Source organism: Tetranychus urticae, chromosome 3, assembly GCF_039701765.1.
Source record: "Tetranychus urticae isolate SD_2017Ah chromosome 3, NJAU_TeUrti_SD_1.0, whole genome shotgun sequence".
Taxonomy (NCBI): Eukaryota; Metazoa; Arthropoda; class Arachnida; order Trombidiformes; family Tetranychidae; genus Tetranychus; species Tetranychus urticae.
Genome location: NC_142960.1, coordinates 12,036,728 through 13,060,457, shown reverse-complemented (window position 1 = coordinate 13,060,457; position 1,023,730 = coordinate 12,036,728). Strand labels below are relative to the sequence as shown.

At 32.0% G+C, this 1,023,730-nt stretch overlaps 112 protein-coding genes, 24 long non-coding RNA genes and 5 other non-coding genes across 224 annotated transcripts; 76 read left to right on the top strand and 65 right to left on the bottom strand.

Moving 5' to 3' along the window:
- Positions 1-34,117: 34,117 nt before the first annotated feature.
- On the bottom strand, positions 34,118-35,042 carry LOC149093384 (uncharacterized). Its single transcript, XR_016199627.1, has 2 exons — positions 34,752-35,042; positions 34,118-34,662 (listed from the first exon to the last, which is right to left on the bottom strand). It is a non-coding gene; the product is annotated as an uncharacterized LOC149093384 (long non-coding RNA).
- Positions 35,043-36,029: 987 nt separating this feature from the next.
- Positions 36,030-37,690, top strand: LOC112538607 (uncharacterized). Its single transcript, XR_003081826.2, has 3 exons — positions 36,030-36,659; positions 36,770-37,176; positions 37,363-37,690. It is a non-coding gene; the product is annotated as an uncharacterized LOC112538607 (long non-coding RNA).
- Positions 37,691-43,729: 6,039 nt separating this feature from the next.
- Positions 43,730-44,717, bottom strand: LOC149093383 (uncharacterized). Its single transcript, XR_016200242.1, has 2 exons — positions 44,435-44,717; positions 43,730-43,997 (listed from the first exon to the last, which is right to left on the bottom strand). It is a non-coding gene; the product is annotated as an uncharacterized LOC149093383 (long non-coding RNA).
- Positions 44,718-45,002: 285 nt separating this feature from the next.
- tna (Zinc finger MIZ domain-containing protein tonalli) lies at positions 45,003-50,524 on the top strand. Its single transcript, XM_015926382.3, has 3 exons — positions 45,003-47,089; positions 48,117-49,692; positions 49,852-50,524. Exons 1-3 carry the CDS (start codon positions 45,111-45,113, stop codon positions 50,041-50,043), a joined length of 3,747 nt encoding a protein of 1,248 aa, XP_015781868.3. The 5' UTR covers positions 45,003-45,110; the 3' UTR covers positions 50,044-50,524.
- A 17,948-nt stretch (positions 50,525-68,472) lies between these two features.
- On the bottom strand, positions 68,473-76,317 carry LOC107360061 (apicoplast pyruvate carrier 1). Its single transcript, XM_015926681.3, has 9 exons — positions 74,200-76,317; positions 72,596-72,722; positions 72,404-72,531; positions 71,848-71,986; positions 71,591-71,758; positions 70,982-71,104; positions 70,670-70,879; positions 69,316-69,415; positions 68,473-68,967 (listed from the first exon to the last, which is right to left on the bottom strand). Exons 1-9 carry the CDS (start codon positions 74,460-74,462, stop codon positions 68,747-68,749), a joined length of 1,479 nt encoding a protein of 492 aa, XP_015782167.1. The 5' UTR covers positions 74,463-76,317; the 3' UTR covers positions 68,473-68,746.
- Positions 76,318-79,132: 2,815 nt separating this feature from the next.
- LOC107359880 (metabotropic glutamate receptor 1-like) lies at positions 79,133-142,270 on the bottom strand. Its single transcript, XM_015926469.3, has 10 exons — positions 141,260-142,270; positions 124,377-124,566; positions 121,594-121,840; positions 118,833-119,122; positions 118,168-118,601; positions 116,444-116,570; positions 90,317-91,241; positions 85,411-85,688; positions 83,635-84,342; positions 79,133-80,880 (listed from the first exon to the last, which is right to left on the bottom strand). Exons 1-10 carry the CDS (start codon positions 141,911-141,913, stop codon positions 80,591-80,593), a joined length of 4,143 nt encoding a protein of 1,380 aa, XP_015781955.2. The 5' UTR covers positions 141,914-142,270; the 3' UTR covers positions 79,133-80,590.
- A 1,397-nt stretch (positions 142,271-143,667) lies between these two features.
- Positions 143,668-193,824, top strand: LOC107359881 (glutamate receptor ionotropic, kainate 2-like). Its single transcript, XM_015926470.3, has 14 exons — positions 143,668-144,171; positions 144,280-144,441; positions 144,509-144,769; positions 148,385-148,560; positions 181,967-182,020; positions 182,797-182,961; positions 184,363-184,524; positions 184,968-185,069; positions 187,042-187,143; positions 187,717-187,920; positions 188,508-189,068; positions 189,549-189,771; positions 190,494-190,762; positions 193,538-193,824. Exons 1-14 carry the CDS (start codon positions 144,063-144,065, stop codon positions 193,751-193,753), a joined length of 2,766 nt encoding a protein of 921 aa, XP_015781956.1. The 5' UTR covers positions 143,668-144,062; the 3' UTR covers positions 193,754-193,824.
- An 826-nt stretch (positions 193,825-194,650) lies between these two features.
- On the top strand, positions 194,651-195,728 carry mRpL4 (mitochondrial ribosomal protein L4). The gene has a single exon (XM_025160241.2). The coding sequence runs from the start codon at positions 194,813-194,815 to the stop codon at positions 195,662-195,664; it is 852 nt and encodes a 283-aa protein (XP_025016009.2). The 5' UTR covers positions 194,651-194,812; the 3' UTR covers positions 195,665-195,728.
- Positions 195,729-195,849: 121 nt separating this feature from the next.
- On the bottom strand, positions 195,850-200,324 carry ClC-c (chloride channel protein 3). Of its 4 annotated transcripts, none has more exons than XM_025160353.2 (4): positions 199,745-199,907; positions 199,049-199,283; positions 196,730-198,881; positions 195,850-196,541 (listed from the first exon to the last, which is right to left on the bottom strand). In XM_025160353.2, the coding sequence occupies exons 2-4, from the start codon at positions 199,164-199,166 to the stop codon at positions 196,451-196,453; spliced, it is 2,361 nt and encodes a 786-aa protein (XP_025016121.1). In that variant the 5' UTR covers positions 199,167-199,283; positions 199,745-199,907; the 3' UTR covers positions 195,850-196,450. The 4 variants fall into 4 exon arrangements, with proteins under 4 accessions (XP_025016121.1, XP_089124661.1, XP_015781787.1 ...); XM_089268535.1 differs by having other exon boundaries at positions 199,157-199,283; XM_015926301.3 differs by lacking the exons at positions 199,049-199,283; positions 199,745-199,907 and adding an exon at positions 200,092-200,324.
- A 3,003-nt stretch (positions 200,325-203,327) lies between these two features.
- Positions 203,328-220,172, bottom strand: LOC107359747 (calmodulin). 4 transcript variants are annotated; one of them, XM_089268533.1, is made up of 5 exons: positions 219,993-220,172; positions 219,546-219,599; positions 218,339-218,516; positions 204,295-204,615; positions 203,328-203,799 (listed from the first exon to the last, which is right to left on the bottom strand). In XM_089268533.1, the coding sequence occupies exons 2-4, from the start codon at positions 219,591-219,593 to the stop codon at positions 204,323-204,325; spliced, it is 519 nt and encodes a 172-aa protein (XP_089124659.1). In that variant the 5' UTR covers positions 219,594-219,599; positions 219,993-220,172; the 3' UTR covers positions 203,328-203,799; positions 204,295-204,322. The 4 variants fall into 4 exon arrangements, with proteins under 4 accessions (XP_089124659.1, XP_089124660.1, XP_015781784.1 ...); XM_089268534.1 differs by having other exon boundaries at positions 204,373-204,615; XM_015926298.3 differs by having other exon boundaries at positions 219,546-220,172.
- On the top strand, positions 208,697-214,450 carry LOC107359748 (uncharacterized). Of its 2 annotated transcripts, XR_016199373.1 has the most exons (6): positions 208,697-208,896; positions 209,003-209,572; positions 209,645-210,215; positions 210,280-210,592; positions 213,561-213,744; positions 214,005-214,450. It is a non-coding gene; the product is annotated as an uncharacterized LOC107359748 (long non-coding RNA). The 2 variants fall into 2 exon arrangements; XR_003081836.2 differs by lacking the exons at positions 213,561-213,744; positions 214,005-214,450 and adding an exon at positions 211,361-211,769.
- A 1,394-nt stretch (positions 220,173-221,566) lies between the features above and the next one.
- Positions 221,567-231,472, bottom strand: LOC107359758 (glutamate receptor ionotropic, kainate 2-like). Of its 2 annotated transcripts, XM_089268530.1 has the most exons (16): positions 230,954-231,472; positions 230,032-230,280; positions 229,645-229,901; positions 228,980-229,434; positions 228,061-228,216; positions 227,615-227,968; positions 226,943-227,127; positions 226,798-226,851; positions 226,041-226,184; positions 225,276-225,428; positions 225,079-225,183; positions 224,078-224,191; positions 223,386-224,005; positions 223,111-223,309; positions 222,496-223,017; positions 221,567-222,437 (listed from the first exon to the last, which is right to left on the bottom strand). In XM_089268530.1, the coding sequence occupies exons 4-16, from the start codon at positions 229,080-229,082 to the stop codon at positions 222,357-222,359; spliced, it is 2,790 nt and encodes a 929-aa protein (XP_089124656.1). In that variant the 5' UTR covers positions 229,083-229,434; positions 229,645-229,901; positions 230,032-230,280; positions 230,954-231,472; the 3' UTR covers positions 221,567-222,356. The 2 variants fall into 2 exon arrangements, with proteins under 2 accessions (XP_089124656.1, XP_015781799.2); XM_015926313.3 differs by lacking the exons at positions 230,032-230,280; positions 230,954-231,472 and having other exon boundaries at positions 228,980-229,901.
- A 506-nt stretch (positions 231,473-231,978) lies between these two features.
- Positions 231,979-233,178, top strand: LOC107359761 (uncharacterized). Its single transcript, XR_016199374.1, has 3 exons — positions 231,979-232,120; positions 232,411-232,642; positions 232,730-233,178. It is a non-coding gene; the product is annotated as an uncharacterized LOC107359761 (transcript).
- A 154-nt stretch (positions 233,179-233,332) lies between these two features.
- On the top strand, positions 233,333-234,955 carry LOC149093382 (lewis-type alpha-(1,3)-fucosyltransferase-like). The gene has a single exon (XM_089268532.1). The coding sequence runs from the start codon at positions 233,333-233,335 to the stop codon at positions 234,596-234,598; it is 1,266 nt and encodes a 421-aa protein (XP_089124658.1). The 3' UTR covers positions 234,599-234,955.
- Positions 234,640-237,033, bottom strand: LOC107359760 (uncharacterized). 2 transcript variants are annotated; one of them, XM_089268531.1, is made up of 3 exons: positions 236,997-237,033; positions 235,885-236,294; positions 234,640-235,816 (listed from the first exon to the last, which is right to left on the bottom strand). In XM_089268531.1, exons 2-3 carry the CDS (start codon positions 236,206-236,208, stop codon positions 234,863-234,865), a joined length of 1,278 nt encoding a protein of 425 aa, XP_089124657.1. In that variant the 5' UTR covers positions 236,209-236,294; positions 236,997-237,033; the 3' UTR covers positions 234,640-234,862. The 2 variants fall into 2 exon arrangements, with proteins under 2 accessions (XP_089124657.1, XP_015781801.2); XM_015926315.3 differs by lacking the exon at positions 236,997-237,033 and having other exon boundaries at positions 235,885-236,304.
- A 107-nt stretch (positions 237,034-237,140) lies between these two features.
- Positions 237,141-239,340, bottom strand: LOC107359759 (uncharacterized). The gene is made up of 2 exons (XM_015926314.3): positions 239,113-239,340; positions 237,141-239,015 (listed from the first exon to the last, which is right to left on the bottom strand). The coding sequence occupies exons 1-2, from the start codon at positions 239,164-239,166 to the stop codon at positions 237,336-237,338; spliced, it is 1,734 nt and encodes a 577-aa protein (XP_015781800.1). The 5' UTR covers positions 239,167-239,340; the 3' UTR covers positions 237,141-237,335.
- Positions 239,341-239,921: 581 nt separating this feature from the next.
- Positions 239,922-241,528, top strand: Naa60 (N-alpha-acetyltransferase 60). The gene has a single exon (XM_015926730.3). The coding sequence runs from the start codon at positions 240,106-240,108 to the stop codon at positions 240,928-240,930; it is 825 nt and encodes a 274-aa protein (XP_015782216.1). The 5' UTR covers positions 239,922-240,105; the 3' UTR covers positions 240,931-241,528.
- A 785-nt stretch (positions 241,529-242,313) lies between these two features.
- LOC107359752 (meiosis regulator and mRNA stability factor 1) lies at positions 242,314-243,460 on the bottom strand. Its single transcript, XM_089268529.1, has one exon. The coding sequence runs from the start codon at positions 243,458-243,460 to the stop codon at positions 242,576-242,578; it is 885 nt and encodes a 294-aa protein (XP_089124655.1). The 3' UTR covers positions 242,314-242,575.
- LOC107359751 (protein catecholamines up) lies at positions 242,314-246,554 on the bottom strand. 2 transcript variants are annotated; one of them, XM_015926305.2, is made up of 5 exons: positions 245,853-246,554; positions 245,404-245,762; positions 243,625-245,128; positions 243,394-243,524; positions 242,314-243,287 (listed from the first exon to the last, which is right to left on the bottom strand). In XM_015926305.2, exons 1-3 carry the CDS (start codon positions 246,479-246,481, stop codon positions 244,674-244,676), a joined length of 1,443 nt encoding a protein of 480 aa, XP_015781791.2. In that variant the 5' UTR covers positions 246,482-246,554; the 3' UTR covers positions 242,314-243,287; positions 243,394-243,524; positions 243,625-244,673. The 2 variants fall into 2 exon arrangements, with proteins under 2 accessions (XP_015781791.2, XP_015781792.2); XM_015926306.2 differs by having other exon boundaries at positions 242,314-245,128; positions 245,587-245,762.
- Positions 246,555-246,839: 285 nt separating this feature from the next.
- On the bottom strand, positions 246,840-250,186 carry Nadsyn (NAD synthetase). The gene is made up of 3 exons (XM_015926303.3): positions 250,036-250,186; positions 249,318-249,748; positions 246,840-249,216 (listed from the first exon to the last, which is right to left on the bottom strand). The coding sequence occupies exons 2-3, from the start codon at positions 249,568-249,570 to the stop codon at positions 247,277-247,279; spliced, it is 2,193 nt and encodes a 730-aa protein (XP_015781789.2). The 5' UTR covers positions 249,571-249,748; positions 250,036-250,186; the 3' UTR covers positions 246,840-247,276.
- A 151-nt stretch (positions 250,187-250,337) lies between these two features.
- On the top strand, positions 250,338-252,369 carry awd (nucleoside diphosphate kinase). The gene is made up of 4 exons (XM_015926308.3): positions 250,338-250,540; positions 250,667-250,768; positions 250,870-250,982; positions 251,077-252,369. The coding sequence occupies exons 1-4, from the start codon at positions 250,367-250,369 to the stop codon at positions 251,195-251,197; spliced, it is 510 nt and encodes a 169-aa protein (XP_015781794.2). The 5' UTR covers positions 250,338-250,366; the 3' UTR covers positions 251,198-252,369.
- An 11,511-nt stretch (positions 252,370-263,880) lies between these two features.
- LOC107360116 (ribosome biogenesis regulatory protein homolog) lies at positions 263,881-265,531 on the bottom strand. The gene is made up of 5 exons (XM_015926743.3): positions 264,935-265,531; positions 264,757-264,864; positions 264,562-264,694; positions 264,288-264,482; positions 263,881-264,211 (listed from the first exon to the last, which is right to left on the bottom strand). Exons 1-5 carry the CDS (start codon positions 265,425-265,427, stop codon positions 264,037-264,039), a joined length of 1,104 nt encoding a protein of 367 aa, XP_015782229.2. The 5' UTR covers positions 265,428-265,531; the 3' UTR covers positions 263,881-264,036.
- A 516-nt stretch (positions 265,532-266,047) lies between these two features.
- Nagk (N-acetylglucosamine kinase) lies at positions 266,048-268,679 on the top strand. The gene is made up of 9 exons (XM_015926668.3): positions 266,048-266,239; positions 266,413-266,500; positions 266,750-266,848; positions 266,958-267,099; positions 267,420-267,643; positions 267,714-267,801; positions 267,872-267,969; positions 268,056-268,134; positions 268,202-268,679. Exons 1-9 carry the CDS (start codon positions 266,217-266,219, stop codon positions 268,417-268,419), a joined length of 1,059 nt encoding a protein of 352 aa, XP_015782154.1. The 5' UTR covers positions 266,048-266,216; the 3' UTR covers positions 268,420-268,679.
- A 60-nt stretch (positions 268,680-268,739) lies between these two features.
- LOC107360047 (methionyl-tRNA formyltransferase, mitochondrial) lies at positions 268,740-270,655 on the bottom strand. Its single transcript, XM_015926667.3, has 2 exons — positions 270,424-270,655; positions 268,740-270,359 (listed from the first exon to the last, which is right to left on the bottom strand). The coding sequence occupies exons 1-2, from the start codon at positions 270,646-270,648 to the stop codon at positions 269,496-269,498; spliced, it is 1,089 nt and encodes a 362-aa protein (XP_015782153.2). The 5' UTR covers positions 270,649-270,655; the 3' UTR covers positions 268,740-269,495.
- Positions 270,656-271,246: 591 nt separating this feature from the next.
- On the top strand, positions 271,247-274,277 carry LOC107360155 (meprin A subunit beta-like). 2 transcript variants are annotated; one of them, XM_025160284.2, is made up of 3 exons: positions 271,251-271,533; positions 272,338-273,726; positions 274,013-274,277. In XM_025160284.2, exons 1-3 carry the CDS (start codon positions 271,467-271,469, stop codon positions 274,018-274,020), a joined length of 1,464 nt encoding a protein of 487 aa, XP_025016052.2. In that variant the 5' UTR covers positions 271,251-271,466; the 3' UTR covers positions 274,021-274,277. The 2 variants fall into 2 exon arrangements, with proteins under 2 accessions (XP_015782262.3, XP_025016052.2); XM_015926776.3 differs by lacking the exon at positions 274,013-274,277 and having other exon boundaries at positions 271,247-271,533; positions 272,338-273,977.
- Positions 274,278-275,654: 1,377 nt separating this feature from the next.
- Positions 275,655-284,336, bottom strand: LOC107359899 (uncharacterized). Its single transcript, XM_015926489.3, has 4 exons — positions 279,977-284,336; positions 278,137-278,518; positions 277,385-277,951; positions 275,655-276,951 (listed from the first exon to the last, which is right to left on the bottom strand). Exons 1-4 carry the CDS (start codon positions 282,615-282,617, stop codon positions 276,723-276,725), a joined length of 3,819 nt encoding a protein of 1,272 aa, XP_015781975.3. The 5' UTR covers positions 282,618-284,336; the 3' UTR covers positions 275,655-276,722.
- A 5,016-nt stretch (positions 284,337-289,352) lies between these two features.
- Positions 289,353-294,192, bottom strand: LOC107360084 (uncharacterized). 2 transcript variants are annotated; one of them, XM_015926708.3, is made up of 4 exons: positions 293,903-294,192; positions 293,013-293,171; positions 291,674-292,037; positions 289,353-291,584 (listed from the first exon to the last, which is right to left on the bottom strand). In XM_015926708.3, exons 1-4 carry the CDS (start codon positions 293,942-293,944, stop codon positions 290,098-290,100), a joined length of 2,052 nt encoding a protein of 683 aa, XP_015782194.2. In that variant the 5' UTR covers positions 293,945-294,192; the 3' UTR covers positions 289,353-290,097. The 2 variants fall into 2 exon arrangements, with proteins under 2 accessions (XP_015782194.2, XP_089124653.1); XM_089268527.1 differs by having other exon boundaries at positions 289,353-291,578; positions 293,903-294,177.
- Positions 294,193-304,910: 10,718 nt separating this feature from the next.
- LOC107360083 (uncharacterized) lies at positions 304,911-309,747 on the top strand. 2 transcript variants are annotated; one of them, XM_089268526.1, is made up of 4 exons: positions 304,911-305,191; positions 305,936-306,094; positions 307,065-307,428; positions 307,527-309,747. In XM_089268526.1, the coding sequence occupies exons 1-4, from the start codon at positions 305,150-305,152 to the stop codon at positions 308,999-309,001; spliced, it is 2,040 nt and encodes a 679-aa protein (XP_089124652.1). In that variant the 5' UTR covers positions 304,911-305,149; the 3' UTR covers positions 309,002-309,747. The 2 variants fall into 2 exon arrangements, with proteins under 2 accessions (XP_089124652.1, XP_015782192.2); XM_015926706.3 differs by having other exon boundaries at positions 307,521-309,740.
- A 3,319-nt stretch (positions 309,748-313,066) lies between these two features.
- LOC107359417 (UNC93-like protein MFSD11) lies at positions 313,067-315,182 on the top strand. Its single transcript, XM_015925901.3, has 8 exons — positions 313,067-313,231; positions 313,337-313,518; positions 313,603-313,682; positions 313,753-314,046; positions 314,107-314,172; positions 314,286-314,393; positions 314,457-314,637; positions 314,706-315,182. The coding sequence occupies exons 1-8, from the start codon at positions 313,145-313,147 to the stop codon at positions 315,058-315,060; spliced, it is 1,353 nt and encodes a 450-aa protein (XP_015781387.2). The 5' UTR covers positions 313,067-313,144; the 3' UTR covers positions 315,061-315,182.
- Positions 315,183-315,672: 490 nt separating this feature from the next.
- Positions 315,673-321,837, bottom strand: LOC107359789 (uncharacterized). 2 transcript variants are annotated; one of them, XM_015926357.3, is made up of 4 exons: positions 321,653-321,837; positions 321,182-321,431; positions 318,806-321,013; positions 315,673-316,274 (listed from the first exon to the last, which is right to left on the bottom strand). In XM_015926357.3, coding segments are annotated over exons 1-4 (2,460 nt in total). In that variant the 5' UTR covers positions 321,654-321,837; the 3' UTR covers positions 315,673-316,273. The 2 variants fall into 2 exon arrangements, with proteins under 2 accessions (XP_015781843.2, XP_025016123.2); XM_025160355.2 differs by lacking the exon at positions 315,673-316,274 and adding an exon at positions 317,186-317,699.
- A 1,145-nt stretch (positions 321,838-322,982) lies between these two features.
- Positions 322,983-327,506, bottom strand: Rtnl1 (reticulon). The gene is made up of 5 exons (XM_015926359.2): positions 326,689-327,506; positions 325,214-325,421; positions 324,859-324,997; positions 324,300-324,475; positions 322,983-323,234 (listed from the first exon to the last, which is right to left on the bottom strand). The coding sequence occupies exons 1-5, from the start codon at positions 327,224-327,226 to the stop codon at positions 323,183-323,185; spliced, it is 1,113 nt and encodes a 370-aa protein (XP_015781845.1). The 5' UTR covers positions 327,227-327,506; the 3' UTR covers positions 322,983-323,182.
- A 789-nt stretch (positions 327,507-328,295) lies between these two features.
- Positions 328,296-330,737, bottom strand: LOC107360097 (BLOC-1-related complex subunit 8). 4 transcript variants are annotated; one of them, XM_089268523.1, is made up of 5 exons: positions 330,607-330,737; positions 330,416-330,528; positions 329,356-330,334; positions 329,034-329,226; positions 328,296-328,907 (listed from the first exon to the last, which is right to left on the bottom strand). In XM_089268523.1, exons 1-3 carry the CDS (start codon positions 330,641-330,643, stop codon positions 329,894-329,896), a joined length of 591 nt encoding a protein of 196 aa, XP_089124649.1. In that variant the 5' UTR covers positions 330,644-330,737; the 3' UTR covers positions 328,296-328,907; positions 329,034-329,226; positions 329,356-329,893. The 4 variants fall into 4 exon arrangements, with proteins under 4 accessions (XP_089124649.1, XP_015782206.2, XP_089124650.1 ...); XM_015926720.3 differs by having other exon boundaries at positions 329,034-330,334; XM_089268524.1 differs by lacking the exon at positions 329,034-329,226.
- A 142-nt stretch (positions 330,738-330,879) lies between these two features.
- Positions 330,880-331,473, bottom strand: LOC107359809 (uncharacterized). Its single transcript, XM_015926380.3, has 2 exons — positions 331,282-331,473; positions 330,880-331,205 (listed from the first exon to the last, which is right to left on the bottom strand). Exons 1-2 carry the CDS (start codon positions 331,392-331,394, stop codon positions 330,953-330,955), a joined length of 366 nt encoding a protein of 121 aa, XP_015781866.3. The 5' UTR covers positions 331,395-331,473; the 3' UTR covers positions 330,880-330,952.
- Positions 331,426-332,991, bottom strand: CaBP1 (Protein disulfide-isomerase A6 homolog CaBP1). The gene has a single exon (XM_025160388.2). The coding sequence runs from the start codon at positions 332,933-332,935 to the stop codon at positions 331,667-331,669; it is 1,269 nt and encodes a 422-aa protein (XP_025016156.2). The 5' UTR covers positions 332,936-332,991; the 3' UTR covers positions 331,426-331,666.
- Positions 332,992-334,224: 1,233 nt separating this feature from the next.
- LOC107359808 (tetratricopeptide repeat protein 39A) lies at positions 334,225-341,664 on the top strand. Its single transcript, XM_015926378.3, has 5 exons — positions 334,225-334,647; positions 335,419-335,610; positions 336,174-337,102; positions 340,046-340,390; positions 341,045-341,664. The coding sequence occupies exons 1-5, from the start codon at positions 334,540-334,542 to the stop codon at positions 341,331-341,333; spliced, it is 1,863 nt and encodes a 620-aa protein (XP_015781864.2). The 5' UTR covers positions 334,225-334,539; the 3' UTR covers positions 341,334-341,664.
- Positions 341,665-341,792: 128 nt separating this feature from the next.
- Positions 341,793-343,151, bottom strand: LOC107359810 (uncharacterized). The gene is made up of 4 exons (XM_015926381.3): positions 343,063-343,151; positions 342,724-342,959; positions 342,457-342,606; positions 341,793-342,355 (listed from the first exon to the last, which is right to left on the bottom strand). The coding sequence occupies exons 1-4, from the start codon at positions 343,072-343,074 to the stop codon at positions 342,139-342,141; spliced, it is 615 nt and encodes a 204-aa protein (XP_015781867.1). The 5' UTR covers positions 343,075-343,151; the 3' UTR covers positions 341,793-342,138.
- Positions 343,152-345,744: 2,593 nt separating this feature from the next.
- LOC107360156 (uncharacterized) lies at positions 345,745-346,719 on the top strand. The gene is made up of 2 exons (XR_001568248.3): positions 345,745-346,005; positions 346,127-346,719. It is a non-coding gene; the product is annotated as an uncharacterized LOC107360156 (long non-coding RNA).
- Positions 346,720-349,157: 2,438 nt separating this feature from the next.
- LOC107359432 (uncharacterized) lies at positions 349,158-350,647 on the bottom strand. 2 transcript variants are annotated; one of them, XR_016199372.1, is made up of 3 exons: positions 350,429-350,647; positions 349,688-349,855; positions 349,158-349,607 (listed from the first exon to the last, which is right to left on the bottom strand). It is a non-coding gene; the product is annotated as an uncharacterized LOC107359432 (long non-coding RNA). The 2 variants fall into 2 exon arrangements; XR_001568086.3 differs by lacking the exon at positions 350,429-350,647 and having other exon boundaries at positions 349,688-349,896.
- A 1,254-nt stretch (positions 350,648-351,901) lies between these two features.
- Positions 351,902-352,980, top strand: LOC107360092 (uncharacterized). The gene is made up of 2 exons (XM_015926714.2): positions 351,902-352,160; positions 352,357-352,980. Exons 1-2 carry the CDS (start codon positions 351,980-351,982, stop codon positions 352,593-352,595), a joined length of 420 nt encoding a protein of 139 aa, XP_015782200.1. The 5' UTR covers positions 351,902-351,979; the 3' UTR covers positions 352,596-352,980.
- Positions 352,981-354,345: 1,365 nt separating this feature from the next.
- Positions 354,346-368,580, top strand: LOC107360082 (uncharacterized). Of its 2 annotated transcripts, XM_025160305.2 has the most exons (4): positions 354,649-355,124; positions 355,582-355,734; positions 364,999-365,359; positions 366,983-368,580. In XM_025160305.2, the coding sequence occupies exons 2-4, from the start codon at positions 355,706-355,708 to the stop codon at positions 368,084-368,086; spliced, it is 1,494 nt and encodes a 497-aa protein (XP_025016073.2). In that variant the 5' UTR covers positions 354,649-355,124; positions 355,582-355,705; the 3' UTR covers positions 368,087-368,580. The 2 variants fall into 2 exon arrangements, with proteins under 2 accessions (XP_015782189.2, XP_025016073.2); XM_015926703.3 differs by lacking the exon at positions 355,582-355,734 and having other exon boundaries at positions 354,346-355,124.
- Positions 368,581-369,951: 1,371 nt separating this feature from the next.
- LOC107360062 (ATP-dependent RNA helicase DDX24) lies at positions 369,952-371,841 on the bottom strand. Its single transcript, XM_015926684.3, has one exon. The coding sequence runs from the start codon at positions 371,620-371,622 to the stop codon at positions 370,090-370,092; it is 1,533 nt and encodes a 510-aa protein (XP_015782170.2). The 5' UTR covers positions 371,623-371,841; the 3' UTR covers positions 369,952-370,089.
- A 1,237-nt stretch (positions 371,842-373,078) lies between these two features.
- Positions 373,079-375,440, bottom strand: LOC107359929 (complex I assembly factor ACAD9, mitochondrial). Its single transcript, XM_015926526.3, has 2 exons — positions 373,570-375,440; positions 373,079-373,488 (listed from the first exon to the last, which is right to left on the bottom strand). The coding sequence occupies exons 1-2, from the start codon at positions 375,412-375,414 to the stop codon at positions 373,183-373,185; spliced, it is 2,151 nt and encodes a 716-aa protein (XP_015782012.2). The 5' UTR covers positions 375,415-375,440; the 3' UTR covers positions 373,079-373,182.
- Positions 375,441-375,504: 64 nt separating this feature from the next.
- Positions 375,505-378,048, top strand: LOC107359930 (uncharacterized). Its single transcript, XM_015926527.3, has 2 exons — positions 375,505-376,308; positions 376,388-378,048. Exons 1-2 carry the CDS (start codon positions 376,014-376,016, stop codon positions 377,803-377,805), a joined length of 1,713 nt encoding a protein of 570 aa, XP_015782013.2. The 5' UTR covers positions 375,505-376,013; the 3' UTR covers positions 377,806-378,048.
- A 494-nt stretch (positions 378,049-378,542) lies between these two features.
- Positions 378,543-381,510, top strand: Gbeta5 (guanine nucleotide-binding protein subunit beta-5). The gene is made up of 9 exons (XM_015926518.2): positions 378,543-378,992; positions 379,486-379,664; positions 379,743-379,819; positions 379,941-380,067; positions 380,137-380,280; positions 380,352-380,492; positions 380,558-380,654; positions 380,725-380,891; positions 380,976-381,510. The coding sequence occupies exons 1-9, from the start codon at positions 378,794-378,796 to the stop codon at positions 380,985-380,987; spliced, it is 1,143 nt and encodes a 380-aa protein (XP_015782004.1). The 5' UTR covers positions 378,543-378,793; the 3' UTR covers positions 380,988-381,510.
- A 124-nt stretch (positions 381,511-381,634) lies between these two features.
- On the bottom strand, positions 381,635-387,832 carry Pgant1 (Polypeptide N-Acetylgalactosaminyltransferase 1). The gene is made up of 3 exons (XM_015926517.3): positions 386,001-387,832; positions 385,004-385,569; positions 381,635-382,916 (listed from the first exon to the last, which is right to left on the bottom strand). Exons 1-3 carry the CDS (start codon positions 386,173-386,175, stop codon positions 381,816-381,818), a joined length of 1,842 nt encoding a protein of 613 aa, XP_015782003.2. The 5' UTR covers positions 386,176-387,832; the 3' UTR covers positions 381,635-381,815.
- Positions 387,833-387,907: 75 nt separating this feature from the next.
- Ttc7 (tetratricopeptide repeat domain 7) lies at positions 387,908-395,299 on the top strand. 7 transcript variants are annotated; one of them, XM_015926549.3, is made up of 7 exons: positions 387,912-388,252; positions 388,322-388,396; positions 388,759-388,841; positions 391,536-391,958; positions 392,337-393,541; positions 393,643-393,987; positions 394,063-395,299. In XM_015926549.3, the coding sequence occupies exons 2-7, from the start codon at positions 388,380-388,382 to the stop codon at positions 394,471-394,473; spliced, it is 2,484 nt and encodes an 827-aa protein (XP_015782035.2). In that variant the 5' UTR covers positions 387,912-388,252; positions 388,322-388,379; the 3' UTR covers positions 394,474-395,299. The 7 variants fall into 7 exon arrangements, with proteins under 7 accessions (XP_089125580.1, XP_015782035.2, XP_089125582.1 ...); XM_089269456.1 differs by lacking the exon at positions 388,322-388,396 and adding an exon at positions 389,740-389,771 and having other exon boundaries at positions 388,008-388,252; XM_089269454.1 differs by lacking the exon at positions 388,322-388,396 and having other exon boundaries at positions 387,908-388,252.
- A 759-nt stretch (positions 395,300-396,058) lies between these two features.
- Positions 396,059-397,610, top strand: Snup (snurportin-1). Its single transcript, XM_015925903.3, has 3 exons — positions 396,059-396,350; positions 396,463-397,099; positions 397,179-397,610. Exons 1-3 carry the CDS (start codon positions 396,175-396,177, stop codon positions 397,332-397,334), a joined length of 969 nt encoding a protein of 322 aa, XP_015781389.2. The 5' UTR covers positions 396,059-396,174; the 3' UTR covers positions 397,335-397,610.
- Positions 397,611-404,177: 6,567 nt separating this feature from the next.
- Positions 404,178-407,699, top strand: LOC107360153 (uncharacterized). 2 transcript variants are annotated; one of them, XR_016199371.1, is made up of 4 exons: positions 404,178-404,382; positions 404,506-404,533; positions 405,041-407,181; positions 407,261-407,690. It is a non-coding gene; the product is annotated as an uncharacterized LOC107360153 (long non-coding RNA). The 2 variants fall into 2 exon arrangements; XR_016199370.1 differs by lacking the exon at positions 404,178-404,382 and having other exon boundaries at positions 404,390-404,533; positions 405,041-406,392; positions 406,614-407,181; positions 407,261-407,699.
- Positions 407,700-416,115: 8,416 nt separating this feature from the next.
- Positions 416,116-423,622, bottom strand: svp (COUP transcription factor 2). Its single transcript, XM_015926713.3, has 3 exons — positions 422,736-423,622; positions 418,270-418,806; positions 416,116-417,332 (listed from the first exon to the last, which is right to left on the bottom strand). The coding sequence occupies exons 1-3, from the start codon at positions 423,115-423,117 to the stop codon at positions 417,064-417,066; spliced, it is 1,188 nt and encodes a 395-aa protein (XP_015782199.1). The 5' UTR covers positions 423,118-423,622; the 3' UTR covers positions 416,116-417,063.
- Positions 423,623-425,928: 2,306 nt separating this feature from the next.
- LOC107359923 (uncharacterized) lies at positions 425,929-439,858 on the top strand. Of its 5 annotated transcripts, none has more exons than XR_016199705.1 (12): positions 425,929-426,243; positions 426,335-426,466; positions 427,890-427,988; positions 428,131-428,274; positions 429,430-431,798; positions 431,869-431,944; positions 432,032-432,630; positions 433,239-433,341; positions 433,571-433,743; positions 433,815-433,935; positions 435,237-435,556; positions 436,364-436,588. It is a non-coding gene; the product is annotated as an uncharacterized LOC107359923 (long non-coding RNA). The 5 variants fall into 5 exon arrangements; XR_016199708.1 differs by lacking the exons at positions 425,929-426,243; positions 426,335-426,466; positions 427,890-427,988; positions 428,131-428,274 and adding exons at positions 437,035-437,207; positions 437,615-437,740; positions 438,193-438,252; positions 439,049-439,858 and having other exon boundaries at positions 430,733-431,798; XR_016199707.1 differs by lacking the exons at positions 425,929-426,243; positions 426,335-426,466; positions 427,890-427,988; ... (2 more) ...; positions 431,869-431,944; positions 436,364-436,588 and adding exons at positions 437,035-437,207; positions 437,615-437,740; positions 438,193-438,822 and having other exon boundaries at positions 432,490-432,630; positions 433,815-434,006.
- A 435-nt stretch (positions 439,859-440,293) lies between these two features.
- Positions 440,294-441,829, top strand: LOC149093381 (uncharacterized). Its single transcript, XR_016199710.1, has 3 exons — positions 440,294-440,428; positions 440,685-440,811; positions 441,139-441,829. It is a non-coding gene; the product is annotated as an uncharacterized LOC149093381 (long non-coding RNA).
- A 3,127-nt stretch (positions 441,830-444,956) lies between these two features.
- On the top strand, positions 444,957-449,062 carry LOC112538603 (uncharacterized). Its single transcript, XR_003081809.2, has 2 exons — positions 444,957-448,073; positions 448,161-449,062. It is a non-coding gene; the product is annotated as an uncharacterized LOC112538603 (long non-coding RNA).
- A 1,942-nt stretch (positions 449,063-451,004) lies between these two features.
- Positions 451,005-455,233, bottom strand: LOC112538604 (uncharacterized). Of its 3 annotated transcripts, XR_016199704.1 has the most exons (4): positions 454,498-455,233; positions 452,522-454,187; positions 451,428-452,363; positions 451,005-451,349 (listed from the first exon to the last, which is right to left on the bottom strand). It is a non-coding gene; the product is annotated as an uncharacterized LOC112538604 (long non-coding RNA). The 3 variants fall into 3 exon arrangements; XR_016199702.1 differs by having other exon boundaries at positions 452,522-455,232; XR_016199703.1 differs by having other exon boundaries at positions 451,432-452,363; positions 452,522-455,232.
- Positions 455,234-455,335: 102 nt separating this feature from the next.
- On the top strand, positions 455,336-458,301 carry LOC107359430 (uncharacterized). 3 transcript variants are annotated; one of them, XR_003081815.2, is made up of 5 exons: positions 455,336-455,547; positions 455,654-455,720; positions 455,807-455,954; positions 456,041-456,427; positions 457,772-458,301. It is a non-coding gene; the product is annotated as an uncharacterized LOC107359430 (long non-coding RNA). The 3 variants fall into 3 exon arrangements; XR_001568084.3 differs by having other exon boundaries at positions 455,358-455,720; XR_001568085.3 differs by having other exon boundaries at positions 455,466-455,720; positions 456,041-456,197.
- Positions 458,302-459,587: 1,286 nt separating this feature from the next.
- Positions 459,588-461,737, top strand: LOC107360011 (septin-1). 2 transcript variants are annotated; one of them, XM_015926621.3, is made up of 3 exons: positions 459,588-459,712; positions 460,120-460,447; positions 460,584-461,737. In XM_015926621.3, exons 2-3 carry the CDS (start codon positions 460,138-460,140, stop codon positions 461,393-461,395), a joined length of 1,122 nt encoding a protein of 373 aa, XP_015782107.1. In that variant the 5' UTR covers positions 459,588-459,712; positions 460,120-460,137; the 3' UTR covers positions 461,396-461,737. The 2 variants fall into 2 exon arrangements, with proteins under 2 accessions (XP_015782107.1, XP_015782108.1); XM_015926622.3 differs by lacking the exon at positions 459,588-459,712 and having other exon boundaries at positions 459,993-460,447.
- Positions 461,738-461,903: 166 nt separating this feature from the next.
- Positions 461,904-462,706, bottom strand: mRpS16 (mitochondrial ribosomal protein S16). Its single transcript, XM_015926623.3, has 3 exons — positions 462,343-462,706; positions 462,159-462,253; positions 461,904-462,074 (listed from the first exon to the last, which is right to left on the bottom strand). Exons 1-3 carry the CDS (start codon positions 462,596-462,598, stop codon positions 462,021-462,023), a joined length of 405 nt encoding a protein of 134 aa, XP_015782109.2. The 5' UTR covers positions 462,599-462,706; the 3' UTR covers positions 461,904-462,020.
- A 678-nt stretch (positions 462,707-463,384) lies between these two features.
- On the bottom strand, positions 463,385-466,582 carry Vps16A (vacuolar protein sorting 16). The gene is made up of 5 exons (XM_015926679.3): positions 466,307-466,582; positions 464,547-466,225; positions 464,025-464,474; positions 463,842-463,945; positions 463,385-463,751 (listed from the first exon to the last, which is right to left on the bottom strand). The coding sequence occupies exons 1-5, from the start codon at positions 466,446-466,448 to the stop codon at positions 463,613-463,615; spliced, it is 2,514 nt and encodes an 837-aa protein (XP_015782165.1). The 5' UTR covers positions 466,449-466,582; the 3' UTR covers positions 463,385-463,612.
- Positions 466,583-473,310: 6,728 nt separating this feature from the next.
- LOC149093380 (uncharacterized) lies at positions 473,311-475,379 on the bottom strand. The gene is made up of 3 exons (XM_089268727.1): positions 474,126-475,379; positions 473,992-474,063; positions 473,311-473,925 (listed from the first exon to the last, which is right to left on the bottom strand). Exons 1-3 carry the CDS (start codon positions 475,191-475,193, stop codon positions 473,770-473,772), a joined length of 1,296 nt encoding a protein of 431 aa, XP_089124853.1. The 5' UTR covers positions 475,194-475,379; the 3' UTR covers positions 473,311-473,769.
- A 6,243-nt stretch (positions 475,380-481,622) lies between these two features.
- On the top strand, positions 481,623-482,579 carry LOC107360140 (zinc transporter ZIP1-like). Its single transcript, XM_089269335.1, has one exon. The coding sequence runs from the start codon at positions 481,623-481,625 to the stop codon at positions 482,577-482,579; it is 957 nt and encodes a 318-aa protein (XP_089125461.1).
- A 12,492-nt stretch (positions 482,580-495,071) lies between these two features.
- On the top strand, positions 495,072-512,459 carry LOC107359803 (uncharacterized). 5 transcript variants are annotated; one of them, XM_015926371.3, is made up of 5 exons: positions 495,072-496,095; positions 497,221-500,527; positions 501,016-501,196; positions 501,833-502,006; positions 511,615-512,459. In XM_015926371.3, exons 1-5 carry the CDS (start codon positions 495,840-495,842, stop codon positions 511,726-511,728), a joined length of 4,032 nt encoding a protein of 1,343 aa, XP_015781857.2. In that variant the 5' UTR covers positions 495,072-495,839; the 3' UTR covers positions 511,729-512,459. The 5 variants fall into 5 exon arrangements, with proteins under 5 accessions (XP_015781857.2, XP_089125110.1, XP_089125111.1 ...); XM_089268984.1 differs by lacking the exon at positions 511,615-512,459 and adding an exon at positions 507,069-507,236 and having other exon boundaries at positions 495,126-496,095; XM_089268983.1 differs by having other exon boundaries at positions 495,349-496,095; positions 497,224-500,527.
- On the bottom strand, positions 504,209-506,403 carry LOC107359807 (uncharacterized). Its single transcript, XR_001568162.3, has 3 exons — positions 506,001-506,403; positions 505,293-505,869; positions 504,209-505,074 (listed from the first exon to the last, which is right to left on the bottom strand). It is a non-coding gene; the product is annotated as an uncharacterized LOC107359807 (long non-coding RNA).
- A 1,754-nt stretch (positions 512,460-514,213) lies between the features above and the next one.
- On the top strand, positions 514,214-516,947 carry Idi (Isopentenyl-diphosphate delta isomerase). 4 transcript variants are annotated; one of them, XM_015926376.3, is made up of 3 exons: positions 514,214-515,122; positions 515,934-516,561; positions 516,654-516,947. In XM_015926376.3, exons 2-3 carry the CDS (start codon positions 515,934-515,936, stop codon positions 516,788-516,790), a joined length of 765 nt encoding a protein of 254 aa, XP_015781862.1. In that variant the 5' UTR covers positions 514,214-515,122; the 3' UTR covers positions 516,791-516,947. The 4 variants fall into 4 exon arrangements, with proteins under 4 accessions (XP_015781862.1, XP_015781861.1, XP_015781863.1 ...); XM_015926375.2 differs by lacking the exon at positions 514,214-515,122 and adding an exon at positions 515,220-515,339; XM_015926377.3 differs by lacking the exon at positions 514,214-515,122 and adding an exon at positions 515,220-515,404.
- Positions 516,948-517,483: 536 nt separating this feature from the next.
- On the top strand, positions 517,484-522,909 carry Oseg6 (intraflagellar transport protein Oseg6). 2 transcript variants are annotated; one of them, XR_016199700.1, is made up of 11 exons: positions 517,484-517,619; positions 517,724-517,881; positions 517,943-518,211; positions 518,282-518,744; positions 518,897-519,456; positions 519,531-520,585; positions 520,806-520,863; positions 520,918-521,850; positions 522,090-522,171; positions 522,238-522,622; positions 522,680-522,909. XR_016199700.1 is itself a non-coding variant. In XM_015926690.3 (11 exons), exons 1-11 carry the CDS (start codon positions 517,614-517,616, stop codon positions 522,780-522,782), a joined length of 4,197 nt encoding a protein of 1,398 aa, XP_015782176.2. In that variant the 5' UTR covers positions 517,496-517,613; the 3' UTR covers positions 522,783-522,909. The 2 variants fall into 2 exon arrangements, 1 of the variants encoding a protein (XP_015782176.2); XM_015926690.3 differs by having other exon boundaries at positions 517,496-517,619; positions 520,918-521,975.
- A 328-nt stretch (positions 522,910-523,237) lies between these two features.
- Positions 523,238-524,540, bottom strand: LOC107360077 (uncharacterized). The gene is made up of 2 exons (XR_001568221.3): positions 524,364-524,540; positions 523,238-524,091 (listed from the first exon to the last, which is right to left on the bottom strand). It is a non-coding gene; the product is annotated as an uncharacterized LOC107360077 (long non-coding RNA).
- Positions 524,541-524,620: 80 nt separating this feature from the next.
- Positions 524,621-527,901, top strand: LOC107360076 (uncharacterized). The gene is made up of 5 exons (XM_015926698.3): positions 524,621-525,011; positions 525,092-525,438; positions 526,668-526,832; positions 526,902-527,147; positions 527,228-527,901. Exons 1-5 carry the CDS (start codon positions 524,836-524,838, stop codon positions 527,503-527,505), a joined length of 1,212 nt encoding a protein of 403 aa, XP_015782184.2. The 5' UTR covers positions 524,621-524,835; the 3' UTR covers positions 527,506-527,901.
- Positions 527,902-528,124: 223 nt separating this feature from the next.
- Positions 528,125-529,114, bottom strand: LOC149093379 (uncharacterized). Its single transcript, XR_016199701.1, has 2 exons — positions 528,976-529,114; positions 528,125-528,823 (listed from the first exon to the last, which is right to left on the bottom strand). It is a non-coding gene; the product is annotated as an uncharacterized LOC149093379 (long non-coding RNA).
- A 3,011-nt stretch (positions 529,115-532,125) lies between these two features.
- Positions 532,126-535,752, top strand: LOC107360101 (uncharacterized). Of its 2 annotated transcripts, none has more exons than XM_015926727.3 (6): positions 532,126-532,509; positions 532,897-533,052; positions 533,595-533,785; positions 534,122-534,445; positions 534,517-534,768; positions 535,362-535,752. In XM_015926727.3, the coding sequence occupies exons 1-6, from the start codon at positions 532,382-532,384 to the stop codon at positions 535,595-535,597; spliced, it is 1,287 nt and encodes a 428-aa protein (XP_015782213.1). In that variant the 5' UTR covers positions 532,126-532,381; the 3' UTR covers positions 535,598-535,752. The 2 variants fall into 2 exon arrangements, with proteins under 2 accessions (XP_015782213.1, XP_015782212.1); XM_015926726.3 differs by having other exon boundaries at positions 534,514-534,768.
- Positions 535,753-536,321: 569 nt separating this feature from the next.
- Positions 536,322-539,818, top strand: LOC107359785 (uncharacterized). Its single transcript, XM_015926353.3, has one exon. It carries the CDS (start codon positions 536,549-536,551, stop codon positions 539,636-539,638), a length of 3,090 nt encoding a protein of 1,029 aa, XP_015781839.2. The 5' UTR covers positions 536,322-536,548; the 3' UTR covers positions 539,639-539,818.
- Positions 539,819-541,732: 1,914 nt separating this feature from the next.
- Positions 541,733-544,936, bottom strand: anchor (integral membrane protein GPR155 homolog anchor). The gene is made up of 2 exons (XM_015926354.3): positions 544,792-544,936; positions 541,733-544,492 (listed from the first exon to the last, which is right to left on the bottom strand). Exon 2 carries the CDS (start codon positions 544,298-544,300, stop codon positions 541,853-541,855), a length of 2,448 nt encoding a protein of 815 aa, XP_015781840.2. The 5' UTR covers positions 544,301-544,492; positions 544,792-544,936; the 3' UTR covers positions 541,733-541,852.
- A 1,074-nt stretch (positions 544,937-546,010) lies between these two features.
- Positions 546,011-549,442, bottom strand: LOC107359874 (protein argonaute-4). Its single transcript, XM_015926464.2, has 3 exons — positions 549,085-549,442; positions 546,686-548,870; positions 546,011-546,605 (listed from the first exon to the last, which is right to left on the bottom strand). The coding sequence occupies exons 1-3, from the start codon at positions 549,354-549,356 to the stop codon at positions 546,324-546,326; spliced, it is 2,739 nt and encodes a 912-aa protein (XP_015781950.2). The 5' UTR covers positions 549,357-549,442; the 3' UTR covers positions 546,011-546,323.
- Positions 549,443-551,506: 2,064 nt separating this feature from the next.
- On the bottom strand, positions 551,507-554,115 carry LOC107360024 (ATP-dependent RNA helicase DDX42). Its single transcript, XM_015926638.3, has 2 exons — positions 552,804-554,115; positions 551,507-552,718 (listed from the first exon to the last, which is right to left on the bottom strand). The coding sequence occupies exons 1-2, from the start codon at positions 553,965-553,967 to the stop codon at positions 551,591-551,593; spliced, it is 2,292 nt and encodes a 763-aa protein (XP_015782124.2). The 5' UTR covers positions 553,968-554,115; the 3' UTR covers positions 551,507-551,590.
- A 699-nt stretch (positions 554,116-554,814) lies between these two features.
- Positions 554,815-557,353, top strand: LOC107360070 (BTB/POZ domain-containing protein 1). The gene is made up of 6 exons (XM_015926691.3): positions 554,815-555,059; positions 555,221-555,409; positions 555,519-555,914; positions 556,028-556,369; positions 556,483-556,869; positions 557,010-557,353. The coding sequence occupies exons 1-6, from the start codon at positions 554,910-554,912 to the stop codon at positions 557,166-557,168; spliced, it is 1,623 nt and encodes a 540-aa protein (XP_015782177.2). The 5' UTR covers positions 554,815-554,909; the 3' UTR covers positions 557,169-557,353.
- Positions 557,354-558,794: 1,441 nt separating this feature from the next.
- Positions 558,795-560,341, bottom strand: LOC107360058 (uncharacterized). The gene has a single exon (XM_015926678.3). The coding sequence runs from the start codon at positions 560,210-560,212 to the stop codon at positions 558,983-558,985; it is 1,230 nt and encodes a 409-aa protein (XP_015782164.2). The 5' UTR covers positions 560,213-560,341; the 3' UTR covers positions 558,795-558,982.
- Positions 560,342-560,499: 158 nt separating this feature from the next.
- Ubc10 (ubiquitin conjugating enzyme 10) lies at positions 560,500-562,388 on the top strand. Its single transcript, XM_015926184.3, has 4 exons — positions 560,500-560,598; positions 560,871-560,966; positions 561,382-561,568; positions 561,715-562,388. Exons 1-4 carry the CDS (start codon positions 560,572-560,574, stop codon positions 561,867-561,869), a joined length of 465 nt encoding a protein of 154 aa, XP_015781670.1. The 5' UTR covers positions 560,500-560,571; the 3' UTR covers positions 561,870-562,388.
- A 193-nt stretch (positions 562,389-562,581) lies between these two features.
- Positions 562,582-563,537, top strand: LOC107359656 (small ribosomal subunit protein mS37). Its single transcript, XM_015926185.2, has 4 exons — positions 562,582-562,699; positions 562,809-563,036; positions 563,114-563,232; positions 563,299-563,537. Exons 2-4 carry the CDS (start codon positions 562,865-562,867, stop codon positions 563,419-563,421), a joined length of 414 nt encoding a protein of 137 aa, XP_015781671.1. The 5' UTR covers positions 562,582-562,699; positions 562,809-562,864; the 3' UTR covers positions 563,422-563,537.
- Positions 563,538-565,214, bottom strand: LOC107359654 (pyrroline-5-carboxylate reductase 3-like). Its single transcript, XM_015926183.3, has 2 exons — positions 565,002-565,214; positions 563,538-564,918 (listed from the first exon to the last, which is right to left on the bottom strand). The coding sequence occupies exons 1-2, from the start codon at positions 565,059-565,061 to the stop codon at positions 563,779-563,781; spliced, it is 1,200 nt and encodes a 399-aa protein (XP_015781669.2). The 5' UTR covers positions 565,062-565,214; the 3' UTR covers positions 563,538-563,778.
- Positions 565,215-565,495: 281 nt separating this feature from the next.
- Positions 565,496-610,397, bottom strand: LOC107359653 (muscle calcium channel subunit alpha-1-like). Of its 3 annotated transcripts, XM_015926179.3 has the most exons (23): positions 608,167-610,397; positions 607,301-607,453; positions 601,285-601,484; positions 600,511-600,614; positions 600,042-600,287; positions 598,072-598,232; positions 596,247-596,472; positions 590,862-591,069; positions 590,008-590,128; positions 589,113-589,444; positions 588,987-589,050; positions 587,795-587,981; positions 587,085-587,214; positions 586,951-587,010; positions 586,771-586,877; positions 586,617-586,704; positions 578,371-578,478; positions 577,515-577,567; positions 577,294-577,440; positions 573,450-575,224; positions 569,452-569,518; positions 568,246-568,656; positions 565,496-566,705 (listed from the first exon to the last, which is right to left on the bottom strand). In XM_015926179.3, exons 1-23 carry the CDS (start codon positions 609,002-609,004, stop codon positions 565,673-565,675), a joined length of 6,819 nt encoding a protein of 2,272 aa, XP_015781665.2. In that variant the 5' UTR covers positions 609,005-610,397; the 3' UTR covers positions 565,496-565,672. The 3 variants fall into 3 exon arrangements, with proteins under 3 accessions (XP_015781665.2, XP_025016111.2, XP_015781666.2); XM_025160343.2 differs by lacking the exon at positions 568,246-568,656; XM_015926180.3 differs by lacking the exon at positions 568,246-568,656 and having other exon boundaries at positions 565,496-566,249.
- Positions 568,653-571,579, top strand: LOC107359657 (uncharacterized). Its single transcript, XR_001568128.3, has 3 exons — positions 568,653-569,257; positions 569,435-570,021; positions 571,033-571,579. It is a non-coding gene; the product is annotated as an uncharacterized LOC107359657 (long non-coding RNA).
- On the top strand, positions 580,556-582,595 carry LOC107359659 (uncharacterized). Its single transcript, XR_001568129.3, has 3 exons — positions 580,556-581,078; positions 581,149-582,324; positions 582,431-582,595. It is a non-coding gene; the product is annotated as an uncharacterized LOC107359659 (long non-coding RNA).
- A 521-nt stretch (positions 610,398-610,918) lies between the features above and the next one.
- Positions 610,919-613,917, top strand: RhoGEF2 (Rho guanine nucleotide exchange factor 2). 2 transcript variants are annotated; one of them, XM_015926162.2, is made up of 2 exons: positions 610,919-611,804; positions 611,995-613,917. In XM_015926162.2, the coding sequence occupies exons 1-2, from the start codon at positions 611,210-611,212 to the stop codon at positions 613,812-613,814; spliced, it is 2,415 nt and encodes an 804-aa protein (XP_015781648.1). In that variant the 5' UTR covers positions 610,919-611,209; the 3' UTR covers positions 613,815-613,917. The 2 variants fall into 2 exon arrangements, with proteins under 2 accessions (XP_015781648.1, XP_015781647.1); XM_015926161.2 differs by having other exon boundaries at positions 611,992-613,917.
- Positions 613,918-614,141: 224 nt separating this feature from the next.
- LOC107359642 (frequenin-2-like) lies at positions 614,142-619,643 on the top strand. 2 transcript variants are annotated; one of them, XM_089269746.1, is made up of 9 exons: positions 614,142-614,273; positions 614,397-615,216; positions 615,320-615,698; positions 616,993-617,017; positions 618,314-618,362; positions 618,446-618,535; positions 618,647-618,725; positions 618,800-618,957; positions 619,092-619,643. In XM_089269746.1, exons 3-9 carry the CDS (start codon positions 615,632-615,634, stop codon positions 619,185-619,187), a joined length of 564 nt encoding a protein of 187 aa, XP_089125872.1. In that variant the 5' UTR covers positions 614,142-614,273; positions 614,397-615,216; positions 615,320-615,631; the 3' UTR covers positions 619,188-619,643. The 2 variants fall into 2 exon arrangements, with proteins under 2 accessions (XP_089125872.1, XP_015781651.1); XM_015926165.3 differs by having other exon boundaries at positions 614,397-615,698.
- A 1,422-nt stretch (positions 619,644-621,065) lies between these two features.
- Positions 621,066-623,573, top strand: LOC107359641 (fatty acyl-CoA reductase 1). The gene is made up of 8 exons (XM_015926164.3): positions 621,066-621,292; positions 621,355-621,471; positions 621,539-621,714; positions 621,785-621,857; positions 621,930-622,618; positions 622,685-622,814; positions 622,896-623,020; positions 623,084-623,573. Exons 1-8 carry the CDS (start codon positions 621,197-621,199, stop codon positions 623,181-623,183), a joined length of 1,506 nt encoding a protein of 501 aa, XP_015781650.2. The 5' UTR covers positions 621,066-621,196; the 3' UTR covers positions 623,184-623,573.
- Positions 623,574-624,060: 487 nt separating this feature from the next.
- Positions 624,061-627,327, bottom strand: Dis3 (exosome complex exonuclease RRP44-like protein Dis3). Its single transcript, XM_015926160.3, has one exon. It carries the CDS (start codon positions 627,001-627,003, stop codon positions 624,082-624,084), a length of 2,922 nt encoding a protein of 973 aa, XP_015781646.2. The 5' UTR covers positions 627,004-627,327; the 3' UTR covers positions 624,061-624,081.
- A 248-nt stretch (positions 627,328-627,575) lies between these two features.
- Positions 627,576-628,814, top strand: LOC107359636 (3'(2'),5'-bisphosphate nucleotidase 1). Its single transcript, XM_015926158.3, has 3 exons — positions 627,576-627,760; positions 627,847-627,948; positions 628,044-628,814. Exons 1-3 carry the CDS (start codon positions 627,647-627,649, stop codon positions 628,755-628,757), a joined length of 930 nt encoding a protein of 309 aa, XP_015781644.1. The 5' UTR covers positions 627,576-627,646; the 3' UTR covers positions 628,758-628,814.
- Positions 628,815-629,197: 383 nt separating this feature from the next.
- LOC107359638 (thioredoxin-like protein 4A) lies at positions 629,198-630,127 on the bottom strand. The gene is made up of 2 exons (XM_015926159.3): positions 629,890-630,127; positions 629,198-629,806 (listed from the first exon to the last, which is right to left on the bottom strand). Exons 1-2 carry the CDS (start codon positions 630,040-630,042, stop codon positions 629,531-629,533), a joined length of 429 nt encoding a protein of 142 aa, XP_015781645.1. The 5' UTR covers positions 630,043-630,127; the 3' UTR covers positions 629,198-629,530.
- Positions 630,128-630,746: 619 nt separating this feature from the next.
- On the top strand, positions 630,747-645,867 carry Mcr (macroglobulin complement-related). Its single transcript, XM_025160306.2, has 13 exons — positions 630,747-630,903; positions 631,101-631,181; positions 631,273-631,670; positions 632,581-632,694; positions 634,051-634,135; positions 634,329-634,443; positions 635,065-636,180; positions 636,947-637,106; positions 641,809-642,263; positions 642,367-642,495; positions 642,644-644,302; positions 644,394-644,499; positions 645,162-645,867. Exons 1-13 carry the CDS (start codon positions 630,815-630,817, stop codon positions 645,368-645,370), a joined length of 4,716 nt encoding a protein of 1,571 aa, XP_025016074.2. The 5' UTR covers positions 630,747-630,814; the 3' UTR covers positions 645,371-645,867.
- A 390-nt stretch (positions 645,868-646,257) lies between these two features.
- On the top strand, positions 646,258-647,627 carry LOC107360019 (transmembrane protein 50A). Its single transcript, XM_015926633.3, has 4 exons — positions 646,258-646,617; positions 646,697-646,806; positions 646,938-647,159; positions 647,244-647,627. Exons 1-4 carry the CDS (start codon positions 646,516-646,518, stop codon positions 647,287-647,289), a joined length of 480 nt encoding a protein of 159 aa, XP_015782119.1. The 5' UTR covers positions 646,258-646,515; the 3' UTR covers positions 647,290-647,627.
- Mgat2 (alpha-1,6-mannosyl-glycoprotein 2-beta-N-acetylglucosaminyltransferase) lies at positions 647,616-649,829 on the bottom strand. Its single transcript, XM_015926631.3, has 7 exons — positions 649,569-649,829; positions 648,987-649,446; positions 648,818-648,915; positions 648,651-648,750; positions 648,445-648,575; positions 648,109-648,378; positions 647,616-648,010 (listed from the first exon to the last, which is right to left on the bottom strand). Exons 1-7 carry the CDS (start codon positions 649,583-649,585, stop codon positions 647,761-647,763), a joined length of 1,326 nt encoding a protein of 441 aa, XP_015782117.2. The 5' UTR covers positions 649,586-649,829; the 3' UTR covers positions 647,616-647,760.
- A 1,920-nt stretch (positions 649,830-651,749) lies between these two features.
- On the bottom strand, positions 651,750-657,938 carry spri (Src homology 2 domain-containing protein sprint). Its single transcript, XM_015926352.3, has 2 exons — positions 657,069-657,938; positions 651,750-656,817 (listed from the first exon to the last, which is right to left on the bottom strand). Exons 1-2 carry the CDS (start codon positions 657,177-657,179, stop codon positions 652,180-652,182), a joined length of 4,749 nt encoding a protein of 1,582 aa, XP_015781838.2. The 5' UTR covers positions 657,180-657,938; the 3' UTR covers positions 651,750-652,179.
- Positions 657,939-658,625: 687 nt separating this feature from the next.
- Positions 658,626-664,486, top strand: LOC107359910 (zinc finger RNA-binding protein). Of its 4 annotated transcripts, none has more exons than XM_089268628.1 (11): positions 658,626-658,757; positions 658,928-659,093; positions 659,309-659,447; positions 659,528-659,685; positions 659,817-660,060; positions 660,382-661,430; positions 661,500-661,653; positions 662,357-662,442; positions 662,953-663,048; positions 663,124-663,333; positions 663,933-664,486. In XM_089268628.1, exons 1-11 carry the CDS (start codon positions 658,708-658,710, stop codon positions 664,197-664,199), a joined length of 2,619 nt encoding a protein of 872 aa, XP_089124754.1. In that variant the 5' UTR covers positions 658,626-658,707; the 3' UTR covers positions 664,200-664,486. The 4 variants fall into 4 exon arrangements, with proteins under 4 accessions (XP_089124754.1, XP_015781992.1, XP_015781991.1 ...); XM_015926506.3 differs by having other exon boundaries at positions 659,288-659,447; XM_015926505.3 differs by having other exon boundaries at positions 659,817-661,430.
- A 1,186-nt stretch (positions 664,487-665,672) lies between these two features.
- Positions 665,673-670,091, top strand: LOC107359909 (uncharacterized). Its single transcript, XM_015926502.3, has 3 exons — positions 665,673-665,893; positions 666,075-667,455; positions 667,547-670,091. Exons 1-3 carry the CDS (start codon positions 665,874-665,876, stop codon positions 669,866-669,868), a joined length of 3,723 nt encoding a protein of 1,240 aa, XP_015781988.2. The 5' UTR covers positions 665,673-665,873; the 3' UTR covers positions 669,869-670,091.
- A 506-nt stretch (positions 670,092-670,597) lies between these two features.
- Positions 670,598-674,085, top strand: sfl (N-deacetylase and N-sulfotransferase sfl). The gene is made up of 5 exons (XM_015926630.3): positions 670,598-670,712; positions 670,856-672,815; positions 672,901-673,302; positions 673,375-673,545; positions 673,614-674,085. The coding sequence occupies exons 2-5, from the start codon at positions 670,932-670,934 to the stop codon at positions 673,941-673,943; spliced, it is 2,787 nt and encodes a 928-aa protein (XP_015782116.2). The 5' UTR covers positions 670,598-670,712; positions 670,856-670,931; the 3' UTR covers positions 673,944-674,085.
- A 5,167-nt stretch (positions 674,086-679,252) lies between these two features.
- LOC107359999 (kin of IRRE-like protein 2) lies at positions 679,253-701,832 on the top strand. 2 transcript variants are annotated; one of them, XM_089269853.1, is made up of 15 exons: positions 679,253-679,762; positions 684,395-684,448; positions 689,811-689,909; positions 691,610-691,773; positions 692,318-692,443; positions 693,920-694,088; positions 694,174-694,296; positions 694,950-695,090; positions 695,199-695,405; positions 695,549-695,655; positions 697,830-697,948; positions 698,297-698,525; positions 698,823-698,979; positions 699,621-699,685; positions 701,253-701,832. In XM_089269853.1, exons 1-15 carry the CDS (start codon positions 679,663-679,665, stop codon positions 701,595-701,597), a joined length of 2,205 nt encoding a protein of 734 aa, XP_089125979.1. In that variant the 5' UTR covers positions 679,253-679,662; the 3' UTR covers positions 701,598-701,832. The 2 variants fall into 2 exon arrangements, with proteins under 2 accessions (XP_089125979.1, XP_089125978.1); XM_089269852.1 differs by lacking the exon at positions 679,253-679,762 and adding an exon at positions 683,230-684,000.
- A 996-nt stretch (positions 701,833-702,828) lies between these two features.
- Xe7 (A-kinase anchor protein 17A) lies at positions 702,829-705,023 on the top strand. The gene is made up of 3 exons (XM_015926702.3): positions 702,829-702,997; positions 703,126-703,422; positions 703,717-705,023. The coding sequence occupies exons 2-3, from the start codon at positions 703,158-703,160 to the stop codon at positions 705,003-705,005; spliced, it is 1,554 nt and encodes a 517-aa protein (XP_015782188.2). The 5' UTR covers positions 702,829-702,997; positions 703,126-703,157; the 3' UTR covers positions 705,006-705,023.
- A 572-nt stretch (positions 705,024-705,595) lies between these two features.
- On the bottom strand, positions 705,596-710,000 carry Tango2 (transport and golgi organization 2). Of its 2 annotated transcripts, none has more exons than XM_015926390.3 (8): positions 709,832-710,000; positions 709,514-709,731; positions 709,132-709,453; positions 707,537-707,665; positions 706,708-706,881; positions 706,438-706,597; positions 706,255-706,365; positions 705,596-705,993 (listed from the first exon to the last, which is right to left on the bottom strand). In XM_015926390.3, the coding sequence occupies exons 3-8, from the start codon at positions 709,271-709,273 to the stop codon at positions 705,849-705,851; spliced, it is 861 nt and encodes a 286-aa protein (XP_015781876.2). In that variant the 5' UTR covers positions 709,274-709,453; positions 709,514-709,731; positions 709,832-710,000; the 3' UTR covers positions 705,596-705,848. The 2 variants fall into 2 exon arrangements, with proteins under 2 accessions (XP_015781876.2, XP_089125902.1); XM_089269776.1 differs by having other exon boundaries at positions 709,132-709,449; positions 709,832-709,973.
- Positions 707,834-708,207, bottom strand: LOC149093378 (uncharacterized). Its single transcript, XR_016200240.1, has 2 exons — positions 708,069-708,207; positions 707,834-707,930 (listed from the first exon to the last, which is right to left on the bottom strand). It is a non-coding gene; the product is annotated as an uncharacterized LOC149093378 (long non-coding RNA).
- On the bottom strand, positions 708,322-708,824 carry LOC149093377 (uncharacterized). The gene is made up of 3 exons (XR_016200239.1): positions 708,684-708,824; positions 708,548-708,593; positions 708,322-708,456 (listed from the first exon to the last, which is right to left on the bottom strand). It is a non-coding gene; the product is annotated as an uncharacterized LOC149093377 (long non-coding RNA).
- On the top strand, positions 708,810-728,075 carry LOC107359818 (rab effector Noc2). Of its 2 annotated transcripts, none has more exons than XM_015926394.3 (6): positions 708,810-709,046; positions 723,919-724,126; positions 724,607-724,747; positions 726,604-726,733; positions 727,185-727,271; positions 727,694-728,075. In XM_015926394.3, exons 2-6 carry the CDS (start codon positions 724,059-724,061, stop codon positions 727,781-727,783), a joined length of 516 nt encoding a protein of 171 aa, XP_015781880.1. In that variant the 5' UTR covers positions 708,810-709,046; positions 723,919-724,058; the 3' UTR covers positions 727,784-728,075. The 2 variants fall into 2 exon arrangements, with proteins under 2 accessions (XP_015781880.1, XP_089125903.1); XM_089269777.1 differs by lacking the exon at positions 708,810-709,046 and adding an exon at positions 723,721-723,847.
- LOC107359816 (uncharacterized) lies at positions 715,517-722,936 on the bottom strand. 2 transcript variants are annotated; one of them, XM_015926389.3, is made up of 6 exons: positions 721,948-722,936; positions 718,588-718,704; positions 717,626-717,782; positions 716,857-717,009; positions 715,992-716,059; positions 715,517-715,850 (listed from the first exon to the last, which is right to left on the bottom strand). In XM_015926389.3, coding segments are annotated over exons 1-6 (1,221 nt in total). In that variant the 5' UTR covers positions 722,673-722,936; the 3' UTR covers positions 715,517-715,849. The 2 variants fall into 2 exon arrangements, with proteins under 2 accessions (XP_015781875.2, XP_015781874.2); XM_015926388.3 differs by having other exon boundaries at positions 715,849-716,059; positions 721,948-722,819.
- A 4,612-nt stretch (positions 728,076-732,687) lies between the features above and the next one.
- Positions 732,688-734,401, top strand: LOC149093376 (uncharacterized). Its single transcript, XM_089268630.1, has 2 exons — positions 732,688-732,837; positions 733,035-734,401. The coding sequence occupies exons 1-2, from the start codon at positions 732,835-732,837 to the stop codon at positions 734,229-734,231; spliced, it is 1,200 nt and encodes a 399-aa protein (XP_089124756.1). The 5' UTR covers positions 732,688-732,834; the 3' UTR covers positions 734,232-734,401.
- Positions 734,402-743,796: 9,395 nt separating this feature from the next.
- Positions 743,797-791,935, top strand: LOC107359487 (SCY1-like protein 2). The gene is made up of 15 exons (XM_015925965.3): positions 743,797-744,594; positions 745,842-746,156; positions 746,559-746,705; positions 748,969-749,184; positions 749,238-749,354; positions 752,280-752,405; positions 759,050-759,226; positions 776,812-776,934; positions 786,668-786,781; positions 786,882-787,014; positions 788,165-788,283; positions 788,435-788,538; positions 789,544-789,919; positions 790,599-790,745; positions 791,193-791,935. The coding sequence occupies exons 1-15, from the start codon at positions 744,400-744,402 to the stop codon at positions 791,211-791,213; spliced, it is 2,430 nt and encodes an 809-aa protein (XP_015781451.1). The 5' UTR covers positions 743,797-744,399; the 3' UTR covers positions 791,214-791,935.
- Positions 788,780-790,366, bottom strand: LOC112538580 (uncharacterized). Its single transcript, XR_016199489.1, has 3 exons — positions 790,211-790,366; positions 788,975-790,028; positions 788,780-788,863 (listed from the first exon to the last, which is right to left on the bottom strand). It is a non-coding gene; the product is annotated as an uncharacterized LOC112538580 (long non-coding RNA).
- Positions 791,936-793,924: 1,989 nt separating the features above from the next.
- Positions 793,925-820,883, bottom strand: CaMKII (Calcium/calmodulin-dependent protein kinase II). 14 transcript variants are annotated; one of them, XM_089268620.1, is made up of 15 exons: positions 820,564-820,883; positions 819,809-819,894; positions 818,209-819,097; positions 816,615-816,709; positions 815,779-815,838; positions 814,923-815,303; positions 812,499-812,593; positions 811,627-811,876; positions 811,326-811,418; positions 803,982-804,038; positions 801,548-801,667; positions 798,407-798,433; positions 796,590-796,760; positions 795,950-796,067; positions 793,925-794,599 (listed from the first exon to the last, which is right to left on the bottom strand). In XM_089268620.1, exons 3-15 carry the CDS (start codon positions 818,271-818,273, stop codon positions 794,473-794,475), a joined length of 1,659 nt encoding a protein of 552 aa, XP_089124746.1. In that variant the 5' UTR covers positions 818,274-819,097; positions 819,809-819,894; positions 820,564-820,883; the 3' UTR covers positions 793,925-794,472. The 14 variants fall into 14 exon arrangements, with proteins under 14 accessions (XP_089124746.1, XP_025016038.1, XP_025016039.1 ...); XM_025160270.2 differs by lacking the exon at positions 820,564-820,883 and having other exon boundaries at positions 819,809-820,011; XM_025160271.2 differs by lacking the exon at positions 820,564-820,883 and having other exon boundaries at positions 795,950-796,064; positions 819,809-820,011.
- LOC107359491 (uncharacterized) lies at positions 813,415-817,011 on the top strand. Of its 3 annotated transcripts, none has more exons than XR_001568107.3 (5): positions 813,415-813,769; positions 814,626-814,786; positions 814,858-815,940; positions 816,582-816,742; positions 816,838-817,011. It is a non-coding gene; the product is annotated as an uncharacterized LOC107359491 (long non-coding RNA). The 3 variants fall into 3 exon arrangements; XR_003081761.2 differs by having other exon boundaries at positions 816,582-816,752; XR_016199486.1 differs by lacking the exon at positions 813,415-813,769 and adding an exon at positions 813,910-814,513.
- LOC149093375 (uncharacterized) lies at positions 817,238-818,190 on the top strand. Its single transcript, XR_016199487.1, has 3 exons — positions 817,238-817,376; positions 817,586-817,606; positions 817,713-818,190. It is a non-coding gene; the product is annotated as an uncharacterized LOC149093375 (long non-coding RNA).
- Positions 820,884-821,268: 385 nt separating the features above from the next.
- LOC107359489 (small ribosomal subunit protein eS7) lies at positions 821,269-822,259 on the top strand. Its single transcript, XM_015925974.3, has 4 exons — positions 821,269-821,408; positions 821,512-821,789; positions 821,896-822,046; positions 822,151-822,259. The coding sequence occupies exons 1-4, from the start codon at positions 821,334-821,336 to the stop codon at positions 822,226-822,228; spliced, it is 582 nt and encodes a 193-aa protein (XP_015781460.1). The 5' UTR covers positions 821,269-821,333; the 3' UTR covers positions 822,229-822,259.
- Positions 822,260-823,804: 1,545 nt separating this feature from the next.
- On the top strand, positions 823,805-828,448 carry LOC107359485 (E3 ubiquitin-protein ligase MARCHF6). Of its 3 annotated transcripts, none has more exons than XM_015925964.3 (9): positions 823,805-823,969; positions 824,371-824,467; positions 824,549-824,622; positions 824,992-825,135; positions 825,249-825,781; positions 825,864-826,232; positions 826,334-826,689; positions 826,788-827,532; positions 827,605-828,448. In XM_015925964.3, exons 1-9 carry the CDS (start codon positions 823,951-823,953, stop codon positions 827,968-827,970), a joined length of 2,703 nt encoding a protein of 900 aa, XP_015781450.2. In that variant the 5' UTR covers positions 823,805-823,950; the 3' UTR covers positions 827,971-828,448. The 3 variants fall into 3 exon arrangements, with proteins under 3 accessions (XP_015781450.2, XP_015781449.2, XP_015781448.2); XM_015925963.3 differs by having other exon boundaries at positions 826,785-827,532; XM_015925962.3 differs by having other exon boundaries at positions 826,746-827,532.
- Positions 828,449-830,656: 2,208 nt separating this feature from the next.
- On the top strand, positions 830,657-832,491 carry LOC107359482 (putative glucosylceramidase 4). The gene is made up of 4 exons (XM_015925959.3): positions 830,657-831,203; positions 831,305-831,474; positions 831,549-831,955; positions 832,042-832,491. The coding sequence occupies exons 1-4, from the start codon at positions 830,661-830,663 to the stop codon at positions 832,488-832,490; spliced, it is 1,569 nt and encodes a 522-aa protein (XP_015781445.3). The 5' UTR covers positions 830,657-830,660; the 3' UTR covers position 832,491.
- Positions 832,492-832,777: 286 nt separating this feature from the next.
- Positions 832,778-833,789, bottom strand: LOC107359483 (uncharacterized). The gene is made up of 5 exons (XM_015925960.3): positions 833,584-833,789; positions 833,391-833,521; positions 833,206-833,327; positions 833,043-833,144; positions 832,778-832,974 (listed from the first exon to the last, which is right to left on the bottom strand). Exons 1-5 carry the CDS (start codon positions 833,704-833,706, stop codon positions 832,856-832,858), a joined length of 597 nt encoding a protein of 198 aa, XP_015781446.1. The 5' UTR covers positions 833,707-833,789; the 3' UTR covers positions 832,778-832,855.
- A 1,275-nt stretch (positions 833,790-835,064) lies between these two features.
- On the top strand, positions 835,065-836,104 carry LOC107359484 (uncharacterized). The gene is made up of 5 exons (XM_015925961.3): positions 835,065-835,263; positions 835,325-835,455; positions 835,520-835,638; positions 835,701-835,802; positions 835,874-836,104. The coding sequence occupies exons 1-5, from the start codon at positions 835,141-835,143 to the stop codon at positions 835,990-835,992; spliced, it is 594 nt and encodes a 197-aa protein (XP_015781447.2). The 5' UTR covers positions 835,065-835,140; the 3' UTR covers positions 835,993-836,104.
- A 976-nt stretch (positions 836,105-837,080) lies between these two features.
- LOC107359358 (uncharacterized) lies at positions 837,081-849,640 on the bottom strand. Of its 2 annotated transcripts, none has more exons than XM_089268619.1 (4): positions 847,205-849,640; positions 846,981-847,137; positions 846,663-846,772; positions 837,081-837,652 (listed from the first exon to the last, which is right to left on the bottom strand). In XM_089268619.1, exons 1-4 carry the CDS (start codon positions 849,489-849,491, stop codon positions 837,162-837,164), a joined length of 3,045 nt encoding a protein of 1,014 aa, XP_089124745.1. In that variant the 5' UTR covers positions 849,492-849,640; the 3' UTR covers positions 837,081-837,161. The 2 variants fall into 2 exon arrangements, with proteins under 2 accessions (XP_089124745.1, XP_089124744.1); XM_089268618.1 differs by lacking the exon at positions 837,081-837,652 and adding an exon at positions 845,906-846,580.
- Positions 843,837-844,971, bottom strand: LOC107359481 (uncharacterized). Its single transcript, XM_015925958.3, has 5 exons — positions 844,783-844,971; positions 844,596-844,726; positions 844,400-844,533; positions 844,239-844,340; positions 843,837-844,164 (listed from the first exon to the last, which is right to left on the bottom strand). Exons 1-5 carry the CDS (start codon positions 844,903-844,905, stop codon positions 844,016-844,018), a joined length of 639 nt encoding a protein of 212 aa, XP_015781444.1. The 5' UTR covers positions 844,906-844,971; the 3' UTR covers positions 843,837-844,015.
- A 2,300-nt stretch (positions 849,641-851,940) lies between the features above and the next one.
- Positions 851,941-852,964, top strand: LOC107359480 (uncharacterized). The gene is made up of 5 exons (XM_015925955.3): positions 851,941-852,119; positions 852,181-852,311; positions 852,377-852,498; positions 852,559-852,660; positions 852,739-852,964. Exons 1-5 carry the CDS (start codon positions 851,997-851,999, stop codon positions 852,855-852,857), a joined length of 597 nt encoding a protein of 198 aa, XP_015781441.2. The 5' UTR covers positions 851,941-851,996; the 3' UTR covers positions 852,858-852,964.
- A 1,708-nt stretch (positions 852,965-854,672) lies between these two features.
- Positions 854,673-855,698, top strand: LOC107359479 (uncharacterized). Its single transcript, XM_015925954.3, has 5 exons — positions 854,673-854,855; positions 854,917-855,047; positions 855,112-855,224; positions 855,288-855,389; positions 855,474-855,698. Exons 1-5 carry the CDS (start codon positions 854,724-854,726, stop codon positions 855,590-855,592), a joined length of 597 nt encoding a protein of 198 aa, XP_015781440.1. The 5' UTR covers positions 854,673-854,723; the 3' UTR covers positions 855,593-855,698.
- Positions 855,699-864,099: 8,401 nt separating this feature from the next.
- LOC107359478 (small ribosomal subunit protein eS7) lies at positions 864,100-865,276 on the top strand. Its single transcript, XM_015925953.3, has 5 exons — positions 864,100-864,182; positions 864,325-864,443; positions 864,547-864,824; positions 864,914-865,064; positions 865,167-865,276. The coding sequence occupies exons 2-5, from the start codon at positions 864,369-864,371 to the stop codon at positions 865,242-865,244; spliced, it is 582 nt and encodes a 193-aa protein (XP_015781439.1). The 5' UTR covers positions 864,100-864,182; positions 864,325-864,368; the 3' UTR covers positions 865,245-865,276.
- A 140-nt stretch (positions 865,277-865,416) lies between these two features.
- Positions 865,417-867,127, bottom strand: Hsdl2 (Hydroxysteroid dehydrogenase like 2). The gene is made up of 3 exons (XM_015925952.2): positions 866,936-867,127; positions 866,706-866,869; positions 865,417-866,619 (listed from the first exon to the last, which is right to left on the bottom strand). Exons 1-3 carry the CDS (start codon positions 866,947-866,949, stop codon positions 865,568-865,570), a joined length of 1,230 nt encoding a protein of 409 aa, XP_015781438.1. The 5' UTR covers positions 866,950-867,127; the 3' UTR covers positions 865,417-865,567.
- A 676-nt stretch (positions 867,128-867,803) lies between these two features.
- LOC107360108 (uncharacterized) lies at positions 867,804-873,843 on the top strand. Of its 2 annotated transcripts, none has more exons than XM_089268615.1 (8): positions 867,804-868,362; positions 868,445-868,818; positions 868,944-869,685; positions 869,811-869,952; positions 870,019-870,259; positions 870,374-870,740; positions 872,394-872,456; positions 872,764-873,843. In XM_089268615.1, the coding sequence occupies exons 6-8, from the start codon at positions 870,381-870,383 to the stop codon at positions 873,547-873,549; spliced, it is 1,209 nt and encodes a 402-aa protein (XP_089124741.1). In that variant the 5' UTR covers positions 867,804-868,362; positions 868,445-868,818; positions 868,944-869,685; positions 869,811-869,952; positions 870,019-870,259; positions 870,374-870,380; the 3' UTR covers positions 873,550-873,843. The 2 variants fall into 2 exon arrangements, with proteins under 2 accessions (XP_089124741.1, XP_089124740.1); XM_089268614.1 differs by having other exon boundaries at positions 867,807-868,104; positions 868,198-868,362; positions 869,811-870,259.
- Positions 873,844-874,232: 389 nt separating this feature from the next.
- On the top strand, positions 874,233-874,841 carry LOC107360112 (uncharacterized). The gene is made up of 2 exons (XM_015926739.3): positions 874,233-874,459; positions 874,531-874,841. The coding sequence occupies exons 1-2, from the start codon at positions 874,294-874,296 to the stop codon at positions 874,734-874,736; spliced, it is 372 nt and encodes a 123-aa protein (XP_015782225.2). The 5' UTR covers positions 874,233-874,293; the 3' UTR covers positions 874,737-874,841.
- Positions 874,842-874,848: 7 nt separating this feature from the next.
- On the bottom strand, positions 874,849-876,759 carry LOC107360111 (uncharacterized). Of its 2 annotated transcripts, XM_025160302.2 has the most exons (5): positions 876,420-876,759; positions 876,211-876,277; positions 875,942-876,077; positions 875,599-875,868; positions 874,849-875,466 (listed from the first exon to the last, which is right to left on the bottom strand). In XM_025160302.2, the coding sequence occupies exons 2-5, from the start codon at positions 876,254-876,256 to the stop codon at positions 875,208-875,210; spliced, it is 711 nt and encodes a 236-aa protein (XP_025016070.1). In that variant the 5' UTR covers positions 876,257-876,277; positions 876,420-876,759; the 3' UTR covers positions 874,849-875,207. The 2 variants fall into 2 exon arrangements, with proteins under 2 accessions (XP_025016070.1, XP_015782224.1); XM_015926738.3 differs by having other exon boundaries at positions 876,211-876,423.
- Positions 876,760-881,421: 4,662 nt separating this feature from the next.
- On the top strand, positions 881,422-883,187 carry LOC107359989 (sex-regulated protein janus-A). 2 transcript variants are annotated; one of them, XR_016199484.1, is made up of 3 exons: positions 881,422-881,834; positions 882,005-882,258; positions 882,458-883,187. XR_016199484.1 is itself a non-coding variant. In XM_015926594.3 (3 exons), exons 1-2 carry the CDS (start codon positions 881,589-881,591, stop codon positions 882,095-882,097), a joined length of 339 nt encoding a protein of 112 aa, XP_015782080.2. In that variant the 5' UTR covers positions 881,422-881,588; the 3' UTR covers positions 882,098-882,102; positions 882,458-883,187. The 2 variants fall into 2 exon arrangements, 1 of the variants encoding a protein (XP_015782080.2); XM_015926594.3 differs by having other exon boundaries at positions 882,005-882,102.
- Atg10 (Autophagy-related 10) lies at positions 881,423-883,187 on the top strand. Its single transcript, XM_089268616.1, has 3 exons — positions 881,423-881,577; positions 882,005-882,102; positions 882,458-883,187. Exon 3 carries the CDS (start codon positions 882,465-882,467, stop codon positions 883,107-883,109), a length of 645 nt encoding a protein of 214 aa, XP_089124742.1. The 5' UTR covers positions 881,423-881,577; positions 882,005-882,102; positions 882,458-882,464; the 3' UTR covers positions 883,110-883,187.
- LOC107359988 (ribonuclease Oy) lies at positions 883,103-884,715 on the bottom strand. The gene is made up of 2 exons (XM_015926592.3): positions 884,221-884,715; positions 883,103-884,088 (listed from the first exon to the last, which is right to left on the bottom strand). The coding sequence occupies exons 1-2, from the start codon at positions 884,605-884,607 to the stop codon at positions 883,687-883,689; spliced, it is 789 nt and encodes a 262-aa protein (XP_015782078.2). The 5' UTR covers positions 884,608-884,715; the 3' UTR covers positions 883,103-883,686.
- A 740-nt stretch (positions 884,716-885,455) lies between these two features.
- Cpsf160 (cleavage and polyadenylation specificity factor subunit 1) lies at positions 885,456-891,772 on the top strand. The gene is made up of 3 exons (XM_015926435.3): positions 885,456-885,916; positions 886,054-891,095; positions 891,205-891,772. Exons 1-3 carry the CDS (start codon positions 885,577-885,579, stop codon positions 891,250-891,252), a joined length of 5,430 nt encoding a protein of 1,809 aa, XP_015781921.2. The 5' UTR covers positions 885,456-885,576; the 3' UTR covers positions 891,253-891,772.
- Positions 891,773-893,471: 1,699 nt separating this feature from the next.
- Positions 893,472-894,471, top strand: LOC107359416 (uncharacterized). Its single transcript, XM_015925900.3, has one exon. The coding sequence runs from the start codon at positions 893,615-893,617 to the stop codon at positions 894,185-894,187; it is 573 nt and encodes a 190-aa protein (XP_015781386.1). The 5' UTR covers positions 893,472-893,614; the 3' UTR covers positions 894,188-894,471.
- A 3,212-nt stretch (positions 894,472-897,683) lies between these two features.
- Positions 897,684-899,298, bottom strand: Cchl (Cytochrome c heme lyase). Of its 2 annotated transcripts, none has more exons than XM_015926583.3 (2): positions 898,871-899,298; positions 897,684-898,522 (listed from the first exon to the last, which is right to left on the bottom strand). In XM_015926583.3, the coding sequence occupies exons 1-2, from the start codon at positions 899,160-899,162 to the stop codon at positions 898,083-898,085; spliced, it is 732 nt and encodes a 243-aa protein (XP_015782069.2). In that variant the 5' UTR covers positions 899,163-899,298; the 3' UTR covers positions 897,684-898,082. The 2 variants fall into 2 exon arrangements, with proteins under 2 accessions (XP_015782069.2, XP_015782070.2); XM_015926584.3 differs by having other exon boundaries at positions 898,877-899,298.
- A 319-nt stretch (positions 899,299-899,617) lies between these two features.
- Sar1 (Secretion-associated Ras-related 1) lies at positions 899,618-901,603 on the top strand. The gene is made up of 4 exons (XM_015926585.2): positions 899,618-899,783; positions 899,979-900,268; positions 900,425-900,556; positions 901,272-901,603. The coding sequence occupies exons 1-4, from the start codon at positions 899,741-899,743 to the stop codon at positions 901,383-901,385; spliced, it is 579 nt and encodes a 192-aa protein (XP_015782071.1). The 5' UTR covers positions 899,618-899,740; the 3' UTR covers positions 901,386-901,603.
- A 500-nt stretch (positions 901,604-902,103) lies between these two features.
- mtTFB1 (mitochondrial transcription factor B1) lies at positions 902,104-903,874 on the top strand. Its single transcript, XM_015926565.3, has one exon. It carries the CDS (start codon positions 902,522-902,524, stop codon positions 903,668-903,670), a length of 1,149 nt encoding a protein of 382 aa, XP_015782051.2. The 5' UTR covers positions 902,104-902,521; the 3' UTR covers positions 903,671-903,874.
- On the bottom strand, positions 903,658-904,559 carry LOC107359963 (uncharacterized). The gene is made up of 2 exons (XM_015926566.3): positions 904,408-904,559; positions 903,658-904,262 (listed from the first exon to the last, which is right to left on the bottom strand). The coding sequence occupies exons 1-2, from the start codon at positions 904,513-904,515 to the stop codon at positions 903,843-903,845; spliced, it is 528 nt and encodes a 175-aa protein (XP_015782052.2). The 5' UTR covers positions 904,516-904,559; the 3' UTR covers positions 903,658-903,842.
- A 74-nt stretch (positions 904,560-904,633) lies between these two features.
- Positions 904,634-916,219, top strand: LOC107359961 (uncharacterized). Of its 4 annotated transcripts, none has more exons than XM_089268613.1 (7): positions 904,634-905,161; positions 906,165-906,305; positions 906,406-906,895; positions 906,973-907,482; positions 907,983-908,300; positions 912,204-912,974; positions 915,396-916,219. In XM_089268613.1, the coding sequence occupies exons 5-7, from the start codon at positions 908,014-908,016 to the stop codon at positions 915,574-915,576; spliced, it is 1,239 nt and encodes a 412-aa protein (XP_089124739.1). In that variant the 5' UTR covers positions 904,634-905,161; positions 906,165-906,305; positions 906,406-906,895; positions 906,973-907,482; positions 907,983-908,013; the 3' UTR covers positions 915,577-916,219. The 4 variants fall into 4 exon arrangements, with proteins under 4 accessions (XP_089124739.1, XP_089124738.1, XP_025015994.2 ...); XM_089268612.1 differs by having other exon boundaries at positions 906,973-907,587; XM_089268611.1 differs by lacking the exon at positions 904,634-905,161 and adding an exon at positions 905,429-905,577 and having other exon boundaries at positions 906,973-908,300.
- Positions 916,220-917,852: 1,633 nt separating this feature from the next.
- On the top strand, positions 917,853-964,240 carry LOC107359838 (glutamate receptor 1-like). Of its 2 annotated transcripts, XM_015926420.3 has the most exons (11): positions 917,853-918,391; positions 919,407-919,556; positions 924,505-924,599; positions 927,020-927,173; positions 932,287-932,705; positions 934,180-934,389; positions 934,900-935,121; positions 935,216-935,434; positions 951,177-951,535; positions 962,937-963,135; positions 963,223-964,240. In XM_015926420.3, the coding sequence occupies exons 1-11, from the start codon at positions 918,295-918,297 to the stop codon at positions 963,748-963,750; spliced, it is 2,652 nt and encodes an 883-aa protein (XP_015781906.2). In that variant the 5' UTR covers positions 917,853-918,294; the 3' UTR covers positions 963,751-964,240. The 2 variants fall into 2 exon arrangements, with proteins under 2 accessions (XP_015781906.2, XP_089124736.1); XM_089268610.1 differs by lacking the exon at positions 924,505-924,599.
- LOC112538567 (uncharacterized) lies at positions 936,222-939,832 on the bottom strand. Its single transcript, XM_025160242.2, has 4 exons — positions 937,441-939,832; positions 937,211-937,373; positions 936,893-937,002; positions 936,222-936,826 (listed from the first exon to the last, which is right to left on the bottom strand). Exons 1-4 carry the CDS (start codon positions 939,725-939,727, stop codon positions 936,348-936,350), a joined length of 3,039 nt encoding a protein of 1,012 aa, XP_025016010.2. The 5' UTR covers positions 939,728-939,832; the 3' UTR covers positions 936,222-936,347.
- On the bottom strand, positions 941,602-944,649 carry LOC149093374 (uncharacterized). Its single transcript, XM_089268704.1, has 6 exons — positions 944,542-944,649; positions 943,737-944,448; positions 942,635-943,687; positions 942,409-942,571; positions 942,202-942,311; positions 941,602-942,135 (listed from the first exon to the last, which is right to left on the bottom strand). Exons 1-6 carry the CDS (start codon positions 944,647-944,649, stop codon positions 941,657-941,659), a joined length of 2,625 nt encoding a protein of 874 aa, XP_089124830.1. The 3' UTR covers positions 941,602-941,656.
- On the bottom strand, positions 945,927-946,045 carry LOC149093373 (5S ribosomal RNA). The gene has a single exon (XR_016200324.1). It is a non-coding gene; the product is annotated as a 5S ribosomal RNA (ribosomal RNA).
- LOC112538626 (5S ribosomal RNA) lies at positions 954,641-954,759 on the bottom strand. The gene has a single exon (XR_003081864.2). It is a non-coding gene; the product is annotated as a 5S ribosomal RNA (ribosomal RNA).
- Positions 955,307-969,541, bottom strand: LOC107359837 (uncharacterized). Of its 2 annotated transcripts, none has more exons than XM_089268609.1 (4): positions 967,214-969,541; positions 966,992-967,151; positions 956,025-956,134; positions 955,307-955,959 (listed from the first exon to the last, which is right to left on the bottom strand). In XM_089268609.1, exons 1-4 carry the CDS (start codon positions 969,489-969,491, stop codon positions 955,481-955,483), a joined length of 3,027 nt encoding a protein of 1,008 aa, XP_089124735.1. In that variant the 5' UTR covers positions 969,492-969,541; the 3' UTR covers positions 955,307-955,480. The 2 variants fall into 2 exon arrangements, with proteins under 2 accessions (XP_089124735.1, XP_089124734.1); XM_089268608.1 differs by lacking the exons at positions 966,992-967,151; positions 967,214-969,541 and adding exons at positions 956,232-956,394; positions 956,453-958,779.
- Positions 959,425-959,543, bottom strand: LOC149093372 (5S ribosomal RNA). The gene has a single exon (XR_016200323.1). It is a non-coding gene; the product is annotated as a 5S ribosomal RNA (ribosomal RNA).
- A 2,316-nt stretch (positions 969,542-971,857) lies between the features above and the next one.
- On the top strand, positions 971,858-982,196 carry LOC107370627 (glutamate receptor 1-like). Of its 2 annotated transcripts, none has more exons than XM_089268673.1 (11): positions 971,858-972,338; positions 972,694-972,843; positions 973,137-973,231; positions 977,199-977,352; positions 977,600-978,024; positions 978,305-978,514; positions 979,003-979,224; positions 979,320-979,538; positions 980,336-980,694; positions 981,113-981,311; positions 981,383-982,196. In XM_089268673.1, exons 1-11 carry the CDS (start codon positions 972,242-972,244, stop codon positions 981,917-981,919), a joined length of 2,667 nt encoding a protein of 888 aa, XP_089124799.1. In that variant the 5' UTR covers positions 971,858-972,241; the 3' UTR covers positions 981,920-982,196. The 2 variants fall into 2 exon arrangements, with proteins under 2 accessions (XP_089124799.1, XP_089124800.1); XM_089268674.1 differs by lacking the exon at positions 971,858-972,338 and adding an exon at positions 972,409-972,577.
- Positions 982,197-993,915: 11,719 nt separating this feature from the next.
- On the bottom strand, positions 993,916-994,034 carry LOC112538624 (5S ribosomal RNA). Its single transcript, XR_003081862.2, has one exon. It is a non-coding gene; the product is annotated as a 5S ribosomal RNA (ribosomal RNA).
- A 524-nt stretch (positions 994,035-994,558) lies between these two features.
- Positions 994,559-996,905, top strand: Mlh1 (DNA mismatch repair ATPase Mlh1). The gene is made up of 4 exons (XM_015926712.3): positions 994,559-994,769; positions 994,839-994,929; positions 994,997-996,213; positions 996,281-996,905. Exons 1-4 carry the CDS (start codon positions 994,648-994,650, stop codon positions 996,813-996,815), a joined length of 1,965 nt encoding a protein of 654 aa, XP_015782198.2. The 5' UTR covers positions 994,559-994,647; the 3' UTR covers positions 996,816-996,905.
- A 669-nt stretch (positions 996,906-997,574) lies between these two features.
- LOC112538601 (uncharacterized) lies at positions 997,575-999,484 on the top strand. The gene is made up of 2 exons (XR_003081805.2): positions 997,575-998,346; positions 998,433-999,484. It is a non-coding gene; the product is annotated as an uncharacterized LOC112538601 (long non-coding RNA).
- Positions 999,485-1,000,268: 784 nt separating this feature from the next.
- LOC107360151 (uncharacterized) lies at positions 1,000,269-1,002,587 on the top strand. The gene is made up of 5 exons (XR_001568245.3): positions 1,000,269-1,000,386; positions 1,000,632-1,000,800; positions 1,001,075-1,001,259; positions 1,001,628-1,002,026; positions 1,002,190-1,002,587. It is a non-coding gene; the product is annotated as an uncharacterized LOC107360151 (long non-coding RNA).
- The last annotated feature ends 21,143 nt before the right edge of the window (positions 1,002,588-1,023,730 follow it).

Sequence of the window (1,023,730 nt, the reverse complement as noted above, 5' to 3'; positions counted from 1 at the left end):
CTCGATGCCTCTTCTCAAAGAAAGAGGTTAAAGGGTATTCGAACAACTATTTTTCTCATTTACTTTTTGTTTATAAAAAGTTTCTTCTTCCTTGTCATCCAAATCATCACAAGAAAATCATCTTGTTCATTGTTACCATAAATCGAGGAAAAAAAGGCGAAGCAAGATTGAGAAGGAAAAAAAGGTTACCAAAGAGACTCTTGAAGATAATGAAGATGAGAGGGAAAAAAGTTATAAGGAAAATGTTTTTCTCTTCTTTTCTTCTTCCTTTTCGTCTTCTCGTAACTTGAACAGTGTTCCAGTTCCTAATAGTGAAATCATGGTTATCATGGTTATCATATTTATATAATAATAATATGCGTCATTTCATTTGATTTTATCTCAACATTTATTTAGCAAAGGAAACCTTTACTTTTGCTTGGCAATTTGAAAAGTTGAAAAATGTTTTTTTCATTGACCAAACCATATTTGATAACAATAACAGCAATCGTAATGATCAGGTTAAATTGTTATGAAACATTTTATGAAACCATTTGCCATTCAATCATATTGCACTCTCGGCTCTTGATTTGTTGTATAATTTAACTTGATTCAGTTACAAGTGCAACTGTCAAATTGTTAACGATTCTGATTTGGCTAATCTTGAATCAGTCTGGCTATTATTGGATAATCAGAGTTGAAAACTGATTTTTTTTTCGTTCAACTTTTCCTTTTAAGCTCATTCGATTCACTTGTTTTGTGCTGTTAAAACATTTGTGAATTGCTTTTAATAACATAAACTTATCATGCAATTATCGATTGAGAATTTCAAGTTTTCCATGATTTCCCTAAGATGGCGCTAGTTGAAATATAAAGTATGTAAAATGATATAAATAAATGATAAAAAGTATTAACAGAAATGTTAGTAAATTTTGTTAACATTTGTTTTGCTTTGTTAAAGGTTAGGGAAAAAGATGGCAATTGAAATGTCAGGTATTTTTGCTGTTGCCGACTCAACGAATCTCGTAAATTGTTGGCCTGGTCGGAGGTCTCGATGTTGAACAGTGGTAAGGAATAAGAAGTGATAAGAAGGAAAAAGAGGAAAAGAAAGAAGAGAAAGAGAAAAGATTTAAAGTAAGAAACGTCCGATAAAAGTAAAGACTATTAATTGCTGGTTACAACGATCTGGTCGTGGTCTTAGGTTGGTTAGCCTGTGTGGTGGTCTAGTTGTCTGCTTGTTACGTATTAAGATGAGGATGATGAGAAGAAGAAGATGAAGAAAAGAGTGAGACTGTGTGCCATAAAAAAAAGGTGTGGAAGCCTCAAGGCAAGAAGTAAACTTCTTAAAGAAGAAGAAGAAGAAGAAGAAGAAGACGATAAGATGAAGATGAGGGAGACTTTGTTTGTTGGTATCATAAGCATTGCACAAATCGTGTTAAGGTTTTCTGCTTTTGGAGGCCAAAGGTATTTCCGTCAAGGTGAAAGCAAAGAAGGCGTTGTAATCGATTTGGTTGTGAAGATGATGAAAGAGAGAAAGAGAGAGAAAGAAGAGAAGACGCTAAAGACAAGAAAAAAGAAAGAGATCGGATGAGGTGCCCCTTTGCTTAAACAGGATCCTCAGCTAGTGAGACACTGGTTGGAATGGCTAAGGCAACATGAAGATGATTATGATGATGAAAAGTTAGAGGCAAATGAAGATGATGGTGAGTTGAAAAAGCGCGCCATGAAAAGATGATGATGAGAATAGGGTAATCATCGGATCATCTTGAGAAATTTTTGTTCAAATTGATTTTCTCAACAGGGGTCAGGGTAAGAAAAAAGAAGACCAGGAATGGAAAGATAAAAGATGATGATAATGATGAACAAGACATTGATAGAGGCGTTTGGTTACCTGAGAATCAGTTTTGATTCCTTCAAGAATTAAATAACTTTTCTTCTCTTTCTTTTTCTTTCCTTCTTTTTCCTAAACTATTCACAAATTGCATGGAAAAGGATATAACTCACATTGTCCCTCTCTTTCTTCATCTTCATCTTCTCCTTTTCATCATCCTTGTCATTTCATTTACAATTCTTGTTACATTCTTTTCATCCTGTTCATGTTTATCATCATCACCTTGGCTGATTATCATTCCTTCATCCTCATCATTCTCATCTGCACTCTTCTTCATTATCATCATCTTTATTATATTAAAACAAGTTTCACAATTTGGTTCAAACGGGTAAAATTTTCAAATTTCCCGCAATTCCTTTTCTTTTCCTTTTACTAATGTTAATTATTATCATGAAATATTTGGCTTTTGGCCTCATAATGATCAACTTTATCTTCATCATGAAAAACAAGTCTGGTTCCAGATCCGTAACTGCTCCATTCAATTTGCTTTTAATCCATTTCAACAATTTAAACCTTTTCATCATTTGAATTATTTCTTTTACTTCTGTTTCTTTTATTTCTTGTTTCAACATTATTAAATGGTCAACTATTGATTGTTTAACAATCAATGATTCAATGAACCGATTTATTAGCTTATATCACTTATCTTATTTGCTTAAACCCTCAACACACTTAATACAATTGTTAGCATATCAGATGCTCCATGTTTCACTCATTTGGTCATGATTAGCAATGGATACAAACAAATTTAGCTTTAATTACTGTCAGGATAATTATAAATAAAATTCAGGCCCCTCAACAGAAAATCCTTTCAATAATTTTAAATTAATAATTTACAATTTTATAAACTTACAAAATACCTTATGAGCAATCCTTTTAATCATCACTTTACATTCATAGACCTATGATCAAAACCTATTAACTAAAACAATTAGGTTTGACGGCAACAAAGAATCGAGTAAACAATAAATTGATTGCTGGATTCTCATTGAGATAAAATTAACTTTAGACATCAAATTATTCACCATAATCATCAAAATCAGTTAACTGAAAATCATTTACAATACTAATGCACAATAACCTGATAATGTTTGTTTAACTTTTTAATATATAAAGTTTTAATCTTACGTCATGAAAAATATTAAGCAAAATGTGAAATTTCTACTCATCTCATTGCTGTCAATATCCATAATAATTATTTACTTACCGTGTTACCGCGCAAATAGTTTCTGCTCTTATGAGTGAACGAACTCAGAACAAAGTTTCTTCGCCAATAAAAGCTGCACTTGTTAGTCAGTCAGGTATTTGTGCCTTTTCTCTCGTTTAAATATTGCGCTATTTAATGACGTTGAGCATTCAAACAGAAATAGGCTTTGATAAATTGCTGATAAAATGTATTGTGAGCCATCGATACGATTTTAGAAAGTTAACAAGCTAACAATCAACGAACGATGTAGAATCTTATCAGATTAGTGTTCATTGTCTAGTAAGAGGTTTTTTAGAGCGTAAGTTTTTCTAAATGAATTCAGACACAAAACGCATCTTTACTGAGAAAAAAACTTTCATATGAGGTAATCATTTAAAATCTCAGAGCCTGAATGTGCGGTAACACGGTAACTTGATTTATAATCAGTCAATTTATGAACCATATGATTGTTGAGACTGCAAAAAATTTAACCTCTTTATCATCCGTGTCAACATGTTTACAATAAGATGAAAGAATCGAACACGAAACATGTTGCCGATGTTAATTTTGATAAATCAGGTTTATGAGACTTTATCAACCTTTTTGGTTAACCTTAATTAACTAATGAAAACACCAAATCTTAATCAACTTATAATCAACAATATTAACATGATAACATTGATAATCTAATCAATTGCAATGAGATAAAGTGTCTTCACAGGTTTTATCAGGTAGTTTGGATCAGAAAACACTGAATACAAAATGAACTCTCGAAGTGAAATCAAACAAGTTTCGACTTTTCTCATTAATTTCAATTCAAGTTGACAATTGAGTAACAATTAAGATAAACCTTTGAAAGAAAGCAAAGCAAGAAAAATCCAAATAAATTAACAAAACTGGTTAATTGTAAATTAGACAACAATTGACAAGAAAAAGAACATGTGAATATGAAACGCAAGAAAAAAAGGAAAAATTTCTTCTCCAACTTCAAGTAATCACAATGAAAACGGAAAAAATATCGATTCAGATTGTTGATTAGAAAATGATTTGAAACAAGTGTCATTCAGGTCAATCATGAAACAATTAAATGAATGGACGTGAGTTTGAATGGAATTTCAATTTTTCCAATTCTGAGCTTCAATGAAATATCCTCTTTTAACCAAAGCTAATCCTAGTAATGACAGTTAATATTGAATGTAAAAATACGTAAACAATTCAAGGTGTTGACCTTATTTAAAATGATTTGTTGGGTTGAACAGGTTAACATGATTCAGATTATCAGGTTATCCAATAATAATTGTTATTTTACATTTTTCCCGTTTCTTTTTCAGGTCACTTTGGGATCCCTCAATTCATCGATTCTGGCCTTTTCAAGTTTCTTCAATATCTCATCATTTCACTTTCAAAGGTTGACAAGATTCCATGAAAAGACAATGAAGTCAAAAAAAGAAATGCCTTTTACTGGTTAAACAAACTTGTCTCCATTAATCAACGATTGGTTAACTGTTGACAATTTATCGACACTTGTTTAATGATTAACTTGTGGCCTTGCTGGTTAAGGTGATGATTCAGTAACATTTAAGTAATTGATTTGTTAAAGCAAAATGTTACCAACAAGTTGGCGACAAACAAGTAAACCTGATTGCCCTGAAAGTCTTGCTGTTAATTACACACTGATTTAGTTGATTGCAAAGAATGTCTTGATTGACAACAAACATGATCATCATAGTTAATCATTATTCACACTGAGAGATAAAGTTTCATGCTTTAGAATGGCTTTTGTCCAGTTTATGTAAAGATTGTTAAGTAAAGCAAAACAACTTGTAAATCACAATCACTAACAATTATTGGTGAACAAATGATGATCTCAGAGGCGATCATGAGTCAATGGATTTCAATGTTTACTGAAAATTGAAAGAAAAGGTAAATCCAAATAAGGATCAATTGAAACATTTTTTCAAAAAATCATTGCCTTCTAACAATGAAATGAACATTGAAGTTACCAAATTGATAGTTTAACAGCTTTTACTCTGAGCGATGGCAATCATGTTCCATGTTCAACTTTTCAGTTCAAGTTTATTGCATTTCGCCAACAATTGAGAAACAGCAAAAATTGTGTGAAAATTGTTCGAACGATGATAACGAAGTTGAAGTTTATCAAGATAATGTCGAGGATAATTATTGATATCATCGATCAAATTGTCGATAGAAATGATTTCTCCTGAGATTTGAAATGAAGACGAAATTGATCAATGAATCTTTAATCAAACTCATGAATGTCTGAGACTGAAATTAAAAATGAAAAAAAAGGTTTTTCTTTTTTTACCTACGAAGCAAATGGACACAATTTGATTGTAAAATGATTCAATGCGTTTCAATGCGTTTTCATGGAAATGGTGAGATGATGAAGAAAAGGAAATCTAAAAATATACTTGGATTTCCTGTTGAGGAACATGGGCTAAGTTGAAACTGTTCAGTTGACATTAATGTTATTGAGGTTGAACAAAATATTGAGCGACCTTGAATAGGCAACGATATTCTGGTTCCTTGTTGCAAGGCTTTTTTTATCAATATAAAGTAAGTTTCTTGTTGCTCTTTTAAAATCGTTTACTTTATCATTTTAACTTCTTTAACAAGCTGATGATGAATCAAAATATTTAACCTTGTTCTGTCTAAATTTCCTTTCCTTTCTGTCTGCTCTTCCAATCATGTTCATCATTTCAGTTGAAACAACAAAGATAACCTCAACTTTTCGCCATTTCGCCCAATCTTTAGTCTCTATATTTGTGCCCTTTTCAACCTCAACTTATTACATTTTTAAGCTCTTTTGCCTTCTTCAACTTTTTATTTTAATCAACTTTTGTAAATGCAAATTGATTTCAACTTTGATCAGTTGACTGAGTTACAAGATTTCAGACTGAATCATTGAAAAAGTTTTGAATCTTTTCGAAAATTAATTTTCTAAATTGAAATGATTTTGTTGTTTTTTTCTTCGAGAAATTATAGTCTCATTTGTTCGATTGTTGATATCGATTTAACATAAATTGTGTTGATAATTGGTTGTATTAATCAAATTGTTTGATTAAAATGTGAAAAATTGTTTTTTAAAACTTTTTTTGTTTCAACTTTTCTTTCTCCTGTTCGACAAAATTTGGTCGCTTCACTGAATAAAGTGAAATAAAAAAGAGATGGAAAAAGCAAATTATTGCTTTTCATCTTCTTCTCATTATTATTATGAGAATCATCTTTCACTTTGAACATTCAGTCTAACAGGTTAAACTCAATCATCATGGTTTTCATTTTCATCTTTCATGAGATTACAGTGGAAGAACAGTAAGAACTCATTTCTTCTGCTTCTTCTTCTTCTCGGAATCCATGGTGATAAACGAGCAAAAGTTTCAAATGGGATTCATTGAGCTTCTGGTGAACAGTTCAGAAAGTGCAAGTTGAAATGAGAAGATAATAAATGAAGAGAAAGAGAGAGAGAGAGAGAGAGTGAAGAAGAGAAGGCGTTGAAGAAAGAGAAAAGGGAAGAAAATAGAAATGAAAAAAAGCCCAAGAGACAGATAAAAGTGTGGAGAAGAAGAAGACGAAAAAGAGAGAGAAGATTGGATGAATGAATGAGCTGAGGTTAATAGTGAATCTCGAGGAAAGCGAGAAATGGAAAAGGCAGAAGAGAAAAAATGAAAGATGAAGAGATGATGATAAGCGCATGAGAGGTTAAGGTGAGAGTAACAAAGATACAAGAAATCGATTATCGATAAAATTAGATATAAACGGGATTCAAGTGATTCCATTGGGTTAAGGAAAGAGTCAAAAGACTGGGAGTGAGACTGCTTTATCAATTGGGAGTTGGTTTTGTATCATCGACTAATAATAATATTTTCATATCAATTTGAGTTTCCCAAATAACACTAACAATGCTAATAGCAATAGAGAAACCTTTCTTTTCCCTGAAAAGATTCAAAATTTGTTTCAAAATCATTTTCAATGTTTCTAAATTTGTTATAAAAAACGCAAAACTTTATCAAAACTGATTCACTTTTCATTGACAAAAATTTCTTGAAACCTCAAAATTCTGATAAAGAAAAACAAAGTTTTGCAAAATCATTGTAAATGCAAAGTTATTTAAAAAGTTACTTTGAAACTTTGAATCATGCTCATTGACTTTAAACATTTCCTAGAATCTCAATTGTTTCATTTGTTATAAACATTTTATAAGTTTTTCCGTTTCTTCGGACAGAATCAACAACAAGAGAATTTCATTTTCTGGTTGAGTTTCATGTTGATGATAGAGATTATGAAGATGGGGAAGATGAAGAGCAAGAGCAATGAGTAAGAATGATAAAGTTGATGATAATGTTTATTAAGCTGAGGGCAATATTTTCAGGTTAAAGTCAAATGATCAGGAAGAGTGAAAAAAAAACTATTGAGAAACTGGGAGTGAAAAGTAGAGCTAAAAGAGTCATCTCATCTTTTCGCATCATTTTTTGTTCTTTTCATCCTTCTCTTTCTCTCTCTCTCTTTGTCAATCGATCTTCCCTTTACTTTCCTAGAATCAATTTTACGATAAAGGCAAACAACTCATAGACTCACTATCATCTGCTTTCCTCATCATCATCATATCTTTTATACCCATTTTTGCTTCTCGTAACTCACTTTCACTTTCAACTCTCTTTACCTCATTCTCATCCTTCTCATCATTTTCATCATCTTTTTCCATCTTTCACATTTTCTCACCAATGAATCTTTCTCTTTCTCTTATTCTCATCATCATTCAAAGGCTTCACTTTTCTTTCGACATTACTATTTCTTCCCTTTCTTCATCTTTGCCTATTTTCATCATCATTATCATTTCTCTCTCTCTTTCATGATTAACTGATGATGAAGAAGAAGAGAAAAAGAGTTTTTTTTGTATTTTCTCTCTTTCCATTTCTCTGTCTTTTCCATCTTTTCCAAAATTTATTTTCCTTCTCAAGTTGAGCCAATCTTGAAGCTTCATTTTTTTCGCCTCTTCGCATCTTCCTCATCATCCAACACTTGCCATCCAAGCCAATTTAAGGAAGCAAAATATTAACAGTAAACTGTACAAATGTTCAATTCATTTACCAAGAAAAAACTCGTAATTCGTGTTAACCCTTTTACCAATGAAGCCCAATAGAATTATCAAAACAATTATTTACTCAACAATTTGAAACTTGCAAAGTGTAATTAATTGCACTTAATCACAATTATGTATCATTACGGGTAAACAAACATTGATATTGAGCTTTCAAAAGCTACATTCAAATTGCAACATTGATTGAAAAGCGAGACAATTAAGGAAAAAGCAAACAAAAGTTGACAAAAAGAAGAAGAAAAATGACAAAAAAATTCAACTTGTACAATTTGTTAATTGTTGAGTGAGAAAAGGTTCAAGTGATAACCTGTCAACTTGAGCAAATCTGATTGCGAATATGAATTGTAAATAAGAGAAAACTTCAATTCTGGAAATGTTATCACCCAATCAACATATGAAATTATGTTGAAGCAAAAAGCGCATTTTTTGAATCATTTTTGATTCCGGTACGGAATCAAAATCATTCAAAAATTTGATGAAGGAAAATGAAATATATTTCTTTCAAAAAAGATTCATTTTCACAAAAATCAATGATCTTGTATTCTGGATTTATCAAATCGAAATTCGCGGTTTCAAGTTTCATTTTTGTTTCTAATGAAACGATAGGTGTCGCTGGAGGGAATTCAAAACAAAAACAAAAATTCACATTTCAAATATAAATGTTTATTAACAATTTTCAAAAATTAAGTTTCCACATGATTGTGAGTATCTAAAATATAAGATCTTTTTCATTGGTAATAAATAGGAATTTGAACTAATTCAATTAGAAAATTTCATAAAAACAGCGATAAAAATAATGGTAAGAATCTTTTAATCTGTTTCCATGTCTTTGATTTCTTGACTGAAATCCATTTCTTCGACTTGATTCTCGATTTTATCTTGAATCATATCAATCTCCATTGTTTCTTCTCCATGGAAAGATAATCTTGAATTTTCATCTTTTATTTTTGAATCTGGTGTTTTCAAAATATCATCAGATTCAATTTCTTTATTACCAGTAGCTTTCTCAACGTTAGAAAAATCTTGTTTTATTTCCACCTGGAAATCATCTGGAATAGAAGTGAATTTAAAATTCACAGAAACTAGAATAGGAAGAAATTTCAGATAAATTTCTTTGAAATTAGCAGGATAAGAATATGAAAACTGTCAAATTAAAATCTTACCTTTTGATTCATTATCTAAATGAAGAAGATTTGAAAAGCATTTAAACTCCATTTTGGCGTTGAAAATGGCACGAGAATTAAAATCCAAAAACAATTAAAGATGAAGTTGAATTTGATTTATTTCAGGTAAATCTTGATTCTTTGAAATTAAAAATGATTCACTTTTTCAAATTAAGATGATGAACAATTTTAATTGTTGATTTAAACAAAAAACTAATCAATTAACAAAAGAACTAGTGAATGAATCTAAGAACATGGAAAATGAATTTGATTTTAGCTTTTCACTCGAAGTTAATCTAAATTCGAATTTGATAATAGCTTTTAAAGCTTTAGTAGCGGACAAATCTTTCGATAGCGCATCTAGTTATTCCTTAAATATTGATCAATAATAAAATTCTTGTGATATTTGAAATGGAATTTCTGACTTTGAATCAAAATACATTTTCTCGAAACAGATTCATATGGTATTATCATATTGATAGGATCATTTAGAAAATTGTTTTGAATTTCATTCAAATATCCCAGATCAAACTGAAAAGATCCAGTTTTACCTTTGAAAGAGGTTTTCACACCGATCGTGCGAATTCGCTGACCACAGAGATGAAATTCATCAAAATTTTGTCTTATTATATACTGGATAGAGATATATTCCCCATCGACTGTTTTTAAAGTTGAATCGTCTCTTTGTTTGTCTTGACAGTAATTTCTCGACGAATATCTTATTCCATTGATCGAAATTGTTTCACATAGCTGACAATTTGTTGAAACGTCAAATCCAGTACTTTGCATGATTGTGGTTAAAATTTTTTGCTTTGCATTTTCACTCAACTTTTTCCGCTTGTAAGTGATTTTAGTATGTGAATTTTGATCCACTTCCAACATTCCAAAATCCTTTCTCTCTTTCGGGGTAAGATTCCAATTGTTCATTTTGCTGGAAAGAAATTCCGTGTGCTTGAAATCACTTATGAATGTGCGAACCAAACTTGGTGCAATATTTGAAGATCGATTTACCTTTTCTTTCAAAATTCCCATGTAATGTTCCAGGGGATATGAAGAAACGTTTCCACATGGACCAAGAGACTTGAGAGATTCCGGTAAATGAGAAAGAATATGCATATTGTAAGTGAGAAATTGAGATCCATAAATTTCAACACACCGTTGTTGAAATTCTTCAATTAAATTTTGAATTTCTTCCAATTTATCCTGCGTTATTGTTCCGTGAGAAGATAAGAAATAGATCTTGATCAAACATGATAGATGATTGATCACATTTTTTTTCAAAAGTCCACGAATACTTGGAAGGGCGTAATAAGCCAAGAAATTCTCATATTCAGCAGATTTCCAGAATTTTATCTGCTCTAAGTCTCTGGGTATTCGACTCACATCAGAGGGAACAGAAATAGATACGATTCTTCTTGAAAGCTCTTTTTTGAATGATACTTTGTTATAATTTTTTTCAAATATGTCCTTATCATCGCCAAGCCATCCTTTAAACATAATGCCACGAAATATTCCAAGAATTATACAATGCATGGGTTCAACCGAGAACCCATCAACGATATCTAGGTGTTTCAGCTTGAGAAGAGGAGAAACACTAACCAAGCCGGCAAAACGTGGATTCTCGTTATTTGATTCTTCGGATTCTTGATATTCCTTGAATCTCAGAAAATCGTCTTTTTTCCTCCGTAGATCTTTCAATTCATTTCGTGCTAAATTAGGAAAAATTCTAGCTCTATTGACTGTTGATGCTTGAACTAAGCACCAATCACACCCATGTATGTGATTGAATTGACGAGCACATCTCAGGTACGCCCTCATTGGTGCATCAGCAACTACAGCAACAACGTGGAATGTTGATTGAATGGAAACTGCATCAGACATTCGTAGCCAAGTTAATGGTTCAGTTTCCAAAGATTCCAATTCTTCACAAATTGGATTCAAGAATACTTGAGCACTCGGTTTTTTCTTTCCAACAAAGAGGCCAATTAAGAAGAAACGTCTTTTTCGAACAAGTGGCTTAAGTTCATTGATTGATGCAAAGATAGGAAAAATTTTTATACTGGAAGAATTTCCAGCAACAACTTCATCAGCATGGAGAGTGAGGGTGAATCTTTTCACTGTTTCAATTTGTTCAAAAGATTTGACTTTTTTCGCTTGAATGGCACTAGAAACATCTGAAGGGAATTGATTCTGAATTTCAACTTGCCAGTCAGAATCTTTGATCGAAGAAAGGTGAGATTTCAATTGACTTCTCAATGGTAAATGTAGAAAATATTTATTTTCCTTCAAAACTGGAGTTACCATAGAATCACAACACTTGAAAGGCAAGTAAAGCTTTGGTTCTCCAATATAAGGTCCATGGGCATGATTATTATCACAAAGAATGTAAACTATCAATTCACAAGACTTGGATCTTTTTTCCCAGAAATAACGAATATTAGGCAGAATCACAGGATCACTTGAGAATCTTTTATTCAAATTATTGATTAAATTCACAACAAGATTAGCATTAGTTAGATTCAAACCCACGTGTGACATCATTGAAGAGAAGAAACCTTCAATATAATCTTTCAATGAAGGATTCACTGTTGAACTTTGAATCGGTTCAAATTCACCATTAATATCTTGAGAAATTTGGGAACTTGTTTCCACATCAAGATTCATAGATTCTATATTGTCCAAATGTTGGAATCTAGAACCTGGCACAGGTAAATTTGGTAAATTGTCAACATAAAGGTGTTGAAGCTGTCTATGGTGGGATTTCAACTGACGGTTTTGACTTCTTTTAGTTTTTTTTATCTTATTCAAATTGAAAAAGTTCGCAGACATTTTGAAGCACTGATTAATAGAAACTTAATTTGACGATATTTTCGGATTTAATTACAATTAATCAGAAAGATAAAATAGAAAATTCAATTTTAGAAAACAAAATTACAAATTTTGTTCGACTCAATAGTTGTCAAGGAAACACTTATGGGGGTAGAAAGTCACGTGACTGATTTCACTTTCCGTTAAAGATAATTGTCTTGACAACTATTGGGGGAAGAAACTCTTGATAACAATTATTTTCTATTCTAATTTTTATCTTTCAAAGATTGTCTTATCAATCGGAAGAGGAAATCTTTCAATTTTATTTTTTTAACAATTTTAAAACTACACACTATTAATGTGTATTTTACTCTGATTTAGCGTGGCTTTTATTACAACAAAAAAGTTTTTCATTCAAATCAGTGAAAGTTTTATGAATTTGTGCCAAAAAATCAAAAATCAAACTATTTTGATTCCGTCCAGTAATAAGAGTCGCTCCAAAATAACGAAAATTTATAATCAACCAACTCTAATTGCTACAATGCTGAGTTTAAAGCAGGAAGAAAAGGCAATCGTAGCTGTTGTCAGGATCAAAGATCCACTAATCGGTGACCAATTGATTCCATTCGGCTTTAAGTGCCATAGAGATCTCATTCCATGTGATATAAAACCAGCTTGTCTTTCATCAAAAAATACAGTTTCAATTGCCGTTGAAGGAATCAAACCATTGAAAGCTATGATAGTTGGATATGGAGGTAAGAAATTATTCTGAATATAAAATTATTCTTAGAAAGTTGAAATTCTTATAACTTTTCCATTTTCTTTTCTTTCCATCAGATGATTCTAAGGAAGTTTCTGAAGCTTATAAAATCTTTTGCGAGAAATCAAAAGATATTAATGCTCAAAAGAAGATCAATATTTGGCTTTCTTCCAGTTTGATTTATTTCACTCAAATCAGTGTTTCAAGTTTGGAAAAAATTCAAAGATCCGAATTTGAACATTTCGTTAAAGTAGCAGATTCTCAGAAAAAAGGAAAATTTCCTAAAACTTCCACTCCTTTGAAAAAACCACAAGAAATTGTTCAAATCGATCTTGCTGATGAAAAAGATCAAGATTCTAATCAAGGGAAACATTTGCAAGCAGCTGGCTCAAGCAAACAAGTAATGGTCAAAGTTGAAGAAGATGAACATGTGAAACCTTCTATTCAACATGTAAAAGAGGTTGTTAAAGAGATTCAAGAGATCGCTGGATATTCTATCACTCAAGCTTCAGTGAAAGCTTTTCATGCTAAAGTTGCTCGGACATTTGATGTTCTATATTCATATCTAGAATCTAGAGACGATTCTCCGAAATCGAAATTTAAATTGCGAATTTCTGAAAGACCAGATAATTACTTTATTCCAACATATGATAGAACATATGAAAGTGGAAATTTCACATATATCGAAGGTCTTTTACCTGTGCCTACTAAGAAATACAAGCGAGCAATGAATAATATTCCATCGAAAATCGAAGAATTAGAACCAACTCTCATCATAAGTGCAATTGTTAAATTCGCTTTTCCGAATCATTGGATCACGGATGTCACTCTGAGAGGAGCAGGAGGTCGAAAATCTCTGATTACTATTTGGAATCACCAGAATCCGATTGCGAACCCTGCAGAAGGAGCTTTTGAAAATGGTTTAGGTGTCTCGAGACTAAGAGCACTTTTAGGTAAGTTGAAAAATTCAAAATTCTAGATTGAATTCTAATTCTAAATTCTATTTTCAGATCATGCTGTGCGAATGTGTGGAAAGCTTTCATACGATCTTTTAGTTGAAAAAGCATTGCACACTAGTATTGCTAAAGCCATGCATTATGTCAGAACTCAGCTACTGATTAAAACTTCTGGAAGAGATTCTTCTGAACAGGATTCGAGTTATCTCACCGAAGAAATGGATTTTGAAATCGATCCGGCGGATTACATGAGTCAAGAATCAAACGACCCTGATGATAATATTCGTGTTACGAGAAAGAAATCACGAGAATCACAAAGTCACAATAACTTGGACAAGTTTCCAGAAGATAACGATAGTCAATCATCGCAGTCAAACTTGTTTGGTGAATCAAGTGGTAAGATGGCAAGCGAAAGTGATAAAAAGTCAAAGAAGCTTGAATCTCCGAAAAAGGGTGACAAATCTGATATAGATTCCACTGAAAATTCAAACCAAAACACTACTGAACCAGATTCTGGTTTTGGACAAGATAAAGATTTTTCTGAAACTCAATCCATGAGTGGAAGTTTTTCACAGAAACGGCAGTATAGTGGAATTGCCTCAATAAACAAAAGAATCAAATCTAGTGTAGATACCTTACGAGCTATCCAAGAACCAGATATTTTGCCAAATTCGCCGTCTCAGACAAATGAAGAAATTCCTGAACCTCAATCTGTCGGAGATGAGAATGAGACCAAAGTCGGACCACTAAAAGAAATGCGTGTTGTGCTGAGTGACAAAGGAAGCAACGCTGCTGACTCAGATCACCCTCAAGATGATTTTGAAGTTGAATCTGAGACTGGCAACGGTTCTGGCGCTGGCTCTGATGATGAAAAGGGTTCAGTTAGAGATTCAGAGGTCGGTTCAAATATGAACGAAAATATTCAAGACAAAGATTCGAATTTTCAAAATGAAAAACCGTTGAATGATGAAGAAACTGACGAAAGCAATCAAATACCCTTGACCCAAGCTTTGAATGAAATCAATTCTAATGAAGATGATTCTACTCAAGATCAAGATGGAGAACCAAAGGATCAAAAAGAAATAGATCTTGAAAATTTATTCGCTTCAGATCCACGGGCCGCTCTTCTTTTCATCAAAAATAGTAATCTTGTCGATACATTCATTTCTAAATTCAGACAAAGTGAGGGATAAAATTGTGTTTACTGATTCCAATATATTAGAAATTGTTCCAATCAAAGTAAGAAACAATTCAAATCAAATGTTTTTCAATTATTATTTTTCTACCTCAATTTTCACTAATTTTTTGTTATCCAACAAACTAACAAATTATTCACACCAAAGTAAGAAACAATTCTAATCAAATATTTCTTTCCAATTATTATTTTCTACCTCAATTTTCACTAATTTTTTGTTAATCCAACAAACTAACAATCCAATGATCTCATTCAAATTTCTTTGTGATAATTCAAACATTACAAATTGTGCAATCTCTTTGAACCTCTAGAGACTTTGTGGCTCATCTAAAGATGAAAATAAAAATTTTTTGTAAGAAACTTGTTTTTCATTCCGGAAACATACATTTTGTTTCCCTTTCCTAACAATTAGATTTCATTCTTTCTTTATCCTCATTACAGTAAACCTAATAAGTGTTGAGAAAGTGTTTTTTATTTATGTTTAAATATGTCTACTCAACTGTCTCATTCAAAGATCCATGAAAGAAAAAATTCTTTTTATTCGCAGCAACATCCATCTACAAGCAAAGGTCATAGCAAACGAAACTGTGAAATAAATTCGGATGAAATTATGAAAAAATTCAACTCATCAAATACATGTGAAAGTGTTTCGAGCAAAATTCAACGAAAGCTTTCAAAAACCAAGCAAGGTCAAGGCAAAGACGATAAATCGCTCTCATATGAAAGTGAGCAAAAAGATGAGAATGTTTTTGGAGTGATGTTACCTCTAATATTAGACGGTAATCATAAACAGTTCAATCAACCGATTCTTGTGAGATTCAATTCAGGAATTCTGAAAAATTTTGGTTTTAATCTTCCCTTCAAAAGCATCATGAGTGCAAGAGATAACTTTTTCATCATGAAATTCAGAGGGATAAATTTTACTGCTCAGATTATTGCAATTGGAGGTGAGTGAAGTTATTTGTGACGCAAAATCTAATTTGACAAATTTCTTATTTTTAGAAAATCCAGTCACATTGAAAAGATGTTTAAACGAGAACATGAAATTGAATCCTCGATGGAGAAACTTGAAAAAAATGATAAGCTATGGAAATGGTTTGCTTGATCTGATTCACAAGCCACTAACCTCTGAATTTGACTTTCCTTCTCAAATTGTGCTTAATGAATCTTCTTTGAATAAGATTTTCAAAGAACATGAATCTTTGAGCACAGATGATTCTGAAACGAAATTGAAAAAGATGAAAACAGAGACTTTAAGTAAAAAAATGGAAGCCAAAGAAATGAAATCAGCGAATAAAGATGAAGATTCGTTTGTTCTAGATTCAAATGAGAGTGTAACACAAAGTGTTGAAAGAGGTTCAGAATCTCTTAATAATCGAGAATTCAGATCCCGAAGTGAAACGAATAAAATTCAAGACAAAAGAATGACTAGAAAGATATGTGTCGATTCAACAAATATTGAGCAAAAACTCGAAGCCATTGAATCCATCGTTGATGAGTTGAAAAGTAAAAGTTACTTCTTGTCCGACAAAGATACAACTGGTTTTTTGCTGCTCAAAATTGTTGAAACAATTGAAAAAATTTCAGATTATCTTCAAACAAAGAACCAGAATTTCATAGAAAAAGCAAATACAGTGCCTGAAAAAGATAAAACATACAAGATTGTCGAAAAGGTAATTAAATATTTTCTGATTTTTATTTGATGACTAACGAATTGTATCTTTCTCAGAATCTCATTTTCTTGGAAGGAACTATTCAGTTGAATTTGGATTCATATGAATCAGCAACACGCAATGCGAAACCAGGAAATCCTAGTTCCTTTGCATATCAATTGGTACATTTCTGCTTTCCAAGAGTTTATTATGAAAATGTCGCCCTTGGAAAAAAATTTATCGAGGATAAAGATATTATCAAACTTCTAGAAATGAAAAAGAATGGGAAGAAAGTCAAGCTCCCTTTACACTACGTATGGGGGTTTAAGGAGCCTGTTCAGAGACCATTTGAAGGGGAATTCAATGCAAAGCTTGGTCATGAAAGAATTCGGTCATTCATAAGTGAGAAATACTGAATCTCATCAAAATGTAAAATTACAATAATGATTCTTATTTCCTTTATTTTCCGCTAGATCATATATTTCGAAAGTCAGATATCATGCGATATTCAAGTGAAATGGAAAATAAAGTACGAGAAAGAATTATAAAAGAGCTTTGCTCGTTGAATCAAAAGAAAAAAGTCGATGAAAAATTTCACACCGATTCAAGTAATGACTCAGATTCACAAATAGAGCCTGGTGGAAGGGAAAAAGAAAAACAAGATGAGGATAAAGGATTTCTTGATGAAGAAGAATCAGATACTGAAATTCAAAGAACTTGGAATATGGAATGTTTTGAATAAATCTGTTTTTCAAATTCAAATATTCGTGAATTTCTTTTTGTATAATAATTTGATATTTGTCAAAGAACAGAATTAAAATTCGTTGAGATTCAGAATATTATCTATTTCGTGCATATTTGATTTTCGATTTGAATTCAAGAATATTCGACTGTTTTCCTTGAGCTTAGAAATTGAATGGAAATAAAATTCCAAGTTCATAAATTTTTCCTTTTTGATAAAATTCAAGATTTTGCAAAGTTTTCAACATGAATCGTGTAAATGATTTCTCAGATCAAAAATCGATGAATTGTCGCGACTTCACGTTGAATGATGGTTCATGAGGCTTTTTTGATTCATTTTCCATTCATAAATGAATTAATATGATTCAAAAATGAATGAAGTTGAAGGTGAATTGAAGACATTTATGATTCAAAAATGAATCAAAAAATTAAGTACTTGATTCATTTTGCCTTCAACTGCATTCATATTGTTTTGATTCATAAATGAATCAAAATGGTAAAAAGAGCGCATTTTTATCTTCATTTTTGATTCAAGTCTGTTGATTGGGCAATATTTAACCCTATTATGGTCTAGCTTGGCAAATTGTGGTTAAAGGAAGAGAAGAGATGAAAAGTGAATAAAAACGATTGAGACGCATCTTTTCCCAAACTGAACTGTAATAAGTTTTTTTTGCTCCAAAAAAGATGTTAAGAATGGAAAGAAGAAGAAGAAGGAAAAAAATGTTTATGATGAAAAAAGATGAGAAGGTGAAAGGAAGGAGAAAAAATGATGCAAAATGATGGAGAGAGGGTCAAAGAGAGAAGAGGAAAGTGAAAGTGAATTGTGTTAGGCCATTGTGGAAGGTTAAAGGAAGAAGGATGGAGAAGATGAAAAAAAGAGAGAGAAATGATGATAAGAGTGAGACGAGAGATTAAATTGATGTAAATGGTTAAGGAAAAGGTCAATAGAGAGCAGAATCGCGTGAGTGAGGAAACAAAAAGTGATGAAGATGAAGAAGCAGAAAGATGATGAGAGATGCTTTACCATTACATTTTCATCTCTTCTCTTTATTTTATTGCCTTTTCCTTTTCACTTTTTCTTCTCTTCTTCTTCTTCTTCTTCTTCTTTTTTTCCTCTCTCTTCCTCATCTTCTGTCTACCTTGCTGTATATTGGCTCATCTCACATGGCTTTCTGATAACATTGACTTTCCTTCGTAACGTTACGTTTAAATGCTTCTTTTTTTCTCTTCTCTCTTCATGATGATATCGACGTAGTTACTGGTAACTCCCTTTAGTCTCTATGGTTACATCATTTTTCTTGTTGCGACTCTTCACTCTTGAGCATGGAATCAAAGTTCTCGCTTTTTCTTCTCTTCTCACTCCCAACGATAACTGTTCAAAAACAACAATAACGCCGAGGTAAAGGCATGAAAAACCATCAACAGAAGATGGAGAACAGAGAGAAAGAAGAAAAAAAAGTAGATGAAAATGAGTTTTCTTTTCTTTTTCATTTTCTCCTGATGATGATGAACAGCAATAAGAGTGAACGAAAACACTGTTTTTATGTACAAAGATGGACATCACAAAATGAAGTCTTTTCATGATTCCATTCCAATATTAATATTACATGATTTTTGTTCATCATTTCTGTTCATTTCTGTTCATTTCATGTTGAAGCAAGAAAAGACATTTCAGTAATTATTGTCATTAAACATGAAGTAAACCCAATGGCCAAAGTGTAACAATGTAATGTATCAATGAATAGAAGAAAAGAAAATGAGGAAAAAAAATTTCATTTGCAAAAACTTGTAGAGTAAATCTCATCCCTTTTCATCTTCCATCTTCATGACCTTGTCTCAGGCCTTTATATCGATTTTGAATGTACAATAATAGAGGCTCGATATGGTTTACTTAAGAATAAATCATTTCTCCTTTAGGCTTCTTCTTCTTCTCTAAAGGGCAACCAAACTCCCAATACGGACTTTGCGGACTCGATAAACTGATTCACTTAAACTTTTACTTCTTCTTCATCTTCCTCATCATTGCCAACATAGGAAGTAGAAGGAAGAGATTCGAGTTGCTTGGTTCAACAGTTTAACCATTGCCTTAACACGAGACTTTATAATGGTTAGATATTTATTGATAAAAATGATCGTCACTTGATTCACTTTATTTAATGTCAACTATTTTTCCTCTCACTCTCTTCACCCTCACTTTATCAAACCTAAAAGTATCATCATTATCATCTTTATCCTCACCATTTTCATCATCATATTCTTCTCCCGCTTTTTCCTCTTCTTTCTCATACAATGTAAATGGCCTGAAATTTATGCCTCATCCTCATCTTGCTCATCTGACAGAAGAAAAAAAAAGATGATGATAATGATGCTGATGATGATCAAACAAGAGGAGATGCAAGTGAAGATAAATGTACACAAATAGTTCAACATTGAGTGTGGGATGAGTGGGAGGTATAAAAGTGGGTTAAAGGTTGAAGTTTAGAGAGTAAAAGTAGAAACAAATAAAATGTCATTCCTTGACAAATCCTTCAATTCTGCAAAATGAGTTTTCTCCTTCTTCCTCACAACGGCCCAATCAACAGTCTAAATTTTTTTGATGCTGTTTGATGTTTCTTTGAAACATTTTTGATACCCTTCAGGAATCAAAAGATTAGGCCAAGGTTTTTGATGATAAAAACATCAAAAATCTTGAATGGTAAAAGATTACTTTTCTGAATTGGCACCATAAATTTCAAAGTATGCAGTGAACTGTTTGCAAGATAAACAAGAAAATCCAAGTTTACAAAGTAGTACATGAATAAAATCAAAATTTCAAAGTAAATAAGTATTTATTTGTTTCTCAAAAATTCTTCAATAGCGTAGTCAGTTTTATATTTGTAATGAAATGCAGAACTTTTAACTATAATAAATTTTTTCTTAACGTCAATAATTTTGATTACAGATAAATTGTCTGATTTTTTCAGAATTTCATATATGTTATCCAGGGGAAAAGAAAAGTATCCGGTAAATCCATTGAAACATATCATGACTTTTTTCACAATATACTCTGAGCAGAATAGATAAATACAAGATTCATACTCTGCTATGTGGAGAATCTGGAAGAATTTTCCATTTTCCGTTCGAACTCGGGAATCATTGCGTACTTTGCCGATACAGTAATTCTCGGTTGAAAATCTTATATCATTGATTTTGATGGATTTCAAGAGTTTGATCCTCGAAAATATTATTTTCCTTTGAATATTAGATTCGATTAATCTGCCAATTCTTTCCAAATTATTTGAGTGCTGAACTTTTTCTGTTTGAAAAAATTCTTCAGATCCGTCTTTCAATCCAAAATTCTTCTTCTCTTTGCTTGTCAGATTCCAATTGTTCATATTTGCTAGTTTCAATTCGTTGTATTTGAATTCACACATGAAATATCTTATTAAAGATGGTCCTACGTTGTAATATCGGTGAACTTTACTTTTTATTTTACCCATATAATCTTCTAACGGGTAAGAAGATACATTCGAATTCGGTCCTAAATTCACGATTGAATCTTTTAAATGACTGAGAATGTGCAAATTATATGTGAGAAATGTAGATCCGTATAACACTGCACAGCCTTTTTGAAATTCGATGACAAGATTATCAATTTCTTGTTTCTTAAGCTCATCAATTATTCCAATATGAGATAAATAATAAATTCTGGTTAAACAAATTATATGGTTCAAAACTGCCGGTTTGAGAAGACCTCTCATGGTGGTAAAGAAGAAATACGAGAGAAAAGAATCGTATTCACTGCTTTTCCAAAATTTGAGTACATCAAGTTTTCTTGGAGCCCTTGTGAATTCAGTCGGAACAGAAATTGAATTCAATCTTGAACTCATTTCTCTTTGCAAATAGGAACGATCGATTTTTTTCTCATACAATGATTCTATTCCACAAATACCACGCATCAGAATGTTGCGAAAAATTCCAAGGCTTATGCAGTGCATCGGCTCTACACAAACACCTTTGACCAAATCAAAATCCTTGAGCAATAAAAGTGGGGATATTCCTTTCAATCCACTGAATCTTGCATTAGAATTCAATTGGCTAGTTGATTGTTGATCAATATTTGTTTTCGAAAGTTTTTCAAAATCCAAGAAATCTTGTTTTTTCCTCGACAGCCTTTGAATTTCGCTCAACGACTGGTTTGAATATAATCTTGCTCCTCGTTCTGTAGTCGCTTGAATAAGACACCAGTCACAACCGTGTGTATGATTGTATTGGCCAACGTTTCTCAGGTATGCCCGCATGGGGGCATCGGCAATCAGCGCAATGACATGAAATGTTGCCGAATATGAATTAGATTCTTGGTCATTTGAATATTTCCATTCAACAGGATTTATAGATAGTTGATTTAATTCTTCGCAGATCGGGTTGAGAAAACATTCAACTGCTGGTTTTGCTTTGCCGACATAAAGTCCAACCAAAAGAAAAAATTTCTTCCTTAAATGGATTTTCAATTCATTAATTGAGACGAATATTGGAAAGATTTTCTCATTCGAACTTTTAGCTGCTGAAATTTCATCGGCGTGGAGAGTTAAAGTCAATCTTTGACGACCGTTGATTTGTTGTGATTTTATTTCTTTCGCTAAGAAAGAATTGGAGACATCAGAAAAGTCTTCTCCATGCCACCAGCTTGATTCATCGAGTGTAGAAAGAATATTTTCCAATTGTCTTCTTAAAGGAATATGGATATAAAATTTTCCAGGAACAATTTCAGCGTCGAACAGATTATTGTCACAAGCGTATTTACCAAAAAGTCTCGGCTCGCCAATGAATGGACCATGAAAATGATCTTTCGCACACAAGATATAAACATTGACGAAGTTTAACTTTGCTCTTGAATCCCAATAATGTCGTAAATTTGGCAGTTGAATTTTATCTTTTGAGAATCTTTCAGTGAAGCAGTTGAATAAATTCACAGCATTACATGCTGATGATAAATTTAAACCAGCAAATGACATGAGAGCTGAAAATAAGGCTTCAATATATTCACTTTGGACAGGCGCTATCTTTCTGGCTTCACCAAGAATAAGATTAATTTCTGAGTCACTGGAATCCAAACTTTCTGTTGAACCTCTGCGATAAGAAATTGAATCATTAGATTCAATTTCTGATTCGTGGGATGATGAACTGATTGAATCACGGTCAGGCAAGTGGAACAAATAACTCGCTTGCTTTCTTTTGTGTTGAAACCGATCGGCTCTGTATTTGCGTTTATTGGAATACATTTTTCACACACAGAATTTCTTAAATTTCGGTCCGTGATTACTGAAGGATTCGACACTTTGATATTTAAATCTGAAACAGTATTAAAATTTAGACTTTGATTGTTTTATAAATTTACGATTAATATTTAATTTATTAAAGCAAAAACACGTGTAATTCAAATTTTAATCTTATCGATGATCACCATGGTAAATATCGAAACAATCGATTTTCAAATCGATTTATCGAAGTTGAAAAGAATTTAATTTTAAATTCTTCTAATCACACTTCCTTTTTAGATAAAAATTTTAACTTCCACCTACAAGTTTTATTTGTTTTAATTGTGATTAATTTCAGTTTTTATTATATTTAGTGTTTATTTTATGGAAATAACTTCAAAACTGAAAAGTTATAGTTTTAAAGTTGAGAGTAAATCGCGAAATCGATCAAGAAATAAATCGATAGAGAAACAATCAACTCTAATTGGTTCTTTCATGCATCTAATGATGCATCAGAAAATAGTTGTTGCTCTCATCAGGGTGAAAAATCCTTCTTGTGTCGCAGATCTCATCCCAACGTGCTTCAAATTAGATGAAGATCAAATTCCAGAGGGTTTAAAACTTCTTCAAATTCATCAGAAGAATTTGGTAAAAATCAATGTTTTTGGACTGGACCCGATACCAGCAGTTTTAGTTATCGTAGCTGGTAAGTTTCATTAGAGTCTAATGCTTTAACATTTGAATTAATTCTATTTTTTCTTCGAGCAGAAGATTCTCAAGAGCTTTATGCAGCTTATAAAATTTTATTGGATAAAAATAATAAGAGTGAAAGACTTCCGCAACTTCCTCAACATATCAAGAATTGGTTCACTTTCGAAGGAATCAAAATTGAAAAATTTTCAGCCAAGTCTCTTCCTTCAATTTCTGGTGAAACGTATCAAAGAATTTCTGCATTTATTGAAATGAAGAAGAAAGATAAAATTCAACCAAAGATTTCCGAAACTAATCCGGTTGCTGTACATGGTGGTGAATCTTCCAAATCCAAAGTTCAAGACTCTGTTTCGACCATAAATAAGGATAAAATGTTCGATTTGGATAAAGATGAAAGTCAAAAAGCTTTCGGTGAGAAATCCTTGGATTTCAAATCTCTTTACCAGCAAGCAAACAAAATTTCTTACGAGTCAGTAAGAACTTTTGCTTTAGAAACTGTGAAAGCTATTGAGATTTTATCTAAATCTACGAATTCTAAGAGTCAAGCAGAAATCATTCCCGATGATCATTCCATTGTCAAAGGAGATGAATACAAGCAGATAAGAATCATTCCCGAAGAAGATAAAACTCATGATAAGCACAATGTTACCTATATAGAAGGCCTTCTTCCAGTTAATACTCGAGATTATCGTCAAGCAATGAAATTGAAAACAATCAAGCCATCAGATGATTCTGGGCCTTCTATTATTCTAAATAATTTGATAAAATATACTTTTCCAAAGCATTGGATAGTTAATGTGACTTTGAAAGGTTCCGGTGGAAGAAAATCAATTCTTTCTATTTGGAATTATCGTAATCCTCTTACGGACCCATGTGAAGGATCTTTCGAAAACGGACTCGGCGAAAGTCGTTTGCGTGCATTAATAGGTAATTATTACTACAAAATTTTTCACTCTTGAAAAACAAATTTTTCTAACCATTGAATTTTTATTTAATCTAGATCACGTGGTCAGAAAATCACAAAAGCGTTCTTACGACAAAGTTCTCGAGAAAAATCTCATTACTGCTTTTTCAAAAGCATTACACTCGAAAAGGGTAAAATATCAGCCAAAAAGCAGCCAAAAAAACTCCTTTTGGGATCTCGATTCTGCTGAAGAAATTGACGTCGATCCTAATGAAGAAGTTCGTTCAACTAGTCAGATCAGAACACGCAGTCAGAGTAGAATGGAATCGCCTCCAGTTGTGGATGTTGAGACAAAATTCAACTCTTCATTTCCATTCGATTATTCGAATGAAGAGGAAAATAAAATCGATAATGTTGATGATAATGATATCAATTACTTAGAAAACGATGATGATTCTGTTCCCGATTTTCTGTCATCACCAAAGGTAATAGAAAAAGATTCCGAATTAGAATCTCGCTTTTCTACAGATAATTTAGAAAAAAATTCATCGACCCCAGTAAAAGACAAAATTCCCGAGAAAGATAATACTGTCGGACAAGAAGATTCTGGATTACCTGATCGTTCAACTGGAACTGTTTCAGACAATACTCCATTGAAAAGAGTTCCTGAGAAAGATCATCCGGGATTAGAGGTAAAGAAACGAAAAAGTTCTTCTTCAATTGATCGTCCTCCACTTACTCAACCTGTTCCTGGTTCTTCAGCTGACGAGGCAACTTATGATGATATGTTGAACGATGACTTGCAACTTGAACCTGTAGTCCACCTTGATATTGCTCCGAATCTTAATGAGAAAGTGACGAATTTCGCAACGATGCAGTTCCGTCCGATACAAGATTCAGATCAAGAAACAAATAGTGCGATTCAAAATCAAGATTATGATTCCTCTGAACCTGAAGATCTCACTGAAAGTGAAAAAGCTCTCTGGATCAAAATGCAACAACGTAAGAAACAGAAAAGACAAAAAAGTCAAAGATCTATTTCAGAGCCATCTCAACAAGAGTGAATTCAAATTCATCGAGCTGCAATTTAGTTATTCTACCATTATGAAGCCAAAGTTTATTTTCATATTTATCAATTATGGATACGAAGACCAAATCAGTATCTAAATTTATTCATACAAAGGAAATTTTTCTATTTTTCTATTTTTTGTTGATTTTCATTTTTCTACTTTCTATTTTTTCACTTTTGTTTCCCCCAATCAGATCAGCAAAAAGTAGCCAATCAATTTTATTTTTCTGATCCTTAAACATTTTTCAATTCTCTGGGGATGAATTGTTTTCAATTGCAGTTACTGAAATAAATTTTTCTGTTGAAATTCAAACTTCCGTTTCCTGATGTTAAGGTATTTATTTATATGCAAGCTTTCATCTCTTTCAATAGTATTCACCCATGAAACCTAACACTATGTTTAAAAATTCTAAGTTTCGCTCTCTGAGTCAACCTCAACTCAATGTGTTCAAAAAACACAAATCTAGTTCTTTTTCCCAGCAAAATTATTCATCTTGTGAAAAAATTCCTTCTTCAATATCAAAATATGAAGCAGTGAATCATCGAATGTTCTTCAGCCCAAACAAAGATGATATCAACAAACCAACAACGATGATTGAAAAGTGTGATGAAGAAAGTTCAAATTCAAAGAAAAGACCCAGTCCACTTCGGAAAGGAATCATTTATGCTGTTTTTCTGCCGTTGCTCAAAAATGAGAACATGGAAGTTATTAAACATCCTTTGCTCGTTACAGTGCGAGAATCTAAGTTTCTCGAATTCGGTTTCGATTTGCCTTTCAAGGATTACGAAGATGCATCAAACAATAATTTCAAGCTAACTGTCGGAAAATATACTTTATATGGCTCAATAATTTCAACAGGAGGTAAGACTCGCAAACTAAACCCTTCAACTGTGAATAAAATCTTTTTCTACAATACAGAAACACCGAATGAGTTACAAGCAACATTGAAGGAAAATATGGAACGGTATCCTGATTGGCGCGATTGTGCAAGAATGATTGGAAGTTCAGATATTTTCATTGAACTTGAACATATTCCTTTAACAAACACAAGGCAAAATAAAGTTTACATTTCAATGGATTCTGAAGAATTAAAGACTTACCAAACTTTAATCAAGTCTTTCAAGCTTGAAAGAGTCGTGTTAAACAAAAACAAGCCAAGCCGTGTGGTTCAACAATTTATGCAAACTGAAAAGATTCACGAGCAACAAGAAAAAGAATCCGACATAAGCATCGTGGATAAAGATCACACTATCGAGAAACAAGATACAAATTGCAAATGTGAAGAGAATGAGACCAGAGAGAAGATTGTTGAAAGAGTCAACATGAATCTCACTCTAATCGACGAAAGAAAAAAATTACTCTCACAACTTGATATCAATGGTACATTATTATCCTCATTAGTTGATGTTGTCTGCGATTTGAAGAAATTGATTATATTCAAGATGAAGGATGAATCAAATTCTAGTTTAAAAGTTTCTCCAATCGATAAAACGTTCATTATAAAAAAGAAAAATCGAATTTTCATAGAAGAAAAGGTTGAATTTGAATTAGATAAATATGAAATGGCTTTAATGAAAACAAAGTCAAAAAAGCCAACATCTTTAGCTTATCAATTTGTGAAGGTTTGCTTTCCTGAAAGCTACTATCAAAATGTAACGCTGGGTAAAAAATATTATGAGAAGAATGAGGTGAACGAAATTCTTAATTGTAAAGAAAAGGAAAAAATTCCTCTTGTTGTTGTTTGGGGATTCAAAGATCCGTTTAATAGCCCTTTAAATGGCCCCTTCGATATTGTTCGTGGTCAAGAAAGAATAAGAGCATTCATTGGTTAGTGTTGAAATAAAATCTGAAATGCAAGAAATTTGAAAATATATTCTCTTTTTTCATTACAGATCATATTTTCAGAAAATCTGAAATATTTGAATATAATTCTGACGAAGAGAATAAAGTTCGAGTTCGCTTGGGTAAAGAACTATCTTACAAGAATAAAGCACAAGAAAATGATCGACATGATGAGGATTCTCAAGATAAAAATCAATTTTCGGACGTTTGGGAAGAATCTTGCTTTGACTAAATTTTTTGATTTTTGAATAAATAACTTTTTCTCTTGAATTTTGAAGTTTTGAATTTTCTCTTTGACCAAACTCGAAATATTTCCACGCCATGATTTTAATTTAGATGATTTTCGCGTAATTTTTGATTCCTTTTGCATCAAAAATCATTTGTCTCAAATTTGACTCTCTTTGTCCATTACGGATCAATTTTTGAAACATTTTTGAGACCCTACTGTTGATTGGGGGGTGACAATGAATCACGGTAAAGCTGAATCACAAACAAGGTAAACAAAGCCAATCATTTTCATCATTTCACCAAATCAAATTGATCGATTAAAAGTCGCAAATGACTGAGGAAAAAAAGACGCATCAAAGTCGATCAATTGGTGAATCGAGAAAAGTCATTTTCTTTGCAAATTGAAACAAATCATAAAATGCCATCAATTGTAATCCAGTTTATCGTTAAGTTTCCGGTTACCTTGTTTTAACTCTTGAAATGCAATATCACTTGACTTGCTAACTGCTAATAAAACTAATCACCTTGGCGTTAACATTCATCATCAACGGAAGTTTACAAAAGCGCTGTTCATTTGAAAAGATTAAACATTAATAATCATCAATTGCCAACGGAAGTTACAATTTAATAAAAAATTATAGCCAATCAGGTAAAGTTGATTAGTTAATTGTTGATAAAACTGAGCAAATAAACGATTGAAAATGAATTCTGTTTTTTCCAAATTTTTTTGTTTTTTCTTTAAAAAAACTTTTTTTCACTTTTTTCCAAAAAGCAAACTCTGTTCATCTTTTTACACAATGTTAATGTTAAATAATGGAGCGATTATGAAGATGAAAATTCCTTGACCTTTACTCTCTGTACATTTAAATGTGCAAAACATTGAGTCTGTTTTTTGTTGTTGGCTTGTTGTTGGTGAAAGGTAAAAGGCCCTTGACTGACCTTTGCCTGGTTCCTTGCTTTGTGTTGCTTACCATTAAAAGGTCCTGTGCAAGAAAAAAAAGGTCTTTGCCTGAAGGTAAACTGTCCAGGGAAGAAGAAATTCACTTTCCTTTTGAACCAGATTCTTCTTTTTCTTTCATCATCTTCTTTTTGTTCACCTTTGACCAAAATATTTTGGGTAAACAAATAAACAAATTTTTGTCTCACTATTGGACCAACAAAGAGAAGAGCAAAAATAGCGATTCGAGCAAAAGGTAACAATGAATGGAAATGCATTTTGCAAAGTTTCAGTTTCAAAAAATTCTTTAACTTTGATTTTCCATTTGGAAAAATTGTTTTCAGAAAATCAAAAACTTACAAATTGATCATTTTATGCGCAATTTGATTCAACAATTTACAATTTGTAAGATCGCAAAACGAAAACTTTTCAACAGGTAAACATGGAAATCATTTTTCTCTAAAATTTACTCGACTTTTGAGGTAAAGTGAAATTGAATTTTCGCACGAAAAAGTTGCAAATATCGAAGTGTTCAAGTTGAATTAACTCTTGAAGTGCATTTTTAAAGATGAATCAATTTGGTTAAAAATAGCTTTTCTTGGTAAAACAATTTCTAACCCTTTGCTACAATTTCATTGTTTCCATGTTTTATTCAATCAATATGCGAAAAAGCAAATCAAACAGATAATGATTTAACTTATTCAAGTCTCTGGTGAAGGTTATCATGCAACAATCAATAATCTAATCATTGAATTTATGGTTTGCAAAGTCAATTTGTCGACTAGCAAAACGAGCGAAATGTTGAACTACAGAAAAGCAAAAGGTGAAAAATGATCGCCTTTGCAATAAAATTGTGTAAAAGAATTGAATTGGAATAAAAATTTTTGCATCAAAATTGGTTCAACAAAAAAGGTAACACAAAAAGAGTGGAAAAACTCAAGTTTGGCAAGAATTTCCATTGCAAGATTATGATGAAAATGAAGATAATGAGGTTTTACAGAAAAGAAGCAAGATGAACATAAAAAGTGTATCGAGAGTGGAAAAAAAGAGGTAAACAGGTTCGGACCTTTTTTTATCGATTTTTGCTTGTTCTCTGATTTTGTTGAAATCGATCGTCATTCCTATAACAACAACATCAACAACAACATGTAACCAGTCTTTGCAGAAACATTAACAGAGTGAATCTGGTAGAAAGGAAAAGACAGAGGGTAAAGTGAAGACAGGGAAAGATGAAGATGAACATGTATCTATTGACCTCCAAACGGTACAAATAGAACCTTATTTTAAATCTTTTATCGATTTTCAATCGATTCTTTTTTGGTCTCAACTTTGGTCTCATTTTCATCTTTATTGTTTCTCTGTATATTATTCTTGTTCCCTGTTCATAATAATTTTCATCTTTTTTTGTTTTTCTCTTTCCTTGTGATCACTGGAAACGATATAAATATCATGATATTGGCCATTCGTTTGGTGGATAAAAATGATTGGATTGTTGCATGAGTTTCATTGATTCTCCAATCAAAAATGGTAAAGAGTTGAAAGGGTCAGTTTTGTCAACTGAATAAACATGAGACTTTTCTGATTCATTTTTTTTTCTTCGTCGTTCTTGTTCCATAATTTCATTAGTTTACTTAGCGTTTCAATTTCATTGGCAACATCAATTTTTCAACATTTAAAGACAGGAAAGAATGAAGATGAAAATTGTTTTTGCTGTTGATGATGATGAGGTTCACCTTTACCTGAGACTAAAGTTTTTCCGATGAGAATAAAGTTGAGACGTTTTAACATAATCTTTTCAAGATAAATATGTTGGTGGGCGGTTGAAATGGTAAGATGATAGGGAAGATAAAGAGAAAAGATTGAATATCTTTGATAAGGATATTTTTAGATTCAATAAAAAAAGGTGAAGTTATTGGATAAGTTGGAAAATTGTTATCACAAAATAATAACTGGTTAATTGGTTAGTGATATTTAAAGAGACAAAAAGTTTTTACTTAATAAAGTTATGAAAATTTTGACAATCTTGAGAGAGAGAAGGAAAGAGAATGAATAAAAGTTTGATGATGATGATGATGATGATGATTAAAGAGGAGCCAACACAAGAGTAATTCAGTGGTCTTGGTGGGTGTAAGAATCTCATGGAGGGATAAGGATAAGGTAAGAAAATATTTCTCTCTTCACCTTCCTTTCCTCATTTCAAACCTTGTTTGCCTGTATTTTTACCTGTAAAAGTGGTGTCACTGTCCACTAAATGATAGGTTGAAAGCTGAAAAGTTACTCTAAAAATCTTTGTTTAAAGGTGGATGCTCTTCTTTCCCTCATCATCATCTTTTGCCCATCAAATACCCCTTACAAGTTAAACTATTTTTTTCTTGTTTAAAAATCTTTAGATGATCAAACTTGCTTTTTTCACCTCTCATCATCATCATCATCATCATCATCTTTACCATCTCCATTTTCATCACCATCTTTTTAAATCTTGTTGTTTCTTACCTTCAAGTAAACTGAAAAAAAAGTAAAACAAAACAACTTATAAATATTTTATTTCTCACCTTCGTCAACGTTGAGGATTGAGATGGCGCTCTAGACAAAAACTTGGAACGTGTTTTTGGGACTCATTTCAACACATTTCACAATCAACGTCTTGATCAATATCATCATTTTCACCATTTTTATCATTATTTTCATCTCATTTTAAGTTGAATATGACTTTGCGAGTCAGGTTGAACGAGCACAACTTTTCAACCTAACAAGGCTGCACTCGTCCCATTAAACACGACACTCAATGAGGGTCTTTTTACGTTAAAAGTCTGACTTATCACATATCATAATTAAACATCTTAATCGTCATCATTTTCATTTCAATTTTCATTTCAACAGCACACTTCACAATCATTGTCTTGATCAATATCTTCATCATCATGTTCATGTTCATCAACATGACCATTTTCGTTATTCATTTCACCCCATTTCAGGTTAAATATGACTCTGTGACTAGCCTAAATGAGCATAAATAGTCAACCTAAGAAGTCTGCTCTCACCCGATTAAACACAACACTCGATGAGGGTCTTTTTACGTACAAATTCCGACGTTTACTCAAAGATTTTAATCATCGTTAGACATCTTCATCTTCATCTTCGTCATTATCATTTCAATTTTAACTTTTTTTCGTTATCAGTCTGAGTTTAATAGGCCAGATGAGATGATTTTTTCAACCCAAAACAGCCTCACTCGTCCCATAAAACATGACACTCAATGAGACTCTTTTTGCGGGGAAAAATCACTTTTAATGCAGGTTGTAATTAATTTTCAGTCATAATCATCATCTTCATTTTCATCATGAAATTCCTGCTTCGTAGATAACCTAAAAGGTTGGTGAAAAACAATTTTCTCAACTTTACCAACTTCGCATGACTCGGAATGAGATGGCGCTGTTGTCAACTTTATTTAAAAACTTTTCAACTAAATTTGTTTTCCCACTTTTCAATAATTACATTTTTTTGTTCAACTTTTATCATGAATTAATTGTTTCATTTTTTCAATTTTCATTTCATTTTGTTCCTTTTTTGTCAAAACACTTTGAATACAAATAAAAAAGGCATAAAAAGATTCAAATCGTATTGACCTAAAATGAATATGAAAAAAAGTTAATATTCAATATATTGCAATTGAAATGATAAAAAAGTAACACAAAAAATGTTCAAACAAAACACGTAAAAAAAAATAACACAAAATGAAACAAATGAACTGAATTGAGCGTGAATAAGATTTAAATTGTTGGAAGAAAACAAAAGAGAAAGAAAAAAAGGAAAGAAAGGAATGACCTGAGGTCAGAAGATGGAAAGGAAACAACAATTATCATCACACTTATCATCATCATCATCATCATCTCGGAAGTATTATAAATGAAATAATCAGTTATAACAGGTGGAGCCACCAGGATCATTGACCCTTTCTTTCTCTTTCTTCCTTTTATCTTCTCTTTCTTTTCCAACCTCATCCTCATTCTCATCATTATCATCCAATTGACAGGTAAACCTTTTTGTGTGTCTTCACATTTCTGGCCAATAAGCCCATTAAATGGTACAAAAGTAAAAGATCGTCTCAATTTATTAAAAAAAAGAAACTCTTTTTTCTTGATCCTTCTCATCTCGATCATCCCTGATCATCCTTTATCATCTTGATCAACTGTTTATAAACAACTAAACAACAAAAAAGAAAGGTTAACCAAATTTTTCTTTCTCTCCATTCCATCTTCTCTGTCTAACTCAACGAAAGGAAAACATCTTTTGTCGCAACATTTAGTCAACAAAATGAAAACAAAATCTTCAAAAGTCGAACTTTTTTTTCCTTCATTTCAATAATTTTATCCGAAAATTTTGGACCAAATTTCAAGCTCGAAATTCGATTCTTGATAAATGATTGAAAGCTCAATCGTCACCTTAACTGGACACTAAATGAGTCGACATTTTTCCACCTCAACCTTCACATTATTCAGCGACTAATGATACTTTTTTTTCATTAAACCATTGAATTGTGTGTTAACAGCAAAAGTTGTCTACCTTAATCAATGAAGTGTATTCACGATTAACCTTGATCACTATTTAGATGTTAAAAGCAAACACAATAAAAACAATAATTTATATTTAGACACGCAATTGGATCAAATATCTGTTCATTTGAATAAGTCCAAGAGTAAAGTTATTAATAGTTTAAACTAAATATTGGTCAATTGGCTGCAAATATTGACCATAAACCATAGCAATAGACAACTGTCAATAATAATGAAGCCTTTCCAATGAAAAGATAAAACAATTTCAATTGAAAATTAAAACCAGAATCAATTTTCAGTTGAGAAACATTGAGAGTGGAAAAGGCAATAAAAGCAAAATTTGGACAAAATATTTAACTTTAAACAAAAAAAAGTTCAACATGTTTGTTTCAACATTGAAACTGATTTATTGGGAAACCCGTGAAAAGGAGACTTTCCTATGATCCAGTCAAGGTTATCATCTCACTCTTGTCCCAGGCAACCTCATCTTCTCATCATCATTCCTCTGTCTATTTAATCAATCTTCTCTTTCCTCTCTGTCTCCATGGAATCTTCACTTTTCTCCTTTTTTTCTGGTTTCATCGCCATTCACTTCACATATGTTCATTTGACATTCTCATCCTTATCATCATTAGGACAAGCATCATCATCATTACATCAGATAAATGTTGATGATCATCCAACGCAAAAAAAAGGTAAAATCGTCCAAATTTTTGATCCCAAGTAAGAGGTAAAGTCTAAGAGCGTTTCCATTGCTGTTCATTTTGTCCTTCAATTTGCAACATAAACAATGCTATTTAAGGTCACCCGTAATGAAGTTAACATGAAACTGAACAGAAGGAAAATGAAAGAGAGAGAAAAAGAAAGACTCAGTTTCTTCATCTTACACTTTTCCACTAAACTTTTATCATTTTGCTTATTAAAATTGCACACAATTTAACAAGTCGTCAAGCTTGATTCTCATTTGCGTCCTTCATCATCATGAATATCGTCAAATAGCTGCTCATATATAATTTTTTGAGACCAACACAAAATTTTCTCTCTTCATTCTTCTTCTCGGTGAGCTTTTTTTTAATGCCTTTTCATTTGTGTTTTTTCCCTTTTGTTGCCTTTTCCTTTTGCTTACTTGTTTTTGCCTCATCACACCCATGATTATCATGCAACAATCACGTTCACCAATTGACAAATCATTTCTTAATTTGCATTTAATCAACACTCTTTAATTGAAGTCAAAACCCAGAGTCAAAGTAAAAAAAGTCAAAATCAAGGGACAGAACAAGTGTTTACAGATAAACATTCACTTGATTTATCATTGATCATTTATAATCTTTTCTGGTTAACATGAACACCACTTTTCCCTGTCAACATGGCAACTCATTTGGGAGATTTACAAATACTATCAACAAGAAGTGAACGCTTTTAGGTTAACAGAAGCTAAGGAAATGATGAAATGAGCAAGAAAGGGTTGAAAGAGGAGAAGATGAAAAGATGATGAAAAAGAAGAAGAAACAATCTGTTCAAAGTCTCATCTTCCTGTTGGAAAGAGTTGATGGTGAGAAGACAGGGAAAGTGGAAAAGTCGCATCTTCAAGTGTAAAGGTGATCAAGGTGATGAAGATAATGAAAAGAGAAAGGAAGACAAATTCAAGAGTAAAGTTGTTTTCGTAAAATATTAAATTTTTGGATTGTCGATATTGTCTCGAAAGAGCAAAATGGCCGAAAGCAATGAATCTGAGAAAAGAGATAAAAAAGAAGTTCGTATTATCATGAGAAGCAGAATAAGATAGAGAAGAGAAAAAAAGAGTTGAACATAAACTTGCCCGAGGCTGATGTAACAACACATCCGGAGCTCATATTGACTGGTTAACAACAACGAAAGGATGATGATGATGATGACAAGGTAAGAGTTATTTGTTCATCTTGATCCTACTTTTTTTGTGCCTCTCTCTTTTCACCTTACTATTCATGTCGCTGCTCCATTAGATTCATGAAGATGATCATGAAGAAATGGAAGAGAGAAAAAAAGTGGAAAAAAATAAATGTAAAGAGTTAACTTAAAGGTGAAAGAGGATAAAAGGGAAAAGTCATGACGCAAGACTCTTATGGAATCGTCATCAGCTATCTTCACCAAGCTTAGCTTCTTGACGTAATCAACTTTAATCAGCTGATTATACGATGAAAACAGTCTGAGTCTGTCTCCAGAACGAGAATTATGATATTCATTATCTAATTTCATCTTCCATTCAGCCAACCTCTTGATCGATTGTTGTTTTATTTATTGATACAATCATCATCTTTACCGTATTTTGTCTTCTCTTCCCTTCTCTTCTCTTTTTTTTCCTTATTCAACTTTTCCACTGAACAAAAAAAACTGAACAAAAGCTCAACCTTCTTATGGTAAATAGTTGAACAAATTTACTATCAATGTCATAAAACTTATACTAATGATGATTATCATCATTATCATCTTCAACATGGAAAAACATTAAAAATATCACTCATCATGATTCTGCGTGTTTACCCATTTTAATAAATGATAACATCAAGATAAGGATATAATAGACAACTTGATTCACTTTATGCTTTTTAATCAACTCTAACCAACCAAAAGGTAAAACCATTTAAATGAAAATAAAGTCACCAGAAGGCGCTGACAAGCAAATTAACCAGAATTAACCAAATAATTGAAAACCATTTTTTGGGTTTTCTTGGCCTACCTTTTTGTTTCCTTTAGAGTTTACTCTTTCTTGACCTTTTATTATTGCTGGAAAGGTTAATGATAGTTGTGATGATCAGCAGGAAGATGTTTGGAATGACGACAATTTAGGTAAATTTGGGTAAATCTGGTAAATATCAATGTTTTCATCAAAATGAAAGCTTTAATTGTCTTTTGCTATTTATAAGCTTTGAATGTTAATATTTTTAATGTCTATTTATAGACTGAGATTTTGATTGTAAATTAAAATAACATTTCAACATAATTGTAATTTAAACATTTTTTAGCTGTCTATTATTATCAGTTATTGATATGTTTATGAGTTTTATTATTCATATCAATATTTGTTCAATGTTTTTTTTTATCATTCAGTTGATTCTTTAAATCAATTTACTAATCATTTACCTTTTTTGTTGTTAAACATGACATTTCGTCTTTTGTTGGTTTGATTGTTGAATCAAAGTGAAATTTGTTTAAATTGTAATCAACAAATTAATTGGTAAACCAATAGAATGAGGTAAAAACAAAAATGTGGTTGAGGTCAACAAGTAAACAACTGGTCAACAAAAGCAACAACAAAAAAGGAGATCATTTCGCAAGTTGATTCAAGTTGACCTGATTGAGGTAACAATTAAAAAGCAAAGATACATCGACAAGTAAACAATTAAAATGAAAACAAAAGCAGAATCAAGAGTTGGTCCGCAACATCGGCCAAAGGTAAAGAGTTTATTCGTGAAAACTTGATATCGAAAAATATCGACTTCGAATGTCTCGTTGAATGTAATCGGGTTTAGGTGAGTTACCTAAATGTGGACCAACAATTGAAGTCGATGAAACTGATAGCTTCATGACTGACTGATAATCATTGAGAAGTAAATTAAGCAAATAGATTTGACGAATAATGATGAAAATATTTTGATAACGATTGTTCGGTAAAGGGGAAAATGAGGAGGGTTGAGGGCGGAGAAGAGGAAACATGTTTCGACTTTTATTTTTGATCTGAAAGCTTCAGGTAAGAAAAGTTTGACTCTATTTTTAAATTATTTTTGACGATCTCTTTCCTTTACAACGCTAATAACCAACACATAAATAACATCTTTTTTTTTCTTGACTCCCCTTTAGATTCATCAGCAACTTTTTTTAGTCAACATTAATTTGTGTCCAAACTGAGAATCAGGGAGAAACATTTGAATTACCTTTTTTTCCCATTTCGTTATTGTTTTCGTAAACTATCAAAGCCGTTCATAACAACTGATTTGTTCATTGATCTGATTAAACTTTTGTTTGTTACATTTTTTGCTTCACTTGAAATCTTTGCGATCGTCTGTTCATCCTCCGATCATGAATAAATTAGTCTTTTACAGTTTACTTGTAATCGCTATTTCCTTCCTAATCATCTCGTCAACTCCATCGAGTGAAGCCTTCTTCGTTCTCGTTGGCAACACGACAGCCTGTGATACTTGTGACGATTACAGTACTTACTCTGGACGTAATGTCGTTTGCTGTTTCGCCAAAAGCCAATGCTGTGGGTGAGTATCAACTGTCTTTACTGAACTAAAATTCATAACTGAAAGGGTTAACGATATTGACTGTGAATAGATGACGGAATGAACAGTTTAATGTCGGACAATAAGTCCAAGATAATTGATTCGTCTAGCAATTTGTCTGTTGATTTGATTTGCAACTTTAAATGCGTTTTGTTTTTTCGATTTCAGGCTCAACTCTTTTGACGAGGAAGCGCCACAATCGCGTTGATCAAAAGGTTTCACCAACAAATCAATGGAATGGTGTTTTTACGTTTGCTTGTCAATCTCTTTGTGGTTTCTGTCTTTTCCCTCCTGTCTTCACAATTTGATTAAATATTTGATTTAAACCTCTGATCTCTTCAACTGACGTTTAATCATTTGATTAATATGTTCAATTTTGATTCACTATTGTCATTTTGTGCTTTGTAATTGCAATCAAAAACGATATTCAAGGCGTTCAAATACAATAATTATGTATCACTAAATAACTCAATTAAATTGTCATGTTTTTACCTAATTCTGATCAAGTTTTATTTAATCAACCTTCTGAACTTACAAGTTCAGACTGGACTATGTTTTTCAATTGTATCTCAACTGTCGAACCATTCGTTTAGACATTTTCGGCTCTTTTGGGTTACAAGGATTGACGATTTTTAGCTCGATTCTCAGATCAAAAAATGAAAAGATTAAAAGATTGAATAAATGAGTGATAAAGAGATTGATTACAGATTAAGCTTTCAATGAATTTGGGATTAACTCATAACAACATTAAGAACTTTAGATTTATTTCAATCACTTCCATTACCTCATGGATCATTATGATATTATAGTCGATCTCAACTCGAGTAATCGATTCTTTAAAAAATCAAACTCATTCAAATCTAAAATGTAAGAGATCGATTTTGAATCGAAGCTTTTAAATATCGATTTGTTTCACTCTTATTCTGAATTGAGTGTTCGATCTTCACCGAAAAGAAGATAAAAGGATGATAAAGGTAAATTTAACACATAAACAAATGAGTGAAAAGGAAAAGCTAATTTCAACAATTGAATAATAAGCTAATAGCGTGCGCTGATTACTCGTAACTTTAATATTAAACACAAAACCTTGACTCTTTCAGTAAACAGATATTACTCGTTGGATATGATTATATAAATGATTATTGAGAGAGAAAAGGGGGAAAAAGAGAAGATAAAAAAGAGAGAGGTTACAATGATGATGATGATGATCAATAACATACAAATTTTGTCCTAAATTTAGTTATGCATACCATTGCTCCAAGTGATCATAAGTTGCATGTAACAATAATCACCTGAACCTTTTCATTGTTTCAATGAAGACCATTAGACTTGTTGTACCTCGTCAGATCTCCTCTAACCAACCAACATCAACCCCACAAACCCTCAGTCCTTCCCTTGCAATAAACCAACACTTTGCCCATAACTTTTCACCTAAAAACTTGAGGGCGCTTCGCCTTCATAGAAGAAACTTTATCAACATGATTATGATTGTGAACCCAAAATAATTTCCCATGGTGACGAGTGCCCAACTCACTCATCATCATCATCATCATCATCATTTTCATCATCATTCTCCTACACAATCTCTTCTTCTCTTCATCAGTTGATCATTTAAAAAGTTACTTTTCTTTGCTCAACAAAACTCAACATCATCTTTATATACCTTCTTCTTGCTTCTTCTTCTTCTTGTTTCTCTCTTCCATTTTATGTTCCCCTTCCTTGGCCGGATGATAGCAAGAGAGGAGGGAGAAGAAAGATAAACGGAAATTTGTGAATGATTAGACTGAGAGTGAGATGATAATGATGAGGATGAAAAGAGGGAGGAAGGGAGAGCAAAACCTTTCAACGTATAACTGGTCCTACAGTTTTTCCCATGTGAATAAAGTCTCCAAATGTAAAGAAATAGCTCACTTTCATTATCATCTTCTCTCTTCTTCCCTTCATCTTCTCCCTCTTCACCCATCTCACTCTCACAAACAGTAAATACAAGTGTGAACACAAATTGTTGCGCCAATTCAGCTTCTCCTTATCCGCTAAAGACGCATAAAAAAACCCCCAACAATTGATGAATCAACTTATTATTCATCTTTTTCCCTCTCAATCACAAAATTTGCCAAAATTTATCACCACCACCTTCATCCTCATCACAATCATCATCAAAGTTTCCTAAACACTAATCCAAGGTAAAAAAGTCTATTCACATTTAAAAAGCGAAATCACTGAAAAATTGAAAAAAGCCAAAAATTGAAATGCTAATCATTTTCTTTTGGCGCCAACATTTTCAAACTTTCAACCTTTTACCTTTCATCACGATTGATTAACACTAAATGATGGTTGAACACACAATGAAACAATGATAACGCAAGTCCGGAAGCTAATGAGTTACAGTGGAAACAATTTTTTGGGTGAAAAACTCAGACAGATAGGAAGATAAAGATGATAAAAACTGATGGTTAACAGAATAGGTGACTTCCTATGAAGATGGCGAAAGACAATAATAACAAGTGTAACCCTTTGATAGTAATCAATCCAATTGACTAATTAGTAAATTATCCCAACTGTTGAAATGGAAAGTTGGTAAACTTTTCTTTTGCCTTCTTTTGCCTTCTTCTGCCTTCCCTGAGTTTCCACTTTTTCCCGTCTTCCATCTCTTTACTTTCACTTCAAATGTTAATCTGTTCATTCATTGAATGGTTCAAGTTAACCTCCTACACTGAATATTCAGGAATGATGAACTCACTGAGAGAGCAGAGAGAAGAAAAGAAAGAGAGAAAAGAGAGAAAAAGTTTCCTTCTTTATTCATTCTTCTTCTTCTTCTCTGGTATAAATTTATATTTATGTAACCAAATAAGGCTCAATAAACTTTTCACTCAAATGATTTTCATTCTCACCATGCTGTTGTTCATCATTTATTGGTGTATTTTATCAAAATGAATCACAAACAGATAACATTATTATCAACAAGTCTAATAACCTAACCATGACCTTTCAAGTGAATCGAAACAACCAATCGTCTCTTCACCCAAAACAGGTTTTCAGCTTCAATCTTTTTTTTCCCGTTAAAAGTAACGTTAATTCAACGTAAACGAAACTACGAAAAGTGAATGAAAAGATTGATTAATGATCTTTAATGATTTACTTAAATCGAAAAATGTTTGTTCCAAAAGCGCCTTTTTCAAAACTTGCACATTTACATGAAAATTCAGTTAAATGATGAAACATTTGGAAACATTTTTAATCCGTTCTTTCATGAAATACCTTGAAACATTTCAACATGAAGATGAAGATGAAGATGAGAGTGAAATGAGGAAAGAGGACAAGGATGCTGGAAGGGAGTTGAAAGATGAGAGAATGTGATTTCTCCGATTATTCAGAGTTTTCATGCTTATTTTTATTCTTTTCACTGATTGAATAAAAGCTTGTTTAGTTTCAATAAATAACCTTGTCTTTTCGATTGCGATTAACTTTGAGCAATTAAACAGTTGAAAGTGGCGAAAGTGAATGAATGAATGAAAGTAAATGTTGACCAAAGCAAAGAATTGAATCGAAATTTTGTTTTTCCAATTATCATGTAAAGTATAGTTTACATGATAATACCCTGATACAGTGTAATGATGTAATGATAATTGTTAACCAACATTCAATTGTTAACAATATTTAATGCCAAAATGGAAACAACAGTAAGAAAGGAAAACAAAAAAAAATGTTGACCGATCATCTTAAGATTGACCGTTAACTGTTGCATTAATATGTGCAATTGTATTGAACAAGTAAAATGGAAACACCAACAAGGTCAAACAGGTAAAATGTGCGCCAAATAGAAAAGGTAAACTTACCTTTTTCGTTCAACTGTTGGACAATTGTTTTCCAACAAGCTGACCAAACTCACAATCAACTCTCAACTTTGACCATTCAATGAACATTGGAGAGTCTAAAGATGCGTCGATATTTAAAGTCCATCGCTGACCTAAATTCAAGTTAGAAAAGTTAGATCTTATACTTTCAATGAGAATTCATGAAAAATAGAAAATTCAGCAAACTTTTGCATTTCTAGAAAATAGCTTTTATCGAAACAAAAACTTTCGAATTTCTGGAGATTCGAAACTTTTATAAGTTCTGACAAATTTCAATATTTCTTTGCTTTTCTGATGGAAAATAAAGTTCGTTTTGCGACTGAAATCGACTTTTATTTTTGCTTTTAGTTCTCGATGGTTGACCAAGTTGAGCAAATTTCGAGCGAACGAAAGATCGAACTGAAAACAGGTTCAACTTTGTAGAAGTGTTGCTTTGATTTTTGCATTTTTCGTCTTTAACTTTATTCTTACGATTTTACGATAAAAAGAAAGAATGAATTGAATGTTCAGAACAATTTAAAGATTAAATTTCAATTCTGATATTGATCGGTGTTCGTTGAAAATGTAAATGTTTGGTGTTCGCAGATTAAAGGCATTTTTTCATCGCCAGTATTGTTTAAATGTTTACCTTTGAAATTGAAAGTGATTATCATTATCATCATGATCGGTGCAAGTTATTAAAAGCCAAATATTCAACCAGCTTACGGCAATATTCAGCCTGCCTGTAAGCGATCTAATTTGGCAACCTCAAACCTCATCATCATCATCATCACCATCAAGAGCAACATCAAGTGCAAAATACATAAAAAAAGTAAAACAAGATCAAACCTTGAGGTGAAACGTTAATAACGTAATGTATTAACCTTTAAATATATTAACATTGAAAAAAATGTCAAAATTATTGGCTGTTTGTTTATTACAAGTTTCATCTTTTTTTCAGTTATTTGGAAGCAAAAAAAGTGACATTTCTTATTAATTAATTTATCACAATTAATCATAATAAAGACAAATGAATTGCCCTTCTCATTGGCACATTAACACATAATCAGAATAAAAAGTTTCACGGAAACATGAAAAGTTTCAAGTTTTCACCTTTTCCCTTTCACACTCAAAATGAATTGTCCATTTACCTAATCATTGCAGTCAACTTTTGTTGCTTTTGATCAACATTTACATTCAGTTTCATTTGAAATTATCCAACAAATTGAAAGTTATTTATCCTGATTCAATGATTTCAATTGAAGACGTTGACGGTAACTTAGTGACTCGATGTAAGGCTAAAAGTTGACAACAGTTAACTTGCGTCTTCCCATCTTTTTGTCATCTTCATCTTGAAGTATTTTGTTGTGAAAAACTATTTTCAAGGAAATGGGAGAAAAGATTTTTTCATCTTTATCTTGGACGCTTTTGCACTTTATTTAGTGTCTTGTGTCGACCATTGAAAGGGCAGAGAGGAAAGGGAGAAGATGATGAGAAGATGATGACAAAGAAAGGAAAAGGTGAATAATGTGACAACCTTTTGTCCAACCGGAGGTTAGTAAATTTTGGTAGACTTTATCTTCCTTCAAAGTCTTCTTAAGAAGTGAACTAGTGCGACTTAACCTGCCTTTTCTAGTCTTATTTTTGGCCCTTTGAGCTTGACCTGGACTCAATATATACTTTTGGTAAAGACGTTAACAAATATTCGACCTTGGCTTACAAAAACATAACAAAAAACGGGCAAAACAACAACTCACAAGAAAACATTGAAAGAGCCTTTAAACGAATGATGAAGAAGAAGAAGAAGCAAAAAGTAAAATAGTTTTTGGATGATAAAGAAGAGGAAAAAAAGATAAAAGCCAAAGGCTAACCTCGAGTTTAAGGCCACAACAAAGTTCATCACTGGTCAACCTTTAAGGTCTTGTATTGAGGGTCAAGCAAAGTACAAAAAAAGACGAGAAAAAAAAGGAAGCAAAGGAAGAGACAGAGGAAGAAGAAGATGAAGAAAAAGATCATTTTTTTCTCTCTTCGCTTTCGGAATGAAAGCAACAAGAAGAAAGGAAAAGAGAAAGGAAATGTTTACGACGAAACGTTCCAACGGAATGTAGATCAACCCAGGCTTTGGTAAAGGAAACTGTGACCAGAAGAAGAAAAAAAAAAGATCAATAGTTCACAGAATTTTCTTCCTGTCCTCATCCTCATCCTCTGATCATCATCTTTGACTTTAAAGGGAGAACGAAGGTGCTTAAGGTCGCAAGGTTAGGCTCTTTCAAGTTGCGCTTCTCAACGATTTCCGTCTTTTACCTTTATGATAACGATAAATTTTTTTCCTTCTCTCTTTACATTATTTTTACCTTTACCTTTATTTTCCTATGAGATAGTACATAACCTCAATGTACAGGTAACCTCAAGAGGAAGGGCAAAGGTTGACTGTTTGTTATGGGAACTTCCGATAAACAAAATGTCTATTAAATTTACCTTTTTGTAACTCGCCTTTCAAGTGGATTAAATTAAGGTCATCATTTTGCGCTTTATTGTTGATTAAATGTTAATCAACTTTACTGTTCACTAATCATTGAGAGATTGACTGGGTAAATGGGTTTACGGGATTAACATAATTTGGCTAATCGGGTTTACTATTTAATTATTGACTGTGAAAGTTGGGTGACAAAAAAAGATTGCTAATTAGCGGCCATTTAAACTAATCTAAATTATTGACAATTAACAGTTTTACTTGGTTTTAAATTTTAACTTTTCCTTTTTCAAGGAGCTTCATTGGACCCAAAGTGACCTATTGTAACTCGTTAAGACGCTGTGATGGTCAAGGTGAAAAAGGTCAAGAAGATGAAGTACAAAAGTAAGGTTGAGAAGAAAGCGTTTGACCAATAAAACCGGCGATGGAATTTTTCAAGGAAAGAATGTTTGTTTTCTTTAACAGAAAATGACTTTCAGGATAGCGCTTTGACCACACTGAAGAAAGAGGGAAACAAGAAAAGAAAGAGAAGATTTGTATTAGTCCGTTGAGGTAACAAGTACAAGAGAAAGAAGAAAAGAGAAGAAGAAGAAGAAGAGAAAAGAAGAAAACAAAATCTCTGTTTTAGCCATTGGTTTATAAAGGCTACTAGGTTAAGAATCGGCAAATTGGAAGATAAGTATGATGATTATGAGTTCGAAGAGTAAAGAGAAAAGAAAGAGAAAGAGAAATATTTTCAGGTCACTTTTCTGGATCGGTTATTTGACTCTTTCACAACAACTTGAAAAGTCCATAGTTTTATGTTTAAACCATTTTTGCCTTTCACATTTTTCTCTCTCTTTCTTTCTCTTTCTCATATCATCATTTTTTTTGGTAAAAAAGGAGTGGTCTATTTAGGACACTTGAAATAAAAGGTAAGTAAACTTTAGCTTACCTGAATTTTGTTGGTACTACACCAAATGAAGAGAAAGAGAGAGAGAGAGAAAGAGGGTGAAGAAGAATGAGAGGAACAAGAAGAACAAGAAGAACAAGATGAGAGAAGAGAGAGAAGAGAGAGAGAGAAGAGAAAGATGTTAGGGGTTAAAATATATATCCTGTGGTAGAACAAGGTAAATCTTTACCGGACTTTACTAGAAGGTGAAGTTAAGAAACGTTTCAGTTTATTGTAAGTTTATATTTCAAGTCTTTCTTTTTCTCTTTCTTTCTTCTTTACCTACAGCTATGTTTGAGGAAAGAGAGGAAGGAAAGAGAGGAAAGAGTAAGCTTGAGCATTAGTTCATGATGAGAAATTGAGAAGTCGCCACATTCAATGTTCTATCTTTTATCTTCTTCTTTCTCTTTTTTCAACATGCTCCTTAACCTCTCTCTCTACATGTCTCTTCATCTCTTTCTATCTTTCCCTCTCTATCTTTCTCTATCTCTTCCTTTTCTCCCTTTTTGTCTCCCTTTACAGTCTCCCTCTTTTCTGTAGCTCCCTTATTCTTACTGGTTTTGATTCTTTTGAATAACCAAAGTTGTTAACTCGGTATCTGAAGAAAGCTCAGTCTACATTACAAGTCTAAATAACAACTTATATACAGAAAAACATATTATATTATATATATAATTCTATGTATACTCAGTTTGGACATCATGGACCACAAACAGTCCGACCTGCGGGGGGACCAGGTCATCACCCTGGACATCATCAGGGACACCTTCCTGTGCATCAACAGCCTCATCAACATTTACACCATCAGCCTCAACCACATCAACAACAACAACCATCAACGATGCATCTCCACCGCCATCATCAGGCGCCACAACAATCACAACAATCTCAACAACAACAACAACAACAACAACCTTATGTTACAGGACCTGTGATTAATCAGTACAATAATCGTAATCCTGGACCAGGTGGAACAAACATTCAGTACAATGCCAATGGCTCCGGTACACCAATCAACAGTTACAATGGATCAATGACTGTTAACTCTAGAGGTTATATGCCAATTAATTCATCGCAAGATCAAAAAGCAACGCTTCAACAGCAAACTCTTCAGCAACCTCATCCACAACAACAATACCAACAACCTCATCAACAATCACACCAACAACCACATCAACAATCTCATCCTGTAATTCATCAGCAACTTCATCAACAACCTCACCAACAACTTCACCAACAAATTCATCCACAATCTCACCAGCAACCTCATCAACATCAACATCAACACATGCATCATCAACCTCAACCACATCAACAACAACCATCATCGATGCATCTTCACCGCCATCACCAGGCACAACAACCACAACCACAACAACAACAACCTTACATTGCAGGACCTGTGATTAATCAGTACAATAGTCGGAATGGACAAGGCGGAACAAACATTCAATACAATGCTAATCCAAATTCGGGTACACCAATCAACAGTTATAATGGATCAATGACTGTTGATTCTAGAGGTTACATGCCAATGAATGCATCTCAATATCAAAAGCCAACTCTTCAACAAGCAACCCATCAACAACCGATTCAACAACAACCTTACCAACAACCCCATCAACAATCTCATCCTGTAATTCACCCACAAATTCACCAACAATCTCACCCTCAACCTCACCAACAACCCCATCAACCACCTCTCCAACAACCTCATCCACAACCTCACCAACAACCTCTCCAACAACACCAACATCCCCACATGCATCAACCTCAATCCCATCAACAGCCATCATCAATGCATCTCCATCGCCACCACCAAGCACAACAACCTCAACAACCACAGCAACAACAACCTTACATTACCGGACCTGTGATTAACCAGTATAATAATCGAAATTCTGGACAAGGTGGAACCAACATTCAATACAATCAACATTTACCTATTCCCGGTAATCCAACACCGCCGTTGACACCAGCGTCTGGAATGCAGCAACCCTATCCTGCCGATATCAAGCCTAACTTCACTGCCAACGGCAACGCTGGTCCTGGTTTAATGAATGGTGTAGGTGGTCCAGTAACTCCTGGTCCATGTCCAACGACAATGGTTGGTGGTATGAGTATGGATATTAAACCTACTCTTCCTATTCCTTCCAAAGATGACGAAATTCGTTTAACTTTACCCCTTCGAGATGGAACTTTATTACAACCTTTTCGTCTTCCTCACAATGACTGTGTTAGCAATGTTGAATTTGAACTTAAAAATGATCTTTACAATTCTCTTACAACACGTCCCGATTTTGAAGTACAGTTAAAGTGTTTTCAACATCAAGATGCATTAATGCAGCCAAACTGGCCGCCAAATCAGACTGTGCAAATATCTGTTAATAATCATCCATTAATTATTCATGCTAGTGAAGTTCAAAGACCACTCAATTTAAGATCTGTTTGCCGGCCTGGTCGTAATACAATTACAATTACTGTGTCTAGTTGCTGCTGTTCACATTTATTTACCTTACAAATCGTCCATAGACCAACATTAAACAGCGCCATTCAAAGTATTGTGTCAAAAAAACTCATTAATCCAGATATTGCTATTGAAAAGATTAAACGCAACTTTTCAAATAACCGATTTATCAACAATTCAACCTACTCTTGGTAAGTTAATTAATTCATAACAGAATAACCCTATTTTTAACTATCAATATTTCACTTGTGAATTTTGTGTACAATAAGCTGTTTTTACTTGTGATATCAATCTTGTGTTCACACTGAGAGCAATATTTAAAAGAGACAAGAACAAACAACTCAAGTCTTTCACGCCTTTTCTGTATCTCTTTATGATATCACACATTCTCTACTTAAATCTCATTCACCAACTTTTGCTCTCTCACTATCTTTCTCTCTCTTTCTCTCTTCCGTCGTGAAAAATATTGTTTTAACATGAGAAACTTCATCAGCTTCTTGTAAACCTCGAACCATGATCAATACACGCACACACTCAATATTAACAATTAATTGCCAAACCCTTAAGCCCTTGAAATATTGTGAGCGGTACATTTCTGGTTAAACATGGTACAAACCGTATCTTTTCGCGTGTTTACAACAGCTTTCTTTTCGTCTCTCTTTACTTTCTTTTTCTTCTTACTATTTCAACGGCCTCCTCCTTCTTTTAACCTCGATTACAATTTTTCTTCAACTCGCAGAAGAATATGAAGAAGCGAAAAGCGATACAAGAGAGGAAAAGGGGGAGTTGGGTGGCTTGTTACTCATAACTAGAATTGTGACTCTAAGAAAACATAAGAGACCGAGAAGAGAAAGATAAACGAAAGTAAACTTGTAGTGAGCGAGAAGCAGAAGACAGATTTATTTAGCTAAGTGGTGATGTTAATTTACTTGAATTTCCTCTGAAACAAAAACTAGTTAACAGCAATTAGCAAATAAAGTTAACTTACAACACTGAACATTTGAGAGACAACACATTTTTTTTTATTTATATACATTTGTATGAACCATCCATTCATTTACAAACAGCCATAATCAATGTTTCTGTGTCCTTTACGATCTTCCTCAAGATTTTTCCAAGGTCTTGATTGTGTAGAAATCATATTTTCTTATTGCATTCAAACAAATTAACTGATTTTCTTTTTTTTTCTTCTCTTTTTTCAACCTATTCTTATCATAGTATTAGGACACCTCCGATTACTCCGGTTGATGATTGTTCCGGAATTGAACCAACGACCATTAAAGTATCACTAAAATGTCCCATAAGTCGTAAAATAATATCTTTTCCTGCGCGCGGCTCTGAATGTAAACATATTCAGTGTTTTGACCTGGAAAGTTATTTAATCATGAATGCTGAAAGATCCAGATGGAAATGTCCAATATGTGATAATTACGTTAATTTTGACAACATTGAAATTGATCAATTTATTTGGGGTATTTTATCAAACATGACTAAACACAGTCCTGGTGCTGAAGAGATAGCAATTGAAGCTGGAGGCACTTGGAAATTTGTCGCGTCTAAAGAAAGTTCAACAAGTATGGCAGTATTGAATCATAATCAACGTTTCAAAGAGGAACCTGATTCTACTGGATCTCATTGCATTACATCAACTTCCATGGCCATTGCTGCCAACAACAACAACAACAACAGTATCAACAACAGCAACACCAATACTAGTGCGGTTACTAAAAAGAATAATAAACGTTTGAAGGCAATGTCACCAACTAGTTCATCAATGCCACCAACCTCTAATTCTTGGGAAATGGGACAAGGACTAGCAGCTACAAACGTTGTTCCTACAAGTTTACCGAGAGGAGTAATAGGATCATCTGGCACAAGTTTAACCGCCACTGGGCCAGGTTACCCACCGTCATTAACCGGTATTTCCGAGATGCAAAATGGTTCACCATTTGATTTTCAACCTACAGGTAATGAATATGGTACAATCCCTCATCTGCCCAACTCCATTTCATCAACATCTGACAATCCTCTTGATCCATTGGCGGCTATGGAGAAAACATTATCACAACATGACTTTGCTTCTCATAGTGAAAATTTTTCAAATATAAATAGTATTAATCATAATCATAAATCACCTCAAAACCACCATAATCATATGAACCACCACCAATCAAGCCAACAACATTCTCATCCTCATCCTCACCCTCATCAACAACAACAACAACAGCAGCAGCAACAGCAGCAGCAACAACAACAGCAACAACAATCACAGCAACAAAATCTTCATCCGCAATCACATCAGCACCCACCTCATCAGCAATCTTCTCATCAATCTCATTCTCATCCTCAGCATACGTCGAATGCACCAACATCTCAGCAAAATAATCAATCGCAACAGTCTGTCGGACAATCCAACCAATCTCAGAATCAATCTCAGTCATCTGATTCTGTTTCCATCTCTCAAAATTGTTCCTCTTTGAGCTCCAATAGCTCCAACAATGGTTCCAACGGTTCATTATCATCAATACCTAATGGACCGCACACTCCGCATACACCTCACACTCCTCATACCCCACACACACCAAGTAACATGGGTCCACCGTCAGTGAGCAGTGCAAATGTAACTCCCAACTCAAATGGTGATCCAGTCAACAATAATCCGGGAAGCAATGCAAGCAATTCAAGTAGCCATAGTGGTAACAACAACAATTCAATTAATACCGATCTTGGTGATCTCAATTTTGATCCTGCTGCCGTCATCGATGGCGAAGGACAAGGACAAGAAGGACTTAATGTAAATATCAATTTTCATCATTTTGTTTAATTACTTGTTTTCATGTACCTTTCACACTCAATTATTTGTGAAACATTTTAAGTGCAAACATCTTTTTTATACTCGTCTCTAACTCTTTTTTTATCTAACTTTTCTCTCTCCTCTTCTCATTATCAATAGCTTTTGCCTGAAAACATTGTTGATCCAATGGAGATTTTATCATACCTGGATACCCCAGAAACAACAGCTTCCCTCGCTATGACATCATCGACAAGTTCATCATCTAGTAGTAATTTACTTAATTCAAGTTCATTACCATCAACAAACTTATCATCTGACAATGACGATATACTTTCCTTCCTCGAAACATGAGCTTAGTTTCGAACGGATGAAATGTAAATCTTGGCCAGTATTTTCCACTGTACAAATTATAAATTATAAAGAATCGTTGAAAGCAAACCCAAACAAAGATGCATCGGAAAGACACTCAAGCTGCATGCCCTTTAATCTGGAGTTATTGAACAGCAAGAGATTTTATCGGATAACTTGCAAAGATTTTTTCCCCCCATGTAAATGTATAAATAATATTATGAATGGAATGCTAAAAACGAAAAAAACGTTTCCACTTTGACAGTGAGATGCATGTTCAATGTTTTTTTTTGTTGGTCCAGAACAGAGTCCAAACACATTGAAAAGACAATTAAACTTCTGCAAAGTAAATAAAATTACAAAATTGGCAACCATCGAAATTTGAACCTTTTCATCGATAACTTATTATCAAAAAACAATTGGTCGCAACTGTGCTTTTAACAAGAAAAAAGAAACAAATAAATGAAAGCATTTAAAACACTAACGACTCTCTCAAGTTGAAACAACTAAGTAAATAATGATGAACAACATTGTCATTATCATCATTACCACCATCCTGAACATCATCATGATCACCATCTTCACTATCATCATCCTCATGAACATTATCAAGAAATCATCTTTATCACAATCGTCATAATCATTCCCCCTGCCGCTGCTGTTGTCGCTGTTAATTTTGTTATTGAAAATAAAAAAAGCATGAAGGCCATTGATGGTTTATCATTTTGCTGATGTAAATATATAAATATATGTGTACATCTAACTCTTTCCCAACCTTTCTTCCCTCCCTCACTCTCTCTCTCATTGCTGCTCTTAATGTCAACAATATTTCGAGCTATTCTTCAGCTGATATAAATATAAATATATTTATAAAGAAATATATATTTTTCCTCTCTTTACCGAGCGATGGACGAATCATTGTTATGAGGACAAGATTGTTTTTTTCGTTTCACTTTCTCGATGTTCACCAGCCATCTTTAAACATCTCTTCAAGTCCCGTCATGGAAGCAACGTAACATCTCAAACAAACCAACACGCACATACAACACCAATAACAACAAAACAGTGTTCTGAAAATTTGGTGTAGAGAGAGGAGCAAGATGGTGATTCGTCTAAAGTATAAAGCTTGACAAAAGATGTGTGTGTATATATTTATATACATCTGTATCTATATATAGCCATGCATGTATATATATACAAATATAAAGAGGTATATATATTTGTGTGTCTGTATTAAGGAGAGTGTCAAAAGGATAAGCAGAGAGTTTAAGATGAATTAAGGAGCAAAAAAGAAGCAGCTAAAGCAAGAAAAGTAAGGACAAAGAAGGAGTAGCAGAAGGCAATCAAAGAAGCAAAAAGAAGGCGAACAAGAAAGAAAAGAAAGACTCGAGAGATGAATTTAAGGGAGCAAAAGTATCAACCATTACGCCGGGTGTTTTTTTCATCATCTTGTTGCTCTTATCATTATCTTAAAAAGCCAAACGTGTTTTGAGTCGCGCGTCATTGCGCTCGCGCGTCGTTGATGATACAATAAATGGAGGGAGGCAGGAAGAGAGTTGAGGTCACCGGCACAAATGGTTCTTAAGAAAGTCGCAAGACGGAAGGAAGACGATATATATACACACACACACTTTATTTATATACATACGTTGTATATGAAAGACTGGAGCAATAGCGCAACAAAAAAGGAGCAAAAATTTGAAGATGAATAAACGCTTGTAATGAAGGTTCATCAAGTGGTGATCTGGATTTTTTTGGTGGATAACAAGTTATCTTCATTTTTTTCTGGTTCCATCATTACACCCTAACAATGCAGCTGACTCGATGTATATATTTGGTGCAAACATGAAAACAATATATGCAAAGTATTCATTTTTTGTTTCTCCTTCATCCTTGATCTCAACTTAAAACTGATACCATACAACAGGCAAAAAGGACAAATGTCGAGAGCTTTTCATTTTCCAATGTGTTCACTTTTCATTCGCAATTGGATTGGTAAAGTTGATGAAAGAGGCGAAAATATATATTCCTCAAATAAAGTGAAGCAAATATTACATGGATGTGCAAAAAAGTAAATCAAAACCCAAGAAGGGACACCAAGAGGAAAAGAAAGAGAAAAGAGTAAAAAGAGGAAACTGAGTCTTGTTTCTATTTTTTTTGCTTCTTCTTGTTGCCTGATAAAAAGCGAAATAAACTGTTCAACTGTAATAATAATAATGATAATAATAATAACGCATCTTCCAAATAACATTTTCTTCCTCCAAGCCTCTAACGAATCTTACCAAAGGAGGAAAATGATGAGGATTATCATCTCGAAAAGCAAGGAGAAGTAGCAGCAGCAACAACAACAACTGTACAAGAAGAAAAAGAAGACAAAAAGAGATGAACTTTATATTATCATTTGCTACCTGCAAGCAAACTCGAGCAAAACATACGGACACAAAGGTCTCTCTCTACATCTCTCGCTTTCTCTCTTCATTGCCATCTCTTTTCTTCCCTCCTCTTCCTGGTTTTTGGGTTACTACGAACTTTTCTTATACATCAGAAAAGGCATGTAAACATACATAGAAAGTAAAGAAAGAGAGAGAGAGACAAATATTGTAAAATGAAAGGCGCAGAGAGAGATTCAGAGGGAAGACAGAGAAGTTCAAGGAAAGCAAAATACATTCTGTTCTTCTCTTTCTCTTCTCTTTTCTTCTAGTCTCTCTCCCTTTTCTCCCTCTTTTCTTCCTATTCCCTTTCTTTCTCTTCCTTTGCCTCTCTCTCTCTTCATCGATCTGTTTCTCCTGCTTCCATTATCTGTCTACTTTTCTCTCTTTCTCTTTCTCTCTCTATTGATGCTTCTCTTAGTCAGTATTGTTAATCGAACGGATAAAAGTCAGTTTTTACTGTCTTCTCTTTCTCCTTTTCTCTTTCTCTCTCTTTCTTTCCTGTTCCTCCTTTCCTATTATTCAGCCAATCGTGTCTTTTTCCTCTCTTTTCTCTAATTTTTTTTTCTCTACTTTTGAAACCTTACTGAGAAACGAGAAGAGAGACAACCAAAAGAAAGACAGAGAGATATCATCATCACATCAGCAACATAATTGTAATAATCGGGACAAGTAAACAAAATGAACTCCAAAAGATGTATACTGTATATACACAGCAACGAGACCAACAACAACCTTCACAAATTAATACATAACAAGGCGACTTTAAACAAAACCCCTTCAACTCTTTCTTACCCAAGAAAAGAGCCTAAATCTTTGTAAATAATTGAATTGTATTTAAAATCATTATAAAAGTGTAGCAAATAAGAAAACAAAAAACTACAAACAACAAAAGATCAATGACCATAAAACGAAAAAATGCAAACAAAAAACACACAAAACCTCTCAAATTTATTCAATTAATCGCGATCAAGTCAAATTTAAATGACAAAAGACAATTTAAATGTTGTTTAATTTTGACAAATTCAACCATCAATACAAAATAATCTTAAAAGTGGGTAAAGACTCAGTTTAAAAGCTATTTAAACATTTTCAAACAAAAGTCAGTCTAAATTTGCCTTTTAAAAGTCTTGAAGCGCGAGTTACAAAAAATGATGAACAACTTATGGCAATTATGGTTAAATGCAGTGGCTAAATGAAAGCAAAACAAGATTCATTGTTATTAGTAAATTATGAGAACAAGTTTAGTTGCGTAAGTAAATGATGATGAGATGAAAGAGGGACAAGAAGATGAAACCACATAGCATTGATGATAATGATGATTGACTGATTGTGCATTAAACAGTCAAACAGGGGGATAAATAAGAAAAGTAGTGAAGAAACAAGTAAACTGAAGGTAAATGAGAAGAGGGGCTCAAACAAGGGGCAACATGATGATGAACAAGATGATGAACAAGATGATGAACAAGATGAAGAATGGTTAGTTGAAGACATCCCTGTTTGAGAGAGAGAGAGAGAGAGAGAGAGAGACTCGGCCGAATGAAGATAAAGAGGATAACCATGCATCACAATCAGAATAGATGAGCTCGGAATTCCTGTTTCGTTGCCTCCCGTCAAAACTCATTTTTACTCTTTCTTTTCTTTCTTTTTCATTCTTTTCTTTTGCTCACTCAAATCATCATCTTATTATTTCTTCTCCTTCTCTCTCTCTCTTACTCAGTATCATGCAAGTGATCTGAACGATGTTAACCTATCCTTTAAAAAAAACTTATTTTTGTTCAACATCATCACACTTTGTAGCTTCATTTTACCTCATTGAACCAAAATTGGTGTGGCTGGTTGATGATAATGTTAATAATAATAATGATAGTGATGATGAAAATTTTCATGGAGGTGGAAGATTAAAAGGCTGATCAGTCTCAGTTTAGACTTGGACAGTTTCTTGTTGCACCAAATCGCTATTTGTGAACAAATGAATTTTCCCTTTTTTTTCGCCAGTTTCAGTTTTCTCTTCAACCCAGATTTAGGTCAACCTAGACACCGAACTTTCCACCTTAACCATTAAAACGATAAAAAAGCATTTGAATCAAGATCAGCAAAAGAAGCAAAATATCTTTCCATCATCATGTTCATCATCCTGATCATCTTGATCATCCTCTTTGATTCAACTCTAATCTGACAAAAGATTCTTGTTCAATGTTTTTTTTGGTCTCTTTTTGCCTTCTTTTTTTTGCGCTCCAATTTATTGTCTTTTTAACTTGTAAAGATCATTGCAATTCATTCAGTAATAAGAATCTCATGAAGTAAAAGTAGCAAGAAGACGATCATGAAGACAAGATGAAACTTAAATCTGTCCAATAGTTCTGTCCTTTTTCTGTTAACCATTTTTCCCAATTCTTTTCGTTCTTTTCCAATCTTGCTATTATTTCTTTCCATCACATGATCTCTTGATTATTGATTTTCTGTCTTTTTTTACTTTTCCTCCTTTCTTCATCACTCTCATCATCACATTGACTACTTATCACCAAAGATTTCCTTGATTCTCTCCTTTTTATTATTATTACAGTGTTTTGTTGCCATTCTCAGTCTACTCATATCACGCTGTAATTACTTGAACATTACACTTGAATCGTATTCATAAATTTGTATTAAATCATCAAATCAATCAACAACCAAACAAGTCAAAGGACAAACAAAAGTGAAAACTGAAAACCAAACATATTTTACTTTACAAATCAATAAACCTCTTCAATAGTTTATTCACACCTAATTCAAGTTGGTTGATTAATTGTCAATTATCCCAATAAAGTACTATTAATGTAATTTAGCCAATAATGAGACTGGAAACGTCAATTTAAAAGACTTGCTTCTCACTGAAACACACAAAACGTTCAGTTTCAATTGTATCTTGGTTACCAAAAACTCATAACACTTTAACATTGATTAATTAGACTCTGAAAAACTGTAACAAACCCAAAAGAGTTTATTCAATTCCATTCTGGTTTCATTGTTGATCTACATTGTAAATAGAAAGGAAAATGCGAAAGAGAAGAGAAGAGAAAACAAAAATGAATGCAAATAATGATAATTATCTTGATACCGAAATAAGTTCAACTGGTCATTTACCTGTAACAACACAATAAACAGCAACAATGGTCATCATCTTTAGCAGATAAAACAAAAATAACTAAAGGCTCATTGAAAGAGAAAAGTTGATTCAGGAATAAAAAATGACTTTTTTTCAATGAATTTTGTTGTTGTTTGCATTTTGATTCATTTTTTGCACTTGAACAACACTCGTTTCATCGCCTGCAATGTTTACAAACGCAAATCAGAAGCACTTGCAACCGGAAGAATGATCTACATTTCCGTGTTCAGTTGGTGATCAGATTGTTCACATTTTTCAACACCAACACACTGCCATTAGTTGTGCAAACCTAAAAAAAGTTTAAACTCAAAAATAGCGTTTTCGTTGTTGATCTTTTGCTTCCTTTTGCTTTCGAGTTTTGCCATTTTTTCTGTTGTTGTTACTCTTTTTTTTGCTGCTGCTTTTCTTACCATTTTTCTGGTTCCAATATTGATGATTTAACTGGTGAAACGAGAAAATCAATCAGTTGATCATCAACATGATCATTACACGTCCAGGCAAACTCACAAGACTCACTTGAATCACATGATTCTCCAGGAATCATATGTTTCTCTGTCTGTTACTTGCAATCTTTAGATTTGTTCATTTCCATTTTTAATTTCATCCTTTTTTTCCTTTCCAATAATTTATTAATTAACTTCCTTGTCTCTCATCTCTCTGTGTTAGTCTTTCGTCTGAATCTTCCTTTACTTTCAAGGATTTTTTTTCTCTTTTCGCTATTTTCATCATGAAGGTCGATGAATAACTTTGCCTTTGGTCTTCTATTGCTTGATCATTGTCTTTTCCAGACGCACTGTTTCAACCATTTAGATCCAATGACAAAAGCTTTGCATTTCACTAAATATGGCAAAACATTGAAAGTCGCATTAAAAGTTCAACTCAGTTTTGCTGAAAAAGTTGCAAAACTCGATCGAGTCATACTGAATCTTACTCAATCCAATGCTCTAATGCTCTTTACTTAATTAAACTGCTTTCTTATTCAATCTTTGTTCAGCATTGGAATACAAAATTCCAGTAAAGAGAAAAAAATTGATCTTTAAAATGGAAATGCTTCAAGATGCTCAGATGGCGGATGAAGCATCTAGACAAGTTTACCGTATTTATTGACTCAAAGTTTCGAAAGAAAGTTGCTTAATACCGTAATTAGAATGACGTAGTTGAACAAAGTTACTTATAATTCATTCTGAGCCTTATGACTTCAAGTTGTGTTAAGAAAATTTGCAACTGTTTTCTGTGAATTTACTCAGTTTCTGTGAAGCGATTCGAGTAAAAGTTTTTCCTCGTTACAATCAGTATAAATCAAAAATGTCCAAAGATCTAAAGCAAAAGGCACTGCTTATAATATCGAGTAAAAGATGTAAATTTTAAATAAATAAATGCTACTAAAAAGAAACACAATTAATCGCTAAGCAAACACTGAACCCTCCAACAGCACTCGAAAGATGTGCAACATCGATAGACTTTCAATCAAGACTTTTTAGTAAAGCCACTTTCGGCTCAAACGAAACACAAGATTATCGCACGAGTCAGTTGATTAAACTTTACCATAACATAGTTGAATGAAGCCGATTTCATTCTGATATTTTAATCAGAAGTTTGGTTTACTTGAAATTTTTGGTTACATTGTTTGATTTTGAATGGAATGGAGAGAGAATTGTAAGTTTTGTTAAAAACTCGACAAAAAGTTTCTAAACTTTGAACTTATGTCTAGTCATTTGACTGAATTGGTTAAATTGTTATGAACGTTTGCAAGATTTAAAGTTTAATATCGATCATTGAATACTTTTGCATTATCAGTGTGACAAGAAGCTGATTAATTTTGTATCAATGAGGATGTCGGTTAACTTTGATGACTAAAGAACGGTTCTAATAAACCTTTCACTTGATTAGTTTGATAACAAATCGGAAAAGTTTCATCTTCAGACGAGCAATTGCTTCCCCTGATAACTGTTGACAACTTGAAACGTTTACTAACAACTCAAAGAATGATAAAATGACTTGAAAAACTGATCGAGTATTGATTAAAAGTTTCAAAAAAAAGAAATCTAAATCCAAAGTCATTCTCATCCATTTCCATGTACATTTGAAGGAAAAGCTGAAAAGCAAAACTTGCGAACAACTCGAAATTACATTTTCTACGAAAATTTCAATCGAAGAAAACACTTGAATTGAATCGACATGTTTATTCCAAGAAAAAACGATTGGTTCAACGATCCTTCGAATTGAAAAAAACTAATAAAACATTTCTATTCAGATGAACCTTCAACAATGTAAACATAAATGAAAAGTTCGTCAACTTGAACAAAACTTTTTTTCCATCGCAATATTTTCCAATGAGAATCATGATCATGTATAATCGGCAATATTGAATATAAAGTTTCATTTACAGATTCGTCTGAAGAATAACATTTTCTTTGAAAGACAATTGAATCAATAATCAATTGCAAGTGTTTTCATCTATTTTTGTTTATTTTCAACATTTTTCACTGAACCTTTTTCTGAACATTGTTTACCTTGAAAAAAATGGAAATGGAAAAATTTTCTCTCTTCTTTCGATTCAATTAGCTGAGCAAATTTGTGAGATTTATAAAGGTAAATAAAATAATTGATCAGGAACTTTGAACATCAAGTTTGAGTCTTTAACATGAAACATGAATGATTAAATTTGATGGTAAAAATGAGTGAAGAAGAAGAAGAAAAAAAAACTTAAACTAAACTGATAATGTTCACCGTAACCTTCATTGGTAAGGAAAGAAGAAGAAGAAGAAAAAAGTTGATGAAAATCAAGTATTAATGGGCGGTGAGAGACAATCTTGACTTAGTTGAGTCTTACAATTTCATTGAAGAAACGGCACAAAATGAGAAAAGCCGGTTTCGCCGAATCATATCTTCACCTTTCCTACTCTTTCCCCTTATCATCATTAGGATCATCATTTGACTCACTTGATCTTCTTCTCTCTTCTATCGACCTCACTTTGGCCTACCATCGGTACCATCCTAATTAGCTCGTTTTCAGCCAAGAAAAATGATCTAAATATAGGAATTGACTGGTTCGTTGATATCAAATGGTAAACAACAAAAGCTGTTCAACGACTGTATGAACCAGTTCAGTATATATTTTAATAAGAAAAACCCTTTTTCTCTTTATCATCATCATAATACAGGTTAACATGAGTTGGAAGAGAGAGAGAGAGAGAGAGAGAGAAAAAATGAGGACAAAAATTGAGAAATAGAAGAAAAAGAAGAGAATGAAGAGAAAGAAGAAAAGGAAAGATGAAAATGATGAGAATGATGATTAAAAAAGTAAGTAGGAAGACAGAAACTGGACGAGGTCCAAGTTTTGATAATTTTGTTGTTTTATTTTCTTCTCTTTCATTCCAGTGATGATGAAAAAAAAGAAGAAGAAAAACGTAGGAGGAAAATGATGATATTGTTGGTTGATTATGAAATGAATTTTGATATTCTGTTGATAATGATAATGAAGATTTGCGCTTGTTTCAGTTTCTGTTTAATCCACCAGAAACTGGACAATATAACTTTGATAATAAACTTATAACCTGTTTGGTTGTAACAAGAAAAGAACAAGTTGCTCAGTCTTTTTTTCCCATCGAAATAAAGTTTCTCATGTTGTTTAAGGGGTTGATGGTCAAAGGCAGGTAATGAAGAGAATGATGATAATGGTGAGAATAGGAAAGAGAGGGAAAAGTAGAGAAGATAAATGAAGAACAAGAAGAAAACCTTTAAATATGTAAATATCAAACGACAATTGGGTTTTTCGTTGCAACGAATTTGGTCAACTTTTCTTTTTTTTCTTCAAATTTTTTTGCTAAAAAATTAAAGAAAAAAATTGAATGAAAAAGTTCATTTTTTCATGTTCGTTTCTTACCTGTTCAATGAACAATAATTAATAATAAATTAGGTGTGTGTGTGCATAAGTGTGAGTAAACAAATGAAATGAACACAAAAAAATGTTAGTCAGGAAGAGATAAACAAAGACGGAAATGAATGCCTAGCAATAGCATTTCCGCTCTAATATCGAGTACAATAAGCCACCCAAAAATGGAGTCAAAGATGATGATGAAAGGATAGACAGAGAAGAGACAGAAAGGTAGAAGAAGAAGAAGAAAAAAATTGAAGTTAAAGAGGGTGAAACCTATTTCTTTAGTTGATCGTTTTAAGAGTTTATCAGCATTTGGATATCGGCTAATTTGGTCTCAACGGGAAGCAAAGGTGAGGTTACCTTTTCTTTTTCTGATAAGATAATAATGAGAACGATATAGAAATAGGAATTGGATGGACAAAGGAGATCAAGAAGAAGGTGAAGAAGGAATGAAGAGAAGAGAAGATTTCTCTTGAATAGAGTTACATTTCCATAACATAAAAGTTATGAAAATCGCCTTCCGCTTGCGACGACCAAATAATAGTCAGGAAAGAAGAAGAAGAAGAAGATGATAATAATGATGATGATGAAAGATGTAGATTGAGGGAGAGAGAGAGAAGTAGAGAATGTCTTATTTTTTTCTTTCGTTTCTTTCTTTTCTTCTTCATCTTCTCAATCAAAGAGGGTATTGACTTCAACTTTTCTTTCTTCTTAGTAGCATCTTCTGCTTATCTGTCGACAGTTTGCTTTATCTAATCTTCTTCTCATTTTTTCGCCTTTTATCATCATTTTTCTTCTCTTTCTTTCCATTTTCATTCCTCTTCTTCTCATTCACCGTAATATACACCTAAATATTTCTCTTCCTTTATCATCAAATTGTCTTCAACTGTCTACTTTGCGAAACTTTTTTTTTTTCGTCATTTCTCTTCTTCTCGTTTTATCACAAATTATTTCAAGTTGATTACTTCATTTACATTTCGATTTTGCTTGTTGATCGGAAACGATTTTCAGGTGATAAACAATTGATCATATCGTTGAGGGTATTTTTACTGACCTAAAAGTGGCTTCGACCTCAAATAACAAAGAGAGAGAGAGAAAAGAGAGAAAAAGATGAATGCGAAAAGTTTCGCCTGATGAACTGACTTGATTAACTTTGAAACATTTTCACCTCTTCAGCTTTGCATGGTTAACACTGAATGTAATCAATTTTGGAAATAGATTTACACAGAAATCTGAAAATTTGAATCTTTTAAAAACACTTTTTCATCAAAATTTTTAATCAACTTTTCCTTTTTTAGTTTCCATTACAATTAACTGAAACACTGAAGTCAATGAATATCAATCTCTGACAATTAGTCCTTCAATTTAGGTTGAACAATTAACTCAACATTTAATTAACATTTTCCCAATGTCTTTGCATTGTTTTCTTGTTTTGCTTTCAGTTGTTTCCCATTCAAACTCACAAAACAAAACAAGAAAAAACAAGAAAAATATTTACCTTCGTAGTTGACGTTGCGCCAGTACTGCCCTCTATGAGCAACGAAAAACTCTAATGTTGTTGTTCAAGTTTAGAGGAAAAGAAAAGTTTGAAAAGTTGAAAACAATTTATTATCATTTTTAATAAAATGATTATTTAATTGATTGGAAGAAGAAGATGAAAAATGTTCAATTTATTAATGATTTGCGCAAAATTGAATCAAGTCACTGATTGTTTAAACAAGTTTACATCAACTATTAAAATAGTTGCATCTAATTAATGATAATAATTACTGTGACAAGTTGGCAGATTAAGGAAAAGACACAAAAACTAGGATTAAGTGTCTGGTTAAATAAACTTGTCAACAAGTTTACTCAGCTCAAGAATAGTTGAGCCTCAACAACATTTCAAATCATTTCACAATATATCAACGGAAATGTTTTAAAAATAATTATTCCTTAATCATCGAAATTACTATTAAAGAATCAATTTTTCCATTCGCTCAAAACTGGAAACTTCTGCAGAGACGAAAAAATTGCGCCAAACTTCACTTCGAATCGAGTAAAGATGAAGAAATAAAAAAGTCAAAAACTGACCAAAAACTGGACTAGAAGAGTTTAATGAATGGAAGACAAGAGAAGAGAAAAAAGAAGCCCTGAAAAAAAAGAAAAGAACATTGCCTTTTCAAAGTTCTCATCATTTTTCTTCACGCTTTTAGCTTACTCAACCAGAATCTCCATTGAAAGCCTAATAGATATAAGCTAATGTCAAAAGATTCAAAGGAAATGATGATGATGATGGCGAAAGTTGTATCTTATTTTTGTAAGACAATCTTGTTTAGGTAAAGTTGATTTTGTTAATTTTTGTTTCACTGTTGAACCTTTTTTTCACGAACATTTTTTTTCAGGGGAAAGAATATTTTGACAATTAATTGCGACTATTTTGAGGACAAACTTGTAAACTATCGTAAAGAGAAGAGAAACAAAGAGAGAGATGATTATCATCATTATCATCTTTGCAATATCTTTCACCAAGCTTGCCTAATTATCGTTTTGAATAACTAAAATTAGCTTAACATAGAAACAATTTTTTCTTCTCTTCTCTCTCTCTATCAACATTATTACTTTATTATAACGTGTTTTTGCTTTCGCTTTTTACTCATCTTTCTCACTCTGTCTACTCTTCTCATCGTTTTTATCATCTTCTCTTCCATATAGACTCAGACTCACCATTCAATATTCAATCTTGTCTGGGTACAACAAGATGATGAGAATGATGTTGAAGAAAAGTTTGTTTGAAAATTGTCTGTGAGTTCCTTTTTTTTCATCTTCCAACATTTTTCTTTTACTTTTTCTTCTTCTTCTTCTCTTTCCCTCTCTTTTTGCTTCTTTTACTCAACACTATTACAACAAGGATCAACAGCAAGCAGAAAACATGATCATCATTATCATCATCATCAACACAGCCAATAACTAGCTTTTACTTGTCTTCTTCTTCATCATCATCTAAGCTTATCGATTTTTGCTTCTCCTTCAACTTCTCAGAATCAACTCAATATTATATTCATAGTTACACAAATATGCTTCTTCTTGTACAAAAAGGTCGCTTAACTTGGTAGCTTCTTTCTTGTCTTCAATCCTCAGATTACTTGTAAACCTAAACCAAAGATGATAGTGATGATGATAATTAAAATCAAGGTGAAGATGTTAAAGAGTTTAAGTAGGAGTGAAGAGAAGATAGAGAAAAAGAGAGAAAAAGATGGAACCATAAACTTCAATTTTTTAGACCAATCAATGAACTAAGTCTTTACTATCAACTCATCTTTTCATCTTCATCATTATCATCCTCATAATCACCTTTTGTTGATTCGCTTGTTTTTCGGTCAAAACATAAATCGGACAAACAAGCCTGAAACAAAGCTAAACCCAGATCAGGCCAATAACAGTGAAACGAGTACAACTTTGAAACGCATCAACATCACACACAATCATTAAGATAGAATGGAAAGAGAGAGAAAAAGAGAGTTTTGATGATAAGAAGAAGAAGAAGATAAATGAAGGGGAGAAACTGGTGGTTTGTAGACAGATCATGTTGAAAGAGCATTTTGTGTGTAGACAGAGGATGATGATAGAGGTAAGTGAACCGTTGAGGTCACCTTTTTGAGACACTTTTTCAAAGCAAACAGCACGAAACTAGAAAGCACAACAAGAAGATGAAAAGGAGGAGAAGAAGAAAAAAAAAGAGTTTTGACTCCTCATTTTATCAACTCACCCTTCACACCCCGGTTCAGGTTGAGGTCATCACGACGGGTCACCTGAATTAACCTTAAATGATCATCATTCAGTTCAATAATGAAAGCTAATTTTCATCACTTGAAACAAAATGGAAATTTCAATTTTCCAAAATCTAGCAAATTTGTTCCCTCAAACAATAATGTAAATTAAAAAAAACTTAACATTGAAACTCAAGAAGCAAATATTTGCATCCTTCATCATCATGAAAGACACAAAACAAAAGTTTGACAACTTCAAAATTAGCAACTTTCAATTGGGTTAAAGGATAAAAAGTTTTGAGCTTTAAATAATACAATTGACAGTTTACTTGTTACAGTTAATAAATTGTTCAACTTGTTTAAACAATCATAATTAACCATATTATTGGCTTTCCAGCCTTTTCGCCTCGTTTCATCAGTTGCCTTGTTTAATTGTTGATGGATTAGATTGTCATTGTTATTTATATCAATTAACAAACTTGATAAATTGCAATTGTAAACGTTAACGACGGAAACATTCAAATAACAATTTTTAGCAATGATAGCGAAATGGAAGCGCAAGTTGACGAAAAAAAGGTTAACATTTCGAATCTGATTTTTGGTTAAAAAATGGTTCAAAATGCATCAACAGGTAAATACAGAAGTAAAAGTTTCTTTTTTTTCTCTCCAAAAGATTTCCATACAACTTTTTCTCGTTATTTTTACCTTTTCTTTTTGAACAAACAAAACCTGTTTAATTGATAAAGTTGAGGTTGACAAGTTTCAATGATCATAATTATAGTGTAATGCAATTATAATTGTAAACAGCAATTGATAAGGCGTAATGGGTGAAACTTTGATGACCAGAGAAGAAGAGAAAAAATTAGCTGGTAAAATTGATGATTATGAGAGTTTTTTGTGTTCCTTTTTCTTATGCCTGTGATCGACCAACCGAAGAACCTAAGGAAGATTCAAACAATTTTGGGCTGAACCTGGTTAGGGTCAAACATTCCGTAACGGAAAAGATTGTCTGCCCTTTTGGACTTTTCATTTTCTCTTTGCTTTCCCTTTTTCATTATCATTTTAATTTGAAATATTTTTTTCTTTCCATTTTTTCCAAGTTATCAGCTTTTGGTGATAACTTGTTGAAGATGGTTCACCCTGAATACCATGACAATCAAGGCTGGTAAAGCCTATTAACGGTTCGAGTGAAACATGGAAACTCTAACCCAATATCAAGTAACTCAGCTAATAATAATATTTGACTGTCTAATTGGGCCTGATGACTAAATATGAGAGAGAAAAGAGAATGAGAAGAAGAAGAAGAAGAAGAAAAAAGTTCGAACCTCTTTATCTTCCTCCTTCTCCTTCACCTTCATTAGCCTAAAAGATGAAGATATTGGCATACAGTCGAAGGCAATGACAAAATATTGTTTCTCATAAAAAAAGCTTTCATCTTCATCTTTTTTCTTCCCTTTCATTTCACGCCAAACAATAAGCTATCACTTTTTGTTTCGCATTTCTGCTTTTCTCCTCTTTCGCCATCCAGTTCTAGGAATGATGAAAGCTGAAAAGTCCTGTTCTTCCCTCAGTCCCATTTGCTCTTCTCTCTCTCTGTACCTTTCCCTGTCCATTATGCCTTTTATCGCTCACTTTTCGTCTTCTTCTTTTCGCTGTTTTACTCTTCATCAGTCCACCTCGTAACGCCTACAATGGTCTCTCATCTACCCTCATCTTAATCCCTCACCCTGACTGTTACTCACTCACTAGGCACGAGGCTTCTCTTAGCGCGTGTAGACCACATAATGATTGAAAATAAGTTTCTCGCTCTCTTCCATTGTTATCCATATTTTTGTCAACTTCATTTCCCAATAAAACATAAACTAGATGAACATTATCAAAAGCGACCTTCCCTTGTTAATATACAAACTCATCTCTGTCACTCTTTTCATCCTTCAATCCTCAAGCGACCAACTTTTTGCTCCCCTTTTTATCATCGCCATCATCTTTAACCATCATCTTTTACCATCTTTGTCAGTTATTAAACATTTTACTTTCAAACGCAACATTTGATTCCGTTGAGTTGTTAATGTTTGAAAATGTTGTTACTTTCAAAGGCCTTTAACTAACCAACAAACCCTAATTGGTGTTGACAAATTTTCAATTCATGAGCAACAATCGGTTAACACACGAGTTTAATCAAAAGTCAATTCATTAATTAACAATATTAACTCACAATTGTCACAATGAAAAGGCTAAAATTGAAAGCTCAACTTTACAATTTTTTCCAAAATTTATTCTCAACAATTGAATTTCATTGTTCAACTGATGCAATAAAAAAGGTTAATTTCAAGTGTCCAGTTGACGATTGGTTGAACATTAATTGAAATATTAATTGTTGTTGCGTTAACATTATTGAAATGTTGAGTTTAATCAGTTTACTGTAATCAAGTATAACAAACCATAAGTTAGTGGACCAAACTTTGATTAAGTTAAACCGGTTTGAGTTGTTTTTTTGTGTGCTTCAGATTAAGCTAATCACAATCAACCGTTATTATGATAAAAAAAAAGATGGAGACTGATTATGTTCATTATTATAAAGCTTTCTCAAGGTAAATCATGTTTCCTATTTATTGTCTTATTATCAACAAGTTAAAATGATGTTGAAGTAAAAGAGGAACGAAGAAAAAAAAAGTTAAGATCATCTCAACATCAATTCTGATCTCTTTTTTCCCTCTCTTTTTCAACTTTTGGCTTCCTTTTTTGTTGAGAAGAAAAAAAATTTCTTGTTCATCTTCATATTCACGGAAGTATCATTAGAAATACATAATAATGATAATAGTGTTTTAGTCCAACAAGCTTGCGCTTCTCAAGATTTAATTTTGCACCAGAAGACACTCGGAATTGACCTTTGTTACTGCTGCTGTTGTCGGTAATGTTAATGATAATTTTGTTGATGTTACTGGATGTTAAATATAACAACAACATTGAAAACCTATTAACAAACCAAGGTCAAGATGAAAGGATAGGATTCAGTTAATGGTCACAATTTTGTGTCATAATTTTCAAACTGCTATTTTGGGGGGCTTTTTTTGCGCTTCGGTGTTGCTTTTCAAGTTGTCCTTTTGCTTGTTTCATCTCTTGGCTTTTCCAGGCTTGTAATAATTATGGCTTTGACCCTACTTTTTGGTTTGATTCACTGTAAATTGTTGCTTCCTTGGGTTAGTTGATTTAAGCTAATATACATCACATATATTTACACAGGAACTTGGTTTTGGGTTCACCCTGTAGTTGTTTTTACCAAAGAGGCGTTTGTTTTGACTAAAGTGCGAAACAGAAAAGACAGAGAATTGACTGGGAGTGGAAAGAGGTACAAAGTGAGAAACAGAGAAAGAGGGAGAAGAGGAAAGATGACAGGAAAGAGACACAGTAAGTTGATACAGAAGTGGAAGCTGTGAGGCGAAAGAGGAAAAGAAAGAGAAGTTTAAAGACAGGAGAAGCTGATAGACCGTGGAAAGAGTGGAGACAGAGGAGACACAAAGAGAGGCCATCGAGTGTCGACTAGGAGAAAGTAACCCAAAGTTGACGTGCGAATACAATTTTCCACCGGATTAGGTCAATTTATCTGGTGATTAGCCTTTAATTTTGTCTTTTCCATTCAATTGTTCAAATTAAATTACCAATACTTTGGTTTTTTGGTCCTATTAGGTTTGATTAGTTATCATCACTACAACGGATCAATAAGTATCTATTGAAGAAAAATGAGAAGAAAAAACAAAACATTAGTCAAAATTTTTATGATGATTAAGTCTACCAAATGAACAACATGTAACAATAGATTTCTCTCAATTGATTAACTGTCTGCTAATTGCTATGATAATCAATAAACAAATTATCTATACCAATAAAGATTTTCACATTTTCTCTTCTTTTTCTTGCTTCTTTTTTTTTCTCATCGTCATTTATTCCTATTCACAAATTACTTACTCTCACTCACTATTTTAACCCTGGTTACAGTTATTAATAGATTAATTTGAGGAACATTTTTCTTGGACAATTTCCCAATTGACCTAACACAAGTTTTTGTTTATAAAATTTATTAACCTAAACATGCACACATAATAAAAATACTAATACTTATATTTAAACATATGTACATATCAACTAAACAAATATAACTTTTTTTGGCTCATCCTTTTTTTGGTTAACAAGTTGAACAAACCTCAATTGAGCAGCAATGAAACCAATTATTTGCTAATAATTTGAGCTCGTCATTATCAAATTGTCACGGCACAACTTGTTTTCTGGTAATTCAATGACCAATCCAAAAGAAATGACATATTTTAAGCCTTAGTTTTGGATGCTTTTCTGGGCTGATCATAAGACGTTCAATTCATCTCTAAATTTCCATGTTTCAATTGAGAAATTTTTCTTGATTTTATGGTTGAAGCACAAGCAGCTATAATCTGGATGAAATAATCCTTTCTTTCGTTTGCTTTGCATCTGGTAACTTGGATATGCAAGTTGAGTTGCCTAATTGAGCCCTCTCGGTTGAAGATGAATTTGGATTAGTCAATGTTTAGACATTTTAATCAGCCCATGGTGAAGCGAATTGATTTGTGTATTTTAATTTTCAAATGCCACATTGAAATTATTTTCGGAATATTTTACGATTGATATCATCTATTGATCAATGAATATCTCTATACCTTCAAGGTAGCATGTTGATTAGCCTGAATCAATAATGAAAGATGAAAAGCTGGATAAACAGATGATAAATTCAGTAGATTTAAGTCTTTGGTGAGTTTCCATTGTCAATTTCACGCAAAATTGACTTTCCACCCTCCTTAAATTTAATTTCAAATCAAATGGCGTACTTTAATTGTGGTTTTTCTAGAAAAAAAAGATGAATAGGAAAATTAAAATTGATATAAAGTCTGAAAAAATCAACACTTATTCAAAACGTACTTTACCTTAAATTATTCGATAGAGTAAACTTCTTGTAATGAAACCATTAAATTCCCAAACATCCAATGTTTCAAAAAGTCTGATCTAGAATAGCATGAAAATTTGAAATCTAAAAATAATTAAGATTCAAGGATATTCACTGTTGCTTAATCACTAATAATAGTTAGAATTGAAATAATACAAACCATTTTGTGCAGAGTAAAAACGTTAAACGCAGCCATTTTAAGCAAAACAACCCAAATTGAATACACAATTGATTGATAATAAACTCGACAATAATTAAGATTAGACAATCATAAATTTAATTCAATTAAATCATTTAAAGAGTTGAAAAATATAAATTAAGTTGATTGATACAATTGAAAATAAATTGTTTTTGGTAAGCAGTTTGAATCAGCTGAATGATGCTCCTTTTGCCATCTACCGATGTAACAGTGATACACCAATAGTGCGGTAAAATTGAATCAGCCTTATTTTGATTGTTGCTCAACAATTGTGATAATCATGAAGATGAAGATAAAGATGAGATAATCAATGAACAATAAATGTTGAATCAACAATTTAATTGTTTCCCGTTTAATGAAGTCTTTGTTGGATTGCTTTCTTTTCTCATTAAATAAGCTTCTGGAAGTACGATTGGAGTTGATCCTTTAACACCTTTATTCCTATTCATTTGATATGCAGGTAAAATTTCAGTAACAATTTTATCGGCATTGAGTTTATCCTTAAGCCGTTGACCAGGATCAGCTGGAAGGGCAAAAGTTGCTATGAAATCTGTTGAAAAGGAAGAAAGAAAAGAAAATTAATTTCAAACATTTCTCAATTCAAAACAAGATTGACTAATGAATTATGAGGAAAAATCATTTCTTGATCAGATAGAGTAAACATTTCATGTGTTCATCTCATGGAATGAATGACGTCTTTGAAAGTATTAAAATATAATCACAATCAATTGATGAACCAATAAAAAAGGAAATGAAACGAAAGTAATGAAAAGTCTAAAACCAATTAATGAAACCAACAAGTCCAATTGAAATTTTCATGATTTCCGATTAAGTTTCTGAGCAATTGGGGACAAACTGTTCAATATGATTTAGACTGATATTTTGCATTTGTAATTACCTAAGAATGAACAAAAGCTAATGGCATAAATCATTCCAGTCCAACCAAGAGATTCGGTTAAATATTGCGATCCCAAGGCTCCACCAACATCGGCAATAACCTGTAAGTTGTGGTTGAAAGAAAATTATTAAATTGATTGTTTACTTGGAAAGATATTCACACTGATCTAATCTATTATATTTACTGATTGTGAATAAGTGAGAAAAGTTGTAAAAAATTTCCTTCACTTTCATTGCAGGTGAATCATGTTGATGGTTTTATGAAAATTCAAGATCAATAAACAGAAATATCTCGATCTTTGATCAAACACAGTTTACTGTAGCTTAAGTGAAGATACGAAGTGAAATAAAATTAATATTATTCAGCGCTAAAATAAAATATAATGAATTTGGAGTAAAAAGACTCTGTCGTATCAACTGCTCAGTTGAAGCAAAGATTGCGCTACTGCATCTGGACTAAAACTAGTCTTGATCATTATTTTGATTACGAATTGGCCAGATTTTAATAGTTTCTAATTTTGATATAACTACAATATCATGCACGAATTATTTGTATTAGAAAAAAATATAATAAAACAGAGTTTGGACATGAAGCTAGGAATTTTTTAAATGTTTTTCCAATGCTGCACCGAGACTTTTTTAGGTCTTTTTGGATGCTTATTCTCTCTGTTCTTATGATAGCCAAGAATGTAAATCAATCTGATGCATGAGAAATGAGAAGATGCAGAATGAACAAACTTTCATGACTTCTCCCATTTCTAAGGCAAATACTAGGAATAAACAGCTGAGCTCTCTAATCTTTTTCAGTGCTCTCGTCGCTTTCTTTAGTTTGACCTCAGCCAAATCGAGTGTTTTGTTGATAAAACTAAAGACACAGCTAAGCCTAAACATCCTAAATATCTATCGGCCAATGAATTTGAAATTTTGATTGAAATATATCAATGCAGGTCACTGTTCTCAATTTACAAAATGGTTTGCGAAAATGTACAAATTTTGTAGAAAAGTCGTAATTATTCACTGAAATATCTTAAATTGTGCTTTAAATTTTCAGCGGTCTGGATAAATTTCAACCTCGACTCAATTAAGTTGAGATATTAAGTTTTTTTAACTTTTCGGTATAAATTCAACACTCCTAGTCATGGTTGTAGAAGCAATAATCTAAAAGTTTCCTGCAAAGACTTCTATGAAATTAGTGGCCATCATGAGATTTGAAATCTCAAGTTTTGCATCTTTTTTGTGATCAATGGCCCAACTGTATATTTTTTAGAGAGATTCAGATACATGTTAATTGAAATATCCCTTTCCATCAAAAGACTTTTCATGCTTTTCAAGTTAGCAGTTTTCGGTAAACTTACAGTTGACATGTAAACAAGTCCAATATTCATGCTTGCATATTTTTCCCCAAAAGTATCGGTAACGGCCGATGGCATAAGAGCATACTGAGAGCCAATGATACCAACAGCAGCAACTACTGTGATTGAATAGACAAGTGGATGAGCCATTGAGCTAAACGGTAAACTGGCAATCAAAACGGTCGACATTGCACTTAATGGTATACAGCAAGCCTGTTTTATCAATCAATTCAGATGAAAGAGTAACATTAACATGTTTGATTAAATGGTTGAAAAGAAGAAGAAAATTTGATTGATTGTAAAATGACTCTTTACCTTGTAGCTGAGTATATCTTTAATGTAGCCCATCAATAGACGGCAAAAGCAGTTTGATAGACCAGCACAAGCTCCAATGGCTGAAAGCATAAGGTCATTTTTGATAAAAGTTTGACCAAATGGCTAATCAAATTGATCGAAAAAAAAGAAAAGCAAATTAAAAGTTGACCTTCATTCAATGGACAAGTTTACATTGAAAAGTTTTAATCGAGTCAAGAGGGAAATTAAATGCCCAGAAAAATAAGTGTAACAAAAATGTTCGTCTTTTGATTCTTTTCGAGTCCAATCATGATTGGAAATTTGAACGATCAATTCTTTAGTGGAAACCTTGAGTGTTGTTCAACTATTTATAAACTTTAATTGTTAAGGGTTACCTTGGATGTGATTATCGCAATTGGATAATTATTGGAATATTAATCTTAAGAAGTTTATTTTTAGCAAATTAATCGACTATTGTAATTGGATTTTGAGAAGGAAATTTCAACGAGTTTTGTTCGCACGTTGAAAAGTGTTGCTTTAATTGTTGTGTATGGAATGCTATGATAAAAATAGATTGGCTGTACTTTTGATTGTCAAATGAAAAGGGTTGAAGTCGGTAATGAGTCTCACCTTGTAAACAAAGAGGAGGTAAAAAAATACTAGTTCAGTGAGCATAATTTTGATGGATAAAATTATAAATTCAAAAGTCTTGATCGCTTGGGACGGAGTAAGGCCATCTGCGAATCTCAATTTAACCACTTTTCCAGTCTCACCATTGCCAGAGGCTTTCTGTTGTTTCTGATTTTATAACAAGTAAAGAAACCATTTTTAAAATTACTTTGCTTTCATGTAATGCGATCATTATGAATTATTAAGCAAAACTTTACCTTAACTGAATCCAAGTCTTCAGCTGATGGAGCAGGGAAAAGTAAGGCTGTGCCAATTGAAAATAAAAACAACGTAACCAAACCTTGAACAATTAGAGAATCTTTGGTTCGCTCTAAAACAAGCGTATCGGTAAAGTACCTGTAGAAGGTTATAAATGAATGATGATTATAATACTAATCAATATGGAATAGTTGACCGAGAAAACTTTTCTTTACACAAATTTGGTTCGATCAAGACAAAAAGTCCAAAACCTTATGAGATATAAATTGATCTAATCTTTTATCAATGTTTAATGTCGATTTGCAATTTTCCGAACTTTCACCAAAATTCTTGTCGCTCAAAATTAAAGTTTTCTCGTGTAAGCAAAACTTTGAAATAAGCGAGCGTAATAGTTTGATGGTTTCAAGAAAATCGTCAAAATTTGATACAAAATTTACTTTCTGTTTCTATTTTTCTCATCGATTTAAATTCAAACATTGAAACGTTCCGATTGAAAACAATCGTTGATTTCGATCTAATTTTTGCTGGTTAAAGTTGACTGAAAACTTTACTTACCCTTTCATATCTGCCGGTATATTTAATGGGTTTACATAGGCTGTGATCAAAGGCGTCCAAGCGGTTGGTGCAAAGGCCATCGATGCACAGGCGATTCCCGTTACAAGACCCTTCTTTTCGGGAAACCACTTTAAATGTAAAGTGAAAATAAAGTTAAAATTGTTTCTCAAACTCTTTTCATCTCAACTTTACCTTGTTAATCTCAACCAAAGGAGCTGTATAAGCAACTCCACAACTCAACAGGAAACTTCCACCATAACATATTAACACCAGAATAAAACTGTGATTCAGAGCAAAATAAGTTGCGAAAATTCCAGCACTGAAATGAATAAGAAAAAAGCGATTATCGATAAAAAAACGAACACTCAATTTCGTCAATAACTTTTACTAACAATCTGGTCGAATTGACTATCTATTGTCACAGTAGATGTCACTAAATGTCAGGGAAAAAAGGTTTTACTTTACACTTTTGTCCAACAGTTTTGCTGCCTTCGATAGTTTTGACCTTTAATTGTCGATACAATTTTGGCATATTTAGATTAATCAAGGTCAAGTTATGGTAAGTATCGAGATTAACCTTGAAACCTAAAAGTTTATCTTTTCACTTTACAATTGTCCATTAAATAGGAAATGAAATTAGCTTGCAACTTATAATCAAGATTGACAACCATGAGACTGTGATTCAATCACTTTCATGTAATTCAATTGATTATTTCATTTTGAAAATGTTTTATCAATCAAAAAATGGAAACAAAAAAAGTCGAACTAAAAGGTTGAACAAAAATCTGAAAACTCGAAATGCAATGTAAACAAGCAATTAACAGATGGTTCCAATTTGCTTTAATTAGCTAATCATCATTTTCAGCGAACAAAATTTTCTCTATTTTCCTCGAATCTAAAGCTTTTTCAAACGAAACTCATTATCATTAATCGATCGGTAATTTGCTTTAGACCCTGATATTTGTTGATTATTGATGTTGAACTGATTAAAGATGAAGATGAACCCTAATTAAGTATCGATCGAATCTTCAATCTGTTTTGAAATCGTTTGACTTTACTTTTGATTTTATTTGATCAAAACTTTTGTAAAAAAAATATTGATTGAAAAAATATTTCAATGGTCAAGTTGATGGTCAATAGAAGAAAAAAATCTTTCACTTTCATTAGCTTAAATTAACTTTGTTTAACCTTAGTTGAAACCTTGTAAATCAAGTAAATTGTTGTAATATTAGAAGGTAATGTTATTAGCTCCTATTAACCTGTAGATCAATGCCTCGATTTTTGTGGCCTTTTTATTTATTATCATTAGACTGTACTGTATATCGATTGGATTCATTTTTATCCTAACTAAGAGAAGAGTGAAAATAAATAAATAAAACTGATTGATGATGTTAAGGTAAACTGACTTATCTAGTCAATTATATGAATACAAAAATGGTAAATATTGAGGCTATAAATTGAGTTTTACTGGTCAAGAGAAGAAGCTAGTAAAGATGAGTCTGATAATGATGGGAATGAGGGAAATGATGAAGATGGTCAAGATGATGATGGTTTTGATAGGAAAGAGTAGAAATGATAATGTTTATGGGTTGGTCAAGTTTCATTCAAATGAATACTAATGGTTGAATAAATGATTACCGGCGGCTAATTTAGTCAACAATTTTTCAATTCTACTTGATTGACCTTAAGTTATGTGAAAAGACAAAAAAAGTGAAGGTTAATTTATACTCTGTTATGCAGTTGGCCTAATTTGGTTTCAATGTTCACTTCAATTGTTGATGACTGAAGAAGCTTACCTTTGCAGTAAACCACCGATAATGCAAACTGCTCTCGACCCAATCTTGGAGTCTAACCAGCCTCCAAAGGGAAGTAGCAAGGCTGACAGGCCGACTGCATAGAGAAACCAAACCGAGTCGGAGAGGGTTGCGGTTGAGGTTGACTTGGCACGAAGGTATGAAGTTAGATAGATGGCTGTATTGCCCGAGCTGAAGTAAAGTCCGATTGAAAAGTAAATGATTGCAGTTCCAATGACTGCGAGGATTCCCTTCATTTCAGCCATTGGTTTTGAACGATTATATCAGAGACGAAGAAACAAGTGATGAGATTGTAACAATGAAAAACTTGGAATGACCCAACAATTGTTGCAGTTGACCAACAATAATGATGATATTTAAAGATAATGAGATTGGATAGAAAAGATTCAACTCGAAAATGCAGCAATTGAGGTGCAGAATTTTCTCATTTCATTCTTCTTCTTTTTCTTTCGTTGATTCCTAGTTTTGGGTGGTAAAATTGGTTGCTTCTCTAACTCTTTGTCGATGATAGTAATGATGTTGGAAAAGACGAGAAGAGAAACTGAAATTAGTTTGAAAAGGTTGCAATCAAATCAATCACGATTAGTGCAAGACTTTAAAGTAACGGTTAAAGTGAAAAAAAACAACAAAAAAAATTAAGAGCCTTTCAATTTGACACTGATGATGATAATGATGATGAAGGATTAAAAACAAAAGTTAAATAAAGTCATAAGTGTGAGTTGAAGCAAATTAATCGTGTTATAAATTGTTGATAAACCATTGAGAAAATAAATGAAACGAGGAAAAACCGTAAACGTTGAATTGTGTGGCAAAAAAAGTGCACTTGAACAAAACTTGTAAACTTATTGAATGGAGAGTAAAAAACAGTGATTGACTGATGGATAAGTGAATGTGTAAAGTTTCATTTCAACATTGATGGTGATTGCAATGGGAAATCAATTTTTGTCACTCAACTTTGTGGGTTCATGAGGAGGCGATTGAGAAAAACTTTATCTATTGTTAGCACACATGGGATCAATGAAAGCCTTTGGGACATTTATTTATATGTGTGTTCATGTGCACGTTAAAGGGTGGATAATAATGTGTTAGCATTCCAATAGTTGGGTGTTACAATTTTATTAATAGCATTTGAGAGATATTTTTATATTGTTAGATCGAGTTAAGTGGTAAAAGTGTTTTGAAAAGTTTTACAAAAAGTTGAAATTGTATGAGAAAGAAGAAGAAGAAAAATTAAATTTCAAATGAATTGGAAATCAGCCTTTTAGCCATATAATAATGATGATTATCATGATGATGATGATAATTGGTGATAGTTATGATAATAAGAGAATAATATTTAGGAGGAGATTTTGGAATCAAGGAGAAGGAAGAGATTCAATGTTCAGTGAGGAAGTTGATTATTTCAACCTTTTCCTTACTTTATCGTTTCAATTTAATCATTATTAGGTCAAGATTAACGACGTTGCATCGTTTAGACTTGAAAGTCAATATCATTTTGTAACGATGTCTAACGTTTCTTATCTAAGCGTTATCGAGTGAATCATTAAACCTGATGATTTTTATTCAATTAAAAACTTTGAAATTAAATAAAAACATCACATTTTCCGTTTGAAAGCGATACAATAATCCTCGGTTATTGCAGGTTTTTCGCACGTACACCAGCCAGCTGCGACAGCTTTTAAACCGTCGTCTACTTCTTGCTACCTAGGTGTTTTACCGACCTAAAGGCGCTAGACTTTATTCAGCTTAGCTGGGGATTCAGCAGGAAGGGAGGATAGGATAGTCCAGGGGGCTTAGTCCTGAGTGAGCATTTACTGTACATAGCTTGCGAGATTCTAACGCTGCCCCAAGATGCACACAACATATGAAAGTTAGCAGTCTTATCAAAACCTCTAACCACCAGGCTAGAGGTTTTGCAAGGTTACTGCATGACTTGGTTAGGTATATTCCTAATTCATGGTTTCGCCAATTGTTTAAGCGAAAAAACATTTTAAACACAAAAATATTACGCTATCGACATTTTTTGCGAATAAAGTTGTAACTTTGATTGAAAAACCTGAAAAATGAAAGTGAATATTCTCATTCATAGCACAAGTCTAGGTATGATGATTAAAAGGTTTGTAAACGTTTTAAAATGAGAAACATGTGAAGAACCAAAGAGCTAGACTATTTAGTTTAGCGTTTTCCATTAACTCAAACAAACAACGACGTTTAGCCAGGTTAACTGTACACTCCGCATTTGGACTAAAAATATCTTGAATGTTGAAAACCAATGAACATGAAGTAAACTTTAAAACGATTCTTCCTGGTTGGTATCATGCTCGTTATTACACATACATGTGAAGTATACCATAAAGCAGTTGCTGTTGTTGTTCCTGAGAGATGGAATATAAAAATTAAATTCATTAGTTCTTGGAAAATAGAAAAATCTCTTGAAAATCTTACCTTCGTTCAATTTTATCCTCCTTTAACTGAATAACTCTTATCCTTAGCCGCTTCATCTCACTGGTGTTGTTTAACCTAGTACTAAACTACTAAGTGTCGAATGCTTCACCGGTTGCATCTGATATGGATGAATATGAAAACCAAAATAGTCTGATGAAAATCACCTTCTGCTCTTCTTGTCCATGGATGATAACGATAAAACTAAACTACGAAAAGATCCAAACACATGAAACAAAATATGTAATAAATAAAGTAACTTTTACTGGACGTTTTTTACATTTTACGCCTTCATACAGGCATAACTCACGAACGGTTGATGCTACAGACTTCAGACTTGAACCATAAGCTTATTCAGATTGCACAACGATAAATTCAAGTGCTCAAGGTTATTCACGGTCAATTCTTTATTTGACCTCTAATTGACATTTAAAGGTGATTTTCAGAAATCGCAAAATTTTTCTGACCCAATAGTGTTAGTGACATGTATATAACTCATACCATTGGAAAAATGGAATGAATTTTTCCTGATCAATTGATTAAGGATTCACCCATATCCTTCAGCCAGTATGAGTTATGAACATGTCACTAACACTATCGGGTCAGAAAAATTTAGCAATTTCTGAAAATCACCTTTCAAGGTCAATTAGAGGTCAAATAAAGAATTGACCTTGAATAACCTTGAGCACTTGAATTTATCGTTGTGCAATCTGGATAAGCTTATGGGTCAAGTCTGAAGTCTGTAGCACTAACCGTTCGTGAGTTATGCCTGCATGAAGGCGTAAAATGAAGAAAAAACGCCCGGTATTCATAAATGAATAATAAACTAAGGAACTTACCTTTTTCAAGTGTTAACACGTTCTCAATGGATCTTGAAGTTGAATCGATTAGAGGCACCAACTTGTTAAAAACACACAAAATATAGAAATGAATATTTCTTATCACATAAACAACATAAAACTAAACGACTTTAAACATTTGAGAAAATCCACAAACAAAAGGTGTTTAAATGACTTAAATTTATTATGATTATGAGGGAGGGAAATTATGGCAAAATGAGAAATTGACATGTAACTGAATTGCTTTATGAAAATTATTAACTTACCTTTTTTAAATATTTAAATTAAACATTTCCTTTTTTTGGAGGCTCTGACTTCAGATCTGGTTCTGGCTGTTCATCACTCTCTGATAGTTCCTCCGAGATTTCCATAATAGGTCCATCCGTGACTTCATCGGGATTAATAGTAAAACCGTGATTAAACTTGCAAATATATGAATAAGATTTTCCACTTATATTGATTTTCGCCATCGTTGTCAATAAATTCTGCGGTTGCAATTGAAATGCCTAAATTTAGTTGCTCCTTGAATTTTCTAAATTCTTTTCTTCTAACTGTACATAATTTTCCAGAAAAAGAAATTGAAATTTTTTAAAAGTGTATGCAGATATTTGCGCTGGTAGAAAAACAATATATGTCTCCTGCAAAACGCGCAAATGTATTATTATATATTAATATATTATATTTTAATGATGATAAATTCATCATTTGTTCCCTGCTTACTTCAAAAGTCATATAATTTGGACCAACACAAAAGAGTTTCTCAATGAAATCTCCGTGTGAAAATTTTATATCATAACAGTTGAGACTTTTCACGATATTTTCTTTTTCATATAACTTAAACTCCTGACATAAAGTATCTTTGGGCCCATAAGAAGTGTAAACTGCAAACAGAAAGGAAATACAAAATTAATGGAAAAGAACAAAAAACAATATAACAATCAAACAGGTTACTCCTTGGTTTGACCTTATCATTCCTCAGTCGATCGGACTCATGTCTTGGCCAAAGGATAACTACTCGCCAGAATTGGAAAGACGTTTGGCAATAACGATGGGTTGATTATCGACAACAGAGCTATCACGATAGTTTAATCAAATTCATGTGTTTCTGCTTATTTTTGAAAACCATATGAAAGCATTTGTTATTGATTCCAATCATTTTGGTAAAATTTGAGGTCGAAATCGGGCTGAAGGATTATCAATTAGCACTTTCTTCTTAACTCTAATCCTTTCCAAAAAACTGTTAAAAGCTTGAGATTGGCGAACTTACAGGGAACCGTCGATGTTGTATATTGTGAAAGTCCCCGGTCAATTTTGCAGTTAAAATTAGTGAGAAAACAATAATTGGATTATTAGCTTAAGCTAAAATTTTACAATTGTTTGCTCTAGTGTCCAAATGAGTCTACTCCGGCTGATTTGACTTTGACTGTTTTGAGCCTTCACTGGAAGCCTGATTAGGACTGAAAACCAGAAGATAGTACTACAAGTAACTACAAGGGGATTTTTGTTATTCAAATGTGTTTTTAGCCTGAAAAATATGAATCCTAAACATGATTACTGTTTCATCCAGCATATGTTATGGATTATCGTTTTGCTGTAGTTTTGAAAAGAACTCGAAAAATAATTGAAACGTTTGCTTTGCGGTTTCACAAAGTTATTTTACGCAATTTATTTGAAAAACATTTTTTAACAATTATTTTTGTTCAAATTTGAATTGTCGACATTTTTGGTCATTTCATCATTAAAACCATCGACATCTTTGTCACTTAAACCATGTGCAGTTTTCATTGTGAGGCAGCACAATAATTTACATTTTGATCAATTTTCGTCTTTATTACAAGTGGATCAGTTGCAAAGAGTAACAGGCTCTTTGATCAGGTCCCTGGTTGAAGTAGAGTTTTTATCAAAACTAATTTCCAAATAATGATTGAATGAATAGAAAGGGATTGAGGGTTAAATTTTGATTCCACTTTGTTTGATATTAAAAGTGCAACGATTTTTGGTTCCAACAAGTTATCCAAGAAAAAGCCATTTTCCTGATTAAAGTTGAGGTTCAGCAAAAGAAAAGGTAAATGTCTTTAAAACCAAAACAAAATAACAATTTTAAACATTTGGTTAAATTAAAAATGACAAATTGATAATTGGATAAATAACGATGATAACAATAATAATGATAACAGTGATAAAGTGTTAAGTATTGAACAGATTTTCAATTTTCTGTAAAAGCAAAAACGAAAAATGAAAAACATTTTTCTCTTTTTTTTAAGAAAAAAAAGTTTGATTCAAAGTCATCAATTTTAATCTACTTTTCACCATGAAACTATTGATGCAATTATCCAGAGATGATTCAGATTGGGCGAAGAAAGAAAAAGTTTAAACTAAAAGGGAAATTAAATTTTCGTTCAATTGTTATTTTTGGCACATTTTCATTGAGAAAAAGAGAAAAAGAAAATTTTGTTCAGAACTTTTTTCTCCCCTCCAAATGAATCAAATTCCCTTCCAACCTAACATTACAAGTTGCTTTCGAGAAACAAATGATGATTAACTATAATCGTTATCATTATCATTATAATCATTATCGGGATGAGCAATAATCGCAATCATCAATAAGCGAAACAAAAAAGTTTAGAAAATTTTTTTTTCGTTTCAACTTTTTTTCTTCACTTTTCACCATCAATTGCCAATAATGGTAACTGACTTGTCAAAGTTGCTTCAATCACATTTTTTTCTGCTTCATGTTTTTTTTCTCGGTTCACATTTTTTCCATGTTTCATGAATTCATTTTTGGTATTTATATGCATGTATATGTAGAAGTGTGATGTATAAAAGGAGAGTAAAGAGATTTTTGGAATTGAATAAAGCTCAATAGTTGAAGAGATGAAGATAATGTTGTCTTGATGATGGTCTAGATGAAGGTTTGAAGCTGGCAAGAAAGAGGTTCATGATGGATTTGATAATAATGATATTTTTATTCAAAAAAAGAGAGAATCCTTCTCTTTCTTTATTTGCCTTTTTTTCATTTCTTTGCATTTTCTGGGAGTTTTTTTTTCTTCTTTTGCTGTTTATTGTTTACTGTTTATTTCTTATCCTTTCATTTATTGTTGATGTTGCTGATGCTTTTGACGTAGTCTTAGTGATTCAGATCTGCCCATTTCGTTGATGTTTTCACCCTGAGAACCGGAAGTTCCACCTAGATTGATAATGATATTTTTGTATACAACTCCAGAGCTTGGACTTGATTCACCGCCTGAGCTTGCTGATTCTTCGATTACGCATGAATTGGTTCCACTGAGTAGGCTTTCCTCACTAGCTCGTACTTTGGCACTTGAAGATGAAACTGAGCTGGGACGTTTTCGTAGGTTACTGGGACTTGATAAGTTTGAACCTAAAAGATATAAAGAGAAAAATCAAGTTAAAAAAGTTCTATCAATAAACATTTGAATTTCGAAAGCAATATTTTTTTAAAAAAAACTTCAGTTTTGAACATGTCTGTCTCTTGGAGCGAGTTTCGAATCGAAAAATTTTTGTGTTTCGTTATTTAGGGTTACATTTTTTTGAAATTTGAATAGAACCAGAATTGCCAGGATTGTTCAGAAAACAGAAAAAATTGGTAAAATTTGCTTTAAGCGAATACTTTTGCTTGACTGTTCTCTGTAATCATTGACATTATCAATTAAAAGTTCTGTAAATTTCAATCTAAATGTTGGCTGAAACAGTCAGAAATAAACACTTCTCTTGATACTTTTCAAGGATGGATAATTGTTAGATTGATTGGATATCAAATTTCATCAGAATCTGAAGAGAATTGAAATGGAAGAAGTAAAAGTGGAACAGCAAAAAAAAGCGATTTTCCCACTCAAATACATTTCCTCTCAGCAAACAAAAGTTTCCTAAAATTCCATTCTCATGTTGCTCTCGATTCTCATTTTTTTTCTCCATCTTGATGATAAATTTGAGTCTAAACATTTGATCAAAAACAACAAATAGGTGAAACATGAAAATGATGAGGAGAAAAAAAAAGAGTTTGAAAGCTTTACAAAGTCAAAGTCATCATGACTGTTGCTCCAAGCAATTCAACTCAGCAAAGGATGAAAAAGAAGAAGAAAAGACAAGGCAAAGTTTGAAATGGAAGCCTCTGATTCAACCGGAAACACCTCTTGAAAACTAATCCCTATCATGAAAAGAGAATAAAAAATGTTGCACTTTTACTTTTTTCTCTTTTTCTCCATCACCAGCTTTTCCATGCACAGATTTCAAAGTATCCCATCGGCTATTTACCGTTTCAGAATTGTTTGCTCCATTCAAAAGGATAAAACTCTTTCCTCTCCTAAACCCATATTAACTGCAAGTTTACATATTTTGAATGAGTAAACAAGAAAAACTTTCAATTTATGAATTTATCAAAACAAATGGAACAAGGGAAAAGGATGAAAACGCTTTGACTCACTTGCATCTCTCAATCTACTTGTTATTCATGTAATCCTCTCAAATCATCCTCAAGTAAATTCTGATCTTCTTCTCAACCCAAATCTTCTTTTCATCATAGTTTCAATCAGCCATGATATGCTATCATAAGTTGATGTTAAACTGTTTCACCAAGGACAACAAGGAATGAAGAAGAGAGCAAAAAAAAGAGAAACATTTATTCAATAAGATGATCTGAATACAATGAATTTTCAATTGACTTTCCAAATCACATTGTTATCTATTATTTGTATTTCATCTTCATCATTTTTTATCCTTCATTTCATTTGAATCATGTTATCGGAAAAAGAAGGAGAAAAAAGAAGAAATAGTTAAACATTGACAACCATTTTCTTTATTTTGCCTGAAAAGTAATTTTTCATGTTCAAATATTGAACACTTTGACTTGTTCATATGTAAAAAAGATGAGATTCAAAGTCAATTAATTTTCATTTCCTTAAATCGTTTCAAAGATATTCAGAAAAATGATGAATTTCAATTTGAAAATTTTGTTGAAACAAAAAATCTTTCCATGAATTTTTATTCTTTAAATAATGAAGTGGAAAAAAAGTTAATTGAATGTTATTGAAAAAGTGCAGAAAAGTTGAATTTTGTGCTTCAACTTGACACTCTTGAGTTTTAATGAAGTTTACCATGTTGATCCAAGGTTGAAACAAAAATGAAAACTTTGAAAACTGTCTCAAACTTGACTGAACGATTCATAAATGATGAAAGATGAAAATGTTTCAACTTTCGATTTTGGTTGTTAATCGAATTTTCAAATTTCATTTCGATTTGAAACTTTTTCAACTTCATTGTTTTTCTCATGTCGTGCAATGAATGATTAAATCTGTGAATCGAAAATGATTTGAAATGTCGAAAAATTGTTTTTTGTTTTTCAACTTTTCTTTTCACTGTTGAAAGGTTTCCATCAATTTTCATGTTAACCATTAACAAACAAACTCACAATAAACATTAATTATAACAATGATGATAACTGAGGAAAGTATTTTCAGTCAAATTGAGAGGTTAAGTTAAATATTAACTTTCACTTGGTTAATTATGATCTCATTTTGGATGAAACAAAAAGTGACACAACAATGATGATGGTTATGAGGAGGAGGGAAGAAGATGAAGGAATAATAAGAAAAGTTCAAGTTAATAGAAGATGTAATAATAAAGATGAGGAAGAAGAAGAGAAAAGAGAAAAGAGTGAAAATGATTAAGACAAATGATGAAAAGGATGTACTTATTTTTGTACTTGTTCCGTTTACATCACATCATGATGATGGGGATGATGATGGTAAAGGAAGATGGAGATGAAGGAAAAGAGCGAGCAAATGTATTATATGTTTTGACAGAAACAGAAAAGTTGTGAAGAAGTGAATAAGACTCAAGTCCAGGTTTACATTATTAACTATAACCTAATGAAAATCAGGTCTAATCAAAGGGAACAAAAATTGAAGAGAAGAAATGATTGAGATTGAGATTGTTAATAATGATTGAGTTGATGAGAGATGAGAGAGATGAGGAATGATGAGAGCATCATCAAGATGGTTAAGGGTGAAACATGAGGAATCCATGATAATGTTAATGATACTTGTGTTTGCATTTGGTTACTTTGTGCTCTTGCTTTCATCTTGTTAGTCAATCTTAATCAATATTCAATATTTACCTTTGCTATTTAATCTAAGTGTGGTCAACTGTTGACGACCATCTTGAAGTACATTGGACAATTGATTTGAGAGGACAGCATAATTAGTTGACCATTGTTGGCTTTGATTCTGTTGTTGTTGTTGCTGTTGTTGTTGATGGTAAAGGTGATGAGGATGATAGATTGAACTTGCACCTAAACTGTTTACTCCATTAAGACTGGAATCCTTTTCAGTCGACCAAAGAGTCTGCTGTGGTTGATGCACAGGCTGAGGTTGATCACCTCGGTAACCTAGAGGTGCGACTGAACTGGTTTGCTTCATCAACCGATGGAACCCATTGGCTGATCTACTGTCATCACATTCATCAAGGCTGGTCATCAACACAATCTCTCCGTTGGTAGTGGTCGACCTTGCACCACTTGGTCCTCCACTTGTGCTTGTATTGCCACTTGTACCATTGGCACCGTTACGTGGTATCCGATGGCGCAAGGCTGGAAACCAAGTCTCGAGTAGGTCGTACGATGTTTGAGCAGAATTTTCCACCAAAACTCGACGAGATTCCCGTTTAGCCGATTCTACAAACTCGGTGAAACCTGGAATTTTATTGACATCATCACCATACGCATGTTTCAGCATCTGAACCAGCCTCATTTTACCCGAATTTTCACCCTCTTCTGGTATATCCATTCCACTTGAGGAACTTTGTCGAGGTGGAGGTCGACCTGGAACTGTTTGCAAAATGACAGAGAGAGAGAGAGAGAAAAAAAATGATTCCATAATTGAAGTAAATGGTTGAGATTTTTTTAATGACTGTTAATAGCAACATAACTATGCATGGATAAGTGGGAAAAAACAAATTCATCATGAAAAGTAAAATGAAAAGGAAGACAAAAAAAGGTAAGGAAAAGGTGAAATGCACTGAAAATCAACATGAATCGTTATTAATAATAAAAGTATTATAATTAGAGGAATGAATAGGAAATGATAAAATAGACTGAGAATATTGTGTATTATTATCTAGTTAGTTGTGCTGCTCTTGAGAATTGGGTAAAGAAAGGAAAAGATGAAGATGGAGAAAAAAAGAAAAATTGGTTGATAAAAGAGTTGTTTGGAGTAAAAGTTGCTAACAGAATGTTAAACAGAGTCAGAGTATTAACAGATTAATCAGACTTTGATATTATTAATGTTCATTTGGGCATAAGTGTAGAACCTGAGAAGAAAATGAAAAGAAAAGGAAGAGAAAGAAAAAAAAACTCATTTCTCCATTTGTCAACTGATCCAAATTATTTCAAAACAATCTAGGTAATGCAGTTGAGAATTCAATCTGAGAAGAGAATTATTCCGAAAAAAATTGATCAACTGTTGAATGTGATGAATTTCAATCTAGCCTTACAAGATTATTAAAAGCAAAGTTCTGGCAACTTGGATTGGCAAATGCTTTTCAATTTTGCCAAAGTTAATTTTATGAATTTTCATTCATAATTTTGTCAATAAGTAAATTGAACGAAGCAATAAAAGTTGAATGAATGCTGGCAATAAATTGATAAAACATATTCTCGTGAAAATTATCAATCAACTGGAAATTGAAAGCTATTTGTAAAATTATGTGAAAATGGAAGAAAAGAAAATTCCAAGCTTATTATTGTCCATGGAAATTGATTTTTTCATAATTGTTTTTTACTCGAAAAATGCATCAAATGAGAAAAGTTTTGGGTTCATGTTTTTCAAATTAATCAGAGAAGAGGGAAATTTGGAAAGAAATGAAATTTTTTTAGGCTTTGCTTTCGCATATTTACCTCGTCTATTGGTTTGACGATCCAACGCTTCAGCTGCTCTAACAGCACGAATCTTTTGCTGTACATTGGCTGCTATCTTATCTTGCTTGCTTATACGAAATCTTTCAAAAATATTGAAACTTGAACGCCTCTTCTCGGGCTTGGTATTGAGTAATGATGAGGTTGATTTATCTGTTAATAGGGTTCCAGGCTGCTGATGACTTTTTGATGGTTCAGAAGATGAACTTTCCTTTTTTAAATGTTGATTATAATGATGTTTCACTTCCAGGGAATGATTTCTGTTGAAAAAAAAGAAATCAAATTAAATTATCGAAAAAAATTATCCAAAAGCTTCCAAATTTTGTCAAAGCTCCAAGTTTTTTTCTGAAATGCTTTTCAACCCGAACGAAAAGTTGAACGATGTAAAATTTTCTGGAAAATCGAGCTGCGAAATTTCTTCATTTAAACAGAAAAAAATCTTTTATTTTCGAATCGAAATGATTTTTTCTAATTTCGATTCACTTTTGTAGACCAATGTAGACATGAAATTTATTCATGGAGAATTTCATTTTTTTCTGTTCTTTTTTTCTGATGCTTATAAACTGGCCATTTCATGGTCAGTGATTGAAGCTTTGGTTTTACGGATAATTGATTGATTGTCAGAATCTTTTTTTTCTCATTTCGGTTAATTGAATAAAAGTGAAATTATGAATGTGGAAATGTTGACTTTGAAATTCATTGGTGAATGAAAAAGAGGAAAACGATGAGAACATGATTCATGACTTGTTTATGAAATTTGATTGATTCAATGAGAAGTGAAATGCGAAGAAAATGAGCCAAAAAATCGATTTACGTTGCAAATGTGACTCTTTCAATTGCAACATTGGTAATCATAATGAGAATGATGATGAAAAGTAATTGATGTTATCCATCATGGAAAAGTTGGTGGCAAGCGAATCAGTTATATCATTCCCTGTGAATACAAAAGCAAGGCCAAAAATGTTTACCTCACCATTCAACTGAGAATCTGGTGCAACTAATAGAAACGCAATATTTATTGTTTTTTCACATAATTTACACATTATTTGAATGTGATGAAAATTTTCATCCACAAACATTCCAATTCTCAATCAATCAAAATGAAAATCAATTATCGATTTATTTCCATTCCAATCATTTGAAAAGAGAATAGTTGAGCGAGAGAAAAAAAATTCACTCCTTTACTTGAATTTAGTTTAGCATTCAATTTCATTTTCTCGTTGTGATGCAAAATATTTTTTCATTTCACGCAAAATTCATTCTTGCACACTTGAATGCAATCAAGTAAACACAGAATTTCGTTTGAATCAAATTCATTTCCATTCAATTCCTTTCTTTATTCAACGCTTTTTTCCTTTCTGATAAATTCTTTCATGCTAATGGATAAACGAACAAATAATTAACCAATCGACAATATTTCAATTGCCATTAATCGAAACTCAAGTTTCAAGCAAAATCTAAATTCAATCGAAACCAACAAATTCCATAATCACCTGAGAATTTTCAATTCCAATTTTTGAAGAAACTCCAAACTCGATGCTAATCAAATTATCAAATGTTGACTAATCGACACATTTACATTTTCAATCAATCGAAATTTAATTTCCAAGTTCAATCTTGAATTGAATAAAAACAAGAAATTCTCTAAAGAATAATATAATCTTCAATTTGGAATTTCAGAAAAATGAAGTTTTCTCAGCACAAAGAAGCTTCAATAATCATGGAACAAAAAGATTTTGAAATTTCGATTTAAAGTTCATTGATTTATCTAATAATATTCGTTAATATCGAGTAAATCCTGATGACATCCCAGTCACTCCCAGTAGCATAGTCACTCCCAATCTTAATGAACAAGTTGAACTTCAAGTTAGCGTGAGTTTGGTGAATCAGTCTTGGTTTGTTGATGAAATTCCGAAATGACATTATTTTGTTGGACTTAGAAAAAGTCTAACAAAAGTGATTGAGACGGATGATGGAAACAATTGGAAAGATTGTATTTGATGATTTAACGCCATTCATGAGAGTTTCATGAGGCAAACAGTAAAGTGGTAACTAATCAATGTTTTGGCTTCCAATAAAACACTTCCTTTGTGAAGACGAATAGTATAAAGTAAAGGGAGTAAAAATGATTCCCAGTAAGTATAACGATAATGACAATAATAGGCAAACATAAAAAAGGACAAGACAAGACTTCCTGTGATTATCCACTTTTTTATTGATCATTATCATCCATGTTTCACATTTACTTTCACCAGCCAATCACTTGTGTTCAATATCGCTTAGAATCCAAAAAGGAATCCAAAAATTGGAGATAATTTTTTGTTCTCCTTCGCTCATTACATTCTCACAGCATTTACTCATTTGCAACCTTTGAATCAAATGTAGATTAGGTAATCAAATGAAATGGCTAATGAACAAGACGCTAAAAGGGCAAAAATATGAATGATGATGATTGAAGTTCAACTCCCAGTTATTTGTTGATATTTTTTGCTCGTCTCTGGATTTTCCGCTGATTCATATTCTGCCAATTCATTTTCTAATCTAATTTATTTCATTTCCTCAGCAACACTATTTGGTAAACATTAACATTGAAAAGGGGAAAAGAAACTAATACTCAATTGAACGCCTTCTTGTTATCATTATTATCATGTTATTTCATCCCTTTTGTCAAACTCCAAGTTTATTGATGTTTAACAATCAACGGAAATTCATTCTTAAATCACTCTTGCCTTCAATTTTTATTGCAGATCACAATTTATCTATCATTTTTCACATTCAACGTCTATTCTGCATCATTATCATCATCATCATCATTTTACTCGACAACCTTGATTGATGACTCGGAGGTTCACTAGTTAGAGCTACATTTCATATCTATCATGATGAGAATAATGAAAGCAAGAATCATATCAACACAGCAAAAGGACAAGTTGCGCTGAGGCAAGCAATAAAAGGCTGAGTAAAATGCCAAAGGAAGGTTTTCTGACAATTTGTCAATGGGTTTCCAATTTCAACTTTCAGCTGAGATGGTAAGGGTTCGATGGTTCATTTTGTATGCCAAATGAATCGATTACTAAACGACGTTGCCATGCTCAAGACGAATAAATACTCTCCATCGAAATCAATGGCATAAACATGTTCCAATCAGGGTTTCTCTGATAAGCAAACAAAATTGTTTTCACTCAAAATTGATTAAATCATTGATTTGAAAACCGATTTTAAATAATATAAAAATTGGCGGAACTCATTGAATAAAGTTATTGACATTGGTAAAGTCAAAACAAAAATGGAATAACTAAAAGTCAAAATATAAGAAAATACTGAAAATCAAAATTGATTGATTAAAATTGAACAGACATTTCAAAAGGAATAATGATGAAAAATTTTCAAAATTTTCTTCTTTCGAGAGGTATTTCGATGAAAATTCATCACATCAATTACAATCTTAGATTCGATTCAACCACAGAAACACTATTCCAAGAAATTTAAAACCATGTCCAATTTTCTCTTCAATTTCGAGGAGCATTCGTTTCCTTTTTCTCAAAAAATTTATCGTCGGTCAAACAGTTGCTCTGTAGTCGAAATTTGCATTATTTTTTTCTCCAATCCTGTTTCTTTGATTTTATTTCACTGAAAATCCTTAGAATGATGGGCTGAAAAACTCTAGAAACTATTTGCTAGAAGATTTAATTTTCAAAAAAACCTTTGAAATAATTTTTCGAATATTGAAGATGAAAATTGAATCGTTTAAAAGCTCAATTAGATTTGGATTAACGAAAAGTATAAAAGTTGCAAGACTGAAATTTCATCTGATTGAATAAATTTGGTAAAGAAAATGTTTCAACCTTTTGCTCTTTTCTTTTAAACCTTTTGTCCATTGGATGCTCCATCAATAGAAAGGAAGAAAATATGATCAACGATAAAATTGGGTCATTCTTTTGTTCCATTATTATTATAACTTCTGTTGTTGTTTCAAGTTATCATATCAAGTTATCTGACAATTTATCAATGTTCAAATAAAAGCAATAAAGAAATGCAAGAAGATGAGCATTTTCATCTCAATCACTATTATCATTATATCTGTACCTAGTAGAGGTTTACTTTGCCTCCCACAACATGATGACATTTCATGAGAGTTTAACTTTATTTCGAGTTTCTCCATCCATGTTTCAGTTCAATATATTGAACATGGAAGGGAACAATTTTTTCCTCTTTTTTCCATCTTCTCTCGTTACTCTTTTGAAAGATGAAAAAAAAACAAATTATTCGTATCATTCAACGTTACTTGATTATTTCATTTTACTTCATCAGTTAACCAAATAATGTTTTGAAAACACAAGTAAAAAGAAAACTCGAATCAATCAGAAGAAACGAAATGAAATTATTTTTCCAACTTTTCTGGGTAAAGACAAATTCATTTCATCCCTGACATGATAATGAACATTCAACTTAATCTAACTACTCAAATGTGATGCTCAAATGTATTCATTTGTGTTCAACATCACAAACATGTTACACTCTTTTGACAGTCATGAAGATATCATTTGGATTTTTCCACTTATTTCCTTTTCTTTTTACCATGAATTGTGAAAAATTGACTTTGCATTATGTTGCAGGATCAAATGCTTAATCTCTAGAGTTTCGAGTAATTTTCGCCATCTATTCGCTAAGCACTTGAGATGCTCAAATGAATTGAAATAAATGACTGCGAAACCAGAAAAAAAATATTCTTCGACTTTCTCGAAATTCGTCGAGATTCATTTTCTTGATGAAAAAGCTTCAACTTTCCTTTGGATTTTGATTGATCTTCAAATTTCGTGCAACTTGTAATGAACTAATTGAGCTTGACAATTTGGAAGCATTTGTAGTTGAAGGAAAAGTTACTTGCCTTGGAGAGTCGACTGAAAATTCTGAGGTTGAATGTGAGGAATGGCGAGAGATGCCGAGTGTCGGTACATAGCCAATGTGACAACGTACATTCTTGGCAGTCGTGAAAAAGGAGCGATTATTTTTCTCTGGTTTGAAAAGGATTATGTAAAGTTTGGGGAAAAAGAGGAGAACCAAAGCAACCAGTGCGCTGAAGGAGATGCAGAGACACATGGTGAGTACCTTTAGGTCGGAGCCAAAGTAGATGGGAACAAAGGCGATCCAGATGACGAGGGTTGTGTACATGGTGAACCCGATGAATTTGGCTTCGTTAAAGTTTTCTGGAACATTGCGAGTTTTGATGGCGTAAACGGTACACATTGCAATGAGAAAAAAGTCAAAACCTAAAGGGGCAATGATTCCAGCTGAGGTTGTATTGCACACTAAAATAACTTTATCCAATACGGGATAATCCAACTTGGAATCGGCTGGTTCTTTAAAGAGCATGAAACCAATTATACCCGTCTCAATGAGTATCAAAATAATAGATATAACAACTTGAGCTGAAGAGGACATGAAACGAGGTTTCTTGGTTATTATGCGTTTCTTGGAGCCCGCTAAAATGCGAGCAATTCTGTTAGTCTTGGTTACCAGGGAAGCGTAGATAACGGCAAAACTAAAGCCAGGTAATACTCGGGTTACAAAACAAGTTTCCTGGGTTGGCATTGCGATAAGGGCAAAGGTTGTTATATAACAAAGATACATTCCCAATAAAATCATGTAAGAAAGCTCACGGGTCGAAGCTTTAACAACTGGCGTGTTGTTATGCTTGATAAACACAACCATAGTGAAAAATGTTAACATAATACCAAATAGAGCGATAGCTATGGCAACTAACGATGGTGTCTCAGTCCACTGAATATATTCAATTTCGATTTGGAAGCAGCCTGAAAAGAAAATAAAGAAAAGAGAAAAGAGTTAAAATTTTTACTTAAATCACCAAAACCATTTTGGTTCAAAGCTCGAAATTTTTCAAAATGTTCCTGATTCTACTCTGAGTTTTCTCAATTGATCGTTTTTGTTTCCGAATGCATAACATCAAACAATGTTAGTTGATCGAATCATCAAATCTGATCATTATCAAAATCGACTCTAGTTTCTAGTTATTTCAGCTTAAAGATTTATTTTATCGATCCGTTTCCCGATCAGAGATTATCCATCGTTAATTTCATGATTCAATTGAGTTACATTTTGAACTCATTTTCCTTTTAAAAGAATGTTACTCGATAACTCTGGATTTTGGAGATCAAAACATTGTTCCAAATGCCGAAATTGGAACAATATTCAAATTATTATTGAAGTTTCCACAAGAAAAAGTTGAAAGAAAAGTCGAGTGACTACAGATTTTAAAATATGCCGATCTGTTTGCATATTTTCGAACAGAAACTTTGACAATGTGAAAATGCTCGAAAATTTTGTTTAAAAGAAATTGATATTCGCGTGAAATGGATTGGAAATCAGCATTGAATAATCGATAACAGCAATCAGTGTCACCATCATTAGTCAAATAAATTCGGTGAATTTGTTAATGAATGTTGAAATGCTGTGCTTAACGACTGCTCATTTTGAGAGTTAAATTATAAGCTGATTGATGAACCAAGTTGATCTGTAAACTGATGTGCTTCGGAAATTACTGTTGATGAGGAAAGGTTTTGCACAAGTTTTAACCTTTTGCCAATTCCACACTATTTACTTAGATTGTTGTTACTTTTTTAATGCAACTTTTATTATTCAACTCCAACACTGGGAGTGAATTTTTATTAATTTTATCTCTTCTTCCATAACTATTATATTTCATATATTATTAATACTTTGACTCTTTATTTTGTTTTTAATGTTCCAACTATTATCACATTTATACAGAATGCTTCAAGAATTGAAAATGTTCAACTTTCAACTAAACACGTTCAACTGCTCAACATCTCATCATAATTATCACTACTTTTATCGTGTTCAGAACAGTTGCAAACTTCCGTTAAAAGTTGAACAACTTGGAGCAATTAAAGTTTAAACTTCAATCATTTTTCAACTTTTAATTGATATTTAGTTCGAGTTTTTTCTTCTTCTTTTTTCTCAGAAAATTGTAGCAAAGTTTCAACAATTAAAGTTGCAATTTTCACTTTCAATTGTTGCCTTTAATGAGCAAAACTCTGCCATTCATCATGTTGATGTGAAAGTGCATGAAAAGTGAATAAAGAAAAGAAAAACTTTTGTCAAAGTAAACATTTGTTTTGATTCGAGTTTCGTTTTTAAGGAAATGAAAAGAAAAAGCAAATTCTCGATTCATTATTGTCGCTGATTATCTGAAGTCGAACAAAGTGAAAAAAGTAAAAGAAGAAAAAACCTTTTTTCTCTTCATTGATTGCAATTTTGGTTTCTCTTATTATTCCAGTTGTAATAATGACACAAAAGGAACCACTTTTGATTGAATTTTCAGCAAAAAAGTAGAATTGAATGGAAATAAAGAGAAGCAAAAAATGAAAATCGAAGACAAAAAAAGTTGAAACTCATGATTTGTTATTAAATAAATGAACAAGAAATAACTTTATCTATTCACTTCTGCTAATGCAGTTTGAAATGAAATAACCAAAACAAGATGGTTTATCATGAAATAATATACTTTACTGCTCATTATTGGTTGACAAAGAAATGTGGCCAACAATAGCGAAGGTAAAGTTTTGGATAAAATTCAATCAAGAATCAGTAAAATACATGAAATGCAAGAGAAATCAATTGAGAAAACTTTTCTCTTTTTCCTGTCAATTATTTTCATTTTCAGTGTTTCCAAAATTTACAAAAATGCACCAAATAAAAGTGAGGAGAAAATAATGAAAAGTAAAAGGAAAAGAGAGAAAAGTTTCAGTCTTTTGCTTCACCAGTAACTGAACAAGAACTTGAAATATATCATCCATTTTACCACCAAACAGTTGTACAACTTTTCTTTGAATTTAATTTGATAAGTGATAAAGTTTCTTCTCCAGTTGATGGTTCAATAAATTATGAGATACGAATGCATTTCGCTGTCGAATAACTTTAACCAGAATTCAATGTTTTACTTTTGCAGCCAGAAACATTCACAAGTATCGAACTATCGACAACGAATTCCATCAAAACATTAGCTTCTACAAAATATTGAGCCTTTCGAAAAATCTTTCATCTGAAGGATTCTTTTAGATTTTACTATCGATATTGCAGTGACTGGGCATCCAGATCATGGAAACTGTTTCGTTCGAATTTTGTTTAACGAAAGTCTCTTCGCAATTCGTAGGTTCTAAAGGCACCGGACTTTTGATTCTCTTGGTCTTTCTCTGATTTCTCTGCATTGAGTTGACGAATAAAATTTTTGGTTAAAATCCTTTTGAACCAACTTTTGATTAACTCGGTTTTGACAGTTTCACAGAGTTTTATAATGCTACTTTTGTGTGAGACTCAGGTGTGAAATTTGGATTCAATGGCTTTGGAAGTTACAAAGCATGAACGATTGTTGATTTCAATCAATCAATCAGATGCAATTGAGACATTTGCTGATCATTTTAAAAGCATCTCAGGTATGCAGAAGCACAGTTTGCAGCACAATGAGACTAACGAACCAACTGACAATTGCAATTTTCCTTTTTTTCGTGGTTCTTTTAAATTTTATTTCACTTTTACTCGTCAAAATGTATTTTAATACTTTGAATGTTGTTCCTTTACACTGAATCATTTCACTTTATTACTGTAATCAATATTTGTATGCACAAATGAACACAGATTATTAGAGTAAACATCATTAGTAGCGATGATTACATTGAATGTTTTGTTGATTTTGCCATTTTTTTGTATCCTCTTAGTTAATGAGCTCGTAATAATATTTAGCTTGTTGTGTTGAACAAGAAAAACAAAAATTAATAAACAAAAATGAACAAAAGAAGAGGAAAATGATCAATAAAATGAAACTTTTATATCGAGCAAAAGGTTAGTGGCCAGTCAGCCATTATGCACAAGTGACTATGTATTTAATAAGAAGTGCATTTATATTGTCCAATGCAATACTCAACATTAACCATTAAAGACATATTTAACCCAGAATCGCGGTCAAACAAGATTGATCAATAAAAGAGAGAAAAGCAATTCTCTTGAACATTAACCATTTCATATCTCGATATTAACATAATAGGCCAAAGAAAAGGATCTTGCTGAGGATTGGGTGCCAACTCATAGTGAGATGAATTTCCCAAGAAAATTGAACAACATTGAAAGGAAGTTTTAAAAGCAACGAAAAAGTAATGGAAGAAGGAAAAAAGGAAAAATTGGATTCCAGCAAAGATGAAAAATGAAAGTAAAAAAGTTGAGCAAATGTTGAACCATTTGTTTCTGTTTGACTTGCCATTTACATTTCATAATGTCCATCAACAGCGTATAAAAATGAGATGAAAATTGACTGGATTGGTTGGGAAGGAAAGCAAAAGTGGAGAAAACAAAGTTTCTCTGGAAAATCTTTTTATCTCTCATTTTTAGAGTTCAACTGGATTGGTTACCTGAAACAGATTCCTTCACTTTCAATTATACTGAAATGAGGTTGACAGTGAAATTGGAGTCGAAAGAGTAGAAATAACAAAAGAAGAAATGAAATCACAAAAATTGGACACTGACCAATCATGGAAAATGTAATACAAATTTCAATATTTGGGTTAAAACGAAAACATTTTTTTCTTTTCTCTTTTCTGCTTTTAATTTCTTCTCTTCAGAATTAGCTGAATAGGAAATGTCTGAATAACCTTTGACAGCAAAAATGGTTGGTATTCACATTTCATTGTATCATGTGTTTAACAGTTCATTTGTGTCTTTATCAACTCGATACTCGAATTTGATTTTTTATCGACTTTTTGAAGTTAATCAGTTCGAAATTTGACGTTTCTGCATTCTTCTGTATTCTTTAGGAAAAGAATTTTCTCTTTCCATTTGTAATGATTGCTGTTATCGTTTCCTTGGGCAATGTTGAGGATAATATTGCCTTTTAACAATCTTGTAAGCTTATTAGTTTTCATCAGTTACATGAGATTAACTTTTAACAGAGAGACAGTTTCATGTTGTTCAATTGAGTTTAAATGGAACGCTTCGTAAGCTCATCAATCTAATTGCAGCTTTACATCATGTAAATGCACACATTTGCTTCTCTCTTTATCCGTGTGTTCATTTTATCCTGAAGATAACATGAAAAATTGTTGAATCTTTTTATTTCTTCAGGTTGGTAAAAAAAGTTAACTTGACGTTGAACAAATATTAAGTGATCAAAATCCAGATTTTTGTTTTCCCTTTTAGCCTCAACATGGAATCTTGTAAAACTTTACATTTATATGGAAACTTGATTAACCTTTAAAAGAAGATGAAAAGAGTAAAAGCTGATTTTCTTTGAATCAAGATTAATCTCAGCAACTGTCTAACGGAATAAACTAACAAAAAGCAACCAATAGAAACTGTTCAAGTTGTCGGCTTATTATAAAAGATTAGGTCATCTGTGATTCCTTCATAGTTTTCCTTCGAAAATTAAATCCAATTCAATTTCGATTTCAGTGCCAATTAAAAACTCAATCAGGTGAAACCTGGAACCCATATCACATGTTGCAAGTTCACTGAACGATTTCAAGCTTCGAGTTTCAAAATCATTAATCTGTTTAAATTGCTACTCGACATTTCGAAAGATATAAAAATTCTAAAAGCCAAGATTGAAGTTGGAAATAAGGAAAATTCGAATATTTTTTTTCGAAAAATATTTCACAATTATTTACAAATTACTCTCTTTTGGTGACAAAATGCTTGTTTCAATGTCAAGCTCAAAGATTACTTGCTCAGTATTTCAAATAAGTTTCCTCATTTTTTGCACTTCTTTTCACACAAACATTTCACATCAAGTATACTTTGGGTAAACACACTCTTAATGCACCAAAAGGAGATGCAACAACAAGTTTAATAAATATCCATGAATAAAGTTCTGGCACATGTTCAACATTATTTACAAAATGAATGCTCATAAAGAAACACTTTTGCACCCTGTCATATGGGAAGGCTTCTTCTTTCAGGGAAAAAACACTTTTTTTCTGTGCAAAGAATCAAGTTTATGTACAACATTTTCCATATCCAAACATGAATGTTTTTCCTGCATCAATGAAGGGAGTGAAAATTTATTGGATAACAGGGAGTTGGAATTTTGATAATACCTTATGGATTTCATATCTATCCAATATAAATGCAAATAACGGAGAAAACTCTTTCTCTTTCCTGCTAATGGAGAGAAGAAAACATTTTCAAGAAAAGACTGAAAAGATCGAACAGAAAAGCAGATTGAAAAGTTTTCGACAAAAGAGTCGATTCTCACAATGGAGTAAAAACACAAAAGTTTGTGAATCACGAAAATTGAACTTTAATCAAAAGTGAAAAGTTTTCAAATGGGAAACTCTTTCTCTGCACAAATAAAGAAGTAAAATGATGAAAAATGAGAAAACAAAATTGATGGTTGATTTAGAGTTGACAGGCTTAATGATGTTGATAAAGGAACAGGAAAAGGAGAAAAGAGATAATTTTTAATCTGTTCACGTTCCAATAACGTGCAGATAAGTAGAATAATTGATTTTCAAGGTGAAAAGGCGAACGAAGGGGCAACGAAAAAAGTACCTTTTCTTTTGACTCGCTTTTCTTTGGCAAACAACCAAAGCTGTGGATAAATACTTGACTTTGATGATGTAATAGTAAAGAGACGGACAAATAAATATCAAAGTATGAAAAAAATGAAGAGCTTATTTATCATTATCATTGTCCAATGGTTCATTTAATGATGAAAAAAGGCAGCAGCAACAAGAAAAAATTGCACTTGAAAAGGAAAGGAAAAGTAAACTGAAAAGAGTCAGAGATATGAATGCATCATGTTTATAAACCATATCACATCCAGACGTATACAGTGAATTGACTTATAACCATTTATTTATAAATATATGAGTTTGTGAAAAGACAAAACATAAATGCTTTTTTCTTTACTTTCATTTCATGTTGTTTTTCATGTTTATGAACAGGATGTGAATGCAATCATTTTCAATTGAGATTGAACAGGATCATGAAAGGTGCAGGGAAAGTTTCAAGTTTTTGTAGAAATGAGGTTGAGAGAAAAAGAAGGGAAAAATTTCAGAGTTTCATTTGTTTCCATGTCACCATTGAGACTAATCAATTGAATCATCATTAATCAATTGAAGGATAACAATTTGATTTCAATTAAACTTGAATGGTCAGACGTTTGGGATAGCATTTTTTGCTTCTTTTCAGTTAAAGTAGACAACAAATATTAACCCGAAACTCAAGAGCATTTTGAAAATCTCAAAACTCTGATTCTTTCAAACTTGCAAGTCAAGTAAAACAGAAAATTTCTAAAACTTGGAAAACTCACAAGTTTTATAGTCTTCGAGCATTCAAACACCGAAATCATCAAAAGGAGTGAAACAAGGTAGGCGTTACAAACTCCTAACTTGTGTTGTCAAATGTTGAACGACCCTTGGAATTTAAGAAGAAGTTAGTCCGCTTACCGTCCAGGTCGATTGATAACTCGGTGTGGATTGGTTTCAATAACAAAATGTCGAATCAAAAGATTTGACGCAATCGTTTTAGTAAATCATGCTTTTGTCACTTGTTTGTCACCTCTCCTCTCAACTCTTTCCAAGTTAAACCAATTTGTGTCTAAAAAAATTATCGATAAATAATTTTCCAAGATATTTTCTTCATTTGAAAAGGCGGAAATTAACTTAAACATGGTCACACATTGAATCTAATGTTCATCGTAAATCTGATAAAGCAGACCTTTCTCGTTAGAAGCAGTGATAAAGTCCAATGTAAAAAGTAACATTTAAAATTGTAAGCAGAACCAAAACTTTTGACAAAATTGTTTGACATTAACTGAGCTTACTTTTTTGTGTATCATTTCATCATGACATTGAACTGTCTCAAAGTAAACTCGATTTTCATTCAAGCTGCAACTTTTTTCCACGTTAAATTCAATTGTTAGTATAAAAATGATTCCAATGCTTTACTCGGATCATTACTTTTTACTGTTTTATTCTGGCTCATGAGTTTGATATAAACAACAGTTAAATGGACATTTTATGGAAATGAACAGAAAGAAAGGACAAAAATCTGTTCAAATTAAATGGTCAACGAAGTGTTTACTCACCAATTTAACTTGCGCATTCAGTTATCGTTAAAACAGTAATGAGCAGGGCTTTTCAAAAGGCATAGACGTCTATCTCTACCTAAACTACATTTTTGTCTATCAATGAAATGAAAGATATGCAGCGTCATCAAAGAAAGTAGATTGTTAGTATGATGCATTAAATGAGATAAATTTGCACATTTTCAGAAATCTTTTGTCTTTTTAGTCAAGAAGCACAGTTTTCTTTATATCCTCTCTTTGTTTACTGTTAATTAATTTAAATTATTGTATTGTTGTTATGAATAATTTAACCAAATACATCCAACGCTTTGGCGAACCATTTAGTGTTGTTGAGTCGGCAATTTACTGCTCATTGTGTGACGCTAAATTACATGTTCTTCGTCCTTCCCAAATTAAACAACACATCAATACAGCGAAACATCAAAAAGCTATTGAGAAAAACAGTGAAACTGAAGACCAAGATGAACAAGCTGAATTTACCAAAGATTTATTTCATGCTCTCGTTAAATCGGACATAGCTCCTTATAAGATAAGCAATGAAAGCTTCCGTAACTTCATCTCTAAATGGACTAAAAAAACTGTTCCATCAGAATCAACGATTCGAAGACAATTGAAGTCTGAGTTTGATCGAGGTTTCTTGAAAGTCATTGAATATTTCAAGGATAAAAAAATTTGGTTGTCAATTGACGAGACTCAAGATATCATGGGTCAGAATGTGATTGCGGTTTTAGGAGGTATTTTAGATGGTGTCGGTGAAAGTAAACCAATTTTACTGAACCTTCAATTTGCTGATATCATCAACCACTCAGTAATTTTTCAATCAATCAATGATACATTGAAATTAATATGGCCTGATGGAGTTCAATATGATAAATTTTTACTCTTTGTTACTGATGCAGCTTCATACATGAAAAAAGCAGCTGAAGGGATGAAACTTCTTTATCCAAAAATGCTGCACATTACTTGCTTGGCTCATGGCTTACATCGTGTATGTGAAACGGTTCGCAGTAAATTCAAAGATGTTGATCAACTAATATCAGAGGGAAAACGAGTATTTTTGAAAGCTAAATCTCGACAAAATTTATTGAAACAAATGAAACCTAACCTTAACTTGCCTCCTAAACCAACTACCACTCGATGGGGAACATGGCTCAATGCAGTCAATTATTATCATGATAATTATCAAGATTTCAAAGATGTTGTCATTTCTCTTGATGAAGATGAAGCTGTTGCTATTTCTCGACTCAAAGGAGTTCTGAATTTGTCAAATATTGTTTACGATCTTGCGTTTATCAGAAATAATTTTGTTTTCATTGTTGATGTTATAAGGGAACTTCAAGCCGAGAATTTATCGATATCTCAACAACTTGATATCTTGAATGTTGTTAATATTGAACTTTTATCCAGTAATGATGCTATCGGTATTTTGATCAAAAACAAGTTACAAACAGTGCTTAATAATAATCCTGATTTACATGTTATTAGGAAAATCAATAATATTATCAGTTATGGTCAATATCCAGCTGAAAATTTAAATTATGATGCTGAGGAACTTACTGCGTTTAAGTTTGCTCCTCTAACTTCCTCTGCTATTGAGAGATGTTTCTCGAAATATAAATCTTTCCTCAGAGATAATAGACTGAGTTTTTGTCAAGAAAATCTAAAAATGTATTTCATTTTGAATTACAATGGAGATCAATTTGTATGAATTTTTCGTCTAATATTATGACCTGAATTGACTTTTCAATAATTTAATCGTTCAATATAACCTGAAAGTGACGATTTACTTGTAATCATGAATATTTTGAAATTTTGACTTTTTCCTGTTTAACCTATGAACTCTATGACTAATCGATATGAATTAAATTTTAACCTTAGATTATTCATAGTTCAACATCATGAACTTAATCAGTCATGATTAGTTTTGACCTGATGAGTCATTCGAGGATAAACTTTGATTAATCCTTATTTTGACCTTTTTCCCCGATTTTCGTTAATTTCTTGTACAAAATAAAGACGCATTGATATTTTCTGACCTTTCTATATATTGTTAGCTTTCTTTTGTTATGACAAATCTAATGATAGTATTTGTACATCTGTATCATCAATAGTTCATGAGAAATTCCATGTTTCTCCATGGACTTTGACCTCTCGAAAGTCCCAGGCAAAGTTCCTACTGTACCTAAACCACTCAACCTAATTACTTCATTTTTGCTTTAAACATTTACTATACTACTAATCCAACTATCTAATATACCTAATTCCATATCATAGAGCTAGAACCGATTTTGCCCCTTTGACTTGACCATTTTTGCCTTTCTTAGTTATTGAGTCTTTGTCTATTTAGATTGGTTAGACCTTTGTTTTGATTTATTTTCATTCAAAAATGTTGTTGAATTTACCAACATAATCAGCAAAAAATTACATTGCATATCTTTCTATGCTCTGGTAATTACACTGAATTAAACCGTCTATCTATTGCATTATCTATCAGCATAAAGTCATTTTTTAAAGATAGACGAAAGGCATAAAATGTGAAAAGCCCTGATTATTATAAAGCTTTCTCAAGGTAAATCATGTTTCCTATTTATTGTCTTATTATCAACAAGTTAAAATGATGTTGAAGTAAAAGAGGAACGAAGAAAAAAAAAGTTAAGATCATCTCAACATCAATTCTGATCTCTTTTTTTCCCTCTCTTTTTCAACTTTTGGCTTCCTTTTTTGTTGAGAAGAAAAAAAAATTTCTTGTTCATCTTCATATTCACGGAAGTATCATTAGAAATACATAATAATGATAATAGTGTTTTAGTCCAACAAGCTTGCGCTTCTCAAGATTTAATTTTGCACCAGAAGACACTCGGAGTTGACCTTTGTTACTGCTGCTGTTGTCGGTAATGTTAATGATAATTTTGTTGATGTTACTGGATGTTAAATATAACAACAACATTGAAAACCTATTAACAAACCAAGGTCAAGATGAAAGGATAGGATTCAGTTAATGGTCACAATTTTGTGTCATAATTTTCAAACTGCTATTTTGGGGGGTTTTTTGCGCTTCGGTGTTGCTTTTCAAGTTGTCCTTTTGCTTGTTTCATCTTTTGGCTTTTCCAGGCTTGTAATAATTATGGCTTTGACCCTACTTTTTGGTTTGATTCACTGTAAATTGTTGCTTCCTTGGGTTAGTTGATTTAAGCTAATATACATCACATATATTTACACACACATTTTCACACCATTTTATATTCTCATTACTAATGAGAATATAAAATGGCTTTTGCTCATTTCAATGATTAAAGTGAAAGGTTAATCTAGTAACCTTTCATCTAAAGCCTTTTGATTGAACCAAAGAAAATTTATCTCATTAAACATTTGATGCAAAAAACAATTTCACTTAACCAGCAACTTTTCACATTCACTTTTGATCAACATTCGTCTTTAATTTTCAATTTTTCATCATTAACTTTCCACACAATTTGATAAACGATCAACAAAATTGGTTCAAGTTTGTCCATCATTTATCAAAGTTGAAAAAATGAAAGTAATCGCTGATTCGAGTTGACCATTGAGTTGATCAAGTTTGATGAATTTCATTATTTACTCGACTGGAATCGAAAGTGAATCCTAAATTGAACAGAAAACAGTTTCATTATGAAAATGAAGAGAAGAAAAAATTGAAAATGAAATTCTCTCAACTTGAAACTGTGTTCCAGCAAACTTCATTTGCAACTTTCATCTGCCAAAAGCGTTTTCAAATTTTGCAATTAAAATTGATAAGAAAAAAAAGTTTCATTGTAAAAGTAAAATTGAAATAATTATTTAAATGAGAAAAAAATTTCAACTCATTATCTGATTGTTAATGGTTTGTTTCATTTTTTGTGATTCTCATTGTTTGCTTTATAGAGTAGATAAAGGGTATCAATTGTGAATCAGAATAAAAGAAAGAGAATTTTGTTTCAAAAATTCTGGACGTAAAGGGAAGAGAAAGCAGATAAAGAGAAGTGAAAAAAGTTTAGATAAAGATTGTCATGATGAAAGATGATGAAGTTGGAACCGATGGGAATGAAGATTAGGAAGAGGAATGGAAACAGTCGGTGAAACTGTTCAGGTAAAGAGAGAGTAAAAACAAGAAACATTGAAACGTGATTCAATTGCAAGGGTGCATTGAATTGTATTTACAGAATTTTCCTGTCAGAACTTTTTTCGATATATTTTTACTCTTTAGTTTCCTGCTTTTCTTTTTATTCATTCTCTTATTGAGTGCCAATCAGGTTTTCCAAAATCTAATTTCAACAAAAAGATTCTCTTTTTTTGTCAACTAAAGGACAAGAAAAGCAAGATGACCAAAACAAACAACCTAAAAAAAGAAAAATTTAAAAAAAAATTGCGGCTCCAAAAGGAATTGAAAATGAAGAGAAATAAAAACAACACTTTTTTTGAACATAAAAGCAAATGAAATATTTGATACAAAACTTCATTTTTTCAAGAGAGGATATGATAGAGTTTCACAAAAAGTTAATGCCAAAGGTAAGGGTCAAAGGTTTGTAAGTACAGGTTAATAAATGAAATATTTTGAGAATTTGGGTTTTCTTCGGATGAATTTGATATACATCTTAGTCTGTCTAGACAATCAGGAAATAGGTATTGATAAATTTTATACCACTGCATCAAAAGTATCCATGATTAAAATACGATGCCAAAGATCGAGTTTCTTAATCATGAGATGGCAAATAAGGAGAAAAGCTATTACTATCATGATCGGGATTTTCATTTTTAAACAGTTTCCATACTTTTTATCTATGCCTTTATGCAGATGGATGAACTGGAGTCCATTTTCAATGAGAAAAGTTATCAAAAAATTGTGAATTGATATAAAATATGTTTCTAATTACGAATTTGACTGCAGAGAAAATGAAAAGCGCTGAATATCAATGTGAACGTATTAAAGTTTTTAATCATAACTAATCAAAAATTAACCAAACGTTTTTCCCAAACCTTTCTTGATCAAACAAGATCTGGAGAATAGCTTAAAAGTGTTCTATCCATCTCAAGTTAACTATGCGAGAGTAACCATCAATGGAGCGCTCTAATAGATAAGAGTAAAAGAACCTGAGAAAGACTCGGCTATCAAGCCATCTAACATTAGTCAATAGCCAGTACAGCCAACATATCTAACGAGCTATACGCTGACAAATAATATTGAGCAAGTGTTTGATAATTTTAAACTGGCATTTTGTGAACGTTGTTTTTTTCGACAAATGGAACGAAAATCAGTTCGTTATAAAAGATAAGCATATCAAGTGTACAATACACAACCATTCTAACCGTATTCTTTTCTAGTGGGCCAATTTCAATTCGATCAATGTAAAGCTTTTCAGCGTCGATGAACAAATCAAGTTAATATAACTGAATGACAAAGACTGACAAGATTTATAAGAGGTGTGAAAAGTTTGAGAGTTGGTGGAATCCAGTTTCCCCATTGTACACCATTGATGGTGAGTCAATTTGTTTCTGCTCTTTGATTAACTTTGGTTTCCATTTCTTAATACATTTGCTGATTTAATGGATCCTGATGTGATTGTAGAAAGGTTAAACAGAACTAAAAGCAAGCAAAGATAAAGTAACGATAATGAAGATGGAGGAAAAAGAAAAGAAGAAACGAAGAAAAAGGAGAAATGTCCAAATTTAAAGCAATATTGTTCCATAGAAAGTCAATTTGATTTAATCCAATGATTTGTAAAGTAAAAGGCAACATGTTTCGATTCCATCTTCTCTCATCATCAACAATCTCTCTTTCATCATCTTCTCTCATCATCATCTTCCAACAATTGAATTGACTTTTACAGTGAAACAGATTTTTGTATTTCGATTTTACTCTCGTTCCAACCTTTATACCTTAATTTTAAGCTTTTTTGCACCTCTCTCAGCATTCTCCCTGCATGTTGTTCATTCAATTTATCATCATCATTATCATCATGTTTGAAGGTGTTGAAAGCAAATCAATTCCTTTGTCTAAAGAAGATGAAGGAAAAGGCAAGAGTAAAAATTCTGACCCAATCAACAACAGAATAAGTCAATTATAATGAATCGTGGTCATCATATTGATAAACATTTTCTGCCTTGCAAGTAATTCCTTACATGGGAAAAACTGGTCAAAATAATTCAAAGTTTATCGAAGCACAAAAAGTTCACTGAATCGAAATATTCACAATTATTTTCGAACCCAACTTTATTCTTTGAATCAATCACAACTAATTGAAGTATAGAAAAGAAAAGTTCGAAGGAAAATCGAAGTAAATGAAAACTGTATTTTTAAGGTTGACAAGGCATGTTATTAAGATGAACCTTTCGAGTCTAAATTTTTGACTTTCCACTGTTGATGGTTAAAGAGGAATGATTGCTATTGTCGTTGAAATTTACCAAAACATTATACAATCAAAGTCATTCTTTTGACACTTGTTTTTGACATTTGTACCATTGACTGAGAGAGAAACTTTCTGGTAACTAATATGACGAGAAAATGAGAAAATGTTCAGAAGAGAAAAGGAAAAGTAAACAGTGTTAAGTTTAGAAGTTCAATAGTAAATTCATTGGATGATTAACTGAAGTAAAGAGTTGAAAAGAAGGGAAAAAAATGTTCAACAGAAGAAATAAAATGTAAAAGTAATGGAAGGAGAAAAAAGCGAAAATCTTGAACATGATTCAAAGGAAACATGAAATTGGAAACATCAAGTGCAGAGTAATTTTCTAGTGAAAATGTTAACAATCAGTCCACATTAATCATTTTAAACTGTTTTACCATGAAAGGTAAAAATGATATTTTGACGAGTTTATAATCAAACTCATTGTCGCATGTTTTAGCGTCATTATTCAAATCACTTTGTTTCCTTTTTTCTCATTAAATTCAATTATTCCAAAACTCATTTCAACTTTTTTTTCTCTTCCAATCTCTTCAATTTGTTTGATCTTTTTTATCAAATCACTTGCTGCTTCAATGGGTTGCCTGCTTTCCCTTGGTGATATTTGACTGCAAATCAATTGGACTGTAAAGGCTTTTCAATTAGTTTGATTGAATGGTAATTAGTTGATTAAATGAACAATTACTTTTAGTCTCTTTATTTTTCACCTGAAAATGCCTTTTCGATCTACTCTTTACATTGAAATCTTTCATTGAATTTCATCGACTTTTTGCTCATTTAAATAGTGAATATTTTTAGTCAACTTTTGGGTTTACTTTTTGAGGTTTTGCTTCTTGCTTGTTGAGCGGAAAAGTCTTGCTCTTGTCAAAAGGTTCAGTTGTACTTTTGTTGAGTAGAAACTGGTTCGAGTTCGAAAAGATGATTATCAATGATTAACTTTACTGGAACAAAGTTAAATCTCTTGTTTGTAAAGTCATTTATACAAAACTTTTAAGCCGACGAATTATGTTTGTAACATTTTGAAGCGAGGAATAATTCAAAGGATAAGATTATCAATAAATTGGATGAATCGAGATGCAGTTTAGTTTTGAATTTTTTGTGAAACTTTTTCTTTTTGCACAATTCTCAGTTTTTGCTTGTAAATCTTGCAAATTCTCGATAAATCACGCAACATCGTGCTTATCTTAACACGAATATTTCATGTTCTTGCTGAAGACTGGAGGCTGATATATAATAATAGTTTATTTTAAATGTTATTTGAACAAAAGATTTAAGAATTACTCAAGTGTTGAATTTCCAGACTCTGTTACTGAATATTGGGTCAAATCTGGTTGCAAGATGGAGTAGCTTCGGATTGATCTAAAGAAATCTTGTACCAAGTGAACTTTTAAGCATGTTATTTTATAAAAAATGTACTTTGCTGACCACCCTAAATCAATAGTAAGACAATTTTGTAATAAGGAGTAGCCATACATTTTCCGTCAATAAAAATTGTTGGTACACATCAGCGATCAAATCATTTTTCAATTTCATAGCGTTTTAGCTTGATTTTAGCAATTGGCCTTAGACATCAATATTTTAAGAACGGCACATTTACCATGCTGGAAACAAGTATTAGATTTTATTATTATTGATTATTGACAACCTCTCCTCTTTTACCGACGAAAAATAAGTTTCATCTCTCTATCTCTTACGGCAACTCGCAAGACTTTAAAATCTAACCAGATGACTCAAGTTCATCCGGTTCGTCTTTCCCTCATCGATTTAAAGGTATATACAATGTGTTCAAGCGGTTTGGTCAAAATGTAAACGGCTATATCTTTAGAACGGATTTGTTTATTGATAAATAGATTTTTCTCAGGCATTAGCTATCTAGCTTCATTTATTTCACGTTTTATTCAATATCTAAAGAACTAAACATGCTAGGGGTATTTATATTTGAACGGTATACTTTTGAGAATTGAAGAACAATTTTCAAGGTCATTTAAGGTCATTCGTTTATTTGACCTCTAGACGACTTCTAAATGTCATTTTCAAATAGCAAATATTTTTTTACTTCGAAAAATGTTTGTCATGATAAGTCAACAATCTTTGAAAAGTTAGACAAGCTTATGACTAATCTCGCGAAAAAAGCTTCGTGAACAATATCATCATATCAGTGCTTTTGATGCTTCGAAGTGATGAACTTATAGTGATGAAAGTATGGGTCATTCGAAGATGACCTTCAGAAGTCGTTTGGAGGTCAAATAAACAAAGAACCTTGAATGACCTCGAAACCTCAGAAAAATTGTCCTTCAATTTTCAAAAGTATACCGTATATAGTTTCAAAAATAAATACCCCTAGCATGTTTGGTTCTTTGAATATTGTACGAACCGTGAAGTAAATGAGGCTAATAGCCCTGTATAGCTATAAATTTGCGAGTTTGCATTGAAATGTTATAATCCCATCATAAACTGCTTTTACAAGCTGAATAAGCGTTCTTGTGTCGCTCCTGAATACCCTGTTTTTTAGACACCTTAAAATTCCTGATAAAGCCGAGTGAAAACTTAACCACAGATAAAAGTTTGTTAAACAATTGTAATAATCGAGCACCGATTGAGTGTGATGTAATTTTTACACAGTTTTCATTGCTTTTATACAATTTTTTTCATCACAATCAATCAACTTATTACAATTGATAAGATAAATACATATTTTGGGGCATTTCGCAGGCTCCAGATAGCGATATGTTAGGTCATTTTAAAGAAAAAAGTTTGTTGCACGATTGTGATAATCAAGCATCGATGCATTTCGATGTAATTTTTACACAGTTTTCATTGCTTTTATACAATTTTTTTCATCACAATCAATCAACTTATTGCAACTAGAAAGATAAATGCATATTTTGGGACATTTTGGAGGATCCAGATAGCGATGTATTAGGTCATTCTAAAGATAAAAGTTTGTTAAACAATTGTGATAATCGAGCATCCATTGAATGTGATGTAATTTTTACACAGTTTTCATTGCTTTTATACAATTTTTTTCAGCAAAATCAATCAACTTATTAAAATTTACATTCACTGTTACCAAGCGTTTTTTTCAATTTACGCCTTCTTGCAGGCAAAACTCACGAACGGTTTGTGCCAATAACCTAAGACTTGCACCATGAGCTTGTGCAGATTATACAACTATAAGTACGAAAGCTCAAAGTTATTCAAGTTCCAATCTTTCTTTGACCTCTAATTAACATTGGAAGGTCGTTTTCTAAAACAGAGAAATTTTCATGACCTGTACATTACAGTCAAATGTTCAAAACTCATACTGGCTAAAGGATATGACTGATTCCATATTACATGTTCATAACTCTTACAATTAGAAAGATAAATGTGTAAGGGATCGACACTACTTTTTGCCTCTCTTAATTTACAGTTTGTAATTCAATGTCAACCCCCATTAGTTTAATATCACATGTTTAGCTTTTCTTCCTTTTCCTCTTTACTTAATATAAATACTGGTCAATTTGACCAACAGAGGAGATTATGTTTTTCTCTCTCTCTCTTTAAAACTGTGATCAACAAATTGTTAATTGATTGAAGAGGGTATTCTCTCAATACTGTGTTCATCATAATCAACTTAATTTACTTAAAAATAAGTCTAATTACTTATTACCTGTGCTCTTGTGTTAACGTTTGATTTACTGATGACTTAGACACCTCAACTGAAATAAAATAATTTAACCTCAAATTGATTAACAACGTTGATTATACTTAAAGTTATTGAGAAACTGATCTCAGTTGTAAGTCTCTATTCCTCATCCCTGAAGAGACCTTACAAATGAATTTTCCATAAATGCAATTGATTAACTGAACGGTATGGAATCAGTCATATCCTTTAGCGAGTATTGGTTATGAACATGTAAATAACACGTACAGGCTAGCAAAATTTTGCGGTTTTAGAAAAGGTCATAGGTTTAGAGGTCAAATAAAGATTTGACCTTGAATAACCTTGTGCGTGAGAATTTATTGTTGTTGAATTTGCATAAGCTCATGGTTCAAGTCTGTAGTCTGTGACCGTTCTCTAATCTGGGCAGAATGTGTGCCCATTGGAGAAAAATCCGTCGTTATTTCATCATAACTGATGTTTCTCTTCTTGACACACAATCACTTGTTAAGCTACGTATGATTTATTGCCAGTGTATGTAAGTGAAGCAAAAATTTTCCGAAATACGGCCAAGCTTTCAGGAATCGATATAAGTTTATTTTACTATTTAATCCGATTTTTAACCAGTATTTATTTAACTATTTATTTTTATTCAAATATGAAATACACCCTTATCTTGAACACAATTAAAATAGATTGGGATATGATTTATCTAGTCTTTTCAATGTTCGAGTATTTTGCACCTTTTTCTCACATTTGATTGAAAATATAAGATCAGCATTACTGCACGGTATGAAAAATATTGCATTTTAAAAAATTATTGTACAAGAAATTCGAAACTCATGACATTCTCTTTTCTATCCGAGTCAACTTTTAATTATCACTGTTTTATCATTTTATTTACCCTCATTATCATGATTATGATCGTTTAAAGCTTTACCACCCATCAACGGCATCAGCAACAACAAAGGCAACAAAACCAGACAAAGTATCATAATTGTCTTAACTCAATGGCGATAATGTCTCTTGTTATTACATGCTTTTGTTTTTCATTTTCTTTCTCTTGTTGATTCAACTTGTTTTTATACTTGTTTATTACTTGCTGGAATGTTGATGGAACATGGAACATGAACTAAATTACAATTCAGTTCAACTTTTATTTTCTTTTTTATCTTGATGATCCAAAAGAATTTATATTGACCACACACTTTTTTCTTTCCTTCTTCCCTTTTCCATCCTTGTTCATCTTTTCACACCAGGATCCTCTTTGAATTATTGCTCCATGATATTGCTTCCAACACTTTTCTCTCTGTTTTTACTATTAATTTATCAACTAATTGTTTATCATCATCGGACTAATGGTTGTTTTGTTGGTTAATAAAAAAAAGTATTACAATGTACCAAGAATACTGAACAATTTCATGTTCATCAAGACTACTTGATTTTAAATCACATTCTGTGCCAGTAAAAACAAAGGCTTATCGATCCATTGTTAAATTCATTCAGAATCCAGTCAGACTTTGGCTAACCTATTTTTTAGGAAACTTTGAAAAATACTTTTCCATTCAAATTCATGATAAAAAACAGATCAAAGTTGGAAGAAGAGCAAAAAATCTCAACTTTTTAGACGCGTCAGACTTGGGCATGAAATGGCAATTATCATAATTCATGCTTATCCTTCAACAATGAGTTTCTGAATTTCATGATTTTTTTGGCTTCCATTTCGTTTTCAGCGATAATTACAATGTATATTAGTGATGATTTATTAAAATTTAATCGATTGAACTTGCGCCATTGATTCAGTGAACATTGAATTTTGAGTTTTGTTAATTCTTTTTTGTGAATGTTAGATAAAAACAAAAGTAAAATTCATTTCCCTGAATCTCGATATTAAATGATTCATTTTCAGTTGCTCTGATTGATTCAATCTATTCAGTTGTAAACTAATTTCTTTTCACTCCCTTGTTTCACTCCCAGTTTATTGCCTGTAACCAGTTTTTTATAATCAGACACCAAAGGTGAAACCTTGCAGCTCTCTATTTACCCTATTTACCAATCTAATTTCAAACCCATTTATCATTACCATTGTTATGTTCAAACAAAAAATTTGCTCAATTTGATTCACTTTACAGTGCATGCTGATGAACTTTAATTTAACTCACCTAAAAAAAGAATTTTAAATTTCCAAAAAAAACATTTTAATCATTAGAAACCTCATAAGAACAGAAGAATTGAGTTGATAAAGCCAATTTTAAATTCAATCATCGAGTCCATAATGTTGAATTGTATGGATAAATGTATCTCATTATTAAAGAATAATGATTCAAAATTGAAACAACAAACTCGGAAAGAACTAGTGTAACCTCAAAATTGGAGTGTTTTTAAATTGAAACAAAATTTGATTAGTTCGACGTTTCCAAAGAGATATTGACCTGCATAACCTAGCTTGCACCTAAACATACGTTGGAACATTATCTCTTCGATTCTGAATATCACAAAGTCACTAATATTCATTCTTGACTTTTCGTTTTATTGAAAAACGGAAAGTTTTTCAATTTTCCATTCGGCATTTTTGCTGATGTGCTTGAGTACCAATGTCCTGATGATACCTGAGACTATCCATCATTGTCTATTCGGATGTTAATAATTGTCGAATGCGAAATTGTCTCACAAATGTTACATAATTGATGAGTGAAAAAGATGCCCAGTAAGCACCAGCAAGACCAGTGTAATCAATTATTTATTGCCATTTCGTCTTCTTCGATTGCTTTTAATCGATGGACAACAAATCAATAAATGACAACATGTTAATTACCAAATTGATGTTAACAATCTTGAGACTCATAATGATGGCGAAACATTAGCCCAAACTTACGGTAGGCAAAAAGAGAGAGAAGGTTAAAAGAGAGAAAAGTGTTCTTATTGAATTAGTAGATTACAGCTAATTAAGACTGACAAACATGGATAAATAATGCTCAAATAAATAACAATATTGTTTGATCAATGAAGGAAGACATTGAATAAATAGAAGGAAAAAAGCGAAAAGAGAGAGAGAAAAAGGAAAATGTTTCGAGACAAACATTGTTATCATCATTATATTTAACCTTTACACTTTTGATAGCGAGTTGATATTTTGTCTTCATTTGAACATAACGATATATTAATGGATAAAATGAGACTGAATGGAATCCAGTTTACAACTGTAATGCAATGAAAAGAAGAAACAATATTTACTCAATCACAATTAGTAAAATGAACCAGAAAAGAGGTAAAAACCATTCCCATATTAATTAATCAACCAACAATTGCAAGTAAATGTTTAATCGTTGACGTGAAAAGTAGCGAAAAAAGAGAAAAGAAAAAATCTCAAGTTTAAGAAACGTCAACGAAATGTCAAACGAAAACTCATCAAGTATTAAAAGTTTCATTTCGACAATATTCGAGTCTCACCAACTTCCAGACTTCATTCCCTGGATGAATCCAGTTTTCCTTTTCTCTGACATTCTTTTCAACTAAGTTCAATTGGCTTTCGAATGAACAAAAGGCTGTTTAATTAGACAACCAACTGGGAGTTGAATTTGAAATAGCAAATTATTCAATAACTTAATGTAGAGGAAAAAAAGTTGAAATTGATTGAAGAATTTTGAAATTAAGAAAAGAAAAAAAAATTCGGTGGAAATTTTCATTAATATGGAATAAATTGTTATTAAATTGAAGTAAAATGTTCTTGAAATAAGAAGTTGAAATGGCTGGAAAGATTATCATGTTAATGATGATGCTGTTGATAAAGGCATCAGTGGAATGGTGAAGAAAAAATGTTGCGAGACTAACAATGAAATTCCCATGAAAATTGATGTTATCATTGCATAAATCAGAATGAATCAAATTGAATGAGTTTAGCCTAGTCGAGCAATTGATGAGAAAATAAAGATTCATTTTGCAACCTTTTTCTCACATGTAAGAGGCAAGTAAAATGAATAGTTCACAAAATGGAAGCCATTATCATTCAAGAATCACTGGCGTCAGTTTCACCAATTTTTCTGTTTAAATTTCTTTTTTCGCAAATTCTTATTCTAAAGGGATTAGATATATCATTAGTTTCCAATGCATTATCATTACAATCATTGAGCGATCCATTTTTATTCTTGTTCATCTTATTCATTTTCTCATTATCAGATCAAATTGTTTAAACTTTACCATAAAACACCGAGTTTCTCATCATTTGTTTGTTTAAGCAAAAAGCAATATTTCAACTTGCATTAACGATTCCATCTTCAGACGAAACTTCATCTTCAAGATTAAAGGAGAAAATTTTTCTTCTTTCTCTCAACTTTTCTTTCGTTCGCTGGTTAACCTTTCGTTGCATCAAGTGAAGTTGATTAGCTAATTGATGAATAAAGATAAAAATGGATTTTCTCCTTTTCCAGGAAACTTTCAATTCATTAAATTGTTTAGTTTTTCAGTTACTTTGTTCATATTTTTTCTTCGCTTGGGAATGAATGTTACTATTGAAACAATATCGTTGGATTTAATTTGATAAAAGATGAAAGTTAAAGTTGACCCAAATTGGAATCATTTGGATATTTGGTGAAATGTATATACTTTGTTAGGTAAAGGGTGAAGTTGCTGTAAGAAGAATGTTTATTTCGAATAGTTTACTATCGATTTTCAATTAACTTGTTGGAAGTTTGGTTTCGTAGGAAGAAAGAAGGCAACAAGAAGAAGAAAAAAGAAATGAAACGAAACAAGTTTCCATCCAATAAAGTGTAAGAATAACATTGAGCTTAGACAATTCTGAGGCAAGAAAGAAAAAGTAACCAAAAGCTAATAGTAAAAGAGGAAAGAGCAAAATCCTTGGCTTTAAGACATTTTCAACTTTTCTTCATTTTACTTTTTTGCCTTTCTTTCTTGTTCCCTCGTTTTTCAGCTCACATTTTGTGACTTGCAACTTTAAATGGACATCACTAACAGAATATCTTGAAACTATTAGCTTTTATTATATCCTATTAAGAAGGTTTATTCAAGCTATTTCTTTCCTTTCGAGAAATGAGCATATTAATAGAAGACTTTTTCAACTCTTGTTTTACTTTTTTCCTTTACTCTTTCAAAAGCTGGTTGATTAATCATCAACTTATGATCGTCATTTACAGTCAAGACAAACCGAGTGTAAAGGTGAATTTGAAAAGTTACCGAAAATGTTTCAAGTGCAAAACGATTGCAATTACTTTCCGCTTCAATTTAAAGTAGTTTATGGTGCAAGATGAATCAAGAAATGAATGTTAAATCATTTGTTTTAACAGAGTTTTAGAAGTACGAATAAAATTGTTTCAGAAAACATTTTCTGTGATTTCTCCAGCGGTCAGCATTTGAGTGAGTTGAGTATTGAGACAGTTTGTTGTTAATACTTTGATCGTTTTAAGGTTGCCTTATTAACTATAACCAGACGCTCATGAAGATGTGAAAACGAAAAGAAACAATGAAACGGTCTTATTGAGCGATGCAAAGTTTTTCTGAGGTACGAATGTCGGAATGAATATTTCTAAGAATGTTGATGGATGCAAATTTTGACGATTTACCAGTTAGAAGATATCGATTGAATGAGGATTTAAGAGAAGATCAATTGAGATGAAAAGCCGAGCATTTGCTCATTAATTACGATAATAACCATTCATTGACTTGAAATTTGCTTTCCTTTCCCAATAAACTTTCATCTTGTTCAATGTGAATGGTTAACAAGATGAAGAAACATCAACCTTGACTTGGCCGTTAATGACTTTGATAGATTAGTCAAAAATAGCATAGAATGAGAAGGAAAAGAGAAGAAATAAAAGTTAATTAGCTCATCATCATTAACAGTGTGTATTTGTACCAACTTTCATTTTCCCTCAAGATAATGTTCAACTTGTTCAACAATTGAATCAATAAGCTTTCAGTATTTGCCTTTGAAATCAGAATCAGTGAACAAGGAAAGGAGTTTATTCAAGTGTAAACCATGAAACCAGAGTAAATCAATACAGGTCAATGCAAACCTAAACTGTGTGCCAACACAAGAAACTGAACAACCAAAAAGTGACCAAAAGTCGACTCTTTTCCGTTCACCTTACTAAAGCAAACGAACCTGTTAAACAAATTGAGCCAAACATCAATCATGTCAACAGTAATGTCAACTGTTGAATGATATCGCTTGACAAACTTCATTTATTCATGATACAAGTACAAGAAGAAAATGTAAAAAGTTAAACTCTTGAAAACGTTTTCACTATGAAATTCGTGTTTAATTTAATGTCTAGTTTGTTTTTTCGGTGTAAAGGGAAGAAAAGAGGCGAAGAAAATTGCTGCTCATAAATAATTTTTCTTTAAGTTTACACTTATCATGGTCGAGTTAAATGTTGATATTGAAACTCTTTTTTTCTTTGAATGTTTAAAGAGTTGAGACTAAAAGTTGAACATTAATAGAGAATAGGTAAAGAGAGGAAAATGGTTGAATGAATGAGAAAAGTTTTTTTGGTGAAATGTCATAAAGATGAAAGTTATCGTTGGTTATCAACACTGGGAAGGAAATGTGTAAAGATACAAAGAGTACATTTATACCTTTTTTGTTGGTCTCAAGGGAAGAGAGACGTTAAATACTCGTAAAGGTAAAGAAGATGAACAAGATTGTGAGAATGAACAAGATTGTGAGAATGAACATGTTTCTCTTTCATTTTCATTCTTTTTGCTGTTCTTTTTGTCTTCATCTTAATGGCTATCATGGTAATAAATACCAATGAAACTAGGTCCATTGTTTGTCTTGTATTGTTGTTTGGATATAATGTTACTGTGAGAGAACAGGTCAAGAGATGTTCGAGTATAAAATAAAGGAAAAGTTGGTCATGAGAAAATGGAATTGAATGAAACAAGATGATGCTCATGATGATGATGATAATGAGCAAGATGAAACGAACCGTGCATTTTATGAGAATCAAGATGTGAAAAGGTGAAAGAGGAATGGAGAGAGGAAGATGAGAGGAAGAAGAGCAAATTATATCAATACTTGGTTCCAACTTTTTTTTCTGGCTTCTCTTTGAAATAAACCAAAACATGAACAAAGTGATGTCCACTTTATCCACCTCAGTCTACAAAAATCCCTGTGTTTCAGCTGATAAACTCGAGTCTCTAGTTTTTTGCATTCTCTTGTTGTTGCATCAAAGAGATACATTTTGCTGAGATTTCCATCTCGATTGTTACTCATTTTGATTTCTTTGTTGCTCTCATTGCACTGGACATTATCATCATTAAATCCTCATGAAACATCGAAAGCAAGAAATTGTCTCGTCATTTCAAATCTCGATTTGCAACTTTTTCTAGCCATATTTGGTCTCACAGAACATTCCATAACATGGAAAAACATTAAAGTCTAAAGTGTAAGTATCTAAAGATACGAGCAGAAGGCCTGAAATTACGAATTAATTAGGAGGCAGAATAGGTTCGATCAAGATGCAACTCCATAGCAACTGTTCGCTTTTGAACTGGAGTTGCTGTTGGAATCAACTTTGCTCATTTTCTTGGATTTTCAACTAGAAAATCCTTCTTTTTAGTTGAAAATGAAATTTCATCTGATTATCTGATCGCAATTTAGCAATTTTGAGAATTTTAGATTGGAAATCGATATGAATTTGGTCCGATATTTGCTTACTTTCCCTTGGAATACCTCATTTGAGAAACTTATGTGAAACTTGTCTTTAAAATTAAATTGATTTCCATTCTTTTCCAAAGTTATCGAGTTTGAGGTTCTTTTACTTGAACATTTTTATACGGTAGTAATCGAGCAAATAAAGATTTGGATAAAAGTAAATTTACCTGTTTGATTATCATCAGGCCACCATCCAAGTGGACAATTTTCACAGTGATATTCATCTCTTAAAAACTGATTCTTTTGACATGGAACACAAACCCAACAACATTTAACACTATCACTTTGGATATTCTGAAAAGGAATTGCAAAGTAGAAGAAATATTATTAGAAAATTTTTGGTAAAGAAATGAAATTGATGCCAAATGAATTGAAATGCCAATTAAAAACGATTTTCTTTCTATTCTTTGTATGTTATTCTTTCTTTTTTTCGACATTAAATGAACTTTTAAAAATGTAAATTTGACATTCTCATTATCAAACTAATGAAAATGATTATCGAATAAAAGGAAAATATTAATTCATTGAAACGAGATGAACCCGGGTTTGATTGATGAGAAAACCTTTCTTCTCGAATATCTTCTTCTCTAACAAACTGGTAAAAGTAATGAAAAAATATGAACCAAGAATGACGATGAAAAGGAGAATGAAAAGTTTACTTTGAATAAAAACAGATTAAAGTACATTTTGATTGATATTATTTATCCATTGAATCAGATTGCATTACAAGATGAAAATGGAGATAAATTGAGATTCGGATTGATTCGCTTCAGACTATTATCACTGATATTAATACATGAGGCTCATCATGATGATGCTAATAATGTTCAACTGCCTGTCGACATTTATTAATATTTCAATATTTTTTTCTTTTCGCTGCAACTTCTCATTGTTCATCATGAAACATCCAAACATTGTAACTGATATAAATGTAAATATCATTAGTAGCTTAATCAACTGAAACGATAGAAACTGTCGTAACGATGTTTTGAAAGAGAAAAGTTTTTTTTCGAAAAAATATTCTTTGATTTTGATTTGCTTAATGAAATGCTGGATGAAGTTTTGAAGTTTCCAGAGTTAATTTTGATTCTAGAAAAAATTTAATCTTTCATTATGAAAATTTTCTCATCTTGACAGGTTAATCAGTTTTGATGAGAACATTTTCATTTCAAGATTATGAATTTCTATCAAGAGTTTTCTGTCAATATTCCAGACTTTGGAAATGCTTGTTTCTTGTTCGAAGAAATGAACGTAAATTTCGAATCCAATTTCGCTGATGAACATGTTTTTTGGGTTAAACGTTGTTCGAGATAAACTTGCTTGGATGAATGGATTAGGACGAAGCATCTTTGAATACAATGAAGTACAATGAAGCAATGATAATAATGATGGTGAATGATGAATAATACAGAAGAAACTGAATTGTAATAATAAATATTATAGATTAACATTGGATAAATGTAATAACATTTCTTTCCTTTTATATTTCTCTTCTTATTTCTGGGATAGATTTTTATTAGTTTTGCTCCTTTTTCATTGAACAACTTACACCAACAATTGTCTAAACTTGCAATCACAATTTATTATCATGAGAATGGTAAAATTGAAGCTTTCTTGTTCAATGAAAATTGCTACAGAAATGAATTTACTGTCTTTGTTTCGTTGAACCATCAATATTTAGCCTTTTTTTAGTGGAAAGAAAAAGGTTTTCAAATATTGCCATTTCTTTGAAAAGTTATCAATATCAATACATCGCATTGAGCCAACTCCCACGCTCATCGAACCTCAAAAACGTTCATTACTGTTAGAGACTTGGACATAACATGAAGTCTCTAACATTGATGTGGTTCGAATGAGCGAAAGAAGTTGTTTTATTTGTCGAGTTACTCACTTTTGCATATCCTTTTTCACAGGGTTTACTACAAACAGATTTAGGTACATCTTCATCACTCATAAGAGTCTTTAAAGGCCACTGAAAGGGTCTCCATGTAACTAGCTCATTTGAATTTGAATCCCATGAGCCAACATGAAGATAATCATAAGTATTGTCGTCAAGTTTTTGAAAATTCATTATATCATAGCGACCCGGTGGATCGCCAAATTCATTGAATGAAACAGTCTCATTGGACCATGTAAAGGATACGTTAAGTAAATGGTGTAAAAAAATTGATCCATTAACGGGCAACATGGCTGGACATGAGCTTGAAGTGTGTGGACACATTTTCTTTTGCATATTGTGAAGTCCATAAGCCATTGTCCAAATGGCTTTAATAACAAAAGCCAGTTTAGTGTCTTGCTTGTAACGTTCGCGTAAATTTTCAGTCCCTAAATGGAAGCGAACACAACGAAAAGAAGAAAAGAAAAGTTATTTCCATTGTTTACCTTTTTTCCTCATTAATTGGCTTTCGATAAACTTTATCCGATTATTTACTGTTGGCTTTTTGGTTAGCCTTGACTTGGATTATTCCGTTTGATTTAATCATTGTTCTTGAACTTTCAGTTGACTCGATTACAATTGTTATTCAACTGAAAGTTGATTTTTAGTTTGATAATTACCTGAACATGATCTATTAAATAATCGAGTTCCTGGAAAAGGAGCCTGATTTGGTAGTAAAGGTGTTTTGGCTTGTGCTTGGTCTTTTACTGCTTTCGGTGTCAACGAACAGTTGAACTTGAATTCCCAAAATTCTTTGAACCAAGGATTTCGAGTATTATTATCAGGATGAAGGTTGAAGTAATATGGGTCAAACTCATTAACATAAGGTGAATGAATTCGAACAGAGATTCCACCAGAAGCTTCAACCTCATACCCTTCAACAACATCATAACGATCAGACCAACCGTCGCTAAAGAACAACAAAAATGAAGAGAAAAGTCAATAAACATTTTTCCAGTTCTGTTCAAATGCAATTTCGATTTTTGAAGAAGAAAAAAAGATCGAAAAAGTGTGCGTAATTATGTTTATCGAAATAATCAGAGTTGAGTTTTGTCTTTTCTGCTTCTATCAATTTGCAAATTCGATGAGTTGTTAACCAAGTGAATGTACATTATAACATTAATTGCAACTGAACAAATGAAATTTATATCTTTTCACCCTTTTTCATGTGCAATAATTAACTAGCAACAAAAGAGTAAAGAAAAGTTATGAGAATTATACAAAACTGGAAAATCTAATTATCCCAATTATTGTTTTACCCTTATCATTATATAACCATTATAAAGTAGCACTTCTTTCTTGTTCTTCCAATTCTCAATTTTCAATAGTTCTCATGTTTAGTAGGAATAATTTTCAACCAAAATTTTCCCTGAATTTCCTTTTGCTCTTCATTAATATCATTACATTTTCCTATTGCAGCTTATTATGCAAATTTTCATTCTTTCTTTCATTCTTGATGAGCAAATTTATTGAATTTTTGTACAAAACTTTGCAAATCAAATGCGAAGAGAAAAACTTTTCCAATTTCGACTTGGTCTCATTATGGATTCGAAGATTTCTTGTAGTAATTGGATATTTGGTGAAATGGGATTATTGCATTCCAAGTTGACCTGAAAGGTTAAGTTCTGACTCTAGTATTCTGTTTAAGAATCTTATGTTCTTTGAATCTTCACCATTTTTGTAGTTTCCTAGTTGATGGCTTTAAATGTAAATTTTACAAGTTTATTCATTCCTTGAGTTTTAATATTTCTGGAGATTCTTTTCAGACTGATGCTTTTTCAATTGCAGAGTTTGGCCTAAATGCTTGCAATGAATCAAAATGCAGTCGAGTTGCATTTGCTCAAGCTGCATTTCGAGAAATTCGCAAATGTCTGAAAATCGATGGTTATATTTTTCTAAGAAATCAATTTGGTTTAATTTAAAATTTACTGGCCTCTATGCATGAGGTTAAATTTTGATAGGCAGTTGTTGAGTTGCTATTTTACAAGTTATAAATTTATCAGCATCAGTAAAGAGATTCTTGAGAATCTCTTTCAATATTCATTGGAATATGGCTCGAGTAAACAGTAAGAATGGCATGATAAATCAGCACAGTCTTGTTTCTGTCTTTTCATTAAACTTTAATCATGTTCTAAGAAACTATCATTAAAAATTTATCCAAAGACCGTTTCTGATTTTTGTATAAATTAAAGATTTATAAAGATTGTCTTCCTTTTGATGAACGAAATTTCTATTAGCATCCAGAAGATGAAATCAATTTGGGATTCAATTTGAATTTGGAAGGATTTCAATAAGTTAAAGAAAAGCGAAGGTTAATCAAATGTCCAGCTATGCAAAGGATTCGAAAACCCACTCTTTTCTTGCAAACCAACTAGTAAAGTATTAGTGTCTAGTTTGAAATAGCCTCACATTGCTGTAAATACCCTTAACAGCAAGTCTGCACGAGCTCTACGAACCTCAAAACCTTAGATCTAGCTTTATATGCTTAAAGTCAGATTTAGCTTAAAAAGAACAATCTCAAATCGAATTTGATAAACTTTTTAAAGTTAGTTGTTCTTATAATCTGGTGTTTTACTCGTTACGACTATTATCGAGTTTTTGATTCAATCTTCATTTAGCCACATTTATGTTTAGCTTATGCAATGTAATGGGAAGTTTTCATGATGAGAAAGTTTCATATAAAGTAACACACAAGGAAAAGTCCCCAAGTGATACTAAAATTTCGAGCTTCTTTGGACTAGAAATACTTCAATGGGTCAGACACGAACTTTTGTTAGGCCTTTCTTTTCGTAAATGTATTGATTGAAAAGTTACAGGATGTTGAACTTGTTTTTCACAGGTTAATGTGCTTAATGCGAATAATGTGGATCTTTCATAAAATGGTAAAGTCGCTTTTTTATCACTTTTTAATAGATCCTTATGGCTTCCAATAGGCTTAACCCAAACAAAAATTGAAATTGAAATTTTCGTATAACCTTGGGACCCTTCCTTGTTTAGGCTTAAATGGGCTCATCACCTATTTATTGACTTCATGAAGCACAGATTTTGCAAGAATAAGAAAGGAAAATGATTTCAATCAAATTCAATGCTCTTGCAACAGAAGCTTGGAATTAATTTTTTACGATCAACAAGATTGCCTGATTTTGGACAGAACAAGAAAGCGCATTAAATTATCTCATTTAAGACTTCATTTTCATTTATAACCTTCTCTGGCATTAATCATGCATCTTGAACATTGCCAATTATTTTGCCAGATTTCACCAGAAGAACTTGAAAAGGTGCAAAAAGAAATTCAATTGCTTCTGTTCCATGTTGAAACGAATTTATTATGCATTGTGTAATCTGTGCCTTTTCAGGTAAAGAAAGTCAAAGATGACTTACCTTCCAACAAGGAGAAACTCTCCGGTTGCATTCAATCGACGTATTGCTTTAAGTATACCTCGAACTGTCATTCCTTCACAAAAACAGGCGACAACTTTGACAGACTTTGTTTGCAGAATGGATATCACAATTTCATCAAACTTCCAATCCTCAGCATTATTGGTGACAACTTCAGTATTTGCCAGGCAAATGCCAACGTCTTGAGCTAAATTTTTAAAAACCTCCATCAAACTACTTCCATAGTTGCCTGTCAATCAAGAATAAATAAAATAGATATTAAAATGAAGTAAATTCAAGATTCAAATCCTTCACTTCGAACCAAATTTTCCACTGAAAAAGAATGCAAAAAATGTAAAGAAAAGTTTTGTTCAAAGTTTACTTCATCAAGAAAGTTGACATTGAAATGAAGACAACGAAAAAGGCAAACTCTTTACCAACCAGAAATTCATTTTTTTACCTTTTCCATTGCAAAAATGATGGACTAAAAGACTTCGAAAAGTCGAATGTCTTACTCAAGCTGAGGAGTAAAATGAACAGTCAAAAGTCGACTTGAAAAGCGCAGTTGAATGTTCGAAAAAAAGAGTTTCTTTTTTGCTTGGAGTTCGTGTGAAAAGAGATTGAATTGTAAATAATATTTCAATTTTGGATAGACTTTGATTGTGTTTAATAAACCAGATAATAGGTTTAGACACAAAAGAGGTGAACATTTGATGAGCCGAAGATGAGGATGCCTCATGAACAAGAATGAAGGTTAATAAGCCGATGAATAAAATGATGATGATAATGAAAAGAAGGGAAGAGAAAAGGATAAAAACTCGTTGCAAGTGACATTAAAATTATGATGTGAATACATAAAAAAAAGTTGCGTAAAATTATAATAAACATTATGAGTTTGGATGACAAATAATGATAAAACTCATGCTGGTAGTGAATCAATGAAATATTGGTTGTTATGGTTACTCTTCAGGGTAAAGCAAGTTTCATCTTTTCTTTTATTTACAGAAAATATTTTTCATTCCTTTTTTTACGAGATTTTCTTGTTCTTACTTTTTTCTCACTTCTTTTCAGTTTTTCATTTTTACGACTATTATTCACCTTATTATCATATTAATCTGCAAGTTTTGGTACATTAACCCAAATCAGAAAGTTTGCAGTTTTCAATGCGATTAAATTACAAAGGATCAACAATTATTCAAATTTACTTTTCAACTGAATACAGCCTCATGCAGTTTTAATTGGAAACTTGAACGACTTTACTATCGATTTTGTAAAACAGAAATTGCAATTTTTCTGGATAAAATTAATAGAAAGTCACTGAGGGAAACTCATTAATGTTTAAATCGTAATACTTGATAGAGTTTCTCGATTCGTGCAAAAATAATCAATTGAAATTTTCAATTTTCTATCCAAATTCGCTTTGCGTTTTCGATTTGCTTATCGAGTAAAATCGAAAGAGCAAATAAAAACTTATTGAATAAGCAAACTCAATTCAACTTAAAATGACTTATTCTAGCACAAAAGAGAAGTCAGACTTTCCTCATAAGATAGGCAGACATCGACTTAAACCAAGACCTGTGATCTCGAGTAAAAGTAAGCCTGGACTCCCTTCTTAAGAGCTTACACATTTGATGGTGAAGTCAGAAGTAAAAGACTTCATTGCATTACAAGACTCGACTAGACTTGCTATTCAAATTGTGACCCTGTTCTAGTTTACATTTCTGCCTGAGTTTCCCTTTTGCTCAAATTATCATTTCGTTTGTAAGAAAATGTTTAAGACAAAAAATGAAACAAAAGACTTGACTTGAGAAATGCTTTTTGGTTTCTAACTCGAAATTTACAGTTTAACATTAATCTTTTCAACGAATCCAAGTTATGACAGCTTTCGTCGATATATTTTATTCATCTCTTTCCAATCTTTCAAGGTAAATATATCATGAATTCAGCCACCAAATTTAAAGATGACTTTGTGAGAAATGTTACCAAAAAAGAGACTTTCGTTCAAAAGCTTCAATTTACCTTTGATTGGAAAAAAGCTTCAAGATAATTTCATTTTCCATTTTCTTTTAAATTTTTCGAGTTTTGGTTAGAAAAATTCTGATTTCATATTTTAGTAGAAAAATTCATTGATCCAATCAAACTTATCTTAATCTTTCACCTGTGTTCGATCAAACAGAGGTTGAGTAAACTTGGACAAAGTGAATCATTTGATGAAACTATCCTACTGAATGATGCTATATTTGACCTTTAAATAGCTAAAAAAGGGTGCAATTTGCTCTTCTCTTGACCAACTCAAACATGATGGATAAGATAAATAAAATAAAGTGAAGGGAATGGAATTGAATTGAATGGAGGAAAACGAAAAAAAAAATTTGTAGAAAATCTTTTGTTCACTGAAAGAAACGAAAATGCCAAGTCAAGGTAAATGCCATCATTTTTTACCTTTTATCATGTTTACCTGTTCACTGTTATCTTACAAGAGCAACAAATAAATACAGTAAGCAAGACGAAGAGGAAAAAGGTAAAGAAAAGGAAACTGAAAAGAAATAAAAGTTATTCCAAAGTTAAGTTTAAATTTTGACCAATCCTGGATCAAGAAGATTCATTTCCACTTTCTTGAACTTTCCAACTTATCTTCATCATTATCACTGGGAGGCAAAATTTTGATTTTCTTCAACTTTTTTCCTTCTTTTCTTTTCACTTTTTTTGTTTTCCATTTTTCAGTCGAAATCTTTTGTCGAACAAAAAGTTTTGGTAATTTAAATTGCAATTAATCATTTACTAACCATCAGTGTAAATTGCTGAAATGTAAGTCCAATTATTTTTCAAAATTAGGTCGACCATGACTTTGGCTTGGAGTTCATCCGATGGAACCACTCGGAGAAAGTACATGTAATGACTTTTTAAACTTAAATCTTTGCTCGTTGCTGAATAACCTATTTGTGGAATGGCAAATAATTGTAAAAGATTTTGAACCTTTTGTTTGTCCAAAGTAAAGTGAGCAATAAATGACGTTTTGAAACAGTTTGGTTGGTGTTCAATTGTTCATCAATTGTTCCGTGTTAAATAAGGGATTTAAAGTGGATCATGGTGTTAGTTGGTGTTGCGTGTTAAGTTTTTGGTTAATTCGTTACACCAAGTTGATGATGTGATGTTACCATGAGAAGGAGGGGAACAAGGGAAAAAGACAAGAATAAATGTTAATTTTTTTCGATGCAAAGAATCAAGAGAATGATTACAGTTTTTTGTTCCATGATGATATTCAAATGAAGTTGTCAAAAGTTGAATCGCTATTTTCATGATCAATAGTCGATTTCTAGCATTTGTTTAACTTGATGAGCAATTTTTCGATTTCGTCAATTGTTTCTGAATTTTGTTTCTTGTCGGTCAATTGAAGTGTTTATAACTGATTCTGTTGAGACATGGTTCATTTAATGTGTCAAACGCACGATGAGCTTGGTTGCTGTGCTTTAACAGTTGGGTTAAGAGATTCAAGTTTAATCCAGTTAAGTGAACATTGGGCTTGCAAACAACTTGGTATTTGAATCAATTTAATAATTGACAAGTGACTGTAAACTCAATGTTGAGGTTTCATTTTTAAGCGATTTCAACTCGAATGGGCTTCAGAGTCAAAGTTTATAATCAATCAACTTTGACTAGGTATTGACATCGTTTCAAACAAATTGTACAACTTCATTTCGAAAGTCATAGCGCAGCACAGTCGTAACAATTTGTGAAGATTTCTCGATGTCGATCGCTCACAGTTCAATATGGTAATGAGACGCGTTTAAATAGATCTGTCAGTAAATAGCTGAGAATTTTTCTTTCAATCGAGAGTCTCAATAAAATTCTAGATATTTCGAAGTTAAATAAGCAAACAATATTTCCCAATGAACACTTGTGACTCACATGTGAGTCACGAAACGCTCACAACAGGACAAATGACTCACAGGTGAGTCACAAATTTTGTGAGTCTCTATTTTGTCACAATTGATTCACGAAATTTAGAATCGTATTGAATCCTTACCATGAGAATCAGAAATTCTGATTCAAAATTCATTGGATAAGAATCTTTATGCCAAAAATTATTTTACCTTATATCTTACATTTTAATTTAATTTATTTATAACTGCTCCTAACGGGTTTAGAACCCAGGACACTAATTAATATACTAATTTAATGTGCCTCAAACCACTCGGCTACAACTAACTTATTAAATTAAACTACTAAAAGACATATCTATCGTGAGCAATGCTTGATGTTTATATTTGAATAGAAGTTATCGAATCTTCTCATGGTTGATTCATAAAATTCTTCGTGATTCTGAAATGGCGACATGAATCATTAGCGACAGGAATCTTCAAAGGAGATTCAGAATTTATATATAAGATAATATTTCTTATATTGAGGCTCAAATTATGTGACGATTTTCAATAGGATTTCTAACTCAAATCTTTAATGTTAAAATTTAAAGAATCAAATTCAATTGAGTTATTGGGCTTTAATTTGAGAATCATATGAATTTCCCTTATGATTCATGAACAGGATCAAAATTTAGTGCCCGAAATGGCCAGCTAGATTTTGTGAGTCAAAAGGCCGTCACATTGCGACTCACAAAAAAATTCACAAAATTTTGTGAGTCACATGTGACTCTTTTTTGACTCACAAAAAAAACTATGTTCATTGGGTTTTGAATTTATTGAACTATTCGTTCATTTATTTCGCAAAGATTTTGAAAGTTTTATTAGTGATATTACAAGATTTTAATGAAAGATTGTTATGAAATGTTATTTGCTTTCAAAATTCAGGATATTCTGATGTTCGATGAAATTAAGAGGAAAGGTTCTCTCGAGTTATTGCGGAATCCGTCTTTTGCTTATTGGAAATTTCAATATTTAATTTTGCTCGAAGGTTAGTTTGAACGTTAAAGGACAAGGTCCATTAACTCGACTCTAATCAAGAGCATTGGCTCATTTCTTGGGAAACCAAATTTTCTTTACGATATTATAATGAAACCACTTGGAAGAAACTTTTTTTTCCCTACAAAGTAAACATTCTGAATCACTGAACTATAGAAGCTTAAGGTTTTCTTCTTCTCATCATCATCACCTAACTCTATTCATTCATTCAATTCTTTATTCTCTTTCCTTTTTTTACCATCTTGTTTCGTGTAACTTGCTCTTGACAAGGCTTCTTCCAGTCCGAGTAAACAAAAAGACGAAGTAAAAAGAAGAAAATGTTGAAAAGCAAAAATCAAAGTGAAAAAAAAGACAAAACAAAAGGATTGAACAAGTGATTCAAACATGAAGATCTTTTTACCCAAAATTATCATGCACCATTTTACCTTGTAATATTGCTCAGAGAATGTGAACAAACTTTGATTCAAAGAGATTGGCATTTAGCCTGAGGTTCCAGTAACCCTTGAAACTCTTCTGTCTTTTCTTGTTTTCTCGTCAAATTATTTTTCAATCAACAACAAGAAAGGAAGTGAAAAAAGTTCGACAAAAGTCAAACATTGAAAGCAAAACAAGAGTCAACTCAGGTTAAACAATTCAATTCAATGGACTAATCCTTTCCAATGAAAAACAAAACTCCATTTATTGGTAAACAAACATTGACAAAAGGCCAAAATCGTTCAAAAACATTCACAATTAGAGTTGTAAGTTTGACGAAAAATGTAAATCTTTATAACAACATTCATCTTCAGTTTAACTCCCAGCTTCTAGGTTATAATATTTATCTCAAAGAACTCTTTGACTTTAGCTTTAGACTTTTTCTCCAAGAATTTCCAAGCCAATTAAACTGCTGAGAAAAAAGCGATTTAAGGTTGAACTTTGTTCGAAAAGTTTGGAAAAGAAATTCATGGAAAAATGAAATTTTTGGCTCACAATGAAAGTTCATTCCCTAGTCACTCATCTTATTATCCTTCGCTTTCTGATAACTTGAAGATGTAATTCCAAGTTCGAGTTTTAATTGGCTCTTTAATCTAATCAGTGGTGACATTTTGTTCTGGTTGGAGAAGAGATGAAATTGGTGTTCGATAATATTGTGAGTTTGGATGAATCAGAAAATGAAGATAAATTGTAAAGAATAAGAAAAGGATAAAAAGTTGATAACATGTCATTCGGAAGTAACTCACCTATTGAAGCCAATTTATTTAATGATTCAGATATCATTATCAATATGATTAATGTTATCACATGAGACAGAATGATATATCTATGAGAATTGAATGTTACAACAAAAAGAATTGTAATCGAAAAAATAGTTTTTTTCTCTCTTCCATCCTTTTTGCCATTCTTTTACTGAGCAACAATAAAAATTGTCATTTATTCACCAAAAATTTTATTCCAATCCAGTTCAATTCAGTTGATATAATTGTCTTATTTCTGCTCATTTCTTCAGCCAACTCACCAGAATCCATCAAAATTCATCATTTTTCTTTACCATCCACTAATTATTTCTCTATTTACGTCTTTTCTATTGTTTCAAGGAAAAGATTCTTTTCCTGCTCAACTCAGTTCATTGCGCGTCTCAATTATGTATTCATAATGAATAAAGATGATGAACATAAAATGAGGTAAACATTGAATAATGAAATTATCTGAAAAGAAAATTTGTTAATTAGTAAGAAATAAACCAAAAACTCGTTTAGAATGAAACATGAAAGCGATTTTTTCTTTTCGCGAATAAATTTTCATAAATTAGTCAGAGCATGGAAATTTATCGATCTTTTGAGAGAAAATCATGATTAGTTTCTGTTTCTATTTCATTCAACAATCTTTCGATAACTGCAAAAACGATATTCGAAATTTTCTGTAAATTCGATTCAAGTTATCTTAAAACTATTCTCAGCTCAAAACGCTTCTCTCACGGATTTCGATCTCTTGAAAGACTATCTTGAAGATGATTCGTTTATGTTGCAAATGTCTTGATAAGTTCAAGCTTCAAGTTTCTCATCGAGAAAACGTCGAAATGTTAGATGCTAATGAGTTTCGATTTTGGCAGAAAGTGTTCAGCGAATGGAAACTAAGTCTGATTTTGATCTTAAAGCGGTAAAAGTTGCTTATTTGTAAGGTGAAGAAACCAAAGAAGATTGGATTTTAATGTTGTATGTTAATGGATTGAAGTTGAGCGCAACGTTTCCTGTGAGCAGGAAAAGTAAAGTTATTTTTATGTTTTTTTGCTCAACTTTTGATTCAAGATCGAGGCTAATGTGAATGTTAGTGACTGTTTCAATGAAGATGAATGAAGAACCATAAATTTCGTTGAAGGTTGACATTGCTTATTAAATTAGGTAAGTTGAAACAAAAACTGAATCTCAGGTGAATTCATGTCAATTGAATATCTTCTCCAGCATTCGTACAGTAATTTAATTTCACGGAATCAAACATTTGTGAAATTAGTTAGTATTGCAAATAGTTACAAACGAACATCAAATACAGTGAAATAAGATGGAAACTCGAGCTCACGGGGATAAGTAATGCATCAGTTTCTCATGATTATCATTCTCAGTCAAATTCCATGTCGTCAGACATAGAACATACATTCACATCACAAGGAAATTCAGTTTTAATGTTCTTCGAAAGGTCAACAAGCTAAAGTTACAGAAAAAAATCATTAGATTCCTCGTCATTTCCATATTAACTAAGCCTTTTTAACCCGAAAATCCCTTTGAACTTATCCTTAACCATCTTCCAACAAAAGAGAAACAAAAGTCAAAAAAGTTCCTATTGATGAACCGATACTTTTCAGTCAAATGTCCAAACTCCATCTGTTGAATAATCAACAAATATTTGGAAGTTCATTTTTTCCAAGTTCATGATCCAATTGAATTTCAAGACATTAACAGGAAACATAGAAAGGTGAATGGAAAAAATTCCAAGCTGGTTTTCATGATGAATATACTAACACTTGTATGCATTAAAAAAAGAAAATGTAAAAAAAGGAAAATCACTTTTCCTCATCTTTCACCAAAATTCACCAGGAAAAAAGGATAAACTTTTTCTTCTCTTTACATTTGAAAAGATGAAAATTTTGGTTAAATTTGAATAAAAGGAAAAAAAAAGAAATGAGCAAAAGGCATTAGAAAAGCTCGAGATGGAGAGAAAGAAAAGAAACTTTAAAAGTCTATTCATTTTACCAGTTCTTATATTATGTTACATACTCGGAATATCATCTGAATTCCTGGTGAACAAGAAGGAGAATGAAGGTGGAAATGCTTTGTATTCTCGCGGTTAACAAGTAATATTCAAATGTATAAATCGTCGATTCTTATTCATTCACATTATTCCCTTTATTCATGTTACCAATAAACCCTTTTCATTCTTTACTTTTCCCTCATCATTTATTAATATTATTGCAAATACAAGGAAAGGAGGGAAGAAGAAGAAGCAAAAAAAACTCCCAGTAACTTGACTCATTCATTCATCGTTATTACATTTTACTTCTCAATTTGGGCCATTTTCATGCTTCTTCATTTTCCCTCAGTTCGACTCTTTTTTTATTGTTGTTGTTCATCTCATTACAAATGGGAATCAGTTGAAAGATGATTCAATAAACTTGAAGAAAAAGAAGAAACTTGTTTAGTTGAAGAAAAAATATTGAAATTTCTATCACTTTTCATTCACTTTTATCATGTTATGTTTTCGTTTTTTACTTTTTTCTTCTCGACTATCGATTGTTCGAGGTTGGCAAGAAATGTTTTTGTCAATTGGTTATTCAAAAAGGCAAATGGTGATGATGATAATGTTGTTGTTTATCATGGTTATCATCATGATGAGAATGAAAAGGGAAAATGATTTGGCAGGCAAAGGAAGGCGAGCAAGAGAAAAGTTTACAACTTTGGGATGAAAATGATGATGATGATGATGTTCTGGAGCAAGTGAATGACTAGCGAAAAAAGAAATGAGTTTTGCCAGTTTCTTTTCTTTTTTTCTCTTCCATTCTTCTGGCTTTGATAAGAATTTATTCAATTCAGTTGAGAATGGACAACATTCTCAGAGAAATATATTCTCATTTAACCAATACAATATCTGGTACTACATAATCATCTGCTTCTGTCTTTAACTCAATGTAATGCGCTAAACTTTATTTTACTTATTCTTCTGTTATCCTCATTCCCACTCTTCAACCTTGGCCAAAAGATGAACCCAAATTGAACCGATAAAGTTCAACAATATCAACTGAGAATAAGTCTCGAAATTGTCCATTTTCCTTCTTCTTTTCTCCAGATTCAATTATTCTTATTCGACATGAAAATATTCAATCGTCTCGTTCAACTTCGAATCACTTTTTAACCAACTTTTTGTTTGTCCATCAAGAGTCTGCTAATGATCTGAACATTTGGAACAATAATTTTTTTTCTATTCTCTGATAATTCAGTTGGAATTTTCTGATGACTGAAAAAGTTTATTTTGTTGAAATTTTTCGATTCGTTTTCGAGTTAAATTTTTGACGAATTTTTCGTTTTCTTTTTTTCAATTTTTACATCACTTTACATTCGTTGGTCGTAATCAGCCTTTTGTTTCTGTCAAAATGAATTATCATGTTATTCATGGTAAAAGATTAAAGTATTATAACGGAAAAAAATATTGAAACAAAATGTTCACAGAGAACATTTGTTTGCATGATTCCTTAAGCTCAATCTGTGAACATTTTTCGAGCAAAACTCTTTTTTTTCTTCCCTTGTCTTCACGCCGTTTTTCACAGCATTCATCAATTATATCGTTTAAGGTAAAGTAAGTAAACACGTCACAAGGCAAAAAAGGTTCACAAAGCTTGGTTAGTCTATTATAATAATTGGAGGTGAAATTATCTAAACTTATAATTACTGGGAATTAATTGGTTAATCAACAACATGAGATTATGATTAATGTTGATATCATTATTTACGGTAAACTTTTTTCTTCTTTTTTGATTCTTCTTTTTCTATCATGTTAATGGTAACCAAAGTTGATTAAAATGATGATCGTAATGAGTGATGAAGGATTATGAAAGTGTAAACAGTGTTCAAGTTTGAAAAATGGTTGAACCAGAAAATTGAATTTTTCATCAATTTCTATTGCTTCTGAAATTGTCCAGATAAACTTGTCCAATCATGAAACAGGTTAAATTTGACGATTTCCTGTTGAGCTTTGCCTTCCTTTTCTCACTTTCTCGTTGAATTTCCTTTTCCAATGTAAATATTATTTTCCATTAAATTAATATCACTTTTTGAGTCATCAGTTTCCTTACCAATTGCGGTAATTGACCAAGGTTAGTGCATCAATTGAAAAGGGAGTTGATTTGATCAATAATCGTAATAACAATAATCATCAATATTGAGGAAATACTTTTTTCTTCTTCTTCTTCTCCCCTGATCTTTCAGTTTCTTCTTCTCTTTTTACACATTTTCAGGGCAACATGGAAAGTACCCATGAATGATGGAAATCATTTTCTTTTTTTCCCTCGCCTCGAGCTTTTTATCAAGAATTTTTTTCTAACTTAACTTTTTCACTGGTAAAGTTTCCTTTTTTTATATATTCTGAAATGCATTCAATTCCATATGCTTTACCATGCAATGTTTCAGGTTTTGAATTTAAAGCAAAAAATGAATAAAAAATGCTTTTCTCTAGTTGGTTATAAGATTGTTATTAAAATGATTTTCCTTCAACTGTGCAAAAAGTTGCAACTTTATACACCATTCATACCTATTCATCCTTTTCATAATAGATTTCACATCTGCACAGCTTCATGAGGAATGTAAATTTCAAAATTGAATTCAGAAGTTATTTGAACAGCGCTAAGGTTGTAAGAAAGTCTGCGAGCTGCAACTTGTCTGCTTTAGGAAGAAGCTCAAATAGATGAGCGTTAGGAATGTAAAGCATCATCTATGGGACAATCAATTTGCAAGCATTCTCATTTGAATAGAACCAACTTTCATGCGAACAGAACCAGCATTGAAAAGAGTAAAACCGACTGAGTGTAAGGACTAAGAGTTTTCATAGCAGCAAAACCAGTTTAAGACAACTCTCGAGTTGCAGTGTTACTTTATTCAGAGTATGTACAAAGAATTATCACTAATTTTCCAATGAATTTCCATTGAAGATTGTAAATCACAGTTAATGAGTCAAAATGTTCACATATATTCCAATATGCACCAGAAAAGAAGTAGTTAACAATAACGTAAATGATCTAAGCACTGAATAAAAATGTTTCTTTAACTCGAAAGTTTTTGTCTTTTGTACAAACTCAGCAACAAATTGAATCAATTAGAAATTGTTACAATTTGGTGAAACCGGGAGCTAGATTTTCTAGTATAAGAGATGTGACTAGCCACACAACCAGTCATAGTCTAATAGTCTTAGTCTCGAAGAGCCACTCAAAAAACAGAGGATGTTTATGCTCTTCATCTTCTATGCATCTTTTGATTTCCTTTTTGACGAAAGAAACGATGAGAAAAAGTTCGATAAAGAGAGCAGAGAGATTCCTCACATCAATGTAACTTTAAACAATTACATCAAAAGTAATCAATAAATATTTGTCGAATAATTAAGAATATTTATACAAAAGTTGTTAAGAAATACAAATCTCAGAAAGTTACATGAAAACTAGGATATGATGAAAGAAATATTTAAGAGTAGCAACTTGGTTGCCTAGTATTTCCAAGAATTTTCAGCACCGTTTCGAATTATTACAGTGAATTCCAAATGCACATTACTTAGAAACTGTTCAAATAACTAAACCCTTAAACATCGGCATTATTATTCGTCTTCCATGCGTTGACGAAGTTCTTTCGTCCATTCAGTTGTTCGTGCGATTTCCAACTTTTAATCCAATCAATTCTGCCTTGAACAATATTAGCCATTCAATCAAATTGTGTCACCTGATGAAATAATAATTCTTCACTGATTCAACTGCTATTTCCAAATGAATACATCTTGTAGCGTGATTCATTCACGAGGCTTAACTCATCATTTTCCTTCAAAATCTCATGCTTTCCTGGCTAATCATTTGTAGCCTGTGAATGGGAATTTCATCAATGATATTTTTCCTTCAAAACTGAGTTACAACTTCACTTGAACATGAATCTGTAGAGTTGATGAAAGGAAGTGTGTTGATGATAAGATGAAGATAAATGAGTTTAAATTAGAAATATTTTTCTTCATGAATCAAAGGGAACGTGAAAACATGAACTTCTCTGAATTATGAGGCCTTTCAAAGTTGATCATGATAGAGTAAAATGAAAAGCAAATTAAGGGAAAAGTGAAATTGATTGAAGGTGGAAAAGTGGGTGAAGAGGAATAAAGTTGTCTCTCAATCTAAACCAGGGAAATGTGTGAATAATTTCAAGTGAAGATAATCTTGAATCATTTCCTGAATCTCATTGAACCAATTGATGAATCAATAAGAAAGGAAAAAGGCTGTTAAAATGGAAAAATAGAAAAGCTCGGAATAAATGGAATTTTCTTATGAATAAGAGAAAAAAACTAAAACTCTTTTATCTCATTAAACCTCAATGAAAAGTTCATTAAAAATTTTTCATTTTCTTCTTTTTTCTCACTTAAAAAGTGAAAATAATCTTTTCTCATTTGATTAAATATTTCCTGTCAACATGAGAGAGTTCAGCTAAGGAAATGAATGTGAAAATGTTGAATAAAATTGATTAAGTGAATCGCTGAGTAAAAGTTCCGACAAATATTTTCCTTTTTTTCAAACTTTTCATTGTTCATCTTGGCAATGAAAAATGCTAAAAACTTAACCAACTCTCTTCAATTAGAGTAAATTGTTTCAATAATTGGAATCAAATTTAACATCAAGTTCATACCGTTTAAGCGTTGCGTCAATTTGTCACATTGATAATGAAACTTTACTCGAGTTTCGAGGTTAGGGTTAGGTTAGTTTCCAGCCAACGATTACGGTTGAATTTTGTCTTCGAAATTATCAAATGCTCTCAATTGACGAGTTCATTTGAGCTGTTAATTTAGATTTATCGTCATTTCTCATTGGAACAAGACTAAACTCTGTTTTTCCTGTTGATCAGCTTTTAATTGGATCATTGAGTTTAATTCATAAGATAAACATGTTTATTCAGTTATATTGTTGTCGCGCTTTGATTCACATTGCATTGTCATCCTAGATTGTTATTGATTAAAAAATGATTTATCATGTGAAAAATTTCATTCTCAATGACAATATTGATCATGATTTAACATTTACCGGTCAATCATTTCAAGTCAAATTCAATGACAACTCTTGAATATTTCAATGAGAGCTTCAACTCAACAGTCATTTCCTTTTGATTTGGTTATTGATTTTAATTTTGCTCAAAGTTTGAATGAAAATCGAAGTTTTTCTTCAAAAGTGAAAGAGTTTTCACTTGCTCGATTTACTTAATTGTCTGAGAAAAGCAAAGACTTATAAGATGAACCCAATGAATCCAGCAAGTCTAAATTCTGAGAGATAATGACATCGATTCACGATCCGAAAGGATGCTTTTCCCGAAAACGTAAACTTCGTATTCTAAAACTATCTTTTGTCAAGTTTACGATGACCATAGATAAAGCAAAGAGTCTCAAGTTTTTGGATTTCAGTTGATTGTTTCCGTAAACAATAGCATAACGTTTCTTTCAGTCAAACGCTTATCGAAAACATTTGACTTTTGAGTTGCAGGTTTAACTGAAAATCGAACTGATCTGTTTTACAGAAACAGAAAATTTTATTCCTCAAATAAGTGCATTTTCTGGTTGGTCATCAAAAGCTACATCAGCAAAATGAGTTTCATGGAAAAAGCTGCTATAATTGAACAAAAGTCGATCGAAGTTTCAACTTTGGACTCGATTTTCTTGAAAACTGAAATTTTTATAGCAATTTTCTTTGCAACATAACATTTTCAGATGAAACAAAACGGTTAAGCATTTGTAAAATATTTGATCAAACCGTGACTTGTAGGAGAGAAGCATCTAAAATAAAGGTTTGTTTCAATTACTGAATCAAACATGTTAATTTCGTGAAATGCTCGACTGTATTAAAGTAATTTCTTGATTGGGCAAACAATTGGAATGATGATAAAAATAAGAAAATGTTTGTCTCTCAAACATCACCAGATAATCTGTAGTCTTCTCTGTATGAAAAAGGATAATGAAAAGAAAAACAAGGAAAGGAAGAAAAATATGATGAAAATTACCTGATGTCGAATGAGGATTTCATTTCTGTTGACAAGAAAATATTCAGAATCATTCATCTGATACCATGAATGATAAGAAAGGGTAAGCCAGCAAGAAGGAAAAAAGACTCAAATTCTGATTAGTGTTTCCTTAATCTCTCAACCTTTTTTTGCTTTTCCCACCAAATTCCTTGTTCATTTTCATCATGTTCCCAATCCCTTGCTCTTTATCTCTCTCCATATAAATATAATATCTATTACTTGAACATTATTTTCTCTCTGCTTTTCTCTCTTTTCTCTCTTTTCTCATCCTCTTTTCATTATACATAACAAGTCATCTTCTTACATCCCTTCATCTTCTCCATCATCCTTTCATCCATTTACTCTATCGATTACTCCATCTCATCATTTGCCGGCTTCTTTATCAACTCTCATCTTCATTTTTCCCTTTCCTTTCCATTTTCATCTTTTTCCCTTCCATTGTTTCCCTTTTTCCAATCGATTCTGCCTGAAAATTACACACAACAAGAAAAAAAATTTCTATTCATCTTCAATCATCCTCATCCATTCCAAACTGATGATACAATTTCAAGCAACTTTACCAACAATTCAACTTGATTAACAACTTTCATCTCTGACCAACAATTATCAACTCGACCAATCAGCCAATCTAGGCCAGTAACAATCGATAACAGAAGGTCGAAAAAAAGTGAAGAGAAATAAAAGTTGTCAAATTTCAAGGTTTGAAAGTTGATCATTTCATTTGTCCAACATCTTTAACCATCCATTCAACTCTTGCGGTAAAACAATGTTTCATCGTTTCCATGAAAGCAAAACCTTTTTTAAACCATTAATAAAATGAAACTTTGAATGAAATTTACTCAAGTTGAGATGAAAGTTAACATTTATTGTTGCCTTGAGCGTACAAAGAAACAAAAGTAACTTTTCTTAACATTCAATTTCATTAGTTTACCTTTTTTGATTTGACAAGAAAAATGCATTTAAATTGGTCAAATTGGGTCACAACGTTTTTTGACCGAAGGAAAGTCAAAGATCAATAAGTTTCTCTTCGTCTTGGAAAACAATTTACTAGATTAAACTTATTGCTGATTAGTTTGGTGAATGTCATTGATGATTAGATCAATAATTGAAGGAGAAGAAAAAAAGTTCTCTATTGATTGAAACATTGAACATTTTCAATGCTCATCAGATGACTATCCATTTGCCCCAGTTCAAATTCAATGTCAACTGGAAACACTTTAAGTTGATGAAATTTGCTTGGCCAACTGACTGACTTTGGTCAAGAAAAAGAATCAATCAAAAGTCTGTCCATTTTTTCTCATTCCATTCATTTGTGAATTTAATTTGAAAAAAAGTTTCTTTTCTTCGACAACTTTTTTCTTCTCTATTCACACATTTGTGCTACTGTTTCATTGTCTTTGAATCTAGAGTTTCATCATTGACTTGACGAGTTCATCCATCAATGTAAAGATGAAATTTTTTGCTTCTCCAGCAAGCAAAAGTTCATCACATAGTCTTTACCTTATTTTCATTCATCTCTTTACGCTCGCCTTTTATCACCTCTAATCATGAAAGTTAATTCAATCGAGGACACACTTTGATCATTCATTATCAGCTTCAAGCCATCAACTTGTATCACAGCTTTCATTTAACCAGTTAGCTAATCAAAGGCAAACTTTTCTTTCCTAACAAGTTGATAACAAAAAGTCAATTTACAGTTGCGATCAAAAACAAACCTTTAAGCAATCTATTAATAATTACAAATGCAAAAAATTCAAACATTATCTCGCACCTAATCAATATTTTGACCAATCATTTCTCTGATCAAAGTCAATCTCGATCAAAATTATCAACTTTGAATTGATTATAAATCATTTCCTTTTCCTCAATTTACAGTCAGTGAATGATCCTTGTCCTTAACCTCTCATTCAATCATTACATTAGTTGAACGTTAGTAACTCTGAACAAGTGTTTTCAAGTTAAAATAAAATCTTTTTGAAATTCTGATTTCTGTTAACAATTTCTGGTTTCACCGAATTTTTCCTCTCCACAGATTATTCTGATATTCATCTAGTTTCTGGTTGCTGTCCTGTCACTGGCGATCTCAACACGAGCAGTTACTTTTCTTTTGATGAGCTTTTTTGGAAACAATGAAATGGTAAGAAAAAAATTAACTCTTCTTTGAGACACCATTACGTCGAGGTGATCAATCGAACGTAACTTAAAGAATATAATTGATGTGATTTTGTTTGCATATCAAAAGACTCTGAGAATCGATAAGAAATAAACATTTAAACATTTCCTTTTCATGATTTTCTGTTCCTGTGGAAAAATTGATTTTGAAAATGCTTGAACTAGTTCTCGATTGAATTAATGAGATGAGGCTGATTTTCGTACTCTTTTAGTTTCGATTATTTCTATCATTCTACAACCCATTTTACTGTTTTGATCAATTTAATCAATCGATTGATTTAAATTGGAATAGAACTAATTGTCATTCAGTTGACAAGATTTACAAACTTTTCAATTTAACCAACTCCAATTAATAGAAATTTTTGCATCCAGATCAGTGCATTTATCAGCCTCAAGAGTAGCTCATTACCTAAACGAGAAATGTAAATTTTTTCAACTTTGTTTGAAAGTTGAATTTGATTGAAACTTGAGTGTTCATTAAACACTATCTAAATGTATCTCAGCTGCTTAACTATTCTGAATAATGAAAGATAAGGAAATGAAGAGTGATGAGCAAATTGAGCCCAAAAGTTTGAACGATAGTTCGTTATTCTAATTGTATCCATTTATAAATAGTAATTTAATAACAAAATTAATCACATAAGTTAATTATGTTAATTTATGTAGGTTTTGTTTAGCTAATTATTTATCAATCAGATAACAAGCTTTATAAAGCATCAGTTTATAGCAACAGTGAGTCGCAAATAGATCATCGTTTATGCTCATTCAGGGTAAAACAATAGAACCATTGAAATTGGTCAATCTTGTTCGAAATCATTTTAAAATCGAGTTTCAATGAACTTTTTTTTCTACCAAAATTTCAATTTACTAATGAAGAGAAACGTTCGCAAGAGACAAAATGTATATTCATAAAGATAAATGTTTAACTTTTTTCATTTACTTTGATCAATCTCGCCATGAATTTAAATGTCAGATAAAAATACCACTGAGAATTAGCTTTATCATCTAGAGTTTAATGTTATTAAAAAAGTTTGAATCAAAAGTCAATTGAATTATCTGGAGCATTCCATTTTGCAGATTATCAAATTAGATTTTCAGAGTTAAGGGAAAAGAAAAAATCTGCAACAGTTTACATTATGGAATGCAATATTTTGATGGTAACATGATAAAAATGATGAAATGTTGGAGATAATCTGACTTGGAAAAGGTATTGAAGCATCCACATAAATAACTAATTCAATTTTCATTCTAAGAACCTTTTCTTTCTTGGATTGATTAAATTATAAGCTTATTACAAAATTACAACTGTGAGCCTGTTCGCAGCAAAGTTAATTCCAAGTTTACAGGCTTACAGTTTGCTCGACGTCTAATTGGCTGATGTTCACTGGGCACTGGCTTGATCGATCATTGTTCTGATTCTTCGAAAATTAAAGTTTATTCTATTCCAATGTACATTTGCATTTTGTCTTTGTTTCACAATTTAAACTCACGAAACTGAAAGCTCAAAAAATTTTTAACTTTTTCAGTCTAAAAACTGATAGAAACTAGAAAACAAAATTCCATTCGTTCTAACGAAGGAAGGTGATGCGATCAACGAAAATCTCGGAATTTAGAAATAAATTGAGAACTTTTTGCGAATGGTATTCAATCCAGTTTTGAAAAAAGAACTTTCTGTTTTTTGTGAACAATTTCAAGGTGAAAAATCGAAAATCGATTTTGGGATGTTTTTATGATTGATCATTTTCTTGAATACTAACGATTTTCGAAATTCCCTTTTAGTTGAAATTTTTCTAAATTGGATCAATTGATTGATGAATTAGATGAAAAGGCCAATTCCTACACTTGACATCGAATTTGACAAAATTTCGGAAATCGATCATTTATTAAACCTAATCATACTTCATCGATGAATTGTCGAATGTCTTCAATTTTTTCTGTTTCTCTTTGCTCGATAAATGCTTTGAATCGGTTTAAATTCAGTCATTAATTTCGTAAAGAAGGCTTTCCTTTTGGCCTTTCATGGGATTCACTACGACCAGAATGATGACTTGTAAAACTGATTGAATTTGTTATTTAAATGTACTCTTCCTTTGCTTGATAGCAAAAGAAATAAAAATTGATTATTCAAAATAAATATTTATCATGATCGAACATAATTGAATGAGAAAATCGATGGAATGTGAAAATTCGCGGAAATAAATTTAATCAATCAACAGAATCTACAATTACATGAGAATATTTTTTTCCTCAATTTTTCGATCTTTCCATTTATAATTATTGTCGATTGTTGATGCTGACGATAATATTTACATTTATATCAGTTACAATGTTTGGATGTTTCATGATGAACAATGAGAAGTTGCAGCGAAGAGAAAAAAATATTGAAATATTAATAAATGTCGACAGGCAAGTTGAACATTATTAGCATCATCATGATGAGCCTCATGTATTAATATCAGTGATAATAGTCTGAAGCGAATCAATCCGAATCTCAATTTATCTCCATTTTCATCTTGTAATGCAATCTGATTCAATGGATAAATAATATCAATCAAAATGTACTTTAATCTGTTTTTATTCAAAGTAAACTTTTCATTCTCCTTTTCATCGTCATTCTTGGTTCATATTTTTTCATTACTTTTACCAGTTTGTTAGAGAAGAAGATATTCGAGAAGAAATGTTTTCTCATCAATCATGCCCGAGTTCATCTCGTTTCAATGAATTAATATTTTCCTTTCATTCGATAATCATTTTCATTAAGAGAATGTCAAATATGCATTTAAAAAGTTCCTTTCGAGTTGATGAAAATTTTACTCGAAAAAATCAAAATTCTTCTTGCGATTGAATCGAGAAAAAATCGTCTTTTGCTAAAATCTGCTTTTGAGAAATGAAGTGTTTAAACGAATCTTTTTTGTTCAAATTTGTCCGAGTTCCGAAGGAAGAAGATACGATTGATAATGAGTTGGCTGAATCAATGATAAAATGTTTAGCTTTTAATGAAATTGGCACTGAATTTGACAGTAAATCAATTTTGATGCTTGTAATTGATTGTTGAAGTTGTTTCCATTTGAATGAAACAAAGTTGTCCTTTTAACAGTAAAATTATTAGCTTGACCAAATGGTGAATTTAATTTGACAGTAAAGAAGAAAAATTGATTGAAGGTTTGATTTGATAACTTTTTTATTCTTTTTTTTCTTCATGTAATACCAATACTTGTAGACAACAATTGAATATCATCATGAGTAAAGTAAAGTGACAGGACAAGGTTAAGGTTTTCCCTGTGAATAATGGCTCAAGGTGAAACTTACTTGGATAGTTACTGAGCTTGATGCTGGTCCAATAACTCCAACAAGATTTTTAACTTTCTTTACTTGCTTTGGACACATAAGCGATGTATTGAGTCGACCAAAGGGTGTAAATGGTGCATTGAGCATTGGAAATAAAGGCGAATGAGATATGGATACAGATTCTGGCAGGAAACTAACGGATGATGATGATGATGAAGATGTGGTGGAAGTTGATGATGTATCACTTTTATCAGTTGTATCACTTCGCTCATCTGAAGCAGCCATTGCATCGCGAATAAACTCAATGGACTGTTCAAGAGCGATTGGTGAATACCAGCAAGAATCACGAATCTCAATACCTAAAGTTATGTTGGGTAAAATTTCCTTGTTTGCATTGATTGTGTCAATGGTGTGGAAAGCGGCTTCAATCCTTTGGATGCCATACTGTTCACGTATGTCACCGCAAAGACGAAACTGAGCCTGTTTGACTCCGGGTGCATGATGAACGGGAAAAAGTGCCCCTAAAACGAGGTCACCTGGAATGGCGGCCACTGTATGGCGACTTGTGATTAAACTGTTGACTGAAAGATAATTATTTATACCTAAAAGTAATAGTAAACATGGAAGGAATAAAAAAATGATAGCAACATTATAAACAATTTTGGCACTTTCCATAGCCTTGGAATGGACAACACTTCACTATAACACCATAACTTGACTGAACTTTTAAAGGGCCAAGTGTATCATTCAAGTGGCAAACATTCAACACACAAACACTGCTTTGGACAAAAGTGTTTTTTAACCAACAAACAAAAGTAAAAACTTTTTTGTTTTCCCTTTCAATTTGTGTCTTCCCTTTGCTTTTGTACGTTTGGCTGTTCAATTTTGTTCACTCACTGAATCAACGAAACAAGAAAATGTTTCAACAACAAGAAGACGAAGAAGAAGATGATGGAAAAAGGCGATGAAGAAGGAGAAGAAGAAGAGGGAAAAAAGTTCAGTCGAAAAAAAAGATGCGGATAAATATGAGTGAGTTGGTGAGTATTCAGAGAGAATTGGATGGAAAAACCATGAGAATTGATGAAAGAAAGGAAAAAGAGAAAGAAAATCGAGAGAAAATGAAAGAATGAATTTGTCATGTGCAACTTTAATTTTCAACTCCCGCACATTCAGGATAAAACTATTTAATCGATATTTTCTCGTAAATTATCCATCCTGGTTTTTCCCTGGAGCATTTATTTATCAATTCTTTTTCATTGCATTCTTTTTTCTCCAAAAAAAAAACAATCATCGAAAATCAAACACTCTCTTCTGTATCAATATTTTAATTCGCATTTGTTTTTCTTGTATTTCATTAGCACAATCGTCACAGTTTGGATCATCATCGAAAGCCAATTTTACGAAAAAATGACCGAGTATTTCAACCCGGGATCGATGGCTTAGTTTTTCGATTTCACGATTTCCTACTGAATGGTGAAGCTACTCAGATTTTACATTTATCAATGGTTTAAACAATTCAACAATTGAGTTTCATCAAAGATAAACTTTTATGTCTTCTGTGACCAAACTAGCGACATCTTTAGTTTTGTAATCTTGATAGACGTGAACGAAGCAAGCAAAAAGGTTAACAATTTTTGCTTGAACAGCTACTAGTAAGAACTGAAAATTTTCAATTCGAATCCCGTATTACAAGTAGATTAACTATTGAACATCTTTTTTGTCACCAAATTTTCGGCCTTGTGCTAGCGCTCTAATTGGTTAGTTACTCATTTGGCTTAGCAGTTGAGTTTATTGAAATTTATTTGAATCTCGATGGTAATTGTAATAAGCTGATTTTAAAATCGCTCTGAGAATTTTCTTGACTTTTCGATTTTGAGTTTGGTTGAAAGTTCAATTTATAAGATTTGGAACCAAAAGAACCCGTTTCTGAGATTAAAGGTTTATTTTCATCAGCAACAGAAGTCACCACTTGCATCAAGTTTGAACATTCATTTTGAGCAACTTTGATAATTTTCAGGCTTTTAAACTCTGATGATAAGATGAAAATGATCTCATTGTAACAATCGTATTTTAACATTGCGATGGATTCAGGGTCATGAAGAGCTCAAAGGGAGTTTACTGAAAAAGCTGCAGAATAAAAAAATGAGTTTGAATTAATTGAGAAGCTCAGATTGATGTTGAAAGAGTAAAGCTTGATGTTATGGAATTGATTGGTTTTTTTTGGAGAAAAAAGAATGCAATGAAAAAGAATTGATAAATAAATGCTCCAGGGAAAAACCAGGATGGATAATTTACGAGAAAATATCGATTAAATAGTTTTATCCTGAATGTGCGGGAGTTGAAAATTAAAGTTGCACATGACAAATTCATTCTTTCATTTTCTCTCGATTTTCTTTCTCTTTCTCCTTTCTTTCATCAATTCTCATGGTTTTTCCATCCAATTCTCTCTGAATACTCACCAACTCACTCATATTTATCCGCATCTTTTTTTCGACTGAACTTTTTTCCCTCTTCTTCTTCTTCTTCTCCTTCTTCTTCGCCTTTTCCATCATCTTCTTCTTCGTCTTCTTGTTGTTGAAACATTTTCTTGTTTCGTTGATTCAGTGAGTGAACAAAATTGAACAGCCAAACGTACAAAAGCAAAGGGAAGACACAAATTGAAAGGGAAAACAAAAAAGTTTTTACTTTTGTTTGTTGGTTAAAAAACACTTTTGTCCAAAGCAGTGTTGTGTGTTGAATGTTTGCCACTTGAATGATACACTTGGCCCTTTAAAAGTTCAGTCAAGTTATGGTGTTATAGTGAAGTGTTGTCCATTCCAAGGCTATGGAAAGTGCCAAAATTGTTTATAATGTTGCTATCATTTTTTTATTCCTTTCATCATGGAATTATTTTTCCAACTCAGCTCAATCAATTCCAACAACTGTTAAAATAGGTAAAGTGATCAAGAGAAAAAAAAGTGTCAAAGTTTTTTCTCTTTTTTCCATAAAATTGTTATTCCAATCTTGAATATCCGAATGAACTTATTCCATGTTCTTTGTAGGTGCATTGTTTACCAAAGAAGAAAAAGATAGTCAAACTGAATTAGCATTTAAATATGCTGTTTACCGAGTCAATAAAGATCCAAATATACTGCCCAATACAACTCTAGTCTACGATATTCAATACGTACCACATGATGATAGCTTTCATGCCTCCAAGAAAGGTAAGCAATGAAAAATCGAAATTCTTTTCTTCTAAATTCCATATTGAACATCTTCTGCCGATTCCAGCTTGTTTCCAGGTCACTTCGGGTGTCATTTCAATATTTGGTCCTCAAGACCCTCTCCTTGGAATCCACGTACAATCGCTTTGTGATGCTCTCGACATACCTCACATGGAAGCGCGTCTTCAAAACTTGGGTGAAGCCGGTCACAGCAAAGAGTTTTCAATCAACCTTCATCCCGGTTCGGCCGCAATGAGTGACTCCCTTCGAGACCTGATAATATACCTCAACTGGACGAAAGTAGCTGTGCTCTACGAGGATGACATGTGTAAGTAGCAAAACTCATCTCAAGATAAATATTTGTTTTTCGATCAACTTGTTCGATGAAAAATTTCCATCAGATAAACTGTGAACATTTGACAGTCGATGAAATGATTTTCGAAACTCGATAAAATGGATTGATTTTCATGTTTTGCATTTCGTCTGAATAAACCATTTCTGAATAATGACAATTTCATCATCAATTTAGTCTCGTTTCTTGGTCTTTCCTTTCATCTCTTTATGTCTGACAATGATATAAAGTTAACAGATTAAATGACAAAAGTAACAACCACGAAAACATTGTGTGTATGTCAATACCATGTAATCAGAGTGAATACACAAAATTTACTTGTTCATTCTTCTTTTGATAGAGTTGAATGTTTATCTGAATAAGTCTTGGAATTGAGCCTAAAAAATGTGAAGAAAGAAAGAAGCAAAGAAGCAAAAAAAAAAGAAATGAAAGAAATGAAAGGGCGTCATCAGTGGCAAGACACACAATAATATCACAGGGAATGAAATATATCTGTCTTTATCAGGATCTTGATTCCATTTCAACTTGTTCAATTTTCTCATCAGTATTCTGTCCAGAGTTCTCATTCAGAATACCATCACATTCGGATAAAAGTAACACTTTTTTTGTTCCTTTTTTTCGACTCTTGATCAATGTTTCAGTTTCTTCATTGTTTCCTTATTATCCTATCAGTTGCAAGAGGAAACTTTCCTTACGGCCTCTGCTCTTCTTCATTGGAGCAACTTTTTTCTCTTCTCATTATTTTCATCTTTAATGTGCAAAAAAATAATCACAAGATTCGAACGAGAAAATGAGGAAAAAAAATTCTATATTTATAAATACAAGCTCCATGAAATGTTCAGTGAAATGAAACAACCTTTATTAATGTTCACAATTGATATTCAGTTAGAAATGAGAATCTAAAAGCTGACAATTGATGAGCTTTTTTTTCATTACTTTTGTTAGATTAGGAAATGAAAGCAAATTAGAGTTTATTGAAAGACAATCTTAGCGATTGTTTCATTATATTTCATGATCATTCCAAGATGCAATTCCCTGTTGCAATTGATGCAATGTTTAATGCATAAATATGTATGAATTGAACTGTGAAAGTCGGTTAAAAGTTGAATGTAAAATGAGCAATTTCATCTGTTGATGGAAAACTGATAAATCAGAAGGTTGGAAAAGGAGAGGAAAATGTGTCAGAAATGTTCAAGAAAAGTGTGCAATTGCAAATGTTGGAATAAGAATAGAATTTAAAGTTATCAAGATTGACAATTTCATTCGTTGTTGCACACATTTTATCCTCATTTTTCCTCTGCATATAATTTCTTTCCTTTTCTGTCAACGATTTGAGCTTTTTTTGACTCTTCTTTTGGCGTAAATTCCATTATTGAATGCTGTAATGTTGAAGCGAAGGCCTCAATATTAGTCTAGATGTCATTGAAGCGAAAAAAAAGGTAAAGAGAAAAGTTTATGATAAATTCATCACAATTCTTCAACTGATGGTTAAAGAGAAGCGAATCATTTTCTTGATCAACATTCTACCCTGTTAAACCAATCCTTTGATCTTGCATGATTCTCAATGGAAATGTAAAGAAATACCAAAATCGCAAAGAATCCACCAAGTTGTCTAAACTAAGCTGCAGTGTCAGATACACCAATAATCATACCAAACCAACTTTACCAATCAGACCAAAAAGACTTATTGATTTTTGTTATTCTGGGTATGCTACAGACTTTTTCTTTCGACGGAAAAGCCTTCAAGAAATGAAGAAGAGGCGAAATATTTTGAGAGACACTTTGCAAGAAAACTTGATTCTACTAACTTTATCATTGGCCTAATAAGCACTGATTTGCATCTTTTACATCACCATGAACTTGGTCACTTCGAACGAATTATTTTTTCGAAAAGAATAGCACAGAATAATGAAATTTTCGCTCTTAGAAAGTATCTTCAATACCAGTGAGTGTAAGACTGAAAACCGTTAGCCCTTCAAATCTCAAGCATACATTTGCAATATAAGTTGAAGCATATCTGATGAGATATTGGCCAAGCATTGAATGAGCTTGAATAACTGAGCATAAATTTTGAATTCTTTATCGATCACATCATTGAATATCATGGAAATTAACGCACATTTAAGCTCAATTAGAAATTTGTTGTGAATAGCAAAGTTGATTTGCACTCGAAAAGAAATTTTGAAAAGAATAATTTTCTTTGCGAAAATTGTGAAGACGAAAGATGGATTACACTACTTATTTCAAATGAAGAGATGCAAGGTTAGAGTGGAGAGTTGGGAGTAAATAAGTTGCAAATGATAAGGTAAGCAGCTTCATTTTTATTGATGAATACAAAAGTTGAACAAAAAGAGCAGTGAAAAGGTTAGTTTATCAATAAACTGTATTCTTGTGCACAAGTTTGCCCAATTTTCTTATCAACTTTTTCTTTTGATTGCACCATAAATGGAATGAATTGCGCCAAATTACAAGCTAATATTGTTGATGTAGATGCAAACACACACACATGTTACTCTGCATGTGTTCATGTATTGCAATAAAAGTACTTACTCATCACGTTAATGTTTAGTCAGTTGAATCAACACTTATGAATCAGTTGGCAAAGAAAGGAAAAAAGACAAAAAAAAAAGAATTTCTTTCTCACTCGAAATGATAACGGATTTACATTAATATGCATCATGATGGACCATTTGTGAACAAGAAAAATGATGATTCAGTTAACAAGAATCCAAGGTAAATCAGATATGAAAAAGTATTTTCAGATAAAAGATGAATTACAATTTTACCTTTTTTTGTCAACTTTCATTTCCAAGTTGAATTTTGCACATGAAATCACACCTTGTTAGAACGATTACTATCAGTGTTCTGTTGGAATTTTGATTCTTGAATGATGTACATGATGGAAGGTTATCAAGGTTGAGGAAGCGTTGAAAATATTGTAAAATGAATATTCTGACAAGTTGTATCAGCTCTGTTGAATCTCAAAGGCAAATATGGTTCAACATTGAACCTCATTTCCTTGCACTTTCAACATGATTCATGGTTACCATGAATAAAGTCATTTTTTGGCAAAGTTTTTTTTTCATCCAAAGCTCAGCAACAATTTTCTCTTTTAAATGAAACTCACGAAAAAATGTTGAGAAAAAAATGAACCTTCTAAAGGTTTTACAATAATCTCGAAATATGAACAAGAAAAATGATCATGATCTTGATAGATAAATAATTGCGCTTCAGATCAACTTTATATTCTTGGAGAAAATTCTGTAAATTCATGATTCAAGATAAGTGCAACTCTACAATGAATGCAAAGTGGAATCAATTCTCAAGAGAATTTAGCTTTTTTCAGATTCTTTTACAGATCGTTATTAACATTCATAATCACATTTAAAACAGCTAAACGTTTTTCCACTTTTTATAGAATCTTTTTCATTGAAATTGAAACGAAATGAACAAATGATTTTTTCGTCTTTTTATGTTCGAAAATTTCTTCAAAATTTAACAAAAAAACTTTTACGTTCGATTTTTTTACCAAATTTTCTTTTTTCTTTTCATACCAATGGATTTCATGGAATCTCTTTGTTCATTAACCAGCACTAATTGGATTACAAGAACTCATTAAACCACCTTTACCTAAAAATGTGCAATTTGTTTTTCGCAAAACGGAACCCCAAATATTCCGTGAAACTCTTCTCGATATCAAAAATCGCAACATTTACTCACTGATTGTGGACACAAAACCGGAAAGCCTTCCATATTTATTAACTGCGGTAAGTAGTGCATTTGAGTTCAACTTTGCATTTCATTAATGGCACATTCTGGGAAAGTTCAAACTCTTGCTTTACGATGTTAGTGAATCTTATGACATCGTTTTTTGGCTTCCATTGTAAGTAAATAGTTGAACAGATTTTGAAAGTTGTTGTAACTTTTGATAACAAATTTCAATATGTGACTAAAGTCGCAATTTGAATACTGTAACATGTTGAAGTGTTTGCAGTTAGGCAAAGTTTAGATGAGTAGAGTTGAACATGATTTTTGGATGAAATTCAATAAATTTTTATAATTTAGTAGATTAAATCTTGTTTCAATATTTACTCAAGTTGATCTCGTTTCAAATCGGATGTTCAAATGTAACCAATCTGGTTACAATTCGTGTCACGAACTGTATGAATAAATAAAAAAGATATTTCTCTTCTTCTTCGTGCAAGGCAACAATATTTACTTTTTTGATGTATTTTTGAAATTCACTCAAATTCAGGGTTTACATTTATCAGGAATAAAATTGCATCTCAATTTTCAATTTCTGATTTTTCTTGCTTCAACAATGGCAGCCTTTTCTTTGGGTAAAAAGGTTCAAATGACGAACTCAAGTAATCTTCAGGGAAAATAATTAAATATGTTGCATGCATTCCAATGTCTTTGCATTCCATCCAATTCCAGATAGAAATTCATCTCAGTTCAATAAAATGAATCGACAAGGTTCCAAGTAAAAATGATCATTTTTACATTATTTCAACTGAGAAAATACAAGAAATCGAAAATGATCAGAAAAGATAAATTACGTTAAAATTTCCATTAAATCTGAAAAAAGAGAATCTCGAACAACCTTGACTCCATCTCGATTTGCAAGAATCAGAAATGGAATGAAGTGAAAGAACTAAAAATATCGAAATGAAATTAAAAGATCAATGCATTTTGGGCAAAAAATTGAACCAAAATTTTACAAAAATTGAATGTATTGAATACTTTTAAGCTAGAAAAGGGCCAAAGCAAAGGTTTGAATTTCTTATGTTTGAGTGAGAGCGGTTCAAATATTTTAACGAAGTGATTAAAAGAAAATGAGAAATGATGAAATCTTGAGTTTCAATGTCCAAGAATGTTGACTTTTCAAACGAAATGATTTACTTTCTAATTTTAAGGCAACAAAAGATCTTGTTTCAAGAAAAAAATGAAGTTATTGAATATCGGAGTTTAGTGCGCAAAGTAAAAATGAGAAATTGGTTGGAACGGGAAGAAAATGAAAAATAATAAATAGTTGAAAAGTTGTTCAACCCATGATGAAGATGAAGAGGTAAGAAAATATGAAATGAAAGATTTTGTGACTTATAGTTTTTATATTATCAGATATTTATCAAAGGGAAAAGACGCTGAGGATTGGGCACTTGAAACCACTCACAGTATAAAACAATGTCTTTATACTTTTGGGTTTTACCTCAATTCATTTCTTTTTTAAAAACACTTCTTTCATCATGTAATTTCGTTCTCAATTGATCTTCAAATAGCTATCATCTTGTTTGATTGTTACCATTGTTATCAATATCAGTGGATATTAATTTCCTGTAGATTGTCATACCTTTTGTCTGCCCAGTTTTCGACCAATATATTGACTAGAATGTGCAGCTCTTTCATCAAATGTAATCAAAATCCATTCTTGCCCCATTAATGGTTCACTTGCAAAATGGTCCAACTATTCAGCCTTAGTCGCTCTTTTCATGCAATCAAAATTGACTTGTTTACTTACATTGCTGTTTACAATGTTCAAACAAAATTAAATCCAAGATCGCATTTGATCAAATTAACACTTTTACTGCTGGTTAGAGGCGAACAAATAATTAATCAAATACAAGTTGTTGGCTGTATGTAAGTTTACTGCATTTTTTGGTCTCAAGATTTTACATAAGATTTGGCAGAAGCACAGAATGAATGGATTTGGAAATGAACTTCGAATAATCTCTTGGAATTTGGTTTTTGGTTTTCTTGCAATTCGATTTCAAATTTTGAATTTAATTTCTAAATAAACTTTGCTTTGAGAACATTGAATTTGCCGACATTAGACTATTGAATAAATTTCAATCTAATTCTAGAGAAAAATAAGTTAACTTTGAGGGAATTCTTGAAGTCAGTAACTTAAATTTAGAGAAATTGCTATTTCTATCATTTATGTTCTCTTCCATTCTAAACTAGATTTTCATGATTTAATGAAGTAAGTTTCAAAATTGAAAGAAATTTGAAAAACTCAGAAAATCAAAAAATGTTGAAAAAATATTTCATTCTTTGCCCAAGTTTTCCATTTTGTTTTCATCCATTTTCATCAATCAGAATTTGTTGATAGCACTTTGACCAATATCGGCAAGCTTAAACAAGATCACGATAATATCATGACAAATGTCATTTCTGATGAGCATGAAAATTCTGATTCTTTTTTGTCCAACTTTTCCCTTGCAACCATGAAAAAAAGAGTAATTCAATAATTAGATAAATCCATGTAAACATGAAAAGGGAAAATTAAGCAAATAAAATGACCAAATGTCCAAGTTGAACAATAAAGTTAAAGATCAATTGATAAATCAAAAGTTCTGTTAATGGTTCAATTAATCAGTTGGAGGAATAAGTGAAAATGCTAAAAAAGTGACTTGCATTCTCTTGCATATTAACCCTTTTCTTTTCCTTCACAAACATTATTATACATTTTGTGCTCTTTATGACAATAATAAATGGTAATAGTGATAATAATAATAAATATGTGAATATTGTTTCATCAAACGAAAACACTTTGATTTCAACATTTCTGCCTTTCTGAGCTCAATGTGATTCATGAAAGGAAAAAGAGAAAGAAAAATGTAAAGATAGAAAAAAAAATATTCTGTTGACTAAGCCGGTAACATATGGATTCATGTGGTAGTATAATGATGAAATATTAAATTTAATGCAATATAAACAGTGTTGGAATCTTTGCCTACTCAGTGTTTACACATTTAAAATAATAGTGGACACAATTGGTTTTTGTTACATGAAACACAAAAAAGAGTTGAATCAAGATTGAAATGTTTTCCAAGTGAAAACATGGAAAATTTGAATATCTAATTAAATCAAGGCAGTAACTGTAAGATCGTAAATGAACATAATTTCATTGTAACCCACTCAACTGCATCTTCAGGGAAAGACTAATCTGGACAGAGGAAACTTTCCTTTTTTCAACTTTAAACATTTTTCAATCTTTCATTTTGTTTTCAATGAAACATTTCAAATGATTAAATTAAACAAACTCAACTTTTGTTTACCTTTTTTGACTAGAAAATGTCAACTTTGTTTACAAAAATGTAACTCAGAATTGATAATCGCTTTGTTTTGAGCTGAAAGTTTTCAGAATTTTGGACAAAAGTAATGTTCGTATTCGTTCAATCACATGAAATTTCATGGTTTTTGATGCTAATCTAAAGAACCGAGATTTTCTGCTATCGTTGGTTGATTCAATGGAAATAGATTTAGAGATTAAATTCGGAGTTTCAAACATTTTGCATTTGTTGTGTGATAAACGAAAAAATTTAATTGGATTCTTTCGATCTTTTAATTCGTTTAATTGTTGTTTAATCTCTTTGAGATAAGATTGATGATAAAGAGTATCTGAAGAAAAGCGGATTAAGAATTGATGGACGAAGACTTATCCAGCTAATACGTAAGCAGTTAATTGTGATAACTTGCAATTCCAAAGAGAGACTCAGAGTAACAGATAATAGAATGGAATTTTGCATTTTCGTTGTCGATATTGGTTGTTATTCATTTGTCGCCAGTTGAAACGTAACTCTTATCGTTCAAAATCTTCTTTTCTATCGCTTTTGCCTTCGATTTTCCTCGACTCTTCTGTTCTTTTTATCAATAATTCTTCGTCTGGAATTTATGGGATTGTTCTATTTTTTTCTTTCGGTTAATATCTCTTTTCTCTTGTAATTTTGTTTTTCAATTATACATTCAGAATTAGGTTATGCAAGTTCATCTCACCCTGCTATTGATCGTGTTTATTTTTTAAACATTTATACTTGCAAAGTTAGATCACTCAATTTTGTGAAACCAGATTGAATGTGCATCAATTTATTGATGAACCTTTTGGATTATAAATTTTTTACAAACCCATTACATCTAAAAGTCTGAATAGCTTTTGAAAATTTGAAGATGAACGACCAAGGCTACTGGAAAAGTTGATTTCAAACTCAGTTTGAAATGTTAACCCAAATAGGTAAAGTAAATTATAAACCAAGTAAACTCGCATTTTCAATAATTTAGAAACTTTGATTCAATTTACCGAGACTAACATTTTCATGCGCAATTGCTCATCAAAATGGAAATTCTAGCAAAGAAATTTCGAAATTCTGTAGTTTTGATTCTCAACCATGTGAGCAGTGGCCAGCATTTCCTAAAAATGTTACATTTTCATCAATCGATTAAAATTCCAATTTTACGATTTTTCTCCGAGTTTCGATCAGATTTTGATTATTTCGTTTAAGAAAACGCTGATGAAACGTAACATTTTGTTGAGCTCTACCTTGAAATTGAATCATGAAATCGACATCTTAATGAGCGAATATAACAAAGTGTTGAAATGAATGTTTTGGCAAAAAGGTTGTACTAATGAAACGTTAATGATTTGTAATTGAGAGAAACTCATATTACTCGATTCATTGTAACTATTGATTTTCTTGTTATCGAAGCGCAAACAAATGAATTCATGTTGAGAGTTGACCTTTGAACAAATGTCATATTAAGACAAAAATGATCTAATTGTAATTGGATATGTTTATTATTATAACATTTTCTTGGGCCAACATTGACATTGAATGCGCACAGAAAAGCAAATGAAAAGTCAAACAAGGAAGGAAAAGGTTTGTGCTTGTCTTATAAGCTGTCTAATAATCTGTTGCAAGAATCAGACAAGTCTTATCAAGAGATGATAATAGCAATGTAATAGTGAAAAGAGAGGGAAAATGCTTGAAACGTTAAACTTGAGCTATTAAGATGATTGTATTTGATTAACCATTGGTAAGTAAATGAAAGGCAGAAATGAGAAGAGAAAGCGCAAAGTTGGAGAAAGAAGAAAACAAAATTTTGCTTTACCAAGGATAATGTTACTAAGCTCATTTGCTAATTGAATGCTGTAAAGATGAAAGTATTAGAGTGTTGAGAAGCAGAGAGAATGAGAATATGCAAAATTAATGAATGGATGAAGATGGAGAGAAGAGGAAAAGTAGAGCGAAAAAATGATTCAAAAAAGTGTATCAAAGCGTAACAATGATGAGGTAAGAAGCAACTTTATTCAAACATTTTTTTTCTTCGCCTCACTTTTTACTCTCTTATTGCTTCCATTATTGTTATTTGTTGCTTTGAAAGTTGATTCAACATTGAATCGATTAACTGTTAAATAGTTGATGCAATGGTAAACAATTGTGCTTCTTGTTGCTGGATGAAAGGGAAAAGTGAAGATTCAAGTTGTTCTTTTTTCTATTCTGTTTTGCTCTTCGGAATTATGCATTTGACTCTTGTCAACAATGGAATCAACCAAGGAGAATGTTGGTTACAGAGTTCTGATTCTGAAGGATCAATTTGAAAGTAAAGCAAGAAAATGTTGAAAGGCTTAATTACAGGTTATTTGCCTGGTAACGCCAGTTATTTAAGACAATCACGCAACGATTATTCTATTCATTATCAATCAGTCTCTTGATACATAAATCAAGGCAAAGTGGAAACAAGTGAATAGCAAAGCAAAATTATCCATTTGATTAAAGTAAAGAACAGAATTGATTCAATTTCCTTTTCACTCGTTCGTTGGATTATAATCTAGAGTTGTACCAATTGACTCGATAATCAAGAACGAACAAAAAAATCAAAACTGATAAAAGACAAAAGGACATTTGACTGCATTACGACTGGCAAAGACTGACAATTGAATAGCAAATGCTTCGAGTGTCCAAGCTGCCAAGTACTTGGGAGTAAAAGTCTTGGGAGTTAATATGCTGGGAGTGAAAATATATTGCTATATTGAGTGACTAGAGATTGAAGTTATGACAAATTCAGCGATCTTTATTGCACAAGTTTTTTTGTTCCTCTTTCGTGGCAGTAAAAGTGAAGTTGATGGCAAGTGCAGGGAGTGAGAAGAGGAAGGAAGGAGTATTTGCTTGGAGTGAAATGGGTGATAAAGGTATTCTTGAATAATCATAATGATGGTGAAGATTGGAATGATGATGAAATGGAAATGGTTGATGGAAAGGAAACTTTTTTTTGAAAAAAATGTCGATGGCTATTCTCGGGAAACATTTATTAAATGCTCTTTTGTCTTGGTTGTCTTCATAATTTAGTGTTTATCAATTTTTGCTCCTTTTCTTTTTACGCACTTGATCATTTGTATTGGAATTTGAATTGTTTTCAAGTGATAATGAAATTGATGATTTAGATTGTTGTGATGATGCTGGAAATTCAGTGGGAAAACAGTGATGGCGAAGAGTCAAAAATTTCAATTTCTGTTGATTCCAGGCTATTTTGGAGTTTCAATCAACAAAATGCAAAGGGAGCAAGCATGTGAGGCAAGCCTTTCTTCCTACTGTTGAGACAAGTTGAATCAATTGATGACCCAAGAAGCTATCGATTTAAAGGCTAACGGATGATGATGAAGATGATGATGTGAAGGATGGAATGAGGAATAAAAAGGAAAAGAGAAAAATCTTCACTATTTTTATCATCTTTACATGATTGAAAAGGGTATATGATGAAAACGGTGGAGAGAAAACGTTGTACTGCAAGGAAAAGATAATGTTGTAAAGAATATGTAATAAGAATTTTCTTCTCATTGGATAAATATTTCATGGGAATGTGAATACATCAACATTTTTACTGTTGATATCTTTAATTCCTTTCCCTTTCATCTCTCTTCTTTCAAATTGCTTCCAACCCGATATCAGGTCAATATTGATCTTCGATATTCTTTGTTCATCTCTTTTCACTTTCAACGCATCGACTCATTAAAAGGCAATAAATTGATCTGATTCACCGGAAAACAGAAAAAAACTCAATTTCTATTGATTGTCTACATGTTGGAACTTTATGACAATCATTAAAAGATTACAGTTCGTTGTTTTATTCACTATTCTCACAGAATTTTTTTATGACTTTTATCAAAATTCTTATTGGAACTTTTGGGACTTTTTAGAAAAAAAATTCGAATCATGAAAGTTCTTCAGAAAGGTTGGCACATTGGCACCATTCTCGTACACTGATAATCCACTTTAATCAAAGTGAAATTTCTTTTTCTATTTTTTCTATTCTCTTCCTTCTCAGGATGAAAATCATTGAACCAGAGGAAATAATTATCTGGTCTCTTTCCCCTTTCATTGCGCTGTGATCCTTTCTGTGAATTTATGTTATCGTTGTTTCTCTTAATAATATATGTTATCACTACTCTCATCATCATTACTATTATGTTGTGTTAACTTGTTATTATGGGACGAATGAACAACTCAATTAACAATCTCTTTTTGATAATCATTTTGTCTCTTATTCTATTTTCTTTTTCTTATAAAAACATTGTGAACAAGAAGGAACAAAGTGTAAGAAAAAAAAGAAGAAAACGATTCCCAATGAATTATTCCCTTTGAATACTCACTAATCAATCGCTTTCTTTCCGTCTTCACTTAACACACCATTTCCGTTTTCACTGCATCTAATCTATTGAGTTTCCTGAAAACTATTTATCCTCTAAGAAGATTAATATAACACCATCTCACCAAAGCATTCAATTTTACATGCATCAAGCATTCCAACGAAATAAAATCCGGAAGCAAAGCTCTGAAAATTTTACTAACAAAAAGTAAAGTTCGACATTCGCACTATGAAGAACTTTGAAACTTCTTATTTCTCAAAATCCACTTCAAAAATATACTTGGACCTACAGACGCTAACATTTAAATTATTCAGAATCTAAAGGAATCGAGAAAAGAAAAAAATTCGGCAGAAATTCAACTCGAAATGTTTTGAGAAAACTGTTTTTGATCTGAGATTTACAAAACTAAAAAAACTTGATATTATTTTGAGAATTTTTTGTTCATTAAAAAAGCAAATCCTTTTTTTCAATTCATTTTTTCTGCCTTGAAAGAAGCCTCGAAACTGAAACGGAAGTTTTTACATCTTCATGTTTCAGCAATCTTTTGAGAAACCAGAAAATCATTGAGACTGTTGAACACGAAGAGGGAAAATAGTTGTTTATAAAATGGGAAAGTGAAAGAGCAATGATGAAAAAAAAGTGATGCAAAAAATAGTGATTCAAGACTTATGGAACCAACGAACAGGGAAAAAGTGAATGAGAAGAGCGGAAATGTTTTTCGTCAGTTTTTATTCTCTATTCTTTTTTCTCCTCTCAACACACAAATAACATGTTTTGAAGAAAAGAAAAGGATAAAAAAAGGAAAAAAACAAAAGATGAGAAAATGAGTGAAAAGAAAAGAAAAGAAAAAAAAGTTGTTCAAGTTACAACAAGTGAGTTTTTTTGACGAAAAAATTGTCTACAACTTGAAGAATCACTGAATCAACTCTTGGTCAGAATCGAAAGTTGAAAGTTTACTCTTTACTTTGGCGAACAAAAGAAGAGATAAAAATGATGACAAGATGAACATTCATTGATAATCATGAAAAGTCTATTTGATCACGAAAGTATTTTTCTTCATCTTCTTCATTCCTTTCAACTATAATTATCTTTCAACTATCTTTTTGCGCTTTCCTACGATTGATGATCAACAGAATATCCAAATTATACAGATTGATGAATTGCAAGTTGAGCCAAAATTCAATAAATTATAACAAAATTTTTCATTTTTTCCTATTTTCTCATTTCAAAACCATTCAATTCTTGAGGGAAATTTCGCTTTTTACTTTTTCTTCTCTCAACTCTTCAGTAATGGCAAAGTGAAATGAATTATTGATACTTTTACCTCTTCTACTTTCATTATAATGTAATTCTGTACTTTCCGTCTCTTGTACTTCACATTCAACTTATTACTTGATTGGGTTAATTCAAATGTTGATTTTGAAAATTTTGCCTCATGTTCAACAGTTTTCTGCCTTTATGTTCAATCTCCATTTAAAATAGTCTCTTATTGACTGAATGTTTCTTCAAACTTTCGTTGCAACTTCAACAACTTTCTTCTTCTGTTTACTGATTTCACTTTTGTTTGAAAAGCTAATGTTCAAGTCTAAAGAGTAAACAAAATTACAGCTTTTCTTGTAAAATGTCAACTTTTCAATGTAATTTCATCATTTACAACAAATTATCATCATTTGAATGGAATTCGAAACGAAAAACGAAGAAATTCTGAAATTCTTTAATCAATTTTTCTACTTGAAACTCATTGTTGAATCGAAAATTGGATTTTGATTCTTTTCTTCTAAAGAACTCGAGTTTCTCGAAATGTAAAAATTGACTTTTTCTTGACTCTCACAAGATATTTGCTAGAAAAATCTTCTGTTCAAAAATTCCAATCGAACTCAAATTTTCGAAAATTATTCCTGATTTTCTTTCTCAGAAAGTCGAGTTTTTCGAAAAGGAAAATTCGATTTCTGTTCTTGTTGCTTTAACTCCATTTGGAACATAAAATTCTGCCAACATTCGAATCGAACGCAAAGTTTTTGGGAAAATCTTAATCGCTTTTGTATATCGACATTTATTGTTGAATCGAAAATTGGATTTTGATTTTTTCTTTATAGAAGCTGCAATTTCTCGGAATTGACTTTTCCTCAGACGATTTTAGGACACTTTACTTGGATTCGATTGAAATTGATATAAATAGATTAATATAAATCACATTTAATGAATCCCATTTTGATGCTCTAAACTGATCTCATTGGAAGGTTAAAAGATGACTCTTGAGAGCATTCAAAGGCTAATATCAAGACTGGGAGTGAAGGGAAGGTGAATAGTAAAAATGAAAAGGAAATGAAGATAAAGCTAAAGACGGAAGAAAATAAAGTTTACCAATTTTAAAAGTAAATTGACGTTGAAAATGAACACTGAAGGTAAAGGTAATAATAATGAAGTAAAGTTATTCAAGTTTCGTTGGCTGATGAACGAGAAGCAGAAAAAACAATGCAAGTGTTATTTGTGTTAAATTAACTGAACAATTGTATACTTTGGTTGACATCAACTTAATTGAGAACTATTCTGAAAACACTTTTTTTCCTCAATCTCTCTACTCTTCATCTTAGCATAATAATCTCGACAAACATTAATTTTATCGAAAAACTTTTTCTTCTTTTTTTCTCTCCTCTTATTGTTCTAATCCTTTTGCTCACACTTGCTGTTATAATGTGCCCAAACAATGAGATTATGTACTTTTGACAAAGTATTAGAGTGTGCAGAAGAGCAGAAGATGATGAGAGGCGAAAAGTGCTGTAAATGGTAAACATGAAAAACTGAAAATTCCATCAAAGATAATTGACATTCTTTTCCATAATATTTTAATCTGATATTAATAATTATCATTATGATATAATAATTGTAATGGGAATGAAAATACGCTAGCATTTCCCTTGAAAGATAGACTATCATTTAATAACTTTTTAAGATAATTAAGATGAAAGATTGTGAGAAAAAGAGTCGAAAGAAAGTATTTAATTAACATTTTGCTATCAATTTGATTTAATTATTCAAGGAAGTAAACAAAAGAAATCAAGTTTTACCTGAATCCCAATCAATTGTTCATTGACTGATAAAGTCTTGAAAAGTCGAGACGAAAAAAATGTGGAAAATTTTCTAAACGTTTCTTCGTTTTGTCTAAAAACTTTTCCAATTGAATCAACATTGAGTTGATCCACATATGCTGCGATCCTAATCACAAACTTATTTTTTAAACTGTACGATTTTTTATCGCTTCTACCTGTTTTTTGTCGTAACTCACGAACGGTTGATACTACAGACATCAGATTCGAACCATGAGCTTCCACCTATTGGAGAACCATAAGTTTAAACTCTCAAGGTTATTGAATGTCACTCCGTTATTTGACCTCTAAATCAAATTTCAAGGTCATTTTCTGAGAGTGCAAAATTTTTCAGTTTTGATACTTGTATCATGTTCATAACTCATGGCTGCCAAAAGAAAAAGATGTTTCCATAACTTTCAGTTAAACGACTGGTTTTCAGTATAGTTCGTTTATCTTTCCAACTGATGAAGTTTATAACCTGTAACCAAAATCAATCCATCTGTAAAAGTTTTCACTCTCAAAAATGACCTACATTTCATTTAAAGGTCGAATAATGAGTGACCTTTAATGCCATTGAGCGTTGGAATTTATGGTTCTTCAATCTGCGGAATTTCAGGGTCCGAATCTGATAATCTGTTTAATTGTTTTAATTGTAAAATTCGTTGTTTTCCCTTGTTAGTTCATCTAGATGTCACTTTAATAAAAAAGCAAAAAACTCTGGGGAAAACTGTACTTGCAAAAATGGTGCTAAGATACCAAAATTATGTTTAGTTTATGTTAATCCATTCCGTGAAAGATCTTGCACCATAACCTTCAATATATTATTCAACCTTCATTTGTATTCTAGCTTAACTTGACCCGAGTCCACATTGAGTTATATTGCACTCTCGACTAATCACGATCAACTAACCAATTTGTTTGGCTTCTCAATTTATTCGTAACTGGACTTGAACTCTAACGCTCAGCTCCATCGCTGATTTCATTCACTCCATCATTTACTTATATTTTCAACAAACTGATCAAACACGTTTCGATTTATTCCAATAAATAAAAATAATTCTTCTGATCATCATTTGTCAAAGAATCCAAATTATTTCAATTTGAGTAACCTCAACAGATTATATCATTTTCTTTCTGCATCATTTCATTCAACAACTTCAACTTACCTTTGCTGTTGATTTTTCAGCATAGATAAACAGATTTTTCCGAAAATTTCACTTTATAAAATGTCAATATTCAATTCTTTACTTGATCCAATTTCGTTAATCAGATTTTCATGGCGAAAGGAGGTTCACCAACTCATCAACTTTGCAACATGATTGATTACTTTTTTTGTTGAGATAACCAGATCAATTGGTGATTAATCAAAAGTTATCTAACCGTGAATATGAGAAGGACAAGAAAGCCAGTGTCAAGTTTGACTTGTGGTTAAAGAAGCAAATCTGAGCCGAGATTCAACTTTGATATGGAAAAATTGAATATAACCTTCTATTAAACATATCGAACTAATGGAATCAAGTTTCATGTAACTCAATACATTACGCAATTAGATAATTGACTTAATTTAAATTGCGTTTTCGCTGGTCAAGATAGCTTTTTGAGTTTGAATTTTCAAATGAAATCATAAATTGCTATGAAAAAGTCTTTAGTTTATCGATTTTTTAATGATGCATATTGATATTTGATTCTGTTCACTTTTGGAGCACTCAAAGAGATCAAGTGTAAATGCACTGACAATGGGTCACAAGAGTTTATCGATACAAGGTAATGTTGGAAATCAATTTAACTCTTCTTTTGTTTCAAAATTTTCTCCAACTTTTCCTTCCCTTTTCATTACTGAACAATTTCATCTTCTATTCAATATCAGCAAACCTTTTCTTGGCTTTCATTGGAAACTAAACCAAATGTGAAATGAAAAGTGATGAACAAATCAAATGTAATAACTAAAAGTAATTGCTGATAGAAATGAAAAAAAAGGTTTTATCACCCAAAGAATGAAACTTGAAATTACTTTCATTTCAACTTTTATCAAAATAAATGATTCAATTGATTGTTTACTTGCATCACTCCATCCTAATGACATTGGAAATTGTTAATAGGTAAATGTGTTGAACGAAATAAGTAAATGAACAAATGATGAAATTGGGAAAACAGGGAAAATTGAAATATCGAGATTCGACAAAATGGAAAAAATGGAAAAATTAATTTTCCATTTTCCATCGATTCGCTAATTGCTTATCATGAAAGGTTGACCCATTCTAGTCAGCATCTGGTCAAAGTTGACAATGTAATTAATTAGCTTTTCTTGGTCAACATCGAGTTCAACATTTTCACTTGTTTACCCAAACCATCAACTTTTAATACTAATAATGGTTTTTGCCTGATAAATAAATAAAAGTTATTGGGTTTAGCCATTCTGTCTTTTTGCTAGACAAAATGATCGACGATTGGTTTACCATTGAAATGTCCAAAATGAATGAATTTGCGATTTTCCAAATTGAATACTTTTCCATCATTATATTTGATCGATTGTTGAACTCGAAAGAAAAGATTTTATTTTTCAAGTAAAACTGTAATTTATGGTGAACAATCAAAGAGTGAAATAAGTCTATAATTAGGTTTATTGCTTTTCTGGTTTTAATGATGATAATAAATTATCTTTACTTGTGCATAAAGAATAAATTGTTGAAATGATTAAATCACGTTCGTGTTTGCATTAATAAGTAATTGACGGCTTCATGTTTACTGGAAAGTGTACAAGATGATCAACATGAACAGCATAATGAACAAGATGAACATGATAAACATGGATCCAAGTAATGTAAACATGTAAACCTAGCAATGGATTAGATACAATTTACTTGGAGTGCAAACTGTTAATGTCTAAATTTTCAGACAGAACTTGCAACATTCCAACAATTATCGTTCAAATGTTGCTTTACTTGTCCAGTCGATCAGGTAAATTCCGCAATCGTGAAAATGGAAAATTTCAAAATTCTTTTCAAAAATTTCGAGTTTTCAACATTTTCGAGTTTCTTTTTTTGTAATTGGTCATCAGATGAATGATTATTTTAAAGGTTCATTTTTTCATGGTTCAAGTGAGTTTACCTTTGGATGAGATAATCGATTAAATGAATGATGAGGGCAAAGTAAATGAAGGTAATTTGATGAGTTTGCAGGTTGAACCTTTGACAATATTTGATAGTAGAATTGAAATGAACTTCGACTAAACTGGAAAAATGTCATTGGAAGGAAAGTTGCAAATGGTAATGTAAAGTGTAAAAGTAACATGATTGAAATAATTCAATTATCTGAATGCATTTAAATTCATTGATGAGACTGATTAGATTGATTGAAAAGTAAATAAATGTTGAAACGTTTAAACGTTGCAGGAAAAGCGATGTTTGAAGTTAGTGAAAGTATCAGCAAACACTGTTCAAGTATATTGTTGGAGTTAATGTAATAAGTAAACGTTTAGTTGCTCAAGTATGCTTGGAAATTCATAATGAAAGAAAAAAGATAATGAGCGAATATTTGGGTTGTGAAGAAGAAAAATGTTGAATGGAGAATCAGGAAAATAGTTGATTTCAAGTTAACTGGAAAAGGCTATTGAACAGATTTTCAGTCGATGATTTTGATGTGCAAAGAATTTTTGGTTGGAAAATGAATTTTTTATGGAAATTCTGATTAATTACAGCTTTTTATTGTCTAGCAAATTTTGATGCATTTTTCATTTTACGACTTGAAGTTGATTTGGATTTGTTTGGCAATAGCAAATGTCTCCAAATGTTGATGTTTATTAACAAGCTTGAGAACCTTTTTATAACAATTTTGTTTAACTCACAATTTTGTTAGTCCAACAATGTAAGCAAACATTTAAACAAGGTTAAGTCTCGAAGGATTTCAACATAAAACTGTTCTACAAACAAAGTTCGAACTTGCAGTTATCCTTTAAATCTTCTAATCGAGTTAAACTTATCCGAGATTAAAAACCCATGGAAGCGGAATATTTCCCACAAGATTGAACAAAAACTAAAAATTCGATTCCCAATGTTGCTGTGAATAAATTAATGAATTTTTCTTATTCTATTGAAAACAGAAAACAGGAAATTTCCAAAAATTTTTGAAGTGAATTTTCGATTCTTTCTTCATTTTGATGTTCGAAGAGAGAAAAAAGTAAATGAAAAACTCATTGAATAATGATTTTAGAAAAGAAAATTTCTAGATTTTCGAATGTTCAGAAAAGGTGTTGAACATGAGATTATTGTACATGACATGAACAAGCTGAAAATATTCACTCAATTCAATGAAAAGATGATCGGTTTTGGTGAGCAAAAAATGATCTCAACAGTTGCCAGAGGCTGATTGAGTCTTAACCCTAAATTTGCATTTCACGAGAAAATAATTCCCTCGTTATCATCATGGAAGATGAAAATTTGACAAAAGAAAAATTTGCCTTCAATTCTTTATTCTGTTTCGAGTAAATTGACATGGTTGATCATTAATCAGGTAAACCACTTTTCTGTTGCCATTATCAAGCTCAATGTTTGATGGTATCATTTGAATAATGAAAAACACAAATCAGCAACATCAACAGTAAAAACTCGATTCATCTTTTCTTCCAACACAAAAACAGTTCTTAAGCTGAGCAATTTGCACAACTAAATCTCCTTGTCAGTGTAATTAGTTTTTTTCGTTGCCTTTCAAATTCATCTCATTTTCCTTTCAACCTTTCAGGGAATGAAATCTGTGGGAGTGAAAAATATAAAGAAATGAATGCAATCAAATTAAACAGAGAAACCTTTGACTTATTTAGATTCTATTTACATATTTTTTGCTAATTTTCTCGAGAAAACATGGAAAAAGGCGAGAAAAAAGATTCCATCAAAAAAGAGAAAAAATCGAAATCGAAAAAATGGGAAAATTCTTGTTTTCTCAGAAAAGCATCACAAACTAAAAATAGAGAAAATACAATATTTTGAAGGAAATGAGAAAAAAATGAAAGATATTAACAAATATCTTTAGCGATCACTTTGATAGATTCAAGTTTGGAAATCATTTTTGACAAAAAAAGTCTTTTGATTCAGTTAAGTTGAAAACATGAATAGGAATCAAATCGCAAACCAAAACTATTTTCATCTTTTCATACCTCAGGCTATTGTGATGAGATAAAGAAGAAACAATATCTCAAAAAGAATGAAAATGAAAAGATTTCATCAGTTTCATCGAATTTTTGGTCCTTCAGACCTTTTCAACTTGGATTCAACTCTTTACATTAACTTGTTCTGTAATGGCAAAAGTCGAGAGATGATAAACTTCGTGATAAACTTGAAACTAAAGGTGAAAATAAACTGAACAATTAATGGTAAAGATCGCAATAATTTGTTAAATGACGCGATTATTGCAGGATTTGGATTGGAGAGGAAGAGGCGAGTCGATTAACTGTTTCAATAATGTTGGTAAAGAAGTGAAATAATGAATCTTTAGTCTCAATTTTAATCTCAACTCAACCTGTTAATGTTGCCAAGAAAAGGCAAGAAAAGCGAAAAAAAGGTAAACCCGAATAATCTGACAAGGATTTACCAGAACAATTTTAGCTTCTTTTTACTTTACTTGTTATCACTTGATTCTGGTTTTCAGCTTTAGCCTTTACCACTGTTCCATCTGAATATCTGAATGCTTATTGAAGCTCAATTTTTTTCCACTTTTTTCACTCTTCTCTTTGCTTTAACTTTTTACAGTTGAACTTGCAAGTTTAACTGTACAATTGTATTTACTTGTTACTAATAGCATCATAAACTTTTCATGTAACAGTTCACTCTTTATTCATCATTTTACGATTTTCATTCCTTTGATCATGCTCCTTCTCTCTCATTATAATGATGATGATCCATTTCAATATCATTTACAATATCATCATGACTCTGACAAATGTTTCATGTTAATGTTCTTGTTATTTCTCAATTTTCCTGACAAATGAAGATTTGTTTGGATTGAAGGTTAATGTAAAGAAAAAAAGTGTCGAGATGAAAACAGCTGAATGGAAGATGAAAATTTATCTTTGATTGGAAATTCCATTTTTCTTCGATTTTTATTCTTTTCATTTACCTTGGAAAATTTTGTGTTGAAAGTTGGAATGATTTTCTATTTTCTTCGTTCAAAAAGCTAAATGTATCATTAAAAGTCAATATCAAGTTGTTCAGCTTTTGTGCTTGAACAAAAATACTTTTATCAAACAGTTTCATTGTGCCAGTTGGTTGAACATTGAATGGTCAATGTTTATAGTCATTCGAATTTCAATTTTTTTTTGGAAAATTTCGATGACCGCGCGTCGATAATTACTTAGAATCGATTCGAAGAAATTGATGAGAGAAAAGGCAGAAAATCGAAGCCAAACAAGTACACAGTATGATCAGTGAAAGTCGGGATAGCAAATTTTTGTCAAAATTCTGGGCACAAATGAAACCAACTTTGATATTGAAGTCTAAAAACTCAAGTTTACTTAGTTATCTTTGTGCCTGAAGCTCAAGATTCATTCTTCAAGACTCAAACACACAACAAAATTTTGTATTTCAGATTTCCACGAAATTTTCATTCAACTTAGAAATGTCATCGAACTATTTCAGAACATTTTCATTGTCACACCGTTCTAAGTTTATTTTTCCGTTCAAATGGGTGTCGATTTTATCAGCCCAAAACATGGAAAATTCAAGTGTGAAATTCATCGTAAATTGAACTTCGCATTACAATCGACACATTTTCGGGTCTATTTCACTCTGTGTTGAACTCAGTATCGGGAGTTGTCGATCAATTGCCTTCATCTTGGAAGTAAAACTCCAAATGCTTAATAACAGAATGAAGTTATTTCAAAAAATGAAATTCCAAAGCAATCGTGACTGGTTTCATAACCTGTTGAAAATATTGAATGTGTGAAAGTATGAAAGGTTGGTGAGCTCACGCTATTTGTGCATGGTGGAGGAAACGGAAAGAGTTTAACAATAGCTTGAAGGCTCATTACAAAGAGAAAGGTTTAGCTCAAAGCATTAGATCACTTGAAGAAGATTATTATTGCCTATTTCAACACTCTGTCACTTTTTTGCAGTAATCTGCAACTTTGCATGGGAATAGAGAGAGAGATTGACATTTGTATTAATTAATTGCAAGTAATTCATTAGACTACAAATTGTTAGAAAAGTACAAAAAATGGAAACATTTTTGTTCGATGATGCATAAGTTCTTTCTCAAGATTAGCGCAACATTAATAGAAAAAATAATTAAATGATAATAAATTGAAATGAGAACAACTTTATTCATTATTCTCTAATTAGATACCTTTTCAGGCATCAAAACCTTTCCATTGCTCAGATGCGACTCAACTGATGCAATTTTTTCTTGATCATACAAGAAATTGCTATGAAAATTGTCCAATTATTCAAAATATTTTTGTTCAAAAGATTGATATTTCAATTGTAAAATCGGCGGATAAAATGGACACAGCTCAACGCAGCGAGTCAAAGAATCTGATTTCACTTTCTATTGAATTATATTTTCTGTCAACGCAAGCGACAACAAAACATTGGAACCGGCTGCAATTTCTGAGATCACCAAAGGGCAATTGATCGTAGACTCAACCTAAACAATGTTCAAAGTTGCATTTCATTCAAGCTTGATAATTTTACTAAACTTGCGCAAAGTTTAAACATTCAAACATTTTCCTTTGAAAGTTGCCATGTTTTGAATAAAAAGAATAAAGGAAGAAGAGAAAACGAAACGAAAGCGAAAAGGCAAAATGAAAAGAAATCGGAATATTTTATCATGAACTATCCATGAATAATTCATCTGTCATCTGCAAACAGAAGAAAAAGAAATGTCAAACATGATATCGAAATGAAAATAGCAGTGAAATGCAGGGTTTCCACGAAAAGGTAGGCCACATTCGGCAATAGAACCGACCTACCTTTCGACGAGAATCATGTGTTTTGCAACTGAAGTCAAAGTGAACAATCGAAGCTTCTAAAGCCAAGAATATGGTTAAACAAAATTCGAAAATCGATGTTGATAGATCTTTAATCTTTATTATTTATATGAGACATCATTTAGACACTTGTCTTTGAAGGTAAAGCGTCAAAAGTTGAACAAACTGAACATTTGAATAAAGTTTTGAAATGTTTTTGTTTTTCACGAGATCAACTTGCTCTCAATTTGCATCTTGCAGTTGAAACTTGACGCTATCAATCAAAGCATTTGGAATGGACTAACTCATCAGAAAGCTTTTGTCATTTGTAATCCATCAGAATTTAACTTTCTATTAATATTGACAATCAAAGAGCGAAAATGGAAATTCATTTTAAAATTTTCTTAATCCATTTGACTGTTGAATCATTAATGAGGTTTCAATCATTATCGTGATTCAATTGTTTGAAAGATTAGCCAAATGAGTTCTGTGAGTGATTAATATTTGCAAATTTTGTGCTCATCAAAGAGTTTACATCCGATTTTGAATGAACTGTCAACACTTTATTTGCCATTATTTTGTGAACAGGAATTCCGTTTTCAGAATTTCATTGAAAACTTGTTTGCAAAAAACACAAATTTTCAAAGTTGAGTGAAAAGTTTGATTATGAAAAATGATAATAATGAAAAGTGTTGGGTTAACTTGTAAATAGTTCATTTGGCAACAAATAAAGTCGATTATTCTTGCTGGATAAAGAGTCATTTTTAATTCCAAAGTTACATTGATTGACATTTGAATCTGTTGCATGGAAAAGACAATTTATTTTCATGGAGAAAAATATGTTCAAGAATTTACTTAAGCTTTGAAAGAAGAGAGAAAAAATGAAACTCGAAACGCTCTACAGGCTTTGCTGACTAAACTGATTCTGATTAATATCGAGAACATTTTCGGAATTTGCTGAGCCAATGTCTTTACCTTTTCTTGATAAACATTCAAGTGTCCAATTATTTTTGGAAATTTGCATTTTTCCATGTCCACTCAATTGATGGAAATTTTTTTTCTCAATTCAAGTATAATGCTGTTCAACTAGTCAAGAATGTTTAACACTTGAAAATAGTTTATAGCCATTAAAGGCTTTCCTTGGTTCGCCAAGTTGACCAACGAAAAGACAGATTCTTGATTTTAGTCAATAGTGGTCAAAGTTAATTACTCTGAATGCCTTTTCCATAAGTTGGGTGAGAATGTAAATAAGCTTGATAAATATACTTTGGATTTGAGTCGTTGCCTTGTTTACCTGAGAGCTTTTCAATGTTTATTTATTGCATTTTAATGGAAGAAAATAGATTAAGAAATGGAAAATAATAAGATAGGAATTTAGTTGACTTTTGTTAATTCAATTATTTCGCTTCATCATTAGTTGCTTCCTCATATTTTGCTGAATTTTTCTTGCTTTTCTTTTTTCCATTCTTCTTCTTCTTTTTCTGTTTCAGCAATTTATTTGGCTTAAGTGCAAACTATCATGTTGGGTGTTGTTCACTGTTATTAACATTTCTTATTGTTGATTCCAAATTCATGTTTTAGCTTCTTCTCGTCAACTGGTTAAGGATATACATTTCAAGTAACAATTTCAGCAACTTTTGCTGTCTCGTTGAGGGATCACAAATTGAGTGATGAAAATGCCTAAGTCAACATTGTGCTGCTTCCAATGCAAATACAGTTTCTTTTGTTGACTAAAGACAGAATTAACTGAAAGCTGATTCCAACTTTTTTTTTGTTTTTCGTCACTTTTTTGCTAGCAAAAATTATACCATCGAGCCAATCAGAAATGCTTGCTCTTCACACTTTCATCATACTCTAAATCAGCCAATTCAACTTTTTGCAACATTTACAGTTTGATTTGTTTAGTTTGAATTTGATGAAAAATTGTTACTTCAAGGCATAATCAAGTTTCATGTGTCGAGTCAATTTGCACAGTCAATTTCATTACAGCAAAAACGAAACTGATATCAAGCTGCACTGAGCATCTTATGATTCTAGGTCAGAAAATTACTCGCCGAATCCAAAGCGTTAGTTTCATAGTGGATTGGTCGTATTTTTCGATTCGATGCTCGCTTCATTTTTAGATGTTTGCGTAATGTCTCGACAAGTGAACTTTACAAAATGTTACAACTTTACAAATTTTTTCCGATGAAGAAATTTCGATTTCGAACGATTTTGAACTTCTAAGATCAATGATTTTTAGATTAGCTTTTGGGAAAGTATCAAAATCAATAAACTTATCGTATGATTAAGATCGATAATATAAGTCGGAGCTTCAAGCTCTTCTGTTTGATAATCCGAATTCTAAGCATTTATTCGAAAATAAATTTCTATTTGGATTGAATAATTAAGTTATTGACGGGATTTTATGTCCTCGAAGGATGAGAAACAAATGGGTTTAAATGAGCAACTTGTTGCGCTAAAAGAGTTGAAATTATTCATGAATTGAGTTGTCCAGGCTCAACTGCAACTTAGCCATTCACTGAACTTGAAAATGAATTTTCATGGTTCATTCAGGATAATAAGGTTGTAAAACAAAAGAAAAATAATTTTTCTTTTGTTGATGATTGTCCTGATGAGCAATTAAATCGTCAAGAATGGCTCAATATTGTAATCAATGTTTACTCAAGTGAATTGATTCAATGTAATATTGACTTCTCTTCTGTCTGACCATTAGTCATTAAGGATACAATATGAGAGTAAAAATTGGTTAACTCTACTTTGGTTCGTGGTTACAATACTTTGAGAAGATAACATGTTTTTTTCATCAAAAGTGTTGAATTGAACATTAAATCTTTCATTTTCCATTCTTCCTTTTCTTTTCTCTTTTTACCTATTCTTTTCATTCCCACTTCTCATCATCATCATCATCATCATACCTTTTCCCTTTATCTTCTCCTTCGTTGTTTGCAATAAAAACCTTTAGAATCACTCATTTATATCAATCCATCCAATCTATCCAAGTCATTTCATTGTCTTCACCATTTCCTCAGAAAATTCATCTTTTATTTTTACCTCAACTTTTCCCTCATTTTATTCCATTCAACGCTGTTATCATGAAAACCTTCTCTCATCATCTTCTCTTTACATCATTATCGTCATTTTCCCTCCTCTTCTTCCTACTCATCAAGCTTCAAATTACACTGACACAATGGCAAACCAAAGGAGAAAAATGTTGAAAACGATGCAAGAGAAAAAAGTTTTTTTCTCTTCCTGATTAGATTGAGCAGTTAGATGAGAGAAAGAAAAAGGTTGACTCAGTCAACGGGATGAGGAATTTCATGTGAAAATTAACCAAAACTATTATGGAATGAAAGATAAAGCATTGATTGATTTCATCTGACTTATTCACATTATCGACCTTTGCTGCTCCAAATGAATTCATTTCGGCGTCAAATTTGTTTCGAATTAACAATTTTCCAAATGAAGATGACTTACAATATTTTGTCCAAAGTTTCAGCGAAAAAAGTATTGTTTAAAAATATTTCATTGAAAATTTTGATTTCATTTTCAACTTTTTTTAAATTCGTTGAACTCGAGCCTTTTCAAATTTGTTATCAAAAGATGTCAGGTAAATGGCAAGGAATTTCACATAATAAATAGCAAACTGGATCAACCACTTACCCAGTTCATGTGAACTTGATAAGTGAAGAAACTCTCCAACAGTTGATCAATAAAGTCATTGATCAATTTTTAATCAAAAGCATGAAATTGCATTATTTAACTCTTTAGCCTTTCAAGTAAAATTTCAATGTGAATTATTAAGTCTTGTCAGAAGCTTTTGTTTACAGAAGAAGAAATTGATTTAACCCTGAAAAGTTGAACATTATGTTTGGCCCACTTAAACTCAGAAAACACTTGACAAGTAAATTGAACACTTGAATTTATAGCCAATTACGAGCAAAAAAAGTCATCACTTGTGAGGGAACAAAGTGCAACATAAACAACTCAAGTAAGGTTCAATTTTAAAGCTTTGAAAGAAACTTTGACCTCAGACTAAAAGTTCAATAAATAACTGGCCAATAAAGAGAGAAAATATTTCCAAACATTTCAATGCAACTCTTCACAAAAATCAATGTTTCTCCATGATTAGACATTGCAAATTGTCGACGAATAATACAAACGAGAGAAAAATAAAAATGTAAAAAGCCTTTTCATGAGCAATGCGCACAATTGGCCAATGTGATGAGCTATAAAATTGCAAATCAAAATAACTCATGACCATAAAGTTTGCACCTAAATGGCAAAATTAAATAAACTATTGCACCATCAATTCATATTTCATCCAAAATTGCAAAATTTTGTTATCGACAAAAGAAGAGAGGAAAATATCAGTTTATCAATTTATCAATTTGCAATATAATCTGTTGCTATTTGATAGATTTGATAGCTAAACAAAAGAAAAACAATATCAAAGAATATTACATCATTTTCAAAATTGAAATATTACTTGAAAGTGTTTACGTTTCTTTCAGTTTACTCTTCGTCTTTTCCTATTTTCATTTTACTCCATCACATTCAGAATGGTAAATCGTTTCAAGTGAATGTTGCTGATGACAGAATTGATATTATTTTTTTATTATTATATTCCTAAATAGCATTCTCAAATGTGCTCAAACCTAAGAATATTAAGAATAAATTCTGGGCAAGAAAAGTAAAAAACAGGGAATCAAGTTTGATCAGGGAATGGCAAAACTCCCAGATAGTAGATGAAATAAAGCTGGGAATGGGAATGTAAAATAAAAGGTAATAAAATGGATTCCTTTTGATAATAATATTAAAACATTAAACTAAAGCTTATTAGATATTTATATTATCTTACTGGGAATGCGAAACACTTTGATCAGAATTCTTTAGACGCTTTTTGCATCAAATGATAACGGTTATTGTTCTAGTTGATTCAATTAGAATACATTTTCAGCTTTGGTTGCTTTTTTTACGCTGAAAATCTGTTCATTGTTCTCAATGCTCGAGCTGGGAGTGAATATGGATGCTAATCAGAATATGAGATTTCGCCGAGATCCATTAGTACGTGAATTATGGTTTAGACATGAATTAGATTCTTGTAGAATGATAAACTGATCACATTTTGCATGAGCTGAATTATCTCATGTAACAAGAAAATTGAACAAAATAACCAAATTTCCATCATTTCATCAGCATTACTTATGAATATTATTTCAACATTAACATTATATTTCATGATTATTATTCCCTGGGTTGTTGAATCAATTTACAAATGCAAATAAACAAGTAATACAATTTTTATCGATGAACAGAATTTTCGTGTCGACAAAAAAATATTGATACATTTTTCGACTAGCATTTTCAATGGTTCAACAGGGAATTGTGTAATTAGATCATTATTGTGCATTTTATGGAAGGAAAGAAAAAATATTTTCCATTGCTTGGAATGAAACATAATTGGGAGTAGAAAGTTATCAAATTGGATTTCGGGACTTTTCACTCCCAGTTAATTTCTTAATTGTGCATGTTGAATGTGATAAGGAAATGCAAATTTTTACTTTTCCAGTTTTCCTGTTAAGGACTGAGTTTGAATGAACCATGGCAAATGTTTTCATGTTGAAATATTCTGTTTATCTCTTGAAGTTGTTCAACAGACATCATTTTTATTCAATAATGAGAAGCATTTTTACTCGAGTGTTGCTTGGTTTGGATTGAACTCGATGATGCCTACAAGCTGATGAACATGTCAATGAAATGAATGAATTGAAATGTTTGCAGGCAAAAATGGTGTGAAAAGTTTAGAGATGAATAAATGCCTGGGAGGTGATTTTGGGAGTGTAAATGAGTTATGACGAAGGTAATAGTTATGATTATCTGGAGCGATGATTATTATCAAGACATTATCCTTCATCGCTTTCTAATGATGGTTTCCGATACATTGAATGAGAGCAGAGAGGAACCAATACAAACTTTTATCTGGTTTCTTGTTAATGCAGTTTATTGAGCATTCATTATTTGACAACTTGATGCACCAATTTTCCTGTTATCGTCTTAACAGAATTTTCTCAATTCTCAGATTTTTTATTGGAATATCAATATTTTGCTTTTCTGTTAGTAAATTGCAAACTTGAGAAGTAAAAGAAAAAAATTCTGTCTTTTCTCGAAACCAGTTAATGAGCTCTGCACATCAAAGTTATTCAAGTTATCAAGGCGAATCAAAATTAAATTTCGAGGCAACACCGAAATTCGACAAACTTTGAATTCTCTAAAAAAAACTCTAGATTTCACTGAATTTTCACTGTCACACTGTTTGTGAGTTGCTTCATAAAAATATCGTTCACCTAAGAAAGTGATGAATCTATACCTTGTGAGTTGACGGACAAGAGACTGAGAAGGTTTAATCGGCAGAATCATTATGTTCAACTTTTCTCTTTCCATTTCAATTGATCTCATTTTCCATTATTCTTTCCTTTTTTTCTGAAAGTTTCCTGAATATAACCATTTTCTCATTTCTTTTCATCATTTTCAAGACATGTTATTGTGGCTTGAAAAGCAAATTAAGTCCACAGGAAAACCATTAATCCTCTCATTGATTAAAACTTTCTTCATTTTCGTTTTTTTCCCTTTTCTTTTTTTTCTCTCTCTTCCCTAACAAAATTCCCATTCTCTCAATCATCCATTGGTTTACCCATTTACTCAATCCAAACACCATTCAGATGTAGACTCATACCAACCAAGATACCCACAAACACACAAGCAAAAAACAAAGAGAAGAGAAAAAAATGAAAATCTATTAGTCTTTTTCACTTGATAACACTTGACTGAACACTTAAAACGGGTCACGTAATTTGGCATTTAATGTTTCAAAATTTTCTTATCAAAGTTTCATTCTTGATGCTTTAATATTGGAAAGCCACAAAATATATAATAAATGTTTCAACATTATTATCAAGTCAAGTATAATGAAACGAAAAAAGGAACAACCATTAAAACCATTTTTTTGCACCAAATTTACCTTCTTTTTCCTACAAAACATTCAATATACTTTATTAACCGTGAATATTTTTACCCAAAATGATAATACACTTGACAATAGTGATAACAATATCGATGAACGAAAAAATTTGATTCCTTAGAAAACATTTCCTTTCGCTTTAAATAATGTAATAATAATGAAGCCAATCTATTGATATTCCCTGACATTGATTTTCAAGGAAACATGATACAATCATTTTCATCCCTTTCATGGAACAGTTTACATTGATTTTTTTTTCAAAAATATTCAAATGTTTACTTTAATTGTGAAAGGCACAACTTTTGCTTTTGGAAAATTTCAATTCTTTTTTTATCAAAATTTTAATTTGAAACAAATGTTATGGAATGTTTTTGGGTTAATTTCTTGCTGGTTAATCAAGTGAATATTGAATATCATTTTTCCTTTTTTCACCTTTTTCTTTATTCTATTCCAACTGGGAGGAAAGATGAAAGTAAACAAATCTAGGCTTCTTTTTGAAGAATATTGAAGTATTGAAAGGCTTTAAACAAGATTATGGAATGATTTGCCTTGAAAATGATTCTCAATCACGTACAATTTTGTTGCGATTATTGTATTCAATCAAAGTCAAAGGTTGAAAACAAGTTTCTCATTGACTCAGGATTTAAGCTTTTTGTTCAATGAAAATTGCAAATTCGTGCTTCAGATGAACAACTGTATGGTGCAAAGAGATATCAATCTGCTAAGCTGAATACTTTATCAATTCACAAATGAGATTTTCTTTCAAACTTGTTCTTTATACAAATTCAAAGTATTAGAGCTGTGAATTAAAGCTTACATTTTGGTTGAATTTTTTGCAAGTTTTTTCAATTAAAATGTTCTCAAAAGGAACACACTATTGTTGAAAAAATCAATTTTTATCAGTGAAACTTGTTCGATGCTAAGTCTTGTTTAGATGGTAGGTTATAGACCTGAGTAGTTGCTCGTCTAGGTTTGGCTTGGATTGATTGGTAGCTGAATATAATATCAAGGATTAAATGAATATCATTCCTTTGTTTGTCATAATTAGTTTACATTCATCAATACTTAATTTCAATGTTTAATCTTATTGAATACTAACGATGAGATAAATTATATTTTCCCTCATTAAGATGTTCATCATTTTGAAATTGATTAAAATTTTTTCTTTTAAGGTTCATTGTTTTATGCAAACCATTCTAACTCCTGTTTAAGTTATAGTTTTTAGTGCAAAGCAATCGCTTGTCTGGGTTTGGCTTGGATTGGTTGGTTGCTAAACATCAAGACTTGATGAACATAAGTTTGACTTGGATTTGACTCTCAATAAGTGAATGTGATTCGATGAAAGGTATTAGGTTAGATTCAGGGTCAAATTTGACTGGTCCACTTGAAAGTTGAGATGTACATTTAGGTATTTAAAGGTAAACTTGAGGGTTAATGTGATAGTAAGTCTTTGGTACATGAAGCAGACTTGAGTATCATGAGTTAAACCTGTAGCCATGAATTAGTGTGAGTAACTTGATCAAACTCAACTTGAAGCTGCAAAGTTGTCCAAGTGATTGTTGATGCTTTAACCTGAAAGCTACTTGACAGCAAAGGAAAAGTTTAATGTTTGAAGGTTGAGAGGAAGATAGAAAAAACGAGTAAATCACTCATCAAAGGGTAATTTAAGGTTAAAGGTTAAAAATGAAAAAGTTGATCATTTTGATAAGTCTAGCGTAATCACCTGTCTGTTTCGAGATGAAAAATGTTTGGATTTTTCTCAAAGGTAACTTGGCTCGGCAACATTTTGATTACAAAATATGATTAAAAGATTGACTCGAGCAAATCATTTTGGTTATTCCCTTTCAATCCATCAAAAAACATTCAACTCTCATCTACTCGACTGCCAACTTGTTGACTAAAATATTTAATACTTTTGCAGCTCTCACTCAACATCAATATGTGAATCGACCAGCGAAGCGATAAAACTCAAAATCAATAAATCAACCTCAAGATTATCACAAGCAGAAATCAATCTGCAATCATTTTTATTGGAAAATAGCGAACAAGTTGAGTTGAAAATTGAGAGAAAGAAAAAAAAAGAATTCTTTTTTCATTTATCATTTTCCATTTCAATCATCGATACAAAAATTTTGCTCTAAAATGAAGTTACAATTGAAGTGAAAGTCCATCTCAGAGTTGATCATTTCAAACTGAAAACCTTTTCTTTACACAAACTTACCTTAATTAACTTTACTTTTTTTCTGAATCGGTTCTTGTTCATCTTGCCTCTTCATATTTTTACCAGTCAAGTTGAGGAAAAGAGAAAAAAAGTTGACGTGAAAATTCTTGACCGGAAGTTGGTGAATCTCTACTTGATACATGGACAAGAGGAACAAGAGGAAAAAGGGAAAGAGAATGAGGCAAAGAAGATGACAGTGAAAAGAGGCAAAGTAAATATCTGGATCGATATTTGATTAATGTGATGTCAAAGTGGTTTACCATGTTGTTGTTGTTGCTGCTGTTCATCTTTATGAACACCTGCTCAGTTGATGGTTCAAGTTTGCAACTGTAAGCTACTCGATTGAGGTTCAAAAGAAGAAGTAAAACACAATTTCACAGTTGAACAGAATTTTAATTACAGGTCGACCTTTTTTTTCTATGCCAATATCCATGTCTTAATGCAAACTCGAAACGCAAGAAACGACAGTTTTGCTCTTTGCTCTTTTACGTTGCAAACTTTACTAACATTCAATCCAAGAGACTGATGAACATTGCATGAGAAAGAAAAAATAATTATCTTTGATAATATAGTGAGTGGAAAGTATAAAGCTTTTTGAATTTTTCTGACTTTTAAGGAATGTTATGGCTATTCGCACTTGTAGATTAAATTTCATGAAAGGGAATTGCTGAGGAGTCTGATATTGCTCTATATCATGCGTTTTTGTTAAGTGCGTATCCATGTTTGCTGGCTCATGAGACATCTAACTGAAATTTGAAGATCACTGGGCAACAATTGTATTGAGAAGCAATCAATATACTGGCAGTTTTTTTTCATTTTACGCTTGTTTGTAGGCATAACTCAGGAACAATTGCTGCTACAAACCTCAGACTCGAACCATGAGCTCACGCAGATTGAAAACCATGCGTACGGACGCTCAAGATCATTCAAGGTCAAACCGCTATTTGACATCTAATTGACATTTGAAGGATATTTTCTGATAGAGCAAATTTTTTCAGATGGTTTGATGTTTGTCTCAAGTTGAAAACACACACCGAATGACATTGAGCGTCCGTACTTGTGGTTCTTCAATCTGCGTTAGCTCATGGTTGGCGTCTGAGGTGTGTAGCAGCAACTGCAAAGTTATGCCTGCAAACAGGCGTAAAATGAAAAAAACGCCCGGTACTGCGTAACTGTTTATAAATCATCTATTTATGATAGAAATGAAAGAATAATAGCTAACTATTGTGGATTTGAGTTTTGATATCAACATAGCTACCTTAAAATGTACTAAAATATTGTCTCAATATTGTACAGGGTTAAGCTTGTCTAATAGATTTAATCCAATTGTTTCATCATTATCTATCACTTTCTCTGTCTATTTTCGTTTAAAAGTTTTGCTCCTAATTCAAATGATCAGCTAATCGATTAATATCGGTTGCAATCATTAACTGATTACAATTGATTGTTTGTCCCCTAAATAACCCTTAACGGCCTTGAAACTTTGAGTGAATGTAATATACTAATTTATTTCTTGTCCATTACATCAATAAAGTTTAAAGATTTTGATTTAAGCCTTTAGCTGATTTCACTGTTTCTGGTTAAGGACAAATTTATTCATTGATAAAAAAGGCTACTGATCAAAAGTTAATTACAATGAATGAATCTATGATGAAACTTTAAAAATGATATTAAATATATTTAACGTAATATGTTTAATTCGTGAAATATTGGGTACAACATGATTTAATCGAGAACGAATAGCCATGTAATGGGCGTTTTTTACTCTGTAAGCATGTTTGTATCTTTACTCACGAACGGCTGGTGCTAGAGATCTCAGATTTGACCCTGAAATTTCACAGATTTTGAACATAAGTTTGAGAGTGAAGCGCGAGAGTAACACAATTCCTTGAAGTTAAATTATCCTTTTCAATTCCAACGTGGCGAATCAAACACCTTAAAGCTAAAGCTCGTCAGGTATCTCACAAAGGATTGCAAACAATTCTCTTCCGGTATTAGACTAGCTCTTGGTGCCCATACCATTGAGGAATCTCTGAAATCTACCTGCTTCATTTCTTCGCCGGCTGAACTAAGATTCAAGAACTCGCTTACTGCTCGCTTAGATTCACGGGCTTTGCTCGATAAAGCTTCTTTGACCGCCACTAAAGCTACCCAACTATCGACTGTTTCGAAACTTGTTGGTTCTCCGTCTCTTGCTTCTCGACCTGCACCTTTCGTTTTTTATTCTGTACGCATGTTCACATCTTAACTTACAAACGATTGGTGCTACAGATCTCAGATTTTAGCCTGAAATTCCACAGATTTTGTAGTATAAGTCTGAGCGTTCAAGGTCACTCTTTTATTTGACTTCTAAATGACATTTGAAGGTCATTTTCTGGGTGTGCAAAATTTATCGAATTGGTTGATGTTTGTTACAACCTGTCATAACTTATGTCGGTCAAAGGGCTGAATGTTTTAATAAATAAATAAACTAATAATCAATTGAAAAATTGGTTCTAAGAAATATTCGTTTATCTTTCCAACGGTTTAAATAAACAACTTGTTACAATTCCCAATACCTTAAGATGTCCTCTAAAAATCAAAAGTCAAATTTCCAAAAATTTCTTTGAATAACCTTGAATTCAAACCAGCACAACCTAATTTATCATTATATCAAGTTTGGTGCAAATCCATTCGATGATTTGTCTGTAACCGTGTGCGCAAGAATTCAAAGGTTTAATTTTCAAAATAATCGAACTTAATCAAAATTCTCGCTACACTCCGATAATTAAGTTTATTTTCATTATGACGAGTGTCTATGGATTATCTTCGGACTAAAATACTTCGATATACGCATAAATTCAGTGCTATTACATTATGAATATAAGATTAAATGGATCTGAACTATAAGCAGAATCTAATCAAGAGGCTGCATGCTTTGGTCACGATCATTGCAAGAAACTTTTTTGTTTACCTTTTCATCTTTTTGAGTTTCAGGCAGTACTTTTAATAATCAATATTTCAGGTTATTTGTGTTTCTTTTTAAATTCGTTGAAGAATCAACAGGGGAAAATGAAGGGCTGGATAATTTTGTTACTTACTGATGCAAGCTTGTCCGCAATTCACTCGACAAAATCCAGACGCAGACGAAGAAAAAAATGTTACAAATTTGAGAAAATAATATAAATGTTGAACCAAAGCTGAAAATGGAAATGGATTTATGTTACCTTAACCTAAAGTCTTTTCCCATTTTTCTTTCTTTTTCGCTCTTCCATCATGTTTACAGCCCTGGTTAATCATGAAAGTATTCCTGAGTGAATTAATATCTTATCTTTATACTGGCTTTCCACTAATACCTTGAACACAAAAAGTCAGAATATTTCAGCTCATCTATTGGATGATAATATAGTTGAAACAAACTAGTTGAATGAAACAATCTGATTGTGAATCATTTTACTTGATTTCTCTTCTCATGTTCATATTCAAGATTCCCAAATGATTATTATTTATCAGAGTGCAAAGAAAAGACAGGCCAAGATGATTCTGATTATTTGAGTTATGAGAGAAAGAAAAGGAAGAAAAAGATTTGCCAAAATGTACAACATTTACTTTCTTATAAATTATCAAACCATGTAATCATGATGGACCATCATGATGGTCATCCAATGGGCATCGAATGATTCATCTTTTATCAAACTTTTATCAAAAAGTTTCAGGGATTATCAGGGATAGGGTTTAATAACGCTTACAACTTACACGAATTTACTTGTCTTTACTTTAATCCATTTATCTCAACATTTCATTTGCATTTCAATAGCATTAATAGGTTGCTGGTAAAGTTGAATTGAGCATGAAAAAGATGTGAATTTAAAAGAGCAAAGCCAAACAATAAAACTTCATGCTCTTTCAATCTTTTAAATTCAGTAGAAAAATTCACCTAATCCAAATTAATAAGCATAAAAAGCAAAGCAAATTCAGTGATCGATATTCAAGCACAGAATCAAGAATAAAAAATTGAAAAAATTGAATCAAAAATATCTCTTCTGGTAAACACAAAGTTACAGACATTAGGTTACTCAAGTAAGACAAGTCTGACCGAGTTGGGTTGAGTTGTGAGGATGACAAGATAGACATGAGAAGCCTCAACTATCGACTTGTTGCAGCACAAAGACTAGGCTCTGACTAGGAACATGCATCACCTGATGAACAGTTACCATGTTAGTTCAAAATATTCTGATTATATTGAAATTCAAATTTTCGTTTGATGAGATTCTTATGACCATTTTATGACAAAACGCTTTCATTGTTGGTCTTGATTTCGAGGCTAATTTGTATTGTTGATTAATAGTCGATCAATTATCGATTTACTGAATCTTGTATTTTTACAACCATCATGAAATCGAATCTAAATGAATCGCTTTTAGAGTCGATAAAATTTTTAAATGGATAACCATGATTGTGGTTGAAACACGATAAAATCGAAGTAAATTATCTTGAATTTTGAATTTTGAATAATTTGGTAAAAGCAAACGAAATATGAAAAAAGTCGATTCCGTTAATTTATTGAGGGATCGAATGGGTTACTTTGTTCACTCGTGATTAATGCAAATGCATTTTATTGCAACTTTTTATTAGCCAAACACAATTTAATGATGATAATGATGATAATAATTGAACATTAACTTGTTTATGAGCATTTAAGAGAGACAAATGTAAAGACTGAATAGCAAATAGTTGATAATTACATTACATTTTTTGTTTTCTCCTTTCCTTTCCCTTCCCTTTGAACATGATAAAGATGTTAAATAAGTTTATCACAATTACAAGTTAACCTCGTGAAGTTATCATCTGGGAGTTAAAGTTATCACTCTACTCTTGGGTAATGTTATCATCAAAGGTTATCTTCATTTCATTATAAGAGCGCTTTCAGATGAAGAAGAAGAAGAAGCCAAAAATTGTCTCTTTCTTTTCTCTTATTTCCTTTTCCATTATCAATTGTCTTCTCAAATTATTATCATTTTGTCCATTGTATTCATTACTATTAACCTGTTAGCCAGTATAGCCAATAGCAACATGATAATGCGATAAAATTATTATTTCCATTTATTCTATTCAATTGGACATTCTCAGGTTTGAACAAGAAATTATCTTAATGAACCAATCATTTCATATCCTTCATCACAATGTCCATCAAATTATCTGGAAACATTATCTGCCAACAAGAATGTTTCCAACAGAAAAACAAGATATTTCCATAATTAACAGATAATACTGAAAAGAGTAAAAATAATGAACTTTTTTTCTCCTCTCGCACAATTTTATCATTAAAATTGCAACTCAACTGTCAACCAGAAAAGAAAAATATTGCAAAGAAAAATGTAAAATTTCAAATTATTCCAACCAGAATGTGCTCATTTAAGATGGTTCAACTTGAACAATTGTCATTTCTCATGTTTTTTAATGTTTTCCATTTTTTCTCATTTCCAGATTCTTCAAGTTCAAATGAATGATTACAAATATCATTATCATTTTACAACTTTTGTAAGTAACATTTTTTGCTCAACATTAAACTGCATTCCATGATCAACACTTGTTTCCCATCAATCAGCTTCAAGTAAATAATCATTTCAATGGATAATCAAGTTTCCATCATTTGTTGAATTATTTATTCATTGAGTGTCAATTTGGACGCTTTGTTCCTTTATCGCCATGATTTGCATGAAAGAGAAGAGAAGAAAAAAATGAATCCATTTTTCAAAAAATTATCTTGTCCAATGATTAATGGATAACCATGATTCTGGTAATGATAATGATCATGATTATCATTGATAGTTTTGCATTTTCCTTTTTTTTATGTTTTCTCTTCTTGTTCATTTATTCCAGTTTCTCGGCCTTTTTCATCACCATTTCATACCCTTCTGTATTCAATGTTGCTTGTCTCTAATGTTGTCTTTAATGTTGCACTAATGGATACAATACAGAGCAAACCAAAATTTCTCATTCCAACAATCAATCACAATTAGTGAGTCAGCAAATTAGATAATCAATTATCTTGATAAAAAAAGGTACTTTGTACTTGTTAGTCAACTTTGATCCTTTCCTCTGTTTCATTAATAACTGTACAAACATCTTGAACCGTTTACATATCATACAGACTACAGGTTTGCCAGAGCAAAACAAACCATTTATCAATGTGCAATTGAAGTGAAAATTGATTGGAAACGTTGAAACCTTTTCATTCCCAAAAGCAGCTTTTTGCTTCATTATGCTTTCGTCCTTTTTCGTTGCTTTCTCATGTTTTCCCCTGTTCTTTTCAGGATGTTGAAATTTATGATTTGGAAAATTTTAAATATAATTTTGTAAATATGACTGCCTATCGATTAATTGACTCAAGTAACACACGAATTGGAACAATCTTGGAAGAGATTGAAAAAATTCAAGCGGTTGGACAACCAATACTCAACCGAACCAAAGTTATCCAAGTAAGTTTTCAAACACCAAAAATTGCTAAAATACGTTTTGAGATTGGTTGAGAATGAACGGGTGACCTGTGAGTAAAGTCCTCATGATGATTTGGGCATCTCAGCAAGTTGAGCATGTGATAGAGAGAAAAATACATAAAATAAATCATTTTGATCGCAAAACTGTGTTCTACATTTTAATACATAATCCAGTCTAAACAATTACTCCATCTTTTCTTAAATGGATTTTGAATGCGCTCTTTTTTAAAAACAGTTTTCCAAGCCCATGTTTAAAATAAATAGACAAATTGAGATGAGACAAAAAGCTAAAACGCTGGCCGCCTATTTTAACGCAAGCAAGGTTGATTGAAAAGTTTTGGACTTGTCATGAGGCATAGCCTTGAAAAAGAGGAATGTTCCGATCCGATTTTAAGATCGATCTGATCGATTTTTCTCGCACAAAAATTAGTAGTAGGTATGATATACAGGCTGAAAGAGGAGGAGCCTCCTTCAACCTGTTTATCATAGCGGGTTTTTAGGGAAAGGGAGAGGGGAAGAAAGAGAGGGAAAATAATGAAAAGGCAAAAGACGGCATAGACGGCAAAGAAGGCAGAGAATAGAATGAGAAAATGGAAAAGAAGATAGAGAAGATGAAGATGGCGAATAGCGAAAATTAAGAAGCCGAAAATGAAAAAAAGGATTAAGAATAAAAATAAAGAATGAAGATAAAGAAGCAAAAGCACTTTTTGTCAAAAGCGTTTATTTTTAACGCGAAATTATATACAGGTAGGAAATGACTCCTCCTCTTTCAGCCTGTATATCATACCTACTACTAGAATTGATCGAACTCAACTGCGAGAAAATCGATTGAACACGAGAGAGACGCTTTTGTTGATCCGCTGATACTTTTGCGTTTTGAGAAATCAAGAAATTTAGTGTTTCAGAAATTTTTCGCGATGTAATTGTGCTTTTATAAATCGAAACTCATCTGAAAAATCAATCTCACGATAGTGAGTAAAAACCGTCTGTCGCAAATCCCTAGAGAAAGAATTCAAAAAAAGCAAATTGAGCAAAAATTCGGATACATTCAATACATTTTGACAAAATTAAATAAAATTGCATAAAAATTCTCGGCAAACGTTTTTTGCTGGACTCAAGCATGAACTCAGATTATTCAGTAGAAAAGAATATATGCATGTTGAGCATTTTCAATTGAAAAACATTAATTTTTAGACTTGTATCTATCTTAATTATTTGTCAAAAATTAGATTGAATAATTCAATCATATTACAATTAAGATGCGGACTCTACTAACAGGTCGCCTTCCATTTTTCAATTAGTTTTTTTTAGTTTTGTTGAAACGAGTTTCGATAAATGTCAATCGATGTTTTTGGGTTTTCTTTAATTTCATTTCATTCTTAGGCTGCTCCTGCCTTAATGTACGATTCCGTCTATGCTCTTGCAATGGGCTTACATTCATTACAACTAAGCAATCCATCCATACAATTACGAACATCAAATGCTTCATGTGAAACTGAAAATCCATGGATTGATGGATCCAGTCTATTCAACTACATCAACTCGGTAAGTCACTCCAAGTTTGACCCAAAACTAATCTATCTAAACAATGAACCTTTTCTGTCCAGATTAACTAGCCTTTCAATCTGACCAAGTTTCTTGTAAACATTTCTTTATCAAACTGTCAAAAGCAAAGAAAATTAAATTCTTGAGCATTTACAGAAGCGATTAAGACAATTGATATAAAAGTCTTCGAGTAGATCAAGAAACTCGTCGAGTTCAAAAGAAAAGAAAAGTCTGCTAAAAATGAAGATCCAAATCAGATACTCGAAAGAAGCTCAAGAAAAGTAAAGATAAAGAGATAAAATATGAAAATCATCTTTCAAGAGTCAATTAGACAACAAATTGTTTCCGAAAAATGTTTTCACAAGAAACTTGAAAAAACAGAAAAAATCAGATTCCCTTCCCTGAAAGAAGCAAACATTTTTCAAACATTTTTCTTTGCCAAGGTTGAATATCGTGGTTTAACGGGCAGAATCAAGTTCACTGAAGGAGTTAGAGCAAGTGTTAAAATGGACTTGCTAAAGCTGCGTCAACATGATCTAGACAAGGTGAGTGAACAGAGTTTCATTGAGAATCCATTTTTATTAATTAACTCGGTAATGGAAAAAAATGTTTCCATTATAATGCAAATTGAATCAATCTGCATTTCATTGATAACATTGAATTTCGTTGCCTTTCTGTCTTCACTGTTACATTGAATAGCCATATTATGCTGTGAGCAACTTGTAATGAAATTGCCAATAAAAATGCTCAATATTTTTCAGCATTTCATTTCCATTTGTTTTCTATCCAATCAATTTTATCTTCTTCTTCTTCTTTTACCATCATTTTCCATCAATTGTTTGAAACCCAAAAGTTTACCTTTTATCATCAATCTATTGATTCTTCCGATTAACTTGATTCATTTTATATCAACACAAGATAATCTCTTATTCATTTCAATTCATTCCCTGAAAGAAAACAAAAGACAATGAAATGAGCATCGAATGTGCAGAAAGAAGGAAAAAGTTACTTTTGCAAATCACTTTTAAAGCTCAACAATTTTGAATAGTTTCAAGTTATCAACCAAAATGACTCATTATTGTTGCGATAAACATTCAATACTTGAATAGTATTTCACTTTTTTATTGCATTACGATCAATCTTTTCATGTCATTCATTCTGAGTTTACAATTTTCCAAATCACAAGAAATAATTTTCATGTTCATGGAAAAAGGTTGATTTTCTTTGGAAATTTTGTTTCAAAGATGCATTTTTAAAGCGAGATTTATTCATTTTGCATTTTGCCTTTCATGGAGAAATGTGAAGAAAAAGCGTTTTATTGGAAACAAAAAAGTTTAGATTAAAAAAAAGGAAGAGAAGAAAGGAAATTGAATTGGATGATTAAATGTTTCCATGAGATATTCATTATCAAACCATACCATGACTCGATATCAGTCATGATGAATTATCCCTTGTTTATCAATAAAAATTTTCCTTCTTATTTTAACCCTTCTTGAGCTATTTTGTTCCACGTCTCTTTAGCCATCTATCATTCTCGTCATCAGCATTATAAACAACTAAATTTCTGGTACAATAGGAGAGAAGCAAAAGCTGATCGATCAACCAGGACAATCATTTATCAGACCTTACATTGTCCAACTTTTCAATCACAAATCTGCATTTCATTCGCCAAAATTTTCACTCTAATGTTAGGTTACTCTTGATTATCCATCTGCTAGAGATCGTGTCAAACAAGTCACAGTAAATTGCGACACAAACCCTAATTAGCACACTTATCGAAGAGGGGAAAGAAGAAGAAATGGAAATGATCAGAACACCAAGAGTTAGACGAAATTTGCAAAAAATGAGCAAGAAATGTTACTTTTAACAGCTCTGTGCTAACCAACTCCAAAAAGCCAGTAATGGTTTCTAAATACAATACAAATTTTAGTGTTCTTTGAGTATTTTCAGTGAAGATGACTCGTGAAGTTCATTAGGCGATCAAAAATTTTTCAATGAATTTGATGCTAAGGGCATTAAATGTACGAAAACCGCCGAAGTTTATAATGTTAATATTGATAAAGTTCTTGGTATCTTGATGAGATACAAAAAATGCAGAGAACATTGAAATTAGCGAAAAATATTTCCTTTCCCTTTCAATAGCGGAAATCAGATTCAGCATTATATCACTGATAGTTATCGAGATATGGCTCAAAACACGAAAAAATTGAAAAATCTTGAAAATTAAAACGTTAGAAATAGAATCACTAACGCTCCGATTTCGGCATTTTCATGTTGACACTTTATTTCTCTTTCGCTTTGCTTCTTCCATTCTTGCACCCCGTCCTAGAACAGTGGGTTGCTTATAGTCTAGTGCCGCAAGTCTTTACAATGTTTTTCAAAGTAACTGTTATTTAGGAAAAAGTAACTTTCGATTTTCAATTTTATCGATTTATGAACGACGCATCAAGAATGAATTTAACAAGACTACAGCTCATAGATTTTGATTTTTATCAATTTCTTTTCTTTACTATTCAGGTTGGTGAATGGACCAACACTGGCGGACTAAATATAACCAATGCTGAAGCTTTTCACGAGTTTGGTACGACAAATATAACCCTTCGAGTGACCACAATTGAGGTAAATAACTATTAATTATTTTGAAAAAGAAGCAAAGTAAACTTTCTTTTCTCACCAAATACCTTCTTCATTACAAATGGCTTGAATTTACGTTTCACTTGAATTCCGTTTCCGACAAGTTGAATGGCGAGAAAGAGCAAAAAGGATTTACCAGAAATCACAATCATTCAATATCAACTGAATTTGATATTTACATTAAAGAAAAGTTAATCAAGTTTGAAAACTCAGGAAATTGTATCTTGTTTTTTTTCTTCTTTTTCTTTACTTCTTTCTTTTTCTGTTATTCACAAGTTGTAACATGATGATGATGAACTGGAATGAAAAGTAATTACAGATTTAATACGGAAATTGGAATGAACACTTTGCTTAACACCAATTTTTGGTCTTTACAATTAGATTTAAATGTTTTTGCCAGACAAACTGCAATCCATAACAAATAGCATGGAAAAAAGGAACGAAGAAGAAAAAAATTGCTTTTCTTTTGCTTAATTTTCGTTCTTCAACCCACTTTAGCTTCTTTGCTTCTCAATTATTCTCATATTGAATCCGAGTTTTTATCCCATGATGATTCAGGAAATACCTTATTTGATGAGAAAAAAGGATTCCAATTTAACTGGTAATGATCGTTACGAAGGATTTTGCATTGATTTATTACAATCAATTGCTGAAGCTCTTGACTTTCATTATGAACTTCATCTGGTTCCTGATGGTAAATTTGGAGCTCAAGATACAACCACCAAGGAATGGAATGGATTGGTTAGAGAACTCATGGATAAGGTAACAATTTTCGAATTCTTTTTTCCAACTTTTTTTCTTCTCCGAACAAAACAGTTTCTTAAACTGAATCACATTTCATTATCGATGTCAAAACTTGAATAACTTGCACCGACTGTGGTTAAACTGACAACATTTAACCGATAATGATAATAGTAATGATAATGGTTGAAACGATTATCATTTTGTAAGAGAAACATTTTCTAAGAAAAAGGTTGAAAAATGAGGAAAAATATCAACAATTTTTTTCGTTTTTTTCCTTCAATCGAAAATCATTTTTCTTCTTCTCTTTAAAATCAACTTTCTGTTTCATGTTGTTCCATTATTATCATCATTATTTTAACAATCTTGAACTTGGTGAAATGACATTTTTCCAAAATTTTGAATTCCATCAAAGTTGCTCTTTTACATCAAGTTTCATTTTGAACAGGAAAATTGGATGACATTTTGATGAAAAAATATTTGCTCGAAGTTGATCGAGTTGAACTTGCATGTTGATAGGAAGTGCATTGACTGTTCATCAACAATTGGACAGTTTATGTCCATTGAAATGTCTTTTAACCTTTTCTTGTTTCCCTCGTTTCATGCAGAAAGCTGATTTAGCTGTGGCTCCAATGACAATCACTTATACTCGTGAATCTGTCATTGACTTTACTAAGCCTTTTATGAATCTTGGCATTGGAATTTTGTTTAAAATTCCGTCCAACATGCCGACTCGACTGTTCTCCTTCATGAGTCCTTTGGCTGTTGATATATGGCTCTATGTTTTAGCTGCTTACATTTTGGTCTCTTCAACGTTGTTTATTGTTGCCCGTTTCAGTCCCTACGAGTGGACCAATCCACATCCCTGTGCCCGTGACTCTGATGTCATTGAGAACCAGTTTAGCCTTGCAGACAGCTTCTGGTTCACTGTTGTTACCCTTATGAAACAAGGTTGTGACCTTAATCCAAGAGCTGTTTCAACCCGAATTATTGGTGCCATTTGGTGGTTTTTTACGCTCATTTTGATATCTTCTTATACGGCCAATTTAGCTGCCTTTCTTACCGTTGAACGAATGGTGACCCCAATTGAGTCTGTAGAAGATCTTGCTTCTCAACAAAAGATTGCCTATGGAACACTCGAAGGTGGATCAACCATGACATTTTTCAGGGTAAACAATCTAATCCAATCTAAAGTAAAGCAAAGACGCGAATTAACAAGTCAAGTCTTTATGACCAACTGATTCTGTCAAATACAAAACTAAAAAAATTCCGATTCGCTTGAAAACTCTTTCAACAAAAGATTTTTCCAATCGAGTTTAGATGGAAATCTATCGACAGAAAATAAACTTTCTAAAAACAATTGAATATCTTTCCAAACTTCTCATTATGAGTAATAATTTTCTTTTAAATCGAAACTGTTCCTTTGGGAATTCCAAGTTTAATGCTTGCCAATGTGCTAGAATTAAATTTGATAGTTTTTGCAATTAGTAATCATATAAGATGTGAAGTTTTGAGAAGAGCTTTGATAAAGATTAATTTTTCTGAACAATTGTTATAATGTGCTTAATTGATATCGATCTTTTCAATTATCTCAATAAATGTCACTCATTGATTTTGCCTTCTCTTGCCATCCCATTCCATCTCTTCAGGACTCTAAAATCCCGACTTATCAGAAAATGTGGCGTTACATGGAAAACAATCCTCACGTTTTTGTGAAAAGTTACTCAGAGGGAGTTGAACGAGTTTTACAAGGAAATTACGCTTTTCTCATGGAATCCACAATGTTGGATTATAAAGTCCAACGAGATTGCAATCTAACTCAAGTCGGAGGTCTTTTAGACTCAAAGGGCTACGGAATAGCAACACCAATGGGTAATATCAAATTTCAATTCGAAGTTCGAAAAAGTTCTCAATCCCAATTCCCAATCCTCGACAAAACACAAGTATAACTTTTCCTCCCAGTCAATGCAGTATCACCAGAAGAAGATAAAGTAGAAAAGTTTTTTTCAAATATTCATTTCTAAGTCAATAGTTGATCAATATTTTCCACTTTTTAATCATAATATTTTCAAATCACTCGAAGCAAAATGAGCGAGTAAAACTTACTTCTCTTGGCGTCAAAGTACAAACACTTTTACCTTAAATGAAGCAAAGTAAAAGTTGACTTTTATATTTTATTTTTCATTACAAACTACTTTTATTGTGATTATTTTTCCTATTATCAACTATTAATATTATCATTTGTGTTATTCACTTTTTGTTTTAATGTTATTTTTCCTTCTACCAATTGCAGTGTGCAATAATAATTGAAAAGTTTACTCAATATTCAAATTCGGTATAATTCACATTTAATGACTTTTGCTCGAAGCAGTTTTCCTCTGTACCTTTGCTTGTCATGAATTATTATTTTTTTTTCATTTTCATGTTGCTACTTTCAGACATTTATCCAAAGATTTTCCATCTTTACTTTTATTTAGTTTTCTTTATTTGCTTTTTTTGGGTGAAAAGTGAACTTGTCTCTGTAATTTTTATGGTAAACCTTTTTCCTCTCATTTTCATACGTTTTTCCGTTTTCTTTTTTTCTTCTGAAACAGGTTCTCCTTGGAGAGACAGAATTTCCTTGGCAATATTAGACCTTCAGGAGAAGGGAATTATTCAAATGTTGTATGATAAATGGTGGAAAAGTCCAGGGTTGACTTGTATTCGAGATGAGATGAAAAACAAAGATGGTAAAGCAAGTGCCCTTGGCTTAGATAATATTGGAGGTGTTTTCGTTGTTCTCCTTTTCGGCCTTGCATTAGCCTTAATTACTGCTGTGGGGGAATTTTTTTGGAACTCGAGGAAGAATACCAAAGCTACCAGGGTAAATATTGGTTCATTAATCATTCAAACAATCAACATTTGATATTCAATCTCAAACCAAGATTCCGGCAAAGATACTTTCATAATTTCATTGAATCTAAAAAATCAAATCTACCAAATCTAAAGTTATTGAATAAAAATTGTCCAAGTCAACTTTTGGTTCAATCTTGATGAACCTTTGACTTAGCTTAGAGATAGAAAGAGCTTCATTTTCTGGAGAAGAGCATGAAATTTCTTAGAAATTCATTATTTCTTATTTCTTGGAAATAAAATATTCACTCCAAATGAGTATCAAAGTGAGCGTGAAATTGAATGCTTTGCCAAATCTTGTAAAATTGCGTTATAACTGGAAGATTAAAATTGAAACCAAACTCAATTTGACTAAAGTGATAAACTCGAGTGTATCTTGGTTTTGGTTTGTGTTTTTTTTACTTTTTACTTCTTTCGATATATTTTTTTCATCAATCTTTTAAGCTTTGAACAAACATTTGTTAAGAGTCTCAACTCGAAAAACCAAACATTATTAGCGACTGCAATCTGTTGTCTGGTCTTAAGTCTTTGGTCTCAATCAATTCAACCTGGAAATGTGACTCTATTGGCAATTCAATCGTTAAAAGATTGAAGATTGTGAGGCAAAGTTGGAAACACAATTTAATGTGATAAAATGGTGAATTTGTGATTCAGAATTTAAGATTTTTATTTGGTTCCAATGAAAATCTCACTAGTTGAAACCTTTATGCTTAACGTCCATTATGACTGTCCATTCATCCTTTGCCTTTTGCTGTTTCACCTAATAATAACCTTGACATGGTAATAATGATTTAATCAGCATCTGATTGATTAATCTGTTCATCATTACACATCTCTAGCATCATTTATATTCAACTATTATTATCAATGATAACAGAAGCACATCTTAATGATAATATCATTTAATTAAATATATCTTTTCATGTCAACTTGTTGACAGCATCAACATGCACTTGCTTCCACTGTTAATAATAAAAGTCATAATAATGTAAATAATAACGACAATAGCAATATTAATAGTACAAGTAATATTAATGATAACATGGATTGATTGTTGCTTTATGCAAAGGCAGAGTTACATTTTGACATGCAAAAAAGCAGAGTTGCTCTTGTGTTTGCTGTTGACTTTTCATTCTTGGACAAGAGTTGAAATCAAGTTGAATATTTATTTTGGATGCATGTTGATGAAATGGAAAAGAAGTCACAAAATAATATCCAGTGGACATCATGGTCCATGACCAATGAAACCGTCAACCAGTTTCAACAGAAGCAACAAAAGATGTCAGTCAAGGGAAGAAATGGTTAGATCAATGACGACTTTCATCTTGCCCAAAGCCTTATGTATTATAATGGACTGCCAATGTCTGCCAAATCTAATTACTTGGTAAACTAACTGAGAAATGATCAACTTGGAATTAAAGGGGAAAAGGAGGAAGATGGAGAAGAAGAGGAAGAAGAAGAGTGAAAAATATATCAACAAGAATCAGGTCACCAATAGATGTATCAGTAGATTTGATTCACTCAGTTCTCATCAATTCTGAAGTTGGATATTCGTCCAGGAAAAAAAAGAGACAAGTCCAAGGGAGGGGAAAAAGGACCGAATGACTTTTATTCAAGATAATGATAAACCTTTCTCAGCAATTCTCATTGAAAGATTATCATTATTTTTATCATCATTATCTGGTATAACCAATGAGAAACCAGTAAAATACAAATCCATTGCTATAATAATGATGATAATAATGAATTATTGAGCTAAGTCAATATTAATGTTCGATTTTTTAGCTTCCATTGTAAACAGTCAAAGTTGATTAGATTCTGATAAATTTCTGATTTTTGCCTGAAAACCTTTAACTTCAGACTCACATTCAGTACATTGGAGTTAACTATGAAAAGCATGCAAAAGCAACTTATCAAGTTGATCGCTTGATGACTGACTGAGCAAAAAAAAGTTAGTTTCTGGTTTCTGGTTATTCAATTTGTCCATCAATACTGTCTGACTAAAGCAAAATATCGTTGATATTAAACAAGGCAAGTGATCGAAACAGTACGGTTAGGATCGAATTGTATTGAAATTTTGGAAATAGAAGTTCGACAAGAAAAATTGTTATTCGAAATCAGCTTCACCAGAGAAACATGAAACTTATTTTCTTAAATGGCCAATCTGAATGTATCTTTATCAGGTTTAGCAGCGTCTTCACGTCTCCACGACTTCACTCATGGAAGCAACCTTAGAACCAAATCTGAATCGAGATTAGAGATTCATGTAAGAAGTTCCCAGCTCATTAACACTAAAATTATCACTTTATTTTATCCTTAATGCTTGATAAAATGGTGTGAATTAAATTCAAATTTGTCTCTATTCATTTACTCATTTGCCATAAGATGTTGGAGTTGATTTGATTGTAATCTAAATTTAATTTGCCTTGATTAACTAAGGTTAAAAAAGGTTTATTGACTTACACACCAGAATCATCTTTAACCCATTTGCATAGATTATGTCAAAAATGATAAAAACTTGTAACTATGAAAATCTCATCAATCATTTAGTTGATGACAAAAAATTCTCATAAACAGTTCAACATGCTAATTATAAAATGATAATTTATCGATCGTTTCATGTTCAACTGATTTTCTTTAACATCATCATGATATGAATGGTTCTCATTTGTCTCTCAAATGTTGATTTAAATGCATCTAAATAATGTTTGATTATTAATCGCTTTTTGTCTTGTTTTGTTTTTAGCAATCATTTTGCTCTGAAATGGCTGAAGAATTGCGTTTTGCTGTCAAATGTCGAGCTTCCCGTCAAAGGCCAGTTCTGAAGCGTCAATGTTCAAACTGTTTTGTTGCCCCAACTTACGTGCCTAATGGTTCAGAGCAGCCAATTCATGAGAATGGGATTCTTCATGGTTTATATGATCTAAACAAATCAACTTCCCTGGAATATCATGAGACTTGAGAAACTTGGAGATTAAGAAATGTAAAGAAATGAAAGAAGACTGAAGAAGGAATAAAATTTTTCTATAAAACAAATGTATATATTTATATTCTTATTCATGGAAAGTTAGAGGAGAAAATAATTCCAATAAAAAAAGGGTTAAATTGAATAAGAAATGTTTTATTTGCTCAGTTATCATAGTGATCTTTTCATTTTTCATCTTCTTCTTCATCTTCTTTCTTTCTCTATGGTAAAAACTTGGATCCAGGGGAAAGGAAAGGCTTTGCTATTGATAAATGAACCAGAAAAATGCTGTTACTATAAATATAAAGAAAATAAAAACATGACAATTATTGATAAACCGATCATCATTGTTTGTTAACATTGTTTTCAAGATGCTTTTGTGTTATTATACGGTTGATGAACGTTAACCAAACCAAAATCAAAACAGACTTTTTTTGTTCCTTTTTTGTCTGCTAATAAAGTATTTCAATAAAGTTATCATTGTGATTGATTAACAGTAAAAATCTGAAGGTATAACAGAAATTAAAAGGCACTTTCAACCATTCAGAATAAGTTGAGTTATTAATTTCCAGGTTCAATGTTAACCCAAAAGGGAGAGTTGAACGTTTCGGGTTGCTTTAGTTAAAGTTGATTGAGCAAACTATTAATACTATCCAATATTGACACTAAATAATGTTTGTTGGGTGAAGTATTTGATTTAAAAACAGCTGGAAATAATTAAAAAGAACTGAGTTGATCTTAATTGATGGCTACCAATTTTTTGTGTTGATAATTAATCACTGGAATCACTTTTAGTACTGAATAGCCAGTATTTAGTATCAGGTAATACTTTTTCTAGTCACAAGATGGCTCAAGCTTGGAGACCAGTTGTAATGGTAACCGGTTATTTGTAACGGGGGTGAAGGAACCACAGTTACTGGTTATACTGATAAAACTAGCGTGTAACCAATGTAAGCTGATGCTGTAATGCTGAATGTTTTGGTTTTGATTTGGTTGATGGATTAAGTTTGTTTACATTTTTATCGTAATTGTTTTTGTGATTTCAACAATTTAATAATGTTAACTCTGCGACAATTGCGCAGCTTTTGCTCTAATGCTCCTCTAATTTTACCAAGAGAGTTTAAACTTCGTCATTCGGATATTTTTAATGAGCAAATTACTCCAATCAAAGAATCATGGTTGTACAATTTTGACACTACTCTTCCTGTGAAACTAGGTTTGGTCCAGCTGCACCCAAGGATATTCTCAGCGTTTCCGAATCCACAAATGATTGCTACTAACGTTTCTTGGCAGCAAAAATATAGAACAATTGACTGGTTAAAGATGAAAACTAAGGCAGAGTTTCGTACGCTAAATAAAAAGCCATGGCCACAAAAAGGAACGGGAAGAGCTCGACATGGTAGTCGTAGAACTGCTCAGTTTACTACTGGTGGATGGGTTAATGGACCTCGTGGACCAAAGACTGGATTTTTCATGGTCCCTTTTTATACTCGAGTTCATGGATTAATTTCAACGTTATCAGTTAAATTTGCGCAAAATGATATCAAAATTGTGGATACGCTGACATCATTTCCCTCAGATGATCCCAAATTTTTGACCGATATGATGAGCACCAGAGGTTGGGGACCTTCGACTCTGATCGTGGATACAACAGACATTTTTCCTAAAAATATTGCCCTCTCTGCTCATGGAGTCGAGTATATCAATTGCATGCCATTGTATGGTTTAAATGTTTTCTCGATGCTTAAACATGAAACACTAGTGTTCACTTATGGTGCGTTGCGAGAACTAGAGGATAAAATTTTGTATCAATTAGATAGACTCGATGTAACGGATGTTAACCGTGCTTATGAAGCTCCAAAAATTGTTCCTAATTATCCAAATACCGATCCTATCATTCAACCTTAAGAGCCTTGAGCTAATATATCTGTAAATTTGAATTAAATTAGTTGTAATATTAGTTAACTTTAAATTTTGCTTTTTGTTTTACATTGAATAACATTTATAACATCAATAATTAATTATTGATTTTGTACTATCAAGCTGATAGGAATTGATTGAAATAGTGAACATGAAAAATAAAGGAAAATTGATTAGCTAAAAAAAGAATCAATGCATTTATTTTCATTGATTTTGGTTCATTTCTTTCCTTTCTTTTCAACTCAACTCTATTTATAAATGATAGTAAGAATGATTTACAAGGAGACAAAAAAATTCAATGTACATGATTAGTATTTTTGAAACAATACTTGATGTTGATTAAGAGAAACAATAATTTAAGTTAGAATCTTTTTAAACCGAATTTTCTGAACAGATGCTAAAATGATTGAGTTGATGTTGTAATAACAAAAAATACAATATTTTTACAATAAATTGTTTAAACAATTTAATAACATGTAATTGAGTTCAAGTTCCATGATTGAAATTGGAATTAGATCCAATTGTAGTCAATCCATTTAATTATCCAAAATCATCTTCATGGCCAAATCGATGATAAAAATCAACATTTTACAACTTTCTCTATTTACTGGCCAAAAGATCGCATTTTTGAAACATAAATGGTCATGGGTTTCTAGATTTTCCTTTGTCTCCAAAGTTTATCATAAATAATTTGAAGTAGAATTGATGAATGTGTGACTTTAAACGACAGCATAATATTTAGGCATGGACTGTCTTTGAGATGCAAAATTTCAGTTAGTTAAAAAGAACTGAATCAGGATCCTCATTAGATAATTGTTTTATATGACGTAGAACATCTTTCTTTGTAATGATTCCTAAGAGACGTCTGCAATGAAAATGATGAAAAATAAATAAATGATAATTGAAATTTCATGCTTATTTGTTTTCTATAAGATAGAGCAAACAGTTGTAGAACAAATTTGAAACCTAAAATCTGTATTGTACATGAAATTGATCAGATGAACTAACTTATAGAAAACAAGATTCATTGGATGATTTAAATGTTTATCTTACCCATTATGTGTAACTAAAACTTGGCGAAGACCAAGTTTTCTAAACATATCAATAACAGTTTCCATTGGTGTCTGATCGGTGATTGTAATGGGAGCGAAATCAACGATTCGCTTTAAATTAAGAGGTTGAGGAATACCATCACCACCAGGAAAGATGTCAGTGTTACCGCTGAAAAAGACTCGAGTATTTTCATAGAGTTCGGTTGTTCGCTTAGCACTAATTAAAGCTATTTGTAGATCTTTTCGCAGCACAAAACCAACCAAATATTGTGACTCGCGAGAAACCACTACAGGATAACCATTATGATGTGAATTTCTTAATAAACTATCTAAATCATCAACTGTCATTGAATCTTGCGTTAGAAGAACTAAAGGTGGATCATTTCGTAATGGCTTCATACAATCAGCTGCTAGCGTAGTGTAGGAAAACTCCTCTTTACTGTCCAAAAATGGATACCCGTTCAAATTGATATGAGCATCGTAAATACCCTCTTTACCAAGCGCATCACCGACCCACTTGGAGGCCATCACAGCAGACATTAAAGGAACAATGAAATTAACACTTCCAGTTAGCTCAAACATTATCACAACCAGCGACACTGTCATTCTGGTAACACCCCCAAGGCACGCTGCTGCACCAACCATAGCATAAATGCCCGGTGTCATGCAATTAATTCCAGTTGAACAGGCCCCACCAAATATCCATAATTTTGGATATTGGAAAGCGATCTGTTCCATAACTATACCCACAACACGGCCAAGGATAGCACCCATACACATGGAAGGAATGAAAAGACCGGTTGGAATTTTGATACCGAAAGTAAATACTGTGATAACCAATTTAAATATCAAAGCAAGAACGAGTAAGTAGATAGACTTATAAACGCCGGGACCAGCCTCGGCATTGTTGGATAATTTTTTGTTGACATTGGTAAAATTTCGTTTATAATCACAAAGATCTGAAGCATCTGCAATTCCACATTGTGAAAACAAAATACGAATGAGATCTGATGAATCCATACGGGTAAATTCATTTGGAAAAGAAAGCATAGCTGTAACTAAAGCCACAACCAAAACTTCTGCGATTGGATATTGTCCTAATTTAGACTCTTTTCGGTGTTTACACCATCGTATATTAGCCCTGATAAAAAGAGTTCCAATGACACCACCACATATACCAAGAAAAATGAATGGAATCAATTCAAAGAGAACCCAGGGGCGTGTATAATCAACATAAAACTTCACTAGATGTTCATTGCCAAATGGGTTGATACCACGAAGAACAAAAGCTGCTATTAAAGCACAAAAAAATGATCGCCAAAGAGTTTTGAGAGGAAAATAATAGGAAACCTCTTCTAAACTGAAAAGTACTCCACCAATTGGTGCACCAAAAGCAACCGAAACACCAGCAGCCGAAGCTGCCGATAAGATTTCTCTCTTTTTTGCTTCATTTTTGCCATACTTGGAGAAACATGGCCAATGGCTGATGAAATTTCCAATGCAACATGAAACGTGAACCAAAGGACCTTCTTTACCCAAACTTAAACCTGATGCGGTTACTAACATTAAACAAATTGATTTTATAATGAGTGTCCATTTACCCAAATATCCTCGAATGATGAACCCAGATAAAATAGTTTTAATTTCAGGAATACCAGACCCACAGGCATAAGGAGCAAATGTTTGCACTAAAAGAGCAGCTAGTCCAGAGAAGAAAACACTCCACAGGATGTAAATGATATAAGATACAAAGGAATAACCAAATCCACTTGCTCTGGCGATTCCCAACAATTGTGGCCATGTTTTCCATTGGGCACAGTTATAATTTTCTAAAACAGTGTCATTTGATGACCAACAACATTGTTCACGATTAAGATAAAAAGCTTCTGGGCAGATGCCATCTTTAAGATCTTTCATCCAACCGGCTCCAATATCGATAACTCCGGCAACGTTTCCAGCAAGGATACCAACAAGTGAAACACACAGCCAGCCAGCCCATGCATCATGTTTAGAACGGAAAGATTCAAGTAACGATTCCTTTTTTCTACGGACTATAGAACGATGTCTGTTTCTGTCTCGTGCAATGTCCCGTTGCCAATCAATTGTGTGAAAATCATCGTATTGTCCAATACCAAAAAGCTCAGTGTCCAAATCTTAAAGAGAAATGAAAAATGGAAAAGGTTGAGCTCAATGTAAGGGATAGCGGATAGACAAAAAAGGTTAAAAATATGCAAAGTAGAAGACATTAGAATTGAATAAATAGATATTTCTATGTTATGTCAACTATCAATTAGATTGAGAAATAATGATCATTTCCAACCTTTGGTACCCGATTTAAGGAAACAATCAAGTTCAGTTGTATCTTCACCATTCTCGGAACTTGATGATAATTCACATAGTTTACGGGAAGAGGAGGAGGACAACATACCTTTATCCATCCTCAATCCTCTTTAAACGAGTATTTACACTAAATATATTTAACGACACAATTGTAACATATAGAAAGTCACAATTAGAAGATGTAAGACGCAGGTAGCATACGTAGAAGTTGACAACTGTAAACCAAGACAAACCCACCAAAAGAAACGGCACGGTTAAGCAAGTACAAATCAGTAATAGAGTGACGGAAAAAATGGAGTGTTGAAGCAAACAAATAAAAGGGAAAATTGAAAGAAAATAGCAGAAAAAATGGGTAAATTAAAGAGATGAAAAAGCACAGGACAGGTTAGATTAAGTTAAAGTTGAACCAAAAATTGAGGTAGAGAGACGAGATAAAAAAGATTTGCATGCAAGTGAGACCAGAAATTGACAAGGAAATACGTAGAGAGACGTGGAGGTCGATAAAATGTAAAATAAATACAAAATCAGGGTGAAGAGAAAGCAATTAATAACAGTTGTTAGGAATAAAGCTGAAATATGCCACACTCTATGGAATTGTGTCCTTCCTATCTTTACAAGCTTCACCAATGTTAGTTATGTTTCACATAGAAGGGTAACACAAATAAAGGAAACATACAAAAGAAAGAAGATGATTGTCAGGTTGATTACAAAATCAACGTATGTTGAACATCATTGATTGCTAAAAAAATAAATAAAACCCAATTTAATTATAAAATAAAAGATGGTACTGATTTAAATAGAAAATAAATGGAAAACTGACATTAGAAGCTGATGTTGCTAGTAAGAAACATCAAACCGAATCACTTCAAGATGCTGGTCACACCTCACAGTGATCCAATGGAGAATGAAGAGCCAAATTTAAATAATGAAACGTACAATGAATTTTTCATTTAAAAATTGAAATAAATCTACAAAAATTAAATCAACAAGCAGAAACAGTAATAAAATAATTAACAAGCTTACCATCAAAATCTCCATAAAATGAGTCCGCTCGCAGTTTCTTTAGTCTAGAGGAAACATAAAGATTTAGACGACTAATTGAAGTCGTGGTGACCATTGTACAAATTATATCCTGACCAGTCCGTTAATCTACAATTTAAACAATCAGTACCAAAACCTTAAACGTTGTCTAGACACTATTCAAAATAAACAATAAAATTATACATAGCAATTCAATGTTCACTGTTTAATGTTGCCAACAAATATGAAAACAACCCTAATGACTTCAATAGATTATCATTTCCATTCAACACCAATTATCCCACCTCAACTGATAAACATCTATTATAACTAAATAGCCTCCCATAAAAGCGATGGGCTGATTGTTTGTAGTGATTCCAATTTAAATCAGATGGTTCAAAATTAAAGATAGCACGAGAAGGGATTGGTGCAAACGAGATAAAGGCCAACTTTCGAATCGCAAAAACGGTGGATTTGTTAGTAAGACGAAAAGGTGAGAAAATTTTGAGAAATGAATGTTAATGAATCATTTTTATTTCTAATTGAGATTGCTTTTCTTGGAGATTCACAAGTTACCTAAAAATCAATTTCAGACTCATGCTTCATCGTAAAGTCTAGAGACAGCAGATTTTCCAGTTCGATCCTCAGGTTGGAACAAAAATGAAAAGATCAAGCATAAGGTAGAATGGAAATAATAAGATCGATCGGTAGGTCAAAGGAATGAAGCAAATGTAACAATATAAACCATTAAACGACTAAGTGCATGATAACCACTAGGTTATTGGAGCTGTTATTTTTTATATCACAATGATTGAATGTTACACATAAATATTACAATATTTATCGTACACTGACGAGATAATGTTATTTAACACATTTGAATAGGAAAAGTGAAAAATTAAAATAAAATACTGTAATTGATGAAAAGTGAGGTAAAGCTTCAATATTTGTGTAGAAATGGAAATCAAAATCTCGCAATCGACACCAATGTCAACCATGGCCAGCAAGTCGAGTCTCAATTATCACATTTGTTGTTTAAATGAGTTACACTCCATTTTACCAGTTTTTAGGTAAAGCCATTGTTTAAATTATTTTATATTATATTTTATGAATGCCACTTTTGGGTTTATCTATCCATTAAAAATGTAGAAGCCGATCTTTTTTCCCATTACTTTTTAAAGACCATTCTCAACCAGATTGTCCAATGCTTTCTGGATGGTAAAGTTCCAAAACCGCAAAACCGAAACAGCAAAGTCAAGTTGAGCAAAATTCATTTCAGCCAAAGGCAAAATAGCAAATTCATTGGAACGAGCTTGTATCATTTAAGCGCATTATGTCGAATGAAAATTTGAACATATGATCAGTTTATTGAATTTATGCTTAAAATTTTATCAAAATTATCTGACAAGGGAAGTGCCTTTGCTGGTACGATCATTTTCAATTTTTTTCGGGTTTATATTGTAGAGGGCAAAAAATAATTAGACACGTATTTTTGCTTTTGTTTCGCTAGTGCGCGGTTATTGATATTCAAGCACTTTTAAGCGAAGTTATTGCATTGTAATCTATTGGAGTTACTGAAATATGCTTTACAATTTTTATTAAGAGATTTTCATTTTCTGCTTTTCATCTGTTTTATGTACTTTTCAGTGGCTGCAGTGCATTACTAAATGCTTTATCTTTAATAAAAAGTGCTTAAATATCAATAACCGCGCACTAGCGAAACAAAAGCAAAAATACGTGTCTAATTATTTTTTGCCCTCTACAATATAAACCCGAAAAAAATTGAAAATGATCGTACCAGCAAAGGTACTTCCCTTGTGAGATGGTTTCTATTTGGTTTGCTAGGTTAGGTTACCATTTATCACGTTAATTCAATTATCATACCGGTAGATTCGAAATCAAAACCTTTATTTCAATTGTGCTGGCGATAAAAGAAAATCGCATTTCTCTTGCCAATGCAACGTGTTTTAAGTTTTGCTATTTTTCATTTTGCTGTTTTAGCTTTGCTCAAATTGACTTTGCTCTTCTTGCTTTTGCTGTTTTTGAACCAAATAGAAGCTTAAATGTCTTCCTGGTTGCTTTATCCGTTCCATATCGGAAAGCAACTCCTCTGTATAAGACAGTGAGTCTCTGCTTTTTGAGATAATAATAAAGATATTGGAGGTTTGACAGTAGTAAAGTTTAAGATTTCCATTGGACATTTTAAAAGGTCCATACTAGATACACTCAATTGTAACGTAGTTAACAGACACTCAATTAACTGACTAAAAGGCAATCAAGTCGAATCAGTGTTTCACCGTTTTTAAAAAATGCACATTAATTGTCAGTAGATTATTCAACAGTCCCTCAACCTATTTGTTTACATTGTATTTGATGTTACTTTCACATTAAATAGCACTTGCCGTGTAAATAAGCTATTTCCAGTTACTGACATTATCTGGTAGATGACAGTATTTCAAGTGACAATTACTGTTAACTTAATGTATCGTTGAAAAGAATCGATATCAATATAAAGGTATTGAGCATTTAAAGAGTAAAATTAATGGTTTTGCTCAGTGAGTAACTCTCAGGGCCTCTAGAAACAACTGAAAGCTCATTTTCTTCTCAATTCTCTAATTCTTTGATAATTTCATCAAATTGACCGTTTTTCAGCATCGAGCACTAAATCTAAAGTATCGATACTTTTACCGAGAAAAAAACAGGGAAACACTAACAAGGAAAGTGCCCTTTCTTTTAAGATTGTTTTCAATTTTTCGAGTTATATTTTGAAATGAAATTACCCAAAACGATTTTGCTTTTTGTGTACTGTTGATATTCAGGCATTTTAATTACAGATATTAATACATTTCAAACACATAAAACAAATGAAATGTAAAAAATGAAAAATCTCAAATTGTGAAGACCTTTTCAGGGACTTCAATAGATTGCAGTGCAATATCATCACTTAAAATGCCTAAAAATCAATAATCGCGCATCAGCGTAAAAAAGGCAAAAATAAGTGTCTAATATTTTTCGTCCTCTTCAATATAAACCCAATATATAGAAAACAATTGTACAAGAAAGGGCACTTTCCTTGTAAGTCGAAGCAAAACAAGTTTAATGGCTAACTATCAGCTAAGCGCAACTGATTTTGGCATAAAATTGAAATTTTTGTGGTTTGAGGGTAAAAATTTGATCAAATATTGTGGCTTGACCTTAATTATCCCTGTCTTGAGCGTTTTTAAAACAAAGGCAATTGATTTGAATTTTTAATTTTCATCTTTTATTATTATTTATTATGCAACAATTTAATTTTAATTACAATTCTCCTTTCATAAATTATTTTTGCTCTTCAAAGCTTTGCATTAGCAAATCTTAGTTTACTTTTTTTACCAATTTTAAATTTTTTTTTGCTCAAATTTACTTTTGATTTGTTTTCAATTTTCATATTTAATTTTATTAATTATTACATATTAATAGTCATTTTTTTCAATGGGTTTTAAAATGAATGTGAATGTGTATCTGTTTTGCTTCACTTCTTGGTATTGAATGTAATGAGATGAACAACAACAAAAAAAGGTCATGATGCGATTCATTTTTTGATTTTTTCCAAAGGCTTTTATGTCTCATCGTTTGTTTCAAAGTAATTTATTAATTCCAAGTTTGATGAATATTTGATTCCTTAATATCTCTAGATTGATCATTTGGGTGCCATCAAAACATTAACAAACTCTGCAAAAAGACAAGAAAAATCATTAGTTGAATTCATATGGAAACAACTTCAAGGAAACCGTTTGACTGTAGAGAAGCTCAGGTTCAGCGGTTTTAGTGCCTCAATCATAAGTAACCTGATGTGCAAATGTCTGAACAAAAATCCTCTTCGACCAGTAATCTCAGTATTTGCTCATAAAGGTGATTACTGAAGATTTCTTGCTCAACAGAAGCAGGTGGTGTTGGGATAATATTGAAAAAGCGGTTTTAATTTTGTCCCCAAGAATCACTATGACATTTGCAGGGTTGATTGCCATGATTCTCGTTGGAATTGGGGCGAAAAATATGAATAGGAAGATTTAAAAGCGTGAGGAGAAATCAAATTGACCTTTTCTTTTCTGGTTATAGTGATTTGTGATTTGCGAAACGGAAGGAAGCGCCTTTTTACACAACTTTCTGGTCATCTTTCAAATGGCACAAGAATTCAATGCTAAGTGTAGCGTTTGGAAGCCTTACCTTGAGAGTCTATTCAATGGTAATGAATTCAGTCAAATAATATTGAATGGTTCTGATTAAATGAACTCTTTTTCTTACCATCATAATTGACCAAACCATCGCCATCCAGATCAGCCTCTTTAATCATATCTTCAACCTCTTCGTCGGTCAATTTTTCCCCTAAATTGGTCATAACGTGCCTTAACTCAGCAGCGTTGATAAAACCATCACCATTCCTGTCAAATACTCTAAAAGCTTCTCGAAGTTCCTCTTCTTTATCTGTTTCCTTCATTTTACGAGACATCATGTGAAGAAATTCATTGAATTCAATAGTTCCATTTCCTGGTTTACAAATGAAGAAAGCAGGGAAGAAGAGAAGGCAAAAAAATATAAATTAAAAGAAAATTAATTCAAATGAAAATGTAAAAGGTTTTCATTAATTGAATGAGAAGCTTAAATTTTATGCAAAACTGGCAAGCTTCAAGTTAATCATCTTTCAACATTAAACCTTTTTACACTATTTCGATATACCTAAGCTGTTCGTATCAATGAATTGCTCGAAATATGGAAAACTTTTTATTCATTATTCTAATGAAACATTTATCGACAATTCAAGATATGTTAGCTGTAAAACATTTCATTTCTAGAAATAGTCTCAATGGCTAGGAGTTGAGTTTGTCAGGTAACTCTGCACTCCAATTCCAAGTACTCTATTCAAATCAATTCTGGTTATTAATTTCTGAAAAAAATCTCTTTTCTTCAACTTTCTCAGATGATAATTTTCGGTGAATCAAACCATTTGAGACTAATCTTTTGTGAAACCATCTTCGGAAGTAGTGGGTGACTTGCTATCACTTTCTGAATAAAAAACAAACTCCTACTTAATAGACAAAAGCAATCCAAGATTGAAGGCAAATTGAAAACAATTGAAAGCATCTCAAGTTATAATCATATCAAACCTTGGCCAGTCTAAGGAATCAGGTAAAGCAATAAATTGCAATACATTGAGCATCATTAAACATCCAATGCATTTTGACCAGGATTACCTGGAAATGTCAACCACTTTAACAATTCATGTAAAATTTTCACCAAAAAATCTCCAAACACAAAAAACTAAAGGGAAAATTTTGAAATCAAATTTTGACTTTTGGTCCACTTTTCGTTCAATCATTTAGCTTTTTTACCTAAATATCGATCCTTTAATGCTTGAGAATCATAAGCTAGAGAAATGATGAAAGAAGGAAAATTTGTATCACTTTCACTTGTATCTTGTATATGTAATGGCTAAAAGATTACCAATTGTTAATGCTTTACAAGTTTACATCTATTAATCAACATGAGCTAATCATTGTATACTGTAAATGAGCAGGATTAACGGAAATTTATATCCAAATAGAAATGAGGAAAAATGATTAATTTTGCTTATTCCTCTTGTTATTGGTTAAATGATCATCACTGTAATGAGAGAACATGACTTTCTAATAACATTAATCGGTGGAAATTTTTTTCCGGATCAAGTTTTCTTCTCCTCAGAACTTCTTTATTCCTTCATTCCATCAAGTTTATTCCTTGAATATAACACACACTCAGAAAAGCATAAATGTATGTTATATTGAATTCCGGTTGATCAGGTTAAAACCATTTCGCTTCAATAGCCATTTAGACCATTTCACTATACGTAACATCGAATCCAAATACTTGAGATTTACCAATTTAATTACAATCATCTTGATCGGCATTATTTACATATTTCATGTGATATTGATTAACAGTTTAATCAAGACTATCAAGTGAATAAATGACAGGAAAATGACATTGAAACGATTAAAAACAAAAAGGCAACTTGACTACAGTTTTGGGTTAAAACCAGGAAAAAATATCAAAACCTTTTGATGTTTCAATCAACTTTTGAAATATTTAATTTTACTCTTCACAATCAATCCATCAAAGCGTAAATAAGTTGATCAATGGCTATGGAAATGGTTTATAATTGTTGGTTTGGTTAATATTTTGGGTTCATGTTTTGCATTATGAATTTGAATTCGAAAAGATGATTCTTGATGTTTCATTTGGCTTTTAAATTGTTCACATTATTCATGGTTACCACTGAGAAACGTGGTTGGAAATATTAATACGACTATTGAGAGTCATTATATTGTTATTAATATTGCTTTTTTTTACAGTAAACCCATCAATGTGAATAGATAATAGAGAAACTTTCTTATTTACTCTTCAGTTGATGGTTTTTGATGATGATTTTGATGATAACATTGATGATATTGGAAACTCATGACATGGATTTGATGATGATGGGAGTTAGGATTTCAAGTCAATGAGTAAAATGTTTACAAATGATGATTTATTTGCTCTAAATATGTTGATTGTTGTTTTGTTTTCTGGTTAGAAATTCTGGTTTAATGTCTTTCTTCATCATCATCATCATTTCAATCCATGAGGTTGAATTAAAGATGTTTATTGTCAGTGAATCGATTCAGATATTTTTGTTTTTCTTTTACCTTATCAAAGCAAAAAATGTAAAGGAAAAAAATGTTTTTACCTTTTTTACCTTTTCTTTTCACAAAAATAATGTTAAAACATATATTTAGCCTTTTGGGAAGAAAATCTGAATCAGGCAATTTTCCTTTTCTTTCTTCATGATAACTTCATTTTCTTTAAAAAAAACTTGTCAAATTGAAATATCTGTATCAACAGAATGTTCATTTGAAAAAAGGTAAACTCACCAGAAACATGGTTTTTTTGATTGAATAACAAATTTTCTGGTTAATGTTGTTAACCAATCAATACATATCTTGAGGTTATCAAATTACAATTGTCAGGTATAAGTTATTATAATCCAGACTTATCTCAAAGATTGAATAAGCTTTGAATAATGAGATTTGGCTTTTTTTGGGTTCTCAGTGAATTTGGGTTTTGTTTATGTTTCTGGAAATAGGTTTTCTATTGTCTTTGGTTGAAAATTTGGTGATGTCTTGGGTTTACCAGTGAACAATGAATTATCGAAACAAGGAGTAAACATTATCATTAAACAGGGAGAATGTTGAGCAATTTGGATTCATAAATTGTTCAATTTGGTGTAAAACAAGTTGAATAAGGAATCCAAATAACGTAAATAACGATTTAACCATTTAACTGGTAAAAAAAGACAGTTTGGCTTTTTGAATTAAGGGAAACACTGGGAAGAGTAGAGTTGAGTAGGAAAACAAATTAGCCTTAAAATGAGAGAAACAAAAGTGAAGATGCAAAAAACAAACCAAATTATATGAACCATGAATATAATTGTACTGAATTTGTTAAGCACAGGGAAAAAGGTGAAAGCAATGGAAGATTCTTGACTGAATTTTAGGTAACAAATCATTTTGGAAGCAAGAATGGCGTTCACAAGATGAACAATTGTACTTTTACTGGTTGCCTTTTTTTGGGTTTACCTAAAATCGTCAATGTAACTTCAATAATGAGAGTGATGAATGATAATCAGGAATAAAAAATAACACTGAACAATAATGAACAAATGGGTTATGGTAATGTGTAAATTGACAAATGGGTAAACAAAGCAATTAACATTATTCCACATGACAATACACATTAAACTAGAGATGATCATCAACGTTAATAATTAACAAATAAACATGAAGACAATTAGCAAGAGACTTGGAGCAACATAACTGTATATAAATATATGAGCTAATTTAATTATTGGTGAACAATTATTGCCTCTTTGCTTGTGAAAGTAAATGTTAACCCATTTCTGGTTATCGATGAAAATTGAACCCATTTTGGTGGAAGAATGTAAAAAACAATTTAACGCTAAATGTTCAGTTGATTCTAGCGATTAATTCAATGATTGAATTACATAAATTGTCAACATGAATGGAAAAATTAGGCTTGGAATATAAATGATACAATTAGTTTCTCGACTGGCAACTTTCAAGTCTAACTGGGAAAACTCACGAGATGTACCTAAAAGTGACTTTAATTAGACCAAATTTCATTCTAGCTTGTTGAGTTATTCATGACATTCTGAATTGATGAATCAAGAGTGATTCTTGAGATTTTTGGGTGAAAAATTTGACATTTCTATTGTAAAATCTTAAGTTTTTAGTGTCAAGAGATGTCAAAATAGACAAAAGAGCGAAACAAATTAAAATTATGTTCAAAGGGTTTTGTTGTTTTTATAAAATTAGATGTTTTCCAGTGAAATTAGCTCTTGGGAAATATATTTCATGGTTTTATTCAAGGATTTTACATGGGATTGATACAATATTTGCTTCTTTCGCGGTTGACTTTTGATTTCATCTGAATTTAAGGATAATTTTGGGTTTCCCTCGTTTTAAAAAGACAATTAAATCTCTTGCTTTTTGTCGATTGATAATTTTTTACGTAAGATGGCGATATTAGCAAAAAAGCTAAATTACGCGCAATTATTATATTTACCGGTAAGAGTTAACGTGATTTGATCAAGCTGGTTTTATTCAATTTATATGTTAAATTTGTCTTAATTTTTGTCTCTGTATTAGTCTTTAATATGTTTCTAATTGTGTCTAAATGTGTCTAAATGTATTTAATTTGAATCAAAATTACTGCCAGCAAAGCTACAGTCTATGGGTAAGTCAAGGGCTTGTCTGGATGACATTCATTTTGGTATGTATCTATTTAGATAGAGGATAACGAAAATTAATCTAATTGTTTAAATATTTGTCTCTTCAATTAGCTCTCGGCAATGAGTTTCTTCATATTTGGATGGAGTCCTATTTCAATCAAAGTCAATCGATAAACCAAAAGTCAATGGGTAAAAATTTATTATTGAACAGACGACTTTCCATTTGCCTCCAAGAGAAAGTCTGAACTGGAAAATTCCTCTCATCATCACAAATTAATCAAATTATGGACAATCGGTGACCGGTTAATAATTGCCATTTAATCCAATCAAGTCAACGATGAAAGTTTTCTATCAGTTTGTTGAGAAAAGGAGTTACAAGTAAAGTTAATTTCGATGGTAAACTTGAAAAACGGAGGGAAACAGAAGACTAACAAGACATGAAACTTAATCAAGAGCAATAACTCTAATTTCGTGTCTTACAATAACTTCAATCCTATTATTTATACTTTTGATTTTTCTACCTTCGCTTCACACCGCTGTACACCAACGTTTCCATCAGCATCATCATCATGTTCTCACGAGATTCAACCCACAAACCCTGTTTTTTTTGGAAACTTATCTTCTGAGATATATAAAAATTATACTTTTCACCATTGATTAACTCTCTTCTTTCCAATCTCTGTAAGTATTTTCCTTTCCTTTCATCATCTTTTTTGTTTTCCTTCACCTTCTCACCCATATTCTTGATTATAGTTTTACAGTTAAATAGAGTAAGTGATCATCAACTAAATTGGAGCTCAAGGAAAAGAGAGGAGCAAGATGTGACAAAAGCCAGGCTGGACATGATCTCAATCCACAATGATTTGGTGACTCTGCTCATTGTAATCTATCTGCTTGCAATGTCAATCAATTGATAATCCTGAAACTGAAAGGCTTAAAGATTTTCATAACCTAAAGGAACATTAATTTAATGATTATACAGAAGACACAATCATCATTAGCAGAAGCAGAAGCAAAACATGTAACAAGGCAAAACAAGACATTAAGTTAACAACAATCTGTATCATTTTAACAAGTTTACCAATTTGTGTGCCTACAAAATATCAAATTTCAATCCATTATCACTCTCAAGCGACAACATTTATAATGATGATATCATTATACATCCAATAAGCAGATTTCCTGATTTCACGAAAGGGTGGAAAGGCAGAGAAGAAAAAAAAATCAAATATAGTTCAAGTTACTCTCAATTCATCATTCTCTTTCTTCATCAGTATCATCATCATGTTTTTCAATATAGATTATGATTTACTATTAACGAAACGTAAGTTGACAAGTTTAATGCCTCCACTTTCATTGTAACTTGATAACTTGAACTTGTTTTGTAGTAAATCACAGGAATGAAACAAACAAGGCAACCTCAATGTTCACAATTTAGAAGCTTCACCAGCAGTTGATAAATCAGTCTGATGATCAAAATGAAATGAATCTTGAAAATGACTTATTCATCAAAATTACGAGAAACAGAGGAAACCAGTTGATAAAGAAAAAAAAGGAATCAAAATGAATGAGAAATTTTGGTAATCTGAGAGTCAACTAACCATGGTATATAAATGGTATCTTCATTGGAAGAAGGAGGAGTAATCAATGGAAGACAATAAACAATAATCAAAGTGAATCAAGGAGGAGTTGAAATTGGAGGTGAGAAGTTGAAATGAAACAATGTTTTCCATCCGTCAAAATGAAAGTTATTTTCTGCTCTTCACACTTCTATCTTATTATCAAAGATAACCATTTTGATAACCTGAACGCAAAAATGGAATGATTGTAATAATGATTTGAAATGTTCGTTTTTTCTCAAAGCTCATTCATTTTTGGTAAATAACAAGGGATTCATCATCCAATAAATGTAATAATTTATCAATGTCAACAACATCTAAAAGTCCGTTTGTTACCTTTCATTTAGATGTTGTTGTCAATAACAAATAGTCTCTATTGACAGGTTATAAAAGTAGATGTTACCTGTTATCCAGTTGAATGTTTCTCTTTTTTGTTCGTTGCTCAAACAAAAAGGTTAAACGTGTATTGTAAACTGAAACTTTGAATTTTATAGATTTTTTACTCTCAAAAAAAGCCATTTATTCACTTTGATGAATCAGAAGGAAACAAAATTAATTTAAATTAGTTGAATTGTGTGTTGAAAACGGTAAACATTGGATCAATGATTAGCTTTCAAAACCTTTCCTTGACTTTTTTAACTTGATCAACAGTAAATGTTGAACTAAAGGTTTTCATTGACAAACTCAACATTGCTAATTGTCACTCTTGATTAATTAGTTTGATGAGATTGAGGTTAATTAGTAGAAGAAGAAGAAGAAAGTGAAAGAAATATCATGAAGTATCTTCAATGAATCAAGATAAATGAACTTGTTTTTACACGATTTTTCTCTCTTGTCTAATCCGTTTCAGTTGGTGATGATCAATTTTCCGCTGATATCAATTATGCACCAAGCAAAATGAGTAAAATAATGGTAAACATTGAAATGGATTAACTGATAAATTATTAAATTCAGTTGAAAGCTGTTGAAAGTCGCAGTTGAAAGACAAACAAAGTCTAAATATAAATCAATTGTCATCAACAATTCAAATGTAATCATTTCACTCCATTCAATGTGTGTTCAATGATTCAATTTGAGGGCATAATTTAAATGACTCTTTGAAACAACACTTAAACTACAATTTAAACAAGCGATTTAAAATGCTTCTGGATAATTGAAAAGCTAAATCTACATTTTTGTAAAATGAGTTACAATTTGATTGTAAACTCACTTTTTAACCTCAAATTTATGAGAATTAAATTAAACCTTTTTGAATCTACTTTGCTGTTGACAAACAAATTAAATTTAATCTTTCTTTACATGAAAAAAGGTAAACAATTTGCTGTTGATTTTACAGAAAAACATGAAATGTTGATGAATTTTTTCAATTTTAAACATTTTAACATTTTCCTTTCAAAAGATTAACTTTTACAACGCAATTGACGATTAAGATTAAATCTTTGTTGATTAAAATCTAGATTACAGGTTGACCTGAACATGAACAATGAATGAAATAAGTTGAAATGGGAACAAAAATAGATGAGAAAAGAGTTGATCATTATAAGTAGAGTTGTTCATCTTTTCCCTGAACACTTCAACTTGGATTAATAACTTGTGTTATAACTGTTTGTCTGCCTTCATGTTGGGTAATAAAGATACAAATTGTATCTTGAATCACGTTGAAATGGTCAAGATATTAATGTACAAAATATATGTAATAACGATGATAATTAAGGTTGGAAAGAGTTTAACTTTACACATTTCCATGTAACTTTGGTTCCAACTGACGAGAAAAACATTTTTTGGTTGTTATGAATATTGAACTTTCAACATTATTTGTTGACCCAAAAACATTTTCCCTGGTTAATGCTGGGAGATTATTTTTCACTCCAAGATTGAGTTGAAAATAAAAAGCTAATTTTTGTCCAATCTCGAGTTGAAAACAGTTTTTGAAAAAAGTAAATAACAAAAAATGGAAATCGTTTCAATTTTAATTTTTACTATTGTCTCAAAATTGATTGATGATTTGGAAGTGATTAAGTTAATTTGATGATTGTTGATGTAATCATTAATCAAAATTATAATTTGACCAACTCAATTGAAACTTGAAATCTCTGTCTATAACAAATGATATTCAGTGAATATTGAAGCTTAGCTTAAGATCAAGATTTGTTTTATTTCCAATTGAAACAAAATTTATTGACTTGTAATTTAATTAACATCTGAAAGTTAAATTGATCATCTTTAAATTTTCTTTTAGTCAGCAATTAAAATTAAGATTTCATAAAATTTAGTTGAATGGTTCAATCAATTGATATTTTCAGCAATTAACTGATCAATTCAACATTTAAACTGAATAAGCGAAAATTTTGATTTCAAATTTCAAGCTTGACTTCTTGCCAGATCTGCAAGTTTCAACGTTTTTTGAAGTTCATTCTTAATCAAAAAGTTACTTGAAAATCAAATTAAATTTCAAAAAATGCTTTACCAATTCGAATCATTTTCATCTTAATCATGAATCTTTCCAATCTGAATGAAACTAATTGTGGAAAATCTAACAATTAAAAGTCAACTATTCGAAGATTCGATAGTTGAGAGGATTCTCGGAATAATCTTTTTTTGAGCTCAATTCACAAGTTCATCATAACTTTATGATTATTGTGAGATGAAAATTCCTTGAACATCTTTGTTTGAAAAGTCGAGTGGTAAATGTTTGTGCTATCAGTGGACATTCATGGTGATATCATGATTGATTGGTTTATCTCTGGAACAAATGAATGATACAATTGTTCATTTTGATTGTGTCTGTTTCACTTGGAAAATTACCATGTTTTTTGATAGTTCTTACAATCTTAATTTTGTCAAATGAAAACGCTGTTCATGTTGACTTGAGAACCAGAATTCTGGGTTAAACTCATGAGTCAAATCAAAGTGAATAATGGATACCATTGTCAACCATCTCATGGTCTATTTAATCAGTTCAATCATCATCATCATTCCATTTCATTTTGTGAACATTTCCTTTTTATTCACAACTAAACATTTTCTTTCACATCTTTATCCCTTTACAGACATTATTTTACATTTACAGCATTTCATCTTTACTCTCAGTTTGCCCTGTTTTCCGTCAACTGGTTCAAGCTTATGTTTATTTCATCCTCATAATGTTGCCGGTGTTTGGGTTAAACTCACTAAACGCCTGTAAACCTTTGCCTTGGTTGTCAGCAAACCTGTCATTTGTATCTTTACCCACAGGTAAGGTTAATGTTTAAGTAAACATTTAATCTTGATTCTGGTGCTTAAGGGCTGTATGATGAGCATGCTAACTATCTCATGTATTTTGCTATCAATTTTATTTCCTTTTATTTCCTCATCACCTTCAACAATCAACCCAATTTTGAACATTTGAAATGAAAGTAAAAATAAATATAAATATTTCCTGTTCCTCTTTTTTTTCAACTGAATGAAGACAATAACTGATGGAAATTTGCATTTCTTTCGTTCAACATTTTCAGGTAAACATTTTTACTTGTTTTTCCAGTTTCAAGTAAACTTGGAATGGATTCTGGGAAAATTGGAGCATTTATTGCAACTCCAAGTGGTTATTATAATGAAAAGACTGGATATTCTGCCTTCAATGTATCTACTTCTAGATTCCGTAAACTCATTGTTTTACAATCAACTGAGATACAGAATGTTGAAACCTAAGTGTTCAATGATCTTTCCTCTTCAGTCAACCCATTAATGTGAACTAACTCATTCTCTTGAAACTCAGAGTTCAATTGTTCATTAAATGTCAAAACTATTTACTCATAGAATATTCAACCTTCAATTCCATCATGAATACAAAGAGAGAACCTGAGATTTTTCAAACTCTGAAAATCACAAATGTCTAAAATCAGAAAAGCTACTACAGAAATGGTTTAAAAGGTTCAATAAAATCAAACAATTACCCAAAAAATTCTGTAAAAAAACTCTATTTTTAGCTTTTTTTAATATAAAAGCGATTTGGAAATTAATTTCATCTTTTGCATTCTAAATTCCTTGTTATTGACAGAAAATTATGAAGTTATTCCAAGCTTTCCTACCAATGAATTAGAGGCTGAAACTGGTTGTGTTTTCATAGTTGATTGGATGACCATTTAATCATTTGATCAAATTTCATCAAATGAACAATCTAAAAGTGGAAAGGCTAAAAAAGGTTGAAAAGCATTTGATTAAATAATAATATTATTTTTCAACTTCATTTTCAGGTTTCCTGGTAATCATGGTGAACCAGAAAAGCCATTACCAATTCAATGGATGACAGTTTATATCAAAATTTACTTTTGGCCAGTCCAATGTTTTCATTTGGTTAACATGATGGAAAAGCTTGAGGCTATTTACTGTCAACTTGTCATTTCATTTAATACTCTTTAGGCTGAAATAAACATTGAAGCTCAGTCACCATTGATGATCATCTTTCATGGAACCATTTTTGTTATCCTTTCAGTTTCACACATTTATCCTGATCATCATGAAAAATGATGAAAAGGGCAAAACTGGATAACCTAAAGACCATGGAAGGATTGATAGTAAAGAAAAAATTGTCAACAATTTACTGATTTCAATAACATTCCAGAATATTTTTCATCTCTTTTAACCCTAATTTTTACTGTTTATCAAATTATTGATCCACTTTTTTTTCTCATTTCATCGACTTCTTTTGATAATCAATTGATACACAGATTTGAATCGGAAGTGGGATTCAGTGGAAATGGGATTTGCTATGGGAAACCAGATGAAATGTGTAGGTTGATCAATGAATTCACCAATTTTCATAGTTTATCTTTTTCTTGATACTTTGTCCAATTGATGGATGAAAACAAAAACTGAGCCATAAGGGTGATGATAAAGAGCATTTCATATTTCAATTGTTCATGTTGCTATTTTTTTGTGTAACAAGTATTTTCATGAGTAAATAATGGTTGACCTTTTCCAATGTTTACTTCACCCAAAAATAACAACAGTTGATGAGACAATCCATTGTTGCTATTGTAACCTGAAGATGATATTATTTCAGTAAATAAGATTAAAGGGCAACAATAATCATTTTTGATTTTGTTTCATTGTTAAGAACAATATTCAATGAAATCAAAATGGTAAATGAAAAGTAAATTAAATACATTTGTCCTTTTGATGGTCAACACCAATCTGTTCATCAGGTAATTACACTTTAATATCAAAGGTTAACCCATCATTAAGCTTGGTAAATGAATTTTTGATGAAAAAAAAGATGATCCAAGTTTAAAATGAAACGTTTGGATCAAGTTGAACATGAAATTACCTTCAAAAGCAGCCAATTTCAATGTAACAGTTTCATGTCATAATAATGAGGCGAAAATAATCTCATCATTTTTTCAAACTTTAATTTTAATCTGTAACGAATAAATCATTGCTTTCGTTTTTAATGATTGCTCGGTTAATTGTTGGTAATTTAACAAATTATCCACAACCTTGGAGGGATTTTATATCCCAATCAAAAATTTTGTGCTTCTCTTGAAATCTTTTTACAAATTCAGAGCTTCTTTGAATCTTATTCCTTGAATTTTCAATATATCGTACATTCGATGCTGAGTTATTCAAGTTTCCTTCAGATTAACTGAATGTTTTCCTGAAATTGATAAAGACTAAGAACAAGAAAATTTGTGTTCGAAACTCGATTGTATTTTTTTGGTTGATCTTTCTATTATTGCTCAGCTTCGATAAAATGATTTCGTGTATCGATAGTTTTCTTGGTTTTTATTATTCGGTTGATCATTTTTCTCATTATTACTTTGGAAGCAATTTTTTCTCCTATTTTTTCCAATTACTTTTAGATAACTTGGATTTTAACCTCAGATAACGATAATTTTCTGAGCTACTGATGGATGCATCTTTAAAATTTTGCTTCAATTCTTTGGGCTGACAGACAACTCAGGAAAATTGATGAAGCAAAAAGTCTTGAAATTGTGTTTTCAATTACTTTGAAAATTGCTCTAATACAGTAAATCTGTATTCTGATCATTTATCAAAAATGAGACAACTAATTGAATAATAATTAAACTGTCTTGAAAATAAATTGCAAACTTTACAGAATCAAATCAACTTTAGATAATTATAGTGAAAATATTCTCGTCTTGAAATTTGGGCTCAAAGTGTTTAAAATAAAGTAGATACAAGGTGATGATGAATGTTCAACTTGCAGTGAACAGTTTCAATTGAAACCTTTAAGCTCAATGAAAATGGACACTAATTTGTCAAGCCAACCCAATGTTGACACCTTAATGTTATCTTGAAATGTCACCATTATAAAGGCAGTCTTGTTGACTAACCTGATAGGAATATTAATCATGTTAATCATGAAGATATGAGAATTGGTTGGTTATACTTGTAACGTTATTTCCGATTGAAAAACAACGGATACATTAAAAACTGAGTCTTTCAATGTTTCCATTTTTACCAGTTTGTTCCCTTAATGGTTAACTCAATCTATTGTTTCCTAAATTTAATTATGTAAATATGCTTTTGATTAGCTTGCAAATTGATCCATTTAACCAGCCTTTTGGGTTGAAACGTTTCCTCGGACTACAATGGAGCCTTTGCAGAAACAATATTATCAAAAGTTCAATCTGTTGAACCTAAATTTCAAGCTAAATTACTGGCTTTAAATTGTTGTGAATTGGCGAGATTGTAATTAGTGTTCAACATTTGCCAGAGAAAATTAAAGACAAAAATTCTAGACCTTTTCTGATTAACCTCTCAAAGCCTCAATCAATAAATGTTGAGTTTTGTTCAAATTATGCAAATTGATCAATAAACTGGTTGATTTGGGTTGATTGGGAAAATGTATTTTACAATTTGGTCAATTAATCAAAATTGAATTTACTCTTGACTTGTTTTAATTTTCCCAATTGTCTCTTCTGATTATCAACATTGAAGTTATTGATTGAATCTTTTCAATGGGAATCAATTGTCCATTGATTTATTGCATTTCAGTAAATTTTGCTTGAAAGACAAAACAAATGCAGACGAATGTCAATATTGGCATTTCAATATTTCAATGGTTTAATAATTGATTCAATTGATTTAATGAAGGGTTCAGTTTTTGATTATATGTTGTCAAGTGTTGACATTGTGATAGGCAACCACAATACATATTTTCAAAGGTTTGTGTTTAACCTTAAAGTGTTTTAAATTGCGTAAAAAAAGGGAATTGCGCTTGTACAGTTTGAACATAATCGAGAGACAGTCGATTCTTCATCTTTGTTCATCTTCTTGTCATCTTGCTATTTTGCCTTTTCTTACAAATAACCTGGCAGGTTTACCGTTTGTCGTCTAATTTTAGCGCCATTTTGCCAAATCACATATTAAAATGCAGTAAACAGAGGGAAATAAATAGACCATTGAAAGGCAAATGTCTAATATAATTATGAATATATTTTTATGCATATTATATTGAAAATTATACACTTATAAATGTATATATATTTATAAATGTCTGAGTGTCTCAATGATTTCAAGTTGCTTTCCTTTTTGATATTTTTATATCATGAAAAGCTATTATTAGTTGCTTCGCAATTAATGCGGTTAATTAGATGATGAAAATAATGAAGATTGTTGAAGAATGAAAGTTTGGCCTGGAGAAGAGAGGAAAAAATGAATGTGATGAAGAGGAATGGGGAATGTTGGTGAACAAGTGAAGAGTGTTTGCTGGTGCAATAATGATTAAAAACTGGTGATGAACATGATGAGTATAATGTTGATTAAGATGATTAATTGAAGTTGGAAAGTGTGTGTTAACAAGTCTGTTTTTTGTTGTTGTACTCACCATCTTGGTCAACAAGAGTGACCATATTTTTGAGCTCAGTTTCTGTTGCTCGTTGACCCAAAGATCTCATAACAATACCCAATTCAGTTGAAGTGATTCGTCCATCGCAATCTTTATCAAACAGTCTAAAGGCCTCCTGAAATTCAGCTATCTGTTCCTGGGTCAGGCCATATTCAGCCTAATACAAGATTACATTTAAATCAATCAATTATCAATCTTTCAAATAATTAATGGTCAAAGTCAATGGGTAACAAGCGTTTGGGTTTAACCAGAAAATTTTTGCCAACCAAAAGTCTCTCTGCCTTTTCCTTGCTATCTTTTTGCTTGAGCTTTACTTTTTACATTCTTAGCTTTTGCTGCCTTTCAATTGTTCATGTTAATATCGCTATTTGTAAATTGTTTTCCTTGATTGTTGTACATTTGTTTTCATTTGCTGCCTTTCATTCCCTCACGCTGTTTTGTTGGATGTTAATATTGTTTTATCAGGGATTTCTTGTGTGCTTTAGTTTTTCAATGACTTTCTCAACTTGTTAAATCCAGTTTCAATGTTGAATTTGGTGTTGAGCCAAAATATTTTTTTTTTCATCATTTCTTTTCTCGCAACTGTTTGATCATCATCTTCATCTTATTTCTTTTCTTCTCCTTATTCTTATATATATATATGCTCATATTTATGTTCAGTTTTATAATTAACTTGGTATCACTTGAATAAGCTGGGCTCAAGACAAACAACCAACGTTTCCAAGGACAATTAACGGGTGAAAGGCTTTTTTTCCCCTTAATCCTGGCGAAAACATTCAATTGATTCATGATAATGATCTACCCTGGTTATTATATTAATCATAATAGATGGTATTTGCGATTCTCTTGCAAAGCAGCAAACTGTTTAAACGGTTAAACATGAAATACGGCCAACTTAGCAACTATATACTGTGTGTTAGGCCTTTGGTATATCTTTTTTGCTTTGCTGCTCAGCAAATCATTTGCAAATCAATATGTGATTCAATTGGGATTGAGAGGAAATAAAAAAGGATTATTAATGTTATTATTAACACTCTAATCATCGACTGTGATCATTATAATCAATGTATTTGGATCATTATTTGGTTGATAATAGAGTCAATTGAATGGCTTTGATTTTTAGATTCACACTTCTTTCTTTATCTGGTAATGGATAGCCTTATTGATTAATGGTTATTGGACTTACCTGTAAATTGGTATCACAAGGATCAGGATGCATGGAGTCGTTTAACATTAACTCCTAAAAAGGGTTAAAATATGATGAGATTAATTAATGATTGGTGAGATGAAATAATGACACTGTCTACACAAGGTTAAGAGTCTATTTGGGTATGTTTGTATGTAAAGCAAGTGGCAACAGAACAGAGTCAAAAATCCAAACAAGAGAAGCTGTTTTTTTAGAACAAATTGTCACACTAAATGTTTAAATTAACATCACACTAATTTTAATCCTTAGGATCCAATCAGATAGCCAAGTAAATCCAGTAAAAAAACCGTTGAAATTTGAATCCAGTAAAAGGTGAAAAGAGAGGTTAACTTATGAGTAATCTTTGTCTATTCACATGTAAAAAGCAGGCGACTCTAGTCTTATTCACTGTAAGAGTTTACTTTTTGATTTGTAATGTAATCTTACTGTTGATTGTTGTTGTTGATGATGAAGATGTTAATGACAATGATGATGAAAGTGATGATGATAATAGAGAGAAGAAGAAGAAGAAGAAGAAGATAATTTGTATTAATATACAGGGAAACAAACAGACTGCATTAAAGCTGCAAAATACACAAGAATAAAGTTGATTGTCGAAAATGCTGTATCCAACTGTTGCGATTTCAATTGCCAACAAAAACTAAACTTTTCTTCCTTCTCTTTCTCTACTTATTAATAAAATCTCTTTCATTACACATCATCTTTCATTCCCTTTCTCTGTCTCTCTCTTTCTCCTCTCTTTGTTTCTCTTTTATCTTCTTTTCTTTCTCTTCTTCTTCTTCTTCTTCTTCTAATTTTTGTTTCAAAAACAAATTTAGACTGAAATGTTGTTATTTCTTTCTCTGGTTATTCTTGCCTTCTGACAAAAATAAGTTATCATAGATATTAAATGAGCATTCTCAGTCTCTCACTTTAATCTTTCTCTCTTTTTATCATCCAAATCATCATGTTTCCTCTTTCTTTTTTACCTTCAACTCTTTCTTTTGTCTTCACCACCTTACACCGAATCAGCAACAAATGAATTTTAAAATAACTCTTGTTGCAATTTTAAAACTCCTTTCCGTTCTCAGGGTTAAATCAACTGATTTAACCAACGTTTACTCAACTTGTGAATATTTAACCAATTAAATGATAACCTGAACAATTACAAATTTCAAAGTCAAGTATAATAAAAATTGTAAATTCCCAGAATCTGCTATTTTTGTAATTCTGGTCGCTTCTTTAGACTTCATTTAGACTCTCAATTGTTACATTGAGCTTTATTGAGAAAAATTTTGACGTCTTTTCCCTCCTCAACATTAAATTTAACCATTAATATTAATTTCTGAATTAGCGGTTCAATAGTAATTGTTAACTGCAATGATATTTAATCTAAAATTAACAACCATTCGCAAATCTCATACAACGAGATAAATATCTAATGAGTTTACATTCCAAGAGAGATTTGCTGAAACTCACAATCAATAATGCATTTTGTTGCTCTCATTATGTTTCATTTAACAAATAAGCTGCTTATCGCCATCTTCAGAGTAAATCAATGAGTTCACAAGATTACATCGAAGCCCTCAAAGATGATTTATTGACGAATGCCGAAAATATCTCTGAGAGGCAAATAAAGTCCGAATTCATATTTGAAATTAAACAAGAAAATCTTTCAAGATTCATTCAGATTGCTCCACTGGCCTTCCAGTTATCCAGATTTAACATCAATCGAGAGTCATGAAATATACGAAATGTGATTCAGTGGATGAATTATGGACAGCAATCATAAATGTATCTTTAAATTTGTAGTCAGAATGATTGCAAAGCTTGTAACGAGCTTCAATAATCAAATTTTGAGATTGCAGAATTGAATTGAGCTCAAAGGCATTATTAAAGACAATATTAAGATATTGCTTTTTGCTATTCTACTAGATTTTTGAACATGAATTGTTGTCAAAATTTAAACCTTCTTCTGCCATTTGGATCTTCAATATCTCGAGAATTTTAAATTAAAGGAATCAGTGTGTTTGTAACGTTTATTTACCCCTTAACAACAATAATTTTGTTATCATCTGTCATCTCCTTATTCAGAGGATTCAATCATTTGGTTGTTGCTTTTTTAAAATCTATTTTTAGATTTAAATGGTTATTTATGAGCAATTAAAGTCTAAAATGTAATGCTGGAAAGGTTAACCATTATTAATTCATCAGTTGAACATCATTGATTGAATGTAGTTTGTACTTATTGATGCTTTCAAGTTTCTTTTCTTTCTTTAATCGATGAGGCAAGTCGAATCCATTAAGTCTTTAGTATTGGCTTTAACCAATTGTGATCTAAACGATATCTGGATGTAAAATGTCTTCAAGTTGATTAAATAATCAATCGTTTCAATTGACGACTTGTTAGATAGAAGTCGCCATCTACTGAAGTTTATATTGAATACTCATGTCTATGATGAGCATGATTTTCAATTTAGTTCAATTGAAGGTGTTTTATTACAGTTGAATAAACCGTAAGTTTGTAACAAGATATGAAACAATATATTACAGTCTAGAAATGATAATCAGAATTGTAAAAATGTTACAAATTTGTAGAAAAAAATGTAAACAAACATCATGAGATTAATGTTTTTTACAATGCTTCAGTTGAGATGAACAAAAAAAGATTGAATTTGTAAAGCAAATTACGGCAAATTATTGGATTGTCAAATGAATACATTATGTATGATCAGGCAGATATAGATGATGATTAAAGTTGATAATTGAAAATTACACAAATTTATGGCACGGATTGGAAATAATTTGGTCTTATATCACAGTTTCTAAATGGACCCCAGAAGGTCCATGGTGCTCAAATGTTAGCAATTGTTGATGTTCAGTATCAATTTCCTGAAATAATAAGAATAAAGATTAATAATTAAGCTCTTCAAGTTTTACTTATACTTACATCTTTTTTAATTGGCGAAACTTCCTTGGTTTTCCATGTGAACTCGATAGTTACTAAAATACAAGACAAGGCTGAACCTAAAAGTAAAAGAATCAATATGCCGCCAATATTTCCAGGTTGCAGTTGATTGAGATCATGAAATGATTTGAAAAAAGAGCAATCCAGGGGAAAAGCTGAATCCTTGGTTCTCTCCTGTTTTGGTTTTTCATGAAACCATTTTGTTGTAAGTCTTTCAATTGTTTGATTTTCTCTTAACCACAAAATTACTTCAGATAATAGCTTCTTGTAAGGTGAACCAAAAGGCAAGCCAATACCATAACCTCGATCATCCAATGGATCACCTATTTGAGTTAAATTGCAATATCGATTCGCGTAATAAACGATTGAAGTTGACTCCATGAAAAGTGCATAATTTTCGTGCATAACACGTTTTAATCCGTCCTCATAGGTTTCCACAAAGCTACTAGGACTTGATGAGCTCATTATATTGATTAAACGTTGGTGGATTGGATCACTGCTTTTCTGTTAATAGAAATTCAAACAAATTATCATTAGTAATGGTTAATTAGAAAGATCGAGTCAACAAAACAATCAACGAATTGGAAAAATATTTACTTTGAAAAAGTTATAAGTTGCTCCATGTTTAACACAACCAAATGCAACTTTCGTCTGTTTTATCAAATCTTCAAGAGTTTCAATAGGCCTTTCAAGCTTGGATGATGTTAAGAAAGCAGCGAGATTTGCTGTATAGGAAGATATAATGATTAAAGTAAAAAACCACCAAGAAGTAGCCAATGTCCGAGTTGATAGCGATCTGAATATTAATGTTAAATAAATTCAAGTTAATTATACAGATCAACATTTTCAAATTACTTTTCAATGAAACATACCTAAGGCTGAGATCTGAAGATTGCTGCATAATTGAACATAAAGCAAACCAGGCACAACTTGAAAGGTTGAAATTATTTTTCGCTGAAATTGCTTTTGCTTTGTTTCTTTTTATCTGATTTGTGACAATTAGATGGGCTTGACTTGGAAGTGAATTAGTTTCATCGTTTATCCATTCTAATGGACTTAATCTTCCAATGAAACGCATTGTCAGAGTAACCCAAACAAAAGCTAAACCAATTGAGAACCAAAGTTGTAGGGAAAACGGGTTTAAAAATGAAGTCAGGCTAAATTCATAATTTTCCGATTTCCGAGAAATTATTGATATACCAAAATTGATGAATGGAAATGTGAAATCAATCTTTTCTTGTCTTTCTCGTGTAATTGTCAAATCTCCAATAGCTAAATCAGCCTTTTGGGAGACTAAATTGTCTACAACATCATTCCAAGTACCGTTTCCATAAGATAATCCATAGGATCCATCACGACCAAGAAAAATGGTGTAACCAGAGAAGTTGAGTTTATGTTGAAGTAAATCCATGAAATCAATAACGAATCCTTCAAATTTTTCATTTCCAATCATTTTATCGTGATTACGTTTCAACATTAGATATGGATGGCTCTAAAAAATGTGATGAAATGGACAAGAATACATTTAAATCAATGAATACAGTTGAATATCTGATTTACTTACCAAGATAGAATTGACTCTGAATATTTTACGATGCAGTTTATCCATTAAAGTAACCTTTGATCGAGGTATATTCTCGTTTATGATCAAACCCATGTTACTATCCCAATGACCAATCTTTATGTTATAAGAAAAGAAAAATGAAAAAAGGAAAAAAACATTAAGTTAATCTATTATAAAATGAAAAAGAAACCTCCATGAAAAATGATTAACTGAAAAATCTCACGAGACTGGCTTGATATCAAGAACAAAAATCAAAGTTGATTCTTTTTATATCATTACCGTTTATTCCTAAAGATAAGTAATGAAAGTCAAAAGTCAATTGTTGATTTCAGGGTGATATCTTTCGTATAGACATGGCAAAAGAGGGTAACTTTATGTTAAAAAATAACATTCTCTCATTTTTGAACAGCAAAAAAGGTTATAAATGTTGAAAAACCTTATATAAAAAGTATTTAATGTTATCTGATACTCGGAAAGCATTTATCTTCATAAAAGTAACACTACGAGGAAACTAAATCACTCACAATTTTAAATGTCCTATTATACATTTTTTATATCACTCCCTGCAAATAAAACAGTGTAAATGTGTATATAGAAACATTACTTTAGTAGATTTCATACAAAAATAGATGGATTACACAAACATGAGAAGTGAATGATATAATGTACGAAATGATTAAATGTATCAAGCAAACGTCAAAACTGACCTCTAAAAATGATGTTTTATTATTATTGTTTTGCCATAACTATAGCAATAACCATAATAATTGAATTATCCGTCAAACACTTTACACACTGAGACTAAATTTAAGACACAAATACTTGAAATATGTAAGAATTATCGTCATTCTTTCAATAATGCTCAAGAATATGAAATTGACTTTTTTCTTGGACTATTGAAATCGATCATCATTGCCATCAGATTAAAAGCTAACTGTGACCAGACTTCAACATTCGCTGAGTAATACAGATTATTCAGATTTAGCAAAATCTCTTATTACCTTGTTAAATTTGCCTTTTCGCAATTTCATCAATTCTAATTGAAAACTAATTCTGGAACCAAATTGATTGAAGGAAATAGGACCCGTTAGACCATTGAAAGAATTCTGAAAAGAAGAAATCAAAGTAATTAATATTGGAAGACTTATTAAAAATATTGTAATGTAAAGGTAAAGATAATTGTGTAGTTTAAACGTACAGATTTTATAGTTGATATTAGATAGTTTCCTTGGGCCCAAAATTTGTTACTTGAGCATGTTAAACTTGGACCTTCGTAGAATCCATCTTTGATAGATTTTTTGATTGATTCAGCAAGAACTTTTACTCCATCATATATTAAAGCTGAGGCAACCTAAAAGGTTAAAAATGGTAACAAAAGGAAAAAGAAAGAAAAAAGTATGATATTAAAAAGATATATTCATGAATTACATTATATTATTTAAGAATAAAAAGTCTGGCAGAAATAAAGGCAAATATGATATTGTTCCGAAATTTGTCTGACAGTCTTTTTATCAATTCAACAAATTATCATTTTCTTTGAAAAATATATTGACAATGATGTTGTCTGCGTTCATAACAGAATTGATATGATCAAGAATCATAGCTATATCCTTATGACCTGTGTAAACACTGAAGGATATTTATTAAACTTCCCTAACAATTAACTTACTATTTTGATGAATTAATAAGTTGGTTCATTGATTATTCAGCTTCTAACAGAATTATCCTCAAAATAGTCAAATTAAGTTGCAAGATGAAGCACTCGAAAGGTCATATTGAATGGTTCCATTTTGCTTGGAAAGGCTCAGCTTATTTGATTTTTCAAATTTTAAATTCAATTTAAATTCAGTTAAAAGTAGAAAAAGTAAGTTAAGATTGAATTAGGAGGTCAAAAAGCAATAAATGAGAAGCAACTGATCTTAAGGTTGATTATCATGCAGTAAAAGAGGCTTTTTGAACCTACTTTCAATTTAGTATGTTTGGCTGTTGAAAAGTCGGATTGTATCCACATATCAGTTCGGTCAATGTATTGTTGGTCTAATAATGAGAATGTTGTTATATTAGTATCGATCCATTCAAAACTTCGAAGGTCCATAGATGAAATATCCTATTGCAAAAAGATTAGGAAGGGAAAAGATAAAATAAAATGAGTAAAATAGTGGATAAAACAAGTTTCATTTGTCAACATTTTATAAAGAGACATATTACAAAATAGATGCTATCAAATTTGATAAAAAAATCTTCACAACAAAAGCAGAATAAAAAGTTGAAAATAATAAATGGACAATTTCATGGAATTTTGAGCATCAACGACAAATTTTCTTTGAATCGGTAACAGAATGTGATGAAATATAACATATAAAAGAAGGGAAAAAATACTAATAATGCTTCAATCTATAAGCATTGAGAGGATAAACAACTTATCATGATGACAATGAACAGGGAGAGAAAAAAGTAAAGATAAATAACAAATTTATTAAATATCGAGCGATAAAAGATAACAGAAATGAAATTTCGATTTGTTTTGCCACTGAAAATGGGAATATTAAAGAATTTCAAAAATAGAAAAGATCAGCAGAAAGAATAATTTATTTTACATTTCAAAATCCTTCCCTTTGAGAAGACTTTTCACCCTTTTCCAATTCTCGGTTTAATCAGTGAAAATTTTATCTTCAGTGTGAATCGCATAAGAATGAGTATTAAATGCTTGGAAAACTTACCAAATTGAAAAGGAAAAAATTGTTATACTCTGTCATGAGACCAGCTTTACGTGCCTGATGAATAACAAGGAGAAAAAATTGAAATAATTAACGAACGCTAATTGTCTGAGTTGCTCATCAAAGCAATCAATTGTTTTAAACTCACTTCATTCAACAGCTCAAGAATTTTTTTATCGTCCAAATTAACAATGAAATTAGTTTCTCCGTGCTTTTTACAGTCTCTCAATAGCTTCTTGAAGGAGTTTACATAAGGTTGATATCGACGAACAGTTATTCGCATCATTTTGGTGGCTGAATTTATTCCAAGCAAATTTTTGAGCTCAATGAGACCTGTAAAATATGAAATGGAATGAAAAAAGTATTAGAATTCAGAAGCATTCGATAAAATCTGAAGAGTTTTGTCTGAAGAGTAAGATTACAATAGATTGAGAAAGTACATGGTCAAGTATGACGAAATGAAACTGGATCGCTGTCACAGGAAATAAAAGACTTGTTTAATTCAATACTAACAGCTAATCGATAGTGTCTAATGCTTGCTCAACATTTGTTCCTACTGAAATTGATTAATCATGATCAATTAAGATGACAACAGAAAGAGCAAAAATTACAGAATATCAAGTTAAAGTTAATCAAGACTAGAGTTGAGCAAATTTACTAGGAAACTACCTTTGAGGGAAAATGTGACAATGAAAGCCTAGACTGTAATAAATAATTTATGTTTCTCGAAAGGGTAACCATTAAAAAGAGCATGTTAAGTGGAAGGCGTAAATGGTTCAAAGTTAGATTGACCAATTGACATTAGTAAAGCTAGACAAACCTTCATTAGTTTCATAGATGATTGTGAATTGTTTCCAGTGGCCATGATAATTCATCATGGACTCCAGAGCACGACCAATCATTTTAGATGATGGAGTTAACTTAATGGTAAAATTGTGATACTTTCTGTCCTCATCAATCCATCCAACTGAAGATTGTGACAATGATGAAGTCAGAGAAAATGATGTTGATGTTGTCTTTGAAGGTAGTGGTGATAATGAATTGTTATTGGAGCTCCATAATATTGAAACGTACGGAATCCGAAAGTGAGAAACCAAAGAGTCAAGGTACCAGCTTATTGATTGACTATTGGGTCCCAACAGAGCCCATACACCATCTTCAAGTAATTTACATGCTAAAAGGATTGTAAAAATTGAGTAAAATTAATCTTTAAGGAATAAACAATCACATGTTTTAGTAAAAAATGTAGATAAAAAATGTACTTACTTGGCTTTGAAACGTGAAAACTGTCGCTATTGTTAATGAATTCAATTTTTCCAACTAAACGGAATCTATTGCGTCTCCAATCATTAAAGTTATATCTTTTTAAAGCATCTTGAAAAGCTTCAACTAATGTATCATCATTTGTTTCCATTAACGCGCCTAAAAAGACAAAAGGAAAATGGTTGAGTAATGAGTTCAGTCTTGACTTGTTAAATAAAGTGAGACATTAAAACAAGACATTAACAGTGGAAAGTTTTTTTTAACGACAATTGGAGGTTGAAAAATTTCAAAATGCAGATCGAAGGTTAATACTCCTTCAATTTGTTAATCGGTTTCTTGCAATGGTAACAACAAATGTTCAACTTGCATAGGACAAGAATTCATGCAAGAGAATGTTAATGATTCTAGATTACTCTAATCTTTGTTATGATATAAACTCTTTATGTAAATGAATTTCCCAACAGTTGACTAACAGGTCAACACCGAAATATTTGGAGAATAGAAACGAAGATTAATGGAAAGTATGATTTTGACACTGAATTTTTATCTGGAACCAAATATTTCAACATTTACAGTTTTTATTTTTAAAATGTGTTGATGTTTATGGTCAATATATTGCATGATCTGAATAAAAATGCCTATTTCCCTGTAAATTCTGGTCAAACACACATGAATTTACATTAGAAAACACTCAAAATGATTAATTAATTATCTTATTATGGTATTTTTGTCAAGTTATTCAAGGTATTTGACATCTACCTTTTTAATGAGAAGTGAAATCTCAATCGATCATGTTAATGACACCTTATGAAAGACAATCATGGTAGACAAAGAATTTACTAAAGCAAATTGCATAAATGGTCTAGATTAATCATAACAATCTGAATATTTAGGTATATTAAAATCAAAACAAAGATCTTACCAATTTTAATGGTTATCGGAGAGTCTGGATTTAAAGATGATGTTATAATGATATTAATGAGGAACACAGTTATGGCTGGAAAACATTTCAATCTGGAAATCATTATTTTTCACAACTCTTTAAAACAATAATGATAAATTGATCATTAATTAGTCATAATAGCTGGTTGATGAGGAGACACAAAAAACTGGTAACACATATAATAACCAGAAAAAGATTAAACAATTGATAATTGGTTCACTTTTGGTACTTTTAGGGGATAGGAAAATGGTCAGAAGTAATCAAAAGACAGATGATTGTGATAAAGATGATGATGGCAATAGTAGCAATATTGATGATGAAAATAAATGGAAGACATCAAATTCAAGTCAAGTATATTTAGCTTTGGCTAAGTGAGATGTTAGGTTGGATAGAAGGAAAAAAATTGAAGGAGATTCCTTTAGTCACGCAATTTGCTGGTAGAATGAATAAAAGGGAAAAAAATATGAGAAGAAGGTGATGATTCTTGGTTGCTTCTTCATCAGTATTCTTTCAGGTTGTTTTCTTCATTGAAACCTTCACATGAAAAATCTGAAATTGCATTTCAATTCAGCTCAATTTTATCTCTCTTACTCAACTCTTCGCAGAAAGAGAGAACCAGAAAGAAACCAACTTATTTAATTTACCCGCGCTTGCGCCATCTCCATGTAACGATTCGATAAATTCCATGTCTTCATGTAACTTTGATTAAATTCACCTTTTCTTTGACAATTTTTGGATAATAATCCGTCTTTAGCTATCAGGAATTAGTATTTAGTCCACAGCGATTTTAATCGGAGTCGCCACAATATTCTGTTCCATTAAAAATGACTGAAGATGTGATACTGCAATCCAAAGTTCCATCCCAAGAACAACCTGATTGTTCAAACTTGATTATTTGGATCTATCATTAAGATTGGAAAATAGTTATAATATAAATCAAGATAATTTTTGACCCATTGAAAGATTTCAAGATGGACAATCCACCAATGTGTGGGTTTCATCTGTAATCATCCATGTTTTTGGATATTTACCAAAGTGTTTAGTCAGCAAATGTAAAGATTATCTTGAATTTGTAATAACAGCATAACTTTTTTCAGAATTTATGATAGATTTACATCAATGAATCCAAGAGAAAATTCTGAATGGCTATTCCTTGATTTTTCCCAAAGATTGAATGATTTCTTTCATGTTTGCTCCGATTGAGTCTAATCTCATATCAAATCTTTAGCCACATCTGATGCTTTTGACTTGGATTCCTTTGAAACTAGCCTTATGTTGATCTGAAATAAAAAAATAACAATTAATCAATGTGAAAATTTTACTTATTAGCTCATCCTTAGCTATTATCATTGTTGTCCAGACAAAGGCGATTTTAAAACCTTTCAGAATGACCCTCAATTTATTTGATTTACTGAAACAAAGTTTTCGATTTCTTTAGTTTTACCTTTTAATAAACTGCAATCTATGAACCTTGAGAGGGTAATGATAAAACAGTAACCAAATCATCAATGGTTTAATAGGTATCAGTTGAATGACTAATACAATTTCTAGCTCATGTTTACAATCATCTTTACCGTTTTTTTCTTATTTATGTTTATGTTCCAATAATCTTGCATGGTACTCGAGAGTAGGGCTGATAAAAAAGTCATGAAGGAGACGTAAACCAGGGACAGAAAGTTGCTTGAAAAGAAAAGGAATGACTAAAAAGATAATAACCATTGGAGATTGATTACCGATAATAAAGGTAATAGCACAGATCTTAATAAAACATTGGTGTGGCTTGGAGAAAGTAAAAAGATACTGCAAGATTAAGCTGTGAGTTTAAAAATCTGATTCAAATTTTAACACAAGATTAATTATAACTGTGATTTGTTTTTCCATTCAATGAACTTAAACTTTCCAATCACCTGAAGTGAAGCTAAAAATTAAGTTACAAAAACCCTATCTACATACCTCATCCATTAATTTCATTCATAGTTAACACTCATCAACATGGATTATCCATTATTCATGAGGAGTATCCTTCTCCTTTCCAATCTGGTTTGTCTATTTGTCTCCATCATCTGTTTCACCATTGATTCAAATCGTTGGCATGAAAATCTTACTTCAATCATAACCCTAATAGTAACTGTTTGGGGTTTCTTTGTTTCCTGTCAAATCAACCAATGTCTTTTACTGGCATTCACTGCTGCCTCCATCTTTGATTTCCTTGTGACTCTGGCCAACACCATATTCATGATAGTTTTAACAGTTAAATGGAAGAAATTCTGTAACGGTGACATCTATTTCGATGATGGTTCCGATTGGACTTGCTATGATTTAAATTACAAAGGCTACTGGGGATTCGTCTATGCTGAGATTACACTCTTACTGCTTGGTTTGATCTCTCGAGCACTTTCTGGTGTTTCTTCATTTTTCCTGGTCAAATTTTATTTCAACGATGTTAAACGCGATCACGAGTAAACCCTGCAACTGGAAAATTCAATGATAATCAGTGAAAAGTACTAAAATTTGAGGACAAAAAAGGAGAGAAAAATAAATGAGTTTAAAATAAACAAGTAAAACCATGCTTACCTCATTATGAGCCAGTTTTTTAGATTTGCATCAACCTTCCATAGACTTTTTTTCCTTCTCTTGGTCTGGTTCAACGTTAAGATGACTCAATTAAGCTGATATTCATTTAGTTTTAAAGAAACTGGTTAAAAAATCATCATGTAAAATACTGAATGGAAAAATTCAACTTGAAAAAGTGTGGTTAACTCAACGGCAAAGTCTCACTCTTTTTCTCCTTTTGTCTTTACATTCAACAAGCTTAAAATTGAACTGTTAATCACCTATTTCAATTTTACATTATCTATGATAATCTATTAACACATTTTGTTTACACTTATTCATCCAATTAAAATAAAGATTGTTTTATAAAGATAAACCTAAAATTTGTTGTTTGAAACCTAAAGTTTCAAGCAGTATCATTGTAACAATTATGTTTTAATGTTGTTAGTGTGCTTTAGTTAACTGTTATTTCCAGTCTATTTCATCTCTTTTTTTCAATTTTACAAAATTTGGTCATTCATGGATTCTCAATTCGAGTATCATCACGATGTTTAACTATTCATTCAGGTAAGTAAGAGCTTGATAGCATTTCAAATTTTTTAGTTGGTTTTAACGTTTTTTTGTCTTTCCATCTATTGTTTTCAATGGAAGTATGAAGTCGCTTTAGATACCTAAATAGCTGTCAATTGGGGTACTTATCATTGTATTGTTGTGTTTTTGTATCTCACATATTGTTTAGGATTTTTGTGAGGCTTTTAAAATATTTGTTGAACAATTGATGTGTGATTGTCTCATGATAGCTACTTCAATATGTATAACAATCATCGGTTAACTTCAGATTGACTTTTTTTCCCTAGTGTCTTACATTAGCTTCGGTGCAGTTGGTCTACGTCATTTTCCAGAATTCATAGCTATCTTTGTAATTGTTTTATCTAATTAGCCTGTTGTTCGTTGTAATATGAGGTGTAATGATGAGCTGTTAGAATGTTCGTTTTGGTTCAACTACGTGTCAAACCGCCCCATTTATTGTCTAACTGAATGCCAATTTCATTTGGGTTAGAGATTGCACTTAAAACAATATTCTTGAATGTAAGGATTTAAATCATCCATCTTATATTATCTTTGTTTGTCTTTAATTTTTATCTTTACTTTTATCTTTTCTGTGTCGATATACAGGGTGTCACAGTTGAAACTGTTTGAGCCTGAAAAGTGTAAGAGTCTGATCGGCAGAAAGATAAGCAGCCAATTTGACTAAATTATTTTACCAATGGTTAAAACAATGAAATTTTAGATGAACGCGGCAAATAGTTTAGTCATTTTAGATTCCGGCTGACTCTAAATCTTGTCATATTGTCAATTAAGCTCATTTACAACCAGTGTTTCAGCAATTTGCCTGTGACTCCCTCCATGTATATCAACCATATTTATAACTTTACAGCTATGATTGATAGTAACTTATCAGACAATCTAAGTGGTGGCAATCAGTTCCATTAGTCAACTCATCATGAAGACTCATTCATTGTACAAGATTTTCTGGTTATCATGTCAAAGTGAAACCGTAACCATCCGTTATGTTCGCTGACTCGAATCCTGCATGTGTTTTAACAAGTAAGGATTTATTGGACGCCATTAGGAGCCAATCGCTCGAGAAACTCGTCCAAATTAGTTGCTGTCATTTCCTTGGAGACATATAAAAAATTTTGGTTGCAATCAATTGGTACCGATAAGACTGTTTATTTTACAAAAGGAAGTTTACAACAACATATAAAATACCGTCCAATGAATGATTTTGGTTCATTTTCTCGAGCTCATTCAAACAACTCAAGACGAATAATTGTCTTTTTTGGTGTTTGTTTGATTTTTTTCATCTTTTACTTTACCATAGATTCCCTTGGAACTTCACCAGCTTACGACTATCATCCCTCTAGGGTATCTATTCCAGACGTTGACTATCAAGCTGCTAATGGAAATCAGGTGTCAAACGGTGTAGATGGTTCACACATTGATCAAAAGAAGGTTGATCGTCCATTGACTATCCAGGAAGCTCCTAAAATATTGGTATGGACCGGACTTTACCAAGACCCAACCTGGGAACATAGTGTTGAAAAGCTATTACCTTGTGGATGTTTTGTAACTCGGAAAAGAACCTACTTAAATGAAGCGAAAATCATCATCTTTCATTGGAGGAATCTTCAGGTTAACGATTTACCGGTGAAAAGGAATGACCAAAAATGGATCTGGCTTCATACAGAATCACCTCACCACACTTGGCGATCCAATGTAATGTCAAGTTTACAAAGTAAATTTGATTGTTGGGCTACATACCGACAAGACTCCGATTTTTACATTCCTTATGGAGTAATTGAGCCAAGAGACAGTTTCAATGCCTCCATGGATAGCAATTTAATTTCAACAAAACTAGAGTCAAAGCCTAAATCAATTGCTTGGATGGTTAGCAATTGTAAAGCTCCTTCTGGGCGTGATGATTATGTTAAAGAGCTATCTAATCATATTGCTGTTGATATTTATGGTGCTTGTGGTAAATTAAAATGCTCATTTTTCTCGGACTTTCGTTCTCAGGGTTGCTGGCAGAAAATGGCCAATGAATACAAATTTTATCTCTCTTTTGAGAACTCTATCTGCACAGACTATTTTACTGAGAAAGTGGTCAACATTATGAGCTACAATATCATTCCTATAGTTTTTGGTGGCGCTCAATATTCATCCGTCCTGCCCAATCACTCATTTATTAATGCCCTTGATTATAAATCACCCAAAGAATTAGCTTCATATTTAAATTATTTATCATCCAATGAAACAGCTTACAATGAATACTTTGATTGGAAGAAAAGTTATCATGTTAAATTAATGATTCCTGACCGTTATGACGATATCTTTTGTCAAATTTTCACTGGGTTAACGGGACCAGAGCCGAAACAATGTAAAGGTACTAATGGTGAGAATCTAGTCAAATGGTGGTTTGGAGGTGGACATTGTAAAAAGTGGAGACCTAATATTGGACTGGTTAAGCATGAGGTGTATTAAGACTGTTTCTTTTTAATAATCATCTTACCAATCAAAGTGGCTGTGATATTAATTTAAATTTTATTACAAATATATTGATCAAATGTTACCTGTTACAGTTCAGATGGTCAGACAGTGCCTTGTATTAAAGTTTAACAATTGAATTTGAAAACTATAAAATCACTTTGAGTTTTAGTTGTGTTGCGAAAAATGATAAATCTATTTTTGATTCAACTTGTTATTTCCAATATTGTATCATAATCTTATTTGATTATCTTTCATTGTTCATGATGATGTATCCATTTTTTCGCCAGATTGTGACAGCTCAGCTGTTAAGTCAGCGAGTGTCTTTACAGAATATATACTTTTCTCATCACACGCTGGATTCATTTTGGATTCGTGTTTTTTTGGTTTATTTTTAACATAAATAGATGAAAGGGCGAGCTCTTTTAGAAGAGCAATGCTTTCCGATGGAATGGAATCTTCTGGTATAAGACTAGAAAGGTGATCAACGAGTTCGGGTGTAAATTGTGTCAGTCTTTTTGTTGCTTTGTAAAGCAATCTTTGCCATACAATTATTTCAGTTTCTGGCTTTAATTCAGGTAGTGATAGCATTTGTTTGATGGAATCGTCAGCTTGTTTACTGAGGCATTTAGTAATCGTTTTGAACCAAAGAACAGAGACTCTAGATTTTCTCGCATCAGCTTCAGTGAAATACTTGGTTAAATGGTGCAGAAAAAGCTCTAAAGATTCAAAATTATTGACTAAACGAATTATTTTCGCATAAGGCTTAACGATCTTCACTGGAAGCTCCATGCAATCCATATCGAAATCAGAAAGTTTATAACCAGATTCTCTAATTAAAATATCAATAATTATTGAGAATGCTTGGTCAGGGTGGTCAAGCACAGTTTGAGTGATTTTCTCTCTTAAGATAGCTTTTTTAGAAGAAGCTGCAACTGCTAACCATTTTTCCACTTGTTGTGCAAGTTTGCTTAAATTTTCAGTGTTTCTACTTTCTTCTTCCTCTTCGAGCATTTTGTACCAAAAGTGTTTAAATATCCAGGAAAGGGCAAAAAAATTAGCTTGGCGAAGAAGAATCAAAGAGTTGGTGGAAGCATGACAAGTTTTATGGCGACACTCTAACACCCATGAAGGCAATCCAAGTGAAAGACCTAAATCACGGACAGTCTTTTTAGATTTATTGTTCACGCGATAAACTTTTCCTTTTTTGGTCATCTGTAACAACAAAAAGAGTAAAATTGGCTTTAAAATGTGCTTGAAATTGATTATCATATTGTACTTACTTCATAAAAAGGTAACAGATTACAAAATTTAACGATGGACATACCATAGAAGGTGCATATATCATAACAATTATTGGTCAATCTTTGATCTTTTTCAATATTGTTCCCATCCAGGCAATACCGATCTTTGATTAAGGCATTGAGGAGAGATAGAGTTGCTTCGATTTCTGGTAAACAGTGATTACTTGTTGTAGTTTTAACTTGCCATAAAATTAAACGATCCCTGGCCCATTCGTAGGCTTCAATTGGTGGTTTAACAGGGTTACTTGGATCAATAATTTTCAATACTTCACTAAAGGTGTCATCTTTATGCCAAGGGTACATTTTTAATCAGTTTTATAAATGACAACAATCAATAACTCGGAATAAGAAAAGAATTCAATTTGTTGAGAGTCGACAGAGAAACACTATACAAAATTAGGTAAGCCCTATTCGTACAAAAAAATATCTGATAAGATTCTAGTCCTTGGATATGTAGTAGACTTTTATTTTCCTTAAGAGTACGGCGCGTCTGTTTAAACTCTATGGAATAGTGTCAAAAACTTGATTATTTAGGTTAAGATTTGAGACTTTGTTAATTTGTAGAGACTAATTACCACATTTATGCACAAATTGACAGAAATGGGCAAAAAACGGGTAAAAATTAGTTTCTTTCACATTTAAACTCTTGCGTAGGGACATGAGAACTGAGTTCATTTGTGCAGCTTAAAGATTCCTCTGGTAGATACAGAGGAAGTTGTAGTTTCTGAGGAAATCGAGGTCAAAGTTGAACTTCGATTGCCTTTTGTCCATTTATGAAAGGCAATCGAAGCAAAAAATTGAACACTTTTCAATTTATCGACCGTTCTTTTGATTTAGCCATTGGCATAAAAAAATACTCAGACCAGCTTTGAACCCTAACTCCTTTCAAAATCTTAGTTCAATAACTTACTCTCTATCCACTGGACTGTCCAAAACTAACTTAAATCATTGTTTAGCTCATCGTGATTATTCTTAACCTTTCCAAATCAAGCTTAGTGTTTGAATTACACAAGAGATGGCGTTGAAATTCGCATTTGTACAAATAGTTAAAAAGCCTATTCGTACAAGTTTTTTGTACGAATAGGCCTTTCCACAAAATTATTTGCATGTACACAAGTAAACAGTTTAAGCATGTTCTGTAGAAATAACAAAACAGCCGGAATTGCTATTTTCACGTTTATTTTCTTTCTAAACTTCAGACGAAGATTAAGTTAAGTCAAGTTACTTTTCATTGATAATCAGTTTTTAAACATTATTTTATTTTATTATTTTATCAGATTCGATATATCATACAAAAAATCACAATTTATACATCAATGGAAACACAAAAGACTTATTTAAAAAGGAATATCCAAGAAACGATTGATTTAGAGGATGAAATTGCTGAAATGAGATGATCCTACTCAAAACGAGTGCAATTGAAGAATCAATTATTTTGAAATTGGAATGAATTGTGAGTCAATGTTAGCTAAATCAGAGGAGCTATTTCCATCATTAAAATCCAATCTATCATTATCAAGATCAGGGTCATCGTAAAGTGGTGCTATAGGTAATGGTTGCTTTTCACAAATGGCTATTTCTTGTTGCTGGTATTTCATTGCCTCATCAAAATCGTTAATAGCTGAATAGCATTTAGTTATGTTTCCGAGTGCTTTTCTCATTCCAGTCAAATCATTCAACGATCGAGCGATTGAGAGTGATTCTCTGTGTAATTTCAGCGCCGAGTCGAAATCCCCAAGCAAGTAGTAAACTACACCAAGGTTGGCTAAAGTTCGTCCTTCACCAAGTCGATTTTTGGTTATCAAAACCATTTCTAATTGTCTTTGATGCCATCGTTTTGCTGCAGTAAGATCCCCAAGACAACGAGCAGCATGACCGAATCCCGCGTAGGCTCTAGCTTCCATATTACGGTTACCAACTTCTTGAGCCAATCTAAGAAGTTGTTCATTGTATTGTATTGCTGTTTCATACTCTTTCTTAGCATGATATGCTGCGGCCAGATTGGAAACTGCTTTAGCTTCTTCCATTCTATTTCCACAGGTTTTGGATAACTTCAGATGTTCAGAGTGACATTCTATGGACTTATCGTATTCTGACATAGCAAGATAAACTGAGCCAACATTACCGATTTCTTGTGCTTCAGCTGAAGTATCACCTATATTTCTGACCATCTGCAAAGCTTGCGAATGGGACGATAAGGCATTAACCAAATCATCTATTGCCCAATAAACGTGACCCAAAGCTGATAATGCAGCGACTGCTTGATCCGTGTGTTTTCCTTTCATGGCTAACATAAGTTGCATTTGATGTGCTGTACAAGCTTCTTTGTAGTTTCCTTTACAAAAATAGGCAGCTCCAAGATTTCCATGAGCTCGACACTCGCCGATTTGATCACCAAGAGATTTAGCCACCTCGAGATCCTGTTTCATGAAGTGTAAAGCTTTTTCAACTTCACCCAAAGCCCAATAAGCAGCAGCCAGTGATGAGTAAACAGACTCTCTCAACTTCAATGATCGAGTTCCAATACGAAGAGATGATTCCAAAATTACCAAAGCAGCTGGATAGTGTCCATCGGCTAATATTTCCTGACCAATCAATGATGTTATAACGAAAGGACTTTTATCCAATTGAATGGCTTGAAGTTGTCGATAAATTGGTTCTATTGTTGCTCTTAATGGACTTTTCATAGCTGTCTCTATGAAACGAGCAAGTAATTGGGGACTTTTTACATCTTGAGCCAAACCTGCAGCAAATGCAGCTAAAGCATCAATGAAGCGACCAAGGTGTTGAAGAGCAATACCTTGACGGTAATAGGCTTTAGACCAATGTGGGCTTAATTCTCGAGCTTTGATTGCGTCTTGCAGTGCTCGTGGATATTTACCAGCTCTACAATAAGCTGCCGATCGATTACCATAAAGCACATGATTAGATGGATCCAAATCAATAGCTTCAGAGTAAAGCTTTATTGCTTTTGCATAGTCTCCAGATTGACAGCAACTGTTTCCCTCTCTTATCTTTTCAACAAACAACAGTTTGTTTGATGACAAATTAGATAATCGAGTGTTCAATTTAGACGAAGGGCATGATTCTGCCTCTGATTCCAGTCCAAACTTGATTGAAATTTCAAAAATAAAAAATAAAAACAAGTAACAATAAGTCAATGAAAAATAAAGTTTGGTTTCAAGAAAAAGTATAAACAATTCTTACCTCTTCAAAATCTTTTCCCAGGCCAAAACTAATCGATGAATCGGAGCAATCCATGGAAAATGATTAGTTTAATTTTGTTTCTTTTAACAATTAAGTTACATTATTTAAAACGATGAATTATTAATTGACAACGGTTGCTAAAAAAGAGACTTGTTGGATAAAAGAACAAGTGGTAACTAGCAACGTTAAGAAGAAACATTTGAAAACAAGTTTTATAGACTAAAAGTGAATTGCTTTTGACCAGTCCAAAGCTATAATTTTCTTGAACTAGAGACAGCAGCTCCAGTAGGTACATAGCAAATGATAATGCAGTTTGAATCTAGATCACTTTTTTAAACTTAAATATCTAACACCTTTAAAAAATTAAATCAGATTTTCAGAGTCTAGGAAATTACACGACATTCCTCTGAATAAAGCTCATAAATTATCAAAGTATATAAGCATATCAAATTCATAGCTTAATAAAATAAGCTGAATATTGAAAGGTAAACATTTATTCTTTTACTTAATTATTCAGATTTAGCCATGAAATGCTATAGAAACTGAATCAAGCTCAATGTTCAGGCGAAAATTAATAGCAGAAATAAATTATTTAATGGTTAAGCGGGTTCATTAATATTAAAATCTTTGATTATTTTCTGTTTACAAAATTGGAGATAATGATGAGACTCGCCAAGTTTCAACAAATTTTTCATTAAATCCAAGATTAAGAATATTGAGATCAAGAAAATATAATTTAATTAAAAATAATAAATAACTTTAAGAAATTTGAAATTTGTACCAACATGCATCGCCATAGCAACAACCAAGAATGTTTGGTTTTAGCTTTTGGGTTAAAAACATTAATTTAGATTGTTTTTGTTTTCTTATCTCACCAATTATATTATATTATCGAATTTTTGATTATAAATCTAATTAATCATTGACCTTCAAAGGTCCGTGTATCATCGTATCTCAGTCCATCCAAAACTTAATCATCTGACTGAGAAAGGTATGATCACGGTAAACATTGCTGATGACAATGATCACTCGTCAACATCAACATCACCATCATCTGTTATTTCATCCTCCCAAATTAACTCTTATCAAAGTGTTCAAGACACTTTGAGATTCCGTAAACTTTGCCCAACCGATTTAGAAACTTTGAAAAGTCTTTGTGAGGTTTGGTTTCCAATTACATATCCTCCAGAATGGTATGAAGCTGTGATCAATGGTGAATACTTTTATCCTTGGGCAGCAACTATTAATGGGCAGATTGTTGGTATAATTGTGGCTGATATTTGGTCTCTATCTGATTGTGATAGCTGTGATTATGATGTTCTACCACCGTACAAATTTTCCGAAGACACTAAAGTTGCCTACATATTAACCTTTGGAGTGGTTAAAGAATATCGTCGAATGGGAATTGGATCTCGATTGTTGGATAAATTAATCAATGAGTTGACTGTCAATGTTAATCCATCAGACACTGCCAATACTGTAAAAGCAGTCTACCTCCATGTTTTATGTGATAATGTGACCGCCATAAACTTTTATAAAAGTAAATCGTTTCGTATCCACCGATATCTGCCTTGGTATTATTGTAATTATGCTGGTAGAGGTGATGCTTACTCCTATGTAAGGTACATTAATGGTGCAAAAATATCATGGATCTACTCATTTCAATTTGCTCGATGTCCTATTGTTGGAGTTTGCCAGGTTCTAGGAAAATTACCCTACTTATTATGGCGTGTTTTAAGAATTTTAAGACTCTACCGAGTTCCCATTTTCAGGGTCTCCGAGAAAATGAATGAAAAACCCAAAGAAATTACTGCTTGATTGTTACTTCATTTTTTTGTCTGCTTAACTCTTCCAATCACTCTTATTATTCTTATAATTCAAGGATAAATTTCTCAACATTCCATTCATCTTGGAGAACATGATGATATTGGAGCGAATGAATTATCTATTGTCACAAATTGACTACTTTCTCATCTCTTAAAGTATGCCCATTCGCCTTATTTATCCGATGAGAATTATACACTCTACAGTCCTCCTTAACTTGGTGTTTTTTCATCAATTGTAATTTGTACATACATTTACCAGCAAATTCTCGTCAAATGTCGCTGTTTTCATAACCCTAAGCAATAGAAGAAACAAACAATGCAATGCAATTAAAGTTTGTCTAAAGTCACTCAAACTTTCATCAATCAATCATCATTCTTGATCGATAAGAACAAGAGTGGCCAATTTTTTAGAAATGATGAAAAAAACTAACCTATTGGTTATTAGTGCCTTCAACTTAATCATCAGCAATTTGAGTTTCAGATGTCATCTAGATCTTTCAAAAAATTTGTATTGATGTACAGTCCCTAGGTTCGCCAGGGATTCATCCGAAACACAATAAAGACAATGGATCTTTTAAACTGCTCAATAACTTTTGTCAATTAATATCTTTGAAGTTCACCAAAAGAGTTATTCTAAAATTGATATCTTTCTACTGAACAATATTCACCGCCAATTATATTTATTTGAGACAACTAAAGTCAATTAATAAATCACAGAGCTATTAGGATTATACTGTGCATTTGTGCAAAATCCAAAGAATATCGATGTTTTTTCATCGAAAAAATAGTCTCAAACTAACAGATGTATCTTAATTAACTTCATATGAAAATACCGAAAAATTGTTTAATCAATTTATTATTAGGATGTTAAAAATGTAGAGCGTGAATCCGTTTGCAAGTAATATGATATTGTAAATCAGCAGACGATCTAACCTTTACCTTGAAATACTAGTCAGCCATAAGCTGTAACTTAGCGAGCGTTTAAAATTCAAACAAAATTGTAAGATTATGTGCATCAAGACGCAAAATGGCATTTTTTCCAACCCTTTAACAAATTTAATGTCACCCTTTTTCGCGCTACGTACTTATATGTTGTTGGTTGTAGAAAATTTCATTGAAATCTGTTAACAATCGATAAACCGATTAACAATCGGCACAACATTGTTAATTTACTTTCGTTTATCTGTCCAATTGTAACAGCATATTTATAAATTTCTTTCTTTTGTATATTAATTGTTCACAGCTGATTGCAAACGGTTGCATTAGCCATTAAATTTTTTTGTAGAGCTTAGCCTTCGATTCGCTCAAACTAATGAAATTTTCATTAAACCAGTCATATGGAATACTAATGAAAAAACATCTGGATCAAATGTAGTTGGTAATGAATAGTTATGGTTTATTTGCAAATCAAATTTAATCAAAATTATATACTAGAAGCACAAATGATCGAATTCGTAAAAATGGATTTGAATTGTCGTGGATTGAGAGCAGTTCAACTTTGTTTCACATTAGAAAGTCGTGTAAAATGAGATGAGTCCGCGATTAGAATGAAAAGGCAAAATTTCACTTTGGTTAGGATAAAATATGACTCTGAATAGTAAATTAGTGTAATGCGTCCTCTTGTATTGCAAAAATAATCAAAGTAGGCAACAGCACGGAGCGACAATGCTCTCGGAGCTTGGATTTCTTTGGCGACTCCTGGTATTTTCCTTGTCAACTTCTAAGGCGATTTGGTTTAGTGTTGGTCTGTCTCGATTTATCGTCAATCTAGATTCTTCAATACTTGTACTCAATGTGTGTCCTCGGTAAGATAGTCCATTTAATTTATTTGCTATTGCAATGGCATCTGATTTGGAGTTGAAACTTAACCATATGGCAACACCTCTTTGATTTTCAACAAATTTTCCATTGCGTTCCTGGGCCACCTTTTTGAAATCAAATGCGATCAAAGCACTTCGGACATTTTGGGGATGACCAGTTACCCGAACAAGCCAAGGGTCATAGCAAAGAGGTGCTTTATAAGGTTTACGATTCGTGTATGGTTTACTATTGATGATAGCAAAATTGTTGACATGAAAAGCTTTGTCTACACTCTCAATCAAACATTTGGCGGCATTGTCGTTGTGTATTAAGTAGATAGTTACATTGTTACGTCGTTTAAGAGTCCTTGAGGTAGAAGCAAAGTCTGCATCACCAGTCAATAAAATGACAGAAACATTTGAATCACCAGCATCATCAACAAAACGAGTCAGAAGTTCCTTTATTTTATCGTCAGCGGCATTTTTCACATTTAAAGGCACATGGATAATGGTTAAACCATCTAGATGAAGATGTCTGAGTGCACCAGCTCTGTCAAAATTCAATACATCACAAACAATGAAAAAATTAGTCTCCAACCATGAATTATCGCTGATCAGACGTCTTATCTTTTTGACAAAATCAGTTGGTATAGTACCTTTTGGAACTGGTACGTTTTCAATGTCCCAGAAAACAGCACATTTTATGGCCTGGCTCGTAGACATTGGTTATTAAATAGAAACGTACTGTTCCGTTGATTTTTTAAACAAAATGAAAAACACAATAAACCTATAAAAAACAATCGGTATACATTAACGTTATTCAGATGAGTGTTACATCGCTCAACAGATGTTAAAAATTGTTCGTAATATATTGGAAAATTAATTACCAGCTAAGATTCTTGCTTTTGTAATTGTGAATTATGAATTAAGATTGTGTGTTAATGTAGTAAATACACGATAATAGATCAAAAACATGTTAACTAAATAACGGTTTAAACATATTTCAAGGCACAATGATTGATTTGTTAATGAAGCAGACTCTAACACCAGAGGGGAACTTGACTGTTTACATAGAAATCTCTTTAATCTGTTGAGATATGCTGTCCGATGATTGAAGTTCAATCATTGAGCAAACAATTATGATAGTTTTTAAGCTCGACAAAAATGTTCAATGGACTCCAAATAAAATGAAAGTAGCAAGTTTCTCCGAAATACCTGGTACGTGAATGTTACGAATAATGACTAACGCTTAAATTAATTAAACCGTTTCAACAAACCTTAGATCAATCAATTATTTCATGCCATTTGGTGCATTGTTACTGAGGATATGTATTGAAGTTAATCAATTTGATATTAATGGGTACAGTGAACGTCACTAGGATTTCACTTTGTTGCTAGATATTAATCAATGCAACAGAAAAAATGTTAATCTTTCGAATGATTTTCTATCACTTGTTGGTTTTTATAAGAGGCCTAATCTTTTTTTCTCAGTCAAACAGATTAATAGATGAATTGATAGATCGATTGGGGGTGCTTAGGAACAATGACGAAAAATTCACAGAAAATCAACTAAACAAAAGTAATTTGAATTTGTCTTTTTGTTCAAGATTGATCAGAATTTTGAAAAGGAGGGCCTGAGTTTTTAACAGATTAAGATTCAATTGAAATTGAGTTTTCAGCTACTTGGAAACATTCTTTCTTCAACTTACTATTAAACCAGCAAATATTTTGACAAGATACAAATTAATTCTGTGTATTTTAGAAATTATGTAATCAATTTGGTGTTTTTAGATAGATACAATTCTCAATAATTTGGTTAGTGCTTGCCTCATGAAACTGTATGTAATCGCATTCACATATAAAATTAGATAAGCAAATTATCTATGATAACTTATTTGTTGGAAAAAATTACAAGTTATATTTATGTAGCAATAAATCACTCAAATTGAGCTATGAACACCATGATCAAAACACCAATGGCAGCTGCGATAATTTCTAGAATAGATTGTTTTAAGTTAGTTTCTTCTAATAATTCTGGTATTACTGATACACATGCGATATAAATGAATCCACCAGCGGTAAATGGTAAAATCCAAGGTGATGCTGTTTCGGACGTTCCGTCGGCCACAAGTGAGATCAGAGTTCCAGTAACAGCTCCTAAGGCAGTCAACAATTGTAAGAACATGGCTTTTTTCCGAGAGCACCCAGATTGTATTAGAATAGCAAAATCGCCTATTTCATGGGGAATTTCGTGAAAAAGTATAGTTATTGTAGTCATAAATCCGATTCCTTGTCCAGTGATGAAAGAAGCACCAATGGCCAATCCGTCCGTAAGATTATGGGCCATATCAGCAGCAAGATTGAGATAACCTGCGACTTTTATTTGTTCAACTAAAGAGAATGGATAGGATAAGGACATGACAGTGGGGGTGATAATAGGTGATAGTAGAGGATAAATGAAAAAAAGAGAGTTAGTCAAGCAATAAAGTTTGGCTGATGAATTTCATCTAGCTAATGGTATAAAAAACGGGCCGGAGAAGAAGAACCTGTCGGATCAACATGCAATGTAGATTGAGCAAAAGAACCAGATGGCAAGCAACTGTCTAACTTATAGAGAATATAGATTTTGTCGTGTAATAAAAGGTTTATTTTGGGAAATTGCATACCAGGTTCAGAATGAAGAGGAACAATTTTATCAACACCAGTGAACCTGACTCTTTTTCCACTTGGACTATCCGGACACTTAGTAGAATCATCACTGAGCTGATCTGATCTAGGACTTCCTTTCAAAGATGTTTTAGAAGGCTTCTTCTTCTCCGTGGTTTCCTTTTTCTCTCCACTCTCCTCACCTTGTTCCGGCTGCTTTTTGGTTTCATCTTCTTTTGATTTCACTTTCTTTTTATCTTGGCTTTTGGGACTGGCAGAAGTTTTATGGGATACTGAATGAGAATGACCATGTCCAGGGCCTTTACAGATTCTGACAAACTTTTCAACAACTAGGAAAGCTAAGACACCAGCTAACACCCTAATAACATAAGAATAGAGAAAAAATAAAATTAGTATTGAAAATCAAGGTAATGGGTTTCATTTTTTTATGTTTGCTGGCACAACTAACCATAATCCGACTGACATATCGTGACTGTGATGATGTTCACCATCGCTCTCATGTGAATGGCCATGTCCATGTCCATGACCATGATGATGTCCCTCTGATGCTGATTCTCTGGCTTGTTGAGCTATTAAAGCATGAGGAATAAGATGAAGAAAGGCATCACCAAGAAGACCACCAGAAGCAAAACTCAACAGAATTTTTAGAAAAGGTTGATATTCAGCTGAATTATCCAAAGGTATAAACCAAAGAATAAAAAAAGGAACAACAGAAATGGTAACAGTAGAAGCTAAAGCATAAAACCATACTTCAGATGCATCTCTTTTCACAACCGTATTCGCGCTTTCACCATGAGATGGTTTAGCATGATGATCATGGCTTTCATCGTGATGGTGTAAATGTGAGTGTCCAGAGTCAATTTTGGTCAATTTTTCAGGTGACACATCTTGATTGGCTTCACGGGAATACTTAAATGATGGTCTCTCATCTACCTCATCGTGATGGTGATGGTGAGAGTCATGGTGATGATGATCATGATCATGGTCATGATTGTGACCATAACTAAGGTTTATTGTCAACAATAATGCAAAACTAATAAACAAAGATGTATATCGACACCATAATGGGAAACCCATTTAAATAAATAAATTATTAACGTAACAAAATTATCAAAATAAAAACACTAAGACGGCCCAGCTTTTCATAGAAAGAGAGAGTGAATATTGTTTGCTGTTGCTGGCAGATGACTTGGCAATACAGACAGACGCAAGAAAGAGAAAAGGTAACCTCTTGTTGAGAAGAAAATTCAGTGAAAACATCAATTGTTTTATATCATTTCTTTGGTGTCTATTCAGATTAATAACGATGATAATATTGTTTCATACAATTTTGAGAAATAAAGAATATCTACTTATCTAAATTTTATCATTTATCAAAGATTTAGCATGCATATTTGTTCTGAATTGACGCGAAACACGTTACATTTGATGAAAATTGTTAATTAGAAAGCATTTATTTAAAAACAAGGTTAAATTAATCAAACAATATAGTCATTCAAAGAGGGAAACTTGGTTGAAAAGTGAAAAATATTCCTAGAACTTTAACATGAATAGATAATACTATTAGATATTTGTAAACATTAGGTAGCCCAGTAAGTTCTGCATGAAAAAGTTATCTTATAAATCAATGCATAATAAAACTCAGGTTACAATTGAAAATATTTGCGATCATTTCATTGATTAATAATTTTGCTTAAAAATTAATTTTTTCAAAATGCAATTTTCGTACAAAAATTTCTGATCTACCTAATATTATAGAAATATTTATCCATTTTGCTTATTAAGTTAGAAAATTTAAAGTCTGTTCACCCTGACAAATGTTAACGACACAGATCTAATATCTTATTTAATTTGTTTTTGTGTACATAAAGCTCAAACTTCCTTTGCTTTTTGCAATGCAGCTACTTTTTCATCGATTGTTTTAAATTGTAAGGTCCAATTAGTATCGAATAAAAATTGTCTTTGGTCAAATCGATTATCATCCGGGGAAAATGTTTCAGCATGAAGTGAAGGCGTTAATACTGTTTGTTTGTGACGATTGCGAGCATGTAAAGTGAAAAATCGCTTGACTTTGTTGGACAAAATGACTGGATCAGAAGGCTGATTATACTGTTCAGCATTTTCCAAAAGCTTGCAAAATAAACTGTAAGGTCCGCATGCACCAAATTCGCCTCGACGTAGTCGACCAAATAAGCTAAGCTCATCATATGTTAAACCGAGATCATCTTCATCGCTTTGATTTTCACCGGTAAGCTCTGCACTTGGAATAGCATTCAATATCAAGTCCAAAACTTCTTTGTCTTCAGTTAAAATTTTATCTTTTATGTAAGATAAGAATCTACGAAGATCACGTTTACTAAGGCTGCCAATTGGATTAAGATCAGCCGAAGAGCAATCATACTTTGTCAAGTATCCAACCAAAGCTTCGTCCACATTACCGCTTGCTAAGACTAGACGGTTACATTCACTGAGATCATAAGTTAGAACCATTCTCAGTCTGGCTTGAAGATTTTGAAGCCTTAAAGGAATACTTTTGGGAACGGCTCTATTGAGAGCTTTATTGGTCAAGCTATCGACAGATTTGTATATCTCGGTGAAATTTACGGAATAGAACTCAGCTCCACATAATTTTGCAAGTCGTTCAGCTCTTTCTTCACTGGCTTTACCTGAGTAATTAGTTTTCAAGTAAACACAGCGGAGTAACTTTCGACAGATATCTTTAGGTCCTTTGATATTTTTAAATGGTGTACCAAGTATTGATGTCAAGGAAGTCATAAAATCTGAATCATCTGTAAGTGATTGGTTTTTAGCATGCTTATAAATAAAAGAGCTCATACAGTAAACCAAGCAGGCAACGGAAGCTGAATCCAGTCCTCCACTCAAAGGCACAATGAAACCTTTGCACCATGAATGACAACGGCGCAAGTAATCCCAGAGCCAAAGAGATCCATACATGATGATTTCTTGTTCAGGTGTGATTGATTCAAGGTGGCAAGGTATATTTGAAGATAAAGGAGTTTGAAATAAATTGAAATTGAAAATAGAAATGGTTAGATCCTTTGGGTAATCAACTAATCCTGACTCTGGTTCACTCAGTTTACTTTGATTAGCGTAATAGTTTAATCGAGATCCTACGTTTCTATGTGAAAGGCTCCGAACATTGAATTGTTGGCGATAATTAATTATATCTAAAGGGTCCAATTTGTAAATTGCAAAATCGACATCTCGCAAAAATGTATCGGTGGTTGTTGTTTTAGAAACAACTTTTCCGTTGAGGACCTGAAGGCTTCTTCCGTAAAAACATATACGAGCTCCATCACAGCCAATTAAATTTGAGAAAGCGTAAAGACCACCTGATTTACTAGTAGCTGTTTTCATTAAGTCAAGGGCACGATCGAGTTTACGAATTTCCCAGTATGAACCAGATCCATTGGCAATAATATGAACTCCTTTTTCCCCAAATAAAGATACATTTGAAGCATCAGCAACCCACATTTCTTCACACATTTCGAAACCAATCTTAACGGCGAAAGATTCAGAAACACTATAATTGATGTCAGGCTGTATGATTTCTAGAATAATATCTGACCCAAAAGGCACATATTTTTGATGTGTAAGAACTGATATGAAGGAGGGTAGAGGAAACCATTGAATGCTTGAGCCAGTTGGATCTCCCCAGGCAGTGAACCACCGAGATTCGCGATAATTTCCTCCATCAGCCAATTTGGTCTTGGGACGAATCATAAGAATTTTATTGTTAAGTAATATAATGCGGCAATTGTAAAGCGATCCATCCTTATAAACAGGCATTCCTTCAAGATAAATATAAATATACAAAGGATTAGATTACTGAATACACAAAATTAGGATCCCGCAATAACGAAAATAATAATTTGAAAGGATAAAAATATACCTAGGTCAATGATTATGTCTCTAAAGTCATTTTGTATTATCTCAGCCACGATTTCCCATGAATGGAAAACAGTATCAGATTCAAAGAAAGCATCTTCACACGAATAACCAGAGATTTCAAGCTCTGGTCCAACTCTTAGAGAAGCTCCGTTTTCCTTAGCAATGTGAATACTTTTGACTATACGATCTCGATTTCCCACAAAATCCAAAGCCAATTGATTGAGAGTGAAGACAGCAACACCAATCTTTGACATGGCTGATTTTTAAAAGAAACTTCGATATCGATAATCTGAATCCAATTTTCGATCAATGATGATAATGACAATTGTATTTTGAGCAATATTTGACCAGGAAACTGCTCTTTTGTAGACAAGAAAATAGATTGACTGGAATATTATAAATGTAGCACTGGCAGCACAATATCATGGAATCCTGAATCAGTAAGAGATTAGAAAATGTCGAGGTGAGAAATTGTAATAAAAACCAGGTTATCACGACATTAATATAGATTAAAAAGCAAAAGAATATCTCTTTGAGAGTTAATTTTGTTATACACAATATATATAAAACAATGACAGTAAAAACCAAGAACTTTACACACAAGAACTTAAAAACTAAGTATTTGTACAAGCTCGAAGCAACAGTAAAAGTAAAATATACGATATGAAATGAAAACAAAATACGAAATCTAATGTAAACAGACAAATGTGAAGACTTACTCAGAAAGCCAGAATGGAAGGCAAAACGTCATGAAAGATGATCGGATGAAAATGGAGAGCAAGAGGAAATCATAATCAGATAACAAATAATTATTGACTAATATCAGATTATATAATCACAGAACTCTAGATTTAAATCATTAGCAATCAAACATGAATTTAGATTGTATCTAAAACTACAGATACTTTATTGATACTGAACCTAGTAGCAATGTGTTACACTAGATGTTAGCACTGGATGCAACAAATTTCATCTTGTTATAAATGATGACTTTGAAGGTTGAGTAATCTTGTCAACGTTTTAAAAGGTCTTTAAAGCTATTCCCATTTTATGTTCACTGTTTTATTTTCATTCTTCACTTGGATCACAATCAAAATGGCAGGAAACAAGGAACGAACTTTCATCATGGTTAAACCCGACGGTGTCCAACGGGGTTTGGTCGGTGAGATCATTAAACGATTTGAAGCCAAAGGTTTCAAATTAGTTGGTATCAAGATGAAACAGGTAAGGTGTCTTTTCATGGCTATCTCTTTATCTGATTCTCTCTTTCTTTTCCGGCTTTCTTTCCCTTATTTCCGTCCCATGCTTTCTTTTATCAATTAACAATTTGATTTTAATTATTCTCTCTAGGCTTCTGAAGAACTTCTTAAGAAACATTATGAAGAACTTGCTGGCAAGCCATTCTTCGGTGGTCTTATTAAATATATGTTATCTGGTCCAGTTGTCCCTATGGTGAGTTGGTCACACCTAATTTATATTTTTCATTCTCATTTTTTTCAAATTAAAAATTTCATTTAATTGTTCATTTTTTTAACATTTTTGCCACTTTCAAGGTATGGGAAGGATTGAACGTTGTCAAAACTGGACGAGTTATGCTTGGTGAGACCAACCCTGCTGACTCCAAGCCTGGAACCATCAGAGGAGATTTATGCATCCAAGTTGGAAGGTAATTAAATGTTTTTTTCATCAAGTCTTATACAATTATTCATTGCTATCTTACAAATGAACTAAAATTATTTATTTTGAATTTTGCTTCACAGAAACATCATTCATGGAAGTGACTCAGTTGAAACCGCTAAGCGAGAAATTGGTCTTTGGTTTGAAGACAAGGAGTTGTCTGACTGGGCTCCAGCTCAACAATCATGGGTCTATGAAGATTAAGTTAATGCTATTTGATTATTTCAAATAAATTTGTATCTTGAATATGTCCAGACTTTTAAAAGTAAACTAGTGAAAGAAAAAAATCTCCATTGTTTCGTAAATTTATTTTTTGAGTTGAAAAAGTGTTATCATCCATTTTCCTTTACCTGCCTAAAGCTCAATTTCGGGTTATTCAATCTTTATCCTATCTACATGTACAGAACAGCCTCATCACGATTAGCAGCTCCAGCTGGAACACCAAGGTTAAAGATAACTTTAAACGTGACATAAGTCAATATAGCTGCCATTGCAATTAAACACACAAAGATAACAACGTTGAGTGTCGCTTCACTTGATAATTGAGCTTGTTCTTGGTGACGTTGAACTGCCTTAAATGGATTTTCAACAATGGCATGTGCATCTGCTTCCGCTTTCTGTTTAACCCAATTTTTATGAACCTTTGAAAATGAATATTGATTGGCAGCAATTAGACTTTCTTCCAGATTCTCTGAAATTAATTTCACTGATGATCCAGACAAGCCAAGAGCGTCAAGGGAAGCTGTTAGATTACCAAGGAATAAATAATCGCCATCTTCGCCATACCTGACCTTATAATCTTTACGAATAGCAATTAGATGGGAAAAGCATCCAGAATTTACTTTATAAACTGATATTTTCATCAAAACTGCTACAAGAGCTCTACAATGATGATGAGGCAAACGATTTGCTAATTCAGCTAAATCCATACCAATTAAACATTTGACCGATCCGATGGATAACAAGGAAACAATAACCCAAAGGTTAACCTTAATCATATTAACAAACCTTTGGTTAGTTTGACTCTAACCATTCAATCATTTTGATTCAATTAAATTTAGAATCTTGTGAATGATTGTTGAAATAATATTGATTAACCATGTTCATCCTTTTTGTGTAAAACAAAGTGTCTATTCAAGCATTGTTACAGCTCAAATAATCATTTGAAATGTAAATAATGGTCAAAGATCTTTAACTGTTCATATGGTCAAGATGATTGTGAAGGTACAGATGCATGTCTAAATGTTGAACAATGAAAACATCAAACAATCCTAAACTCATTTCATTTATTCCCATTTATTGATTTTTATTCAAAACTCATCTTTTATTATCTTTTACTAAATAAAGATATTCAATTGAATAGTAATTACAATTTATGAATCACTAAGGCTTTTGATTTAGGTTCAAATCATCCCAGGACCATTCATGTCCATAACAATTTATAATAATCTTAATAATATTGATCCAGTCTTAAGAGTAACACAAGACACACAAGATAATCAAGAAAATTGAGTTAATCGAGAAAATTGATTGTTACTCAACCGTCAAATTCAAGTTTTGATATCAACTTAAATCCAGTGCATTTTCATTTCAAGAAATGGTCTCTTCAACTGAATTGAATATTGTCTTGTAAACTAATCTAAACAAAGTATTTCTTGGGTTTAGGGTTGAAAAAAAGGATTTTCATTTTCCAAGTAAACATTAACTGTGCCTTTACAAAACATGTTTAGATTGTGACGATTTAAATTGTTATAAAATACAAAATAAATATACTTTAATGGCCTACAGATTTGCAAGATTGAGAAGTTGATTTTGTTGATTTCATGAATGAATATTTTATTGCTTTTTTTGCTTTTGTTATTTTTTGTTATAATGTTTGAGGCTGAATTGTTGTTGAAATGATTGTTTTCTTACAAGAAGATGATGAACAGATGAAAAGGAAGATATAACATTAATAACAAGGTTATGTTGATGTTAGTGATGGTTTACAAGGAAGATAAGCTTGGAAATTGGAAATATTAGGTTTGATCTCTGAGCGAGTTTTAATCGCAAATAGTGACTCTGTACAAGGCCAGTTTGAATGGGTCGGTCGTAAGGTTGAAAAACAAGCTTATAAGAAATTCAATGATGGGTGATTCCGAAGATGGTCGAGTTAATGGTCAAAATGAGGACAAATTATCTGGAGATTGAATGATGACAACTATAGATTTTGTATGAATATCGTGATGACGATCATGATGATGATTATGATGATGATTATCGTGTTTGCTTGTTTTCCTTTCTCTCGTCATTTCCATCGCATTTTGGATACAATTTGAATTATTTCCAGTTTGCCTTTCATTGGTCTTGATTGCCTTTTGGTTTCGCTGAGGTAAAGGTTTGTCCATAAATTGTTTGCTTCACCTTTATTTATCTTGACAACAATCAATGGCAATCAATTGTTCCATGAAAGATTCGCTTCTCTTTATTTGCCAATTTTCTTCATGGGTTTTGTACCAAGGATTATGCTTGATTATGAGATCAACTCTTGAAGATGATTTGCTTCAATGAAATACCAATATTGATTTGATGAGAGAGTTGAGTTAACATTTTGACAATCATTATCACAATCAAGATGTTTAAAGACAGTTATGAGGAGGTTAATCAAAATATGATGATACAATGGCCATTAAATGGTTTCAAGACAGTTTGAGCTTTCCGGCTGTAAAGTAACAAAGTAAAGAAAAAATGATTAGTTGATTTGGAGAGTCAATTTGGATTTTGATTAAATTGCAATTAGGGTTACAATCGAGGAATAACTCTTTGGCTTGGCAGTTTCATTCAATTAAATTTGCTTCTTTGGCATCTTCCATTGAATACAAAGTTGACATTTTCAATAGTCTCTTGAGGACTTTTTTTTGTATTGTTTTTCACTCTATTTAGTTTGTCTCGTTTCATCAACTGATGAAAGTTAAACAATTAAGCTAAATTAGATTATCAAGATTCAGGCAAAGATTTAATTTAGAGTTTTAAAGCATTCTCTTAAAGGTTTGAAAGGTTAAAGTCATTGTCCTTAAAATACAAAGGGAAAGTCAATTTTTTTGTTGATGAAGATGAAAATTTTTAATAAAATAAAATGAACAAAATTTAAAGTCGAGATCGTCATTGATCAGTAAACAAGGGACAATGCAATCAATGAATTGTCAGTTATGTTAATCATTTACCAACATTATTGTGATAAATTATTGTAAATATATAATAATGTCAATAGCTCAAGGGTAAACTGTTTCAACATTTTCCAACAGTGAAAGTTATTCAATTGAACTGTTCAATTGAACATGTAATTTAATAAAAACCAGAAAATCAAAATAAATTGGCTAAATTGAATAAATATTGATGTTAACGATAATCAGTTGAATGTTTGAAATGAAGGATGAAAATATTTCAACAAAACATTTTGATCAACAGATATCGAAGTAATGTTAAGAGCAAATTGAACTATAAACAAGTCACTTGATTGTGAAGATAGAAAAATAATTGTCATCTGATCATTAAAATTGGCAATAATTGAGATCAACTATTTGAGAGTCCAATTCGTTGAGCGACATCGGCAAAGTTACCACGAACTCGAGTAAACTTTCTCAATGAAAGGTTGATCAGATTTTTGGTTAAACTGCAAATTGAACGAACCAAGATGGACCTGTAAGTGCAACATTCCTGGTAACAACCAGTTCCAGCATTGGGTACAACGGGGAACACTGGGTAAGGTTGGTTGATGCCACCGGGATAGGGTTGACCTCCAGGTTGTCCTCCGGGTTGCCCAGGGTAGGCTGTTGATGAGTACCAGGGTCGGAAGGTTGAATGAGGTCGAGCTGGTGGATATTCAGAGATGAAGTTGGAGGCTTCTGTTTCAAGGGATGAAGATGTAACAGATGAATCTGAACATGAATCGTAACTTGAACAGGTTCGATTGATGGGTGAAAATGTTTGCCCACTGGGACAGTATTGAAGGTAACTTGAGCCTGACCAGCAATAGTAATAAGATTTACAATTGTCTGGATTAGGAAAGTAACCGTAATTTGATGGGCACACAAATGATGAAGGCGATGGACCCGATTGACGATGTTTAACTTGACCTTTAATGCATATGCTTAATACACTTGACATGAGTAAAAATTGAAATTTTGATAATTTAAACATTTTTCGCTTTTTTGGATTCTTTTCACCAAAACATTACAACAAACCTTACTATTTGATATGATTGTTGCTACTAATTACCAACATGCACTGGATTCATTGTAGTGACAGTTTGTTCATGATCACAGAAGAGTTGAATTAATTTGATAATAATTTATAGCTGTAATAGCTTTGGAAATGATGCCAATGACAGAATATTAATGATATGAATAAAGTATTAATAATGATGTGAAAAGGTGAAAAATATCATTGAAAGTGAAAGGTAAAAAAGTGATTGTCATCATGATAGTTATCAAGATACTCATCTGACGAAATAAATTAATGATTAACTATTAAGATGAGAATCTCATAGAAGTAATTTTGAGCTCTTAAATCAATCGCAATTTCAGTCGAGCTCAGCTTTATTTTTCAATTTATATTCGTTAATGTTTGGACCTTTTTTAACTGAATATTTTCAGTTGAAAAATCGATCAAAATTGAACACTGAGATAATGAGAAAACTTGAAATGAACTTCAAATCTATTGATTCTCATTCAATGTCCAAAGCATTGAATGTTGTTCTGAATACTGATGACTTATCAATCAAAAAGGAAATTAAATTAATCATTACTATTGAATATATTCAACAAGCAATCAACTTAACAATTAATCAATAGTTTTGTCCATTTTGATAAGTTAAATGTTCCGAAATTGTCAAGTCAATGAACCAATTAATGTATTTTTGTCCATCAATTATGTAAACTGATTGTTGAAACAAATTATCTAATCAATAATGAAACCTATTTTTATCCATTAAATAATGAATAAATATATCAATTTACAATAATAGTTGAGCGAACTTTTCACGAAAATTTGTTTTTACGAAAAAAAAAACTTGAAACAGCGAAAAAAAAACTCTGATTTAATCAAGTTGATTGAAATTGATCTGAACATGAAACAAAAATGAAAATCAATAAATATACAGAAATAGCATTTAATGAACTTTCAATGTTTTTTTCATTTTTGTTTCAAAACAAATGTTTCATGAAATGAATAAAATAAGAAGGAAAACATGAAAATGTCGAAAAAAGCAACACATAAATTGTTCACCATTTGTCATTTGAGTTCAGGTTGGTGAATAGTTTCATTATTTTGGAACTTTTTCTTCATCGTTTTGTCTTTTCTTCATTTTTCTGGTTCAAAACTGAGAACTTTCTCAGTCTATACAATCATATTGATATACATGATAATTATATTGTAGATTGAGCATGTTGGAACATTTTCATGTTACTCTTCTTGATCGTAATTTTCACCATGAAACTTGTTCCTTTTCCACCCTTTATTTTCAGTTGAACAAGTTTTCATGAAAAGAGAGAAAAAGATGGCTCGAATCTTCATCATTATCACCATGCAGTTTCATCTTCATTCTCAACGTTTTAATGTCAATCATTGAGAAAGATAAAGGTGAAAGAATAAACTTTTCATGAATCTTCATGAGTATTCAGGTGAAGTGAAAGTCTCTTCAGAATTGTTTGAAACGTTTCTTGTTCTTTTCTTTTTCAACTCTTGAAGAAGAAGAAAAAAACGTGAAAAGAAATGTAAAATTTAGTGACATCAAGGTGGAGTTAGAGCATGATGATGATCAAATTCATTGAATGAAATAGATAAAATGAACGAAATATAAAGCAACGTGAAGAGGCGGTCAGAATGAAATGATAAATAAACTTAAACTTGAAATAAATTTTCAAGGAAAATGTTGAACCAGCATGAACAGGTTAAATCTTGATTGATTTTCATCTTCATTTCCTGAATTGAAAGTTGAAAAGTTCAATGAAAAAAAACATGAGAAAGCAAAAGTTGAACAGGGAAGAAAAAAAATCCCAAAATTTTACCAAAAATTAACTCATCTTAACAATAAAGGTTAAAGCTTAGTTTAATGAGTAAAAACAGGATTTATTGATTTCTTGAAATTATTTTTCCAATTTATGGAAAACATCTTTTATCAAAATTCAAACATGAATGAACAGAGAATTTCCAAGACAATTGAAATGAACATTTAAGATGTGGAATTATGTAAATATCATTTCTTCAAGAAACTTTTCCCATTAAGTTAACATTTGTTTTTGAATGTTGATTTGAAAGGAACATAAAAATTGATTTCGAACGTGAAAGTTAATTCAATTTGCTTGCTTTTTTGGGCAACAATTTGTAAATTGTGAGACTCGCAATTTGATGATAAATTGTCACTTTATGAGGAATCATTTTTTATGCAATTACTTGATTAACTTATACAATTAGAGGTTGTAAAAGAGGATAACATTGGATATTGTTTTTGTGCTTAGATGATGGATCAACATTGATTCAGCAGCATTTGGTAGCAATGAGAATTAGGACAAAAAGGTAAAGAGGGTTAATCAATGTTTACTTTGTGTCTATTTTGAGATTGTAATTGTTGGTGACTATTTAACTGATTGAAGACAATTTGAAGAGAAACCATTAAAGGTAAATAAACATGGAATCAATAATTTAGGTTGAAATGGAGCAAGTTTTACAAATGTTTTCATAGTTAATCTTAATCTCATGTTTAACCTTATTTTTATACACATTAATTTATCATGGTAGTCGTAAAAGTTTTATAATGCAATGAGAAAGATTTATTTTCATTGCAAGAAATGTATCAACAGTTAATCAGAATCAAATTGTCAAGGTAAAAACACTATCATCTGTAAAAAAGGTTTACTCTTGAAATGTTTCTCATTAATAATTTCACTGAAAAATATGGTTAACATCCATCAATGGTTGAAAATGAAAAATGTTTATCGGAATTGAATTTGATCATTTTGTTTGATGTGTTACAACAAATGTTGGTCAGCAATTGAATCAGCAATTTCAACTGTTAAAAGTATTCTCAGTTAAGTTACTGATTTTCACTCATTTTCAATAGATTGTTAAATATTAAATTATAATAATTTACTAATCACATTGAATTGTTTAGGGTTGAGAAAAAGATAATTTTGTTTCCTTTCCATTCATTGAATTGTAAAATGATTTTGAAAATCACATGAGTATTTGAAGTGGGAAGAGTTGGTGAAGTTTTGAACAATTAATCAATTGTTTGGAATAATATTTTAGAGAAAATCATTCAGAAATTTCAGTTTGGTTTAAAATTTGAAGTCTTTAAAATAAAGACAAATAATAGTGAACTTAACCAGAAAAAGTAGCTTTTCTGATCATCTTTATGAGATATTTTCAAGTGTTGATATTAATGGAGTCAAAATATAACAGTTTGGTTAAAAATTGATTAATATAAATGATGAATATAATGAGAGAATTAAAAAAATGCATTTGGGATTGAGATTAATTTTCATCTTAATTAACTAAATGATTAATAAGGTTTAGTTTACTGACAATCTTGTTAAATAAACAAGAGCAATTAAGATATATTGAATGAACAAGGATTTACACCTGAATGTAAGCTTGGCTTGAATAGCATTTTTTTGCAATTAACTTTAATAATTGTTATTAGGATTTGGGATTATTAAAGCTAAATGCACCAGAAAATTAGATTAACATTAATGGTTCAACAATTGACGGCAAGGATTATTTAAAATGAGAAGCAAATTAGGAAAATGAATGAACCTTTCATGGAATCTTCATCTTCAAACAAAAGAACAGAAAACCAAAGGTAAATATTGATATTAAATGCTCAATAATTTTTCATCAACACAACTAAATCATTCAAATTAACCTTCAATTAACTTACAATTACACAAGATACATGAATTAAAACAGTTTTGAGAAAGCATTTTATTCAATCGTAGACTCAATGAGAGTTTCAGTTCAGTTGAATATTTTACGATAAAATATCTTGCGAATATCATGTTTGAAGAGTTGAGTCAATACATAAAAATTTTAAGATGAATTACTTGAAGAAATTGAGGAAAATTGGAAAAGTCTAACATGAAATGGACACGAAAGATTATCATGAAATCAAATTGAGTAATGAAAGGAAGATGAACATAATGGAAAGATTGTAATCGACTGATAATGAGATGAGTTGATTTGCAAGTTCATTGGACTGTTATGAGTTGATTAACTCAGCTAATTAAAGTTAATCAAGTTTATCAATATCAATGAGCATGAATTGTGGAAGCAAAATTTAATGAAAACCCAAAAAGCCAATCAATAATGAAGGTAAATGTTGGTCTTAAAGAGGTTATAAAACATAATAATAGGATAAATGGTTGATGATATTTGAGATGAAAAACAAAACATTTGTGAATGTCACAGGTAAAGGCTGCAAAGTGTTGGTGAATAAATAAAGCAAATGTATCAGGTTTGTGTCCACTGGATATTAAAGTGACCATTATAATAATAGCAATGTAATATTATTAAACATCATCATTCACTGTTATCAACTTGGCTAAAGCTAAACAAATGTCAACAGTAAAAATAAAAAGTGCAACACAAAAGTTGACCTTTACCTAGTCTATTGTATGGGAAAGGTTGACAATGCAAAAACTGTTATCACTTGATTTATTATCATTGTTAACTTTGACTTTCAACTTTCCTCTCAACTCTCTACTTTTTTTATCATTATCATTATCATGTTTAGTTTCCAGCATCTTCATCATGTTCATCATCTTACCATCATTGTTTGTCTCTGCCTTTGAATTATTACCATTATTACCAGTAATAACATTTGAATATATTTATTTAGAGTACAATATTGCATTCAATAAAAAAGTATATTATCATTGACTGTTATTAGGAAGCAAAAAAGATGGTTCCTTTCATATCATTGAGTCAATCAAATAGTACAAAACATTTGCTTTTTACTCAACAATCAAATATAAAAGCTGAATTTTTATCTGACTCAGTATCAGCTATTTGTGTCCAGTGACTGTGTCAATCGATTTTAACAGAAATGAAAAACAATGAATTGTACAATTCTGTAAACAATTCAAAAATTTACTCATCATGAGTTTTGATTGTGTGTAAATGAAAGTTGAAATGAAAAAACAATTGACAGTTTCAGTGGTTAGATGAAATATTGAACCAGTGATGGTAAAATGATGAAGCATTTTGTGGCCAATAAAAGTGTTTAATTTTTTGGATATTATCATCAATCTTGTTTTTCAATTAAAAAAACACTGAAATCGTTTGATGGTCATCAACGGACAGAACGGTAATCTTGCAATAGAAGTGAATAAAGTACAAAAGATTAAGCTTGTTTTACCGTTAACAGAGGAACAAGAAAAGGATAAAAAGATTATTTTCTGGTGAAAAGTCAACAAAAAATGCCTTTCAATTGTATAACCTGGATTATTTTATATTATCATGAGCATTTTTTTCCCTCTGTAATGGATGTTTAATGTAATACATGAAAGACTTTCTTTACAGGTTTGTCTATTCATGTCCACTATACACTACTTTTCATCTTCATCCTTTTCTTCATTATCTTTTTTCTTCTTCTTCTTGTTCGGTGTATTTTTGTTCAAGGAGATGAACCATACTTTTGCCTTCTTAACCATCAAAACTACCATCATCATCATCTTCACCTTCACCATTATTATTATACTTGAGTGACTTTATTTTTGGCTTTCATACATTTGTTGTTGTTCAACTCAAGGTGATTGTAAGATGTTAATGAAACCTGGATCAGAATCAATCTATCTTCATTTCTTTTCATCTGTTTCCTCTGTCTTCATCATTCTCATCCTTCTTAACATGGTTCATTGTGTTCTGTAAAACTCAATGGGAAAACAATCTCAACACTTGATGTTGCTTTACCACCTATTTTTTTCAGCTCATTAATGTAAATTTAGCCATCATCAATCAATGTTTTACAGTTGAAACACATGAATGGATAAAAGTTGAAATGGTTTAATATTGAGTTGAAAGTGATAAACACGTTACTTTAGATGAAAGGGTTATTCAGATGACAGGGGAACACATTAACGTTAACATGAAAGTGAAAAACGAAACAAGAGTAAACATGAAAATGAACGTGAAACATCAATGACAATAAATGTGATTTCAAATGAGAGGCAAAATTTGAAATTCAAAATCTATGTAAACATAAGAGGAAAAGTCTGAAATAAACAAAAAAACTTAAGAAGTGAATTTTGGTGAAATGTCAAAGAGACTGATTGGATATTCAGATATTGGGACAGATTGAACATGAAAGAAATGTCATGAAGAAAAATCAGATTGAATGGATGGAAATTTTTGATTGATATATTAATATCCAAGTTGATGATGACAATGAGAATGAAAGAAAGGATATAAATATATTAACAAATGGGCAAAGGAAATGATTCTGATTGCTAATAATTAACTACAACAGAAGCAATTGGAGCAAAAATAGTGATTGAAATTAAGATGGACTGAATCAACAAAAGATGATAAATGGGCAAACAAATGGTTAACATTAGATTGTGGTTTGACAATTAATGTTGATTGGTTACAATTGTGACAATAAACAAGATATGAAAGGTGGAATGAAGAAGATGGAGTTTCAGAATCATTTTCACAAGGATAATCAGGATCATCATTGGAATTGAAATTGTAAGCCATTAAATATTGTCTCTCAACAATCAATTTTCTGGGTTTAAGCGATTGAGCCTTTTGATTTAGTGATGATTAGCAGATGGTTAATAAATAATGACAAGATTTACAGGAATTGTTGAGTTTCTAATAGTAATCGTTATTGTATGTTAAATATTTAACTTTCACCGGTTAAACGTTAAACGTGATGATACACATAAATGTAAAGGTAAAAATGAATTGTGATGACGAAGATAATTAGCGAAAAATCGATTAACCATTCAATGGAATAATGATCTGTATTGTGAGTAACATGAAAAAGCTGAATTCCAGGAAATATCAAATGCATAATGATAAAGTTAATTGTTATTGGGGTAAAAATTACAAGTTGAAACCCAAAATGGAAATTTTGTGAGAAGAAAAAAAGAAATTTGAATAACATGGTTTGATTGATGTTAATTAATTATCCTCTAATTAATTAAATGTTTCACCTTTGAACGATGAAATCTTCACAATGCAAGTGTAATCAAATTGAACATTAATATGATCAATTATCAGGAAAAAGGTTACATGAAGAGAAGAAGAAAAGCTGGAAAGAATAGAAAATGATAACTTTTTAATGTCATGAAAATTAAGCTTAACCATGTAAGAAGAAGACCCAAAAATGAATAGATTTTTCTCTTTGTTCGCTTGGGTTAAATTGCTTTGAATAAAAGTTAACAGCCCTTTGATAATTGATGCTGGTAATGGTGATAATTAAGGTAAAATGATGGCAAAGACTATTACTGTTAAACAAAGCGCCTAATCAAAGACAGTTATCTTTATGGCTCAGAAGTTTTGTATTATTTTGAAATCAATTTTTTCCCCTTTCGTCATTTCTGGTTTTTTGGGTACAATGTACAGTACTGGTCAGGGTTAAGTCAACAAAATCGGAGATAATTGTTCTCTGACAATGATTTAGTACCAATAAAATTGAACTTTATTTTGTTCAGTTTCTATTTTTTCTGGTCTCTACCAACTAAATATGCTAGAGATGTGGACGAATTAACTTGAGTCTGACCCTTTTTTGTTAACTCAACCCTGACCACTACTGTACTGGTTATCTGATGCTGGCCTTTGTTATAACTTTAACAAAGATTAACCAGTTTTTTTCAACTGAAAAATGTTTAGGATGGAAGGAAGGAGAACTCAGGAGAATGGACGAGTGTGACAAGGCAAAGTTTCAACAATCAAATATATTAATAATGCCAGAGTTGTCATGATTGTAACCTTGATATGTTTAACTTGACAGGTTGGTTTGGTTATTGGGAAATTTAGGGTAATTTCAGATGAAGGGCAAAGGAAAAAATAAAGACAAGATTTACCCTTAATAATGTTGAAGTTAATATGGTTGTTGATGGAGGTGGACGTAATTTTTCCAACACTTTACCAATTGTTTTGGTGATCCAGGTTTGATTAATCATGTATCGATCCTCTTCGTAATATAGATGAAAGGTTGCCCAACAGAAGGAGATAATTATAATCATCAAAACTAGTGTCATCCAAAGATAGTAAGTCCAGTAGTAATTGTAATAAAGGCAACAAATGTTTTCACCGCAACAATATTGATGTGATCCACATGCATCATGGTCACAGTAGTAATTGTAAACAAAATTGAATCGAGTTAACAAGACAATTATGGATAACAGGTTGACCGTTGGATTAAACATTAACTTCATTGTTACAGTTGGTAAAGCATTTAGTAAAGATCAGTAGATTAGGTTCAATTTTTGTTGGTCTTGAGGTATTGGTGTTGTGGTTGATGAAACCAGTCAACAATCTTGCTTTAAAAATAGAATATTGAAACTCTTGGATTGACAACGTCAAGAGCAGAGAAATGAAAACTTCATTTATTAAAGGTTAGCAATGTAATCAAAGGTTTTCATCATTAAACCATTTTTAGCAAATTTCCATGACTTTTAGCTCTTCAGTTGAGTTTACACCAAGATTATGTGATCCTTTCTGAGAATAACAAAACAACAAAACATTTAAATGTAATAAAAACAGAGACATCTCACGGTCGTTGAGAAAACAGTAGTTAAGTACAAAATTTTCAAATGTTTAACAAAATGTAACGAGAATGTTTGATTAAATTAATGATTATTTTGGTGTGCAATAATGAAATGAAAGGGAAAAAATTCTGATTGAGATTTAGCAAATTTAATTTATTTATTTAGCAACTTCACAAGTCATTTATTAATAAATATCGTACACAGTTTGTATTGTTTGCAATATATTTTCAACAAAATATGATATTCATTAACAGGCAAATAGAAAAGTACTGTTCATCAGTAAATTAACTATTTACCCTTCCTTGGTCCACCTTTTGATTTACCTTTGAAGCCGCCCTTAGATCCCATTTGCTTCTTCTTTTGTTGAGACCTATTATGAAAAGATACTCTTTTGCCAGCTTTTTTACCCTTTTTAGATTTTCGGTCTTTACCTTTCGTTTTTTCATTATCACTTTTAACAGCGCTAAGGACGAGAAATAGCAGAGAGGAAATGAATGTAAGTTAATTGGTGATTTACTGCATAATATGAATTTACTTACGCGTTGATCTTTTTCTGTGTTATTATGCTTAACGCTTTATTGCCATCAATCTTATCTCCTTTGTCTATTTTATTTAAAATATCGGAATATCTTTTCTTTTCTTTATCTATGTTATCGAAATTGGATTCAAATTTCCTTTTCTTCCCTGAAGCTTTTGCAGCTTTGGATGATAACTTAGCTTCGATTTTATCCAAACTGTAGCAAAATAAAAATTTTATTAAAATTAGTAACTAGAATTAGCAATTGAGACATGGCTAAATGCCATTGTACTAACCCATTAGGTAGTTTTCTGTCAAATTTTCCTAATGAAGCTGTGGATACTCGTGCAACTGCGGCAGCATTCATGACTTCGTCTCTGGTTTCTTTTTCCTTACCATCTTTTGGTAAAACTGGAGTCAAGCTTGAGCCTATAACATAGAATAAGATCATTAGATAATGATAAATTTTTCGAAGCATGAAAGTGTTTTACCTTTAATTTTATTAGCACGAGCAATATTCCTAAGTCTTTGAAATTCGTTTTTGGCGACCTTTTCTCGTTTTGCCTCCTGGATTTCTTCAAACATATCAGTGTTTTCATCTGCAACGAAAAAAATTGTTTTATCAATAAGAAGTTCATTGGTTGACCTCTCAAAATTCCAGTTACAAACCTTTATTTTGTGGTACTTCGACAACCCATTGATCCTTGGCGGAATTGATTCGGTTATAACCATAACGAGGTTTCCATTGTTTAGCGACGTCATCCCAGACCAATTTTTCTCTCTTTTTGTGTTGAATACCTTTTTCCTTTGCGTATGTTTCCCATTTGGTAGGTGGTTTAGGCTTGGGAATCGGTAAAGCTCTAGGAATTGGTGTTTTTCCAGCAGGTAATTTAACACAAGTATAACCCTCAACAGTTTCAGTTTCTAAATCAGCTAAATTGTTCATTAAAAATTGTCCATTTGTTTTTGCTAAGTTAAGAAGATAATCCTCCTTTTTTGATCGTAATTCATTACTATCCAATGGATTATTGTCTACCATCAAACACAGGCCTAAATCCAAATCAACAAGTTCCTTTTCAATTTGAACAGATTTCAAAGCTTCTTTCTCCTTTTCCTCGATCTGCTCTAAAATTGATCCAATATTACAGTCAATGGCAGCCATGACTAATCTTTAAACAATGTAAATCACAAGATAATTAAATTAAACACTACGTAAAATTAGACACTCGAATAAAACAAAACCAAACAATTTTTTACTAGGAAAGACAAACACGTTTTGAAATTTTCATGAGTTAGTTACCATAGAGTCAGCATTTAAAAAAACAGCGCGCAATTCAATTTTCAGACATTTATTTAGTTTTCGACATTTAATTGTGATAATAATCATAATCATACAATCATCTGAACAGAATTCAGTTTTCAATTAGTTACTTTCTGACATAGTCAAACACCATAAACAAATTTTGGACAATTAACATTTTATTTTCCGAAGCAAAACACCCATTCATGTAACTACGAAGCTGACCGCTAAAAATTGTCAGTCTTGGCGAATAATTTAATCAGGTTTGTTTTATAATACTTCAATAAATTAAGTAACATTTACATCATTAACTTGCGACATTTTAATAAGAAACTTAATCTTTATTATTAAGGTGTTGAAAGGGTTTTTAATTGCTTTATTAACATTGCAACTCTTAGATGAGTTGAAAGCACAATAGATGGCAGACCTCACAAACTGAATGTGTGTTTTGTTTTGCATTGAAAATTTAGAGAGTTCATTTCATGAACTTTTTCGCATCTTTACTTTCTACTACATCAACTCATTCAGTTTTAATTTTAACTTTGTTTTAGTTTCAACTTGTTGATTATTTGATCTTAATCAAAATTAAAATCTTCTACTTCGATTGTTTGTGATTTTTGATATCAATTCGTGTTCATTTCTCGTTCAACAATGTATTTTGCTGGTATTGAAGGGTTTGTACTTTTCCACCTATTTGTTGGCTAATTATGTTGAAACTACAATTGAACTTTGAGATTTTTGGTCCTGGGTTATTTATCCCTTGAATAGTTCAATAGTAAACTCCTGTGAACTGAAGCTGTTAAAATGTTTTATTTGACTTGAATGTTCTTTTTCTTAAAATTACCAGAGGTGCATCAAATTCAAATATTACCTTGATTCGTGGTGATGGTGAAATTGTCGCTCAAATTGAAGGTGGCCCAGAGACTAATTATTTGGTAAGATTTTACTTACATTTTGTTGCTACACATCGAGTTGCTTTTAAAGTGCTGCTTGTTCTTTGTTAGTGATCAAAAAAGATTGATAATGAAGATGATGACATTGTTATCTATTAATAAAACATTATCAACTAATTACTCAAGACTTGCCCTAGTTAAAAAACTAGAATCAGTCGGAAAATCAAATTACGAGTGTTTTTCATCATATGCGAAGCTAAAACTAATTTTCGTTATTTATTCCAATCACAGATACTTGGTGTAGAGGAATGCCAGAAACGGATAGTTAAATTAATTGAAGAAGCTAAAAAAGCTGCTCAACTGGATGAAGACATCGTTCTAGAAGGATTGGTATGGAAACAATTTAAATTAATTGCTTTTTTCTTTCATCCAATATTATTAATGATTGGTGCAATATTGAGAAAATTTCCTAATTTTTTATTTCCTTTTTTTTGTGCAGGGACTTTGTATGACCGGCTGTGAAGAAGACACAGCTAATCGGGAATTTGCTGAATCGATGAAAAAAAGATATCCTCAATTATCCAAATCAATAAGTGTTGAAAGTGATACAATTGGATCTTTATTAACAGCTTGTACTAATGGTAAATATTTTAACTGAGCAACTTTAACAACTATAATTAAAAGCTTATCTCTTCGATGATGAGGACGATAAACAGATGATTGATACATTTTTTCTGTTCAACATGACTATTTAGGCCAGTTAATTTCAGTTCCTGTATATCAATTATTGCAAGAAATTTCATTAGATAATCTATTTGTAATAATTGTTGAAACTTGTTTTAACCAATTCTAAAGTTCTTAACAAATTATCATAATGAAATAGTCTAGAAGAGCTAATGATTGACTTTAAATTTACATATAATTCTCATTTCTTTTATATTTCCTGATTCTTTCCATGTAGGAGGAATAGTAATTATTTCTGGAACAGGATCCAACTGTTTGCTTGTAAATCCTGACAACAAAACTCATCGTTGTGGAGGCTGGGGACATTTAATTGGCGATGAAGGATCTGGTTATTGGATTGTTCAAAGAGCAATTAAAACAATTATTCAACATGAAACCAATTTCAATATATGTCCATTTCCCATCGAAAAAGTGCGCCAAACGATCTACGAATATTTCAATGTGAGCTAGATTTCTTAAAGCTTATATTGTATCCGAACTTGAATTTTAATCATTATTTTCTTCATATTAGGTCAATGATTCTTTAGGACTAATCGCACCAACCTACATAGATTTTGTTAAATCTCGTTTCGCCGGCCTTTGTGTTCACTTAGCTAAAGGTAATCTAAACAATTATCATAAATAATGAATTATAGTCAAACTAATTGAATTTATTTGTTCTGTTTCCAGTTGCTGATGAAGGTGATAAATGCGCCCAGAAATTGTTTTATGATGCTGGAACTATGTTAGCTCGTCATATTGTTGCACTTGGTCCTAAAATTGATCCTGTATGTTCAACGCGACTTTATTTATTCTATAACGTTTACTTTATTTTTAATGATTGTCTTTGTTTTCATTATTTTCATTGTCTAAGGCCTTATTAAATAACCAGGATGGATTAACTGTCGTCTGTGTCGGCTCGGTGTTTAAAAGTTGGAAACTTCTCAGGCAAGGTAACACTGATACAAATCAATTGAATTGAAACTCGTCTTAATTTTTTATTCTTTAATTTCAAACAAGGTTTTATCGATGAATCTCAAACTCTTGGAATAGCATTGAATTTGGTCAGAATAACTCGTCCATCATCTTTGGGTGCCACATATTTGGCAGCAAGAGACGTAGGATTTAATTTACCAGTTTCTTCAACTCCCAGCACCGAATCGATTGAAAAAATCATTCCGACTATTATACATAAAGACAAAAATGTGATCAATTCCTCTGTATGTAACATAATGTGATAATTGGTTGGCCCTTAACTTAAAGTCCACTAATTCATTAATATCATAATCATTATTCTATAATATATATTTGTTACTTTAATAATGTTTATTCTGTAATTACATGCTCAAGATATATTTCAACGATTGTAAATTTTACCCTCGAAAAATATTTTCTCCCTGATTTCTGGATTTTGTATATTCTATACCATTTTCACATTTCCATGCCTTAATCACAATCGTTTATATGTTGACTAATAAAAAGAATTATATCAATTAAATTACTTAGAAGCTTCATTAAATTAACCTGATGAAATGAAATGATTTAAAAAATATAAGGATGAATGGCGAGAATCAATTAGTAAGTTTATTTTTCATTATTTTGATAGAATACAATTTAACTTACTTTTGTACGATGATTTGGAAACTTTTGATGTTGATTTAATGATCAGCATCTGAATGAATAGTTTCATTGAATTTTCTTACAGCATCTTTGGCAATATTAAAAAGGCTTTTAAGATCAAACTTGTTTTCCTCAGATCTATTTTCATGTTGAACATGAGTTCTTGATGTTAACTCATTAATAATTTGTCGTCCAGTATCAAATAGTTGATTTGGCTTGAGTTGACTTTTTATCTCGTTGCTTTTAATCCATAAATAGGTGACCCAAAGAATTGAAACCATAGCGATGGTCACTGAAATGATTAACAAAAAGACCATCCAATTGTATCTTGACTTGATTGGATCACTTGGTTTGTAATTGATTAAAAATCTTTGTCCACACGGAGTAACATTAGTATCACTATTTTGGTTGGAAGTCATTTTGAATTCGATCATTTGATAACTGCGGAAAGATTTTCTCAAAATGACGACAATTTTGATTATGAATGTATCAAATACATAACCATCAATATCATAAAAATTTAAATAATATTTGCACAGGTTGTATTTAATCAATCTCATTTCAATCGATTTGATAGTCCAAATATGTTTTCTACGCGCTAACCAAGTCGATGAACAGAAAATAAATATGGAAGGTGAAAGCTGAGTACACTAATCATGTAAAATAATTACTAAAATAACATCAAAACTAATAATTAATGTTTAATAACAGAGGGTAATATTAAAGGCTGTTTTTGTTTGCTAATAAATCCATTTTTGAAGTCTAAGGCAGTCATTTTAGCATAATTTTTTAAGGCTAACTTCCTAAATACAACCCATTTATTATCTTTACACTTGAAACAGACTCCATTTAACCGCGAATTGTACATAACTAGTCCAGGTTTGTCATGACAGACGTGACCGAAAACAATCTTTTCCAAATTGTCCCAATTAAGCTTATGAGTCAATCTTGTGTCAATCATGTCCATTAGGAATAAAGGTGATCCATTGATCCAGTTACAGTATATAGGAATGAAACCATCATAGGCACGAAATGTCCTATCAACTAGATCACTTGTCATGACTCCCCAATCAATCTGACCATCGGACTTCTTGAGCTTGACTGCATAAGAAATGCCCTCCTTTTGTTGGTCTTTAGCATTTGATAAATAAAATGGCAAGTTTGATATACACTGAATCAAAAGAGTGGCTCCAATCTCGGCTAAACTGTTATATAAGTCAATTGCTTTACTTCCTTCAGCTATATCAATCCTCTGTTGAAGTAAAATTTTCCCAATATCATATTTTTTCGGTTGAATTGTGACTACGCTTAACCCAGTTTCTTTGTCTCCAGCATATACGGCTTTCTGGATAGGTGTAGATCCTCGGTATTTAGGTAACAAGCTAGGATGAACATTGATCATACCATATTTACAACTTTTAATGGATTCTTCGTCAATTAATTGTCCAAAAGAAACAACAACACCTAAGTCATAACAGTCTGGTTTTAATCTGTGAGGCCATTGGTGTACAGTCAATCCTTTGGCTTTGGCAAATTGAGCAACACGATTGAGATCATTCTAAGACAGAATATAGAAGACAATGAGAGATTATCAGCGATAAATCAATTGAAATTAAACTTACTTTAGTGACTATTTCCAATCTATCAATTAGACATTCACTTGAAGAGCCTTTTACAGTTTTAAAATCAGCTGGTACTGTCAGCAGGTTATACAGCTTTTGTAAACTTGCTAAACTAAATACATCCGAACCATAGAAGATGACTGATAATGATGATTTAAATCGAACATGATAGCGTAATTTGGGTAGATTAACTATCAACACTGAACATTTTCCTTGGAGCCACATGGAAATAACAATTTATTTAAAAACGCACGCGTTGATTTCAACCTTATGGCAGGTTGAGTGATGTTACCAATATGATGTTACCAAAAGCTTTATGAGCGCAAAGTACAAAATATAATATCTCTGAATTGAGAAATTGACACAAATCTCAATGAAAAGGTTCAACCAGAATCTAAGGATTTCCTGTTAATAAATATCAGAGTTTGTCTCTCATGTTTCCTGGTCTCCAGTAAAAGTAAAATTAGAGAGATGTTGACCAAAGCTGAGATAGACATTGTGGGTTCACTGTTTCCATAACCTGGAAGATAACCATAACCCAGACTGAGGTAGCAAAAAGTTTATATGGCTAAGTCTTCGGTGGCAAGATTGCAAATTTGAACCACATTCCGTCCTCGATTATTTCTGGAGCCATTTGGTCAGCCAAAAGTCTCGGCAGCTATTTTGGAATCACCTGATCAACCAACAAAAAAGGGTAGATTGAAACTATTGATAATTACTAGAAATTCAGAATAAACTGATTACCAAAACAGATTGCTTTCAATGATACATTGTTTCCCATTGAATAATAAAGCCAATCACTTTTTGCGTCACATTTGCTCATGGGCGTTAAATAAACTTCACCTGTAATTGTCATTATAATTCATTAATCACTGAAACTCATCGTTGAAGTTTCACACTAATCGTTTCAATTAAAATCTGTTATTAATAACTTTACGTTGATTTCCCATACGTTTTTAAAGTAAACATCAGTACCGAAGAGTTTTCATTGTGAGCTTCAAGTTAATTTGCCGGTCCACGAGTTCAAGTCATTCCCAAAAGCCATGGTTAACTCAACGATAAGCATTAAAATTGCAACTCTGATTATAATTTCCATGTTATTCATTGAAAGTAAGTAAAATTTTCAACTCAATCATTTCAGATTGGAATCAATTTGAAATATATTGACACATTGATCAAGACTTTATGACAAAAATTAGACAAACCAAAAAATCTTTGAGAGTAAACTTTGACAGCTTCGCCTCAGGTTGATTTTTCGGAAATACAAAGACACATATTTCAGTTCAGATATCTTTTGTCGTTAAGAAGTCGATACACAAGTTAATAAGTCATGTTTACTTGTATCAATTTATTCAGATCATTTTATGTTAAGTAAAGTTGTCACAATTTAAATCAGATTCGGTTAGTTCAGGTAGTCGTGTGTTCCACCTGCTAGTTATACTTTGACAGTGACTTAGGCTCTTACATTATTTTGTTTAATCTGTTTATTGATCAGAATTTATTCAAGATATTGTTAGTTTTACCAGAATCTAGTTACACAGAATATGTCAAATGTGAATTTCAGTGTTTGTATTTAGTTGGAAGAAGTTATATCATGACATATACTCTTGAGTATCAACTTTTACGCGATTTTTAGGATTGAAATTTCAAGAATTGTCAGGTTATTATTAAATAAAAATACAACAGATGTTTTCTTATTAAATCATTATCAAGTTTCCTTTTCATGGAATTGCATTCCAAATGTTTTCAAATTGATGTGCAATTGATCGTCATTAGCGCATTTTTCCCCGAAAATTGTATTACTTAATACATTTATTGTATGCAATTTAACCCGAAAACTCAACTAAATCAATAAATATTATATAAAGTATATTATATCAGTTTATTAAGTTTTTTTATTTCTCATTTGTTTAGGTACAGCAAAACAGAGTGTATGTTTGGTTGAGGGCGATATAAAATGTCCGAGAAAACCAAGAAATTATTCCAGTCAGAAGCACCGTCCAAGAAATAGCGTGTCATTAACTCGTAAACGCTCCTACACAAATGGACCAAGAGATTTCAATACTCTTTGGCCAACTCGAACTATTCCATATAAAATTGCGTTTGATTACTCAGCTGATCAGCTAAGTTTATTACAAAAAGCAATGTCATCAATCGAGTCTTCAACTTGCATCAAATTTGTACCTTATTCCGGTCAACAAGATTATGTGAACATAATGAGAGGTAAAGACTGTTATTCCGATGTTGGTCGTGTTGGTGGAGAACAACAATTGAGTTTGGATCTTGATTGCTTCAACCAAAAAACTGTATTTCACGAGCTGCTGCATTCCATCGGGTTTTGGCATGAACACAATCGTCCAGATAGAGATAAATTTGTTAAAGTAATGAGGGAAAACATTGATCCAATTAGAATAGGAAACTTTAAAATATCTGATGAATACGCTTCCGAACCAGGATCTTGGGATTATGATTATTATTCAGTTATGCATTACAAATACACTGATTACTCGAGAGACGGTAAATTGGCAAGTTTACTACCAATCGATACAAAAGTTCGACCTGAAGATCTTGGAAGTTCAACTTTTTTGACAAAGCAAGACATCAGCAAAATAAATACACTTTACCGCTGCGAGACGAATTCCTGTCCACAGCCCAATCTCAATGCTCATGTGATAATAAAAAGTTCAACAGATTTTAACATTGGATCTAAAGTCACCTATTCCTGTGATGCATCTGGGTTTAGTCTAGTTGGTAGTTCTACACAAATATGTTTATCCACTGGTTCATGGTCAGGTCAACGACCGCGATGTGTACCAATCGTATCTCATTACTGTGACTTCGAAAGTACAGATTGTGGCTGGATAGCAGCATCTGGTGATGTTGATTGGGAAATTTCCTCTGGAAGAAAACATTACAGAACAGGAACGGGGCCATTAACAGACTTGACACTTGGAACTCTCGATGGACACTTCTTACGATTAGATACACAAAATTTAGACGCTGGACTGAAAGCTATCATAGCCACTCCAAACTTACCTTTGTCATCCAGTGGAGTCACCTTTTGCCTAGATTTTGGTTATTACATGTGGGGCTTAGTGGTAGGATCACTTCGAGTCAATCTGGTAACGCAATCAGGTTCAACGCAGTTATTTTTTAAGTCGGGTGCTTCTGGACCTAAATGGCTGGAGAAGCGTATTCCTTTCACTCCTGATGGTTCATTCAAACTTGAATTCGTGGCAACCATTGGGTCAGAACTAGGCGATATCGCTATTGATGATGTTTCCATTGAACCTTGTTCATCAGGTAATCAAAATTTAGCTAGATTAGCATACAAAGTCAATGTTAAATCTCGTCGTTTATCAGGATAAAATCTAGTCTTGTATTTGTTATTGTTATCTTATCAAATTGTATCACATTGTACAAATTGTAATTCATGTAAAAATGTAATTAATTAATTTTATATGATCAAGTATTTATTTATTTCCTATAAATTTGTTTTATCAGTGTCATAATACCACACAATAAAGTCACGATGCTAGCAAAAAAACAACAAATCAATGTTAACATTTACTTTTCACTTTGTTTTCAGCCGATTGATAATTGAACCGAAAGCGATATTTGGTAAAATGAAAAATTCATCTCATTCATTTGATTGACAACTGGCTAATTAGTTAATCAAAAAATCATTAAATCTTTGCACATCCTTTATTTACAAAAAATTACTGATTTAACTAATAACGCAAATAATTACGAAACAAATGATGGGCCTCCAAACAATTTACAGTTTTTATCTATTGACACTAAAACAAATTCGAAATGTAATTGCACCAAGCTATTTTGAATATTTAACCTAAGTCCAAACAAGTCTTCAAAGTTGTAAAAATGATTCATAAAAATACTCTTGATTAATGGTTTGTATCTTGATGAGTGGTTAGTAATTATGATTTATGTTCATATTACGGTCAAATATTGACTCAGTTGGTCAGTTGATCGTATGAGTAGTGATAAGGGAAATATTCGTAATACTTTTTGTAAATTTGTAAATTTTACCAACAACATAACCATAACAGTTTTTGTAAACCAAATCTTCATAATTAGTCTCAATTAGTAGTGAATAGATACGCATTTATAGTCAGGGATCTGGTAATTAACGAAGTAATTTACTGAATGAAATTAAGTTTCGGATATAGAAAGTTATGGGAAATAATTTCACCGAACATAACTTTAATAGCCTATGTATTATAATATGCTTTTAATTAATAATATTTACTTAAGGTTTGATTATAATAACTAAAATTAATCATATAGTGAGAATCTAGATAAATGAAGTACTTAAATAATCGATAAATTATGAATTATGTGCAAATGATTGAGATAATGATGACAAAAAATGTTGTAGATTAAGTTAGGGGAGAATGAATATTAATAAACTCTAATAAAACAATAGTTCAAAGGCTTCTAAGTTTACAGCATTTAAGGCCAAAATGGAATTTAAAAAGCCAAAGATGATTAAGGTGACCAACAGATTTCAAGTTTACTTGATAAGTTGCATAAGATTACTTACCAGTAAGGATTATAACTGTTGGACACATTTCAAGTGATTAAAAGATGATATTTGTAAAGTAAACAGTAGTTATTGAAATGCTTATTTCTTGTAATTTTGTTTATATTATACTAAATTCAAAGACTAACCTTGTGATTCTTCCGGCTTTTTTAAAGAGCTCAGATAAAAGTAGTAACAAAATAAAGTTAGCAAGGTTGAAAACAAGGTAACTAAATTACATGAATTAGAGAGCAACAAGTAAATCTTTAAGTTGATTACTTGACAATTGATGCATAAGTTTCAATGATATTAACTGTGAGTGTGAGAGGTGCAAAAGGACAACAAAAGAAGTCAAACATTTGATAAACAAAACATCATCAATCATCATACAGATTGGTGGTGACCAGGGTGGGCTTTTTGTTAATACAAAAGGCAGTGAGAAAGGTTACCAGTTTTTTTTACCAGAAAACAAAAAATTGAAAGGAGATTAAGATGAAAAGTTCCGGGTTTTCCGCGAGAGTTAAGGGCAAATAGAGATAGAGAGGAGGATGATGATGAGCAAGATAAAGCTGTAAGTCAGGCCAACAGTGACCTTAATCATTTGGATTTACCTTGTTTAACAACTCTAGTATGATTTACTGGAATCAAAAACCAAGGTAAGCTTGGTTCAATGAAATAATAATCAAGATAAATCATTAAAATTTATTTAATGATGGCAAGGAATAAAAAAACAACTAAATTTAGAGCAAGTTTTGTAAATAAATTTAAGAGTTAACATAGACCTTAATAAAAAAATCAGATCATTTGGGCAATGAAAAGAGGAAAATGGCAGGTAAATTGAATCAACAAGGGTAATAATTAAGTTAACAATTAAGCTTGAGAGATTGACCTAAAGTCAAATCCAATTATCATCTGACCAAAACCAATTGATTGATGGTTAATCAGGTGAAAGAGATGATTCAAAGAGTTGAATCTATTTTGGTTCCGTTGAATCAACTTTTTTTTCTTCACATCATCATTGTCCTCCTTTACCAACCATTAACAAGTTATCTTTTTTTTTCAATGGTGTATTACTGGACAATGATGATTACGATTGGGTCGGTGGGTGGGAAAAGAAAACAATTTACAGCATTTAAAGGTTTTTTTTGGACAAGGGTTAGCTTTTGAAAAGCTTGGGATCAATAGTTGTAAATGAATAACCTGTTTGACCGAGGGTCAACTTTGAATGGCTTTAAGATTCAATCTTTTCTTTGATTAACCAAAAGTTGATACAGCTTTGATTGATAGGAATAACCCGTTCGATTGGTTTGTTACAATTGCGAATGATAGCTTTTTTCATTCATTTCTTTGCTCTCGAAGAGTTTCTCATTCTGTAAGAAGGGAAAGGCAAAACAAAACAGAAAAATTAATTCAATAGAAAAATAAAATGTTCTCGGAGCAAAATTGTTTCTTGGGAAAGAAATGATTTGTAATTGAATTAGTTTTTTTTTCTTTTTTTATAATGTGATGGTTGACAAAAAATGTCGGATGATGAAGGAGGAAAGGGAGGAAGAGACTGACGAAGAGACAGAGGAAGAAAGATAAGGTATAGAGAGAGAGAAAGGATTACAAGACGATTTCAGGGGAAATACATGTGAGGAGGAAAAAGAAGAGGCTTGGGTGATGATTATGGAAAGATTGAATGATGGTATGAACGAAGCTTATTTCGGTTTAGTTTTGTTTTGTATTTTTATAAAAATAGTCGCTCCTTGCATGATTATCTCCGAAGAAGGATTCCGTTAGAATGTTGTAGATGATTCATGGCTGGCGGTGTCAGCTCGAATTCAACGATAAGTGGGAAGTGATCCGAAGGTACATGAGGATGAGGACATCCGACAACTTTGTTTTCCTTAAACCATTCAACGTCAAGTGGCCCAAGTAATCCAAGAACCGACATGTGTTGCTTAGAGTAAAAGATATAGTCGATGACTCCTTTGAAATCAAATCTGTGAATAAGGAAGGAAGAGAAGAGCAACAAAAAAAGAGATAAAATTAGAAAAGGTTGTTAACTAGTAATCATTATATTTAGCTGTATTTCAATTAAAATTAAATACCGTTAAGTGAGACAAATGCATAAAAGGGTAAAGATATCTAAACATTTTATTTCATTTTCTTGCCTTTTCTTCACCATTCACCATTCAACAACAATAATCATCCTTCATCCTCTCTTCCCTTCCTTATTTTATGGTTAAAATTTTTATTTCTGCATCATATTATTAGCATCAATGATTACCAAAACAAAAGTAATCATGATTAGAAAGAGAATCAATAAAGGGTAAAAAACAAGAAAATTACTTGTTCTTATCAATGAGACTCGCTTACAAGCTATTCAATCTTTTCAAACAATTTTAGACGCTTCCATTAAATGGATTCACTTACGTATAATTTGTGTAGGGCATAACATCATCTGAATAAGCCCGATTAATTTTAAAAGGATGGAGATATTCAGTTTTGTTATCAGAAGTGATTCCAAGTTTCTTTAAGCTATCTTTGTAGCCCAATTCCTTGAAGTCAGCATGCTCTGCTGAGATACGGCCATTGGAAAGATACTCAATGACACCCGAATTGGGTAGTGAATTTAAATCACCACATAAAATTAGTGGAACGTTGTTGGCATCAGGTTTAGATGCACCAGGTCGAAAAGCTATGGCTGAATCTTCAACAATCTGTCTAAGCTCATGCATGAGCATCATTGTTTGAATCAATTTAACGTCACAATACTCGGGGTCCCAGTGAATATGCGCTGTACAAACCAGAATCGGGTGAAGGGCTTGAGAAGGATCAGACAATATGCCCGGTTCAAAGGCTCCTTCTTTGGTTTGTAGGAGGGCAGCCAAACCAATGTTATCCTTGGTCATCACACGATTAAGCATATCATCTGAACCTTCAGCATTGGCCATGGCTAGTTGATTGAACTCAACAAGATGTTCTTTAAGCAAAGTAAACCTTTTAAATAATGAAACAAAAGATGAAACAAAAGAAAATATTATTTCCATTTTTTAAGTTAAAAAATTGTTTGCTTTCAACAAAAATACCAAATCAACAATTTACTGATAAAACACAAAGGATTGAACAATCATCAGTGTAGTGAAAAAGATAAGGCTTTTTGGTACAATGACTGTTGGACTTACTTGCTTGTTCTGTAAAAAATCGCACAGCCATCAACGTGTTTCCTTTCATTCTCAGACATTGTCTTGGCCCGAGATTTGGGTGAAAATATACCATCGTAACCATCTCTTTTCAATTCGGGTAAAAAGTAATTGTAGAACTGTTCAGTCTCCAATTCTTGGAGAGATATTATATCAGCTGTATACGTTCTTATCTCATTAAGGATACTTCCTCGACGATATTCCCATTTCATGGCCCATTTAGGACAATAGCCGTACATTTGTCGAGTTGCATACTTGTCACATAGAACATTGTAACACATTACAGTGAAAATAGATGTTGTTCGACTTCTATCTGGTGTTCCTAAAGATATCCATGGCCGTTGAGGAGGTCGTGTATGATTAACTGTAACAATAAAGAAAAGATGAAATAAGAATCAGATGAAACTAACCAACATTTAGCCATTTTTTTTTATACAATTATTTGACAGTTGATGAACAGATAATAGTGTTGATACAAAGAAGTAAAAAAACTGAACGGAAGAAAACAAAGCAAGATAAACAAAATAGCTTCTATTATCATACAGATTGATGATGACCAGGGTGGGCCTTCAATTGCTGCAATGAGAAAGGTTACCAGTTTTTTTACCCAAATATGAGGAAAAAAATTCAAAGGAGATTAAGGTGAAAAGTTCCGGGTTTTCTGAGCGAGTTAAGGTTAAATAAACAAATGGTTAGAGAAGAGAAAGAATGGGCAAACAAAGAAAAGAAAGAAAAGAAAGAAAAGAAATAATAGTTGATGCAAATGAAAGACAGGCCATTATTACAAGAGTGACCTTAATTATATTGGTTAGTATGGCGAAGAGGGTTCATCATAAAATATGGTTAATCTCATTGTTCAAGACAGTTTAGTGATTTACATGATTAAACACTGGTTAGTTTACAATAATTGGATAGTCGAGAAGGAAATTTGAAATGAAAAAACATCAATAATTAGATTTGAATCTGTTTTAGGGGAAAGAGATGAGGATAAATTGATTTGGAAAACATTGGAACAGATAATGCTTTTTTCACAGCTATAATAAATATTAAAATCATGGATCACAAATTCAATCAGCACCAACGGGATTTGATTGATGGTTAATGAGGCAAAAAGACATGATTACAGAAGAAAGGATACACTGAACTATTTTTTTCTTTTTTCTTCTGTTCTCTTTTCACATCATGCCAAACTTATTCCAAATCGTTCTTTAAGCATCTTCCATCTCATCATTATTATCATCATTATTATGCTCAACCCGACCAAAAAAGCTGTTTCTAACTGTTGCTTTATGGGAAAAGTTTCAGCACAGTAATATCAGAATCTGTTGCAAAATTTTTGCTCAAGAGAGTAGAAAGAAGAAGAAGAAGAAGACAGAATTCAAATTGAGTAGATTTTGGAAGAAAACTTTTTTTGGATTCTGAATATTGAAATTCGTCGCCAGCAAAGTTTAATTCAGTACAATCAAGAATAGCAAGCATCTAAAATAAGTGCCAATAGATTCGCTCAGACTTTGCCATTCGGATTTTTTTTTCTCAATTTGGTTCAACTCTCAAATAGCTAAGTAAATGAAGTGAAGCCATTATTGAGAGAAAGAAAGATTTGTAAAACGATTTGATCGTAAATAGTTACCAATTAGACAAATTCAAGTAAACAGAATGCAATCAAAACTGAACAATGAGTAAATTGTAATAGCATTGAATGAGTCAACAAACAATTGATCGAGAAGAGATGAGAGAGAGAAGTAAAAAAAATTGGTAAACTATTATAAGTTTAGGTTGATTTGAGTGTTTGTGTGTGTTTGATTGGAAGATAGGAACTCACGTTCGTAACTGTTGATAGAGAAACCTGAATTTGAGTCTTCTGAGGTCAAATAAGGTGATAGAGATGGAGATGAGGATAGAGGGTCATTTTGACTCCATGAAACTTGCCGACTACCGGAAAGGTTGAGAAATTTAATCTCTAGATCTCGACCACCACTTGGGTTTGTAACAATTCTTGTGCGAAATTCAAGTTCAGGATTGTGAGCAGCTTCAGATAGTTTAATATCACAAAGATGTTGCTGCATCTCAGATTCATAAGAGTTACCTTGAGAGGTGAACTTTTGTTGCTTTTGTTGTTGCATATGGTGATGGTGAAGATGGTGATGATGAAAGGTACCAACATCAACCAAGGGTGACATTGGAGGAGTGAGGAAAGCCGAAGATGAACGCGAAGAGATTAATGGTGACAGACAATCCAAACATCGACAATCGGATGTTAGGTTGTGACAAGTGGAAGGTAAGGTTGAAAAAGATGGGAGATTCTGTGAGTGTTGGTGCAAATGTGAAAGTGCTTCTTGATGATGATTATGATGGAAAGTACCTTTACTGGATAAAGGTGGCAACGGCGACGAAGATGGACTATTGTTGTTTACGTAAAATAGTTTATCACAGTTTTTCTTTGTAGTTTGAATTGCACTTTTACAGCGGTTGTTGTTGTTTGGCCCATCTAAACCGTACCCACAACCTGAAGGCAAAATGAGATCAGTAGAATAGTTTAATCCGTAATTGCTTAACTGTTGTTGACTTCCGTTACTTGAGCTTGAATGGTTTGCATGATGAGTGTAACCCGGTGCCGATGAGGCAACATTACTTGTATTGGATGCATGGACAGGGGCAGAGTGAGCAGGAGCTCCACTAAATGGATAACCTGTTTGGCCGTAGGTCAACATGAATGGTATATAATGCATAGTGTCACGTCCTGAACACGATGAACCAGAAGGCATGAGATAAGTTGATGGGTAACCAGCTGAAGCAACGTGATCAACACTTATTGAGTCAATTGGCTTTCCAAGTATTCCGTTTGTTGATTCATTTTGCTTTTGTTGTTGTTGCTGTTTAAGTAACAATAAAAGTTGTTGTTCTTGTTGTTGAACATTCTTACGATCCTTTTTACGCCGTTTTCGTGGTTTAATTACTCGAGGTAAACTCTTTTCAGAATTACCTGAAGAATCTTCAGAACCCATATTTAGACCATCAGACAAAAGTGCTCTAAAAGTATTAATGGGCAACTCTTCAAATGAATTGTTTAAACAGTTTCGTTCTTCAGGCGATTCTGAACCCGAAGAGTTGCTTGGATCAATTGGTGGACAATTTGAATTATCAATTTCACAATTGATTCCTTTACCATCCAATAAATAGATGGAATCGCAACTTGATTCCCGATTGTCCAAGTTTAATCGACAGGGAACATTGAAAATTTGGGAATTTTCAACAGAATCAACCTTTTCTTCACTAATGGTTAGAGAAGCAAAGCTTTTCAAACCACTCAAACAACCTGATTGCTCCCTGGTCTCATTATCACCATTGACCACATCATCTTCACCCTGCTTGTTATTGCTTACCGATTCAGGTTTAATTAAATTAGATACAAAATTTGCGCAATTCTCATCAATAACATGGATTGAAGAATCGGGCGATTGGTTAGTTTCAATAACGGATTCATCGGTTTCATTCAATTCATTATGGCCTCCTTCTTTCATTCCTGATGATGGTTTTGTTTTTGTTGCTGATAATGATGATAAAGATGATGTTAATGATAACGGGTCTGATGATGTTGATTGCTCATCTCTGCCTGCAGGGTTTGTTTTAGCCCAAACAGGTGACTGTGCATGAGATCGATTACGGTAATTGTAACTTGCATTTGAAACATTGATCAGAGGTACTCCAGTCCAAGCATAATTAGTAACATAATTTTGATTGTTTCCACCTCCGCCTCCAAGTGAACCTCCGTTAATAGCATTGTTACTGCCACAAGGGTTAACCTGAACACCTCCACAGCATTTACAAACGGATCCAGGTGGTGAGGCACCATTAGCCAAATGATCACAACACCCTCCAACATAGGGTCCGGGTAAGATTCCGGTTAGAGGAGACTGGTTCGGTGGAGTGCCCAAGGGTGGTGTATATGAGTGCATGTGAGGTCTATGATGGAAATGGTGGGCATTTGAGGTTGAACTAACAATCATGTGTTCACCGGTTCCATTTAACCGTTTCATGTTTGCAGTGGCCATGGCTGTGGCTGCAGCAATTACTGCTGCTGTTGCTTGGTTTGAAGGTGATCCTCCTGGTGAGGATGAAACTGGTGAACCCAATGGTAATCCATTTGATCGGTTAAAGACGAGTGGTGATGTTGGCGGTTGATGGTGAATATGATGGACAAGATGATGGTGATCATTGTATCCACCAATTGTATTACCATTTTTAATCACTCCAACACCGTTGCCAGTTGATGGACCACCAATTGGTAGGAAACATGAAGTTGAACTTGAATGGGTTTGCTTGATGTTGGTCAAGTTACCACTGGTGTGAACATTATTTCCATTAACAAGGTTTGGTTGAACACCAACCAATTTATTCCGATTAATTTGATGGCTTATTAAATAGGAACCAACATATTTTTGAAAGTCCGGATGAGGTGACATAACTTAATACAAGTTTTATTTTGACACTGATAAAGGATTGTAAGTCCACTTGTAGTTGCAGTTGAGTTGATAAAGTTATTTGAAATATTTTTAACCATAATCTTTACTCGAAAAGTGCAAATAGTTAGAGAAACAAATCAACAGAATTTCTTTGTCTCATAATGACCCATCGAAATTGAACAAAAACAAAGTTGTATTCAAGATGATTCAAATGAACGAAACTATTATTTGATAATTGAACAGAAGAGACAGAAATGATGAAAAACAATGGGAAATGAGTGAGATTTGTTTGTTTACTAGAATAACAAGATTTTGATTTTGTTGATAATAGATTGGCAAAGGGAGATAAACTAATAAACAAGTAACAACAGAAAAGAAAAGAAGAAAATGTCAAGAACAAGTCATGATGGAAAAACAGGGGAAAGAAACAGGCAAATATGATAAAAACTTGAAAGGTCTTTGATGATAAGTGGTTGAAATAAGTTGAAAGTTGAGGTCAAAGAGTAACTGGGCTAGAAATGACAGATACGGTTTTTGGTTGGTCGATTTGATATGAGTTTTGCAAGTTATGTTAAGTAACTAATTTGATGAAACTTTTCAACCTTCACCGGACTCTATTGTGACCTATTCACTTTGCCAAGCGAAACGCAGAACGATAACTGCTGACACAAGTTTACCGCTTTTGCTGCAACAACATTTGATGCAACAATAACAAGAGTGGCTAATGATTGTGAAAATAAGGTTGTCAGGGAGAGAAGGAGAGAGAGAGAGCAATAAGGAGACAGTACGAAGTTAAGCCTTGATTTGATTCTGGTTATTGAAATGATTTGAAAATAGTTGGAAAAAACAAAGACTATTTAGAGATTTGTACAACTAAATTACTTTGTTGCGTTGATTGTATGGATTAATTTTACGTCTTGTTACGGGTTGATGGAGAGTAACAAGGCTCAAAGTGTATATCTGGTGATTGAAATCACAGTTTAATTGAATTATAAATGCAATTTAAAATACAAACTGACTATTATGACTATTTAGTAATGTGTATTTGATTGAGAGGTAAGGGAGACAATAGAGGTAACAACATCAAATCAACAATAAGGCCTAATAATAACAACTTGACAAATAGCAACTTGAAATTTCCTTTCTTGTCATTTAAGTGAAATTGAATGAGCGAAAAAAAATTTCAAGTATTTACTGAGTCGAAAGAAAATTAATGGAAATTCATCGATTCAAGAGTGAAAAATTAGCGATTTATGATTGAAAAAAATGAATAAATCAAATTGCAGTTGACAAAGTGAGACACTAACGAGCTTGAAGGTTGAAGTTTCAACAAATGGGAATAATGTCATTTATCAAATATTAGTTTTGGTCAGTTTTGTTGTATCATAATAGGTAATACACTTTTAATTTGTACAAGTTTTAAGGCTAATCCGATGGGCACCGATCATTGTTGGTCCAAGAGTGGGTTCATCACAATTATTCACAGATTTGGAGGGATTCACATTGAGATCGATGAAAGCATTATATAACTTATAAACAGTTCAAGTTTGACTATGCAATCATGATGATTTGATGAACACTTGTGACAGTTAAGTAAACTGTTAACGAAAAATCAATTTAAATATTTGCTTATGTTGATACAATTTTGGACTTTTTGCACTCAATTTTATTATGTAATTTGGTGACTCAAGTGAAGTTCACTTTGGCTAAATGTAAAGTGAGATGCTGATGAGGAAGGATTCTGGATGACACACTAAAAGATAGGTGAAGGAGTTTCTCACTCAATGATTCTCTCTTTTCTCACTCTTCTCAACATTATTCACTGCTCACCAAGTCTTTTAATACTCCTGTTTTCCTCCTTTTCTCCCTCTCTTTTCTACTGATTCAATTCTTCAGTTGAAGTACTCAGGCCTACTAGAACTGGTTATGATGGATACAGATTGTTGTAATAAAAGGTACACACTAATAGCTTGCCGCTAATAATAATAGAAACAAGAATTGAGGAAAGCCCAATTTGCGATGATTTCAAAAGAACGGGGTCGACATTAACTGGATTCACCCAAGAAAGCCATGTTCAAGAAGACATTAAATAGCTAGCTGAATAACCATTACAAGAATGGTTCAGTTGGTGTAAAAAAATGTACACTTGATGCAAGAACTGTAATTGCGAGTTAATTAACTTAATCTATGTTTAAATTGGTAAATTCAGCTTAACATGAGATTATAAAAGATATGGTGTAATGATTGAAACAAAAAAAACATGAAATCATGAATTATGAAGGCAAATTTCAAGGTTAGATCTTCATTTTTCTTCTTCTTTACCTCACTGAGAAAGTTCAGATTTATAAATATATTTTTATATAAATAGCTGTAAAAAAATATTGCTCAAATGGTCCATCTTGAGGAGATAAAATTTAAGCAATCTAATGATGGTAATGATAAAATTATGAGAATCAATTTTTCAACAAATAGTGGAACAACGTATTCTTATTATTTCAGTAAAAAAAACTATTGTCCTTTTTTTCAATTAATAGCTCAAAAAATCAATCAGATTTCAAATTTTGGAAGCTATTGTTTAGAAAAAGTTCACAATAGCTTTGGTTTCCTGATTCAAATTAGAGAAGAAAAATCTGACACAAAAGCCAATCGGAGCGACATAAAATAGTAAAAATCAGGTTCAAGTCATAAATTTCTTTATGTTCAATAAAAAGAATTACATTTTTATGAACATAAATTATCAACCAAAATTATAGTCAGAAATTCATTTGATGCACATGGGATATACACTTGCATTATTAATGCACTTTTTGTGAAATAAAAAAACTTTGCTCTTAAGTATTTCAACCTTTAGTCTAATGGAAGCAAAATTTCATGGAGAAATTTCAAGCCCAAGATCATGGGGAGAGAGATTAAGTACTGACAAGGTTTAAACGATATGCTGGGAAGATCATTTAATGGAAATTCGCAACTTGATTAATTGCAAAATAAGCATAGAAATGATTTACCAGAAAAACAAGTGTGTCAAGGTCAAGGTTTTGGGTTATTGTCACGAACATGGAAGTGTCATTCAGATTGATGGAGAAAGGTAAACAACTCTGCAGGTTAGTGAGCGGGTAATTGCTGATTTAGATTAAATTGAGCATGGGGAAGCGAGCAACAGTTAATCAAATTGCTAGTTGAGACCTTGTGTTGGACAATTTCCATTTACCAATGAATTTTGTCAACTTGGTAATTTTGTCTTCCAATTTGTCAACCTTTACTTGTGTTTTCTGGTGCAGCTTGGTTTCAATTGATGTTCAACACCGTCAAATAACCGAAGAGAAAATATTGCGAGTATAATTAACAACTTACCCACTAAGTTGTCTAGAAGGTATTCAAGGAGTTTTTGGGTGCCATTTGGTTCTTTGTAAATAACCAATATCTCTTGGGTGAGTGGATTACCGTCAAGTCCTGTTGTAAGAAAAGAGGGAAATATCATTAGTTTTAAAAGCAAGGAATAATCACTAAATTAAAATTTGTTTTGTCAATATTAAAACAATTTAATCTATTTACTGTCCAAAGATCCAAGGACAATCATGCAGTGTGTATAAATAAACATTATGCCATCCATAATCAACAGATGAGATAGAGAAAAGAGTGGCAATAAAACAGTGAACATCATGAAATATTAATAACACCTACCCAAGTTTTGAATTTTAAATAATTTACCAAGTTCATATGGTAGTACACGGAGGCTATTGTTGTTTAATAGAAGATCTCTTAAACGTATAAGATCTCCAAGCTCTGATGGTAATGTTCGCAATTTGTTAGACGATAAATCTAGATGAGTCAAATTGGTAAGCCGTGCGATATCCGATGGTATACGGCACAGATTATTATTATCGAGATAAAGCGACGTCAAATGTGTCATATTCCATAGAGCTGGACTTAAATTTCGGATGGTTCCTACGAAAATTAGAGAAGGGACAAAAATGAAAAGATCAATAGTTGTTGGTTACAATAAAGCAAAGAGTTGAATAGAGTGACAAGTCACTTGATTCAACAGCTGATTGCGGTAAATTTTTAGCCGGGAGAAATTTAATTTTCCAGCATTGATTGAAAAAACACTAGATGAACACACGAACAATATGTACCTGTAATCTCAAGCTCAGGCCAGAAAGATTTTTTACCGGCAGCCACATCCTCGGAGGACATAATTGTGTGAACTCGTCTCGGGTTAGGTGGTTCATACTTGTCTTTGTCCCGGTCCGTCCGATGATTTGTTTTTGACATTGATTTAGCTGGATAAAAGGGAAGATGGTAAAAAGATTATTTTAAACGATGAGTAATTGAGCAGCAATTGATTATTGACCAATAAAATAAGTAACAATAAGTACAACAAAAAAATATCAATGTTATGAAATAAGAATCAAAATAAACATATGATTGTCTTTTCTGTGATTGGTTGAAATTGTGTGTTTACTGGTAACCGGTTACTTGGTTAAAGGGGAAGAGAAAGTAACCGGTTAATGGTTATACTAACCGATCCTATAAGCTAAGTAACCGGTAACTTTTTCAGGCAAATTCAAAAGAAACCAGAAAAAGAAAGAGAAATCAAAGTTTTTCTGGTTAAACTTAAGATGGCGCTAAAAGAACAAAAGAAAATTAATTTTCTATTTCAAAGATTTTTTGCTTTAAACTCGCAACCAGCCTGTTACTGGTCAGTATAGCTGGTCGTAACACAATCACAGTTATTGGTTATACTAACCTACTTGATGAATAACCATTTTCTAGTAATTAACTTGAACACTGAGTAACCAACATGTGGTATCTTGAATCGGATCCGGATCAATATTCAACTGATATCTTGAGATGTGCAAAAGTCTCGGTAACGAAACTTAAAAAATGGATCGACCAGTAAAATATCAATGAAAATCGTTTTCAAAGCACAAAATAAGGTAACTTAAACCTGGTGAGTTATGAAAAAGTTACATAAAAGCGTGTTAAGTTGCAATAACATGACTGACCAAATACCGAAGTTTTACCGATGTTGAGAAAAATTTAGCTTTAGTTTGATTATAACTCTTCAGATGGTGCCACTGGCTGACTATTTGTTCCGTCTTGGGTCGGATGAAAGCATAACTTTTGTCGCATGAGATGTTGGGTCTTACTTGTTAGAGTAAGTTAGTTGCATCAGTTATGAAGTTTAATCAATTTATAAGAAAATTTTTCATGAGTAACTGATTTCCAAAGGATAAACTTTTTTATTCCAGTAAATTATTCAAGGCAACTTTGTCTAAAGATGTCGATTGCGAGTGCGAAATTGGTGGATTCAATGAAAATTATCTGTACAAAGTTGCACTGAGTAGGTTTTTTATTCAAGTTAGTAGCAAATTCATGGGAAAATCAAGACAGAATAGCTATTTCGAATTTTTTTCATCACTTACGAAATTTCACTTCTAATGAAAGCTCGTATTGGAAGGCCTTTTTTTGGATTCTTGATTCTTGATCTTCATTTCGTGATATTGTGACGGATCTCTTCTTCGAAGACTTGGAAGCCTTTTTAGTTGACAGTTGCATGATATTTTTGTAACCAAAACTGGCTAAATTTGATACTTTTTGACTTTAAAGTTGTAAGACTGCTGATTGGTTAATGGTACTTAATTGCAACTGGTAACATGATTTTAGTTTGTCTGTCTAATTGTAACTATTTGTCTGTCTAACGACCAGTTAAAGGTCAAGGTAAATGAACACTCCTTTAATACTTTTCATCATTTCATTGCTCAAAGCCAATTTATCAATCTGTCTTGATAAATATTTTCATTCACCAGCTTCCGTGTTTATAAACTCAACAAGGACTTGAGTCTCATCATGATAATATGATAACAATCTTTGAATAAATATTGAAAAATGCGTCAAAAGCATTTCAATTTAAACAAGGTTGGTCTACAATATTTTAAAAAGTAGATCAAAATGTCTAAATGATTGGAGGAACATTTCAATTTGATTTAACATTCAATTTAGTGTGATGATAAAAAGAAATGAATAAATGACTAAATGATAATCATAATTTTATGATATTAATAAAAGTCTAATCAACTCCAATGAAGTCTAATAAAGACTAATAGAGTCAATCATTTATTTGTTAATCAATTGGGTCATTGGAGGTGCTTTTTGTTTCCTTAATCTAAACATTTAACAAGTTCAAGTTTTCATGTTTACAGTCGGAATGAAGCTTGAAGCTCTTCTCATCACCATTTCGTTTATCCTCATGATCACTCTGATAATAAGGATGATAAAGATGAACATCTTCTTCTCTCTTCTTCTTCTCTCATCATTGAAATATTGCATTTGCCTGTGAACGAGTTTAGTGACTTGGCTAGTTTAAGCCATTCAAATTTATTCTTGGCATACAAAAAGTATACAAAGGTTGAGCCATGATGGCTGAGTGACCTAAATCACCTCAACTTGTGCCTGTTAAATGCAGTAGCCAGTATAATATGGCAACAATTTGTTACCTGATTCCATATATTGATCAACCTGTAAATAACTTGTTAATAAACAGGTTACCAACTCTAACCTATTCTGGCTCCTCATGACTACTCATTCCTCCTCATCTGCAACACTCATTATTATAAACAATTTAATCTAAATTTATACTAAACTTCCGAATCAAGGTTAATACTTTCATCAAATACAGTTAATAATAGCAAGTAATTGAAGGAAGGAAGGATTGAAAGGAATGAAAAAAGAAACTTTTTTTGATCAACAATTTTTTATATAAATTATTAATTAATAATTAATTGATTGATTTGTTCACAAAACCATTATATACATTAATTTGATAAAGTTATGTGAATTTAAAGTTATCCAAAAATAAAAAGTTAAAGATTCTCTTGTTGGTTGCAAATGTTGCATACTGAAAGTGGATTGTCTCATTGATTCATTGATTCATTGAATGATTGATTCCTTTATCCATCCATTTGATTGACAGTTGTTGTTGTTGTTGATTCTTTAACTCTTTTATTGATATTCCCAACCAAAATTGAATTCAAGTTCAATTGTTTAATGTTGAACAATTTATCAACTAAACTATTATATTAATGACTGGAATGATTAAAGTTGATAAAGTTGTTAATCTTGATGAAATGGGTGATGAAGATGATTAAGTTGATGGAGTTGGTGAAGATGAGAAGAAGATGAAGAAGAAAAGATGAAAAGATGAAGATGATGAAGATGAATATAAAGATGAATATAAAGATACAAACGAGTGTTTCTCATGAAATGTGAAACTTAAACAACTCATTTGATTATCTGATTAATTGGCACCAATGAATTATGATCTCTCTCACTCTCAATCTTTCATTAGTTTAGACCAATTAACGAAGGTGGGTTTCATTGTAATACAATTGAAGAACTGAAAGGAGAGAGAAAAATTTGTTTCTTTAAAAGCATCTAATAATTGATTAATAATTAAAGTCGAGTCGAGTCCATTTAACGTCTAACGTCCAGGCAATCCATTGAGTGTTGAGCATTTTGAACTTGGATAAGTACGAATCTCATATGGCATTGATAAGTTGTTCAGTTTGCTGTTTGACTTTTCAGTTGATCGATGGTAGAGACAAAGGAAGACTGAAATTAAACAAGAAACAATTAAAATTATAATTAAAACGATAACTGAAGTGGCGAATGAAATGGTCGACATGCAAATCTGATCGATTGGTTCAAGATCAGTCATGTCCAGAAGTGGAACTGATTCATTTGATCCTAAATTAAATGCTAAATCACTTGTTGAAACAACTTTGATTATCCTGTTGAGACCAATTTCAGTTGCAGCATCCAATGAATATTCAGATTTAATCATATCTTCAAGTCTTCGAGAAACATCACGTTCTTCACGAGGTTTACCGATACCATGATAAGAAGAAGCTGAAGCAACATAACTTTCTTGTTGTTGTCCAAGTCGACCTTCGATGGGTCCATTGGATGGTCCTGAAGAGGAAGACGAGACTGAAGAAGAAGAACCTGGAAGGGCTTCAACTGAACCAGGGCCACCGACAGTCGAAGCTGAACATTGTTCAGGACATTGGTGTCTGCATATTTGGATTGTACATTGAAAGTGAACTTCCATTGAATCAGGGAATTTAAAGGCTTGGAAATGAGCATAACTAAGAACTGTTGCTGAAGAACCAAAGTTCTTGATCTTAGTGAATTTGGACATTAGTTTAGGTCGAACAATACATCCTTGGGAATCGACCAGTTCGATTGGAGCTCGTTTACCATCATGAGCAATGCAGTTGCGAACAAGCATATCGAATTTGTTCTCTTCATCTTTAATGGCCAAAACCATTGTCATTGTTTGACCAATCTTGACGATTCCTGCCACTTCAGAGGCCCATGGACCTTTACCCACTTGGATTTGCATCCAACAACCAACATTGTCACCAGCGAAATCAGCTCGAACCACATCCAACATGTCCACTGGGAATGGACGGAATGTCACTGACTTTTCGTATTGATCATGCCAAGTGCATCGAAGTTTCCGTGCTTGATCCCAAACCTCTTGGACTTGTTGATCATATTGAATGACGATTGTGTTCTCGAAGAAGGTTCCACTTCCTGATGAAGCTCCATAACCATAAAGACCATTTTGTGTGTTTCCAGTTGTTCCACAAGTAGTTATTCCAATGTCGAAATAGACTGAATTTCTTCCTGAACCAGCAGGTAAATGAACACAATTTCCATGAGAATAATGACCTTTGGAGAAGATTATTCCATTGAATGGTTTATCGAATTCGATGGCGACTTTCATTAGATTCTTTTCGCACTTTACATCCAAATGAGCGATCTTAGGCATATCAGGTGCAGGCAAAGGCCAGTTTTCATTTTGTTGTCCACCATTAGATGAGCCATGATGAGGAGCTGGAGCAACAGCTACTTGAGCGACTGGAACATTTTGTGGTCCACTTTGACCATCATAACCTGAACCTGAAACAATAAGAACATGAAACATGAGAATGAATAAAGAACACGAAGAACCAGAAAAATGATTAAGGTTAATTCAAGTAAAGACGAACCTTGATAAGGATGACCAGCTTCTGGTCCATATTCAATTGAATTTTCCACTGGATGACCTGGTCCTGGGGGTGGTGGAGGTGGTGGTGGATGAGCTGATGGATGACCTGATCCATGTGCAGGTGGAATACCGTGAGGAGAGTAAATGGATCCATGATGGTTACCATGTCCTTTGGGTGGAGGCAAGTTGGATAACATGTAACCTGGTCTATTGATCATTGGGTGATGATGAGGAGGAAGAGGTGGGCCTGGTGGACCTAATTCACTGTGACTTGGTGCTGAAGGTGGAGGTGGTGGTGGTGGGGGAAGAGGGCCCAGACTATGGTGGTAATTGTGATTGGGTGCTGGTGCCGTTTCGAATTGACCCTGATCAAGGAATAATTAATTTACTCATTAATTTCAATAATCATCATTTCATGGTTAAAAGGCTTGGAAAGGTTTTAAAAGGTTTAACAGTTTTCAAGTGAATAATGTTCATCTTCACATCTTAATACAGGTTCAACTTTTTGCTCAACTTTTTTCACTAAACTCTTCATCACCTAAACGAACTCAACTTTTTTTACTCTTTTTTTTGTTCTTAAATTATAATCTGAGATATTACATGATGTTATGAAAATGAAATGATCAATCAGATTATTTACTGTTTTTTTAGACCAATCAAGTTATCCAATTATAGTGAATATAATTTTACAAAAATATCGTGATTCATGTTTTTCATGACTTACTGAATTATGTTACTGAATAAATGTTGCACAAACTGAATCAATAAACCGTAAACACAACTTAATAGTCGACTTGTTAATAGATGAATAAACTTTCAAATTTAGTCTAAAGTCTTGAGACTTGTTCAATGTCTAAAGGTCAATGTTACTGATCAGTTGTTCAGTTGATCAGTTGGTCAAGAAAAAAGTTGTAAATGAAATGATTAAAAGCTTCTAATCTGTTAATAAAATGTTGAATAAAAAAGAAGAGAAAAAAATGTAAAACAAATTAACTATTCTAAGGTCAGTTAAATGCCTAAGGGCGGTTAAAGATTCCGGTAATATGTTCAATGCATGAACTTCAATCAGGCTAATGAATACTGACTTGGAATATTTTCTTTCTTTTCTTTTTCTTTTTTCTTTTTTCGTTTCTTCTTCTTCTTCTCTTCCTATTTACCTTTCCTTGTCGCTCTCCATTTTCATTGCCTAACATTGTAAGATTGTTGATCCTTTTTTAGGCCAAAATCAAAACTCAAAGTAGGCCAACTTTTTGTTTAAATTACTTACTATTTTTACTTGCATTATTTACTCATTTATTCATTATCACTCTCAACACTCTTTATTAATATAATCAACTTACCTGATGAATTGGTGGATAGTTCTTGTGATCAATAACATCTTGACTTTCGGCTTTAATCATATCATCGTCATCACTCAATTCAGATGAATTTGGGTTTTTATCACCATTTATTGAAGAATCGCCTTTCTCATGAATCTCATCAGCTATACTTGATGATGACTATAATAAAGCAATTTAACAAAATAATTAATTGACTTTTCAAAGCAAATATTTCTACAATTTCAAGTCAAGTCTCATTCATGGGAAGAAATGATGAAGTGAAGAAATGAAGGAAAATGAACAACAATTTAAGTGAAAAATGTTCAATAATTTCATGTTTCAATTTTCCAAATGATTAAACATCAAATTGACTTTTCTAGTTGTTTCATCTTCTACATTTTGCGCATTTAAAATGCATTCAATTTGATTGTAAACTATTAAAATGAACTACAAATTTCATGATTAATTTGATGCAAAAAAAAGGTCAAGAAAATGTTTTCTTTTTCATTGTTGGGATAATTATGTTCTTCAGGTGATGAGACAATGATGTTGCTATTAAAAGCATAAACTGAATGAGTTTGAGCCGTGATGAAACATTAAAGGTTATTATGGATTAAAAGGTGCTCAGTGATGGTTCATGATAATACATTAATCAACTGTTGAATGTGTATTTTAAGGTCACTTTAAGTCTCACAGTTAATGCTAAATGGTCAGACAATAAGACAATGTAATTGTATCTAAATGTTGATCAATAAACAAAATACATTTTAAACATTTCCTTGAGCTTCTAATAACATTAATGAAACCAGCTTTTAATATAATCCTTAGACTCATTCAAACTTAAACTGATTCAAATGATTCATGAATTGACTCAACAATTGTAAATGAATATAATAATAAGTTAAACTTACCAAAAGTAGGAACGAAATAACAAGTAAAATAATCCGATTCATTTTGAGTTATAAATGTCACACAATTTGATTGTAATAAACGATGTTAAACAAATGTAAAGTAATTGAATTGTCCGGCGACTTTTGCCCGGACAATTGATGATAAGTTGATTCAAGTTGAGTTGAGTTGACAATATTTAAACTTAACTTTTATTTATCCTTTTGCTTTGAATTGAATTGAATGGGAATGAAGAAGCACATGAATGGACAAATATTAATGTAACTCACACTTTGAATGTCGACTATTTACTGGCCCTTTGAATCAATAAAATTATCCTTCAAGATCCTGGATGATGAGAGAGCAGATGAAGGAGAGGAAGATGATGAAGAAGATGAAGACTAACGGACAGGCCGGATAACCGGGACTTGCGCCGTGATTTGTTGTGTGCTGTTGTTAGTAAATGAATGAAACTGGATTGAAAGTTGATTATTTAACTAATAATAATAATACATTGAGGTGTACCTGGTACTTGACATCATCTCTTAAGGCTATCCTCATCTTTATCTGCATCATTTTCATCATCATTTCATCATCTTCTTCTTCTCTTCTTCTCATCATCTGCGCCATCAGATAATAAACCTGATTTGTTCGAGTTTAGAGCCGTTTAAGGCTACTTTTGTGACCGGTTCTGCCCTTTTCTTTCTTCTTCATTCAACATCATCTTCTTATGTTTCCCCCAATAAATACCGTTACTTCTTTTCTTTCTTTTCTTCACTCTTTTCCTTCATCTTCTCTCTCAACAAATAACTAGGTTTCCGGGCATCAAGCTTAACTTGTAATCGTCAAACTTGATTAAGTGAATCAAAAGAAAGATGTGGGTTTGGGTTAGAAGACAGAAGAGAGAGAAGATGAGAAAGAAAAGTAAGAGAAGAAGATGAAGAGAAGATGATGAAGATGCGATTTATCGATGTTCCAATGAGTTAACTATAATAATAAAGCGGAATGATTTAAGCAAAAGTTATGTCGGTTGCTCCTTTAAATGCAGTTAATATTAATGTTAATGTTGATCCTTTACTTGATACTAATGTTCATATTCAAGTTGATACTAGCTTCATGAACATAATGATGATAATGATAATACTCATGTTCAACCTGATGCTCTGCTCTTCTCATCTCTTCTCTCCTCTTCTCATCTCTCCTCAGTTCTTGCCATTGCTACCCTTAAGGCCACCCTTGACCTCCAATGACTTCCGTAACCTCCATCATTATCACATTTTTCATTCCAATCAAATAACTTTGCACATTCATTCACTCAATTGACAACAATTAATAATTAAAATTGAATTTTCCTTTGCCAAATAACTTGTTTTGTTTTCATTAACTTCTTCATATTATTGCATTCCATGTTTGCTTCTTGTTCATCTTGTTAGGTCAACTTTTAGGTCAGTTGGTTAGTTATATCATAAAACTGTTTACTTAAATTACTTCATTCATATTACACACAAAATTTCACCATATTATGATATTCAATGTTAGACTTAAACTTGTCCCTTCAACTCAACTCAACAAACTCAACACAATAAGTCAATATAACAATTGAAAAACAATGATAATAACAAAGTAATTCAATTGCAATGGTGGATTAATCATGGATCAATAAATTCCAATGACCTGGATAAGAGAAAGTTTAGATAAAGAAGAAATGAAATTCATGGTTAAGCTTCAATGGATTAATAGATGTAATTCACAATAATTCACTTAATAGTATCATGAGAACAGAAAAGTCAAACATTTTTTCATGAAAAAAGTCTAATAATTTTTGAAATACCTTAACCAATATAAGTTAAGTCAAGTTGGTTAAATTGATTGAAACATCAATTCATTGATTACATGCTTTAATCAAATGAAACATCACTCAATCAATGATCAACATCACATAATAATTGAACTTCATCGAGTTATCATTGATTCATCAACTAACTAAATAAACTAAATTAAACATATCATTATCTTGCTTATTATTCAATTTATAATACAAATTCAGGCGAGGTAATTCATTTCTTATACGGAAACAAAGAATAACATGATTTAACTAAAGTTCAAGTTCAATTATGGACAATTAAACATTCAATTATCGGATAATTTTCGTTCGTTTTTGTTAATATTTACCAAATATTTACTTGATATTTCAATTACTATTACTGAATATGTTACTATTATTGCAATAGTTTATTGTTGAACTAAAATAACAATGAAAACATAATCAAACAGTTAACATCAAGTTTATTGTTATGATCGAGAAAATATCATCATTTACAGATAATAAAAGTTTCTTTTGTACAAAAGTTTCAATATTGTTATGTGTTAATTTCACCAACTTAAACTTGAACCAGATATTTCAGTATTTTAGTGCTTTGAATCCATTGAATATTGAACAAAGTTGAAAGACTGGATTGAACAATATGTTTAGTGGCGATGTTCATTGAGATAAATAATTAATACTAAGAACAGGAATCTTGTTAATCCTGATTATATCCAATGTCATCAACACGGAAATGTAAGGTTACTGTAACAGAAACTAGTTGACAGTTTAGGACAAGTAAAGGAAGGATATTCAATAATGAATAACACTTTGGATTGTATTTACTTGAACAGGTTTTACTTCAACAAATAAATTAAAACAAATCAAATGTAAAACTGTCCTTTTTCATATGCAAACATACTAGAAGTCAGAAAATAAACAGAACTACTAAATGCTACTAACTGTCTTCTAGCTTTTTATGTATTATTTAACTAACTGCAACGAGAAGTTATATGTTTTGTTGCACCTAACAAGGGTTGTGAGTTCGCGGAATAATATAACTTCAAATTTTTACTTGATTTGCCATAACGAAATGTTCTGTGTTTGCGAATTTCAGAGTTGTCTGCATTGTTATATTTCTGCGCTTCAGAGTAATATGGGCACAGAATTCTTTATTTTTGGTCAAAAATATCCAATAATCCCTTAAAATTTCACCAACAATGCAAGCATTCAACCATACAAACCAAAAATACCGAGCATTTCTCTGGCCAAGGAAAAAGTCACCGAGAACGAGAAGCCATTCATCGGGCAGATAAAAGACACTCAACAATGACAACTGTAAATAAACAGAAACGTTACTCAATGCTATTAACTGTCTTCTGACTTTTTATGTATAATTAACAGACTACAACAAAAAGTTATGTTTTGCCGATTGCAATTTAGATTGAATAAGTGCTAAAGTTCACCCGAAAATTGTGATTCTATTCCCTATTCTAAAGCAAAAACAAGAAAACTATTACTTTAAAAGTACAACAAGAAGTTATGTTTTGCCAATTGCAATTTAGATTTATAGCATTGTAGCATTGCGATTCTTCAAAGTCTCTGTATTCCTGCAATTTCTCTAATATCATCTGTTAGCATGTGCTGATATACTGATTTACTAACGAGGTAGTGGTGCAAAGACGTTAAATGATTTAACTCTACTTCAATTGTTTTCGAAATGTTCTTGTTTTGCCATAACCAGGTTTTTTTGTAGTGCACAAGTTTTCCGGGACAGAGTTTTAGTCCATCAGAGTGATAATAGCACAAAATTGGTGATTTTTGGTCAGATTATGCAGATGTAACGAAACATAGTTCGTTTTCGTTGCTGTTTTGACACTTGGGTACTTTTTCCAATTGAAGCAAGAGATTTACTATGAAAATTTACAAAATCTAATTTATATAAACCTGACAATAGCAATAATGATTTTATAAGTAGAAATTTAGCTCAAAAAACGTCAGTCCCTCGATACTGTTGCAGAAAAAAAGCAAAACTTCATTGTTATACTGATTGATCCAATCCTTCAGAGAACTTGTTAGATCTTTAATTGTGTGTTTTCCCTTGTTTTCACCCGAATAACTATTTCTAACCAAAATAAAACCGAGTCTCTTTCAAAATAGTCATCAACAATTAATGTTCAGCAATTATTTGAAACAAATTAGTCTATTTAGCCATTAAACATGATAATTATATGTGAATTAAGCGCAACAAGTTTACTCTCATTCAACGCAAATGTAACTCTTTTATGGATAACATTAATATCTGTACTCTAAATATGACCATCACAACAGTCATCACCATTATTCTCATCCTCACCATCATCATCATCATAACCGTCATCACCACCATCAACAGCAGCAACTTCATCCTCAATCCCAGCATCATAATCATAATCATTATCATCACAATCATGATTCACTTTCGATCTCAATAGTTACAAAACAAACAGACAAATTCATAAAAGACAATAAAAACATCGTGACAATAAACACATCAACTCAAGTCAACATCAAGTCAACCTTATTCATATTATCATTTTGTTTATTATTACTTCTTATAACGAAAGTATTAATAACAACTAAAATAGACTTGCATCAAAGATTAAGGTTAATAATTTTATTAGAAAGTTAATACTTTCTTAATAAATATTCATTTTGAACCATAAAAATGATTTATTTTCCCAAAAAACTCACCAACTTTCATTTCAATTACAATTAAAATCATATTATATTATTATATATTTCAATATCAAACTGCTTCAATACTGAAAAGTTAAAAATAATGCCAAACTATTAAAATGCATAAAATACAAGTTCAATCAGTTTGTTAAATTTAGAAATGAAATGAACTCCTAAAATCAAGTTTAAATTGAATTAATTACTTTATTTCAACCTCTTTTTGTCCATAAAATACGATCAGCTATCCACGTGCAATTCAATTGTCAATTATTGTATTGTAATACAACAATAATTATCATCATCATCTTCATCTCCATCTCCATCTTCATCTTAATCATTGTCATCATATTCATATTCAATAATATAATAAGCATAATAACGTTAATAATCGTAATAACCTTTTCACTATTACATGATCAATCACATTGCATTATTTCAATGATAAAAACTCGAATCTAAATTGTCTTAAGTGACCAAATCATTTGTTATTTGGCCCATTTTCGGACTTACTCAATGCCTTAGTTAACCCCGTCTAATTGAGGTCACTTTCCGTTGAATCACAATTCACTTTTTGTGTTCCCACAAAAGCAAAAAGTCAAAATGAAATTCAACTGTTCTAGTATTTGATGTGTTCACATCATTTCATTTAATCATCAACTTGATACAATTAACACTGTTAATACACAAAATACACTCAAACATTTACCTTCCATTCACCTTTCAGGCCAACCAAGACTCTCATCATCCTAAAACAAAGCAAACAGATTCAATTACAAATGAAATCATTAATATTCATCGACTTGCAAACAATTAAACTAATCATTGCATTGATAGCTAAAAATATCGCCCAATATTTTGTCATCTCAATTTCAAAATGATATAAATAAAGTAAAGTAAATTCCTGAATTATTCATGATTCCCTGAGAAGGCAAAACTTCTTTTCTCATGCAAATCCAATGATCAACATCAAGCCTTAACCTGTTGAAACAAACCTATTAGTTAAACATGATCAACGTCAAGATGCTTTAAAATGAAGGATTTGTCAATAAAAACTGAATACTTTGAAACGAATAGAAATGAACAAAAATGAAGATTCCCTTCAATCAATTGACTGCCAATTGATCATTAATTTTACGAGATTCCGTTAATTGGCATGTAAACAGATGGTACAAGAAGAGCAATTAGAGTTGATCCAAAATTGTAAATTAAAATGGTTGGGTTAATTGTATGGTTAAAATGGTTATTATTGAGCCAAAAAACGGAGCAAATTATTCACAATTAATTAGCTGTTTGAGGGAACAAAATATTCAGATAATTTATTAAATTGTTAACCTTTCCATGCGGAAATGTAAATATGTAATCATTAATGGACAATTTAAATTGTTGAAGCAGCTTGAAGAAGCAAAGAGAAGAGCAAATTTTTTGGTAACAAAATTATTTCTACAAATGAAAAGGTTTCCCTTTGATTTATTGTTAAACATTGAACGGGTTAAAACTAATGTTCATTAATCAAACCGTTTGCCCAACGTAAAGGTAACCAATGTTGTATCATAATTATAACTCAAGCTGAGTTAATCTTAGACAACTTACCTTTTGTATTGAAGGTTCAAGCTATAATTAACTAATTGAATTGGCAATTTAAATGTTGTTAGAAAGTACAATTGGCAGCAATTGATTATTAATCAACTGTCAAACTCTTTACAATGTTTTCGTGGATTAAAGTGTTTACATTGTATTTGCATTTGATTCAATGGATTTGAAGACGGATTTAAATAAATATGTTAATTGGTCACTTAATTGTGACATTGTGCATTTAAATTTTGATTGCTGTCTTTGGTTTGATTGCGACTGGTTTAGTCGACAGTTTAACGTATCAATTGATGTTCATTAGCATTTGTTAATGGATAATAAAAACTATTTTTAAATGATTATTGAATAAATTAATTTGCTATTCATTTGTTTGTCTGGTTTACTTTTGGTTAATTTGTTTGTGAATCTTAATTTATTGGTTAATTGGTTTTGTCGTAAAGATGTTGCTGAATAAATTGAAGGTTTGATTTTGAATGTTGACCGATTCTGGTTGGGAAAGTAAACCATGTAAAGGTGAATGGAAGGTAAATGTTTGAGTGTATTTTGTGTATTAACAGTGTTAATTGTATCAAGTTGATGATTAAATGAAATGATGTGAACACATCAAATACTAGAACAGTTGAATTTCATTTTGACTTTTTGCTTTTGTGGGAACACAAAAAGTGAATTGTGATTCAACGGAAAGTGACCTCAATTAGACGGGGTTAACTAAGGCATTGAGTAAGTCCGAAAATGGGCCAAATAACAAATGATTTGGTCACTTAAGACAATTTAGATTGGAGTTTTTATCATTGAAATAATGCAATGTGATTGATCATGTAATAGTGAAAAGGTTATTACGATTATTAACGTTATTATGCTTATTATATTATTGAATATGAATATGATGACAATGATTAAGATGAAGATGGAGATGGAGATGATGATGATGATGATAATTATTGTTGTATTACAATACAATAATTGACAATTGAATTGCACGTGGATAGTTGATCGTATATTATGGACAAAAAGAGGTTGAAATAAAGCAATTAATTCAATTTAAACTTGTATTTAGGAGTTCATTTCATTTCTAAATTTAACAAATTGATTGAACTTGTATTTTATGCATTTTAATAGTTTAGCATTATTTTTAACTTTCAAGTATTGAAGCAGTTTGATATTGAAATATAATATAATATGATTTTAATTGTAATTGAAATGAAAGTTGGTGAGTTTTTTGGGAAAATAAATCATTTTTATGGTTCAAAATGAATATTTATTAAGAAAGTATTAACTTTCTAATAAAATTATTAACCTTAATCTTTGATGCAAGTCTATTTTAGTTGTTATTAATACTTTCGTTACAAGAAGTAATAATAAACAAAATGATAATATGAATAAGGTTGACTTGATGTTGACTTGAGTTGATGTGTTTATTGTCACGATGTTTTTATTGTCTTTTATAAATTTGTCTGTTTGTTTTGTACATATTGAGATCGAAAGTGAATCATGATTGTGATGATAATGATTATGATTATGATGCTGGGATTGAGAATGAAGTTGCTGCTGTTGATGGTGGTGATGACGGTTATGATGATGATGGTGAGGATGAGAATAATGGTGATGACTGTTGTGATGGTCAGATTTAGAGTACAGATATTAATGTTATCCATAAAAGAGTTACATTTGTGATGAATGAGAGTAAACTTGTTGCGCTTAATTCACATATAATTATCATGTTTAATGGCTAAATAGACTAATTTGTTTCACATAATTGCTCAACATTAATTGTTGATGACTATTTTGAAAGAGACTCGGTTTTATTTTGGTTAGAAATAGTTATTCGGGTGAAAACAAGTGAAAACACACAATTAAAGATCTAACAAGTTCTCTGAAGGATTGGATCAATCAGTATAACAATGAAGTTTTGCTTTTTTTCTGCAACAGTATCGAGGGACTGACGTTTTTTGAGCTAAATTTCTACTTATAAAATCATTATTGCTATTGTCAGGTTTATATAAATTAGATTTTGTAAATTTTCATAGTAAATCTCTTGCTTCCATTGGAAAAAGTACCCAAGTGTCAAAACAGCAACGAAAACGAACTATGTTTCGTTACATCTTCAAAATTTGACCAAAAATCACCAATTTTGTGCTATTATCACTCTAAAGGACTAAAACTCTGTCCTGGAAAACTTGTGCACTACAAAAAAACCTGGTTATGGCAAAACAAGAACATTTCGAAAACAATTGAAGTAAAGTTAAATCATTTAACGTCTTTGCACCACTACCTCGTTAGTAAATCAGTAAATCAGCACATAATAACAGATGATATTAGAGAAATTGCAGGAATAAAGAGACTTTGAAGAATCAAAATGCTACAATGCTACGAATCTAAATTGCAATTGGCAAAACATAACTTCTTGTTGTAGTTTGTTTAGTACACATAAAAAGCTAGAAGACAGTTAGTAGCATTTAGTAGTTCTGTTTATTTTCTGACTTCTAGTATGTTTGCATATGAAAAAGGACAGTTTTACATTTTGATTTGTTTTAATTTATTTGTTGAAGTAAAACTTGTTCAAGTAAATACAATCCAAAGTGTTATTCATTATTGAATATCCTTCCTTTACTTGTCCTAAACTGTCAACTAGTTTCTGTTACAGTAACCTTACATTTCCGTGTTGATGACATTGGATATAATCAGGATTAACAAGATTCCTGTTCTTAGTATTAATTATTTATCTCAATGAACATCGCCACTAAACATATTGTTCAATCCAGTCTTTCAACTTTGTTCATTATTCAATGGATTCAAAGCACTAAAATACTGAAATATCTGGTTCAAGTTTAAGTTGGTGAAATTAACACATAACAATATTGAAACTTTTGTACAAAAGAAACTTTTATTACTTGAAAATGATGATATTTTCTCGATCCTAACAATAAACTTGATGTTAACTGTTTGATTATGTTTTCATTGTTATTTCAGTTCAACAATAAACTGTTGCAATAATAGTAACATATTCAGTAATAGTAATTGAAATATCAAGTAAATATTTGGTAAATATTAACAGAAACGAACGAAAATTATCTGATAATTGAATGTTTAATTGTCCGTAATTGAACTTGAACTTTAGTTAAATCATGTTATTCTTTGTTTCCGTATAAGAAATGAATTACCTCGCCTGAATTTGTATTAAAATTGAATAATAAGCAAGATAATGATATGTTTAATTTAGTTTATTTAGTTGATGAATCAATGATAACTCGATGAAGTTTAATTATTATGTGATGTTGATCATTGATTGAGTGATGTTTCATTTTATTAAAGCATGTAATCAATGAATTGATGCTTCAATCAATTTAACCAACTTAACTTAACTTAACTTATATTGGTTAAGGTATTTCAAATATTATTAGACTTTTTTCATGAAAAAATGTTTGACTTTTCTGTTCTCATGATACTATTAAGTGAATTATTGTGAATTACATCTATTAATCCATTGAAGCTGAACCATGAATTTCATCTCTTCTTTATCTAAACTTTCTCTCATCCAGGTCATTGGAATTGATTGATCCATGATTAATCCACCATTGCAATTGAATTGAAATAAACAATGATTTACTTTGTTATTATCATTGTTTTTCAATTGTTATATTGACTTATTGTGTTGAGTTTGTTGAGTTGAGTTGAAGAGACAAGTTGAGGTTTAACATTGAATATCATAATATGGTGAAATTTCGTGTGTAATATGAATGAAGTATTACAATGTAATTTAAGTTAACAGTTTGATGATATAACTAACCAACTGACCTAAAAGTTGACCTAACAAGAAGCAAACATGGAATGCAATATTATGAAGAAGTTAATGAAAACAAAACGAGTTATTTGGCAAAGGAAAATTCAATTTTAATTATTAATTGTTGTCAATTAAATGAATGAATGTGCAAAGTTATTTGATTGGAATGAAAAATGTGATAATGATGGAGGTTACGGAAGTCATTGGAGGTCAAGGGTGGCCTTAAGGGTAGCAATGGCAAGAACTGAAGAGAGATGAGAAGAGAAGAGCAGAGAAGAGCATCAGGTTGAACATGAGTATTATCATTATCATCATTATGTTCATGAAGCTAGTATCAACTTGAATATGAACATTAGTATCAAGTAAAGGATCAACATTAACATTAATATTAACTGCATTTAAAGGAGCAACCGACATAACTTTTGCTTAAATCATTCCGCTTTATTATTATAGTTAACTCATTGGAACATCGATAAATCGCATCTTCTTCTTCTCTTACTTTTCTCTCTCTTCTGTCTTCTAACCCAAACCCACATTTTTCTTTTGATTCACGCAATCAAGTTTGACGATTACAAGTTAAGCTTGATGCCCGGAAACCTAGTTATTTGTTGAGAGAGAAGAAGAAGAAAAAGAGTGAAGAAAAGAAAGAAAAGAAAGAAAGAAAAGAAGTAACGGTATTTATTGGGGGAAACATAAGAAGATGATGTTGAATGAAGAAGAAAGAAAAGGGCAGAACCGGTCACAAAAGTAGCCTTAAACGGCTCTAAACTCGAACAAATCAGGTTTATTATCTGATGGCGCAGATGGAGAGAAGAAGAAGAAGATGAAATGATGATGAAAATGATGATGAAAATGATGCAGATAAAGATGAGGATAGATGAGGATAGCCTTAAGAGACGATGTCAAGTACCAGGTACACCTCAATGTATTATTATTATTAGTTAAATAATCAACTTTCAATCCAGTTTCATTCATTTACTAACAACAGCACACAACAAATCACGGCGCAAGTCCCGGTTATCCGGCCTGTCCGTTTGTCTTCATCTTCATCTTCATCATCTTCTTCTCCTTCATCTGCTCTCTCATCATCCAGGATCTTGAAGGATAATTTTATCGATTCAAAGGGCCAGTTAATAGTCGACATTCAAAGTGTGAGTTACATTAATATTTGTCCATTCATGTGCTTCTTCATTCCCATTCAATTCAATTCAAAGCAAAAGGATAAATAAAAGTTAAGTTTAAATATTGTCAACTCAACTCAACTTGAATCAACTTATCATCAATTGTCCGGGCAAAAGTCGCCGGACAATTCAATTATTTTATCATTTGTTTAACATCGTTTATTACAATCAAATTGTGTGACATTTATAACTCAAAATGAATCGGATTATTTTATTTGTTATTTCGTTCCTACTTTTGGTAAGTCAACTTATTATTGTATTTATTTACAGTTATTGAAAGTTTCATGAATCTGTTTATAGCTTAATTTTGAATGCTATCATTTGGATCAGTCTAAGGATTATATTAAAAGCTCAAGAAATAAGATCATTTATCGTTTCATTAATGTTATGAAAAGCTCAAGAAAATGTTTAAAATGTATTTTGTTTATTGATCAACATTTAGATACTATTACATTGTCTTATTGTCTGACCATTTAGCATTAATTGTGAGACTTAAAGTGACCTTAAAATACACATTCAACAGTTGATTAATGTATTATCATGAACCATCACTGAGCACCTTTTAATCCATAATAACCTTTAATGTTTCATCACGGCTCAAACTCATTCAGTTTATGCTTTTAATAGCAACATCATTGTCTCATCACCTGAAGAACATAATTATCCCAACAATGAAAAAGAAAACATTTTCTTGACCTTTTTTTGCATCAAATTAATCATGAAATTTGTAGTTCATTTTAATAGTTTACAATCAAATTGAATGAATTTTAAATGCGCAAAATGTAGAAGATGAAACAACTAGAAAAGTCAATTTGATGTTTAATCATTTGGAAAATTGAAACATGAAATTATTGAACATTTTTCACTTAAATTGTTGTTCATTTTCCTTCATTTCTTCCCATGAATGAGACTTGACTTGAAATTGTAGAAATATTTGCTTTGAAAAGTCAATTAATTATTTTGTTAAATTGCTTTATTATAGTCATCATCAAGTATAGCTGATGAGATTCATGAGAAAGGCGATTCTTCAATAAATGGTGATAAAAACCCAAATTCATCTGAATTGAGTGATGACGATGATATGATTAAAGCCGAAAGTCAAGATGTTATTGATCACAAGAACTATCCACCAATTCATCAGGTAAGTTGATTATATTAATAAAGAGTGTTGAGAGTGATAATGAATAAATGAGTAAATAATACAAGTAAAAATAGTAAGTAATTTAAACAAAAAGTTGGCCTAATTTGAGTTTTGATTTTGGCCTAAAAAAGGATCAACAATCTTACAATGTTAGGCAATGAAAATGGAGAGCGACAAGGAAAGGTAAATAGGAAGAGAAGAAGAAGAAGAAACGAAAAAAGAAAAGAAAAAAAGAAAAGAAAGAAAATATTCCAAGTCAGTATTCATTAGCCTGATTGAAGTTCATGCATTGAACATATTACCGGAATCTTTAACCGCCCTTAGGCATTTAACTGACCTTAGAATAGTTAATTTGTTTTACATTTTTTTCTCTTCTTTTTTTATTCAACATTTTATTAACAGATTAGGAGCTTTTAATCATTTCATTTACAACTTTTTTCTTGACCAACTGATCAACTGAACAAGTGATCAGTAACATTGACCTTTAGACATTGAACAAGTCTCAAGACTTTAGACTAAATTTGAAAGTTTATTCATCTATTAACAAGTCGACCTTTGTGTTTACTGTTTATTGATTCAGTTTGTGCAACATTTATTCAGTAACATAATTCAGTAAGTCATGAAAAACATGAATCACGATATTTTTATAAAACTATATTCACTATAATTGGATAACTTGATTGGTCTAAAAAACAGTAAATAATCTGATTGATCATTTCATTTTCATAACATCATGTAATATCTCAGATTATAATTTAAGAACAAAAAAAAGAGTAAAAAAAGTTGAGTTCGTTTAGGTGTTGAAGAGTTTAGTGAAAAAAGTTGAGCAAAAGGTTGAACCTGTATTAAGATGTGAAGATGAACATTATTCACTTGAAAACTGTTAAACCTTTTCAAACCTTTCCAAGGCTTTTAACCATGAAATGATGATTATTGAAATTAATGAGTAAATAAATTATTCCTTGATCAGGGTCAATTCGAATCGGCACCAGCACCCAATCACAATTACCACCATAGTCTGGGCCCTCTTCCTCCACCACCACCACCTCCACCCTCAGCACCAAGTCACAGTGAATTAGGTCCACCAGGCCCACCTCTTCCTCCTCATCATCACCCAATGATCAATAGACCAGGTTACATGTTATCCAACTTGCCTCCACCCAAAGGACATGGTAACCATCATGGATCCATTTACTCTGCTCATGGTATTCCACCTGCACATGGATCAGGTCATCCATCAGCACATCCACCACCACCTCCACCACCCCCAGGACCAGGTCATCCAGTGGAAAATTCAATTGAATATGGACCAGAAGCTGGTCATCCTTATCAAGGTTCGTCTTTACTTGAATTAACCTTAATCATTTTTCTGGTTCTTCTTCGTGTTCTTCATTCATTCTCATGTTTCATGTTCTTATTGTTTCAGGTTCAGGTTATGATGGTCAAAGTGGACCACAAAATGTTCCAGTCGCTCAAGTGGCTGTTGCTCCAGCTCCTCATCATGGCTCATCTAATGGTGGACAACAAAATGAAAACTGGCCTTTGCCTGCACCTGATATGCCTAAGATCGCTCATTTGGATGTAAAGTGCGAAAAGAATCTAATGAAAGTCGCCATCGAATTCGATAAACCATTCAATGGAATAATCTTCTCCAAAGGTCATTATTCTCATGGAAATTGTGTTCATTTACCTGCTGGTTCAGGAAGAAATTCAGTCTATTTCGACATTGGAATAACTACTTGTGGAACAACTGGAAACACACAAAATGGTCTTTATGGTTATGGAGCTTCATCAGGAAGTGGAACCTTCTTCGAGAACACAATCGTCATTCAATATGATCAACAAGTCCAAGAGGTTTGGGATCAAGCACGGAAACTTCGATGCACTTGGCATGATCAATATGAAAAGTCAGTGACATTCCGTCCATTTCCAGTGGACATGTTGGATGTGGTTCGAGCTGATTTCGCTGGTGACAATGTTGGTTGTTGGATGCAAATCCAAGTGGGTAAAGGTCCATGGGCCTCTGAAGTGGCAGGAATCGTTAAGATTGGTCAAACAATGACAATGGTGTTGGCCATTAAAGACGAAGAAAACAAGTTCGATATGCTTGTTCGTAACTGCATTGCTCACGATGGTAAACGAGCTCCAATCGAACTGGTCGATTCCCAAGGATGTATTGTTCGACCCAAACTAATGTCCAAATTCACTAAGATCAAGAACTTTGGTTCTTCAGCAACAGTTCTTAGTTATGCTCATTTCCAAGCCTTTAAATTCCCTGATTCAATGGAAGTTCACTTTCAATGTACAATCCAAATATGCAGACACCAATGTCCTGAACAATGTTCAGCTTCGACTGTCGGTGGTCCTGGTTCAGTTGAAGCCCTTCCAGGTTCTTCTTCTTCCTCTTCAGGACCTTCTTCACCATCCAATGGACCCATCGAAGGTCGACTTGGACAACAACAAGAAAGTTATGTTGCTTCAGCTTCTTCTTATCATGGTATCGGTAAACCTCGTGAAGAACGTGATGTTTCTCGAAGACTCGAAGATATGATTAAATCTGAATATTCAATGGATGCTGCAACTGAAATTGGTCTCAACAGGATAATCAAAGTTGTTTCAACAAGTGACTTAGCATTTAATTTAGGATCAAATGAATCAGTTCCACTTCTGGACATGACTGATCTCGAACCAATCGATCAGATTTGCATGTCGACCATTTCATTCGCCACTTCAGTTATCGTTTTAATTATCATTTTAATTGTTTCTTGTTTAATTTCAGTCTTCCTTTGTCTCTACCATCGATCAACTGAAAAGTCAAACAAACTAAACAACTTATCAATGCCATATGAGATTCGTACTTATCCAAGTTCAAAATGCTCAACACTCAATGGATTGCCTGGACGATAGACGTTAGATGGACTAGACTCGACTCGACTTTAATTATTAATCAATTATTAGATGCTTTTAAAGAAACAAATTTTTCTCTCTCCTTTCAGTTCTTCAATTGTATTACAATGAAACCCACCTTCGTTAATTGGTCTAAACTAATGAAAGATTGAGAGTGAGAGAGATCATAATTCATTGGTGCCAATTAATCAGATAATCAAATGAGTTGTTTAAGTTTCACATTTCATGAGAAACACTCGTTTGTATCTTTATATTCATCTTTATATTCATCTTCATCTTTTCATCATTTCATCTTTTCTTCTTCTTCTCATCTTCACCAACTCCATCAACTTCATCATCTTCATCACCCATTTCATCAAGATTAACAACTTTATCAACTTTAATCATTCCAGTCATTAATATAATAGTTTAGTTGATAAATTGTTCAACATTAAACAATTGAACTTGAATTCAATTTTGGTTGGGAATATCAATAAAAGAGTTAAAGAATCAACAACAACAACAACTGTCAATCAAATGGATGGATAAAGGAATCAATCATTCAATGAATCAATGAATCAATGAGACAATCCACTTTCAGTATGCAACATTTGCAACCAACAAGAGAATCTTTAACTTTTTATTTTTGGATAACTTTAAATTCACATAACTTTATCAAATTAATGTATATAATGGTTTTGTGAACAAATCAATCAATTAATTATTAATTAATAATTTATATAAAAAATTGTTGATCAAAAAAAAAGTTTCTTTTTTCATTCCTTTCAATCCTTCCTTCCTTCAATTACTTGCTATTATTAACTGTATTTGATGAAAGTATTAACCTTGATTCGGAAGTTTAGTATAAATTTAGATTAAATTGTTTATAATAATGAGTGTTGCAGATGAGGAGGAATGAGTAGTCATGAGGAGCCAGAATAGGTTAGAGTTGGTAACCTGTTTATTAACAAGTTATTTACAGGTTGATCAATATATGGAATCAGGTAACAAATTGTTGCCATATTATACTGGCTACTACATTTAACAGGCACAAGTTGAGGTGATTTAGGTCACTTTGAATGGCTTAAACTAGCCAAGTCACTAAACTCGTTCACAGGCAAATGCAATATCTCAATGATGAGAGAAGAAGAAGAGAGAAGAAGATGTTCATCTTTATCATCCTTATTATCAGAGTGATCATGAGGATAAACGAAATGGTGATGAGAAGAGCTTCAAGCTCCATTCCGACTGTAAACATGAAAACTTGAACTTGTTAAATGTTTAGATTAAGGAAACAAAAAGCACCTCCAATGACCCAATTGATTATCAAATAAATGATTGACTTATTAGTCATTATTAGACTTCATTGGACTTCATTGGACTTGATTAGACTTTTATTAATATTATAAAATTATGATTATCATTTAGTCATTTATTCATTTCTTTTTATCATCACACCAAATTGAATGTTAAATCAAATTGAAATGTTTCTCCAATCATTTAGACATTTTGATCTACTTTTTAAAATATTGTAGACCAACCTTGTTTAAATTGAAATGCTTTTGACGCATTTTTCAATATTTATTCAAAGATTGTTATCATATTATCATGATGAGACTCAAGTCCTTGTTGAGTTTATAAACACGGAAGCTGGTGAATGAAAATATTTATCAAGACAGATTGATAAATTGGCTTTGAGCAATGAAATGATGAAAAGTATTAAAGGAGTGTTCATTTACCTTGACCTTTAACTGGTCGTTAGACAGACAAATAGTTACAATTAGACAGACAAACTAAAATCATGTTACCAGTTGCAATTAAGTACCATTAATTAGCCAACAAATGAGCCAAAAATACCATCTTGCCTAAAACCTGCTTAAAATTCATCAACATAAAATTTTAGTAACATTTACTACGAATTTCATCGGCTTTTTGCAAATCTAGATAAAAAAATGTCGCCATTCAATTTAAAACCAAAAAATATTTGAATAATACGTGAATATGAAACTGATAAAAACCCTATCACTTAATCAACCAAAATGAATCTTTTCCCTTCATCTTGAAAACTATACAAACCTACAAAATATCCGAAGTTTGAAACACATTTAATAGCTTCTTAGATGTAGACTGGCCCAACAAAATCGAGTAAGAACTAATAAAATCTTTGAACAAATAAACAGCCGTCGATAAGGGGATTTTTTGATAGCTATTAATGACTTCGAATATCGAATAAGAATTATTACATCTTTCAGTTACTCTTTAATTTGAATTTTTCATCTAGATAGGTGATAATAAAAATTGAGACAAAAAAGTATTTTTTTCTCATTTTCTCGCTTCTAATCATACATGCTAGTATTTACATCGAAGGTTGTGTTGATAACGCTCAAGTTCACTGCTTCTGCACTAAAGGAGTTATTAATCACAGAGTATGATAACCATTACTTATCAACATCCCTGTAAATCTTCATTCGATAAAGATTACAATTTAATCCCTTCTTTTGACATTCAACTTATTATTAATAAGTTATGAATATTATGAAAGTTTTTTACCGCTCATAATGAGAAAGCTTCATGGTCAAAGAATCACTTTTTGCTCGACTTACAGTTTCAAGTTTCGATCTATTCTTGGTGTGAAAGCATTTCTAAAAGTAAAAGTCGAACCTAGACTATAGTGGATCTAACCTATGGTGTGGATTAAGCAAGGCCGAAGATAAGTGCGTTAAAACTTGATCTTATTCATAGCATTTATATCCGATTTTTATCCACTACTCAAGCATGGCTAGTTGAAACGTTAGCCTAACGTTAGAACCCGTTTTTCCTCTTGGTTTACTAAGGTGAAAGTTTGGATGACAATTGCTGAATCTTATTTTTCATGGTAAAAAACCATGAAACTGAGCTGATCTGAAGTCTGTATATTTTTTTGCGCTCAACTCAAACTCAAACCTGAAGCAACACTTGAATCTCTACATGCAAGGAATTGCGAGAAACAAACGCTTCAACAAATTATACCTTAAATTTTTCTTCATAGACTAAGCGTCCAAAAATTGTTTCTTTTTCTCTCAAGGATAATCTGATGAAAGCTGTCGACAATCGAGTGGTTAAAAGCTGTCGATACCTGAAATTGTCCATCGATGTCTTCCTTAACTCATATCAATTAATCGCCAAATTACAAATGATTTTCTGGATTAATTGTAATTCAGGGGAACTTACAGCCAACAAATTTCCCATCTAACAAAATGGTTAAAACAGCGAAAGGGTGAATAATATTGATGAGCAATGAGTTTTTAATGCTGTATTTTCGTTCGGGTTTGTTTGAAAGAAAATTGGAAATGAATACGAAATCTTTTTTATTAATATCATGGTCGATGCAGAATTTTCGTATGCTTCAGGTGATGGATCTTAAAATATTATTTCTTCTTCTATTTTCTTTCATTTCGTTTCGAATTACAATAATAATTGAAATACATCTGTGGAGATGATTTATCATTGATAATGAATGATAAATTAATTATATCGCAACACTCGCTTAGATTTTCGATAATCTTATTCCTTTTATTCATAAACTGTAAGTATTGATCAACTCATTACAAATAACACAATAAAGAGTAGTTAATCAAGCTTCAATCGAGTAAATCCAAGAAATAAATAATCACTTTAATCATCGATGCGATCCAAATGAGATTCACCCGCATTTGAATCTCAATGCTCTTGTGTTTATGAGTGACTCGACAAAACAATGATGCAAGTTTTGATGATAATAGATCAACGATCAAAAGCAGATTAATGAAAATTGACATCAATCCTGAATTAGTTGCCTTGCCATGGGAACATAAACAAGAGTCGATTAAGTTGGCTAAAACACGCTTCAGGTTCGACCTTTAAATGATTAACTAGTATCATTGTTTTACCTCCTTTACGAAGCTTAATTTTATCTAAAAATCAACAGAAGCAAAGAAACTGAGACTCAATCTAGATTAATAACAAATAAATCTCTGTATATCTGTATCAATGGGCTTAAGGTAAAGGGATAAGCAAATGAATTGTATATAAGGGATAAAACGTTTTTACTTGAATTGGTATTCAATTTTGTATATTCATGAGTATAATTAAAGCTTCAGTTTTAATTGTAATTAATCAGAGGGTAAACACATAAAAATTGCCAAAATGACTTCAAACTTGAAAAGTATTCTTCTGCTTTCGTTTTGTATTTTTTTCATAGCGCTCCCTATCCAAACTGGAAGCATAATTCAGGTGACTATTTGAAACGGTTAAGACTCTTTGAAAGGTGAAATTATTTTATACAGCAATTGTGTTCCATGTTTTATAACAGCAATTTTTTATAATTTGTGAATCTAGATCATCATTGTTAACTCAGTTAATGACGACTACAGAGAGGCATGGAATGGTTACGAATGGAGCGGTTATACTGGATCAGCAATATCATCAGTAGTAGCAGCTGTACTGGCATGGTTTGCCCCGTCTTTGATTATGCTTGTTGGTGCTGGAAAAGCTCTAACAATTGGTGGCATCGCATTTTGGTGAGTAATTTCAATTTTAATTAGTACAAGTTATTATCCAGTCTTTGATTTATTGTCAATTTTGGCTTCTTTTGTGTCTTACAGCTTATCCTTCTCAACCTTTCTTTATCCACTCAAATATGGCTACATTTGTGCATCTCTTTTGCTGGGTTTTGCCAACGCTGGTGAGTTGATGTTACGATGTTATTTTATGTTATTTTTGCTTATAATATTTTTTTGTCTTTTATTCGATAGTTACTTGGACTGCTCAGGGTAATTATCTAGCCATGGTGAGTGATGAAAAATCAATCACTCGTAATACTGGAATATTGTGGACCATTTCCATGTCAAGTGCTGTTTTTGGAAACTTGCTCATTGTTTATACTTTTGAGGGCAAAGAAAAGATCAACTCATCTACTCGAATATTAACTTACTCAATTCTAGTCATTCTTGGGTTTTTTGGCGTTATCTTGTCTCTTTTCCTCAAGAAATTTGAATCAAGCAAATCAGAAGACGATAAAATTGTTGAATCTCCATTGAAAGGGTTTAGTAAGTCTATACAAATATCACCTGAAAGTTGATTCTAACTCAATTTTTCTTACTTTTCAGGTACTGCAATCAAATATTTTACCACCAAAACAATGTTACTCATATCTGTTATAGCAATTTTCATTGGTGAGTATTTAGGCCTTTTCAATTTTACCAATCAACTGAATTGTATTAGATTGGATTGTAGATTTGCTTTCAACTTGTTTAATTGTTTTTCCTCTGTTTCTCTATTCTTTCAGGTTTAGAAATAACTTTCTTCTCAGGACTTTATAGTACGTCAATTGCCTTTACAAGGGCCTTTGGTGTCGATCGGAAAAAATACTCTGGCGAATGTGGCCTTCTCATTGGTAATGTCTCAAGTCTCTACTAAATTTACATTGACGTTAATTGCTCTAATCACATCTTTACAGGTATTGGGGAAATATTGGCCGGTTTGATCTCCATGTTATCATCGAAATGTAAAAAACCTGGAATTGCGATTCTCCTTAGTGCTTATTTAATTTATCTGGGAACATTTTCTTGTATATATGTTAACTTGCCTGCTGCTTCAACACTTCTTGAAACTGCTGAACCAGCTATTTTTGAATCAAAGTAAGAATTTCTTTCCATGCCATTTCAAGCAAATTAAACTAACTCTTGAATATTTTATTCCCATTTAGTTTATATTTAGCTTTATTATGTGCCGTTCTTTTGGGTCTCTGTGATGGCTTATTTGGAACCCAGATGAATGAATTTATTTCAGTTGTTTACAAGGAAAATAGTTCAGCTCCGTTTGCTATTTTCTCGAGTCTCCAGTCGCTTTCCGGAGGTGCTTTATTCTTCCTTTCTAATTATATTGATCTCCACTCTCACCTGATCATACTTGCCACTGGAGCTACCCTTGGGTCTATCGCCTTTTGTTTAGCAAATGCAGCCGAGAACAAGAAAAAGTTGGAAAAAACAAACATGGAACATCATGGAAATATTGAACCAAATAATGTCCAAAAAGTTCTAGAGATGCCTTCAAATTCATAAATTATATATAAATATAGCTTCAGCACCTTTCAAAATATAAGATGCAGCTCATTATTAAAATTAAAAGATTGTTTATTTGTTGTTAAAATCTTTTATATTAAACATGGAATATCAAGACTGAACTTCAACTATTCAATTTTTTTCATCTGCTTTCTTATTTCTGCATTGATCACATTGACAAAGTTAGGTTCTCTCAATTCGTGTTCAGAAAATCTTAGAAAGTAAACAAATGCTTCGAGAGGATCAGAAATGATTGGATTATCTGCAAATGCTCCTAGAGGTTCCAAATCTGGAAAGCATGGTTAAACCGATACGAGGCTATCGATACGGGTCGACAGTCGTCTATTCATTTCAGATATTTCATAAAAAATGCCATCTTCCAGTAAGAATCTATTTTCCTCATTGAAATCGTCCTCAGTTTCTTCTAATGTTAGGCTCAGATCGTATGGGTCATCTTTATCGTCACCAGAGTCAATAAGATGTTCTTCAGTGTATGATGCTCCACTCACTGATAAAATAAAGATAAAATGTTAATATCAAGAAAAAAGCTATAATAATGGATGAATTTTAAGATTTCATGAATCACAAACGAAATAAAAATTCAATGAAAAATAAATTTTGTTTTACCAAGAAAATAATTATCTTGGCAGTCTTTTATTTACATATTATTTTAATTAATCCTTTCATTTCATTTCCAAATTATCCATTGATTGTTTTGATGAAAATTTGAACATTGCTTGATACAATTACAATGGGTTATGTTTTACAATTTTTTATGATGAAATTAAAATTGAATCTTATAACATTTCGATTCATTACATGATGATAAATGTATTTGGATAGGGTTTACACAGGCTAAAAAGGGAAGGTAAGGGGAGATAGAGAAATGAAGATATAATCAATGGATTAACTGAAATTAATCCTGAAGCTGGTAATACATTGTATATTGGTTTCCAATTGAAAATGAATGAAAGGGTAGAGAAAGGAACGAAATTTAAGTTATAATCCGTTATCATGTTTGAGTTACATGGCAAATATCATGACCATACAATTACAATCAAATAATGCATTTTGCGATTAATTATTTGTTTGTTTTCATCAGCAAATAACAATGAATGATGATTTTGACATTATCGAGTTATTATCAGCTGACCCAATCAGCTCAAATTGAAGACAGTTAACAGTTATCATCTCAACATTTCCTTAAATGAAGTCTGAAAAAATGGATAATAATTAAGGTAATAATGGAAAATAACAATTAGTTTTGATTTGGTTTGTACTACTTTGTATACTGTTTTGTTTTGAACCAGTAAATGGGTTGAAGATAGATAAAGGAATAGGAATTATATGTTGAGATTGGTTGTTAAATAAAAAAATATAAGAAATTTTTATCATTGAATAACATATAAGGTGAAAGTTGGAAACATTGACCATTTTGCTTTTAACCAGAAGACTGGACAAGAGTTAGAGATCATTTGATTTACAAATAATAAATATCTTTGACCGGGCGTAAAAATATGAAATAATGTTCAATATGATTAGAGGAAAAGTAAATTAAAAGCTGTCAGAAACCTAAAATTAGCTGTAATTTTAAGCATCTTTCAAGCTTTTGGTAATATTTTGTAAAAACGTAAATGAAATTTTCAGAATCTGAATGACACTGTCTTAGAATTGGAAAAGATTGAAAAATCCAAATGAATTGATGAGCTAAGAAACAATAGAAATGATATTTCGCTTCAGATTCTGAATTTAATATTGTTTTATATTTGTTGTGATTTATGATGCTATTTAGGCATGCTGAAAATTTCCATTGATATTAATTATTGTTATCAAATATCACCAGAAGCTGGATAAATGAAATTGTACGGATCAGACTAGCTTGAACAATTTGAATCTCATTTTGTTTGGATCAAAATAAACAAATTTTTGGCACAGTTTGGGTTTAAACAGATAAAAATTTCTTGCAAAACGGTAATGAATCTAAGATGAAGGGTGGATGGGAAAAGGGTGATAACAAGCAGGATGATTATAAGCACAATGGAAGAGTTAAATTCATTGAAATTGATTGACATTTTAAAATAATTTAGTTGATAATTACTAATGGTAAATAAAATACATGACTGCATTACGAAAAACTATTGACTCATGTTGGTTATTGAAGTTGAAATGTCGTTTTGCTTACAATGATTGATTAGGATTGCGATTAAAAGATCATTCAAACAATATCGGTTCTCAATTTACAATCAAAAATTACTGAAAATATTTTTTAAATAAAGAAACAAAACAAAAATAAGTGGGAAGGGTAGAAAGAGATATTCAAATACATTGAAATACTGTGATGTTACTTTGATTAACATTTCAATCAAATTGATTCAGATGGTTTGGTATTCGTTTAAGAGTGAGTGTATAAATATTAAGGTTATAGTAGTTGGAGAAAATGCAATAATTTGAAATACAAGAGGTTATAAGTAGAACGACATTTCAAGAGCAACATCCTTTGTATATAAGTTGGTTTTTTAAATAGCTAGAGATAGTTTGTATAATTTCAAACATTAGTAATTATCAAAGTATAAAGATGATTAGGAACAAATAATGATGAGTACATGAGTAAACAGCAACTTCCAAAAGCTCATTGATACCTGCGAATTTGAAACGCATTAAAAAATATGATTGAATACAAAACCAGATTAAAATTTATATTCTGTATCTTGTCATTCGAGATCGATTTATTTTATCAATAAATTATATCTGCAGAATTAGCAAAATGGATTTCGTTGAAAATGATACGTAAAAGGCTGGAGTAATTTTTCATGGAGAAACTACATTGTATTGTTTATGAGTATTGGATTAAGGATTGAGATTAGTGTGTTTTGGCATTACTTGTTGATAAGATTTACTATACTACATTATAAGTAATGTAGTAAATTATAATTATAAAATAACGAAATTCATTTTGCAATGATTTGCTCATAAAGCTGCAATATAGATGTATATCAATAAATTTTAATAATTTAGATAATTTAAGATCTGTCTAGATAAAAATGAATTAAAAACTTGTTTAGAAGGTACGAAAAGATTGAAGTTGAACTTTGAATGAAAATTTTCAAACACTATGAAGAAAATGGCTTAAACAATCGATTTCTTTTTCACCCTGAAATAATTAGATGAGAGATAAGTTTTTTAACCAAGCACAGACTTCGATCATTGAAAAAGAGTTGTCAATAAATACTGAAAATGAAAGAATCTACAAGAATTAGATCAAAAAATAACTGATTTTGAAGACTAAGGAAGACCAGATCATCTATTTTGACTAGACTGAGAGAAGAATGTAAACAGAAAAAGATCTTGATAATTGGCACTTGAGTTTGAAACAGGAAAATAGAGTTATTCCATTGAAGTCTGTACCTAGCTGTCTGTACGGCTGAATATCATGGCATGACATTGGTTGTATCTTTCTGGATAATCTGAATTGCTTAGTATGAGAGAGTATCACAGTAGAGAAATGAAAGGCAGGTAACTTGAAAGACTTGGTTAAAAACGAAAAAGAATCACAATTTTCTTTTTTCCTTCAGTAAAAGGAGAAAAGTAGATTGAGCCACTAAAATTTGAAAAAATAAAAGCAGCGAAATATAGAGAGAGGTAGTAATAGTAATAGTAGAGGTATGTAAATTTGTAGCAAAAGGGAAAAGTATTTAGAGAAATAACAAAAGAAATTTGATTTAAAAAAATAGACTCGTATGATTACCATAAAAGAGAGACCTGAATTACACAGAGATCTACTAAATGTCTCTGGAATCTTGATTGAAATGCTCGAGCATCTTGAGAAGTTTTAAAGGTTACAGTTGCCTTTTTTTCTGAATTGGTGACATCAACAACACAATCTTCGATGGGTCCAATGGAAGTACACAATTTTGTGATAGTCGCTTTAGTTGTTGTCAACGCGAGTCCTTTTATTTCCACTTTTCTGACATCTGAGGAGCTTTTATCGATTTCAATTATTGATTCATCTGATGATAGAGAAGATTTCCTTTTGAATGGTGATGATTGGCTCGTGTTTTTCTCACTAACAATTTGCACATCACGAGGCGGAGATACTCTTTCAATGAGAGTTGATGCTAAAGGGTTAACCCTTCGTTGTTGACCTGTTCCAGAAGAAAGAGGAGTGGATGTGCTTGCAGAGGGAATTGAATTAGATGTTGATGCTCCTGTTGATACTCCTTGTTTCATCTTTTCAGCAACCATTTGTTTTCTTCTCTCTTCTTTCTTTTTGATGATTTCCTCACGTAATCTTTTTTGTTCTTCCAACTTCTTCTTGTAATCTTCATCGATCTCCAAATCGACGACCATAGGCTGTGGTTGCTTACTTTGTTCATTTGAATCATCCTTTTGGGTCGGAGTTGTGTCTAAATCAACAACTTCAATTTGTTTTACAGAAGTTACAATTCGATTCATGTTTTCTTTTTGCAAAAATCTTCGTGCTGCTTTTGTTTTGAGAAGCGCAGCTTTTCGGGCATCGGTGTGCGTTGTAGACGTGCTTGGACCGATAGTCTTGATTTGTCGGATATTTTTAAGGTTAACATTAGATGTTGAGGGTCTTGGGTTTCGTTGACTGGGAGAAGTTGTGACTTTGTTGATTGAATGGTGCGGTGAAGTGGATTCTTGCACTCTCATTGGTGAAAAATGAGGTTTAGGTTCATTCTGTTGAAATCTAAACTGATTGTTGTCTCTAGACGATTGCTCATAGTTTCCTGATCCTGAAGTAGATGCAATAGGACCGTGATTTGATTTTTTGTTATCTTGATGCACTGATGGTCGAGAGTTATTCAATCCGGAAGGACGATTTTGACCTTGTGATGGTCCACTAGAAGGGCTGAAAGCATTATGAATTAAATGAAGAGGTATTTGGTGGCGTTGCAAAGCAGGAACTGGATGAGGAACAATTTCAATTCGCGTTGAGCGATTTCCAGGGAACTCCATGCTGCTCATTTGAGGCATGCTTGGTTGATTAAATAGAGGTAGACCAGAAAATCGAGGCTGCATAAGATGTCTTTGTGGAGATCCGAATAAGGAGTTATTAACAGGAACACGAGAACCTAGTAAAAGGGATCTAGGAGTTGGTTCTGAATTGAATAAGCCAGGAATTCGCTGAAAATTATCCATAGAGGGTCTATTGTTGTGTTTCATCCAAGGCTGATTTGACATACCAACATGATTTGACCAATTACCAGAAAAAGGTTCGTTAAATAATGGAGGTCTGGTGTTGTTTGGCGAAAAATGATGACTAGAGTTAGGTTCTCTCAATTCGTGTTCAGGTAATCTTTGAGAGTTAACTAATGCTTCGAGAGGATCAGAAATCATTGAATTATCTGAAAATGCTCCAGAATGGCCCAAATCTGGAAAGCAATGTCTAGGACCTTGAGGTCGATGCGGGGTGGACATGCGTCCATTCATTCCACCTAGAAAACACCTTTGTCTATAATCGTTCATTGGATTGGATAATCTCGAGCCTTGATTTGCAAGAGGCTTGAAATTTGGGTTGACATGAATTCTATTGAACGATTGGAGTGGAGTTGGAAGTAGACCCATGGAAGATAGACTGTTATTCCCAATAAACGGTCTTGAACTAGGGACGAAATTTCTGCCCTTTAAAAAATTCCGATGACCTCTCTGATTGTTGTTATAATGATGTCCATAATTCCCTCTATTTTGATGGTTTCTATTATTCTTGTGAGATTCATTAGCCTCTAATACAACTGCTTCCAGAGTTTCTGGTATATCTTTATCATCGGCTTTTTTGTCGTTATTTTTAATAACTCTTTCACTTTTGAATTTAGAATGTCTTCGGTCATCAATCTCACTTTCGTCTTCGTCTTCTTCTTCATCATCACAGTCAATGGTGATTAAATTTCCAGAGTTACGAAAAGACTTGGAGTCATTTGATTTACCCTTATTACTGTTAAAATAAGAAAAATTATAAGTAACATGATACTGAGTTGAATGAGTGATTTGCTATACTATCTACTCAACAATGGTTAGCGAAAACAAATGATATTTTACAAGTTACAGATGCAGAAGATTCTACCATTGAAGAATAGTGATTGAGGACAAAAAATATACTCACTTAAGTTTGTCATTGACACGTCTGTCGATAATATTTATCTGAGAACTCGTAGACTCTATTGGATCATCATCTTCCAGTAAGAATCTGTTTTCCTCATCATCATTTAGTATTTCTTTAACTTGGTCATCAGTTATATCTTCGATATTGAAATCGTCCTCAGTTTCTTCTAATGTTAGGCCCAGATCGTATGGGTCATCTTTATCGTCACCAGAGTCAATAAGATGTTCTTCAGTGTATGATGCTCCACTCACTGACAAAAATAAAAATAAATTTCAATGAGATCAAGAAAAAAGCTATAATAATGAATGAATTTTAAGGCATTGGAAGCTTGAAAAAAGCTTAATTTAGTGCTTAAAAACCAATAAGAATTAAAAGAAAAGGTGGAAAAATGAAGGAGAACAAGGCCCAAACAAGAAAAGTGAAAATATGTGCAGTAAAAGATTGAATTTTTTGACAAAATGAGTTGCTTACTTTTATTTTTCAAGTTATTCCGTTGGTAAAAACAGAAACAGGTCAACTAAATACTGATAAATATCATTCAGTATTTACTAAACTTAAGAAAGTACAATTTCTAGTATTAAAATAATTGATTCTAATGCAATATAAACCAAAAACAGATAGAAGGAAATTAAAGGATCAATGCATTGACAGTTTCAATGCAATCAATGAATCAACTGCATTTGCTCTTTACCAAAACCTTGACTCAATGGGTGGAGCAATCAGTTTTTAGCGCTGTATTTGATTCATAAATTTTACAACCAATAAAATTTTTCCAAAGTTGATAAACTCAAGTAAATTTAATTACACTACAACTGATTGATATGATTGACATTATTTCAACATTTAATCACAATCACTGTCTTCACAAAAAAAGGTAAAAACTTGAAACACTTCACAATATTTCAATTCATTCAAGTTCAACATTTGATTTTTAGGTCTTTGAATGGTCGGTCAATGAATTTACAAAACACTAGACAGATGAGCTTCTTGAGCCTCTGAAACGGAATAACAAAATGGAGACAACATTTGGTCAAAAGCACTGAATCGTAGTTGTCTTGTCAAATTTGAATGTTGACCATTTGGATTGGCCTAAAGCAATGTTGGCAATTTTACTCAATTGGATTAAATAATTAAAACTGTTTTTGCCTAAAACTACAAAAGGATTAACTTCTAGATTAGCAATCATCGGAATGATAAAAACTATTATTGATTAACCGATTTAAGCAGATTAAATGAGAAGACAGATTAAATCTCTGAGTGACTAACCCTTGACCAATCAGCCAATGGGGGCAGATTTGATAATTTAACCTACGACATTCGACCTGCTGCATTTTATTTGAATCTCATGTCTAGTCGAGTCAACATTCACATATCCTTTTAACCAAAGTGCCATTATTTATTAAGATGACAAAAGCTCAAACGACCAGCAAAATGGACTGTAAATTAATATTCTCGCCATCAAACCATCTACTCAAGTCTCTGAATTTTACCCTCAATTTGCCACATTTCCCTTTTAAATTGTGTTCATTGATTATTTTATCAATATTGTTCATCCATTATTATGACTTTCTCCAAACTCTGGTGCGATGGAAATTCACTTCGTTACTTGGAATATCTTTTTGGAACAATTGGGAAGACTTTATCGTGGACATGACAGTTTATACCATCAGCTCGATCATAATATTACCCATCTTCACTATTGCCATCATTGCCATCCTTGTATTTTTGATAATTATTTTACATTATGTTTATATCCTTCAATTGTTTATAACCGGAAAATTACATAGATTATTAAAGACTATTTAAAATTTATCAAAATTTTTTGTTAATTTTATTCTTAATGAACTCTTAATCGATTATAACGCGTTTAAAGTGGAATTGTATTCAAGTATGCAAGTATATGTAAGTGTATATATGTATGTATGACTGTTTTTAAGTTAGGTAAGCGTATTTTTTATATAAACGTTTCCATACAATATTTTTTGCACGTGAATTTCAATTTCACTGGCTCTTCTCCTTTTTGGATGCAAGGAATGGTAATTTTGTTTTTACTCTGTAAAAAAGAGAAAAATTTAGTTATAATTTGTTTTCAAAACGTAATGAAACCAAAACGTAAAATGATGCTCTATTATTAAAGTAGGAAATCATAAAGTTGTATCATTTTTTGATCGCAATCAGTTCCCAATTCATATAATGAAAGAGGCATAGATCATTGGAAAGGTATTTGTTTACATGTAAATTGAAATGAAAAAGTGGAAATACAATGTAAACCATATTAAGCTACAAATCACTAAATAATTTCCGGATCATGAATCAAATTCACAGAAATTTTCTACAAGCGAAAATAGATACTGTCACATTTAATGACTACCATAAATAACCTTTGAAACAATTACAAGGTCTAAGCTATGAATGTTTTCTGATAGTACATATGACTAAGCGAAAACCTAGAAAACTCATTAGTAAATCATAAATGAATGAATGAAGACAATGTATCTCTTAATACCTACAATTAGAATGATCCACAAAAAAACTTTGCTAAAGATTGATAAAATACTAAAAATCAAAGTGCTATGACAAAGCTATCCTGTGATGATACTAAAAATGGACGCTGAATCCTAAGCTGTTATGTTGCATTAGAGAGGAATCATAACAAAGCGAGATACGCTTTAGGTGTTGAGATAATTAAAAAAGTAAAAAAGAGAGAGACAAAGAAAGGGAGAGAGTCTACTTTGGGCGGGCCAATAAGAGTAATTTTGTCTCCAAGTTACAAAGATTGAATTGAATGTAAGCTCAGAAAATTGTCTATCAAAGGTCAATGGCCGCTCACTTCAAATTTACAAACATAAACTGGTGAATGAATCGATAAAGGTATAACTAAATGGGAAATGTTTAAATAGACAGTTAAAGAGACTAAAATGAAAAGTGTACATCTCTCAATGAAATACCTGGGAGGAACCTGACTCATTGATGTGATTGAATGTAAAAGAGAAAGAATCAAGCAAAGAAACAACTCTTTATGGTTTCATCATCTATGTAATGGATGACTGTATATGATAGAGCATCATGGTTCTGGACATGAACGTGGCAAATAGATGGTAGCAATTAGAATACGCACTGTGAGCAAAGACCTTCCAATTGAGTGCAAACAGAAGCAAGATGAACATCAATTTGGGACTTGTTCATCTCGTAAAGCTTGGGGACTGAGAAGAGACCAAGATAAAATAAGGTGACCAGGGTGATTCCATTGAACCAAGCTCCGACATATGTTAAACACCAGAAGAAGACGGAGTACTAAAGAATAAAAAAGGAGAAAAAGCATGATTAGAATTTGCTCTAAAAAAATGAAATCATCTTATGGTTCCTTTTCTGTATAAACAATAGTAGTTAACAAAAATTTTGAAGTGTTACTTGAGAAAAGGAACTGGTTGAACAAATATAGATTGGTTAGTTGAGTAAATATTGCTGATTAATCTAACTCGATAAGAGTCACACAATGAGTGTGTGAGCATGATAATGATAAATTGAATAATTGCATAATGTTGAATGGCCTTGATTGACGGTTAAAAATACACGTTGAGACTTATTAAGTAATCTATCCTTTTCCTTACAAAATGTAGATTAGGGAACAACGAGTAAAAAGGAAGTGGTGGAAGTGAAACAGGAATAATGAGTACCTTGATGGAATCGACATAATCTTCAATGAGGAAGATACTTTTAAGCTTGATTAAGGTGACTTTGAGAGGGTTGTAAGCCTTGCCAACCAGCTCGATAAACTTCTCCTCAGACGGAATGATATCCATTTCCATATATTCTCTAAAAAAGTTGCGTGGATAAGAGACGAGCCAGATGAATTAAGACGTGGAAAAAAGGAGAAATAAAGAGAAAAAAAGAAGTTAAGACATGACATTAGAACAAGTTTCGGAGCAATCATGCGGTTCAGAATTCAATCTGAACACGAGTGAAGGTTAAAAATTGGATAGAAGAGAAGCTAAAATAAGCTGTAATAAGATGATTGGAAAGAAAAATTACTTGAAAGGATGCCCTTCATCAGTCTTTTGAACTGCCTGCATTACGTTGGTGTAGATTCGATAGGCAAGGGTACATCCAACGAGCAACAGAGAGCCATGCGAGATGACAGAAATGATTGAACAACATGCCAATGAGAGAAGTAATAACAGGCCAGCAACGAAAACGATTCCACTTTTTTTCAGATCACGCCAGTAGACCAGATCGGCGACTAAAATGGGTTAAAGAAAATAAATGTTTATTTAGTATGAATTGAAATTCGTTATAATTCGTTTCACGATAAGCAAAAGAAAAATTTCCTATTTAAAGGAACGGAATGTTATATATTTTTTTTGAAAAAAAGATCCACACTAAACAATAGATCAGACATTCATGGAAATTTCAGTTGGGAATGTTTGGATTCATTGCATGACATTAGTCAACGTTAACACGTTTCAGATAATTATCGTCACCTTTATCGTCATCAGCAAGGTGAAACAAAGAGAAACGAGGATAAGCCAATGGTAGTCTTTCTACCAATTGCTTTCTTTTAATGGTAACTGAATCTACTACGACATCACTTTTCTGACTAATACAGACCCCTTATTTTGAGCCAAACAAGAAACAAGAAAGAGAAAGAATGAGAGAGAAAGAGATTTCCCCTAACCCAAGTCCCTTGATTCCATCTTCTTAAACAAGTAAGTCTCTACAGGGCAAATACAGTCAAATATAAAATACAGATGATTGTAAGATTTTTTACAGAATAGACCAAAGTCAATTGGTCAGTCAATTGGGAAAAAGAGGGGAAAAAGCTAAACACAAGATGCAACTGGAATGCAAGAGGAAATATTGAGAAGACTTTTGTGTGGAACGAGAAACAAAAAGATAATGGTAGGTAACATTGAGACAGGAGGAAAACTAGATTTGAAAACTAAAACGTAAGAAACAATTTATTAACCTGAATCGCAGGATTTTGGTGGTGGAGATGGGGCATTTTTTGTTGTATTTCTGCTCATCTTAATTGGATTATTTTATAGAAGAATCAACACACAGATAAAAAATTTAAAAACAAGAGGAAAATGGAGAAACTTGGTAATAATAAAATGAGAAAACTAAAATAAAAATTTTTATAATAAATAATCAACCATGTAGAACAAAGGTGAGTATTTAAACGATTGGAGAGAGATCAAAGAGATCTGGTCTTGATGATTGTTCACAATGAAATGAAACGTGAACACGTATAATTGATGTTACCAGGACGCTGATGTGTGAATAACTGGAGCTGTTGAGAGCTGCATCACCATCAACAAATAAATAACACCAACTAAGCAACCAGCGGGAGCAGCATCACAAACAAAAACCTTCCTTTTTTTTCTAATGAACAATCATTCTGACGTTCAAATCTTCTTCTATTTTTATTGGTTTTTCATTTATTCTGCTTCATTTAATTCATTTAAAAATTTAATCTAAGGAGGTGAATTAAGCATATTATTACTTACTATGAGGATTTCTTGTCAAAAAAGAGCAGTAATGAGAGCTTGATGATGGTGCTTCGTCACTCTTTGATTTTGAATCTTTCTTGTCATCTTGTTTTTTAATTTCTTTGGCTTCAGATTTAGGCTGTTTAGGTTCCTCGGGTTTAATGTCGACGACTGGTTTCACTTCAGGCTGGATAGTTGAAGTTGGCTCAGTTTTAATTGTTGGTTCAGGTTGTGAAAATACTGGTGGTGGTGGTGGTGGTGATCGTGGAGCGCTTTGTGGAGCGCTGTGTGGAACGCTTTGTGGAGTTGATTTAATTTCCTCGGAACTCATGTTCAATAGATCTCCTTCAACTGTAGGTACAAATGGTGTTGGTCCTGATGATGGAACATTTGATGATCCAAAAGGTTCATTGGTGAGGTCCATATCTTTAACAGCATAATCATCAAATGGAGAAGAACCAAATCCAGTTGAAATATTTGTAGGATTTGATCCAGGCTGTTGTTCAGGCCAGTTACTATCTTCCTCAGGTAAACTAGAGTCAATTAGGTTAGACATGATGGAACAGGGGAGAAGAAAATTGATATAAGGAAGGTAGAAAAACAGAAATAGGAATGGAATAAGGAAAATTAGAAAATAAAGATGGAAGAGAATGAAACAAGTTAAATGGATAGAAGACGTAAGATAAGACAGAAACTGGATAAAATTTAATTGCTCTGCTCTAACACAGTATGATAAAAGAATGACAGTAAAAAAACAATTTAGTGATTTAAATGAAGTATTCAGTTGATCAAAATAAAAGATGAGATTCGCTTGTGAAGTACTGACAACAACTAGAAAATTAAACTGAAAATTGGACCAGCCCAGAACTGCTTTTTTGCCTTCAATTTGTGTGCATTAAAGCATTGGGCGTCTGCTACGCCATCTTTACTATTGATTACCCCTTGCCTTTTTCATAGGTATGATTTTGATTTCCAAATTGTAACTATTTTATTAACTGTTGAATTAAATTTCATTATACATTGTAATTTTGATTCAAATTGCTTCGAAATGTTAACAGAAATCAGTTCAATCTATTAGAGTATACTTTATCTGTTGGTTAGCAATGATTTGTGTTTGGTAAATTGTCATTTCTTGGTCTTCTATTTTTTTAGTTTATTTTCACCATTGTTTATGTGTTTGTATCTTTATTTTGTGGATCAATCTTGATTATCTTTCTATTTTCGTTCTATTCATAGCCATTTTAAATCTTAAGTTTATGCTTAGTGATTATACTTGTTATCTGAGACTCATGGCTATTATATATATTTTTTACCTATGTAACTGATTTTGTATGGATTCACCTCATGGCAATTAGATTTCAATACCTTTTTATTGTTCCGATGCAAATGGATCAGCTGTAAAGAAACAATTCTTTACCATTTTGAACAATCAATGTTAACCTTGTCGATAACATGGTAACAAAATATATGTACTGGCTCGTACATTGAAATATGAGTTGCAGATGAAAGTTAATTAAGATTGTTTGGCTATTTTTGAATCAACAATGAAATTTCTTGGGCTATCCTTCACCATATATTGAATACAATGCATGATTGTAAGCGTAAATGTACAACTTGACTCGTAATGATTTTTGCCAGCTTGTTGATTGTCTTTAATAGTTTACTGATCTTTTATCTTTATGGTTATAATTAACTTAACTCAGAACGTTGTCTGACTTCTAATTGAACTTGTCGGCTGTTTTTACATTTTCTGTATAAAATAATGGTTGAATTGGATAAACAGCTTATTCCGCTGAGAAAGAGTTGACAATTGATTCAGGGTTCATTTTTTGTCTCAAGTGTTTTCACATTTCAAGTGACTCATCTAATGATTGAAATGATAGTCACAATAAGGGTATAACTTTCAATTGATTGATTAATTGGCGAATCCATTTAATGCCATGCTTAAATCGCAACGCCAAGTGGTAACATTCAATCTTAACTGGTAGTTAAAAATGACTATTAATTTCAAAATTAATTAACATGATGAACATGTAAGGGAAGAAGTTGAATACAGGTGATTAAGTAGCAAACTTCAAAGTTCATCTCATCGATGAATGATTATAATAAAATAGTCCAAATTTGAATATACAATATACTTGATTCACCCGTTTCATTAATCAGATTGTGTCTTGAGAATGATGGCTTGACAAATAATCGGTAGACCAATAAAAAACAGGAAATTGTAAAATTTAAACCTAAATCATAGTAACAAAATAAATAACAAACATTAGTCATTGAGATTAATAATCATAAGCATACAGCAATTTGGTTACAATTAGTATAAATAATTAGATGTAAAAATAAGAGTCTGTTTAAAATACCCAATTATAAGCTATGGTCAGTGCATTTGGAAAACATGCGAAATGAAAGTCAATTGTTTCCATTAAGATCCATTTTTTCACTTGAATGTGATACATTTGATGTGAGTCACTGTTTGGAGGTGAAACAAGCTTTTTGATTTTCTCTTTCTCTCTTTCTCTTTGATTCTTCATCCAGGGTTATTCATTTGGCTGACTAAACATAGAATCGATATTTTCATTCAGTTTTTAGCGATATTTTTTATATCAAGCTAGCAAGTCTACGTCGACTCAATGGTAAGTATCATGACATAACAAGCAGCTGACAGAGTTAAGTATATCTTACAAGTTTCTATCGAGAGGATTTTGATGATGATGATGATGATGAGAAAGGGATCAACATTCAGCTATATGCAATATATACCATTATAAGACTTATATGGGAGTTGGTATATTTCAACTTCACATTAACTGGGAGTGGTAAGTATATTGTTGGACCTTTGGCAAGCTTTGAAAAATCGATTATTTTTCCATCTGTTTCGCGCCTTCTCGAAATATCTTTCACTAGGATGTACAATTTTAGAGTTCATCTTCGTTGTCTTTCTTTAACTTGTATTGTCTTGAGAATTTGATCAGGATTAACCATATTGTACATTCTTATTGGATAAGATTCAAATTTGTGATCCAGCATTTCTTGAGTTTCATTAAGCTCAGAAGGCGAATTAAAATTAAAAGAAATCTGTTAATATGATTGTTGACTAAAATGGTGAATTAAAAATTTGATTGCTTGAATTGTGTAAGCTTTGTGATATTTTTGTACAGAAAATATTCTGGCTTGATTGAACAATCCAAGCTTTTTTGAATGAATACTATAACTTATTCATTTATTTAGCAGGTTGATTTGCATCAGCTTTCTGTAGATCTTGTTTTGTTGACAGAGAAGATGAAGATGATGATGACGACGGTGATTTGCTGTTAAATGATTGTGAGTTTGGTTGAGGAACGGAATCAGCTCGAGCCAGGGAAGACATCATAGAAGTCGATGGTGAAGATGGTAAATGAGATGATATAAATGAAGGAATATCAAATGATCCAGAAAAACGTTGAACTGCAGGCCTTTTCTGGTTGTTTCCTCTATTGGCAACTCGATATCTCACATTATTGTCATAATCAATTTGTTGTTTGTAGAAAAAAGCATCTTTCAATAAAGCTTTGATAGACGCAAAAGTATCTTTGCTGTTGTGAATGGATTTGACGGCTTTCACAGTATAGTCCAAGTCATAACAAGCACCTTTCAATTGAGTTTCTAACTTTTTCATTTCAACCTAATAGAGGAAATAAACATAAAGAAGTAAGATTGATTTTTGTTTCAATTTAACTGACCAAAACAATGGAACGAAACTTACCTCTCTTTCTTGTATATGTGGACCGTTCTTGTAAACATGTTCAGCAATTCTATAACAGGCAAGACTTGGTTCATTGGCAATCATGTAAAGACTTTCTGTATTTTTTTCACAAGCTTAAAAATCGAACAAAGATACAATAAATTAATAGAAATCTAGTTGATCAATTGTATCAATTATCTATTCTTACGTACTTTTACGCACTTTTTTGACCAAATCAGGGTCCGACATGATGATTGAACGATTGGGTTGACCAGCGATGTGAGAAAGAACAGCACGAAGAACTAATGTTTCAAATTTGAAATATGTAACTCGTAAAACTCACCTAATATAATTTAACAAATAATAATAGCAAATCAGCTGATGTCTGATAACAAATTCTCATCTTCCCAAGCCAATCAAATTTTCCTCTTTTAAGCGCCTAATATGATTTAGGATTGTTTAAATAAATTACACCAAAAGCAAAATTCAATATACAAAAATTTTATTAAACTCTGAAATATATTTCAAAAATTACATGTTACATTCATCACATAGTGCTCATGGTAAATCCTTTTGTTTCACCAAAATATGACCTTCAGCCATTTCAACGTTTTTATTCGGATTGTACCCAAGTCTAACATAGAAAGGTTTTTTCTCTGCCGATTTGGGTTTCTGTCGCTCGGTAGATTTGTTGTTACATTCACATCCTCCAATTATGTTAGTAATTCCTATTTTGATTGTCCGAAATGTTTGACTGTCAACAACACTGCTACGAACGTAATTCAAGAGTTTGGCAAGCTCAAAAGGATTTCTGTAAATAAAAGAAAATATTAATTTGATTAGTGATTGGGTTAGACGTATTTATTTCATGAAGAGGTGAATCTTACTTGATTGGGAGGCTTCTCATCTCTTGCTCGAGTTCTTCAATTGATTCTGAAGCATTGATCATGCATTCAAATGAGGTGATAAAAATGAACACAAATAATAATTTAGCAAACATGGTTAAATAAAACTTTATAGAAAGTGGTGTAAAAAATTGAAATAAATTTATATCAATAAAGTGACAATGGTTGTTGTTAAGAACAAGTGAGGTTCTGATGTTTGGATGGTTCTCCTTTTATACCGATCTTTCAAACATTTAAACAGATTAACGCATTTAAACGGATTAATATGTTTTAAACGGATTGAAGTTTCAATTAAAAAAGCTAGTTAGTTTACATTGGATTAAGTTTCATTCGATGAAAAATATTAAACATAAATTATTTATTAATTTCAAAGCTCATCAGAAGGTGACACGGTAGGAAGTTCACCATCTTTACCATCCCATGGTTCAATTGACTCGATAGTGGGTAATTTGGCTCCTGGAACTGGCACTGATGATCCTTTACCATAGCTAAGGTCTCTTAAGAATTCGTGAACTCCGTCAACACTGAAAGATCCTCTAAGTGTAGAGTATTTCATTTTACGAATGTTAAGAGCAACCATTGCTGGATAACCAAAGCCCCCTACTCCTAAAGCCTCTTCCAATTTTGGTTGAGCGACAGCCTCTGTCCATAGGTAACCATATTTCTTATGTTTTTCAGATATTTGTTTCAATACATTTAGATAATCATTTCGGCATTTTGAATCACAATCTAAGATGTGCGGTAAGAAACTGACTACGCACAATTGAGCTTTACCACAATAATCAGTCAAAACTGATTCCTTGGTGATCTGAACGATTTCTGGGGGAGGTACGCGATCAGCGATCTTAGCCTTAACATATTCAAGAATGTCAGTTCGGCTTCGTCCTCCTTCATAGTCTTCAGCTTGACCATCAACGAACAGTTTGATAGTTGGGAAACCCTTGATGCCGTATTCATTAGCAGTAATAGTATTGACAGTGGCATCGAGTGCACCGATTTTGACAGGAGCTCCTTCTTCTGCTAATTCATCAGCAACTGATCTCCAAACTGGTTCCAAATTTTTACAGTGACCACACCAAGGAGCAAAGAATTCCAATAAGAAAGGTTCCTTACTTTCGAGAACTTTCTCTTTGAAATTTGCATCAGTGACTTCAATAACATTATTTTTACCCCCAGATGATTTGGATTTTGATTGTCCACCATCAACTCGCTCATCAACAATTTGTCGCAACTCACGGAAAGCAGCATCTACTAAACCTTTTGCTGTCCTTGCACCTTGATAATCAATAGGAGATGATTTACCAGGAATAAAAATTTTAATAGTAGGGAAGCCTCTGATGCCATATTTTTGGCCAAGAGATCCATGAGCATCAGCATCAACAGCACCGACTTTGACAACTCCTTTAAGAGCCTCAGCAGCCTTTTGGTACTCAGGAGCAAACGATTTACAATGTCCGCACCATGGAGCGAAAAATTCAACGATCCAAATAGTTTTAGAATCTAATACTTTGTCATCAAAATTAGCAGGTGTAAGATCAACAACTGAAGAAGATGGTGAATATAGCGAGAAACCAAATTGTCCGAGACAGACAACTAATGTAGAAACAAGGATCAAATTGATAGAGAAAGATGTCATTTTGAATAAATTAAACCACCAGAATGGTGAATACTTTATGAAAAAAGACTTTACCGAAATATAACTGAAATTAAAACGAAATCACTTTAGTTAATAAATGAAAAAACTAACAAATATTGTGAGTTAGATGAACCGCTGTGCCAATGAACTGTTGTTTAAAAGGCAACTCCACTTGGCGACTTTTCATTGGTTGGTTAAGCTTTCTATTCATTTTCAAACCTCTTTTAACGCGGCAAATCAAATATTACCTCACAAATCATCAGATCCTTTTCATCATTACAATTTTGATTCGGTTCATCAAAGCCCTGCTTTTCTAGATAATAAACCAACATCTTAAATTAAAATTTGACTCAAATAAACCGTAAAATTAAGTAATCTTATTTATCTTTAATTATTCTCTAGATTTTTCCTTTGATCAGCTCTTGATTTTTAGACGATAGATGGCGATACAAATCCTTCATCCAACTTGTTTATTCAATCCTAAATCAGATTAAATCAGTTAATTTTCCTGTCTATTTGTCTTCTGAAATTTCCCATGTTTCACGCATAAACCAATAAGACGTGTCGAATACAAAAAGATTAACAAAAAACTGATAAACGCTAAAATTGTAAATCCTTTCGGTGTATAAATCTGGTTAAGCAGATAATGTCACTAATCTGGAAAACTTGTCCTGGTTTAAACCAAGCCACATTTTGTAACTCAAGAGCCTAAAGCCAAGGAAAAATATGAATGTGAAGAAAATACTAGAAACAAAGTAAAATAGAAAATAATTGTGCGTAAATCACAAGAAAAGTAGACAATTCAATTGACTTAATAGGCCAATTTATTGGATCCATTTAATAATCTTAATTTAATAAGCTTCTTCAATAGTCTAGACTTGTTTTCCCATCGAAAGCAACGTATCTGCATGCTTTTTAATGAGTGTGTAAGGCAGAGTTCATTATGAAAGGATGAAGCTTATGAAACTCAGTGTTTAAATCAACAATTAGAATAAAGTTCAAATTATTTACTCGAAAAGTTGTTTTCGTGCATTGTGATGATCATGATTCTTATTGAGAGAAAACAATTTCCACGATCGATACAAAATTATACCTGTTGACTTGAATGGAAACAAATGTGACTTTACAATTTTGGTTATCAATTTAAGACTAATTCAAGGTTCAATGAAAGGGAAAAACCTTGATTTGGTTTAAAATTTCCGTTAATATCAATAGACTGCTATACAATTAAATAAAATGCACCTAATAGAAAAAGGATTAAATTGAAAATTGTCAAATAATTGATTGTTGATACAAGGAAAGTAAACTTTGAAGCAAAGTATAAATCAAAGTCTTGGTCAATTTATGGAAACTTATGTCAACTTATGTCAATTTTGTCATGTTCCCTCTTTAATATCGTCTGATTGACAAACACAAAAAAAAGCCAATTCGTATTTATGTAGTTTCTTCATTTTATTGATTAAACATTTTATTATTTTTACCATTTTAAATAATTGTGATCACAGACAATGAACATTTACCTGTGTGTATTAATTTACCAACTGTAAAATCAGCATTTTCATTACCTTAGACCTGTTAAAGCTCAAATACTGCCTTTAGACGCTATGAGTGATCAAATAAACCTTTCTGGTCAACACTATCCTAGGCCCTGGTTAGAGATTAATTATGACCAACCTAGGCTACTTAAACTCATCTTAAATCAAGAGGAACTGGTAAGTAATAAGTTTAACTAATCTTTTCCAGTTTTTGACAAGCCAACCATGTTACCAATTTTATAACCCAGGTTTTGAGGCTTAAATTTCGAGACCATTTTCCCTTTTATAACCTTCCTTTTTTGAATAAAACCTAGATCTAAATAATATTTTGGGTTTTGTTATTACCAGATTGTATAAAAGATCAGCTTTCCTTCAGATAAACGTTTAAAATTTCATTTAATCTATTATAAGGTTAAAATGAGGAGAAGATGGCAGAAGAAGAATGATAAATGAATTGGAATAAAATAAACCTTGAATTAAGTTAACGCATTTCTTTACTAATTATCCTTGGATCTGATTTTTGCAGCATAATCAAGTTGAATGGTCAACAATTATTAGATAGTGGCAGTTGCAATGTTCAAAATAGTTAACTTTGTTTACTTATTTCATTTTTTTCTTATGCAACTTGTGAACCTCTCTTACAGCATACTTAAATACTTGGTCAAATTAAGTTAATTTAGTTGGCCTGCAAAACAGGAAAATAAAATAAATATAAGCATATTAATGATAACAACTACTTTATTAATAATGATAGCTAATAATAATGATAATAAAATGCATCAGCAACATTCATTTACCTTGAATCTTCATTGTCCACTGATTAGTATCGCTAGATTAACCTTAACCCTCATCTAATAATCAATCTCTAATCTTGTTTATTTTCATTTCTTTTTTTCTCATTTTCACCTTATACCCATCGGCTCATTGGATGAATGGACCATTTCACAGTTTCCAAATGGCGAGGCTTCGGACAATCAAGAATTGACACCGTCTAATTTCAATGATTCACTGCGAGAAGCCGCTCAAACATTCGATCTGTTCGTGGAAAACCGACTTGACGAATGTTTAGCTCTGTGTGAAAAGAAGGCAGGCAATAGCATTTACCATCGCTATGGAATTGGAATAATGGTTGGTGTTAATGTAAGTTAATCAACGGCCAGAATAATCTCACCATTATTCAAGCTCTAATCATGGTAACCATTGAATAACAGTTGGCTTCTTTCAATGCATATTCAAATTTCACCATTAACTTTAATCTACTCATCCAGCAAATCCATATTATTAACCCATCAACATTAGAAACTCCGATCAATCACTTGACTTGACTTCATCTATTGTCAGGCAATTTGTTGAATACTCAAATTCATCTAGATTATTATAATCCAGTCTTTCATCTAATACAATTTTTAATATTTTTAAATTTTCCTATCTGTTGAGTACCATGAAAATTAAAGATATTTCAATAACCATGTCAATAGTGATTATAACTCAATCAACATTGAACTTGATCTACTTTCAATAAGACCAAAATGGATGAGATTTCTGAGAAGAAATGAGATTATCTATTTACATGGACTTGTAACAATTTTAGAAACAATTAATTTGAAAATGTATCAAAAGCAATCAACCGTGATTCAATCATTTGTTTTACTGTTTTCTTTATTCCCAATCTAATTCTTTTCTTTATGTTCGTTCTTCATCAGGCTTTCTTTTCAATGGATTCCGCTGTAATTAACCATGCAATCACTGAGCTAAGCAAGATAGTTGACTTTTTGGATAAACGTAAAGACAAATCTGGTGGATTATTTACTAACCCAAACTACGAGGAAATAACTGATGAACAAGCTCATGCTGCTTTATGTTTCACTGAACTCAATGCAATGTTAGCCTTTCTTAAACCCATGGCTGACAAAAGCTTCAAAGGTTTCCTGAGTTCAGCATTCCGCTTGAAATCATCTTACACTGGATTCAAAAGTTGCCTTGCACTGTACCGAAAGAAACCCTTTAGAGACGATTTTTCGTGCGAAGAATTTCAAACTGGAGTTCGAATGACTTACGGTGTTTTTGGGCTCTTTTTTTCACTACTTCCAGCCAAATTTACCTCACTTCTTGAATATTTTGGATTATTCAACAATCGCTATGCTGGACTCGATATACTTAGAAAGTGTATCCACGCTAAAACAACACTGCGTTACTTCATTGTATCAGCCTTTACTATCGCCTATTTTGGTTTCTTGGACTATTTTTTCAGTCTTGGTGAAAGTGATCACAACTTGGTGGATACAATTGTTAATGATTGGTCCATTAAATATGGCAAAACCTTTTACTATTCACTTATTAAAGGTCTTGGTGAAATGACCCACTCCAAGTTTGATGAAGCTTGCTTGGCTTTACAATCATCTTTCAAGTTACCTGCTATTTCACCTAATCTTTACAAGATAAGCTACTTTTTCATGGTTTTGTCCAAAACTCAATTGTGTCAGTGGAGTGAAGCTGCTGCTATCATGAAATTATTAGCTGGTGATAAAGTTTCACCAGCTACATCAACATACTTTTACGCCATTCTGCTTTACATGGATTATGATCTAAATGGTGAAAAGAGTCATGCCAATCAAATTATTGATCTTATGAAGTAAGTCTGCACATTTAAAGTAAACGTTGTTTCTCATTAAACCAATCTACTGATCCAATCTTGAACAATTCAACAAATCGATTGAAAACTTGCTTCTTAATTTCACCAAACAACTGATCAAATAACACTGTTTATACAACCAATTGATAAACACTAGATTTTCAATTTGATCTCAATATTTTAAAACAATCAAATGTTTCGATCTAATTACAATTCCCTGTTTTACATTCTTAATACGATCATCTCATTGTCTTCTAATTTTCATTGTTTCCATGCATTATTCAAAAATGGATTTGAATCAAGCAGGACAAGATTATGTTGATAGATCCATAACTGTTGTTTAATCTTAACTGTACTTTAATACCAAATTTGTTGATTACTCCTACAACTATTAAGGTTTGACCGTACAGTAATCGACAAGTTAATTATTGTATAAAATCATTGAGAAAAAAAGGCTCAAAATTAGGCAAATGTTTGCAAATTTGAATCGTTAGCAACATTTCCTTGACCATGAAGGTGTACACATTTAGTTTATTAATTAGCTGCTGTCCTACAAATTACAATAATCAGTTAAATCAAAAATTTAATCAAAAAAAGGATCCTTTGAAATCAATTGTGATTCAACTGTTATTTCAGCGTCTTAAAGGCGTTTGAAAGATCATCTCTTAAACTATCAATATATTGCGATTGATGAACCTTTCCTTTTGTTATAACATTGTTTGATATGTAATTATCAGTGAAACAGGTTAATATGAATGCAAAGTGAATTAACAGATGATTTATAATGATCATGATCAACACAAGTAACTTGTTAGGAAGACGATAAAACACCATTAATTGACCATTAACAATGATAGTGAAGTTGATCAATTATCCTTTATTTTCCTGTTAATAACATTGAAATGGCCAAACATGATGACCTGATTGTTAATTTGATTATTATCGATGAATCAACCAATTTAATCATTTTTGGGGTAAATAGTCAGTTTGTTTATCATTTCATTTTCAAGTTGATTAACTTGTCTAATGAAATACAATTAAACAATACAAATGAGTAATTAAATGTTACTACATTTAAAAAAGGATTGAAGGTTAATGTTGATTAAAGAGGTTTTAATAATTTCAACGTTTCTGGTTATTGTTGTGCTTTTCAAACCAAACGATTTCCATTAATTTATTACCTTCCAGTTTGATTTAATTCACAATTAATAATTCATCTTACAAATCAAGGTTAGCTTGAAACTCGCCTTAACAGTTAATTATTAACAAGATAGGATTTTCCCAAGGTTTAATCAATACTCAAGCTAATCATAATTAAGGCGCTAGATCCGTGTATAAATCATTTGCAAAGCCTGATGTTGATACAGAGTTGTTTTGTTTGTCTTGTTTAATCGGATTATCATTTAAATCTGAATCAAACATCAAGAAACTGTCATAATGAAGACGTAAATATTCATGACAACTATTCAATTTGCGAGAAAAAACTTCCGGATTCAATCCTGTCAATTTTCCTGGATTATACAGTCAAAGTAAATGAATTTGAAATTACCTTTGCGTTTATTGACAAGTCAATACATTTGGGAATGAGACAAAATTGTAAATATTTTTACCAAATTTAAATTTTGTCCGGTAATCGCCAATGAATCTGTTGGGACGTCTGTTTACATGCTCTTATCCTCGAATGTATTCACTTGTCAACTTGACTGTATTTTACCTTTGATTTGTCAAAAACGATCTCAGCTAAACATTGAACTTTCAATTGAACTGTGATGATAATTAATAGATTGGTGAATCAAGATAAGGAAAGAGTGTGAAGTTTAAAGGGAAATATTGAAAACAAAAAAGCAAGAAGAAAAATATTTGGTGAAAAAAAATGTTGTCATTAATAAGTTAATGTGTGTTTTCATGTTACTCCAACTAATCAGCATAAGCCTGATTTGTTATTATTCATTTAACAAGGTTTCAACTATCAATCAAAATATTAAAATAATTCTTGAAACAGGCAAAATCTCTTTAAAGCTTGTTCTAACTCACATTGATGGTAATCATGTTTACTGATTATCTTCATGTTTGAGGTTAGCAAAGTTTTCTTCTCATTCACAATTTACCTCGAAAAAAAGATTATTTTTTCATCCAAATTTACTCGCTCTTACCTTTTAAACTTACCTTTTTGTTTTCGCATCTTCAGGCTTTCCAATTTATATTGACTTTCCATTTTTTGATTAACTTGTTGATAGAAGGAAATGCAAACAAAATATTCAATATTTTTTTTCATTTTCTTTGTTCTTTTCAAATATTTTTGCTACAATCTGGTTACAATGGGTTCAACCTTTCTGATTCTGGTATCAACAAATTTACTGTTATTGATATTTGCCTAATTTTCATGTAAACTTACCTCATGATTAACCAATGATCAACCTCCACTTTTAAGCTACATTTACACACCTAAAACCAGAATACATTATTCAATTGATTAAATTATAATGCAATTTGTAAACATTGTTTAAACAAGAATCGTTACTTGTAGCAATAATCTTTCTGTAATTTTATTGAAACAATTAATTCTACTCCATACTAATCAGTTGACTTGGAAAAGTAGAGTTGAAACATTTACCTCATTTTTTGGCTTCAACTTGTTTTACCTCTTGATTGATTGTCTCATAAGCAAGGCAAGGCGAAATCGATTGAAAATTAGGAGAAATCGCATAATTTTTGTGAAATGACAGTAATTTAAACAGATAAGCTCATCTTACAAGACAATTATCGATACAAATTCAGTGTAGAGGGAAAAAGATTCAACGATTCTGGTTATTTTCAATCGATTTTGCTTTGCCTTGCTCATAGGCCTACAATTTTATCTGATAAATTATTTACATTGTACTAATTCTTGCTTCATTTTTTTCATTCTTTTTCTCTTATTCTCATGCATTTATCATCATGAAGGATAATTCCAAGTTTAAAGAAGACTCTTGGAGGACGAAAACCTTTCCATGAAAAACTTGTCTATGAACGGAGTATTAAATTCAATGGTGATCTGGAAAAGTCACTTTTCTTGCCAACATTTGAAATTAGCTACATTTGGAATCTATTTCGGATGTCACGAAACTCGACCACTTGTCTTAATCAATACATGGACATTGTAGAGGTTAAACTATCACAATATAATTCAAGTGAAGATATTGTTAATCCTGATCAATATGCAACTCTCATATTTTATAAAGCACATTTCACTGATCTCTTGGGCAACTCATTTGAGGCGATTGATTATTATCATCAAGTTCTGGAATGGTAAATCAACAGAATCAACATAATAATAGTATTAATAATGATGATACAAGTAAAAGGATACATTAACCGAATCAAGACGAAGACCAAAAGGCAGCCAGAAACAAAAAAAAGCTTTAGCATTATGATGATCAACATGATCGTCTAGTTAAGTGAATAACAGTGAATTTGTTGATCAATACTCTTCGATTATATTGCTATTTGATGATTAACATTTTCATTGTAAAACACATAGAAACATCATTGAATCTATTATAATTCATTATCAAGTTAACTTTGTTTTTTTTACGATTCTTGTTGGGATCAGACTAAAGCAAGGTTACAATATACACTTAACTATGATGAACATGATGATTATACTGGTGAAGGATGATAAAGAAACATTAGAAATTCTAATTTCACTAGATAACGGAGATTTGAAGGAAAAATTACCATCAATAACAATTGATTATTTCTTAGTGGGCCTTCATTATTTGAGTTTTGATAATTTCTTTGAATCACTTTTAAATCCATCTCAATTGATCATCCAAGATGATCAAGATCAATGTTTCAAGTCTTTATCAATTCACAAATCTTGATCAAGTCTTGTAAACCTTTTATACTCATCAGTCTCTTAACTGTCTACTAATTCAACTCCTTTTTTACATCTTTTTACAGGGAATCCAAGATAACGACAGAGAAACATTTGTTGCCTCAAACATGCTTTGAACTTGGTAATCTGTTCAGGAAAATTGAACGTTATGAAGATTGTGAAAAATATTTAACCAAAAGTAAATCTTATCGAGGTTACCTGACAGAATCGATGATTACCTACCGAGTTAACCTGGTTTTTGAACAGGTTAAAAAGATAACTAAGGTTAAAAGGAAATTAAGCTCACCTTATGATCGTCGTAAAAGCTCAATCATTGATCCATCCATGTTTAATCGACCTGTTTCTTATCCATGATTGATTCAATTGTAATAATTGACAACAGAATCAAAGACAAGATGAACATGGTTACAGCATCAATAGGAAGAGCAACGATAATCTAACTAGACTTTTCAGTTTAACTCTTCCTCTTCACCCGAATCAAGTTAAATTAACTGTTTCTTATTAATTTGCTTATTATTGTTTTCGTTGCATCTAATGATTATCCTAAACTTAATTAACAATTCATAGGCCTTTTGACTTCATTGGTATTCATTAGTCAATGAATCTTTTTTTACATTCATTTTATTAACTTTGTTTTAGTTTCAGTCTAAATCTATTAAACTTTGTTGTTACTTTTACCCATTAATCTAATTCTCACGTTCATTCATTTGTATTTACCAGAGGCTTTCATTTGTTTTTAGCTTAATTATCTCGGTCTGAGTTGAATAATTTCTTACACGAAGATAGATTGAATTGTGAACAAAAGTGAAAACATTTTTTTTCATAATAAAATTGATTGTCAGTTTATTTTTGTTGCATTGAGCAAAAATAAAGCCTAAATTTGTTGATTTTTTCTCAGGGAATGAATTTACAAGAAAAAAAGAAGGTTAAGGTTGAGGAAAGGATGAGAGGCAGAAGTTGAGGTTGAGGTTAATCAGAACTAATCTGATCCATCCATTTTATCAAAATTATTATAATCAATCTCTTGGCGGATATTATTCGCAATAGTCATTTAAGGGTTGTTTGATCTTGTTATGGCTTTGTTGGAGTATTTAAATGATACATAACTACATTATACATCATTTTTTACCTAATCAAAATAATGTTTGGTGGCAACTGTTTACCAGTAGGTTGGGGCAGCATGGACAATAGGTGCGGCGTGGACAACTGGAGCAGCGTGGATGTGCTTAACAGCTGGGACATTGACAACACCAGGAACGTGAGCGATTCCGTAATGTTGTTGGGTAGCAACGTGGGTTCGTCCAGTTTCAATTGAGTATGAGTTGACTACTGGTGATTCAGCAACAAGAGCTGGGGCAGCATGGACAGTTGGTGCACTAAATGGTTAACAATGGAAACAATAGGAAATTAATTATAAAGAAATATTGACTTTGGAATATTTGTTTGTATAAAAAATGTCACTTTATGAATGGCTTACCTGACGATGGCAGCTGGAGCAGCTACTTTAGCGACAACTGGTGCAGCGTGAACAACTGGTGCAGCATGGACGACTGGTGCGGCATGAACAACTGGTGCGGCAGCGACAACTGGGGCAGCTGCGACGGTTGCGTCGTGTCGGACATCAGAGCTAAATGTGCAAATAGAATGGAATAAACAATTAAAATTTGTTTTTTTACCTTTGGTCATGTAAATCCATCTATTGTGTCACTATTTTACTTTCACTTTAAACTAAATCAATACTTACGTGTATGAGTATCCTGAGATTTTTGGGGCCTGAGCGAGGACGGTGGTTGGAGCTTGGTGAAGAGTGGTGACTGATGGATGTTGAACAGCTTGGACGGTTCGTTCAACGGTTTGTACTGGAGCAAGAGCTGGTTGATGGTGGATGGTTTTGGTGAAAACTGGAGCTGAGGCAACATAGGCTGCTGGAGCATGGATGACACCAGCGTAGGCAACAGAGAAGAGAACAGCGAAGATGATCTGAAAAGAACAGAAAAAAATAGGAACAAATTAGAAACAATTATAATTGGTAAGTTAACTGATAGAAGAGATAAAAAGAAATATTAATTTTCAGTTTTCATACCATTTGTTTCATGTTGATTTAGGGTTTGTGTGATTTGTTTTGGATTGGAAAATGTAAAAAGATTTTGTTATTGCTGCTTGGATAACCGCTAATCCGAATGGCCTCAGTTCACAACGAACTCTACTTTATATACTAACGATACAGAGTTACGCCCATGTCCACTCGTTATTTACAAGGTCAACTCCGTCCTCCGATATCTTGGAGAGTGAGAAAGTATAAACTTTCGTAAGGTAAATTAAAACCTCCCAAAGAAGAAGAAGAAGAAGAAAGTTTCAATTAAATAACAAACATGATTAATAAGCAGTGAGAAACCAGAAGAAAAAGATGATGAGGATGAAGATGAAAGTGAAAAAAGGTGGAGAAAGAGAGAGAAGAGAGAGAAATTTGTCTTCTTTTTCTTTGCCACTTTCACTTAATCTTTTTTCATCTTCATCTCTTTCATCATTATCGTCATCCTATTCTCACTCAACCTTTTTCACTTTATTTTACCAGGAAATTTCAGGTCAAGATCATTTGGATTTTGTTGATGGACAACTTTTTCTTATTTTTATTGGGCTTTGCTCGAGGTCAGTCAAGAGGAAAGCCAACCTCTTCTCCTCCTCAACTTTATCATCCTCCCTATCATCCTCATCATTTTCATCATCCATCTGATCAAATGGCAGTCAAAGGAAAACGAAACGAGTTTCAATAAATTTTCATAATATTGGAAGACAAAACAAAACAAAACAAAAAATTCACTTTTCAACTTTTCCTTTCATTACATCTTCCTCTTTTGCACAACATCATTGTCTCACCTTAACTTGGCACTTTTTGCGTCTCATTTCGTGATGATAATGATTATAATTTGTTTGGTCCATTGATTGACCATTATCAATATTATTGTCATTCAATGTCCCAACCTAAACCCAATTTTGTCTCCCAAACGATTCAAGTTAAACAGATCATTTTATTCACGATATTGACTTAATTTTTAAACAATCAACAGTCACAACATCAACCTAATCATTTAATTGACCATTTGACCAATCAATCAAGACTGAAAGCCAATGTCAGTACAATGAAAACACCAGCAAAGTGATTTACACGTCATAAAAATAATGAAAGATTTGCACGAATTTTAATGATAATATAAAATATCAAGTGCAAAATTATAACTTTGATTGTTAACTTTTTTTTTCTTGCTTCAAAATAATTATAATGCTTTGAAAAGATTTTACAGAAATCTCAGATTCTAAAGCATTAACATGAACAGTAAGCTGTTAAACTCGTGAATTCACATGTAATTTTCCAGCCTCTCTTTCATCATTACTTACGATTGTAATGATAATTAAGCTTGAGGCAAATTCCTATTCTTAAATAATAATGATAATAATTATAATAATCCTGGGTTAACCAGGGTTTTGCCAGAGTTTTTAACATGATCAAAACCAACGCCTAGTAAAAACTAGTCTATCCCTATTGAATCCACCCAATCAACCTGATGGTCATTATTACCACAATTTACACAGACAATCGTGTTAAATATATATTGATACTTCAATTCACACTCTCATATGATTTTGATAAACACCAACCTGCTGATGGTGGAAATAATAGCAGTTAGTTTATGAAAAGGTAAATGGTAAAGCGTCTTTAATAATTTACCCAATTTCAAGGTTAATATTGAGGTAACCCAAAAATCCGTTGTGATTAAGTTCAATTTTCCCCTTTTGATTAATATATTACCAACGCATTGTGATCATTAATACAGATTAATAAACCATCAATCTTGCGAAGGTATTTTGTATTCTGAGACCTTTGCTGGTTTCATTCAAAAATCATGGTTCAATACCAAATAGATATTTATCTATGTTTTGTATTTATGTGCTTCTCAATGATTATTACAACCTTAAATTGTATTATTAACGGCAACAATTGAATGGTCAATGTAAGAAAAGGATTGAACACTTTTAATGAATTCAACATTTGGGTTAGATGGTTGTGTGTTGTTGCTGGTTGTATACAAGGAAAACCGTTAAGGCCTTTGTATAGCTTCATTTGAATATGCAAGAAATTAGATTTGAATTAAATTGAAGTTAAATGGTTGTTTAATTTTAATATATTTGGGTTGATCAAAAGTTGCTTTATTATAGATGTAAACACAAAATATAATCAAGCAAAAGGTCAATTTAATAACAACAAAAAGTGAATTCCTTGAATTGGTAATGTTGGTATTGCAAGGTAAAAAGAGTACAAAATTCAATGAGAATTAACATGTTTCTCTTTTTCTTTCTAACCAAATGTACACAATTTGTTAATTAAACTGGAATAACTTACCTGATAATAATTGGCCTTCTTCACCTTCTTAACCATCATTCTCATCGCCATCATCACTTTTAAATGATTTACTTTGATTTAGGTGCATTAACATAATCATCAACACCTATTGTTAACACGTTACTTGAAAAGGTTTCTCTAGCTATCAACAGTTGATAGACAAGGTCAATTTGACATTACAATTGTTGCAATTGAACCTTTTGTTGGGATGTTTGTTAATTAACCAAACATATTTAAACATATTTAAGCACATTTACACGTTAAACAATAATAAAAAAAGGTTTGGTTAATTTATTATTAAATAAAAACAAAATTGATAAAACAAAAGACGCGCATTTTAAGGAAAATTTAAAGCATAGAAAGCATAAAAAGCCTATGGCATAACACATGTTTTACGGCTTGTACTAAAAATCACTAGTTGGACCTAAAACTTGTTTGATTAGTCCATGACTTAGATTTAATCTGATTAAATGTTGAATTCATCAAAATTCCGATGAGATTTTTTTTATGCTCAACTGTTTGTTTAATAGATCAAGTTAAATTTTAAAAGCAAAAGACCATGATTTGCTCAGGGATATTAACCATTTTATATTTGTTGGTATAATTTTATAAATTGAAAACCAAAAAGTAAGTAAATTTTATCCTTAAAACATTTCTTTCTATTAACCAATTTACAATTATAAATGAAACTAAATCAATAAAAAGACCCTGAACTTGATCAAAATATTTTCTATTTCCCTGATTAAAGTAACAATTTTGGATGATATCAACAGTAGATGGGATAATGAAGGAAATCTGAAGCAACTCTAAAGTCGACTTACACATTCAACCTTTTCAACTCTATCTCTTCCTAACAAGCTCATGTCTGAGACAAAAGTGGACGTGATTAACATGATAATTACGTTGGGTATTAAACGCCGGAGAGATTTATTATTACCGAGAACACAATTATAATCAAATAAATGATATAAGCGATGTTAAAAGCTTTAATGGGCAAGGTTACAGTCGTTGGATAATATGCATTTACAATGGTCTTGGCGGTGGAACATCATTATTAGCTTTACTGTGATTTTGGATAAATGAATTGCAAATTAAACTGTTGGTCAGGTGAGAATGGCACTAATCTCTGTTTAATTTAAATCTCTTTAAATCAAGCTTAATAGTCCATAGACGGTAATTAGACGGGGAAACCAGATTCATTTTAGGTTAAACACGCTCATTTTGAAGACTGGAAATCCTTGATATTTAACACAATTTTTAATGAAATGGTTCAACATGGAGAGGAGTAAATTGTCCAAAAACAGAATTATAATGATAATAAAAATAATAATACCAACAACAATAGTTGATTATTATTGTTATAATAATAACGGTTACTTGTAAAAATTGAAGAAATCGTAATGAATCTGAAAATCCTTCATACCTTTTATTATCATTACTAAATTGTTATCTAGAGGTTTGATCATTCCTAATTTAATCATTATACAGCTGAGAAAAAATAAAACCTTTACTATGTTAATTCAATTTTTCTCACTTCTTTTGTAATTTCTATCCTTTCAGCCAAATTTTGAATATCAAGAATATCAATTTTAGCCATTTTCACCATAAAATGAAACATTTTTGCGTGCTTCTTTTGGTCATTTCAATTAACTTAACCCTGAAGATGATAATTTCATTATATTAGATTGTGAGATTTTCAGTTGAAGAATGTGAACTGCAAATTACAAGGTAACAATCTGTTTCCAGTTAGGTTAGTAGCTCGTAGTTCGTAGTTGATCGAGCACAGGCTTTAAGTTTTGTTTTACGAAAATGAAGATGTCCAATTATAATGGTTTAAGATGGTAATGATGATAATCAAAATGATAATTGTACGGATAATGATATATCAGGTTTGTTTTACAGCGTATAATGTTCATGTACACTCATTGATATACACAGAAGGTGAGAAAAGGAATGATTAAAAGTAATCATTTAATTTGACAGTAAAACATTACGTGACTGTTAATCGAGTCATATTAAAGTGTTAGTTAGTTAAACATTATCATTAAATACAACACTTCATATTCATTTTTAACTCCATCAGCTTTGCTTAGGTTCATCATTCACATGTCATTTCTTGTATCATCCACGAAATGTAAAGCAACTTTATAATAATATTGTCCATCAACAGGTAAATACACATCTCATCACTATCTTAATAAATACTTTTGCCGTAAGGTAAATGTGATAAAAGATACATCAGAAGGCCAAAGTCATTTTTCAATGAATATGGTTTTACCGGAACTTTATCAGTTCGATGTCTCCTAACAATCTCGATAATGTTGTTCATGTTGGGTGTTGCACTTGTAATGTAATTGAACCTTTTATCCAAACATCTTTACAACAGCTTATTAGGGTTATAACACGCAATATGGATTATATTTTTACACCAATCAATTTGTTTCCTTTTTTCTGCTTGTCAACAATTAATCAAAATCCTTATTTATTACAACCAGTTAAGCTTCATGTTACAATCAACAGGTTGTTAAAGTGTTTAACACACCAAATACTCGAATAATATTGGTAAATTTAACTGTACTTGAAGTTGGGAAACAGCCAAAACCTTTCAAACTGGAAACGCTTTTATTAATAGGTACACAAGTTGATCATTAGAGTCGTCTTCTAGCCAACAGATATCAGATAATATTCAAAATTAATTCATCTTGGTCGCCTTCAACGCATTTCAAGGTTTAAGGAATACAGTTTGATCTGTAATCTGTAATCTATGGCAATCAATGTCATTAGCACTTTAGGAGATGATACATCATTAATAACTCCAGATGACTTCAAGCTTGAATCCAAAGATGGATGACTTTGAACTGTTGGTAAAATTGATAAGTTCACAATTTAACAACATTGTCAAATACACTTAATAAACAAGGATTGGCCCAGTTGATTCATTAGATGCAAATATTGAGCTAATCGTACAAAAAACTCACAATAATTATAATCAACTTAAGGAAAACAATGAAAATGAAGAGACTAATCTTAATCTTAAACTTTGACTCAGGTTAACACGCCATATCAATCGGCCAATCACAATGCAACAAAAAATTAATTTACAAGCGCTATGTTTGAACTGCTTTTTGTACATTAAATAATAAGTTAATCTGAACCTTTGCTTTGTTTTAATTTCGTTTATCTTATAACTGTAAACAACAACAATTAGATTATGAAAATGTTTTTGTATGCAAATAAAATGTCGATGAATGGTTAAATCATCAGTAACATCATCAAATAATCAGATTAACTTGATCACTGTTGGTGAAAAGAAAATATTATAATGGGATAAAATCAAGAGCGAGTTAATCCATCTGTTTAAATCTATTTCTTTCCTTAATAATTACAATAGTAAATAAGCTGATGAGGTTACATGATATTACTATTAAAAATGATTATTCCCATTATTATTACAACTATTAAGAGCTTGAAACGTAATGAAAAAGAAAGTAATTTATCATTAAATTGATCAACAAAAACAAAGAGCAAGTTAACCATGATCAGAAAGCCAAAGCCCAAGTTCATCAAAAAGGTAAAACAAAACAATCCAATTTCGCAGGTTAATTGTTACTCTGATTATATTAACTATAAAGATATGCCAAGAAACCGAAAATTGGTTAAAATCGAGCTACAATAGTCATGATGATCGTACCCAAGAAACATCAAAAGAAGCTTCAAATGAAGCAACAATCTCATTGAGATGATGGACAAAAATCCTTGAAAGAAATTCAAATATTAAATTATAATAGAAACGTGCAAAGGAAGATATAATTATGATTATAATATCAAGAAGTTGATTCACATTGTGACTGATTAATAACAAATTACCATCATGTGAATTCACATGCCGTATTTGCATGAAATACACTTGCTTTTTTCAATAAAAATCAACATTATTGAAGGTCATCGAGGGTCATTATATGTATCAAGGACAATGATTCGGTAACTGATCCAAGTTTGACAGTTTACACTTTGACCTAACTTGGTTGATGTATAATAACGCCAACAATCAAGAATCAAAGTTATGATTAAAGTTGACCAAACAAGCAACAGCAACCAGCAGCAACGTTAAGAGTAACACCAAACCAGCCAATCCAATCTTTCCAGTACAATTATGATTCTCAATTTGATTTTGTTTCTCGATTCTTATTATTTAGCCAATTTAGGTCAATTTAGAGAGGCGGACACACCTTTATAAAAACCAAAGTAATCAGTATTTAAAACTATTTTCTGTTATTATGAATAGATTTAAGCATAAATATGTACTTACATTGAAATGCGGCAACAAAAAGAAATATCATTTTTATAAGGAGTCAAGGTGATGGTCTGGATGAAGAGGGTAGCTCAATAGAGAGACATGTTATTCTGTAAAAGTTGAACTTGATTCCATCATGGCATTTGTTTGATTTAATTGTTGATTCAAATCAATTTAAATCAACTGTTGATCAAAGACACTTTGAGTTTTATTCAATTTGAAAAGTCGGTAACAGTTTCGTTTTACGGACAAAGGTGTGAACATTAAAACATATGATTTTTTGGTTAGGTAAGTTAGATCAAGGGGCTGTTGGTTGGTCGGTCAGGTTAGGTTAGGTTAGGTTAGGTTAGGTTAGGTTAGGTTAGGTTTGGTAAGGTTAGGGTGGGCTTAGGTTGGCCTGGGGCCTTAATTAGCTTCATTTAATTCAATTGTTCATAAAGAGCGCCCTTAAAAGACGTCTACCATTGGATGATTTTTAATGTTCACGCCTTTGTCCGTAAAACGAAACTGTTACCGAAAAGTCAATGTAAAACTGGTAACACATGTTGGTTTTATGTACTCTGGCCAAGCTTGTGGCTTCACTCACTTTCCTTGAATCAATCAATTTTACAAACATATTATCTAATTGTTACTTTACAAGACAATTAACTATCAACTTGTTTGACAGTTAAGATATTAATTGAGATGTCAATTGTAACAATTTAGGGTGTGTTGACCACTCAAACACAATGGTCTAACCATACTTGCTTTACTTACTTAATCTTACTGTCTCGTTTGATGGTCAAGAAGATTTATCATTATTTAACTATATGATCGCATTTTAAATTTAAATGCTTTTAATATTTAACATAACAATTAACTGAATGGAAGAGGAATCTTAAAAGTTGATTAAGATGATGATAAATTAATACACAAATGATTAAAAAGCAATTCAATGTGGATTTACAGTTGAAGTGAAGTAAAGGTTACCAAGGTTATAACCAAGACCAGATCTTAAAGATATTAAGTAAAGTATCAATAAGATACAAATAAAGTATCAATAAATTAACCAATTAATCAATTAACTGATTGATTTTGTGGTTATTAATTAACCATTTACAATCTTTAAGGTAAAACGATTAAACCATTAAACAAACTAAAAGTAAACCACTAAAAATTTAAACTCCTAATTAATGTTAATCAATTTGTAACAACACCAAAAACATAATAGATATTGGATAAAAAAACGGCAAAAAAATTGGCAAATGCAAGAGCGCTAAATTTGAGTGGGTTTTAAGACAACAAAATGATGTTAATATCATGTTTAGTTAATTGTGAGACAACCGTTAAGCAAATGGAGAAAAATATAAATCAATTTATCCTTGTAATAAGTTGACAATTAGTGAACAATTAAACCCTAAACTCTATGTTGTACAGTTAACATTGACCATCAAAGCAGCGTCACCCACAAAAACGTTTGCTGTTGTGTGAGTGTTTGCTAAAAAATGTAAGGCAAAGATTGCTGCATTCAAATTATGATCAACAATCAGTTAAAAAATCATGATAATCATCAAGCCCACACCCAATTAATCAAAGGAAGTTTAAGTATAACGTATTGAGATTAAAAATTGAAAGGCAAGAATGAGATGATTCGGAATGTTCAGGAATCCAATCCCACCCATGATTTGAATGTTTCTCTTCCTCTCTCATCATCAACATCTGACTTTTCAATATTCAAAGTGATTGGAAATTTTATTTTTTTCTGCTAATTTCCATCATGTTTATCTTTCTTTTTCATCAATCTCTTTCTTCCCTTCTCCTTCACCTTTCTCCATCTTCATCTTGATCCTCTTTCTTGCCAACTAAAAAAGCCTCTTTCTCCTTAATCACTCCTCCCGTTTCAACCATGAAAGGCTGAATGAAAGCAAAAAAGAAAATGCCTTTCTTTTTGTGTTCATTGCCTGAACTGAACAAAAGCGGGATAAAAATTTTGGTCCTTCAAGGCCGACCGATGACGATCATGATGATGATGGAGTGAGTTTTATTTTATTTTTTTTAAAATAAAGGGCGGGTAACATTCAACTAACCAGGTAGCCTGGCTTAATGGCTACTGAGGAGGATGATGATGAAAAGTGAGAGTGTAAATGTTGGTGAGTGAGAAGTGGTCAAGTTAAAATAGTGAGAGTGTCAAGAAACTGAGAGCCAAGTATATAAAGGAGAGTTTTTACAATTAAAAATTTGAATCATTCCTTGAGTTGCTCAAATAACAACAAATAATCAATTTTTACATTAAGCCCCTTAACACACACACAAACAAAACAAACAAAAATGAAATCTTTCATTGCTTTATTTGCCTTCATTGCCTGTGCCTCAGCCAGTGCCATCTACTCAGTCCCTGCCGTAGTACAAGCTCCAGTCTCAATCCCAACCGTTGTTAAAACCGGAATCACCCAACATGCCTTCAATGTTCCTGAATCACGATTCACCCGATCAGACTGGTCAACTCCAGGTTAGTTTATCTTCTTAACCCAAAAAAAAACAGTTTCCATCACCTCTGTTCATCATCTGTACTCATCTTGGCTCATCATTTTCCTTGGGATATATATTTATATACATGTTGATGTTGATCCTTTTTCACTCCCAGTGTTGCCCCTTCAAGTGTTGAATAGTCTGTTAATGTGTTTCTCTTGTTTTTATCTCTACAGGTGCAACCTACGCCATTCCCGCTGTTGCTCAATACACCGTAACCCGACCTGGATACACAACCTACCAAGAAGGTCCATCAATTGTCCGAAATGGATACGTTCAAACCTCAGTTCCAGTTGCAACCATCCACAAACACCAAACTGTTGCCGCTGTTCACGCTGCTCCACTTGTCGCTAAATACGCTGCTCCATACGCTTTCGCTGCCCCTGCCTATGCTCCATATGCTGCTGCCTGGTAAATCAACCTTATAATATAAACTACTCATCATCTCATCGCTCCTCTTTTCCCACTTTCACCTTCTCTCTCTCTTCCTTCTTCCTCTTCTTCTTCTTCCTCCTAAACCCTCTTGAAACATCTTTAATTGTCCAAGGCTCAACTCATGAGAGATACTTTTATTTTTTACTTTATTGATTAAAACTGTCTGATATACTGTAAGCACACGATGCTTATATCATGTACATGTTAATATCCCTGCCAATTAGTTAATTACCAATCAATTACACGAAAAGGAACATCAATTTGTCTTAATTTTGTTTCCTTTTTGCTTGTAATTTCACTCACAATTGCCACTCTCAGTTCAATGTAGTAAAACAATAAACAATAAATCAATTCCTCATTTCAAATTGCAACTTGTCATCAATTTTATCTCAACAAAATCGACTTAACCATTTTCACGTTTAAATCAATTCATAAATCAAAAGCATTTAAGTTTAACGATTTAATAAACACACAAAAAATGCATTTAAATCAGCCAATTCACATTTGATTAACATTAAATCTGGTAATCCTTAATGTTTCCAATTTCACTCAATTTCTGGGTTTGTTGGGTTTTCTTGCCAATCCAACTCTAATCAAACCTAATAAGGTTGATTAAAGGGAAAAAAATGAATCTAAATTAAAGTGAAAATTGAAACTTCTTCTTAATTGTTCAACATTTCTATCATCTATTCAGGGTTATTCATCAAATCAACTTAACCTTTCCAAATCGTTGTCCAATCATTAAGCTGAATGGCCTTAGGAAATTTACAATCAATTGTAAGATCGAAAAGTTTGAAAGATAAACAAAATTCAATTGTTTATTAACAATGAATTCCAGCAATTAAAAAGTCGACTAAAAGCAAATCAACTAATAGAGTGAAAATAATTGAAACAGTCAAATAATTAGTCCAACTCAGTACTAAGAAATCCCAAAATCAGTGAAAACCAGTTGAATGTTTTGCATGAAGCAAATGTTCAATCTTGTCATTTAATGACTTTATCATTAGTTACAATCAACAATATTCAGTCTCAATTATAGTTCCAAGCCTTAATCACACTCTTAATCAATCTTTATAAAGATGGATGAGTTTCAATTAGAGATTGAATTTCAATTGTAAACATTGAAAAATTTGAAGCAAACAGCAATTTAAATCTTGACTTTTCCAGAGACTAACCATGCAAATTGATCACTCAGCAATTCATCAATCAATACATTTATCATTGAAAACCCAAATCAAGAGAAATGGAAAAAACGAGAAAAAATGAAATAAAATTTTCCAAACCAGATTTCAACCTAAAAAATAGAAACCCAAAAATGTATTTATTTTTAGTCCATTTCTAGTTGAGATTCACTTTCATTAACTCTACTTTTTAACCTTTGAAGATGATTAATTACTTTGTGTAATTCATCATCTCTAAAATTAACTGTAATTTTTTAATGGTAACATTGGAAATTAACCAAAATGGAAAACTCGTGCATCTAGTTTACATAATTTAACATGATATTTAAAGATTTATCATTGGAATAAACATAATTCATATTGACAATGAAACCAGAAAATTTGGATAACTCAACAATTTTGACAATCCTAAACAAACTGATTGAAGCTTTTGATAACCTTTGAGTTGCTCAAAGCTCAACGACGACTCAATTCAGTAAACTCAGTTTTGACTCCCTGTCAAGTTTAATGGCTAATAATAGGGTTAAATAATATTAACACAACATTGTTTGATTCAATGATCAACTTGATCATCAATGCGTTGAAATTTTGTCAAAACAAAATCTTCTCTTAAATGTTCAATTCAAAGTAGTTCAAAGTTGAGGGAATACAAGGAAATTGAAGTCAAAGTCGGCGGTTTTTTTGCTCTCAATTGGTTCAGTGTTTAATCAACTCTAAATGATTGATAATTTAAGCTCAACAATTAACTCAAATAATCAACTCAATCATGGATTTAATTGTCCCTCTCTGGACTTGAGGGTTAACAGTGTCGCCATCCTTGGTACCATTGCAGCTACTAAAGTGGTAAACAAAAGTGACTTGCCATTTAGTGAATCATCTTTATCAACTGTTAATTGTAGTCAACTTTTATCTTCAGAATCTATTAATGAAACCTTGTTCAGTGATTTTAATGGTGATTTGGGTGAAGAGAGTCCAAATGAATCTGGTAACTTTGAATATGTTGATTTAACCCAGGTTAATGGTGTTTGTTTAATCTTCATCTTGCTTTATTCAATGGTTATCCTTTTCTCAATCTTGGGTAACATTATTGTTGCTTGTACGGTTATTTGTAACCGTAAAATGCAAACAGTTGTCAATTATTATATTGTTAATTTAGCTTTTTGTGATTTTTTAATTGGATTTTTTGTCGCCCCAATCAAACTAATTGAATTAACTGTTCCAGCCTCTTGGTCGATTCTTAATGATAATCTTTGTACAGCTTTAAATTATCTTCAAACCGTAATCGTCTTTACAAGTGTTTTAACATTGGTAGCCATTTGTTTTGAAAGGTAAGTCAACCAATACGTCCAAATGTTTCTTTTTAAAAGTATGAAAACCAAGAAATTCAGAATATTTTTCATGGAAAAAGCTGAGCTTTTCATCACCAAATGACCGATCTTCCTTTATTGCTAGAAAAATTGTGTTTTATGTCAATCAATGATTTACGAGGTGTTATACAGTTGCCCAGTTTTATAGCACAAGCTGAGCAACAGCTTATATCAAAAGTGCCATTTTTACGTTAAACTGTGAACCTGATGAAGCATAAATCATCCCAAACTTATATGACAACTGTTGATTGAACATGAATTTTTGTTTCATCTGGTATTTTTCATTGAAACCATTAACCTGGAAAATATAAGAAATCTCAAAAGGTTTCTTTCCATGATTTTCATCCCATAACTTTCAGTGAAAAACGTTAGTATTCATACATTGTTAATATTTATACATGAAATATTATTTTCTCAGGTTCATATTTTCCAGAAATGAATATCGTTCTCAAGATACACAATTTGATGCTAAAATGGTTTGCAAACTGATGTTTCTGTGAAATGATTATCCTTAAATTGGTTGGACAACATTGAGTTGAAAAATGAAAAATAATCAAAGTAAATTGCCATTGTAAGAATAGTTCCAGTTTCAGTCCAAACTCGTCTTGTGTTAGAGTCAACATTACATAATGATATGAGCATTTTTTCGAGATAATTTATTGATGAATTTTCAAGGTAAACTAGAGAATCATTATCATGAGCTTTGGGCTAAAATTTTTAAAAATGATCATTAATCGACATTTTTGATGAATTTTGCCTCTAACCAGTTTAATTAAACTACCCCTTTGACCGGGAGTGGAGCATCCATTTTCTGGTTTCACCAATGACGCCATTAAAATTGTAAAAATAAAGTCTCTGTTGAATTTCATGATTTAATATTTATATTGACAAGATTCACAATGAACATCTCAAGTATCGATGATAACCACTTGAAATTGAACTCAGTTATATAATAGTCTTATAACGTTTATTCAATCCCAATCCTCTTCTGATGTTTCAATCAAATCTAAAGTAACAATCTTCATCAACATTGTTTTGTAACCATTGTACTTGATCTTCATTTCACTCAATGTTAATATGATAACCTTTCAGTCTCTGTCTGGAAACAGTTGATTTATCAAGTTGTCACTTGGATAAACAACTTGACAATTAAATATTTTGTAATTATCCTTCTGATTAAGGTAACCTTTGCGATTCTTATCATTTCTTTTGCCTGACAAATACATTTATCATTCAACGTGAGTTGAAGGCAAAAAAGTCAGAAAAGTCTGAAAAATGGAATCAAAGTTCTGCTAAGATTTTCTCAGAATTTCTTTCGTTGCCAGGACAAAAAAAATTATCTTCACTTACATGATTCTGGATACATTTGAACAGGATAATTAAGATGAAATTAGTAAATAAATTGTTAATATTGGAGTGTAAAAAAAATTTAGATTCTAGATTTGATTTGATTTTCTCGTTATTTAAATGCAACTTTTTTTCATATCAATTAATATTGATACAAATTAATTGGATAACAGGTGAATTTAACCAGATTTAATTGATTGATTAAAAGGTTTGACTTTGATTCAGTTCATCGACAGTGTTGAAGATGCTTGAATCTGGTTACAAAGCCATTTACAGATTTGGGTTAACCTTCATCTTTTGACTTCATTATGATGAAAAGTTAATATTGTGAGAAATTTATACTCTTTAGGAATTATCTGATAATCATTATTTCCAAGAATAAATTTACTCAACTGTGAATGAATTGCATCCAAATGATAATGATATATGAAACAGTTTATTATCACTGGGAAGGTTTTTCACTTTATCACCTATCATTATCTCATCTTATTATTAACTTTTTGCTAATCATCAACTTTAACCGTCATTATCATTGTTGGTCCAACAATAATTCCTGGCCATTACCTTTGTTAATTTGGTCCAATCAAATTTATGTTAAAAATGAATTGATTCCGTCAGTTGATTGCTCCAAACTGTCCATTCCAATAACATTTTAAGTTACTTTATAAATCATGTAAATGATGGCTATTAGGTTAAATTTGGGCTGAAAACTGATCCGTCGTCATCAAAGGATCGTGTTTGAGTGAACGAGAATCAATTTAACCATAATTTTTCGAGTCAAGACTTTGTGGGTTTGTAGGAGCCTAAAGTTGAGTCCATTAGTGCCATCAAAAATTTCTCCGATCATCAGTTTTCGAGAAAATCGAGTTTAAAGTTGCAACTTCGATAGCCTTTTGTTCAATTAAGGAAACAGATTTTTACATGAAATTCACTTATTATGAGAAATAACATTTTCCGTTTCTGTGCAGTTGTGACCAAACTGAAACTTCTTATTCGTCAACATTTTTTTCAATTTATCAACAGTTCTCTTGATTTTGGTCATTGGCCGGAAAACGTTGAGCCTCAATATTTCAAGAATGAGTTTTTCAGAAACAAAAAAATATTATTTCTCAAAAATGACAAAGATTCTGGTCGCAAAATAACTAAAAAGGAGGAAAAATATTATTTGGAAAACATTATTTCAGAAATTGAAAACCATTCATGCAAACTTCATAATGAGAGTGCATTTAAAATCGAGAAAAAATATGATGTTAAAAGACAATTAATTCCGTTGAAATTCATTAGAAGATGTCCTATCAATCATTGAACATCTGAGTAGATCTGAGTTCTCTGCTGAGACGAACTTCAAGAAACATTGTAACTTTGTTCATTTAAAATGAAACAATCATTTTTTATCATTTACTTTCAAAGTAAAGTAAATAAAGACTGAAAACAAGCTTAAGGCCTTAAATCGACAAATACAGAACTTATAATGACATCGTTTTAAACTCATATTCATCATGATGGAAACACCATGTTCTGAGATCAAGCTCATTTCGTTCTATTACCAAAGAAAAGCTTTCATTTTGGCCAGTTTTTCCATGCTATTTATTACAGGCTCATTTGCACGACGATTTATTAGACTTGGGTTTTCACAGTCCTTTTATCATGTAGATTAGTCTGTGAGAAAAATATGAAACATTGAAAAGCGAATTAATCTGACTGTCAAAAAAACTTCAACTCAACATCAACTCTAAATCAACTATGAAACATTTTGCTTAGTTTTGCAATTGTTGAACAGTTTTCACCCAAAAAAACCAGATTATTATTGTCAACAATATTGTTGACTAATCTTACAATGGTACAAAAGTAAACAATAAATGACAGTTACCAGAAATATCATTTCAATATTGCTTACAATTTTGGGTTTCATTTGAAACATTATTGTAATTGTTAATCATCTTGATTGACAGTAAATTGTTTCACCATGAACATATTCAATTGAAGTACAGTAAACCTCAACAAGTACAATAATGAAATAAGATTAATCAAGCAATTTGAAAATAAATAAAAGGCTGTAACATTGTCATCTCGGGATCACAATATGATCAAGGATCTGATTAACATTCATAATCCAAGTTTTTAACCCAATCAGTGAATATCTTTATCAATATTTCTCACTCCTTTCAATCAGTCAAGACTTAAATAGATGTTACATGATCAAAGATTAAGGTAATTGACAAAATTGATTAAAGTACAGCAATGAAACCTAATCAAGTACATGAGTAGATGTTAATATATCCTTGTGTTTACTTGGTTTGATTAAATGATTACAATGGTTGCTGGTGACTGCAATAAAAGCAGCACAAGTCCAACATTGGGTAAGCCTGTGATCAGTATTGACAGTCAATAACATCAACTCTTTCATTAAACTGTTGTCAAATCAGTCAACCTGTTTATCATCAAAAAGGCCATCAAAGGATGGCAATAAGGAATGGATAATATCTGCAAGTTATGGATAATTATCAAAATTACAACTCAACATTATCCAAATGTTTACCCACAGTGAGAGCCTGAAACCTGCATTAAAAAACATTGACAGTTGATTTACCTTTATCACATTGTTAATTGGTCAAATACAGGTTGTTATTCAACAAATCCTATTGACAATCCAATGACTTGTAACTGACCAGTTGAGGTTAATAACCGTCTTCGTAGCAATCAACTCGAGTTATTGCTTTTGACTGCAGCCTCCATAAACGCCTAAGACTTTTGTGAAAACCTAAATCCAAAAGTCACATAAAAAATGATTAAATGCTTAAATATTTGATTATCCAAATGGTTTAATGTTGAAAGGTAAAATGATAAACCTGACTCAGTTTATGTTAATAATTAAAAAAACTGTAAAAGTAAAGGTTGAAGTGATTAAATTGCAAAGGTTAATCATATTTACTTTTGAGGCTTTCAGGTTTTTTGGTTCAACATACAACAGGGAGAATCTAATTACAGGATGTTTTACACTGGAATTAATTAAACAAGTATTAATTAAACTGCAAATTGATTCCTTTCATTTAACATTATATGAATTGTGATACTTAACTAATGTGCACTTAATATTTGTCACCAGAAACGATTACAATTTGGTTAATTAGATATTAAATATACTCTAATATACCGCGTGCATCTATGAACACGCGGAAATGGTTGTAAGTTGAAATATGAAAAACCATTGAAATTAATATTCATTTCTCTGTATTCATTTATTTTCATTCAAATTGAACTGAATTCAGTATTGAAAATTATTGACTTCAGTAGGAGTAGCTGCTCGTGTTGTTACAAGAAGAAACATGGTTTTTTCAGATTTTGTGTCATTCAGCATTTCCTGGTGAGTTTAGTCGAGTTACAATGTATCAAATTGAACACTGAAAACCGAGAACTTGAATAGCAATTGTTTTTGGGTAAAAATTTTAATAAATTGAAAAATGAATTCAAACTAATTGTGCTCCTTGACTTTTACTGTTCATGGATTGTTTTACTTCCTTAATTGTGTTGAGGAAGAGGAAGGGCTTTGAATAAATCTTTTGAAAACTCGAGGTAACTCGCCGAGAAATGCTGTAATGCAGTTGAACCCATTTTTGTGGGCAAATAACCTGTGGTTAAAAATTATGTTACAAAAAGTTCTTTGTGTTATAACTCGATTGTTTGCGATCATTAACTTCATTTTAATTTCTTGAGCTACCCTAAGCTCATAAGCTTCTCCTGACATGAAGCGTTCAAAATATTCAGAGTAATTTTCTTGAGCTTATTCTTGATTCCTAGGTACTTCGCGCATGAAATCCCTCAAAATGAACTTCGATTTTAAAGTGACTCTAATACGTTTTGATTGGTCCCAGTTCAGCAACTGCAGGTTGAGTCGATCCTCGAGCTGAAGAGTATCGAATCCAAACAACTAAATTAGGTCTCGATTTATTTGGATTTTTTGATGCCAGTCAGTTAGTTTAGGTTGTATCAGCTTTGATTCAACTGCCGTAGATTATGTCAGCTCTTAGAGGCTTTCGTCCGAGCTAGCTGAGACTTTGAAGATGAAAAAGTATTTGATTAAAGTATCGTCAAAATTGTCATCCTATTTGATCCGACAAATCTTGTTTTTATTAAACATAAATTATCTTGGAGCCAAATTAAATCATCTTTAATGACAGGTGAAAATATTGCTATTAGCTAATGCTAACAATGATAATAAATATTATGTTTACCTTTGCCTACTTATTGCTCTCTATGTTATTATATCTCTATGTTAATATTAGATTCAACAGTTATTAACCTTTTCTTTATTTATTTTTACAATTTTAAGATTGTACTTTTTCAAGTGATTGTGATTGAATAACATGTAACGATTGAATTGTCATCATTCATCTTCAACATTGCCATCCTCAAACTATTGATACTGTTTAAAAATTAATTTGAAAGCTCGTGTAAGATGTTATTAAATAGCTTCACCTGTTTGTCTGCCTTAAGGGTCTCAACCATTTGTCAATCCTTCACATTTGTCTAACCTTTACTGACAAAATTATACTTTAATAACATTTGCTGTTCATTTAAGATACACTTTAACCCAATATTAAATATCTCGATACATCAATGGTGTAAGTGTTTCACCGGGAATAAGAGATCGCACAGAACTCAGCAATAAAGATATACTTTGAGAAGAGAGGAAACACCAGAGGGAAAGATGATTACCCGAAACAGTTAATTTAGTTTTAATAGTAAACTTAATTTATCATGAATATGTCTTATACAAACCAAGAATTAATTACGAAGAGAAACGATGAAGACTTGAATTGGAGTTGTTCAACAATAACATTTTACATTGAGAGGTTGAGTTCATCTTACATCTTGACTGGAAAAGTTCATGAAATAAACAAAAAACAATTTCATCTTGAATCTCCAAAAATTACTTGAAATGTTTCAAACTTATAACGTCATTGAATCCATCGATTGGTTTTGTTTAAACTAGCAACATGTTTAACCTGAAATGATTGAAAACGTGAAAGGTTCAAATTAATTCTGGTAATGTGATTATGTTTGTATTTGAAATGTTTTGACTTCCTTTTTGAATATTTACTATCATGATTTAAAAAAACATGATAGATTTACTATTATAATACAATTGACTGATTCATTCAGATGTTGATCAACGTTTCCTTGTACACTCGTTACACAGCTATTAGCATCTAACATGACAACTTGCTTAACTTTCAATTTCAATCAAACTTCAATCTAGATGCAATCATTTACAATAATTTACCAATTTTCACATGAAATATTTACGTCAATTTATTTTCTGCTGAACAAACATGAGTGTTGAAAATCAATTGAATTGTCATTAATCCTGAACACAAAAAAAAGCCTTATTGTAACAACTATTGCTGACTTGAAAAATAACATCTCAAAGGAAGGACAAAATGTTGAACGATATTCAATTACAATTTTTTAGTTAAAATGTTACATTACATATTAAATTACCATAATTAACATTTCAACTCTTTAACCTTGTTGCCAGTTTAACCCATTTTACCAATAATCACCGGTAAATAGTGATTAATAACATTTCCCTGAATCCAATAAAAAGGCTTGAGTTATTTCAAGACTATTTTTAAACAGTTTTAATGGCAGAGAAGACATTTTTCATTGTAATCTTTCATCTATTCATCTCGGCCTAATGTTTCAAGAGTTGATTTCAATTGCTCAGTAAATGTAATAAAAAAATAATAAATTCAAAATGTATACAACATTTGATGTTACATATTAGATTATAATAAAGCAGAGCTTGTATTTTATTCAAAACATCGCTCAATGTGTAGGCGATCCTTTTTTTATTATCAACATTTCATTGAATTTATCGTTGATTTCATTATTTAGTTGAATGAAATTTGAGATGAATTTCCGGCTAAATTCTGGTGATTAGACAAAGGCTTAAGACATTATATCTGGTCAAAATTGGGTTCAAATTCTGGTTTGTTTTATTGCGAGTAAACAATCGTCTTTTGTTGCTGTAAGTGTTAACCATTTCACTTGTGATTTACCGATGATTAATGGCTATCATTGAAACACTGTTTAGTGAATTAACTTTCAAGATGATTACAATTGTTAACAAAAGTAAAGTTATTGTGATTAAAGTGATAATTTACGGTTGGAAGGGTTTTGATCAAGAAAATGGGTTTCGTTTTTAACCCAAAAAAAGGCCTTTTCACAGTCAATATTTTACCATTTTGTGATTACTTTAATGATGACAAACCAAATTGATTGCATCTTTTACCCTTTGTAGAGCTAATCATTTGGTTTGGCTTATTAACGGCAATTTACAATTTAGATTTCAATCTTTTTTTGATCAACTTTCAACCTTCACCTTGGACTAAATTGAAAGATTGTTAGATTAATTGTTGCCTGCCAACATGAGATTAAGGTTAATTAACAATGATCACTGTGAACGTTGTCATAATGGTTAAACTGTAAATAATTATAATTGCCTTCTCATAATCGCGAATGTCAACTGTTAACTATTAAATGAAACACTGTTAATCAATTGGACAATCAAAGTTTATTGTTAATAACCTTTATGAATGTTTCTATTTTTTCATTAGAGCTGTAACTCAATTTACTGATTACCATCTTTAATGATATTCAATTCATATTATATTATTAGTTTCAATCATTTACAATAATAACAGTAACTATAAATAATTGCACTTTTTTCAATTCCATCTCATTTTGTCCAACAAATTGTAATTTACTATTAATGTTGCCATTACAATTATTGTTAACCATTCTTACAATTCAACTTATGAGACCCAAACTCAATTTATCTTATGGCCTTTCAATTTCAGTCAAACAAGTGACATAAATTTACTTTTAATTCCGATGGATTTTTAATCAACTTGTAAATTGTCATTCAATAACACATCAAATAAATCCATCTATTCACCAGTCATGACTCAAGTAACCTTCTTTGGATAAAAAGTCGACTGATAATGGATGAAGAGCTGGACTTTATTTTGCCAGTAAAATATTGAAAACGAAAAATCGATTTTAAAAATTTATCGAAAGTTATCTTGATTTTTGAGGATTATCTTGAAACTCTGAGTCTTGACATTTCCAGGATGATAGCACTTACAATATAATAATACAACAACTATTTTTGTATGAATGGTCTTTTATTGTAACACATTAGTCTTTTGATATGACTTGGTCTTAAGAAATTAGTTTGATGAAAATATACAAAATTGGTGTGGAAAAGCAATAAAGTTTGAAGTTTGAACACGATTTTATTAAAAAGACTGAAAATATTCACTAGAAATGGACTTCCTTTTTATGGTTCTTTGAACCGAACCAACACTTGACTCGAAAGTCGATTTTGCATCAACTCCTTAACTTGAAATGTAATGAAAAATTGAGAACTCAAAACACAAATGTCAGTCAAACTCGTGAAAATGTAACAAAAACAAACTAAGAATGGATAGAATGTATTCCCATTTACTCGTAACAATAACTCTTTAGACTCGAAATAATTCTTGACAAAAGTTGATTAAAAAATCTAATTTTCCGATTAAGAAACGTTTCTGTAAACATTCAATTTTACACTGAAATGCAATTAAAATAGTCTAGTTTTCAATCATCTGAAAAAGTAACAATCGCTTTATGTTCGCTTCATTATTCTGAACAAGTTGAACAATTAATCATGGAATCCTTGATTGATTTTCTCGTCTGTTCACATCATTTTCGAGTTGAATTGAAAATCCATTGAAACCTAATGTGAAAAGTTTACCAAAAAGTATCCATAAAGTGTTTCAATTTCAGTCTGACAAGCTGTTCCTTCAGATGTATCAATTGTTTCCAAAAATATGATGAATTATCTTGCAATGATGTTTGATGGGCGAAATGATCGAAAATTAATAAACATTTTGTTGTCTTAAGATTTGCTTTTCTTGCAATTTCCCTGGTTTGACCATATTGATGTGAACAATGTTCAAGTCTATCATGCAGAATTAATCAATAAATTGATTGCCGTTGGTGATCATGAATTATTCCTGAATCACTTTTTTATCAAACAATTTTTCCAAGACTTGGAAAAGCATAATCTTAACCAACAAAAGTACAATTTTCACAAATGTATTTCATACTCAAATAGATTTATGATAAAATCTAATCCAAAACAATGAATACTAATTTAGTTATTTGACGTAAAAAGTTCATGAAAGATCATTGATATCGACATTTCAAATCTTCGCCAAGTGCGACCAAAGAAAATTTAAATTACAAGAAAAAGTCATTTTTCCATCATTTTTCAAGTCATTTTCATTTGCTATTCAACATTGACATCTCAATGGTTCCAAATATTGTTATATTTAGACTTGGATCGATCGGTTCATTCAACATTTGAAGCTTGGTTTTTATCATGGTTTTGCTAATTCTTGAAGTAATCAACTGAAATTGAATTAATTGTTCTTTGCAGATATTTTGCTGTTGTTCATCCGTTGCGATCTCGTGTTCATCAATCTAAATCACGGACCATCAAGATACTTCATGGAGTTTGGTACATTCCGTTGGTTGCTGCCGGTCCATTTTTAATGCCATCAAAAGCTTATCCAAACAGGTTAACCTCACCTTTAGGAACCATAGAAAGGTTAACCTGTTTTGTCAATTTTTCACCTGCCTTTAGAGCCAAATATTATACCTGTTTATTCATCTTTTTTTACTTAATACCATTGCTGTTTATTGGATGGACATGTTTCCAGATTGCAAGGTGTTTGATCAAGCAAACGATACTTCAACGTGAAGGTTTACTCCGTCGTCAAGAAGTTAACCGACGCAAGGTAATTCACATTAATAGTTATTACCAAGAATGGATTAAACAAAGTCAACATTTTATTCAATACTAAACATTGCATTGGTTTGGGTTCACTTGTAATTACATTTAAATCCTTATGGAAACTCACCATTATTCATATTTGATTACCATTCTGGTTAAATGTCATTAACTGGTTAAACAGTTACAGTTGGCTTTGAATTACCCATTTGTTTGACCTGCCATAGGAAACTGGTTAGATTGTTTCAAATCTTGTGATTTATTGCTTTTCTGGTTCTCCTTGTATTGGGTTTCATTTCATTATTTTGATATTTATCAAAGCTTGGAAATGTATTCTTCTACCTTTGGTGTCTCAATTGTCGCTTGATCATATTTGTCTTAGTTTATCTTGATTATCTTAATAATAATCAGATGAATTAGATTTAAGTTGGAGTTTAAAGCTGCCTTTTTACAGCCCCATAAACCTGATGTCAGTTTAGTCTATTTTTCAATTGTATCTCGATGGTTATCTTGATTTTTATTAATTCAACATGAAATTATCAAGTCACCCAGTAACTGGAGGCAAACCTTAGACTATAGACATTACAGAGGAAAACTGTCAGAATTTTAGTTCTCTGAGTAAGAAAAATTATCCCTATCTGATTAACTTAAATGATCTAGAAAAATTTCATTTTAAATTGATCAATTTTTCATTTTACAGATTTAAACTGGTTTTAATAGATTTAACAAAAAGCATCAGAGATAATTTAAAGTCTAGCATGTCTATCAATCGTTTACTTTGATCCTCAACCTGCCATTGGAACTTTTTACCTCCTCGGTTGATCAGATAATGATTAAGGTTTACCTGGGAATCAAACCAGCTTTTTGCCATCAGATGTTACCAGAAAAAAAGACATAAATAGACTCAATTTAGATCCAGTTTGGATACACAAATCTTTAATCATTTCAACTAATTTATCACTCGACTCTTGATCATTTTAAAGGTTTTCATCAAAACAAGATTTCAAATGATTTCAAATGATTTTAATTTTGATAATAAATGTTTTGATTTACTATTTTTACCAGAAATCCATTTTGATATTTCCCCTGTCTATTGACTAGACTCTAGACTTTTTAACCAGAACCTTTAACATTACTTTCAATCTTTTTTTTCATTTTACAGAATCATTTGTCTGATCTAACCTTATAATCATTGCTAGACAATTTGAACCAAATTTACCTGCTAATTGATTCCTAAATTGGTTCAATATTTTTCTGTATTGACCATGAAAATTTCAACCTAATCAATCAACTATCACTTTCCTTAAATTTGGATAAGTTCACATAATATGGTGAACTAAATTATTAAGCGTATAACCAATTCACCTAAAAGTTGGATTCAATCAATCAATCTGAATAGTTGAGATTACTTCAAGATTAGCTTTCGATGACATTTGAACAATAAAGTATTTACAACCCTTTATGGGTTCAAATCCACCCAAAACCATTTGAATAGGCATGAAAATTGTATCAATTGTAAAATGTGATACAAGTTGAAGTTGTTTAAATTGTCCATATCAATTGCAAATGGCTTAAAAGATTGTAACTAAACTAATTGTGTTTACCTTTTTGTTTGTTCACTATTATTTAGGTTGCCAAAATGATTCTGGTTGTGGTTTTTGCTTTCACCATATCTTGGACACCTTATTTTCTGGTTTCAATTGTAACCCAATACCAAGAGGTTAATTTTATGACCAAACATAACTACTTTTTTACCATGTTATGTATTAACTTATTTGCTTTCCTCAATTCATCAATCAATCCATTAATTTACGTGTTAATGTCAACAAGGTTTCGTCTTGGATTTACAAATATATTGCGTTTAATGCTCTGCATTTCATCTCATGAGGAGCTTGAAGATTCTGACAGGATTGTTTCTGGAGATCAACATCACAATCATAATAACCTGCATGGACAAGCAAACAATTCACAGCAAAGCACCAATCAAAGTCAACAATTGACACGAAAAAATGAAAATGATGATCCCTCTAAGGTTAAATCATTAACTCACATGGCTAAATATAGACATCGTTTAGTTATGTTTATTTGTGGTCAAGTTAGTCATTTATCAACTGATTCTGGTCACAGTGAGTCAAGTCCACCAGTTTCTGGTTGTTTGCCTGATAAACCAACGGAAAAGCTTGACAAGACTGATCCAGGGAAAAGGTCGGATGAGATGAAGATTGAATCAAAAGCCGAGTCTCTGCTCATTAATGGTTCAAATTTAACCTCAAATGTCCCACAAGTTAACAACTGTTTACCATCAATTACAGTTTCAACCCATTTACAACAACCCAATGTTACTTCATTGGGTTTATCACCCAACTCTGTTGCATCTTCATTCATTCCCCATCTCATTCAGTCTGACTGTACTGAAGGATCTGGTGAAACCCAAGGAATCACTCTAAATGACTCTAGATTCAGTAAAAGACGTTATAGTGATAATTTTCTGTTTGCAATTAAATTTGATAACAATCCATTGAATGAAAGTGAGACTGGAAACAATGACAATAAGTTAATTAATAATCCATTGGATAAAGAGCATTCGCTGGCTTCAAACAAATTATCAACCCAAATCTGTCTCAATGTCGATGATTCTCCCAACAATAACCTTAATAATGATTACCAATCTGGCCAAATTAATTACAATCGATCCAAATCAGAGCCTCACTTTATAACATCAACCCAACTTTAACCTAACCATTAAACCTGATCGCATTGCAAGCACAATGGATTGGCTCTTTTTTTTGTATTTCAAATCATCTTGTGCATCTAATCAACTGGATCACATTAATTTATACATTAAATTATAATTGATATTTCATTATAAAAAGCTTATTATCTAGTCAAATTTTATGTAATTTCAATTGTACCAAAACTGTTATACGAACCAAAATATGTTATTATTTGCTTTGCACAATTTAGTTTTTTGTAATGCTCAAAGCTCCTTGACTGTTGAACAATAATTGCCTTTAATTTGGATCACATTTAATTTAATCAATCGATTAGTTTTATAAATACAACGATATATTAATCTGTAATCCAAATTACACTGTTTTGTTGCCATTATTTTTGCTTCTCATCATATTTGGCCTTTGTTTTGAACACGCCGAGCGTAATTGTATCATTGATACTGTCATAATAATATTAATAAATAACTGAGATGATTAGCAGCTCAAAGAACTGGAATTACTTGATTGAACATTTATTTGGTGATTTATGGGTTGATGAAGGAAAGGCAGGAAGAAGCTCAAGAAAAATGGTTTCCTATGATAATGAGAAATCAACAGAACAGCAAATTTTCTTGATTTTTAAAATTAACAATCAAATGGATGATTTAATGGCTTAGGAGTGAAAAAATAGATGCTTTTGGCTTGTATCATAAACATTACTGTGATTGGTAAAATTACAGCTACCAGGATATAAATATAGCTGAAGTTATACAAGATGATTCTGTTCATCTATTGATCTTTCATCTTCGTTGATGGTGATGATGGATTTCAATTGTTTCATATTAACTGCGCTTTCTCTCACCAATCAACTCTTTAATGGTAAAATAAGATTATATCAACATCATCATCTAATCTCTATTTGATTCACACAATTTCTTTCAATTCACTTGAACATTTTTTTCACACTTTTTTCATGGGTTTTTCTAGCATTTTGTAGGCCTGACTTGAAATATCTAGAAACAATTTTCTCTGAAATGTCATTACATTGTAACTTTTATTTGTCATCAATAAACTCATCTATAACCATTAGGATATAAAATTATTGGTCAACTTGACTTTTCAAGCTATTAAATGGATTTGACATTTGTTTGGTGTCTTTAACAAGTCTTTAATTGTTTATTTGACATCCAAAAGGCACTCTAACAATACATGTGTTGTGCTTTTGATCAATGGTTATTTAGTGATTAATTTGATCCAGATTATTTTCCTTGAAAGGCTGTTCTTGGGGCTCCTTGACTTTAGCTTGATACTTCAGATTGGTCAATCGAGATTTTGGTTAACTAAGTTATTATGGTTTTAATCGTTCATCTTAATTTCCTTCTTTGTTCACAGCAAGTCAGAAAAATATCTTGATTCTGTTACATTTGGGTTGAAGCATCACCTGATAACTCACTGGTTTCAGTTAATCAGATGTAGAGATCGATATAAACAAAAGCTGGATTTACTCTCTTCAATTGCATCTTGATCGATGATTTAACCAATCAAATAGACAGAGAGTTGGATTAACGTCGAGATGTTGATTGTTTTGGTTGCCAATGCACTTTATATCAATAGGATTTTTTGTTGTTGTTCAGTCCATCATGTCAATGACAAGAATCTCGAGAGACTTTATGAAGAAAGCTTTTAATTTACTTTGCTATCGTTTGAAGAGTTAAGCTATTAGTATTTACAAAGAGTAGGAGTCATCTGATGATTGAAAAAATTGAATTTGTCTCAACGAAATGTTTCCAAAGATTTATCTGTGTAAGCATGTCCATTTTAGTCAATGTTTTGACTTTAGCTACGACTTATACAAAGGTACCATTTCAAATGAACATGAAATCGCTTGTTTTACAAAAAAACGTTTTTATTTACACATTTCCAAAACAGTAGTCAGTTTAAATAGATTCACAAAGTCATTTCTGTAAGGTCTTAAATAACTTCAAAATACAATTGAGCGCAATCTATTTGGCTTTAAAAATCCCGACTAAAAAATTTGCCTTTTCAGTAAATGTTTCAATTGGTTCTGTAAATTTTTTATCTTTTTCCCCTCTTTTGGTGCATTTTCGTCCTTCAAAAATAGATCATCACGATCTTCAAGATCAATTTCACACTTTTTTGCCATTTCACGGAAAAAATCATCACTTGATTTTGTTTTCTTTTGCCTATGAGTCAGAACATCTAATTGTTTGGCAACTCCTACACGTTCTCGTAATTTGTTGAGCTTTACTTCGTCCACAGGAAAAGTATCCAAATCCTTAGAGTCATTGATGGCGACGCATAATTTGTTATACATATAACTTTCTTTGGGTTCACAAAGAAGAAGAGATATTCCTTTATTGGACATTCGGGCAGTACGACCACTACGATGAATATACAATTCTGCAGTTCTCGGTACTTGATAATGGATAACATGGTCAACGTATGATATATCTAATCCACGAGCAGCAACATCACTAGCGAGTAAAACACTTTGTGGATTAGTACTGAATCTTTCTAAATTAGAAAGTCGTCGTTTTTGCTCCATAGCTGCATGCAAAGGAATGGGTTTAATCTGAAGGAGAGTTAATAGGTTCTGAAGTCGACGTAAACAATCTTTACTATTACAAAAAATAATCGATCTACCAGGATTCGCCAATAGAAAGTAATATAAATAAAGATCTTTTTCATCTTTTAAACATTCGATTTTGAAAATTGACAATTGCTCACGACTAGGAGTTCCCACACCACCTGCAGTTAAATCGACGATGATCTTCTCATTCTTCATTCCTATTATTCGATTAAGATGCCGTAACTTTTGACGAAGGTTAGGTTGTTTCATATTTTTGATCAGTTTAGGTCCTTTATGAATAAATGTTAATGTGGCAGAGAGAAGAAACACCTGTCGACTGATTTTAGCTCCTCGTTCCTTGATCAGGTTAAGAACGTTGGTCAACTCTGAAAAGTATCCTTTTTCAGTCATACGATCAGCTTCATCAATAACTAAAAAACGAATATGAGCAATCGATTTATGAGAAACATGAGGAATGTCCATTTCATCAATTATCTCCCAAAGTCTTCCAGGTGTTGCAACAAGTATATCAGGCTGGCCTTTAGAAAGAATTCTTTCCTGTCGTTGCGTTGATAAACCACCAAATACAACAGCAATCTTCACTGTGGTATACTTAGCTGCTCTATCAAGATGAGTTTTGATCTGTTGAGCCAGCTCTCTAGTTGGTGTAATAACCAGACCTCTTAATTTGCTATTACCAAAACGCTCTTTTCTTTCTTGAATCTTTTGTATTAAAGGAATACCGAAGGCAAGTGTTTTTCCACTACCAGTAGGAGCAGCGCCCAGCACATCATAAGTACCTGTTAAAGCTGACTTGAGGATCCCTTTTTGAATATCTGTCGGTTCATCGAGACCATGTTCTTTGAGCGCTTGAATTATATTTTCATCCACACCCAATGATTCCCAGGTACTCTCATTATCCTCAACAGCAGTTGTTAGAGACATATCATCATCTACTTGTTTTCCCATTATGAACGGCTAAATAAAGGAATGAAAATTGGTCAGTCAACTTGTAAAACGATGTACAGAGAAACTCTGATAATATTAATAAGAACTCTCTAGAAACTTCTAGAAAGGTGAACTGCTATCATGAAATATCAATGCTCGGTTAAGAGCAGGGGAAATTAAAGATGTTAAAAGATGTATTCAAAAATTAGAGCTGAACAATGTTTAACTATAATAACTTAAAGATCACAATGTTTTCACAAGACACATGTTTTTCTGTTTTTCAAAATTATTATCACCATGTGACTGGCAAAAGGAGCGCCAAATTGAAAGCGCGAAATAGATGACGACATTTTAAAAATAATTTATTTTATTGAAATCTCAGAATATTTATTGATATTTATATAGAAAAATTGCAAAAATAGTTGGAAAAATTTTTTTGAATTGGTAACATGTTTTTAACAATAAAGACTGGAAAGAAAAATAATGGGGAAAGGAGAATCTGATGAAATGTTGACAGTTGAAAATCACTGAAACGAGTACTCTCTGGTGATATCGGGCTCAGATCGGATGGACAATTCAAAATTGCAGATCTTTTCCATTTGTTCATTGTGAAACTCAATAAACTTTGCCAGATCCTTATTTTTCTTCAAAGCTTTATCCCAAAGGTTGACCGGTTTAAGGGGTTTCCTATTGGTAACTTTTTTTGGCTTCTTTTTGATGCATCTTGATCGACGAGAAATAGTTGGTGTTGATTCATGCCTTGGTGGGGTCATATCAGAAACAATGGAAGGAACATCATCCCACAATGAAGTTTCCATCATGATTGAATTTTCATCGGTTGAACTTTCGTTGAAAGACATTTTCACATAAATTAGACAAACAATCAAACACAAGCAAGTAAAATGGCGGCAAACACTAAAATGATGAAATTTATAAGACGAGCAACAAAATTCAAAACAAGCAAATGTTTAGCGCATGTCAATGGAAACTTTTCCAGAAAGGGTTTGGGTTGTTGCCCAGTCAACCCAAGTCTTAACGTATGCAAACTTAAGACTCTCTAGTTTGACCGAATGATAAACATTTGCCTCTTTATGTTTTTAATACGCAATAATTTTCATTTAAAAACAATTATCAATGTCTGCTTCAACAAAAATTGATTAAAGAAACGAAACTGGGTTAAGAACTATGTTGCTACTAGAATTTAATTTAATGAATTTTATTAAACACTAGATATAAGCAAAATTTATCCCTTTCCTTCTAGGTTCATGTTTAAGCCTGGATCGACTGACAAGCTTGTGAGTGGCCTCTGTTCGCGACTATTAGAGAGTTTCTAGATCATGTAATGTAATCTGCCGGATTGTTTACAACTTTTGTCTTATTCCCGAATGAATTGAGTCAATATGTGAAAAGATAAGTTTAGATAAACTCATTTTCTTTGACTTTCTTATCTCAATGACTTTGAAATCATCTACTGATCTTTATCTTTTAATCAACTAACCAACAAATGGCGGTTTCTCAGTTTATTAAACGCTATATGACAAAAATGTACTCAATACAGTGATTCAGAAAATTATAAATGTACTAATAATGTATCCTGTGTAGTGAAGATTGTGCAAAATATCCACCGTATTCAATATTTTTCCTGTGGATATGGTGATTCCTATATTCATCAGTATCAAGCTGAGAGTGGTTTAGCTCTTCAAAACAGAGCATTCCTTTTTCATACAATCGATTGATGATACTAATAGCAATAAAACGATCCATATCACAATTTTTACAAGCATCACAATAAGCCTTTGAAGCCCTGGAAAGTGTGCCCGTCATGGTGTAAATGTCGACAACCATCTCAGCGATTCTTTCCAAATCATTTTGTCGTCGTACTGTTTCCTGTTTATCATAAAAATTGAAAATTTCGTATTAATAAAATAAGTTGAATGGTTAACAGACATTGGTTAAAAGAATACTTACTTTAGCCCAACGTTTAAGGACCCATTCAACGCCAAGTCCGAATTTTAGTGATAATGTCTCCAATTTGTCAGCTTCCTCTCCAAGTGAAGGATGAACATGGCCCCTTAGATCATAAATTAATTTGGGTTTTTCTTTGCCAAGTTTATACTCATTCATTAATTCATAAACTCGGTACATAGGGAAGAATGGTGCCAGCCTCCTTTTACGAATTCGGTCATTTTTGTAGTAGCCAGCAAACCACATACCACTCATTCCAACGTTGACTCTGTGTGCAACTGAATTATCCAAGTAAGAGTCTAAAAGGTTGATAAAATCATGCAAAGGCGATGTAATCAACATTTGAGAACCATAAATTGATTGTATTGATTCAATTATTTCGTGTGCCATCTCAATTGCCAAAATTTTACAAACTGAAGCTTCCAAATTTTGTTCTGGATCAGCATTGATATTGTCGAATGCGTCGTAAGCTTGAGATGTCATGTATAAACAAGATTCTAAGGAATAGATTTTGTTAGTTATGTTACAAAGGAGTCTCTCGACTGTTTGACAATCCAACAAAGGAGTTCGCTGTTTGAGAAGATAACGATAACAATCGTTTAATAATGATTTCATCAATCCTAAAATTGTTGCGGAAGTCCCAAGTAGACCAAGTCCACGGATATTAAGAGATCTTATCCCCAAAGGTGATGGTTCAACAAGAAGATGATGCTGACTTTGTAAAACTAAATTGTCGAAAGTGATTTTTTGATAAACTAAACCATTGATGAGTTCTTCGTCTTCTATTCTGCCGATCATCTTAGCAGGTACCAAAAATCCTACAATACCTGGAGGAGCAACAGAATGTCCAGCTAACATCCATTGAGGTTTTTCTTCTTCAGTGTAATCCTGAGTTTTGGCGAAAATAACATAATAATCATAATTGTCTTTCAAAATGCGATTTTTTGAACCAGAAACAGTCCAGAATGACTTGTCAGTAGATCGCGACGCAACTGTATCCCAATCAGCAAAACTGCCTGCTCCAAAAGGTAATTCTCGCTCTGTCCAAGCAAAGCCTATTTTCAGAGATGGATTTGAACGAAGGTCTTGCAAAACTCGATCCCTAATTTCATCGCTGTCTCCCCATTCAACCGCACCCAAACCAAGGCAATTATGATTAAGAAGGTTAAATAGATTATGAACACTCTTCATGTCCAAAACAGGATGATCCTTTTTAACACACATGTAACCTTTGGCATCAGGTTTAGGACTTTCAGTTTCGTGGTTAACTACATTGGAGGTAAAACAATCTCTAAATCGAATAGCAGAAGCATGTCCAATCGATTCAAAAACAGTCATCATTTCAGTAGCCGTCATTTTCCATAGTTTATCAAATTGTAATTTATGAAGAGAGGCAGTGTCATTAGAGAAACTTTGCCAATGTGTTTCGATCATAGCACATTGTTTTTGAATTTCATCATATTCCTTGCGAGTCTTCAATATTTCAGGATATGCTAAAAAATCAGAGTCAAATTTTCCAATAAACAATCTTTTAATAAACGAACCGTTTTTCTGAACTCGTAATACTTCGGATTTGATTCCTAAGTCTTGAACCGGGCGTAGAGGAACTTTACTGGTAACATCCAAAGAGCGGACAGATTGAACTTTTTCAATAACCTCTTCAGGCATAAACTCCTTCGGAATTTGATTAGACTGTTGTTGACTAGGTTTATTAGATGATGAAGTTGAACATGCACGAGTTTTCTCAATAACCAAACGGTTACTATTTGATGACTGTAAATATCTACTTAAATAAATAGGTGAACTATTTTTACAAGAACTAAAACTACGAACTGTCAACTTCAACATTTTTAAGCTATCGGACGGTTCGAACTCAAAAACATTAAAAACAAATCGGTAAAGAAAACGAAAACAAAAAACATGTGTTGGATCCGATACTTAACATTGGATCCAATTCCCTATTTGCTCTTAAATGGCTCTTCATTTAAAAAAAGCGTTAACTTCTTGTATTGATGTGCTTATGTTTATTTCCTTCAATTGTTTGATTAATTTTACTCAATTATTATGAATATGTTTTAATACTATCAATAGTTCGTTGAATCCATTATTTTCTTCGATCATTCTGTTCACCATATAAACAACATCATCAAATGTCTTTTTGACTTATTTTCTTGTGTCGTGAAAATCTACACTCATGTATTGCTTCAAATTGTGCTCGAGCAAAATTGATAAATCTCAATTAATTTTATTTTCCTAACCTTTTTAAGTGGAAGAAATCAATTTAATATTTTCACCTTTAAATTAATGTAAACAATCATTTGTTATTCAGAGTATTGTATTTATTAACCCTTTGTTTATGCTTTGAGTTGACTCCATTTTCTTGTAACTCTGTGATTGTTGTGGTTTAGTTACTGGTAAATACGATCTCAAATATAACCAGGTGAACAATGAAAGACTCTATCTCAAGCAACCAATCAACCTCTGGAACATATTCATCGTCTTTGGATGACTTAACAAGCCTGTCTTCAATTTCATCTGAACTAACATCTCTTGAACCTATTTCTAGTAATCAATCGACCATTTCGAGTTGCAATAAATCTCTCCTTGACGAGGATAAATGTAATTATATGAGTAGTGATTCAGAAACCTTGGCTTCTCCATCTTTTCTCATCAATCGTGAATTACGGCAAAGGCTAACGATGCTCTCCTCAGATTTGGATGAATCTGACTCTAAAAGTGACAGTAAGACCTTTACTTTTTATTTTTGTGTTGTTTATGAATTTTATATACCCTAATATAATCCATAATTTCTTATTTTCAGCATTAGATACTCTTAGTGGTAATTTATCTGATATGAGTGACCCAAGTGATGAGGACAATTCTTCGCAAAGTGGAATAGTGAAAGAACTTTATGAACATTCAATAGTCCATAAAACTCACGACAATTTAGGCGAAGCCGAGATTGCGAATCATTTGAATAATTTCGAGCACCTTGAAGGAAGTGACAGTGAATCTTCAACAAAGTCAAATCTGTCAGCGGAAGAATCTGACAACTCATCAATTTCCGTCGCTGATGATGATCCAGCCAGAGAATTCAAGGACCTGATTAAAAAACAGAAGGTTTATCTTGATAATTTGCAGAGAGAACTATTTCGACTACAAAAAATGGAACAAATTTTGTCAAAATTGCATAAAAAATCTAAGATGCAAAAAGAAATGCTCAATAAAATCGAAATCTGTGATAACTGTGAAGGAATCTGTAACTCTGCCTGCCAACTGCCATCCAATTCAAAGAAAGCTCCAGATGTTGACAGTAAACCAGAGAATCTTCATCGGAATAATTATCCTTTAACAGATTGTGAATCATCTAATGAAAATGAAAAAGAACAGTGTGTTAATTACAATTCATCTGTTAAAGTAAAATCAGATGCAACAACTCAAACAAAGCCATCAGAATACACCAGAGAAAACAATATTGTAAATTTTCCTACAAAAAAGGAAAGAATCCATCAAATTCATGATAAAGTAGACCAGATAATTCACAAGTTATACGAAGCAACAACAATGGATGATCCTGATGAACCTTGCCATTCTATTGGAGTTCAAACTTCAAACCTAGTAGCTCCAAGTCAAAAGTTAAACAGAAAAATGAATAAAAGTGCCTGTAATTTCGCCTCTTCTTCAACTATGGATAAATCACAGAAAAAAGCTGTCTACTGGACTATTCCTGCCAATGAACATAAATTAGATAAATCGTCAACTAAATTCACCAATTTCCTATCAAATTATCATCAAACTGAAGTTTTGTATCCAGGAAGCTCAAATTTATCATTACAGCAAGCTTTCCGTGAAAGATGTAGTCATGTTTTGAAAAATTCTGAATCTAGAGTCAATCGAATCAATATTAAATCTGAAATGAGAAAGGCAAACACCGATTGTAGGTTTGAACAATTGGATTTCATGTACAAAAGAGACCACGACATTATTGGCAATAACGGACCAGATAAAGTGAAAGTAATTAAACCAAGAAAAATGTTTACTGAAAAAGAAATGAGAAAACAAACTGAACGTTTATATTCACATCTGCCTGAGATCAAGAAGCTTAAAGAAGAGAAAATGAAACAACAAAATGGTAAAACAAATCGTTTGGTAGCAAAAATTTTCAGTCAAAGATTGAAAAGTAATGCTGTTCATGGTAAAGTAACTTTCCCATTAACTCAAAAGCTAACTCAAATTTGATGAAATGTTCTCTTCCTCATCAGCAATATTCCACTTCAAATCATTTACTTTCTTATACTAATCATCAGCAACTGCCCTCAACTATGATTAGCAATCTATGGACACACAAGGAATCGCCAAAAAAAGTAGTAAACATTCATGTACATTTCAAAACAATGTATTCTGAGGCACTTGAATTTACTATTAAACCTATTATTAAGTTTGATTAATAAAATAAAGTATACACTTTCCTACCTAAAACAATTGTAATTGTTATTTGTAAATTTCGTCCAACAGCTTGATCCATCACTAATGGATGAATGAAACAATTGCCTTTCATTTATTGGATCAACTTTGTCACAGCTTTGCCCTATTCATGGATCAGGCAACGGCTTTAATATGAATCTACTTTTAAACAATAAATGTAAACATAATAAGAACGAAATAGTTTGAAAATGAAATTTTCATGATAATGTTTCAAGGGATTCCATTCATTTTTGTCATTAGAATGACCAAGTTTACAATGGAAACAAGGTTTTCAAGACGATGACCGAGGAAGGCAAAAGTGGTGGGAATCGAGACTAGAAGTGAAGCGAAAAATATTAACGATGATGTTACTGTTGTTGATCATCATGATAATGAAAAGGGAGAGAAATAAGAAAACGATAGACGATAGGAAGAAGGAGATGAAAAAGGAAAAACATGGAATAGCGCAGGAATATAAGCAGCTTCACTGGTTCTTTTCGAGATCTGCTTCTTTTTATAAATCATCTGAATCATTGATTTTACTCTTTCTTTACTTTCTCATTTTTCTCTCTCTCTTTTGGCTCCCATTTCTTTATATTTTATAATCATTTACTGACTTTTAATTGTAATTCATCTAAATTGTGAATCACCTTTTTGTTTTCTTTTTCATTTTACCCTTTTAATCAAATTTTTACATTCATTATTGTGTTCATTATAGTACTAGATATTTATATTTTAACCTAGTGATATTTAAATCCTAGTTATGGCCAGTGATGGTGATCACCAGTCACAAGCTACTACTAGTGGAACCTCAACAACAATTCAACAACCTGGTAACGGTTCTGGTGTAGGTTGTGGGGAAACCGATAAACCAAATGATTCGATTGACGATTTGAGAAAAGAAATAGAAAGGTTAAAATCAAGATTAGAAGAAGAAAGGAAAAAATTAAATGATGTATCATGTAAGTTAAACATTTGTTCATATCCTATCAAAATCATTTATGTGTACCAAAACAATGAATCCACTCAGATGAATATCATTTACAACACTAAATTAACAGTTAGATAGCTAGATGTTCCCTATAATTATACTGAATAGTCCATTAGATTCACCATTTGATGCCCTCAAACCTTTCATTTCTCATAACCCACCGTTCAACCAGACTTAAAAACCACTCGAGACAGCCATTTGACTTATCGACCTCTCTCGATGTTTGCTATAAATTAATTGTTATTATTGCTACTCAATTTTCACATTCATCTCATTGTTTCGTTAGACTATGAATAATTTTGTCACTTGACCATATTTTCACATGAACCTGCTTTTTTCACATGTTTGATTCTATCAGTGCATTTGAAATCAGCCTTTATCTTTTGTCATAACCATGTTATGTGATTATTTCATTAACTGTTTAATTATTTCAATTGATGTTTAATTTCTGTCTTCTTTTACAGTTGCACAAGTGGCTCAAAGGTTAGAAATTTTAGGAAGTCTTAATATAAAACAAAGGAGAGTATTGAAAGGACACCAAGGAAAAGTCTTATGCTCAGATTGGTCTCTGGATAAGAGGCATATTGTTAGTTCATCTCAAGATGGTAAAATGATTATTTGGGATGCATTCACCACAAATAAAGTAATTATCTTTCAATCATCAACTGATCACAAAATGAATTACAAACTGATCAACTATTTCATTTTTCTGAATCATTAGGAACACGCCATAAGTATGCCAACAACTTGGGTAATGTCCTGTGCTTATGCACCTTCCGGAACTATGGTAGCCTGTGGGTAAGCTTGTCTTCCAAATCAAATCAGTCAATCAACTTATCTATATTTCTTTTGATTTGTAAATTTAAATTACTTCTGAAATTATATTAATTTTTACTTCTTTTCAATCTGTTTTTCACAGAGGGTTGGACAATAAGATAACTGTTTTCCCATTGAGTATAGAAGACGATGCTCAAGCCAAAAAGAAGCACGTAGGAACCCACACTAGTTACATGTCTTGTTGTCTTTTTCCTGGTACCGATCAACAAGTAAGATTAAATGCTTTATTCAATTAATTTCCATGCAAGATCTAACATTTTCATTCTAAATAATTTCAGATTCTTACTGGAAGTGGAGATAGTACATGCTCTTTGTGGGATGTTGAGTGTTCAACTTTAATTCAAAATTTTCATGGACACCTGGGTGATGTTATGTCCATTGATCTTTCTCCTTCAGAAACTGGCAATACTTTTGTTTCTGCCGTGAGTTCACTTTTAATTTCAATTCTTAAGTATCTCTCATAACTAATTTTGTTTTTACTCTTTTATAACAGGGATGTGATAGACAAGCATTAATTTGGGATCTTAGGACGGGACATTCAGTGCAATCATTTGAAGGACACGAATCTGATATCAATTCTGTGAAATATCATCCAAGTGGAGATGCTATTGTTACCGGTTCAGATGATGCCTCTGTAAATATCAACATATCAGCATCTAATATACAGTTAAACTAATTGCATATTTTTTTACTTCACAGTGTCGTCTTTTTGATTTACGAGCAGATCGAGAAGTTGCTGTTTATTCAAAAGAAAGTATACTCTTTGGAGTCAATTCTGTTGATTTTTCCGTTAGTGGTAAGTTGCGATCAACAATTGATACATCTAAAACAAAGACAACTAATCAAATTATTTTCATTTCTTTTAGGTCGTATTTTGTTTGCCGGTTATAATGATTATACAGTACATATTTGGGATGCTTTAAAATGCCAACGACTCTGTATTTTATATGGACATGAAAATCGTGTTACTTGTATCAAAGTTTCTCCTGACGGTACAGCTTTATCTACTGGAAGCTGGGATTTCTCACTCAGAGTAAGTGTATTTCAATTTGCAATTTGGTGTAAAATATTTACTGAAAATTGATAATTAATGGTTTAATTTTTTGTTTTATTGTAGATATGGGCTTAAAAAGTTTCATTGATTCATAGTAAACCTAACAAGATAATCGAGCCATAACACCGATCCGGTAAAGTTTGATTCTCATATCAGAGAATTGGATTAACAAATCAAATTGGAATGGTGATGACGATGATAACTGGATTATAACTTTAGGATGGACAATTTGGTCCTGTTGTTACTAAATTATTAATTCTATTATGCTGTTGATTGAAAGACATTGGTAATGTACCGAAATGAGAAATGTTTTAAAACCTAAAAGGAACCAAAGTTGATGATTTCATCAACATGAGCCATTTTTTCTTCTTTTTTTGTAATATTGAACAAATTTGAACATACCTTGGCAAGAATAATCCATTTTAATTGTAGATATACAAATTCATACTTGACTAGATTGAGTCTATTGTTTTGACGAAGATTAGGTTTGAAAAGCCAAAAATAAAAACAAGTGATAAAATTTGATCGAGACCTAAAAACTTGCCGTTTTAAATAAACGAGAAAAAAAAACGCAAATAAAAAATGAAAATATTAACAATGCACTTCTCCAATTGATTACAATCAATAATTAACGTGAATATCTAAAGCTAATAGAAACATTTTTCCACGGTAATCCAAAATTCAAATGGAACAGGGTAACTTGAATAATTTTCATCGATTAGTTTGATCATTGGCAAACATTGCATTAATTATTTTATTAATAAAATATGGAAACCTTCATATAAATAATGCACTTGGGTTTAAAATAGAGATTGTAAAAAGCGGAATCTCGAATAATAACTTGAATTAATAATAGAAATATCAATAAATAATAGAATTAAAAAAAACGAAATTGAACAGATCCTAAGTTAAATCAACAGCAGCATAAGTTTGAAATTTCCATTTTTGGTATGGATCGTAAGGATTGCAGTCGACCAATTTGATTTTAGACATTGATTTAAGTCGCTTTGCTGATAAACACTGACCAAAAGCACCATTAACAATTAAACCATTTTTCGAGTGTTTCCATCTTTGCTTCTTCTTCTCTTGGATCATTGCAGCTCGAGATTTTTTGGTCGCAAACTCAACAATCATACATTTCTCCATTTTAATGTAACCATCTTTTTCACTTGCAGTTGCACACACTTCTTCCCTTCGCAATTCACCGTCATTGGTAAGAGTTAAGAATTGATTAGTATATTGATCATCAGGTCTTGCTTCGCACGGGAAAAGGCCAAGTTTATAAGTTTTCTCTTCACTTTCATTAAGAGTATCAAGACAAAGGCCACTTTTACGATTGCGAACAGTTCCCCAACCATCAGCATTTTGATCATAAATAAATTTACGTCCCTCAAAGACATTGTCCAAATACCATTTAAAAGATTTACACTGTAATTGTTCTTTAAGCTCCAAACGAGCCGTTAAATCGCCAGCATTTTTCTTTAACATGTCAGGTCGATGCATGAAAAAGTAACGTTGATATGCTGGATCCATCCAAACAAGCATGGTTCTCAGTGTGTTAATGCCATGAGTATCTTTGCCTTGGAATGAATAAGGATGATAATCACGGAAAATGTGACCAACATGGGAACAAGGATGAATCGACAAATTGCCACCACATTGCCAGATACGGAAAGACATTTCTAAATTTTCTCCACCCCAGATTTCCATGGCTTCATCATAGGAACCAATTGAGAAAAAGTAATTACGATTAACAGCCAACAAACCACCGGCCATTGTTGGTGAGGCAACTGGCTTAGTTGGATTAGCAAGCAATTTTTCCTCATCCAAGTCCATCCATGTAAAATGACCAGACCAGGTAAAGCTACCAATCTGGAAGTAATATGGAGTTCCAAAATTATATGCCAATGTTTTATCACTAATCACATCAATAACTGGACAAACGACGTGTTTCGGATTCTGAGCTATAGTATACATTAATGGTTCCAACCAGCCATTAGTTGCCTGTAGAAGAAAGAAAAAAGATAATTTATCTAAATTAATCAGAGTCAGAGTTGAATACACTTTTTTTCATGATTAGTGATGGTAAAATTAAAATTTTGGACAAGTATAATTAAGCTTAAAATAGCTTGTTGGCTGATTAAAAAATGAAACAATTGTGGCTTAAATCACGAAAATAAAGTCAATAGAACAATGTTAATCTATTGATTAATTGCAATTATCTGATCGTGACACGAGTAACATTTAAAGTTGACTCAGGTCCAAGTTAAATGTAACAATAGCAACAAAGTTAACAATCATGGCGATCGTCAAGATAATTAATAGTGAAAGATTTAGATGATGACCAGAACACGATAAAAGCAGCAATCAACAACTTAGTTGTAGCTTTTGCTGGTTAACTTGGAATTGGGCTAAGATTTAGATTGTTCAAACAATGATCTATCAAGACATGCGAATTGGAAAAGGTAATAAAATGATTGAGTAAATGGTTAAACCTAAATTAAGCTAAAAATCAGATTTAACCAACACACTGAGATAACCTGAAAAAGTAAATCAAGAATTGAAGCTAAATATCAAATCAATTCTATTCTATTAGACTTCGAATGTAATCAATAAAAATTAGCATCAATACTGATCATAAATTATCATAGTAAGAAATAAATTAACACACTTAAAGGAGAGAAATGTTGGTAAATCAAAATGAAAGCTAACAATTTAGAAGATTTCGTTGATGGTGATTAAATAAATTGTATGGTTTTATATGAAAACTCGTACAATGAAATGTGTTTAATCTCCTTTTGAGGATTCAATTTGAGAAATGACAGCTTCTTGAAAGTTTCAACAATCAACTAGACATGATAAATTGTATTTGTTTGAATAAGCAAGCTGATCGGATAAAATTGAGGTGTGATTCAAATTGACTAAACTAGTTGTTTGAAAATAGGTTAACACTGAATTGAGTCTTAACAAATTTTCATTTAGTTTACCAGAAATGGATTGAAAATAGTAAATACAAAAAGCTAATCAATAATAACTGAATGAGAAAAATAAAATTAAATCACTTCAAATTGAATACAATTAGATAGATTATCAATAATGTTAAGCCTTATTACTCCAGTAAAGAGGTTCATTGACTATAATACTTTTCATCCTTTTCTTGTATTACTGTTTATTATATCATTTTGAACGATTGAAAGATTTACAAATGTATATTCAATGTTGATTGTTATTTAGTTGACCCAATAATAATAGTAATTATAAACGATGATAATAGGAAAATTTAAAATCATGTCCATGTCTAATTGTTATGGTTTTTAACGTAAGGCAATAGTCCGATTTGAAATAATCAAAAACATAAAATTTCAGTCATGATTGAATGTAGAGGAAGAGTGAAAAGAATGATGGAAATAGTTTAAACTAAAATTTAACCAACTATCCTAATTGTTATTAATGATGAAAAAGTGACCGTAATGATGATAATGATAGTATCAATAAATATATATCAATATAAAAATATGAAGCTGAAAGTGAAAACAGAGAAGCAATTTGATTGAAATTGAGGGAAACATTTCATCTGAAATGTTAATAAATTGCTTCTAATTGAGTTGGATTCACTTTTTTCAGCGGCTTGGTTATTGTTCCGAATCTCATCCACTAACTGTAAGAAGGAAAACAATTCAATTTGTACGAATTTAACCGAGAAAATTGATTTCTCCAAAAATGATTGCTAAAGGAGAATAGATCCTGAATTTTTTGGGAATTTCAGGTAGATGAAAGAGTGCGAGATTCTCATCATTAGTTGCTTTAGATTTGTTTCAAGATAATCGGCAATAATGTTGATTCATTGGGTTGGACAACTCTAACTAATCTACAATCTTCAATTTGCAACCAACAATCAGTAAAACAATGGATTGTTTGTTTCTAAAGGAGAGAAGATGGAAATCAATTCAATTTTAATACTCAGTTACTATTCAGAAGAACGAGCTTCTTGCTGACTGATAACATTGTTTTTGCTGAATTTGAGTTTAAGATTGAGATAAACTGACATTTCCAAGAGCCAAATCATAAACGACAATTAAAACAATACCAACCTCACAATGTGAGTCTAGGAAGACAATAACATCACCAGAAGCTGCTTTAGCCCCCATCAATCGGGCACGAATCAGGCCAATACGTTTATCTGAGCGAAATAATTTAACTTTATCACCAAAATAATGGGAACAATAATTTCTGAGGGTATCTTGGAGTTCACTTTGTTTGGATGCATCGTCAACAAGAATTATCTCTTTTAATAAACGATGAGGTGTGCGATTCCAGACTGACCAAATGGTACGAATTAAAGCTGACCAGATTTCATCGGTGAATATGATAACAATTGAACTAGTTCCTAATTTTGAGTAATCATAAGAGACTTCTGCACACTCGTTTGGACGTGGATCGGGTAATGAACGGTTTGGTGAGATTCGGTCACTAATATACACATCGAAAGCTCCTTTGTCAAATTGTTTCTTGGCCAAGGTTTTCTCTTCAGGATCAGTGATGTATACGGGTTTTCCATCCTCTCCCCATCCTTTGATTACTGGATTTAGTTTATGATATAATTCAGCTTCTTTGGCACTCAGTTGTTTTATCACAGTTGGATTGCTTTTGATTAAAGCTGGAAAAAAAATAAAGAAATGAGAATAAAATGAATTTACAAACAAAAAAGGACGGTAAGATATCAACGGTGAAAGAAATAAGGATTGAAAGGATTGGTGGTGATCTAGTTTCAATTATGATTCCAGGTCAATGCTAATCTAAACAGACAAAAGGAATTACTAAAAGATGTTATTTGATATGTAACCTAAAGGTTAGAGATTAATTGCTCATCAAGAAATTCATCTTGAGATAAATTGATATCTATCTAATTGATTACAGGTTTTTAATGGCCTTAAGAGTAGAGGTTAAGGTAACCATTGAGTTTATGCTTAAATGGTTATCAATTTGAAATGAATTTATGGTAAGTTAATGAAAATTTGAAAGGCCCGGGTTTGGATTGGAAGAAAAAGATTGGAAAAATTTTGGCTCAATAAAGCCATTCTACTTTACCTTCATTATTCCTATCAAGACCATTTGATGAGCCGAATATATCATCACTCATATAATCTTGATCATTTGTTTTACTCTTGGAAAGCAAGAAAATTACAAAAACTGCTGATATGAGAAGAAAAGATAATCTGATTAAATCACTACGACACCTTCGCCGCAATTTTAATGTCACCATTGCTCCTTTTTGGTTATAGTTGCTGATTTTCACATACGAGTAAAGCTATTTCAATCATGATTAACATGAGTTGACGAGTTGATCGAGACAGATTGATTGAATCCAATAGATAATTTAACAATATGATCAAATAAAAAGGTTAAGAATCCCCAAGTGTTGAGCTGTGATGAGGTGTACTTTATCCAGGTTGAGGTTGCTTGTCTACATTGGAAGAGCGTATTATAGAGTAGGAACCAAACATCACACCATTGAGGTTAATAAAGCTTTAAACAACCAGAGTAAAACAGCTGGTGAAGTAAATGGTGATAAGAACAGTTAAATCAAGAATAGTTAATGAACTACTGAATAGACAAAAAAGCAATTTATAATAAACTCTACTAGAAATTCAAATATTGGAAGTTGGTTCAAACAGCTGGTAATCCAAATTTGCTTTCAAGACCAATTCAACAGAATAATTTGCATAATGTTGATGAATAAAAATATTAACGATATTGATGATGAAGATGATGATGATGATGATCAAACGAATGAAGGTGATGTTACAAGTTGCTTCCTTAAAACCAATCACATCTTAAACTGAGAGTTTTTATCCAACAGGATACACAAATTGTGGTAAAACATGTTTTGTCTTTACACATAACCAACTACAGTATCTGGTCCAGAAAGAGATTCTTGTTTCTCGCTCACTCTTTTTTTCTCTTCTTCTTTCTCACTTTTCTCATTCAACTTTACTTTGAGTGTCGACCTAAATTGTCTACACTAAATTAGAATCAAATCAAGTTACTTATTAATCATAACTCTTGCTTTGATCCTCAAATTTCATGAAAACAATCGAAAATCATTAGATATCATTAGGTAAGCAAAGGTAAGCTTATTAACAATCTCTTATAGCTTTTGTAAGTCATCAGGTAAAGTATTAACAGCTTGTTATTGTTTACATTCATTTTGGTGAGTAACAACGCTTTAACATCATTAATTAGCATCTCCTATTGTTCCAGGTAAGTTATAGCATACAAAATCAAAGGTAGAGATGGTCAGAAGTAAAGTTGAAGCTAGAAAATTTAAAATTAGCATAAGCCAATTGTTAACTCACTTATTGGATAACAATGCAAACAAAGATATGACAAAAGTAGAGATGAATAAGAAGCTCATTAAGAGTTGGATAACAATATAAATACAAGTTGAGATAATTCATAAATCACAATTAGATAGCAGAAATTTTTGAAGGAAAAATTCAAGTGGCGATGTTATCCTTTATAAATTATAGCGCCAACAGAGACCAAAACATGAGGTCATAACTTGGGGAAAAGTTACTAATTGATTTGATGCATTCATGTTAATATTTTCATTGAGTATCTAACCTTAATTATTAAATTACAATAGAATTGTCAGTTTAACCTTAAATTGGTGTTAATTGAGTGAGAAAAATAAATATGAATTGTGTATACATTTGAAAGATGAATAAAACCATCAACACTAAATGTTTGCATTGTCAACCGTAACTGTTGATAATCGGTGATTTCAATTTTCAAATTAAATCACATACAAAATTAGATTAAATATTAAATCCAATTATTTTGTTAAACATTTCAACACCAAACTCCATAAATTAAAATAAAACAATCAATCAATGAAATAATGTTTCGTTGAAGCAATTGTAATTGTTTACCCTTTTGATAGCGTAAAAGATACTTTGAGTCCAATGGGTCCAATTATCGGATCAATAAGATTGGGACTAAACTGGTTGATACAACCAGAAGTTGATAGAAAAGAAGTTGATAGAAACAAGTAAACAAATAAAAGTGATTGTTGGTTAAATTAAACACACAATCACTTTAATGTTGAATTTAAATCAACAAATTTAGCTATTCAATTACTGAATTATTGATAGAAATGATTAAATTGATTGAATCCAGGCGAATCTTAGGAATATCAGTTGCCCTTTCTTCATGCCAACACCAATAGCAAATATGTTTTCTAATTGTTGGTGAAGGCTCTTTTTTTCATCGATATTTTCCAATGAATGTTATTAATGTGAACAGCTATCAGAGGATCGATTGGTAACCATTAAATAATTGTAAGTAAACACTCATTACCATTAACATTGCCTTATTAATAGTTTAAAATTTACTGTGTAACTTTGTAGCTTCATTTTACCCGTTTTTTCACTTTCACGTTATTATCAACATTCTGATTTCCTAATCATGTTTTCGAGGACATTGTGAGTCAGTTTTTTCCCTATTCATTGATTGTCCTCCTTTCTTCCTGATCTTCCATCAAAATTAATCAACCATCAATTGTTAGACTGATGATGACTTTCATTTTAATTTAACCTCACCTTTTATTTGAGCGCCATCACCATAGCCATCTCTAACCAGTCAACACACATTACCTCTTTTTACCAAACCAAACATCTGATCCTTGCCTGTTTACCTAACGATCAATTAGCGATATTTTGGTTATTCAAGTTTCCCTGCTTATCAAATTATCTAAACTTCATTAAATCATTGATTATAAGATTTTATAAGAAAGTTAAATAACATTATTCTTCTCCTTTCTTCCAATGTCAATGATTATACAAAGTTTATCCAATGGACGCTTCTTTACAACAACCCAAAGACCCAAAAATTGGGATAGGACATCATTCACCTTGCGATCTTTCAAAGGTAAGCCATTATTTATCTTAGCTCTTTACTGTTAATCAATGATTATTAACGTTATTGATTGTGCTCAGTTACTTTATAATTATAATACCAATATATATACACGCATACTAATAATCATCATCATCCAGTGAGTTAATCATCATTTTCTTAGCTTCTTCTTCAAATATAAATAAGGTTTCTCTGTTTTAAGACTGTCAATTGTCTCAACATTATTTGTATAATAACCATTATTGACATCTAACCTTTGTTTAACCAAATAATTAATGATCAACCTTAATAACTATTGTCAGTTATCAAGTGCTTAAGGAAGCAGCAAAAAAGATCAACCCAGAAATACAACTATTATCATGATGATCATGATCACCAATGTACATCCAACATATTTTTAATCAACCAAGAATACCGCAACCAGAATATCGCTGCTTCTTGAATTGTTAATTTGTAATGTTATTAAGATTGATCACAATTCAACAATTCAATTGACTTTTCAATTGAATTATTTGCTTTCAAATTGAAGAGATAAACTTGCTTCATCATAGTGATATTGATCATTCACCCAAACCGGTAAAATAGCAATCAATAGAAACCATAACTTAATAACATTTTTAACCCAACAATTCATAATTAAACAGCTATTGAAAACGGTGCCATCTATTTGCAGTTTTAGAGTTAATTTAACTTAAATAATTGTCCGCCATTTGTCTTTGTTAGTCTTGAACTGTGAGTAAACATCTTAACCATTGCGGAAAAAATAGAAACATCTTTACCATTTGTTTTCCCGTTAATTGTGCATTAACTTGTTTCCTTCGTTTTTAATCAACTGAAAAGCTATTAACGCAAATTGATTTAAATTGTGCTTGCACTTGTTATTACCATCTAAATTTTATCAACCAAAAAGGATATATACACTTCAAGTCTGATTGTGCTAAGGTTAGTAAAAATGTCTCTTCATATCAAATTGTCTATTTGTTCATCGTTTATAATATGTTGATGTTTTGCTTTATTTCCCCTCATTTTTTCCTCCCTTTATCATGTTCCTTGCTTTCATTCTTATCTAATTCCTTATCCAGTCTTTGAAATATCTGGTAGATCTTGAACGACCAGATTAATTGCTAGGGAATCATTTGTTCTTCACTATTCATACAACCAGATTGTGAGTTTAACTGTTTTTTTTCCTTCTGACTTTCACTTCATTTTAAACTCTTCTGAGCATCGAGTCTACTACTTTTTAATGTTGATAAATTTTTAAAAAATTGTTACTTTATTTGGTTAAATCAATTTTCTGAAAGTCAACTTGGTTCATTCATTGATATATAATATGTTTTATAATGTTTAACTCTCTACTTCAATACCTTGGTTTGTTTTTTTATTGCTGATTGCCTTGTTAACCTTTACTAGTCAATTTGATTGCGCTAACAAATTATGGGTAAATCTGGTGAGTTTGACATTTGACAGTTTAAGCCTAATTCCCATTTTAACCGGAAAATTTCAAAATATCACACTTTGAGTGTTAGGAAACTTTGATTCCTATAAACCTTTCGAGTTAAGCCAACTCTTTCTACTCTTTTTGATCTGAACCAATTTCAATTGTGATATGAATACTGATAAAGTGTCGTTAGTAATACAGTCCATAGAATTGATAAAGTGAAAATTTCCTAACACAAGTCCGAAAGTGATACAAGTTTACTTATAAGTAACTCATAAAACTGTAATTATGCTGAGGGTAAAATTGGATCAATCTGATAAAACAAACTTGCCATTGAGTAAACATTATAGAGAATCCAGATTGGCTAATTTTGAATGCTTAGAAGTAAATAATGTATGACTACTTTAATTGATTTACTTCTCGTTGGTAAACCATAAAAAATCGCATGACAGTTTTATATTATTATGTTGCTCAGTAACGATCAAAGCAACTTAAATCTCTATTGATTTGTTTTTTCAGTTTTAACCAATCCATCTTATTCATTAATTAACTTAACTTGTTAAACTAAGGTTCGAAAATAAACTCAAAGCTTAACCATGTAAATTTTAGTCTAGACCAACAATTATTACTTGACTTGTAGTAACCCATAGATCTTTAGGTTTGTAACAGTGAGATTACTTGCAATGGAAAGCTCAATAAGAGCATTGGTAACATTTTAACACTAAATTTCATTTCACCTCGTAAATGTTGATTTTACATTGCACATACTAATTGCCATAGTTGATAGAATTCCTAGAATCCAATTATAAATAAAATCGCCTCTGGATAAAAAATTGAAAACATATTTGAGTACAACCATTACCAGGATTTGCATCAGCTGATCAACTCGACTCAAAAAATGAACGATTTCTTGTTTTTAGCTTGAAAATTAACACAAAATTAAAGTTTTGATTTAATTTACTAATGGTGATATGATGACTGAGAGATTCATTCTCATTAATTGTATGCATTTAATTACAAAATTGAAAATAAACTCAACCAGAATTTATTTGAAGACCAAGATTTTCAACCTCTTTGACAATAACACTAGATAGATGGCAGTGTTATGTCTCTCTGATTGAAAAAACTCTGTTTACCTGATTTTGGTCCCTTCAATTCAGTTGTTGATGTTTTGGTTATATTTTTTGCTTCTAATTATTTTTCTTTTATTTTGATCTTATATTTTTGTTGCTTGTAAATTATTGCTTCAATGGCATCAACAACCAAAGGTAAAACGCGTACTGAAAGTGATATCGAAAAGTACCGGGAAGAAGGAGAATGGCGAAAGATACTTGAATTGGCTCAATCGATTGGATCAGATGGAGGAAAAAATGGTCTAATTGAATTTCTCTTAGGTGAAGCTAAATTAGAGCTTTATCTTGAAGGAGGTGATCTTATTCGAGGTCAAAATTTACTCAAAGAATCTCGGGCTCACCTAAAATCATGCCTTAATGCCTCCAATTGTTCAGCTCTCCAAGTTGATGCCAACCTTTTGCTTGCTAAATTACATTTTATGTCCGGTGAACAATCTTTAGCTGCAAAAGTAATCGAAGCATCCGGAATCAGTTCAATAATTGGTGGTGAAAAACCTTTACCTTTTCGTATTATGAAATTGGTTGCTGAATCTTTTGCTATCAAAGGAATGTGTTTAGGTAAGGCAAGGTTTGCGTCTGTTTGACTTTTGTTTCTCTCTTTTTTCCTACCTTTCTCTCTTTCTTTGATTCTCTCTTCTCTCTACCTTTTACTTCTCTTGGTTCATCTAATCAACCTAGGAACTATCATCATTGAATGCAGGATGAAAGATAAACTAGATATACAAAGAATTATTATTAATGCATCCTGCACCCTCTATCCTCTTCCTTTTTCCTTTTTATCTCACCTGATCTATATTTCTCTATTTTTATAATTTTAATATTTTATTCGCATTTTAATTTTATTTTTGTGTAATTCAAACCACCTTATAACTCTTTAACATTTAATAAGTTATTTAATTTTGCTCTTTATTTTGTTTTACTTTTTCCTGTCCATAGAAAAAGAGAAAAATGTCGACAAAGGCTTAGAAAAGGCCATTATTTGTTTAACCAAGGCATCTGATTTGACTTTGAGATATTTACAAAACATGGAGAAACATCTAGGACCTTATGCCAATGTATCTGTTGGACCAATTCTCGAAACAGGAATTCAACGAGCTCCTATTCTGTTTATGCAAAATGATCAAATAGCCAAAGCATTTAACCAATATCGAAATATTATGAATGCTTGTGAAACTCAATCAACGTTAAATACTCGACAAGTTGTTTCGCGTAAATTAGCTGAGCTGATTCTTCGAAATGTTTCTCGCTCCTGTTGGACTCCATTTGATACAAGCATAACAACCATTAGTGGTCATTGGAAACCTCACAGATATTTTGGTCAGTCTCTATTTAATCCAAGGGAACGTGAAGAAGAAATTGTGCTTTTATTGTTAATAAGTGAACTTCTTGCTTCTCGTAATGTTGTTCTGGACCGAGGAACAGAGTTCAACGATACTCGAAGACAATCGTTGGAAAACGTAATCGCCATTCATGACCTTCTAGTTATCGCCTTAACCCCTTTCAAATATTGTATCTTAGATATGTTTGAGAGAGCCATGAAGTTCAGTTTTGAGATTAAACACATATGGCTTCAGTTTGGTTTAAGTGTTATGGAAACGAAAAAATTTCCTCTCAGAGCAATATTGATCTTCAAAGAAGTGGCACGTATAGATGATAGCGACCCAGTTCCATGTATATTAGCGGCCAAAGTTTATATTTTAGAATTAAATAATGCCGAAAAGGCATTGGAATTTGCCTTGGAAGCCTTATCACGAGACACGGAAGGAGCAATGTCATCCAGGATCAACTTAACCCTTGGAATTGTGAATGCAATACTTTATGAAGAGGAGACCGAGACTGTTAAGAAGTTGAAGAAAGTACACTTACATGAATCCATTAGATATTTTAAAAATCTTATCAAAGGTCCAGTTGAAGATCATCTGGCTTACTACCATATTGGTCTTCACATGGCCCATCAACGAGTCATTAATGATTCGATGCATCATGCTCAGTTAGCTTTAGTACTCAATCCATACCATCTTCCAAGTATACAATTAATGATACTCTGTTTATCAGCTTGCAAGAAATACCATGAAGCTCTCTCATTGTGTGAAGCATCATTAGAGGAATATCCTGATCAATTGGTGCTACTTTATGTAAAGGTTAGTTTTTTTAACTCATTGGACTTTTCGATCTCGCTCAAATGTACTTTAAGTTAACGCACACAAGATAACTAATTTTTTACTAAATTTTCTCTCTTCAGGCTAATTTGGAGCAAGTTGTTTCTGAAAACGGTTATGAAATAGCCTTACAAACTGCCAAACATATGTTAAGATGTTGTAAAAATCTGCCAAATGAAGATAAAGACAAGGTGCTTTATTGTGGCAATAATGTTACTCTGACTGGAACCAATTATGATACTCTTTCCTTGAAAATGGAGCAAACCTTAAGTGAAATTGTTTCTCTGGATAGTTGTCCAGTTCTTGGTGATGGTGCAATTACATCTGGACCTGGATTAGAAGATGGCTCATTAGGACAAAAGCAACTTTGGAATTTACAGTTACATTTGTGGATTTTAATTGCTGAACTTTATATAAAGCTGGGATTAGTAAGTACTCTTTAAAAATGGACATTCAAAAACATAATATTGGGTTTCGATTTTAATTTTGCTTTTTTCCTTTAGATATCTGAAGCCGAAGCTTGTGTGGCTGAAGTTGCAAATGTAGTTTTTGGTCCATTATCTCATCAATTAATGTTTGTTAAAGGGATTTTAGCCAAAGCACGACAACGTTACGCTGAAGCCAAAGCTTACTTTCAAAATGCCATTTCCATTAATCCTCGACATGCCAGAGCCTTACAACAACTCGGACATTCCTACTATCTGCTTGGTAACCAGTTATCAGCCGATAAGTATTTAAGAGATTCACTTAATGTTGATGCTACTCTTCACGAAACATGGTCTCATATGGGCTGTGTCCTTAATGAACTGGGTGAACATAAAAGTGCCGCTGACTGTTTAGTGACTGCAATTCAGTTGGAGGCAACAGCACCTATTTTACCCTTCAATCTTACACCAAGAAATGTTTTTGAGTGACTTCAGCTTAGTCTCTATCGAGAGTCTAAAATTTGTTTTGTAACATATTGTTTTTGTTTTTATTTCTCATTACGTGTGTCAATATAATGTTAACAAGAGATGCGACATGCTTCATGAAATTGAATTGGTTGAAAAGCTATTGGAACCAAGGTTTTACCTCATGTGCATTGTGAATACAAATATTATTGGAAAATCATTTGGAATAATCAAACATGATGATGATCAGATTCAATTTAAAGCTATCTATAAGTCTTTAGTACAAAACATCAACTTCCAAAATTGGATCCTACATTTGGTGATATCGCTATTAGTATTTACCTTCAGAATGCAATTGAGGATTATGGATGTCTTCTGTAATGGTTGAAGAGAGTAAAATTAACTTAAATTGATAACCATAATAAGAATCTCTGATTTCTTGTTAATTGTGATAAAATCATCTTCATAATTTTACCAAAACTGTACTTTGAAAAGTACTCATTGACTTACACTTTGCAATTACGTAGAATCATTAAACAATAAGAAAAGTAAAAACTGATTTCTTGAAAATATTGTTATGATTGACGTTTCTCTTCCCATGGTGCCTAATTCATTTTAAAGATGAACTTTTGTGCTGATGAGAAGACAAAAAATACAAATTTTCTTCCTTCAACTTTTTCTGCCATTTTCCTGGTTGATGATTCTTGTGAAAAAAAATGTTTTTCTATTGAATTGAACAACTAATCACTGTGTTATTATACTATGTCATCTATTGCCAAAATGAAAAATCAAAGCTAAATTATTGAATATACAATTTAGATTAATAAATTGTAGATGGGTTTTCACAATTGTACTAAATGAATTTCTCCATTTTTTTCAAACAATAATCTGATCACTTATCGCTGTTTTTATTATCATCTCTTGTTCACCTTGAATAATCTGGGTTTGAAACAAAACATGATCGATTCTAATGGCTTATTAATCATCTCAATCACCTAAATAGTATTGTTAATGTTCAAATTTATTATAAGTTGTATAAAAAATGTTTTTGTTGGCAATAAAATTGTAAATCATCTCATGTAAAACAATTATCTTGTAAATTTTACTTACCAGATCAATTACATTGGATTTTCCGTATTTCAGTTTATGTGAATTGATTTTTGCTAATTTTTTGTTGCTTTACATGTAAATAAATTGGAATCGAGTGGAATAGCTGAAATTAGATTGCATTAAATTTATTTAATTTGTGAGTAAAGGTAACTGAAATGTTAAAAAGATGAATGTTAATTTTATCTAATTTTGATTTTTCTGTATTGTGATATTTTTTTCACTTGTTTTGAGCACAACTTTTTAACTTGGAATGAGTTTAAGGTTAAATTTAAGCCGTTTTGTTCGTATTTTGACGATATTTTAGCTGGATTAACTCATTCTCGTCATCATGGATTTACAAGGAGATTAATCTTCTTAATATTTTTTATTCTAATCTTAATCTTCTTGTTTCAATGTAAATCTCTTTAAATTTGTTATTTGAATTTCCTGGTTAAATTTTTGGTAAAGAAGATTAGAGGCTCTTAGCAACAGTTGCCAAAACAAGCAGTCACATTAGCAACGCGCAAATATCTTCACCGGTTGAACGTTTTTTCGTTCATTTCTTTATTTCGCTTATTTACATTCTGTTCCAAGATCTATTTTGTTTTATTCTGTGATATTTTGTGATTTAACATCATGACTTGTAACGATACTCAACCAGATTTGGGTAATTTAATTGAAAAGCTGGATGTTGGACTGGAAGTGTCTCAATCGACAAAAATATTCAACCCGCATCATATGTTGTATAAAAATAAAGCTAATGGTACTGATCCTGAGAAAAGAAGGCAAATTTTTTTGCAGAACCAAAAAATGTAAGTAAAATTTTTCTAACCTATCACATTATTTTCGAAATGCTATGACTCAAATGGCTACTATCACATCGACATCTTCTAACTGACATTCTTCAACTTTCTTTTTCTGCAGCAAACGTCGAGATAGTTTGATGAAGATACGACGGTTAACTAGTATAAGTATCGACATAAGTGATGAAGAGGAGAAGTTGAAAGATGAAAACATGGAAACAGAAGCTTCCATTTCGCAAGGCTCGATCGATGATGACGATAAAGAGGAAAAGTTTAATAGATTTAAAGATCAATTGATGCTGTCGGAGTGGCTTACTCGAAAACCGTCTGATTTTGTTGAAAATTGGTTCCTTGTTATCTGTCCAGTTGGAAAGAGATGTTTGGTTGTTGCTTCATCTGGACAGACAAAAGCTTACTCACGAACTGGTCATTATATATCATCCTTTCCATCTTTCTTACCTGGCGGTAATCGACGTGATAATTGTGCATACCGTAAAAGTGCAATACTTGATTGCATTTACTCTGAAAGGGATAAGACTTATTTCATTTTAGATGTTATGCTTTGGAACCAGAGTCAGTTCTATGATAGTGAAACTGAATTAAGGTTCTATTGGTTAAACTGTAAGATCAGAGAAGAATATAATAATTTATCAACAACTGCTCCTCTGAATCCTCACAAATTCATTCTATTAGATCATCATGGATGCGATGATCGTTCAATTATAGCTGGAATTCAGTCTTATTCTTACAAAGCAAAGGTAAGAAAAAATTTCATTCAAACTAAAACTTGTTTTATTTTGCTTCGTAAAATAATTAGATTTTAATTTTTCTTTGCAGATTGATGGACTACTCTTTTTCCACAAAAAGGCCCACTATATTCCTGAGGTTTCCCCATTGGTTTGCTGGCTTAAACTTAACATGTTGAAAGATGTTCTTAACATTGACATCGATATTACTTCTCAAAATCAAATGGACATTGAGATTGAAGACTAATTTTGGATATGATTGACTTTTTCAGCAATTCTGAAGCTTACATTGCATTATATCTTGATAGGAAATGTACATAGTATTGTTAATATCGACGAAACCTGATGGATTTGTCACTATTTATTAAGGCGAGCTATTATGAGCCTGATCTAACAACGAAACTGTAAATTTTGAAGTTGCAAATAATGACTTGTTTTTAATTGAATGAAATTGTTCATAAATATTGTCCATCCAACTTGCCTCTTCCAGAATAATCATAATTAAATTTTTTCTAAAAAACAATCTTTTATTTTTATTTCTTCAATCTTCTTCTAATGAGCCAACAGTAACGAATTATTTGTTCAAATCTGGTTTGCTTAAACATAAGATTTTATCATTCCAATACTACTTTTTTCGTCAGCATACAATACGCTGAACCATAGCGTAAATATATGTGAATAGATATTAAATCAATGATATCAGCTGTCATTTACTCAGATGCTTTGATGTCTAATCTAAGCAAAGAGGTTCACAGAATCCCTGTAAATATTGATCAAAGTGAGACCAACAGGTTAAATTGTCGAAATTATCAATAAATAATTAGCTTTTTATCTTCATTTGTTTTTTAATGTCAGAAATCATTTACTAATGAAGATAAGAATGGTTAAGAAGATAAAAAATGGGTGCAAAACTGACGAAATAGTTGATATGTTAAGAAATCGTATAAAAAAAGTTATTATTAACAAAAATCGATACACTTTAATCATTATATCAATATGTTGGTCAGTCGTTCTGTGATTGTTGTTAATATCATGAAAGTATTGATGGATAAGAAAAAAAATTCCTTGATGACCTCATTCTCCCTCCTGGAGCTTAATTTTCACCAACAACAAAAAGAACCAAATCATCAATCAATTTGCATTTTCACACTTACAAACTTTTGGTTAACATGTAGAAAGGAGCTGTTAACAGAGGTGACAATAATGATTGTTACTTGATTGAAACTTACAGCGTAAAAATGACAATAATGACATTCTCTGAACACAAAGCAAGTATTTTTTACACCTTTTTTTGCTGCAATACCTTTATCTGCTCCATTCAACATCAAACTGGCTCTTTTTGTTTTATACCTTTCTCTCTACTTATCACCATTTTTGATTAAAACACAGCAACTTTGATATCACTAAACGACTTTGCCATCATTATTAAATTATTTGCATGTCCAAACAATGTATCTGTTGCCATTAAAATTGTCATTACCATTAATATGTATCATCCTAGACAATCACCAACATCAAGCCCTACAGTTAACTAATGCTTCACCTTGTAACGGACTCAACCAGTGGTCATTAGTTGAATCTTCAAAATTAATTTTCAATCGATTACCTATTTTCCAGTAATGGTGTACAAAGTAAATGAAAATTGTGTTCTCTTCACTTTACAAGTCCAATCGAAAGCTTCTTTCTGACCCATCAACATTAACCGATTTCCAATCAAAACCATTTTGTTAATGAATTTTGGATGATAACTTCTTTGACCCTAGTTCAGCCTTTAACTACCAAAATCTTCAATCGTAAATTGTGATTAATTGTAAACCTAGAAGAACGAGCTGATGCAACAAGTGAATCCAGAGGCCTCTGGGCTCGTACGATCTCAGGGTATCCTATCAATTGTGGTTCGCATACTTGCTGGGTACACATTGGTTTGCCTCATTATTGATATTGGCTCAATGGTTCATGGTGTCACCATAATCAACAGAAATGAGGCCGAGCTTTCAGATTCCGAGATATCATTTGGTAAAATATTTCTCATTACATCAACCATTATATCATTTTTCCTTGGATTTGCCATTATAGTTTCAATAGGACTTAAAAAGCGTTATGTGACAATTGCTCTTGGATTACTATTTATGATCGCCGTCTTCGTTTCTTTAAGATTTGTTAAATTCAATTATAGTCTAATTGGCCTGGCTTCTAATTCCATTATTACCCTAATCGCAGTTTTAATCGCATTTTTCATTAAAACTTGGAGACGAACCCAATACGCCTAACCAAGAACGAGTTTCCTGTTTTCAAGGGACAAAAAGAAAGAGAAACATATCAACCTCTATATTTATCAAAATTAATGTATCATTGTAATTTGTATTGCTTACCTTACTTGCCAATTGATCAAGTCCGGATTAATATTCAATTGTAAATCTTTATTTATTATAATAGATCATGAAATATGTAAAGGCTAAATTAACAGTTATTATCATTTCATATTCAACAGATATTTTCAACGCAATCTCAGCAGTAATGTTGCTCCGATTTTCATCAATCGATCAATTAGAGGAAAAGCAATGCAGGATCGATGATCAGAATTGCGGGAAGTATGGATATAATTGGCCTCAGCTTTATAATTAGCATGAGACACTTGATCACTCAATTGATTCCGAGCAATTTGACCCTAAAGTTATTCAAGAAATTAATCTAAAAAACCAAACTAGCAAACTCTTCGTCTCTCATCTTTCTTAAATGTTTAACTTATTTCGATTATTGTTCACTCTAAAACTATTCTGAAATAAAATGGAATGATTTATAAATTTCTAAATTTCTAGATTACGTTTGATCTATCAGTATCACCCTCGAAGATGATTCAGCAAGGCGTAGTGTTCATGTTAGTTCCGTAATGTATTGATAACACAGTAGAGCACCTAAAATGGTCTACAAAATATCTCAAGGTCAGCAAAGCACTTTAAACATAAAGGAAACATAAACATAAAAGGAACCCCATGAATTGATAGTTGGATAATTAGCAATAAATGAAGACTTAATTATAATTGAGCTAAAAATGCCAATAAAATTCATAGCTGCCAACCTTGTAAATATGTAAGAATAGAGTGACGAGAAAGTCTCGGCAGTCCATAGCTTTTATTATGACTACATCCAATACATGCTCTTGTTGTTCATTAAAGAGTAAATGTTTCTGTTTCAACTAATATAAATGAAAAAATGAACTTATATAATATCCAAAAAAAAGTCGCAAATTTTCTAGAAAATGCGATGACATGCTGAAATCGAAAAGATGGCAGCTAGTTCCGTTATATTGGTCTTTGACAGGTCCCGATGTACTGTTAGTGAAATCTAGGTAACGATTTGTCGATTCTCGGTAAGAATAGATTAAAGCACTACCACGAGAAGTTATGAGATAAAACCCTCTGGCTTCGCCCTCGGGTTTAATTCTCATAACTTCGAGTGATAGTGGTTTAAAATATTACCACTACGGAAGTAAAAGATGAAAGTATTAGTAATGAATATTTTCAAATAGCTTAATGCATTTGAATCTCTAAAAGACTATCGCTTTTCCATGCAATCATATCTGGTCAAAGATGAAAATCTTAATCTAGATAATTTAATTATACATATTGACAGCTTTATGTTCAGACGATATTTATGATGAGCGCTCGTAAGATGCTACATAGTGAATTTTTCACTTGTCCTGATTGCAAACTGATTTTCTGATTTCATTCGCTGCATTTACTGTGTTTCTAAGGAAGCTTTTTTAATGGAGCACTCTTAACAGAGCGTTCCCAACGGAGTGCTCTATTTTCCATATTGTTATGCTCACTTTGTCTTTTAATATCATATCTCAATAAAGCTTATTTATCCTATCTATCATCCATCAAGTCATTTACGTAACCCTTATGCTATTCTTAATATTAATTATCTGACTATGATTTACGAACATATTTATAGTGTGCGACATCTATTGATGTCGCATGTAACTACTGATTGTTTGATTAATTGTTAAATCTAATCCATTGTTTTTTAATCCTTTTAATTTCATTTTTATCATCATCATGCCTAAAAATTGTAGGCCAGATCCTGTTGAAAGAATTATTTCGCTCCAAGCAGAAAATCAACGTTTGAGAAACTTGGACTCATATTTACGTGAACAATAGATTCACAAATAACTATCAACAGAGAGGTGCAAGAGGATTTTTATCGACATTTTAGACACAAGAGCGATTATTGTGACTACATAATGTGCAAACTGTACATTTTACAAAGACATTTGCAAAATACTCATTCGCATTAAAATTCTGTATATACTCAGATACTATCAGTGAGAATCTGATACAGGTATCCGATAGTATTCTGTGAACATCTATCACGAAAGAGTAACAAGTGTAATATTTAAAGATGCCTTCAAGATTTTCAACAATTAAAGAAAAATTCAACCTGCTATTGGGCTGTATTGCGGACCACAATTGCGACATTGATGGCTGGAGAAGTGGACAAACATGGGCATATTTTGGAGCCGAGAGCTAGGACCTTAATCGTTGTTGGCGATTTTTACGCTGATATTGATCGTGGTCAAGCGCAGATGACAAAACCTTATTTGTTGATTTAAGAATTCGATCTAAAAGCGATGTCCACAAAAGACACACAAAAATCTACGATCTCGAGGGTCGAGAGTTATAAAGATAAACAAGGACTTTAGAACTTTTGCTGACCTGGTGGAAACCGGTGATCCTCTTTTCTGTGATTGCATTGAAAATCTGATGGACGACTGGGACAAGGCGCATCGTTTGCGACCACATGTGAAATTTTTAAAAAATATTCAACTGGTTTACAAACCGCAAAAATATATGAACCCTTTCTTGTCCCAAACCATATGATCTTTTTATTAAATCTTTTGTTTTTATAAAATGACTTGAATAAATTATAAAAGTCTTTGTTTTAACTTTCAATATACTATTTCAATATTATATTTCAATAGTACAAAAAACATCAGAACTTCTTACGGTTTTAAATGAACGTGTTTGCAAGCAATACAAGGATCATATTTTCGTTGGTTTACAAGAGGTGCCGAAAGAAATTTGTGACCACAGCAATAACTTTCTCGAACAGGTCAAGCCAGAAGTCAAGGTGGAGATAGCGAAAGCCTAATTCATTTTCAAATGGATGAATCCCATTCAATTTCCCCGGCAAAACACCAAGCAGAACATCCTGTCGGTATTGGGTTCATCAATACACACCGGATACCAGATACGCGTAAGGAAGACCGTAGAATTTATTGAGCTGTATTGCGGACCACAATTTCGAGAATGATGACAAAAGGAAAGGACAAACATGGGCTATTTTGGAGTCACGTGTTACGGACTTAATTGTTGCTGGCGATTTCAACGCTCATATCAATCGTGATACAAGCAAAGATCGCCAAAGCCTTACTTCGTTGTTGAAAGAATTCGATCTTGATGCGGTGTCCACAAGAGAAACATATTTTTGTCAATACAGCAACATTTCTGCATTTCTAAACAGCCTACCAAAATTCGCAAAAACCTCAACACCATAGCAATGTTAAATAAGTATACCAAACAGACAAAGACGTTTTCAAATATCTAATTCATCACACATTAAACATTTCTATTGCAAACTTTTCGACTTGAGTGATTTATTATAATACTTAGGTGACCCTAGTGTTGTTCATGAAAAATCAAATTTGCATGGATCCAAAGTAATAAAACCTAATGTTCTCTTGTTAAGATAAAAGATTTCATTCGCCACTTAGAAATCTTGTTAGAAGACAGTGGAGGTTTCAAGGAAAGAGTCTACGGACAACGGTATTCACTTGCAGCAATTTACACTTAATACAAATTCATTTCGATTGTAATAAGGCCAAAATCAGGTTTTTATCGAAAATTCTTTTTATTATTGCCCAAATGACTTCTTATTCAGCCGATAATCCGAAGAATTATTAAGAAGAAGGAATTCTCAGAAATGATGAAGAGATGAAATGTATCGATAATGAAGTGCAAATGCCCTAAATTTTTCAGAAAATCTGTTCAAATTTTCTGATAAAACGCATCTTATCATCGTTGTTCAGTATAATTATATCTCAATAAGACATTTTTACTCACCAGCGGAAATGAGCTATCGTTTTTTGCAAATACAGAAGAAACACATGCGTAGAAGAAGAAATAACTTGTCTCGAAAAATTCCGGAAAGCACTTTGCAAAATGCTATAAAATTCTGACGGATTTGATTTCCTCAACTGTGATTGCTCAGAAAAAAGATAGGAGCCTTGTAGAAGAATTTACTGAATCCATGAGAAAAGTTAATGTTATTCCCGCTGATGCTAATTCAGTAGTTATTATCGTTTCTAATAATAAAGCATAAAGATATTCATTCATCATGAAGGACTTTTGCTGTGAAGCACAAATTCCTTTGCAAGTGATACTGATAAACGGTTAAAAATCAATTTCACTCAAATTTAGACTTAATGGGTTTGTAGGGCAATACAAAATGAGTATATTCAGTCAATTTGAGGATTTCTCTGATCGACAGTTTTTGAGAAAATAGGGTTCGTAGTTGAAATTTTGCAAAGCTTTTTATACAATTATGGAAGCAGATTTTTCATAAAGCTCATAAAAATGACTTGAACCTCGAACCTTGAAAAACCTCGAAGCGAAGCCCAGTGTTTTATCTCATAACTTCGGTATATTGTAGTTTAATCTTTATTAGATGTTGAGCTGAAACAATTTCGTGTTAAATTGAAGACTATATCTTAAAAAACTTACAAGGAAAGTAACATTGGTAAATGACATACCAAGAATGGTCTAATTCATCATCAAGATCCCAAGAACTTTGTGTATTTTAATTTTAACTTCATGCATTACACTCCAGGCCGACATGTGGAAACCTCATCGAAATATTCTCGGGTCAAAACGTGATGTCTAGTCTAATCATTATTTTTTGTTAATTCCATGCGTTTAGTTACTGTAAATTATTGAAGCACTAAAACATTAGCTTTTAGACGATCAGTTGAATAATCAATTGAAGCACAACTTCACATCTCACTCGTTAGATGGCACTACTCTCTCACAAAAAAAACAGTTGCCTGAAGTACAGTAGTTAAGCCACCAGAAACTTTATATTAACTACTGTTTAATGAAAAATTTAAATTAATGTAGGATTTTGATTAATTTCAATGAATCAATTGATCAAGTCTGGTTTAAGATTCAATTAGCAAATCTTCTCGATTATAAACAATGAAATACGAAAAGACTGAATACAGTATTTTCAAATTAGTAAGTAACTATTAATTATGATTTTTTATATTCAACAGATTATCTTATTCGTAACTATCTTTGCTTTCTTCTGCTTCGCCAATGCAATATTTAAACTCGATTTGGCCTGGGATTCGATGCAAGACACAAAGGATGCATGTTATATATTTATGTGAGTATTTACAATATTTATAAATTATCTATACATCTATTCAGATGCAATACAAAATGTGAATCTGAAGCAAGTTTCACCTTTCTCGATGATCAGCAAATAGGCCTTTTCATCATAATCATCTGTCTCATCTTTGCCATTCGGTAGCATCATCCTTTCAAACTTCATCACTCATCTTTAGATGAAGAATGAAAAGGTGAAAGAAACTAGGAAAAGGTAAAAGCATAGTAAAGAAAGGCAAAAATGATAGAAGTTAGTGATTTCTCAGTGGAAATGTTCTGATTGAGATGCTTGGTGCTTAACCTTTAACAGTTATTACGAAAGCTTTAAAGTGATGCCAAGAAAAATTTGTTGACAGGTAATAAGAAAAGGCCGTTTAGATGATAGTAAAGATTAAGTCTTTCATCTGATCACTTGCTTTTTCCCTCTTTATCATCCATTCCTTTGGTTCATGTTCATCTTACATTTTATTTTCATCTTTTTTTTTTCTTTCTTTCTCTTCTTCAGATCGGCCTTTCTAAAAAAGATTCAACCATTAGATGAACAAAAATGACTTGTATCACCACACTCATCAAGAAATGATAGTTTTTTTCACCATTTCTTTCCTTTTCATCTTCCATTCTCTCAACATTTTTTCTTGTTCTCTTTTCTTCTTTTCATCTATCATTTTCACCTTTCTCCCTCCCCACCCTTTTATGCACATCATCTTTCATCTTTTTCATTCACAATCATCTCAAGAGGCGTTCTGATTAATGTTAACCGATAAATAGACGTGCGCTCAAGACCAAGATTACCCTACGGCTATCATTGAGCCATCAAAAAGAGCAAAAAGGACTGAGAAGATGTTGAAGCCAAAAGGATATGTTACCAAGAAAAAGAAGAGGAAAGAGCAAGGAAAAGATGAGAGTCAAGCCAATCATTGGAAAATGGATTGTGATGAAGAGAGGAGGAGGAGGACAAAAAAAATGTATTAATGAAGTGTCCAAAGGATGAAAGAGCAAAGCCTGGAGGCATCGCGATGAACATGATTGAAAAAAGTGGCTTCACTTTACCCTTTCTTACGATCATTTTTCACTACATTTTAAGGTCAAACTGGATGACATGATAGGGTTAACTCGACTTTTCTTCCACTTTGACTTGCAAACTCCTTTAGACCTTTAGATGTCTTATAGTATTACAAATATCTTCACACTTCAATCCCAAAATGTTACAAAAAGTGGACCCAAAAAGAGTCAAATAAAAGGTTAACCAAGATGGAAGATGAATTGCTGAATAAAAGGAAAAGTAAAAAATGAATCTCATTTTTTTGTGTTTTCATTATCATATCAAGTTCACACTTTACCTGGAATTGTCAAATCAACTGGTCCAGCCAAAGTCACTCAACATGAAGATTATTGATATTAATGGAATTTCGATCTCAGAACGACTCTTGGCGTGAAACTTTGACGATTGTCCAAAATATGACCCTTGGTTCACAGGGTTACAAGCGTGTAAGTTTGTTTGAATAAGTTTGAATAAGCGTCACATAATAATGAGACCTTTAACAACACTGTAAATGCCTTCTCTGTGTTTAACAAACATTGATAGGCAAAGGGTTTGCCCTTTTACCTGTCATGTCACATTACCTGATAATCAGGCCAAAGGGTGTGAAACCATAGATGGCATTTTGGGTCAGACTGATTACAGGTTGACTTTGATTTCTCGTTATTTCTCCATTCGCCATTGTTCTCATTATTTGACTTTTCCTTTTCTTCTTCTTCTCCTTTCATCTTCATCATCATCATCTTTCGTGTCTTTTTTTGCTGTACAAAGATGAATATCAAGCTATTTATCAACATTGACATGTAACCATGGGAAAGGTAAAACGATATACCCTTTTTGGCTGTTGTGTGTCTATCTGTGTCTAATGCATAGATGATGTTATCAACTCCATTCTTGATACTTTCCTATTTCCTTATTATATTAATATAACCAAGAAAACACAAATACATCAAATACACAGTTGATACACACGCAAAGCTCTGATTTACCCGGCAATTCTAGTAATTTTTATGTTAATATCATTTTTTTGTTCTCAAAGCAAAGTCATTTTTACCATTTAAATAGTGAACTTAAACCTGTGCGAACTGCACTCGACAGAGATTTTAAATTGCCGATGATGGCAATGATTGAGGCCCAACAATGGCAAGAGATTAAAGGACAAAGTAAAATGAAAGCCAAAAATGGATTTATCAACCATTAGAATCACTATTAATATCGTAACCCAATCAAATTTAGGGCAACACATCGAGTTGGAAAAGTAAAAAGATTTTTGTCCCTTTTCTTTCGATATTCATTTATGCAATTTGATTAGATGCAGATAAAGAGGAGAAGGCAATTCTTGCCGTTCAATTGAAAATGACGGATGTTGTTTTGTTACATGTAACCTCAAGTATTAAATAACATGGGCAACACACAACCACAAACCTTTCCAGGCAAAAATACATTGTCACCTATAGACCAGTAAAAAGTGGATACAAACACCGCAAGTGTACCACTGTTGATGTATTTTTTGTTTTGTCTTATCTTCAAATTGTCTTCTGGGATTCCTTCCCAACCATCTCCTCTCCTTATCATCTTCAGTATATTAGCTTTTATGACGATTCAAGGTATAATATTGGTTACACTCAGACACTTACACAATGGATACTTATTTTGTCTTCTTCTTCTTGTACCCACAATCCCAAGTGACCAGTGAGGTTTTATCTCAAAGGTAATTTGATATGGGCTGTTGTTTATCATCATCATCCTTCCTCCTCCTCATCATATGGACTCAACCATTTGGATCATCACAAGTAACAGATACAAGGGAATTAACAAAAACATGATCTCGCATATCACTTTCCTCTAATTTATATTACAAGTTTGGTTCCACTTCTTATCCACTTCCAATGATAAACAACCGAGTTTTTTTCATGCTTTTTTATGCTGTGTGGGTGAACAAGATAAACAAGATCAAAAATCATATTGTAAATGAGTTACAAAATGATACAACATTTGAATAAGAAATATAAATACATAGATTATCATGAAATGAGGTTAAATAATTGCATGAGAATATTGTTTTTTCAAATTTTCAGTTCTGACAATTTATGTTTACTTTTTTTTCATTGACATTTCCTTTTTTGACAATTTTTAAGCTTATTGTGGCCTCGACTGTTTTGATTGGAAATATTGGATTGATGATAACATCTGATTAGATGATCAGTTAACTGGTTTTGGGTTTTCATTGTTACCATCATTCCCTAACAGCAATCTCAACATTTGGTAAGTGGTATCAACAGTTATCAAAAGTAATTTGATATCATTGAATATGAAAAGTGCACAAGATGAAAATATACTGATAATGTCTCAAATGACTTTTACTTTTCTCTCTTTTTTTTATCTTCTTCTTCTTCTTCTTTCTTTTTTAGCTGTAGACTCATCTTTAGAGACAAAGGAAGGTTATTGCAGTGGTTAAGGTGACGGTGGTTGATGATTGCATCGAGTTGGTGGTTACATCAAGCCTGTTGTGGGGTGAAAAGAAGGAGGAAAAAGGCTGAATGTTGTTATCCATTAAAAAGTTTACTCGACTCTCTATTCAATTGACTTTTTACAGCCACCAACAGTCATTATAACCATGATTATTATCATCTGATGGGCACACTGATTGCTATCAATTTAATCGTTATCCAAGATACTTCAATGATATAATAGACACAAGGAGTTGAGGATAAAAAAAGAGACTTTTGATTTGCAAATAAACATACGGATGTAAACAAAATCTGAACACACGTATGATTTAATGGACAATAGACAAAAGAGGAAGAAAAAAACTAATCCAAATAAGGTAATCATTTGGGTTAATCTTTAAGATTGACTGGTGTAAAGTGATTCACTTTGAAATTTTGAAGCCAACAACTGTCTGAAATTTGACGCCAAAAAGTGAATCTCTTTGCCTCATCATAATCATTGTTTCATCCTTTCATCCACATTCATCTTTCCTAACCAAAATTAACATCCAACCATCAAAAAGAGTATCATTTTTATCTCGAATCATCTTTCCATTTTCCAATCTCTTCCATCTCCTGCTGTCTCATATCAATCGACAGGGTTAACGGTAAGGTTGCATTTTATTTGGTTTAAGGTTAAATTGAAGGCACAGTTAACTGTGATAGTCTTAGTGACCCTGTTGTTCAATGAACACAAGCCATCACTCAATCTTGATCCACATTATTTGATCACTTTCTAACCATCAATCGATGGTAAACATTTCATTTCAACCTTTTCATCAAACCATTTCAATGTCTTCACCCATTTCACAGGCAAAGTCATCTCGATTCATCTCAGAAAATTGATCAACATTTAATTTTTCATTTCTTTACCATTCATCAAGTAAAGCTAATACTTTGTAATGGCTTTTAATCTTTATATAACATATTATCTTGCCGTTAAAGTTAATGAATGGCAAGCAAATAAGTAACTCGTAACTAACATGATTAGTGAGAAAATACATTTTTCAACTCATTTCATGCTCTCTTCAACTTGCAGTGAAACATTTGCACCAAAAGCTCATAATGTTTACAAGGATCCCTCCACCATCTACCAACATGAACATCAACTTAATAATCACCATTAACATGATGATAACAAGCCATTGATGGAATCGGTGGAAATCATCTTTCATCGTTAACTCCATTGATCTGTAAAAAAGTTGAGACCATTAAGCATGAGAGAAAAAAACTCAGAGAGGAAAAAATTTAATCTAAAGTTGAACTCGCAAAGGAACCAGCAAAGAAGCAAAAAATGGAGAAATAATTTAATGATATTATGATATATTTGATTAGACTTTTGATAAACAGTTTGTTCCTTCGATGAACCCTGAAAAAAGAAGCAAATAAGCTTGAATATTATTCAATATCAATTTGTCCATATTTTTGGTTACTCTATTATTCCAGTCACCCTGTTAACCATGCAACCTTCAACCATTTTCATGTATCCGATGACAATTCTGGTAATCTTAATGATGTTCATGAACAGTTGAACAGCTTAATCTAAAAATTATAACCTCATTGAACAAGCTCAATCAATCAATCCAATGAAGTTTCAGAATTGAACATTTTCCCTCTTCAATCAATAACCTTTTATAATTATAATCTGATAACAAATAATTAACCTTCACTTGAAGTTAAATTAAACCATTTATAGATTTGGAAGAAAGCTGAACAATCAACTGTTCATGAAAAAAGAAGAATCAATGAATCGATTTATTGAAATAGTCTAATGATATTAATAAGTAACAATGTTTGAATGAAAATGCTAAATGTTAAGGTAAAGTAAAAGATCGGAAATTGTTACCATGTTACTCCTTTTTCTTGTTCATTATTTACTCATCATTCTGATCCTGATCCACTCACCACTCATTTCAGGAAATAGTTTTTATATCTCAACATCCGTTTATAATTGAGTTCCTATGAGATGCCTTTTCATGGAAGCTAATAACATGAAAGGAACAACGAAACGCGAAAAGATGAAGAAATGTTAATGAAAGAAGCTAAGCAAATAACTAAGTAATAGACATCCTGATATTGATATATTATCGTAATAATATGCAGATAATTCAGTCTAATATATCATTTGGGAAAAGATGAATCAATGGAAACATTTTTTCAAGCGAAAATGCTTTTAGTCTGAAAACAGGAAAACCCAAGAAAGAACCGATTCTTCCGTTTAATCCAGAAATCTGTTTTTCACATTTAAATGCTTAAAACAGTGCAAAGACTTTTGGTAATTATGACTTGAAAGTTAATGATTGATACAAAGGTATCAGCACTTGTCCGGTTTGTTTCCTGCAGGAAACTGCGACAATTGACAAAGTCTGACCGCAATCAAAGGTACATTAAGATTTAATTGGAAACGGTCGCTAAAAAATGAAATTAATTGTTACATTGAAACATTTCCTTTTTTACGTTGCCTTTCAAATTACGTGATTTTATTGTCAAGTGAGGTTCACAAGTAGACAGATCCGGGTTTTAATGATTAAATGATATTTTGTTTGCTGTTTTCATACAAAGGTACAAAATGAACACCTTAAATTGATTGTCACTTTAATCATTTGTCTTTTCAATGTTGATGCATTAATCAAAGCTGTTATCAAGTTGTTTTGATTATTCAATGTTAATAATGGAGAGAAGATGTAAAAATCTTAAAAAAAAGCGCAAAGGCTTGATATTGGTTTCCGACATATGGACAGTTGTGTGAGTCTATTTTTTTATGCGTCTGTTAAAGTCAGGCTGAGGTTAGGTCCGGTTTGTCGTGTTTTAACGTTTATACCGTGAAAATGGGAGGAACTCACAGGTTACTTCTCTAAACATTATTAATATTATTCTCGTAATAATATATATTTATCATTTTCTTTGATTCTTTTATTCTCTCCATTACAGTTAACTGCACTTTTGGGACATTATGATCATGGGCCAGTCACACAAGGGCCAAAGTCACCTTTGATAAACAGAAGTCACAGAGAGAGTAAAACATTTGGACAATCGACCAAAAATGTAACTCATTCTTGGGTGAAAAATTGGAAAGGATTGATTCACATGTGAAAGAGGATGGAATGAAGGAAATATCAGGAAGTTTATGGAGAAACATTGATTGTCTTATCAAGGTGATAAAGGAGGTTAAAGGGATGCTAAAAGATGGTAAAAGATGAGAAAGGATGAAATGAGAGTAAAAAGGTTGAGAAAAGGTGTGAAAAAGTTAAAAGTGTATTTGTAAAGGTAAAGGAATCAGTTTGTTCATTGATATAAGTTGATGTAATGGTTAATGGTTAGAGAAGATAAAAATAGAGACTTTTCCTCTTCCATCTTCATCTCACTCCTTTTCAAGTATCAAAAGAGGGAGTAAAGAGAAGAGAAGAAAAGAGAGCAAAAAAGAAACAAGAAAAGAGTCAAGGATTGTGGTTACTGGTTGGTAAGATGATGATCAGAGTGATGAACAGTTTTAGGCCTGAAATAGGTTTCAACAAAAAAGGTAAACCACTGAAAAGGGAGAAGGAAGATGAAGGCGAAGAGGACAATAAGAGGCATAAAAGGAAGAGGAAAAAAGAGGAAGTTCATCGATGGCCCACCAAGTACGTGTTATGTGTGTATTTAAATCAGGTTTTTGATCCGTTTAGCCATTCACAAAGGACTGGGTAAAAGGTGAAGAAGAAAAGTCGAGCTCAGTCTTAATTCATCTTTTTTTGCATCTTCTTTCTTCTTCTGCTTCTTGGCTTCAATAGACTTTTCAAAAATGTGTAACCTCAAAGCGTCAAGAGGAACCACAAAAAGCCCCAAATATACATTCATATATTTACTGTACACAGTCACACAACATATACACACGCGTACCCATCAATATATTAATAATATTATTAATAATAACTGGCCTAAGTTGGCCTTTATTCCGTTCACTGGCTTTCTTACCTTAACTGTTACAAAACCATTACTAGTTTTTTTTCTTGCTTCTGCCTCAACATCATCCCTTCACAGCTTACCTTTTATTTTCATTGACAATGAGTTTGGTTTTCGGGTTCACTCTCTTGCAACTTATTATTGATTGTTATTCAAAGTTTGATTGTTGTAAATTGGCTCAGCTCTAAATTAAATCTCAATAATAATATTTTTTATAAAAAAATATATCTATTCAAAGATAACCTGAAGCCAAAGAGAGTCTATCTTCTGTCACACCTAATAGTTAATCTATTGGAAGATGGTATTAGAAGATAAAGATGACAGGGAATGGATGAGAATTGAATTACGCGTCATTGGATAATCAATGGACCAGAGATGAGCTTTCATGATCAAGTTAACAGCGAAATAATCACTCAATGAAAGGCAAAAATTTAAATCCAAGTCAACAAAGAAAATTTAAATTTCAAAAGTTGACAAAAATTTAAAAAAAAAATTTCCAATAAAATTGAATCAATTATCAAGAAACATTCAACAAATTTTTCATCAACTAATACCAACAACAAACAAAAAAATATTGAAACAAAAATAATTTCAAGGATTGATCAAGAGAAAGTAAAATTGCTGTGAATGTTGACCTGAAATGGCATTTCATTCAACAATCGAGATTGATTTTCTGGACATTTACTCGACTTGAAAATTGACTCGACTCCAAGAATATTTTTTTCTCATTTTGCTCAACTTTTTCTTGTGTTGCTATCAAGATCAAGTCCAGTATCAATTGATTTTCAATTTTAAATATCAATAAATGTTGAGGTTGGAAATGCTTTTAAAGGAAAACATTGTAAAGCTGATAGGAATCCCTCCCTGTTTGATGATAATTTCACGTTTTACTTGAAAACAAATGTCAATAGGAAATGATACATAAAATGTTATCAAAACAAAACCGATAACATTAACCTATAAAAATGATAGCGCCACCTACATGATAATAATAATGATGATAATAAAGGTGATAACAATGTTATCGAGTAACTGGGAGTTGAAAGTTGTAGCAACACTGGAAATAGTTGATAACATTTGCCTTTTTCCCTTGCAACACAATTTATAGGATTTTTTACCTTTTATCTTGCAACTCACCTTTTTAATTTCCTTCAATTTCTGTAATATTTTTTATTCTTTCTCAATGTTTTTCCATTTGTTTAGCATCATTATCAATTGTTGCCAAACTTTACTCTCATTTTGTCACATTAATTGAGATTCAATTTTTTCGCCTTTTTTATTGTTAACAGTTTGGACAGTTTGTTATATTGATGATGCTTTAAAGTCAAAATAATACATTTTAAATGAACTCTTTGGACTCATTTTTTTCGGCCGCCTTTTTTGTTCAAAGTTTATCTTTCCAGTCAACTTGATCTTTTCAGTAGTTAACCGTATTTTTGTATGTTATGGGACAATATTTGGGTTGAAGGGTGAAGCAAAGAATGGCCAAGATAAAGAAGACGAAACTTGATAATCATAAATAATATTAAATAACTTCTTCTTTTTACAGTTCATTTTTTTGTCCGTTTCTAACATTGTACAGGTAATAACAGACATTTATCTCTCTCCAACCATCTCGCATTGAGAGGGTAAAATTTATAGTATATTTTTGTGGTTAAGGTTAAAGGTTAAAATTGGTGAACCAAATACATAAAGGTGAAAGGTAAGAATGAAAAGAGTAAAAGCTTCTCTAAGAGACTCTCTCATGGTTTCTTCATGGGAAGTTTAAGGGTTACTTAATGTCCGTTTTCCCAGACAACAAGCATAAACAGCTTAGGTGTTTGACAAATAGTCACTTCATTCAGATGTTTAAGTCTTGGACTTTATTCATAATTTCAACCTTAAATTGATTCGATTCCGATTGGTAAAGATGAAAATTTGATATTTGGTTCAATATTGCTGCTAAAACTGCTGCTTTAAAGGCAACAATTGGTTAAACCAATTTTTAAACAATAAAGAGTTTAAGGATTGAAAGCGTAATATCGTATTTAGAAGGCAAATTTTCATTAAATAACATTAACAATTAATTTATCTTTAGAAATATTTCATCTCTTTGAGTAATTCCAATAAAAACTGTTCCAAAAGCATTTATCTTTATTCAGTTTCTTTGAAACAAATTGATGAATCTATTGACTCGAGATCAACTTTTTTGTGTAATTTCAAGTTTATTTTAGGTCTTTTTTTCATTAGCTTTTGTCTTTCAGCAACTTTTCATCTGACTCAAGATTTTCTTGACCAACTCAGTTTATTTGAATATATTTTTTTGAGTTAATTTACATGATTGTGATCAAATCTAAGCTTTATTCAATTTACTTTATTTGAATGGAAGTTACAATTTTAGCGATTAAATTTTGTCCAACTCTTTGCTTTCAATTGGTTATTCAATACCATTCATTACATTCATGTTTGGGATTTTTTTCCTTCTAATAACTAAATTGTAAATATGTTGATGAAAATAATGACTGATGATGATAAGATGATGATGATAAGGTCTTTAACCAGAATCAAAGGGTTTCCCAGTTGAGGTTAAGCGAAAGTTTGCGCGAAGAAAGAAGGGAAAAAGTCTCGTAAAGTAGGAGAAACAAGGCAAGCAAAAAAAACGAGGCCAAAGAGCACAATGACACTTTGATCCATCACTTTGATACAAAACCGTAACGAGGCCAAATCCGGGCAAAAATATTATTCACTTTACAATAAAAATATAATAATGTTAATAATAATCTGTGGTTCACCACGCACTTCAATTGCACAGTCAGTCTCTTTGTATTAAAATTATCATTATTATCATTTCTTTGTAACAATATGAATATGAATATACATAGATAAGATATAAATTTATACATTTTTACCAGAGAGAGAGAGAGAGAGAAAAGTTATAACAAAAAAAAAGTGCTGGGAGGTTAAAAGGAGGGAGTTGAAGTCGAGAGAAGGTCGAGGTTAAAAGGAGACTTGAGGCTATTGGAAATGATAATGATAATGATGATGAGGAAGAAGGAGGAGGATGAAATTGGGTGAGAATTATGAATTGATTTTACATTCAAATAGGATTGAAGCGTTTGTTACGCTAAAGGGACAAAGTGCCTCATGACTCATAATCAGTCGTTTTTTGCCTGCTCTTCACCATTCCCTTCATAATCAGAATTGTGTAAACGCTTTTCAAAGGTTACAGAAAATCTGGATATTTATCATTGTTACTGTTATCAAGACAAAACAACTCCCTGTGACCCTTATATTACATGTTGTACAAAATACATAACTGTGATACATATCGCTTCTCTTGTTGTTTTTGGCCTGTCCTTTTACTTGGCAAAAGGTCTTTTCCTTTTTGCCCTCTAACCTTCCCCTTTCAACCTCTTACTTCCCTCTTCCTCTTATTGTGGTCAAACTTTGCTCCATATCAATATACATATTTGTAATAATAATAATAATGATAATATGAGCAATCAACCGATTATCCTCAACAGTGGAAAGGATGCAAAAATTGTTATCAATTTCACAATAACTAGATTTACTTTATCCTTTTATTTCATTTTGTATCATTGCGCTTGTTGCCCTTTTCAAGGGTTAACCTCTTGCGCTCCTGTTGGACATGGTCAGTTAACACGGGGATTCAGAGGGCAGACTTTTAATCAGTTATCGACCCTTTTAAAGGAAACCTTTACCCTCAAGATTATCACTTGGATGATCCTTTTGACCTTTTTTATTCTTGCACCGTTGCACTGTGTTACTTTCAACCCGTAAAATGTAACGCTTTCAATATTAATAATCATATTAATCTTATCATATTAACCAAAATGCTAATCAAATTCATTATGTTGGCCATTTTGTTGCCAGTCAAATTGCGCCTCATTTGTGTCTTCCGTTTAAACCAAATTGTTTAGTCAAATGTTAACATTAAATGTTTCATTTGCTTATCATAAATCCATTTCTATTCATCTCTCATTCAAATCGAGAAACAATTTTTCAATTCTTGAAACATTTACTTTCACTTCGACTTCAAAACTTTCAAATTCAAGTTTGAAAAATTCTCGACTCTTGGTCAATGCTTTTTGTGGAGTAAATTGAAACTAATTTTGGTCATCTTAATCATTTATTATCATTATAATTAGTCATTATGAAACAATTTTTTATACACTCGATGAGATTTTGTGTGTTGTATTTTTATCATAAAGATGAAAATGTTGGATGAGATGCTTTTTTGTCCTGCTTTGTGTCAAAGATTGAAGAGCAAAAGGGAAAAACTTGAGATGAAAAGAAAGAAAATTATTGATGAAAGACACAAAACTGATGAAAAATGATGAGAAGAGTGAAGATGTCGAGTGAAAATGGTGTAAATGATGTCAAATGATGATGAAAAACAATCATCAATCCAATAATAATAATAATAATAGAAAATAATAATAATAATAAAGTAAGAATCAACAATTGCTTTGGAAGATTAGATGAGAATCGATCATCATAAAGTTATCATCATGAAATGCTGATTCCAATCAACATTGAATAAGATGAATATCATTGAAAATCATTTACAATTTGTCCAATCGAACTTTATTTGTACACATTTTTACAGCATTCATCAAGTTCATTCCAAATGGATCCCGAGTTTCCCAAAAACATCGAAACTCGAACCAAAATTTCATTTCTCTGAACCAACTCTGAGCAACTCAAGAGTTCAATTTCAAGCGAATGACGATCAAAAGTTTTTTTCCCCAAAAACTTTAGAATGAACTTTCAATGAACTTTTTCAATGTTTCACAATATTCAGTTTTCCCTTAGGTGGGTTGATAAAGAGGTGGGATGGGTGAAGGGAAGAGATGAAATTGGATAACAAGTTTATCCTTTTAACAGGGAATGATGATCATGATTATTATTACTCGTATTATCGTTGAACATTACCATTATTATCATTATTATTACTATTATTATCGAAATTGTTTTTTTCGTTATTATTATTGTTACCATTTTGTCACCATTTTCTTGTTGCTATTTTATTGTAATCATTATTGTGATTCCCAGTGATTATACAAAGCCATAAGTGAATCCACTTTCACCGGTAATCAGCAAGTTTCTTATCAACTGCTCTATCGGCGCTTTACCCACCAAACGAACGAAAAATATTTGCTCGATAACTTGTGAACTGATCGCTCTTAGAGAAGGAAGTCGTAACAATAGTTTACCGAATCGTGTTGGTTGATTGGGATATTGGGTTCGACAGTACTCTTCAAGTGCACACTGCGAGGCTTCCTGATGAGCTTCAATCTTTTGGACATCAGTTAAACCACAAGCATCTGAAAGGAAAGGAAAACATTATTCATCAACAATTTATCTAATTTAATGTTTATTCATTTTCATCATTCATTGATATTTATTGCATTTTCATGTTTTATTTGACTAACTATTGTTAGGATTATTTGAACCTTTTTTTTGTTTCGAATCTCGATTTTTGGTAAACTTTTATTGTTATATTTGATTTTCAATGTTGAAGCTTTTGAGTCTTTTTTGAGTGTAAATTGCAGGTGAAATGGGAATTGTTGCTTTCAATTGATTCATTTCATGTTTGCATTTTGAACTAGAAAATTTAATCATCTAATTGTTGGAAATAATTAACCAAATGGTGATATTTCTTCTTGACTTTTGTAAAGTGAACAAAATGAATGAAAAATTATGTAAATATAATATTATAATTTACATATCAATTGAAAGTCGTTTTTTCTTGCTGTTGGTTAAATTGAGTTGAAAAGTAAAAGCTAAAAATGTAAAGTTAATGGAAGTTAAAATGTGAGAAACAAAAAGTCCAACTTAATGGTGAAGAATCAATAAGCTAACAACAAAATTCAGGTTAATAATGATGCGTTATTAAGTTGCAATTAAATTTAAATACCATGTAAGTATTTTTTAGTCTCTGAAACCTTTGCTGAATCAAATGATGATGATGATGAATAGAGAGTCTTGAAGACCACCTAATGTTGATAATCACAGATGAGCTTTAATTTTGTGTTAACATCACGTAATCTATGTTGTTGTTGCCCTAAGGAAATGTAACTCGATTAAGATTGATTGCAAGGAGACAATTTAATTTGCTTGTTTTCTTGAACATTCAGTTGTTAACATTTTTCGCTCAACTAAAATACACACAAAAGAAAGCAGAGTTTCTTGGCGACTCACGAAAGGGATGAGAATGATTAAAGTGAAGAAAGTGAAGAATGAAATTGAAGATGATCTTACCTGTTGAGAAGAGTACGATGGCTTTGAGACAGCTGTACTCGGCTGGATCCACATGCAGTGATTTCAACTTTTCTACCTGTTCTTGAAATATTCTGATGTTATCCATGAAGGTTATCACTCGATCGGCAGCAAAAGGTGTTGACGAGTGAACCGATTGGGCTGCAAGGAGAGGCGCTATGTTAACAGTCATTGAGCACTGGGAAGCATTAAGGACAAATAATTCGGACCAGACAACCCGGAGAAGTGCTACTTGATCGGTTACTTGAAGATCAGGAAAGAAGGGAATGTTTCGTGCCCAGTCAAGGGCAGCAAACAGTATGCTGGCTGCAAGCTCGTTTATCCCTTCAATGGTCATTATATTGCTCGGGTGCATGTTTTGAATTATCTGTGTTGGCGTGTACGTTTCAGCACGCAATAGTAAAGATATGAAACTTTGTGAATATGTGTGTCCAATCAGGGTTTCACCATTGGTCAGTGCTGGAGTCATATGGCCTGGTAATGCATGTTGACTTGGTGGAACTCGTCCTCTTTGTACAGCTAAAGAAATAGAAATTCGTTGATCAGCTTTTGCTTTTTTTCACATTCTTTGCATTGAAAAAACATTGAACAGTTTAGGTTTTAGGTTTTGGATTGACATCTAAATTTACAAAATTGAACAATAAAATTGGTCTAAACAAGTCTAATTATATCGTCATTGCTCATTGTTGGTTCAGTTTGTGTTTGCCATTTGGAAAGGTTGATAATTGATTTTTTTATTACAATTTTTTGGAGGTAAAAATATAAAGGAAAACAATCAACAAGTGATCAAATTATGAGATGCAATTTAAATGTTAGGTGAGTTGAAGAGTAACCTCAATCATAACCTTTCAGGGTAGAAGATTTGTTCTTGTTGATGTTGATGGTGATGATGATGATGATGATTAGGGAATCGGAAATAGACCGAAGCTGTTATTTCAATTTGAGGAAGCGTGAAAATATGATCAACCATGCTTAGCAAACTGAATCATTTGCAGTTGTTATTTAACAAAATATTACCTTTCAAGTAAGGTAACTTATCAAAAATGTTTTCATATTTTTGCTTCACTCCATAACTTTACAACTATTCCACTTTCAACAGAAAACAATTGGACACAGAAAATGGTGAAGAGTAAATAACTCTATTATCTTTCTCTGTAAATCATGATCCTTGTTGATTCTAACCATCTTAATGATGAGCAACAACAATTGAATTGAAATTTGCAACATTTTTTCAAACTTTCTTCAGACTTTAGTTTTTTTGCTGCAAAAAACGCGAAACAATTTAAATGAGAAACTTTGAAAGTGTAAAGAAATGAGTTTCAATGTTTCATTTTAGAATGAATTTAATGACAATTAAAAGGTATTATATCATTGCTAAGATCAAAGTTGGTTGAACTCAAAGTTTCAAGATTTGATTGTCAAGATGAATTAGGATTGATTAACAAGGGAAGTTAAAGATTTAAGCATTAAAAAGACAGAGATGATGAATTGCAAAGGAAACGATTACATTTGTAAAACGGTGATGACAATAGAATCGACGCTTTCCATGTTAACGGCAACTCGAGTATCAAATGACCTCAAACATCATGTTTATGCCTCTAAAAATACGTTTAAATGTTTATTCTTCAAACAAAAACTCGACAATTCCGTTAATTGCTCAAGTTATAAACTCATTCAAACTCAAACCTTATTAACCCAAAGAGCTTCAAAACTTGGATAAGATCAACTTTAAAGTCGAAATTGAATTGAAATGTTCTTAATGTTTCAATGTCGATATTTTAGACTCTGAAATGTTCATTTTGCTCTTGAATCCTAAGTAATGCAATAATGTAAAGTAAATGAAGTTAAGCTTTATTTGTTTCAACCAACTCCAAGAAAAGGGAAAATTCATTTGCATTTGGTTTTTGCATAAAATTAGATTGTATTTACATATAACTGAATTAGTGAGTTGATATTCCCATTTGGTGTTGAAATTGCAGAGTAAATTGGTGTGTTCAGTTTATATTGACTTTCGCTTGTTGATTATACTCTAGTGAGTAGCTAATTGATTAAATTGTGTAATTAAAAGGGCGACTCATTTTGCTTCATCAACTGCACAGGTTTGGTTAGTAATAAAATTAAATGATTGAAAGCTGTAAGCTAAATGTAACTATTATAACAGTTTCATTTGGTTTGAGGAAACAATTCATTTGATTCTGTAATTTGCATTCACTTACAGCAAATTACACGCAAAATTATCAACAGCAATTAACACAAGTTTATGATTGCAATCAATTCATCTTTTTTTTATTGACCATCAAACTGTCAATCCATTTAATTGTAGTTCTCATCACATAATTGAAAGGTGTTAAGATTGAGGACAAAAAAGGATTCAACTAAATCAGATAATTGAAACTATTGAGCCTTAAAATTGATTCATAACATTAATAATTGCTGATTCAGTCTTCCATGAAAGATAAATGGCAATTTCAAAAGTTACTAATTTGTGATTTACTTTGAATAGTAAATTGAAAAGTCCATCTCGACTAAAGTGTGATGACAATTGTATCGATGAAAGATGTGTGAAGAGAGATTAAATTGTTAGAAATGGTTTTACATGAAAAACAACATTAAGGTCATGATGGGTAAAGATTATCCACTGAACCGGAAAGATATTAAAGGGTGTAATCACGATGAGCACTGGAAGGGTAAAGGATAGGTCACAGGTAAAGTAACAGTTGTTACCATTTAAATTGGGTTAAGTCAATTTAAATGTTTTCTTAAATGGTGTTTGTGAACACGGCAAACAAAAGTGTCAACAAGAGTAACAGCAAATCATTTGAACGATCATCATCGGGTTAATCATTGACTCTCATGATCGTTGATGAACCGATAAGAATAGACAGGACAAAGTGATTGAAACCACAATAAGCTTTACGGGAAAAGATGAAAATTTGCGTTGAAACACTTCTTCAAGCTCAATCCTCCTCATCATCATGTTCATCATTTTTTGTTCATCATTCTTGTTGCTGTTTGTACTCATCATTTGTTATCCTGTTTACTTTGACTCTTGTTTACAGATATTCACTTTAGCCATCATTATCATCTTTACCTTCCTGATGATGTACCTTTGAAACATTATAATGCTATGGATGGTTGATTCAAGGTCAATTCCAGGTTCAAAAATTAAGGTAAAACGGTCGACAACATTTTTACCTTTTCTTTAACCTTTTTTACTTAAACTTGGAGTTTACCAAAAATCTGTAAATACCTGTTGATCCAATTTTAAGCCATCAATCAGATGAAAATTGATCAGTCAAAGGATCGACTAAAGGATTGACTAAAGTAAATTGAAGCAAATTTTAGGCAAATTTTCATCTCTTTTTGTATTCTTTTGGTTTTTCGTGATTTTGGGGAAAACATATTTTCCTTTACACTTGAAGTAACTTTTTACTGACTTTTAGTGTCCCTTCACTTTGCATTAATTTAGTTTCAATTAATGATAACTTTTCACTTTAACTCAATAATTAGTGATAATAAATCACAAGTTATTTGCAATGGTTTACTCGCTCATTTAGTTTGACCTTTTCCAGGGCAACTTTGAGGGAAAAGCGATTCTCTTGTTTTTAGATTCAAACATTTTTGACCTTTTTGCCAGTTCTTTTTGTTTTCATTGCTCAGCCATCCTCACAACTACATCATCATTGTTGACAACAATTTCAACTTTCTCTCAACTTTGACAGTTTGAAATGGTAAAATAAACGAGCCAGAGAGTAGAGATGAAAAGATGATCAAGAGTTGCACTTGTTTCTCTCATCTTTAGTCTATTCATTAGCAACAAGTTGATGAAGATGACCTTTTATGCATCTTTAGTTTGCGGCCAAATTGCACAGTCAGGTCAACATGTGTCCACCATGTGTTTGCAACTTATGAGGATGATAATTATTTCAAGAATTATTCCAGTCGAATTTACATTGAAAATTAAGTGTTTTCTTTCTCTTAAAAATAAACACGTTTTGCCATCTCTTCATCTTCATCCTCATCCTTCATCATCAGCAAACAAAGATCACTTGAAACACACACAGAAAACTGAACTCTAAGTGAAGCAAAAAATGCTCATCTAAGGCCAACTTGCAAGTCAAGTGAAATGATATTTTCTGCAAAATGCTTATCATTCCAATGAACTGAAGTTGAATATCAATAACAAGTTTTTGCACAAATGCTAATCATACTGATGATCAGGGTAATTGGAATAATTTGTGATTCTTTTTCTAGTTAACAGATTCAATTGAAATGCAAAAATTATTTTTCATCAAATGAAAGTAAAATTATTGCAAACTTTGAGTTGAAATGTTTTCTCAATGTTTTTGCGTCTAACTATAAACCTTTTTTTACTGTTCAATGTTTTTCCAATTTTTTGGATTCGATTTTTTTGGAGAAAATTTTGACTTCTTTTCGATTCGACTTACCTTCTCTTCTCATACCCATTTTCAGGCACTTTTTAAGCCTACAATATTGGCACTGGTTACGATGATGTTGATCTATTGGACAATTGCGACTACCACGACAAGTGTAGGTTAAGTTACGTCTTACTGATCTCTTGAAAAATGATTTACAACCTTCACAGGTAAACTGTCCATAGTGTTTACCGGATGATTTGTCCGAGCAAACTACACATTCAATTGATTGACCATTCTTGTCCGGCTCAGAGGTTGGTGTTGTTGATTTACCTGAATCATGGTGATGATGGACAAGGTAAAGCGATGAACTCAACGATCCAACCGAAGGTGAAACAAGCTGATCAGTTAGGTGGACTTTACCATTTAAAGGAGTTAAAGATGCCGTTTCCATGATTAGACGGTTAAACCTTTCACTCTCTGTCTTTACCTGTCTTTCAATTTTGATAATCTTGTCAAAGTACAATAACGATGTTGTTATTATTATTGTTATCACAGATCACTTTAGTTGATTACAGATTTACACAAATTAATAGCCTTTTGGTTGACAATAATAATAACAAGTCACAAGTAAACAAAACACTGAATCAATCCTCATCATGTCATGGTGTCAGCTTGGTCATTGACTATGATTAGGGATTTACAGCTAATTTAAAGAAACCCAATCAAAGTGTAAATTAATCCATTTTGGTTTTTAAATAAAAAGTTAAACTTGAAGTTGATTTCAATTGCAAGACCAAAAACTAGAAAAAATGAAAAGCGCTTTTCAAATGTTGATTCACTGTAATCACCTTGATTGTTGATTAATCATGTTTACTAATAGCAATTAAATCGCAAAAAACACAAAATGTAAATCTTAAAAGACTAAAAAAGTTTCACAAGTTTACTGTTGGACTGTGAAAAGCATAATGTTAAGCCGAACCAGAACAACAAAACAGCTCTTTTCATCTTCTTCATCTTCTGCTCTCTCTCTCTTATCATCTTCTCTCTCTTTTTTCAGTTACTTTTCTCTCTTTTTTTCTTCTTCACATTTCTTCTTCTTCTTCTCTCTTCAACAACTTTTTCCTCTTCACCTTCCATGCCTTTTACAGGGTGTTAAAAAAGGCCTTTGGATGCGCAAAGATTAACATTTATCTTGAAATTTTTCTTCTTCATCTTCTCTTCTTCTTCTTCTTCATCATCATCATTTGATTAACTTTCGCCATTCCTCATCATCCTTTGCGCAAACCCTCATCATTCCCTTCCTTATGGGTGGAGAGTAATGGGATGAAACGAGCAGAAGAAGATGAGGATGAAAACGATGGAAATGATGAAGATAACGATGATGAAGAGCATGAAATAATGATGATGATTGGTATAGAAAAATATTTCAAATGTGAAAAGTCTTTTTCTTGGACAATTTAATCGTAAACTTTGTCTCAATTAACTTTTAAACCAATGTTTCAACTTCTCAGTTGGACAATTAAGCAAGTCAATTAATCGACAGTTGATCATTTAATCAACTTGAATCGATTCAATTTCAGTGTCAACAGAATCTCAATTTTTTTGAAAATGTTTTTCCTTTACTCATTGTTTCGATTAGACTTTTAAACATTTCAACTTTGCAATTAGATTGCAAATGATTTAACAACAAAGTCATTAAGAGTTGCACTTTCTTTACTTGAACCAATTAATAATTATGATTATCATGGAAAGAATCTGTTGATAGTTGAAAAAAAACATTACTTTGAATAGCATTAGAAGACGAAACATTAGAAGGAAAAAAAAGGTTGAATTCAGGATGAAAGGAAAGCTGAATGTGGTCAGATTATTGTTATCATTTATTTACAATCGTCCAAGCTTAATTAATATGACACCAATTAACTTAATGTTCATTAAATCATACTTTTGGTGGTTAAAAAAAGGAACAAAATTTGAATGATTTTAGTGTGAAAAGTGAATCAATTTTTTCTTACTTTTCTTGTTAGTTTGATCATTATGGTGATTATGACTAGCTTGACTTGCTAATTAACTCATTAACTAATTATGCAAAGTTACAGAGTCAATTATTGACCGGGAAATGAATGGTTCAACTTGAAAAGTTGGTGAACAAAAAAGTTCTGAAAAAAAGTTAATGATGAAAAGAGTATTGAAAGTTATCAAGACTTTCTTTATTGTTTCAAATCTGATAATCAGGTTTAACTGTTGGCCACCAAAGAGCATTCATATCTCATATTTCATTACAATAATAACAATTAGATAATGGTTATGATGATCAGGTAAACAAATAGGTAATCAAAATAAACATTAGAAACATGAAAATTGTTTTCCATTACATTTTGTATCAACTTTCGTTCAATGAAACAATTGTGACTGCTCATGGTCAGTTGAAATAGATTTACCTGTGAAAAGGGTTTATTGATCAACATTATTGGCTAAAGTTAGTTACAATGATAAAGATTTTCCATCTTGACCATCAACAATGGAAACATTGAACAATCTTGAAATGCGTAATTTTGAGATCCAAACAGATGATTATTGTGATGATGATTTGATACCTGTAATCATCTTTTCTTGATCAGATCTTTCAGGTGAAGTTTCATTTTCGTCTTTTTATCATCTTCATCATTTCCTTGCAATGATCAAGTAATTGATAGTTCAAGTGTCTGTCTGAGTTTTTAATCAGAGATCAATCGAGGTGAATTTGATGCTAACACGACATAGTCTTAGGTTTGACTTTTGCTTTACCTCGGCCTAAAAGTCAACGAGATTTTACGGGTTTTCTGGTTTCTATTTTTTAACTTTTCACTTTTTATTCAGATTTTTTTTTGTATTTAATTGCAAGTTCAAGGGTTAATGGCCAATTATCATTAATTTATTAATCCTAAGTTTAGCTTTATTCAGGTTCTATTGTTTAAATGCTATGAAACTGATAATAATGTTTGTTATTAAGGGTTTTCATAATCATTATCAACAACCATATTAGGAAAGTTTACAGTTTTTGTATTCCTCCATTGGTTAGGTTACAATTGAAGAATCATGTTATTTGTTGAAAATTTCAACTTTAATCAATCAAATGTTACCTGTAATCTAAGGTTAATCAAATTAATTAATATTATATCTAAATAACCTCAAGTTCAAATTGTGCGCTCACTAATTTTTCAGCCAACAGTTTCACACTTTTGGTTAACAGCTGATGTTTGGAGGGAAACTGTTAATGCTGTATTAACTTTTCCACTTCATTGTTTGGCTGCTTTGTGGGATTCATTTTAAGTCTTGTTAATTAATTTTCTCTCTGTTTAACCATTTTGAATAATTATTAAGATAATCAAGGCTTTAGGTGCTTTCTGGTCAATTTAATTAATTTTATCAACACAATGGAACCAAGTAAATTAATTAATGGAGTAACCTTTCTTTTACTTTCCGTGACCATCAACAGTGTATATATCTTGATAACTGGATAAACATTTTTTAATGACCTTTACAACAGTCCATATTGCTTGATATCATCAGCATTTTAGCAAAATTTTAGTTAAATTAAGTAAGTAAATCATTATATTATTCAATTAGATTTCCTTTTTGCTTGAAAAATCACGTTTTTTAACACATTCTTCACTCTTTTCATGTTACAGAGGATACATATCAACACCACCACAGCATGGATTGGGATGAGACTCAAAATCTGACTTCAACTCTGAATTTTACCTTTACCCGGCTCAAGATGTGCTTTACCATTCATTCAATTCAGGCTAAAGCCTATTCAGGTAAAGGGATTTGGCTTGACGATCAAACCATAACACATCGAATCTACTCTGGACTCTAAAAATTGATCTTTGGTGCTTCGATCGGTCCCCCAATTGCTAGCTTCTGGTACTGATAGTGATGAATAAATTATCTTGAACTGGAAAAGCTCATCCCTCGGATACGCGTTCAATACATGATTAACAATTAGACTGAATGTTGCTGCTTATTAACAGTCAGTTTACAATGTTAAGGTCAAACGCATCAGCCTTTTGAATGACTGATTAGTTTGATTCACTCAATACTACCATGAATCTAGATATATACATGTATTAAATTACTTTGACCTTTAATGTATGAGGATAGGATGAAGAAAACCATTGGAATTAATAATTAAAGCTCAATCTAATTAAAATATCATTCAACCTCTTCTTTCTGGTTAACCTCAAGCTCTTTTTTTACCTTACCTTTCATTACACTTATAGTCTTGATATCCTTCAGGTCATTTATTGATGATGTTAATCATCATCTTCATCAGCATGATGATCATCATCAACAACTAACATGATTGTGAACATAATAATAAAACACTTAATGAACAAATTTGCTTACTACGTTTTGTCTGTTGACTAATTAACAATTCAATTGATTACAAACTAATTTTACTTGATTGATCAACATTTTGTTTTTGCTTCCTTCCAACCTGAAGGCTAATTTTGATGAATCAGTTTCATCTTTAAAACATCGTTAACTCCATTTAGACTGATTACAATTTACACATTGATTTTTAATTTGTCAACCAACTGTAAGTATTTTCCCACTGAATTTGAATAAGAATCAAATTGTAAATTCAAAGCAAAAGTGACAAAAATTTGTTCAACCATAAGTTTGAGAATAATGTAAAATTGAAATATCAATCGAATTCTTGAGGTTGAAATCAAATTACACCAATTGATTTACTGTCCCATGAAATTTTATCCATAAATGAATAAATTTAGATACAATTTTGACGATAATTAGCGCTTTGACTAAATTCAATTACACCTTTTAAGAGGCCTCAAATTAGTCAACTTGTAACATTTTCAGCAACCTTTTGGGTTAGACAAGTAGCTTGACAATATAATTTTGAAATTCAAATCAGTCAAATTTATTCAAATAAATCTACAGAATTGAACCAAAATTATTGACCATGAAATGGGATTGGCAAGTCAATTGTATCAGAAATGTTTCACCAAATAAGAGTAAATAAAAAAGCAATTTACATTATTCTGTTTAATTAGTCAACTTGAATGTGAGATGAAGATGGTTGACAATGGTGAAGTCACTAGAAACTACATTTACATTAAATAGCCTTTTGTTGAACTGGACATTTTCAACTCTATTTAAAAGTGATTTAACCTTAATTATCATCTAATATAAATTTAATTGATGAGTGTCTTTCAATAGTGAATGGACAAGCAGCAGTTGATGAAACACCTGATTTTTGCCTCACAATGTCAATTCATTTTCAGCTGGCTTTCCTTGCCATCCTCACCATTGTGACCAGTAAGTGCTACCATTTTTCAGTCTATGATTATAACTATGATTATGAGTTTATAACCTAAGTGTCATCATCTGATTGATGTTTACATCAAAATAAATCAACAACAATCAACTAAATTTGTTTATTTTTCATTTTTTTATCCAGTTGAAGCCACAACACGAGATTACCTTTGATGGTTGCTGCTACTTCTCATGGCATTTTGTGAAAGACTTTTGTTGGCCTGTTACTTTCGGCTTCCATCTTTTTGTCTCTCTCTCTCTAGTCTTTCTTGACCAACTGACCTTACCGGTAAACATGATGGACAAAAGTGATAACTTGAGATAACAACAAGAGCAACAACAAAGTGATTGACCTTCTCGGCAACCTTAAAGTTAACATCAATTTTTTGCGTTCCACCAATTTTTTTAGACTGAGCAACTTTTCAAGCCTCAACAAAGTGGCCTATGATCTTAACGGATCTTTTAACCTTGATCTTTGCCCTTCACAAGATTTATTATCATCATTCATTTCTCATGTTGTTGTTGCTGCTGCTGTTGAATGGATCATTGAAGATTCAAAAAGTGATCATTGTGATGATGAAGACAAAATGTATTTGCCTTGTAATATTAGCTTGTCTGGGTTATGTTGACTGGATTATAATCAATGTTACTGCGATCAACTTATTTTACCAGCCAAATGTAATCTTTGGACAAATGTTGTTTTAAAAGATTCAATTTTAAGACAACTTTTGTCCAAACTGTTGGCCTGAATGTTTTAACCATCAAACGGGCCTATTTGCAGTTTCCCTGTTAATTGGTGAAAATGTTGATAAAGGTACAAATGCAAAACAGGATTCCACTTTTTTTGTTTGAAATCACCTTTTCTTTATTCAACCCAACAAGTTTGATGATGAAAATGATGATGTCTATCAAAGATTTACTTCATGGTTCATCAATTACCTTCACTTGAATCATTTAAAAGTACACATTCAATTATTAATTGCAAATGGATGATCAGTGAAAAAAATAGAGAAGCAAAAATTCGTAGTTAACATTCATATTCTGACAAGCTCATGAAGCTATTTTACTTCTGCCTTTATCTTCATCCTTAACTTTTCTTCTTATTTGCCCAGACATTTTCATCATTATCATCATCATTTTATTTTCAATAGAAATGATAAAATAACCTTTCATGTTGAATCTGCTCACAAACTGAACATGAAATGTTTTCTTTACTTCAATTGATTAACTCTCACTCTCAATTGATAATCATTACATCATAATTACATTGTTTACTTTCTGTTTACAATTAGTTCTTACACCTTTGATTGATACATTTAATTTATTTGAAACCTTTCAACCTTCAATCAAACAGCTAACCAAGCAAAACCAGTAAAACAAAAATGCCTCCAAATCAATTTGAATATTATTCAACTCTAATTATTATTTCTTATCATCCATTCAGGTTGGCCAATGATACCAGCTATTAACTGGAGCATGAATTACCATAAAGTACAATCAAAATGAACGGGAATGGACGAGATATTACAAATGGCCCGGGCAACCAGCTCTAAACATGAACACCTAAACAGAAGAAGAAAGAAGAAGCTAAATTCAATCTTTGGTCTTCTTTGTTTTGCCTCGCTTTAAATCATCTTCTTCATCATCGCCATCTTTTCGCTTTTTACTCGCTTCAAGTAATGTAAAAGTCCCGTTCACTGTAATCTGAACATCTCAACGAAAGTCTAATCATCTAAACAATTCCAGTCAAGGGCCCAGCCCCTTAAGGGTCTAAGAATCTCATCATCATTTTTCTCACTGGGTTTCCACTAAACTGACAACAAGAAACAACCAGTTAGTTGAATGAGCAAAGCCAAGGAATGGAGAAGAGAGAAAGCAAAAGAGAAGAAAAAATTGGTCTTGACTTGGAATGACCCTTAAGGGTAGGTTTAAGACTGGGTTAAATGGATTGCTGTTGAGTTGAAGGGAAAGTAAGGAAGTCAGTCCAGTCAAAAGCTGTCTCAATCGGTCAGAGGTCTCTCTCTATCTTACCAGTAAACGGTGGTTAGATGGTGATCCACCATAGGATATGATCAGGATGATATGGATGACAAAGGCCTGGATATTATTAGTTTAAACTATTTGATTGGAACCAAAGAAAATAATAACTTAGACAGAGGCAACCGAAGCAAGTTGAAGAAACGGTATGGAGCATTTACCATGGACCAAGAATATGGGTCCATGGGAACCAGAACTAAATGAAACTCTTTTTTTTCTTCTGCAAGTTTGACCAAAAAAAGGATAAAATCTCAAGATTGACATTATCAACTGGTAAAGATGAACAAGAAACCAAATAACCTGCAGTGAAAAGGCGAACCAGAAGAAATGGAAGGATTGAAACAATCTTTTTTTCCCTTGTTCTTGGGCCTACTTGTAACGCCCATGTAAGATTTTGGTCTAAAGGAACCAAAGAAATATTTCTCTTCAACTTACATTTTTCTATTGAGAGGCACAAAAAGGAAATTTTAGCCAAAGAAAAAAAAGATGAAGAAAAATGTTGCTTGATAATATCAACTTACCTGAACATTTTTTTGTGATGTGTTACCTCAACTGTGTTAATAAACGATGGTAAAATCGTATCAACAGCAACAAACCAATTGGCACCTAACCCAAAAGATTTCACAGTTTGACTGTGCATTACTATTATTTCAAGTTTTTAACCTCAAAACCAAGAAGAGTCAATTTTTTCACACCTTTTACACTTTAACAATTTCTATTGCCTATTTATTTCCATTCCTTTACTACAAGGTAAACTGGCAATTATTGTCATCACCAGATCCGATGTTGACGCTGATAAATGTTGCTAAAGTGGACCAAAATTGTCAAAATTCATGTTTGGCAACAACAACAATGTCAATAACGTAAATTGAATGATAACATGGACTTTTAGGTGAACCATTACATCTTGAATGGGAAAGCTAAAAATATCTTATACTGTCCTTTGCTGGTTCAATTTTGATGTTAAAATGCAATCAAAGACTCAGAATCTGATTGAAAACAATGATAACAATTGAATTTTGTTGACTGTTACCCATTTCCGAATCACATAAATGTATTAAAACACAAAAGGAACCCAAGACCAAGAGCAAAAAAGTGCCCCAAAAAATTGACTTTTTCAAGGAAAAAGAAGAGGAGAAGAAAAAAGTAAAATAAATGACCTCAAGGCTTTTTCCCATATTTACTTTGAATCCTATTATTATCATTGCTATTATAATGCAATATCATATCATCTGATGACCACAACAAAGTGACAAAGTGCCAATAACTAAAGGTGGTAACATGAGGTTAGACACTGAGTGAGCCACAAAAAAAAGTACTGGACATTTTTACCCAAAAATAAAGGCAAAGGAGAAGCAAGATTTTAACCTGACAAGAAACACTAGAGGAACGAGATAAAGCAAGTAAAGTGGTCACTTGTGTTAGTTAAGAGAGGTCATTGGTCCAGGCCTATTCTCATCTCTTTCTTTTTGCTCTTACTCAAGTCAAAGGTCCTTAGGGGAAAGGTCAAAATGATTGCGGATACGAAGCCAGCAAAAAAAAACAAGAATCAAGTTATACCTTAAGAAATGAGGATAACCTTGTTAACCTCACGAACTCTCTTCACCTTTTCTTTGAGATTTTACCTTAAACTTAAACTGACTCTCTTTCACTTATCAACCCGTGTGACCTGTCTTATGGCTTATCTTCCGTGAAAAGGTCAAATCTTAAAGAGGAAACCCTGAAAACAAAATGTAAAGCCAAGGTTAGGTACAATAACATCATAGCACAAGATAGGTTAAGTTTGTGTAAATTTTTGCCGTTAACCGCCAAATTTGGTTCCTAATGGTTTACTTGATTTTTTTAGGTAACACAAAAAGGCTCATAGATTCAAGTTTAAATGATTAAACAACAATCAACATTCACTGTTTTTTATGGGCAAGGTAAGGGGCTCATTATTATCAACCTCAGAAAACTGTTTTTTTTGTAAAGCTTACATTTTACATACGTTGGGCTTTTTTTGCATACAGATTGAGAGAAACCAAAACCTAATGACAGTTATGATGGATACAATGTTATACAGTAAACATTGTTAACCTCCTAAACATATTATTCATATTTTACATTATAATAATAATAATGCATAATATAATAGTCTAAAGAAATCATTTAACTTTTTTTTTACTTTATCCTAAATTGTAACATGTTCATAACAAAAATATTTATCTTTCCTTTTCAATACAATGGTGAAGATGGTGATTTTCAATTGAATTGAAAACCGTTTTCACACTTTTCTTGCAACTTGACAGCATCTTTGTCATTGATTTTCATCAAAATACCCTCTATCCTTCCTAATATTGACCTTTTACTCTGCACTGACCACGAGCCAATTCATTTTTCATTATTAATGTCCAATAATTTGATTGACGTTCAATTGTTTGAAAGACGCGCTTCACAATCATTGGCTGACAATTTAACCGCTTTTTTATCTTTCTTGAGATTAAAGCTGGTTGGTAAGTCGCTTTTTTAAGCTCGTTTAAAAGTTAATTAGCCTTTGGATTTGTTAATTGTTACAAACTGTGGTTTTATTTGCTCGTCCCTCAACTCTATCCTCTATGGCTTAAAAAAGGTAGTACATGTTTTATTAACTTGATTATCTCTTTCAAATAAGATTTACATTTGGATGATCTTTTTTTTGTTCACATTTATTATTTGTGCCTAAGAGAGTGTGGTTACTGCTTTTTTGGTTAGTCATTTATCTGAGGTTAAGCTAATCCCTTTGATGGTTAAGCTTGATTTGGCCAATATAAAGAGTCAATCTGACCTTTTTTCAAGGCTTGTACAAAAAAAACATGGCTTCAACTTTATAGCCAATGAATCAATCTTATGAAATCTCAAATCTTTATTGGATTGAGCTTTGAAAGCAAGCGAGGAGTTAAATAAAATGGATCAACCATTGGTTCCTCTTTTAATCCTCTTTTAGTTAAAAAAAGTAGCTAAGTAATGTGAAAAGACCAACGAAACTGAAAAGGATAACTCAATCTCTGTGATATTTCTATCCATTATAACTATTAATTCAACAAGAAAAAAAAGCTAACCTCAAAGTCTCTTCCACTTCTTATTGATCATCATCCTTTTTGTTAATCTACTCACTCCTATTTTATCAGCCTTCTTTTCTTCCGGAAAATACACTTCTTTTTACTCATTCAATTCTGTTCTTGACATTGTCCACAAAAGATTTGAATCCCCTTTGATTGGAAAAAAGAGTCCAAAATCTACAGATAGCCAGCCAATATCTTCATCGTCACCTTTATAACATTTGTATTATCACATTGCAAAGGTAAATATCGACATAGACATGTATACAAAACCAATTTGCATTTTAAAGGCAATATCGTAATGCTAATATCTTCAACTGAACTTAATCCTACTTGATCAGTGTTAAGTATTGAAGCTTATATCAATAAATTTATCGATAATACAGTTTTAATAAGAACCATTCTTTTCATGAATACACCTCTTGATAAGTGAATTTTCAATTAATTACATTTCTTTTCTCTTTTTTTCAGGTGATTCATGCTTTAATCTGCCAAAAATCAATCACAATTTCGGATACAAGAAACTGAATTTCATCTCATGCTAATCATATTTGCGCTGTTGCATTATCTGTTGATTACTTGAGATGCATATTGAATCGTGAAAATGTGTTTGTGTGTCTAATCAAAAATAAACAAATGATTTGGTGAGTAAAAAAAGTAAATCCTAATCTCACGGGAAACTAGCTATTAACTGTTGATTTTTTTATATTTTCAGGTTGATCGTTGAAAGGCTTGAAAAAAGGAGAAAGTTTATTGTTAACGTGACTTTATGGATACAAAAAGCATCAACAAAATGATGAGAAAATACCTTGGAGAAGATTATTTCCACCATAATGGTAACCATGATGATGATTTTGGATGATGATTGAGTGACAATCTTCTTAACTTATTTTCCATTGGAAAATAGGTAAACATCACCAAGAAAACAAGGAGTTATAAGATGAAAATAAAAGAGATGCAAGTTCATCGTCAAGTTATCATCTTTGTATATTAAAATAATATACAAAAGTAAACCTTTCTGCTTTACAAAGATAACATTGAATGTTGTATCAAAAAAACGTAAGAAAGCTAATTCATAAAACATGATGAATAGCATAATAATGTTTAGTCACTCTGAGCTTTTCTGAAATTTTTTCTTTGCCATCCTCATCTAAACATCAAATATATTTAAGAGTTGATGATTTAATTTAATTCTTGCATTTTCTCTATTTTCTTGCTTTTCCTTGCTTATTAATTTTGATCAGAAGTAATAACATAACATGATTCAAATGAATCCATTGTCATAGTTGCTGTAACCAACATCAACTATTCACTGTATAAATCATTTGTTGGTGTTAAATTTTTAGCTCAAGATTTTTTAGCTTGTCCTGATTGAATTGATTGAACTAAATGGTAACCATTTAGGCTTGCTAATTAAGTTTAGCTTTTGTTTAAACAGATGAACCTTTTGAACATGCTTTACTATGTTAATGTATGATTAAAATAATTGTTACCCTCATGTTTAACTAATTAGTTTTACCCTCTTAAAGGTCAATTAGGTTTTACTTGCAAACTCCCTTTGACCTTACCTTTCCACCTTCAACCTTCTTACAAGATGATAAACTGTGTCTATTTTGTTTTGTTTGGCTTTCCATGATGCCTTCAATAATAAGACTTTTCAGTTCAACAATTAGTTTAACCATAAATTCAAACAATTTTACAATTTTTGTAAATTTGCTGAAAACCTTTTGTCAAGTAATGCCATCTTGTGTCAATTGCAAATAGGCATATTTACTGTTATTAACATGTTTTAATGGTAAAAATAAGCTGCTATTGTTTAGCTTTTAATTTTAATCGACTTTGATTTTTTGTCAAATTACACTCATCTATTGGTCATTGAATTTTGGTCAAAAAAGCTTTGATGTTTTGTATTGACACAATTTAATTTGATGATTGTAATGTAATGTTAAAGAGATGCTTTCATTGTTTCTCTTTTAACCAAAGATCAGTGACGATCAAGTGATGCTATAAGTTAAATTTGTTTCACGGTTCAAAGTGTTCATCCTTTGTTATTAATATCTTCCTCCATCATCACAATCATCATCATCATCTTTGCCTTTTCACTTTTTCACTTTTTTACTTTTTTTCTTCATTCCAGTGTCCAGAGATTGATTGTTGCCGACTCAAATCCCATTGTATGCCAAATTTTCATCAACAAATAACCTAACAATCTGATGGACTCTTCATCTCTTCTCATCCTCACTCTCTTTTCACTATCTCTTCATCTCTTTCCTTGTTTCTCTCTTCTCTTCCTTTTCCTCGGTCTGTTTGATTTGACACATTTTGTTAACCGCATCTTATCATCATTTTGACCAAATCATTTTCAGTCCAAAGGATGCTCTATACCTTTTTTTATCCACATTTATGTATCTACATTTCACTTTATTATCTGGTTTGCTATGAAATTTATGTCAAATGGTAAGATAACTTTTATTTTTTTTCACTCCCAACATATTCCTCGTCATTTCATCATCCTTTCCTTTCCAATGGTTATTTTTACACCCTAACATTTCAACTTATTCACGGTTACATGTTTCATTCTTATACCTTTTATTTATATATTGTTAAGTTTATTATTATGATCAAATTCAGTTTTATTATCGTCTTTTATCCAGTGTTAACCTTCTGTTATACTCATTCAAATCACTTTTCAAGTTTTTTGCTACTTTATCCTCATCTTTGCTCTCTCTCTCTCTCTCTCTCTCTCTCTCTCCCCAAGTATTTTACTAGATCATTAGGCCAGGATAAAAGGATCACACCTCATCCTCATCATCATCACCATCATCTCTTTCTATCTTCAATTGACTCCTCTTCAGCTAAATCCTCTTTCCTCCACCTTCATCATCATCTTCTTCATCTTCTGTCACACAAAGCATATTATTGATAAAATGGATTCTCTTTCATTAAATTGCTTTGGATTTAACCAAATTGTACATATTACATATGAAATGTTGTCTGTCGGTCAACCAAATATCAAGTTTATCAAACATCTAATATTGTATTCCTTTTTGTTCAGCTTCATTGTTTCTCTCCTCTTCAATTCATCTTCATCTTCACTCATCCTCTCAATTCATTGAGTACTTTATCTGTCCTTTCACAGACCAAAAACAGGAGAGAGAGAGACAAAAAAACTTCAGATTCAATTACAATTCAACCAAAGAGAATCCATTTTACAATTTTATCACCATTTATTAACCATACTTTTGTTTAATCCAACAATCCCAGCAAACATCAGATAATTATGGAAGAATAATGTTCACCAAACAATTAACCAATATCCATGAAAAAAACCAGATTCAAGAATCATATTAACAAAATAGAGTCAACTTATAATACAATAAATTTTAATGACGATGACAAAAACGATACAGCTATAATGACGGAATCAAATTGCTTGTTAATAAAGGACTGGGAAGAGACAGATTAACATTAAACCCATTTTAATCCCTGGTAACATGAAAAATGAATATTTAATCATTGATGATTGAAAATGATGATGTTAATTAAAAAAACAAAATGCTACATTAAATTAATGAAGCAAATTGACACTAAATCCTCTTATAAGATTTACCATTCTGTTGACAGCTTGGACATCATTTGATCACTTTAGCATTACATTTAGTGAGAACTCATTACACCTTGATCAGTTCATTAACTAACTAATATTAATGGACAATAATTTACTGGAGAAGCAAAAAATTTTCATTATAAATTATTAGCTTTATACAACAGTAGCTGTGTCAATGGGGAATTGTGATAGGATTTGTTTGCCGACTATTTTGTGTGCTTTTTCCTGACAAAATCAATTTCAATATAAGTTGATTGTTACCCATTTTTGATTGTTAGACAAATGTTTCACTTTTAACTCTTTTTTTCTCTCTCTCTATCATTGACAGAAACAAATTGATAATAATGGACAACCAGGAATACCAACATAATAACAATAATCATAACCACAAGGATGATATACATAATAATGAATCTGAAGGAGTATCCGATGAATGGTCGTTTAAAGATAATAATCAATTGACTTTCTTTTCTGTTTTTATAAAAACACAAACAAAAAGCGGTCAGTAACTCTTTTTCATCCTTTACTGACCTCAACCCTGATGGGGTTAAAATATCTATTTATTGTCACAAAAAATATGATTATCAATGAATAGAGGTTGAGATTGAAGAAGATGAGGAAGAAGAAGAAGAGAAGGAAATGATTTGCCTTTCTAATATTGTCTTTTTTTTCTTCATCTTCTTCTATCAATCATTTTATGTTTTCAATTTGTTATCAAATTGTACATTGCATTGTAAATTTGAAGAGATTTTCAATGAAAATCGTGCGAAATTTCAACAATGATTAATGGATAGTTTAATCGATAACTGTTGATTAACTTTTAATTGCCTCTTAAATGTCTTTTGTGTTGTGCTCTTGTTAACTCAACTAACACTTTCTTTTGTTATCAATATTTTATTTCATTTCAGGTCTTAAAAGGTGTTTCCAAGGGTTTCGTTGTGATATTTCCTGTTTCCTATTTTATCAACTTTGAACTGATCAGGATGACGATGACGATGAAAAGGAGAAAGGCAAAAGAAGTGACAAACCAAAGTGTAAAGTTGCTATTATTATGATCAACATGATGATTCTCCTTTTTTTTGTTAAACAGATGGAAGAAGGCAGAGCAAAAGATGTCAGGAAGGATGTTGGATAAGATGCTGGGATGAAGATGAAGATGGTTTACAAGATGATGGAAAAGAAAAGAAAGAAGATGAAAATGATTATCAAGAGTAAATGTTGTGAAGTGGAAGGATGTAATAATGACAATAGACAATACATATAAAATGTATAGATTCACTTGATGATGACAATTGACTTTTCTTCATCACCATCTTCAACTTTATCCACAAACAGTCTCTCATCTCTCTTCATCCCTGGATGATGAAAAGTCACCCACAACAAGACTTCATCTCATTTTCCTCTCTTCACTAACTCTTCTTCTTCCTCTTTTTTCTCTCTCTTTCCTCATCTTGCTCTAATCCAATTAATGAAATTGATCTTTCAGATTGTGATTTACTTGAAATTCCGTTGGATTGGAAACAAATGGAGTCAAGAGATACAGAAGGCATGATCAATTGAAAGTGACTACAAAACATTGTTCCCAATGAACTCTCCTCATCATCTAAACATCTCATCTTGATCTTCCTGCTAACCACTTATCATTTGCGTATCCTTCAGATCCCCTCCTTTTTGATTTGTTTTGTTTTTTAGGTTCATTCCAATCGAGTTGGATCGTTATTAATGTAAAAATGAATATTGATTCGATTGGAATGAAACTGAAAACTGAACAAAATGAACCTTTCCCTTGCCTTGGACACCTTTCATAACCTTCAACTTGTTTGTTGCCATTACTCAAATGAAAGGGTTAACCTTTAATGAACCTCAATCATCACTCTTTAAGATGAAACATTTTTTTTCTCATTCAGCCTCATCTCAACCCTCATTTTTCAACCTCTTTTCATTCAACTTTTTTTTCTTGTTTGCTTCCTATTTATCTCCTCTAATGCAATTCACTTGATGACCATCTGTGTTCATCTTCTTATCCTCTCTGATTCCTCGTCCTCCCTTTCATCGTCATTATCATCTTTATATCTCTTAATGTTATCCACAAAATTAAAATAAGGCATCAATTTGATATACTCTTTTCACCACAAAAGAAGAGCCCAAGCTTTCATCATGATCATCATTCTTCTTTTCCCTGATTAACCATTGACTTCATCATCATCTCTGGTCGTCTCTTTCCCTATTTACATCATTAGAGCAACATTAGAAAGCAAATGATGTTGACCAGTTTCATGTGTTAATGAGAGTCACCATAATAATAACTTCATTATTTATCTTCTCTACTTTTTTTTATCCAGAAATGCTTTGTTACAATTCCAGTTTCCTCTTTTTTTTCACCAGTAAGGTTACTACCAATCTTATTGTTTCTGGACAAATAAAGGCAGAGGGAAATGACGATGAAGATGATGGTGGTTAGGAAGACTGATTGCTAAAAAATGATGAAAACCTCGGAACCTTTGGTTATTAGCATGTCATGTGGATGGCCAAAAAGGGATAAAGATGAGACTGATAACATTGACGGTGTAAAGCTCATGATTGTATAAGAGTAACAATGGTTACTTGGATGGTCAAGATATGTGAATAAAAAAACAAGGAGAAAAACAAAGTCACAGGAAGATGATGGAGATGGCGAGAGAGGCCAAAAGACAGTCAACCAATCTAATGGACAGGTCATTTGGATCTATAGATTGTTATTATTATTGTTGATCATCTAATTTAGCCTTATCTGATGATAACAAAATGCTAATAACAACAGAGTAAAGTTGCAGGCTCAGATTGGTGTAGGTTAAAGGCAATATGAGAAGATGATTATGATCCATATGAGGAGGACAGAGAAGAAAAAAAAGAGGAGAAGATGAGGAAGAAAGAGGTTGATAAAGGCCAAAGAAAAGGGCAAAGTATAAAAAAAGATGGCGAGGATAAAAAAATATGAGAAACCACAATTTTTTTATCATTTGATTTTGATCTATTCTGGTCCGTTAAGCCTAGAATTGATAAAAGTCAGTGTGCAGAGAGAGAGAAGAGAGGATGAAGATGAGGTTGAGAAAGATGATTGAAGAAGAAAGTAAACCAATGTCCGATTATATTAAAGATCATTCATCCATTTTGTCACTTCTTTTTTCAATTTCCCGTTGAACTGAGTATTAAAAAGCCACAAGAAAAAAAAAGATGAAGGAGAAGATGATTATGATGAAAAGGAGGGAAAGATGATTAGAGATGCTGTGAATGATGCTGTAATGATGATATCTAAAGATGCCAATGAAAGGAAGAGTAAAAATATGAAAGATAAAGATAAAAAATGAGATTCTGTTGCAAGGATTTGTCTTAAATCTCTTAAACTTATTTCATTTAATACTGATTAACCATTGAAATGTGATGTTCAAATGTTGTTGATATTGAGGCTTGAAAAATATATAAAAAAAAAGGTAAAATTGAATCATTGATTGATTTGTTTCAAGTCAAAATGCTATTTGTCTTGATACAAACAAATGTACACTTAATCACTTTAAGGTTAAACTTGATCTTACTAATACACTTTGATCCATTTCTTTTCTTCCTTTTCATCCTTATATACCTGAATGGATACGTTTACAGCATTTTAAGTTGAAAATGATGATGATGATGGTAAAGCCTAATAATATTGATCTGGACTCATCAATTAAATTGACTGGAAAAGAGTAAGTTTTATAAACTGTTTTCATGAAAATTGAACTTCATTTTTTGTCTTCTTCTTCTTCTTCTTGGTTCAATTTTGGTTTGTTTAAAAACTTGTCTAGATTGTCCCATGAGATGAAAATGTGAATGATTATAAGGATGATGAGGATGATGTGATGTGTAAAAACATAGCAGAATACAAGAAGATGAAGAAAAGGCACAATCATATCTTGTCCTCTATTAACTTTTATCTTCTCTTTTTTCTTGTCCTTTTTTCAGGATTGAAGTTAATTTTTATCGACGATTGATGACCATACAAAAGGACTCACAAATCGGAAGCTAGAGATGATGATGATGACTGTAAAGATTTAAAAGATGCTGAGATGCTGATGGTTTTCAATGAGAGGCAAGCGAAAAAAAAGAGTAAACAGTTGACAAGATTATTTCCTGTTTTTCAGCGCAAATGTTTCCAAATAAAAATCCATTGATACGGATCATGAAGTTTAGATTAAAGTTAACAGCAATTTGTTTCAATCATAACCAACTATGGATACTGAGGATGATCACCAACATGATCACCAACATGATCAACATCATAATCATCATTATTATTATCATCATTTTAAGGAGTTAAAAATTTTCCAAGAAACATGTTTCAATGGTTTCAAGCTGTGCTTGGATAAGCAAACATGGAATTCATTTTTTAATTTCATCTTTTCTCTTTGTTTTTTAGATTCATCGATAGATTGGCTGCAGAGTTGAGGAAGGATTATCAAAAGGTGGAAAATTATCTGTTAATAACTATCCTTGGTGAAGTTGATTATAATCAATGTTAATATTCATGTTCAAGTTAAGGATCTGATTATTGTCAAACGTTGTGGTTATGATGGTAATGGTGATTAGACAAAGGAAAAGGATGATGTTAATGATCAAGAAAGATGCTCAAAAGTCTGAGAGTTCAACCTTTTCCATGTTATGACCATTGTTGACCAGAATCAATTCAATTCAATGAGAAGGCAAAAAAAAGTGAAATGAAAAAAAGCAAGTTCATTTGGTAGCTAATCATTTCAAATGGTCATTTGCAACCTCTTTGAGTTAGTCAATAGTTAACATTACAAGGGTGAATAGATAAATCTTTATGACATTTTCACTCTATTTCAATTTGTATAATTCAGTAATGAGTTCAGGTAATAGTCAAACAATAAACGGTCAACATTAACATTAAGCAAATGGTGCAACTTGAAAATGGATGGTTAACCAAGAATCACTGATTTCAATGTTTTCAGCCTTCAATTTTAAACCAATTTAATTGAATAATCGATATATTTGGAATGATTAAGAACAGTTTTAGTTTTTGAATGGAAATTTGACAAATCAAAATGCTAGGTTGAAACATGAATATCAATAAATAGCAATTGAAGTTGTATTAAGAGTGTCTTTATTTGTGGATTACATGAAGTTTATATTAATATTTGAAGACAATAGCAATCAAAGCTATATAGAGTGTTGCTGTGAATATTTGATTTGTCAGATCAAACAGAGAGACAGAAAAAAGCGTTCAGATACTCTCATGAGATATGGTTCAGTGTATTTTTTTCTGTTGCTTTGTTTTCATTGAACCTTTTTATGACAAGAAGCAACTAGTATTCATCATACTCATCATCACTCTTTCCGCCTTAATCAACTAACTAACTGTTTAATTGATGCCTAAGAGAGAGAAGGAAGAAGCAACAATGAACCAACAAAAAAAGTTACAGCGGTAACAGCAAAAGCAACAGCAGCAACCACAAAAAAAGCAGAAGTCAGAGACAAAATGTCACTTTGATGACAAAAACAATATCACCAACAATCGTGATGAAACAAAAAAGTTGATGATAAACTTAATAAACAAGCAAAAGAAATGAGCAAAAAATGAAAATGAAAAGTTGAAAAAATCACAAGAGACGATCATTTTTGACATTTACAATTAGAGTTGGTTAATAACTAAAACTAACACATTTTGTCTCATTTTAATCAAAGCTCTATAATCATCATTGCGGTTCAGTACGAGTCAGGCCTCAAGCTGTAAATATTGCAACCTAAGGAGGTCTCTCTTGTCCCATCAAACTAAGTTTACACCCAAGCCTTTTGTACGGAGAAAATGAAATGAAAATTTCTTTTCTTATTCCAATCCTTATCATGATCTTCAATATAATTTTCACCCTGACCATCATTATATTTATCATTATTTAAGTGTGATTAGTCAAAGTTGCCTCAGTAGCTTGACTGGTAGCGTAACCTGAGTAAATCACTTTAGTCCCATCGAGCAAAGCTTACTGTTAGACCTTTTGTAAGTCGAATGCAAAGTCAAATGTAAAATTTTACTCTCGCTATTTTATTCATCTGTACTTCCTTCATCTTTATCATCTTTATCATCTCTATCATCCTTATCTTCTCGACCCTCCTCTTGATCATGTTATAATGTAATTATAAACGTTTCCAAGTGAGGAGTAAAAAGTCCCAGTCTTATGAGTTTCGTGATTTAATTTTTTGCTTTCTTCTGCTGACTTTCACTGTCTTTGCTAAATTGTTTGAAAATAATATCAATTAAGATAGAGAGAGAGGATGACAAATATACAGCACTAACTGTTGCATCCAAGTGTAAGATGAAATGATGAAAAGATGATGATGAAGAGAATGGGAATCAAAATTTGATTACAATGTTGAAAAAATTAAGATTTCCAGTTAAACCTTATGTTTCCTTGTTAAACTGAAAATGATGTTTCATTTGTTTCTCTCCCTTCATCATTCAATTGTAATGAATTGTTTTGTTTTTTAATTTAGATGAAAATGATTGCAATTGCTGTTACCATGAAATTAATTTTTCTTGAGAAGCTGTTGATAGTTTGGTTTGTTAATGTTATTACAACAATATTATCATTCCTATTATTATTATTATTATTTGATTCTGTTTCTTTCATTACTTTTCTCCATCCTCCTTTAATGGTTAATGGTTTAAACCCTTTGAGTCTTGTTGTTAATAATACAAACAACCATTAATAATCTTCTAGTTATTTTCATTCAACCGTTAATTTGCCTGTTTTTTTCATGATTATCATCATCAACAACAACAATCATCACTTTAATTTTTGGCCCTTTACGCTTTCACTTGTACAATTTTTCCCTTTTCACTTAATCACTTTTGTATAATCAAACAATTAATTGTCAACAATCATTCCGTGGTCAAGTTGTGCCTTTTGTTCCGGTCAATTGTAACTGCAATTTGTCAATTTATCAATTAACTAAACAACCATATTGTTGCCCTAATCAATTCAACTTTCACTGTTTACAGTTGAACAGAAGCGCTTTTATTCAAATGTGTTAAAGGTTGCCATTTGAAACAATTGATGATGAACACTTGACAATCAAATTACCTTGATTTAATATAAAGTCAATATCTTTCCAATTGGTTTAGTCGTTTTATTTCAATTCATTTGTTTTGTGTGATTTGAAGGAAATTATTTGAAACAAATGATTTTTTATCAAGTAAAATGATGAACATTAATGATGATAAAGTAAATAACTATTATCTTCAGCTTTCTGATGTTATTTTGTCTTTGCAATTTTGTTATATTATATTTTGTCTTGTTGGTTAATCTAGATTGATTGTTTAAAGTAGATCATCTTACCGCAATTTAACCAGATACAATAATGGAGCTGAAATAAAGTGTAATAAGCTTCATTTTTCTTGAAAAGCCTTGGAAAGATGTTTTCAAGTGAAAAAAAGGCACAAAAAAACAAAGATGAGGATGAAACAAACAGTTAACCCTCTAGTCTTGTTGTTAAGATGATTAATGATGTAAATAAACAAATTTTTATAACATGAGTGATGATCATTTTGTTTTCCAGTGTGATTATCAGTTTATATAAGATGAGCATGGAATGGTGAAGAGAGAGAAAGATGAAGAAACTGTTCGCATGAAAACCAATTGTTAACTTTTCCTTTTCGCCATTTTTTAACCAATCATCATCAACATCATCATCATATTAAAGTCCTCTTAATTTGCTTTTTTTACTATACCAGAGTTTATCTATCAATTTGTCTTCTCTATTCTTAAAAATTTATATTCGCCGAGTTTTCTTTTACCTCCTTTCATCTCAACAAACATTTATCATTGATAAGGAGAAACAGTTTTAAAAATGAAACAACTTCAATCTTTCAAAATTGTCACCATCTTTTTTTAACAATTACAAATTGTTATTATCACTGTTAACCATCACTCATCTCTAACTAGTCATCACACTTTTCACTCTTATTTTCACCTTGATTTGGTTGAATGAGCTCAAGATTACAATTAACTGTGCTCATGTTGCATATTTCAATTATTTTGTGTAAAATGATTACAGTTATCACAGTCAACTTGGTATAATAAGATGGTTAAGATTCACAAAAACCTCAAAATATGTTAAAATAAAATCCAGTTTAAGTTCAGTCTTTGAGTTTTAAATAAAAGATTCACAGCAACTAATAAATCTTTACACAGGTAAATTAGAGTAAATCAGCAATTTGGAAAACTATAATTAAAATTTAACATTATAATTCAATGTAAAATACTCGTCAATCTTGTTGTTGTTTGTGTTGCCCTTTTCAGTCCAAATGTGGCGTTATGGTCATTTATGGCGTCTTTTTTAAAATCATTATAAATCAATTGCAAGCTTTACTTTTTTTTCACTCAATTTGATTTGAAGACACACACACACAATTTATGATTATTACCACTATTTCAAGAGTGATTACGATGATTGGGATGATCATTATATACTGTAACTTCAAAAAGATGTAACCACAAGTCAACTGGGAAAATCAATTGATTTCAAAGGCGTGAAAATTTAACTTGAAAATACATAACTGCAAATTGGTAAACAAAATTGGCCTTTGCTTGGTTTTATTTCATCTCCTTTTTTTTGCCATGCATTTACGGATATTTTTATCTACAGATTTATTATTATCAAGGCTTCAAAATAATAATCATGATAATAGCAGTGATAAAATGATGTTATTGTAAAAGTAAAAAGTTGGATAACTTATTTTTATTTAAACGCGTGTGTTTCAAAAACGCGTGCTTCAATACAATAGGAAACGTCTTGGTTTTATCATTTTTTCACTCAATATTGACTCAGTTTTTTTACTCGTCTTTGCTCATATTGTTATCATTTTTTACCATTATATTGTATTATTATGATTATCAATATTGATATGAATAATATTGTGAAAATCACTTGAAATGGAGAAGCAAAATGACGAGAAAAATGGTTTAGACTGTTGGTTGATGGTTGGTATGTTTTGGGCTTTTTTTTTAAAAAAAAAGAACCAAATTTTGTACCATTATTATTGTAGATTTATTGATAACAATGGGGATTCCGAGCTCATGCTAACAGCTTATTGGCCTTTATCGACCTCCATTTATTGTTTTGATTTATTAACATTCTGTTCAATCGTGATATCAAATCTCGGTATTTTTGTTCCAGCTCAACCTTCCAGTTGTATTACCAATTTTCAAATCAACTTTGATAGTCAGGAATGGTGAAAATTTGCATCTCCAACTGTATGTTTTGTAATTGCTTTAATATCTTCTCATTAGCATTTTACAATTAACCTCCGCAACTTTATTGTTAACATTTCTCCTATCCTCTTGGTGTCATATAAGTAACAAAAGGTTTAATGAGATGAAAAGATGTGAAACGTAATTGTAACTTGAGTAAGAGAGTCATAATTAAGAGTGAATATGCAATTGTAAAGTTGATCTCAATGTTGACTGTCGTTTTTGTTTGCCTTCACTATTAGGGATCCAAAATTAAAGTGTTAACCAAAAAAAATCATGGCACACTAATCATGGTTGACATACATCAGGGTGAATATCAACTGGATAAATCATCATGAACAAAAAATGTAATATCTGGTTTATTCTGGTTTGTTGTTGTTCAGCTATTTGCAGTTGAACGTGTAAAATATTTGAGTGTTACCAGAGTCGATGAGTTATTACCCAAAAAGGATCAGATAATTTGTAAGGTAACAAAAGGATAATATTGAGTTTGCAGTTTTTTTGCACTTCTTTGGTGGACATATTTTGTTGTTTTGTTACTTTTAATGGACATCATCATCACCATGTTCAGAATCTTGAGTTAACTTTGGTAACTTTTGGGAGTCAAGATAAAACAATTATCATTCGTCATCATGAGAAATCTTTTCCATTTTCGTCTTGATTCTTTCATTTCGAGTTTAACTGAATAATGGTTAACTTGAGTGTACAAAAAGACAACTGCGAACAAAAGCATTCCAAGTATTTTGTTGATGTTATGTTGTGGCTTTTGTGGTTGTTGCTTGACTCTTGCTGATTCCGAGTTTGTCATTTTTTGGTAAGCTTTACATTCTTACCAAAATATTTACTGAAATTGAATTGAAAAGAGATGATGACAGTTGCCTTTTTCGCTTATTATTGTGATATTATTACAAGTTACTTGAGGTTAAATGATTTGTCTTGAAAAGATGTGAATCAAAGAAGAAGATGGTAAAATGAAATTCTCTTTTTTTTCTCTCTCCTCCTTTTCTTGGCATCGACTTTTTTTGCTCATCTTCACTCCATGAATGGACGATTATGTTTTTCATCATCTTGCTGGTTTATTCTCATGTTATTCTGATAAATCACTTCACCATGAGGGACTTATTTATCAATAAGAGAGTCACACTAATAGAGAAACAGCATCATCAACAATAACAATAAAGATGAAAAAATTGATGAACAAGAAAGTGACAATATTTTATCATTCTGTGTTGATAAATGAAATGAAAAACAATCAAATATAACGAACAGCAAATTATTTCCATTGGTTTCTCCAGCAATTGAACAATAATTGACATTCTATCAGTAATAATACAGCACTAAATTGTTATTCGTACAGCAAAATACACACAATAAACCATATTCATTGATCAACTTTGCCCTTAGAAGTACCATGTAATAAGCTTCATGTTATTCACCAGATCAATAAAAGCTTAAATCTTGAAATGTTGTTTCAGATTCTAGTTAAGGTGAAACCAGCTGAAAATTATGATTAACTCAGGAATCATTTCCAAGAAATAAACCACATTTTTGAAGTGTAACAAGAAGTCAATGAAAAAATCTTTAACCACTAACTGCGAATTTGTTTCAAAAGTTTTAACCATTCAATGAAGCAGTAAATTTAGTTAGAATGATTAATATGATGAGCCAGAAGAAACAATGAATCAATTGGGTGAGCTGATAAATCAATCAAGCAACAGCAATTAAAACTAACAAAAAAAACAAAAGACAAACATTACAAAATTAACAAATTAAGCTTAACATGTGTTATGAAAGAGGGAAAATTTCCCTCTTAAACTGTTGGCCTGGCAATGGTGAGGGGAAATCACTACATTGAGACTTGTAATTGTGTTAACTCATTGAAGCTTAGCAAAGATAATGAGAAATAATTTCAAGTCAATTAATTAACCATTTAGTGGTTCAATGTTTATCCTTCAGTTTTATATTTATAAATACTTATGTTTTAACCATCGGTGGATTAAAATATAAGCAAATAACGGTGTTATAGACGACAACAATGGACGTTTGACCATGAAAAAGGAATAAGTGAAACATGAAACAGTTATATGTAAGTTTATTTTTGTTTCTCTTTCTTTTTTCTTCTCTTTTGCGTTTTTCTTCATTTCCATTTTTCTCTTCTGACATTCTAATTCAGTTACCAAGGAATGATGTGTAATGGTTGTTACTTTGTTCCCCATTGGCAGAATCGATTATCATTGAAGGACTCTCAAAGGACCATTGGACATACAAAAAGAGAAAGAACAAGAGCAAAAGAAAAGAAGATAATGTTGCTACTGCTGTTTCTGATGATGATGATGATCCAGAAGAGTTACATGGGTCCATGACACCCTAAAAGATGTCCTTAATGAATTTATCTTCTTCAATTTCACCAACAATCTCAGTGTTTGATAACATAAATATATATATATATATATTGGGTGAAAGAAGTTATTCCGCCTTCTCTATTCTTCTGGATCATCATAATACAAGAATCGTCAAAATGGACATACACAAACACACCAAATACGGATGAATCTCTTTTCAAGTAACAATCCATATTGACATATACATTTATATATATAATATACCTTTATTCACCATCTATTTAGCATATTATTTGTATTATTATCAACCTCAAGTGTCATCCAGTTTTGTCTCTTTGGCTTCTCAATTGAAACAAGTTGTTATCAACAGCAAAACCAAGCATCTAAAGAGGAAAAAAATGGAAACCATTTCATTCATAGAAAACTGGAACTTTTATTATATTATCATCGTTATTATTAGAATTATTTTTAATACAAAACCAGCTCATACCAAACAGTTAAAATGGAAAGCTAGAAAAGCGAGGAAAAAAAAGTTAAATGTTTTGTCAGACTTTTGTATCAAATATTATTACATGAATGATTATCAACAATGAAAGTGTTTCCAGTGTAAAGTTAACACACAAATTTTGGTTGTGTGATAAAAAGGCTGTAAATCCTTTTTCAATTCACTTTTGATGAACAATTTACAACTCTCAATTGTTTAATTGGATTAAATAGCTTTGAAAATTTTTAATCCTTGATGATTTGGTTTCATGTTAGCATTCGCATTATTTATTTCAAGATTGATTTCGCCAAGTGGTTCAAAAAAATTTACTCTAACTGGCTGTTGCCAATTTCCTTTGATTTCACTAAAACTCAAATGATATTGATGATTGATTGAAATATTGAGTGATTGATCAAGTGCAACAATTAAAAATCTTATTGCAACTACTAACCGAAAAAACGTGATCAAATTGATGATAGACTTGATTCAAAGCCCAACAAAACCAATGCTTTAACCAATTCCAAGACGAAACTCGTGATAGCGTAAACATGAAAAGAAAAGGAATCGCAAGATGAGAAAATGAAAAGTTGAAATCAAATTGATTGGCAACAATTAACTTAAAAGTGTCATTTGACAAAAATTTACTAATCCAAATGTTGAATGCAAAAATGAACAATCAAAATAAACGTGAATAAGACGTCTAAATAAACCTTAAACCTTGACCAACCAAGCAAGCTTTAATGTCGATCTAAATCAATTGAAACTATTTAATTTCCAGCTAATTAACAATCAGATTGATGAACAAAATAAAAGGCAATTGATTGAACAAGGCAAACATGCAACACAAATGCATGAAAGTAAAGATGAAAATGGACAAGATTGAAAGAAGAAAGGAAAGCGAAGGAAGATAAAGATGATTCAGGAAGAGAGATTCGGAAGATTGAGATGAAAGCTTTTAACATTTTTTTTCATGCAATGTCCGGAGTTATCAGTTAAACCAGTTTTTGATTTGAAAAGCATAGATGAAAGTATATTTATGCGTATAAATATATATATTTTCTGGGAGGATCATCATTCAATTTAGCCTCTTTTCAACCTTTCATATTTTTTGTTCATCTTCATCACGGTAAAAGCATCATCCTCTGGAAGATCAAACCATTCAGTCATGAGAGTCAAACATGTTGTCGTGAAAATGGCAATAACTGTAAGCTTTTCATAAACCATAACAAAACTCATCTTTCCATCTTCATCTTTCCTCTTTTTTTAATTTCAATTTCATTTACAATTTACATTCAATGTCAACTTAAATGAATCCCAATATTGATTAGGAAATTAAAATGTAAAAATGGTTGAGACCAGAAAAGTAGGCAACATTAGTATAAACATATTTGAAGATCAAACATTTTTCATCATAAACTGTTCAATGTGTTGATAATGATGGTGTTGATGATGACACACACACAAATGTGAGCAAACTGAAAGAAGCAAAAATGACCACAAATTGAATTATTATCAATTTATCTGGCCATTTTGAATGCAGGGAAATATCAGTTGTCAAATGGTTACTTTGAAAATATGAAAAATATTTTCACTTTTCTTCCTCTTTTCATCTTCTTTTTTATTCATCTTTGAATTCATTTTAGTCTTCTTATTCAACTTCTTATCTATCTTCAGATGAGTCTTTTTGTCCTTTAAACCGATGAAAAGATTGACCCAAAAGCGCATCATTTTTGAAGCTGTACAATGATAAAACCTTTCAAGTCAAGGTGCCTTAGTTAACATTAACAGGAAGACGAGTAAAGATTTGGATGACAAGATGATGATCAAAATGATTTCATAAATCTGATTCAATTTAATCATTTTTTGTCCACTTTTACGGTCACTTTTTTGTAACCTTAAAATTTACTTTTTTTTAGCTTCCAGCTTCAACCAAAAGCTGACAAAAAATTCAATCTTTGTACCATTATTGTTAGGTTAAGTTGACCATTCAATGATTCTGAAGCTCAAAACTGTATTTTTTTTCTTGTTATCCTGCATGATGACCTTCCCATATTAAAGGCTATAATAGGTTATAACATATAAGTTTATCAGAGCATCAATGAAATTATCGTTGAAATAATCATTAAAGGTTACCAACAATTGAATTGACAAATTGTTTAACCCCTAAAAGGTTACTTTACAGTTGAGTCTCTAAAGTTGATGAAACGTTTCTTTAATTGTTCACATTCAAGTAAATTATTTTCATTCCTAAATATTTAATAAGAATTGCTATTAATTTCAATTTTTCCTATAATTTGGTTAAACAAATTGAAAGGTAAGCTGTTAAGTTGATCAACGAGTTTAACCATTGGTAACCATAATTGTGATGAGACTGCACTTTGCATTGACTGTTAACGCCATTTCATATTCGTTATTGTTTATCCGTTAATTTGATTAACTCGATTCCATAATTTTACTGATTATTATGATTCTCTTGTTATTTGATTGGCCATTGGTGGACACTAGTTAACTAGTCAACAGTTTTACGTGCGCTTAGCTGAAGAGGAAGATGAATAAGGTTATGAGTTATCTTGACTATTTAATGATCTTGGGTTTGTTTTTATTGACCATTTACCTACTTTTGGTGATCAAGTGATTATTGAGATTATTGGAGATTAACAGTAAACTCTGAATGAGGTAAACGGTTAATTTCATTATTAATTGGCTTCCATTGATTGGTAAATGTTTCATGTTTCCCCAATGATTAATTTGCATCTTTGGTCATAAAAAGAGTGTATATTTATGTAATTATGTTAATGACAAGATTGAAAAGGTAAGCTAATTTTATGTTATTAATTTCATATTGGTCAGTTGTTGACTCGATTCATTATCTTTGATCAATGTAATGAAAAGAGGAAAGATCAAAGTAATCATAATAATTAACAAACAGCTTTTTTGACTTGTTTCCAGGTTCAATGAAAATACAGAATGAAAAACAAGAAGCAAGGAAAAAAAATAAACAAACACAAAGTGAATGATTAATTCATGTAAAGCTAGATGATATGGATGATGTTGTTAATGAAGATAGTGGTGAAGATTGTGATGAAGATAGTGAGGTTGATGAAGAGGAGGACTGCGCAAAATAGTGGATGGTTAAGGTCGGCGTTGAGTTTAAATGAGGGTTACTTGGGTGAAGTCAAGGTGATGAAGATGATGGTTGAAGACCAGAAAAAAAAGGATGAAAGTGCATGTTAAAATGATGATAATGTTGGGCAAGAAGGCGCAAAAATTAATCATGAAAGGGATTAAATGGCAAGGAATGAACACGCCTTTGAGAAGCTTAGCTAAATCTATTCAGCATTAGTCTCTATGGAAACGTTCCCATAACCCAACTCTTATTGGTAAAGTTGAGGCAAATGTAAACTCCTACTTTTCATCTATCACCACCTCTCTTCCTCTTCATCTTTCGTCTTCTTCGTCTTCTTTATCTTCATCTTTATTATTGCCATTTGCTTCTTTAAACTTAGCGCCATCTTCAGTGTCCAAGGTTTCCATTGGTTGTAATGGGTTGCTAATGAGACGAGAAACAAGACATTTACGGTTAATGATTAACTCAAAGATATTTTTTATGTTTATGTTTGTTTTAATTGTAATTTTATTTCTTAGATTGTTGCCTTAATTTAATTTTGTTAATTTTGTTTCTTTATTCAGTTTGTGCTTTAAACTTACCTTGCATTAGTTTTTGTTAATCAATTAATTCAATTTGGGTTACAACCTGTTTTGTTTGGCTTTTATCTTTTCTCTGTTTTCTTGCCATTTCCCTTTTTTCATCGTATTGCTTACCTTATTGGTATTGTGTTAATTGAATCATTGGTAGTTTTTTTTCCTTGTGTTACATTGTATTTTTGTTTATTTGTTTGTTACTTTTATTGTACACAATTTGTGTACAGCTCAACACATTACATGATTACGTCTACCTGAAAGGGGAATCAATATAATAAGATAATAATTTGCTTGGGAATTCATTTTTTGCTTCTTGTCCTACTCCGTTTTTTTGTTGTGTTCAATACAAGGGAAAAAATGAGATTAACCTTCCAGAAAAGTAAAAAAAAGAGGGATTATAATCAGTTATGGAATCTGATTTAGTTGATAAATGAGGTTGATTATGTTTTTTTGCTGTAAATCTCATTAAGATGACAAAAAGAGTAAATGATTTTTAGGATGACAAGAGCGAGATTGTATAAAAGCCAAAAGCTTTAATGAAAATCATTTTGATGAATATAAGTGACCTGCAGGCTAAATGATCATTGGTCGGACTTTAACTTAATCATTGTTTGTTACTTTGGTCATTTTATCTACTACATCATCATCATCAACAACAACAACATCATCTTTAGTCTTGTCCATGAAAAGAGCAACAAAAAATGATCTGTTATGTTAAGGAAACAACAATGATAAAAAATTATGTAACATCTTTCATACTGACCATCAACTTTTTTGGTCTCATTAAGCTCAATAATCATTTAGCTTTCATTTTCAATGTAGTTTATGTTAATAATGTAAACCATTTTCCTCCAGATTTATGAACAAGATGAGAGACAAAAAAGGCCAAAAAATGATATTTTAAGTGTAAAAATAACCGTTTGAAACAATGTTTTTTCATGTTTCTTTATGAGACAAAAAACAAGGTTATATTGATCTGTTAACATTATTTGTATCAATTGCTTATTAGCTGATGAAACCCATTGTTATATGATTGATGAAGGGATAAAGATTAACATGATTTTAAGTGATTGTGGAGTGAAATGTGGAATGATTTAAAACTAGATTTAACCTAATGATGTTCACAGAGTTGCACTTGAAGTTCATTGAAATTCATTTTATGGCTCTTGAGCTGTCGATTTGTTTCATTGTATTAGATTTGTTGTAAAATTAAGGTTTAATATTATAATACTTGAAATGAGAATAAAAAATGGATTTAAATCTAACCAGGAGTTGGACCCGACAAAGATATCATTATTCAAAGGCTTACACTTAAAACTAGAGTTAAAGAGTTGTCCTGATTTGATTACATTAAGTTGCATTTGTAACTATTTCATGACTGATTATCTGAAACTGTACTAATAAATTTGTTGAATAATAGGCTAATGATATTGCAAATATTAATAATCCACTTTATTAACCAAGTTATCCGGAGATAAGGTTAGAGATTTACTGTATCTATGGTTGGGTAAAAAAACGATGGCTTCTTTCAAGAGTGAAATTTTGACGTTTCCATATTTTTGTTGTTGTATAATGGATACATTTGAATATATATTGGATAAGATGGGTTGATAAAAATGTTAAATAAGGTTGAATATTTCAAATAAACCTTAAATTCACCTTAAAGATAAAACTAAAATTGAATAGCAAAAGCCAAGGAGGTAAAAAAAAGGTAGAAAAAAAGAAAGAAAACGTTAACATGTATTAATACCAAAGGGAAGTAAAGATATGTAAATAGGAAAGATTGAATCTGATTATTAGAGTATCATGTATTCATTATATTGTGTCAAACTGTTGTTTGGTATCACCATCATCACCAATAGAGTTAAAGTCACTGATAAACTGAAAAATCTTCAATTGATTGGTGTGATGGCTGTGAGTGTATAAAAACATATGAAGGAGGAAAGATGTGACCCAAGAGGAAATGATTGAAAACAAATTACCTAAACAACGGTAACAATAACACAAGAGGTTTGAATAATAACACAAAAGAGTCAAGAAATATTGGTGGTAAGAAAATGAAGATGAATAAATTATCTTCATCTCTTTTTTTTCTGGCTGTCTAAGAAGATGGATAAAGTTAAAGGATAGACGATTGAAGGGGAAATGGGAAAAACAAGAAGATGAGAGAGAAAAGAGAAAGTTAAGATGTTGATTAAAGTTACCATTAAATTGAGGTAAAGAATAAAGCAAAGTGATGAGAATTGTTTCCAGCCGAAAAGGTTGCTTATTGTCTCCCGAGATAAAGGTAAAAATGATGAGAAGAAGTAATTGTTGATTTGGTAAAGTTGATATTTAATAAAGATGAATTACCTGTCAAATAATCCATTTAACTGGTTAACATAAATACCCAAAATAAAAAGCCAAATTAACCAAAAAGTAATACAAAAACCAAACAAAAAATGTAACAAGTGAACAAAATAAAAAAGTCAAATAATGGTTGCCAATACGCGCTTCTTTAGGGAAGGGAAGGGAAGGGAACGTTTCCATATTACAATATTTATAAATTAATGTCATTTTGAATTTGATTTACATTTTGTTTATTATAAAATCAAATAGCATCTTTAACCATTTCAAAGACTGATTGTGATTAAACTGAAATATTGACTGTAATAGAAATGACAACAATGTATTTTAATAAAAATCTGTAACAATCTTCAATTGTTTTGTTAAAGACTGACTTTGAATCAAAGAGTTATACTCTTTCCTTTGATTTGCTCATGGGAAATGAATTACACTGTTTCAATGAATTTTCATTTGACAATCATTTACCAATCATTGTCACAATTGGTTTCAAATAATTCATTTAGATTGACAAAAATAGATTTTCGCAATTTTAATTGGATAAATCTTTGATTCAGATCTAGTAAGATCAGATAATGCAACTCTTAAGGACTAGATTCATCTGTAGATCAGATCTTACTTTGATTCAAAACTGCTGATCATTTCGTTCTGTTCTGGTTCAATTATTGAACTTTAATAATCTTATTTGTGTAAGTCATTTTTTTGTCATCTATTAAATGTAATTGATTTAGATTATCAATATCTTCATGACTATTATTGTTAACAAATGTGATTTTCTTTGTTGTATAATGTAAGAAAAGGAAAGCTTTGTCTGTTTGGTGCTCTCTATGTGACGGTTGTTTTGTTGAATCTCTTATGTAAGGTAAGTGTCAATAGTTAATTCAATTATTAAGCTACAGTTAATTTGTAATTTGATAATTTCATTTCTATTTCTATCTTTTTATTTAGCCTCTTGTCTATTGCCTGGTTAATAATTCTGATCACATTCACTTCTAATTGGTGTTACTTCTGTGCATTAAAAATGTAATAAACTTAACAGCAACAAGGTTTAACTCAACCTCATTCCTGTATTACCATTTATTAGTCAAATTACAAGGTATTATTATTATTATTAAATTATTCTCATCAAATTTTGGTCGCCATCTTTCTCATCATCATCTTCTTCTTCATTATCCTTATCAGGCTCATTGGTACAGTTATTAATTCAAGTTATACCTGGTTGTCATCAGTTGAAAAGGTGAAAATGAAAAGTGACTTGGGTTCAATGTTATTTGAATAATATGTTAACCATATTTCAAGATTAATTCCTGCTCTTAACTTCAACTAATTGGATCGGAAAGTAATTTGACTCAACTCCATCTCAAATCAAGACTAAACTTTACCCAATATTTCAATTAGATGCGATTATCATTTAACTTTTGCTCCACTCAAAGTGATATACTTAAGAAACAATGACAATATTCAATGTTTCAACAAAATGTAATCACATTCGGTTAAATGATCATTGGTTTTCGATCAACAATACTCAGTTAATCAGTTAATGGAAAAAGTGTAAAACTATAACGAAATGTAATCATTTTGTTTTATTTCAATAATCGTTGTTTCAAAGTAAATCACTTAGCCAAGGATTCAAGTTGATCAATATTCTGATCACAAATTTGAAACCATTAATAGGGCTTTTAGGTTTACGGTGTAAGAGAAATATGATGATGATGATCGAGAAGACAGTGAGAGAGGAAAAAGGTTATTTGTAAGTTGACAATGGACAAGATAAGACGTTGAAGCAATGGTCAGTTTACAGGGTGAAAAAAAAATGATACCAGATATGTTATGATATATATGAATTTTTTGCAGCTCACCAAAGTGGGAGGAAAAAAGATGAAGAAAACACAAACTAGATATAAATCAAAGGAAGAAGAAGAAGATAATCTACTGTTAAAGAGACAGGTTAATGTGAATGACTACCAATGTCTATAAGTCTTGTTCATTATCATCATTTTCCATCATGTCATCTTTATTTCAGGTCATTTGTTGGTTCTAATGCTTTTTATGCGTCGTTATACCTTTTATATACACACACACATAATAGGTTGCTTTACACTTTCACTTACACCTTATTTTTGTTGTTGATAATCAAACATATGGATGACCCAAAAGAGTGTGTGTGAATATGAAGACCAAAAATGATTCAAAGAGGAAAAGTAAAAAATGAATTGACATTTTTCTTAGGTTAAAGGATAAGGAAGAGGAAATAGAGAGAGTTGACAGAAGATGTAGGATGATGAATTCAATGATGATTATTATTATCATTTGCTCTTTTTTAACTCTCTTGATGTTCATAATTTTACTGGGTTACATGAAATTCCACTTATATCATTAGGTAAAAGAGCAAGAGAGATGATAAAGAGTGAACAGGGAAAGACAAAGACAGTAAACCTAAATGAATATGAATCACCTTTGGATCAAGCCATAGTTTGTCTTTTGAGTGGAAGGATAAAGCGAGAGAAAGTGAATGTTACATGAAAGATGATAATGATTATGATTATAAAAGATAATAATTTCTGTAAGGTGAATCAAGATGTATACCATCTATGCATATATCCAGTTATATAAGTGTATATCATTTGGATAAATTGTTGTCTGAATCCTCCCAAGGAACAAAACTGTTAACCAAGCTTATTTAATAAACTGTGCATCCAAATTATCATCTCGTCCCTTGTTGTTGAGTATTCACTTTAAGAGCTAAAGTCCATTAGTATCTCATCCCTTTTGTGGTTCCTAGTTTTTGCTTTTCCTTTCCTTCCTTGTCTATGAATATGTGTCTTGATTCCTTCCATCCTTTTCCTCTATAATGGATTCTTCATTTAATCTTACTTTCCATTTATCTTATTTTTCCTTTTGCCTTTTTTTTAGGTTTTTGCGGTCACAGTTTTTTTCCCTTCGCTTGTCTTTGGTTAATCTGTTTGGCCAGTTAATAGTTTAAATCAATGAGATACTTGGAGTCACAAAGCAACTCAAAACACTTTTTGATGGACACTACGCGCAGCCAACTCCAATCATTTTAGCCGAAGAAAGCTTTCATTACTTCTAGTACTCGCCTTGGCTCTAGTACTTCAGATGAGTCTGAATTGAAGGAAATTAAGGTGAATTGAGTATGAAAAGAGTCTAATTCGCACATTTGATAGATTTGATTCAATTATCAAGAAGATTTAATCAAATACTTACAAATCTGCTGATCCATTAGATCCATTCATAGGCAAAGTTTGGTTCGTTTAATTATTGAAATATGCTCTCAATATGAATCCATAGCATGGATACTTTTATCTAACAAACGGTTTAGTAATTGTCAACAACAATTAGAATTTCTCTTTATTTTTAATGTAACTGAAAAAATTAAATTAAACAATAATCTTGCAAATTGGCAACTGAATACTGAATACTAATGTACTTTGCTAAATAATTTTTGTGAAATTATTCTGAAAGATGATAAAAAGAGCATGTAACTGTATGAAATTCAAAAAATAAAAGATATTAACATAACTCTTAAATCAATCGAGAGTGTTAATCAATAAAAAATTATTCACATTTCAACTTATTACAAGAATACCGATTATTCAAACGAAAACTACTCGAAAAAACAAAGTTTCACTCTCATTGTATATTATTGCAGAACATGCACCATGTAGTAAAAAGAGTTTGTGCTGAATTGAATTTTTCAATAAATTGGTTTGAAAAAAAGCAATTAGATATTTGAGGAATAGTTGGAGTTAAATGATAGACTGAAATGAGCGTCTAAATTAAGGAACAGTTTTGGAAATTAAAAGGTAATCTTTTGTTAGTGTATTAAGCCAGACTTATGCAAAATCCAATTCGATTCAGAACAATCTCGTTCTTTTCGAGTCAAAGTTACTTTGCAATGTTATGCGTTTTTTGTTTTACGAGGTTAGATATCGAATGGTACTAGATACTGGACATTTTCACTTATTTCTATTCCGTTGAATCTCTTAAGATGGGAAAATCCGAGTCTTTTTGTTTCCGAATTGCTTTTATTTTCATTTTGTTGAATTATTACCATCCTTAAAAATCAGTCTGAATTTCATTCATATGAGATGATATTTAGTTCAATTCAAGACGAGTTTCATGGTAGTAAGTCTAACATTTTAAAATCTCAAATTATATAATGAGTTTTTGGCACTTGCTCATGTTGATTGAGAGGGAAGAGATCGAGTAAACGATGCTTTAGATTTGAATTTATTATAAAATTCTGGTTGAGATGCACTTTTCTAAACAATTATCAGAAATAGTTGTAATCATTTCAGTTGATCTGATTTCGATTGTCAAACTGATTTTCTCAAAATTTGTCAAAGAATGGCTAATTTAAGTTCATTGATATTATCTGAGTGATTGAACGATATAATTGATGCTTCAAATGAAAAAAACAATATTTTCTGTTGAATGTAAATGAGTGGTTCTAGTAGTTAGCTACATATTATGGAAGAATGTCTGTATATTTTGTAAAAATAATCAAATATTTGGTGCTTTTATGATGCTTAGAGCGTTCAAAAGCAAATCGAAACAAACAGAACAATTAACTAATTGAAACTAAATTCAGTTTAAAAAAACTGTAAAAAAGTGATTCCATTCAATTTCAGTAATGCCATCTTACGGTAGTTTTTCAACACTCTCGAACATATGTTGCTCGAAAAATATTTTTGTTAATTTGTGTTTCTATATTTTGTTTTCTTTCTGGAATCAGCTTGTTTTAAATTGAATTTGGTTTGTTTTCAACATATTAATTAACTAATCAACCTCTATTTGAAGTCTTTTTCTGATTTATTTTTATATAATTATCAGGTAAGCCAGTTATGTTTAACCTTGTAACCTGTTCTATTAAAATTGATTTATATCTATTAAGCTCCATTTTAAAGGCTAGAAAAACTTGCTTATGTCAACCGTCAAATACATACGTTTGAATTATACCTGTTTTCTGCTAATTTATGTATCCTCTTTCTTCTATCTTCTTTCGTCATTACTCCTTTTCCCTCAAAACTCCCTTTTCTACATGTTTCTCTACACCCGTCTTCCTGTTTTACTAATATATCAAGTATCAGGTTGGATCAGTTTAATTATCAATATAACTTGAAGAAGAAAAGTTCTCAACTTTACCATTTGCATCTAACCTTAACCTCATTTTACCTGTTGCATTAAACTTTGTATTACTTCTGCTACAAAAGTTCTTATTTTACATTTTTGTTTCACAGTCATCTCAAGCAAAAACAATGTCTTCAGAGAGTAAAACTTTCGGAGCTGGTGTTGATAATACGGTTTATCTTGGATTCGCAAATCTCCCTAACCAAGTTCATCGTAAATCTGTTAAGAAAGGATTCGAGTTTACTTTGATGGTTGTTGGTGACAGTGGTCTTGGTAAAAGTACTTTGATAAACGCCCTTTTTTACAGTCAACTGTATAAGGATCGAAAAATACCGGCTGTTCAAGATCTCAATGAAAGCACGGTAAAAATCAAGCCAGTTTCTGTTGATATTGAAGAAAAGGGTGTAAAACTTAAATTGACTGTGGTTGATACGCCAGGTATGAATGATAATGATTCAATTGTTTTTCCTTTAATGTCATCCATTTTGATTCATATCCTTTTATTTTCATTTATCAATACTTCATCCCCACTTTTATTTATCTGTCAATCTTTCCATTTCACATTTTTCTATAGGTTTTGGGGATGCTATTGACAACACAACATGCATTCGCCCCATTATTAATTACATAGATGAACAATATGGTAAATTCCTTGAATATGAAAGTGGTCTGAACCGTAAACATATTGCTGATAGTAGGATTCATTGCTGTTTCTATTTCATTTCCCCTGTTGGTTATGGGCTCAAACCTTTAGATATTCAGGCAATGAAAGCCTTACACACCAAGGTTAATTTGATACCCATCATTGGCAAAGCTGATGCGTTGACAAGACAAGAAATTACTGATCTAAAAAAACGCATCATGAAAGAGATTGAAGCCAACGGAATATCCATTTACACAGTGCCGGATTGTGATTCAGACGAAGACGAAGATTATAAAGAACAAATCAAATCGATTAAGGATGCAGTTCCGTTTGCCGTTTCATCTTCCTGTGATTTAGTAGAACTGAAAGGAAGAAAGGTCCAAGGACGTCAATATCCATGGGGCATTCTGGAGACAGAAAACCCAGAACACAGTGATTTTGTAAAACTTAAGTCTTTACTCGTTACTCATATGCAGGATCTGAGAGAAGTTACCCATGAAGTACATTATGAAAATTATCGTGAAATGCGGCTCACGCAGCGATCATCAAGTATCGTATCACAACAAAGCCTGGTCGAATCTATTTCATCTGCAGATGATGCTGATCGTATGTTACGAGAAAAGGAGGAAGAACTCATGAGAATGAAGCAACAAATTTTACAACTTCAAAGTGCCATGAAGCAACCATCCAATGGAATTAATGGATCTAATGGAACAAATGGAACAAATGGTCTGGACAATTAAAACAAAGTTGATGAATGAAAGAACAAAACACTATCATCTCTAAAGTCTCTCAACAGTAACAAGCTGTGAAAAACTCTTCCGAGATCTCATGCCGAATCAATTTTGATTTTTATGGAAAAAAACCAAGTGACAAGTTTCGAAACTCATTTTAAAGAAATCTCTTAAACCTTTTTTAATTTCATAGGTAGAAAAGCTTGAGACTCATATTTTAATTACCGCCATAATAGTTTATTTTGTCTCATATGTTTTTTATTTTCAACTCCGGATGTTTGCCAAAATAACCATTTGATAATTAAATGAAATTTCCACTGACATTAAATACTTATGGGTATCCATAAACAATTGTTATGAGTAAAAATCACTTAATAATTTCATCAGTGAATTTAATAGGTAAAAATCAAAGCTAAGTCCAATACCAAGTATCATCTAAGGACCCTCTAGCAACATATTTTGAGAACAGCTCTGTGATTTGAATAACCGCATTATAAATCAAATGAAACTTTCCAAATGTAGTTTATCCATTTAAGTTTATTTACATCTCCACAATAATAGTTTTACGTTGATGAATGTGACTATAACGTACAAATTTAATAATGCTACAAATCTAATGTTGTGTTGCACGAGCTCAAGGAATAATTCCACGAAGAAACATATCCTCAGTGTATGCTCTTTTCTTTTGCTGTGAAAATGAGAAAAATAATTTGTGTGAGGAAGTTTGTTTTATATTTGAATTGGTTAACTGTTTGAATTTTTTTATTCTTACCTGAATCTCTGGAGCGTCAGGATTTTCTTTTGCTATTCTATTTCTCCAAGCAGTTAATAAGGACGCAGGACTTGGTTCAAGTATTCCAGCATATCCTGAAATTAAAATATTGAGATGAATTGAGTAAGAAAAGAGCACATTTTGCACATTTGAAAGATCCGGTTCATGTATTAAAAACACTCACCTAATAAAGCTGATGTACCAGGCGATAATTTAGCACCTTTACCAAGCCAATAATTCAGCCTATCAATATCAACAGCAAATAAACGCTCATTATTTTCATTCGCAAAAATATCGAATGAACCTATCACCTCGTCAGGAACTCTACCGACTCTTTTCTTAGCTGGCAATACCGCAAGATGATAGAAAGGTCGATTAATGCATCCTTCTCTGACAAATCTAATGACGATTCCTGAAGGCCAGAAGAATCTACGACGCATTTTATCGAAAAACTAGAAAAATACGATCAAATTCTTGCACAGTTAACACAATTAAAATTGAAATTCGCAATTTGTAATTATTTTTTGTTTACCAAAAAACATGAGACTCAAACTTTGAGGCGCCACCTTTGAACAATAATAATGCTCATGAGAGAGAAGGATAAGACCGGTTTTTTGAAAAAAACTAACAGAAAATTGATTTCTATGAATTTCTAGTTGATTTACAGATTTAAATATTTCACTTTGTATAATTTTATTTATTAAAGATTTTCATGATTGAAGAAGAGATGAGTTTTTTAATGCTTTTTTATTTGAAACAAAGCAGGAAGGGACATTTTTACGATGTCAAAGACATTATGTGCTGATGTTCATCAGATCCAGCGAGTAATACTGTTCTTAGGTTATAAATACAGTCGATTCCTTGAAATTGACGGTTCTTAAAATTGCCCATTCGATGGTTTCCTCATCTCGAATCAACCGCACTATTTTTTTTAATCCTGCCTTGACAATGACTTCAAGCAATTAGATATATAAATGAGATAGTAATCATTGATTAAAATTCAAGTTTATACAGTTCAACAGGTGAGGTTGCATGTAGAGTGAAAAGGCAATTGATTGAAGGTAAAGGAATCAAATGAATGCATTAAGAAGGATATGAATAATCAATGAAAAAAATTGGATTTGACTAATTCTATAGGTTATTGATACCAATTTTACATCCAGTTTAAAGTATTACCTGAATAAAGAGTAACAGCAAATTCAAGTGCAAAAAAATTTTTGTGTTGGTTTTTGGGTAAAACACATTATAACTGGATTTTATTAATTTGATTTCATTAAATAATACAGTATTTCAAGTGTAAAAGTAACAACAATTGATAAAATACATATTAAATAAACAATAATGTAATACTTTAATGTTTGATTAGTAAATTCATTTTGATAATTTCTAGAGCCACTAGAATAGCGTTTCTAGAATTCAAAGTAAATTAGTTGACAGTGCTAAAGGATTAACCTTTATCCAGTTAACTGTTTCCGCATACTGACAATTCGGTCACTTAGTGATTTATCTCCTGGTCCACATCTTTTAGCAACATAATCAAGAGCATCAACATCCTTGGCCATAAATGCTATTTTAGCTGCGTCCTCCAATAATCTAATAATTGAGATGAAAGAAGGGTAAAAGTTAATGAATTTAGCACAACTCTTTTACATTTGAATTACAGCTAAATTAAATGCTACATACCCAGTTTTAACATAGTAATCAACTTTGAACTCTTCTCGAACTTTGCCGACATATTTTTGAGCTTCTGTTCTGTTTTTGAATTTCAGGCAAGCAGATACAAATGGCTAAAATGAAACAAAATAAATCGGTATTAATAGGAAGAAATGGTATTTAGTCCTAATGTAATATTCAATTTTAATATACCTCATAACCAATTGGAGATTTTTTACTTTTGCTGAATTTTTCAAGTTCATTCCAATCCCTTTGCTCAGCTAAAATGTTGATTTTGAGTAACCAAAATCTTCTATCGGGAACTTTGAAGTCTTTTTTTAAACCTTCAGCCAATTTATGCTCCTTATCGTATAATAATTTAGCCATAGTTTCTTGTAATGATAGGCCAACAAAAGGATGCTTGAATTTTTCTTCCAATTTAATTTGATTCTCCATTAATTTTAATTGTTCTTCCGTAGCTGCTAAATTAAATTCGTTTTTCGCTCTTCTAAAACACTCTTGAGCTTCTAGTAAACATCTTCGACGATCCCCTATAGATTCATATCGATAAGCTTCTAAAATTTTGAGATAGGCACGAGAGCTAGAATCATCTTCCTGGATGCAAATATCATAGAGCTTTTCAAGATCCTCATTTTGACATTGCTAGAAAAAATAGGATAAGAATTAAATTTAGATTCGAAATGAGATGATAATCAATAGTAGAACATTAATTACCTTTTTGTACAAAGCATAAGCTTCTGGATGTTTACGTATTATTAAGAGAAAATCTTTTCTCGATTGAGTACTGAGAACATCAATGACCATATAAATTAGATCGGCATTACCACTTTCACTGGCTTTTTTACAGGCTTGCTCGTATTGTTTGAGTTCCAGTAGGAGTGGAACTTGTCTGCTTGCTTTAAGTTCGCAATTTAATAGAAGAATGGCTAATTCATCTCTTTTCTCTTTAATTGCTTGCTCGGCAATCTCAGAAAAAGACACACCAGAATTAGAATCAATTTTCTTGATAATATCTTGAGCTATTTCAGCGTCATCCATCTCCCTTAATTTAATCTTGTAGAAAGCCCAATTTCTTAATATCCTGGAAACTCCTTGGTCATCGGGTATTTTCAAGTATTTTGCGATTTTGATGGCTAGAAAATATTGTCTTCTCAGGACCAACCGATCAATGAGTACTTGAATAGAAAGATATTCAAGTTGATTGTAAGTAAGTAATAAGCCGACATTCTGCTGTCGGATTGTGTTGAGAATACGTAGGTTTCGACATATATTTACAAATAATTCAGAATCAGCATCTGGAGTGAATAATTTACCAAACGAAGCTGCCCGAAGAAGCATTTTCTCTGAGCTCACTTGAAACTCATGAGCTGCAGCCAGTGTACATTGAATCACAGCCGAGTTAATTTCATTTCGTTCACTTAATAACCTAATATATTCATTAGCTTTGTGTACTCTTCTCTCATATTCTTTATTGGCCTCCATCAAAAGAGCACCAGGAGCAAGAGATCCTATTTTGAAAACTTGAACTAGAGGGTCAGGAACTTTCTGAATAATCTCATTAGTGTCATTGGTTATTACACGAATACCATCAATTTCTTGAACTAAATGAACAGGTCCATCCATTAAATAATTTAACCAATCCTTTTCTAATCCAACTAAGAGTAAAATTTCTTTCCAAAGGCAAACAACGGCTTCATTTCCACACCATAGCATATATTCGGGTTTTTCTTCACATTTGGTAACAAACTCACAAATTTTTGATATAGTTCCATCATAAGAGCCAATCCAGAGAATACCAGTTTCAAGATATAAGGAAATATTCTTGTAATCATGGCTGAATGATATATCTATTACTGTCGATGTTCCCGTTCTTTGAAAAACCATAGATTCACATTTATTAGAACTGAGCTGGAACAAATTTCCATCCCTGGAAAACAATATTTTTACCTCGCCATTTTTACAAGCAATAACATTCCAACAACTCGGTGGTTTATCTGTTTTAAGCATCTCGTGATATTGTCGCACCATAGGTGAATCAATATTGTTTATAACGTAAAACTTTTGAGTTTCTGTTAAAACAGCGATACCAGTTGAATAAGGCCCGGTGAATATTTTACACTGGCAAACTTCAGTTTTACTGAGATCATCATGGATAAGGAAACTATTTTGAAGCTCTCCGAAGAAATCGTAAACATAAACATAGCCATTGTCTCCAACACAAACTAAGCTTTCTGTATTAGACCATCCCATGGCAATTAGATTAGATGTCTTAAGTCGAAGACTTGTAAAGTATTCTCCATAAGGAGTGAAAATAAAGATGATCGATCTAGCATTCTGATTGGTACCAGAAAGAAGTCTTACAGTTGCATTTTCCTTCTCGTGAGAATGAAGAGCTGTTAAAATGGATAGATTGTGAGTTATTAGAGGTAAGAAAATTTAACATTGAAATTCAAGAAGTAACAATCAATCTTTACCTATGTAACCAGAAAAAGGAGCAGCACATACTCTATACTTTGATAAATCAACACCTTCAGTGGACCAATTAAGAGAGCAAAGTTCAACTCGTCGATAAAAATCACGTCCAAGAGGATTCCAGTCAGCAGTTAACATAGACATCTTTATAATATTTCTATAAAACTTAACCAAAATTAACAATATAGAAAACGTTTAGATTGAAAAAATATTCATAAAATTAAAAAAATCATGATGTTATAGCTTAAACTTTAACTCATATCTTTGCAGTGACAACTTTCAGCTGATAATGATTTGTAAACATTGCAGGATCTGATACCAAAATAGTATCGGATACTAGATGTAACAGTTAGATTCCGAAGCGCGACTGACTCAAATGACAGTAAAGTTGGACTATCATAGACTGGCATGAAATAATTCAAATAAATCCAGACCTAATTTAACTAATTAGTTTCGATTATCCCCATTAGGTCAGCAGATCGACACAGCTAGCTGTAATTTTGAAGATGAAAAGTGAGCTGACGGAATCTCGCTTACCCTTACCGAATGGACTTTTACAGCTCGCTAAAAGTCTGCTTAGTGGAAGTCGACTTGACTCAATTAGTTTAAAATCACGTAATATATGTCAATCATAAAAAATAACCTGAGCTTAAATTTAAATAATAACAGAAAGAAGTATTTTATACACTCTGTAAGGGATTTCCAGGTTTTATTTAATGCATTTTATTAATATAACTTTTCAATATAAAGCTCATTGCGTTCAGAGTTAATACAGTGAATAATGTAAATAAGACAATGTCAAGATTATTAAACAATTTTTATTAATTTATTTGAAGTTTACTTTGAACATCATAATTAGACAAATATTTTCAATTAGATACTGAAAGTGAAAAGGAAAAAGACCAGTTAAACTAATAATGTAAACCAATAATCAGTTGTTACTCACAATTACAAAGACTCGAGAAGTCATATTCAGAAGTTCACCGATAGTAAACGCTATATCAGTCCTTGAAAGTCGATCTTGTAAATCAGTTCCCTGAAAAAATAAGAATTGCGTTAACTCTCTGTCTTTTTATGGATAAGTGAAGCATTTTAATATTACCTTTATAAAAGCTTTTGCACTCAACTGCAAGCCTCTGTTCGCCTTCCTTAGGTTTTTACAATAAGAGCTCATCTTAAAGGGAAATTGAATCAAATTAAAAGACCGAGAAAACAAAACAGAAATTTTTTTATACCATCGTTAATATAACTCCATTTGTGTATGAACAAGCTCCGATGGCCGCAACGCCAATGCTAGCAACAGCCACAATGAAAAGATCCATAAATTTATCAATATGAACAAAAATTGCAATGTACATCCCAAAATCTGCAGCAGCCGAAAGTCCGATGTACAAAAATATAAGCCAGTTTCTTAACTTAATATTGAGCTGTTCAATTTCATTTTGATATTGGATAATCTCACAGACAGTAGCTTTATAATGAAGCATATAGTCAACCTTATTCAGAAGTCCTCTTTCAGCCGCAAGACCCTCTGCAGTTCGGGCTACGTGAACAGCTTTGAAGTAAAAGTAAGACAAGTGAACTGTTACTATGGCACCAGGCAATATCGTGTTATATAAAGTAGAAACTATTCCTAGGTAATTGACGAGAATCCAAAAGCCAGTGTAAATAAACTGAATGGATGTTTGCGGTTTGTGATCCGCTGAATGAACAATAAAGATCAAGATTGGTGCAAAAGTAATCGCAATACAATAAACGATCCAAAGCCATGCATTTACTAGATTGATGGCAACAAAACGAAACTTTTGGCAATAACAATGATTCATTGATAAAACTTCACTTTTAATTCCGTTTTCATATATTGAATAGTACAATTTCAAAGTCTTAAAATGACCATTTTCAACCAAATAAATCCAATAATGTCTTAAAATTTCACCTACAATGGAAGCATTCAACCAGAGAAACCAAAAGTAGCGACGATTTTGCTTACCATAGAAAAAGTCACCGAGAACAAGAAGCCATTCATCAGGCAGATCAAAGACACTCAACAATGCCAAATGAATGATGTAAACACTCATTAGGCTGAAGTAGAGGATGGATTTTACTGTAGTCCATTTTGATGGAGTTACACTTGGATCTTGTGAGAAGCCATTTGGTAAAATATTGAATGAAATGCATATTGATTCGAGTTTTTTTATCTTGCTAATTGCTTCGGCATCATCAACGTCACTTGAACGAAATCCAATAACACGGAAAATCAATCTTGGTAAAGACGCAGTTAGAATTTTATTCACTCTTAGCATGTTCGATAGCTTTGACAGCAGCTTCAATTTAGATTCTAAAATTTGTAGACTTTTTGGTTTTCATAAAAATATGATTTTAAATTACTGCATAACGAAAGCGCATTGAACATATCAGATGCTCTAGCTTTTCTTCACGGCACCTGAAAATCACTTAATAATATTGAATTTCAAAATGTGATACTTTTCTCTGTCGTTTCATGTCAAAGTCAAGTAACAAAGATGAAATATTGAATTTGAAGATTTTCGAATCAATACGATATTTAGTTTTTATTGTCTTCATTGTTTAAAAATGTCAATGGCAATCAATGAGTTCATTAATTAGAAATATACTTACTCAAAACAATTGATCATCAGTCATTAAATCTATTTAATCGCCAATTAAATCCATCCATCTCATCTCATGAATGTGATTGAATAATTTATGAATAATTCAACTTTAATTATTATAAAATTAAAGTAAACTGAAGTCATTAAAGTACAATTAAACATTTTATTGGCAATAGAGCTTAGCAACGATAGATTATCTGAAATCAGAAACTAGTCGTTATGCTACAAAAACTATGGCAATACTGACTTTTGACCCTAAAATGGTTTAAAACGTCAAATCTTTTTGATCAGAGTCAAATTGTTCTTCAATGGATGGGAATTTCACTCGTTATACATCATAGAAAATCCAAAATGATTCCTCTACTTTGCAAGATTTTTCTGAACAACTAAGAGCATATTTTTTGTTTGAATAAAACTTCATTGGTTATGACTATTCTTACATGGATAAACCATTGTTGCAATCGAAAGGAATTGTGCCGTAACATTGACTTTCGAGTTAAGAATTGGGACTTTGGGGATTTGTAGGAACATAAACTTTTCCCGAGTCACAGTTTTCAAGGAAATCGATGTCAGAGTTTAAATCTCGATCGAATTTAATAATACAAACAGATTTTTTTGTAGGATTTTGCCTGTTTTCATATTTCAATGCATTATAGCTCATAATAAAATCCAGCTTGCAATTTTGCTTGAGAATGATTATTGTAGGTGATACCAATCCTGGAACATTGAGGCTAAAAGTTTTAAGGCCGATGTACAAAATCAATAGAACTGTGGATGTAAGGAAAAAAATATTTAATTCATGATATGTATAACAATTTTTATGATTACAGTAATAGGAAAAATTACAAACGTGTAAGTAACTGAATTGTTTGAAAATGATTAAATTATCTTTTTCAATATTTAAATTAAACATTTCCTTTTTAATTCGGATCAGACTCTTACTATGGCTCTGACTTTGACTCTGATCGGGCTCTGATATGGTTCTGGCTCTGATTGTTCATCATTCACATTCAATCGGTTAATTTCCACAATTGGTTCATCCGTAGCCTCAGCTGGGTTGAAGGCATAATCAGGATTGAATTCACAAATAAATTCATTATATTTAGACCGATTTACCTGCCTTTTCTGACTAATACTCTATATTGATTTTTATATTCATCATAAAGAATTTCGCCGATTCTGAGCGAAATCCCAATCAAGTTGAGCTCGTGCTTGAATTCTCCGAACTTTTCCATATAAACTTTACACAATCCCTCCAGCACGAGAGATTTAAATTTTTCAAAAGTTTATTCTGATATCTTAGAGGGCAGGACAACATAATTTATGTCTTCTGCATATCGCTCGAATGTGTTATGCTTTCTCGAAGTTGATAGATTTATCATTTTCATTCTTTTGACTTGAAAAGTCTTGTTGTTCGGACCAACACGAAAGCGTTTCTTCCTGGAATCTCCATCAGAAAATTTTATATTATAATAATCAACAACTTCCTCTATATCTTGATTTTCGTAAAGTCTGAACTCCTGACATAAATGATCGTAGCAACATATGCAGAGTAAACTATTAAGAAGATAAAAAGAAAGAAAGAGAATAAAAAGATTACAATAATATTATAATCTGCAATCTTACATGGTTGGATCCGATCATTTGGCTGTCTATCATATCGTGACCAAAGAATAACTGCTCTCCAGAATTGTACATGCGTTTGGCAATAACGATGGGTTAATTATCGACAACAAAGCAATTAATGTAAATGTGTGAAACTTGCACACCAATGCTTTCAAGTTGGAATATGTAAATAGCGAAATCATTGTCTTTTACATTGATTTCATCTCTATAAAACATGCCTTCAAAGGCCACAAAAACGAGAAAGAAACGGTGTCGGGGATTAGAACCCTTTTACCCTTAGGATTAGAGGTCAGTAGTGGGGCGAACAATGTCGTGAAAGAGGAAAATAGATCTTTGTTGATCTCAAACCATCCTCCCAAGTGATGGGTGACGATAGCATTGGCATCACATTAAGGTTCAAGACGCACCGATATGGTGATTAGAAATATGTTTTAGACAATACCGGGCGTCTTTTTCTTTTACGCCTTCTTGCATGCATAGCTGCCGAACAAGTTAAGTTTATTCTTATTGCACAACCATAAGTTCACGTGCTCAAGGTTATTCAAGTTCAATTCTTTATTTGACCTCTGATTGAACTTGCAAGGTCATTTTCTGGAACATACCATTGGAAAGATGGAATGAATTTTTCCTGATTAGATGAATGATAAGTGATCCCTCATATCCTTTAGCCAGTATGAGCTATGAACATGTGACTAACACTATCGGGTCAAGAAAATTTTGCGATTTCAGAAAATGAACTTTCAAGGTCAATTAGAGGTCAAATAAAGAATTGACCTTGAATAACCTTCAGCATAATTGTGCAATTTGAATAAACTTATGGTTCAAGTCTGAAGTCTGTAGCACTAACCGTTCGTGAGTTATGCCTGCATGAAGGCGTAAAATGAAAAAAACACCCGGTATTAGAAAAAACAATAAAACCAATATAAATCAAATTAACAAAAATTGTAATTTTTATTAAAAAATATTCAAAGAAAATAAGATTTTAACTAAATCAATAAATCTTCAGACAAAAAAGACAAATGGAAAGAGGACAAAACTATTTATCTATTCAAACTTCTAAATTGGAATGAAGAGCTTGGGTAAATTTTGACACGAATCATTGGTAAGCCAAAGGATTATGGTCATAATGTGGATCTTGTTTCCTCTTTTGTATTCAGCTCCTGTTTTAATCATCATCATCGTTCAGTCAAATAAGGAATACTATTAGGCTCATCTTATTTAATTTGATCCTTTGGTTAATGGCGTAGTACATTAACAATTTAGCTATAAAATCATATTTTTTTACAAGTTTGCTTCCCGTCCATAATTTCAACAGCTTTTTTGATACTGTTTATCTTATCGTTCAACATTATATAATACAAATGAAAAAATGAATTACTAAACACTCATACAAAAAGACACAATTCGTGGGGTAACCTTGTTCAGAAACAAGATGTTAGATGTTCATTACAGCCTTCAGAATCAGAAAATTGATTACAGTCTGTGATTCATTTCTCTTATGATTGATTTTCTGTGAATTTCTTTTTGAAGTGGAATTCATTAATCATTAATTCGTCATTCAAGTACATTATTATTCACTAATCTTAATCCAAACTGAACCAGTAAAAATTGTAAGGTAGATGTTGGCAGCAATTGATATTGTCAGTTACCTATTAATATTAAGTTACAAATCAGAGTTATCTCTATTATCATATAACAATTTTATTTGATATCTAATGTTAAGTTATTCAGGTAATTGTTTTAAGCTCAAAGTTTACTTTTCCCTGTAAAGGAACTAAATCGACTACCACTGATTACGATTTTATCTTCATGATGCTTTCAGCTGTTATTGTAGCAGTACTTGTATATCAACAATCAAAATCATATGAAATCATCACCCAATCGAACAAATATCAATAATTAGTGAGATATTAGTTATTTGAAGCCGATTCTCTGATTTCTCTGGAAATGTTTGAGTATTGAAACCATTTTTTAACTTTGTTTACTCTGTTGCTGAAATTTTGACGATTTAATTTTGCTTTTTCCCGAAGTGATTCACATCTTTAAAGAAGAAATGAAATAAAATGACTTTGTTAGAAGTGCGAATCTTTGTTATGATACTTCTTTTTGGACTTACTATGCTCATTGGCTATGGACCAGTTTTCTTATTCCATTTATCGCAGAAAAAAAGTCTTTGGTGGAGGTGTCTTATTGGCCACTTGTTTCGTTCACACGATTCCAGAAATTACAGAAAACTATGAATCTTTCATGTCGAGGAAAAACAATGGACCATCGGAAAGTGAAGGTCTACTTGGCGATGACGAGAAAAAAGACAAAGTTCCTTGGGTCGAAATATGTGTCTGCATTGGACTTTTTATAACCTACTTAATTGATACGTCAGTTGTTATGGCCATTGAGAAGAGTATCAGCAACGAAATGAAATGAATTTTCCTGAAAACAGTTTAAACGATGAAAACGAAAACTGCTAGCTTAACATTGACCTGTATCCATTTGGCCATTTTTTCCGCTACATCACCTTTTGGAATCCTTTTGACACTTATATTGGAGCAAGATGGTCTGGCTGAAGATGGAAGTTTAACTATCATTTTATTCAGTGCCATTGCTACTGGAGCCATTTTGTATATTGTATTTCTTGAAATCCTACGAGCCGAACCACCTGCTGGAATCAATGGCCTGGTACAGTTAACAACACTGGTAGCTGGTTTCACTTTGATGTCGGTCATTTCGATATTTGTTGGGGATGGAGATTTATCTGAAAAGGCAAATAGCATAATGTATTTCTGAAGGTTTCAAATGAACATGAGAATCGATTTTATTCGACTATTATTATTGATATTTCAATATTTATTATTATATCATACTTTGAAAAATTTTAAAATTAAAAGTAATTTCACTTCGATAATCGTAAATGGGAGTTTGTAATGGTCTGATTTGGTAACGATCAATCTACCAGTGTAACCAGAAAAAGTAGAAGTTCAGACTTCATACATTGATAGATAAACAACTTCAGTTGACCAGTTCAGAGCCAAGTTCAACTCATTGTTAGAAATCACGTCCAAGAGGATTCTATAAGGGATTCATCGATTCGACTTAATATTATGTTCAGTACATTTGGAGTAAATTGATGCGAATTAAGATTGTTGAATATTTGCAATTTATTTGAAGTTTACTTTGAACATCATAATTAGACAAATATTTTCAATCAGATACTAGAAGTAAAAAGGAAAAATTCCAGTTAAACTAATAATATACACCAATAACCAGTTGCTACTCACAATCACAAACGCTCGAGGAGTCATATCCAGGAGTTCACCGATAGTAAACGCAATATCAGTCCTTGAGAGTCGATCTTGTAAATCAGTTCCCTGCAAAAACAAGAGTTAATTCAATTATTCGTCTTTTTATGGATAAGTGAAGCATTGCAATATTACCTTTATAAAAGCTCTTGCACTCAACTGTAAACATCTAGTCGCCTTCCTTAGGTTTTTACAATAAGAGCTCATCTAAAAGGGGAAATTGAATCAAATTAAAAGACCGAAAAAACAAAACAGAAATCCTTTTATACCATCGTTAATATAACTCCATTAGTGTATGAACAAGCTCCGATGGCCGCTACGCCAATGCTAGCAACAGCCACAATGAAAAGATCCATAAATTTATCAATATGGACAAAAATCGCAATGTACATCCCAAAATCTGCAGCAGCCGAAAGTCCGATGTACAGAAATATGAGCCAGTTTCTTATGTTTACATTAAGTTGTTCAATTTCATTCTGATATTGGATGATCTCACTAACAGTAGCTTTATAATGATGCAGATAGTCAACCTTATTCAAAAGCTTTCTTTTAGTCGCAAGATCCTCTGCCGTCCGGGTGACATGAGCAGCTTTACAGTAAAAGTAAGACAAATGAATTGTTACTAGGGCACCAGGCAATATCGTGTTATATAAGGTAGAAACAATCCCTAGGTAATTGACGAGAATCCAAATGCTATTGTAGATGAACTGAATGGATGTTTGAGGTAGTTGATTCGAAGAATTAACAACGAAGATTAAGATTGGTCCAAAAGTAATCGCAATACAATAAACAATCCAAAGCCACGCATTCGCTAAATTGATGGCAACAAAGCGAAACTTTTGGCAAAAACATTGATTCATGGATAAAAGTTCACTTTTGAATCCTTTCTCATATATAAAACTGTACAATTTGTAAGTTTCAAAATGACCATTTTTAAACAAAAATATCCAATAATGTCTTAAAATTTCACCAACAATGGAGATATTGAGCCAAATAAACCAAAAATATCGACCATTTTTCTGACCATAGAAAAAGTCACCAAGAACAAGAAGCCATTCATCAGGCAGATCGAAGATACTCAACAGTGCCAAATGAATGATATGAACAGTCATTAGGCTGAAGTAGAGGATGGATTTTGCTGTAGACCATTTTGACGGTGTTACTCTTGGATCTTGTGAGAAGCCATTTGGTAAAATATTAAATGACATGCAAAATGATTCGAGTTTTTTTATCTTGCTGATTGCTTCGGCATCATTAACATCACTCGAACGAAATCCAATCACTCGGACAATCAATCTCGGTAAAGACGCAATCAAATTCTCGTTGGATCTCAACATAGCCGTTTGCTTATGCACTTGCTCCAATTCAGAAGCTTAAACTTGTAAAGAGTTTTTGGCTTTCATCCTAATGAGCATTCAAATTACTGTTTAACAATTTGCATCACACAGATCAAATGTTTAAATCCGCAGTTTTTGACGGCATGTGAAAATCGCCCACGAATAAGCAAATATTGAATTTCAAAATGCGATACTTTTCTCTGTCATTTAACTAATAATGTACTCATAAACTCAAGTGCTCCAATGAAATATTAAATTTGAACATTTTCAGATCAATAAGTTTAATTGTCTTTTATTTTCTTAACTGTCTACAAATGTCAATGGCAATCAATAAGTTCATTAATTAGAAATAAAATGTAATTTCACCGATTACTCTGAACAATTGATCATTAGACATTGTATTTAATTGCTAATCAAATTAATCGCACAATGATTGTGATTGAAAATGGCCAATGACATGCTATGATATTGAATAATGTTTGAAAATCACGCGGAATAATGACTGAATTTGGCACTAAAATGGTTAAAAAGAGTCAAATCTTTCTAGTCTTACAATTAGAAGCGAATACGATCAATTGAAAGATTCTGGTTCAACCTAGAATGGGAACTATTCAACAATGGATGGGAATTCCACTCAATTAAGAGGAAGACTTGACAGAACGTTCAAAACTGATTCCTTCATTTCGCAAGATTGTTTCTGAACAAATAAGAAGCAAAGATTTGCTGTTTAAGCGAACCTTTTTGGTAATGACTATTATTGCATTGTAATGTTCAATAAAATTGAAATTGATTGTGCATAAAAATAAAGAGTTAAGAATAGGGACTTTGTGGACTTGTAGGAACATAAACTGAGAAGACAAGTGCTTTTAAAAAGTTTCTCCGACCCACAGTTTTCGAGGAAATCGATGTCAACGTTTAAATTTCGATCCACTTTTGTGTAATAATGCAAACAGATTTTTTATTGAAACTTGACATATGGATGTTACTTCTGATGGCCAACCAGAAAATGCACTTATTTTGAGCCATAACATTTTCTGTTTTTGTACATTAGATCAAGTTCGATCTTAATTCAATCCTTCCCTATTCTGTGACCATGATAATTAGAGAGTTGAAACTTATTATTTGTCCATAAAAATTGTTGGCTCACATAATGAATTGAATACTATAATAGTTTAAATTTATCGTTAGTTCTCTTGTTTTTGGCCATTAACCGGAAAGCTCGAGCCTCAATATTTCGAGAATGGTCGCACATACACGCACCGTTTCTTCACTAATACAATTCTTAACTAATTAATAATCTAATGCAATACAATAAATTTTCATTAGCGAATTCGAATCATGATTTCTGGGCAGTAAATGTATAATAAACAACTTATTCAACAGAATAAACTCATCTCAACCCATATCTTGGTGAATAAACCATTTTTCTGGTTAAACTTCCAAATGAAATACTAAAAGTGTTGCAAAAGACTTGAATATTTGAGTAAAGTGTCAAGACTTGGTGGGTTTGTAGGGACATAGAAACTGAGATCATTGGTGCTATTAAATAATTCGTTGGATGGACAGTTTTCGAGAAAATGGAGGTTAAAGTTTGAACTTCAATGGTCTTTTGTTGAGCTATGGAAGCAGGTTTTTTCATGGGACTTATTTTAATTATGTATTTATTGATGGTCAATTAGAAAAGAGTCTTATTTCGAGAAATAAAATTTTCTATTTCTGTACAACGATTCAAGTCCAAATTTCAATTAAACAAGTCGCATTTTGTGATTGTAAGAGTGAGAGAACTGAAACCTATTATGCTTCGGTAAAAATTGTTGGTACACATTCATGATCGAACACTTTTTTCAATTTATCACCATTTCTCGCAATTTTTGGCAATTGGGTTTAAAACTTTGAGCCTCAATATTTCGCGAATAGCATCATATATAATCATCATTCTTTGATTAAACATTAAATTGCATTATGGGCTACTATTCAATCCATGAAGTACACTAACAGTTTTTATCTAGGAATACAAAGTTTCAGCTCTCTAACTCTTATGGTCACAGAATGAGAAAGGTTTGAATGAAAATCGAACTAATCTGTTCTACAAGAAATAAAAAACTTTATTCCTCAAAATGATTGCATTTTCTGGTTGGCCATCGTAAGTTACATCCTTAAATTAAGTTTCATCAAAAAATATGTTTGCATGATTACCTCAAATCGAAATTTCAGCTTTGACATCAATTTACTCGAAACTGTTGTTCGGAGAAACTTGTTAGAAGGTCTAATGAACTCAGTTTATGTTCCTGCAAACCCACAAAGTTCCTATTCTTAACTTACAAAGGCACAGTTTTGATACTCTTTATTTGAAAGCTTTAGTGGGAACCTTAATTGCGATTTTAATTTCAAAATCTTAATTTATGTTCTGAACCCGATTTGGTCGGTCATTCGATAGTTGTTAGAGATGGAGATTGATCTAAAAAGGCAAATAGCACAATACATTTTTGAAGTTTTCAAATAAACATGACAATCGCTGAATTAATTCGACTATTATTATTGATATTCAATTATCATACTTTGAAAAGTATTATTGATTTAAAGTATTGATTCGTCTGATTTAACCAGAAAAAGTAGCATCCCATACTTCATACTTTGATAAATAAACACATTCAGGACCTTCAGAGCGAAGTTCAACTCTTCATCAAAAATCACGTCCAAGAGGATTCTGTAGGGATTCCTCCATTTGACTTACGATTAATTAGTATAATTTTCAGTGCGCTCGGAGTTAATTAATGTGACAATGTCAAGATTGTTAAATAATTTTATCAATTTATTTGAAATTTACTTTGAACATAATGATGATAATATAATATTTAGATATAAAAATCGATGCGTTCAGAGTTAATAAATGAGACAGTGTCAAGATTTTATAAGGGATTCCTGCATTAGACTTAATATAATTTTGAGTACATTTTGAGTTAATTAATGCGACAGTGTCAAGGTTGTTGAACAATTTTTATCAATTTATTTAAAGTTTATTTTGAACATCATAATTAGACAAATATTTTCAATTAAATACTGGAAGTAGAAATGAAAAATTCCAGTTAAACTAATAATATAAACCAATGCAACCAATCAGTTGATACTCACAATTACAAAGACTCGAGGAGTCATATCCAGAAGTTCACCGATAGTAAACGCTATATCAGTCCTTGATAGTCGATCTTGTAAGTCAGTTCCCTGGAAATACAGAGTTGATTCAATTATCCGTCTTTTTATGGAAATATGAAACATTTTATAATAATATTACCTTTATACAAGCTCTTGCACTCAACTGTAAATATCTAGTCGCCTTCCTCAGGTTTTTACAATAAGAGCTCATCTATTAATAAAATGCAATTGAATCAGATTAAAAGACCGAGAAACCAAAACAGAAATTCTTTTATACCATCGTTAATATAACTCCATTGGTGTAAGAACAAGCTCCGATGGCTACAACGCCAAGGCTTGTAACAATTACAACGAAAAGGTCCATAAATCGATCAATGTGAACAAAGATTGCAATGAACATCCCAAAATCTGCAGCAGCCGAAAGTCCGATGTACAGAAATATGAGCCAGTTTCTTATGTTTACATTTAGTTGTTCAATTTCATTTTGATATTGGATGATCTCACTAACAGTAGCATTATAATGATGCAGATAGTCAACCTTATTCAAAAGCCTTCTTTCAGTCGCAAGACCCTCTGCCGTCTGGGTGACATGGGCAGCTTTGAAGTAAAAGTAAGACAAATGAATTGTTACTAGAGCACCGGGTAATATCGTGTTGTATAAAGTAGAAACTATTCCTAGGTAATTGACCAAAATCCAAAAGCTATTGTAGATGAACTGAATGGATGTTTGAGGTAGTTGATTCGAAGAATTAACAACGAAGATTAAGATTGGTCCAAAAGTAATCGCAATACAATAAACAATCCAAAGCCACGCATTCGCTAAATTGATGGCAACAAAGCGAAACTTTTGGCAAAAACATTGATTCATGGATAAAAGTTCACTTTTGAATCCTTTCTCATATATAAAACTGTACAATTTGTAAGTTTCAAAATGACCATTTTTAAACAAAAATATCCAATAATGCCTTAAAATTTCACCAACAATGGAGATATTGAGCCAAATAAACCAAAAATATCGACCATTTTTCTGACCATAGAAAAAGTCACCAAGAACAAGAAGCCATTGATCAGGCAGATCGAAGATACTCAACAGTGCCAAATGAATGATATGAACAGTCATTAGGCTGAAGTAGAGGATGGATTTTGCTGTAGACCATTTTGACGGTGTTACTCTTGGATCTTGTGAGAAGCCATTTGGTAAAATATTAAATGACATGCAAAATGATTCGAGTTTTTTTATCTTGCTGATTGCTTCGGAATCATCAACATCACTTGAACGAAATCCAATCACACGGAAAATCAATCTCGGTAAAGACGCAGTTAGAATTTTATTCACTCTTAGCATGTTCGATAGCTTTGACAGCAGCTTCAATTTAGATTCTAAAACTTGTATAGACTTTTTGGTTTTTTTATCTTGCTGATTGCTTCGGCATCATTAACATCACTTGAACGAAATCCAATAACACGGATAATCAATCTCGGTAAATACGCAGTTAGAATTTTATTCACTCTCAAAATGGCCGATAGTGGCTTCATTTTAGATTTGTAAACTTGTAAAGACTTTTTGGTTTTCATAAACATGAGATTTTAAATTAACGAAAGCTCATTAAACATATCAAATGCTCTGCTTTCCTTCACAGCAGTTAAAAATCACTTAAAAATATTGAAATATTGAATTTCAAAATGTGATACTTTTCTCTGCCGTTTTATGTCAAACTCGAGTTATAAGGATGAAATATTAAGTTTGAAGATTTCCAAATCAATAAGTTATTTAGTTTCATTGTCTTCACTGTTTAAAAGTGTCAATGGCAATCAATAAGTTCATTAATTAGTTAGAAATCAATTGCGTAATCTTACCCATTACTCAGTACAATTGATCATTAGACATTTTAACCGCCGATCAAAATAATCGCACAACTATTGAAAATGGCCGATGACATGCTATGCTATTGAATAATTAAAAGTAAAGTCGTTAAATTGAAATTAGACCATTAATTGGTAATAGATCTTAGCGACAGATTATCTGAGGAGATCAGAAACTATAATAATGACAAAGCCAAAAAAACTATTAGAATGATGACTGAACTTGGCACTAAAATGGTTAAAAAGAGTTGAATCTTTCTGGTCTTACAATTTGCAGCAATACGATCAATTGAAAGATTCTGGTTCAACCTAAAAGTGAAAATATTGAACAATGGATGGGAATTGCACTCAATTAAGAGGAAGATTTCACAGAACATTCAAAACTGATTTCTCTATGTTGCAAGATTGTTTCTGAACGACTAACAAGAATAGATTTGCTGTTTGAGTGAAACTTTTTGGTTATGACTATTATTGCATTGTAAGACTCGATGAAACTGAAAGGGGTTGAGCCGTAAAATTGACTTTCGAGTTAAGAATAGGGATTTTGTGGGTTTGTAGAAACATAAACTGAATCCATTAGTGCTTTTAAAAAGTTTCTCCAATTCTCAGATTTCGAGGAAATCGATGTCAACGTTTAAACAGACCAGAAGCTGAAAATATGCCGGCACAGTCCGAGACACTCAGACGTCTCAAAGTTCAACATTATACAATATAAAAATGAATTACTAAACAACAATATAAAAAGACACAACTCGTGGGGCTCCCTGATTCAGAAACAAATTGTTAAATGTTCAGAACAATCTTCAAAAACAGAAAATCGGTTACAGATTTTCTGTGAATTTCTTTTTGAAGTGAAATTCATTAATCATTAATTCATCATTCAAGTATTGCATAATTTTAATCCAAACCAGTAAGGTAGATGGTTGCATCAATTGATATTGTCAGTTACCTATTAATATTAAGTTACAAATCAGAGTTACCTCTATTATCATATAACAATTTTAGACGATATCTAATGGCAAGTTATTCAGGTAATTGTTTTAAGCTCAAAGTTTACTTTTCCCTGTAAAGGAACTTGATCAACTACCATTGATTACGATTTTATCTTCATGATGCTTTCAGGTGTTATTGTAGCAGTACATGTATATCAACAATCAAAATCAGATGAAATCATCACCCAATCAACGAAATATTGTGAAACCGAGCTCGTGTTTAAATTTGTCACTTTGATGTCATATCAATAATCAGTGAGGTATTAATTATTTGAAGCCGATTCTCTGATTTTACTGGAAATGTTTAAATTTTGAAACCATTTTTTTAACTTTGTTTCCTCTGTTAGTTGCTGAAATTTTGACAATTTAATTTTGCTTTTTCCCAAAGTGAAGCACATCTTTAAAGAAGAACTGAAATAAAATGACTTTGTTAGGAGTTCGAATCTTTGTTATGGTACTTCTTTTTGGACTTACTATGCTCATTGGCTATGGACCAGTTTTCGTATTCAATTTGTGGCAGAAAAAAAGAGGAACTTTGCTCCTTCCAGATCAAGATTTATCGTCCAAACACGCAAAAATATTGCACTTACTATTAGTCTTCGGTGGAGGTGTCTTATTGGCAACTTGTTTCGTTCACATGATTCCAGAAATTACAGAAAACTATGAATCTTACATGTCGAGGAAAAACAATGGATCATCGGAAAACAATGGTCTACTTGGTGATGATGAGAAAAAAGACAAAGTACCTTGGGTCGAAATATGTGTCTGCATTGGACTTTTTATAACCTACTTGATTGATACGTCAGTTGTTATGGCCATTGAGAAGAGTACATCTCATCAGCAGCAAAATGAAAGCAATTTAGACAATGAAAACGAAGATTCTGGTGCTAATGTGCAGATTTTAAGTTATCGAACTCGATTTTTTAAAGGTTTAATCATTGTCATTGCCTTTTTCACCCATTCCATTTTTGATGGAGTCGCTATTGGTTTACAGTCTACTACAACATCTATTTGGACCGTCTTTTTTGCAATATGTTTGCATAAATTCGTAGTTGTGTTTGCCATTGGTTTTGAACTGTTTCAGAAAACAGCTAGCCTAACGTTGACCTGCATCCATTTGGCCATTTTTTCCGCTACATCACCCTTTGGAATCCTTTTGACACTTATATTGGAGCAAGATGGTCTGGCTGAAGATGGAAGTTTAACTATCATTTTGTTCAGTGCCATTGCTACTGGAGCCATTTTGTACATTGTATTTCTTGAAATCCTACGAGCCGAACCACCTGCTGGAATCAATGGCCTGGTACAGTTAACAACACTGGTAGCTGGTTTCACTTTGATGTCAGTCATTTCCATAGTTGTTGGAGATGGTGATTGATCTGAAAAGGCAAATAGCATAATGTATTTCTGAAGGTTTCAAATGAACATGAGAATCGATTTTATTCGACTATTATTATTGATATTTCAATATTTTATCATCATACTTTGAAAAGTATTGATTCGTGTGACTTGGTAACAATCAATCTTTACCTGTATAACCAGAAAAAGTAGCAGCCCATACTTCATACTTTATAAACACCTTCAGTGAACAAATTCAGAGCGAAGTTCAACTTGTCGTTAAAAATGGCATCCAAAAGGATTCCTCCATTAGACTAAATATAATTTTCAGTGCATTTGGAGTTAATTAACGCGACAATGTCAAGATTGTTCAACAATTTTCATTAATTTATTGAAAGTTTACCGCGAACATCATGATGAGGCAAATATTTTCAATTACATACTAGAAATAGAAATGAAATCTCTAGTTAAACTAATATTATAAACCAATAATCAGTTGATACTCACAATTACAAAAACTTCAGAAGTCATATTCAAAAATTCACCGATAGTAAACGCTATATCAGTCCTTGAGAGTCGATCTTGTAAGTCAGAGCCCTGGAAATCAAGCGTTAATTCAATTATCCGTCTTTTAATGGAGAGATGAATCATTTTAATATTACCTTTATAAAAACCCTTGCACTCAACTGCAAGCCTCTGTTTGCCTTCCTTAGGTTTTTACAATAAGAGCTCATCTAAAAGTGTAAATTGGATCAAATTAAAAGACCGAAAAAACAAAACAGAAATCCTTTTATACCATCGTTAATATAACTCCATTGGTGTATGAACAAGCCGCGATGGCTGCAACGGCAACGCTAGTAACATACACAAGGAAAAGGTCCAAATATCGATCAATGTGAACAAAGATTGCAATGTACATCCCAAAATCTGAAGCAGCCGAAATTCCGAAGTACAAAAATATGAGCCAGTTTCTTATGTTTCCGTTAAGCTGTTCAATTTCATTCTGATACTGGATAATCTTACTAACAGTAGCTTTATAATGAAACATATAGACAGCCTTATTCAGGTGCCCTCTTCTAGTCGCAAGACTCTCTGCAGTCTGGGCTACATGAGCAGCTTTAAAGTAAAAGTAAGATAAATGAATTGTGATTACAGTACCAGGCAATATCGTGTTGTATAAAGTAGTAACAATTCCTATGTAATTGACGAAGATCCAAAAGCTATTGTAAATGAACTGAATGGATGTTTGCGGCAGTTGATTTGTTGAACTAACAACGAAAATTAAGATTGGTCCAAAACTAATCGCAATACAATAAACAACCCAAAGCCACGCATTCGCTAAATTGCTGGCAACAAAACGAAACTTTTGGCAGTAAAATTCATTAAAGGATAAAAGTTGACTTTTGAATCCTCTCTCATATATTAAACTGTACAATTTCCAAGTTGTAAAATGACCATTTTTAAACAAAAATATCCAATAATGTCTTAAAATTTCACCAACAATGGAAGCATTTAGCCATATAAACCAAAAATATCGACCATTTTTCTGTCCATAGAAAAAGTCACCAAGAACAAAAAGCCATTCATCTGGCAGATCAAAGACACTCAACAATGCCAAACGAATGATATAAGTACTCATTAGGCTGTAGTAGAAGATGGATTTTGTTGTAGTCCATTTTGATGGGGTTACTTCTGGATCTTGGGAGAAGCCATTTGGTAAAATATTAAATGACATGCAAAATGATTCGAGTTTTTTTATCTTGCTGATTGCTTCGGCATCATTAACATCACTCGAATAAAACCCTATTAAACGGACAATCAATCTTGGTATGAACGCAATCAAATTTCCTAACATAGCCATTTGCTTAGGCCCTGCTTCAATTTAAATATTTAAACTTGTTAAGAGTTTTTGGTTTTCACCAAAATGATACTTTAAATTACTGTTTAATAAATCTCATTACACAGATCAAATGTTTGCATTATCAGTTTTCCTTTACGCCATTTGAAAATCACTTACGAATATGCAAATATTGAATTTAAAAAAGCGATACTTTTTTCTGTCATTTAACTAATAATGTATTCATAAACTCAAGTGATTCAATAAAATATTAAATTTGAAGATTTATAAATCAATAAGTTTAATTGTCTTGCATTTTCTTAACTGTCTAAAAATGTCAATGGTAATCATTAAGTTCATTGATTATATAATAAATAAAATGCGCTATTTTACCGATTACTCAGAACACTTGATCATTAGACATTTCATTCAATCGCTCATCAAATTAGTCGCACAATGATTGTGATTGAAAATGGTTGCTCACATGCTATGCTATTGAATAATGCAAGACTAATTCAAAGTGAAGTCGTTAAATTGAAATCAGATCATTAATTCGTAATAGATCTTAGCAGCGAAAGTTCATCTGAGGAGATCAGAAGCTATAATAATGATATAGCCAAAAAAACTATTAGAATAATGACTAAATTTGGCACCAAAATGGTTGAAAAGAGTTGAATCTTTCTGGTCTTACAATTTGCAGCGAATACGATCAATTGAAAGAATCGAGTTTCTGTAGATCAAGTTCGATTTTCATTGAAACCTTGCGCATTCTGTGACTAAAAGGATTAGAGAGCTGAAACTTGTTGTTAGTCGATAAAAATTGTTGATACACTTCATGGATTGAATACTTTTTTCAATTTATCAATAGTTCTCTTCATTTTGGCCATTGGCCTTAAAACTTTCTGCCTCGATATTTCGAGAGTGGCATCATTCTTTCACCAATCCAATCCTTTGCTTATTGATAATTCAATTCAGCTCAATAACTATCTATTATCAGATTTGTGTCATGATTTTTGAGCTCTAAATGCACGAGCAGCAACTTATTCAACAAACTAACTCATCTCACCCATTTCTTGGTAAATAAACCAATTTTCTGGTTGCACTTGTCTAGACTGTTCTGGTCAATCCATGAAGTTCACCAACAATTTTTATCGACTAATAACAAATTTCAGCTCTCTAATCATTCTAGTCACAGAATGGGGAGATTTGAATGAAAATCGAACTGATCTGTTCTAAAAGAAACTGAAAACTTCTGAAACAAGTGCATTTGCTGGTTGACCATCAATAAGTTTCTCAAAAAAATTCTGGTTGCAACACAACAGCTTCTGGTCTGTTTAAACTTTGATATCGCTTTCCTCGAAAACTGTTGGTCGGATTAACTTTTTAAAAGAACTAATGGGGTCAGTTTATGTTCCTACAAACTTCCAAATTACCTATTCTTAACTCGAAATGTACAATTTCTGCTACCACTTGATTATTTGAAAGCATTAGTTAAATTATAATTGCCTTGTTAATTTCAAAAATCCTATCAGTTTGAAATCTTAATTTATATTTGATGTTTTGAACCCAGTTTTGACAAAGATTGTCCAACAGAAAAATAATTCAATAAACCAATCAATTATTCCCTAAAGTCGGCATCATCAACTCAGCAGCCGATATCAACTTTTACTTCGGCTTAAAATTCTCTAAGAATGATTTTACACCCCAAAGTGAATATTATTGATTTAACAAAAGCTAAAGACTCCAGCCTTGGATTTTGTATTCTCAAGATGACTTCTCAATTGACAATTTGAGCATTTTTGATAGAATGCATTGTGCTCAGTGAAATTGAATTTGCGATTGCAGTTGCCTCTAGCTGAAATTAATGGAGAATCAGATTGAATTGGAAGAAAAGGCCTGTTATTACAAGAAACTATGGCTAAATTTTTATACGATAACCAGCATAAATTGACGGAGGGTTTGAAAAAAGCCTTTTGACTCGTCTTATTTGGTAACAATCAATCTTTACCTATGTAACCAGAAAAAGTAGCAGCCCATACTTCATACTCTGCTAAATAAACACCTTCAGGACCTTCAGTTCAACTCGTCATTAAAAATCACGTCCAAGAGGATTCTGTAAGGGATTCCTCCTTATGATTTATTATTATAATTTTTCAGTACATTTGGAGTTAATTAATGCGACAGTGTCAAGATTGTTAAACAATTTTTATTAATTTATTGCAAGTTTACTTTGAACATCATAATTAGACAAATATTTTCAATTAGAAACTGGAAGTAAAAAGGAAAAAGACCATTAAACTATTAATATAAACCAATGCAACCAATCAGTTGATACTCACAATCACAAAGACTCGAGGAGTCATATCCAGAATTTCACCGACAGTAAACGCTATATCAGTCCTTGAGAGTCGATCTTGCAAATCATTTCCCTGCAAAAACAAGAGTTAATTCAATTATCTGTCTTTTTATGGGAATATGAAACATTTTATAATAATATTACCTTTATAGAAGCTCTTGCACTCAACTGTAAATATCTAGTCGCCTTCCTTAGGTTTTTACAATAAGAGCTCATCTAAAAGGTAAATTGAATCAAATTAAAAGACCGAGACAACAGAACAGAAATCAATTTTATACCATCGTTAATATAACTCCGTTGATGTATGAACAAACTCCGACAGCTACAACGCCAGTACTCGCAACAATCATAATGAAAATGTCCATAAATTGATCAATGTGAACAAAGATTGCAATGTACATCCCTAAATCTGCAGCAGCCGAAAGTCCAATGTACCCAATTATGATCCAGTTTCTTATTTTTAAATTTATTTGTTCAACTTCATTCTGATATTGGATGATCTCATTAACAGTAGCTTTATAATGAAACATATAGTCGCGTTTATTCAAAAGCTTTCTTTCAGTCGCAAGTTCCTCTGCGGTCCGGGCTACATGAGCAGCTTTCAAGTAAAAGTAAGAGCAATGAAAGGTTACTACAGAAGCAGTCAGAGCCATGTTGCATAAAGTAAAAACAATTCCTAAGTAACTGACGAGAATCCAAAAGCTATTGTAGATGAACTGAATGGATGTTTGAGGTAGTTGATTCGTTGAATTAACAAAGAAGATTAAGATTGGTCCAAAAGTAATCACAATAAAATAAACAAGCCAAAGCCACGCATTTGCTAAATTACTGACAGCAAAACGAAACTTTTGGCAGTAAAATGTATTGAAGGATACAAGTTGACTTTTGAATCCTTTCTCATATATTAAACTGTACAATTTAAAAGTTGTGAAATGCCCGTTTTTCATCAAATATATCCAATAATGTCTTAAAGTTTCACCAACAATGGAAGCATACATCCAAGCAAACCAAAAATATCGACCATTTTTCTGACCATAGAAAAAGTCACCAAGAACAAGAAGCCATTCATTGGGAAGATCGAAGACACTCAACAATGCCAAATGAATGATATGAACAGTCATTATGCTGGAGTAGAGGATGGATTTTGTTGTAGTCCATTTTGATGGAGTTACGTTCTGGTCTTGGGAGAAGCCATTCGGTAAAATATTGAATGAAATGCATACTGATTCGAGTTTTTTCATCTTGCTGATTGCTTCGGCATCGTCAACATCACTTGAATGAAATCCAATAAAACGGACAATAAATCTCGGGAAAGACGCAGTTAGAAGCTTATTCACTTTTATCATAGCCGTTGGCTTTACCAGTGGCATCATTTTAGAAACTTTTATTGTTGTTATTATTGTATAGACTTTTTGGTTTGCATAAAAATGAGAATCTAAATTAACGAAAGCTCATTAAACATATCAAATGCTCTGCTTTTCTTCACGGAATTTGAAAATCACTTAATAATATTGAAATATTGAATTTCAAAATGTGATACTCTGTGCTTTCATGTCAACAACAATGAAATATTAAGATTGAAAATTTCCAAATCAATAAATTATTTAGTTATTATTGTCTTCACATTTTAAAAGTTTCAATGACAATCAATAAGTTCATTGATTATAAATGTAAAGCGTAATTTTACCGATTACTCAAAACAATTTATCATTAGACACTTTAATCGCCAATAAAATTAATCGCACAACTATTGAAAATGGCCGATGACATGCTATGCTATTGAATAATTAAAAGTAAAGTCGTTAAATTGAAATTAGACCATTAATTGGTAATAGATCTTAGCAGCTAAAGATCATCTTAGGAGATCAGAAACTATAATAATGACAAAGCCAAATAAACTCTTAGAATGATGACTGCACTTGGCACTAAAATGGTTAAAAAGAGTTAAATCTTTCTGGTCTTACAATTTGCAGCGAATACGATCAATAGAAAGAAACTGGTTCAACCTAAAAGGGAAAATATTGAACAATGGATGGGAATCACACTCAATTAAGAGAAAGATTTCACAGAACATTCAAAACTGATTCCTCTATTTTGCAAGATTGTTTCTGAACAACTAACAATAAACAGTTAACAAGATCAGATTTGCTGTGCGAGTGAACCTGTATCTGTTTGCACAAATTCGTAGTTGTGTTTGCCATTGGTTTTGAACTGTTTCAAAAAGCTTCTAGCCTAACATTGACCTGTATCCATTTGGCCATTTTTTCCGCCACATACTTTGATAAACAAACACCTTCAGGACCTTCAGTTCAACTCGTCATCACGTCCAAGAGGATTCTGTAAGGGATTCCTCCATTAGACTTAATATAATTTTCAGTACATTTGGAGTTGATTAGTGTAACAATGTCAAGGTTGTTGAACAATTTTTATTAATTTATTTGAAGTTTACTTTGAACATCATAATTAGACAAATATTTTCAATTAGATACTGAAAGTGAAAAGGAAAAAGACCAGTTAAACTAATAATGTAAAACCAATAATCAGTTAATACTCACAATTACAAAGACTCGAGGAGTCATATTCAAAAGTTCACCGATAGTAAACGCTATATCAGTCCTTGATAGTCGATCTTGTAAATCAGTTCCCTGCAAAAACAAGAGTTAATTCAATTATCCGTCTTTTTATGGAGAAGTGAATAATTTTAATACATTGTATTACCTTTATAAAAGCTCTTTCACTCAACTGCAAACATCTAGTCGCCTTCCTCAAGTTTTTACAATAAGAGCTCATCTAAAAGGGAATTGAATCAAATTAAAAGATCGAGAAAACAAAACAGAAATCCTTTTATACCATCGTTAATATAACTCCATTGATGTATGAACAAGCTCCGATGATTACAACGCCAATGCTAGCAACAATTACAACAAAAAAGTCCATAAATGGATCAATGTGAACAAAGATTGCAATGTAGACTCCGAAATCTGCAGCAGCCGAAAGTCCGATGTACGGAAATATGAGCCAGTTTCTTATGTTTACATTAATTAGTTCAGTTTCATTCTGATATTGGATAATCTCACTAACAGTAGCTTTATAATGAAGCATATAGTCAGCCTTATTCATGTGTCCTCTTCTAGTCGCGAGACCTTCTGCAGTCCCGGTGACATGAGCAGCTTTAAAGTAAAAGTAAGAAAAATGAACGGTTACTAGAGCAGCAGTCAGAGCCAGGTTGCAGCAAGTAGAAAAAATTCCTAGGTAATTGACGAGAATCCAAAAGCTATTGTAGATGAACTGAATGGATGTTTGCGGCAGTTGATTTGCTGAATGAACAATAAAGATCAAGATTGGTGCAAAAGTAATCGCAATACAATAAACAAGCCAAAACCACGCATTTGCTAAATTGCTAGCAACAAAACGAAACTTTCGGCAATGACTTTCATTCATGGATAAAACTTCACTTTTGAATCCTCTCTCATATATTAAACTGTACAATTTAAAAGTTCCGAAATGACCATTTTTAATCAAAAATATCCAATAATACCTACAAATTTCACCAACAATGGAAGCATTCAACCATATGCACCAAAAATATCGACGATTCTTCTGACCATAGAAAAAGTCACCAAGAACAAGAAGCCATTGATCAGGCAGATCGAAAACACTCAAAAGTGCCAAATGAATGATATGAACAGTCATTAGGGTGTAGTAGAGGATGGATTTTACTGTTGTCCATTTTGATGGGGTTACTCTTGGATCTTGGGACAACCCATTCGGTAAAATATTGAATGAAATGCAAAATGATTCGAGTTTTTTTATCTTGCTGATTGCTTCGGCATCATCAGCATCACTTGAACGAAATCTGATTAAACGATCAATCAGGGATCTGATTAATCCCGGTATAGACGCAATCAGAATTTTATTCACTCTCAACATTGCCGTTAGCTTTGACAGTGGTTTCATTACAAATTTTAAATCTTGTATAGACTTTTTAATTTGCATAAAAATGAGAATCTAAACTAACGAAAGCTCATAAAACATATCAAATGCTCTGGCTTTTCCTCACTTCTTCTTCTTCTGAAAATCACTTAATAATATTGAAATATTGTATTTTATGTGATACTTTTCTCTGTCGTTTTATGTCAAACTCGAGTAACAGTTAGTAGTAAGTACTCGACAACAGTCTACAACTAGTCGACAACTAGTAAAACCCGAGTATTAAGTTGAAATTGAAAATTTCCAAATCAATAAGTTATTTAGTTTTTTATTGTCTTCAGTGTTTACAAGTGTCAATGGCAATCAATAAGTTCCCTAATTAGAAATAAAATACGTAATTTTACCGATTATTCAAAAAAATTGATCATTAGACACTTTAATCGCCAATAAAATCAATCGCACAACTATTGAAAATAGCCGATGACATGCTATGCTATTGAATAATTAAAAGTAAAGTCGTTGAATTGAAATTAGACCATTAATTGGCAATAGATCTTAGCAACGAAAGATCATCTTAGGAGATCAGAAATTTAATAATGACAAAGCCAAAAAAACTGCCAGAATAATGACTAAACTTGGCACTAAAATGGTTAAAAAGAGTTAAATCTTTCTGGTCTTACAATTTGCAGCGAATACGATCAATAGAAAGAATCTGGTTCAACCTAAAAGGGAAAATATTCAACAATGGGTGAGAATCACACTCAATTAAGAGAAAGATTTCATAGAACATTCAAAACTGATTCCTCTATTTTGTTTCTGAACAACTAAGAAGAACAGATTTGCTGTTTGAGTGAACCTCTTTGATAATTAATATTATTGCATTGTAACACTCGATGAAATTGAAAGGGGGCTTGAGCCGTAAAATTGACTTTCGAGTTAAGAATAGGGATTTTGTGGGTTTGTAGGAACATAAACTGAGTAGATTAGTGCTTTTAAAAAGTTTCTCCGATCCACAGTTTTCGAGGAAATCGAAGTCAAAATTTGGATTTCGATCGACTTTTGTGTAATAATGCAAACAGATTTTTTGATTAAACTTATTTTATTGAAGTTAATTCTGATGGCCAACCAGAAAATGCATTTTTCTGGAGAAATAAAGTCATAAGTTTCCTTAAAACAGATCAAGTTCGATTTTCATTGAAACCTTCCGCATTCTATGACCACAGGAGTTAGAGAGCGGAAACTTAGTATTTGTCCATGAAAATTGTTGGTACACTTCATAGATTGAATATTTTTTTCAATTTATCAACAGTTTTCTAGATTTTGGCCAGCAACCGTAAAATTTTGACCCTCAATATTTCGAGAATCGCACCATCTACAGTCATCATTCTTTCACCAATGCGATACTTTACTTATTAATCATTCAATTTAGCTCAATAACCATCCATTTGTGCATTAGAATCATTATTTTTGAGCTGTAAATGTAACATAAACAACTTATGCAACAAAATAAACTCATCTCAACCCATATCTTGGTAAATAAACCAATTTTCTGGTTAAACTTTCAGAGAAGATGCAAAAAGTACTGCCAAAGACTCAAACATTTGAGTAAAGAGTTGAGACTTGTCGGGTTTGTAGGGACCTAGAAACCGAGACCATTGGTACTATTTAATAATTCGTTAGATGGACAGTTTTAAAGAAAATGGAGGTTAAAGTTTGAACTTCAATCGTCTTTTATTCAGCTATGGAAGCAGATTTTTCCATGATACTTATTTTACTGGCGTATCTTTTGATGGCAAACCAGAAAATGGTCTTCTTTTGAATAATAACATTTTCTGCTTTTGTACATTAGATCAAGTTCGATTTTCATTGAAACCTTCCGCATTCTGTGACCATAAGAGTTAGAGAGCTGAAATTTGTTATCAGTCGATAAAAATTGTTGGTACATATCCATAACCGAAAACTTTGATCAACTTATCACCAGTTCTCTTGATTTTGGCCATTGGCCTTAAAACTTTGAGCCTCAATATTTCGAGAGTGACATCATATACAATCGTCATTCTTTGATTGAACATTAAATTTCATTATGGGCTATAACTTTATATAGCTAAATATCAAGAAAATCTGAGCTAATTAATTTAATAATGAATATACTTCTAACACATCATAGATTTGTGTTTGCGTAACATTTACTTTTAAATGCAGAAGCAAATCTAACAACATAAGTTAGACAATGCTATAACTTTTTTGGTAGGATTTTGAATATTTTCATATTGCAATATATTACAGCCCATAATCGGATCTAATGTTTGGACAAAGAATCATGATTGTGTGTGATGCCATTCTCGAAATATTGAGGCAGAAAGTTTTAAGGCCAATGGCCAAAATGAAGAGAACTATTGATAAATTGAAAAAAGTATTCGATCCATGAAGTCTACCAACAATTTTATCGACTTATAACAAGTTTTAGCTCTCTAACTCTTATGGTCACAGAATGCGGTCGGTTTGAATGAAAATCGAACTTGATCTGTTTTAAGGAAACTTAAAACTTTATTTCTCTTAACAAGTGCATTTTCTGGTTGGCCATCAGAAGTAACATCAATAAAATAAGTTTCATCAAAAAATCTGTTTGAATAGCCACACAAAAGTCGATCGAAAGTTAAACTTTGACATCGATTTCCTCGAAAACTGTGAATCGAAGAAACTTTTTAAAAGTACTAATGGGATCAGTTTATGTTCCTACAAACCTCCGAATTACCTATTCTTAACTCGAAAGTCTCAGTTTCTGCTATCACTTCTTTATTTGGAAGCATTAGTTAAAATTATAATTCCCTTGTTAATTTCAAAAATCCTATCAGTTTGAAATCTTAATGTATATTTGATGTTTTGAAGCTAATTTTGCCAAAGATTGAGAAACGATTTAATCAAAATAATGAAATCAATTATGCCCTACAGTCCTCAAAGTAACAAGTCTCAGCTCGAATCAAATTTTTAACGTGTTCCTAAAGTATTCCAAAATGAACATTAATAATTTAACAAAAACTAATTTCAGCTTTTTGATTTCGGATTCTGAAGATGATTTTTTTGATTACGAATTTGAGTATTTTGAAATGAATTTATTGTTCTCAGTGAAATTAAATTTGCGACTGCAGTTGCCTCAAGTTCAAATGTATTAATAGAATCAAATTAAATTGAAAGAAAAATTCAAGCATCCTTTTGTTGGCCTATCATTACAAGAAACTATGGCTAAATTATTATACGATAAGGAGCATAAATTGGCTGAAGGTTTGAAAAAAGACTTCAAAGTTCCCGATAGAAGATTTTGGTTGCTCAAAATCAATATTTTAGCTGAGCAAAGGGATTGGAATGAACTTGAGAAATTAGGCAAAAATTAAAAATATCCAATTAATTATGAGGTTTATTAAAATTAAACATTACATGTAGACTAAATAACATTTCTAACAATTAATAGCGATTATATTTTGTTTCATTTTTAGCCATTTGTATCTGCTCGCCTCAAATTCACAAACAGGACAAAAAGTGTTCAATGGTGAAAAATGGCGATTATGTACAGGATTCAATTCCCCTGAATTTCATTTTTAATCATAACTTTTGATTTTTTGAGGATTGATTACTTTTTTACCAATCTTCAACAATTGAACAGCTTGTCTATTGAAAACAATTGGAAGGCATGTAAATTGACAAAAAAGTAACTGTAAATTATTAATAATCATGCAATCTTGAAAAAAATCAAGAGTAATCATGATAAGAGGCGACACTGAGCAATATTAATTTATTTTCACTTCACTAATCGTCCACGGAAGCTAATAAATGTCTAATGTGGCGCTTCTTAAAATTGATTGTAACACTATCTGAGCAAATTGATTAAATTGTAGATGAAATTTTCTGTAAAATGTGTTGATTAAATTGTTTCAGGAATCAGTTTTTGGCCAGCAAGCTACATTAATGAAATTGCAATTTCAGCTTAATTGGAATGATAATAACAAAGTAATACTCTTCACCTAAGCAAGAAAAGCTGAGAAGTTGAAAAGGAAAAAATATCAGATTATTACGTTGATGATGAAGATGATGATGATGGAGATGGTTAAGGATAGAGGCAGAGAGAGAAAGAGAGAGAGAAGAGAGGGAATTAAATGAGCCCCACGAAAAATCATCTCACCGTAAGAAGAGGTAAAGAGAGGATCTAGAATAGGGCAAAAAATGCGGCAAATAATCGTAAGGTTGGTGGAGTTCACTGCCCTGACTTTTATACCAAGATGATAAGAAGGAGGAGGAAAGAAAGATGAAACTAAAGGAGGATCTGAAGATGAATGAAGAGAGATGGCGAAGTGAGTTTAATATGGTTTGAATATCGCTGGTGAGTCCACAAAAGCAAACCAGTTTCAAGGTAAGATGTTGCATGCTTTCGCTCTCAAGGAACCGCTTCTTAGTTTCCTTTAACATCTTACCCAACAACATTTCATCTTTTCTCTCTTTTCTCTCTTTTCTCTATCTTTCTCTTTCTTCTCATCTTTATATCATCACTTCTCCTTCTCTCCTTCATCCATCTCACTCTTTCAGTATTCACCATTACCTTCATCATCATCTGAATCAGTGTTGTTTATTTGACGCTAGTGAAGATACATCAATACACATTTGCCTTTTGTTTACCTTTTATTCACTTTTGTTTACCAACCAAACTTCATTGGTTTTACTCATTTTTTTCAATTTCACATTAATCAACATCTTAAATTGTGCTTCAACCTGTTCCTTGTTGACCCTGCAACCATTATAATTTAATAATAAATCATGTGAAATGTTGATTTGATTGAACAAAAATAGTGTTCCCATCATCGGTTGATCATTTTTGGTTTACCCAAATTGCTTCTTGTTTAAGTTTGTACATTTACCTTTACCTCTGTGATTATTTATTGTGATTATTAATTTATTTAGATATAAATTGTCATCGTTAGTTAATTGTTACACCTTCAATGGATTAATGTGCTTGAAATTTTAATTTTTGCTTCACTATTTCACCTCTTCTTTGGTTAAGATTAAGCTTCTCACCGGCTGTGTACCATTGGATAGGCTTTAAGGCTATCTTCAATCACTAACTATTTTCCAACACCTTGTGTACCTAAATTTAATTTAATTTAAAATATGCGGTTAAAGAGTCTATTATGATTCTTAATCACTATCACAATCAACACAATCAACCTTGTATATTTCCTTGTTTGTTGTTAACCTTGTTAACAGTGACAACCTTATTTCCAACGTTATGTTGGTCTACCAAAGAAAATATTTCCTCTTCTTCCAATATAAACATTCCTAGTGACTTAACAACCCTTAAAATTGACCGTCGAGAGGACATCGATGTTACAACAACGGAAGATGGCCTTAGTTCATTAGAATCACTAGACTCCAAACCAATTACAGGTTAGTATCCTTTTAACCAGATTTTATCAGAGTTTTGGGTTAGCTTGAAACAGCCTTTAAAAGTCTCAAGAATATCTAAAGACCATTAACCTATTCAATGAAAGAGTTGATGAAAAGATCCCAAGAACTAAAAAAACAGGGAAAATGTGAAAGTCAATTGTAATAGTTAACACCAATGGGTTGACAATTAAATTAATGGTTCACTGATCAACAGATTGCCAAAAAATAAACTATTGATTTGACTTGCCATTATTTTACTCGGCGTTATTTACCTGTTCACAAACTACTCTCATAGACTGGTTGTAATGGTTATTTGGGATTAATATACAATTGATGGTCTAATGATTTACACTTAAATTTATATTGAACATTTTCCGCTGACAATTTATTTAATTATTGTAGTTTGAATCAAATTTTTGGGTCTTTCCAAAATCTTTTCATTTACAAATGTTTTTGTTTTAACATTGTTTCAATATTGTCCTTTGCTTTAGGTTTATCAATTGCTGAGATAATTTAACTTTCATTTTCAGAATTAAAACCTTTGTTCAATCAGCTATTATACTTAATCATCATCTCCACCCAAGAAATTAAAGCCAATTGTGAATTGTAAAGATTTACTGATGAAAATCAAAGACAATGCAACAATCTTATTCATTAATTTTCTTAGGATTTCCTTTATGTTAACTTAAACAATCAGCTAATTGCCATCTTAGGTTTAGTAAGCTTCTGATGTTTGCATTTGAAATAATTAACTTTCGTTTAGTCCGCAAGGAAACAGTTACCTTATGGAGCAGCAACATGATAAGACACATCAACTGTTATTAAGTCTTCTGTATATGTAATATGTTTTTTTAATCACGGAAATGGTCAACAATTTAATTGTAAAGATCATTGATGATAAACATGCAATGAAAATGAAGAGTCAACGGTATTTAAATTACCATTGAATTAACATGATAATGTAAAGCTCTGTTGGTATGAAAATGTAATTTTTTGATGTTAATTTTTGTTTTTTTTTCTTCTGCTTTTTAACTCTTAATTTGATCGTTTGGCTCTCTCTTTCTCTCTGGTTATCATAACTACCATCAACAAACTAATAATCGTAAAAAATTAATTGACTGTTAGAAGCTGCCGAGTCGAGTGGTCTTCATGAGATTAATAACCCTTCCGAAGGATCATCAAACAGCCGTAAGGTTGAAGACAAGAAGACTGCCTCACAGCTAACGCCATCTTCATCATTAACTTACCCATTAGCTTCATCAACCTACTCATCAAGTCTCCTATCCACAGCATCTTCATCCAGTTTACCGTCAGTGACCAATTCACCAATAGTGGTTCCATCTAAATCAACTAACAATGAGACAACATCGACAACTAAACCTTTGGTTGAGAGTCCACCACAAACACGTGCAAAACCAGCTGAGTTTAATGAAACCATTACCGAGGTAGCTTCTCGTCGTGATGAGACACACAAACGAAAGGTAAATGGTAACCCTTCTGTTGATGACATAATTGGAAGTATAATTCAATTGATTGGAGGAAATGTGAAACTCAGCCGTCCACCAATAACACCAAGGCCTGGGTTACAAAACCATGGGGGACCTCCTGGTCGTCCAATGTTGATGCCGTATCCACCTCATCCTCCTCCTCCACCACCGCCACCACCTCCTCCTTCACAATCAGGGTCTAATCAAGGCCAGTTGGGATCAGCAAATAATCCTTCACGAATTAATAATCGTGGTCCTCCTAAGGTTGCCTTCATTAATGGTCCAAATGGATCACCTTTCCCTCCAAATATGATTATTGGACCTGGTCAACAGGCAGGTCTACCTATTCCTATCCCGACCAATTTTAATCAACCTCAATCTCAACCTCACCCAGTACCTCAACAAAACCCAAGACCACCTGAACATATTCCTTCTGGTCGACCCAACAGAGAACCAGAGGAAACTGAAGCTAAACCCAATGAGATAAATTACAACACTCGAAAACAAGTCATTAGTGAAGGCAGTGATCTTAATGCCATTGGATCTGTACCTGAAGGTAATAAGCAAAATCAACATCATCCATTCCATCATCATCAAAATCAACGATTCAAGGGACCATCAATGTTAAATCAAGGCGAAAATTTTGAGTCAACAAATCGTGTACCTCAACCACCTGTGATCACGTTAGAATCATCTCAATCAGTTTCTATAACATCAACAGTGAATACTGTGACAGCTACAGCTATTAAACCATTGGCTGATGCTAACAGAAATCAAAATAATTTTGAGCTAAACGAAGGTTTACATTCAATTAATCGAACTGCAACCCTAGAAGCATCGATTAAACCGTTAAATGTTTGGGATACAAGTGAATCGTCAAAAGGATCATCATCTTCAAGCGTCAGTTCTAGTAGTATTAGTGAAACACCCTCACTTGGATCATCAGTTGGTTCAAATATATTTAACAGTGCCTTAGTTCCTAGTGGACCTGTGACTGCATGGTTACCCTTTTTTGTTCAACCGAGTGTTTCATCATCCAAAGTTACTTGGTCTGATGAGCCTCCTCCCATTATCACAAAACCTGAAGAACCTTCAGTGTTTGATATAACAGTAAAACACAAGATTGGTCCAAATTCAGCCCGTGTTCAAGAAGTACCCAAAATTGTTCCCACTCGACCAATTGAATCATCTATTATTGTTCCTACAATCAGTACTAACCAATTAGAATCATCTTCATCAACATCATCAAGGCCAATAGAAAGCTCATCTTTAGAAACAACAAACTCTGATTTATCGTCTTCTGCATCAGAAGATAAAACTATCGACTTGACAATATCCCCATCATCATCGTCTGCACACTCTTCTGAAGTCACAAAAACAGCTGAACTAGGAAGATCATCAACCAATTCAACCCGTCTTTTGTTTCCATCTCGCCCAGTAACCAGTGATCCTGAACCAGACATTGTCTATGGTAGACCAGCAAACAAAGACAATGCCGCAGCCAATCGAGGATCATCTCCTCACAAACCAACCCACCATCTTGGTTATCCACCATCAGGAAAACCTGCTGCCAATCCATATAATCGTATACCAGTAACCACCAAGGAACTACCTAGACCATTAATACCTACATCAGTGAGTAAAACTTCAAGTTCAACTGCTTTACTTGGACGGCCAATTGTAATTCCAGTTGATGTAGATGAGGTTCGCCCAAATATTGGAGGAAATGGTGGAGGCGGAAGTGGAGGAACCCCCGATGTTCTCACAGAACCAGGTCAGGGATCAGTATTTATTGATGGGAAACCAACTTACTTCAAGATAAGACCAGGACCACCAAAACCCGCTGGTCCCACATTGCAAGTTGGTTCCGGAGTAACCATCAATGTTGATAATCCTCCTGGACCAGTAGGTGGTGCCGGTGGTAAACCTTTACCTCCCTCACCACAATCTCAAGTTCCTGTTGCTGGCCTTCCAGGTAATCCTAGTACCATTTCAGGTACTGGATCACGATCAGGGTCATCATCATCCTCTGTTGTTCGTCGACCTCCCTTCAGACCTCGTCCAAACACACCTCTAGTGCGCATTGATACATGCATAGTGGGTGATGATTCTACCTGCGGTGCTAATTTAAATGAACACTGTAAAACGGAAGTAGGCATCTCATCGTGCCAATGTAAACCAGGTTATGGTCGAACCACGGCTCGAGGAATGTGTACTCCAGTTGCCTCATTGGGGGTCTTCCTGAGATTGGATAAACTGGGTGAATCAAAAGTAGTCTTTAACCGTAAATTAATGGATCCAGATACAGAAGAATTTCAATATTTGGAATATGAAGCTCTTCAAGCGCTCAATTCGCTGTTCACTACTTCCCGTTTGGGTAAAGTATTCAAAGGTGTTCGAGTTAATAAATTTTATTCGATGGGAGGTAAAACAGTTGCCAATGCAACAGTTGAACTTGACCGTACCAATGTAACCAGATCAGCTACCATTAAAAAGATTGTTCAACAAGAATTGGTTCGAGTTATTGCTACCAATAATAATCGTCTTGGAGATTCCCAGTTATATGTAGATGCTTCTTTACATGCAATTCCTAAAGTTGATGACATCAATGAATGTGCCAACAGTGAGCTTAACGATTGTTCAAAGTTTGCTGTTTGTACCAATGAATTTGGTAGCTACCGCTGTACCTGTAAACCTGGTTATGAAGATAAATTTTCAGCTGATCCAGTTAAATCAGGTCGACATTGTGCTACCTGTTCACCAGCCTATTGTTCAAATCGAGGTGATTGTGTGGTAATCAATGGGGAAAAAGAGTGCAGATGTCGAGGTAATTTCATTGGTTCACGTTGTGATATCGATGGTGAAGTTCTTGGTGTTGCTCTTGGAGGTTCAGTTGCAGCTTTGGTAATCATTATCATCACCTTCTTATGTCTATACATGTGGAAGTAAGTATAAAAATTTAATCTTTTGTTTTTGCCTGACCTTAAACAAAAGCAATTACAATCATAAAATCAATTTACATCTGTTACAATGAATTACCAATTGTTAAAAAATTTATTATTCAAAGTCAATATCAAGCCATAAAATTGGCAACTCAAATATTATTTCAATTTCAACTGTTACCATTTTTAGCTGAAGCAAATTAACGTTAAATGATGGAATTGATATTATTGGTAAATCTATTGAATACAGAAAAAAGATATTCATAAACAATTCATGAGATTTTATTGTTCAACAAAGATGAATGTTAATACTGATGAGGGTTTAATCAAAAGGAAAACAAATGTTAACCATGAATATGGATGATGATTGTTATTGTTGGACATGTTGGTGTTATTTTTTGCGTAAAAATACTCGCAATTGTTATTGCCATGTTGTATTTTATCAAGTAATTGATTAATCTTTACCTTCTTCCTTGTTTCAAATTATTCAGTCAAAGATGGAAACGAGAGCAACAAAAGATGGAAGCCATGTCTTCAGGGAGTGGACAAACCTTCAGCTATGTAAATAAAACTCAAGCCGCTGCTAATTACCGATGCAACTTAGATGATCGAGCTCGTTGGGCTACAATGACTCAAACTCTTCCTGTCAATCCTAATTATAATTATTATGTTGTAAGTGTTGTGAGCTCATTCAAGTTTCCTTTATCCTGATTACCTGATTAACTCGTCAAATGCAACTGCATATGCAAATATGTAGATGGTTTCATTAATCAACCCTTAACAATACTTGAGTGCTTCCTTTTTTGTTACCAAATTGTCCATCAACTAAACCATATTATAATATGGTTGAATCTTGGTCAATTTGATTCCATTTGATTGTATTAATGTAAACACTAGATCAATGATCTTAATCACAATTCACACAGTTTGATACTCTAATGATTATATTATTGTTTTCTTTACACGCTTTTGATCACATTCAATTATTGTTAGTAAGTTACTTGATTTGTATGTAAACTTTTACTCCTTTTATATATCATTTCACTTTCTCTCACCATTTGATTATTATTGTCATTAACCATTTGTGATTACCGAGACAGTCAGTGAAAGTGGCAAGAATCACCATTTACATGATTCATGTTAATCCATCCTTTTCCCATTAACCTTTCATACAACCTTTACATGAGTAAATCCTAAATGGTTGACACTTTTCCAGTGATTTTTTTTCCAATGATCTTTCTTACTCTACTATTAATCAGTTGCTTAATGATTTTGTAAATTAACTTTCTTCTCTCTGATTACTGACAGAATCCTGAGCAATTAATGGCAACTAGTCAACATGTTTATGCAACGCCTGGACGAGCTCAAACACCTGAAGCATTGATTAATGATGATACTTGTCCAGTTGATTCTCGCCATTATCCCAGGCCAATCAGATCAAAATCGCGTGCTTCTTTAGCTCCAGGACCTTACTCTACAATGGTGAGTCAATATGAGAAAAGGCCTAAATTGAACAATCAATGGTAACATTAATTTAAACTCAATGTGAACTAAATCTGGTTCAGATGTCACTCATAAAGTACATTCAATGATACACAATAACTTGATTTTTTGAAAGTTAGTCTACCAAACACAAGCCATAAAGATTGATTGATAATTGTCAGTTGAATTGTCATGGCAAGCAAACATTGGATTTTAACAAAAGGATTGGAAAAACTACAATTAGATTACAATTCACAATTCTTCATCAATTTTTTCACTTGAAATTAATTGGAATTCCGTAATTAAGGTCAATATCAGTTCTGTAGCCGCTAAATCACTCTAAAAATGTGATTATTGGTTCATTGATTGTTTCAATCAATTGTTTGAGTTTGCACTTGGATTGGACTAAAAATGCATTAGTAACAATTTTAACCTTAAAATTAATTAATAAATACTATCAATACCTTTGATCAGTGACATTGCAATCCTAAATCATCTAACTGAATCAATGTTTCAATCAAATGGTCAAATTGTTTAAATTGATAAAACAGCTAAAAAAGGATGAGATCAACTATTTCTAGAATTGCCATTGAACTTGATGAACAAGTAGACCGATTTACCTGTTAATCAAGTTGACTCTTTGAAACAAATTAACTAATACAACAATTTATCGCCACAAAAAGGTCAAGAATTTATCTAATAATCTCTATAGTGATAATCTTAAATCACACTTGAAATCGTAATGAAAATCGTTTTAAATTGACTTTTCAACTTTTTTATTTCATCAACCGTTAGTTGATTGTTTTGTGTCTTGATCTGTACAATTTCAATCATTGATATCAGACTAAAGAAACAGTTATTCAAAGTCATATCTGACTTTTCACATTACTTCTAGCCAATTGCCGGAACCAGAAAAAAAGTCAACTCAAATCGGTGAACAATGTTTAATCATTGTGATAAAGATGAAGATAATGATGATCAAATGATTGAGTCTTGAAGCAGTTGAATCAATTTCCTTTTCTGTTTTTCCTTCCATGTTTTTTTTCTTGCCCATGAATTGAAAAATTGAACTCTTCCTGAAAATCATTTTGTTTTTACTCTTTCTAACATTGAATTTTTTATATCCAATATTTGACTGATTAGTTTTGATCAAATAACCGTGAAAAAGTGAAAAAAAGTCATTTCTGTTGTCAAAATATTTCTTTCAATCTTATTGTTCATATTGAATAGTGTTGTCCTCTTTGACTTGGTCATTTTGAGGTTAGTTTTCATGATTTTCAAAGTGTATTCTTAATTTTTTCATTAACATTGACCTTAACTTTGAAAATTTTGAGCTTTTTTGTTGTTTTTAGTTGCAGTTCATTTCCTTGCTGGTCCACAATTAACTGTATGGTGGTTAAAGCTATTATGTTATACTGTTTTAAACAATCAAAAGATCTTTTAAATGTAAATTTTACCGTTAACTTATTTGTTGAAGGTTTGTTGAACAATTTTTCCAACCAATTGATTACAGTGATCGTTTGCTGTTATTTTAATTGTTGAAAGTCTTATTATAAAACATTTAGTTCACTACTTGATTAAATAGATGGTAACACTTATTTGATTTCACTTAATTGTTTTTGTTTGATCAACCAAATATTCATCATTTGTACTTGATTTTTTCATAATGATTTATGTGTTTCATGAAAATGCTTTCAACCCAATTATCACTATTTATTGTGTTTATAATTGTTACTTTTTATCCAAAATTTTTGGTTATGATGAGTAGAGAAAGTTGAAGTTTTCCCATTCTTTTCATATTCATGTATTACTTACCTATCAACAGTTCATGAGATGATCTATTTCACGTTCACAGCCAATCAGCCTGTAAACAAGGTTAACGTAAATTAACTCATTTCAACTATTATCGATTGTAATCTTCATAATATTCAGACTGATATGTTTACACATGCATTCTGTGATATCAGATCAGAATGATAATCGTCTGGAAATGAGAGAAAAATATTTTCAGATTTGTCATCAAAACTTGGTCATAACGGCAAACAATAAAAATTTTGAGAGCAATAATCAAGTTCAAGTTTCAACTAATGATAAATGTAATACAGTTTCTAGTTTGATTATTATGGATAACGCTATTATCATTTTCACTTGCGGTTTCATTGGAAGGTGAATAAGGTAAAAAATAGAGCTTCCATGGATCGATGATAATTTATAATAAAGAGTTGCTTTAATCTAATGTTTAAGAGAATTGGTTGAAGAGTTGAAAAAACAATAAGTATATTATTATGGGCAAAAATTTAAGGGTAAAAGTTGACTAGGATGAAAAAATGAGATGGTAATGATGATGAATGGCAAAGGAGATAATTATCAAGAGCTGTATTTTTTTCTTGATGAATGATAAGCTCAGAATATCAAACAAAGTTTCAGTCAAATGTCGATAAGGATCATTAAATTTAGCCTGAGAATATGCGGTTTACAGATTATTCTGGCTCATGATGATTTCCTGTCTCACTCACCTTTATACTTTTCTTACTTTCCTTGCTTCGCAACAATCATCAGGTTTCTTCATTTTTTCCCTCTTTCTTTTTCTAGCCTCTTCTTCTGTTCTTTTCTTTTTCCTTTTTTCTCTTCCTGTTTACAGGGAAGACAGGCAGGTAACTCTAAACACTGTGAGTCTTGTTTTTTTTCTCACTATTTATTCTGGTTTCTCCTTCTTCCTTGGCTTTGGAATGCTCATTTTTTCCCTACAATACGCAATACAATGAGAATCAGCATGTAAAGTTACCATCCATGTTAACATTGAATGATGAAATGGTCCAGACTGACCAGTGATTAACAGAAATGATCCTCTAAAGCTTTACAACGGCAACACCTGTTGAATATTGAGTACTTGATTATGATGTTTGAGTTAGCTGATGATTTATGCAGTGGATGCCAAAAATGTAAAACAATAACCAAATAGCTGCTGAAATTGCCTGATTATTCCGAGGCCATGTCAATGTGTCTAGATTTTTTTTCCTGGCTTTGACCAAAAATTGATTCATTTCAACCAAAGGAACATCATTTTGCTAGATCAGTGGGAAAAATAACAAGAATGAAGAGTTAATTAGTATCATGGGTATTTCATGAATAAGTTAACATAGATGGTAAAATATCAAATTGATTTATAGCTTATTTTGATGAAGAAACGATTGACTTGCAATATCATTGGCGTTTTAATGAAAGCCTATCAACCATTTCAAAGTTCAACGTACTTAATATCTTCAAATTTGATACATAATCTTACCTTCTGCAATAGGCACCTTACTCTGGCTGTTCATCTAGTCTTACAAAATATTTCAACCTGCCTTTCAACCTGATCAGCTTTGATAAACCGGTTTATCCAATGGATCAGATCTACCTTTTTCTTACTCTCAATTCGTTACCTTTTTTGATCATCAACTTCTCCTCTATGTATTACTTCTGTAGGTAGTTGGGGCAAATTTTTGCAACACATTACAATGCAAAAAAAAGCGAGTCAAGTGGATACATTTTAGAGGATAGACGAAAAATTTTTTACACCAGAACAAGTTTTCTCCTTTGACTAATCACAAGATGTTGTTAATTTTAGATAAATTGCACCAGAACTGATATCAGGAAGCTACTGTACTCTTGCAGTTGACCGGAAATCAACCGGTAAAGTGTAAAAATGTTTGGTAAATGTCAACCAATTGTCTTAATAGGTAACAGATTGTTGTCATCTATCAATTTCCTGTATTATCAACATCATGAGTTTAATCTCGATTTATAGTCCATAACCAATTTGATTGATTGTCATTCCGTGGTCTGAAGACATCTTAAAGTAGCGTCTGGAAAATGATGATCTAGAATCACGGTGGAAGAAGCAAAAGAAATAAAAAGCATGAAAAAGCTAAATATTTAACTATAATTCTTAAAGCAATTACGCTGAAAATAGTTGATCAATTTCATCATTAAAACATGGTGTGATACTAACCTCAGTTGAATTAATTGGTTTTAAAGTTGAAAATTAAGGCTTCACATTGCATGATTAAATGACTGAATTATTATCAAAAAAACATTAACATAAAACAAGAAATCAAAAGGAAAAAAAGCTAAATGTATAATCGATTGTCGATATATTGGTAATTGCGTCTACTATTTTTGCATATCTTTTGATAGCTTAAAAACGGTCTTTTGTTTTACATTTTTGGCTTTGTTTTGTTTTCTTGCCTTATCTTGTTTAATGACTTTTTTGCGTTCCGGTCAACAAAGTTACAAAATTATTGTACAATTTGAATTTACATTAAACTTGTAAAAATGACCGTAAATCCGATTCTCTAAAGCTAGCTTAATGAAACTGACTTGCAACGGTGAAGCATTATGTAGTCCATTATGCTTCACCCTCTTCTCTCTCTGCTTGATGGTGAACATTTGTTTTCATTCTTATTTTTACCAGTCACTGTTTCTCTTGTATTCACTACCATCCCGATGACCTCTTAGCTTGAATCTTCAATTAATTGTGTACAATTTGATCAAATTAACTCTAAACTCAAACCTGTTTCCGGATTCTGTGTTTTACTTACACTTTAGCCTAAAAAAGTAAAGTTAAGTTTACAATGTTTCTTCAAATTTTCAACCCAACCACCAAGAAACATTTAACTGTTATCTATTGTTAACCTAAACCAGCTCATTTTTTTCATCCAACTTCACCTCAACCTCAGCAAATAATATTTCATTTCCATAATGGATTCCATTATTCACAGGATAACTCTAATAACACACAAGTACTAGTAGCATCAATTGAGTGTTCAATTGACAAGTTGAAAGAGAAAGAGAAAAGGATATTCAATTGAACAAATTTAAAGATTATGTTCATAATTTTATTGCGCTTTTTGTGTACCTTGATTAACAATTGACTTTTTTACTAATTGTGCTAAAAACCTTTTCATACGAAATGTTGTACTAATTCAATGAGCTGGTTCAAATTTTGATACAACCTTTAAACACCCAGTTCAAATCAGATAATAATCATGTATTGAAAACTAATTTAACCCTTTTATAGATGATGGTGCAGGTTAGTTGAGTTGAAATTTCAGAAAATGAATTTGTAATTGTTGTAAATATGGTGTTAATTTGATGCAAAAAAGCTAATTTGATGTTCGGTCAAGATGCAAACTTGAACTCCCACGGTTTTTGATGATTATTCTGGTTATATGCTTGTCCTGTCTTGTCCTTTCTTGTTCATGCTAATGACCATATGTTTGTATATGGAGCTGACGATGTTAATCTGGTGCAAAGATCAGGTTACCAAGTTTCTTGTCCAGTCAACAGTTGGTCCTGTTAATGGTTGGTTGAAACTTTCAAATGGAAAATAATTTTCTCAAAAATTACAATACAATTACAATACATTGGAAAAAGCCTGATAATTATTGCTGCAATTTAACCCGAAAAGCAAACAGACAATTGAAGGATTGATAAAGGAGGATAGCCAAAATGTTGGATTTTCGGCCCATGATTCATATGATTTCGAACCATATATCAATCGAAAGCTTATGACGAGTAGAGTATACCTCCCTAAAAATCAGGTCGAAAATCGAATCCCCTGGGGAGTTATTCATCAACTCCCTTGGGACCCCATGAGGACCATATCAGACCCAATTTTTTAGATAGAACTTTTTATGCTGAATTCAATGATGCTAAGTAGGATGCTCTAAACCTGCGATATTTTGAGAAAACACACTTTGAAACTTTTTTTCTATGGGAAAATACATTCAAAGCCATGGCGTTTCTTTCTGACCCTCTGAGGATCAAATCAAACCTAGTACATATTGTTCACCACCCTCGAAACTATCATGAAACCCACAAAAAATATTCCTAAACCTGCGATATTTTATTTGCCATTCACATTTGTATTTTTGTCTATGGGAAAATACATTCAAAGCCATGGCGTTTCTTTCTGACCCTCTGAGGATCAAATCAAACCTAGTACATATTGTTCACCACCCTCGAAACTATCATGAAACCCACAAAAAATATTCCTAAACCTGCGATATTTTATTTGCCATTCACATTTGTATTTTTGTCTATGGGAAAATACATTCAAAGCCATGGCGTTTCTTTCTGACCCTCTGAGGATCAAATCAAACCTAGTACATATTGTTCACCACCCTCGAAACTATCATGAAACCCACAAAAAATATTCCTAAACCTGCGATATTTTATTTGCCATTCACATTTGTATTTTTGTCTATGGGAAAATACATTCAAAGCCATGGCGTTTCTTTCTGACCCTCTGAGGATCAAATCAAACCTAGTACATATTGTTCACCACCCTCGAAACTATCATGAAACCCACAAAAAATATTCCTAAACCTGCGATATTTTATTTGCCATTCACATTTGTATTTTTGTCTATGGGAAAATACATTCAAAGCCATGGCGTTTCTTTCTGACCCTCTGAGGATCAAATCAAACCTAGTACATATTGTTCACCACCCTCGAAACTATCATGAAACCCACAAAAAATATTCCTAAACCTGCGATATTTTATTTGCCATTCACATTTGTATTTTTGTCTATGGGAAAATACATTCAAAGCCATGGCGTTTCTTTCTGACCCTCTGAGGATCAAATCAAACCTAGTACATATTGTTCACCACCCTCGAAACTATCATGAAACCCACAAAAAATATTCCTAAACCTGCGATATTTTATTTGCCATTCACATTTGTATTTTTGTCTATGGGAAAATACATTCAAAGCCATGGCGTTTCTTTCTGACCCTCTGAGGATCAAATCAAACCTAGTACATATTGTTCACCACCCTCGAAACTATCATGAAACCCACAAAAAATATTCCTAAACCTGCGATATTTTATTTGCCATTCACATTTGTATTTTTGTCTATGGGAAAATACATTCAAAGCCATGGCGTTTCTTTCTGACCCTCTGAGGATCAAATCAAACCTAGTACATATTGTTCACCACCCTCGAAACTATCATGAAACCCACAAAAAATATTCCTAAACCTGCGATATTTTATTTGCCATTCACATTTGTATTTTTGTCTATGGGAAAATACATTCAAAGCCATGGCGTTTCTTTCTGACCCTCTGAGGATCAAATCAAACCTAGTACATATTGTTCACCACCCTCGAAACTATCATGAAACCCACAAAAAATATTCCTAAACCTGCGATATTTTATTTGCCATTCACATTTGTATTTTTGTCTATGGGAAAACACATTTGTATTTATACTTTTATATATAACGCCATGGCATGTGAATGGCAAATAAAATATCGCAGGTTTAGGAATATTTTTTGTGGGTTTCATGATAGTTTCGAGGGTGGTGAACAATATGTACTAGGTTTGATTTGATCCTCAGAGGGTCAGAAAGAAACGCCATGGCTTTGAATGTATTTTCCCATAGACAAAAATACAAATGTGAATGGCAAATAAAATATCGCAGGTTTAGGAATATTTTTTGTGGGTTTCATGATAGTTTCGAGGGTGGTGAACAATATGTACTAGGTTTGATTTGATCCTCAGAGGGTCAGAAAGAAACGCCATGGCTTTGAATGTATTTTCCCATAGAAAAAAAGTTTCAAAGTGTGTTTTCTCAAAATATCGCAGGTTTAGAGCATCCTACTTAGCATCATTGAATTCAGCATAAAAAGTTCTATCTAAAAAATTGGGTCTGATATGGTCCTCATGGGGTCCCAAGGGAGTTGATGAATAACTCCCCAGGGGATTCGATTTTCGACCTGATTTTTAGGGAGGTATACTCTACTCGTCATAAGCTTCCGATTGATATATGGTACAAAAAAATCTGAATTATGGGCCGATTCGGCTATTGTCCTTTAAAGAGGAAATAATTAAGATACTTTTGATTCTTCATCTTTACCCAACATTGTGAGACGACAATTATAAAAATACTGGAATCTTGAAAAGCTGCTCTTGGAATGCTGATTGCTCGGAAAACCTCTCAATGACCCAACTTTCTTCCATCTCTCTCACCATCCACATTCACACTTACACTTTAATCAAGTTTCCATTATTTTACCTTCAATTAACCGATCAATTAACTTGTAACACCCAAGTTGCAAGTTAATTTATTATTAGGAACCATTAATAATGGCTAAAGCTTTCAAATAATGCAATTTATTGAACCATTTTATCCAGTTTGGAGGCGACTTTCAAGATGACTTATCCAATGGACATTTGACTTGACAAAAAGAGCGGATCACAGTTGGATAAATTGGAAATACAAGATTGGGAAGAAGTGAAAGGCTCATCATCTCAACTCATCATTTCATGAATATATTGACAGTAGCTTTGGATTTTGATCAGCTTCCTCTCTTTACCTGTCTTTGCCTGTTTCACCAACTTGTCTTGTTACCTTCATCATTTCGTTATATCTGAAGACCTCCAACATAGCTTGTTTGATAGACCAACTCACCGATACACAACCTTGAAGAACAAAAGGCCAACTTATTCAGCTTTTCATCTTTCTCTTTCATCGTCAGCTTCATCATCATCACCATCCAATTTTTACCTTTTTTCTTACCTTCATTTTAGTACCTTATCACCTTACCTTTGAAGCAATCATTCCTTGATGAGAAAACATGAATCAAGATTCCTTGTTGATGGAAGGCAAAAAAAACATAATATTGTTAATCACTATTGTCCATATCAAGGTTATCCTCCCTTTTCATTGGTTTCATCTGAATGTGAATCGGCGTCCCTCCCAATCACTCCCATTGTCCATAAAGTATTATTACTATTATTATTGAAATGAAATAAGATGATGTAAGATGATGAAAGAAGAAAAAGAAGAAGATTTAAACTTGAAATGCATTTTTTCACGCTTCTTTCCCTATTCATTGGTTCATCAGAGTTACATTGTTATTAACCTATTGCTATTATTATCACTGTAATTTCATTTTGTTGTCAATTGGTTCTAACATTGCAATGTCATGTCTATTAGACAAGGTAATTGTTGCTGTTGTTGTGTTTTTTGTTTGCCTTTAATGGATGAGAAACAAAAATGTGATCAGATTAATTTCATATTAATCCATCATCTCATACATTATCATCACCTTCATCATCAATGTTGATCAAGTTCTTGACAAAGAAATACAATCTTCATTGTTTGCGTCTACCCAACCCTTGCAAGTGCTTGACCAAAGCCAGTCAGATTTAAATTAATGGTTTAACATTTCCTCAAATCTTGGTGCTTTTGTTGAAACTTGAATTAGCTTTTCTTCATTTCTAAGCTGCTTTTGTTCATTAAAAAATCGACATAATTAACAGCTGAATAAGAGTAAAAAATCATCTTGATCAATCGACTGAAACACGTTCAATTATACGCCTAATTGTTAGTGAAGCGAAATTTAAATGCCTGCTAATTGTGTGTTTAAAGTGACAAAATTAGTGCCTAATCTAATAACACATCATGCTAACTATCAACTATTGAACAACCTTTTGTTTATGTCTGTAATCAATATTACTCCAGCTATTTTCATTGATTGTTAATTTTACCGAATCAACTGTTTAATATCTCATTACATTTTTAATTAATTGTTTTCTTTTTTCTTAATTTGCAGGGATATGGAGCTGGAAGTGTGTACAATGAAACTGAATTTTCAACCCGGGAAACAATTTACTCTCCATCACATGTGATCATTCCTCCACGGACTAAATACTCTCCTTACAATTAACGGACATTAGATTAATAGTATTGCAAGATTGATTAATTATGTATTATTGGTATAAATATACCAATCTTGGATTTAATTGTAACTGTTACAATGACTGCAAGACAAGACACATCTTAAATCAAGAATACAAATGGACACGGAAATCCAAGATTTTGTAGTTTTTTTCATTTGCTCACACATTGGCAAAAATTTGTTAACATTTATTACAAATTGCTGTCCATTTTCTGATAATCATTTAATTGTGATCAATGATTTTCGAGAAAAAAAGCTAATTAACTGTCCGTAATTTTTGTCTTTCATCTTTGCTGTTCGTTTGACTATTTGTTTCATTTGTTTTACCCTCTCTTAGATATTTAAAATTGATAAATTTTATTTATAAATATTTGTATTACCTTAATTCAAATGGAGGTAATTTTTTAATTTATTATTTCCTACTGATTTTTGTATCATTGACAATGAAACAAATGAAACAAACGAACAAAAATGATTGAAGTGACACTTCACTTTCCTCTTCTTGATGCATTATTTGGTCAACTCAATTGTGATTTAGCTACAAAAATAGATCAAACGCTGAACAAATGATGAACAATTAGAGGAAAGAAATATGTAATTTTGTTTCAAAGTTTTTATTTACAAATTAGTATTATGGTCAAGCAGCAAAAAATAATGTTGAATAATAATTTTGATACACAAAAAGACTATAAATAAAACGCAACTAATTTCCTCATATTGATTAATACTTTTTGATATTTTCATTTACATTCAAAGATAAATACAGTACAATACCCGGTTAAAGCAATTTTTTTGTGTTCCGTTTAAAGCAATTTTCACAGTCGCCATCTATGATTTTTTACAAATTGACAAATTTTATATAATCCTTTCATTACCTAAATCTTAAGCACTGTCAGTTTCTGAAAGTCATTATCACTAGATGGAGACTTAGAAAAAAAAATTGCTTTAACCGGGTATTGTACTGTAAGTCTCTAAATAGATCAAAATTGGCAACAGCAACAATCAAAACAAGAAGGAATCAAAGGCTGAGGATCAATCCAAGTTAATCAAGAAAAGTGGATCCAAATTAAGACGCTCTTCCATGATCCTTCCAATGTGGCCTGGTAATATTTACCAACCATCAAGTCCAGTTTGGTTTGACAATGAAAATGCCAGGAACTTGAACGTCTATTAGAGCCATAAAGGACGAAATTACAGTTTTTGATTGTAACATAACAGTCATCAATTTGAATTTAATGGCGTTTAAATTTGAATCACAAATTTACCAGCTTAATTTGGTGTCAAGTCAATTTGCAAGGAATAAATTCAACCTGAATTCAAGTCAATATCAAATTTACAGGCGATGGTTTCATTGGTCATTGACATTGGATACAAGAGTTATTGTTACACAGAAAGTCTTGTCTCTAGTCAATCAAAATGGAGACTTTATTCAATATGATTTGGCTGATTTATTCAATAATTCAAGATCAAGGATGAGTTGCGATCGAAATCAATGTTCTCTTTCAACAGTTTTTTACCTGCTACTTTAATTTTCCTTCATATGGTTGGTTTATGATAAAAAACTGGAATTTTCGTTCAGATTGCTCAGTGTAACCTACAATTAAGTTACATCATCCACTGATGAGAGTTCATGATGGGATGCATTTCATTTTAAATTATTCAACTCTTCGTGATGGTCTAATGTCATTAAGGAATATTTCAATCATCTTCCTGAATTTATCATGGATTTGCATATTCAAATAAATTGTGGATCATATTTAAACTAATGGAACACTCAACCGTCTGAAAGACAAGACACTTACACTTGAAACAAGATGTTTTACTTTTCTTCATTTCATTGATTATTCTAATCTTTACCAGCCATCTACTATAACCTATTTATAAATTGTTCACAGTTATCTAATTAAACTAATAACCTTGGTGATGAGATATGGCACCATAAGTGGAAACTAAATCTTGATCCATTGAATTGGTTTGCTCATTTTGCTGTTTTTATCAATCGGAACAATCAACCTTTCAACTGCTCTTTCACTTGATGATTTGTATTGTTCATCTGGCAACTATTTAAGCGAATCCAATTAATTTTGATGGCAAATTCTCGAATTGAAACCAACCTTTTAATTGTACTGTAATGTGTTGACAAAAGCAAGATAAATCGCTAATTTTTCATCTATTGATGAAGCTCAAGATTAGCGCTAAAATGAAAAATGTTGTAAAGCAAATTGTAACTGCAAGCTTACAGTTGATTATCACTGTTACAAGCAAACCGAAAACCAGAACCAGTTTCAATTTACTGGTTAATAAAATAACATGAAACTTTTTTAGACTTTTCAACATTTTTTATTAGATTCAGTTGAATGGTTTAATGAATATCATGGATTGGAGGAAGTAAGATATGAAATAGAAGGATTTTCCTTCTGTCAAACCTTCTTCATCATTGCTAAGGCTAAAAATAATAGCAATGTATACAATTAATGTATAATTGAGTGTCAGCAACATTTCATCTTAATTGACTTTGATAAATCCAAATCAATAACATAGTAATTTCAATATTATTTTTCAAAATTATGACAAAAGCGTGATGTTAGTCAAGATTCAAGTGCGATGGTTGAAATGAAATATCTATTAATCCTCCAATATACCTGATATCAAAAAATACACGACTTTGAATGATATTGAAGGTTGTCATTGCCATTATTTATTGAAATGAATCTTTGGTCAATTGAACTATTTATAAGCTATTATTTGAAAGGCCAAATTCATGTTAAATTGCATATAAGAAAGAAAGAGTAAAATTTTAATGATGAATGGGAAATGCTTTTATTCCCTGTGACTAGAGAGGTTAAAACAATTGATTAGCTGTCTTTTAACGCTAAACTGTTGTACTAGTCCATTTTTAGACTCAATTCATGTTACTGGTTATTGATAGTGATCATCATCTTCAACAATCTTTAAATTCTTGTTCCAAGTAAAACTCAATGATTAAAGCCTCAGGTTAAATCAGCTGAACCAGTCTTCTTCCCGCTTCATCTTGAGCTATCTTCATTTTTTGATAAATGCTTTTTTTAAAAATATAAGACCGGTTAACTAATGGTCAATGATCTTAATCATCTTTCCAGTCTCCCGTTTTTTCCCTGACTATCGACCAATATTAACATCATCCAAATCATCATCATTTTCATCATCGAGTTATCATCAAGTATCCACCAAAACAATCAACATAATCTTCCTCTATTTTTTTACATCTGACAAACAGTCAACAACCACAACGCGCATCTTACCTTTGATTATGTTGGAGTGATCTCTTTGGTTTACTAGTTCAAATTCTTACTTTCAATTAACTCGGATTGTTGTTGATTTGGCCACAATTAAATTAATCAAGGTAAGTTAAACCATAATTGTTGAAAGACTGGGAATTTGTACATTTAGAATCAACTCCATCTCGTGACTTATTTTTATGTTGCTCTCATCTGTTTACCTCTCGTTTTCTGGTGTAATTTTGGTTCATCCTCGTTCCTCTTTAAGAGTTAATCAATTCTAGTCAATTAATTTTAATTCTGTGATTATTTTAGTGCTTAAATCTCTTCCTACTTACTCTAGTACGTAAATTGACGTTCAGATATAAATCAATTTTATTGAGGAAAAGTTACACAAATTGTTAAATGTCTCTTGTTTACATCTTAACTGATATCTCGGCATAACACTTGAACCAAAGAAAAAATATATTACTTTACGATGAATTTTAAAATGGAAGAAATCAATCAATATTGCTTTTACGATCATCTATATCGTGAAATAAGAATACTCAAGGTTAATCTTTGTGAGTTTCACTTGGTGGCAGTTTACTTTTTCCTGAAATGATTTTGAAAACGGTTTATTTAAAGATGGACAAATTGTTACTCAAGAGTCACTTAATACTTAAGTGAACATCAAGCAGATTGTGTACCAATTATAACTTGATTGTTGGGTTTGCAACTCTTTTTGTTCAACGATAATTACTGAATTAAACTGTGTCAAAATTATCAATAATAGCGACAAGTGAACATTGAAACCTACTTAGACTGATTTATTGATTTCTTACATTGGGTATTTATTGACTTGATCTTTCGTTTATTCTTTGGTTTGCTTCCTTTGTATTTGAATCTTTTCAATATTTTGTGCTTAATAATGTTCATTTTTTATTTCTCTTTTAGATGCTCAAGACTCATCATTTAAAACGCTTACTTTTGGGAATCAGGAAAATGTCTTTTCCAGTAGAGATGAAACCAATTACTTCAATCGCTTCTCAGCCGATCGCAACTGATCAAGAGGAAGCCTTAATGAATGAAATTTGTATCACTGTTAACGAAGATGATATGGCCATTGGATCAAGAACTAAAAGAGATTGTCATTTAATGGATAATATCGATAAGGGACTGCTTCACAGAGCTTTCAGTGTCTTATTGTTTAATAAAAAAGGCGAATTCCTGCTGACCCAAAGAGCTTCCAGCAAAGTGACATTTCCAAATTATTATACCAATGCTTGTTGCAGCCATCCGTTATTTACTCCGCTAGAAAAAGAGGAAAAAGATGGTCTTGGTGTTAGGCGTGCAGCTCAACGAAAATTGTTTCAAGAACTTGGAATAGAGCCTAACACTATTACTCTCGAAGACATTAAATACATTACTCGGATACTTTACAAATCACCTTCCAGTGGTCTTTGGGGTGAACATGAGCTTGATTACATTTTAATTGTCCACAAAGATGTCGAATTGAAACCTAATCCAAATGAAGTTCGACATGCAGTTTTTCTTGGTAAAGATGACTTACGCCCTTTTCTCGGTAAGTGATAAATTAAAACTCATTTCTTTACAATGTATTGATATCTGTATATGCAGCATCTAATGTCTGGTTTTATCATCTAATCTTTTTAGAGGAAAAAAAGAAAGAAGGATGGCCAATCTCACCTTGGTTCCAGCTAATACACGACCGTTTCTTGTACAACTATTGGGATAATTTGAATAATTTGGAAAAATTTAAGGATCACAAAACAATTCATAAATTTGTCTGATTTTATTTGTTTTTTAGTACAACTACAAATTTCATTACATTGTATGTCACATATAAACTATTGTTATTACCTTTTTCCCCATGAAAAGGTCAATGTTTTGTTTATCCGTTTGATAAAAAGCTACTTGTTGATTATATTAAAATTTACCAAAAAACAATCTAGTTTCAAATTATAGTTACATGTCTCGGAACTCTTATCTAAATTTAAAAAGCCAAGATTGAAAAAAAACGAAAAACCCGTTCGACAAGCAACATGAGTTAAATGAATGGGCTCTAGTTATGAATCACAACTTATGGCTCTAATCTTAAAGACAAAAAATTATTCACTTTAATTCTGTTCAATACTCAAAATTGGTTGATTACAATTAGCTCAGTTGTATTTTTAATCATCTGGTGGATCCAGTCTCTACTGGGGATTGAAAGAGACTATAGCTTTTACAAGCATCATATAATCAATTTATTCAATTTGTATTGAATAAATGATCGATGGTTGCCTAGCAAAGCATAAAAAACAAAACTTCGAAACTCAACAATTCAAATTTACATCAATTTTTTGGTTATTAGTGTTATGTTTAAATAGTGAAGTGAATAAATAAAATAAATAATGTTATAAGTTAAATCAGTTACTTGAATGGATTGAGCTTTTCATCATTCAATTGTCCAAGTGAATCAAGCCGATCTCTTGAAATCGTACCTATGAAATACTGAGCTCTTAAAACTGAAATTACAATGTATTCATTGAAAATTGAATTTTTAGCAAAATACAAAAATGAAAATGTATAAACATAATTTTAACTAAATATTTTAATAAATAACAATCAACGATGAAGGTAAGTTAGTCATTCCATGTGTTTAATCTTTCTCTTAATGGTTTGTAATACAGATCGAAATAGAGATTTTATTTGAAATATAATAATTTGTATTTATATAATAGAGAGTATTCACAATACCAGAAAGGACACATGGATCAGGTCCAGTATTCATCATTTGGCAGCCAACCAAAGCCAGTCATCTGGTTACAATGGGCTATGATAACACTGTTATCATTCATGATCGACACGGTGATAAAGTAGATACAATTAACCTTCCAGGGTAAATTTTACATCAATTTTCTTTATCGCGTAAATTCATCAGCAAATGATTCTTATTTCAGTCAGTGCACCGGTCTTTCATGGGATGTTGAAGGAAATATATTAGGAGCAATTAGTGACAAATCACCGTTAATATTTCTTTGGGATTCCAGTTTACATAAAATGTCTAGAGTTGATACTGGAGTTCGAGATGTTTTAACAATGCTAGTTTGGTCAAAAAAAGATCATTTACTAGCAGTTGGAACCAGTAAAGGAAATGTACTAATTTACAATCATTCAAGCTCAAGGAAAGTACCAGTTCTTGGTAAACACGCAAAACGCATAACAACAGGTTAGTATAGCAAGTTAAATCCATGAGTTGACCGATCAGATTGAATCAAATAATTTATATTTCCAATCAGGTGACTGGAGTGACACGAATCTTTTAGCATTGACTGGAGACGACCATATGCTAACAATTAGCAATTCTGAAGGCGACACTTTATTCCAGTTTCAATTGAAAGGTGAACCTTCTTTCTTGACTTTTGCCACAATCCAGCCGCGAGATTCACTCCATCCATCAACTGGTAACAATTGCGTTAGCCTTATATTAAACAAAAAGAATCTTTTTCTTTTACGATTGACTGACATGGAAAATCCTTATGTGATGAGTTTTCAAGATAAATATGGATCAATCAAATCATATCAATGGTTCGGCGAGGGTTACATTGTTATTGGCTTTTCCTCCGGTCTTCTGGTTATGGTTTCAACCCATCCGTCTGAAATGGGACAAGAAATATCAACAGTCCGAGCTCATCAGGATTTCCTTACAGGAATTGCTCTTTGTACAAAGACCAAAAAAGTTGCCACTTTCAGTGAAAATGTGTAAGTGATGCAAAGATAATTATGATTAAGATTGATATTAGCTGGTTGAAAGACATTAATCAGGTTATATTAGTTTCAAATTACCAAATCAGTTTTATATTCTAAAGTTACCTGCTTTTAACTAAATGCATCTTTACTCCTTGAATTTTCAGGGTAAAATTTTTTGACCTCAATCAGCTGGATGATACAAAATCAGTATTGATTGTGGAAGACGAAAAATCAGTGGAATGGTTAGAATGGACTGATGATGGACAGTTGCTTGCAATGACAACATCTTCTGGGGCTGTTCATGTATATTTAACGAAATTAACAATTCTTGGTTCAACTTTTGGATCTCGAGCTGCTTATTTGTCTTCTTTACTTGAAGTAACAGTCGTCAATGTATTGAATGACAATGATGATGATAATGGCTATGATGAAGAGTCAACAATAACCTTTAGGATCGACATAGAACCAACTTTAATTGCTGTTGGGCCATTTCATGTTGTAGTTTCTATTAACAATCGAGCTTGGTTTTATGGTCTAACCGGTTCAGACTCTAATTTGCTTTTGAAAGAGAAGGAATATTCATCAATAGTCAAATCAATCGTCCTTAATGGTGATTATGCTGCTGCATTATTCACAAATGGTAAACTTCATCTTCACTTGATTGAAAGCGAAACAGCCGCAGGAGCAAGTTATGATCAACGAGAAGCCAAAATATTTAATGATGGTAAGTAAATTGTTGAAGTCAAATAATCACCTATTCAGGACTAGTAATCGAACGTTTTTTTTGCAAAATTTCAGGTTCAACTCCTGACGCTGGCAAAATAAGTTCAATATCATTAACAAACGATTTTTTAATCTATTCAACGGAATCTGGTTTTGTTGAGTTTTTCTCCCTCGAAGATTGGTCCATGGTTAATGTTTATCGCCATCAAATCGGTATAAATCTAATTTCCCCAGACATCACTGGATTAAGATTAATTTTGGTTGATTCAAGGAGCCGAGTTTATGTTTATAATGCAGTAACTGATGAAGCATTCATTCTTGAACAACCAGAAGATTTTCCAACCTCAATAAGATCAATTCTTTGGGAATCATATCATCCAAGTAAACACGTATTTAGTCTAACTGATGAACGTAACCTATGGGTTTACGCTTACGTTTGCGATTCCTTGGAAGGACAGTTCATTGAATACATTGAGAGGATGAAATTTCCAGTAGGCCAATATCCGTTGCTTCTTCATAACGGAGTTATCCTCTGTCAAACTGAGAGTGGTAAAACCTCAAATTTTATCCTCACAAGCTACAATTGGGTAAGTTCAATGAAAGATGTTAAGGGTTCCGTCAAAGAGATTGATATATTGTCAACCACGTTAAAACTTCGGCGTTACTCTGACGCATGGAACATATGCAATTCACTGAATGATACCACTTTATGGAAAACGTTTGGTCAACAAGCTCTTAAAGATTTAAACATTGATTTGGCTAGACGAATATATCGAACCATTGGTGATTCTGGAATGGTGCATTCACTAGAGAAACTAAACTATGTCGAAGAACGGAACTTGATTGCCGGCTTTGTGTCACTATTTTTAAATCAATTTGATGTGGCACAAAAATTTTTCCTTGCCTCTTCGAAACCAAGAGAAGCTTTGGAGATGAGGCAAAACCTTCAAGATTGGGATTCAGCATTGGCTTTAGCAAACAGACTAGCTCCTGATTCAGTGCCAATCATTTCACGAGAATATGCATCACAATTAGAGTTCCAAGGTGATTATCAATCTGCACTTGAACATTATGATAAAGCACTAATAGAGGAAGAAAACGATGATTTAAATACAAATAAACACAATCAAGTAAGTTTGATTAATTAATTGAAATCAAAGACAGCTGCATTGATATTTAGCGGGATATTTAAGAAAAGGTCATGTGACTATTTAACATGTGTTTGTTGCGTAAATTTAATCAATTTAACCGCCTTTTTCTGACCAGCAATTCTTGTTCAAAATTAATCACCAAATTTGATTTTTTCCTGAATAATGTAACTTAATTCATGTTTATTTTACTTTACATTAGATTTGCAAGGCTGGAATCGCTCGATCGTCTCTTAAATGTGGAAATATTAAAAAAGGAGGTTAGTCTTTTTCGCAGCTTGCTTTGCTCTTTTCTAATCTTTTTTTCATTTCAGTTGAAGCTGCCTTGGAATTAAAAGATGATCATGAATTGCAGATTGAATGTGGTGCAATACTGGAATCTTTGAAATTATATTCAGATGCTGCATTGCTCTATGAACAGGGTCACGACGCAGAAAAAGCGTCCAAGCTTTACCTCTCTGTTCGGAATACAAGAAAAGTTGGTCAGCTGATTGATAAATTTTCAATTACAAATGCCGATATTTTAAGCCAATATGGACGACTGAAAGAATCTGAAGGCGACTATAAAGAAGCTGTCAAAGCTTATTTAGCTTCAGGAAAGACCATTGAAAGTGTTCGTCTACTTTTAGATAAGCTCAATAACCCAGGTGAAGCTGTTCGTTTGGTCAAGGAATCTGGAAATCTGGAAGGAGCTAAAATGATTGCTAGATTTTTTCAAAAAATTAACGACATTGAATCAGCAATTGAATTTCTTATCCTGTCCAAGTGCAACGACGAGGCTTTCCAATTGGCTACTTCAACTGGAAATGTTGACATTTTTGCCAATTTCTTGCTAGATTTAACGGAACAGCAAAAATCAAGAGACAATGGTTTTTCCGGAAACGCGATCGATCCAAAGTTAACGGAGGATTTTAAAAGCTTAGCAATTTATTATGAACAGACAAAGAATCCATTGATGTCAGGAAAGTTCTATTGCCTGTCAGGTAATTGTCGTAAAGGAGTTAAACTGTTATTACAATCTGCGACCATTACTGGTGATGTTGGTGAAGTGATAAAGACTGCAATTGACTTTGTTTCAATCAATCGAGATGATCAAGCAATTAGGGATCTTATTAATTATCTAATGGGTGAACCTGATGGGGAACCTAAAGATTTTAAATACTTGTTTCGGCTTTACATGTCTTTAGGACAGTTTAAAGAAGCAGCTCGAACTGCTGTTGTAATTGCCAAGGAAGAACAATCAGCTGGTAACTATCGAAATGCTCACGATCTTTTGTTTGGAATGTGTCAAGAGCTGAGAAAACAGAAAATAAAAATTCCTATGGAAATGGATTCAAGCTTAATGCTTATTCACAGTTATCTTTTAGCAAAGGTTAGTAAACATATTAACCATTAAGCATGTTAACCTTACCTAATCAATTACAAACTTGGCTTTGAACGTATTAAGAGATTAAATTAATTTTTGTTTCATTCTTTAATGTTTCAGGCTTGGATTAAAATAGGAGATGACCTGCGAAGTGCTCAACTTTTGATTAGAGTGGCAAATAATATAAGCAAATTTTCTACTCGTAAGTTTACAATCAATACAATGAGATTTTAGTTAACTAATAATGCTCTTTGACTGTCACATTTAGGAGATATTGTAGCAATATTGACAATAACAGTCATTGAATGTCAAAAGATTGGATTTAAAAAACAAGCGTTACAGTATGCAAGTATGCTTATGAAGCCAGAATATCGTGAATTGATTAAGCCAAAGGAGGTTAAACGAAAAATTGAAACGCTGGTTCGTAAATCAGCATCAACTCGACGAGAAGCTGATGATATTGGAGATTTAGTAACTGGTAAACAAACCGACTGTCCATATTGCAATGTTAAACTTCTAGAAACTGAACTCATATGTTTCGATTGTCGCAACAACATACCCTTTTGTATTGCTACTGGTCATCACATCATTAAAGGAGATCTAACTGTTTGCCCATCATGCACATTTCCAGCAATCAAGTCCTATTTCAAAAAGTAATTGAATCCCAAATTTAACAGAACAAATTGATAAATCTGATTATTTTCTTACAGATATCTAGATAAAAATCCAGTTTGTCCAATGTGTGGATCCAATATTGAAATAAATGAGCTGGAAAGTATAGAAGATATCAACAAATTGCTGAATCAAGAGTGAATCGTTGAAACAATTTGCTTCAATCTTTTGGAAAAGCATTTGTAAAGTCATGAATTGACTAAAATCTCATGTAAATTGTACAATTCAAGTAACAATATTAAAAAGGCATAGCTTTACAGAAATTTTATTTCTAGTGTTTTCATATGATATTTGACATCAGATGTAAGAATCTATTTAATTAGTTTTCTTCCATCACTTTTGAAGGAAGGTTTCTTTTGAATTTAGAAGTGATCTGACAAAGAGAAGAGTTCAAGTTAATTATACACTTTGTTATAGCAAACTCCTCAAGAATTTGACTGGATCAAACATTCAGAACCTGACAGGCCATAATCAATCACAATCCATGGAAGATTTTAAGGTAAAACAATCATGATAGTTGAACCATTAATGTTGAATAGATCTCTTGTTTTGCTATGGAAAGAGTAAAGATAATAAATGACTTGGACAATTCAAAATCGAGTATTGATCGAGGGTTTATTTTTTTGCGGCGCAAGACTAAATTTTACTGCTTTTCTTCCTCATCTTCATCTTTATTCTCACTCTGTTCATTAGTCTCTTTTTAACGATCTTTTCACCAACGAACAGGTAGTTAATAGTTAAACACAAAAACAATAACTTGTGTGTTAATTTTGATGAGACGAAAAAGTTCACAAGTCAAGTCTAGTAAATACAATTTTGTATCTTGTTGTTAGTTTAAATGATTGATTATAACATTTTTCAACTGAGTTAATTTTACTCTAGTTCACCAACACCAAAGATTCACAATCATTTAACTGTATTTTGTGATCATTTGTTCATGCTTTAGTGTTCAACATTCCCATTTAAGTTGATGCAGTGTGTATATTTTGTGAGACTCTGGGCCAATTAGTGTTGATTGGTGTTCAAATGATAGCTTCAACAATTAAAGAGATTGACATCTTTCCAGTTTTTGGTAAAAATTGGTTTACTGTTTCCTTCTAATCCGCTTGAGTCCTTATACGCTTTACCAAAAATGGCCTGGGCTTTGTACATGTTTAAAGAAACTTTTCAACCAGAAGATCCTCAAATACTCGATTCTCATATTAAACCAGAAACTAAATTAACTTTTGTGGACTTTGTGCCTAATGCAGTGGAACGCAAATCATGTTCAATATACCAAACAGCGGAAATTAAATATCATCCTTTCAGGTAAAAGTCATCTGTTTTATTGCTTTCCAACTATGTTTACAATTTATTGGTCAGTATTGGAAAAATTGAAAGTTCTGTGTTCCTTGGTTGTTGACTAATCTTTGATGAAGATTGTGGTTATTGAAGTGATCCTTGTATTCAACTAATTGGTGGGGAAAAAAATAAAAACAAAATCTGTTATTATCGGTAATTTGTGGTGGTTGTACCTTTATTTATTATGTAAGCTTCATATAGATTCTCATCCTAATTGCGTGCAACCAGAAAAAATTAATAATTAATTTTGTCTTTTTTTGTAATCAAAATTTCTATCTACCTTATTAGAATGATTTATGAAAATCACTTGACTCAATCAGATATTTTATGCATGAGGTGAAACCATTAATATTTTTATAGGGAATTTGAAAATATATTTACCTCACTTGTGATCTCTCTACTTGTTTAATTGTAATGAAGTATAATTGCTTGGCTATCTGGATAGTTGGTAATGTTCACAATATCAATAAAAATATTCAGTTAAATGAACAAAAACAATTTTTCATCGTCAAAAGATTTCAATCACTTGAGAAATAAAATTCGGAGTTATTTAAACGAAACGTTAATTGCTGTGAAGATAGCAATGATAGCCTTAAGTTTAGCAACCCGCCTTTTACCCAATCAAAGTGTCAAGGTTCCTTTACTCTTTGTACCCAATACAATTTGTTGTTGTTGATGTCAATCAATATTATTTTTTAATTTTGACGAAAATGATTTAATATTCAACACTGTTTATAATTTTAAAAATAACTGTTGCTATTATGTTCAGCTTCATTGAAAGATATTGTCCACTAATTGTTCAATTCGTTATGTTTTCTCCTGATTGTGATCGTCTTGTCTTACCTCCAGAGAGATGATTTTGCTAGCTAATGACTGGCTAGCTGAGAATCCGTCTTGGAAAGCAATTAATTGTGAGTCAGTAACGTTATTATTCAAACCAAATGAATCTGGAAGTCTTGAATTGAGACCAACTGATGCTTCCTTCTATATCTATGGCTCTGCGAAACAACATATTGTCAAAGCTTTAAGGTAAATTAATTATTCTTGTCAACAATTGCAATTTTCTTTGTGTTAATTTATCTTTCCACCTGTGATCTAACTATTTTCAGATTGTGGATTAAACGTCAACCAACAGATTCAACAGATGATAGTGAAAACGTGTCAAAAGCAAAACCTCAGATATTGGATTATCTTGATATTATCCCAGAGAATCGTGGTGATGGTGACTCTTTCTGTCCAAAGTTTGAAAATCTTAACCAGTGTGTTGAAAGGATCAATAAGATGGTCAGAGAAAAAAAGATTAATGGAACAATAATTACAGTCGAAAGTTTAAATTGTGAAGCTGAAATTGATTGGAAAATCAATCCCGAGCAAACGTTGAATTTTTTCACCAATAAAACGGTCACCATTTTACGAATCTTTTATGAAAAAGGGCCTCCAAGTGAGCTGGAAATAGGTAATGAATTTGAAACATCCGGTTCTTGATTGTAACGAGTTTCCAAAAGAAAGGCTAAAAATTTTCACAGAGCTATTTTCAAGTCAACTAGTCTCAAGCAATTCAATTCACATTATTTACAGCATTATACATATGTACAGTTATTCTGGTTTTATGATTCAAATTATTCGCTTTCTATTATCTTTAAATTAAATTAGTACAGCTTGACAAAGTATTTAAACCTTGAAGATTTGCCTTCTGTGATTTGAAAGCCTCTCAAGACAATCAACAAGTACTTGAATTTATTGTTCCTTGGATGGTCTTAATGATTACATTCACTGTCAGAGTTTTATATTTCTTTATTGTATTTATCGATTTTTTTCTTGGTTAGTTACCAAACTGACCAGCTGAATGATAATCATTCTGACAACAATCAGCTTTCACAAACTATAATTTTATAAATAGTGATGATTCTGCCAAAGTCAGAAGTCGCCTACCACTAAATCGATATGTTTATAAGACAATTAGAAATAACTGAAATCCATTTTTCATCAATTCTCGTTAAATTTAGAGAAGCTTGAGAACTTTTAATATTATTTTCAAACATTTTCTTCCACTGGTCAAGCAATTACATGGGAAGAAACATTTACATGTACTTCATTATTGTTTTATCATCTAAAGATGGACTCATATAGATTTTCATCTGTTGTATCATTAATTTGAATCATTACCAAGAAATTACGTTTAAGGTTGGAAGCTTTACCACTTTGCTAGTCTAATTGATGTGAAAATTCTTGTAGATTCAGATAACAACATATATGACTTTTGAACCAATGGTCCATGAAGACAGCCAAGTCAGTAGATTCAGTACTTAATTCAGTAGATTAGTAACAGAATTAATTATTTTTATTATAAGCCATGTGAATACTGTTTAACTTGGAAATGATTCAAAGACAGAAGCCAGTTTTATGACTGTCCGATGTTAGGAATAGTAATAACTTGATAAGAATTTACATTTTATTTTATATTCCTTTGATTGAATAAATTAATGACATTACAAATGTATACAGACTGTGAATACAAATTAGACAATCTTTAATTGACCCCTTAATTTATTTTATTTCATTGTAATTTATTTAGTTTATTTCTTTAGCAACGAATCAATATTTTGTTTCCTTTCAATCATTTTGTTATAAACATAAATTTGAATTTCAAATGTTAATCTAATCTACATTCGTCAATTATATTAGGAATCAAGGATTTCGTTCCTCAAAATCTATCAGGAGGTGGCTTCTTTAAAAGACCAAAATTTGAACCCTTTTCCCTGGTTTTGACTCGATCCACCAAATGGTTAATCGAGAATCCTGATGTTACTTTTAGAAACGCACAATCATTAGACATTAAACTCAAATCACGTAAGTTGATCTAATTGGATTTAAAAAGTCTATTTCCTAAATCTCTATTAATCCATTTCTCACCTCTAGTTGGTCCGTGTGATGTTACTTCAATGGCTTATACCGAACATGGTGATTATTTGAAGATATTTCGCATTGCCTACACCAAACCATTGAAATGTAAATCAAATCAATCGTTAAACATTGATAATAACAATATTGTGGAAACTAAATCATTAGTTTTGGCAAGTAAACTCTTTATGCCCACCAAAAAAGGTGAATCATTAACCGAGATCCGGCAAAGGTTGGAAGATTGGATAAATGTTTCACCCAAAGGTAAATATAATTGTTTAAGCAATTTGTCCAAATATGCTTTCACCTCCTCTAATTGCTTTATTTTAACTATTTTACTCTAGATCAAATTGTTGGTGAAATTAACAAACCCATTGAGATTCTAAGTGCTGAAACAGTTGAAGTATTTTGTCGGAGTGACGATAATGAATTGGAAAAGGCTGTTGATGATACTTTTCAATATAATCGATTTGGAACTAAAAATGGTTATATATTTATGTCATTAAGAGTTTACTTTCATCTTCCTGGTCTACCAAATTTATTGATTCCATCAGATGATGATAATCTAATTCAATCAATGGCACTGAATAATGAAAACACATCATCTTGTACCATATTATGATCAGCTATAATTACCAAAACATTTGCAGTCGTCTTCACAATTGCCATCACCATCAACAGTAATAGCATAATCATTGTTATCACCATATAACTGCTACATTAAACTGTAATAATAATCTCGTCTTATTTACAACTTTTAACTTACATGCAAATTATCATCAATGTTATTCCCGTTTGATGTTTACCTCAAACCTGATTTTACCATAAGGACAAATTTTACTGATACAATTATTTTTATGTTTTGGACCACTTAACTGTTATTTGACAAATAACAACTGGAAATGCAATGTTAACTCACACTCCAATGAATACCTAAAATGAATTACAAACCTGTATTTTTATTAATTGAACAATTCTGTTGCTTCAATTATCCAATAAATACAATTTTAAAAGTTGATTCTTCTCTGAGTTGATTTTTTACAGTAAATCTCTGTTGCTTCAAACACAAAAAATGTTAAAAAATCGATGAGAACTTTTGAGAAACAAATCAAATTTGAATTCCAATGGAAATAGTCAATTTAATCTGTTATTTACACGGAAAATTGATCTTCATCTTATCGACCAGTTATTGATGTTACACTTATCCTGATATTTATTCAATCAAATTCAATATATAATCATTAATTGTCTCTCCAAGTTTTAATAAAGTAGGGAAGATCAACTGTTGAAAGGTTGATTCACTTTTCAGTCGACACTTTTAGGTTCAATTCACACTTCAACCATTCATAAATACATGGCATCATCCTTACCCTGATTGTAATGTTGAACTCACAATGTTACTCTGTTAAGGATGTTTGCATATTTTCAAGTGAAAAGTCATGCTCATTCGACTCATCACTTTCATCGTCTTCGCCTGAATGGTCAGCTGATTCACTGTTCTCTGGCTCAATGGAAGGCGCATTTCGATAGCTTGCTAATGGCTTGATACTGTCATAATGAACCAAAGGATTTGTATCACTTAAGGAGGCTCCATCATAACTGGTTGACAATGATTCGGCGACAAACTTGGGTCTCAAAGAACTCGGTGAACTTTTAGGGGAATGGTGATTCACCAACCTTTCATGTCCATAGTGATGTTGCCAAGGTTGATTGACGAAAGAGTGTTGTTTATGTTGACCCTTGAGGTCTCTGAATTTTTTTGCCCAAGAATAAAATCTCTCTGACACTGGTTTTGGCTTGGATAAAAAATAGTCATCTGAATAAGGATAGATTGATTCTTCGGACGAATCTATAAATCTTGAGTGTAAATATTCACTTCTACAACCAAGAATCAAGCACATAAGTAATGAAGTTAAACCCATTATCAGCATTTCGTGGACCTATTACACAAGTAGACAAATCAGATGTTCATAAAAAGAGTTGAAAACATTTACAAATCATTAGCGGAAGAAAACGATTCATTTTGACATTTTAATGTTTAACATTTTGCCAATTCGTTTAATACATTTATCGGGATATATTTAACACTTACGAATCTGTTGTTAATCGAGTGAAACAGGTTGATGATTAAAAAACTGGTCCGGAATAAATTGTGGCTGATATTTAAATCACTGTAATAAAGACTGGAAAAATATGATCAATATGGATTATCATTGAACACAATCATTATTACCCGCAGTTGAGCGACACAATTACGCTTTCAAATCTAATAAGATGATCACAAGTTGGGTTAATCTTGAGCTACGGGTTGAAATGAACAAACTGCTAACTGTCCATCTATTGCTGATTGAAACCAAAATCTTGGATAAACCTAAAGTTGACTCATGATTATCCTGCTTTTCTAAATTTGCTGCAAACTCATCTTAAAAATCAGATTAACAATCAACTTGATCAAATTGTCACTTTCTCTTACTGTAAGCTATTTTAGCGTTTGTTTAATTTTAAACTATCTCGATTCCTTAAATTGTTTAATTGCAATTGTTGATTGACGCCTTTTGTCTACAATGTTTTGTACGGTTAACGGATAATGACTTTTGCGTTGTTTACAGATCTAATACAGGAAAGAAGTGACAATTTACAAAAAATGCCAACAATCCACAAAAATGATTAAACCGCTCCTTCTTAATGAAATATTATCCATTATAACGATTGATAAGATGCGAGCTTAATTAATATAACAATAATAAATCTGTGACTCTGAATTTACGGTATATTTTTAGATAGGAACAAGATTATTGCTCATTCTTCATTCACAACTTCAAATTTGCTCATTAGATCAACAATTGATCACAATTGTTGTTTGGTTCAAACAATAGTTTCTTTGATTGTATTTAATTTTAAATGTTTTATCAAAGCTCATTGATAGATTTTTTTGTATTAGAATGCAATTAAGATTGTCAACTCGATCAACAACCTTTAAGTAATATCAATCATGTGGATTCAATTTGAACACTTTTACTTTCAAATTCATTATTATTATCAAAATCATGGAGACAATGCCAATCATTTTATTATTTTCCAATCAATTGATCCTTAATTTGCACAACAAATGTTTTGTAAATTAAATTTTTAAATACATTTAAATGTATTATCCATGAGTTCCGAAAAAATCCATTCTATTGAAGCAGATCAGGCTTACGAACACCTAAAACACCCAACTCTTGGAGTTCAGTGTAAATTAGGTTTAGATTCAGAGAAATCAGAAATTTGATTGATGTATTGTATCAGGCATGAGATTTGAATATGAACTTGACTGTATACAATTACTCTTGACTGCAAGGTAATCAAATTAATTGAAAGGTGAGACAGACTGATCGATTAAATTGTTGCGTGAAACATATTTCACCAGAATATTGGATCAATTGATTGAAAGCTGATTCTTTGGGTAAAATATAAAACAATTTGGGTTCACCCATTTCTTTGTGTCTGGATGAAGGCAAGATAAAAAAGATGGACAATTGGCCTTTTCAGAATCAATTTAATTACCATTTTATATTAACAAAACAACCCTAAATACATGAATAATGAAGAGGTTAGTGTGAATGTTTAATCAGAATACATCTGTATTTAACTTACCAGAAGTGTTTTCATGATAAACCTAAAACAACTTTGGGTTAACTGAACATGGCTCAATCAGCTAAATTATAAATGACCTTTTTTAGGTTCTTTAAATACTTGACTGATCACCAAAGGTGAAATCAAATTCACTGATAAAGACTGGTCAACATTACTTTGGTTAACCGTGAAAAATGATCATGATTGTAATCAAGTCTATTTGGCTCAACTCTTATTGTAACGTTTGTGTACATTTACCTGAAATGATGGCGATGATAAGCGAAGATTTTGCAATAGTTCTGGTTAACCTGAGTGAATTAATGTCTCTGGTTAACATTTGAGCTTAATATCGATCCAGTTGCAAGCTTTAACCATCAAATTTATTGTCAAAAGTCATACTCAAAGCATGAACCTCAAGGACAAAATGATCACAGTTTTCATCTGAATCCGTTCAGAAGCAAAAGTATTTTTTACTTTACCTAGTTTCCCAGGTAATAATGTTATTAATAATGATGATACTATCAATAATAAAGGGCAAAAAAGGTAATATTATTGCAACTATTATTATCATTTGTCAAGTGAATCACGCATCAGTATTGAAAATATTTTGCTCATGTTTTCCTTTTGTTTTGCTTTTGTTGTTCTTTACCTTACACCCAAATTGCATTGTACATTTTATGAATATCTATTAAATTTTGAATAAATTATTCCAAAATTCAAATCAAGTCCATTCAAACCTTCAACTAACACTAATAGCTCATAAAGTTGATAAATTATTAACAAATCATCGTTAAACTATCCTGCTAACCTTGCCTGTCTAGAGTCAAATGTAAATAGATGTAAATGTGACTCGTTGTGATTGTAACCAAACCATTGACTCAAAATCAGCCAATCTTTTAATTGTCACTTTTCTTACGATTATTTACCATTCAAAATGAGCTTAACACATATTAAAGGATAATCTTGTTTGATTTTAGTCAAAAACTTCAAGTAAATCCTTTTAGACACACTTTTTAAACTCAGGCTGCATCTATTGGCGTATTAACGCGTATTGGCGTGTTAAAGTAAATCAAGACGCTTCTGCAAATGATTAAATTTTTGGTAAACAAGATTTGATTTTCCTTATAAGATCGGTCGATTGTTTACATCATTTTCAATCTCGTTGAAGGATCGATTTTAATGATCATTCAATAGCTCTTGAGTTTTATTCATTCGTCCTAATTGTCTGAAGCAATCTAGAAAATAACAAATATATTTAACTCAGCATTTCCTGTCACATTTGCTGATTGCTTTACCAGTTTGAATTAGGTGCTAATTTTTAAGAAACTGTTGTACCTAACTTATGATAAATGGCTATAATTAAATCATATTTATCCAAATGCACTGTTGAATGTCAGTTTAACTCATAGATTTAACCATTTGTGAGGCTAATCTGCAGTAGTTGGCTTTAGTGCAAATCTGTATCATTGGATCATCATTAGGGATCTTTGTTTTACCTTTGATAGTGATTACAAAAGTAAGATGTTTACTTGAACAAGATTCACTCATTAACTATCTGGTTGTCATAGCGGTGATAATGGTGATGGTACTTTTATTATATTAAATATTATTATTATCATCATTCATCACTTGATGTGAATGATGTGTATTCATTGTTTAACTAGGTCTTAAGAGTAATCAGAAAGAAGGAAAATACAAGACGTTGAATCGAGCAATTTTGTGTGAAACCAGAAAATTGAAAACAAAAAGTAGTTTTTTTTTCATTTTTGTGGACAGATTTTGATCAAGTGATTCAATACTTCCAATTAATGGTCTATGTTTAATCGGAAAGTGCCCAGCATTAACTTGTAAATTGGAGAGACCAGGTTTCAGTGGTGATAATAATGACTGAAACACCAACAGCTGGATCAAATCGTCATCCTGAGAGCTGTTTCAATTTGATTGATTTTTGCCCCAACTATCGACGTCGACCACAAGCTTGGTTTTTAATTCCAAAATATCAAACTCTTAGGTTTGTACACTTTCGTGAAACCTGTTCAAGCTTTCGATTATGATTTCCTTCAATACAGCATAGAAAATAAAGTTGTACCATGTTTTTGGTATCTTTGCGCATTAAAAGCAACTTTAATTCAAAAAATACAGTCGTTCATTAAAGATTATGAAAGGTATCACAATCAAATTGACCAAGATTATCAGTAAACTATGATTTTGTCTTCTCTAACACTCATTATTTTGTGATACCTTTCATAATCTTTAATGAAAGACTGTATTTTTGAATTGCAGTTGCTTTTAATGCGCAAAGATACCAAAAACATGGTACAACTTTATTTTCTATGCTGTATAACTCCTCTGATGACATTGATCTCATTGTTTACACCATATTTCTTTTGATTGTTAGTGATTTGTTTGAACAAATTAACAAATGGTTAGAGTCACATCCAGAATGGATTGTTGTGTCGGTTGAATCAATCATCTACGATCCTGACTCTGGCTTTGGAAATGAAATCTCAGTCTCCATTGGTTCATTGGCAAAAAAAGGAATTAAAGGAATCAGGTAAACCAGGTGAACGCAAGCTTATCCAAATGTATCCAAACCATTAAAACAAGAGACAAGTAAATCAATAAATTGATAATTAGCCTTTAAAATCAGACAGAGAAAGAGAAAGATGATTTTAATCAACAGCAGTAAATCAAGATTTGTTTACTGGTTAAATGTGTTGCATTACCAAAAGAGCAAGAAAGTTACCAGGGATGGATTATTAATAAACAACAGGTTATATCGATACTTTGATCAATTTTGCTTTAAGCAATTATTATGATGATTAAGCCAGCAGCTAATAGTTTAATAGTCAATCTAATTATCTGAATAAATATTCATATTTAGGTTTGTCATTTTAAGGTATGACAAGAAGCTGGTTGTTCAAATGCTGGCTACAGCTGTCTCATTGTGATTCAAATGTATTGGATAATGTTTGCTTCATTGTGTTTATAATGAAACATGTGCATTCAATACTTAATTGCTCTCATCGTTGACTATTTCAACAATTGGATTTATGAATAATATCTACTTTTGAAATTAAATTATCCAAACCCTAGACTATGGTTAACACCGAACAAAAATGGTCAACCATTTCAAAAACTTGGCTTAATCAATGTCGTACCCAAGTTAAATGGCAACAACATTAATGGATCCAATGGAAGGACTGTTTGGTCACCAAATGGACATGAAACTATCGAGGAGATGGTTATTAGAGTTAACAATCTTTTACACAAGAAACCAATTCAAGGTAATCAAAATGAATTTGCGAGAATCAAAAAAGATTTTATCATAACAAGAAAATTCATCATTATCTTAACGACTAGACTAGATGGGAAAATCAATAAATGAAAGCAAAAATGAAATTCAGTAACGATTTTTAGGTTAAATTGTTGGATCAATCTAAATGAGTTCAATAAATCTTTAATAAATAATCAACTAGAACCATAATTGATGGACTAGCAAATAAATAATAGGCCTAGAGATTGATTTTAAATTAAAGGATAGTCAAGTCTGAATCCATCAAAAGTAATTAGATTGTAGACTTTTAACAATTTACAATTAATCTGTTTTCCATTATTTCCAGGTAAAATAATATCAGTTGAAACTGTATCAATTCCAGTGACAGGTAAATGGGAGATTGACACTGAAAGTAGTGAATTTTATCGAGATTCATCCAGTTTTGCACAAACATTGCGTATCTATTATGAGTACGGAGAGACTTGTATGGAGGAAATTGGCCTCAAAGATTTCGTTCCGTCTTCATCTTCATGGGATTCACCTCTTGCTCCTCCTGACTATGAATCATTTGCTAGTTTATTTACTCGAGCATCTCAATGGTTTCGTGATCAACCTTCACATTACCGATACCTTAATTGCCAATCAGTTGAAGTGCCATTGATGTCCAAAAGTAAGTATCTAAAGAGAGGATAAAAACATACAATATTAATGATTCATTACAATTTATGTTTCCACCAGCAGCTAATTCAGACTGTAAACATCCAATTGACAGTAATTTGAGTCTCTTGATTCCTGGTAAGGCAGAGTTCAGTCTGAAATTTATTAGATTAGCTTATGCTGTACCAACAAGAGGAATATCAGTTGAATCAATTAAACACCCGGAGATCGTGCTCAATTGCAAGATATTTGTGCCCATCAGACATAAAACATCTAATCAATATGAAACTGTTGCTGCAACCAAAAGAAAAATGGAAGCTTGGCTTACTATTACAGGTAAGATAGAACAGAAAATAATTTAAGGTAAAATAAATTCGGAAAGTCCATGTAATATTGAATATTATGTGATAACACACCTAAAATGCCTGATTTTCAGATCTTCAAGAATCGATAAAATAGCAACATTGTATATCAACATTGATGAATTCAAGTTACTCCTCCAATTTCAATTTACAGATAATTAGTTTCTAACGTGATTGGATTCATTTTTTTAAACACGAAATCTAAATGTGCCAAATTATTTACCTTTTTTAATCATCTTCATTCGTTGATTTACTTGCAATTTCATTGTTTCAATCAATGTAAGGGTTTTGTTTACACCTTTTGCCAGTAGACACTTGATGCAAGTTTATGAGTAAAAAATATTATGTGTTTAAGTTTATTAATAAGACTGTAAATTGATATGTTTGATCAGGTTTATGGTTAGAAAAGCTAAATTTGGATTTAAAAAGCTTAAGATGTTTCAGGCAATCTGCAGACTATGGAATTAATTTACTGAATTCAATCAATGACGTGGACCTAACATTAAACGTTAAAGCTCATGTTTGTTAATTTTGTCTTTTGTCTCTTTAATTTCTTGCAATTTACAGGAGCTCGAGTCCTTTCAGCTGAAACAACTTTCCTGAAATTATCTTATTGTAATAGCAGCATTGCTGCCAATGTGGATTCCTGTTTAACATCCCTTTGCAACCGACCTAATGATAGTCATCACATTGTTACTTATCGAGTATATCTGGATGGACATTATGTTGAACCACCAACTCGACTTTTACCTTCTTTTGACAATGAGCTGTCCAATGATGAATCTAATTGTTGTATTAGCTAATAATCAAATATCGCACAGCATTTTTTATCTAGATTTTTAAATAAGCAAATCGCATAATTGTTTAAAAACTTGATATGAATTCATTTTATTTTCAATGCATAAAGATTTTTCATTATTTGTAATAAACTTTAAAATAAAATTTGTGATTCACTGCATGACAATAAGGTTTGCTAAGTTAATTCTACTGACATTCAATAAAGTTTAACAATAAAATGACTATTGATTAATCTTGAAAATTATGATTGTTAATACTTTACGAGATTATCCAATAACAGAAAAAGGTATCGCGATTTGGGTGAAACCTACTGATGTACATTTCTTTAACATAGTTTCGTTTTTAGATCTTTCAATAAATTGGATTATTCTTCAAATTAAATTATGGTTATGTTAATAACTTAACAAGTTATTTCAATGATTAATTTCCTAATTTTCTAATGCAATTCCCTTCAAATGCTATTTGCGGTGGATTAAACTCCAACTAGAAACCTCTTTCGTACCCTAAGGTTAAATGAATAGGAAGAAGATACACTGAGTGTCTAATTAGATTCGTGTCTTGGATAAGCTTATCTTGGGTCTAACTAGAAAATTGATTTTCTTAATTATTACTGACTTACATAAAATGGTTAAAAATTCAGGATTTGAATTTAATCGGTTTATTCAAAAAAGCGCTTTAAGTTGGTTACTTAGCAACAAACCAGAATCTTTCACTTTCTGAGCCTTTGAGGCTTTCAATAAAGCTTGTGAAATGCTTTCTTCAATTTAGTATTTTGTTTTGTTCATTTTGGTTTCTTAATTGGTCTGTTTTGTGGTAAATGTGATTTTATGTTTACGTATTTAATTAATATTTCGTCAATTATTCAACCATCAGTGTCGGATTGAAGTTGATTCGAGGATAATATACAAACACTCAACAACAAGTAAGCCTACATATCCCTTGGACCTTAACTCAAAATGTCCTCCTTTCAAGAAGGTTTGCGTGATTATGAAAACGCTCTCAAAGATTTGGTCTTCAATTCGAAACCAATCATCTCTAGTTTAACCATGATTGCGGAAGACTATCTTGGTGTGAATAATGGACCAAAGAAGATTGCTGAGGTTATCTTGGAACGAATTTTAACTGTCGATGATACCCAAAAACTTCCAGTTTTATATTTAATAGATTCTATTTGTAAAAACATAGGTAAAGATTATATTGAATCTTTCGAGCCAGATATTGTATCTATTTTCAAACATGTATTTGAACATAGTGATGAAACCACACGTGCTGCCTTGTTCAAGCTCAGGAGTACTTGGAAGCCTGTTTTTTCAAGAAGTACTTTGCATGCTATAGATGCTGCAGCTCAAAGCATTGACCCAGCTTGGCCAGTAACAAATTCACCTTCCCAATCCAATGCCTCTACATCAAAACGTCGGAAAGAAAATGATTCAACGTCTTCAACCATGGTTCCAAGTAAACGTAAAGCTAGTAGCAATATTGCTCATTCAATCAACGCGTCATCAGCACCAATAGCTAAACGCAAGCCTGTCATCAAACAAGTCCCAACAACAACTTCAACAGTATCTAAGCGAAAATTAGCATCTTCCGAATCAACTTCTTCCTCATCTAAACCAGTCACATCTCTAGGAAGCCATGATAGAGATTATCGCAAAGAATTTGAACCATTGATCAATGAAGTCGGAAAGAAATTGAATGATGGAGTTCTCAGTAACAAGGATCGAGCTGATATCATCCAATCAATAAACCAAGTCATGAAAGGAAGTTCATCCGATCTTGGTGGACTTTCTTCCCTACCAGTGAAGAAGCGAGCTCCTGGTCCAGTTTCGACTCTGCCTAATGTTCAAGCCAAGGATCCAGTCCAAGGCCAGGATCAGACTCTTGGACCTGTTAATGTTCCACTTCAGTTACCGCCAGCTCCTATCCAATCTACAAGTCAAATCTCTAGCCTTCCTATTCCAGCCCAGGCTTCAATTCCAAATCAACTACAAGGAGCGACTATTTCTAGTTTCGTCTCGTCTTTAGATTATCATCAGCCTCTACCCATGAAGCCATTGGAAACTATTCCCCCTTTATGTAAAGACATTGGCCAACAATATGTCCAAGTGGATGGTAATACGGTCAAATTATTCTATTTAGATGAAAATACCTCTATTGTTTTGATGAAAGGGTCTCTTCACTTGTCTTTGAATGAATTAGTAAAAGCAAATCCCTATGATCTTGAACCTAGAATGATCATGTTTGAGGGCAAGCCTACGAAAGTGTATATTGATAGTGATAAAGGGTCAAAAGAATTTGTTTTACTTAATTTTAACAGTCAACCACAAACATTTTTTCACGGTGAACACGCTCAGAGAATCAAATTAGGCGGGCCTTGTAGAGAAATTATTCTCAATGGTAAACCATATCAGGCTTCTTTTGGTGGACCGCCGATAGAAGTTAAGTTTGTCGGGGATACTCATCAAACTCATACACTCAGATTGAGTGGTCCACCACCGCGGGTTAAAATCTCTGAAGATCTCAGAGCTGATTTATGGTCTGAGTATGTTAAAAAAATTACTGGTCAATCAGATGAAAATCCGATACCAGCAGTACAAACATCTTATTCCTCCTTACCTCCAGCAACCCAAACTCCTTATTCTCAAAATATTTTAGGTACACAATCTTCTTCCGCCGTCTTACTACCTCCATCAACAGTACAACCAGCATCGTCTCTGGTACCAGCATTAACAACACAGATAAATCCATTAGCTCCTGGATTGGTTACAAACTCAACTGTCGCAATTTCAACGCCAATACCCACAGCTTTACCTATTCCAGTGACTGTAGCAATGCCATTGACTGCTCCTTGTCCAACTTTACCATTGCCCGTTACATTACCTCTTCAAGTTCCTGGACCAGCCGTCGTCCCATCTTTAACTAACTCTGTTCCTGTAACGATGACGGCTCCTACATCCGAACCTCAAGTTAATTTAGGAGATTTATTCGATAAACTGATTTCTGTTGGTATCATTAAGAAGACTGAACCTCAAATTACAGATTCCAATAAATTGCTTGCAACAACAATCACTACTACTACAGCAACGAGTACTTTACCATCATCATTAACTGTTACAGCTATTGGTGCTTCTCCTTCAGTCACATCTATAGTCTCAGCAACCTCATCAACAAATTTGGCAACATCTGTTACAAGAATAGGGTCACCTTCATCTATGAATCGAGAGAATGGACTTAATCAACTTGATGAGATAGAAAGTGAACCTTTAGTATTAGAGACAAAATCTTTGAAAGCAGATCACCCTAAAGTTATTGCAGACTTAATAAATGGAACTCAGTGTCCAAATTGTTCATTACGCTTTGAAGTTGGTGATTCAAACGAAAGATCTAAATATTCAGTTCATCTTGATTGGCATTTTAGGTTAAACCGACAAGAGCGAACAGACTCTAAATCAAAGTCAGCCGCTGTTCGCCGTTGGTTTTGTTCTCTCGATTTGTGGGTTTCCTTTAAAGAGATATCAGATGAAACTGATCAGACTATGATGGATGCAGATAAAGAAGAGAAAGAATCAGCGAGTGAGAAAAAGGTCTGCACAGTTAGCGCAAACGAAGATGAAAGTCTTAATGAGTGTGCCGTCTGTAAAGAAAGGTTCGAAACAACATGGAACGAAGATGAAGAAGAGTGGCAACTATTAAATGCTGTGAAAGGGCAAGACGAAAAAATTTATCATCCCTTATGTTTAGAAGATCTATTGAAACAACGTTCGGCTGAAAATGAAGCATCCAATTTGACTGCAACCAATGGGCAAGAAGATAAGACAGAAGTTAAGCCTGAAGGAGACGACGAAAATGAAACAAATCAAGAAGATGATAGCAAGGAAGAAATAAAGATGGAGGTAGATGACGAAGTGAAACATGTTGATGTAGTAAAGAAAGAAAATATTTTGAATAATATTGATGATGATGATGATGATATAGATGATGATTATACTTTGTATCCAGCTGAAACAAAAGGTCAAATAGAAGTATCCGTTTGTTGTATATCTTAGCGCGTATTTGCTCTTAATGAATGCAGTCTATGAAAAAAAAGAAAGCATAAAACAAACCAAAACACAAAAAAAGTGAAATATACAATTTATATTTCGATGTTAATTTTCTAATGTAAGTTTATTTTGCATCTTCAACTTGGAAAATATGACAATAAAGTGTAAAAATGTAAATAACATGAATCATGTTTCCACAATTTTTTATTTCATTTATCGCGTTTAATCTCATTTTGTTATAAATTAGTTGGATTTTACAAAGATTTAAAAAGCATTTAATAAAACACTTACAGAATCAGGCGCGAATTGTGAATCAGTCAAAGTCGTGGAATAATGAGTCATTTAGTTAAAAGTTATCATTTGTAAGTATATTTACATCACTTTGGAAAGCTTGAAGTGCATACAATATTAAAAATGAACAGATGGTAGTTATGGAATTAGAAATTAATGAATTTAACTGAATAAATATTTTCACTATGTTGTAAATAGTGAGACATGATATTTTTAGAATCGGAAAGTACAATAACAGAAGTTTAAAATTTTGTACATGTTGAATGATCATGAAGAACACTTGGGGTGATAAAAACTTTAGGTGATTAGATTAGCTATTTTTTGGTTGAGTAGATCTTGCGGGGTCTATAAGATTCGCAATCGTTTCATTGTTGATAGCTATTCCTATCTTTTTGATAACATTGATTAAATCTTGCTTTTCCTTTTTCAAACGACTATTTTCTTGGACCAGATTTGAATGAGCTTTGATCAATTTATGTACATAAATTTTAGACGGTTCATCCAACTGGGATTTAACATGGATGAGTTTGGCGGCTGAATTGAGTGACCAGAAAGTTTCATAAATTGATCTCAAACTAGCAGATAATTCTGGTGTAACAGTTTGGATACCTTTAGAAGTTGGAGGAACAGTATTGACGTTTTTAATGGCTTGAACAGTTCTGATATACTTAGGAACTAGTGTAGTAGGTTTAGAACGAGAAATAGGAGAAGAAACAGTTGTGACATTAGGAGCTGACGTAATAGTTCTAGTATGAGCTGGAGTAACAGTTCTGATAGGATTTATAGCTGCTGAAGTAGCTTTGATACGGTTAAGAACTGATTGAGTATTTTGAGTGGTTTGGATTGGACCCGGAGTTGGTGCACCATTTTTGTGAGAATTGGATGTTGTTGTACCATTTTTATGAGGATTGGATGTTGTTGTACCATTTCTGTGAGGATTAGCTGTTTGTCCATCAGTTCTGTAAGGATTAGGAGCTGTACCATTTCTATAAGGACTAGGAGTTGGTGGATCCGTTCTGTTAGAATTATGAGTTGAGACAACAGCTCTGTAAGGACTTCGAGTTGGTGCTTCCGTTCTGTGTGAAGTATGCGTTGATGTACCATTTCTAAGAACATTATTTGTTTCACCACCCGTTCTGTAAGAATTATGAGTTGCTGTACCATTTCTGTGAACATTAGTTGTTTGAACATCAGTTCGGAAAGGAACTTCCATCTTCATTAAATATGATCTCCATTCATGATATGTAGCTCGTTTTGGTTCATCATCGGAACTGTCACTATCACTTGATGAATTCGTAGATGAGTCTCCTGACTCACAGCTGCTGCTGCTGCTGCTGCTACTCAGCATTCTTTTATTGACTTTATTTAAAACACAGGCATTAGCCATGCGAACGGGAAAAATTTACGTTTTTTACTTTATTGATGAACAACTTTAAACACTGTTTTAATGAATAAGTCAGCTGAAAGTAAACTAAGCAAACAATGCTTGCACAACAAGCTTTATTACCAATTACACTTAAAACTCACGCAATGCATAAGAACGCTTTTTTCTGTGTGAATCGGCAGCAATTAGACTAAATGTTAAAATAAACGCCATCTCTGTTTATTTTTTCACAGCTCCCACTAACAGTGTAAGTTAATCATAAATGGTAAACGATGGTTTGTTTTATGCTTTCTTTTTTTCATAGACTTCATTCAATAAGATCAAATACGCGCTAAGATATACAACAAACGGATACTTGTATTTGACCTTTTGTTTCAGCTGGATACAAAGTATCATCATCTATATCATCATTATCATCATCAATATTATTCAAAATATCTTCTTTCTTTACTAGTTATAAGCAAAAAAAAAATAAATAAATACATTTAACAAATACAGTAAAATTTTGTCAGCGACTAGTTTAACAATTGGACATAAAATTAAATTTATGGACCTATACTACTAGATCTTGAAGATTTAAGAAATTGATAAAACGATGATGTATCGAGATAGTAATTATGGTTTTCAATAGATTTTATGAGATGACTTCGAAGAAGATGAGATGCATAATTGCGACCAGATTTACGATTTAAAACAAGTCCACTTCTAATCAACCAAGTTACCAGATCACAGCCTTTGAAAACAAAAATCTCGTTTCCACCGGAGGAGATGAAGAAACAAATATCTTTTGCACATTTGTCAAGATGATATGTTGAAAATTGGTGGTGAATTTGATAAGATTCATCAGAAACACTTTCATCATCTTGCTCATTTCGACGGGAAAAATAGAAATAAAATCTGCGCCAAACGTCAATAAGTGGACTCACATCAAGACCAAATAACACAAAGGTGCTGATGGCTTGTCCATAGACAAGAAAAATATCCAATGAAACAAGTTCAACATGAATGCCTGTGAATTTTTCGTTAAACGCTTTGCTAATAGTGACTGCTAAATCAATCACCATGGAGAGAAGTAGAATAAGAAGAAGAGAAACGTGAGAAGTTCTTTGTATATGCTTTTGAAATGATACAGTTAAACGTTCACCAGGTACAGGTATCATTTCAGCTTGAGTATTATTTGCGTATTGTTGTAGATATTTGAGGCAAGATTTTCGTCGATGAACTTCTGTACATTGAGATCCTTGACAAGATTGTTCAATAATCGTCGAATTCATCAGATCTTCAATGCTGACTGTATCAGGGTCTCTAGAATGACTTGGTAGATTTTCTTGACTGACTTCCCGCGCAGGCGATTCACGTCCTGAATCAATTGAACTTTCAACAGTTGAATTAAGTCTCTCGTACATATTAGCGGCGGCATTATCACGCTGTTGCAAAATAACGGCTGATCCTGTAATTATAATAGAAACGATGGTGACAGCTAAAGTAGGAATCGTTTGATAAGTTCCAAATTTGAAGTATGGATCAATTGAAGATTCTGAGGAGAATGGCGCAACCAAATAAAGAGCTGCAGTCAAAATGAATGTGAAAAAGAAAGCACCACCAAAGAAATAATTTTGAGCTCTCAATACATAACAGAGACTCTTTTTTCGAAGTAACGCTATGGTAAGAGCTAATAATGAGGTCCAGATGCGGGAAGCAAAAATTCCAAAGACAGGAACAAAGTATCGAAATTTAATGACAACCGAATCATGTGGCATTAAATAACCACCGATTGCCACAATCAATTGAGTTAGAAGCAATCCAAACGTTATTCTATGAGTGACACTAGTCCATTTACGTCCACAAACGAATATAATCAAAGTCCAGATAGCGCATGGAATAGCGATTAAGCTGATTATATAAATTGTAAGACACAGATCATGTGTAACTTGTTCCGGTGTGTAGTCAGAATAACGGATCATTGAGCTTGATACAAAAAGAAGTGGTGCAGAAATAACGGTTGAAACTATGAGCGCATATGAGGTTACCCATGATCCAATATTGTAGATGAGAGCAAATATAACCGCTGTTGGTGCGCAAGGAATGACTCCATATAGGAAGGCAAAATTTGTCATCGTAAAAACATAAGTCTCATTACCTCTAACTAAATATCTAGCAATAAGTCTTAAAACAAGTGGTAAAACAAAAAGTTTGACAGCACTCAAAGTGCAAGGGACAACAATTTTGGAGGAATTACCAATCAAACCAGATTCTTGGACTATATTGAGACCGAGTAGGAACAAAGAAGTCGAGCTAAAGGCATTGGCAAATGACTGTAAAAGGCCATTAAGCATGGATGGTACAGTGTTACCAAAAGTAAAGTTCCAGATTACACCTCCAATGGTCATAACTACAATAGGATTAGTCAATGTATTTTTCAGAACTTTTCCGATAATAATAAACGCATTTGACGGTGAGGCTGATGAATTGGCTATTGACTGGCGATACTTGTAAAGCTCCAAGAGGAAAAGACCACACGGATTAATGAACAATAATTGAAGTGGAGCGATAACATAAAGATAGTCAGCAAAATGTGGCTGACTATTGGCATATAAAGATGATAAGATGGGGTATCCAATCGCGAAATCATTACTTTGAGTAACCAACATACCGTAAAGACCTGCTTTACCGAGGTGGCATGGGCGAGTTGTAAGAAGGGTTATCACGACGACCAACACAAATATAACGACTTTTGCGATGAAAACAGAGGCAACAAAGTACCAGTCAATTTGGGACAGATCACATTTTGCTAAGCTGATGAATATAAGAGCAGGTAAGGAAAAGTACGAGACAAAGTTAGTTATTCCTTTTGATTGGTCCTCAGATATAATGGATAAACGACCAGAAACATAACCTAAGATGATTGCAGCAAAACATTGGAATAATATGGAGACCATTTGCAAAGCATCATCACTACCAGTTGACGAATTTTGTGTTACAGGCGTTGACATCTTGATAAAACTTGTTGAATGTTTAATTGACAGCAAAACAGATGAATTCAGTAGAAATCCTGAACATCAGCAGGTTGATGTTGTTCCCGAGATGGGTAAATGTATTATTAAATTATGGGCAAGCTTTCGCAATGATCAAACTGCGATACAGGAACCAGGCAAACATCACATAGAATTAAATAAAACCAGTAGCTAAGAGGAGATAATAGCAAAAATCAATAAGTATTGAAAATTGAAAATGATAACAAAAGTACAATTGTTCTTCTGCATTTAGATAGATAAAACAAGAATTTGGAATTATACAAATTCTTTGGATTACAAAGTTCATGTTTTTCCTAATTTCATTTAAAATTAACTATAATTTAAACTGAAATGTAAAATGAAAATAACATGATAGCATGTCAATTCCATAACCTATTTCCAATCTTATAAGCATTCATTGCACCTTGATTCATTTGTGAAGTATTATTAGCAAGAACTTTATGACTTACCTCTCGATTAAATTATTATCGTAGATAATCAGATTAGTTAAACATGAGTAGATTCAGATGTTAAAATTCCCTGATTGAAACAGTCACATATTAAAGGAAAAAATCACATATTTCTTGATGAATTGAATCAACTTTCATCAAAAAATGATGCGGAATAAAGATGCAACAGTAAACGCCATCTCTTTTTATTTTTTCACAGCTCCTTTCAAAGTTAATCAAAATGATGCTATATTTTACCTACGTAAGTAAATAATTAATAGATTTCATTAATTTAATTTTTAATTTAAGGTGGATCTCAATTCATCGGAGCGATATTAATTTTTTAAATTGAAAGAATCAAAGAAAGAAGATAAGAAGGTGTGATTTCACACCAAGTCATGAATAACGACACATTGAAATTTTTAATTTCAATCAATGGTTGATGGGATCCACCTTTAATTTAGCATCCGATATCTAATAATAGTCTATTTTTATTAAGGTTAAATGTTTGGAACGTGTCAAACAAAAATTGATGAGTACATCGCACTTATTTCAGTTTTAGATAGGTATAAAATAACTGATTTGACACAAGCAATCAAAATGATAACAGTTTTAATGTAAAATGGGTAACAACGAGATAGTTGAAATTTCTGATAAGTGACTTTTATTCACGTAATTAGATTACAATATTTATTAAAAATATCATTTGACTTTTATATTCATTTTATGAATCAATAGATGTTTATGCGGATGAATCAATGTTAATATTACTGCAATACAGCTAACAATATGCTTTGAGTTGGAGCTCAAGAGTAAATAATGAGCGCGTAAATGGCCCATAAAAGAGATCAATATGATTTGTAAAAATTATATCTATTGTTGAATCATGAACTTCCCTGAAAATTAGCCTGACTACTTTCCATTACTATGCTAGTTAAATGGCTGCTTTGTTGGAAGCTTGATACCATTTTGATATCGAAGTAATATGAACATGTTGACTCATGGCAGGTATGTTTAGGGAAATTGTGCGATAATCAACTTGTCAGAGAACCATACAGCAAATCATCTTTTTTGTTTTATATTTTACTTTAATTGACGTACATTAAAATTCACGTGCATCGATTGAGTAATGTTTTACATGCAAACATTTGCTATGAAATTATCATTAAAAATATTTTCCAATATCAACAAGCGAAGAGTCTTTTTTTAACTGCTAAAAGTGAAATGAATAAACAGGTGATTTGACAAATTAAAAGCTTTAATTTTAAAATAATTCGTTTTAAAAGCATAAATCACAAGAGATATGGTTAAAATGATACATATCACAATTAAGTCAGAATAAATTGGAAGATAAAATCATGTTGCACGAAAAATATTCGTTGTAACTTTCGTAGAGTATATAAGCTTAATTAAAGACTTAAGGAACACAAAAACTTGAACCTATTCAAAAATAAACGTGCAGAAAATAAGCGATCAGTCATATTTAAATGTCATTTCGTTTGGTGCAGGAAGAGATCGTAAGTCAAAAATTCGAAGTCCAAAAATAAGCTCGATTAGATGAAGTATAACACGTTTTGTAGAGGAGCAAGAACTCGAATAGCCTCTGAAAGATCCACGTTTGAAGGAATTGGAGCTTTGGATCTCATCATATCCTTAAGGTGCACTTTACCTCTAGCAGCTGCATGATGAGCATAACGAGCTGGGGCTGGATCGGCTATACTTTTAGTGCTTCGAGCAAATAGGTAACACAAATAGTACGTAACTTTTTGTAACTCGTCTGCAGTAAGATTATTCTCATCCCAAAGAACCGTGTATTTTCCAGGACGAGCAGTACCCTAAACATTAAAGAGTTCAAATTAATAACAGTGGTTAAAAAATTATGCACAATGGTAATAAAATATAAGTAATGACTTACCAAGAACGAATTTTGAGAGCATAAGTAAAAGTCAAACCATTTGTAGTGACACACAGTAGTGTCAATCACACAACCAGGCAATATATTTTCAGATCTGGTTGAGTCCTCTTTTTTCATCGGGAAGAATCGAGCATTATGTCTCTTCTGGACTATCATATATGTTAATTTAATATTTTGTCTATAATCTGTACTGAGCATATCACGCAGAGGGAAAACTTCATAAGCTAACACGTAGGCAAATTGACCTTCGGAGACTCCATCACGGTAAACAACGATGTTATCAGGATAGGAGCCACGGTGCTTTTTGAACGCTTCTAAAATAGGTTTTATCATTCCACGAACATCAACGGTTTCTTCTCTGGAACGATTAATGACGATATTGGTGTGGTAATTGGAAAGCTCCGGATTTAAACTACCAACAACTGCAGCTATTGATGGTGAATTTTCTCCGGGTGAGGGATGATTAACATCAACTCCGACGACCATTGTTAACCCCTTTAATATACTAGGTTTGCTAACATCCGCTAAGGAAAGATTGATGCCACCGATTTTACTATTAATTTTTAGCAATAAATTGCTTAAGTATGCAGTGTCAAACAATTTTTGTCTTTTCATATCATTGCGTGGATTGAAGTGTTTGTCAAGAATGATTTGGGTTGGAATACCGAGTGTTCGATCTCCAACAGATTTAATCTCAGTGTAAATCTCATCTTCTTCTGGTATCATGCAGACAATCAATTGCAAATCTTTTTTTAACATCTCCATAGTCTGGCGAAGGGCAGGTTTTGTGGTTCTAACAGGTGGTGAAGGCATACTCACTTCAACACCAACCATAGATCCCACTCTTTGAAGATTTTTGCAAAATTCACGAATGATATCATCAGTAATTTTTCTTGACATACACAGGAAAACCCATTTAGAAAGATTTTTTGAACTATAGAATTTCTTTCTGTCAGGTTGCTGCATATTCCAGTCTCCAGGAACTATTGGAACAAATGAAGGTTGATTAGAATATCGTAACCTAGGTGCAGGCAATATTCGACCAGGGACTTCAACCATATTAGGATTTAATGTTATTCCGAATTCAGCCAGAGCTGCGTTACTAGCAATTGATTTGGCGGATTCTGCGGTTCCAGCTGCTCGTCCACTTGGCCTTTGAGATGTAGCATGTGTGCTAAGAATTTTAATAAGATCATCACGCAATTTTCGTTGATTTCTTTGATCTGGCAACAATTTGCACAATTCGATGGGTATGTACTTTCCCTGTCCATATTCAACGCAAGGCAAATTTGGATACTTCAAATGGATTTTATATTTTCTCACAAAATAGTTATAAACGGTTTGTCTCCCTCCTTCTTCACTAAAACTAGTTTCCCTAGAATTTGTTCTAGTGAAAGATCTAATAGAATGGCGAGAAATAAAATTTCGATATTCCGTTTCAACTCGGAGCCCAATAAACTCTTTCAATTGATCCATTGATTTACTGTCAAGTGTTTCATTCGGTCCAAATGGGCGACCAAACAACTCAAAGATCCTATCAAGAAGTGGGCCTTCACGGTAAAGAACAGCCGATGCTCTGTCAATATTTTGCATAGGTCCACTTTGACAAAATTGTGTAGACTGGTGATAGCCAAACGCGAGCTCGAATGGTGTAGGCTTCTCAGATTTGTCCTGGTACGATTTGATACCCATAAGAATTCGCGGTCTCACGGTAGAAGGGAAGAAAATTTTAGATCCATAAACAATATTATTTTTAAAAGCATAACTTTTGGTTATTATATCTAGCATTTGTAGGACCGCTCGATCATGGACATAATTTTCTCCATTGAAATTGAAGCTAAGAGTAACGGAACTTGTTCTCTTGATCCTGATCTGGTAATTGGTTGCAACATCTTTTGGATTTTCCTTGAATGGAAAGGTATAATAGACACCTACTTCTAAATTGTCAGCTTCTAGTGGTTTATTAGTGAGGAGGATACGATCGCTATCAAAAGCATAACAAATCCCATTAAATAAGGATTTTCCAGTTGTCCCAACGAATTGAGCAAGTAATTGTTGATGAATTTTCTTTGTCACTCGTCTGAATTTTCTTCCGATTTCTATTTCTTTTTCAGCTACTGAGGCACTGTCAGGCCGGTCAAATTGTATATCATATTGATGGACAGTATTGCCCGTAAGTTTCAACCTGTTAAAAAATAATTCAATTTGTTAAATTAAGGTAATTATTTGACAGATATTACTCGATAGAAAATTGAATTGCACCAAAGAGAGAAACAGATTTGTTACGAAATTAGATAAATAACTTTAGAAGCCACTTCAAATCACGCACATTTACGATTTGCGTATTAATGATGGATTGTTTCCTGCCCAAATTCAGGTCATAAAGGAAAGTAGCTTACCTGAAAAAGTTAGATCTAAGAGTAATTCTCTTTCCTTCATTTCCACTTTGAAATTTTGGTCGAATTCTTAAGGCTGCAGGAGCATTTTTCAGACTAAGCCCAGTAAGATTCTCCAATTCGGCAAAGGAGTCTTCAGCATTTGCTTTTCTACGATCTTTGTTTACATCACCACCTTCAGATATAATTGTAACATCCTGTTCGTCAACTTTCACAGGCACTTTTTTAGCGGACTTCTTTCCCTTGGATTTCGAGGCCTTAGGATTGCTACTCATTTTGATGGATGGTTAAAACAAATGGTCAAAAACAACTGGTCAAAAATAACTAGACAAAAACAAATGGTAAAAACAGGAATAAAACACTTATACATAACACTGCTTAACAAAACAGACCTTATAAATACATTTTACAACAAATTTCGTGTCGCCATCTATCAACTGTAAGAGACTTTGTTAATTCAACGGATTTGATAAAGAAGTATTTAATCAAACAAACTATTAGAGCCAATTGGTAAGAAATATTATCCTAAATTACCAATAAAATCAGAGTGTAAGCAATTTATCACTAAGAAAATTAAGTTTCGCCATCAGGATAATCAAGTTGCTTAAAAAGAGTAAATTAAACTAAGCTAACTGACTCAGCATTGGTTTGTGCAATTGTTTTTTATAATTTTAATTTTAAATTTCTCCATTTCAGCAAAATTGAAAGCAAAGTTGAGATTTTTGATTTTCAAACGTTTTAACAGTCTACTGGTCAAAGCTCACGGAATTTAATTCACATCTAAACAAAGCAACGTTTCATTAATAATTCTTACTCCAATCTTTATTATCGATTAATTAATTGATATCGTTGTAAAGTACCAAATGAGATGAAAAAATGATTGCCTTGCAAATAATAATCTCTCGGTCTCAGAATCTACCAATAAATAAATAAACTGCTAATCAATGAACAAAAATTGAGCAGACAGTTGATTAAAATAAGTGCTACATGTACAGAATGGGCAATTGCAATGAAATATTTATCAGCAATTTCAATCAGTATGATACTTAATCTTTAAACAAATCTCACTAGCTTTGATTATTTAGGCTTGAAAAAAGTGTAATCTTTTTTAAATGCTTTCGTGTGAATTCAGATTCCAATTCTTCAGCGATAAATTGTTTTAATATACAATTCATTGATTTGTTTTAAACCAGAGTAAGTATCAGCGTAAATAATGAGTGGCCGAAGATTTTGGTTGAAAATGTTCATACCTTATAACTATTAACCCCTACTAATCTTGATCATTTACTGATTTCCTTTTCAAAGTCAACTGATATTTTTCCAGGAATAAAAATATCTATGCTTTTCGGATAATCAGTTTGTTTTTGTTCGGTAGTTTATTGGAATTGAACTTTAGTTGATAAGAAAGGATTATAAAAAGGATTAATTAATTCATCTAATGAACGAAATCTGATTATTGAAATCACACAGAAATGTATTAGTTTTGAAGCTTTGAAGTTCGCAACAGCACAATTTTTATGTAACTCGCCAGCTAAATTTGAATTGTTTTTGTATTCTTTTGCCAACTCGGTTATCTGATAAGGTATACGAATTTTATTTTATGAATCAGATGATTAACAAAAATTGTGGCTTCGAATGATCACGCCTTTAAACTGAATTATCAGTAGCTTCACATTTGCTTGCACGGTTCGGAGTCAATTTTTACTCCAAAACAAAAATAATTTGAAACTTACAAGTTGATAGTTATTATATTTCAAAAACTTGTTTGTGAATTTGATTAGTTGACATCGAGAACAGTTTTGTTATGATTTGATACTTTTTCGAACTATAGAGTCAATGTGTTGTTTACTAATCAATAATGTTAACATTAAATTCATCTGCTACAAGACTGTTTATTGTTAATCAATTTGACAAATAAAGTGATTCTCACTTGTAAAAACGCACCTTTTCAAGTGAAAGACCAAGTAAATGCTAAATTATTGGATTCATTGAGGCTTTATTCTCATATTCAACAAGTACTTGTAAATTTTTACAAGAAAAATATTGAATAATAATGAAATTAGCTTGAAATCAAAGAGTAAAACAAAGAGTTATATTACTCTTTGCTTGAAATCGAGTAACGCAAAAATAAATAACACATACATCTATTAAAGAGTGTCAAATTTAATTCCAAGCAAATTGGTGGAGCTAATTATCTTTTTATAACAAATTAGATACACAAATAACTAAAACAAACAGAAACAAAGGGGAAGATGGAAAATAAAGTAATCAAATGGTTTGTGTCTATGGTTTCTGATATCTTTGCTTATTCATTTTTACTTGTGATAAAAAAATAATAAGCTCCACCAGTTTGCTTGAAGTCAAATTTGACACCCTGACGAATGTTATTGTCATAGAATCAAATGATTTACGAGATACATTAGTATTTACGGATGAGAAAAATCAATTTTATTGTCTTATTTGAGTTTCGAATGATATTAATTAGGTGAATTAGACTAACTATGAAACACTACTGCCAACGGCTTTTTTTTCTTGGTTGAGACTCTTTAGAAGCTAAAGTCTCTTCATTTTGGTCATTGACTGGCATAGCTGAAGAATTTAAAGATGATTGTGGTGAAGATGAAGACAATGAATCACTTGATGATTTGAAATTAGATTGAAATTGAGCTTTAAATGCTGCTTTAATAGCAGAAACTCGATCAGTGTTCGGTGGTTCCGTTTTATTGGACGAGCTTCTTTCACTTAATGAAAAGGAACTTCTCTCAGATGGTAAACTATTTTTATCTGCTCCTAAGCCAGGTCTGGCTCTTTGACTGAATGAGCTATTAAAATCAACTTTTTTCCCTTTTCCTTGTTTGAAACGTGAATTTTTGAACCAATTTGACTGCATAGCTAGGTCCATCAGTTCTCTCGGTACTTCTTGGTTTGCTCCTTCAAGATTACGCACCAAAGGTCCGGCAAAATCTTTATCTTTTTCAGTAATCAAGGTATATGCAATACCATCTTTATCACCTGCTCGACCAGTTCTACCAATACGATGAGTATGAGTATCAATATCTCTGGCTACATCGAAATTTATCACAGTTTTAACATGGGTTATATCCAAACCACGAGCAGCTACATCTGTGGCTACCATAACATTGACTTCATGCCTTTTAAAGGTACCAATTGCTTTATTACGATCACTTTGGTGCATATCTCCATGGATTAAAACTAATTCAAAGCCACGCTCTTTCAAATTGTTGGCGAGCTCTTCAGCATTGGCTTTCTTTGTGACAAAAATTAAAACTGACCCAGAGGAGGTGAATCTAACTAGATTATCAGTTAACCAGATCCATTTACTCGGCCCTTCCTTCATAACGAGCACAGTCTGGGTGACATCTTCATTGGCAACTCCTAATTCACCTTGAACAACTTTGATTGGATCAGTTAAAGCATGTCTAGCTAAACGCTCGACTTTTCTTTTGAAAGTAGCTGAAAATAGCAATGTTTGACGATCTGGTCGAGTATGATCACAGATAGAACCAATTTGGTTTCCAAATCCCATGTCAAACATTTTATCAGCTTCATCAAGAACCAACATTGTAACTCTTTCAAAATTAGTGGCTTTACATTTTATCATATCAATCATTCTTCCCTATAGTAAAAAATGTAAAAAACAAGGTTAGCATATAATAACAAAATCGATCAATTTAAGAAGGTAGTCAGTTAAATAGACTTACTGGTGTAGCGACAACTATTTCAGCGCCTTGAGATAACTCATTTGATTGTTCCCATTTTGACCCACCGCCAAAACAACATGCAACTCTTAATCCATATACTTTTGCAAATTTTTTGGCTTCGGCATGTATTTGTTGGGATAACTCTCTAGTTGGCGCTAAAATTAACCCAATTGGTCCTTCTCCAGGTCCTAATTCTCGTTGATCCATGATATGAACAAGCATTGGCCATAAATATGCTGCGGTTTTACCACTACCGGTCTTAGCTACACCAAGAACATCTCGACCTGATAATGCAATGGGAATTGCTTGACATTGGATAGGAGTTGGTTGATGATAACCCGCTTTGATGATTGCTTTAGTTAACTGTTCATCAAAACCAAAATGAGCAAAAGAGATACATGGTTTTGGTGCATTGGCGCCCATAACAGATATTCCGAGGGTCCTACGAAGTTCTTGAGTTTTTTCATCATTCAAAGATTGAATTTCTTCGTGTTCTATGTAAAAATTTTTTACAAAAGGTTTGTAACCAATTTTACTATGGTCACATGCAGGAAGTGGATCTATGAATTTTAACTTTTTTCTATTCAAAATAGGATTTCCTTGGTCATCATATTCAACAAGATCATCTTCCTCTTCATCGAAGTTTAAGTCTAATCCAGCTCTAGGGTTCTCTTCCATGTATCTATAATAAGATTCTTGAATATCTTCTTCTTCAATATCTAGTCGCACATTAGCCTTCGCTTCTTTCTTGGTAGAATCAGATTTTACTTGTTTCTCAAGTCCAGCCATAAAAGCATCTAATGGATCTTCTTCTTCGTCATTGTCATGGTCATCGTCCTTGTTTGAATGGCTTGATTCAATATCACTATCTTTTTCAGAATTTTCAGACTTGTTAACATTGTCATTGTCATCATCTTGATCCCAGTAGCTTTCCTCCTCGTCTTGAAAAATCTTACTTCGCTTTAATCTTTCTTTACCATATGGTTTAGGATCTTCTTTTTCTTCATCCAAATTATATGCAGCAGGACGATCAATATCTTTCGGTGGACATACTTTAGAATAATCAGCTGAAGCGGATGCTGAAGAACTGAGGGAAGAAGATGAAGCTTGTGTAGGAAAGGATGGCCGATACTGAAAATGCTTGTAGCCACCTCTGCGATTCATGATTGGGTCTTTATTAAAACACAATAGAAACAGAAATCACTAAAGATCAATTTTAATTAATACACATTCGTAAATAAACATTAAAACTGACAATGTTTACAAAATGTCATTAAACAAAATGAAAATAAACATGTTGCAAAAAGACTCAATGGGCTATTCCCAGTCATATCACCAAAGCAACAAAAATATACAAACAATGAAAGCGTATGACTTTAATGTATCAATTTTGGAATCTCATTTTTAATTTTATTGTTATTATCAGCCTCGAATCCAAAGTCAATAGAGACAGTTGGTGGTAATTACGAATACAGCAGACGTATAAGGTTTTTCCATGATCAATATACTCTGAATAGAGATAAAATATTCCTCAACGGTGCTAAAAATGAAGTAAAAATTCAATAGCAAAAGTTGTAACAATTTTCACCCAATCAACTTTGTATCCTGAAAACACAAAAGATGAAGAGAAGGCGACAAAAATAACAGATATTTTTCAGAAATTTATATGATGAAGAAATAAACAAAAACAATTTATAGTAAAAAGAATGAAGATTGATTTAAGAATTGACAGAGGTTTTCATTGATTTTGGTATGATTTCCACCACTTCAGCCTCCAAAACAATTGTTAAAAATTTCATAACGATCAAACTCTTTTCAGTACAACTGTCTAAATTTCAAAATCTTAAACTTCAATCGTCAAATTTTCAAATTGTTTCGTCAAAGTTTTGTAAAAATGGAATGAAAACTCATAATTCAAGTGATTCGCGAGTAGTATTAGTGTTATGTTGTCTCGACAGGGTGCGCTTCTTAAGAATTCTTTGTTTTTGTGTTTTTTTTCTTCGGTTTAAAGAGATGATAGAAAGAGATGGTTTTTTAAATTGTAAATAAACTTAATTTAATGTTTAATATAACCAGTTAGCTATACTTTTGTTATTTCTTTCTAGTATGAACGATTTGGACAAAGATAAGGGAACTAGTATAACTAAGAAGAATCAACCGGGATTAAATTCATCATCGTCTAATTGGAACTTAAATAATACAGAATCAACATCTAGCTCAACATCCCCACCCAGTCAATCTTCCAAAGACGCATCGGTCAGTATTTTTATTGTTACTTTAATTTCTTATTGTTCGGGTTTTTGTTTTAATCAAGAAAAAATATCAAAAATTCAGATCATAGTTTAAAATTTACATAATATTCTATCAAATGTATACTTCCAGGGTTCTAAATTCAATTGTTTCTTTTCTTTTTAAAGGTACCAGTTAACCGAGTCACTTCCAATGAAACTGGGCCAACTAATAACAACCGTATTAGAGATTCGGAAGCTCCTTTCAATTCTAGCAGTGTAACTAAACTCACTGCAGATAGTCAATCATCGGATGAATCAGCTTTGTCTGTGAACACAGCTAAAAATGAAGCAGCTACAGGATATTTCAATTGGCAGGTAAGCAAATAATAACCTAAATTTTCATAAATTAAGATTGCTTGGTCATTTCTTTACTTAACCTTTATTGGTCTAATTTATTTGAATTATAACCTTTCATCGATTTTAGGCGTCCAGAACAACTGTTCAAGAAAGGTTAGCTTCTTTATTCAATAGTGAAACCCTAGCTGATGTACATTTCATTGTTGGTCTTGGTAATCCTCCAACTCGGATACCTGCTCACAAATTCGTCTTGTCGATAGGAAGTCCTGTTTTTGATGTTATGTTCAATGGACAATTAGCTTCTACCGATGAAGAAATAGAAATTCCTGATATAACAGATGTACCTGCGTTCACGGCACTTCTTCGTTTTCTTTACACCGATGAAATTGTTATTGGACCGGAAACAGTTATGACTACTCTATATGCTGCAAAAAAATATGCTGTGCCTATCCTTGAGAGTGCTTGTGTTGGTTTTCTCAAGCAGAATCTCAGTCCAGATAATGCCTTCATGCTTCTCATGCAGGTAAACTTTTGACACTTTCATTTTCTAATTGACCTTTTTAATTCATTACACTTTACGTAATTGAGACTTTCTTTATTCATGTTCCATTTTCACACTTTTCTTTCTTTCAACAGTCTCGTTTATTTGATGAGAACGTTCTAGCTCAGATGTGTTTAGATACAATTGATAAAAGTGCTGAAGAAGCTTTGGAAGCTGAAGGATTTTTGGACATCGACCATGCAACGTTAATTTCAGTATTAGAAAGGAATACTCTTCAAATAAAAGAGATCAACTTATTTAGATCGGTTATTAAATGGGCGAAAGCTGAATGTTCTCGTCAAAATCTTCCGGCTAATCTAGAAAATCAAAGAAAAGTTCTTGGTAAAGCTCTTTATGCAATTAGATTTCCCCTTATGACCATCGAAGAGTTTGCCGTTGATGTAGTTGAATCAGGGATCCTTTCAGATCGCGAATGTGTAAGTACAAAGTAATATTTGAGTTGTGTTACAGTTATCTCATTCAAGAAAATAGACTAAAAATACAGTTGCAAGATATTAATATGCATCTATTTTATATGTTTATTCAACAGGTTAATTTGTTCCTTCATTTTGTTCGAAATCCGAAACCAGCCATTGAATTTCCTGAAGAGCCTCGTTCGTGTGTTAGAAAAGAAGAGGTTGTTCGTCGTTTTGCGCGAACTGACTTGAGATGGGGTTACAGTGGAACTAGTGATAGAATAAGATTTGTTGTTGATAGAAGAATTTATATTGTCGGCTTTGGATTATATGGTTCAATCCATGGTGTTTCCGATTATCAATGTACTATTCAAATTATCCATACTGGATCAAGTAAAGTTTTAGCTACAAATGAAACTGGATTTACGTGTGATGGATCAGCACGAGCATTTCGAGTTATGTTTCAAAAACCAGTTGAAATTGAACCTGATGTTAATTATACAGCCTGTGCAACACTAAAGGTAAATTCATCATAAGCTTACTGCATATAAAAATTATTGACCGATGAGTCGATTAAGAGTATAATTTAAATTAGATTAACTTTATAGCTCATACAATTGTAACATTAAATTTTGTATTTACATTTTTTTTCATTTTTTAGGGATCTGATTCTCATTATGGTGCTGGAGGTAGCCGAAAAGTTGTTGTTGACCTAGTATGTGGCGGTAAAGTGACTTTTCATTTCTCTTATGCTGCCGGATGTAATAATGGAACTTCAATTGAAGATGGACAAATTCCAGAGCTAATTTTCTACACATAAAAGATTTTATATTTCATCTTTTGAATCAACTTTGATTGTTTTATTTTGACGTTGACCCAATCACTCATTTATCCTAATTTATCGCATTCGTATATTGTGATTTATAGACGACTGAATTGATATAAATTTTTTGTCAAAATGGTCAAAAAATACTATATTAATATTATATTATAATATTATGGAAATTTTGAGTGGATATTAATTTTAATATGTAAATTAATGATACCCCATTTTTTATCCATCCTGTAAACTGAAAGTAAAAGCAGCTCGCATTTAACTTAAGGCGATAAGTAAGAACGATAAGTTTCTGCACAAAACGTGATTAAAACTAATTCAAAGCCTTGAACAACTTAGATTGGATCAGTTAAAGCATGTCTAGCTAAACGCTCTACTTTAAGAAAATAGCTGAAAATAGCGATGTTTGACGATCTGGTCGACTATTTCCACAGATACAACCAATTTGATTTCCAAATGCCATATCAAACATTTTATCAGCTTCATCAAGAATCAACATTTTAACTCTTTCTTGTTTACATTTTATCATATAAATCATTCGTCCTTGTGACATGTTAGTAAAAAAAGTAAAAACAAGGTTAGCTATGATAACGAAATCAATTAATTTAAGAAGGTAATCAACTTAATAGACTCATTGATGAAGCAACAACAAAAAACAGAATCGACCATTCCATAGTATTTGGTCTTCAGTTAAAGATACTGCTATAGCGACAGCTCTTTCAGCGGGTTGAGATTTATTTTAATTGTTAACATTTTGTCAAAAACACTTGCAACTCTTAATCCATCCACTTTTGCAAATTTTTTAGCTTTAACACGTACTGGTGGGATAGGAAAAAATTAGAAGGCATGACTTCAATGTATCAATCTTGAAAATTCATTTTCTATTATTATTGTCATCAGCCTTGAATGAAAGCATTGAACTTTGAGGCTCTTTCAACTGATATTCAAACATATTTTTCTAATATTTTCATTTTTCTTTGTTTTTGTTTCAATTTCAAACAATTTCAAAATCAACTTTGGGTTTCAGTTGAAGAAAAATTGAAATTAGCTTGAAATCAAATTTGGAAAATTGATCTATCAAATAAAATAAATTAATCGTATGATTCTATCCTGAAAATATGGAAAAAGATAATCATATATTTATGATGTATCTAGATAATATAATCAACATTAGTTATCTATCAATGATGATCTAAACAAAATATAATATAATAGATGAGAATCTGATTTGATTGGTCGACAACTGAATCAATTGTAAACATTCTTGCATTTTCCATTTCAAGATCCTGACAATTAATGTTCATTAACTTCTACAATAGAAAGGTTTGTTTATGGAAACATTGACATAATTGATTACTACAGGAAATTTCTGCCAGATAAATAAGTTTGTATTGTTAATTGATCTTCTAATCTTTATTAATCATTCAAATTTTTGTGAGCATCATCAAAAACTGAATTAGATTCTAATCATCAACAAAAGGGGAAATTGAGCGAAACTGATTTACGGATAATAAAAAATAGTAATTACAGTGCGGTTGAAATATGGATTTCAACAATCTTCGAGGTTTAAAAATCTAGAATGAAGAAATAAATAATAAATCAGAAATTTAATTACAGAATGCGAGTTTGGATCCTAAACCCTTTAAAAGTAAATGATTTATTTAAAGTTTTTTTTACAATGGAAAGCAATTGTGATCTTTCGATCTCTTATTCCTTTGTTACACTGACAGGTTTGTTGATTTTTTACTTTTGATGCAGTTAAATTTGGCTGTTTTCATAATTACAATTGCCATCGCAATTTATAGATCTGATTCGAGCATGTCTTTAGACAAAAGTGTTGTGTTGGATGCTGAAGGTGATGTTAAAGCTGCGCTTGTTTGTGCGTTTACAGATGTTAAAGATTCTTTTGATTTTTGAGATACTTTTGAGCGTCCAGGGAAATTAGCTAAATCATCGGGTAAATCAGAATCAGAAATAATCTCGTAATCTTCAAGTTCATCCCCCGTTTCGCCTCCTTCACCAAACTGCATTGAAGGCACTAACTGAAGACTACTATTATTACTGCTGGAAGGGGATGATTCATGGTTTGGGTTAAATCCCGATTCGAAATCAAGAGTGGAACCCAGTTTTGAATCAGAGAGAAGCTGAAGTGACGATTCATCTTTATCCAATTCGAATGATTCTTCAAGGTTATCACATTTCATGTAGCCTTCACTTAATTTACGTCCTTGTTCTTTCTCTTCGGAGCTTGAAACGCTTAGATGATCTTCGCTTCTAGCTAAAACTGTGGGAGACGAAGGACAGGAAGGATATGATGATGATTTTGAATTTCCAAAAAAGTTGCGCACTAATTGATACCACGACTCGGGGACAACATATAGAGCTACTCCGGGTCCAAGAGCGACTACCATTAAAATAATATACACAATTACAACTCCAGGCACTAGACTTCCAATGATTGCTGATATAGAAAAAAGAAATGTGACCAGAGAACAAAATAGTGCAGGTTGATTTTTCCTCAATAGCCAAAACCAGTTGACGATTTCTCCACTTATTGTCATTATTTCATGTAAATAATGGGTTAATTCAGGTGCACTCAACACTTTAGGATGAACAGGGACCCAATCTTCATCAGGCTCAGGTGGACGAGCACGAATTTCTGGCCAAACATAATGAGACCAACATTGATAGATTGAGATGATGAGAAACAGAAGGGAAACAATCGAGAAGAATCTGCGAGTCCAAGAAACAATGAGCCAATAGAGACAGTTTATGGCAATTAAGAATACAGCAGACACATAAGGTTTTTCCCAGATCAATATACTCTGAATGGAGACAAAATATTCCTCAAATGGTGCTAAAATTGAAGCTAATTTTGTAGACAATGAAGTTGGTGATTCAGCTGCATCATACGATTTATTCTTGTTTTTATCTTTAGTACTTGGCGAAACCTTGTTGGACACTTTTGAAGATAAACTATCCAACTTATTAGCTAGTGAGGTCACAGCTTTACTCAACAGATTATTCATAATCTGCTTTAAGGATAACAGTATAATTCACTAGCAAAAAGTAGTAACAATTTTCACCCAATTAACTTTGTATCCTTAAAAACACCAAAGATGAAAAGAAGACGACGAAAATAACAGATATTTTTGAGAAAGGTTTATGATGAAGAAATATTTATAAACAAAGACTATTTACAAAAAATGAATGATACAATAGATGGAGCTATAATCGGAGACCCTGAGATATTAGCGCCACTCTGTCGCAGCGGCTTTCATGATAAATCTTCAGGCAGGCTTCTTCATAGACTTTAAGATTCAGCGTTTTGTGTGTATTGTATTTTGTTTTTTATTTGAATTTATTGGCAATTAACTAATTTATTTTAATGGCTGCGACAAGGAGACTTCAAAAGGTAAGTAATTTGTTGATAATTATTGTCCTTAAAAATCGGTAAAATTTGATTGAGACAACCCTTTCATCCAATTCTTGAATGAAATCAATTTTTATGTTTTGCTTTTGTGTATTTTTCTGTTGTCAAGTTTGCTTTCCATTCTTTCTTCCTTTGCTTTTTGAGGTCTTTCTTCTCTTTTTTTCTCCTTTTTCCCGATTTTTCTTCATGACTTACGGCATATTTTTTTTAATTTTCATTCTGCCATCTTTTGTTCTTGAACTTTCAACTTCTAGGAGCTCCAGGATATCAGGAAATCCGGCATGAAATCCTTTCGAGAGATCCAGGTGGACGAACACAACATGTTGACCTGGCAAGGACTCATTGTACCAGTAAGTGATTTTACTCCTTCCCTTTGTGTTTTCACTTGCAATATCTTTGGTGGATTTGTTAATCAACAATTTCTATCATATTGTGAAAGGTTGGGAAAATAACGTTTGAAATGTTATGACTATTACTGGTGTCATGAGTCATAACTATACTAAACCTTATCACGATCTTGATTGAGCTAACTTGGCTATGCTAAGGGTTGAGTAGTTCAAATTATGCGCAATCAAAGGTTAAGAGGTTAAACCTTGATTAATCAATCAACTGACTTCATTTTTAGATTTACTCAATGGGTTTTAAATAATTTCCCATGAGAATATTATTGATCTTACTTTGTTAAAATTCCATTTTTTTATGTCAAGCGTCAAATAATTGTTAACATTAGGTATGTTTTTCTAATTTTTTCAATTTTCTTTTCAGGATAGTGCACCGTACAATAAGGGAGCGTTCCGAATCGAGATAAATTTTCCTCCCGAATATCCATTCAAGCCACCGAAAATAACTTTTCGAACCAAAATTTATCACCCAAATATTGACGAAAAAGGTCAAGTTTGCTTACCGATCATCAGTGCAGAAAATTGGAAACCCGCAACTAAAACAGATCAGGGTGATTATTTTTTTTGTATTTATTGATCCCTTCACATTTTAATTTTAGCTTATCTTCTAAGACAACACAAAGGCAATTTGTAAAACGAGACGATCTAATATTGATTTAATCTAACTTTTGTTTTTTCTTTTATTCCTATCAAATAGTTATCCAAGCTTTGGTTGCACTAGTCAATGATCCCGAGCCAGAACATCCGTTGAGAGGCGATTTAGCAGAGGAGTATTCAAAAGATAGGAAAAAGTTTATGAAAAATGCGGATGAATACACCAAAAAGTTTGCTGAGCGTCGTCCATCAGATTAGTGTAATTGTTTTTTATACTGAAAGAAGAATTGCAATTAAAAATTTCTCAGCATTCTACATTCTCTCTACTTATCTTTAAATTGGCAATTGGTTAATTATTATTATTGATGAACCTTTTTGGAAAAACAAAATTCAATTCAAATATATTCATGTAATTCAATGTCAACTATGTAAAGAAGCTTAAATATTCAAACGTGTCCAGTATGATTATTTTCATTGGAAGGCTTATGTTTATGGATTAGTACTTTAATCTAATCAAAGCCGAAAAATATTAATCTTTCTATCAGTCAGTATTTCAGATACAGTTGATTGATCCTCTCCTTGGTTAAATATCCAATCATAAGATGAAAAGATATTTCCAGAATAATGCTACGCTAAAAGCAATGGGAACTGCCAAAAATTGATTACGTTAATCTAAGTAATTGGAGTGTTAACTCATGATTTCATCATGTTTGCGATTCAAACTACAAAGAAAATGAATTTATAGCTCTGAATAAAGTTGACAAGTTTTATATTTTAGCTCTCTATGATTCTTTCTCATGATTTTTAATTGCCTATTCTATTGATATACAACCGGACCTGGTCATTTAACCAGAAATAATTCAGTCGATTAATTGCGTTTTAAAACGAGGTTCATTATCAGTTTTAATCAGAGAGTCTTTGGTTTTGCCATACTGCCATCTTTTGTTGGAAAATATATTCAATTCTAGGTTTTCTGAATAACATGTCTTTCTGAAATTGTTTGTATTGTTTTGAATTGTGAATTTCAGTTAAATCGCGAATTTAACTGTTTATAGTTAACTTATCAACGTTCAAGCGATTCACCTCAGGTAACTATTAATCTCGAAAAGTATCCTCAGTTAATAATAAAGCGCCATTATTTTAAGTTTTCTTTTAATAGCATAAATCACATGTTAACTCTGTTTATTTATTTCTTAGGGTCGGTATTTTTTTGTTTCTAGATTTATTTGGCCTATGTGTAATCTCTTTCAAACATGGTGCGTTTGACCGAATCACTCAACTATATGAGACCTCAATGGGGACTGAATAAACGATGGAGAAACAGAAGGCATCCGTTCAACCCTGATCTCATTCTACCTCATCCAGTTGAACGTACACCTCTTAGATGCCGAAATAAAGTCATCCCTCGCAAAAGTCAAGAAGATGGTTTGTACAAATTATATTATCATTTATTGGTTCTACCATGCTAATAATCTTGACCTCAAACTTTATATTCTTTCTAGACGTTGTTTGCATCAAAGAAATGTTGAATCTTTTTGCTTGTATGAAAGCAAATGAATTGAATGAAAATGAATGTCCCAAAGAATTAGCAGCTTTTCAAAAATGCTATTCCAATTACATTGTAAGTAAATTATTGTGACCATTGTCTCATATAACTTTAATCTAATTGATTTCTTTTTATAATTAGACTGAATGGACGGCAAAACAAAAGATTCAAGATCCAACAGAACCAATACCTGGTCAAACTAAATTAACATCCCACCAAGTCAATGTAATGTTAAAACGCTATCCCCAAAAGATTGATATTTAGCTAGTTTATTGTAATTTTTGAATTTAATTTGCTCGATTGGCAATCTTAGAACAAGGCTAATCACACGAATACACTTTCGTTACTTAGATTATATCAATTAAAAAATTTGAGCCAAATTTTTGCTTTCACAAATCTTTATTTCATTAATAAAAAAATCTGTCGGATAAATAGGTTGGTTAAAAAGGGAACAGAGGTTAAAATTATAAAATAGCTCTATAAATCCATAATCAAAATGTCAAACAATAAAATAATAATAGCAATAAATCAATTAACCCTACGTTAAAGATTCATAGATATAAGAATAATAAAATAATAGATAATTAATAATATTGATTAAATAAAGTCAAATCCGGTAGTTTAAGCAAGTTCAGACAAAGTTTTCTCTTTTTGGTAAGCGGCTTCAATGGCAGATGTAACAGCGAAAGAAAAGTCAGTTTTTTCCAGCGAATGAATTCCCTCAATAGCAGCACCACCGGGAGCAATAACAGAATCACGCAATTGGTCAGGATGGACACCAGATTCAAGGAGAGTTTGAGCTCCACATTGAGATGTTTTAGCAGCGAATCTGATAGCCATGTCTCGTGCTAGACCAACTTTGAAAGCTCCATCAGCCATAGCACTGATAAAATAGTAGGCAAAAGCCAAACCATAACCTCCAGTGGCACAAGCAGCATCAATTTGATCTTTAGGGACATATTCGAGTTTGGCAATTCGTGACAGTAGGGTTCGTAATGGAGCAGATAAATGTTTACTGTCAGGATCGCAGTCAATGGCACAAACACCTAAACCATAAGCACAACCAGCATTAATCATGATTCGGTGGAATTCAAGTTTATATTTATCGGGATGGTCAGGATTTAACATGGCTTTCATAATCTCATCAGCAGTACAGTGAGAAACCATGGAAAGTATATACAGAGGATGTTTCATGTAGGGTATATAATTAACACAGAATGCTCTTGGTCGATCTGGGGATCCAGCGTAACATTCCTTAATCACTCTGCCGTGGAAACAAAGGAAAATAATATCACAATCGAAGCGAGCGAAAATTTCCAAGGTGCGTTTACATGTCTTTATTCCTTTGCCTTTAAAGTAATCCATATTTTTACCAGAAGGAGTGGCAACGTGTATTTGACTTGGTTGGATTTGTCCAAACTCAAGTAAACCTTCAACAATAGCCTCAGTTATTTTACCAGCACCAATAAAACCAATTTTAGCCTCAGTCAAGTCAAGGTCTCCTCGTTTACGCGAGGTTGATCGGGATCGTTTCTTAGCACCAGTTGAACTTTCACGGGAAGCTTTAGTGACAGAAGGAACACTTGGAGTAGTACCTTCAGCCGTCGGTTGAGCCCCTTCCTCAGCAGCGGCAACATTAGTTTGCGACCCTTGAGTAGCTTCACCTTCAACAACCCCTTCAGCCTGGGGTTCACCACCTTCAGCACCCTCAGCTGCTTGGGCAACATTAGTTTGCGACCCTTGAGTAGCTTCACCTTCAGCCTAAAAAACAGAAACAAATAAAAGACAAAAAATTAAAATCCAGTTAATAAATAGCTTTACAAGCTATATGAAGATATACTTACTTGTGGAACTTCAGCGGGTTCACCTTCGACTGGAGGCTGTTCTTCACCAGTGCCTGACATTTTTAAAGTTTATATAAATTTCAATAAAATTAAATTCTAATTCACAAATTACTAATGGGTTTAAGCGATAAACCGATAATTTGAAATCGAAGTGAAATTGAAAATGATGAATGAAAATTAAATCGTATAAATTTAGCTTCCTTATTCAACACACCACAACACAATGAATGAACTAACTTGGCTTTGTCAACAATTGATTGTTGATTTGTAACAAATTTAAGATTCTAATTGTTAGGCCAATCAAATTAATTCAATTACATTGTTCTAATTGGTTTGATGCTACTATTGTTGGATTTTAAACATTAAATACAATTTTTGTATGTTACAATTTAGTATCTCTAAATTTGTCTTGGTCTTCATCCTCAACCCGAAACTTTCGAGAATCAATAAACGTTTTAATGGTTGACAATTAAATGATAGCTGGCAATAATTGAAAACAAAAACATTTAATCATAACTTTAATAGATCTAAAATTTAATTATGCATCTTTATTATTTTGTACAATAGCTTATTCACTTGATATATTTCTAGTTAATTAAGCATCGATTTATAAAATAACTTTTACATGCAAAACATTTCCATGAAACTAAGAAATAAAATTTCCAATCATTTTATAGCTTAGTATCTTTATATTTGTCTTCGTCTTCATCCTCGCTTGGACTAGATGGTGTTTTAATAGGAGATGGAGTGGCATTACGACCATTACTAGTTGTTTGATTTTGACCGTTTCCTCCTCGTCCTCTTATTAAGTGAAGGTTTGAATGATGTACAGGAGTGTTTCCATTAGGAGTGGTTGTTGAGGTAGATTGTTGGCCTGAAGTAGGTGACGAGAGAGGCTGTAATTGAGGTGAAGATTTCCGTTCAGCTTCCAATATACGGTGAGCTGCTCGATCCAACTCTTCTGGAGTCATATTAAACGCTTCAGCAATCTCTCTTTGAGTGGCTCTCAAAAATCCTGGATCACAAAATTTGCCCAATCCTTGTTCTTGTAAAACTCGCCCCACTAACGACTCCGCAGAACCGACAACATCAATGGATCGTTTGTTGTCAATGGCTCCTGGAACAGAAATGTATTGTTTTTCCGATGCTTTACCATGATATGAAGCTCGAAGAGGACTTCCTCTGGATCCAAAGATGGTCGGTTCAGGTAGGAAGCCGGCCACTGCCATGGCTGGTACTGGGACAAACCTAAGGAAAACAGCAACATTACTCATTGCACGGCGACGATGGCGAGGTGAACTGTTACTTTCACAGCCTTCTCCAGACCGAGAACGGGCTGAAGTAGGAGCTGAGTGTGACCCATGACTACTTGAGCTACTGGTTGTGGGTATTGAATGAATTTCAGAGTAAGTTTTAGGGTCAATGGAATGGTGAGAAATTCCTGGTGCTAATGAACCTTGGCCGGTTGAGGATCGGGCTGGTGGAGTTGGTGGTTGAGCAGGCAAATCACTTGTTAAATTATAATCATAGGTTAAATTGGTTAGACTACAACCCAATGGTCGATCCAATGAACAACTTGTTTGATCACTTTCTTGTTTAGACAGGCAGCGAAGGTGTCGACGAAATGATGATGATTTAATTGTATGTCTACGAGGTGGTGGAGTGGGTGGTCTAGGTCTACCTTCATCTTCATCGATGGAAGCACTACATCCATAAATAGCCAAATTAAGTTGCAATTTAGTAGATTAATTAGTTATTAATAGGAAAAACAAGAAATAGTAATTAGTAATTAGTCTACAAACAGTTGGATTCAATGTGCAGTTGGTTAATTAAAGTTGAAGAAACCCAATCAAGATCATGATATAATGGCATCACTAAATTGTTCATTCTATTGCTGTCTTGAATAATTTTGTTACAGCAAAGATTTAGATTATTTATACAACTGAAAACATCAAAAAACGATTACATAAAGCTTGTTCAAGTTGATTTTGATGGTCAAGCAAAATGTCCAACAATTGATAAAATACAGTTGATGTTATTGTTTTTTGTTTCATAAGCTGTTGGTTGATGGATCAAATGATTATAAAATCATTTCATTTGATCCCTGTAGTAAAAGATTGTTTGTTTTTCATCATTTAAGAATCAATGGTTGACATAACATGTTAGTTAAACAGGACAAAACCAATCTGGTAACTATAAAGCCGTTTAAAAGCTTAATAATGGACCTAAAATTGCAATTTATTTTCTCAAATTTTTCTTCTCAACCATTCCTGGTTTGAAAGGAAATCAGATAACTGAAGTACAAACACAAAAGACAAGTGAAATAATCAGAATAGCATGTAACTCACAAAAGGTAACGATTGTTAAGGTGTTTAAAATGAAAAGGTTTATCAAGAAAAGCTGTAGTTTTATAAGCTGAACAAGCTTTTAACCAATTGAACAGGGAAATAATCGGAGTTAGTGTCAGATCTAATTGGCAACTCAACGATGTGTTTAACAAGTTGATTCAAGTAAACTGTCAATTAATCAACTAGTGAAGATATAATCAAGCTGGTTTTAGATGAGAAACAGTCAAAAAATGTTAACATTGAGCACGTTGAACAAATTTCATCGAGTCATCTTTTAATGACACGAGCAACATAATCTAATTTATCGAATCAATTTTCTTATTCAATAGTTTCACTTTGGCTTATTATCAGTTGGATAATTGTCAGCATGATTTAAATTGTAAGACCTCAAATCTGATGATGAAGGTTTGCCTGGTAAAATCAATCCATTATACAAGATGTAAGAAAGAAATTAGATAATCTCAAGAAATTGCTAATCGTATGCTGTATTCAATATGTAATGTTTTAATAGACGCTTTACATTCTGAAGTATGATTAAATAAATTCTGATTCAGTAATTGTTAAAATGTTGATATGAAATTGAGTAATTGAATTTCAATTATTCAATTGGAAATTGAATTTAATTTTGTTTCATAAAATGATAATACGGTTTGTAATCTACTAAAGACCCCTTTTGTATGATGTAAGGGTTAAAATATGAAAATAACGTGATTAAGTTGTCTAAATAAAGCCTTTGTCTGTGATTATTTCTAGTTTTTGTCGTTTTATTTTTAAGGTTAATTTGCATTAATTTATTTTTTTTGTTTTATGATGTTGATTGGCATTTCTCATGGTAATTGTGGAATAAAGAAATTAAGTGACAAAGAGGATTGTGTTAGTATTATGGTGTAACCAACCTTACAACAGCAATGGCAGGTCGTTGAAAGGATAATTTTGGCGGGTTTGAACGAGATGAAGGATAATCTATTGACGTTGGTGAAATACGATCAGTTGATTGGTTAATTGAGCAAGAGCATACAGTTTCAACCATTACTGGAGCTGATGAAACAATCTTGCCACAATCACAATTAAGGTTAGTTGGATATGCGTCAACAATCATCTGTTGCTGGTTTGGTTGTTGTGGCTGCTGCTGATGGTTTTGTTGTTGGTGGATATCATGCAATTGATCATTGGTAACACCACATTCAGAGCAAATTTGAACATGTTGACAATAAGCTGATAACGGTCTTGGTTTTGACCTAATTTCGTGCACCAATGGTAAACCTGGACATTCGCTTTTAGTTCGAGAATATAAAGGATGGCAATAACTTTTGTTTTGGCCAATAAAAAGTTAGTGAAACAATAGCCAAGGGAGGATGAAATGAGGTGTTACAGATGTAAAGAAAAGGAATAGGAAATGAAAAAAGGTCGAGTTAATTTAGCATTATGTTAATTGCTTGGTAAATGGAAAATTGTGTGTTAAAAGAAACAAGTTCCATGTTAATATATTAATAGTCAGATGGATGGATATATTTTTAGCAATCGATTTAGTGTGTAAACAAATAATTCATTCAATTGGGATGAAAGAAGGACTAATCCAGCAAACTCAAATTATATCTTACCATAATCATTCATAATGATAACCTGAGACAACTTAAATGATATAAGGATGGAGGATCAACAATTAAACAGCTCATGGTATGAGCACAAAAGCTCATGAAAATTATAATCAATAATGGACCGAGAAAAGATTTCCAGCTGATAATCAATATGGTAAACTATTGATTATTTTACAGTTAGTCACAAAAGCTGGTTCTGTGACAGACTGTTTGTCAGGTTTAGTTAATTGTCATCTAAAATAAAATGACTAAACAATGTTGATATGTTACAATTTCAAGATTGTTTTAATTGATTAACGATAGCCTAATCGTAAGTGTTGAAGCTTTGTAATTTTTTATTAGACATTTATTTGCCTTAATGGTTGTAGTTGAATCAAAAAAAAGGGGATCCATTATAATCAAGTTGATCGTTTCTTTACTCCTTTATTCCCACAACCTATTCAGATACTATTTTGGCTAATGTTAATCTTTTCTCGTTCCTTTTCAGATTATAAACAATCTTACCTTCTGAATGGATCTTCTTGTTCTGGACTTCCTGGGATTCCCATTTCTTTCATTTTGAAACGATTCCCTACAGAAGATGATAGGAGAGGGATAAGGACAAGAAGAAGATAAAAGACAGGAGAAGAGTTAGACTGATGATTAAAGATGAAAAACCACGAATTATACGATGAATTGTTGAATCAACATTTAAACATCCTGTTTTTGGTTTATTTTAAGCAAGGACAGTAAACCTCTAGATGCTTATTTGGTCAAAATTATAAACCTTTGATCATCTCTTCTGGACAGGAAAATGGACAAATGTATGATTATGGACAAAGTAAAGAAAACCTTTCACTTGGGACACACGAAAAGTACAACATGTCAATGAATGAAAAGAGGCTGACGAAGCTCTTTACATTTGGCATGGTTCAGCCACAAAGCCAGCCAAGTAAACTTACAATTGGATTGAATGAAAAATATATTAAGGTAAAAGAAGGAAACCATCAAAAGAAGCTGAAATTCATGATAAAGGCGATGATGATGGTTGATGATCGTTTCTATTATAAATAATTTACTCATCACAATAACTTTGTAAGTCGATAAGCTCCATTTATACAAAATGGATACAAAAAGGAAAATCATTATTTTTCAAATTCTTTCACCATTAAATGGACTGGAATTTGTAAAACTCTAGACATTTAGTGCTTTAAATTGTTCACAAAATTGGCATTTTCAACTTTAAAACTCTTGGTTTTTTTTTCTTGTTAACTAATTGATGGATGTAATGATGGCAAAGTAAACTTAGACAAGTCCAGTTAGTGAAAGGTTTTCAATTCCTCGATATCCAATCATTTTGTATTTCAGTACAACAGTATCCAATTCATGCCAAGCAATGTTAATTAATAGATGCTAAATAGTCTATTTAATGATCTTGAGGCTTGATTAATGATTAAAGTCGAATCACTCTTAATTTTCAACTGAAAGCTTGACAAATAGCACTTTTAATTTGTTTAGTTTCTGATCAGTCTCTTCAGCTTTTTTTTAAATCAAATTGTCAATCAAAGTTTATTTGAATAATTTTATAACTGTGATAGTAAATAGAATGACAGAAAAGATAAAATTGAAATTAGATAAACAATGTTCTGATTTAGCTTGCAGCATTAGATGGGTAAACATTAACGATTGAAACAAAGTGAAAAGCAAGAGGCTGATCAACTTGAAAAGAATCATGTTGACTTTTGATTAACCAGTGTCAATTTTCAATGCATCAACAGAATTAATCGATTAAAAAATTAAAGAATCAAAAGATAAGGTTGTAATTAGAATGATCAATCATTTGTTATAAAAATGCACCAAGAACCTTGTTCAAGAGGTTGACAAGATTTTTAAAGTAATAATTTAGACAAGCTTATTTAAAGCAATTAGAAAAGGGTAAATGAATGCGATCAAGATGTTTCTGCTGTTTAAGATGATCAACATGAAGTTGATAACGATGAGAGTGATGATGAAGGACATGACATTACACGAGTTTTGTAAGCCTCAATGAATTTACTTTGATAAATTTAAGTGACTAATCTAATTTGCTTTTTTCCTCTGTTTAAGCAATTTTTGGAACCAAGTTAACCAAGGAAACAAATCAAGCAAAAACGAGAAGAAAAGAGAATCAAATTACTAATATGGATCCATGGTTGATAAAAATTAGATGCTATTAACTTTTATTTAGTGGTTATATTTTGACGAAATTTGGCTCCTAAAATTAACTTCAATAAACCGAGATTACAGTTTAATCAAGACAATAAAGTTCATTGAAAATTCAAGCGCAAAGACTTCAAATTGGACCATTTTCCTGGAGAAACTTTTACTGCAAAAAATCAATTCATTAATACATACAACACTAGCATCACAGGAGATGCAAAAATTTTGAAGTATTAAATGCATCAGTAAGATCAGGAAACAACATAGGAAAAGGCAAAGATGGAGTTAATAAAATATTTTTGCCTTCTCAGTGTAAATCAGCTGAATGGTGAATATCGGAAAGCCTGGAACTGACTGAGAGGAAAAGAGTTGAACGATAAAAAAAACAAAAACAACCAAAAGCAGTTTGAACTGAATAACTTTTATCATTAAAAGTAATTTTCTTGCTACATAATTTTCATCTTTTTTTATTCTCACTCTGATTTTATCTTTTTTATCTACCAATTTCAGCCTTTATTATTGTTTAAATGTGCTTGGATTGAAGAAAGTTCAATCAAGTTCACCATCAACATGAGCACAGGAAAAAAAAGACAAAGAAATAACAGTTATCAAGACGCGAAACTTTGATATTCCCTGAAGCTATTGAATTTCCATCAACTGTTATTGACAATTTTTTGGCTCTTAATCATCAGACTCCTCACCTTTTGTTTATTTCATCCTCTTGATAATAATAATAGTAATAATAATCATCATCATATTTTCTGATGCCTTTTTCACTATTTTCAGAGTTTTGCAAATTTCCAATGGGAAATCATGGAAAATAACCTTTTACTTATCATGTTACTCGAAAAAGAAAAAATATTTTTCATTTCATTCTCTTCATTTTTCATGACAAAAAGCATGATAATCGAGGGTTGACCCAATATGGGAATAAAAACAAAAGAGACTTTAAATAGACTCAAATTTTCAGGGAAAAACCAAATTCAGTAAAATGTATTCCAATGAGTAGGTTGATATATTAATCAATCTGCTTTCCCAATCATTCAAAAAAAGTTGTCCTTTTTATGTCTCATTCCTGAGTTTCATTATTTAATCAGTATTAGTTGAGCATGAAAATCATCTGGAATACTAAATAGCTACTCTTAACTGTTACCATAAGATAAATGTTCAGGATAATTGTGTATGTTCAGACGATCAGGTAAAGTTAAACATGAAAAATGATCTTATTGATAACCAAATAAATCATCAGGTTTTGGATACAAATATTGCTAAAATCTGACCATTGGAATTGGCTTAATTTAGATTTAAGAATTTTCTAGATTTAATTTAATATCCAGTCAAAGGAGGAAATCTTAACAATTGCTTGATTGTTGGTGCTTTACATTCATTATTGACATTTTAGTTAACAGTCATTGTGATTGTTGTTTTGTTTTGTTATTATTTGAGAAAATTTAAGATTCTTTGGATGAAATCTTGAGATCAGTTTATTGTTAAGGAAATGGTTGAAAGTTATATCATGAATGCTCATTGTTCATGGACATTATCAATGTAACCATGAAATTACCTTTTTAGATTCCCTGAGCAACTCACTATTAACAAGCTTTATTATTATTGTTATTGAACAAATATAAATGAAACAATCAATTGAACAAAATAAATCTTGTTTCAAACCTAATTAATTGATAAACTTTTTCATTTGATTCCTTTAGGATTCATCCAAATAACAACAATAACAACAATAATAATAATGGTGATAATATCAATTCCTAACAACAAAACATTGTGCTTTAATTGGAATATTAACTTGCAGACAATGAATAGAGTAAAATAGGTGATTGTCACAATTAACATTGACATTTTAATACTCAAAGGTAAACAATAAGGTTGTTAATGCTTGCAAATTAAATTGTAATTGTAATCCATCCAATAGTAATGCCATGTAGTCATTATAAATAGTAAGATTAATCATTAACAAGTGAGCTGATCACCTTTTGTTTGATTCACCGAAGCGAGACAAAAATGAACACATTAATTAATTATTTGTCTAAGCTAAGATTAAAAGAGACACTTTTTTACACCTTTTTAACTTAATTCTTGTGAATTGATTGACAATTAACTCGAAATGAGTATTTCAATAGAAAAAAATTGTTACCCAAAAGATTAAACTAAACACTGAATCTAAACTCTAAAGGGATTGAAAAGGTTAAGAAGTGATTACTTTTGAGTTTTGCCTTCAAGTTCATTAAACAACTCGGATGACCATTAAAAGATTTACTTTGACAATGTTGAAAGTTGGTTAAACAAGTAATCAGTTGATTGCCTACCTTGGGATAAAGGAGGACCCATTGGCATCCTTTTACCTCTAACAGTTGACCAAACATTTCCAAACAAGGAGTGATTCCTTCGATGCATTGGTTCAGCTTCTTGGCTATCAAAAAATTGATCTTCATCCAATGAACCAGAGATTGCTCGACGAATTTCTGGACCAAATTCATGTAATCTTCGTAATCCTGCTTGAAGAGCAACCGCATTATCTTCATCTTTATTACCATGTTTATCTCGCTCTTCTTTGCGTTTCTTAAACCTTCGGAAATAATCTTGAATTAAAAAGGTGGCATAAAATTTGCCCACAGTAACCTCATCATCAGCTGCTGGTGGGACAACTTGATCAAGCAGTTTGGGTGAAGTGCGTTTCCAGATTTTCCTTATAATGGCTCGTAACTCTTCATTGGCCTCGTCAATGTTACCATCGGTTTTTATCTTCAAATTGGTTCGGACCAAAGCAAAAAGAGTTGCATTGAACATCACAGTTCCATCCGAGTTAAGAGGCATATTCATGGAGACCAATTTTTTACAGGCAATTCGGTGAGGACAAAGCTTGCCAAAACCAAGAGGTGGTGATATTTTTCGTAAAAGAGTGACAACATCACAGTGTTTGATTCTTCCCTTAGCATCAGGATCATACTCAGACCAAAGGCGGACAAATTCATCTAAATGATGAGCACCCAAAATAGACCAATCTCGTGTTAAATAATCAAAATTATCCATAATAACAGCCACAAACAAATTGATGATTAAAAAGGAACAAAGAATGTAAAATGAGATGAAATAAGGGTAAGCCAATGGAGAGCCACACTTTTCCTTTGATTTAGCTGCTGGGTCACACTTGGTTTCAGGTTGGTCAGTACAAGCCATCATAATTTCTTGCCAAGATTCCCCGGTAGCCGATCGAAAGAGCACAATGATGGCTTGGAAAAAGGAACGGAAATTGTTGTTTCTATTAATGGCCGTATTTGAGTCAAGCACTATTTTACCAAAGGTTTGCATGCCCACAATGGCATAGATGAAGAAAAGAAGTAAAATTAGAAGAGCAACATAAGGAAGAGCTTGAAATGATTTGACAAAGGTCCATAAAAGGGTTCGAATACCCTCACCACGAGCCAACAGTTTGACCAACCTCATAACCCGAAAGAGACGGAAAAAGTTCATATTGAAAGGTTTACTTCCACCAGCTCCTTCCTTGGTTAGATTGGAAGCTTTCTTTACAATAACATCATGGCCGATATGTACAAATGATCCAAGAACAAGAATACAATCCAAAATGTTCCAAAAATCGGAGAAATAATTTTTAAATCGAAAGGCATACAGTTTCAGGATAAACTCAATGGCAAAGATTATTGAAAAAATGAGATTCAATTTCTCCAAGACTTCGGTATATGTTTGTGATTGTCCGTTAAATTTGATTGCAAGGGTTGTTGTATTGGCAAGAATGAGGATAAAGATGAAATACTCAAAATAGGTTGAGGTAACAAACCACCAGACTTTATATTGGATTCGTTGTTTGGGAATATAACGACGAACAGGTCGCGCTTTTAAAGCAAATTCAATGCAATTCCGCTGATTCTTGTCCAGTTCACAGTTTTTGTACTCTTGTTCACCCTCATTTTGAAAGGTTACAATAACGAAACCAACAAATATGTTAACCATGAAAAAGGCAATTACAATGATGTAAATAATGTAAAATATTGATACAACAGGACGATAATTCATGGTAGGACCAAGATCTTCAGCTCGAGAGTCCATTGAAACCTCTAATAATCTGTAACAAAAACACACAAAACAAAATATTAATCACCAAAAATAACATTGAAAGGTTGCTTATTAACTAATATTGTGAATGGATGGTTGACTTGAAGAGGTAAATGGTATTAACATGGTTATAATAAGGTTAAATTGTTGGGAAAAATGATTAAAGGCAATAAATATTTCATTGAAAATAATAAATAGCTTCTTAAATGTATAAATTAGATTAAGATTCAATTCATTTAATTCATTCAATGGTTAGCTTTTTCTCTGTTTACATTGATGCTTATAATAATACAGTTGACTAACTATTTAAATTGTTTCTCATTATTGTGATTAGCAATGTTGAAATTGAATTAATTAATGATTATGCATGTCACAAAATCTCGAGATTCCCCGGAGAAGCTGATTATTTACATTTCTGTGGTTAATTTGAGTAACAATTTTAGCATCCATTTTACTTTCATTCATTTTCATTCATCACAGTAAACTTGAAACTGTACTAAACTTAAAACATATTCCCATTAAATGTACCCAAATTGGTATCAAGTTTATTATTACAGTCAATTTGATCCATTTAATTTAACTTATTATCATCATAATAACTATGAGTAGGAATAAATTAAGGTAGACTTGATTAGGATTACAGTTAAATCTCCTCATGTGCATCATTGAATGTTTTCAGAATCTCAATGTTTCAAAGGTTTGGTGTTCAAAAAAGGATAACTTGTAATGAACCCAATAATAACAGTTCAGTAAAAATCAATGTTTTCACCAATTTTCTCAACAATTTGACCTAAAAATAGAAATAAATGAAAAGATGAAAAGATTCGACAATTTTTTTCTTTCATTTTAACGAAAAGTGACACAAAAAGTGGAACATTTTCAACAATAAAAGAAACATTATCGAAATTATTTCTGTCCATTTCAACATTTCACAGATTCTGTTATTGATTAAGAATACATTTGCAGTTCTTAACTAAAATAAACTGTTGAAATGGTTAATTTAGATTGCTCTATATCCAACTCTGGTTGAAACAGCTTTGGTCATATCAATTTGAATATGAATAGCAATTGTTGACTGGAAATTTAAATAATGCTAATAGCTGAAGATAAACCATTAGATATCGATAGTTACAGGTTAACAAGTTAAAGATGAAATTGATTTGAACACATTTGAACCATGAATTCATTTCCATTTTTATATGAATTGTTAACCTTTGTAACAATTGTATTCAACAGTTAGATCAATCATCCAACTGACTATTCAATAATTTACTTCTCATATAACCATTATTGGCATGAATACGATGAATATCATGTCAATATGATTTGCCATGAAAACCTGGTTACATGAAAAGCAATTGTTTACTAGTCTTTCATTCAATACAACTCACACTGGTTATGTGACTAAATGAAGCTCACTGGTTAAATTAAATGAAACCATTAATTGTGTATATTAATTATGACTAATTCAATGGGAATTGGATAATATTCACAATTGTAATGATGAACCGAAAAAAGCTATTTATTTTGGGTAATTGTTTGGTTAAACCATTTTGATTTTCATGTGAAACCTGTAAAGCATATAAAATGCTATTAGAAGAAAGATTCATCTCTCGCCAAATCTATTCACTGATTAATTAATTAGATGAGTAAAGACAAGCTTCTGTAATAATTGAATCATTGCAATTTATCTCAACTAATTGAGTTAACTTTCCTCCTTTCACCAGTCAGTAGATTAATATACGGTGTAAATAGGGTTCAATAGAGGAATCAAAATGATGTTAGCCACAATCGAAAGGAGTGAAATGAAAAGGATCCAAATGAACGTCACAACAAATTTCTCCTCCTTTTCATCTCAACCTAAACAGACAAATCAAATTGTCCAAAGGTTATAATGAAAAACTGCAATTGATTGTGATAATAAAGCACAATATCACAAGTTAAATGGTCAGACAAATCGTGATCTTTGATTTTCCCTTTGAACACAGTCAACTGATCACACTTCTGAACGCCTTGGACAATAATTAGTTTTCAATGACTTGAACCATCTTTTCAATCTTTAGTCTTTAATCAACTTACGTCGGCCAACCTTCAAATGTCGATACAGTGAACAGGGTCAACATGGCTTTGGCGACATCGTCAAAATTAAATACATTGTTGTCCCAGGTTCGCTCTCTAATTATTGGACGATTAACATCACCACTTTCATAGTCGATGAAAAATCCTCTGAAAAATGAAGGGAAAGTAAACATTATTATTGGTAAATTGTAGCAACTGTAAATGGCAACAATTAAACTTACTGACAATCTTCTGGAGTCTCCTTTGATTCATCTGTACATGAATAAAATTTCCCCTGTGAAAATGAACAATGAAAATTTCAATTAAATGGTTGCAATAAATTGTTTCTCATTGTTAACTCAATTGAAACAAAAAATTAACTCTTATTGATTGTTGGAATGATTTACAAGACAATTACTTTATTTTAATGTTCAACACTTTCAAAGTTAAATGGACCTTCCAAATGTATCAACATTAACACTTTCATTTAATGATTATAATTCAACTATTGTATGTATTTCAGGTTTCATTGTGTCAAACTAATTGGGATAAGCAGTCAGTTTTCATGTCGAGAAGAAAGTATAAATTTTTAATGAATATCACGATAACATTGATGATATTATTAAACAACATTTGATAACATTTTTCGCTGGTAACATTTTGTCAAGTAATCATCAGTTTTATTGTCATCTTCAGACATGATTATCATTCCTGACTATCAAAAATTCATACAAAACAAAATGTTACTCAGTTATGACTCGTTTTAATACACATTGTATTATCACTTCTCTATTAAGTTTCCTATTATTGCTCTAAGTGTAACTTTCAATGGGTTTTAAGGCTCTCTCATCCCTTGAGCTCTTATCATATTATTAACAAATGATAATGATAATAATAATGAAATTAAATAATAAAAATGTTAACAGTAAATTGTAAATTCTACAGACTCTATTTGACGTGATTTGTCTACCAATTTACCAACTCAATCATTGGAAAGGAGAAATTGAGATTTTTGTAGCAAAAAGAAATTTAATTTGACAATTTAATTCTGTTAACATTGATTGTTGACTCGATGAAAATAAAATCTAAAAACCTTACCTTGAACAATTGAACTCCAATAACTGCAAACATAAAGTTGAGTAAAAAGGTAACCAACATGATGTTTCCAATAGTCTTGATTGCCACAATTACACATTGAACGACATGCTAAGAGGAAAAATGAGAAACATTTAAAAACATTTGATTAAATTGTGCTTCAATTGAAACAAAGTGAATTTGCTTTTGTGATTGAATCAAAGTTAAAATACAAAAGACAAGATCAACCATTGATTTGGTAAATTACATGTTGGAAGGAGAAGAAATTGAATTAAACCCAAAACAGAGTTGGATATAAATTATTGTTTTGATACATTATTTTAGGCAAATCATTAATCAACAATGATCTCATCATTTAATAATGAAAGAAACAAAAGCAATCAGTAAATCAGGAGGAAAAGGTTTAATACAATTAACTGGTTAAAGCGCAACTGGGCCTTGATATCATTTTGCTTGGTAAACCAGTGATCATTGAGAAGTCCAATTTTGGGCCTCACAATTTAACCCAAATGATCATTCTAATGGATTAATAAGATAGCATTTTGATATAAAATAGGAATCTAATAAACCTTACTAATTAAGAAATGAATCTATTAAATTATAATCAATACGAGTGAAGTAAGGAAAATAAATGAAAACGTTTTTGTTGCTGTTACCTTTCGGTTATACCATTTAGATAAATCAATAACACACAAAACCCAAAATCGATTCACTTAAGAACTGAACAAGATGATGAGTTGAGATGATAATGATGATGATTGAGGAATTGAAATTGAAGTATGAACCAGATGAAGTATATTCACCGTTTACTTTAACAACATCACCTTATTGACCACAGTTGATCCTCTTTTGATCAAACGATCAAGGTAGAGATGATGGATAACCACTTTTCACTTTTTTTTCATTTCTAGGAAGTGAACAGAATAGCATTTTCATCATGTCAGCTACAGGGTTAAGAAATATAATCAATTCAAACATTTCTAATATATCCAGCAATTCAAATTGTCCAATGTCTGGTGGTCAGGATAAACAGTTTATGTCTATGAATGTCTATTGAAATCCTCAGCTTTTTGCATTATATCTTGAGCTAGGTTTTTTCAATTGGCTTGTTGTTAGATTTAAGCTCATTTCAATCATTTTGCCATGAAATGAACAAATATATTTACATAGTTGAATGGTGTTTAGCTGGGTAGGTAAACAACAATTAATCGGTCAATTGGTTATTAATTAAACGTATGACTTTTTACGTTTTGGGAAATTGATTATCGATAAAAAACATTATCCTATTTCATCAGAATTTATATATTTTTTTACTTTTTTTTGTTCGTCTTCCTTTTCTCCTTTCGTTTTATTACCAACTAAATCAATTAATCGATATATTTTTATCTAGAAGCGGAAAAGGTTAGAAAAATAAAACTAAAAAAAGCCATTCACTGATGAAATAAAAACAGTTTATCATGTTTTTTCTCCCAGTTCCTGGATGAATAATATGATGTTCAATGTGAACCTTTGGAAACAAGGGTGGGAGACGCACTGTACACTGAATTGGATAATTGATGGTGAAAAAATCAAAAAATCACTAATTGTTACACCAAATATTAGCAAGTTATTAAACACTTGTCCAAAAAACGTTGAATTTTGCTGTTGCTAATGTCACACCACATTTTGAATCATTTGGCATATCGGGTTGCCTGGTAACTAATTAATTAAATGGTTATCAAAATAAAGCAAAAATATAGAGAACTTTTGAATGGCGATAAATCACAGGGAATTAATGGCTGTTTCACAGAATTGCAAATGTATAAACGACTGATCAATTGAAGGTAAACCAAAAGCTGAAATAAAAGGTTAAGTGGACACATTATTGTATAATGGATAAAGGTATTAATAATAACAGGATAACCAAGTGAATTATCCTCAAGTTGATCAATTGGAAGAGCTTAAATAGCATATTATAATAGGATGTATGAGCTTGAATATTTCCATGTTAATTAATAGATTTATTCAATATCTTGAATCTGTTCAATAATAAAGATTTTACTTGAAGACTAAACTTGCATAAAAAGTGGACAAAAAGAAAGGCAATCATTTTTCTCTGTCTTTTCTTATCTTTTTTGTTGAACTTGAACCTTGACTTAAACCTTAACTTAAACCTTTAAGTCATCCTTTTACATCCATTTGTCTTTTGATCGGCGCCATTTTTCACTTCTTTATCTTTGCTTAAACTTAACCTTCTCATATTATAAAGTTAATCAATCTGTTGAACTCTTATGTTTAACAGACAATCGATTACTTCAAAAGATAATAGATTGGAAAATCTCTATTTAACCATTATTTTGCTACTTTTGTTGATCCATCATTTTTCATTTCTTACTTTCAGTTACTGTGAAACTTAATTTCCATCAGATTTTCATTGTACACTCAGCGGTTTTCTCAATTAGTTAATTTTTCATTCTTTCCTGTGTTCAAAGCTGGTAAATACCATTGATACTCTGTACTTATGGTGGACTTGTTTCAAGTGTTCAATAATCCCGAACATAAATTCATTCAGTGAACCTTCTGGAAAATTGATAAACATATGAATGGTAAACTAAAGTGAAGAAGGTAGAAATGATTTCTGGAAATAATCGAGTTACAACAACATGGCAAGTGGATATCGAAGAAGTTATATCTTGACTTATTTTGATTGTCAAGCGCTTTGAACCCCAATTGTAAGTTACATATTGTATTATTCATCAAATACTCAGTTTTTTAATTTCTCTCCTTTCTTCTTTTTTCAAGTTTCTTCTTTCTAACCTGTCAAAGCACCGTTCTGGGATATCTATTTGAAACCCAATTAAAAGAATTTCTTGTGTTTCATTCAAGTGGTCATATTCTGGTCACAATTGGGCAATCTTTTGACTTTAACAAATGTTGCAACTATCCATCTTCTATATCCTCTCTGTTCAGTTCATTCCTCTTCATACAGTTTGTTGTTTCTGGATCAGTGCTTAGTGAATAGCCAAAATCTTCTGCAGCTTCAACTTCAACTTTCAACTCAACATTTTTTGTGTCCTCCAACAATTATACTTCTTTTCTGTCGATTTCTTCCCTTTCAGTTGACTCGTCATTAAAATGAGAGACTGTAGTCATTGTTAACTGTTTTGTTTTCATTACCTTATCTTTGAAAATGAATAGATTTGATTTGGAAAAGACACAAAAATTATACAGCCTAATGTTGATTCTCGTGTTGATAAGACAAATAACAGATTTTGACAAGTAATTGTGACTTTGACAATGACTGATTATTATGATTATTTCAAAACTATTATTATCATCACTCAGGAAATGATAATATGTAAGTGTATCATCAAAGAATACACATATTATTATTTCGTTATCGATATTAATGACAAAGTAATATCGATTTTATTCTAAAACCAATGTTACACTGTCAAATAATAGTAGTAATAATAATCATGGTAATCAAAAGTGTTATCGATGTCTATTCAATGAATTATTGATCACCATTATTAATATTATGTTGATGTTGATGAAAAAGGTCTTCCATGAGAAATCAAAATGAATGAAATAAAATCACAAAATGATAAACAAACAACTAAGAAACCATAATGAAAACGGTAACCTGGAGTGAAGAGAGGGAAAAAAGTCAAGTTAGTCAATGACTATGGTCCATGACCATTAAACTTTTGACCATCTAAATTATTAATACATTTTGAACCATGTTGACCAACCAGAATGACCCATTTAAAATTCAATTATGAGGCGAAAATTTTCCATTCTCATAAAATCCTTCGATAATTTGATTGATCATTGGCAAACACCATACACTGCAAAGTTGAAGTGTAATCTCGTTAATTTGCTATATCACCAGTTAATGTCCCTTGGTTTTTTTGATGATCTTTCAAGTAATCAAAGAAAAAATTGTTACATATTAATTTTACCCTGGACACTACGGTAAGTTTTGATTCTTACACAGAGTCATCTGAAAAGGATCACTCTAAGCTGGAAAGCTGCTTCATCTTTATATTTTACTCATTTTTTTCTTATTTCTTCTCAATAGATTGATATATTTCTCTTCGATTGTCCATCAACCAGGAGAATCACAAAATCCAATATCCAGAGATAAAACAAGGCTCAATATTATTACGATAAGTTGCTTACTCTTAAAGACATCAACGTTGTGATCAAGTTGAGCTTAAAGGAAACTTGAAAAAGTGTCAACTTCAAGTGAACCCAAATTGTTGACAATTGACAATAAAAGCTCAATTGTATATATTAACAAATATTCAGTGCATCACAAACGACATTTAATTCACTAAATATTTGTTTATTTATTTTAATTCCCACTATTTACCTGAAACTTCAGCTCTTTCATGCAAAAAGTCTAATGTTTATTTTTTCTATTCTTCCTCAGATTTGTTTCTTTTATCATATGGATCATTGTTTCATGTGTAAATTGCTTGATTAAGAATCATGGTGGCATCTTACTAGAACCTGCTAACTGACTCAACAACTGAACCATCAAATGAACAGATGTACAACCATTGAGTTTCATTGTTTCCAATTACTGCCATTCAACGGGTTACATACTGGAAGTGCAAAGAGTGGGTTAAATAATTATGCAAATTTACCTTGGTATATTTTTTAATTAAAATAATTGACCCGAGTCAACTGCAGTCAGTTGAACCAAACTGAATAAATATTATAAATATGAAAATCACGAATAACGATGAAAGTAAATATAATATTTATCATGCCAGTGAATCAACAGCAACAATGAAACCAATTACCTTAATATGATTACCTTTTTGAGTTTAATTGTCACTCGTAAACCTTTCCAACAGAGAGACTTAAAATTTCAATGTTTCCTTCCCAATCAATAGATACAATTTAAAACTCAGTACAATCATTGAATTTACCGTAATAACGACATCAACTGTTATTAATCGTTTTTACTTTACTCTTATTTTAATCGTAAGCTTAACCAATATTATTTACAATGATTTAGTTAATCATAATAATGGGTTAATGTAAAGGAAAGCAAAAACGATGATAAAAGAAGCTCTTGTCACTGATTTTTATGAAAATAATTTGCTTCCATCTCATTGTAATGATAATTTTTGTGGGAGAATGAGTATAAAATGGTTTTCCATTTCAACATTCACTCTCATCATGAAAATAATATGCAAAAATTATGAACAATTCATCATTGCTATTGTATATTTTATCATTCTAACTATCATCATCATGATAATGGTTGAGTAGCAACAATGAATAAAACTCACGGCAAAAAGAAAGTCAAGAATTAATGATTTTTATGTTCAAAAAAAACCAGGAAAAAAAAGTTGACAAAATCATCAAAAATTAAGCCATTCAATTGTTAATCATTTTCGCCTTTACCCAGTTAATTGATTAAAATGTTGAATAATGGTTACGAGGTGAGCTTCACATTTTAAGCATAATAATATGATTAGCTTTTGATTAGTTTTGCTATGAGAAAATGTTGCTGATTAGATTGAATTTTGTAAGATTTTTTTCGCTCGTTGAAATGAATTTTGATTAAACAATCAACAGTGAACACTTTTATTGTCATTATGTATATGTGTGTTGGTAATTTGAATGATGATTTAAGTTGAATACTTGAAGCAAAACCAAAAAAATAAGGTAAATTGAACTTTTCATCTATTCATGGTTTTTTTTGTTTCTCAGTTTATATTCATTTTTGGTTTCTACTTTTTTTTGTTCATTTACTTTTCACAGGCAACAATTCAACTTTTTACAAGGAAAAAAAGGAATTGCTTCTCCACCTTTTCCATGATTTTTACCTGGAATTGAAAGATTCAAGAAACAACCATCCAACACACACACACACACACACACACACACACACACACAAGTCTAAACACAGGAAAAGGTCTTGAAACTGATACTATTTGGCAATTCAAATCATGCTCCATTGAAGATAAATATCACACTGGGCCCGTCATTTTGTTGATAAAACCATTTATTCAATACAAAGCAATATTCAGCCTGAGTAACATGAGAGTCTGTCTTCAAGTTTGTGTATATTTAAATTGTCAGAATATTTCACATCTCTCATTGTTTCAACCTTAAAAAAAGAGCAAACTAAAAGGAAAAGATAAATTGGATTCAGTTTGGAGTTAAATTTTGTTTTCATCATTTTCTGTAAACTTCCCAAAAGCTGGTGTGGAAAGACATTCATTGAACCTTCCAAAGCTCCGTCCGTGTATTCATCTTAACCAAGCAATGAGTGAATAATAATCTAAAGGAATACTTCTCATCATTGATTTTAGGAAATGATGAAAAAAGTTGAACAAAGTTTAATATTTCTTGAGCTCATCATTTTACTTCAACTTCTTCCCTGCTTCAAGTCTGCTTCAAGATTATGGATGATAACTTCAGGAATGGAGATGATTAAAGTAACCTATTGAAATATACATACAAAAAATGTACATATAGATGTACAAACAGAAGATCAATGAAAGGAGAAACAGTAAATGATAATGTAAGATGATGAAAAGCTTGCGATGGTGAAAGATGATCAAGATGATGATGGTTCAAGATGAATACCCTTAACCAGTTGTACCTTCCTACATAAAGACACATATTATTTTGGGTACATTTTTGGTCTTCAATGAAATAACCAATTTTCCTGACTTTCTCAACTTTCTCTCTTCATGGGACTGAAAACTGGACGAAAAAAAATGATAAAATCCAATGGATCCATTATATTCTTAGTAAGATGGTTAAAAGCTTTAACATGTTAAAGGGTCCTAATATAATATTTTTTGGTTCTTAGCCTTTTCTCCTCCTCACTTGTTCTTACTGGTCTGGTTTAGTTTTTTTTGTTGGTGTAACCCTTGGAAAGTACAAAACTTTACAGGTTAATGTTATCTATCGGTATTTAGATCATTCATTCAATAATATATATATTGGTCTATTCAGTAATCACAATTGATCAAAATGTGAACCTTAGTTTCTATTTATTTAGCTTTCTTGTCACTTAGTTTAACTTTATTTCACTTGCACCTTCACCAGACATTTCAGACTTGCAACCCAGAATATTAACTGCAAAATTAAATTCACTTCAATCTGTTCGCACTTCCTTCACACCTTAACCACTTGCCTTCAATAACAATATTGATTTAAATTGAACAACTGCACCTTTATGGCCATAATAATCAATCATTAATGCCACTTTAAAATAGGTTCAAACATTTGTAAAATCATTTTTAAAATTAAGTTCAGAGGCAACGATTTTTGGGTTAAATATTACAATTGATTGTAACTTTGTCTCAAAACCAGAGATTTTTTAATGTAAATTGAAAAGATTGGCTTATAATGAATATTTTTAATGAATAAATCAATTTATGAGTTTAAATATCTGTCTTATATCAAATGGTATCTTTGATAACTCAAAATTTTCTTACCCAACCTTTTTCAGGGAACATTTTAATTTGATTAGTTAAACAGTTAATCATTGAAATGAATGTAAATTAAATTTAAATTTGATTAAATGGTTTTCATCATTCTATCTTTTACCTCAATCAAGCTGAATATACAGTAAAAAATGATGAGAAAATGGATAAAAATAAAGTGCAAGTTGTATTATCATTACAATTTAAATTGTCGACTGAGGCATGAGTTGAATTTGATTGGCTTTTTGGCTTTTTTTAATGTACAAGAATATAATTGATTGAAAATATCGGCAAGGAAAGCTCAATGGACTAAATCAAATTGAATGATAAATGATTAAGACTTCTGGTGATGATGAAAATAATGCGAATAATGATGATCAATGGAAAGAAAGCGGCGAGATTGAAAGACAAGGAAAAGGAAAGGAAACTGATGATAATGATGATGTTGATCACAATGAGAGTTAAATAGTGAATTTACTGTTACAGAAGATGATTAATTAACAGTGTAAAGGAAGGCATCATTTTAATCACTATGAATCACTGGAGTAACATAAATCAATGGACAAAAGTTAATTGCAGCAAACAAATAAAGATGATCACAATGAGAGATCAACAATTGAAATGTTTCCCATTGAAAATGAAACCAACAGAACAAAAAGTTCCGGAATAAAGAGACAAGACCTTCACTTTTTCATGGACCATTAATGATATTCAACAATTTAAACAAAATATCAACCTAATTAACCAACAACAGCTAATTACTAAAGACCAAATCAATGGATGCAACTACAAGACTAAATGGCTTACCTTTAAACCTTTGGCTCTGTTGATGGCTCGAAGTGGTCTTAAAACCCTTAATACTCTTAAAATTTTAACGGCACTTAACTCGTCACTCCTGCAAATTAAAGTGTTAAATTGTTGACTGATTGTTGAACAAATTAGTCGAGTTAAAGTGACTTACTCTGGTAAAAATGATAACAAGGAACAAGCCACAACCAGAACATCCAATATATTGAAAGGTTCCCTACAAAAGGATCCTTTATGCAGGGCAACTCCGTAAACGGTCGTCTGTTGATTGTAACAATTGTTGGTGAAATTACAATTTTAAAATTTAGGTTGAATCAAAATTGGGTTCATTTACCTTTAAAAGGATTTCCAATGTGAAGACAATTGTAAAAATGGCATCAAAAGTCTCCAAAATCTGGTTTTGAAAAGATACAAAATTGAATGTTTTTGTCCATTTTCTGGTTTCTCTTCAGTTAATCAGTTAATTACCTTTTTTCGGTCCCTATTACCTTCCAATGGATCTTCAACAGCCAACATTGCACTACTGATCATTATACAAACCAAAATAAAATTACCAAATAAACTGTGTTTAATCACTCTGTAGCAAAATAATCGGATCCTGTAAATCAAGATAAATGTTGAAATTAATTGTAACCCAAAATTACCAGAAAAGTGTCTTTAAATTTTCAGTTAAACCATTAAAACCCAAATTGTAACACTTCAGTTTGTCAGTGAGAGGAAAAATTAAATACAAATTAAGATTAAATTTAGAGCCAATTAATAGACTTAATTGGCAGGAAATAATCACAAAATTGAAATTTAATCATGTCTTGAACAAATTCAAAATGTGTATTACAATGTAGCAAGTGAGTAGCAATTAGTTATGATAACAGTATTATTAGCTGCTATTCATGAGTAACTCATTAATTAATTCACTTGATGATTACAAATCAAGGCTGTTAATAAAATTATTAATAATATGATTGTTCAATCTCAACCAATGAATATACATGCAAGTAAAAAAGTAAAAATTACAACAGAGAGTTAATAAAAGCACTAACTGTTAATGGATAACTGGGAGTGAAAATCATTTAGTGAATCAACTTGAATTAATTAGAAGCTCTTTTTAGGCTCAATTTAGGCCTTTTATATATTCAATAATAATTTAATAATTAGCTACTAATAAGCATAGTATTTACTTGTTTTTGGGTCCAAAAATGAAAAAGGAACTGTAATTGGGAATCGGTTTTATTTTCATGGTTTCAACTGGATCAGAGATTCGTCGAGTTGCTCCGGTCTGGGTTGCATCTTCATCTTCATCAGCCTCACCTCCATTGTCAACATCAACATCATCATCTACTTGATCATTTGGATTATCATTAATCACTGAAATAACAAATTAAATATTAAAAATTTGTCTAATCAAGCTTTCATTTCTCATTTCTCACTCAACAAAACCCAAAAAAGGGAAAATCAAATTTTTAAAATTATATTTTTGTTATGATTGTTGATCAAATGACGAGAAATAGGAGAAATTTTTGATTCTAAATCAAGAGTTGAATCATAATTTCTAGGTTTTGAATTTTCTTAAGCAAGTCTTCAGATTTTGTCTGATTTTTTCCTGATTCTGGACAGTCTTTGTTTTTAAGATCAAGTTGACCGAGGTTACTGATACATTTGGATGGAAAGAGTTCGGTGTGAATTTTACTCAGCAAATGAATGGTTATTTGCAGTTAGAGATGAAAAATAACGACAATTATTTTTACTCTGAAGATAGATGGTTTCATCCTGAATTCAGCAACCTTTTGTTACAGTTTATAATTAGTTGAAGAAGCTCTTAAATATTTCCTTTTTAGTTTTCCTTTTTACTTTTGCTTCTATTCATTTTGCCCACAAAAAAGGCAATTTGTGACTTGGAGTGAAAGTTAAAGTGTTAATTCCTTTACTTTCTCAAACAATTAATGTCAATTACTCAGTTAATGATTAAACTTTTGCTCTTCATTTTTGTTTCTCTTTTAATTCTCATTAATTGTAATCTTTACAATTGCATTTTCAGGGTTAATTAAACAAACGTTTGTACTGTTATACAGTTTGTTACCCAAATCACTGCAAACAAACAATGATTTATGTCTTCGCATTGCTATACTTTGAAACGATATCAGTCAAGATAATTATTTACTCATTTCTGTATCAACAATCAGATCAAAAAGTTCCAATTTCTGTTTCAACCATTTTTACGATCAACTTTTATCTCTCAAGTTTCACTGAAATGACTCGACTGTCAGACTCGAGCTAGTTGAGCGTAAATAATATTTTCCCGATTATTTTTGTTCAGGTTCATTCTCGGAATGGAAATTTTGTAAACTCTCTTTTCAACCTTCGATAACTTACCTTCATTATTAGTTTCATTAATCGCTTTCCCATCTTCATCTTCAACTTTAACACAAATGGATTCCTAAATTGAAGGCAAAGGCAAACATTAAAATAACTCAAAAGAAATACAAAAGGTTGACTGACCAGATCGGGCTTGAGTCGAGCTCTATTAAGTATGGTCATTGATCCATCACTTTTAGGTTCATCACCAGATTCATCGATAATTTCACCGGTTCCAATGGCACTTGCAGTGTTGTTGTAAAAGGATTTCTTGCGCTTCCGACGAGAACCAGATTCGGAGTTACCTCGACTCAAGGCATGCATTTCAACTTCATCTTCCTTCGCTTCTTCCATTATAGCTTCTTCAGGTAATTCCTCTTCAGGTTCTGCTTCTTCTTCCTTCTCAATGTTAGTCAAGCTTTCAGCATCGGCCAAATTGTCAACAGCAATGGCCAAGAAAACATTTAATAATATATCTTGATTGGAGTAAACAGAAAGCACAATTAACAAACGAAATCAAGAAAATGGAAAAGCAAATCAAGAAAAAAAAGTTGCCAACACAAAATGATTCAACTCCATTCCAATATAAACATATTTACAATAAATATTGATCAACTAATGAAAAAATTGTTTCCATCGTCCAATTAACTTGAGCTATTAATCAAATTATCACGGCTAATTGAGTCTGATTGAGATTAGTATTTAATAAAATGAAACTGTGAAGTCTTTTGCTGTTCATAAATGGTTCCTATTCAAGGGAAGGATAATTTGTTGAGAGAGAAAAAAGTAATTGCAATTTTGATAATGAATAAATTGTAACCTAAAAAAAGAGGGAAAAGATTCCAGAAAATTTGATAGTCTTTTTTGCTGGAAAGCAAATAAATCCTTTTTATAAACATTGATTTCAATGCTGTTCAAATCTCGAGTTGCATTGTCAATTAAATGTATACGAACACAAAAAATAGGCAAATGTTTACATTTTGCTGCCTCTCATCACTTCATCTGTGTGACACAATTTACGATGTATAATGATACTTACAGTTTCCGGTAACAAAAAGTATCAAAAAATATACACAGGCAAGTATACCAACAGTTTCAACTCCACCATAAGCTTGAATACCATTGTACATAACAACATTCCAGTCTTCACCAGTTAAAATCTGTGATTTGAGAGATTTTTTTAGTTATTCATTTGTTGTATTGTGACCAATATTACCGTGTAAAGGATTGAAAAGATTTGTTAGTTTATAAAGGATAATCATTTGGGTTACTTTGCCTGTTTTAAGAAACTCTCTGGTTTGTTGTAAAATTGACTGAGTCTGTGAGATATCGACTTATTTTACAATATTATTAAATTACAACAATTTAGTCAAAATCTGAAACAATTCTTCACCAGACATTGGGATTCAAGTTGATTTTGTGTTGAATTTTTCATTTTTACAGGAAAATAACTTGAGCTCAAATTGCAATTTTGAAATCTAAGATACTTCGAGTACTTTTGCTTATTGAGAATGGATTGATGTGACCAGAAAATTGTTTTCACTAGATGATATCTTGGTTAACTTGAGTCAATTTGATTCTAATAACAAATCTAATTACAATTTAAACTTAAACAGTTGAACCCAATGTTTGCTCTGGATCGGTCTTTTGTTGAAAAGCTGATAAACTGATGTTATTTTGATGCTAATAAACATACAAATCAGTGATCAATATTTTACCAAAATTTTTATCCAACATTACAATAACACAATGTTATAATGGTATTTCATTGTAAGCCAAGTGTAACATTGATTTTGATTTTTTGAGTTTTCCAACTTTGAATGTTGATTCTACCTTTTGGTAAATTGGTCTCTTTACAGGTTTGATTGGTTAAGTCAATAGATGATTGATTACCTGAAATACAGTCAACATTGCTTGCCAAAAGGAGTCAAAATTGGCTCTGGCTTTGGGTCCGTTTGGTAAATTGAATTTACCACCAAAAACTTGCATCCCAAGAAGTGAAAAGATTACAATGAACAGAAATAAAAGTAACAATAAACTTGCAATTGCTCTCATTGAATTAATCAGGGAAGCAACAAGGTTCCGAAGTGAAGTCCAATATCTATATGAATGAAATGAAAATGATTAATAAATTGTAGTTTAACCTAAAAAATGGCAACTTATTATTGATTACAGAAAGAGTTGAACAGGAAATATCATCAAATCAATTGGCGTTTAATACTTCAACTGGTAAAGTAAATTACTTTTTGCTTCCTCCATTCAACCATTTCTTATTTAATAGCTAAATTCTTGAGGTTAATTTAGTATAAAATACAATTCACAATCAAAGGAATTTCATGTTTTCCGTTGAAAATTTTACAATTAATTGAATTAACGTTCAAAAATAATAGCAAACTTTCACTGAACGCTTTTCAAACGTTTAACTTTCTGCTTTTGTAACAATTTAACTTGATTGTCTTTATTATTGAAGATGAAATTTGAAGGTTTTATTCAGTTATCCGATGAGATGAACCCAAAAATGAGACGGATGAGGACAGATGATTATTTATTATTGTAATACAAATAGATGTAATGGTTTGAGAAAAATTGATCAAGAGTTTGATCAAATTATAAGGCACAAGTCAATGGTTAGATTAATGATTACGATCAATTGCTGGACCACTTGACTATGTAAATTGAAACTGATCAAGAAAAAGATGAATTAAATCAGCCTCAAGAATAACAATAAATGTTGAAATATTTAAATAGTCAAATAGTTTACCCTTGAAATGAGTGAAACTCAGCAAATATTTCAATTACTTGATCAGCAAAGCAATAAGCTAATTCAATTATAATTGAAACAATGATTATAATGATTCAACGAGGAAAGAATCAAATTGAAACTGGAAAATTAAGTCAAGTCTTTGGAAGCAACAATTTTTGCTCAAATGAAATGAGTTCAATTGATTGCTTTATTAGAGTTATGCTTTAAATTTTGAGGAAATAAATTGTAAATTTTGGGTCTGAAAGCCACAAATTTGGGAATAATGTTAACCATCAAAAGGTTCATTGTTGCAATGATTACAAGCTTTTGATATTAATCGTTAAAATGTTTCAAAATTTGTTGAGCTTCAAAATTTCACGCTCTAATGGTCAGTTTGTAGGTTGATTGTGTTGACAGAGGACAGAAGATGAAATTGTCAACATTAAGATGTTAAAGATGATGAACAATTGAACTTTGTTCTGGTCAACTGGATATAACTTGACTAGGCCTTCAGTTTACGTGAGTAGAACGTATTTATACATGTATATGAATGTTGTTATTTGATAATAAATAATGTTAACCATGAACCATTTTTGGTCAGTTCAATTTGATCCTTTGCTCTATCAGTAAATAATAACTCACAATGATGATCTGACATGTTATAATTTCAAATATAAATATAAATATATATATTTATACGTTGGCCAAAATGATGATGATGATGGTGATGATGAAAGCAAAATATAAGAGGAGGAAAGATGATGACATTCAAGTGAATAATATGAATGGCTTGGAATGAGTTTTAACAACATTCCGCTTCAACTTTACTTCATCTTTATGATATAATGATAATAAGAGCAAAATATTCATATCAATATTTATCATCAGTAAGCAACAATTTTTAACCCAAAAATTGAAACATAATTTCTCGGTTATTATCAAGTTGCAGTTTAAACAATTTCAATCAATATTAATCAATAAAATTGTAAATTTGGACAATAAGATGAAAAAAAGCTGATTGTTAACAGATCTGTATTGATTTTTGTCAAGCATTTTCATCCGTTGATTCTTGGTAAGTTGCTTATCAGGTTACATTTAGTTTCAACTTTGATCAACCTTACAGCTAACATTGTGAGCTTTGCTGGGACAAAAGGAAATTTGAAAACCAAATTTTAGTGAAATTTGATTGATCGCTTTTAATTTTGCTCTCTGAGCAGATCAATATTGTTCAACCTTTATCACTCCCAGTCTTGAAATTTCACTCAATGAATAATGATCATTTGACTTGGATCATGAAATTGAATAATTTCTTGATTTACCAATAATTGCAACTGGCATTAGCTTGCATCTAAAGAGGGCAGCTTATGAAGCTTTGGAAACTGTTGTTGGAAAATTGTAGCCAATTCGGGAAACTTTGATACAATGTTGATCAAATGTTGCATAAACTGTGGTGATGTAAATTCATTGGTGGATTGAAATTGGATTTTATGCTGAAAAATGGCCATTTTCTCAGACATAATTTGTCAATTAAGAGGGTCAATTTGTATAATCTTGAATTGAATCTTGATTCCTTTGAATTCCCGGCGAGATTAGCTTCTCAATTTACTTGACTTTCAACTATTACAGCTTGCAGGTAAACAGGTTTCATGGAGTAATTATAGATTTGTTTGATTGGATAAGCTATCAACGTTTGTCTGTCAAAGTGTCCATTGTAATTAAGACAAATCAATTTGGTAATTAGGTGAACCAATACGATCAGCAATGAGAAAATGTTGCAATTTTCTTTGATAATTCAATATTGGTTGACATCTTGCTTCTGTTTGCTCCCACCATAATCATCGTTACCATTCCTTATTATCGTCATCATTATGTTACTGTTATTATTGTATAACATGGTAATCCTTTTGGCCATCCATTTTACTTGATTCACATTGAATGGGAAAGGTTAATAATGTCACAACATAATGGATCAACAATGAATAAATGAGCCATTGAATCAGCATGAGCACAAGTCAATTAAGATTAGGTTAACTTAATAGCTAGGAAATAAAGGAAAGGTTAATTAAGTGAGGAAAAAAAGTAGAGATTTAACTGTAAGTATAAATGAAAAAAAGGATTAATGATTAAAGAGGAAGATGAAAAAGATGGTGAAGATAGAGTGAAGTTTAATCTCTGGTAAATATCAATGTTTTTGTGTTTTTTTTCAAACAAAAAGAATCATTTTTTGACTCTTTCTATCTCCTGAATGAAAATGATAATAATGAGTTTTTTGTTTCGCATGGATGTTGATAATGGTTGATTCTGGTAGGAGTAAGGAGAAGCTTAAGACATTAAAGGCGTTATAAGTTAAGGATGATGATGATGGTGAAACAGAATGAGAAAACTTCAATTCAAGATCTTTATCATTTGAAAAGGTTTCCTCTAATGAAGATGGAAGTTGTGAAAATGAATATTTTTTGAAGAACTTTGTTATTAACTCCTTGAATTGAATTGAAATCAGAGAAACTAATTCAGTTTGAAATGATGAATAGAAAATGATAATGAAGATGATGATATCACATGGTATTCCTTGGATGATGAAGGCAACGAGAAATTAATAGTCGAGATAAATTTGATTTGTATTAAGCATCTCTTTACCATCCTTTGAGTGTTATTTTTTGCCACATTTTCCTCCTTTCCTTTCCTCCGGTTTTACCATCAAAATTACAAGTTCGTTAGAAACTATTAGTATTTTTCAGATTCCTTTTTTTTTCATGATAAAGTAAGCAAAAAAGCATTCCACTTTCCAAAATGGATTTTCAGTTTCTTAAAAGCAAAAGTAAAGCTCTTTAGAAATCTTATTCCTCCTGTCTTTTTTATTAATACTTTTGTCTTTCCATTGCTTGATGTTTCACATGAAAAATAGTTTTCCACTTTAACTGCAACTTTACCAGAAAATATTTCATTTCACTCCAGATAATTACTAAGCATTCAAAATAAACCAGTTATACACCAAGGAAACAAGATAAACAGCAGTTTTAACACCTGACAAAAAGGCACATTAAGTGATACAAACAAGACAATTGATTAATAATATTCAACAAACTGGAAGTTCACTGGAACAGACAGCACACAAAAAGATGAACATTCAGCAAAATCTTATCCTTGGGATGACTCCAGCTCGACCCAATATATTCCAGTCTCTTTACTTTTTCCACAGCTAGACACAAGATTGGATCCATCAAAAAACACAGTTAACAGGTTTGCTGACCATCAAATCAACCAAATTAATCAACAGCTCAAAGTCAGACGAAAAAAGGGCTTGGCTCTTGAGACAGTAACTGCAGCCAACAATACTTTAACATAAATCTGCAACACTAATAAGTAACTTGTGAACTGGACAGGCTTAAATATTGACCAAGTGTAAAAATTAAAAACTAAATAGCTGATTAGATAACTGGTTAGATATTTAAATGATAACACAATAGATAACCAAAAAAGCTGAAAGTAGCGCGCAAAAGAAAGCTTGTCACGCTGAGTCAAAGTTAAGGGGTTGTTACCTAATTAAGCTTGTGAAATTAAATATCACCTAACCGATGATGGCTGTGATTAGTTGAATATGCGAGTCAAACAGTGTAACAATTAGAGATGAATAGTAATTTCAAGATTAGACTTTAATTTAAACAGATCAAAGAAGTAAATGTGTTGAACAGATAATCCGATTCATTCAAACTCAAAAGATTCATTCACTTCTCACGCTGAGTCTAAATGGATTGGAATGATTTTTTCAATTTATTTTGTTCCGGGATAACCTCAGACAGCAAAAGAGTTGGAAATCGCAAAACAAAATCCAATGATTACCTAACAAAATACAAATGAATCCAATCACAATTTAATGATAAATAATAGCAATAATATCAGATCAAAGACAACAAATTTACATGATAATAATAAATTCAACATGATAAGGTCGACAAAATGTTTCATGTTTATCATTATGTTAACAAGTCAAGTTAAATATACAGCAAAAAAAACAACATTAATTTACACATTACCATTGAAAATGTTTACATGAACATGAAAATCATCTAATAACAACAAAAATCATGTTAACCTTAGTAAACCAATTTGATTTGAATGCAATGCAAAATTAAGGAAAACAATACAACAAGTTTCATTACACTGAACAATTGTGCTTGATTCACAAATCAAGTAAATGTCATGATAATCCAAGAAACAGCCAAGAATAAGAAAAATAATGACCAAAACAAGTTGACCATTAAAAGGCAGCAAAAAAACCAAATGCCTCAACCACAAAACCTGATTATCAAGTGAGTTGGTAATAGCGATAAAATTGAGTTGATAAACTTATTAGATTATTAGTTAATCATCATTACAAGTAATTGTTTAACCCAAACCAGAAAAACCACAATTTTTTCTTGATTTGTTTAAAATAATGGGTTTGCTAAAGAAACCCAAAAACTGGTTTCACTGTCACACAAAACAAAAGCCAATGAATGTGATATTTTTTGTTGATAACATAAAATGTAACTTACTTGGTCACTTTGAAAATACGAAGTAAACGGACACAACGAAGAACCGAAACTCCTAAAGGTTCCATCCATTGATTCTTGGTTAATATAATTTCCGAAATGGATCCAATAACAACGAAACAATCAAAACGATTAAAAAGAGATACAAAATAACCTTGCAATCCAAGACTGTACATCTTCAGAAACATCTCAAGGGTAAAAAGTATCACAAAAAATATATTAGCATTATCTGTGAAAGAGACAAAATTGGTTAATTTTTGGAAAAATTTGTAAAACAATTTCTGGTTAAATATTCAATTAATCTCAACATTCAATGATCTTGTATAAGTAACTAGTCAGGGATTGAGGAAAAGGTTTCATTGATAACAATTTAATATTACAAATTGAATAATATGAAACAGATCATATCTTGCTCAACACTGGATAACATTATTTCCTGAACTATTTTGCATCAGTCCATATCATCTCCTGAATCTGGTTAACTGTCAATAAATAGTATTATAATGCTTGACCAAATGGATTATACTTTTATTTATCATTCAACAATGTGAATAACATTTACATGAGAAATGAACGGAGACACGAACTTATCCAGCTTTTAATGGTCAATGTCGGCATCCTTCATCCTCTACATCATCCATTATCATCATCTTGATAAGAATAATGAAAACATGAAGAAGAAGAAGAAGAAGAAAAGGAGAGAGAAAAAAATGTTGAACAGTTGCAAAAAGCTAGTGGCAAAAGCTATAAATTCAATGAACCAGAATAAGAATAAGAATATAAAATTATATTCTCCGAATTGAATCAGATATTCTGTTATTCTGTAAGCTTTATCTCTTATTTTTCATTCTCATTCTTTCCTCATTCCTTTATCATTCTGAGTTCGCATTTTTCAACACCAAACAATGACTTCCAACCCAGTCAAGTTACGCCTTAACAATCGTTACATCTTGTTCAATCAATCACTTTTACCCCTTTAAATACACATTATTTATGGATGACAAAAAAAACATTCACTTTACCTCACAACTAAAAGCCAAAAACATGCTTTTCTCAATAATTTCAAGCTCAAGTACAAACTCTTAACTCTCAGTCGTAAACATTCAACTTTCAGTTGCTTTCAACATTCAAACTTGCAGTTATTTCCAAACAGTTACTCAGCAAGCTGACAAATTTCCTGATTATTCAATCGACAATTGAATCGATTGTCGATTTGAGTGAAAAGAATGAAAATATTTTCATTCGATTCATGATAAACTTTTGGTTAATCATTGATTAAACGATGAAAAACACAAGAAAATTTCACTAAACCATTCTGACTCAATTGCTATTCTCACTCCCAGCTTGGAGTTAAACTCCCTTTAGACAACATCAATTGACTGGTTTAACCATTTTCAATACTTTAAGTGACTAAATGTTGGCTATCGAAAAATGTTCAGTTATTGAATCTTGAGATTTCTCAAAATCTTTTCCACCTTGGAACACTTTTGGAGCTAAATTGATTAAAATCAGTTTCTTTCAATCGTCAATATTGGTCATAATAATTACATCATTATCATTATTATCATCTTTATTTTCATGATAAGAGTCCCATTAAAGCTTGCACTTGCAGTTAATCTGATTTTACCTTTTCCTTTATCACACAAAATATTAAGTACCGGCAATCATGAAAGGTATTGACTCAAACTGCTATTAAATCCATTGTTGGAAGCAAAGGAAAACGCGAAAAATGATTTATTCATTTGGTTTTTAAATATTGAACAAATTGACTTCATTGAATGTATGAAAGATATTGAACATTTGATCAGAAAAAGTGAAAAATTCTTACCTTGAAATCTTTCCAAAGCTGGAGGTTGGCGATGATGTTCAGATGCCAATGTACAAGTGTTAAGAAAGACGAGCACAATTATCGTCCAATAAAGTGCTTTTGATTTACAAATTTTACGGCAACTTCGTCTACATCGGCGATTCCACACTTCAAATCGTTCCCTGAGCAAAGTGAAATAAATAATATGAGAAAGGATAGAAAATATAATTTATGAAACTCTTTAAACCATTTATCATAATCATTTTCAAATGTTCAACTCATTTTTTGATAAACTAAACAATTTATCTTGGAAACTTTACCGACTTTTATTTGCAATCGAATCAAGTTGAAAGAAAAATGTTTGACAATAATTGATTCAATTCATATTTTGACTCGATTCCATTTACTTTATCATTTTGCACCTTTTTTTGAATCATCAAACATGACAGTTTCACCGGTTTGACAAATGTTTGACCATTTTTGACCAACCATTGAAATCGCATTCAATTTCATCGCAATTAAGTTGAAAACTACTTTTAGTTGAACATCAAGATTCTCATTGATTTTCCTGATAGTAATGACAATAAGTTTGGAGATGCTTTTTTCCCCTGCTTTTTGGGATAAATCCATTTTCTCATGTGAATAAACATTTTGAGATGAAAGTAGTGAAAGATAAAAAATGTATAACTCTAATGTACGAATGGAATATGAAAAAGAAATAATAAATTTAAATGAACTTTTCTGCTAAAACTACAATTATTATTACTCTGAATGCCTGCAAAGTTGATTCTGGTTGAATAACAATATGTTTTTGTTGCTTCAATCTCTCTCTTTTTTTTGTGTTCATCTCTCGGAGTTTGCATTACATTGTCAACTAAAGCTTTTTACAATTGAAAGTTATGAATGGCTCAATTGCAGCGGATAAATTCAACTGAATTAGATAAATGAAAAGATGAATCAGTGGTGAAAGGGATTTCTCTGAAAAGTGAATGATAATATGAATAAGTGGATGGATGATGTTTGGGGTTAAGATGAATCGGTTTTTGGTGTTGTTTGGGAAGAAATCATTTTCTCTCTCTCTTGTTAATGATGCTTTATATACAGTGATGGCAATCTTGATGAACATGTTAAGATTTGAAAGGATTCTGGTTAGGAATGTGATGAAAATGGATTGACTTTGTAATTATCATTTGAAAGCTAATAAATGTCAAAAACTGTTTTACCATCAACACCAAAAATGGTTTAAAACTCACGAAAGCATTTTCCTATGGATTATCATTTAGTTGTGGCAAAGGCCTGACTTTGCATGTCCATTAAAAGGGAATCAAATCAATAATTAAAACTAATTGATAATATAAATAACAGCTTATGAAATGTGAATGTAAAATAAGCTCGATAAAGAGATTATAAATATTTAACTTCAAGAAACTGAATGGCTTTTCCTCAAGACATTTAGACTCGGTAAAACCTTATTTTGGTCAAACATTGAAATGTTGAGTCTATTGATCATGGAGTCGTTGAATCATTGTGAAGCAAATCTCTCTCGATCTTGATTTAAATGGGAAATTTATTTGAATCAAGTCAAGTGAGTCAATGTTTTAGCTCTTATCGATCTCTTGTCATAATAATAATGCAAAAATAACCTAAACTTTGAGTCAACTTTGAAGGGAAATGAATCAGCCGTTCAATTGCTGCTAATGCAAAATAACCTGATGATGCTTCCTAGGCTTGTTAGTTAACCGGGTTAATCAATTGACTTAAGCCTAAGAAAGGGAATCAACTTTGGGTACTTTGGGTAAAACCAAAGTTGAAGCAAGTTTAGGTTCAATCACTTGGTTGATACAATTGCTTTTAACTGTAACCATTTGTGTTGTTGTCACAATATTAATGCAAAATAACCTGATCTTTGATACTTTGAGTCAATATTTCTTGTAAGGTAAAGTTTGATTTGAAAAATGAACCCAATAAATGAGGACAAGTAAATTACTTACTTGGTAGTTTCAAGGAATGAAGGCACTTTTGGCTGATTCTCATCATTATCCATATTGGCCTTGTCATCCATCTCTTGAACAGGTCCACCCAATCGATCTTTCTGTTCCTTCTCATCAGGCTCAAGATCTTCAGCTTGAGTTATCCAATCAAGATAACCTCTTAAATCTTCCTCAATTTGTTGCTTCTCTCGAAGCTTATGAAAATCACCTCGAGCTTTTGCCTTTTCTCTTTCCTTTGAAAACTCTCTGTAAAAACAACAGAAGCACAACCCAAAAATATTAGTTATGGACAAAAGTAAATAAGTTCAAGTTGAATACTTGAGCGTTTCTTGTCTTTTATTGATGTCTGCTCAAGTAATCATTAATTTGCGCGTTTATACAGACAACAGTGAAATAGGAAAAGGCAAAATTGACTGAGAACACAAAATTAGGGAAATATAATTAAAGGGAAATGTTGAATGATTCTTACCCGCTGAGAACACCAAGAACCAGATTCATGACGAAAAATGAACCCAAAATAACAAGACTAATAAAATACATCCAAGGAAATGTGTTCCCAATGGAATCGTTCATCTAATCAAGAAACAACATGAAAATGGGTTAAAAAAGATGAGACACAAACAGCAAATTGTATAATTTCAATTGCTACAAACTGTGCAAATTAAAAATCCATTGTAAATCACCATTCAAGTTTAATTTGACAATCTTTATCCAATTCCAACTGACAATCAATAGCAAGTTTCGCCTAAAAATCCCTTAACCCAGGATATAATGAGAAGGTCCAATGAAATTATCTGCTCCAACAATCTAACAAATTGTTAATCTTTTCAATTCAATTGTCATTTAAAAATACAATTATCTGGTAAAATGAATTATGAAATTATTCAGACCTAAGCTTACTTACAATTCAAGGTAAAGATGGTTTCATTTAAATTTATAAATTGAATTGATTAAAGCCTTTTCCCTTTTATTCATACATTTTACACAAAAAGCCAATCTAATGAAAATTTTCAACTCATTTCAATGAAACAATTTAATTTTGTCAGAATGCAATTTTCAATTTCAATGATTTTAAGATGATCATCAATGGATTTTCAATTTAGTAAATTGCTATTTTGGATTGGAAAAATATCGATTCTTGATTTAGTTAATCACCAAAGAATGATATTGAATTTAAAGTTGAATTTATGTTCAAAATCAATATTTAAAATCATCTTTTAACCCAATAATGGTTGATGCTTACCCAGTACATTACTTGAGTCCAACCTTCATTGGTTATGCACTGGAAAACAGTCAACATGGCCAGTCCAAAATTGTCAAAGTTGGTTATCCCATAATTGGGTCCAGTCCAATAAGCTCTGCAAATGAAGTCGCCATCACCTAAATCATCATCACAATTCCAGGCTTCCTCACCACAAGGTGTTGGATCCTCCATCATTTCACCTGAAAATGAAAGGTTCAATCAATAAACAATCGAAACTCAACCCAACTCCAACATTGGGTAAAACATTGAAAAGACGACTTTATCAATAACCAGAATGGCTGTTTCATTGGCAATCAAATTAACTAAATACGGATAATCATTAAAATGCAAGTAAACAGTTCAACTTTTGGAGTTGATCCAAAAAGCTAAATATATTGATATTTGAAAGATTATTTCATTTCAATCTTGAATCGTCTCGATAATTTTAATTTTGCTTTTCTCTTCTTCGACTTTTCTGTTTCATATCTTCATTGGTTAACAGATTTATTGGCATTCATGATTGAAATAAAAATAGATTAAACAAAAGGGAATGGACATGAAATTGAAATGAATCTCAATCGATATTGAATATTGAAAGTCTTTTCTTTCCTCAATTATGGATCAATCTTTTGTAAATTATTGTTCAGATTCAGATTAATCTTCATAATCTGAGTTTCACCTTGCTATTTATCAATTCAGTTTTAATCTAGTCACGTGTAAATACACACCAGTAACCATGTCGAGATAATCTTGAAGAAATTGCTCTCATCATTATTCAACTGTTTCCATAGGAACATAAAGGCTTTAATGGGTCCTTCTTGATTGTAATGATCAACAATAATTGACACTGATTATCGTATTGTTAACCTTTTTTGCGCATTAAATTTGCTCATTAATCTCATGCGAACCTGACTCGGTTCTGACTGGAATAACAATGTTTTAAATGTGATTTCAAGATAACCTAAATATATTTATTCGAACAAAATCAACTTCATGAAAGTAATCACCATTTTTGATCAATACATTGAAAATCACAACAATAATGCATCAAAAATCCAATAAAGTTAACTGTTGTTAAACCTTATTTAACCCAAAGTGACGCTAATTTTAACCCAATCTTACGTTTTGGTGATCAATTTTGTTTGGGATTAAAGCAACCCAATAAAGTTGTAAGAAGTTAAAAGCCAAATAAAGGTTTCTTTAGCTTTGATCAATTTTGTCACAATAAATATGCAAAATAGCCAAATAGTTGCTAGATATTTGGTCAAAATCAATGGTCAAGGAACCTTCATACAAAAGTAAATCCAGAAGAGTATATTCGATTGCTTGAAAGAGGTGAAATTCAATCATAACGTTCGGACGCACCAGGGAAAGGCAAAAGCTAACAATAGGTTGATACTGAAAGACACAATTAACACAATTGTAAAATTTATGCATAACTTGGAACGAATGGACAAAAAAGGGTAAAAACTCATTTCTTTCAAGTCTAGACTCTGTTGGCTTGCAGGACTTAAAAACTCGATCCATTTGTGCGATTTGGAAAGTTCTCTGGTACACTGTTTTCCAGGAAATCGAGGTTAAATTTGAAACTTCGATGGCCTTTTGTGCAGCCAAGGAAGCAGTCTTTTTCATGTAACTTATTTTTCATGTGTTACTTTTGATCATCAACCAGAAAATAGACTTATTTTAAAAAATAAAGTTTTCTTTTTGCTGTAAAACAGATCAGTTCGATTTTTATTCAAACCTTTCGCATTCTATGGCCATGAAACTTAGAGAGCTAAAACTTATTATTTGCACATAAAATTGTTTGGGCAACATCATAGAGTGAATAATTTTTCCAATCCATCAAGCGTTCTCTTAATTTTGGCCATTAATCGAAAAACTTTGAGTCTCGATATTTCGAGAATGGTGGCACCTATGGTCATCATTCTTTCACTAATTTAATTCTTCACTAGTTAGTAACTCAAATCAATCAAATAAATTCCCATCAGGCCATTTGGATCACGATTTTTGGGCTTTAAATGTATGAGAAACAACTTATTTAGCAAACAAAACACTTCTCAACCTATTTCTTAGTGAATAAACCAATTTTCTGGTTAGCCTTTCAAATGAAATGCAAAGAGTACTGCTAAAGACGCCAACATTTGAGTAAAGGGTTGAGACTTGGTAGGTTTGTAGGGACATGATAACTTCATCCATTGGTACTTTCAAATAATTTGTCCGATGAACAGTTTTCGATAAAATCGAGGTTAAATTTGAAACTGCGATGGCCTTTTGTACAGCCAAGGAAGCAGCTTTTTTCATGAAACTTATTTTTCTTGTGTTACTTTTGATTATCAACCAGAAAATAAACTTATTTTAAGAAATAAAGTTTCCCGTTTTCTGTAAAACAGATCAGTTCGATTTTTATTCAAACCGTTCGCATTCTGTGACCATAAAACTTAGAGATCTAAAACTTATTATTTGCACATAAAACTTGTTGGTACATATAGGGGATCGAATACTTTTTGCAATTTATCAATAGTTCTCTTGATTTTGCTAATTGAACGCAAAACTTTTCCCTTCAATATTTCGAGAATACGAGTACCTATACTAATCATTCCTTCACTAACTGATTCTTTACTAATTAGTAATTTGATTTCATAAAATAACTTTTCATTAGCGCATTCTGATTATGATTTTTGGGCTTAAAATGTATGCAAAAACAATGTATTCAACAAATAAAACACATCTCAACTCATTTCTTGGTAAATAAACCAATTTTCTGGTTAGCCTTTCAAATCAAATGCAAAGAGTCCTGCTAAAGACGCTGACATTTAAGTGAAGGGTTGAAACTGGGTGGGTTTATATGGACATGAAAACTACGTCCATTGGTACTTTCAAATAATTTGTCCGATGAACAGTTTTCGATAAAATCGAGGTTAAATTTGAAACTTCGATGGCCTTTTGTACAGCCAAGGAAGCAGCTTTTTTCATGAAACTCATTTTGATGATGTAATTTGCAATGACCAACCATAAAAATTTCCTATTTCGATAAGTAACATTTTCTGTTTTTGTAAAACAGATCAAGTTCAAATTTTCGTTAAACCGACCTCTTTCTGTGAAAGTGAAACTGAATGAGCTGAAACTTATTATTTGTACATAAAAATTGTTATTACATATCATGGTGAAAATAATTTGCTACATTTCCTAACAGTTCTCTTAATTTTGGCCATTGACCGAAAAAGTTTGATCGCCAATATTTCAAGAATGGCATCACCTGAAATCACCATTGTTTGACTAAACATAAGAATTTATTATGGGTCATAACATTATGTGACTGAATACTAAGAAAATCTGAGCAGCTTAATTTAATAATGAATATGTTTCTAACACTTCATAAGATTTGTGTTTAAGTAACATTTACTTTTAAACAGAGAAACAAATCTGATAACATAAGTTAGACAACGCTCTGACTTTTCTTCGGAGGATCTTGAACAATTAATTATTTCAATGTATTAGTATCCATAATAAAATCTAACTTTTGGTGCAAGAATCATGTTTGTATAAGATGCCGATCTCGAAATATTGAGACTCAAAGTTTTCCGAATAATGGTGAAAATTAAGAGAACTCTTGATGGATAGGAAGAAATATTTACTCTATGATGTTGCCCAAACAATTTTATGTAAAAATAATAAGTTTTAGCTCTCTAAGTTTCATGGCCATAGAATGCGAAAGGTTTGAATAAAAATCGAACTGATCTGTTTTACAGAAAACGGAAAACTTTATTTCTTAAAATAAGTTTATTTTCTGGTTGATAATCAAAAATAACACAAGAAAAATAAGTTTCATGAAAAAAGCTGCTTCCTTGGCTGTACAAAAGGCCATCGAAGTTTCAAATTTAACCTCGATTTTATCGAAAACTGTCCATCGGACAAATTATTTGAAAGTACCAATGGATGCAGTTTGTATGCCCATGCCAACCCAGAAAGTCGCAACCTTTCACTCAAATGTCGGCGTCTTTAGCAGCACTCTTTGCATTTTATTTGAAAGGCTAACCAGAAAATTGCTGCATTTACCAAGAAAAGAGCTGTTATGTGTTTTGTTTGCTGAATAAGTTGTTTCTCATATAGTTAAAGCCCAAAAATCATGACCCGAATGGTCTGATGGGAAGGCATTCGATTAGTTTGAGTGATTAACAAGTAAAGAATTAAATTAGTGAAAGAATGATGACCGTAGGTGCCACTATTTTCGAAATATCGAGGTTCAAAGTTTTCTGATTAATGGCCAAAATCAAGAGAACTATTCTTAAAATCATAAAAGTATGTGATCCATGATTTGAACCCACAATTTTTATGAGCAAATAATAAGTTTCAGCTCACTAACTTCATCGGTCATAGAATGCGGTCGGTTTATCTAGAAATCGAACTGAGCTGCTGTACAGAAACAGGACATTTTTATTCCGCAAAATAAATGCACTTTCTCGTTTCCCATTCAAAGTTACATCAGAAAAAATGATCTTGATGAAAAAATCTGTTCGCACAGCTGCATAAAAGGCGTTCGAAGTTTCAACTTTAACCTCGATTTCATCGAAAACTGTGGCTCAGAGAAACTTTTTAGAAGCGCTATCAGATTCAGTTTTCATTTCCCTACAACCTAACATAACCTTAATTTGAAGGAAATTTATTTTTACCCGTTTTTGCCCATTTCTCTTTCAGTGTTTGTGTCAATTTGTGCATAAATGTGTTAAATGTGTCTTTTAGCAACAACAATAGCAAGAAGCAAGGATTCTAATTGTAACTACCATTGAAATGACGCAAATTTTACAGTGATCATGAACAGAATGTCGATTGTTATAAGATACTGAAACTGAAAGCTGAAGCTTATAATTGTAAATTGAAAATGTGACGAAACAACTCAACAAATAGAGTTAAAAACTTGCAATCAAATTGTCACAGAATCTCAAATTTCATGTGATTTTGGTTGATTGAGTGAACAGGAAAAATATCCTTTGATTTATAAGTTTTAAAGTAACCGTAACATAAATCATACATTTGCAGACCTTCAGATAAGCCAAAACTACAGACGCAAATAGATGATCAAAAGATGTCAATCGATTCACTTTAAATGCAGATTCTTGTGACTTTAAATCATGAAATTGCCTAATATTTCTGTCTCTATTATGTTTTAAAGTTCAATCAACTCGAATAGAAAGAGTCATTTTCCCTAATTAAATCGATATCCAAGTAATGTTTCAATTTACTTCTCAAAAAATTGCCAAATGTTTTACATTTTCCAATATTGACTGTTACTGAAAGGTAAAAATGGATAACTAAAAATAACAACTCTCATTGCTTGATATAGACTCATTAAACGATTCATGACTTGAAAAGCGATTCATTATTCTGTCTCTGTCTCTGTATTTGCTTTTGTTGTCTAACGATGTTTCGTCTTTTGCTATTTTGATCCATCAGCAAACCAATGACCACTTAAAGATGGACAATAATTTTCAACTAAAGCTGGTAAAAATGAAGTACATTTAGATCAAATAGACTTTAGTCATCCAAACTGTCAATATATTGGACAATTGTTTTCTTCCATCTAATCGATCCCTTATCCCAATAATGATGTTTCTTGGTGATGTTTCCTAGACTGATGAGTGAAACAATGTTGAGTAAACTCAAGAATCCTTCAAATGGACTGTTACTCTACTGAAACTGGTGAAATAAAATTCATCCAACCAAATCGACTAAAATCAACAAGTCTACGAGTTCAGATCAAAGTCAATCGATTTGCTGTCACAATGTTGCAAAAAATCTCATTCATATTCAAAACAATCTTAAAGCTTGAGAAACATTGACTTGGGTTTTTAGGTTAACAATTTTTAGGTTCAATGAAAAAAGCTTGAGCTTTCAAGGATCGGTCAAGTTGACATAAAACTGAAAATGTTATTTTGATGTGAACCAGCCAGTCTAATGTGAAATTGATAAATTGTCAAAAAGTGAAACTCTTTTTACTCCAAAAAACATCATTTACCTGTTATATTATCAAAGCACGTTTTGTGTAAAACACCGTTGAACATTTCAAGACCAATGATTGCATAGATAACAATTACAAAGATCACAAGAAGAGCGATATGAAATAAGGGTAGCATTGCTTTGATGATTGAATTAAGCACAACCTGAAGACCTGTAGGGAACAAGATGAACAAGGTTAAATTTGGGTTCAAATGTGAATTGATTAAATGTTCAATTATCATTTGTTACAAGCAACTTTTGACCCTTTTTTTGTCTGGTTGTGCAGCAAGTGAAGCTTTATCAAGTTGATTCCCTTGTTGAAATACAAAAATGATGGGAGTAAAGTGTTAAATAAATGGTGTTGAAATGGTAATTGAATATATATTAAATGTGGATGGATTGATATTAGTTATAAAAAGGTTAAAGTGATGATGATGAGACACAACAAAAAGAGGGTCGATAGTGGGAAGGAGTGGGAGGTAAAAATGATGACAGTTGATGATAAATGAATAATCTATTGTATCTTCCATTAGTTTGTTGTTGATCATCCTTTTCATTTTCATCAAATGTTTATCTTTACCATTTCGTCTTCTGTGTGTGTCTCATGTTAAAAAGGTTTAGACGTTTACGTTGATAAGTCACGCAAGTTTATCTGTTAACAAAGGTTAAGAATAATAATCACAATGATCATCAATGATGATAATCATGAATGATGATGACAAAGGAATAGAGGAAAGACTGAAGAAACTTCATCTTGGATTCATTGATGAAACTTATTGACAATTGGTTACACATTTATAATTTACCTAAAATGGTAATTCAACAGACAAAGGGTCAAATTGGGTTTAAACATTGGATTGATTTTGAGGATTGTGTTGGACTTACTTGGAACTCCTGAGACCAATCGAAGTGGCCTTAAAACACGGAAGGCTCGTAAGGCTTTAACGTTAAAGGTTGGTAAAATAAAGGAAACTATGCAATTCATTATGCCGATAACGACGATAATGAAATCGAGTAGATTCCAATAGGATCTTAAATATGCTTCGGGATGAAAGAAGAAACCAAAGGCAATTATTTTTAGGACACATTCAACGGTAAACAGGGCTAGGAAAAGGTATTCAATTTTCTCGAGAAACTGGTTTGTTGAGTTTGTATCATGGGCTGGAAAGGGTTGCTGAGCTCCCAGGGCAACACAGTTGAGACAAATTGTTATTAAAATAAGCCACTCAAAGGGTTTCCATTCAACCACAGAGATACAAAATTTACGTAAACAATTGTCCAATGTAAACAGATACAATGATCGAGGAGCTTTTTCTGGTATCTTTGGACCTTTACGAGCTGGTTTACGTGAACTTGTTGCTGTTGGTCCTGTTGAGTTTAACCCTGGTCCAGTGGTTGTTCCTGGTGTTAAACCAGGTGTAGCTGGAGTTGTTACTGGTCCTATTGATCGAGCTGTGGTTGGTGTTAAACTTGGCACTTTTGGTTGAAGTGTTGTTGCTAATGGTGGCTGTTGAGCTAAAAATGGTTGTGAACTAATTTCTGGTTTATTTGGGAAAGAAATGGTTGTCGATGGGTTTCCTGGTGGACCATAGTATCCTGGACTAACGGTGGGTACGGTAAGGCTTGGTGGTGGTACACCATAAGTGGAGTGGGACATTGATTGGGACATTTGATTAGTGGCAACACCACTCATTGATAATGATCCTGGGTTGTTGGCGTCCATTGCTGCCTATTTGGTTTGTCTATTAGCTTGAGTTTTAAACTTGAATAGGCTTTGATCAATATTGTGATATCATTTAATTGGTAAATCGGGTTTGATAGAAACGGGAAATAGTTAATTTGTAAAGGTAACAAACAGACGGTAAAGATTTGGTAGAGACAGCAACTTTAATACAATCCAAATTTTTAGTGGTAAACCCTTTTGTAAGTTATTGTACATGATGATTTAACCACCAATAATAGGCATCTTTGTACGATAATAATTTAATCCGAACGAGTAAATGATCATTTACTGATATAACGATGAACCAATGATTATCACAGATGAACACCGATGATTAAAAAATTCACTTGATCACATATCATTGATATAAGATGGGTTTACAAAAAAACGGTTTACACTTACAGTCATTTTTCATGGAGCACTTTTGAACCCAAAAAATACACGTTACTACCAATCTAATTTCACCATTACTTAATCACTTAATCCAGTTGGATTGAGCATCAAAAAGAAGCTTAAACAATTTAATTTAATCCAAAAATTAACAGATGAAGTAAATGGTAATCCAAAATCGTAGGACAATTTATTGGTAAAAAAAACTCACATTGAGTAAAGGGAAGTCATTGGTAAAAACAAGGGAAACGGTGGAACAAAGTTAACAATATTAATTTATAAATTGTAGTTAAAGATGGTTGAACACAAGTAATCAGGAATCAACAATTAAGAAGATAATATTAAAATGTGAACAATTGTAATAGCAATTAAAGGTAAACAAATGGTTTAACTTTTCCCTTTCAACTCGCATTGATTTAATTTGACTCTTTGTTAAAGATGTTGCTGGCATTTTTTGTGTGTGTGTTTGTGTTGTTTCCCAAGTTTGTAGATGAAAATACTGTTGCTTTTTTGCTCCTCTTTAAAGATGATGGTAAAGATGATCAAGATGACGAAGAAGATGAGGTTGGTGAGGATGATGATGTGTGTCTAAAATAGGCACCAAACTGGCTCGAAACTTGTCTAGGTTAACATAACAGTAAATTTTACATTTACATTCAACTTTTGCTTTTTTCATTCTCACTTCTCAAACCAAAATTTGCTCTCACTCAACTTATCCCCTGGTTTTGTTTGTACCCTTGTTTACCTCATCATCTTAATAAACTGAACAATTATTATTATCATCATCATCATCACCATCATCATAATCAGTGTAGCTTACACAAAGATATGATGATGATGATGATGGTGATCATAATTTGGTTGATCAGCAAACATTTTTTTCACTCTTTTCCTTCGCAAAAATGGTTCCGTTTTTTTCAACTTTTTTTCAGTCTATTTTACTGTGTAACTTGAATAGCTATAAACAACTTGCAATGGTTTATGTTCAATATCAAATCGCATTCTGACAAAATTATCCCCAAAACTGAGGACTCACTCTTCCTTCAATCTTCCTCTCTTCATTGTACATGAGCATTTGTTTGTACAATTTTTAGTTTCATTTGTCATCAACAGTAGGAGTTACTCACTGAACAATAATCACTTTACATGAAACTGTTGAACATTTCAATTTCTTGCTTCCATTGGTATCAATCTCTGAAATTGATTAACCAAAGTTTGACCAATTTTCAGTCAATTAACCAGAGTTTACGAGTTTACATCATTTCAGTTTGGCTCAACTTGATTCGTTTAAATTTTGAGCAAATTTTGGCTCGATTTTAGGTTTAAACATTTCGTGTTCTTTGAAAAATCAATGATTACCAAGAAATACTTTGTTTTCATCATTAAATGATTAATTGATGAAATAAAATTGTTTATAAATGAATGGAAATAATTATTACATTTAAAAGTTAATAGATGGAGCAAGTAACAAAGAGGAATGGCGTTGGCTTTCTTCACTGTCTCTACTGTCTAAAATTTTTTTACTATGTTATTTAGTTTTTTGTTTTTTTTATTGTTTTACCATTAATTGACAATTAACTTTTTTTAAAAATTAGACTAGTTGATGAGAAATAGATCATTTATCCCTGTTTCTTTTACTCTTTTAGGCACACACCCGGTAATAGGTATTTTGTAATATTATTTTGCTTTAAAGTAGTAGTCAAGTGACCTTACACCATTTATCAACATCATCAGCATTTGCAAAAAGAACAACAGCAAGAAGTAAATGTGTTTCTCTGTGTTCGTAGTATTTATCTTGGTTTGAAAAAATACAACATGGAAAATGTGGCTCAAGATGTTCAAGTAAGCGGCTATTCTCTTTGTGTTCCTCAATCTGGCCATATTGTGTTCTCACCTCCGCTGCAACCAAAAATGTCACAAAAATGTGTCATCATCCGTCGTGATGAGAAAGGTTTTGGTTTACGGGTTTCTGGTGATAATCCGGTCAGGGTAGAGTCAGTGAAGCCGGATGGTGCTGCATGGAAAGCTGGTGTTCGCGCGGGCCAAGTGATAATCAAAGTTAATGGTACTTGTGTACTTAAACACAATCATCAACCAGTTGTCGATATGATAAAACAATGTCAAAGTTATGTTGCTCTTACCCTGGCCTTGTCTGATGATGTTTTACCTAACTCTTGTCCAACTACTCCTTCGATATCACCACCACTACATCCCTCAGCGTCTTCCAATAGCAGTTTAAATCAAATAAACAGATCTGAATCATTAAAGGCTAAAGAAACAAAACGCAATCATCGTAAAATAAGTGACCCGGCTTTACCCTCATCATCATCTATGTCATCATCTATGTCCATTAGTAACAGTGAAAAATTGAACCTCCTAGCCCCAAGTTCAGAATCATTGAATTCAGATGGTAAATTTGTGTTTATTCTCCTTATTTATATCAATATCATAGAAGTAATCTCTTTCCTCCCATCTTTTTCTCATTCCTTTTTCTTTTCCTCTCATTTTCTCTCTCTTCCTCTCATTTTTCCCCTCTTTCTCTCTCTTTCTTTTCTTTCTTAACTCTTGTCTTTTTTCTCTCCTTTCTTGACTACCAGAAGATGGTGCAAATGATGATGAAGATTATTGCTTCCAGGCTCCAAGCCATCCCCCTCCGCCTACGCCGTCGATTTCAAATTCACCGACATGTGTGCCTCCCCCATTGCCTCCAAGGAATCAGCGTCTTTTCACTGGTTCAAAACGAATGGAAATTATTAATGAGTTATTCAACACTGAAGAAACTCATGTTGAGTATCTTGAAGTGTTACATGATATATTTTATAAGCCAATCAAGACGGAACAATTATTAACTGCAGAGCAAATTCAGCAAATATTTTCTACTCATGATGATCTACTAAAGATACACAAAGCCATGGTCAAACAATTTAGAGCCAAGAGAAAGGAATATGAAGAGAGTATTAAATCACAATTACAATATCCTCAAAAATTTCCTGAGATGTCAGATTTACAGGTTGGTCAAATGCTGGTCAATATTTTTGAAGGAACTTTGGGCGATGCTTTACAAAATGCTGCGTCTACATTCTGTGCCTCTCAAACGGCTGGTCTGGAATTACTGAATAAAATGAAAAAAGATTCAAAGTTTGCACTATTCTTGAACGAAGCAGAATCCCATGAAAGATGTAAACGTCTTGATCTCAAAGCTTTGCTAGCATTTTGTTTCCAAAGGGTAACTAAGTATCCTCTTTTGCTGGACAATCTATTAAAAGCCACGGAAAGAGGTTCAAAGGAATATGAATTGATTGAACAAGCTTATCAGCGAACAAAAGATATTTTACATGTAATCAATGAGAAAAAACGGTGTGCTGAGAATAAATTAAGATTAAGAAATATTCAAAAGAAAATTGTAAAACAAGAAAATCTTAATCTTGATTTAACTGGCAAAATTTTAGTCCATGAAGGATTCCTCAACTGGAGACAGTCGAAACAGAAATGTACCGATGTGCTAGTTGTACTTTGTACAGACGTAATGGTCATTTTGAACCGTGATGGGGATCGCTTCTTACTTAAAAATCATCCAAATCCACCTATTTTAAATGTTTCAAGTCTACTGACTCGAGATGTGGCCACTGATAAGACAGCTTTCTATCTTCTATCTAACAGTGAGAATGAATCAGCATTCTATGAATTTCATGCTGCCACAGCAACAGAGAAAGATTTATGGACTCAAAAGATTCAAGAAATATCCTCGAATGGTCGTAAACATCCCAATCATACTCAATCTTTCTCCAAATTGATTGACCTTAAATCAAGTACCAGTCGAGAAGATGATGATGACGATGTTAAAAGTAATAATGTTAAAGAGAAAGAGTTAAATAAAGAAAGAAGGAAAACAATATCAACTATTTCGCCTACCACCGAGGATCTTATGGGCAGTGAAGATTCCAAGTCAAGAGAAAAAGAAAGACGGACTAAAAATGAAGGAACCATAACCTATGTCACTGAAGATGATCTTCTTATCCCTCCTAACGCAGTCGAAGTCATTGCTCATGACAGAGTCGAAGAGGCCATCAGAGTGGTCACATTAGAAGAGCGTTTAAATAAATTAGATAATAAGTTGACTGAAATTTTAAAAGAAAGATTACATCTGATTCAGGAGATTATTCGTGTAAATGATCCAAACGAATGGAATATAATCAATGACTTATCTCAACACGAGGAAACAACAATCGCCTCTATTTTACGTGTTATACAGGAAGCTATGTCACTCACCTCGCACCTTAAAGACAGAAAGGAAATTAAGGAAAAGACAAAATCTGGAAATAATCAAAATGAATTAGAATCTCGAGTTATTGATGATGATGATGAAAATAGCGCTGATATGTATGACGAAGATAATGATAGTAATGATGTAAAAGAATAGGCTCTTTTTTGATTGATTAATTTATTAATTCCTGTGAATTCTTAATTCTTAATTGCAACTATGTTTATTATTAAATACAATTTATTTCCTTTCCAACTGTCAATTCATTGTTAACCATGCTTATTCCACCTAAAGACAATCTATTCTGCTCTTCTTTTTCCAATCTAGTTCAGCTTTATACCTAATTGGTTGCATCGTAATTATTATCTTATCTCATTTTCCCACTTTACCAGTATCTTTCATTAATGATAATTATTGACAGATAATCTTGCCTAGACGACAAAGGCCATAAAAATCAAGACAACCCTATGGAAGCAATCATTTACCATTTAATTTTAAACCATTCATTACATCAAATGCCAGTTTTTTAATTTATTTGTAACAATTTACTCATCACAATGGAAACCCGAATAATGCTTGTTGTCTCAATAATTGTTACATTATTCTATGCATCATTTGGTAAGTATTAATTGGAATGGAAGAAACGACCTTAACCAATAACAGCTAAAGTCAAATCTTATTTCTATTTCTCTATGTGTGTTTCAACTTTAATCGGACAACAATTAACCTTTAAAATGATAGTTTTCTTCACATATGTAAGTGTTCAAACCGACATTGATCCTGATTCTGTAACACAACAGCCGACAATGGATCCTTTAATTGTATCAACTATACCAACCAAGGAAGAGATTGAGATCATAATCGATGGCAATAATGCAGCTTCATCTAATAATTCAACGTATTTTTACCAACCATTTTAATTCTGTGATAATCGAAAAGCTGTTTATCAATTACAAAGGAAGGAGTGAATCTGTTTCCAATAAGCTCTTAGCTTCCAATGTTTTAATAGTTTTATAATTTCAATCTATTCAATTTTTTAAGTAACCAGATCATCTCTTTTTTATATTTATATAACATTGTAATTAATCAGAATCTACTGTTAACCCATTTTTTAACCATTTGTTTTAAAATAACATTGTTATTATATTTTCATAAAATCCAAGATCGATTGGGATGAGCGTGTTGAATGATTTGCCACCTCCAGAATGGTTGAACCTAAATAGCTGCAAAAATGGAATCAAACGAGTTAGTGATTGAATCTTACATGGGTCAAGTTAATTAGGTTCATGGAAATAGGTTATTTTGATTTTATTGATCGATGATTAAAGTGAAATCAAAATGTGTTTACCAGTTAAAATTATCAAAAAATACCAAAGATTAACATTGATTGATGTTCACTAATCAGTAGCAATTTTGGGTAAAAGCTGGGCGCTTATACACACTGTTCCAGTTATTGATATTTAATTATCTAGGAATTAAATGGTAAAGAGATGAAGTTACGTGAAATTACATTAAAGTAGAGAGTGAAAGTAATAATACAAGGTTCGAATGTTATTACCAGGTAACTTTGCGCAGACCTTTTCTGGACTTGACTCAACTTTTATCTTCAATCAATATCACCAGAAACATAATTACTTTATCATCTTTCTTCCCGATTGAACTAGACAGAATTGGTGGAAAAAAGAGAGAATATAAGTCACAATAGAAAAAACATTTTTGTTGTTGGTTAATGTTAACACAACACTCAGCAGGAAAACATAGATTAAACCATGATGCAAATGGTTAAATCAACTTTTTGTTCAACTGTTGATATCTTGCTGTTTATGGTGGAATCAACTTACTTTATTAATAAACGTGTTAATTGTATCACTTCATTCGACTGTTAATTGACTCTTGTGATTAAAGAAACCATCCCATTGGCATCAATTAAATTGATTGTCCTGTTGCTTCTGTTGTGGCTTGTGTAACTCCTGGTAATGGGTAACCATTGTAGCCGTAAAATAGAGAAACAGAAGATAACTAAACTAGCAGAACAAACATATTGTAAGTAAATCCTTCTATTAATTAATCTAAATCATGATCAACTATTATTTTGTTATCACAATCAACAAGATTCAAAATATAAACTGACTGTTTATGCATCTGTTGATCTAAATTGACGCAAATAAGGGATCGTCTATAAATCTAAGCACATTATAATATTAAATAATTCATAATGAATCTTGACTCTTTGATGTTGATTGTTTTCCGTTTATTTGAACTGAGATATAATCAGACAAACACAATCTAATTAATTTTGTTGATTTATATATATATTGTTGATAAATTGCAAGTTCACAATCATTACGATTGTCATTCGGTTGACACATTTTTTGAATTCAAAATTCATTAGTGATTCGATTTTTATTTAATGATATATTTTCAAGGGTTAAATTATCTGATTGAGTTTATCTGATTTCTCACGTGAATTTGAAGCAACAAAAGTGTGGATAAAAATCAATTAGAGGAAATAAATAGTCCAATATTAATATTTTAATAACAATAATGTTTTCAAGTTTATGCAAAACCAATAGCTCTATGCAAAAATGAACAAAAACAACAATCAATCAAATGTCAAGATGGTGTGTGATTAATTTGAATTACTGTTAAGATCAGAAAACATTTTGTCACAGTTTTCAAACCCATTGACTTTTGAGGCATTTTTTATTCAAATTAGAGATTGAAGTCATCATTTTTTCAGGAAAATATTGGATTCAAAATAAAGGTCTAATTGATAGGGAATTAGATAAAACTCATTAGAGTAATTTGAACACCTAAAAGTCAACTATAATCAAAGATTTCTCATAATAACCAGTAAATTTAATAGCAAAATGGTTGCTTATAAGTCCAGACAGATTTAAAATGCAAATGCGAAGAAATGAAAATTTCATTAATCAACTGAGACGCAATTTAAAATTTCCTCAAGACTTGCACCAGTTTAGCTCAACAGTCAAATGGTCAGCTATTGAATATCATATACAGCAAAACCTCGTATATTTTGCCTTTTTTGAGTGCGGACATCTAACGTTCAAAAAAATAGAATGAGCAAATTTTTAGTTACGGTGACTGTAAATTACAGTCTCTGAAAATAAAATTTGCTCAAATGAGTCAAAAAGTGAGCTCATTTGATTGTGAGCTACTGTAATTTACAGTCAACATAAGTAAAAATGTGCTTATTCTATTTTTTTGAACGTTAGATGTCCGCACTCAAAAAAGGCAAAATATACGAGGTTTGAGTGTATTTAATTTCAAAAATTGGGCAAATCGAAACTAATTGAATGATTTAATTTAATTACAGTTACCGAAAAAGAAGTAAAACAATGGTAAGTTTCAATTATGTATTTCAGGCTGAGCTTTGACTATCAAATCTTTGTTTCACTATCTATTCAATATTAATATATCTAAGATGTTTGAAGATTTAACTGATTGTCGTTTAACAAATCTTAAATGATTATTTAGGCAAATGAAGGCAATATAATGATGATAAAATAGTGTAAATAATTGAACAGTGAGAAACCCAAATGCAGGACAAAGGAAAACCTTTTCTGGTTTGGTTGACCAACTGATGGAAGTTTATTTTGTAACTCTTTTATGGGCCTGTTTTAACCACTAATTATTGAGTTTAGCTTTTATTTGTCATTAATAAAACCTTTTAATATTCAGGTCAATTTAAATATAATCATTTGAGTCTCAGGGTCATTCTGCAATGAACAATCCATATTTGATTTGTTGCTCTGCTTTTGCTAGAAGACCAGTTCAAGTGTCCAAAAATAGACCAACAGTCAAATCTATTGTTATAAAGGTAAACGTTGCATTTCCACTCTATCCAATTTATTGATTGTCAAAAGATAGACTTTCCACCAGTTAAACGAATTAATTTATCAAACAAATGTTTAACCAGACGAACGCAATTTTTAGCTCTTTTTCATTCCATCAGTTTTTGATTTTCGCCGCGAAATTGCTATCGACAGTTTTATTTTGCTTCTCAACCAGCTTTAATTGTTACCGTAATTTACATCAAATCGCTTTCAATACCTTGTAAGTAAACACAGACTTCATTGCACGAGATAATAGCTTTAGGTTGCAAAAAATGTTGATTGTTGCCATTCAATGAGGAAGACTCGACCAGTAAAAAGACAAGATTATCCACTAAGAATTGGAATAGCAATTAGCAGAGACGTTTCATTGTGAGATGTAAGTTCAGGTTATTGAAATTTTCATGCTATTTATGAATATTCAAGATTTTAAGAATAAGAATAAGAATTATCTTAACAGTTCAATATCACCCCTTAGATGGTAGCATTTGCCTTCATTTGTGCGGCTTAGGTTTCAGCTGTTTAATGCAAAGAGGATTTCCTGTTGTGATTATATTGTTTCGTATTTGGTCATCATTGTCTTGTTATTATCATTATTAATATTGTGTTTTATATAAATTATTATAATGAATTTCATCACGATTAACACTTTGATTGTAAAATCATTTTGTTTTCTCTCTTATCGTTTATTTCCCTGTGTTAACCAAACTTTGTTGTATTCAACAATGGCAACACCGATCAAAACAACCTTGATGTAAACAAAAATTTTATTGATTATCTGATCAATATATAACAACAAATAAGGTATAAAGGCTTCCAACAAGATTGTCCTGATGGTAAATTAACAGAGAAGGTAATTTATTTTGATTAAACTGTCACTTGTTTAACAATCATTAACAGTTTACTTTTGTTGTAAATACCAATTTTTTATGCAAGGCTTTTGCAAAAATTTATGAGAGATTTTTCCCCAATGGAGATCCCTCCAAATTTTCCAAGCTGCTGTTTCATGTGTTTGATGAGAATCATGTAAGTCATATTTTTACATTTCTTTATTGTTTTTTTTATTTTTCAAATTCTATTCACAATTTAAATTAATTCTTTCCAATTCGACTAACATGCTATTTCTATTGTGACTAGGATGGAACCATTGAATTTGATGAATTCATCAGAGCTCTCTCGATAACCTCAAGGGGAACATTGGAGGAAAAACTTTTGTGTAAATATCAGTGTTGCCTAGTTTAATTATTTGTTTTTATTCTTAATTTAACTCCTTTACTTCCTATTATCCAGGGGCTTTCAAATTGTATGATCTTGATTCGGATGGATACATTACCAAGGAAGAAATGTCCGATATTCTAGACTCCATGTTAATTATGATTGGTGATGTTTCACCTAAACTTATCGATCCAAAGGAGAGGGTTGATCAAATTTTTAGTGAACTTGATAGAGTAAGTTACTATATTATAATATCATTACTATTAATTATCATTTTACCTTACCTTTTTTAACCTCCATTATAATTAACGTGATAATCTAATTCTGTTTTTCCATGTCTACTTGTCATTTTCTCTCTTCATTTCAGAATAATGATAATCGTTTATCGTTAGATGAATTTCTGGAAGGCTCAAAAAGTGATCCCAGAATTGTGCAAACACTGTCTTTGAATAATATATTATGAGCGTAACAATCCGTTTTGCTGGGCAACAATTATAAATCAATTCAGTGGCAAAAAAACTGAATGCGTAAGCAAAAGTTTTGTGTTGAACTGGTCAACCCTGTTGTATAAATGTCAACTCTAAACTGGTAATTCAATTGCAAGGAGCAAACACGATCAACCAAAGATTGAATTATAAACTCATTATTTTCATTAAGCTAAACTTATTGGTGACTGTTCAATAGCTGATCAAGCTATTTCAAACCAAATTAATGAAAAATTGTTTTCAGATTATGGGTTACAATTAGCCTTTCACTTTCACTTTCATTTTAAATTGTTTATACATAATGTATAGCCATAATCGTTATGAACTAATTTATTAAATCATCAACCTTGAATAAATAAGAAACAAGAGGCTCTTTGATTGTAAAAATGGATCAATTATATCTTTAAATTCAACTCATTAAACCAATATCTTATTTGGAAATGAAATTAATTAAACTGGCAAGCTTGACTTACTAACAAAATCAGATGGAACAGCTAATCAACAATTCCAACTTTGATCTTTAAAGTTAAAACTTTTAATTGTACCTAAAATTTTCGCATAAAGGTAATAATAACCTTGACGGCGATTTAAAATGGTGTGACAGAAACCAGTTAATGTAAAGTGTCTACATGATTTGATTTAAGATTAAGATATAGCTCAGTCTTCAAAATTAGTGCTGATACATTGAGAATATAATTTTTATGAACTTATTACGTATCATGAAATTTACAAACAACAAATCGATGTTTAAAATACACTCTCAATGTACGTACTCTCGATGTACCGTCGATGTAAACAAGAGGTGCAATCACATTGAAACAGAGGTTTATATTTGTTTCAATTTATTGATACCCAAATTTTTTACCCTCTCGATCGTCATTGAATTGTTGCAACCTTTAATAATGGGATTTTAATTTGTTGATCTGACGTAAAATTGCTTAAAATGACCAGAGGAGTAACTGGTTGCTGTCAGTGTAAACAACTCAATAACAAAATTTATCCGCCGCATCAAAATTTGTTGATAAACCTGGTTAACTGGACATCCCTATTGAGAAGAAGAGTTGAAACATGATTGTAACCATAAATAGAAATACCCTGAATATTAGCAGAGTTTCAAGCTTAGGTGATCTTTCATGTATTAATAGTAAAAGAAAATTTTTCTCCGGATTGTTTGGGTTTCCCTGTGAGAAGTATAACATAAGAGTTACAATCTTGTTGTAAAATACACAATTTTTTCAATTCTACTTTTATTCAAACTGTTTTATTGCCTTTCAATTTTCTTGTTAAATTTAATTTTGTTCAACAAAGCAAATTAATTGAGAGCAACATTGAACTATTAAGATATGTGTCACTCCTAATATTAATCAAAATCTAATTGATTATCTATTTGACTTCAATGGATTAAACCAGCTGATCTTTAAGTGTCTCTATCTCTCTCTTTCTCGCTCATAACAAATTTAATGGTTTATATAATCAAGTGGTCATTACAATTTTTGACTTTAATTGTGTCGATTATTCGAAAATAAACCGGTCCAATGTTCGTCCGTGAACCAATAGTGTGTTCAATACGATACTCGATAATATTGAAACAGTAATCTCATTAATAGAAAGTGGTAAATAGCCGTAAGCTAGTTGATCAGCAACCTGTGTAAGCGCTTTGAAACCGGTTCGGATGACGAAAATAAACTTGGTAATCAACATAATCAACCTGAGTTTTCTGCTATTCCAACTTGTCCCCTGTTGACGGTTACGATCTGTTGCCTCTTCAAGTTTCTTCCTCTCATCATAATCAAATCACTCTCACTCACCGTAAACTTACCTTAAAACTCATAGTCTGATCTTTTCAATACAAGTTCAAACTTTGCTCAGTTCAGTTCAACTCTTTCACTTTAAATTATCTTTCACAGTTATCTTGTCATTTGCAATTCTCGCTATTCAATAATAACTTGTGTGTGTCAACTGTCATCTGTGATAGTCTTTATACAAAATGGTTCCTGATCTACTCACCTCTGAATCCGAAGTGATTAAATTTTACAATGGGAAAAGTGTCTTTATTACTGGAGCTTCTGGTTTCATCGGAAAGGTAAGATTGAAAATTTATTTCTAGTTTGACTTATATTTACTAACTTGATTCCTCTTCATTAGGCTGTGATTTATAAGTTATTGAAAGTTTGCCCTGATATTGGCAACATTTACATTTTATTGAGAGGGAAACGTGGACTTACAAGTGACCAACGAGTGGTCAAAGTATTGGAAAATAATGTAAATATCAATTGTTATTATTCAGTTACATTGTAATCAATTCTAACATCTTTGTTACTTTGTCAAGTGTTTTGATGAATTTCGCTCAACAAACCCTGATTTGTTGAAAAAAATTAAACCCATTGCCGGTGATATCTGTTTAGATGGACTAGGAATATCTCAGGAAAAACTTGAATTGTTGCAAAGTGAAGTGTCAGTGGTTATTCATTCAGCAGCAACTGTTAGGTTCAATGAAATATTACGGTAAATATTAAAAATCACCAACAATGGAATGTAACTTTCAATTGATTGATTATATTTTTTAATCTATTAGAGAGGCCGTGAATATCAATATACTGGGAACTCGTCGCATGTTGACATTGGCCAAATCTTTACCTAAAATTGAGGTAATATACAGTTAGTTGATTATAAATAATTAAGCTGACTAACATAAGAAAATCTAAATTTTTGTTAACCAGGCTTTCGTCCATGTTTCAACCAGCTATGGTAACTGTAATCTTAAGTCCATCGATGAAAAAGTCTATCCACAAAAAATCAGTCCTCAACACTTGATTGATCTAGTTGAGTGGATGTCAGATGATATTATTGAGGATATTTTACCCAAGCTTTTAGATGGTCGACCAAATACTTATACTTTAACCAAATCATTGGCTGAAACACTGATTACTGAAGAGTCTGGTAATTTACCGATTGCCATACTGCGACCATCGATAGTAACTTCAGCTTTCCAGGAACCTTTTACGGGATGGATTGACAATATTAACAATGTTGCTGGAATCTCATTTGCTATTCTTAAGGGAATGGTTCGTACTATGATTGGAAATCCTGATGCATTGTTTGATTTGATTCCTGTTGATATGGTTGTTAATATGATCATTGTAACTGCTTGGAGTTTAGTCAACCAGCCAATCAATCCAATTCCGATTATCCATTGTACTTCAGGAGCTCAAAATCCATTAACAATTAGAAACTTTGCTCGTTACCTTATTGACTCTATCCAATTATATCCTGATCCAATGGCTGTTCGAGCTCCACAATTTGTATTGACTGGATCAAGTATGCTAAAAAATTGGATACAAATCGTTGACCAATACCTTCCCTGTGTCTTTCTGGATGGTGTCCTTTGTTTACGTGGAGACAAACCAATGTAAGTCGGAAATTGCTTATAAGAAACTTAACCAATGAATAATTGTAAATTAACTCTCCTAATTAGGTTGGTGAAAAGCTGCTCAAAGCTAAACAAGGTGGTTTCATCGTTTGAATTTTTCACATCTAATGGATGGTCTTTCGAGTCAACAAACATGATAAAGCTGCAAAAAAGTCTCAATCCAATCGATCAAAAGGTAAATTAAATCATACAAATATTTAATATAAACACTAATATGTATTAAATAATGACTCTAATACATTTCACTATCCAATAGATATTTTATTTTGATGTTAAGCCAATTGATTGGCCATCCTATTGTGATCAAATAATCATTGGTCTGAGGAAATATGCATTAAAGGATAAACTCACAATAAGTGATGCTAGGAGCAAAAATCAAAGGTAATTAAGATTTTTTTTTGCTAAAAAATTGTATTTAACGTCCTTTTTTGCTTCTATTTCAAGGAAACTCTTATTGGAAAGAGCATGTAAGATAACAATCAGTGCGATTTGCTTGACTTTCTTCGCGAAAAGTTCAGTCGATTTTCTTTACTACTTTAATTAACTGTTCTTGGAATGGATCAAAAACACATTTTGTATATTATAATATATTATTAGTAAATCTGTTTGACTTCTTTCTGAGTTCATCAAGATATCTGTCTAACATGTTAACTATGAAAGGACGTTTCCTCATATAATGTAAAAATAAAGGTTGAATGTCGATCGATTAATTTGATCATCTTTGTTATCGCCTATTCACCAGTGGCAATTAATGTATATTCAAGGTGAAGTTTGCTCAACACACAAATGGAATCAACCTAAAAATAATTTTGATCACTTTATGAATCCAAGAACCTGATCAAATTGGATGTAAAAAGACGCATAAACAATTATTAAGAATTATTAATATTAAAATTAAAACTTTCCCTGATTACAATAAGGGTAACAACATGATAATTACATTTTACTTTTCCTTGTTTGGTTGTCCTTTGACAAACAAAAATCAAGTCTACTTTTGATATCAAATTAATCAAATGCAATCTTTTATTTTATAACTTTTTATATCCTTGTTAAAAAAACGTTTTTTACATTTGAATTAGTTTCCAATATTTCTTGAGGACCCTTTAAATTGCCTGATTTAATGTTATCAATAAGTTCTGTTTCTTTTTGACTAATGACTTTGCAATTAAAGCAATGATATCAGAGACTAGAATGCTAGTAAAAGTGCTCGAAGGTCTTCTCTTTTTTCAATCAGAGTTAACCATTTAGAATCAATCTGGTAATAAATATGTAGAGAATTAACAAATCATGAAAAACGACAGAAATTATTGATACTTCTAATAGTAACATAAAGACAATTACGACTTTGAGTACATTGTAATTTTGAGATTTATCATTATCGGATAATTTGCCATTTAACGTGAAAATAAAAACAGGAACAATTAACGAAAAAATATATTTATTCATGTTGATGTAGCCTTTACATTTGATTCAATGAGTGGTTTTATCAACTGAACGTCAATTACTTCAACTCCTTTACGGAATTCAGTACTTTTATCAATGAGAGACAGTTTTATCTTAACGGGATCAAATTGTCGCAAAGTGATGTCTTTTTTAAGATATTTAACGGTACATGTTAATCCATCATATTCCCAATCAGTTAAACACTCGAAAAAGTAAGTTGCTTCGAAGGCTAATCTTGGAACCAAAATTTGTAAGGCATTTTTACGCACAAAAAGAATGTAACCTTCTTCGGTTAAAGGTTTCTTTACACTCTTGATGTAGATTAAAGTGTGTAATTTTATAGAGGCTCGACTAGCCAGTTGTGCTTGATGATGACGATAGTTAATATTTTCACATAGGGTTTGAATTTTTTCACTGCTTGTCAAAACAGGATCTAAATTTGTATCACCGATAACATGGCTTAATAATCTGTGAACAATTAAATCAGCATATCGTCGAATTGGTGAAGTAAAATGAGTGTAAATTGGTGTGGCTAAACCAAAATGAAGGAAATTATTTTCCGGGTCAGCCATTTTACCAGAACAAAAGTATTGAGCTTGAGTCATACAACGTGTAGTGATCATCCTAATCATCAGATTTAAATAAGAATTTTTTGGATCTTTGGCTCCATCTAAAGATTTTGCAAGTGATTTTCCATCTTGCACATCTATATCAAAACCATGAGATTTACATGCTTGAACAAGTTCGTCAAAATTAGCGGCACTTGGTTTGGGATGGTGACGAAGTAAGGCTAATTGGGGAACTTCTTGGTACAATTTTTCAGCTACTGAAATGTTAGCTAACAACATGAACTCTTCAACCATTGAATTTGTATCTTGAAGCTGTTTTGATTCAATTTTGGTCACATTATCGGCAGTTTCCGAATCAACTTCGATGAATTTTATCTCTCCTAAACTGGCCAAAACAAGAGCTCCTTTGTCGATTCGTTTCTTCTTCAATTTTTTAGCTAATGCATTTAATCGTCTCAGACCTTGAGTAACGTCATCTTTACTGTCTTTAGAATCAATTCGAAGCTGTGCTTCAGCATAAGTCAAGGCAGCTCGCGATTTAATCACTGATTTCGCAAACCTTGTGTCAATGACTTCAGCTGTTTTAGCATTCAATTTCCAAATGACACTGAATGTTTGTCTTTCTCGATTTTCCATCAACGAACAAAGATTAGAACTGAGAACTGTTGGAATCATGTCTATTCTGTTATCAACTAGATAAACAGTCGTACTTCGATTTGCAGCTTCTTGGTCTAATGGAGTGTTGGGCTTAACAAACGCAGACACATCAGCTATATGAACACCAACTTCGTAAGTACCATTTCCTAAATCAATACAATGTAAGGCATCATCAATATCGGTACAACCCGGAGGATCCACTGAGCATATAGGTTTATCTCTGAAGTCAAGACGCTTAGACAACTCTTCTGGTGGTATAGACCATTTATCGGGATCAGGTAAACAATTCATAACTGATTTGGTAAATTGAAGATGAGGTATATCATGTTCCAAAAGTAGAATTTCATTTTCTGTTGCTTTATCACCAATCGGACCAAGAGCTCGAACATAATGACCACGAGGAAACTTAGAATCTCTTGGCCAATTATCAATAGCCACAAGAATTCTTTGACTTTTCAAAGAATCATATTGACGGGTTTCAATTCTAATCATTGGAATGCGTTTATCAATTGGTACGAAAAAGTGACTAGTTATTATTGTATTTTTCATGATACATGCATCTCGTTCACGTATAATACCACAGTATTGTCTCCAATTGCGTTTTATGATTCCAACAACTTTACCAGTTGGCCTTTTGATAACACCCTCTTCGCTTTTTTTGTCCTTTTTGTTTTCCAATTCACTTGGTTCTTCTAATTCCTTTTCATCCTTATCTTCAGTAATTAAATCTGCAGTTAAAACAAAGTCAGATTTACTTTTCCATTCTTCTTTTGGAGCTATTTCAATAGCTACAATGTCGTCATTGACTGCTCGATTCATATTCTCACGTCCACTGATGAGAACACGAACAGCTTCTCCATTCATTGTTATATGCACAGAACCTTCCAAGTAGTTATCTCTATTGGTAGCAAACTTCGCTTGATAATATTTTCCCTCTTTGATTCCTTTTTGAATAATTGCAAGAGGTAGATGTTCAGGGTAGAGGAATTTTGCGGCTTTTTCAACGGCTTGATCAACTTCCATTTTTTCATCTGGAGGTCTAACAACTTTATCCAATAATTCAACATTATCGTGTAGATTTTCGACATATTCTACCAAAGTGAAACAGGTGAGACCCTCAGCAGTAGCCTTAGCTTTAGTAGACGAATCATTAACTAGTAAAACTATTTGCAGTTTCTTACCAATATGATTTTGATACCATTTTATAGCACTGATAGCGAGTCGAAAAATATACTGCTCTCTAGTCTCTTTTGGCAATCTTTCGACATAAGTGTGCTCATTGAATTGGTTCTCGAACAAAAAGATGTTTTTCTTTCCTTTAACATCCATGAGGCGTTTAAAAAGTGATAAGTTGGTGGATCGGATTTCGTTTAGGTCCGTTTTAAGAAGAATAAGCTCATCACCGAAAGTAGAGCTTTCAATAACGTCTAGCTGATTGTTCAAAACATTAACATCAGGCACTATGAGATGAGCTTTAGGAATTAATTTATTGATCTGAGCCCGTGATTTACGACTTAGTTTAGTTGAGCAATCAGTTATCGGGCATGTTGAACATTCAAGTCCACATGGAATATCATTCCGCAAATAATATTCTCGAACAATTTTTACGATAGCTCCACGCTTTGTCTTGAGATAGAATGACCGCACATTACCAGCCTTAGTCATAGAACTAGTTAAAGGCTCTCCTGAGAACATGATGAAAGGCAATTAGAATATTATAATGGAATCCTAAAATGATAAGTCTGTAGTAGTCACACCAGACAATTGTTTGTGATAAATTTTAGCTGGATTACAATTTCAATCCAATTTTTGCAAGTAAGATGCAACTGGCCAACACAATATCAATTTAGAAACAACTTCTAAAAAACATAGAAACTTTAGTTCAGAAATCAAACAATTGTTTAACAAACAATAACTCACAGGTGTACACTAAATGATTCAATTAATATTTGACAACAATTAACATGCGAGTTGCATTTCTTTCAATGTAAGACTTACAAGACGTTCACCGTGAATTTCACGTTGAAATAATAACAACGTGTTGCCAAGCTACAGTAAACATTTTCTCAACCAGCAGCGCCAAATTCAAATGACAAATTGTGATTAACAAATTGAATTGTCAAGTGAATTGTATCCACTTAAATAGAAATTTGAACGAAAAAAATATTGATGAAGCCAATCAAGTATAATAGTGATGATTTTATTCATGATAAATGTAGGTCTTCCCACTTTATTTCTATCTATGATAACTTGTGCAATGAACATAAAGTGAGCCTTTTCATCTCATTTAAATTACACTTGTCATTTTTATCATTTTTTAATTGTTGTCCATTTCATCATGTCGGTTCCCACTTTAATGCGAATTGTTTCAGCTAGTGTTTCAGTTGCTAATAAAGCAGGATCTATAGTAAAAGGTGTTCTTAGTCGCGGTAATTTGAACATCATTGATAAGGTAATGATTCTGTTTATTCTCTTTTAAGGTTATTGGGCTTACACTTTAAGCTTATCTGATCGTTTAATCTATTTTATCTCATTTAGGGTATCAATGATTTCCAAACGGAAGCGGATCGAATGATCCAACGATGTATTGTCGCATCATTGTCAAAATCATTCCCTAAGATCACCATAATTGCTGAAGAGGTAAAGAATTGATAATAAATATCCCTTGTCATTGTCTTACTCTCTTTTTCATCCTTAAAACTTGCTTTGTCTATTGCTTTTTTTTCACTAATTAGGATCTTGAACCTAGTGATTCTGATGAGGAGTTAGTCTGCCAAACATTGGATGAAAGTGTACTCAAACATTCGTGTCCTGCTGAGTTGGCCAATGTCAATGATGAGGACATTGTTGTCTGGGTTGACCCTCTTGATGGTACAGCGGAATTCACTCAAGGCTTACTTGAACAAGTGACAATTCTTATTGGAATTGCTGTTGCTGGTAAAGCAGTTTCTGGTGTCATTCATCAACCTTATTACAAACATTCTATTGAGAAAGATCCTGCAAAAGTTGGTCGTACTATGTGGGGTGTTGTAGGCCTTGGTGCTTTTGGGATTGAGAAAAAAGAACCACCAGCAAATGAGTTGACTATTGCTACAACTAGATCACACAGAAGCAAGCTTGTTGACGATACTTTATTGGCTATGAAGCCAACTACTGAAATGCGAATTGGGGGAGCTGGTCACAAAGTATTGTTGGTTATCGAGGGTCAAGCTCATGCATACGTTTACCCTAGTAGTGGTTGCAAAAAATGGGATACTTGTGCTCCTGAGGCTATTCTTCATGCTGTCGGAGGCAAATTCACTGATATTTTTGGAAATGATATGAAATATCATAAAGATATTCCACATCCAAATACAGGAGGAATTTTAGCTGCCACTTCACCCGAAATGAATGCAAAATTAGCTGCTTTAGTTCCAGATCATGTGAAGCAATCATTGACATCTCAATGACCAAAGGAAAATCACATTCGAAACAATATCTAAAGAAATTAAAAATTAGAAATTGAACCAAGATCCACTTCTCAATCTTCCAAAAAGTTCCCTTCATGCAAGGATCTTTTTTAAAACAAATTACGATAAATTCCCGCTGGATAAACCAAATCATACTGATGAAAACGAAAAATGAAATCCGCAACTTTTGTCCAAAATGAACTACTTAACATTGCAACATTGCTTAAGATATTGATTAGAGTGGAGAATTCTTTAATTTTGCTTTATTTTCATAAACAAGATTCGATTCCGATGCCGAATCATGTAAGAATTATTTCTTTTTGTATCTCAAAATCATAATTAGAATATAACATCATAGTCTTCAATATTTTACCAAACAACAACTTATTTTTAAAATTCCGGTCAACTATCTACCTTTCAATCAGCTTTTGAAGCGATGGTTTTCAATTGGACAAAAGTTAAGGTTTTATTTTTCGGATTTTTACAATGTGGATTGAGGTCTTTTCAGTGCGAATTGATTGTAAATTCGTGAAATTGAAATTCTGCGTTGAACCATTCAAATTTTATTGAGACATTCCATATTTATAGACTGGATTAAACCAGAGAATATTAGAATTAGGTGAATGAGCACAGGTAAACATTTATTATCAATTTTTTGGCTGAATCAAATCTTTTACGTATGTTGCAATTTTAAAAGATGGTAGTTTGATAATTATTGTATCAGCAACAACGGAATGCAAATGTATTCGTTGACAACATTCAAATAAACATATTCAATATCGATATTTAGTTGAATAATCTTTTGGTGAGACGACCAGACCTCTACCTTTTCTGGCACCACGGTAAACTGTTTCAATTATATCCACCATCTCTTGTTTATCTTCCAATGCCCAGTTAATTTTGTTGTTATTTCCAGTCCCCAAATCGATCATGATGTGTTTATTTCGGAAGAAAAACATGACTGTACATGGGTCATACAATTCATACATTTTATTGAAATCTGGAACTTCTGTGATATCAACCAAATAAATAGCAGCAAAATTTTTACACTGTTAAAAAGAGAATAATCTTTGATTAGAAAAGCCTGAAAATAAAGAAACAAAAATAAACAAATCAATAAATTGTGCCTTACCTTTTCAGCGATGCTGTAAAGAACTTCATCCATTTTCATGCATGTTGGGTCCCAATCATGACCAAATCTAATTACTACAACTCGATCCTCTTCACTAAGAATGGCCTGGTCAACTTGCCAGCCATTGTGAAGATGAGCTATCATATAAGACATGATTAATTGATTTTAAATGAGAAACTTCCACAGAATCAAAAAATGAAATCAAATTTATATGAGACAAGTCAAAACATAAACAAACGGTAAAGCCTATTTGCACAAGAAAAGTATCTAGTCTTTAGAATCTGGGTAAAGAGTAGGATCAGCAAGGAGTCGAGCGCGCTTTTTATTTTACAACTTTACACATGAAATTTTAAATTTTACATTCACAATTGTGTGTTGGTTAAAGGCAGAATTAAAATAAGATTAAATCTGATTCACTGCCAATTAATAATCAACAAAATTTTATTAAAAAAAATCTAATCCCAAACTAATCTACAAAATAAGGCACCGGGATTTGAACCTTAAAACTCTTCACGTCAACCCAACCTTTTACCCACTAGGCTAAGCCTGAATTATACATTTCAGCATTTAGAATAATTAAATAACGAAAAACATTCCGCAACATTAGTTCCCTTATGAGATGGCGTTGGAGGTGCACTTTGTGTAATTAGTCTGGGTGCCTATTTACACACGATTCATGTGCAAATAGGCTCTACCTAAACAAACAGCTTAAGCTTCAAGCAATATAGACTCGATACTCGGTAATAAGTTTTACTTTTGCACGATAGATGGAACCATTAAAGACATTATGCAAGTTTGGGTGAGACAGGTTTTGTTACAGTAAATTCAACAGTGAGGAAAGTTTGTTAGAGTTTGTTTGAATTTCTGTTAGGCTGGTCTTCAAAAAGATATTGAAGGCTAATGTTATTTAATTTAGTGAATCGTAATGAATTTAAATTTTAGTTTAGTGTTGTCTACACTAATTGTGTTTCTTGCCAATGGATTACTTGTTACATCAAATGAACCTGGCACTGTGTAAGTACCTTTATTCATGTTACCTTTTCTTCTCCACTGTCAACTAACTTACCTTTTCATTTCTTTACTCTTTCTTCTTTCTCTGTCCCTTTCTTTCTTACACCGTATGCTTCATTTTTCACTATCTCATCCCTCCGTTTCTCTTTTTTTTAACGTCCATCTGCAACTTTCTGGTCCCTCCCTTGATCACGTCTCAGAACTTATTTTGTACTAGCATCAAGGATTATTAGACCAGGTCAAATATACAAAGTTATTGCCACTGTCTATGAAACTACCGGGTAAGTTTTGGTCAAGCAACAATTAACAGAGATTATTTTTCGCTAAATCTAACATCAATCCTTTTCTATCATTTGTTTTTTTCCTCACCAGTACTCTTGTCACTGTTAGAGCATCAATTTTAAGGGATGGAGTTGAAATAGACTCAACTCAGAATGATTGTTCTTCTGGTATTCCTGAGGAATTATTACTTCGTGTTCCAGTAAAAGTTAACCCTGATGGAAAATTCAGGCTTCGTGTCGAGGGCAACATTAAAGGTGTCCTGGAGGGCACAGCTTTCCTGGAGGAAACAAATCTCACATTCTATCAAAGATCTATGACTATTTTCATAACAACTGACAAGCCCATCTATATGCAAGGACAAACTGTCAAATTTCGTTTTGTGCCCATCACAACTGATTTGAAAACCTTTTCCGATGCTGTTGATGTTTACATGATTGATCCTAATGGAAATGTTGTTAAAAGATGGCTTTCTCGTCAAAGTAATCAAGGTTTGTATCCTTTTAATTCACCTTAATTGCTTAATAGTCCTACCTATTTATCTAATATCAAAACTTATTGTAACGCAAAACTCTTACAACTGCGTGATTTTTGTTTTAATCTGGTTACATATTAGGTTAGTTTCTTCGTGAGACAGTAAATCACTTTATTGTTATGAGAACTACTAGTTTGTCAATTATATTTGACTAACAGACCTTTAGTTACTTCTATATTTTGACAATACTGATTTTTTTGTTTAAAGAGGACAAAGTGACCAGAAAAGCTTAAATGAAACTAATATTTTCAAAAGAGTCATTAATGTGATCAATTTCTTCAACTCTGATTTCACGTCTTCCTTAAAACAAATTACTCATTATTCTTACAAATCTTACCAGTTAGATTGAATAATTAAATTCAGTATTACATTCCAGTCTAATATACAATTGTTCAGTAAATATTCAGATGCAGATTCTAATATTAGAAGCTGGTTACTGATTAAAATCTAAATGGTTTTGCTATTTCAAATTCAAATCTAACTGCTGCTTCATCGATCACTCAAATTAATTATGTTGGATAATGTTGAACAATATTGAATAATGTTAAATTATATTGAATAATGTTGAATTATACTGAGCCTTCCAAAATTGGTAGCAAAATTTTAATATCATCAGATGCGCGTTAATAAATTATTGTAACGCTAATGATTTTCTTTGTCAACTGTTGCTCTCAATCAACCTTATAAGCGAAGCAACAATATAAAGTTTCCACTTTTTTTTCTGTTGTTTGAAAATCAATCCATATTTCAAGTTGGCCCAAAAATTCATCCATTATACACTGAAACCAACCCAACGCATCTATTTATTATACTGAATCAATAATTTCTGTTTTTATTTATTCATTCTTCCTCGTTACCATTTCTAGGAGCTGTTAGTTTGGAACATACGTTGTCAATGCAACCAATCTATGGAAACTGGTCTATTAAGGTTGTGGCTCAGGGACAAGAAGAGACGAAGCAGTTTCTTGTCGAAGAATATTGTAAGTCAAAAAATTTCACCTTAAATTTTTCGATGGAAAAAAGAGGACATTTTGTGAGTCTAACAAAAAAGCAATATTACATCAATGAGATTTTCAAGGGACATCAACATGAAATAAACAAAATCTTTTCTAGCTTATTTCTTAACTTTTGCCTGGCTTCTCCTCATGTTTTCATATGGATTCATGTTATTAACAGTCAAAAATGAATAAGCTCTAGACACACCTCATCTCACTCATTTTACTCTCTCAACTTCCCCTTCATCCTTTGCCAGCTCTCTCTCTCATTTACTGACAAGAAGGACAACAAATCATTAAAGATTTGTTGAGACATTAAAGTGTCCCAAGAAAAACAAATTATTATCTTTACTAATAAATCGTTTAATCCCTCAAATGAATGAAAGTCTCTTCACCTCATCTACATAAGTTTTCCTCTAATCATCATTTAATACTAATCTTAAATAATTTCACCTCACGCTTCATAAATCAATTTCTTGCCTCTTTTCATCCACCTCCATCCTTACTCCTCATCCTTAAAACATTAACATCTCACCCCTCGACCTTTTCACATCGATTGACACTGTCGATTGTAATTTTAATCATCATCCTCTCATCCAAATGCAACTCTTCTGGTTGAATTGTTTCATTTCACTGAAAATTAACTTCAAATGTCTAAGCTTATGAATCATTGTTACCTTCAATTTTACAACAATGGTCTTCATTTATTCAAACAAGTGTAATCAGTTGAAGGCACGTTTAATTTTACCTAATCATTTAATTGTGTTAAATTGTCTAACAATAGATTTAAGAAACAAGGAAACTGAAAATAACTAAAAGCTCATGACACTTGTAACTAAGGTATCAGCAAATGTAACATTGATTGAAACGAATGATTGGTCAAAAGAGTTTAGTTTTGGCATTCAAGATGAAAAACATCTCTCAAACCATTCCATAAATCCTTAAAAAATATTTCCTCTTCTCTTGAATGGACAAAAAAAATGCTCAAAACATTGCTTGAAATATTTGTTGTAGCATTTTTTCATCTCAAGCATCTGTCTGCATCTTTTTTGTCAATTGGTTTTATTGAAATCAGTGTTTCCACTAATCTAAATCATTTCATTAAATAACTCTTAACAAACTCTCACAAACTAAGGCTGATAATAAACAGATATTTTGAATATTTTCAAGTGCTGAAAATACAATTAAACAGACAGATTCATTGGAATCTAATTAGATAAATTCATGATGGCCAATGTTGACGTATGTTTTTAAGTATTGAAGATGAATGCAAGTGAAATTATATTGAATGAACTCAATTGTTTCCAATTTTCAACTCACTCTTTTCATTACGTTTTTCAGATCAAACACGTTTTGAGGTTAACGTATCGATGCCTGCTTTTTTCCTAAACACCGATGAATACATTTATGGTTCTGTTATGGCAAAGTAAGTTTTTGTTTTTAATGTAATTGACCTTTTTTTTAATAACCTTTTCCTTTCCAAGTTTTCAAAACTTTAATTTTCCAAATTTATTTGTTAACCAAATTTCACAAATTATTGTTTACACTACAATTTACATTGACTTTTGGTGAAGCCATTTACTAATCTTGTTTTTTTTCTTGTCACTTTTATATTGTAGTTTCACAAGCGGTGCACCAGTAACGGGTAATTTAACCATATTGGTTACTGTTGATCAATCTAGAGGTCCAGGATCGGGACCAAAGCTTCCTGGAATTGAAGAGTCAATTAAATATGTGAGTGAAAAAAACAGAAAAGGAGAGTGAAAAAGTCGGTACAAAGTAAAAAGCGATGCAAAGAATCAAATAGTCACTTTTATCTCATCTCAAATGCTTTTTTTAAACTGATGTATTAGCAATTTCAAATAACTTCAATTTTTTGTCTAACCACATCAAATGAAAGAGCAAACAACAAACATATTGCAAGATCAGTCACAATCCCTACAAAAAACACCAACGTTTCCCTCTTTGCCTCTTTTCACTTTACTCACCCGATATTTTCACTTCACCAGCTTTCAATAAATCTCTATGAGCTTTCACTTTTCGCGGTATAAACCATTTTTTACCTTCCTCTTCTCTCTCTCTCTTTCTCCCTCTCCTTTCTCTGTCTCCTTGTTTCGTCTTATTTTTCTTTCAACGCTCTTCTCTTCTTTGTTATCTCATTTCCTACGCCTTTTTCCTGAGCGATTCTCCATCTCTCTGCTCACGCCTCGTCATTGCTCCATTGCAATATATTTTTTTGTACTCTGTATCAGCTTTTTCTCTCTCTCTTATCATCATCTTTTATGCACATCTGACGCTCTTTTTCTCTCTTCTCTTTTTATTTAAATAACAAATCTTTTTGATTATTAACGACAGTTCGATGGTTACTATGAATTTCGCTTCAAGATGTCAAAATTATCTCAGATGATTGGCGGAAACTCTTTAGATGGTGCCAAAGTAACGGTTCATGCTTCTGTTGGTGAATATTTTCTCAATCTAATTCACCGAGGATATTCACGAGCTTACATATTTGGATCTAAAATAAAACTGTCTTTTCTGGGTTCAAGTCCGCAAGTTTTCAAGCCTCACATGCCTGTTAAAAGTTATCTTGCTGTATCATATCAAGACGGCTCACCATTGCTTGAATCTAGATTGGTACAGGAAAAGATTAACGTTACAATCAAATTTTACAATCAACAAGGTCTTTTTTACACGACTACTCGCACTTATTCAATGTCAACCCAGTATCGAGGAATATGGGAAATCTCAATTGATCCTAAAACTGAACTCAAATCGGCACGAAATGTTGAATCAATTCATCATTGTCGCATTGAAGCCTTTTACATGGATTCATTCAAAGACTCGGCTCGAGCATCTCTCGACCTTTACTCATCCTATGCACCAACCAATCGACTTATCCAAGTGTCAACTAGCACATCTGAACCAAGGGTTGGAGAGTACATTATTTTCCATGTGCGATCCAATTATTTTGTGGACAGATTTTCTTATGTAATTATTTCCAAAGGAATAATATTGACAACAGGCAGAGAAGAGATGCCAACAAATATAAAAACCTTTTCGGTAACTTTATCACCTGAAATGGCACCCTCATCAACCATCATCATCTACAACATAGCCCGAGGTGGAGAAGTTATTTCTGATGCTTTGACCTTTTCGGTTGACGGAATATCACGAAACAATTTCACTATTAGTCTCAACAATCAGAAAGACAAAACTGGTGATACCGTTGAAATCGTAATTTATGGTCAGCCTGGAACCTATGTTGGTATTGCTGCTTTAGATAAAGATGTTAATGCGTTAGATGCTGGTAATCAAATTAATCATGCAGATGTACTCAGAAAAATGAGCACTTTTGATCACCAAACCAACAGCAGTCTAACTCATGTGTGGATCTCTCGCGAAGGCTCAGTTGATAAATTTATTCATTTTCCCTCTCCAACAATTGGAATTGATTCAAATAAAACTTTTGAGGTAAGCTGATTCACCTTATTTTCAATAAATTCATAAGCTTGATATCCATTAATCTAGTCCAGCTCTAACAAGAATTAATGATTTCTTAATTTACCATCTTCTCAATTCCTCATTGAACTTGAAAAAGATAGCAAAAATTTTCCATTAGATTTCATATTAGTTGATGTTAAATCCTTAAATTGTTATTAACCAATTGTCAAGATGAATATATTCAAAATTTTTGCCGGTTTCATTCATTTTAGTTTAGTGGGCAGAGCAAAACATACAAACATTTTTATTTAAATACATAAAGAATCGGTTAAAGTGTCATTTACCGATAGACAATTTTATGTTTACCTTAAACTTGAAACCTTAAATGCATCACTTTGATTCACTGTTAGGTCAACTTATCCGTAAATCAAAACATTTGCTTCTCTTCTTGTGCATCCATTAAAATCCTCATAATTGATATGTACATAAATTTACACTATTTACATACTGTTTACACTAACCTAATCATTGGCATTTTTAAGTAAAGTTGAGTTGTTTATGGCGGGAAATTAGTAATGCCATTGGTGTGTATAATATGAGGAAAGATAAAAAAACAGTTTCCTACCTGGTTTGCTATTTACCAACGTTCCACTCCCATGATCATCTTATTAAATTTACTCTTTTCTTGATTAAAATTTCAACTCTCTCCTCTATTTGTTACCTCATTCAATTAATCCGCTCCCTTTCCTATCCACATAACCGTATAAATAAATCACTTACCTCTCAATCAACACAGTATGCCGGACTGATAGTATTCACTGATGCAAATATCACCCAACGACCGGAAACCTGTGGACCTGGAGAGTATCAATGCCTCAGTGGAGATGGATGTTACCGAGATTCCCATAAATGCGATGGAACCAATAAATGTGCTGATGGAACCGATGAAAATGGATGTAAGTATTGAACTTTTATCCCAATAATTCATTTTTTAGCTTGTAATCTATTTTTAAAAACACACTCCATAGACTCTAGAAATTAATCATTTCTTGATTGCTTCCTAAATTTGTTTGTTTAGTTGTTTTCCTATTCTTTATTTACTACGCTCATTGACTCTCTATGGGTTTACATCTCTTGCTTTTTTTCATCGTTACACAAAGATAATTGTTGTAATAAAAAAAATTCAATTGTATCAGAGCGTAGCAGAGATCAACAAAAAAAACGCTGAAAATTACCTTTACCAACATAACCTTTACATTATTTAACCTTCTCTTGTTTGTGGTTTACAGCCAATCAAATGTCTATTGATTGAAACTTGCTTTCCCTATGGATGACTTGAGTAAAGTTATCCAATAATATTTGACAGAGATGACCGGATAGAGTTTTAACCTTCACTGATGATCATGATCTGTCACAAAATGCTGATTAGACAGTTGTAAGGCTATTTTACCTTTTCCTTTTTACCTTCTCTTTATTCCTGTAAAATCATCTATTAATATGCTCTATCAAGCAGCAATGTTTATTATCACATAGTAATATTAGAAAATGTTATAACAAAACATTTCTCTTTTCTCCTCATGATGCTATTATTATGATTATTTTATTATTGTTTGCCCGATTATTGTAATAATATTACCATTATCATAATAATCATCATCTATCAACTAAATATGTTTCTTTCATTTCTGATCAATTCTAACTCTGAATCTTGCTCTTGTTTCTCTCCTTATCTTTCAATACATCTTCCCTTTCCATTTCTCATTCCTACAATATTTTCTATGCATTTACATGATGTATATTAGCTATTTCAACTCATCATTTTTTCAACAGATATGCACACGATAAGCAATGTAAAAATGTAAAAAAATGAGTGTGTTAGACTTAATGAGATGCAAAAAACATAACATCATAGACTTGCTTTTGACCTCGATTAGCTTTAACAATTATCCAACTCCAGTAATTCCTACGTAAATGCTCATTTCCTTTGTGAAACATATCTTCATCTTCATCAGCATCATTACTCTTCATATTTTGAACACAATCCTGAAATTGAGATGTTAAGTCTTCGCTCATCTTCAACTTTCAATCTCTAACTCAATCATGCAAATCCTGTGTTTCTTACGCTAAATCCATTCCAAATGCTTTCCAAAATAAACTCACTTTCCTCAAATAGTTTCATTTTGCACCATTTACATTCACATAAATCACAATCATATTTCTTGATAGGCACATTTTTGTTACCAACACTCAATGTTTATTGGAAAATATTTCCAATTATTTTAATTCTTGTTTACTTGTATCACTAATTGTAAATAATTTACTATTCAACAGCTGCAATTATTCAAACTTGCCCTCCAAATTGAAATAATATCTTGATTGATATCAACTGAACAACTTGGTTTTACAGATGAAAAGTGAAAACTAGTCAAGTTGACAATCTGATTCTTTGTAAAACAATTTTCATCTTGAATACACCTTAATTGTAAAAATAATTGTATTTTATTTTCAGTTGATCTGTTTCATAAAACTTCATCCTACTTGATGAAGATAAAAACAAGATCTTCCACCCTTCTTATCAAGCAAAACGATTTAAAATATCACTTTACACAATTGATTGAACGCCCGTAAACTTATAATGAAAACTATTTCTCGCCCTAACTTTTTTTAACTCGACCCAGAGCAACTTGAAAACCATGACAGTGTTATTATTTTCTGGTAAATGAATCCATCAAAGAATGAAAATGCTTACAAAATCTAGAGAGGGTAAAAGCCTATCATCAACATCGCTATTTGAAAAAAGCGATTACGAGAAAACATTTGAAACTATTTCCAACCTCTAGACTTCACCTTTATCTTGTAAATTGTCTTGTGTAAGTGTATCTTAGAGTGGGCAGAAGCACCCTTAAGAAGTTCACCAAGTGCTTAAAATGATAAAGTTCAATTTCTTTTGTCACTTCGTGAATGTTGCAAATACCACAAGTTACTTCAATTAACTTTCAATTTTCTTAAAATAATTTTCTCTCCCAAATATGCACCTAACAATTAACATGCATGCAAAATTGTGATTTACATTTTCAACTTTTCCATCTAAATGTAAATGCAATGTAATTTCAATGTCGATTGCGAGACAAATTCCCGACTAAATTAGCTTCTCTGAGAATGTTTAGTCAATCTTTTCAATCTAATGTACAATCAAACTTCACTTTCTCCAAACTGAAAATTTACATTTTCATATTTACTCATCATCTGGGTGTTTCACAGACTCCTGTATACTCAGCTACCGGATGGGATTTGATGTCCATCTTGTTTATGTTACTTCAATCATCTCTCTATTTGCTACCCTTTCTTTCAGGTTAAGTAACTTGTATTTGAAACATCTTTTTTCTTGTTAACAACAATCATGTGAAAAATGAAACTGTCTTAAAATCTGCCATTCATTTAACGCTGAATTTATTGTTGTAATCATGGTTTGATATTTTCTTACCCTTGCCAAGATTATCAGAAATTGGCTGTTTATTTATTTCTTCAACAATTTATGTTTGATACAGCAAACATTACCAAACATAAATCACTTTAAATGAGTTACAATAGCAATATGTACTCAAAAATAAGCATAACTCACTGTAATTTTGAAACTAATAAGTATACTTGACAATCAACAACAAATTAACCAGAAAAATGAGAATCATTTATGTATCTGTTAAATTGTTTAGTTTAACAATAAATTAAGTAAAAAATTGTTTTGAAAATGTTGACTTGAAAATTGAAAATTTTACTTTTCCAAATAGCAAAGTGAAAAGTCAATCACAATGAAAACAATGAAATTAAATAGACGCATTTGACGCTTCCCTTTATACCCGATCATATCCAAATCAGGTCAGATTGCGTTTACTGATGATGATTATTACCATTTAATAGGCATAATGATAGATGTACAGTAACTAGTCAATAATAGCCGGTGCCGTTGAAGCACAATCTGGTTAACAATAAAAGGTTGTTGACTGTTGAGTATAATAATTTAGGCAATTTTTTCCGTTGCTCATCCTTTTTGTTTTTATGCGTGCTTTTAACTAAAAGCACAAGCATCTTTCAACAAGAAACGTAACAAGCAAATAGCAACAATGTTGTTTTCCTATTTGTAATAACTATTTCTCGGTCAATCAACAAATTGGGCTGGCCTCTATCGCCAGTAACGAAACTTGTTTCTTTTCACCTGCTCTTTCATTTCTCTCTCAATCATCTTCTTATCTTCTTCTCCCTTTCATTGGTTTGCATACACTTCACAACAATTTTAATTTGCGATTAAAAACAAAATCTTTTATTCACTTTGCCATCTTGAGCTTTCTTTTCCCCATCAACAATTGCAGTAACCCCGTCATCTCATCTTCATCTCTTCTTCCTTCTTATACGCATTTCGTGATGCTTTTGAAAATGAAGAAGAGGGAAAAAGACAAACGTAAAAAACAAAAAATAGGATTCAATGGACGGAGGCTGTGTTAGGAAGCTGAAGCTTGTCCGTAAAAACTCTGTTTCAGTTTCATGTATCAACATAATGCCTTTGTTTTCATCCTCTCCTTTTATGGACCACCATTGATTATTATTATTATTGTTTCTGCCAATTCTTTTATCATCTATTTAAATTCATAATTGAACAAAAAAAATTACAAACACAATTAGCGCCGCATCTTGCCGCTCTTTTCAAACGTTGTTACCTTTTACGGTCTATCAACCATTCATCTTGCATTTTTAATCAACAATTTTCTTAACCTTTAATTTTCATTTAATGATTCACAGATTTCTCATGATTGAGGTTTCATCTAATTTAGAAGTGCTTTAGGCCATTTGTTGGTTAAATACTTTTCAATATGTTTTACATTTGCTCAGAAACAATCTCAACAACTTCATGATTATCTTGACAGTTTGGGTTAACATTTTAAACCATTATTTTACACTTTTAAACTTGGCTATTGTAATTGTTTAGTCTCTGTACTTCAAGTTAACCAAGAGACATCATTAGCTTTGCAACAATGCCCAAGATAACCCACCCTCATCGTAATGAGCATATTTTTTGGACCCATTGTCTTTTCATGAGAGCCCATGTTTAAGGCTATTTTTAAATTCATTTTGTTTGAACTTCTTCTTGTTGTTCAAATTGATGTTAAATGATCTTCCGTTATTTTATCCAATTTTTCAACTTGATATTAAATTTAATTGATTGATCCCTATTTTTTACATCAGCCTACATCGTTATAATGATTATTAAAAACAAATAAAATTATCATATTATATACCTAGTCATATTATTACCTGATAGTGCTAATTATTATATTTTTACCTTCACATGTAAATATCTATTCATGTTAATTGTTTTTACCCATTAATTTAATTCTCCATTAATCTTTGAATCATCATTAACTTCTCATGTATCATATTTTATCTCATCTTTCCTTAACTTTATCCTCTTTACCTCTTACATGCTTACCTTAAATGTGATTAAAAGGGATAACTATTCACTGCGCCAGTGAGTTAACCATTAAAACATTTATTTTCATTGATGTCAATTTACAAAATCATCGTCTTACATTGAAACTTGAACTTTCCAATATTATCAAACAGCTCTTAATACTCTTTTCATCTTATTTCAATGAAATATTCTAGGTCCAGTTCATGATCCTTACGGCTTGTCTCAATTCAGAATTCATAGGAACAATCGCATTCATCGTATTTATGAAAATTCCTGGCTTTGGAAAGATATTAACATTGGGCCTCATGGTTATTTTACTTTTAACGTTCCCGTTCCACAAACTCCAGCAAAATGGTTGATAACAGCTTTTGGTATAAGTAATTCCCAAGGATTTGGACTTCACCAGAAAACGCTTGAATATTCAAGTGCTCGGCCATTCTTTATGAACGTTGAAATGCCTTCACTTTGTACTATTGGTGAACAAATTGGTATCCGAGTCAGCATTTTCAATTACATGGATTCGCGAATTGAGGTTTTGGTAATTTTAGCTAAATCTCAAGATTACAAATTTGTTCATGTTGAAGAGCACGGTTTTGTATCTTCATATTCACCTCGAACCTCTTCAGGAGAGCATCAGCATTTAGTTTTTGTAAGTAATTGTCAAAATCTCAGGATAAGTAAATCTGATTGACTTGATCTATCTTTTTTTCTCATCTCTATTTCAATTTTTCATTATTATCTCGCTTTTACAGATTCGTCCACAAAAGACTGCTACAGTTTACATTCCGATTGTTTCCCAACGATTAGGGAATATTACTGTAACCATAATTGCCAAAACACAAGTTGCCAAATCTACTGTTAATAAAGTTATCAGAGTTGAAGTAAGTGATTAACTTGTCAAGCTTGATGCACCATTATAAACAATCTATATTCCTTTGATTTTCAATTCTCTTTCTTTTCTTTCTCGTACCTCAACCTTTTAAAAACTATTAATCTTTAACTTCATTTTAATTTCATTTCAATTACTAGTCTGATGGAATCCCACAATACTTACACACTGCTGCAGTTCTGGACCTTTCTCAAGGAGCTCATCTAATGAAATATTTAGATACAAATCTAACTGATACTCCAATTATTCCCTTAAGGAATGACCGTCGATACATTTTTGGTTCAACCAAAGCAAGAATCTCAATTGTTGGAGATGTTGTGGGACCTGTTTTTCCGTCTATGCCATTGACTTCTGAAAACTTGCTTCGTAAACCCTATGGCTGTGCTGAACAAAATATGTTTAATTTTGCTGCCAATATGTACACTCTGCTTTACTTAAGATTGACTGGTCAAAAAAGTGCCGACCTAGAGAAACAAGCTTTTCATTATTTAAATATACAATATCAAAGGCAACTTAGCTATCAGAATGAGGACGGATCTTTTAGTGCTTTCCGATTTGGCGAAAAACCAAGTGTTTGGTTAACCGCTTTCGTTGTCCGAATATTTCACAAAGCAACATTCCAAGAATGGGAAAGCTATCTTTATATTGATCGCAAGATAATTGAAAAGGCAACCCAATGGCTTTTAACTCACCAAACTTCGGAAGGAGCCTTTTACGAGATTGGTTTACAACCATATGATCGAAAAATGAATTCATCTTCAAAAATAGCATCAGATTCCGTTCGATATCGAAATATTTCACTGACTGCGCACGTATTGATTTCCCTTAGTCAACTTCATGGTCTAAGTGGCCATTTAAGTCCCTTGATTTCCAACGCTAAACACACTGCTGTTCAATATCTTGAAAAAATGTTAGCTGTTGTCAAATCTCATGATGATCCATATGAACTTGCAATAGTAACTTATGCTTTAACATTGGCCAACTCAGCAGATGCTGAATCTGCATTTAACGAGTTAGACAATCGAATGAGAGAAGTTAGTGGAATGCGATATTGGAGTAAACTTCCCTTACCTGGTCCTAAAACAACTATTGAAAATAATCGACCTTATCTTTTACCCCGACGACCCCATGAGTATGATGCTTTGAACATTGAGACGACAGCCTATGGCTTATTAACACACATTATTAAGACTGCAGTCATTCAACGAGAAATTGTTGAATGGTTGAACACCAATCGACTGCACAATGGAGGTTGGGCATCAACTCAGGACAGTATTATAGCACTTCAAGCTCTTGTCGAATATTCCATTCAATCGAGAATCCGAGATATTACCGACATTGAAGTGACTATTGAAGCTCCATCATCACCAGAATTTTCAGAACGCATTGAAATAAACAGTAAAAATCTTGCAAGACTACAATCATTTGAGATTCCAAAAGCCTATGGTCCGGTTATCATAAGAGCTCAAGGCTCTGGTTTGGCAATCATTCAATTGGATGTTCAGTACAATGTTGATTGGCCGCAATTTCAAATTCCACCTCCTATCAGAGCTTTTACTCTGGACGTTAAGCTGCGTAGTTTTGGTCGGAACAATTCTCACATCAACTACAGAGCTTGTTCACAATGGATTTTAACAGAGGAAAGTACATCTTCAGGAATGGCTGTGTTAGATTTAACCATTCCCACTGGTTACATTATTCAACAGCAAGATCTTGACGCTTACGTGAAATCTGGTAAAGTTAGAAACTTAAAAGAGGCCAAATTCTCAGAAAGAAAAGCATTATTCTATTTCGATTACGTAAGTCTCTACAATTATACATTATTTTACTCATGATTTGAATCGATTTGATCATTTGCTAATCAAAACTTTTGTCTCTTATTTTTTTCAGTTGGATTCAAATCCTATCTGTGTTACATTTACCACACAACGCTGGTATCCTGTTGCTAACATGTCCCGTTTCATACCTGCAAGAGTATATGATTATTATGCACCAGGTATTTAAATTTTCATCTCTTAATTATTCATATTTTCATTTTCATACTTGGTGTTTCGTGGGCCAGGCCTTTAATAAGATAGATGATGAAGGTGTTTGGTTTAACACCGAAGACTTGATTTAAATGAATTCAATGAAATGTCATCACCAACCAAACCTTTTTCTGCCTCACTCTGACCATCGCCCAACCAAAATTTAGCTTCAATTTTAAACCTAAACTAGCGATTAAGTTTCTTCTTTTAAGTAATACTTTCAACAATTCCCCCCTCCATAACACCATTAACAACAAATCAATTCAACTTATTAAATAATCTTTCTTCATCATGATTTATGACTTATGCTAATTAGGTAATCCTTTTTTCACGATTAACTTGCAACAAGTGAGGATTTTTTTTAACCAAAACAAAACCTGTTTCTCTGATTGGATACACCTTTTGCTTACAATAACATTTTTAACATTGATTTGTTGCTATTCTGTGATTAAATTGACATTCATCATCTTTCATTAAAATTTCGCTTAATTGTATAGCTAGACTTTTAGCTTTTAAAACCTTTACAAATTGAAATACAAGATTCATCATCAAATCTTGTCAAATCGCCTTTAAAATTCAATATTTTGACAACTAACTAATGATTTTTTTATCTCGTCTCTTTTTCCTTCAGAACGTTATGAGGAGCAAATGGTTAGCACTTATGATCTCTATCGATTGAGCATTTGTCATGTTTGTGGGTCGTACCAATGTCCATATTGTCCAATATTCAGTGGAGCCCAAGGAGTTACCAAAATCAATTTACAAATGATGCTTTTGTCATTTATTATTTTGATTATAACAACCAGACAGCTTAATCAGAATCTCATTTTAGTGACTTAGCATTTTACATTTACTATTTCGTATTATTTTCTACCAAAAGCTCTTTCTCAAACTTATGATTCCCTCCATCTTTGACTGATTGTATTCAATCAAACACAAAGGGTACTAAAATGGTGGACACACACACAAGACAAAAACCAAGTGCCTGGCTAACTATTCAACCATGGATTTTTATCCTCAAGATATTCATGGAAGAAGCCAAAGATCTCGCTTTTCAAAATGTTTTTTCTCTACTCTTTTTTGTTCTTTCTAAACTATCTTTTCATCGATATTATCATCTTCATCTTAGTTGTGATTATCTCCAGCATCACATATTTCACGCGGCTCTTCATCATCAACCATGAACAAAAATTTCCTCCACTCATCATTTCAATCGTTTTCCTACGAAAAAAAGGCTCTTCGATTGTATTCAAAATTGCCAGCCTCAATGTTTTTTGATAGACTTGATTAAATACGCATGTTATATATACAAATATATTTATAATTACAATATTCAATTCTTTTTTATTTTTTATCGGGAAAATACATTTTACTTAAAAATTCAAACTGAAAACAAAACTCAACACAATAGAGTTAAGTTAAAAATCAAAATAAAATCGGCTTTTAAGTGAATTAACGTTAAGTTAATTATTCGTTAGAGTCAATTTATGATTCCATCTTTTCAATCTGAGTTAAATAGCTAATTAGATTGATTGATTTTATTGAATAAGAAAGATTGAAAATATAATTTTTCAAAAAATAACTTTGATTTAGGATTAAATTTTCAAATTTGCCTCTTTAGATTTTTTGTTTCAAAAATCTGATTACCGGTAACTGTGTAACTATTTATGCTCTGCGGTTAGCGTGAATTACACACCTTTTACTGGTTACTGAAGGGAAATAGTTTCCGTGGTAGTCGTTTGATTATCGAAATTTTGATCATTCCAGTTTTTTAACTATTTATTTTTCTAATCAGTGTAAGTTGTGTGGTTAATTGATTATTTTTTATCTGTTTTACATGTTCATCAAAAGGTCAACTCATGTAAATAAAAGATTTGTCAAGTTTGGCACCATAATTTGTCCATAATTTGACTTCAGACTCTAAACCTCAACCTTTTTTTGTAAGCTGTTTTGAAAAATTAAATTATTATCGTTGATTAATCAAAATGTCTGGCTGCTTGGACAATTTTCGAATAAATATGCCTGAATGGATGGATAATCTTGGTGAGAAAAGAAATGCCATTGCGTCTATAGCTGCTGGTTTTTTGGTATGAATCAATTTTATATTTTCATAATATTTCATGACATTCTTTTACTCATTTTATTTGTTTTGTTTTTTCTTGATAGTTTTTCACCGGTTGGTGGATAATAATTGATGTTAATGCTTGCTTTTCAAGTGAAGATTTCAACAGCGCTTATCATGTTTGTGGCATATTTGCTACTATTTCTCTATTCATGTAAGTGTGTAAATTTTTTAAAGTCTTGGTTCCACTTTCTGTCAAATATTGTATTCGGCCTAAAGACAATCTTTTAAACTGATTAACGGAAAACTAACTTACTAAACTTCATCTTCTTCTCTTCATTTAAGGATTAATGCGGTATCAAATAGTCAAATTAGAGGAGAATCATATGGTACAGGATTTCTTGGTCAAAGAGCTGCTCGAGTGTGGTTGTTTATTGGATTTGTATTAGGATTTAGCTCTATAATCGCTGCAACCTGGATTTTATTCGCTGTTTATGTCATTCCAGATAAAAAAGTATTGCATCCTGGCGTCGGTTTATTTCTTCAAAACGTTCTAATTTTTTCTGGGTAAGTCACTATTTCTTTATCTTAAACCTTTTCGAAGTTTGAATGGATTTTGATTCTTTTTTAATTCTCTCTTCCTCAAAATAGATCACTAGTCTTCAAATTCGGTCGTGTGGAGGACTATCTCAATTAATCTCATCTCAATTAATCTCATGTCGTTAATCTCATCTCATTAATTAATCCTCATTTCCCGCTCTGATATAACAACTACTTTTCCTTCCTTGAAGCAAACGGTTTGACAATAAAGCTCTTGTCAACATCTTTGCTCAAGAAATCTGAATGATCAGCTGAAGATGATAATTTATTAAAAAAGCACTGATTGATCTCAGCGTGTCCATAAAATCTACCCTTCTTGCATTTGGGTGCTAAACACTGTGTTTTGTGTTTTAGCAATAATTCAAAATGTAGAACTCAATTGAAGTATCTGTATTTTTCAGTCAAATAAATAACGATATTAAGTGATATCAAAAAGTTGCTAGTTTATTTAATTACAAGAAAAAGTCACAGGATCTAAGAATAAAGGGGAAATACAATTCCATGAATTGATAGGCACATTAAATTTGAAATGTTCAAATTGTCTATTCGTTGCTGGGAATGTAAAAAATTAAAACTCTTGCATCTTATCAACATAAACAACTTGTTGGAGACATAATATGTGATCTCGTATATCAGCCCAGCCTCCATTCACTTTGGACATTTTTGAACTTCTTTTAGTTGTTTTTTGGACGATTAGTTGACTAGGAAATAAATAATTAACTGCTGCTTTCAGCGTTTGACGAACTTTGTTGATGAGTTGATTTTTTGAGCAATCACTTTTTTTATGGTGCACTCCACATTCACCAATATGGAAAACTCTATTTGAAAATATTCAACAATAAAATTAGAATGATTTATATTTTAAGGAAATATTGAAACAGGATTAAAGATTCTTTAAAATGATACTAAATATTACCTTGGAGCGATTACAGCTAGTGTTTTCAAAGGCCTCGTCATGCATTTTTCGCTTATATGTTGGAGAGACCAGTCCCAATTGTAATCATCGTAAGTGCAAAAATTTTTTGAACAAGATCTGATTTGATTCCATACATTACGAAACAACACAAATCCCATGTTGTGTAAATTCGAAGCCCATTTGTTTATTTCTAGCTTATCGCTATTTTTCAAATAATTGAAAACTTTCACGTAAGCTCCGAGAGTGAAGAGATCAACATCCAAGTTGTTCCTAAAATGGTGTAAAATTTAGAAGGATTATGAATCGATCACGGTGCGGCAATAAAACCGGACTTACTGAAGTTTGAGATCCATCATTGATTTTAAAATGTGCAACATATCGGGAGCAGCATAATGGTCTTCCTCCAGAAAGACGAAAGGTCCATCATAATCCTTTGTAACGTTTAATTTATCAAAAATGGTATTCATCTGTTTAAAAGTAAGACATTTTTTGGAATTTATTGTGTCAATGATCGAAGTTCAATCACAAAATTATGTAATTACCTTCCAAAACCAATGATGCTTCGTTTGTGTGTATACAGCTTCTCTATAATGACCATAAGTATCAGGATGTTCTGCATTTTGACAATTTAAAGCTATTGCTCTGAGGAAGATGACATGATAAATTATAAGCATGAATAAGATTCTTGCTAAGTGGTCAAAACACTTACTCTTGCTGTTTAATATCTCTAGGACAATCTTTAGGATCTGTTCCAGGAAATTCGTTTGGATATGCTTGTAACGAAAACGGGTAGAATAATTGGATTACCTATGAACAAAGATTGAAAAGCATCGTTATAAATTATTAAGGCTTATTGACATAATAATACCAGTTAATACCTTGCAAAATCCAATAGATTTAACAATGGAATTGATTATTGGATTGTAAACATCATGGGTGAAAATGAGCAAGGTTTTATCAATACCTTGCACAGTTTCTAAAGATTTGATTAAAACTTTGAGGTATTCAATACGATCATGGACCTGTACAACAATTACAGGATCACCTGGTATAAGTGGACCATATTTGTCGAGGTTGAAAATTATTTGTTGGTCATTTGTAGAATTAAAAAGTGCTCTCAAAGCATTAGGTGTTAATAATGTCGAAGGTTGTGATGGTTGTGTAAAAGCGATTTGATCATGTTGATAGCCATAACCAATAGCTCGTTCATCCTCACTGACGATGGGACTGATTTTATTTACAACATAAGTCACAAGTAATAAACAAGGGATCAATTTTATTAACAAAGACAATCGCCTTTTATTAGTTAACCGAAAAGTTAGCATAAGTAGCAATTTTCTATTACCAAAAAAAAGAAAAAGAAAACGTAAACAAAATAAGCAAATGATTGAAGTTATCCATCTATGATAGTGGTGACAATTGGCAATTTCTAGATAATTAGCCACACTATAATAGCTCACCTTATTCTTGGTAACATTCATGTAGATCGATAGATATTAATCATAAATATTGGATATGAAATACTGTAAACACAAGAATAAAACAGAAAAAAGAAAGGGTCTGACACAATTGCAACATGATAAATGGTACATTAAAAAGCTTTGAAGTTTATAGTTGAACTATTGCAATTAGTAACAATTAAATTGGCAAAAAAATGTCCAAGTAGTTGACAATTAACATGTTTTGCAAGCAAATTTATAGTTTTTATTGACACAAGCTGTAATTTAAACAAACAAAATCTTCTCAACATCGATAGATCGATACATTTGTGTGACAAATTTGATAAGCCATACAATGTATTAGGGGTATCAAAAAGTTCTGTCGTTTTTTTTGCTAATGATTTAGCTTTAATTTTAAATAAGTTCTGATTATTATATTGTTTCAATAATTTCAGGGATACAATAACATCTATTAAATTGTATTCAGGCCATTTTTTGATGCGATCGGAGTTAATTAAGTATGCTTAATTAGCTAATCAATAAGCACCAATTTAAGTAGAAATTTTAGGGTGTTAGAATTTATTGATATTTTTTATGAAAAAATTGAAATTAAATAAAAAATTAACATCAATCGAAAGCTCAAGGTCCATATAATTGAGTGATTAAAGTTCAATGCTTCTAATCATTACCATTATCAAATTGTTCTATCATAAGTGGAAAAAAGTTTAACATTGAATTTCCATAGAAAGACTTTTTTGAACTTTTTTTTCAATTTTGATGAAAACCCTATTGTAAATCCTCATAGAAAATAGTCAAAAAAATGAGTTTTTTTGAGATATTAATTTGAATCATTTAATAATGGTAATGATTAGAAGTATCGAACTTTAATCACTCAATTATATAGAACTTAAGCTTTCGATTAATGTTAATTTTTTTTTAATTTCAATTTTTTCATAAAAAATATCAATAAATTCTAACACCCTAAAATTTCTACTTAAATTGGTGCTTATTGATTAGCTAATTAATCATAGTTAATTAACTCCGATCGCATCAAAAAATGGCCTGAATACAATTTAATAGATGTTCTTGTATCCCTGAAATTATTGAAACAATATGATAATCAGAACTTATTTAAAATTGGAGTAAAAGTTGCTGGTAAAAAAAACGACAGAACTTTTTGATACCCCTAATAATTGAATTCAACTTGATTCATTTACCTTGTATCAAAATAATTTTCTCTGAATGCTAATTAATTTGAAGATAAACGGATTCCAGGGAAAAAAATTTCAAAATGTATATTCAAAAGAAACGCTATAAGACAATTCAAAAGGAGGGATTTTAAAAAAAATAATCAGAGTCCGAATTTTGATTGCAATTTTCATTAATTTATTTATAAATTGTCTGAGACAGGGAAAGTTTTGAAGAAAAAATTTATTAATAAATGAAAAATCATGAAAGATGAACATAACCACTGAATTGATCGTGAATCCAAAGCATAGTCCCAAAACCGCGAAATCTTTGCTGAACACATTTGATTGATTCCTAAATATGGTTGTCTGTGCTGGTCCTGGTTTAACGGATAACATCAAAATATTCACTCTCTTCTAAATCTCCATGAAAAAGGATGACATGAGTCCAATTTGAATATTTTTGACCTCGATGGACTGATTTTTCGTCCTTTTCGAAAGCTTACCATGTCTCGAGGAACCAGCAAAAAGACTAAAGATTCGTTTGGCGCACATTGATTATAACCATTGTGATGTCACCCATGCTGAATTTAATCACATCGTGTCTAGAAACCTGAGGCACTTCATTCTGTTTGAAAAGATTCCTGTTCAGTATATCAGAATGTACTAAAAAGTACAAATTGAATTGAGTAAATTTTACTAACCTGGTCTTTTGGGAATATTTAAAGCTGTATTGATTGAAAGATGTCGACACATGAGATTTATTTACAAATTTATATATTCGGTACATTTCGTGACCCTAATAACAGTCGAGGATCCTTTCTCAACCTGGTTTGAAAAATACGACAGATGTTCCTCTCGAACTCTTATCATAATTCCATCCATGTCAAATGTCAATCTGAGGCCAAAGTTCTCTTTTTACAATTGAAATAATTTTTCTCGGTTGATAAAGACACACATTTTTTTCAGAATTTTCTTGTCCATTGTAATGAAATGAAAACTGGAGAAATAAATGTTTTTAATGAGCAAATTTAATGTTATGTTTTATTTAATTTAGACTTCAGCACAGATGGACTTTTATGAGAATGCAAGATCTTAATGGATAAGAGAGCTTAATAGTCTTTGAAGAAATTTGATTATGTGACAAAAAATATTGATTATTAAACTTTTTCGGATGAAAAAAGTCGAAAATTTTAAGAATAATCTTTAAACGAAGATGGTGTTTACATGAATAAATGTCTGATGAATATATATATATATTTATAAATTTTTTGATATAAAGATGACATCTTTTTGACTTGAGGTTTACTTTCATGTTGAAGCGTAAATTTTTTATAGCATCGAGTTAGAAAGCAGAAATAAAAAAATTAACGATTTCGGAAAGATTAAGAGTGAAGAAATGAGAATATCAATGAATAAAATTTGCTTGTTTTCACCCTGTTTCATTAATCATCCATTTTAGGCCAAACAAATTTAACATCTATCCTTTTGTAAGCAAAACTTAACAGTTTACCAGACTTTACTGCTTCGGATCTGATTAGTTGAGGTAAATCATTTGGTTCTAATTGAGTTTCACTTCCATCAACAGTTATCTGGAATAAACCGTAATCCTCTGAGTTTGTTTGATTAAATTTATGAGCAATCATTTTGCAAACATCTTTAGTGGTCATGCTTGGTCGAACAGGCAGTGTTTTAGTGACAATGGAACAAGATAATTCATTGGGAATCATAATTTTCATATAACCCTGAAGATCAGTGACACTTGCAAATCGCGAAGGAGTAATTGAAGTTACCAGACTGGTTGATGAGCTGGTACCAGTAGTGGTACTAGGTGTGGCTGGTGGTGAAGTTGACTGAGGAGACGGAGAAGAAGCAAGAACAGTTGAAGACGAGGTTACATTGGGATCATCGCATGTTTGATTGAGCAAAGATATTTCATTTTCTGACATGTTTTTGATTACATGTAGACATGAACTCAGAGTTGTTAAGTAGTAACCTCCTTCACCAGAAAGAAGTGAAGGATGAAGAAGACCCCACATGTATTCAGCTTCTATTTCAGCTGAAAGAAATCCACAATGAACCAGAACATAGATAAAGATAGGCAGAAAATCATCGGCTCCGATAGACAGATGTGTTCCATCCATGTTTACTTTTCTTTTACCACTTCCTGCTGATCGGTAGTAGAGATCACTGGACAGAGATCCAGCTGAAGTCAAGGCTGCTTGCTGGGAACTGTTTTTGACTCCACTGTAAATTGATGATATAGCTGCCAGTAAGTGTTCCAACTTTTTTAATGGCGAGTAAGCTTGTTGCATTTTATCAAAGTGTTTTTGAATAATAGCCATGGATTTAGAATCAGGAAGATAAAGATCAGATCTTACACCAATCTCCTGGGGACCTCTCTTTTGAGCGTTTTTCATGTTCTCGGAGAGAAGGGAAAGAGAACCATTTTGTTTGTAATGTTCAACAAATAGCCCATCAAGATGACTTTTTAAAGGTTTGATGATTAGTTTATGTAAAGTTCCCTCAATGATTGCATCAATATTGAGAAACTCGTCACTCTTTAGTTTATTCCTTTCTTCACGAATCATTTCAAGGAAATTTTTCTCTCCGTGTTTAACCAGATAGTTTTTCATTCCGTTCATAAACTGTCGTATATTTCTCATCACAACATGTGGGTTGACTTCATGTAAATCTTTTGTACAATCAATAAAATGAGACACTGATTTGGCAAACGTGTTATCATTTTCTTCAGCCAGTTTAAAAATATAATCACAAATACTTTTACCAGCAGTGTAGATACGTTCATTTCGACTTGTAGCTGAGGTAACCGTAGTTCCTGTTTTCGATTTGTATCCAATCAGAGTAGAAGAATCTGATTCCATTGAAATTCTTGCTTGATCGTGCATAGAAATGGACGATAAAAGATCAGAATTTGTATCCGAAGTAAATGATGTTACCTCCGTAATATCAACAGACAACGACTCTCTGTCTGACACTTGATCACTACGATTACCAAGCTCATCTTTCAAGATTGATGAATTTTGAAGACCACCACTTCCACTTAATGATGAAAAACTAGCAACTAATTTATCAATTCGTGTCTTGCATGACTCCTCTTTTTTCACTTTACTTATCTCATTAGAAGTAGACTCAATACCAATTGAGGATGAATCTTTAAGGGAGTCTAAAAGATTTGAAGTGGAGGCACCATTTGCTTCATCATAAATGGAATTTTTTTCATCTTCTTCCGGTGATAAACTCATCAAAAGTTCAGTTTTCCCAGGAGTAACACTGATTAATTTGCGCCAATATTCACTATCCCAGGGTTCACTAAAAACCGTCTCAGTATCAGTCATGGTTCCACCACTTGTTTTACTGGAATCTTCACGGTTAGCTTTGCGAGTAGCAGCATCTTTATCGTGTTTCCTTAAAGTAACAACATTATCATAACTGTCATCAAGGCTGACAACATTTGTGTCAACTTCTATTCTTGGCACTCTCAATTCTGGAGCTTCTTGAGCAATTAAATCTTCAACAGTTCGAGATTTTCTCTCCTCACGGGGCTCATAGTCATTGGTTTCAGGATCACTATCAACACCTGATTCAAGTACATATCGAGCACTGAAACGGCGATATCGATTTAGATCAGCTCTTTCCTGGTCTAGAGTCCTCTTGTCGTCTGGTTGATTAGATCGTTTATTTCGTCGTAAGGGAGAACGTAAAGTGAGTGTAGTATCATCTGTGTCATTATTTGAACAATTATCATCAGGATTATCAAGAACAACATTCGATCGTCGCCATTTCCACGAAGAGTCAACTAGCCAAGCATCTCTTCCACCTTGGGTACCGTAGTTGGCAGTAGCTTTACCTGGAATATTCCTTCGCTGATCTTGTGAGCAAATTTGTTTAAATGCTGGTTGTGCAGCAGTTTTACTTTTACCAGCTTGGGTTGAAGCATCTTCCAGTTGTGGATTAACAGCATTAAATTCACTACGACCAAAGTTTATGTCATTGGGATCACCATAAATTGAAAGAGCATCCTTATTAAGATAAATTAAACTTTCCAAGGATAAATTATGCTTGCTCTTAGTTGATCTTATAGAGGAAAGAGTTAAATTAGAATCAGAGCCATAATGGGAATGATGTTCAAATCGAGTGATTATCTCATTAAATTGATCATCAATATCACAGGATGATTTCATTGGATCTGTTTGGGTACTGATAGAGCAGCATTTTGACATTGAATCAGATGCAATTGATAAGGCAAAAGTATCTGATGGAGCAATTGAAGCTTCAATTTTCTGCATATTAGTCTTAGGCAGAGAAGCTTTTGTAATTGGAGATTCATTTTCGCAGTTACTTTCCTGTTGCTTAGTCTTGGTATGATCTACATATGTCTTAGGAGCAAAACTCCATATATCCTCATAATCACTATATTTGTCTTCCACTTTACTGTTATAATATTTAATTAGCGTTTCAATTCCACGAGGAGCTTTTTCTTCTTTTCCATGGGACGATAACATCTCTTCTGGCTTGTTTTCATTTTGACTAGAGATATTGTGAGAACTCCCATTCTCTGAGGTTCTCTGACTAATTGATAAACTATCATCTCGATCAATATTGTTATTGTTACTTTCAACATCTCTGTTACTGCTATTAGTTGGGTAGATATCAATTATTTCAATATCATCATCATTATCATCATCGTGTTCTTCGTTAACAATGAGAAGTTCGTCTTCTTCACTTGTAATAGATCGATTTTTGCTTTTAAAAATATCATCAATGCAGATGCTTTGAATAAATGAGTTAATGCTTTGCGATGAATGGTTTTTACAGTCGGATTTTGGAGATGGCTTGCTAGTCCTTGATGGTATAGGAGGTGGAATAGAGATTTGCATGATTCCTCCTGGTCCAGTTCGAGGCGGAGGCTTAGGTGGTACAGCTATTTTCACAGATGATTCACATTGTTCAACTAAATTAATCGGCACAGTAGAACTTTTTTTCATGTCAACAATAGGTTCATCATTGAAGTTGAGTAACTCGTCAGTATCTATCCTTGAAGAGGAAGAAGTCAAAGGTGGTGAGCATGATGCAGACGAAGAAGCAGAAGATGAAGCTAGACATGTTATGTTGGTTGAAGACCCCGATGAAGTCAATTCATTGACAATATATGGTTGCTGATTCAAATTACTTGTAATGAGAGATAAATTTGTAAGCTGATTTCCGCTGTTTTTGATGTTGCTCTTTTCTCTTTTGTATGAGGTATTTTCTGGAGATAGCAATGTTGTCCCAATGGAAGGTTTTTTAGCAGAATCATTTGTTAATTGTTTAATACTAAGTGAAAGGTGGAGACTTAAATTATTGTTGTTTCTGTAAGAGCTTGAGATATTACTGGCACTGCGAATTATAGGGGCGAAAGTTCTTTTGGGCGTTTGATTCAATGTATGCCAAAATTCTTGGCCCAAAAGTGAGTAAGATGTTAATTTTACAAAATTTGCATTCATTAATTTAACTGGCAAGGTTAACCGGACAGGAAGCTCATCGCAACAATTGCAATAATGCGATATCAACGATGCCATACTGCTAAACTGATTTTCTGATCCCTCCAGATGGAATGAACCATTCGGCGATGTTTCAATAAGATAGTGTTCAACATGTGGCCCTTTTCCTTCAGGCAATCGAACGGATAAGGCCATTGAGTTAAATTTACTAGAGTTTCGAACAATGAAACATCCATCTTCTTTCTCATCTAAAAGATTTGCCACACTGGATCTTCCAATATCCGGCAGAAACCAGATAGAGGTTGTCTTGGTGAGCCTGTCGACAAGGGTAATTTCATTTGAGCTGAGTTCATTTCCGTTGACAGATTCTTCTCTATTGGCAATAGAGTTGAATGTTGTTGACTTGAGTTCAGATGATTCGGTTGAGTCTTTGCCAATTGCAGAGGAAAAAACGAAACCAGCATCTGAGTGACGACGTTTAGTTACCACTGAAGCTCCTGATGCTGGTGAAGTTAATGATGAAGATGATGATAGAGAAATAGATGATGGAACGATAGAGAAAGCAGAAGATACCGAGGGCTGTTGAAGTTGAGAAAAGAGTAAGAAAGAAGAAAGCAAAAAGAGATGAAAAAAATGAAACGGGTGGGTTTAATAAAAAGATTTTAGCAGAGAAAAGAAAATCTTCCTTTTGCAAAGAAAGAGGCAATAACATTTAAAAAGAAAAGATGTGCATTTCAAGAGAAAGAAAGCAATTCAAGAAAACTTGAAAATGAAGAAGGAAAAAGTAGAAATGAAAAGCAAAAGCAAAAGCAAAATAAAAATATATTTACCTTGATACTGCTCGTAAGATTAATTTGGCAAATTTGATTAATTGGCTGTAATGGTGTTGGCGCTGGTTGAGAAGATAGCGAAGGACTAGATTCAGGCGAAACGAGGGACATTTCCTCGATTGGCGATTAACGGTACAACATAATTTGAGACAAATTTGGGGAGTTATGAGACAAAGTTTGAGATGTAGAAAAAATTACAAAAATGTAGAAGAAAGAGGAAAAAAATAACAGGTATGACAAAAATTGATTGATGTAAAGAAAAAAGAATGCAAAGATGAAGATTGTTAAGCGAAAGAATGGGAAAAAAGAGAGATAGGTCAGACAGAGACAAAATATGAGGCGTGATTGACTATAGATATTGAGAGAAATAATTTTTTGTTTAGGTTATTAGGTTCCTAGTTGTTTTCACTTTCCCGAGTCACACAAAGAAAAAATGATGATTTTGGTTGAGATAAATTAATGGTCACATTGAATAACAGAATGGCTTAGATGATGTAATTACAATTTCCATAATTGGTGATGAAATTATATCAATTATTTATCAAAACGGTAAACACAGAGTCAGCAATAAACCAAAGCACAGTAGCCATACACAGTTATTAAATTATTGTTTTGGCTTTCTATACAAAATGACACTTATCTTCCTTCCATTGACCAACGCCATCTTGTGCTGTGTCACAAATGTGAAAACATTAAATTATCAATACAAAACTATTTAAATATCATTCAATAATCATCAAATCATCACCAAACAATAATAAACCATTGAGTTATAATTGATGCTATAATTAGTTCAAACAGAAGATATATTTGTTAAAAAGGTTCAACACAAACTATTACTAAATGCTCCATTCAAATTACATTGAACTTGAGCAACACTCGAGTTTAATAAAATGCATCGCCATCTATTGATTAGAATGAATTTATTCAGAATAAATCTATTCAATCGCTATTCAAAACTAATTTTGATTGCAAATTTATCTAATACAGAACATTATGAACAATTAGTAGCTTTGAACTAATTTTAATTTGACTTTGACTAAATATTAACTCAATATAAATTGAGGCATGAAGTAAAGTATCCATCTCGAGGTTGATTTTGCTATAAAACGGAAAATTATACTTTTCGTTATCTTGTTGTAATAAGAGACATCGACTTTCAAATTAAGGTGATAAAAGATTCTTTAAAGTTCAAGATGATTGCAAGAATTAAATTTGTTGTCAAAAGATTTCAAGATCTTTTCCCAGAATTGAATTACAGTTTTCAATCAAAATTACTGTGTCAACTCTTTCTTTCACTTTTTCAAGCGAAATGGTCTTTTACAGTTTCAAGATTGATTTACTTTCAAATTAATTGGGTGATGATTAGCTAATTTGCTTTAATTGATATCGATTTATTGAGGTTTGCCAGAAACAATAAACTGTACTTCTAACAGCTTATTACAGTGGTTGTAAAAATGTTTGTGTTCAGTGTCTGAAGTTCAGAGAAAAAATATAGTTTTGAACTTGATTCCTAGATGGAGCAACAATAAAAAAGCTTGGCAAGCCGGAGACAGATTATCTTGAATCTAATTTCTTAACTGAATTTAGTCTTTAATTTATTATTCAAATTGTTCTGTTTATTGATTAAATTTTGATAATGACGTCTAATAACTATTATGGTTTCGCCCATGGTGGGAATACGTACGGGTGTGTATCAAGTGTCAATTTCCCTTTTCATCAATCTATAATTATTTTATTCCATCTTAAGCTAATTTTTTTATTTCATCCATTTCACTCTTTTCTATTCTCTGTTTACTCTCTGTCTCTTTACTCTTCCTTATTATTCTTTTATTTATTGTTTTCTTCATATTCTTCAGCTCTGGATATCTAAGTACACCGAATGTAGCTCAAGCTGGATTTGGACATGGCCCAGTTGCTTCTTCTTATACTGCTACACAACGAGCATCATCTTATGATCAGGGCTTCGCAACTACAGGGGCAACCATGGCTGCCAATTATGGCTATGCTCGACCTCAAGTTGGTGTAAGCCTCGTTATTAATCTATTTTTGCGTCTTCCCCTTCTTTTGTCTGATAACCAATAATAACCTAACCCTGATAACCTAATTTCTCGATTCCCTATGTTATATCTTAATTTAACCGGCTTGTTTTTTATTTTATTTTAAACACTTGCATTGTCATTCTTATCCCTAATCTTAAATTTTCTATGCTTATGTAGCATTCTCGATCTTTTTTTCAGGCTCCTGCTGCTGTTGCTTACACTCAAGATGCTAATCAATATTCCGCTGCAAATGCAACTACTACTATGTATCCTTATACTGCTAGTTCAACCTCTTATACGAACACATACAATTCAGTAGTCACAAATTATGCGGCTTGTAAGTATAATTTCACTTTGCATTCATACCTTTGATTTTTATGCCAACTTGACTCACTCATTCACTCTGTATCAATCTAGCTGCCCTTTATAGTCAACAGTCAACAGTCGCTCAACATGATAATACTTCGACGGCTGCTTATCCCTCAAACAAGCAAGGAAATTGGAATTTTAAGAAAACGCTTAAGACTAATAAAATGAAAACAGCACCTAAAGTTCAACAGCTCCATTATTGTGAGGTAAGAAATGTTACGCTTGTTTTAGATTTGCTTTTATATACATAAACAATCAGTTTATGCAATACCTTATACATAATGAACCCCAATATGTTAATATCTGAATGTTTCATTTTCGATTGTTTCGATTTCAGGTTTGTAAAATTAGCTGTGCCGGTCCACAAACATACAAGGAGCATTTGGATGGACAAAGGCACAAGAAAAAAGAAGCCCAGATGAAGACTGGTGCTGCAATCACACCTAATAAAAGGGGGCAGCCGGTTGGTGTTTCACTTCGATGTGGGCTCTGTGATGTAACTTGCACTGGTAATGATGCATATGCTGCTCACATCAGAGGCTCTAAACATCAAAAAGTATTGAAACTTCATACTAGACTAGGTAAACCAATTCCTTCTTCTGATCCTGTTGTATTATCACAAAAATCTGGATTGAATAAAACATCAGAGGTCTCCATTCCTCAAATGCCGGCCACAACTGGAAAAATTAAAGTATTAGGTACTCCTAAGATCAATTTTCTCAGTGGTGGACGTCTTCATACTACTAGTAGTGCATCTGAAAATGAACCACAGCCTTTGCAAGAAGATTCAATGCCCCAAGAAACTACTTTCCAACCTATGCCTCCCCCTTCTACTCCTTCTGCTGTCTCGTCTCAATTTGAATCAACGAGTTCTCTTAATTCTTCATATATTGCCTCAGCAGAATCTAACCTTATGGATCAAGATAAAAATGACTCGCAACCTGTTGGACAAGATTACGTTGAAGAAATTAAAAGTGATGATAGTAAAGCAGTTAGCTTCCACTGTAAACTTTGTGATTGTCGCTTCAACGATCCAAATGCTAAAGAAATGCACTTGAAGGGAAGGCGTCACAGATTACAGTATAAAAAGAAAGTAGACCCCAATTTAGTCGTAGACATTAAACCAAGTTTAAAACAAAGAAAGATTCAAGAAACCAAAGATAGAAGATATTTCCATAATAAACAAAGAGACCATTACTGGAATGACGGTTGGTACCCACCGCCTAATCGAGGAGGTGGAGTAGGTGTCGGAGTTGGCGGTGGAGGCTATGGCTATGATAACCGTCATATGCCTCCGCCTCCTCCACCACCACATATGATGCCCTTGTCTGGCTTTAGTGGTCCAGTTGGACCTGGTCCAATGATGGGCCCAGCACCATTCAGAGGTAGAAGTGGACATTCTGGAGGTTCATGGGATGATAATCATTTGATCCAGAAACACTCCGAGATTTGTCCATCTGAGAGTGAATTAGATGAAATTCATCATGTTGTAATGGTAACTGAAAGAGCTCTGGCTGGAGTCTATGATAAATTGTCTAAGGAGGATTCGCAAGCTGCTATGAATGAGGTTATTAAAAAAGAATTCCGTGAAGAAATATCCAACTTACCTGGTGATCAAACTACCACATCTAGTGAATCAGTTACCAACAATCCAATGAATCAAGAGACTGCTGGAACTGATGAAAATCCTGAAAACTCTAAGCAATTAGACGATAATTTAAGTTATAATAAAGCAGAAAAGACAACGAATGGACAAAATTCGGAAACAAATGAGAAAAACGACGATGTACAATCTAATAGAATGTTGCGAGGACTAATGAGGATCGGACCATTAGCCAAAAATTTACTTTTATCTGGTGATAGAGAAGTTGATCTAGTTATTGTATGTTCAGACAAACCAACTGTACAGTTAGTTCAAAGAGTAGTGGAACATTTACCAAAACAACTTGAGGTAAAATCGATAATTTTTTGTTGACTGATTTTTTATGCTTAATTAATTTTCTCCTTTTTTCATGACCAGGAGGTGAACCCCTCTGATAAATTCGAGATTCAAGTCAAATTAGCTGAAGCTATGATTTCTGTTATGTCAACTTCGGAGCCACAAATTACTGTTAATGTTTCCTTTACTTCACCTTCAATCAGGGACAATAGCGTATCGGATGGAGCTCCTGCGGGTATGAAATTAACTATTGGTATTTGAGACTTGTGTCGAGACAAAAATGCGACCATTTACATAATCTTTTCTATTGATGTAATCATCAATGGAGTTTAAATTTTTTCTTTCTTTCTCACGATATCTTTTAATTAACTTTAATTAAGCACCATTCTTTTCAGGGAGGCAAATGAACCTCATTCTTCTTTTCTCACATCACATCTCCCTCTCTAACTCTTCCTACAATTCATCAGAGCAAAAAAAATTGTTTTATCAATTTTTTGATATTTCTGGATTATTATCATCTTGGAATTGGACGCTATCTTTTAAAATAATTACTGTCAATTTAGTCGCAAAAATGATGGAATTAATGTTGAAAGAAGAGCTAAGAGGGGACAATGTGAATGCTGACTGAGTAAATGAAGCATTGATTGACAAGACATCATCATTTGGGGGTGGGATTCAAATTTTTATATGGCTAGCAGTAGGAAGGGAGTGGAGATAATTTTGAATTTTTATCAAATTGATTATCTTCCTCCTGAACTACATGTTCAATGAAGCCAAAGGGATTTAGCCATCTCTACCAAAAACAGGATGTTGCTATTGATATACATGCTTATCATCTTTTTTTAATACCAATCGTCTTAAGTCTCGTCAAAGCTCTCTCCTGTTTGATATCTCAAGTTAATGTAATCTAACCCTGTGTACATTTTCCCGTTGTTTAGAGATGGTTAAAGAACCGAAGCAAATGTTGGACAGGCAAAAATGCCTAAATGCATTGGCTGCACTTCGCCATGCTAAGTGGTACCAGGTTTGGACTGACTTTGATTACTTTTCAGCCTTGTGATAGCTATTTAATTGTCATAGTTTATATCATTTACTAGTTAAATATACCCAATGTTGAACTATTTTAGCATCTTTATTTTTTCAATACAATACCTTTTTACTTTTAACTTCAGAGTTTGTTTCGCAGTTAGATATCAGAAACAACATTTAACTTGTTAGATCTGTTAATTACTAAATTAGTTCTATGAGCCAATTCTTATTTTCAATACCTTACATTTTCTGTCAATTGTTTGTAATATCATTCAAAATTGACATGAGGCTGGAAAGTTTCAAATCCGGGGCCATAAAGGTTTATAGCAGCCTCAGATTAGTTGTATCTATTTTTTATAGCTTCATCGCCCTGGAAGATTGATTATACATAAACTTATGAATAAGCTAAAGTTCAAAGCTGATTTATCCTTCAACTTCCTTTTCAATTTTGCTGAACTCAACTGTGCTAACCATTGACTTTTTTTGTATTTTTTACTTGATGCAGGCTAGAGTGGCTAATTTACATCCATGCCCAATGACCATACGATTGATTCGAGATCTTTGTAGGAGATTACCAACTTGGTCAAAACTTGATCTCTGGGTAATTATGGTTCATAAATGCTAGCTATAAAAGTTATCATTACGTTAAATTATATTTGCTTTTTATTTAAATTAGGCTGTCGAGTTACTTTGTGAACGAGTAATTTCAAGTGCTGGAGAACAATTAAATCCTGGAGAAGCATTCAGACACGTCTTAGAAGCTATTGCTTCAGGGCTGTTATTACCTGGAGGAGCTGGATTAATGGATCCTTGTGAAAAAGAACCAACCGATGCACTTGCTAATCTAACTAGACAAGAACGAGAGGATATCACCTCTTCAGCGCAAGTATGTTTTCAATTTATTTTAATTTAAATTAAATCTTTGCTTCAATTTTTGAATTGAATTCGGTAATTGTATAATTAGAGAAAAAATCTGATAGAAAAGAGATAATTACTTCAGAAGTTATTATCTTTTTCATTTATTTGCTCTCTTTGCTCTCTAGAGTACATATCGAAGGTTAAGAAACAATACCGAGATCTTTTGTTCTTTGCGGTTTTCCCTATTTTCTTTTTTCAGTCTCGTTCTATGTTCTTGGTATTTCATCTCTTCGTGGTTAAGTTAATCCCTTAATCTTGTCTCTGGTTCTCTGCCAAACTTGCAAATATACTTCCTTTGTTGACTAGTCTGTTAAAATTTTTGTGCACATTTTTAACCTGTGCTTGAAAATTATGGGACTTTTACTTCAATTATCTAGAGATTTCTTAGCAGGTTTTAAGTTGACGCTGAGCACAGGTTTAGTCTTTATGTTCCTTGAGCTGTTGTATTTCTTCTTAAGCCTAAAGTCAATCAAATAACGAGTTAAATCATTTTTAATTTCATGCACTATTTAAAATTTGAATCAACTTAATACTTTTATATTCTACTTTCATTTACCTCTCTTGCAGCACGCTTTGCGGTTAATCGCTTTCAGACAAATACACAAAATATTGGGTGTTGAACCAATGCAACCAAGACCTAGAAAACGAAGATTGGATTCTGGAACTGAAGAGTCAAATGCTCAGGAGGGCGACAATGACAATAAAAAAGATAAAAAAGAAACCACTTGGACTGAAGAAGACGGGTTATCCTCAGTTAATGATGAAAATTCTCAAAAATTACCTAAAACGGAACCTACAAATGAAAATTCATCAGACACAACGTCAACAATATGACCAAGATAAATATTGTTGGCTTTGCCAACTTCTTCACATTTCTTATTGATTCTTTATTATCACCTTTACTTGTTCTGTTTTCCTTATTACCCTATTTTTCCTTTCTTACTCAAAAGCGCCCCTTTCTCACCCAGAGAAAAAAACTCACTTTTTTGATCTGTCGCATTATTAAATAAGACTAGACTGATATCACAATGATCTACTGAACATAATCATTCTTGTCAATTCATAATAAAGGATACGATACTGGAGCGAAAATAAAGATTGTAATGATTAAGTCTGAAAAATTTGTGTCATCTTTACATTGTTTTACGAATAGGAAGGATATTATTGATTAAAATAGTTAATAGACTTCAATTTCTAATCATCATTTTATGCATTCTCATCGTGATTGCAACTAAAAAACATGTTGCTGCCATTGTACGGTTATTTCTAATTATTCTGATAATCCTACTGAAGTGAAGAAACAGAACTTTCAAATCTTAATTTTTAAGCTGCAAAGAAAAGTGAGTGAGATTGACTTTGAAGATTATGAATATAACTCTTTCCTAAATTATATTAAAACGGGCGACAAAATCTAGCATAATATAAGCGTGAAACCAGATGAATCTGATTCATTTGAACACCATATGTATTTTGATATATTTTACAACATTGTTTTCGATTCTACCCTTTTTTGCAAGCTTTGTTTACTTTAAAGTTAATCCACTGTCTTCAATTTACGAACCGGTTCTACTGCATATAATTAAGGTACTTTATACCTTTTGTGGTAAGTTAACCCTAATCAAGTTAATCCTAGCCACTTTCCTTTTCAATCTTTAAAACTGGTCTTCGTATTTTACTTACATTGAAACCCAATTTTCATATTTCGAGCATATGTGACATTTTTCACAAAATCATGACTTAAAATTTATTTATGTTAGACAGACATTTTGATTAAAGTAAATTAGTTAAATAAAGCTTTCGAAGGCATCTAATTTAGTTTACAATTCACACAACACCCATGATTATATGAATAATGAAAGCCGGTAGAATAAGAAATGTTACCGTTTAAATCAAATGAAAGTCAAGAGTCAATTTGTCTGCAGTTGAAAATGAAGATTAATCAAACTGAAAGATTTTCAATAATAAAATCTGGAGATTGAATAAACAGTAATTTCCAATAATCTTAATTTTTGTTAACAATTTTAATTACATCTTTTTGTCGAGGAATCAAATCCTGAATTTGCCCACATATTAATACATATGGAAGCGAGATTCTAAAGAGCAACAGATGATTACGAGCATCAGAAGATATTTTAAGATATGTTTAAAATAGTGTTTAACTAAAATAATTAATAGATGGTCAGAAGTTAGTCATGGTTTGAAAAAAAAGCTTATCTTCTTCAAACCGTTTAAAGGTTTCAATCAAATCTCACCGGTTAAACCTGGCAAAAAATGTGGCTCCATCTTACAGTCTTCAAGTAGTAATTTGTCATGTGGTTTGAAACCAGAAAGGTTTTTACTTTAGTTTTAAATCATCGTCCGTCGGAGGCTCAAGATTTTACACTGTTTTCTACTCACATTATTTTTGTTTTTTAAACTTGATTGTTATCAATTTCCATATCAATATTACAAGTTGTAAATCATTATTTTCATCCTGTGCACTTTTGTTATGATTTTGTTTATCTAACTATGTCAACCGATTCGGAATGGTAAGTGATAAAGATGTTTGTTGGTAAAGTGTTAAAAAACAAAAGAATTTTTTTGATATTCAGTTTCTCTGGTCATTTTAATTCGCACTTTATCTCAATTAACACTTGTTTATTTTGCGAAGTTTACTTGAATTTATTATTTGTCTTGAGTTTATACTAAAGTTCATTTTTCTTTCTACAGGCAAGATAGCTGCGATGATGAGCCTGATATAGACTCTTATCAATGTTATGTTTCTATAACCAGATTGACTGATAAGGAGATAGAAAGATGGACCAATCCTGCTTTAGTAAATTCGACTAGTAACAATAGTTTGACTACAATCGATCACAACTATTCTGTTTCTAGTATTACATATGACTCTGATGCAACAACTGTTGAAGATTTTGATGTAAATCGTCCTGGAGGTTCTGTAAAGAAAACTGAAACTGATGGGCCTTCCAGTTTATATGATGACGATGAAATACTTTCTATTGAATTGGATAAAAGTACCAAAAAGAAAGTGCAAGTTTATGATAAATGTACAATCCCGGATAAATTAGTGAGCAGATACAATGCACAGAAGAAAAGATTTTCATCGACCATACCTTTGTTTTGCCTTTTCTGCCTTAAAGAATATAGTCAAGTCAATCAAGTCTTATCATGTCACTATCAGCAAGCTAAACATTTCCCATTTCGGTGTGTTGAATGTGAAGAGTCTACACTTGATATTAAGGGTATGATTCAACATTATACCAAAACTCATCCCACCTTAACTCATGTTCAATATCGTCGTAGTTTTGCTCCAGCTAAAGAACGATGGGTACGAAAATTTGTGATTTATCAACTGAAATGTATTACTAACCAAGCCATAATGGTACCTAATGGTATTCTCCATAAGTATTGTCCTGTCTGTAATCAATGGGATTACAAACTTGGTGATAAATATCCTAAAAATAAACCTCATCATAAATTAATTACAGTATTGGACAAAAACCATATTCACAAGCATCTTAAATATCATCCATTCCAGTGTTTGTTGTGCCTTAAGAAAAATGTGCGTTGTGATTTTACTGTTGTTAATAAGAAAGCAAGACTTCATCTAATCAATCGCCATGGATTCTCTAATCCTACTGAACAAGATCTGAAAGACAATTTCGACTCACTTGGTATGATCCCTGAGCTTGAAAGATACATAAATAGTTACGTTAAATTCGTTCAAGAATCTTTCACTCGGCAAACGTTTCGTCTTTCACCAATCGCAGACACATCCAGTCAAACTCCAAAGAAAATATTATCCACTCCAGCATCTACTAAACAGTCAACTCCGCTTTCCATTTTATCTGGTGAAAAGAAGACTGGCTCATCAGGAAAAGCATCTAAAGCTATTTCGAAGTTAACTACGGGTAAAAAGAGACGACATGAATATACGATTGATGATATGTATTATCCGTCTCCTAAATATGCTAGAAGAGATTATAGTAAACCCAAGAATGGTAAAAAATCGTATAGTAATGACTCTTCTGTGATAGACCTTGATTCATTTTATGAGGATTCTTCCAGTATATATCTCAAACCTGATCAGGTAAGAAACAAATCTGAGCAATTGCTCACAGAAACATTTGTAGAAACATTTATCTAATCTCAATCTTAACTATTTTCTTTATTTCCACTAGGCTGCTCGAATCATCTGCATTTTTTGTAATTATCAAGTAACAGATATTCTCGCTGCTTGGGATCATTACGCAACTCACCTAGATTATCGTCCTATCAATTGTCAGTTGTGCCATAAATCATTTCCAGGACCAAAGGCATTTCAACTACATGGTGCAGATCACGTTGATCATGACAATCTTCCATACACTTGGCACCATGATGAGATTATTGAAGCTTGGAGTCGTGATTTTTTGAACTCGATAATCAATGACATTAATGCAAACCCAGAATTTGCTTGTTTTTGTCCAATCTGCAGTAAAAAATTTCAGAAACAAAAAGTTAGTTCGCAGAAGCCCTCCTATGAAGATGTGAGGAAACATATCTTTACTCATCTACGATACCAACCTTATCATTGTAATTTGTGTACCGGTGACAAAGTTTTTGTTGCGGACCTTGATATCGAAGGAGTCAGGCATTTAACTTTCCATGAAGTTATTTGCTCTAAAGAAGAGTTACCTAATCATTTTACTAGATCTCGAGGAATTGAAGCAGTAGATTCTTTCCTTATGGACCACTTTAAAAAGATTCGTCAACTCTTCAATACAACTAGTGGTAACATAAGTGCTGATGGTAATGTACCTAATGATCCATTGTGTGATGTTGAATCGCTTTTCAATTCATTACAAGAAACATTAGGACATAACACCTTGAATAATATACTTGATAATGTATCAAATAGCGAAGATCGGCCATCTAACCAAATCGATTATCCATGTACACCTTCATCAACAACATCTGATCCTGTGACAGCTTCATCGCCTATTGAACCTTATCAAGAGTCTTCACCCCCATCTCCTATTAAACCAATTGCAACTGTAACCAATGAGTCGTCCGACACTATGATCCCCAGTGCAAGTGAATCTTCTACTTCTGCTAAAAGTTCTCCTAATCCTGGTGAAAGTTCTCCCGCTCCGGCTGAAAGTTCTCCTACTGCTAATGAAAAGTCTCCTACTCCTGCTGAAAGTTCTCCTGCATCTGCCGAAATTTCTCCTGTTCCGATGGAAAGTTCTGCTCCGACTGGAAGTTCTTCTCCTACTGAAAGTTCGGATGCTTCGGCTAAAAGCTCTGCTCCCATAGAAATTTCTCCTGCTTCGACTGAAAGTTCTCCTACTTCTAATGAAAGTTCCCCTACTCATGAAAGTACTCTCGCTGAAAGTTCTCCTGCTCCTGTTGAAATTTCTTCTGCTCCGACTGGAAGTTCTTCTCCTACTGAAAGTTCGGATGCTTCGGCTAAAAGCTCTGCTCCCATAGAAATTTCTCCTGCTCCGACTGAAAGTTCTCCTACTGCTAATGAAAGTTCCATTACCCATGAAAGTACTCTCGCTGTACGTACTCTCGCTGAAAGTACTCCTGCTCCTGTTGAAATTTCTCCTGCATCTACCGAAATTTCTCCTGCTCCAGCTGAAAGCTCTACTCTGACTGAAAGTTCTCCTACTCTTGAAAGTACTTCTGCATCTGCCGAAATTTCTCTTGCTCCGACTGAAAGTTCTCCTACCGAAAGTTCTGACGTTTCGGCTAAAATCTCTGCTCCTGTTGAAGTTTCTCCTGCTCCTGAAAGTACTCCTGCTGAAAGTTCTCCTACCGAAAGCGCTGATGTTTCGGCTAAAATCTCTGCTCCTGTTGAAATTTATCCTTCTCCGACTGAAAGTACTCCTACTCCTGTTGAACGTTCTCCTGTATCTGCTGAAATTTCTCCCGCTCCAGCTAAAAGCTCAGCTCCTGTTGAAATTTCGTCTCCTCCGGCTGAAAGCTCTTCTTCTCCTGCTCCTTGTGAAAGTTCATCTACTCAAGAGTCACCTATGGATGTAACAATTATAAAAGATGAAAATAAAGGAAAAATTGTGAATAGTCTCACAGAACCACAATGCGTTAAAAATGAAAAGTTGGTTGGCGAGAAGAAAATTTCTGTAAAAACTGAAGATAGTCAAATGATGGTTGATATTCAAGATGATGTGATAAAGCCTATTGTAAAGAAGGAAAATGATCAAAAAGTGCGCATTAAACAAGAAAGGATACAGCCTGAGAGTGAAAAGCTAAATGTGAAAAATTCAAATGCTTCTAAGAGGGATAGCACTGGGTCAGTTAAACCTGTAACTCGAAAAATGCCAGCCCGAAAAGGAAGAGCCATCGTAGAAAACAAATCAACTAATACATCCCCAAAGCCACCAGAAATCAAAGAAATTAAATTAAGAAGTAAAACTATTGTGTCAACTGGGACACCTTCTTCTCGAACTCGTTCTAAAACAACTAAAGTTACTACAGCAACACAAACACGATCTTAAATTACCACATTCAACATCGACTTTTGCTATCCTCTCAATTGCTTGTTAAATTTCCCTGCTCTCAAAACTGTCTTCCCAAAGTCTTCTCATTAAATTTGCTCTCTCTATTTTTCCATTTTACTCTCATCTTTTTGTTGCACTCACTTGTCAATTCAAAATATCCTACTTTACTTTTATTACTGAAACGAAACTTAAATATTTTAAATAAATGCATTGATGATTATCTGATCGATTTCACTTTTCACTTTATCAAGTTTATTGAATAGCAAATAATGTGTTGTTCAAAATAAACCTTAAATAATTACTCGAGCAAGAGTTCATTTACTATTTAATCAAATAATCTAGAACTAAGTGAGTCAAATGTTGCTGCGATTAAATATGTCAATAGAGTTAACCAAAATGAATGATTTTAGTCACTAAATCGGTAAGGCGAAACAGTTTGAAATCAAAACAGATGCTTTTTTAGATCAACTTGATTTTGCTGACTATGATGGTTAAACGCTGCTGATTTAGAGTTAATTGTTTAAAATTGAAATTTATAAGTTAAGTTGAAGCAGCTGCAATCAGCCTTAAGCTGGACCAGGGAAAGTGGCTTTGCTAGTATCTTTAGGAACCCTTCGCCTGTACCACTTGCTCATGCCTTTTTTGATCCAACCCATAATAAAAAATTTGCAATAATAAATTGAGAGATTGTCCCTAGGTGTTTGTTTATGTTTTTTTGTGTAAAAATTTGTGCATATTTTCAACAATTCATTTGATCGTTTTCACTTGTTTTTCATTTAATTTGTTCAATCTTTTTTGACAATTAGTCAAATAACACAATGGCCACCGTTTCTATCAATGAGTAAGTTAATTATTTTTAATATTAATCATTGTATCGGACGTATAACTTTTAGTCTACATCACTCTCTTACATTGTATTCGTTTTTATTGATTTTATAATATTATTGTAAAAAGTTAATGTCATTTTTTATCTTCTATTTGTAGGACTTTGAAATGATGCTTTTTTCTTATTGGATCATTCCTGCAATAAACAATCAACAATTTTTGGAAAATTGCTAACATGACTTTTTTGAAAAGCCCATTAATCCATCCAAGTACATTAGGAGCTTCTGTTAGACGTAAATTTCCTGTAAGACGATCATGGATTCAACGAATAATTTTTATCAGACATGGACTTTTGATATCAATCTCTATCACAATCATCATTATTCTGATATTGACCTATCGCTTATCCTTAGGTTCATCATCTTACAATCTAGTCAGATTTCCACCTCAAGTAACTTTTCGTTGCCAATCCAATTACAATTATGAAATCAGATCTCGATTATATTCGCCTCAACAATCATTCAACCCTTACATCAATCAAACCAAACTAGATCTGGACTCAAAAGTTCTGCTTTTTGTAGAGAGTCGATATTCCCATCTTGGTAAAATGTTGATAGAGACTTTGGAGGCAACACGGATAAAGTTCAAGTTTGAAACATTGGTCAAGAGTTTGCCTGTTTTAACCAATTCAGATAAAGGAAAATTTGCTGTGATTATATTTGAAAACATCGAAAAATATCTACATATGGATAAATGGAATCGTGAAATTTTAGATAAATATTGTAGAGAATATAAGGCTGGAATTGTTGGGTTTATTCCAAATAAGGAAGGAACCATCCCAAATCAAGAAATTACCGGTTTTCCAATTACAATCGACTACAATATGCTTATACGTGATTTTAAAGTGGATGAAGAATCGACTATATTGCGACTAACTAAGCCCGGTTATCTTAATCCAGGTCCAATGCTACACCATAAAGTTAATGTTTTCCATTCTAACCATTCCAGTTACCGACCAGTAACAAAAGCTTATCTATTTGATCCAGAAACTTATAATATTAAAAACAGAACACACAGATATTCAGTTTCAAGTGAAGAAGAATCAACATCAATGGAAAATGAGAAATTTGAAATATTTTCTACTTATGAAGAAACTGTTTCCACTGTTCTTCAAGACAAAGGATTATTTGATGGCATTCAAAGGGTTATTTTTTCATCTGGCTTCGATCATTGGATAAATCGTTTACTGTTCATCGATTCTCTTTCTTATTTATCTCATGGTAAATTGAGCCGTCCACTAGATCGTTATATCTTGATTGATATTGATGATATATTTGTTGGTGAAGTTGGAACTCGTGTAAAGCCTAATGATGTTCGAGCAATACTTGAAGCACAATCACGTTTACAGACAATCATTCCTGGATTCAAGTTTAACCTCGGCTTTTCTGGAAAATATTATCATCGCGGAAATCAAGAAGAAGATGAAGGAGATGACATGTTAATTGCCAATGCTCACGAATTTTGGTGGTTTTGTCATATGTGGGGACATTCACAGCCCCATTTAACAGAAAACATCACTGCCCTAGAAATACGAATGAGAATGAACAAAGACTTTGCCCATTCTAATAATATTCCTATTGATTCAGGCTACTCAGTGGCTCCTCACCATTCTGGAGTTTATCCCGTTCATGAACCTCTCTATGAGGCATGGAAGCTGGTTTGGAATGTGAGAGCTACATCAACGGAAGAATATCCTCATTTACGTCCAGCACAGTTACGAAGAGGTTTCATTCATCGAGGAATTATGGTTTTACCACGACAAACTTGTGGTCTTTATACACACACCATTTTCATTGATAAATATCCTGGAGGTAGATCGAAATTAGACGCTAGCATTTTTGGTGGAGAATTATTCTACCTTTTCATTTATAATCCTATTAATGTCTTCATGACTCACATGTCCAATTATGGTAATGACCGTCTAGCACTTTATACATTCGAGTCTGTTATCAATTTCGTTAAGTGTTGGACAAACATTCAGCTATCAACAATTCCTCCAGTTGAATTAGCTAATAAGTATTTCCAAATGCATCCTGAGGAATCTGATCCCATCTGGATGGTAAGTTTTAATTTTTTGCTCATATCATCATTTAATTTTCAGTTATAATATATTTGAAATTTTGTTTTGATTTTCTCTCATTCAGAATCCATGTAAAGATAAGCGTCACTTTTCTCTTTGGTCCTCAAATAAGTCCTGTTCTCAGCTGCCTGATTTCCTTATTATTGGTCCTCAAAAAACTGGTACAACTGCTTTGTACACTTTTCTAACGATGCATCCATCCATTCGAAGTAGCAGCCAAAGCCCTGAAACATTCGAAGAGGTACAATTTTTCAGTGGTAAAAATTACTTCAAAGGATTAGATTGGTACATGAACTTTTACCCACCTCGAGTGAAAAACTCAACCTCGCAACTATTATTCTTTGAGAAAAGTGCCACTTATTTCGATGGTGATCTAGTTCCAATGAGAGCTCATTCTCTTTTACCTGATGCCAAAATCATTGCCATTTTGATAAACCCAGTTAGACGCGCTTATTCCTGGTACCAGGTTAGTCGACCTTTATTATGATCATTTTCGTTAAAATTCATTTCATTAAATTTTCTATTCGTTATTTTATAGCACGCTCGATCTCACCATGACCCTGTCGCTTTAAATTATTCGTTCTATGAAGTAATAACGGCAGATGAAAAGGCTCCAAAACATCTACGTAGTTTACGAAATAGATGCCTCAATCCTGGTTGTTATGCTACCTATTTGGAAAAATGGATTAACTTTTACACTCCTAGCAAGGTTTGTTTCAATTATCTTTAAAATAAGTCTAATTGAGAAAAAAATTATAATCATTCTATCTATTGCAGTTATTTATCATTGATGGAGAAGAGTTGAAATTCGATCCTGTTTCCGTTGTTAGTCGTGTTCAAAGTTTTCTAGAAGTTGAACCTTTTATTGATTATCAAGATCTCATCCGATTTGACCCGAAGAAAGGTTACTATTGTCAAGTTATAAAAAATAATGGAACCAAGTGCCTTGGACGTGGTAAAGGACGCATTTATCCACCTATTGACTCTAAATCTGAAAAATTTTTACGCACTTATTACTTACCTTACAATGTTGCTTTGTCCAAGCTTCTTACTCGTATTCATAAAAACCTACCTCGATGGTTAGAGGATGAATTAACAACCAGCTAATTTAAACTACATATAGAAACTTCCGATTCCTCTGTGAATAATGTTAATAATTGTATAAAAAGTTGATGCTACATTTGACTATGTTAATTTAAACCTACCTTGTTTGAACATTCATTAAACAAATGTTTTTTATTAATTAAAACTCCACTTAATCTATCAAATTTAAATCTATTTGTATTGCGTGTCTCTAAATACTAGATTGAATTCCAGAACTTAAATTTTTTTGACTTAAGTTTTCAATCAATCCAACAGATGGATTAATCAAAGATTAAGGTTAAAGGTAAAACACAGTAATAATGCTAGCGCTTGAGATGGGCATTGTCCCTTACTAACACTCACAGCAAATTCACACTTATTTTGTCAAAAAAATCAGAGTCATCTATTGATATCGGAGCTCAAGCCATAGCATAGATACTATTGAATTACCCTAGCATTATTTGATAAATGCTCGTGCTCAGTTTCTATTCCGGTGGACAGAATAGAAATGATCTAAAGCCCATGACAATCTCCCTGACCAAATATTCAATTTTACTCAGGTAGCCAGGGTAAAATGAATAATACAAACCTTGTACCTCAAACCTTAAAAAAGAGTTAAAATTAACTTTCAATCTCGGTAGACAGGGTTGATGGTAAAATCAATTAATTTGTTTGTTACTAATCATGAGTTATCATCAGCAACTTTGGTGGTCTAAACTATCAACAGTAACATGATTTCATCTATACAATCACATGAAAATCAAAGAGGATAAAAAGAAGGAATGAGAAGAAAAACACATCTCGTTTTATCCTGTTGAAAGAAGTGTTTCTCTATTCCCGATTCTTATGTTGCCTTAATGTAACCTTTATTTTCCACTTACTGTTAACTTTACCTATTATCTTCACACCCCGTATATTGTATCCACGTTATCATTGCCTTACTTACTTTTACATTTTGACCAATAACACATTTAATTCATTGAACAAGTTCGATTTTTTAACTCACTGCGGAAATACGAAACCATTATCTAAAGTTCATTTCTTCTAGTCTTTAAACTTTTAACAATTTGTGATGATAGAATCAACTGAAGATAATCCGACTCAGCCGATCTCTAATGAAACCGGCGATGTTAGTCAAACAACCCTTCAATCAATACATCTTAATAATAACGAGGAAAGTGGTAAACATGATAATGTCGATGGTACTGGAAACGAAGAGAAACCAGATGACAAATGTTCAGAGACTCTGAATAATCTCGAAGTTGATAAATCAAGCTGTGAATCGAATCAAGCTCTGGAATCACTATCGCAGTTGGAAGCTTCTCACACTGGTTTCTTAAATTTTCTGAATCAAATTTTTTCTGAACAGGTGGAAAAGTTTAAAGAGGAAAGAGATCGGGTTGCAGACGTTTTATCCAAGCTGCATGATAAAATTCAAAGTTTAAACGCTTCTGTGACCAATCTAGAGTTGCTTATTGAACAGACGCATAAAGAAAAGTCAGCCGCTAGCAATGAGGCCAAAAAGCAGTTGGAAAGGGTTGAAGAAACGTTAAAAGATGATGTTACTATTGACAAATCAACTGATGAAGAAAACTTTCGGATGGAAAAAGACGGCAAGATGAACTTGGACGTCTGAATATGTCTCTTGACCTCTTGCTTCGTGGTGATTTGGACGATTCGGATTTTATTGAGTTATTTGAGTAAATAAAAGCTTGAGAAAGTTGTAAATTTTCAATCGTGTTTCAAATCTTAATAAACATGCAAGTTATTAACAACAATATGAAAGGTTATATAAGTTAATCAAAAAATGGGTAACTTGAATCTCCGTTAAATATCAGTGAGATTCAAGAGAAGTGCACAGATCAAAATTAGTAATTATCAAAGAATTATGCTAATTGGCATTGAGTAATTAAAAAATATCATAAAAATCGAAAAATTTCTGGTTGTTTTACAATTCGCAAACTGTGTGAAAAGTTTGCATGGACTTATGCAAAGTTAATAGCATACTTAATAATACCACTGGTAATAGCTTTTTAAAAATTAACTTAGCGTGAAACCAGTGTAATTAAATTAGTTAAAGAATGCTTATTGTAGTTGATGTCATTCTCGTAATATTGAATGTCAAACTTTAGGGTAATGGTCAGAACTAAGAGAACTGTAAATAAATTGTTGAAAGTAATCATTTCATGATGTGGTTCAACAATTTTACTAGGAAAATGATAAGTTTCAGGTCTTTAACTCTTCTAGTCAAAGAACGTTAAAGGTTTGATTGAAAATCGAATGATCTTCTTTACAAAGAACAGAAAACTTTATTTCTCAAAATGAAAGCATTTTCTAGTTTACCATTAAAATTTAAATCGGTGAAATAAGTTTCATGAAAAAATCAGTTTGAACAATCGATTAAAAGGCGATCGGGATTTCAACTTTTACATCGATATTATAATAGTTCCAAGAGTTTGAAATTTTTTCCATCCATTAATAAATTGTGAATCAGAAACTTAAGCTTACAATTAATCCAGCAGATGGAGTGTATGATTAAGAATCAGCTGTTGATTTAGTGTCAAGTCAACAGCAATGTTATGATATTTTAAAAGTCCTGTTAAATTTACTGAATACTGCAATTTATTCAATTATACACTATTGTGACTATTGTCTAAACTCATTCCTTCTAGCCTTTAAACTTTTAACAATCTGTGATGATAGAATAAACTGAAGATAATCCGACTCAGCCGATCTCTAATGAAACCGGTGATGTTAGTCAAACAACCCTTCAATCAATACATCTTAATAATAATGAGGAAAGTGGTAAACATGATAATGTCGATGGTACTGGAAACGAAGAGAAACCAGATGACAAGAATGGTGCCTTAGATGACAAATTTGAAGAGGCTCTGAATAATCTCGAAGTTGATAAATCAAGCTGTAAATTGAATCAAGCTCTGGAATCAATATCGCAGTTGAAAGCTTCTCACACTGGTTTTTCACATGATCCAAATTTTTCTGAGCAGTTGGAAAAGTTTAAGAGGAAAGAGATCGAGCTTTAGACGATGTATCCAAACTGGGTGATAAAGTTAACAACTTCTGTGACCAATCTGCAGTTGGTTATTGAACATATTCAAAAAGAAAATGAAAAGAAAATCTTTAGCGAAGCAACATGAAGCTGCTATAGAATCAGAGCGTGCAATACAAAACGATCTACGACAAGAAATTGAAATTTATGAAAAAAGGTCAATCGAAGCTTCTCAAGCTCTTCAAGCTGCAACTAGATTGACCGAAAACATCGACAATAAGGAGAAGATTATAAAAATTTGAAACAAGAGCTCAGTGATAAAGATCATCACATATCTAAACTGGAGATGGATATAGCCAATTTGAAAACTAGTTTTGAAGGAAAGGTTGACAAGCAAGTTATAAAAATCTGATACTTGGATATTTCGGTACACCAAATGATGAAAAGCATGAAGTTGAACGCTTGCTAGCTCGTGTATTAGATTTCAACGAGGAAGAAATGTCTCGTGCTGGCTTATCTTTTGGTCGTCAACCAAATAAATTTACTGTTGGTCCAATAAATCCAGCAAACTCTTCAGATAAAGTGAAATCAACTGCAACCGGATCGGTATTGTTAGCTCCTTCACAAAAACTAACTGTTAGCAACTCTGCAATAGCCTCTCCAGGATCGACTTGACTTCATCAGTCTTCGTCACACGAAACCAATCCTGAATCACTATCAAAGATGTTTGTTGAATTTTTGGAAGCTGAGTCTCGACCGAAAGGAGTTGTAGCAAATTCATCAGTCTCGCCTCTTACCCGTGAACTTGCTCGAGATTTCACCAAAGTTGCTCTTAACTCTAGTGCTAAAAACAATCTTTTAGAGTCTACATTAAGTGTGAAAAACAAGATGAGTGCTATTGCAATAACATCATCGTCCTCATCCTCCACCACTACCGCTACAAACACATCATCTTTACCTTTATCATCACCATCATCATTTTTCACTTGTAACAACTTGTTCTTCAATATTAAACTCAATACCAAGCCTTAACACTTTCATAAAACCAACTAATTTTGAGTCTAATCAAATCGTGTCTCTATCATCGTCATCTTCATCGTCGGCATTGGCATCTCTATCATTACCTTCAAATTCATCTCCTCATCTTATGCCTGAAACTGCTTCACAAACTTCACCATCCACATCTTCATTAACAACTGTTCCAGTTACATTGTATAACCCATTGATTTCCCAATCCATTCAAGATTATAATTCATTTCTATCAAACTCTAACCTAAGGATGAAAAAAGGTTGACAAAGCAATAAGTCTACCTGATCTAACTTTATCATAAATTAACTATTTCTAAAAAATGTAATGTGATTATCTTGTAAAGCTACGTAAAACTCTTATAACTGGGTCTAAAATAAGATTTATCGCGAATTTAATACACACAATATACAATAAATCTGAAAAGTGATTAAAAGCAAGAAACTTTTTTATCCTTAATTACAAATGCAAATATCTTAAAAGAGTAAGGAAAACTTTTCAATCAAAACATTTAAAGAGTCAAGTTATCAGTGTTAATTGGTATCAATAGACAAACATTACTTTGATTTATAACCACGATTTCACCTAAAATAGTCGTATCTTTGTCAGGTGGACTGATCATGTTTATCATGAGCTCATGAGGAAGTTGAGAAAAGATCAAAAATGTCTCCAGAAATTTGCGACTTGCTTATACGTTCTTCTCATTTGTTCATTCTCATTCGGCAGAGAATCGAGTAAAAAGTCCTTTCGTTACTATAATAAAGCTGTCCAATAAAGTTACATCTTACGGTAAACTCAATTTTAACGTTACACTTTGATTGCATATGAAAACACATTGAATTATTGAGTGAAAAACTCTTAAAATTTCTTTCTAATTTTTTGACTAAATAATGAAGACCGCATTGATAAATGTGTATCAATTTCAATTGAATCCTTAACACACCTCATAATAAATATCTGTAACATCAATTTTTAATGCTCATCATGAATGCCTCTTAAGCTCGATCGAACCTGAACAAAATATCGTCTCTGTTTATCTTAATATGACTATAACCTGATCAAGCTTATAATTTGGTGATAAAGTGAATCTACTTCTAAAATTGTGCAGTTTTTCTGAAATAATTAGGCGGTTATAAACTATTTTAGTTAATTGTAAAAATGAAAATGAAATTAAAGAGTTTCTCTAACTGCTTATGAAATGAATTTTATTTGCCTTGTTGCGCTAACATGGTAAAGGTACAAATGGTAGATGGCGCCAAACAAACGGTGTTCGTTCCAAGCCGTTGAATGTTTGAAAAACTGGTTTTGTTAAGTTACTGTAGTTGTTAACCCGTGAGGAACTGCTGTAAGAAGACCTTCCGCCATACTATTTTGAACAAGTTGAGAGTCAGTTGGATCTAGCTTTTGAAAGCTTACACACTTTGTCTGTTTCATTTTTTGTTTATCGGGTTACATGTTATGTCTTTTAGTGTTTTTCAAATGTAACTAACTACTGTGATGATTGTATTTATATTGACTTATATTCCAGGTTGTATCGGTGATTTATATTACCATTCCTATTAGATTGGAATCATCAACAACCCTCTAACTCACCAATAGTTCACTTGTTTGTGTGTTTTCAGTGTGCTTTTCTTCTCCTTCCCGGGATTAATAACTTAACTAACTTTAGTTTAGTGTTTTTTATGTTTCCATATAACTCTGGCTAAATGATTGTGAGATTAACTAAATTCACACCACCATCATCATCCACTATGAATATCTTCATCACTCATCTCATCATATTAACAATCCTACCACTATGTCTAGGTAAGTAAAGTCAAAATTTATAAGATAGAGGAAGTTACCAGAAAAAAAGGCTACTTCTCCATTGTTAACCGTATTCACAGTGTTTGGGCAAAATTTCATTTCTCTCTTTTTGTAGCCATTTCCCCATTAGTTTTTCACCTTAACCTTACCTTTAAAACCCACTAGCAAGCTGTCTTTACGTTTCAACTAAACCCAGAGGGGAGTTATGCTGAGCTTTATCAAATTTATGTCGTTTGTCTTGACTGCTTTAATGTGTTTAAGGTTATCAAGCTTGAAGTTGCCTTTTCTTCATTTTAAAATTTCTTCCAATTTTTGTCTGTTTGTTTGCTTATTTGAACAAGGTGGCTCATTCAGTTCACGTTGTGAGGAACATGTTTTCTGGTGTTTCTTTTTGCTTCTTGTCAATTCAGATATTATTAAACCCTTTTCTTTCATATGGTGATAAAACAAAAATGGTCTACTATTTGTGGAAAGTATTACATGATGATCCAAATTTAAGTTAACCAGTTGCAATTGTGTCCATTTGTTGTAATGGATAGTTGTAGGTTACTTCAAAAAACATTGTTATTATTTTCATTTATTATCTTCATTTCTCTCTCTTCTTCTTCTCAATTGTATCATTCATTTATGGAATAACAATCTGAATCAATTGTTAAGATTGGTTTTGGTCAATCATGTTTTCAAGTCCAATTGGTTAAGGAATAGTAACTGCTACTGTTAGTCCAGCAGCCTTTCATTATCATTTTTTTTGTATATGTGTTGGTAGATACAGTTTTGTACGGCAACAAAATAATACATTCAGACAGTGAGTGTCACTCACATTTAATAAAAATACCTTATTGTGGAATCCATATTTAAACATTTTACAAGCTTCTTGAATAGACGATAACTTTATGATAGTACTTGAAATATCTATAAAAATGGTTTCATTTCTCATCATTTACAGTCAAGTTTACAACAATAAAAAGAGTAATAATAAGTTGAAATATCTAAAAAACTCGTTGCCCTACATTTTAATGTTTAAATTAATACCTTCCAATTGAATTGTGCACTTTGATTACTAATGATGAGCATCACTAGTCAATAATCTGCATTCAAACTGTGATCAAGAAGAGTAAAAAAAAGTAAAAGTCATAATTTTTAGGCTATAAATTTCATTCCAAAATAATCAGATATCATTACTGGACAAAAGATATGCATGTTGAGTGTCAACATTGTCATTATTTCGGGTAAAAAAATCAATAAAATAACCCAAAATAAGCATGATTACCAATAATCAGATTGAATCTTCTTGAAGCCTAACTGGTAACCCTTATAATCGCAATCAGTCACTTCTGTTTAAAAGTGAATTAACCTCTCAAATCTTTCAACTCTTTGTTAATTATGATCAACACTTGGTTAACTCATTCAAATTACCAACCAGGTAACAATTTGAATCGTCTGAATCACATTGAAACGTGTCAAGTATTCAACTCCTCAACCTGTTCATCAAGGATCCAATCGTAACTGTTAAACAGTTGAATCGTGATTTATATCTAAAAGTGAATTGAATTTAAATAATTGTGATTGTATCAAGTGAAAGATTCAGTTCGTTCCCATTTTTACTCATAAAACGATATTATTTATTATAATCATCATGATAACAATTGATAGTAAAAATGTTTCCTCTCCAATTTTGCAAGTAATAGGTTCACATGTTTACTGGTTAACTGGATTAATTTTGATTCTCTTTTGGTGTAATCAACACAATTTTTCATGGTCATGCAATCATTGAACCCATTCACTCCTAAACATGTGTTAATCATTATGAGCAGAAAAACTGTCGATTTTTCATTAATTAAATCACGAAGATTATCCAATCATATTAAATGTAATACAATTGAAAGTAAAACCGTTTTTACGTTCATCCAGAGCATTCAGCTGTTGTTAAGGCAAATATTTTTGAAATAACTGTTGATTGTGATGGACAAACGGTTCATTTTTTGTCAAATAGATGTTAAAAAATTGGTAAATATTGGAAATAGTTTAGGTTTACAATGAAAGGGCGCAAATTGAAACAATCAACACTTTTTCAACATTCCTTTGATTGTTCAGTAAGCAACAAGATCAACATTGTTGACCATTCAGTTAACTGATGTTATTTGTTGACAATCAGCAAATCTTATTAACCTTGCCTTGACATGATTGATGCTGAGATGATTAACAGAAGAACAAGGTAAAAAAGTAAAATAATCAAAAGGTTAATGGTTATTTCATGGAGTTCAATATAACGATGATTGTGTTCATTTAGATTTTGTCTCCTTTTGCCTCAAATGTTGATCAACTGATTATCATAGTCAATGCATTAATTGATTGTCCTTCACAACTATCGTCTCATCTAGTTGATTATCATGCATGAAAAAGCCAGTGAAATCCATTAAAATTTACCATTTTAGGAGTTGAGTTTATTAAGATTTGCTGGGAACAATTCAATGTAAACAACTTGTAACCTGATTGGTGTAAACAAAATTTCAAGAAAAGATTTTATATTTACAGAATCCTTAATTTTCAATTTGGTGAGAAATTTTCTCTGTAAATTGATCTAACTTGATTTAATTTTGAAAATGGTTGCATGAAAAAAATGGTTCCAATTACCAGATTTGTTGTCCTCGAGAAATAATCTTATGATTACTGGTTAGATCACTTTACTCTGTGTTAAAACGGTTAAGCTTGAAAAGTAAATCTTTAGTCATTAACTGGTCAGCTGACTTTAGCTGTTTTATTTGAAATTTCAATTAACGGCTTTTTGTTGAAAGGCCTTGTGCGCTTATCTAATTGCTTATGAAGTTAACTTGTTAACCCAATCCTTGCAATTTTCAACCGTTTTTGTCTATTTGCCAATTTCATTAATTCATCAAAGACTTGAACTGGATCAAATTTAAAGTCATTTCACAAGGATTTTAATAAATCAAGTCAAACTCCAGCTAAATCAAGTTCATCTTTCAATCTTTCACTTTTTCCGCCTCACCAACTTAATCTATATAAATCCACCATTACACAGTTTTCTTGTAACCAGCATTCCTTGTTTCCTTCAACTTACCATTGAACCAGAAAATTTGTGGACAGTTTGAAATTAATAGTTCACCTATGGACAGTTACATTCCACTTTTCATCTTTACCAGTTTCTCGTCTTCATTTCACTTTTTGGGTTGCATATTTTAACCTAAAGCAAAGGAAACCCAAAGCATGGGAAAATTTATGCTTATAAGTTAAAAGTACTTACATTTGACACATAGACACATAAGAAGAAGAATAAAGAAGTAAAAGAAGAAAGTGAAATAAGTTGGGCAAGAAGAAGCGAAACAACGATAGAAAGAGAAATAATTTAAAGAAGAAAGAGAAGACAAACCGACATGGAAGATAAGATGATAAAAATTGTTAGACAAGAATAGAAAGAAAAAGAAAATCAGGCGAAAAGTGAAAAATCGTGGAGCAAAAGACATAATTTTTCGGTAGCATGAGTAATAGTCTATTAGTTTATCTTCACCTTTTGACTCTACTTTTTTTTGTTTCCCTCTTCTCGCTTTCCCTATTTTTTGTATCCATGGATTCCTATCATCATCAACATCAACAAAATCATCACCAGTTCGTTCATTGCTCCTAATCTTCGCAGTTTTTTTTTCTGTTCATTTGCAAGTTCAGCTTTAGCTTCAACGACTTTTTGCTCGAGCCATTGTTTGGTATCAATCTTTACCAACAGAAGCTTCACTTGATTTCATTTTTCTTTCACTTTTTCACTCCTTCCGATACTTGAACCTCTTTTTTTGTGATCTTACCAGTGAAATCTTGCTTACCTCTTCCCCATTATCATCACGGATTATTTATTCTTCTTACCATTAGTTCCAAGTGTTACTATGTATTCTTTACATCAGTCATTGTGATATTTGCTTGGCTTCCTTTGTTTCATCGAACATCATTTTTGTGTCTTTTCAATCAATTTTTCAACTTTTGGATTTTTCTTCTTCCATGTCTGTTGTGTCTACCTTTTCAATCTCCTTGTTGAAACACTTTTAATGTACTCAACTTACCCTTTCAAAAGATCACCATTAGAACCTCAATGGCATCAACGTTGACTCTAATTAAACGCCATTATCATTACCATTACCATCAATCGTCATCTTTACTGATAATTATTACACTCATTCTTCTTTCAGTGGAACCTTCATCACCTCAATATTATTTCAATTACATCACAGATAGTTAAGTTTCACGATAATCTGCATCATCACCTTTCCAGGCGATCCCAACATTGACTCACAAATTCACAGCATTCATGACAATCCATTTTCTCTTGTCTCTTTTCACCATTGATCCCATCTGAACCAATCCCTTGCTCTACTAAACCTGCTAAATCAGTATAAACCTAAGTTGATACAAAAATTTATTGTTCTATTTTCATTTTAATTGAAATTTCGATGACATCTTTTTCTCTCTTGTTTTTGACAATATTTTTTTTTCTTACCTTGTTTTAACCTGTTTTTACCCTGTTCATCCCAAACGCAAGCAAACAAACAAATCAGATTATAACAAAATTATAAATCAACTATTCCATTAAATTAACAATTTTTTTACTTTCTTTTCAATTTTCATCAGGTTTTTCACAATACTTTGCAGTCACACCAGGCCACAATCTTACAATCGCCGAAGGTAAGTTACATGCTTCAAAAAAAACAAGCTTTACTCTTCCAACTTCATTATTGTTATAATTGTTTATCCCCTTAAAATAGCCTGATGTTTATGTTGTGTGAGTGTATTTGTGTATATCTGTTAATCCAATATTTATTTAAAAATAGCAAATAATTTACTTGTGATAACAATAACAGTAATAATATATTGCTGATAGCTTGATTTTTTTACGATTATCATTAATTATTTACTTTTTCTTATTGTTAACAGTTCCAACTGTTTTCAACTTTCTCACATTATCAAGTCGATACTTTTTTTTCGCTGGTACATTTCATGATAATCTCAACATTCTTTCCTATCCTGATCTCAATTTCGTATCAATTAATTGTTGATCAAGTGCCAATGTATTAGTTAACCAATACACAATAATCAGGAAGAAGCTCAGATATTATTTACCTTACACACTTGTTTAACTTTCAAGCTAATTGTTGATGCACTAGTTTAAAACATCATCATTATTCACCAACCAATACAAGCTAAATATTTAGAAAGTAAATTTCTGGTCAAATTCAATATGTTAATTAATTCACCGTTTAAACCCATTTCCAGTGCCTCAACCAATTTACCTCATTGATTTTGCTCTCATTTTTTTTCTGGATTATTGTCAACATTTTTGGGTTCCTCAACCCAAACCATGTTTTTTATCCTTTTGTTGGTTACTTTTTTTCTCAATGCTTTTTTCATATTCCTTTCATTCCATTGTCTCTTCCTTTAGGTAAGGTAACCAAGTTTCTCACAATTTTCTTGACCCAAAGAAAGATCTGAAAAGTAGCCCACAATTAATAACTGGACATCCTTCAATTCATGATATTTTTCCTTCAAGAATCAAGATTACAAACTTTCTTTTCATCCTTTTTTTGCCATTTTATTTATTTTTCAACTGTTGATTATGTTAGATTCAAGTGAAATGATAAGCCGGATAAACCTTGAAGTTTCGTTGAAACCACCTAAAAATGAATAAAGTATTAATGATGATAATGATGATGATGGCCTCGCAATTCAAAAACAGTTTCATTTTATAGTAAACAAGACTCAATGTTTCCCTTCGAGCCGCTGACTAACAATTTTGTTTACTTTCATGTCTGCTAATTGTGTTTATTAATTTGATATAATTTCACTTAATTTTCATTATTTTACCAAGAGGAAGACAACAACTAGAATAGGGTTGAAAAAGATTCACCATTTTGGAGTAAATTACACCTAATTGTATCCGAATTATCGGCAATTGTTGAGAATTTTTCTGATACAAATTTCAAATGATTTTCCTATTAATCATAATATCTCTTGCAGTCAAGTCGGCAACATTTATTGTCATAAAGGTCAGTTATTTAGGTGTATTATTGGCTCTTTTGTTGTACTGTAATATTCAAGTTAATTGTTAGAGTTGAGTCAAAGTAATTCACCATAATCAAGTGAGAATCAGATTATCAATTTTAGCCAAAATGAATTGTTGAAGGAAAAAAATGTTACAATTTTGGTAAAATCAAGGATTAATCTTAAATTAACCAATTTCGCTGATCTAAATATATTGAGTTAACATTGAAATTTCAACCTTTTATTCATTTTCTTATTATAATTGCATGATGTTAATTTTGAAATAGTTTCTTGAGAATCTCCAAGTTATTCTGATTTGATTCAATTTACATACAATCAAGTGAAATGAGAAGAATTGATTTAATCTGAAAACTGTTGATAAATGTTGGATTGTGCAGGTAAAATGCCCGCTTTTACCGAATTAGATTTAATCTAAATTTTAATGTTAACTCGAGTCCATCTAAACGCAAGTTAATTCAATTAAATGTTATCTTTCCATTGTGATTAACTATAATTGAGTGTGAAACATAACGGGCGGGTTTCATGATTTGTCTTGCATTTAATGTACAATTTAACTGTTGAGCATTTCATTGAATTTTGTTTCATTTCAATCAATTTTTCAAACCTTTTTTTTCTCATCAATAATAGCAACAAGTCAATTGTGTGTGTTCATGATTCATTATCATGGGTGTATAAGTGTCAATAAGTAGATAATTTTCTGAATCTTCCCATTTTCCTTGAAACCATTGCTATTGATAACATTTGTAACAAAAGCCAAATGGACATTGATTGAGTTTTCAAAAAAAAACCTCTTCCCAATAGGCTTAACCAATTGCAATCAAGAGACTGAATTTAGCTGTAAATGTTTTGAGCGTTAATTTTGGTTCGTTACAACCATTATCAATTCAATGTTGATTCACTTTTAAACTGTGAAAATGATGAAAATGTATTCAACATCTTTTTGCATGTTACTTTTGATGAGAAAATTTTTATTAATTTGTTATCATGTCATCATGTATTCCTGTTTTGATTACAAATATCAAGCTTATTTTCGTGCTTTCCAATCATTTTCCATTGTATAATCATGTAATATTTCAAGTTAGTTCAGTCTTTATCCTTTTTTGATAGCATAATCTCAAGACAATCTATCAGCATAATTATTTACTCACAGTTTCAAGTTGACCATGAACACAAAGCCTTTAATTGTCCACCTATTTAAGGCAACAATCTACCCTTTTACATGATAAGTATATCACTCGGCAAGTATTTCATTGCAATATAGCGTGTACAAAATAACTAAATCACCAACACAATCAACAACAGCATTTTTGTAAATCAACATTAACTTATTATTGATAGTAACCGATCAACAGTCTCGCGATCCATAAATGTTACCTTTTTTTGTGCTTCATCGCTCTCCTTTTTTGTTTCTGGTTTTCAACCAAATTTTGGACTCAACTTTTGTTTGACCTTTGAACAGCCTCTTAGGTCTGCCCAATTGACCAGTTGAAAGAAACGTGATGCAAACCATTATTTCAGCTTCTATAATCAGTCGACTGTTTTCATTTTAACTGTAATAATTAACTCAGATGACCGAGTCCTGAGCAGGCTAAATTTTACACCCAGCAGGATAAGGCTAGAAATTTATGCTCATAAATTTATATATTTAGGCGTTTTCAGTTGCTCACAGTTACAGTACTTTTTGTTGGAAAACAGTTGAACTCGCAATATAATTATAAATTAATCATGTTAATGATCATTGGATTTGTCTTGTTGTTCCCTTAACCAGATTAACGTATAAATTACCTATTAAATCTCCTAGAATATATCGGATAAAAAGAGGAGAAAAGCCTGAAATTGTAAAGAAAGTGAAGGTTAATTTTAGAAAGTTACAGAGGAAAGATGAAGATGATTATCTTGATTCAACGACCTTTTTATCCTCTTCATCTTCATCTGTGTATCTCTTTGCTAAGGACATTAGACTTTATTCAGCTTGTGAGGTAACTTAAGCATCTCTACCAAATGTATATAAATATATCTACTCATTTTCAAGTCATCCTCAATCTGTTTGTGTACAATTATTGTCAACATCATCGTGTGATCATCACTTTAAAAATGATCATCATTTTTCTTGCTCATCACTGCATCAACATGACAAACTTAAACTTGACATTCACAGTTGCAGACTGAAAATAGTGAAAAGATAAAAACAGAAGAAAAAAATTTGCAAAAACAAGACCAGAAAAAAAAACAGCCAAACGGAAACTTCGATAATCTTTGGCCTAACCAAGTAATACGTAACTAATATGAAGAGGAAGAAGATTAAGATAAAGATGAAGAGATGGCGAGGAGACAAGATGACCTAATGATCATCTCATTAACCACAACAGTAAATACTTGAGACTTCATTTTTCAGTTGGAAAGCAAAAAAAAAGATTTTCCTTTTCTTCAACATTTCTTCATTTGCTAAATTGTCAATCAATGCTAATGGAGTGAAAATGACTCTTGATGATTCAATGGTGATTCCTGGTGATGAACCTTAATTGAACAATTTCATAATAATTGCACATTTATTTCAAATGATTAACATTTTACTTGATTAGCCAAATTATTACAGCTTAAGGCTGCAAACAAGAGTTTCAATTAGATGATTCAAGACGCGTGTAATTTTAACACGAAATTGTTTCATCGTTTCTAATAGACCTAGGCTATTGAGTTACCTGTTAAGTGATACCTTTCTTTTCATGGTAACCTCTCAATTTCATCCTTTACTTCTCTCATTATCCATCACCAATGAGAGTTGGCCTTAGGCTTTTCATCATTTAGTTTCATGTTTAACTTGATAATTGTAATGCATAATTATCATTTATCACCACTTATCTTTTCATTTTTAGCATTGCAATTGCTTCCAAATGATTTACATTGGACAGTTAATTGTAATGTTATGTTAACCTTTTTAAACTCTTTCACTCCCAAAGCAACCAGAAAATAAACTTGAGTTTAAGCAAGATTTTGTTGAATTTCTGGTTGCTTGGGATCGCCCAATTGATCAACTTATTGTTTCATTTGACTATTTATATCACCTTTTTAAAATTTCAAATAAGCTTCAAGTTCATGATGCATTTACTTTGAAACCTTTTTACCTTTACAATCTTTTTGCACCAAATTTTGCTTTTAAAATTTCCTTTTGAACTTGAAATATTTCAATTGTTACAGTTTGTGTTAAAGGATTATATTGTTGTGATATATCTATTGCAAACTACCGTGTACTTCAATTGAGGATTGATTGAAATTACAATGGAAGGTTAGATTAGGAAAAATGCAACGTTTTCGTTGATAAAAAATAGATAAAAGGGTGAAAAATAATGCCATGAAGAATGGAAAAAAACTGTCCAAGAAAAGCTGAAAAATGTCAACATGTCAACAGATGAAATTTTTATCAGAATGACTTTATTCACCATCAAAAAATCATCAACAAACCAACCGTTAATTTCTTTGAGTGAACACTGGTCTTTTTTTCACGCTTTTTCCGCTTCTTCATTATCAGAACTGAAAAAAATTGGGTTCTAATGTTCATTTCTCTTCATCTTTACCTTTTGTTGATCTAAAACTTTCAACTTTGATTAATAGGAAATTAAATTGTTGGTAAAGAATCTGAACGTTAAAGTGTGTGTGTGTGCTGTGAGTATTTTGCTGTTGTCTTTGATTTGTCTTGATTCTTTCATTCCATTCACTTGATGAGAGAGAAATTTCATGGTTCTCTGATTGACCTGAGCCGTGGAAAGTAACCTGTGAATGAATGTTTTGTCATCCGTCCAGTTTCAATGAATTAATAGTGAATGTTGTTGCTTTTTCATCAAAAAATCTTCTCTCTCTTCATTCCCCAACATTGAAAAACAGTAAACATGATGTTCCCTGATATGTTTCTCAATTGTCATCCGTCAATTGTCATCTATCAACTGGTTATTCAATTTAATCATCTCTTTCTCTCCCTCTCTTCCCCATCCAGGCACCGGTCTAACATTGCCTTGTATAGTGACAAATTTGCAGGGAAGCTGTGTATGGAACCATAACAATGTTGCCGTTTGGACAGGAAGCCCTGCTAATGGTAAGCCTTTTTTGCGCTCCTCATTTCCCAGCATTTTGCATATTAACTTCCGTACTCAGCGTTCCGTAAATTATTTCCGCTCCTTCTCTCACTCATCTTCTCTCCTTCTCTGGTTCTTCCAATTCTATTGAAAATCGTTTTCAATGATCTTCAATAAAAATAATGATGCACAGTTGGTGCTGACAACCATGAAATCACAAAATTTTAGGTCTAAACATTAACCATTTTTTTCCTATTCCTTTCCAACTACTGATTACATCTGATTTGTGACCTTAAATTGATTTGTGAAACTCTCAGGTAAAAAGACAGTAGACATTTGTATTCCCGGTTAATTGTTATTTACTGTTATAATCGTTTTTCTGGATAAGTTAGATTCTTTTCACTGGAATTTCAGGTTTAATTTATCGCGCATCAAAAATGGCAAAAAAGGCAACAAATCAAAGTGTCACAATTGAATGAAAACAGTAGTTTAATCAATTAGTCATTTATCATCAAATATTCATCAAATGCTTTTGACCAACAATGAGATTCTTCAAGTTGACCATTGATAAGTGTTGATAATCGAGACAAACAATGAAAAATGATCAACATTGACTGATATCCATTGAAGCTCACTTATTAATTTGATTATTTATTCCAATCAGATAAATTGTAAAAAATAAACTCGTAAAAGATGTTTATATGCAAATAAAATAGAAAAAAATTGATTCCTCAACATGAAGTTTCTTCATGAAATATTGATGCAAAAGGTTTTCTTGAAAAAATTTCATCAACATATACGGAAGAAACGACCTGTTCTAGGTATTTAAGGTAATAAAGATGATGCTCATCTTACAGGTCACAAAGTATATGTTTTCAGATGGAAGGAAAATTCAGCAAAATGTTTCATGTAATCAACCTTTTCCAATTAATTTTACCCTCAACTTTAACCTCACGAGTCTCACGGTGACAACAACACTCAACATAACACCTTCTCATGTATCTATCCAATTGATCAGTTAATAGTTTTTTTACTTCATTTTTTCCCTTTTATTTTGCTTTCTCATCTTTCACCATCATTTTCATCATAATCATCATCATCTTCAACAACAACATTATCATTATCACCATTACATCTCTCTCAATCTCCTTCATCTCTCTCTCTTGTCCTCCTTTATTTCACCTTTAACAAATAAAATGAATAGCATTTGATGATGAGTTTGAAACGCAAAAAAAACGAGTCTATCAATTGAGGTTCAATAATAAAAGGTCCGTAACAAAATTCATCGTACAACATGAGTATTGGAAGAATCATGTTAATCTGTATTGATCACTTTCTCATCGGAATTGGCATTTTTTTCATCCAACATTAATACTTTTTTGTTTCGTTTGTTTCTTCCCTTTAACTAACCAATTACTAGCTTTAACGGATTCCTTTTATTGATTATTGTTATTAAGATTGTTGTTGTTCACATTGTAATTGAGTATTGATTGTCAATTGTTGTTAACTTATCCATTCAGTTTCTCTTCCATTCATTTAATCACTTCATCTTTACAGTAAAAGATGTAAATAGAACGGAAGAAAAAAAACAACAAAATGTATCATTATTGTTTCACTGATATTCACATTTAAATTAGCGCCTTCCTTAAAAATGCACAAAAAGCTCTTGTAAATGTTTTCACATTTTTCACAATTTTCATGCTCTTCCTCACTTCAACAGGTGATTGTAGCCTTAAAATAAATAAAGTCTCTCTGGACAAACACGATGGTCTCTGGCAATGTCAGGTTACTCCACCATTGGAAGGAGCGGGTGAAGGTTTGGTGTCAAAACCTATTACCATAACTGTCTTGGTAAAGCCTGATAGGCCTCACATTGAAAGAACGGTAAGTTTATTGGTTTCAATCAGCTATCTTTAGGTTACTCAATTAATTGGTGAATCAAGTTTCTCTTGTTTTACCTTTTCATATTATTTAACCTTTCTAAATACTGGTCCAACAAGTTAACCAACAATTGAATTGCATAATTTTAAAAGGGTCAAATATAAATGCAAATTATTTTCAGCAATAATCAGGTCACTAAGTGAATAGATTGTTTCACCGAAATGAACAAGATTCCTTATTTTGTTATTTATTCAAAAATATAAACTCTGAAGTGATCTTTTTTTGCTCATTTTGTTATTCAATCTTAAAACAAATTAACAAGATGGACCTTTTGATTTGCTGGGTTAAATAAGCTCAAAATTGCTTGAAATTTTTGAAAATTGAATTCGTATGTTCATTATGAGTTTAACTTTTTCAAGCTTCATGAGATTTGCAGGAATTATATAATTTTAAGTGAATATTTATTTGCTTTTTAAATATTTCATTTTGTAATTTGTATTCTTATTGATTCCAAAAATTAATTCTCAATATTTTCTTCTCATTACAGCCAAGATCTGCTCAAGTCATACCTATTACGGCCAATTCAAGTGAAGTCATTACTTGTAATGTTTACAATGGAAATCCGTTACCAACAATTGAATGGTTCCTTAATGGTCGAAACATCACTGACCAGGTAGACAAATTGGTTGGATTAACCAGAAAAGCCAAATGAAAGAAATGCAAAAGCAAAATACATTTCGAGCATAATTTTGAATAATTTTACAAGCAAATTTATTCATCAACATCAACAATGAGCAAACATTTATTTAGTCATTGAACTCGTTAATTGGTTAAACTTTGTTGTTACATTTTATTTTGATAATTAAGTGTTGGTAAAGTTGCAGTTAACAAACGATCAACTAACAAACAGTATTTGGTTTCATTTTTGCTAAATGTTACTTTACATTACAAATTACAATTTTACCTCAACCATTTTTATGGTTTACTGTTTAAAATCAGTGTTGCCTTGCCGTAGAGATTCAAAAATGAGAGTCAATTTTTGGTAATCATTTTTCAGTTAATTACTTCTCGATTACTTGTTAATTTATTTCAATCAATGAAACAACAATTTTTACTATTTCGAGGCAAAAAAGCAAAACTTTATCCTTCTCTTCCCTGTCCTCTCTCCATCTCTCCCTCTGCTTCTTGCTAATCAATTTTTGTTTGCCATTTTCACCAAAAAAAAGAAACTGTTTCCTAATTGCTTCGTTGAATGACCTTGTACCTTAAAAAGTGGCCTCACGATGGTTGGGCTTTAGCAGTAATGGTTGCAATTGGCTGTTGAGATGAAGGTTAAAAACAAAAAACTGTTGCTGATGAGAGAGGATCAGGATGATGTTTGATTCTGATGAAGCGTATCAAACATGGAATTTAAATTCTGTTAAACTGACTGGATGAGATCTCTTTTTTGCACTGCAAATGGTTGACCAGGTCATCCTTGGACGAACACAGATCAATAGTTTTCCAAGAGGTGATAAATTGGCATGTTTATCTAATACTGAAATTTCATTCTTCGCCTCTTTTTCCTGTTAACCAGCTTCAGCTTTTCCTCTCTTTGATCATCCATCTTTCCCCATGTCTGCTGTTCAATTACAACAGAAGAAGAAAAAAATTGGAAAAGATAAGAAACAGAATTAGCAGAAAAGGATTGAACAAATGAACGTTAAACGTTGGCACACGAACATTTTCAAAAGCTACTGGATGGGCACAATTTAACCTGAAAGCCTACCCAAGCATATCATTGTCCAGGTCATTACGCTTGACCATAACAATTGTTCTCTCTCTCTTTTCCTTTCTCCATTTCAAGTTGGACTGTTTGCTTTTTGTGTCCTCCTTTTTTTCACTTTCAAAGTTTTGTGAATTTTTTTTCTTCTCCATTTGCCTTTGCATTTCTTCATCTTGCTTTTGTCCAAAGTTAAAACAGTGCAAAAAGGTTTGCACAAAAAAAAGCTGTCAAGACAGCAAGTTAAAAGCAAATGTTAAACATTCATGTTTACATTTTTTGCCTTTTGGCTTTGGTATTCTGGGTTTCACTGGGTTACATTAACCTGATATCCTTTTGCTTAATACTTGTTTTTCATTGTGTGCTTTTTTTTACTTCTTCATTTAGGCTGTTTCTCGGTCAACAATGCCCGCTGTAGCAACTGGAAAGGGAGACATTTTAACCATGTCTAAATTACAATATCAATTCAGCCAAGAGCATAATAATCAAACCCTATCATGTCAAGCTCACCATCCAACCGGGTCAACCTCTGATTCTGTTACGGTTGAAGTTCTCTGTAAGTTTCTCCAAATCTTGTCTATTTTCATGGTAAAAAATGTGAACAATTTATTCTAAATCATTTCATTTTCTTCTTACAACAGATATACCAATACTATCCGTGCCTAAAGCTGTTTACTCTGTTAAGGAAGGATCAAGAGTCAACATTGAATGTAAAGTTGATGCTAATCCTCCAGCCACAGTTTACTGGAAGAATCAAGCTCGTGGTAAGTTTGCGATTGAAACCTTTCCTGGACCAATACCAGCCGAAATAACTATTCGTGTACAAAGAGATTAGTTGTATTGCTTTTTTTTGGTTAAAGGTTTAAATAAGGTTTCTGTGATTAGTATTCAACTTTGAAATTCTTTATTTTCTCCCGATCAATCCAATCAATGGCATAATTACATCAATCAGATGATCATAAAAACAAGATTAATGCTCAAAGAAAAACAAACATTAAATTTGTTATTGTAGGAGCAGTTTCATCAAATACATTTTATTTACATTTATATATTTTATTTAAGATGTTCAATATCAGTGCAAATTTAACCCTAATTTAACTCAATTTTTGTCTAAATATTGAGTTTAAGTATCTATTTGTATTTGTGCGCTAAAGGTTGCCCCAGATCAACTTTATTCAAGTAGCCAGTCAATTTGAAATGATAAATTCAAAGTTGTAAAAGCCATAACTCTTAACCAACCGGACGGGTTAGTTAAAGGATAAGATTGGCCAATTTGCCAAATGAAATGATTTGACTAGCAACTGAATAACTGCTCTTTACGTTTATTATTGCAATCAATTATTTATTGATTTGCTGGTCCATTTGTTGGTCTAACTTTGTTTGTTTTTTTTTCATATTTTTCTCACCTTCTCCTCAGGTGATCCAGTTTCTTTGGAGACACCAAGAGTGCTCTTCTTTGAAGAGGCAAAACGAGACATGAACGGAGCTGTTTATGAGTGTTATGCTCAAAATGCAAAGGGCGTTGCTCGACCTGTTCCCGTCCGACTTGACGTTCTCTGTGAGTAAAGTTTACTTTTGTATTCTGGTTATCAAAGTGGACCCATTCAATATGACTGATTACCAATTGTCTTTGTTTCTCTTTTCTCTTTCTTTGTTACCTCTTCAGATCCACCTCATTCAGTCAATTATTCATCTGAACAAACTGTTCAAACAGGAAAATCGATCAAACTTCATTGTTACTTTGATGGTAATCCTAAACCCGAAGTTCATTGGTACCAAATTGATCCAAGAACCGGTCAACATCACAAAATCGATATGCCTTCGGATAACAATCAAATCTTGTACATCTCTAATGCTACATACTCACATGAAGGTATCATTATGACCAGTTTTCCTAACCATCAACATCAATTTACATTCTTACAATATTAATTATCAGATGAAACCAGGAATTTCATTCATTTATTTATTTCAAAATCAATTTCTAATCTCTTTATCTTTTATCTCCTTTAACAGGTGAATATTATTGTCAAGCAACCAACATTATCAACGACATTACCAATGTTATCAAAAGTCCTCTGATGGTTCTTGATATTTATGGAGTTCCAGCTTTTCCTCATATGGTAAGACAAAAAGCCAATCAAAATTGGAAGTAAATCCAAGTAACATTGAGTAACAGTTTAGGCTAAAAGGATTGAAATGACTCTGAAACAATTTACCTTTCATTGAAACAATACTTGATGATTATCTGTTATATTGAACAAATTATCAACAGTCATAACAAGTTGAATGAAAAGTAGCTTTCAAAGTTAAAAGGCAGGAAAAATGAAATAAAAGGTAAAAATGATATGAAAGAATCGGCCAATTTACAGACATCAAGATTGCCAGTCAGCTTTTACACCATCACCCATCGTCATCATCATTATAATCATCATCATAATCATCGTCTATTATTTGAGTTAAACGGTAAACTATTGTTTCAAAGCCTACAAAAAAATGTAAAGCCACATTTTGTAATAATAGTCGGGCAAGATTGGAAACAAAAACAACAAAATAAATGTGCCTTTGCACAGGTCATCATGTTAATCATTAAACTTAAAGGATTCCTACTGATAGAGGTGAAACTAAATAACAAATGAATAGTTTTAGGAAGTTCATATTGTACCATTGTTATGTGTGTGTGTTGTGTTTTATGATTCTGGTCTTGTTGCCTTTTCACAATAATTTCATCTTTCTCGACATTATCAATGTTAGTATAACAGGGCGTAAAAATATCTTTTCACTAGATCAGGCCAAGTACGACTGACGAATGAAAAACCTTTCAACTTTTATCTTTAAGCTTCAATCGTTTTTACCTCATTTTTAACCTCTATTTACCTTATTACTATTGACTGTGTAATCAAAATACCTAAGCCAGTGTGAGGTTAACCAACAAATTGATGTTGCTTTAAGCTTTCAAGGCAAGTCAACAAAAGTCAACAAGATTTACTGATACATTTGTGCTTTTTTTGGCTTTTTTATTATCACTATTTGGACAGGTAAACTCAGTACCAATTAAGGGATTTGAACCATTGAAATGAAAGTGTTAGAAAGTAATCAAACAAGATATAGTGATAGAGAGAAATGGTAATAAAAAAAAGAGTAAAATAATCAATGCTCTGTTCACTTTTGTAAGAATTGAAGGGGAAATTAGATGATGATGATGATGATGATGATGATTATGGTTAAAATCAACAACTATGATGATTTGTCTGATAATTTGGTAAAGATGATGTTGAAAAGGGAGTTTTGAAGTGCAGAAGGTTGAACGAAAAGTAGAAAGGTTAAGAAGAGCAAGAAATAAGGCAATTACATCCTTTCACCTACAGCATTAAATTACCTTTTTTTACATGACTGAAGCAAGTCATTACTATCATCTCTACTGTATTTTACCTTCTCAAATGAAAGGTAAAGTTTATCTGTTGAAATGCGCAAATTTAGGCCACTTTGATCAATCCTTTTGATACCTTTTGTGCTGCTAATTCATCACAATTTGATATGTAATTTCAAGTAATCACTTAATCCCAATAATGTTTGTTTACAGCGTGAAAACGACATTTCACTTTTATTTATTTTACTTGACTTTAATCATTGATCTTTCTGGAGCAATTTGATATTTTCAAATCAAATTTCGTTCTTCTTGATAATCATAAAATGTGATAAGTGATAATGCATGGGAAACAGTCTAACAAGGAAGCTCACGAATTGATTAAGATATCGAGATTGGTCGTAACCTTATTGAAGACCAATATAACGGAATCTGCTGCTAGCTTTTTGATTTCGGCGTTTCTTTTTTCTAGAAAAATTTGTATGCTTTTGATCAATATTTAAGGTCATTGTTACCTTTTTGAAAAGACGACTCAACTCATAATGAAAGATTATCACAAAAGATTATTAGAAGCAAAGAAAAGGAAAAACAGTTTAACTTATCTCTGAAACAATTGAGCAAAATGGTGCCTTCATTTAATTCATTATTATAATTGACCAATTGACCATTTTATGAACATCATTAGCATGTTTAATCGGTTTTGTAGCAAATAGTGTTTTTGTTTTCAAGTCTTTTCATCAGGATTGCTTTACAAAATGTTATTCATGAAAAAACAATGTTAATGTGTCCAGTTCTTAGAGTTGTTATGTCTTACTTCATAAGAATTGTTTCAATGATGGTTTGAAAGGTTACTTTGATTACTTTGTTCCAGTCTTCATATTTCATGGTTAAAATTGTCTTTATTCAACCTTTTCTTTATATTGATTTCAGGAACCGATGTTGGTTGAAGGACCTCGAGGCCAAGAAAGTCGATTAACACTTGACTTCTGTAGTGATCCTGCTCCTTCTAAAGTTTATTGGCATTATGGTTCAATTCAATTGGATGTAAAGTAAGTCTCATGATAAACATTGGCTGAAGGTTGACTAGCAAACTGAATATATTGACTGAGGTTGAAATCAATTATGAATTGATTATTTTGATTTAATCAAATATTTTGATTAATATTTTGAGACGCAAGCAACATTTGATTTTATAACCACAATCAGTCAACACATTTCAGTTTGATTTTTCCCTCTCCAGATGATGTTTTTCATGTCAAACATTGATTGACAGAGCTTCAAAATTTGGTTACGCCAAATTAAATTGCAATAAATAATTTTGCATGGCTCTGTTCAATGTTTGTTATATTTGTTTTTAACCATCCATCAATTAATTGCTTTCATTTTATCTCTTCTAGATCAATTGATTACTCTAATTCGGAGTCTCCATCATCAACAAACCACAGTTTACTTCGCCATAGAAGTCTACCTTTCAGCGCCATTCAAAGTAAACGCTCATCGTCCAACCATTACAAGTGTTACGAAGCACACCTCGAGATTCGTGATACAGATATAAGTGATGAACGGGATTACACTCTATATGTACAAAATGAATACGGTGTAGCATCAAGAATTTTAAGGCTAAAGGTAAAAATCTGATGCTGAGTCCTTATTTGCCTGCATTCACTGCCGATGATCCGAGTTGAATGAAAGATTAAAACATCTTTTGTTTAACCATTATGTGTTATAATAGTCTAGCAGTTAATAGGTTAAATTCAAAATCAACTCTTGAAGATGTTAATGTTTATTACAAATTAAATCATAATATTCCATATTTTGTTTTGTTTTCCAACTGAATGGTTAACTCAGCTCTTGATTGAGTCTTTAAATTCAACAATTATACTTTATAATACTAATGATGTTTTGTTTCTTCTCTAATCGCAGGTTGTCTCACCTATCTCAATGGGACTTGTGGTCGCCAGTGCATTAGCGGTTATTTTTGCTACAATCTTGTTGAGCTTTTTGTTGATGATGCTAATGAAATGTCGAAGGAAGCAAAAAGACGATGTTGATGATGAAGAAGCTAAAGAAGACGCTCAAGGTAACTTAATAAGAGACTCAACGATTTAACCTGAAAAGCTGAACTTGCGGAATGGAGGCAATCTTTTTTAGTCTCCATCTCTTTCTCACTACTTTCATCATTTTTTTCTTGCCATTTCTGATTTTGCAAATGTTATCATTTGTTTCAACTTCATCTTTTTTTTACTGATTTAAAGATGATAATCATAATAATCATGATAATAGTAAACAACAGTAAAAAAATAAGGTTCAGTAATATAGTATCATGGAAAGTATAATTAGTTTCTGTCAACTTTCAACTCATGAAATGTTTGATTCTTTCTTTATATTTGACCATTCCAAGTGATAAGCAGAAACATCAAGATAATGATTATCATCTTATTTTCCAGTCATTCTTCATTTCTCAGTTCACCCATTTTACTGTTAAACAAAGAAATTCAGTTTGTTAATAATTTCCATTTTACATTCAGTTTCTTTCTAAAATTGAAAAGTCCTCTCTAACCAACAAGTTCAGCTCCTAGCCTTGACTGATTCAGGTTAATCCGACAACAATGTTGTTGATCATCTAATTGATTTCTTCTTCTTTTCCTCTCTTCTCCTTTATTTTATATATCATTGTCTTCAAATGATTTCCTTGATTGCTGCTAAACCAAAATCCTTAAGTGCTATCTCAAGCTATAAATACCAATAACACGGATCAAATTAAGGCCAAGCCACCGTCTGAAAAAGTAAGCTCCGAGGGTCAAGAAAGGGTCAGTTTTCTCGCCAATTCAAGGCCAGATTAGAGTTAAACCATCAAAAGAAATCGTAAATTCAAATTGCAACCGCCGATTCTTCCAGCAAACTCAAATTTTAACCAACCTTTTAAAGCAAAAATCGTCATCAACTTATGCGGTTCAATATGATTATCAACACTTTGATTGCAATAATTAACTCGTCATTTTCCTTCACTCTTCAATCCTACAATCTTCAACATTTGTGTGTTCAACTACACACAGTTTTATCCTTGTAAAATCCATTAGCTTAATTGCTAAGTTTTAATTCGCAACTGAATGCAATCAAAAAATCAAAGAAAACTGTGAATAACTAACAATGAAAGTTAACTCATCAAATAGTCTTTAATTTATCATTTAAACATTTAATTCAATAGCGTTTATTGATCGACAAGTCAAACAGATTTCAATGAAATTTCAAGATTTACCCAAATTAGAATCAAATTATCCTTCTTAATTTAGTTATTTTTACAACAAAACTCAGTCTATTAAACATTTTAGTGCAAAATTGAATTGCAATCAACATGAGTCTATATTTTCTGAACTTTTGTTTGTATAAAAAAATAATTCAATCCTGAAATAATGAATATTTCAAGTAAAAAAATGTGTCGGAATAAAAAAAATCAATTTTCACTTATTTAAACTTGTCACAATCAGTTTTAATCAGATGTCGAGTAATCAAATCAATGAAGAGTAACCAGTTTTTGCCTTTCATCCAATTTTTCAATTAACCTTAAATAATGTCGATCATTATTGACTTGATTTAGCTAATAATAACACGGTAATCACCTTTTTTTGTCTAGTAATTGAGTGGACTTTACAAGTCTCTCAAAGAGTGTCAACCTTTTTACCAATTCACTAATCAACTTTGCACTTATTGTTATTAGATATTTTACACTTTTTTGGTGAGTTTTTTTGATTATTAATCAATCTCATTGAAAATCAATCATATTAACAATTGAATTTGCTCTTTCCCTTTCGTTTTTCGGCACATTTTGTTCATCTTTTCTGGTCTTCACACAATTAATGTGAGTTTAACGCACACACATCACACCAAATCTCCCAGCAAATTAAATCTACTAACAAGTACAATTCATCACTAATGAGCTTGATATTTTTGGGGTTTACTTTCCTCTCCCATGTTTCCACTAATCAAATTTGATGTAATTTGCAGTTAAAATTGAGTTGAACCAAAACTGACTTGAACAATTTTTGTTTTACCATTCAAATGTAAACCTTCAATGTGATCGCATTTTCACCATTCAGAGATCAATCAATAGCAATTATTGTATTTTACACTTCAAACTGTGATCACATTGGATTGGTTTGTTGATTTTAAATCAGCAACAAAAATAATTCCTTTCATCATCATCCTAATCCTTGACTTGGGTATTTTGGGCTTGAACTTGGCGAGGGAACAACAACAGCATGAATTGTTATGACTATTTAGTCTTGTAACTGCTTCAATTATTTATCATTAATTGTTTAATTTTCTCATTTTCTTTTCTTTATTTTTTTGCAGGGAAATCAAGAAAATTATGAACTAGTTTATGCAAACTTAGATTTTTCCAATAATGCTGAAAACCGTCCAATACCACCGCCAACCAAACCCAAGCCAGTAATTGCACAGCGCACCAGTTTGAGAGGTAATGGCACCCCAGCAGGTAATTTGGCTGGTGTCATGATGGCCAATCAACAGGTTGTTGCCGCAATGGCAGCTCAACATCAAGTTGCTCAACAGCAACAGCAACAATATCCAAATCAACATCCTCATCCTCAACAACAATCTCAAAACCATCAACATCTAGCGAGCTTACATGGAACTGAGTACGCCAAGCTTTCGTTTCCTACCAAAGCGGATCTCTGAGAAAATCTCTAAATTTTATATATTTTAATCTTTCGCTTTTAAAACTCTATCTTTCTACCTGATTTTATCCTTTTCATACCATTTCTCTCATCTTCATCATCCGTCCATTTTATTTCAAGTTTTCTGCCTCTTCTTTCATTTGAAATCTCTTTTTCATTATCAGGTCCAGTCTCTGATTTAACTCTGATTATTTGTATTTTGTATGAAAATGAATAAAAAAAGTTAAAAATTTCAATTTTGTGTTCACATTTTTGTGTTTAATTTTGAAAATGTATTCCACTTACTTAATTCACAATTGGCTAGGAATAAATAATTTTTGATCAAATTGCAGACTATTAAATATCTGTAGCATTTTGTAAAGGCTTATGTGGAAATTTTGAATTAATTTCACCTCACAAAGTGATCTCATTTAAATTTTCGCCAAAAAATCGAACACTTTCAAATGTTTTTTCTTTCACCCTGAAGTGAATATTGTTAAACCTTCAATTTTAAGAAATTTGTTAAATGGAAGCATTTGGCTATGCATTTGATACTGATTTATGAATTCACACTTGATTGAGTTGAAGTAATACTAAAATATTAGCTATACTCAATTTAAATGAAAAATATTGATAAGTTGTTATTATCTGTCAATAAATTAAATATACCTTGATCGGCTTATTCAAGACTTGTCTTGGATTTGGATTCAATTTTATCATGTAAAACATTTTTTAAATAATCGTCTGGTTTTGTCACATTCGCACAACATCAAGTGTTACTTTCACATTTACCGGATAAATGGGTCCTAAAATCTTTGCGATTTGAATTTCACATCAACAGCTAATCAGCTAAAGCTGAATTATTATGAAATAACAACTGGTTATGGTGACCAGACTATTAAATATTGCTAGATTAAATCCAGAGATGGGCAATTACATTGATATGAATCAATCATTTCGGTAACAATCGTTTATTAGTGACTTCAAGAGTCAAAACTTTGCATCAGCTTAAAAAACAAAGTACAAGACATGATTTATTGGTTATATATTTGAATTAAGCATAGATTTGGATTGATTCCCTAAACTAATCACAAAAATGGACAACAATCTGAAAAATCGCTCATTTTACATCTTTAATTAAAAGCGGCTTTGTTTTGAATCTGAATATCAATGTATCGATGAAGATATCGATATATTGATATTCAGATATCCAATATCAACAATAATAATACTGAAACTAAACAGCAGTTTCGCAAATTCAAAATATTTGTGTTTCTTAGAATCTGTTGATCAAATTTCTTATTTTTAATCATGGTTTTTTGCTTCGATTATTGTAAATAATGTAATTTTTACGATATTATCTATTTTGAATCCTCGTCTATTTGCCATGTGGTGATCTGTTCAATTTGAAGTCTTACACATGTATTGTATTTTTCCTGTTCATCTGGAGTTTGTTTGGTAGAGCTGAAAACTAAACCGAGATTTTTTATCAAATATAATGTCTTTATAATTTGATTTTACGTTTAATTCTGTTTTGATTTTTCTTTAAGGCTGCCTTTTTCGCGTCATCCGTTTCAGTGCAATGTCAGCAGAAGTTAAAATAAAACATGGGGAACCTGATATATGTCGTAAAACAGAGGATCTTATTGAACTCAACCTTTCTCTTGGCTTGTGGTTGAAACCAATCTCCAAAATCTATATTTCAGTCGCATTGCCCTGTACCAAACAAACCGGCCAATGTATAAGTATAGTCGCGATCACAGAGAAACTAAAAAAGCGTATCAAGCCTTATACATTCAAAAATCTTAAAGTTCTTAAGTCTACATTGGAATTCATTAGATATGAAGGTAATTTTATTTGTTATGAACATTTGATGTGTGTCTTGTTAGACTTTTGGTCTGCGATTTAAATCTTTTAGTTCGGTGAACTAAATGATTTAAGTTATTTGCACACTATTCTTCCATGAGTTTACCTCAAGTTTAAAAATGACTAATTTCCCTAAGAATTTACTTTCTAAATTATCTTATTTCTCTAAATCATTTCTCGCTGATCTTGTGTGCTTTTTATTCATTTCGTTTACTTTTCCCATCTTTGAAAATTGAATTGACAAATAATTATACCTTTCTTATTTTACTTTGTAGCTGAATTAGAGTCTAAGTCAACAATGGAATCAGTGATTTCTAGATTGGAACGAACAAGTCTTAAATTGAATGGTTTCACGGAACCAATCAAAGTTAAAGCTGCTAAAATAAAATTAAAATCGAGTCGACATGAATGGGAAACTTTTTTTCGAGATGATCCATCCATGGATGAAACAAAACCTGGTCTCAGAGCAGATACAATTCATCTGAAAAGCCTTCCAACCAAGTGGTTTGGAGGAGATAAACCCAAGCCTCAATTATTGTTAGACGTTTTTCAAGCTTTCGGTGATATTAGAAGATACCATATTCCTTGTCTAGATCAATCAGAATCAGCCAATGGCCAAAGTGATACAAATAACGATACTGGATTTAAAAGATTTAGTTTCGAAAACGAAAATCTCACCTTTGACGCTTTCGTCATGTACAAAGACTACATTGGTTTCGTCAAAGCGATGGATGGCTTAATGGCAAAGAAGTTGGTTAAAAAATTGGATCAAATCGATAAATATTTAGAATGTGAATTTCAAGTAGAGTTTGATAAGACAAAGCATTTAAGTGATAAGTCAATTAAAAAACGGACCTTGCTGCGCAGATATGGCCTGAAAGATGTAAAAGAATTGAAAGATTTCAAAGAACACGCAAAGAAAGAGAAGCAACGTTACGAGGAGAGATTTAAATTATTGAAAGAACGTAAAACGAAAGCCGAAAATTTGCTCAAGTTATTATTATCGGGAGTCGAAAAAGAAATCGAAGCTAAAAAGAAGGAAGAGGCCAGAATAGAAGCGGAAAAGTTGGCTAAAAAGCTATTAGAGGATGAAAAGAAAGAAAAAGAAAAATTGATAGAAGAAAAGAGGAATGATTCTCGAAGGAAAAATTCATCAAGTGAACATGGATTAAAAAGTGTAGCTGTGGCATTGAGAAAGGAACCAAAAAGTAATAAACACAATTTGAAAAGTATTGCTGTTCCTTTAAATGGAACCAGTGGTAGAAGTAGTTATTCTGACTCCAGGTATCACAATGATACAAGTCATGATAATAACTTGTTCCACCATCGTCACAATCATGCTAATCGTCTTAATAATGATAACTCAAATCATTCAACGCTTCACCATAGGTTACAATTTAATCATAATCGACCTCACCATCAGCATAAACCTCATACGTCTAATCATCGTTCGACTCGCCTCGATCTTCCTTATCAAAGAGATTCAGGGATAAGAAATGTACAAAGAAAAATAAAAAGAAATCGTAATCTACTTGTTCAAGTTACATGGAAAAATGACGAATAAAATTTTTTATTTTCAAAATGTTTTCAATTTTTGTAGAATTAAAAAAAGATTTACCGATTATTAGCATGAAAGGTGTATATTCAACTGAAACACAGCCAATTTAAGAAGAATGTGAAAAAGGTTTAAGAAAATTCAAAAATTTTTCGCTGTGCACTAGCTTCATGATAGCCGATTATCAAAATATCTCTCCATGAAAATTATCTTTTCTCGAACTTATTACTTAAGCACGATTCAAAAAGAAAAACTGAATCGTTACTTAAAAATGGTATACAAGACAATAGTTTGGACAGTACAGATGAAGACGACAAGAATTGAAGCCTGGAATGAGCTTTCTAAATACGTGATTCGTCATGTACCCGCAATAGAGAGCATTGAAATTCAAACTTTTATGAAATTAGAAATATTTAGAGGATTTTGCATGAATTTTCGTTCTTAAAATCTTTCGACTTCACTGCCTGTACCACTTTATAGTGGCTTCAAAGTCTTTCAGTAATCCAATTGATGACATATGAAAAACATGTGGCCAAAATGTTTTGCTACACACTAAATCTCCATTTTCGATTTTAAATAAACCTTCAAGTCAAATAAAATAGTTTTTGAGTTACATTTATTTTCAATAATTTCATTACAGGAGTACAATTGTTGTCCTGTTTGTTTATTAATATTCGTACTGAGCGGGTACGGAATTTGACAAAATCGACAATCAGAATAGATTATGGCTCATCTCAAATGAAATATTTCTGAAATTTTCAATCTTCTCTTGTGAGTGGGAATAAACGAAGATACTGTCTGCAACACTTTGTCAATTCAATGCGATCACGGTGTAAAGTCAATGTGGATAAATTAATTTGGACTGCATTTAAATGAAAAAGAAGTTTCTTTCCATTCTGAGGTGATATCATTATTAGAGCAATCGATAGGTGGAATCCGAGTCCTCTCAATAACATTACCATTACCTTGACCATCGATCAGAATAATGGACCAAGTTCTGGAAGTAAAATCATAATAAGAATCAACGTTAGATTGAGAAAAGAAATCAACTTAAATCAGTAAAGTAGCATAATTAAAGTGCCTTTCATTGAAAATGAAACAAGCAGCTAAAAAATTACTTAAAAAGTCCATTATCAAAATTTCACATAGACTGATCTGATGAATACAAATCAAATCATGAGTTGGTCAATACAAATCATAAATACGATATAAGATTTATACATCAAGTAGTGAAAACTGTCGGAACTGTCAGAAATACCTGGAACCATATTCTTTGCTTGGAATTTTAACAAATAGTGCATTCAATTGTTTCAACTGTTCTTCTGTCCAATCGTATGCTTGACGCCATAACCTTTCATCATGAGGCAATCTAAAAATGAACAAAAATTAATTTAGCTAAGCTTTTATGATTGAATAAACAGAGCAAAAATAATGACATTACTTTGTATCGTCAGAAACCAACGAAAACAATCTTTCTATTAGCTTATCTTTACAATCGGTTGATGAAAGTTCTGTTACAATCTTGGCAAACTTATCTCTACCATAATCAACCTTTTTCCATGGTTTACTTGGATCATCTGCATTTCCAAAGCCATAAATACCTAATTTATAATGAAAAAAATAGATCAGCGATTAGACAGATCAATATAATGATCATGAATCAATAAAATTGTATTTGATTTGTACAAATTTGTATTGATAAAAAATTCACCTGGCTGTAGCTTGACAATGTGAGGCTTGGTAAAACTGTTGACGTATGATGCTGAACAGGATTTGGAATCGATTCCAACAAAAGTAAATCCGTTGTAATTAGAAACATTCATTGCCAATGATTGTAAATATTCATCACTGTTATTGCCATTCAAAAAATCGGTAACAATTTTGCCTAAAAGAAACGCAAAAATATGAAAGTAACAATATTAAAGTAATAGTTAAAGGTTCATCAAAGTGATTAGTTTGTACACATAACAGTCAACCCTATTTCCAAAAGTCGAGTCATTCGAATGGATATGAATGATTGGCATTTGGTTAAACATGAACATGAATCTACTTTGATAAATTAAAAATAAAAGACAAAATTTATGCAAAATGAGAATTTTACACTCAACAGATGCGAATTAAATTATGTTTCCTTGTCATTAGATTGGAATGGTTATGTTTTTGCAATCATTATTGGCTTTTAATGGACCAAGTAAACATATATTTTCCAATCCTCAATGGATGATACTGATCATCGGAAGACAAAAGTGAGAATGGAAAGTAAAGACAGGATGAGATGAGAATAAAAAGGGAGAAGAGAAACCTAAAAGTCTCTTGACAATGTTAACCAAATCATCAATCATTCATGTTTTTACGTTGAAACTTGGAATAAATTCAACTTTTTTTTATACTCTCCGATTAGCTAAATCTACAATACATTTATCACTGATAAAAGCAAAAAAATGCTAAATCGAGTAGCTAATTAGTGCAAATTGTCTCCAAATTGCATTTGAATCATTATTTTCTCTTTACTGGTAGAGTTGTTAATGGGTTCAATTTACCTCGACCCATTGCATGAGGATTTAGATCATGCTTTGCTTCCTTGATGTTAAGAAGTATTCCGATTCTTCCATTTTTTGAATTAACAGCTAACCACGTTCCACCTTCTCTTCCAGGTTCCAAGTCTTGAGCTGAATTGTACAAGAAAGTATAAAGAGAGAAAAAATGAAAATTTTAATGAGCTCAATACTAACAATTCCTAGGATCAAGAGTTAACTGGAGTAAAAATTTATATGAAATATTTACTAATTAACCATAAATAGCAACATGTTCATCAATAAGCAAATTAAATTATATCCTTTAAATGAGTAAAAATTGACAATTTAATATATTTAGGCAATGACGAGTTTATATGTTGAATAGAAATAGCAACGGATATCCTTACAGACAAACAACCTGTTAGATTAAAGGGTAAAGCGGAATGAATGGAAGAAAAGAGAACCAGAAAACAACAATAATTAACTGATTAGATTTCAAGTTGTCAGTGGTCAGTGAGGTGAATCACTGTTTGCAGCAAGAAATTAGATTGCTCACTGTCTACGTGTATCTACAATTTGTCATTTAAAAGATAAAGAAATTCGACGACTCAAACAGGAGATAAAATAATGGAGACAAAAAGAGGGAGAAGAAGAAAAAAGAGGATTGAGTGAAATGAATCATTTCATGAGAAAACAATATGGTCACATTGGAGTTAAATCAGATTAAATCAGTCATTAGATGCATCGAGTCGGCGTTGAAAGTAAACTTTCTCTTCAGAACATCATTTTTTTACTCTCCATCTGAGGCTCTTTCTCCAGCCTTTTGAAACATGTTTCGCTCTTTATCTATCCTTTTCTCTTTAGTTTACTGCCTCTCTTTCAATGAAGATGAAAAGGTAACTGGATCAATGGAGAAAACTGCACCTCGGAGTCTGTCCTTTTGGCTACATCAAATTAGAGTGAGAAATGAAAGGGAGTCAGATAAAATGAGAGAGGGAGAAGGAGAGAAAAAATGCGCTCGAAATGACATCACACATTTATATATCCGTTCGTAAACATGTTTCCCTTATGCTACCAGCATCTAAAGAAGATAAAAAGAATTCATCATCAACATAAACATCATCATTATCAGAAAAGGGTAAAACATTGTGTAGGGCTTTAAAAGTCTAACCTGAAATATGTGTTCTTGTGTGTAACAACCAGTTGACTGAGCAACCAAAAACTCTTCAACATCGTTTTTGATTACTCTTTGCTTTTTGTTCCTGTTGCTATTGAATTAAGCAGTTGTTCTTATTGAAGATTTGTTTATCTTGCGCTCTTGTCTTCAAAATTATAACCATTGATAACATGAACCGTTAAAAAAAGAGGAAACAACCATCAAAAAGAATTAGCCTTGATAATTCCTGTAATATTCAAGAAACATAACAAAAAAAGAGAAAAAAGGGCAAAATACGAACTGAATATTGTTTCACTAACCATATTGATCGTTTAACAAATTTTGGTCAACACATTTTCTTACCACTTTTTTAATCAGGTAAGGAAGTATTACAATATAATTCAATTCTTATTGTTGATGAAAATGTTGTCATTGTGAACAAGTTGATTAACAGATAACTTACCACCAATTATATCACTTTCTGGCCAACGAGTTAAAGGTGATGTCGGTCTTGCCATAAACTCATCACGAACACTAATTAGAATCACTTTAAAGTCATTCGGTGAATCTAATTTGTCTTTGAGTTGAAAAAAAAGCAAACACATTTGAACGGGTTGGGTTACTAGCTACAGTCTAGCTATCTGATAAAGCAACAGATCGTTGTCGGTAATAGTAATGAATAAAAACCCAATTTAAATGTGTTGCTGTGATCTTGAATTTTGCACTATTCTTTGAAAACAATGATTTTGTTATGACTCAAACAAATAACGAGACATAAACACTGTCTGAAAAAAAGAAACAGATTTTTGAAAGGACAGTCTAAAAAAGATTTGCAAAATATTTACCCAAATGTATGAAATTTGTCAGATGTTATCCTTAATCCACAGAATGACGCAAACGAGTAGGAAAATTGACGAATCAGATGTGAAATAACACACAATTGCCTTGACCGTATTAATGTTAATGTTGACAGCAATTGTAAAAATAATGCAAAAATAATGTGAAAAACAAAGCTGTGTTGATAAAGCTGTTAGAAATACAAACACAATGTAACGTGATTTAACTGTACAAAAAAGGAGAGCAGAAATGGTGATTGATCAAAGAGCACCAAGTTAATTAGTAGTATGTAATTAGATTGTGAAGTTTTTTTTATTTCTGCTTACCTTTAACTTTTACTTTGTCATATTCTGTCACAGTAATCCTACTAATTTAATATACTAAGAACATAAGAAAACAATTATTAAGGCATAAAATAAACAAAATACGCACATTAAGAGACATCTTCTGATTATCTTTTCTGTTAGTTTAGCTCTTCTCTGCTTTTAGCCGCCTTTTTTGATTACATCATAGAAATGATTGTTAACGCCATCTTGTCACCAAATTAATCATAAAATCATTTTCCTTTTTCCATTGTTGGATCCACTGTTAATTAACACAATTGCAATTTGCCAATTTATTTACTCTTTACTTTTATTTGTGAATCTTTATTTGGTTCCAATCAATCTGTCCTTCATCTATTATCATGTTTTCAAACTCATGGGAAATCAAGTTTAAAACAAATAACGTGAATAACAATTTAATTTTGTCAGTGTTGTGGTTTCTTTATTTAATTTTGTAAACATGTTTCCTTCTATTGACTTTTGATCTTATTTATCTTGCCTCACCATTTTATCCCAGTTTAAACATAAATGTAGTAAAAGTTCAGTTGCTTGTCGGTTCTAGCCGCGAAGGTACATGAATTTTTTATCATAAAGTCCGACAAAATTGACACTGCAACTCTTCACTACCTTTACACTTATTAGCCTGTTTTGTCTGATACTCAACTCGCTTTAACGGCTTTACACGGTGTTGCTTTACTTTGTTTGAAATTTCTAAGTTTTCAAAGGAACTCTTCAGGACCAGTCAACAGTGACTCAATACTTTCAACAATGACAGCTATCATTTTTTACAAAGTATATCTGTGTCCTGAGTTTTTATGGTGATATTTTCCTTTTTCGTTGGCTGAAAATTCCCTTGGCCTTCAGAGTATTCATTTCAGCTGTCGGATATCTTCATGATCACTCTTGGAACGTTACAAAATGCTTCATTGAAAGAGATGAACAGACATTTATATCAGTTTTAGGAGCATCACTCGATTCATCTTAACTCTCATCACTCTACCAACATCTAGCGTTATAATCATCTACATCTCGAGTGCAAGATTTTCTTGAGAATTTATAAGTCTCATGTAAAAAATTAGATAAATTATGTCTCTACGAAATGTGAATTCTACAGTAATATTTCACAATCTGGGTACATTTATTTTGGATGGCAGCTTTTCTTGTATACTTCCATATGGAATCCAATGTTAGCTTCTATTATTATTAATATTTATGAAAGTTTGCAACTAACTTCCCAATCCAGAATAAATCAACAAGTTAAGATGTAGCTCTTGCAAAATCTTATTGACGTGACACACAACAAAGCCACATACTGATCTTGAAGACGAAATATAACGATACAGTTTCAAATCAATCGACTGGCCATTCCAATTGAATTAAATATTAACACATTTGGAACTCTTTTGGTTTTCTTTCAATTGCTGAAGTTTTGTTACCCAATTCAAAGGATTCCTATTGTATGTGGAGAAGTCAATTATCAGCCATCAAAAAAACATTGACTAAAACTTGGAAACACAGCTTTTATACATACCAATGTTTACTTGAGTTAATTTAATTAACTGTGACTTGAAACTTCACTAGATTTATTCAATGTGAAGTTTACTAAAAGAAGTAAAGTGTTATGTCAGGTTATTCAATTTGACTTGATTGCAATTTCCATTACGAATATTGAAATCTTCTCATTCAACCTTAATACTCATGTAATTAAGTAAACATTCTTTCAATGGTTCTATTCGTCCAATCTATTAACAGTTAATGCATGTTGTAACATCAGCAAATTGATACAACTCAAGATTAATTTATTAGATTCTTATGAATTATCTTATTCGCAATTTACCTGATGTTTCCTCAAATGGCATGGTTAATGTGGATCAATCAACCTGTTTGCAAATTCATTGGTTATCACAATTTCGAGTTACACTTTTTCTGGATTTCCTGATTGAACCTGTTCAGAAGCAAAGCGAAATGTTTAATTCGAGACTCACCAATTCCTACTTCAAATGCTTAATTGATCTGGAATTACAACTCAGAAAATTGATAAAATCTTAAATCTAAATTTTCCTGGAAATTTGTTGGTACAAAATTTAACAAGCCCAATGTTTGGAAAAATATCCAACATTAATTGGAAAAATTCTGGTCGATTAACAGGAGAAAGGAGTAGAGCAAAGACATTGAAATGATACCTGTTTACTCATCTATGTTGTCTTTCAATATCCATGCTAATTATACTATTTATACAACATCCAGACTTATTGAAAGCTGAAATTGAAAACAAGTTGAAAAATACAATGTTGGATACAATTGGGAGTTGAATGTATTTCCAATTTACAAAAGGCAAGGAAATTGGAGCTTACAAGATCGATATTCAAAAAGTTGTTTTGAACAGAGAAAAAACAAGATAAATTCGCATTACTAACCTTAAGTGTCAACTTCACCTTTTGGATTACATAAATGCACTTGAACATTCACTTTGATTGACCAAAGCAATGTTCACCTAATTTACTTGGCACACTCAATATCAAACGGGAACAAAAATCTTAAACCATCAGATTACCTTGATTTCATTTAATCAAGATGTCATGGACTAATCATCCTGCTCATGTACAAGCAATGGTTGTCATCAATAATCACCAAGTTTAATCACATTGGCATAAACTACGGATTTTGTTGTAATTGCTGTTTTCAAATACAAATGAAATGCTGAACAGAACACAATGTTGAAATGGAAAGCAATTGACAGTGATTCGTGTAAATGATTAATGTAGATTGCTGCTGTTAAGTGTTCATAATGGATGTTAAATCAACAACACTTATGACAACTCCAACAAGAATATGATCATGAAAAATGCTAAACCTCTTTCATCATCAGTATAATATAATATTAAGTGTTACCTTTACATTTCCAGGATAAACCTGTTCTTTCAATATTCTGTTTATTGAGACTATTGACTTTACCATGGACAAAAATGAGATTAAGATACTTTCAAATAGCAGAGTTCATTTCGATTTCATTCATATTCATTTGCTGTTGAAGGGATTTCTTTGCTTTTGATCGCAAAATATTTATCCAACTTGAAAAATATTTATCATCTTCTTGTTCAACAATCCAGAGAAGGAAGCATTGCATATACATGAACAAGTTAACCTTTAAGATCACTTATTATCTTAACTTTTTGTTGTTTTACCTTCTCAACACTTGGATAAATCATAATGGCCACGTCCAATCTTGACCATTCCGGATGATCGAAATCAATTTTCTCCATCATTCTCACGTTCACCTTTAAACAAAAAGTCTAACTGCCTTACATGTAGCTTCAAGGGTGATAACTAAAAAAACACATTACTCACATACACACTCACAGTACTTAATGATTTCATGTGAATATAACTCCAATTACCTAAGCACAGTCTTTTCTCATCTTCTTATTTCGCTTCATACACCATTGATTCGAATCACAAGTATTATGATAAAGATAATGATTGAAATCTCCTCGAGGTTATCAGTTCATTGAAAAGCTAATACAATATTATGCACAAAGTCATGATTGGTAATTCAACTCTCGCCAAGTTTGACTTGTGTTCCCTTCAAATTTCACTATAAAAATGTACAAACACACACGCCATCAACTTAAATTTGCTGTTTATTAACAAGAAGAAAACATATTTTCAACTAAAATACACCAGAGTCAAGAAGATGATGGAAACATGGAATGGTTTAAAGAAAATGCCAAAAATGGAGAAAAAAAAGAAAGAAAAAGAAAAGGAAAAAGATAAAAGCTCAAATTCAGTATTATCATGGCTGTATAAAGCAGAGAAGGATTCGTTGAGTTAAATGGCCATTTCAAATTTACTATTATCTGGATTCAATTATAAAGGCAATCATCAATTTTTTCCAATGGTTTTATTCAATCTTCATCCCTAAACAGCGCTTCTCTCCACTCTGTTCATCCTTTCAGCTTTATCACACACAACATCAACATGATCATTACCATTACCATCAACATCAACACCAACATCACCCATTGTTAACCTTTTTTTAATACTCTTAACTCACTTGGCTACAAATAATTAGATTTTTTTTCTGGTTTTTTGGTTCAATTTTCATCCCAATCATTATGACCAACATGTAGAATCCTGGTAATCTGATTGTTGATAAACTCACCAAACTCTTACCACTGCCATTTAACTACAATAATATTAATAATTGGTTAATAATAATGGAAATATCACTCTGTGTTTACTCTTATTATTATATCAATTGTTATAAACTAGGAACAATTATTTCAAATTTACTGTATCAATAACAATAACCATATCATAAGTAAATGCACTTCAATTTTTACTTATCCATACTTTTATACATTACAAAATCTCTTGAGTTTCTCGTTACATCAACAATAAATAGATATTTTTCTTGTCTACATTTTATCCATTTCAATCTCAATTGAGTATTCAAGCAATCATTCCGAGCTTCTACCTTAACATTCCCATGCCATTGTTATTATTTCATCTAATGTAACTCATGAAATTAATAACAATAAGCATAATACACTAAAATATTTTTCAAGTGAAATCTGTTGTCGCAATTCCTTCGTCTTTCTCATGTTTCCAAACAAAAATCATATTTGTATTACAGATTCCACTTATTCTTTACCTATTTTCATCTCTTATTTTTTCCTTCTCGGCTCAATTCAAGTTGAATAGTTACTGAGTTACAAGAATGTTGATTGTTAACCATGAAATTCAAGTTACTATTCCTTACAGTATAAGTTATGTTAATGTTTACACTTTAGTCGTCTTTTCTTCTTCAGCTTTTTTCTCTTGTTTTACCCAGAGTACACTCATTAATACACTTTCATTGATCACCTTTAACACCATTTTCATCATTAAATCCATCAACATGATGATTTCAAGGAAGGAAGAACTTGAAAAGATAAGATAATGATGACAACAATTGAAGCTTTTCAATCCTTTTCAATCCTGATTCTTCTTTCTTTTTCTCAAAGTAAATGCTAATGTCATGTAAACTAGTCTTAAAAAGACGTTAATCAGTGTTGATATGATGGTAAAGTTGAATAATATTTCAATAATAAACAGAAGAATTATGTTGAGATTATTTGAGGCACTTTGAATAAACCGCTCAACTTAAATCTCAAGTGAGTCATTTTCAAATCTCACTAATTTTCATTTCTATTTACTGTGATTTTAATTTACAAAATAGCAATTAAATTAAATTACTGGAAACCTAAATCTTGATTTACCAGCTTTTATAGACTTTAACAACACTCTTCTATTCATAATATTTGTTTTAATTTAATCGTGTTATTTATAATTGAAAACAGGCAACATCTACGATTTTGTGCTCCTTTAACCGGTTGTGTTTATCTTTTGCCTATTCAACCCACCTTATCCTTTTGATTAGTTATTAAAATAATTACCTTCCCAAGTGTTACCATTATTTTAATCACCATTAATAAATTAATTCAAGCAATCTTTACTAACAATCAAACATTTATAAGTGTACGTTGGATAAAACCAATTCTGGTTAATATAGACATCAAGCCTTTCACCAAAAACTTGCCATTTCCCTGTTATCAAAACCTACCCGTTAACCCATATTTCAATCAAAAACCGTCAACTGTGATCACCACAATGAAGTTAACCTAAATAATTTCACTTTCCTATCAATTTTAACGTTTAAATTGTCATTTATCATCAAGTCAATTTATATATTTTATTCACCTTACATGAAAATGATAGACCAATGAAGATACAATTGAAAAATGATAAAGTGATTCCAGTAAATAAAATGTGTTGTACAGTGTTGACCTTTAATGGATTGAATCTTGATTGTATCTAAATGTTGTTAAATTTTAAAAGTGAATCTCAACTGTCAATATAACAATTGATTTAACCTGAAACATGTGAGATGACAGTCGATTATTGACTTTCAATCGATTAATCGGTTCAACAAATTGACCATCAATGGTAATCCAAATTACCGGAGTAAATGTTGAAAAATCTTTACCAAAATGAATAATGGAAACAAAAGGAAAAGAAAAGGTTGACTTATTAGTTGATTTGATAATAAATCGTAACAATTAATATGGTTAATTGAGGTTGAAGATGACAGTAAAATGTTAATAAAGTGCAATTTACTCACCATTCATCCATGTCACAATCACGAAAACCTTTGGCAAATGGATTGCTCGCAATTTTCAGTTGAGTTATCTGAATAACAAATACGATTTAAATGTTAACCAAATTGTCCAGAAAATTGTCCACGCAATAACGAGTGAACAATTGATATAAACATTGAACTGTTTAACCAATCAACTTGTACATCAACTATTACAATGGTTAACCCAAAAGGTTTTCATGTAAATATTGGGTGTAAATTGTAGCTAAATTGGTGAATTGTTGCTCCTTTACAATGTTGATTGTAAATTGAAAGCTTTTGTCTAAAGTCAATTTCCATTGGTTTCAATTAACTTGTATCATTTACTTTTCATCTCAACATTAACCATTTTAATGATCAACATTTCATCGTAAAATGATTTACAGTGTTATTTATTTAAACCATTTGTAAACAGTTTTCACTTGCAATTACAATTGTTATTAACTTTTTATCCTTGCAATTGATTAATTGATTATTAAACATTTGGCTAAACATTGAACATCAACCTTCCAGTTAACTTTGCTCAATTTAATCATCATTCAGCTCACAATTTAAAGCTATTTTTAACTTAATTTTTGTTTTCCTTTCGCTCCATTAAAATGCATTTACAATGCTAATCATTTTTAATTATCCAAGTCAAACTGTGAAATGAACTTTAAAAGCCTTAATTTATCTGATTAACCTGATCATTTGGAACAGAATTTTTTCTCTCAACAAAACACTGAAACACAATGAATCTCAATTGACTTTATCACAATAGCGATTACTTTAATGACTAGAGTTGATGAACATTTCATTGTTGCTTGTTTCCAATCAATTAGATTGATTTCATTTGCAAAGTTGTACTTACTCGATGATTTTGGTAAGCTGTAACAGCCATGAATGAAGTCTCTTGAAATATAAAAGTTTTAAAATTTTCAGTTGAAAAACAATCTTCATCTTCAGTCGCCAAGTAAAGTACATGGAAACGAGGTTGAAATCGATGCATTGAATTCAATATAATCTGTATAAATGAGAAATTAAATTAAGAAACTCTTTCAGAAATTGATTTACTTCATTAAGCTAGAAACTTGTGACTCCAGATTAATCAATATTAATGATTTTATCATTTCTGCCAAGTTCAAGTTGACTCGAAAGATTAGAATTGATTTGATTGTAATAAACATTTCAACTCGACTTGATGAAACAATCCTTTTATCGAAAAGGAACTCATGTAAAAATGAAAAATCTATTTTCTATTATTTTCTGTCTAGTCTTGGTCAAGATGAGCATGAAAATAAATGTTGGACCATCATTGATGAGCTATTAAAAGATACATCTAATAATATAAGATAATTGAATGACCATTGTTTCAATCAAGATAAACAAATGAAGCTTATTGTTTCTGTAATAAAGTCATGATCTTAATCAGTGATCGAGATATTTTCATGTTGTTCATTTCAAATGAGTGTTACATCTTGCAAGTCTAGTTGCTCTAAAAATATATCAAAAATCAATGTTAGATTTGATTTGATTCTAGTCTTGTTATCAAATTCAACAAATGGAGTTATTTTGCATTATTATTATACAAAAATGAATTTACTTAACAGTTCTGCAATTAGCTATTGAATTGTACTTACATGTCCATTGTCGTCTAACTGATTGTTGGTCAGTTTAACCTTATCAAATGAGATGACTTGCTTCATCCAATGCGACCCTTTAGCCGGTGAATCTGGATGAATGTGGATTCGAGGTGGAGCTGAAGGATCAGCTTTACCAGCAACAATCCAACTTGAACTGAAACATAAAATGAAATGAAACCATTAAACTGATAAATCAATCGAGTCAACATTAATTTACTCTTGATAATTAATTGAAAAGTGCAATTTAAAGGAGCAATCATTGAACAACAAAAGTAAAGTTGAAAAGGCAAAACAAGATGCTTTTACCTCTTTACCTTTTTTTGTTATTCCCTTCATTGTAAAGATATATTTTTTGTTAAACTTGAAAAAGCTTCTTCAATAGAAACATCTTGAGTTCTTGAAATTATAATGATAAAGGCTGAGAAAATGAAATGAATGAACTGAGAAAAGTAAAAGAGAAGAAAAAATCTCCAAAATTGTGTTCAATTGAATTGATAATGATAATGTTGAATCTCAAGTGCAACTCCCAGTTGATAGACAGTAATAATGTATAAGAAAAATTGTAGTTTACCTTTTAACAACTCACAATCAATTTAGGTACAAAGTAATTTAATTGCTGACTCGCATAAGCTCGAGTCAACATTGAACAATTCAAGTCTAAAATTACAGTGAAAAAGTCACATCAATTAATCATAATAATCGGGTTAAACCAACCTTTACCAGGAAAAACACAACCAAACAAGTTGACTGAAAAAATTGGTCTTTTCCTTGAATATTAATTGCAATGAAAATTCGACAATTGATTAACAATTAATTTTCACTAAACCATTGAACGAAGTTTTTAGCTCGAAATTTCACGTTTACTTTCAACAAGTTTCATTGAGTTATCAATTTAAATGTAAATCAGAGTGTAATGTGTTCACCCAACAGTAATGAGAGTTTCTCGTTAATTAACTTACCTGTGGAAAGCATAGCGATACCTTTTCTCATCAACTGGCAAAAAATCCATCATTAAAATGTAATCAGAATCTGGACACATTCCTTTCAGTTTAACCTGAAAAGTGGGAAACATTCGCCTGGAAAAGAGAAGAAAATATTACTGGGAGTTTTTTTTTCGCTTATCATTTGGGTTAACCATTTTTGGTGTAAAAACGTTTTCCCAATCAAATCAATCATTGAGTAAATGATTTGAAAAGCAGTTGAGTCACGAAATACGAATCGAGAGAATCTCTTTTTGTTCATCTTTTCTCGATTGCAATTTCAATTTAATGATGAATTATGATGTAAAATGATTAGAATGCTTTTGATAGCTTTTCTGTGCCTTTCTTTAATGTTACTATCGTTACTATTGAAAGCATTTGAAAGGGAATAAAATATTGAACTGTTTTTCCTGAACAAAATTTTAATATTAAATTGAAATTGAAAAGTTGACTGATGAAATGTAATCGATAAAGAAGATTCTTCTTCTTTTTCATGATCAATTTTGATAACAAATTCTTACAGATGCTTCTGTAATAACAAATGAAATTGTTGAAGGAATTTTTCATTTCTTTTCCATTCTTTTCAAGTTAAAATAGATGAAAATGTTTATTGTAAATGAAACGAAATTGAGATTATTCAATGAACTCAATGAAGTTCTGGGAAATGATGGAGAAATGGTGAAAAGAAAATTGTTCAAACAAATGATATTCATGAGCAAATTGAAAAGTTTAATTTGCTTGGTGTGAAGAAGAACAAGAAATTTCAATTGCTATCATTCCCATGATTATTTCAGGGTAAAAATGCAATTATAAATAAATTAATAAAAGACAAAAGTGGAAATGAAAATGATTAAAGAATATTAAATAAGTGAGAAAATGGGGCAAAATTTTCCATGGTAATCGTGAGAATTTCAACTTTGAAATGTTCGATGTTCAACTTTCAATTTCGAATCAAGATTTACATGAAAAGATAAAATGAACCGAATTATGATTCACCTTGATACTCGGTATAAATGATCTTTTTACATGCAATTTCAAATTCCAAACCAATGAACTCGAGATTAACATGAGATTGAAAAGTGTTTATCTGTTGATCTGCAAATCACAGAATTGAAATGTTGAGAAAATCGAAAACAGAATTTCAAATTTCCTCATTCATGAACCAATAAAAGTATAAAGAATGAACTTTTTACCAGAAAACAATTTCTTCCAAAATGCATTTTCTTTTCAAAACTGGTTCGAACTCAAAATATCGCAAAAATAATAGTTTCTCGATTAGTGAACAAATAATCAATAGAACAGATTTAAATCGATAATTGATTCGAACTTTGATTCAAATTTATTTCTTTTCGAATAATTTGTCTCTTTTTTCTCTGAGTTTTTTCCTTTTCGTGCGATTCTAACCTCGAAAGGAATATGAATTGACAGATGAATTTGTTTTGTTTCACGATCTCTCGAACTTGCAACGAACTGTTTAATGGCAACTTGAATGGTTTATTATTGTTTGGCGAAAAGGTTGAAAGAGATTGAGGTAATTAAGGGAAGAGACAAAAGTGAATCGACAGGAAGGGAAATAAGCCAGGCTGAGCTGGTTTGACGGATCAATCAATCATTTATGAATCTTCTGCCTTTTAACAGAACGATCATGATGATAATGATGAGGGTGATGAGGATGAAAATGAATAAAGAGGAAAAGGAGGAAGCACAAGAAGATAAAACCAAACATGTTAAATGTTACCTTGCAAGTTTAGTCTACTCAATCAACACACAATCAATTTCACTTGCAATGTTTGACAAAGAACACCAACAATAATTAGAAGCACAATAATTTGTTTCAAATCTGTATCTAATAATATACTCGAGTCAACATATTTTAGCCCAAAATGTTACGGGATGTCAATAGAGTCGAGATTCGATCAACAGTCAAAAGCGACAAATTTCATTTCTTGCTTTTCTTCAAAACTTAAATCAACTTTTTCTCAAACATGAAAACATCGAATTTAATTTCGAACCTTTTCTACAAAAATTCATCTCAAAACATTCTGAAGCTTTTAGAAAATCGAATCTAAAAAACTTCGAAATCAGTGCTGAAGCAGTTTCGACTGGCAAGTGATTTTCCAAGTAAAATTTGTCCAAAAATTGATGGAAAAGTTTCTTCTAAAAAATCGAAAAAGCTATTTCGAAATTGCAAAAATCGAACATTTAAGATTAGAACTTAATTATTCATGAATTTCGAGTTTGACTGTTTATTCCTTCAGAATCTTTTAACAGATTAAAACTTGATTCATGAGTCTTCATGCTAACTTGAATTACTTTAGAATCTTTTGGAAAATCGAATCGTGAAAAACTTCGAAATCAGTGATAACACAGTTTCGACTGGTGAGAACATTTGGTCGGAAATTTGATGAAAAAGTTTCTTCTAAAGTTAAACAATGTGTTTCGAAAATGATGCAAATTCGAAGTTCATTATTCATGAGTTTCGACTTTTATCGGAAATCGTTTGACTGCTGCTCTAATTAAAATGTAAAATTAGTTGAATTTTGATCGATTGAAATTTTCCATAAAATTGTCTAATGAGTTTTGTTTCATTAGAAATTGAAACTTTTTTTCTCATGAAAATATCATAGTTCTAGTTATTAACTCATCAAAATATTGATCTAATTGCAGGGCAAAATTGGCTTCAACTTTGATCGATATTAAGTTGAATAAGTATTGCCTGTGAATTTTAATGAAGAAGAAGAAGAAGAAGAAGAAAATGATTGAAATTGAATTTTAAAAGTAAACCAAAGTTGTGTTATTAGTTGAAATATTTGGCAAGTTGAAATGGTTTTCCCTTAAAAACAAACAAATCATTAATCATGATAAATGTTGTTCTCAGTCAATTGAAATGTAAATGCACAAATTGATTATTGTAGAATCATTAAGCAAAAATTGATGAAAATCTAAACACATTCCTATCAATATCGTTTCCTTAGCATTGTTTATCGAGGTTTCAACCTTGCAACTTTATCATGAAAAGTGATTATTTTTAGAATAAATTTTCATCTTCTATTGATTCAGAATTGAAACTCTGAAAAACTAATTTCCATGGAAACTAAATTTGAGAATAAAAATGTTACAATATTTATCTAGATAACCACAGAATGAAGAAGAAGAAGAAAAAGGAATGAACTTTTCTCTCGATATTTTTTGTACAATAAAAGAGTAAAGAGGAAAGAAAGCAAATTAAATATTGATTGAAAAGACATTTTCCAAAGTTCCATTTGAAATTGTTTGCAAAGTTATCGATTAACTCATTTCAATAAATTGAAATTCCATATTGACACTGATTCTTCATACCTTCCAGCCTTGGTGACAATCATTTCAGTTCCAAGAGCGTTAAACTCGTCCCAGAGACATTTCATTTCGAGGATTGCCTTGACTTGCCAAAGTTTCCGATGAAGTTCAGGTTTACTTGAAAACGATGAAGTTGAAGATGGTGACGAAGTCAATGTTGGTTCGACTGTCGGACTTGTTGAATTGGATGAACAGGTTGAGGTGGACATTGCGTCTAAATTTAACGTCAATGATTGCCTTTCCATTTCATCCAAACTATTAACATTGAGATATTTAATCTCATGAGATTCATTGAGTTGTCCATGAAGGTGATGAGTTAACTCATGGCTTGTCACTTGCATCGATGGACACTCATCAGACTTTCCATTAGTTTTGGAGCAAATTGGTTCCTTCATTTTCTGACTCACTTGGAGGTTCACATTTTTACACTCATTTTCACTGATTGATTCACTGATTGGCCGATGAACAAGTTGCTCTTGAGCTGGGTCATGAGTTTGAATTGCATTCTCGTGCACTTCGGGACTCAATGGGAACATGTCATTTGGTCCTTGATCCCAAAAGGATGAACGAGAAGTCGACTTATCGAGGTTGCCAATCAACTGATAACTTGAATGGGAAGGTGAAGAGGTCAACTCGGTTGTTCCCATGGATCCATAGTGGGTGTGAAGATGATATCCTTGATAATAATTGCTAAAGAAACTTTGATTTTCTCGATCAGAATAAAACATTATCCGACAAAACAAATGAACAAAATTTTTTTAACTCCAAAGTAGAAAAAATTTGAAATAAAAACTCGAAACTTTTCGCAAATGAACAAAGTGAACAAAACTGTTAAAGCGTTAAAATTGAAAATAATATCATCATTAGACTCATCATTTGCCTAATCAACTAAAGCATGTTACTTGACTTGTAACCAAGTCAATTGATTTAGGCAGAGAAGAAGGGAAAAATGTTTCCAATGTTTATGTTTATGCAAGAGCGAAACCTCATCATCTCATATGAACGTCATGAAAATCGCTCTTTACCTTTTCTTGTGTTAATAAATTTTCTTGAACCTCATCCATCTTAACCATCCCATTGAAGGCTTTACCCGTTCCTATAGACGCTTCCGGAGGAGGTTGGATAACATGGTGAGGCGAGAAAAAAAAGCGAAGAGAAAAGATTTTTACAGCGAAAATGGTTCAAGAGAAAGAAAGCCCATTTTCTGGGATTCTCCTCCCTCACCATTCCGCTCATCATCTTTACTCCTTATTTTTGTATCATCCTTCAGTCCTTCATCCTCTTGTCATAAATTAACCTCAACACGAAACAGAAGAAACGATTTTCGTGTAATTGATAGAAAATTTTCTTGACACATTTTTTTCTCTCTCCTTCATCTTCCTCATCTTTTCCTCATCCTTTGTCTTTGCCTTTCAAACCATTTCCTAAGCTTTGCATCTTTAGCATCTTTGAGCCTCCTTTTTGCTTCTTTTAACCACAAAAACTTCACAGTTAATCTTGGAAAATGTTTTTTCTTTTAAATGTTTTCCATTTTCCATTTTCTCACCTTAACCGGTCAATTTAATCACCTATTTTCATCTCTTTAAATGCTGTTTCAACGGTTTAACAGTTGATCAATTATAATCAGTTGGACTTTTGGTCCAAGATTCAAGTTTGAATTTCAATTTAGTATCAAATTGACATTGTGAATGAACCTTTGTTACTTTGATTGGCATCCAATTGATTAAAACAGTGATGATGAGAAGGAAAAAGATGTAAAAAAGTCAACAAGTTGACAATGGCAACCTTTTCCAACTGATATTGTCAAATGTTGACAATGACATTTGTATAACAATTAGGTTAGTGATGCACTTGAATGTGAATCTGAAGAATGTGCAAAATGTCATTTACAAATAGTTTAAAGGCAAGACAACATCAATATTTTGTTTACCAACATTCAACAATTTTCATCTTTTCATCTTTTCTTTCTTTCAGATTATTTCCATTTGCCTTTTAACCATGTAACTAGCCATTGCGATTATCGACTTTCAATTGATTTCAAATGTTTTCCAATTGTCAACCCACAAGCTGATCAACACGAAAGGAAACCAAAGCAAAAATCATTTTGTAACACAATGAATGGTTCGGAAAGTAAAAGTCGATGGATTTGTCCAAATGATAGGGAATTAACGTTGAGAGCAAAGTAAGTCATGACCATCAAGTTCAACTAGTTATCTGAAAGTAAAGAATGAAAAGTTGACCAAAGAAATAAGATATTTATCAAAAGAAGAAGAAGAAGAAGAAGCAAAATGATAAATGATGAAAATGTTGTCAAACAAACTGATACTAAACTGTGTATTTTTGGTTTGCATCCTCATCCTTTTCCCTTGCCTTATCTTGATCATCGTTTGCTCACGTCACTTGGTTGGGTGCTAAAGCAATTTATTATTAGCGATGTTCGCTTCGCCCAGTTTTACCCATAATTTCCGGTTACATGATTTGTGAAATGTCTTGTAAAATTGACCAGAAAATTGTGTCTAACCAAACATTATCTTATTATAATTAGCAATGTATATCGACATAAATCAGTTTAAACTTGACGCTCAAATGGTTCAACAGCTTCCATTTTTTCAACTCTTTTGTTCATTTTTTCATTTTCTTTCTTTTCTCAATCAATTGTTAGATTGGATTCTGGTTGGTGTGTCAAGAGTGGATTAAATTCACCTTCGTCTGTTAACCAAATCAATGAATTGGAGCAACAAGTTATCATGGACGTTCTTAGACGATCCCAGCAATTGGAAGCCATTGAAAGTGATAGGATAAGGTGAGTTGCAATAGTGCTTCATTCATCAAATGAAACATGCAAAGTCTTTAAGCCGATTTCCATCAGATATCGAAAAATTTCAACTGAATAATGACAATTTAAATTGAATTGGATGAATAAAATATTCTTTCTAGCAAAATCTATAATCATTTTTTGATTATTATTCGTGAAATGAAAGAAAGAAATATATCGATTCAAAGGAACATCTTTTTGATACAATATGATTAAAATGAACTAAATCCTTAAGAAGCTAATATCCTTTTTCAAGTTTCAAATATTGTGGAAATGGAATTTTCTTTAGACAATTTTCAGATAACCGGCTCTTCGAATTCAAGTTGTAAATGCAGAAAATTCATAAAACGCATTCTTAATATGCACCAGAATCGATAGCACGTTGAAAGGTCAAATTCCAAGAGATTTTCTCACTTCTCGAGTTTTATTTTCATGTTCGTGTAGCGATGTGTTTGCAATCTAAGGCTAAGGTTACTTTATTTTTGAGGTTTTAGTGATTTCTCAAACTTTCCCGGTACGATTTCATGAGTATAAAATGGATTAGTTTTTGGACGTTATTGTGCATAAACTCGTATCTTTGTCTTGGGTTAATGCTTTTCTGTATTTTTCAAAGTATTTTTGTTTTCCCTGATTTGATCTTAAATTTGCGAATCGAAACGGTTTTCAAAGTCGAGCAAACTCGATCATAAACTACTTGGCAAATTCACGTAAAATTTAAGACTCAAACTGACTTAAGTTTGTTTCCTATTAAAGTTAATGTTCAGTCATTTCTCATTTTTGTTTCTTTCGTTTACGCAAAAACTCTTGAGTTAAGACCTAAGACTTGATGAGCTTGTATAATAAGAGCAAGAAGTTCATTTTGGAAGAAAAATTTCTCTGATGAACGGTTTTCGAGAAGATTGTGTTTAAAGCTCGAATTTCGTACAATTATGGAATTAGATTTTTCATCAAATATTATAATATATTTTTCTGGCAATTCTTGGTCTAAATAAAAAAGCTAAATTTTCTAGTCAAATATACGCTCAGACTTTATCATGAGTCTAATCATTATTAAGTGTAAACTTGCATCTTCATTACCTTGTATCTTGAGTTTTGCAAAATCTATATTCGTCTTTGTTATTGATTCAAATTGAGTCTTTGATCGTTGATTAAATTAAGCTATCATAGCCATGAATTTGATTATCCTTAAAGCGTTATTAATAGTTATTTACTGTCATCATCGATGATTAATTGACATTTGTTTAGCTTTCTGTCAACCTTTTTTGTCATCTTCAGCAACTTGATTAAAGTTAAATTTCCCATGTAATTACACCAAGGCTTTTAGACTCTATTCAATATAATCTTGCAGTTAATAACTTATTGATGAACTCAATTTATGATTTGAGAGTTTACATTGAACTGAAAGATGCGATTGATAACAAATTGTGTTGCTTTATTATCAACTCAAGCTTCTGGTAAAAGCCATTTAAAACAATCTAATTCAACCTTTGCTGTCTACTTGATCGGGTAACAAAAAAGGTCAATTTATATTTACATTGTCAATCTCTTATTATCATCAAAACAAATAAATCATTGTCATTTGTATTGTTACATGAAAAGATTACAACCTTTGAAACATTGATAAATCATCTTATCAATATCATGTAATCATTTCAAAGCTTGCTGTAAACCCAAAAACCAGAAAATGTCTTTTTCTCATTTAACTGAAATCTTTATTTGCTGATGAAATGAAACAAATTGTCATCATTTTTTGCTAATCTTTATTTTTACCCAAACTGATATTAATATCAAATACAATATCAAATTAATCGTTTCTTTTTTTTCTTGTTCATCTTTTATTTCAGTCGATTACAGGATCGTCTGAATAACATGAAACGTAATGCCAAAGGTGATGGGAGTAAAGCTTGTGCTCTTTGTAGCGATTCATTTGGCCTTTTTGGTGCCCAATGTCATCACTGTAAAGACTGTTTAAAGGTAAATCAACTTTCATTTGCACCGAGTTTTCATCAACATTTCAGCAAAATCATTTAAAGATTTTCTCTCATCGCCATCTGTTGGGTTTTGCACAAATTGCTTCTCAAGATGAGTCTAATTCAAGTTTAGAAGCGAATCTCAAAAGTCTCTGAAACTCGAATACAATAATGAAAGCCTCAAATTTTTTCAATTTCACTGAAAATAGTTCAATAATAATATTAACGATTTATGCTAATTTTCGTGACAATGTCAATTTTCACGTGTAATAATTTCATTCTCATCTAACAAGTCATATCTTTATCAAACTGTTTAGGCAAACCTAATCAAACTTTAATCAGGAAAAACATTGATATAACCATTGAGATATTTTACAAGATCAAATGATGAATTAATCTGAAATTGTATGCTAAAATTGATTTCTAATTGCGATTCTTGAACCATCTCTTTACAGTCTGTTTGCAGTAAATGTGGAGTCGATACTTTTACTCCAATTGGTGAACCCATTTGGCTTTGTAAAATTTGCTCAGAAACAAGAGAGGTAAGTCATGGTTAATCTCATTCGGGACCGGCCTTTTTCACCCCAAACACCACATTTTCCACCAATTTTTCAATCTCCTACGAAATTCCTACTTTTTGCAACGCATTGTCTACCATACTGTACACCACTCTAATCTAACACACTCACTACAGCAACCGAATCAATATCATCACTTTTAAACGAAAAGTTTATTAACAAAATTGTCGCTAAATTGTTCGCCACTTTTGGCAAATGATAGTGATGAATAGTGGATGTTGGACAATACGGTGAAAAAGGGGTTAAAAATGGTCCACAATATCCATTTTGAAAGAGTGGACAAAGTGGTGGAAAAATTTAAGTTATCATTTTATCGTTAATCGTAATTTCAATCATTTAACCTTTTCTTTTCTCTTTTTCAATATTCTTTTCGCTCATTTTACCAGATATGGAAAAAATCTGGTGCCTGGTTTTTCCAAAAGATACCAAAACCATCCACGCCTAATCATCAATCTTCATCATCAAAAAAACGTTGATCTCTAAAGAAAATTTCAATTCAACTAAAAGATACTTTTGATGATGAATACACTTAACTTTACCTAAAAGATGAACCTAACTTTTATGGAAACATTCAACTGGCTTATTCCTAGCTTCATCTTCACACTAATACAACAACTAAGTGATATAACGTTTACTTTCCATTTGTCCCGTTCGATGTAAATAAAGAAAACATTAAATGTACATGATTAAATTGCCGTCTTTACATTTAACCATTAAATGTATTACTTTTGAAAGTTGCCAATAAAATGTTCAATGAAAACAATTAAACAGTCACTTTGTCCGAACTTGACTTGAAGCCATCGTTCAATATGAACAATTTATTTATACAATGCAATACAATTATCTTGATAAGAAACACATTGACAATAAAATGCTAATCAACAATGATTTGACAATCTTCAATGATCTTGAACCCGAAGATATTTTGAAATTAGTTTGATCAACATGAGCAAACATATTGTTTTCAATTATCTGTAATTCATAAGTTGTTTCCTTTAGATTTATTGGTCCATAAAGAGTATGAATTGGATCAGCAAATGACCATCGGCACTCATTTCCATCGATGCTCGAATTAAGGATTTTATCACGCAAATTATCTTCTAATTTTAAAGCTCTTGCATACGCACTCATGGTTCTTTTGTTGAAATTCAACTCAATCTTTATGCTCAATGAATTGTCATTAATTAAATTGACTTGAACCAACTTTGGAGTTTCGCCATTAATTTCCAACAAGAAATCAATAGTTTTATCTGCTACTCGAGTAATAAACAGATACTTTTCCGAGCCAATAGCTTTGTATGGATAACCATCAACAAACTGTCCAGCACTTGCTGGTAGCTGAGCATAGTTGGCTTGAGCAATAGGCACAGTCTGGGTTAAGTTGTAATAGATTTGGTATCCACGGTCTGAGATGTAATATTGAGGTTGATCAATCAGTTGAAAAGGAAATGAAGAGTTGTTCATATCCAGTGACCAGGAGCAATATAATTCATCATCGATATAAATCGAAGTTCCATTTATCTTTGGATAGATTCTATAATAGAGAAACACTCCATTGACAGTATCATTGATAATCGGTGATTTAACTACAGGACCACAAGTATATAAAAGTTCTAAAGTGTTTTCATTAACAGCAATCTGCATGAATGGAGAATCGTTGCATTCGGGCCATTCTACCTTAGCAAAGATTAGGTTACCATTAATAGTTGGTCGAGTAGTTAATCTACAATCTGGATTCGCGCCTTCTGCTCCGATCGTGGAACGGGTTGTAAATCGTAATGTTTGCAATGGACAAGGATCATTATCTGAATCGAAACATTTTTTCCATATTGTTGTAGTTGTTGTTGTTAATTGAGACACAATTAAAGTACATAGAATAGTTGACAAAAGCATGTTCTTTGCCTTGTTATTACAAGTCGTCACAAAATAATGAAAAAATGTACTGATTTAAGCAGAATTATCGATATGTGAAAAACTCAGACTTTTTCATCTGAACATGGAAATTGGAGGCAAAATTATGAGCACTCGCTGAGCACTAGATACTTTGGGAAAACGTTCACTAATCATGCAGATTAATTGAAGCTTAATTTAGCTCATGATTTATGAGATAAATACGCGATTAGTATTGATTACAATCATGAAAGAATGAATATTCTCAACTAATGAGTCATTAGTAATGACTAAACAATACTAATCATTTTCCTAATGCAAACTGATAAATGAATTTCAATCAGATTTGATATGAGGGCCAAAAAGACTTCTAATCGAGAAAAGTAGTGATCTTGAAAAGTATTACTTATCTGGCAGAAATATAAGAATTTATTTAGGTAATACAGGCTCATTCTGATAAGATAATTAAAAAAATATTACGCAGCGCACTTTCCATGAAATTCGATTGTGCTTAGATTAGAGATAAATACTAATATAAATCCAATAAACGATCATACTCGTGCAGCAATCTCATCAGGTAATTGTAAGAAATTTTTAGCATTTTTCTTCTGACAAACTTTTAAAGTTACCATCTTGGTAATCTTTTGATTGTGAAATGCTCTTTCATTAGTATTTATTTGTTACATTTTTACTCTTTTAAAAAAATGAAAATGATTATTATTTTGGGAAATATGTATTTCTGATTTTAGGGATCAATATTTTCTTAGGGCAAGCTAATCAGGATTTGTTTCCGATTTCCGAGACAGCATCATCATATTTTGTAAACTCTTTTAGGTTATCCAATAACCCTTGAATTGTTTTGATGGTACAGTGATAGCTGGAAGCTCGATTTTTCAAATGCCCAAAGTTAGTGTATACAAATGTATTCATATTCAAATAATGAATTAAACATCATTTCAGGGCAAAACACTTGTAACTTCCATGAAATTTTTCTGTAAATTTTCAACTAACTTGAAAGTATATACACCTAAAGTATAAATAACAAATAAAAAAAGAAATGAAATGGAAAAATAATCAAAATTTTTTATCTGGAGTTGTATAAATAGGAGTTGGAAATTTAGCTTCTTATAGCCGACTAAAACCTAGCTGATAGCCGTTAATTTGTTTGCTGAGATATTGAAGTTCTTTCTTGTCGTGTTCCATTTCTTCGTTCAAATCTGTGTATTTATGAATTTTTGTATTTTAGTTTGCTTATCATGTTATTACTATTTTGACCAGTAAGAGAAAGAAATTTTGCCAATAAAGAAACAATACGCTTGTTGCTACTCAAACACATTCGTCTACATAACGGGCGTTTTTTCTATTTTACGCCATCATGCAGGCATAACTCACGAACACTCAATGCTAGAGCCCTAAGACTTAAACCATGAGATAGAACAACCATTATTTCAAACGCTCAAGGTTATTCAAGGTTAATTCTTCATTTGACCTTCAACTGACATTGCAAGGTCATTTTCTGAAATCGAAATCTAAATTTTTCTGATTCCATAGTGCTGATCCCATGTTAATTGCGCATTTAACTGGAAAGATAAATGAATTTTTCCTTAATACGATTGAATATGACTGATACCATAACACAATGTTATGGTATCAGTCATTTTCTTTAGCCAGTATGAGTTATGCACATGCGATTTTCGATTTCAGAAAATGAACTTCCAATGTCAATTAGAAGTCAAATAAAGAATTGACTTTGAATAACCTTGAGCGTTTGAACTAATAATTGTTCAAGTCTTAGGTCTGTAGCACTAATCGTTCGTGAGTTATCCATGCATGAAGACGTAAAATGAAGAAAAACGCCCGCTAAACATGGAGGCAAATAACAGGAAACAAAAAAAGAACAAGAAAGCTTAGCCTTCGTTAGAGCCCATTTATGTTGCTCAACTTTGAATTTTAACGCTTTTCTTTCCACTAACCTTGAGTCATTTCCCTACGCAGTGCTTTTTAGAGTATATATAAGCAAAACTGTGCGCTACATTGCAGGAGCAAACTATAAATTTTATTGAATTTTTCAGCTGGATAATAATGGCAACGGTCAGAGTAGTTAATTTTCCATTTTTTGAGTATCATGCTATGAGCAGCTGGGAAAGATCTTAATAAACACACGAAAATATCCACTGTAATGGCCATTGGATCCTTGTGGCTACCCCATGAATCAAGAAGTAAATAGATTTTGATACGATGATACAAACTATGATAATTGATGGAAATGGCGTTTTGAAATGTTGTTAACAATGATGATGCAAGTTTTGAAAAAATTTATGATATTTTCTACACAATTCAAAAGAAAAACCAACATTAGTTCAGTATATAAAAATACAAGCTATTCTTAACAGAAACATACCTGTTTGATAGTGAATCCACTACAAGAGGACATTAAAAATATAATTTATCAATTGCATTAAACAATAACCCCAAAATTCCAATTGATTAATTGAATTAACTAATCTATATTACTGTAAGATTTGCAAAGATGTAAACAAAGCTATCATACATTATGTATGAATAGATTAAACCACTACCACGAGAAGTTATGAGAATTAAACCCGAGGGCGGAGCCCGAGGGTTTTATCTCATAACTTCGAGTGATAGTGGTTTAAAAGATTTACACTACGAAAGTAAAAGATAGCCAACACAAAATTAAAGCAAAAAATCACAAATTCAAAGATAAAAAATCACAAAAACAATAGAAACTAAACTAATTTCTGATTTCCTTTCAATTTTTGACCAGTTCATTCGCTCTTTTTCTATTAAATTAAATTATTAATTAATTAATTAGTTTCAAATGTGAATTTCCATATGACTCAGTAATTGTACAATGATGATGGTTACACTCAAATAAGCTGTGACCCAAAGCTCGTTGAGAGCAATTCAATTTAATTCAATTTTGATCAAAATCAAAAAATTTTAAGTCTTTGTTTTATCAATAATCTTATCTGTGATTGATAAAAAACTGTGCTGGTAACCAGTGCAGGTAACCAGTGCAGTGTATAAGAAATACCCATTAAGGTAACCTAGTGGTTACCCTGCACTGAGTGGTGTAATTTCAATTAAAATTTAGGGTTAAAAGCAAAAAAACTTATCCCACGATGTGAAATTTCGAAAAGAACGACTGTAACACAACAATTAAGCCATACAACGTTTACTTTACATTTTGTCCCGTTCAATGTAAATAAACAAAACATTAAATGTACATAATTAAATTGTCGTCTTTACATTTAACCATTAAATGTGTTACCTTTGTAGTTGCCAATAAAATGTACAATAACAAACAGTTGAACAATCACTTTGTCTACTTTTAATCAACTCGTAAACTATTCAGTTTTTTGGACAGTTTATCTATACCATTAAATGGTTTGTTGAATGCTGAAGGAAAAGGTTAACATAAAAAACAATAGATGGCAGTATCATTCATGAACCAATTCATCGTGTCTTCTTTCTTGAGCTCCTGAATTAATTTTGATTGTTTGATCAATTAATCATCTAATTTAATTAAAAGTGTCCTATTCTAGTCATTATCCTGCCAGGCAACTAGTTAAAACATTTCCTTGTGATTAACGACTATAATTAAATTAAAAAAATGGTAAGTACTAATCCCCTCACAGCCACGTGGGCGACTAGGATCTTTTAACATGTAAATTCCACGTTTTCTGAGAGACTAGGCATCCTATTTAACCTAACCAGTACCAAACACCACTTGTATCATAAAATTTGAATCATAAATTATTGAACCATAAACCACACTAATTACCCAAACTGATTAATTTAATTAAATTTCAGGGTGAATCAAGCCAAGCAGTTAACTTGGAACAGGCAAAGCAGTCTATGGAAAATTTATTAAAATTCCTTTACAAAGGGAACCCAAATATGATCAAGATCAAAGCTACACCCTTTGAACATCAAAAAACGCTGGTTAAGGAAGCTATCGCTATCATGAGGAATGATGAGCTTGCTATGACCATCATGGATGACAAAAAGAAAAAGCGAATCTGTCACGCTGTTAAAGGAATTTTAGAAAATGCCTCACAAGCTGATGTGGACTTGCCTTCTCTCAAGGAAGCGTTAGATGACATCATCATTCGGAGAGCACACGCTTTGGGCAAGAAGAGGAAACCCACTAATCAACATAATTTTAGCACAAGTGATTCATTCAACGCGGCAGCAAAAATTCAAAAAACCTTTATGCCAGAGGATACGGCCATCCCTGACAAATGGCTTAAGTGGACCTCTTCCCTACGGGAGCCTGTTGTCTTCATTAACTCTACTGATGAAAACGGTGCCATAGAATTGAAAGATAAAATTGAATTAAATAAAATTAACATGAAGATAACTGCTGAAATTACCAGCCTGAGAGCATCTGGAGACAAGATCCTCACAAAATTAACAAATTCTGCTCAAGAAAAACTCTTTATACAGGAGGTAAAGAACCTTTTCCCTGAGGTTGAACCATATGTTCCTGAATTGCTCGATCCCATGATCATGTTACTGAGAGTTCCTCAGTCAGTTGAGACTGACGAATTTATCAGGGACCTTCGTAAATTCAACAATTTCAACTCTGATGACAAAATTATATTTCACAAGAGCTTCCCGGCTGCGGGTACCGCCAGTAAAAATGTTGTACTCAGAGTTTCTCCGGCGATTAGGGAGGAACTTGAAATCAGAAGAGGACGCCTTCTTTATAAGTGCACTACGCTGAAAGCGGTTGATTACTTTACTTTAATTAAATGTAACAGATGTCTCCGGTTTTCTCATTTACGCACTGAATGTGCATCCCAATCTGTGTGTAAAATTTGTGCAGATTACCACCGAACTGAATTCTGCCCTAACAAGCTGAATACTGCCAAGTTCAAATGTGCTTCCTGTGGCAAGGAAGGCCATAGAGCTGTGGATAAGAAGGAGTGTGAGGAATACCTCAAACAACTCCGGTACTATGTCTCCATTACAAATTACGCTTACAACTACATAATTCTTGATTAGCTGTTGCTTCAATATTGTGTTTCATCTCCACTGAAATCTTTTTTCTCTCCTCATTACAATCTATTTTGTTGTCCTGTTTGATTTAAATTTAATTAAGTTTACGTTTTTCTTACCTTTGATGTTACCTACTTACCTTTCCATTGTTATCGACTTCCAAGTTATTATTTGTATTTTTGACTCATTAGTTATTTAAATTAAAATTAATTAAACATTTTATGAAATATTGAATTTAATGAAAATGATAAGGGTCGGTATTGTTACAATTCTGAAAGCCATTTTCGGCTTTTTACATTTGACTTTCTGCTTACAATTTGTGTAGACAAATATATTTTTCTGGGTCAGCCATATTCTTGCGAAAAGGTGTCAGGTTTATTGGCGTCCCTATGGGTAGATCTTTCAGGAAATTCTTTAAAGAACCACTCTGAATGAGACTTCGGTGTTTTAGATATACCAGCTTTATATCCTCATTGGTACCCAAGAGTGGCTTGAGCTTGTTCATGAGCTGCTCGGTCTCGGTCCCAGGACTGAGCTGAACACGATGCATCTGATTCTCATAGAATAGTTTTAACACCAGGCTGTTGGGTACCTTTTTTAAGTTCCCGTAGACATCTGTAAAGAATTAAAATTGTAAAGGAGGTAATGGGGTTAATCCATTTTACTTAAATTTAATTAAAGTAACATTGTTACTCCTCGCCTGTTACTCACATTTATCATTGGTGTCGGTGCAATTAAATGAAATGAAAAGCTTATCAGCTTGTTTGTCCCCACCAACAGCTCCTCCTTGTCCAGAATTTTCACCTTTGTCAGCTCCGGCGTTGGCCAATCGTGACAGACACACAGGTAGATGGGTCAGATACTCAGGTGGACTCAAATAATTTCGACAGCTCTGACATTTGACTCGGATTCTCTTGTAATAATCCTCCTCATGTTCAGAAGGCTCTCTCAGCATTGGTTGCTTCAGGTTAGCGGTACAACCGGTGATGGGACAGTCAACCCTCCACATTCCACTCTTGTTTAGCGCCTTTTTATTAGAGTTGCTACTATAAGCGCTGATGCAGGTCCCACAGAAGGGTCTCTGACAATATTCTTGGCCGAAGCCTCCATCATGGATCAGATATCCTTGAGCAACATTCTTACAAATGGCACAGATGAAATATCTGGTTGTGTCATCCAACACACACTGACTGGGTGGTATTATAAAACACGACATTATGGGTGTTTCTCTCTTTAATTACTGTTGAGTGAACTAGTAAATTAAATTTAATTCACTTAAATCACTGGCCAATAAAATATTTAAAACTTTCGAAAGCGTGACGCACTGGGTGAAGACAATCGAACTAATGATCTGTTTCGGACGCTATCAGGCTTTCTCGTTGATGCTTGTCTTCTCCGGACGCCTCTTTTTTCATTCGACGACTCCTTTCCCTTACAATAGCTATCTTGGTTCGCGTTCACCTCAATTAAATTAAATAAAAAGAAATTGGCTCTTTCAAATTAAGCAAAAATTTTATTGAATCATATTATCTTTTTGAGTTTCTTTCTCCTGAGTCATGAACTCTTTATTCCTCTACTTCCTCCAAATCGAAGACGTGGTCACTGTTCAGACTGGACTCTTTGTTTACCCCCTGAGTGTAGCAAACGCGAGTTTCAACATTATTTTGAGACCAGTCCCTCTTTTTGCATACATTAATTGGGGCTCCAACGGGTATATCAGCCAGGAACTCGTCTAGGGTCATGTCCCCCTCGAAACATTTGGCCTCCACACTTACCAGGTCCATAGCCACTGCAAAATTGTACCGGGTTTTCATTCGCTGTAAAACCTGGTTGAACTCGTAGTCAGGACTTACACGTACCTCCGCTTTTCGTCGAGCAAAATTGACAAACATTCTTAGATTCCTTGGTGTATTGAATACACTGGAATAGTTGACTAGAGAAACCAGAAATTATATTAAATTAAATTAAGTTTTATTGTCGATGCCCTCTCGATAACTTACCTGAGCCTACAACACTGGGCGCAGCTCTAGCAACAGTTAGCAAATTCTTGACGTAGAGCCGGTTCTCCTCGCCAGCCGCTTGGTTTATCATGGGGCCTTGTAGGTCGACAAATGATAGCTCGTTTGTGGGCCTGCGAGGACAGATGGCTGGGTGATTGACATACTGTTCAGGGGAGAACCCCGCCAAACAACCCCTACAAGTCACAACTATTTCGTTGTATGCCAACAACTCCAATGGGGAGATACTCCGGAGCATATGTAGGTGCAATGGCTGAGTACACCCACGAACAGGACAGGGAATGACGAGTTTCACCAAGGGTCCAGTGAGGCTCTTGCTTTTAACTCGGTATCGGTCCCAAATACAGTTGACACAAAACGCCCGCTTACAAAATGGTTGGGCAAACCCACCATCATGGATCAGCATATTCAACACCAATTTGTCACAATATGGACACATGAACCGCTCTAGGCGGGTCGGTCCGGATAGTTGTTCACGTAATACTTGCATTTGATTCACCTGGGAATTAAATTTAATTAAGTTTCACAGAGTTGAAATTGTAATTACTTTTCTAGATTTATGATTCAGAATAGCTTTACGCTCCTAACTCAGCTTCCCTCCTCTACATCCCCAGTGTGCTGCCATCTAACGTTCATGCTCCTCACTATTACTGTCGAACTTTTTCGTTACTATCATCTGCTCTACGCGCCAATTCTCTCTCTCATTATGGCCCTCACCTACGACAGTACCCTGAGTATTCTTATGTCCTCTAATTTAATTAATACTAAACTCCGCGTCTGGCTTAAATCGCTGAACACTACTTTGGACGCCTTGTTTGCTGAACTTTCCTTGGTTGAACCGGAACAATTCGTTCGCAAAAAAGGTTTGACACAACCTCTCCTCATTAACCTGCTTCTGGTTGTCTCTGCTCATCATAGTTTTCATAGTCCTCGTTCGACTGTGTCACTCGCTCACAAACTCACTTTGGCTTGCCGCCTCTTGGGAACTACTTTTCAACCTTCTTCATCACTCACCCCTTCGCCATCGTCATCGCCCCCTGATTCATTCACTGAACCTTTGGTGCTCCCTGAAACTTTGTTTGATGAACAGGTGGCTGTCCTGTCCACCCTCACGGAAATCGACTTGCCCCCTGTTGTCGCTCAACATATTGCTGACACAATTAAAACTGGCGCCAGGAAAATTAAATTAAATTTAGTCCTCCGCCGTCCTGTTCCAGCTACTGTCTTATCTGTCGCCCTGAATTTTGTTCACCATTCCTGCCAAACTGTTATAACGGACAGACGCTACCTCATTCAGCAACATCCCTCGCCATCAGCCTTTCAACCGTCTATCATTCATTTCTTTGAGAATAACTATTCCACGGAAGATCTCATTAGAACCGCTCGCCAAGAGGTGGATGGTACTTTTACCAACTTTCTGTTTGTGAAGAACCCTCTGGTCTACAATGTCATTAAGAATGACAAATTTGCTATAAAGATAGCGGGAAATTTAATTAAATTTAAAGCTCAGGCAAAATATTCAAGTTGCGCGCACTGTAACAAGATATGGACAGGAACTCACAGTTGCTCACAACCCTCCATTGGAATGTTGGTCGACGTAGGGACCGTATGACTACAGTTCTCCACCTCCTTTCCAACTTGACATATGACATTGTATCTGTCAATGAGCCTAATCTCAAGATGCTTTCCTCCTTAGTCTGTGAAGACCCTGACTCACCCTTGTTCAATGAATTAAATTTAATTCGCCGTTCATATGTTTTTCAATTTACTGACCTTACAGTTTTGCTGATTAGAGCCCACCTTAACCCTTTTCCTGTTAAATCCCCATGGCCATTTATGTTACGCTACAAGTTAAATTCATTAAATATTATTTCTGTTTATGTCTCCGTTCGCCCTTTACTTAAATATTCCCAAACAAATTTGCTCATCACTTACCTCATGGACCTGTCCAACATTATTCTTTGTGGGGATCTGAATACCCAGGACCCTATCTGGTCTTTCTCTAGTAACCTGACGACTCCTTGGGCCACTCTATGCGCTGCAAAAAATTTAATTAACTTTACACCTCCTACTCAGGATAATTTTACATTCAATGCCATACGCTCTAAAACCTGGCTGGATGTCATTCTGATCCCGAGGGAGTCACATGTCCATGATGCCCAGGTCATTCAACAAACAGTGGATCATAACATGCTCACAGTGTCACTTTCTGTGATGATACCTCGTCCACACATTCGGCCTCGCCGGCTCCGAGTTTTTACATCATTTAAATTAAATTTAACAGACTCGGAACAGCTGCCTACATCTCTCAAAGTGGATACGCCCCTTGTGGTAAACTGTGACCGGATTATCCATTTCCCAGAACGCCATTCTAAAATAGTACTGAGGCATCCTAGAAAATGCTCTTCTGGCCTTAGACGATTGAGACGCCGTTTGAAGAAGCTTCCGAGACATGGGGCAACTGCTCAACGCCACGCCTTGAAAGCCAGAATTCAGGAGAAGAAACTGAAACATAGTCACATGTCCTTTCTGCCGTCCCATGTTTCTACGCTTGATAGCAAGCAGTTGTGGCAATGGCTAAATGCTAAGCTATTGTCCTCGCGTGCCCTTTCGCTTACACTAGACCCTTCCACGCTAAACCCATCACAATTAAATTCAATTAATGATGCCTTGGCTACATTCACCCTGCGCCAACCAGCTCTTTCAGATGCTACTTTTCGCCCACTAAAGGGTAAATCCTACCGGAATGAATTCCTGAGGGCTTCAAGCACCTTCAGCAATTCATCATTGGGCTCAGACTCCTACACCAAACATACTTGGCGGCGCTTTCTCTCAGTAAACAGCACAAAAATCTCTGAGGTGACGAGAAAGATTTTTTCTATTTCCTACGTCCCCTCAATTATTAGAATTTTTGGTGGGACTCTTATCCCCAAATCGGACAATCTCAGGATGCGCCTTCTCAAATCGCCCAATTTTTTTCTTAAAATCATTGATAAAATTATTTCTGCGCGACTTCAATCTCTGGCACCAGCACTCCTGTTAAAAAACTCTCAATTTGCTTTCCTCAGAGCCACTTCTCGTGCAGACTATTACCTTCATGCTACTAACACTGGCCATGCGAACCCTACCATCATCTCACTCGACATCTCTAACGCTTTCGATGAGATTGACATCGGCCCTTTCCTGACACGCCTTGGTGCAGTTGATCAATCGTTATCCCATTTGGTTCAGAGTTTCTGTCAGCAGCGCTTAATTAAATTAAATTACCTGAATAAAACTTATTACAGAATTGAGAATGAAGGGGTCCCACAAGGTTCCTCGAGTGGACCGCTAATATTCATCCTTGCCCTGGATGCCCTTTTACGAACCCTGGCTGCAGAATTTCTCACTTTCGCCTTCGCTGATGATATTCTGGTGGTTCTCCCACCTTATGACACGGTTGACCCGAAAATTCACCTGTCTAAGATAGCATCACATCTAGGAGGCCTTGGCTTACGGTTAAACCTGAATAAGACTAAGATTTACCAATCATCTGCAACTTGGCCTCATGAGTTGAAGATTGCTGGTTACCATACGTTGGTCGACACAAATTCCCATAAATTTAATTTAGTTAAACATGGCATTACAACTAAAATGCTCGCCAGCATATCTGGACTTGGCCAGATGTTTACTTACCTGCCACTCCACGTGAAGAAGCTCCTGCTATCGAGCAAGATTCTACCTTGCTTCGAAGTGGTGGGTTTTCAACTGTTTAAACATAAGAGTCCAGCGGATCTCTTGGCAGCTACTTTTTCGTTGCCCCACAAACCTCTATCGGAGATTGATCATTCCTTTTCAGGAATGTCTGAAATTTACACGGTATATGGGCTGTCCCACCCACTCACACGTATGTGGTTTGAACTGATTGTATGGTGTTCCAGGAACCCCAGGAAAGCTGCTGATTACAAATCGGTCCTCCCTCCGGGGATTATTCCCTTGTCGGCTCAAACCTATTCTCGCCCCGCACAATCTAGCCCACTTCCCCCTCACTATCAAGGCCATGCAATTGACATTCTACAACGCAAAACTTACGAGCCTTCAACTATTTTCTGGGTCCTCAGGAAATCTACTTTGTGGTATTCTATTAAATTAAATTCAATGTCTGAGGCCGAAGCTTACTCAGTCGCCTCACCTTACCATGCCTACCTATTGCTGGTCGCCCTCCAGGTGGAACAGGTCCTCCGCTCCCAATCGACCCACCTTTACATCCACCCTGCCCTGAGTAAATTCCTTCTTGGTACCTCACCCTACATTTTAGACCTCCATGCTCTCATACGCCCGATTGGACACCTCCAATGGACGTGGTCAGACACACTTCAACCCACAGCCCCCGAGCTGAATATGAACTGCCTCCCGGTTACTGAACCCATTAATCACTCGCTAATCCCGACAGCTATATGGTCCAAACTACAAAAGCAATGGATCCACACCCAAATTGTTCAATGGCGACTCACTAAAAATGATTTGTGGCCTCATCTTAGCCCAAATTTAATTAAATTAGTGGATGACTATAAGATGATCGGTGGCATACCGTCTTATAAACTTACAACCGCCTTGGCTCCTACAAAGTACACAAATTTCCTCCGCCTCCTATGCCACCATACTGTCACATGGACCCATATACTAACGAGTGACTGCCCCGCCATGAAAGCAATTGTTCACCAGTATTCACTGACTGACGTTAATTTGGAGAACAGATCTAATAAGCATAAACGCGTCACCGTGCAAGCCATTTTGGAATTTATGAATCATCTGAGTTCCCTAAAAGAATTGAAGAGCAATTCAGCCCTCATTATTTAACTTACTCCTTTGAACCCATGTGCCTCTCTGCTTCGAGAGCTTTTTCTGACTTTAATTAAATTACATTTCAGCTTTACTTTTCCTTCTTCTTTTTCTTTTTCTTTTTCTTTTTCTTTTTATTTTTTTTTTTTTTTTACCCCTTGTGGGCTTTGTTAAGTTGTAATGGCCGCTCTCCACCGCCCTATTATTGTTATCCTCCCTCACACTCACCCACACATTGTAAACCACCATTCCCCATACACTTGTCACCATATTATGAATTATGTACCATTGTTAATTTAATTTTGCTACTTTTGTACATGGCCGGTTATGCCATTTGCGATGCATTATAATGCATACGCTGGTCACTTTCCACTTACCGAGAGTGACCGTTTGGGAGAGCGGTTCCTGTATTCCTGTAACAAGGTGAAATAAAATAAAAATTAATACAAAAAATAAACTTTCACATGAATGACTTTAAATTGTTAAATTCAATCTTTTGTTTGTTTAACATGAAATTCAAAGTCACTTGATTTACAATTATTTGTATCGATCATGCAAATGAGGAATATTTTGCTGTTCAAAACGTAAAGTGTAATAAGAGCTTGGATCAAAAGTAAAGTTGAACAATTGAGTCTGATGAAATGTGGTTAAAAAAGGTTCAATTATCATTAGCGAGTCGGTCCAGGTTGATTGACGTTTGACAGTTGCTCATCTCAAAGCTTGTCTAAACAAAGTTACTTTTGTTTTTAATTAAAAATGTCAATATGGATGATACTCTGGAATCAACTGTTAACCCGAAAAGGTTAATATTGAGCTTTCAAACCTTTAAAGGTTAAAATGTGTTATTTTGTCAAACATGAAGAACCTCAAGTTTATATTCAAACAATATCAGTTCAATAGCTCAATGTTTATCCATCAAAGTAAACCTGAAAAATGGTCGATATTGATTACTAATTAGGAGTTGGAATGAAAATCAGTTGATACTTTGAAAGTCGAACGTCAAATGTTTGATTTGTAAAAAAGATTTGAACATTAATCTGGCGAACCAGTGATTGGATTCCATTAGGCAACTTCAAGTTTACATTTGAAAGGAAATCAGAAATAATTATTTGACAAAAAACAGGAATCTTGAATGACGATTGGCAGATGTAAAGATTTGTAATCAATCATAAACTCATCAATTATTGAAGATGAAAAGAGAAACGATGAAACACATTTTATTGAAAAAAGGTAACAAAAAAGTTCGATAATGTTGATAAGATGTTCTGATGAGCTGATGTAACGAGTCTTTTATCAGTAAAATAGTTTCACTTGAATTTCATCGAATAGTTTACTGATGGATTTATCCAAATAACTCGAATTTTTTATCGATTTTCAGCTGAGTTTTTCTGTGGCCAGGGGAAAGAGGAAAAGTAAATCGAAAAAATAATGCTAAAGATTTGATTAAAGATGAGGATGAGCAAAAGACTTGGAAATATAATATATGTTGAATGTTTTAAAATAGCGTCAGATAAGTGCAGATATTGAACACAGATAGAAGATAGAATATTGATTTAAATTGAACTTTTTCTCATGTTCACAGTCTATCCATTGGTTCAGGAATGTTCAAGTAGAACTAATAAGCCTCATTGAGTCTTCATTGTATCTGTTATTTCGAATCAATTTTGATCGACTTATACGCAAATCTCTGGTCGATCATTTCTATCGATAATAACGTCATAAATAGATGATTAACAGTGTTAAATATTTTGCTCAAACTGTATCGAGTTTATCATGAATCGATAATGCAACTTTAATATTGAATGAATGAAACAAGTAACAGAAGGAAGAAATGAATGATTTTAAATGAACTCTTAATTGTTAACTTAAACACAGAGAATAGATGAAGTTCCCAAAATATCGCTAAATAAATATGAGCATAAATAAAGATTTGTAAATTTTCATTGGAATCGATTTTTTGCATTTTTCACATTTCGATTGTAACTGAAAAACTAATCAGCAATGTCACGTTAATTAGTCTTTTAGCCATTCAAGCCATTGGCTGCTAGTGGTGTTGCTCGGCTCGACATTAGATACAGTGTTGCCATCAGTATCGTGCAAGAAAAGGAAAAATCGATTGATTTCTGTTTTTCGTCCCAATCGAGCAAATGAATGGACAGAATCAGAACTCTCTCCATTTCCTAATTTAAGATCAAGAATAGTTCTAAACTATCGGATCGAGTCGATTGTCGATTGGAACTTTCAAAATAATTTAAATTTAACGTCAATTTTAGACCATTTAACTGGTGCAAATGAATTTAAATAATTGCTCAATGATTAATTCATCATTGAAATAGAGTAGCAAGCAAGTGATGTTCAACATTGTCAATGAATATAAATTTGAAAGGTGATGAACGAAAAAAAAGTGAAGCCTTGAAAAGATGAAATTAGGATGATCATTATGGGTTAATTATGGTAAAAAGTGGAGCATGGAAAAAAGAAGATAAAAATAAGAAAATGAGGGAAAATGATGAGAAATGATGGAAGAGAAAAGGTAAGAAAAAAAAGGTAGAAAAGAGACAAAAGCTGACGAAGAAAGAAGAGTCAAGGAATGAAGATGATAAGAGATGATGATCAGGGAATAACAAAGTTAACGAAAAATGTAGAGTTTGCGTGATAATCGGCTAACTGAGAATAGCTGTTCGAAGGCAACAGTTCAAACTCTCTCTCTCTCTCTCTCTCTCTCTCTCTCTGTTCGTCTTCCATTCACCTATCATCATTTATCTTCAATTGCAAGTTTCATCAGTGATAAACATTGAACTGAAAGACAGTGTTGAACGGAACGAGCAAAAAATGTCTCTTCACTCAAATACAATGTTAACCTCAACAAAAGCATCTCATCGTCAACCTCTTTTTTTGCGTTAATTATTGTGCCTAACCAAAGATGATCAGCTCATTATCATCATGAGAAGAGAAGTGAAAAAGTATTCATTTATTTTCAATGTTTGCCATGAATCAAAGAAGCAAATTACCAACAAAAACAAGTCTTTCATTAATGTACTTTACCTTTTGCCAACAATCAAGTTAAAGTAACAAGAAAAGATGGAATAGAGAAAATCATCTTTTTTGTCAATTGTTCCAATTCTGTGTGTGTGTTCAAGTTTCAAAATCAACTGTAAAAGCTCATCAAGTTCAACAGTTGATCAACTTTAATCATATATTGAAATGTTCATTAGTTTAATAACAATTTGGAAAAACAATCGAGACTGAAGTGTTTCCAAATTTTTCGGATTTTGTGACTTCGATTTTGTGTTTCTTTTGTTTCTTTCATTTTTGCTTTAAGTAAAGAGTCGAACATGTTTGCCAAGTTAAAGGGTGGAACTGGAGGAACCTCGGGTCAAGCTGGACAAACACCGATTCCTGCAACTTCACCAGAAACTGCACTTCACAACCCGATCAGCCAGTACTTTGAGATTGGCAAGCAAATTGGATCAGCAGGACCTGAATTGGCTTGGAAAGTCTATGAGGCCTACAGAAAGTCAGATGGAAAGGTTTGTTCATCTTTTTCGTTCTTTTGCTTTCTTATCCAATTATCAATCAATTGTCATTCTCATCATCAGCATCATCAATTGTTCAGTTCAATTCCAACCTTGATCAGTTTATTGACACATGAGAACATTTACAATCAAATAATCAGCATAAATGATGTGATAATTTGATTACAGGTAATAATCAAATTCCAGTTCAACTCTTGATTTAAACTTTTCCCTGTTATTAAGATAATGTTGTTATAAAATTGAGGAAATGTTTAGTTTTTACAGAATTTTTTTTTCTTCTTCAAACCTTTACATTTAACATTTTCCTTTCAGCATTCAATTGAAATTATTCGCTGCATTAATCAACTTTATTCATCCTTTAACAGATCAATAGATAAAGTGATCCATGGAAATTTTGCGCTTTCCGTTAATGCCATTTCAATAATTCAATCAAAATAATTTGTTCCTATTGGTTTAGTTCAGTTAAATTTCAACTTACAATTTGATTCAATTTTTCACAAAATTAGGAATTTGATTAAACTCGATTTTACAAATCGAGTCAATATAAGGAAATGTATTCAGGATGCAAAGTTTTATCTTGGATTGAAATACGGAACTTTTCTCAGATTTTTTCGCGTTCTTCTTCTGTAAAGTTGAAACCTCGAGAACTAATTTTCCAAAGATGATAAGTTCAAAGAGTTAAATGAAATATTGAGAAACAGGAAAAAACAAATCAATCAGTTTCTAACAATAACTTTTGTTATTCAAAATTTCATTTTATTTCAATTTTCTGGTTTGATTGAAAATTTTCTTACATTTTGACACTTTTCTATTCAATCAAAGTTAGTAAATGCTGAAGGCCAAAAAAAAGTTCCTCGTTTTCGTCTGAACTCAAAGTCCAAGACAATATTAAACTTGTCTTAATTTGTAGTAAATCGATTCTAATTATTCAATGACCTGTCAACTCTCTTTGTGCACAATAAATATGTTGATCAGCACAACAAAATTGATTTTCAGAATTAACCTGATCAATTATCCAGAATCCAGTTTTCCTGAAATGATAAAAGTAACTTATAAAATACTAAAAATAAATAAATGTCAGCTGAAATTTGAATTGCATGAGCATGAGAATAAGAATCATTAATTGGATGGAAATCGCATCAAAATTTTCAGTTTAATATCGCGCAATTGAATCTGATAACAATTGTGATCGAAGACAACATTGCTTAATAAGAATTTGAAAATTTCTCTTTAATCAACAGGAAGTTTCCGTGTTTTACTTCGACAAAAAGTGGACTGAAAAGTTTGGTAAAAGTTCAGGGAAACGTCGAGAGTGTATCAGTGAAGTGTTAAAGTGCGGTGCCCTTCAGTTGGATCGATTTCGCCATTCCAAGATTCTTCAAATAATCGCCAAAGTAGAGGAAACCAATGATAACCTTGCCTTTGCCAGTGAACCCATTATCGGCAGTCTGGCCAATATATTGGGTTACCTTGAGGATAGACTAAGACAGGGAGTTCCTTCGGTTCTAAGGGAATACACTTTCTCTGAATTTGAAACAAAATATGGACTACTCCAGGTAAGAATCTGACCCTGACTGGACAAGTGAAAATAGTGCAACAGAAAAAGAAAAGGAAAAAAAAGGTTTCACCATTTTTTGAAACAAATCGAATGATGAAATTTTGTGAAATCAAATTTCAAGGGAAGAAGGAAAAACAATAAACTGAAGAGGAAAACAATGAATTTACATTTCAATTTCAATTCACTCAATTTCATCTCATGTTGTTGATCATGAATGGAAGAAACGCTTTTTTTCCTCCTTCAACATTTGTTGAATCGTGTAAAGAAAAGGAAACACAAAAAGAGAAAGTTGAACAGCTTCATTTGGAATGTCAAACTTTTTTCCCTTTTCAACCCAAAAACGAAACATTAAAATTCTTGTTTTGCACTCACCTGTGGACATGAACTTGTTCATTGGCAGATCACTGAGGCCCTCCTTTATCTACATTATACATGCAAAATTATCCATCGAAATATCTGTCCACAATCTGTGATAATAAATAAACGGGGAACTTGGAAATTGTCTGGTTTCGAGTTTACAGTTAAATGTAATGACGGTGATAATATGGTGAGTTGATTGACGATTTCACGATTGATTTAACAATTTTTCTCTTCTTTTGCTGCGTTCGAGCTCAATAACTGACTCAACTAATGATTGTTTAATGATAAATTAATCTGCATTTAGTTTATTCTTTGAAAATATTGCTTGGTTACAAATGAACTTTGAATGGTGTAAATTGAAAGGTAAAAAATGAAAAGAAGAAAAAAACTTGAAGAGCAAAGAATTGATCAATTTTAATCAAAGATAACGTCTAATTGTTTGATTAGTTAAGCCTGCTCATTTTCATTGAATGCAATTAACTTTATTCATTCTCGTACCTTATTCACTGTTCCATATGATTTACTTGTCGACTTTCATTCCTTGGAGATTGAGGATAAGCTTTTCATTCATTTAACAAATGTTAATCAATTTTAAGCTCCTGACAATTTAAAACCCATTTATCTTGTCCAATCAAGAAAAATGACGTACTTTGTAAATGCTTTTAGTAGTTCGAACTTTGGTCCACGAGTTGAAGAAATTTTTAATTTTACTGAAGCTTACTTTGTAGTATTTTTCATTTGAATTCAATTACTATTGAGGACCTTGACTAACCAAAAAAAAGTACTTCTGGTGTTTCCATTCATGTAATTGCAAATGACTTGGTAATAATGCAAGGTGTTCCAGTCGAGTCAGACTTTTGAAAGCTCACAGATCAGCAAATGTTCAGCCGATTCTTATCTTAAATGTTAAATTTTTGTTTGACTTACTTTTGGTAACCATCAAATAAAAGGTCGTTTTTCGGCAAACCATCAAAGTTCGAAAAGAGTTAAATTTTAGTGGGGGTTGGTACTCAATATTTTTAACCAGGCCAAACAAAAGTCACAATTTTTCTGAGGTGAATGGTGTTTAGGGCATCGAAATCGGAGTTAAGGAAAAAATTTATCGTTAGTTAAAGTTCAGACATGTTCTCATGCTTTCGCTATAGCAAAAATAAAACGGTTTCTTTAGGACTACGAACATAGCCCGAAATTGTATCAAATGTCAACATATCGTTAAAAAGTAATTCAAGATCATTCTCGTGAATTGACGCAAGATTGAAAATATCAATGAATACCCAAAATACCGTTCTTATTCCAACAAGTTGAGCATTAACATTTCTTTCGACGAAAACTCACGTGCTTATTATAAGAAGTCTAAACTCTGTTTGGTAACTCTTGTCAACCAATAACCAACTATCCAAAGTAAAGTCACAATCAAAATGCAGAATATGAAAAATAATTTAGGCTGGATTCGAAGGCGAATTCCAGATTCAAAATCTAACAAGTTTCTTTCACAACTCATTCTCATTGAAACTCTCTGCTTCTTTGTTGCGCTGAAATTTATTCATTGAAAAGGTCAACGATTGTTGAGGCAAAATCAGTATCAGTCGATTCCTCCTCTTAATGAATCAAGTTGACATTTCTGTTCCTTTTATCACAACCTTGTGATTATCTTCTCGACTCTCATTCATATTTATCAATAATTGAATAATATGATAACAATTACTTTGATTGTCAACGAAACAGTTTATTGTGGGTGTTCAATGAATACTAAAATTCTCATGATAGTTAGCTCAAGCTTGGAACTCGTCAAATCAAGAATTAATTCTGCTAAAGAAGAAAACACAAAGAAGCAAAACATTTGTTTCTTTGCCCAAAAAATAAAAGATTTTCATTTTCAACAAGTTTACTTGCAACAGCGAATTATCAATTCCCAGTTGATATTAAAGACTTTCCGAAAGACAGAATTTTGTTAAGTTTATTTCATTTTATTCAACAATTTCTCTCTCAATGCAAACTTTAAATTTTTCAAAACCAATCTTTTTCCATCTTCTTCTTTCTTGCACCAATTGAGTCTATCAAATAAATTGAAAATAAAATGATTATACAAGAGTTCCATCATGAATGAAGAAGAAAAAATGTCAATCTATTTTAATCTTTTCCTTCTTGTATTCACAACATTTTAACCTTTCAAAGATTAACCAAGCACAATCATTGGAATCGCCAAAAATTATCAAAAAAATAAATCCCTTAACATGAACAAGATCAAATTTCATCATGTAAACATTTGTAATTCCTTTTAATCTCATTGATGAAAGAACACTTTGTTTTCCTCAAAACTTAATCTTGTATTGATATTAATTAAAGTTCAACATTTGATCTCGAAAAGCAAAACGCAAAAGAATCGCGAAAAAAACCATTAAAAGTCAACCAAAAGAAATTAGAAAATCATTTAAATCTATTTTTTGCAGATTCCTGTTTCATGTCCAGCATTCACCTCTAAATCACCGAAAATGAGTCAACCCGATTTAGATTTCATGGCACCCGAAGTTCAAGCTTCTTCCGCTTGTAGTCCACAGAGCGATATGTTTTCATTTGGTCTGTTAATATGCAGTATTTTTAATAATGGTCGATCACCTATTCAAGCAAATCTATCAACAGCCAACTACACTAAACAATTGGAAACTGTAAGTTGGCAAAATTTATTTTTTCGATTTTTCATTTTCTTCTCATTCTACAGTTGAATCGAAGTGTTCAAGAGCTATTGGATCGTATGCCTATTTTATTAGCTGAAAATGTACCCGCTCTTTTGGAACCCGCTTCACGTAAAAGACCAACTTCACATACCTTTTCTATGGTAAGAGTCGCTTCTTGTTGGGTCAAGTTCACATTCAATGTTGAGCTTGAATAACTTTCCATATTTAACCAGTCGATTGAACAAGACTTTGCTTTAATTTAAAATGTTTAATCATCTGAGGATCGAGCAGAAGCTTTTTACACTCGAAAAGATTTTTTTAAGTTTAAGCTTAAAGATTAAAAGAGTGGAGCAATTGAACAGATTAGCTCAGTTTCATTACCATAAGTTGATTTGAAGTGAACACTTGAATGTATTTAATTAGCAGGAAAAGTTTGTTAAACTGAAACATTGAAAAACCTTTTTTTCTGGTTCAAGTTGTCAAGTTTAAGCTCGATATTTGTATTAATAAATTTAACGGTTGCAATAAAATTTGTTGTGTTTCATCTGAAAAGGCAAACTATTTATTGTTCACATTTTGACAGTAAACCGAATGATAGCAAAGTTGCTTTTTTTACCCAATATATTTACAATATTTAACCCATTAAAGCATAAATTATTATCCACAATTAATTCTAATAGAATGAAAATGAATTGGTTGAAGTTGGTTTAAGAAAAATGTTGCCTAAAAATGTAATTATTGAAAGTGAAAAGTTGCTTCAATGGAAGGAAAAAAACTCCCAGTTGATGGAGTGGTTATACAGTAGACAGTTAATAAGTGTCCATTAAACTGTTGAAATAAACTGTTGACTGATGATAAATTTCAGGCTGACTGTTGATGGTTGTTGAGGAATCAGTGCGAAGCGAAAAGCAGTTTAAAAATTGTGAATCAGCCAAACAACAAGAAGCATTTCGAAGATCAAACCAAGTGGAGAAAATATCAAAATAAACATTTCAACATTAATATTTTATTATCCGTTTGGGTATTTTAGCTACTAATAAAAGTAATAAGCCAAAAATGAAAAGTTATAATTCACATTTTACTGGGAGTGAGAATTTTCTTCCCAGCTTTGAGTCCAAAATCATGTCTGAATATGTAGCGAAATTTTGGGACAACTCGATCAAGATAATCCATCAATTGAACTGATCAAGATGGAAATGAAAATTTGAAACAATAAATGGCTGAGAATCAGAACTTTCTTCTGATAGAGTTTGAGTTATACTCAGAGACTCAATTGTTCGCTCGGAAATATGAGGGTGAATCTTTTTATCTTATTTTAATCCTACTAATTCCTTGGCATTCTGCTCCACGAGTTCATCAGCATGAACTTATGGTTGAATATATTGATTAAACATACTTCAATCTGACGAAGTTCAGGAATTTTAAGAGAGCTTCGAATTCGTTTAGAGTTGAACTTTTTTTTAGAAAAATGTAGAGCCATGCGAGTTCCAAAATAGCTGAATAAATACTGGACTATTAATAGTTCTAGAAAATTTTCTAAATTTACACTCTTCAGCATCAATCATGATCACTTGTAAAATTCCTGAAAGTTTTCAACTCTTTATCCTTTTAAGTTCCTAAAGAAGCGGATTATCTTGTCTGTCCGAAAATTTCCCTGCATAGGTTAATATTTCAAGTGACACAGCCAATAGTTATTAGTTATTAATAGTTGTAAGGCAAAGTTGCGAGATGAAATCTCAAGATTCAGTTTATGGATTTACTGGGAATAAGAATCCTGGTGAATTATAAGCTACTGAAAAGCGGAAAATGTTGAGCTGCAAGGTCAATTATCCACTTGGTGAGTAGATCATTATTCACAAGAGGTTGGGTCAGGTTTGTCATTCACAGGCAGTTGTCTATTTATCTGTTTATTATATTTATAAATACAGGGTATTTCAGATAATCTAAGATTTCTTTTGGTTATTAATTCACTCTGAAATGACTTAAAATGCTCATTTGCTATATCAAGGTCCAAGTTATTCAAGTTCATTTTTTCGGAAATCGCTCCTGACGATATTAGAGGTCATAACAAGTCTAATTTACGGAGCAACAAAACTTTACAGATCAAGTTGAGAACCTCTATAACAAGCACTTATCCACACTCAAATCAAGTGAGACGATCTGTTAATCCTTGTTGGCTGTCATTGGGTTGACTGGGAGTCCTAATGCTGAACTTTAAACTTTTACAGCCCTTGTCATAGAGTCTGGAAACTTCGATCCTTAAAGTTTTCTTACTCTGAAACTCTTAAAATGCACTTGTCTGATCTCTAGAAGTGATTTGCAGAAAATTACCTCGGATGATTTTGACCTCGAGATACAGAAAATGAATAACTGAGAAATTTCCTTAGACGAAATTCCAGTGCTCTAATCTCAGAGTGAATAATCAAAATAAATTAGCTGAAGTACCCTGTATATGCAATATCAGAGAAGATAAGGAAGATAACAATATCAAAATAAGGAGAATTGATTTTGCAAGTAATAATATGTCATCCATTCAGGGATTGATAAAAGATATTATCACTGGGATTGACTGTAGAGACTTAAATGATACACAAAATGGAAAGTAATGGAACAGCCAATCATGAGAATAATAACGATAATGATAATAATTTGGACATATTAAGGTATAGCCAAAGTCCATGTTATCCAGAGAGGTAAATTTATCAAGAAAATACTCCAAGTGCAGGGAGTGAAACTTATCAAGCATAACCTTTTGTATAAACATTTAGCACAAATTTTTACTCCAACTTGTCATGGATATAAATATTGGTTTCAAAATTTTTCAGGTTAAAATGGATTGAGCCTCAAACTCGAGCTTTCTGTTTCTGCTTCAACGAATGAAAAGAGAGAAAAAAAAAGTTTATTCAGTTTTCTGCATACAATTGACTGGATTCCCTCAGTAACAATGAATAATTTACATTTTAAATTTAAATACTTTGTCCAAAAATGTAAACATTTCTCTCTCGAATCAATTCTGTTAACTGATTACCTTTTGTTTCGCTTTCCGTTACCTGCCTTTGAATTTGGAAAAAAATTCATTTTTACAGATAAAATATTTTCACGATCAAGGAGTTCATGCACTTCAATATCTCGATACAATTCAAATGAAAGATTCAATGCACAAGGCAAACTTTTATCCAAGCCTTCGAGGTGTCCTCTGCACTATCCCAAAGGTAAGCTTTGTTCACTTTGTTCACCCAGTCATTCATCATGTTACCCTTTAACCATCTTTTTGGCAACTTGAAGAGAAGAAGAAAAAATTGAGATTCCAAGTTTTGATTGACTTGGGAAACGAAACAAAAATAACACAAATTTTGATTGAAACGAGCAACTGAAGCAAGAATTTGGATTGTTGACTTTCATGAAAAATTGAGTGATTCAGTGAGAAAATAGAATAAACAAAAAAAAGGATTTTCTCATTGAAACATTGTTCTTTATTCAGCCAATTAAAATGCTTTTTGTTGGTCAAATGCTCAGTTCGTTGTCCATAATTGTTCATCAATTTGTCAAGAATGAAAATTTTGTTTGCTTTTCATTTTTCAATTCTTTTTTTATTCATATTTAATCAGCGAATTCTGCTGAAGGTTAAAATTTTCTGGAAAAATTCAAGATTCTGTTGGTCACTTTTCACATTTTCCATGAAATTATTTTCGAAGTGATTTATGAATTGAATCATTTATTATGGTAGATCAACGATTGGCACATTTGTCATCATGACCATACTCATGTCTTGCATATTATTAATCACTGAATATCAAAAGTAAAAATAATCATTATTCAATGAATAAATCTATTATTTTCATTTCCAATGAAACTTTCATTAATATTGTCATAATGTTAATCTATTTTCAGTTATTAATCAACAGTTTGAGTAGTCATAAGCAGATATTTTTACCTCTTGACCTTTTCCAGTCAAGTTGATCAACTCGAGATTCAAGAAGAAATCTTCTGTTCGATTTGGGTTCATTTTGTTTTTCATCGGAAAATTTCCAAAGTCGAGTAACAAATAGTAACAAAGAAAATCATTTTCAGCAAGATAATGATTGTAAGCAAATGATGATGGGTTGAACAAGATGAAGATATCTTTAAAAAAGAATAAGAAAAATGTGAAAAAAAGTGTAATTTAGAAGCATCAAGCTCTACTTACGACCAGAATTTTGTCTTTTTTTCTCATCATGATGAAAGAAAAAGAACGAAAAAAAGTGAAATAATATCCAAGTTTGCGATGAAAGTTTGGAAAGGTGAAAAAAGATGACAAAAATAAAGGTAAAATGTGCAAAAAGGAAAAAAAGTAAAATGTTGAGAGAAGGAAAAAAACGAAACAAAAGGATGAAAAGATGAGGATGAGTTGAGAAACGAACAGAAAATTCATCTTTCTCAGGTAAAGAACATGGTTTCATGTGTTGCCCTGAACGTCATTCCCAATGATTGTTTGATGATACTTCTGACAAAGTCCAAACAAAAGCTGGAATCAGAAATATGAGCTCAACAGTTTTTGTTCTAGAAATGAAAATTTTCGCTCTCACCTTATTTACACTTTTTGAAACTCGATAAATATTGACCTTTCAACTTAGAACAAAGAATTGTCTAAAGATAGTTTTCATCTCTTCTCTTTACTCACATCATCTATTCAACTGAATAAGCTTCATGTTTGCGAAACTCGTTTTAAATAGTTATAAGAATGGAATTGAACAAGCAAAGAATCATTAATGAATTGAAAAAGGGCAAAAAATGTATTTTCATGGTTCATAGAAAGAGAAAAAATTTCATTTCTTTTTTTCTCTCTTCGATTAAATTTTTCACTTTCTTTTCAAGTTTCACTTTCGATGAGTAAATTAATGAGCAAATGTTCAATGACGAACAAATGCAAGTGAAACCTTTTTTTCCTCTTGCAACATGAAATTATTGGCTTTTCCATCATTACTATTTAATTAGATTCTGAATAGACAGAGTTTAATAAATTCAACTTTTCCAACTTGTTTGATGTTATCATGCAAACAAACATGAAATTTTAAATGAAAATCTTCATAATCTGCTTTCAGAGGTTCTTTTACCAGCGATCATTAATCAGATAGTTCAGCTGAAATTTATAATTGGATTTGTGAACTTGATCTTTGGTGAGATAACTTTTTTCTCGAAAATCGTTATTCCATGGTTACACTGGATGAAAAGATTTTCAAGGTTGATAAAATTCTGTATTCAGACTGGTTCTGTCAATGAAATTTGGGTTTAAATTTTTTTTCCTTTTCATTTTATTTCGAAAACATTGACATTGAATGGCGAAATTTGAAGTTCATTTTTTTCGATTTCATCAGATTTCTCTTCATTATGATTTTCCACCAAATTCATGACCTACTTTGTTAATTATTTTCACTATTTTTAGAACTTTTTCAAACTCGATTTAACTTTATAATCAAGTTTATCCTTCGTTCCTTCCCAGTCATTCCCTGTGAAATTTTCTTTTATCAGATGGAAAATATTCTCATTTTTCAAGTCAACTTAAAGAAAAGATAAACTCAATTAAATGTTGCATTCAGAGGATTAACAGAATCAACAGACTTTTCCATCTTCCACCTGAAAAATTTCAATCTTACCTACAGGAATGCTGTTACAGATGATAATCATTAAGGAATGTTTCACTGCTCTAATGCTTCCCATGGAAGGAAAGAAGAAGAAAAAATTATCAGATTTTTCTTGCCGTTCCTTTGCTTTTACAAAAAGTAGCTCAAATGAAAAATGTTCATCAGATTTTGGTTCATTTTCCTGCATTTCTTATCCAATTATGATTCCTATTATTATTAATTTATCTACGAAAAAAAAGGTAGAGAAAAAAAAGTAAACTGAAAAACCAAGAAATAAAAAGGTTGAATAGATCAGGAGAAATCATTTTTTCTTGTTAAATTCATCTTTTATCGTTCAATGAGAAAATTTTTCTTTTCCATGATAACATTTTAAAATATAAACGTAAATCAAGAATGAATTGTAAGCTGTTATTTCCATTGATGGCATTTAAATTTTTCTGCTCAACAGCAATAACAATAATTCAAAGGCATTCATTTTCAAGTGGTGAACAATGAGAATGGTTTCAACAAATGAATATAAATTGACAGTGATAATGTTTACCATGAAAATTGTATGATTCCAGTTGGACTTGAACTCCATGAAAGGAATGAAGGAATCGAGTAAAGGTAGCAAAAGCTCAAAATTGTGATAAAAAGCTCTTGACATGTTTAAATACTTGACGAGTGTAAACAATTGCGAACGACTTTTGTGCTTCAAATGCTCCTGAGTCTAAATGCCAAGACTTTGAAGCAATTCCAGCCTGAGAACGAATCAGACTTTTACTGACTACAGATAATTGTCCTAAGTAAATGCTTTGAGCAAACAGCAAATGTTAAAGATTCATAAAGAAAGATCAACTCGAAAGATGAACTGGAAAACCTCAGAATCCAGAGAAATGTAAAATTCCCAATAAACATCATTCCTCAATATTTTCTAGAAAATATAATTCGATTCTTTATGAGCTTAAAGACCAACGCAAATCGAAGCGATTTTTCATTTCGTTGCAATCTTTTCCTCAGTTTGTATTGTTTTACAAGTTTACACTAAGTCTTAAGTCTTAGAACTGCAAAGAATTCGTTGATGAATCAATCGCAATAGAAAGATACAAATTAACTTGTTCCATGAGTTTGATCCTTGGAACACTCGATGAGAATCTTGGAGTTTCTAATGAGCCAAGTGTCAATTTGAGGGGAATTGGAATGCTTTTTGTGGTCAGTCCTTTTCGCTGATCGAAGTTTATTGAAAGGAAAAATGTTACTTTTGTTATTATTTGGATTTGAATGTTGCTACAAGTGCTTTAATACTTTACCTTAAACACAGAGATACTTATCATTTGAAATATCTTTTGCCTCCTGAGAAGCAACTTAATGGACAATAAACAGTCGACTTAGCAACTCATCACAGAATCCCATCAACATGTTGATTTGTCAAATGTTATTGTAGTTGAAAGATATTACTGTTTACCCTGAACACTGAGCAAAGTAGACTCAAGAATCTTCACAACATTTTGATAACAGGGAATTGAGTAAGGAGAAGATGGAAAAGTAAGGGAAAAGAAAAATCTCAACTTGAGATTTCAAAGACGAACCTTAAGTCTTTTTTTATCACTTTTTTTCCTCTTGATTCTCTTCTTCTCATATTCTCATCACTTATCCACAATCATTTCACTTTTTTCCTCAACTTGTACATCCTTAGTGTCAAATGTGTGATCGGGTATCATCAACGTTACCATCAATAAGGTAGACCAGGGAAGGAATGAAGTTTGCCAGAGAAAAGACAAAATCTCTTCAATAATAAACTCTCTTTGCTTGTTGTTTTGTATGAAAATAGCTTTGAAACTGTCTAAAGTAGATGTTTAAGGGAAGAAGAAGAAAAAAAGTGACAAAAGTTGTTTCCAAGTCGATAAAGTTTCGTTTTTTCTTTCAGATTATTTGACAATTTTTCTTTACCTTCAATGAGTTTCATTCTTTTCTCACCCAAAAATTGAATCAATTGAATTATCACCTACAACCAGCTATTACATTATTATTTCTCCATTTTCTTTGACTCACCTTTTCTTTAGAATCAAAAGTCAATCTTGCAATTTTTCCCTTTCCTTCAATTTCGCCGCCTTTGTTTGTTCCAAACTTCAATCTAACCTGAAAATGTTTATTGCAAAATTGATTGATAACGATTGTTGTTTCGCTCCTTTTATTGCGATCTTAAGACATTGTTATATTATCTTGTTGGTCCAGAGACGAATGTTTAACCCAAATTGTCTGATCTCAATCTTGTGCTCAACAAAGTCAGGTTCATCAAGATAACCTGTTATACGTTTCAAGGTCAATATTGTCTGAAGAAAAGCTGTACAAATTCAATTTGACAGTTTTATGTTGACAGGTTGTTAACTTAAGAATGCCCTGTCAACATTTTTTCACTTTTCCAAGAACTTTTGTAAACTCAAGGACGACTATAAACTTGGCTTTCAATATTTCGAGTTTGAACAAGTTTCTATTCTGAATTGTATGAGACTTTGAAAGATATTAATAATTTGTTTCAATGATAATGCAAAACAAACGGCAATAAAGTTTGATGAAAAATTTGGCTAAGCTTGACCCGAAGCATGAAGCATTTTTCATTAGAATTAAACCAATTCATGCTTTCGTTGCGCTGAGAAACTGCAAGCTCATGAGGTCCAGTATCATCATGGCAACGATAGCTGACAGAAGAGTTTGCAGCGCGATTTGATTAGAAATGAGAAATGGTTCTGCAGAAGAAGTTGCTTTCTTAGCTTTAAATCAAAAATTGTTTTCTTTAAAATAATAAAGTCGAAAATAAAGTTATAACTGATTATTATTATAGTTCTATTATTTTAAATGTTTCCTCATTGACTTGGAGTTCCCAGTGACTCCAAGTGTGTATTGTATTGAATTTTATATCAATAAAAAGATCACCTAAAGAAAATTCTTGATTAGTTACTTGATTCGATCAATTACAGTAGTATTACCATGCTTGACCAATATGTTAAACAGATATCTTTCAATATCCAAAACAATTTACGAATATTCAGTTTTCTGTTTTATTTTTGGTCAGTTTGATGTTTAGCTAATTGCAAGCGAAAGAATAAGAAATTTCGAGTTTTTTCTTTGATTAGAAAAGCGAAATTCCCTTATATAATTTCAACAAATGGCAATGCAAAAACTGCAATAGTTGAATATGTGTCAATGCTCAAGTAGAATCTAGTTTGCAAAGATTTTTAAAGATCAATAATAGTCGTAACGACAGAAAATAGAGTCAAAACTATTCAGTAGTTCAATTGAATGGACAGAATAGTCGATAGTTTCAATTATATTTCAATGCTCTGTTTGGCTACTCGCTAATCAGGGCTCAATATGAGTTTATTAACAACTAATTATTAGCTAAACAACATTTAAGTAAAACTTGAGAGTCGATCGAATGGAGAAAACTTTATTTTCTCGATTGCCCGAATGGTTCATTTGCCATCTCAATCCACTTATCATTATGAAACATTTGCACCATGAAATGCTGATTAACAGTCATCTTTTCTATTTAACACCGAAAAGGTAGAACTGGATTATTGGTTGGTTGAACGAGCTAATAAATTATAAACCAATTTGATTGATTCTCATTAAATAGCTCATTAAATTATCCAGCCTACTTGAAGATTTAACCATTTTTTGGGAACTTCATTTTCATGAATATTAATAACAGCCATGATAATGATACAGAGAACGAAAGTAAAAGTGAGAAAATATCTCAACTTGGCTTGAATAATTGAACTGCAAAACATGATATAAAAGCTAATTGAATGTACAAATAATGAGAAATAAAAAGAAAGAAGAAAACTTTTGTTTCCATTTACTCCATTCAATTGCAAGCTCGGAATAATTAGTATTGATATTATTTCCATTATCATCATTGACTTTTACCATAAATACATTTGCATTAAAAGTGTTCATTTGTTGTTCAGTCAAAAACGAACAAAAAATAAGCTCAAAAGTCTAATGATTATAATTATGGGAATAAAACAATAAATGCAATAAATTTATATTCCATGATATTGAGCAATCCAATGAAAACTCATGCTTCTGTCATAATAAATGTCCAAACAAAGTGTATTGATATAAATCAAACAAGAGTCGAGGATAAACAAAACACAACAAACAGTAAAAGACAAAAAAGTAACATTTCACATCGAAAAAGAACACATTTGTTCCATTGAAAACTAATTCTTTATTCCCATAATCTTTTACAGAAAATGTGGTTCCAACATATTCTACCAACCATCAGTGCTGAGCTTCAATTCAACGATGTTCTTGCAGCCGCCCTTCAACCCATTCTCTACATCATTGAGGAATGCAACACAGACGAATATCAAAATTATATTCTTCCAATCATTCGGAATCTTTACCAAGCACCCAAATCAGTTCAGGTAAAACTAATTTTCCATCAACACTCAATGCAACGCTTTTGAACATTTTCATTTGTTTGTTGAATATTCAATTCTGTTGGACGGAATTGCGTTTCGTTGTTAACTTTAATCAATTCAAAGAGTTAGTTTGTAATTTGTTTGCAATTGAATGAAATTAATTTTTAATTGCAATCGTTAATCACATTTATACGGTCAATCGAAAGGAAGAGTTTCGTTTTCCTGCTTCTGTCTCAACCTTTTTTACCATTCTAGTTGCTACCGAATTGTTCAAGTTGCTCTTTCCTGATTCTATTGATTAACTTGTCTATTAATTAGTTTTGACGTTTCCGTGACTTGAAAATATTCAAGGGTTATAAGTGTGTTCACTTTACAATGAATGCATTAAAAACACTGTTTGAATGAGAAATAATTTTATGCTAAACAAATAGTACAAGGAGAGGAGAGACAAAACCAGAAAAGGCCAAATTACATTTGAATAATGATTCGAATAATAATTGGTTTGAAAGTGTAAAATTGTTGGCTTTGCTTTTGTCTTCAACCTTTTAGTTTTAATTTCAATTCAATTTCCGTAAATTGTTTTTCCTTCAATTAGTTCTCGTAATTAAACAAATGTAACTCTTGGACGGTAATGGAGTCACAAAGAGGGCAAAAACTGATCAATTATGATTTGTGCAATCGATTTAAATGTTGATCAAAGTTTTTGGTCCAAATAAAGGTCAAGAGAAGAAGGAAAAGTAACCTTTCAACTGGAAATATATCGAAGGTTGAAGAGAATTTTCTTTCACAATAATAACCAGAAAATAGCTATTAGCTGATATTTCACTTTCTTTACTCTCTTCATGATCATCATTTTCAGAAAGTTATCCTTCCATGAAATGGGAAAGTTATCACAACGGAAGAACACGAATATTACCTTTAGAAATTTTGTTTTCTTCTTCTGGCCTTTTCATGAGGAATACACAGAGAATAATGGTTTTAAATGAGAAATCATTTTGTACCATTGATTAGTTAATTATAAAACTTCAACACTGAATCGCATCATTCCTTAGATCATGAGACTGGTTAAGGAATATTGGGATTAAATATTCCGAATAATGTTTTTCTTTGCAGTAATAATCATTCTCTTTGACCATTTCTAGTGTTACCTTTACTTGTTCAGGTAAACTGTTCCTAACTGTTTGCATAAGAGAATAAAATTGATCCAAAATGATGTTATTAACCTTTATTCGTATTCTCAGCACAATTCACTGTCTTTTACATGCAATCTAAATACTTATTTAAACTAATTTTCATCTTTTTCCATCTTGCAACTTGCAATATCATCTTTACTCTCATCACTTCAACTTACAGTTATGCAAATTAATGTGACCTCTTTCATCTCCTCATATTCACTGGTTAAACACTTAACCAATCTAATGCAGAAAGTAAACAGTAAACTTTATGATAACTTGAATAATAAGTCTAAGTACTTATGCTGTTTAATGTTCATCTTGATATTAAACTGTAAATGAAACACATTTTCATTGTCTATTGACAACAAGCGACTTTCACTTTCATATTTTCCACAATAAAGTGCATATTCGAGTTAAACTTTCCTTTCATCATCAAAATGTTTTCCACGTTCAACTTTCACAGGTCAATTCCTAATGATAGAAGCTTAGAAGCTTGAAAATACTGTCAACTTACCAGACCTAACCATTTGAATGTACCTCTTTTGGAGCAATTGAAGTCACTTTAGAAGCATAAAGAATGCAAAGTCAAGGATTTGCAACTCTAAAGTCCTAGAACTTTGAAGATCAAAAGGCAAACAGTCAGAAACTTGCCTTTCGTCTAACGCAAAACGCTTGCTTCTAATCGCAGTCAAAGCGGTTTGCTATTCCCGTTGCAATGAAACAGTTTTGGCTTCTTTTGTTAAGCTTAGTTTACTCACTTCTTGCTAAAAGATGTTAAACTTTTGTTAACAGCGTTTTTATGCATTCAACTAGTGAATGAGAATTTATTTGCATACGAAACTTTCACCGGTCAAATCCTAATGATAGGTGGAATGATGAAAAACGCTTCAAGTTGACTGAAGTTAACCGTTTGAACAAACTTCTGATGGAAGCAATTGAAGCCACTTAGAGAAGCATAAAGAGTGCAAAGTCAAGGATTTTGTTTAGCTCTAAAGGCCCATGACTCTGTAGATCGAAAGGCAAACAGCAGATTCGTTTCTTGTAGAGCGAAAAACGCTTGGTACTAATTGTCTTGACATCTTCTGCTATTTCCCGAAACATTTTATGCTTCTTTAGTTAGCTTAGTTTATGCAAATCTTGTTAAAAGATGTTAAACTGTTGTTTGCGGCGTTTTTATGCATTCAACTGGTTAACTAGAATTTATTTTTAGAAGTTTTTGGATAAAAGCGTTTCTTTTCTAACCAAAATGACTGTTCTAAGTGTCTATCCAAGTATTTTCCATGCTGTTGATTGGAATGATTTGTGATGCTAGTTCATGATTTCGCATCATGCAACTGTTATTAGCTCTATTATGCTATTATTGTTGATTATCATTATGATGATTATTACTAGTATTTTTATTACTATCTTTATTACTTTGTTATTACTGTGGCAAATGGTAAATGCAAAAATTGAAACAACCTTTTTTGTGATGAAACCATCATAATTCAGCATTCTGTTTAGCTGTACAGACTTTTTTTTTCATTTATCAAACAAAAAAATCTCATTTCTGCTTGTAGATTCTCTATTATTCATCACAATATTTATATCACGTCAAACTTGTATCATTACTGCAGCGAAGAGTGATTACTTGTAGATCACCAATCGATATTGGATTGGTAAGAGTTAAGGTAAAGTCTACGTAAAGTAGTTCAATGAGGTTATTTGAAAATATTAATATTGCTACTTATTAAATTTGTAAGTGACAAGAAAAAAACAATAAAATCGTTTAGTGACATTTTATTAATAGTTTAGCCAGTAGGTTAAGTGATAAAGTGAGTCGAGTAAAGTATGTTAACTTGAAACACTTTGAGATTTATTCACATCTCAGACCAGATCTGGAGACATCACTTTGAATGATTGTCGGATTGAATTGCTTTCAGCTAAAGGCAAAACTGGTTAATGGCCAATTGCAAGTAACAAAAGGCATCAAAACGACTTAAAATCAAACTGATCTTTCCTTTTACCAGGAAATAATCAATTCTATACGTTCATTACCCAGAAATTAATAAATTAGAAAGCAAATTATACTCAAGCAATCAGTTTTCGTGGAACTATCAAAACAGAAAACATGTATAGATTTGAAATAAATGATGCTTCAATGCAGAATTCAATTACAGAAGAAAGCAGTTTAATTTATATTTAAGCTAAATTCAATTACAAATTCTTATTATTTGGATTTAACCAGACAATACATTAGTTAATGCAATACAAATCCATAGCATTTGCGGTCAGTTTTCATGTTTATTCGAATGCATAATACAAAGTCTTTGCAATCGAGCTTGAAGTAGAACAAAATTAGTTTGAGTCCATGTTCGTGTCCGAATCGTGTTGAAGTGCATCAAGGTTTAGTTGACAGATTTGCTCGTTTTAATCCCGTTAAGGTTAGAAGTAGCAGTTCAATCATTCGGCTGGCACAACTTGAGCTTCATCAGACAATCAACTTGCAAGTGAACCAGAAATTATCCAGAATATGGTTTGAATGATAGTTTTGTTGGACTGAATGGTGCAACGAATTTTGATTGTCCAGGATTGTCATATAAAAGGTGGGAATGAGGAATATTGAGATTAAGTTTTGTCAGTAATTAGCTGAGGAAAGTCACTGTTACAAAGAAGCATTTTAGTCTCTATTGTTTTCATTGCGAAGTTGAAAAGTTTCATTTTTCCTTTTCATTTTCTGGTTTTCTGTACTTTTTCAATGTAATACTTTGCTGATTGATCGAGAGAATCAAAGACTGAAAAGACTGTGAAGACAGCTTATTTGATGGAAAAGTTGGTTCCTTGGGTTTTGCTGATTAAATCTTGATTCACCGTAAACTATTGGCCATTTCAATTTAAACTTGTTCACCTGCTTAACCTCCTCCAAGTAACTCATCAGTTGCCTTTTTGCTCATTGGGAATTGTTCCTTTTCAGCTAATAATAAAACAAATTCTCGGATCGGTTATAATTGTATCTAAAATGGTGAGGAAAAAAAGAGTTAATTCCATCTTTAAATTAATCATTCTCAACCTAATCAACCTTTGAAACATTCAACTCTTGACCAAACTTACAATTGATTAGTAATGAGTTTTTGAATGAGTTGAGGACAAGGAAGGGAAGAGAAGAGAAAAGAAAATAAATCAAATAGAAAAAGAAAATTAGATCATTTAATGATATTGCAGATGATGATTAAAGATAAAGAAAGAGCATCGAGTTAAGAACTGTTGAAATTGATGGTTAAATCACCTTTGATTGAGTGATTAAAAACAAATTTTCCCTCAATTATCTAGTCTTGTTCACGAACAATTTCAATCCCTGTTATTACAAAGGAAAACAATTATGCTGAGAACTGGAGAAATGCAAAGAAATTGAAATAATCAATTAAATGATATAAATTCCCAACAATCAATTATTTTGCCATTTCTTAATCAATACCGACAACCTGTAAATAATGGTTTCCTTTTCCTTCCTCTTTTTTCCAGCATCATTATTATTAAATGAATAATGATATTTTTCAGCATCAACAGTTTTTACTTAAAGTTGATCAAAGAAGGGAAACAATTAGTTTTAATAAGAGTTGAACAATTTGAATGGAATGGAGAACAAGAACATTTCTTGAGAACTCAACTTGCAACTTGATAATGATCGTGAGCATGATAATGATGATGTTGATTCATTACGAGAGATAAAACTGTGATTTACTTTTCATTTCAAATGGAATGTTGAAACAGAATTGGCAACAATTTTGGATAAAGCCAAGATAATGATAACCAAAGCTACCATTTAATGGACTCACAGGGAAGGTAAAAATAAATGTTGTGATATTATCCTTATTACATATGATTATTAGTTGAGGCAAACAAATAAAACTGTTATCTGGCTAAATTGTAGGATATGAGGATGGAGAAGAGGCGAGAATAATAAAGGCTAGATTAAGGTTCTTGGATGAGAAGGATGAGGAAGCACAGCGGATATATTATCATGTACATCAAGGTTAAAAGTATCTTTATTTTAATATGGTTCAGTCAAATGATGTGATGAAACATGGAAGTTAAAGATGAATAAAGAATGCAGGGAAAAGAGTTAAGTAAATAGAAGATAAAAAAGGAGAAGAGCGATAAATAATGATAGTGATAATAATATTATTATAAGATTGTATCGGGTGGAAGGTAAGATGAAGGAAAAGATGTAGGATGCTGAGGATGATTAGGAGGAGGATAAAGTATCACGATAACAAACCATCAACCAGAATTCTGTGTTTATAAGAATTTACTTTTTTTCCTCTTAATTCCAGCTTCACTCCCAGTTGCACTCCCAGTCTCACTCCCTGCTTTACTTGCAACTTCATTCCCAACCTTGGACTATCTGAATGCTCTTTACAGTATCATTTACCTTATTTACTTGTTATTGACTTTTTTTTTCTTCTTCTGCTCTCTCTGATTATTGATGCACTTTCATGGTTAGGTGAGAAGAAAAAAGAATCCCAATATCAGATTATGATTACCATTATCATCATTTGCTCTCTCAGGTTGACAATTGGTGACAGGTATTTCCTTTACATGCTCCTGTTTACTTCCGTAAATAGTAAATGCAAGAAAAATATTTACCTATTTTGGGAATCGCAACCTTTTTTTCTCACTCCATTCTCATCAAAAATCAAACATTGAATATTCAGTTTGCAGGTTGAAGGATCACTTGATATTGTTAAATTGCTTTATCGAATTGACTGTTTCAGAATCGAAATTCGAAAAAATTTAATTGCGAAAAGAAACCGATTATTCAAGTTGTTTGATTTGAAATCTCGAAAAATTGAAGCCAAATGCTGAAAGATTTCTGACAAAAATTGAGGAAAAAACCAGTAGTTTTCTCATGGATTTTCGATCGATGCTGATAAAATCTTCATTTTTATGTCACTTTAAATCGATTCGACTGTTTCAGGATCGAAATTTTCGTAAAATAATTTCGATGAACCAGGATTGGAAAAATAGAAGCTGCAAGAATTTGTAGATAAACCGCTTTTTTGGAATTTTGCTACTTAAACTGAATTCTTGAAAATTCAGTCAAGAATAATTTTGTTTCGAAAATGCAGAAAATATTTAGATCGATATTAGGCAAATTATTAAACCTTTTATTTGATTTAAAGCAATTATATTCATATTTAGAACATTTCATGATACATTTCATTTTCATTATTTATTCTTATTCATAGTTTCGAAATTTCATGTTTTCATTCTTGGTCCGGATCAAAAACTGCATTAATCATGATTTAAAAGAATTTTTGTCTGAATAATTTGCATTCATTTCTAAATATTCATATATCTCTAGATTTAAACAAAATTCCAAAGAAAATATTCGAAACTGGATCAAGGTTTCAAATTTTCATCACGATCCAACACTAAACCTTTCTATTAGACATTCTTGCATGAGCACTAATAAAGAAAATGATGAATCCATGAAACATTGATTTTAGAACCAAATTACGTTCAATATCAATCAATCGTTCGAAATGCAATCATTCGATGATAAAATGGAACAAACCATATTTTCGATATTAATGGTTGAAACTTTCTGTTCAAGTGTAAATCTTACCTTTCCTATTACCTTTGAAAGGATAATCTTGGATAAAGACATTTCCCTCCAAACTGAGCCTCAAACCCTTAATAGCTTTCACATAATCTATTAATAGTGAAGATAAAGATTTGACAATATTTCCTTTGTTTCAATGGTCAATTAATTTGTTCCGATTTTCGTTTCCACTTTTTTCCATTTCCATTGTCCATTCTAATGTACAAATGCCAACTACAGAGTTAGATTATGTTGACAGGGAAGAAAAGCTAAAACTAATGTTGAAAGCAAATAATGAAGATTCATTTTCCAAGAGCGAAATCCATGTGAATATGAATGGCCAAAAAGTCAACCTTGAGGTAAGAAGAAGAAGAACTTTTTCCATGAGCAATTTTCTTCTTTTTTCATATTCATTATTTTTCTCTTTACCTTTTGTTTCTCATATCTACAACTCTTTACCTTTCACATCAACTTTTATTTCTTCAAGTGTTTCGACTTTTTTGTGTCTATTATTACGACTTTTGTGAAACAAGAAAAAAGAATTGCTAAACATTCCTAGTTCATTGTTATCGTTTGATATTGAGTCTAACATTTTTTTTCGTAGAGAATCGAAAATTCATGATTCAGTCAACTGTCAATCAGGTTTACCAACGAGACGAGTAACTGAATTCATTTCAAAAATGATTCAATATCTAAATGATGAGAATCTTTTTATAAAATGTTTTTCTTTTTTCAATCAAAGACAGAAGTCAAAGTTGGTGTTCAATGGATTTGGGTAAAGTTTAGGGAAATGATTCTGTTTATTCATTCCATGAGAAATTTTTACACTTTGCTTGATTGGCATTTGATTAAGTTAACAAAAATTCATGTGAAATAAGTTTTCGTTTTCAATGAAGGCACAGTTTCACTTTTATTGTTTATTCAATTTTTGCTCTAAATTGTTTCAATCGATATCAAAATGTAGCCACACTTTTCATGTTTTGAATTTCATGATAGATCAAAGTGACACATAATTGTCAAGAAAGTTCTGTTACATTTTTAATTCTAATCGATTCTATTCTCAAGATTGATATTGAGTTGAAATGCTACAAAATAGTCTCTGTCTATGTAAATGAAACGACTATCGATTAAGCTTACAGAATATGAAGTTCACTTCTATTTAAAAAGTCATTTTCAAGTTCGAATAATTTCATAAATCTATTTTCTGAATATTTCGAAGATAAGAAGAAAAGAAATCATATGAATTAGCTTCACTTTTGATGTGCGATAAAAGGTAACGATAAAGAAATGAGACAAAAATGAAATCTTCATTTAACGAAAATTCAATTTTAATGATTTATACAGTTTTCTCATGAAAATAATATCAAATCAACTTTCGATTTTGAAGTTTACATTCAATTTTCGTTCTATCATTCATCAAAAATCAGAAGAAAAGTAATGCCAAAAGAATTAGTTCGAAGAAAAAGAGTCGAACACGAGAAATTTTTCCGAAATTCTTTTGACATATTTGATACAAATATTGAAATCGAAAAATGATAATTTCCTTAATGAATCTTTTTCTAGCAACGAATTCCCGGGGTTCTTCGAAGTTTTGCATTTCCAGAAAACTCGTTTTCATGGCCCAACTATTGTTGAGATAATTCTACCAAGAATTAATTTCTAAAGATGAGTCATTCCATTGATATTATTGTAGCATTTCGACTTTTGCAACTCTTGAAGCTCTCTTTGAAGCGACTTTAAGCGATCACTTTAAATCAATTTCAAAGGAGAAATGAAAAAGATTAGTTTATACGAAAGTTGAACATGAAAATGGTAACCAAGAATTGAAGTAAATCAGTTGAATGGTTTCACAATGACAAAGGTAAAAATATTAAAGGTTATTCACAGGAAACAAAACATTTTCTTATCTGCTATCATTGTAAGTTATTACATTTCTAAATCTATTGTTGATATTATTATTATTGATAGAAGCAGGTAAAAACAGATTCGAGTAAAAAGTAAAAGAAGAAAATTCTTTTACCATTTGTTTTAGCAACAAATCGTTTTCTTCTTTACTCTCTTTTTTTCAGCTAAAAATATACCTTTGTTTGCATTATCTGCAACTTTTCCCTGATTTTACCTGAACTCCAATAGATAACTGTAAAAAGCATGGGAACAGAAGAAAAACTTTTATCATTTCGATTGAGAATAAAGAATATAAGACGAATGAAAATTGTTATTAATATGAAATTACATCCTTTTGAAAATATTTAGATAATAAGAGAAACAAATTATCAACTGAAATGAAATGAGATTTGTTATTTACTCTGAATTAAAAGGCTGCCAAAAAACGAACTGAAAGGCTTAAGGTTAAGCAAATATTTGGTTTGATATTTTTTCCTTTTGTATTTGAGCCTTTTCCATGATTTCAGCTTTTGATTGATTATTAATAGTTGTTTTCATTTGCCGTTTTTCAATCAAAATGCTCAAACAAATTACAGAAAAAGTAATGCTGAAGAAACGGAAAAGTCTCAAGTCTCAATGTTGTTTAATAATGAAATTGAAATCAATCCTTGATTTTTTTAAATCCATTGTTTTAACATTTGAATTTCGATTCGATTTTTAAGCAAAAATGTTGCACGATGCTCAAGACAAGTTGATTAAAGGGGTTTCCTCATCATTTAGTTTACAATTTACAGTTTGTAATTCAATATCGATCCCTTTTCATTTAATCTCTTCATTGCTTTTTCCTTTTCCTTTTATCTTGATGTGAGCATTGGTCAAGACAATGTGCTTCTTTTTTCAATTTTTGTGTCCTTTTTAATTCTAAATGTGTCTTTTCTCTGCTAAACGGAATCTATCTTAAACGAGTGCCGAAACTGTCTCTTAATTCTGTTCGCCATATTTTGATTATTGTATTTGTGCTTGAAAAACCACTTAAATTGGTTGAAAAAGTGTTGGCCATAGAACAATGAGATTGAAGGATAATACTTGATACCAACGGTAAGTCGCTATACTTTAACCATGTGTCAACGTCCGTGAATCTCGTTATCCAAAACCTAACCAAACAAACCATTGATTAATTTTGGCTAAACACTTTAGTCATTGTTTTTGATTGCTAATTGTGAAGACTCGACTTTTAATGGGCTAAGTAAAGCTCAATGTCGATGAAAAGGTTAGTTTCTAAGTCAAACTTGAGTTGAATTGGCCGACTTTCCATTATCATTGGAATAGTTAAAAGTATTGAAACTGGATTGGAAAATAGAAATGGTAAATTGATTTTATTGGTCGATATTTCAATCCATTGTATTGTCACCTTATTCCTCCATGAAAAGTCAGATTGAAAGTGAAATTTGATTTCACCTGATATTACAATTTACGTTGTATTATAATAAGAGAATCATTTTCACAGCCTTTTGTTGCAATCATTATCAAGGAAATAGCACAAGCAAATAAATGATGTTGAACAAGTTTCTCCTTTTTTTCACAAAAACATTGATTCTGTCATTTTATTTGTCACTATTTAAAACCTGTTCATTCCCTATCATCATGTTACTCCTGTCATTGCCATGTTTTGTTTTTCTTTCCTTTCAATGTTCAAAAATAATGATACAAAAATAGAACTTGAATCTTGTTCTTTTTTCCTCCAGATTCCTATTTACACTTTTTTCCCCATTTTTTCTCCTTCCATCCAATTTTGCATCTTTACAGTGAAGCAAAAACTGATATCTTATTGTGAACATTATCATGTCTGAACATTTTCTTATTCCAGATTAAACTCCATTACAAGGTAGAGTAAAAAAAGAGATTTGATATCGAACAAGAAAAAAAGGGAAAAAAATTCTTGAAAATGTTTATATATTTATATCGACTATTATTATCAGGAGTGAAGAGGAAAACATGAGAAAAGTTGATATGAATAAATAAAGGAAATTCAGGGAAACAAAAGAACTCAACTCTTTAAATTTCTTCTCCAATCATAATTAATTGTAGTTGATTGATGATCGATAAAAGCATTTCCATTGATTCTGTTTATGTTATTCAAATGTTTGAGGTGAATCGAGTTGAGAATTTAAGTAAACATGGAATAAACGATGAACCTTTTGATAACAATAATTCTGTGATTACAAAATTCTAAATGATTCGAGTTTTTCTCTTTTTTTGTGTTTTTCTTCTCTTCCCTTTACTGGTTCCTTTTTGTCTCCTCAGGGCAATCCAAGTTATACCAAGGTGAATGAGTAAAAAAAAGTTTGCTGCAAGAAGGTAAAGAGAAGAAAAAACTCTTGCTGAATAGAAAAGTGATGGAAATGAATTTGTTCCTTGAAAGAATGAGAATAAATTTAGTCATCATGAAAGGGTAAAAGGATGATTATCATGATGTGCAAAAGTGAAAATAGTTGAATAAAACACTTTCGTTTGTTGTTGTAAACAATTTTCATATTAGATGTGATAATATTTACAACTATTCAACTCATTTTATTATACACTTGAGATGATTTGAACTTCACGATTTCATTATCATTTCTTTCTGTAAATTCAATTGCAATTAAAAACAAACTTCAAGTAACTTGCTGATCGAGAGAATGAGAATCTGATAAAATCGATTTCAATTCGAAGTAATCATCAATCCATTTTCTCATTAGAAGAGTTCGTTAGCAGTCGTTCAACTGTTTATTTGCCGTTTAAGGTTGAAGTACAAAGAACCAGGTAAACGGAATATTGGTCTTAGTTTTCGTCGTCTTCTTGATGATTCTTTTTCTGCATTTCCACTCTTCTTTTTGAGTCTTCGAGGTTGCTCGAGAAAAGTCACACTTGATTATCATGTGATGTTGCAAAGATACAAATGATGTGAAGGTGAAATGAATGGTAATAATATTCACGTTAAAGATGTTGAAATGAAATGATAAGAATAATTTTCCTTTTTTTGCATCATTTGTCTTCATCTTTACCCACTGCCTTTTCCCATGTTCATCATCATCATTATCATGAGCTTGATTCTCATTCACACATTCATTACAGAAGATACCTTTACACCCATCAACAGCAACAAAGTAAATATATATTTGGAAAGGAACACAAAAAAGAAGAAAGAAAAAATTCTGTCAACAACAAAGTTTATCAATATTTATCTTCCTTCACCATACCTTCAACTCGACTCATCAAAATGATTCTTTATCATTGTTATAATAATCATGTTCATCACAATTGCCGTCGACTATTTGCCTGATAAATCAACCAAAATCCCAATGTTACCAATTAGCAAAACAAAGAGAATGAAAATTATCCAAAATTCCGACATTTCATGAGAAGATAAAAAACTAACATTTTGTTCATCAACTGATGACAAAAACAGATGACATGAGAATGCATATTTTTTTGGTTCCTTTTTTTTTATTCGCAAAATTTGTTGATCAGTATCAATGTTGAACCAAATGTTATGTTAAATGATTACTAATTGAATGAACGATGAAAGGCAAACATTTTTTTCTCTCTCAATCTCATTGTTTCAAGTTGCTGAATAGTTAATTGACTTCGACTAATGATTAAATTTGGCGAAACTCAATTTATTCCCAGAAATGGAAACAATTGCAGCTTATTTTACTTCAACTTTATTCCTCTAACCATTTTGATAACTTTTCACTTGACATTCAACTTTTTTACAGTAAAGTGTTTTAATGATTATGTTACTGAAAATGAGTTCAAATTTCTTCAGGCTCATGGAGAGAAAATTTACTTTTCCATTTTAGTTTCAAAATAATTGAGTTGTTTCATTTACACCTTCAGAGTTTACTTTTTAATTGTTTACACTTTTCATGGCGATTATGATTGTCATGATAAAAGGTGAAACTTGAGCAAATGAATATAATTTTATCCACTTTCTGGCAATTTAACAAGCAATTTACAGAAATTTGTTCACACAATTTAGGAATAAACATTCAACTTCTGTTGCGATGAAAAATTTTTACTCGATTAATGAAATTCTTGTTGGAATTTATGAATACTCTTGGAAATTTTCATTTCGAGAAATTCTCTTTTCATCATTCAAACTCAAGTCGAAACTGAATAATTTAAAGTTTATTCAGAAATCGAAAAGTTCTGTTATTTAGAATAGAAAAATTGGGAAATATTGAAATAATCAATTTCTATCAATTTTTTCCTTTTTTTCGAACTTATTCATGCTGGAAGAGAAAAGCTTGAAAAATTGATTTTATTGCATAATCTTTGAGGGAACTTTTCTGTTCAATTTTTGATCTTGGTTCATTTCGCAAGGATTTCTAATTAAACACGAACTTCGAATTGACGATTGAAATGTTGAATGTTTGTAATTCGAGTTTGATATCGTTTTCTCGTTATATTTTCATCTAATCGATGATGAAAAGTCGATGTTGATGTTTTGATGGTCAATTGATTTTTTGCCTTACATGTTAAGTGATCGTTTTTTGCTGTTCGTTCAAGATGAATCACAAAATTGTGAGGTAAAGGGAAAGAGATAGTAAAGGCAAACATTGAATAACATGAAATGTTCAGGTATTTGAGTAAAGATGAGATGAAATTGATTGCGTGTCAATTTCAAATCCAATGAGTTCCAGTGAGAGGTTCAAGTCAACATTTGGTCGACAATGTGATTGATCAAGCTTTTTTTATGGCAATAATAATTTGATGGAATGAGATATGTTGATATCGAGAAATGTTATCAATTGAGAATTATTCTTATAATCAATAGTTACAGTTAAATGAAGCATTTAATAACCAATTTAGGAATGTTCTGATTCAATATCATGTTATCATTTCATGTACTTTGCATACAAACAAAGTTATTACAGTTACAAATATGTTACATTTTATGTTTATTTCATCCAATAGTCCATGAGAGTAAATAATTAACTTCAAAGAGATTTGAAATTCTTCAGCTAAATTCAACAAAACTTTCAGACCTTTAGCGAAAATCGATCAAATTCAAATCGTTTTCGAAATCAGTTCTCAATGATTCCAAATCATGTAATTCTATCCTTGAACACAAGATTCAGCCGACGTAGTCAATCTTGAGTCGATGATATCGAGACTCAGTCAGTGAACGATTTGACGTTACTTTAGAAAAAAAATGAATAAAAGAAGCTGACAGTTCGTGATGCTCGTAAGACCTTGAAAACTGAATCATAATCAGAGTTTTGAGACAGCATTTATCGATTAGAGAAACTTTGAACCTTGACTTTTGTTGTGACCAAAAAAGGTTAATCGAACGGAAATTGAGTGATGAAAAGAACGAGAAAACAGTTGAACACAAAAAGATGACTTTGAGTGAACATGATATTCCCTGAGTAAAGTTATCAGTATATTAGCATCAATATTTTCATCGAAAGCAGGCAAAGAGATGTGAATGATGAAAATTGATGAAACTAAAAGTTCATGAGAATTGATGAGGAAACATTGAACAAGGTCTCAATGAGAAGTAACAAAAAAAGCCTGATGAAGCATTGCAATGAACAGTCTTGAGGTTGCCATTGAATGAGACGAAGAGGAAAACTCGAGCATCTATTGAGACACTTTTGAATAAAAGTAATTTCTTGAAATGTTTCATTTACCATTCGAGGCTGATTCAAAGTAAATCATCTTGTACCTTGAATCGACTCAAATTGAAAAGTCAATTTTCTTTGAGGCAATTTTGGTTACATGGAACAATGGAATAAACATTTTCATTTTTACACCAGAAAAATGATGGAACTGCTCAGTTGAGAGGAAAACAAAAACATTTGCTTGTTTATCGGGTCAGAATAACCTGCATCATGATTGTATTATTAAACATTTTCACTCTTCTTTTTCAGCCACCTTTTCACTTTTACCTTTACTAACCTTGATCCTCTTATCTTCACCCATTCTTACCTTACTATCTTTACCTGACTCACTCGACAATCTGACAAAGAATATCGATTTTTTTCAGAGGCAAGATTCTTTTTCTCTTTTTCATGGAAACTCCATTTTCATATCTTACCTTATCGGTGACACACACATGCATTTAAAATGCTATTCCAAACCAATTGCAATTTATGTTTTCACATCAATATTGATAGGAACAGATAGACGAAAAGGATTTCAAGGTGAAGAGGAAAAAGAAGGTAACGAAAAAGAGAAACAGCAAAATGTTGCCTTCCTTTTCCTTTTCCCTTTACACCCCATTATCACACATTCTTGAAACTCATTCAATCTCAATTTACTCCATGTGAGTCTTTACATCTTTACAATTACCTTTTACCTTTTCTTTCATCTAAACTAAGAAAGTGACAAAATCTGGAAAACCCTGGAAAACTCACACAGATTTTTCATGGTACAATATCAATTTATTTTCACTCAACTAATCTAAGCTCAATGCAGCATTTGATTATCCCAATAAAATTGCATCAAAGTGAAAACGAGGTAAAGAAAAAAAATAACCAAATCAAGGTGCAGCAATTCAAATGAGAGATTCTGCCATGTATGCAATGTTTGGGAAGAGGGAATGAAACGATGAGAAGAAAAAAAAGATTTCATTTTGATTGATTGTAATTGATGAAACAGATTTAACTGACTGACAGATCAGATTCAACCTCAACAGTTAATCCTATTTACACTCATCATTTACCTATGAATTTGCCTCCAACAATCAACTACTAATCCAAAACCTTAACTATTGCAAAGGTGGATAAGCTTGAATAGGAAATTATTAGAATAGAATGGAGTTGAAGAACGAAGTGAATAGAGTAAACTTGGAGTCGACTGGACACTGAGTTAACATGAATTAAGCTCAATATAATTGATAGCTCGAGGTTGCTTTCAATGCACTGGAAGTAATCTGGATTAGCTTAGTTTCACACTGAATGCGATCTTTGCGCAATTGTAACGGATTGCCATAAATACTGTAATTGTACTTTAATTACCAACTAAATGTAACTAGTAATTTTAGTAGGAATAAAAACAATTTTTTCAAGTTAATGTTAAAAGTAAGAAAAGTTGGACGGACTTGGGATTTATTGAAAAATAGGTTAAAGTTCTAAAGTTTAAATGATGATGCAAGCAGTATGTAGGTGTAGCTAATGTAGAGATTAGGACTTAAAGGATTAAGTGAATGGTCCAGAACAAAGTACATATTTTTAGCTCCAAACGTCATGGACATAAAGACTAAATGTAAACCAGGTGAATGTCAGATTTATTAATAATAATAGTTCGCTTTTTGTAGTTGAGTTACACTTTAGATTCAAATACGTATTATGACCAAAAATCTTTCTATTGTCATGGTGATTGTGGTACCACCAACGAGGGTTTCCAGGGTAAAGGGAAGGTCAATCCAGTGTTTGTCCGATTTTTAACGTTACTCGTCTTATCACCCTAATTAAGCTTGATAAAATGTTGCAACTTCACAAATATTTTTCAAGATGCAGAAATTTTGATTTTACCCTTCAGGTGACCACTAAAGATCAAATTCCCTGAAAATTACCTTAGATGACTCAAGGTTTTATGCCACCTTAGATGAGAGGAACTATAGTAACCTGATCTGTTTATTGGCTACGATATCAGTTTTTGTGCTCGCTGGTGCTATTTACATTGCTTTGACTACGAATTGGTCAATACAACTCAACATCAACTTTGAGGAAAAAGTTATTTGCATTGTTATCGAATTTTTCAAGAGTGAAAATTGATTTCACAGTCTATCAGTGACATGCAACAGAGATGAACAAGCACCTGTCTATTATTTTGGTAAAAACATTTTCATCATTTCGCTTTGACTTTGGCTTAGTGAGTAGGCTGTAGGAAACGAATCCATCTTTACTCAAGGAATTATCCATGAAAAGAGAGATTCAAATGGCATGAATAAAAAGAAGATTTGAAGGAAAAAGTAAAAAAATGAGAAAAATATTAAATCCATTCCATTGAGAATAATCCAAACTGGGAGTGAAAAAAAAGTTAAATGAACGCAAGCAAAAGAAAGAAAACGAAATTGAGATTTAAAGTTGGAAGCTTTCATTGAATAAAAGGCTAATACTTTTCGTCTGATTTTCTGGTGAATCCAGCACAAGAAGAGCAAAGGTAAATAATGAAAAAACATATTATTCAATTGAAATGGTAAAATTGATTGATTTGCATCTTGAGCTTGAAAACATTTCAAAGATTTCCATCATCATTCATGATAAAGTTATCAGCAAGAAAAAACCTGTTGAGAAGTGAAAATACTGTAAAAATGTGAATGTGAGTTTAATCTGGAAAAATATCATTTTCTTTGCCCAACTGATCAACGTCTAAATGATACTCAGTTGACAGTTTTGTTTCACCAGAAAAAAAACTGTTTCACTCTTCTCATGCCCTCATCATGATCATGGTAAAAAGAAAAACTATTTTTAGTCTTTATCCAAGTAATCATTTATTTTCAATCAACTGCTAACTCGCTTCTTCTTCCAGTTGAATACAAACAATTGCCATTTATCAATCTTAATAAATTCAACTTTATCCTTCTCTTAATCAATTTAACATGAAATTGGTTTTAATTTGATTACTGTTCAACTGTGAAACTCATTTTCCACTCTCACCATCTTTCGATTTCAACTTCATTTTCTTGATGAAAAGTAAAAACTGAATCGATAAAGTTCATCCTTTTTTCCCTTCTATTCCTAAGATGATAATGTTGACAAATTTTGACACACTTGATAATGAAGTTGAATGAATTGAACAATTTTGGGTTTAAAGTGTCAACTTGATTAAATGGGAAAACTAAAAATTCATTCAAAATCGTTGCATTGAAACAAAATTGCATTTACTTATAACGAACCTGCAATTTTCAGTTGATCATGTTAATAGCTTTTAATCTTTTCATTCTTTTCCAGGCAACTGTAACTTTATTAGAAAATATTAACATATTGATTAGGAAAAGTGGTCAACATGAAATTAAAAATGAAATTCTGCCCATGCTTTTTAATTCCCTGGATTCAAGTCAACCTCAAGTTCAGGTAAGAGAAACTTGCTTATCACTTTTCAACACATTTTCTCAAGATAATCATTGGCACTAATCATGCTTCACCAGTGGCTAGTGTAAGGTTAATCTTCAACATTAATAAATGTTCATGGTGCGTTGGAGGTAAAATGGAAACTTTTATTATGGAATCAAATCAACTTTGATCATTGCATTAATTAGCTTTTGATAAGTCATTGTTTAGTATAGATTTTGTGTTTGAATTCTGAACAATGATGCATCAACTTTGAAAATTAATGAGTTTAACTTTGATGCAAAGTTGGTAAGATTTCATCTCAACATAAATCATTAAAGCTACCGTCTTTTGATCCAATGAATTTACTTGCCATTAATGTTGTGGCAAGGGTGAAAAGAAGCTTAAGTCAGCACCTTTAGGGTCTATCTGTTGTGATATTTAGAGATGTAGCAAATGAAGTTTGTGCATACATACATCATAAAGTTATACATCACTTGCGCATTTTATTAGAAAAGTGGCTAGATTCGTTGGTCAATATGTTTAACCATCTTCTTCAATCAATTACATTAGTAGAAACACGATAATTAGGTAACAATTGTTTGGTTCTATCGTTGATTGCCACTCATCTCAGATGCGCAAATGACTATTTATGCACAAACTTCATTTCAAAGTTGCATTACAACCATTTCACTTTGGCTGAACCAGTTTTTAAATGGTTAGCCCTGGGCTTTGATAAGATGAAGAAATGGGTGAAGAAACTTCAGGTTTTCAAGGTCATTCAAAATCACTCGATTATTTATCTTTAATCGATAGTTGAAAGTCGAAAGGAACTTTAAGAAGACCATTATCTTTGCTGCACCGGTTGATGTGCAATGCTGTAAGTCTGTAAGTATCCTGCAGTAAGACGAGTATGGTTTCGACTATCTGTCGATGTACAGTAATCAACAGCAACAGCAAGTTAAGTTGAATCGACCAGTGTAGTAAGATAGCGATCATTGAAAAATGACCTTCGAATATCAGTCAAACATTAAGAAATCTCACTGACGTAATTAACTCGCTTTGGGCTCTTGCCACACATATCTACTGAACATATCCAATATTTATATTGAACATAAAACTAACATCGTTTATATTCGAGTTTCATTTTGTTATCATTTTTAAACTTTATTTCTTATTTGATAAATTAATAATCATTTTTCCATCCAAAAAATCGATTTAATATGCTCACAGAAACAATGTTTTATTCATTTTTATTACTTTGAAAATGTTTATCCACATAAAATCAACAAAAGCTGCCATTTGAATTAGTTTCTTTTTGGCAAATCAATTCTTCGATCCAATTATCCAATTTTGATCAAGAGCAAATTAAGAACAAAATTTATTTTTCATCCAAAAACTTATATTTACTTGCTCACAGCCAAAGATTCGTAAATATTTTCCCTTTCATTTGGAGTGAAAGTTTTCAGTCACTTTCCCTCAGCAAAATTAATTAAACTGGGTGCCAATAAGCATCAGCTCACAATACAAAAGTCACTCAGAGTAATTGGTGAAAAGACTTATACTTAGCGAATTAGAAATATGATCATTGATGATATTAGTTAATATCACGATTCTTTCATTGGTATTGGCTAAGAATGTTTTATTACGATTATGAGCAAGAATATCGTTAAGGTGGTGAAATCAGATATTTAAATGATATTCTTTGTGACGTTAAGAATTTCCCTTTTTGCCTTTCATTTTACAAAGGGTTTTAGATTGATGAAAGATATGCTATTGAACAGTGTAAGGGTTGTCAGCATTGGCACGCCAAGTATGCATTAATGAATATTATTAGAGATAAAAACTATTCTCTATCCATTATTAAAGTTATTATACAAAAGGTAAGGCTGACATTGGCATACGAAATATTGTTTATTATTAATGATTCCCTGTAAGAAGAGCAAACAGATAAACAGGTTTTTATTTTCACTCACCATCCATGAGAATACAATTGAAAATCATTAATTACAACTTTGTATTATCATTCATTGACCAGTTCATTAAAGGTCACCAATACAATAGAAAATATTGAGGTCAACAGATTCGATTTTCAATGAAAGATTCAGGGAGTGAAAACTCCCAGCAAAAGTCGACCTCGAATTTCATGTAAAATTTTTCGTCGAATGCCTTTTTATGGAAATCAAAGTTTGATTGAAAATTTTTTTAATTTTGTCGACGTTCGATTGAAAGGTTCAGTCGATTCAACCTGTGAAAAGAGCGATTTTGTGTTGGAATATTTTGTCGATTTTTGATTGATAAAAGTTCTGAGAATGATGAACAGCTTAAATAACTTGTTTTAGTTTTGATTTTCATGTTTCTGTTTCTTTTTGTTGTTGACTCTTTCACAAATCATTAGTGTAATTGATTGTTGTTGTGATGTAACGCTCAAATGATTCAACAAAAAAATGAATGAATCAATGGTTTACTCACCATTTATCAATGTTATATATAACTTTATTAATAATAATCCATCTTCAATGTGAAAGGTAGAAGAAAAAAAAACAAGAGAAAAGAAAGGAAAAAACATTTTCTGGGTTTTGCCTGTTTTTTTCCTCTTCTGTGCCATTGTATGAGGTGTGTATGTGAATATAAACTGTGTGTGTGTTGATTAAACAACAAAAGAACCAAAGGAAGCTTTTAATTAACGTTCCTTTCAACCTTTAACAAAACACAAAATTGGTTACAATGTAATTGTAACTCTTTCCAATTGCAATCTTGTTCAAAACCAAAATCACTAATTCAATGGTTATTGCTCATCATTTACCTTTCTCATCCTAACCCAACCTAATCTAACCTAAATCATTACCAACAAAGTCAAGGGTGATAAAAATTTCATAAATGATCAACAACATGAATAAAATAATTTCTCATTTTAACTTTTATTAACAGATTTAAGTGCAAAATTTACTTGTTGATCCAATCGAAACTGCTCTAGATCTTTTTATTGCATATTTTTTCTAACTTTTATCTTTTATTGCTTGTTGTTTCATCTTATTGAATGTGATATCTATCGTGGATTACAGCTGCAAGCCGCCGTAAAAGTTAGCTTAAAATGAAAAAAACGCCCGGTATTCATGCCACACAATCTGGATTATCTGAAATATTGTTTCTCATCTGATTTGATTCTATTAATCTTGAAAATTCAGCTCAAAAAAGCCGAACTGATTTCCTTCTCAACTTGGAATTTTGTCTCTTCTCACCTGTTCATTCACAACTAATCGTAATTATAACACAAGTTTCAAAACTAACCGCAACTTGCTCTTGAAACTAGCAAAGAAAAATCTATTCATCCATTGACGTAACATAAGCTACAAAAAGACAAAGAATAATCAACATTAAGATCCTTTTTTGAGCGTTAATTATTCACAATTAAACTTCTATCGTTAACTTTGAAGCAACATAAAAAAGGTTAAAAGCTGTCTGTTAGTTACAGGTGAAAATGTGTTTAAGACTGTCACATCAAAGTCTTTCATCTCATTTTACTTTGACTTTTACTACTTTTGTCTTCGACTCTCAAGAGACTTTAATCATTTAGTTTCTGTTTGTCTTCATTTAATATCATACAATCTATTTTTTCCAGTTTACTTTCTTCTTCTTCTTCTCCTTATTTTCACCTAGTTTCCCTCTTCCCTATCCAATCGTGTTCATACTCACGTTCAACTAAACCTTATCATCACCATCATCATAAACCTTTTCATCATCTTCATCATTTACTTGCTTTCAACATTTCACTTGGTTACCCAATGAATGGTCAACCATAATGAAAGATCACAAGCAAAATATTTAGATACCTTTTTTCTGATCGCAAATACATTTAACCTGAACCCATCATCTTCATCTTCTCCTTCAACTAATAGGTAAAAATGTTATCCAAGATAACATTCATTTCTCATTCATTCAGTAACCATCTACTACTGTTTCCATTCAACCTTTCACCTTCTCATCAAATAATCTATTTGCTTCATTACATTTCAATCAGATCATTTCATCTGCTTTACTTTCTCTTGCCATTGAGACGAACAAGCTAAAGGAAAGAATCAAATGCATTCGCTACTCAATACCATTTCATCAAGATAAAAATGAACAGAATCCATCAATCGACCTGAATATCTTTTGATAAGTCAACTTGCAACTAGTTAGCCATTCGAAGGTTTCAAAGAGAAGAAAAAATCATTTCTTGTCAAAAGTTGAAAACAAGTTCAAGATCAATTGAATCTTTCACCTAAATGTAGATTGAAAACTGGAAACGGAGATTGGGATGAAAAATGCAAGTGTTATCTGTTGAATATCAATGGTGAGATTTGCAAAAAAGTGGAGCAAAAATGAGATTGAAAAAGATTCGCTTAAAAGTAAATTCAAGGGGACAATTGACTTAACCTTTTCCTTAAAGATAAACTCAATTTCCTAACTTCTCATCACTACTCGACTCATGATTCCATTCAATCAAACAGATAAAATAATTTAATCTCTAATACCAAACACATAATCTACTTTGATATCATTTCCTTGCCAGTTTCCCTCCAAATCAATTCAATATTTACATTTTTCAATCGACAGTAAAAAAAAGAAAAACCAAATTCTCAGATTAACCTTTTTTCCCATTTGAAAACAATTGCAAGTCCAAACTCGAAATAAAAGCACAAATTCTAGGAAAACTTGATTTAATAAAGTAAACAGTCTTAAAGTTGAATGGATCGAGTTAAATGAAAACGATTCATTAACCATTTTCCTCTTTTCCCTTCAATCTAATAATGAAATGCTCGCCAGTCAACAATTTTTATACTTGAATGCAAACAGTTAAACATTGAAACAATTGACAAACGTCTCTTGAATAATCATTATCAACTTGTTTTCACATTACCTGATGAGAAGAAGAAGAAATGCATTTCGTCTGATTCAACCTGATTATTGAGGAAAATATTTTTCTCTCAATTTCCATTTCTAGTCTTCACTTTTTTCTACTTCTTCCTGCTTTCCTCTTACTCCAGGGATTGAATTACTTTACATTCAACGATAAATCTGTCAAAAGTTTTTTTTCTTCTCCTTTCCTATTCCATGATAAACCAATGTGAATACAGTTATATACATATTAACATTAGATAAAGTTGCATGAACACAATTTTGAAACTCTTTTCTCATTCTTTTCCTTTCTTTTCATATTCTTGTTACAAATCGTAAAGCTGTAAATACTTTTCAATTGGAACACACAACAGAACTTCAGAACAAACCGTAAAAGAATAAAAGAAAAAAAAACATTTTGTTGCATTTTTTCACTTCTTTTTCACTTCTTTTCTTGCAAAAAATCATTTTCATTTTTATTATCATTTCCCTCAACTTGCTATTTACTCGCCTAGTTGAAGCCTTGATAACTGAACAGTTGAAAGGTCAACTGTTGGAAAGCTCAAGAGTTACCTTTTTTCGTAGTCAAACATTCCAGAGTCAAGAGAAGCTCATTTTTTATCGTTTCATGTTTGCCTGTGAACTGTTGAAATCGATGCTATAATTGAGTTTGCTTTTCGAAATGAAATTCAAGTTGAAACAATTTACTAATCTTTTGAATTTTGGCATAAAATTATTAACATGGAAATGTCTTATTCTTGTAAATGATAGTTTATTTGATAGTCAACCATGAAAAATGTAATCAACTTTTCCTTCTTTTCTATCAAGTTTAATTTTCTAATGTTTTAACTGTTGACTAAATGTTTTTTTTACTCTTAGTTTTGCACAGTTAATCATGTATTGAGTTGCTTTTCTGCCTCAAGGTGAGTAATGAAAACTCATCTGAGCCAAGAAAAGTAAAGCCATTTCAATCATGTTAATGTTATGAAACAAATTGTTTTCTTTTTCTTTTCTCATTCAACTGGAAGTTTTTTCTTCTCTTTCTCTTTCCTTTTCACTTTACATCCAATATTCACAGTTAAATTTCATGTGAATAAAGTGATAACAAGAAATATTAATTTACATTCATATTGCGTATGAAAAGGTATTGAGGCTGCACAAGCAAATCAAAAGCTAACTTTGATTATAATGTAACAGCAGGTAAGTAATAAAAACAAGAGAACTCGAAGAAATGTTTTAGCTTCTAATGCCAATTGAGATGACAATTTATATTATTTATAGTTTCATTAGAGGCATTATCACAGATCAAGATTGTGGTCAAGAGTTGACCAAATCACAACCTAATAGATGCAATTATAAGCTTGAATGGCTCAATCGATATCAATCTTTGCTCTTAATGCAAGCGTATTAACACATTTCAAATGAGAATAAGAATCGAACTGAAATTTTTCGAAATTTAACTTTACCATTGATCAAGAAAATCGAAGAAATTTTTGAGATAATTTTAGAAACTTATTGAGCAAAGAATCGCCAGATTCGTTAGTAATATACTTAGATGTTTTCAAACTGAATTTCGAACTCAAATCAATCAATTTCGTTGGAAAACTTGAATCATTGGAAATCAATTTGGAAATGAATTTGTGAATTTTTTTGTTCGGCTAATGGGTTCAATATGAACTGGAAATGTCATTTATAAAAAGATTAAGATATTCTGTTATAGAAAAGTTTGAAAATTTGATAACAAAATGTTTTAAATTGCAATAACTTTGGATAACAAATGATAATTTGTCGACTTAATTGAACGAAATAATAACATGAATCAATCTTTTCCAGTTTTGTTCGCCATTCTTTAAATGTTCAATATAAACTCAACTTTTCTTACTTTATATTCGATGTAACATTCTATTAGCATTTTCATTCCCAACTGTTCAATAGATTTTAAATGGATTTGAATGAAGAGAGAGAAAGAAGAGGAAAAAGTTTTCCTTATCGTCTGAATCTCGACTATTTCCAGAATTCATTTATTTTATCATCACAGTTGCCTTTTTTATTATGATTATTCAGTGTAAGAAAAAATGTTATTCCCATTGTGGCCATTCACTTTGTTCATGGTTATATTATTAGAAAGTGAATAAGCTATCAGAACAAAAGTAATAATAAAAGTTATTACAAAAAAAACGAAAATGAAAATATTTAAATTTTATCAAATTTTTATTTCACTTTCAAGAATTCAGATTTAAACCTTTTCTAGTTTACACTTGGACTTATAATAAAATTGATTGAATGCAATTTATCGATGAAAATTAAAAGAAAAGTTAAATTAATCAGTAAATGATACAGAAATTCATCTTGCAAATTGAATTTGAATAGTCGACTTTACCTGAACATATTATCACTTAAGTGTTGAACGAATAAAAGGCTCAAATTGTTACCATGTTTATCATGTTACAAATAATTTTACTCAAAATGAGCTTTTATTGAAACTTCAATCACTTTGAAATAGTTTTGCAATAAAATTTCCATTCCAAGTTAAAACTTTGTAAATAAATTTGTGTTAAGTAGACTTAGAGTTATTAAACTTGTAGCGAAAGGGCTTCAGAATGTTCTTAAGTGACCTTGAAATTTTGCTCAAGATTTCCTTCAAACATCTCAGAAGACAAATGGTTAACTGAATCACTGAATCAGCAAATCTGAAGCTGATGATTAGGCACTGTAAGGAATCTACTGATTGTCTCTTCATTTTGCAGTTTGAGATTTACAGTTTACTTCTCAAGATTTCATTCATTTCTCCATTTAGCTTTTCTTTGCCCAATTCTTTGTACAAAATAGCCAACACTAAGTAATTAATCTTCATCTGTAATTGGTATTGTCTTAACAATCAAGAAAATTGTTCAGTGGAATAATGAGCGTTGCTCAAATTAGCGCTTCCAAACTTTTTCAGTTTGATGCCTGTTTGTTACATGTTCATAACATGTTCATTTTAGACGAGAAAATAATCATAAATTAAAGACTAAAATTTTTGTTGATTAAAAGTTACTTCCAAGTTTGCCTCAAGTTTAATTCAAATGTGATTTGATTAAAGTGAACCTTGAAAATTGAATTGAAATGTAATGAGTTTACCCAGTTTTCAATAATTGAATATCTCGAGTTGATATTAGTTTTATTTGTTTTTCCTGAGCTTTATCAATTCATGGTAACTCCATTTGAGCAAACACTTTACTCTTCGATATCGAATCATTTGAAAATTTCCAAATTCTTTATTATTTGAATGAAAAAATTTCTTTCCTTGGTTACAAGAGTTGCAAAAAGAATCTGAATGTTTAATAAAAAAAGTTACCTCTGCATGTTAATAACATCCCAGTATTATCAATGGATAATGTAAATGCTGTAATAATCATTTTGTCAGCATTGATATCAACTTAATTTCAATAATAATAATAATCTTTGTTGTTGAATATTTTGAGCAAAATTTTCACCACTTTCTAGTCTCATGTGTGTCTAGCTAATAGAGTATTGCTTCTATCATCTTTTGTGGTGTATTTCATGAGTAAATATAAAAAATGTTTCAACATCATTCATCATTGAACCATTTCTTATCTCCATATTTGAATGTATCATTGAGAGCAAGAAAACATTCATCATGTTTACCCTCTCTTGCATGCTATTTTTACTGCCATAATCAATGTTTCTTTGCCATCAAAGAAAATCTCAATTTTTCACCCAAAAATGCTAATTAAAATCAAAATTCCAAATGAACAAGATAAATGACTTGAACACTTATACTGAACATCGAGACCTTTTAGTTTATCTTTATGAATAAACAAAGAACCAACTTCACATAGAAAAGCATTTTTAACCTCAAAACGAACCCCAAAAAATATCACAAAATATTTATCGACGCATTACAAGTGCTCTTCTCTGGAGACTAAAGAAGAGGTGAAAGGTGAAGTGTAACTCGACGATCCTGACAACATTCAAAGCACTATTTAAGTCATTAACTGAGCCACACAATCGAGGAATGACATTGAAGATTAAAGTGAATCGAGTTTCAAATTATCTAAATTGAAGGTGATTGAGATGAAAAACTCAATCAATAATTTAACCAACAATCAAAGTCAATTACAAGAATGTTTAGTTAAATGATGAAAAAATTTGCAAAATTTTCTTTTCCATTTTTGCCATTTCATGTCAGAAATCATTAGATTTTATGTGATCGGTAACTTTAAGAATGACCTTATTTGAGGTTGAAACTAAATTTAATCGAATTTCTATCTGAAATGTCCAAGACCTAAAGATGTCGAATCTGAAATTTGGTTGAAATCGGTTTACTGGTTTTTACTCTAGTTTTTTTGCTACTTTTTCATCTTAAAGTCTTTGCTTTGAATGGACATTTTTCATCCAAAATTGTACAATGTTAACTTGTTTGGATAAAAGTGTGTCACAATTTGCCCTTTTGTTGTCTCAATTACATTAACCTTTAGGACATTGGCCATTGTTAACACAAGTTAACCTGGGAATTTCAATCAATAATTGAACAATAATTGGTTCTGGTCAACTTTACCACTTCATTTGACCTTTCCTCAGATGAATTGATATCAAAAGGAAAAGTTTTTTTTCGTTGAAAATTTTTCAAGTTCAACTGTTTACATTTACAGTAAAGGGTAAATTACATGCGATTAATGAGACTGAATTGCTAGTTAACTTGATTACTTTTAGAAGACAATTAATTGTTTCCATTTCAAGCATTTCAATGTTCAACTTTAAACTTTAATTTGATGTTTAATTTTGCTTTTTAATTTTCACCATTTTCTTCTTCTTTTTTTGTACATTCAATTTTATTTTAATAACTTTTCAAATTATTATCATCATTATACAGATAGCTGCTCTTAGTGCAATTTCCGAAGTAATTGAACACTTGGAGGAGAACACAATTAAGCAAATTGTTATACCAAAGGCGAGACAAATTCTTGAAGTTAATGATTCAATTCAGGTAAATTGAAATAAGTTGAGTTAAAGAGAAACAAATGGAAACAAAGAAAAGGGTTAAACAATCATTAAAAACTGTTTACTTTTGTCTTCTTTTTTTTCAGGTTCAAACCAATATACTCAACTGTGTTGCCAAGGTTATTGATAATTTAGAGAAAAATGAGATTCTTGATGATGTTTTACCTCTTCTGTTGGAAGCCAAGCTATCTGAGATATCGATTCTGACACCTGTTCTTGGTGAGTAAACACTCGAATCACATTTTCATTAGTAAACGCGCTTCATTCAAGAGAAGTCTAAAATTAAAATTTTAGTATTCCTTTCAATTCATTATAACAGCAAAAACTTTAAATATTTTTCCATTTCTTCATAGTTGATATTTTTTATTCAGTCTGATGTTGAATTTTGTGAATTTAAGTTTCCTTTCGATTAGCTTCTATTAATACTTTGTAAATTCGCTTTCAGCTTAAAAATTCTGATCCAAAAATCTTTTCAACATTTTCGAAAATCGGAAAATCTGAAAATTTTAGAAAAAATCGATCGTTCTATCGACGAAAAAAATTAGATCAAAGGTACTAGACGAGATCAATTGGAAATCGTTAATCAAACGAAATCTCAATTCCAAGAGTTTAAAGCTTTCTCTGAAAAACCATGAATTTAGAGAGTCGATAATCTGAGTTGGCGAATTTTTCGAAGATTTTAATTTCTTCAATTTTTGAATTCCCTTTATTGAAACCAAAAGTCAAGTTTCTAGGAAAAAATCAATTTAAACAGAAAACTTGAAAAATCAAATTTGTAGTTTACTTTTCGTTTGAGTTGAATCTTGATAAAGTCAAAAGTAGAAAATCAGCAAATTTTCAGATGATATCGATTTGGAACAGAATTGACTTTTATTGAATGGAAGCTATTAGAAGATAATTTTGTGAATGGAGATTTGTTTAACCTCAATTTGAGTTAATTTGAAGCAAGAAATGAACATTTCTGGATAAGCCTTTGGAAACGCTTTGACCAAGTTGCACCTTCATTGATATCAGTTAAGTCGCTTTGATCCTAATAGCCATTTGACTGAATGTTGTGACCATTTAAACGACCAATTTACTGTTCATCCCAATGGTTCATCTTTTAATTAGCTAATTTTGTGTTCACTTTTCTCATTGAAAGTTAATCAATTCTGTTACCTCATCAACTATTGATTTTTGTTTTCTGTCATCATTTAACTTTAACATTTAACCTTTTTTTTCAATGGGATAACCATGTAAAAAGATGAGACAAAAAACATGTTTTCCTTTCACTTGATGTTTACGCGTTTACTCAATGAAACAATGCTGCTAATGATCACTGTTAACATTTAATGTAAATATATTATTGATTTTCACCTGATGTCAACAGCTATTTATCGACACATGTTAAGTGACAAAAGATTTGGACTCAATGTTAATCTTTTAGCAACCAAAGTGATGCCAACCTTGATTCCCATCATTGTTTCACCCAATATCACTGTTGAAGAGGTAAATCAATTGAAACGATAAATTGTATTCCATTCTGCTTTTTATTGCCATTCAATATCCAAATGGTGAAAAGCAGCAATTTTAATCAATGGAAATGGAGAAAATAGTAATTTCTTCTCTTCTCATCAACTTTTCCTCATTTACAATATAGTTCAACACTCTTGCTGATTTGCTGCAAGAAATGTTGGATCAAATTAACCGAAGTCAAAGAAATAAGCTCAAATTGGAACGAATGAGCACGTTTTCAACCGAAAAGTAAGTTAATTTCATCAGAAAAAAAAGATGTTCATAATTTTGATAACGAGGAAAAACATGAAAACTCATCAAAATGATTCAACCTTTTTCTCTGTTCATCATCACATTTCCAGTTTACTTCATCCTCTTTGTCAATTAGTCTGCATCTCTTTTAATAATAATCCTAATCAGTCTTTGTATTTCTGTTGACGAATAAGAGTGATTCAGGTAACAATCAATCATAATATTTACTCTTGTTTATTTACCTTTACTTTGCCAAAGGAATATATTTTTTTGCTTCTTCTTTTCCGTCATTTTGTATATTTGCTGTAAACATGAAGTGCCACTGAAATGTAGATAAAAAACACTTTGGAATTAGTCTGAATTGTAAGCAATTTTAGATGGAAAGATTAAATATCTTTTAATAGACAACACTTAAATCAAATAATAACTCAACTCTTTTTTTTTGTTTGCCTCCTTGTTGGTAATAAAAAAGGCTGATATTAGCAGGATTACCAATGGTAATGATTAACAGGGAGAAAAGGTAGTCGAAAAGATGATTCAACTGGTGGAGGGTTCAATAATTTATTTTATCATTACCTTTGAGAGGTTTATTACAATTTTATCTCTTATTTTGCCTGCTTATTTACTTGGAGTCTCTTTTTTTTCCAACATCAACATCCATTTGACGAAAGATTTATTATTATCATTAGTAAGCCTTTCAACTCATCTTTCAATGAGTAAACGCACAGGGTTGATGGTGATGATGATGTTTTGTTAAACAAACATATACAGCTCACGGAATAATCAATACTTGACTTTACAATCTCGGTTTGTTTACAATTTGATGGTTTTCATTGTTGTCCCATTTTTGGCAATTGAACTTTTTTTTATAACACAATTCAATTAACTCAACCTGTCAGAGTAAACAGACATTACCATAAGTCGATAAGAGTAAAATCATGAAGGATTTACCACCATTTCATCTTGATGACACCTTTTTATTGTTTCTTTCCTTCTGCAAAGGTATCCTTTACAACATAATCTTGACCAACCAACAGGCTATCCTCATCGACCTCCATGTTTAAAATTGTCTACTCGTCGTCAGTCGATATCGGTGGATGATGTCCTTAAAACAACAACCATCAACTCGAATGCATCCTCACCAGACCTTAACCTTCTTCGAGTTCAAACCAATCTTCCCTATCGTCGTCATTCCGATAATGCCATTGAGCCACCCAGAATTTTGATTGCTTCAGCAACACCTGGTTATGGATCAGGAACCCTTTCAAAGGCTGGAAGTATGGCTAATCTTCCGAGAAGGCGACATTCCTCTGTTAATCCAAATGAAGTTAAAGGCATATCATACAATTTTTTCACTCCTTCTAGACCAGTCCATAAGGTAAAAACATTCACCATTGGCATTGAATAAAAATGGTTTCAGGTTGCTTCCAAATTATAAGTTAGACATGAGGAAAGTCGGCCAATCTTTTTCACAAAATTGATCAAATCTGTAAAAATAAGAATAAGATTTAGGATTAGTTAACACGAATTTATGGCTCACTACCATTTGAAATTTTGATTTACTATGAAAACCAATATAAAGTCTTATAAAAAGACTCTAAAGACATCTACATTTACACTAAATAAACGTCTAAAAAAATTTAAATAGTTCAACGTTGAATGAGCTTACCTGAAATGATTAAACAAGCTTAAAGGTTTAGATGTGAAAGGATTACTTTATTTAGGTCTTTTTAGTGACAGTTGATTGAGATTGATTGCTAAAACACATTTTGTTAACTTAATCATTTCAAAACAAATTGAAAGTTTACAGTTCGTTTAGTTACACATAGTTTCTATGGTAACTACCAGAAATTTTTCAATGGCTAACCTGCCGCCATCTATTAGGCTTGAAATAAAGTGGTAGAATTTAGCTTTTTTATGTCAACTTTCGTATGTAAAGAAATCAAATTGAAACAAATTATCTTTGTTTTACAGTGAATCCACATTTTTTCGATATTTTCGGAAGTTCTTCATCTAATCAGATCTCAATTTAATATTTATCAATCTTATATTTGCAGGTTGGCAGTAACTCCTCGTTTAAATTAGATTTTCCCATTCCTGGTCGAACCTCTCCTGGCCGAGGTCGTCGTTATTCCGTTGCCACCATCATTAATCAATCTCAGAGTACGTCTTCCACCATTCTCAATCAATTAGGCACCGGAGTGGTAAGTAATATTTTTAAATATCAACAAAACTGCTGGTTGATTCATTATTTACTCAATTTGCCTATTTATATTTCCGATATCTTTTGTTATGTCTGCATGTTAATCCTCAAGACTCATCAGCTTATTGTTGAGCTTACATCCATTAGGGTTTTCATAACTGACCATCATCTATCGAATGACATCTCTCTTATTCAAATCTGTCTCGGGTGTTTCATGGACTTCCCTTGTTAGCCTACAGTTTTTGATGGACATTTTCTTTATAATTATTTATGAGTTTGATTTTAACATAATATGATCTGACATGAAACAAGAAAATTTGTATTAGCTTAACCTTCAAAGCAAATTGAAACTCTTTATCCAATCAACCCAGTTTTGTCTATTCATGTCCCAAGATGGTGTCTAGTGTACATTTACTAATGTTATCTTAATTCTTATTAATATTTACAGCAACAACTCTTTGGACGATAGCTTTAATTAGAAGAATGGAAAGGAAAAGCAACAGGATAAATTAAAGTATATAACCAGGGAGAGAATCAATACGGAAGATTTATTGATCTCAGCGGATTTCATACTCAACCTTTCATGACAGTTTCAACAAGCAACAAAGCCATATCATAATATCCTTATCATTTGATTATCCAGTTTTATTTCAATTTTAACAGCCAACAGTTATAATCCATTGTGACTACAACCCAGCCCAACAAGCCTCCCCACTCATCAACCTCTCTATACTGCATATTACCAGTAGACTGTAAATTGTAATAACCCCACGCAATAGTCAAACCAAATATAATCAAAAGATAATGACGATTTAGGCAAAGTTAAAGACATGGGTACATCTTGGACCCAACAATGAAGGATAATCAAACAAGGAATTGCACACTCCTGTTAATCTAAACCAGTTTGTTTTGATTTTTGGCCGTTTCTGTTACCTTCTCATTTTGGATATATTCATAACACCTAACCAAATGATTTACAAGAGAAAACTAAAAGTATTTGAAATGATGAATCAAAAATAGAGATTCAAATGTTATTCATACCGGAAAAAAACCAGAAAAAAATGCAATATTGCAATAAATCAACAATACATTATTCAAATTGTTAATATAAAATGAAAAAATTTTGGAAAACAAAAGGAAAAGAAAGTTGAAAATCAAGATACAATTAAATTTAACTTGATCAATTTTTAATATGTTTTGTGAATAATTTATTTTCTTTTAATGATCATTTTGCGTTAATCATCATCAACATAGGTGTTAATTGTCGGTGTTTTTTTAGAGTTTCAAGACGAATACAAATACAAAAGGAAAAAAGGTTTGAAAAGGAAAACAAAATTATGGATTAATGTTAATGCGATTTTTGATTTTTTTAGTTGAAGATGTCAAAACATTATTTATCAATTACAAGTGAAGTTGATTTTTGTTTTTGTTTATCATTAATTCAAATTACAATTTCATAAAAGTGCAGATTTGATGAGACAAAAAGAAGACAGAAAAGGACTAAAGAAGAAGAAGAAGAAGAAGATGAAATTTGAATGTGAAATTGTGTTGTTTTCATCAAGCCAAACCATGAAGGCCCAAAAGGCAATAAGATTTTTAGTAATTTGTTTTCAAAAGCTTAAGAATCAAGGTGAATTTGTATATAAGTGAATATATATATAATTTATTTAATTGTTATCAGTTTTATTCTGTGCTTATCATCATGAAAGAGATGAAAACATATGAAGGATAAAATGAAGAGAAACAAAAGTGGCACAGATATGATGAAGGATGATGACGATGATGACGATGAAGTAGATTTGGATTAAACCAGAATTTTTAACCCAAACCTCAACCAGACTCTTGGGTCAACGTTTGATGAGATTGTTATCACTGTTTGTTTAAAATATAAATATGTTGAAGTGATCAAGTTGAATGATCAAAAAGGTCATGGAAAGCAAAGAAACGAAAAAAAGGATCAAAATTGGTGTTTTTATTTCTTCTTCTGAATAGGCAGTGAATTGATGAAAAAAAACCCTTTTCATAATTCAAAGGATTCATCATTAGATACTGAAGAGTAAACTTGAAGAAACCAGACAAAAGTGAAAATATATTGAGAAGAGGAAGAGGAAGAGAAAGGTTGACTCTCTTGATAAATAAATTGATTTTCATCATTTGTTTAGTCGCATTTTGCTTTACATTGAAAATGCCTTTCTTCCTCTTCTTCACCTCAACTTCATTATTTTGTGATTTTTTTTGTATTCCATTCACAAATTCATTGCATTTCTTGCGATTCCTTTGCACACTTTTTTTTCATTATATAAATATACTTTAGCTTGCCAATAATATTACAGTCGAGTCCCTGAAATTGTCCATCAGTTGTTTGAGGCCGAATGAGGCGCGACATTCAAAAGACACCAATAAAAATTACTAATCAAAACACAATTCAATTCATAATTATGGTTTTTTTTATTTATAAGAGATGGTGCTGATATCGAATGGACAGTTTTAGGAACCGACAATTTCAGGGACTCGACTGTACTGTCTTTGGGCATCAAAATACACTCAAACTGGGAAAACAAATTAAAGGTTGAAAAAACTGTTTCACACACCAAATAACCCAAACAATGAAACGCACTTTTGCGATCGATTTAATTTTGTTAATAATTATGCGATTAATTATGATTTAAGTGTAAGAATCATCGATTCAAGTTCATTTTCCAAATGTCAAATGAGTTAACAAAAGGGAAAAGACAGAAACTCAAAACTGGTTCAGCTTGAAAAAACTGGTAAAATGAAGGAAAAGGTTAAGTCTTGTTTCTTGCTTGTCTTAGCGCTCGTCATTGTAACAATTTTCTGGCTCAAATATATTTATATCTTTATACATATTGATTGATGATTAATGATTGATTCAGATTTGATTATGACGGTAAATGGTGTCAAAAGTAGAGTCAAAAGTGAAAAGTCAAATTTTCATTTTCGTCTTTAGTCAAACGCTTTCTTTGGACAATTTTGTTTCCCTCAAAGTTAATTTTGTAGTTTCCAAAAATCTTTTGCCGTAAAATCAAAGTGTAAATCAGTCTTTTGATTGTTTGAGTTGATTAACAACTGAAGCTGTAAAGTGTCACCTCAAGTTGGCTCGTCAGCTTGATACAAAATAAAGAGTGCAAAATAACCAAAAAAGAGTGTGAAAAGAAAAGAAAAGAAAATGAAAACAAAATTTATTGGCAAATAAACTTATTCACTTTTTTCATATCATTTCTTTGTATCATCATTATCCACCATTCTCATCATTTTATCCATCATTTTTCATGATTCCATTCAATCATTTCATGGTAAAAGAACCAAAAGCAAGAATCTTCATTTCTCAGTTTTCCATGTTCGTTGAAAGTTGTCAACGTTTGTCCATGAAAGATTTTCCTCAATTTTTTCGTTTCTTCTCTTTGCGTTTTTCCCTCTTCATTTACTAATTGTTGTCATCTTGATTCATGGTAATGAACATAATAATAATAATGATAGTTAATAGTAAAGATATTATCATCAGTAAGTAGCGAAAGTTGTCTTGGAATCTTTGACTTTTTTCCTTTTTTCCTTTTTTCGTTTAATTTTTTTTCTTCTCAAAAGTTTTCTTTTTCCATCTTTATCCATTTTTAAATTGTAATTTAAGAGTGTTTTTTTCATCGTCAACAGTTCAACATTTGTATTTGTATCATAATTTGCAGAATCGAAAAAAAAGTTGATGGACTTCACTAGCTTAAGAAGGAAACTGAAGCTCCGCCAGCACGAGCTCGGTGAAAGTGAACCATTTGCCATTTCGATTCGCGTCTATGCCAAACTCGAGTTTCCTCACTTTGTTTCACCTGAGGATTTCCAGAACTGGAAAAGTGTGGAAAAGAGAAATCGTTAGATTCATTGGATAATCATTATAAGGAAAAGTGTCTCAATATTGATCCATGTTAATCATTACAAATCACAATGTTTTATTGAGTAATATTCATTGGAAAAAAAGTGTTGATTAAAATATGAATAAAAATCACTCCCAGGGAAACACATTTTCACTATTGATTGACCTTTTTCTCTGTGACTTGATATTATTTATTTCTTCTCCTTTTTTCTCTCTTCTTTTGCTCTTCAATTTATTTCAATAACTTGCAACAAAGACTCTTGTAGATTCTCAAGATGACTGGGAGGGAAAAAACTCCCAGGTAATAGTTGGATGTAAGACAATAAGTTAAAGATGGAAAAGACTTTAAGTAAAAATATTGTCTCGTTTTACCTTTTTTTATCACTTTTCTTGTTCTCTCTTGCAATTTTTCATCTCAATTTTTCTGTTTGTTTTTGTAAAACTATGAAATCGTTTCTCAGATTGAGTTGCATTTTCATTTGTGAAAAAGCAAAAATTGAAGTTGATCATTAATTTGGAGAAGAAATTTTGTGCTCATTTTTTGCGTCATTTCCCTTTCTTTTAATGACAGTCAAATTCATCAACTTTGAAAAATTGACCATTTCTATAACTCATCTAAATATTTCAAATTAATTACATTTTGTTTCATGTTGAATCCATTAAAATGCATTAAATATAAATTATAAATTTCATTTCATCAACCTTTCTCAATATTGATTTGGTAAAGTTCACTTCTTTTCATGTAAAAATTAAACCTCTGATTAATGATGAAAATTGTTGCTCCGATAAATGGATCAAGAATTATGAGTAAACATAACTTTTACCTTTTCCAAATCAATATCATTTCAATGCTTAAGCAAACAAAAAGCAAAAGCAATTCAACTTCCATTCATTTTACCTCAAATCAGGAAAATTTTCGATCTTTGAACCTTGATTACGAATAAAATCAACTTAAATTTCTAACTCAACTTTACCAAATTAAACTCGAATTTCGAATCGAAGCAAAATTTCAAAAATCTATCACAAAAATCAGCAGAAAATTACAATTCTTGGAAACTTAAACAAACGCAACAAGAAATTGCCAAATCAAAAACGAACTTAAAACGGACTGAAAAGATAATTTAAATTGAGAAATTTCATTATTCGGTTGAAAGCGAAAAAGTTCTAAAAAAGCGAAACTGATCTCGAAAAACAAATTTTCTTGATTCTTGATTAGTTTTCTTTAATTTTGTGGTTTGAGTCACCAGCGCGATTTTGGATCAATTTTGACGACAATTTTCATTTTTTTATTTTGGGTTGAAACTTGAAAGTTGAAAACTTACGAATCTATGAATTGAGTTAAACGAATGTATGCAATGCAAGCGGCATCATCTCCCATCAAATGTACAGTTGGATTCAAAATGTTGGTATTGATGGTTTTCATATTCTTGGTAAGGACTGCTGCAATGGAATAGAGTTGACAATCATATTAATTGATTGTTAATAATAACAATAATAGCAACAATAATGATAAAGCTCATATGGAATGGAAACAAAGTTCATGGTTAGAACATTTTACTTTTGTTTGTTTTTTTCCTCTTTTTTTGGGTAAAACTTTTTTTTTATGCTCTTCAACTAATGGGTTGCAATGATGATTATATCCAGGATTGAATTAATCTTTCACAATTTATCGATTGATTTAGCAATTTATTGTTAGTACTTTTTTTTCATTTAGGTTTTGCCAAATGATGAAATAAAAGGCAAAATGAAGCAAACGAGTTAAATTGAGTAACAAGTAACTTTGCTTGCTCTTTTACAACTTATTTGTATCTCTTTCAGCTTTTTGCTCATTTCTTGCTTTTTACTTGATCTCAATCTTGTTAGACTGTTTGCATAATGAAGAGCACAAAATCAAATAACACAAAAAACATTCAATTTGAGCTTCTTTTTGCAAGGTAAATGTTCAACTCTCTCTTTACTTACCATTATCAAAGTAATATTTATGGAATTCAATTCCTTCCACTAAATTACCTAAAGTTTCAGGTTCAAATGACGATACACTTGGGTCACAGAATTTGCTGTAAGCTTCATAATCACCCGTCGCTATGGCGTCCAAAAGTTGTTCAGTTATTTTGATAATTTCTTGTTTACGAGCTGAAAAAGAACATGGAAACAGAATTAATTAAAGAAAATCACTTTTTCACCAAAAAGTTCAAAAACACACTCAATCTTCGAACAGATAAAATCTAAGTAAATCTAAATCTAAATTTCCAATCACCTTCAAGCGAACAAAAAACTTTCTAAAACTCAAAGTTTCTAAATTTTCATAATAACTTTAGCCATTATACCAAACCTGAGATGAGAGCAAATCTTTATTGAAACTAAAGTCTCGAATTTCAAATAAAAATTAATTTCCTTTTACCAAGAAATTGCCAATTTTCAATCTTCGAACTGATCGACTCAATAAAATCTCAAAAATCTCAATTTCAAGTCAACTTGAAATGAGGAGAAATTTTTTCCGAAACTTGGAAACTCAAAGTTTCCATGAAATTTCTGTCATTACTTCAGCTGATTAAACAAACCAAAAAGGGTCAGCATCTCTATTGAAACTACAGTCACGAATTTCAGAGGAAAATGAATTTCCAAAACTAAATCCAAATTGAAAATTCTATATTCAATTGATATTTTCATGGACACTCATTAATTGTCCATCAAATTAATCAGTTCACATTAGTAAGCCAACTTAATCCAAGTTGAAAGTTGAGCAAAATTAAATTTTAATCAGCAAACAAATGAACTGACAAAAGAGGGAAAAGACTAAACTAAATTATTCCCTAAACTTGATGAAGCTTGTCCAAGATAAACATGGACAAGTTTACTTTTCGTTGAAACCAGGATAACTCATTAAACTTGGCTTAGTTTGTTTGCATTTTGAATGAAATTTAGTTGATCGATTGAACCTTTAGCTTTCCATTGTCAATTGAAGAGGAAGAAAAAATAAAAGGATGAAAATGAAGACAAAGAGAACGTAAAAAAGGGATAAAAGTTGCAGGTTAATTGTTGACTGTCGATTGACAAAAATTGAAACAAAAGTGATTAAATGATGTTGATAGGGACGAACATTAAATGTTATCCTTAATTTATATATCAAGTTTGATGGTTATATTAGACTGGGAGGAAAGAGAAAAGGTAATTTCATAAACTCACACATCAATAGTTGGTTGCTTTGTCATCATCATTATTTCAACCTCTTATAAACATGATTCAATGTTGCTTCAAGAACAGGTTAATCTTTTGGGTTAACACTCATGTAACATTCATTGAAAGATGTTATTGTTGTCTGTTGATGGTAATGATAATGATGATGTTTATCATCATCATTTGTTACCTTTAACTTTGCCCAATATTTAATCATTTTACTTTTGCTCTTTTCCCTTTGACCGAAGAGAAACAAAACTACCAGAAAAAAAAGCTAAAATAATAATAGAGTTGAAAAGGTAAAACCAATTACTGAATAAAAATGGGTTTTTGAGTTGCAAACAAAACCATAATGACAGCGCAATCGCTTAGAGTTTTGATGAAGAAAAAAAAACGAACCCAAATTGAGTTCATTATAATAACAACCCAAAGTTGTAGAGTGAAACTTGATCTGACAAGAAGAGCTGAATAGGGAAGCAACAAGTCGAGAAGCGATCAATGTCGATGAGATTCAATTTCACTTCGACATCGCTCTTGAATTTAAAGTCAACTCAACTCAACATTCAATTTAAGTTTAGTTAAGAAAAATGTTTCAAGCTTACGATCAATCCCAGTATATTCCCTTCTCACTGAATCCATTAGAAAATGTTGAATGTGATCAGTTGATGGCGGTCAAAGTATTGTTGACGAACAATTTGATTTGATTAAATCCAAAATTTCACAAGAAAAAGTTTGAAACAAAAGTTGAAATGAAAGTCACAATAACAAGTTGATCGGGTTGATGATGAATGGCAAGTCCAGAGGAAAGTTAACATTATTTATTGATGAAGATGGAAAGAAGAAGAAGAGGAAAAAGATGGAAAAGAAACCATAAGATAACTAATTCTTTATCATTATCTATTTATAGTGATGATAATAATGTAATAATAATCTTCTGAAGTTTCATGGAATCACAGAAAGTTGTTTTTCAAAGGTTAAATGTTACGTTTATCTTTTTATTGATTTTAGTCTTTATTCACTTTGCTATCAATTTCATTTGAAATTTTCCTCTCTTTTTTGCTATCAAATTTTACACCATTTTTGTAATTAATTTATTGCAATTGCTTGATAAACAGTTTAATGAAGAGCATTTATTGCTGATGAAAGATTAGATTCAAGATTTAGATTGAAAACTCAATCTTGGATTAGCAATCTTCTTGACGTTATTTTATTCATTTATGACTTTAATGCTTCATTAGATTACATTTGATTGGATCGAAACTCATGAAAGACGTAAATCGAAAGTCAAACTCAATGAGCAACATGATATTCACCGTTAATCCATCTACGTTAATATATTGTCAATGTTTGGAATTAATATTGTTTTTTCTTCTTCTATTATTTTCGCCATTGTAATCATGTTACCTTTAATCAAGTGAACGTTTTGTGATATTTTTTCATTAAATGACATTCTTGATGAATGCCATTCAACAAGTAAATTGCAATTCCAATTTAGTTCATGTCGATAAAAGCCTGAATAGTAATTTTGTTTCATCTTACAAGTTGCAATGGATATAATTTGATTGGAACAATTAGTTAACCAATTGATTTATGTAATGATATAATCAACTGATGGAGTTTGTATTTAAAATTTGTTGAAACAAAACCAGTGCCAGGAAAAGGCAAACAATTGACATTCTTACAAGTGAAACTTTCATGAGCAATCCAATCAAACTGATAATTGAATTAAGTTGAAGTAGATTAAATGAGGAAAATGTTCACATAAATCAGTAACAAATGTTGCAATTCCAGGTATTTATATTATCTAATGATTGCAGAGAAAAAAAGTCCAACAAAATTACATGAAAATTCTGAATATCATTCTGTGTTAGATTACTGGGTGTGTCGAATAGCCTTTGCACCTCATTTCTCGTTTTTCGGAATATTCTGATCGTCAGATAGATCAGTGACTGGAATCTTTCATTGCCTCAAACTTGTGAATTTCATGATTCTTTGCACTGATTTTGAGGCATTTTTGTTTCTCCTGCAAAGCTGCAGCTTTGGAACTTTCAATTGTACCTTGAAAAAGTTTTTTCTTGATTCATAATTTATTCATTGACTGATGAAGATTTGCGACAAAAATGTTATTAATGTTGATCAAATTAAATGATAAATATTGAATTGAGATGTTTCATCATGTTACATCAAGATGTAAGTCTCTCATGAGAGGTGAAACAAAAATGTTTATTAACATTAGAATTATCAAGGTAATCAGGTTTTTTCTTCTTCTTTTTGGCACCAGAATTATTCATTTGAACAAGATTAGTTGCTCAGATAAGGTAATATGAAAGTAAACAAGATGGAAACGAGCTTTTCAACTTTTTTTTTCTCTCCTTGTTTTTTCATTCTCTTTGATAAAAGAGCGAAATGAATATTCACTTTAATGGATAAACTTATTTTCGAAACATTAACTGAATAAACCATCAACTGGATTGACAGTTTTACAAGTGACAAATTCAAATGTTTATTCAGATATTCAATTGAATTTAATTGAATCCTCAACTTTTTCTTTCATATTATCACTTTAATCATTTATATGATAACAATGATTAACTCTTGGAAAGTTGACAAAAGTATTGAATATGTTTAACCCTCATTTAATTAGCTATTCATTAGAAGGTAAAAATAATAATAATAATAAGTTGAATGTTTGCTTGTGTGTTCCAGTGTTCTTGTGTTCTTGTGTCTCGTCTGTTTCATGATTAATGAAATGTTTAAAGTTGAAGAATGAAAATGAAGAAACAAAACAAAAAATTCAAGTTAATTAACTTCAAGTCATTAAAGTAAAAGAGTGGAAAAAAGATGGAAAAATTATCCTTTTTGCTCTTCTATTCAACAATTTTTCCATTCAATCATTTTTCCATGAATATAATAAGGCAGAAGAAGAAAAAAAGGAAATAAAATCTCAATTGAGTTTAATTTTTGCTTCAATAAGCTGATCAAATATATTTTTCTGGCTTTTAGTTGAACTCAACAAGCCGAGTGATTTCAAGTGTCAAATGCAATCTATTTATATTCATTAATATTTAACCGATTTCAATAAACTTGATTGGTTCAACTAACGAGTCTTTAATCGATCGATACTCAACTCTTTCAAAGGATCCACATAGGTCAAGACGATTTTTCTCGATTAAATGCAATACCACAGAATATGAAAGGTGATATCGATTGAAAATTCGGGCTCATGAGGTAAAGAAAAATTTCAGAAAATGGACTTAATTGTTGACTAAACACGAAGTTCAAGTGTTGCAACGAATGCGTCAAGACTAGTCTCGAATCAGCAGCTAATTTTGATGTGTTTGATCAATTAAAAATGCAAGACAGAATTGGTTTGATTTACGATTTTCTCGAAATGTCAAATTTTGTTCATCAACTCAAATTGATTTCTATTTTTTCGGCCCAATCGATATAAATTAGGAAAATAGTCTTTTCTCAATGTAATTATATTAATCGATACACTTTTAAATATTTCATCTGCAAATGAATAAAGACTATTTCCAACTGCGATTATTTTTCTAATCAAATGTTGAAATGCTATTTGACCTGGAAAAGTTGACAAGAATTCAACTGCAAAATGTTCACCTGGAAACAAGCTTTGTTCAACCTTTGAAACTCAAAGTTATCAATACAAAAGATGAAAAACCTGAAAATGATTAAAGAAAAAAAAAACTGATTTCTTTTTTCATTTACCATTTACTACTTACAGGACAGTGTTTTCACTGATGAATCAATGTGAACGATTGTTGGACTTTCTTCGATTTTTGGAGTATTTTTATGATGATTTGATTCTGAACTTGGCCTTGAACTAGAAACGACAATGGACTCTGTCGATGCAATGAACGAAAAAAAACATAAAAATCTTGAACAAAATGAACCATGAAAATGATGGCTAAAGACAAGCGACTCGAAATGCTTTGTTAGTTGAATGTTAGTCCAAAAGGTTAGCAAAAGTAGAACGCCTTTAATTGGTTTTAATTATTAATAAAATTAAGGGTTTGTTAAGGTAAAGACAAAGAAGCGAAACAAGGTTCATCTGTGAGAAAATGTTGAAAAAGTTGAAGCTAAAAATGATATTAATAAATTGGATAAGGTTTCCCTGGATTCCCTTGATAAATGATGATAATGATAATGTACACCTTGAAACTGTAACTATAAATAAAAATGCATTTAAAACCATTTTCTTGATCAACTCTTTCTCACTAATTCCCTGTAAAAATAATAAAGATAATAATAATGTATAAAGATGATGAAAGCATTAAACCAGCTTTTATTTGGTAAATACAAACATTGGCCAACTAACAGAAATTTTTTTCTTGATTGTCACTTAATTGGTCAACTCAATTCTCATTTCCAGTTCTTGACCAAACAAAAGAAAACCTTTATTCCTTTTCCTTTTCCTCTCGTCCCTTCTTCTCATCCAAAATTACTCTCGACGAATTTTCAACTCCCTTTAACTAAACATTTATAACTCAATCTTTTTCAGGTCATTTTGTATCCAAGCAACAAGAGAAAGAAAAATATCTTCTCTTTTCATCATCTTCTTTCCATTCTTTTTATCTTCAAAAGAAGAAGAAAAAAAGCAACTATTCTTGTTAGATAAACTCACTTTTCCTTCTCACTTGATTCCTTGTTCATAGACTCTGACAGAACTGGAAACATCCTTTTTTCTTGTTTCATTCACAGTTGGCTTTTTTGCCTCCTCAACGTTCAATGTCTTCACCAATTTGTGTCAACCTTTTTTATCAGCTTTACTCATATTAAGCCACATCATATTTTACAGTTTCTCATACCTTTAACAGAAGCTTTACTTAAGGTTGACAACATTTACTTTTCATCCATTCCTTTACCATCTTTTAACCCAAAATTGAGAAAACAAAAAATTCTTTCTCACTCTTCATGTTGGACCCTTAAAACTAATACTCTCAACTTTACCCCTGCAAATGGCAAACTCAAACAAGAACAATGAACAATGAATACAAATGATTCAAACTAATCTTCATCTTTATCATTGCCAATTTCATTTTGCACCCAATTTTTCATCTCTTTTTTTCATCCAATATTTTCGCACAACATGAACGATGCCCAATAAAGGCACATAATACCTAAACTTTTTTTTCTTCTTTTCTCCTTTTCTTTCCTTCACTTCAACAGTCACAAACTAATGGTAATTTGATTTAAAGCAACATTTTTAAAATGCTGACGAAAGGAATAGGAAAAAGTATCCTTTTGTTGGTTAAGAGAAACATTGAAATTGGTTTGATTCAGATTAGATGTACTTTCTTGTTACTTAATATTCACCCTTTATTTGACTTGAAATTTTTACTCGCTTTTCGTCGATCCTTTAGCTGACGATGAGGAAAGCATGGTAAACATGGAATCATGGTGAGGGTTCGTTAAGAGTTGACAATCTTGAAAAATGTAAATCATCATTATCATTACCTTTACAACTTTTTGCTTAATGAGATATTCTTGACTTTCTTATTCACACATCAATTCCTTGGGAATGAAGGTTAAATTCTATTAACAGGCATTTTGTCAGCTTGTTGGTTATTCAAAGGTAAGAAACCAAAATTTGGCTTCAAGGTGAATAAAAATAACTGGTTAAACAGGGAGTGAAAAAGATGTTGAATGTTATAATAATTATAAAGAAGAAGAAGAAGAAGGAAAATCGAAAGATAACATTTTTCTTTTCATTCTAACATAACATTCTAATGTGGTTATTATAATGGCGATTAGAAACAGAGTTGTTTCCATGTTGGAAGGAAACAGATGGAAAAAGAGATTCATTTCAAGCAATTATAGAATTTTCAGTTTCACCAATTAAGACATGAGAGGAAACAATTATCTTTGAAAGGTTAACAGTTGTAAGCAGTTTCCATTATCAGAGGCTTTCAAGGGAATTGCAAGTTGATTATAATGTTGACGAAAATGGTGCAAAATTTAGTCGACAATTTATGCATTTAAATTGTGATTGAAAGGAGAGAAGAATTTTTCTTTTTGGTTAAACTTTGAAAAACAAATTTCCATTTGCAGCATTCGGTTATGAGTTTAGTTACTGGGAGTGAGTTTGGAGTTTGGCTGGGAGTTTGCATCATTAAATAGGGAATGAGAATAAAGGAGTTTATAACGATTCTTTACCTTGGTCAGTTTGTATGACAGTTTTACTTCGTTCAACTCCATGTTGAAGAGATAAATCTGAATTTTTCGTTCCAGAACAATAATCAAGGAAATAATGAAAACAGGAAATATTTTTGTTTTCATTTTTTTTTCGTTTTTTGTTTCATCCAAGCGCATTCAAGTTGCGAGCGTTTATTTTTATAAATGATTTGTTTTTTTTTGTTTTCGTCACAGTTTGCATTGGCAGTTGCACGTAACGATAATAATTGTTGGATCAATACAAATGATATAATGAAGCATCGCATAGCACATAGAAGAAAGGAAAAGGGTAAAAGATAAAAAAGAAAAAAGTTTCAACATTAAATATTGAACAAAAATTATCACAAAATGATGATTTATGAGATAAAAATGGTAAACAAAAATGTAACCAAATGAAAGACAAAAAAATTTTGCTTTGGGCTTCAGATAAATATTTGCATTTCAAGCTTTTCAGTTTTTCCAGTTTTCTCTTTTCACATTAAAAGATTATATTTAGTGTTAGTTTTTTGCCAAATAATAGTCAATAGTCATTCATAAATGCATTAAGTACATGCTTATCTGATGAGCTGAAAATTTGCAGCACTTGAGTCTTGCTTTCGTTGGACAATATTGAACATTCAAGCTTTTAATTTTGAGCAGCCAAAAATGCGAAAAACTTTGTTTACTCGATAACCAGTCATTGGCATTGTAAGGGTTTGCTTTTGTTTAGCTTTAAGGTTATCGCAATTTTTCAATATAAGACGGAAACTAGGTGACATTATGTTATAATCGATGAATTTTTGACTCTAATCAGGTGATTAGTTCGCATTAAAATATAAGTTACAACTGAAAATTCAAAAAGAACATGAGATAATTTGGGTTTTTATTCTGAATATTTTAGAGTTATAAGACATGATTATGATTGATAAATGGATTTGTATTGATTGTTGACCTGTCAGTTGACAATCTCTTGAAAAAACTATTAATCATTTTCATTATTCCGTTCAAAACATGATGGCTTTTAAGTTGGAAATTAAATAAACTCTGTTAAGTCAGCAAAATTATCTCGTGTTACAAACGTGAATCAATAGTCTAACAAGTGCAAATTAACTCGAACATATGTCGATCAATTAATCAGAAACATTTAGTTGAAATCGATTATTGTCAATATTATCGATTGACTGGACAGAAATCGAGAGAAATCTTTCATCAAACTAAACTCAGTATCGATTTTTCATTCACTCCATTGCAAAACTGTTACTAATAAGCCAATCTAATTGCTTCATTTTAATAATGCAATACACTAGAACCAATCACTGGGTCAAATTAAAAAAGCCATTAGAGTCAAACTAGTCCACTCAGCCGATACAATGTGGTCGAAGATGGAAGCATGTTGATACAAACAATATTTACCAATCCCTTCAATGGAGAGTAAGCATTCATATTTGAGTTGATATTAAACTCGTTATTCCGACCATAAATTCAAAACGAATCCATGAAATAATCATTCAAAGATTATCGATCGATTTTTAAATGAATCGATTTCTATGCAACGATTTTCAATATGCACAATATAAGAATCGATCTGCATTCGAATGAAAATCGAATTGAGCTTTGCAAGGGACTTAAATCACGAATACACGAAACAGACTCAAGATTAATCGTAAATAAACAATCTGTCATGAAAAAATTGATAAAATTGCCTTCTCCTGATCTTTGAGTAACAAGTGTAATCCAATCTAGCTTGGTCAATATAAATATTTATGCATTTATATTTAAGTAATGATTACAAACGTTGAATCTTTTGACAAAATGCAATTTATTGTCACAAACATGAGCAATGTTAGTTGTAAAAGTCAAATCCAATTGGCAACAATTTATTAATAATTTACAATTATTGTGACAGGAATGAATAAATTTACGAGGAGGAAGAAAAAAAAAGACAAAAATTATTGAGGTAAAGGGTTGCAAGTAAAGGTAATAATAAAGTTAATAGCAAAAATGGAGTTTCATTTTTTATTAATCTTTATTTATTTTGCCAAATTATAACATCAAATAATTTTGAATATCATTTTCTTGAATAGCAATAACAACAATGATATTAATAACAACACCATACAAGTTGACAATTGAAAAAAAAGTTATCATAAATTATTTGGCAAAGAAAACAAAAAAGTGAATTCAATTACAAATGGATTTACTTGGCGTAACCAGACTAACAATAATTATCAAAGTCAAACCTAATCTAATCTGACCCATTATCACACTAATTTATGAGCTCTGAATAAAGTAAATTTTAATGAAAAAAACTCGATCAACAATAACAAGCAGAAAAGCACTCAAAAGGCCGCATAACCTAATTTTTGCACTTTTAATGAATCCTTTCTGTCCTTTATTTCAACCATTAAACTTGCCTGCTGTTCATGAGAACTGAGAAGACCAAAAAAACAAAAAATTGAGTTGTGATCAAGTACTTGAAGGGATGGATAAAGATATCGATTTGATTACCAGTAAATGGTAATAAATTTTTTGTAGCAATTTTCCTTTTCGTTGTACTTGACATTTACTCGAGTTTACAAACTGATGATTATAAATGATAAACAGGAAAAAATACTTATTGGTTATCAAATGAATATGCATTATATCTTATTAAGGGTTGAAAATGAGGTGAAAAATGTGCAAAAGAAGAAGAAGAATGAAGATAAATATTTCTCTTTTTTTTCCTGAGAAAACATTTCCTTTGAGAGAAAACATGAGAAATAATCAGGGAAAAAAGGCGAAAATGATTATCAATATCAACTTGAATCTGACTGTCAACAAGTTTCTTCTGTTAACTATTAACTGATTTGAGTTGAGAACATGATAAGAAACTTGTTTGATATCAACTTGAAATGAAAAGTGGAAATTCATTTCTTGTATATAAAAATGAATTAGATGAAATGGAATCGATAGAAAATGATATTGAAGAAGAAGAAGAAGAAAAATCTGATAATGAAACCCTTGAAAATGGACTACTTGAGAGTGTTTCATTCCTTTACCATTTCTCATCATTTCTCATCAATTTCATGATACCATGAAGAGGAGCAAGTAGAAAAGGAAAAGAAACTCCAAGTTGTTGATAACATTTTCCAGTCAAACGATAACTTTCACTCCCAATCCTGGGAATCATCAAAACTGGCAAAAGATAGAAAATTTTTCTTCTCCAATTGAAACATTATTAGTTTTACTTTTTACCTAACAAGGTGAGTTTACACTTGATTTTTCCTCTTTCATTATCACTATCAACTCGACACATTTCAGAACAGTTTTTGGTCATTTCAAGAGAAAACATTTTTTCTAATTTTCCTTTTTTTGCCAAATTTAATTTCAACAAATTAAATCAATTGGATTGAGGAAAGAAACCATTTCAACAGTTGAAGTGTTTTGTTTCCACTTATCATGAATTAGATTCAATTTTCATTTCACTTAACCTTTAAAAATATCTCAACAAATTGAACAGTTTTAAATCCATGATTGATGTCGAGACAGTTTTGCCCTTTCAACAATCCTTTCAGTTGACATTTCTTAAGGCTATTCCTATTCTGCTTCAACATTTTCAGTTTCACCTTTTGTTCATGATTTCATGTACAAAGGTATTCTCATGTGAAGCATTATCATTAACACAGCTTTGATATACATCAGTGAGTGTGTCTAGCAAAGGATCATTTTAAATAGAGTCTAATATAAAGAGCAAAGATGAAACAAAGAAGAAGAAAAAGTTACAATCATTTTATCGTTTCTTTCATTTTCCTTCTTGCAAACATTTCTATGGAAACCAGTATTTGAATTGGAAATTCACTTGAGAATTCAGGTTTTTCTATCATTTTTTTCTTTTTCTTCTTCTTTCGTTTCTTGCTTTTTGTCTCTTTGCATGCAAAAAAATAATATCTCAATGAACAGAGTTGCCTTTTCATTGTATTATTTAATATTCACTCCAAGTATCAACATGTTATTAGTTTTGTTAAGATGTTTACATGAAAAGTAAAACAATTTGCTCATTAAGTTTCAAGAAATTTTTAAATGCTTCCAAGTGAATTAAAGCAACAATGATAATGATGATGAATTGTTATTGAACAGAATAATATTTTTCTAGAAAATTTCAACGAAAAAAACTTTACTTGCAAGTTTTTACTTTGACTAAGCTTGGGTTAAAGATTTTGGGATAATTTTCTTGTTCCATTTTTCAAAATTCAATTTTGAATAAAAACCATGAGAACTGAGCCAGTTGATAAGGAACAACAAGTAGCTGAAGCTCAGAAAATTGAATTGTCGATGTAATAAATTGATAACTATTCAAGTTTCAGAATTTTTTAGAAAAAAAATTCTCCAACAATCATGGAAAGAATAACAATGGAAATGGTCAAGTTTCTTTTGACTTTTGGTCAAAAATGATCAGATTGAAAGGTCTCAATGGAATGAGAATTTTCAAAATTTCCATAAAATTCCATCAATCAATTCATGAATATCTGAAAATCTTGCAAAATATAATAAAATTGCTAACAATAAAGTTGGAAAATTTTGATTTCTCAATTAAATTGGAATAAGCTGAAAGTCTGAAAATGTTAATGATTCAGTTTGCAAGAAATTCATTTGTCAATGATTTTCATTCAACAGATTTTGATATTTGAATCGAGTGAAAAGTCATTTAAAATGAACAAAATTCAACTTTTCCTTTCTCAACATTTGAAGGCAAAATGGACACTTGAACTGGAGTCAATCTTTTTCACTCAAAACTATCATTGAACAGATTGAAACCTTTAGTCAGATAAAAGAATGTTTAAAATGGCAAAAAAAAGAAGAAAATTGATGAAAATTTCTATAAAAGATGAGTAAAGAAGGAAATATTTTTTTCTCTCCTGAATATATAAAAAGGTAAAGGTAAACTTTGAAATATTCAGTTTACTTGAAAAGTATCTTCTTGGATACAAGTATCAACATTTAATCCGATTAGAGTAAAGGTAATGTACAGAAAATTCATGAAATTAGATTGACTAAGAACATCTTCATCTTCTTCTTTAATCTTTCCTTCTCCTGTTCATCATCTTTTCTCTATTAGATTTTTCTTCCTTCTTCTTCTCTCTGTCTTTCTGGTTTGCTGATTCCGTTTTTCAAAAGATAACATTAACCGTTGAACAACGTGAGATTGAGTAAAAAACGTTTTCTGCTCTTCGCCAACATGAATTTATTTCCTCGAATTGCATGGAAAACTGAAGAAGAAGAAGCAAAAAAGCTGTAAATGGAGAAGGTAAACATGAGCTAACTGAACAGAGAATCTGATTGGTAATCAATGAAATTTTCAACTCAAGTAAAAACTGTAATGATGAATATGTAAATGTGTGTTCATCATTGAATATATTGAACAATGGAAAAAAAAGAAATTCGAATGTTGAGAAATTGGAGATGAAAAAGGCTGAATTTTGAGGGTAAAGTAAACCAGAAAACTGGTTTATTCTGTTCTTTGTTTTTCAGGTTAAAGATTTACATTGAAATGCATGAAGCACATGTAATATTGAAATACAGGCTAAACTGAAAGGTAAGTCAAAGTTACATGAAACTGAGAATCTCATCTGTACTTTCAATGAACACTTATCTTTTATTATACATTTTTTATTCGCTGCCATTGTTTTTCACTTTTCCTAGTTTATTTATTATCTATTAAATCAAATTTATTTTTTTCCTCGTTTTTTGTGTCTTCTGTTTCTTGCCGTTTCAATACTGGTTGTAGTGTAATAATAATATTAATAAATAAATAAGAGAAGGAAATGGAAAAGTAAAGGTAAAAAGTATTAATTCAAGACAATGATAATGGTTACCATGATAAGGTTGAAGGTAATAAATCAAATTAAATGTTGTTGCAAAGACTTGACGCTTGAAATGGGTAAACTTGGGTTTTGGGTTTTGGGTTTTGTTGTGTTACAGTTTGCTGTTGATTGGTTTTTGCTTTTCAATTTATCAATTTGTTGACACAATTTTTGCTTGCTTTAAATGTGATTCCTAAATCATCTTGTGATGAATCTTGTGATGAAACAAACTGAATGAACAAATATTCACACTTAATGCCAAAATTATCACATTACAAGTTAAGTCTTTGCCAACTAACACCTGACCAAAGGAAATTAAATTGCAAATGCAACAAAAAAGGTTTATGTTTCTGTTCAAACTAGTAATTGAATTGAACAAAGAAGCATTTGAGTAAAGTAGACTCACATTGCAATCTTCAATCTAGATTACATGTTGAAATGCATTTCGAAAGTTTACATTCTGGATTGGTTTTTGTTCATTGACTTGAAATACATTTTATTATCTGCATTAGACAAATTCCGAGTAAAAATCAGGTTATTTCTAAATTCTCAATGTTCGATCAAAATTCTAACCAGACAGAACAAAGAAACAACCGTTTTGAGCGAATCGATAATTTCGCTATTTTTCGTCTTCATTGACATTTCTAATTTTTGTATCAGTTTTTGATTTATTGATCAACTTGAAGATCGTGTGAAGAGACAAAAATTTGAATTTCAATTGCAAATGAAGAAAAAATTTTGGGATAAACTGAAAGAAAATGAAACGCTCAGAACAATTTCGCTCAAACTTTTTGTACCAAACGACTTTTTCGATTGAAATTTACAGTTTTTGTATTACTAAAGTCACCATAACCTTTACCATTTTAATGCTCAAAATGTTGCAGAAAATTTATTGAAAATCGATGAAAAAGTTTACTCAAGATTTAGCAAGAATCAACTAACGAAGTTGTTTTTTGTCAACTTGTTTTACAACATTTCTAGTCCGTTTAGCACGTTTTCCCATGTAAGAAAAATTAATCTGAATTGAGATTCTTTTTACTCGATTTAATCTGTCAATTTTACTCGATTACAGCAATAAAAGGTTAAAGTGTTTATACATTTTTATTAAATACAAAGTAAACTGGAGTTTAATCTGAAAATGAAACTTGGAACTGATAAAGTTTGGTTGAATGTTTTGAATGCATTGAATGGTTTAAATTGCAATTGGGAATGCAAATAGACTAATTAGAATTGCAAAAGGTCCGTCTCTTTGTTTTGGTTAATTGAATTGTACAAAGGTGAGTGCAGCAAAAGAAGGTAAACATAAAGGAAATATTGTTTTCATTAGTTGCCAATTGAATGAAAACCCAAAAACGGAATCAACTATCGACTGAATCAGTGAACATAATCTTTTCATTAGAAGCGGTCATTTTTGACCTTCTCTTTCATTCGTTTCTCTTTGATTTGGCTTTCAGTTATTCAATGTTTTTTATTGTCAAAGTAAATGTTTTTGTATTAATTTAATTACCTTTAGCATCTTCATCTTCCAATGTAGTGTTGCTACTGTCCGTTGATTCTTTAACTTGAGAACCTTCTCCTTTCTTGGCGACAATGGATCGACCTTACAAACCAAAAATGAAGGAGAAGTCAGTTTGAGAGATTTTTACATTTTTCAAATTTTCATCTTTTCGATTCAATTTGAGTTAATTGTTCTTGGTTAATTTGGTTAAATTGAAAGTTAGCCCTTAGGTTTATCATCGTGAAGATGAAGAGGCTTGTGATGATGAGGGAATAGGAAAGGTTAAAATGGATGGAAAAGGTAAACTCACTGGAAAAATTTCGTGTTGCCAACATTGTGGTGAGAATGGCACCTTTAAGTTTACGCCTGGCATTAAATTTCTTAAGGCAATCAACGGTCTCTTGACGGTGTAAGGTTGATGCAACCCGCTCTCGTTGGCAGATCCATGGGTGTTTAAGAGCTTCGGCAGCGGTAATCCGTTTATCAGGGTTAATGGTTAACATTGAGTTGATCAAATTTTTGGCTTCTGGTGTTACTGTATCCCATTCAGGTGATGGATACTGTAAATTGAAACAAATTTCAAGTAAACATTTGCAAGTCTACATTTTGTTATATGTAAAAATTTAATTTACTTAATTGAATCATCATCTTTCCAGGCTCATTACTGAATCAACCATTGAAATGATGGCTCATCATCATTATTATTATTGCCTTTATCAGACTAAATCCTAAAAATTTACATCTTAACTGATTGACATTAAATCTTAAACAGTCAATTTTATTTGCATAACATTCAAACTGTACATTACATGTTATCGATTTTAGATTCAGTTTACTTTCAATGAATACTTTTGGTGGTTTTTTTGGTTCCTTTTTTCTTGCTATTTTTACTTGGCAATTCAATAATCATTGGTGATGATTAGGATGAAAATTGTCACAATTATGCTTGAAAGAGTGAAAATATTGCCTTTAAGCTATTGTTATTAGCATAGCAATCATTTTGAAAGTGGGATCGTAACTGTTTGAGCTTACTGTTGATGCTTCATGTGAACCAGAATTAACCAGAAAATAATTTTCTCTCATTTTTTTCTTCTATTCTTCTTCATTTAATCATTCTCTTTTTTGCTGTTTAACCTTATCTTTTGATGGAAAACAATTTACAATTAAATGAACAATACTTACATCGTAAGCTCCTGCCTTGATTTGTGCATAGAGACGATGTTGATCTTCGTCCCAAAAAGGCGGATAACCGACCAAAAGTATGTACAAAATTACTCCTGTGAATATAAATTGTTGAGATTAGTGGCTTTTATCATTTGGTAAATTTTAATTTGAAAATTATTTAAATGTGAATAAAATGTTTTCACAGTTTAAGGAAACATTTATAAGGATAACCAGTGGGTTGACTTTATTGGCTGAGGTTTGTTTTTACCAGTTTTTGTAAATTTATTGCTGTCAATATAAACTGGTTTTGTGTTTATTAAAATTTTATAACAGTTAACTTGTTTCTGGTTGTTAAATCAATTGCTGTTTAACTATTGAATCGAAATGTGTTAGACATTTGTTTTAGTTAATTAACTACAGTTTTCCCCAGAGTTTTTTGCTTTTTTGTTACACTGCCATCTAGGTGAACTACAAGGGGAAACCACGAATTTTACAGTTTAAACAATTAAACTCTTTAATTGACATCCCCTCTTAGCCTCTTTGCTCCCTTTGAGGAGTCCTCTCCCTATAGGGGAAGTCATTAAGTTTTTTAATTGTTTAAACTGTAAAATTCGTGGTTTCCCCTTGTAGTTCACCTAGATGGCAGTGTAACAAAAAAGCAAAAAACTCTGGGGAAAACTGTAGTCGATAAAGCATTTCAGGTTATATACATTATTGAAAAGGTTTTTTGGTTTATTGGAGAAAGATTTCCTTTTCAATTGATTCTACTTGTGATGAATGTAAATTTGTATTGATTGGCAAAATGATATGTAAATTTGTAAATTAAAATTCAATTTAATCATTTGAAAAGAAGACTTGAATATCAGCTGATTAATTGGAGTCAAGTTAACCAGATTTTTTGACCAGAAAAGGGTAAGGTTAAGAGTAAACGGAGTCGCCATCTTTGACTAGTAATGTTGACAAAACAAGTCATGGTCTTTGTTTAACTTGAACCTCTGTTTTAATTTCATTTTTAATTATAATTTAAATTAATTTTCACTCTTCTTAACTTTAACCATTAACCATTGGACTATAACTTGCTTCAAAATGATTAAATAACCGGCAATCCATGAATCTCATGTGTATTTGTTTACTTCTGTTTCTTTACTGCTTTCATCATCAATGTTATACTCCTGTCAAACCTATTTAGATTATAAATCAACCATTGAACCATTTATAATTTCTATTGATTGATGTGTCAAATGGTTCATTTAAAGTATTATAATTAATTGTAATTATAATTGTAAATGGTAAGTATTTTGTACATTCCGTTCACATAAGCTTAAGCCTATTTCTGGTACAGAAAACATATGATTGACCGGTTAACACACTAACCTATGAGAGGTTACTCCTTTTCCTTAACCTATCCTTTCCCTTTGCTGGTAAACCTGATTTGCTATTTTTAGATATATCATGGTAGTGATACACAATTATTTGATTTGATCTAATTAAATAGACCTTGTAGAGATTTGAGAAATTAAATACTCAAAGCCATCGTTGATAAGAAATAGTATATCAAAGCGATTGATTGAAAGTGAATCAGTGAATAAGTGTTTTACAGCCTAACAAATGCTTATGAGTCTAGAAAGATTAATGTTGTGGAGATTAATGGACAATAATGATGGTGATGATCAGTGTATCTAATACACTTTTCAACACTTGATAATGTCCTTTATTAATTAGCAAATTATCTTTTTTACTTTATATCTTTTGACTGATGATAGCTTGCGCTTTTTTACTATGCTTTTGTATTTGAATCCTCTCTTCAACTCAAAGCCATTTGACGATTTTGCTCATTTCTCTGTAGCTATTTCATATCATAATAATAATGATATTTCTCGAGTTTTCAGATATTTGTCGATTATTACGACAAATGCTAGAATAAACCTCTGGAAAGACTTATTAATATGCCTTACGAAAAAGCAAATCATTGTATACTTTATCTCTCTGCAGAAAAACATATGTAAAACAGTGTATTCCATTAAAAATAAACTGTATGTTAATCTATTCATCTGAACAGGTTTTTTTTGTTTTCTTTATCTTGAATCAATCTGAATAATATTTCTTCAATTAACCAAATTCTATGTTCTATTTAATTTTCTACAGGATAATATGACACTTGACTTGGAAAGGCGAGACTAACTAAAGGATATCAATGATGAAAACCGGTTACATTCATTTAATGATCACTGGTTACTTGAAACACAAGCCATTGTAATTCAAGAACGAAATGTAAACAAACTGTACATCTAATTGATTATCAAAAGGTACAGTATTACACATGTATAATTGTATGCCTGACTTTACCTAATTTCAATCTTTTTTTTTCCTATCGTAGGTGTTGAAGGCCCTAAATGATTTGATCTTGAAATGGATGGTTATCAAAGTGTGATGACAACTTACCACAAGCCCATATGTCAACAGGTTTACTATAAGGTTCTTTACGAAGTACTTCGGGTGATAGATAACCAGGTGTTCCGGCAAAACCAAACCATGCTGAACGATCACCACTGACTTCAATGGCAAGACCAAAATCAGCTAATTTAACGGCAGCACCTTTTTGTTTGCTAGCAAGTAAAAGGTTTTCTGGTTTCAGATCTCTATGTACAACATTATTCATGTGACAATGATTAACTGATTCCAAAATTTGTTGAATACAGTGGGAGGCATCAGCTTCTGAATAGTATTCACGAGCTACTATATCTTCAAACAATTCACCACCAGTTACCAAGTCGAAAATTAAGTAATGATAACCTTCCTCTTGAATACTGTCATGAAGTCGGACTAATGAGCGAGAAAGAAGAAGCAAAAAGAAACAAGAAAAGGAGTTAATTTATCATTTATACAAAACAACAATTAATATTGAAAGCGAAAGGTTTCACTGGTTATTACAATAGTAGCTGTTCAGGTTATCATAATCAGCTACTCTCAGTGTAATCATGATTTGTATTGCTCTCAACAAACTCCAACAACAGCCTTTTTCTCTATAATTATCATTCCCATTATCATCACCATCGCCATCATCATCATCATCATCAACAGCAACAACAGCAGCAAATCTCTCAATCTTCCAACTGTTTCTTTGGATTTTATTCAGCCTTTCATTACTATCAACTACTCTTTACTTGTTCAAACTAAATACAATTTTCCTTTCTTCAATTTACTTCTCTTTATTACATTGAATATTCCATTTGAAGATAAAATGTCAACAGAAAAGGGAAAAGCTGTGCGTACCAAATGGCTCGTTCTTGTTGCTTACCTATGTTAGGATGATTTAATTTTCTACAGATTCGAGCTTCTCTTTCAAGCTTTTGAAAATCTATTACCAAGTTAGATTGAAGTTTTCATTTTAGCCACCAAATTGAAATTGTGAATCCAGTCAAGTGTCCAAGGAGAAGAAGAAATAGAGGCAAAAATTGAAGTGAGTATTGATTTTGTTCACATTGATTCAAAAAAGGTATTCGTGATGTGAGATCATCCATGATAGTTGAAGGGGAAGCAAAATAGAAAGGTGAAGATGATGAAAATGAGAAATAATGTGGATCATAAAGAGAAAGAGAGGGAGAGAGAGAGAGAGAAGATGTTAACAATAACAAATAATTGCTTATTTATTTACAATTTTGAACATTGATTTTGTAAACCCAAAAAAGTCTCATCTGAATGAAGCTTGCAAAACAACTTGAAGTATCTTCTTGATCATCAAAAACAACAAAAACAACAAAAATGACGATTAAGTTGAAATAGTTGAATAGTGACTGAAGGAAGGTACATTTGCGGAATGAAAATGCTAACAGAAAGAAAAAGCTGAAAACTGAAGGAAAAACTCTTGCAGAGACAAAAATAGGAAATGAGGATAGGAAAAGTGTTTTTTGACAACAAGAAAAGATGAGGATAACAGACGACGAAATTGATTATCATATTTGTTGTTTTCAACATTTCTACTCGTTTCTTGGCTCTACTTAAAAAAAGCAATTTCAATTTTGTTGACAAAAAGCTCATTATTAATGTATTGTTTGCTGGGGCTTCCCATTGATTGATCAAAATTTTGTTTTATCTTTTCAGGTTTACAGCGTCAAAATTGAATGCAACTTTTACCTCGTGCTGATAATTTTTTGGTGTTAATTATTTTTGCCGCAAATTCAAGTCCAGTTGATCTTTGAACGCATCTTCGGACAATTGAGAAGGCGCCCCTGGAAGGAGAAATAATAAGAAAAGAGTAAAAGGTTAGTAAAGGTAAATGGTTAATTTGAATTTTATTGATCTTCATGATTTTAATGTTTTCTTTTTCTTCTTTTTTCTGTTTCAATGCAATTTTCAGATTAAATTTGAACTTTACAATGGTTGGAAGACATTGAAACCGGAAAGCAAATATAATCCATATGAAGCCAAGGCTAAAGGGAAAATGCAACATGAAGACAATTATTTAAAAAAAAATGGTTCCATTGTTTTTACAGAGAGAAACATGGAGATGGAAGGAACAAAAAGGGATGAAGATGAAGGATGATGAGCATTTTAATAATGAATCATGAAGGAAGAGAAGACAAGAGCAAGTTTGGATGATAAAAAGAGAAGAGAAGAGAAAGGGAAAAGCTTAAGTAGGGTAAAGAAATAAAAGAGAAACAAGTTCAATACTAATCTACATCAAAAGAAAACCCAAAGTTATCATCAACATGCTCCAGTTGTGTATCTCAAAATTCTGGTTAAATATTAAAATCTCTAAGTCTTTCTCTTTCTACATGATTTTTTTTCTTCTATCTCCTTCTCTCTCTCCCTCTTTGTCATCATGAATCATCTCTAGGAGTCAAACTTGTGAGATAGAAGGCGGAAAATCCCAATTCAAACCCAAAATTGATTGAGGTCAGTGGTTAACACACAATGGAAACGAACCAAAAAATCAACCAGAAATCTTTTAATTGCATCATTATCCATCATTAGTTGGTTGCTTTTTTTTCGTAAATTTCCACTTGCAATTCATTGTTGAATTTTCCCAATAATTAACAATCTAATTTGACTAGAAATTCTCACAAGAAATTTTCATCCTAGTTTCTTCTCTCTTCTCTATTTAGGTTCACTTGAATCAGGAATTTGTAAGTGTCTTCATGCTTTCCTCTTACTGTTGCTATTTTAACATTTTTATTGTTATAATAATCATTATTATTTACTGTTATTATTTTTTATTTGTTTATATCGTAGGCGTGACCCTGTTTTTTTGCTCATTTTTGGCTACTTTCAACCTTTAGGAACCAGGGGGGAAAGGAGGAGGAAGAATGGTTGAACCTAAAACTAGTTGTGAATTTATTCCAAGGAAAACAAAGCAATATTGGAAAGACTTTTGGAAAGATGTGATGAAGGATCATTTGCTTCAAGAAATCAATGGACATTCATTAAAAAAATAATGGAAATGATTGTTAATTATAACAAAAACAATCTATCTGAATCGCTAAATAGTAATAACCATCATGGTGTATGATTATCGCTTTTTATAGTATCAACTTGTTTTCATTTCCAAGTGTTAATGTTTGCCCATTCTATAATGGTGTTAACATATTGGTGAAATTGATTGATACAGAAATAACAGTTTCAACAAATCAAATCACATTGAATTTGTGATTTGATTGAACACCAACACCAACACATACACAATAATATGATTCAGTATTGATTATTTTAATTCCTGGTGATTACTTACTTTCCTAACTCCTCTTTAAGTTCATAATTATCGGAGAAACGTGTTGTTATTACTGGAGTTGCCATTTAATTGTGATAATTTTGTTTAGTCGTGTTTAATATTTTGTAATTTAACAATTGTAATTAATAATCTCTGGTTTTGCTTTGAAATTTTTGTTGAATGTATGAACACACAATGATGCAGAATGAGAATCTTGTTGGTAAAAATGTAATTTTTTGATTAAACAAAGGTTGATGATTATATTGCAGTGGTTGATTAAATATTATTGTTGATGGTAGTAAAGGTTAAGACGAGGTTGATAATTAAACAAAAGATTGCAAAGAGAGAATCAAAATTTAATAAGATCACACTATAAAATCACACAATAAGAACACACAAACACACACTTTTAAAATTATTTAAAATTAGATTGAGATTTTTTTTGTAAGACGTTGGTGATTATTGAGATGGAGGTGATAAAGGTTGATGTTGCTCTTGAAAGGTGCAGATGATGGCGATGATGGCGATAGCGATGATGAAAAAAAGGTGATGAAGATGATGTTGATATCCCTTTCAAGGAGTGAATGGTTAACGTGATTCGCTATGTTTCCTTGTTTCCCTTTACTCTTTTTTCTTGATCTTCGAGCTTGTCTTCGTTTTGGCTTTTGGTTTCGTCTTCGTCCACGTCTTGATCTTCTCCTTTTTCTGCTCCTTCTCTTCCTTCTTCCTCCTTCTCTTGGATTTTCTCGTTTTCACCTTTTCTCAATGTCTTGTCTTCGTCGAAGCTTAATTCCGTAAACAGAGCAGAAAAGGAGAGTTGCAAAGGTAAAACTCGGTTAAATAATCCAAATCCTCCTTTCCTTGCTGGTAATTGGTCGTTTCAGTTAATGTACAGTTGACTGATGAGGGACTAAAAAGCGCAAGGTAAAACAATTTGAAAATATATTTTAATATTGATTAACTAATAAAAGTATTATAATAATAATTAATGATGGAAACGTTGTGTTGGCCAATATATCAATAGCAAGTTGATAATAGTAAAATGATGATGATTTTTGATGATTATAATAACAGAAAAATAAAACCAAGTCACTTAGTTAGAATATGATTGGCAGAATGAAAAGTGAACACTGAGAGTAAGAAAAGAAGATGATGAAAAAAAGTAATAGACAGAGGAAAATGAAGAGAAGAAAGAGAGTCAGAAAGGGAAAGAGAAGTGAAAAAAAGAGAAGTGGAAATGATGAGAAAACACTAACTGAATCGCGATAATTTTGTAAATTGTTAGTGAAAAAAAAACGAAGACAGAGTAAAAGGAAAATCGAAAGATTGAAATGTAAGAGAAGTGAGGGAAAAGTAAAGGCTATACTTGGATTGAATTAAAAATTCGTGCAAGCGCAGGATAACCTTTCTTCACTGTCTTTCTTTGCGCACTTCCAATATTATCATCATTTTCTTCGTGTTCGTCTTCTACTTTTATCCACTTTCTATTGAATTTATCATGCAACTCGAGAGAACAAAATGGGAAGAGAAGAAAAAAAGAGAGACAGAGACAGACACATGGAGAGAGAGAGAAAGGGAAATCTAGAAAGGCAATGGATTCCTCTTGTTTCAATTGACTTACCTCGATGATTTTCATGCGCAAGGGTTGAATTTAAGATGATGAACATGAGAAGATGCAGGAGCAACCTTCATTACTTTGATATAAAACTGAAATTGGAAAAAAAAGGAACAGATAGAAACGGATTTGATAACAACAATTATGATGATTAGAAATGATTAAATTTGGTAAATAAAACTACTAATGACATCTATCGAGTTAACCTGTATTTGGTTGATAATTCTGATCCAAGGATCATTTGGTCATTAATACTCTTGTCCGTTTGCTTTGATTATCTCATTTGTTTCTTGTGATTTGCCTTCAGGAAATTTTTATTTTTTGTTCACTTTTTTTACCTTCAGTTGCTCTGTTGTTTATGCTAATTATAATTACTATTACCTTTTTTTGACATGGATTTTGATTTACCATTTCGATTAATCATTTAGGCAGAAGAGAGGAACTGCTTCCATGGTAAGTTTAATGTAAAAACATTGAAACTTTACGAGACTGGTTACGAATAAACTTGATATCACAGAAACCGGTTAACAGTTAACTCTTCTAGTTTTTTTAATTTGCAATCAATTTATCTGTCTTCTTACTGTTTTACGCAAATTGTTTGGTATAACAGCATCGTTTGGTTATTCAACATGAACGATGTCAACCTCAGAAATAGCTTTGACCAGCCCTTTACCGTGGCTTTTTTCACATTATTTTGTTAGTTGACGTACTTTAAGGTGTTAGTAGTTGATATTTAAATTGTATTTTGTTGGGAATCTTACCTATTTTTTATTAGGTAATAAACCGAAATCCTTTGGTCCTTAATATTTGTAGATGAGTTTCAATATGAACATTATAATGCGTCAATCGAGTAATAACAATCTTTTCCAATCTCTCATCGAAGATTCTAGATTTTATAATTTGTTAACTGACATTTAATGTTTTTTTCAACATTTCAACTATTTTTCACCATAAATCGGCAATAAGACAAGATTGGTTTGGTTTGTCAGACAATTAGAGTTAGTTACTAATGATCTATTAAGTTCAATAGTTATCGGTAATTATCATCAATAATCTTTTTACTGAGCGGTTCAACCTTCATTACTTTGATATAAAACTGAAATTGGAAAAAAGGAAAAGATAGAAACGGATTTGATAACAACAATTATGATGATTAGAAATGATTCAATTTGGTAAATAAAACTACTAATGACATCTATCGAGTTAACCTGTATTTGGTTAATAGAAAAATTCTGATCCAAGGGTCAGAATTTAATCCAATTTGCCTCCAATAACCCTAATCTATCCAACCTATTATATTCAATAGTATTATGTACAAAATTAAAACCCAAATGTAAAAACATAGTAACCTTTTAAAACAAGCGGCGATGCTTTTCCAGGGGGAGCTTTATCCTTATTGTCTCCTTAGCTACGGAAACGGAAAGTTGGTAAACCTTGTTTAACACAACTTCTCTCCTTTCAAAAATTATTGTTTATTTATTTTGTTTATTGTTAAATTGTTTAATTGGTTTTGACTAGACAAAGTCTAAAAATGCATCCAACTCACGCTAAAATCATCAAGAGACCAGGAGAAAAAGTAGATGAATTTGAGTCTACTATATCTCAGGTAAGTTGTTTTTATACAGTTAATTCAGCTTAACTTTACCGGTTTTGTGTAAAAAATGAGGTTTTAATTTCTTTATATCTCTTTCTCTTTCTCTTTTATCTAGGCTCTCCTTGAGATTGAGATGAATGGTGACCTGAAGGCTCAATTGAGAGAACTATATATTGTTGGTGCTAAAGAAGTAGATGCTGATTCAAGAAAAGCGATAGTAGTTTGGATACCTCCACCTCAACTTAGAGCTTGGCAAAAACTTCATGTTCCAATAGTTCGTGAATTGGAAAAAAAATTCAGTGGTAAACCAGTTGTCTTCGTTGCTAAAAGAACAATTTTACCAAAGCCAACTAGGAAAGTAAGGTCAAAATCTAATCAAAAGAGACCTAGAAGGTAATTTTTATATTCCAATATTGTGGTTTTCATGTTCATTTTTTATATTGCCTCATACTAGCTCTTCATCAATAACTTATCCATTCTTTTCTGTTTCACTACTTAGCCGAACTCTTACTGCAGTACACGATGCAATTCTTGCAGATATTGTTTATCCTGCTGAAATAGTTGGGAAAAGAACTCGTATTTGTCTTGATGGAAAACGAATATTCAAAATTCATCTAGACAAGACTAGTCAAACCAATATAGAGCACAAGGTAAGTGTAATATTCAATATGAGTTGAATTGCTTCAAATTTAATATATTTTGCTAATTGGTCTAAATATTTATCTAATTTTGATATTTTTCTCTTCTTTTCTAGACTGACACAATTTCTTCTATATACAAAAAACTTACTGGTAAAGAGGTCCAATTTCAATTTCCTGAGCCACTTTTTTGAGCAAATGTTGAAATAAATTAATAATATTTAATCAATTATCGTCAATCATTTATTATGAATAAGTCTGGTGATCTTGTCAGCAACTAATCTGTTGCTCTAGTGATAGTAATTTGGTGACTCGCTCTTTTTTGTTTCTATTGACTATTCTTTTAAATAATGTAACAATCTTTCGAATTGTCCATTTTTCAATCTAAGCTCTAAAGAGTTTGAGTTTTTACAAAATTTGGTCAGTTTTCTCGAGTAACGTTTTGAAGATCAGGCTTGTTACCATTATGAGAAGTTTTTGACTTTCAAACTACTACTTGTACAGGCTTAATGAATGCGTGAATGAGTTTTGCTGAGCGTTTTTCAGAAATCTATGCTATATACTTCGTTCTTTGATCAATGGTTGGTTTATGTCCTCCAAATTTATCATTACGTGAAGTCTCTTGTCATATTACTCTTTGACAAAGATACTCAAATCTTTGAAGAAAAGTTTCAATTTTTAATTTTCGAAAGTGTCTTATTGCAGTTGATTTATTTGAGTGTATCAAGTAATACAAGCAAGCCATACAGATGACTGAACAGTTTTACAGACTAATAGTCTGTCCTGCCCCCTGGTGTAGTCACATTGGCGTCTTAGGCCCTAATTTCGTACAAATTATAGATTAATGTTATAATTACAAGAAAATTATTCAAATATATTCAATTTACATAGTATATCTCTAAGGTTTTACACTTGATTCCAGAATTATGATTGGCATTCATCTTGATTGGTTTGATTCCTTGATGTTTTATCCTCTTGTTCAATTCTTCAATCACCAGATTTATCCATTCTGTTTTATTCCGTTGATTTCTGTCCATGGTACCAATACTCCATTCTTTTCCTGCTTTTGGTATCTGAAATATTTCATCATCTGCAAGAAAATCTTTTCTCATCTCACTCCCCAGCTCACATTCAGTTATTATATGTATCATTCCTCCATAGATAAATTCTGTTTTCAACTTTTCTCAGTAGATAGAATATATCTTCCTGGTGTTAACCAGTCTTTAATCATATGAAGCATAATGCTTTTTTAATTAATGATTCTTTTCAGAATTTTATTCTCATGTAAGATTATCTTTTATTGATATTTTTAAATTTTTTGGAAGAATTTCACAATAGAAAAAAGATAGAAGAAAGCATGTTCCATTGTTTCTTTGACCTTGAGAGATTTCTCAATTTTCCTGTCTCACTGTGGGGATATATTTAGTCCGGTGTCCATTTAACTAACTTATGCTAACTTAATTGAAACATTTATAATTAAATCACTCAAGAAAATATTAACTAGAATTAACTTATTAATTACAATCACTATTGATCCAAGCCAAAGATGCACTTTATGTTGATGAAGAAGAGGAAACATGTTGAGTTGATGAATTGAATAAACAAAATTTGAAAAAAATATGAATCAATACATACAATTAAATCTGCACAATCGCGGTTGAAGTCTGAATATTTTTCTTTTAAATGCGTTATTTATCAATCAACAATCAGCCAGCCAGCCAGTAGAGGGCTTAAGCTGACAGCTTTGCTAACATTTTGCTACTTTTAATTCTTGTTTAGAACCTCTTTTTGTATACTCTACCTTTGATCTTCACCAATTTATAACTGTTTTGTGATTATTGTGACAATAATAAAGCTACAGCATTGTGGATTAGCCTTTAATTACCATTATTCTGTTAAATAGAATATGGTAAAAGATGGACGACAATGTTCAAGGTAATATAATAAGGAACACTGAACTGTGTCATTGTTTTATTTTGACTTTTATCAATCAATGTTTTTTTTTCATTCTATTGAATATAAACTTCATTTGACCCTTTTCCATGTATATTTTATATTTTCGAATACCCTACTTTCTATCAAACCAACAATTATAATTATAAACTACTGTAACACTATATTTTCATTTCTTTGAAGCTTTCATTTTGTTGTTTTTTAAGGCCTCAATTTTCTCTCTATTTAGTTTCACTTATCTCTTGAGGCCTTCCAGTCAATTCATTTTTTTAATTCAATCACCAATATGGAAGCCTTAAATACATAAACACTTTCATCTACTTGATGGATTTATCATGTAATTCAACATGTAATTAATCTTGTATCTACTTTTCTCCTTTTAGACATTTGTCGGGTCTGTCGATCAGAAGGATCTTCAGACAAACCTCTGTACCATCCTTGTATATGTACTGGAAGTATAAAATATATTCATCAAGACTGGTAAGATTAACTCTATTAGATGCCTCCAACTATTCTCATTTATCCGATGTTTTAAACACTGTTTTTACTGATTTCTTACAGCTTAGTGCAATGGTTGAAGTACAGCGAAAAGGAATATTGTGAACTATGCAACTACAGGTTCTCCTTTATACCAAGTCAGTATCTCACTGCATCTTCGTTTATATGTTGCCTAAAAATCAATCCAATCAACATTGTGAAATCATATTGATTAGTTTTTCTTAAAGCTACTATTTCATAAATCCTCCTGATTAATAATATTTAAACCGGCAAAATTAAGTACAAAAAATAAGTCATCTCAACAGTCTGATAGAAGACGTTTCAATCGGGAAATTTTTCTGTAAAATGGAAATTTGCTTGAAATGTAGACCAATTTCTTGGTTTGATGTTTTGATCAAAATGCATTGCTTTTAAATTTTTGCATTCATTTTCGTACTTTGTTGATTGGATTTTGTAAATCTTATTTGTGGTAAACTCTAATTCTATTTTTACTTTTAATTTTACAGTTTATTCTCCTGATATGCCCAAAAGGCTACCAATTCATGATATTGTTACTGGACTATTAGGAAGTTTAGCAACCGCTGTTAAATATTGGATTCATTATTCAATCGTGGCAATAGCTTGGTTAGGCATTGTACCTTTGACAGCCTGTATGTATTTAAAGAGTCATTACTTATCGATTTTATAATTTTATTGTGCAACCTCATTAAAAAATAATATTGCCTTCATTCCTTAACTAATCAATTTTTTCTCTCTCATTCAGATCGTATCTATCGCTGTTTATTTGCTGGTTCCTGGTCTTCTGTTTTATCACTTCCTTCAGATTTGCTCAGTACTGAAAATATTGCTACAGATGGTTTCTATGGGTGCTGTCTAATTAGTTGCACTCTCTGTGCCTTTCTTAGTCTCGTATGGTTACGAGAACAAATAGTGAGAGGTGGAGGTCCTGAATGGCTTGAGCCTCCAGCCGAAGTTTTCCCACCTCCTCGTAATGTGCCCAATCGTCCGCAAAATATTCCAGATGAGCCCGGCATAGGATTAAATAATAATGTCAACAATAATAATGTTGGAGAAAATGCCGAAGAATCTGAAGGGGAAGAAGAACCTCATGAAGAAGACAATCTTCGTGCTGTTGAAGCAGCAATAGAAGCAGCTAATGATGTTGCTCCTCTTCTTGGTGATCCTGACGCTGATGTTGGAGAAGATGCAGATCCGGCAAGAATTGCTGCTCAAGAGGAAATAAATTGGAATCCCGTAGAATGGGATCGAGCTGCTGAAGATCTCACTTGGGAAAGGGTATGTATTGATCTATTTGTTGATTAATTTATTTGACCTCCAAATCATAATTTAATTGTGATTCCTCATTTCTATTTTGCAGATTCTAGGATTAGATGGTTCATTAATATTTTTTGAACACGTTTTCTGGGCCATTTCTCTCAACACCTTATTTGTTCTTATTTTCGCATTCTTTCCTTTTCATGTTGGTGCTTTAGCTGTTAAAAGTTTAGGATTATTAGACACCGTGTCTGCTACTAATTTCGAAGGTCTCGTCACTACTCTTTTTGGGTACATTATCATCAGCATAGCTCTAGTCGTCTTACATTCTATTGCTGCACTGTTGAGATTCAGAAAGACACAAAAATTATTAGGTCTGTCTTATGTGGCAGTGAAAGTTGCTCTTCTTTTTGTCTTTGAGATTGGTGTTTTTCCTTTAGTATTCGGATGGTGGTTCGACATTTGCTCATTAGTAAGTTAAATAACTAATTTAATCATAAAATATCTTTAAATTATATACTCACTATTTCATTGAAATTTTCTCTAATTGTATTCTTTTATTATTATTTATAGCCTATCCTTGGGGCCACTCTTTCTGATCGAGAGACCGGCTTACGTACAGCCCCAGGAACTTCCATGTTCATTCATTGGCTAGTTGGAATGGTTTATGTCTTTTACTTCGCTTCATTCATGTACATATTAAGAGAAGTTCTACGCCCTGGTGCCCTTTGGTTTCTAAGAAATCTCAATGATCCTGATTTCAATCCCATTCAAGACATGATTAATCTATCAGTTTTTCGGCATATAAGAAAATTCGTTGCATCTCTTGTCATTTTTGGCACAACAGTTCTTTTATTGGTTTGGTTTCCTGTTTGCATCATACAGAAATTCCTACCTGGATTTTTGCCTTATCATGTCTTCCATTCGAGGTATGTTGACATAAATGTCGTGACTAAACTACTTTTAGCTTAATTTTGATATTAAGTTTTTTTATTTTTTTCTCCTTCGTATCGCCCGTTTACAGCAGCAACGAAAATCAAGCCAATGATATCTCTCTAGAATTTCTTATTCTACAATTAATATTACCAGCATTGTTGGATCACACTCATCTTCGTTCTTGGCTTAAATCATTCATCCGAACTTGGTGTGTCTGTGTTTCCTACATTTTAGACATTAGATCTTTCCTTCTAGGTGATGTTAATCCTGGCTTAACTGATGGATCAGATAACAGTTTAGTTCAAGTTCGTAACGATGAAAACAATCAACCTTATATTGTACCAAAATATTTCGCCCTAAGGATCATCTGTCTCCTTTTATGTGTTGCTTTGTCACTTCTTTTTTCCGGCCTATTTTTCCTTACCATACCAGTCATAATTGGAAGACGTCTTTTCTCAGTTTGGTTGGGTGAAACAAGAGTTCATGAATTGAACACAGCAGCTTGTGGTCTTTACATTGGACTTCTTTTAGCCCGAGCCTGTGCTGTCCTTTGTAATTGGGTGCCTAGAGGCTGGAATGCAATCGCTCATAAAATAAGAGAAGGTTTTATCATTGCTTTTAAAGCTTTCGTCGCCGGGACTATACTGTTGGGAATTATTCCTCTTCTTATTGGACTTATCTTTGATGTTGTCATTATTATTCCTATCCGAGTGCCACTCAATCAATCTCCTATCTTCTACTTATGGCAAGATTGGGCCTTTGGTATTCTTCATACTAAAGCAATATGTGGTCTTGCTATGATGGCTGATTGGCGTCTCCGAGAGATTCTTGAAGCTGTAAGTAAACTTATCTTTAATTTTCGTTGAAAATTTTCAGTCTCTTATTGTTTTTATTACTTTTTATTGCAGTTATACCAAGGAGGCTTAATGAATATCAATTTACAATACATTATGACAAGATTGGCAATACCAGTTATTTTGATCCTTGGTTCTATTTTGTCTTTACCTTATTTTATCATCTTTGGTATTTTGCCGATATTTGGTGTCACCTTTGAAACGAGAAATCTTTTCATTCGCAGAATCTATCCTTTCCTTTTAATTGCTTTGGTCTTGATTTATGTTATCCATTGGCAAATCAACAAATTTTGTAGGCTTTACGAGCATATCAAAAATGATAAATATCTGGTCGGAAAACGTTTGGTAAACTATGATCCATCCAAAAATAAGAAAATAGGAGCATCGTCATCGTCCAACTCATCCGCAGCTGTCAATTAATTTGATTATTCGCCCTGCTTAATCAAAAGTTTAGTCTTACCCTTCAATTTAACGATTTGACCATCGTTGAAAAGAAGACAACGGATCCATTAAAAGTGAAACATATTGTTGCTTTCTCATCAGACAAAAACTTTGTATTGTCAGGGTATGATTTTCGATACCCTTTTTTAGAGAACGTTGTAAATGGAGAATGACCCAAGTCTCGGACGGAATCCTGTAAACCTTCACCATTTTGCCATAAAAAACAAATGACGATTGTGATCAACTAACATATAAGAAAATCGTGAATCAGATTAAGCATAAAAATCTAAAAAAGCAAACAATCATTTCTGTTTATGTTACAAAATAAACAAAAAAAATCATGTTAGCTCACAAAGCACAATTTAAGTCCATTAGAAACATATATCTTCAATTCTGTCTGTAAATATGTGTATAAAAACATTTGAAAAAAATTACTATAAAGATTATCTTTAAACAATATGAAATAATTTTCACTGTTTTATTCAATATTCAAAACCAATTCATTAATCGAGAAAAAATGAATTTCCAATATTCCAATCCCACTTTCATGCTTCAGAATCAACACAACTCAACATACACTGCTGGCAATAAGTATGAGGACAGCAGATTTTTTTGAATACAGTATTCCCTCGAGTTTTTTGCTTTTTTGTTACACTGCCATCTAGGTGAACTACAAGGGGAAACCACGAATTTTACAGTTTAAACAGTTAAAAAACTTAATGACTTAATGTATTTCAATAAATTGATCCTCTTAGTGGACTAATCCAATTGTTTTAGCTAGATTATTGATTTTGAAGAAATTTTGAATGTAAAAGATTCCGACTTTGAACTCTAATTAGCATAGATTGGATTAAAAATGGAGAAAATGGTTTAAGCATATGGCAAAAATTATGAGGACAGGATTAAAATTAGCTACAGATTGGCACCAGATGATGATTTAGGTATAAATATTGTCAGAATTGGTCAGAAATACTCACGAGGGAAGTACCCGAGGTCATCCGAATAAAAGTTAATATTTTTATCATAAACCAATTAGGTTTTATGAGTGTTTAATTGTCTCGAAATCCCCCGGGTAGCAAATTAAAGATTAACGAGAAAAACAGAATCAAAATTCAATTTTTTACATGTAAAGTATGGCAAAGAGCATACAAAACAAAATGAGTGAAACAAAAAGGCTCATCGCAATGGGTTCATATTATTGCTTTCACATTGATCTATGCATAGCGATAGACAATAAATGGCGCTTTTCTGCCCTTGTGTCCATTTGCTACTCAAAAGAGGACGAACTATATTGTTTTTTAATAAGACGAATTCAATGACACACTAATCATTGAAATCGGTTCGGATGACCTCGGGTACCCCCCTTGTCAGTCATTCAGTTAACTTCAAATAATTTGCTAAAGGGTGTTGCGGATAAAAACTATAATTTATCTTAACTTAAATTTTGATAAAGATGACGATTTATTGATAATTGATTTGTTTATGTTTTTGTCTACGTTTGTTTCTTCTTCAATTTTGTTATCTTCATTGTTATCATGGTCATCGTCATCTTTATCAAAAATTAAGGTAAGATAAATTATAGTTTTTATACGCAACACCCTTTAGAAATTTTTCAGTTTTTCATTTTTCTCGATTTTTTTGTGATTTTTTGCTAATATTACACAATGCCGTCTGGTACTAAGCTCACAAGCGAGGTAAATGTTGCAATCAAAGCTTACCATGAACAGAAGCTATCCCTTAGACAAATTCTGTATTACTACTAAAATCTTCTAATTCGTTATCAAATGCTCGACTTCTCAGAGAAGTTCATTATTATTAACATTATGATTCTTAATGATTTGTGTTGCATTGTAATCAAATGGTTGGAATTTTGTTATTGATGAATTTGGATTGATACCTTTATTGGCGTCAGTGACAATGAACCAAAATATTATTGTTATTAATGCAAGAAGCCAATTTTCAGCCTATTATCAAACTCCGAATGCCAAATATTTTAGACATTCATCTTTAATCTGATCAGTGATCATCCAATAATCTGTTTTCTTTCATCTTAACTCACAATTATTATGAAAATTGGCAACTATTTTTTGAGAGGAATGAATGAAAATATTACAACCTTGTACTTTGTTCGCTGAATCAATGATTATCAGATTAATAATTATTCCTGTTCAGGTTATCCCAATGCGATAAAAGATTATCACTAATTTCCATATTAAAAACTAAGATTAATCTCGAATCAATGGTATTTTCGAAACGCGTTGGTCTACAGCATTGGCTGTTCCCATATTCCCAATTCAAAGACTGAACGATTCTTGAGCCACTGTTGATCTTTACATTACACATCTAAATTGTGCATATTTCAAAGGAAAACAAAGTTAGTCAACAAAAATATTGTTTCAACGCTAGATTTTCCCAACATTCCCTGATAATTTAGAGTTTTACATGAGATGATTTAGAAAAGCAAAAATCATTAGGAATTCTAGGAAATTAATCTTTTTAAAGATTACTGTAAAAGGATAAAAAGTTAGTAGATTTACTGATTTCTAGATGGATTAATGATGAATTTCTTGATTAATCTGGTTCAGAAGTTGGCACGGCTTCTTTTTTTGAAAAAATCAGCACGTATAAATGGATGAATTTGGTCGATGCAAATTCATTCATCAATCAGGATGTCTGTTCAAATGATTATCGTCCCTCTATTGTTTTCAATATGCATAGCTACTTTATCCTTAGGTTGTCAAGTGAAACAACACATTGAGGGAGAATCTTTTATTTGTGTTTGTAATGAGGAGCATTGTGATTCAATCAGTACTGAACCTAATTCCTTAGATGATCATTTAACCATATTTCAAACTGATAAATCATCTCATCGTCTAGCAAAGAGTCTTATCCATGTAAATGATTTGATAACCGATTCTGGTGAAATTGCTGATATTCATGTATTGATCAATACAACGGATCGTAAACAGCAAATTATTGGTTTTGGAGGAGCTTTCACAGATGCAACTGGAATCAACATCAACAAATTACCTGACAGTTTAGCTGACAAATTGATTGAAGACTATTTTGGTCCAAATGGATTACAATATACAGTCTGTCGAGTTGTTATTGGAGGCTCTGACTTCTCAGATCGACCCTATTCATATGATGATGTTGAAAACGATTTTGAATTGAAACACTTTTCCCTAGTCAACGATGATTATCAGTACAAAGTAAGTGATTTGTTTATAGTATATTTTCCTGGTTTCATGTTAGTTTCTCAAATGTTTTTTAAATGTTATACTTTAATAATTTTATCTGTATTTTGTATTAGATAAAATACATTAGAAAAGCTTTGAATTTGACTTCAGACCTGAAATTATTTGGTTCATCTTGGTCACCACCTACATGGCTGAAAACCAGTGGAAAGTTTAATGGTCTTGGTATATTGAAAGATGAACCAGGAAGCATCTATTGGAAAACTTATGCCAATTATTTAGTGAAGTGAGTTTAGATGATTTTCAATATTATTAGTCTTTTTATTCACTCATTTAATAATCATTTTTTATTGTTGTCAGATTTTTACAAGCCTATGAAGCTCTTGGTATCAATTTTTGGGGATTAACTCCTGAAAATGAGCCTAATGTTGGTCTTAACCCTGGATGGAGATGGAATGCCTTAGGTTTCACTGGTAGCATGATGAGAGATTTCATCAAAAAAGATTTAGGTCCAGCTCTAAAGGCAGCCGGTTATGATAAAGAGAAGCTGAAAATGATGATATACGATGACAATTTGTCTAACCTTAACTACTTTATAAATGGGATAGTCAATGATCCTGAAGCTGCTCAATATGTCTCGGGTATTGCCTATCATTGGTATACACGAAAATATCATGAGGCTCTGAGTGAAGCTCATTATGCTCATCCTGAGTATTTTTTACTGTCAACTGAAGCTTGTGAAGGATTCAGATCTACTGAGGCTCACTGTAAGTTCAATTTACTCTTGATTTCAACCGATGTAAATAGTATTATATTGAATGGTATCTAAAACTTTTATCTTTTATTTTAATAGTGACATTGGGAAACTGGACTCGAGCTGAAAATATTGCTGCTGATGTGATTGAGGGTCTCAACAATTGGTCAAATGGTTGGGTTGACTGGAATCTTGTGCTTGATGAAAATGGTGGACCCAATTGGGCTGGAAATTGGGTTGACGCTTTTATTTTCGTTAATGACTCGGCACCAGAATATTACAAACAGCCAATGTTTTATGCATTTGGACATTTTAGTAAATTCTTGAGACCTGGTTCTACTCGTGTTGGTCATTCAATTAGCGCAGGAATGGTCGATGAAAACGTAAAAATAACAACATTCTTGAGTCCATCCAATGACTTGATCTTTACATTACTAAACAGAAATCAAAAGTCTATCAAATTGTCAATTGCTGGTTTTGATGAGAAACCATTTCTTTTTACCTTTGAACCAAGATCTATTACAACGATAATAAAACCATTGAAATGAACTTATTTAAAAATCTCTTCAATTATTCAAAAAAATATCATAAATAACGTAATCGGCAAAATTCTTTGAGGATATTCACGAGAATATAAAACCCTTTTCGCAATTGTAAGCATTATAAGTAAAAATAAAATTTCAAAATTTTGATTCAAAGATTGCTTTCTGTCAGTCTAACTATTGATGTAAATTGATTGTCAATAATATTGATTATTGAATATGATTTTGTTTGATAACCCAAGCCTACTCATGGACAAGATAATAGATAGATATTTTGATTAGTTAACAGAAAATTTTCTTCTGAAAAATTATTTAATATTCTTATTCAATTTAATATTCATCCTGTATGATAACTCAATATCACATATTGATTAACAAAAATCTCCTTGGCAGACATCAATCAATTCTTGCCCAGTCAATGATTTAACCAAATCCAAAACTTGTTGTGGAGCTCCAACGTTTCCAGACGTCGAAACAAACCATGTTTTAACTTATAAATGAATGAAAAATGGTAAATAATGATTAAATTGATTGTGTTATATTATATTATTTACTCACTATCAAAAGTTGATTCATCAATTTTAACACAACTTGCTAAGAGGGCTTCTTGATATTTAGTGTTCGCATAATAAGGCATCCAAAACTGACCTCGGTGACCATCTGAAATGAACATTCAAACATTTTAATTGTTCGCATAAATGCACTCAAATTTATCGTTTACCTGGGGTTGTGAAGTTAAATGTGTAAGGCTCATATACAGCTGTTTGGACATAATAATATTCCTCGCCATCAAAATCACCAACAGTCATATCGATATACAAGTCGAAAACTGACACAACCTCACTGTTGTAATTGATTGATTGATTATTAAGATTTGCGCTAGTTAATTTTTTAATTGTTACTCACATATCTCGAGTATTGCCTTGCTCAATAACGGCAATCTTTCCAGGATAAAGGTGCCTAATCTCAAGAGTATTGTACACAGTTCTTGGGACAGTTTCTTCACTTCGACCATAAACAGTCCATTCTCTTATAAACTAATTATTGTTTGATAAAATATTATAAATAAAAGTAAAGAGCAAAATCAAGTTAAACTTACATATGAAAAGGACCAATCATCAACTTTGGGTTGTACTGGATTCGGACATGAACCTTTGATTTTAACAGCGAATGAGCTTGAGATTGCAAGAGCAATTAAACCGAAAAATAAAGTTGACTTCATTTTTAACGAAACTGTTGATATTCAAGTAATGTAATGAACAACTGGAATAATAACTGTAATGACTTGAAATCTTACAACAACCTCTGTTTTTATATACAAAAAATCAAGATCTTTTAATGTCAATAGACAGATCGACTCACTGTCGATGAGAATAACAATAGCTGGCGTGTTTAATCTTCAATCATGATCTGGTTACTTGATAAATTCTTGGTACATCAATTGGTGCAAGTAGGTTCGAAAAGTGCATTATGTTTTTAAAGAATCTGGGTCCGAATTGAAGGCTAATTATATCGATTTTTGTTTTTTGCTAGAGATTCTATAGTTACCAGGTCATTTCAATTCATGTTTATAAAAATATGAATTTCCATTTCAGTCCAAAATTCAGCTAAGCAGTCAGTTCTTGTGTACAACATGTCACATCGATTTACAAGATCGATCAGATTAATACCTGTAATCAATTAGAATTGAGTAATGAAACAAATCAGTTATTGTTAGCTATTGTATCATTGAAATATTATCAAAAAGTTATTGTTTTTACAAGAGGTATCAATTTATGGCAACATTTTTGTTTTCTCGAGGTTGCTTTTCTTATCTAGTGCGAAGTTTTTGCACCCACAATATGACAAAGCGGGGTGTGAAAGCGATTAACATCTACCCCCTGAATCAACAGCTATTCATGCATCCCAAGAATGAAAAACATGAATATCTTTTCACCAAATAAAACATTGACCTGGTAACAAATCAAATACTCTAACTCGTTTGCATAATTTTCAAGTCTTCATATTTGAAAATATTTAAGTCCATAGGGAAATATAATAATTGTTGAAGGAATGGTGATTGTAATTGCTACCATTTTTGAATTTTAGGCTTCAAAGTGACAAGGCAACGAAAATCACGAAAACTTTTCTGAAAATGTACAATGAGTTTTATCGTTATGAAATGTGCTTAAGCTAACTATCAAAATTGTAATACACCAAGTCCACAAAGTCCACTTTGTGGGTCGAATCTTACTAGTTCTTAACTCGAAAAGAAATTTTTTTATATTAGTTCTAAAGCAATGATCAATTGAAGTGTTATGAAATATGAATTCATATTTTTATGCACATGAATCTAAATGTTTTGTACATTTGGAATCCATAGCAAAACGAAGTCGCTGATGAATTCAATGCAGCTTTCAATTTAAGCCCGAATTTCTTATCAACATAATAAATTTAATTTTTGTATCTGATCATGTATCAAGAGTTTATCATAATATCAAGAAGATAATTGAAGGTTAACCATATCAGCTATTGTTATTCGACATGTGTATTAACATTGGACTTAGATCTCGATTCTTGTGTATAAAAACAGATTTTTATTGAACATTTGTAGTCATTCAAGTTATTATTCCAGTTGTTCATTACATTTTCTTGATTGTCAACAGTTTTGTTAAAAATGAAGTCAACTTTATTTGTTGTTTTAATTGCTCTTGCAATCTCAAGTTCATTTGCCGTTAAAATCCAGGGATCATGTCCGAACCCAGAAAAACCCAAAGTTGATTATTGGGATTTTTCAAATGTAAGTTTAACTTAATTTTAATCATTACATTATTAATATTAATTCATCTATCGATAATTAGTTCCTAGGAGGATGGTTTGTTTTAGGTCGAAGTGAAGATACTGTCCCAAGAACTGTGTACAATACCCTTCAGATTAATCACTTATATCCAGGAAAAGTTGCCGTTATTGAAGATGGTGATACTCGAGGCGTGTGAGTAACAATTGAAACATTAATCAGTCGCAAATCTTAATAATTTATCAATTAATTACAACAGTCTAGTGGAAATTGGAGATGAGTATATCGAGATGACTGTTGGTGATTTTGATGGGAAATCTTATTATGATGTTATTACGGATGTATATGATCCATATTCATTCAACATCACAACCTCAGGTAAAAATGATGATTTTGGGTGAATTTATGCAGATAATTTAAATGCTCAATGTTCATTTCAGATGGTCACCGAGGTCAGTTTTGGATGCCTTATTATGCCAATCCTAAATATGCTCAAGCCCTCTTAGCAAGTTGTGTTAAAATTGACGATTCAACTGTTGATAGTAAGTAAATTGTTGAATATAATTTAATAATCAATTTAATCACTATTTACTGTTTATCATTTATTAATCAGTTAAAACATGGCTCGTTTCAAAGGATAAAAAAGCTTCAGTTCCACTAAAAATTTATGATTTGGCTAAAGCATTGACTGGACAAGATATAATTGATATCTGTCAAGGAGACTTTTGTTGATCGATTTGTGATATTGGGTTATCAATACATGATGAAAATTACAATTAAACTCTTGATCTGTTTGGTTGTAACATTTCTCAAATAACAATATTAAATATTTTTCGCAAGCAAATTCTCTGTTAACTAATCAAAATATCTGTCAAGTAAAATGATTCAATCAACGATTCTTATGAGCTCGCTGATGCACAAGGTTCCCATAGATCAACTTCAGAACAAATCATTACTTTTATAAGCATTAAGATTCTCAATGTATTGTATTTACCAAAGCAAATGGTTATAATCTTATTTTTGATGAAATTTCATTGTTTAAGAGTATGAAGTAGTTGATTGGAAGAATTTAAAATGATATTCTTGTTACAATTCAAAATTGTAGCTTGAATGGATACAAAGTTTCGATAAGAAACTTATGAGCAGAATGGTCAATATGCGAGAAAGAGTTGGTTGGTAGGATGGAAGGTAAATACATAATATTTATTGAATTGACTCTTGGTTTGAATAAAATGTTTGAATTAGAGTGATTATCGCTATATGTGAAGCAACTTAGTGACTCACCAGTTAATATTTTAAACGATCAACAAATCTGTGATTGAAATTTATTTTCATTTTTCTTTTGAATGCGTAAAAACAATGCAAATGTTAAATGTGATTTTTGTTTCTGTTTGATTCATGTACTGAATGTTACAATGCAATGTATAAGTCCATTGTTTTTCAATATTTAACAATTTAGCCATTTTTACGTGATTATCAAGAGATCATGGATAAAAATGGATATATGCATTTATTGACCCTAATTCCGAATACAGAGAGATTTCAAATAATGAGAGTACTGCGGATGGATAGTAACATGTAACATATTAGTATAACATAATAGTATGACTGAATACCTAAGTAACTAGTAAGAAAATCTAAGCGCTTTCATTCGATAATGAAAATCGCTTCAACTCATCACAAGATTTGTGTGCGAGTAACCATTCAATTTCATAAATCAAGAATCGAATCTAACAACATAAATGATATGAGAACAGCGGAGTTTTAAATGAAAATCGAAGTGATCTGTTGTACAGAGACAAAGAATTTTATAAATGAGTAAAATTTTGTAAAATAAGACCGTTTTCTAATTTTCTATCGAAAGTTATTACATGAGTAAAATGATTTTGGTGCTCAATAAGTTAGTTGCATTCTGAAATGAATCCTTTTTTAGCAGAAAATTTGAATCCAATGAGTCCACCAGCAAACGCCATTATGAATACTATTGTCCCCAATCCAATTGCTAAATTATAATCATTCGACTTAGTTGGTGAAGGTATTATTAATGAAGATGGCTGTGGATTAGTTTTGCTTTTTCCTGTAACTTTCTTGTGATTTATGTGAACTGAACAAATTTTGTTGTTGCTTTTTGATAATTCAAATAGTCCAGATTGGTTAGCATTACTTGGTTTCAAGTTTGTCAATATACAGCTCAACAATGAAACACTACTGTCGGAAATTTTCTCATAGTCGATTGTTTCACAAAACTCGAAAGTAAAACAATCAACATCTTTATTGCACTCGGAAGCACAGTGTTCTAATGATAAATCGTCAAAGGCTCCAATAATTGATTCTTTCATGTTATCTTTCAATGCAAGTCCAGCTTTATGTTCATAATCGAGTTCAGATTTTTCTGTAAAAAGTAAAGAGATTGAATATTAATAATTAACTGATATTATTTAGATTTCAAATGAATGTTGGATTAAAGAAAAGGTTTTTACTTGAATAATGGGAACATCCAGCTTCAGCCAACTTCCAGTTTGTTGCATTTATTTCATGAGCTTTATCTAAATCAATATGATTTACATGTAAGAAACAAATAGATTCATTTCTGCAGAAAATGGGATGAAAAAAGGAAAAACTCATTAGAAATGTCATGTATTTTTTAATATATTGAATCAGTTGTTAATTCGAATTAGCTAGTGCAATAGAACTCATCCAATTGTTTCATGTTTGAAATAACAATAATCTATAAAAATACAAATGCTTTTATTTACGCTTCTTTAATTATTCAACATTCTTTTTAGCACTATTTTTTATCAATATAATTAACTTAAAAAACTATGAATATTTATGGATGACAGATCCAAATGCATTTAGGATTGATTGGAAGCACAAGCTCTAAAATATTTGTTCACTTGCAATGCTTGTGGCATCCAAACTTCAGTCTTATCGCAATTTGTTTGCAAATAGACAAAAAGATCCATTTCAAAATGAAATCCGAATGAAAAATAAGCTGAAAACACTAAATATTCATACTTCATTTGATATACACTGTGTTCAATGGCATTAAGACCAGCGCCATAAATGGTTTGTTTGAATGATTTAGCAAACATTTGATATTTTGAAGGACATAGTTATCAAGTTAATTCAAATAGAAGAGGATATTTTACAAAAAATAGCAAAAGAGATCATAAAATGATCTAATATTCAGATTTTATTGATTTAATCGAAAAAATTTTGTTCAATAGCATTAAGACCACATGATTAATTTCAACATTATTGCCTTTAATAATGGTTTGATTTACCTTGTTTTTCGATTACTTCGATCAACCTATCCTTCATTGACATGATAACCCTTTGAATCATTGTTTGGTCAACATTCAGCCATTCCTTCGAGATTGATACTTTTAGTTCATTTACGTCACGATACTGACGTCCATTTGCATAAACTTTGCGGGCTCATATTGACCAAACATTCTCAATCGGATTCGAATTAGGCGATCTTGCTGGCCATTTCATTACCTCAATAGATTGCTTAGATAACCATTCTTTGGTAGCTGCAGAAGCGTGGATAGAGGCATTATCTTGTTGGAATATTGCATCATTTCCGCCCAATTCTTTGATTATTGGCAGCATATATTGATCTAATAATTCAATGTAATCTGCAGAGTTCATTGTAGTTTTGCAAAAAGCAATATCAGTTACACCATTGTAGGCGATTCCTGCCCAAATCATGACTCCACCACCTTCGAATTGTCGTTTGGAAAATTGCACTTCCTCTTGATTAAGATTCCTCCAGTAAGATTTGAAACCATCAGGACCATCGAGGTTGAACCTTTTCTCATCAGAAAACATCATTCTTAGCCAATTGTCAACAAAAATCAATGTATTTCCTCGCGTATTCCAATCTATCTTTAATGTGAATTTCTTTCAACGGCGGCTTTGCATTTGGTTTGCGGAACTCGATATATTCAGCTCTTCTTGCAGCATTATAAACGGTTCCTCTTGAACAATCCAAATTCAGCTCCCTTCTTGTCTCCTCACACGATTTCTTTTCCTGTGTAATGTGACACCATTGTATATAATAGCGAATTTAACACAAAAAAGACTAAGAAAACACAAAATAATGAAACAAATGAACTAATTACAACAAATTACTATTGATATCTACTGTTGAAAATGTCGAAAATTGTTTGCAATCAACCCTTTTTAAACAAAAATTAGCTTGGTCTTAATCCCATTAGACGCGAACATATGGGTCCCGAGTGTTAATTATGCTAAAATTAAGATTAACTTAAATCCAATTGTTTTTACTTTTCATATTCTTATCCCTAGTCAGACAATCAACAGTTTCGGAAAGCTTTAGGTGCTAAACAAACATTTAAATTGAAAAAATATGGCAATCAGATGCTGGTCTTAATGCCATTGAACACAGTGTACTAAATTTATGGTACTAAAAATGCGTTAAGCAATAGATTTTTCAACAAAAATGCTATCAAAGATTTAAAATTCTTAATATTATAATTGACTTCTTATTGAAACGATTGTTTGTTAGAAGAGGTCCTGAATCAACTGTTTATGATCTGCGTTCTAGTTCATTACTCATATAAGATAACTTTCGTGGCAAGTTTGATCTAAGTTTTGACTTACCTTTGATTGTTATCTTGGCAATAATCGAATGATTCACAATTGAAATCATTTGATTGAGCACATCTTTTAGCACAATCACCAATTGGTACATCAGATATGGTTGAGACGGCATCAAGAACTAAACTTTTGCCAGGATACTCATGGAATAGATTCATAAATGATTATAAATTGAAATTGAGAGACAAAATTAATTTAAGAAACACAAATTAATGTAAGAGTAAATTTACTTTGATAGATGTTGCACCCATCTGCATAACTTGTTTCGTCTTCAAGTGCGTCTTTCAATGAACTCGATGTTTCTCCACTCAGAATACATTCATTATTCTGGTTAACACAATATGAAAGTGTATTACAATCATCATCATTTAAACAAGCCATGAAACAATCTTGAAGAGTACTTTTCTCGATCTTGAATTGTGCTTCATTCAATTGAAGATCAGTTTTGATCATCGGGAAATCTTCAGCTCTTAAAGGATTTACACCACTTGTATGTAGTTCCTGGGAAATGTCACCAATCTCTTGAGGTCCACTTACAATGAACAAATCTTCAGCTGTTAGGTCAATAAAGGCTGATAGGACTAAACGAAATTCACCGGATGAGACTTTATTCCTTATCTGTTGCAAAACGTGTGGTATTGTCGATAAATAGTTTTTGCTAACCAATGGTGCAACGTTAAGCCGTTGAACATTTTTTTCATAATAAGTACATTCCTCACTGTATTTTGTTTCGGGAAAATATAATGAGTAAAGATATTTAAAAGTCATGCAGTCAAAATTCGAACAATAACTAAAAGCTTTACAAGTTGAAGTTGCACTGCACAATTGTTCGCAGTCTTCCAATCTAGATCTTTTCACGATATTTGAAGGATTCGTAATTATACATTGATTCGTACGGCTATATGCATCAATCAGATTCACATGATCATAAAGCTTAACAGTAACATATATATTAGTATCAACTTGTTGTGCATGAATCGAACCAATGCGATTTATTGGAATGAATGAAGTCAAGTATTCTTCTGTTGATTGCTTAATTGCTTGCATATTGAATTCACTTATCCATGGATTTGAAAAGAAAAGTTGAAACCAAGTATAGCTTCCTGGTTCTTCATAACAACCAGAAACATCGAATCGATCACCATAATCAATGTAATGGTCTTGGTAATTAATTATTGTCACTTCAACTTGAGTTGCAGAATCAAAGGAATCATAATAATAATTACTTCTATCTTTGGTAAATATTATTTTACTCGGAACAGAATTACTGACATTTGTAATATAATAATAATCAGCAATGGCACTAAATCTATCGAAGAAGAAGTCACTTGCTAAGTATTGTTTCACTCGAAAAGGTCCTAAAGGTATCTCACCAATAAAATAGGAATAATATGATACCTTAGCCAAATGCTCAAAGAGATTGAAGCCGTGAGCTCTATCCAAGGGCCAATAGGTGAGTAGGTAAGGATCTGAATAGTCTGATGGACGATAATGACATCGACCAGTGTGTTCATCAATTTCAAATCGCCTCAAAGGATGTGGCATTTCAATTGAACGAACGAAATCAGTTTATTCTTGGATTACGAATGAAAAAACATCGCCTCGTTTCATTACTCGAGCAGTTGATTTTATAGGATCACGGTCAGGATATGTGATTATCGCTTCCATGTCCATAGTGAACTCTTTTACTTTCATAAAATCTGGTGGATGATGATTATAAACAATTTCATCATTACAATCATAACCCAATGGATAAGGAATCGGATCATCTGGAGATATGACCAACGGTTTGAACATGTAAAAGTTGTAAATATATTTTAACTCGGAATCAACTTGCTTTTTGATTGTTCGAGTCTCATTGATTGAAATGACCTCCTGAGTCTCAACCCATTTAGAATAATGCAACGAGAACCGATAAGGCAAAGAGGTCTTAACGTCAAAGTAAAAGTCGATGTAAGGTCCATTAGGATTCGTACAATAAAACCAGTGATTAACAGTACGACCTTCAATCAGATCAGATCCTACGAAAGAAGCTTTATCACTTATACTCTTGGCATAAATCATCAATCCTGTTGGTCCCAAGTGTAACAAATCTTTGAAAATCTTTGAATTGGTGACAATATCAACTGGTTCGAACCAATCTTTGATCGATTCAATCTTTTCATTCTGGGTTAAGTTCAGCCTCTCACATTTATTTTCTCGAACAGCAATCTTTTCCTCTGTCGAATGATAATAATAACGTCGGTTCATCTTATCTTGAATGGTCGCTTCCAAGTCAATAAATCCAACATTCTTTTTCAAATCATAATAATCGTGGACTAAATTGTTTCGAGTTGGATTAATGACTTCAACAGAAGCACGATAACCTGTTTGTTTATCAATTAAACTGAGAACATTCGGAACTTTTAATTCGCCCACTTTACCCCTTACAGGGCATTTGAAATCATCACAAAGAATTGAGTCAAGTAAGCAAAGAAAAAAAACAGAAATTTTGGGATCGATTTTCATCTTCGAGTTAGTTTTTGTTGTTTGATGTTTGAGTTGTGACTAAATGAAACACTCTCTTATTTTAATTTGACCAAAAAATAATGAAAATTAATGATATATGCTAAGAAATGCACGTGAATTTTATCCAGGAGGCGTCAGAAGAACATTTGATCTTATTCATATTAGGTGACAATGATGATTGTATAAATTAGATTATAATTATTATTAGCATTACTTATTGTTTATTACAATCTTATTTTACATGGAATCCTCCCACCTCGAACAAATAACAACTTGCAAGTTTATTTGCGACAAAAAACAAAATCGAACCCAAGTACTTTTCATTATCATGATCCAGGATCTCACATTTCATAATCATTCATCAATATTATTAACAACTATTGGCAAGTGTCAGTGTATCTGATTGATTTCATGATTTTTTATGGCTCGACGAAAGATCTGTTGTGCGATTCATTAGCAATTGTTTCTCAAAGTAGAGGATAATTTTGAATAAAAACAATAGTCTTACTTTCTTAACTTTGTCCAATTTAACCTGAAGTTATTTACATTTAGAGTGGCTAAATATTAGCAGCGCAACGAAGTGCCAGTTTATAGATTCATATAATAACAATCGCAATATATTGATAGCAAGTTCTGAAAATGAGTCTTCCTACCTACATGGCTGAAAACCAGTGGAAAGTTTAATGGTCTTGGTATATTGAAAGATGAACCAGGAAGCATCTATTGGAAAACTTATGCCAATTATTTAGTGAAGTGAGTTTAGATGATTTTCAATATTATTAGTCTTTTTATTCATTCATTTAATGATCATTTTTTATTGCTGTCAGGTTTTTCCAAGGTATCCTTTCCTTAGTATCAATTTTTGAGAATTCACTCCTGAAAATGAGCCTAATTAATATTAGAATATTAGAACATTTAATCTGATTTGTATAAGGTGACAATGATCGAAAATCAGATTATTGTATAAATTAGATTAGAACTATTACTTTTTGTTTATTGCAATTTTATTTTACACAAAACCCACCCACCTTGAATAAAAACAAACTTGTAAGTTTATTTAGGACAAAAAACAAGATCGAACCCAGAGTACTGTTCATTCATTTACTAATCAATTTTCGGGCATTTAATCTTGTAAATGAGCCTACTGTCGATCTTAAACCTGGATGGAGATGGAAGCTTATTACTTTTGGCAAAAGAAACAGTACGGTTTGGTAACTAGGAAAAGCAGGCGATTAAAACTGGGTACTTACCCTACTAGTAGGTGTCTCTGGTTTCATTTCAGAGACTAAAGTTGACATGACTGCCTAAAACAGGTTCATCTATTGAACCTTATAATACAACGGAAAGCTCATAAGAATCGTTTGTTAAATAATTTTTATTGAGCGATATTTTGGTATGCAATATACAAATGCATGAGCCGAATAATTGTTTACAATTCATTTAATCAACAATATATTTATTATATTTTCTTAGCCATCTGATGGGAAAGCAAAGAGACAAAGGCAGAGAAACCTGAACAAGGATAAATAATCATAACTCGGGAATAATCAACAGGAAAGTTTGCTATTGAAAATTTTACATGAATAATATTCCAGAGTTAAATCAACAGATGAAGATTTTAATTGAAAATTTCATTTTTATCACTAATATCACATGGTGGCACTTGACAGACTTTAATCAATTCGTTTCCAGTTAATTCTTTAACAAGATCTTTAACTTCTTGTGAAGGTGAAGCTTGTTTAGCCTTTGAAACAAACCAAGCTTTAACTAATTAATAAATAAATAGATAGTAAACAATAATTAGATTGATTGTATTAAATCATAATCGATAATTTACTTACTATCAACTGCTGAATCGTCAATTTTAACACAACTTGCTAACACGGCTTCATCATATGTTTGGCGAGCCCAATAAGGAATCCAAAATTGACCTCGTTTGCCATCTGAAAGCAATTTCAAGATTGTAATTCTTTGTATAAATTTATCAAAATTTATCGTTTACCTGAGGTTGTGATGTCGAATGAAAAGGGATCAAATATAACCAAGGAATCACGCACAGCAGTATCATAATATGACTTGCCATCAAAATCACCAACAGTCATTTCGATATACTTGTCCAGAAATGAAATAACATCACTGTTATATGATTAATTGGTTGATTAACTTTGTGAATAAAAATTCTTTTAATTGAAACTAACTTGTCTCGAGCATTTCCTTTCTCAATAACGGCAATCTTTCCAGGATATAAGTGGTCGATCTCAATAGTATTGTACACAGTTCTCGGGACAGTTTGTTCACTTCGACCTAAAACATTCCAATCACCTTCGATCTAATTGAATAAAATAATATTAATAGTGATAACGATTGAAATGGAGGACAACTTACATTTGAAAAGGCCCAATCATCACCTGCAAGTTGTTCTGCGTCAGGACATGAACCTTTGATTTTAACGGCAAATGAGCTTGAGATTGCAAGAGCAATTAAAGCAACAAATAAAGTTGACTTCATTTTTAACGAAACTTTTGATATGCTTAACGAATCAAGAAAATGTAACGAACAATTGAAACAACAACTGTAATGACTTGGAATCTTGCGACAAAATCTCTTTTTATACACGAAATCCAAGTCGAGTGTTAATACATATGTCGAATCACTGTCAATGCAGATAACAATAGCTGATGAGCTAACCTTTAATCATGTTATTAAATGAATTTGCAGCATGTTTAAATCACCTTTTTCTTGATCGTTCCATGAGACTGAGAGTCAATTGTTTCTTTTATCAAGAGACAAGTGACCAATTCATTATTCAAAATGTTGGATATGAGCGTAAGCTAGATGTGAATCAGTACAAACAGTTACAAAAACTACATTTGTTACGTCGATAAGGAAGAGGTCGAGTCAAAATTGACGGCTAATGTTATTGTTATTCACTTTGAAAGGCATTTCACATGTGCAACATCATTTTGATTAATAAAATGCATCAGTTATTGTTCTTGTATCAAGGAAAGACATTGGTTTCAAAATTTTCATGTCTCCCTGTCAAAGTGTCTTGTAATGAATGTAATTTTTGTATCTTTTTGTACCTATTCATGCATTGAATTGAAGTAATAGTTTTCAAGTTATTCACATTTCTCTTGGCTAGACATGAGCTTCCATTTCAATCCATAATTGCAGTCAAAAATACCGATCTTTTCAGTACATCTGGCTTCCTCTCATCTTTAATATTTAGGAATAAGTAATTGACTAATTGTTTCTTGATAATTTAGCAGAAAAGATTGACTCATAGATACACCAAACAATCAAAAATGGCGATTTAAACATCCTGCAAACTAATTTAACAACAGAGCCTTGAGTATAACAAAGCAAGATCACAATAATAGCAGGTTTTCTAGAGCTTGATCTTTTCGCTTGCCGATAGTTGACGAATAAATTAAAGGTATAATGTTGACTGAATCAATTGTTCACAGTTAGTTAATGGTCAATGGTAACGATTAGAAGAAACCAGAAGTTCCAGTGTAAATGAATTTTAGATTCTCGATTTTTTTAAGAAAAGGTTGTTCTGAAGAGTTACATTACATTACAGAGTAAACGTAAAAATATTATGTTTGACAAATGCATCATACTTATTAAGAATGAACAAATCATGACTGCTCATCTTCAGTTTTCATCTGATGTTGATTTTTAATTTCCAATAAGTTAGTTGATGAAATGATTCCTTTTTTAGCAGAAAATTTGAATCCAATGAATCCACCGACAAACGCCATTATGAATACTATTGTCCCCAATCCAATTGCTAAATTATAATCATTTGACTTAGTTGGTGATGGTATTATTAATGAAGATGGCTGTGGATCAGTTTTACTTTTTCCTGTAATCTTATTGTGATTTATGTAAATTGAGCAAATTTTGTCGTTGCTTTTCGATTCTTCAAATAGTCCAGTTTGATTAACATTACTTGGTTTTAAGTTTATCAATGAACAACTCGTCAATGAAAAACTACTTTCGTAAATTTTATTATAGTCGATTGTTTCACAAAACTCGAAAGTAAAACAATCAGGATCTTTCTTGCACTCGGAAGCACAGTCTTCTAGTGATAGATGGTCAAAGGTTCCAACAATTGATTCTTTCACATTGTCTTTCAATGCAAGTCCAATTTTATGCTCATAATCGAGTTCAGACTTTTCTGTAAAAAGTGAAAAGATTGAATAATTAGTGAATATTGACAAGACTTTGAGCAAAGGTTAGATCAAAGGAAAGGCTTTTACTTGAATAATGGGAACATCCAGCTTCAGCCAGCTTCCAGTTTGTTGCATTTATTTCATGAACTTTATCTATCTCAACGTGGTTAACATGTAAGAAACAAACAGATTCATTTCTGAAAGGAATTGGGATAAAAATAAAATAAAAATAATTAGATCTATTCATAGATGAATACACAATAACTTTTCATTTTCCTTAACGAATATCATTATTGAGTATTATACCCAGTGTAAAATTTTAAACCACCTTTTAGTTCAAAATACTAACTAATGTAATAAGATATTCAAACTTTTGTGTTAAGTTTAGTCTACGTTTTGACTTACCGTCGATCTTGGCAATAATCAAATGATTCACATTTGAAATCATTTGATTGAGCACAGGTTTTAGCACAATCAACAATCGAGACTTCAATTATTGTTGAGACGGCATCTAGAACAGGACTTTTTCCAGGATATTCATAGAATAAATTTATGAACGATTCTAGATTAAAATTAAGGAACAAAGTTAGTTCAAGAAACTCAAATCAATGTGACAGTATTATATCTACTTTGATAGATGTTGCATCCATCTGCATGACTTGTTTTGTCTTCAAGTGCGTCTTTCAATGAACTCGATGTTTCTCCACTCAGAATACATTCCTTATTCTCATTGATACAATATGAAAGTGTGTTACAATCATCGTCATTTAAACAAGCCATGAAACAATCTTGAAGAGTACTTTTCTCGATCTTGAATTGTGCTTTATTGAACTGACGATCAATCGCAATCATAGGAAAATCTCCAGCTCTTAAAGGATTGACACCACTTGTATGCAGTTCCTGCGAAATATCACCGATCTCTGCAGGTCCACTCACAATGAACAAATCTTCTGCTGATAGTTCAACACTGTCTAAGCGAAATTCACCGGATGAGACTTTATTCCTTATCTGTTGTAATACGTGTGACATCGTCGACAAATAGTTTTTGCTAATCAATGATTCAACTTTGACCGTACCATATTTAGCATACAAATCGCATTCTTCACTATATTCTGTCTCGTAAAATAAATATTTAGTTGTAAAAACGATGCAGTCATAATCCAAACAATAACTAAAAGCATCGCAAACTGGGTTCGTACTGCACAACTGTTCACAGTCATCTACTCCAGATTTTTTTACAATATATGAAGGATTCATAATTTTACTTTGATTCGAACGGTCATAAGCATCAATGAGATGGACACGATCATGTAGCTTAACAGTAACATATATATTGGAATCAACTTCTTGTGCATGAATTGAACCAATGCGAGTTATTGGAATGAATGAAGTCAAGTATTCTTCTGTTGATTCCTTAATTGCTTGCATATTGAATTCACTCATCGAAGGATTTGAAAAGAGAAGTTGAAACCAAGTATAGCTTCCTGGTTCTTCATAGCAACCAGAAACATCGAATCGATCTTCATAATCGAGGGAAGTTTCTTCGTAATTAATTATGGTTACCACAATTGAAGTTGGAGAATCAACGGAATCATAATAATAATCACTTCTATCTGCGGTAAATATTACTTTACTCGGAACAGAATCGCTGACATTTTTTGTATAATAATAATCAACGATGGCACTAACTTTATCCGAGAAGAAGTCAGCTGCTCTGTATTCTTTCACTCGAAAAGGTCCTAAAGGTATATCACCAATAAAAGTTGGTGAATCATCTTCAGGTGGTTTCATTACCAGATATTCCAATAGATTGAAGCCAAGATCTTGATTCAAAGGCAAACTGGTGAGCAGTTTAACAAATTTAAAAAAATCTGGCGGATAATAATGGCATTGACCAGTGTGCTCATCTACTTGAAATCGCCCTAAAGGATATGGCATTTCAATTGAACGAACGAAACTAGTTTCTTCTTGGATTTCGAATGAAAAAATATCGCCTCGTTTCATTACTCGAGCAGTTGATTTGATAGGATCACGGCCAGGAAAGGTGATTATCGCTTCCATATCCATAGTAAACTCTTTAACTTTACTAAAATCTGGTAATGGAGCATGAGAATCGCTATTTTTACGCTTACATCCATAACCCAATGGATAAGGAATTTGATCATCTGAAGATATGACCAGAGGTTTGAACATGAAAAAGTTGTAAACATATTTTGACTCGGAATCAACTTGCTTTTTGATTGTTCGAGTCTCATTGATTGAAATGACGTCCTGAGTCTCAATCCATTCGGGATAATACAACGAGAACCGATAAGGTAATGAGGCCTTAACATCAAAGTAAAAGTCAATGTAAGGTCCATTAGGATCAGAACAATAAAACCAATGATTAACAGTACGACCTTCAATCAGTTCGGATCCTATGAAGGAAGCTTTGTCACTTATATTATGGGCATAGATCATCAACACTGTTGGTCCCAAGTGCACCAAATCTTTAAACATCTCTGAATTAGCGACAATATCAGCTGGTTCAAACCAATCTTTAATCGATTCGATATTTTCATTTTGTGTCAAGTCCAATCTTTTACATTTATCTTCTCGAACAGCAATCTTTTCCTCTGTTGAATGATAATAGTAACGGCGATTCATTTTATCCTGAATGGTCGCTTCCAAGTCAATGTATCCAACATTATTTTTCCCATCAAAATAATCATGGATTAAATTATTTCGAGTTGGATTAATGACTTCAACAGAACAACGATAACCAGTTTGTTTATCAATTAAACTTAAAACATTCGGAACTTTCAATTCGCCCACTTTACCCCTCCCAGGGCATTTGAAATCTGTACAAAGAACTGAGTTAATTATTAATAAGTAAAGAAAACAAAGATAAAAAGAAAAGTTGAGATTGATTTTCATCTTCAAATCAATTGTTGATTTAGGATGTTGAAGTTGAGAAAAGTTGCTTCGATATTCAATTTTCCATGAAATAATCTAATTCAAACACTCTTTTAATTTCATTTGAGCAAAAAGAATCTGAAATTAATTAAATTGTAACAATTTACTTACTAACATGCAAAGGGGCGTCAGAAGATCATCTAAGTTTTAATCTCATATTAAGGTGAGAATGTGTCAAAATCAGATTATTATACAATTTAGTATCAATTAGCTCCACATTTGGAACTACAAATATGATTGAACATGGATATAAATTCAGTTATTTCATCTTTAAATTCCATTAATTCTATCAATTTATGCTCTCAATGAAGACCAACATTCCATCAGTTGAATTCTATCTATTATTCATTTAATCAACTATTCAACATGATTATTACTTATTGTTTATTACAATTTTATTTCCCTCGAAACCCACCCACCTTAAACAAATAACAACTTGTATGTTTATTTACGACAAAAAACAAGATCGAACCAAGAGTACTTTTCATTACCATGATCCAGGATCTCAAATTTCATAATAATTCTTCATCGATATTATTAACAACTATTGACAAGTACCAGTGTCCCTGAGTGGCTTCATGATCTGTGGAATTATGCCAATAACTGGAGCCATTTGTGGATTTATAGTTGAAAAATATCTCAGATTTTAGGTTTTTGATGAAATTGCTTTCACAGTTGAAACTTGGATTTCATTTTGTCCAGCAGTAGAACCAGATTTTATTTTACTGTTTAGTTAATTTCGTTGACGATTGTTTTCTCATATAGCCTTTGAGTCTTTTAAATGATGATTGAGTTTATTGTACTCACAAAGTTTTCAGTGTCAATGGAGTGAAATAGATGACTCGCCATGATCGATGCAGCCTCTAATCATACTTAAATTAACGATTCTAAACAGCACGCTGGTGTACAGAGGGAATCTGCAAAAGAATCATTATTAATACTTGCTGCTTTGTATTGCATTGAAATCAAATGCAATCAGGTCAAACAGGTAGAATCTTGCTATTGATGAAATCGGATTTTTAGCTTGACATAACTTTTATGCTGACAATTGAAAAAAATCACAATAAACATAAAACTTCTCTATTTCAATGGTTGATAACTTTTAGAAATATTTAACTGAATTCTTATTAGAAGATTGACTCTACTCTGATTGATGTTGGTTGGGATTAGAGCTGATAGTTTTGCGAATATTTACATTCGAATTGCAAGTGATTGAAGCAAAGAAACAACAAAAAAATTTAACAAAACTTATACATAATAGATCACGAGTTGGTTGGAAAACCTGTAAAAAGCTTTGAATTTACTAAATATTCGTATAATCACTAGCAGCTAGAGTTAGGATCGAGCTATGATCTGATCAAAGAGTTGGAGATCAATCTCACTTGTACTTGGTCCTTTTCTGCCATTCTTAACGAATAGAATAGATAAATCGAAAGGAGTTTATTGTATCATTGAAATCATCATTCGATCAGATTAATACCTGTAATCAATTAGAATTGAGTAATGAAACAAATCAGTTATTGTTAGCTATTGTATCATTGAAATATTATCAAAAAGTTATTGTTTTTACAAGAGGTATCAATTTATGGCAACATTTTTGTTTTCTCGAGGTTGCTTTTCTTATCTAGTGCGAAGTTTTTGCACCCACAATATGACAAAGCGGGGTGTGAAAGCGATTAACATCTACCCCCTGAATCAACAGCTATTCATGCATCCCAAGAATGAAAAACATGAATATCTTTTCACCAAATAAAACATTGACCTGGTAACAAATCAAATACTCTAACTCGTTTGCATAATTTTCAAGTCTTCATATTTGAAAATATTTAAGTCCATAGGGAAATATAATAATTGTTGAAGGAATGGTGATTGTAATTGCTACCATTTTTGAATTTTAGGCTTCAAAGTGACAAGGCAACGAAAATCACGAAAACTTTTCTGAAAATGTACAATGAGTTTTATCGTTATGAAATGTGCTTAAGCTAACTATCAAAATTGTAATACACCAAGTCCACAAAGTCCACTTTGTGGGTCGAATCTTACTAGTTCTTAACTCGAAAAGAAATTTTTTTATATTAGTTCTAAAGCAATGATCAATTGAAGTGTTATGAAATATGAATTCATATTTTTATGCACATGAATCTAAATGTTTTGTACATTTGGAATCCATAGCAAAACGAAGTCGCTGATGAATTCAATGCAGCTTTCAATTTAAGCCCGAATTTCTTATCAACATAATAAATTTAATTTTTGTATCTGATCATGTATCAAGAATTTATCATAATATCAAGAAGATAATTGAAGGTTAACCATATCAGCTATTGTTATTCGACATGTGTATTAACATTGGACTTAGATCTCGATCCTTGTGTATAAAAACAGATTTTTATTGAACATTTGTAGTCATTCAAGTTATTATTCCAGTTGTTCATTACATTTTCTTGATTGTCAACAGTTTTGTTAAAAATGAAGTCAACTTTATTTGTTGTTTTAATTGCTCTTGCAATCTCAAGTTCATTTGCCGTTAAAATCCAGGGATCATGTCCAAACCCAGAACAACCCAAAATTGACTATTGGACCTTTTCAAATGTAAGTTTAACTTAATCATTAATCATTAATCATTAATATTATATTATCTATTGATAATTAGTTCCTAGGAAGCTGGACTGTTTTAGGTCGAAGTGAACAAACTGTCCCAAGAACTGTGTACAATACTATTGAGATTGATCACCTTTATCCTGGAAAAGTTGCCGTTATTGAGGAAGGAAATACTCGAGACATGTAAGTTTCAATGGACGGATTGTTTCATTCACAAATCTAATTAATCAATCATTTAATTACAACAGCGACGTCATGTCACTTTGGGACAATTTGATCGAATTGACTGTTGGTGATTTTAATGGAAAATCATATTATGATGTTATTGTAGATGATGACGAACCCTACTCATTCAACATCACGACCTCAGGTAAACGATGAATCTAAGGAAATTTATGCATACAATTACAATATCATAAATTCATTTCAGATGGTCACCAGGGAATATTTTGGATGCCTTTTTTCGCTCGCCCTAAATATGCTCAAGCTGTTTTAGCAAGTTGTGTTAAAATTGATGAATCAACTGTTGATAGTAAGTAAATTATTGAATATAATATAATAATTCAATAAATCTAATAATCGTTTACTATTTTTTGCATTTATCAATCAGTTAAAGCATGGTTTGTTTCCAAGAATAAATACGTTAAAGCTTCAGAAGAAGTTGAAGATATTGTTGAATCGTTGACTGGACGAAAATTGGTTGAAGTCTGTCAAGGAGATTTCTGTTGATCAATTCATAATATTATTGATACAAGATAGAATTGTCATGTAAACTCTTCATCTGTTGATTGTAAAATTTCTTAAATAAGAATATTAAATAATTTTTTAAACGCAAACTTTTCTGTTAACTAATCAAAATATCTCTCAATAAAAATGGTTTAATTAACCATTTTGAGCTTGAGATCGGTCAAATGGTTGTAATCTAATTATTCATGGGATTGGATTATTGCAAGGTTAATCTTCAGTTTCACGAAATCTGTTGATAGATCGGAAAAAGTGTTCGATTAATCATGTTGGAAAATAAGTTTGATCGGTAAAAAATGAGTTTCTGTCTAATCTCTATTGCTTTCACTGCAGCACTAACTTCAGTTGTTCATAAATCGATGTTTTGTCATAGTAAAGCAACAGAAAATTTTTCTTCAAATAAGTTCATTTTCTGTTTGGCTGTTGAAAATAACATTAGAGAAACAAGTTCAATGAAAAACTCTGGTAATGATGCATGTATAAAAGTGATTGAACCTTGAACTATGAAATCAATTTTCTCCAAACTACTGACCAGAAAAATTTGAATTTCACAGATGGACCCACAAAAAAGGAAAAAATAGAAATCAGAAATAGTTCGCCTGTAAGTTTCAATGCTCCTACAAAACCATAAAGTTCCTACTGTTAACTCGAAAGTCAAAGGTTTGCATATACCTTTAGTCTTAAAGCAAAGGCAATGATCAATTGAAGTCGAAAATCAACTGACTTTTTGTAATAAAATGTAAAATGGAAATTCATATCTTTATAAACATGAATCGAAATGATGGTGCACATGTTGAATCATAGCATTGAAGTTTCTAAAATTTGTGCGATCACGAATAAAGTTAATATTAATAGATCGTTAGAGGGGTTTCTGGCAAGGTCCGAAAAAACCAGTTAATTGATAATAATTGTGACAGAATAAAGATTGCAATAAGAAATTTATAAGCAAAAATGTTTGCTGAACTCAATGATCAGTATGCAAGAAAGAGCTGGCTGGTAGGATTATCTCAGATAAACTCAGAACTTTTGATTGAATCGACTCTTCGAAATTTGAATAAAATGATTAAATTACAGTGATTAGCGCTGAATGTGCATGATTTGAGTAATTAGCACTGTTGGTACTTTGAACTATCAAAAAATACAGAATGGTTATGATAATTATTATCATTGATTGAACTTCTCATTTTCATTTAGAAATTTAATTTAAATTATTATAATTAATGTAAATGTTAAAAGTAATTTTTGTATCTGTTTGCACCAATTTATGCCTTATTGACACGTATTATTTAATATTGAATATTCTGATGCAATAAATTTTACATTGTTTTTCATCGGTATTCATTGCACCAATTTCAGGTTGCTTCAACTTGAAAAGGTATCAAGATTATTAGTTATAATTTATTAGGTGATTCAAATCGGTACAATTTTCTTCGCTTTGTTCAGTTGAACCTGAAGTTGCTCACAATTTTATTGATTCGATATTGACTTTCAATCCAGAATTGTAGATAAAATAATCCCCTTTTCAGTAAATCTGGATTCCTCTCATATCTAGCATTTTGAATAATGAATCGGTCACTTGTTTCTTGATAATATTGCAAAAACAATTGATTAACAGAACAATTAGGGAAAACGTGATATTAACATGTTGGGAATTAATTTATCATAATATCTAATAGAACATAATTGAAGGTTAACAATATCAGCGATTGTTATTCGACATGTGCATTAACATTGGACTTAGATCTCGATTCTGGTGTATAAAAACAGAGTTTATTGTAACATTTCAACTCATTACAGTTATTATTTCAATTGATCATTACATTTATTTGACACTCAACAGTTTTGTTAAAAATGAAGTCAACTTTATTTGTTGCTTTGATTGCTCTTGCAATTTCAAGCTCATTTGCCGTTAAAATCCAAGGATCATGTCCAGAACCAAAACAACCCAAAGTTGATACCGGTAATAATTGGTACTTTTCAAATGTAAGTACAACTCAATTTTTTTATTATTACTGTTATTATTAATTTATCATATTATTAATAGTTTGAAGGAAGCTGGACTGTTTTAGGTCGAAGTGAAGAAACTGTCCCAAGAACTGTGTACAATACTCTTGAGATCAGTCACCTTTATCTTGGAAAAGTTGCCGTTATTGAGAAAGGAAATACTCGAGACAGGTAAGCTTCAATCGAAAGATTAATTATTGAAAAATTTAATTAATCAATCTTCCAATTAAAACAGTGAAGTTATGTCACTTTGGGACAAGTTTATCGAATTGACTGTTGGTGACTTTGATGGAAAATCTTATTATGATTTCGAAGATGAACCCTACTCATTCAACATCACAACCTCAGGTAAGCAATAAATTCATGGTAAAATTTTATCCAGAGAATAACAATTTTGAAAATTGCTTTCAGATGGTAAACGAGGTGAATTTTGGATGCCTTATTTCGCTCGCCCTAAATATGCCGAAGCTGTCTTAGCAAGTTGTGTTAGAATTGATGAATCAACTGTCGATGGTAAGCAAATTATTGAATATAATATATTAATATAACAATTTAATCAATCTAATAATTGTTTTTATTTTTTCCTTTATCAATCAGTTAAAGCATGGTTTGTCTCAAAGACTAAATCAGTTTCAGCTTCACAAGAAGTTAAAGATATTGTTAAATCATTGACTGGACACGAACTGATTGAAGTCTGTCAAGGAGACTTCTGTTGATCGATATTTGAAATTTGTCATATAAGATGAATTTTCATTTAAACTCTTCATCTGTTGATTGTAACATTTCTTAAATAAGAATATTAAATAATTTTTTAAAAGCAAACTTTTTGTCCATTATTTATGAATAATTATTATCCTTATTCAGGTTTCTCAGGGGTTTTCAGGTATATCTCTAAAAAATGATTCAATTAACGATTCTAATGAGCTTGCTGGTTGTACGGGTTGCCGTAGATGAGTATCTGAAAGATGCATCATGATTCTTACTTTTGTGTTTTACATTGAAATCAAATTGATCAAATGGTTTGAATCTTGTTATTGATCAAATTGGTTTCATCCCTTTATTGTGATCAATAACAATGAACCAGAATATCATTGTTATTTATGCAGGTTACCAATGCTTTGTGTATTATCAAACCTGGAATGCCAAATATCATGAATATACATCTTTTATCTGACCAGTGATCAGACAAATCACAATTATTATGAAAATTAACTAATACAGTACCGGTCAATGAAACTGTCAGTTTCTACATAAAATTCAAAATTGAATATCTCCTGATCTACTTCTGATAAAATCATGATTATGATTTCATTTTGTTTTTGAACATCTAAAAATATGTTTTAGATTTTTCTCACAATTTTATTCAGACAATTTAGTAAATTAAAACTGATTTAAAACGTAACCTCTGTCTAAATTTGATGCAAAAGATTTGAAGTTTATTTTTGATTGAAGTAGATAGATGCTCGAAGCAAAAATAAATCTGAAGCTAAATCCAATAAAGGACATTCTAAATCTGAGACAAAAGTTCAGTTATCGCGGAAATCTTAATCGCAATTAGCCTTAGAATAGGAAAATTATCAAAATTTTAGTTGAATCAATAGATGGCGCTCCTAATTTTTCGTTTATTTTGGCCTAGTTCCACTGTTTTAAGCCCTTTTAAACGAATTTTTCCATCATTTTTTGACCTAATAAGCCGCATCAATTATCGAATATGAAAATAATGTTCAATTTTTGCCGTTTTAACCTCTTTCAAAATTCTAAAATTTAAACTTAACTTATTTAGAAAGCGGTGATTGACTTTGAACGGTCTATAAAGCACGAAGAAGACAATAATTTTATATTTTGAATGCATTAATAGCTAGATTATTCCTTAATTTATTTTTTTCTTAAATATCAAAATTAAAAATCTTGTAATAACTTTGCAGCATTGAAAAATCTGACTGACAGTTTCATTGACCGCTACTGTATTATTTGAAATTAATCCTTAAGAATATTGTAACCTTGTACTTTGTATGTTAAACTAGTGATTTATCGTCATAACCATCACAATCAGATAAGTAAATGCTACTCTTTTGCTAACATAATTGCACTCTTAAACAATACATTTCAGCTCGAACAATTCGAATTTTGATTATACAAGTTTCGACTAGAGTCATGAACATGAAACGAACTGAAATTTATGCCTTTGAAGATATTAATCATAAAAGCACCAGCTGTATCAATAATAGCATCGGATAACGTTATAACAAATATTCAATATTAGAATTAGTAAGTCCAACTTTATGTTCTTAATCGAGTTCAGATTTTTCTGTAAAAAGTAAAAAGATTGAATAATTAGTGAATATTGACAAGACTTTGAGCAAAGGTTGGATTAAAGGTAAGGTCTTTACTTGAATAATGGGAACATCCAGCTTCAGCCAGCTTCCAGTTTGTTGCATTTATTTCATGAACTTTATCTATCGTAACATGGTTAATAAGTAAGAAACAAACAGATTCATTTCTGAAAGGAATTGGGATAAAAATAAAATAAAAATAACAAGTGGAGCCCACGATCATAACTGATCGTAAATTTCTTTTCTCTGCATACAACAAACCCAACTCTATATTCAAAGACTCAAATTCTTGATTAAAACCATCGTCAATTTGAAAAAATAAATCAAATAAAATTATGTTTTACAACTAAATCAAATAGTTTGCACTTTGAATTTGGATTTCATCAAAAACCTTGGATCAGAGAAATTTTTTAATAACACGAAGCGTGCTATTCTGCGTAGTAACTCAAACTCTCATGCCATGAAAGTTCATCAAGCCGCAACTCTTAACTCGAAATGCAAAGTTCAGGCAAACTTCCACTAAATTACTCAATAGTAAAGCATTATTTTATTAAATTAAGAAATAATTCTGTCTCCACAATTTTTCTGATTTTTCTTAGATTTTTACAGTACCTGAACATGATTTTTGTATGAATTTGAGTTCCTATGAAGACCAAGTTTGACTTTTGAAAGCTATTACATCAAATACCTCAACAGTAAACAGAAAATTTATTAAATCCAAAAATATTTTAATTTGAATTATGATGAATTTTGGTTGATTCCACTTGTTCAATTAAGTAGTTTTTCTGATGGTTAGTCATAGACAAAATCGAATCCGTAGTTGGAACTTTATCTCTTTTTGTAGGGACTGTAATTTTTCCACCAATTTGCCGCCATTTTTTACCTTCTTTTCGCCGTATCGTACACAACCATTTAAGTTTGAACTTTGAGAGCAATAGCACCAAATATCCACCAAGAGAATCATCGAAATCATTCGTTTACCCCTATGGTTACAGTTTGTATGCTAAAAGGTCAATAAATCACAACTTTAATTTCGAAAGTTTAGACACTTACAAATCATCCAAAAGTAAACCATAAATCATCAAACTAAAAAATATTTGCTGTGCTCCACAATGCTTTTGAATACAGGTTTTTCCAATGTCACGTCAAGCGTGCAAATCGCCCACGTATCGTCAAATACCTTCGATCAGAGAAATTTTTTAATAACACGGAGCATGCTATTCTGCGTAGTAACTCAAACTCTCATGCCATGAAAGTTCATTGGATCACAACTCTCAACTCGCAATTCAAAGTTCAGGCAAACTTCCACTAAATTACTCAATAGTAAAGCATTATTTTATTAAATTAAGAAATAATTCTGTCTCCACAATTTTTCTTATTTTTCTTAGATTTTTACAGTACCTGAACATGATTTTTGTATGAATTTGAGTTCCTATGAAGACCAAGTTTGACTTTTGAAAGCTATTACATCAAATACCTCAATAGAATCAGAGAAATCTTTTAATTACGCGAATGGTTACGGTTCGTATGCTAAAAGTTCATCAAGCCGCAATCCTTAACTTGAAAGTCAAAGCTGAGACACATTTAATCATCAAACAGTAAACAGAAAATTCATTAAATCCAAAAATATTTGCTTTCTCAATGCTTTTGAATACTGTTTTTTCACTGCCACCCTGGACAGGATTTTCTTAGAAATCTGAGTTTCCTAGAAAGTTAACACTTTTAAAGGGATTTCATCAAACAACTTCGATCAGAGGAATTCTTTTATTACACGAAGCGTGCTAATTCGCGTAATATCTGCAACTCTTGTACCGAAAGTTTATCAAATCGCAACTTTTAAATCGAAATTTACAGTTGATAAACTTATTCATCATCCATCATATGAAAAGTGTTGCTTTTCAGACCACCTTTACATGACTTTCTCATCATTCTGAGTTGCTATTCCTACTTACTAAGTTGAGACACATATGAATCATTAAAAGTAGACAGTAACTTCATCAAATTGCAAAATATTTGCTGTCTTCCACAATGTCTTCTGCACTGCCACCCTGAAAAGGATTTTCTTAGGAATCTGAGTTTCTAGAAAGCTTAAGTTTTAACTTCAAAAACGGATTCCATCAAACATCTGCGATGAGCGGAGTTTTCCACCACTATTGCACCGTATTGTACACGCCCTAATCGTGAAAATTCACCACATCCACCAAGCAAACATCATCACTTTTTAAAGGAAGGTTTCTCAAAAATTGTCCATCACTTCCATCCACCAGCATGGCTTTTTTCACCATACTTTCCACCTTTTTCACCATACTTTCCACCTTTTACACCATATTTTGCATCACTTTTTTCAACACTTTTTTACCTTATTGTTACCACTCAATCTAACACATTCACCACATCCACTAATTCAAACTTCATCACTTGTTGAAGAGACTTTTCTCAAAAAAATTGTCCACCAATTTAAAGTAGCTTTTTCCACCACACTTTCCACCTCTTTTCATTGTATTGTCCACCACTTTTATCAACCACTTTTTTACTGTTCTTTCACCGTACTCTCCAGTATAATACCTACCACCCAGCCTAACACATCCACCAAATCAACCAAATCAAAATCATTACTTTTTAAAAAGACTTTTTTCAACAAAATTGTCCAACAGATTTTCATCCACTTTCAGTCACCAATTTAGAGCAGCATATTTGCGAACAATTTTTTAGATTATCCACAAACCAAATCATACTTAATGTCCACTTTTACACCTTCTAAAACATCCACTGTTCATCGCCATCATATCCCAAAAGTGGTCAAAATTTGGTGGTTTAGGTGGTGGATAATCTTATAAAAATGGTTTGATATTGTGGTGGAAAAAACTCACTCTAAAGTGATGGATGAATGTGGTGAAACTTTCAACTCAAGAAAGGTCTCTTTAAAAAGTGATGTTTGATTTGGTGAATGTTGTGGATGTGGTAGATGATGGATATCAATATGATGGACAATACGGTGAAAAAACGGTAAAAAAGTGGTGGATAAAGGGATGAATGCGATGGAAAAAAGCTGAGCCCCAATTATGACTGATCGTAAATTTCTTTTCACTGAATACAATAAATCCAATCCACATTTAGAGACTAAAATTATTGATGAAAAACCATTGACAATGAGAAAAAATAAAATAAAAAGACAATGTCCAAAAACTTTGATTTCACCGTTAAGAGTTGGGACTTAGTGAGTTTTTAGGGGTATAAAAACTGAGTCTATCAGTGCTATTGAAAATTTGTTGAGTCGCCAGTTTTCGATAAAATTGAGGTCAAATTTAAAGCTTCAATCGCCTTTATTTCAATAATAAAACCAGATTTTTCCATGAAACTCATTTTAAAGGTGTAACTTTTGCTGATTAACCAGAAAATGAAGTTATTTTCAATGAAAAATTCTCTGTTCAGATAAAACAGATCATTTCAATTTTCATATAAATTCGGAAAAAATTGGCTGACTCAACATGTGTAACCATGATTTTTGCCGGTAAAAAATGAGTTTCAGATCTCTAACTCAATCGGTAACAGAAGGCAGTCAATTTAACTGAAAATCGAAGTGATCTGTTTTTGATATGAACAGAGAATATATGAATCAGCAAAAGTTACACCATGAAAATGAGTTCCATGAATAAATCTGGTTTTATTATTGAAATAAAGGCGATTGAAGCTTTAACTTTGACCTCAATTTTATCGAAAACTGGCGACTCAAACAAATTTTCAATAGCACTGACTAAGTCTTAACTCTTAACGGTGAAATCAAAGTTTTTGGACATTGTCCTGTGTCAACAGTTGAGGCAAAATATTTTGGTTCCCTGTAAACTCGCCACATTTAAGCTTTAAAACAAACAGAGTCAAAACCTTTTACAACTTTAAAGAAATCTTGCCACTAATTGTTACAGCTATGGCAAGTAAATTATCAATTTTGATTAAGAAATTCGTGTACAAAGATCAAGCTCAAGCTGAATTGATTCAATTTCATATCGTTTCGGTAGCTTTTAGTATTAATTCGAAAGAGACATTATCGTGCTTCTATCGATTCATTGAAAGAAATGTCCTACAGGATAGTTCTGTTGCAAGCTAAGCAGCCAAAAAATTCAACAAAAAAGCTATAATGTATTCAATTAAATAACGATTCTCGATACAAAAGCTACCAAAATGATATTGAATTGAATCAATTCAGCTTGAGCTTGATCTTTGTACACGAATTTCTTAATCAAAATTGATAATTTACTTGCCATAGCTGTAACAATTAGTGGCAAGATTTCTTTAAAGTTGTAAAAGGTTTTGACTCTGTTTGTTTTAAAGCTTAAATGTGGCGAGTTTACAGGACACCACATATTTTTTACCTAACTCTTTTCTCGAAAAATGGTTTTACATATCCTTCTAATTTAACAATAAACCAACAACCTGAACAACCAAAAAATTTTTCCCCCAAAATCAATGGTAAAAGATACGGATTCTGCATTTTTTCCCCTACCCTGTTTAAACGCTAATTTCTCAGGGACCTGAATTCCGATGAAGTCCAGACTATTTTTCGTGGATGTAGTTTAATCATGGCTTTCAAGCTGTGAAAAAATTTTCTTTAGAATCCATTCAGTTTGGCCACAATCTTTACGCAAAAATTTCATGTTTTGACTTTATATATTGTATAGATTAGATCTATTCATAGATAAATACAAAATCATGTTACAACAACTTTTCATTTTCATTAACGAATATCATATTAAGGTAAAGGCCCACTACGGCCAAAGTCAAAACAGCCAAATACAAAGCTGCTTAAATCATATCAATTCATATTGCAAAAAAGTCCAAAAAAATCTTTCTATGGATATTGATAAGCTAATTAATTATAGTTAATTAACTCCGATCGAGTCAAAAAATGGTCAACATACACCTATGTCGATGCTCTTGTGTCCTTAAAATTATTGAGTCAATTGATCAAGTCAAACTTATTCAAAATTGTGTGCTTGTTTTGTCTTCAAGTGCGTCTTTCAGTGAACTCGGTGGTCTTCCACTCAGAATACATTCCTTATTCTGATTGATGCAATATGAAAGTGTGTTACAATCATCGTCATTTAAACAAGCAATGAAACAATCTTGAAGAGTACTTTTCTCGATCTTGAATTGTGCTTTATTGAAATGACGATCAATTGCAATCATCGGAAAACCATCAGCTCTTAAAGGTCTGGAAGCACTTGTGTGTAGTTCCTGCGAAATATCACCGATCTCTGCAGGTCCACTCACAATGAACAAATCTTCAGCTGTTAGGTCAATAAAGGCTGATAGGACTAAACGAAATTCGCCAGCCGAGACTTTATTCCTTATCTGTTGCAAAACGTGTGGCATCGTCGACAAATAGTTTTTGCTAACAAATGATTCAACTTTGACCGTACCATATTTAGCATACAAATCGCATTCCTCACTGTATTCTGTCTCGTAAAATAAATATTTAGTTGTAAAAACGATGCAGTCATAATCCAAACAATAACTAAAAGCATCGCAAACTGGATTTGTACTGCACAACTGTTCACAGTCATCTACTCCAGATTTTTTTACAATATATGAAGGATTCATAATTTTACTTTGATTCGAACGGTCATAAGCATCAATGCGATGGAAACGATCATGTAGCTTAACAGTAACATGTATATTGGAATCAACTTCTTGTGCATGAATAGCACCAATACGAATTATTGGAATGAACGAAGTCAAGTATTCTTCTGTTGATTCCTTAATTGCTTGCATATTGAATTCACTCATCGAAGGATTTGAAAAGAGAAGTTGAAACCAAGTATAGCTTCCTGGTTCTTCATAGCAACCAGAAACATCGAATCGATCTCCATAATCGAGGGAAGTTTCTTCGTAATTAATTATGGTTACCACAATTGAAGTTGGAGAATCAACGGAATCATAATAATAATCACTTCTATCTGCGGTAAATATTACTTTACTCGGAACAGAATCGCTAACATTTTTTGTATAATAATAACCAACAATGGCACTAACTTTATCCGAGAAGAAGTCAGCTGCTCTGTATTCTTCCACTCGAAAAGGTCCTAAAGGTATATCACCAATAAAAGTTGGTGAATCATCTTCAGGTGGTTTCATTATTAGATATTCCAATACATTAAAGCCCAAAAACTTGATCCAAAGGCCAGCTCGTTAGCATTTTAGCTAACTTAAAATATTTTGCTGGATAATGATGGCATCGACCAGTGTGTTCATCTACTTGCAATAGCCCTAAAGGATATGGCATTTCAATTGAACGAACGAAACTAGTTTCTTCTTGGATTTCGAATGACAAAATATCGCCTCATTTCATTACTCGAGCAGTTGATTTGATAGGATCACGGTCAGAATCGGTAATGACAGCTTCCATGTCCATAGTGAACTCTTCAACTTTACTAAAATCTGGTAATGGAGTAGATGGACGAGTACCTTTACGAGCGCATCCATAACCCAATGGATAAGGAATTGATTTATCTGATGATATGACCAGAGGTTCGAACATGTAAAAGTTGTAAACATATTTTTCATCTGAATCAACTTGCTTCTCAACTGTTTGAGTTTCAATCCATTTAGGATAATACAATGAGAACCGATAAGGTAATGAGGTCTTAACATCAAAGTAAAAGTCAATGTAAGGTCCATTAGGATTGGTACAATAAAACCAATGATTGCCAGTACGCCCTTCAAATGGCATTTAAGACGGATTCTTACGGCTTCGTAACGTTGAAAAACTTAGAAACTAATTGTAACAAAAACACCGGAAACAGAAAATCAATATATCGATAGTTAGCTGTATTGGTAATCGAAATAGTAGTTTGCGGCGGAAATAGTGTATGAGTGATCGATAGTAATGCTGCTGGCCTTCCTGGGTAATCTATATTAAAGTTTTTCTTGCCTTTAATTGTGATTAATTTAATTTAATTGATTGGACTAATTTTAGGTAAATTAGAAATATTATCTATTGTGTTGTCTGTTTTCTTAAAGGCTACTTTTTTCGTTGTTTCATGTATTTAGTCTGTTTTCTGTTGCATACTCTTGCCACCTCACTTGTTTTGACTAACACGTTTTTTGACTTATTTTAGGTTTGTGAATTGTTTAATTGGTTTTGACTAGACAAAGTCTAAAAATGCATCCAACACACGCTAAAATCATTAAGAGACCAGGAGAAAAAGTAGATGAATTTGAGTCTACTATATCTCAGGTAAGTTGTTTTTATACAGTTAATTCAGCTTAACTTTACCGGTTTTGTGTAAAAAATGAGGTTTTAATTTCTTTATATCTCTTTCTCTTTCTCTTTTATCTAGGCTCTCCTTGAGATTGAGATGAATGGTGATCTGAAGGCTCAATTACGAGAGCTTCATATTGTTGGTGCTAAAGAAGTAGATGCTGAGGGTAGAAAAGCCATCATAGTTTGGATACCTCCACCTCAACTTAGAGCTTGGCAAAAACTCCATGTTCCAATAGTTCGTGAATTGGAAAAAAAATTCAGCGGTAAACCAGTTGTCTTCGTTGCTAAAAGAACAATTTTACCTAAGCCAACTAGGAAAGTACGATCAAAATCTAAGCAAAAGAGACCTAGAAGGTAAGTTTTACATTCCAATTCTTTAGTTTTTTCTGTTCATTTTCAAGCTCTTCAATGACTTATCCATTCTTTTTCATTTCATTTCTTAGCCGAACTCTTACCGCAGTACACGATGCAATTCTTGCAGATGTTGTTTATCCTGCTGAAATAGTTGGAAAAAGAACTCGTATTTGTCTTGATGGAAGACGTTTATTCAAAATTCATTTAGACAAGACATTTCAAACCAATATAGAGCACAAAGTGAGTTGAATTCAATATGAGTTGACTTGCTTCAAATTTCATATATTTTGCTAATTGGTCTAAATATTTATCTAATTTTGATATTTTTCTCTTCTTTTCTAGACTGATACATTTTCTGCTATATACAAAAAACTTACTGGTAAAGAGGTGGAATTCGAATTTCCTGAGCCACTTTTTTGAGCAAAGATTAAAATAAAATTAATAATATTTAATCAATTATCGTCAATCATTTATTCGGTGATCTTGTCAGCAACTAATGTAACTGAGTGTATGTAACAGTAACTGAGAAGTTTTTGACTTTCAAACCACTACTTGTACAGGATATCTTCAAATTTTAGCTAGAAATTGACAATTTTTGGTATTTAAGAAAACGTTTATTAATAAATGTTTCATATAAGAGCCTATTGGATAACAAAATTTTCATCTCTTTTAAAGAAGTTATCAAAAAAATCATTCTATTAAAATAAAATTCAGGAAATTCTCAGGAACGATTGAAAAGCTATCTATAGTTTTGCCTTAATTTTACCAAATAACTTTTCCAACTGCATTGCGACAGCGATGTTTCCTTTAATCTTTAACTTTCCTGACATGAAAGCATTGGTTGCCTTGACCTCACCCTTTGCCATTTTATAAAATGTTTCTTCATCTGTAATCAAAGTTACATCTGGATTATCCACAGGATTCTCATTCTGGCTGACCGTTATGGGTCTACTTTCATGAGCGTCTACTATCCAATTTTTACCAGAAACTTGGAAAAGTAGAAGAGCATTGATTTGTTTCTTCAAATTATCATCGAGCAAGCCTTTGATTCCTTTGAAGACTCTATCAACTTTAGAACCATCTTTTGCATCTTTGACATCACCGAATTTTTCTGGAAGTTCTTCACCAACATAGTATTCATCAGGTAAAAAGAAGTCCAACATCAATTTTTCACCCTTGACCTCAGCATATTGATCAAAATCAGTAATACCCTCTTGTTTAAGTAAAGTTTCATCAACACAGAAGTTTCCAGTGAATTTTTCGGGAGATTTAGATAGAATGGCGTAAGCAGCATCAGCAAGTATTTCAGGTTTACGACAAACTTTTCTTATTTCAGGTCCATCAGTAATAACATTCATTGCAGCAGTCCAGACAGCAGTTTTAGGCCACAAGGCATTGACAGCAATTTTGTCATCACGGAACTCTTCAGACATTCCCAAAACACACATAGACATACCATATTTAGCCATGGTATAAGCAACATGAGGTTTAAACCATCTAGAGTTCATCACCAAAGGTGGACTTAAATTGAGGATATGGGCATGATCTGATTTCTTCAGGAATGGAATGGCAGATTTAGAAGTGACAAAAGTACCTCTGGTATTGATATTGTGCATCAAGTCGTATCTCTTCATGTCAACAGCTTCTGTGGAAGTCAAGTTAATAGCACTAGCATTATTGATAACAATGTCAAGTCCACCAAATTTAGCAACAGTCTTTTCAATGGCATCTTTAACTTGATCCTCGTATCTAATGTCAACCTGGAGAGGTAAACATTTTCCACCAGCTTCCTCAACTGAAATGAAATAAGAAAGCCTAGAGGTAACAAATCTATAGACTTGGACTTTTACCCTTAAGTATTGATTTTCAAAATAATCAAACCTTCTTTAGCTGCAGTATATATGGTCCCTGGTAATTTAGGATGAGGATCAACAGTTTTAGCAGCAATGGCTACATTACAACCATCTTTTGCCAATTTGAGGGCGATTGCCTTACCAATACCACGACTAGCACCGGTAATGAAAACTGTCCGACCTGCAAGTGCACTTTAAAACGAAAAATTGACTTTTATAAAGGAACTTCAATTGATTAAAATATGTTGAGGAACATACCCTGTGTTGATCATTGTGAAAATTTTGCTGGCTTCTGTCTTATAGATGAGCAAAGATGAGTATTACAACGCAAAGATGTTGGACTGTTAATGATAATTTGGATTTAGACACAAAACTAAATATAATCAATAGAATAGACAATAATCTTTAAATCACATCTTAGATTACAGGGTTTTACGACAAGAAACCAAAGATCAAATAAAACAAGTTTACATAACAACTTGTCAGGAAAAACTTTCAACTGAAGTCAATGGGAACTTATTTTGCACTTGCAGCCATAAAAAAACCCGCTTTATTCAATTTTAAAAAACATGCACAAAACGTTCATTTTGAATTAAAATTGATTTTATACGAATTTTTTTTCTCTTAAGAACAATACAAATCAAATTATTCAAAAAATATATTTATTTTTATAATCTTGCCTGAAAATCTGCATGAAATGCTGTAATTTTACAAAACTTATCATCTTAATATTAGTGCAATGTACTTATCCTTAGTTTTATCATCTTTGAACATTATCCTATTATGACATTAATTCCCAATTAGTCGTACTAACCTTTGTACATTAATTTTTTATGATTATTCTGCTTAAAAGATGTCTGATGATCATTATAGCCGAAGAGTTAAATCACCTCTAAAAATGGACTTAAAAATGAAATTAACACAATATCATGATGAATGGTTCTATTTTGTCGATTTATTTGAACAATATACATTCTAATTAATGAATTAAATGTAGTTTCTAATGATACGCGACATAGCTCATTAATGATTCTTCATTCTGCTAATAATTCAGTTGACTAAATGATGTGAATACAAATCATCTTTGATCAGAGCTTTTTCAATGTTCCCTCAAGTTGCATCTTACATTTGCTTTATGAACGCTATTACTCATATCATCAACAATATGCTTGTTTTGTTTTCTCAATCAGTGAATAAGTGAACAAAAAAAGAGTTTTAATCTAAATGATTGAAAACCAATTTTGACAATCATCTATTAACCTTCACTGACAAGTAACACAATCAAGATCATTCCTGTCTCTTCTAATCAACAACATCTTCTATTTTACCCTTTGATTGTGATCATTTTCCCTCTACTGGCTGTTGACTCTTTACCTTCACTCTGCACTTCACGCTTCTGTGGATAAACATGGACAAACTATAATTAAGTAAACAATGCTCAATCAAGTTGAATCTTAATAATTGTTCCACTTTTTGTTTTCACATTCATTATTATTCGTGTTACATTATTATCAATCAAGGTCAATCTGGAAAAGATCATTCGATAATCAATGAAATCGAATCAAAGTTGTTCAATTATCAAGCCATGCTACTTGCGGTTTACACCAACGGAATACATTTTTCTTCCCTATTTTCTGTCCATTCTACTTCAAATTGAACAATTATACGCGTGTTTAATTAAAATGGTGAATAGGTCAATCAGTATCAATTTGAACTTATCGATTTTTCCTGTAATATTTTAACCTTTTACTTCCATTTCAAATCCAGACATGAAGATATGGATCACCATTCGCTGGTCTCAATCAAACACTGCATTGAAACAACTCGCCTATTCAGCTTATTCCCAGATTTGGCTATGGCCTATTTGCATCGAAGTTATCGCTAAATTATAAAGTAATTTGACAATAGCTATTAGCACCAACTGGCTGATATGATATAAATTATGGAAAATGCGAGTTATCGATGGTTGATTTCTGACAGCTGCTGATGAATATTACGATCTTCTCTTTTCTGTTTATGGTCAAGTCAAACACAATCTGAGAATCAAATGGCGATGATCAACTAAATCAGCTTTAAATTTACCTTATGACTTTCGTCCAGTAAATTGAATTCTTTAAAGAATAGGCGCATCCGATGAAAATGTAAGCAAATACAAGCAATTTTACTTCATCATCATTGTTTTGATAGCAATGTAATTATTTGGAAAAACACATTTCCTTATTCTAAATCACAAAATAATCTTGGTTTATTTATCCATTTTTTTCAGTAAACTGTCCATAATCACTATTAAATATCTTGGCTCGGTTCAGTTGACAATACGGAAATGCTATCCATCATGGGCACTGATTACAAATGTATTCAAATATCATTCCAATCATAAAGAAAACAAATAACGCATTTGTTGAAACAATTATTAATACATTCAATGTGACTATTGCAACCAAATGGATCAGGCGTTAACCATTTAGTTACATTATATTACCATTAAATTAGCCAACATTTTGCATGTCTAATGAAATTAATAGAGATACAATTTACATTTTGATAATTACCTGAGAAATAGTAAATTGATTCTATTTGCCTAAATTATGAGCAATATTTGTTTTCAACAATAAGTGTAAACTGGTGTGATTCCAACAATCATAAACCCAAAAGAAAAACCCAATTCCAAATAGCCGTTCAAATGGTGATGTATTTAGGTGATGGACATTAATTGTCTTGGTGTTCACTGGACTCGATTTGGTGATTGAACATGGAACCAGGAGAAAGTGAGGTCAATAATCGCTGTTACCCATAACCAGTAAAAGTGTTTAAAGTTAAAGATCTAAAAATATCAATTGAAATCATTGTTAAATGACATGTAAATTTTGCTCATCGGCTCGTAGAAAGGGTCAACAAGCCGAATGTGTGTTTCCCGAAAAACCTGGCAAATCCCGAATAGTGAAGATGGTGCTAATGATAAAGGTATTTAGTATATTTGACTGTAATGACGGTCAGTATATTTCCAGGTAATTATGCTTTATAGCTTTATGCTTGAAATAATGTTACATATTTGTTTTTGCCTTTCCTTACTGTATACTCTTATTATTATATTTGTATAATTTCATCTTGTTATTTCACGTTAAACTTTCAGGTTTCCCTTTTGCTCGATTCAACGTTACGCTTTGGTGAAAGTTGTTGTTACAATTCATTTTAACGCCCTTAACAAGATGAAAGAAGCTTCAACCAGAAAATGTATCAAGATATGAAAACATAGGAGGAGAAACGAAAGAAAGGTATCAAGATAACGGCAATATGACGACTATAATGATACATAAATGAGTGTTTTTGGTTCCCTTAAGCCTAACAATTGGACTCCGCCTGATTTAAGAAGAAAATTCATTGACTTGGAAAGACAGTGAAACAGAAAGAGAAAGACAAGTTGCTGAAAGTTGACGAAACTTGGAGTAAGCCTTTCTTTCCTGATCATTTGATAATTGTCGACATTCAAGAAAATCCATATAATCTATCCATAAGCTTGTTGACCATCAATCGGTTTTGTTGTTTTTCTCTCTCTCGTTCATTCTGCAGTTTCAATAATCAGTAAGTAAATTCAACATCATAGTAACTTGTACACTATTCGAACTCAACTCAACTCACCTATTCTTATTGATAAAATTGTTTTCTTGTTCTTTTTTTCACTGTTTCAACAACTAGTTTCAATATGACGGCAAATCGGAATTTAATATCTTGTGCTTTGTGGTCTTTTTACTCCCTTTTATTGGTACTTCAACCATCTTCAGTCTTTTCATCATCTTCTTCAGGTTACTCATCTCACTCAAATAATGACAAAGATTTGGTCTCAGCACCATCAGCTTATGCTAAGCAAGTAAAACGTGATGATCAACCCAAATTTTCAATTGGTCTGGGTACTCTGTCACCCTCATATACCCAAAAGCTTGGACCTGATGGCAAAACAATGTTGGACTTTAATACCGATAAAAACGGTTTCTCTTATTCAATCAGCAATGTTAACCATCAATCCAGTTTAACCCAATCTGGTAGCGAAAACAAAGCAACCAAAGTAAGTCCAATCATTACTATCCCCAAAGTCACAATCAACATTACCCATTGCTAACCCATTGCTAACCCAACCTAACCCAATTGTTTGCCCAAATAAACTTAGGATTCTTAGTTTTATGCTTTTGTTTTCAATTGTTTCGTCTTGAGATTTCAATCCTAAAATGCTGAAAGTATAATCTTACTATTTTATAATAAATCAAAGCCATCTAACTTTAGAACTTTCAGAATTTCTATCCAACCTTCATCTCTAATTGTAGTTTCATTGCATGTGTACAATCAGATATTCAGATCCTAATCACCCGATTAATTTCGCAAAATTGAAATTCAACCTTTTCTATGACCTACTCATCGAATGACTAACTTGATTGATAGTGAAAGCAAAGGTTAACATTTTTCTAGAATAATAGTTTCATTTGACCTATCATAATGTCTACTTGACATGCATTCTAATTAGAACAGCTAAATAGAAAGTTTATTATTAAAAATTGATTATTCAAAATTAATTAGTTCATTAGATTAATAACAATAACCATTGCGTTGTAAAACAATATATTCATTACCATTCATATTCAACAAAATTTACATGAGAAAATCTTTACACGCTTTACAATGGGAATGAACACATTGTACAAAAATTGAAAACGCTTTAATTGCTATTAAGACAATTCATTTTGATTTATTTAACCAGCATTCAATTAAATTGATAGAGTTCACTCAATGATTGAGGAACAAAGATTTTCAAATTCATAGACAAACAAACAAACTGAATGCATCCATTTCAGCCCAAATTTAATTAGTAATGTTTGAAGATTGAGTTTTTACAGCTAATCGATTAGTTGATTATTTGATTGCAATTTCACCCAAATATTAAAATGCTTCTTTATATGCTTTACAAGTCTTAATAATGAGTTTACTGACTATAATTAGTGTTCACTAATTAGTATCTACATTATTGATTGATAGAGAGATGGTGTAATGAATTTAGTGAAGATTACCTTCTATTTATTAATTGATTAACAGTGAATGAGCATCAGTAAATTACAATTATCTGACATGATCGGCTTATTATCAATATCATTTTAGCCTGACATGAAGCGTTGAAACAACCGGATAAAGAAGTGATAAATTTTCATCCAAGCAAGAATCAAGAATACATAATCATGGTCTCGGTAAAGTTTAAAGACAATTGAAATTTTCAGGTCACCGGATTCACTAATAATAATTTGGGTGTGCTTTTGTTTATATTTCTTGGTCCTAATGTCACTCCTTATTTCCCACTTTCTCACCTCTTTTTGTTTCAGGCCTTTTTCATGCATTTGTTTCATTTTCAGGTTTATCATGATATTACATTAATATGATGATCAACATCTTCTCCTTTTCATTTCACTTTCAGGTCATTCTTGTTTAGAGAGAAACTTAATTTTACATTTCAAGCAATGATAATTGTTATGTAGATTAACAAGAGAAACAGTTGACAACAAACGGTCAACAAATTTCACTATTAACACCAATAATACGACCAAACTATCAACATGATCATTTTTCCCTCCAATTATTATACATGATAAATGTCAAGCTTGAAAAATTTTATTAACTCATTCATTTATTAATTTTAATCTCTTTTCATTTTGCGCTTTGTTGCTACCTTGCTCAGGATCCAGGACATATTGATCAAAACTTGAAAAATCACAATCTTAATCCATACAACTATTATCAGGTGGGTGAACTAATTAAAATTGACGATTCAGTGGTTGACTCTTATTCAATATTAACCATTATTACCAAGTTAAATCAGTTAAACTTCCTGCTGTTTCATTTTCAATAGATCTCAACATGATTTCATTAAATTGCAAGTTGATACATTAGCTTGTCTCTGTTGAACCAAAGACAATATCAGGTCATGTTTATCTTTACAATTTGGCAATAAGGTTAAAAATTGATATTTAGTTGTGAGTGTGGAAGTTGAATTAAAAATCTTGAATTTACAATCAATTTATTGACGTTTAATTTATTTTGATACACAGAACCCAGGATCACCCAATATCAATGTTTACCACCAACAAGGCTATTCAGCTTATCCTCAACAAGTCAACGCTTTAGCTCAAATGTATGGTGCAGGAGCCCCTGGTTTTAACCAACCCTCTGGTCCTGGTCTATTACCCTTCTCAGGTCCAGGTCAACAAGGCGGTCAATACTATCCAGGCCAACCTGGAGGTTATCCCGGAGGATTGGGATCAAACGGTTTCTTCCAACCCAATAATGGTTACACATCAAACATATCCCCAAATCAAGGAAACAATTCACCAACCACAGCCGCCTCTTCAACTAAACCTGAAGCCAAGGAGGATGCAAAATCTTCAAGTGAAACCACAACTTCATCTCCCTCCTCTGGTCAATTAAACACTTTACCTGGTGGAATTTTCAACTATGGATTCAGTCAAAACCACGGTATGGCACCCCAAGGACCAGTTAACTATCCAATGAATTATCCCATTAATCCATATTTCGGAGCTTCTGGTGGACCAGCAAATCAAGCCAATGTTAATGGTGTAACATCAACAGCTATTAATCACGGCTCTGGGGCTAATCCAGCCCTTGGCTCTGGCCCTGGTGGTATGAATGGCATGTACGGCTCACCATATGGTTTTGGTATGGATCCTTACTCAATGGCAGCTATGTCAGGTTATGGTGGTGGACCTAGTGATGCTTACAGTGGCTATGGTGGTTATGGTGGTAATGGCGGTTTAGGAGGATCAGGAATGATGGGCTCAGCTAGCTCACCTTATGCATCTCTTTTCCCTTTCCTTTAAATTAGTTAACTTTTACCCACCTTGATAAAGTATAATAACTCACCTTTATGCTGATCTTTCTCTCCTCTCTAAAAATTCATCTCATCACAATTGCATCCATTTCAATTTAGATGATTTAAAGTATACTTTTCATTGACTTTAATTCTTCTTCATCCACTAATTAATTTTCATTTGTATTCTATCATAATCTGCTACTTGTTTACCTCTAATTGAATTTTATAAATTTGACCAAAATCTATTTAACTTTTCTCTGGTTTCAAATTTTTTTATTAAAACAATCTTTTCCTAAACAAATATCATTTGGAGTTTGATTTAAAAAAATGGCGGACCCGAGTTATGGATTTTTGCAACATTGTCATCAATTTACAAATCTTGAAATGGTCAACTTATCAATAGTGTTTAAAATGTCAACAGTGAGGGGAATTACTGCAAATCAATCAAAAGTTGTGTCAATATCTATCAACAATGCAATATTTATGTTGTGCGAAAAGTTAGAAACCTTTCATTACGAGGCTTAATCAATTAAAATTAATGTTCTACCAAAACTACACTGTTAGACAGGCATGGAAAACGATAAGTGATAATTTAGTGATCGATCGATGTTTGAACAGATGCACCATTGACGCATCCCTAACAATCTATAATATAAAAGACAAAATTTCAAATCGAAAGTTATCATTAACGTTTCTAAATAGATCTTTGAAAGTTTGAATTGAATTGAAAGTTAAATTTTCCATCATCAACATGAACTACAAATTTTGTCTCGTTATTTTAATCATCGTGAGTTTGATCATCAACGCTCAAGCTGGAAGAGGTTTCAATAGTCAGTCTGGAAACTCAGGTTCAGGTGGTCCTCCTTCTCAACCAGGAGGCTCTAATGGCGAATCAATGGGAATGCCAGGAAATTCAGGTAAGAACTAACAGTAATCACTTGATCTAAACAGTTTGTTTTTAAATTGCGTACTCTCTTTGAATTAAAAGGAGGTTCCTCATCCAACTCTGGTGGTGGAATGCCTCAAATGCAGGGTTCCTCTTCTGGTTCACAATCAGGCTCCGGTTCAAGCTCTGGTTCAAGCTCTGGTTCCAGCTCTGGTTCAGGTTCTGGTTCAAGTTCTGGACAAGGAAGACAAAGAGGACAGAGGGGACAGTCTGGTCGAGGTCGAGGTGGAAATACGAGCGGAAAATAAAGCAGTTGAAATCTTTGAACAAAATGAACAGTTTTTAAGGCTCCTGTAACATTTAAGATGTAATACAACATGACATATTAAATCTAAGATGAATAATGAAAATAATGTAGTCTTTATTTCGATCAGTGAATGTTGCCATTTATTTTAAAAGTGATTTTTTTACAAATTGACGTTTTAGTCATGAAAATTTGAGGGCAAATGTAAATAAGAGATGATATTGAAGTATTGCCTTTTTAAAATAATCAGTAAATCGCTAGAGAATAGTTCCAAGGTATGAAATTGATTACCCTTGTTAAATTATGAGAAATATAAAAACCATCAAATACTAATGAGTAAAAAGTAATAGTAATAATGATAATATTAGAATAATGTTGAATGGTGGTTGTTTGATGAAGATGAAAATGTGATTAAAATAACAATGATGATTTAAGATGAGATCAAGTAAAAGAATGTTTGAAATCGTAAAGCCAATTATAAAGATTCCATGATTGCTGTGAAAGGAGGTAGAATGGATTTGCTTTTTGTTGTATCTGGTTTCCTAGTGGGAAGAGTTTTCAGAGTTTCACTACATTGAGTAGAGTTTTCTTTGTACTCAGCACAGATGAGTTCTAAAACATCAGCAGCTATACCATGGATTAAACCAGCATAGAAATTGATTGATTCTCGGTTGCAAGTTGATTTTTGTCGACGTAGATTGGCGACAACACATCTTTTGAATTTGTAAAATGAGCTAAATTAGAGAATAAAAGATTGAAAGAAAAATTATTTAGAGTTTAACAATTTATAAACAACTGTCTCTCCTTTGATTGACTTTGATTTGTCGAAAGCAACAAGAGCAGTTAATTTGATAAACACAACTTACCAGCAAACATATGGAATTTTCTTGTTTGCATCTTCACTTTCTTGAATGCCGTACAGATGATCAATGTAAGTATCCATGCATTTGTGTCCTTTTTCAAGATCAGAATTACCACATTTACCATGTTGAACAATTGCTGATCCACCCTTTTTACAGTATTTCTTTTGTTGATTTGCAATACCAAAGACGAGAAGATTGGTAACTTGACGAGGGAAAGCAGCTAAGCACCGACGAGAGTAATCTTTAATGCACTTTTCAGTTTCTCTGGCCAGACTGAATGAGAATGGACACCGAGATAAGAGAAATGAGTAAAAAGGATAAACATTTACTTTTTTTAAACAGTTACCTGCAATAATTAGCAAGTCCTTCCTCAGTTTCAGGGAAACCAACTGAGGTTCTGTCTCCAAATAAGAAAAGTCTTTGAGCACAAGTGTCAACCTTTGCATCTTCAGATTTTTTACACTTCGAAGCAAAAACCAAGTCTATTTCAGAAGAAACACAAACATCAATTAACAAAATGGAACGAGTTTTAAGGAAGACGAAGTAAGGAAACGAGTAAGATTGATCAGGCAGGTTTGAAAAAGAGTGGGAAAATGAAAGATTTAAAATACTCACCTGAAGAAATAAGAACGCAAGTTATTGTGAAGATTAAATATTTCATTTTGAAACAAAAACAGTGATCCTGAGACGAAGAGAAAACACGATAAACAATGGAAGAAGAGTGAAACAAAGGAGATGACACAAGGGTTAAACTTTGCTTTCTATTGTCTGTTACTTAAAAATGAACGGTTAGTAAACACTTTTCTTATCTATTTGTAACTTACAGTTGAAATTAAATTAATTTGTTTCCAATGGTGAAGTTATATTTATATTGAAAACATATAAGAAGGAGGAGGAAGGAGTTTGATGTTTGACCACAACCTCTTTATCATGAAAATAACAAAACCATCCATCCGATTACAGAGCTTCCTTTGATTCTACCAGGATGACGCTCAGATCTTTCGGAGGGAGGTAAAGTTTATACATCATCATGAACACAAAGACAAAAAGTAGATTTAAGAAGAAGAGAAAGAGAGTTAAAAAAAGAAAGATACTAATGATGATGAAAAAGCCAGAGAAAGCGATGTACCTAACACAGTTTCTTTTGACATTTTCCTTAATCGAAAGAAAAAGGTTAGACAGAAAAAATAATCTCCCTTTCTCTCTGTCTCCCTTCTGTTTCATTTTCCTGATTCTCACTCTTAATCACTTCATTGAAAAGCCAAATTTACACTAATTTAGCACGAAATTCAAGGTCTAGGTTGAGAGTCCAAATTCATTTTATATCGTTTATCTTTTACATTTTCTGGTCAAGCAACTTTCTCACTTTTTTTGTTATTCATGTTGTTTTCACTATTTTTATTTATTTTCATCTCAGCCATTCTTGATTGGTCAATAAATAAATGAAAAATATTTACACAGGAATTACGAAAAAAACAAGTTTTCTTTTTTTTCTATCACCAAAATTGATCATGATTGTATTTTTGTACTGAAATTTAGTAGATAACCATAGAAGTTACATTCAATCAAATTATGGTTTGAATTAGAAAATTGTTCAAAACAAAAAAGCTGGGGATTCTTTTGACTATTGGTGATCAAAACAATGAGATCATGATGATTAGTAAGTAAAATTTAAATCTTTATTGTTTGTCCACTTCCATTGAAAAGTCATTAAAGGTCGAAGCTCTTGTTGACTCGATCTTCGGTTGCTAAAGTTAGTTCGATGGTGTTCATATTGAAAGTATGATTTATTATTCGTGGTTAAATTTTTTTTTCGGCTTTTATTTAACATTAAACCTGATCGATTAATCGTTGGATATTTCAGTTGCTATTTTTAACTTTTCAAAGTTAGCGGGTCTCAACAACTTTATTTGTTTTCCTTGCCATTGTTTTTTATTTTGGCGAGATTTTGAAAGATTTTATCAATGTTAATGTTAATTATTTATCATCTATCAATAATTTACCAAGGTTAATATACTTTTGCGTTACTAAATTTAAATTTTTATTTATACTTTGTAGTAAATCTCAGCTCATTTCGTGTTTTTTCTTGTTCTGTTTACAATAGGTTAATATGGTTTTGGCAAGGTGATTCAACGCTTCTTTTATTCCTGTAACAGTAAATATAAATCTGATTATCAAAATCTATGATTACAATTTATTTTTTCAATTTTATTTTTTCCAGAAGTGATTACAACGATCAATCATGATTCCTATTCTTGGTGACTTCCAATAAAGCTGAAATTCAGATCATACGATGTCTTGGTGGCAACCAAAAATTCAACCTCAACTTGGATTGCAAATGAATATTGGATGAAATTAACCAAAAAGTCCCATCTGTTGGTGCCTTTCGATTTAAATAATTACAATGTCCTCTGATGGCAAGTTAATTTCTTGAAGATTTCGTCTATGTTGGTGAAAATACGTGTGTTGCTTGGAATTGATCGATTTTTAATGGTGAATGAAGGATAGCAAGACTAAAATAGCTGCAAGGTAAATATTTAAATACAAATGTTAGTTGACTATTATGACACGATAATTGCTATTATCGTTAATTCATGAATCAACTGATTCTTACTATTATACTTGTTATAATCACTACAATACTATAATTATTGCGTGCAAAGTCAACCGTATTAGCAGTTGAAAAAGAGTTCTCCGTCGACCTTGACATAATTTGATCTGCAATCGTCGCTTGATGAGACTTAATTTATTTCTCATTTGAATTCGATTATATGATTAGAGTAATTCATCTTAATTACTCGATGATTGTCAGAAGTAAAAAAATGAGCTAAAAGTTAGAAAGTATCAACATTAACTATACAATGAAAGCAACCCCATCAATATTTCATTTCTAATCGTTTTTTGTTTTCTTTCATTTCATTGTAGCTTCAGCGAAAGTCACAGCGAAGTCCAATGCCGATTTCAATTGTTTTTCTGGTTATGTCCAACGTCCATGGTATTGAACAATGTAAACTCAAGACTGATGGATGATCTCATCATAAATGAAGCCAATGACTTCAAATACAGATATCTGTATCCCTGAGGCTACCAGCCATAATATATAAAAGTCTGAAGCTGATGTCCTTTATAATTGCTTATACTATAGTATTAATTACTCATATTTACACAGACCTAGGTCACTGAGAGAGAGAGTCCTAATCAGTTGAAAATTTCTGTTCAGCCAATGGAGTCCAATTTGGAAAGATCAAGATGTCCATCAAGAAGATACTTTCAAAAATGGTTAAATGATAATCCCAAGCCATGGCAAAAGATGGATTCAACGATAAAATTAATTTAATTTGGATTCCATTGCAATTTTGAAGATGTTTTGCCACAAAAATCCTTCCGCTGTCACCAACTCAAGGCTATTGTCCACATACATCAGAGGGAAGGGCAAGGTTAGATTCTGGATCCAGATAAATATTGAAATGTTAAAGATTCATTGATGCATTCCTATTCAACATTGACAAATGTCCATGTGAAATCATGGTCATCAGCCCATCATTTTGGTCTCTTCTTTTCAATGTTATTTTCAAATGTTAAAGTTGAATTAGTTGAATTTTACCTTATTTTAGCATCAAATTGTAAATTAATTAACAAATTGTGTCTAATGGTCAAGGATTCAATAAAAAAAAGTGTTTCTCATAAAGCTGCCAGTTTAAAGAGGTTTACAAGTTTCGCTCACTTATTAATTTCACTTTTGATTTATTAATCGTTAATGGGTAGACCTTGAGTATTGATCTTGATAGATTGATTTACTACAACCAAATTTGATTCCTAATCTGTTTTGTTTGTTTTTGTTACTATTTAATTAAATTTAATGAATTAATAGGTTTAAAACGGTAGCTAGGACCATTATTATATCACAAAATGTTTAAATAATTGCTTGAGATCATGCACTTTGTAAGCGCACTAATCAAGTCTGGTTTACAATAAGATAATCATTTAACCAAAGGCAATGTCATTGAATCATGAACTGGATGAACAAGAAAATCAATTCCTTTCTCATTCAACTCTTCAGTCAAGACAAAAATTGGTTTGACTATTCACTCCTGTTATCATTTATCATTGTCCAGCCTGCGTTGAACCTTGACATGAAAGTTACAGCTTCAACACCGAAATAATCATGTTAAATCAAATAGTTATCGATACACTTTTATCATTCAAACCATAAATATAATGTCATTCATTGGCCGATAAAAGTACATCATAAAGCCTCGGCCAATGGATTAAAGAAAGGGTGAAATTTTGATATTTAGTTTTGTTCATCTGTGACTTCATTGCAATGATGACTTCAATGATGACTTCAAAATCAACAATCAAATGTAATTTAATTTTTACTTCCCTCAAAGGGCACAAAGTCATTTATCGTAAATCATTCAATTATTTCATCGTTACCCTAAACTAGTGATCATTTACAATCTTTTAAAACTAAGTTGCTATTTTTATTCTGAACCATCCTGTGGCCTTAACTATAATTCAAATTGTTTTGTAAAAAAGTGCAAAAATTTAATGATTACTTCCAATCCTTCAAGCTATTTTTCAGTTACTTAATCGTTTTATGATTTTTCTCAATCATTACATGAAATAAATTGCAATTTATGTAATTTTCAATGCATTTCCTATGGCAATCTATTTTTCAATTTTAACAGTCGGTTGATTCTTCATGTACAATCTTCAGATTGATTAAACGATATTAATCATGGAAATATCCAAATTAATGTTACATAGTTATGAATACATGGCTCCAATATTGATATAAAAATTGCAAAGATTAATAATTAATTATTCTGGTGACAGTATTTTGCTACAATGATTTGAATGTTGACTGTTTTGAGTCTTGCCAGTTTGACATCGCACTAAGAGTTGTTGACAAAAATTGGCTTTCGTGTCAGTATGATCTTGATGAAGATTACTTGCTAAATTGTATTGAGGAAATATTTAAAGATGAGGAAATGGAGAATCGAGTGAAAGCTATTTCAGATGATATGAGAAACTGCAATAGTTTATTTGAAGCAATCAAATTGATTGAAAACAAATCGAGTCAAATAATAATTTATCAGTATCTTGAATAGTTACTATTGTATTTTTAAACCATCTTATGCCCTTCAATTACTAATTTGTTGTTGTAATACAGTTAATTAATGATTACTTCCAATCCTCCAAGCTATACATTTTCATGCACTCAATCGCTTCACAACTTTTCTAATATTTTCCAATTTTACTTGAACTTTCAAGATCTATTCATTATCAGATTGTCAATGAAATCCATCAACTTATTTACAATTACAAAACAGGTGTATTATATTTGTTATTATAACGTTTATTATTGCTATGGTTAAGTCAGTTTAATTGTTTTTGCAGTGATTTCAAGACTGAAAAATTATTCAAAGAAATCAATAATTCATGCATATATTTTGATATAACTAACTAAGTTTCAATTAAATGAGTTGGATTGAAGTAATGTAATGATATTAGTTTTAATGTTTTAATAGGAAATTTTCATAAGTCGAAAAGAATCATATTGGAATTGAAAGTAAAGTTTAAGCCTGAAGCAGTAAAGTCAATTCACTAAAAAATTCCTTCGAAGTTTATGAGTAAACTTGAGTCTAGGAAAACGGACATTTTTATTGCAGAACCTAATACAATTTAATAAATTTAAATATTTAATAAATTAACCGGTTAAATAATCAGCTGTTTAAGTTAGCGCATCTATTTTACTCTCTTTGTTGCCTAAGAGAGCTTTAAAGCTTCCATTTCCCCTTCCAATGAATGGTATTAAGTGTCTTCAGCTTTTTCCTCTCTTATGGTTGCAACGTTATTCTGCTAATCACTCATCATCTTTTTCACCAACTCAATCTTTATTAACTTGTGAAGCTATCAATAAACCATCAATACAATCTAAATCGGTGTCATCATTGGGATCCCCATCAATATCTTCAGGTAATCTAAACATGGAGAACATTCCAGAGGTTGACATTGATGGTAGAGGTAAATTTAAGTACATTCAAATCAAAGTCAAAGATGACTCTGGTAATGAAAAATTGATAATACGTGGTCATCGAGATGCCGGCTATCATGCTGATATCTTGGAACGAGTCCAATCTCATTATCCTAACCTTAGGTGTGATTGTCCTGGCGGTGGAAGAATTCTTCATGAGCCTGATAAAAAGAAAATATTGGTCTATGGTTATTCAATGGTAATAAACATGTGTTCTGCATTCAACCTTTCAGCCAAGTTTCGTCTTTACTGTCACCCGCTTGCAATTCTTACCTTATTTCAATATTTGCCTTACTTGATTTCACATGATCTTTCACATTTGTCTTTTTGTTTGTCTCATAACTAATCTTTTTTGTTTCTTTTGAACAGGGTTTTGGTAGAGGAGATCACGAAGTAACCGTTGCTATATTGAAGAAACATTATCCTGATTATAATATTGAATGGAATAACGAAGGCTACTGAATTAGGTGACTAATTGAATCATGCACTATGACTAAATGAAACTGAGCTGGCCAAATTTTGTAGTGGAGCTAAAACTCGCGCTTAGTTTCAATATAACCTAGTTATGTTAGTTTGACCTTACTTTCCTGTATTCGTTCAAATTTAAAATATATCTAATTCAGGTTAGATTCTGTCCAGTATTTATCATATAAATTGATTCATCACAACAAAATAGGAATTTGGTTTCCATTCAAAATTTGCCTTCATCTCTTTTCGTTATTTTTTATGCTGTCAATTCACTCAGCTAGCTTATAATCCCAGCATTATCTGTCTCTCTCCATATGTTTACTAATTAATTTTTCAACTTTTTTATCTATCTAGTATAACAATGTTCACAATCACAAGACAAGAATTTGAGAAAGATTTAGAGCAGTTTTTGGAAATTTCAAGGGGAACATCTGAGCCATGGGAAGGAGTAGAGGCAAATAACCCTTCTGGTTACGTTTATGCTTCATATTCAATGACAAAGGTCTTAAGGAATGATTCCAATATCGATGAAAAATGTGCTTCACAAGACAAAGATGATGATCAACAAGCCGTTTGTACAAATGATAGCGTGATTGTAAAATTTAATTATCATATTATATATGATGAAAGCTTTTCCGTTCCTATTCTATATTTTCAAGCTTTTCACTCAAACGGATCTCTTTTGAAGATAGAAGAAATTTGGAAAATGATACCTAAAGATTACCTCGGGAATTATTCACCAGAATTAGAAGAACGCTTTGAAATGCTCAGCTCAATTGTTTCTCAAACTGAACATCCTTACCTTGGTGCGCCCTATTATAAATTCCATCCTTGTCAAACATCTTCTCTTCTGTACAATGCATTTAAAAGTTCAGAAGAATCGCCAGGAAAGAAGTTCAATTCTATAATATGTTGGTTATCAACTATAGCACCTTTAGTTGGCTTAACTTTTGACCCTTTTTATGCTATAGCTTTACAAAAAAATAATGTACAGGTCAGTGAATGAACATAATTGTTTTTATACTTATTTATTACGCTAATTTTCAGCTTTCAACAATTTTTTACAATAAATTGAGAAAAATCACATCTGTTTGACTTATTAAATGTATAGTTTTTATCAACAGAAAGTAAATAGTAAACTAATTCGATATCATGATTGTTGAACTTCGTACTTTACAATCTCTTTTATGGTTAAATAGGTAACCAAATCAGATATGGAAGATGTCAGTTGATTAAGAGTATCTTCAATAAGATTAGATTTCTTGAAAATATATCATAGAACTATTATATGTATTTTTCACGCTAAGATTCCAAGATCGATTCATGATTTAAACCATAACTTATTTGGTTAATTGCTTCAAAGGATAATAGTAAAGAAGCAAATCTGTAGTCCATGATTCACAGTGTAAAGAGCTGATGAATTCTGACATTTACAGTTTTTAGCGAGTCATAGGGCCAGATTATCAAGTTAAACAGTCTTATAAGTTGATTTAGAATGTTGTAAAAATCGTGTAAAAGCGATGAATAAAAATTTCAGAAAGATATTCTTGAGATGGTTAATGCTCATTTTAGAGAACCATTTTTTAGTGTGCTTGGGGCAAGATTAATCTCGTCTTTCTGCAGGCATCAGGAGGACAATCAACGGGAACCATGGATGATGGTTCAAAGCACAAATAAATAGAGTCAATTAACTGTTTGCCCTTTTTAGTTATGCACCTTATCGAAATGCGTTTACCAAGTTTACTTGAAGTAGCATTATGTATTTGTTCAAGAGTATACGCTGGACCAGTAAGAGGAGTTGGTACAATATTATTTTCACTGAGCCATGATTGAATAGGATATTTCTTGAATAAAGTAATCGTAGTGTTGAAATAATTGATCAATCCTCCAGAGTGAGCTAAGGTTGAACAAGTTCCATGTTTGTCCCACTCATGTTTCCATAGACTGTCTTTATCCCGATTTGATAATTGGTTAGGCCAATCCTCCTGAAAATGAACAAAAAATATAAAACATATAGATTGAAGAAAGTTGCAAAAAATAGCGAGAAAATATTTAAGCAAAGTCAGAATTAGATATAGTGAGAAATCAGGAAAAAATCAGGATAGACATGAACTTACGTCTAAATCTGGCAAAATTGGGGTCAAATCTGCTTCAGTAAAGCCCCATGTACGACAACAAAACTCAGGCCCCTCAGAACCATTGGTCCAACTAGGCCAGAGACCGTGAATATCCCAATTTTCTGTAGAGTTGACACACTTTTTGGTAAAACAAAAGGTCGGTGTCCAACGGATGGCCAATAAGTTATAATCGTATTTGGGAGATTTACAGGCAAGAATGGAGGGTTCAATATATCTATACTTGTAATTTACACAGAATGAAATTATCCAAAAGATGCTAAAAATGATGAAAAAACCACCAAGGACTAAGGCAAGTCTGTGTAAATATTGTTGTTGCCTTACGCGCCTAGGCGAAAGAAGCGATTCACGATCGGTGAGGAATGGCATTTCAACTACTGATCAAAATAACTCGAAATAAATTTATAAAGAAATGAACGCTGAAGTGTTCCGTTAAATGATGAACTATGATAAAAGCGTTATGTTGTCATGAAAGTTATCACCAACTCAAACTGCAAAAAAAGACAACAAACCAAAACTGACAGGAACCCGATGTCATGGTAACAGTTTGTAATACAAACTTATCTGTAATCCGTATTCCTTTAAGAAACTTGAAGAAATAAAACTTGAACTTATTTATCGCCTTATAAGGATAGACGAAAAACCAAACCAAATAAACTAGATGCATTAGCATTTCTAAACTTGATCCATTTATCAACTCACAAACAATAGATAGTCATTTTTAAGTTTATCAAATTTTAATAATAAGCGTCCATACAAGATAATTTAGATTTCACAAATGCTTTATAATCTGTCAGATTTTAGTCAATTTAAAGATAAATATTGAAATAGGCCAAAAATCGCTAAATAACTATTCAAGCCTAGATGAATTGATTATTGGCCTTTCATTTATAGTCATATTAAGAAAATGATTATTGACAGCAAACATTGATTATAAATGTAAGTCATTATTTTATTATATTTTGTGGATTACTGATTAACGATGTTTTGTTTTAGTTTACTTTTGATTTTGAAACAATTTATCCATTCTTTTCATTTTTTTAATGATTCCATTCTGTGTTGTATCTAAATTTTAAAGCTTCAGAGATTTACAAATTGATACAAAATGGTAATTGAATCATCTTCACTTTATCCATTCCCTTCTTTCTTTTACATTGCGCGCCTAATATTTGTATACACGAATAGTTTTGTTAAAATAAGTGGTGGTGGTGCTATTCACAGAGAAATAGTGAAAAGTAATACTAACACATGAATGTTGGGTTTTTTGTTGTAATTTAATTGTATTTTTCTCTATTTAAATACTTAGAATTGATTTAACTATTATTTGCTCTTGTGCCAATGTATACCATTGTCAAAGAGATCCACAGTTCAACCACTGTGGAACACTCTATATACTGTCACTTTTTTAGCTTCAAAGAAAAAAATTTAGTGATAGCGTCTTTTAACCAGCTTAAGGTTTATCGGTTGGTTGGTGAGGAAAAAACTGATGTTTCGAATCAAAACCAAGAGATTGGTTCACCATCTATTGATACTGACGGTGAAAAATTAAACAAAGAAGACAATGTTAAAGTCAAATTAGAGTGTCTAAAAACCATTCCTTTATACAGCGAGATATGTTGTCTTAAAAGTATTAAATTAATTGGATCCAAGCGTGATTCCCTATTGATCAGTTTTGCTGGTGAGTAACATTTTGTTTTATATTTCTTTAAAAATACCAATTTTCATTACATTTGACATGCACGTGAGTCCTTGCCCTCAAGTCTACTTTTGCCATCCTTTAACTCTCCTATTTTTCATTTTTCAATCTTCATGTAGATGCAAAGCTAGCTCTTGTTGAATACGATCCGGCTAACCATGATCTTAAAACACTCTCATTGCATTACTTCGAGGAGGATGATATTAAAGGTGGTAGAACTCAATATCCACAAGGTCCAATTATACGGGTTGATCCTGATGGAAGGTGTGCAGCTATGCTCATTTATGGTCGTACATTAGTAATTATACCATTTAGGAAAGATTTAGGCGCAATCGAAGAGACTGAGACAAGTGTTCCTGGACTTGGTAGAGATAACATAGGTATTCCTAATTCTGGAAACAACCTTTCGTCTGCAAACAAGCTTGAAAAGAGTAAAACAACAAGCAATGCCTCTGAAGGGGATACAAACCAAGCTAAATATCCTGTTATGGCCTCCTACAAGTTGAATCTTAACGACAAACAGTATGCTGAAGAAAAAATTCACAATATAATAGATTTCCAATTTCTTAATGGTTACTATGAGCCAACTTTATTAATTCTTCATGAACCGGTTCGGACCTGGGCTGGTCGAGTTGCAGTCCGGCGTGATACCTGTTCAATGGTAACTTTATCTCTGAATGTTCACCAAAGAGTTCACCCTGTTATATGGTCTACTAGTCATTTGCCATTTGATTGTTTTGCTGCCTTACCAGTACCTAAACCAGTCGGTGGAGTGATAATTTTTGCTGTTAATTCTTTAATCTATCTTAATCAAAGTGTACCTCCGTATGCTGTATCTCTTAATAGTTTTGCTGATTCTACTACCGCTTTCACTAAAATAACACAAAAGGGAGTCAAGTTGTCCCTTGATTGTTCTCAAGCAACTTTTGTTAGTAACGATAAAATTGTGTTGAGCTTAAAAGGCGGTGAACTTTATGTGGTAACTCTTTTTAGCGATGGAATGAGAAGTATTCGTGCTTTTCATTTCGATAAATCAGCTTCAAGTGTTATTTCAAGTTGTTTGACCACTTGTGAAGAAGGATATCTTTTCTTAGGATCTCGACTCGGAAATTCATTGCTTCTTAAATATACTGAAAAAATAGTTGAAGGTCGGCCCAAAGCATTAAATCTTACAACGGATGCCGCAATGAATGAAGACGATCCAATGTTAGCCGGTTCTCCTGTACCTGAAGTGCTGGGAGAAGCAATCGAACCCTTACCAGTATCTTCATCAACTCAGCCTAATGAAAATGTATCAACTGAACCAGAATCACAAATGGACTTTGAAGAAAACACACCAGCGAATGAAAACCCAACTGTAGTCGAAACTGAAGAAAATCTCGGTGAGACTCAAGAGCCTGCAACTTCTAGCGAAATAACTTCAGTAGTCATTAAAACCGAAAAAATTGACGAAGCTACTTCAGTTATGGATGCTCGCACTGATGAACATCTATTAGAACCAAAAGTAGAACCAGAAGCACAAGAGCCACAACCAACCTCTTCTAGTGTTTCTGCTATTGATTCCAACTTAAATTCTGACTCGAGACAAGAAGCTGCATCCAATTACAATGCATCACCACCTTTGGATGGAAATGGCAATATCCCCGGTTTTGACAATCCATCCAATGACTCGAATGATTCTAATAATAGTAATCGAATTAGGAATAGTCCCGAGAATCAAATAAATAACGAAAGTACTTCAGATACTTTGTATAATAATACTTTGGACAATAGTAATTTAGATAATAACACTATGGATGATAGCAATCTGTATGGGACGCCTTCAGAAAATCAAGTCAACTTTGTCAATAATGATGATCAACATATGACTGATTTAGACGAATCTCAGCATCTCATTGATGATTTTGATGAAATAGCCGATAGAAAGCCTGATGATATTGGTGATTGGGCAGCTGGTGATGTTGCCCTCATGAAAGATCCAGATGAACTTGAAGTATATGGTCAAGAAGAAGATGATGAAGATCAGCTTACAACCAGTTTCTCTTTCGAACTTTGTGATTCTCTAATCAATATTGGTCCCTGTGGACGAACCTGCATGGGTGAACCCGCTTTTTTACCTGAAGAATTCTCTCATTCCGCTGATCCTCAAGTAGAACTGGTAACTACCTCAGGCTATGGTAAAAATGGTGCTCTTTGTGTTATCCAACGATCTATCAGACCTCAATTGGTGACCACTTTTGGTTTGCCCAACTGTCTCGATATGTGGACAGTTCACAGTCCTATCGCACCCGTACTTGAAACTGAGGAAGATGACAATGATCTCTACCAGAATTTTCAACCCAAAGATGATAAAAGATCAGCCAAATATCATTCGTTCCTAATTTTAAGTCGCACTGACTCTACCATGATCCTTAAGACCGGAGCAGAAATCAATGAAGTCGATCATAGTGACGTTTCGAGTCAAAGTCCTACTATTTTCGCTGGTAATCTTGCTGATGGCAAATATATACTTCAAGTTTCCCCAATGACTGTTCGACTATTAGAAGGAACTAGACAAATACAGCATTTGCCACTGAATCTGGGTTCTCCCATCGTATTTTGCTCGCTTGAGGACCCATACGGAGTGATTTTGACTGAACTTGGAGTTATCGCACTTCTAACATTGAAAATAGATCCAAATACTGGTAATCCAAGACTTGCTGCATCGCGTCTATCTTTGTCTCAAAGCAAATCCAAAATTACTACAATTTGTATTTACAAAGATGTTAGTGGTAAATTTACTACAACCACAACAGAAGCATCATTGGACTTGTCAAATCATACCTCTGTGGTCAAATCTGAAAAAGACGGTTTAGACATATCGGAAGCATCTCAAATACCTCTTATCGCTACAACTATTGATGATGAAGATGAACTTCTTTACGGAAGCTCAAGTATCGAGATGATCAGCAGCTTACCTGATAGCAGTCAGAATAAGACAAATTCTACTTTCACTGAACCGCCAGCATCAACATCAAGCCAGCAAAATGGTGAACAGTTAATTGCCCCGAAACAAATACCAACACAACCAGAATATGAACCAACTTATTGGCTATTTGCTGTTCGTGAAAATGGTGTTCTTGAGATATTTCGCATTCCTGATGCTACGCCAGTTTATTATGTTAAAAATTTTCCAATGGGCTCTAAAATATTATCCGATTCTGCTCCTGGGGAAGAAGTAAATCGAGCAGATTCTGGAGTTTTACCCGTCAACAGAGAGATTATGATTTCTGGGATGGGTCTATCACATTCTCGGCCAATTATGTTTGCTCGATTTGATAATGAAATTCTCATTTATGAAATGTTTCCCTACCATGAGACTCATATTCTTGGTCATTTGATGATTCGTTGGCGGCGTAAAGAAACTACTTTAATTGTCAGAGAACCTCGACTAGTTAGAACGAATAAATCATCACCCACCCGAGGAAGTGCTACAACAAACTCTTCTCAACGTCCTACCTCTAATGGTTTAAACTCAGATCTTTTATCATCACTGCCTTCAACTTCATCTTCATCTAATGTTTTGGACCGTGAAACAATGCACCAAAGATGGTTCCGTACATTTACTGATGTGTCTGGTTACTCTGGAGTCTTCATCTGCGGACCGTATCCTCACTGGTGTTTCATGACCTCAAGAGGTGAACTTCGCATCCATGAAATGAATATTGACGGTCCTGTCATCTCTTTTGCTCCTTTCCATAACGTCAACTGTCCTAAAGGTTTTCTGTATATAAATGCCAAAAGTGAACTTCGGATTGCTGTTTTACCTACCCATGTTACTTATGATGCACCTTGGCCTGTTCGTAAAGTTCCCCTCCGATGTACAATAGATTTTGTAAATTATCACGTCGACTCCAAATGTTACTGTGTTGTTACTTCAACTCAAGAAGCTTATAACAAGGTTGTCCGAGTTGGTGGTGAGGATAAAGATTACGATGTCTTAGAACGTGACCCAAGATATATCTGGCCCACTATGGAAAGATTTCACATTCAACTGTTTTCGCCAGTTTCATGGGAAATGATTCCTAACACAAAGATTACACTCGATGAGTGGGAACATGTGACTTGTCTTAAAAATGTTATGCTTAACTCAGAAGGAACTGAGAGTGGTTTAAAGGGTTATATTGCTGCTGGAACTAATTACTGTTATGGTGAAGATGTCACTAACCGAGGAAGAATATGGATTCTCGACATTATCGACGTTGTCCCTGAACTCGGGCAACCTTTAACTCGAAGTAAAATCAAAATTGTTTACTGTAAAGAACAGAAAGGACCAGTTACAGCAATATGTCAAATCCGTGGTTTACTTCTAAGTGCAGTTGGTCAGAAAATTTATATCTGGCAACTGAAGGAATCTCAGCTTGTTGGTGTTGCCTTCATTGATACTCAAATTTACATTCATCAAGCAGTTTCTGTTAAAAATTTGATTCTTATTGCCGATGTGTACAAGTCGATATCTCTTCTTCGTTACCAAGAAGATACGCGAACTTTAGCTTTAGCAAGTCGAGATTGTCGATCATTCGAGGTATACGCATGTGAATTTCTTGTGGATAACAATCAACTGTGTTTCCTAGTAGCTGATGGTGATAAAAATCTTCTAGTTTACAATTATAATCCCGAGTCACGAGAAAGCGTTGGCGGTACAAGATTACTTCGACGAGGTGACTATCACCTTGGATCTTTGGTAAATTGTTTTTTCCGTGTTCGCTGTAAATATCCATCACATGTTTCTTCATTCTTCACTTTCTGTTCATCTTCATCTTCATCCTCATCTGTAAACAATAAAACTAATGAACCAACGATAGATCAAGAGGCAAAGAAAGCTATTGAGCGTCGTCAAGCAACAGTTTTCCCAACTCTGGATGGAACAATCAACTTCATCTTACCCGTCCCAGAGAAAACTTATCGTAGATTATTTATGCTTCAAAATACGATGAACGCACATGTTCAACATACTGCCGGAGTCAATCCCAAAGGTGTACATATGGTTAAATTTTATAAAAAATGTTTGACCAATCCGTGTAAAAATGTATTAGATGGAGATCTCCTTTATCGTTTCTATAATCTTTCAATAAGTGAAAAGGCTGAGCTTTGTAAGAAAATTAGTTCAACTCCTGATCAGGTAAATTTACTTTTTTCTATTTACATTACAATCTAATTGTTTCAACAATTTTTGTGCTTCATCAAATCTAATTTAATCTGTTTTTCCTTTATTTCTTTGTTACTTGCAGATTATCGATGACCTCCAGGAGATTGATCAAATAACTGCTCATTTTTAAAAATAAGAGTTGTTAGCATTTGTTACACCATAATTATAAATATAACTATTTTTACACCACTTTGAGTATTGAGGTCATAATGATTAAATTACCTCTTATCTCCAATTGAACTGGTCTGAACTTTTATGAATTACATTTTATCCCATGGATATCATAATTATGAATGAATTAACTCTTGGTAACAATGTCTATATTAATGAACTGCTGTAACCGATTGTATCATCACTATTCAATTTAGTGTTGAATCCTAAGAGTTTATAGAGATTGCTTGATGAATTGAACTGAATCATCTTATTTGACTCAACACAAACAAATTAAAAATCTTTTAATTGTAATGACCAACAACCAAAGTATAAAAAATTCAAAAACGAATCTGATGTATTTTATGTAATTATTATAACTTTTATTCATGATCAACCATTCTGGCAAATACATTGATAATTTGATCTTTCTTTCAAGCCATGCCGAGCACAGAATCGTAAAAATTTTAGATGATGAATAAAGGGAGATTTATGATAAAGATATCTCTATAAATTATTGCACCTTAATTAACTGAGCAGAAATAAGCGATAAAATTTAGCTAATTAAAATATCCATGAATATTCGATAAAATTAGGCATTAGATTTTGTGGAAGACTAAATTAGCTCAGTCGATTGATTGGATGCCGCGAAATTTTCAGAATCGATTTGCAATGTTACAGTATAGCATAGTGTTGTATAGTAATCAATTATGGGTCAGATTGCAATAACTAAAGTATTACTTTATTTACGTTCAAAAAGTCTTACTGTCATGCGAGTAATTAATTAACATTTGTATGATATTCACACCCTTCGCTTTAATTTAAGCTGTGTTGAGGTACCATCTTTCGAGCGCGGGACCACCAAAGTCTGTATAACTTTGACCAATCGTTTAATTTTAGATTTGCCAATCTTTAGTTTAATAAGAACTTTTAATTTGGTTAGGCTTTTGAATATGAATACTGATTCTTCATGTGAAAAAACTGTAACCTAATCATTTCAAATTGTTTGTTGAAATAATATCTAAATTACAATGAAACATTGTAAATATAAGATTAATTTCATAAAACTTAATTACTCTCATTTCAATATGCAAACAAACTAGACTGCCAGATAGACTGTTAGATAGACAGTTGCGACTAAAATTCCAGTTTATGGATTCCATCTAAAGCTTTGGCGATTCAAATGATATTGAGGATATAATACATAGATTACCCTTGCCTATTGAATTTAACATAATAATTAAGGTAATCGTAAGAGGCATAGAGGCCTTTCTCCAAACGTTTGGGAAGCTGTGAAATTCAAAAGGAAGTAGCTCAATGATTATGGCGGGTAGATGACCCTTTTCCACTCAATATTGCTTTTGATCATTTTGGCCGCTTAAATAAACAGAGAATGACTTTAACATGAAAACAAAAAACTTTTTAAGGTTAACGATTGATGAAGACTCATGAAGGCTGTCGTGTTTTTAATCATCATTTACTACATATATGTTAAGGATAATCTTGAATACACCTGAATAAAAATTGTAAACATTGAGTAGTAAAACTTCATTGTTGCTCGCCTTTTTTATTTCAATTACTTTTTTGATATTTGAAGAATCGTGTTTAATAACATTTTAAGCAATGAAATAGCTTAAGCAACTGTTAACAGATTGATGCCGGAATGAAATTGAACATAGTTAATATTTCTTCAATAGTTATAGTAGCAACAAATTCATTGCTTAAACAAATCAAAAATTTTCCAATTCTGATTTATTTGAGAAACTAGTCAAGATTTTCATGGCATTAATTGTAAAAAAGACATTAATTGTTAGAAAATATAATAAAAATAGTAAATGTCAAAAGCCTTGTCGACAAAAGATATTTATAGTTTAATCGGTAACATTTAGTAAAGTTAGTCTAATAATTTGATTAACTTACCTAAATTTATTTTCGGATGAACTTCAGGATTTCTGAATCATGAAACAAAAAAATGAGAGAATGAGGAAAGTGTTAAAAATCAAGTTGAATATTGTAGAAATATACATTCTTATTTGAAAAATACTAACGAGGGTAAATTCGTTAATTAATTGAATGTATTGTTAATTAAAAACACAGCTAACACTTACAATACAATACAATTACAATAATAATACAATTTGTATACAAATTTCGTGCTTAATGTTGAGCTAGTTTCGATAGTATCGGTAATCGAAAACTAAAAAATTACCGATTAACTCATGTTAGGTTATCTTTTTCAGGCTTATTGATGTTTTAACTTTCAATTTCAGTTTAACTTTCTCTTATCTCTTTAGTTTATCTATTATCTTTCCAATTTTTAAATTGTGTTGTTTCAACCCATAATGGGTAATTGGAGTTCGTGCTGTCTTCCCGGTGATAAAAACTCAGATGATGGTGAGAGTGAAAGAGCTCGCATCCTAAATGACCCAACTGCTGGTGAGGATTGTTGTTACCCGAATGATGGTGTTGCCATTAATTCAAAAGAAGCTACCAATTATGGTACAATTAACAACGGAGGAAACAAAAGTAATGAACAAATTGCTGCCTGGCATCGGATTTTAAACAAGATGCAGGCAAACGTGATTGATGTATGCAACGTTGATGTACCTCCTGTGCAACAAAATGAATATGCGGAAAGGACTCGTCTCTATCAAAACAGAATAAACCAATTAAGACAACCATTGTTCCTCAAATATCGTCTTCCAAATAAATCATCCTCTATAAATGGACCAGGATCTGGTTATAAGCGCTTAACGGACATTGCCTCAAGTCAACGGGATAGCTCATATTTTAAAAGCATCTCTGAGCAGGACCTTTCATTAATGAATGAGATTTCCGATAGAACATTAATCGCTGTTAAGAAAGGCTATATTGTTAACATAGAGGAAGATCTTGTGGTGCAGTTTAACCCATAATCAGATGGATGTAAATTTGTGACCATTCTTCTTTAATATGTTTCTAAATGGACTAAAGCCAATGTTGTTAATCAATCAATCTCATCTTATTCATCATCACAGTTAATCATCATTGCAACTTATTCTCATTTTCATATTAAAATTTATTTTGTCTGGAAAATTAACCACGAGCTGACTCGGAAACAATTTGCATTTATCAAGTTTATTGTGTAATTATATTTCTGATTATATTGAAACAATCAATCGTTGTAAAATAGTTAAAATAAAATGTCTACTAATCCTTACATGACTCGATGTCTATTACACTTGAATCCACAACTTCCAGAGCTCAACATTGAGACATGCTAACTTATGTTAGCAATTATTATAGTTATTAATTTAACAACATGATAAAGTAGTGGTCAGTGCTAAGTAACTTTTTGCTCATGTGGACCTATCAGCTGCGACAGCGTTTAAGGCGCCCGTCTACCCCTTGATAAATGGATGTTTTAGGCCAAAGGCTTTAACCAGCTTAGCTAGGAATCCATCAGGAAGGATGGATGGGATAGTCCAGGGCGATTAGCCCGGGTACCCTAATTTAGAGACTTGGCGCGATTTCAATACTAGGTCTTACTGAGTTCATCTCGGCATACAAATATTCACAGATCAAGCTGAGAATGCAAATTGGAATCATGCATAGCAAGTACTTAAAAAATAGCTTGTAATTTTGTATATCTAGTTGATAAAAGCGAGCCAAAGCCGGAGTGGGACTGATGGAAGTTTTATGGTAACAGCCTCTTATTTGTTTAGAGTCTAGTCGCTTTTCAACGTGCACACGCCATTGCTTTGTGATATAAAAATCGATGCCACTTTGGAATTGTTTCTCGCGAAATATATTGAGAAATTTGGAGGCATGAGGAGGGAGCTTGGAATTCAATACAGTAAATAACAGATGAACGGGAAATGAATTTTTTGATCGATGCCATTTTGCCCCGTGGTTGTATATACAATAGCCCATTCGAACGGTAAAAGTCTCATCTGGAGTAACAATAAAAACAAAACTTTTTGCTTCTTTCTTTCTCAAAAATTCCTGCATCAGCTCTCCCGTCGTTCTGTACAGTCCTCTTTTTAAAATCTCTTGCTGAGCTCGAGGAGAACCGCTTTTCACCATGGTTCTGCATAATGACTCTTCCATCCACACAGGAATCCTACCGCAATCGGCAACATCTTCAAGTGAATCAATCGTTTTTATGGCTGCTTCAGATGAAAGATCTGTAGTGAAGGAACTAGAATAAAGCGATGTTATAAAAAATATTGTTAACGTGATGGAAATCCAAATGAACGAAAAATATGAACGACTAAAAAGAGTTTTGAGACGTGCTGCTTGACGTAAAATTGCACAAATCAAAGGCCAGATTATCCATGGAGATGTGGTTTTAATGTTGAACAATTTCGGATTGAAGTACCACAAAATGAAAGGGATTGAAGAAAGAAATAGGAAAAGGAAAGCCAAGGATAAAATTACATCTGAAGGGAATATCGAAAGTGATGTGAAGACATCTTCACGAACTATTCCAATTTCGGGTAAAGCTGTGAAAATGGTACAGGAAAGATCACCTAACACTGTTCCTGGTTTAAGTCCAGTAGTTGAATCAGGAATTGTTGCGAATGAATATAATCTATCACAAAAATCAGCTTCACCTCGCTGAACTAGTCCAATAAGGCCAGTACAATTGCCGGAATTACATTCTCCATAATCTATCGGTTTGCGAAACACAATAGTGTAATTAATGGAACTATAGCGTTCCATTTGTTTGGTGTAGAACTGAGAAAGTTGACCAGTAAATTTTTTCCTAATAGGATCATAATTTGTAAATGACGTAACCAATTTTGAACTGAAAATTTGAATTCATAACATGAATCTATTTTGATTCGATAAACTCAAGTTCACATGATGAGAAATAATTTATATGTTGATTACTTGAAAAATTTTGTGGTGTTTGCCCGTATCCAATCTTTGGACGCATTTGTACAATAATCCTTTTGGCCAGGGAAAAAAATGTATTTGCAGGAATTTAATATGAGAAGTAAATGTCATTCCATTAGTGTAAAGTTCAGATCGGAAGACAAAAAAGATTAATTTCATTTGAATAACTGTTTTTCAATATTTGAAACGTGAATTCTGATGGAATAAAGAAATTAATAATTTTATCGATTTAGAATCTCTTATTGGAAATTTAATATTTATAAAATGCAAATCAAATAGAAATAGAAATGCATTATTATAGCAAAAACTATTAAGACTGGTATTCTTAGGATTCTTTGGTAAATGTTTTAATCTTAATGTTTTGATATTCAAATGGTATGATAAGAAACAGACTTTCAATCATTCTGAAAGCTATTGAAATCTAATGATTCGAAGCTGTTAAAGGTCTATCTTAAAATCAAACGTGTTTCGAAATAAAATTTTGTTTATGTTTGCCCTTCATTAGCTGGCACGATTAGATACACACTTAGATCATTTATCGTCATTATGGTTGAAATTATCCACTTAACAATCCCATACACATTGAATTGCGGGAGAAAAGTTTGGGCATTTTAAATTTTTTTCTTATGTCTTGTATAAGATAATATAATAATAGCTGGAATTTTTCTGAAATCAAACATGTTATTGTTGGATTGTGCAGCTTTGATATCTGCGAAAGCAACAACTCAGATTATCAGAAATTAATCAAAACCTCTCAATAGAACGAGCCTTAAATTAAAAACTTATCATTGTATGTTTAAACACCAAAGTAAATATTTTCTAGCATGAATGCAAGAATGATACATAATTAAAGTAAGATACTATTAATAAGTACAGGGTATTCAGAAATTGTCCGTGATCTTCTATCTGAATATTTTTTGAGGAAAATATTTTTCAAGTCTAATTTTAATTTCTAGTTAATCCATAACGAAAAGGTAATTTTCTGAGACCATTTTCACAATTCTAAGACCTTGCATACGGATCTACACAGGGAAAAGCACTCTTTGATAGCCTCAATAGCGCTTTCCCACCATAAACGCAATCGTTGATTTATTCGATGAAATTGATATGCTTTTACTTTCTAGAGGGATTTCATGGCTTTTGGCGATAGTTTGATACTTTTGGAGGCTTTTGCTAGTTGAATAATGCTATTTAAAAAATGAGCATTATAGCTTTAACTATAATGAACTTTTATCCAGGTTTAATCCTGTGAGCCATTATTTCATAACTACACCGATATTTTACGTTAATGCAGGTAAGATTCTGGTTAAAATATACTGATTCGATACCTCTACAAACTAAATATGCTCGAGATGGCGACACCTTAAAATTAACCTTAAACTCTGAATTAACTTATTCATTGGACTAATAGATTGAACAAATAATTAGGAAATAATAAAGTGAACAATAACTAGAATTTCAAAATTAAGTGAAGAGTAATAACTATACTCTTTGAAATTTGATTCAAGATGATTCTGAGCCGAGCTGAAATCAATATCTTATCATTTTAATTTATTTTGCCTAAATTTAACTTTCGTCATGATTAATTGTGAATTTATACATAGAATATTTTATCAATAATAAGACTACATTAAGCTACATCGAAAAACTACAATACAGCCATGAAAAGTAATCTTTCACTACTTTCTTCTCTTATATTTTTTCAGTATTGAATGTTAGTTGATACAAGCGAGATAAATGTAAAATAAGCGAGAATCATGATGCATAAGATCCAATTTTAGTCCACAAATCGATCACAAGCAGGTTTATGGCGATGATTATCCATCTAAATATAAATAAAATTTTCTTGAATTATCAGCAGCGAGGCCTAATCGTAGAAAGTAGTGCTAATTTAATTTTCATGGCTGCATAAAGATGAACAAAAAAAATTTAGACTTCTTCCTTTGCTTGTTTATTGAGATAACTGGATCTAAATCGCCACCACGTAACTTTCATTCTATCCCAAGCATTACCAATACTGTCCAATGCAGGTCTAACATCCAGGATAGCAAAAGCAGGGTTCGCCTTCAATTGATCAGGCATAATTGGTCCACCATCATAATAGTCGATAATATAGCGAACATCTTTACCACATCTATCTACAACCCAATCATGACGATCAAAAGGTAATTCATAACCAAGCCAAGAGCGTATCCTGGCTCGAGGTGTATAATCTTGAGCGCGACCAGAGAATTTCTTCAATTTAGGTCCAGTAGGACATTCACCAGAATGGAACGCATTTTCCCACTTTAAAATTTCCTGCCAAGCAGCCTCATTGTTGGCATTGTGTATTCTAATTATGTGAGACATATCATTCTTTTGCAAGGGTTCTGAAAGGTTAAAAAAATGAAAGTAACTCGTTAGATTAAAATTTACAACAATATTTCTGTGACACATAATAAATTAATAAATTTCTGTAAGTAATTCGGACTCATTAGGCACAGAGATTATTTACACAAATCATCAAGCAGCTTCACTTTATGATTTTCAATCTCAACAAATATGCGGTGAGCAAGGTTACCCACAAAATATCGATTTTACGCTTTTTGACAAACATTTCACAGTTACAATAAACTAAATTTAGTACTAAATGCAATTAATTAAATTGCTATCAAATATGCTCAGGGACCACACAGAAATTAAATCCGAATTGCTTGCAGGTCATTTAAAGTCATTACCTATACCTTTTTCATGCTCATTTTGCCACTTCCAACCTTTCCGAATCATAGCATTCCAAAACATTTGCTCAGATGGATAGACCCACTTTTCATCGCCTCCCGCTTTTGGTATGGTGGAAACTTCTCGTTCAACTGACAATGGAAAAGGTTGACCAGGTGAAGGCTCTTGACTTGCATTCATTGGCATCATGTTGTCTGGATTAATCTTGACTTGGTTTTCCCCATCTTGACTCATTGGACACCCAGATGGTGCTTGACCATGGTTAACCGGACAGCCACCTCCTTTTGTCATTTTAAATGAGCTCGTATCAGGCAACAAAATTAAACACAAAAAAAGTTTTAATTATTTAATTAAACGTGTGTGAGAAAGTGAAAACTATAAGCATAGCAACCAAATCATATGTTGACGACAGATTCGAAAGCAAGTTGCAACAACGAAATGAGAAAAATGAGTCCCAATATGAGACTCAATCCTAAACAAATCAAAGTCCTATTGATTACAAGTCCAAATCTTATACTCGGATTTGATCAAATTTATTGAAGTAAGCATCCTCTTATTTGAACGGGGGTTACTATTACTGTATTAATTTTATTTCCCTCTTTTTAGCTTATTTACTGCTTTCTCCAAGTGCAGCCATCTCTTGATTTACACACCCAAATGATACCAGTAAGAGAAACTCTACTGTACATGTAACCAAAACCAGGAATAAGGCTTATTGATGTGAGTTGGAACTTACAATTTCTCACTCAGCTCAACTTTTCCCTTCTCTCTATTTTCTCTATCATTTTGTCCGATTTTAAATTGTGTTGCCTCGTATTTTATAATTAACCTTATATTCCTGGATATTTTAAAGTAACTAAACAATTCAAATGTTCCTCTGGGATTGGGTGACTGGAGTTCTCGGTTTTTTAGGTAAATTTTGTCCCATTTTTTCCTTAAATTGTCTTTTAGTTAATCCTGTCTTATGTTGATACATTGATATGAGTTCAAGAATTTTATACCTATTATCTCAGGTTCAATACCATTAATATTGTTCTGTACCCTATTTTTTCTTCTTTCTCATCATTCTTCTCTTACCCTTACGTTTACCAATTACGTTTAATCAAGGCCTTTATAAGAAAAGTGGTAAATTGTTGTTCCTGGGATTGGATAATGCAGGTAAAACAACGTTACTTCATATGCTTAAAGATGATCGAATGGCTCAACACGTACCTACATTGCATCCTACTTCTGAGGAGTTGGCCATTGGTAACATAAGATTCACTACCTTTGATCTTGGTGGACATCATCAAGCTCGTAGAGTATGGAAAGATTATTTTCCTGCTGTTGATGCAATTGTTTTCCTCATTGATGCTCATGATACAGACCGGTTCCCAGAGTCAAAAGCTGAATTAGACGTATGTACCAGACACCTTATTCTTGACTACACTTTTAAGTGACAAACGCGCGAGTTAATTATCACCATTTTATTGCAATTTAAGTAAACTATTTCCGTGTTTCTAATTATTACTTTTCTCCCTATTCTCTTTCCTTTTTTTCTCTACCTTTTTCAGAGCTTACTAACTGACGAACAGTTATCGAATGTACCTGTTTTGATTCTTGGAAATAAGATTGATATTCGCGGAGCTGCTAGTGAAGATTCTATTAGAGCATATTTTGGTCTTCATAATGTAACTACTGGCAAGGTAAATCCTAATCCATAATATTTTTATCTTTTCATTAGAGTCATTCTCCTTTTCCTTGTATGTTAACGGACATAATGAGCGATACGGAAACTTCTTTTTAGAGGTCATTCTCCTTTTCAAGTTAGCCCCTTGGTTATGCATATAAAGTTTTGTTAACTTTTCCTAACTGATCTTTGTGTAAGCTAGTTTGATTAAGAGCATAAGTGGTTTTCACTTGTATTCATTCCAAGAAGATGTAGAAAAGAATTTATTTTTGTCATTTAATGCTTAATCAGTAAATCTGTTAGCTGCTCTCTCAAGGTTATCCAGTTTGCGACTGATCAATCTAATTGTTATTTTCACTTATTTAAGTGTCACATTTTAATTGTGTTAAAGTTGATCAGCTGGCTTTGCTTTTCAAGGAGATTTTGTATCCTCGAACTTGCTCATACTTTTTTTTGTCTACGCGTTCTATTTATCCCTTCATTCATTCAAAGTATATTGTTGATTTAGACTTTTCCTTTTTGCTTCTTTATCATGCTCTCTCTCTCTCATGATAAAACTTATCACAACCTGTATGATACCCGTTTTTCCCTCCTCCTCTAAATATTTAAATATCATTTAATCTGTGATGAACACTGCGTAACTTTTCCAATGATTACTAATCAAATCTTGATCAAAAGTATAATGTACTTGATTTTTTACTAATTTCATTTTATCTTTCTTTCCATTTCAGGGTAAAGTTTCACGATCCGAATTACCAGGTCGACCAGTTGAACTTTTTATGTGTAGTGTGTTGAAAAGACAAGGGTATGGTGAAGGCTTCCGGTGGATAGCTCAATATATTTAAATTAGGTCAAATTTAAGTGAAAAAACAAACCCTAACGAAACCAATCTATTAACACCAACTGTCTATTACAAAGATAATATTACTGCAAATGTTTACGAAAATGGAAAAAAACATCACCCATTTACATTTTTTCATCGTGAAAATATTTAAAGAAAAAAGGGGTTTTAAAATGGATTATAAATTCTCCTTTGAATACACATCTTTTTATTAATTATAAACCAATCAATCTTTATTCTTTTTATACTTACTCGCTCTATCGGTGAAAAAAAGATAATTTCAGAGCAAAGAATTAACAATAGGTTTCAAGCGATTCAAAGTGGATCGTATTCCCAATCAGATTTTATTGTAATGCGTTTCTACTCTTTAAGAGATGGTGCTTTATTGAGAATTCATTATTTTTGCTAATCATAATTAATCACAAGGCATTCAGTTACCTTGCTAGAGCTACTGAATATGTTTAAATAACTGTGAGAAAAATGACTCTGAATCTATGACTCAGGTGCTAAATTAGTCTGAATATTGAAACTTGTTCAAACATTAATGGTGAAATTAGGTTCCATCAATACTGAAAATATGTGAAATCATTTATATTTATCTTCATCCACTAATAACAATAGATAGAACAGTTTTAGAATCTAGTCATTTAAACGAGTCATTGTTATGATTATGAGGTTTAAACCTTTATTGAAAAAAGCACTAATTACAAATCAATTAGGTTGGGCCTGTACTTCAATTTGAATTGTAAATAATCTTCAATTTTGTGATTTTGAGTTTCAAACCAATCAGTTACAAATTGTAAAATATAAATTTTATCCTGTTGAAGATTTAATTTTATGTTGAAATATGCTAAGATGTAATCTTTAGGCCATCGGAAGGCTTAAGGAGGCTTCAGTTTTTGATTTTTCTAAATAATTCTAATTTTTTTATGAAAAAAGCATAAAAATCAGTAACAAAATTGCAATTTAAAATTGGAAACATGCTAATCACGTGTGTAAGTCATCTTATTTGTAGTTGCCTATAGCAACCAAAGCAGCAGTGCATTTTTGCTGCTTAAAAATAATAACATCGCATTTTTGTGTTGATTTAAAGTGTTTCTAATTTATTGTGATTGAAGTTATCAAATATTTGTGTGAATTATGAGAGGTCTAACCTCCAAAATCAGCCAAGAGGCTGTAAAATCTTTGGCAATCTCACAAGGAGTACCCGGTGAGATAACTCAATATGTTCCTCAGCGTCTTCCACCTATGCCTAGTTTTCGTGATTTACTTGCCATTTATGGGATTCGAGGAAGAAAACAATTGAGTCAAAATTTCATTATGAGACCAGCTACAATAAGAAGAATAGTTAAATACAGTTGTATCAAACCTGGCGAGACTGTAGTCGAAGTGGGTCCTGGTCCTGGTAACATAACGAGAGAGATACTTTCTCGAGGTCCGAGGGAATTGTTTGTCATCGAAAAAGATCGTAGGTTTTTACCCATGTTAGAGATGCTTGCTGATGCTGCTTATCCTGGACAAATGAAAATCATGTTGGGAGATATAAGGGACATCAAAATGGACAGCTTTTTCCATCCCGATTTAAAAAGAGATTGGCTTGATAAGTTGGCACCAATACACATTTTTAGCAATTTACCTTTTAATATCGCTTCTGTATTGTTAATTCAATGGATGCATCAGTTACATACACGCACAGGTGCCTTTGCTTATGGAAGAGTTCCTATGAGCCTAACATTTCAATATGAAGTTGCTCAAAGACTAAGCGCTGATATTTTTCAATATGGACGAAGTCGCGTGTCCGTTATGACTCAGCTTTGGTGTAATGTTCATCGCAAATGTCTGATACCTGGAAATCAATTTTTCCCTAAACCTCAAGTTGACGTTGGTCTTGTAAGATTAATACCACGAAGAGTACCATTAGTACCTACTGAAGTACCCTTTAAAGTAATAGATAGATTTGTCAAACATCTATTTCATTTGAGGAGAAAAATCCTCAGGCGTTCATTGCACTGTCTTTTCCATCCAAAAGAGAAACATTTGGTTGATAAAATTTGTATAGAGGCTGGTGTTTCAGTTGAGGATCTACCTATCATGCTGTCGAATGAAGAAATTGCGCGAATGATCCAAGTTTATTGGGGAATTGTTAAAGAATCACCAGAACTTCTTGATTACGATCATACGACTCGTAAAAAAGAGCCCAAGATATTGAGAGATATGTTTAGTGAAAAAGGTTTTCGTGTCAATAAACGAAAACCTATAAAAGTAGATGATAGAAATCTCAATGAATAGTTAATGTTTAATTATTTTACATCAAAATCAAGTCAACGTAATGTCAATTATAATGTAAAAACAAAATGAAATTATAAAATTAAATGTAAATATTTAGAAAATTAGTACAATATGTATCAAAAAACTTAATGCAATGTAATTTAAATTATAATACAGTAAATAATGTGCAGCACTACTGTTGTCGGGAGAGATTCTTTGGTTTAATCTGTGTTTTGTCTTTGATAAACTTTTCTCTTGAACAAGTCAAAGATTCCTTTTTATTTAATGAATCCGGTTGCCGAGAACACAACTCAGAGAATAAACTTTCCAGATCTTCAATCAAATCTATAGATTTTGAAAGAAGGTCATTTCTACTTTTGGATTCTTTACCTTTCAATATGGCTCCATCCCGAAAAACAATATCTTTATCGGTATAGACTCTTAAAATATCATAACATTCATTAATGCTTTGTCTCCAACGTTGGTCAGCTAATTTTTTAGCATCGTCGTTTCGGTAAGATTTAGCTTGAGATAACTTTAAACTTTGCTTTCTTTTTGAACCATGATTCATATTGACTGCATTCGTTGCAACTGAGTCCAATTCAGAGTCACCCTAGAAACAAAAAGAAGATTTAAAAGGTTTATTTCAAGATATCAACAAAAAGCAAACTAGGTTTACCAAAGAGATAGAATCAGGTTGGATTAGCAGATAAACAGATTATCTTTAAATAAATTGATTACTAATTTATTTTACTTACCTCACATTTAAACATTTTAGCCTTTGAACAGTCCATATATTGATGCGAAGGTAAAGGTAAAGATGACTGGGGTAAAAAAGCAGAGTTCGATCCATGTGGACTGGTCATTATGGTGAAATTAAATAAAAACAAAGCACACAATCACAAATGTAAAATATCAATGAGGAGAAAGAAGATGAAACCAAACATTAAGAGAAAAAAAGCAACAAATGAATTCTTCCAGGAACCAAAATATTTTCTAATATCTAGGGAATTGAGAGAGAAGAAAACTCAAAGACAGAAAGAGCTCTGAAAGACAGAGACAATTTTCCTTTTCGGTTAAATAACTCGCCTAATAAAATTTAAAACAATCCTTGCCCTAAACTTGTAAGCCAAAGCGGCATCAGATTAAACAAAGAGTTGAGCAAAGTCAGTTATTTACAGCTAATAGTTCTTTTTACCAACTGATCCTCGGCTAAACATAATTTCAGTTACTTAAGGTTGTTAGATCTTCAACAAGATTAAAATTAATTGTTTATTTTATGCTTAGACTTTGCTGAGCCATTTTTATATTTGTTTTGTTTTGTCTTTTCAAACTTCTTTTTTTTGTCGCTTACTCTTCTTAACTCCATTTTATTCAAGTCATGTGAATCTTAATAGCCTTTGATCCAATGGGAATAACAGTGTTTCTCGAATGGTCAATTCTTATTTTTCCCCTTTATTTACACTTTTATTAAACCTCGTGTTTTGTGCTTCAATGATCATCATTATCAAGGTAAGTCATTGAGATTATTGAAACTTTTCGAGATATTACATTTTTTATAATAAAAGTTGATTGATACACAAACAAAAAGTAAGAATGTTTAAATAGATTTAAGGTAATATTCATGCTTATTAGAGTCGATTGGTTTAATCTTTTTTTTTTACTTTCTCTTTTGATTGAACAAAGAATTGAGATTTAATACACTAATAATTAATACACTAATAGTTTCATTACATTTTGTGATTTGATTTTGATTTACCAATTCTTCCTTTAGCAATTTGGTGAATATTTCAAGGCTTTATAGGTTTTAGAGACAACGCCTGTTCAATTCACATGATTTTATAAATCAATCAGAAATCATCGATTGATTTTGATTTTATTTGTGAACAAGTTTAATTGTATTCAACCTTTATACCCAAATATCCAAGGTAAATCAATTCACCAACATTTTGTAAACATTTCCATCTGGAAAAGACTATTTTTCCCATCAATTATGACGAGTATCGATACTTCTATATATTGATCATTAATGAGCAATTAAGGCATCATGTTGAGTGTATCCAAGGAATTTAAGTTTTACTGAAATCTATTCTGTATGACCACTAAATCAGAGATGAGAGATCACAAGAGATTCCATAAACAAAGAAGTGTAATATCTTAATCTGCACTCTTACCCTTTGTTTCTTTTGTTTACTCTCACTTGGACAAGAAAATTTTTGTACACAATTCCATTTAGGCCAGCAATTCCTTAGTCGTTTCGTGTTAAATATTAGAAACAAAATAACAAATATTTGTAATGTTTTCTAATTGATGGTAAAGTTTCATGTTAACAGACAATCGGATTAATGAATCTAACAATTGTAAGATGATGATAGCTCGTAAAGACGAAATCTGGTTTTGCTTTTGAAATATGAAATTTTACAGCCTGGTGTCTGACTTTCTCTTCATTTCAGTAATGTTTCATAATTGCATATTTTCAACTTATCTTCTAATTGATCTTTTTTTCACTTCTCAGGTTAACAATTCAACATGAATCTCTTCAGTTATGGAATCCTTTTCAAAAAGATTGCTTGGTGAATACATATGTGTCCAACCATTCAACGTGATGAAACGAAACTGGTCAAGCTTCAGACTGAAAGATCATTGACTATTTGAGGTTATCATAATAATCAACAAACTTGTTTAATTCACTTTTTTTATCATTTCTTTTGTAACCCAATGTATCTTTTTGTTTCTCTTCTTCTTTTTCCATACAGTTTTGCATAGAGAGGAAAGGTTCACTTGAGATGGTCATAATGAATATTATAATAATGACAGACTGACCTTGGACTAATACAAAAAGTGGTTTTGTTTAATTAACAGAAACGAAAGATATATATTGAAAGCGAAGAAAAGTGAAAAGAATTAACCTGAAAACGTTATGATTAAGCTCTACAGTTATTACTGCATTCATGGCCAGTCCAACAAATTATCAACAGGCGCAAGAGAATCAACAATAATAACAACAACCAAAAAACATCGACAACAGTTATCACAATAATGATATGGATACTTTTTTTGTTTCTTCAAGTATTCTTAGCCTTGGCTAATGACTATGCAGATATATAAATTGTTACCTGAGGATGAATACTTGCTCATTATAACTACTATTGTTAATATCATTAATGCAATTGAAACAAAGCCTGTGAATTACAAAATGGTTATGTAACCGAGCTACTTCAACGACTTCTCCACCTATTCATTAATGTGAGTTTCCCTGAAAATATGTATCAATCTTTTGTATTTTGGTCGCTAATACGTTTCTTTTCTTCTTCTTTTGTTAGGCTGGATTCAAATTGTATTGACAAATGAGACTGAACCGGATTCAATAAAATATTCTGTTTGAATTGGACAAGTAGCAACAAGCCAAGCCTCACGTTAAGCTGTGAATAAAGAATCCGATTCATCAATTTACTTTACTGAAACTTGATAATCTTGCCGGGAATCTACTTATTGGTTTTTTATGAAGATGGACCAGCAATTGCTAATTTAAGCTTGGATTCAAGTTACGTTGGCTCTTACCTATTCATGTAAAGAAAATATTGAAATTATTGTACAAGAAATCTCAAGAGATTGAATGGACGGTCGAATGAGCATGAAAATTTTAAAATTCATCCCATTTATCTGATGGACAAGTTTAATTTATTCAACCATCGAACAAAAGCTTGTTGAACGAGTTTGATGGAGATCCTGATGAGCCAATACAACAAAAGATCATCTTAATCATATGGAGAAAAATCAAAATGAATTGAGATCGGACAAGGACCATTGCCTTTCACTGTGAAGTAGCAAAGGTAGACAAAATGTTGGAAATTGAAAAAGCAGGATTGGGGAGGACTGTTTGCGGAAAGTGAGAGTCCGTAAGAAATTAAAAGTTGCTGATGATGAAAAGAATAAAAGTGAGTGAGTAACTGAGGAAGAGAAAAAAAAGAGGAGGAGGAAAGAGAGTAATAATAAGAAACAAATTTACAGACAGACTGAAAAGAAGTGAGAAGAAAGAAAAGAAGAAATGAGAAAAATGTTCGGACTGGTTAAGTGTTTAGGTGTTGGTAGCTTTTTACGATTCGAGTTTTTGGTTATCCCGAGACTTCACTAAAACTTCATCACCATCATCACTTCCATCATCATCATCATCATTACATCTTCATCTTTAATCATTCATCTATCTACCTGTTATTATAATTATTTAACGCGTGATTATCCTCTCATCCTGAAGAGATAGTATTGTGTACTTCAACGATTCTTACAATTAATATTCATATTCATTTTCATCCTGGTTTTCCATCTCAATCAGACTCACCTTGTTACAAGGGTCTAATCTAGATATGCGTTATCCATCGGTTAACAGGTGTCTACATTGTTTCCTTACTGTTACCACCATCATCTTGATTGCCTGCAGTTCATTTTCATTTGGTTATTATCAATCAAATGGTGTTCAATCGTCCATTCAACCTGGTCTCTGGAGAAGTAGTTTATCTCAAAGCAGTTACTATTATGCTGATTATAAAGTTCCCATGGTTCCACCTCAAAAAGAGAAACGATTTATTCCAGATCATCCAGAATGTCCTGATTCAGGTGGTACATTGTGTAAAGATGTTCCCAATTATCCCATGTGAGTTCATTTTTTTACTCGAAAATCCTACTGAATCATCTTTATTATCCTTTCTCCTTCACTACGAACCAACTTGTCAACAAGATTATTTAATTGTTTGAAATGTGTCCTTTAACTCAGTGATAATTTTAACCCATTCATGGTTGAGATTCAATAAAGGGAGAAACCAGTTGATCTTGACATCTAACGTATAGTTACTAGTTTAATTTAATGTAACCTAAACAGATTGTAGTGATTTTGTTTTCACTTTCAAATTGTTTGTTTCAGTCAAAAGGTGATTCTGTTAGATTAAATGATGCTACTAATGACCAAATAGATTTCATTTTGACCATTAATGATCACCACTAAACTCAACGTTGATTTAATTTCTTAAATGATCTGAAACTTGCTTGGAAATGCTATTAACTTCCGTTAATTTTGAACCTAATGAAGTAAGTTATCAATTATTGTTACTCACAATTAATTGAGTAAAAAGATTGAATATTTTATCAAAATTGATTGATGCTCCGATCAAAATGAAAAGGAAAGGAATGAAATGTTTACACTTATTTTGATCAAACCTGAATACATCAGACTTTGAAATGTTTAAAATGACAGTTAATTGATTATAATCTTGATCGCTGTCCAATCAAATCAATATTTGCTGTTGTCAAATCAAGCATCAATCGCATCTAAATAATGAAATTCAAAATCATTATCAGAATAGTGAATTATTTCAAACTCAAACCGAATACTTACATATGAAAGAAGTTACCAGAAATTCAAAAGACAATTGGTTCCAATTTGTTTGATTAGAATTGGGTTGAAATGAGAATAGCACAATAGTTTGATTATCTCCGGGTAAAACATTCAAAGGCACTGATTCGACTACATGATCATCACTGGAGTTAAAGGAATTATTTAAATCAAAAATAGTATGAGAATCTGCATGAGATAAATGCAATTGATAGATCGTAATGCTTCCAGAAAATTGAGTCAAATCTAGTGTGATTGGATGAAGGACAAGTCCATGACCAGGTGATGATTGGACTACGATCACACATGTTTGTGTTAGTTTAATCAGAGGTCCATCTTTGTTTGGCAACTCAAAATATACAGCTGATCCACCAGCAGCGTCAGTTAATTGTATCGGTTCTGGTTTCTCCACCGAAGTACATTTTTCCGAAACGTAATCTGAATCAATGGAAAATATAAAAATCAAAAGAAACCATTTAAAAATCATTGATCAGTAGATATTTCAATGATTCAGTCTGTACATTGATTATGACTCAAGGATACTTTTTGACTCATTATTTGAGCTTCTTGACACAATCAGATTAAATTATTAATTGTTAAAATTACTTACATTTTTGATAGTAAAGTGCTGAGGATGGACTAATTAAGATGGAAGTAAATACAAAATAATAAACAAAAATCAAGTTAAGGGTCAACATTTCATACAATATGTTAGGCCTAAATTAGGCCTGAACTAGTGAATAGATATTCAGCAAACTGTAAAATTGAAGCCAATTTTGTGGCAATAACACATTTGATTTTCCCTAATTAATTGCTAATGTTAACTGTTCTAGTTAACCTTAAATTGATTCCAGATTTGCAATCTCAATAATGAAACTTAATACCTTAAAAGTCTACAATATGCTAATGTCCGATCTGAATTTTATTCATACCCATTATTGGTATGATCAATGATTGATTGAATGAGGAGAAACTAATCAATGAATATTTTATCGTAAATATTTTTCAAAAGCTAACGTATAAAATTGGTCATTTTTAATGTATCAGTCAGAATCAAGGTTGATATTCAAAAGCATATTTAAATATAATATTATAGTAATTATGTAGCCATTAACTTTATAAAGAAAGAGGTAAATATTGATATTGATTGATCAAAATTAAGTGAAAGTGGAATTTGAGAAAAATCATTTTTCAGTGATTTCGGTCTGAAATTTTAAAATAGCCATTTAAGCAAGAATCAAATGAACTAAACTGTGAAAAATAATTCCAACTCATTGATATCGCTGAATAATAGGCAAATACTTGAAGAGATCAATTGTTTGGCTTTAGATTTCCATTGAATATTTAATGGATTATTTAATTGTAAGTCTAAATTAAAGCAGTTGTTCAAATTAACCTTATCATGACCATTGAGAAAACGAATGATTATCTTGAAGATAATTTCATTAACAGCTTAATTGCTGGATTTTGTTGGTTTCCATCATGTTTTTCAATAAAATATTTGTTAACAATTTATGAAACAATAACAGTTAATAGGGTTGGTTTTGTTAAATTAACTACAAACTAACAGACATTTGTTAACAATTTAAGCTTTAAAAGTATAAGCTTTACTTCCTTCTGAACCTTTTTTTAACTATTAGTGTATTTAGTTGATGATACTTGTTGTGTGAATGTAATTTTACGAGTATTTTTTTGCGTGTAATTTATATTAACCAGCCTGATTTGCGTGGGATCTTAACCTTGGAAGCTTGATTGTAACTATTAATTGAACGTGCGAGTCGCAATTTTTAGATCTTTCGCTCTTGTATTAATGCTATTTGAAAATATCTTCACTACATTTGCTGATTTGAGGTGCCAACAATGAGCCAACAATGAGTATAAAGCAACACAAATTATCAGTATTTCATTTTCCTGGTTAAACAAAAAGTAGGCGACTTTTGTCAATAAACATAATTTACTGATTGTTTGAAGTTCAATCTCCATTTTTCTTCTAATCCTAAACATATCTTTTGAAATACAAAAATTATCCTCATTGGATAAGATGATTTTCCCATGATTTTTCCAAAATCTCCAAAATAATATCAATTTTTGTGAGGTCAGTTACTGAAACCAGAAATATTGTAATTTCAAATTATCCTCTAGTTACATCTTGGAATTGAAATTATCCTGAAAAATTGGGTAAAAAATTTGATTACCTTTAATCAGCGTTTCTTTTGCCAACTAACCTTGACATTTGTGGTTGGTCAGCTTTTGTACATTTACTGATTTCCCAGATATTTCTCACTTCTAATCTAATCACTTGCTGATCTCTTTGGTTTAAATACACAATTAACAGAATTGAATATTTTCCTAAATCATTTCGTCTAAAAATTCAGCACAGCTGACCTTGTAGGTTTATATTTTAATGTATTTTACCTTTTGAATCAGTCGGAAGTTGGTTTTTTCAATCTGTTTGACTTTTCCTTTCATTTTGTGGTAAAAATAGGTAAACCTGTTGTCATCTAAATTAATCTTATTCAACGTAAATTAGACAAGGTCAGTTCAATAAATCAGGTTACCCATTAGATGGTTATTTAATGAAAATGGAAACCTGAATTATCTGGTTAATCATCAAGGTTACCTTAGGTTCTTACATAGGGATTAACCAGGATAGTTGGCTGTTGTTTTTCCAGAGGCATTTGGTGACCTTCCTTGTTGGTTACTTTTCACTGGTATTAACAATTATTATTATTGTAATTAACGTCATTACCATTAACCAAAATTGTTACATTAATTAATAGTTCATAGGAATCATTTAATCGCCATTGCTGGATAAGATAAAAATCAATGAACTTCCCAGTAAAGTCTATTTAACCTTAAGCTTAATAGCCTTTTGAACAAACAAATTATTCCATTTTCGTTGCATATAATTTAGTTTTAATCAAGGTTTCATTGTTTACCAGATCAGATGATTTCAACAATTTGCTAACAAATTTAATAAAAACACAACCATCTGTCTAATTACCCGTTAACACAATTTCAACTCTAACCAAGCTTTGCTTACAATAAAAAACGTTAAGGCTAAAAATATTTCTTTCAACGAGTTTTCATTTTTAATAGTTAATAAATTGCTTTCAATTTTTAGATTGTTTTATTAATTTGAATTTTTCTTTTTCATTTCTATTCTAGCGATCACATTTACGATGTAATTAAGTCGGCTCGAGCAAATGGATTCAATTTCACCAGTTTGTTTGTCGATGAGAGTAAAGGTGATTTGGAGCCTAATTTAACTGTTCCCGTTCCCGTTCCTGTGTCAAGGGAAAAGCCTCATGTCAAAAGCTACATTGTCTACCAAACCTCACTTCAATATGATTATTTACCTCATCATCCGTACCAGGAAACTCACCACCAAGGCTTTTCGCTGCACTCCCATCAAACCTATCAACCCCAAGATGAGAATCAGCATCAACTAGCTGACAGTTACAATGATCACCAGTCATCTGGTTGGGATAACTTTGGTCTTGACTCGATACCACCACCACCGCCTGTACCACAATCCCCATCATCGTCCTCTTCACCACCGTTGGGAGTATCACCGTCATCCTTATTGTCACCACTGCCATCTTCATCTTCATCGTCATTGGATCGGTTTGCTCATCACAAAAGATTTGCTGTCAATCCATGGAAACCAATTGTTCGATTGGCCAATGTTACCTCAATTTACGCACAGCGTCATCGAAGACGAAGACGATCTGTGGCTCGGCAGCAGTCATTAAAAAGAGTAAAGCGTCAATCTAATAATATCGCTAATTCACTGGAAGGTGAAGAAGTTTGTCGGACAAGGACAATGTTTCTTTCACCCAGAGCGGCTCTTAATGATAAATCTGAATGGAAATATGTTGTCAATTTAGCGGAAAAAGATGCAAATCTTAAACAAGTCATCAAAGTTGATGTTTGTCAGTAAGTATTGTGTTCACAGTTGATTGTCAGTTACAGTTTGAACAATCATATTTTTAGTTAACCATAAATTTGAAACCAAATTGAATCAATTTCGCATTTCATCTTGATACTTGGGTTTTGTTTATCTTGATACTTCACAAGTTTGCGTTAAGTTTTAAATTACACAGAATAAATTAGCCAACAATTTGAATCCAATTAGTGATTGAGTCCAAATGAGCTCCTAATTTTAACCATAACCATTTTTAAAAGTGTATTATGAACCCAAAAATAGGTTCAAATAAACAGTCTCAAATTTTTGGCTTTGTTAGAGCTAATTAATGCTTATGTAAAAGGTAACACTCAATAATAGTCTCATACTATTTTAGATTGACTTATGTCATTAAATTCAATAGCAAACTGAGAGTGTTGATTACAATTGATTGATAGTCTTATTGACAACCTTTTCATCAACCAGAAATGGTTTCCATTGTTTGTCAACAATCAACAATTACACCAAGAAAATCAATTAAAAATCAATTTACTTTTGTTTCATCTGAAATGTTTCCCTCAAGTCCGTCACTCTGATGTATCTTTTAGTTTATTTTGATTAATAACCAAAAATCACATCAGTTTAATAATTCTTAACCAGTGAATGGATTGATGATCAATTTCAAATGTCAATCAGTTTACACGATCAAAACAGTTGTGAATCCAACTCTCAATGGATCAGTTGGATAATTAATAGATGAACATCAATCTTAATCTTAGGCCATTTAGCCATTAAATTATGATAAATTCAATAATCACATTTGACCATCTAATATGTTTGAACATTTAAACCAGAAAATTATTTCATCCAACATTAACCTTCAATTGTTTACCTTATCAATGGTAAAACAATACAATAATTAGATGGACAAGTTAACTCAATATTATCATTCAAAGCCATGAAAAGAGTGAACAATTATCTAGTTTAAAGCAAAATTGGAAACAAAGTGATAAAAGCTTTACAATGAAAGAAGAGTCTCACTCTTTTCAATCAATTCATTCATTCAATTTCTTAATCCTACACATTTCTTCAGGAAGCTCAGGTCAATCATTTGTTATGAAAAAAATATTCATGAATGAATAATGATTATTGCATAACATTAAAATGAAACATGTTAACCAGAAAAAGGCTGCAAACTTGTAGGCAAACCGGAACTTTGTTGAATATTGGTTTGTTTTATCATCGCCTTTTCACTGCTTATGTCTTAATTAAGTCTAGTCTATTGAAAAGGGAATTTCCAGTTGATGATAAACATGGTAAAAAGGGGTCTCAACATGAGAAACTTTCATAAACTTTCAATTTGATAGCACATTCAACTAACCTTGAGATTGTCAACTTTATCATGATTTTCAGGTTCATTATTCAATCGTCATCTATTCTGGTTCATTTAAATTTAAACTCAAACCCAAATTTTGAACCTTTTCAACTTTGCCCATCTTTAATGGACATTTAGGTTTTTGTGTAATTTCTGGTTCCAGTTTGATTGATTGATTAATTGTAACCATAATGGGACTGATTGAATGTAATGCCAATTACTATTAATAATTGTTGAAAGATTGACTTTACCGTTAAAATGTTTGACCGTTGCTATTATTAAAGATGTAAATTGTTAAAAATCAATCCCTTTAATAGATTATTAATGGTTTAAATGATGATTAGCTAATTTTGCTCTTCTTATAATTTGTCATTACTTACAATGTCAATTGATTGCGAATATTTTAATATGAATTTCAATTTTTACCTGTATTGCTCCTTGGTCAAACCAGCTTTTCCCTTTTCATTTGTGGGTCAAGTAATAATGATTATAATAACAAGAAGAAGATGAAGATGAAAAATCTTAATAATGATAATAATTCTAATCGCCGTTACAACAAACAAAAATTGTTAAAATGATAATGACAATAATAAATGAGCAAGTAGAACAATTATTCATTTTCTTACCTTTATTCATTACTACTTGACAACATCTTGTTAACTCTTTCCTTTATCATATTCCTTGATCATACAACCTTTTCATTCACAATTTATCCTGATCATGACTAGAGAATTTAGCTGTTTAATTGATCAACAATTTGTAAATTGTGAACTTTCTGTCAACCTACAAAACCTTGACTAAAGTTATTCAATCAAATTTCTAATCAAATTCAAGATTGTTTGTTTCTTCGCCAAATTGCAGTCATTAGATTGACTCATTGTTGATTGTTGATACCAAATTTGTTGCTAATTGTTTTGCTTTTCAATTTGATTAACAGGAAAATGTAAACCTGATAAACCCATCAGTTAGGTTAGCGAAGATTGAAATTTGGTTTAATGGTTGATATTATTGTAAATTGTTTTCCTTCGTCTCTAATTGTTTAATCAATGTACTAATTTGGTTTCCTCTCTTATTGTAGACAAGCTAATTCACCGTGTTCATCATCAATTTCACTTCCATTTGGTTTTAAAAGCAGATGTAAACAAAAATTTATCAAGAAAAAACTTCTCTCCCTGGATCCTGATGGGTCGAGTACTTCAAGTGAAAATTTTTTCGTGCCATCATGTTGTGTCTGTGAAATCGTCAATCAATTGAGATGAATCAAGTGGTGATCTGAATTTTGCTTCTTCCAGTTTTCCTGTCCTTCATTAATTACAATAAAAACAATGTTTGTCAATTACTCGCCACCGTGATCATCATAAAAGCCATCATTTATGAGCAAAAACTTGAAACTCCACTGAAATACAAATTAGAGGATTTACCAGTTTTTTGCCCTCATCTCATCAATTTTTGTTGTTGATTAATCAACAAATAAACTGTACAAATATCACTATCACTAGATATGTACCATGTTTTTTAATTTTATATCAATTCAGCCATCAATCGTCATCAATAGCATCCATCATCCATATTGAGACTGTTTGTTCACAAGGCAACCATTGAAGGACAAAATGATGACTCGAAAAATGAACCTCAATAATGGACCCAGTTGCGAACAATGGATTTTTCGAATCATTTTACATGAGTGTAAATCTTGACTGAAGGATTGACTTCGATTGAAATACAATGTCGACACGATTGGAATCAATGATCGTCAAAAATCTTTCTAATCCATCATGTAAATGGGCACAACCTTACGATTCTCATCCTAGCTGAACCCTATTTAATACAACTTTCTTATTTTACATTATTAATCTCTTTTTTTTATTCCTGTAATCATTAAATTGAATTATAGCAAATCAATCAGTTTTTTATACAAATTATTTTAAATTCTTGTTTATTACACTCTTCTACAGGATAAAGGATACCGGTATGCCAGACGGAGATATATGAGGAGTAAATCCGAAAAGTTGCATTCACTTCTGAAAATGAGTTGATATGAAGAGAGAGGCAAAGAGACGATTCCGGGAAAACTAATGACCAATGACGGATGATTTGAGATGACTTCAGATACTAATGATAGCTTTTGTAACAAACATCCGAAAATGCGGCTTTCAAGCTATGAAATTGTTATTGAAAGATACGAATTAACTTATATTTTTTTGGGTCAAAATTTATTAGAAAATCGTTGGAAAAACAGAAAGTGAAATCAAAATTCAAATTCGCTGAGCTGAATTGGATTGAATCATATAATAAATTAAACCCAAAAACTATTAAGTCGACTGACAGCTACTGCCATCTAACGAGCAAGAAAGTAAAATTTAAATAAAACAATTTGTTTGTAAACACAGTTTTTTACTGCATTTCGTTCAATCAGAAGTAATTTCAAGATCAGATTAGTTTGCAAATGTGGGCTATTCATTCAGTTTAGTAGGATTTTTTACTTACTATTATACTTTACTACGTATGTACTTACGCATTCATTGGAAAATAGACCAAACTAGATTTTAAAAATCTAACCAGTATTGGTAACCTTCAAATATTAATTATTTCCTTATTTAATAGCTTCTTGTAATAGCTTCATTCAATAGGCAGCTTAATTAAAATTTTAAAATGTGATTAAATTTCCCCTTTCTAGTGACACAAACCACTTCAATCTTTTCCTAATCGAGTTTCCTCTCTTTCATCTTCCCATCAGGTTCACCTTACATCTCAAGAAATTATTTAACAAAACCATTTGGATGAATTAATATTCAATAAAACATTACCAGACGGATGGTTTAATCACAAAACCATTGACTTTAGATACAATCTACAGTAAAAATCCATCATCAGCAAGAACCAAGACTTTGAATCTACATGGAGTTAACCAACATTTAACCACCAAATATTCACAAATAGACCATTCAAGATGCAATTGAAAATTAATTGAACTCATAAGCATTAATAAGAGTAACTTTTAACTACAATTGTTTTGCTCAATAATTTATCAATTTACAAAGGTTGATATTTGTTAAACTAAAATGTACTTTAAAGTAAACCTTATTACAAGACGAGAGTCAATTTACTCGTAAATAAACTGGAGGAAAAAGCTCATGGTAATAAGACTAATCATCATAATACCATGAAAAGTAAAACTAAAGAGTAGACCAAATAATGATATTAAATGATATTAAATAATAAAATATAAATAATACTAGACCCAAGTAAGAAACTGTAACCGGTTAAAAAAAGGTAAAAACACAAAATAAGACTTTATCAAAGCAGCTTTAATGGCAATCCTGAATGAAGCAAAAAAACTGATTCCTCAAGATAGTTACATATACTAATGGGGAAAAGGTGTAATAGGGAATGTTTCAGGGAAAAAGGAACGATGAAGATGATAGAGATGAGGAAGAAGATGAAGATAACTCCAAGTTGATGCTCGTATAAAAAAACAAAGATGAGATTGCGCTCACAGCTATTAGTTGATTGTTGTACTAAATGGATATGTTTTGTAGCCAGTATTGCCTCAGTGTCTATCCAAACCAGAGTAGAGCAAGTTTCACCAACTTTTTTGCTTTTCGTTTTTTTGTACATTTTGTTTCTATCTTCATCTTCATCATCATCAAAATCACTATCACCATCATCATAAACATAATCTCAATCATCCATTTACAGACCTTCATAGTTGATATGTTGAATAAAGACGGAAAAACCATGAAAATCTTTTCTACTCAACTCTTCTAATCGTTAAAAGGATTAATAACATTGATTATTTACCTTGATTTACAAATGTTTTTCCTCAGATTATAACTGCGAAACAAACATAAACTCAAATCAAGCCAAATCAAGTTCAACACTAAATCTTCATCTTCATCTCTTTTTCATCTGTTGTTGACATTTTCATCCAAAACTTATTCTGTGATTTGTTGAATGGCAATACATTTAAAGTTATCATGATTAACCTCATTCCTTGTCTAACCAAGTTTATTATATTAACATTATCAACTCTCAATGTTTCCTCAACTTTACAGCGACATAAAATTCCTATCGGTAAGAAGTAAACATTTTTGTCCAAAGTCAAAACCTTTTTCAAATAGTCAACAGGTTTTGTTGAAACATTTAACCAACATTATTCATGTCATTTTTTGGTGTAAAATTTGTTAATAACAATCTGGTTTCACAATTAATCAGGTTTGCTCATTAATAGATTCACCAGGTTTTAATGTACCAGGTTTTGAACTAACCAAACCTTTTCGTCTTTTCATGTTTCCCATGTTTCACTGTATTCCAATGATTAATTACTCTTGAAATTAACTGAAAGATTAAAATGGATTAATTATCAGATTTGGGTGACTTTATTTTATACCTAATTGAACAATTAAAGGAAGAGTTGAGGAAAAAGTAAAATCTTATTAAAAGAAGCACAATAATTACTGTTTAATTGGACAACTTGATTAGTTTTTCAAGTTTAATTTAATCCTTATTTTTCGCTCTTTCCAATTTTAATCATCAACTAATCCATTTATAATTGAGATATAAAATTGAATCTCAGTTTGCCTGATTCAATGAGATGTAATCGAAAAATAAAAGAATCTTTTTTGCCATTTTTTTGCTTTCTTATTTGAAATACTCTGGTTGAACCCAAAGCACCGGTAAAGTGTAGTTAAACGAGTCAACAAAATAGACATTATTTACTTTTGAGTGAAAAAAGGAAAGTTTATAATAACTTGAATCAAATTGCCTCCAGACTTGAAACTGATATTCAATCTGAGAAGTTCAACATTTCCAATCTCAAGATATTTTATCTTCTCAGGGAGAAGAGTAAAATTAAATAAATAATAAAAGGAAGTTTCGTTTTGGGCAACAAAACGGAAATTATCTTTTCATTTCATGATGACTTGAGAAAAAAAAGCGTTTCTTTTGTAACTTTTGACTCAACTGGCTACAGGTTGATTGAAATCTGTTATTGACTGAAATCATTTCATGCTGCTTGTGTGTGTTTCCAGGTTAATTAATTGTTTCTTCCTTTCTGATCATTCTATTTGTTTTTTCTCGTTCATTTCAGGGGGCATTTTTACACCAGGAAGCACTGAACTTCAAAGTGCATTTAAATATGCAATTTCGTTGCACAACAAGAATGAATCTTCACGATTCCAGGTTGAACCAATTACAGATGTTATCGACACCAATGACCCGTTCAGGTTTACCCGTCAAAGTAAGTAACAGATCATGTTGATCAATATACAAAATTTTTAAATCGACCAGATCCGAAAAATCTTTCAAAATGATCGAGAGTTAACAATTAACTCCTCTCGATAATGATCTGTAAAATTTTTTAAAAAGCTATGGTCGACATTTAACTCCATTCAAAATATTTCAGTAGTCTTTTTGTATTGATCAAAGCATAACATAAGTTCGAACGCTCGATTCATTCAATTTCATTTAAGGTCAACCCGTTATTTGACCTCTAATTGACATTGAGAAATCATTTCTCAAAATACAGATCTGATCAGATAGCGTTTGTAAGATGTTCATAACTCATGCCGTTGAGTGATTACAATAATCAATTGGTTTTGAGAGAAATTCGTTTATCTTAACAATGGTAAGAGTTATGAATATGTGATTAACATTAACCGATGTAAAAAAAGACGTCAGAATGTCAATTAGAGGTCTAATAACGGATTGACCTTGCATGACCTTGAGCATTCAAAATAATCATTCTTCGATCTCCAGAAGTTAATGTTGCAAGTCTGAGGTTTGTAGTAGTGTTTCACGATATCCAAAAAAGGTCATTCTCTGAGAATAAAAAAGTTTTAAGATCGGTCAGTGTTTGTTAGACATTCATACCTATTACTAGTCAAAGAATATGAATTATTGCATACCGTTCAGTTAATCAATTGGTTTTGTGAGAAATTCAATGATTTTTTCAATGGTATGAATATGTGATTAACATAAACCGATCTGGCAGTTTTGTATTCTCAGAAAATGACTCCCAAATGTCAATTAGAGGTCTAATAACACATTGACCTTGAATGTGTTATTCATGTGTTACATCCTGTCAAGTTTGTGCAACATGTCTGGTGAATATGTAATACTTTTTAATCATTCCACAATCTCGTCCCTTTCGCTCACCTTTTGCTTCTAATTTGTTTCTACTCAAAACACGTGCTATCGTTCGTCGTACTGATTTTGTTAGTGATATTTACGTATTGAACAACGTGCGAGTGCGTTACCCACAGCTCAGGGATTTTTTCAACCAGCATCTTGGTTGTAGAATTGCAATCTCAACTGGTAGCTACGGAAATATAATACATGAAGTTATATATATCAACCACAGGGACATTGACATTCATGTCGGGGGCATTCGAAATAACGATTCTTCAATCGTTATTTCAAATCAGTATCGAGATTACAGAAGTTCATGTTTCAAAACTGAGGTTTATTGCATCAATCGTCCGTGAGTTATGCATACATTATAGAAAATATGGAATCAGACCACAAACTGATTCGATTTCTGCTTCTAAAGATTTAAAATCACAACGCGGATCTTCAAGTCAAGCTGATGGGTTGGAGCCATTACATAAATAGTCCTGAGTGTTTGACTTCTTTTTCAAGGATAAAGATTCAAATTTCTCGAAGAGAAAGTAGAAAAATCTCGGTACATCCCATATGGACATTAAGCACTTACGCCACATTTAGGAACCCTGAAATTCGAGATGGAATTTCGAACTGAGATTTAGCAAAATCTGATGCTCTACATTTGTGAATTTTTTCTCAATTTCATTTTATTTGTTCTTTTTGCATAAAAAAATTGATTTACTTATAGAAAATTTTCATTTGCATTCTCTTAAACTTGCCTTGCATGACCGTATTACTGATTCTGTTCTAAACGTGAACTAAAAGGTACTACAGAATGACTGCCACTGATTATTTACCTTTGCATCTTTTTTAGTGATCCCATTTCTCACCGGTTATGCTTTTGACTAATTCAAACCTGATAAATATTGCATCTATTTGTATTATGTAAGTCAAAAGTCTAAGTTAAAATAGAAAATGAATTCCGCGAATTTTACAAATTTGATCTAAAAAAAACCCCAAATCAAATCAAATACATGAATAAATCAAGGGAAATTAAACTTGAACAGTGAAGCCCACATTTGTAGGGGAAAATGGAAAAGCTTAGATTTAAATTCAAACAAAAGCATTGTGTTTTTCAGTTGAACTCAAAAAATCTTTTAAACCTTTTCAATAAAAGTTTTACTTTTATCCTAGCAAAATATCTCAAAGCACAAAAATAAAGATTGAAATAAATTATTACAGTTAACTTTCCAATCCTGACTAATCAATCAGTTTAACTCGAGTTATTTAATCAAAATCAACTGGGAGTGAAAAATAAGAATAACACAAGAAAGTTTCTTTTCCTTGCAAAGGTATTATAATACATTATTATTAAATTGTTAATAAGATAATAATATTTTTCATTTAACTGTGTGTTTTCAATTTACCATTCAATTCCCAGTGAATTGAATGTAAAATGTAGGCGTTGATATGAGAATGATTTTAATGAAAAAGGATGAGATGTTGATTGCCTTTAGTTGAAAAGAGAATCATGAAGATGATGAAAAATCATTTAACCCTTTTTTCCCTATTAACTCATGGTTACAACTTAATCAACATTCATTTTATACCGGCGCAAGAAGCAAAAAAAGTAAAGAGAGAGAGAAGAGGATAAATAGCAAGAGATGATGATGAGCAACTTTTGCAATTCAAATTTGCTTTTCACCTTTTCCCGAGTGAAATAATCAAATACATGTATAACTTACATGAATATAAACACACATTATTCTCATGAATTTAGAGCTGAATTGAGGTTATTATGTGCATTGCTGTGTGTGTCTGCATATATTTCAATGAACTTGTGTAAATCATTGAGTAAATCCAAGTGAAATTTTTTTCCATTTTTTATTTTCTTTTTTTCTCACCTTTTGGTTTCGCTCATTTTTCATAATGAAAAGTATTTACAGAAAAAAAATTCATTTTGCAAAACTTTCACCTTAACCATTTAATTTGCATTTATTCATTATAATTATCATTGATTGACGATCAAACAAAAGATTGGAAAATGAAAGTTGGAGTAAACATCGAAATTTTGATTTCACTTTGAAAGTTGTTCAAGATAATTGAGACTTGAAAATTGAATAAAAATGCAAAACCTGGGAAATCATCGAATCAAGTAAATAGAGAAGAAACCACAAAAATAAATCCAAGAATATTAAGATTGCTCAGGGCAATCGACAATGGGAATGCTAGAAAACAGAGATTCAGCATTAATCAGTGAAACTTATTGTTGATTCACCGACAGCCCTGAGTAAAGCATTATTTACAATTGGACTTGTTCAATGGTTCAATTGGAGGCAAATTTTTGAGTAGTTAATCAAGCATTTGTTTGAATCAAAATTTTCGTCACTTGCAACCTTTTCAAGACTCTGCTTTGCTTTTGGAAACTTTCATGACAAGAAGCAGAGACAGAAATTTTTTCATTCTTTTCATGTTTTTTTTCGCTGAAACAGTAATTAAACTAATCAAACTAATTGAGAGTAAAAATTGATTCCAAGCGAAATAAGATGAAGAGTAAAGATCAAAAGCAGAAAACATTTTCTGTTTTTTTCATTCCAACAATATTTAGACAATCCAAATGCAATCATTAATGTTGATTGTCTTGTAAAAATTGTTCAAATCACGCAAATTACCAATCCTTTTCAATTGATTTTTCATGTTTTCATTTGTTGTAATGCTTTTCCTAAAAGGTAATTGTTGGGTTTATCATTTAAGTTGATGAAAGTTGAGAAAATTTAAAGAGAAAATTTTTCTCAAGAAAAAAGATTTTTTTTATCCAATGTTAACCATTTCTCGATCCTTTGTACTTTAACTTCCCAGAAGGTTTCAACTTTGATTATTGACTGTATTAAGAAGCATTTACATTCATTTAACGATTTCAGTTGGACAAGAGTCGAGTTGAAATGTTGATGGAAAAGGTTAAAAGTGTCAAACTGTGGACAAACTGAAACTTGGTAAAAGTGAATAATCGAGGAAAAGGCAAGAAAGAAAAGCTGAATAATCTTTCCATTCAACTTGCACATTCATCTTCATCATCATCATTATCATCGTTTTTCTTGTTGTTTTTCCTTCTTTTTCTTCATCTTCTTCTCTCAACCTTAACCTTGTTAAACTAGACCAACAAGAGCATTTACCTGTGAATAGATAACAAGATATTTCTTATTCTTCTCATTACACCTTCACCTTGCCTGAGTTTCACATTTAATATAACAAAAGTGATGAGGTTACTCCTCATTAAATGGCAAGATTAACTCTAACCAAAAAATCGTATTTCGCTCAAAGTAATTGTTCCAAAAGCCTTTTCACTATTTGCATTTTTTTCAATCTTCACCTGGATTCATGGTTGTTATTCCTGTTTCACTCATTATCACCATTCAATGCTAATAACCATTAGAAGTCATCTTTTTTATTGATCAAACCTACAAGAGTAAAGAGGTTTCCTTGAGGTTATTTTTTACCTGAAAATTAAGCCTTTATTGCATTCACATCATCAACAATGAATCATCAAAGTGCTTATGTTCATGATGATGATAATGAAGAATGAAAAAAAAGTCTGTAAAAGAAAATTTTCTTTGTACAAAATGTTAATTAACACATTTTCACCCTTTTGCTGTTGTACTCAACCATAATCCAAGTTGACAATTAAGATCTTAACTTATCTTTTTGTTTCATTTGTTCAACAATTAGTAAAGGTGGAAAGTGCAGACAACAGCAAATGAGTTGACATTTGACTCATTTCGTTTGAGAATTGAACTAATCAGCCCAAAACAGGTAAACCTTTTACCTGAAAATGTGCAAAGAATGCAAAAGAAAACCAAATCTTTCCAATTGTCAAATGTCATGCAATTTCCAGATCAAATCAAGACTTAAATATTAGTAATCCAAATAAGTTTAGATTGTTACACAAAAATGTCAATTTAATGATGAACCAAATTGTGGTTCATGTAACAATGTATCGATAATTTGAATCATTAGAGACTTTTCGATGAAAAAATTTTCCATTTTCTTTTCATCATAATAATCAAACATTTTTTTCCTTCCAACAGTGTGCCTACAGCTGAGTCGAGGTATATTTACCCTTGTTACACCAATTATTGGACCATCTTATGAGACTCTTGTTTCTTATTCAAATACCTTTCAGGTAAGTAGCAAATGTTTCACTTTGGTTAACCTTAAGTGAAGGAAAAAAGCTTGCGACGAAAACAAAGAAAACAATTGATTAAAGAAATGGAAACAATCAATCACGAGATTGAACTTGGAATGAAACGAAAAAGGTTTCGAAAGGAAAGCGAAAGATACTTTGTTTCGATTATCTGATTTCATATCCTTACAATTATTGATCATCTTCATCATCATTGTTATTAGATTAACGTTAGTGTTAAGGTTACATTATTTATGAACATGGTTACAACTTGGATAAAGAAGAGAAGAGAAAAAAAATTCTGAAAGATTATCATTCTTTTATTTTCAGTTATTAATTTTGGATTCACCTTATTCCATGCTTTAGACAGTTTCACCCTTCATGATAAACTGGGAAAAGGTTTTCACTGTCAATCCATAAATGGTGTAAAATAAACAAATGTCGAGTTTACTTATTCAGACATTTTTTTCTTGCTTCTATTACTTGATGAGATTCATCCTGAGGGTTGAAAGGAAAAGATGTTCACATCTTTTCACATCTTAACATGATTTGTACAAATGAACAAAACCATGAAATTTGAAGTTTACAGAAAAAAAAGATAAACTTGATAAAGAAAAGATGTAAAGAGACGAAATTTGTTTTCATCTTTCACCTTTTCAATCTTCTGTTGTTCATTTTTACTTGCATTTCAAGACATTTCAGTTATCAGACAACATGGAAAACTCGTCTTTTACCTCAACATGAACAGGTAAAGAAAAGGTTGAAAGAATCATTTACTGATGAAAGGAAAACGAGTCAACATTTACTTTTTTTCTTAAGTAAAGGTAGGCTCATGATGGAATCCATGATATGGACAAGCTTCAATTTGAAACCTTTTCTAGTTGAAACTTCATTGAGATACTTTTTTCTGTTCAGCCTCAAGCATTCTCATTATACATTTGTTTCATGCTTAACCCTCAATCGACTGATCCAAACTCATACAAGCTTACACTTCATTTTCTGGACCAAATATGTAACTACGAACATTTAACTTTAGGTTTAATGAAACATTGATTAGATTTTAATTTTCAGGGAAAAACTTCTAAATGAATTCGAAGTTGAATATTTTACTCTTTTCTCCAAGTTTAGTGCTTTTACTTGTCATCCAATGTTTACATGTTTAGCTTTTCATCTCAAGTGACTCTTGATCCTCTTCAACGATTAAATCATGTTTACATGGATAAGAAGGTAAATTTGGGAGATTTTTTACATCAGTTTGAAATTCAATTAAACTGTAATTGTTATGGAAAATGAATGAAACAATGAATTTTCATTTATGATTTTTGCATCAATGATGACTTTCGTTCAAGTGGGAAAATGGTTTTGTTTGTTGGTTAATAAATGATTCATCAATCTTGGTCAGAAAAATTATCATGAAATTGATTCGAGTTTGTTGTGGTGACAAAAATGCTATAAAGATGATAATCTATTATCAGAGTTTGAAAATAATGATGCAGTGAATAATGAAGAAAATGATTTCTTACCTTTCCTTTTTAATACCTTGCTTCTTTTGATCCTCTCATGATCAAAGATGAATGATGCTGGCTATGATCAACCTTTACATCTTTCATTTTAACAGCAAAATTGAGGACATAAAGTGAGGGATGAGAGTGAAATTATGAAATATGAAACATGCAAAAATTGAGCCTCTTTTTCGCCTTTCTTCATTAATGAACTTATAAATATATCGAGAACATTATTGATGTGAAATGAATGTTCAATAATCCTTTAGAATCATTTTTTTCTCATGGATTCGATTGCAATTTACTATTATAAATGTAAAAATCAATAATGCTTAAACTTGAATTAGTCTCAGCTCTTGAAGAAAGTTTGTAGTAATTAATTTTCTCCTTTAATCGTTGCTATTTGAAATGGAATTAGATTTATTATTCCTTTTTTCAATTCCAATGAACAATTATCAAATTGAAAAATAAATGTTTATTCAGTAGAAATCAATTCCAATCATCGATCTAAACATTTTATTTAGAAAAACTATTTCGGAAAGATGGATAAAATGAACTGTTGCTACTGCATAAACGAGTTGAGACAGTTAAGTTAGTCAAGACTGAAAGTTACAAAAGTAACATTTTGAACCATTTGTGTGATTTGAGATTTTAGAGCAAAATCAGATGCAAAACCATTGGGTTAGTAAGTTTACTTGTCATAAGGTATGATCGGTAGAGTTTTCAACAACTTTTTCGAAGTTTAATTACGGCAGTTAGATCAGACTTAAAATGGACTTCTCGAAATGTTGTGCAAAATATAATAAGTTACTTTATCAAAAAATATCAAGTTATGTGTACTAATTTTCGTCACTTATTTTTAAATTTTCTGTAATTCGTGTTACTTGAATGAATTTTTCCTCTCTTTTTTCATCTCAGATGCCTTTCATTCATCCAGGATATCCGGAAACAAACAGTCAAAATATTCCCAATTTTGGATTAAACATCCGACCAGAGTATCTCAAAGCAATAGTCGAAGTTATAAAATTGTACAGATGGAAAGACATAATCTACATTTACGATTCAGACGAAGGTAAGCAAAAAATTGACCCATTCTAACAATCTGTTTGCCACATGAAAATGGAAACAAATTTTCGTTTGTTTGGTGCAAAATTCATGTACAAAGCTAAAAGTTATCAGATTATTCAGTCAATTTATCAATGCAAAATCAGATTATCAGTTTGCACAAAATCTGAACAAAAAACAATTTTCATTCAAATGTGAATATAAAATGGACAAACCAGAAAAGAGTGAAAAAAAAGTGTGAAAAAAACATTTTGCTTCATCATAAAATTGTGAATATCTACAAGTGAACAATGATCAACTGAAAACTGGAAAACATGAAAACAGAAATAATAAAAATGATGAAATTCTAATAAAATGTAATAAGGAAGAAGAAGAAAAATGTTGATAATATTGAAATTACCCAGAATATGAAACTGTAAACATTCTAATGGATCATTAGGTAAGCAAGAATCCATTCAATAGCAATAATAAATGGAAATAATGTTTCAGACTCTAGTCAAGGGAAGGCAAGACAGGCTTACTCCAAGTTATCAAATTATCGGTTAACTGTGATAACAATCAAATTTTATTATTAAAACAAGAAACTGAAACTTGTCTGTTTACATTAGATAATGGCAATATTATTAGAGTGATAAGAGCAAGCAAAAAAATGAAATCCCCAAAAAACTGATAGTAAAAACTCCCAGTTGAAATTAGAAAATAACATCAAAATGATAACGAGATAACAGTGCAATAAAAGTGTTGTGGCAATGTTACAATATTTGATAATGAGATTTTCGTCAATTTCGAGACAAAATATTTTCTTTGGACATTTGAATTTCTCTTTACTCCCATTTTGCCATAAATTTTGTATTACCATTGAAATTACCTTCAGGAATGAAAACTTTATACTTTTGACTTTCCAAGTTTGGACTCAAACTGAGTATTTGAAAAGTTTGTTCAAAGTAAAGAAAGTTCATGCTGAGGCACTTTGAGACTCTTTAAGATAACTATTAATACTCTAAAGGAAATAAATAATAAAGCATGAGATTTCATTTCTCTCATCTTATATTATTTTTTGTTGAGAATTTTTTTTTCTCTTTTTTCTTCTTTGCTTCAGAATTTTCCATTTTACTATTCAATATAGCAACACCATGTTGAAGTGAAAAAGTCATGACAATTTAACATTCAACCGTGACTTTTCCTCATTTTAGTCTTCAAGAGGTTTACCTTTTTCCTCTTCTCAGTATTGCCATCATCATCATCAGAATCCTCTTTTTCTTCTTCATCATGAAATGATAAAAAATTATTCTCAACCTTTTGCCAGGTAAAAGTTTATCTTTATAAACTTTATCTTTCAATGTGAATACAATAAGGCTTTTTTTGGGCAAATTTTTTTACTTTTCTTTTTATTTCTTTTCTTTCATTTTTTTATTGAATTTTATCTATTCATTCATGAACAACTGCACAATCCACTGAAACTTTGGACATTTTTCTCTCTTTGTATTACCTTCTGTTCCAAGGAATGAGAAGAGGATAAAACTTTCGATAATATGATTGAAATGATATAAGAATGAAAAATTTCGATGGATTAATTGGATTGATTGAGTAAATGCTTTTTTCGCCCTTAATAGCTTCTTGGTAAACCTTTGTTGAAACTTGACGAGCCCTTTGACCACATGAAATTGTGTTGCATGAAAATTTGATAATAAATGGTCAGCAAAGTTGGGCGATGATCGATTCAACGAAAATGCTCAGTAATTTATGCAATTTGCAGTAAAGTTACAAAAAGTGAACATAACTATTGTAATATAAAGATTGTTAGAATGCAATTTGATGATAAAAAATAAATGATTATGTGGCCGTGTATGCTTATTTATGCTAATAAATACCCATTAAAAGTTCATTTCACGATTCCGTGACATTTCAATTTTGGTAAAAATGAAGTTGCGTTGAAACAAGGTTAAATAATTCTCCAAAACTGCATGGTGCTCAATCATTTTATTACAAAATTTTGCAGTCTTTAGATTTCGAAATAAATCTTAGTACGAAGAAAAACTGCACGAGAATATTGTTCATTGTTCAGGCAAATCAAATTTCCTGAATGCAATTGTTTTACAAAACCTAATAGAATGATTTATTTTGATTTGCAAAACTAAGATATTGAATTGGATGCTTAATTTTTTTCCTCGTTCAGTCATTTTTGGTTCGTTTGAAAATTAGCAAGTTTTGCAAATATTTGTTGGTTTGATGAAACTAAATGAACTGTAAAGCATTCCTGTCCATTGTTATTGCCAACTTTAATGGAATGAAAAATTTCAGAATCAAAGGTTTACTCAGTTATCAGTTTCCCAATCAACATGATAATAAGCAGAATATAATTGATCCAATCAACCAAAATGTTTACCTTTTTCTTTTCGTCACTTTTCTACTCTGGCTGATTATCATCAAGTTGAGAGTATTTTTTGTAAACTTGGAAAGGATAACATGAATGCTGAAAATAATGTTGAGAAGCGAAGTGAGAATGGTAAAAGTGATATTCAATTATCTTACTTGGCTAATGTAGACGTTATTATTAGTAAACATTTTCTGCTTTTCCACTATTTTCGTATTACATTGAAGTTGCATGATCTTGGTAAAGTGTTCTTAAAGTGAGTATTCAGATAAATGTTGAATTATCCTTCTTTACTGTTGGTGATGAGACGAGAGAGAGAGAGAAAAAAGAAGTAAATTTTTTGTTCACTTTCAAGAAAGTGATAATAGAAAATAACATTTCTCCTTACCTCATCCCTTTCCTTCGATATTTCTTGAGCTCAACATTTTCCTCGTCACATGCATACATTTGCATATAAAACAATTTCACTGGCATCATTAACATTTTTTTTCGTTCGAAGTTTCCAAGCTTCACATTGAAGCAAAAGTGTGATATAATTTTGTTCATCTTACCATGCATAATAAAGACCATATGACAGCATGCATATTCATGAAGGGAATAAACTGAGAGCAGGTAGATTAAAGGTGTTCAAGATTGAAAAGTGTTGAAATTAGTTTACGAAATAGAGCAAAGTTTACGAATTAAAGAGCAACAATGTTCCATCTCTGAGATCATCTTCAATGGGAAAATCAAAAGCTGGGTTCATTTCAATTTCACAAGTTTATCGTTAAGTGTTTCAAAATCCAAATGGATATAAGTTTGAGCAGAATTGAATGATTCGGTTGCAAAACATACTCAGTGGATTTACATGATCGAGAAGTAATGCTTTCTGCTAACCTAACTTGACCTAACATAACCTCACCTCTTAACAAACGTTGCCACTGATCTTGATTAACCCTTTGACCAAGGATTACAATTTGGCTCATCTTTCATCCGTCACTTGAGTCTCTGTTTACTTACAGTAATTTGACCTGCAACCTCAAAGCTTAGCTCAGTCATTTGACCCAAAACTAACGATAATAAATATTGATTGAATCTTTTCTCTGATTGGAAGTTATCATTGCAGTACAAGATTCATCGATTGAGTTTACATTCAAAGGCCCTGATCATGAATCTCAAACTTTGACCATTTGAACAGAATATTGAATTTATCTGAACCGTCCGAACTTCATAACTTTCAGAACTGAGCATTAATTTATCTTCGAGTTGATATCTTGAATGTTCTGATGTTTCATTTGCATCTTATTTAGAATGTTTTTTTTCTCGAAATCTGAATTCGTATTTTATTTGATTGTGGTTCTTGATAAGTTTTGATCATTAAATGTTGACTCAGAATAACACGCTTTAATTGAATGAATCTGAATGAAATTGAGAAGAAAATATCATGAGAATAGAGGAATGGTAATCGAGGATTCAATTGACAACAAGGGAAGGTTAATGGATTTTGTTTTTATTTGATAAATTGAGTTGTTAAAAGGTAACATTATTGTAATATGATAAATGGATTGACAATATTAAATTACAATGATTATAATCAGAGATTCTCATTCATGGGAATTGAAATTTGCCTTATCAGATTAACAGGAAAAGGGAATAAAAAATAATTTATTAAATGTTCTAATAAAGAAGTCGCGCAAAAAACCAACCGACAAAAGATACAAACTAATAATTTACTCAAGGGAGTTGAACACTTTTCTTGTTATCATCTTTTTTATGCTCGTTTGCTTCATTTATTGAATGCAAGAGACTTGAATAATCTCCAAGTCAAATCTTTCTTTTCATGGAAACAATTTGATAAAGTTCTGCAGTAAAACGAATAATAACATTGTTTGTAATGAAACGCGCAATATAATTGGAACATTTGATTGATAAAGTTACATTAAAATTCGCAAGTTCAATTGTTCAGTAAATCGTCACCTGATTTCATCCTTTAAGCCAAGCTATTGAAACCAGAACAAAATCAAACAGATTTAAAGTTCTATCAGTTTCTACTGCTCTTTTCTGCTCGCTGATTCAGGATTCTTCAAAACACTTTGATTCACTATCAAGAATCAAATGCGAATCAATCATGCATTCAATCCCGGAATTCCCGGAAAGTGATAATTTTATTAAGGTTGAAGATTGAAAAGGTGGAAGAGGGGAAATTGCTTGAAAGACGTAACATTACGTGCAAGAAAATTTAAATATTTATTCTGTTTTTGATTGGACTTTTTCAATTAACTTTTATTTGTTAAAATTTTGATTGATTCATTGCTCAGGCTCAGCCACAAAAATTTAGAAACATCATGATGCATGATTTTGAAATATTTCAAATGCTTATTTAATTGGTAAAATTCTTTGAATTTTCCCTGATAAATCCATCAGAATAGACTCCAATGATTTGTGAACAAAGTTTTTGATCACAGCTTAGAGATGAGTGATGAACCAAACAAATGATTATAAAATGAGATGCTTAGTTTGCAGCAACAAAGTATTATTTTGTATCAATATCAATATCTTTGTAATCATAATAAAAGTTTCGGCTTAAAAAACTATTCCCAGGACTTTCCATAAGAGAAACCAGTTTGACTAACGAAAATTTCCATCGATTTTCTTCGCTCTTCAATAATGAAAACAAAAAGACCTTTTTCTGCTACAATTTCGATTCGAAGTTAATAATTCAAAAGAGTCTGATTTTCACGATTATTTGCATTTTCTTATATTTTAGGTTTAATTAAATTACAACACGTCTTTTCAATTTTATACTCGGATGGACACACTCTTCACTTGCGAGCAGTGAAGAGAATCGCCAACGGTATTGAAGGCCATTCTTTCCTTCGAGCAATTGAACACAAAGAAAAGGACGCAATGAAATATGTTATCGTCGAATGTGACGCTAAAGTGGCCAAAGAAATGATCTCTCGTCATGTTCGCGACATCTATATGGGTCGACGAAACTTCCATTATTTTTTAACCAATTTGATTATGGACCAGTTTACAGGGATGAAAATTGATGAATTTGGTGCCATCAATATAACTGGATTTCGCATACTCAATCGAAGTTCAATCTTTTTCCGAACTTTCATTAGCTCTTGGAAAGCATTGGATCCTTTCCACTGGCCAGGAGCTGGACATCGTTACATTTCGGTAAGAAAAACAAAAGAAAAGTTTTGCGAAAAAATGAAACCAAAAAATAAGAAAAGAAACAAACTAAACAGGAGCAAAAATACAACCAAATTCATTATTTATTTTAGCTATCAAATGGTAAAACAAGAGTAAACTTGAAAAAAAAGATAAAAAAACTCCCAACTGGGAGTGAAAACTGTTATCTTTTGTTTTATTTATAATCAACTACGTGAACAGAACAAATCATTGGATTGACCAAGAATAATTCATTATTGATAATCATGAAGTAGTAATAATAAGCAGGGAAAAAAAGGTTAATCGTAAAAAAAATGTTGACCGAAGAAGAAAAAGTTTCAACTGGCAAAATGGATGCTTTTATCATCATCATGAGATTAAATGTCACAATTGACTGAATAACAGTTGAATATAAGAAGAAAACATTTTTTACTTTTAAAAATTGAATGGAAAAAAAGAAAGAAGCAGAGAAAAGAAAACATTTCTAGATTATGAGCAAACATGATACAAACTTGTAACTGAATTCTGTATTCGCCATTCACACATTAATCTCTTCATAACATGAGATAACTGAACTTTCCAAGACTACTCATGTTTCCCTTGTTAAGTATACAATGCAGTAAAAGGATGTTAATCTAATGTTACCTGGGTCAATATTTAGTTTCAACAAAATGTCACTTTTCCTCACTTTACGATTCAATCAGTTTCACCAAGTCTCCATGAAATGAGCAATAATCAGGAGAAAGTTTTGTCTGGAAATGAATTTTAATTGACATTAAAGGATAAACAAAAGACCAGAAAATGTTTCATTTTGTTTCAAATGTACATTTGGTATCGAGTAAAAAACTATTTTTAGTCGTTCTTTCATACCTTTGGTCCATGTTATCAGATTTGTTTCCATCTTTTTCTTCTGCATCCTTCATCATCATCTTGATACACAATTCATGGAACCATCTATTATTTCACTGAATAGATTCTGTTGTTATACTCTTTCTCTTTCCTCTCATTTTGCCTCCTTGTTAGAACATCTTTTTTTTCTTTATCATCATTTCGTTCCCTTGTTGCTATCAGTTTGTGTGTTCATCAATCAAGGTAAAACATTTTAATCGAAAAATATTGAACAATTTTTCTCAACAAAATTATCATCATTTCTGTCTTCCTGTTTACATCTTTCTCACTTTTAGTCGGTGTAAAGTTGAAAGAAGAAGAAAAATTTTCTCTCATTGTCTTCATTATTATTGTACAAAGAATGTAACCCAAAATTACCTTTTTTCAGGTGTATTAATACCACTTTGTCTTCCATGTCATCTTGCGTCAATACTTTATCCTTTCAATATTTCATTTTCAGCAAGTTACCTTTGCCAGTAGTTGTTGATTCTCATGTGAATCAATGTTTTTGTCTCTGCTTTCGATCTCAAAGTTTCATTTTTTACTTTTTTCGTTGAAAGAAACAAAGTTTTAAAAGTTTTATTGCTTCCAGGCTGATGCTGCTCTTATGTTTGATGGAACTCGAATCTTGCTTGATGCACTGGATCGCATATTGACCGATCGACCCAATGTATTTGATGCCAATTTACGTGACAATGAAGTTTATAATGGAAACAATCCAAAGCCTGGGATCAATTGTGCTGAAACTTATCCAACTCTTTACTGGGAACATGGAAGGTTAATTGTTCAATACTTGAAACAAGTAAGTTGATTGATTTTGCAGCTCAAATTTCAGCTACAACCACAAATAAGAAGCTTTTGGTTCAATCCTTTCAAATAACATTTTCTCATTTTTTAAGTGTTTCAAATTTCTATTCATTTTCTTATTAGGCAAATCAAAAAGTTTAACAAGAAAATTGCATTCGAAAAACTTTATCAAATTAAAACAATTAAACAAAAATTAGCGCAAATATTGAAATAACTTTAATTGCTTTTCAAAAAGGGACAGATTGTCAATAAGACTTTCACAGAAACTTGATGACTTGAAGTCAAATGTGTTTTCAACATTCAAGCAATAACTGCGATTCTTACCCTTTCTACCCAAAACGGAATGATCCTTTGATCCAAAAAATGATTAACAGAGTTAACTAGAGCTAACTTGCGTTTATCAAGCAACGAACAATAAGAATTCTTTTTTGTGCGAACATTCTGATCAACCTAATAATGATATATTTTACTTCTACCCAAACACTTTTTTCTTGTTCCTTTTTAGACGAATATTGAAGGTTTAACGGGGCGAATTGTCTTTGATGATTCAAGTGTTCGTCGCAATTATTCAATAGACATGATTCAAACGACAATGAATAGTGAGATGACCAAGATTGCTGAATGGTCAGAAGAAGAAGGAATGTCTTCAGTTCCAGCAAACTATCATCGAGTTTACCAGAATAACGCCAATTATGAAAATAAAACTTATATTGTTACGAGTATTATTGTGAGTAAATTTTCTGTTCAATTTATTTTCTTTGGTTTTCACCTTCAAGTCTAAACGAAACATGAGAATGACAAATGAAAATATTTATTCACAGGAAGAACCTTACTTAATGTACAAAGAAGTGGGTGAAGATGGAGTTGAATATGAAGGTAATGATAGATTCGAAGGTTACTGTAAAGATTTGGCAGATTTAATTGCTGAACATTTGAAGATAAATTATGTGCTTCAACTTGTGGCTGATAGAAGGTATGGTGGAACCGATAAAAACTCCCCTGTTGGATGGAACGGAATGGTTGGTGAATTGATTAAACAGGTAAATAGATTTAAACATTGTTTTTACATCGATAATGGTATAAAATGGAAACATTGGATTAGTCAGTTTTTTGTTTTGCCAAACTTTTCTCTCTTCTGTTTGTTTGCCTTTTAAATATTTCATCGGTTAATTCAGTGTTTACCGTTTCAATCTGATTTACTGTTGTTTTCCTTTTGATCAGATAAAATCTCTCTCCTGAGAATCAAATCTCAACATTTTTATTGCATTTTATCTGTTGGAACAATGTTTTCCTGTTTATCCTGAAATATCATTCAGCTTACATTTATCCCATTCAAGTGAAACATTTATCACGACAGATTGAAAAATGTAAATATAAAACCAGAATCAATATCAACTTGAATCAATCTTGAAAATGTGTCAAATTTTCACTCAATAATATTAATGCATTTTTCAGTTCAATTAGATACGCCATTCAGGAAATCTTGAGTTCCTTGGATGATCAATATGTTAACCAAACAGTAAAAGGGTTTGATATTGAACAGTTGAAAATGCGGGGCAAAAGTTTCGCCTATTTTGATGACGCTATAACAGACAAGGTGTAGATTTAGGTGCATCTTGAATGATCTTTTCCGTACTTTTAGTCCGAATTGGCTAAACATGGGAATTTAATTACTTTAAAATTGCATTTTATGCAAAATCAATCAATTGGAGTATAAGTTCAACTCGATTAAAATTTCCCTTCGACTATTTACTAGACTGAATTTGTACTTTCATGTCTCATGTTTTAACGGGTTGAATAGAAACGTTCCATGAACAGATTGAAAAGTACTTTCGCAAAATTAGAGTTTAATGCTTTTTGCAGATACAAATACAAATAAAAAACAATGAAATTTTTTAAATTGAACTAGATGGTGTATTGAATGCTATTAATGGATGTTTTCCATGAGTTTGTCTATGAAATGAATCTTTTAACAATCAATTTGAATCCAATGAATCCACCAGCAAACGCCAATATAAATACTATTGTGCTCAATCCGATTGCTAATGCGAAGTTGTTTGATTTCGTTGGTGTTTTCGCTAATGCTTCAGGTGTCTGTGGCTCAGTTTTGCTCTTTCCTTTAATTTTCTTATGATTGATGTAAATGGAACAAATTTTTTTGTCGTTTTTTGATTCTTCGAATAGTTGAGGTTGATTAACATTATTTGGTTTAACATTGACTAGTGTACAACTCGACAACGCAATACTGCTATCGAATAATTTACTATAATCAACTGTTTCACAATATTCGAGAGTAAAACAATTAGGATCTGAATTGCATCTGGAAGCACAGTGTTCTAATGATAAATGGTCAAATGTTCCAACAATCGATTCTTTCATGTTATCTTTCAATGCAAGTCCAACTTTATGTTCATAATCGAGTTCAGATTTCTCTATTAAAGTAAAAAGATTGGATAATTAGTAAATATTGACCAGACTTTAAGCGAAGATTTTATTACTTGAATAATGGGAACATCCAGCTTCAGCAAACTTCCAGTTCGTTATATTTATTTCACGAGTTTCATCTATCTCGATGTGATTAACGTGTAAAAAACAAAGAGATTGGTCCCTGGATGGAATGAAAATTAAAAATTGTTTAAATTAATTAAAATTACGGCAGTCTTAATGTAAAGTTCATCTTCTCAAATCTGTAAAAAGATTCTTACTTGTTACTCATTCAAAATATTTTGGTCTTACAAAATATTTCAATAAAGTACACTTTCAGTAGAAGTAGCAAAAATTTCAGTTTGAGGTTATTATGTATGCCGTCAACTCACCGATTTGCATTGTTTTCACAGTAATCGAATGATTCACATTTGAAGGAACTTGATTGAGCACATTTGCTAGCACAATCCGTCATTGATACATCATATTCGGTTGAGATGGCATCTACTACTAGACTTTTTCCAGGATACTCATGGAATAGATTTATGAATGATTCTAAATTGAAATTGAGGGACGAAATTAATTTAAGAAATGAATGAATGAGCTAATATGTTATATTTACTTTGATAGATGTTGCATCCATCTGCATGACTTATTTTGTCTTCGTGTGCGTCTTTCAGTGAACTCGGTGTTTCTCCACTCAGAATACATTCCTTATTCTCATTGATACAATATGAAAGTGTGTTACAACCATCATCATTCAAGCAAGCCATGAAACAATCTTGAAGAGTACTTTTCTCCATCTTGAATTGGGCTTCATTGAAATGACGATCAGTTTGGATCATCGGAAAATCATCAGCTCTTAAAGGTCTGGAACCACTTGTATGTAGTTCCTGTGAAATATCCCCAAGCTCTTCAGGGCCACTTACAATGAACAAATCTTCAGCTGATAGCCCCTCGCCACCTATGGAAAACTCACCAGAGGAGATTTTATCCCTCATCTGTTGTAACACGTGAGACATGGTCGACAGATAGTTCTCATTGACCAATGGTATAAGATCAAATTGATCTTGAGCCCGAGAATATGTTATGCAGTCATCTTTGGCATCGTATATAGCTGAACCAAAATGCGTCTGTTTATCTACTAAACAATCATAATTGGAACAATAGGTAAAAGAAAAACACTTTTCAGTTGCACTACAAAGCGCTTCACAGTCCTCGACTTTCATCCTTTTAAAAATGTTTGCAGGATTTATGATTGTATATTGATTCATAGGACGATACGCATCGATGTAATGAATACGATCATGTAGCTTAACAGTAACATATAAGTTAGAATCGACTTGTTGTGCATGAATTTCACCAATGCGAATTATTGGAATGAATTGTGACAAGTATATTTCCATTCCGTTCTTGAATGATGGCATATCAAATTCACTCAGCGAAGGATTTGAAAAGAGAAGTTGAAACCAAGTAAAGTTTCCTGGTTCTTCATAGCATCCAGAAACGTCGAATCGATCTTCATAGTCGAAGGAACCTTCTTCGTAATCAATTATGGTTACTTCAACTTGAATTGGTGTGTTAGGAAAGTCATAATAGTAATCACTTCGGTCTTTGGTGAATATGACTTTACTCGGAACAGAGTTACTGGTATTCTGCGTGTAGTAATAGTCAACAATGGCATCAACTTTATCTGAGAAGAAGTTGGATGCTTTCCATTCCTCCACTCGAAAAGGACCTAAAGGTATATTACCAATGAAGGTTGTTGTATAACCTGCAGGTGGTTTCATTACTAGATAATAAAGTAGATTGAATCCATGATCTTCATGGAAAGGCCAGCGGGTAATTAGCGTTACATCTGACAAATAATCTGAAGTTAAATATCTACATCGACCAGTGCGTTCATCAACTTCAAATCGTCCTAAAGGAAGAGGCAATTCAATGGAACGAACTGTACCAATTTTTTCTTTTATTTCATATGAAATGGTTTTGCCTCGTTTCGTTACTCGAGCCGTTGATTTGATGAGATCAGTGTCAGAATAGGTAATGATAGCTTCCATGTCCAAAGTAAACTGCTCGACTTGACTAAAATCTGGTAATGGATAGAGTGAAGGAGTACCTTTACGAGCACATCCATAGCCCAATGGATATGGAATGGAATCATCTGATGATATGACTAGCGGTTTGAACATGTAAAAGTTGTAAACATATTTTGACTCGGAATCAACTTGCTTTTTGACTGTTCGAGTTTCATTTACTGAAATGACCTCCTGAGTCTCAATCCATTCAGGATAATACAACGAGAACCGATAAGGCAATGAAGTCTTAACATCAAAGTAAAAGTCAATGTAAGGTCCATTAGGATTGGTACAATAAAACCAATGATTAACAGCACGACCTTCAATCAGTTCAGATCCAATGAAGGAAGCTTTATCACTTATACTGTTGGCATAGATCATCAATCCTGTTGGTCCCAAATGAACCAAATCTTTAAACATCTCTGAACTGGCGACAATATCACTTGGTTCAAACCAATCTTTAACCGATTCGATCTTCTCATTTTGGGTCAAATCAAGTCTCGTACATGTATCTTCTCGTACAGCAAGCTTTTCGTCTGTTGAGTGATAATAATAACGTCGATTCATTTTATCTTGAATGGTCGCTTCCAAGTCAATGTAACCAACTTTGTTTTCCACATCATAATAATCATGGACCAAATTATTTCGAGTTGGATTGATGACTTCAACAGAAGCATGGTAACCAGTTTGTTTATCAATCAAACTGAGAACATTTGGAACTTTCAATTCGCCCACTTTACCCCTCACAGGGCATTTGAAATCAGCACAAAAAACTGAGTTTATCAAGTAAATAAAACAGAGAGGAAAAGAAAAGTTGAACACATTTTTCATCTTAAACTTTCTTGTTGATATTTAAAGTTGATGCTGTGAAAAGTTACATAAATAAAATAATTGAAGCTCATCCAATCAACTTTTACTCTAAAAAAATCTGAAATCAAATAATTCTGCACGGAACATTATATCTCAACAATTTATAAGCGCTGAAAGGGGCGTCAATAGATTAAATAACAATAGCAGGTTATAATCTCATTTATGGTTGGGGTGAAAATGTGTGAAATCCTTGATGTGGTAAATATCTTGATTAATTAAGGATTAATTCAACTGACTAGCTTTACGTTAATCCTAAAAAAGTGGGTGTTGAATTCAAATCATTATTGAAACCAACAATCTTGGTTTGACCTGAAAGTTGTGATGACCAGACTTTTCGATGACTACTTATCCTTGTACTCTACAAATATTCCAGTGTGTTTCAAGAATAGCATCAATAAATTAAAATAGAAAATAAAAAGGCTTTGTTGTGGGTTAATCATGATCGACAATTCTGAATTAAGAAAAGCAACCTCGATCCAAAGGTTGAATTCCACATAATCAGTGATAAAAATTTGAAAATTCTAATCATTAGTTAATTATTCTGGTTAATTGCTTTTGAAATCTTTCTTTTTGCGCATTTTCTATGAGAGTTTTCAATAGGATTTTGTATCAAAATCCTAAAAATCTAAAAATAACCTTCCTATGGAGATGATTGATAATTATATAACCTGCCTCAATCAATTGCAATAAATAAACGATAACAAAATCTTCACACAATGTGAAGGATCAAACTTAATCCATTAGTGCTATTGAAATTTTCCATCGACAGTTTTCGAGAAAATCGAGGTCAAAGTTAAAACCTTGCTTCTTTTTTCATGAAAAGGATTTTTTCCGTTGTAAAATACAAGGAGCAATCATAATATTTCGAGAAAGATAATTTTGTGTACCTGTACAACCGATCACTTAGATTTACGAATATGTTATTCGCTTTTAGCGACAATGATAGAGAATGAGCTGAAACTCATTTCAAGAATGGTAACACTACAATCATTTTTTCACAATTTATTACATTTTACTACAATATTCTAAAATAAGAAGTGATTCGAAATAGACAAAAAAAGTTATAACTTTGTATTTGATTTGTTGTCAAGTGAGTGTTTTATGATGGCTAATATTTAATTTTCATTCCATCATTCTTGTAATGCCTGGGAAGATAGTTGTCGATTCAGGGGGTTGATACATTCCAATCTTGCATCCAGTTATGACATAGCGTTGGTGCACAAAATTTGCACTGGTTCAGCCAAGTTGAAGTGAAGTCTACGCTATAGATTGAGATAACTTTTTATCTTGCATCAAAAGTCATTGTTTTAATATTATGGGATGAATCTAGAGATCGAGATAGTATAAAAGTCCACTTCTGAGCCTCATCCTGCGCCACCGTCTGAATCTGTATCTAATTAGCTTTTCAACTTTAAACGAATTGACGTCATCCGTTGTTGAGCCATAATTGTCAATATATCGTTGATAAATTTTTGTGAGAAGTCTACTATTCTCTCCATCTTTTTGATAAACTAACCAAGTTATAATTCCAGACTGTTTTTTAAATTCCAACTCGATTTTTTTCTTGAGAACTTGAGTGATGGTAATAAAAAAATTAAATAATTCAGTAAATGGAAAAATTATGAAACAAAAAGAAAACCAATACAAAGTGAACAATCAATGTTGATGCTACATCCGCAAAATCAAGTGGATTAAGGCCTGTTGAACTTGCAGGCCCCTCAATATTTGCTCGTCAAATTATAATTTTATTTAATTTACATTAATTTTGTATTAATTTCATCCCTATTTATTTAATTGATAATTTTTATTGGTGGTTTCAACTTTGAAAATTCAATAAGATTTAGTGCCAGTCTCTTAGTATTTCGAAATAGACGCCCAGTAGAAGTTGGTCTATGAAATGTAACCTTTCCGAGCAGCAAATTTGAATCCAATGAATCCACCAGAAAACGCCAATACAAATACTATTGCACCGAACCCGACCTCTAATGCCAAGTTATTTGATTTCATCGATGTTGTCAATGATTCAGATTTATGGAGATCGATTTTGCTCTTTTCTGTGATTTTCTTATGATTGATGTAAATTGAACAAATTTTTTTGTAGCTTTTTGATTCTTCAAATAGTTGAGATTGATTAACGTTATTTGGTTTAAAATTGGTTAATGTACAACTTGACAAGGAAAAACTACTATCCGAAATCGGGTTGAAATCAGTAATTTCACAATATTCGAGAGTAAAACAATTAGGATCTGAATTGCATTTGGAAGCACAGTGTTCTATTGGTAGATGGTCAAAGGTGCCAACAATTGATTCTTTCATGTTATCTTTCAATGCAAGTCCGACTTTATGTTCATAATCGAGTTCAGATTTCTCTATTAAAGTAAAAAGATTGGATAATTAGTAAATATTAACCAGACTTTAAGCGAAGATTTTATTACTTGAATAATGGGAACATCCAGCTTCAGCAAACTTCCAGTTCGTTATATTTATTAAACGAGTTTCATCTATCTCAATGTGATTAACATGCAAAAAACAAAGAGATCGGTTCCTGGATGGAATGGGAATAAAAAATAGAAAAAAACAAACTCATTAACAAAAGTGGCAAAAATTTAAGTTCGAGATTACCATTAATGCCATCAACTTACCGGTTATTACCATTTTTACAGTAATCGAATGATTCACAATTAAAGGAACTTGATTGGGCACATTTGCTAGCACATTCAGCAATCGATACATCATATTCGGTTGAGATGGCATCCACAACTAGATTTTTACCAGGATACTCATGGAATAGATTTATGAACGATTCTAAAGGGAAATTAAGAGTCGAAATTAATTTAAAAAATGAATTATTAAAATTAAAATATTTACTTTGATAGATGTTGCATCCATCTGCATGACTTGTTTTGTCTTCAAATGCGTCTTTCAGTGAACTCGGTGTTTCTCCACTCAGAATACATTCATTATTCTGATTGATGCAATATGAAAGTGTATTACAATCATCATCATTCAAGCAAGCCATGAAACAATCTTGAAGAGTACTTTTCTCCATCTTGAATTGTGCTTCATTGAAATGACGATCAGTTTTGATCATCGGGAAATCTTCAGCTCTTAAAGGTCTGGAACCACTTGCATGTAGTTCCTGGGAAATATCGCCAATCTCTTCAGGGCCACTTACAATGAACAAATCTTCAGCTACTAACCCAACATACTTCAAAAGAAAGTCGCCTGATGAGACTTTATTCCTTATCTGTTGTAATACGTGTGGCATAGTCGACAAATAATTTTTATTGACTAATGGTGTAACATCAGATCCATACATATAACGGTGATGAGAACTGCACCCATCTTTGACCTGTATTGAAGCTGAGCCCCAATGATCTCTAAGAAGTATTAAACAGTCATAATTGGAACAATAGCTAAAATCAAAACACGTTTTAGTTGCACTGCATAGCGCTTCACAGTCCTCGAGTTTCATCCTTTTCACAATGTTAGAAGGATTGATAATTGTACTTCGATTAGAACGACCATAAGCATCAATGAAATGTACACGATCGAGTAGCTTAACAGTAACATATATATTGGAATCTACTTCTTGTGTATGAATCGAACCAATGCGAGTTATTGGAATGAATGAAGTCAAGTATTCTTCTGTGGATTCTTTAATAGCTTGCAAAGCGAATTGACTCATCCATGGATTTGAAAAGAGAAGTTGAAACCAAATAAAGTTTCCTGGTTCTTCATAGCAACCAGAAACGTCGAATTGATCTTGATAATCAATGAAAGTGTCTTCGTAATTAATTATGGTTACTTCAACTTGAGTTGGTGTATGTGGATGGTTATAAAAATCATCACTTCTATCTTTGGTGAATATGACTTTACTCGGAACAGAATTACTGACATTCTGAGTACAGTGATTACACACTTATTTTTACAAAAGTAAGAGCGCCATCTACAACACTACCAATACTACCGATGGTAACGATCGTTTTAGCATTGGTAGTGTTGTAGATGGCGCTTATTTTTTGTAAAAATAAGTGTGTAATCACTGTATAATAATAGTCAACAATGGCATTGACCATATTTGAGAAGAAGAAGGGCGCTCTGTATTCTTCCACGCGCAAAGGTCCTAGAGACACTTCACCAATGAAAAGGGGTTCATTATTTACAGGTGATTTCATTACTAGATAATAAAGTAGGTTAAAACCAAGATTTTCATGGAAAGGCCAGCGAGTGATAAGTGTGATATCAGAAGAATAATCATCTGTTAAATATCTACATCGACCGGTGTGTTCATCAACTTCAAATCGTCCTAAAGAAACAGGCAATTCAATTAATCGAACTGAACCACTTTCTTCTTTGATTTCGTATGAAATGATATCGCCTCGTTTCATTACGCGAGCAGTTGATTTGATAGGGTCACGGTCAGAATAGGTGATTACCGCTTCCATGTCCAAAGTGAACTGGTCAACTTGACTAAAATCTGGTAATTGGGTAGTCGGACGAGTGCCTCTACCAAAACATCCATAACCCAATGGATAAGGAATTGGATCCTTTGATGATATTACCAGCGGTTCGAACATATAAAAGTTGTAAACATATTTTGACTCGGAATCAACTTGCTTTTTTACTGTTCGAGTTTCATTTCCTGAAATGACCTGAGTCTCAATCCATTTAGGGAAACCCTAAGAGAACCGATAAGGCAATGAAGTCTTAACATCAAAGTAAAAGTCAATGTAAGGTCCATTAGGGTTGGTACAATAAAACCAATGATTAACAGTACGACCTTCAATCAGTTCAGATCCTATGAAGGAAGCTTTGTCACTTATATTATGGGCATAGATCATCAATCCTGTTGGTCCCAAATGAACCAAATCTTTAAACATCTCTGAATTGGCGACAATATCACTTGGTTCGAACCAATTTTTGATCGATCCAATCTTCTCATTTTGGGTTAAGTTCAATCTTATGCAACGGCTTGATAGCACAGCTATCGTTTCCTTTGTTGAATGGTAATAATAACGTCGATTCATTTCATCTTGAATTGTTGCTGCCAAATCAATATAACCAACTTTATTTTTCTCGTCATAATAATCATGGATCAAATTATTTTGAATTGGATTAATGACTTCAACAGAAGCACGATAACCAGTTTGTTTATCAATCAAACTGAGAACATTCGGAACTTTTAATTCGCCCACTTTGCCCTTCACAGGGCATTCGAAATCATCACAAAAAACTGAGTTTATTGAGTAAAGAAAACAGAGACAAAAAGACAAGAAGAGAAAACTTTCCATCTTAAACTTAATTGTTGATACTGAATACTGATACTTAAAGTTGATGTTGTGAAAAGTGAATTAAATCTTATTTCCAATGAAACAAATAATTGTGCGAAGAAAATTATTTCCGAACTATTTATAAGCATCCAAAGAGGCGTTATAAGATTAACTTTTAGTTGAAAGTTTTAATTTCCTTTATGTTTAATTGAAAATGTGTTAAAATCAGATCAATTAATAGATTCTATTCGTGTTAAATATCTTGATTTATTAAGAATTAATTCAACTGATTAGTTTCAAGCGAATCTTAACAATGGAGGTGTGAAACAAACAATAATTGAACCCAGAAAACTTGGTTTTACATGGAAATTGTGGATGATTACTCATCTTTTATTCTGCAGAATTGTTCAGTCTGTTTGCTTTGAAGAATGACACTAATAAATCTATAAAAATAAGCAACATATATTAACAGCATAATATTATATGTAATTGTATAATTTTATCCTCATAGCTGACTTTTCGTTTCGTGGCAAACCAGAATAACTAAAAGCTAATGCTATTCCTTTTCCGAAAGTTCATTCTGGGCTTTTCAAAGAACCGTTACAAAAAATGTATTCCGAATTTCTCAGGATTCAGAAAGGTATTTGCGTGCCTCTAAACTTTTGACGAAAATTTAGAATTTTGCTAATGATTATCATCTAAATGTCATCTTTACTCTTAGAAATTGAGTTATGTAAGCTTATTGCATCTGAAAAATGTTGAGACACTCTGTAATTACGCTCTAATATGGGTGATTTTTTCCACAAGAGTCAAGATTTACCCAGTAATTATCCATCCATTTCTGGTTTACAAAAGTTGAAACTAAATAGAAGAATGAAAAGCAAAAAAGTCTACAACACCGGGGGTTCCCAAGTGGTCTCCCTCCCAAGTACTAACCCGGCCCGAATCTGCTTAACTTCGGAGATCGGACGGGATCCGGTGTTTTCAGACTGGTGTGGTCGTAGACAAGAGGAGGGTGATAAAAGTAGTATCTATACAATATATAAAGTCAAAGTATCAAATTTTTGCGTCAAGATTGTGGCCAAACTGAGCGGGTTCTAAGAAAAAAATTACACAGTATGAAAGCCCTGATTCAACTACAACGACGAAAAATAGAAAACCTAACCTCAGAATCATATGACCTCTGAGCATGAAACTCATGAAAATTCAGACTGGGAAAAATGTAGAATCCTTATTCATTAACATTGTGTAAAAGGTTAGGTATTGTTGACAATCAAATTGATCTTAAAGTTATTTTTCATTGTTGAGCTATTTTTTTGTTTTGACCATTATTACGTCAGTTCATTAACTTTCTTAGCCAGCACAATTTGATTATTAGCTTTCAACCCTTGCTAATTAAACATCGTCACTTTTTAAAGAGACTTTTCTCAACAAAATTGTCCAACACTTTAAACGCAAACTTTTTTACTGTATTTTCCACCAACCAATCTAACACATCAACCAAATCAACTAAATCAAAGCTCATTTCTTTAAGAAAATTTTATCAACAAAATTGCCCAAAACTATCAACCAAGCCATTTCATCGTCTTTACATCGTATTGTCAACCAACCAATCTAACACACCAACCAAATCAACTAAATCAAACATCACTTTTTAAAGAGACTTTTTTCAACGACACTTTAGCTATTCATTATATTGATTTATATACATTAGATCACTTTGATTATTATTAACCGGCAGCCAAACCGTACTTAAACTCACCATGCCAGTAGATATGGTAAGTTTCAAGCATTTTTTACTTAGAGAGTTGTCATTTGATGGGTATTCACGTAAAATTGTAGCTTTTTTGACCCTTTCTACCGTATTGTCTACCATTCAATCTAACACTTCTACCAAATCAACCAAACAAACTTTCACTTTTTAAAGAGACTTTTCTCAACAAAATTACCCAACACTTTTGTCATTTAGCTTTTTAGTTTTTCATCAATTTGATTCATCAGCTTGAGATCATTCCAGATGTAAATTTAAATACAGAATTTGTTGTAATAACGAATAAATATTGTAGTTTCTTTGTCATTTCTTCCTCTGATACACAAATATTTGATGTCGATAGAACTAATTGATTTGAAACTATTAGTTTATCCACCAGAATTTTGTTTTGTACAATCTTCTCGATAACTTATCTCCACTTATTTTCAACTTGATGTCTACCCAATCTAACACATCTACCAAATCAACCAAATCAAACATCATTTATTAAAGAGACTTTTCTCAACAAAATTGTTCAACACTTTAAGTTAGTTTTTTCACCACCTTCTTTACCGTATTGTTCAATACCCAATCTAACACATCTACCAAATCAATCAAACAAACTTTCACTTTTTAAAGAGACTTTTCTCAACAAAATTACCCAACACTTTTGTCATTTAGCTTTTTAGTTTTTCATCAATTTATTTGTGAGCATTTTAGTAACTTTAGGTGGACTTTTTAGGATAGACTCCATTACAACTCCAACATCAAAATCATCTTCATATTCATGTAATATTTTGAACTTAATCTGGTCAATTCTAGCTTTTGTTTCATTTCCTTTCTCTGAATAATCAACTGCAATCCAAATTTTATCTTTGAATTCAATGGAAACTGGACAGTCTATTTGTACTTAATTCAATTGGGCGATTGCAAATTGTATCACCACGTCAACAAGAAAGATTCTCTTTGCGGCTACTTTTGTTGCGGATTCCTGATGCCAAATGCTTCGATGATCTACGCAAGCACAATAATATTACTTACAATACGTTCACTGAAGCCGCACGAGCCAGAGGATTGATAACTGATGATTTGGAATGGACTAATTGTTTGTCTGAACTTTCACAAGTTGCTTTCCCATCTCAAATTCGAGACACTTTCGCATATATTTTAATATGTGCGAGTCCAGCAAATGGAAACCACAATGTGGTTCGTAATCCACAATTTTTTGCTAATACAGCCATTTTATGTCCAAAAAATATCCATTGCGACGAAATTAATGCAAGGATAATTGACATCCTTGAAGGAGAGGAAAGAATTTATTTCAGCACAAACTCCATAGTTGATGAACAATTAGAGTCTGCTTTACGATACCCAACTGAATTTTTATAATTACAAAATTTTTCTGGACTTCCTCCACATAAACTGAAACTCAAAAAGGGAGCAATAGTGATGTTACTGCGTAATGTCAATCTTAAAACTGGCCTAACAAATGCAATTCGACTTTCAGTTGAAGAAATGCACCAGAACACAATTAAACTCAAGATAATAACCGGAACAAACAGTGGGTCTATTGTCCATCTACCGAGGATTGATTTAACACCATCGGACACGAAGCTTCCATTCAAAATGAAGCGAAGACAATTCCCAATCAAGTTAGCCTTTGCAATCACAATCAATAAATCTCAAGGCCAGACTTTAAAGAAAGTTGGTTTATATTTACCAGAGCCTGTTTTCTCTCACGGTCAACTCTATGTTGCACTATCCCGTGTTTCATCCGATCAAAATTTACATAATCAACTACCAAATCGGGCTATTCTGCATATTACGAACCCCGTTTGATTTTGATGAAACTTGGTGTACATACTTATTTTGTCATGAGATTTCGATTTATGAAGTCTCTACTTGCGGAAATGCTTACTTCCGGAGATACCGGAAGTGGCTCATATCTCAGGACTGGGTATAGTTGGATGAACATAGATCATATATTTGCATAGTTCATGTAGAGTTCTACACACGTGTAAAATTTGATGCAAATTGACGCATGCGTAGAAAAAAATTTTGAGAAAAACTGCCAAAAATAAGGTATTTTAAGCAAAAATGTTCAGAATGAGGGATATTGAGGATAACTGAACCATACCATAGGAGAATGTGATTGTCAGAAATGATTGGCATGCTTGCATCGTCCATACATCATGTTTTGTTCTCGCCACGCAAAGAATTTGGCTGATTCGTATTGTAAATTATGAAAAACCTAGAAAAAAGCATGTAGCAGGCCAGTAGGGTTTGGGAAAGCCCCACTCGTGTTCGTATATATAACATATTCACATTACCACACTCTACCTATCTTACTGTGATACTAAACCATACCAAGCACTACTACCTAAGCACTAAGTACATCAACCTGCCCTACCTTACTGCGTCCTGCCTTGTCATGCCCTTACCTACCTAACCATTCCCTAACCAACATATCCTTACTGTACTCATGCTTACCATATCATACTATTCCTTACCGTATGATACACATCCTACTCTAACCTACCCTACTCTAACCTACCCTACTCTAACCTGCCCTAACTCAACTACCCTAAATGAACCTAATATCTTTTACTCTACATTAGCCTGGCCTGACCATCTCTAGCATATCATGAATTTTAACATGCAAGTCAATGGAAAATTTCAAATTTGTAATTTTTCCAGGGGTGTACAACCTTATTTCCTAATTCTAACTTAGCTGTTGGCAATTTTCATGATCAGATATCCCTCAAAAGTCACAGTTACATACAAAATGATGTGTACTATCGAATGATATGCTATTGATATAGTTGAGATCAACTTATAAGTGCTTAGAGAGAAAGATCTGTAAAAATGACTGTTTTCAAGGGTTTTTCTTCTGTAACTTTTTTGCGCATGCGTGTATCTTCATGAAATTTTAGATATATGTAAAACTTGATGTCGACTATCGAATAATATACTATATGTGCATCTATCTAGCGTGTGTCATGAGATATGAGCCACTTCCGGTATCTCCGGAAGTAAGCATTTCCGCAAGTAGAGACTTCATAAATCGAAATCTCATGACAAAATAAGTATGTACACCAAGTTTCATCAAAATCAAACGGGGTTCGTAATATGCAGTCTTACCCCGAATCGAAATCAGCATACTTACAACAAGACAGTTAACATCGTTTATAAAGAAATTTTATGATTAAAATATTGAATAAAATTACCTTTTCTTATCAAACCGATTCAAAAAAGTACAAAAGTATAAGCGCTGTTAATGGGTATTCATTGCTATTCATTGATTGGCAATATATTCTAACATTATATGAATGCAAAGATTCTACTGCAAATTTGTAATTGCGATCAGCTATGATCGCGGGCTCCGCTAGTATAATACAAAACAATTTCTTAGAAACAATATACCGGTACTCCAGTTTGCTTTGACTTTACGCATAGATTTCAATGAACTTTTACTCAAATACCTAAATTTCTAATAAAAATTTATTGGAAAATATCAAAAATTAACAGGTCTCATCGAATAACATTTATTTTAATCGAAAATACAGTTTCCAGTGAAAATGCTTAAAGGTTCCCCTTTTACGATTTTTCACTTTTCCCATTTTCTAATTAAATTTGGATACCTCAGCAAACAATTGCAATAATCAGTTTTTATTAATTACAAAAAATGAATGTTGGAAGATGCTAACCACCAATATCCGTCTCTGTCGGATAATCACATGAAATTCAATAAAATAAAATTCACTTCACTTTTGTAGTCGGCCAAACTGATATGTATTTTTTTATAGACGCTGTACTTCGGTTTGCTTTGACTTCACAAAAAATTTAATTAACTTTTATTCAAATGCCTAAAATTGATAATTTTATTATAAAATAATTGACGGTCATCTGATTAAATGCAACCATTATTTTTTATGTTTGTGTCTTTCGAAAGCCAATTCACACAAGTTGTGCTCGAATCAGTCACAAAATAATATAATATATTGATTAACCAGTTCGCTATTGAATTTGACAAATAAATATACAGCTACATTTAGCTTTAGTACTGCTTGAATGCTATATTAATAGATTTAAATGGAGACTCGAAAAATTTCATTTGATCATTTTATTGTTCTCATGTCTATTTATTGTCAAGATGAGAAGACTGAAATTTCCGGAAAACATGACATGAGATGAATATGAGTTACCAATAAAATGTCATGAATCTTTCATCTGTAATTTTAACTATAAACTGAAATATGAATCGCACCTGAAAACATCATGCAAAGTTATACATTTTAATCCATTATTCGATGAAATTTTACGTTTATCCAATTAGATCATATTATGCATATTAATCGATATCTTTTGTTTTTCCTTGATCAACCAGGAAGCTGATATTGCAATAGCGCCATTAACGATAACTTCAGCCCGTGAACGTGTCATCGATTTTACTAAACCCTTTCTATCACTGGGAATAAGCATCATGATCAAAAAGCCAGCCAAAAAGAATCCAAGTATCTTCTCGTTCATGAATCCATTGAGTCAAGAGATTTGGATGTGCATCATTTTAAGCTATTTTGGTGTCTCAGTGGTCATGTTCATTGTCAGCCGATTCTCACCCATGGAGTGTCGAGTTGCTCATACACATGAGGGTCAAACCGTTTTGACAAATGATTTTACTCTTTACAATAGCCTTTGGTTTGCACTTGGAGCCATAATGCAACAAGGAGTTGATGTTTGTCCAAGGTTAGTCCATTATCTCGTAGTCATTATTTTTGTGTGTCATTCCAATGAAACTCTTTACCTTCATCACCTTTATCATGATCATCATCAAAAACAGTATTATTCTCATTCGAAAGAGATGAAGAGCAAAGAGTAACTTTTTCCTTCTTTTCCTGGTCAAGTTATGTAAAAAGGTGAAATTGTGTTCATTTTTACTTCTCCTATTTTCAGGTTAAATTGTTGATTCTTTTCACGTTTATTAATAGACTTGAAGCTTTGAAAGAGCCAGAGATGATAGCAATTGAACACCTTGCTTGGCTTATTAAAAATGTATCACCTCAACTTTGCTATTTAATTAATCAATTGCAAGAAATATTCACATTTACATTCAAGTTACACTCGACTTTTGTTGAATAATTTACAATTTAACTTTATTCTCGTAATCTCATCATTTTACAGTCTTGTGCTAATGATAATGAATGTACGAATAAAGTTGATTCATCGATTTACTGATCATAATTCAATTATTGAATTGATGACAAATCAGTTATCATTTTTCCATTAACTTGGCTAACAGTGAAGCTCGACAAAAGTCAAGAGTCAATTGTTTTACCTTCATTGGACAGCTAACTCAATTGACCATCAAAACAAAATCATAAAACAGTATGACAATCATTAGCTTCTGTTGGTGACACATTCAATTGGTTAATCAAGTGTAAAACACAATTAACTTTAAGATTTTCAGTTATTCTGGCTTGAATAACATTTAACTGTTTATTGGGAGTAAATCAACTTCAGTCAACAAAATATCAAAACAACAGTTTTTATTAGCAAAGCTAATGAAATATCCAATGAAATAAACCTCAGTTGACTTTGACATTAACTTATTTAGGTGCAAAATTCTGGAAATACAGATTAGAAAATATCAATTTTTTATTCGATTTTGGAAAATGCATGCGTTTCTTCGAGTTTTCAAAATGCTTTGTCATTAATTGAGTTTAATTGTGATAATTGCATAGAAATACAAAAGAGCAGGTGATGCCGATAGGTAAAGGTTCTGAGAATTCGAGTTTTTCAATGAAGTCGATGAGCTGCTCTAAATGCCATCCTCTGCACCTGTTTCAGACTATCATGAGCTGGGAATTCAGATGATAAATTTTGGATTTTCAGAACAAGAATTGGAACTTTGTTACACATTTTGGGCTGAAAAAGAAGCACAGAATTAAATAGTAACAGAAATCTTCAAAAAAATCTTTATTCTTGAGAAATATTCGTTCAACTTTCAATCTATCATGTCTATCACGTACCTTCGGACCATAAAGTAGGTTCAGTTATTACGCCGAACTGACAAATCTTAAGACTTTGCAAAGGCTCCAAATTTTTGCAGAACTAAGCATTGAAATCAAATGTTGATATAAAATCGAAAGACGATTGGCATTACAGCACCTCATCAAGACAATGAAAAATACATTACTACTTTAAGTAATCTGTTCAATTGTTTGCAACATTAAAAACTTTACGATTGCAATAATCAAATAATAAGCTTCCAAATTAACAATTTTTTCATGAAAACAGCCATGTTAATGAAGAAAATGGTTAATCAAAAGCATCGACTACTATTGAATCTTTTAGTGATTCAGAATCTAAAATGAAATGTTTATCAAATGGTTATGATCAAATGAATTGTGACTATAATCAAACTAACCAGAGTAGAGTTACTCTGAATTAAATTGAATTTCAATCAGGTGTTTTATATTCATTGAATTTTCGATTCAATTGATTAACCTTTTATCGTTGAACCTGTTAGGCTGTTATTAATATCAAGATTACAAGTTAAGTAAATGTTGGAAACAAAGGATGAAAGACAAACACGATCAACTGTCATTGGAGTTTGAATGTTTGGAATGCTTTAAAATGTTGAAATGGCTCTGATGAACAACTGAATGAATTGAATTTTAAATGGGAAAAAGAGTGAGAAAAAAATTCTAAACTGATAATCTCTCATAGGAATGATTATTGACAGGGAGGTTGTACAATGTTCTGAAATGAATGTTGATGAAATTTTTATTATAAGCTTTTTCACTTTTTTTTCTCACCATCATCATGTTTCCATCATCAGTTTCAATGAGTCTCAATGGATCCCTTTTAACCATGATCATGTTCATGAAATATAATTTTGATTTCACATCATTCTCACCATTCCCATCAACACCAACATCCTCATCCCCCATCATCATCATCACCGTCTTTCCATGAGAATCAATATGTACAGAAGAGAAAGAGAATGATGATGTTTTCCTTTCATGTCAATATTGAATCAAGTAAAATCATCTCAACTATCAACCTCAAACAAATTATTATTAACTGAATCAGTTGATAGTGTTAAATGATTCTCACTTTTTTCTCCTTCTTTCCTCAACTGATTTAATTCATGTTTTTCCAATTCTTTTTCATCTTTTTTTTATTATTGCTACAACACTTGATGAGACTTGACAAGCAATAGTTTCCAATTGAGAATTGAATGAAACAAAATGTAATTTATTGTATTCCTTTTTTGATTGACATTTACAAACAAGCTGTATTGACGCCAATACAACATTCACCTGTTTTGATACATTTTCTTGTATTACATTTACTTGTCTCATTTGTTTGGATGTTTACTTTGCTTCAAATTGAAAGTAAGTTAATAAATGTCATCAATGAAAGACAGATTAATGCTAATGGTTATGGTTATTACCATTAACCTTTTTTTCTTGGCTCTGCTTTTTTCTCATGTGAAGTCTAATGTGATTCAAGTCAATCTGAGGATTGAATGAGTTGTATCTGTATCTCATTGATCAACTGATTGTAATGGAAAAATTTGATTGAGATCGACTCGAGTTTAAACATCTTTTGCAATCTTGGTTCATATGATTTCATCTCTTTCATTTTACATGATGAGGTGGGCAGTTTATTTGAGTGGAATGGTTTCATTTGAATACCATCTTGGTATACTTTAATTATGAAGTCAAACTAATCTAAAAAAAATAATCTCGCGATTCGGTTTAACTGTGAGGCTTGTCAATCCATTTCTGGTTGGCAAAAAGTTGAAACTCATCAGAAAAGTTCTAGCAACAAGAAAAGCAAAAAAGTCTACAACACCGGGGGTTCCCAAGTGGTCTCCCTCCCAAGTACTAACCCGGCCCGAAACTGCTTAACTTCGGAGATCGGACGGGATCCGGTGTTTTCAGTCTGGTATGGTCGTAGACAAGGGCAAAGTGATGGAAGTAGTATATGAAACAAGTTCCTTATAAACGATATACCGTTACGTCGGTTTGCTTTGACGTTCAATCAATCAACTTTTACTTTAAACTTTACTAATTTCTAATAACAATTTATTGATACTTATCCGTCCATTCATGCTTCACAAGAAGTTGAAACTAACTGATTATAAAATTTTTTTGGACCATTACTGCTTTGAGAACTATTTGGCTAGTTAATCAATTGACTCAGCGTCAACGCTGTTTTGCTCGGGAATAACTCAACCTGCTAAAGAAGTTTAGATTGGGTCATTATATGCCAGGAGTGCTTTTGATAGTCTGACAAAAATACGAAGAAACTAAGGATTAAGCCTGATCTAAATTTTGTTGCATATACTCAACTGAATCTGAACTGCATCAATTCTAATTATTTGTTGAATATTGATTTGATAATTAAACAGATAAGTTCCTTAAACAGATGAAGCAGCAAATTCAAAAAATAAGTTTATGTTTTTCCAAATTAAGTACACATAAATAGAATACACACATTTAGGATATGCAGTGAAATTTTTTTTAATAAAAATAGAGGGTTTATTAAATGGGTATTCCGTTAATTATGGTTCACTGTTTTTACTTTGATGTGTTTAGTTTTCAATGAGTTGGTCTATGAAATGAGTCTTTATACCAATATTTGAATGATGTACATGGATGTGGTTTTCAACAAATTGGTTTATGAGATGGATCCTTTCCTGATAGCAAATTTGAATCCAATGAATCCACCAGCAAACGCCAATATGAACACTATTGCGCCAAACCCGATCCCTAATGCCAAGTCATTTGATTTCGTTGATGTAGTTAATAATTCAGATTTATGTTGATCAGTTTTGCTCTGTCCTTTGATTTTCTTATGATTGATGTAAATTGAACAAATTTTTTTGTCGCTTTTCGATTCTTCAAATAGTTGAGGTTGATTAACGCTAATTGGCTTTAAATGTGCCAATGTACAACTCGACAATGAGACACTTTCATCGGAGATTTGATCTAAAGAAATCATTTCACAATATTCAAGAGTAAAACACTCAGGATCTGAATTGCATTTGGATGCACAGTGTTCTAATGAAAGATGGTCAAAGGTCCCAACAATTGATTCTTCCATGTTATCTTTTAATGCAATGCCAAATTTATGTTCATAATCGAGTTCAGATTTTTCTGTAAAAATTAAAATGATTAGACGATTGGTAAATAATTGGTTGAATTGAGGAAAAGGTTTTTACTTGAATAATGGGAACATCCAGCTTCAGCAAACTTCCAATTCGTTATATTTATTTCACGAGTTTCATCTATCTCAATGTGATTAACATGCAAAAAACAAAGAGATCGGTTCCTGGATGGAATGGAAATAAAAAATAGAAAAAAACAAACTCATTAACAAAAGTGGCAAAAATTTAAGTTCGAGATTATCATTAATGCCATCAACTTACCGGTTATTACCATTTTTACAGTAATCGAATGATTCACAATTGAAGGAACTTGATTGGGCACATTTGCTGGCACAGTCAGTAATCGGTACATCATAAGTGGTTGAGATGGCATCTACAACTAGATTCTTTCCAGGATACTCATGGAATAGATTTATGAAGGATTCTAAATTGAGATACAAAGTTAATTTATGCAGCACAAATCAATAAGTTAACATATTTACTTTGATAGATGTTGCATCCATCTGCATGACTTGTTTTGTCTCCAAATGCTTCTTTCAATGAACTCGGTGTTTCTACACTCAGAATACATTCCTTATTCTGGTCAACACAATATGAAAGTGTATTACAATCATCATCATTCAAGCAAGCCATGAAACAGTCTTGAAGAGTACTTTTCTCGATCTTGAATTGTGCTTCATTGAAATGACGATCAATCGCAATCATCGGAAAGTCATCAGCTCTTAAAGGTCTGGAACCACTTGCATGTAGTTCCTGGGAAATATCACCAATCTCTTCAGGTCCACTCACAATGAACAAATCTTCAGCTACTAACCCAAATGGCAAAAAAAAGTTGCCTGATGAGACTCTATTCCTTATCTGTTGTAATACGTGTGGCATGGTCGTCACATAATTTTTATTGACTAATGGTTTAACATTAAATTTATGCATATACCAATGGTGAGAACGGCAGCCATCTCTGAACTCTAATGTAGCTGATTGTCCATCATTACTTTGATGTATTAAACAATCAGAATTGGAACAATAACTAAAAGTATCACACTTTTCAGTTGCAGTGCAAAGCGCTTCACAGTCCTCGATTTTAGATGTTTTTACAATATTTGTGGGATTGATAAGTGCATATTTTGGATCATCTTGCTTATAAACATCGATGAAATGTACACGATCATAAAGCTTGATAGTAACATATATGTTAACACCAACTTCTTGTGCTTCAATCGCACCAATACGAGTTACCGGAATGAATGTGGCCAAGTAATCTTCTGTTGATTTCTTAATTGCTTGCATATTGTATTCATTCAGCCATGGATTTGAAAAGAGAAGTTGAAACCAAGTAAAGTTTCCTGGTTCTTCATAACAACCAGAAACATCGAAACTATCCGCAAAATCAATGGAAGTGTCTTCGTAATTAATTATGTTTACTTCAACTTTAGTAAGTGTGCTTCGGTAGTTATAATGAAAATTGTTAAGATCTCTGGTAAATATGACTTTACTCGGAACAGAGTCACTGTTGTTCTGACTATAATAATAGACGACAAGGGCATCAAGTTTACCACCCAAGAAGTCATTTGCTCTGTATTCTTCCACGCGAAAAGGTCCTAAATGTGTCGAACCAAGAAAAGATGGTGCTTTAGGTGGTTTCATGACCAGATAATCCAATAGATTGAAGTCGTAATCTTTATTGTAAGGCCAGCGAGTGAGCAGTTTAACATCAGACCAATAATCTATTTTTAAATAACCACATCGACCGGTGTGTTCATCAACTTCAAATCCTCCCAAAGGAAGAGGCATTTCAATGTGACGAACTGTAACATCCTCTTCTTTGATTTCGTATGAAATGACATCGCCTCGTTTCATTACTCGAGCAGTTGATTTGAAAGGGTCACGGTCAGAATAGGTAATGACAGCTTCCATGTCCATAGTGAACTGGTCAACTTTACTAAAATCTGGTAATGGTGAATATGAAATAGTATCTTTACGCTTACATCCATAACCCAATGGGTAAGGAATTGGCTCATCTGATGATATGACCAGAGGTTTAAACATGAAAAAGTTATAAACATATTTTTCATCTGAATCAACTTGCTTTTTAACTGTCTGAGTTTCATTTATTGAAAGGATCTCCTGAGTCTCAATCCATTTAGGGAAACCCAAAGAGAACCGATAAGGCAATGAGGTCTTAACATCAAAGTAAAAGTCAATGTAAGGCCCATTAGGATCAGAACAATAAAACCAATGATACACATTATGACCTTCAATCAGTTCGGATCCAATGAAGGAAGCTTTATCACTTATACTGTTGGCATAAATCATCAATCCTGTTGGTCCCAAATGAACCAAATCTTTGAAGATCTCTGAACTAGCGACAATCTTTTTTGGTTCAAACCAATCTTTGACCGAGTCGATTTTCTCGTAACGGGTCAAGTCCAGTCTTGTACACGTGCTTTGCACAGCAAGCTTTTCCTCTGTTGAATGATAATAATATCGTCGATTCATTTCATTTTGAATGGTTGCTTCCAAGTCAATATAACCAACTTTATTTACCATATCATAATAATCGTGGACCAAATTATTTCGAGTTGGATTAATGACTTCAACAGAAGCATGGTAACCAGTTTGTTTATCAATCAAACTGAGAACATTTGGAACTTTCAATTCGCCCACTTTACCCCTTACAGGGCATTTGAAATCATCACAAAAAACTGAGGTTATTGAGTGAAGAAAACAAATAAAAAGATAAACGTTAGAAATATTTTTCATCTTAAACTTAATTGTTGATATTTAAGGTTGATGTTGTGAAAAGTGGATAATTAAAATAATTGTGGGACTAGTATTGTGTTTCAACAATTTATATTAATAAGTCTTAAAAGAGGTGTCAAAAGATTCATAATCAATCGTAAGTTTTAATCTTATTTATTATGTGTGAGGTGAAAATGTGTGAAAATCAGATCTAGGAATAGAATAGATTAATCTATTAATCAATTAAGGTTTGTCGCACCAATTTCACTTTAATCTAAACAATTGTTCTGTAAGTTTCAATCAGGTGTTGAAAGCAATAATCTTGGTTTTACCTGAAAATCGTGATAAAACTTGTCGATTATTACTCGTCTTTGTAATATCTGTTTGCATTTCAAGAGCATTATTCATAAATTATTACGTTTCTTTTTGTACCAAAATGCAAAATTTAAGTACTTGTTAGCACTGTTCAACTTTCTTTAGCTCAAAAATAATTTGCGATCAGCCATGACCCTGAGTCCACTCTTATAATATTAAATTGTTAAAAATTCAATCTATTTTAAAATAATCTCGATGCGACACAGTTGAACTGCAAATCTTAGCGGTTTATTTTTATATTTCAAGCCAAAAAATCTAGCCAAAACCCTGTGTAACAGAACGTCTTAATCCTGGCTCATAAAAAGTCGAAACTAACTGAATAGAAGAATGAAAAGCAAAAAGTCTACAACACCGGGGGTTCCCAAGTGGTCTCCCTCCCAAGTACTAACCCGGCCCGAATCTGCTTAACTTCGGAGATCGGACGGGATCCGGTGTTTTCAGACTGGTATGGTCGTAGACAAGAGGAAGGTGATAAAAGTTGTATATAAAAACAATTTCCTTATAAATGATACACTTCTGTCTTGGATTTTCAGAATCAACTTTCAGAGAAACACAATCTCGTTATAACCATTTTCCTTTGTCAAAGAGTTTATTGAGCCGTAATCAAAGATGAATCGAGATTTATTTTAGTTTCAAGATTTAAAAAATTATTGTACAAACGCTAGCGAATTCAGCGTAAAGTAGGCGAAACCAATTCACGCATTTGTCTCTCAATCCAAGAGCAGCTTCACATCTTACAGAATTGTTATTAGATATCGATTTTGGAGATAGTAATTAGCTGAGAAGTATCATGGTTCATTCAAGATTACAGTTCTGCATTATCAATCAAGTCTTTGTGATTGCAAATTAAGTATGATTTATTGTTTGACAGATATATTTCTTCGCTAATTTAATGTGGATTCAGTCTTTTCTAGTTAGTCAAATTATCAAACTAATCATCTCAATACTTAACTGAGTCGCTTCTCGAGCTGTTTTTGTCACACTCACAAGTGTAAATGTCAACTTTCGATAATCAATGTAACAATTTGGTTGATTACATTTTAAACATTCTCTATCGATTCAATCCATCAGTTCCATCATCAAATTGCATGATTTTCCAATGGCAGTTGTTTGCTTTATCCACTGCCATTTCGCTTGATGCATAATAATTCCAGTTTAGGTTGTTTTCCTTCCCTTCCATTGGTATTTAGCCTGTGAGAAATTAAAAAGTAATGAGGTTATTTAATGTTGATATTGATTCAGGGTTGGAATAATGTTGAGAGAAGAAGGGAAAATCTCAAGAAAATTTATCTACATAACCATTTATATTATTTATTGATGAGATGAAGAGTCTGTACATGAGAATGAAAAGGAAGTATAATAACCGATTGAGGTTATTTGGAGTGAAACCGATTACTTGGAACTTTTATTTCTTACTTTTCTCCTTCAATGATGATATGATGATGAAAGGCAAAGAAATGATCAAGATGATGAGTTGCACTGGCAAAGCAAAAACTGCCCAGTTAATTATGGTCAATCGCATTTGTACCATAAGAAGCTCTTCAAGTCATTCAATCACAATCCATTTGTTTCCAATTAATCCACTAATCTTTCAATTTAAACCTTTCAAGAGTATCTTTCAATTACTCTAACCAAATGATACAGTTAATCAACAACCCAACAATTTCCAACCTTCAATTCATCTGTATTTACATCTGTTACTATGAATACATTTCCTTGTAAATAGACAAGAACTTTGGATTCTGGTGTCAATTACCATTCAATTGAGTTTACCTTGGCAAATGTATTGAAATTGAATATTTATATAAGTGTGTCTTGTTGGGATTCACTATTCAATTCAGGTTGAATACATTTAAAGTATTACTTTAACTGTTTGTCGGTCTGAATAATAATTTCATTAGATCCATGAGCCATTCACATGTTTAGCTGTTCACATGTAAATTCAATTTTGGGCTGAAAAACAAAAATAAAATCTTATTTTCACTACTTACAGTACTTATGTAAGGCAAAAACTGGAGCAATCCTTTGCTTATAAAGGTTGACAAATCGGCTAACAAGTACATGTATCAATATTTGAATAAACCAAAGATTGATTGTAAATCCAGTAAAAATGATTTTAAAAGCAAACGATTTAACTCGTTACAAAGTAATTTTTATTACTATTTGATATCGCTTTTACCTTGTGTCCAGATAAAAAATACTTACTTTCTTAGTAAAGAATTAATATTTTAAATGAAAATTATTGTTGGCAAGGATAAGGCTATCCACTTATTTCACCCGTTGTCCGTTTTACTTCTAACTTAAAAAATTATAAAATGTATTTAAAAGCCATTTTCTTACATTGATAGCTTTTTCCGACTGATTACCGTTTTTCAGCATTCTCATCCAGATGTTCAATGTTTCAGAAAAATTCAGATTGTATTTGCGTTTGAAACACGCGTACTGCATTTGAAACTAGTGTTAAAACGTTTTCTTCAATACTGCATCAATAAAATAAAAAAAAGTGTAAATTGAACAAGATTTGTTAATTGACTTTCATAGATTTTACATTTTCTAGATTATTCATATTCTTATTAACGACTTCAGGTTTGAATTTTTCGTAGATTCCTCACGATCATGCACATTCAACTCATTTGGTAGGCATTCCTTTAGGCGCTTGTCGTGCAGCACGTCCATAAGGTCCGGTTCTGGCTGCTGAAACAGATCCAAAGAGGGCGATAAGAGCCATTAAAAAGACAGAGGATACAATTTTGATCAATTGCATTGTTATTTTGTTGATTGGGTTTTACTTGATTGAACACAAAATTGAAATAACACTTTACTTTGTATACTTGAATCTTAAACAGATATCGTTGATGAGAAATGATCGGTTTTTATACTTATCTGTCTTGTTTATTCTTTATTCAGTTTTATTTGTCATGACTAATGAATAATTTCAATGCTCAAGTTATGCGTCATTCATTATTTATCAAAAGCTGTGTTTATTTTGATGAACAATTTTTTGACAATTTAGAGGTATCTCGATTGTGTCTAGTACTGAAACACTGACTGTATTCCAACTATCATAAGACAGTCATTTGCCTTAAGAAGAGTTATTTAAATTGAAACACTATGGTGCTCATTTTTTTGTTTGCATTAGCTTTAAAATAGCTTTTAAAATATGGCAAACAGTCACAATATTAACATAGACACCACATCAACCTGAATAATCAAAAAGTTTTACCCTCAATAGTTCTATTCTATCGGATTCTACATTTTCCCCCTTTTCTCGATTCACACGAATTTGTCAGAAACCGGAGCTCTGAGAAAGTTCTTACTATTTTCGTGGATATAGTGGTTTGATCGTCGTGCTATGACAAAATTTTCTTTAGAAACCACGATTTTAGCGCAAAATTTTTATTTTTTGACTTCATATGATAATATTATATATTAATAATATATTGTATTGTACAGCCACAGACATTAAGTTTCGTACACTTTCAAAAAAGATACGCATGTAGCTGATTATCTAATCAAAAATGGTTTAAAATTAAGTCTAAATTGATAAGATAATCAACTGTATGCGTATCTTTTTTTGAAAGTGTACGAAACTTAATGTCCGTGGCTGTATAATAACATTATTATTACTTAATGTATGGATTGTTCGAAAAACTGGAGAAAAACGTCTCTGGAAGCGCACATTTTTATGTTGTCTAATTCAGATGGATCTCTTAACTAACAAGAAAATCTTATAATCTCACAATATTAAATTTTGCATTAATTGGATTGAATTTTTCTATATATTTCTCTTTACTTTCAAACTAAAGCCATTAATTTTTTCTTCTCTGTTTTCGTTTGTTTTCACTCTTCCAGATCTTATGCTGGTCGCATTGTTGGCAGTGTTTGGTGGTTTTTCACTTTGATTATAATTTCATCTTATACTGCTAATTTGGCTGCCTTTTTAACCGTTGAACGTATGGTGACACCAATCAACAGTGCTGATGATCTTGCCAAGCAAACTGAAGTTGAATATGGAGTTCTTAAAGATTCATCTACAATGGAGTTTTTTAAGGTTGGTAAACAATGAAACTTTACTCTTAATTTTCCATTGAATCTAATGTCTTTTCTCTTTATTCCCAATATTGTTTTGTTTCACCAGAAATCAAAGATTCAAGTTTACTCTAGAATGTGGGAATTCATGAATTCACATCCCCATGTTTTCGTAGACTCTTATCAAGAAGGAATACGCCGGGTTCGTGAATCAAAGGGAAAATACGCCTTTCTAATGGAATCAACTTCAAATGATTATATTAATCAACGTCAACCTTGTGACACCATGAAAGTTGGTCGTAACCTGGATGCTAAAGGGTTTGGTGTTGCTACTCCATTGGGATCACCATTAAGAGTGTCACTTAACTTGGCTGTTTTACATTTAACCGAAAAGGGTGACTTGACTCGACTAGAAAATAAATGGTGGTACGATAGGTCCGAGTGTAAATCGAGTGACAGCAAAGAATCGAGTAAAAGCTCATTAACCCTGTACAATGTTGCGGGTTGTTTTTACATTCTCATTGCTGGACTCATTATTTCAATGATTGTCGCCATGATTGAGTATCTCTGGAGATCTAGAAGGGAAAGTGAGCGATTCAAAGTTCGTGAAACGTTGATTAACCACAAGATGAATTGAACTGACTAAACACGGATATCCATTAAATGTGATTCAATTAAACCATCAACCAGTATGACCAAATGTAATGAAGATAATTTTCCTGCTCTTATTGTGATAAAGTGCCCACTCATCAGCATAATGATAAATTATGCAATAGAGACGATATTAATGTGAAATAATGCTCAAACAAATGAACCAGATTAATCCATGTTTCACCTTTTCGCTCTTTTCCTCCATTCAATTTATATGTATTTAAGTTAATTCAATCAACTGTTTAAAAGTCAATATCTAATGTCAATTTAAAAGCATCTTTAGGCACAATTACTTTGCACTCTGCTCAAGTCAAATATCAACAATTTACTTAGATACTGGTCTTGGGCTGTAAGACTAAAATTGGATAAATTGTAATCTTATTAAAATCTTGTATTGTAATTACTTTGATGAAAAAGCACAATTTGTTAATGCATCAATTAATGTTTAAATAAACATGGAATATTTTGAAAATAATAAACTCGAGTCCATTTTTTATTCAAATTTGGGCAATTACAAGATTTTAGAAATAATATTCTTGAATATAATCAATGATTATTTATCATTGTAACTGTTTAACTTTTGAAAGGTGAATGCAACACTTTTTGTTTTCAAATGGACTTGAAGTTTTTGTATTTGGCGGTGCACATCTTGTTACCAAGGTTTTTATTCCTGATGATTTAAAGAGCGCCAGCATCAAATTTTATTTACTCTTTGCTTTTTGTTTCATTCAATTTTATTTTCGTCTTTTTACTTAATTTCAACATTGATAATTTACAATAATGATGTTAGTTTCCATTAATTTGGTTTATGAAATGAATCCTTTCTTTACAGCTAATTTGAATCCAATGAGTCCACCAGCAAACGCCAATATAAATACTATTGTGCCCAACCCAATTGCTAATGCTAAGTTATTTGATTTCGTTAATGTTTTCGTTAATGCTTCAGATGTGTGTGGATCAGTTTTGCTCTTTCCTTTAATTTTCCTATGATTGATGAAAATGGAACAAATTTTTTTGTCGTTTTTCGATTCTTCAAATAGTTGAGATTGATTAACACTACTTAGTTTTAGATTAGTCAATGTACAACTCAACAATGAAACACTTTTATCGGTTATTTTATTATAATCAACCGATTCACAATATTCAAGTGTAAAACAATTGGGATCTGAATTGCATTTGGAAGCACAGTTTTCTAACGATAGATGTTCAAAGGTGCCAACAATTGATTCTTTCATACTATCTTTCAATGCAAGTCCCACTTTATGTTCGTAATCGAGTTCAGATTTTTCTGCAAAAATTAAAAGATTTAATTATTAGTAAATATCGACCAGACTTTGAGCAAAGGTTAGATTAAGGAAAAGGATTTTACTTGAATAATGGGAGCATCCATCTTCAGCAAACTTCCAGTTTGTTGCATTTATTTCACGAGTTTCATCTATCTCGATGTGATTAACATGCAAAAAACAAAGAGATTGGTTCCTGGATGGAATGGGAATAAAAAATAACAAAATACTCATTATTATAAGTCACTTACATTTGGAGTCAGTTTTACAATATGAGATCTGACTAGGAAGGGACCTTACTGGTACGGCTCGATTCGGGAAATTTCATGGAAAATCGATAGAAATCCCCGGGGGAGTTATTCATCAACTCCCTTGGGACCCCATGAGGACCATATCAGACCTAATTTTTTAGATAGAACTTTGCGTACTGAATTGCTGAATTCAATGATGCTAAGTAGGATGCTCTAAACTTGCGATATTTTGAGATAACATACTTTGAAACTTTTTTTCTATGGATAAATACATTCAAAGCCGTGGCGTTTCTTTCTGACCCTCTGAGGATCAAATAAAACCTAGTACATATTGTTCACCACCCTTGGTACTATTATGAAATCCTTAAAAAATATTCCTAAACCTGCGATATTTTATTTGCCATTCACATTTGTATTTTTGTCTATGGGAAAATACATTCAAAGCCGTGGCGTTTCTTTCTGACCCTCTGAGGATCAAATCAAACCTAGAACATATTGTTCACCACCCTTGGAACTATTATGAAAGTGGGGAAAAATATTCCTAAACCTGCGATATTTTATTTGCCATTCGCAGCTTTATTTTTAATCATTGTACACTAAGCATATATTACACATTTTTATTCATTTATTTTCGTCACGCAGATCGGTTTTAAAACCTAAAAAGAATCGACAAAATCATTAATTAATCTTTTGGTCTATGGTTATTGTAACCAGACAGAAGATATGAAAAATAATATTGTAACATATGCTTATATTACAATTTTTATGATTCAAAATAAAAAAGTGAATGGCAAATAAAATATCGCAGGTTTAGGAATATTTTTTATGGGTTTCATAATAGTACCAAGGGTGGTGAACAATATGTACTAGGTTTTATTTGATCCTCAGAGGGTCAGAAAGAAACGCCACGGCTTTGAATGTATTTATCCATAGAAAAAAGTTTCAAAGTGTGTTATCTCAAAATATCGCAGGTTTAGAGCATCCTACTTAGCATCATTGAATTCAGCATAAAAAGTTCTATCTAAAAAATTAGGTCTGATATGGTCCTCATGGGGTCACAAGGGAGTTGATAAATAACTCCCCCGGGGATTCGATTTTCGACCTGATTTTTAGGGAGGTATACTCTACTCGTCATAAGCTTTCGATTGATATATGGTTTAAAAAATCTGAATTATGGGCCGATTCGGCTATTGTCCTTTTGTTTGCTTTTTTGTGCAATGTCTTTGTTTCTATCATTTCCATTTTATAACAATAGGTCTGATCAGACTTAAAATTGCAATTAAAATTGAAGTATTAGAGCAATCGAAAACCTTTTATGGTATTGATCTGATCATTTAAGATTGTATTTTATTTCAAATAATTGCTCCTAGTGGTCATACAGCTTTAGTATAAAGTCATAAACTCATTAATTCCGAATCTGTACTAGATTCAGGCCATTCTGAAATATACGACAATTTTCGACAATAAATCGATGAACAGACTCAAAACATGGTTCCTTTTAGATAATATTCGGTTTATCATGAAATTTCCCGAATCGAATGGTAGCAGTAATGTCTTTCCTTGTGAGCATTCAATTGTTGTTTGCTACTAATTCAAAATCTTTTCAACTTTCATAATATTAAAAAATGCTTAGAAATAAAGCTCTAAAAATATTAGGTTTTAAAAGGTTATTAAAAATAAAAGTTAAACTTACTTATCATTGTTTTCACAGAAATCGAATGATGCACAGTTGAATGAACTTGATTGAGCACATTTGTTAGCACAATCAGCAATTGATACATCATAAGTGGTTGAGATAGCATCTACTACTAGACTTTTTCCAGGATACTCATGGAATAGGTTTATGAAGGATTCTAAAGTGAAATTAAGAGTCGAGATTAATTTAAGAAATGAATTAGTTCGTTAAAATATTTACTTTGATAGATGTTGCATCCATCTGCATGGCTTGTTTTGTCTTCAAAGGCGTCTTTCAATGAACTCGGTGTTTCTCCACTCAGAATGCATTCATTATTTTGGTTAACACAATATGAAAGTGTGTTACAATCATCGTCATTATAACAAGCCATGAAACAATCTTGAAGAGTACTTTTCTCGATCTTAAATTGTGCCTCATTGAAATGACGATCAATTGCGATCATCGGAAAATCTTCAGCTTTTAAAAAATTGGATCCACTTGTATGTAGTTCCTGTGAAATGTCACCAATCTCTTCAGGTCCACTCACAATGAACAGATCTTCAGCTACTAACCTATTATGCAAACTAAAATCGCCTGATGAGGCTTTATTCCTTATCTGTTTTAATACGTGTGACATGGTCGACAGATAATTTTTATTGACTAATGGTATAAGATCAAATTGATATCTAGGCCGTTTAAAATAAGTGCAACCATCTTTGATCTCGGCAGAACCTAAATCCCATGCAGTACTTTGATATATTGAACAATCATAATTGGAACAATAGCTAAAAGAAAAACACCTTTCAGTTGCACTGCATATCTGTTCACAGTCTTCGACTTTCGTTCGTACCACGATATTTGAAGGATTTTTAATTGTTTGTTTGAGTGACGCAGTATAACCCTCAATGAAATGAACACGATCATAAAGCTTAACAGTAACATATATATTCGAATCGACTTCCTGCGTATGAATTTCACCAATGCGAGTTATTGGAATGAATGTGGTCAAGTATTCTTCTGTTGATTCCTTAATTGCTTGCATATTGACTTCTCTCAGTAAAGGATTTGAAAAGAGAAGTTGAAACCAAGTAAAGTTTCCTGGTTCTTCATAACAACCAGAAACATCGAAACTATCTTCATAATCAATGTTTGAGTCTTGGTAGTTAATTATGGTTACTTCAACTTGAGTTGGTGTATTAGGATATTTATAATAATGATCGCTTCGGTCTTTGGTGAATATAACTTTACTTGGAACAGAATTGCTGATATTCTGAATATAATAATAGTCAACAATGGCAGCAACTGAATGGGAGAAGAAGTCCTTTACTCTGTATTCTTCCACTCGAAGAGGTCCTAAAGTTATTTCACCGATGAAAGTTGTGGGTGAAATATGTTGAGGTGGTTTCATTATCAGATAATAAAGTAGGTTGAAGCCATGATCTCCATGGTGAGGCCAGCGAGTGACTAGTGTATCCGAAGATGGATAATCTGCTGATTCATATCTACAGTGACCGGTGTGTTCATCAACTCTAAATCGCCCTAAAGGAAGAGGAATCTCAACGAAACGCACAGAAAAATTTTCTTCTGTGATTTCGAATGAAATATCATCGCCTCGTTTCGTTATTCGAGCAGTTGATTTGATAAGCTCACGATCAGGATAGGTTATTATCGCCTCCATGTCCATAGTGAACTCTTTAACTTTACTAAAATCGGGTAATGGAGTAGATGGAAGAGTATCTTTACGCTCACATCCATAACCCAATGGATAAGGAATTGGCTCATCTGATGTTATGACCAACGGTTCGAACATGTAGAAGTTGTAAACATATTTTTCATCGGAATCAACTTGCTTTTTAACTGATTGAGTTTCATTTCCTGAAATGACCTGAGTCTCAATCCATTTAGGGAAACCCAAAGAGAACCGATAAGGTAATGAGGTCTTAACATCAAAGTAAAAGTCAATGTAAGGTCCATTAGGGTTGGTACAATAAAACCAATGATTAACAGTACGACCTTCAATCAGTTCAGATCCTATGAACGAAGCTTTATCACTAATATTGTTGGCATAGATCATCAATGCTGTTGGTCCCAAATGAACCAAATCTTTGAATATCCCTGAACTAGCGACAATATCAGCTGGTTCGAACCAATCTTTAACCGATTTGATCTTCTCGTTTTGGGTTAAATCAAGTCTCGTACATGTACCTTCTCGTACAGCAAGCTTTTCCTCTGTTGAATGGTAATAGTAACGTCGATTCATCACATCCTGAACGGTCGCTTCCAAGTCAATATAACCAACTTTATTTTCCACATCATAATAATCATAGATTAAATTATTTCGAGTTGGATTAATGACTTCAACAGAAGCACGATAACCAGTTTGTTTAACAATTAAACTGAGAACATTTGGAACTTTAAATTCACCTTTTTTACCCCTTACAGGACATTTGAAATCATCACAAAAAACTGAGTAAAGAAAACAAAGGAAAAAATAAAAGTTGGAAATATTTTTCATCATAAAACTTTTTTCTTGATGTTTTACCGTTAATGTTGTGAAAAGCGTTTTGAATAGATAATCGACACTTTTACAACTTTTATTTATATTTGAAATATCTAAACAACAAAAATCATATCTGAATAATTCATTGGATAATAAATTCAAAAGGGGCGTCAAACGATTAGCTAACAATTGAAAGTTTTAATCTTATGATTGTTTGAGGTGAAAATGAGTAAAATTCAGATCATTGAATAGATCTTTTTCATGGCAAATTTCGATTAATCAAGGATTGATGTACCTGAATAGTTTTACGTTAATTTTAACAATGGATGAGTAAGATTCAAACAAGTATGGTTAAACCTGAAAATTATAATGATAAATAAGATAAATATTGATAAATACATTCAATTCATTAAAAACCAATTTATTACATCTGGATCAACTTAAAACAATGGATTTGGAGCAAAAAAACAGCACACGAAAAAATTGTGATTAACCAAAAATTTAATGCATTTAGAAAGCGACGAAAGAATAGTCTGAATGGGGAAAACTGTCTAGAAAATACTCTATCGGCTCTTTGTGTGTGCATTCAAACAATCATTATTCAAAGCCAAGCAATCTTATTCACTAATTTGATCGATTTCGCCATCTGAAGAAAGAATCGTTTAAAAATTAGAGGAATTGAACTAACAAGATTTACTATTGCATAGGCTACAATTTGCCAACTAAAACCCAAAAAATAATTGATGATCTTGTTGATATAACAACTTAAATTGAAAGAGATTGTAATAATCATAAAAGTATCGCAATATTAGATTTTGAAATATTGAAAATTTACTTCAGGATGCGCACTTTTTAGATCTAGCGAGTTACATCATCAATACTATCAGCATTAGAAGTGTTTTCGGGCGCTTCCACTTTTTTCGAACACAGAAAACATTTTGACTTTTGGTCAGTCAACTTTTCAAAATAAGACCAGTATTTACTTGTCTTTGGCATGATTCACAAAAAGGTAAAAAAAGACTTGCAAAAGACTTAAAAAAGACTAAAAATGACCGGGAAAAAAGTTGAGAAATAAACAACAAAAGTAAAAATTGAGTTTCTCTTCTGTGGAGTTTAAATTTGTCCGTTGATAGCAAAAGTTAAGTTCATTTAAATATTCGATATATTGTAAAAAATATCGATGCGGAAATATCGAACATTATTGCACAAATAATAATATTTGTACATCACTATTGTGATTTGTATAAAAGTGAAGGAACCGCTCCTGTACAAGACACACAAACATGTAAGAGATGTGTAAACGAGTAGGTTAAACTTTGGGGCTTTATATCTCGAGAGGTGCACGATCGCGGTCATTTTAATTTCATGTTAATATGCTTTACCAGGAATTTGAAAATTTCCAAAAGACAGGGTATTTAGAAGCGAAATAAAAACACTCACACGACTCGAAAAAGCAGTTTATAATGGGATTATAACATTTCGATTTAAACTTGTCAAAAATTTATAGCTGTTTTTATGTTTTAGCGTTAATTGTAAAGAGGTGAGAGTATTTTGAAATAGCGAATCATTAATTCTCAATAAAAATCTATTTATATACAAATTTTCAGATCAATAAACAAATCCGTTCCTAAGATATAGCCGTTTACTTTTTGACCTATCCGTTTAGTATTAGTCGTTTACCACTCAGTATTAGATGTATAATTAAGTACACATTAGTATTAATTTCATTTTTACTCATGTTAACCTTTAAAATGATGTTTAACTAAAACTCTTTTTACTAACCTCAAGTGTAAAAATGTAACATTCATTAATCGTTAGACCTTAGACGTTAGAATAGACCTTAGTCTGACTGAACAGTCTGGCGAAGTCAGAAACAGTCAGAAAATTTTAAGATCACTTTTTTTCTGTTTCCTTCACCTTTTCTCATTAATCTTATTATTGTTATTATTAATAGTTGTTGATTGTTGGGTTCAGTTTAATGATTGAAAGCTATTTCAGATGAAAGTTGACGAAGATTCGAAAAGATGTTGGCCAAACTCGAATCTCATTGATTGCTCAAATTGTGATAATTCACATGAAAAAGGGTGAAAAACGAAAAAGAAATTCAAATCATTTTTTTGTCCAACATTCAAGTGATTGATAAATGGTAAGACTCTCGGCCCCAAGGGCCTCGCTTTTTATCCTTGAATATCTCCGATGTAGTGATCACATGTGTGCATTACAGTGTGTATGTAGCATGGTTTTTAATTTTAATTCAATTCAGCCATCAATAGCATACAACATCCATATTGAGACTGTTTGATCACAAGCCAAGCATCGAAGGACGCGATGATTTGTAACCTTCAAATATTTTCTCATTTAATAGCTTCTAATACTGGCTTCATTTAATAGATAACTTATTTAAAATTGAAAATGTTATTAAATCCCCCTTTTTAGTAACACCAATCCCCATCATCATAAACATAATCTCAATCATCCTTTTACAGGCCTTCCATAGTTGATAATATTATAATATATGTTGAAAAAAGACAGAAAACCATGAAAATCTTTTCTACTCAACTCTTATAACGTTAAAAGGATTAATAACATTGTTTATGTACCTTGATTTACAAACGTTTCTCCTCAAATTATTACTGAAACAAACATAAACTCAAATCAAGCCAAATCAAGTTCATCACTAAATCTTCATCTCTTTTTCATCTGTTGTTGACATTTTCATCCAAAACTTATCCTGTGATTTGTTGAATGGCAATACATTTAAAGTTATCATGATTAACCTCATTCCTTGTCTAACCAAGTTTATTATATTAACATTATCAACTCTCAATGTTTCCTCAACTTTACAGCGACATAAAATTCCTATCGGTAAGAAGTAAACATTTTTGTCCAAAGTCAAAACCTTTTCAAATAGTCAACAGGTTTTGTTGAAACATTTAACCAACATTATCTCAAGATATTATATTTTCGTTCTTATGGAGAAGAGTAAAATTAAATGAACAATAAAAGAAAGTTTCGTTTTGGGCATTAAAACGGAAATTATCTTTTCATTTCACGATGACTTGAGAAAAAAAGAGTTTCTTTTGTAACTTTTGACTCGACTGGCTGTAAGTTAATTGAAATCTGTTATTGACTGGAATCATTTCATGCTGCTTGTGTGTGTTTCCAGGTTAATTAATTGTTTCTTCCTTTCTGATCATTTGTTTTTTCTCGTTCATTTCAGGGGGCATTTTTACACCAGGAAGCACTGAACTTCAAAGTGCATTTAAATATGCAATTTCGTTGCACAACAAGAATGAATCTTCACGATTCCAGGTTGAACCAATTACAGATGTTATTGACACCAATGACCCGTTCAGGTTTACCCGTCATAGTAAGTAACAGATCATGTTGATCAATATAAAAATTTCCAAGTCGACCGGAATCGAAAAGTCTTTCAAAATGATCGCGAGTTAACAATGAACTGCTCTAAATGATCTGTAAAAAATGTTAGAGACCTATGTTCGATATAGACTGTAGTACATGTATTAGCATAAGTTTTTACAGATTTACTTTTGGCTCACAGATTCGTATCGGCAACAGGTTTTCATATTGTTATGAAGATATTCACTAGAGTACTCGAAGAATAACGCATTTATTTAACCTGAGACATCTTTCTTCCAACAGTGTGCCTACAGCTGAGTCGAGGTATATTCACTCTTGTTACACCAATTATTGGACCATCTTATGAGATTCTTGTTTCTTATTCAAATACCTTCCAGGTAAGTAGCAAATGCTTCACTTTCAACAAAAGTAACAATGTCAGCTTTCTCAATACACCTCAAAAATTGTATCAAATTCTGATGATTTATTCACTAGCTCAGTGGTTAAAGAGTTGGTCGAGTTGATTGAGTGATTATTGGGCCGAGTCTCAGTGGAGGTTTTTTTTTGAGGAAATTTAAATTTAAACGAGCGCACATGAATTTTAATGAACGCAAAAAGCTGCGCCTTATTTGAATTAGCTTCTGCGCTCATGTTTCCTGCGCGTACGCCGTGGTCGACTGATCCATACTCATACAAGCTTACACTTCATTTTCTGGACCAAATATGTAACTGCGAACACTTAACATTAGCTTTAATGAAACATTGATTAAATTCCATAAATAACTTAGACTGAGGTCGAAGGAAAAGTTATGGTCCAATAATTGGATTAGTAAGTAAGGGCTACGTCGTAAAAAAAGCGGTCCTTAGCAACAAATGTTTTTGACCGAAAAGAAAGGGAAGAAAGGGGGTGTAATAAAACTGAAGTGCCATCTTGACTAGAGAAATAAGACTTTATTAATAAAATTAATTAACTTTTTTAATACAAAATCAAACGATATTACAATGGTTGGTTCTTTATACTTACCTGTTAGTTGAATTGCCTTTCGTAGACAGTTTCTCACACAGGTTTTCTAACCAAGGTTTTGCCGGCCACACGCGATCTCCCAATCCCAATTTTCAGCTTCTTGGCGAATAGCTTTTCAATTGTACCAGGGGCAGCGTAGGAAGCAATTAGAGGGTCATAGATGATCATTTTGTACTCCTCTTTCTTGTTAAAGAGTAAAAGTCTACAATGGGCAGACGAATGTGCCAATGCATTGTAGCTTAATGTTAATACACAAGTTTCTCCCCTTTGCGTACACATGCACGCTTTTCTGACTGTTTCTGGGGTACAGTATATTTTTAAGGAAGGATCTTTACTTACTGGACCAAATTGCTTGGACATTTACATATCCTTACATGAACAAAATTTCCTGAAGAAGGTAATACCATACCTTTGATGCTGGTTGTAGAAGATGATAGGAACTCACACATAAGAGTAACCAATGAAGTAAAAAAGATGGATTCATCGAATACATTAGTACCAACTTTCGGAAGTTCATCGAAAGACTTCAACAATGATTTTTTCGGAAGTTTAACAATAGAATTTGGAATAGAGAAATAATTGCTTTAAAACTCATACTTTGATATTTACTATGAACTTTTAGAAGCATGAAAAGATTATCGAGAAAAACTTGTTGATTTACTCATTGCTTCAGGAATTAAGATGCACCCCCGATTTTTGCCCACCCTTTTACCCCCCTCTCTATTTGGCATACGTGGCTAAGGACGGCCTTTTTTACGCCGTAGTCCTTACTTACTACTAATGGGATTTCATAAAATCTGATTTAAAACAAAACGCTCAATAAAGGTTAATGCAGAAGGAATTTAGTTTTACTAACTAATACTACAGTGAGTGACAAAAGTTTAAGACCACTAGATTTTTTAAAATAATTATTAAATGGAAAGCGATAGAGTTACCAAAATAACCTTAAATTATCAATTACTTATGACCTTTTCATCAAGCAAAAAATAAAATATAAAAAAGCATACGAAAAAAAGTTTGGAGATATGGACGTTTTCCACATGACTTGACAATGCATCAACAGCAACAGAGTGCAAAAGAGCCAAAGCTCAAGTATAAAATGCTTAAAGAAGTATTGAAAAAGAATGGACATTCTGATGTAATTACTTGTTTGCAATTTAATCCTGAATCTAAGATTATTGTTTGTGGAAGCAGTGATTGTTCATCGAAGGTTTGGTCAAGTATTACTGGTGAATGCCTTCGTACGGTCATTCAAAAGGTGTTTGGACATCTCAACTTTCTTGTGAAAACATTTTAATATCAGGATCAGTTGATGCAACTATAAAAGTTTGGGATGCTATGAGTGGCCATTGTCTGCAAACACTTCATGGACACACTGCTACAATCAGATGCTTAGCTTTACATGCAAATCATGTTGTCTCAGGAAGCCGAGATACAACTCTCAGAGTTTGAAATATAGAGTCAGGGGTTTGCTCTCATGTTTTAAATGGCCATTCTGGTGCTGTCAGATGTTTTAGTTTCGACGGCGAGATAATTGTGTCTGGTGGATACGATAACTGTTTAAAAATTTGGGATTTTAAAACAGCAATCTGTCTTCGAAATTTTTACACGTTGATAAGATTTACGCTTTACAATTTACAGCCAATTTTATTGTCTCGGGGGGCTATGATTATACGATACGAGTTTTTGCTACTGATGCAAAAGTACTAAAACGTCTATTGAAAGGCCATTATTCTCCAATTAGATGTTTGATTTTACGTAAAAACGTACTAGTCTCAGGCTCGTTTGATGCTGGAATCAGAGTTTGGCATTTAAGTGCAGGAAACTGCCTATACACACTGCCTGGAGTTCAAGGACATTCGCGTGCGAGTCTGGAAATCAACGATAAATTCATTGTTTTAGCAAGCAATGACGGCAAAATTAAATTATGGGACGTCAAAACTGGTAATTTCATACGTGATTTAATCGTTCTTAGTACTGGTGAAACAATTCGGTGCACGAAAATAACAAATTCGCAACTTTTTTGTTCAACTGGCTCTCAGTCCAATGCTGTTCAAAGCCGAATATTGATGGTAAATTTTATTTAAAGACGAATCAAAATGTTAATAAATAATTTTAAATTTGTTAAACCTCCGTTTATTTGAGCAAAAGTGTGTTGTTGTACGGGGAGGGGTTTGGTCCGAAAGTAGTGTAAAAGTGCTGTCAGAAATTTTGCTATTAAAGAAATTATGAAACAGATAAATAAGCTTTAAGTTTGATTTTATTTCATATCGTGATGTTAACTTGATGATATAAATTGTTTTTATGATGTGCTGTAGCCATCAATTTTCGTTTAATTGCCTACGTAAAAAATCCAGTTTGGCGGCAGCTTTTCTTATTTTTTCACGTTTGCAATGTTCAACTAGTCGATCTGTAATCTTATCTGCTAGTGCATCCATTGCTGAAATACTCATTCCGACTTCAACACATTGTGACTGCTGGAGAAATAAGTTATCATTATATGTTTGAATATATTAATATCATTAAACTACTTACATTCGTAACAGAGGCACACGTCGTCGGTAGGAAAACCTCCACATCCGGCCGTGAACGTTTCGATTTCTAAACAAAAAATCAAAAAGGAACAATTAAACATCAGTTTCAAATTCAATCAATATTAAATATTACTTGACAGGAATCAGAAGATGAACTTGATGAACGATTTTGTTTCTTGCGGATTTGGATTCTCGCTCTTCGAGGTTGATTGGCTAGGTCGTTGGTTCGAGCCATAGCACACTAATAGATTTTAATAATGAAAGAATCAAATAGAAATTGCTAGAGATGATAACATTAAATCAGCAGATCACAATTGTAGAAGAAGCGTTGTAATATGATAAAAATTAGTCATCAATCATTAGTAATGCGCAGAAAAATTTTTGTTGGTTAAATGTTGTGAAAATAAAAGTTTCATCGCTAACTTTTGACCAGGAAATGTTTAAATTACACAAATTGTCTCTGGTCTATTTTTCTAGGGCCAGCTTTTTTGTACGTAACTATTCATTTCAAAGGCAGTTTTTACGTATACTCCTAATCTAACAATGAATCATCAACCTGAATAACCAAAAAGTTTTTTCCACAAAGTCAAAAGTAAAAGATAAGGATTCTGATTTTTCCCCCTGTTTAACCGTGAGTCTCTCAATAACCTGAATCTGATTGAGCACTGATTATTTTTCGAACATGTAGTTCAATCGCAGCTTTCAGTATATAAATTGTATGGATTATATTAATTTTGCTACTCATTTTTGAATTTACTGTTATTTGTGTTACTTGAAACAATTTTTTCCTCTCTTTTTCCATCTCAGATGCCTTTCATTCATCCAGGATATCCGGAAACAAACAGTCAAAATATTCCCAATTTTGGCTTAAACATACGACCAGAGTATCTTAAAGCAATAGCCGATGTTATCAAATTATACAGATGGACAGACATAATCTACATTTACGATTCAGACGATGGTGAGCGAAAAAGTTGACACATTCTAACAATCTGTTTGCTACATGAGAATGAAAACAAATTTTCGTTTGTTTGGTGCAAAATTCATGTTCAAAGCTAAAAGTTATCAGATTATGTTTATATGTAGCCCCATCAGGGGTACATAAAAATAACCGTACATAAACCAATTGAACGTCAATAAATTGAAAATCAATTGATAATTGAAAAGAGTCTGATTTCCACTATATTTTTTATTTTCTAATCTTTTAGGATTAATTAAACTACAACACGTCTTTTCAATCTTATACTCGGACGGACACACTTTGCACTTGCGAGCAGTGAAGAGGATCACCAACGGCACTGAAGGCTATTCTTTCCTCCGAGCAATTGAACACAAAGAAAAGGACGCAATGAAATATGTCATCGTTGAATGTGACACTGAAGTGGCCAAAGAAATGATCTCTCGTCATGTTCGCGACATCTATATGGGTCGAAGAAACTTACATTATTTTTTTACAAACTTGATTATGGACCAGTTTTATTCACCAGGAATGCAAATTGATGAATTTGGAGCCATTAATTTGACTGGGTTCAGCATATTCAATCGAAATTCGACATTTTTCCAAACTTTCATTAGCTCTTGGAAAGCATTGGATCCTTCCCAATGGCCAGGAGCTGGAAATCACTACATTTCAGTAAGAAAAACAAAAGAAAAATTCTTGAAAAAAAGAAACCAAAAACACGAAAAGAAACAAACTAAACAGAAGCAAATGCATTATTTATTTTAGCTATCAAATGTCATCTTGCGTCAATACTTTATCCTTTCAATATTTCATTTTCAGCAAACTTACCTTTGCCATTGGTTGTTGATTCTCATGTGAATCAATGTTTTTGTCTCTGCTTTCGATCTCAAAGTTTCGTTTTTTACTTTTTCCGTTGAAAGAAACAAAGTTTTAAAAGTTTGATTGCTTCCAGGCTGATGCTGCTCTTATGTTTGATGGAACTCGAATCTTGCTTGATGCACTGGATCGCATATTGACCGATCGACCCAATGTATTTGATGCCAATTTACGTGACAATGAAGTTTATAATGGAAATAATCCAAAGCCTGGGATCAATTGTGCTGAAACTTATCCAACTCTTTACTGGGAACATGGAAGGTTAATTGTTCAATACTTGAAACAAGTAAGTTGATTGATTTTGCTTGCACCATAAATAAGATTTTAGTTTAATCGTTACAAATATTTCAATTTTCTCGATCTTTATGAGAATCGAATTTCTATGCATTTTCTTATTAAAGTAAATCAAAAAGCTCAACCAGAAAATTGCATTCGAAAAACAGTATTAAACAAAATTATAAAATCAAGAAATCTGTGCAAATATTCGAATAATTTCAATTACTTTTGGCAAATGGACAGATAATGAATTAGATTTTCACAGAAACTTCATGACTTGAAACCAAAATTTGTTTTCAGCACTTAACCAACAACTTCGGTTCTCGCGCTTTCTACCGAAAATGCTGGAATGTTTGATTCAAAAAATGATGAACAGAGCTAACTTGAGTTCAGCAAGCACCGAACAATAAGACAACCTTTTCGTTCACAACTTTCTAATCAACCTAATAATGATGCATTTTCCTTTCGTCCAAACACTTTTTTCTTGTTCCTTTTTAGACGAATATTGAAGGTCTAACGGGGCGAATTGTCTTTGATGATTCAAGTGTACGTCGCAATTATTCAATAGACATGATTCAAACGACAATGAATAGTGAGGTGACCAAGATTGCTGAATGGTCAGAAGAAGAAGGAATGTCATCAGTCCAAACAAACCATCATCGAGCTATCCAGAACAACGCCAATTATGAAAATAAAACTTTTATTGTTACAAGCATACTTGTGAGTGAATTTTTCTGTTCAATTTATTTTCTTTGGTTTTCATCTTCAAGTCTAAATGAAACATGAGAATGACAAATGAAAATATTTATTCACAGGATGAACCTTACTTAATGTATAAAAAAACGGGTAAAGATGGAGTTAAATATGAAGGCAATGATAGATTCGAAGGTTACTGCAAAGATTTGGCAGATTTGCTTGCTGAACATTTGAAGATAAATTATACGCTTCAACTTGTGGCTGATTACAGGTATGGTTCACCAGATAAAAAATCCCCTGTTGGATGGAACGGAATGGTTGGTGAATTGATTAAACAGGTAAATGGATTTGAACATTGTTTTTACATCGATAATGGTATAAAATGGAAACATTGAATTAGTCAGTCAAACTTTTCTCTCTTCTGTTTGTTTGCCTTTTAAATATTTCATCGGTTAATTCAGTGTTTACCGTTTCAATCTGATTTAATGTTGTTTTCCTTTTGATCAGATAAAATCTCTCTCTCAGAACCAAATAGCGAGATTTATCGAATTTTATCTGCAGATACAATGTTTCTGTATTTTATAATATCATTCAGCTTACATTCATCCCATACATTTTCAAGACAGATTTAAAAATGTAAATATTAATATAAACCAGAATCAATATCAACTTGAGTCAATCTTGGAAATGTGTCAACTTTTCACTCAATATTATTGATGCCTTTTTCAGTTCAAGGCAAGCGCCGTTTATTCAGGAAATCTTGAGTTCCTTGGATGATCAATGTTAACCAAACAGTGAAAGGGATTGATATTGAGCAGTTAAAAATACAAGGCAAAAGTTCGCTGACGCTATAACCGAAAGGGTGTAGATTTAGGTTCATATTGAATGATCTTGTACTTATGTACTTGTTCTTACTTTTGTACATATGTACTTTATGTATGCATGGACATCATTCAATGTCCATGCCTTAAAATAATCTTCCATCTACACTTTTGAATATTAGCTGCAATCTGAATTGCACCAGAAAACATCATGCAGAGTTTAGAACTTCAATCCATTATTCGATGAAATTTTATCCAATTAGATCATATTATTCATATTAATATGTATATTTTGTTTTACCTTGATCAACCAGGAAGCTGATATTGCAATAGCACCATTAACAATAACTGCAGACCGTGAACGTGTTATCGATTTTACTAAACCCTTCCAATCACTGGGAATCAGTATCGTGATCAAAAAGCCAGTCACAAATAATCCAAGTATCTTCTCCTTCATGAATCCATTAAGTCCAGGGATTTGGATTTGCATCATTTTAAGCTATTTTGGTGTCTCAGTGGTCATGTTCATTGTCAGCCGATTCTCACCCATGGAGTGTCGAGTTGCTCATACACATGAGGGTCAAACCGTTTTGACAAATGATTTTACTCTTTACAATAGCCTTTGGTTTGCACTTGGAGCCATAATGCAACAAGGAGTTGATGTTTGTCCAAGGTTAGTCCATTATCTCGTAATCATTATTATTTTTGTGTGTCATTCCAATGGAAGTCTGATTCATGGATATAGAGAAGGGTCTCTTGATTAACTAGAAAATCTTATAATCTCTTAATCTTAGCGCAAAATTTTTATGTTTTGACTTCATATAATAATATATTGTAACATTATTATTGCTTGGTGTATGGATAGGACGAAAAACTGAAGAAACGGATCTTTGGAAGCGAACATGTTTTATGTTGTTTAATTCATAGATATAGAGAAGGATCTATTAATTAACAAGAGAATCTTATAATCTCTTAATCTTAAATGTTGCTTTAATTGGATTGGAATGAATTTCTCTATATATTTCTCTTTACTTTTAAACTGAAGCCATTAATTTTTTCGTCTCTGTTTCTGTTTGTTTTCACTCTTTCAGATCTTATGCTGGTCGCATTGTTGGCAGTGTTTGGTGGTTTTTCACTTTGATTATAATTTCATCTTATACTGCTAATTTGGCTGCCTTTTTAACCGTTGAACGTATGGTAACACCAATCAACAGTGCTGATGATCTTGCTAAGCAAACTAGAGTTGAATATGGAGTTCTTAAAGATGCGTCTACAATGGAGTTTTTTAAGGTTGGTAAATAATGAAACTTGACTCTTAATTTTTCCATTGATTCTAATGTCTTCTCTTTTTGTTCCTCCAGAAATCAAAGATACAAGTTTACTCTAGAATGTGGGAATTCATGAATTCACATCCACATGTTTTCGTGAATTCATATAAAGAAGGAATAAGCCGGGTTCGTGAATCAGAGGGTAACTACGCCTTTCTAATGGAATCATCTGCAGCTGATTATATTAATCAGCGTCAACCTTGTGACACCATGAAAGTTGGCCATAACATACACATTAAAGGGTATGGTGTTGGTACTCCATTGGGATCACCATTAAAAACATCACTTAACTTGGCTATTTTACATTTAACCGAAAAGGGTGACTTGACTCGACTGGAACACAAATGGTGGTACGATAGGTCCGAGTGTAAATCGAGTGACAGCAAAGAATCGAGTAAAAGCTCATTAACCCTGTACAATGTTGCTGGTTGTTTTTACATTCTCATTGCTGGACTCATTATTTCGATGATTGTCGCCATTATTGAGTATCTCTGGAGATCTAGACGGGAAAGTGAGCGATTGAAAGTTGGTGAAACGTTGATTAACAATGAGATGAATACACTGAACTAAACACGGATATCCATTAAATGTGATTCAATTTATTAAACCATCAACCAGTATGACCAAATGTAATGAAGATAATTTTACAACTCAACAATTTATAATACTTACATGTAGATACTGGTCTTGGGTTGTAAGACTAAAATTGGATAAATTGTAATCTTATTAAAATCTTGTATTGTAATTACTTTGATGAAAAAGCACAATTTGTTAATGCATCAATTAATGTTTAAATAAACATGGAATATTTTGAAAATAATAAACTCGAGCTCTTTTCTTATTCAAATTATTATCCTCAATAGAATCATTGTAACTGTTTAACCTCTGTTTGGTGAATGCAACACTTTCTGTTTTCAAATAGACTTGAAGTTTTTGTATTTTTCGGTGAACTTCTTGTTTCAAGGTTTTATTCCCGATGATTTAAAGAGCGCCAGCATTAAATTTTATTACTCTTTGCTTTTTGTTTCATTCACTTTAATTTTTATTTTCCTCATCTTTGCTACATTTCAAAGATTGATAATATAATATGTAGTATGAATGATTTTAGTTTTCAAAAATTTGGTCTATAAAATGAATCTTTTTCTCGAAGCAAATTGAAATCCAAAGAATCCACCAGCAAACGCCAATATAAATACCATTGCGCCAAACTCGATTGCTAATGCTAAGTTGTTTGATTTCGTTAATGCTTCAGATGTGTGTTGATCAGTTCCGCTCTTTCCTTTAATTTTCTTATGATTGATGTAAATGGAACAAATTTTTTTGTCCTTTTTTGATTCTTCGAATAGTTGAGGTTGATTAACATTATTTAGTTTTAAATTGACTAGTATACAACTCAACAATGAAACAAATGCTTAGAAATTGCGATTACAAAAACGATACAATGTAAAAATATTAGGTTATAATGAATACAATTTCAGCTTACTTAGCATTTTTTTCACAGTAAATGAATGATTCACAATTGAAGGAGCTTGATTGAGCACATGTGCTAGCACAGTCAGCAATTGATACATCATATTCGGTTGAAATGGCATCTACTAATAGACTTTTTCCAGGATACTCGTAGAATAGGTTTATGAAGGATTCTAAAGTGGAATCGGGACAAAATTAATTTAAGAAATGAATTAATGAGCTAATATGTTATATTTACTTTGATAGATGTTGCATCCATCTGCATGACTTGTTTTGTCTTCAAATGCGTCTTTCAATGAACTCGGTGTTTCTCCACTCAGAATGCATTCATTATTTTGGTTAACACAATATGAAAGTGTGTTACAATCATCGTCATTTAAACAAGTCATGAAACAATCTTGAAGAGTACCTTTCTTGGTCTTAATTGATATGCTGATCAGTGTCTATCATTGGAAAATTATCAGCTTTTAAAAAATTGGATCCACTTGTGTGTAGTTCCTGGGAAATATCACCAATCTCTTCAGGTCCACTCACAATGAACAGATCTTCAGCTACTAACCCAACTGGCAAACGAAAATCGCCAGATGAGACTTTATTCCTTATCTGTTGTAATACGTGTGACATGGTCGACAGATAATTTTTATTGACTAATGGTATAAGATCAAATTGATATCTAGGCCGTTTAAAATAAGTGCAACCATCTTTGGTCTCGGCAGAACCTAAATCCCATGCAGTACTTTGATATATTGAACAATCATAATTTGAACAATAGCTAAAAGAAAAACACCTTTCAGTTGCACTGCATATCTGTTCACAGTCTTCGACTTTCTTTCGTACCACGATATTTGAAGGATTTGTAATTGTTTGTTTGACTGACGCAGTATAACCCTCAATGAAATGCACACGATCATAAAGCTTAACAGTAACATATATATTCGAATCGACTTCTTGTGTATGAATTTCACCAATGCGAGTTATTGGAATGAATGTGGTCAAGTATTCTTCTGTTGATTCCTTAATTGCTTGCATATTGACTTCTCTCACGAGGGAACATACCCAAGTATGAAATCGATATTGAGATTTTATTGGTCGCTATCGGCGCATTAGACCTTTTTGAAGACTAATATAACAAAATTAGCTGCTATCTTTTCGATTTCGGCATTTTGTCGCCTTTTTTCTTGAAAATTTTGTATGCTTTTCTATGGGGATTTGTTATTTCATTTTTTAAACTTTGAAATGTTGAAACAGAAACATATACTTTTTATTGCACAATCAGAGTATTTGTTAGATGCATTCAATAAAACAAATTCAAACTCTAATAGAAAAGCATACAAAATTTTCAAGAAAAAAGGCGATAAAATGCCGAAATCGAAAAGATAGCAGCTAGTTTCGCGATATTAGTCTTCGAAAAGGTCTAATATGCCGATAGCAACCAATAAAATCTCAATATCGATTTCATACTTGGGTATGTTCCCTTGTCAGTAAAGGATTTGAAAAGAGAAGTTGAAACCAAGTAAAGTTTCCTGGTTCTTCATAACAGCCAGAAACATCGAAACTATCTTCATAATCAATGTTTGAGTCTTGGTAGTTAATTATGGTTACTTCAACTTGAGTTGGTGTATTAGGATATTTATAATAATGATCGCTTCGGTCTTTGGTGAATATAACTTTACTTGGAACAGAATTGCTGATATTCTGAATATAATAATAGTCAATAATGGCAGCAACTGAATGAGAGAAGAAGTCCTTTACTCTGTATTCTTCCACTCGAAGAGGTCCTAAAGTTATTTCACCGATGAAAGTTGTGGGTGAAATATGTTGAGGTGGTTTCATTACCAGATAATAAAGTAGGTTAAAGCCATGATCTCCATGGTGAGGCCAGTGAGTGACTAGTGTATCCGAAGATGGATAATCTGATGTTCGATATCGCCAGCGACCGGTGTGTTCATCAACTCTAAATCGCCCTAAAGGAAGAGGCATTTCAACGAAACGCACTGAAAAATTTTCTTCTTTGATTTCGAATGAAATATCATCGCCTCGTTTCGTTATTCGAGCATTTGATTTGATAAGCTCACGGTCAGGAAAGGTGATTATCGCTTCCATGTCCATAGTGAACTCTTTAACTTTACTAAAATCTGGTAATGGAGTAGATGGACAAGTTCCTATACGAGCACATCCATAATCCAATGGATAAGGAATTGGCTCATCTGATGTTATGACCAACGGTTCGAACATGTAAAAGTTTTAAACATATTTTTCATCCGAATCAACTTGCTTTTCAACTATTTTTTATTTCATTTATGGAAATGACTTCATTTAGGGAAACCCAAAGAGAACCGATAAGGCAATGATGTCTTAACATCAAAGTAAAAGTCAATGTAAGGCCCATTAGGATCAGAACAATAAAACCAATGATACACATTATGACCTTCAATCAGTTCGGATCCAATGAAGGAAGCTTTATCACTTATACTATGGGCATAGACCATCAATCCTGTTGGTCCCAAATGAACCAAATCTTTGAACATCTCTGAACTAGCGACAATATCAACTGGTTCGAACCAATCTTTAACCGATTTGATCTTCTCGTTTTGGGTTAAATCAAGTCTCATACATGTACCTTCTCGTATAACAAGCTTTTCCTCTGTTGAATGGTAATAGTAACGTCGATTCATCACATTCTGAACGGTCGCTTCCAAGTCAATATAACCAACTTTATTTTCCACATCATAATAATCATAAAGGGTGAATTGTTTAAGAGTGAAATTATGGGAGCAAAAAGAGTAACATTTATTTACCTGATTGTGGTGATAATGATGATAAAGATGTTGATAAATATGATGCATTTTTGATCATTGTCCATTTTCACTTTTATCTTCATCTTATCAACATATTTAGCGTCATAATCACCACAATCAGGTAAATAAATGTTACTCTATTGCTCACATAATTTCACTCTTAAACAATACACCCTTTAGATTAAATTATTTCGAGTTGGATTAATGACTTCAACAGAAGCACGATAACCAGTTTGTTTATCAATTAAACTGAGAACATTTGGAACTTCATAAATCATCAACACTGTTGGTCCCAAATGAACCAAATCTTTAAACATTTCTGAGCTAGCGACAATATCGCTTGGTTCGAACCAATCTTTAACCGATTCGATCTCCTCATTTCGGGTTAAATCAAGTCTTGTACATGTTCCTTCTTGTACAGCAATCTTTGCCTCTGTCGAGTGATAATATTAGGTTGTTGTGCAAGTTTTGATACCCTCAATATACCTGAGTTTCAAATGTTCATTAAATTGTTAAAGCAAATCTTATATTTTTGTATCTTATACCAACAATTAATTAAAATCTAAGCTTTAATTTAAACCTATTTTCATCATAAAAATATTGATTAACAAACTGCAATTTTAACTTAATCAAATCATGATTTTTTTGTATTTGCAACAATTAGATTTGATGACTGATTTTGATAGCCAAACAATCGAATATTGAATAAAAATTAACATCAATTCAGAGCTTGCAACCTGATAAATTCATTGAAATTTTTTATATTATTTTAATCATAACCATTCTTTAATTATTCCTAAAAAACCGAAATTCTGTTTAACATTGGAGTACAATTGTAGGTAAAAGATAAGATAAGGATAGGTAAGTGATAATGTAAGGATAGGTAAGTAATAAGATAAGGATAGGTAAGTGATAATGTAAGGATAGGTAAGTAATAAGATAAGGATAGGTAAGTGATAATGCAAGGATAGGTAAGAGATAAGGTTAGGATGGGTAAAAGATAAGACTAGGTAAAAGATAAGAACAGGTAAAAGATAAGACTAGGTAAAAGATAAGACTAGGTAAAAGATAAGAGCAGGTAAAAGATAAGGTAAAGGGCATGCAGAAGAATAGATAAGAACAGGTAAAAGATAACTTCAAGACTAAAAGAAAGATAAGATAAATGACACACCAAAGATAAGGTAATGAACATGTAATAGATTAGATAAAGTTTAGTTAGAAAGTAAGGAAAGGTAAAGGTAAAAGACAGGTAAATATGGAGTAAAAGATAAGGTGAAAGAAAAGGAAAAAGAAAGAGAAAAGAAAGAGAAAAAGAAAGAGAAAAAGGAAGAGAAAAAAAAGGGAAGAAGGTAGAGGGAGGGTAATAGTATAGGTGAAAAGGTGGGGTTTAGGTATAGGTTAGGGCATGCGCAAGGGTTTATAGGCGAACAAAGAAAGATAAAGGTAAAGGTAGGAAGTATAGAGGTAAAGTAAAAGTACCTTTGCCTCTACATGTGAACGAACATTAACATGTAAAGGTAAGAAACTGTAAAAGTTATGATTATATCTATAATGTCATTTCAATGTATTTCAAGGAGACTTATCGATCAAATGTGGTTATTTTTGTATCTCTTTCTTGAAAAGTATTTTTACTGGTTCTTACTTACCTTTTTTGAAATGTGAACAAAAACAAAATGAAAATATAATAAACAAAATTTATTAAAATAAGATTTGAAATTAATTGAATATAAAAGAATAAATCAAAGAATGAAATTACAAAACGTTAGAAATATTATCTGCAATTTCATCAATTTCCATTTCATCCCATGCTTTGAAAACATCATCCCATGAATCTCCCTCTATCGGCTGTATAGGTTTATTACACAGGTCCATTTTTTCCAAATCAGGATCCTCAAATTTGATAGCCTCGGGTTTTCCTTCATTGACCCATGCCTCCAGTTCTTCCATGTTACCTCTTTCTTTTTCTACTCTTTTTTCTCTTTCTTCTCTCTTTCTTTTCTCTTTCTTTTTCCTTTTCTTTTACCTTTTCTTTTACCTTATATTTACCTGTCTTTTACCTTTACCTTCCCTTACTTTCTAATGATTGGTATGCGATGAGTGATAGGCAACCAATACAATTGGGTTTTCATTTCTTTTTGAATTGACATTACCTTATAACATTAGATGAGTTCAAGAGTCAACATAAAATGAAATTAAATTTTACTTGGTTAACATGCGTTTCATTTGATTGCTTGATTAATGCAATAATATAATGACAAAGATGATGATTAGATTCAAGCTTACAAATTCATTAGCTTTACAATGTTAAGGTTTTCAGTTGCAATATTTCTGAATCAACCTTGTAATAATACCTTGCTATATATAATAGATCTTCGAAGCTAATGGGAGAAATGGGGAAAACAAGATCTTTGAAGCTCAAAGACAGTGGTGACAGTGAAAGACAGAGAAGATATAAAGGTGGAAGATGGCGATGAAAGGGAAAGACAAAAGTGTCATGAAGGAATATCGATATTCAGGGTTAACGAAAGAGCCATGAGCTAAGAAGCCTGATTCTTGAGTTTACTCCGGGTTCGGTTTAAATTGAATTGATCGAAGAAGAAATGAATTCATCAATAATCATCAGCCTCACCATTATTTCCAAAATCAACACTATCAAAATCTTGCAAAGTTTAATTGTCCAAAAATAAGCTCTTGTAGCTGTTTGACGCATCTTTTCAGTGATCAAAATTTATATCAAAGTCAAGCAAAAAGTAAAATCAACTGTTTACCAAAAATTTACCACCTAACCAGTTTAACCATTAAATCAAGAGAGGAAACGTATTAACAGAAATTTCGAGGTAAAAATTTATCTTTCCCTCTCCCCATCTAACGTTCAACGTCCATCCACCTAACCTAACCTCCCACTTTAATTTAATTCTGGTAGACAGAATTAATAGGTATTTCTTGTTTACCTCAACCCTCTCTTTTTCTCCTTCTGGTAGCCAGAAGTAAAGAAGACCCCTATTTCCCAACTGTCCAACTCAAGATAAATTAAACCTGAAATCCTGGTAGACAGGATTTGAAGGGGAAAGATTCAGATTTAATGTTAGATCAGTAAAGTTTTGGGAGAAATCGCCAAATACTTTAACTAATAGACCAACAACTTCTTAACCTCCGATCATATTACCTCAGAAGACCTTTCCTCCAGAAGACAATATGAAAAGTTGACCTGTTCGAGCTTTGGTTCAGTTTTTCTCATGGCCTCAACAATGATTCGCCCCCCTTCGATGCTCATTGTGTTATCACTTTAATTTAATATTTGTTCATAGCATTCTTTCCTCTTTTGACAATTACATAGATTTATGAATGGTTAGTAAGTTGTTCCCTTAATCAGTTTAACTAAAATCCTATTCTAATGTAAATACGAGGTAAATAAGGGTTCAATTAAATTCAACCTATTCTCATATTACTTATGAAATACTGTAAATGAGTCAGAATCGAGAATAAAAAGAAAAGCAAAATGTCTCAAGGTCTCTTTGTTGATCAAATTATTGATCTGTTCTTGTCGGAGTCCTTGAGACATTTTATCTTCTTTTTATTCTCTTTGAACAAGTCTGAGAGTAATCGATGGTAGAGAATGTGTACTTTAACTTTTTTTGTTTAATTTATAATCAGAAGCCTCAAATTGTTAAATTGTTACTTTCTTGCCATCCGATATTAACATTTAAATTTATCTGCATAGTGATATTCATAATTTTGCGATTCAGCCGCCATCATTGCAATGTAAAACAATTCAAGTTCTTCAGTCCCTTCATTTTCACCGTTATTCAATCTTCTTTTGGCCAGTATTTAGACAATTCAGGTAAGTTGTTTTCATTTTGTTGTCATAACTTGTTACTAGCATCTTTGTTAACTTAGCATTTATGTTAATTTGCATTGAAGTCATCATCATCTCATTATTGCATGAGATGATTCTTAAGTTGATCATCATCTTCATTATCGGAGTCTTTTTTATATTTACAACCTTATGCTTAACAAATAAAAATATCATTAAACTTATATTGTAGATATTGTGAGGGCAAATTTAGATGTAAAGCGTTAATAGTAAAAGTACATTTAAAGTAAGATTAAAGAGTTAGAGATGCAATAGTATATGTAAAAACGTAGGTAGATATAAATGTAAGTTAAAAGTTAAGGTGTATGTAAAGGTATTAATGATTCAAATGTAAAGACATATAATAGCTAAAAGCATGCCAATGGATATGAATTAACAGTTAAAGACGGTTGGAAGATTAGTCAGAGGAGGACTGGTGAAAGACAGTTAAAAACTAAGATATAGATATGTAAGTGATAAGGTAAGGATAGGTAAGAGATAAGGTTAGGATGGGTAGAAGATAAGACTAGGTAAAAGATAAGATAAGGATAGGTAAGTGATAATGTAAGGATAGGTAAGTAATAAGGTAAGGATAGGTAAGAGATAAGGTTAAGATGGGTAAAAGATAAGACTAGATAAAAGAAAAGATAAGGATAGGTAAGTGATAATGTAAGGATAGGTAAGTAATAAGATAACATTGGAGTTATTCATGGATAAGAAGCGAGGCCCCTTGGGGCCGAGAATCTTATCTATGAATGTCTCCAATGTAGTTTTCTAACAAACTTGTACCAGTTTTGTTGTATTAATGTGCTGCCCTGGTATTAGTGCAATATACTTTTCACAAAACAATGGCTTTCCTAAAAAAAAGTGGTATAAGGAACCATTAGTTCAATTGAATAAGCCTAACTAAGAAAGCCTCATTCAAAATCGAAGCAAGAGTCACTGGTAAAAAACGACATGGATTTTTGATACCCCTAATAAAAAAGCAAATCTCATGGTTTAGTTCAATTATTATTCATTTGTTACTCACGAGACACATGTTTTTAATAGTTACTTTTCATTTTTGATTTTCTATGTTTCTCTAATCATAATTACTATCAATAATAATGCTTTTATTATCATTATTATTATTGCCCAATTGCTAAATTATCTTTTATTGAAAAATTTGAAACCATATCTTGGAATTTAAAATCCTCAACACTAAAGAGTAGTGGAGAAGAGTTTAGCTCAATACATTCTGTCTTTACTCAAAACTTCAAAAAGTCTTATTTTACTCAAAATTCCTTCAATTGTACCAATAAACTGGTCATGGTTAACAATCTGTAAATTGTTAATGATCACTGAATATTTCAAATACAATTCGCTTTAACAATATTGATGCAAAAATTGTTCATTTAGAGCTTTCAATAACCGCCATTTTGAGGTCATTTAAGACCGGACCATAAGTCCAATTTTCTTCAAACTTTAGAAATCAATAGATCTTATTAAGGCCTATCGAATGATATATAACACTTTACTGTATATATCATTGTTTTTGGTTAAATCGCCTTGTACTGAAAACCGGTGCGGATATCTTTTCTAATGTGGTTCACATTCATCACCGGTTTTCAGTACAAGGCGATTTAACCAAAAACTATGATATATACAGTAAAGTTTTATATATCATTCGATAGGCCTTAATGAGATCTATTGATTTCTAAAGTTTGAAGACAGTTAAAGTTACAAGTTAAAATTGGACTTATGGTCCGGTCTTAAATGACCTCAAAAGTTAGCACTTTGACCTCAAATATCTCAAAAACCGCCGATTCAACCAAAAAATAGTTTTCATTTTTGAACTTAGCATAAAAACTGTATTTAGGAAAAACAGTTGAGTCCTTAACGGCCAAGGATAAAAAAGTGAAAAATTCTGGAGTCCCTCCTTAGTAAAGACTCGACTCTTAACGCAAAAGGAAAATTTTTTGCATATACTCCTTTGATGATAATTTTTCATACATGTTTTCTCATCATGATAGTTTATGTAGGCCATTGTGCATCATTTGCATATCTTGTATCCGGTTTGTGTGATAAGTAAAGTTTTTGATTTAGAAAGGTTAGTATAAATCAGCAAAGACTCGACTCTTAACGCAAAAGGAAAATTTTTTGCATATACTCCTTTCAAACACACCATAATGCAAAATTAAAATTATTTTATTCAGAATTAAAAGATATACAAATACTTTTTCTGGACAATGTACTAATGTAACACTTAAATTTATTCAAATAAAAATCATACTTAAAATAAAATGACACTTATAATTAAAATCAAAATTAAAAAATAAATTAAGAAAACGTATGAAATCTCCAAGATCTCAAAACTTGTGGAAGATATCCAATTTAGTCTGATAATTTCTTCTCTCATAATGGGCACACCATAAGTAAAAGAACTTCGAACGAATTTCTTTTCAGAGGATAAAAAAGGATTAATAAATGGTACTGGAAAAATTAAGAATTATTAGCAATCGGTACCAGTATTAAATTCAGTAAATAAAATAAAAGGAATGTATGGGCAAAATAGAAAACTTTTCCTCTTTAATGGTCTAGGAAATCTTGAGCAGCATTTATATATGTTATTGCAACATATAAAAGAATCTGAAAAACTCAGACTAATAATTACCGACAAAAATACTTAAATGAAGAAATCAGCACGTAGGATTTTGCATAACCTCGTCTGCCTTCAGAAGAGGCACATAGAAAGGCTCATCTTCACGAACATAAAAATGAAGCGAACCAGGCAATGTCTTTTTAAAAACACGATGATCAATCGTAGAAATGCCACCATTATTGACTTCATGATATCCATTTCCACTTTTTATATGGGCATAGGTGTGGTCCTGTACACGGGTGTCACCGACAACATATGGGTGATAAAACTCCCCGTAATCAAAACCGTCCTTATTTTTATAACAAGCAAAGCATACGGAATTTGTGTAATGCTTATAGCCATACCTAACACCATCCAGTTCAAAAGAGAGCTCATCAACATAAACAGCCGGAGGAAGATTCGTGCGAAAATCTACAGAAAAAAACCAGTAGACAAGGAGCAATTTCAAATTTTCCTCACATAAACTCACGTATCTTATAACAGCATCTTGAACCAGTAGGCAAACGATGCAAACTCCGAAAACGCTGACAGGCAATAGCTTTTTCGGAACAATCCAATAAAGACTGAAAGCTCACATTAGGCGGAACTCGAATAAAAGGGGTGACAAATCGATCAGTAAAGAGTTCTACACATCCACTACATGTGTACGTCCCAATGAAGTCGAACATTAGATTAGAAACAACCTCTGGTATCTCACAAGCCATCTTCAGTATGGGGCAACGGTAGGCCTCACGTTCATCACACCACCCGCACGGAAAGCAGGATTAACATAAATAGCCAGGCTGTCTATCAAGTCAACAAACAAGGACTTGTCCCACACCGCAAAGGCAGGTGCAGTCGCACGACCCCTGCTAGGTCTATCACCAGATTTCTTATTCACAACACCTTTGATTGGTAAGAAATCCTTTCTCGAGACTGACTGCTGTTAGAAATAGGCAACATTACGAAAAGTACGATAGACAGTACAGGAGATCCGTCCAAAAAAAGGGTACCTCCTCTCGAGCCCGAACATTTGAAGTAGAGCGATATTGACCACTTAAATACCCCAATTGATATTTTAGATTAGCATCAGTTAAAAGCCGGATAAAAGGCACACAATAAAAAGGGGTACCAACGCGGAAATAATATAACAATGTCCACGGACATTTGGGTATGCTTGGGCATTTGGGCTGCAAAGCAAGAATATCTCTTAGTTATATCTCAGAACGACAGATTACATGCTTACTCACCATACAAAACAGAGAGTGCTACTCCTTTATGATATTACTCAAATTGTAGCAGGCTGCATCGCTTGCTATCTCAAGCGTATATCCAGAACCGAAAGCTTTCAGATGTTAGTTCTTATGTCCAATCTCAGCACACATAATAAAGTATTTCTGAGTGTTTAACTGAAGGCACTGATAAGTTCTCCAGAAACTCATTTACCAATCCTCATTATTTACCAGGAAATGGCAGAAAAACGCAGAGGTAAAACCATGATAGAACGCATCAACCTCAAAATCAGGGCGACGGAACTCTTCAAAACCCAGTTCATCACAGCGTGGCTTAAGAAACTGAGAAAGTTAAAAATAAAAAAGGTAAAACAGGTTGAAACACGTAAACAAGAGAAATATTAAATTACAATCACAAATAAATTACCGTGAAATTTTAATATTGCATGAAAAGGGTACTCATTATTAAAATAAGTTTCTGAAACAGATATAAGATATTTAAAACAGCAGTTATAGCAAATCAAAGTATCTCTCTTTCACTATTACTAATATTTGAATTTTCACAAACTGATTAAGAAAAGTAAAAGCAAAAAAGTCTACAACACCGGGGGTTCCCAAGTGGTCTCCCTCCCAAGTACTAACCCGGCCCGAATCTGCTTTACTTCGGAGATCGGACGGGATCCGGTGTTTTCAGACTGGTATGGTCGTAGACAAGAAGATTGGGATAAAAATTATATCTAAAATCAAAAAGTTTCTTATAAACGAAATACTTTGTACCTCTCCTTGATGAAGAAATAAATTCTGGTATTTACTTGGACTAATGTTTAGCGGAATACATCTAAACTCAAGCCATAAACTTTTTCTAAAACACTCAAAAAATAAATCTAACACGATTAGAAAATGTCAAATTTTTATATTCAAATTTGACAAAATGTATGCGTTTCTTCGAGTCTTCAAGAAGATGCTTTTTGGATGTTTAAATAAACATGGAATACAATGTATTTGGAAAATAATAAACTTGAGTGCATTTTTAATTCAAAATTTGGCAATTACGTGATTTGTGAAATTATTTTCTTCATTAGAATCATTGTAACTGAAATTGTTCAACTTCTTCACCACTTTATGTTTTCAAATGAACTTGAAGTTTTTGTATTTGGCGGTCCACTTCTTGTTGCCAAGGTTTTTATTCCTGATGATTTAAAGAGCGCCAGCATCAAATTTTATTTACTCTTTGGTTTTTGTTTCATTCACTTTAATTTTTATTTTCCGTATTTTTATTTAATTTCAGAGATTTATAATCTGCAGTATTACTTTTTTGCAAGGTAATGGAGCCTTCACCACCTCTTACTCGTATTCAAAAGCTGCCTGCTGATGTGATCGCCAAAATTAAAGCAGGAGAAGTAATTGTTAGACCTTTCAATGCCGTTAAGGAGTTGATCGAAAATAGGTAAGAAATTTATAAATTTCATTGTGTTCGGTGACTATTTAATTAACCCATGCTCTTTTTTATTGACAGTTTGGATGCCATGTCGACGCACATTATAGTTAGAATAAAAGGTGGAGGCAGAGATAGTATTCAAGTCCAAGACAATGGAACTGGGATATCGGTTAGTTTTTAATGACAATGATGCTTATAAATTGGCTTTCTTTTTAATAATTATATTTTTTACGCAGAAAGAAGATCTCATGATTGCATACCAAAAGCATACAACTTCTAAACTGTCAAGTTTTGAAGATATCACTAAATTAACTACTTATGGTTTCCGAGGGGAAGCTTTGTCATCCATAGCTGCTGTTTCACAGTTGACTATAATTTCAAGAGTTAAAGACTGTGTTTGTGGCTACAAAATCTCGATAACCGAAGGAAATCCCGAAACCCCGAATCCTGTTGCTATTGCGGCTAATCCAGGAACACTTATTTCCATCAACCAATTATTCTTCAATATGCCTATTCGGAAGAAATCTCTGAAGTCTCCAAGTGAAGAATATAATGCAATTTTTGATTTGGTATCGAAATATGCTGTACATTGCTCGAATTTCGTTTCCTTTGTTCTTGAAAAGGATGAATCCAGAATCTGTGATGTCCAAACGTTTGTTGAATCTCAAACGATTGACAATATTCGATTGCTCTACGGCAAAGAGATAGCCGCCAATGTGACACCAATCACGGCTCAATCATCTCGAGATATCTTCACTTGCACTGGTTTCATCAGCCAAATCAATTACTCACTTAAAAAAATGCGATTTATCTTGTTCATAAACGATCGTTTGGTTGATTGTGCGCCTCTTAAAAAGTCCATTGAATTAATTTACTCCAATTTTCTAGTCAAAGGAGCTCATCCATTTGTTTACCTCAGTGTCAAGATGAGTCCCTCCAATTTGGATGTTAATGTTCATCCAAGTAAAAATGAAGTTAGATTTTTATACGAAGAGCATATTTTAAATGAAATCAAGTCATCCATCGAATCTAAATTAACATCTACAACTTCCTCGCGAGTGATCGCTACAACTTTATCCCAATCTAAACTCAATGTTACCTTCTCTGAACCCAGCCATTCAAAGCTAAACACATCTCTAAGTGCATCTCTAAGTCAATCAAAAACAAGCCCTAAAATCAATCCAGCTAAAAAAGTAAGAACCGATGCAAGGAATCAAACAATTGATGAAATTTGGGATAGAAATGAATTCTGTTCTGCTTCTGGAGAAAATATGATTGTTCGAGAAATCCAGCTTGACAGTATTAAAGAACTACGTAAAGAAGTTTTGGCAAAGTGTGATATTGATCTTCATTGTACAATCAAAGACTCGTGTTTTATTGGTGTGGTTTCAAACAACATCATCGCGATTCAACATGAAACCAAATTGCTCGTCACTGATATTACAAAATTGAGGTGTGTTGATAAACAATATATTTTTTGAAACAATTTTAACATTCACTTCTTATATTTATCCCTTTAGTTACGAACTATTTTATCAGCTCTATTTGCAAGACTTTGGTAACTTTGGAGTGCTAGAGTTCACGGAGCCTCATTCGATTGGTAAATTATATGAAATGTTTGAGCCTTATCGTGATCATGATTCTATTAGTTCTGATGATGCTTGTGTCAAGTTAACTCGAAGATATATCCGTGATATGGCTGAAGATTATTTCAGTCTTGAACTGAAACCTGATGGAACACTCTGCTCATTACCTGTTCTCCTAAATGGATATCATCCTAATCCTCTTAAGCTTCCATCTTTTATCAATGATTTAGTCCATAATGTTGATTGGAAAAATGAAAAACCTTGTTTTCAAACTTTTGGCTATGCTTTAGCTAGGCTATTTACCCCATCTGTTCACGATTATGACAATTCTGAAGATTGGCTCAGAGTCATTTCATCCATTCTTTATCCAAAGATCAAATCATTTCTTAAACCATCCGAAAAATTGAAAGATCATTTCAAAGTAATTACAGCAACAAATCAACTGTACAGAGTATTTGAACGTTGTTGAATTTACTTGTAAGCAATTCAAAAACCAATAATTTATACGTTCTACCTTATTGTTAATAAATGTTATGTTCAATTTTCCACGATAATATAATTTTCTAATCAATTTAGTCTTTTGAAAATGCTTAGCTTGATATTATTAATACAATTTAGCTTTAAAATTTATCATAATTACTTGCAAACCTTGAAAAAGCAAACATAAAAATGGAAAAAGCTAAACATGAAATAAAAGATATCAACAAAAAAGTCAATAAAACCATCAATAAGATCAACAAAGGAGATCAAAAATCATCCGAATGATGAATGAACTTTTAGATGACAATATCATTAGTTGATAAGGACAATTCAAACTCGATGTCCGAAAACAAGACCTGAGAAAGTTCTTAGTAGCTCTTTTATCAGGCTTTCTCAACCTAGCCTTCATCCAGAGAGTAACATCTCAAGACTGAGAAACCTAAGCAATTTTACAAGTCAAGAACAAGAAGAAAGTGAAAAGATGAAAAGGCCTGAAGGTGGGTTGTAATAATGATAGTCTCTGGGTTGGGGCGACTCAGGGAAACAGCAATTATGATGATTTGGTCTAGCCGATGATCGCTTAGAATACAAATTGATTATGTTGGTTAATTCATTTTTCTCTTTCTCCTCTTCTTCCATTATTAATAGGGAAACAAAATGAGAAATGGTTAAGTTTCCAGTGTTCCAGTTTGCAAATAAAACAAAATATCGTTTACGTCAGGATTAATGATTGTCAAGTCAAAATTGGGACGCAAACAGACTTGCAAATAGCATGTCTTGTTAATTAATTACACTAACCCACCCACCCCTACAGCTTTCTTCTCACTCTTATCATCATCTACCTCTTTGTTTCTCTCTCTCTTTCTCTGTCTAATTGTTACCGAGTTACCTTTTTCAATCTTTTTACAATTTCTGTCTTTCCAATAGTCCATAGAAGCTGACATTGAAATAAATGAATATATTTTCAATCCCTCTCGACTTTCCTCTGTTTACTTTGTGTTGTTACGCTTCAAATTGTAATGTTAATATTTTCCTTTTTTTGCCATTTCTATATTATCAATTGAAGTTGTTTTTTTGTTGATTGTTAATTAACGCTTTTCACCTTTTTGTTTTCCTAATTTCACTTCTCTTTTTGTTCATATTTTGTTCAACATTTTAACCCATTTACCTGATGCTACTGATACTTTCTGGACTCTCATATCACATCTTTTCATCATCAGATTCTCATCTTCTGTGGTTTAAATTAACCTCAAGAGGGACTCAAGACTATTTATATTTATGAGTGTTAACTAAACATTGGTTAACTGTCAAATTGTATAATAAAATAACTCAATGAACCTCCTTTTTACTCAAAAACTAAAGCCCATCAATCAAATAATATTAACCCTTAACATGATTTTTATTTTCCCTTCTCTTCCTTTACTAACTTCCACTGGTTAACACCTTTTACCTTGTTATTATATCTTCTTCTCTCGTGGCTCCTTTCCAATCATTTTGAACACATTTATTTCATGTTGAAGGTAAATTAACATTCTCATCAACAAGTTATAATACTAATTAACTCTCTTTTTTTGATTGAAATCCTAATTTAATTAATCTTATACAGTGTAAAGAAGGATGGAAATAACCAGCCAAAGGAAAGCCTCTCAATCAGCTGATACAACTTAATCAAGCCCAGGATCAATAATAGGATGGTTATTCTGGAAACCAAATCAAAATCAACTCACAAATTCAAGTAATGGAAATCAAGAATCAATTTCAATGGTAAATCAGAGGGAAAGTGTCAGACGATAAACCGTAATACGCAATCCAAGTATAAACATTGTACCGACAAGGTATAGACAAGTGCATGGCAAATGAGATGATTTTAAAGATTCAATTGGCTCAGCTATTTCTACCATTGACCAGATGACCATTACATTTAGCTTTATCTAATTGTTCAAGAGATGTTCCCATTCAATCTGATTGCCATCAATTAATTTGCAAATCAAATAGTTCAAGCAAAGACACGGACAAGAGGAAATACTCAAACAAGCAAAAAATGTTTCCCAAAATGTTTCATTTCAATGAATGATTTCATACAAAATGAAATTGACATTTCCAACCAAGAAAAGAAAGGAAAGTAATCAAATTAAGTCAATTTAAATTTTGTATTCATAATTGTTATTTAACTTTACATGTTTACTGTACGCAAATAGCAAGTTGCCAGTAAATGTTTAAACAAGTTGACAAAAAAATGTGTGATTACCTCCATCAAAGGTAATCCATTATAATGATTCAATCTCTAATTTGACAATTATCTCAACAGTATTTTTAAACAGTCGCTTGATTATCGTTTAAACAACATGGAGGTCTTTCAACAACATCAACAAACATAATCTTTCACCCACACAACCAACTCTTGATTATTTAACTAATTGCTGTCAACAATGGGCTTCTTCTTCACAAACCGATCTAATTGACTTGGTAATGAGCTTAATCACTCAATCATCATTTGTGGCATCCATTGAAAACAAAATGATCATCAACAACAACATCAAATTGTTCAACATTTCTTGTTCTCATGTTTATCATTCAAAACTAAATATTCATTGTTTCAGTCAAAAATTTACATAACACCAAAAAAACGGACCTAAAATTAAAATCATTGTAATGTAATTATTCAAAATCTCATCTCAATTCATTCAACTCCACTTTAATAGCAACTGTTTAACCATTTTTTCATGTTGTTAGCCTTTTTTGTCTATTCGAGTTTCAATGAAATAACATTATTTAGATTTATACAGATAATCAATTGATTAGTGAACACAGTTTTAATTAATAAAAGGTAAAAAGGTTGTAAAGCAGGAAATTTTCAAGTTGCTAGACACAAGTAAACACCTATAAAGTAGTCTTGATGCCATTTTGTACGGTGCGATGACAATGATAATGTTTAATAATAAGCCATTTAGCCAACTTGTAATCATGTCGACTAATGATCTGGTTAATAGCAATAACATAATCAAAACTTGTAACCAGAATTAGATGAAAATAGAAAGTCTAGATAATTGTGATATCAATTACTAGTTGAAAGGCAAATGTTAACTTTCAATATTTAGCCAGAAATTGTAATCCAAATATACATTTACCTTCACTTGTTAAGGAACATTAACCATAATCATTTAACCAACAAAATGCAGTGTAATTTAAATTGTTCAACTAAAAACGTTGAATGAAGAGACAATAATATAAATAGCAATGAGAAGTAACAATTACAATATACAAAATAGACAAAAAATAGGGAAAAGTAAAAGGTAAAACAAAAACAAAAGGAAACGCTTGAAAATGTCACCAGTTATTAATTGAAAGGGCAAGAACCAGATAGAGACACTAGACAATTGTGTAATAAGGATAACCAAGAAAGCTTTAAGACGCGCTCAACATGTAACATCAATAATCATCTTTATCACCTTAAAAAATATGCTTAAATATTACTAAACAGTTGTAAATTGGGCTCTTCAACGAGACTTGTAATTAATAATAACAAGATTGACTCAACAATTACTATTATAATTAACGAGGTAAGTTGTAAAATTAGTCTAAACATGTTTAGAAAATAGTTGTTTCCTGAAACAAAAAGAAAGGCCAAGTCAAGTGAACAACAATGGCATCTATGTTAGGCCTACTCTGTTAAGGTTTACACAATTTACCAGCCAGATTATTGTCTCATCATCTTAAGGTGCTCATTAATAATGAACAGTTTCCCTCCTTTTCATCATTCTCATCATCATTCTCATCATCATACTAATCATCTACTCTTACCTAGTAACTTAAATTGTCAAAGTAAGGAGGCTGTTTTAACGCTTACTAAACTTGGTGTTTACCAAGCCAAAGGAGCAGCCAAGCTGAAGCCAAAAATCCTGTCAACATCAACAACAACTAATAATGTTAATTGTAATATAATATACAAAGAAAAAAAACATTTTATTAACAAGGTAAGTTGAGAGAGAAAGAGAGAGAGAGATAAATGAATGAGTCTTCACCTATCATCATCATCATCATCATCCTTATTAACTTGGTCTTCGCCATCTTTCTTCATCTCTCCTTGAAAGTCTTCCAAACCATATAATTATAAAGAAGCTGCTACAGAATCATTGATTGTTTAAACAATCTTGTTATTTTAAAACAATTTATTCAATGTTCATTTACAGCGCAATTTAACTTCATTGATTTAATGATGCTTTTTTTCATTTTCACGATTACTTTCAGGAATATTCAATGGATGGCCAAATAAAAGCAAAGGATTTAAAGGTGTTCATTTTGTTCGTTGCAAAGTTTACAAATGATTGATAACTTCCCAAATCTTACCCATATTTACCTGAATAATTAATAAACGATCCAGCTATTGATTAATTATATTGTTGATTTGTTAATCATCCAATATATATATAAATGTAAGTACTGAAGTACCTTTAATTTCACCTAAATCAACACTCCCAGACAATTGAACCTTTCAAAAGCTGGGTGTGATTGTCATAATTGGTTTATAATAATCATGATAATAATATTAATACATGTATTCCTATGAGAGTTGAAAAATGATTGTTATAATGAAACAAAACAAGCAACAACACTCATAATCATGGTTATAATTGTTTTAATATGAGAATTGTAGAAAATTCTGTAAAAAGCATCTTTTCATATTAAAGTTGATCCTCTTTTTTTTTGTTTCAACCAATAATCATAGTCAATTAAAGTGCCTTTGTTTACGCTGAAACTTACATTGTTTAATAATGCAATTTTAACTTTTTTTTTCAAACAGAAAAAACAACAACAAAAAGGCGATGCTGTTGGTGCTTAATAAAATAACCTTAGGCTAATAGCTAATGATTAACGTGGTAATTTTGAGGCAACAACAACCAGTAACCAGCGCGTGTTGGGCGTACCAGCAGACCATTTGAGACCCAAAAATGTTAATGAACAAGACTACAGAAGATTCTCGTTTTTGGTTGAAATAATGTTGTTGAAAAGAAGATGAACATTTAAAAGCAAACAGATAATTGATAAACTGAAGTCGATGATAAATAAGGTGCCTCTTAATGATGAAATTATCAACTTTTAAACTTCTCTTCACTCCATCATTTTCCCGTTGACAAAGAGCGTAATCGTTTAGAGCAACATAATCACCTCAAAATTCATGCAAAATTAACTCTGGATTGGAGTGAGTATTTAAATGAGTAAAAGAATTGAAAATTTCGATTAAATGTGAATTATTATCGAAATTATCTCAATTTTAGATTCATTAAACATTTTAAATTGTCATCCAACTTATCATTGAATCAACTTCAACTCTTTAATATTTGCTTTATTTACTTTTTTTCCAGTTTTTTTCTCACTTTATTCTGAATGATTGAGGTTAACAATGTTGAAACTCTGATTGGACGATTGATTGATTGAACGGAAATTCAACTTTTATCATCATAATCATCATGTTCTGAGTATCTTTATGTTCATCAGTTTCAACGAGATTTCGGACAAATTACATTTTTACGCTTTCTTCTCCTTCTTTCATGCTGATAAACAATTTCAAACATCTTAATAAACCGATGATTGTTCAATATCAATGTTTAAACCAGCAAAACTACTGAAACTTTAATTCAATCTAATCATTTTAATCAACAATCAAGTGATGATTAGCTTGGCATTTGCTTCCAATTCAATATAACAAACATGTACCTTTTGGATTTTGCCGACAAATTTAAGATCACTTTTTTTCTGTTTCCTTCACCTTTTCTCATTAATCTTATGATTGTTGTTATTAATAGTTGTTGATTGTTGGGTTACAGTTGAATGATTGAAAGCTATTTCAGATGAAAGTTGATGAAGATTGGAAAAGATGATGTTGGCCAAAAACTCGGATCTCATTGATTGTTCAAATTGTGATAATTCACCTGAAAAAGAGTGAAAAACGAAAAAGAAATGAATATCATTTTTTTGTCTAACACTCAAGTGATCCCTCAGTGGGTAACAATTAACACTTGATTGTTGACTCATTAACACAATTCATTCAATTTAAGTGTTGAATCTTTTCATCTAAAAGAAAAGATCTTTTTTAATTAACTTTGATCATCAATTGTACCAATTGATGATTTACTGTTAAATATTGATCCTAGTTAAGTGTCTTTTACTATTTTCATCTTTTCCTTTTTTCCCTGATCAAACTTTAATTTACCTTTTAAGTTGATTTATCTTGATTAACCTTGTACAACTCGATTGGTTGAATGATAATATTTAAACATTATCATGATGATCATCGGCAACACTTAACAAGATTCAATGAATCTCACCAAATGTGAAGCTAAATGAAAGTTAATGACAATCATTTGTTTCCATTAAAACATGTAATTGCTTTTAACTGTAACAATGAAAAAGTAAAGCTGAGTAACCCGAAAAACAAAACGGGAAAAAACAGTTAAACCAAATCAAAGTTAATTGTAAACGATACAAGATAAAGTTATCAAGTAAATAAATTAAGTTGAACAAGGAGCAACAAAAGAGCAACATTTTGATACAAATAAGGTGTTGAAAGTTTAATATAATCAAAATATAAAATCAGATGAAATTCAAGATTAAACTCATCTGAATATCGATATTGGAAAATTGGACATTTTCCCTTCTCTTTGATAAATCACTCATAAATTTAACCCTAAAAGCTTTAGATCATCTTTGGAAGTCGAACTGCAATAGAGACAAAATCGAGCATAAAAACTTATTCGATTGGCTAACGGAAGGTGATGAATCTTTTTCAACAAAAGTCTTCTCAACATTCAAGATGAATTTCGAGATTTCATTCTTAATTGACTTTTCGACTTCGACTCACCAAAAAGGTTTGCATCGACAAGCGTTTTAAAGACCATTTAAGCAAAACTTGAAATTCTTATCAAAAGCAATCGTTTAAAAATTGACGATTCTTGCTCATTTTTCCAATGAGATTTATCATCTCTCATGTTTACAACATTTTCCTTGAAATGTTCAGAACTAATTCAGCCAAGTTTCCAGGACTATAATTGATTGTTTCCCATTTGCTTGATTTTAGTTGATCACAAGCTATCAAAACTGTCCGAATAATTTCTTATTATTTCATGAGGAAATTTTTCCAAGCAAAAATTGTCTTCTTTAATTTTCATGGAAAAAGTAATTTGTATTTGAATAAAAAAGTTTTATTGCTACAAGTCAGTCTTGTTTGTTGCAACAGACTTTATTAGACGAGAAACAAAATGATGGTTTTTTATGCTAAAGGGTTGAAGACGAAAGTGAAATAATTTCAATGTTTCAATGGCTTTTGTTGAATGTTTGTGGCTTCAATTAATTTAACTGTAATTCAAATGAAGAGCTTGTTTGCACCAGTTGGCCCATTGATCCATGTGACAGTTGATGGCACCATTGGTGACATTATATCAAGTGGGTCTGCAAGTTGAAAAAAAGCGTCAAAATCCTTGACTCGAAATACTTTTTTCTTCTGTCTATCACTTTTCTCTTTTCTTCATCATCATCCTGAACCTCTCTCACTCTCCAGAGATGCCAACTCGCAATGGACCTTTAATGTCACCGTGAAAGTAACCATGGTTTTCACGGTTGAAGATACTTGGACTTGATTGAAACATTTTTTTCTCGCTCATTCCATTTGATCCTCACCATTACCATTGACTTTGTTCATCTCCAATAATCACAGTTGACATTTAAATCTCAAATGAATTTCAACATTATTGTATATTAATAACAATGGAATGGATAAAAAGCAAAAAATTGAATTCACCAAACTTTTAATTACAAATGACAAAACAGCACAAAGACCAACACCAACTCCAAATCACAACAAAAAAGCTCAATTTACATATTAAATGAAACCCAATGAATAATTAAAAACTTGAAACAAACGAAAAAAAAATCTGAACAAAATTCATTCCATTATCAATTACTGCTATTATCACAAAATGAACATCTTTGAATGAAAAACAAGCAAAAAACGAATCAAATTAATACTCAAATGGTTGTTGTTGGTGAAGATGAAAAAAAGTCAAGAACAAGAATCATGATTAATACAAGATGATGGAGATGATAATATGTTAATAACAAGAATCAAATTGTAATATCGTTCAATATTCATCATTTTGATAGAGTGAAACTCCCTTGAGATGAAATAATAGGAAGCAAGTAAAGCAAGAATAACATAAAAAGTGGAAAGAAGAGGAAAAAGGGCAAAAATGTGAATAACAATTGGGATCTTTTTTTGATCATCTTTCTGGTTAGAAGGCAAAATTGATGAAGAGAAGATGAAGAAGAAGAAGAAGAAGAAGAAGAATTAATATCCATTGTGAATTATCGTAAGCATATCAAAAGGCAAATAGAGTGAGAAAAGGTAAAAGTGAATTGTGTATTGCTCATAAAGTTGCCATTTATATTCACATCAATAACCAGACTCATGAATGAAACAGTTTTTCCTGTCAAAATGTTGACACCAACCAAATCACTGAGGTTTTTGTTTTGCGCTCTTCTTCATCTTCTCTCTGTCTCTCTCTTTTTTATTACATCTATAGATGTGGTCGATTTGGTTATAAAATATCAAAACTCATCATAATAGGATAAGTGAAATGGTTTTAACGAGTTGCCAGTCTTTTTCTCGGTGCAACAACTTTTTCCTTCTCAGCATTTTGTCAACATTTTTGTCCTTGTCATCTTTTTGCCTCAACACAAGCTTTTTTTAAACAATATCAATAGGATAACAAACCATCAAATATCAGTTTTCATCTTTTCTCATCTTCACTATCTAATAATAATAATAATAGGTTCTGGTCCGTGAAATTGCAATTCATATGCAATGTTATATTTTTATTAGTATATTTCCTATTATTATCATCAACATTATTATTAACCCAGAAAAAAGGAAAGATTATTTTACTTTGCTTTTTGCGCCTTTCTTTTAATCATTTCACATTTTCATCCAATCAATTTTGACAACTTTTTCAAATGTTAATAATTTGTTCAATTGAGTTTCCTTTTGTTATTAATTAACTTGTCCAATTTTTGAGCAAACTTTTGATCCATTTGATGAACTTTGTAACTCGAACTTTGATGAAATGTTTCGTTGGTCAACTTGGCAAAAGGTTTAGACTTTTTTGTATCTGTTTTGACTCGAAAGGTTTGCAATGTTGGCATCTTTGAAGGTCCATTTCAGAGTCATTTAGGCCGTTGTGGACACTTTGGACCTTGAAGGGTAAAGGGATTGCTTTTGCTTTTTTCAATGTTTGTCTTTGAGTATTTTATCGACTCTTTTGAATTGACTTTGCCTGTAAACTTGCACAGCATGTTGTTTGGGCTTGTATTTTACCTGAAGCGCTATCATGCTCATCATCTTGTTGGGATCATCTTCATTGTCCACCTTGACTTTACACTTGCAACTTCATCAACAGGAGAACCCTACACTTTACCTGTTGAGAAGCGAAAAACAATTTCACTCTTTTTTTTCTGGCTTTTCATTTTTTCTTTAAATTAATTGATTTTACCTTTCAATGCTTCGCCTCTATTTTTCACTCTTGACTTTACCTGATCAACATCTTAACTCCTTAGTTTAACACTCTTGCTCTTGGCTTGTTTTCAACTTCACATCTTTTTCCGTTAAAAGATTCTACCTTTTTTTCAACCAAAAATCCCTCAAGAGTTTTCTCATCTTACAAGGTAATAGTTTTTGACTTTTTATTCAAAAAAAGTTTCAATTTAAAGTTGGTTACATCATGTTTCAAATGTTCAGGATAAATATAATATGGTCATTTCAAGGAAAACATGTCTTATTTTCCCTTCTGCCAAAAAAACATTTCATAAAAATGTTTCCATCAAGCCTAGTTAAGGCTTACTCAAACCAAAGTATTACAAACAAGGCAAGCTCAAGCATGAGCATTTGCCAAAGCATAGTTCAAGTGAATAGCCTTTTACTGCTATTGTTATGATTAAAAGGTGAAAAGGATGATTGTGAAGGATTTACTAACCACTAAACTACCAGAGAAAATATGTTAATCATAAAGTTCAACTTTAGCTGCGTAATGATGAAACTTTCAATATCGAGCGCATCTATGACGCATTGTTCAACTCTTCATCATGATTACTGTAAATCATTGACTTTAACCAGAAGATGAAGCAAGATGGAAAAAAATTTCCTTCAAAATTCAATGAAGCTTGTTAACCTTTTTATTTATTCACTTTTCCTTATTTCGGGTTAATTGATATAAACCAAGAAATTAATTTCATCTTTTAACCTGCTCTAATCAGAAGGAAGGAAAATAATGAAACTGCTCAAGGCGTAATCGGCCCAAGATTCATGTTAATATTAATTCAATTTTCTTGATACACAATTGATAAGATGTTATTCATTTTGATTACTTTTGTTTCTAATGTCCATGTAATAATCATTATCATTGCGGGCAGCAGAAAAAAACAGACAGATTTGGGTTTCGATGCAACAAAAAAGTTAACAAGAAAATAAAAAAAAATGATGAATTAAATGGGCGAGGTAACAAGACCAGGAACCTCCCAATTGTAATAAATTTGATTATAATTATTGAATTTAGGAAATGTTAGAGCAAACAAGAAAATAATAATCAATGAATTAAAATGGTACAACTAAAGGAGCAGAAAAATTGCAAATGATTAAAATGATTTATAAAAGTCAAATTAAACATCATCATTATTTTGCTTAAGCAAAAGATACAAAACAAACGATGGTCAACCTGATGATAAAATAATTGCCTCACCTTCTTTACCCTCTTCAACAGCCAGTTTCATCTTCATCTTCTTCTTCCTTCTCATCATCACCCCATCAACATTATCTTGATTCATTAATTTATTCATTTACCCTTTCAAAATAATGAATATAAAACAAAATCGTTTTTCATCTTTATCATCTTTACAACTCGAATAACCAAATGTTGACAGCTTTTCAGTTTAACCTGTTAATTAACGAGTCATGTTATGTGGTTCCATCAACAACACTTGTACAATTAATGTACAAACAGCAAACTTGACTGTTGATAGTTGTTCTTGTCAACGGACGAAAAACTTCTGTTCTTGTTCTTTCTCCTTGTCCAGATCAAAAATGAAACGAAATCTTGTCGAGGGGTTGATAGACTGCAATAAAACTCAAGAGCAAAAATACTTGCGATGTCTTTTGTCTTGAACGAATTCTGTCTTCAGTTTATAACCTTTATTGAATTTGAGCAAAATTGTGAATTCAATAGTCAATTGCATTTTTGTCTTTTTGCACATTTCAAGCATTGCTCAAAGAGAAGGTTTAACGAATACAAAATAAACTTTACACGAAACATCGTCGACCATAGACTCTAATAATTCTAGCTTCGAGCATTCTCACTAGCTCTTTATATCCACGAGTATTATTTACATATCAATTGTTTGGAATAGCATGAGTAAAAAACACCGAGCTAAGATGTCTAAGAGTGTTTCTTTGAGTCTAGAAAAAAGAAATATTTCAAAAAACTAGAATCTTTTCTCTGAAAATGAAATAAAAAGTGCATAAAATGTGAGCATCATCTATACAAGTAAGTTTCTGGATATTTCCTAACAGTGAAAAACTTATCTTCAATCCAGGAATAATTTTTTTTCAAAATTGTCAAAAATGTGAGTAAAAAAACTCAAAGCACAAAGTCGTAAGTTTAAAGTTCAAGAAGAATGAAGATGAAAATTAGAACAGAGTTTCAAAAATTTTGGATCCATATGATTTTCAGTTTTCTGACTTTAGCATTGAGAATTGGTCCGATAACCAGAATAAAAGCTAATCAACTAATATGTTACAACGTGAATATCTTTACAACTAGAATGATAATCGGAACACCTGAATAATATCTACCATCAAAGAATGAAATCATTTCTGCATTTGAGAAAAGTTTTGATTAGTTTTCACACGAGTGAAAAAATATTTGGTAATTCGAGTTCTAATAAAAAATTGATTTCTTCACTCAATGCTTTTCGTAAAGGTAAAAAAACTGAATCTAATGATGTGTCTCTTCATGAAAAGAGCATACAATTAGACAGTTTTGTAATGAGTGGAAGTATTTTAATTAGATTAATTTGGGCGCAAAATGAGAAAATCATGAAGACGAATTAGAACTGCAATTGATGCAACTCTCGAAAATATTTATCCTTAACTTCATCCCACAACATTAAGTTAAACTGATTTTAATTCATTACAAACAAACACATTAACTGTTGATTATGTATATAACTGTTCGTGATTACAATAAAATGTAAAGGAATGTTGGAAAGCGTGCAAATTGTATTATTGTTAAAAGGCCATTCTCTGAACACCCAACTCATTATCTTAATTGATCTAATTAAATAGATATAAATATATTAATAATAATTGGTAATGCCGTTTATTAGTTCAATTGAAACAGATTAACATGATGATGATGCGAATGATCACCATCATTATAATGGATATTAGACTCTCTCTCTCTCTTTAATACATAATGATTGCATCAAAGATTCATGATAAGATGAAACAAATTTCATATTAATATTATTATTGCATATAAAGAGGAAAACCTCACATCATGTAAATCACTTTTTGATTTGCAAACTTGATTAGGATCGGCGTTGGCACGCAAACATTTACTTTATTTCATCTTCGCCTTCAAAAGGTAATCTTCTCTGGCTGTGATGAGAAAACAATAATAATTATAACAAATGATGCCAATTACCATTTATGGTTTGTTTATCACTTATTCACGATTATTACCTGATAGTCGACTGATAACTGATGAATTAGAGTTACCCTTTCATGGGTGAATCGACCTACACATATTGATATCAAACTTTGTTTAGTTTTTTCAATTTCTTTGTCAATTTGTGTTTACTCTTGTTGGTTGATTGATTAAACTTTATTTTTGTCACTTTTCTTTGGTTGTTCATTACCTGATTGATGAATTGTCATGGACTGAATGATGAAAGATGGTGGAGAGTGAAAAGTGAAAATTTATGGAGCTCAATGGAAGATTAAACTTGGAAAGATTGAGTTGATTCTTTCAAGTGAAAAGTCAACTGGAGCAAGATGATGATAATGAAAATGCAAGGCAATGAATTTGTTTTTTCTTTCACTCTTTTTCATTCTTTCTTGCCTCCTGATCTCAGGTATTCATCATTGAATTTTACGTTGTCACAGGCTCACTAAGATAAATTATCAAATTACTGGAAAAGAGTTGAAGGGAAACTTTCGAGTTTCAGATTAGAACCTTTTCTCTTTTCAGAATTTTTTCACTTTTTTGCTCTTTCGTTTCTGGTACAGATTAATGGTTAACAAAAATGATGTTCAATATGTTTTATTTTGTCAAATGAGTGTTTGCCTTTATTGGCTGGTGAAAAATGCTGGATTAGGTGAAGATGAGAAAGAAACAGTTGAAAAGTTTCACCTTTAGTCATTGATTAATTCACAGAGAAGATGAATGTCTGAATAAAAGATGATTTTAAAGAGCATCAATCTTTATCAATATAATCCAATGAGCTACATCTTTTTGTGTCAACCTTTACTGGGAGTAAATTTAAACGATAAAAGTGAATGTTTCCCTTTTGTTTCTAAATGCAATGAACATGATAGCGAATAAAATTCATTTAAATCATTTCAAAACACTTTCGAAATAATTCGAAAATCGATCCACTTCTTTCATTGATCAAGATAACTTGCAGTCTAATTTTAAGAATCGAAATTTCCTCAAAAAGTAATCGAAAATTTTTTATTAAAATTTAATCAAAACGGTTGATTGGACGGCTACCGGTACTTGTACGGAAGCTGCCTATAGATCACCAATTCTTGATGTTGAAACCCATTTTAATTCAGACGAGCTAGGGAACAGCAAAAGCACCTTAGTAGCAGGGAAATGTGAGTTCTGAAATCACCTATCTTGTCCTGTCCCAGAACTCACATTTACCTACTTCTCACCTCTAAACTACTGGTGATATAACAAGGCTTCGATCAGCTTCAACTTTAATTAAAAATTGAGAAGAGAGAAACCGACAGAAACTCGAAAATGGTTTATTTCAGCCCGAAATTAGCAAACATTTTCATTGACAATTGTTGATTTTGTTTACCAAGTCTTGACCTTTAACTAGTCATTTGGGTAAAATTGAATGGAATCGAGTTGCCAATGGTTAATTGAGAGACTCGGTGAAGGCTATAATTGTCGAGTTGTTAACCATTTTTGGGTTTCCCTTTCTTTCCCTAATTTTAACCAGCTAACACAGTAAAAGTGTTTGATTGCGATCAATTGCAATTAACCTTATCTCTTAACCCTTTAAAAGGGCCAAAACAATGATGTCAACCTTTAAACCTTCGACACAATTAAATGGTCATTTCTTTAATTTACATTAATTTACATTTCTGTTATAACAACAAAAGAAGGCAAAGAAAGAAAAACTTTTTACTTCTCTTTTTATTCCTGGTTACATCTTCAATTCCCTTTAGCCCATTATTATTATTATTACTTTTGTCTCTTTGATTGTTAATATCTTTTCCTTTTTTTGAACCGTTTCCCCTTTCAGCATTTACATCTGTTCAGTTATTTAATGTTTGAACCTTGATAATGATAAATAATAATGTTAATACAATTCCCTGGATGATAATAAGGACGCCTTTCCATTCAGATTTGTATAATTGATCAACACTCAATGTATTGTTGTTTCACTTTGTTCAATTCAATTACAATCTGTTGCAATGGAAACGAAAATAAAGAAAAGAAATGTAACAAAATGAGATTTTTTGTCAAAATTGGTTCATCAAGTTGATTGTCAATTAACAATTGGTTAGATTAACTGAGGTAAGAAAAGGTAAGAAAGGAAACAACTTTGACTTTGTGTTCAAATTAACTTTACAAATGGATCTTAATCGCAACACAAAAGTCAAACAATTTAAACTCATTTTCCTCTTTAACCCAACAATTTGGTTAACTTAATTGTATTAGGAAGTAATGCAATTGTCGTTAATCCTGTTATTTACAATAGTTGAATGATAAAACTCTATTAATACTCAATCATTGAGTGAATGAGAGAAGAAATATTTTTCAAATTTCTTCTCCTTTTTTTCATGAATGAAAAGAGAAAATTGTTGAACAAGAAAATAGCAAAAATTTCATTCCAAGTTGTTCTATGAAGATGATCTGATGATAGTAACTAGTGATGATGAGGAAGGAGGTTAACAAAAGATGATAATGATGATGATGAAGAGGAGGAGGATGAGGAGAAGGAGGAGGGTGAAGAATGGGTGGGAAATGCTGTGTTTAAATGCGGGTAAAAGGTGTATTCTGTGAATGATGAGATTTGTGATTAACTGAAAATAAAGCCGTAAATCTGATTGAAAATCATTGATCCATGAATATCTTTTTGCCATCTTCTTGTTCATCATCTTTCATCTTTTTCTCTCTCTTTTTTTAATCAAAATAAGCTTCATCATGTTTCACCTATTTTCATTTCAATAGATTAAAGGAAGATCCCAATGATGCTGTGAGAGTAAAGATGAAGATAAAGTCACGGAAAAGTATTAGATAAATAGAATGTCCAGTTTTTAATTTTTTTTTCTTTTCATCTTTTCCATCATCTTTCAATCATATTTTACTGTAGATTACCGTAAATCACAGTAAACGATTTAATCGCCAATTAAACATTAAATTCCTATTATACCATCAATGAATCAATCTGAAACAGGAAGACAATGGAAGAAGAAATTGCTTTTATTATTTCTCTCTTTTTTTCGGTAAAATCACATCAAAGGTAATATTGTGATGAAAATGAAGATAATCAACAATTAGAAGTGATATAATCATTCATTATCATTCTCATCATCAACAGGGAATGATGGCGAAAATGTTGATCAAGATTGAGATTCCAAAAGAAGAAAGATTTTGAATTAAAATTTAGATTTTTATCCAAATGTTAACAGTTTGGTGGGATTGAGTAAATTGTTAAATCAAGTTAATGTTGATCATTAATGATTGTTCATCAACCTGATTATCATCACTGTAATGGTAAAGGCGGAGTTGACTTGATATATATTTAATAGCAAAGGGTAACTTATGGAGGTTACCGGTTCATCTTTGGCTTGTTGAGGGTCAAAGTCGTGCTAAACTAATGAACCTTTTCCGTTGTGAAAAACATAAACAAAAGCCTACTTAATGTACCATTCAAAGCAAATGCCTTTTCTTTGCACAGTTGATGTTGAACAATTTTAACAACTTCATTATCAATTATCATGATTAATCAATTGATTAACTTTATTTTTCTAGAAAAAGTCTGATTCTTTTTTGGAAATAACAGCAATTTCAAATCTCTTGCGTGCTCCTCGTAATCATCATTGAATGAACATTTTCCTTCTTTGAATTATAATTGCAATTTTCTTTCATCTTTACCTTTTTTTCAAGTGAAAAGTGAAATCAACTTTTTAAGTTAAATAAAAAGGCAACTTTTTTGAGGTGAAAAAAGGCAAAGATTTCAATTTTTAACAGATGAAACAGAAGCTGTTAACAATCGATTCTAGTGATTTAATTAACCTGTAACTTTGTGTTTAACAGAAATGTTTGAAGGTAACAAATGAAGGTTAAGAAAATGAAGGAAACATTAAGATGTAAACATAATTGAATTGATTCACAAGTCATTTACACCTTACAAAGATTTTACCTTTAATTAGGATTCTTCTTTTTTTTCGTCTCTCTTTTAGCTCCAAGGTAAAAAGCTGAACGAAATCAGGTAAAAAAAGAAGGTAGAAACCTTGTAAAGTTGAAACAATTTTCAATCATCACAACAGGCACAAGTTAATTTATCATTTACAATGAAAATTGTAAGCAAAAGGTGAATTGTTGTGATGAAGAAGAAGAAAAGAAAATGGTAAAAATAATTAACAAATTTTCTTCTTCTTCTTTCCATTCTTTACCTTTACCTTTTACCAACAGTAAATGGTTATTTTGAGCAGTAAATCATCAAACATGTAAAGCACATGAACAAGAGAAATGAACTTTTTTTCCTCAACAAATTTCAACAAATTACATTCCAATGATTTATCATGCTCTCTCTTTCCTCAGCTAGTTTCATTGACAGTTCAGGTGAACACACAAAGAAAAATCATATTTCAAGAAAAATTCATTAGCCAACTTTAATCAATTTTGATGAGCAGAAAAGTTTTCATTTGTTGCTGAAACTTTTCCTTTTTTGTTTTCTTTATTGTTCGTGTGAAAAGTGTCAAAATTGTTTTACAATTAACTCACATTGTCATCATTTATCAACTCAAGTACAATTCAATTTCAAGAGTTGACTTGAAAAGATAATAACAATTGATTGACAACATTTTCAGGTATAAACAGATAAATATCAACATTTTTACCTTTTTTTGGCCAAATTAATAATTCTTTGTAACTTTGATTAATGATTAAAAGAAAATTCTGAATGAACTTTCACTTTTGTTTCCATCTTGTGTGACAATTGTCAAGTGATAAAGGTTTCAATGTTTTGTCATGAATAGTAAAACGTTTAATCAATAATCAAATTGAAATAGTTGATATTTTAATTCAATTTTGTTGCAGACATTTCTGTTTCTTTTCAATGGCAATGGTTCATCAAGGGAATCATTGATCATTTACATTTTCATAATCAAATTGTGACATGAAAACAGTTTTGTGCAAAGTGATGGTATCAAGTGGAAAAGTCTGAGAGAACATGATGAAAAGGAAATTGTAATGAATCTTTAAACGGAAATGAAGGCAAGTTTTTCAACAAAATGAACATGAAAACAATTGTTATCTTTCTTGTTCTGGAAAAGGTCAAAGAGGAAAGGAAAATATTTCAACTTTTCCATCATTGCCTGTCTGGATAAAGTTGAGCTGAGAGTTTATCTGAAAATTGAATCAATGGTGCAAAATGGAGGCACACAAATCACGACAAGTATTGATGATGATTATGATGATCGGAATACATGTTTGGTGATCAATTGAATGACAGTGAACAACAATCTAATTAACCCTTGGGAAGGAAGAGTAGGAGGAAGTCGAAGGTAAAGGCAAAGCAAGAGATAAGTGAAGTGCAGAGCAACACACCAAATTAGGTTGAACCTTTTATCATAAAAGGGTATCTGCAAGAGTAAATTTTCTGTTTTCGTCTTTTCTCTTTCCTTTCATTTTCCATTTAAACTGTTATCAAATGTGATCATCGCCATTCTACACATTACCTATCAGTCTCACCATCTTTACCGGCACATCATCATCAGCTTGATCACATCATCAATATCCATTGTGATAGGTAATGTACGGAGAAGAAAATGATTTGCCTTGTAAAGAGGTACGCATAAAGGAAGAAGAAGAAGTAAAAGTAGAGATGAAAAGATGAAGAAAAGGAGAAATTTTTTCCTCTTCTTTTCTCCTTTCCATCATTATCATCATAATCATCATAATATGATCACTACAAAAAGGCAAATCTTTTTAATGGTTCATTGAGATGTGTTAACGCGTGCTGAGGCGTCTAATGTACAGCATTGAGCAGAACAAAAAGTGGGGAAAAACAAGAGAGCGAATGAAGATAAACTAAAGCGTGACATTGAATATGAATAGGCAAAGATCAAGGTAAACTTGGAAAAGCAAATTGTGTCATTTTGTGAGTAAAAATAAAACCTTTCATTGGACGGAATTTTTCAGACTACTTTCAATTCTCATGATAATTTTCAATCATCCTTTGCTTCTGCAAACCCTCGAGCTATCGAGCTAATATCAATTCAAAGATAAGCAAAGTACAACTTTTACGAGTTTTGTTAATGAACAAAAAAAGGCAACTTTTGGTTTCCCTTTTTGTTGCCACTTTTCAATGAGATTTGATTGTCTTTGAACAAATCGTTTTTTGATGCGAAAATTCAAATGCCATTTGGCTCATCTTCCGACCCTCGTCTAATATGCATTAAAAGACATCAACACGTGACTTTACAAATTTCAATCTCCATGTAAAATCAGAATAATCTGAGGCACAAGTTGGATGAAATATGTTTAAAGTGAAAAGGCAAAGTTGAAAAAATGCAACAAATGGGAAAACAATAGTTAATGGTTTGTCCAAGTTTCAACTTCTGTTGAGATTATTTCAATTTTTACTCAATTCTCGATTCATTACGGCCGCAAGTGTGCGACTATGAAAAATGTCAATTAATTGATTGCTAACTGTGAAGATTTAATCATTTCCCTTACATTTGGACAATCAGTGATCAATTAGAATTGGTATTTACACGGAAAGTTGAAAAATGATTTTCTTTTTTTATGCTTCTTCTTCTTCTTCTTCTTTCATCAATAAACACTTTCAGATAATATCATTATCAAAAGTGAAAGAAGAGCAGAAAAAAAGATAGAAAAAAATCTTCCATTTGTGTTTCTCTGAATCTCATGAGAAATGAACTGAAATAAACAGCAATACAAAGTAAAAGTATATCACATCTTTTATTTGTTGTTGATTCAGATGATCATAAAACAATCACACAAGAGTATAACAAGACGATTCAGGGAATGATCGAAGAGGAACAAAAAAAAGAGAAGACAAAAAATACTTTTTTTCTGTTGGCTTCTACTTGGACCTTTTCATCATCATCTTCATCATGTTCCTGGTGTCCATAATGTTTAAACAAAAGTCAAGTTTATCCCGAACAATTTGGGCTTTACTTTATTATTATTAGTAAATGGTTTTCCCTTGATAGATACAATTCAAATCATAAACTATTATTTTCTTGTTTGCCTTTTTACTTCACTTTTACTTTACTGTTGCACTTTTTTTTCACGCCTTCAGGTCTTGCTGCATCATTTTCATTGCTCATCTTCATCATTTGTCCGGAACAAAAAGCAAGAGTCAAATCTTTATTCATTTACATTCTATTCAATTCCATTCTCTTCTTAATGTACATTTGGACGCTTTTCGAGTTTTACCTTTTCTCTTGGGCCTTTTTTGCTCCTCCAAGTCTAATACTGCAACTTGTGTACCAATGCTCTAACCTAGTTAGTAAAAAAGCGAGAAAAATTGATGCTTCAATTGAATTTTTCAACACAATTTTTCATTTAATTTTACAATTTAAACATCTTTTATGGCGCTAGATCAAAGGTTGAAAAGGGCAATAAAATGGTTAATTGAAAACTAAGTGAATCCAATCAGAACATCAATTCAAGATTTTGGACAAATATCGAAAAAACATGTTCGCATGGATTTTTCATGTCAACTGTTTGTTCAGAATAATCGCTAGAAAACCCAAACGAAAGGTTGGCTCAGAACGAATGTATTATCTCTGGAATTTCTTGATTTTTGATTAGATTTTCTGATCATTATACGAACTTGGAAGGAAAAATTTCAATTTGAATATCAAATTAATTTGCACTTGCAATTCAATTTCAATCTACTCTATTAGTTTAATTAGAATCAGTGGAAAGAAGATTTTTTTAATGAATTTACTCTTCTTTTTCTTCTTCTATTTGATACAATTTTTTTCTATTCTTGCCTCTCTTCATGATGTAATTAATTTGATGGCACAATTATCATGGAGAAATGCAATGATAATTATTATTCTGGAAAAGTAAACATTTAGAATGAAAAAGTTTAATTAAAATAATAATTGAGTGAAGGTTATAATATTGTAATGAGTCAAGCTTTTCTTGTTTAATTTGATTAAGAAATAACTGATTTGTATGAAATAATATTATCATTATCATGCTTTTATCTGCATTAAAATGTTGAGAAAACGTATCATTAGATTGGTTTCCTTGAATCCTCATGAGGATTTCAAAGAGAAAAGGTTGAGTTTCCATTTGGAAATAATAAGGATGAAAAATAGAGTCATGAGATGAGTGATGAAGAAGATGATGAACAAGAAGAAGATGGCGAAAGTTTCAAGATTTGCAGTTGTTTAATTAACAGCTATTGGATTTATTATTGAATCATCCTTTTAACCTCCCAAGTGAGGTTTTTTCATTCAACCAGCGAATCATTTCCCATTCATCATCATGATCATCATGATGTTGAGATTGTTGAAACATTGATTAACTTCGCTGAAAACAAATCAACACAAAACTAAATGATTGATCAGTAATAGGAAAAGAGAGGAAAAAAAGAAGAAGAAAAAATGATATCAAAGATTGAGTTAAACTTGCAGGTCAAAATATCTGCCAATTGATTGATTGATTGATTGATCAGAAAATCTCTTTTTATTACCAGAAAAATGCTGAAAAACCAAATTAAAACTCAATCCAAAATTCATATTCACTTTTATTCTGTGCTAAAATTGAATAAGCGCCGAATGCAAGGCAAGATAAATTCATGCAATTTTCGATTTTCTTGTTACCCAAAAGTTTCTCGAAATTCATTTCATTTGTGAGGAAAAAAATATTTAGAATTTTCCGCTTAGAAAAATTCGGCAATTTCAAAATTCAGTGTTTTCCAGAGAAAATTATAACATGGTCAATCTCATGGAATGACATTCATGCAATCAACAATCAACGATTTTTCCACCGATTGAGCGATGGAAATATTTCAAAACATTACGAATTTTCAAACTTGAGTTATCGAATCTTGAAGTTCATCATTTTCTAAATAAACTTATTGATTAGTTTAAACTTGTGGTTTTGAAATTTTTCTAGATTAACGATTGATTTTTGATAGTCGCTTTTTTCTGTAAACTTTTTCATCGAAATATTTATCCTAAAATTTTCGTATTTTCCAACTTTGAAAGTAATCGACTTTTGAAGTTGATTATTTTACTGTTTGGTTAAAAAAATGGCTTCGATATTTCGATAATTTGCTGATCATTTTCGATTTTTCAGCTCCTTCCCATTGAAAACTGTTTTATTGATTTTTTCGAAACTTAATGTCGAAAAGACGGATTTGCCGATGAAAAGAAAAGATTTAAAAATTGAATATTCTTCTCATCATACTTTTCCATCCAATGATTTAGGAGACCTGAGCAAACATCCGACGAGTCATTTAATTAAATCACCGAGATATGAGCTGATTACGATGAAGGAATGAAATTCATACAATATTTCAATGTAAACATCAGAATCTAATGAACCTAAAGTTGCTTTTGTCTCGAAGAAGGTAAAAGATGACTCTTGACATTCATTAATATTCAGTTGTATTGTTGAGCAAACAGTCTGTTTACAAAATATCATGAAACATTTACCCAACTGTAACTCGATATTATTGTTGAAACAATTAATTGAACAATTAATTGTATTTACAGTTGATTGGGCAAGAAGAATCTGAATGTTAACAATTTGATGGGAAATTGCATCTCATTTTGTTTCATCGATTGCCAAATATTGAAAAGCATTTCCATTTCCATTCATTTTACTTTTTTTCAGAAAAGTTTCAAAAAAAAGATCAACATTCAAGAGAAACATTTGAATATTGAGAGTGAAAAATTTATTCCGAATTGAATATAGAATATTATTATTTTCATTTCATTTGATGGGCTGATATTAAATGTTTCCCATTCAACTGTTGGAACATGAAACTAAATAAATAGAGTGAAATAGATTGATATGGATAAAATGCTTTTCCATGATTATTAATATGAATATTATCATTGGAGTTTCACTGGGAATGATAACAAAATAATGAAATAAATGGTTATCATTTTTTAAAAAGATATAAAGTGATAAGAAAATTGATGTTTCCAGGGAAAAATAGTGTTCCAATGGTAATTGGTAAGTGAACCTCTTTTTTTTATTTAACAACATTTTTCAATTTACATGGAAATTATATTTTGAAACATTTTTGCACCAATTTTTTTCTTCTTTTTTTCACCAACAAAGATATTCTGTTCATACATTTTCATCTAAATTGCTGCATTTTGATTTAACTTGCATTTCCATCTCAAGTGTATAATTTAAGTGAAAAACAGCAAGAAAAAGAGGAAAAGTTGAATAACTATTTTTGGCCAATTTTATTATCGCTATTCATGATTGTTATCCTTTGTTATCTTCATCTTTGAATTGAAAAGTTAACAACTTTTTTTTGTCTTTGCTCAATTCAACTAAATTGCTTTTGTTTTTTTTGTGTTTCGTTTCAATTAAAACTAAATTTTTTTACGTTTCCTCAGATCAGGTAATAATTAATTTAACGATGGGTTTTTGCTAATGAATTACAATTGAATAAACGCAATTATTGATCATTAGCTTCTGTTTCAGCTTATTTATTCTGATCACACACAAATCCTTTTCACCTGTTTTCTAGCATTTTTGCTCTCAAATTGGCAATCAATTTTTGCGCAACCCTGAACATTCAAATGAACAAACAGTGTTTATTTCAGTCATTTCAGATTTTCTGGTCTAGTTGAGTAAAGCTTGAATTTAGGGAAAAGACTTATTGCTCTAGTGTTTCACTAGAAAATATCTTTACTCGGATATCTTCCAGAACGAGTTCTGTATTCGACTTATCACCTCATCTACTATAATTTTTTGAAAAACGGTCAATTTTACAGGAACTTATTATTGAGTTTAGCGCATTGCAGTGTCTTGATATTTGCATGAATTACATATTTGGACAATCGATTGTAGAATACAATTTAGTACCAATGATAATGATTATTTGGAAAAGTGAAAATTATGCAAATAAAGGGTCATAATGTGGGTCCAAGAGTTGAGTTATTAACATTGAAATGGAAGGAAAGGAAAACAGAAATGCGATGAAATTATAATAAATTATAATTGCGTTACAAGTAAAAGTTATTGTTGTACTCAGTCTACCATTACAATTGGATTGTTGATAAAGAGCACTTTGACTCTCCTTGGCTCGCTCCATTCCTTCTGATTCTGGAAACATTGATTCTTGATTGGTGTAAATTAAAAATGCGACCAAATATCATAATAATAATAATGATAAAACTAATGATGATGATAATAAAAAGTACATGCATTATGTTTAATTGAAGAGATGAACATTGGTCAACCTTTCATTAAACACAAGATAACAATGATGAGCCTTATGTACTAATATTTAATTATACATTAGGATACAATTAAAGGTGAAATTAATGATTCCCGGTTTCAACTTGAAATTATTTTATTTACTTATTCAACTGATATTATGAGAGTAAACTGAAAATGAACTCAGAATTCCGAATTACAGTTTTAACCTGATTAATATTCAAATGGGTAAACTTGAAAATCATTGAAACATTTATTGATAAATTAGTAGCAAAAGTAGTTTATTGTTTTCATATCAAGTGAATATTTATCATGGTTAACGGGCAATCCATCAAATGTAAAGAGAAAACATTGAATTCTAATCGAAAAGCATTTCAAGTTTGCTCAAGTACCTTTCGAGAGGTTCTTTGCATCGAAAATCTGAGAAAATGAATGGAAAATCGAATGAATTTTATGTATCGATTTTGATTCAGTTGAAAGTTTCTCACACGTTACAACAAAAAATCATCAGAAAATGCATTTCGAATTCTAAATGAAAAAATATTTGACATTTTTGAAGTTCTTTTTTGTATCGATTTGCTAAAAATCGACCTTTTCTGAAGAAGTTGTGTCCTTAAAAAAAGTAAAAACTCTCTTGGTTTGATGATCAAGTTCATGGACAATTTTTCAAACGAAATGGGAAGAGAAAACCTTGAATTCTAATCAAAAAGTTTTTCGAATGCCAGTTAATTAAAGAACCTTAAAATTCCAGAAACTTCACTTCGAAAATATAAGAAAATCGAAATGTGTAAATATCGTCTTTGATTTTGTTGCGAGTTTCTCACATTTGATGTAAAATCGTTAAATTAATTTCGATATTGAATTGTTTTGCGAAATCTTCGAAGTTCTTTTTGCGCACCAGTTTGCTGGAACCGAGCTTTTCTTAAGAAATATTTTCTCCAAAAATCTTCGAACATAAAAAGTTTTCTTAATTCAATGTTAAAGTTCATGCGTTTCCATATTTTATAATTGATTGGTCGTCAAGACTATGATTGATTCGTCTGAATAAATCTTGAACCTGAAGTGATTCCAGGATTTTTTTTCGCTGTTTGAGCAGAGAACATTTTTGACCAATTTGATTGAATGCATCATTTTGAGAGATTGTTCAGAGAATTGAAAGAAGAAAATAAATGAAATGGTGAAAAACCTTGAATCTGATGACAAGAAAATTCATCATTTTTGATCATTTTCCAAACGATAAATAGCTATAATAATAATGAATTTGCCTTTTCACGCAAACAAACCAAATTAAGGTAACAATTTAAAGGTTGAAATTACTTTTCGCTAAATGGATCGCTTTATACAAAAAGAGTAAACACAATTGATAAACGCTTTTTGATCATTGATAATCTCATGCAGTCTAACAACAAGTAACGTTTCAAGTAATAAACTGAAATTGGTAAACTGTTTGAAAAGCATTTTGTTTGTTTATCCAAACAAATCATTTCATTCTTTGGGTAAACATGGCGAAACTCAAAGCAACTCAAATTGTTTAATAAATTGTTAAATCAGTAAATTAAACTGAATCATATTGGATCGTGCACAAAACTACCTGAAAATTGGATGTTAATGGTTCCAAAGTTGGAGTAAAGTGGAAAAGAAAATTCAGTGATATGATTTTCTTCTTCTTTTCTTCTTCTTCATAAATGAAATTAATCTGGCAACAATTACAATTGATATGAGTTAACAGATTAAAGCGATATTCATCAGTTTCTATATTCATATTGAACAATGCAACTCAAGAGTCGTGATGATGAAATGGTAAAGAAACTGAATCAAGATAACTATTAATATTGAACGAAGAAAAAAATGAAATTCTACTTTTCATGATTACAGTAACGGTTGATTCATCATTGGTCTTTATTGTTCAACAGTTGCTGGAAATTGATTCACTCAACAATTAATGAGAAAAATTTTTCTTTTCTTTTCTTTCATTCATTGATAATAAATTGATGAACAAGTTTCTGAAAATGGAAACTTTTTTGTGGCGAGAAAAGAAGAAAATGTCGAGAAAATTGAACTTTTCCAGATTGAAGAATGTTGATCAATTTTTTCGTCTCTTTTTCACATTCTTTATTCATCGTCAATTTCATTTGATCCTGAAATTGAGTTTACCATCTTTTCATCATTTCTGTAAAATGAAATGTTTCCAAGAGAAAATTTGATTTTTGTCTTTTCCAGTCAACAAATTTTTACTTCATTTTCCTTCATCTCTTCATCCAACATTTCATCAACTGAGTAATATGAATATGAATATATAATCTTTATTTATGCACACAACGATAAGTGAACAAATCGAATGGAGAAAAAAGTCGAAAATGAAGTTTACTCAAAAGGCAAAAGTGTAAAGAGTTTGGAATTGCAAGATTTCCTCTTTTCTTCTTGTTCGCTTTTCCTTCTGTTATTAGGTTCAAGTCAAAAAGTCATCAATATTGAATCATGAATGAATCAGGAAAAGAGTCAAATCTGTCAAACTGATATTATCATTGTTATATAATGTCAACAAGACCAAAATTCAAATGGGAAATGCTCAAGGTAAACTTGAAATTGAAGTGAAACAAGAGAAATGAAATAAACAAAAAGAAAGGTGAAAAATGGTGAAAAAAGCTATCATTATAAATACATTAAATCCCAGCAAGAAAAAAGTTGATGTAAATTGAAGATGAAATTTTGTTTCTTGATTTCATTAAAGTTCAACTTTTAAATCAAAATGTTGATCAAATGCACAATTGGGTCAGTTAACTTGCGGTAATGCTTTTAATCAAATTTGTGATTTCAACTCCCAGTGAGAAAATTTATTATCATTTACTTTATCAATTGAGTTGTTGGGCAAAATTAGTTTAATGACGATTCAATGTGTAAATTTTAGTTGGTTTGGTTAATAAATCAAATAAAGGTGGAGATG

Bases quoted from the DNA above. Each gene is read 5' to 3' on its own strand.
- tna (XM_015926382.3), top strand. From the start codon at position 45,111: ATGTATACTCAGTTTGGACATCATGGACCACAAACAGTCCGACCTGCG. The intron at 47,090-48,116 runs GTAAGTTAATTA...TTCTTATCATAG, and splicing joins AACAATTCAACCTACTCTTG to TATTAGGACACCTCCGATTA. The intron at 49,693-49,851 runs GTAAATATCAAT...CATTATCAATAG, and splicing joins AAGGACAAGAAGGACTTAAT to CTTTTGCCTGAAAACATTGT.
- LOC107360061 (XM_015926681.3), bottom strand. From the start codon at position 74,462: ATGGCTGAAATGAAGGGAATCCTCGCAGTCATTGGAACTGCAATCATT. The intron at 70,880-70,981 runs GTAAAGAGTCAT...TTGATAAAACAG, and splicing joins AAGATATACTCAGCTACAAG to GCTTGCTGTATACCATTAAG. The intron at 69,416-70,669 runs GTAAGTTTACCG...CACAACTTACAG, and splicing joins GACTTGTTTACATGTCAACT to GTTATTGCCGATGTTGGTGG.
- LOC107359880 (XM_015926469.3), bottom strand. From the start codon at position 141,913: ATGGAAAGTGCCAAAATTGTTTATAATGTTGCTATCATTTTTTTATTC. The intron at 121,841-124,376 runs GTTAGTAAATGA...CTTGATTGACAG, and splicing joins TTCAGCAATTTACACTGATG to GCAACTATGGAAGTAGTTTG. The intron at 84,343-85,410 runs GTAAATATGCGA...TTTTGCAAACAG, and splicing joins TCGTCAAACCAATAGACGAG to TTCCAGGTCGACCTCCACCT.
- LOC107359881 (XM_015926470.3), top strand. From the start codon at position 144,063: ATGGAAAGTGCCAAAATTGTTTATAATGTTGCTATCATTTTTTTATTC. The intron at 144,770-148,384 runs GTAAGTAGCAAA...TTCATTAACCAG, and splicing joins GCTCTACGAGGATGACATGT to CACTAATTGGATTACAAGAA. The intron at 190,763-193,537 runs GTAAATATTGGT...TTTTGTTTTTAG, and splicing joins AGAATACCAAAGCTACCAGG to CAATCATTTTGCTCTGAAAT.
- mRpL4 (XM_025160241.2), top strand. From the start codon at position 194,813: ATGTTAACTCTGCGACAATTGCGCAGCTTTTGCTCTAATGCTCCTCTA.
- ClC-c (XM_025160353.2), bottom strand. From the start codon at position 199,166: ATGGATAAAGGTATGTTGTCCTCCTCCTCTTCCCGTAAACTATGTGAA. The intron at 198,882-199,048 runs GTTGGAAATGAT...TTTCTCTTTAAG, and splicing joins CCTTAAATCGGGTACCAAAG to ATTTGGACACTGAGCTTTTT. The intron at 196,542-196,729 runs GTAAGATAAACA...TTTTCATTGCAG, and splicing joins GTTTTAGTTACACATAATGG to ACGTCTCTTAGGAATCATTA.
- LOC107359747 (XM_015926298.3), bottom strand. From the start codon at position 219,593: ATGTTAAACGACTCCATGCATCCTGATCCTTGTGATACCAATTTACAG. The intron at 218,517-219,545 runs GTAAGTCCAATA...ATCTTGTATTAG, and splicing joins CTTGTGATACCAATTTACAG to GCTGAATATGGCCTGACCCA. The intron at 204,616-218,338 runs GTGAGTACAACA...TTTGTAAACCAG, and splicing joins CACTCTTGTTGACCAAGATG to GAAATGGAACTATTGAATTC.
- LOC107359758 (XM_089268530.1), bottom strand. From the start codon at position 229,082: ATGATTTCCAGATTGAAATGTTTTCCAGCCATAACTGTGTTCCTCATT. The intron at 227,128-227,614 runs GTTTGTCTAGCT...CATATTTTACAG, and splicing joins CATCTATGAAACTAATGAAG to GTCTCATTGAGCTCAAAAAT. The intron at 222,438-222,495 runs GTAAGTATAAGT...TTATTATTTCAG, and splicing joins TTTCGCCAATTAAAAAAGAT to GAAATTGATACTGAACATCA.
- LOC149093382 (XM_089268532.1), top strand. From the start codon at position 233,333: ATGAATGATTTTGGTTCATTTTCTCGAGCTCATTCAAACAACTCAAGA.
- LOC107359760 (XM_089268531.1), bottom strand. From the start codon at position 236,208: ATGTACCCTTGGCATAAAGATGACACCTTTAGTGAAGTATTGAAAATT. The intron at 235,817-235,884 runs GTAAGTACAATA...TTGTTGTTACAG, and splicing joins ATCTGTTACCTTTTTATGAA to ATGACCAAAAAAGGAAAAGT.
- LOC107359759 (XM_015926314.3), bottom strand. From the start codon at position 239,166: ATGGATTGCTCCGATTCATCGATTAGTTTTGGCCTGGGAAAAGATTTT. The intron at 239,016-239,112 runs GTAAGAATTGTT...ATTTCAATCAAG, and splicing joins TGGGAAAAGATTTTGAAGAG to TTTGGACTGGAATCAGAGGC.
- Naa60 (XM_015926730.3), top strand. From the start codon at position 240,106: ATGATCACGGTAAACATTGCTGATGACAATGATCACTCGTCAACATCA.
- LOC107359752 (XM_089268529.1), bottom strand. From the start codon at position 243,460: ATGTCTACGAGCCAGGCCATAAAATGTGCTGTTTTCTGGGACATTGAA.
- LOC107359751 (XM_015926305.2), bottom strand. From the start codon at position 246,481: ATGGGTTTCCCATTATGGTGTCGATATACATCTTTGTTTATTAGTTTT. The intron at 245,763-245,852 runs GTTAGTTGTGCC...TTATGTTATTAG, and splicing joins GATATGTCAGTCGGATTATG to GGTGTTAGCTGGTGTCTTAG. The intron at 245,129-245,403 runs GTATGCAATTTC...CATTCTCTTTAG, and splicing joins TCCTCTTCATTCTGAACCTG to TTGAACAAATAAAAGTCGCA.
- Nadsyn (XM_015926303.3), bottom strand. From the start codon at position 249,570: ATGTCAAAGATTGGTGTTGCTGTCTTCACTCTCAATCAATTGGCTTTG. The intron at 249,217-249,317 runs GTATATTTTTAT...TTTATCTTGAAG, and splicing joins AGACATAATCATTGACCTAG to GAATGCCTGTTTATAAGGAT.
- awd (XM_015926308.3), top strand. From the start codon at position 250,367: ATGTTCACTGTTTTATTTTCATTCTTCACTTGGATCACAATCAAAATG. The intron at 250,769-250,869 runs GTGAGTTGGTCA...GCCACTTTCAAG, and splicing joins CTGGTCCAGTTGTCCCTATG to GTATGGGAAGGATTGAACGT. The intron at 250,983-251,076 runs GTAATTAAATGT...TTTGCTTCACAG, and splicing joins TTATGCATCCAAGTTGGAAG to AAACATCATTCATGGAAGTG.
- LOC107360116 (XM_015926743.3), bottom strand. From the start codon at position 265,427: ATGGCTGCCATTGACTGTAATATTGGATCAATTTTAGAGCAGATCGAG. The intron at 264,695-264,756 runs GTAAAACACTTT...TCTATGTTATAG, and splicing joins TCGTGCTAATAAAATTAAAG to GCTCAAGCTTGACTCCAGTT. The intron at 264,483-264,561 runs GTTAGTACAATG...ATTTTGCTACAG, and splicing joins GACAGAAAACTACCTAATGG to TTTGGATAAAATCGAAGCTA.
- Nagk (XM_015926668.3), top strand. From the start codon at position 266,217: ATGTATTTTGCTGGTATTGAAGG. The intron at 266,849-266,957 runs GTATGGAAACAA...TTTTTTGTGCAG, and splicing joins ACATCGTTCTAGAAGGATTG to GGACTTTGTATGACCGGCTG. The intron at 267,802-267,871 runs GTAATCTAAACA...TTCTGTTTCCAG, and splicing joins TTGTGTTCACTTAGCTAAAG to TTGCTGATGAAGGTGATAAA.
- LOC107360047 (XM_015926667.3), bottom strand. From the start codon at position 270,648: ATGTGGCTCCAAGGAAAATGTTCAGTGTTGATAGTTAATCTACCCAAA. The intron at 270,360-270,423 runs GTAAGTTTAATT...ATTCTGTCTTAG, and splicing joins GATTGGAAATAGTCACTAAA to AATGATCTCAATCGTGTTGC.
- LOC107360155 (XM_015926776.3), top strand. From the start codon at position 271,467: ATGGTTAACTCAACGATAAGCATTAAAATTGCAACTCTGATTATAATT. The intron at 271,534-272,337 runs GTAAGTAAAATT...TCATTTGTTTAG, and splicing joins TTCCATGTTATTCATTGAAA to GTACAGCAAAACAGAGTGTA.
- LOC107359899 (XM_015926489.3), bottom strand. From the start codon at position 282,617: ATGTCACCTCATCCGGACTTTCAAAAATATGTTGGTTCCTATTTAATA. The intron at 278,519-279,976 runs GTGAGTTCCTAT...TTATTGTTACAG, and splicing joins CTCTATCAACAGTTACGAAC to TTAATCATACACGACCTCCT. The intron at 276,952-277,384 runs GTAAGTGAATCC...CCTTATTCACAG, and splicing joins ATGCCCTACACAAATTATAC to ATTTGATTTCAAAGGAGTCA.
- LOC107360084 (XM_015926708.3), bottom strand. From the start codon at position 293,944: ATGAATCGGATTATTTTACTTGTTATTTCGTTCCTACTTTTG. The intron at 293,172-293,902 runs GTAAGTTTAACT...GCTTTATTATAG, and splicing joins TTATTTCGTTCCTACTTTTG to TCATCATCAAGTATAGCTGA. The intron at 292,038-293,012 runs GTAAGTTGATTA...TTCCTTGATCAG, and splicing joins ACTATCCACCAATTCATCAG to GGTCAATTCGAAACGGCACC.
- LOC107360083 (XM_015926706.3), top strand. From the start codon at position 305,150: ATGAATCGGATTATTTTATTTGTTATTTCGTTCCTACTTTTG. The intron at 305,192-305,935 runs GTAAGTCAACTT...GCTTTATTATAG, and splicing joins TTATTTCGTTCCTACTTTTG to TCATCATCAAGTATAGCTGA. The intron at 307,429-307,520 runs GTTCGTCTTTAC...TTATTGTTTCAG, and splicing joins AGCTGGTCATCCTTATCAAG to GTTCAGGTTATGATGGTCAA.
- LOC107359417 (XM_015925901.3), top strand. From the start codon at position 313,145: ATGACTTCAAACTTGAAAAGTATTCTTCTGCTTTCGTTTTGTATTTTT. The intron at 313,519-313,602 runs GTGAGTAATTTC...TGTGTCTTACAG, and splicing joins ATTGGTGGCATCGCATTTTG to CTTATCCTTCTCAACCTTTC. The intron at 314,638-314,705 runs GTAAGAATTTCT...ATTCCCATTTAG, and splicing joins CCAGCTATTTTTGAATCAAA to TTTATATTTAGCTTTATTAT.
- LOC107359789 (XM_025160355.2), bottom strand. The intron at 321,014-321,181 runs GTGAGTATATTT...TTATTTTAACAG, and splicing joins CGTGTCAATGACAAACTTAA to TAATAAGGGTAAATCAAATG.
- Rtnl1 (XM_015926359.2), bottom strand. From the start codon at position 327,226: ATGTCTAACCTAATTGACTCTAGTTTACCTGAGGAAGATAGTAACTGG. The intron at 324,476-324,858 runs GTACTCATTATT...TTTATTCTTTAG, and splicing joins ATTATGTCGATTCCATCAAG to TACTCCGTCTTCTTCTGGTG. The intron at 323,235-324,299 runs GTGCGTATTCTA...TCTTTTTTACAG, and splicing joins TTGGAAGGTCTTTGCTCACA to AGTAAAAACAAAATTACCAT.
- LOC107360097 (XM_015926720.3), bottom strand. From the start codon at position 330,643: ATGTCGGACCCTGATTTGGTCAAAAAAGTGCGTAAAA. The intron at 330,529-330,606 runs GTACGTAAGAAT...TCGATTTTTAAG, and splicing joins GGTCAAAAAAGTGCGTAAAA to CTTGTGAAAAAAATACAGAA. The intron at 330,335-330,415 runs GTAAGTTTCGTT...TTCCTCTATTAG, and splicing joins CACATATACAAGAAAGAGAG to GTTGAAATGAAAAAGTTAGA.
- LOC107359809 (XM_015926380.3), bottom strand. From the start codon at position 331,394: ATGTTTGCTAAATTATTATTTGTGTTCATTTTTATCACCTCATTTGAA. The intron at 331,206-331,281 runs GTAAGATTCACC...TTTTATTTACAG, and splicing joins ATGAGAAGCCTCCCAATCAA to AAATCCTTTTGAGCTTGCCA.
- CaBP1 (XM_025160388.2), bottom strand. From the start codon at position 332,935: ATGACATCTTTCTCTATCAATTTGATCCTTGTTTCTACATTAGTTGTC.
- LOC107359808 (XM_015926378.3), top strand. From the start codon at position 334,540: ATGAGTGATCAAATAAACCTTTCTGGTCAACACTATCCTAGGCCCTGG. The intron at 334,648-335,418 runs GTAAGTAATAAG...ACCATTTCACAG, and splicing joins TCTTAAATCAAGAGGAACTG to TTTCCAAATGGCGAGGCTTC. The intron at 335,611-336,173 runs GTAAGTTAATCA...GTTCTTCATCAG, and splicing joins GAATAATGGTTGGTGTTAAT to GCTTTCTTTTCAATGGATTC.
- LOC107359810 (XM_015926381.3), bottom strand. The intron at 342,607-342,723 runs GTAAGTATTGAT...TTGCACATTTAG, and splicing joins ATCTCAGGATACTCATACAC to CTCTGATGTCCGACACGACG. The intron at 342,356-342,456 runs GTAAGCCATTCA...TTAACCATTTAG, and splicing joins GCTCCAGCTGCCATCGTCAG to TGCACCAACTGTCCATGCTG.
- LOC107360092 (XM_015926714.2), top strand. From the start codon at position 351,980: ATGAAATCTTTCATTGCTTTATTTGCCTTCATTGCCTGTGCCTCAGCC. The intron at 352,161-352,356 runs GTTAGTTTATCT...TTATCTCTACAG, and splicing joins ATCAGACTGGTCAACTCCAG to GTGCAACCTACGCCATTCCC.
- LOC107360082 (XM_015926703.3), top strand. From the start codon at position 354,514: ATGATTGATAATTTAAGCTCAACAATTAACTCAAATAATCAACTCAAT. The intron at 355,125-364,998 runs GTAAGTCAACCA...TGTTCTTTGCAG, and splicing joins GTAGCCATTTGTTTTGAAAG to ATATTTTGCTGTTGTTCATC. The intron at 365,360-366,982 runs GTAATTCACATT...ACTATTATTTAG, and splicing joins AAGAAGTTAACCGACGCAAG to GTTGCCAAAATGATTCTGGT.
- LOC107360062 (XM_015926684.3), bottom strand. From the start codon at position 371,622: ATGGGAAAACAAGTAGATGATGATATGTCTCTAACAACTGCTGTTGAG.
- LOC107359929 (XM_015926526.3), bottom strand. From the start codon at position 375,414: ATGTTGAAGTTGACAGTTCGTAGTTTTAGTTCTTGTAAAAATAGTTCA. The intron at 373,489-373,569 runs GTAAGTATTCTT...TATGATAAACAG, and splicing joins TCCTTAAACGTTGGGCTAAA to GAAACAGTACGACGACAAAA.
- LOC107359930 (XM_015926527.3), top strand. From the start codon at position 376,014: ATGAAAGACTCTATCTCAAGCAACCAATCAACCTCTGGAACATATTCA. The intron at 376,309-376,387 runs GTAAGACCTTTA...TCTTATTTTCAG, and splicing joins ATCTGACTCTAAAAGTGACA to CATTAGATACTCTTAGTGGT.
- Gbeta5 (XM_015926518.2), top strand. From the start codon at position 378,794: ATGGCCAGTGATGGTGATCACCAGTCACAAGCTACTACTAGTGGAACC. The intron at 380,068-380,136 runs GTAAGATTAAAT...AAATAATTTCAG, and splicing joins TTCCTGGTACCGATCAACAA to ATTCTTACTGGAAGTGGAGA. The intron at 380,493-380,557 runs GTAAATATCAAC...TTTACTTCACAG, and splicing joins CCGGTTCAGATGATGCCTCT to TGTCGTCTTTTTGATTTACG.
- Pgant1 (XM_015926517.3), bottom strand. From the start codon at position 386,175: ATGGTGACATTAAAATTGCGGCGAAGGTGTCGTAGTGATTTAATCAGA. The intron at 385,570-386,000 runs GTAAAGTAGAAT...TTTTTTTTCCAG, and splicing joins TCTTGATAGGAATAATGAAG to CTTTAATCAAAAGCAATCCA. The intron at 382,917-385,003 runs GTTGGTATTGTT...TTTCTTCTACAG, and splicing joins TCCTAGACTCACATTGTGAG to GCAACTAATGGCTGGTTGGA.
- Ttc7 (XM_015926548.3), top strand. From the start codon at position 388,739: ATGTCAATGATTATACAAAGTTTATCCAATGGACGCTTCTTTACAACA. The intron at 393,542-393,642 runs GTTAGTTTTTTT...TTCTCTCTTCAG, and splicing joins TGGTGCTACTTTATGTAAAG to GCTAATTTGGAGCAAGTTGT. The intron at 393,988-394,062 runs GTAAGTACTCTT...TTTTTCCTTTAG, and splicing joins TTTATATAAAGCTGGGATTA to ATATCTGAAGCCGAAGCTTG.
- Snup (XM_015925903.3), top strand. From the start codon at position 396,175: ATGACTTGTAACGATACTCAACCAGATTTGGGTAATTTAATTGAAAAG. The intron at 396,351-396,462 runs GTAAGTAAAATT...CTTTTTCTGCAG, and splicing joins TTTTTGCAGAACCAAAAAAT to CAAACGTCGAGATAGTTTGA. The intron at 397,100-397,178 runs GTAAGAAAAAAT...TTTTCTTTGCAG, and splicing joins CTTATTCTTACAAAGCAAAG to ATTGATGGACTACTCTTTTT.
- svp (XM_015926713.3), bottom strand. From the start codon at position 423,117: ATGGAAACGGCATCTTTAACTCCTTTAAATGGTAAAGTCCACCTAACT. The intron at 418,807-422,735 runs GTAAGTCGAATC...CTATTTCTTTAG, and splicing joins AATGGGTATGAGAAGAGAAG to CTGTACAAAGAGGACGAGTT. The intron at 417,333-418,269 runs GTAAGATCATCT...CTTTCCTTTCAG, and splicing joins CATCGTACTCTTCTCAACAG to ATGCTTGTGGTTTAACTGAT.
- LOC107360011 (XM_015926621.3), top strand. From the start codon at position 460,138: ATGTCTTCAGAGAGTAAAACTTTCGGAGCTGGTGTTGATAATACGGTT. The intron at 460,448-460,583 runs GTATGAATGATA...ATTTTTCTATAG, and splicing joins GACTGTGGTTGATACGCCAG to GTTTTGGGGATGCTATTGAC.
- mRpS16 (XM_015926623.3), bottom strand. From the start codon at position 462,598: ATGCGTCGTAGATTCTTCTGGCCTTCAGGAATCGTCATTAGATTTGTC. The intron at 462,254-462,342 runs GTGAGTGTTTTT...TTTTAATTTCAG, and splicing joins TGGTACATCAGCTTTATTAG to GATATGCTGGAATACTTGAA. The intron at 462,075-462,158 runs GTAAGAATAAAA...TCATTTTCACAG, and splicing joins CTGACGCTCCAGAGATTCAG to CAAAAGAAAAGAGCATACAC.
- Vps16A (XM_015926679.3), bottom strand. From the start codon at position 466,448: ATGTCTATGTTAACTGCTGACTGGAATCCTCTTGGACGTGATTTTTAT. The intron at 466,226-466,306 runs GTAAAGATTGAT...CCATTTTAACAG, and splicing joins TCCTTTTTCTGGTTACATAG to CTCTTCATTCTCACGAGAAG. The intron at 463,752-463,841 runs GTATGTAGCATT...CTCAATTATTAG, and splicing joins GATTACTATGTTAAAACTGG to ATTATTGGAGGACGCAGCTA.
- LOC149093380 (XM_089268727.1), bottom strand. From the start codon at position 475,193: ATGTTGAGATCCAACGAGAATTTGATTGCGTCTTTACCGAGATTGATT. The intron at 474,064-474,125 runs GTATAAAAGGAT...TTCCCCTTTTAG, and splicing joins ATGGAGTTATATTAACGATG to ATGAGCTCTTATTGTAAAAA. The intron at 473,926-473,991 runs GTAATATTGCAA...TTGTTTTTGCAG, and splicing joins GTGCAAGAGCTTTTATAAAG to GGAACTGATTTACAAGATCG.
- LOC107360140 (XM_089269335.1), top strand. From the start codon at position 481,623: ATGACTTTGTTAGGAGTTCGAATCTTTGTTATGGTACTTCTTTTTGGA.
- LOC107359803 (XM_015926371.3), top strand. From the start codon at position 495,840: ATGATTCTTAATCACTATCACAATCAACACAATCAACCTTGTATATTT. The intron at 496,096-497,220 runs GTTAGTATCCTT...ATTGACTGTTAG, and splicing joins AGACTCCAAACCAATTACAG to AAGCTGCCGAGTCGAGTGGT. The intron at 501,197-501,832 runs GTAAGTGTTGTG...GATTACTGACAG, and splicing joins CTAATTATAATTATTATGTT to AATCCTGAGCAATTAATGGC.
- Idi (XM_015926376.3), top strand. From the start codon at position 515,934: ATGCTCAAGACTCATCATTTAAAACGCTTACTTTTGGGAATCAGGAAA. The intron at 516,562-516,653 runs GTAAGTGATAAA...TAATCTTTTTAG, and splicing joins TGACTTACGCCCTTTTCTCG to AGGAAAAAAAGAAAGAAGGA.
- Oseg6 (XM_015926690.3), top strand. The intron at 521,976-522,089 runs GTTAGTAAACAT...TTAATGTTTCAG, and splicing joins ACAGTTATCTTTTAGCAAAG to GCTTGGATTAAAATAGGAGA. The intron at 522,623-522,679 runs GTAATTGAATCC...ATTTTCTTACAG, and splicing joins ATCAAGTCCTATTTCAAAAA to ATATCTAGATAAAAATCCAG.
- LOC107360076 (XM_015926698.3), top strand. From the start codon at position 524,836: ATGATTTTGCTAGCTAATGACTGGCTAGCTGAGAATCCGTCTTGGAAA. The intron at 525,012-525,091 runs GTAAATTAATTA...AACTATTTTCAG, and splicing joins CATATTGTCAAAGCTTTAAG to ATTGTGGATTAAACGTCAAC. The intron at 527,148-527,227 runs GTAAATATAATT...ATTTTACTCTAG, and splicing joins GATAAATGTTTCACCCAAAG to ATCAAATTGTTGGTGAAATT.
- LOC107360101 (XM_015926726.3), top strand. From the start codon at position 532,382: ATGACTGAAACACCAACAGCTGGATCAAATCGTCATCCTGAGAGCTGT. The intron at 532,510-532,896 runs GTTTGTACACTT...TTTGATTGTTAG, and splicing joins CCAAAATATCAAACTCTTAG to TGATTTGTTTGAACAAATTA. The intron at 534,446-534,513 runs GTAAGTATCTAA...TGTTTCCACCAG, and splicing joins AGTGCCATTGATGTCCAAAA to CAGCTAATTCAGACTGTAAA.
- LOC107359785 (XM_015926353.3), top strand. From the start codon at position 536,549: ATGTCCTCCTTTCAAGAAGGTTTGCGTGATTATGAAAACGCTCTCAAA.
- anchor (XM_015926354.3), bottom strand. From the start codon at position 544,300: ATGTCAACGCCTGTAACACAAAATTCGTCAACTGGTAGTGATGATGCT.
- LOC107359874 (XM_015926464.2), bottom strand. From the start codon at position 549,356: ATGAGTAGCAATCCTAAGGCCTCGAAATCCAAGGGAAAGAAGTCCGCT. The intron at 548,871-549,084 runs GTAAGCTACTTT...ATTTTTTAACAG, and splicing joins CTTAGATCTAACTTTTTCAG to GTTGAAACTTACGGGCAATA. The intron at 546,606-546,685 runs GTAAGTCATTAC...TTTAATGTTTAG, and splicing joins GCTCTCAAAATTCGTTCTTG to GGTACTGCTCGTCCTGGAAA.
- LOC107360024 (XM_015926638.3), bottom strand. From the start codon at position 553,967: ATGAATCGCAGAGGTGGCTACAAGCATTTTCAGTATCGGCCATCCTTT. The intron at 552,719-552,803 runs GTAAGTCTATTT...TTTTTACTATAG, and splicing joins AAATAGTTGTCGCTACACCA to GGAAGAATGATTGATATGAT.
- LOC107360070 (XM_015926691.3), top strand. From the start codon at position 554,910: ATGAACGATTTGGACAAAGATAAGGGAACTAGTATAACTAAGAAGAAT. The intron at 555,410-555,518 runs GTAAGCAAATAA...CATCGATTTTAG, and splicing joins CAGGATATTTCAATTGGCAG to GCGTCCAGAACAACTGTTCA. The intron at 555,915-556,027 runs GTAAACTTTTGA...TTCTTTCAACAG, and splicing joins CCTTCATGCTTCTCATGCAG to TCTCGTTTATTTGATGAGAA.
- LOC107360058 (XM_015926678.3), bottom strand. From the start codon at position 560,212: ATGAATAATCTGTTGAGTAAAGCTGTGACCTCACTAGCTAATAAGTTG.
- Ubc10 (XM_015926184.3), top strand. From the start codon at position 560,572: ATGGCTGCGACAAGGAGACTTCAAAAG. The intron at 560,967-561,381 runs GTAAGTGATTTT...TTTTCTTTTCAG, and splicing joins GGCAAGGACTCATTGTACCA to GATAGTGCACCGTACAATAA. The intron at 561,569-561,714 runs GTGATTATTTTT...CCTATCAAATAG, and splicing joins CGCAACTAAAACAGATCAGG to TTATCCAAGCTTTGGTTGCA.
- LOC107359656 (XM_015926185.2), top strand. From the start codon at position 562,865: ATGGTGCGTTTGACCGAATCACTCAACTATATGAGACCTCAATGGGGA. The intron at 563,037-563,113 runs GTTTGTACAAAT...TATTCTTTCTAG, and splicing joins TCGCAAAAGTCAAGAAGATG to ACGTTGTTTGCATCAAAGAA. The intron at 563,233-563,298 runs GTAAGTAAATTA...TTTTATAATTAG, and splicing joins AATGCTATTCCAATTACATT to ACTGAATGGACGGCAAAACA.
- LOC107359654 (XM_015926183.3), bottom strand. From the start codon at position 565,061: ATGTCAGGCACTGGTGAAGAACAGCCTCCAGTCGAAGGTGAACCCGCT. The intron at 564,919-565,001 runs GTAAGTATATCT...TCTGTTTTTTAG, and splicing joins AACCCGCTGAAGTTCCACAA to GCTGAAGGTGAAGCTACTCA.
- LOC107359653 (XM_015926179.3), bottom strand. From the start codon at position 609,004: ATGGACGCCAACAACCCAGGATCATTATCAATGAGTGGTGTTGCCACT. The intron at 589,051-589,112 runs GTCAGTCAACCT...CCTTCAATTTAG, and splicing joins CTCGACTCAAGCCCGATCTG to GAATCCATTTGTGTTAAAGT. The intron at 566,706-568,245 runs GTTGGTTACACC...TTATGGATGTAG, and splicing joins CCTGCCATTGCTGTTGTAAG to TGCTTCCATCGATGAAGATG.
- RhoGEF2 (XM_015926161.2), top strand. From the start codon at position 611,210: ATGGAAAATGTGGCTCAAGATGTTCAAGTAAGCGGCTATTCTCTTTGT. The intron at 611,805-611,991 runs GTAAATTTGTGT...CTTGACTACCAG, and splicing joins AGAATCATTGAATTCAGATG to AAGATGGTGCAAATGATGAT.
- LOC107359642 (XM_089269746.1), top strand. From the start codon at position 615,632: ATGGGTAACCATTGTAGCCGTAAAATAGAGAAACAGAAGATAACTAAA. The intron at 617,018-618,313 runs GTAAGTTTCAAT...ACAACAAATAAG, and splicing joins GAAAAAGAAGTAAAACAATG to GTATAAAGGCTTCCAACAAG. The intron at 618,958-619,091 runs GTAAGTTACTAT...TCTTCATTTCAG, and splicing joins TTTTTAGTGAACTTGATAGA to AATAATGATAATCGTTTATC.
- LOC107359641 (XM_015926164.3), top strand. From the start codon at position 621,197: ATGGTTCCTGATCTACTCACCTCTGAATCCGAAGTGATTAAATTTTAC. The intron at 622,619-622,684 runs GTAAGTCGGAAA...TCTCCTAATTAG, and splicing joins TTACGTGGAGACAAACCAAT to GTTGGTGAAAAGCTGCTCAA. The intron at 622,815-622,895 runs GTAAATTAAATC...ACTATCCAATAG, and splicing joins TCAATCCAATCGATCAAAAG to ATATTTTATTTTGATGTTAA.
- Dis3 (XM_015926160.3), bottom strand. From the start codon at position 627,003: ATGTTCTCAGGAGAGCCTTTAACTAGTTCTATGACTAAGGCTGGTAAT.
- LOC107359636 (XM_015926158.3), top strand. From the start codon at position 627,647: ATGTCGGTTCCCACTTTAATGCGAATTGTTTCAGCTAGTGTTTCAGTT. The intron at 627,761-627,846 runs GTAATGATTCTG...TATCTCATTTAG, and splicing joins ATTTGAACATCATTGATAAG to GGTATCAATGATTTCCAAAC. The intron at 627,949-628,043 runs GTAAAGAATTGA...TTCACTAATTAG, and splicing joins TCACCATAATTGCTGAAGAG to GATCTTGAACCTAGTGATTC.
- LOC107359638 (XM_015926159.3), bottom strand. From the start codon at position 630,042: ATGTCTTATATGATAGCTCATCTTCACAATGGCTGGCAAGTTGACCAG. The intron at 629,807-629,889 runs GTAAGGCACAAT...TCTTTTTAACAG, and splicing joins TTTACAGCATCGCTGAAAAG to TGTAAAAATTTTGCTGCTAT.
- Mcr (XM_025160306.2), top strand. From the start codon at position 630,815: ATGAATTTAAATTTTAGTTTAGTGTTGTCTACACTAATTGTGTTTCTT. The intron at 631,671-632,580 runs GTTTGTATCCTT...TACCATTTCTAG, and splicing joins TTCTCGTCAAAGTAATCAAG to GAGCTGTTAGTTTGGAACAT. The intron at 642,496-642,643 runs GTAAGTGATTAA...TTCAATTACTAG, and splicing joins ATAAAGTTATCAGAGTTGAA to TCTGATGGAATCCCACAATA.
- LOC107360019 (XM_015926633.3), top strand. From the start codon at position 646,516: ATGTCTGGCTGCTTGGACAATTTTCGAATAAATATGCCTGAATGGATG. The intron at 646,807-646,937 runs GTAAGTGTGTAA...TCTTCATTTAAG, and splicing joins GCTACTATTTCTCTATTCAT to GATTAATGCGGTATCAAATA. The intron at 647,160-647,243 runs GTAAGTCACTAT...TCCTCAAAATAG, and splicing joins AACGTTCTAATTTTTTCTGG to ATCACTAGTCTTCAAATTCG.
- Mgat2 (XM_015926631.3), bottom strand. The intron at 648,751-648,817 runs GTAAGTGTTTTG...CATCTTCCTCAG, and splicing joins AGAGATATTAAACAGCAAGA to AGCAATAGCTTTAAATTGTC. The intron at 648,379-648,444 runs GTAAGTCCGGTT...ACACCATTTTAG, and splicing joins ATGATGGATCTCAAACTTCA to GAACAACTTGGATGTTGATC.
- spri (XM_015926352.3), bottom strand. From the start codon at position 657,179: ATGTCCCTCGTTTCGCCTGAATCTAGTCCTTCGCTATCTTCTCAACCA. The intron at 656,818-657,068 runs GTAAATATATTT...CAACTTCAACAG, and splicing joins ATCTTACGAGCAGTATCAAG to CCCTCGGTATCTTCTGCTTT.
- LOC107359910 (XM_015926504.3), top strand. From the start codon at position 658,708: ATGACGTCTAATAACTATTATGGTTTCGCCCATGGTGGGAATACGTAC. The intron at 661,431-661,499 runs GTAAAATCGATA...TTTCATGACCAG, and splicing joins ATTTACCAAAACAACTTGAG to GAGGTGAACCCCTCTGATAA. The intron at 663,334-663,932 runs GTATGTTTTCAA...CCTCTCTTGCAG, and splicing joins ATATCACCTCTTCAGCGCAA to CACGCTTTGCGGTTAATCGC.
- LOC107359909 (XM_015926502.3), top strand. From the start codon at position 665,874: ATGTCAACCGATTCGGAATG. The intron at 665,894-666,074 runs GTAAGTGATAAA...TTCTTTCTACAG, and splicing joins ATGTCAACCGATTCGGAATG to GCAAGATAGCTGCGATGATG. The intron at 667,456-667,546 runs GTAAGAAACAAA...TATTTCCACTAG, and splicing joins TATATCTCAAACCTGATCAG to GCTGCTCGAATCATCTGCAT.
- sfl (XM_015926630.3), top strand. From the start codon at position 670,932: ATGACTTTTTTGAAAAGCCCATTAATCCATCCAAGTACATTAGGAGCT. The intron at 673,303-673,374 runs GTTAGTCGACCT...GTTATTTTATAG, and splicing joins GCGCTTATTCCTGGTACCAG to CACGCTCGATCTCACCATGA. The intron at 673,546-673,613 runs GTTTGTTTCAAT...TATCTATTGCAG, and splicing joins ACTTTTACACTCCTAGCAAG to TTATTTATCATTGATGGAGA.
- LOC107359999 (XM_089269852.1), top strand. From the start codon at position 683,859: ATGGCATCAACGTTGACTCTAATTAAACGCCATTATCATTACCATTAC. The intron at 691,774-692,317 runs GTAAGTTTATTG...TTCTCATTACAG, and splicing joins GGCCTCACATTGAAAGAACG to CCAAGATCTGCTCAAGTCAT. The intron at 694,297-694,949 runs GTAAGTTTGCGA...CCTTCTCCTCAG, and splicing joins CTGGAAGAATCAAGCTCGTG to GTGATCCAGTTTCTTTGGAG.
- Xe7 (XM_015926702.3), top strand. From the start codon at position 703,158: ATGTCAGCAGAAGTTAAAATAAAACATGGGGAACCTGATATATGTCGT. The intron at 703,423-703,716 runs GTAATTTTATTT...TTTACTTTGTAG, and splicing joins GGAATTCATTAGATATGAAG to CTGAATTAGAGTCTAAGTCA.
- Tango2 (XM_015926390.3), bottom strand. From the start codon at position 709,273: ATGTGTTTGCTTTTTTTTCAACTCAAAGACAAATTAGATTCACCGAAT. The intron at 707,666-709,131 runs GTAAGTTATCTG...TGTACAATTCAG, and splicing joins AGAAAGTGATATAATTGGTG to CTCAAGACTTGGAACCTGGA. The intron at 706,882-707,536 runs GTAAATTGAACC...CGTTTCTTTTAG, and splicing joins TCCTCATGCAATGGGTCGAG to GCAAAATTGTTACCGATTTT.
- LOC107359816 (XM_015926388.3), bottom strand. From the start codon at position 722,672: ATGTTTTATTCTGATCGAGAAAATCAAAGTTTCTTTAGCAATTATTAT. The intron at 718,705-721,947 runs GTATGAAGAATC...TCTCTTTTCCAG, and splicing joins ATTGTCACCAAGGCTGGAAG to GCGAATGTTTCCCACTTTTC. The intron at 716,060-716,856 runs GTAAGTACAACT...TTTGTTATTCAG, and splicing joins CAGCTTACCAAAATCATCGA to ATAACTCAACTGAAAATTGC.
- LOC107359818 (XM_015926394.3), top strand. From the start codon at position 724,059: ATGAATGGTTCGGAAAGTAAAAGTCGATGGATTTGTCCAAATGATAGG. The intron at 724,127-724,606 runs GTAAGTCATGAC...ATCAATTGTTAG, and splicing joins GAATTAACGTTGAGAGCAAA to ATTGGATTCTGGTTGGTGTG. The intron at 727,272-727,693 runs GTAAGTCATGGT...TCATTTTACCAG, and splicing joins TTTGCTCAGAAACAAGAGAG to ATATGGAAAAAATCTGGTGC.
- LOC107359487 (XM_015925965.3), top strand. From the start codon at position 744,400: ATGTTTGCCAAGTTAAAGGGTGGAACTGGAGGAACCTCGGGTCAAGCT. The intron at 749,185-749,237 runs GTAAGTTGGCAA...CTCATTCTACAG, and splicing joins ACACTAAACAATTGGAAACT to TTGAATCGAAGTGTTCAAGA. The intron at 790,746-791,192 runs GTAAGTAATATT...TAATATTTACAG, and splicing joins ATCAATTAGGCACCGGAGTG to CAACAACTCTTTGGACGATA.
- CaMKII (XM_089268620.1), bottom strand. From the start codon at position 818,273: ATGGCAACTCCAGTAATAACAACACGTTTCTCCGATAATTATGAACTT. The intron at 815,304-815,778 runs GTAAGCAACAAG...CTCGCTCATTAG, and splicing joins ATTAAATCATCCTAACATAG to TCCGACTTCATGACAGTATT. The intron at 812,594-814,922 runs GTAAGTTGTCAT...TTATATTCACAG, and splicing joins TGTTGACATATGGGCTTGTG to GAGTAATTTTGTACATACTT.
- LOC107359489 (XM_015925974.3), top strand. From the start codon at position 821,334: ATGCATCCAACTCACGCTAAAATCATCAAGAGACCAGGAGAAAAAGTA. The intron at 821,409-821,511 runs GTAAGTTGTTTT...TCTTTTATCTAG, and splicing joins TTGAGTCTACTATATCTCAG to GCTCTCCTTGAGATTGAGAT. The intron at 822,047-822,150 runs GTAAGTGTAATA...CTTCTTTTCTAG, and splicing joins AAACCAATATAGAGCACAAG to ACTGACACAATTTCTTCTAT.
- LOC107359485 (XM_015925962.3), top strand. The intron at 824,468-824,548 runs GTAAGATTAACT...GATTTCTTACAG, and splicing joins AAATATATTCATCAAGACTG to CTTAGTGCAATGGTTGAAGT. The intron at 825,782-825,863 runs GTATGTATTGAT...TCTATTTTGCAG, and splicing joins AAGATCTCACTTGGGAAAGG to ATTCTAGGATTAGATGGTTC.
- LOC107359482 (XM_015925959.3), top strand. From the start codon at position 830,661: ATGTCTGTTCAAATGATTATCGTCCCTCTATTGTTTTCAATATGCATA. The intron at 831,204-831,304 runs GTAAGTGATTTG...ATTTTGTATTAG, and splicing joins ACGATGATTATCAGTACAAA to ATAAAATACATTAGAAAAGC. The intron at 831,475-831,548 runs GTGAGTTTAGAT...TATTGTTGTCAG, and splicing joins TATGCCAATTATTTAGTGAA to ATTTTTACAAGCCTATGAAG.
- LOC107359483 (XM_015925960.3), bottom strand. From the start codon at position 833,706: ATGAAGTCAACTTTATTTTTCGGTTTAATTGCTCTTGCAATCTCAAGC. The intron at 833,328-833,390 runs GTGAGTAACAAT...CAATTACAACAG, and splicing joins CAAGGCAATACTCGAGATAT to TGAGGTTGTGTCAGTTTTCG. The intron at 832,975-833,042 runs GTGAGTAAATAA...TTCATTTATAAG, and splicing joins TGATGAATCAACTTTTGATA to TTAAAACATGGTTTGTTTCG.
- LOC107359484 (XM_015925961.3), top strand. From the start codon at position 835,141: ATGAAGTCAACTTTATTTGTTGTTTTAATTGCTCTTGCAATCTCAAGT. The intron at 835,639-835,700 runs GTAAAAATGATG...TGTTCATTTCAG, and splicing joins ATTCAACATCACAACCTCAG to ATGGTCACCGAGGTCAGTTT. The intron at 835,803-835,873 runs GTAAGTAAATTG...TTTATTAATCAG, and splicing joins TGACGATTCAACTGTTGATA to TTAAAACATGGCTCGTTTCA.
- LOC107359481 (XM_015925958.3), bottom strand. From the start codon at position 844,905: ATGAAGTCAACTTTATTTGTTGCTTTAATTGCTCTTGCAATCTCAAGC. The intron at 844,727-844,782 runs GTAAGTTGTCCT...TTATTCAATTAG, and splicing joins ATGATTGGGCCTTTTCAAAT to ATCGAAGGTGATTGGAATGT. The intron at 844,165-844,238 runs GTAAGTAAATTA...TTTATTAATTAG, and splicing joins TGACGATTCAGCAGTTGATA to TTAAAGCTTGGTTTGTTTCA.
- LOC107359358 (XM_089268618.1), bottom strand. From the start codon at position 849,491: ATGAAAATCAATCTCAACTTTTCTTTTTATCTTTGTTTTCTTTACTTA. The intron at 847,138-847,204 runs GTAGATATAATA...ATTTTAATCTAG, and splicing joins TGGATGCAACATCTATCAAA to AATCGTTCATAAATTTATTC. The intron at 846,581-846,662 runs GTAAAAGCCTTT...CACTTTTTACAG, and splicing joins TGGATGTTCCCATTATTCAA to AAAAGTCTGAACTCGATTAT.
- LOC107359480 (XM_015925955.3), top strand. From the start codon at position 851,997: ATGAAGTCAACTTTATTTGTTGTTTTAATTGCTCTTGCAATCTCAAGT. The intron at 852,120-852,180 runs GTAAGTTTAACT...ATTGATAATTAG, and splicing joins ACTATTGGACCTTTTCAAAT to TTCCTAGGAAGCTGGACTGT. The intron at 852,661-852,738 runs GTAAGTAAATTA...TTTATCAATCAG, and splicing joins TGATGAATCAACTGTTGATA to TTAAAGCATGGTTTGTTTCC.
- LOC107359479 (XM_015925954.3), top strand. From the start codon at position 854,724: ATGAAGTCAACTTTATTTGTTGCTTTGATTGCTCTTGCAATTTCAAGC. The intron at 855,225-855,287 runs GTAAGCAATAAA...AATTGCTTTCAG, and splicing joins ATTCAACATCACAACCTCAG to ATGGTAAACGAGGTGAATTT. The intron at 855,390-855,473 runs GTAAGCAAATTA...TTTATCAATCAG, and splicing joins TGATGAATCAACTGTCGATG to TTAAAGCATGGTTTGTCTCA.
- LOC107359478 (XM_015925953.3), top strand. From the start codon at position 864,369: ATGCATCCAACACACGCTAAAATCATTAAGAGACCAGGAGAAAAAGTA. The intron at 864,444-864,546 runs GTAAGTTGTTTT...TCTTTTATCTAG, and splicing joins TTGAGTCTACTATATCTCAG to GCTCTCCTTGAGATTGAGAT. The intron at 864,825-864,913 runs GTAAGTTTTACA...TTCATTTCTTAG, and splicing joins AAGCAAAAGAGACCTAGAAG to CCGAACTCTTACCGCAGTAC.
- Hsdl2 (XM_015925952.2), bottom strand. The intron at 866,620-866,705 runs GTTTGATTATTT...ATTTCATTTCAG, and splicing joins ATATACTGCAGCTAAAGAAG to TTGAGGAAGCTGGTGGAAAA.
- LOC107360108 (XM_089268615.1), top strand. From the start codon at position 870,381: ATGACGGCAAATCGGAATTTAATATCTTGTGCTTTGTGGTCTTTTTAC. The intron at 870,741-872,393 runs GTAAGTCCAATC...TACCTTGCTCAG, and splicing joins GCGAAAACAAAGCAACCAAA to GATCCAGGACATATTGATCA. The intron at 872,457-872,763 runs GTGGGTGAACTA...TTTGATACACAG, and splicing joins ATCCATACAACTATTATCAG to AACCCAGGATCACCCAATAT.
- LOC107360112 (XM_015926739.3), top strand. From the start codon at position 874,294: ATGAACTACAAATTTTGTCTCGTTATTTTAATCATCGTGAGTTTGATC. The intron at 874,460-874,530 runs GTAAGAACTAAC...TTGAATTAAAAG, and splicing joins GGGAATGCCAGGAAATTCAG to GAGGTTCCTCATCCAACTCT.
- LOC107360111 (XM_025160302.2), bottom strand. From the start codon at position 876,256: ATGAAATATTTAATCTTCACAATAACTTGCGTTCTTATTTCTTCAG. The intron at 876,078-876,210 runs GTGAGTATTTTA...CTTCTGAAATAG, and splicing joins TTGCGTTCTTATTTCTTCAG to ACTTGGTTTTTGCTTCGAAG. The intron at 875,869-875,941 runs GTAACTGTTTAA...ATTCTCATTCAG, and splicing joins GGACTTGCTAATTATTGCAG to TCTGGCCAGAGAAACTGAAA.
- LOC107359989 (XM_015926594.3), top strand. From the start codon at position 881,589: ATGGAGAACATTCCAGAGGTTGACATTGATGGTAGAGGTAAATTTAAG. The intron at 881,835-882,004 runs GTAATAAACATG...TCTTTTGAACAG, and splicing joins TGGTCTATGGTTATTCAATG to GGTTTTGGTAGAGGAGATCA.
- Atg10 (XM_089268616.1), top strand. From the start codon at position 882,465: ATGTTCACAATCACAAGACAAGAATTTGAGAAAGATTTAGAGCAGTTT.
- LOC107359988 (XM_015926592.3), bottom strand. From the start codon at position 884,607: ATGCCATTCCTCACCGATCGTGAATCGCTTCTTTCGCCTAGGCGCGTA. The intron at 884,089-884,220 runs GTAAGTTCATGT...GTTCATTTTCAG, and splicing joins CAATTTTGCCAGATTTAGAC to GAGGATTGGCCTAACCAATT.
- Cpsf160 (XM_015926435.3), top strand. From the start codon at position 885,577: ATGTATACCATTGTCAAAGAGATCCACAGTTCAACCACTGTGGAACAC. The intron at 885,917-886,053 runs GTGAGTAACATT...ATCTTCATGTAG, and splicing joins CCTATTGATCAGTTTTGCTG to ATGCAAAGCTAGCTCTTGTT. The intron at 891,096-891,204 runs GTAAATTTACTT...TGTTACTTGCAG, and splicing joins TTAGTTCAACTCCTGATCAG to ATTATCGATGACCTCCAGGA.
- LOC107359416 (XM_015925900.3), top strand. From the start codon at position 893,615: ATGGGTAATTGGAGTTCGTGCTGTCTTCCCGGTGATAAAAACTCAGAT.
- Cchl (XM_015926583.3), bottom strand. From the start codon at position 899,162: ATGACAAAAGGAGGTGGCTGTCCGGTTAACCATGGTCAAGCACCATCT. The intron at 898,523-898,870 runs GTAATGACTTTA...TTAACCTTTCAG, and splicing joins TGAGCATGAAAAAGGTATAG to AACCCTTGCAAAAGAATGAT.
- Sar1 (XM_015926585.2), top strand. From the start codon at position 899,741: ATGTTCCTCTGGGATTGGGTGACTGGAGTTCTCGGTTTTTTAG. The intron at 900,269-900,424 runs GTATGTACCAGA...TACCTTTTTCAG, and splicing joins AGTCAAAAGCTGAATTAGAC to AGCTTACTAACTGACGAACA. The intron at 900,557-901,271 runs GTAAATCCTAAT...TTTCCATTTCAG, and splicing joins ATAATGTAACTACTGGCAAG to GGTAAAGTTTCACGATCCGA.
- mtTFB1 (XM_015926565.3), top strand. From the start codon at position 902,522: ATGAGAGGTCTAACCTCCAAAATCAGCCAAGAGGCTGTAAAATCTTTG.
- LOC107359963 (XM_015926566.3), bottom strand. From the start codon at position 904,515: ATGACCAGTCCACATGGATCGAACTCTGCTTTTTTACCCCAGTCATCT. The intron at 904,263-904,407 runs GTAAGTAAAATA...TTTTGTTTCTAG, and splicing joins CTAAAATGTTTAAATGTGAG to GGTGACTCTGAATTGGACTC.
- LOC107359961 (XM_089268613.1), top strand. From the start codon at position 908,014: ATGCGTTATCCATCGGTTAACAGGTGTCTACATTGTTTCCTTACTGTT. The intron at 908,301-912,203 runs GTGAGTTCATTT...TTTCTATTCTAG, and splicing joins GATGTTCCCAATTATCCCAT to CGATCACATTTACGATGTAA. The intron at 912,975-915,395 runs GTAAGTATTGTG...CTCTTATTGTAG, and splicing joins ATCAAAGTTGATGTTTGTCA to ACAAGCTAATTCACCGTGTT.
- LOC107359838 (XM_015926420.3), top strand. From the start codon at position 918,295: ATGATTAACCTCATTCCTTGTCTAACCAAGTTTATTATATTAACATTA. The intron at 935,122-935,215 runs GTGAGTAAATTT...ATTTATTCACAG, and splicing joins ATATTGTTACGAGTATTATT to GAAGAACCTTACTTAATGTA. The intron at 951,536-962,936 runs GTTAGTCCATTA...TCACTCTTCCAG, and splicing joins GGAGTTGATGTTTGTCCAAG to ATCTTATGCTGGTCGCATTG.
- LOC112538567 (XM_025160242.2), bottom strand. From the start codon at position 939,727: ATGAAAAATGTGTTCAACTTTTCTTTTCCTCTCTGTTTTATTTACTTG. The intron at 937,374-937,440 runs GTAAATATAACA...ATTTCAATTTAG, and splicing joins TGGATGCAACATCTATCAAA to AATCATTCATAAATCTATTC. The intron at 936,827-936,892 runs GTAATAAAATCT...TTACTTTAATAG, and splicing joins TGGATGTTCCCATTATTCAA to AGAAATCTGAACTCGATTAT.
- LOC149093374 (XM_089268704.1), bottom strand. From the start codon at position 944,649: ATGTTTAAAGATTTGGTTCATTTGGGACCAACAGGATTGATGATCTAT. The intron at 944,449-944,541 runs GTTAATCATTGG...CGGTTCTCTTAG, and splicing joins AACTGATTGAAGGTCGTACT to GGTTTCCCTAAATGGATTGA. The intron at 942,312-942,408 runs GTAAGTTGATGG...CATTCCATCCAG, and splicing joins TGTAAAAATGGTAATAACCG to GAACCGATCTCTTTGTTTTT.
- LOC107359837 (XM_089268608.1), bottom strand. From the start codon at position 958,730: ATGAAAAATATTTCTAACGTTTATCTTTTTATTTGTTTTCTTCACTCA. The intron at 956,395-956,452 runs GTAAATATGTTA...ATCTCAATTTAG, and splicing joins TGGATGCAACATCTATCAAA to AATCCTTCATAAATCTATTC. The intron at 955,960-956,024 runs GTAAAAACCTTT...TAATTTTTACAG, and splicing joins TGGATGTTCCCATTATTCAA to AAAAATCTGAACTCGATTAT.
- LOC107370627 (XM_089268673.1), top strand. From the start codon at position 972,242: ATGATTAACCTCATTCCTTGTCTAACCAAGTTTATTATATTAACATTA. The intron at 978,025-978,304 runs GTAAGAAAAACA...GATTGCTTCCAG, and splicing joins CTGGAAATCACTACATTTCA to GCTGATGCTGCTCTTATGTT. The intron at 978,515-979,002 runs GTAAGTTGATTG...GTTCCTTTTTAG, and splicing joins TTGTTCAATACTTGAAACAA to ACGAATATTGAAGGTCTAAC.
- Mlh1 (XM_015926712.3), top strand. From the start codon at position 994,648: ATGGAGCCTTCACCACCTCTTACTCGTATTCAAAAGCTGCCTGCTGAT. The intron at 994,930-994,996 runs GTTAGTTTTTAA...TTTTTTACGCAG, and splicing joins ACAATGGAACTGGGATATCG to AAAGAAGATCTCATGATTGC. The intron at 996,214-996,280 runs GTGTGTTGATAA...TTATCCCTTTAG, and splicing joins ACTGATATTACAAAATTGAG to TTACGAACTATTTTATCAGC.